General features: G+C 41.6%; 5 protein-coding genes across 9 annotated transcripts; 2 read left to right on the forward strand and 3 right to left on the reverse strand.

Annotated features, from left to right (window-relative positions):
• Window positions 1-80,639: 80,639 nt before the first annotated feature.
• Window positions 80,640-84,714, reverse strand: HTR5A (5-hydroxytryptamine receptor 5A). The gene is made up of 2 exons (XM_050314895.1): window positions 83,977-84,714; window positions 80,640-83,050 (listed from the first exon to the last, which is right to left on the reverse strand). Exons 1-2 carry the CDS (start codon window positions 84,712-84,714, stop codon window positions 82,721-82,723), a joined length of 1,068 nt encoding a protein of 355 aa, XP_050170852.1. The 3' UTR covers window positions 80,640-82,720.
• Window positions 84,715-106,586: 21,872 nt separating this feature from the next.
• On the forward strand, window positions 106,587-140,828 carry PAXIP1 (PAX interacting protein 1). Of its 2 annotated transcripts, none has more exons than XM_050320535.1 (21): window positions 106,587-106,706; window positions 111,209-111,343; window positions 113,031-113,074; window positions 117,556-117,619; window positions 118,617-118,730; window positions 121,703-122,347; window positions 125,025-125,739; window positions 126,537-126,631; window positions 127,590-127,685; window positions 128,006-128,143; window positions 129,467-129,588; window positions 130,116-130,300; window positions 130,433-130,476; window positions 132,969-133,036; window positions 133,426-133,528; window positions 135,671-135,839; window positions 137,239-137,339; window positions 138,570-138,704; window positions 138,787-138,862; window positions 139,536-139,595; window positions 140,031-140,828. In XM_050320535.1, exons 1-21 carry the CDS (start codon window positions 106,617-106,619, stop codon window positions 140,045-140,047), a joined length of 3,216 nt encoding a protein of 1,071 aa, XP_050176492.1. In that variant the 5' UTR covers window positions 106,587-106,616; the 3' UTR covers window positions 140,048-140,828. The 2 variants fall into 2 exon arrangements, with proteins under 2 accessions (XP_050176492.1, XP_050176501.1); XM_050320544.1 differs by having other exon boundaries at window positions 125,151-125,739.
• Window positions 140,829-178,835: 38,007 nt separating this feature from the next.
• Window positions 178,836-722,963, reverse strand: DPP6 (dipeptidyl peptidase like 6). Of its 4 annotated transcripts, none has more exons than XM_050314872.1 (26): window positions 722,717-722,963; window positions 347,526-347,640; window positions 340,045-340,143; window positions 316,813-316,907; window positions 314,411-314,485; window positions 295,755-295,807; window positions 279,740-279,821; window positions 261,559-261,679; window positions 231,453-231,607; window positions 230,218-230,315; window positions 225,391-225,514; window positions 224,524-224,562; window positions 219,350-219,457; window positions 218,680-218,771; window positions 216,729-216,776; window positions 214,482-214,600; window positions 194,487-194,534; window positions 191,133-191,231; window positions 188,757-188,826; window positions 186,896-187,090; window positions 185,871-185,925; window positions 184,870-184,975; window positions 183,971-184,029; window positions 182,359-182,431; window positions 182,186-182,259; window positions 178,836-181,109 (listed from the first exon to the last, which is right to left on the reverse strand). In XM_050314872.1, exons 1-26 carry the CDS (start codon window positions 722,771-722,773, stop codon window positions 180,963-180,965), a joined length of 2,406 nt encoding a protein of 801 aa, XP_050170829.1. In that variant the 5' UTR covers window positions 722,774-722,963; the 3' UTR covers window positions 178,836-180,962. The 4 variants fall into 4 exon arrangements, with proteins under 4 accessions (XP_050170829.1, XP_050170839.1, XP_050170811.1 ...); XM_050314882.1 differs by lacking the exon at window positions 722,717-722,963 and adding an exon at window positions 662,396-662,642; XM_050314854.1 differs by lacking the exon at window positions 722,717-722,963 and adding an exon at window positions 578,801-579,169.
• A 330,801-nt stretch (window positions 722,964-1,053,764) lies between these two features.
• On the reverse strand, window positions 1,053,765-1,079,976 carry ACTR3B (actin related protein 3B). Its single transcript, XM_050312354.1, has 12 exons — window positions 1,079,832-1,079,976; window positions 1,072,435-1,072,490; window positions 1,070,493-1,070,617; window positions 1,069,393-1,069,503; window positions 1,068,935-1,069,030; window positions 1,068,665-1,068,772; window positions 1,067,245-1,067,388; window positions 1,066,461-1,066,634; window positions 1,063,750-1,063,842; window positions 1,055,841-1,055,966; window positions 1,055,323-1,055,406; window positions 1,053,765-1,054,705 (listed from the first exon to the last, which is right to left on the reverse strand). Exons 1-12 carry the CDS (start codon window positions 1,079,873-1,079,875, stop codon window positions 1,054,610-1,054,612), a joined length of 1,257 nt encoding a protein of 418 aa, XP_050168311.1. The 5' UTR covers window positions 1,079,876-1,079,976; the 3' UTR covers window positions 1,053,765-1,054,609.
• A 22,929-nt stretch (window positions 1,079,977-1,102,905) lies between these two features.
• XRCC2 (X-ray repair cross complementing 2) lies at window positions 1,102,906-1,114,044 on the forward strand. The gene is made up of 3 exons (XM_050321490.1): window positions 1,102,906-1,102,985; window positions 1,107,335-1,107,416; window positions 1,113,116-1,114,044. The coding sequence occupies exons 1-3, from the start codon at window positions 1,102,947-1,102,949 to the stop codon at window positions 1,113,829-1,113,831; spliced, it is 837 nt and encodes a 278-aa protein (XP_050177447.1). The 5' UTR covers window positions 1,102,906-1,102,946; the 3' UTR covers window positions 1,113,832-1,114,044.
• The last annotated feature ends 39,389 nt before the right edge of the window (window positions 1,114,045-1,153,433 follow it).

The following is a 1,153,433-nucleotide window of genomic DNA, read 5'->3' on the forward strand; positions in this document are numbered from 1 at the left end:
GCTCACACTCTCTCCCCGTCTTGTCCTACAGTGGGGAGGACAGTCAGAAGAAAACCAAACTAAAACTTGTGGGCAGAAATAAAAGCAGTTTAATTATTGAAACAAAATAAAATATAATAATACTACTAATTCTAATAACAACAGCAATAATAATAGTAACTGTAACAGAAAGTAGAGATAGAGGGGAATAAACTCCAAGACAAACAAGAGGTGCACAACACAGTCGCTCACCACCTGCTGACCGATGCCCATTCTGTCCCCAAGCAGTGATCAGTGGCTCACATTCCAATTCCAAACACAGAACTGTACCAGCTACTAAGAAGAGAATCAACTCTACCTAAGCCAAAACCAGGGCAACATCTGAGCTGAGGTCATGGGTGCAGCGTTTGCTGCCCTGCATCCCTTACAGCTCTGTGGCACAGCTGTTGTGTCCGATGAGCTGATGCCTCTGGGAGAGTTTAATGGGATAAAGAGTGGTTTGCTGTAGAGGCAACACTGCTCCTCTGTCCCTTCAGGCATCCCAGAGGGAGCTGTCTCACACACCTGACAGCCTCCATCACAGCCTGAGGTGATCACTGGGCACTGCCAGTCCCAGCTAGCTTTGCATACAGCCAGGTCACTGTGTGCAAGGGGTTTTGAGCAGAGTTATGGTTTGTTCTCATTACTGAGTTCTGTTTTCCCTAATCCGTGTGCTGCCAGGGCTGTGAGATCAGTCTTGGACAGTGTCCTTCCCCACAGAGCCAGAACTGAGTGCAATCTCAACATTCCCCAGTCCCACATGTGCAGCTTTTCCTCATGTCAATACTAATATATCTGTGCTATGAACTAAAGCTGCACCACTGTTGCATCTTTGCCTGTCTGGTTACAGTGCTGTACATGATGAATGGCTCTGCTGGGGTTATGCAGAGAACACTGAGGTTTGCTCATTCTGGATACAAATGCTGGAGATGAGCAGAATTAATGGAGTCCCACATCCTGCACATGTCAGGGGAGAGGTGGGAACAAGAACAGGCTTATTGTGCTTTTTAATTCTGAAAAGAGGCTGTACTAATCTCCCGAAATCTGAAACAACTCCTAACCTATTTTCTTGGGGATTTTCAGGAAGCATCTTTCATCAAAAGTGACTGCATGGAAAGAAATCTGTTAATCTCTGCTAGTTTTTGCTCTTACTGTGTGATATGGGCTCCTGAGTAATGGGGGACAGGCTGGAAGGTGGCTGAAGACTTTCTTGCAAGTTTTCCATCACCTTGCAGGCTGGACATTTTCCCCTGTGGCATTGCTAAGGGGAGGAAAGCCCTGACTGCTGCAGGCTCTCAGGTCACAATCCAATGGGAAATGCATCTTGCTGTCTCCTGTGTCAGATTTTGAATTGTCAAAACCTGAATTAATGGGTCCAAAATACTAATGCCCTCATTCAGGAGCAGCTTGTGCTTTCTTCACTTGGGCATAGATGACTTCACCAGGGAGGTCGATGTTTTAGCCTTACACTTTTCATGCCCCTGCATGTGCATCCCACCCTATCCATGCAAAAAGCCTTTTCCTCCCCTGCTTATCCATTGAAACAGATCTTAGACAGGGAATACCACGGTGATGAAGCCTCTCTAACCATCACAACAGACTTTTTGTGAGAGCTCCTCATCTCCAGCAGCCTTCCCAAAGGATCTCCAATAAATGCAAGGAACCTTGGCAGGAACTGCTTTTTTTCACTCAGCGTCTGCCACACTGAGGCTTTTAGGTCTGATCACACTACAGCTAATGCAGGAAAAATAAAGCTGCTCCCAAGACAGACTGACTGACAGACTTGTCATGATGATTGTACACATATTTGAAATATTATGGCTGCGTTCTCGAAAACCATAGCTCGGGTAAGCTGTTTCCTTGAGAGCATGTGGCAAAAATAACACCTGCTTTGCAGACAGTGGATTTGACAGCTGTGAAGATATAGTGTAGGCATATCCAAAAGCTCTACACATTTTTGCTTTGTACACCAAATAATAATAGGATTTTTTATGGAAAAAAAGTCAGGATGAGATGTGAATTCCAAGGTACAAGGGGAAGAGTGTGGTGAGGGACTACATCTCAGTGGAACTAATATAAAAACTGTCAGCCATGCCTTTCACTTGAAGGTACATCTCTTATTTCTCATGTTGTGCACAGGTTCAATGGCCTGTCACCTATGCTGCTTGCTAGGGCTGCTTGGAAAGACCCAAAATAAAGTTGCAAAATGCAGCACTGGTTCTTTTAGCCTGAAGTGTTTCATTTTCCACTGGAGGGAAGTTTTTACTGAATGTTAACACAGGCTGCAGATAGAATCCTGCCTGGATTCCTGGTGAGCCTCATCTCCCCGAGCCTCACTTGCTGCTGAACCCCCTTGCATGGCTCCTGCAGCACCCAGTGCTGGCACTGCTCTGTGGTCCATGGCTGTGAACTCCAGGTCCTTTGTGAAAGAGTGCCAGAAGTGGCAGAGTTGCTTTAGTAAGGTCAGCTATAGCTGGGAAATTAAGACGTCATTCTCCTGTTGCTTTCTAGAGAGAAGGCACAGATGGGTCTTTGATTCAGGATAGTTAAAGTGTAGAAGCAGCCAATTTCTGAGCTGGAGTCTACATGGTTATCACATTGACTGCAGGAAATGCTTCTCATTCCTCAGAAAGCCACCAAGGTACGAACCCTTCCTTAATTAGTTTGCTTTGGTGGCTAATCATCTTTCACATATATTAAAAAAAAAAAGTGATCTCTGGTTTATTGGTAATTGTCTGTCTGTAACTTTCAGTCACTTGTTCTCGTTTCACCTCTCCTTTCTTCTAAGGAATTCCTTCCTTTAAAGGTATTTATGATCTCTCATCAAAACAATTTTTGATCTTCTTAAACCTCTCCCATCATTAAACATCTGTTTTAAAACGTTCCCAGTTAGAACTGCGTTCACTATTTGAGTTTCCCTACCTCCTTTCACCAAAGGTATACACATACAATTAAAAATTACCTCTCTGATCTCATATTTTTCAATCCTTTTGAGAGTATTTTTTCCACATTCTTTAAGGAAACATGATGTTGAGCTATTTATTAGCCCGCAGGTTGCAGTTTTACAGGATACAACCACCCAGTCTTTAGATTTGCCAATAGCTGTGTTCCAATCTTTATGCTATTAGTTTTATTTTATTTATTTGCATTTATATAAAGCAGGTTTTATACAAATAGATACATCTTGCCAAGAGATACTGACACCTCTATGTGCTATTGGGAGTGCTGCTGCTGTTGCATTCCTCCCTGGTTTCTCCAGGAGTGGCATGCAGTGCTTTGCTGAACGTCAGGCGGCTGAGATGAAGATCACTGTCTTGATGCAATGTGCGCTTTGGCATTGCACTCATTAAAGAGTGGAAGGCAATACTGACACATAAACTGTACTCACTCTCCATGATGACCACAGAGAGTGATTCCTTGAGGGTTTCTGCTTAGCATGGCTAAAAGGGCATTGGGATGAGCGCTGGTAGCACCTTCAATAGCAGTAAAAGTGGTTTTGCTGTGAGCACCACAGTGTGAAAGCAGGCAGAGATGGCATTTGTGGTTGGCAAGGCTGAAGATGAGCTTGAAGTAGACACTGAACAGGAGCAAATGTTCCTAAGGAGACCTTGCAGAATGGTTTTCTGGTAAGAATGTGTTTTTGAAGGACTCAGTTTCTCAGAGATGATGTTCAAGCACAATTGACTGCTGTCAACAGCCTCTTCTCGAGCATGCACGGGAAACAAGCAAAGAGCTTTGCTTCTGTGTTAGTTCTGGCCATCATTCTTCATCCTCACCTGCCTTCTGGATAAAGCAGGACTGTCTGTGTAGATTTAAAATGACAGTAAACAACGCTGGTGGAGTATATTTTTATTTCAAGGCAGGCAGTAAAATTTATCCTTTTGGGCGACTCTCATGTCAGACCACTGCAGTATTTAGGTAGTTTTGACATATGAGCTTGATTGTTACAAACAGGGCAGCAAGAAGCATGTTCAGAGCTCTTGTTTCAGTTGGCAGCAGTACAGAACTGCTCCATCAGCAGCTCCTGCAATTTTGCTGCAGTAACAACGTGCCAGCTAAAATTGAAAGGAAGCTGAAGCTTCTTGGGTTTGACTTGGAGAGTCAACTCTCCAAGCTTAAGCTTCTTGGAGAAACTTGCATGGAAATTATTGCCAAGCTAAGTCTCTGCCGAACCCTTTGACTGCCATTTATTTTAAAAGCCAGTGTGATGTGGGTTACCTGTTCTGACAGCAGATAGAGACAGGAAACTTTGCGTGGTGAGCTGCCACTCTGTGGGGTGCAGCAGCAGCTGAACGGAACTTGAACTGGCTCCTGTCTCACTGTGACTGGTTTCTCAGGTGTTTTTCCTTCACTCAAGTCTTTCATAAGCCTATTTGTCAAAAAACATCTCTAATTTTCAGGTCTGCTCTTTCATACCTTCCTAATTCAATGTCCAATGCTTTATTCCAGGAAGGTTTTGCTCTTTGGAGAAAGGAAACACCTCCCAGTTCAGCAGAGAAGTCTCAGGCTGGTAGCAAGGCAGGCCCTGTGCTTCCTCCAGACCCATAGACATGGCTTTGGTGTTGCTGGTCTGAAGTGAGGGATCCAAAACATCCCCACAACCCTAAAAGCAGCCAGTCATTTACTGTTGTGGCAGAGCATATGCAGATGACCCTTGGCTTTTTCCATGGCTTGCAAGGAGGTCCAAGAAGATCAGATCCCTTGTGAGCCAGCCTAGGAGCCAGGAGTGATACTGGGAGACATCAATGATGTCAAAGTGATGCCTCAGGAGCACCTCTGGCTTGCAAATTCCAGGCCTTCAGTGTCAGCCATTTGGCAGCACCCAACCACCAGCTCAGGTGCTCCACACAACAAACAAGTAGATTAAATGAAGCAGCTATTTAAAATAAACCTTCTCAGTGTTACCTGCTCTTCTCCCAGTGGGGCTGTTCATGCCAAGGCATACAGGTAGGGTGGGTAAATGGTTGGACTGGTCGGTTGGTGTCACATTGATTTCTTAATGGACAGACAGGTATTTCCATGACTCCACTAAGGCTGGAAGGAGGTGGGTATTGCCTCCATGACTCCTTTTGGGGCTAGAGAGCAGATTGGTGTGTAGTGTGGGTGTGTTTTGATGAACTAATCCTGTGGCTACATGAATCCATCCCAAGTTGCTTTGTCTGATGAAACTACCTTGTAACAAGATAAACTACTGATTAGATTTTATTGGGAACCAGAAAGGGTATGAGTTGCAAGGCGTGTTTCAAAACCTCTGTGCAAGGAATTACGTGCAGGAATCCTGGTAGTGTTTTAAACCCTTAATTCTCTTAATTCTCCACTCTTTCCCTTGAAAACACATCCTAACAGCTGCACAGTGAATTGATTAACAGATCAACACTTTTATGTAGTGATGATAGAAAAATAGCACTGGGTTGGTTTTCCGGTTGCATTCTGCAGGAGACAACAGCATCAGTGCAGCTTGTGCAGAGGTCTTTGGGCACGATCTACCTGTCAGGCAGAGCCATGTGCCTGTGGATCTCATCTGACAGGTAATATGCTGCAGCAGTACTAGGAAAAGAAGCGACAAAACAGCCAAAGTGTGAAAAAGTGAGGGATGAAACCATTCAGCAGCCTCATCAGGTAGCAGTGCAAATATTTCTGCATCAGCTGCTCCCAGAGGAGGGATGTGGTGGAGAGACCACGAGCACCCAGCAAACACAAGCTGCAAACAAATTTCAGTTCACACAAATGCTCCACAAAAGGAGGCAGAAAATATAAGAGTGCTGAGAATTAGGCAAAGACGCTTGAAGACTTCGGCAAGAAACCTCTACAGCCATAATATCTTGAAAATTAGAATAAACAAACAGGTTTCAAAGTAGGCAGTGTTTCTACCGGTTCTCTTACAAAAGTAGCACCTCACTTAGGAGAGGGAACCAACCAGCTGGCATGAGATTTGGTTTGAGATCCTTCCCTACTTGTTCGTTGGCCATGAAGCAAAGAGCTTGTGTTACCTGTTGCACAGGTATGGTTATCCTGCTGTGGTTGAAATGGGCTGTAGGTGTTGCATGGAAACCTTTTCTTTGCGTGTGACAGTGAGGGTTATGATGGGGGAACTGCCCTGACACCTCTCCAGTGTCCCCAGGGCTGACCAAAAAGTGCCAGTGAGGGTGCAGAGGGGCAGAGCATTGCCTGTGCCCTCTACCTCAGCCCACACCTCCAACACGTTTCAGCAGAGTCCCTTCTGCAGCTGGCACAAAAGCAAGATAAACCTTCAGAGAAAATATCATCTTGACCATCACGAGAAACAGAGGGAAACTCCAAGGCCATTTTATGAAATTTTGAATTACTCTTTGTTTAAAGCTTTGTTTGAAGCACAGCAACAACATAGTTTTCCCAGTGGCAAAGCCCCAGCCAGTGTTTGAAGCCTAATGGATGTACTTCTTATGTAGACATTTCTCCCCTGAGACCAGACCAAATCCTCCTCTTTAAAAACAGGCAAATGGTAATGTTTAGAAAGTTTGAACCATGGCATTAAACTGGGAGGAAATTCTGAGGGTACTGTGCACCATCCATGCAGTGTGGTATGTGACAGTAGTAATTACATCCAACAATCCCCCTGAGCTGAACCCTGAACATTTTTGGGAAAAAGAAGAAAATAGTAAGTCTCAAGACTTGTATTTCCTACATTCCAGTCAGAGATGAGGTGAATGCCCACCAGCCATAGGGTAGATCTTGATCTCCCTCTAGTGATGGACCTTCCAACAGCAATGGAAAAACAAGCTCCAGCTTCATCCTTTCATCCTTCACCTCCACCCCTGGCCTCAGGCCATGGTGACACAGGAAGGCTCAAAGCTTTCCACTCGGCACAGCCGAGGTTTCCTCACAAAAATGCTTCCTGACATCTTTCCACTCCACACCAGTGTGCTTGATTCCCAGTGCTGGCTCATGGGGTAACTCTCCTCAATGAGCTCCTCTCAGTGCCTCCTTGCCTTAGCACAACTGTGTTACTGTTTCATATTCAGGTCATTGCATCATGCAGGAGCAGGAGACAGGGGCTTCTGCCTTTCAGTGCTGGAGAGGTGTCGTGCAGGAAACCCATCACTGCAGCTTGTCTCCTCAGGGAAGGCAGAGATCACCGTGACACACACATTGTCATATGGCCCTTGGGGACATACCCACACCACCGGTGTATGTGCTCTCTGGGGACATCCAGCCCTGGTGATGAGTGCAGGAATACATGAAGGTCTTAAAGCAGCTGCTCTGACGTTACTTGAGGCGGGAGCAAACTTATTTAGTAGCACTAGGTCATGTGGAAGTGACATGTGAGGCTCACTATACCCAAAATCTCTGCTGCTGGGTTGTGAAGCAACTCAGAGAATATTTACGACTGTGAAGTCCATGAGGATGCACATGAAGATTTTGGGCCATTTGTTGCTGGCCAATTTCATTGGCAACCACGAGCAGGATGTGCAAGGACCCCATGGCTCTGGTGACATCAGCCATAATGTCTCCTGAGTTTCACAGCAAGGTCTTTCAGTCTTGTCACTTTTCAGTGACATTTCCTCTTGTAGAGCTTCTCATTTTCTATTCAGAGCTTCGTTGCAGGACGTGATTAAAATTAGGAAGTTTGTGAAAGTCATGCCCTTGAGAGGAACAAGCAAGAGGAAAATGCCCTGAGCAATGTGTCAATATGATCTGGAGATCCAGTTGGGAAAATAAATGAATAACATAGTTTAATTATCTGAGACATATTTTCAGCACTTTTTTCTTTTCTGTATGTATCTTTAAATTTTTAATGCTTGTGCCTAGAGAGTATCCTAGTAGAAAAGTATCAATAAAGTTGGTAGAAAGAATTAGATGCCCACCTTGAAATGAGAGCTGAAGTAGATATGATCTTGCATCTAAGCACTTTCAAGCCAAGGACATAAGGAACAATGTAAAATTAAAAGAGATTTTATTATTTGGAAAATTCAGAAAATAAAAAATGAAGTTTTTGTTGAGTGGACCTGCTGTTCTCCTGCCATGCAACTGATTTACCATCACAATAACACTGTTTTTTTCTTGTTGTCTTTCTTGCAGTCAGACCATGAAATTAGAGAGTATTTGAAAGTCAGCAGTTCTGTAATTGTCCTTTTTCCTTATGAAATGAGGTTTTGAATGTTCAAACTCTAAGTCTAGTTCTAAATAGACTTCAAGTGCTAAATTTTTAAATCAACTGTAGTGGCAGGAATTGCTAAAGGCACTGACAGCAAAATTTCATGAACAGTCAGATTTAAACTCCTCATTACCAAAATTAGTTACACCAAGTAAGGACAGCACTCAAGATATATTTAAGGAGCTCATATTTTTTAAACACTTCTCTTTGCCTGATGGTCTATCATATGTTTCAAGAAAGATCCTTACACTGAAGAGAAGATGTGCAAGGGGGTGTTCCATACCCAGAATTTCTTGTTGAGACAGTTTCCCCACGGGATGAAATATTAAAAGTGGAAAGGATGTTATTTCAGAGAATTACCCAGGGGATGGTGTCTCCATTTCCAAACAAGCTGCTTTAGCTGCAGTTATGCCAGTAAACTGCTCGTGGGTGTTTTTAAGGACTTCTGTTTTTGACAGAAAAAAGCTGGAAAAAGAGTGTGACGTTTCACTACAGTGTAGAGCTGTCCTCTGTCAGGCTGAACCCAAGGCCTTTTAAAACCCTTCATGACAGGGCACATTAAGTTCAGATCAACTGAAAAAGGTGTTGAAAAACAATAAGCTCTCAGGTGCAGACTGTATGTCAAATAAAAAATAAGGCAGCAACCTCCAAAGGTGACAGCTGTGGCAACACTGCTGTCGTACACATTGAGATGCATGATGGATTTGAACATGGGTCATTTGGGTGCTAGCAAAATGTCTAGTGTTCTTAGGATGTGGTTTTAGACCTGAAAAACGCCTTTAGCCACTGTCTTGTTGAAGCACAGGGGCTTTTTCCACACAGCTTTGGTTTTGAGGAGCTCGACACGGCCCCAGCTTTGATTTTATAGAGTCACTCCTCTCAAAAGCATCTTAACTTTATGTCATTGATTTGTTCTCTGTTCAAATCTCCTGGTACCTGGTGAAAGGTAAACGTGAGCCTGGCTCATTCCTTCATCTGGTATGGCCTTGCCAATCCTCGGACCAATCTGGGAATAAAGACTGAGAAGACACCAAACAAGGCCCTGGGGGGTCTATTCAGTGCTGACCTGCTGGTGCTGAGCATGAGGACTGATGGGGGAGTTTCTGAATACAAATTGTGGAGGCCTCAGTGCCACCTGTTGATAAAACAACAGTAAAAAACATGTGGTCACCCAGTACTTCATCACTGCCAGTACCACAGTAGCAGGGGAGGGGGTGGCTGAAGTCCCGGGTCCCATCCCCTGGGACACAAACAAAGTAATGCTTATAAACAGGGCCTTGACCTTTACATGCTGTCAGCAGCCAACATGATGCTGCTGGGACCTTCTGCCAGGAGAAGCTGATGTGACTGTGAATGAGCCCTGGGTGGCTGAACAAAAGGTGTTTTTGATGTTCATGTGCTCATTCAGAGGCTGATTCACTGCTGTGTGTGCTTACCAGACTTTTGATCTTCCTCTACTTCCTAAGCTGTATGTGAAACTTTCCCTAACACGCTGATTTATTCACATACCTTTCCTCTTTCTCAGTTCATTAGAGAAATTAAAGGACAGTCATGTGAGCAGGAGGACCGAACAGGAGGATGAAGCAGCTGAAAATCCCACCAGGAGCACGTCAGAGATGGTCTCTTAAAGGCCAGATAATTAAAGAAGAAGATGAGAGCCACAAAACTAATCCGTGTTTGATCAGAAGCTATAATGTTTGCTCTTTGATCCTGATAAACTGTAAGGAAAAACAGTTTATGAAAAGAATGGAAGAATATCCTCTATTAACATCAAATAGGAGACCCTTGTCATGGCAAGGAAATGAAATGTGGATGACAGATCAAAGGTACGTTCTATAGAAAAAGTTACATAAGTGTCTACTCTTTAAAACTGGGGAGTTCAATTTTTGCAGGGACCTCTTGAGAAATGCATCAGAGGATTCAGAATTACAGGGGATGAGAACAGAAACTAGTAAGACCTGAAATAAAAATACAAGAAGGTGCACCCTGGAAGATCAGTATTTCAAGAGACAGGCAGAAATTTGTTTTCCTTTTATAGAAACTTGAAGTTATATAAAAAAATTCTAATACTGAGCAATTCTTTGCCCACAAACCAAGTAATCTTTTAAAATGGGGTACAGTCTGTGAGCAGAGGGACAGTGTGAGACCTCTCCTTCTAAGCACCTCCAACAACAGAGGTTCTCTGCTTTGCTCTCCCTCCTTGCAGATGCCAAGACTTGCTCCCATGGCAGGGAGAAAGTCCCACAGGGCTGCTGTAAATTTGTCCTGAGAGCCCATTTATTCAATTCTGCTGAAAAAAAGAAGTAAATCTGAGTGTTGGCAGTGGGCAAGATGCTCTCTTGCAGTCACACAGGGTTAGAACTGTTCTCATGTCCAGACTCACAGGTAATAAGCCCTAGAGATGTGCAGTCTTGTGGCCCAACTTGCAGCTGGTTTGGGGTGGGGAGAGCTCAGGCAAATGTGCTCTGTACCCACATTTTCTGGATGCCAGACCCTGCAAAGCACAAAATAAATGCTGGGTGTTGGTATGGACACCTTCCGTCTGTCCTTCAGAAGATGCCACACCCATGATGAGACTGCGGGACTGGTTAAGCTCCACCTTAAAAAAAGGTAATTTGGCTTGGTTGCCATAACTTGCTTTATTCATATTGCAAGGCTGAGATCTGAAACAGCATCAAACAAGAGCCAGACAGGGAACTCCCTAAGAAAAAATGGGATGAAGCTGCTCCTGCTAAGAGGACAGAAACTGCTCCAACTCCCCTTTGGACAGCCCCGCCCACCTCCTCCAGGACCTGGAGTTCCCCCCAGCCAACAAACACAACCTCAGCCATCACTGTGGACGTGTATGCTCTGGTACAGCCCTTCCTCACGGGAGGAAGGCCATGAAGAATCAGGCTCTGTCATTGTAATTCTTGTTAGCTACCTTCTTCCTCTTCAGTGAACATGAATGATGAGGTGCCAGCTTACAATTTTGCCTCCCTCAACTTTCTGTGGGCCTGTGCTCTCCTAATGTTATGTAAATGCTGATTTTGGCATTTAATAGTCTGTAGCTCAGAGCTGCAATAAACTGAGACTGATCTAATAATGAATGACAAGCTTAATAATGTAACAAACTAGGAGCTTAAGTCAGTCTCCAGGGTTTAATAAGGCTGCCAAATAAGAAAGCATTAGTTATGTATTACAGCCCTGATAGCTTAAAATGTTGGTGCGAGCAGAGCAGAGAGGAATGGGGTCGATGAGGGTTTTTTCTGGTGTTTGATGGACATAAATCGCTCGTCAGTTCATTTCCAGTACAAAGGGGTGTTTCTTTTACATCAGTGTAACTCTATGGAATGCATAACAACTGCTTTGTGTTTGCTGGTTTTGTCAGTCACGCATGTTTGTCTGGTTTGTTTGGCCAGGGAAGACAGAGAAGGTGTAGGATCACAGTTGGAAGGGATCTTTGGAGGTTTCGTAGTTCCAGGACACACCTTGGATCAGGTGCCTTGCCTTGTGCTTGTCTCCAAAGCTGGAGATTCCCCTCACACCTTCCTTGGGAACCCTTTTTTTCTCCTTACGTCTAGTTGAGATTTCCCACATTCTGTTTCAGATGATAGAGAAGGTTTGGAACAGGCTGCCCACAGAGGTCTGGAGTTTCCCTCTCTGGAGACATTCAAAACCCCACCTGGACTTGTTCCTGTGTCACCTGCTCTCGGTGATCCTGTCTTGGCAGGGTATTTGGACTAGATGATCTCCAGAAGTCCCTTCTAACCTTAACAATTCTGTGATTCTGTTCCCATTTTATTTCAAGATGAACAGCTGGGGACAAGACCCTCAGATCTGAGCTTGAATGCAAACTTCTAAGACGTTGCTTTGGTTCCTCTGTAGCCTTACTACATGTGCAGGTAAGGAGAGGGATCAGTGGTCAAGGTCGAGAAGAACACTTGAAGTTAGGACAAGCAATATTTTTGGAAATGCCTACAAAAACGTCAGCAAATGTTTTCAATGAACACTTTTTTTCAATGAACAGATGAAAATGAACAGGTTTTTTTGAAAGAAAACTATTCTAATAAAATAATTTGTGTGTCCCAAGGAGGTGGAGAGATGAAAATTAAAATCAACGTGTTCTCTTGTCCAGAGAGAAACATTACTGGAACAGAAGAGAGTAATAAATGATCTCTTCAAATGTGCTGCTAGATTCTAAAGGGTAGCAAGACAGAATGAAATGGGAAAAGTGGAGAGATCTCATGTTGTTTGACAACCCGCAGGAAAAATAATAAAAAGGTGAATTAATCCAGCAATCTCAAATTAAATACAGATAATACGACTGCTGAGACAATGAATGCAACAAAGTCAGAACCTGGCAAGAGCTCCATTTTTTTTCTAATAATTTTGGATAACTTATTGGTATAACATTTCCTTATACAGTTTCGTAACAGATCTAATACTTTCAGATTCATAATTCAGCCTCAGCTGCAGTAGACAAAACTGTTACCTTTTATGACAGAGCTAATAAACTCAGGTTTGCCACATAACCCATGTCTGAGGAGGGAAGTTTTAATATGATATGTAATTTCCAGAATATCTACCAAATAGTCTGAAGCTGCATTGCAATAGATACAACAGGAAATCAACAGACCCTCCATAAAATGACATTAGAGCCTTGGAGATAGAATATTCTGCAATTATAAAGCAGACACACAGGCGTCACATTTCTCATAAGCATCATTATATTTAAATTAGAAGCAGCTTTTCAGAGATAACAGAGCATATTTTGCTTTAGAATTATCTTGATTCTCTGGGGTTTAATAATTTCCAGAGAGAAAATGTCTCAGATCCACCGAGCTTTCTGGAGTTTGCCCTATGGTACCCAGGAGATGCTTCTGGTCTGAGTCACCAACTGCATATTTTGGGTCATAACCCCTTGTTCTTTTTCCTTCAGGCTCTGTCACAGCAAAATCAGCCAAGGGTGAGCAGCTGAGATCTTGTAAACCTCCAAAAAAATGGCCATACAAATATGCCTCTGACCCCTCCTGAACTTGGGGTGAGTGGCTACACAACACACGTGTTGGTGTGTGTGCCTTAACCTCTGACACTGAGAAGCCTTCCTGTCCAAGCAAAGCATTCAAGGAAAAGCAATTTCTGTGTCCAGACAATCTCTTCAAATAATACAATATTTCAAACTGCAGAATTAAAAAAGCACAGGGATCATTTAGATCAATGTTCTCCAGCTACACATCTCAGCTCTGCCCAGAAAGAACTTCAATTAGAGCTGATTGCAGATGTTAAAATAGAGACAGTAAAAAAAAAAAAAAAAAAAAAAAGAAAGAAATAAGTAAGAGAACCTTGGGGAAATTAAAATGAAAATGAAACTCCAAGGAGCTAAATTAAATAACTGTGAGACCATTAAAGAGATAAGGAAGTGAGTGAGGCATTTGCAAAAGAATTTGAGGGATTGCTGGGCCTGGACGGTAAATGAGGTGTTAGAGCACAGCCCTGAGAAGCAGGAGGGTGCACAGCAGCTCAGCCCCAGCTGTGGATAAACCTGCTGCCCCAGCTCAAACCTGCCCTTGCTGTGAAGGGCCACATCCAGGCATGTATCTAAAGACTGTCTCCAGGTGCACACAGCATGGATAACAGTTATTCCACAGGAGGGGGAATCCGTAAGAAAGAATGCAGCTGCTGAAGAAGCAGGTGAGAGAAAAAGTATTTTGGCCTGCACAGGGAGCCTCAGAGGAGAAATGTTCTTGTGGGGCTAGATGGGGTGACTCCAGCTAGCCCCACAAAACCAGGTTTTGATCTGCTCCACACCCAGGCCAGTTTGCTCCTTTTCCTCATCCTCCCTGGGAATAGGATGTGGGGTGGAAGGGGCAGGGAGAGTTGGCTGCCCACCCTGGAAAAGCTGGAAGTGTTTATTGGAAACACTGATTTATGATTTTTTGCATTTTCCTTCTAGTGGCAGGTCACGAGTCAGGTCTTTGCAAACACTGGTGGTTTGATTGTCAAGCGTTAATCAGACCCTGAACAAAAGAAAGTCTTCAAAAAATGCCTCAAAACCCCCTTTTTTATGCTGTCTTTGATTTTTCTGACAAAGTCCATTGTCAGTAGAAGGCAAGTGAAATTCAAAAATTGATTACATGTATTTTTCATCCTTAGAAAGAAGAAAATTATGAAAAGGAGGAGGAGGGAATAAAAAATAAATAAGCATATAGACTTGGTAATAAAACAGAACTAAAGACAATATAGGTACAACCTTTTATGGGTAATGCTTGAAGGAGAGAAGTGAGTCCTCTATTTCATTGACAAAGACCTTTTACAGCTCCAAATTACACATCTAATAATGTTTTGTTTCCCAGTCTCCACTTTATTAGTCCCTCCCTACTCACTTGTTCCACGTAAATGCTGATGTGGCATTGCATTCCTTCCTTTCCTTCCTTAGATCATCCTGAACTTCTCTCAGTCATCTTTACTGTGTACAGTAAATGTAGGTTTTCCATTCTGCCCTCCAGGCTCAAAGCACTGGTGAGATCAAAGCAACAAACTTCCTCTTTCTTACAACAGGAAAGTGAAACTGAGTTTTTGCATTTTCCCTCTTTCCAGCATTTCAGCCACGGCGTTAGTGTACCTCCTGTTTCACACAGGTCCTCAAGCCAGGAGTGATATTTACCTTCAGGAGTGATATCAAGCCTTCAGGAGTGATATTTACCCCTGTTCCAGGTTTCTGAGAGGAAAATGTGGTTTTGTGGTCTTGTTCAGAGTTCTATCAACCTTTCCTACAGGTCACATTCACCCATCTCCCATCTCTGCTGTGCTCTTGTGCTGGCAGCCCTTCTCCTCCCTCCTGCTGCAGAGAGAGCCACTTGCACTAATCTTAGTGTATAAGCTCATTTCTAACTCTGTTTTGCAGCCCAGCTGATAAATACTGTAATGTTTAAGTGCTTACCAACCATTTGGGCTGAAATGATTTATTAATCAAGCTTTATCACTTGAAGTAAGAGGCTTAGCTCGTGCACACACGGGCTGTGCTGTGCAGGCAGGGATGTTGCCCTCCATGCAGGTGTCACAAGAGCTGTGCTCAGAAAGTGCATGGGTTGATCGTGAGTATTTGATCAAATCAAGTTTTATTTACTTACTCTCACCCGGTCCTTATCACTGCTTCTGCTTGAAGGCTGAAACAACAGGTAGGACCTGCCATGCTGTTAATTTTTGGCTTGTAAGTGAAGTAAGTGAAATTTCGGAGAGGAAAATAATGAAAATAATTTTAAATCCCTTGCTTGTCTGCTGGAGGTTTTCTCCTTCCACTTCCAGCATGTCCAGGCTAAAATTTAAGAACATTTGAGGGAGTTAAGAAGGAGAAGCGTTTGAAGAAGGAAAGGGAAGCAAGGTGGCTGTTGCTTCCCAGGCTGGATTTCCACCCTATCTATGGGGGACTACCCTTGTGGTGTGATCCATCTCTACTGGCTGAGGCTCCTGTCTCCTGGTGGACCAACAGTTGGCTCTTCCGTGGCCAAATAGGAATTTCTGAGAAGACCTGGAGGAGGAGGTTGAGATGTGGTAATCTCAGTGACTGCCTGTTCCCTGTACAGCCAGTGGAAAGGAGGAGATGCTTCCAGAGTGAGGACTATGTGAGTACTCTGACATCATCCCAGGCTATGGTGGGAGCTCATCCCTCTCCATAGACCACAAAAGAGAGGGGAATCTTGGTTTCAAGTGCTTCTATGAACCCTACCCACGTGCCAGTGCTGATGGAGGGTGGGGAAGAAATGCAGCCATGTTTTGGGACAGACCTGTTGTCTGAATGTGGCCTTTTCTTTTTTTCCAAAGCCTCTGAAAAGAGCAGTTTTATTGCCAGAGCAAAGTTGTTGTATTCCCATGGAGGGCTCGGACATATCAGAGGTGGGTGAAGTGTTCAGTAGAAGGACACACTTGGACTCTTACTTCAGCAGCTACAAAGGGTCTGTACTTCCCTGAAATCCATGGCCTTTGCCCACCTACCCCAGCTCCAATACCTCTCCCATGTTTGTGTAACTATGCTCCTTTTCTTCCTCTGAATGTTTATCAGAATCTCCCCTCCTTCCCTCCCATGTTCTGAGAGCACAGACACTACTTGTGCAACCAGCTGTAATGCCCTGAGGTGCCAGTCTGCTGCTGTGTGGGCAGTGGGAACAATTGGCTATCCCACAGATATGTACTGCTGGTGAGTGGGGCTTCCACTGTGGGCAGAGCTTCTGGCTGTATGAAACCAATCTGTGATGTTTTAAAAATCTTTCTGGAAGTTTTAGATCTGTCTGGGACCTTATATTTGTTTTCGTGACACATTCATACTGCCAAAAGAGATTTCCCCTCTTCCAAACAGCATGTTCTTATACATGTTTTTGTATTTTGCATCTCTTCCAAACAGTAGAGAAACCTAGGGGAGAGGTTTGGTTTAGAGGTGCTAAACCAGTGTAAATAGCCTCATGTCTCTAATTAAGTTGTTTTGATCAATTTTCTGCTCAGCATTTATTTTAAGGCACTTCTATCCTATTTTTTAGAAATATTAAAGTGTGATTTTTACAAGCCATGGGCTGGTGCTGGCTGCATTCATGTTTTACTTATCATGGGGTGAACCACACCAGTTCCTTTGGTGCTGTTCATCGAGCTAACCATATGCAAACGTGATTTCAACTCCACATTTCATTTCAGAGGAAAGAAAAACCACATGATTGTATATCAAGTGATAGGTACCACTCACAAATGTCATGCAGAACTTAGAGTAAAGGTGCTGTTGACCTGGTTGTTTAAGAGGTGGTGCTGGACTGGAGCCACCTGAGCCTCCTTTCAGACAAAAATGCAACACACCCCCCAAGCTCTTCCACTACTGTAAGATAAATCAGCTAAATTTCCACTTCAAGAGGCAACAAGAGCAGAAAAGAAAGCACAGAGCCAGAGATGCTGAATCAGCCACACTTTGTTAATCATTGGCATCTAATTAGTGACAAGATGCAGCATGGTTACCGTGTGTGATGTTTCAGGAAGCTGCTTATGAATTCTGATTGATGTCACAGCATTGTGAAATTGCTACATCTTTTTTTTTAATTTCTCTGCAAATGAGCACCAATGTGGCTGCCAAGGAGGGTGTCTCGGGCTCCAGGTTTGGATATGGGGTGGAGCTGCTGAGTGTGATGTTGGGGATGCACCTGGACAAGGTAAGCAAGGTGGCTTACAAGGTTGACTAAGGCCTCTGCCCTGCCTCCCCTGGCATAACTCCTTCCCAGAGATGAGTGTGGACTAATGGACAGAAAACTGTGTGAATGTCCTGGGCACTCAGAGCAGTTGTCACATCTCAGTGTCACCTCCTTTGAGGTTCTCACTCCCCATCCACAGTTCTCCTCTGCTATGCCCCATTGCTCCCTTGGCCCTAGGAACTTGGCCTGGGTGAAATCTGTACAGCCCTTGGGAACTTGTGATGGCAAATGAGTGCCAAGAAGTGCTCCTGAAAGATCTGGGTGTGTCACCCAACTGTGGCCTCTGACTTTTCTGGATTTGGCCTGTCCCTGGGCCCACAGTGAACACAGAGGATGCAGAATGAGACCACAGCCTCGGGAATGTTTATTGGTGGAGTTTCCATGCCAACCCATCAGTACTTGAATCACTGATCTGTTTGTCCCTTCAAACCACCCAAGTCTCCCCACCACCCTCTCACTGTCACAACACCCTCTCTCTGCCGGGAAGCTCTGGGCACTGAGCCTTTGCTGAGCACAGGGGCTTTCTCACTCCATCTCAGATGTGGAATATGTTTGCAAAACAACAGTTCTCATAAAAGCTGGCACCTCTCCTCCTCTCCATCAGTGCCAGTGCCAGTCATCATGCTGGGAATGGCACTGTGGATCACCAGGAGCGGTCCAGCATCCCTGGGCAAGAGTTTGCAAGCCACTTCATCACCTCCTGAATGCTCTCCCTAATCTCTTACAACAAGTGGTGTCTCTGCCTGCCCCTGGTAGAACTAATGCCATTTTTCATCCTTGTGGTCACTGTTAGCAATCAAGAAAAAATGTCAGTTTTAATTACAGCATTTATTTACACATATCTCTCCTGCTTTAAGATGGGAGACAGGACCCCACCGCCTTCATCACACAGGGCTCATATGCTGCTGTTAGAGAAATGGGTATAATTATTGCTGAAGGGAGTGAGCAAATCTCTTAGTCCCACCTGCTTGTGTTTCTTCTTGAAGCAAATAGCTGCAATCAATGGCCTATTTAAAAAATTTGAAAATGAGATTTTTTTTTTTTCAGAAAAATTGATTTCAGGCTTGGTAAACAGGTGTAGTAGATCTCTCATGTCTCTAATATACTGCCCTGGTAATCCCTGTGTGATTTTTATTTCCACATGTATTGGTTGTTCTCTTTATAACCACAATAAATTAGATAGGTGAGAGAATAGCAGACCTCTTTGGAAAAAGCACTCCAAGAAGTGCTTTACAAGTGAATTACATTTCTGCAGTTTGGAATTCCAGCTATTTGGTTTCACATGGTCCTCTAAACAGCTGTCCATTTACCTGTCTACATTTGGTTCCATCTCTTAGTTCATCTGATACTTCTTTTTCCTACCTACTTTTTTTGGTGCTCCTCTTAAGTACTGTCAGTCAGCGCCAATGAGTTGTGGAGGATCTCACGCCTGGTTTTCTGTTTTCTGGAGTGGTTGGTAATGGCTGGTGGAGAAATGACTGACAAGTTATCAGGTCCTTTCACTTTTTTGGCTTTATGCATTCCCTGACTGTTTTCCTTTTGAACATCTGATGAAGCAAAAGTCTGTTCTGATTCAGAGAAAATGCAATTAGATCCATCCTGACCAATCTTCTTGTATTAGCCTCACTTTTGCCACTCATATGTGTGGTTGCAGAAGGTGAAAATGGTGAATTTCTCTCCCTTGCACTTTTCATGGCTTTTTAAGACTGTCTGGTGAGTGCAGTGTGGAGAATGATCTGAGTATGGGATATCTCATCACACCCACAGACAGACAAGCCCAGGTCTGTGTGTCAGGCTGGTTAGAAGTGTCTATACTAAATACAGAAAGTCACTGTGGAGGAAAGATCAGTATCCCAGTTCAGCTGCTTTTAAAATGAGCCTTGTAAAAATCCTCAAAGCACCTTGACCAAGGCTGACATGATTTCTCAGCGTTTTGAAGCCCAAAGCAGTTGAGTTCATCTGTAAGCCAGTGACACTGGCTGGCATCCTGTGACACTGAGCAGTGATTTCTTTCCTTCATCAGAAAACAGATGAGGAACATCTGTTAATCAGTGAATTGAGAAACATCCCAATGGATATACCTTGGTGACATGGTCCATTGAACCAGCCCAAAGGAGTCCCATTGATTCAGTCTGCTGGAACCTGGAGAAGAACCTTGGGAATGTTGTAAGAAGTGTCAAGGGACGAGTTTCCTTCCAAACTGAATGGAGCCCAAGGAGAGCAGGAAACCTCTTAGGGCTTGGACATGATAAGAGCATGAGATAGAGAAATTCAAGAAGTGTTTGTTCAATGCTCTGAGGCATATGGTGTGATTCTTGTGGTGTTCTGTACAGGGCCAGGAGTTGGACTTGATGATCCTGATGGGTGCCTTCCAAGTTAGCAGATTCTATGGTTCTATGATTCTATGAAATGGTCTTCTCTATTTCCTGTTAGCATGGGCAATTGCTAGGTCTAAAAAATTCATCCTACCCGGCCATTTCTCTTGGAACAAAATTCAACTTCACCAACACTAAAAGCCTCGGGAACCAGGAGCATCATTTTAGCAGGTTAGAGGGACCATGGACAATCCCTGGCTATGCTGATGGAGCTCAACCAGCCATCTCATAGTTAGTGACAACACTCCATGTCCGAGGCCTGGACCCTCTGCATTGCAAACACCACCTCACCTCAAAACCACGCGTGTTGGGATGGGGCCCCACTAACAAGTCTCAACATCACTCCTTCAAGGCAGAAAGTTCTCTTCCAGCATCATTTTCCCCCCATTAATTGGATGACCTCTGCTACTCAGCATTGGGCTGCGATTCAGGAAAAGGTCAGGCCTTTTCCATGGCTGCTCTTTCCAATTAACTTTTTGGTGTACTCAGGCAGGGGTCTCCTGCCCTTCAAGCACGGGAGATGCTCAGCATGCCATAGAGCTTGAAGGAGCACAGGAGGCTAAATGATCCTCCAGGGGGGCACCTGACCTGACTGCTAACTCCAGTTTTACGTGACAGAGCAAGGCACATCCTCCCTACTTTCTGTCAAAAAGGCAGAGATAGCACCACAGTGAAGCAGCTCCATTTTCTGTTATCGGCTGCAATTTCACCCCTTCCCAGGTCTGCTATCTGCTTGGTCTAATCCATGCCTCTGATGTAGGAGTCAACATCTTTTGTAGGACAGAGCACTGCATTCGGTATTCCCAAAAAATGCCTACAAAGAAATAACCATTTGGATTGAAATCCCATAAGTAATTTGTGACCTGCATTGTTTTCCTATAACCTGCACAGGACTCAGTCTCTGCCCGCATATCCTCACTTTCACCACTCCTCCCAAGGCTTTGGTCAGGTTTCAGCAAATTCTGCAGGTGAGAAGTTGTAAAGACAAGTGATTTTGCCTGAATCAGGGGAAAATGGGTGGTCAGACAGAGAAGAAAGCCGCATCTCAAACCTTTGACAAAGGGAGAGTGGCAGTGAATCCTCAGACCATACCAAGAGCCAGCAAACTCACATGGCAAAAAGCCTTTGTAATTGTGAATGACATGTGAGTGAAGCCCACTGAGGTGCAAAGAGCTTTAATTTAAGCTCACACTTTCTCTATGGACAGTAAACCAGTGATGGGATAAATCCCCAACAGTCCCAGTCTCTGGAATCTCTGGTGCTCACTTTTATATCTCTCAAGGAGAAGCTCATCCTCACCTAAAGGGCAGGCACCTCTGCCCTTCCTGTGGCTAAGTCACCTCCTGTTGTGAAGGTCTGTGTGTTCCTAAGTGCTTAGTAGATGCTCTACACCAGGAGGAGATGAACCACCAGCCTAATTTCTAAGGACCTGCAAGAAAACACTATTTCTGCAGTGTCCCATCATCACAGAGGAGGTGGAAATGAAATTTCAGCATCCAACAATGGGACAAAAGCTGCCAGAGTTGGAAATCCAGCATGGGCATTATCTGCCCTGTGAGTTCTCAATTCTTCAGTCTTTGGAGATTTTTAGTTTTGTACTGTCAGCACCATACACATGTCCTTGGCCATTCTTCTGCTGATCACTGTGTTCTCTCCCCAGATCCCCCCCTTTTTGGGTAGTGGGGTTTATGCCATTCAGAACAGGGCCATATTCTGCCAGTCCCACACTTCTTCAGCCCAGAGTATTTGACTGTCTCACTACTGAGAAATAGTTATTCACATCAGAACATCAGCACAGCAAAAACATTAAGAAGTAACTTCCTGACAATCACCTGGTAAAAAATTTGATTTCAGGAGCACCTAGTAATAAATGGGAATGCTGGAACTGGAAGTTAATGGGGATCTAAAGCTAAAGATTGCCTTTATCAGTAGGGCATCTGTCATTGCTTAATTAAGATGCAAATCATATCTGTCTCCATGGTGATGAAGTCACTTTATCATGTCGATGAAATATAAACATAGCTGGATGTGCCCAGCTGAACCAGCTATAACAGAAGGAGAAAATGTCAGGGCTTTCTACAGCTCCAGCAGTGCTCAGCCAAATTCTGCCTTGGTCTCCCTCTCCAGCCAACCTCCAGGAGCTCTCTGGGCATAGCAAGGTCCCAGTACTCACACCAGTGGTGAGAGACTGAGGTAAGTGCTTAAAAAGGGGCAGTCAGCCAAGGAAAATGGGCTGAAGAGAGCTGGTTACCACTTGTTCACGGCTGAGATCCCACCAATATCCCTGGATTTACTGGCCAGAGCCCCCACTCCCAGCCTGGGCAGTGGCTCTGCAGAGCCATAGATGGGAGCCACAGCCACACTGCCATGAGTGGTAAAAACCATCTCACCCAGCTTGCAGGGAGCAAAAGGGCAGTAATTATGGGTGAGTGAAATAATTACCCGAGCCATAAGGATGTTTATGAGACATGCCTTTGGGAGGGATGAAGCAGTGAAGAATGTTTTCTGCCCTCCAGCTGCCATTTGCCAGGTTTGTGATGAAAAAAAGCCAGTTGCCTAAATCTCTTCTGTCCCACTCACTTGGCAGCTGGGCCATGCACTGAGATCTTGTACACCCAAAGTGGATAAAATAAAAATATTCAAGCAAAAGGCCCAGAGATGCCAGCACAAGTGACTGAGATTTGTGCCTCTGGGTGTTAGACCCCACTTCAGTCCTTGGGGCTGGGCTTGTCTGGGTGTGGAAACCCCCACACTCACAGCTGCAAAACAACCTGATGAAAATGGGACTCTTTTGATAGTCCAGAGTTCACAAGAATTTTTTTTTTTACTCTATGACTTCTTCAAACCCATTTCCTGCCAAGCTGGATCCCTTGCTTGGTTTTTGTTAATAGTCACTGCTGGTAGCTGTGTGAGCCCAGCTCAGTGCTCAACTCCAGCAACCTTGGGGCTGCCTCTTTTGAGGGACTCTGGAGACTCCTTTGGCTGCCCTGCCTCAGTTTTCTCCTGCCTTGGCACCAAGGGATAATAACAGCAACCTGTTCTGAGATACTGAGTCCTGTCTCAGAATTTGGCCAGGCTAGCTGTGGAAATCTTGGTAGCAAGTGCCCTTTTGCTCTGGTGTAGGCTCTGCTGCAAGCAGCGAAGCAGGTTTTCCTGCATGGACAAAGCCAACAGTTGCCCATGAACCTCAGACCTGGTGTGTGCTGTAGCCCCCAGTTTGGTAGCTTCTCGTGCAGGTCTGTGTGTGCAAAGGTGCTTTGTAGCCACTCAGTGTTTATCCCCCCCTTCAAGCCAATCAGCTTTTTGAACAGGAGTAAACTGCATCCAGGGTGAGGGATCAGCCTCACCTGAGCTGCAGCAGGAGCACAACACTTGGATGTAAAGGAGTGCTTAGGCATACTTGGAAAAAAATGAGCCTGATTGGCTCCCAAGGCGATGTCTTGAAGTGATGAGGAAAGAGTAATTTAAAAATCAGCCACCTAGAGGCAACTGTGGCAGCAGGGAAAATACCCTCTGGCAGCAGCAGAGTGGCTAATTGATCCAGTTTGGGATTCATGTGATCCTTCATTAGCTCTCATTTAATAACAATTTACTCTGCACTGACGTGGAACTCTTCATCTTCTCTCCAGCCACTCCACAAATACCAAATCTGGCCCAAGATCACTGGCAAGGGGGATGCTGAGCTCTGGGTCACCTCATGGGGAAACTGAGGCATGGGAGGGCTCAAGGCCATACCAGAACCCTGCAGAGCATCCTCTGCACTGCATCTCCGGGCTTCTGCCCTTTACACTTTCCCCTCCCCTCCTGTCTCTCTCCCTCCCCTCCCCTTTGCTCCCCTTCCTTTCCATTTTCTACTGCAAGTAAAGCAGCGTGAAGGCAAGGTAGAACTGCTATGTATAAAATAAAGACCAGGGGTGAGTGTTTGGCATTTGCATTTACATGTTGGTGTGCCAACTATTGCAAAAAGAACAGGAGACCTTTCCCCTTTAATCAAGCTGGAAGGTTGCCTAGGTGCCTTCATTACAGGTTTCATTCTCAGCTCAGAAACCAATGGACACTGGTGACTGGCTGGACTGATCACCCCTTCTCCTTTTCTTCCCCCCAAATCCTGCAAGTTTGTCCCAAGTTTCTGACTAATTCACACAGATATATCTGAACATGTACCACAAAAGTTATTATTAAGTCTTCATGCAGTTTAAAAGTAACTACAGGATTCCTGGGACTCAACGTTTCCCTCTGCCGTGTGGAAATGGGAGAAGGCCCCTTTACTGTGGTCCTTTAGCAGGCTCTCCTCCTGAGACACTCCAAGCAGGTGGGATCACGTGGGCAAACATTCTCCTGCAGCCCTTTCTCTGTCAGGGTGGCCACAGCTACCGGGTGGGAATGGTGAGGGGAAAACAGAGGCTGCTGTGGCAGCCAGCCCTGCATTAGTGATGCCAAGTATAAAACTTCCAAGAGGGGACACTCTGCTCCCTTCCTCTCCAGAAGTGCCCGTGGAGGGGTAGTGGAGCCATCCCTTCACTGTCCTGCTCCAGGGAAAACAGTGCTGCAATTTGTTCTTCCCTCTATTCACAGAATCACAGAATCTGCTGAGTTGGAAGGAACCTACAAGGATCATCGAGTCCAACTCCTGGCCCTGCACAAGACCATCCCCAAGAGTCACATCATGTGTCCAAGAACACTGTCTGAAGGCTTCTTGAGCTCTGTCAGCCTTGGTGCTGTGACCACTGCCCTTGGGAGCCTGTTCAGTGCCCAACCACCCCCTGGGTGAAAAACCTCTTTCTGACATCCAACCTAAAACTCCCCTGACACAACTTCAGGTCGTTCCACTGGTCCCCACAAAGAGAACATTCTCCTACAAAGAAATGGACACTGATGATCAGTGCATGTATTTACCTTCCCAGCCTCCCAGCCAGGCAAGATGTGTTGTTCCCAACCTGAGCCAAGGGCCCTGGCCATCATCTCCAGGACATGGGTTGCACTGCTGGCATGGCAGCCAGGGGTCCAGTGCACTGGGAATGGGAGAGAGGCAGGACCATCTCGTAGACAGGCATTAATGAGGTCAGGAAACACACAGGGTCAATCCTCTGCAATCCTCAGCTTTCACTACAAAGCCTTGGTTTATCTAAGCCACAACCACATCTTTGCCAGGCCAGGTGGGCTGGGTCTCAGCCAGGCCCACGGCACAAGCATGAGCAAGCCTTGGGACAGCCTTTGGGATGGCCTGACATGTGCATCCTGTACCTGGTGGAGGTGGTGCCAAGGTCTGGCTGTATCACTGCCAACCTCCCGCTGCCCCTGGAGGAGGTCACCACAAGCACTTGGTGTGCCTGGTGTTGGCCTCAGGAGCTTGCCAGGGGTCACCTGCAGCTGAGGCAAAGACCAGCTCTGGCTGAGATGAGGGCTTTCCGCTCATCCCCTCCAACAGCCCCACTAGACTTGCTTTCTATCCTTTTTGCCCCTTCCCCATATGACCAACAATGACTTCCATGCAATCCCCACTGTCATCCACCTGCCAGTGGCACAGAGCCACTGAAAGCAGCTTAAAAGCAGCACCTGCTTGCTGGACAGCTTTGTGCACCGCCCTAACACGGCTATCTCTTTCCCACTGAGCTCTCTGGGCCAAACCTTATGCTCCTGGCCTGGGTAGGAGCAGGAGAAAAACATTCCTAATGAGGGAATTTCTTCCATCAAGCTCCCTGGATGCATCCATGCTGAAAGGACTCTCAGGTGGCCTGTCCTATATTCGCACAGTGCTCATTTCCTGGCACAACCTACGCTTGCAGAAGTGCCATCAGCTGGAACATGCCTGGACTGGAGGGCAGAGCTGGGGTCATGCTGGCTACAGCAGAGGCTTTTCTGGAGCTGTGCTGTTTGGTTTCCTCCCACATTAAAGGCTTGGCAAAGCACAGCACTCATCAGAAAGCCAGCAGGATGGAGTGTGCATTGCTGCTGGCAGGTTGCAGTTCTTCCTAATTAAAGCCAGGTCTTTGAAAAGGGCTACAGCTCTATTTATTATACCTGTGCCTCCATCCCATCACTCTTCTGCTTTCCTTTGCCACTTCCAGCTGTTACACACCCTCTATATGATCTCTGTCCAGATTACTAATGAATGCCTTGTTAGAACAATAATTGGCTTCTTATTTAGTAGGCTCATAGTGATTATGACCTAAATACATTATCAGCCATAGGGCACAATTTATTTTAAACTGCAGTACACAGGGACTGAGGTTTACGGTCCTTGGTGTGATTTCTTTTCCTTTTGTAAAAGCAGTTGTGTGCATTTGACTGTATATTGCCACTGTTGAAGCCTTTTATGCAAGAGTTAGTTGTACACAGAGCAATTTATAAATGGCAATGCAAAGAACAGGCAGCAATACAACGGGGCCTGCAAGTGGGGCTTAAGCAGAACGGAGACTAAATACAGGAATTCAGTGTGCTCCCAAGGAATTATCTGCTTTCACTCTCATGATGGATTACGTTGTCAAGAGGTTGTATAATATACAAGGCAATACCAGTAACTGGTTGTGTTACTGTACTCCAAATGCCAGAAACACGGATTAGCAGCGTGCTGATGGAGTTCATGGCTGGGTGATGCCAGCCCGGGGCATCTGAGCAACATCTGGGGACAGAGCTTGAGGAAAGTATAAACCTATATATAAACTATGTATAAACTAGTTAGATATAAGTATAAACCCCATGTTCCACACAATTTCCTTGGCAGAAATTAAACGTCTGTGTTCAAGTGGTACCCAGGAGCTCTGCACACAGGAGCTTTTGGGTGTATGTGGACAGGCTCTTTGCAAGATGCAGTAGGTCCAGCAGGTTTCAGAGGCATCAGATACTGTTCTTGCACAGAAAATACATTCAGAATCTCCAGAGAAATGCACAGAGCCCTTAAATCCAAACCAGAGGGCATTCCTTGGCAGCAGGAGGGCAGGTATGTGCAGGGCACAAGCTGTCTGGGCTCATCCCCCACCTGAAATAATCAGAGGTGGGTTAAAACAGATGATTTATAGATATTTCAATTTCTATCAGAAAAAAATGGTCCTAAGGGCAAGTTTCATCAAGCTCTTGTTATCTATTCTAGGTGGTGCAGATGATTTACTGTAACCTACTGGACAGATCTACAGCAAGGGGGTCCCAGGCTTGGATGGAGCCTTCAGATGCTGCTGTGTGGCACATAAATAAAATTAACATGGGGAATTAATTACTTTACAAAAGTTTAAATTGTCTATGAGCCTCCTGTTTTCTCCCTGTAACATAAACTGACATGTTTTTTCTGTTTTCTTTTGTAAAAGTTGTTTTTCCAGTTTCCTTTTAATTTCTCAGAACTGTGCAAGCTTCATTATCTTCCCAAAGGCATTGGGAATTAGGATTTCCCCATGCTTACTGCAAATGCCAATTATCAGTGCCAAAAAACAGCCCAAACCAACCCACTGTGCTCCCCTGAAAGCACAATTCCTAGGAGCTATTTGTTTTTAATGAAGAAATGCTGCAATAAAGGTAATTAAATTAGAATGGAACTTAATATATAGAACTAGTGGTAGGAAAGAAGGAGAATGGGAGCTCTAATTATACCTGACAGAGGTATGTGGCAGCACATCCAAGCAGAGTCTATATTTTTCCCTTGCTTAATACATCACTGCCCAGTTTATGGCATGAAATCCAGAATTTTGATTAGTTTCAGTGGCTTTCAGCAAGTCTGGATAATGAATGTTATCAAGGCTTGTGACTGTGATTTTTTTGGGTGTATTTTTATTTAGGTTTTTTTTCTTTCTTTTTTTTTTTTTTTTTTTTTCCCCAAAGGAAGGAAAATGCCTTGCAGATGAGACATTTGGGTACTTCCCTGGAGAGCTTGTGTTGGCTCTTGGCTCCTCCACAGACTTCTTGTAACTTTGGTTTCTTCTTCCTTAGGAGGTGAGAAAAAGACCCATGGCTCATTCTGGAGGGTAAATCCCCCTAAATAGCAGTTGTGCACCTGGAAGGCACTGTTATCTAATCAGATGCACTGCCCAGAGGAGGGAAGCTTGTCCTTTCCAGTACAAAGGGAAAACTGGGGATGATGTTGTGCAAACCTGGATCCCCTGAGCACCTCTTGGCTCACCATCAGCAGACAGAGCTGCTTGCCAAGAGCCAGAGGAGGAGGTGAGGCAGCACAGAGCTGGCCAGGCTCAGCAGGGAAGGGGCTGAGAGGAGGACCAAGGCTTGGGATCAGGGGACCACAGTGCCTCTTGCCCAGCTCTGGGACCCCTAACACCACCAGAGCATCATCTCCATGTGTGTGAGTGCCGCCCAGTTGCTCTAGTTGTTATAACAGCCCTCATCCAGCCCCATTCGTGGCTGCACCTGCCTTTCACTTGAACCTGGGTGGTTACAGATGTGAACAGCACTCATATGAGGGGGTACCAATGCTCTGTTTCCTACCTCTGCTGCAGAGACCCTTCCCAGCCCAGCAGAGGGATGTTGGACCCAGTCCCTCCTGAGATTATGACCACATTTCTCAGTTTTTAGGGTTCATCATGCTGATCACTGTCCGATCAGCTGGTACTCCTCAGTCATTTCCAGGTGATGAGATACACAATTATATCAGAAAGCTGCATTTTTTGGGTTCCCAAATACATTGCCTTGCACTTTGCACCAGTGAATTTTATCTCCTTCTGCTTACCTCAGTCCTCAGGATCATGTGCTTCTGTTGTTATTTCTCTCTGCTTACGTATTGACATTACCTCTAAATTTTGCCTTTAGCAGATTTTGGCAGTCATTTTCTGTACCCAGGTAATTAACAAAAATATTGATCTCAAGATTGTTTCTTAAGGAACTTCAGTAATAGTTTCCCCTCCCTCCTGATCTCTACTTTTTCAGCAGTACATTTCCATTTCCTCTTCTCTCTTCAGCGCACCTGGTTTGCAGTTCATTTAGTTTCCATCCTCCCCATCTGAGCTAATCTCCCAGATGGTGTTTAATCAAGTGCTTTCTTCCAGCCGCTCTGGGTGAGCTCTACTGCACTCTCTGCATCTAGAAACCTAATTATGTTCCTGAGCTAACTTTGATAAGTCCATACTGCTTGTTATATCATTTATCTCCATTACACTTTTCCTCAAAATCTGATCTTAAATCTTACAAGTTTTTGAGGTCAGACTTAAGAGCATTTTACTCTTTCCCATCCTTCTCTTCCTTTTACAGTCATGTGATGCCATTCCTGGCTAGACAGATGAGTTTAAGATGCTTGTTACTGCCCAGCGGTGTCACAGGGGACTCAGGAAGGGAAGTAGGTCCTTCCATCTGCTGGATGTGAAATTCCTGGAGTTTAGGGTCAGCCTGACTCTGCCGACCTCCTCCTCCTGTTTCCATCCTTCTCTTTCTTTACTCCTCTTCCTTTTTCTGTCCATGGGTGGCATCAGCACTATCTTCCTGAAAACAGGGCTGAAGACAAGCATGTGTTGTGCAGTTCTGTTTCCACACTTACTGTTCCTGTTTCTCTACCTTTATGTCCATGTATGTGCCTGAGGAACATTTTTCTTGTGGCTTGCATGTTTATAACAAGATCTGGCTAAACATGCCTGGCAATCTTTGCTTTAATCGCTACAGCTCTTCTCTTTAAAGATACAGCTTTCCTCTCCTGCAGCTCCTTTATACCAGTCCTTGTTGTCTCTCTGCTCCTTTCCATTACTGTTCTTGAGGTATCTGCAGTTCTTTCTTGCAGACATCTATCCTGAATGGTGGAAACGTTGCCAATTGTCCTGCAATACAAGGCAAGGACATCTGAAACTTTCATCATATTAAAGGCATCTTAGATACTACTTCCACCTCCCTGAATGAGCCATCCTAACATTTTAGAGTTGTGCTCTGGACATTCGGTCACAATCTACTTTTGCCTTATCACTCCATTAAATTTCCCTGACATATTTAGGGGTGTCCAATGTGTTATTTAAGTTTCCATCTTACCAGTGCTGGCTCTTCCTTCTCTTTTCCATTTGTCATGGTTTAACCTCAGCCAGCAGTCAAGCCCCACACAGCCTCTCATTCACTCCCCGCCCTGGTGGGATCAGAGAGAGAATCGAAAGTGTAAAAGCTGGAAAACTCATGGGTTGAGAAAAAGACAGTTTAACAGGGAAAGCAAAAGCTGTGCACACAAGGAAAGCAAAACCAAGGAATTAATTCACTGCTTCCCATGGGCAGGCAGGTGTTCAGCCATCTCCAGGAGAGCAGGGCCCCCTCACGTGTAACAGCGACATGGGGAGACAAACACCATCAGTCCAAATGTCCCCCTCTTCATAGAATCATAGAATCATAGAATAGATTGGGTTGGAAAAGACCTCCAAGATCATCAAGTCCAACCCCTGATCCAACTCTAATTACTATATCATGGCACTAAGGGCCATGTCCAATCTCTTTTTAAAAACTTCCAGGGATGGTGAATCCACCACCTCTCTGGGCAGGCCGCTCCAATGCCCGATCACCCCCTCTGCAAACAATTTCTTCCCAACATCCAACCCAAACCTCCCCTGCCTCCTTCCTCACTTTACATGTTGAGCTTGATGTCAGATGGTCTGGAATATTCCTTTGGTCAGTTTGAGTCAGCTGTCTCAGCACTGTTTCCATCCAGCTGCCCAGGCATCCCCAGCCTCCTCACCAGCAGGGCAGTATGGAAAGCAGAAAAGGCCTTGGCTCTATGCGAGCCCTGCTCAGCAACAACAAAAACCTCTCTGTGTTATCAGTGCTGTGCTCAGCACAAATCCAAAACACAGCCCTATCCCAGCCACTGGGAAGAAAATGCACTTTTCCCCAGCCAAAACCAGCACAAACCATTGAAGTACTCTCCTCTACTTCCCATTTTCTGGCTCCAATACAAGAGCCTCAGGTAGCAGATGTAAGAAATCTCACTTCTAGAGGACAAAGTCTTTCTTTCAATGTCATCTTTTCTAACTGTTGCCTTCTAAGAATAATTGAAACCATGTCAGCCCAGGTTTTCAAATAGACTTCTCGTAATTTTTAGTCTTTCACCTTAGAAGAGCATAAAATCCAACTATAAAAAGTTGAATTCTCGAACTCTGACATTGAAAACTTAGACTGAGAAAAAGCCCCTCTATGTCCACAATAAATTTAGGAGTACTTTGGTAGCGTTGTGACCCCTTTGAGGAAAGCAAGGAGAAAATGTATGTCTATGCTTCACTTTTTGTTTAGTTCCCTTCTTCTATTAATGTTGAATTTTCCAATGGTGTTCCAAGTATGTGGAGTCCAGAAAATCATCTATAATGTTGATGTCTAGAAAGAAAGTTTCTCTATTTTATAGGTGTTATATTGTATTATATCTGTAACACTATAGATATTTTATAGATATTATAAGATCAACTGGGATTCAGGTCAAAAGTTAAGGCACCTATACTGAGGTGTCTACATGTCTGCATTTTTGTGAGCACCAAGGGGTAGATCCCTTCGTAGCCAATGGAAGATCCCAGAGAGCTCTCCAGCTCACACTGTGGTGAACACCCAGGTGGGTTTCAGGTTCCTAACAAAGCTGTCTAAAGGTTTTTGGGCGCCCCAACATACCCTGCCTGGTCTTCAGAGAGCGGTGAGGCCCTTTCAGGTCCCTCACAGGAGCCTGGAATGTCAGCAGGTGCTCGTATCCAGACAACCAAATTCCATCTGTGTTTGCTCAGCTGAATCTCCCTGAAAATCTCCCACACGTGAAGACCTTTGGTTTGCATCACTGGTGGATCAGCAGATGTTTGCAGCTGGAGCTAGCTGGGAAATTTCTGATGGCACATTTTGATGCACTTGGGCCGAAACGGAGCTGATAAAAACATCAGCAGGGGCTCCCAGGACTCAACAGTTCTCAGTTTTAGGCAATGGTGGCAGGAGAACAATCAGTATAAAATGACCACAAGTACATTTAAACTGCAAATTAATCAGAAGTTTCTAATTATCAGGATTGTGATGCTCCCACAGCATTCCCAGCAGAGGAGTGCCAAATGCTTTCGAGACACATTATTAAATTAAAACATTACTTATTAAACTGATCCGAAGACAAGCTTGCCATGACAGTGGGGGAAGAAACTTCATGATGCAGGAAACCTCTTAACATCTCTGCAAAGTGGGATACAGGATACAGGACTTCTAGCTCTGTGTTTTAGAGGGCAGTCTGGGGGGGTCCACAGTTCAAAGTTGTTTCTTCCCTTCATAATGGTAAAAATTTGCATTCCTTGGGTGGTGGTGGTGGTTTTGTGTTGTCGTTTTTTGGTTTTGGTTGGTTGGTTGGTTTGGTTTGTGTTTTTTGATGATTTTTTTTTTTTTTGGTTGATTGATTGGTTGGTTTGGTTTCTGGTTTTTTTTGGGGGGTGGGTGTTGTTTGCTTGCTTTAACTTAATTTTGTTTTGTATTTTCTATCTGATGTAAATGTTGAAAATTCATCTGCTTTATTAATCAAAAAAAACACCCAAACCAGAAGTGATCACTGTTTTATGTAGTAGAAAATCCAATATTTAACTCTCTCTGGCTGTAACAATAAATGAGAAAGGCTGTGGTGTTGCTGAGCTTTCTCTTTCAGTGTAACTTGTGGACAAAGCAATTGCTTGGCTTGTTCTTATGCATCTTCTTGATACTTCTCTGCTTCAGTGAGTAAAATATACAAATAAACACTGAAAATAAATGTAATGCATAAATGAAATCAGTTATTTTTGTGGCTCACAGAACTTGTGAGTCTTCTGTCGTGTCTCAGAAATCCTTGGGAAATATTTGCTTGAAGTGGACGTAGTGGAAAACACCTTTTGACAGATGTCATTTGAAAGGGGTTGTACAGGCTCTCACTGATTTGTGGGAGTGCACCTCATTCAGGTGAGAATGGAACTGAGGCTGAAAAAAAATGAAATTATGGCGTTAAACAAATTCTTTGAAAATTATGACATCTATTGTCAATGGAAAGATATAAATAGCAAATGCTTTAGTTATCTTCACAAAGATTTTTCTCAAATGCAGCAAACTGAAAATTTCAATATTATTTCCACATCTTGCCCATTATAGAGCTTTTTGAACCCATTCCTGTTTGATTCCTGAATCACAGACAACATGATTTTCCTCCTTGCAAGGCTCATAGGAAGAAGCCAGCATTAATTTTCCTGACCCTTTTCAGTACCCTGCACCAGGTATTTCAATAACATTAAGTAGCAAAAGGTGTTGTTTCCCCAGAGTCATTGCCTTCAGAAAGGCTCCAGATAAGCAATAGTCCTGTGCTGAATGCAGAAATAGGTTAAACATTTTTTTCATATGGAGGTACTGAAAAAAAAAAATTGTTCAAAGAAAAATTTAGCCAAAATTTATCAAAATCTCAAGAAAAGGAAAGGCTTCTTATTTCTAACTTTCTCTGGGGTTTTTTTGCTTTTGTTTTTCAGAAACTATTATTTCTGTAGTTTTCATGTATCTGCCTTGCTCTTCTGGAGAACTGAGACCATTGTGGAAGTAATAGCAGGTGCATGTTTAGAGATGACTTATCCTGGGCATCCTACAAGGACTTTGAAGCCCCAGTGCTCTCCACGTGGTGGTCAGCTGAAACTCTGCCTGTTTAAAAATGAAAGAGGACAGGCTAAAAAGAGTTTGGTGAGCAGCTTGCAAAATGCATCAAAATATCAACATATGATAACATTTAAAAAAAACATAATTCAGGACAGGAGGCTTACCCGAAAGTGGTAAAGCCCACAGAAGACTGAGGTATAGAAGAAGAACCTGGAAGAGGCCATTGCAGAAAAACTGGACTCATTTTTTCACATGCAGACACCTTCAGCTTTGAACGTCAGGGAAACACCCAGTCTGGGAAAAGGCCACTCATCTTTGGGAGCTGCAGCTTGCAACGTTATTTCTACAAAATCTATTTTAATTGGTAGGTACAAATAAGTGACAGGATGTGTGACCAACATAAATATTTCCAGGTAAATATTTTGGGGGCAGAAAAATCAGGTATTATGCAGAGATCATTTAGAAAAATGCTGATTAGCTTCAGAGTATTAGTGAAGCAGAAAATTGGCTTGGAACATGATTGTTAGCAGCTATCTTGAGAGCTTTATTCATTTATATCCCTATTTTCTTTACAAATGAGCCGAGGGATTACCTTGCACTAAGCAGACTAAGGGAGCAACAAATTCCATTCAAGAAACAGCAGAGGAGTTTTCCAGTGTCTTAAAAACGGTCTTTCTTGTCAGCTTGGCCGATTCCAATGAACAGCTTCTGGAACTGCACGTACCTGACTGCTCCCCACAACTCTTTTCCTCCCTGAGAAGAGCATTATCTCCGTTCCTCCACTGGGGAATGTCGCACTTAACCAACAGGATCTGCGGAAAGGAGGTGGGAGAGGCACCCCCTTCCCACCATGTTTGGTTTGACAGGTCTGTCTACACCCTTTTTTCACTCCGTACCCAGACACTGTTTACAGTTTGCTGCCTTCCCCTCCACATGGCCCCACGTACGGCGTCTGTCACGTAGTGGCTGTGTTCCCTGAGCATGGGAAGGTGCAGCTGCCTCGGAGAGAGATGCGTGGGAATCCTGCTACATCTTTAGCCTTAGAGATGACAGTTTGCAATCACAGTAACATCCCAGCCAAGGAGCTTTCATTTGGAAAGCAGCCACGGTGCAGCTTGCGAAGATCACTCATCGTCTTTTAATTACTACTTCAAATCCTTGAGAACCTTTTAATAATTCTTTGTTTACAGTTGAAGGCAAGAACACTTGGGCACATCGTCCTCTTTCAAGCAAACAGGCCACTAATTAAGTTTTCTTTGAACCCAAAGGCAGTGGTTTGAAGAGTCCTTCCAGCCTGATTGAGCATACCCATTGCTGGAAGTGTTCAAGGCCAGGCTGAATGGGGCTCTGAGCAACCTGGTCTAATGGAAGGTGTCCCTGCCCATGGCAGGGGGTTTGGAATGAGATGATCTTTAAGGTCCCTTCCAAAACCATTCTATGATTCTGTGATCCCAAGTGCTGCGTGCTCAGACCCAAAGCCAGCCGCTGCAGTGTGAGTGGTGCAGGATGGTGCTGGTGTGAAAGGCAGGGAAGGCACAGTGGGAAAGCTGAGAACCCTGTTTAACTTCACCATTCATTTTCCATGTAAGCCTTGACTGTCACTTATTCTGTGTGTGGTGTCTTTGAAAACTGACACTGGCAATGCTTGTTGGTTTTGCAGGGAATTCTGTGGCTTGATTCAACTGCTGCTTTGAAATGGCTTGGTTATCTAGAACTTTCCAATGGAGAAATGCTCCATGGCACAGCAGATAGAGTCCTGAGCCCTTCCAGGGGCGAGGTCAGGCAGGGCACTGAGAGCACTGCCAACAGTGGAGGTGACTCTACTGGGTTTTATGCATAAGAGATTTTCTAATGTGAATTGTGTCACCACGTTATCAGCCCACCACCAGCAGCTGCATGGAGCAGCTTTCGCCAGCTGACACAGTCCTATTCAGAAATTACTTACCTGATTGCATCTTGAATGACCATAAATACAAAGCTGCATGCATCTTGAATGCTTTGCTGTAATTTTCCTCTCTGAATCTTCATTCCTGTTTAGAACCTGCTGCACTCCTCTATTCTTCATCTGTAGGGTGCATAAATTAAATTAATTTGTTGACTTATTGACTTTTTTTTCCCATTGACCTCGAAACTTGAAGAGCCAGGAGATGATTGAATATCTGCATGGATGAATAAAAGGCTGATAAGTAATCAGAGCAGTGTGCAGAATAGGCAAGCAGCTCCTGAGAGTAGGAGGAGGAGACTTTTCACTGCAGGCTGAACTGTAAGCTCGAGTTCTCCATGCGCCTTGGTCTGCAGGATCCAAACAAAATTACCACGGGCAAGCAGAACAGCTCTTATTTTTGTAACCTCTGGGTCAGAGAAGACCACAGTGCCTGAGCTGTACAGGTCCAGCCAGTCACTGTGCACTGTGTATATGTCTGTTTTACAGAATTGGCTGGGGTATGTCACCGACTCACAGAGCCATTAGGGTTGGAAGGGACCTTTGGAGATCATCCAGTCCAAAGCTCCTGCCAAGGCAGGTTCACCTGGAGCAGCTTGCACAGGAGCATGCCCAGGTGTGTTTTCAGTGTCGGTGTTTCACAGTGTGGATAGGTCTTCTTGGGAAAGCTGGGGGTTAGCATATGAGAGGGAGCAAAGAGACAGGTGGCTTGCAATGAGCTGTAACACCTGCAATGTTGTTTCACATTATGACACCCAGGGCAACACCTTCCACCTGGAAGCAATATAAAAATCAGCATATTTGGGAGCCCTGTCGGACTGTTATCATAACAAATAGGAGGGAGGAGCTGTATGGTTTCTGTGGGAGGGATTAATGCTGCATTATGTTGGGTGGGATAAAAATAGCTGTATTCATGGTCAAAGTATACTAAAAATGTAAGGGAAACTAGGTCAGATTAGACCACTTAGCCCAGCAACCTTCCTCCAACAGAGGCCAGGAGTGAACACCTCAGTAAGGGTGAGTAAGTGCAGTAAGGCTTCCCCAAAATGCTGTCCTAGACTCCAGTTATGTGTGGTTTGTGGAACTCCTGGTGCAGAGTTGATGACCATAATGAATATTGCTCTTTTTTTTTTTTTTTTTGAGATGACTGTCACAGATCCTTTCGGTTGTTTCTGTCCCTGGATGAAGAGTCCTTAACTATTAAGAAAATCTTTCTGCAGAAACCTTACTACATGTTTGATCATCACATCACCCTTTTCTTTAATTCTCCAATTCACCCAGTATAAAATTTATGTGATACTAATTTTCAGCCAGAGGATCTGATCTGTACTTGATGTACTAGAGTAGCCTGTTTTCCTTGTGTTCTTTGCTCCTTTTCTAACCATTTCTAACAAATGTTCCCTTTGCATCAAGCTAATATTTTCACATAACCACATATTATAAACCCAAGATTTTTGTTCTAGTTGATAATAGCTCACATTCCATCATTATACCAGCAAAACTAGAATTATTTCACCATGTGCATCACTTTGCATTAACATACACAGAATTTCATGTGTCATTTCATTGCTTAGACACCTAGTGGCACAAACTGCTTTTGCAATTTTTCACAGTGAACTTATATCTACTGGCCTAAATTTGTCATCCTGGTTATTGACCTGGATTGCCTTCCTAGGGTTCAATTCATAAATATCCAAAGCAGTTTAGTCTGGATGTGGCAGGTATGATAAAGCAGAACACAGATGGGTCACTTCATCACTTACACTGATCCAAAGACAAAATTAAAAGCTTTGAACTCCAAGACCTGTATCTTACCTCTGACACTCGAGTTTTGTGCTTGAACTTCAGCATCCCATGATGTGAACAAGATTCTCGTGATCAACATGTGGCTTTTAGTCAATAATATGAAACAAGAACAGGCTTGAACCAAAAGGCATGCCATGCAAAAAGTGTTTTCTTACACCAAAATTGTTCCAATAAACATTGTGCGCAGTTCCCCTCCAGCAGAGAATTGTTCCTCTTCCACTTCCCTCCAGATACATGACAACAAACATGTTTATTCTTGACACAGCATATATCCTCCTGCTATTCCCTTTGCTGTGTTTGTTTTTTACCTAAAAACTGGTACTTGTTCTTTTAAAGAAAAATTGCTTCAGTAGTATCTTTTTTCTTGCAGATCTGACTTAATCTATTGTTGCCTGCACAATAAACTACTTTAGCAGTACTCCCCTGGCCCCTTAGATTGAATCCTCTTGTCTCTTCGTGGCTGCCCCAGTTCAATAGCTGCCAGTTACTACAGATGCCTCTTCTCTTGCTTATTGCTGCTCTGAGATCATGCACAGCCTCATGGCTGGGAAAAGCTCTGTTTGGTCTTCTGTCAGGCTTATATCATGCTCAGTATTTGTCCATCACTGCACTTTTCTAGGAAATGCAACATGAATCTTCCTCTCCTGAGTATCTTCAGCTGGAGCACCAGGGATATCTGAGTCATGGCAGATCTATGATGAACTTTTGGTTTCTCTTACATCCTTTGTGGGGTGTGTACTACTGCTGCTGATAAATGCACGCTCTCCTCTCTAGATATGAGCAGTCTGACATTTGAACAATGACTTATGTTCCCTTGGTCATTTCCTAAACAATTTCTCTGATGAAACTGTCAGGTTTTAGCCTCTGCTGCCTCTAAGCAAGCAGCAGCCTCGTGCAATTTCCACAAGGTATTGTGTTCCTTCCTTTGAAATGCCTTTCCTTGCTCACCACCATACAACCCCTTTCTCATTACAATAGGCAATTTCTATTGTAATTTCACATCCACTGTCCTTCCATGAATAATGACAACTTTATTACAAGGCCTTATTTCACCCTGCTCTCTCCTGCAGCTCAGGCCATGACTCTGGAATTCCTGGAACAAGCCTCTTCTGCTACGTGGTCAAAGCATGCTCATGTGCTGTATCTCATTTGCCTGAAGCTTGGCACATCCCAGGGATTGCTCTTGCCTGTGTGGGGCCACAAATATCTAGAATAACCCCTCATAACTAGGAAAAATGCTGTGGGAGTTGTGCACCATTTATGCAATGCTATCAATGGCTCACAACAAAGGGGGCTAAATTATTTGGGAATGATCTTGATTTTTCATCCTCAAAGCCTTTCTGCTGTTGGAAGAGTGACCCCTCCCTGAAAAGGGCACAGAGAGAGAGCTCTTTGAGGTGTAACCTGTGGAAGGGCTGTGTGAGAAGCAAAGGTGTGGATTGTAGGGCTCAGAGGGTCTTCAAGAGAGCACAAAATTTATCCCACTGCCCTGAAAATGGGCAGCTTTCTATAAAATCCTGGTAGCTCTTCCTAAAGATGTCCAAAGGGGAAGACGTCACCGCCTCCAGGTTTACATCACCCTCCAGTGTTGCTCTTGCCACTTGCTTGCTCTTCCAGAAACACACAGAGCTGATTGTCGTCCTCTCTTGGCATTTCAAGTTGTACTTGAAATTTTTTTTCTGGTTTCCACAGTTGTTCAGTTCTGTGCACCCGTCCAGCTAATGCTTGTCAGTGCCTCTCTGTAAAGTGATGGGCCCAGTGCACACTGTGGTCGAAGTACCTGTGGTCACAGAAGTACCAAAGGCAGCACTCAGTGCTCTGGGTTGATGTTTTCTTCTTCCAGGAGATCCCAGTCTCCAGGCCTGCACAGTTCAGGGGCTCAAATCCAAACAAAATCTTTCTCCTTCCTGGCATCCTTGGCCTTTTCAAGGTTGCTTCTGGAAACACAACAGGCAAATTCTGTGATCCTTCAAGTGATGACTATGAGTAGGCTGATGAAGTGTAACCAAAGGTGATGAGAGCTTCAGTAACTGCTGATGCATGATTTCTTCAGGTGGTGGCAGGTTGGTGTGCCTGCACACCTTGGGTTGCATCCATACCCTTGAAAGATGCTAAAATGCAGAAAATACCTCAGGAAAAAAAAAAAAAAGAAAGGAAATTCTCTATTATTCTCTATTCTCTTTAAAATGCCCAACACCTGTCAGACAAGATGAGTTGTGCTGGTGTCTCTGGGGGGGCAACAGTCACCTTGCTGCAAAGATGAAAAGTACCTCAAGCTACAGGGCCCAGGCAGAGCTGGGATCTGAGGCTCACTTGTGCTGTCTGAGGCCACTGACTGCATCTGAATGGTTTTCTCTTCTCATCTCTCTTATTTATTTGGTTTAATACTGACAAGCTATGCTAGAAGCACAAGGAGAGATAATAGAATTCCCCCACTGAGGAGAGGAATTCCTTGTGGTCCTCCCTAAAATTGCCTTCTCTTCCTAAGTGCCAGTGAGAAATGTATTAGAAGGTGTTTTGCCTCCTAATACTTAATTTTGGCTTGGAGCTGTGAGCACATATAAAGCCAGGAACCAGATATATGATAGCAGCACTTTTTCATTTTGGAATGTGCTGCTCTAATGAAAGTGCTTTCCCTATGTGCAGGTCAGCAAATTTTAGGCTTTGTGATGCCACCAATTTTCAAGGTGATCACCCACACCAGGTGGAAAGCAATGGCCCCACAAGTCTGTTAAATTGTCCGTTCTGGGGGTTTAGGGCTGGTCTAGAGTGGGTTCAAAACTCCAGCAGATACCTTGCCTTGCCCTCACCTCTGTGGCAGTGATGGTGTTGAGAGGGGGTATCCAGTGTGCACAGAGATGCTCAGGTGGATCCCATGCTGCTTGAGAGGTGAACAATGTCCTGGAAAGGGAGTCCCGCCTCAGGCCACCAGCTGAGCACTTTGGTCGCTGTAGAGTTTCTCTGTCATTCCCACTGCTGTCAGCTGCGTTAAATACATTGAACCACTCACACGAGAATGAGTTTGCTGTTTAGGTCATCCCTCTCCACACAGCAACTCTTCTGTCCAATTAATATCCAATGATTTACAGAGTGTGCATCTCACGGGCCACCAGATCAAAGAAAATTTGGATCTGCGGGTGAATGAGAGAATCCACAAAATGCAGCCACGTGTTCTGTCACCCAGCTCCTCAGAGCATCTCCCCTGTGCAGTTTATGCCCTAGGTCTGGCTGTACATGGCACTGGCACAGCCCAGCTGTACTGCAGCCACAGCTGCATCCTGGTGGACGTTTCATCTTGCATTGAACTGCCCACCAGTGGTGCTCCAAGGCCAAGGTGCATTTCATTATCTGTCATAACTGCATCTGCCTTAGTGAGGATGCAGGTAGATTTTCAGTAAGCACTCCTCCAAGTTGGTTTAAATTACTTACATTAACATGCCAGATAATTTGCAGACAAAGCTCAATATGCACAAGTTGCTTTTTACGCAGAAGATTTCAAGTGAATCTGCAATAAATTTTAATTTGAGGTGTGCTGGGTGTCTTGCCTTTGTCTATCTGTGGCAGAGCTGGGAACTGAGCACGGGTCTTCCAAGCCTGAGGAAAACCAGTAAATGTCCATTCTTTTCTTTACAGGAAAGTAGCTTTTCTTTAGGCTGGAGGATGACTGACTAACTAGATCATCCTGGTAATACTTTCAACAGAAGTGGCTTTAAACTGAGTTTAAAAGTGCTTTGGGAAACACACCTCAAACTACAGTCCAGGTAAGGTTTTAGCAGGTATAAAACTGTATGTGTGTTTTGTGCATCCCTGGAAAGAAACCCCTCTGAACCCCATCAAAAGAGGACGAGCAGGAGACCTCCTCTCCAGCCGCTCACTCCCAACTCTGCGCTCTTCCTTCTCCTGCTGCTGGACTTCATCACTCCAGGGCATTATTTTTACCTAACACTTTTAATGCTCCAATTTCGCAGGTTCCTGGTGTATAATTAGAAGTCCTGACATCCTTGTCCTCTTCCTCCCTGGTGCCATGGACCTGCTGAGAGAAGGAGAGAAGCTTTATTCCCTCTCTCACGGCAGAACCAGCGGCAGGCCCTTCGCCAGGACCATACATCTGTCAGCATCCATCAGCTTCCCTGTGTAATTAGCTCCAAAGCTGACTGCTTCCCATCTCCCAGAGAGGCCAACACCTCTGTGTTTACTTCTCACTGGAAAAAAATTCCTTCTGCAGCCACCTCAAAGTGTCTGCAAGCTGAGAAAAGTGCAAATTCACAGTGACATGCAAATCTCCCCTTAATATCCCCCAGCCTGACATCATGATGCTTCCTAAACAGAACCCGTCTTTGGGAGGACATGCACAAAGCTATGTGGCACTGCCGAGCCAAAGGGCAGTTCCTTTAGAGGAATTTTACAACAAAGTGGCAGGAGGGCTGTATTTTTAAAATCCTTCTCTTCTTGTTTTTCTCTCCGAGGAGTGAATTATTGCAATTCCATGCTGCTGGGAAGGAAATGAAAAATAACTGGGGAGTAGAAAGAAGTTTGGCACAAAAAACTGAGGCAAGTTTTCCAGCAGAGCTGAATTCCTGGGGCTGCACAGCCCCAGTCTGGAACCCTCATTGTCACTTCTCTTTTCTCCCCAGAGTGGATGCTGTGCTGTAACTCAGACTTGCATTTATTTTACTACTGTCACCTATTGCAGGAGATTGTAAACATTGATTATAGTTTTTAGATGTTCATAAGACTTGCAAAAAAGGCTTTAATTTTTTTTTTTTTACATAACCTATAGTATAAATTATTTACAGCAATTACTACAGCCCAACTGAGCTCCCACCAGAGGTTAACGAAAATTTTACCATTGACCTCAGGGCAGCAGAAACAAGTCAGAACCCTTGTGTCCAGTGCACTGCAATGAAAAATGTTCACTCTGATGAAAAAGGTTCCATTGGCTTTGAAGTTATCTGGATTGAACTGTACATTTTTATATTGTGGGTCACATAAATGTCTGTTCACACGTTAATTTCTTTTTGGTGTTCTTAGTAATTGCTTTTGTTACTGTTTTGGGGTGGGGTTTTGTTTTTGTTTGTTTGTTTGTTTGTTTGTTACCCAGATTGACATTTCCTTTCCTCATTCCTGTTGGTGTGTATAAAGCACTTGGTAGGATGGTGTCTGGGACAGATGATAGGGATGTTTGGAGGGACTGTGGTGACTAAAACCAGGTCACTAAGGAAGAAAGGGAAAGGTGGGTTTGGGATTTAAAGTTTAGGGATGCTCCCTGTGTCCTCTGCATGGAGCAGGTATCGGTTTCATTATGAGTGCTCTCTCACACCTTGCACTGTTTTTCTGTAACAGGTTAGTGGGTGAGAGGATGGAGGTGTCAGACCACAGCCACATGTATGTGCCTGAGGGGGAGGAAAATACAGTTATGCTGTTGCTGCATAACTCAGTCTGGGGGTAATTTATGGACACCTTGGTAATATATTTCCCAAGACCATCAGGGATGACAAAGTGTTAGTAATTTCCCTATCCTAGTAACAAAATCTAAATAGCTGTGAGCTATTTAGTAGTGATTCATTGTCAGTTGCGCTACTTTTTGAAGGCTGGCTTATATTTCTGCACCTGCCATCCTTCTCCTTTCTTGTGTCTTGTAGAAATATCCTCAGCTAAGTAAGCTTCTGGGGAGCTCTGACCAGTAAAATATCTTTGCAGAAGGGAACTGGTTCTATGAGCACAGCAGCAGCCTGGCTTTATAGCTTGAAATAACTCCTCTTCTGCTTTCTGTTTATTCCTGGTAAACAACTGTCAAACTTTCAAGGGCTTTTAGAGATAATCACTATTATTGCTAGAAAACACGTCTGTTCCACTGAAGGATTGATTAATGCTCAGTTAGATTTCTGTGAATGTTCGTGTGTTTAGAGGAAAGCTACGTATCAGTGCTGTGTCCCAGTTCTTAAAAAAGAGTGAATGAGTGTATGGTAAGACGACAGATAATATCTGGATTCCAAGAAGCTTTTGTAGGGACTTTTCCTCTGAGGTCTGTGCAGTTCAAAATAGAGTAAATGATCAGGAAAAGGAACGTAGGTGCAGTGACAGCATTGGTTGATGCCCAAGTGGCATTGCAGAGCGTATCTCACATGTCCCCCTGAGTGCCCAGGCACTGACACAGCCCATGAAATTCAACATCACCAAGTAGGTGGTGATGCACATGGGGGAACAGCATAAAAATACCCACAGAGATGGGTAATAACATTGTTAACTAAAGCAGAGGTGTTGTCATGTGGGGAGGAGGGAGCCCATCCTGGTTCCTGTGCCTCCTTGCACCCTGGCCTCAGCCAGGAGAGCGGTAAACTGCACACTTGGACCTGGTCTTATCTGCCTCGACCAAGGTTTGGATGGGATTGCAGCTCCTTCAGATCTACACTCATTCTAAGACTTTTTTCCCAGTCAAAGTTCAGACCCACCTTGAGCAATTTCATACTGGGAGAGCCTAAGTAAGATTTTCCAAGAGAATCTATGTAATTCTGGAGGCTAGCTCCCATCCTATCTTCTGTGCTTTTATCCTGGCAATACAGATGATCTTCACATATAAGTAAACAGAGTCAATATTCCTTCCACCACTAGTCAACAAACCCACGTGCTTTGAATTTCAGAGTGAGTCTTTTGTGCTTGGTAAGTCTGTGTTCATAATAAAGGTGCCAAAATTTCTGTATTATCTTGAAGTTTTGCCTTCCACTTGTGTGATTCCATTGATTCCAAGACTGCTAAGTCAAGGGAGGAAAAAAATCCATCAAGCCAATTCTTGAAAAAATTGCACTGAATATTCTTAGGCAGAAGCCAGGTCAACAAAGCTGTGCCTGTAGTGCTATCAATACTGAAGCCTTGTTTTGAAAGTGAATTTTTCTTCTGTTAAAGTAGCAAGATACAACACTAAGTACACAAAGGGATTCAAAAACACTGATGAGCTGAAGATTTAGCAGTGTGCCACTGGAAACATGGCACTGAGAGGATCATGACCTTCACTTCGGTGCAATTCGGATGCTTCAAGATGTATAACCTCTAAGAGATGGTACACAAATGATGGCAGAACTACTCAACATGTATCACATAGTTTAAAAATCCCGTCCCTTTTCAGATAGAAAGGCCAAAGCAATGTTAGTTAAGTAGACATTTAATTTCCTTTTTAGTCTTTTTACAAAGGAGCAAAGGAATAGGAGAGACCACCAGTCAGGAGACATCCCAAATTTTGGGGGTGGGTTTTCTTTTTCTATTTCCATCTGGGTTTTTTTCCCTTCCTATCTTAATTCTGAAGCTAGAAGAATGTTGCAGAGGCAAAGACTTGAACATATGTGCACGGTTTTAAAGCAGGTTGTGTTTTTACCTTTTTGTGTGGATATTCCAGGCAGTGGCTTAACTCACAGGAATGCTCATAAGTCTGGAGTATTTAGGAATGAACAGGAAAATATTTGTAAGTAGTTGGCTTAAATGAATATGTGTAACAATTTCCATGGGAAAGCAAATTTCACCATGGCCATGACAACACTGGCTCACTGCTCCTCAAGGACTAGGGTGAGATGGATGGTTTTCCACCTGCAAATGAGTCATGCCAGGAGGGGAAGTGGATGGGGGGGAAGGGGAGGGCTTTAGTCCTGAGTTCTCCAGGCAGTGATCCATGAATCTGGTCTGTGGAGACACAGAGAGAGGGTTTTATGAGTGCTGTGCTCTCAGTGAACAGCATATTTGCGTTTAGGAGCCCCAAGTGGCTTTCCATAGTACAATGAAAAACCTTGCTCCAAAGAACAGAGCTGTCACAGGATTTCTTCACCTTACAGACCTGGTATTGTCATCCTCATCCCTCTGCTCTGCTCCTTTTGGCATCACATTGACCTTGGCTTTGGAGAAACCTCAGCCCCTCTTCCCCTGGGGCTGAGGCTGTCAGGAACCAGCCAGAAATGCTCCCTGCTGACAGCACTGCAGGTACCAAGCATGGGAAACAAGTTGTCAGCATTGTTGACTGAGCTACAATTATGGGTAGGAAGTAGCTGAGAAATAATGCCAAATCAATGTGATACTGCTTGTGCCACAGTCCAGTCTGTAAATGAAATAGGAGAGAAATTCTTCAAATAAATGATTTATTTAATGAATTATTCAGGCAGCTTTAATTTACTCAATCAATCAGAAGTCCACCAGCACCACGGGACATAAATGGACTAATGTTTTTTCAGTCATCAGTACAGGAGGTAACTCCTGGTCAGCAGATAGCACAAGTACTCCATGTTTTGAGCTGACAGACGGGCTCCTTGATGCAGCTGAATCAATGTCTTACTAAAGCAAATTTCAGCTATCCTACATTGAGATTAACCCATTTTCCTTTTCCTTAATCATTTATCTACACTGTTACATCCCTGTAACATGTCAGTCCATGTGAACAACCATACAAAGGTCTGTTCTGCAACATTAGCTTGAACTTTGGAGGATGTGCAGGCAGTGGTGTTGTTTTGCACCCTCCACCTGAGAAGGCAGGTGAGGGGTGGGGTCCTTCATTCCCTCCTTGCTGCAAAGTTCTAAATTATTCCTCATGCTTAGCCTCTGTGTTCAGGACTTCCCTGAGAACTTGTTTTTCAGGGACTCTATTCTATACTCCCAACCAGTTTCCATGCACCATGGAAGCATTGATGGTGATATGTACATCCCACCATGAGCTCTCTGAAAACCAAAAACCTTCACGGCTGCTTTGTTTGAAATGGCTTCTCCTTTTCATGAGGGACTGAACAAGCCATCTCATTTGCTGCTGTTTGAGTGGTACTTTCAGTGTGATGAATTACCTTGGGCATGCATAGCACAGAAAACTCTCCCTCCTGCTGCTTAACGCCGAGGCTGCCCTGCTCCAAACACCCACCCCTGCCTGGGCTTGTGCAGCATTACACCTGCAAAGTGCTTTCACTGTGCACACAACAATTCACAGGGCTGTATTTTGTGCAGGAATGGGAAAACCTTCGTCCACCAGGGAAAGAAGTCACATCCCTGGGAGTGGAGTTTTGCCAGGATGACGCATCCACTGCCACATTTCCCTGGCCGAGCGCTGCCGATGGAGCCATAGAGGTTCAATCATGAGCTGACACAGCTGCCAGCAGGGAATGGCATGAAGATGTTGTCAGGCTTTATTTTTGGTATTACACTTGGAAACTTAAGTGCAGTTCCAGTAGCTCGGGTCTGCTCATGTGCACTTCTCAGTTATGGAAAAGTAATGTCATCTTGCCAGGGGAGCAATCCCTAGATGAAGGACACCTGCAGTCTCCAGGCAGCTGCTGCTCACTTAGACTTCTCTCCACAAAGTCAAGAGTCATGCAATCATCTTGCTTTTCTCCTGGGGAATTGTTAGGGTATTTCAGCTATTTAGTATCACAGAAACACAGAATCACAGAATATGCTGAGTTGGAAGGGACCCACAAGAATCATCGAGTCCAACTCCTGGCCCTGCATGGGACCATCCCCAACAGTCACACCATGTGCCTGAAAGTACCATCCAAAAGCTTCTTGAACTCTGTCAGGCTTGGTGCTGTGACCACTTCCCTGGGGAGCCCGTTCCAGCACTCAGCTACCCTCTGGGTGAAGAACCTTTTTCTAATACCCGACGTAAACCTCCCCTGGCACAAGTTCAGGCCATTCCATCTGGTCCTATCACTGGTCACCACAGAGCAGAGATCAGTGCCTACCCCTCCTCTCCCCCTCACGAGGAAGTTGTAACTGCAATGAGGTCTCCCCTCAGTCTCCTCTTCTCCAGCTGAACAGACCAAATGCCCTCAGCTGCTTCTCACATGGCTTCCCCTCAAGGCCTTTCGCCTTCATTGCCCTCCTTTGGACACTCTCTAATAGTTTAATATCTTTCTTATATTGCTGTGACAGTAGAACTCACCTCCAATTGGAGATCCTCACAGATGCTCAGAATGGTCTTAGGCTCCCCAGGCCTCACTCATTTTTGAGTGAATCATGGAAAGATAGGAGGCTTCCTAAGAGCTGCTGTGGGCTTGGTGTTCACTGAGAAGCTCAGTAAGTGATGTCAGCTGAGGGCAGATTCTCAGCCTCAAACCTCCAAATGACTCACGTGCCTCTGCCAGACTGAGGGGCATTTATTGGCTTGGGTTTGATGGTCACAGTCCTGGGTCTTATTACCAAGGGAATATTTTGGCAGCTCCAAACTGCACCAGGACAAACCAAAAAGAAAAGCATCCAAGAGGAAGGAATGATCACACATGGCATCTGAAGCACAGAGATGGGCATTTCTGACTTTATGTTTGCCAACAAACCCAATTACCGATTGATTGGCAGTGAATCAGGGAAAATCCGCTTAGGTGGGATTAGATGGAGGAGGTTAATGAAGTGTCTGAAGGTAGATATTGGATGCAGAGTGCAGCTGGGAGCTCATACCTGCCTTCCCTCGCCTGCAGAAATCACTGTAGTGCTTCCCAGGTGGGGCACTGGAGATATGGAGGACACTCAGGAGGCAGAAATGGGACCAGGCAGGAGCAGCAGCCAGGCAGGAACAGGGTAGTGGAGGCTGAGTCACTGCAGCTACCAGGGTCTGAGTGCTGCAGGCTGAGTCTGTGGGTTTGAGGGCAAAAACAGAGCTCAAGAGCTTTGTTTGGAGCTCATCTCCTGTATCATCACCGCAATCACAAGGAATGTAATTTGCAGGCTTGCTGCAAATGAACATGCTGAGCAACCTGATCTAGTTGGAGATGTCCAGGCTCACTGCAGGGGGGTTGGACCAGGTGGGCTTTAAAGGTGCCTTCCAACCCAAATTATTCTATGATTCTATGAAACAACTCCTCTGCAGCTTGAAAGAGGTTTTCTGGTTTCCTCGATGCTGGAAGCACCAGCCACTGTCCGGTGCTGAAATGAAATTCCTGTAAGGGAATTCTGCAATCTGAACCTGGAAAACAAATTGTATTTCAATTGTAACTGGTTGCTTTGTTTGTAATTGAGCTGAAGGAAAATCTTTGCTATAAACCCCAAAAGAGCCTTGCTTGCTTCTAACAAATGGGTCTAGATTCTCCACTCTTTTTCACTTGTGCAAATCAATAATTACTGTATTAAGGTCAGTGGATTCACACGGTACAAAATCAATGCAAAGCAGAAGGCAAACAAATCCATGTATTACAGTAACAGGTAATATTTTGCCTCTCTTCGTATTGTGAGTACTATTCCACATCGAAGGTGTTTTTCCCCTGCTGCTAAGCCCACTCAAGTATTCATGATTTGCTTCTCATCACCAAAAAATGTATTAACCTTTTAGACTTTCAAATTAGCATTGCAAGTTGTTCCTGCAAACCAAAATTTGAGATCCCACAAGTTATCTTGAACTTCCCTTTTTTTTTTTTTTTTTTTTTTTTTTTTTATATTTTCTTGTTGTTGTTTAGCAGACCAAAAAGGACTGGCAAAACAAGATGTGATGCTCCACAGCTGATATAGAAAAGAACCATTCTTTGATACGTGATGTGCTCACAAAGACACTGCCATCCTTTATTGCTCTCAAACATTCCTAAAAGAAATCAACTTTCATGAGAATACTTTTCCCTGCCTGGAAACTTAGCAGAAGAAAAGGGAGACAGCACACAAAGCACAGCAGTGAAAATGGTGGGGAAAACATAAATTGCACTTGGGGAATACTTTGTTTAGAGTAATGCAGAAATAACCTGTAGCTTTGAGGCCTGATTCGTCTTCTGCTGTGGTCAACTGGGATTTAGCCACTGCCTCTAACCAGATAATTCAGTGGTTCAGTGCTGGAGATACACTCAGAGCATCCTCCTTGTGGCCACAGGTTTGTTCCAGGCCATGGCAAATGCCATTGTGCTCTGCCCTCCCCAGGCCTGGCCCAGGGCTCTGGTCACCTTTGTCCACCAGCATGTCCCTCTGATTCCTCTTCATTTGCATTGAGCCAGAGCCTCTCATTCTCCTTGGCTTTTCCACCCCTCCTCTCTCACACCTACTGGCCCCTGGCTAAGGCTGAGTCCATTGGTGATGGTGGTTTTGCCTCTGTGATAACATCTTTAAGAAGGGGAAAAAACTGCTGTGTAACATCAGTTGGGAGAGAGGAGTGAGAATAAGCGAGAGGAACAGTTCTGCAGACCTCAAGGTCAGTGCAGAAGGAGGGGCAGGAGATTCTCCAGGTGCTGGAGCAGAGATTCCCCTGAAGTCCATGATGCAGACTGTGGTGAGGCAGCTGTGCCTCTGCAGCCCGTGGAGGTCCATAGTGGAGCAGAGATCCACATGCAGCCCCTGGAGAACCCCGCTCCAGAGCAGGTGAATGCCTGAAGGAGGCTATGACACTATGGAAAAGCCATGCTGGAGGAGGTTTGCTGGCAGGCTGTGACTGAAGGGCTGCACCCCATGGGAGGGACCATGCTGGAACAGCTCACGGAGAACTGCAGCCCACAGGAGGGAACTGCCTTGCAGAGGCTCATGAGGGACTGTCTGCCACGGGAGTGACCCCACACTAGAGCAGGTGGATAAAGTGAGGAGGAAGAAGCAGCAGAGATGAAGTGACAAGAACAGAACATGACCCCCATTCCCTGTCCCTCTGTGACACTGTGGAGGGAGGAGTTCAAAGACGGGAGAGTGAAGCTGAGCCCAGAAAGAAGGGAAGGTTGGAGGGAAGATGTTTTTAGATTTTTTTTCTTCTTTCTTCTTATCCTACTCTGATTGTCACAAATTAAATTAATTTCCCTAAGTAGAATCTGTCTTGCCCATGACAGCAGTGGCTGAGTGATGTCTCCATGTATTTATGAACTTTTTGTTATATTTTTCTCCCTCCTTGTCCAGTTGAGGAAGGGAGTGATAGAGTGGCTTTGGTGGGCACATGGCACCCCGTCAGGGTCAACACTCCACAGTGCATTTTGTTCAATGTATCTTTTTAATAAGAATTTTGCTATTTCCCCTTTGCAATTTCGCCTTCTGACAAGAAGGAGAAGCCACAGCAGTTCATCCTGTAACACCTTTTGGCCCTGTGCTCTCTTTAACCTATACCTGTTATTGTAGGCTGAAAGATTTGGTTGTTTGGGGCAGTTTGTGCCAGTGTGAGTTCATTAGATAAATATTTGCACAACAAATGTGTGGATCTGAAGTAGGCTGGAGCTGAGCCCCTCAACCATCAGGATCTCCTTTCTTTCCATAGAATCATAGATTTGTTTTGGTTGGGAAAGTCCTTTAGGATCATTGAGTCCAGCCACTAACCCAGCACTGCCAAGTCCAGCACTAAACCATATCAGTGAAGAGGTGTTTTGGTCACAGTCTGTGGAAGATCAGAATCTTTTGATGGAGCAGAACAGAGTTGCTCCAGGGACCTGCTCCCAGGAACTTCAAAAGACCCTAAAAATAAAGTTAGAAGAAGAATTAAAAACCAGAGATAAAGAAAAGGATAATTCTGTCTCCTGCCTCTTCTTTCTGAAGAGCCAGGCCCAAAGCCAAGCACCTGTTTTGCCTCTAACAGGAATGTTCAAGAGGTGCAGGCAGGTCCACAGAGGACTCAGGAAGATGAAGCCTGGCTGTTCCTCTGCACAGAAGTCCTTTCTCTCCAGAGAAGATGCTGTGTAACTCATGTGACTCTTGCACTTCAGCCACACATTTGTTAAAGGCATTGCATGTCTTTCATCTTTGTATTTTTAATAAAGAACATATAAAAAACCCAACCAGTGAACCCATTTAGTCTCCGTCATTTTTATCTCCATTAGATGTGTTACCTAATTATTTAATCCACATTCTCTTTGATTCCTTTACCATTATTGTACTCTATTAGAGTACAATCATTCAATAACAAGCCAGAAGATGAGCTCTGATCTCCTCTCAAAGTTCAGGCAGCTTTATTGCTCTGAAGTGCATATGAAATACGCTGAAATGGCCTTTTCATCTCTGGGCTTGTGTAAGGAGCAGAACTCCTGCTTGCTCAGGCAGTGATTTTCCACTGGTGAGGCATTCTGCAGCATTTCCACTCCCAGTTATCTCTCACCTGCTCCTGATTTTAGCAGCAGCTCACCAGTGCAGAAGCCAGAGTGACCACATAGCCCATCCTGAAGTTCAGGTGACCCCCAGTGCAGGCAGCAGAAAGCCCAAGGAGTTCATTGTATGGAGAGCAGAACCAACCCTTCAACAGCTTTTTGCTTATGCTGTTAGGAATGGCATTTTAAGATCTAATTCTCATCAGCAGTTCCAGCCCTAGGCATGTCCACAGGCTTTATTTCTTTTCCAGGGTGTATTGATGCTCCTCAAGCAGCACACAGGGGAGGGGGTTGTTACAAAGGCAATCTCTTCCCTGAAATTTGTGGCTGTGACCACTGCTAGGTGGCCACACTCATGGCACATCTGTAGTGTGAAATTCTAATCTTGAACCTAATTTTTAAATTTTGCTTCTTTTTCTAGAAGAAAAAAAAATACCACAAGGAGAGAGAGAAACTAATAAACCCCTAAAACTTATTTCCAAGGTGTTAAAAAATACACAACTAAGCATGCCTGCTTCCTTTCTACAGATTCGTAAAACCCACAACTGGTTCCCTTGGTCCTCTTCCTGTGTTTGTTTCTTGTTCACTATTTCTCCAGAATCATTTCCCTGTTGTCTTGTCAACCCTTCCAGCCACCTTTACCTCCCATCCTCTGTGTGACGAATTTCCTTTCAACTTTTTCTTAGGTTGAGACTAGTAGGATGTGGGATACAAACCTTGCTTCCCAGTAGTAAATTCTTCTTCCTCTCACTCCTTGAGCTGTCTGCACTAGTTTGCTGTGGCCAAACTCCCCCCCAGTTTGCAAGTGATAAAAATCCAGAATTTGCTTGAACATTTTTAATGATACACAGAATCATCCACTGATCACTTCACATTACCTCAGCTGTAATTATTTCCTTACAGTTACACAATTTTTATTTTAAAAAAGAAAGAGAGGGGTGATCACTGAAAGTAAATGCAATTCTTGGAAGACTTGAATGTTCCAAAGTAAAGACCAGAAGAATCATAACGTGTGTGTTTCTGCTTCTGTAACCTCTTTGTTTGTTTGAGTCCTTATGTAGAAATTATCCTTAATTTCAAAATGCAGCAGTGGGTGAAAGTTTGGTTCCCATCTGTTCTTGGCTTCATGGTTTCTGCTTCATGAGATCACTTCCAGAAATGGATTAGTTATACATTCTTGCAGAGCAAGTGTGGGTATTGTCTGCAAAAGCACTTACTGTGGCAGCCACTGAGCATTAATAAACATGATACCTCTCCTGTGCTCTTTATGCAGTGAGGCTTCTGCATTAAGTCATCCACCAAACAGGATCCCTGTGTCACAGGTAAAGCTGTGCCGTGATTATCAGGCAAAAACATCAGTTAATGAGTGAACCAGTCTTTGGAACAACTGATAAAAATTGTAATACAAATCCCAACTCTGCATCCAAAGTCAGTTGGTTGCTATCAGATATATTTATTTATGGCACCCATTAGGTACCAGTACAAATTTAGGAACAGGAGCTGGTTTTCTGAGAACAGACCTCATACCCCTTCACATTTGGAGCGGAATGTGGGCTGGGATTAAGAGAGTGATGTGAAGATGGCTGAGGCTTTTCCTATTCTTTTCTTTAGGACCAGTGTCACTGGAAGAGATGTAGTACAATCTGCTGAATGCAGAAGAGGACTAAACAATTTACTCTGTGATGAGATTCCTGTTTGGTTTTTTTTTTTTTTTCCCCAGTTTAGGGCTATAAAGGCTTTTCACAGCCTTCCCCTTATTCCAAACTAGTATGTGGATGCATGTAATGACCTACTTGGATCTGTGTGACATCCAATGGTATGCAGATTTATTGGCCATTTTGGAAGTAGCAGCTGTAACTTCACCCTCCTACTGCTGTCTGGAAACTCAGGGTCCTGAGCAGGGCTTTATGATGGATGCACGGTCTGATCCTCAAACACATCACCAGTGTCACACCAGTGGCTATTCTTGGCCAGTTAGGTTGCTGGTAACCCTGACTTCACATTTATTTGCAGGGCTACGATTGCTGGCACTGTGCTTTTAGTATTAAATCACAGGTTATGGCCTGGAGTTCACTCAGTGAAACTTTAGTGTCTCTTGCTTGTTTGGGTCACAGAGAGGAAGTGACCAAGTACTGTGCAGCGGGCTGGAAGGTCAGAGGAGACAGTGCTCTCAGGTCCCCTTGATGCTGCTCAGAAATGCCCTCCTCTGGTTTCAGCTGTGTTGATTCCTGCACAGCATCTCTCATCTGTTGTGTGCAACCAAGTGCTAGAGCAGGAAGCATCTCACATCTAGAGATGTGAGAAACTGAGAGATGCCTGTGCAAATGACAGTCTTGGACAAGGCTACTACACCGTGTTTGGAGAGTGCTTCCAGCTTTGCCATCAGTGAAGTCAATCAATATACAGGGGAGCATTTCAACTGAAATGCGGGACTCCTATTTTATTTTATTTTATTTTATTTTATTTTATTTTATTTTATTTTATTTTATTTTATTTTATTTTATTTTATTTTATTTATTTCTAAAATCTGAATAAAGAGTTTAATAGTAAGAAGCATTTCATTTTGCAAAATTTGAAACTTATTTTGTTCTCTCTGCAGGAAGACTCCAGGTCATTGCGATCCTCTTGGTGTCTGCTCAGAAATCTCAGGAGCTGAGATGTCTGCTGTACCTGACTCACCACTCATTTCTTGATTTCCACAGCAGGAAACAGAAACACTACTTTTTCACCCTGTACTTTTGGCATTTGAACACCACTTCTTCACAATTTTATAAGCTTTTGAACCTTTTCTATGTTTTTTTTTTGTTTGCACTTGTGTGCTTTTGAGCTGTAACCCAGGCACCTTCTTCAGGTCTGAGAGCTGTTTGAGTGGCTGACTCTCCACAGCTTTGGTTGTGCTGCATTAGGGTGGTAGCTCATATTACCAAGTCTGTGTGATGCTTGTAGTTAGGGGGCATCCCTGGGATTAGTGGTTACAGACAAGGTTTGGCTTCCACACTTTATGGAGGGGGAGTCTGACCTCAGTTATTATTCTGAATTTCCCAGGTGATGTTGTAGAGAGTTGGATCTCTGCCTGTGCAAGAGTGCAAGATCTACAGCTCCCTATGAGTTTCAGTGAGTGTTTGTATTTGATTTTCCACAAGTTGAGGAAAATACTGGAGGAATGTCCCTTCTGCAAGGTGGTCACCATACAGGCATATAAAAAATGTCTCCATATAGACAGCTTATCATCACAGTATCTTTTTTAGTTTGCTGAAACATACCACGAGAGATTTAAGTGGTTAAGAAAATCCATCTTGATGAGATTTGTACTAATGGCTGGATATATTTCAGCTGAATGAGTTTCCTGCACAACTGAACACGCTGTGCTTTCTGACAGAGCTATGAAGTGCTTGGCTCTCAGTCAGCACATCTAGATGCAGAGTTAGCTGTTTGTGTGAAGAGATCCAAGCCAGTGTCCAGAGCTGGCATTTTTTTCTGCAAGTCCACTAACACTCAGTTTCTAATGTGCCAGATCTTGGAGCAGTGGGAGTGCACTCTCTCCCTCCTGGAAAATCTCACCTTAGTAGACATACACAGGCCAAAATCCAGGCTAAAATTCAAAAGGGAGAAACTACCTACAGCCAGCATTGATAAAAATTGGTTGGTGGATACCTGTTGCAGCTCTGTAAACTTCAGCACCTGTGTGTAGCATGACACTGTGTTCAGTGTTCCATCGTTAATCAGGTACCAAATATAAAGAAGGCCCTTGATTCAAAACATTTATACACTGGGATTTATTTTAAAACTAATTTTAAATTAGTGCTATGATTTTTGGTTACCTGATGCTCATACCCACAGTGGAACTGGGCTGTTGCTGACACCTGATCTCAGGCTGAGGTCTGCTGTTGCAGAAGCCCAGAGACCAGGTGGTGAACAGCTTAATATCTCTGTTTGCTGTGCTAGATCATTAGGTGCAATAAGGATTTGAAGGAAAAGTCGTTTGAAGTTGAACGAAAACACTGAAAAATGTCTATAGAAAGAAGGGAAATAACAGCTCCAAGAATTTATTGGGGTTTTTGTAACGAAGCTGAAGTAAAATTCAGAAATATTGTATAGAACTACAAAATACAAAGGTGACATTTTGAACACTGCAAAACAAAGAATTTCGACTCACTACTTTAAAAAATGTAGTTTAGTGGAGATTTTCCCTGCCAATTCACTCTCCAGCTTCATCAGCTGATCATAAAGTGTTGCCACCCCTCCAAACCTGGCACCTTTTGGAGCCAGGACGTTGTGGCCAGCCCTGGTGTTGCAGGATGTGGTGGTGAGTAATAGTTCTGCACACACAGGCAAGGACCCTTGGTGTGGCTAAACGAAACAGAAACCCCACCATTACCTGGCCTTCACCCCACCATGTCCAAAAGCCACCTCACCTTGGGTGAGCGTGAGGGGACAGGTCTGGGTGTGACTGCAGTGCCACTGGCAGCTCTGAGGAGCCACCATCAGTGGCAGTTCCATGCCATCCTGTGCACTGGCTGTACCAGTGGTACAGCACAGGCTTGGGGGTGATTTTTTTCTTGAGGTGGAATAAACCTCTTTGGAAGTGAGATGTTTAATTGGCACCTTTAATGCCAGGCAATGTTACAGATGATTAAGCAGGAGCTTGTACTCATAAAAGTAAATGTGAAATTACTCAGGAGTGCCAGCAGTTTGGGAGGAGATTTGCAGAGCGTGGTACAGGAAGGAGCGTGAGTGGGTGATGAGAAGCAATTCAGGTAGTAAAGAAAGCTTTCACGTCCCCTGTGATCCCATGTGCCTCTGAGGCTGAGGTTTGGGACCAAGTTCTGGCTGAACAGCAAGCAATGAAATTCTCTGTGGTTGCTGGCTCACTCCTACACTCCGCAAAGCAGAGCTCTGGATGTTTCTGTGCATAAACACGGTGACATCGAGGGCAGGTGGCTGTGCCTCTCCTTCTGCATTGCAGCCAGGACACCATGAGGGACCCCTAATTTATGTATCACTAAAATAAAAAGAGGTAATGGGTAAGACAAGTAGAGGTAGCCAGCTTTTTAGTGAGAACTATGGGCTGGATAAGGCAAAGCATGAAATAGAAGGGGTCAGCACCTTGGACGTGGCTAAAACGGATTTAAAGCCCAGAGACTTCACCGAAGGAGATAAAACCAGACCTCTGCCAAGGGGAGTCAGTTTTCCTTGAAACATTAAGCAGGTGGGCAGCATCTTTCCATGAACAGCAAATGCTGAACATCTGCATGTGTTGGGAGCCCATGGGCAAAATCTCACTTTTTGGAACAGCGACCCACAACCTGCTATAGAGATTTCCCCATGAAACAGAGGAAAACACAGAAGTATTGGCTGACCTGGTATTTACTGACAGATGTGCAGGGCATCACAGAAGGCAAAAATTCATCATCAGAAAGGACTCAGTGTGAGCCAGAGGCTGGGCAATGCAGTTGGTGTCACTGGTAGAGATGTGACATTCACAGCAGTTCTGTGGGGCTGGAGAAGACTTTGGGTTGGAAAGAAGCTTCAGCAGCTGGAAGTTAGGTCTGGTTTCCTTCAACTTCTCCCCACTCCTATTTGGATAACACAGATCTCACAGAGTTTGGAGGAAACACAGCAAGAGGAGTTTCATTCCATTTTCTTACTCTGACATTTGTTGGAAAGCAAGTGGCTGGTAGAGTGTGAGCTCCCTGTGCAGCTGGGTTTAATATGCATGAGGGAAAAATTGATCCTCAGCTGCCTCATGACATTATGGGATACTGAGTAAAACTCATAAATCCAACCTGCAATACTAGGGAAATTAGTGATTATGGAAAAAAATTAGGGAGGCCATTAGCTTCAGGCACAATGGAAAAATTGGCAAGAAAAAGGGATACCACAAATATAAGACTACCCAGGATAAATTGGTTTAGAATTGAAATTCCTCCTCTGTTCTCTAAAAGATGGACACTGAACTGAAGAGGCTGATGTTGGAGGTAGAAATATCACCACTCTATGTCTGATTTCCATCTGGATGGGTTAACAGCAACAGTAATTTGGTTCCTTTCATACTCAGATGTGTGACAGATCCCAAATGAGCCAATATTCAGGCCAGTATGGGGGATCTGAGAAGTTGCCCTGAAGGTTTGTCTGTGGCATTTGTATTTTGAGATGTGGCCTGACTGGTTTGTCAGGGAAGAAGTTTTCCACTGAAGAAGTTGCACCAGCCTGAAGCTGCATTTTTGGGAAAAAGATGTGTTTGGATCTGTCTGTATGAGAGACAGGGCAGAGCCTTTTTCCTGTGCTGAATGTCCATGGAAAATGGTCGGTGGAAGAGCAGAGACCATGAACTCAGAGTGTTAATTAATGGGTGAAATCGGGCTGGTGGGAGAAGAAATGGGGCAAGGATGAAGCTGAGCTCCCAGTGTTACCAGTAAGTGCTGCTGAAATGCTGTCCAGCACTTGCTAAGCATCCTTAATGGATGGTGCAAGAGGCATTTTGATCAGGAACTGGGAGGTGCTGTTTGACCTGGATACAACTTGGCTTGATACAAGTTGTACTGCACTGGTTTAGCCCAAAAAAAATGGTACCAGGGAGAAACAGATGGCAGCAAACAAAATTAAGTCACTTTCAAAATTCTGATCCATTAGCACAGACATATGACTCCCTGGAGAGTGTAGAAAGTTCAGCTTTGGCTTTTCTGTATTAAATTTTAAACACAGCAAATAGAACTAAATCCAGAGGATGGGGGGAAATCTGCCTTCAGAGCAGAACAAAGCCTGCAGCACCTTGAAATGATGGCTTTCAGCCTGTGCATTGTTCCTGGCACATTTGGGAAGCTCATGGAGAAAGCATTACACAGCATGCCTATTGAATTTCAAACAAATATAAAGCACCTAAATCCCTCTCAATTTATTCATTGAAAATATCTTCTACCTTTTCTGCATACTGAACCCTCTACAAAACCTAGTTACAGAAACACCAGTGGTAAGGAACTGGATTTGCCTGTTGGATGCTTTGAGGTGGAGGATTTGAGTGCTTTGGAGGGGATTGAATAAGTGCCTCAACATGCAAAAGCAGCACAGATGGACCTGACAGGATCAACTGAGAGGCAATGCAAATAGAAATTTAAATAGAGAGGTAACAATGGCACTAAGACAGTCACTGATACAATGGGCAAATTCTAAAAACGTTCCCAAAAGTGGAGGTTTGAGCTTAAATGGTAGGTATTTTCTAAATTAACATTGTCTGCTTGGTTTAACAAATGAGACTTTTATTTGCTTCATTGATTTTACATGGGCAGAGGGGGGTGGTTCTAAAATAAAAGAGAAGAGATTTAGGTTAGATGTTCAGAAAAAAATCCTTTAATCAAAGGGTGATGAGGCACTGGAACAGGTTGCCAACAGAAGTTGTGGATGCCCCATCCTTGGAAAGCCAGGCTGGATGGAGTGTTGAGCAATCTGGTCTGGTGGAAGGTGCCCCTGCCCACAGATGGGGGTGGTCTCTAAGGCTCCCTTTAATCCAAACCATTCTGTGATTCCATGTTTTCAACTGCAATTAGCAATTTTCATCCTTCTCAAGCCATATATTTTTTTTCCCCAGTTCTTTAAAGGCCGTGCTGTCTTTGAGTGGGCTCGGTACTTGCAGTAGGACACATGCAAACATTCACATCCTCCATCCCTTCATCGACTGACTCCTGAAATTTGTCTTTCTCACTGAAATTAGACTTCGCTTCTTTTGAGTGACTCCTTCACTTCTTTGTTGAATTTGGAACCCCAAGATTCAGATAAACACCCATCTGCACATCACCAGGCTGCAAACATATGGAAGGTTTATATTATTTATATGTCAATAGGATGGCAGTGCTCTCTAAGCAGCAAAGTGTTCTTGCCACGAAGAGCTGGCCCAGCAGTTGGGCAGTGCTGTGTGGAAGCAGTAATGGGCATCACCATGTATCTTGTTCTGAGGTTTATGTACTTTGCACAGCTTCCAGTGCAACCATCCAGCTAAAAACGGGTTTGGGGAATAAATATGTGCTAAAAGAGCAATTCAGAAGAAACAAGTTAAATGCTGCCCTGGGTTTCCAAAGTGGCAGCATTATTCTGAGGCAGTACTTCACATGACAAGTTAAAGAACTATTATTTAAAGTGTGTTTGGTTAAAATTACGGATATTCAGCACTATGAAGCATGCACCAGTCAACTCAATCCAAGCTTTTTTTGCAAAAGCTTTTCACATAACAGGCAGAGCCTGCCTCAGTATCTTCAATAGCTGCTTTTGAATTGCCTGTGAACAAAGTGGATACAGCATGTGAAAACCCATACATTCCTTACTACAGATGATTTCAAGCCTTTTCTGTTGAAAGATAACTGCTGCTATGAGCAGCTCTGGACAAGAAATCACTACCCTGAAGGAAGCAGTGGGAAACGAGGACAATTCAAGTGAAACATGTGGTGTGATCTCACTTTGTGATACCTATCCAACCTCTCCAAATTGTTTTATGGGGAACAACTGAACCTGTTAAAGGTGTTGCCACAGATGTTCATGGGCTATTTCATGTGCCTAAGGAAGATGGTCTCAGCAATCTCCTCCTGCAGTGATATGACTTTCTCATTCAACAGGAGCCAGCACAGGAGCTATTTTTTCTCCTGGAATGGGGACAGGAAAACATTCTGCTGCCTTCATCTGAGAGCTCAGCCAAAGCACTATGAACTGCTTTGTACTGTTCTTACTCTAGACATTTCTTTCCAGGGAAGGAGACATCATAAACCTGTTTAAAAAAGTGATGACTGTTTAGGAGAATGGGAAGTTGGAATTGCTTTTCTCCCTCCTCAGACCACAGATTTGATTGCTGATGTGAAAAAAGTTTGCACTGTAAAGGCAGAGTGAAGCTGAAAAACACCAAACAGCTTGAAAGGCAAGAGGTATCTCTTTTCTACCTCTGCCAGCATTGGGATTTGGACTGAAAACCCCAGCACTGGCAAGCCCTCTGGTTCAGTTTCCAGTCCTTGTTCATGTTTCTATTAAAACTGATTTTTTTAAAATATTTTTTTATGTGAATCTGATAAAATCACAATAAATTTTATGGCCCTAGAATAGCCAGTGTGTGTTGGGAATTGCTACTATGAAAAGGCAAAGTGATGGGGTGGGAGCAGCCAGGGTGTGGATCTTGGGACACTTTACCAGCAGGAGGAATTCTATTCCCAGGCAGTCCTGCAAGGCACAGGATGGTGAAAAAACCACACATGCTATGTTTTGCCACTGTGCCAGTCCTAAAAACAGCACCAAGGACACAGGGTAGGCTGCCTTGGGCTGAACCTCCTTGGAAAAGCTCTGCCCAGCCCTGGGCATAAGGTCCTTCAAGTCACTGCAGAGTAGAACAGACTGTTTCAGTTGGAAGGGATCATCCAGTCCAAGTGCCTGACCACTTTGGGGCTGACCAATTTAAAGCAGGTCATTAAGGGCATTATCCAAATGCCTCTTAAACACTGACAGGCTTATGGCATCCACCCCAAGCCTGTTCCAGTGTTCAACAACCCTCTCAATGCAGACAGGCTTCCTAATGTCAAGTCTACTGCGTTTCTCAGTACTCACAGCAAAGGTCACACGTTTCACAAGAGTGTAAGCTATGAATCAATGTCCTCTCTCTTGCACTGGGACTCTGCCCCTTGTTCCACTCCATCCTCTGCAGACTCTGGAGACAGCCAGCCCTAATTAATGCACTTGCATAACTACAATGTTGCTGGTCTCTTCACAGGGACCTGTAGACAGTCTTGGCCATTTTTAAAGGTAATTAGAAGTCTGTACCTGGTCCGGTTTATGTCTGGTAATGACCTAAGTGAATGCTGAATATTTCCAGATAGGCTTATAAATCTGTAAAGTTCATGCTTCTTCAGGGAAGGTCCAGGAACTTAGTGCACATCCATCTTGACTCTTTCTCTCATTTAAACAAAAAAATAAACATTTCAGATCAGGATACTTTCTTGCTCTAACATAAAATTCTAAACTCAGCTTCTGGTTCTTCTACAGTGTGTGGAACTTACCTAATATGCTGATGAATGAGAACTATTTATCATTTTTATCTCTTTTCTTACTGGGATAACAATCTCTGACAGTCTAAACCAGCTGTCTAGACCCTGCATGCAGATAAAATGATGGCCAGGTTCTCCAGGCACATCCCCAGTGTACAGGGACGTCTGTGACCAAGCGGGGAAGGTGAGGGTCAGTGTTGGATAATACCCACGGCTGGAGAAAAAGCTGCAGAGCCTTTGTCCCTCACCCTGCCCCTGGCTGAGAGTATCCAAATGCAGACTCCCATCATGACTGTGTCTCATGTTTTCAGGTGTTTTCCAGATTTGTATCTATTGATAAGGCCACACCTGCTGCTGCTTCATCAGAACAGCAGTTTTTTCAAAGAGTTGTTCCTTTTATCCCAAACTTTTTCCCCCTCTCTCATTAGTTTCATCTTTAATGCATTTCTTAGTGCATTTTATGACTTCATGGCCAGAGAGGACCCCACAACTGGGGAGCTTCAGGAGCATCTCAGTTACATCTCCTTGATTATGAAGATATCAGGTATCAGGAAGTAATTAAGGAGAAAAAGGTAGTAAAACACCTTTTCTTTTTTAATAAATCACCTATTAACAGTGAGCTAACCTACCAGTTTTCATCTATAGCCCAGGCAGAAGCTGACTCTATCAGGATACTTCAGCTTAATCCAACCCAACAGGCATCCTGTCAGGTGATCTGTGGGAAGTGCAGCCAAGGCTTAGTGATTAATTGTTCTAAACAGAGTGCAAGCTGTAAACAAGTTTCCTTGTCTCCTGCTCTGCAATGAACATCCCCAAATTCTTCAGCTGAATTTTTTTTTTTTTGTAACTTTCTTAACCACAGCTAGATTTCATCAGCAATCTGAATTGTGACATTTAGGTTTAGGTGAGTATCCCCTGTGTAATTTTCATACTAGGATGATGAGAAGTTCATGGACCACTGAGGTTTTGCTCTGGGCCTTGAAGTGATGCTTTGGGGGCAGGTAAGATCCTGGAATTCTTCAGGTGCTTAATACTTCATCTCTCTGTACCAGGCACAAGCACTGCCCAAATCCAAATACTGGTGTAACATGGGGTTTTTTCTCCTGCCAGTGACATGTCTCTGGGCACTTGTTCACCCTGGAATGTCTCACTGAGTGAGTGTCATTGACCATTCGGATCAAGTGAGCGGTTTACTGAGGGATTTTTTTTGGATTAGCAGACTGGGAGTCCACTCCTACACTAATATTAATGTGAGCATCTCTCAGGTTTTGTCTTCAGGGCAGAAATTTTTAAGCAAGAGGAAGGGGAGGGGGGGGAATCAAAGACAGTACTGTTTGAGGGGAACTAAAATAAGAACTCAAGCAGAAGCTGGAGAAATAATCCCAGATCTCTGTGTGACTACTGGCATCATACCACAAGACACTCTCTTAATATAATTTCTATAGGTTTCTTGTTTTTTTCATCTGCCTGAGGCCTTCTACTTCTGGTCAGAATCTTTCAGAAAAAACTGTTATTTGCTTCCAGTTAATGGTAAGTTGCTTGGTTAACTCTTTGCACATTTAAACTGCCCTGGAAAAACTTTGTATGTGGTTCTTTGTGTGTGGTTGAATTTCACTTTGATTCCTGTTGAGGAGGGTCCCTATTGCCAGAGTGTGAATGTGAGAGAGAAAACAGGAGGATGGAAAGCAGACAGTGGGAGAAGCTCTGATCTGTGGTTTCCTACAGGAAAGGTGATGGCAATAGCCTCATAAAGCTCCACAGTGATCCTCAGGGAGGTGATTTTTTTTATTTCTACCAGGTTGCAGCAGACAAGTGTCCAAGCTGGGATCACTCACTCACAGGTTATTTGCATCCCACAAAACCACCACTGTCCAACCTGGGATGGGTTCACTACCCTCCATTCTGTTTTGAGGGGCAAATCTTGTCAACTCTTACAGCTTCTCTCTTTCTTCTGCCCACCCACACCCTTTGTTCTTTTCCCCACTTTCAAAGGTGCTTTGGACGAGTAGATTTAAAAAGACTGTAAATAATAAAATGTAGAATGATGACCCCAGAACAGCCCATGGAGTAGGAGCATGGAACCAGCCATGCTCACAGCTCTTCTTGTTAGGGTTTTGATTTTTAAATCAAGCAGTAGCTACCATGTAGCTGAGCAACATAGCTCACATTCAAAATTTGTCTTCAGAAATATTAAGGGTCATCTGGCAAGTGGTCAAAAGAGGACAATCCATATTCTGTAAGACTGCAGAGCTTGTTGGAGCATCACTTCCAAGTTCCATAACACAGGACAGAAAATTTCCTGCAAGAGTGACCCTGCCATGCACTGGGACATCATTGCTTAATGTCAGGGTGTGCTTTAGAGAGGCACAGAGTGGCAACTGCACCTCTTTCATCAGAGAGAGGTAATTCCTCAGGGAGGGATGTGGTCTTTCCAGGTGCCTTCCCTGTTGGTCAGACTCAGAGTCAGGTCTGAGGGGAGGTTACAGCACAGTGAGTGCTGGGAGAGGAGTTCATGGTGCTCACTTTGCAGAAACCTGAACGGCAAACGCCAAGAGTGTTTTGTTCTCCAGCACTGCCGGCTCTGCACTGCTCACCAAAACCTCTCTGCACTGAGAGCTCCTCCCCTGAGGCTTTTTTTCAGCTTGCACCTCCCATAAATCCTTTTGGCATCTGCAACAGGGAAGAAGCGAGAATCCCTAGCTGGGATCACAGGCCTTTGGAGGGAGGGATTTTACACCAGGTAGTAAAAGATAAAGGCAGTGGTGTGTGTGCAGAGATCAAAGGCAAGAGCCACACTGCCTGTCTGTGTGCCTTAGGCTTCTATCTGGAATACTTCAACATAGGCTGGTGTCTAGGGTTGTCCTGGGTATCTATGTCGGATTCAGCACTGTTGGAAGGGGGCTCAGAGGAGCAGCCCACACCAATGGCCAGAGGGGAACAGCAGAGCCTTCTGGAAGCTTCTGAAGTGCAAGTCTTGGCTAGGAACTCAGCACTTGAAGCTGTATATAAATAAATGATGTATTAACCTCATGGAAAGTGAGATACAACCTCTCCCCTCTTTCAAAGGCATTTCCCAAGCAAGTGCCTTCAGTGTCAGCCCAGTGAGACTGGGCACTTCCATGGGAATGGGGACAGGGATGAGCCAAGGCCAGGTGGGTCAGGGTTGGGGTGGGGGGCCATATGAAGCCTATGGACAGGCAAAGGCAGAGCTGCAACACAAGAATAGCACCAACCCAAAGGACAGTTTCATGCTTTCAGGCCGCAGTATGGGCAATAAGGTGGTCATTGCTTCAGCCAGGCACCTTCTGCCATTATGCAGTGCAGAACTGCTCAGGAATAACCTGACAATAACTAAGACACAAAAAGTGTTGCCAATAGACCACACTTATCTGGGTGGTGACTTCCTGCTTTTTGCCTGATGGCTTTGCAAAAACCAAGTAAGACCCACATGTGACCTGTTTAACACCAGTCAATAACAGGTGTGTTTTGAAGGACTGTTCCCATCCAGGAGCAGGGTGCATCCCTGTCTCTCTTCTTGAGCAGCTACTCAAAAATCCAGATGGTAAACCCAACATTCATTTCCACTGACTGTTGTGGGGTACAAAAACATTAGCTCTGGCATCTTTAGGGTGGGTGCTTTTGATATGATATGAAACTGTAGGTTGGAAGTTCAGCCTGCTGCTTTTATCTCCAGGATCGAAAATGTACTGCTTTCAGTTGCCAGTGCTAAGGCTTTGAGTATGTGCTGTAATATTCAACTGCAAAAGAGTGATTTCCTGTGGAGACCACAGGAGCCATGATTTGAAACGGCATCGATATTTTTGGCTTTGGACATTCTTGTTCTTATTTACAAATAAGGCCAGTAGTCAAAGAACCAGTGTGCCACCTGTTAAAAAACTCACACTTCCTCATTTTCTGGTGATGTAGCTGTAGTAAATCTGCTGTTGTATATGGATGTTATGAATTCACTGCTTGTCAAACTCAATGATATTTGACAAGCAAGATACTAGGCTAAAGAAGAAAGTCCCCCTGTGCTCCCTCCCATTCCACCAAACAAAAAGAAATGCACCTAATTAATTCTCAAGCTGTTCTCAGAACCGTAATTTTTATCATCCAAGTCTCATCTTGAAAGAAGAGATGCTTGTATTTCCCAGCCCCTCTTGCTGACAGGTTTGTGAAGTGCTTTCTCAGCCCCGAGATGTGATGGGTTATTGACAAGTGATAGCTCCTGCTCATACACCTGAGCTCTGTCTCATTGCAAAGCCCATTTTAACTGTCTCAAGCAGAAGCACCACCCAAGAAGAACAGCAAAGGATTGCCAAAAACTCATCTTGTCTGACTGGATGACTACATTTCAAGACCCAGCACTGAAGTGCCAAGAGACCCACACAAGTGTTGGTGAAGGTGCCCCACAGCTGCCAGGCATGGGGCTGCCTGCTCAGCAGTACACGGGGGGAGTTGGGCATTTCTGAGCCCCACAAGGCCTGTAGAGCAAGAAGAGTCTGAATACAGAGCAACCCTATGGCAAACTTGTCACCTGCCCCGACAGGTGAGCCTTACGTCGGAAACTGCGGAGATGTGCTGGAGCATCAGCCATAGCTCAACGTCACTGTCTGTCACCTCCACATTCCTGGCTTTTCTTTAATCCTCAAACCGCCGTCTTTTCCCTGAAATGCCAGTCAAATGAGTGATTGAAAGAGAAATGTTGAAGTTGTAGGCAAAACTCCTCGCTCTTCATTAGCTTCCCTGCGGCGAGTTTGACACACACATAATACACCCACACACCACCAAACAACTTCCACACAACTCACACGATTTTTTTTTTTTCTCTAAAGGAAGAAAAAAAAAGAAGAAAAGAGAGGCTATTATATGTTTTACTACTTTAAATACTTGTGAGACATGTAGCTACAAGAATTCGCCTGGTGATCCCTAAAGACAATAAGGAAAAGGAGACAAAAACACTTCTTTCTCTATATAAAAAAAAATAGAAAAGTTTTTGATTAATTCCTAGAATACTGTAAGTTGGAGTACAGGCTACATCCCTGCCTCCCACAGGCAATCAGGCATTTGGAACAATACAGTTGATCTAATTGCAATAGAGAATATGAATGTGAAGAGATGAAGCTATCTGTCACATTGCAGTCCAAATGACATACAGTCCCTGCAAGCTTTTCTTTCCTGTTAGTCTAAAGCTAAAGACCTTTCAAAAGGGTCCAGTGGTGCCCAGTGATGGGGTCAGAGGCAATGGGGACAAAGGGAAACATAAGTGGTTCCCTCTAAACATCAGGAAACATGTTTTCGTTGAGGGTGCCTGAGTACCTGCACTGGTTGCCCAGGGAGATTGTGAAGTCTTCATCCGTGGAAATACTCAGAAGTCATCCAGACATGGTCCTGGGCAACCAGCTCTAGGCAGCCCTGCTTGAGCAGGGGGATGGACAAGGTGACCTCCAGCCAACCTCACCCATTCTGTGATTCTGGGAACTCCTGGTCCCATTTCTTAGCTCTGTCTCTAGCAGCCTCTGTCCATAACATCATATAACAGCACAGTGATTAATAAAATAGTGCTCACTCCTGAGTGATCAGAGTGATTTCCAAAATATTCTGCTAATCTCCTCCAGAAAGAGTTCCACAAATGTTTTATCTCCTCAAATTGCATAGAATTAATGCAATAGAAAAATTCAACAAGCTATCATAATTCTCCTCAGTGAAAATCAGTCTACCTTTGATTCACCTTTCTTCTTCTCCTTGATCAGAGAGAGACTGTAGTAATTAACATTATGCTGAGAGAGGTTTTTCTTTCTTCATATATTCATCCAGCCTTTCTGGTCAGGAATAAAATAACCAAAACCCATCCAAAATGGTTGATACAGCATGACCACTTCCCCATTCCTGGAGTTGTTCAAGGCCAGGCAGGATAGGGTGTTAAACAACCTGGTCAACTGGAAAGTGTCCCTGCCCATGGCAGGGGGCTTGGAACTACGTGATCTTTAAGGTCTCTTCCAACCCAAACCATCCTATGATTCTTTGATTCTAAAAAGAAGCGCACATGTGGTCGTGTGTATGTTTTGTAGGGAAAGTATTTATCTGTGTTGATATTTTCCAGTGTGTGTGGGCTGATCACTGTGCCCAAAGAGAACATATTTTCCTGGTATATTTAGTTATGGAGTGCTGTATGCTTGGTGGGAGCACTCAGAGCAATTAATCTGGGAAACTGATGTGTGTATGTGCTCACATGCCTCCTATGCTGCTCTGCTTGGAAGGCAAAGGACAAAATAGGCTCCCATACTCACCCATCTCTATAAACTCTCCTCAAGACATTTATGCATTAAAAATTTGCATTCTGGTCCCCTAAAATAAACCATTCTTCAGAAAAAATGCCACCCTAAAATGTGGGTAATTCTGGTTTTCTTGCCTGCTTGCTGTGGGATGGTGATGTAGTGAGCAGTGAGGGGCAGTGAGGCTTGAGTGAATTCCGAGCTACCCTTTCCTTGAGGCTGCCCAGATGTCCTGGAACTGATGGCTCCAAGCCACAGACATCACTCAGGACTCCAGTGGACACAGCCAGGCTGGATGGCTGTGCCTTTGCATGGAGGAGAAATGCTAGAGGGTGCAAAGCTGGATAAAGAATGGAATCTGGAAATGTGCAGTGCTGATCCTAGTCTGAAGCGTCTCAAAATCAGAGGACTCGGAAAGGGAAGGGAAAGGAGGCCAGTGATTTTTAATCTGGTTCAGAGGGCTGTTGTAGCAGCTGTAGAGGGTAAGTGAGAAAGATGTTTTCAAGTTACAAAGTGCCATAGGAACCTAAGCATTGAAGTACTGAACAACATGAACACACTGCTCATTTTACACAGTATTGAGACATCTCACTAAGCTAGAAGGTACTTGCTCAGCAGCAGAGAGTGCATTTTTCCTTCGCTTCCACTGTCTGCACTAAGGTTTGGGTTATCCAGGTTATTTAGGTGCGTCATCATCATCATTCAAATAAAAAAAATAAATCCAAACATCTCATCATCTCTCAGGACTACATCTGGAAGCAATAAAAGGGAGGATACTGCTCCATTCCCCCCTGCATGGCAGCTGGCAGAAGGAAATGAGTAATAATCAGTCTCTTTCTGCCTTGTGCTGCAGGTAAGAGCTCACTCAGCCCTTGACCTCACGTCTTGCTGAACAGACCGGTCTTGCCACAGAGGAGCAGGAAGGTGAACGGGCCAGATGGTGCATTTTACCTCACCCCCCTCCTGTGAGCAAGCAGAGCCACCTTGCTGTCCTCCTGCTATCCAGACCCGCGGCAGCAGAGCGGGCAGGGTGTGCTGTCTGTCGCCGGCAGCTCCGGCTGCCCAGCCGGTCCTGTGTCCGTGGGGAGCCAGCTGCTCTCTCCTCACCCTTGTGCTGTGCCTCCAGGGCAAGCTCTTACCTTTCCAGCTGGCTCTGGGCTGTGTGCAGGTGCACATTGTCAGGTACGAGCCGGGGTGAAATCCCAAGGTTCTTCATCTCTTTGGTGGCACCGATGGGTGCCTGCGATGGACGGGGTGTTTCAGTGCACAGGGTATGTGCAAGACCCTCTGTAAGAAAGGGTGTCCTAAAAGGAACAAATGCCTCTCCCAGCAACAGCAATGGAGAGCCTGGGGCTGAGACTATTTCATCTTTCCCAGAAGAAAGTCCCCCTCCTTGAGGATCACACCTACCTTATGGTTTTGAAGTGCCTAAGCCAAATGCAAGCAGGAATTTCCATGGGGTACCAGCTTTTTATCACCCCTCTTGATCTGTGGCTTCATGGCTCATTTGAGTGAAGGAGCAGCCCTGACTTTGGGAGCACCATGATGGCTGTACAGAAGAAAACGGGCTCCACCAAGCCATTGGAGACCTCCAAAGGGCACATCTGAGTGCAGGAAGGGAGCCAGGAGAAGCCGTGTGGGGTGGGAGGTGATGCTCAGCTGGGGCTACTGGATGGAAGGATAAGGAACAGCAAGGTGAAAAACAACCCAGCTGCTCCACACCCAGACATACCATGTCCACATCCAGTGCACCCTGAAGGCCAGGAGACCAGGGACAGGAGGTGCTGCCTTGCACTTGACTCTGGGGAATCCAGGACACAATCCCCTGCAGGACAGTCATGTGCTGCTGATTCCTGAATCAGGAGAAGGTTCTGTGGTGCACGTGTAAGGACTTGGAGAGTTGCCTGTCTCAAACACTGTCAAGGCCACAGAAGGAACTTGCCATAAGATGTGCCACCACAGCAGGAACTTGAGAAAAGCGCAGAAGGAACAGTGGGTGGGTATGTACTGTCTTGGAGACGTGTGAGTAACACTAGTGGAGAAGCTGATCTGAGGAGCAGCAGCAGATTTTCTGTCAAATATGTTTCATTTAAAGGTTGTTTGCTGTGTTCTGCGTGCAAGCACTGACCACTTCAATGGTTTCAGAAAGAATTTATAGGGTTTATGCTACTTACAGTGTTCCCCAGGTGCCTCAAATGCTCATTTTCATAAGAAACAGCCCTGACACTCATTTTGGCTGGCAACTATTAACAGCTTATAAAGTAGCCTGAGGGCTTTAGTCAGGGTAATGTGCTCTGATATCCCCAGTAAGGCTGAGGTTTGTGCTGCAAAGCTGCGGGAAGCAGAGGAGCGTGGCTGTGTGCCGCATCATCTCGCCTCAGCTTCTACCTGCCTCCTTCTGAAAAGCTTCAGGAAAGCTTAATTACTCAATACCATGGGCTTGCAGTTTCCTTTTCCGTTCAAATTCCAGTTATTGAGTAACCCCTTGTGCCAGCAAATGTAGTTGCTCTTCTCATCTGCCGTCTGTTTAATATTCACCCCGACGCCGTGATGGGCAGGTGGAAGGTCCAAGACGCACGGCGGGAGCATCCTGCCTTAATGCACCTGGAAACCTTGGCATCAGGTAAGCAGCTGAGGGGAGAAAAAACATCACAGGCCTGCAGTTCCCAGGCAATCGTGAGAGAGGCTCCATATGCTCCCGTGCCCACCGGAAGAGCCGGCTGGCATTGCACCAAAATTATTTCTCCCCCTCCTCAAAAGCAGACCTCCATTCAAACCGCAAAACTACGTGGCCATGGATTCTGCTTTTCCCGTATGAAATCTGCCTGGCAGGAGCACAGGTGACTTGTGGGGCACAGTAGCTCAGGTCAAGAAGAAGCAGACCTTGGGATTTTGTGGCACTTCAGCTATTGGTTTGGCACCTTGATCCCAGAAAGAAGGGGGTTTTCTTGAGCAACTGCCCTCCTCTGAACCAGCAACCAAGGCTGGTGGGACCTGTAACCACAATTTAGTGATAGAAAGGCACAAGGAAGAAGCACTCACATCAGGTTGCAACCCTGAACTGATGGAAAATGCAATGTTTCAGTCCAACACTTGCTCAGACTCAGGGACCTGGCCAGCAGCAGGCAATCTGGAATGATACAAAGGTCTCCAGTCTCTGCAGCCAGCAGTGGGAAGGGATTGAACTGGGCAGGGTGGATGCCTCAGACACGCAAAAGATGTGTCGTCTCTCGGGAAGGCAGTCAGGGCTGGAGAATATTTTTCCTGCAATTAGGGCTGCATTGGAAGGTTTTTCCCCTTCCTTTCTCCTTCCTGCAGAGATGACCAGATCCAAGGCCAGCCTGGCCAGGTTTGGTCTCACCAGAAACAGGGAGGAGTCTAGAACCAGGATTAGGACCGGGTTTGTTGGGAATGGCTATGGCAGGAAATCAGGGTATAACCCCTGTTTGCTCTTTCCCCATCCTAGTTTCTGTCAGAGAGCAGCATCCTAGTTTCTGTGAGGCAGTGCCTGCCCCATGGACCAACACCTGGAGCTGCACCCAGCCCTGTTTGGTCCCATCCACCAGCAGCAGTGGGGCTTCTGCATGGCAGAAGCTGTTGTTACCATGTCTGAAGCTGATAGACAGAGAAACAACAACAGTGCTCTGGGGGATCCAGGGAAAAGGCCCATCTGTCTTGCTTTTGAGGATGATTAGGGAAAGTATTTGACTTGGCCAGCATGGGGAATTACACAGAATGGCAGTGCTGAGGCTGACTGCCTGGCAGCGACATGGAGTGGGGAAAGAGCAAAAAGGTGGCAAACTGAAATCACAGCCTCTCCGCCAGTAACCAGGATAAAACCCACAGCTGGACACAGCCCATGCACAGGCAAGAAATGAGCCTGCTCATTCCTAAAATGTTGAAAAGTCCCGTATGCTCAGCTCCTGAAGAACCCTGCCACAGCTGAGCCTCCCCGCCTGCAACCAGGGCCCCATCCCAGGGCTCCTGGACATGTGCCTTTCCCTCACACCAGGCTAAAATGTCCCCAGCTGGTTTCCATCCTCGTTTCTCTCTACAAGTGACCTCATTTTCTGTATTTACACCTTTCCCAGTCCATAAGTCATTAGCAATTATAGCACAGTTTGAACCTCATATTGGTTTCTTCTTCAATTTTTCATGGAAGTGTTGAGTGTTATCAAGTCAGATTCATTTTTGAGTGAATACTTTATATTGCCATCAGCAATGAACCATGCACTGCAATCAAAGAAAGACATCAATGTGATTTATTTTAATTATATTTATTTCCTGTAATTTTTTATTCATTGAGCCCTTTCTCAAATCTTCCACATTTTTTTGCCAAGGATCAATTTCAAGCTGTAAATCAGTAACAGTATTAGCATTAGAAATACTTGGCTCTCCAAATTTGCCTTTTCAAAATACTGGCTCAGCTTCAGCTCTCTCCCAGACTTCTGCAACTTCCTCAGCACCTCAATGCAACTGAAAGCAATGGTGATTTAAAGAGCTCTTTGGCCACATCTTGAATTTGATGCACGTGCTGGCAGTGTCATGGTGTTCAGCCAGGGTGTATCACAGTGAGGATGCAAATTTTGCCATGGATGTTTCACCCCACTGTCCCTACATGGAGCATTAATGATCCCTGTATCATGCTCACCATGAATTTGCCAGTGTCCCAGGGGGATGTTGTACCGATGAAGGTAAAAGAAGGGATCCGAGAGTAAAACGCTGTGAACCCCTCAGGAACAAAGCAGCTCAAATCACTGCACTGCAAAAATCACTTTGGCACTTTGTCAGTCGCACCTCACCGCAGCAACGGCTGGAACGAACAGTCATTAATTACCTTTTGTCCCAGTTTAAATGAGACAAGGGTCTTTTGCTGAGGATGAATTAGGAGGAAAAGACCCAAACTTCTCTTTCCAAACAATTATAAATCCAAAATTAAGAGGCTCCAATTGAAGGAAAACAAATTATGGAAAAGGGAAAATAACAGCCCTTTATTAAAAGGTATGTGTGTATTAACAGGAACACGAAAAAAAAACTCAAGTAAAATAACTAAGTAATACTCCTATACCCACCAATAATCCCCTTCAAGAACAAAACTGATAAACCGGCAAAAAAAAGAAATAGTTCAATTTCTTGCACCCTTTGGTGCTGTTCCAACCACAGTCAGCAGGGGGCGCCGTCGGGTCACTGGAGATGCAAAATTTGTAATGTCCTGTACCATTCACCAGGTGGCGCTGTTGGGTCACTGAAGGTGTAAAAAACTTGTAGTGTCCTATTATAGTCACCAGGTGGCGCTGTTGGATCACTGAAGGAGTTGAACTTGTAATGTCCAGTGCCCGTCACCAGGTGGCGCTGTTGGATCCTTGGCTGCCACCGGGGGAGGGGGAGGGGGGAACAACAGCAATAAAACAGAAAGTTCTCCCAATGGAAGAAAACTCACAAACTTCAGCTGATTAGGGTCCGTTGTAAGCAGAGCTTGTAGTCAGCCAGAGGTGAGCCAAGAGCAGCCGCCAGAAACTCCCCTCCGACAGGAAAAGAAACAAAGGAGCCCGGCAGTGTCTGCAGCCCGCAGCAGCCTCTCACCCCCGGCAGAGCGAGAGAGAGAGTCCCCTCCCCCCCCAGCCTCCACCCCCTTCCAGTCACACACCAGCCAACTCCCCTTCGTTGTCAAGGAGACAAATCTCCATCGTTAAGGGCTCCGGGTGATTCTTTGTTCAACTAAAATGGCCCATCACAGAGCACACACACAGGCAGGAGGAAAGGAAAGAAAATTCTTTGCTAAAAATACGAACTATGACATTATCCACCCCTAATTTTTTTTTCCTTTTCTCATGCCACCATACATCTATCAAATGGAACCTTTTTTAACTCCACATATACATACATCATTCTAGACTATGTACATATTCACAAATACATATAGATACAAATATGGGTAGAGTTATGACCTGTTTACCCTAAGATTATATCTCCTTGGGGTATGCACCGGGTTTCTCCATCTTCTTGCATCACCCACCATGTGCAACCAGGTCCTTGGGCAAAGACAACTCCACGAATGGATTTGCCTTTGCTCGAGGCATGGTTCACCCAAACTGTTTTGCCTAACATACCTCTCATGTGAACCACTGGGACCTTGTCCCCGTCTACAGTGTGAAGGGACTCTGATTGGGCAGGGCCGGCTCGATTGACGGAGCCTCTAGTGTTGACTAACCATGTAGCCTTTGCTAGGTGTTGATCCCAGTGTTTGAAAGTCCCTCCACCTAATGCTTTCAGGGTAGTCTTCAACAGTCCATTGCACCGTTCAACTTTCCCGGCAGCTGCTGCATGGTATGGTATGTGATAGACCCACTCAATGCCATGCTCTTTCGCCCAGGTGGTAACTAAACTATTTTTGAAGTGTGTCCCATTATCTGACTCAATCCGCTCTGGAGTGCCGTGCCGCCACAGGACCTGTTTTTCGAGGCCCAGGATGGTATTTCTGGCAGTGGCGTGGGGCACCGGATGCGTCTCCAGCCATCCAGTGGTGGCTTCCACCATGGTGAGCACATAGTGCTTACCTTGACGGGTCTGTGGCAGTGTGATATAATCAACCTGCCAAGCCTCCCCATACCTGTATTTATTCCACCGTCCACCATACCATAGGGGTTTCAGTCTCTTAGCCTGTTTAATGGCAGCGCATGTCTCACAGTCATGGATAACCTGAGAGATAGCATCCATGGTTAGATCCACCCCTCGGTCTCGTGCCCATTTGTAGGTGGCATCTCTGCCTTGATGGCCGGCGGCATCATGAGCCCATCGTGCTAAGAACAGTTCACCTTTGTGCTGCCAGTCTAGGTCCACCTGTGACACCTCAACTTGTGCAGCTCGGTCTGCCCGTTCATTGTTGCGATGTTCTTCATTGGCTCGATTTTTGGGCACGTGGGCATCTACGTGGCGGACCCTCACAATCAGCTTCTCTACCCGGGTAGCGATGTCTTGCCATATATCAGCGGCCCAGATGGGTTTTCCCCTACGTTTCCAATTGGTCTTCTTCCATCTGTCCAACCACCCCCACAGGGCATTGGCCACCATCCATGAGTCCGTGTAGAGGTAAAGTTTTGGCCACTTCTCTCGTTCAGCAATGTCCAATGCCAACTGGACAGCTTTGAGCTCTGCGAATTGGCTTGATTCACCCTCTCCTTCCATAGCTTCTGCAACTTGTCGTGTGGGACTCCATACAGCTGCTTTCCATTTACGTTTCATCCCTACAATACGGCAGGAACCATCAGTAAAGAGTGCGTAGCGTATGTCTTCTTCTGGTAGTTGGTTGTATGCTGGGGCTTCCTCTGCCCGTACTACCTGCTCTCCTTTTTCTTCTTCGGCTAGACTAAAATCCTCACCTTCCGGCCAGTTCGTGATGATTTCTAGGATCCCAGGGCGATTTGGGTTTCCAATGCGGGCGCGCTGCGTGATCAGGGCAGTCCATTTGCTCCAGGTGGCATCAGTGGCATGATGAGTAGAGGGCGTCTTCCCTTTGAACATCCAACTCAACACTGGCAGCCGAGGTGCCAGGAGGAGCTGTTCTTCTGTGCCAATCACCTCTGAGGCAGCTTGTACTCCCTCATAAGCTGCTAGGATCTCTTTTTCTGTTGGAGTGTAATTGGCTTCCGATCCCCTGTAGCATCGGCTCCAGAATCCAAGTGGGCGGCCTCGGGTCTCTCCAGGCACCTTCTGCCAGAGGCTCCAGGAGAGGCCCTTATCCCCAGATGCAGAGTAGAGTACATTCTTCACATCTGGTCCTGTCCTAACTGGCCCAAGGGCTACAGCATGGGCAATCTCCTGTTTAATCTGTTCAAATGCTTGCTGTTGTTCAGGACCCCACTGGAAATCATTCTTCTTGCGGGTTACCAGATAGAGAGGGCTTACGATCTGGCTGTACTCGGGGATATGCATTCTCCAAAAACCTATGGCACCCAGGAAAGCTTGTGTTTCCTTCTTGCTAGTTGGTGGGGCCATTGCTGTGATTTTATCGATGACTTCAGTCGGGATTTGACGACGTCCATCTTGCCACTTTACCCCCAGGAACTGGATCTCTCGGGCAGGTCCCTTGACTTTACTCTTTTTAATGGCAAACCCAGCTTCCAGGAGAATCTGTATGATCTTTTTTCCTTTCTCAGAGACCTCTTCTGCTGTGTCCCCCCATACAATGATGTCATCAATGTACTGCAGGTGTTCTGGGGCTTCACCTTTCTCTAGTGTAGCCTGGATCAATCCGTGGCAGATGGTGGGACTGTGTTTCCACCCCTGGGGCAGTCGGTTCCATGTGTACTGCACACCCCTCCACGTGAAAGCAAACTGCGGCCTGCACTCTGCTGCCAAGGGAATGGAGAAGAATGCATTCGCAATGTCGATAGTGGCGTACCACCTCGCTGCCTTAGACTCCAGCTCGTACTGGAGCTCCAACATGTCTGGAACTGCAGCACTCAATGGCGGGGTGGCTTCATTCAGGCCACGATAGTCCACAGTCAGTCTCCATTCTCCGTCGGACTTACGCACAGGCCAGATGGGGCTGTTGAAGGGGGAGTGGATCCTGCTGATCACTCCTTGGCTCTCCAGCTCACGGATCATCTTATGGATGGGAATCACAGAGTCTCGGTTTGTTCGGTACTGCCGACGGTGCACTATTGTAGTGGCAATTGGCACTCGCTGTTCCTCAACCTTCAACAGTCCCACAGCAGAAGGGTTCTCTGAGAGGCCAGGTAGTGAATTCAACTGCTTAGCAGCTTCTGTCTCCACAGCAGCTATTCCAAAAGCCCATCTATGTCCCTTGGGGTCTTTGAAATACCCATTCCTAAGGTAGTCAATGCCCAGGATACATGGGGCATCTGGACCAGTCACAATGGGGTGTTTCTGCCACTCCTTCCCGGTCAAGCTCACTTCAGCTTCCAGCACGGTCAACTGCTGCGACCCTCCTGTTACCCCAGAAATGGAAATAGCCTCTGGTCCCACATGTCCTGAGGGCATTAACGTACATTGAGCGCCAGTGTCAACCAAAGCCTTATATTCTTGTGGGTCTGATGTGCCAGGCCATCGGATCCACACCGTCCAATAGACACGGTTGTCCCGTGCCTCTACCTGGCTAGAGGCAGGGCCCCTCTAATACTGGTCTCTATCCTGCTCGTCACAGTTTTCCGTCTGCAAATACCGGCGGGAGGTACCTTCTAGTGGGTCAGATCCCTGCCCACGGGATACTGGCACTGCACTCACTTTCACGGACTTTGTTTTTCTCTGGTCCTTCAGCTCTTGTACTCGGGCTGCCAAAACATGGGTAGGTTTCCTGTCCCACTGTCTCATGTCTTCTCCATGGCCAGATAGGAAATACCACAGCTCAGTTCGTGAGGTCTGTCTACCCTCTCTAGCTGGGGGGCGCCCGGTTCTCACTGGTGCCACCTGGGAGCTGTTTCTCTCAATCTTTTCTAGGATTTTCTCCTGTTGATCTTGTAATTTTGTAGCTATGTTAGTCAGGTTATTGATCGAGGTCTCTACAGAGGAAACGCGGGCTTGTAGTGATCCTTGGACCATACTGTCGTACATCCGAAGTTTATTTGCTATAACCGCCACTGGCTCACTCTTTTCCCCAGCCTCCAATGATGTCAAGTAACTGACGTGTGCAGATGGCCCCATACGTATGAAGGTCCACCACATGTATGGTGTAAATCTAACCTTGTCAGGATCGTGATTAGCTTGCATATCCCTTCCAAACAGAATCTCCAACAGTGCCATTTCCCTCAGGCGTCGGATCCCCTCCTCCATGGTATTCCAGCTCTTCACCAAATGGTCTGCCTGCAAAGCCTCTTTGTAAACGAACCTCTCTCTCACAGCGTCCAGCAGCCGTGCCCAGAGAGACAGGGGTTTTGATTCTCTCACAAATGCCCCTTCAATGCCCACATCCTGGGCAATAGACCTCAAGAACCTTGCTTCACCGCCATCAAGGTTTATGGTATCACCCGTGGAGTCCCAGACTCGAATCATCCAGGTCAGTATGGGCTCATTCGAGTGACGAAGGACATCTGACCGTAATTTCCGGAGGTTGTCATATGATAAGGACTCAGTGATGATTTCTGGCTCCGGGTTGGCTACCTGTGAGGGTCCTGCCTCCCCATCATCATCTACTGGGCGAACTGATTTGGTCTTATATTTCCTCTTTTGGATAGGGGCAACCTCCATTGACTTGTTTGGTTCCTTGGAACTGGCCTTATCTGGAGTCACCCTTGTATCAGACCTCTCACTTTCATTTTTTCCTTTACCCTGTGAGGGCTGCACCATACCGAGCACCTTTTGGTCCTGGTAAATCCTGGGCCTAACTACGAATATTAGATATGACACCGTGGCAATAGATATGACACCTTGCACGAGAAGCCCCAGAAGTAAAATGTCTCTTACATCTAAAGAGAGTTTAAATCTCTCAGAGGCTATTGTAGTGGAACCAAAGGGAAAATGTATGAAGGGTTGGGCAAATATACTCCCCTGTGTTTCTCCATAGGAATAGGTGCCATTATCCTTAAAACCCCAAAGGAGACAGTGTAGGTTAGGGCAGTAATATATCCTTGAGAACATATCCCGAAGGAAAATAACAGGTACTGAGTTTACTATGTCATAAAACCAGTGCGAGATCTCAAACATACTTATTGCAATGAGGGTCATAGTGTCTGAGCTGAAAAACATCGACAGGTGGGACATAGATTTCGGCATAATTATATACCACAGAAAAGCAGCGATCTTAGACTTCATGGTGCCTATAGGTTCACAAACACATATCAAGTCACACAAGGGCAGTTATTCCTTTTCCACTTTTCCTCTCTCGGGCCCCACGTTGGGCGCCAAAAGATGTCCCAGTTTAAATGAGACAAGGGTCTTTTGCTGAGGATGAATTAGGAGGAAAAGACCCAAACTTCTCTTTCCAAACAATTATAAATCCAAAATTAAGAGGCTCCAATTGAAGGAAAACAAATTATGGAAAAGGGAAAATAACAGCCCTTTATTAAAAGGTATGTGTGTATTAACAGGAACACGAAAAAAAAACTCAAGTAAAATAACTAAGTAATACTCCTATACCCACCAATAATCCCCTTCAAGAACAAAACTGATAAACCGGCAAAAAAAGAAATAGTTCAATTTCTTGCACCCTTTGGTGCTGTTCCAACCACAGTCAGCAGGGGGCGCCGTCGGGTCACTGGAGATGCAAAATTTGTAATGTCCTGTACCATTCACCAGGTGGCGCTGTTGGGTCACTGAAGGTGTAAAAAACTTGTAGTGTCCTATTATAGTCACCAGGTGGCGCTGTTGGATCACTGAAGGAGTTGAACTTGTAATGTCCAGTGCCCGTCACCAGGTGGCGCTGTTGGATCCTTGGCTGCCACCGGGGGGAGGGGGGAGGGGGGGGGAACAACAGCAATAAAACAGAAAGTTCTCCCAATGGAAGAAAACTCACAAACTTCAGCTGATTAGGGTCCGTTGTAAGCAGAGCTTGTAGTCAGCCAGAGGTGAGCCAAGAGCAGCCGCCAGAAACTCCCCTCCGACAGGAAAAGAAACAAAGGAGCCCGGCAGTGTCTGCAGCCCGCAGCAGCCTCTCACCCCCGGCAGTGCCAGAGAGAGAGTCTCCTCCCCCCCCAGCCTCCACCCCCTTCCAGTCACACACCAGCCAACTCCCCCCTTCGTTGTCAAGGAGACAAATCTCCATCGTTAAGGGCTCCGGGTGATTCTTTTGTTCAACTAAAATGGCCCATCACAGAGCACACACACAGGCAGGAGGAAAGGAAAGAAAAATTCTTTGCTAAAAATACGAACTATGACACCTTTGTCAGGTGAAACTTCTCTAATTACCTGCAACTTCACTTCCAGGAAACTCCCACCTTCAGCTGCCGTTGGCAGTTTAAAGAACACCTCTCCCAGCAGTAATTCTTATGAAAAGTCCAGGAAAATTACCAGGGGATGAAGTCATGTGTGGCTCACCTCCGTCTGCCAGGACCGTGTCCTGGAGCCACCTGCCTGACCTGCCTGCGTTGAGAAGAAAGGTCAGTGGGCTGGAGGTGGACGAGGAAGGTGGTTAGCCAGCCTGTCATGTAATCCACGGGCATTCTTCAATGACCTTTTCTTCTCCTCCTTAAAAAAACCAAAAGAAACACGGAGCAGACTGCCTGGAGAGCTGCTGCTCCTTGAACCTTGACCATACGCACTGCAGCATCGCGAGGAGACGCTCGGCAGCCAGCATTCAGCACACGCTGCCCTCGCTATCAAGCTCCCATACAGATGTTCATTGAGCTGTCAGAGCACCGAGAGGAAAATAAATTAATTGTAAGTGGGAGCAGGTTAGTTAAATCTATTCTGGAAGCATTATATAGCCATTAAATCGCATACAAAACTCAATAATAATGGTTAATAATGTTCTTCGGAGGAATTAAATAGAAGCTCAATTTATAATGCTGCTCGGCATTCAAACCAGAGTGTTCCACCTTCCTGGTACATGATAAACATTTTGTAATTAATCCTCACAAAGCCTCGGTGAGGCAGATCTCTTCACACCACTGATTCTGTGTATAAATGGGAACAAGAAGGTACAAGATGCCTCCTTTGAAGCTGTGGTTGCATATGTCTTCAAACAAGATTTGGGTCTCTGGGAGCCCACTCAGCATCTGTGTTTGAATAATGAGAGGTTTGTAAAAAACCTCGGAGCCAGGATCAGATGTCAAGGTCTCTTTGTGCCCCTTCACTGTGCTCAGACCATCGTGGTGTGTTTCAGGATGATTCTGCAGGGCAGTCTCCAGAATACTGAGAGTTTCCCCACATGGTCACATGGAATGGTATTTAGAAGAAAAGATCATGGTCTTAGGTCTTAAGTACAACCTTTAGGAATTGGCCCATAACAAAGCTGTTAATTATGTTGAAATTCAAAACAATAGAACTTACAACCAACTGGAAGCTGTTATTTGCAGAAGACAGATTATAGATAGATATAAGATCGATGGGATGTGGGCTGTCAAATAAAAGTGAATTTAATTTACTTCAGGATGGCGGACTACCCGTGACTACAGACAAATTAAAATTATCTAGTGTCATTTTAAAACTATCTCCTGTCTCCCTGTTTAAGCGCAGCATGGATAAACACAGGGCATAATGAAAGGAGTTTCCACCCAGCAACTAAGGTCCCAGGTCATCCATGCTTTAAAGTGTTTAAAGGGTCACTGAGGTGGCCTGAGAAGTAGTCTCCTACTTTCAGGCACCACCAAGCTTAGCTGAAGTTCTGGCTTGGACAAGGAAGCATTTTTTCCAAATAATTTTTGGCTAAACAACCTTTGGCACAACAAAAGTAGTAATTCCCTGAAAGAACAACTCAGCACTGGGGATGGACTGTCCAGAGAAAGCAGCACACTTTTTATATCCTTGGTAGAAAAAAGCAGCTCAGGAGTTTATTACAATTTTTGATACATCAGGGTTGTCACTAACAATAATTTAAAATATGTAACAAAGAAAGAAAATGCTCTTTACTAGCTGTGAAGAGATTGGCCCATGGTTAGTGCAGATTACTCCCATCCAAACCATCTTCTCTTTGAATTAATTAACACTAAAACTATACTTTTACAAGACATGCTAGATAAAATTCTGGTTCTCTTGAAATCAACAAAAATTTGTCCACTGCTTTCAATGTGGGCAGGGCTTTACCTAATATTTCTAACAGACTTTTATAAAATAGCGTTGAAAAAGATCTCAAGGGCCATCCTATTTCTCTTCTTGCCGCAAGGCAGGATCAGCTACATCCATGTCAGTGCTGATGGATGTTTGTCTAACTGGTCCTGAAAGAGCTGCAACACTTAATAGCACCTTGAGCTCTGCTTCCATTTTCACCTGCCCTGAGACAGGAAAAAAGGGCTTTTATCACCAACTGTGCCCGGATTTTTGTCTGGTTTAAAGGACCAGTGACAATTTTAACATTTGATGTCTCACGATCTGCTAAAGATAGCAGCTAATACGACCCACCCCCAGGGAGCTTTCCCATGATTTATTGACATTTTTCCCTTTTATCTCTTCTTCTTGGGATATCTGACATGCAATCACGTAGTTCTGATTTCCACCTTGCCTTTTCCTCCACCATTTCAGTTCAGGTCTGATTTCAGTGGCTGTCCCATAAGAACTCGTGGTTAGAACTGATGCTTTCCTCTATCTGCAGGCCTGACAGTCTTCCAGAGGTGCAGTATAAAGGGTGCAAGTCTAATTCTAGGACTGAAATGTCAACTACTGTAATTATGTTGGCAACGTGGAAAGGTAGAGAGGCAAAAGAGCAGTAACAACTATGCTGAGCCTTGGGAGGGGGCAGGAAGAGAAGAACAGGTGGGCAAAACAATACCCAAGTTTGGTCCTTGAAGAAGAGCCCCCCCCTGGTTTGTTATGCTTCCAGAAAGAAATATCACCAGTCATTAACTGCCCTTTGCCTGCAACCCAGTGCTCATGGAAACAAAGCCTTTGCTTTGTTTTCAAGAAGACCTGGATTGCACTCAGAAATAGTAAAACATAGTTCCTCATTGACAGGCAACTCGAAATACTCCTTGTATACCCTCAAACTACAGGAAACCTGCCCGCAGCTGCTCAAAATACATTTATTGTTTAGAATGGGAAACATGGGCACAAGGATGAACATTTACAGGTGGTATTTCTGAACATAAAGGTCTGAGGCAGATGCTTACACAGACCAGTTGGGGAACGAGAGGTGAGTTTCCCATGCATTCTCTCTCATCCCAGAGTACACCATGCATTAAGATTTCACAATAAGTTGTTGGTTTTTTTTTAAAAACCTTGCTACATAGAATCCAACAGCGAATAGCACAATTTGTTGTTCATAAAGTATGTGAGAAGAAGCTTGGTACTTGGAGTATGCCCTTAACCCTTACCAGGGGTTTTATTCCCCAAATACAAGCACTTAGCAGTCTTTATGGGTGAAAGACAACATAAACCACGTTTTCAGCCAAGCCATAAGATATGTAGTTTCATGTAATCACAAAACCTCCTGACATTAAAGGGTCCTATCTTTGCTCATGGGGCAAAGCTGATTAATGCTGTGAGTGACCAGCAGTGGCCAAACCAGCATTTCAGATCCGAGTCTTTGACAGTGGACTCCTCTGCACCACCGCTGCCACCAAACAGAGTGTCACTGGGGAGGTGGGAGGAACACAGCAGGGCGCTGGAGCAAGGATGCTGGACAGAAAAACTCTTACATGCTGCTTGCAGGAGAAATAGCAAGTAACTTAGAGGCTGGGATAGAGAGCCTGGCTAGGAAACAGGACTGTTGCTGGGGCGTACAACCCATGGGCATGCATTTTTAGCATCGCCTCAGTATCTGTGGCTTTGAACTTCCTCAGGAATTTATCAGGAATCATCAACACTTGAAATCAGCTTCCTGGGGCAGCAGGAAAGCTTTTTCTGCTCACTACTGTCTAAAGAACAGGTTCCTGAAGGCATTGTTGTAGTTTTTGTTGAAAGCAGTGTAGATGAGTGGATTAAAAAAGGAATTTGAATAGCCCAGCCATAGAAAAATGCTCTTCCAAATGGGTGGGATGTCACACGAGCAGAGTGGGTTGATGAGCTCTGTGATGAAGAAGGGGATCCAGCAGAGCACGAAGACCCCAATAAGGATGCCCACCATGAGGGCAGCTTTCTTTTCCTTCTGCTCTCTCCACGTGTCTCCGTCCGTCTGGAATGTAACAGTGGCATGACGGACAGTGAAGACCATCTGCGGCTGCTGGGCAGCTTCTTTTACCTGCCAAACACAAACACAAGTTGCACCACGTGTACCTCAGGCAGCTGATACCACACAGCAGGTACAGAGCCAGGGAAACAATGGCCATCTATGTCACACTTTAGTTGAGAGAGTGGCTGTATGACCCTCTTCTGGGTAATGGAGACTATTTTAAGTGAGGCCAGAAACTAGAAAGAGTAGTGATCTGTGGGGACATGGGATTGCTCATACAGGATAGCAATAACGTTATTTCCCCGCTTAGAATCTGATCAGCAGAACAGGCACACACCCACATACCGTGCACAAAGGTCTCCCTGCTTTCTCTGAACCCATTGAGTTTAAGAGTCCTTGGTAGGAGAGGCAAGAAAATGAGCACACATTTGCTTTGTCCCTGCAAGAAATCTTTACAGTGCACAGTCACTGTGCCTGGGATGAAATGACACAATGCAGCCACGATTAGGAAGGATTCACAAGGACATTCTTCACGTGTGTCTTCTGTCTGAGTAAATTCACAGTCTACCCAAAGCCACAGCCGGTTGCCGGGTTATCATCCCCTGTGGAGACGGGACCCCATCCATCCACCCTCACCTCATCTCACCATGGGAAGGACAGTGACCCCTTACTCATGCTGGCAAGCACTGATTCAGCATTCCACGGGGGGACATCTGTGAGTCACCACTCACCCACGTGGAGCTCAGACTCACAATCTGGCCCAAAGTTGCTTTAGCTACACTTTGCATGCTCTCAGCTGGGGGCTCAGAAGGAGCCAAAAGACTGGGCTTGCAAGCTTTGCAGTCAACTTTCCCTTGGAAGCCTCCCAGATTCAGAGGGCTTTTATGGGAGGTGCTGTCTGCTTGCACACTTGAGCTCCAAGTTTTCCCCACTTCTGCGAAGGCTTGGCTGCTACCAGCGCTTCACCCAAGCAAAATACAACCAAGCTGACCTACCTCCAGGGCTTCTGGTGTAATGGGGGTGATGGAGTTACTCTTCCGAGACCCAATTCGAAACTTGGCAGCCTTGTAGATCTTCCAGTACACAAAGAGTACCACGCACAGGGGTAGGTAGAAGGCCCCAAAGGTGGAGAAGATGGTGTAGGAAGGTTCCTGGCTGACTTGGCACTCTTCACTGTCCTCCGAGTAAGTCTCTCCCCAGCCAAAGAGCAGCGGGGCCAAAGAGATGAAGGCAGAGAGTGCCCAGGTGAGGGCAATCATGATGTTGGAGATGCGGCGCCGAGTGCGGAGCGTGTACTCCAGGTGGCGGGTGATGGACCAGTAGCGGTCGAGGGCGATGGCTGTGACATTCCAGATGCTGGCGGTGCAGCACAACACATCGAAGGAGATCCACACCTGGCAGAGTGACCTGCCCAGCCGCCACCGCCGCCCGGACAACTCGTGCACCAGGCTGAGGGGCATGACGAGCGCTGCCACCATCACGTCGGAGATGGCCATGGAGGCCACCAGGTTGTGGGGTACCCGGTGGAAACTCCGCACGCGGAGGATGGTGGCCAGGACCAGCCCGTTCCAGAGGAACGTAGCCACCACCAGCATGGCCAACAGGGTGAGCACCAACACGCTGAGGATGGAGAGATGGGCCTGGCCGCCCTCGGGGCCGGCAGGGGACCCGCTCCTGTTGCCGGTGTCCGGCATCGCATCGGCGAAGCAGCTGAGGTTGAGCGGGCGCTCCATGCCGGGCTGCTCCGGGCTCCTCCGGGCGCGGTGGCGGCGGGAGCGCGCTGGGAATGGTGAAGCGCCGCCCTACCGCGGGCGCGGGGGGTCCCCGGCCGCCCCGAGTGTCGCCGGGCGCGGGGGCTCCGGGCTGCTCGGCGCCGGGGGCTTCATCCCCGGCAGGAGCAGCCCTGCGTCAGCCGCGGCTGACGGCAGCCCCCGGCCCGCCCCGGCGGAGGGAGGCGGCGGCTCCGCGGGCGCGGGGGGTGCGCGGCTGGAGCGGGGCTGGAGCGGGGCTGGAGCAGCGGGAGCGGAGCGGGGCGGCGCTGGCGGCGGCGGAGCGGCCGGAGCGGGGCGGAGGAGCGGCGGCCCCTGCGGAGGAGCCGCGGGCTGGCGGGGTCGGGGCGGGCAGGTGAGTCCCCGCCGTGCGCGGGTGCGGAGAGGGCGGCATGGCCGGGGAGCGGAGCGGCCGCGCCGGGCCGGGTCCTGCTTAGTCATGTCCGTGCGCGGGTCGGGACCGGCGCCGGGCCGAGCGGGGAGGCAGAGCCGGCCGCTGCTCCAGCCAGCTGTCCCTGCCCGCTTCCCGCTGCCCCTGCCCGTTCCCTGCCGCTTCCCCAGCCCGCTTCCCTCTGTGCATCCCCTGCCCGCTGTGCATCCCCTGCCCGCCTGCTTTCCGCTGCCCGCGCCGAGCGGGAATCAGCCCCGGCTTTGTCTCGGGGCGGCTTCTCTGCCCCTCGGGGCGTATTCCGTATACCAGCCGCAGAAAGTTAGCATCCCTGTGAAATTGTCCCCAGGCTCCTCTAAAAATGTGATAGTGAGGCGCCGCGGAGATTTCCGAGCTCCCAGTTATGCTGCGGTCTGCTCCCAGCAAACCTGTTAGTAATCTTGGTTATCCTGTGTAGGGGGAATGTGGCAGGGGATTATTTCTGTGGCAGGAGAACTTCTGTGATGGCATTTCCTAACTTGTTAGCAATTGTCAGGCCTTTTATTAGAAATAATCATTCACTGGGCTGCTGTTATTAATTGTTCAATTAATAACATTAACCATTAATGAAATGCTGGAGCGTTTCCCCTGGGTTTTGGCACATTGCTTGTGGTGAGTGGTGGGATTCTGGGCCTCTTAGCAGAAGTCAGAATTTTACCCCACGGAGCAGGTTTCCCTGTGTCCCAGCTCCAAGAAGGGATGTCAGCCAGCTCCAGCCCACAAGCCTTGGCAGGGCTGCACCGGTGCTGGCACACGGCTTCTCCAGACAGTCCTGGGACAACGAGTCCCAAGAGCTGTGGAGTTCCAGTGGTGTGAGAAGCTGGTGGGCACTGACGTGGGGCTCACACCTCCGGGGGGAGAAGGAAGGAGGACCATCCTCGTTAAGATTCGGTGACAGTGGCATTTGCCAGGGAACTGCACTTTCAGAGAGTTTGGGGAGAAGACCCAAGCAGAGATGTTGAGGGAGTACCCGATTCATTCTGTGCTTGTCATATATGGAGGGTAAAAAAAAATGGTGCTTTCTGCTGCCTCTTCTGAATCTCTCTGGAATTTTTGATGAAAAACAGCAAAGGAACAATAACAAGGGGTAATGAAACAAGATGTTTTCTAGTACTGCAACTTGTTTCTCTGTGCTACCATGTGAAATGCAAGGCAGCGTATCCAAAGCAGGTCCAGGACCTTGTTCTGGTGGGAGGGGATTTTCCCCATCTGGATTCATTCTGTGCTGCTGCTACTCATTCTCAGAGCTGGGATCTGGCCTGTTGTAGTTACTGGAACAGATGAAGCCTTAGAGACTATAAAGTAGATTTGGAAATAAACTGCCATCTTTTGGGGGGAGGAATAACTATTTTATCTCTTAAACACAAGAATACTGTCAATTTTGGAATGAATTGCTTTTTGCAACTTAAAATACAAATGGGGTTTTCAGGCTTTCACAAAGCCTCTTGATTTCAAATTCCTGGTTAGCAAGGTGCAAAACATCCTTGGCTGTCATTATATTGATCAAAACACTTAGCAACTGCCAGGACTGAGAGCTTTTTGTTGCGTGGGCTCTTCCCAGAAAAACCTATGACCCAGAATTAATAGAATCAGCGACAAATTATGGAATATGAGCTCCTGAAAATACATTATTTTTCTTTGCTTCAGGAACAAATAGACAAAGATTACATTTAAAGGTAAATGAAAATAAAATTTATTTAATTTGAAGAAGTAAAACTAGATTATGTCCTCATGAAAAATTATTAATATTTTCAGTATCTTACTTACTTGACTTTAAAAAATATATATTGGCAGATTCTGGAGTTGAATGGTTGCAGTATCAGAGTAGAATCAGAGTAGTAACAGGAAATAGAGAATGTAGACAAATATATATATATATGTATATGGAAGTGCAAAGATTAAGGAGAAAATCTCACTGCTGTCTCCAGCTGCCTCAGGGGTGGGTGTAGAGAAGGTGAAAGCAAAGTCTCCTTAGAGGTGCACAGTGATCAGATGAGATGTAATCAGTGAAAGTCACAACATCAGCTATTGACCTGGGGGTGTTGGTTGACGAGAAGCTCAGCATGACCCAGCAATGTGCACTCACAGCCCAGAAACCCAACTGTGTCCTGGGCTGCATTGAAAACAGCACTGCCAGCAGGTCGAGGTGGGTGATTCTGCCCCTCTGCTTCCTCTCTGGTGAGACCCCACCTGGAGTGCTGCATCCAGCTCTGGGGGCTCCCAACATGCGAAGCACATGGAGCTGTTGGAACAAGTCCTCCAAGAGGAGGGTCACAAATATGCCTGAAGGGCTGGAGCAACTCTCCTGTAAAGACAGGCTGAGAGAGTTGAGGTTGTTCAGCCTGGAGAAGAGAAGGCACTGGGGACACCTTAGAGCACCTTCCAGTACCTAAAGGGGCCACAGGTGAGCTGGAGAGGGACTGTTTACGAGGGTATGGAGTGGTAGGACTCGGGGTAATGGCTTTTAGCTGAAGGAGGTTAGGTTTAGATTGAATATTGGGAAGAAATTCTTTCCTATGTGTGGTGAGGCACTGGAACAGGTTTCCCAGAGAAGTTGTGGCTGCCCCATCGCTGGAAGTGTTCAAGGCCAGGTTGGATGGGGCCCTGAGCAACCTAGTCTAGTGCAAGGTGTCCCTGCTCACAGCAGGGAGTTGGAACTGGATGATCTTTCAGGTCCCTTCCTCCCCAAAGCATTGTATGATTCCATTTTCCAATTAGAAATTAGGAAATAAATGTTTGCCTGGAGAGTGATCAAACACTGAAACCAGTTCAAAGAGGCTGTGAAATCTCCATCCTTGGTGATGTCCAGTATTTATCTGGACAGCATTGTGAGTCACCTGATCTGACTTTGAAGTTGGCCCTTCCTTAATGGGAGTTGAATTAGGTTATGTTCAGAGGTCCCTTCCAACCTAGATCATTCCACAGTTCTGATTCTGCAATCTTTAGACATGTTGGCTGAATGGACCAGATTCTGGAGGTGACTGAATATTGTTATTTTTAAGGACAAAATGCTGTTTACTTTACACAGATTAATAAGGCCAGTTGTTTCCTCCAAACTGTTGATATTTATAAAGCAAGTGGAAGGCTGGGATCTGTAGCAAGTGGATACTGTTTGTGGAATGATCACATCTGTGAAAGTCTCTGAGAAAAGGTTCTATGCTACAAAGTCAGGATTATCTCACATACTCCTTGATGGAGCCAGAGGGGTTAAAAGTGACAGGACTCACCTAGGTTTAGCAGAATTCCCACTGGTAAAGACATCAGATACTGCTTGCTGCTAGTTTACTGGAGCAATATTTTCCAATTCAAAATATGTAGCTGATGGTTGGAGATTAGGAGGGAATTCCCAGAGTAATCAGTGCCACATCCAAGTAGTATCTGCTCTTGGAGACAGGGTGAACGGACTTGCATTGTTAATCTGTAGATTAACAATCAGAAGATTTTGCAGACCTTCTGAAGCTCTGCCCTTATAACAGGCAGAAGATGGAGAGGAGATGGCTCAGGAGGAGTTTTTGCTGAGCATGCCTAATGAGAGAATGAGAATTTCGGTCTACATGGTAGGTGGAGCTGCTAGGTTAAACAAGGATTAAAGGAACACATATTCTCACTGTATATACACATCATCACTGGAAGCTCTGCTCAGTTGCCAGCCAGACTGCTCAGTAAATGCATCCTGTCATGGCAATTTCTAAGCCTCAGGTATTCATCATTTAAATTTAATTTAACCAGCCTCAGTCCAGCCTCACACTACATCCAGCCATGCTTGGAACACAAACGCAAATCACCCACTCCTATCCTGTAACAAAATGTTCAAACACAAACACAGTTAAAACACACAGACTGTGAGGTTGTTCTCACACTCTCAGAGCCCATCCACAGTTCTGATGTTGCTCTAGTCTTCTGAAACCAAGATCATGGAATCATAGAACCGTTTAGGTTGGAAGAGACCTGAAAGATCATCTCATTCCAAACCCCCTTCCACCAGGGGGGCAGGGACACCTTCTATTAGACAAGTTTGCTCAAAGTCCCATCCAGCCTGGCCTTGAACACTTCCAGCGATGGGGAAATCCACAGGTTTTCTGGGCAACCTGTCACCACATGCACAGTAGAGTGAGGAAGAAATGTTCCTTACATCTGATCTAAACCTACTCTCTTCTGGTTTAAAGCCATTGCCCTTAGTCCTATTACCCCCAGGTACTTGTCAAAAGTCCCTTCTCCAGTTCTCTTGTAGTCCCTTTAGGCACTGGAAGGTGCTCTAAGGTCTCCCCAGAGCCTTCTCTTCTCCAGGGTGAACAACCCCAACTGTCTCCATAGGAGAGGTGCTCCAGCCCTCTTATCATCTCCGTGGCCTCCTCTGGACTTGGTCCAACAGGTCCATGTCCTTCTTATGCTGGGGGCCCCAGAGCTGGATGCAGCACTCCAGGTGGGGTGTCACAAGGTCAGAATTGAGGGGTAGAATCATCGTCCTTGACCTGCTGACTATGCTGCTTGTGATGCAGCCCAGGATGTGGTTGACTTTCTGGGCAGCAAGAGCATATTGCCAGCTCAAGTCAAGCTTTTCATCCACCTCATCTTCAGGGATGGCCATTATTAGCACTGTAATAGACTCTCATAATGTCTCACCTGTGGCTCAAGTATCCCATGGTGTTAGGACTGTTGTTTTGGGAGTGGAGGCAGGGAAATGCTGAATCAGAACTCTTCATGGACTTTCACCAGCTTTTGAAACTGGTTATGAAACTGGTCTCTTTGTCCAATTCATCCCATAAAAACTGCCTCAGGTTCAGGGTAGCAGCTGTAGTTGGGAGGAAGACTGAGTGATTCCCTCCCTCTCCAGATGTCCAAGACAGCATGTGCTTGGGGCATAGGCAACCAAGGTTCAAAGCACTGCAGCTCAGGTTGTGAGCTTGGATCATGATGCTTTGTAACTCATGTAAGCATTTCCACGGCCCAGCAGCTACTCTGGGTAGCTATCTCTCAGGTTTGTGGCTTTGAAGCTGGTTAATAAGCACATACTTACTGGAGCATGGACTTACCTGAGGTTTTCTAACATCCCAGCCAAGAGCCAGAGAAACTAAAGGTTGGAGTCAGCCTTTCCCTCCCAGTAATATGTAATTACTTACTGCAAAGTGGAGCAATTCCCACTGACTGAGAAGCAGAGATTAATCCTGTTGTGTATTAGTGGGAGACTCAGCAGGATTGTGGGAGTATGTCAGAGCAGGAACAAGGAGGATCTGAGTGCCCCACATTCCCACAGCATCCCACTGACTGACCTGTTTGCCAAACTGGGTTCTCTTCCTTCAGCTGCTTATGAAGAACTTCGAAAAGTCTCTCTGTCTTGGGACAGAAATTAAAACAATGAGTTGAAATCCTGTTGCTTTTTTATTTGTATGACTGGAAAACTATTCCCCAGGCAGGTCTAATCCAGTTTAGGTCATGCAAGCCTTCCTTTAGGAAGGCACCAACTGCATGACTGTCATCCCAGCCAGCAACTAAGCACCATGCAGCCACTTGCTCCCCTCTCATATGGGGAGGAGAGCTGGAAAATATAAGTAAATCTCATGGATTGAAATAAGAAGAGTTTAATAATTGAAATAATAATAATAATTATTATATACTTGTATTATATATATTATGTAATGATTTATTCGTATGAGGAGCAGGTGAGGGATCTGGGAAGGCTCAGCTGGGAGAAAAGGAGGCTCAGGGGGGACCTTCTGTCTCTCTACAACTCCCTGACAGGAGGGTGGAGCCATGTAGGGATTGGGCTCTGCTCCCAGGGAACAAGTGACAGGACAAGAGGGAACAGCCTCAAGCTGTGCTGGGGAGATTCAGGCTGGACATTATGAAGAAGTTCTTAATGGAAATGGTAAATCAAACATTGGAAAGGGTTGCATGGGAAGGTGGTGAAGTCACCGTCCCTGGAGATATTCAAGGAATGACTGGACATAACACTCAGTGCTCTGGTCTGGTTGACAAGGTGATGATTGGTCACAGCTTGGGCTCAGTGATCTTGGAGTTGTTTTCCAACCTTAATGATCCTATGATTCTATGGTTCTAATGATACCACTCTACTAATGAAAAAAGGAGAGATGGAGAGGAATGAGACCCAAGAGATACAAGTGATGCACGACACAATTGCTCACCACCTGCTGATCAATGCCCATCCCATCCTCAAGAAGCAATTGGTGCTCCCAGCCAATTCCTCCCAGTTTTATATACTGGGCACGATGTTCTGTGGTATGGAATATCCCTCTGGCCACTTCAGGTCAGCTGTCTTGTCCATGCTTCCATCCAGCTCCTTGTGCACCAGCTCGCTGTCAGAGCATGGGGAACTGAAAAGTCCTTGACTTAGGGGAAGAACTACTTAGAAACAACTAAAACATCAGTGTGTTGCCAACATCATTCCCACAGTTAATTCAAAACAGAGCCCTGTAGCAGCTACTAAGAAGAAAATTAACTCTATCTCAGCTGAAACCAGGGCAATGACTTCAGTGACATAGCTGAAGTGTTGTTAAATTCTACAACAGGAACAAAGCAGAACAAGAACACAAGCTGTTCAAGAGAGCAGCCTCTTTGTGTGTCTGTCTTGGATAGAGCATAGTCCTCTCTTATGTAAACTCAGTGGTAAGCCAGTGCTTGTATCTCCTGAATGTGGCCACAGTCCCTGAGGCCTAAAGGAAGGATGGACTCTGGTACCTTGCACTGCTGTGCATATCTCAGTAAGTGGAGTGCCAGGAGTGCTTATCTGTCTTCTGCCCGACATGAATAAACTCCTGCTGGAATTAAACCCTTTGTTCTCGCATAGTGAAAAACATGTTCATGGTCAGAGCACCAGCTGGAGTGTAGCTTTAATAAAGTCTGAGGGTGACTCCCACATCATTCACCGCCGCACTTAAAGTTGCACTCTGTGTAAAGAAATGAAATGTAAATAATTTTATCGCTTCTTTCCTACCTTAAGGGACAACATTATTCATCTGTGTAATTTCAGGGGAGTCAGCAGAGTTACATTAGGCGTCATACTGGCCTTTAGTCAAAGCTGCTCTGCAGTGAGTAGTTATGACAGTAATGCAATAACTGGGAGTCTACCTCGGGGGGGGTCCTGCCCTCATAAGGCATCTACAGTTTTCATTTATTACTCTGGTGGTAGAAAATGCTTAACACATTTATATACGAGCACCTGGGATCTCCTTTGCCTATGGTCAGTCCTTGAGAAGTCATCTTTCTCTAGACTCTGATGGACTCGGTGTCTACAGGTGGCTTGCAAACCACAGTAGAAAATAACCCATAGTTCTGATTTAAAAAAAAAAAAAAAGGTTAAAAAACCAAGATATATTATGCTTCTGGGAGTACAGGGTATCCTGCAGTTCTGTGAATAATCTAGAATAGCAAGGCCATAGAAAAAGAAGAAACTATGTGTGGGAAGACTAGGTAAATCTGACTTAATACATGAGCTCTGGCAATCAAAGCTGCCAATGCAAACTGTCAGGACTCTGCCAGGGAGACAGATGGCATGATGACAGCAAATGGATGGGTCTCTAAAACTCAATTACCATTTCAGTTCAGACCTTTCTTCCATATGCCGAGATGTGGAAGGGATTTGTTTATCTTGAGCTTCGTGCATTGTGGCAGATAATTTGTATGGGTGTGAAGCGATAGGGAAGTCTATGATAGTGTGAGGCTGAACATGAGTTTTTCTGCTGTGTGGTGTTTTCCAGGTTACCTTCCTGCTTCCCTGCAAGTGGCAGGTTTCTGAACCTTTATTGACCCAAATCCATCCATCATCTGGAATCGTTTTTTTCGAGCTCCAGAGGCAAAACATTTTAGGATCTATTTATCAAAATGAGAGCAGAAAGCACTCTAAACAGTTTTCTGGGCAAGAAGTTCTTCAACTTTTTTTCAAATACCTGCTTTCATAGCCACTACGTGGATCCTTGTTAGTGTGTTCTCATGCCCATTGGGCAATCCATTTCCATAGTTTTTTTCCTTATTCCCAAACCTGTGCTAACTTTAGCATTCAAACTGTTTTGGTTATTGTAATTGGTTGGTGTTATGTGAAAAATTAAACCACTGGTGCCATCATCGAGGGATGTCTTTTCTTCCACTCCAGCAGCCTTTGGTTTTTACCTTCTTCCCTGGAGGTCCATGAATAGCCACATCCCTGCCAAAGGAAGCACTGGCATGGTTGTACAGCCTTCTCATCTTCAGTACCACTGGTGACTGTCTCAGGTTCATATTCCAATGCTGCTTCCTTCCATCTGTGGAATATTCCTTCCCCTGATTTTTTGGAGTAGCTGGATGTTTCCCTGCTCCTGCCTGCTCAGGTCACACAGATCAGCAGAACTGCTCTTAATTTAAGTAAGGTAAATTCCCAGTATTTCCAAGATGTGCAACATGACTGGTCACTAGAGAAAATGGGAAACCTGTGGAATTTTTCTTATTTATGTTTCATATCTGTGTTGCTATTTCAGTGAGTGAGAAGCTCACACAAATTAAAGGAATTATTTACAATTTAGAAAAAGTCAAATGGAAGGATGCGACCACACACTTTCTGTCTGCAGCTAAAATGAGTCTAGTCCCTTGTCCTTGTAGACATCTCCTGTAGGCTGATAAAGAGCTTGCCTCTGGATCACAGGCATGACAGCAAACTTCTCCAGCTATTTGTACAAAGACAGCCATTTTTAACAGTCCCTAAACATAATTTCTCTTGTAGAATTTGACAGTATCATGTTAGAAATGTTTTATTCTGGTTCCTTCTACCACAGCAGCGACCTGATCAAGCAGTCTTCTTGCTACTGCTATAAAATTCTCTGAACACATGGGATGAAAGTGGTTGCATAAATGTGTCTAAATGTCTCTGAATTTTTCACAAGGGTTTTTATTAGTGGCATCATAATGTTTGACAACCAGTATTCCCTGCTTTGACAGCAAAATGTTGCCAGACTTTTCTTAATTGTCTAGCAATACATTTTATTATAAAATAGCTGATTTTTTTTTTTCTGGTTGCTGGTCTGTGAATCAAGGTTGGCAGACTGCGGCTCAGAGGTGGTGTACTAGTGTGGCTCCCACCCTGGGAATATGACATGTGATGCTGGGAATATGCTCATTCAAGAGCTGGGTTTGGGGAAACCTATCCAGTAAGAGGGCCTGAGCATCTCTGGGTCACCCTGGGGTACAGCTATGTGCCCACCCAGGCTTTGTCTGACGGTGAAGGCTTGGAGGGAGCTGCTGGCATCTGCCACCAGGGTGTTTCTCCTTTCTTTCCAGAGCCCTCCCTTCTCTTCCTTCAGGTGCCTTTGGGTAGATGCAATATGTTGAGTAATTCTTGTCCCTGCAGAGATTTCAGGATGTGACCTGAAAGCCAATGGACCTGGCTGAACGTGGTCAGCTGGTGGCTCCTGTTAAGTTCATCTTCTGTAGTTACTTTTTCTACCTCTTCTGTGGTTACATTCTATTTTGAGGTTTCAACTGAAACTTTTTTTATTATTTTATCAGAATTTCAGTGTAAATTTAGTAAAAATCTTCCATTTTGATACCTCTGAATTATTCAGGATCTCACGTGAGTGTACTTCTTGGGATGTCTTCATTAAATTCATCTGTACAGACGATGGCTCATGCATTTAAAATCTGAATCTCATTTTGGAAACAAAGAAATCATTGTTTTTTAAAAGGACTTCTCATCTGGCCTTATTCACCTTCAAAGCTTTCTGGGCAGACTGTCAGAGTCCTTCCTCCTCCACACATTTCCCCATCTTCACTGTATGCTCCTGCCTCTCCTTTTTTTCTGTGCTTTACTGAGCACTAGGAGAGTTTTAACATGGGCAGCTTTTACTACATCACCACTAGCAACTGACTTGGCAGAAGGGTTATAAATGCAATTTTGTAATCACGACCAATAATTCAATAGAAAAAACCACAAAAGCAAAGCCCAACATTTTCATGTTTTAAAGGGTTTCATCCAATGATCGCACACATGACATCTCCTGTCCCTTGGCTTTGACTTCTAGCACCAGTCTGAGTCTTGCAGAGCTGCCGACTCACAACATGTGCTTCCCATCCCTCCTGTTTTGGTATCACTCCAGCCAGTCTGGCTGCTGGTGCTCAGTCCTTCTCCTGCCATTGTTCCTTCTGCAGCACAGCCACGTCTTGATGGGAAGCTGCAAGAGGAGTCCTGGGCTTGACACGTCATGAGGAAGATGCACAGAGACAAATGGCCTCCTCCCAGTGCATGTTCACCATCTCAAGGAGGTTTTCTGTTTTTATGACAGCTGTGTCTGTAAGGAACCATAAATCCTGACATCCTTGCCCCAGGTAATCTCTCCTGCCCAGTGAGAGACCTGCCCCATTAAACACAGCATTACAGCCTCAGATTAATGGCAAGTGTTACAGAAGAGCACCACGGGTTGTGGGGAACCACTGAGGGTTCATTAGGATGCATCTTGCAAACAGATACTGCTGAACACCCAGCTGGACTGTTTTACAGAGGTGTAGTTTACTGCACGGGCTTGGGCTGTACAAACAGAGTTAGCCATCCATGTGCCTAGCATTTATTATAGAAATTTATGACAGTTGGTTTCTGTGGAGACTGAAATAGGTGAGGAAATAGGTTTTCTGAAGCAATCTATGCTTCCCTTCCATTCATTTCAAGGAGGATTATTATTTTTGAAATGTAATAAGATTTTTTTAATATATAAAACTGAAGTGTCTAAAATGTAGACATCTAAATCCTGTGGACTGCTTGATAAATCTCAAAAAGACATCTCTATATGAATCAAGCTTTCTTTTCTTTATCTGAATAGTAGTAATACTCCTCTAGTATCTTTTATATCCCTTTGAGTGAAGACAGATATGGGTGAGCTTTTGCTGTACAAAAGCAAGACCAGTCTCCAGGGTGTGCTCAGTAAGCAATCAAGGCAGCCTATTATGAGAAATTACCCCCCATAAATCTAGATATAGTGAATGATGACATTTTGCTGTTGTTCTTTTTGACTTCAATTGTAAAGGGAGTTAGACCCAGTCCCTGCATGTCACTTTTCCTTCTCTTGCACTGAGTCAGAGCAGGAGTATGCACACAAAACTAGTGAGGGGATGTCACCTTCTGAGATTTACCAGCTGCATTATTTATGAAGGTGTGAGTTGGAGGAGAGACACGTGGTATGTGGGCTCCTCTGGGGAGCACCACTTTGGTGCTGTTACCATTTAATCACTTTGAACCCTGTGTGAATCGTAAATTATGAGCATGTACATGTAAAGCACAAAATGTGTTTGAGCACTGCAGCTAGATGGTGGGCATGGCACCCACAGAAATGTGTCCAGTGGGTCATTTTTTAGCTGGACTTATTTCAGGAATGCATCCTCATTCATGGATGTTTAATTTCAAGCATGTGCTTTAGCCCTATCCAAATGAGCAGGGTTTGAGGATATGCTTGAAGGTAAGAATGGGATTTTGGAGCATCCTTGACTCAGAGATAAAGCTTGGGAAAGTAGTCAAAAAATTTTGAGGCAAAAAGGTTAGACTGTAAAAAAAATGTAACTATGGAAAAGTCCCTTCCCTCTTAGGGAAAAAGTGTAGAAATGTATCCAGTTCTTTGAATGCTAACAACACTGAGGAAAATACTGCACTACGCATTTAGAATGAGTTAAATCAATTGCCAGCTATCCAGGCACAGAGAAAAATAATGTAATTGTAACTGCGAGCAGCAAGATGGTTCTGCTTAATAGTTAAACATCAGCGAGCCCCACTGTGCCTAATAAATGCAGATCTCATTATCTGTTTGTTATGTGCATTGAGAGATAACTGTTCAAGTTGAAAAGTATAAAAGTTTGATTTAATTCGGTGACATTTTGGATACAAGAGGGTCAGGTTGGTCTTGTAACAAATAACAGCTTGGGGCATATGGAAAGGAGTGTAATTGAAGATAAGGCTCTAGCAAGATGAGTGGAAAAGGTAATGGAGTTCAAGGATACGTTAAACAAATGTATCCTGGCCCTCACACAGTAATCACCTACGTGAGCCATAAGGCAAACAGCAAGTATAATTGACTCCCTGAAGGAAGATCATTACAGCTTTGGGTCTTGCTGCCTCATGCCACAATTTCTTCTTCCATTTGCAACTCTGAGAATCCACATGTGGCAAATCCTGGGATCCTGAGGCTGCTCTAATTTAGCAAGCTCTGAATAAACCCAGAGAAGTTTTCAGTGGCTTCTTCGAAGGTTAAAGTTGTGGGTATCTAACCCAGTGTCATAGATGAAAAATATGCAACACTGACATGAATATGGCAGACGCCTCAGTGATGAGGGAGGAGAGTGGTCTTTTAAGGGTTAGGATGGTCCTTTCAGGAGAAGGATAGTCCTTTAAGCACACAGAACTAACAAGTTTGGCTATACTATGCTAAAATCAAAAGCAGCAGCTTCTTTGTAGCCCGATACCTTGAAGAGGTTCGAGGTGATCACAGTTCCCTGTGTGTGGTATGGTGCTCCTTCTTTGACCCCAATTCTTGGGCAGTTTCAACCATATCTGACTGGGCTGTAGAGGTGTCAGGGATATGGTAAAAGTGAAAGACCTTACTAGATATTGAAAAAGACACACTGTGAACATAAACCTTACTTGACCTCAGCCAGTTCATGGAGGAGTAGATCTTGAAACATAAATTGACTGTAGGCTTTCTTGGTTCAGTATGTGCTCCTGCTGAGGGAGGTCCAGCATGTCATAGAGCATACCCTTCTACAATCCAAAACATTTAGGGACTTACAGAATCTTTATTTCTCTGAAAGCTTCCTGGAATTAAAAAAAAAACCAAACCAAACCAACAAACAAAGAGTTAGAGACAGGACTGGCCTGAGAGTATAAGCAGTATGCATGCATTTGTCCTCAGCTCTAATGAGAAAGTCTTGACAGTGACATTTGTTTGTTTGAATGCCAGCTCCTGGTTAGTACTGAATAGTAGAGATCATTCAAACAGACATACTCTAAATACACAACCAGTAACCTTTTTTTTTTTTTTTTTCATTGAAGTGTGGCAGACAATTAGGGACCTAAGTAACAAATGTGTTCCTTCATAAGGTTTTCTGCTTGGCAGGCTAAAGAGGCAGAGTTCTAGATATCAATCTCTAATTAATTAAGATGGCTCTGAGGTCCTGTTAAGATTGATCAATTAAGAGCAGCAGTGGCTTCATCTCTAGATGCCTTCAAATCAACACTCAATATTAGCTCAGCTCATAGAAAGAGTATTTGGGGTGAAATTTAAGGGCAAATTGTAAGAAAGGATGGCCAGAAGACCTACTGGTTTCTTCTGGCCTCGAGGATGTTGCCAGAATGCTGTCAGAATATATTTTTCAAGGATATCAGTGTAATTTGTTCATTTCATTTGAAGATATGTAAGAAATAAAAAACCGGTTCCTTCCATAGAGAAAGAAGGTGGTAGTTCAACCTGGCAAAAATAACTAGTCTGCATAGTGTAGTCACATCCATGTGTAAGCACTGGGAGCCTCCCAAAACTGCAACCACAAATGTATGACAAATACAACCAGCTTCTCTGTTTGTACCATAGCACAGGCAGATAACCATGTCTACCTCTGTGGCTGCATTTTAAGGATGTGCAGGCACAGCTTTCAGCTACCCTGAAAGTGCTGCTTTAAGCTTCAGCATTTGGGAAGGCCATGAACCAGAAACGTGCTCCTGGACTGTGGCTGTTTTTAGAGGCAAACAATGGCATGATCAGTTCTTCCAGTGCTCCATGTGGAAGTGACCCTCTGGCCTTACACTCGGTAAGTTGGGGGAACTGCTCCGAAGATGATGCAGTTGCTGTGTTTTTAAGTCAGTCAGGGAAAGTTTCCTGGCAGAAATATTTTTCATTGGTTTTAGCACTAAGACCCCATGGCTACATATGAATTTCTCTGGTGGCACAGGTGGGCTTGTGTAGCTGCTGCCCTCCGTCTCCCGTTCCAGAGTAGGGACCCTGAGTCACTGCCTGCATTGGGCCAGCACTGAATCAACTGAGTCAGGAGAACGACCTGTGGAAAAACCAACCCTTTTTAATAGACTGTTCTCAGCAAGGTCAGCATGGGGCACCCCTGAGACACTGAAACTTGTCCGTGAGCACAGAGACACATCCTCAGGCAAGTGTTTTCTCTCCATTCTTCTTTCTGGATGAGTAAAACAAATATTTAACTTTCTGGACTACATACAGGAGGAGAGCAATGTGATACAAATGTTTTATCAGCACAGATTTAGGGTTTTCACTGTAGTCATAAGTACAAAGCCGTAAATGAAAACTGGAGATCATCTCAGAGCAGTACCCAAGCTCACTCTTCACACTGCTCTGTAACATGTTCTTCAATGCCACTAAATTTAGTTGTCTTTTTCTGCATTTATCCATTAACAACCTAAAAAGAAACACAAGTGTTAGCATTCTTTGAATCACAGGATATTACTGAGTTGGGAAGGACAACATAATAAAGATCTGGCACAAATAAGGCCAAGTTTGCTCCTTTCTAGAAAAGCATATTTTAGTAACTCCAGATTTCATTAACTTTTTATCAAGCCTGCATGAATGAAAGCCCAGGGTTGAAGGAAAATTTTCATTCTCCATTGTTTTGCTGATACTAATTTACCCAAATGGAATGCCTGTAAATGAAGCAAATTTGACAAGCTACAGAGAAGGGCTACAGGGATAATTAACCACCATGTTTCACAAGCATATTTTTTGAAACTCAGAAAATACATAGAAATTGGTAGGTACCTTAACTGGAGTAGAAGCAGAGACTTCTCCTGAGATGCAAAGAATGGAACCTATAAATTATAGTATCACATTTTATTTGTGGCAAATTATTTGTTCTTTTCCAGACCACTACGAGTACTTGCATTCTTCTCTCCTGGTGCAATACAGTCTGGTCCAGAACTCATTAAGAAAGTATTATAATGTTATATATGGATAGGTATGTACGTATATATGTATGTAATTTATATAGAAATGGTTATTTGTAGTCTGAAGGTAAGATAGAAGGCAGTATTCAGTCTCATTTACAGAACAGAAGATATAGATCAGATATTTGGGGGTTGGAACTAGATGATCATTCGTGTTCCTTCCAACCCAAACCATTCTATGATATTAAGGGAAACTTCTAACCTGATTATTCCTAATAACAAAATTTTACAGCACTAGAACAAGGTATTGAAAAAGTTATCTGTAGAAGTTTCAAAGCAGAAGGATTGAGTGAAGGTTCCTCCTGTTCTCCCCATCCATGCTGGCAGCTTTTTTCACCTGTATGTGTGGAGACTCTGCAGTTTAGATGAGTCCTGCATCAGTCTGCATCTTTAATTCCTGTAGCAGTTTCTAATGTAGCCCTCCCAGTAGACCTACTTCAAGCAAAACATGTAATAATGTCATTCCATGTCACACTTGTAGGAGAAGATCTTGGAGACAGGAATGGTTTCAGCCAAGGGTAACTGGTGCAGTTGCCCTGTGTACCTCCTCAATAGCTCTGCTTTGATAAAGGCACACCCAGGGCTGTTTTTTATCCTTGCAGTGTGACACACAACATCTCATTCACCTTTCCCTGTGGGATAATATGCCAGAGACATTCCTTAGCAGGTAATACAAAGGAGCATGTCTCACTTCTGATAAAAAGTGCCCTTACTCTAAAATGTGCTAATGAGACCATTCTCTTCCCCTGCTCATTTATGCACAGTTATAGTAAAGGTGTAACTTGCTACTTAGCACTTGCAAAGGAAAAAAAAATTAACTATTATATTAAAAAGAGAACTGTCAAGCAAATGACAAGAGATTCTCAGTGCAGTTCTGGAACTAGAAAAGAATCGAAAATGAAACCATTGGTTCCAAGGGAACCTTTTAGGATTCAGTGTTGCTGTACACATAAAAAGAAAGTTTTTAATTATAAATCATATTTGCCATTGCAAGCAGTCCCACTGAAGGAAAGAAGAAAAATGCACAGACAGCTCAAGCCAAAGCAGAGCCCTCTGTGTACCTGTTTTGCACGTTTTGATTCAGATTAAAAAAACAGATTCTTATTCACTTTAAGAAATGGGAATGGTGATAATGCAGGCATTGTGCCTTCTGGGATTCTCAGCAACTTTCCAGGCACATTGAAACTAACACAGCTCTCTGTAAAACACTGGGTACTTTGTGAAGATATATTTTATTGGAAAAGTAACATCTAGAGAGCCAGCTGCTACCAAACAAGTATGTATTATTAACAAAGGACTCAGAAAGCCTTCTGGAGCTCACTGGAGTAAAACAAATATACAATTTAATCTAAGCTCTGAATTTAATTAACTGCAAGAAAAAAAATCAAGCTGTTGTCTTTTCACAAGCAATTATGCCTAAATATGATATTGTAGGAGCGTATGAATTTTTCATATAATCATTTGTGCACACAAATAAGGCATTTATGTAAGCAAAGACTAATTGTCTGCACAAATCTTGTCAGCTCAGTGGGCTTGCACTACGTGCAAGCAACGCCCATTACAAAATTTAGATTATTTCACAGCTTTCCTGGAAACATGGTCATAAAGTTCTTATGCACAGAGCTCTCATAGTTAAATTAGGCACCGTGCGTGTTTATAGCACAGATAATGTGCTGTTCAGATCATTGTGGACCATGGTGATGTGCACCATCTCTGTTCAGTCTGTTCAGCAGAATAACTAAACTCAGAAATAAAAGTATTAAGGCATAACTGACCCTTCCCAGTGCTTGCTCCCATGGCAATTATACTGTGGCTGCATCAAATCAGAGGGGCTATGTAAAGTAAGAGTCTGCTCTTGGGTGTTTCTTGGGGAGACTAAAGATCTGCCACATCCTCAGAACCCTTTTTTGCAAAAGTTCCTTTCAACCAGTCTCATCCCTGTGTGCTGTGACCAGACCTACCAACAATGGCTTGGCTCGAAACAAGAAAGTGTCACCATGTGACTGAGCATCCCATGTGACAAGGTGGGCACAGGCCCAGTGATGTGACAGGGACAGGCTGCAAAGCTGCCTGAAAGAGAGTGAAGTGAAGGGGAGGAATGAATAGTTGGAAGAAAATGTATTGTCCTGAATCCCACAGGGCTGAGAGGAGGCTGCTGCTGCTCCGTGTCTCCAGGTCCAACCAGTAGTGAGGCTGTACTTGTGTTCCCAGCTGGCACACACACATACATGTGACAGACACATATGTGTACACGGCCAGCCACAGACATCACAGACACCCTCAGAGCACTCACAGCAACAGGGACAGCACCAATGGCCTTATCCTGCTCCCGCTGGTCCTGGACAGAATGGAGGTACCGTGGGGTACCTTGGTTTGGGTTCCCACTGCTCTGCCTTGTGCAGACAGGCCTTTCATGAGCTGATGGTCCCTGGGATGGGCCTGGGAGCACCTTGCAGAGTATTGTTTGGCCTCCTCCTCTTTCCATTGTTGCTCTGAGCTTGTGCAGATGAGCTTTATCTCATAACCTAACAAACCCATATTGAGGACTGGTACAGGAGAGAGCTTTGTTGTACACCTGGCTATGACTAAGCACAGAGACCATCCCCTGATTTGACTTAGTTCTGTGTGCTGACATGTGAGCAGCAGCCAGAATTTGTTTCTGGCAAACACAGGGGATATTTTTCTTGTTCAATAACATGCTCCTCCTGTTCAATAGCATACTTTTTCAATCTAGTTTTCTGTTCTTATGGTTTGTAAACAAGATCACACACATGATGCAGAAATTGGAGCAATTAATTTTTGTTAGAAGCAGTCTAATTACTAGAATTCAAATAACTTTGTGACAGGTGACTCGTGAAATACATAAAGAAGTAAAAACATATGTCCATTAATTTAACTCTACTGCTTATTTAGAAGATAATTAAGGGGGAAAATCTGTGAGTAAGGGGGAAAACTACTCACGAGTAGTCTTTACTCCTGGGGGCGGTCATCTTGAAGCCAACAAAAATGTAAATAAAGATACTCCTGTGTATGAGGATTAGTATCACTGCTGATAATACAACAGCCACTCTGTGTGACCCATAATCCAACACTGAGATTTAAAAATTGACTTCTCAGGGGCCACTAAAACTGACAGGTGTCTAAGCTGCTGCCAGACAAGTTTTCTGTAGACCTACTGCTGCACGTTGTTTCATGGCACTTACAGAAACACCTTTGCTTTGGCTGTCCTGCACAGCTGGTCAACTTACTGACACCTGCTTGAGCTCAGGCAAGATTTTCCAAGTCCTCTCTCTTTCACCAAGCACAGCTCCAGGGCTCTGTCCAGGAGCTGCTTTTAGGGTTTATTCATTTGGTGGAAGGAGGATGTGATGGTCTCATTCTCCCCGTTCCTATCAAAAGCTTTGTGGTTAAAGAACATCCAGAGGATTGAGGGTATCCAGTGGCCATCCCTACCTTGTGCCTCAGTGAAGTTGCTTTTAATCCAGTCAGGAGGAGAAGGACAGACTCAAATGTTCACGCTACACATCCTAGGTCAGGGCCACAAAAGCTTTATCTTTTCTATACTGTTCAAAATTTATAAAATAAATTTCTTTTGGTAAACCTATTTTAGCTAATTCTTAAACAATCTCTTCTTTACTTTTCACATTCCATTACACTTCCATTAAGCTTCATTCTTGGATTTAGGTCATAATTAGTTGAAAAGGACAATGACCCTTACCCTTAAGGGCAATTAAAATTAATTTAATAAATTTTTTGTTTGTTTTGGTTTAGTTTTGGTTTTGTTTTGTTGTCGTTGTTTTTGGTTTTGTTTGTTGGGGGTTTTTGTTTGGGGTTTTTTTATGTGGCTTGTTTGTTTTTGTGGGGTTTTGTGGTTTGGTTTGGGTTGTGTTTTGTTTTTTTTTGGGGGGTGTTTTTTTTGTGGAAAACTGCTTTTGCAGTGAATTTCAATGATTTACCACCGTAATCTGACTTGTATTGCTAGAGAATTTTCAAATTGTTGTGATTTAAAATACCCAGTTCATCTTATACTCTGCTGATTTGACTAACTGAACAAATGGAAGATCCAAGGTTGTCCCACCCAATGCTGCAATAGCACATGAATTCCATCTGAAGGTTTGGGAAGGGGCATTATTGTGAAAAATGTGTGCTGGTTGTTTGCACTGCGCTCTTTGTGAGTGTTAGCATAACACCTGATTTGACATACTTGTAATCTTAGAGTTGTGTGAAGAACCAAAAGTGATGTGACTATGGAAAACCTAAAGGATAGGAAAGCCAGAGGAACTCATTACAGTAACACAGAAAATGGTCTGAGGAGGAAAATCAAGAGGACAAGCCCCTTGGAGGACAAAACTTTGATTTTCTTTGTGTGGAGTGGGAATTTGTGACAGTGTATGGGATTAGATATAAGGAAAGTAATTCCTGTGAGAAGGGGCAATTTATAAATCACACTGAGAAAGATGAAGCCAAGTAATGAGTGACATGAAAAGAACTCAGAGAAGAATGTGGAACAGAGACCTGAGAGACAGTGATATTTATCAAAGAAAAGAGGTGAAAATTACCAGTGCTGGAGGATGCAGATGATTGCAGAGGCAATGAAATCCAACAGGAAGGGAAACTTGGGAAGCAATGGTGTAAATGATATCTAGTACATCAAGAAGAATAAGAAAAATATTTCGCTGCAGGTGAATGAAGATTTTGGTCAAAGTAGTTCTAATTTAGTGCAAAGAAGTCAAAATGGATCAAAAATGGAGTTGGAAAGAGTGAAAATTATGGAACTAAGAAAGCAAAGGCTGGACTTATGGGCCTGGAGAGTGGCTATAAAGGAAAGCAAGGCTCAGAGAAGTGTTTTTCAAGGACAGTCTAAGAAATACATGGGACAGAAGAAAATTACTCTAAACAAGGGTTATTAGAAAAGATAGAAAATGAGTATGAATTATTGAATGAAAGGGAAAAATGGATTTAAAAGCAGATGGTTATCTCTACTTCTTTTCCTGCACTACAAAAAAAAAAAAGTTTAAGGACTTTTTACTTGGATTTTAACTTTAAAAAGTAGATTGTAATTGGCAGGGTGGGCAAAACAATAAAATCTGCAGTCAAAGGGTGAAATCTCTTTCTGGAGTAGGGGAAGAACAGGTGATAGGTTGGGTATTTCTTACGTAGCTGGAGTAGAAAGGGAAAGATGTTATGTGGAGATCCAGGAGAGCAGGAGAAAGGTGGGTGAGAAAAGGGTGAGAAGGAAGCCAAGAACTTGTATACTGCATGTTGTATACTATACAACTCCCCCCAGAATACTGCGTAAATAAAACTGTGTACATAACTTTACCCAGTAAAATTATATCAAGTAAAAGTATATAAATTAATTGTAAACCAATTAATAGTTTCTGCCACAGTTTGAAGAATAACGCAAGCTAAAGAAATCCATTTTTTTCCTGGGAAAGTGAGACAGGCCTTGCAGGCAAGAGGCAAACAATAAGTGTCCTGTATTTTTATTTCGGTAAGCCTTTCAATGCCACCTCATACCATCACACTTGACTATGGGGGCAATATTTGTATAGTATCTATAATAATAATATAAAATATATGACAATAGACAATATTTTATATTTGATTTATGTTATAAACACCTCTGTCAATGCAGGGATGTTTAAACTATGCCAGATGAATCAGGCTATGAAAGCGCTCATTTCTGTAACTGATACAAAGTGGTGAATCTCTGTTTTCTGTTATCTTAGTTAGGTAAGGCACATCCCCCTCTAGGCGCGAATGGTTCACTGTGAGCGTAGAAGGATGCTCTGAGTCAGCTTGTGAGGGAAAAATGCCTGATTTCGGTTGGTCTCGGTGACCTTATAGGTCTTTCCCGACCTTGGCGACTCTGTTCCGTGATTCCGGGAGCAGTGAGCACGTTCATTAGTGAGGTGTGTGCTGGAACACACATCACAGCCGCGGGACCCGCCGCCACCGCCCCCGTCCCCTCACGGCGGGGCCGAGGGGCGGGGCCTGGCGCGGAGGGGGCGGGGCCGAACAGGGGCGGGGCCGAGCCTGCCCCGGGGGGCGGGGCCGGAGGCTCTCGCTCCCCTCCCCCGCCCGCGCCGCTCGCCAATGGGCGGGGCCGGGTATCCCCGCTGCCCGCCTCTGTCGTTCGCGGCGAGTCCATTGTGCTCCGCGCGGGGGGAGCGCCGGGCCTGGATGCTGCCTCTTGGCCCGGTTCGGAGAGAGGGGAGGAGCAGGGATAGAGCCCGTGGATCAGGAGCGGGCCCTGCCTTGCGGCAGCGGTGGTGGCCGATCGGGCGGAGGGGGCCGCTTCGTGCTGGCGGCGCTCCCCTCTCCCTTCCACCCCCCCCGCGTCCCGGCGGGGAATGGTGCGTCCCGCAGCGCGCGCCTTGCTCGCGCGGTTCGGCGGCTCGGCGGGGGGAGGGGGACGCGAGAGACCCGGGCCCCGGCGGCTCCTTCACGGCGAGCGCGGGGGATCAGCGGGGAGCCGGCGCGGGGGGGCGCCCGGGGCTGCCGTCCGGCACCATGTTGGCGGACGACGAGGAGGAGCTGAAAGTCCCGGAGGAGATGTTCAAAGATGTCAAGTTCTTCGTGGTGGGAGACATCGACCCCAAGGTACCGGGTCATCCCTCGGATCATTCCCGCCTTTTCTTTCAAGCCAGCCACCCCCAGGTTCCCCCTCCCTTGGGGGGGTACTGTGGGAGCGTCCGCCTGCCACGCGCGGGCTCGAGGCTCGCGCCGCCTCACGGGAAAGGGCGGGAGTGGGGGAGGGGGAGCGCGTGAGGGGCCGTGAGGGAGCGCGGGGGGGGAGCGGCCGCTCCCGATCCCGGCCCGGATCCTGATCCCGGTCCCGGCCGTGCCCGCGGGAAGCGCCGCCGCCGCCGCCATGGGAGCCGCGGCCCCGCCGCGCAGGCCCCACCGCCGCCGCCTGAGCGAAGGAGGAGCGGGCGGAGGGACTTCCTGTGCCGGGCCGGGCCGGGCGGGCAGCGGGGGCAGCGTCCGCCGCTCCTGCGGGGCGCCCCGCGGGCACGGCCCTCCCTGCGCCCGCGGCCGGCACGGGCACGGGGACACGGGCATAGGCCGTGGGGAGGGCTCTGCACGGGGGGCCGGGCCGGCTCTCCCCTCCCACACGGATCTTCCCGCCTCGGCGCGGCCCCTGGTGCCGCCCCAGGACCGCCCGGCGTGGTGCTGGTTGGGTTCAGGCGCATCTCTGAGCTCCTGCCCGGCTCCACGGGGGACGAGGAGCAGAAGGGGCTGCCCAGTGTCCGTCCAGCCCTCCGCCCCTGCCCTGGGTCGTGCAGGTGGCCTTGCAGTGAATGACACCCGGGCGTGCTGGGCGAAGGTGCTTTAAACAAAGTTTCTGTGGCCTGTCCAATTAGACAGGTGCTTGAAGCGAACCGTATTGAGCTTTAGGACAGCAGCTCCGTGCAAGCAGGTTACTGCATGCACTTCTCACTGAAGTTGGAGTCTTTGCTCCTCTGATATTTGCTTCAATAAAGTCTTAGTTCGGCGTTGGGTTCCTGTAGCCTGGTGCCCTGGCACTCACCGAGCCTTGTAGGCCTGTAAGTGACCTGGAGACACTGGCACTGACAGGCTGAGATGGTTTTTATTCCTGTTATGATAAAAGAAATGCAGCTCTTGTGGGGAGCCTGTGTCCTGGTTTAAGCCCAGCTGGCAACTGAGCACCACACAAGTTGCTCACTCACCCCTCACCCTTGCCAAGTGGAATGGGGAGGAGAATCAAAAGTAAAACTTGTAGGTTGAGATAAGGACAGTTTAATAATTGAAAACAAGGTAAAATATAATGGTAATAGTAAATAATAATGATAATGAAAAGGGATAGAAAATAAACCAAGTGATTCACAATACAATAGCTCACCACCTGCTGACCAATGCCAGACCCCCCTTCCTGAGCCCAGATCGGCCTCTTCCAGGTAACTCCCTCAGTTTATGTGCTGGGAATGATGTTTTGCAGTGTGGAAATTCCCTTTGGCCAGTTGAGGTCACCTGTCCCAGCCATGCTCCCTCCCAGTTTTTTTTGTACCTCCTCACCAGCAGAGCATGAGGCGCACCAAAAGAGTCCTTGACTTGGGATGCACTCTGCTTGGCAAAAACCAAAACATCAGTGTGTTACCAATGTGATTCCTATTCTGAATCCAAAACACAGCCCTGTACCAGCTACTGAGGAAATTAACTCTGTCCCAGCAGAGACCAGGACACCCCTATGGTACCCTGGGGACACCTGAACAAGAGGAGCATTTACTGGGTGTGTTTTGAGCTGAGACAGAAATTCTGAATCAAACTCAAACAGTCCTTAGAGTGAAATTCGCCCCATCACTGATGTAAAATTACAAATACATTTAGCGCTTTTTGCTTCTTCGTATAAAAGCAGATGCCAGCTTGATTTTGAATAGAAGTTTCCTCCTTCATCTTTTGGGAAGGAGTACACTTTGATCAGCTTAAATTTCCAAATGGTTTCACGGAAAACCAGTTACCTTAATAAATATTAAAACAGGCCTAGCGCTAGTGAGCACAGTAATCAAAACAAATCCAAGAGTAAGAAAAAAAAATTATTCAGGTGAATAACTGCATACCCACTGCCTATTAAAGCATATGCAGCATAAATTGTAGGGGAAACAAAAGTCTGGAATTGTGCCTAGATGTTCTTTGGCAAATGAGGGAGAAATAGGCTGCTGGCTCTCAACTTTAAATCCATTCCACAGGGATGTGCACTTTGCTGCTCACACCTTACCAGGGGTGGTGGGTAGATAGCTGCTGTTCTGTTTTTTTAATAAGTTCTTTATCCTGCTTTCCTAAAAGATGTAAACTCAAACCGTCATGCTTTGGGAACACCAGTTAAAATCAGTATTTCATTCAGAAAGAGATAAATGTAATGCAGTGCAGGACAAGGACTTTGAACAGGATATTTGGGTTCTGGTTATCTCTTGTTCTATTTATTTTTTATGCCTATTGTCTTACTTTTTAGTTTTGAACAATTCCTCTTATTTCATCCAACACAGGTTTTAATGGGAGAGGATAAGATAAAATTTATATGCCCCCATATAAAATGAAATTTCGTTTAATGGGTATAAACTAAGACCTAAAGTACAGGATTTTTACAATGTTCATGTTACGGCTTTTCAGCATTTTGTTTTCTGGTTACAGGTATGTGGTTGATCCCAGAATAAGTGAAGTTCTTTAATTGTGTCAGCATAACTTTCCAGTCTAGGCACTTCTTAGTCTGAAGAAGTCACTTGTCCTGAGAGGAGAGTTGAGGTTGACATGAGCTGAATTAGGAAAATACCTTTTTAAGAAATAATCACATGATTATTTCTGTCATAGTTGTAGTATTTAACATTTCGTACCTGAAACTAGTGTAACTTTTTGTATAAGCAGACTCTTTGCAGGAGTTCTTCAATGCAACATTGTTTTGATACAAAAACATTCATACTTCCAGCACATTAGTTGCAGCTTCTTTCTGACACTGTCAGACTTGGGCGCTCAGTTTTCGTGATGTTCACTCCTGTTTTCAGCCTTCCCCTAAATAAACAATCAAACGGGATTGTAACTCAGGGAGAGCTGTGTGAGGCAAGGAGCTCATGTGCTGGGGCTGTTCTTAAATACCTACTATTTTCAAAAGAGCTTTATTTTTATTTATTGGAGTGATAGTGTCCCGTGTTACCTTGTGATTAACTGGATTTCATGCAGGAAAGCGCCTCCTGATTTAGGAGATTGGTGTGTAAAATGGAAACTATGTCTCCTGTTCCAGGCTGTGGTGGCAAGAACAGCGAGCTCATGATCAATTTCTTGGTTATGTTGGAGTATTTATTTTGTAATTTGGTAATATCACATATTCATCCACTTCAGGAAAAGTTGATTTTTTTCTTTAGTGGAATTTTAAAGTCAGATACTTCAGTCAGGAAATGCTGAAATTGTCTCCTCACCGAGTGGTGATTTTTCCATCTTTATTTTTCTGCTTAGCACAGATGCTTTATAAAATAGCCTGATGCCACGTTTTGAGAGAGTCTCTTTTTCAGTGCTTTTCTGCCCTGGTGAGTTTACAGAGTAGGGAGTAATTGCTTAAGGACCAATTAATTAATATTTTGTTTGATGAATGCAGTGCCTTGCTCTCTGCTGTTCACTGTTGTGGGGAGAGCAGCCTGTTATGAAGGGAATGTCCCCAGCAGGTTTTCAGGGGTAGGCATTTGCCCCTGGCAGCTTTTGGATGATAAGCATCATACCAGTTTGGTTATGCTAAGTCATTATTCCTGAATAATAAGAGGAAAATGAAAAATAATCTTAATTTGCATTTTTAGCTTTTGAACTCTAGACTGTAATGTTTTAAAACGTTTTTATCTTCCTCCCCTCTACTCCCCACTACCTCCTCTGTTACTTTTGTTCAAATGAAAGTCTGGTCTTTGGGGGGCAGGGTGGGATTCATCACATAGATCTCTACAGCAGAGCTGAGAGAGTGGTGAACTCTTAAACCAGCATTTGCTGGATGGGCCTTGCAAAACGAGGAGTGAGCTGTGCTTTTTGTTAGTTGTGAGGTGCTCTGCATTTTCTGAGGACAGAACAGTGGAGTGAGATATATCAGCTCCAGCTCTCTGTGGTAATAACTTAGAGGACATTTGTTCTACTTGTTTGGTTTTTTAGTGCTTTGACCTTTTTTTTTGTATTTCTCTAAATCAATTAGTCCTTAAAATTCAACCACTTATTTTAAAGAATATTCAAACACTTCCAGAGCAACCATATGCAAAAACAAACAGTGAGAAGAAGAGTTTTCATACCTTACTTGAGAGAAAATTGTTTTCAGATGTTTTTTGAGGAATATATGTTTTTGAAAAGTGTTGACATTTTCCAGATTTCTAGCAAAGCCTGAATTATTTTGAAAAGTAAATCTTGGAATTGAATGATGAAAATATGGCAGAGGTGTAAACCTTTGTCAGTCAGGTTTTAAATGGGATGCATTCAGAACTTCAGAAAGACTGCTGGCCACCAGCAAGAGAAAAGCTCATGTTCATTCCTCCAGCGTTAGTGTCTTCTTGCAGTGACGTTTATCTCAAATAAAACGTGCTAAAAATTGTTGACTTCTCCCTGTTCTCTTTTGGGTTTAGGTTATTCAACTTCTGAAAGCTGGGAAAGCAAAGGAAGTTTCTTACAATGCACTGGCTTCACATATCATTTCAGAAGATGGAGACAATCCGGAAGTTGGAGAATCTCGGGAAGTTTTTGATCTCCCTGTGGTAAAGGTGAACGACTTATCCATGATACTGTCAAAGTACTGGCATGGGTACTTCATGGTTATAACAAAATATTCATGTATGGATGATGACCACATGAAATGTACAATCAAAAATCTTTTATTCTTGTTGCACAAACTTCTATCCTGACTGATAGGTTCTGTTACAGTTCTGCTCTCTCCTTTCTCTTGTTCCTCTGTATCTGTCAGTGGTTTGGGTATTTTTTAGTTTTCTATACTGATTTTAAAGTATAAGAACTTGTAGAAAAATAGATTTTTCACTCTTAATTTTAGTTTTTAAAGGGTTTTTTCTTACTATTTTTTTCTTTCTTCCTCATACTGGAATTACCAGTAGTTTTGTTACTACCTTGTAGTGGGGGACTTTTTCCAGTGAAAAATTCTGGGCTTCATGTTTAAAAATGTGAACTTGTCACTCTGGAAGTCATGAGAGAGCTTAGAAGAAATAACACTAGAATTTCACTGCTAGTACCTTTGGGTACTTGATTTTGGGTTATTTTTTTCTACAAGGTTACAGATGGCAGTAGAGAATTTTGATAGGTTATGTCATGAGAATTCACCTGAGAGTGTAGAACTATGAATTAATTTTAAAAAATGAAAGGTCCTTGGCTGGAGACCGTATGGTTATAGTGGGCCTGCCCACTATAAAAAACACTTCTTCTAAAATGTTTTTTGGCATAGTTTAAACCTTACAAAGAAGAAGATTTTCTGCCACTGTCTTGTCAAGGAAGGACATCGGTGTCATAAGAGCACTTCCTGCTTTCTAATGCCATTTACTGAAATAATTCAATGTTCTTCAGAACTGCTACTAACTGCTAACTCATTTGCCAAATGAGAGCAAGTCTGTCACTAATGTCACTTAGTTTGACCTGAAAATATCACAGCATGATCTGTAATCAAGAGGATTAGACTAAGTGTTAAGGGAATGGAAACCAGAGGCAAAAGTAGCTGGTTATAGGGAATAAAGAAAAGAAATTCTTGAGGATTGAGGAGTTAAGAATTAAATGGTTTTGGCTTTTTTTGTATGCTGCCTCATAAGGGAAAGAGGACAGCAAGAACTGTGACACCATAAACATAGTTGCCACAGTATATTTTTTTACTTGTCTTTTGAGAAGGAGTAATTTCATCCTAAACGTGATGCCACTCTTTGACCACTCTTCCTTATGTGCTGCACTGGCACCACTGTCCTACATCTCCATTTGCTGCCACCTCCCTGGATCCCTTTGAGCCCTTCTGTCCCGGAATGCTGTTGGGTGGGGGCCACCACTCTGCTCACAGCCAGCGTTGCTCTGTCTTCAGAAACTTTCTGTGTAAGGTTATGGTTCCTGACTCCTCGATGATGAGAGTAAGGCAAGGTTTTATCCATGGGGTATTTTTTAATTAGTTTTTCTTAAGGGTAGGGAGAACTAAAAAAAAAAGGAGAGGATGAATAAATACTGTAAATGGCACAAGAGGAGCTCCCATATTGCGGCTCAACCTTTGAGCTGCCTTCACCTGAACTCTTACAAATAAATGAGAACAGCCTTTTTTTGTAGACTAACTACAATGTCTGTGGAACACTTAGACTTCCAGCTGAATGTTACATATCGAGAACAGCTATAGTATGAACTTGGAAGGTAAATCATATTTTGTACATGTAGACCCGGTTTTTAACATCTTATGGGTTTTGTTTCTTTCAGCCTTCCTGGGTGATCTTGTCTGTTCGCTGTGGAGCTCTTCTGCCGTATCCTTTTAAGTTCAAAATGGAATGAATTCTATAAGAAACATGTTAAAATAGTTGCCATCAAGGGATTACACATTGTTTCAAGTAGGTACAGCTTAAATGTTTAAAATGGTAGGATGTGTTTTGCCTGCCAAGACTGCAGCGTGCTTGGAGCTTCTTTGTCATACTGCAGTGTTCTGTCCCTGTGGCTGTTTTCTGCTTCATAGACACTTGCAGGAAAAGCATTACCAGATAGACTCAAAACATTTTAACGGGCAGGTGATACATTGTTTACCTGAGGCACCAGGAAAACGACTGGGGTGCACTAAAGAGGCGAAGGATGGCTTGGAGTGGAATTCCGCCTTTTCTAGCAAAATTAAGTAAGGAATAAATATGGAATAACTCCTAATACTGTATTATAAATACACAGTGTAAATACTGTATTATAAAAAACAGTGTTAGTATTCCCATTTTTGGGATAGTCTGTCACTGCCTTTGTAGACCCTTTTTCGTGTTTGGCTAGATCTGTGTTTCTTACCTTGTTTGGAGCCTGTATTCTTGCATATGGATGGCTCATTCCTTCCTCTTCTTGACAGTTATTACTGTTCCATCTTTATTTAGTTCCTGGCCGTTCTTTTATTGGAATTACAGGAATGGTGACCATTTTTATAGAAAAAAAAATTGAACATCTTTTTCTCAGCCGTTCAGGATAAATATTCTGTATATGGACAAGCTTAAACAGAGCAATACATTTCAGTACAGATACAAGCAGGTGATGGCAACAAACAGTGCCAGGACTAGAGAGGAATATTGTCAGGCACGAGATCTCATTTTGGAATGAGGTAACAGGTAGTTGTGTCTGTAATGGAAAACAAAAAGTGGTAGATGCGAAAATCCAGATGTTCCTATTGGGAATTCAGGTGTTTATGTGCTTCATTGACTCAGAATTCCTGTTTTATACCTGGTATTTTAAGGTGTGTGACTTTGCATCTTTCTGTCTCTGTGGTGTGATCTAGGCTAGTGATTTTTGTCTTTTGTGTCTGGACATAATAAATGTGTTTATTGTCCTGTCATCATCAGGGTGGGAGTGTACAGTTGCTTATGTCACGTGTCTGTAAACCTTCTCTCCCAGTTCCTTTGGACTGTGACAAAAAATAGCGTGGAATTAGCTACGCTTTCAGGCTTAAATAACCTAACACTTCATTATTGATGTTGTTCTTTCCCATGGAGAAATTGCACTACTAGAAAATTTGTCTTCCATCTGAAAACAGGGTTTTTAAAAGGGTATTCTAAGAGCTGACGTTATTAGATATACCCAGAAGAGAAATAAACAGATAAACCAAAATAGTGATGCAGTCCATAACTAAATTGTAGCAATAAAAGTGGGAATGTAGCCCTCAATGGCTATTGCTCAGGAAGTCTTTATTGTGGGTATGTGGGAATGGCCAAATGAAAAGACCAGGTCTCAGTAGTGTCATGTTCTTGAGTTGCATGGAGGAAGGAAGTTTTGTCCACCTGCCAGCAATAAATGTGTTCCTTGGACCTTTGACTTTCTCTTTTCTAGCACTTCATGTCCTTAGAACACAGTGGGTTTAGATTTTATTCTGAGCCTTATTGTGCTCACTGAAAGGGGTTGTTAAGTCTTAACTTTGTTTTGTTCTGTGTCAGGCACTTTATGACTTCGAGTGCAGTGACATCCGGCCTGTCATTAGGGATTTAGGTACTACCATAATGAAAAAAATAGAGCAGTTAATAGGAATAGCTTAGTGTTTCTGGTTGATGTGTTTTCGACCCAGTTTAGGCAGAAGTTTGATATTCTGCATTTTTGTCTCTCGTTTATGTTTTAATTTGGAGATGTAATGCTCAAAGTGGTCTTTGAACTTCTGAAGAAAAAAGTCTTAGGAACACCTTGTGTCAGTGAGACATATGGATCGAATAAGAACCTTAAGGATTTTACCCTGGCTTACCAATTCTGGTATTTGATGAGCATTTGCCTGTCAGTTGTTAAAGGTGAAGTTTAATGTAGAAATATTTAATACAATGTAAAAGCATAGTAATTTTGCCTCTTTCTTAGGGGAACTTGTTTTCACCAGGGGGAACTTCAGAAGGCAGAGTGTTCTCCTGTGTCCTGCTATCTGACATTTGCAAAATCTGACTTACTTGCAGTTGTAGGGAAGTGGCAGAAAAATGAAGCTGGAAGCAGACTTTGTGAAGAAGGATAAGGAGTTTGATGTGTGAAAACCTTGGCTGTAATGCCATAAAGAGGGCTGGGACTTCTTTCGCAGCAAAAGCAAGAAAGAGGAAGGTTTATTTTTCCATAGTCTTGTAACAGATAAAAGAGTGTCAGAGCACTTCTGAGCTTGTGTTGATGGCAGGGGAAAAAGTGAGTTTTCCTGCATTCCCTCTTTTTTTTTTTTTTTTTTTTATTGCTCTGCTGCTTGTTGCTGTTTCACTCCTGTTGTTTAGAGAGTGCAAGCTGCAGGCAAACTCATGAACCTCCTTCAAGTTAAGTACTGACTGTTCCTCCCTTGTGTGTTAGCAGCAGATATTAAGGCAGGGAGTAGACAAATGTACACTTCTTCAAGATCCAGTACTGAATTTCTACCTTAGATAAGATGCAGAGCAACAGAGTGAAATTTAGAATGTTCATCAGATTTGAACTTCTTGGAATATTCTGGGCAGTAGCAGTAATCTATTAAGTTTTAAAGTGCTCCAGGCTTTGACTAGAGTCTCAAACTTCCAGGTCTCAAAACTTCAATGTTGTTGGTACATCTGTCAACATCATGGGGAAAATAATTTTGTTTCTTTTAAAATATCTCAGTGTGTACTTGTGACACAACGTACATATCTTTCTGTAGCCATTTTTTTCTTACAAGATGTGCCTGGATCTTGAGCACAAGATCATATGGACGTGTAGAAAAGGGAGGGAAGTTGCTGAAGTCAAATGGTCCATCTGTCTTTCCCAGCTCCCTTCTGTCACACCATTCTCTCTCCTGTTTCACAAGGCCCCTCCCATAGTGCAGATTTCAGAGTCTCCTCAGTCAACTCGCAGTGCCTCTGTGTTGTGTTTCTGGAGTTTACCCCATTACCATGCTACAGTCTAACCCTGTTTTCTTTTGTCTGAGCCACTCTGAACAGGGAGGACAATCCTACAATAGAATCATTTAGGTTGGAAAAGGCCTCTGAGATCATCGATTCTGAGTACTAACCCAGCACTGCCATGTCCACCACTAAACCATGTCCCTCAGTGCCACATCTCCACGTCTATTAAATACCTCCAGAGATGGTGACTCCACCACTGCCCTGGGCAGCCTGTTTCAATGCTTAACAACCCTTTTGGTGAAGAAATATTTCCTAATATCCAATCTAAACCTCCCTTAGCACAACTTGAGGTCATTTCATCTTTTCCTATGGCTTTTTACTGGGGAGAAGAGACCAACCCTCACCTGGCTACAACATTCTTTCACGTAGCTGTAGGGAGTTAGAAGGTCCCCGAGAGCCTCCTTTTCTCCAGGCTAAACACCCCCAGCTCTCTCAGCTGCTCCTTGTTAGACCTGTGATCCAGACTCTGTACAAGCTCCATTGGCCTTCTCTGGACATGCTCCAGCACCTCAATGTCTTCCCTGAATTGAGGGTCTCAGACCTGAGCACAGGATTTGAGCAGCAGCCTCAAGTACAGGGGCACAATTAACGCTCAAGTCCTGCTGGCCACACTGTTCTTGATCCAGGCCAGGATGCCACCTGGGCAAACCCTGGCTCATGTTCAGCCACTGTTGACCAATATCCACAGGTCCTTTCCCACTGGGCAGCTTTCCAACCACTCTTCCCCGAGCCTGTAGCGCTGCAGGGGGTTGTTGTGACCCAAGTGCAGGACCCAGCACTTCACCTTATTGAATCTCATCCATTTGGCCTCAGCCCATCATTCCAGCCTGTCAGATCCTCTGCAGAGCCTTCCTACCCCCCAGCAAATGAACACTTGCACCCACCTTGGTGCTGTGTGTGAACTTACTGAGGGTGCACTCAAACCCTTCATCCAGATCAGCGATAAAGGCATTATTAGACCCCAAGTTCGTGTGCCACAATTAAATTTGGTGTTAATATTGTCTAACATTGATACTTCTATATTGTCCTCTTCAGATTCTCCTGTTTTTTTAAGCATGGGCAATAAGCATTTGGTAATGGAAGGAAGCTCTTCTGACTCCTGTAAGCAAAGCATTCTGAGATGGGCTGAGGGAGATGTTCTGGGAAGAGGCAAGTTTATGATGTTACCAAAATCGGTCACAGTGTTAGAGGTGTCCTGATTTCAGTTTGTACATCAGTTTTTTCTTGATGCATAGAACTTGAATTGGAAACAGGCAACATGCTTTTAAAGATAAAAGTTTTTAAATGGTCAAATAGTTGATAATATCTGAGAAGCACTATGCTCACTGTTTAATTTCCTTCTAATGTCCCTCAGGAAGCTCTCATTTAATTATTTTGCAACCTTGACACCTGCTTTCCAGTGTAAATGGCTTTTCTCCAGAATCATGTCAGATCTTTTTTGGAGTCACTGCTTGTCTCTCTCAGGTAAGAAGTGAACCATATTTCAGTCTACTCCAATGTACAGCATGTTTGTGATGCTTTGGTTTTTTGTGAGGAGAGATACCAGTTTTTCTGTTGCACTGTGACTTTTTTTCTGTATGTTAGGTGAATTATCACCTGACAGTTTTTCACTGAAAATGAGGCCATGAACTGTGAACATTCAGTCAGTAATTTATCTTCTATTCAGCTTTATGATGCTTCTCAAATGCAGAGTACACTGGACTACAAAGTCCTTGCTCCTGTTATGCATTTTCTCTTTCTGCATTAACACAATATTCAGTCAACATGTTTTACTACTAATGCACTGAAAACAGGGATGCCAGTGAGTTAAGCAAGTGGAAGGGCTGGTGCTTCCATGGCTTGTGTTCATGGACAGCTCTGTAGATCTGTCACCAGAGTATGAGTGCAGATGCAGGATCAGAGCCAGTTGCTAGTGGAATAGATGTGTGTGTGTTTGCTTTAGACTTTTTAACCAGTTATTTCTGTGGTACTGTCACTAATTCTCATTGGTAATGTCTTCAATGCATGTGGCTTTCTTAGCAGGGGGAGAGGGACATGCTGTGACAGAAATTGTAAGAAATAAATACTTTTGTTCTTTATACAGGCTGTTAATTTGGTCTGCTTGTTAAAATTCTGTTTAATGAATTTATGCAGATTGTCCAATATAAATATCTCCAGTTTCCTTGATCACTACCTTTTTTTCTCTAGTAGAGGGTGATATACTAGTGTTGAGTTTTACAGGAGTGAAGAGTGTTTTTTCTTTCTCCATGTAGGTTTAAAATTATTATTTAGAGGGTTTTTTCTTGTTGTGTGTGTTTGTCACCATTTTTCTCTGTAACTTCCATGTTAATTTGGTATTTAAAAGTGATAGGTAATACATTAGCCAGACTTGTAAATGGTATGTCATGGATTATAGTAAAACTCTTCCAGCTGAAGGCAGCTGGGTGTGTAGAACTAAAAGGCTTTTTTACCTTCCTTTTAGGTTTCGTCTGAAGACCGAAGTACACTGTGGGCTTTGATTACTTTTTATGGAGGGAATTGCCAGCTGAGCCTCAATAAGAAGTGTACTCATTTGATTGTGCCTGAGCCAAAGGGGGTAAGAGTTTACTATGTGTGTGGTTCTTCTTGTAGCTCTCATTTGCTTTCGAATAATCAGAAATTTTCCAACTCCCTGAAGTTAGAGTTCTTAAGACTGTTCATTAACAACTAAATTCAGCCCAATTATGCATTGCAGCTGTTCAGTGCATACTTATTTTCTGCATGGCTTTAAGTGTGATTAATTCAAAAGTTGTTCAGTTTCATACCAGTATTCAAATTCCTGTTTGAACAAAGAATTTTATTGTTTGTTCTCTTTGTGTTAACTTAATTTTGACATGCCATAGTCAATAGTGTTTGTGATTTGTAAATTTGTAGATCAGTGAAGAAAATGAAGGACAAAATTGCATAGAATGCCTTTCAGTGTTATAAGAGGGAGAAAGGAATAAAGAGAGCAGAAGGAGGAACAGGATTTTTCTTGTGTTTATCACTGTGTGCTGCACCAGCACAGGGCATGCCAGGATGATGCCTCCCTCAGCCAGCTGCAGTGCTGTGCTTGATGCACCCAGGACAGAGTTGTCCCACTTTCCTACCAGGGCACACTGTTGGCTCATACTCAACCACCGACCCAACCCCCCAGATGCCTTTCTGCAGGACTGTTCTCCAGACTTTTCTCCCCACTTTGTACCTGCAGCCAGGGTTACGCCATCCCAGGTGCAGGATCTGATGCTTGCTCCTGTTAAATTCCCTGTGGTTGGTGATTGCCCAGCTCTCTGGTCTATCCAGATCTCTGTAAGGCCTCTCTACCCTTGGGGGGCTCCACAGCTTCCTCTAGTTTAAGTATCATCATTTGACTTCCTATTCCCAGGTAGGGAGTCAAATGCTGCTGTCTTTATGCAGGTTGAGAAACTGAATCAGAAAGATCAGATACCTGGCTAAAGGCAGCATTGAGCACGTCAGACCAGCCTCCTGTACTACAATGCCAGTAATGCTTTGGTTGTAAATAGTTCACTCAAACTTCATGAAGTGTTCAGGTATTCCTCTTCCTGAGGAACAAATATACTTGTAATTGATTTAGTGTGTTAGTTCAGAGATTGAAAATACTTCAAGCGAATGGAAGCTCACTTAAAAATGATTGCATGGATGCTTTTCGTTCGTCTGGTGCATGGAACAAGCTTTGGGTTTTGTGTTTTACCTTTTGTCCTTTAAGAACATGAGCACATTTCCATCACCTTTTCTTTAAATTTCGAATCAGTGGAAGGGGTGTGACACAGTTTAGTTACTTGAATATGAGTAACTCTAAGATCAGGTTCTGTACCTCCTTACCTAAATCTGTAAAACTTTGTCAAGTTCCTCATGTTGTTCTATACGAATTGAGTATATTACTGTCCCACCAATGACTCTTTTAATATTGTGGAGTTAATGTAACCTGTCTAAGACGAAAACATGTGTTTAGTAGAATGACAGTAAATTTCTGTGTGCACACATAGGGAAATGTATTAGAGTAAAACATAGGCTGGCACTGGGAGAAGAGAAAGTGTGGATGTGGGAAATGCTTGCTGCTTCTTCTTTAAAATGTAAGGGCCTTGGTAGGGTTGGGCTTTTGCGGTGGACATGTGTGTGGGTTGTTTTGATTTTTTTTAAGCACATGATCTTTCTCCTATGGACTGTTTAGAAGGGTGTATTGAACACCACCCTAGTTGTCTATTAGCTAATTATGAACTAGCATTTCCTATATGTAGGATAAAATTATGTTAATTCACATAATCATTGAATGGGAACAATTTTATGGGACGGTTACTTAAAGTGCTTCTAGTCCTGCTGCTGTGACACACTACTACAGGAGAATCTGCTGCAGTTTGTATCGAGAACAGTTTTGTCACTGGGAAAACTTAAATGATTGCTTTGACTAGACAGAAGGTGATAAAACAAGATTGTTAATAATTCTCAACACAAAGAATGAATAAAAACACGTGTCGGCAAGTAAACTCGATTTCATCTCTAATCTCTTTATGGGGTATGAATGATAGTTTCATTGTAGGAAATAACTCTAGAGAATCATTAAAGTAAATTAATTTCCTCTGAATGTGCTTGTTGTTAATTTATATTGTTTGACATACAATGAAAATCCCAGTTCAATGACTTCTAAATATTAGATCCCGAAATTAGTTTCAAATTTTCTAAAGAAAGTTTTCCTTTTTTTTTCCCTTGCTGTTTTGATATATGTGAGGGGTTTCCATCAAAAAGATGTTCAAATAAATACAACACTGATTCTGTAAGATTTGTATATATCTTCAAATGATGAAATGAGAAGGAAGGAGGGAGGGATAAAATTTTCTACTTTCTCAACATCATAACCTTGCACTGAAATGGATTTAGGTAATATTTGGACAGAAGCGTAACTTTGTATTTGAGGGCAACATTACTGTTTGCAGCTCCTGAGAAGGTGTATGGGAAATACCTGACATCCTAATCTGATTTGTATTCCTGTTGAAATGCATTGTTTTTTCAGTGACCACCTTGTAAATATTTGTCTCTATTATTAAATTCTGACTTTCTCCCTGGATACACTTTGTTTGGGTTTTGTTTTGTTTTGCTTTGTTTTATTTTAGTGGACAAAATGTAAGTATAAACTGTATTTAAACTCACCATAATGTCCACCTAAAATCACCTGCATTTTAGTATTGACTGTTGATGTTCCTAGCTGCAGGAGTTCTAAAGGATTTTTCAGAACCAAATTTCATTATTTTCAAACCTTTTGGTGACTGGGTTAGAGAACAATTGTGCAAGTGAAGACATCCCCTTCTGTAGCTGTGCCTTCTGAGTCCTTTATACCATAAACGTGGAGAATTTTGTTTTAATCTCTTAGGATTTGTGCTTCTGCACAGTAGTGTAGTGTTGGATCTGGGAGAGATCATTCTCTGTTTTTGGACAGCCTTTTGTGATCTCCCTCTCTATGCTCTAGCCTTGCACTCAAAAAAAAGTTATTTGGGATTTTTTCTCTTTAAATAATTTTTTTTTTTTTCTCCTCAGGAAAAATACGAATGTGCTTATAAACGGGACAGCATTAAAATTGTGACCCCAGACTGGGTACTGGATTCTATAGCTGATAAGGGTAAAAAAGAAGAGACTCCTTATCATCCTCGTTTGATTATATACGAAGAGGAAGAAGAGGAGGAGGAGGAAGAGGAGGAAGAACCAGAAAATGAAGAACAAGACTCCCAAAATGAAGCTAGCACTGATGAAAAATTATCAAGCCCAGCATCCTCTCGAGAAGGATCACCTTTGGGTGATCAAGCTTTCTCACCAAAACCTACTACTGCTGACAAGGCGAAAGGGGAACTGATGTTTGATGATTCTTCAGATTCCTCTCCAGAAAAGCAAGAGAGGAATTTGAACTGGACACCAGCTGAAGTCCCACAGGCATCTGCAGCGAAGCGTAGGTTGCCTCAAGGGAAAGACTCCGGGTTAATTAATTTGTGTGCCAATGTCCCACCAGTGCCAGGTAACATTTTGCCTCCAGATATGAGGGGCAACCTCATGGCTTCGGTACAAGGTGCCCAAAGTTCTGACCGACAGGAAATGATGGCCACGTGGAGTCCAGCCGTGCGGACGTTAAGGAACATTACTAATAGTGCTGATATTCAGCAGATTAATAGACCATCAAATGTAGCACATGTAAGTGTTGGATTTTTCATTTATAAGCTATTGGACTTTTTCTTAGGAACTATCATATCCAAGAACTTCAGTTTCCTTTTATAGTTCTTAAAGTGTCCACAGTTAAAACTTAAGAGCCCGAAGTACTGGAGTTGTGGCCAAATTCATAACTTCCCCGTAATAAGTAACTTCATTCCTAGCAGGTTCACAGGAGTAAGAATGCAGTTGGAGAAAATGTTTGGAAGAGTAAAACTGTGTTTAAATACAGCATGGTTTAGAGTTTCAGTAATGATTTCTTGGTAAGAACGAAAAGAAAAAAGTGTTAATTTAGAATTATTTTGCTAGTTCAGGAAACCTGGTTTCATACCCTTCAAGGTTTTCAGTCAGTGCAAGGAATTATTTGTGCTATAAACACGTAAAACTGTGAAATTGATTGTTCCCGGAGTAGGTTCAGTTCTAGACTGTCATTCTCCAGGCATCAGTAAGTTGTTATATAGTATAGCCAGGATTATGATGCAGAGGTCCTGACTTCCACCTTCTTATGCCACTTGTGTATTGAAATAACTGCAGCTCTTGTATTGAATTTATTTCTAGAAGGAAATAAAAAAGCAAGTGAGCATGCTGCACTTGCAACATTGAAATCCTTAGATGTTTATGGGAAGGGAGCATGAGAGAAGTAAGCCCTGGTAAATGTTAGACATTAAAGCAATTGCACTGGTGCTTTTCTTTGTGTGTTCATCTGATGGTAAAACTCTGAAAGGTGCCTGAGTAGTACAGTGGCTTCCAGCCATTACTGAAACACAGGGTGTGGAGTCCCTCAGAAATGTTGGTCCTTTGCTGTCTATATGATTTCTGAATATGAAGTGGAAGTACAGGCTTTATTTTAAATCTTAGTGCTTGGAATTGTTTAAGGGCTGAGACTTTTGGGCAGGGGCTGAGCAGAACCGCCAGTGTTGAGCACCACATCTAGAGCCTGGTCTGTGCTATCAGACACACTTTGGTGATGTCCCTTTGCAAGTGTTTCTCTGTCAGTGATATTTACAGAGCTCCAGGGCAGTTGGTGGTTGTTTGGCTACACTCTGTTCTCCCAAAGTGTGTTGGAGTAGCAGCTGGACTCTGGTGTGCAAGGGCTTTGTAGCAAGTACTGTATCAGGCTGCTGTGGAGGTCACCGTGCCAGCTCCAGCACCTGGAGGAAGGCTTTGCATCTTATAGTTCTGGATCAGCTTCCTAGAGGGAGGAATTACCAATTCTAGCTTTTTGCCCTATAACTTCCTTTGTCTTCTGTGTCCTGCCTGAGCGCAAGCCTCAGTGCACTTGGAAAGGTAGTGGTTTATTTGAACCTCAGATTTCTGCAGAACGGCAAGATCCGTAATAATAAGGCATTTTGCAGATACAATTTTCTGAATATAGCCCTAGGATACTTTTTAAAGTTTTATCCCTTTATTTTGAAATAAGTGTCCTGAAGCTTCTGTAATTTTGACTTTTGGGACTTTTAGTGGAGAAGAGCACCTCATACCGTTCCACAGAAACATTCTTTTTTTTGTATGTTATTTTTAGTTAATGAATGTTTACACTGTGGTGCTGTCAGGACACGAGCGGTGGGCAATGCATTGATAATCATGGTTCTACATGGGTGCTGTACCAACCACATCAGAATTACTCTGGATGACACCTGAGATATTTTAATGTTCACTGTAGAAACACTTGAGCCACCTCTGGTGGAGAGCTGATGGACATCTTGTTGAGAGGATCCAGCTAATTGGCTTTGTGTTTTAATGCTGAGTTTTGATACCTCTCTCGCACATACACGTTGCTGAAGGCGACACTGTGTATGTCGAAATAGGATTCACCAAAGCTGATTTCATATTTAAAAAGCTTTATGAATGGCAAGTCTAGAATTTCCTGTCGCTCCTTCTCATTTCTAATAGGTAGTTTATATGAAAATATTTTAATAAATATGTAGCATGCATCCTAATCTATTAGAACTTTGCCTAAGTTTCCCTTTTCTGATTCTTTAAGAATTCACTTGGTAATTTGTGTCTGCTTAGTGTGAAATGATTTCTCTTTTAACAGTGAGTTGTACATCTAAAAATTAAATTAAATTCCAGATTACTTCAGCACTCTATATGAACCTAAAATCCATTATTCTTAAGAATGGGTAGGTTAGGTTCTTATTTTTCCCCCAAGAAACCATTAGTGCTCAGAAGATCAGTGTTTTTGTTTGTCTGTTGGAATTCTGCTTAAAAAGCCATATATTCCTGAATTAGTTCAAAAGAGCAGTAATTAATGGAGGCATCATTAGCAATTTTCAAGTGAAAACAAGACTGTAGAACTAAATTCTTAATAGACCACTAGTTTTTTTTAAATTAATATTACAGTTGATCAGTGTAATTATTCCTATAGTGTTAATATAGTGTTGAAGAAATCATCAATACTACAGGGATGGGTTTGAACCTTAAATTTTGCTAGAACAGGCATTGCCTTTTATTAGGAGCCACTTGCAGCACCATGCTTTTCTTTGTGTAAGTCCTGTCTTTTAATTTTGCTATTAGCAGTCAAAGATTTGTGTTTAATTCCCAAAGTATTTAAGCACAGGGTTCGTTTGCTTTAGCAATTGTATTTTCCCAGTAGTTCTTTAAATAGTTTTAAAACTGAATGACAACCAAAAGGTCACAAAACTAATCTTTGTTTTTCTAGATATTACAATCACTTTCAGCACCTACAAAAAGTTTAGAACAACAAGTAAATCATAGCCAACAGGGACATCCAAATGTGGTGCTGTTTAGTCAAGTGAAACTAACACCAGAGACACATTTATTGCAGCAGTCACATCAAGCACAGCAGCAACAGCACCATCCTCTTTTACACCTTCAACCTCAACAACTCATGCAGCTCCAGCAGCAGCAGCAGCAGCAACCCCAGATCCCCCAGCAGTCTTTCCAGCAGCAGCAGCAGCCTCACCAGTTTCCCCAGCAGCAGCAAGTCCATCAGCAGCACCAGTTCTCCCAGCAACAGCTCCAGTTCCCGCAGCAGCCGCTCCACGCGCAGCAGCCGCTGCACCGCCCTCCGCAGCAGCTCCAGTTCCAGCAGCAGCATGTGCTGCAACAGCAGCTGCAACAGCTGCAGCAGCAGCAGCAACAGCTGCAACAGCTGCAGCAGCAGAACCTGCAGCAGCAGCAGCTTCAACAGCAACAGCTGCAACATCAGCAGCAGCAACTGCAGCAGCAGCACTTACAGCGACTGCACCAACAGCATCAGCAACAGCAGATGCAGAACCAGGCTGCACAGCACTTGACTCAGACACCTCAAGCACTACAGCATCAGCTTCCAGCCCAGCAGCCGCAACACCACCAGCAGCAACAGCAACAACTGCAGCAGCAACCGCTTTTTGGGCACGATCCAGCAGTGGAGAGTTAGTAATTATTGCCTTCTGATCCTGGAAAAAAGTGGCTAACGACATGACGTGGGCTAGAATGTCAAAAAGTAATGCTGTGTTTGCAGGATGGAATTGTAAGGAATGCCATTCAGGGCTCAGAACTGGTTTTACTAATTTTTAATACTTAAGTAATAACTAAGGATGATCTGGCAATCTGAAAAGCATGAGAGCACTGAGAACGTTCTCTTTTCAGATATGTACTTGATGCCACAAGCACATAAATTACACTGTCAGTATAGTGTTAGTCTGTGCACACCATAATTGTTTTGAATGTTTTTTTCATTTGGAAGAGAGGAAGGGGGCGACCTTTCAAACAGTATATCAAAAGACAGGTAAAATTTTGGAAGTACGAGTAAATTAATGAAGCTTCAGTGTCAGAAAGTTGTCACACCTTGCTTTTAATTCTGTCCGTGCTAGTAGAACTGAAGTATTTTTTATTGTTTTGGCTATTTGTAGCAGATGTTTGTAAAAGAGGAATTTGTCTTATCTTCTCCTTTTGGTGACCCTTCCTTCTTCCCCTTTAGCCCCCCTTCATGCAGGAAAAAAAAAAAGACCCAGAATAAAATCAATCCCCAGGCTGAACTGTGCCTTTAAGGCTTTCACCTTTGAAATGTTGGGTCCTTTATTTTTTTTAAGGAAGTACACTTTAAAATTATACAAAGTTTGTAACCTGGTAATGGGAAAAGCTTAGTGTAGCAAATATATTCTGAGATGAACTCTTAAGACTTCTAAGTATTTAATTGTTTGTTCTTTTATGTGCTAAACTATTCCAGTTCCAGAAGAGTATTTCCTACTGGGCTGTGTCTTTGCAATTGCTGATTACCCAGAACAGATGTCTGACAAACAGCTGTTAGCCACCTGGAAACGGGTAAGATTCTGCTGTATTTTTAAAAAACTGTAACATAATGTCATAGCACCTAGATTTGAAAAGATATCACTGGAAGTATGTCAGCACTGTTCACTTTTCTTTGGGCACCTTTTGGTGTAATTCTTCTGTTACAAACTGAAATCCATTTTTCAACTGCTGCTGACCAGAAAAAGTAATAAAAATGCTTTAGGTGTGCAGCCTTTAGGTTGAATTAAGTCTTCAGTCAGAACATGAGTTAAATAAGTTTCAACCTTAATTATTTCCCAGTTATTTATGCTTTTAATCAGGCAGCTGTAATACAGCAAATGTAATATAGCATCACTATCTGTCTTTAACTTCATTGTATAAAAAGACTCTTTTTTGCATATAATTTTGGCATTTATTAGCCTGTGAGGTATCCACCTGAGTGAATACAATGGAAGAATAGAGTGTTTCTATTTTTTTGCCAACTTCTATTTTTCAGAAAAATCTGATTGTATCCTTTCCTAAATAAGAGGACTTTGATGTTCTTCAGAAACTTCTGATGGATTTTATAGTTGAATTTTCCCTACAATTTTGCATAATCAAGTAAGCTGTTGACATTTTTAACAGCACTTGTGTTTATTGCTGAGATAGAAATGAATAGTTCATAAAAAATTGTTTAATAGTTATACTGCAAAATATAAAAAAGTGAGACTTTTTGTTTGTTTATATATCTTTATTTTGGTTTTTTTTCTCCATTTATTCTAAAAAATAGACTTTTTGTTCAGAGAAAAGCTGCATATTTAATTTTGGTTTTTGTTTCCAAAAATGTTCTTAAGCTAGATAACAAACCTGGTTTTGGGGGGTAACTCTTCAGTGAAATGGTGCTAATAGTGGCAGTGTCCTAAGGAGTAGACTTTCATTTCAGACTTTTTGTTTCTCAAGGTAATTTTAAAATTGTTATACATTAGAAGTTCTGGGTTTGCTCTCTTGCCAGATCATCCAAGCCCATGGTGGGACAGTGGACCCTACTCTCACAAGCAGATGTACTCATCTTCTCTGTGAAAGCCAAGTCAGTAACATGTATGCTCAGGTAAGCAAACTGGTAGCCTGCATTGGAACGTGCTTTCATTTTATTGCTGGAAAGTAATAAAATTCTCTGTGTGCTTCATGCTTAGATTGCAAGTACAAAGTTTATCTTTAAGTGCTTTTTTGTGATTTGTGGGTTTTGATGTACAGACTTTTGTAGTGCATGTAGCAGACTTATTCCACTAGAAAAGACCCTCTGAGAAGGGGGATCCTGAGAAAGTAGAGAAAAACAAACAGTTAAAATCAAAGCTTTGAGTTGTAAAAAAAGTGTAAAGTAAAATGAATGTGTGTTTTGGGTTTTAAAAGCTGTTTGTGCATTCACAGGCTTTAAGGGAAAGGAAGAGATGTATTACAGCACATTGGCTGAACACAATCTTGAAGAAGAAGAAGATGGTCCCACCTCATCGAGCCCTTCATTTCCCAGTGGCATTTCCACCGGGAGGAAAGCCATGCTCTCAACATGTAAGAAGGAAAAGCTTACTTCTAAAGAACACTTGCTTCATTGCCTGCTTCATTACATGAGCAGTATTAAAACAGAGCTAGAACGTGCTCACTCAAAGCAAAATACACATTTATTTTGCCTTGGAAGAAAAGCTTCTGTTAATCCCTGGGTGCTGTGTTGATGTGGTTTGTGCTGCCAGGTGATTTGAGTGCTTTGCAAGTCTCATTGAGCTCAGAGTGGTGAGGGGGTAACACCTGCCTTTGTGAGTTACTCTCAGACACCGAGGGGCAAAGATTGCATGAGTGACACGTAGCAAGGTGGCAGGAATCCAAGCTGCATAGCTTTTTACTAACAGCACATCTAACAGTATGTGCTGCCTGTCCCATAACCCAATATTTTGAGAGGGTTTTTTGAGGGTTTTTATTTTTCTGGGTCAATGCTTAGCAAATATCACAAAAGGAAGCCTGTGCTGCTAATCAGAGAATAGGAGGCCACACTTCCAGTAGCCTGTGCAATGAGGAGCACTGGGCAAGTGGAATTTTGTGAAGTTGAAAAACTTTAGTTCATTCAGATGCAATCTTAAAATGCACTGTGCTGTATAAAACAAGGTGCCCAAAATATGTTTTGGCATTGGGTTTCTTTTTACTGATACAGTCATATGGGATGATGGCCTGTTTGGAAAGAAGTAAAAAAAAGTAAAGATTTGGGAAAATTAGAATACAACAACACGCATGTGAACACAGTGGTTAGTAGTAAATATGATATGTAACGTAATAAACATCATTTAAACAAAATTACTGTTGCCTTTTCCTAAAGAAAAGGAGAGAATTGTGACAATGAAAACCTAGCAAGATTAAAAATAATAGAAGATGTGGAATTACAGTTCACCACCTGTGATCAGCTGGCACAGTTTATTCGGCTTCATGGCAGAATAAAGCACAGCTTCTAGGAGATTTTAAAAAGTAGAGTAGAGCAAGTAAGTGTAAGCATTTCTCTGTCTGCCTGAGTATGAGCAGCAGCAGAAGGAAGAAGTGAGACACGTGAGAAGCAAATTAGCTCTGAGCTCTTTCACAATAAAACTATAGTCTCTGTAAATGAGGAAAACATGACCAGAAAACCAGAAATTATTCTTCCTGAGTCAGCGCTAGTGCTAGAAACCTGAAATTTTTAAGTGTCAACAAATCACTTTTAAATTGTACTGTTTGTATACAGTATACGCTGATACACCACACTTATTTCACTGTAATGTAACAATGTTAGTAATGGAAAAATCATTTCCACAGGAGTGTTCTGTAAGTACTGTCCTTGTTCAGGTACTTATAACAGTCTCTTTCTGTCTGCAGATAATCTCTGTGACAGGATTTGTTGACAGTGACAGAGATGACCTCAAGCTGATGGCCTACCTAGCAGGTGCCAAGTACACGGGCTACCTGTGCCGGAGCAATACAGTTCTCATCTGCAAAGAGTAAGTGCTTCATCAACAGTGCTCACCTTCTCACAGACAGGCAGTGCTTGTCTGGATGTGAGGTGATGGCTACAGCTCATTATAAGAGTGTTAATTTTAATCAGTTCTGCAATTTGATAGCAATAAGCTCAGTGATGTTGTTTATTGAACTGAATCATAGCACGCTGTCTGATAAATTTGGCCTTCTGAAGACAGGCAAAAGAAAAGTCATTTCAAATTTTGCTGTTTTATAATATTTCATAAGGGATGCTGACTCTTGCATCAACTATAAGTAAAATATGTATTTTTTAAAAACTTTGGAGGAGGGAAAATGTAAATCCAGGTCTAACTTGACTCCATTTAGGGCAGAAATTCTCCTCTAATTGACTTGCTCTGGCACACAGAACAAAAGTATTTTTCAGGTTGTTTACTCTGTCACAGTTAGAGCAGGTAACAGAAATACTGGCATTTTAGGTTTGTTATTAGAAATTGCTGTTTCACCTATTTCCTTGCAATACGATCTTGTTTCTTCACCTCTGAACAACAAGGCCCAACGGGTTGAAGTACGAGAAGGCCAAGGAGTGGAGGATCCCGTGTGTGAACGCGCAGTGGCTCTGTGACATCCTGCTGGGAAACTTCGAGGCGCTGCGGCAGATCCAGCACAGCCGGTACACGGTGTTCAACCTCCAGGATCCGCTTTCTCCCAGTCAGCACCTGGTGCTCAACCTCCTGGGTGAGAGTTTCACTCACAAAATCCTGGGCCCTGCAGCGTTTAAAAGTGCCCGTTTGATCAATAGGAGCACGTGTCCTCTCTTACAAATAACTTGGCAATGGTTTCATTTTTCTCCTGTTCTCCGTTCCACAGATGCTTGGAGAGTCCCATTAAAGGTGTCACCAGAACTTCTAATGGTATGTTGAATTATTATATGCACAGAGCTATTTTGATAAGATCACTCCTTAGTGTTTTTAATGTGTGAACACGTGTATGTGGTGAACCTCGTGGTTGTACTTTCTGCTAATGTTGGCTCTCTTTTATTTTGAGAAACCTGAGAAATAATCTCTTGCAGAATTAAGAAATTGTAGTGGGTGTACAAAACAGAGTTGCTGTTGAGACATCTTGGGCTAGTGCTTCACTCCTCAGTTTCTATATCAGACCTCTAGAAAGGGCTTAGGGTTTTTTGAGTCAGTACTTAACACTGTGAAAATGAGACCACATAAAGGTTTTGAAGACAGAACACCCAAAATCAATAAGAATTTTGTAAATATTGACTAAATTTTAAAGAGGATAGATAATGTAAATTAAAGGTGGAACTACTTTTTATCATCTCTTTGATGTACACTAAGAACTAAAACCAGGGAAATATATACCATGTATTTTAGGCTTTAAGCATACACCGTGCATTAAAAAGTATCCTGAAATAGTGGAAATGAACAAAGAAGAATCGTACCTTAAAAAAGATACAAGACATTTAATTTTTGTCATGTAGGGTATCTGTGAAACATGCAAAACATGAGACAGGTCTAAGAGATGAGGTGGAAACTGCAGCTTGTTCTGAATATGTAGAAAACTCCTTCAGTTTTTGTATTGTAAATTTTCTTCCCATTTCAGATTTATACTTTATAACTTTTCCCAGTGTGTCTTCATGTAGGTAGATCCCAGTTTAGGCTGGTGAACTTTCAGTTCATTTCAATACAGCAGGTGACTGTCAGGTAACATTTTATATTGCACAAAAACATTTTGCCACACCTCTGATGTAGTGGATCACTTGCATCTCAGTCACTCTGTAAACTCTTTCAGAAAAGAGGTGCTTAGTAACTCTTATACCTGAATTTGTACTAATGCTTTAAATAAGGATTCAGCAACTGCTTGTTGCTTTAATACCTTTCAGCTTTAGAAACAGCCACTAATGTATTCCTGACCATAAGTTTAAAACAATCATCTTACAGTTCCCCCTGTGGAATTGTTTTGTGGCCCCGTAGGAAACTAATTTTTAGAAAACTAAATGCTTTAAAAAATTTGTGCTCTTCATATTTTCCTGAAGAAGGATGCATTCTAGTGTTGCAAGAGAGATAAAAAGTCCTTGAGGAGATTCAGTATACACTGTTAGTATTTAAAATAGCTTTTAACTAACTCTGTTTTGGGTTTGTTAACCACCACCCTTTGCATCCACACTACAGTTGAGCTCATCTTAAAACTGTACACATACCTTCTTCGTGGGGATCTGTCAGACCAGGTAGTGGGCAATGTCTTGTCTTGTGTAGCCAATGGAGAGACCTTAGGGGTCAGATGCCTAATTTAGTACCTCCCCTTTTGTATTTACTTTATGGGGACCCTTCTTGCCCATGTGAAGTGGGAATCTTGTAACTTAGATTGAAAGGGACTTCTGGAGACAATCCTGTCCAGCTGCCCTCAGGGTGCCCCCACAGGAAGAATATGGTTTGGAAATAGAAAATGCTGGGCGTGTGGAAGTGTCAGACAAGGTACCTCACTGCCTTCACTGTAGGCATTTCTGTTTGTCCTGGGATTTGGGGTCCTCTTGTGAGGATAGTTGTCTTGTCAGACAGAGTTGATGCCACCTACCTCTTGCATTTTCATGGTTGAAATGTCTATCAGAAAGTGGATGTGTGCACTGTTCTTTCCAGCTGCTTGTACTAGCAGTTGTCTGGCATAAAAATGCCTATCCCTGAGAGCAGGGAACAAACCCTTGGGCCTGTTCCTCCCAAAGGAACATCCTCACAGTAAGGCTGGAACAATGCTGCCTGTCTTTTCTGGTCCTGTGCCCTAATTAAATTTCAGGTGTCGATTTGAAAGGTTAAAAAGGCGTAGATGTCACACACTCCTCACCTGGGAGCTGTGGTTTCAAGTTTCTCAGGCCAAGGAGAGCTGCATTTCTTTACCCTGGGCAAATGCTCCAGAGGCTGATCTGGTACTGGGAAAGTGGGAGTGTCTATCCAGCTTCTGTTTATGTAGTTAGGGAAAATGAGTTTAAAACAGTATTTGTTGGAATATTACCACTCCATGATATTTAGCACCAGGAAGAATATTGTAGTCTTCATGTGTTCAACAAATGGGCAGGCTTTTCAGTCTCCTTCTCACTTAATTCACTGGGTTTTCCATTTATGTTTGCCAGTGTTCTTTAAAAGAAAAAAAGTCCCACAATATCTTGTTTGGGGTACACTTACATGGTTACATAGGTTTGTGGAGAAGCTTTGGCCAACACCCAGCTTTGCTCTAGGGCAGGTTGTGTAAGCAGCACATGTGCCATGTGTTCAGGTCATTTTAATTTGTTTAATTGTCTTTAATATGGTCTGGAATACGGTTGTACAGCTTTTCTCTTTCACAGTAGAAGTTGTTTTCCCTGCTCAACTCAGATATAAACATGCACATGGTCTGATTTCAGGGGGTGAGGTTGCCTTTGAAACCAAAGCAAAATGAATCCAGTCTTCAGCCGTCTTCCAAAAGAGCGAGGTAAGAACACAGAGTAGTCAATGTCCATAGTCCTTAATTGACTTTTCCTCTGAAGTTTCAACTGGCCATCAGCTGCTTCCAGCCTGTGGGCTGCTCATTGAAATAACTTATCAGTGTTTTTTGTATGTTGCCAGCTACTCAACTGGCACAAATAAAACAATCACTAGAGAGTGAAGTAGTAAGAGAATTGGGAGAGAACAAAAACAGGAGAATTTGCCGTGTTCTCAACATGGTAATTTTTTCTTCAGAAAAAATCCTGCCTAATTCTTATTCATCTGGGTCATTCCATTGGTAAAAATGGCAAGAGTGTGCTTGTCTGATTTCAAAATTATAATTATACAGCTTTGGGCCCAAACATCACATTTTGCTGAATTTCCTGTATTTTGTAGGATTGAAGATCTACCACCACCTACTAAAAAACTCACCCCCGAGCTGACACCAATGGTGCTCTTCACAGGATTTGAACCTATGCAAGTGCAACAGTACATTAAGGTAACTTTCAAGCTTATCTCTTGTGCACTACATTGAAACATCTGATAACTTTTTTATTGATGTTGAATTTTTGCTAAGACTTGATTAGCATATATCCAGCTAGTGGATAAAAACCTGTATTTACTGGGCTTGAGGTTAAGTAAGTTTATGTGGAATTAGTTTATTTGTTCTGCTTTAGTTAACTACTTCATACTACTGTGCTAGTTGCTTTTACTTTCTGTATGATTGCTTTAAAAAGCAAGAAAGCCCTTTCTGCATTTGGTTTTAAATCATTAAATTTCATTACCAAAGTTAAATGAGAAAAGTAGTGATGATTGTACTGGATAAGACCCAGGTTTATTCTGGTGGAGTTGCTATCTGTAGTGCCAAATGCTTCAAAGAAAGCTGATGACAAAGCTTATAGCAGGTGTGAGAGAAGTTCCTATTGAGGTTTTGTTCTCTTCCCTTATAAAGCTGTCCCAAAACTTAACTCTAAATAATATATAACATTCAGAGAAGTAAATGAGGCCTAGTTTGAGTCCACTACATTTCTTAGAAATATGTACCACTTTGGTGTGCTCAGAAATATCTAATACTTTATTACACTTAAACTTTTTTTTTTTAAAGTAATTGGACTTTGGAGTTTTTTTTCCCCTTTCAGTGTTTGCATTTGAAGCTAGATATTAAATATTTTGGGGCAGAAAATATTTTTCAGTGTATCCCATAAAGTTCCAATGTCAGCTCCTCACTTTTGGTCATGTTGGTCCCAGGTTAATTGTAAGGAGAATCTGTTTTGGTTACGGCTATGGCTCACAAATCTAAAATTTTAACATCAGCCTTAAGGCTTGTGAAGTTGAATCTAAACCTGGCAGTGCTGATGCCGTCAAGATTTTGCAGAGTTTGGGGTTGGATACTTCTCATCTTCTTGAGATGAGGGGCAATATTTTTACCTGTGTGCCAAGAGGGTTCCTTGCACATCAGAATGGAAATCTTGCAATATTTGTACTCATAGGTAGAAGTGTTTTGAGGTGAACACAGAAATAGCAGCCTTTACCTTCTGTATGGGTGCAGTGTTCTATTCAGGGTGTTTATACATGCCCTGAAGGAAATAAATAGTGGAGAGGTTGAGTCTCTGAGTAATACTTTTGTGTGTCATCTTTATGCAAACCATCAAAGCAAGCATGGTAAAGAAAAGCTTAAAGCACTGTCCCTGTCTGTCCTGTGTATTCATCATCATCAGAGCATTAAAGGGGGCTGCCAGAGGCCGCTCAGGGCTTCCAATACACCCCTTAGGCTTTCTTGCTTGGGGGACTCCCAATGACTGATGTAACAGAATCACCCTAATATGTTAAATATTTATACTTTGAGATATTGGTGGGGTTTTTTAATTTATTTGTGCAAAACGTTTGTCATAGAAAATCAGAAATCCACGGTGCATAGTTACTAAAGCTGTCCAAATATTTTTTCATTCTTGGAATTTTTAAAAGGGGAGCATTCTATCTCTTAACACCCGTGGTAATCTGATGTGCCTCACCAGCTGATTTGCTTTATTACTTATCCCTTCAGATAATGACTGTCTTAATTGACAGGATAGCAACTGTGATGAGATAGTTTGGGTTTGGTAGTTTAAACCAAGGAAAAAGGAATGGTTGCTCAGTATCATCAAAAATACGTGGGGAACTAGTGTATTTAAAGAAGATGTGTTTTGCATGCAATACTTTTCAAAGGAAATACTAGCAAAATTAAGTTTGCTGTAGCTACAACATTTATTGCACCTTCCACAGAAAAAACTTATTAAATACTCTGCTTACTTCAATTTAATACCATGTTTCACTTAAAAAAGATTTTCATTTTTAACTTACAGTTATTTTCTTGCTTTAAAAAAGCACAACCCATAATCAAAAAACTGCAGAAGCAGGAAATAGCTTTCAATCTTGCCAGGTGATATTTATGCCTGGAAATACCTGGCTTTTCAATGGCTGTAAATTCTGTCAAAATTAATCAGCTTTAGTAAAGGAATGACTGTAATACAGAAATCTATATTTGCTGTTTCATTAGGAGTTCGGTTTTATTTGATGGTGATGTTACGATTTTTCATCTGTGTTTTTCCTCCAGTTATTTAACAACTCTTTTATTTAAATTTGTGTTTGGTACAACTTTCAGAAACTGTATATCCTTGGAGGTGAAGTAGCAGACTCTGCCCAGAAATGTACCCATCTAATTGCCAGTAAAGTGACCCGAACTGTCAAGTTCCTGACAGCAATTTCTGTAGTCAAGCACATAGTAACTCCAGAGTGGTTAGAAGAGTGTTTCAAGTGCCAGAAATTTGTTGGTAAGTTAAATTAGTATCAATTCCTGCAGTAAACTTAGGGTTCATTGACATATTTAAATATACTTTGTTGTTTCGACTTCTGACTTCAGTGTTTCCTACCAGTTTTCTAAAGAGTTCAGTTTCTGAAAGCAGATATTTTCATTCTACAGCAGGTCTGTCATGGTTCACACCTCTTGAAGAATGACGTGCAATGTTTTTAAATAATTATATTAGCAGCTAGTTTGTATTCCTCTTGAGTTAGAAGGTTATGTTACTATGGTTGTGTAAAGCTGTGGGTTGATTTGATTTTTTTTTTAAACAAGTCTTTCAACAGAACATTTTGTTTCATTTAGTTTTCATTTGATTTGATACAGTTTCTTTGCCTTAAATGAAAGTAAAACATACTTAAAAGGTTTACTTTAGGATGATTAAATATTGGATGTTGTTAAACCTTGTACTTCTTTCTTGTGTAGCCATTTTGTAGATTTTTTTACCTGTAGTTGCATTATTTAACGTTCTTAAAAGCTGATTATTTGGCATATGATTGTTTTGTGCTGTTTATATCTTAAATCTATGGACAATTAGCTAATAAAACCAGCAAACGTTTTTATAAATCTCAAGAAGGCAATTTGCTTACTTCAGCATCAGTGAACTGAGAAATCAATTCATTTGAAAACTATTTTGGAAGATGAAGAAAATCAGGGAATTTAGGATGACTATTTTGATCTAATACTTGAAGTACTTGTCTATTGAAATTGAGTTGATTTGTAGCTGATGGGCTGCCTCCAGTTTTGTACCTGCTACAGTGATGGAAAATATGGCAATTGTTTACAAAAATCGTCCTACTAGTTCTCTTTGTCTTTTGGAAGAGTATTAACACCATCTCTTGCAGGTTGTCAGAATTGCCCTTGGAAGGACCAATTTATTCTCCATATAAAAATACATTTTTTTTTCTTTATTCTTTGAGCTTAGGGGTTTTGAATTAGACTCGATTTAGAAATATGTTTGACATAGATTTTTGTGGAAAGATAAAGACTGAAATTCTATCCCTAAAAAAAAAAAAGAAAAAATTGGCTGAATAACAGGACAAATGAAAGAGATGGAAAGATTTCTCTGTGAAGACTGTGTTAGGACTTGAAGACAGTTTCTCAATAAGTGAAAGTTTGCAGGTTCCTCCAAAATTAGAAAAAGGGACTTGATAGTACAGTGATCACTGTTAGATATGCAAGTGTAAAACTGTTAAATTCTCCAGGTAATTGGGGGTCATCATTGTAAGGAACCATTAAAGAGGGGGTATTGTAATCGTGTTAAAATTATAGTATGTTTTCCATTCAGAGCCACCTGGCCCCCACAGATCACATCCTGGATCACATGGATGTTTGTGTTTTGTGTGTTACATCCTCAGTCTTTTCTTTTTCAGATGAGCAGAACTTCGTGCTCAGAGATGCTGAAGCTGAGGTGCTTTTCTGCTTCAGTTTAGAGGAGTCTCTAAAGAGAGCACAAGTAGCTCCACTGTTCAAGGTATGTTTAACATGCCATTTAAACACTTGGAGTTTTTCAGCCTGGTTGTTTCAGCATTGGGACCACATGTTTTATAGCTGAAGGCAATAAAACAGACTGGCATATAACAGGAAGCATTTGTTGTAAATTTTATTTTTGACTTTATGCCTATTTCCTGCCTAAGCATCATTGGGGTGGTATAAGTGGATTGACTGGATCCTGTAGGTGTGAACAAAACATGCTCAATATATTAACAGTATTTGTTCCCTTACAAAATTTAGAACATTGCTCAGTTACTTGTAAAAAGTCACCTATGGGAGGAACCTTCTTTCTTTTTTCTTCTTTTTTACACCAGCCTGGTAGTCAGAGCACTTGCCCATGAAAATGGGAGTCTGAGAATGAGCTTGCACTCCAGTCTCAGGGAGTTCTGATCTGATTCTTCTTGGAGACACCACTATGCACCAGGCTGTTTGCTGGGATGTTTTCATGCCCCTGGTTAAAATTACGTTGCAGTGCAGAGAGGTATCTGTAGATCTGAGCTGCTAGAGATTCTTCAGCCTAACTGAATTTCAGACTGTTTATTGAGGCAAACCACCTTAAAAGGGTATTTTTTTCAACCTGTAATGAGTAAGAATCTACATCTTTTATTAACTTTAAATGCTATGTTTTGCTTAATTTTGCAGTGTAAATAGCAAGTTTTTTCTATTTTTTTTATTCCTAGCTGGTAAGCAGAGATAATCTACTTTATGATCTGATCACCTGTAGCAGTCTGAGCAAAGTAGTAGGATAATTTGTGTCAGGAAGTAATAAATTGGCTGTTAACTGAAAGGTAAAAGTTCTTTTGTAACACTTGAGATGTCCCTGCTCTTGAAGAAGCAAAGGAGCATTGTTGTTCTTACGTGTCTTAGCACATGCAGTTACTTTTGGTTTGGGGTTTTTTTTTGGAACCGTCGTGGTCATTTGAAGGTTTCCTGGTGGTTATTTCACAGCCGTTGAAATGGGCACACCTGTACTTTTCAAATTGATCAAAACTCTGGGTTTGCCCCTCCAGGGGAAAACATCAGTGGGAATTAAGGACAACTGTCCAGCTGATCAATCTGTGTCCAAAAGCCTCCATAGTGAACCCCAGCTTTCAAAGCTTGCCCCATGCTTGTGTAAGAGAGGAGTCATATGACAGTAAAACTTCATGTGTTGCACAAATCAGTTAACAAAATAATCATTGTTTGCTTGTTCTTCTTTTCCTCTTTTTAGGGAAAATATTTTTACATTACACCTGGAATTTGTCCCAGCCTTTCCACCATGAAAGCTATTGTGGAGTGTGCAGGAGGAAAAGTGTTATCTAAACAACCTTCTTTTCGAAAACTCATGGAGCATAAGCAGAATAAGGTGTGTTGAGTGTTGCTTTCTAAAATTACTGGCAATACCTTCCTGTGTTCCTCTGAGCTTACCATTAGTTTCTTTCATTTAGAGTTTGCCGGAGATAATCTTGATTTCCTGTGAAAATGACCTTCATTTATGTCGAGAATATTTCGCAAGGGGCATAGGTATGTGTAAGCTTTCGTTATGATTTGAATAGTATAGCTGTTATTTTGGGGGTTTTTTTTCCTTTTTACAATTATTATTATACAAGTATGGAGATTCTTGAAGCTTTCAGATGGTAATAGAGGAATACGTGAACTATCCTGCAAACCATGTTGAAATCCGAGCCAGCTGTTTGTTGGGTATTTTTAATGGAGTTTTTTTATAGGCAGGTCACTGTAAATCTCTGGAAGGGTAGGCTTGAACTTGGGGCTTCAGTCCTGTGTGAGGCAAAATTACCTGTTCGGTGCTTTCAGCCCAGAAGGCAACTGAGTTAACATACCCTGGCTCCCTCTACCCCAACATTAGAGAGAAAGAGAATTTAAAAAAGAAAAAGTAAACCTCATGGGTTCAGATAGAACAGTTTAATAATTGAAACAAGATAAGATAATGTGCTACTAATACTAATGATGATAACAACAACATTCATCATCGTGGTCATTATTATTAATACTAATTAATAGTATTGATTATAGATCAACGTGATGGCTCATAGTGGGGTTCTGGTAGTGATGGGACAATACCCCTCGTGTCTTTGCATGAAGGGCAGAAAGGTCCAGAATGGCCCCTCCTGACACACCTGCAGAAGGAGGCAGAATGTCTGTGTAGGGTGTAAACTTATGTTTTTGATATTTCCAGATGTCCACAATGCTGAGTTTGTTCTGACTGGAGTACTTACTCAAACACTGGATTATGAATCATATCCTTTTTGTGTAAAGACTGTCTGCTGCTTAGGGAAGAGTGGTTTACCAAAAGTTTTTTTAATTAGGAACAAATTAATTACAATTTTTTAGGATGTATAATGTTTACTTGGTGGGAGGGTAGTTTAACACCCAAACCCCTAGTTTAAATTCAAAGTGGAATTACTTTTTGATAGGAAATACTTCAGGGGAGGTGGGAGGCAGGGTTGTCACAAAGGAATAGAGGTAGAATATTGAGCAGCAGGGAAAAAAATTGCCACTAAGGAAAATACTTGCCATGAGTTACTTCAGATGAGGAAAATAGTTTTTAACTGAAGAAAATTATAGACCCTTTTTGATAAATGTAATGGGGAGACGAGGAAGGCCTCTGTGTCATTATAAAAGTTACATTTTGCAGTCATTTTCTTACAGTTGTTCTTTCTTAACAAGCATACATATAAATTTACTTGATGGATAGGAAAATGCCTTACTGCTTCGGAATCCTTGGAGCCTTATATCTAGCTGTTCAGCCATTGTACAAAGCAACTAGAACTTCCTGTGGATGCTGTTTTCCAGCTGTTTTTTTCCTAGGGATGATGAGCAGTTTAAAGCAGGAAAGCAAAACTAAACTGCATCTTTTTTAGGATGTGTAATTTTATTAAGCTGAAACATAATTTACTATGTTTTGTATTATACTACCGTTTTAAAAGAGCCCAATTTAGGTATCATGTTTAGCCCGTTTTTAAGCATTTTAAAATAAATTATGGTACTTCAGCCAAAAGTGTAATTTGGATGTAAAAATGAAAGGGCTTGCTATCTATTAAATTATGGATGTCAAAGATGAAAATGTTTTGTACTTTATTTTTATTTCTTATACTCTATTTTCTTTTATATTGATATTTTGCCCACATTTGAAATAAATGTACTTTTAAATGTTTTACTCTATATTTTAGTGGTTGTTCATTTTTTTGAATACTGTGCAGCAATGGCACTCTGGTAAGAGTAAATTACTCAAATCTTTTTCCAAGCAATGTGAAATTATTTTAAGCTTATTTTACCAGGTATGTTTTAATATATGAATCCCAGTGCTTTAAAGGGAAATAGTTGTAACTGTATATATGTGTTTTTACTGAAGCAAAGAAGCAGCTTGAAGGAAGGAGAAACTACACCCTTGCCTATTACACTGTTGTGATAACTTCTTGTTTGTATAGTGAGTTTTACTAAATAAATATTAAAAAAACAGTCTCCCAAATCTATATTCAGTCGTATTTTCTAAAACACACAGCAGTTCTAGTAATCTGACTTGACCATTTTTATCAGTTTAGACTCCAGTAGATAAAAAAGTGATCCTAAAAGCACTTAGTCTCTGATCAGCAAGGCATTCAGCTCTGATGCCGTACAGACAAGTGAGTATCTGCATTCCCTCATCGTGAAAATTGCTCATTTCAAATCGCTCTTTTGTGATGTGGCTTAAAGTGTAAATCCAGCTCGTGCTGGACCGCTGATTGTCCTGCCTTTCTCCCAGTGCCTCGGTTCAACAAAGAGCTTAAGTGACTGACAAGTTCCTGCTGTAAGAACACAGTGTGGTAACTGTCAAGATAAATAACGTCCCACAGAGGTCAGTTCTGTGCCTGTTGCTGGTTATTGCTGGCTCGGGTTCCTCAGCTATTTCCATATCCTGAGCTACTCCTGATTTGGCTTTTCTGTCGTAAGCAATAAAGAGTTGTGTGAGGATCACAAGGATGGTAAAATTTCTACCAGCGAGACTTTTGGTAAGGTGACAAAATGTGATAAATGAGAATGTTGTGCTTTGGCTCCAGATGGTTTTGGGTGAATTGAAGGTTAGAAAGGTGTGGGAGAAAATGGTACTTCACAAATGCCCTTTACTTGCTATGTCAGTGTTTTATGTTATAAACAGTGTTTTATGCTTTTTCTTAGTGTGACGTTCAGCTCTCTATTTCCTCTTCATTTCCTCAGTTTCCTCTTTATTACAAGACAGATTAAGGGAAAGTCTGTAACGTGGAGACCTAAAGTTGGAAGTCCATGGCATGATTTTGTGCTTTAACTTTTAAAAATAGTAAAAAAAGAAGGAGCGACTGCAGTGGGAGTTAATTGTCGGTTGATGAGTTGTTGTGCAAATGACTTAAATTGTTGGGATATGCAGACCTGGCAAGTCTGGTTTCCCTGTCAGTGGAGGGAAGAGAACATCTCCTAAAACCTAACTTAAGGAGCCCTGCAGAGACTACATCTCTTAAGAGTTCAGCAGACTAGTTTAGTTACCTACATCTTTCAGAACACAGAAAATAAGTAAGATGAATCCCACCCTAAAGAACTTCAGTGATGCATTGCATAAGTGCTATTTTTTAATGGAGAAATAAGTACACCTTTTTTTTTCCCACTTCTGAGTGTAATACTGAAATTATCTAAATCTCTGTTAATCTTTGTACGGCTTGAGATTTTCTTCATTGTACCAATTACCAGGTTGCTGAAAGATTGTGGGGTGCCTTTTCCTTTCAAACAAGGACCAGCTGTTGCAGCTTTTGAATGTTTGGAAATGTGCTACACAGAACTTAAGTTGAATATGTTGTTTTCTGCCTGTGGTGCATTCAGCGTGTCTTCTGCCCGCCTTACCAACCGTGTGTTGCCCTTTCAAGTGTAAATGCTGGTTTCAAAGAGACACGCACGTGTCAGGAGTTCAGCTGCTTGTGAAATCAAACTCGAGGCATGTGAATTTGCAGGACTGGTTGTAGAAGCCAACAAGACCTGGAGAAACAGCTTGGTGCAAGATGAGCCTCGGCCTGAGGGAGAGGCAGGGAGAAGCCAGGTTTGGGTGCATTGGCAGTTTCAGCCTCAGCAACATAAGCTGCTTGACTCCATAGCACATTTATGGTCACTGAAAGTTTCAACTATTTTCAGGATTAGCTTCTTCCACATTTTCCACAGTGAAGAAATGTTGAGGACCTGTAATACCTTTGCCAAAGGCTACTAGAGTTGAGACATGTGAATGCAGTAGCATCTGAAAGGTAAATTTCCTTATGAAAACCATCCAAAATGCTGTCAGGGACTGCACAGAGAAGCTTGAAGGAAACCAAATGTGATCATGGAACAAATGAACCCCGTGGGAGGCATGAGTGGTAATGCATCTGTTTCATCATCAGTGGAGACAGTGTGTTTATTTAGCCAACATACAAGTATGACTGATTTTATTAACCTTTCAATTAGAGTGAAAAACACAACCTGCCAAGAAATAGTCTTTCAAGAACCACAGGAGCTGTCCAGAGCCAACTGGCTTGCACAGATGTTACTGTGCGTGTGAATAGGGATAGAGAAAGGGTTTGATGAAGTGTTCTGGTATTAGGAAGCTGTTAGGAACATGCTTTTCCCCTAGTGGAAGGTTGTAATACTGAAGTGTCTTGTTTGATCCTGTCCTCTCTGCTCAGGAAAAATGTTTTATTGCTTGCAGAAGCATAAGGTCTATAATACAAACTTGTGTTCTTTGTAGAAAACCTGCCCCGATAGAGCAGATTTTTAAAGGCAAATATAGATAGAATATGTCTGTAACAGCAAAGACTTTCCATTAGTTAGAGATCTGCTGGAAGTTAGGGAGGCATGGTCTCTACTTGTCACCCTGCAGCTTTCTTTGCCATGAGTCATCAAGTCATCAAGAATTGTAGAACAGAGCTGTAGAATTATAGCTGGAACAGACCTCTGGAGGTCAAGTTTTCAGTAACTCAAAGGATGGAAATACCACAACCTCTGTGGGCGTCTTGTTTCTGTTTTTTACTACCCTCAGAGAAATAAATAAACCATCCTGGTATCTAAACAGACAGTCCATTGTTCCACAAGTGGCTGTGGATGCTCCTTTCATCCCTGTGTGCCCCCAGGCTGAGTCTGGCTCTTACCTTCTTTCTCCCCTCACAGAAGGTGGTCACAAACCATCAGAAGTCCTTCTTAAGGCTGAGCACATTCAGCTCAGCCCCTCCTTGGGCACTGTGTACTTACACCCCCTGATCATACTGATGGTCTTCTGCTGGGCTTACTCCAGTAAGGTCTTGTCTTACCGTGTGGGGAAGCCCAAAACTGCTAAAAGAGAAAAGAGGTACTGGGTACCACGGCCTTTTTGGTGTATTTAATATCTAGGTCTCATGTCACATTGGGAGCAGCAGGCTGGCCTTTTCTTTTTTTTTTTTCTCTTTCCCTTTTTTTTCTTTTCCTCTTTCTCTCTTTTCCTTTCCTTTGTACTGCTGATACATGTACAGAAGCCTTTCGTCCTGCCTTTCACACCTCTTGCTAGTTTGTTCTTGGACTGATCTATGTATTAAAAAAATGAAGTGCAGTTCAAGGTGTGTGAAAGCTCTCAGTGGGGCAATAAGCACCTGAACAACTGTGTTTAGGAAGGTTGTGCAGCTTTAATCTTTAGGCAGCTCTACTACTAAAAATTCCACCAAACATACTGTAAGTGCATTTTAGTTAGTTTGTCTCACCTCAAAGCAAAAGGGGTAGATGAGGAGACAGCTTTGTTGATTTTTATGTGGTTTATGTTTAAATATCCTGGGGCTTTAGGGGGGTTACATAGACTAAAGTATGCTGGGTAAGAATTACCCTTTTAATGGATGGAAATGAAGATTGAGAGAAATTTACACTGGGAGTGGTGAAGCAGAGAGTAAAACCCAGGTTAGCTAAATTCAAAGTTCACATCTTGGCAGCCAAGGGAGCCCCACTTCCCTTCTCTTTCCCCCTGCCTGCCTTGTGCTGCTCACAGCAGGAGTGAAGAGATACTAAAGGAGCAGAATCATGGAACTGCAGCAGAAGAAAGAGAACTCACATGAATAACACAAGGAAAGAGACAGGCTGGCCCCTCAGAACAAACTTTTACAAGTGACTGTGGGGTTTAATAGGAGGAAGCTTTCCTAGAATTTCTTTGGAATAGCATTAATGCATACAAAAGTGTTGATAAGGAAGTTGCAGATGCTTCACTGTACCTCCAGGGCTGCGAAATCAAGGCAGGCTTATGTCCCAATAATTTCATTTGCTGAAATTCATTCTGCAGGCTACAGGCACCTCCCTCTTGTTTGTTTCTTAGCCTTCAGAATGTCTGGTAGTGTTTAAGAAAAAAGGACTTTCTAGCTGTTAGGGTTCCTAAATGCCTGAGCCTGGCTGGTGCTGCAGATGGACCAGCAGTGCCTACCCAGCCCATTCCATTCTGATGTGAATGATGTCACCATCCTGAACTTGCTGCCCATCCAGGCTTTTTGGAAGAGAGAAGAGGATCCCCATACAGCCTGCTAAGCATGGAGTGGGTTAGGAATGTGCTGCCATTTCCTTAAAAAAGCAATCCAAAGTCTCTTTGAAAAAACAATAAGCTCCTCCCGAGGGAAAGGTATGCTTGAGAAGCTTCCTCAGAGGAATACAGGAGCTTTCCCCAGAGGACTGAGCCCTCAGGAAATGCTCAGAGCTCTGCTAAGGGAATTTTAACCTGCAGACAAGTGTGAAGAGTGAGTGATGCTTGGGAAAATACTCCCACCTTTAGCAGTAGGGTACATTCCTCTGATCCTCAAGCAGTGTTACATCAGGAGACAAGCTGTGTCTGTCAGGGAGGAAGCATCACTAGCAGGGAGCACCCCGGACAAGACACAGCTTTGAATGGGTCTGCTCAGAGTGTTTCCTTGTAGCAAGCTACACCAAAAAGAAAAGATAATTTATTTTAAGCTCAAGAGGTCGAATTTTATTGTTATGTCAACTACAGACTTCTAAACAAGGCAGTGACCTCAAGAGATGAAACAGAAGTTTCCCTCCCTGCTCTCTGTGGCTTTATAGGACTTATCCTCACTCTATTTCATTTAACTTAGGATGTTGGGGACAATTCCTTTCTGGTGACAGGAGGTTTGTCCTTCCAGGTACTGAAAATACCTTAATAAGCAATGAAGTATCCTCACCATTTTCATGGCTTTTGGGATTTGACATTTAAATGTAATAAAATCTCAGAGTTTTATTGACAATAGCTATGTCATACAGTCCTTTCCTGCAGTACGAAGAGACTTTGTGAGAGAAGACAGAGAAATGTCTTTTGTCACCTGAGCTACATTTGGGAAGGCTGAGTTTACCCTGGGGCCCAAAAGAGGTGGAGGCCACCAGCCTTGCAGAGGTCAGGCTGAGGCAGAGGAAGGAAGAGGAGCTCAGTGATAGGTGAAGTCAGCCAGCCTTCCCAGAGGAACCCTCTTCAGAAAAATATGCTTAGAGTTGTCTATGTTCTGTTAAAACAAATATTTTCAAAGGAGTAGGTGGGAGGAGAGTGTGATTTGTCACATGACAATTGTGGCTTCCATCCTATCATGGAGAGAGGCAGACTGGAGCCCCCCAGGCCAGCTTGGAGAAATCTGAATTGCAGATGAGTCATGAGGAGTTGAAAAGTCAGGAGCACTGTGTGCTCCGAGGCCCTGACAGGTGTGACGTAAACCAGATGTGACTTTGTTTTGTCTACAGTGACAGTTCTGCTCTGGGGAAGTGCATCCACAGAGCCCTGCAGTGGTGACTCGCCCAGCACCCAAACCTGAGCGTTGCTGTGGCTGCAGAGATACTACAGACAAGTGCAGTTTTGTGGTGGAGGGACTCTGCAGATGTGAATGAAATGCTCTGGGAGGAAAAGGGGAGAATCAAAACACAGAAATCTTCCTCCTCTTCCAGCATCCTTTAGCTGAGGGGCTTGACAGTTCGAGTTCACATCACCTAAGGGGAGAATTCAGAGTAGCTGTGGTCCAAGGCAGTTTAAATCACCTCTCCAGCAGATTTCCAGACACAACAAACCCATCTGACTCTACCTGAACTGAAGGAGAGCAAGACTTCCATCTCCCTGACAATACCAGCAGTGAGTGTGTTGGTCAGTCCAGTGCTCCTTCCCCTCTCATTCCACGGTGCTTTCACCTCTGACTCCTTCTTTTCCCTCTCTGCCCAAAAAAGGTTGCAACAGCCATGAATGTAACTCCAGACTGTAGCTGCTGTTGGGCTGTATCCTGCTTTACCTGGCCTCCCCAGTGCCGCTGCCTTTCTGACCCAGCACAACGTAAAAACTATCCAGGATATTAAAAATGCTATTGGGGGCATTAAAAGCAATATATTTTGTGTCCTTGGCCTCCAGTCGGTCTCTAAACCCTCTCATTTCCATCTGGGCTCTTCAGCTTCCCATTCCACACGTGAACGTGGGGTCATGGCACGGCTCTGGAGTAGAAATGGAGCACTTGCTCACCAGGCAGCTTCTCCAGAGTGCCTTTGCAATGAACATCTCAACAAGTCTGTTTCGTGGAGCCTTTCCCTCTCTGTCAGCAGTGACTGATGTGGCTTCATTTCCTCTCTGACCATCCCAGGAAGTTTTTTATTGTGACCCGCATTTCTACTCCCGTGGAACAGACAATGTAATAACAAAAGTTATTACAGAAGTATCTCTCTTCATCTTGGGGACAGAAGGTAGGTAGAAGAAAAGAATATCTGTAAACTGCTCTGATTCACCTTGCTGTTAGGCACCAAAATACCTGAAATTCAAACTGATTGAATGCAAACTCCATCAAAGATCCATTTGTTTACATTTGTGGTGAACTGCCAATATTTTGGAATGTGCCTTGGAAGCACTATTACAGCTGTGATAACAAAGAAACCTAGAAAAAGCTTTACAAGGAGAGACAATATCTTCCTCGAAGAGATGATCAAAGTGGCCAAGCTCTGAATCTCACCTGAACCTGAAGGAAGGGTTTTGTGATTGAAAACTTGCCTCTTTTATCTGGTGACATCAACTGATTGAGTGAATGACATCACCTCTCCCAACATATTTGCTCCCCAATTCACTGAGCTGGGCTGTGGGAACCCCTGGGAGCATCAGTCGCTCATGAGCAATAAGAGAGTGAGAGAATAAAACCTGTCCAGGGGCTGGAGCTGCTCTGCCTTTCTCTGCAGATCATTTCAAATGATAAACTATTTACAGAGCCATTATAAACCCCATTCTTACACAGATGTGAGACCCAGGGACTTTGTAAGAACCCAGAAAGGTGTAAGGGCTAAATGAAATGTTGAGATCAATAGCTGGGCCAGCAAGGGCAAGGGAATGCAGGAGATGTGATGGGATGTGCTGAGATGGCTCCCAGGAACGGAGCCACTGGTCCTCAGCCTGCAGCTGGAACAGCTGAGCATCCAATGGAGGTATAGTCCTACCCTGCTTGCTTTGAAAGAGTGGCAGGGATAATAGCAAGAAGGAGTGGAAATTTCGTGCTGGTGCTTCTGAGCAATCAAAGAAAACATACCCTGCCCAAAAATGGGGGGGGTGTGTGATTTTGTAAGGCTAGGAGCCTCTGGGAGCTGATAAATTAGCAAATTATTCCATATAAATTGAAGTATATTGCAAGAAACTCGATTTTGATGAAACCAGTTTGGGGCTTTTCAACTAGGAAGGCAAAATGAATTATTAAAGTATCAAATAATAAAGTAATTGATATGAAACTAATTGAGAAAACAAAGCAGAAACAAATCATTTTGTGCCACTATAATCAAACGTGCTCAATGTGGGGAAACTGAAATGGGAATTGTTGTTTCCAGTTTTGCAGCAGCATCACTTCATAACTGCTGAAACACTGCAGTTTATCCAAACTCAGAACAAATAAGGAAAGAAACTTTCCAAGTTAGTTTTTTCCCCAAGCACCACACTAGGCATAAGTGCTCACTTACCAGCTCCTTCCTGTAGCACCTCTAGCAACATCACGAGCAGATCGTGCAGCACTTAAGGGTAGTTCAGCCATTTATTTAGGTGATGTAACTGGTGTTATTAGTTGTTTAACCTTCAGTTACATAGTTCTTCAGAAATTCATCACCCTCCCTCCCCATACAAGCTGCAAAACAGCCATGCTGAGCACAGGTGAAGTTTCTGTCCTAAGCAGCCTCTAAGATCTAAGAAAAAAGAGTTGTAAGGAGAGGTGTGTCCTTCATAGGACTGCCAGGAAAATGACAGCTCTGATAGCACCATCCTGTAAAATTCTTAAGCTCAGCATGGGAAACATAAAGGCAGAAACTGAACTCTTTTTCTACCTATAAAGACTTAAATCCACTCCTTCCCCTATGAGAAACATCCATACCAAACACCAGCTGGCACTGGGTTATGTTTCATAGTGGGAAAAACATGATTCCTGGGATTCTCTGCTCATCAAATTTGGAAATGACAAAGGAGGTTGAAGGAGCTGTTGCACTCAGTGCTGCTTCACTTCTTCCTGCAGAAAGTCTGGTTAGCTTTGCTGTGGTGAGTGTGGTGGCTCCCTGGATATTTAGGAAAGCAGTAAGCCCTTTTGTGCTACATAGAGACATATTAGAGAGATAATTTAATATGTTTATCAAAGACTGAAGTTGGTCTCCCTGGGTTTTGCCCTTTAGCTCATGAATGAATACAGTGAAGAAAGCCCAGGTAACTTCAGTCCCTGGGGAGCGAAAACACATGTTTAACATGAAGCATGTGAGTAGCTGCACTGACCTCTTGTGATTATCCCCAAACTTAGACCTACACCAGAAGCCCTGGAGCTGGGGTTACCCAGGTACCAGAGGGACAGCCTGACAATGAGCAATCCAGAGAGAGCCACAGCCACCTGCTCCCACCCTCCTGCATTAACTCAACTCACTACTCCTGATTAATTTTTACCCTTCATGGCAATTTTCTTCCAAAATGTGTGTTTTGTGGCTGCAGATGTTCAGAGCCAGACCTCTGTTTTCATTGCTGACTTCCCTTGAGGTTCTGTGTGCTCTGCCAGTTCTCAGTGAATCCCGGTTTCAGCAAGGAGGAAAGCTCACACTGATAACTCAGCAGCATTAAAGAAGGCTAATAACATCTGCCCCAGGGTCCTGTGGCTTCTGACAAGGAACCCGAGATCATTTGTGCTTTGTGGTCATGGCAGGGGCAAGGACGCTCCCTTCTGGAAGGACAGGAATCATGGCACATCTGTGATCCATCTGTCATCTACACCCCACTTCTCCTCCCAGCTGTGCTTGTCACATTTGGCTTGGTGCTCCTCGTGCTCCTCATGGCCAAACACTCTTGTTATAGGCAGCACTGAGCACAAGAGGGTTTTTCTTTAGGACAGCACAGAAAAAAGTGCTTGGAGGGACCAAACTGTGTCGTGGAGGTGCTCTGGCATGGCTATAATGAGTCTGATGATGCTGGTTTGTTTTGTTTGTTGATTTTCTTAGGCTCTGCTTAGCCTGGCAGAACACTGTGTTCCTGATGTTCACCTCCTGCTTCGAGTTTGGAGTAAATGGAAAGTCAGTGAGCAGCAAGCCCTTTACAGACAGGCTTATAACAGATTTACTGTTTATATATTCCCCATCACAACAATTCTAAGTGTGTGATGTTTCCTGGACACGAATGTCCCTCTGAATTGAATATATTAATTCAATGCTAATGAGCATTAAACAGTTACTAATGCTGCATATTTAACTGTTGAAACGTTTGTATGCTGAGTCTCCCAAAGACACACCCTTGTGTCTCATGTTTAAGTTCATCTGCCATATAGTTCTTGAGCACAAACTCATGACCTTAGCGATGGACAAAGTCACTGCAAAGTTCCTCTGGACCCTCAGTCTTCTCTGTTGGTCTGGCAGCATCAGGCAGATGGGGCTGTCTGTGCAAGCACCATCTGAAATTACTTGGTTTACTTGAGTCATGTGAACACCAGCACCTGCTATTGCAACCCTGGAGAGCTTAGGATCCAGAGGCTGATTTGGGTTTTATGACATTTAAAACATATTTTTTGCCATTTCATTTTGGGGGCTTAAGCTTCAAGCATGTTTTCAAGCTCTTCTCATCAGCCACAGTTATAGAAACAGGTTTTTAAATAAGAATTAGAGAACCAAGGAGTCTGTGTTATTCTTAGAATCACAGAATGATTTGGTTGGAAAAGCCCTTAAAGACCATATAGTCCAAACCCCCTGCCATGGGCAGGTACATCTTTCACCAAAACAGGTTACCCAAAGCCCCATCCAACCTGGCCTAAAACACTTCCAGTGATTGAGAATCTACAGCTTGTCTGGGCAATCTGTTCCAGTGTCTCACCATAAAATGTTTCTTCACCTCTTTACAGGAGAGGCCTAACAGGTCCAGGTATTTCTTGTTCTAAGGGTCCTAGAGGTGGATGCAGATGAGGTCTCAGAACAGAACAGAGGGAGAGAACCACTTCCCTCAACGTCCTGGCCACGCTGCTTGTGATGCAGCCCAGGATGCAGTTGGCTTTCTGGGCTACAAATGCACACTGCTGGGTCATGTCCAATTTTTCATCTCCCAGTGTACCCCCAGGTCCTTCTCAGCAGGGCTGAGCTGCTGAGCTGCCAGCCCTTGCTGTCTCAGTATCCACTCAGTGTGCCAGGGCTAAAGGAGAGTTTTGAAAAGCTGACCCCATGTGCTGAGCTGTCACCCTGGGCAGTGAGCTCTTCATAACACAGAGAACACAGGATCATGATGGTAATTGAGTTCTTGAAAAAAAAAAAGTAAAATCCTGTTGTATCCTGGGTATGAAATGCCTAATCAAATCATGTTTACTGCTCAGCTCTAGACTGCTAATTTGCTTTGATTTAGAATTTAAAAAGATAATTGCGGATGTGTGCATCTGCGTAGGTGGCTGTGAAAAGCCTTTCCTCTCCGTTTAATAAGCAGCACATTAATAGGGACTGCCCTAATTTGACTTCTCTTTTTCAGTACGATTGATTTTAGTCCCTTTGTTAGAGCAGGAGATTGAGCCGGGGAATGCCGTGTGCTCCCACCAGGGGCGCGGTGTGGGAGCTGAGGAGCAGCCTCCTCCCATGGGATCTCTGGAATCCCCCTTGCCCTGCAGAAACCTCCTGGTAAAATCGGGGAGAGATGCTCACACGTCAGAGCTCTGCTCCTGATATCCATGGTTGCATTTTAACAAAGCCACTTGCACATATTTACTCCTGGTTTAGTGTTAATAAAAGTGGAACGAGCTGAAAGTTGGAGTAAACATCGTAACAGCATACCACAGATCATTCCTGTTTACCAGAACACTTGTCTTAAGGCATAATTCCTTCCTTCAGATGGTCCCAGGGATGAATCCCTGCTCCCATCTGCCTGTGCCCTGATACTGTTTGTTGCTGACCCTTTGCAGCTTCTCACACAATCAAACGCTGCCCAGACTGGCTGTGCACCTGGAGAGCAGCTCATCTGCCCTGTTTTGCTGTTTATTTAGCTCAAGAATCACTCCACAGATCACCTTGCCTCGACCTGCATCCAGCCAGGCTCCCTCCTGGGTGTCAGAACCTACCCGGCAGACACCTGTGGTTTTTTAGTCTAATTAATCAGGTCGGGTTTTAAAGGTGAGGGAGTCAAGATTATATGATATCATGTGTCAGGTGTGGGGAGCCTTCATGCCTGCCTGGCCAGCCTGGCCCCTCAGTACCCATGTTTGCAAGAAAACAATGACTATAAACATGAAAGCAGAACAAAGATGAGGACTCGATGGCTGCTCTCGGCAGCTCCTTCTTCCCAATCCACAAATCAACCCCAAAGGTCACGGCAAAGGGGCTGGAGCAGCAGTGCTGGGGTGGGATTGCACTGGCTGAGTGTTGCTGCAATAACCCAGAGTGGAGCTCAGGCAGTGCTGCTTCGGTGTGTGCTGAGAGTGGATATTATAAAGGACATCCCTGACTTTTGCTGTAACCTTTGTCTGTCCTCTCCTTCCCCTGCGAACACAAATCTTCAGTGGTCCACACAGGCAGCAGCCCCACTGCCATCTTCTCACATGGGCTTTATCACATGCAGAAACATGCATTAAAATTCAGAGATCTCCTTCCTTCTGATGTTTCTTGCAAAGAGATGGCAGTGTTTCTGACCTTCAGGGATGGAAACTTTCTCTAGAGATAGTTCTTGTCATTTTTTTCCACTCATGGAAGAGATGATTAACTACTGCAACTTTCCCACAGTGGTTTAAAATGACAGGATGTTTGAAATATTGTTAAAAAGAGTTAAAAAGTCCTTGGGCATTCCAGGAGGAATCTCATCATCCCAGTGTGGCATCTCAAAGTCAACTGATTATGGGCCAAAACTTGGATGAAGAGATACAGCTCTTCTGTAGAAACAGCAGAAGGAGGATGCTGGCAGGGTCCTGATTCTGCCTGTTTGCTCAGTGCCAGGCTCCTCCCAGTCCCTGCTTCAGAGCTCAATTTTGTGGCTTTAGGATTTCTAGATATGGATTTAATAATCTGAGCTGTGGGGTAAAAGATTGTCCAAGTTCAGCTTTTGGTGCAACTGCTCCATTTTTAGCTATTTACCTCTCCCTGTAAATGACACTTTATTTGAGCTGACCTTGCAGTACCATTCCATACAGCAGTGGCTTTACCTGAGGAGATTCCTTGTGCCAGGTGGTTCATCCGCCCTTGTTGTCCCAGGAGCAGCCTGGGCACGGGAGGCAGTTTGGGACCAGGACACAGGCAGGGCGGCAGCTGCCAACCCCAGGAATGCTGCCGAAATCCAGACAAGGATGCCGAAATCCAGACAATGCAGCCTCAGCAGGTGGAAAGCCAGATGTAGGTGGATGGGTAGACTTTGGAGTGTGAAGTTTTTCCTCTACCTGTTCAGCTGGGAACACCAGAAAACAAAAGCACAATGGTGTCTCACCTCCCCAGGCAACGGCTCTGAGCTCAGCCTGTATTAGGCAGAAATTTTATTTGACACCAGAGAAAGATGTGCACAGACAATTGTGCCCTCTAAGCCTGCAAAAGAAGCACTGGAAAACTCACCTGTTCCCTCATCTAGAGGGAACATGCATTTGAAGGGACAAAACACAGAGCACCTGGTGGCTGGGTCAGCCATGACTGGAGCTCTCACCTGCCAGACCAGGTCCACGTGTCCCTTGAGTGGGCAGAACTGAAGCCACTCAGCAGGACTCACCTTTCCCTGCATTGCCCCTCACCACAGCCTGATGCCAGCCCAGAGGTGAGACATCTGTGGCCAGTAAGGGGTGTCCCCACATCACCAAGCAGCAAAACTTTTTCACCATCAGTGTGGATTATGTCAGAAGCTGAGAGCCTCTCCTGCCGCTTATTCAATCCCTGAGTTACAGCAATATTTTCCCCCGTGAGACTCTGTTTCTCATGTTCACCAGCAAAGCAATATTTCCTAAACACTTACAAGAGGTAGTTGTTTTCCTCTGCTGGTATGTTTTGCACAGGAGTTACAGCACGTGAAGAAGATTTCTCGTACGTTGAGAGGATGTTTTGCATACAGCCCTTTAGAGACACACTGCTGCATCTCTGAGGATCTGAAATACTATATCTAATAATACACCTTAATTAAAATAACTAGTGCTCCTAATTACGTCTTGTCACACAGTTTGTACCCTATAATTTGTCAGAGTGGTGCAGCTATGAATAAAACATTAAAAACATATTCACGTGTAATTTCGTCTGTACAAATGTACTGCTGCTGCTTTTCAGATTGCTCTTAGTCATTTATGAAGACATTGCAGGTCACATCATGGCTTTCTTAAACTGTGTTTTCATAACTTTAAATAATTCTGCTTCAAGAGGCAATTTTGAAGCTGTGAGGATGCTGAGAGACACAAGAACAGTCTCCTATGCATAACTATTTCATATAACCATGAAATAAAAATGGAAGAGAAGAAAATTAATATAAAGGGAGTTGTCATTTGTAGCCTATACCATGAATTAGGCTTACTCAAAAAGCAAGATCAATTTTCACAAGAATGAGCATCACAATGAAGGAACCATTCCAGGGTTGGTGGGAATACTTGGAACTTGTGTCTTCAGGAAGCTGTGGGTTCATCCTGTTTATGAGAATCTTTGCAGAGCATCACTTCACATCTGAAGTCTCTGAGTTCCCACCCTGTACCTCTGAGGGACAGGAACATCTGGGTCACTGCAATTGTTTGCTTTTATTTGGAATTCACAGACAGTTTTTCTTCCTCAGAAGTTTTGGCTATCCAAAACCAGACCCATCTGACTTCTTTTCATGAACATGAATTAAATTGTACATTGTACTCATTCAACCTAAAAAAAAAAAAAAAAAAGAAAAAAAATTTCTGCAAGTATCTTGTCCCTCCTGTTGGCAAAAAGAAGGGAGTCTTCAGTTTTCAGAGTAATCCATAATTGTTTTTTATTAACTGGAGTAGTTGCTTGTTTGGTACTCAAAGTACAGGCTGTAACACCCACAGCCCAGCAGCCCTGGATGTGATACAGGTGGGATCACTCTCTCTGATAAGCCAGGACATGCACAGCAGCTGCTGGAGATTATTCCCTGATTCCCCACAGGAGGAAAGGATCCACTCCAAAATCAGCGCTGATGAGGCAAATGGAAAACAGTGACTCCAGAATGTAAGTCAAAGCTGCTTCTCTGAAAGAAAGGTAAAAGTAAAAGGAATTATTAAGTCAACAGCTTTTCATTGCATCAGTCATTAAGGCATTTGGTCACCTCCATGAAAACATCATTGGAGGAAATACCTGGATTTGTGCTTTGCAGCCCCTGCCTGTAAAGCTTCAATCACAAACACCTGCAAAAAGTTTCTTCTGTCTCACCTCCCTTCATTGGGATGGGTTTTCCAGGTTTCTTTTTTATTTTATGATAGGAATTGAAAGAGCCACAGACAAAGGAATTAGGAAAGAAACGAGAAGTGCTGGAACTTGTTTGGACCTCAAGTCTCAAAAGGGCAATGCTGTGCAGTAAAACCAGAAAATCAGAGCACAGAGCTGATCTCTGGACTGGGCTGGAAAGGGCAGTGTCTTTGTGGATGCCTGAAGAACTAAGGCCAACAGCCTGCTCTGTGCGGACACCGAGGGACAGAGCCTGACTCCTGGAATACTCGTGCGGATAACGCACAACAGCGTGCTGTGAGACAGGGAGAGGTGAGAGTGTAGGTGTGTCACTGCCGGGGAGCTCTGAACTGGGATGTATCCCAGTGGACACTCGCAGTAGCCCGTGTCTCTTCTTGCTCCCAGCCCTCTCACTCCGGTCTCCGCAATCCCGCTTCCCTCCAGGATGCGCATCCCCAGACGGTGGCTGGTGGGGAGCGGGGAAAAGGGAAAACCAGCGGGGTGATGAGGTCCTGGGGAGCTGTTGGGTGCCGGCTGCAGCGGGGCGTGTGCCAGGAACCCCATCCCGGCGGGATGGAGCCGGGATTCCCGGCTCCCTGCGCTGCCGCTCCGCGCGGCCTCTGTCGCCCCCTGGTCCAGAGCCGCGGGATCGTCCGCGCTGGAAAACACCCTCGGTACCGCCTTCCCCCGCTGCCCCTCGGCAGCCTCTTTCGATGCCTGACAGCCCTTTCGCTGAGGATTTTTTTTCCTAATATCCCATCTACATCCCTGCCACAACTTGAGGCCATTTGGTCTTGTCCTACGGCTTGTTACTTGGGAGAGGAGACAGCCATCCGCCTGGCTACAACCTCCTTTCAGGGAATTGTAGGGAGCGAGAAGAGAGACTCCTTTTCTCCAGGCTAAACACCCCCAGCTCCCTCGGCTGCTCCTCGTAAGACTTGTGCTCCAGACCCTTCACCAGCTCCGTTGCCTCAAATGTTTTTCTTGTTAGTGAGGGCCCAAAACTCAACACAGGACTTGAGGTGCAACCTCAGCAGTGCCCAGTACAGGGGGCTGGTCCCTGCCCTGGTCCTGCTGGCCACACTATTGCTGATACAAGTGAGGATGCTTGATTTTTCCTCTTCTGAATATGAGGAAAATTATTATTTTCCTGCCCCGATGCTGCCACAGCTTCCAGGGGTTTATTTCCACAGAATCCCTTTCCAGGGGAGAACTGAGGTGTAGTGAAGCCACTAACATGTGGGAATGACATCACCTACCCTGTATGAAAGGGCACCTTGTCCTCACTTTGCTCACCCCAAGGGAACTTGGGCAGTGTGTGGCATTTCTCCACCACGAACCACAACAGCCCAGGCGCTGCTTTTAAGGCTGCATAAAAAGAGTCCTGCTGATGCCTCACCAACTGATGCTGTTCCCAGTTAAGATTTTGTTGGGGTGGCATTCGGAGAAGCAGATGTGTTTTGGGAGAGGGTCTTCACTGAACTGCTGAGCCTTCAGGTCAGGTGGCTGAGCTGCCTTCTGAGAGCTGCCTGTGACAATGCCAGTGTGGACCTGGAGCCTGGGCATCCAATCCCTCTGCACAGCCCCTGCTCAAACCTCAGCCGAGACGTCTCACAAGCCAGTGTTTCTCCGGGAGTTTTCCCTCTGGTCACACCGTGTTCCTGGTGCTTCCCAGGGCAGGCTGGGGCCAGACTCACTTCATTGACATGCTCCTTGAGGAAAGTGCCGGGTGTGGTGCTGAGTCCTCTCTGCTGTCCTCACACAGTTCCTCTCCAACAGCACTGCAGCATCCTGAGGTTACAAACCCTTTCCAAACAGTGGCACCAAACACCTCATGATGGGGTGCTGGTACCGCTCTTGAGGTGTGTGGGTGAATTGGGGTCTTCTATGCTAAACCTGAGCTTACTCATCTCTACTGAGTGTGAAGCAGCAGCTCTTACATCTGTGCAAGGTTCAGAATGTGGGGAGAGGGAGTTTATGGGCCAAACCAGGGATGTCAGGAATTTGTGCCCATGAATTTGATTTACTCGCCTGACTTTTCCCTTCCTATTCAAAACTGGAGTGATGGTACCAAGCCAGGTGAAAGCTGATCTCATCTCTCTGCACACTCCATGAGAAATACATGGATTCTGAAACAGCAGAGCAAACATCACCTGCTTTCCAGGGGACTTTCTCCTGTGTAAATTCATAGATATGCAGGGAATGCTGCTGTCTTTCCATGAGGACATTTAAGACTATAGTTTGATGTGAGCACCTGTTTTCACACAGCTCATAGCTCTGTGTCTTTGCGACTGTAATCTCTGCTAACACTGAGAGGTGAGTCAGGACTGTCAGGGCTGAGGGAGGGAGGACATGCAGGAAAATTGCACATGTCACTGCAAGGAACATTGCATAAGCCTTGTTTAGCTAAAACATAAGTAACACCCCACCCCTATATCCCTCTCTTTCTCATGTGGTATCTCTTTTCTATCTTTAGGAGAACACACAATTTTTCTTGCCCTGTGGCTGAGCTGGTCTTTAACCTGTTTGTTTGACTGTTGGTATGGTAGTGGGACTTGTAGACAGTGAGTTGAAGCCAGTGAGGTGTAAAAAAGTTCCCCTGGGTTTAAAGATTTACTTTCTTATCTAATCGTTTGTTTTTCAGGCATTTTTAACACTAATTAAATGAAATTTGAAAATCAGGGACTCAGTAGGGAGCTGCTAAGCTCCCCAGAATGGGAGGGGAGGGAAGGAGCAGGCAGTGACTGGCTCACTGAAGCAGAGGAAGGTGAAGAACTCTCCACTCAAATCCTTGCCTGAACTCCATCGAGGCAGGCTCACAGTTTGTCTGCATCAGGATGGAGCAGGACCACAAACTCCGTGGTTTGTGCAGACATTCAGGGCCAGCTGAGTGGTAAGATCTGAATTCCTGCGTTGCTTTTTCCAGCTCTGGTGAGCATCCTCCCGCCTGCCCAGAGCCTCTGTGGGTATCGCGGTTCAAGTGGAGGTCGGAGCTCGGCTGCTCCCTTCCGTCCCAGCAGCCGGGGCTGTCCTGGAGCCTTCCCTCTGTCCCACCCCTCGTGTTTTACAGCTCTGGTCTGACAGGGACCTTGTGCTCCCGGAGGTGGCCCAATGCAGCAGATTCCCACTAGATGGAGCCGCAGCAAACCCCTCGGAAAGGCTTGGATGTGGTTTTACAAGGGAAACAGCCGTTGAACCTAAAGCTTTTTTCTTTTCCCAGGACTTCTTTATAAAAGAAAAGTTTCCCAGGTGAGATATGCGCTGCGATATGTGAGGTAGAGCTCTGCTTCCCTGCTTTTCTCCTACAACCTGGAATGAAGTGACCTCCTGGCAGCCCCTACTGCGTGAATAAGTATCCAGCAGCACTGGTGGTCCTGTGTCACAGGATGGTGACATTCTCCTACCATGTGCCTGAGTCTGCTCACTCTCCCAGAGACCCCTGTCTGGGGTGCCTCTCCCTCTACCCCCATGCTGATGCACCACTCCTGTGACACCCTCACAGCAATGCAGCCTCTCCCTGGCTATGGCTTTTGGCACCTGGATGTTCATGAGAGCTTCTCACCCCCTCCTGGGAGCTCTCTTCAGCTTCAGTGCCTGGGTTCCCCCACACTGCAGCATGTGTGGATTTCACCCCATTTCACCCCCTCCTGCAGAGGCACCCTGGGAAAGCCTGGGCCACGTGGCAAGGGGGAAGCAGGCAACAAAACTTGGACATCAGGTGTCCAAACGCTGCTTCTCCTTGAGTCCATACCAGTGCTGGCGGCGCCCAAATCTCCTGGGCACAGCCAGGGCATTTACCTGAATGTGAGAGAGCAGAACTTGCTCCCAGGGTTGGGGCTCAGGGCACTGCTTTCCTGGGTCAGGCCCATCCTCCTTCCTGGCTTTGCTGCCACAGAATGCACACTTGCATTTGCCAGACCACACGTGGCTCTGACCTGCACAGGCGCCAGGATGGGTCCCTGCTGACATCCATCTCCCTTATTTTATCCCTTCTGGGGTGCCCAATGCCAGCGGCTCTGGAGGAGGGTGCCCAGTGCTGGCCACAGTCTGGGAACATCAGCCCTCATGTCTCCCAGCCCTACTGCTGGCTGCATTTGGAGTGGTGCTCTGGAGTCCTGACACGTCCCTGCTCCCAGGCATCCTGCAGTGCAGACATATGTTCCAAGGGCTGCAGTGCCAGGAGCTCGTTCAAGGCGATGTGCAGCTCAGAATTGGGCTGTGGCAGAGATGTCAAATCCCGGAGCTGGTGCCTCGCCGTCAGGAGGGAGGGTGCTGGTGTGGGGTGAGGCTTTGGTTGGTGGTGATTTCATCTGACAGCAACCCCTCTTTTCTTAGAGATGCACTGCGAGAGGACATGGGATGGCAGTGGCACTTGGATGACCAAAGATGAAAAGAGAACAAGCTGGGGGGGGGGGAATTAGAGAGGCACATCCAGCTGCAGAGCAGCTTCACTGCCAGGTTTCACTGGGCAATGGACCCTCTGTCCTTTTGTGGTCCTGCAAGTCTGGGCAACATTGTGTTGTCCAGAACAGGAACAAAGGCTGTTCCTGTCCAATGCTGCAGACAACTCTCCCCTCTCTGCAAACAGCAGTGGTCAAAGGACAAATCCATCTGTGCAGCAAAGAGGGTGAGAGCTGCAGGTAGCCTTACCCCACATACGGAATAAGGAATAACAAGAGCCTGGGCAGCCTCAGGCAACATATTTCAGAGCTGACAAGGTGGAAGACTTGGCTTCCTTCAAACATACCTGGTCTCCCCAGTGAGTAATGATAACAGGATCCAAGCAGGGAATCAGACATCCAGACAGGCTGAAGGTTACAGCACACTCTTCAGACGAGCCAGGCCCCAGAGAGGCAGCTGCTTGTGAGAGCTGCACAACTTTTGCCAAGTACATTCTGAAAACTTTAGCTGACCTTGAAGGTTGGGACTGGAGGAACATCAATCTCTGGGAAGCGGTGACTGGTTCTCTTGCCCTGCAGTGCTTCAGCTGAGCATCGCAGAGCTTCGCTCAAGGGCCTTTCAGCTGGATGGCTTTTCTTGTCCCAGGGACATTTTATGGCTTTTAGGGATGGGAATTGTTTTACCCAAACGGTAGATTTGGGGTAATTATTCAGAAAAGATTGTGTACAGTACAGAAGAGATCATTTTGGCAACAAAAACTTTTTCAGGGAGTCCAGACAGATGGAGGGACATGCCTTGGGATACTGTCATGACCCTTCCTGTGGTTCGTGGTGGGGTCTGTCCTGCCATCTTTGCTGGAGATACACACTCTGAACACCAATGGGATGATCCCTTCCTGCAGGATATCCACTTTTTTTGGGAAAGGCATGTGGTGGGATCAAGATTTCCAGAGTGCTTGGGCTTTCTTATTGAGTTGCAGATCCAGCTGAGTGTTTTACTTTTAATCCTAATGTAGGGGGACAAAAATGCATGATGGAGAGCTTTTCAGTCAAGTTTTCTTGACATTTTAAATTTAGCTGCAAAGGATGGAAAAAAATGCAAAAACATATCCAATACATATACTTACTTTAAAGCTTTAAGTATTGATTAAGAATTACACCATTTGATAGCGGAATGTGTAATTTAACTGACGAAAATTCAGAAAAAATAGTCTAATCCCATCTGTCTCTTTAATTTAGAATGAAGCTCACTTTTAAGTGAAATGTTTGCTATGATTCAGCAATTATCTCCATTTGAACTCCAGCATCGTGACAGCATCGTTCTCCCAAAGGCTCCTTGAAACTGAACCGAAGCAAACCAGGGGGGAGAGTTTTCCATAACAGCAGCCGTCAGCTCCTGCGTGGGCACTTTTCTACCATTACCCACTAATCCTTTTCTAAAAGCAGTAATTGCCATTTGTGGGGTGCTCTCTGGAGGCCTTGTGAAGGACTTTCTGCCCATCTGTTGGTGTCAGGCTGTGGCTGGTGTTGTTTTGTTGTAACCGTGGATATGCTGAGTGCCAGAGACCATGAAATGCCCTAGAAAGGTGAAAACACAGGTGTGCCTCCACTCAGCACTTTTGCTTTTAAACTTGCCCCAGTGACATGGAAGAGCAGAGCTGCACTAGTAGGATGTAAACCTGGAAGGGCAATAGAACAGTTTTATCATCTGATCTTTGGGCTTCCCAACGTGGTTGGCTGCTTTCCACCTCCTGTTCCTAGCTCAGACTACTAGGAGATCTTTTGTTGGCTCTGCTGGTGATGTCAGCCTCTGGCTTGGTGTTTCTAGGAAAAAAAAAAAAAAAAAAAGACACTTCAAAGTGTTTAAAACCTGAAATATCTTAACTTCTTGTCTGGATCCCATCAGACTTTAGGGTGTGGAAGTGTGTGTGTGTAGAGAGAGGTGTATTGATGTGTTATCCTAGAGCTATGCTGGTGGCATACAGCCATGGAGCGCTGCATCCTGATACAGTTCTACTGTCCTCAGCAAAACTGCTAAGGAATGAATCCCCAGTCACAAAATAGACCTGTGAACCAGAAGAGTTTTTATTTGACCTCTGTGCTCCGGCTCTCACAAGCAGGGTGGTCAGGTCAGAACACGCTCCTCGGCTCACACCTCATCCACAGCCACTGAAAACCCATCAGTGTGACCCCCCTGCCGTGTCATGGAGAGATTGTGGCCTTTTGCCTGAGGGCTGCACATGATGGGGCCTGTGCTGCACTCTGTGCTGGGGCTGTGACCCTGAGCAGGGATCTCTCAGCCGCAGCCTCACGTGCAGCTGACCCCGAGCCTGGGCTGTCCTCTGACTCTGGCCGCATCTCATGGTGGGTGCAGGGTACAATAAAGCTGTCTTGCTCTATTTTGTAGCATTTTTCTCACTGCTGAGGGACAGAGGTTTGTGTAATGCCAGCATAGGGAAATGCCAGTTGCAGCTCAGTTAATGTATGCTAAGTAAGAAATTTAATGAGCCACTAGTCAGTCTGCAGGATAATTCCTTAGTTTGATGTGCACCATTACATCTTCTTTCCTTTATATGGGAATTATAACTTTTTCTTGAATGAGTGTGTTTCTATTTTTTTTAAATATTTTATTTATATTTTCCTCTCCCCACTTGCTTTCACTGCCATCTCTCCCATAATTGCTATTGACAGCCTAAAGTGAGCTATGAATTGTCCTAAATCATAGAATAGGATAGGATAGAGTAGGGGAGGGTAGAATAAGAATAAGAATAAGAATAAGAACAAGAATAAGAATAGAATACAATACAATACAATACAATACAATACTTCAGTTGGAAAAGTTCTACATCAGTCTTCTAGGTCAACTGCCTGACCAGTTCAGGGCTGACCAAAATTAAAGCATGTTATTAAGGGCATTGTCCAAATGCCTCTCAAACACTGACAGGCCTGGGGCATTGACCACCTCAAATTCTTACCTTCTGTACCTTGTTTCAAACAGTTTGGCTTTTGGGTGCAGATGTACACAGCCATGTATGTAACCAGGCCAGTGCCTTTCCCTGCATAAAGACTGTGCCAAAGTCTGCTGTCCTGACATCTTGGGATACATCTCTGGCTGCAGTTTGAGGGATAGAGAGACTGTTGAGGTGTTCCTCTGGTGAGGCCAAGTGTGTGGCAGACCAGCCTTGATAAAACTTGTCCTCTCCATAAGCCACTTCTCAGGGGAGGGTGCAGATAAAGTCTATGCTTTCTAACAGGGCCTAAAGAGGTCCTGCTTTCCTCACCATCTTTTTCTTCCCGTTGCTGCTGGATAAAACTTCCCACAGCAAAGGATGCTTGTGGCTGGCATGTGGCTGCTCTCACTGTATGATACATCTCACTGAGCACGTTCACAGACCACATCCATCCATCCATCCATCCATCCATCCATCCATCCATCCATCCACACCCCTCTCCCCATTTCCCTCCTCTTCCCTGCTCCCTATGACCACGCCACTGCTTACTTATCCCTGCTAATTTGAACTCTTTTTTTTTTTTTCTTCTTTTTTTTTTTTTCCTCTTTGCCAACCATGGGCTGTTGACAGAGCTCATTTCTGGGCTGTGTTGCCTCTCCTAAAGTGGAAAAGGCTGAGGCCTTTCAGTCAGAGAGCAGAGACAAGTTGATAGATGGTGTTTTACATCTCTCTGAAACTCAGGGTCTGCTTTTTAGAGGCTTTTTTCAGAAGCTATTCATGCACTGTTAGTTTGAAATTGTACTTGCAATAACTTATTTCTGAAGCTTTTCTATTGTGCTGTCTGTGCTGGCAATTAATTATTGAGGCAGCTTATTTACAGGCAGTGCTTACTTTTGTCTAGCACCTCCAATGACATGTCAATAGCAACATTTTTTTTTTGCTGGCATGGAAAGGCAGATATACCCTCTTTCAGGGCAAGACTATATTCTAAACAATAACTCTGAGAGAGATTCAACCTTGGTTTAAGACAAAAAGAAATCCAGCCTTTGAAATCACATGTATTGGCCAGGAACCTTGGACTTCTTTGCTGTTGCTTTTTTAAAGGTTTTTGGTTTGTTTGTTTGTTTACGCTTTCCATAAAAGCAAAGGCTGCTCTCAGTTATTCCCATGCTTCAAGGTTTTAGTCTCTATAGCTCTTGCATTGGAGCACTTAAGAGCAGACAATTAAACATCTGGGAAATATGAGTCCCTCTTCCTCTCCACCCCTGTCCCTGGGAAGGACACACGTGCAGTGCTGTCACTTGGTACCGACAGTTCAGTTTCCTTCCAACAAGCTGCACTTTGCTGTGCAGCTGCAGGCTGGGGATAGAGTGTTGGCTCCTTTGTCACCTCCCAGCACACAACAGAGGCTGGGCAGAAAGTCCTTGTGGATGTATCTAACACTAGCCTTCACTATCCCAGAGCTTTGGATGATCTTCTGTCCCTGTCTGGGGAAAAGGCAGGAACTGCAGCCTCTGCTGTCAGACCCTCTACTGTCCTTGTGGGCTTGTAAAAATCAACATGATGAAAGTGAAACCCACGGTCTCCCTAAGAGCTGGCTAAAAGTCAAAACCACGCTGGAGTTTGTGATATTTTTTTCTTTTTTCTTCATAGTAAGTAGAAGACATCCCACAAAAGGCAGATCTGAACCGACCAAAAGCCAACCTGCATGGGCACTGGCATTTTTTCTTAACCTTTTGTCTCTCTGCTTGACTTCTGCTTAGAAATTTTACCCAAGCAGTAACAAATCCACCCCCTTGGAGACACCAACTGTGTTCTTTATCTGTGTTTTTCCAGTCCCTGTGACAGTCACAATGCTGATGAGGTTGTGTCTGTAATCATGTGCTGGAGGTTCCTCATTCTGCTCAGAGAGATTTAGATGGTGCCTCTATCCATCACCTTCCGCTCACCCCAGTGGGACAGGAATCCCATGGTGGGCTCAGTACCAGGGTCTTGCTTTCAAGCCTTGCTTCCAAGTCTTGCTTCTGAAATTGCCCTAGTTCCACCATGGACTTACAGCTGGACACTGTATCTACAGGAATAGGCATATGGAACTGCTCTACAAGCTGTCCCTGGCATTTATGTACTTCCTTAACTCAAGACCAAGACCTTTGCAGTTTGGTCAGTCTACTCTACCTATGACCAACACATTGCTGTGGTATTTAAGCTCCCTTAACATCTTGTTTCAGAACAGGATGCATGGGCTGTCATCCAGCAGCAGCAGGCAGGGCCAGGCAGATATTGCTCCAATCCAGCCACGTGTCCCCATGAGCACTGCCAGGAGCATTTCACCCTCCCAGCACCTGCACCAGGGCACAACCTGGCCACCTTGAGTTCACCTTCAACAAATCACTTAATTATTGTCCTTGACAGATGATTGAAGTCGGTTGGGAGTGGAGCAGTGGGAAAGATATTGCTTTCCAAAATCCCAGTCCCTTCCAAAAACCTTGTCTTGCCTTGAGGGGCGATACAGAGCTGCTCTTGGTGACAATCACCTGGAGCAGGGGCTGCCCATCCTGTGCTTTCCAAAGGTCCTTTCTCTTCCTTTGAAGGGTGCCTTTGGCAATGAGCAGCACACTAAAGCAAGACCCCACGGCTTTTCCTGCTCCACTCTTCAAAATAACATCTGTGTCCTTGGGAGGCTCTTTTTCGCTCAAAGAAGCACCACTTTTTTTCTCTTTTACTCCCCCCAGCTGTGGCTCTGAGCTCTGGCAGCTGCAGGTCGAGGGCTGCTGAGCAGGACCACAGGGCACGTGTGTTTGCACCGAGCCTGATATTTTGCCTCTGTCACCCAGCCTGACCCTCTGCTGAGGCACGTCTTGGGGGGGCTGTTCTATCTCCCTGCATTTTAAAGATGTTCTTGAAAATAAAGTGAAAGCTGCCCATGATGTCCAAAGGACACAGATGCTGGAGAAATTCTCCTGCTGATTTTGGACAAGCAGGAGGACAAGAAAAATAATTTCCAACTTTTACAGAAGCAGATGATGCAAAGGAAGCGTTTTCTGAAGAAGGAAGCTCAGCTTTCTCTCACTGTCTGCACATCTTCACAGTTTTGCTTGTACCAAAACCCCTCAGACCCTGAAAAGATAGCACTGTGGATAAACAGATGAGCAGGATTAGGCATCTGGGTTTGAGGCCCCCAGGTCTGAACTGTTTTCTACTCTCTCTCACCACTTGCCCTCCAGCACAGTGGAGATCATTCCTACCAGCCCCAGTTATGTGCCTTCTGCACTTCTTTTTCCAGCCTCAAAAGACGCCAAGCAGATGGAAACCTCTGAAGCACTCAGTGACCTTCAACAGGTTTTGGGTTGAGCCCTGGTGCCCGTCATGGGCTGTAGCACTGGAGGCTGTTTTGTATGTGGTCCAGCTGTTGTGTGATGAGTCACCTGCTCACCCCAGTCCTCCCAGGTCACCTCAGCTTAGCACAAAGGGTATTCCTGGCACTGAACGTGCTGCAGAGACTTTATCCTTGCCATGCTGTTTCTGTGACTGTAACACGGAGATTCCCCTGCCTTCTAGGGGTGAAAGCTCCCAGTGCTGTGGTGTAGGCAAGAGTGAAGAGACCTTCAAAGCACCACACTGCTCCTGATGACATTGTGGCCTCCCAAGGCCAGGCTGCTCGTGGGGGTGGACAAGGACCATCTGGGAAAGCAGCACTCACCACATAAATTCCTTCAAGTCAACCTTCTCTGCAGAGATGTGTCCAGCTTGTGTGACTGGCTTTGAAATTTGCTCCAGTGATTTTTGCCCATGGGGAGGAGCAGCATCACTTGGGGAAAGAGATTTTTTGTTCACGTATGCACAGAGATTTCAGGGTTTGGTGTCTGGGTTCCAAAAAAATGCTGGAAATGTTTAAAAAGATGAGCAGTGGGGTTAGTGTTTCCCTGTCCTAAGAGATCTAAAACAGTTCAGTGCCCACTGAAGCCTCTGTGTGCTTCTCCAGTGGTGTGGGCAGTGGTCTAGACTGGAAGTGCCTGTGCTGGGATTATCCAGCAGCTATGGGAGCTCTGCCTGACACGTTATCATATCTGATTAATACCATCCATCAGCGCCTGATTAAAATGAGCAGAAATGTTTTTTTTCTTCCTCTGCAGCACAAGAGCTCTCTTATGCAGAAAGTGCTTGTCTTAATTACCACTCTTGCAAACCCTCAGCGAGACAGAGCATCAGCATTGTGGCTTAATTCCTCTCTGTGGTAATAACCTTCTCGTTTCATAAGTGCATAATATAAGTGCAGGATAATACATGTGGGTTTTGGTGTTGTGCCTTTTCTTTTTTTTTTTTTTTCCTTTCATTTATTTCAGAAGTGTCCTTCTTTCAGTGATGGAATAGCAGGAGGTGTGGGCAGCAGGATAGCAGTTCTTACAGCAATTAGAGGCAGAGCCACGCTGTAACCTTTGTGGGGCGTGGGGAGTTCAAGCTGAGGTTGTAGATCCAGCTTTCACAGCTGGCTCATTTCTGTTATCGGCTCATCTGCACTCCCTCACTCAGATACTGGGTAAAACCCTAGCTTGGCTGATGTCAGGGATAAAACTCCCATTTTTTTCAATAAGGCCTCAATTTCATCCACTTTTTTTTTTTTTTAAATGCCATTACTATTTAAATAGATAAAGTTGCTTTTTAAAGTGTTTTAAGGCACGGGCACCTTAACCCTTTAAAGAAGAATGTCAGGGGACATGTGAGAAAGTGTAACTTCATTGTAAAACCTGACTGTGGCAAGGCACCCTGTAGGAAACCTGGACATAGTTTGCAGTCACATACAGCAATAACAGTAAAAGGACATATGTTGAACAGGGGTCTGTGTCTAATCTTGTGTGGTGAGATTTGTACTGGGTCATGAGAGGCGGAGAAAGGGATGGACAGATGTGCTTAGATGATTCAATGCCCCTGAAATGCTGGCAAGCACTCACTGAAAGATACCAATGGATTTTTGAAAATCAGAGTTAAAAGTGAGTGAGTTTTGACTGGGATAAATGCAAGAGAGGGAAGGTAAAATATGAAACAAATGGAAGGGCGGGTGGGTAATGTAATAAACTACGTATATTTTGAAGAGATTTTTTACTAAGTTTAACAAAAAATCCCTTCAAAATATATGTAGTTTATTACAGCTAACAGCTATGTGGGAAATACACATGGAAATCACACATCAATGCCCTGAAGTTTTACTAAGCTTAACAAAAAATCCCTTCAAAATATATGTAGTTTATTACAGGTAATATCTCTGAGCATCTCTCAAAGTCCCAGTCCCAGTCTGCAGAGTCACAGTCCCTTCCCCATCGTGGTGCCAGGTCTGGCCCTTGTGATGAGAAGCAGAGAGCTCCTGGCAGGCTGACAGGTAGAGCAGGGGAAAGCTGGCCGTGTGGTGTTTGATGTGTTGAGTTTCATGAGTTCTTCAGCCCTGCAGATGCACTCCCTCTGGTTTGGTGGGCCCAAGACATTGGCTCCTCCTGTGTGAAGTCTCCACCAGCACATCCAGCAACAGCCACATCCCCCACACACACGTGATGTTCAGAGCTAGGAACAGATGGGGCTCTGAGCTTTGTTCCAGGCCAAGGTTCACCTTGAAGCTCTTGAGCAAAGGAGCAAATTAACAGCTTGAAAAAGCAAAGACTCTGTGATCAGCTTTACCCAATTCTAATAAGACCACATTTTGGCCAGCCCTGGATGAGACATGAGAGACTCAAAAGCCCCAGGCAGACAAAGTGAATTGTATTCTCCAGAAGAAGAACAGGCTGTTTCAGCCTGATAGGAAACAAGGCTCCCCAGGGAGATGCCTGGAGGCAGGACTGTTCTCCAAAAGGTGCCTCTGGCTTAGCACAGCATCAAAATGTAAAGGTTGCAGAAGTCGCTTAAACTCTCCAAAGCCCATATGATGTGTAATTGGTGTTCTCTGACAGTTTTTGATTGATGATACTGATGAGCAAAACCAACCACCTAAGAAATATCCCCTCCCCTTCCTTCCCCTCCCCTCCCCTCTATCATTGCCATTTGAAAAACTTCAAGCAAGACTTTTCCAGTCTCCCCTTGTTCTTTGCCCTCATTTCTAGGCATGGTGTCTTTTTAACACTTAATTTTTCTATTTGCTTAATTATCTGTCTCACACAGTCGTGATTCACAGCTGTAAAATGTTCCTTACCTGCCGGATGAACATCTCATTCAATTCCTTTCATGGAAGATAAGGTGAAGTTGTTTTGCTTGGAGGGGAGGATGGCCCAAAGCCAGAACACCAGATCCCACTGCAAACTGAGCTGGATTTGCTGCGGCTTTTGTCCCCATGGAGGTGTCCCCAACAGGGCACATCTCTGTGTGCCACCTCTGCAGGCTGGTAGAGGTGCAGAGGGGCAAAAGTCTGAGTGCAACAAGCAGGAGACAACTTCAGCATTCCTTTTCTTTTTCTTTTTCTTTTTCTTTTTCTTTTTCTTTTTCTTTTTCTTTTTTCTTTTTTCTTTTTCTTTTTCTTTTTCTTTTTCTTTTTCTTTTTCTTTTTCTTTTTCTTTTTCTTTTTCTTTTTCTTTTTCTTTTTCTTTTTCTTTTTCTTTTTCTTTTTCTTTTTCTTTTTCTTTTTTCTTTTTCTTTTTCTTTTTCCCCCCCACTGGCAAAGCCCAATCTCCCTGTGCAATCTTTTGGGATGCTACCATTTGTAGCAGAAGCTTCTTAGGACTTGAGGTGCTGGAGGGAAATATTCCAGAGCTGAAACAACATGAGAGCAGACAGAGCTGAGGTCTGTCCTTCCTGTGTCTTCTCAATAAACTCAATATTCATCTAAATACCCAGTGTTCCTCTTCAACAGCCCCTGAGGGCTCCATTAACCATTTGAGAGACTCTGTACTCATATGATTCAACTTTTTTAAACATTCGAACCATGAGCTTCTGCACCACGATGTGATGGGATAAGTTAGTGAGGATCTTAGCCCTGTGCTTTTCCAAAAGCAGCAACAGTGCCTGAATCTGTATTCTTTTTTTTTTGTTTTTCATTACTCCAAAGGTTCCTGTCTCGAAGAAGACATTTGCCTTTAGGTAACAGGGTGTTAGTGGCACAAACAGCAGCAGCCCCACGGGACTGGCAGTGCCAAATGCAGCTCATCCCAGTGCAGGGACACCTCCCCAAACAATCCAGACCAGTCGAAGTGCTGAACAAGTGCAATCCACTGGTCAGGGAGGATGAGGGATGAAGAGGTGTGTGTTTCCCTCTTTCCCTCTACACACTATTGAAATTAAAGCTGTCAGAGTTGTACACAGAAAAGTGTCTGTTTTTAGCACTCTGCAGAGTGAGCGAGTTCTGAAGTTTTAAAGCAGCCAGCCACCATATGTTCATATACTGACTGCAAGCCTGGGAACTGCTGGTCTACATCTCTTGTAGTAGGCTTTCCATATTTATATTTTCCTTGATAGCAGCTGGACTCCACGTGCATGCATTGGATTTACTGAGCTTGGGAAGTGAAGAAGGTGCTGAGAAAATCTGTGGCTCAAAACTGTGGTGTTTGGAGTGTGTTCTGGCAGGGACTGAAGGTGGCAAGTGACACCAGAAGTACTTCTGAAAGTGTGAGCAAGGGGTCAGTCCTGGGGAGAAAAATGGCACGTGGGGTTGTTCTTCCATATTTTCCAAGAATATTATTACTCATTAGCTAAAAAGCTACAAGTTATAAGTTAAAAAATACAACAAGAATCTTTTTTGTGGCTTCTTGTTTTGGACACCTACCCATAAAACTTTTAGCCTAAAAGTGCTCAGCCAGTGAACAATGTGCACGAACTGGCTTTTGCTTCAATACTTGCACTTTCTTGTTGTTTGAGAATGAGTTCCAGAAAATTTACTTTTTATTTTATAAACGAGGAGGAGGGAGAAGGAAGAACTGGAGGGAGAGCCAGATGGCATAGATGGGGAGCTGCCCCTCTCAGGTACCACCAACAGGCATCAGAAGGGATGTGACAATCCCCTTTTCAGTGATGTGCTCTTGCTCTGTGCAGCATCACTGGCACTGTGTGTGGGGCTTCACGAAGCATAGCCCTGACTCAGAAAGGCTCCTGCAGGTCTGGGCTGTATGGTGTTTCCAGGACGTGTATTTTGGGAAATGCTTGAGCTACTGACCTCGTACAACCCCCCAGGACACATCTGTGCACAGGACACTGACTGAAACACCTCTCTTGTGGCACATCAGTGCCAGCAGCTGATATATATATGTTATAGAGAGACCCTGTTCAGAGCCCCTTTGGTTTCGATGCTGAGCAGAAGCCCCCTCCAGACACACATGCCATCCTAGAGGAAACTGCCAGTTCCAAAAAGACTTGGGGAACACTTATACCAGGCAAAGAAAAATACATTAACGAGCTTCACTGCTTTGGAAATGGTTTGTTTGCCTACTAAGGGAGAAAAAAACACCTCTGAAGTTGGCGCCTGAGCAGCACTTATATCTCAATTATCCACACACTGCCTCTCTGTGTGTGAGATTATGAGCTAACATGGTTTTCATTGCTTCATCAGCACCAGTTTAAGAGCAATATTTATCTCTGGTCACGTCAATGCTTTGGTCAGCTCAGCGACAAAGGTGATGTTTGCTGCCCTCTTGACGGAGACTCCACTAACGAGCTGAGTGATTTATTCACTAAGGGCAGGGAAATATGGAGCTTTATTCCAGGGGCCCTGGTGGAAAATTTGCATGAAAATTTCACGCTATTCACCTGCAGGAGCCCTGCCTGGCAGCAGGTGCCCTTCCCTGCTGCTTCTGCCCTTCCCCTCACTGCAGGAAATGGCCCCGCTGTGCTTCAGCAAACCCTTTAACAGAAATATTGCACGGAAAGGGGTTTTTATTATATTGGTTTTGGTTCTTGTTTTGCAAAAGTCATGTCACCAGGAAGATGTCTATTAAAAAAAAAAAAAAAAAGAGAGAGTTTGACTTTGGAGTCCTGGGTGGCTTTTTGACAGGTCTGGTCACATTGAAACATCAGAATTTTGCTCTGGTCCCATTAAAGTTCAAAAAATCCCCTCCTACTGACTTTGGAGATGAAGGAAAGCAGATTCCCAGTTCTGGAGCAAAGGAATGGACCAAACTGCAGGTCTCTAGTGTCTGGACATGAAGCTAAATTTGAGTTTAATTATCAAAGTTAGGCTTCAGGTCCTCAAGTTTGCTGGAGGTCTGGTCACACTTGTGTTTTATCTGACTTTGTCCTGCTTGCTTGACTAAAGGAATTGCAGATGCTGGCCAGGCTATCTAATATCTATTCCAGATAATACTCCTTGTTCTGTTTCATGAATGATGTGAGGACCCAAAACCCACGCGTGCATCCAGGCTGCATGCTGCTCTGTGCTGGGCTGAGCCCATCATGGTTGCTGGCCACTGGCATTTCCCTTTCCCCACTTCTTTGCAGCAGGATGGCATGGGAGAGATATCAGAATAAAACTGATCTCTTGTTTTTTCTTTTCAGTGGAAAAATGTGTTGTCCCATAAAACACAACCAGCAACTTCCACACGGTCCAGCCTGGAAACCTGGCTTTAAACAGAGGGGATTAGATGTATGAACCTGGGTGAAGGGGGAAGCTGCAGTGTGAGCACAGCCAGGGGTGATGTGTGTGAGACTTGACGCCTGTGCCTTAGCCACTGTCCCATCTGGTCATTGCTATCCTGACCTCAACCCAAACAGCAATGAGCCAGAGTCTCTGCTCTTGTCTGCAGCATCCAAATGCTATTGGGATAGGGAGGAAAAAGCCTAGGATGGCTTCAAATGGTGGTTCCTTGCTGGAAGCGTGACTTGTACTGCTGTGCTTCATCATTTAAGCAAGTCTGGCTTCTGTCCTGCATGGAGGATAAATTTAGGAGTGCAAGCTTTTGGGCTTGTTGATTTAATGACCATTTCCACAGTAAGAGGCTGAAACAGAGAACCTCTACAAAGGCTCTCAGGGACCACCCGAACTCCCTTGAGCGCTGCCACCAAGCTTCCTGCATCCCTCCCTGTGGGGGGCTTAAGGATATAGGATATTTTAGGGAGAGTCAATTTTTCCTCTTATTGATGCTCCCAGCACTCCCCGTGCCAACAGCCCTGGGGGCCCAGGTGGCAACTGTGCTGCTGAAACTCCCAAGTAATAGATACCTTCAGTAATTGCACCTCCGAAGCAGTTGACTGGCTCCTGCGACGAGCTCCTGAATAATTGAAGCAATATTTGCGGGGTTTGCACTGAAGTACTAACAGCTGTGGTATGTTTTGATATTTATGAAGCCAAATAAATTATGGATTAGTCAGTGCAGTGAGCCCAGCATGATGCTTATTACTGCTGGAGTGCCGGGGCTGATGGAGTGCTATTCATCCCCTTTTGCCTGCATTGTGTGGCTGAGTATGACTGCTGTCTATTACTGGACCTAATAGAGCTTGCTCACAGGTTTAAGTTCCAGTCCCCCAAGAGCCAATGGTGTGTTTTAATTTGTTCTTCACTCTACAGATTTTAGAAGGACATGCTGGGACGATGTCTCAGGGTCGCAGGGCCTTGCATCGACTCACAGATGTGGAGATGATTTTTTCTGTGGTAATGGACGTGGGTGCTGGCAGAATTAGCCCAGCAAGTCTTGGTATTAAACTGGGAAATTATACAAAATCCAATTTTCTTTGCAAGCTGGTCCGTGGGTAAATATTGTATGTCTTCCCTGGGATGTCTCATTCATCGCACAAACTTTTCTCCATAACTGAGCCAGCATTTGTGAGATTAAACTCTTCACTCCACTTTTTATTATCTGAGAAAAATTTTTTTTCGTGGATGAAAATATTTTCACTTTGCAAATGTTCCTAATATATTCCAAACCTCTGCCCCTCAGCAGAAGCTGCCTGCTGGGAAGGGATAAGGAGGGAGGAAATAACCATTCGGAGCAGCAGATGGCATCCTACCACTCAAAAGCTTCCCCGGCTCTGGAAAGTGTAATAAATATGTAATAGCAAGTGCCTGTGCTTTGCTTGTAGCTGCAGTCAGCAATTTGGTAGAAAACTGAGGGGATGCTCCACTTCTTAGAAGTTATTCCTTTACAAATAAAGTACTTTCTTTGTTTGCTGTCCTTGTTTTCTCAGGTGAAAAGAGTTATCTATAGCTGGTGTACTTACCCAGATCTACCTCGTCCATGCAACCCACACAGTGTGCCCTCCCAAAGTGGGAGTAGGGAGCTGGTTGGATAAATTGGGGTTGGAGTGGGGGCTGGAACTAGATGATCTTCAAGGTCCCTTCCAATCCAAACCACTCTATGATTCTATGAAATTATGCCATAAAGGGACTATTAGTCTTCTGCATAAAAAGTTATAAAGCCTAGGTGAGATGTCTCAGCTCTGGAGCTGTTCAGTGTAGACATCTACATTTTACTACATCACTCCATGAAACCAGCTAACACTTGTCCAAAAAAACCTGCAGCACTGTAATTCCTTCTTAAAAGCATCTTGGTACAGGCATTCCCAGAACAGGTAACCCAGAGGCTCTGCAGGCAGGGGAAGCCTTTGCATCCAGTGAAATGGTGATTTCTTCCTTTTCTTTACTTTATTCTCTGAAGCTGCTGAGTGAGGGAATGGAGGATATTTTCTCTTTAAACTCCTGATGTAGGAAAAGGCTGTGCTTTTCCAGCTGTTACTGGTTATGGCAGAGATGCAGATTTTTTTAAAGGAAGTTTGGGCTGAGTTTCTGGCTGCTGTTGCTGTGTTGCATGAGAAATTTTTTACAGCCTGTCACTAGAGACGAGTGAGAAAAGTTTCTCCCATCTCAATTTCCTAGTAAATTATATAATTATAAAAATTATCACAGTGAAAACAAAAGTCTACTGGATCACAGAGACATGAGGCTTGAATGTAGTGTTTTCAGGGCTTCTAATTTCAAAGAATGTCTCTCCCAGAAGAACTGCAGCCCACTGTGTAGAGGCCATGAGGATTCAAAATGTTGCCATAGCTCCAGCTTTGGTTTCCTTGCAGAACTGATCATCATCATCATCATCAACATCACCATCATCATCATCATCATCATCATCATCATCATCATCATCATCTGACAAATATCTTATTGCCAGCTCCAGCACTGACAGCCCAGCAGCAGGGATTTCTGATCCTGTCCTTGCACCAGCCCCTCTCTGTCTTTCACTGCCATGCCTTGTCCTGCTGACATGTCCTTACTGCTCACATTCCACTGCTGATTTCCTCAGTCAGCACTATAACTTCCATGAACACAAGATGCAGGATAAAATTGCAGGCACAGCTGGCAGATTTTGGGTGAGGATGTGCCCTTTTCTGTTTCCCCCCCAGTACTTTCAGCATCATCGTGGGTGCAAGTGCTTCTTGCTCCTGTCAGCTCTGAGGGTGCCAGCTGTGATGAGCAGCTCCAAGTCTCTGCCTTGGGGGAAGAGCCAGGAGACAAATCTCAGCCGTTCTCAACTCACACCGATTTCTAGACTCCTACAGATTTCCCACAGAGGCTTGATAGCTGGGAAATATAAGAATTTAAAGTCTTGCTTTCCTCATCTGCCTTATGGGACCTGTCTTAGTGCACAGACTGAAAATGTCTGGGTGGAGGGTCTCTGTGTTTTCCAAAGGCATGGCCTGAGCCATGTCAGGGGAGGGACTGCATCTCAGGATGGGCTATCCCTCCTCTGGGCTCTTACTTGTCTTTCCCCATCCATCTTCAATACTTTTCAATAGATGGAAAATTCTGGGTGCATTGCAGCTCTCATGATGGCTACACTGCTTTGATGACAACTGAGCTGAATACAGGTAAAACAGCATCCTGAATTCCCTTATTTCTGTACCTCCAAACGGGAATTTAAAGTCAACCAGGAACTGTCACAGCCAGAATCTGGGCTCCTGACTCTCTGCACTCTATTCCTGTGGTGCTTCAGAGCAGAGCATGGAGCAGAGGACTTGCCCCGCTCATGCTTTGCTCTGGGTTTGGTTTTCAGGGTGAAAGAGCCCACTTGGAGGTGCTCCCAGAGGAGGCTGTGGGGAGCAGGTGCTCAGCAGCCTCTGCAGGCAGGTTCCAAATACTCACTGCAAATTACATGTCAGTTCAAGTTACTGGAGCTGCTCAGCACAAATGGCAATTCAGGACATCGACAACAGCTGCTGCAAAGATACCTTTTCCAGCAAGGATGAGAGAATTCACATCAGCTCAAAGAGTTGTCTGTTGCTTTAAAATGACCCAAAGGGTACATTTGAAATGAAAGAAGGGAAAAAAACCCAAACAAACAACCTGGAGGAAATCTTACTATTCCATAGGAATACTGGAGCACGGTTTACTTTTGTGCTTTCCTGGGGCCTCATTCCGTCTGTATTTGCTTTTTACTCTTCTTTCTTCTCCATCATGGAAATGGACAGTTTGATTAAAGCTGTTATCCCAGTGAGGAGGCAGAATGTAGCTTCATTTAAACTGAGACTTTTAATGAATGTCTCAAAGCAAAAAAAGAGAGAGAGAGAGAAAAAAATCCATTTTAGAAAGTATTCCTGAATCTTTCCCTTACATTTGGCTGTGGTGGGATGGGGAGTAGCCAATATCCCCATCATGGAGGGATGCCTCGCACCAGGGCGTGAGTGGCATCAGGGATGGTTTCTCCCCTCCCACTGGTCCTTGTTCCTCACATCTATATTTGTCTCTTCCTAGTTTCCAGGGGGGTGTTGGATTTGCTTTTGGACTAGAACCATGCTGAATGGGGAGAGGACAGAAAGATGAAGTGGGAAGAGGAGACAGATCTTAGTGAGTGCCCTAAGCTCTGCTCTGAACCTCCAGCCTGGAGCTGAAATTTAGAGAGCAGACTAAAAATAAGCAAACATCCGTCTCACTAAGAGGCCATGACTTAGGAAATGGTAACTGACATCTTGGGCTTTTTCTGTTACCTTTTCCATTTTTGCCTTTCACTTTTCTTTTGCGAATGGAAAACAGATAAAAAGTCCAGAGAAAAACGAGCACCACAGCGAGCCAGCATTTACCCAGGGCAGGCAAGAAAGCGTCCTCAGCCCAGCCCTCACCCAGGCAGGTCTGGCAGCTCCACATCAGTCCCAAGGAAGGACTGCAGGGCAGGTGTGACCTGTGACCCAACATGCAAATTTAAGACATCCAGAGCCTGGTCAGTCCCAACCCGAGTGAGCTTTGGGGACAACATGAAGTTGAGAGAAAATGCAAGAGCACCTCCCAGGTGCCAGCACAGCTCCATGAGGGTACTGGCACTGGCCTCTTGCCTTTGGTCTCCCCCACTAAACACCCATTTCTCTCCATTGGTCTTCCCATGGGAAAGGTCTTCTGAGAATCCTTCGATCATTTTTTTTTCTTCCTACTCTTCAGATGCAACATTTATTTGGCTTGAGCTCATAGGCAGAGCTTGGATGGGTTTATATGCTCCATGCCTGAACCCATAGACAATTACAAACATGGCTGGCTGCCTGGCTTTGTTAATTAGCTAACAGCAATGCCTCATTTTTCCCTCTGCGGTTTCCTTCTGAATTAGTAGGGCACTGCTCATTAGTTCTCTTCCGCTTTGGGATGCCACAGTTGAACATTATGGCAGTCAGAAATGCCAGTTAGCTGAGAGTAAAGCTTGATTTGTTTGGGCAATAAAAAAAAAATACTAGTTGCATTTAGGTAATTAAGCAAAATAACAGCAAAGCTATTTCGTACTAATGCAATCTTCCCTTCCCTGTACCAGTGCTCCAGCTTCTTGTATCCTCATCTGCTGGCAACAAAGATTAGAATAATGTCCACAATAATTTCTGGGTTTGCTTTGAAATAATTAAATTTCTCTTCCTGTGAATCTGGTTCAGTAAAGTTGGTGTCAGCTGATATGACAACACCCTGGGCATTGAAGAGGTGCAGCAAGTCAGCAGGTGGAAAGCATCCTTGTAACCTTTGTACCTCCAAATATCTGCTGAGAATCACAACCTTGTTATGTGGTTTTAGTCTTTTAGGGTTAAAAGGTCTTTCATGTCTTTAGGAGGCCTAGAGAAAGGTATGTTTGTGCAGATTTAAATCTTTCTGAAGTTATCACTTGAACTGAGGAATGTGGTGTATTGCAAGGTACAGTCCTAGTCAGGATTTATAATCTGAGCAGCAAAAAAAATCTCCATTTTTCCAGGGAATCTGTGAAATGATTTCCTTTTCAGGTGTCAGGAAGGTGTGAGAACATCCAGCTGATCTTGCAGTCCACAAAGTGCTGTGACAGGGGACAGCTAGGTATGGCCCTCACTTGTTCCCTGGCTGTTTCAGTCTGGGATAGTCACTCCCATCCCTGTAGCCAGTGGGGAAAATGGGCACAGAGAAAAGCTGGCGCTCATTCAAGGGAGGTGTCTGAGGTTGGTCCTGACAGGTTTCTGGCTCTCCTCTTGGCTTGAAGGGAAAGAAATATCTGAATTTGGGTGGGGTGACTCCCTCCTCTTCCCCTTTCTTGATGGAGAATAATCTACAGAAAAATCTGTTCTTGCAGACTCTGCAAGTCTTAGTGTTTTGTTCCTGCTTCGTAACCCAAGAGTGACTTTAGGGAAATGAAACAATGGATGTGTTGTGGTTTAACTGAAACCAGGACAGGATGTAACAACAAAACTCCCTTTGGTCAAGTTGTCGTGCCTGGCTGATGCCCTCAGGATGTCCATATGCCAGGTCAGGAGGTAGAAAGGGTGGAAAAGTGAATTTTTAACCAAAGACTAGAGAGTGATGGCGGTTTTCTCATTGACTGCTACTTCAGGATTGAACCCACTTTGTGCTACTTCATGATTTCCTCAAGAGAATGGTTTGTGTTGGAAGGAACCTTAAAGATCATCTAGTTCTACCCCTCACAACCCCTGCCATGGGCAGGGACCCCTTCCAGTACACCAGGTTGCTCAAAGCCCATCCAGCCTGGCCTTGAACACTTTCAGGAATGGGGCATCCACAGGTTCTCTGGACAACATGTTCCAGTGCCTCAGTCCCCTCACAGTGAAGAATTTCTTCCTAAAATCTGATCTAAATCTCTCCTCTTTCAGTTTAAACACATGGTGATAGTGTCCTATCACTATCTGACAATGTAAAAAGTCACTTTCTCTCTTTTTTATAAGCCCCCTTTAGGCACTGGAAGGTGTTCAACAGTCTCCCAGGAGCCTTCTCAACCCCAGCGCTCTCTGCCTGTCTTCATAGGAGAGGTGCTCCAGTCCTCTGATGTGGACAACATCTAAATAGCAACATGTATTTATTTATAAAGATTTATTTACATGTTCCTAATCTTCACCCCGAGGTTTGGGCTCAGTTCAACCAGGAATAGCACTTTTAGCCACTTGATGCTTATTTAAGAACTAAACAAAAAATAGCAGCAGTAGCAACCAGGGTGGTAAAATAATGTTTTATTCCATGAATGAACAAACACTACCATGCCACATCCTAAAGTTCTTTCTACAAAAGATTGTGGACAGAGCAGATTTTTACATTTCTTAGTTCAAGTTCATTTCGGGGCTTTTGAGCCTGTTCAGAGTAGCAAAATCTGGACACGCAGCATTCTTATTGTCTATTTGGCATTTCTGCCAGATAAAGCAGATTTTATACTGTAGTTCTTGTTCACACAATGTCGATGCACTGTAAATTAAAGAAGATAATCCGAACCAAACTAAGTCATTTCTGTGGTTTATCAATACATTTTTTCTTTTTCCATGATGGTCAAAGTACAACCAACATTCAAAGCTTAAAATAAAGATAAGAAAAAAGACACGCTAAAGAACACAATGGAAACATCATCATTGCTGTCAGGATGTGAGTTTACCCACAGTACTATGTAAAAAGTAGAAACCGGCATTGACATTCAAGCTGTTAAAACGAGGAAAGAAAACTACATTAATTGTTATATTTCCAAGCTAGTACTTCTATAGAGTCCTGACCAGCAAAGAAGTGTTACCGCATGCATGCCGAACACAAGACTAATATTGGATTGGGGATCTGACGAAGAGCTGACTTACATTCCTTTATATACAACAAAATGAAATATACAGTATTAATACTGGCTGTACATTTGGTCAGAGTATTTTACAAGGAGTGACACTAGTCAAAATTCTTATGACGTGGAACGTGGATGAAGGTTGGGTTTCTCTCTGAGAGCTGAAATGTTTTCACAAGAAGTCTTAAAAGTTGCTTTGTACTGTTAGAATGAAAAGTTAGATCTTCTAAAGCAAAAATCCTTCTTTTTTTTCCTTTTATGCTTGTCAAAACTAATGCGAACAGAAGAGATAATTAAATGTGTTTGGAAATATGCTAATCATTGACCTGGAACAAAACTAAGCCACAGACAGCATGTGCAATAAATCTCTGCACATTGGTTCTGTTTAAATGGCTTTATAAGATGATCTGTGCAGTATCTGGTACAAATTCCTGCTACCACAGCCTCAATTAGCTGTTCCCCAACAGGCTGACAACCAGTTGTTCCAATACTAAAAGAAGAACATAGAATAATCATGACTGTCGCATATTTTTCTACATTACCATAAAACATATCTCAATGTTAAGCTGATTTAGCTTATTTATTCTTATTTATTCTTATTTATTCTTCAAGGCCGCCAAAGAAAATACTCAATCTTGCTGGCAAAAGCTATTCTGGGAACACAAGAGTGAGTTTTTCTTTGCTTTATTCGAATGGATTTTTTAACATCTGGGTACCTCAACTCCCATTGCCTCATTAGACCCTTGAGGTCTAACGTGAGTTGGTTAGTTCAGTGTATGTTTTTTCCCCATCCAGAACAAGCTGAGAAGCTAATAAGGTAAGCATGAGACCCAATGAAAACAGAATTAAGAGCAATACAGAATTAATGAAATAATTACAGGAAGGTAAAGATCAGTGTAACTATAATGATACTCCGTACAATTGAATTTGTATGTCCTGTAGCAATGACAAACTTCCTGAAGATGGGAAAGAGCAGGCAAGTGTGTATGAATCAGCATCCTTTAAAATAATTGTGCTATAATCTTTTCCACGTATTAGGTTAGATTTTTTTTTTTTCTGACATAGTGTGATGCTAACTATAGTAACCTTAATATGGATGATGGATTTCACTGCTACTGCTTGACTGCTTGAATGCAAAGAGACATTAAATCTTCCAGTCCTCAAAGCGGTTTCTTGGGATGTTCCTTCAAATTCAGCGTCTTACCAATTTCACTCTAGAAGTCATTTGGTGGCAAACAAAAGAAAAAAAAAGGAAGAAAAAAAGAGGAAAAAACCCCAACAACCAAAGAAAAATAAGATGTTGGTTGTGATGGATTCACTTCAGACAGCAGTTTCTGCTGAGTTCACCATGCTTAATGTTCTTCCATTTAGGAAGGAGTTGCTGTCAAGTAAAGCAGATGAGCTGCTTTCAGTTTTGTTGGTTTTTTTTAAATACATGCTAACAACGTAACATCTCTTTCTTCAGGAAAATGATCCAGTTGCATATTGTCAGAGAGATCTGCCTTGTGCTTAGCACTGACAAACAGGGTTAATCTTCATCCTCCTCCTCTTTCAGTGGGGTTAGTGGGAGTTTGTCCTGAACTTGGAAACACGCCACAAAGAAGTTGACAATGGAGTTGTACAAATGCTGCTCCAGTGCTGCATTTCTGAAGTAATGGCTTTCATCAGGGTAAATCTGCAAAAACAGGCAAATACACATCTTAAGGAGCTTGAAGGTTGAGCACTGACCACCCACACCTACAGCTCAACCTGACCTGCAAACCACTGCGTCTCCCCAGAACCGTGGGTCTTCCTGTGGATGCAAGAGCAGACTTGCATCTTCCCTAACAAGGAACTTTTTTTGGGGGAGGATTTTCCATTTAATTCCATTCTGAACAAGTTCAGGCTAAGAAGAACCAGATCACACTTACAAACAACAGTCCTTGCTCCTTGTGAAAACAGAAGAAAACCCCTCAGTTTTGGAGAGATATGGCATTAGGTTTTACTGGCTAAAATGAGGGCTTAAAAAAAGGAATGAAGTTAAAAAATTAAACAAAGTTTGCTGGAGGAGTAATTAAATAGAAAAAATCAGGAAGCTAGAAATGAAATAGTTGAAACCCAACTTTCCATTTAAATGGAGCAGTTAACTTCTGCACGTGTTGAAGGAATGCAAGAGGATCATAATGGGTTGTCCAGGTAGGGATATTGAAGGGGGAAAAAGTAAGTCTCTTAGGGCTGGATGCTTGCAGGCAGGACTGAGGTGTCTCTCTGCTGCTCTGGGTACCTCAGTCCAAGACACAGGTCCCTCAGGCCTCCATTCAGTCCCCAACTAACTTTTGGCATGTGTCAAGCTCGTTGGTGCCTTCAAGCTCCATTCTACTAATTCTTCTGCACTGGAAAATGGGCAGGAGCACCCCACTCCTTGAAGTGCTGACCAAATCCATGATTTAATTTAGATCCCTGTTTCCCCTGTAATTCATCCTGACTTTGTTCTGTTGTTCCCAAAGAAACTCAACAGGCATAAATTCCTTAGAGACTTGTCTCTCACAGTCTAATTTATTCTAATTTAATAATTGTTCTACAACAGTCCAAACCAAAATAGTGGTATCACAAAGAACAGGAAAGGATAAGCATAGGAACATTTATATGTTGGTGCTACTTCTATTGCCAGGCTTTTTCAAGTGGCTTTTCAAAACTTGCTTCATAACAGCAGTTTGAGTTTAAACTGGGAAATAACTGGTCAAATATGAGAAAAAGAAACACATACTGTACCTGCAAGCTGTAATTAGCCTTTTCCTTAATTAGGTGTGTGATAAGATCTGTAGTATGGTGGAAATGGATTTTTTCTGTAAAAACAGATTGCAATCATTAAAGAGGCAAATTTAATTAAGAAAAATCAAAGCTATCACAAACATATAATGAGCTCAAAGGATGGGCTAACTTACCATCAGCGGTAGCATGAATGATCAAAAATGTCTGTTCCTTCAGTAATGAGACTCTGTGTGATAATTTGTTGATCTGTGAAGGTAAAGGTTGCAATAAGATAAAAAAAAACTTGCTAGAAATTAGAAATTTATACGGAGGCAACAGAAGCACTTATTTCTATTTAATACTTTTTTCTCAGCCATAACAAGCAGACACCAGCACAGCATATTCTCCTGGCTACGTGTATCAACCTAGAGGTGAAGTAGAGCCCACCCTGTGCTCACAGGCTCAGTGTCAGCAGTGTGAAGAACTTGGAGACGCTTGTCTGTTCTGATAATATTCACTAAAACCTGAACTTCAGAACACACGGAAAACATTGAAGTGGATTTCAGGTGAAAACGCTGATGAAAAGTGTGCCCAGGTGCCAAATCCTAAGAACTCTTCAGGAACCTGGAGTGACTTTGGTGAGGTTTGAAAGCCAATCTCAATGAGCTTGAACAACTCTGGAGCGGATTTGATACGAAATTCAAGTGTCCACTGCTGAGAATGGCTTTGCCTCCCTGATGTCTTTCAGATGCAAAGGGGAAAATAAACACAAATCTGAGTGACTGCAAATAGTACAGGGCAGGAGAAATGAAGAACTTCTCCACTCAGTTAGGGACCCTGCCAGGCTCTGCAGAGAGCTCAGGAGACAACCAGAAGTACCACAATTTGCTTAGGCCAGCTCTTCAATGCACAAGGAGGACGTGACAATTCGAAGCCCTCATCTCCGGAATGTTTTAGCTTGCTTTCATCTGTACTGCCCTGCCTTCGAATTTCTAAGAGGAAAAAAAAGAGTTTATACTGATCTAGAAATTATGAGTGCAAAATTTGATAGTCAATGAACTCAGAGTTTAGATAACCAGGATAAAGCTTCCCCTGTGAGGGCACAGGGTGATGCCTGCCTTCTCTTTGAGAACACAGTGCCAAATCTTTGCTGCCTTCCTGTCTTCTGGCTGAAGACAAGGCTTAGAAGCTGAACAAAGTTTACTCTATAAAAAATTCTGTTTGTTTGACTGTTCTTTACTAGGTTTTTCCTCCAAGTAATTGCAGCACATCAGTATACAACTGATCCCATCACACATACTAAACAGTGTCTTGTGCCATGTTTCCTTTCCCATGTCCTCCTCAATTCTGGCACAGAGTTCTGCCTGAAATATCACAGTACTTTGAGAAAGTCAAGAGAAGCTGAGCTTTGCTTGACTTTGATTCTCTCTGAGATATACTTTTTGACTCAAAGTGGCAAAGACCAGTGGCAGGAACTTTCAAGGATGTTGTGACACTGTGTCCTCTTGGGCACAGCTGAGTCACTCAGCTCCAGCTCTTTAAACCTCTAAAATTGGTATAACTGTATTTATCCAATTTAGAGAGGCAGGCATGAGGGCTAATCAATGAAACCATCATTACATTATTACTTTATCCATTATTACTATTAAGACAAGAAAAGCAGTAAGCAGGCTGAAAGAAAACTTCAGAGCTTTACTTGTGAGTTTCTGTTGCATATCCTTGCTCCCTTCCCAAAGAGAAGCCATGGAGGAAGAGTTAAAACCCATTTCACATTTTATCAGGAAAATGCAGTGCCCAAGCAGTTACCTCATATGCTCTGTCATCAATCCCATGCAAGCCCAAGTATCTTTCAGAAAAGGCTGAAGCTTGAGGAGAAAAAAAATGTAAACATCACTTTCAGTCATAAGTGAGTACACCAGTGCTTCTGAGTCAAATATTGCAAATGCTAAAAAAGGCCTTATTTTCCAACATTGCCTTAATTATAGACGACACATTTCTAAAAGTTTTTGAAAATACACTTAAGGATATGTGTGATACTTCAGTCTGTCATTATCACCATGTACTTCTGGTTTCTAAATCAGTCGCAGAAGAGCCCTTTTTTTTTCTTCCTTAATGCAACTGAGATAGAAAAGAAGAACACTATCACTTTCTGTCCCTTTCTCCTTTCACAAGGCCTTCTCCATCAGCACCAAGTCCCCACTGCTCTCAGGGATAACTGCAGCTCCTGAAGGGTGGCTGAACACCACTGACTTTCACGGCAGTCCCCTGATTGTCACTGGCACAAAGTGCAAAGGGAAAAACCGGTGTCCTTGAGAGCAAGGACCCCCATGTGCAGTGGAGTACTGTTGTCAGAGACAGAATGGGTGTGGCAGACTGGACCACAGGTTGTATGGATGGATGGTTCAGGCAAGAAAGAAGCAAGTTCAAGGTAGTGGTGGTGGTTGGTGGCAGAGGCTGGAAGGATTTAAAGCCAATTTTCCTTTATTTAAAAGGAGTAGTAATACTCTGACCACCATGGTTGGTCCCACTGGTGTCAACAAAATTGCTTGACTGGGGGAAAAAAGGGTTTATGGCTACTCCTAAGAAGACACAAGATATAAAACAGGAAGAATCCTGGAGAATAAAGGTGATAACTGGGAAAATATAAGGAAGAAATATCATTTGTGGTCAACAAGAGGGTCTGTGGGCTTAGGGATGGGGTTTACCATAGAGTTTGAAGTTTGTCACTGGGGAAAGAGCAGCTCCACAGGCAAACACCTGGTTCTCTTCACCGGCTGGAAGCATGTAAGTGCTCAGGTAGCCGCCGTAATCCTGGAACAGAAAGGAGACAGGGGCGTCAGTGGTCCTGCTGTGAGGCACTGCTGCTTTTGGGTACAGAAACAGGGCAGCTGAGACCTTACAGCAAACGCTTGGACACTCCAGAACCTTTAACACCTTGCACTGAAAAAAACCTAAATAAGGGTTATCTCCCTGTCTTTGGCACACGTGGCTGAAAAGATGAGCTCTACGCTCGTTGCACTCTCCTGAAAGCAGGATGGTTGTGTGCCCAAGAGCTGGCCTTTCTCATCCCATTTTATGGATTTAGTTATAACCAGGTATGTTACCTTTCCAAAACACTACCCCAGTCTTTCACTATTTAAAATGAACATCACAACTTCAGTGACTGCTGTCAGCCTGTTAACAATTCCCTGCAGAGAAACTGCTGTATGTGCAGCTCTGTTCACCCACTCCAAGCCTGTGTCCCCCACAACAAACAATTTCTGCTCACAGTCCCCTTCTCATCTCTAACTATGTGTACTTTATAATTGCTATTTTCCAGCCAGACACACTGTGGTGCAAATCAGCCTCCACAGTGTTGTTGTACACTTGTACAAATGATATACCCACATTCCCACAGGCCCTAAGAAACAAGATGAAAATGAAACGAAAGTTTGCAATGGGAAAAAAAAAATTAATGATCTGACAAGGTTTTTCTGAGCAACAGTCACTTTTTGCACTTGGAAGTTAATTTCAAAAAAGCAATTGATGAACACATTGATTAAATGAAAACTTCCACCTTTAACATCTCTGAGCAAGATGAAGTTTATCTCAAAAATAAATAGTAATAAAAAAGTCACCACTGATATATTCAATAAAGCAGGATTTAGCTCAGCTGCTTAGCGACATCAGCCAACTTGAAGAGCACAGAACAACAGGAAAACGTTACCTTCCCGAACACGCCGACTCGTGTTTTATCGATGAAATGCTCCTTCAACATTGTCCTACAACATGAGAGAGGAGAACCAAGGGGTTACAAATATTTTTCTCTCAGATATAGCAAACACAGTGTGGTTTTAATCAGCTTTAAATTAGAGTGGCCACAGAAAAATTCATAGAAAGGTTTGTGTTGGAAGGGACCTTAAAGGTAATCTCATTCCAACACCCCTGCCATGGGCAGGGACATCTTCCACTAGACTAAGTTGCTCAAAACCCCATCCAACCTGGCCTTGAACACTTCCAGGTATGGGACATCCACTTCTCTGGGCAATCTGTTCCAGTGTCTCACACCCTCATAGTAAAGAATTTCTTCCTAATATCAAATCTAAACCTGCCCTTTTTCAGTTTAAAGCTCTTACCCCTTGATGTAGACAATCTAACTCATGCCATACAAGCTGCTTTCACATGAGTCTGTTTGATTTAATCTTGCAACCTCATGTGTTGGATTTGACCAAGCAATGGCAGCAAATAATCTGTAGTACCTTTGGAAGTCATTATAAGCTATTGCAAAGCTATTGCAATACTCTGATAGTGCTTTCAACGTGATTATGTGCAGAATAAATCTAACAATATGACAGGATTTGATATTAAGGATTTTGACCTGGTTTTTCTCTTTAAAAAGTTTAAGGATTTAAAGATGGGCTTTTCTAACCACCAGGCAAGCAAAAGATTGATGTAGGAACAGATATTCAAGCTTACTTGTTTGTAGCTGTATGACTATGCAGAGCTAAAAATAAATAGGCTTTGAACACGTGATACAGATAAGTGTGCTTTAATTTAGCTCTGTTTAAGGCTTGTTTTCCTCCCTCTGCACTGGCTGGCATGAGCTCCCTCTCACATGCTATCACCTGTACAGTGTCCTTCCCTCCCATCTCCTTGCTCTACCCCACACACCATTAAAGCAACCAGGACTAGCGACGGTATTGGGTTAATTATCATCAGTGAAAGAATTTCTTCAATAAGGATGTCACTGACCGGACAGCTTCCAACTGATCCTTCTCTTCCAAAAGGCCCAGCCTCCTCTTGACCTCGTGCAGCAGCTTAGTGCCCTGGAAACCACTCCCACGGCCGTCGAACTTCAGCACGATGGCGTTGTGAGAGCTGACCATGACGCTCTCCCACGTCACCTCAAACCTCTCCGTTACGATCTGGCTCCCGGGTGTCCCGTCTCTGAAACAGAAACAGGCATCAAGCAGAGGCAGAGGCATCAAGCAGGGGTCAAACGCCCCGCTTAGGACATTTGCCAAAACTGGTTTTTTTTTTGTTTGTTTGGTTTTTTTTTGTTTTGTTTTGTTTTGTTGGAGGGGTTTCTGTGAGGAGCTTGACTTCAGAGTCCACAGGCACTACCAAAATATGTTGGATGAAGCTTGAAGGCATCAGGCATCTTTTCCTTTACTGGCAAGCACTGGGGTTTCATTTACTGCCCCATTCACCCAGCCCTGCTCTTCCCTCTGCTGTGGGGTTCTGGAGAGCAGCTGTAGATGGAGCTGTCAGTCACTTCTGTCATCTCTGCTTCACACAAGTATAGAGGGAAAGGACTCTTTTAAAAGTGATAAAAAGTGGCTTAATCATGACCAGTTTGACCTAAAATTGGTAGGAAAGGGTGGGAACAACTCACTCTTCACCCTTCTGGTTAGGGTCTGATCCTGGTACAAGGGAACTGTCTCCAGAAACACAGACCCTACTTCAGCCAGACAAATTGTCAAAAACAAGAGATGATGACTTGGAGCAATAATTTAGGACTGGGATTACTGTAGAGCCACTGGCATTTTTGCTTGCTTTTTGTCGTTTTTGGGGTTCTTAGGGACATCAGGCAGGACTCTGCAGGATTTCAATGTTCATGTGACTCCAGTCATTTGCATTTATTCAAGCGAGACCCAGACCTATCCAGCTCCAGAGGCGGCCTAATCAAGTGCCGTTAGCTTGATGAGTACCAATCTTCCTCAAGCACTTCCATAATGAAGTACATTTTCTCTGCAGTAATTTTGTGATGTAACAACACGCTTATTGCAGTGTTTTTGTCCTTCATGGAGGGATGTGCAGGACGGTGTTCAGGCGTTTGCCAGGCATTCACCATTCCTGCATAAGGCTTCTCTCTTGTGGGGTGTTCCCTGGCAGGCAAGCGATGCAGCGGGATGCAGCCAGGGCCAAACAGGTTCGTCCAAGGTCAGTGAATTCCCTCCCCCAGTTTCTTTCCAAATTGCCAGGAAAAAGCCTCAGTAATGTGTATTATTATTACTAAATGTTGCATAAAGAACTATCCATCTGCTTTGCCCACCAGGAGGAAAACCTACCTACCTAATGTAAATGCTAACATCGTGGAGATCTTCAAAGGTTTCCAGCTCTCTCTTTACTGTCACTTCTGGGAACACCAGCACTTACAAGGGAAGGATTTCTGCATGAGGGCATCTAAAACTGAAGTTCTAGTAAGGCTGACTGAATTCCACTCTAAAACTGCCTGTTAAGTGCAGGGTGAGTGCCCTAAGGACTGGGACAGAAAGTCAAACCCCATCTTTTATTCCTCCTCCTCCTGTTTCTGCCTCCCAAATTATTGAAGTGCAAGTGTACATGGAACAGTTTCACAAAATCCTACAGTTTACTATTGCAGGATTTCACTAGGGTGCCCTCCTGGTAGCTGAAAACCTTGGCTCAAGCATCGGAGAGAAGGAACACACATCTGGCCTCTTTTAGCTGTGAAGTGAGATGGGGAAGGGACCAATGTGCTGGACTCTGGCATTCCTTGTACAAAACATATCTTAGAAGTTTCTGATGATGGCCAAGGTCTCCAGAATGCCCTAATAATGTGAGTAGAAAGAAAGGACAAGAGAGAACTTACACAACCAGAAGCAAGGGATAGTGCGCAGTATCCGAAAAGGTTGCAGGCTTTAGGATCTGCATTGGCAATTCTAAGCAAAAAAAGAATAAATAATAACATGTCTTCAATGTGGGAATGCTGACATAACTCTAATAGATTTTTCTGGTGGTTTGGCCAAATATGAGTAGGAATGAAATGGTATTTCATGAGGCAGTGGCAAATAACACCTTAGAAACACAGATGTCGTCAAAGAAAGGACCCATATTGTGATAGCTGAGGTGACAAGAAATGTAAATTGGGAGTGCTCAGTCATGCATCACTTTTACAGCATTCAATTAACATCTGTCAATAGCTATAATTTTCCTTTTTTGGCAGCTGAATGTGTGACGCAGACAGAAATCAATATTCCGGGGCAGCAGAGAAGGGGGAAAATTGTTGATGAAAATGGTAATTTAAAACCCAATTAAGTGTGGTGGCTGGGGGAGGGAAATATAATTATTTTGCTATAATGGTGTGAAGACAGAGGGAGAAACAAGTATTGTAATCCTAACTTCCTAAGGGCTGAATTTTGCTACCAAAGAGGAGGCAAAGGTGCTGAAGCCCACGTTGTTATACTGGTACAGAACCGATGTAAGGGTGGGATGTGATCACCAAAGCTTCTTTTAACTGAATGGCATTTCTATGGTTTTGAATCAATAGGCAAAACTGCCACCACACAAAACACTCAGCACATTTATTTTTAAAATGTTAACTACAATCTAGATTAGCAAAGGCCCCGCAATTAAATGGGTATTAGGAGCGTTTTCCGTAGATTAATACACAGATTAGCAGCGCGGTTTAAGTGGTTTGCTTTGCAGTCATCGTCTGACACTCCGCCTAATTAGTTATTCCATCTGAATGCTAATAACTGCAAATTGGATCAATGGCCCAGGGACAGCCAAAAAGGCCATCTCTTGACTTTAAATATTACTAAGTGCTATGTGCAGTGTTCCCGAGGCTGTTCATCCCAAAGCTTTGAAAACACAGGGAGGGCACAGCAGAACAGCCACATGCCTGTGTCCTGTTTGTATTTATTACACACACACACGCATGTATTTTTTGTTAAATGAGCAGAATTGCAATGATACTTGCTGTTAAGAAATTTAGCATCAAGCTGAGTTATCCCTAATAAACTGCAAGTGTCACACGAGCTGGCTCACCGGGGGACAGACAGGATCTCAATGACAGGCTTTGCCCCTGTCTTCTCCTGCCCATAAAACCTGGGAATGAATGTCTGTCCCTGTTATTCTATGCACTGGTTTATGTTCCTAATGCCTGTGTGGCAAGCAGAACATTTTAGGGCCATTATTACCCTTTTCAAATGGCAAGCATCTCTCAGGCTTTGCTTCACATTTTATAACATCTGGTAATGGTTGAAATCAGTAACCTGGCCCCAGCACACCTCACTGCTTTCATTCTCTGCCTGAGAGTTACACTCCTTCTTGGCATGGGAAACCAGATAGGCCACACTATGAACCCAGGGTCTTTGGACCTTATTTGGAGTTGCCACCATACACATAAATTAGGATTTCAGGAAGCTATTGTGCAGCTCTGAGTATGTGGATTTTCCCCATACAGGTCAGTTATATGCTTACAGCCAGAGGAGATGTTTTTTAGGTTGTTTCAGGTACAACTACAGAGACAGGCAGAAGGTCCTTGCATTTTGGCTGTTTGCCACCAGGCTTTTTTCTCTCTCCTTGGCATATAGATGCACTGGGCTTATAGATGCATAGTAGAAATAACGCACCAGCTGCAGATAAAAACAGCTTCAAATTTCTGCTTTCTTTATTCCAGGTGAAATTTCTTTTGTCTTTTCCCATATAGCTGTTGTGTTTTGTGTTTTTTTTTTTTTTCCCAACCCCATCAAATTATATGGCTTTCTCAAAGAATCTTGAATGACTGCAGTGGGCAGCCACTGGAGAGTCATTTTCATTCACTGAAGTTTGGACTGTGCACTGAAAGGCAGTCACAGCTGTAGCCAGCAAGCACACACAGTATCCCACTCCAAACTGATTTCAATAACACATCACACAGCTATGGCAAATGTGCCCCCAACAATGGGGGTACCCCGCTGTGTAATTTTCCAGAGTGGCTTTTTCTCTACAAAGGAGTTTCAAAAGGAAAAGAAAAAACACTCAACCCTATCATTTCACCTTTCTTCAGCTGAATTCTCATCAAATTCTGCCTCCGTAATAACCTCCTGATGTAGCACATCCTAAGAGAGTGCTTTGCAAACTGTGTGAGTTTATTGAGAGTCAAAGTCATTTTTCCTCCTGCCAGTCTACCCAAGATGACTGTATCATTTCACAGCTATAGCAGTGAAAGAGAAAAATAAGTGAAAAGAAAGGTGCTACTTACTGTAATCATCTATCTTGATTTCCATGTATTCTACCTTAGGCATTTGCCTGTCATTTACAGCCTGCTGCACATTTTCATTTACCTCCAGCTCAAAAATTTCTGAAAGAAGAAGGTCAAGAACATAAAAACTTTTGGCATTGTTTGTGAAAATGCATTTTAACATTTTATAGCCACCTTAATATATATAACACAAGTTTCCTTTTGAAAGGATTTCCTTCTAGTCCTCACAGATGTCTACTTCAGTTAAGTCTTTGAAGTTCTGCATTGGTAAATTGTATTCCTGAAATAGTGACATTCATCTGATTTGCAGGAGATGGGAATGTGTTGGTACACTACCAGTTGGATCAGTTGGGTCAGACATCCAATTGACATGCAAACCTAGATGTCAAATGAAGAGGTCCTCAAGTCTGTGCCCGAGCTACACATAATAAATGGGGAAAGGGAGGACACTGTGGAGAACTTCAGGACAAGGTTGTGCTGCTACACGTCATAAAATCCATGGGAAGGAAATCCATGGGGAGAGGAGAGTGGACAAAGGTCATACAAACCTGCAACACCAGGGTTTGGAACAGCCTTGGCTTTGGGAATGTTTCAAGAATTCTTCATTTTGTGTGTCTTACCCAAGGAGTCTCTGGGTCTGAAATAGAGGATTCCTTCCTCCTTCCCAGGATTTAACCTTTATCCCCATATCCTGGCCACGTGATCTACCTGCTGAGCCTCTTCCAGAAAAGTGACCACCTCCAGCATCAGAAAGAGCAAGTTCTTCCCAACTGGCAAGTAAAGGGCCCAACCTCAGGAGACACTTCAAGTTTTATGTCCTAGGTGGTGGGAAATGTCTCCTAGTGATGGTGAAGCTCCTGAGCCCCACAGAGGAGGGATTCAAGGGCTGGGGTGATCCCACTGTGATGGCAGTGAATCCTGACCTGGGGAGCCTGTTGCAGTGCTCATCCCCATGGCATCAGTCTGGGTGTGACCAGGGGGATCCAGGGCATTATCTCTGCCACGTGAACCCAAGGAAGGTTTGAGATTTTGCAGCACATTAAGTATTTCATGGACTGTAACTTCCCTTTAGAGACACACTGATAAATAGATTTTTAACCCCAGCTCCTCCAGTAACACTTTCTGGTACCTGCATATTATGCTCTCACTGCCCATCTCTGCTGAACAGGCAGGCACAGCACAAAAACTTGCCTTTCCCAGTTGATAAATTTCAGAGATCTTTCAACAATAGCACATTGGTTCAATGATTATTCACCCTGCTTCTGAAGAGCCCAGCTCTTCTCTATTGAAACCACAGCCCCCACAAAAGTGCCAAAGCAACAGCCTACTACGTTTAGTTAAATATTAAGATTCTCATTTAATTATGGCATACACAAGTAGCTTTATCAGCAGAAAGGGGCCTGCCACGTAGGGGAATTTAGTCAAGCCGTTTTATTTGTTCATATAATTGCATTCACAGAAAGCCAGGAAGACTGTGGAGGATATAAAAAAGATTGGCATATCTCCTAAAGGACTTCCCTTTTTGCTTTAGGACCACAGGGAGCTTGAGTCTGTGGAGTACAAATGGTCATTGCTTAATTAAATGTAAGCACGCTATAATATTCAGTGCAACTCACTATTATCAGATTATTGCAGAATATAGAGGCAAAGTCCCTTTATAGAGTAATGGGCTCATATTAAATAAGTAAATTCAGTAACATGCAATTGTCAGTTGCCCTTTATTCAAAAGCAAAAGAATTGGGGGGTGGGGGTGGGGAGGGAGGAACCAGGGGAAATGGTAATCATATGCAGAAAATCATGAATTTCAGTAGGGGATGTAGGTTGAGTTCTCTGTGTAATAAATGCTACCCATATATGCCTGTCAAAATAAAACTAGTCCTGCTGTGTTTTATGTTACTTTTTCAAGCCCTTCATTTGCTGTTTCTTCATTTGTTTTATGGCATCTGTATTTTATAAAACTGTGAGGAGGCTTTAACACAGCTCATGAGAGCACTCTCCTGTAGGTGCTGGTATAGCCAGTCTGCCTATGGTAAAATTAAGGTGCTGTGTTTAAGGGGGAGGAAAAAGGAAGGGACTTTGGAGGTGCAGGTCAGAGCTAAGAAACTCTCCTGGCTGAAGAGCCTTGTGGGCATCACCTGGGCTTCTCTGGGGTTACACTGTGTGGGGGCACTGCCAAGCTCAGGCCTCTGCTAGGAAGAAGAAGAGCTGATACACCCTTGTGCAGAGAGTCTTTCCTGTGATTTCCTTCAGGGTGAAATGAAACAGCCCAGCATTTCACAGAAAACCTTTAGTTTGAGAGTGAGATCCCTGCTTTGCTCTGTTCCTTTGCAGAGACAAGGGCAGTGAGTCACTGTAAATCCAGTTAAGTGAAACTGATACTTGATAAACTGGTATCGACCACGTACAAAGCAGAAAGAATAATAGTGTTGCTTGTTATTTGGGTCACAGTCATGACTGAAATCCTTAACTGTAGGTTAACACTGGGCTACACTTTGTGTTAAAATGAAAGATCAAGTCTCCCATCAAAAGGGTGGGAGCAGACTAATCTTGCTTTCACACCAAACTCAGTCCCACACCCTGCTATGAAGTCTCCTGAGACTCATGAAAGAGAGAAAGTGGCATCTTTGTTTAAGACACCTGTATAGAGGGGACAGAGAAACGCTGCCTGTCTGAGGGTCCCTGCCATCCTGACTTGGGGTGAAAAATGGATCTTTCTGGATATTTTGCATTACTACAGACGTGAAGGAGGAACCCCAGAAACCCCATTGCCAGTCTGGTAATGGCTACAGACAGCATTAAATATTTCGAGGGAAGAAACCTACTTTTGGCATAATTCCACCTTCACACTGATGTAAATGCAAATCATTAGCATGAAAAAGCCTTACCAAACAATCTCCACAGGCATATCAGGAAACCAGGCAGAGGCACCACTTGTGGGGCTCACACCTCTGCATTATCTCTGATAGTTCATATCAGAGTGATTTTATTAAAAAGAGAGATTAAGCTAAATATTTCTAATCTTATGATCTTATTTCTTTCATATGGGCCATAAAACAAAATCTGTGGAAGACTAACAAAAAGACAGAGAGAGATTTGAACTGTGGGGTTTTTTTTTTTTTTTGAGAAAGCTGATAACCAACATCATGCCCAAACCACTGTGTTTGTAGCCCAAACAGAAACCTGTTGTGAGGGCAGCACAACAGCTCTTCAAGTCCCTCTGCCTTGCAGAAAACTTGCATTTATGCACGGTCTGAGCTCCCCAGTAGCTCAAGTTTACCGAAGCAGCAGCTACATCTCACTGCCCTGCCTGGCTACTTTTCTCAGAGGAATTGCAAAGCTCAAGCCCATTCTTACTCTGTGCATCTGTTGTGTTGTGAACAGTCACCATCGGGACACGGGGACCTGGAAAAGAAGAAGAAGAAAAGAACTTGGTTAAATTTCTGTCAAAGCACACACAGACACACGTGAACCTGGTTTTGAATTCCGTGGAGCTGAAGACTCTTGAGACTCACTTTTCATGCAAGAGTAATCTAAAAAGCAAATCACCCTTGTATTAGAAAGAGTCTATGACTAAATGACAGTACTGCAGACTCAAAGACATGTGAGGTTTCAAAGCCCTTTCCCAACAGACCACTAAAAGCATCTTTCCCTAATTTGTAAACATTATAATTAGCACAAACACAATTAAATCACTTGCATTTAAAATTATTCTAATGACACCCAAACATCACAGCACAAAGCATTTACATTTTGTATGCTATGGGTAACTGTTGCTGTTTTGCAAATTATTTTTTTTTTCTTAATGAATTAAACACCAGTTTGGCTCTCACACTAAAAAAGCCTCATATTCTGTCTTAAAATGCAGCATTTGGGCATTGAAATCAGCCAGTGTTACACAAAGAGGATTATCATTACTATGCAGTGCACATGGGTGTGCCACACAATTCACTGCCACAGGATGCTGCAACACTTAGGATGCCATAGTCTTTTCCACAGGATGCTGTAGGATGCTTCAGTCCTTAGCACAGTGATCAGGATTGATCTGCTTGTTCAGAAAGTCACCAAGTGGCTGATAGATAGAAAAATGGGATGGCACATCAGATGAGGTTCATGTTATAGTTGTCAGCTTCTTTCTGTCTGTTTTCCAGTCGGCATCTGGTGACTGCTCTTGGAGACAGGACACTGGGCCAAGGTGGGTTGACCCAGGACAGCCACTCCCATGTAACCACCATGCCTGTTTGTAGATTTTTCCATGAGCTTGACAGTATTGCTTAGGAAGGTGGAAGAAGCACTGCAGTGATGCAATGGCTCATTCTTCACCTCACAGACAGTGGTTATCTACATGTCCTTTAAACAGCTCCAGGGATGGTCAGTCCACCACTTCCCTGGGCAGCCTGTTCAGTGCTTGGCAACCTCTTCAGAGAAGACATTTTCCTAATATCCAATCTAAACCTCCCCTTTGAAACTTGAGGCCATTTCCTCCAGCCCTATTGCTTGTTGCTTGGGAGAAGAAACAGGTTCCCACCTGGCTACAACCTTCTTTCAGGTAGTTGTAGACAGTGATAAGGTCCCCCAGGATGAATAATCACAATTCCCTCAGCCACTCCTCATCAGATTTGTGCTCCAGACCCTTCTCCAGCTCCACTGCCCTTCTCTGGACACTCTTCATCACTTCAATGTCTTTCTGGTAGTGAGGAGGCCAGAACTGAACAATGAATATCAAAAACCCAAATGCTTTTTAAGCTTCAAAAGTAAGACAGCTTAAAAGAGACTGTTATTCACTGAGAGTCCAGCCCCTTTAAGATGTCTCCTTAAGACATCATGAAGGTGAGTCCTTCAGCCTACAAGTAAATGCTGTGGGATAACCAATTGTGCACCAGAGATTTCTGTAGGGCTGGCTGACAAAAAGCCCCTGAAATGCTGTGACTGACAGTGTGCACACAAATGGCAACAAAAGCAGGTTACTGTGAGCCATCCATATCAGTTTGGTAGGTGAAATAAGTTCTTGAGAGCAAGAAAGACTTTAAGGCACTATAATTGTATCCCCAGGTTGCCAAGAACCCACACCCCATTGCTTATGATCAGCAGTGTTTCACCTAGACCTTACCTATACAGAGAAAAGGCTGGAAAAGATTTTATTTATAATTAAGATGACTGATATGGCAGACTGGCTTTTATTTCCACATAATTGAGAATTTTCTCCCCTAACAATCAATCCAGTGCCTTTGTTTGCATCATTTTTTTTTTAGAATGCAGTAAGGCAAATGTAATGCACAGAGGAAAACAGGTTTACTCACCAGGATTTAGCTGAATTTACCTTTCTCCTACTGATATACATTGATATGCTCACCATATTTATTTATAAATCTGCCCTGCTTTCCCCCTGCAGTCCCAGAAGCCAGACTGTTGGAAAAGCAACAAACCTAATAAACATGGGCATGATAAAATCATCACTGAAAATAAAAGGAATCCTCCCAAATGACTTCAACTGGAGCTAGAGCAGTCCTTTAATTAACACAAAAACTCACAACAAAAGGAAAGGGATAAAGAGAGAAATACAATGCATATAATCCTTTTATTTTCTAATTTATTTTTACTTTTATGCTGGCATTGAAAAAGCTAAGAGAAATTAATAAATAAAGAAAAATGCCAATATGTAGTTTAGAAAATTCCATGTATTATTTATTGTGTTTCCTTAGTCTCTCACTACTCACTACTACTATTACTACTATTATTACTACTACTACTGTCATCTCCCCCAATCGATGTTTTAGAGTGAGGTCCCATATAAAGATATTCAGTTTGAGGTAATATCAAAGTAAAAAGTATTTTAAAAAGCGAATCACCATCCTTGAAACAGCAGACTTTTGAGTTGCATTTAAGTTGCCTAATTTTTGTTTTTCAACAAATGAGGAAAAATGGTAAAGGCGGAAAACTACACAGTAGAATCATCAGGTTTGTGAGAAAGATTACTGTTACTATTCCACATTCTCAATGATGACACCCTAGAATGCATTTCACTTGAGAGCAGGCTGAATCAAGAAGAAAAACAATCACTTTTTTAGAAGTGACATAAATTGCTTATTTCAATGCCAGTTTTTAAAGTAAAACAACCTGGTTACATGCTAGACTCTGTCTTTTAATACACACACATCAAAAGTCTTCCAACGCTCACAGGTTGAACGTCTAATGCCTGACAGGGACAGAAAGAAATTCTTGAAATTAGCAGTGTATATTCATTAACTGCCTGCCCTGCTTTATTTCTGAACCTACAACGGTGTGACAGTCTCATTACACATGCCATCTGGTAAATGCCATCCTCTGTCATGTGTGGATCTGAGAGGGAAACCTAATTTGTTCAGTGAACTTCTGGGAGTTGACAGAAGCAGAGCGAGGACATCCTCTGCTCCACGTCTCCTTCCTCCAGAGCCCGTCCATACGGGCTTTGATGGGGACTCCAGAGCCCCGGCACATTCTGCTGCTTCTGTTTTGTGATCAGCACTGATGAGTGCCCATGTCTGCCCACCCCTCCTGGAAACTCTGTGAGTGCTCTGCTTCTTGTTCCAGAGAGCATGTGAGCATCAGGAGCAGGTTGGAGTCAAGCCCTTGCGCTCCTTGATGGATAAAACACAGAGTGCTCCACTCTCAGAAAGTGAAGCAGATACTGAGCTGCTTTGCCCTTATTTGTAAAAGTGAAAGAGACCCAGCACATACTCCATAATCTGGGTGACTGTTCCCAAAATCATGGGCAGACCACTTTCTGCACGACCTGGTGAAGGTGATGCTGTGGGATTTCTTGTCCCAGCCCTGGCTGCAGAGGGGTGAGTACAAGTAGTGTACACCTAGTCCCAAGGTGTGGGACCTGACACTGCTTCTCCCTGCCAACCTCCTCCCAAGTTTTTAGGATGCTGGGTGGCACCATACAGGCTTTGTACCCTGGCTATCCCTCTCTGCATCCTTCTGTCGGGAGTGGGATGGGGTGCAGCGGAATGTCATCAGCTGGAACTGCTTCACCTGGCTTGCAGGCTCCCCTCCCCTTTCCTCTCTCCAGCATTGCACCAGCCAAATCCAGCAACCTGACACAAGTTTTAATGCTGCTGCTTTAGTTAAAACTTAAGGGAAAGGACCAAAACTCTTGACAGAACTTCTGTGTGTAGATGCACTCTATACATCCTGAATAGACGCATGGTCAATAACGCTGCATAAAACTCTACAGGAATGAGATTTTCAATTAATACAGCTGAAAGTCTGGTTTTATCATAAGGCCTTTGACTTTAAAACCATTACTGTCATTATCCATGCAAGAAGTAAATTGAGCCTTATCACTACAATGACAACAGGCAAATTTATCACTGAGGAACTACTACCCGTTGAGATCTAAAGGGCACAGAAACTCAGTGGCTCGGTAATTTGAAAAGAAAAAGCATTGGCCATGGTTTGCCATCAAATTTTAAGCAGTTTTCACTATTATTTCCAAGAGGGTTCTGCTTAAACATCAGAAAGAAGTAACTCTAGATATTTAGGTGGTAAGACATAACTTTCCAGAATGAAACTGGAAAATCATTATACAACCTCGAAGAAAATATTTGCCAGACATTTGTTTTGCAATACTTTTTGTATGCCATAGTATTCCTGACGTTTTCATGATCTAAAGAGTATAAGGAATTGTATCAGTTACTATAACTTTAAAGTAGTGATTATAAAAAGAATATGAAATCAAGCTGCAGAAAAGGAAATCAAAGTTACAGAAGTATTTAAAAAGGATAAAAAGAGGAATTGTCTTATTCTTCTCATCTGTATTCTCAAAGGCTTCAATGTTGCAGTTAATTTCGGAGCAGAAGCTAAATTCACAGTGTGTAAACAATGAAAATTCAAATGCTCTCTGCCAGCGCCACCAGCATATCTCTTAAGCACTGATGAATGATTTAAAAGAGCAGCTGCAAGCGATGGGAGCTGAAAGGGTCTGGCTCTGCACAAGTGAGATAATTGGCAACAGCCATCTCTGTGTACAGATTCCAGATCTCTTTATTTGCTAATCCATGAATTATTTATACGTGCTGCGTAAAGTTCATATGTTGGGGTGATATTATCAGCCTAATAAATAAAGACATGGGGAGTTCTGTGAGCCACTGCTTACAATTAAAATATTTTTCCCATTTACAGTATTTTACGGTCGACGCTATGGACAGATGTTCGTGCTGTTTGCTTTGGCAACCCTGTTGACATAAACATCAAACAGATTTGTGCTGCTATTCACCCTCCCCAAGGCATTTAATTTTTTAATCTAATCTTTACTTCCTCAAATGTAACTTGTCTGGTAAAATAATCAATCCCGGCTTGTTCTCAGGCAACACACAGTATCAAACAAACCACTCCGATGGTACTGCTTGTCTCTGCCCTGTCTGATACTGGTAATAAATTTCATGCTTACTTTATGTAGAGCAGAAGTAAATCTGGTTGCTCTGAGGCAGCATCAGTTAGCAGTGACTACAGGGCAAATGACCATGAGGTTTGGTCTTAATTCCACTAGACAGAATAGGTCCAATGAGTTCTTCAGAAGGTTGCTGGAATGAATAATCGTGGTCAAGTCCTCAGTTCATTCCATGGGATTTTGAGAGGTGCCTATAAAATAGTGCAGGAAGCTGGGCTGACATTAACCAGCTCATCCCATTGTCTGTTCTGTAGTCACTGAAGGACATGGGGCCTTTGGGTGCAAGCAGACCTTCTCCTGCTTCTTCAGGAAATTGTGTATTCCAAAAATATTGGCAAAAACCCTCTAAATATAATTGGTTTTGCTGATAGAATTTCTACTGGTGTCTCTCTGTTCTGGTAGGAACTGACTTCCAGCTTGAAGCTGTACTGGCTGTCACTCCAATTTACACCTTTTTGGGTTTGTTCCAACAATCTGTTTTCTACTAAGCATGAGTATTTCCAGTATAATCAGAGCAGTCATGTATACCCAAAGCTCTCACCCAGTCAGATAAACTAGATTATTTTAACTTCCTTTCGCAGGACAAAGTTTCTTTTCATCTTATTCTTTAATGAAAGAGAGTTTTACATTCAGTTCCTCCTTTCTGAACAGAAATGACCAGGACTCTACCCCTGCTGCTCAGGATGTCTTAAGTGGTCCTTATACTGGTCCTTACAGTGAAACTGCTAATTGTCCAGTTCTATGGAAAATTCTTTGACTGATCACCTTTCCCATGACTGCAGCAGGCAGCCAGTTTGCAGACATCCAGTGATCAGCACCCATCTGCTCTTCTGAGGCATTTGTAACTCTTGAGCTTCAAACATACAAGAAAAATTCTTGCCCTGAGTCACCACGTGCTTAATTTTGCTCTTCATACTATTAATTTCTCCCACTCCAGCCCTGCAAGACAGCCAGCTTCTCTAGTATTTATCTCTGCCTTCTGATGATGCTTATCAGCTTTGTGGTCTTAACAAATTCCATTAGCTTCATCCAGCTTTGGGTTCTCGGGCTGCCAGGGAACAATTTAAGTAAGGTCGTTCCCAAGACCAGCTCCTGATGAACCTTGCTGCTGATCCCCAATTAGCTTTATATTTCTTCTTCATCATAATCTACTTCCTGCTTTCATTTTGCTGGTACTTAACCTTTGCTCACAATCCTTTCACTGAACTCCCCCCTCTCCTTCTTAATTAATACCATCCAATGAGGTGTCACACTGGCTGAGCATTTCCTCCCTTTCAGGAGGCTTTGGCTGAGGCTTTCAAAAGCCATAATGCAATATTGCATGTGGATGGAACCAAAGAGGAATGTTGAAAACTTACAACCTCTAAGGAATGTTTGCAGGTACATACATCCATTGTAGCGATAAGATCAGCTGTAAAAAAGGAGAATTTGCTTGCAGAGTTCTGGAACCTGAGAGTGCACCATGACTGTGTACCTAGAGCTGCAAGTACCAGAGACAGGAGGAAACAATTGCAGTTCACATGAGGGACACTGTCTTCCAAAAAGCCTAAGGTGTATTGCCCTAATATGCTGGTTCAATCTATGGATTCTGAAAAGGAAAAATCTCCATACTCAACTCCCTCTCTTTTTCTGGTCTCTATTCTATTTCCTGCTATTTCTAATTGGATCCCCCAATTTAACCTCTTTCAATTCACTTTTAATCCAGGTTTTCTGCAAACTCTGGAAAGGGATGAAAGCAAAAGTTAACATTTGTCCCTATTTTTAAAGTGTAAGTTTCTTATTGGATTAGTATATGCTAATCCTAAGAGAAATACCATATGTGGAGGAACGTGTCTGGCATTTCCTATATTCTGTGACTACCTTGGACAGTCACTGGATAGCTCAGGATGCCCTGGGATGTTGTGTATTCTACATTTTTGGAGGCTTTGAAGGCAAGCCTGGACAAAGCCCTGAGTAAACTCATCTGATGCCCTCTGACAGAGCTTGGAGCAGGAGGTTGCACTGGAGATCTCCTAAGGTTCCTTTCAACTTGAATTCTCCTATGATTTTGTGATTTCATGTTTAAAAAGTATCACAATACAATGGTGAGAGACTGGAAGAGGTTTCCCAGAGAAGTTCTGGGTGTCCCATCCCTGGAAGTGTTCAAGACCAGGTTGGATGGGGCTTTGAGGAACCTGATCTAGTGGAAGGTGTCCTTGCCCATGGCAGGGGAGGTTGGAATGAGATGTTCTTTAAGGTCCCTTCCAACCCAAACCATTCCACAATTCTGTGAAATTCAAGGGAAAAGGATATTTCCTTGTAATTGCAGCATGAAAGAAAATGTTCTCTTTTCAGTGTCATTCACATCTCATTAACAGACAGAATAAAACCCCATTGCATATTTTGTGGTTATTCCATTAAAAACCTAGCGTAAATTGATTTAGATAATCTATTCTTTCCTATAAGTAAAATTCTCTTGCAAAAAATAATGATTTCCTGGATAATTAAGTAATAACTGGTGCTGGATATTAACTTTTTAAAAAAATAAACCCATAAATAACACTGCTTCCCATTGTCTGGTTATTATTCTGTTTTCCTCCCACGAGCTCTCAGGTTTTAATATATCCTCAATGTACTGACTGCATTAATGAAAGACTTAACAAGTATCACGCAAAGAGAAAACAAAAGGCAGCAATAAAGCCTTACAGCTGGTCCAGCTGGCAAACAAGGTGAAAGAAGCAGTTTTCCTCTGAGGAAGCTTTAAATCTTGCAGGATGGTAACATCTGTACCACCCACTGCAGAATAATGAGTTCAACCAAGGTCGCTCACGTGGCTGGAAAAAACGCACATGCACCCCGGTCCCGGCATGCAGGAGGCCACTGCCTGATTTGTGGAGCTTCATTATTTGAAGCATTGGAGGAAGCCTGTTGTCATGGTCATTTATCTCCTACGAGTGGAGCTCAGATAAAATTTTGTACGTGCAGAAAGACCAAGTGACAAGAGCCCTGGCTGGAGGCAAGATGACAGATCACCTTCCTCTGGGCAATGCCAAGCAGCTCGTATTTACAAGCAAGAATCAAAATAAAAATGGGATCAAAACGTGTAAATGCAAGGATCACGTAGTGCTTTGCAGAATGAGGCAATTTCGAAGGGGACAGGAGTTTCATTCCACAATCTTTTTTCATGCTCTGAAAATTTCAAGCAGTTTCTATTAATTTTATTATTAAATATTCATGCATATTATTTTTTTTCCCACTTATTCCATGTCACTGAGTATTTACAGGCAGTTTACACCACCTGAAAGACATATAAGAATATAACAAAGTATTCTATAACATAAATGAGTGGTCTACTTCAAGGAAGACAAAATGTACTGGAACATCCACAAAAGCCAACATTTTTAATTAATCTCAGACTAATAACTATGTTGCTAACTGGACATAAAAAAAGAGGTTCTTGTCCCAACTTCCAAACCAACAGTACCATCCTCTCTTTTCCTGTAGAAAAAGTTATTGCGGTACCTTCTGTTTGTTTTTCATACCAGCCTGCTATTTTGAAGCCACAGGGGCATGTGAGGGAGTGAGAATGAGCACCCCCCACGGGATTTGTGACCCATGAACTCCTCACAAAGGGCTTGAGAAGCAAGAGCCAACCTCGGCTGTTAAGTAAGAAAGGGAGTCAAGTGAATGCAAATGTGAATTATATAGTAATTATAATATAAATAGGGCCCAGAGATTAAGTCTGTGCATGCTTTCAAACAGCAGAAACTAATTTAGGCTCCATGAGCCTCAGGAAAAGTTCCAAAAGGTCACAGTTTGCCTGGAAGCACTAATTACAGCCTCCCGCTACTGGGTATACAAAACCCCAAGCCTGGTGGTAATCATCCTTGTATGGGAAACCACTCTGGTCACAACAGATAACAGTCACCCAGTGACCTAATATGTGAGCAACCACGGGGAGTGCCCTCCAGGCACCAGCACGCTGCTCTGCTCATTTAGCATCCAGCTGGGTGGGAACCTGCAGGCACAGGGCTGGGTCACGCCTGGCTCCTGGAGGCCCTTATCACATTGCAGGGCATTTGGCTGCACTCCGACGTTACCTCCGTGTTTCTTCTGCATCTTGGACCTTGTTAGATGGGTATTTTGGCTGGGATGCCTGGATTGTGTGGTCGCACAAAGGACAGCACCTCTTGGGGATTGCCTGTCCTGCTCTACCCAGGCAGGTAATACCACATTCAGACACCCACAGCACACGCTGTCAAACACTGGCTTTCTGCCCCTTGCTGTAGACCCCAGAACCAGGACAAGGACAGCTCAGACAGTTCAGAAAACCCAAACACCCATGAGCTGCACTTCAAGAAAGAAGTAGCAAAAATTTGTGGCAGTATATTAAGACACTTGCTGGGATTTAAAGTAACATTAAATCTGAGCCAACAAATGAAAACCATATTTTATTTTATTTTTGAATAATACAGACTACAGATACCAGTCTACTCTGGCATGCAGCAGTAATAAGCTGCAGTCATGAGGTGGCCCATAAAATACTCCCAAATGATTCTTGGGGTGGTCCTGTGCAAGGACAAGTGTTGACTTCAATAATCCTTGTGGGTCCCTTCCAACTCAGGGCGACAACAACAACTTCTATGTTTCTATGATGATGAAATCCTCACTCAGGCTCCCTAAAACATCGAATTGTCCACTCCCATCATGACCTCAGCCCCTTGGTCCCACCCCAGCATGTCCCACTCCTTTGTGAGATCAAAAATATTTATACAATCATCCAGTAAAGCAGCAGAACAGCTTCTAGAACTGATCCCAGAAGAAAGAAACAATATTGTATTTAGTTTTCATTCAGTTCAGTTCTTGGGCCCAGCTCAGAGCGAGCCTGTTTGTGGCACAGGGAGCAGATTGGTGAAAAGGCTCCCGAGGTGGAACAGAGGATGGAGCTGCCTCTTTCAGTGGCAGCACTGACTTTGACTTCCAGTCCCTGTGGACAGACAGTGCTGTGTTCCTCCAGGATGTACCAATGAAAAATACTATGAGGTGCTTTATAGGGGGTTGTTATTTCACAGCACGGTGAGGTGGGGCACAGAGAGGCACAATCTGTCAGGACAGCAGGTAGAAACAACCTTACTCTGAATCTCCTCCTCCCAGTCAACACCTGGGAGTTATTGCTTATGGTTCCTGCAGTAAAGAAAGCATTTCAAGTTGGCTCTCAGCCTTGGCTGGAGTCTTCAGAGCTACTCACATGACTATATGGAGCTGTAGCTGGGGCATATCCCAGTAGCAAAATCAAGGAAACAGCATTTCACATTAATTTAAACCAAGGTGTGCCTATTGCACTTCTCTATCCATAGGCTCTTGGTTAATAAAATTTATTTTCCAGGCTAATACTTATTTCAGCATCTAGTTAACTCTCTTTAGACCTCAACAACATAATTTATCTTGATCCTCACCAAAGGTCACCTGAACTGCCAAGCTCTGGCCCTGTTAGTAGGACCAGCTGCACTTAGAAAGCATTTCCTTGAATTTCAGTAGGAAGTATATGGAGACTCTCTAAGATGCTTTGCCCTTACCACGATGGGCAAGTTTGTGACATTATTAGTTGACACTAAACACATATGCTTCAGAAATCTTGCCAGGCAGCAGGCTTTCTACCTACCTAAGTAGGGATTAGGGAGATACTTGCATGCACAATCACAAGCCTTTCCCAGACATCTGCCAGAGATGCCCCAAGTCACATGCAGCACTTACCTATAAAGTTTAAATAGGAACTTCAGCTTCTTCATCTCCCAAAAGCAAGAAGAAGAGTTTTTACCATTTTAACTTTGGTGTTACGGACAGAGAACAGTCCTAATGAAACACCATCCCAGTAGTCTTTGACAAGCAAATACCTTTTTTCACCTGTTCAAATCCTTCTTAGAAGCTTCCATATCACACAGAAGGAGCAAACTGCATACATATCTAAGGACCCTCCACTCCAAAAGCCACAGGAAGATACTCCCCCTTGCAGCTGCAAGGTCTCCCCAAGACCAGGGCACACTCACAGTGCTGGGAAAACATATAACACATAATGATGTGCTTTAAGTCAAAACGGGTTATTTTACTTTTCATAGTTGCTTTACTGGTGTGATATAGCTCAAAATCCAATCCCTCATCCAGTCTCCAGATCCCTACCTGTCTCCAGAGGCACCAAGTGATGCTCCAGGGACATGGTAAGCTGGTCTTGCTGGAGTCCTATCCCTCAACATGCCAAAGGGCTGCTGTGTGTGTCTCTTACTGCAGCTGCTGGGAGTTTGGAGCACCCAGCACCTGGAAAGTCTGTCCCCACACTTATTAAGGCCTGTGGTGTAATTACAGGCTCGTTATTGAGTTGCTACTGAGACAACGCCTGGCGCGGAGCTCTGAGCTAACAGCAAACGTCTGCAGCCGTGCCTTGTTAACTCTTCACTCCGGTATGATTTAATCACTTTATATGCTGGTTTTGTTACAGCGCTGCTCTCCTGCATACCAATAGCTGGGTTTCTGCTTGGAAGGTTTCTCTGCACTGAACACTGAAGATTCACTGAACCTTTCAAGTCCACTCTGGTAGTTTATCCATTCAGGAGCCTCCATGCCCCTTGTTGTCACTGCGCATCTGAGCATTGCAGTCAGAAATGCACTTTATTTTCACAATACCTCAAGGAAGTTGGAATTACAAGACCTGGTTGAGTTCTCTATAGGAGCCTGTGACAGTGGAAAAAATCAAGCCCATGTGTCTTAACTAGCATTTGGCAGCTGGTTAGGACTTCCACCATTACCAGAGGGGTCTTGGAACTTTGCATGTGTAGATATGGATCAACAAATTAAAACAACTATTATAAGAACCACCTGTTTGTAAGTATATGTACTCATAGGTGTCCACGTCCAACTCAGGATTTAGAGAATCCAAAAATGTTATATAAACCCCATGATAATTTTGTAACAGAAAGGGGATAAAAGAAAGCAATCCATCTATTTTTGCAGATATATTTGCCTACATATTGAGCTGGTTTACAGTTCATAAATAGCCCATTATATCCAGGGAAGAGCTAAACTGTGTACTTTCATTATAGCCTGTGCTGATGTTTACCTGAGGATAACAACTGCTAATTACAGTCTGGTTCCAGAAATGTTATTGATGAGACTGTGATAAGCTGTAAGATTTCTACATGATGTGTACGGCAATATATGGGCAATGCAGTTAGGTGTAAAATGTTGCTTTATGAACTAGTGCTTTGTGAACCGTCGATTTACGGCTCCTGACAGACGCTTGTCTGTAGTTAGTAAAAAAAAAAATAAAAATCCTCATCTCCAGATTTTCCATTGCTTTCCTGGGATAGTAGGTCTGGCCTAAACGGCACAGGTTAAAAGGTCTGACTAAATGAAGGAACTGAGAAAGATATAGAAAGAGGTTCATTATTCTCCTGCCCTAAGGCATGAACCAACCTCTTATTGCAGGAGCTGGGCAGACATGTCCCCGATGGGAACATTATTGCAAAAATCCTGAAGAGGGTAATTATCCACCATCCACTGGTGGAGACAGGCTACAGAAGGACACACATTTCTGGTCTGTTCCAGGAGCCTGTGCTGCTTTTCCTTGGAGTACTGTCATGCAATATGAGGAAGGAAATGGGGGTCATAATAACTTGACTCGAGATGTGTCCATAGGCAAACCACCAATTCTCGCTGCACCTCTGCTCCCCACTTGGTAAAAGCATGAAAATGATCACCTGCGGAAAGGCTGCAAAGGGCTTATCATATCTTTCCATAATTCAAATTGAACATTTAGTGGAGTATTTATTTTGCCAACCATAAAACTTCTATTCCCTCTTCCTGTATCCTGATAAATATCAATATAGGATTACCCTGATACTAAATAATATTAAGCTCTCACTGTTCAAAGAGTCATAGATGTACAAATTACTGCCAGAAAAGTCTGTTTGACATGTTTCTCTCATTTTGATGGAGAATCTGAGGAAAAATGTGATTTGATTTGCTCAGGGTGAAAGACAAATGTCATGATCTTCATGACACTTCTTCCAAGGCAGAGACTTTTATTCGTAAAGTAAGTCCTTAGCAGTAGAAGCCCCTGTTTTTTTTGATGAATGTGACAGACAAAATTTTCTCAAGAGTGATATGCTACAAGTGGTACATTTTTGTGAAGATATTTACTGATTAAAACTCATACTTCTAGGATTTTATGTGATTTTCAGGGGAAAAAAGTTCCCCAAACTCAGCATTACAAAAAGTACAGCCTGAATCCATAAGAAGATGGGCAAAATGAAATGTTACTTTGCTAGTGAAATTCTTCAACACATCCATGTGATTTATTGGTTTTAATTTAGCTTTTCTTTGGAATTCATTCAAGCCTATCCAAATCAGCTGGTAATCCCATGAGGGAATAAAATACTAGGAGACTGTCCAAAATATGCATCTCCTCAAAAAGGACAATGTCGTTGTGCAGTAATGGCATCTAAGTATAGCCACAATAACAGAAACGATGCCCAGAATTTTAGCTTTGCTCACACTTAAAAGCAAAATAAAAGCAATCCTGGGGTTTAAATCTTGAGCTGAGCTCTGCCAGTGGTGCTGGATGCTGGTGTTTCAAAGGATGTTCCCACCCACCCGGCTGCTGGTTGAGCTTATCTCATGCTGTGCAGCACTGGGCTATGCAGCACATCAATGACCCCATTTTCCCACTTTTCTGACCACCTCCAGCCTCCTTTAAAAGTTCTTTCACACAGGAGTGTTGGCTAGTGTTTTTTAGTAAAAAACCCTTCCCATATTATTAAAAGAAGCTGGGAGAGGGGCTAGCTGGGGTTAGAAAGGCAGCACTGATTAAGCACATGAACCTGTGTTTGGATCCTCGTCCAAAAAGCATAAATGGTGAGCTGATGCATTCTCCTAAAGCAACCCTTGTGTTTATCCAGTGATTTCATTCAATTCCTTTTGTAACTTAGACTCACCCACACTACAAATTTCTCTGTCTATGGTAAACTCCAGAAGTACTGTATGTTTCAGACTGTATCATCTGTGTGGGCAGGAGCTTCTGCTTGAGCCCACATCATGGGGAAGAACAACCTAGATACCTAAAAGGATTCCAAAATGTGCTTTTAGACCTCTCCATACTGGAAGGCTGAACCTTGCTCTAGGTCACATGGCATTAAAATGTATTTAAAAGTGAAGTCAGGACAAACTGCCACAAAGCAGAGCCAGAACATTTGATGAAACTTGGTAGTGAAAGTCTTTGCTGACTCCAAGAAAAATCTGGAAAATATAAGAAACGTAGAATAACGAAAGGACTTTTTAATGCTCAGAATAAGCCTATTAAGTGAGAGCAGCAAGTAATGCTCCAAAGTGTTCCCGTGTCCAGATCGTATTTCCACCAAGAAGGAGGAAAGAAGGTAATTAAATTCTCAAGAAGCAGTTCAAGGAGCTGAGAAGTTTATAGCTACATGCTGCCTCTATAAAGAACAAATTTGCAGCACTTGTCTTTAAAACTCATAAAACCACAGACAGAATGAGTTACATGTACAATGGCATGAGGAACTTGACTCAGATTATCACTAATTGGGTTGCATTGCTTCTTCATTAGTATGAATCACTCTCAAAGGAGATCCTTAAATTGCTAAGTTTTTCTATTCAGTGCTTTTGCACCACTTGTTATCTGTGAATGGAACTGAAACACGATTTTATCTGGCAGGACATAAGACCTATAAATCCTATTTTTAAAGATTTCCCAGGCCTATAGGCATCCGAGGCCAGGGCCAGTTACAGAGTTGCTGTCATTGCTGTCCTGGGGAAAAGCAGACATGTACCCAGATAAATCCCTTTCCTATTGGTTCTCTAGGTATTTTATCAAGCCCAGCTCAGTTACAACACATAATTTTGCTTTACAGCTGCAGTTACCTGATAGGAAAGGGAAAAATTACTTCATTCCTGTTACCTGTCATTACTGATCTACAACATCTAGGCTAAGCTACCAAGACCACAGTGCCAGAGAGGACATCCAAATCGGGGGATAATATTTTAGCGTTTTTGTTAGAAGAGCCTATTTTCTTTCCTCCAAAGAGAGAGAGAGCTTTAAACTCATTTGGCCTGCACAATACTGACAGTAAAGGATACCAGTCAGCTGCAAACACTGGTTCCAGCAGAGAGGATCTTCAAAGAGACAGGAGAAACAACAGTGATTTTATGGTATTTTGAAACAAAACAATCTTACTGTTTCTGAAAAAGTGGGAAGGATTTGAGATCTATAGAACATGACAGAGTTGCCTGTTCAGTTACACTGTTGTTCTTCTCAAAGTGAAAGCTGATTTTTCCCAAATTGGTCACTGAATGAAGGATAATACACAGTGCATTGGCAAAGGCACTTCTCTATCACCACCACCAATGCCAAACATGAGACAATAGTTGTCTTTTAGCCCTTGATAAAGTTCTCTCCCCTCTGTGTAACTACCAATTTTCTTTGTGACATCCCTAAAAATGATTAATCCTTTCCTGATAATACATGGTTATGGAGACCTCTAATTAGCAGCCTGGTAGCCATTCCATGAACAACACCCCCCTCCCCCATCATTTTCATTGTGTATTAAATGGCATTAATTGCAGTAATGTATGCATGTCAGAGGACTTGAACTCCAGCTTCCAGAAAACCTTTGCCAATTCTGTGTGTCCAAGTGAAATTCTTTGTGATTTCACAGGATTTTTTTGTGAGAGTGAAGACACTGCAACCAAAGCTGCTACACAGACTGTCAGAGTACCAGTTACCCCACAACAGAAACGGTGGCACATCCTTTCTTTGGCTGTGGACAACCTCATTAGGACTCAGGTTTTAACAGTGCTACACTGGGGAGTGAGGGAAGGAATCATGGAAGACAAAGTGCACCTGTGTGAAATGGAAATACTAAAACATTCCACAGCTGACTGCAGTGGTAGTTCTTGACAAGGCTCCATCCTTCAGAGGAGAAGGAGCTATCAGATAAAAATGGGCTGTACTGCTTTACTGGCTCGTGTAATTCAGCCTTGCACCTTATGTGTCTGAGTCCCACTAAAGAAACTGGAATAAATTGCTTTCCACAGCCCACAATTGTAATTTGTTATCCTTTTCTTTATGCAATTAAATTTTACATCCCATTCCAGATGAGAATAACCAATCTCCAATTAAATTTATGTGTAAAGTAACAAACTATTTTGGATCCTATTTCTGTTTATCTTTAGAAGGAATCAGTGGAGGTGCCTGGGCTGGTTTATGAGAGGAAGCAGAAGTGTAAACCCATATTTTATGATGAAAGTGACAGTAGGAGTGACCTTGGTCCAGCAGATATTGCTTTTTCAACAGTGTCTAGAGGAGATAATCTAACAACAGACTGTAAAGCATCATGTTTCCTTATATCCTGCTACAGTAATTCAATCATGAGCATATAAAATTAGATGAAAAATAAGGTAACTAGCCTTCTGGGACTGACTGATTGCAATAAATGTCGCCTCCTGACAGTAAGCATTACACTGTCCTCTTTCAAGAGAGGTTACCTTTTATTATAGCACACTCTTCTCATTTCATCCTGTGCCAGGCAGCAATGTTGTTAAACACAGTCTGCAGGACAGCAAAAATCTTTTTATTATATAAAGGCAATTATATTTTGCCTTTAAAGTACCACAAGAGTGAATAGAAAACTTCCAGCTATTGACCTTTGGGATAAAACAAGCAATGTCAGACCTTTCTTGGTTTTTAGTGTTCTTTTGTTTGTTTGTTTTGGTTTGGTTTTTTTTTAAGATAGATATTTTCCCTTTCCCCTGCCTTTCATTTAAGTATCACTGAGTATTTTATAAGCACCTATTGCTTAATCAAATCTTACAAACCTTGCCATCCATTCTAGAGAAGTTCATCTGAGCCACAGTCACGTCTGTGCCTCTAAACTCAGTGAGATTTGCAATGGAAGCTCACAAAGCAGGGATGGTGGAGGTCAGTCTCTGCCAGTACAGAAATTCGTTTTTAAACCATAAATATTTGCCCATGTATTTGTCCTGTAGAGAGACTGAGAAGATACAATTTTTAAAACTATTACAGGCCAGATCACAGTAAAATAGTTTACTCCCCTTCAAAGATACTTACGAGTCTGACACAGTCATACACCAGTGACTGCTACAAACATGAATTTCTGTTGGCAGTCACAGAGTGCAGAGCAAGACCCGAGCTCTGGGTGCTTTTATACAACATAGATGGAGAAGAAAGAACCAAACAGCAACAGGAACTGTCTGCCACTGTCTGGTCAACAGCATCGACTCCAACGGTGGCTTTTTCTGGGAAGCAGAGATGAGGAGTCCAGGCAGAAACCCTTGGGTAGCAGGTACCGTAAAACAAACACTTGGCTGTCCTGGTGGGCTGCTGCTTTTCTGCCTGCTTGTTAAGCAGGACTCCTTGATACATCCTCATTCAAGCAGCTTTTCCACCTATGTGTTACATGTGTATACGAATAAATAGAATTTCCTGCTAATAGAAAAGTTACTAGAGTATGACTAATGATCAATTATATAATACTATGAAAAAGTGAGGCAAAAGCTCTGGCCAAGCAGTCTGAGGAGCTGTGGAAAAGGAATTCTCCTATTAGCGGATCCCAGTGATTCTCCATCAAACCATAACATCTATTTACATGACTGAAATCTGATGGGATGATATTTTTATCCAGAAGTCTGCACTTCATCCAGAACAGATGTTTCCACTGACCTGACTCACATCTGCTGTAGCAGAAACCAAAGGGAGCTGCCTCTGCTCTAAATATACCCATAGCAGACATCTGAAGTTAGATGGGTCCTACATGAAAAGTGCTAAAATTAAATGCTGTTCCTGTAAACTGCCTGAAAGCAAAGAGGATTGAAAGATCTCTCCCTCAGTTATATAAATAAGGAATAATTCCACCAAATGCAATGTATTGATATTTTTATAAAATCACTGAAAACAGAAATCCTACCAAGCTTTGTGTATTTTCCCAAGTATACATATTTTTTAAAGGCATCTGAATGGAGACACTGACATTAGCTCCATAGCTCAAGTTGTTCTGTATTTGTGCTACAAAGACATTACCGTTTGAGAATTTAGTCCTGAATAACGAAAACTCAGACAAAGATATATTCAGCAGATGTAAACAGATCTAACCCTAATGACCTTATAATTGAGGTATTGTTTACAGCAGATGAGAATCTGACCCACAGTTTATTATGCAAAATCATTATCTTGTGTACTGGATTAATGAACACACTAATAAAACTCACCAATCTCTTTGGTATCATTGCAGGTTTTTGTGAATGAGATATAATGTAATCAAAAACATATCACCTCATAACTGCTGATAAGATCCTTTAGAAACCTTAATCTTGTTATGCACAAATGCTTCTAATTACAGTAAAACAATTATCTTGGTGCAAAGGAAATGGACACGGTCTCTGGTAGCTGATGATGACAGCTGTTCTTGAAATGAAAACACGAGGAAAAATATGCAAGGATTTTGTTTTAAAGGGACAAACCTCATAAATATAATAATATTTACTACAGAACTGAATGTTTATTGACCAATAACACTTCTCTGGGTATGTCTGCCGTAACTATAGATCCAGATTTATGGGTAGCCCATAAAATTAATTAGTGCATTAAACTTTTAATTATATTTTTCTGTACTGTGTTGTCAGGTATTTTTTAATACCTCTAAATGCCCCCAGTGTGCACTCTGTTTTTCTCTCTTAGGGGAAGAACATGTTTTTACAATTGTCCAAATCCAGACGTTTTGCTTGATACTATGTTAATCATTCAACTTCTCCACTTTATCTTAGTTATTTCCCATTTTCCCATCTCATATATTCCTGTTTTATCCTTGATGTTCACCACAGCTACTGGCAGTAATGGATATTTGCCAGTCAGAGAAGGGGTAGTCCACTAGATCAGATTGCTCAGAGCCCCATCCAACCTGGCCTTGGATGAGGTATCCACAACTTCTCCCTGTTCCAGTGCCTCACCACCCTCACAGTAAGAATTCCTTCCTAATATCCCACCTAAACCTACTCTCTTCTCTCCTGAGCTGCTGAAAATAAGGCATTTCTTGTTGGCTCCCTGTTTTTCAAGCCCTGTTTCAGAGGGCACACAGCCATATGAGAGGCTTCAGTCACAGCAGCAGATGACTGGGGTGTGTGCATTGTGTGTGCAGTTTAGGATAATTAAGCAGAATTAAATTACATAGGATTAAATGCTATGGAGCTCTGCATTTAGTCCCAACAGAGCTGGAGGAAACTGAGTTTTATGGCTCATCTCCTGAAATGCCTTCTCTCTTTAGCCTATTGGATATTCTCAGGCATTTTCAACACAGGAAATCTCTGTTGGACCTGTAGATTACACCAAGCTAAAGTAAATTTATGATGAATGAGCAGGGAAGCACGAGATATTCTGTATTCACACTGTCCATTAGGCAGATTTCTCTAAACAGCTTTTTCTTGGCAAACTCTCTTTTCATTGTAACTTACTTTGCATTCCCCTGGTTTTCCACAGTATTGGAACTCAGTCCCAGCCACCCACAGTCAATCCCACCTTGCTGGCTTCTCTCTCATAAAATTTCTCATGTTTTATGTCCTCCAGGTTTTGCCACTACTTTAACTTAAGGATGCTTGGAGTGTCTAGAGGAATTACCTCTATCTTCAACAGTCATATACGCACAGAAAAGGGTTGCAAATACCTGCTTTGTAGTTAGAAATAAAAATCCACAAAAGAAAGAAAAATATTACGAGTAAAGCTTCAAAAGCAGTGTGACCCAGATAATTATGGCCAGCCTTTCAAAGCTGCCCACAGGTACACAGGATGTCCAAAGATATCGGGGCTGGCTCTAAATCCCACCCTTGGGTACAGCAACTGCTAGTAACAGAAGCCAACATACCTTCACATGTCAGGAGGAAATATTCCAGGTTGCGGCTGAAGGATGCGCTGAAATAAGTGCAGTTTTCAATCAGATCACAGGACAGGCACCGCCTGTTGAAGTTTCCATTTGTGCTTGCACTGAAAAAGTTAATACAAGCCCATGAAGGTCACTGAGCAAATGGTGTCTGAAAGCAACATTACTTGAGCCTTCCTGTAGAACGAGAATATGAATGTAATGTGTCCAACATTAGTAAGAGACAAAGCATTTCCATTTGGTTGAGTTTAAATAGCAGTAATGGCTTTCTTTTTTTTTTTTTTTTTCCTCCTGCCTGAGTGAAGAATATATAGATGGATACTGGTGTCATTTTGCAAGGTCAGGTGGTTTTGAAGGAAGGTATAGTTTTTAAAAGAAAATGATGGTTGCAATTGCACAAGAGGAAGTCATAATTTGCTGGATGAAGGTATGAAACAAAAGAGAGGTGTTTCTACACTTACAATAGACAATAAAGAGCTGGAATTGCTTTTTTTAAAGTTTCTTCCTGGTTGCCTCACTGGTCTGATTTGCTTGCTTCTGCCTCAGAGGCTAAATGCTTTTTTGCAGTTTAAATAGTTGTTCTTATAGCATCCAAGTAGAAAGGAAAGATTGTATTTAGGGATCTGTTGCTGAAGAAGGTAATGTGGCTTGTCCATATGCTCAGAAGTGCTTCTAAAAGTCTACTACACGTTGAAGAGTGAATTACTGATCATTAGCAAATCTTACTAAGTAACATTTTACACCACTGCAGCATTCTGAAACTTCAAGAATATTAACTAATAGATCTTTCCAGTATCACTGTAAATCAGGTGAGTGGTTTTTGCTACCATTTCAGGAGATGGGGCTGAGCAACTATTTTAGGGCCACAGAGACTGAAATGAGTAGATCTTGGGTTCTTGTTTAGGCTCAGATTGTGTCTCTGACTTAAATCCTAATTAAATCTACTAAATCAGTCACAAAAAAAGAAAACAACTCTAAATGGATCTTCATCAGATATCAGCTGTCCAGTGCTCCAGTGGAGCTCTGTCAGTGAACATATGCAAAGGTTGATGCCTTTGGACTGGGACAAGAGACAAACTACCCAGAACAGAAAACCATCTCCCTGAAGTGAGGCCAAGATCACTGTAATCAAAGTAAGGTCAAGGGTGAGGTCAAGGACACTGAAATTTTGGGCATCTCTTTCTCTGTTGCCTATGTGGGGAGGTGAGGCTGATGAGGCACCAGGGTGAGATTTGTGCCAAGATGAGGAGGGGTGGGAAGCACTTTGTCTCATGCTAGCAGCTCTTGAGCAGCTGTGCCTGGGACTCAGTTTTTAAAGTGAGATTTTCTTCTCATTTCAATAGAAATGAAGGGTTAAGATATATATTTTTTTTTCTTTTCTTCAAGAAAAGAAACACTGAGCTGAGCTACTCTCAAAAAATTGGGGAGTGCAGTGAACAGGCACAGAGGTCTCAAAAGGGAAAAATGATTCAACTACAGGTAATTTTGTTTGCTCTGTTTTCCTTCCCACTGAGGAAAGAAAAAGGCATGATTTCATGTGAAAGAAGGAAATTGTACTGACTGTCCTTTACCAAACAATGCCATTGCCAACCCTGCCCTTCATTGCAGATGTTGTGATGGCAGCAGGGTGACTGAGAAGAAAAACAGGACAAATGGAATCATGATTCCAAAATGTTTGTTGAAAGGTTTGGGTGTCCTCCCCTTTGTAATCTGCTTCCACAATACTTCACAATAGCTACACTAGCAATAGCTGATTATAAGCAGTCTTTTACTCATCATACACTTAGGGAGGATACTAAACTCTCCTGGAACTGCAGGAAGGTTTGTAAACATAACACACTGTTAATTCTTTCCAGTTCTGTGAAGAGGTGAGCTGCTATCAAATTTCCATGAAAACCGCTATCTGAAAGTGTAAGAACAGTTTATACCATCAGTTTATGTAATTCTGAATTCTTTCAAGTGTGGAAAGTTTTGTGACAGTCAATCTTAAGACTAATTTAAAATTTGCATTACTATGAGAAAATTGCTAAATGTAAAACATTTCCAAATGTCAAGAGCTTTGTTCACTATGGTTACGCTGTTCTGTCTATTCCAGTGACACACTGCAGGATCTTGCAATGCCATTAAAGACAAAACCTTAGGAAACTGCTCCTACTGCAATTGCTTATGCAATGATTCATGTAAGACTGAAAAAATGGGAAATTCTGCATGTGAGGTTAGCAAGGCACATACCTGTATAAATGTCTCCTCCTCGGCAAATCTTCTGTGCTGTGGAAATAACTGCGGGGGAAAAATCAAAAGGCAATTGCATCATTAAAAGTGTGTTTAGAAGTACCTCATGCAACAACATCTTCCTTCACATCACCATTTTCCTGATCTCATAAAGGCAAGGAAAGTTTAAACTGAATTAGAAAAACATAGAGAGGGACACCACTAGCAGAGGCTCAAGCAAGGATGTAATAGAATGCACTGCAGTTAAAACAAGCATGGAAGAGTTTGGGTTCTAAACTGGTCCTGCCAGTGAACCAAAAAGAATCAAGTGAGAGACAGCCACACTTTTACGTTAGGATTTATGGCTCAGAATTTCCTTTAAACATGTTTTCTTTCATTTTTTTTAAGAACCAGTTTTTACTTCTCTGACCACCTTTTATTCTTTCTGGAGTTAAACAGCAAACCAGGGCCTGGTGTGAAACCTACTGAAATGTCCTCTCAGAATAAGGGAAGGCAGGATATGAAGCAGAGGAACACTTCATTGTCCTTGTTTTGTGCTGAGACTGTGGTGAGCTCCTTTCTGGATGTTTACCCCAAAGCCCTGTTGTGCAGTGGCTTCTGAAGGCAATACAGAGGTGCTGCTGGAGGTGGCCAACCTCAGTCCAACATGTGGGGACGAACTGATCCCCCAGATGCCATTTCATGTGAATAAGGATGGACCACAGGAACAAATATAGCATCTATGGGGTGAGTCACATCAGGGAGCATATTCATCCCTGCTGATCTGCTTCCAACCAGCTGCACTTGCCTAGGCATACATTTTGATTGCACAAACTGTACGTGGTGTTTTCTGCTTGGCTGGCCAGTTAAAATGCAAATAAGACTTTGGTGCCAGTTTGCTGCTTAGACCACTCCTGGAAGTGTTCAAAGTCAGGTTGGATGGGGGCTCTGAGCAACCTGGTCCAGTGGAAGGTGTCCCTGTCCATGGTAGGCAGGGAGGTGGAACTGAATGATCTTTAAGGTCCCTTCCAGCCCAAGCCACTCTTATGACTCTGTGTTTCTACGTTTCTATATTGTACTGAGTTATTGGCAATGGAGAGCATTCAAAACCTTGAAGAAGCATTGTGCTTTTAACGAGCACTCAAAGTTTATTATATTCCAGAGACTTTTTAGTCAAGTTTCCGTGACCTTAAGTAACTCAGAGGTGAGAACCTTGCATCCACCCGAAACTTTGCCTGGAAAGGAATCTATATGTTATTTGATTCCAGAAAGCCTTGCAAACATTTTATTATGTAACTTCCTGAAGTGTATTTGAAAAAGTGAATATTTACAGAAGTTATTTTACAAGCACAAAGAGCAGGTGTGAAGAAAGGTGAGAAGGGTGTGTTTTTGCAGGTTTTGTTTGTTTATTTTTGGTTTGTGATTTTGTTTGTTTGGGGTTTTGTTTGTTTTGGTTTGGTTTTTTGGTTGGTTGGTTTCTTGTTTTGGTTTTTTTTTGGGAAGGTGTTGGGTTTTTTTGGTTGATTAGTTGGTTTGGGTTTGTTTGTTTGTTTAATTCTACCTAAGTACTTCTTTTTTTTTTTTTCCCCCCTTTTTCCCCCCAATGCATGGCTATTTTTGCAGGTCAACAAAGGATTCTTTCTAAAACTGACTATCTGGGTGGTCAATGAAAATGGACTTCTTTCCTTCAGAGTCTAAATTCAGAAGTCGCAGCAGGAGAAATTACTCCTCTGCACAAATGTATTTAATGTTCGCAGAAAGAGAGGTTTGAACTGTATGGATAAAATCAAAGTAACACAAGATATATGTAATGGTGTGAGAGGTTAAGCCAGAAGGGAGACAGCTTCTCCTGCTTTTTTATCTCCACCTCATGCTCATACATTTCAGATGTACACACAACATCGTTGTAACTGACCCCACAGCCCAGGGCCAAACCAGGGAAGGCTGATTTGTCAGGCCAACATTTACTTACATTTTATGCCTCTTTTCATCATATGCCAGTATCTTTGTCACATCCCAGTCTCCAGATGTAATAGACTGTAAGTTGTCACTGCTACTGTTGGGCTGCCAGAAAGAAAAGAATGTTGGATTTCTTTACTCTTAGAAGAAGATATCTGAGCAAAGCTCCTCTTCTGAAGAAGAGAGCTCTTTTGACTCCATTGCCCATGAAAAATAAACCTTGCATCTGCAATTTCCACCACCCCACCTGCTATTTCCATGAATCTGCAGGCATAGCAATAATAGGGAGTCAGAATCATCTTAACCATAACTTCACTGAAGATAATTACACGAATTCAGCACAGAGCAGCTTCAAACCCCTTCCTCTAATCCAGTGTGCCCACATGCTTCTAATTAATTCTTTATGGCAGGGCAGCAATTTACTTATTCATTTACAACTGAGGTGGTATTAAAAAACCAAAACAAAGCAATGATAATGACTGGAAAGACACAGTTGGTTGACCTTTTTCTTCTAAGTGTTTCATTTGTAAATTCATGTTATCTCATGCCCAATAAAGCATCACTGAAGTTTTTTTGCTTTTATGCACAAAACCTTTCTACACTTGCACCTCCCAGTCTTGCTGGTGGAAGCACAGATACTACTTTTTATTGCTGTCTGCCTCAGGTGGCAGTGAGTGGGTTACCTGTGATGATGACATGGCGATGTGGTAGAACTTCCCACGTCCTCCCTGGGGAATGGCTCGGACAAAGAAAAACTTCCGACCGTCCTTGGAAAAAATCGGCTCTTCGTTCTGTATAAGCAGCAAATTTAAGGATTGGTTTACAGCTCATTTATTGCATTTAGAGTTGCTCGGCCCTCCAAACCCTGGTGAAATTAATTCACAGTGAAACAGAAAGTTCTCCTTGACAGCAACCTGAGGCAAACAGAAAGCCCACTGAAAACTGAAGAAAGTTTTGAAGATTATTGCTTCTGGCTCTTGGGAAAGCAGACACTTTTCAGCTGTGGGAAGATGGAGACAGGCAACAAGGAGAGTTTCTTTGCTATAAAGTCAATTCCCATTTGCAAAGCCAAAAGTACACATATACAGCTGACTGCTCGGGGCAGTTGGAATACAGCCTTTAGAGCTCGTTTGAACCTTGCTGGCACAAGTATGACAAACCCTGTTTACTCTGCTGGAAGCAGGGATTTGTTCCTGTCCTGGAGGAAACACAACTAACAGCATCTAACTGCTGTCTTTTTCTCCTGTCTTACAAATGCTTATCTCACTGAATTATTTATGAAGGAGAGGATCTCTTGCAGAACTGTCTTTGACACTGAGCTCCCAGGTGAATGTGGTGATTGACTTTTATTGGGTGACTAGAACTTTCAACCAGAGATAGAAGACACTCAGCAGAAGGAAAATCAAACACTACATATGGCAAGCAAGCATCTCCTGGAAGGATGTCTTCTTTTTGTAGCGGAACCCTGAGGCACCATGAGAAGTCACTGCATGAGATGATTGAACAGCAGGCTACAAGGGAAAGCAGAAGGATGGTCCATATGGTGTGACACAGGAGCACTGTACCAAGGGAACTGGCCACATGAAGCTTACTCTGAATCTCGAGAAGTTGGGACTAAATAAGGGGCTGAACCTCTGCTGAAACTCTCCTGTGATATCAGGCTTTTCTGTGGCTGGATGAGCCCTGCCTTCCTTGGCCTGGCTCTGTGGACCCTTCTTCTTCTAGGGCAGTCAACAGGGAGACTGTTGCTCAGCCTCTTCTGGGTCCTCCTTTGGTTTAGTGTTAATCAAATACCGTGGCTTTCTGCTTGGCTCATGCCAAGAAGAACTTCATTGTACTGGAAGACTTATGGCTCATACAAACACCTACAGCAAAGGAATAAACATTTTTATTTCTCACAAGCTAGCACATTATTCTTACTGTATTTGCCTTTGCTCCCAGTTCCTTACTGATTAATTCTTTTCCACTATTTATCAGATTTATCAATGCTCTATTAGGTGTTCAAATTGTTCCTTTTTTCCTTTTATTTTCCCCTGCTTAGGTTTTCAGTATAGTTTAAAATATGCCCATTTACAGTGTCTTTCAGCTCTAGGAAATAATGGTTTCATTTGTTTCTGACATTGTTCTGGAACCTGAAACATGAAACTCTATATTATTTCCAAATGTCTTTCATGACATGAGAAAAGTCATTGAATAATGACTGTGATAGCTCGGGCAAACCTTCTGCTCGACAGGTTTTCTTTTACTGAGGTAAGTAGCAATGATTTCACCCTCCATTTCTGTATCTGTGCCTTCTGCATTATGTATTCCAGCAATACATCTCTGCCAGTAAGAGCAGGCATTGTGCAGATGAGTTTGAGGTTCATTCAGAGTTACAGGGAAAGGAGCTTCGTGGCACAGGTGACAGATGTGAGGTTTTAGCACTGGGCTGGTGTTGCAAGATGGGCTGTTTGCACGTTCCTGTTACTGGGAAGACAACACATTAATGCAATCAGAACTCTGTGACAGAGACAATGAGAGATCCCAGGTGGTAAATGAGAGGACAGGCTGAAATTCTCTTGTAACAGGATTTTTTTACTGTAGGGAGCTACACTGAGCACGTAATTAAAATATTCTGCTTGTGATATGAACTGTCTGAGGCATTGGTCGACTATTATTGACTGAATGCCACAACAGTACAACAGAACAGCCCTCCTCGAAAATAACAGAACACTTTAATGCTAGTAAAAGAAAATACTTTTACTATAGCAGCAGGTAGGGAATGTTTGGAAGTTTTTGTCACAGGAGGTTTACAGAAGCTGCTGGTATGAGAAGGTGCAAAAAGGGATTGAAGAAACCCATGTTTCATTAATAGATCTTAAAGGGAATAGACATGGTTATAGTCTCAAATGTCTGAAATCTTTCTGTTGTAGATGATGGTGAAATATGAGAGGACTGGACTGCAGAAAGCAGACAGGTCACACACTGTCCTTAAATACATCAGCTGCTCTGCCTGCTGAGGACAGAATGACGAGACAGAGGGAGCAGTGGTGAGACCCCATAGGACACTCCCGAAGTCCTTATGGCTCTTATTGTCCTTTTCCTCCACATTTAGGCAGGTGAATTCTGCCCAAATAGTCAAGGCCAGTTTCCAGAAACCCTCTGCATATTTAAGCAAAATTAAATGTCTGTCTTTTATGCTCAGAAGCACACAAGAAAATATATAAATAAAAGAAGTAAGAAATAAGAACTTCCAGAGTCCCTAGACAGTTTTAGTGAACATGTGCCACCTCATCTGACAAAGAGTGACAGATGCTTTCTAGCAAATCCTGTGTAAATACTGTATATTTCTCATCATGTTTTAAGTAGTTTGTCCTATTTTTCAGCTACACAGACAGTGACTGCAGTACTTCTCTTTGCCTGTGTTGGGTAGAGGCTCTCCAAAGATTTTGAGCTTGCATAAAATGTATTCATGAACTTAAGCCCACAAGGAAATGTGATCACTTTCTATGACCTTCCACGGACTATTAAATGCCACTGAGTCACCAAACCACTACAACAAAAGTCAAGTTCGTGAGTTGTACACCCTATCTCAGAACTCCCAGTATTTCAGACAGCTGAAAAGAAGTCAACCCTGTCATCCTTGGAGACTCCCTCATGTCCCTGGTATCATCTCGTGCTCCCAGCTGACTCTGAACTTTGTCCCTATTCCAGGAAGACCAGATGCACTTAAATTCCCAAGAAAAAGGTAAAGCCTACATGTGCTTTTCAAACCACGTGTATGGAGCACTTTGAAGGGTTTTTTAAAGGAAAAGGCAAGCAATTAGACTCCTTGGTCCTGCTGATTTAAAACTGGGGTATTTCTCAGAAGGAGGTCTGGTCAATGGACCACACAGAGAAAGCTGGACAACCAGGCAGTGGGTGCCTTCTTTGGGGTGAGATGAATCCTGCCCAGGGTCTCTTGATTGTGTGACCCCACTGCTCGCCACACTGGCTGTCTCCAGAAGGGATTTGGCATCTGGTTCATATGCACATATACTAAAATGTCTCAACAAAGGAGTCTTCATCCCGAGCTGAGTCACATTCCTGAGCTCCTTCAGTAGCTGCTCCTTCAGTAGATGCAATTCATCTCCTTCTTGAAGAGGTTAGTGGACCCACACTAGCATTTAGCATTTTCACATCATTCTCAGAGTCAGACACGCCATGAAAATAGCTTTCCAGTTATCTAGATTAAAGTGTCATAAAATAAAAGGTAAATACAGAAAATACAATTATCTTAGTGATCATATTCAGCCAAACCTAGAATTTTAAGTGATTTTGTTGTCGTAAATACAGGGGGAAGAGCTCTATAATTCTTCAGACTCTTACAAAAGCTTTTGAAGGGTGCTATCAAATGTCTCCAAAGTCCATAGAAAATGTTATCTTAGTTTAGTACTGAGATGTCTGACTCATTTGGCTGTAATGAACATCCTTCTCTAACACCAAACTAAGTGTGTGCTCTCAATATAAGTATATGCTCTTTGGAGATATAGTAAAACAAAATATATCTCCCTGGAGCAGGCCCATTAGAGACTGACAGATCGTTTACTGCAGATATTGAGGATAAAACATCATCTTTTAATGCCTGTCCACGTAGTAGGGAAGTAACTAAAGAACCATAGCAGTGTAAAAACCACATGTTCTGCTATACAGTATTAATTCTATAAAACAGAAGTTCTATTATACTGCAGTAAATAGAAGTGAAAAGATTACAGCTATCCTTCGACTTAAAAAATAAATGAATCCTGTGAAGTCTATTTTATTATTTTTTTAATATACGATATCTGGGCAACTTATCTCTTCACTTGGCTTGTCTTTCAAGCTTTTGTTTCAAGCCAACACGGTTCTTATGAATGTAAAGAATACTTCAGCAGCATTTTTACTCTATACCTGTGCACACCAGCAAAAGATTACTTGAAATGCCCGGAGCACAAATTCCATTTCCACTGTACAATCAATTTTTGTCTGGATCACACACAGCCCATTGCTGCAGGACAGCCTCTGGAACAGAGGAGAGCATTGCTCTTGCCATGAACTGATGTAGTGTCATTTCTACACGTTCTTGGCTCCTCTGAACAAGCTGTGACAAAAATGTGAAATGCTTTAAATCTGGACTTGGAAGAAATATACAGTAGAAGATCTTTATCAGACATGCTGCTCCCTGTCTGGCATTCGCACAAAGCTTGAAAAACAGTTCAGTGTTGTGGCTGAATTGGTATCACAGCTCCTCTCTCAAGAACGGCTTAATCAAATCTGAGGTCACTTCACAAAATGATTCCTGGGCAAGTTTAAATATCACAGAATCACACAGAATATGCTCAGCTGGAAGGGACCCACAAGGATCATCGAGTCCAGCTCTAAGCCCTGCACAGGACCATCCCCAAGAGTCACACCATGTGCCAGAGACATGATCTTTAAGTGACTTAAAAAGTCCTATCTGCATGATTTTGTCTCTGAATTAAATTGTCTGGTCAATTAAAATGACCAGAAAAAACCCCCCATACTGTTTAAATCATTATCAGTCTCAAGGCAGTGTATGAAAGACTACCTCTGAGGTTGTTGAGTCCTACACAGATACTGTCAGTGGGTGAATTTATACCATCACCTTTTCATCTCTTTTAAATCCAAGTAAATTGCAGGTTAAGAACTAAAAACTATTGAAGATGGCATCTTCAATAAGAACTTGTTTGTTACTAAGGGACTCTTTTCCATAATACAGATCATGCCATCTTCCAAGTATCTTTTTCAGGTCTGGAAATCAGTTTTTCTCCTTGGTGTAAAACAGAGTGAAACAAAAAACCTGCCAAAAACTTGACCACGAGGAGAAGATCATTATTACCTGTCTGTGTAGCCAGGCATCACTCTCATCTTCATGTTTCTAAAACAGAGAAACATCATTAATACAATACTTGTCATGTATTACATTTTGCTTATCAATACAGGAAGCTGTTGGATTGAATTTGAAAGGTTGTTCAGAAACACAAAGAAACTGTTTCAAAATGTGCTTCAGGAGTGGAATCCAGGGGCTCCTCTCCTTGCCTTTCCTCTCTAATGAATAAGCATGCACTAGATCAAGAAAGCATTTTACTCATACAGACCAAACACATAAATCCACAAGATATATTATTCCCCAAAGAAATAAAGCTTTTAAAGATATAAATAAAGGTTGAAATGAAATTTGCTAAGAAATTTTCTGCACAGTGTGCTCGATACACAGAATTGCATCATTTTTCCAAGGGATGGGTATATCAGGAAAATTTTCCACTGTGGAAACACCTACATCAGTTTAAAAGATAGAATCTGCTAATACAGAGTGTATATCCATATTTATATTAGTGCATTTATAGAAGGGATTAATTAACTACAATTAAAATGTGTGTAGATAAACATGAGCTGGTTTTAATGACATTAAATATATACAATGCAGCCAGAATTTTGCAAAGGTGTTCAGGTTACAAACTGTTGAGATGTGTCTGTATACCGGTATTTCAAGACAAGTAATCACTCTCTCTCACATACAGAGTATTCTCGGCTTTCTAGGTGCTAAAAATAAATTTAAATATTGCAAACACTGTTTATATTCCGTGTCTGCCCACATAAATATGTGCCAACTAACGTGCCACAAGGTAAAATAACTTAAAATACTTTCTCCTTCCTTGAGTTGTGAAAACTGGTGGCAAGTGACCCCTTTGCTTGTCTCTCCTACCTTCGTGCAAACCCCAGTGGTGGCATCGCACAGCGTCAGGATTGACACGTTCTGGGCCCTGTTCAGCCAGTTTACTGCCACCTTGGTGCTGGTCGCCCACTTCACCATGGTTATGTAGTAGTCCCTGCAAACACAGACATACGTGAACCAAATCACAGTCCTGCCATCCTAAGGAATTCCCACACGGCAGAGCAGCTGGGGGCTGCCACGGGCAAACGGTCCAGGAGAGACCTCTGGTTATTAAGAACATTGTGTCTTGATGTCTTCAGGCTGCCTTATGTATGTATTTCAGCCCCTAAAAATGACACTTTTAAGGCTGTGAAGGTGTTTTATCTGACACTTCTGAAAGTTATTTTCAAAGAAGTGACGACTACGGAGATAAAGAACCTTTCAAGCTATTCTGTCTTCTGGGAAGGACTGAAATGCCCGGAGCTACAAATTTATGCACAGGTGGAAAAGAACTTGCAAACAGTTTCCATTCTGAGCACACTAACTGGTTGACTCAGACCCACCACCACCAATGGCTGGATTCTTTATGCTTATGAAAAGTTAAGGGCCTTTAATTATGCCAACTGCACACCTAAGTATCCACAAGTGGATCCTTGCATTAAAAGGCAAATACCAAGAGGGACAGAGTTGGGAACAACATGAGATTTCTGTAAAGCAGATGCAGCTGGTTGCCATAAAGCAGAGATGTGAGGGTTTGCACTGGCAAACCTCCCACACTCCCAGCACCACCCTCTATGGCTGGACATATTCAGGTTGTGAAACTGCTTGAAGTAAATCATGAGTGTGGGCTGCAGAGTCCTGTAACCAACATCTTCAGGAAAAGTCCTGTGCACTAGTGAGCAATGGAACCACTTAGGCTGGGGTGGAAAATACAGGATTAGGAATAACTTTGCTGATGGTGACCTTCTCAGAGCCAGGGTTTGGTGATGTCCACCTCTGCAGCAACTCAGGGCTCCACCACTTTATTTGTAGGGTACAACTCTGGCTGAGTTGTCAAAGCTGGTGATGTTATAATATACTGCTGGGCTACGTGGGCCAAAGACATCCTTAAATTATAATACGACATTTTACAGCATACAGTCTATAAAAAATTTATTAGTTCATTTGTTTGCTATAAAATATGTATAAGGAATTGTTGCTCTCATTGGAAATAATGTGCTGTGTCACTGGAGAGTACTTCGTGTTCTGGCAAGCGCTCCTGCACATACTGAATAGAAAGGGCAAAACTACAAAGGCCTGTTTGTCTAGAAAAATAACAAGTTGGAAATTGATTTTGCAGTTTTCAGTAATATTTACTGTCGGAAATTGGCTTGGGGAAAATAACAAAAGACCTCAACACTTGCATCCAGTGCACAGGAGGGAAGGATATGTCCAGGTGAGACAACAGCAGTCTGAAAATTTAGTGCCTGAAATAAAATTGTAATTTTACTCTATATCTGCAACAGCATGGGCCCTAAGAGGAAAAAAGCAACAAAGCAAAATTAAACTGTATAACTGTCTCTTTTTTTCTCTCCAGAATGAACTGACCAGATTCAGCCTCCCCAGAAAAGGAATGTGAATTTAGTACCTGTTGTGGCTTGGAGCATTTTTTACATAATTCTGATTTAAAGTTTCAAGGTAATATATTCAATTTTTATATCCCTCTCACTGTTTAAACACAGGAACCATGTTTTTTTCTCAGGAACTTTTAGCTATTATTTTAGGTGACTCAAGAGCTTCCTTAACACCCTAAAGAAAGGCACGGAGTCTCAGTTTCTCTTTGAAGCCTCTCCCAGCCATCAAGACCACAGATAACCCAGCCCACAGATAACTGCAGCTACTTGTATATTCAGTATTCTCAGTTCTGAGTAGTGTTGAGTCTTTCATTTATTTCCCTTCACATCTCCTCTGTAGGACAACCAAGTTTTATGGTTCCCATTTTGCAGAAGAAAATGAGACAATAAGGTGTGATTCATCTCAGTTAATTTTAAACACCTGCTGCTCCAGCAGCTGCACTGGTTGAGCAGGCAGTGGGGAGAAACGAGAAGTCAGTGCCTTTCCCAAACCCTCTCCACCTGACCTATCCCAGGTTTTAAATGGAGCTGATTTAAGGAGGACCTATTTCCTCCCATAAAGCAAAATCTAGACCCCATCCCAGTAAAGACACTGGTGGCTGGGTTTGCAATCATCTGAGATACACCCTTGTTCATATCTCCCAGCTTTCCAGGGCTGCTTCCTGGAGGGATGAGTCGAAAATATTAGGTATGAATCCAAAACATGAGGTATGAATCTATAATATGAATAATTACACTATGGCCACAGTAATAAAGCCATAAACACCACAAAGAACACAGTGATATATTATTATGTGGCCAAGTGACAGCCCGTGATCCCTGGGGCACAGATGGCTCCTGCCTCAGATCCAGGCTGGAGTTGCCTGAGTTTCTTCATTATTTATTTATTCCTGGCCTATGCAAGGACCAGTGACAATTTCTGCACTCTGGGGAAATAACACATTTCTTCATTTGCCACCTGAGATGCAAATATGACATGAGAGATAAGCTGGGTCATGATCCCATTCTGACCACCTGATGATGTAATTCTTGAGGTTCAGTGGTTTCCAGGCATTAAGTGTTATAATATTTTTTTATTTTTCTTTTCCCTGTAATTTCCACCCCTTTTCTTTCTTTTTCTCATAGAAAAACATGACTTGGATAAAATTTGGCAAAAATGTTCACAATGAAAGATTTTTAAAAAGGAAAAGTTATCAATATTGTACATTTCCCCCCAAAATATGTCTCCCATTGTCAGCTCTGGTTTTTGGTTTTCTTTTAACTGAAAAATATCTGATTTCTGTGGAAAATTTCAGACGTCTTTTAATTTTTAAAGAAAGAAAGCCATGGCATATCTCCACTTTATTATCTGCTTTATTAATTGTACTAAATCACTTTGCTCCAGATAAAAAGAACACGAAATACCACTCTGTCCATAGATCATCTACGTGAACTGCCTGAGAACATCGAAATGCTTCAGACAGGACGTGCCTGCTTGGAGATCCTTATCACCAGCTTCTTGAAACTCTCTTCTGTAACTAACTGTACAGTACATCCCTCTTGCCTATTTTAATGAAATGTTATCACACTAATCCTCCCACTTCAGAAAACATATGCATAATGAAAATGCAACCCTACTGCTCTAGCAGCACTGCTTATATCACGCCCTAGAGATGGCAATTGCAGTGGCTTTGATGAAACATACAGACACTAATTAATTATGATGTATTTTGCATCGTTTTGCAATATTGATTGCGACCAAATAAAGTATGGCCACCCGTAACCCTATAGAACGAATTTATTAACAACACTTGGATCCTGCAGCCTGAAGTTATTGCTGTAATTAAAATGTTTCTGAGTCTCTCTGTTTACAGAGAATGTTACCAACAGGGAAATTTTATTGTCCGGGAGCTGCCGTTTTGATACTGCCACGGGGATGCTGTGATGGGAATGCCACGATCCTGAACTCCTTCCTGCTGCATACAGGTCTGAGGTTGTATTTTTGAAAGGAAATTGCATTTGTGCCCATTTGGTTCAGTCGCAGGTCGTACACCTTTTGTTGCATAAATGGATTTGGAATGTTTTAGAGTTATTCAGTGCAAACACATTCTAAGGCTGACAGTAGCTTTCCTATTAAAGAAAGGAATTCTCACTGTAAATAATCCCACTGGTTAAGTGTCCTCCCATCAGATGACTATGCAGCCTTATCCATAGTCCCTATATCCTTATCATGCACAATGAAGGTCACACCTGCATCCTCCCCTGCCCCCCACCCCCACTGCTAATTTGTTAGCCCTGTGCTGTAAGTCTGTCTTTATTGGACTGTAATTACACTAATTTAGCTATCAGCTGAAAAACATGAGCATGCACATTGGCTGGATGCTGCTACAGGAACAAGTGATGTGCCTGGGAATGACAATCCTGCAGCACTGCATATGGAAGGGTCGCCGTGGATACTTTAGATGTAGAAACAGGGTCCGATTTTGCTTGCCCTTCCACAGAGCTATTTCAAGTTTAAATCAAAGTTACTGAAAATCTGGATTTGGGTTCTAATCTCCAATCTCTGCACGGAGGAGCACCATGCACTACCTAAAGCTGCTTCTCTCGGGAACAACGTAAATGTAGCTCAATGTAAACATAAACACAAATGCCAAACACAAGCTTTGGCCACACGCCCAAGTCCAAGCCAAACTTTTAAACTGCTGCTGAATGCAGACTTAAACATTTAATTAGAAATGGATTTCTAATTAGTTGGCTGAATTGCAGGCCAACTTCTAAAATACACTTGCCCTAAGAGCAGAGAAGAGCTTTCTCTCTTACTGTTAATGAAGATCAGGCAATGTATTTGCAGAATGTCCACCTGGTTTCATTCCCGTGTTCAGGTCATGAAGGAATGAGCTCGTGTTTGCTGTGCTATAAGGTGCCCTGTTTCTGCTTCATGGTCTCTCATACAGGCTGCAGACAACATCCCTCCTATAATGCCTGTGATTCCAAGTGGAATGAAGGTGTCCTTATAGATCTGGGGACATTCTGTCAAGTTCCCTAAAAATAACCCTACTCCAAAGTCAGTTTGTGTCACAGCAATTTCAAATGAAAAACTAATAATGCTATGCAAAATAGAAGTAAAAAGAGAAATAATTTGGAAAAAAAAATTAAGCAGCTTTATGCAAACTGAACCTTTTTTTATAGCAGCAGAGAAAGAAAAATGATCTAAAAAAAAGTCAGGCTCTGATCTAAAACCCCAAGACAACTGGGCTTCAGCCCTCCAGGGCGAGAAAGCACCTACCTCATCCTCTGATCATCTGGTGGAGTCATTTCCAGGTCATGGGTGGGTCCATTCAGACCAATCACATGCAAAGAAATAGTTGGATTTTCCGTTCCAGCCTGGATTTTAAAATAAGAATAAATTAACACATCATATACAACACAGAATGGTTTTGATTTATTACATCCCCATGGATTACATTGATTTTGATTTATTACATCCCCCTGCAACTGTAGTGATGTGGCACAGTGTGGAGAGGTCAGTGGGCACAAATAAGGGGTAATTTACTTAGGACACTTGGTAAAAAAATTTCTACTTTTCATGGCAACTGGAAATATTGCTATTTCATGCACCTTTTGATAAAAGATTGTCTAACAGGATGATGGTTGATATAGTAAAATATTGATTCATTTTGTACTGCAGGAAAGGGCCACTGAACCACTGTGATTTTCACAAGACCTACATATATGTGGATATCTCTCCTGCTAAATTTTGGTTCAGTTTGGACCAACATGTGAGGTCTCGAGTAATCAGTGCTTATAGCAAGACACCCAGAAGAAATGACTGCAGCAGACACCCCTGTACTGCTTTAGAGCAGAAAATTACAGCAAGAAGAGTGGCAGTGTGTCTGTACTGGTAGAGAGCTGTGCTGGTGCTGTGTACCCACTGCAGGTCCCCACAATTAAGGATAGAATGGCTCTCAAATCTTTTCTGTCTTTCACTGTGTTTGGGTAATGCTCAGGCACCGCAAGGCTCTGAAAACAGACTATGTTTCCTCCACATTAGGCCATCTTGGATATTCTAAAGAAGACCAAAGAGTACATTTTCCTTTTCCTTTTTTTTTTTTAAATCTTAATATCAAATATATGTATGTATGTATGTATCCAACTATCTCTAAATATAGAAATTTATCTATATACAGAAATATATATATAAATATAGAAATTCCATCAACCCCATCCTAGCATGGAAACACAATTGCTTTTTTTTTTTTTTAATGTGTAAAAAGCAAGGATTTTTGAATTTTATTTTCATTATATTTAGAATTACTCATAGAATCAGAAAACTGCAATTTTACAAATGCAGCTAAAGAGTAATGGAGACCACATTCACTGGGGAGCAGATCCCTTAGGTCTGTTTATTTTCATTGCTTATCAGCGTGCACCATTATGCAGTCCCCTGTCTGAGCCTACTGGAAAGAAAAAATAATTTACTTCTGATAGAGCAACGGGACTGATTATTTTATTTTCCCTTACCTTTGGATAATGATACGTTTTAACAGTAGGGTAAAGGCTGCCAGTGTATATCGGGATCTCCATGGTGGGGACTCTGGAGGCATTAATTGTTGCATATGCTAACCTGGTGCCATCAGGAGACCACCAATGAGCAATGTGAGTCTTCAAGATTTCCTCTAATTAAAAAGAAAAAAAAACAACAAGGAGAGAACAGAAAAAAAAAAGGCTATTAGAGGTAAATTACTAGTTAGCAATAAATGAAGCAGCATAGATATGAAAATCCCAGTCTAATCACAGCACGGGGAGGATGCCACGTGAATATCAATTAAAAATACTCATCAAATTATGCCATATACACAAATGAACACAATTGATAACAATTACTCTGTATTTATAGGCTATTAAACATAATTACCTTGCTGAAGAAACATCAAATTATTCATATTATTGCACGTATTCATGGCAACATAAAAGGCCCTGCTACTCCTGCTATATGTCCTGCACGTGGATACAGTTCACAGTGTCATACTAGACAGCTATCAATCAATTCAAACAGTGTTTATGCTTAGATACAAGTGCTTCAGCAACAATTTAATTATTCCAAAGTTCTGTTGCCAGTTGGGAACAAACAAATATAGCAATTTTCTAATACTCAGTAAAGGCTTCTTTACAGGATACCAAGCTTTGTAGTCTGTGGCTTGAATATCAATCTTGACTTTTATCCCTATTTGACTTTTTAAGACACTTTTGCAAAGCAATTTTCCATAAGTAGCCAAGGTCAGATCCTGATCCTTTTTACCACTGAATTTTGGGATTATAGGTGGTTTTTTTTGGTATTTCAGCAATGATGTTGCTGTTGAAAAGGTACTCAGAAAGATGCCATAAAAGGTGTCAGAGTTCAAGTATTTAAGGAGGAAACAATATTGCCATCATAAGAAATTATTTTGAATACTGGTAGAACCTAGTTCTTATTAAACTCAAAGAGCTTCTAATTTCTAATACTTTTCTTATCATTTAATATTCTTCATTGTAAAGATGAGTTCACCTTAGAGATCTCCAGAAAAGCTATAAAAATTCACTCTTTGTCCAAAGTGTCTCCAGTTACTGACATTTGGAAGACACTAACTTGGCTTTTTAAACCTCCCATTTTGTGAAAGGCAATAATGTAATCCATTTTCATTAAGAGCCTTAATATCATGTGAGTCATTCCTATTTAAACCACCAGAAGGGCTTGCATATGCCGTACAGATTGATGGGCAGGAAGATGGGTCCCATTACTTTAATGTGAGAATAAAAATTAAAGAGGCTGCAGAGTGTTTCTAAAGCCTTCACCACCAAGTCCTGCTACACAGGTCCAAGCAGCTCCAATGCCTGGCCACTGGAAAAAGGACTGAGGATTTTCCAAGTTTAGACCCACCAGCTTTGTACACCACTCTATGATGAGCCCCCTAATCCAACCAGGACATCCCTCTAGTCTGAAGACCAGAAACTCACTTAATGAGTCTTTTATTTTTTAAAAAAATTATTGCATGAGCAATCCTTGGAGAATAGACAATTACATTCATCACAGAGCAAATAAACACTTTGTTAATCCAGACTTGCATATGGCTTGGGATAAAAATCAAGGTAACATCAGACAGGGTGCAAGGGAAAATCATGCTCGACACTTATGTATTTTACAAATAACAAATTAATTAATCAATGCTTAATGGCAACATCTAAGTGGGGTTTTGGAAGTATATTTAGGAAGTCACAAATGCTGCATGGGAAAGCACATCTGGCAAATTTGCTTTAATGCATTGTTCCACCTGTTCTATGTACATTTAAAAGATGCTGCTTCTGACTTTAATATTGGTTGCCCATTAAGGAGATAATTAAGAGTGTAAAGGAAAAGGAGTAAAGATGGATGGCACATGAATCCTTGACATTTTAACATTAATTAGGAATGACTTTATTCAGCAAACATTTTCTGCAGGATCTCAGACTTAATGAAGCAGTTTTGCTGAAGGTCACACACCCAGAAAGGTTTTAGTGCAGGTTTTGTGGTCCTCTGTTAATGAGATTTAATTGAGTGAACCTTTGCCTTGAATCAAAGCCAGGACCTTGCTGTTATTAGAGAGATCAGTTAGTTTTAGCAAACCAGGGAATGTTCTCATGAAATATAAAATGGATTAGCACCAGAAAGTTTCAGCTAAAAGTAAAACATAATTTGCAGCCCACTTGTTCTTGTTCTCTCTATTCCTTGCATTTGCTTAAACCACGACACACTTGCTCAGAAAATGAGCTGCAATCAATGCTCCTGGGTCTTTCCAAAGTTAGTTCAGAACCTGCCCCACATTTATGAAAAAAAAGTGGTTTTCTTTAAACACCAAAGCCCCCCTACACATACAGCTCATGACCTCCTGACTAAGAATATAAAGAGATAATTGATCAAAACCTTTGCTCTCTTCCCCAGAGCTTGCAGTGACTGAGTGCTACATGATGTTGGGATGCTGTGAGCGAGCTGCTGAGATCCCTCACAGTCAGATGCTGGTGGCTCTGTGCTTTGCTTTCCAGCCACACCAGGGCATGCAAACCCAAAACCAGTGAGAATAAAGTGTGAGGTTGCCCTAACTGAACAGGGGCTGTTCAGACATGCTGGCTGGGTTCAAGCATAGGGGCTGAGGCAAGTCAATGCTTATTCCATGTTAGCATATTCAGTATTGAATCATTCTGAAACAGCTGGATGACCTTGCTTACAAGTAATGACTCTTTGGTGGGGATGTATTAGCCAGGGAAATGTTTGTGTATTTAAACCTTTTTTAAGCTGAATAAGACTCAATTGAACAATCATTTCAAAGCTGCATGAAACAAAGAGTCTTCTAAATTAACAGACCCTCAGGAAGAGTATTTGATGTCCTAGGTTGGAGTATTTTCAGTGACAGTTTGGTATATATCCATCTTAGAGACTTCAGTATAACTGGATGAGAAAATAAACAGGAAGCAATAACTGAGGTGTGATGAGAGGAATTTTCCCCGAGCTGATTTAAAGGTTAATGCTTTTTTTTTCTAATCTTTTTTTTTAAAGGTTAGGGAATCATGTGGGTGGCTGTCTTTGAAATCAAGACCTGAGCAGCGTCCAGAGTGACCCAGACTGCCTGAAGTGGGAATGCCATCTTTTCTGAAGAATGTGCTTCCTGATAGACACTTTCTTGCTCCCCATCAGGAAGCAGAATGAGAAATCCCTTGCTGTGGTTCTCAGCTGCCAAGCAACAAGATGTGGTGAATCTGTGATTGGAGGTAGCATTTGGCTGTGATACCATATGTTCAATACCTGGAAGGACTGTATGGTGGATCAGAAATTGCATGGACATTTCTACTAGGTGTGTCATCAAAAGCTAGCCCAGCATGTGTATAAAATGTAAGGAGCCATCTACTTGTTTCAAGATGCAAGTTAATTCCAGCAGTACTTGCAAGATCAATGAAATGGGAGACTTGTATCTTCCTTTAGGTAACAAACTTCTCAAGGAATCATAGGAAATGGACCTGGAAGGGACTTCAAAAAATCACATGGTTCATTCCACCATGGACAATATCCACCCTGCAAGAATCTTCACAAGTGGATTTTGCTATTCCTTTTGATACTTTTGAACTGGCTAAACCACTTCTAGCAGAGGTTTAGCCACAGAGCTCAGACACTTTTTATTATCATGTCCATCTCTGTCTAAGAACAGAACAGTCCTTCTGAAGTGCATCCAGACCTCTGAATTCTCTTACAGACTCAACACAGGGAAAAGTACCAGGGCTTTATCTTCTGCAACCTCAGTGGCAACCAGCAGGTTCTGGAAAAACCTGTTGTATGTGCCACATTTGGAAATCCACACAGATGGTTTTGATGTTCTGAACCATAATCTGCCATTGTGGTATTTCTACAGGCATTTCCATGACAAATCCACTTCCCAGACTTGTACAGAGTTCCAGACTGGCAGAGCTCCTCTTTGTTAATAAGCACATGTAAATGCCATGACCAAGGGGGTTTCTTCATGCATTTCTAAAAATCCAGCTGGTTCTGTAGCTTTTGTCCATCATGAGTCATATTTGTGAATTTTGCCTTTCTGCTGAAGGTGGCAAAGTTCTGGCTTGCTGTTTGGAAAAACATATAGCCTTCACTAATGACTGATTGAGAAAGCCATTGGTAGCTTAGAGGTTTCTTCTAATTTTTCAAGTCAACACGAATAACTTGTAATTTTCAAGTGCGAGCTAACAAAACCAGGCGTGTACAAGAAGACAATAATACTTGGACAGACCAGTTCTATGACAGGTACCAAAAAAAAAAAAAAAAAAAAAAAGATGTTATCAGGAGGAAAAAGAAATAATTTTTCAAGTGAAAAAATATTTGCTTTTCTGTCATCTTCTAGAGATCTGAATGTTGTGCCCACTTCTGGTGGAACACTGCATGTCACTGACTTCAGAAAGGTAACTTCCATTTCTAACAGCTGAGGAGGTGTCCTTGCAGACTGAGCAGAAAGGCTTATTTATCTGCACCTAGAAAAGTTGAGGCTTCCTGCACCTCAAGAGTCCAAAATAAGGGCGCAATGGACAGAGGCACTTAAGAAATTTCAACCATTAAATCATAGAAACGTTTGGGTTGGAAAAGGCCTCTAAGACCATCAGGTCCATTAACCACTGTGTTCACCACTAAACCATATTCCCAAATGCCACATCCACATGCCTTTTGAACACTTAAACCAATTTGGACCATACAATAAAAATCCTCTTCTTGTTCTGAGCGTTGCATTTTCTTCTTCAGTAGAAAATCCAAACAATCTTACAAATGTTGTACCCACAGAATACAAAGACAGATAATAAATAGTTTGATTCTCCTCTGAGTAGATATAGATACGTGCATACACACAAACATAAACATATCTAATTTTCTCTCAATAGACTGATTAATTCAGAATATTTTAATTTTTACACCAAGTGTTATGTAAGATTTTGCCTGACAGAGGGAACTTCCCCTTCAATATTATTAATTGCTGATGTGGTAAAGTACAGCATTTCTGGGGAGTGCAATCAGTGGTTTTGTTTGTGTGATGCATTGTAGCTGATGACCATGAAGAATTTGGTGTATTGAGGACATTTCGCTGTTTTATTAAAACTGTTAATAAAAAGGAATTTCAAGCAAAGCAAAATTAAAGTCTAACATAAAGGCCATGGCTTACATTAGGAAAGAAAGCTCAAAAGAAATTGTCAGTAGGACGCATCAAAAGAATATGAGAGGAAGAGAGATCAGAGAACAGAAAGGTGGTCTAGGAAAGGAGGAAACAAAGACTTCTGAGATAGCAAAACCCCAAGGGTTGTCATAGAAACATCAGATAAATACAAATGCTTATTTGACAGCTGCCATCTGTTTTAAAATCAATTACTAGATCATCTCAAAGCACCAACCACACGTCCAAATCAACTGCTATTGTACAGTTTTAAAGCAAGTATTTTTAGCCAGTTAGGGAAAACTTATTGTTCATATTGGCCTTCACTGCCCCGTGTTTCAGGGATGGTTACAGAAGACCATCATGCCATCTTTCATTCACATGCAACAACTTTTTTCTCTCTGTGTAGGTCTACACTGACTTCCATTAAATCATTGTAATAGGTATAAAATGAGTGTTACGGTAGCTATGTGTATGCAAATAGCATAAAACTGTTTTATATTACTATATCCAATTTACATTTTCCTGTGTTGACATTATTCTGTGCTGATGTCAGCAACAGCTCTGTAACACTATTGATTTCAGAACAATTAATCCTCTTTCACAGTTGTCTAATTGAGTCAGGTGGAAAAAACCCACAATTTAGCAGGGCCGCTGAACAGTTCAACAACATTTTGTAGAGAAAGAAAAACTTAATTTTTTGGCTGAGCACAAACTCCAGGCTCATCCCAGTCCCACAGTTCCTGTACATGCAAACAACCACCATCCTCGAGGTGCTTATGCCATTGTTCAAGAGATCCTTCAGAAAAACAAGTTGCAACGCTGACCCCCGTGGCGCTTTATTCCTGCTTGGAACACACAGCCTCCTCTGCCACTGACAGGCAACAAGCTTCTGAAGAGTCAACTATTACTTGCTTTCATGGTGTTTTTGAGGATGTGCTTCAGAGAACACTTTATAAACACCGAATCTTTGATCCAAAATCTCCCCAGCAGACAGCAGCAGCATTGCGCAGCCACGGAGCCGAAGAGATGCAGGCGAGCAGCTGCCACATGTTTGGCAGTCACAAGAAGGTGGCAGGCCCTCAGGAGCCCAGCCGGGAGTTCCACATCTCCTCATGCACGGGGAAGGTGTGGGCTGCAAGTGTCATTATTTCCCCTTAGCCATGGGGGTTTAATTGCTTGAACACATGTTGTTTTTCGCTCACGCAGTCTTGCAGCCTCTTGCTCCTGCAGAACATCATTTTGAGACAGCAGGACAGGGTTTGGCCAGTGCTTTTGCCCCTCTGTGGCCTGATGCTGAGGGCCTGGAGAGAGGTTCATTTTAGCCAGGTGGTTCATGCCGCGAGCTGAGGACAACCCATTGGGACTCTTCCTGTGTTCTACATGGCCAACAAGGTCACGTTTTACCTCCACATCCCTTATGCAGGCCCCAGCGCTGCTGGGTGGCTTGAGCCAAGCCCAAGCTCAGCAAACAGGCAAACCCCATGAATGTGAACACTAATGGGCCGTGGTTCACCTTTGGTTCTGTGAGAAGGTGGCTCTATGTGACAACACCACAAGCAGCTGTGCTCCAGCAAAAGACATGTCACTGTTGCTCACTGATACCTGGCAAGGACCCCTGAGGGAACATGGGGATGAAGAGAAAACCGTCCAGCAAAGCCAGAGTGTGCACATCAGAGGCAATTCTGCCAGCCAGCCTGGCTGAATCCTGACCACTCCAACCTGGGTCTGTAGTCCCAACTACCAGCAATAACCACCATTGTTCCTCTAGGACAATCTTTAGGATACCTATCCCCAAGAAGCAGGATTAGATCACATTAGGATGGCACCAAACTCCTGACAGAAGAGACTTTCTGAGAATAGTAATTTTGTCCCACTTCAAAACTGATAGTTTAATGATTGCGGTTTGATTTTTTTAAAATTTTTTTTTCCTCAGATCCATCGATTCTACTAATTTGTCGTGTTTACAACACAAAAGGATCTTGTAGTTGTTATATGAGTCAGGGCATTGGAGTGTTGTTTACAAGGTTATTGGCAAGTAGCTGCCAGACCTTCTTTGCTGTCTGCGTGCTTGGGGGCTTCATAAGCTGGTGTTACTGAACACCAGCCTGATCTCCAGGTATATCTCTACAGTTCCTACAGAATACACACAGAAAGCCAGGCTCTGACTGTAGTAACTAAAAAATAATGAATGTTTAAAATCTCCCTTATTGATACAAATGGATTTGCTGGGAAAAAAAACTCACCTAACAAAATAGATACACGGAAGCGTGACATGTCATCTAAGAAGTGCATGTGGATTCTCACAAAATAAGAGAAGAATTTAACTACTTGGAAATGGCCAGAGAGGCTCCTACAGGCCATCTTTACATCATGACACAATGAGCACACTCAACTCTGCAGATCTCACTGGAGAAAATCACTTAGAGAAGCTGTCCCTCAGGTCTCACATGGACCGTGGGCCTCCATCAGGAGCAATGAGCAACTCCCCAGGAGGTTTAGCACACCCTCCAGAGCAATCATGGCAGGCAGGCAGGGTTACCATATTGCACACACAAAGCCATACTATCCTGTTGGCACATCAGTATTTTGGGGCCTGCTTTGCAGTAAAAGCTGTCTTCTTTGGACAAACACATCAGAAAAACACTGAGCTGCCTCCACAGCCTCCCTCTGCTCTTTTCACAATTTACTTTCTCAGTGCTTCTCACTTTTATTTCCCTATGCAGCATCCTTAAGAATCCTTAGCTGTTTGCTTTCAAAAGCATTAACGACTAACACTCACAACAGCTCCTGAAAATTAGCAGGTGTCCTGCTTTGGTGGTGTGAGTCAGTCAGTCTCAGTAACATCATCTTGGACAACGTCTGCTTGACCACGCAGACATTTCATCAGTGCCTCTAAGGCTGTGATCTGTCAGGATGTCCAGATGTAATAATGAAAATGGGAACTGAATTATGAAAGCAGAAATATTAGAGATCATGTCATCAGCTATTCCCTTTTCTTCTCCAAAGAGCAAATGCATCTAGGAAACCCATCTGCAGTGGCACACTGATGAATAATAAGAAAGTATTTTTCCATCACCTGGCACAAACACAAACCCACAGCCTCTTGTCAGCTCTCCCTGAAAGCCTGCTAACTAGAGGCACTAAATCTGTAGAAACTTTTCCTGGTAAAAGTCTTCTGGGTGATTTGCACTGTAGCTCACTGACGTGGGTAAATGCTCACTGCAAAGTTGTATTGTGCCTTCTCAATTGCTAAGGGCCTCCACGAGATAGAATTCACATTGCCCAAATGCAGTAGGGGTCCTTATAGTCAAATCTCTTCTTCTTTCTTTATCCCCCACTGCCACTTAACAGGTTGCTGCGCCTGGAAATACAATTTGCTTATCTGTGCAATGCAGTGAGACAAATCAAGGCTTTCATTATATGCTGAATATTGCTCTATTCAAACCTGCTCAAGTAGCTTCCACTTCACCTTTCCTTTAAATTAAAAGTTACAGGTTCTTCCTAACTAATCTATGGGGTTCATGATAAAAGGAAGATGGACAGCCAACCTTGGCACAGGGGATCTATTTCAACAGCTACAGACATATCAAGAAAGTTAGTGATCACAAAACCCTCTGAATTTGACTATCAAAAATTCATTAGACGATTGCAATAGTTCAAGAACACAAGTGCCCAAAAGCAATCTCTTTTAATGTTTCATAAAGAAATATGAGAGATAAGAAGAACTGAACAGCTTGACATTGCTATTAAGGAACTTGATTCTTCAACCCCATGGACTTTTATCAGCACTTGCACAAGCTGTCTTTCATGTGAATTGCTTGCATGATTTATTCACCCTGAGCAGCACCTGATAGTCACCCAGCCTGAGTGCTAATAAACGTCAGTTAACATTGCAAAACACAGCCCTGCTTTATGAAATGGGAACTGGAGCACATTGACGGAATTTAGTTTAGCTCCAAATTCCTTACCTGGTTTAAACTGCCACAGTCATTGAACAGCCATTAAAAAACCACTTAGAGTATATATTGCCCTGCTATGGCAATATTCCCAGAGGTTTCAACCTGAACAGTGATTCAGGATCTGGCTAACTGTGAGATTTAGCTCGATAATGACTCAGAGGATGAATCTGATTTTACAGTACTGAATAATCAGAGGAATAACTGAGATCAATAGAGTCACCTAGGAATAATAAAAAAAAAAAAAAAGAGAGAGCAGGATAAAACCAGAATTCAAATTAGCTTACAGCAATATTTCATAAAAAATGCTCTTATCAAATAACGGGAACATTTATTATTAATGAAGGTCATGGTATGTAATCAGGTTATGCCACTGATGAATCAGTGGGGGTTTGACTGTGTTTATCAGAGTGGTGGCACTTGCATGTTGAACAGCATTCTCTTCTTGCTAGGTGTGTGCCTTGAAGGTCCTCCGCTACTGACTCAGGAAAGCATAAAGAAAAGAAAAACATATCTGCAGGATGATGTCCACCCAACAAAATCTCTTTTATTCCTACTACCAGGAAATACCTTTTTTAACAATATTTTTGAGCTGTAGACTCCTGTGTAGTAAGTTTAAGACTCTAGGCAGACCTTTATTACAGCCTTTCAATATTTGAAGGGGGGCCTATAAGAAAGATAGGGGAAAACTTTTTAGCAGGGCCTGTTGTAAAAGGACAAGGGATTGTGGTGTTAAACTGAAGGAGGGTTGGTTTAGATCAGATATACAAAAGAAGTTTTTCACAATGAGAGTGGTGAAACACTGGCACAGGTTGCCCAGAGAAGTGGTGGATGCCCCATCACTTCAAGATCAGGCTGACTGGGTCTCTGAGAAACTTAATCTGGTCGAAGATATCCCTGTTCACTGCATGGGGGTTGAACTAGATGAGCCTTAAATGTCCCTTCCAACCCAAACCGTTCTATGATTCTGTGAAATGCTGACAGAACACAAATCAACTTGTAGTGAACAACATTTCTGCTACTACAGCTTAAAGGCCCCTTATGTTAATACAACATGCACAAGCCCAGACAAGGACAGGCAAACTAGAGAAATACCTTCCCTTCTACTGAGGTGGAAGGAAGCGGAAAGAAAACTACTGTGAGTGTTTCCATTCACATTTGCAGAGCACAAAGGGTTTGAAGGCCTTCAAGGATGCTGAAGAGGCACTGGGGGATGAGCAAGGTGGTGTCACCGAGCTCAAGCTCATGAGGGGTGCTGGGCTTGGTCAGGCATGGGGTGCTCAGTGCCCTGCCTAGTGAAGATTTGGTCCATGACATGCTTCTCACCCCCACATACGTGTATATTCACTAACATTTTTATTTTTGAATTCATGACCCTTTTAAATTCCTTGGAGAGTCCAAAGTTTGTGTCTCTAGTGATTACTGGTTTTACTTTAAAGCCACAACAATTAGAATCTTCTAATGACAGCTTCAGTTGGGCAGTGAATTAAATACCAGATGATGTTGATTATTCATAGTGGAAGTGGAATTCCAGAGATTTACAATTCTTTAAAAATTGTGTTGATGTGAGTTTTATATTCCCTGTTGTGCCTTGTTTCTCATGGTTGTACATTGATTCCATTATTTTCAACTGTTTATTTTCAAATGACAAAACCCCCACCCATAAACCAGCATATACAAATTTCTGAAAAAATATATCAAAATGTACAGAAATGTACATATAAACACACACACAGAGCCATGCAGTAGCAGTGAAATGAAATTGCCTGTATAATTGGATCTAAAAGTGGTAGGAAAAAACTTATTAAAAATGAATATCATAGAAAGGCAATTAAGAATTTTAAGGGAAAAAAAGCCCTGATTAATTAACTGCAAATTATAAGTATTACTTTGAATTGGGTTGTACAGAACAGGATCAAATTACCAATTATCCCTGCCTGCTTTGTTCAAAGATCATGAATGTGCATTTTAATTTACGCTGGATAAAGCTAAATATACTGAGAACCAGCATGTACAATTTTGCAGAAATCGCTGGGGATGAGGGGGAACTCCCCCATTACCATATAAATGACATGCACAGACTTATAAATGACATGCAGTTGATGCAGCTTGTATTGTTCCTTAGGATGTAGCAGGCAAATACCGGAAATTAAAATAAAGCTTATAACCTACCAGATAATAAATGTAACCCATACCCCACAAATCCCCATCTACCAAAGATAATTTTGTCTGCTGTTTTCTGCTGATTAAGGGTGGCTTTGGAAAAAAAAAAACACCCCTCCTTCTTTCCCCTCTTTATCTGTTGCATTTATTGGCAGGATGAAGATGGCTCCATTTTTATCTACCTTACAGCTCACAACACCTAAAGTAGATTAATCTTTATTTCCAAGGTCATCATAGCCTGCTCTACCCTTAAAAACTTCCTATTTAGTATTGAGGACAATTCCTACATAAAAACAAAACCCCCAAAAAACAAAAAACCCGGACTCATTTTGTCATTTCCTTCTCTGCCAGTATATTTTTACCACGACATCCATGACATTAGCAGTGCTGCTGTGCTGAGGTCATGGCTGACCAGTATCTCATTATTCCCTGCAGTGGTCTGGGAACTGGCTCTGGTTGTGTGGGGTGCTTGTTGAGCACTAGGAACAGCCAGGGCACAGGACATACCAAGCTGTCAAGTACTTTCCCACCACTAGACTATAAAATGCATGTTTTGAAATGCCTTGAAATGTTCAGATGGCAAACATTATCAAACTGCAAAGAAAATACCATTGCCCTTGCTGAGTAGGACCAGAAATGGTGAGTTGTACTCTTTGCCATTTACTGTTCATCACTAAAAAAAGTAATTTTCTAAGTCACGTTATTCACGGAGTATTTGGATGTGGGTTGCACTCAGAGGTGCCAATTTTAATATACAAATTGTCCTTTCTTTCTATGACTTCCTTGCATGACTTTCATCTTTTCTTGGTAACTTTCCTCCTGGAAAACCCAGCAGCTCTGGGCTGGCTGAACCAGGTGAGGCAGGGCTGTGACAGTGCCTGAGGTGGGTGTTCTGCCCTGCCCCTGTGGGCACAGAGACTTGTGTGTGGGAAGCTTCATCAGGGAGGGAGGCTGCAAATTACTCTTCTGTCTTCTTCCAAGTGATGTTTCTCTGTCATTCCCTCCAACCCCTGAAGATTGTGTGCTCCAGCCTGCAGCTATAAATCCCAATTATGTTGTTGGCATGTTGCGTGGGAGGTTTCATCTTCATCAGGCTTAGCAGGATTCCACCAGGATGTGAAAATACTCAAAGCATGGTTATATCATGATTACACATATTTTTATTATATTTTTTTCAGTGTGAAGAGCATTTCTTTAAGGAGGGCTAACAGGATGTCTGGTTTATGTTTTCCTGATCTACATTCCTGAACTGAAAAAGGCACCATGATATACTACTATAAACACAACCACCTGGCTGGGTAATTGACTGTAAATTATCTTTCTGTGCCCTAGGTACTCAGAGAGATGGTTTAATTTTAAGTCCAAATTCATAACTGGAATTAATAATGCATCTAGTGATTCATACCTACTAAGGATCCAGTTCTTGTTTCTCAGTGTGATGTAAAGAAATGTAACAGTGTCCTGCTTGCCCAATAAGGACTGATGTGTTTGAAGGAGCCAAATCCACTCCTGTGCAGACAAGCAACTATTTTATGCTTTCCTCCCTTTTTCAAGTGGTCAGCAAAGTATACACTCTTTCCACCAAGCTAAACTAAAAGTTTAAAACGAAGTAAAGTCAGACTGCAGAAGTGACTCTCCATCTTCAGACCCAGTTTTAACTGCTGTGTTGAGGGCAAAGGGCTAGTTTGTCCTCTAAACAATATTTCAGCTGTGCTTTCAAAATGTGTATTTTCTTTTAGAGGAGAAGAACAGGTCAATCATGGGACAGTGCAGGTCAGGGACCATCTCTGGATGTCCCAGGAAAGTCATTTTGCTGGAACCAAAACCAGTGTTTTGTGATCCAGTGTTTAGTACCAACCACTTGGTGGACTTGCATTTGTAATTTCTACAGTCCAAGCAAATAATTCATGCAGTGAGCATCAGTTCTGTGAGGGGAACAAACGGACTGGCTGTTTTAATCCTAATACCAGTTCAGGGACAGGCCTGAGCTTTGTGCAACATGACTAGATCTATCATGTTGCTGCCTTCCTCCTCTCCCAGGGAAAGAAGCTGTGCCACGACTGGATTCTGCAGTGGTGCTTTCGAAGACTCAGTGGGATAGAGGAAAACGGAGCTCTTGGTTTCTCCACTCTTCCTGCAACTTCCCTTCAGCTGAGATGCTGTTTTGCAGTGCTGTGCTGAGGGATCTGCTCATTAAAGATAATCCTGGGCTGTGGTAATTAGGAGATCACATACTACGACACTTCCGAATGGCAGCTCACACCAGGAGAAAATTGTTGTTACATCTGCATTTCTGTCTTGCTACTCCCACCTCTCACCTGGCACCACATGATCTCTGCTAACAGAGCCAGAAAAACACCACTGAAGTGACCATTTCTCCTTTCTGGTTTTATTATTCCGTCTTGCATAATGTTTAACCCTGCAAAAGCCCTGAAACATTTGTGATGCGTGCCAAGCTTCCCTGGTTCACTGCTTGCCAGGTCAGCATCCAGTTCAAATTATTCTCACTCACAAGGTCAAAATCAGATGCCCAAAATTCGTAGGCCAGCTCTTAAACAAAAGATGTCCCATAAGCAGCCTTGTGCTGCTCTTACTCCAACAATGGAACATTTTAACTGGGTGTCGTGGTTTTGCCCACCAGCCTGTCCCTGAGGCTGAGGATGGTTTTGTCCAGGTGGATTTCCGGACAAGAAGTGAATTAAAACTCTTAGTAACGCCTTTGCTAATTACATATTTCAGAAAATGGAAGACAAGGCTGATTCTGCAGTTGAAATTAAGAGTAGCAGCCATGTAGGAGTGGCAGCAGTCCCCAGGTGGGGGCCAGGCCCCCTCCTTCCCCGGCCTGGGCCGGGGGCAGGTGTGGCACTGAAGTCCTCCTTCTCTCTTATAAGAGAGTGAAGAAAAAAAGTTTTAGAAGACTGACTACTTGGACAGAAACCGCTGCAAAAGAATTCCGGCAGAGAGATAAGGGACCTCCAAGGTCAAAGCTGGCAGCTGCAGGACAGAGAAGAAAAGTTCGAAGAAGGAGGGGCTGTTTCTCCCCCCTTTTACTCTCTCCCTTCAGCAGGGAAAAGACTGAAAAATAATCCCTGCCACCTGCAGAAGTTTGTTGGAGTGAGGAGACCTTCATGCGGCTCACAGAGGAGCTTGTGGATGTACCAGGGAACCGAGACTTCACGAGAAGGACTGAAATGAGGCAGAGTCCTGTTGAAGATTTATGACCCTGAGGCTTACACCGGAGCGAAGACAGCTTGAGTAAGCTTGGGATCTCAGTGAGAGATCCATGCTGCTGGTGCTGGAGATTTGTGACCCTGAGAGAACCTACACTGGAGCAGAAAACAGCTCGGGTAGGAATGTTGGGATCCATGTGTGGGATCCATGCTAGACCCATGCCGGAGAGGTCTAATCAAGGACTGTTCTCCCGTGGGGAGGGACCTCCACAGGAAAACAGGGGTGGACTCATAAGCCATTATCCCCTGTAACCCTGTAGAAGAAGATCCATGGTAAGCAAGTGTCCCCTTGCAAGCCCATGGAAGGAAAAACCTTCAGGACATGGGTAACCCCCAGCCTCCGGTCTTAGCCCAGGAGGGGGGTAGGCCCAGCCCTGGAGGCCAGCACAGAGAAAGAGAAAAAGAGAAAGAGTTCCAGCTGTGACAAGAGTGCTGCAAAGTTATTGAAGAGACCTGGAGCTCCGAGAAATGGAGAAAGAAACTGCTTTTCCTCCTTGGACTGATATAAAAGGGGGAGAAGTATTTCTGTAATACATAGTACTTTTACTTAAGTAAAATTGTTGTAGATATAGTTCTTTAGTTTTAACTTGTTAGTAATAAATGTTAATATTATTTTCCCAAATCTTTTCTCTCCAGTCTCTTTTGTCTGCATAAACCTTCTCTCAACTAATAGTAATTGTGGGGGGGGTGTGAAAGCAAATTGACCCAGAGCAAAACCATGACACTGGGTCACTCCCCAGAGAGCATTTTTAAAAGGACCCCAAGTTCCTGAGTGGCAGAAGTGAGTTTCTTGTTCCTGCTCACTGGAGCCACACAAGCAGGATGACAACTTCTCCCACTGTGGCTCCAGGTCTGGTGTTTATCAGGAGTGTCCCTAAGCCAGATCCATGGCCCCACTGACAGACCAGCTGAGATGGGAAAATTTACAGGGAAATTCCCAAATCAACTCCCTTCTCCACAGTGCTGACAACAATCACATCAGTTTCCTGGACCTTCTCCTGGCCCTCCCATCCCACCACTGTTAAGTATCCTCAGTAGCTGCTGAGAGATCCACAGTTGTATCAGATGCCAAATATTAGAGGAAAAGGTTGAGAAGCATGAAAGGATTCTAAAATACCTACATTTAGCTGAAAAATTATTTATCCAGGGTGTCATCACACGTGATATAATCTGGTCAGGAAGTGCTACATCACAGGGCTTTTAGACCCTTATCAAGAGCCCCCACACATACAGGCCTCAAGGCAATTCACAGGATGTCGGGGAGAGAAGGGTAGAGAGGAGGGAGAGAGAAAAAACAAGATAAGTTTAAAGCACCATAATTAATCCTTTCCCTCCTCGTGTATTTATGCAACTTTGTGCTGTGCCTCCAAGGGGCAGCACAGCCTCAGCTATCACATCTGAAATCCCTCATCTGCTGGGGATACAGCTCTCGCCTCCTGTCCTATTCTCACCATGCCTAACGTGCTGGTGATATCCAGAATAATACACGACAGTCTAAGGGTTAGGTTGGGTCAGTTCAATAATCAAGTGACGTTTAATTTTTAAAATGAGATATCGAATCTTTTAAGTCATCTCCGTGCCTACAGTCTGAGGCAGAGACTAGAAAATCAAAATAAATGCAATAAATACAATGATCTCTAGATAATTCCCATCAAGTAAGATTTATTTCTATGTCTGTTTTCAGACTGTTGTCTTCAATTTTAAAAACACCATAGCATGAAAACATAATGTTTTGCTTTTAGGAGCTGTTTTTCTTCAGTTCTATTTCTTACCAGTTTCTCAAATCTTTAATCTAGCTATCATGAAAGCCTCCTTTAAAAAATTGCTTTTGATGTAGTCTTATGCAGTAGCTACTGGTGGTTATTTTTTTCCCCTGCTATTGTTGTTGAATCAAATACAAGGCAATTATTCAACTTTGAGCAAAAGCAAAACTGATGTAGGAGGTAAATGCTTGTGAGTCATATGTGTTAAAAGGGAAGGGCTGAAGTGATTTGCTCCTGTTTTCTGGGATTTGCAAGGCAGGTAAGAGTCCATCAGCCCCTTCACAATCCAGAACAGAAGTAACAGTCTGACAGAGCTGGGGCAGCTTTAACAGCAGATTTTTGCCTGCTGCTCAAAGGGTGCCCCATGGCTTGGAGGGGCTCCTGCTCCTGTTGAAATCACTTGGGACCAGTCCAGCCTTCCTGCACAGTGACTTGCACAGACACGTCTCCAGTTGTGCATCCCTCATATGTGACCAGAACTGAAGGAGACTTGGGGTCTAAGGTGAGACTCTCACCTCAGTTTTGTGTCCTACTTTCTCCCATCTCATCTAAAACCAGGTCAATAATTGTGCCTCAGTTTGCCTGTTTCTAAAAAGATGGTAATAATTCCTGTTCTACCAGGACATTATGGGAGATTTTATTAATTGGTGCTTGCAAAAGGCATTAAGATCAAGACAGAATAATTGCTTCAGTGTAGGTCATAATTAGACTTGTACCAAGAGATACATCTGAGCGTCATCTGTGAAGCTCATTTAGTCTCATTCTCACATTTTAGCTAAAAGTGTGCGGGTGCTAAGGAAGGGAGCTGTTCTTACAAAAGCAACCACTGTATTTAGCACGAGGTTCAAGCACTTTGTTACACTGGCACCCAAACAGCCCCTGCAAGGGATGTTAAACACAGTGGTGACCAGAGAACAGTTCATGCTGCAGTGGAGACAAGAAAAAGACCTTGCAATGGAGCAGGACAGAGCTGTCTGAAGGGAAAGCCAGCGAGACCATCAGCAATCCCTGCCCTGGGAGGAGAGGCTCTCCTTGGCTGAGGGTCATCTCAGAGGCCGGCACTAATCTGATCAAAAAGGGGATTGTGAAAGCTCATCCGACTCAGACTGTAAAATCATGCTCTTGAATCCTAATAATTTCTACAGCAACCAGTTGTCACGCCACGAGGAATTACGAGCTAAAGTTGGGGGGGAAAGAACAAGTTGACACACTTTTGTGGATCCCAAATCCTGCTGCAGGCAGAACTTTAAGGCTTTCCTCTTAAAAAACCAGTTATATTTCCATAAAGTGTGCTCTAAAAAGTACTTCATGAAAATGTAAGGCTCGTGTTTCCAAATGTGATAGAAATGGGGATTATCCCAGGAAGTATCCCAGAATTATGAAAAGATTTTGATAAAAATCAAAATTAATGCGGAAACTTTGGAGACAATTTCAAGAAGACATGCAACAGAATGATGAATTTTTGTACTCATTAAATCTTATAAATCTTATAAATTTTCAAAAGAGAACCTTTTTTCTTATTCTTTTCTGCAGTCTGCTCACTTTTCCACTGAATATTTTATGTAACAGCATTTTGAATTAAAATTCAAGTCAAAACCAGCACAAACACACCATCGGAAAAAAAGAAGCAACTGCACACACTAATCAAAAGCAAAATAGGATTTCATCTCACATTGCTTCTTTCCAATCAGGATGTTATTTGCATACTATATTTTTTCCAGCAAATCATGCAGATTTCTGGCTGTTTGCAGCTCTCCTCTCGAATCCTGATGGATTCTGCTCCAGCCTCTCCGCAGTCTTACCACATGGTGGCAATGTAACCTCCACCTTCCTGCTAAGGAGGTGAGTTGCCTCTGATTTCCTCCTTCATTACTTCTTATTCACTCTAATTATCATATTTGTAGGTGGCAATTACAGACTTCTGAGTTTCTGCTTTCCATTTCCTCTATAAATTTAATAGAGGCTTGTTGGGTTTATTTTTCAAATAAACTCTGCAACATTTCTAAGGACATTAAACCCTGTAATATAAGAGTTTTCTTTCAGTTAATGCAATATTGCATGTTTCTCTGATCTATAATGAAGTTTTGAGGACCACTCTGGAATTATTCCCTTTTGCCAACAAGCATTCATATGTCCTTCTGTTTTAACTCTTTCTTTCCTAGATAGTACCTCTCCTCTTTAGTCTATGTTGCTTTTCTTGCCTCATTGGAATTGGGGAAAAAAAGAGAAGAGTCTGAATTTATTTAAAACCAGCTTAAAAAGAATGCATGAAACACAAACAAGAAAAATTAGGAACATATATATCACAACAATGACAGAAAACAGTAAAAGATTCCTCCTGGAAAGGAAATACAGACGCAGAATAAAGGTGATCCCTGAGAGATAAGGTTTTGTAAACCACAGTAAGGAATAAAATTGTAGTCTAAATTTTAAATTATTGTGCTACAGAGAAAACTAAAAAAAAAATCTATTTGTTACTACTTCAATTTGCAATCAGTATGTAGAGATAGTTTGGATCTAAAGTATGATGTAAATCTTTTTTCCTGCACTTTTCAAAAAGTGTTGATGTTTCTCAGGCTGGAATATAACTATACCAGGTCTCAGTAAAAGGTATTTTTCTCTGATACCCTGCCCAGGCACCACAGATTTAAGGCTTACTTGGTTATAAGAATACAGCTCTATGTAAGTTAAAGAAAACACTCAAAAAAGTCTTGAAGTAAAACTCAAAAAAGTTTAAGGAACATGGACATTTGTTAGGGTATCAACTTCTTCTTAACTCTATAATTTTCATCTCAATCTAATATATAAATCAGGGTATTGTACATACTAAATGAGATTGTAATTGTGAATTTTGCACCTACTTTTCTGGCACATTTGTGTGAATGATGGGAAATATTTCTCAGCTAATACTTTGGAATCGAAGAACTCTGCCCAACAGACCACAGTAGTCACCCTTCCCTGTAAAATCAGTACCAGGTGAGATGAAGAGTAAATCTTTTCTTGGTGTAGCTTACACACATATAGCCAGTACAGTTGCAAGGCCATCTAGGGGACTTAGCTACATCACAGGAAATGTTATGGATAAAAGCACAGAGCACTTGATAGTTTGCTTGATAGTACTATATGATGCTTCCACTCTCATTAAAATCTGAAAAAAACCCTTTAAAATTGAAAAGACATCCCTTCAAAATCATAATTTAGGAATTCACTAATAAGAAGTGACTATTAATAACTATAAATAAACTTCAATATTTAGCTTTTAGCAGCATTTTGTGTTCTTGTGCTGTTCAATGTGACACAAAACAACAGAATACTTTTTCCAGTGCAGAGTGACATAAGAGAACTTGGAGAGTAGGGCACAGCAAACTTTTAGTCATTAAAAATACAAGACCTCACCTCAAAAAAAAAAAAAAAAAAAGACCCCAAAAAAAAACCAAAGAAAGAAAGAAGAAAGGTATTCTAATCATACCCTTCTGGTATGCAAACAGCAGCTTGTCAAGCTGGGAGCACAAGCTGGCTGCAAGTGTGATCATTCAGCAACAGGATGACAGGATGACACGGATGAACACAGAAACGACTGTGATCCTTTTAGAAGAAAAGAAATGGGAAGAATGGCATCAAATCCAGCTCTACATGGCTTGGCTGTGCTGTGGAAATAATTCTCAAAGTAGGAAACTCGGTTTGGAATGAAAAGAGTGGAGAGCAGGCAAAGAAGCTGGGCAACACCAAAGTCTTGCTGGAGGCTGCAGACCTGAGCAGATATCACAACACAGGTTTATTCCTCACTCTTATCTCTGGTGCAGTATCTGGCTCTGCTCTGGTGGGCAATGAAACCTGGCTCAATACCTATCACCTCATCCCCAGCCTCTCAGAAATCCCAGTGGATGTGGGAAAAGGCTGCAGGGAGGCAGGGCAGGGTGAAGGTCAGAGCTACACCTGCTGTTATTTGCCCTTGATTTGAAGGAAAACATCTCCTACACACGTTACAGTGTTGCTTGGTCGCTGCAGTCCTCAGCCCAGGGCGGACTAAAGGTTTCTGCCATCCTCCTGATTCAGTCCCTGCTGTGTCACACTGGCTGCTGTGCACACACATGTGTGGTGTTTGCAGGCACCTGGCATCCCCAGCCTGGCACACAGGAGCCAGTGCATCCCTGGCCACTTATATTTTATTACTTAACCATCCAAAAGCTCAAGTATCATCTTTAAAATACTATTTCCCCCCGTTTTTCTAATTACCATCAACTCCGTGCCATGGTTTCCCCTCAGACCTGTACCCACTGAAGACTGGAAAGCAGCTGGTGCAGGAGCTACACCATATGGTAGTTACTTATAGCAACAACTAATTGAGTGTTGAGGGTGATATAGTCCCTGGATGCTTCACCTTTTAGAAAACTGCTGGTATATCAATCTGATCACTTTAATGATCTGCTCTAATTCTCCAGTTTTTCCGATCCAGAGCAAAATCCAGGGAGAACCCCCTCCATGTCCTGGTTGTTATCAACACTGCAGCCACCCCTGGACTTCTCCGCCCCTGTTTGAAAAATACCATGTACTGCAACACCCATACCCCTCATGTTCTAAAGATCTGAGGTCCAGTGGAGAGCTGGTAGCTCGAAGCACTGGTGTAAAAACAGGTCTTGTTTTCCCAGTACCAGGATCTGAGCATGATGGTTATCACGCCTCATGCAATGCCAAGCACATCCAGCACAGATAGGAATGTTGAAGGTCTTTTTTCACATACAAAGTTTTAACCTCTTGCCAGTTGTGTTGAAAGAGTAAACTTGAGCTCTGTGGGGGCATCCTTGGTCCCCCTTTGTACTTCCCACGTCACAACTCTGTCCTAGTCACAGGCCCACTTTGACCTCTGACTGCTTACAGCTGGCATAAGGATTTTGAGTTGTAATTTTTTAACTGCACTTCAACTTGGTTCTTTGTTTTTTTCAATTGGGTTCTTTGGTTTTTGTAGGTTTCTTTTTGTTTGGTTGGGTTTTTTTTTGTTTCTGGGTTTATTTGGTTGGGTTTTTTTCCTTTTTTTTTTTTTTTTTTTAAATAATTACAGAAGCTGAAGTGCACAAATCATAAGCTGACTTGTGTCATCATTTTGGATATTCTTTTGCTTTCCCTGCCATTATGCAATAATGGACAGGCCAACTGTGAGACTCACATATCTCAGCAGAATTTTCATCCCTTTCATGTAGCTTTCACTCCTTCTAATTTGGACTGAGTACATTTATTTTTTTCTTCTTTTTTATTTTTTTTATTTCTTAAGGCAGATACTCTTTATTCAGGCCAGGACAGTGAAGCAGTGAGACAAAGATGATAGCTATTTAAACAGCCTGTAGCTTTTCTACTGGCCCCTGAATTTCCATAAGCAAGGCTGTACCAAGGAAGAACCGTGCATCAAGGAAAAATACTACAGAAAATTACTTTTTAGGTCAAATTGATGGAATTATGCACTAACACAAAATTTCTATGGCTATCTTTCAATTTTGTTGTTCATTCTGTCCTTTTAATCACTTCTTGATTACAGCACTATAAAAACATGAAGCTTGCTTGCTTCCTTGAAAACATGTTTTTCAAATAAAAGTACTTGGACACTCCCAGAAAAAGAAAACAAGCAATTTGCCTCGGGGGAATAATGAGACACATATAAATGTATCATAATGGAGAGCTCCATTCCCTACACCCATCTTGTCCAGGTAGTTTATGTGTATTCACCCTGTTATATATAAAAACAGGTATTCTGTAAATTCTGAAGGGATATTCCAAGAGCTCTTACAATGACTTTGTAATATCAGAGCCAAGATGTCTAACTGCAAAGATATCAGAAAAAGCCATCAAAACTATATATAATATCATAAAACTTTAGACCTAGAAGCCCAAAGAAATCGTCTAATCCCTCCCTTGCACTGAAATAAGATGGATGTTTATCTCAACAAGCCATGACAAAAATCTGTCTAATTCACTCTCAAAAATCCCCCAGGACAGAGGTCCCCTATCCCTGGGAAACATGCCCTAACAGCTATATTTGTCCCCACTAATACTGTACATAGATTTGTACAAATTAATGCAATTCTTTTAATCTCTTACAACATTCTACAGCCTGGAAGACTCTTATGTATATCACAGGCCCCAGGCTCAATTCTATCAACATGGAAATGATGTATTTTTGTTTTACCCACAGTTAATCTGATCACCTAAATACATTCTCTGGCTTTTATCCTATCAAACCACAGATATGATTCTATGGAGGAAAAGCACAGCTCTCAAATTTGACTGAATGGGAAAATAAAATTCCTCTCCTAATTTTCTGGGAATAATATCAGTTTAAGATATTTCCTTTGAAACCCTGACAGTGGATATAAAGCATGAATATTACAGCAAGGCCCTATCATTCAGCATCCTGGTGTGGATCCAGAGCACCACTATTAGCTTTCATGGAGTTATTCCAGACTTCAACTTAGCATGGCATAGGTCAAAATCTGTTCTGCAATATTTAAAGTGCTAGTATACTAATTGGTTATTAAAAATACCAGCATAATCAGAAAATGAGGACACAGATCTCCAATAGACAATTAAACCCAAGGCCACTGTAATGAAATTGGTGCAGAGAAATAGAACTCCTGTACAAGCAGAAAACCATAATAGCTCTGTTATACAACTTATAATACACCATTTTTTGGGAAATATTTGACTCAAGTGATACAATACCTATTTTGTGACACCTGCCGGGCCTTCAGGGTAAGCAAACCCAACTTCACTCACTGAACACTTCTTAAGGGGCTGGCAGCTACTGGCTGACCAGTGACATCGGGACAAACAACTGGCTTCCTTCCACTGCCCCAAGGAGATCACTGACCACAGTAAACAATATTCTGTTTTCCCTCCAAAAGCCATCCTGAAGCCTGAATGATGGTGATCCAAAAATTAGAGGATGACAGGTGTTGGTTTTGGCCAGCAGCCTCCTTCCAAACAACCTTCTGCAGAAAGGGAAGGTTAAAGACTGGGCTAGAGCTGGCACGGTTTCTCCTGGTGCAGTGCTCGATTTTGAAGCCAGACCAGGTAACAGCACATTTTAAAGTTTTCAGGAGCTTGCTGATTTCTAGGCAGGCATTCACAATGTGCATTGCAAATGGTTCAATTTGCCCTGACCTTTGCCTACTGAGAAGGGCCAGAAGCCCGTTCTGGTGATGCAATTTGTAATGTGAGCGTCCCTGGGATGGGGGAACCTCCACCAAAGCAAGAAGGTGAGGGAGCTTCTACCAAACTTTTCATGACAATATCTGGTGAAATTTAAGACTTTTTCCTCTGCTTTTACATGGAGAAGGCACAATAGTGTTGCATCTATTTCATCTTCCTTGAAACAGAATTATGTATGGTGGAAATATCCACTTCAAACACACGGCTGAGGTGAAAAACTGCTCTTCAGTCTTACTTTGACTGCAACTAAACTGGGCAGATTTTATGCCCATTTGGTATAAATCAGTATGCACACGAAGGTACACAAAAAACATAGTCACCTTCAATAGGCAGCTAAATAATGGCTAACTAGGACTTGTATAGCCCCAGGTGCCACACAGGAGCTGCATGTACTGAATGGGCAAGAGTGAATGACACCCAATATGCAAAACAGAGAAAAACTTGCTATTTTTAGTATGGTAACAATGTCACTGAAGCACCACACTGTTTTTGCTACCTCGCCTGAACAAGCACACAAATGAGAGAACAAATTCCATGCAGCTTCCCCAAAAATCCTGCAAAACATCAGCATGCACTTGAGGGCAAACTAAGGGCTTTTAGTTTGAAGTGCATTTGTGGCCCTATCTTGATGCCATTCCCAGTTCCAAATGTTTCCCATATCCCCTTTACCCCATAGCAGCCGTGTAGAATTGCAAAAATTATCCATGTCTATGAAATATTTTCTTTGTGACTGATAATGTGCAAGTTCTTAAAAGCAAATTAAAATCTATATTCTCTGTCCCAATGATTCTTCACATATCTTGTCAAAAAGGAATCTTTCATAGTCCCATTAGGGCTGATGCCCTTAACTGTCTGGAGGACTGGCTTTTGCATGGAAGGAGATTTATTTATCCAGAGTATCTTAAAAAATGCAGTGATGACTCAGTCTAATTCTTCATCTCAACCTCCCCCAACAGGTCTTGGAGCTACTAATTACTGGGAAAGGTTAACCCTGACTGTGAAATATGAGGATATGTCATCTCCCTCTCTGGTGGCACTGAACAGGAACTTTAGGAGATACTTGCTTTCAGACTAATTATGAATGTCTCTTTTCAAATTCAGGTATAATTTGATCATCAAAGCTCCTGTTTCCAAGCAGAATCATCGTTCTCATATTATACAATGGAAAATTGAGCACAACACCAAATTAGTTAGGGCACTGCTTCAGCAGAATTACTGAGCATTTTCCCAGTACTGCGACTTCTTCCAGAGCCCCAGAATTAATGCTTCTAAACTTAAGACATATGTCTACTTAACTTGCTTGAAATACTATAAGCAGAAAAGATACTGCTCAAAATAACTGATATTTGATTTGGCAGCTCCTACCAGGCGCTGGTCTTCTGAGACCAGTCATACATGTTCTAAATAAACCCTCTGATATTTTTTGTGAGATGCTGATTAAATTATGGAAAAGATTTTTCTTTATTACTGTGTTCTCTTTCCTCTCTTTATAAAGCCTAGAAAAGGAACAGAAGCACTATTAGCATGAATCAGCCAGCAGCTTTGGATGTTTAGTTCCCATAAGCTCAGAGGGAGTTTCAGGGAAACTTATGCGAGGGGAAATCGGGACTCTTTACTAGATCTTGCAGCTAAAAATTCTGCAGTTTCATTGTCTTAATGATGATGACATCCTGGCCTCTCCCACCAGGTGTCACTGCGAAGTCGCATAAGAGGATCTGTTGGTGATCACGCAAGACGCAGGCAAAATGAAGATTAATAAGGCATAGGAATCATCTCTGAAAAAAAGTCTTTTTTCCCTCCTCCTCTTGGTTCCTAGCCAAAAATAAAGCACAGCAATGCCAATGTGCATTAAGCTCAACAAAGCAGAGTATCAGTTTTAAATGATGGCTGTGCGTAGCCCATATTGTGTAAGGGTTTTAAACGTGTGTCATGGGAGCCGGGGCTGAGGTTTCACTGCCAGATGTGGTTCCCTCTGATGTGAGGATGAGGAGATGCCCAGATGAGACATCACAGCCACGGTGTCAGGACTAAGTCTGGAATGGGGATGCTCTCTTTAGGATGATCTTTATATTAGAGGATATAGAGAAATATGGAGACTTCCAGGACAAACCCTTCTGATCCTCTGACAGTGACATGAGATGAGGGAGTTACTCACATGCAATTCTGACTTTTGCAACCAAAGTCCCTAAAACCCAAAAAACTTGTCCCACAGACCAAACTGCAAAATAGTTTCTAAGTTTTTCTAGTTTCTACTCCTACAACTGTGGGCACATGCAGCAAAACACAGGGAAACCCCTCAGTTTCACACTTGATGGGTGGGATAGGAGCGTCTATAGGGGAAAATCCTTCCTTCCCCTCCGACCAGTGACAGCAGCACACATCACTGTGCCACATGATGCTCCTCCATGATTTCTAAGAACACACACTTAAGCAGTAGAGCGTAATTCCAGAAGTTATCTACCTATATCTGCGAACACAGATTTGCTCAAAGGAGATCACACCAGGACTTTATAGCAGTGTGTCCAGAGAAGGTCCCTGTCTTGCTAACAGGACCCTGAATTACCCCGGTGGGTTGTTCCTGGTCTGGCAATACCGTGCCAGTATGGAGGGAAGTCCTCCTGCCCCTTTCCCCAGGATTCAGTATCACACAATCCCAAGCTTAATGAGCTTCTGAACTGCAACACAGGGACATCTCAATCTTCTCTTTGTCACTCAACAGGATCACAGAGGTGACCTGTGTCAGACCACCATGCTGCCACCCTTCCTCACAATATCTGGACATTATTTGAACAGCCACTTCTAAGTGCTTGGTGGCAAACGAAGACACTTAATTACACCAGGATAGAATTCATTTCTGTGGAAGAGTGCCCTAATGAAATGTTTAAATGAAGTGAGTTTTACCTGCATTTTACTTTTTAAATGTACATTAGTTTAAAAACATTAGTTTAAACCTACTATTTATACAAAGAACATATAAATACTCTTATCCTATTGCTTTGGAAGTACTTTGTGCTATACCAGCATTTGTTTTAAAATTATCTTTAAGACTCATTGTTGCTGAAACATATTCTCAAACCAACAATGATCATACAGCAAACTGAAATATAAACCACTCTTTGCTGCTGCTATGCATTTAAATGTGTAGCTGATTTCAGCTGCAGAACTTTAAACTCTCTTTTATAGGATGTTACTCCATTTTAGTGTAAGCATCTATCACGCACAGCTCCGAAAATGTTCAGTCAGACTGTGAAAACATCGTCAATGCTTATTTTAGTAATAAAACCCATGTTTAATCTATGCTTTCATGTTACGGTAATCTATGTATCAATCTATAACCTTCCAGCTAAATGCACTAAGTAGATTAAGCTCTGATTGATTTGAAATGTTTTTCACTATATTATCAAAAGTCTACAGATCAGCATAAATACCTCGAAGAAATTTTCTCCCCTCTGGCAGACTTACAAAAGCAGAGCTTAACTTGAATTGAAATGAACTTCTGCATTTTTTTCAGGGCAGAAAGCCTGTCACTTCTACTCTAGATGTGCTCTGCTTCTGGACTTAGTAAAAATCTGTGATTAATAGTACAGTGCATCTCTTCTGCCGTGACAAAAGCAATGACAAAAGCAAAAGTTATGAAGAAAAGTGTCCCCTCCGGGTCTACCTTTCATATGAAGTGTCAGGAGTCACCCCAAAGGGTGTCACTGCCATTTGCAGAGTGCGGTGTGAGAACAGCTCACAGAAAGGGGAGGGGGATTGTTGTTGATGTGCTCCTGCTACATACAATAAAAGACATTAAAAATCAGCTTCCGCAAATAGAAAACACCGAGTTTTGTTATTCTCTGTGCTGCATTCAGGGAAAGTGAGAAGCAGGTTGTGAGCTGTGACAGTAACCCAGCGGGTGCTGCGAGGAGGCTCAGCTGTCACTGCCAGGGGTCACCAACTTCAGCAGCAAAAAGAGCATGCGAGGAAGAGGAGTGCGCTGAACTCTCCGTGACCCCGCTTCTCACAGCTCCTTAGCAGACTATCTGCTGTAGATGGCTGCACAGATGGGACGAGATTTCTACATATGCTCAGCATCCATCCCGGTGGCTCTCTGAGACGGCAGCAGTGCAAACAAACACGGGGCTGAGCATCCCACCCAGGGAGATGGGGAAGGCACGGCTACATCACGGCAGCATGAGAGGAGGAAAAAAGCCCTGAGGGTGTAAATTTCAGTCTTTGCCCGGTTTTCAAGCATTTCCAGTCAGGTAGGTATGGATTTAAAATGCTCCCATTTATCCCACTGAAGAGGTGGTGCCCAAGAAAAGAAGGAAATTTGGAAAAACAAAGACACTGGTAAGAGTGTGTTGGCAGAGCGTCCCAGCTCCTGCCAGGGCAAAGCTTCAGCCTCACTGACAACGATACCTGAATTCCCATGGACTCTGATGGGGAGGTGCCTCTCATCTCTCATCTCTCAGTGCTCCTTATCCATTTACCACCATGCAATATCCAGCTTCTTCTGGGATCCTGCTCCATCCATCCATGGGTGTAGACAGCTGCCATCTGAACATGGTAGATCCATCTGACACTGCTGCCCCTCAGCTTTGTTCAAGCATCTGCCACAAGTCCTCAGTCCTGATGCTGGTCCCAGGCTCATCTCCATGAGGTTTGCACAGGTGACGTGGTGCAAGAGAAGGAGCTCAGCTCACACAGTTCAGCTCTGGCTTTGATTTTGGATTCTGCACCTCACTACTTGGGAATGTTTATGTCGGGTTTTCCTGTAGGAACTTCTACGCCTTGCTTGTGAAGTAAGAGAATTATTTAATTCAATATAAACTGTATTTGGACACAAACTGACATTTCCAAAGGGATGCTATATCCTAATTTCTTCAAAACATACTCCCAGTAAATAGCAGGCTCAGTGGTTCTAATCTGCTTCTGTCTCACAGAGAGGTTACAGAACCTGGCTTGGGATAACCAGATGCTGTTTGATCATACATTCATTTCTTACCGTGGTACATTTGCATAAAGTTTACAAGCAAGTTCATTACAAAGGACAAACCCGAAAGTCAATGTCAGCCAAGAAATTGCCTGAGCAATCCCATAATTGAATAAAAATGTGTGTCAGCAAAACAAGTGTCATCATGGGCTTGCTGGTGTGCTTGGAGTTCATGGGCTTGACAAACTCCTCTCAGCGTGGTGCTGTGTGTGAGACTCTACAAGAGAACCTTATGTACTAAATGATGTTTATCAGCAAAATGTGGATGGTAGTAGTAGGCACATTTGACCTACAGACTCAAACAGGCCTGCCCATGACTGCTGCAGCAAATTAATACATAAAGAAAAAAGTGAAAGAAAATTAGCATTTTGTAACTTCTTAGCCACTCCTCTGCTTCCCTTCACAAGGAAGACATTTACTTGCAAATATTCTGTGGTGCAGTGTAAACACACATTTAAATACCAAATGTAATAAACCGGTACCAGATTTTTCCACTGATGTGTTTGATGAATTTGTACACTGATTTATGTGAACAGCTTCTTAGGGAGTGGCAAATAAAGTAATTTATTTTAATTCCCTCATTTTTGAGTTAGGTGGTCCCAGCTTAGCTATGATACAGAGTAATTTAAGGAGCGTTCCATGTTCTTACATCAATTAATGATTACAGGCATCTTGCAACCTATTCTGTTCTATTTCTCAAGAAAACTGGGAACAGACAACAGGACAGAGTTAATAGATGTATCTGTAAACTTTCTCTCTGTAGAGGTAAAAAACCCTCGGGACTATGATGGGAGCTGTAGGAGAAAGTGTGACTTTAGAGGGAAACCGTATCACAGGAAAGAAACAGTGCCAGGTCCAAAAACCAGGATCCTTGTGAGAAGGAACTGCTCTCAGCATTATACAGCACGTTGTCTGCCTGTTATATTTATATGTATACATTAAAATTTTATTTCTGGTACAGTTTTAGTTTAAAAGCCCAAAATAACTGGGGATAGCAGGGATCCTTTCCTAAGGTCGGGAGCAGGTGAGATCACTTCGCAAACAGCTGCTCACAGACACCTAAATGGCCATTTGCCAGCTGAAAGGATTAAAGTAAGGTAGTGCTCCAGAGATGACCCTCTACCCCATCAGGCTCATTTTCAAGGGAAAGAAGCCAATTACTGGAAGAACCTGTCTGATTTTAAAATTTTTTTTTTTAGGTAGCAAGACCTGGGCAGCTTCCAGGGCTCACCTAGCGCTGTGGAAAACAGATAATCAAGTACAATTGTTTCCTCGCTTCTTCCTTTAAAATAAGACCCCTTTCCCTCCCCATTTCTGTCCTTTATGTGATTTGAAAACTGGCACATCTATAAGGGATTGAAGGTGCCATTAAATAGTGAAGTAGTTCTGTTCATTAAAGCTCAGTGATTTATTACCTTTGGACGAAGGGAAAGAAAACAGCCTGAAAACAGAATTCTTACATCATTTCACATTCTTTCCAGTCCAGCGTATCAGGCAACTGTTACAATAGCAGATTTTCAGCTCCGTGCTCCACCAGTCCTCAGAAATGCAATGCTGGGTGTCTAATCCAGCCACTTCTGTAAATCTAGAGTGTTTTAACTTAAACTCATGACTAACTACTGCCCTAAATGTTGTGTCCTACCTTCGTACAGCCAGTCGCTGAGCCCATTGAAAATTACACCTTCCTTTCCTGTGGAGACCACTCGGATGGCTTGTTTCCCCACATGAGCACAGTAATAGATGTTATTCTCAAAGATAAATATCTGATTTGAAGGGAAAAAAGAAAAAGAGAACAGCATTAAGCAGTGGCTCCATTATAAAACGCAGCATTTTGCTTTCACAATAATTGGCAGCACAAAAACACATATCACATTTTTAGAGCGTCTTTTGTCCAAAAAAGGATTTCCACAGCTTGCTTCCAATGCCATCAGCTAACAGAAAGATGCTGATTTACAACAAACTGAAGCCTTGGTGCTTTGTGTTTCTCACTCCTGTCTTTGATTCAGAAATTGAACAGTGCAGTTAGAGGGCGTGACATGAAGAATGCCATCACTAGGAATTTTGAAAAAGTGGTCCAAGACACAGTAGCAGTTTGCAGAGCTGATGCTGATGCTATGTTGTGACTGAACTGGCTACTGAAAATGGCTTCTTGCTTTTTTGCAACTGCAGCTGCTTCCTTAAAACACAACTGGCAATCTTTTAGATAAATCTGAATCTAGTTTTTAATGCAGATCCAATGAGATAACATTTGCTATTGAATAGGGACAGCCTATGTGACTGTGCCACATTGGTCAACCAGGCATGAAGACGTTGGTGTTTCATCTGGGGAGCAGGAGCTTATGCTCTGAGGACACAAAGGGGTGTGCTAGACCTCCCACGCTACCCCAGCCCCCAGGTCACCTTCCTCCAGGAGCCAGGGCAGATGGGACAAAGGCCATGGGGTCTCACCTCCCTGCCAGCATGGATGCAGCTGCCAATAACCTCCAGCCCATCTTTGGAAACCTCCTCCCTCACATTGCAAGGATCTAGTGGATTCAGGTTGCTGAAAGATTACATGATCAAAATGTCATGGGACCTCAGAGCTCCTCGGGAAGCCAAGGACAGGCTCCCACTAAGGATTGCCACTGGGTGCCTCTGCAAACACTTTCTCACACAGCTGGTGCTGCCTGAGGGAAAGCAAATACATCTTGGAGAAGAGTTAAGAAATATAAAATTCTTATCAATCATAAAATTTCAATTCAATGTTGCCAAGAAGGCAATCTAACACAAGACTCCTAAATAAGCCCCCCATTTCCTTTTCAAGCAAATTTTTTGAGGGTCATCATATCTACTGCTCTGAGAATGCTCCTGTGAGACAGGTTCTTCATTTGGGTGCTTAAATGCTGATCAGTACTTTAGACAGACATTAATGAAAATATTTTTCCATGGCATCAGTCTTTATAATGTGGTTAAATGCTTTGTTCTATGTTTCGTTGTCATCAATAACACAGTTCCTGTCCCCTCACAGCAAAGTGAACCACATCCTGCTCTTGGTAGAATCATAGAATCACAGAATCATTTAGGTTGGAAAAGACCATTAAGATCTTTAAGGTCCCTTCCAGCACAAACCATTTTAAGATTCTGCAATTCTATGATCATTGAGCCCATCTACATGTCCTCTAAATACCCCCAGGGATGGCGACTCCACCACTGCCACAGGCAGCCTGTTCCAATGCTTGTCAACCCTTTCAGTGAAGGAATTGTTCCTAATATTCAACATAAACCACCCTGGTACAACTTGAAGCCATGTCCCCTGGTCTTATTGAATGTTCCTTGGGAGAGGAGACTGACCCTCACCTGGCTACAGCCTCCTTTCAGGTAGTTGAGCTTCCTTCTCTTCAGCTTCCTTTTCTCCAGGGTGAACAATACCAGCTGCCTCAGCTGTTCCTCATAAGATTTGAGCTCCAGACCCTTCACCAGCTCTGTTGCTCTTCTCTGGACACGCTCCAGCACCTCAATGTCTTTATTGTAGTGAGGGGCCCAAAACTGAACACAAGATTTGAGGTGCAGCCTCACCAGTGCTGAGCACAGAGGGAAAATCATTTCCCTGGTCCTCCTGACCACATTATTTTTTGATACAGCCCAGGATGCCAGTGGCCTTCTTGGCCACCTGGGCACATGCTGGCTCATGTTCAGCTGATGTCAACCAGCTCCCCCAGCTCCTTTTCCACCGGGCAGCTTTCCAGCTGCTCTTCCCCCAGCCTGTGGCACTGCCTGGGATTGTTGTGACCCAAGTGCAGGACATGGCATTTCACCTTGCTGAACCTCATACAACTGGCTCCTCTTTTGTATGGGCACCACATTTGCTGACCTCCAGTCAACTGGGACCTTCCCAGTTAGCCATGACTAATGGTAAACAATGGAAAGGAGCTCAGTGATCATTTCTGCCAGCTCCCTCAGTACCCTTGCATGGATCCCCATAGATTTGTTTGTGTCTAAGAGGTGTAGAAGGTCACCAACCATTTCCCCTTGGATTATGGGGGCTTCATTCTCTCCCCATCCCTGTCTTTAAAATATTTTTAAACTCCAGTCAGACTGTAAAGATGTTCTGAGCAGGGTATCAGAAAGCTACTTAGACTGAAAGACAAACTGTTATCATGATTTAGTAGACATTTATAGATGGGTTTTTATACACTTGAAGATATTGGAATAAATGCTATGTATCTTTACCATGACACTAGAATGTAATTTCCCATGTTATGAAAAGACAGAACTGTGAAAAATACTTGCTTTCAGTTTCTGTTTCACATCCCCTTACAGTTTATGTTTCACCTAAAGATGAGCTGGAAAGATTCCAGAAGAAAGTATACATTCTAATTTAATTTTGGCAGCAGTTATAGTGAGTTTGCCTAAGGGTAAAACTTATGACTGAAACTGCAGCTTGCTCTTCTTCTTTTTCAACTAAGAAGAGCTGCACTCAATTCATAGGTTTTGAAAGTAAAAAATAGTTCGTAGAAGGTGCTACATTCTCCTTGAATTTTATTGAACAGAGGAGCCAGATAAGGGATTCCAAGTAAAGAATTTTATGTGTTAGCTAGTCTGCATATGGGAGGGTTGTTGAAGCTTAAATATGCATTACAATCAGGAAGGCTAAGCAGAATAAGATACTTTGGACCCAAATAAATCCAAATCTCTGTGTCTGAGCCCTAAATGTGCTGGGACTGCTTGGGTGGGACCTGCTCTGTGACAGGCACACAATCAAGTGGAGTTATTCAAGTGATGCAACCCTTCCCTTCCCCACATTCTTCCAGCAAAAGGTTTAACGATATTTTGTACTGCATTAAATTTTATATGAATTTACAGGAAAAATAAAGAAAGGGGATTGACAACCTGTGCCTGGCCTTCCCTTTCTAAAGCACTGCAATGTTTTCTGTCTTCACTGTTTTGTCTTTCAAAGCTTCCTTGCACTAATCAGGCTGTGTGAGGTATCTGGTAGCTGAAATGGAAAAATAATATAGTGCTCTGACTTCAGATTGTCTCCCATATAATTCAGAGCCAATCTGCAGCACCTCATAGAGAATTTAAAATTATCCTGCTAACTACAGTGCCTTGTACCCTAAAAATGTCAACCATAATCAAGATAAAAGATAACTGAAGCAGCACAAGGAAGATTTCTGTGTAATGTATCTTATAAATTAAGAAAAAGCTTTTGATCTTCCTGTTATTCATCAAGAAAGAAATGTCTTTGGATTACTTCACATTCTGGGTTTGAAAGACATTTGGTGATATTATGAAATACCTATATAGTATTTTTTACTGTTTTGGGTTTATGACATCAAAGCAGTGCTTTCTATCAACTGATCAATCCTGTCAGCTAATTAGAGGATAAGAAAATTTAGTAAAGAAAAATAATAAAAATAGATACAGACAGCACTTTCAAATTCTTTCACGCTTGGTTTACATAGCATTTCTAGTCAAATGCAAAATGATGACAGAAGGGGTCAAGCTTAGTTTTATTATTCTCTGTACAGCAGACAAAGACCAGAGCCAAAATTTCTGGTGTCTTCTCTTTCGGTGTGCATATTTGAGCAAGACTTTACCCCAGATATTCTTGCAATATATATGCCTTAAAATCCAACACTGAGCACAACTAATGGCATGGAAAATCAAGTGTGTTGATCTTCCTGTGCTAAGTCAGGAAGATCCCCCTTGTTGGATACCATGTCTGATTTCACCATGACACATTCAACACGGAGGAAAGAGAGGCTATTCTGAAAGAAGTAAGAGGAATGGAAACATCCATACATAGATTGAAGAAACAGAAATTGCTGACTCTATAGAGTAAACTGAGACCTAAGTTCTACAAGATATTGGACAGGACAAAAAAATTGTCACCATTTTATTTCTCTAAATCAACAGGGAAATGAAAGAAACCTAGAATACTTTTCCTACATGAAGTCGGAATTAACACATGGAACTCCTTGCCACTGGATCTAACAAAAGACAAGAACTTCCTTCTCTTCCTGCTGGATGTTATAACAGATGCTCAAAAGATTAAACACTTAAGAAAAATAACTAGAACATCTGAGGGGATTAAGATAAAGTTTTGGGGTTTTTAAATGAATTCACTTAATCCCAGGGTAATAAAAATCAATGGGGATTTTGCTGTTGGCTTTATGTGGCTCAGGATGTCACCTGAAAGTTTCAGATATAACCCCTTTAGCCTCAGGTATCAACACACCACTAATTCCTGTGGTCTGGGAAGAAATCTCTGTCTGCTTGCAATTTGTGTTAAAACTGATTACTTCAAACCATTTGACATCCTTGGGTGACACAACTATTGGAGAAAAAATACTAGACTGATTGGACCACAAGCCTGAGATGGGAAGAGAAGTCAAAGATTAAGCATCCATTAAAATTTATAAGTAAGGAAAATATTTGAATTGTCAACAAATTAAACTTTATTCACTTCAAACACACAAGAGCCTTAACAACACTGATTGATTTAAGGAGAATTTCTTTAAAATGATTTTGCAACTGCTTAAGGGCTTCTAAAGTAGTGCTCTCTGCCAAACTGACCCAGAGTGGTGTTAAGCAATTATGCTGCAGTAATTAAAATACTGGTGCTTTTAAATGGATTAATTTATGGACCTTTTCAGGAATGCAATGACAATAATCTCTTTAGGACCACTTCAAAAGTCACAGTGACTAATTATTTTGAGCAGGTGAATACTACATCTCCTTTTACAGTTGTTCAACCCACCTTCCTTCCAGCCAAAGAGGTGTGTGAAAATCCTACTTCTTCATAGACCAAAGTAAAATAAATTCATGTGCACTAATCTGCATGTTTACTGCTCCTATTTATTTTCCAGCTGTAAGGTGGCTGTCTCAGTTTATGTTCTCTTTACCCCACCATTTCTAACAAGCATAACTTGTCAACTGAATGAGCTGCATCACTCAAATTTAGCATCACCAAGCATAAAGTTAATGCCTAGGTGCTTATTACTTTAAATTATTAGCACATTGAGAAGTGTGAATGTTTCCTACACATTAAAAGACAGCTTTCCAAACTGCAAGGTGAGCCCACAGGATTTATCAATGAGAGAATAGATTACATGGAAAGGTTGTCCATTCAACATGGAGAGTTTGATCAACAAGAACTGGCCTTCATGTATAGATAGGCACAAAGTCTTGGCTTGGCACTGTTTTAAATTCAAAATCTGTTCAAACTTCCTCTGAGGCTTAAAAAGATCAGACACAAAATGGAAGACACAGTGAGTGGGGAGACAGAACTACAAATCAACATGCTAGTCTCTCCTCATCCCACATAATGTACTTCATTGTTTTTTTGTTTTTAATGCTAAAGCCTTCTTTTATTTTTTTCTCTTTCTGCTCTTTTGTTGGAGAACCAGTTTACCTGGGAGTATTCTGAAGTATTCTGAAGAATAAAAAAAAAAAGACACGATAATTTCAAAATTATGTGCACCTCTCATAAATGCTTCTATTTATTTTGTAGAATCAGTAAAAAGATCTGTGTAAGGTGACAGAACTGCTGTTGGTCAAAGCTGAGCCCATCAGGGATGGTGGTAGTGCCCCTGTGACAATGTATTTATCAAAGGGTAAAAATGCTGGTTTTAGACATGTGAGAGAGGAGTGAGAAAATGTGACAAAAACAGCCCTGCAGACACCACAGTCAGTGGAGAAGGAGCAGCCTGTACTGGAGCAGATTTGCTGCAGGAGACCCGTGGTGGAGCAGCCTGTTCCTGAAGGACTGCAACCCATGGGAAGGACTGAGGTTGGAGAAGCTCGTGGAGGACTGTCTGCCATGGAAGGACCCCACGCAGGAGCAGGGGAAGAGTGTGAGGAGGGAGGAGCAGCAGAGAGGAAGCGATTTGAACTGACTGCTACTCCCATTCTCCCTCCTCCTGCACCAGCCAGGGGATGGAGGTAGAAAATTCAGCAGCGAAGTTGAACCCAGGAGAAGGGAAGAGTGGTGGGGGAGGGGAGGTGTGTTTATTTTTGTTTCACTTCTCACTGTCCCTCTCTGTTACAACTAACTGGCAAATTATGAAATTTGTATTAGCCATGATGGTGACTGGTGAGTGATCTCCATGTCCTTGTCTCCACCCACGAGCTTTTCAGAGTATTTTCTTCCCTGGGCTCATGGAGGAGGGGGTGTGATAGAGCAGCTTGGTGGGCATCTGGTTACTAGCCAAGGTCAACCCACTACAACAATGCCACAGTTTAATCAAGGACATTTTTTCTTAACTTTGCAGCATAGGACAACTTCCTTAAAATATTTTAATTCCCATTCATTTTCTTTTGGGTGTCAATGATAGGAACATCTTGTGCTGAACTGTATATTAACTATCTACATATTTATATGGTGCTATCCATCACAGTGATCTGAAAGACTCAGGAAAATACACAGATTTGCTTTCCCAATATGTCTAGGAAGCAGAAAAGTATTATGTCTTTATTTATATGCTAAATAGCTGGTCGAGGTCTGAAACAGAGTCACGGCATGTAAATGGGGTTTGGAAGTGTCAGATCATGAACACGAGTAGTTTTGATTACAGTCAAGCTCTTCCTGGAAATGTACATGCAGAAAGACCTCTCCCTTCTCCTCTCCATTTCTAGCACCCTCTAATTCCATCTAGATATTTTGGAGACGTCCCTTCTCACAACAGTTTTGTTTTTCCACTGCCACAAGAAACATGGAAGTTGAGGACTGTGAAAATGCAAAGCTGCAAAGAGAAAGATTCCCTGCTGTTTGTGCAAGTTAAAACTTGTCTGTACTACACAGAATTAGCATGCCCATCCTCAGCCATGCAACATCTTGAAGCAGATACAGTAATTGTGTTTTCATTTTGTGATGTCAAGGAAATCTGATGAGCATTGTACCAGAAAGGTCTTGGCATTTTGCTGTTATTGCTCTTCCATCAGTGTTAGCTGAAAAATGTGTGATCAATTCAAAATCAGCTCTAAAGCCTGTTGCTGACTGACTATGCATTATTTAATGAATACTCTGCCAATTTCTTCTTTTGAAGCTCATAAAATGCAAACTTTGATGTTCAAATAGCTGCCAATAATGCATTCTGTCATTAGTGCTGTTCTTAATGCATGTGACATGATTACGCCAACTCTTACCAGTTCTTCAAAAAAGGGTAATAAAACCATAAACTGCTCCTCACCAGTGAGCTTACATAATAAGATCTCATATTTTAATTAGGCTTTTCTTTTTGCCATTTAAATATAATTTGATAACAGGTGGTAAAAAAGATGTAAGACAAAAAACTTCAAAATATTTTCATTCTCTCCATCAATCGGTTCATGTTCATCATTTAGGAAAGAAGCAGATAGCAATTATGATGGAGCAGTGAGATAAAGAATTTTTAAATCAACTTTTTTTTCTTTACAAAATGAAAATGTCATTATTAAGACCAGTGATGAAACAATGAAACTCTTCCACACAACCAGCACATCGCAGAGAATCACATCTTGACTAAATAACTGACAGCAAAGGCTACAGTTTCAGTTTTTCATACCAGGGTTTATCTTTGCTATAATTCAAGGTAAGAAGCTAACTCCTTAAGACAGCAAGGCTTTAGAGGACATAGCAGTTTCTGAAGGTATGCCACAAATGGATAAAACTTATTTTAATTCAACTTTACCATGCCCAGAGGTGGGCAAAGGTGATATTTAGACCAAAGCAAGGACTACACCAGTTTAAAATGATTCTGCAGGAAAGCTTTTAGGACAGAAAGCTGAAATTACCCCAGGGGACCACTAAAGCCAGAGAATACAGTAGTACAGACTGATGCATATCAGAATTGTGCTGATCCATAAACACATCAAAACCAGTCATGGTTTCTCATTGGGGATTGAAGTCTTGGACACATCTGATATCAGTGGTGCAACAGCTTAACTGCATGGAAATCAATTCAGTGAAAGGAAATGCAACTTATTCTGCAAAGGAAGCCACCAGACTTATTCTAAAAGGCAAACAAAAAATCTGCTGCCTTCAGTGGCCTTGACTGCACATCTAGGAAAGGAAATACAGCAGAATCACCAATTTTAAGTTGTGCAAATCTCCTGATTTTAGCCATATATTCTTGGAAATTGCCAATATCCCTTTTAAAATAAACATTAGGAGCTTCACTTTGCTTTCATCACATGTGATCAACAAAGAGACTAAGAAGTCAGAGAAAATGAAAAAGCATTCCTACATGTCTTCAAATAAAGAAATGTTTTCTATATCTATGAGCAGTTTCTAGAGCTCCATGAACAGCATCTTAAGAGCTGCCATGAGAGGATGTGGCTCTCAGGATCTGGAGGAGAATTTTCTCTCTAGGGTTGAGGGAGATGGTCACCTTGCCTGCAGGAGGTGGGCATGGGTGAAGGAAGTGAAGAAGCAGTGGGAGACTTTGCAACACCAGAGATGTCAAGAAGGGTGTTAAAGGACCTTCTCCGAAACTCTGTGCAAGAGGAGGGGCAGGCAGAGTCTGAGATCACTGTGCTGGTAAATGGAGATTCCCAAGAAGGGGAAGGCTGAAAAATGGTAACTTCAGGTTCTGTGAGGAAGGGTCCTCATCTGCTGACAGAGCTGGAGCTACAGACCAAGTTCAGTGTCCCAGTTCTGGAAGTGATAGACCACACTAACAAGAAAGGTAGATATGGACAAGAGACACCCCGGTGAACAGGGCTGAAGAAGGCTCACCTCAAACAACACATGAAAAGAAGAAGATGAGCATTCAAGTTGGAAGGGACCCAGTTTCTGAAGGTAAAGACAAGGATCATCAAGTCATACTCATAAGTGATGGTCTCTATGGGGATCAAGCTCACAACCCTGGCATTATTAGCACTGTGCTCCTACCAGCTGAGCTAATCTCATTAAGGTTTGTGTGCAGTTGTAGAGCTACAATCCCAATAGGATCACAGAGACATGGTGGGACAGCTCATGCTGCAGCGCTGTGATGGAGGGACACAGGCTCTTTGGGAAGGACAGGCCACGACACCAAGGAAGAAGAGCTTCCCTTTATGCAACAGAGCAGCAAAGATGCCTGGAGCTCTGCCTGGTGATGCATGAAGGGCCAAATGAGAGCTTACAGGTCAGGATCAGCAGGCAGACCAATGTGGGTGATGTTGTGGTGAGCATCTGCTGCCAACTGACTGGTCAAGATCTTCAGCTACTTCTTCATGGAACTGTAAGAAGCTTCACATGCAAGAAGCCTCACATTCAAGTGCCCTAGTCCTCATGGGGGACCTTAACCATTATCTGCTGGAGGGTAAACAACATGGGCACAGTAACCCAGGAGGTCTGTGGAGGGCATTGATGACATTGTCCTGACGTAACTGATCAAGGAGCTGATGAAGGGAGATGCTCTGCTGGTCCTCACACTTTCAAACAAGGATAAACTGCAGGGGAAAGTGAGAGCTGGGAGCAGCTGAGGTTGCACAAACCACGAGGTGGGGAAGTTCAGGGTCACAAGAGGAAATATGGCAAAAAAAGCATTAAGCTCTGGAATTCAGGAGAGCAGACTTTGGCCTGTTCAGAAACTTTCTTGGATTCTCCCTTTGAAAATCAGGAGAGTTTGTAAGCTCTTGTGGGTTTAAAGGTCTTTAGAGACAATCCAAAATTGGCAAAACTAATACTCTAGATAAACTTCCTATATAATGGACTAGAGAAGCAAAGACATTTCTGTGATATAGAGACACATTTCCAAAATTTTTCCTTTCAAATTGGATACAGAAAAGATTTTTTTCCCCCTTGATTCTCCCATCTTAAGTCCTTCAGTGCATCAATATTCTTCTCAGCTTTCAACAAGCATCCTTACAAGCCCAGTGCATTTTCATTTGTATTCTGTGAGCAGGTGAGTCCACAACACACAGAGATTCTAATCACACCTTGAATCTGCCAAATAAACAATTATCATGATTCAGGAGATTTAAAAATATGTGTTTCAAGAAAAACATGCTGTCCTATTTTCTGTTCTTCGGGGAAGAAAAGATGGTTTGTTTCACCTCAACAAAGAGAACCGTGTCTGCTTGGATTTCATTGCCCTGTATTCTAATGGGGTTATTTTAATTTATAACTGCCTTGTTACATAAAAAGAATGAAATAGTAAATGTACCATTTAGTATGGAACTCTGATTCTGCTTTTAAGTTCTGCTTAATGGATTATCTTGTATTCTGTAACCTAATATCACTGATGGTTATGTAGAGCATCACTATAAATTAGATTATTTAATGTGAGATGATACAGTGTTTCATTTAAAATATTTTATTGTGTTATAGAATGAATACCTGACTAAGGAGAGCACAGATATTACTTGTGTCAGCATGAAGAAACTGGCAACTGGGATTCAGTTTTCTTCCAGGTGCACATCTGATCTTGCACAGTGAGTCAGTCAGTGTAACATTCCTCTTTAATTAAAGGCTTAGTTGCAGAAAAAATCAACACCTATTCCAGCAGGTGAAGAGAAGAGCTAACAGAATTGTTCCTGAAGCTTTCTCATGTCTCTGACAAGTGGCAGTTTCTGGGGAAGGAGAGACCAACACCACAAATGAAGGCGAAACGTTCCATGGTCCTTTGGGTGGCACTGCTCAGCCCTGCTTGTGGCACCCTAACGTCTGTCACTTCATCATGCTCTCTGCAATGATTGCTGGTATCTAAAGTAAAAGGTACCTATTTCCATGGCACAAAACAGCAGCTTTCATAACACAACACTTTTCATAAGCATTTACTTCAGTGGACATCATCCACCAACCACGGCTTTGTAAGATGCCAGGAGCCCTTAGACAACTAAATACTTCTAACAGTTAGACCTCTGAAATGAAAGCTACCCTTCACAGAAAAGAATTGTTTAATACCCTGAAACACAACTGAAACTGAAGGAATTTTTGCAATAGGAGGGAATTATTTTCAGTGGAACTGACCCAAAACTGGAATGTTGTACTGCCAGGAATATTGTATTTTATGCAGCTTCAGTTGCACATAAGGTAATGTGGTAACATATAAAGAAAGAGAACTCAGTGCTTTCCCTGTGGTAAAACAAGATGGTGAATTGCTCTAAGCATGTACATCCATTGATCCATACACTTGTTGTGGGTACAGACTCAGTTGCCTTAATGGAGAGTGTGATTGTCTGCAACATTTAATGCATTAATTCTTTAAGTCTGCTGTAAGTTAGGAATATATCGCTGTTTACTTAATCAGAAAGCAAAGTGACATAGATAAAGTCACAGAGGAAGCCTGTGGCAGTGTCTCACCCCAGGGTGATGCCTGTATCATCCTATGTCTCATATCTGGGTGTAAGGGCAGTTACTTTCTGATTTATTTGTAAAACTTCTATGGCAAATAATCTGTTTCATTTTTTACCTCTGAAATATTTCACGTCCAAAAAAGGAGCAACATCTAATTTAAAATAAAATCAGTTGAATCTTTTTTTTTTTCCAGTAACATTTATTGTAGCATCTTCAATTATCTTAAATATCTTGCTCTTTTGCCACTGATAAAGGTGCAGCACCAAGGAGGCTGAGAGGAGAAGGGACAGGACTATTCTCAGCAGAGCTCATAACACTGACTGGGCCAAAGCCTCCCTTTGGGGAACAGGGACCCAACACAACAAGCCCACTGATGCCAAAGGAGTGACAAAGATGTGCAAAATTAGAAATAGGACACTACTGCCACTGTAACCAAAGAGCACAGCATCAAAGGAGAAAAAATCCCAACAAACGAAAGAAAACTTAAGCACAACACTTTTCCAGTGGAATTATTTGAACACAGTGAGAGGAGAAGGAAAAGGGAATCCCTAACAGGAACAACATGTCCAGGTGTTTGGGCTCTGTGTGATATCTCTTACCAGAATTTCCCTAAAAAAAATCATATTCTGACACTGGAAAAGGGAATGAGGAGGAGATGGCACATTACTGTGCTGAAATTCTTGTTTTTCCACAACGCAGGGGCCATGTAAAAAGTTGTCTGAATATCCCTTACCATGCTTAAATAGAGCTTATATAGACATCTGAGGAGGAGGGGGAAGCTTTTCTTTCTTGCAGCTAGCAAGCTAAGCAAGCCAGAATAATTACATACAGCAGATCACAGCTAAATATTGATTCAGGTGCTATTGAAAAAAGAGAAGGTGAGAGGAGAGCAGCTTGAAAACAATGATGTAAAAATCTATGAAATAATGGTAGAGACAAATAGACCTACAGCAATTATACACAGAGCAGTTCAAAAGCCCTGCTGGAATAGGAACAACAGCAGATGATTCAGTGCCTCCTGTGAAAATGGTCCTCCTCCCTTGATATCTGTGCAGCCCTTCTGCCTGGAACTAAGCTGGCATGACAGGCACAAATTCAGGCAAGGAAAAAAATTCTAATTAGAAGAGTCACTCCAGTTTAGTTCCAGATGTCATCACTGAACCAGATTTTTTTTGCATCTACATATCCTGGCTGGCAAAACATTGTACTACAGCATTAAAAAAAAAAAAGATAACAAGCAAGATGGGTAGGTTCTGGTCATGTGCAGCAGGATCTATCATTCAAATGTTTTAAGGAAATCCAGTATTTCCCTTAACTGTATTGCACTTTTTAAACAGCAATATGTATGACAATAAGCTGTTTACCAGCTTCAGCATTCACTGTTTGAGGGCACCTGCAAACCCCTAACATGGTAGGGGCTAAAAGAATCACTCCTTTTTTTTTTTTTTTTTCACTGAAATAGAGATTTCTTAATGCATCTTCTGCTCCTGCTGCAAAACTGAACTTCTGTTACCTTAGAACCAATTACAAATTTGATTGCAGCACAATCTACAAAGAATAAGAATTAGTTCCTGCTCCAAAAGGAGTTGACACTGGAAAAGGCTCATTGCCTATGAAAGCAGGAAAACCCCATTTTGACCCTTTTGTGGGGCTGCAGTAAGTGCAAGGGCATACAAAGCTTCCAGCAACCCTAATCCTCTTCCTGTATGTTTTTGGTACTTAAAGAAACAGAGTAAACAGTAATAGGCTGACTGGCCAGGGGAACCTTCAAAAAATGTTTCTCTCCTTGAAGAATAAATACTATGATTTATGAGAGAGATTTTTTAGAATTATAACTAGTGCCTCTAAAGTTGTGCAAAACTGCTTCCCCCAGCATCTGATGTGTCACCATTACCATTAATATCTGTCAGGACTGTTACAGAGTCTGATTTAAAAAAGGAAAAAAAAAAAAAAAGAAAATAGCAGCACAGCATAAGTTCTTCTGCTTTTGAAACTGGAGTTTAACAGCTCCTGTGAACTGTATTTAGTGCTGTCAACGCAGACAAATATTCACTGCATTTTATCAGAGCAGTCCTCCTGCTTCCTCCTGCCTTTGGCAACAGGGCCAATGGATATTCCTAGCTTCTCCTTAAAGCAAATATTTTGAACCTGGATGTGCCCATTTTGGGATAACTTAGATAAAAGCCTCCTGCAAGCTTTGGATTTATTCGCTGAGCACCTTAGCTGCAGATAGATATGCACTGGACAGTCCTGAAGCCCTCCCTGACTTCTGCCACACTGCCAAGCAAAACAGCAAAGGAAACCTCTTCACATTGCACTGATTTTTCTGGATAAATAGACAGGTCCAAGCCTGTCAGCCACACAACTTTTATGAAAGCTTAGTTCAAGATCATAGTAACTATTAAAACCTTTGCTGAGATACTGTCGGGGCAAATGTACCATGGGAATCTCACGTGAGGTCTTGGCACATGGGCAGAGCCTCGCTCCAAGAGATGTAATGTGAGGAAGCTGGTAAAATATCCCAGAAAGATCAATTAACTGAAGATTTTTTTTTTTTTGTGGTAGAATTAAAAGTTTAAAAGTGGGTAGCTGTTGAGTCATAGATGGCATGACCAGAAAAAGAGACGAAATCTCAGGAGTGAAGACTCTTATGCAGATAAGCACGCCCAGAACAGGGTGAAGGTACAACCTAACACTTTTTTCTGCAGTCCTGTCATGGCACCCACATCTCATAATGCTGGAAAGTGTCACAAAAACTGAGGATAATACAGCCTATTCACTAAAAAAACCATCAAGCATCACGCTGAAGGCCAGTGGGCTGATGAAACTGCATACTAAGTGTGACTTTGTGCTGTCGGGTGTACCATGGAAAGGATGGATTTTTCCACAGACATTTTGCAAAGTCATTTACACCCACAAATAGTAAATATATCACGCTGCTATTCCAAGTTAACAGTGTTTTTCACTCATTCTTCAAAGGCATGAACGAAGGCTCATGTTGTAGGACAAATGAGAGGAATGAGCCCTTTATTAACACCCACATTTAGGGAATGTGTTCCCTCTTGCAGTGAAATTAGTGGGTCTTACTATTGACTCTGGAGCTCATATTGGTAAGGGCCCCACGCTTCTAACAGTTTTGTAAGACTTTTAATTTGTTAAGACTTTGGCTGAGATCAGAGAAAAGCTGAAGCATTTTTCTGAGGTGCCAGAAGTGAAGGGTTCTTTCGCATTCTGATCTTCTGACACAGATTTGCTCTGATCCAGTATCTGCCATTATTTAAACAGCTCAGTTGGCATGTGTGGCATTCTGCAGCCTAGTAAGAAGTCAAGAACCATGCTCTAAGGAGTTCATCATCTGAAAATTGGCATATAATTTAATGAGAAAGGACAAAGCAAAACAAGATAAATAGCAAATTGCTCCTGGGAATATTTCACTATTTATTTTTAATCGTAGAGAATGTAGATCATTCAGGCTGCTTCTGTTTCAGATTTGTTTCTTTTTTGAATGATTAGACATGCAAGAGAGAAAGAGGTCAGGCATAGCAACCCAAAGTTCCCCTAGGAAGCATGAAATAGAAGCTACAAAGAGAACAAGAATTTTGGAATCAAAACCTCTTACTCTCCTGCCCTGCCTCTCCTTTGTGCTGCCAAAAAAGAACAAACCAGGAGATTTCAAGGGGAAAGCTTTTTCATTTCCTGAAAATTGGGGTATCTTCAAGGTGATACAAAACCCATCTGCCCTTTGCTCCCACCTTTCCTGGGAGATGCAGCATGAAATTGGATTGCAGCCTGTGCACAGAGAGATGCTGTGTGTGCAGCACCAGGGCTGACACACACTGAGGTACCCTACTGCTGCTGTAGGACCACCCTCAAATATTCTCACAGATGTTTGGCCCTGTAACCACCTGAAACCAGGGAAACCGACATGTAGTTCCTAGTATTTTGCACCTTTCCATCCCACTCAACATATTTCCCCTCCTTTTCCTGCAACACAACTCAGTGTACACTTAGGAAAAACACATTCACACAATCAAATTTTAATAGACTTTCATTTTTCTCTGTGCATTTGATGTTGTCTCCACAAAAGGTGGTGTGAATTTTGCTGGCAGTTATATTCTGAGTAACCCAATTAGTTCTGAAATACAGAAGAGTGAACACTGTGGTTTTTTCTAATTTATAACACTTGTACAACTTTTTTTTAAGCTTCTTTGGCAATTCTCTGCTGATCATTGGATATAAATAGATTATATTGATGCATGTAAAAGCCTGATTATTATATAAACTACAGATATAATTTTATTTCTAGGTAAACTGGTAAGGAAAAGAGCATAGAGGCACATATGTTAGAAGTATGAATGATAATGCTTAAACTAATAGCGAGGTGCTCTTCACTTACTCCGATTCCTAATGCAAGAACAGGGAATAGAGCTCAATTACAGGCCAACAATTTTACATATTTTAAATTAAAAAGAAAAAAAAGTAGCATGCAGAACAAATCCACTGTAGCAAGACATTTACAAGATTCATACGGAATTCAACAGCTACAGGGATATTTAAAGGTACTTAAAAATATATAGCATGTATCCCACAGAAGGAACATGTACTAAACTTGATGTCTTCAGGAATTCTTAGGGCTTTAAGTTTTCCCTCTAAATTTCTTAATAAAATATGGTGGAAAGTGGTATTGGTTATTTCAGCATTAAATGATAAAGATGGGAGTAAAGAAGACTTTTCTTCTCCTGGACTGTATATAGTGCCTGTTGTATATATAATTTGTTCATTTTGATATAATACTTTTCCTTTCTGTATGGTTATGTAGAGAATGCATGGTAGAGAAGGCAATGGAGGTCATAAATGGAGACATCTTGACTTTGGGATGAAAAAAGTTAAATCTTCTTTCCAAAGTGGAAGTAACCTATTCAGCTTGGTAAGATCAACATGAGTGTAAATCAATAATGTTCTGTGACACAAGGTGCTCAAAGCACACAAGTTCACAACAAAACTGTATTAAAGAAAAGAAGGTTCACTTGTGAAGTGGAAAACATCACTAATGCAACTCAATATTAGCCTTTAATTAGCAGATGTATTTTTTCCTATACATTGTTAAACTCAGTTTGCTAGACTTAAAATAGAGGTAGTGAACAGTGAAGAAAAAAATACTGTTCTGTTTTGGTTTTATTTGCTATATCCTAAAGGTATTCCCTACCCACGGTGGAGGGGTTGGAGCAACATGATCCTCAAGATCCCTTGCAACCCATTCTGTGATTCCATTTTTGAACATAATGTGTTATCAGCTCTTTGCACATTATCATCAGTGGACCAGAAGCACAATGATGAGGTTCCACTGGTCTTCCCCAATGAACAAAGGAAAGAGCTTGGCCACGCTCAGCCCCCAGTCCCTGTGAATCGATACAAACTGCTCAGCAGTGATCTCTGGGGCAACAGACTAAGGAACTTTGAAATAGCACATGTTAGAGGATGAAATTTGTACATGGGTGTGCAACAACAGCAATGAGCTTTTCAGAAGTCATTTTGCATAGAGGTTAAGGCTGCTGCATCGCCTCTCTGATCACATTTGAGGTCGATGATCTCCCTGATGGAGCAGAGAGACTTCCCTGTTCCTGTATCTGTTATGTTTTCTCCAACCTGATTTGCAGTCTGGCGATTATAATGTCTCCTATTGCTGTTTTTTAAATCACAAAATTTGAAAACAATCTAGTTAAGGCCACAGACAAACAATCCCCAAGAGAGGACTGGGGACAGGAGACATATGCCAGATTTTTCTCATATAATGAGCTTTCAAAGCTCATTTCTTGGTATAAGACTTCCATATCAAAAAAGAAGTTGCCACTTTTTCTTTTCTTCCTATAGTAGGGAGTGTTTGGAATATGCACAACATTAATGTTGGATTTGCATCAGGATATGAAGACAGGGGATATGGAAAGAAAAAACATGCTCTGAAAAATGGGCACATCCAGGATGGCCACGGCTCAGGGATAAAATACCGGAGATTTCAGGATTGCTGCAGCATCAAAAGCTCCATGTAATATAATGAATCCCTGACAAGTGATGTTGTTGGTTTTTTTAAACAGCTCTGAAAACTTTCCAGAATACACTTCTAATTCTCTCTATTTTACAAACAACTACAGGGCAAATTCAGGGCAGCTCTGTTCCAGAAAGCTTCTCCAAACAGGGCTGCTAATATTAACATATCCCCAGTGCCAAGTTTGCAAGTCTGAAGATGCCCTTGTGAAGCAATGAGATGTGAACGAAATCACACTGTCTGTTATCTCTATAATCTGTCCTGTGTCCAACACTGGGAGAAGCAGGTGCATCCTCTCAAAAAGCTTCCATAAAGCGTTCTTTCTTTGCATTTTTAGACACAAATTCTCTGCATTGAATGTATATATTTGGGAATTTTATAAATACATTTCAAGATAAAACAATCCCCATAAAGATGCTAGAAGCTACCACATATGTTTCAAGAATCTAGTCAATAAAGAATTATTCTTTCTTTACTTCCAAGCAATAGCAGCATGGTGTCTAAATGCATTTGCACACTTGTTGTTTCTCTTACCAGCTGTTGTCCTTTTGGACCCCAACCAGCATACTGAAGCTTTGCATTGCTGACCTCAGGGGGGTACAAATTCTGAGGATCCCTGCAGAGAGAAAAAATTAAGATTTCAGCTTCAGAAATGTCCTTGTTTCAGCTGAGACATGAATACACATGAATTTGTAAGATGTCTTTTACCTGGAATCATCCAATAATTATTGCTAGATTTTAATGGACTTTTTTTACAGTAAGGTAAACACTACACCACTAGCAAGTGTTGGTAATATCAAGTATTTGAGTGACAATTTCTGTTTCTTACTAATACAAAGCTGTTCCCCTGCTGACTTGCCTAAGCCTCAAAAATTGTATTTATCAACACTGATGATGCCCACAAATGATAAATAATAATTAAATCTTTGCATCCTACTGCCACAAGAAAAACATAATTTCATTTTCTTCACCCCATGGCTTTTCTGTCTAATAATTTCCCTTTGAACATGATGGCAGAAAAGTTTAACAACTGATATGCGCCCTGGCTTCAAAGGGAAAAGCTTCTTTATTACCAAATATCTAATTTTTAGACAATGAAATCAAAATGCTTTTCTAGTTCTTTCATCCATTACCTTCATTTTGTAGAAGACCATCAGTGAGACATAACAAATACAATATAGAAGAGGGAGGGTTTTTTCGGTAAATGTCAGAGCAGCATAATGTCATTTTATCACAGCACAGATAGCATTGACTTAACTGTATTTATACTCAGATCAAATAATTACATTACATATTCTGAAGCCACATTGGTACAACTCTGTGTACAGTAACATTCTACAAAGAAGAACACTAATAAACCTGTATACAATATGCCTCATTAACAGATCTCAAACTGCTTGCAAAAGTAAGGGTATTATCATCACTGGCCTACAGACAGGAATAAAAAGGCAATTTGAGGCCAACATCACCTGAAATCAAAGAAAAGAACCAAAGCCTTCCTAGCCTTTAAGCAAAAGGCCTCCTTGAATAGTGTTTTCCAGGCCATTTTTTCAAAACAGAACAAAACTGAATGCAATAATTAGACACTAACTGAATTCTCCTTATTGCCTGTTTTGGGACCTGGTGCTGCACCACAGTTACACTCCAGCTCTGCTCTCCTGGCCAGGAAGTTCAGAACTGATTTTGTGCGATCTTTCCAAAGTGAAAAAGCTATAATCTCTCATGAACTCCTGATCTACGACCAGCTACAATAAACAGATCCAAGGTGATGACCCCCATGGCCACACCCTCTCCACAATTCTTGAAGGAGAAAGAGGAACTTCCACTCTCCCACTAGAAGGTCCATGTCAGTGATTATCAGTGATTATAAACCGTAACCCATAAAGTCTGCAAGGCCCCTGGGAAGAGGTTCATGGAGCTGACTTCAAATTGAAGTGCTCAAGGTCATCGAATTAGAGAATCATAGAATGGTTTGGGTTGGAAGGGACCTGAAAGATCATGCAGTTCCAACCCTCTCACCATGGGCAGGGACACCTTCCACTAGATCAGGTTGCTCAGAGCCCCATCCAACCTGGCCTTGGACACCTCCAGGGATGGGGCACCCACAGCTTCTCTGGGCAAGCTGTGCCAGTTTCTCACCACCCTCATAGTAAAGATGACAGCTTTGATGCAGATGGGATGCATTGAGAAGGAGGAGGGGCAAGAGTGGGTTGTTGAGGTACTGACACTTCAAATCTGAATATACCGTAGGATGCCCACATAGTTTTTGGCTCTACGTGCAAAGTGCCACCCACAGCTGCTGCCAGGAGAGTAAAATTACATCTTTTCTTATGGTTCTTACCCACAAGGTGTCTTTGTGGGTAGACTAAAGTAATTTTTGTAAGGTATGGATAAGAGAATACAAAGCTCTCATACTGAGAGCAGCCACGCAGTTCCCGTTCCAGTAAAAAGACTAGACCTACAACTTGTTCTGGATCTTTTCAAGCTTGTATGCATTACCTGCTTAAGTTTCCAGTCAGCTATGACTGTTAGCAATCAATCTCTTTGGTTAGCTATCTTGATTATCTTAACAGAGAGTAACCTCTGAGCATAGAAGGAAAAGAGAAAAATAGTGAATCAAATCAAAACCTCTTGTGGGAGAAAAAAGCGGTACTTCACTATTTGTCAAGTGAACTATCTAGTTCTTAGGTTATTTTACCCATGGTGAGAAGAAGAGCAAGAAATTGCAATTAGGAGGGGGAGTACTGTCCCTAAATAAACAGATTATACAAATTGTGAGAACTTAAAGCTGTAATGCTTCAGATAACACAGGTGAAGCTAAGGGACAGACATGCCAATTACAGCGAATAATTCAGACCAGAGCTCAGACAAGTCCTGTCAGTTCTGCTCACTGCATCATCTTTTAGTAGAGGAAAACTCTAATGCAATGAGAAATGCTGCATAAACCAGCTTTGGTAGCTGATAAGGCAGAAGGAAAGGCACCCCACTCAATCTATCAGCAAAGAGCTCTGCTGCAGACAAAAAAAAAAAAAAAAAAAAAAGGCAAAGTCATCTTCCCTCTCCTGGGTATGGCCAAGGGAAAATGGAATTGCATCTCCTGAGTTCTTTCTTAAGTTGTTGGGATGACTGGGAAACATCCTGTGTAGCAAAACGCTGCTTGTTTGCCTTGAAACCTTTTGATAAATATGTGATAGAAGGGCTGGCTGATGGAATTGCCTGTTGTCTGGAGGTGCCTGATTTACAAACCCAGTTACCATAAACTGCCTCTGTATTCAGGTAACAGCATGTAAATCCAGGTTGTGATGCAGACCACTGAAGCAGGTGGTAGCCAGGCATCCATCCTCATGCTGTGACCTATTCCTTTCTACCACAGGCTATAAAAGCAGACTAAGATCCTAGTTTCCCCCCACAAATGTTCCCAGGAGATGGATGAATTTGTCTTGGTAGGTTTTGGCGTGTTCCTCATCTTTTGAAGAGATTCCTCTTCCCTGGAGTAGTAACACTCACTCACTTGCCTGCAGCAAACTAGACCAGGTTGCTCAAAGCCCCAGCCAGCCTGTCCTTGAACACTTCCAGGGATGGGCTATCCACAACTTCTCTGAGCAAATTATATCTTCACTAACTCTGTCTTAATTTCTGTATTATTCTGTGCTATTATATGACCTAGAGAGAGAAGGAGGAGGATGAGCTGTCTACACAGCTGCTTTGGGTGAGATGGCCACAACTCTCTAACGCTCTTGTTGAGAAAGCTCTTAGGGACCATCAAACTGAAAAACCCTTTTGGAGAGCATCTGTCAAACACATTTCCAGTTATCTCATATTATTCTGGACCTTTAACTCTACTTGGTAAAATTCACTTAAGGGAGTCAGATGTACATCCCTGGTGCTCTTGTCCACTTTACAAGTGTTGCATAAATGGGATCTCATGTCAGCCAGCTCCTTCTGGGAGGTATGTTATTACTACTAAGCTAAGAGTCCTCCAACTGCTACACCCTTCCTTCTCCTCCAAAACAACCTGCTTAAAATTCCCCTGTATTTTTTTCCTGAATCAATCAATATTGTGGGTCATCTCAGCCTCCACAAAGAACCAGTGCTCCTCACAGATCCTCATAATTAGGGCTTGTTTGGATTTGAGCCTGTCCCTTGTGAGCTCATTTGTGCAGGATGCTGGCTTGGAAATAGGTAATTCTGAAGGCAGCCTGTATATCTCTGGTTCCTGGTTTGGACGAAGAACCAGCTTCACAGCATCCCCACAACATTTTCACTATTTTCTTATGAAAAAGAACCTTAATCTTAAGTTCCAGACAAAGAAATGGAAAGGCCTTATTAAATGGTTGCCATTTTTTCTTTCATCTCTTAAAATGACTGATTTAAAACCTGGGAAAGAAGGGAATAATAACATTGTTTTAGGCCAGACAGAATATGGAGCAGGTGGTGTATAAACTCTTCCACACTAAGATGACATTGTCTGGACCAGAGGCTGTTAAATTGCTCCAGACACAGGTGTGACTTCAGCACAATGTTCATAAACCATTACTGAAATACTAAATTGAGAAATTTGCTCACTTAGATGAAGTTTTCTTCCTGAAGGTCTCCCCTCAAAATTTCTGAACAAGGAAACTTCCCGAGTGCAATCGGCATTCTGCTTGCCAAATCACTTCTGCTTGCAACAGGTCTCAGAACATGTATGTAGAATAAAACAAACTAATCAATCATAGCAGGTTTCCTGCATTTGGCTTTAAAAATTATGGTGAATAATGAGGAACTTGTTTGAGAGAGTTTGTATGGGTTTTTGCTGAAATTTTTATATCTACGTGTTCCCTCTTCTGACATTCTCTCCTAAAGAAGAACACTTTCCCTCAGAGACTTCATGGACTGAGTCTCCCTCTGAGCATAAACATAACAAACTGTTCTCTATTAAAGTTCTTCAAAAACAACCTGAAAAAACCCAACAGAAATCTTCCACTGTAATTGAGGGAGTGTCTCCCTTTGCTTCAAAAAAAATCATTTTGCAATGCCAGACGGAAAAAAACCTAAAACTGATAAAAACAGTCAAAGTCTGGGCTACGGCTGTTCTAAGGTCTGTTTTCATAACGTTTAATTTTTATTTGAAATACAGAGCAACAGGGTTGGTATGGAAATTCCCTGCATATGCTGCCACTGTGAGCAATTTTTGCCACAACAATTTTTACCAAAGGCTGCTCTGATATGTCCATCCTCTAAAGAAATAATCAAAACTATGCATATGAGCTGGGTGGAGAAAAACTTTGAATCTCCTTGCTTAACCTGCAAATGCCATAATTTTGGAAAAATGTCACTATATTATTAGTTTATTAAGATGTCAGTAGTATATGCAAAAAAGTTGAATAAATAAAGACAGCTAAAAAAAAGTGTGGGGAAGGCAAAAATATCCCTCTTGTTATCTGCATCAAGCCAGCACTGAATATTTTGAAAGACAAGAGTCTTAAGGACAACAGCTCAGAGTACTTCAGGCATTTTTTATGGATAACTATAAAAAATTATCTATTTATCTAAACTATCTGTCTCAGCAGCAGAACCCAATGTCTTCACATCTACTTCTAATAGAATAAAATCAGACAGCAGCTAAGACAGATTTCTTCTTCCTTAGAAAGAAGGAAAGAGATAAATCTAGAGAGGCGATAAAGAAGTGGAAACTTCATCATATTTAAGAGTTTTTGATGCATGATGAAAAAAAACCCCAAAAAACATGCTGGAAAAAACTGGCAAAACTTAATTAAAGCATGTAAACCATACATGTTCCTAAATGTACAAAGAACCATAGATAAGGACATGGAGAAAAAGGGAAAGATTTCCAAGAGGCAGGAATGCCACTTATTGAGAAGTAAACCCGCAATTTTAATGACTTGTTTTTAATGAGTAGACACAATTAAATGACTTGTTTACTTCAAAATTCACCAAGGAGAGACAGGTACCATTAAGAGAATTTCTCCCCAGGAGTTACAGAGCCCTGCTGAGACTTCAAGTGAGATAGAATAAAATATAATACAAATGGGAATCAAAGACTTGACAGAACAGATAAGGAAGAAATAAGACTGTTTGAGGGTGCAACTAAAACAATCCTCCTGGAAGTCTAATAAAAGTGCTTAATTAGATGGGAAAGGCTCTTCCATTCATCTAGACTCGTTCACTATTAAATATTTAATGCACGTACTCGCACGTACTCACATGTACACATATTTCCCTTACAGAACTTTTCAGTGAACAAAAGTAGGAGGTGATGAAAGAAATTTGAACTTATTAATTTCAAATGCAGATAGATACACATCAGTTCATTCAGCTGTTCTTAAAAATAACAGAGCTCACCAACCATTTTTTCCAAGATGAATGAATCCTATGGATTTAGAATACGAAAGATAAAAAAGCAAGGGAATCTAAAACATTTGTCTCTAATTTGGCAATTCTGTTGGATTCAAGCCAACAATATGAGCTCAGAGGTTCTTTTTTAATATAGTCTGCAAGCATCCATCAATGTAATATTTGGTACTAAGCCTGCAAAGCTTTGCACGTTACTAATACCACCTTAAAATCACAGGATGGTTTGAGTTGGAAGGGGTCTTAAAGATCATCCTCCATAAGCAGAGACAGAAAATGTATCGCCTGTCAGAAAAGGAGCCACCAACTCCCATTGGGAACGATGTAAAATGATGGCACAGGCTTGCCTTTCCAGTAAAGGTCTAAAAAAACTGATTTAAAAACGCATTGGAGACTGGTTCACAGTCTCTGAGTCACAGTGATACAGGCTGGAGGACTGCAAGATGCTGATCAAAATCTAAAAGGACTTCCCTGAGCAAGTAAACAGTGGAAAGGGACCTTGGATACTGGTACCATTACTTTTAATATGATGACATTACCACATTTCTCATGTGACCCCTCTAAATAAAAGACAATCAGGTGAATTTTTACTGCATTTTTAAAAAGAACTTTTGTTCCTGGAGTCACATTTTGTCCCCTAAAGGGACAAAAAGAGGTGGTAGCATTCAGGTGATAAACATAACCGTTTTACAGTAATTTTCTCTTACTCTATAGAGGTTTCTCAGCCGGCTCTGACCTCAGAGCTACTCAAGACATGAGGTAAGGCACTGGATTTATCAGGATTTCGCATGTATTTATCTACAACAGAGGCACAGAAATATGAAAATCTCAATACTTGAATGCTCTCAGGAAGGTTAGTCAGAATTGCAGCCAGATAAAGGTCCGCTATCCAAAATATGGGAAAAAAAACACAGGTTGAAGAGAAACCACTTGGTAAGCACTGAGATGTTTAAGAATGAACTTAGAAGATTTTCACAGTCACGAGCCTGGGATGAATGCACGTGGTTCTTCAAGTGACTCCGCCTGTCGACAGCAAAGGATGTTTGTGATGAAACCTGAGCATTTTCCATCCAGCTGACCTTGTCTGACTTTCAAACACTAATAAAAACATAGCACCATGATGTGATGCCTGCAGAGAGCAATATGGGATTATTAGTACATAAAATGAGACACAGAAATGATCTCCTACTCCCAGAGACAGCAGAAGTGCCTCGTTAGAACAAGGCTTCACCGGCTGGTAGGTCACACTTCTAATTGGGGCAAGAGATTGATTCCTGGGCTTGTGCTCTAAACTAATTTAAACAGTCTGTGTTATTTGGTTTCAAAACAAACCAGAATGACTCAATATTCTCTGTTTCTTTTTGGAAACTAAGAGTCTTTGAGTGAATCTTATTTCTCCTCTTGTCAACAGGGTAAGGAGATCTTGGAGGTTTGTGAATAGGTACTCAGGAGTATTGAAACACCCTTCTAAACAGCCTCTCCCCACACAGATTGTGTCACCATCAGTTAAAATTAACAAGGCATACACTTAGTAGTGCCATTATTTTCATTTCATGTCAACAGCGATATGATCACTTTTAAACAACAACACAACTGGCCTCATTTCAGGTACAGTTTAAAAGTGGATGCAAAAATACTCTCCTTATTCAAATGACAAACATACCACTCTGGCCCTGCATTTTTGCCCCATAACAGCTACGAATAAACCTCAAGCTGGCAAGCAAGAGGAAATGCTTGCCTTTGAAAGGGGGTGTAACATTTGCCTTCACAGCTCTTCATATGGAAGGCCATTTCATTCCTCTTATCTCACTCTCAGGTGAGGCATGGAAAAGCAACCTTTCCTATTCCTGTCTTATCTATCTCCTCAAATTTTAAGTGGAATATTCAGTAAATGTTAGGGTAAGAGGTGAAGAGGCATCAGGACTGGTGTGACACAGTCTGGGCGATCATACAGGTATTTTATCACCTTTGCAATAAAGAGACTTGCTCAGTGGTTACTGTACCAAGGAAAGCCCTGGCTGTAGCATTCATACTCCACCCAAAGGGCATTTCTTGCTTTCCAAAATTTCCCCATACCCTTCTTCCCCATATGTTTTTTTTCAGGTGCCCACAAAAGAAACAAGTCTGTGTTTTGTAACATGCAGTGAACACTCTTTTTGCTATGTAATCAAACAGCAATGTACAGAGAGTTTAAGTAGGCTGAAAGGGTTTATCACCCAACCACAGCAACAAATAATCAAGGCTGAGGCTGCAGGGTGTCTCCACAGCCCGACAACAGAGGAGCAAAAACAGTCCCCTGGAGAAATGTATATTTCTTGTTCCTATTCTAGTGGAAACCCCTCCGGAACTTTGAGCACTAGGGCAAAAATGCAAACAAAAAAATGCCAATTCCCATTATGAAAATCCACCTACAGAACAATTTTGTTCCTGCGAAGGTGATGCATGGAAGCAGCAACTGTACAAGCTGTGGTTAGCTGCCTATTTGGTGCTATGCACCATGATTTTATACATTCTCTTTCATCCACCTTTATTTCCCCTTTCTGTCAAGGCTCTGTACTAATTCAACCTCGCTGAGTATGAATAAGGAGAAAAACCCATGCCAAGAAGCCAGTTTTGGTGGTGGGCAGTGTTGGGATGTGCTTACACCCTCCAGCAGGGTCTATGGTTTGGAGGCTCACCTCAGCCTCAGGACAAGAAGAGATTCATGCACTTTAAGACATGTAAACATTTCCAAATGCAGATGGGTTTCTCACCAACAAAGCACACTTTATTCAAGAATAGAATTTAATAGGAGCCTTGCCTCCATTTCAGGGAGTGCTGTCTCAGAAAAAGACTCTGGGAGAGTTTGCTTTAAACCTTTCTTTTTTCCTTTTTTTTTTTTTTTCCTGATGAGCCATAAGCTGTTGACCTTTTCTGTAATGTAAGGGGGTTGGCTGCTGGGCTTTTCTCTGCTAAAGTGCTAACATCTGCGTCTAACTATTAATTACCCTAGATTTTATACTTTTTTTTTTTTTTTTAAGTCATTACTCTAATTCTTAATATCAAATCCTCCCTCGGGGGACCATTCGTTATTATTATTGTTATACATGGTTTCTAAGGTGTCCACCCACATCACAACTGATTATGGAAGAAAGAAGCATGTGGTAAGAACTGCTTTGCCTACACAAGAAAGGAACATTTCACATTAAAAAAATGCTATGCAGTGACCAACACGGGTGAGCAAGTGGCAAATCCCCTGGGGAAATGATATGGTGTTGAGCTGCTGAAGTGGATTTCCTCCCACCAGCACAGCCAAGAGTCCTGCCTGAAGTGCCTTCCCAGGCTGAGCTGCTTTCAACCTGCCACTGTTTGGAAGTGAGTGATGCTCAAATAGTGGCTTTGCTTAATGAAATGCTGGCTCTTTCTTTTTAAAGAGGTACAAAATGTATTCATAAGCAATAAGCTGGTATGTGATTTAACCACCATTTCAGTGATTTACAGAGTGTTTAATTCAGAAGATTATAAAAAGCAAGAAGCCAAACAGCTCCATCAGGGCTTGAGCCAAATGCCAGTAAATTCAGATGAAAAACTCCTATCTGCTTCAGAGGATGCAAGGTCAGGCTCCACGATCAAGCTACAGAATTTAATTATTCCAAGGGCCAGTTTTCTGTTGTCAAAATGCAACTGAAAAAGCATATGACATCATGAGGATGTTCTTGTTTGTAGTCTGGCATAAAAGCTACCACACTGTGCAGAAGTACCTTAATTAATTATATGAACTATCTCAATATGTGATAAAAACTATAGAATGATAATTGTCAAAGAGGAAGGAAAGACAAGGAGTAGCAATAGCAGATCCTTCAGGAACTGCAGAATACATTTTTCTACTTATTTAACAAATTTCACATTTTTATATGGTTTTACATACCTTTTTTAAAGGTTTTATTTCAGCCTCTACAGATCATTATTGGGGGAAAATATTCAGCTCTCCTCTAAGTAAAACTGAATTAGCTGAAAACAGATTCTATTAAATACTGTACTTTTTTCTATTAAAATAAAATGTGGGCACTAGTGCAAGTTTATAAATATTCAGGAGTGAAACTGTGCAGCACTCTATACAATAATTATCACATATTGCCTCCATTGGGTAAGTATAATTTCTCTTCTTGAGAAATTTGTAGATCAGGACATTGAGGCACAGGGTTTTTTAATGCTACAGAGAAGGGACATAACAGGCCAGACCAAAATAAAATAGAACAGTCTTGGTCAAATGGGTAGGTGTCTGAAGTAGAGTCAGTTCCCTGATATTCTTTTATCCATGATTTTAAATAAGGAAACACAATTTCTTTTTACCGTGAACATGGAAATGGGAGCACATACAAGGGAAACCTTGTTGACTTTTGAAATATTATACAGTAGGATACATACAAAACCGATTAAGTTTTCTCTAATTAACTTTAAAATCCATTTCTTTCCTGCCAGTGGCTCGCATAAAAGAAGGAATACAGGAAGAACAGTAAGAGCTCTGCAGAGAGATCTATAGACATCACTTTGAAAATCTACCCACAGTGAAGCACCGGCTCAGTTCTTCCCCCTGTTATCACTTCTGTGGATCTCCAGCACTTATTTTGCACTCACTCCACTCATGGGACTTCTCTTGAAGTTACTGGAGCTCAGCATGGGGGACACGTGCAGGATTTTCCAGACCCTCTGCAGTGTAGGCAGGAAGAGCTGAACTCATCTCCACGAGTGCTCCTGCACTCTACTTACTCTGAGTACAACATACAAATCTGGTAAGAAATACAGATTCTGCTCAGGAGTGACTGTGTACAATTCCCTCCTTCTCACACAGAAAACCAATGAGGAGTGGGAATGACTGCTGATTTTCTCACTGATCCTGGAAAGCACATTTTTTTATGCTAGGCTTATTTCAGGGGATAGGAAGACAAATGTCAAAAAGTGTAACATTTCTACTGGCCAGAGCAAAACAATTAAATATACAGGTATCCCCTTGGATATCAATCCAAAATAAGCTCTTGATTAGGACCTGCAGTGTCAGATCAAACCAGTGGTCTGGCAGCACACACTGGTGTAAAATGACCTTAAGAGTGGTGAGGGAAATCCTGCAATAAGGTTAGGGGAACACTCTGGTCAGGCCAGGCCTGACCATAGAAACCCTGAGCAAACTAAGCTTTTTCCCTTATGGGGAAGCTTTCAGTGAAGGATATAAATGACTAAAATAATCCCTACTGGACTCGGTAGGAGTAACATAATTAAAAACCAGAAGAGAATATAACAATTTTCCATGCCCGGATTTCATAAGTAGTCTGTTGCCTGCACTGTACTGCTAAATTTTTAATTTTCCAAAGTTAGGAAAAGTAATATTAGGAAATAACTCTATATGGTATTGGTGTTCCACTTTTTCCCAGTGCTTTGCAGAAGAGCTCCCTGTTCCACATCTGGACCTGCAGATGCTATCGCAGTACCTATAAATTACAGCTGGCTGGCAATTACAATTCAGCGAGTGAAACTGTGGGGTTATGAGAAGAGCTTTGCAAAAATATTTATAATGGAGACAGCTGCAAGCAGTTATCGGCAGACATATCTGAAAAGCAGCATCGTTCAGAGGGGAGCAGATGGGACAGGATGGGGATGTTCATCGCAGGGAACGTGAGGCTGGTTCCACTAGATGGCACCCGGCGCCAGCATCGCATTTTTGGATGGGCAGCGGGAGAAAAATGGGTGACATGAAGGAAAGCTGAACTGAACACAACCCCCTACACACCTCCGCCCAGGAAAACGGGAACTGCGGATCTCAGCCGGCTCCCCCTGTGGAAACTATTAACCACGGGCCACTGAAAGCAGAAGGTAAATGTGTCAAACCAGCAGGGGGTTCTACCCTCGAGTTTACCAAGAGACTGTGAGAAAGCTGAAATAACAACAAGGGACATATTAAATCTGTGCGATTCTCTTTCTTCCACCCCTGGCTTATTGGCATCTATTAGCTGCCTTATAGAGAGCCAAATTGTGCTGCTGCTCTTATGTGGGGAGTTTATTTCGACAACAGCTTTTATGGAAAAATGTTGCAGTCCTGTATAAAATGCCATTTGGGAACATATGTGCTAAGGACATGCCCAAATTGGCTTGTCAAACTTACTGAGAGCTCAAAGTGAAATCTGGAAAATATTGGTATGAGCCCCTTTTGACTTCAGACACAGCCTGAACCTGGAGAGCCTGCAGAACATGGCAAAAATAATTAGAAATTTCCCTTTAAAAAACAATTTATGCTGGCAGATTAATGTCATGTTATTTAAAAAGTGATGCCACAGATTAGGTTAATTGGCTTCCTTATTAGTTAGCCTCAGCAGGGGTGTAGCAAGGGCATTAGTGGGTACAAATCCTAAATTGTCTGATGAGGCAGATCATACTGAGGGTGAGGAACAGGGTAGAGATAGCAAGGGAAAAGTCACACTGTCACAGGCTGTTTTCAGGAATGAGTGTCTGACGAGCAGGAGGGATACTGGGGAGGGGAGTGAGTTTATTGAGTCACTGCTGAGCTGGATGTATGCAAAGGGGCCAGGAGCACACTCTGACATGGTATAACGGTGGTGCCTACTTGCAGAAGAGGATTAATGCATGAAAAAGTTTGCAAAAATGGCAAAGGGGTTGTTGCTCAGTGCAGAATTTTCCCACTCCTATTATTGTCAAGTGGAGGGCAGGGATGCTGCTTGTGCATTGCAAATTTCATCGTCACCAAAGAACCTGGGATGTCAAACTGAACTGAATGTCAAACTTGTGCTGTGTCAGTGTGCTTGGTCCTGCCCTCAACAACCTTCCTCCACACACATCCATCAGAGCATTATTCCTGTCTTAAGTATGAAATAGGCAATGAAGAGATTTTTACCCCTTCATCCATCAGAGGCTCTACTTTCAGTTGATGTATTTCACCACCTGTTACATCATGTTCACCTGTGACATCTGTCCTCTCTTTCACGCACCACCCTAAAATATACGCAGAACTCTGCAGGAACGATACTCACGTTCCAGGAACATGGTAAAGTGCCACCCTTTCCACCACTCACATGCACTTGAAAGATCAATGCAACTGTTACTGTACAAGATGGTTTAACAAAGCCTGTGTACGTCCCTAAAGCCTAAACCTTGTAAATCACAACCGCACCAACAAGAGGTGCAGTGATCCCTCCAACCCTTCTCCTGCTCATGGTCTCCTGACCCATCATGTTGTGGGGACACCAATGCCTGACACATCAGTCTGCCTTCTGGTATCCTCTCACTTTCCAAATCTTCCCCTTGTGCCAGATACTTCTCCCCTGCCTCACCCAACCCTCCAACTCCTGCCCCACTGCCCAACCAAACAAGAAGAGCAAGGGGAACCACAGCTGAGTGCGCAATAAAGTTGAAGGTGGGAGGAGAAAGAATCTGGTTGTCAGGGACAAACAAAGATCACGTAGTAGTAGAAGACTGCTGGACCACTGCACTGTTATTTTTTTAGCATTTCTAATACATACTATGCATGATACTTCTGGGTTTTTTCCACCTTTGTTTTGTCTGGAATAGAACTGTGCTGTCAGTCAAATCTTTTTGCTCTTAGCAGGTTTGCTGAAGATACAGAGCTTATGTGCTCATACTGCATCTTCATCCTGTTGCTGAACACCCTTTCAGCCCACAAGCTGCTTCTCAGATACACTGCCAGAAAGATGGAGTTTTCAAAAAGTAAATAAATCAAATAAATTCATGGGAAAATTGCAAACCAACCGACCAAGCAACAAATAATCAAATCAAATCAAAACAAACAAAACCCAACCCAAACCAAAAATAAAACAAACCAAAAAAACCAAAATCAAAACCAAAACCCCCAAACAGAAAAGCGAAAACCACAGACGAAACTGAGCCAAGGAAGGGAAGAGACTGAAGTCTAGAGCATGCCACATGAACACTAGAGCTTTAACATGGTTAATGGTGATAAATCTCCTAATTCCCATGTTCCAGCCATATATGGAAACAATTTAACCTCAAGCTCATGATTTTTTGTGGTGAGTCAATTACAGGCTGCAAGCTGGAGGGAAGCAGGCTGCACAAGCTCCAGGGCTCCCGGATTTTAAATCATGTATGTCTCTGGTACACAGGTTTTGTACAAAGTATTATTTCTCCGTCACTGAGTAGAATCCAAAGGAAGTTATTTTACCTTTGTTGTTGATTTTTTTCAGGTGCTTTTTTTTCTTGTTGGATTGCAGAGTTTTTGTGGGTTGGTTAGTTAGTTGGTTGGTTCTTTTCCTGTTGGTTTTGTGTGTGTGTGTATACAAATGTTCTGAGACAAATCCTTGAGGAACACCTGAGTGTAGCCAGTATTTTTATGAGGAAAAAAATGCTGAGATATGTATTTATATCCTGTCATTGTATCTCTACTTCTCCATCGTTAAACCCACTGGTTACTGTACCAAAGAAACTGGATTCGAAAGAGGACAGGGGAATTAAAAACGTAGGTGTTGCAATGTCTGACTTCTAGGACTTCTGCTCTTAAGACATCATACCTGTGTAAAAAAATCTAGTTCCCTTGAGGACTGCCCAGGGAGAAGGTTGCTGATCCAGTGTTTTCCTAAGTCAGAGACAGAGTAATCCATTTGATACAGTGGTATGGGTGAGAGAGAGTGGGTAAAAACTGAAAGGGGAGGTTCACACTGGATACAAGGAGAAACTTTCTCTCCGTGAGAAAGTCAGGCAGCAGGACAAATTGCCCAGTGAGGCTGTACAGTCCCCATCTCTGCTAGTTTTCAAAATCCAGCTGGATAAAGCTCTTAGTAACCTGCTCTGAGCAGAAGGTTGGACTTTGGAAGAGTGTTTCCATCCTGACTTATCTGGTAATCCCACGATCACCAGGTAGACCTTTTTAAAGTTTTCATGTTTTGCCATCTATTGCAAAGATCCAAAACATCTACAGTCTGTTTAGCCATAATGTATAACAAGAGCAACTTAGTGAAGAACCTCAGCAAGTATTAAAATGATATCTTTTGGAACCACAGCCATGTACAATGCTCTACAGAAATGGCAGAGCACAACTATATTGTCCCTTTTTACCATTTCTGCACAGTTATTGCCATTAAGATACTTAAAACACACAACCTGGCACCAACTTCCTGGTTTTTATGTATTAAATACCTTCCTGGTATTTAATGGCAAGGAACTGAGGAATTTTGCTGTGGAACTAATGCATTTCCACTGGTGCTGTGGAAACGTCACTCTGAAACACCACATACCATCATATGCATACAAGGGACTTACTGGTATGGTGGTATCCCACTCCTGACCAGTTGGGCCACTGCTTAAATTTTATGTTAAAAAAGACCATAAAATTATCTTTTGTAGGTATCTTTTAAGGTAGAAGAAGATAGAAACGAAGGGCTAAACTCTAAAGAAACAAGACAGGTGAGATGAGTGGTGGGTAATGCAGTTGGAGCCACAGGTAGCCTGCAGCCCCATGAAGACAAAGTGTAGAAAGGGGGATTTAAAAAACTGCAGCAAATCAACACTAAAGAATGAAAGAATCATAGAATGATAGAATGGCTTGTGTTGGAAGGACCTTAAAGACCATCTAATTCCAATCCCCCTGCCATGGACAGGGACACCTTCCATTGAGACCAGGTTGCTCAAAGCCCCATCTAACCTGGCCTTGAATGCTTCCAGGGATGGGGCATCCACAGCTTCTCTGAGCAACACCATCCCAGTGCCTCACCATCCTCACAGGAATAATTTATTCCTAATATCTAATCTACTCTTTTTCAGTTTGAAGCCTTGTCTTATCACTCAATGTCTTTGTAGATAGTCCTTCTCCATCTCACTTGCAGGCCCCCTTCAGATACTGAAAGGCTGCAAAAGGTCTCCCTGGAGCTTTCTCTTCTCCCATGGTCTGGTGAGTGGCCAACCATGGCTCTCAGCCAGATGCCACCTCATCTATATCCTAGACAGAACTTGAAATTGGGAATATGAAATTCATGTAGTCTGACTCTCTGGGGAAGCTGACCACTTCTGCTTCCAGACTTTGTCATCTTGTGCACAACACACAGCTCAGTGGATGCTGCAGCTGAAAGCCAGACCATTGCAAAGGGCTGTCACAGGAAACCATTTGTCACAATACACCTTGCTTTGCAAGATTCTTAATGGCTGAGTTTTAAAATGAAGACATTGAAAAGTTGCTTACCCGTGAGGTATTTTGCTGAGGACATAATGCGCTGTATATGAATGCTGATACACCTGCAAAATGAAATTAAGAAAAAGACAACAACAAGAAAAAAAAAAGAGATTAGTAATTGTCACCTGTGTTAATAGGGCTCTTTTTCTACAAATACGATCTGGCATAAATGGCTGGGAAGCTCTTATAAACACTTCAAAATCTGTAGTAAAAAAGAACAATACATTAATCCACTCAAAGCTGTTGTGTGTTCTTTTCATCTTGCACTTTATACAGTGTTTGGCAAATCGTACACACCCAGACGTTCGGTGTCGTTACCATGGCTACCAGGTCTTTGATTAAACTGGGGGCACATGGGCTCTGCAAAGGCTAAATATAGAACAGCCATTAATGAGGACACCTTGGTCAGCTGGAGACATTGTCCATCATTATAACTAGACACAACAGGGATATAAGGCGTATTTTTTTATGCTTTATTTCCACATAAACGAAAGAGGGAGTGATTCCAGCTGATCTCAGAGCGGGTTGTCAGACCCCTGTCAGTCAGCAAATAAAACTGTATCGACTCAGGGTGTGAAGCTGACCTCATGTTTCTGTGACCTGCTAAATTGCATGTTCATATCAATCTGCGCTCTTTGGGCCTTGGGGAGGAGCTGGTCAGCTTGCACAGCAGCTCAGCACAGAGGGTAGAGTTTATTACTTATTTTCTAAGTAGTAAATAATAACAACAGAGTCAATGTCAGCGATTTAAGAGCTGCTGATTTTCCACTAGTGACAGAACAGTCTCTAACAGTGATCAGTGGTTGCCCAAGGTGGGCGATGCTGAGCAACACAGAAGTCAGGGCACTGGTGTGAAAGGTCTAAATATGAATCACTTCATACAGATTTATACAGGCACTTTTGCAATTCTGTCCTGTTACTGAATGCTACTAAATAAATAAATCAATCTCCTAACAGACAAAGGAGAAACTTCTTGAATACTTGCTTCACCAATCAAGTCTGCCTGAGCAAAATCGTTTTTCCTATGTTCCTCTGTTTTTGCACAAGTACTTCTTTTTTTATGCCAAGAAACCATGAGATGTCCTGGATGATGGTGCCAGCCTCAGCAGGGGCCATCCCAAGTACTTCACCAGCATCACAAGTAAGCATGACTCACTACCTATCACTGTTGAGGGTAAACCTGCACAGTGGTGTCTGTAACAGGCTTACAAGTTTTGGGGCCTCAGTAAAGGGACAGATAAACACAAGGCACATTATTCTGCGGGTATTAAAACAACCTGCTCTGTTGCAATCTGAATCCAAACACTAAATCCTCACACTTCTGCATTAGCTCCCTGAAAAACAGGCATAGAGGTGAAAGCGGTGGATTTCTATGTGAGAAATGCAGAGACTGATGCCAGATTGATGTGATTCCCTTCTTCACTGTGCAGTTCACTCCCTTTATTGCAAGGACATCATGAAGTCACACCCCAAAATCCTATCTCCTTTTAGGCATTCAGGTCCATAAAGACTCCTCCCTCAAGGTGATTCTCTGGTGTGTTGATATCAGGGAAGGTCTAGGAGTGTAATAAAATAGGAATTCACTACAAGGTAGCATTTTTTTTAGTACAAGTGTCCTTTTTAGATCCACGTGTTTCAGCTGATGTCAAATAAATTACCATTTTCTCACCCTCATTCAATCCTGCCAAAGAGTTCTTGAATCTTATAATGCTGATACCTGAGACCTGGCTGATGCATGTGGCCTTAGTGTTTATTCCAGCTTTGATGAAATTCTAAAACCACTAAAATTTCTTAAAGAGAAAGCACTGGAGGACTAAATTTGTCTACAGATCTGAAAAACTTGATAATACATTGTCACTAAATACTGAGCTACTTTTGTCTTCAAATATCCTGGCATTAGCATGTAGAAAATGATGTAGATATATAAATTTTGATCTGAGGCCAGGACTGTTGTTCAAGGTTATAAGCCAGGCTTTGTGGTCAGATCATAGACATAAGCCAGCCTCCCAAATGAGTATGAACAGATGCCTTCAGGTAAAAACAGAAAAATGTAGCAGGCTGGAGGGAAGAGAAACATCCAGGGAAGTTTTGAGCAGGAAATCTGGTACAGAGACCTACAGCCATGCTGGAGAGTTCAGAGCTGTCTTAGAGCCATTAACTGGAGATTGAGGTAAAATATTTTCTTTGCTGAAATAGTTTAGGATTGGGGAAAACAAGTTACAGGACTCTCAGAGAACTCCTTTGTTTTCTGAATGTCATTTGTCACCATCTCTGGTCTTTGGCCAGACTCTAAAATATCTCACATCAGCTGTGCTATGGCATTCAGCCTTCAGTTTTGCAGCTGGCAGAGTTCACTCACAGGAGCTATGCTTTCTCAAATAAACTCTTAAAATCAGTAGGTTTGCTCAAATAAACAAGAACTACTTGTATGAACAGAGATTTCAGGATCAGATATTTATTATTATTACAGTTGTGAAGGACACAAGCTCGTACAGCTCAAAGTCCTTCTAAGCCTTACTATTTCAAACCTATTTGAAAAATACACATTACAAGCAACCCTCCTAAGCAGACAAGAATCCAAGAGAAACATAATTTATGTCCTTCTGAGAAATGAAATGGCTGCTTTCCTCTTAGATATGCAAACCAAGCAAAGTTAATTCAACTTTTTGAGAGCAGGAGTATGTCTGCTTAATACCACAACTAAAATTTCTGCTGGGGTCAAGATGAATTAGGCTATTCACTTAGCAGTAGGAACATCCCACAACAGGGAAAATGGCAGGGAAGAGATGAGCATTCTTCTGAAATTCAAAGCCAAGCCTCAGAGAATGGAAAGTGCTTAAAAATTAGTATTCATTTATTTCATTTAACCTATCTGTTTCTGAGGTGTGGCCAACAAAAATAACTGTATTAACTCTCTGTGTTGCCCTTCTCTATCAAAGGATGTGGTAAAAACCATTGCACTGATTTGATGCTCTTATCCCTGATTTTTGGCTGGATCCCAGAAGCATACAATTCCTCTCAGTGCAGAGGCATATTTGAGGACAGCAGAGTTTTCGGCAAGGTTTTTGCTCTGTAGCTCGGTGTGCCAAGTCACCCCACCAGCACAAGCTAGAACAGGTTTGAGACTGCTCTGGAGGGATCCAGGTATTACCAAAATTGGGTCACAGAGGCTCCCATGTCAGCTGTCACCAACAAGTGCTGTAAAAGTCATTATACTAAAACCACGGTGCCAGAAGCACTCCCACTGGGCTTCTCATCCCAAGTCACAGCACAGAGCTTGTTTACTTTCAATCTACATCATGCTCTGCAACAGGTGCATGTTTACACTGAAAGCATAATGGGTATGAGAGATGGGTCTGTCTGTTCCACTGAAACCTTGGAAAGGCAATTATCTCTCTAAATTTCAGAAGAATACAGAACTAATTGCATATGACAACACCTTTCTGTGAAACCACTGACCCCGTTTTGTGCAACTGACAGAAGAAACCTGGACCTGACCAGATGACAGCAGAAATGGAAACACTGCAGCACACAGAGCAGCAGAGAAGAGCATCTGCCTCTCCCAAGCCACCAAATTCCAAAATAACAAGGAAATTGTAGTTCCAACAAGATACAGAAATAACATGGAAGAAGAAACCTCTGTACTCTATTACCACCACAGAGCAAAGTATGGTGTGAATGGTAGAGGAATGTCTCCTTGAAAGCACTTGCTTAAGTTCTGTAAGGATACAGGTCCTAGTTCAGCAGTGCTTACTGAAATAGAAACCCTATGTTATTTAAGAATAGAATGGATTTGGAATTATTTATTCATTGTTACTCTTCATGCACTTTATGTTAGAATCTATAGCTCTTGTTCTTGCCCAAAAGCAATGCAGAAGTATATGACGTAAGTCCAGAGAAAAATGTGAAATTTGTTTTCAGCAATTTTTGGCTGGTATGAAAGATTACAGTACCTGCTGAGGATTTATCACTAGCCTCAGAAAGAAATGAAGAGTTTGGTTTATATTTCCACCTTCTGTGTTGGTCAGTTTCTGTCACATTTTGTGGGCTGATGCTCTGCTAGCACCAGCAGTAACCAGCATTTATGGAAAGGCTTTCTTTTATGTTTGCATGACAAGGTGCTGAATCAACACAAAGAAGAGGCACCTTCTTCCAAGAGGTTTACAAGCAAAGAAAGGGGGGGAAAAGCCCCTAGAAGAAGGCTCTCCAAATCAGCCCAATCCACTCATCTTCCAACAGGTTGTTCTACCAAAACAGCTAATTTAGGGTCTTATTACTCAGCATACAAAGCAGCTCATGGATCTGAGATTAAACCCAGGTGGACTGGCTGCTGTCATCTCACGATTATTACTTACTTGATAAATACAGGAATAAAACATGCTTTGCATCCATTTTCTAAATGGCTCCTTAGAGCCACCTGGCCCTTCATGCAGTAGTGTTATTTACATTAAAGAATTACCCAGAAAACTCACAAAAAAACCCCATAAAACTTGGAGCTCACAAGGGAACAGTTACAGGGCAGGGTGGAAGTGTAAGCCGTGTTATAAAGCAGTTTGCAAGGCTTAATACAAAATGTCTAATGTTTGGTGTCTTTCATCTTTTTCAGGAATCACATATTTCATCCAAAAATTCATCTCAGCACATCCAAATAAAAAGGAACCCTCTATATAGTCATTGGAAATAAAACTGTACAATAGTTTGCTAAAATCTGAAAATAGCAAGAATATATTTCAATGTAATTAATTGTAAAGCACTCAGGAGTTACCTGGGCAAAAGGTAACTTTTTACTCCATAACAATAAGCTGTATCTCCAAATAATAGAGCCCCTCAGAACTCTTAGCAGACCCAAGTTGTCTTTGTAATCTATCTCCTTTTATACTCCACAGTAAGACAGTAAAATTACAGCACAAAAGGCTGGTGAAACAGGAGCTGCCAGATCCATTAAAAGGGTTTCCCATAAAGAGTCTCCAAAAAGACATTAGCTGGAAGTAGATTATACAGCCTATTTTCCTACTTGTGCTATGAGCAGACAAATCCCCAAATGCACATATGAATGTCAAACCAATTGAATAATCCCAAACATTTGACATAATTACCTACTCCACCTTTCAAAATGGTCCTGGCACCCTTAAGCAGTAACTCATGCTGTGATGCAGAATATGCAGGTAAAAGATAATTTGCCATTTGGCCTTTGATATCTGTGATATTTAAGCAGTCTCTGAAGCTGACAAATTAGGAGGGAAAAGAGAATAAAGTAGAATGCAGGAAGGGTGATGCTATGCATTGGCAAATAGATCACGATTTTGGTACCCTGTTATCTAACAATGGCATGAGAGGGAGGAGAAAACAAGTTCAAGAGGAAAATAACAAGCAAACATTAGCCAGAGGTTGTGTTTCCTTCTACTTACATGGACATTCTGTGCATGTAAAGGATACAGGAAAGGGTGACCTAAGTCACTACCACACAGTCACATGAATTCTTCTATTGGTCAGCCACCAACAAGCAATTATGGCGTAACTGACCACCAACTTCTGGGTAATGTTTTGCTCAATTTCCATACTTTCATTCTCCCCTGAATTTGTGATTTAGAGCACGTTGGGTTACTTTGGCTGAGGCATAGTTAGGTAATGGTCTTTTAATTTTTTCTATCAGTGGAGACAGACTGGTCAGCTGTATGCTCCCCAGCCCAACTATTTTTGCAAAGTATTATCACCATTTTATTGCTAATAGGTGCTCCATAGTTACCAGCTTGGAATTAGACTCTCTCAAAAACCTCATGACATCTATTCCTTTTGTGTCACTGTAATAAAAGACAAATCCACCAAAATCCATACTGGTATTTTGTACCCTACACTTAGTGAAGCTTGATTGCTTGCAAGAACTAAACAAATCAATAAAGCCATATAATCTGAGGTCTCTTCCACATTCTCAAATTCCAAATTCATTGTGATACTGACCTATTTTGCTTTCGTCTGAAACAGCATATTCTCTTTTGTCCCTACATTGAATTATCCCTTCATACTTTATCACTTCCCTGGTAATGTACCTCTAATACAATCTCATGCTGTGTGTCAACCTGCTTGTACAGCCCTCTAAGAAACACAGCCCATTTCTCTTCATCCTCTAATAAATTAGAAAACCATAATGAAATGCTATCAACGAGCGTTTCCTGAGCATTGGTTCAGCTGGCAGCCAATAACCCACAGCTGTCATCAAACACCTGATTTGGGATGCTCTTACCCACTCCACCACATTCAGCTGATCAGCCACATGTGTAATGTGCCCACAGTCACAGAAAGTGCACAGAGAGTGCTGTGCCATTCCAGGACAGGCTGGGGAGCTCAGGAAAGGGCAGAAATGGAGAAAATAGGTTTGAGCAAGAAAGGTGATAAGAACAAGAGGTCTCTGGATCAATTGACATACAAGGCATTTGGCAACTGGTTGCCTTTGCTATAAGTGTCTCAATATTCCAGAGGAACTAACTTAAGTTAATGTCTGGGCAAAGGAAGGTAGATATTTACCTGGGGAATACATGTATCAGAGCTGTTATGGGAAGAAACCATTTTTCTTGTGAAGAGGAGGGGAGGATCCTGACCCAGCAGGGTAACTCTGCCTGGGTGAAATGACAGAGCCAACACTAAGCTGTCAGTGTCTCAGAAAGACATAATGTGTCCACATCTCATCTCAGTCAAACCACTGTGAATAAGGAACTACTCCACTCACACCCAGGAAAGCAAGGATCATGATGAGTGTGTCCAGAACCAGGAAGAAATTTTAGCAATTATTTGGAAGAAGGACACGAAATGCTATATACAAGGGATGGAGAGTGGAAGAGCACAAGGAGCAGGGGATTATCAGGAAGAGTGTTTGCATGTCTCTGTTTTTCAAATCTTTTAACAATTTAATCTCTGAGACTGAAACTAAATCACTGTTATATAAGCCTAAAGGAGACTCTCTATAAGCTTGTCCTTGGTGTTTAGAGGACAACCAGAACAGCTCTCCAGTCATGCAGTGTTGTGAATGCCCTGCTACCCACACCAGAGAGGCTTCCTCAGAGAGGCAGCAATCTCATATCAAGGTCACATGAGGAAGGAACAGCACATTCATACCATGGGACTTGCATTTGAGATGCATTTGTAGCCCAAGCTCAAGCCGACTGCGATGGGGTCATGCGCCGCAAGCAACATACACAGTTAATATGTAAATCTGTCCCAAAAAACATACAGAAGCTGTTCTGGGATTAGAAGCTGATTTTCCAGGCACCAAACCAAAGGTCTCTGGAAACAACAAAGCCAAGGAGTTATTCCTTTGCAAATAATGTCATCTCAAGTTTGCACTACAACCACAAATAAAGTGTGATGGCAACACCCACCCCAGTAATAGATGGACTGCCGTGTTGTAAGATAATGCTGTTAATTCACCTTCCACAAACTGATTATCTATCTCGGTTGTTTTGTGATAATAATTCTTTATTAAAAGATTAGTTTCCAAACTACACTTTTGAGAGCCTTATAATGCTGACAATGCCGAAAGGGAATTGTCAAGTCCAGCTTTAGGATTTATGACTTTGTGACGCAGAGTGGATGCTCTTTTTGTTACAAATGCAGCTCAAGAACCCACTTAGGCCACAGGTATTAACATACAGCTCGTGTGCCAGCTCTCACCCCTAGGAGAGCGTTAATCCAATCTGCCAACTGCTGCTGCACTCTAATACAGCTCTGCCCTGCCAAGCAATTACAAAAGCCTCCTTTTGCTCCCGAGCCACCTGTCCCTCACAGCGCTTCACTGGCACCAGCAAGCCCTTGCAGTCACTGGCTTAAAGGACAACTGCTCCATTTTTAACTGGTAAATAAAATGGCAGTGGCAAAGCACTCAGTAGGATTTTCAGACCAGCCTTTGTGTACTTGTTGATGCTCAGGCTATTGGGAAGTAGCTGCAATGAAGTTATTAAGAATTAAAAATTAGAGTTATGAATAATGAGCTCGTTCTGTTGTTGATATTGTTTTAAACTTTTATCAACATTCACATCACGTATATAAACTCCATGGTTCCCTTCCTACTCTCTGTTCAGAAACTTGGAAATGAGAATTCATACATAGTTAATGTGATTCTAAAATATACCAAACAATATATCCAAGAAAAAGAAATAAAAGATAAAAAAGATGAAAAAACAGCATTATTATGTAACAAGAGTACAAAAGTAGCCTAGAGTCAAATAAAAGTTTTAAAGCAGAGAGTAATTATCCCAGACTCAGGAAACATAGAACACTTTCAGGTCCATACACAGAAGAACATACAATTGTGATTCTCTTGTAATATCTGGAATCATAACAACAGCTATATTGTGTCAGATCCAAAGTCCATCCTGTTAACTGTCCTGGCTCACCAGCCCAAAGCCAATTTAGACAGAAGACTAGAATTATATGATTTACAGTCATCCTTCCCCAAAATACTTTCCCAGACTTCTAGCACTTTGCAGCTTGGAGTCCCTCTCTTTGCATCTGTCTACCTTGAGGGATATCCCTGCCACTGACCTCTCCAGTCATGCTTTACAAGCATTTACCCTTTTTGCACCTACAATCTCATGTAGCAACTCCCTTTTTGCAGACAATGGTGCCAAAATCCTGCTTGGGTATGATTCTTCTGAGCAGCCTTTGGTGTCTATTTTAGCCTTAGATTTACACCCTGGATTACACTGTTTATAGAGGCAACCCAGGGTAGCTGATAGAGATGGCTGATAGAGTTTACAGGGTTCACACTCACTTGACTGACTCTCACCTTCATTGCCTTTGGAGTTACAAGTCTGAAGGACAGCATGAGAAATCAATGTTTAATACTGCTTTTAATGAAACTTTAGATAATGCCTTCTTTCAATGAAACATTTCTTGAGCTGAGCAGACTGACTGTGGAAAGATTCTAAAAGCCTCTTTTTTTGTGAAGTTTACAATGCAAATGGTACAGCTTTGTAGCAATTATGTGAGAACCAAGCCATGAAAATGGGCTGAATGCTTAGTATATCTAATTAATTTATTCACTTTTGAATAATTCACTTTAGCACCAGAAATTAGCAACTGCAGAACCACAACACACGTTCTTTCTATTTAAAAAAAAAATTATAAGAATTGCTTTTTCTACTGTAGCAGCTGAGATTGTGAATTCTACAATGAAGTTAGCACTGTCTTTGAAATCTTCTATGGTCTTAGGCTCAGGGCACCCTTAGAAGACTTAAAGAAAGGAATCCAAAACAAGAAAGATGAGACCATCAGAGAGCACTAGAGAGCAACAGTTTAAAAGCACTGAAGTGGATGTGCAAGAAACAAAAGTGTTCAGATACATGTCAGGGACCTTGGCCCAAAATCCTCTCTCCATTCAGGGAAAGATTCATTTTCCAGTTCCATATGAGATCACAAGATTCAGAGCTGTATATCAGTGTATACATGAATCTAATTCACTGGAGGAGACAATTCTGTTTTCTGACATAAGTCAAATAAACTGAAATCACAATGAAAACAGCAGGACACTTTGTGTGTTATCTTTGTTATACTGTGGACAAATTCCAAGGAGTAAATGGGCTGTGGTGATGACGAGCATCTCTTCAGAAAGCCATCAACAGCATCACTGTGTGGGGACTCTTCTGCTCTTGCATATAAAAATATGAGGACTCATGCATTTAAAGACATGACTAAAGCCCTATGATTCGCTTTCATTTTTCAAAAAAGAGCTTCTTTTGAGCAGAGAATAAAAGAAAAAAAGAATAGAAGGTTCCATTTTCAAATCTAGGTCATTAGCTGCCCAAGGAGAAACCTTAATTGCTGGTTTTAACATGGCACTGGTAAAAACAGAGTTCTGCAGGCAGTCAGAGAGATAAAAGGCACTTGTTCAGGGTAAACACAGAGCCACACACTCCTTGGATTTAGGCATGTAACTCAGCTAAAGAGGAGAACATTTGCGTCAGAAGATTTGCATTTCTGAGTACAGGAATTTCATTGGGATGCTCTGCATAGCGAGAGCTGTTTTTCCAGAAGAGGGCACTAAATATATCTTTTTTACTATTTCAGTTATTAAAAAGTAAAAAAAAAAAAAAAAAAAAGAGACTGGAAATCAGAAGAATTAGATTATGAACTCCTGCAGGCTGGGACCATTTCCTATGTTTCCCCATAGACACCAGAATTAAATTCTTTCTGATTTTGCTTTCTAAAGCCTCCTAAATCCCTTTTGTTTTCCCGTTTTGCATCCTATTTTTAATATATTTCTTTCCTTAACATTTTAGAATAACTACCTATACTTATCACAATCCAGCACAGAACAGGATTTTTATTGTCCCTAAAAAGTTGGGAAGTAAAATTATGCTAAAAAGCAGGAACTCACCTCTAATGTAATTCTACTTCTATTTTACTGCTACCTAGCTGAATTTGACTATCTAGAAAACTTTGTAGAATTACCTTACCTATGCCTTTTTAAAAAACAAATTGCAGTTTATTTTTAAGGCATTTTGTGAATCTTATTAGCACATTAATCTCTACCAGTTTGTTCAAGGTTGCTCATCTATACACTCAGAAAAGGAAGCAGAATGAGTAATATAACCTTTTGTAAGGTAAGAAAAATTGGTTATTTTTGTATCATAGTGTTTTGCCTCGAGTCTTTTTTATTTTCTCTTCTCCGTTTGATGAAAATCTCATTTACTAAAGAAAATATTTATGAAGGAAGACTGCTGATAGCTGATACCAATACATAGTATACCTATGTACTCTTGCATGACAGGCTAATTATTTCTGAGTTTTGATGCTACTCTAGTCTTCCCTGGAACTGTGGATTTGCTTTTCAGTTTACTGATGTGTATCCGTGCCTGTGAATAAATGCGGGATACAGATTATTGGCCTTTGCTACATGAGCAAGGCTGTCCAACTTGGTTTGAAATAACAGTTTTGCACTCAATCATGTCTGTGCAATTTCTATTAAAGTCCCCCAGCTCAAATCAGAAGACTTCAAGTTTATTCCTAACTCCATTTATCTGCATTATTAGATGAACAGCAGGAGATAATCCACTGTTTTTAACCGAGAGCAGTTAAAGCTCAGAGATGGCACAGCAGCTGAAGTCAGCAGACTCAGGTTTTAATGCTCTGCATTTCATGCAGTTAGTATTTTTTTGCAATAATGACAGCAAACAACAGTCCCTGGAATGGAGACCTGGTAAGAAATTGAGATTTGGTGCAGTTCTACCTAAACCATTGTTATAGAGGGAGCAGGAAACTGGAATATGGGGATGGAGGATTGCAGGAAGACTGGCTGTGCAGAGCTTTGCTTCCCAGCTCAGGCAAAGCCATCGTATTGTGGTTTATGAATGCTCCCAGATCACCATTTCAGAAGGTCATTTGGAAGATCACCTAGTTCCAACCTCCCTGCTTGGGGCAGAGACACCTTCAGCTAGACCAGGTTCCTTCAATGTTGAGATGATCCCACTCTAAGAATACCTACTGAGGATGAGGTGAGCACACTTTCTTTGCATTTAAGGGGTGCAAACACATTTTCCATGAATAATAGACACAAACAGCCTCCACCCAGCCATTCCTCTTTGTTGACACTCAGTGCCTTTTATAAGGAAAATAAAGTATGCAGACATGGGATATGTCTTTTAACTCCACCTTTTTTTTTGCTGTTTCTACTGAGTTACAATGACAGACCCTTAATTTTAAATAAGAACCCCTTGCCCCATGGCCCAAGGAACTTAATTACCAAAATGTCCCTGCTGTTAATTTATTTAAGCTCTGAGGGTTCTCTAACTTTTTTATTTAAGCTATTTCTTTTTTTTTCTGTAATTAAACCAAGCTGTGCCAAAGCAGAGGACTTGCTGTTAAGAGCAAAGAACCATTCAGGCTACATAAAGAAACACAGTTTCTGCTGGAGCTTTGTTGGGATTTCAAAAGAACCATAAGGGTCCTCCAAACTAAATAAAATAAAGAATAGGTCTGACCTGTTTTCTTCCCCTGTGTTAGTCCAAAATTGGTCCTGAAAGTTAGCAACAATGAAATTATTTTCTGGGGCTTCTCCTTCAAAAGAGATCTCTAGGATTAAATTTGTCAGTAATTATTGCTCCACCGGCCTGTAACCGTGTCCAAAAATTTATATTCTGAACAAACAATGTGACAAAAGCTGGACAGTCATGACTGCTGAGTGGCAAGAACAAATGTTCCCACCACTTTATAATGTTTACTCAAGTAAAGTGTGTGTCCACCCTCCTGTAGCAAGAATTGTAATTTTGTAAGCATGTGCAGCAGACAAAATTTGGCATCAACAGGGTTCTACTGTCAGAGGCACAGCTGAGGACACCTGAGAAGACAGTGTTTGCACAACGCTGTAATAGAGTTTTGAAAGCCCATAAATCCCTCCAGAGTTGTGTGGCAAACTTCCCTCCCTCTCTGTGCCACTGCAGATATCAAACATTAATTAGGCTGAAACAATTGACAGAAAAACTCAGAGTGTTGGTGTGTCTGACAGAGATATTGCTACTTCTGCCTGCACTGAGATTCATAGGTAGGAAAACCTCCCAGTTGCAGAGATTTCATGTATTAGCAGCTTTGGTTTATTCAATGCACGGTGACCGTGCAGAGCTGATGTCCTGGGTTAGATACACTCCCCCAGGTCGGACATAAAAGCAAATGGAAGTGTATAAATGTTTCTGAATCAACCTTCTCCAGCGCCTCTGAACATTCTGGTTTGTCTATCTTGCTGAAAATTGAAGATTAGAGAATTTATGCACGGTGGGTTTGAGATTAGAAAAGATAGGTTGTCAGACAGATACCCTTCACAAAGGGTATTTTAAATAGATGATATTCATAATTAAAATATCCCACCACAATCTCCTTTTAAAATAAATTATTGCCTCTAAATGTTGTCAAACAATAGCTGCTGCTTCAGTTTCAAATCCAAGGCAAACCCTCAGGCACAAAATTGACCTTCCCTATGTTCTTAGCATTTCTTGTTAATTCAACACTTCTGGACACACAAACCTTAGCTTTAGTTATGTAAATGTAGCTAGAGCACTGCTGTCCTACTACAAAGAGGATAAAAAGCACTTTATTAAACAAGGTTATTTACTCTACTGATCTCGGCTGTTAAAACAATATGACTCAAAACAGGATCTGGAAGAATAAGGAGAAAAAAATGTGCTCCCCATCTTCATCCCTGGAGCCCCAGAATCACCTTACCAAAAGCCCCCACAGGCATGCTCATAAAAATGCTGCCATTTTCAGGAGCTGTGAGCATTTAATTGAAATATTAAAGATCAGCTAAATGATATTAGTAATATTTATTCATATGGGAGGCAACTGAAGACATTGCTTTCATGAAAAGACCCCAAATTTAGCAAATTATCAGATTTAATTAGTGTTAGTCTATGTGGTTCCACTAATTTATTAATAACTTGGCTTCTGCTCGTTACAAAAGCACTGAATGACTACAGTCCTTTGATGAGTTGAGAAAAGAGAAGATACTTTGTTTGAAGATACACACAAGCACAGATGTAACAACTGAAAAATATTTTAACTAATATAAACTGCATATTATTAGGACTGATTTATTTTCTTCTCTTTACTTAGGAATTGATTTATCCTAATGCATTATTTATCCTGATGACAGTAACTGTTTCTCACAAGTATAACAAAGTTACAGTGCTTTAGGCTAGAAAATGTTGGAAAAATAGTTTTAGCCACCAGACTTTAATAATAGTGAACACCGCCCTTTTATTGTGCAGCTTTCCAGTGGAGGAGTCCTTCTTATTTATGAGCAAGAAGGATTCAAAACTGCATTCATATTGAAAAAAGCATATGAAAAATCATAAACATAAACCTTTTTCCCCAAAATGCCCCACTCAAAAACTACTCATTCACAGCAAATGCCAGAAATTAAGCAACAATCGCTAAACCGGGTAGCATTATTTTATGGTTCTAATATTCTATCTGTGCTCACTTTATCGTGGAATGACTATAATTTTCACTGTTTCTGAAAACAACATTGGGTGGGAATGAAAAAAGTAAATTTGAAATATATTTATTGCCACAGAAAGAAAACAGATTTATATAAACCTATTTCTAGCCCTGGTAAATCCATTTCAATTAAGTAATAAATATCATGGCTACAATATGAGCAGTATTACTGATGATAGTTATGACAGTGTCTAATTTTCAGAGGCATATTTATCATAATAATCGTTATCACCTAGCTCAAAAGGATGTTGTGAGGATTCATTAATATTTATGCCCATTAGTGTTTTGGAAATAACAAGTGTTATATTATTTTAATTTTTACTCAACTAATTAAAGCAGTATGACGTTGTAATTGAACCATAAGCACAAAACCTGTTCATTCCACATGACAACCAGACTTGAAGAAATAGTAAGAAAAAGTAGCAAAACCAATAGTAATTTATTTCTTTCTGAAAATAATGCTTTTTTACTTCATTCATGCTCTAAATACAAAGTCTATGGTCTGGCCTGGGTCTTTTTGAGGTCTCTTTGGTCCCACCACTCCTGTTAGAGGCGTGACAAGAGTTAGGAAGAATAGAAATACTGAACTCACCACATCAACTACTCTAAAGAACAACAGTTGGGTCTGTTCTAATTACATCAATGGTTAATTCTTTGCAGCCTTCAGCATTATGAAAGAGCATTTCTTTAAGTGCAAAGTAAGTAACAGCATCTGTTGTAAAATGTGAGCTGCAAAAGTCTCTAAGCCCTAACTTTGTTCAGATAGCTTTGCAGTTTGGTTCATACTAATCAGCCAGGATATCTGTGTGTATTTGCTGTTAACTAGCACAAACACAGTAATGGATCAGTAAATTGGAGATGAAGAATCTTGGAAACTTCATTTCCTCTCTTGCATGATGACAACACTTATTCATAATAAAGGCAATAAAATATTCCCTATTTAATGTCTCACTATGTCACTCAACAGAATCACTTCTCACATATTTCCTCCATTTCTTTTATTTCATTACACAAACTCCACCCATAACTCTGCCACAGAAAGCCTCACGAGTGGTTTTCTTACTCATCTTTACTCTTACTCTACCACAATCCCCCACAGAAATGCTACAGGATTTAAGAGGTGTTCTGTCACTTGGCTATTTCAGAGATCCCTTTTGGAGACCGTGGAGAAGCACAGAGGTGATTCCAGCCCACAGACAGTCCCTGGGAGGCACGCAGGGAGCAGGGAGCTTGCCCAGCAAGCTGGTGGAGCCACGTGCTGGGCAGGAGTGGCTTTGGCCTGAAACCACCAGAGAGAGCCCTGACTCTGCACCCTTTCTGCTGAGATGCTGCGACCAACCCCCATTTGTCCACGTGTTTTGGGATGACTAAACCCTATATCAGAGTGCCGTGCATTTGTTTTGGTGAAGGATGATTTGAAGTCAAATCTTCTCTACAGATGTATTTATTCCCTGATGCTTCCCCCAAACTTCAGCCTGTTGTTTCAGCCTCAGGTTGCACCTTGCTTTAGTGTAAAGAAAGAAAAAACCCACAACAGAAAAACCTCAGGAGTATTTGAAGGCAAAGAAGCCTGGTGCCTTCCCTGTGACCTTTCCAGAAAAAGAACAAATCTTCCTTGTTCAAGGTTAGAAAAGCTCCCTATTAGCACAAGGCTTACCCGGAATATTGCTGCCTGAAAGATTAAACTTCTGTAAATATAAGCACTGCAAAAAAGCATTCACAATGAGACCTGACAGCCTGACTAGCCACAGTGTACCCACGCCAGTCTCACAGCTGTCTGCCAAGCCTCCTGGGAGAAATATATTTTAAGGAACATGCTTTAATTCATTATCCTTTAAGATGAGGAAGGGATACAGCAGGAAAATACATATTAGTTGCCTCAGTGGCTTTGCAAAATAGGTGTCTGTCAGTTCAGTGTCGTGTTATTCCAATGTGGGTGTCAGTGCTGTTACCCAGACCAACACTGAGCAGAGATGCTTCTGTGCAAATAAATAGAAAAACCATAGAAGAAACTATTATTGGCAGGAAATGACTTCATAGCACTTTTCTTAAAAATATTCCACTTCAGTGGAGTGGCACACTATGCTCTTGCATTTTGATGTTTATTCCTAGCTAGTATTAAAATCAGAGACTGAATCCATTCATGTCAGAATTCAGATAAATGATTAATTCACATTATGCATATTAAGATATTATGCACGTATGTAAATACAACACAACTGTACTGTGTACAAAAATGATGAAAAAATTTATATCCACAAACAATTAAAAGGCAGCACATCACACAAATGGCAAAAAAACCCCCAAACAACCTCTTTCTGACACCTGTAAAATAAGTACACAATAATTACAAGACATTCCCTTTTTGAAATTGTAGAATTAATCTTTAAAGACGTGTCCTTTGCCAGTATATCTCCTGAAATTTCCTTTTGACTTTGCAACAAGGACAACTGCCCACAGCTTTACTAATCAATTTCTTGTGTTGCAGAAAACAGCATAATTTGAATTTTGTCCAAGAATGCACAAAATGTGAAAAGCTAACTAGGATGCAATTATTTGTAGCCACAGTCTGCATACCAAGTGAGAAGAAAGCTGAAGAAGTAATTTAACAGTTATTGCTACTTTAGTACTCAAAGAGCCACCCATCATGGCTTAAGAATGCAATAATCAAGAATGAATCTAACTACCTTTTTATTAGTAGGCTTCATCTTCAGAAAAAAACCAAACAAAAAAAAGTAAACCAACAAGCTTTGTTTCTTCCATAAACATGGGTCTTAGAGGAAAAAAAGAGGGGGTTTTGTTTTGTTTTATTTTGCTTCAGAGCACTATCTCAGGAACTCTTGCTATGTATGAATACTTGAACCATTTTCAATGTTCTCCTACACTGAGTCACATATGTCACCCCCTGAAATCTTCCCAAAGGTCATGTTTTCAGCTTTCCACCTTGTTTTTTCCTCTCTGGAAGATGTGGTGTGAGGAAAGGGGCACATGGCTGTGTGTTTCTCTGTCTTCTCCAGCCAGGCATCTCAAGGACCACAAACACACTTGCCTGTACCTCAGACTCACAGGTCTGCAAGCACTCACTAGCAGAGAGGAGGATGGAGGGGAAACACATCCAGTTCATCCCTTTCAATCCCATCTCCATCCCCCTCCTCCCACATTGCCTACATCAAGCACTCCTCCTCCAAAGGCTGAGCACAAAGTCACAAAAGCCCCCGTAACTTTGCTTCTTGCAGATTTTCTGAGTGGGCAGCCCTTTCAGTGGATAAATGTTGAGAATAAAAAGTGAATTCATCATTAGTGCTTTTCAGAGATGATTTTTTTTTTGTAATCTTATTATACTTTTTGTTATTACAGACGTTTTCCTGTCATTCTCAGAGGAGTTGAAGATGCCCTTTCTCCTGGGGGCTCTCCCTGCTTGCACAGTGCATCTGGGCAGTGTCAGCACAGGGCTGCCAAAGCCAAAGGCCAATTTCCACTAAAAGAACTGAATTTTGCAAAACATCTCTGGCTCACAAGGTGAGGGGCTTTTAGGGAAAGGCTCTGCTTGCTCAGTGGCCCTTAGGCTGTCTTCCCCATGTTTAGAGTTAACGCTTCAACATCCATCTCTGTCTAGAACTCTGATAAGCCTCAGGTAAGTGAAGTCACACCAGCTGTAATTTCCCAGGAAAAAAAATCATTATGAATTATTCCTAAAGTTTCTGATACAGTTTTGTTTTAACATTTTCTAACACCTGGCTTTTACAGTACTGAGTCAGGAATAACTCCAAAGATGATAGCAGAGAAATCGGATGAGCAACAGAGCCACAACATCTACTACCTAAAGGATTGACAAATTTCCTTTGGTTAGCAGCTGAAATTTTATTTACATTATGGAAAAAAGAATTACAGGTTTTAGTTAATTATTTATTTTCATTTTGAGGAATTGGTGCGATTCTAGATTATGGAAACCAAATGTATAGGGCTTATATTTCACCCAAGAAGTACAGCATAGCTATTATTCAAACATTTCAGGCCTTATACCAGCAGAATTGAAGAAGAACATAAATATTATTTATGCAGAAGAATGTCTTCACCCATGTTTGATTCTTTGGTCATCGTTTAAAAATGACTCATTACACTTTTCACTTTTGAAGTTTGGTAGAAAATTCACTGTAATCTAGAACTTAGTAGCAACCTAATGGTGATTTTTTACGAATGATTTATACCTAAACCTCTGAAGAAAAGGATTTATAATGAAAGTGATAGCTCAACCCTAACTGCAGCACTGGGAATGGTGACACCATAATTAATGCATTATTTCAGTTGTGGGAGACACTGACAGTAGCTTTTTGTTCTGGGGAAGAAATTTATAGGGTGACTGAAAAAGGCACAGTGGAAAAAAAAAATCACAGAAGAGGAATAGAAATACTTGTAGCAAAGACATGTCCTTACAGTCCCCCTCCCAAAGACTATAAAATCCTGGCAATGACAGTGTTTCCTCTACGGTCTAATTTATACCTTTCTCCTCTACTAGATGGCAGTGTGACATGCTCTCAGAATTGCTAAGTGAGGGGGTTTCTTACTTTGTTTCATAGGAAGCAATTAATTTAAAGTATCATCTTGCTGGCATAAAAGTGGAAAAAAAAAAAAAAAAGTTTGCCACTGGCTGTGTATTTTGAAATCAAATCTAATTTACTTACTGGTTCAACATTAAAAGCAAAGAGTGCATATTCCCGGTCAGGTGATACTTCATATCGGATGGCCTTTAGGGAGACCTGGAAAATAAATAAAACATTGAAATAAATGTTTTTGTTTTCAAGCTACTGACATCTAGAATTAATTACTATGACCATCTCTCTAAGAATAAAGAATAATGCTGTCCCAAAGTAAGTTGTCTTGGAAAATTATATATCATATCTTTTTTCAAACTCCAGAAATGTTATGTGGGCACCTATATACCCACATAGGAGAAAGACTAAATGCATTGTGACTCAGAGCAAGCAGCTATCTCAAAAAAATCAGAATTTTCTCTTACTGCAAAGTGGTTGGTGAGGTGGCAGCTGTAGCCAGTAGTTAGAAGAAAACTCTGATAAACGGAAATTTATTAATTCCTTCTCACTGTCTGTATCTACTGTCCAGTGCAGGCAATGGCAAACAGTACAACAGCTTCTGGAGCAAATTAGTATTAGAGACACCACTACTTCTCCCAATTAAGACAACACTGAGGAAAATTATTCCATTTTTCCCCAGCTAAAAGTCTTTGGGATGCTGTGGTGATAAGGCTTTCCAGGTGCACCCTGACCTGGGTTCTGCTAAAAGTAGCGCTGTAAGTCTTGCTAACAAGAAGAGATGCCAAAATATCTCAGACTTGTCAGGAGTCACCTTTTTCCTGCTCCGTTTTTCATTTGTACAGTGAAGCCATTTCTCCTTGCCAGTGTGTTTCAATAAAGTACATTGCTGGCACAGATGGCACCAAGGTCAAAGAGAGGTGGCACTCACACATCACTCATCCACTTTTAAACCTCACCCTCTCACCTAACACATTAGATGTAAGTCCTTGAGAGATTCCCATAGAGCAAAATGGAAAGGGGAATTTGGGCTGTGGGGAAATGGGGAATTTGAGCTGCAGAGAAATGCAGAGAACCCTACTGGGAGAGTCCTCCCGAGGGCCAGTGATGCTGGACGTGGTGCGGGAGGAGCCCAGGGGATGGCCAAACATGGATAGGACTGGTCATACCATCATAGAATTGTTTGGGTTGGAAGGTACCTCTAAAGGTCATCGAGTCCAACTCTCTGCAATAACAGGGACACCTTCCACTAGAACAGGTTGCTCAGAGCCCCACCCAGCCTGAATTGAATGTTTCCAGGGATGGGGAATCCACGATCTCTCTGAGCGATGTAACAGGCTGATGACCCAGCATGGATCAGGATGGGGCAGGTACAGGGCAGTGTGAGAGCCAGAAGTGTCAGGATGAAGGGAAATTTTATATAACCTCCATGTTATACTAATGAAAACGTGCCAATGTAGCAAAAAGTTTTCTGACCCAGGGCTGTGAATGAAGAGTAAATAGACAATGTGTCTGGGTGAGGTGCAATAGCAGCTCTTGCACTGGCATTTCCTGGATTAACATGGAGGTGAACTGCAGATTTATAGACTGAGAGGGCAGAGGAACCAAGGAAGAACAGGCAGCAGGGAGGCAATATCAGGAAAATGTAGGATTGTCTTGTAGCACTGTGCTTTTCTCACAAATGGCAAAAATTAAAAAAAAAAAAGTGGAATAAATGGAGTCAAAATGAAAGCAGTTTGACTTCAACAGACCTTGACATTAAAGGAAGCCAGCTCATGCCTTCACCCTTAGCAGAATTGTAAGAAAAGGTAAAAGAGGATTGCTTATTTGATGTATCAAAGGTTGAAGGTTAACTGTAACATTTGAAGTTTAAGGTTGGGTCCTGCCATAATAATTCAGTGATAAATTCTTTGTCTCATTAAAAAATAATTAATACAACTAATATATTAACTTCTGCCACAATGCAGGCTTCATCTACTACAGAAAACAATGCTGCAAACCACTTTTATCACTATAAGTAGTACTCTGCCACCTACTAATATATTTTGAAATAATTTCTTAGGGTTTTTCTCATATGCAACTTGACTTCTATTCCTCAACACTAGTCATAAACAGCACTGAAATTACATTTCAACCATTAGGCAAGAAAAATCAGCAAATACACAGACTAAAAGACAAGCATTTGCATGGAGGAATGAGAGAATGACAACCAACAGTAAATGATATCAATTGTCTTCTATATTAAACATGCGAAGATGAGAATTATGCATCTTTCAATTATATATGATATGCAAGACTAGCTTCAAATATCTATATGATACTTTCCAGTAGTATGAGAGAAACTGAGCTTGCAGGATTATAATAAAAGCTGGAGTTCAATCTCACATTATCCATCACTGCATAGCCCATGGTATTACCAGTGTATTGCTTCTCCTTGACAATACAAGAAGTTGAAACCCAAGTCATTTTCTGCTTTACTGATCCAGCTGCAAGAGGACTGTGAAATTCAGCTACTCATCACAGAATATACTTACAATTTTTTTGTTTTCTATTAATATTGTTGAGTTGTTCGTTTCGACATTCCTCAGAATCACTGTGCCATTCCGGTTTCTATAAATGAATTCAGTATCTGCAAGGAGGAAAACAAAAGAACATTAAGGAGATCTGAAATTGTTTGTTTGTGTGGAACCTAATTATGGACTTGAACTGAAAGTACTGCTGGGAACTTCCTTCTGAAGAACACAGATTATTTTTTAAAACAGCCATTGGTAAAAGTGGTTTTCAGGAGAGTCATCAAATAACCTGGTTAGTGTTTGTCACGTGTTTATTTTGTCACACTTTCTTGTAGCTGAATGCAAGAGAGTGACCTGTTTTTAATGTACATACAGAGCTTGGTATATTTTTAGTGTAGAAAAAGACAAGGTCAAAAATCATTCCTTAGGCTTAAAGGTTTCCAAGATCCACAGTCTCTGTAGGAGTTTAATAAGCCTTGGAAGGGAAAAGCAAATCGCCCTCTATAAAGCAGATTCTGGAACCTAATATTGTGCAGACATTCCAACTCTGACATTTGTTTTGCAAACTTTTACCAGAGCAGATGCATGTAAAGAAACCACCATTTTCACATGAAAAAAGACAGATCAGTTTGTCTCTATTGCACTTTGGGGCTACTCCAGCTCTCAAGACATCTGGACGAGGACAAGAATCCCTCTGGTAGCTGCTGCACAGTGGGAGGACAGTGTCCAGCTCTCAAAGCTCACAAAATATTTGACAGAAGGGCTGGGATAGACATACGAAAAGAACTCCAAACAAGGGTTAGGTAGCAAGTCAAAGGTTCAGGATGAAAAATAATTACAATAATAAAGGGATGCCATAAACTGAAGGTCAAGTTTGATCACTGCTTACATGCACTGCCCCACAGATAAAACATAAAACATAAGCTCCAAGCACACTGCCATTAAAAGAGTCAGCAGCTTTTCTGGGCACAGGACTGGGGTTATGGCTTTTTTGCAACCTGGCTAAATTGAGATTGAGAACTGATGGATCCTACTAAACTTCTGCTTCCAGTTTCAGTTAGAGAAACAATTCCTCATTGCCTACCCTCACTGTGGCTACCCCAGAGAGACTGCCATGGTGCATCCCACAAGTGCCAGGGACATGTGAGTGGTTTACATTATCTATGGGTTGTCCCAGGATGAGTCAAAGATGAGTTTTAAATCCTCCAGGGTTTGTACAAACACAGATCCAACTCAGTGTAACATCAGAGGTGTGCACTGCCCAGCTTGGGGTAACCTGCTAAAGACAACACCGGGTCTAGAGACTTTCAAAACTTTGGTGTACAGACCTAGCACACTCCTCATTCAGCTTTCAGTCTTTTGTTTCCAAGCTGGTGATGACAATCATCATCACAGTCATTCCTTTATGAAATACTCTGAAAATGTAGACAAAAAGCTTCTAAGCTCTACTTATTGCTATCAGTAAGAAGTCTCCTCCTCCGTATCACAGATTTACATGTAAGTGAAGGAAAAAACAAACTGCTCTGAGATTGGGAAGAATCACAACCTGTGAGGCCAAATGGTTGCTGCAATACTGATGATTCTCTCCAAACCACAAAGTTTTAAAGACTTTATGATTCTCAGTGTCCAAATCAGAGCAACATCCCTTCAGACTCACAGGCAAAGTTCTCAAAGAATCTCTTTTTCTTTTTTTTTAATTATGGAACAAATTTTATCAGCACCTTTGTCCCTGGATAAAAATCAAGGATCCAAATTAGATTAAGACTTGCATTTGTCTTTTAAATATTCCTTCACAGAATTTATGGCTGAACAAACTAAGATTCTTAAACCTGGGAACAAACTGATTGAATAGAGCTGGGACAGAAGTCAAAAAAGTCATAAGCAGTATGGAGAAGATAAATAATGGATGCTCGTTCCCTGCCTTTTCCAAAATAAATACTGGGGAGCACTGGATGACATCGGTCAGTGTCAGGTTCAACACAAATAAAAGGGATTATTTCTTCATGCTGAAGGCAAACAAGCTGTTGAAGTCACAGTCCCAGAGTAGAGTGGGTGCCAAGGCTGCTGGTGGATCCAAAAAAAATTAGATAAATGGAAGAAAAATCCATCAAAGATTATGGGCCTAGAAGGGAAATGCTTTTCAGGAAGCCCTTGAACCTGCCATTGTGAGGGACCAGAAGCATATCCTGAATCATCGTCTTGAGAAGTTCACCTGCTTTTTCATCTTCCCTAAACATTTGCCCTTGTCCTGGGCCATACACCAGAGGAGACAATCTCTGGGGTCTGATCCAGCACCAACTTATTTACAACTCTAACTTCCAGTTTCTGTGTCCAGATCCTGAAGAAACGTCTTTTTGCCAACAATTTAGGAAGTACCACAAGAAAAAGTATTATTGCCTCCTACACAACTTGTCTTTATATCTTGAGGCCATAAAGGCTGAGGAATCATTTTTTTATGAGGAAAGCATACAGTCCAAATTTTTATTTTCAGGTATACCAGAAATAACAAAACTGAGAGACAGAGTATTACCTAATTATCAGACATTCTGGAAAGGATTACTGCTTTAATAATCAGCCAGTGTCAACAACACAGAATGTTTTCCAATTACACAGTATGTACTAGACACAAAAAACACATTTTAAATATGTCCAGCAAAGCATCTGGATAATTGTAAGCCTCTCAGGATATTGCCTAATTACAGGAAAAAAAAAAAAAAAAAAGGCTATGAAACTCAGCTCAAAGTTCAGTACACAGGTATAGTAGCTTATTAATCTAATGACTCTGTGGACCTGTTTCTTGAGCATCATAGGAACTGACGGAAGTTCCATTACTGCCCAGAATGTCATTGCTACTAAATTTTATTGTTCCTTATGCTCCAAAAAACCATAATGTTTTAATAAACTGTGAAACTTGAAGAAGATTACATAAAAGTTGCTCCATGGTTGGAAGCAGGAGACAACACACTTTCCCATTATTTGTTAAAGTGTAACAAATTTAAAATCAGGTGCTAATCTGTTGCACGTATATCTAGAATGCATAAGGAAGAATAAATGAAGCAGTGCTGATTTGTTAGGGCTGTAAATCTTGCTATTATATTCAATACAAGCCATCAACACAGCATCTGAATTAATGAACAGAAAACTGGTCTGCTTAAGAGAAGAACAAATTGATCTGCATTATATTCCAAGCAAAACATTGTGAGGTTTAGCTGGTCTTAGTCCTCAAAAGAATCAATGAATAATATTCCTGGACTTCTGTTTTGAAATGTGTGATTTGTTCCAGTGCAAAAGCATTTATTTAAACGGGACATACCTCAATCAAAGACAGAAAGCAGTGCAGCAGCTTCTGTCTGTAATGAATTCTGTCCAGTGAGCTGATGAGAATTTGCAGCCTGATTTATAGTTGTCACCACAGCTGAAAAAGGTCATCACTGCATCTCATTTTTTATATCTGCCTTTCTTTGGGGCTGGTGCTCAGTATAAATGATGCTGAAAATTATAACTTTCAGGCATAAAGCCATTTATTCCATCTCTTCAATCTTTCTTGGATTTCTTCCATCTCCTTTTTACCCAGAGAAGTTGTGGATGCCCCATCCCTGGAGGTGTTCAAGGCCAGATTGGATGTAGTTCTGAGCAACCTGGTCTAGTGAAACCATGGGGTTGGAACTAGGTGATCTTTAAGGTCCCTTCCAACCCAAACCATTCTATGATTCTTTGATTCAGTAGCAAAGTTCACTTCACCAGCTCTTCACCCCTCTTTCAACTTTTAGGAAATTGGTTGGTAGAATGTATTTAGTGTCTGTGAGTATAGACACACATATGTAGCCACACTTACAAAAGTGACTGATTACAAAAACCTGTGATTACTAGAAATAACGGAGCAGCCTTGGGGCTATACAGAGTCAGTGTAGAGGAACAGGGAATCCTCAGAAGAAACTTCTGAAAACCTGCTAAACAGGAAGAGTGAGATCAGAAAACCCAAGACCAATGAGATAATTGCAGTGTCAGAGCTTCCCCGTTTCTTTGTACACATCTTTCTTAAATCCAGTCAGGGAATATGCACGCAGAGAAAACAGACCTAGTGAGATGGAGCTCATGTCCCTTGCAGTCACTGAGCCCTTGGCAGGAACATCACACACCTGGGTTTGCCTGGCCTGGCAGCTCTGCCTGCTGCCCTCCTTCTTAGGATGAAAAAAAAAAAAGATAAAAATATGGGATTTTTTAAAAGAAAAGAATGCATTACATACTGTAGTCCCAATGCAGGTTTTGCATTTTCAGGTGTGCTAGCTGGCCAACCCTTTTCAAGGTTTTTCCATTGGAAAAGGCATGGGGTCTCTGGAAATTTGCCCACTGGTGCTGTTGTGATGCTGAACCTGGAACTGGCAGTTGAAACTCAGGAGAGAGATCACAAGGCTGTCATTTGGTATCATTTGTGGGTCTCAAGTCATCAACTCAATCTGCAGAGGCAGCCTCAACAGCCAATAATGAAATGCTGGACAACATCAAGAGAGCAAGATGACAACATGGACCCTTTGCCATGATATAAAACAGCAGAGTACAAAAGTAAGACGGAAGCAAGAGTTAGTGAAAGAGAGAAGGTAGAATCTGGACTGTCAGGACCACTCCAGCCTTTTAGAGCCACAGATTTAGAGGAAAAGGCAACTTCTCAAGGCTTGTAGTTTCAGATCAAGAGACGTGAAAGATAATTGAATGAGGTTCAGTCTGACGAAAGCCAGCATCGAGGGAATTATCGTTCTCAATCCCTAAGATTAAGGTAGATTGGTGAATAAAGGAAGTTTAAGTCCTGAAGTTGTTCTAAACCACTTCAGATAAATGAACCTTCAGACACTAGCGTGACCAGCATGATTGGAAACATATTATGCTGTGTCAAGAGAGCAGGAGGCAGCATGCCCTGTGGGATGAGCCTGCACCGTTCCCCAGGGAGCCAGGTCACATTGCATCAGGCCATGTGAGCTGCTGGGATGGAGCTGTGTCATGGGGCCAGCAAGAGAGGGCTGGCACCCTTCTGTTATTCCTCATAGAAAGAAAAGAAAAGCTGCTGTGAGGTTTTTAATGACCCAAAGCAGTCAGATCCTTAGGATCTTATCTTACACCTGAAGGATGAGGCATGCAGGTCCCCTGAAGCACTGCCCACAGCGTCCTGCAGCACTGCCCACCACGGTGCACAGCATCACTCCACACTCGGCCAGGCTGAGCCCACCCTCACTGAGGTGACAGCAGTGCCTGAATCAGCTGAGGGGTTTCTTGGAGTGCTCACAGACAGGTATCTGTCAGACACACCTGGTTAGCACCCACCATCTGACAAGAAAACAGGCAGGAAGACTGCAGTAGTAGGACAGATGTTTCTTCAAACAGAATTGGCATTTTCAGACTGACAACACTATGTACTACAGTTGTATTCACCTGGAAAAATACATGAGGATGAGGCAGTTGATTTAAAATTGAAAAAATATTCTGCTTGTTTAGCATTCCAGCAAGTTTTCTGAAGAGCCAGGTGAGTCCCAGCACAGTGGATAGAGACCAAAAGTGGAGAAAACAGTGGCTGTACCCCTTGGGTGGACTTGGGCATGTCAGAGCTCTCAACCCAGCAAACACCAGGGCCAAAGAGAAGTGTCTGGATGGAGAAGGCAAACCCACACTATCCACAGCCATACCTGCAGCACACAGGAAAAACCACTGTGGCTTGTAGTGATTACCCACATTTGCAGAACTGGGGGAGGCTGACACTTCTCACTAAAACAGAGTGTGTCTCTGTGGGAACAGCACCACGACTAAACCAGGTACCCAGGCTGGCTGTGGCTCAGCAGCAAGGAGTGTTCATCACTGTGAGCACCAGCATTTGCATCCAGAAACCAGCCCACGTGCAGCAAAGCCCATCGTGAGAGAGCAGCCCATCAGCACCAGCATCCCCACAGCTCAGGTGTGCTTCTCCTAGAGAAAGTAAACTGGGGAGACTCAGGGTTTCCTGTAAAAAAAGTGGCTTTCTGAGTGGCACACAGCGTGTAAACAGGACAAGCTGGGGTTAACAGGTTGCTGTGTTGGGACCAAGACCTTAAAAAAACCCCTAATACTGCCAGATGTAGCAGAAGCTTGGCCTTATCTTCAGAGACTGGTTTTGACAGAGAGAGAGTTTGGACATAATGGAAGCAGAGAGGTAAACAACAGAACAGGGTAAATTCACAGAGGAAAGAGAAACTGTCAGAAAAACAACACAGTAAACATTAACAAGGACCACCAAACAGGAGGAATAAGGTGCAGCATGATACGAGCAGGGAGAAAAATGAACACAGACCAGCTTACAGATATACTTATTTTACTTTGCTTTCATGAAAGGGGGAATTGCATTTTATTTACTAGGCCTTCAGGATTATTGACTCACTTAGGGCAGTGTCTGCCTAATTGGGGTCACGTAGACCTCCAGGACCTGCAGTCCCTGGGGCAGGTAGGGTTTACTCCTCAGAAGGGCACTAAGAACAGATGTTGAACAAACGCTAGGACCGTGCACGCTTGCTAACTGCTGCAAAACTTCACCACATAGATCAGAATGCAAAATAAAAGCACAATCAGTCCCCCATGGAAACCTATTCAGGTGTCCAGACAGAGGTAATCACAAACTCAGGTGGAAATAAGACTGTTGTGATGATGCATTTAATGCCACGATCTGTCGTTCTTTCAAGACATGCTGCAGTGCATCGATTTCATATTTATGACATGTACCCACAAACAACTGGCTCTGAAATTCCCACCCCAAGGCAGAACCAAAGATTTTTTTGATATGGAACTGCTTCCCAAAGAGAAAAAGCAGGGAAGGCTTCCCATCCTTTGTCCCCTGGTGCTGCAGTAAGGTGAGAGAGTAGAGAAAGTGGGAGGCAAGGATCATGATCAGTGAATAGCAACAAAACCCATTTTCATACAGTTTTATTCCACTGTCAGTGAGAGCTGGTCCTTAGGGATGATCCCTGTAGACCTTGGTACTTCTAACTCATCACAGTTCCCTGCCACCACCCTGCTTTTGTCTCAATCCACCAGCAACTCCATTTTCTCCTGCCTTGCTAGTCTGGCAGAAATAAGTAAGAATTTATTAGACTTTGTGATGCTGACTCAAGGAGCAGCAGGGAACAGAGAACAGCTTGCCTTTAACAACATCGCTACAACCTTTAATTCCAGGAGACAACTGAAATCCCATTTTTAGCTTTTTGCTATTATGGGTCATTATCCTTTTATTGGTCCCAGGATTTTTTTTCCACATGTGAGGCTGAAAGAAAAACTCCTTTAAATAGGTGATTTACCATAATTTTGCTAAATGCTCTATAACACGATGCATCGGTATATTAAGTAAGTGCAACATGATAGAATGTACTTTATTATGCAAGGAGTAGTTTTAATTGCTCATCATCTCGGTGCAGTTGCACTTGGTGCACCAATACAGTATTTTTACAGAAGTACTAGTAAAATAAAACACGATTATAGCTCAGGAAAATTCCCATATCAACATGCATCTTCTAACAGGCTTGTAAATTAACTTGTCAAAAGCTCAAAGAAGACTGAGTCTTGGGAAAACCTAAAACTGTAAAAATCAGTAATGCCAGACTGTTTCTGGTTTTTATCTAATCCCAAATCTTTCAAGATTCAAATTATAAAAGAAAAGCTTATTCCATATCATTGAGAGGAGACTCAGAACCAAGCCTGAAATCCATTCAGAGCACACCTTTGAAATTTCAGTCCCAAATTTGAAACCAGGTATGATTCTGCTGCTGCCTCATTTATGAGACAGAACTTCCCTTCAAAGAGTCCCAGTCTGGAAACTCTGTAGGCTCAGACACTGGCTCAGTGGCACAGGCTTGAAAAGCTGAAATCCATGTGAGAAACCGAGAACTTGTTTCAGCTTCAAATAACTCCCTTCCCTGCTTCTGTCTGCTTTTATAACACATGGAGGGAGGAAAGAAATACACTACAATTAGGAAAAAAAAAGAAAGAACAATAAATTCTCTGATGTGAATCTATTTTCACTTCATTCTTGATTACAGAAACTACTGCAAAAGCCTAACAACAACAACAGTGAGATCGTACATCTTGTTGCTTGCTGCCCTCAGTTTCTCTCTCTGAAAGGACTGACAGCAGCGGGGGTGCTTTGCAGCACACCGAGTTGACTTTGGTGTATTCCAGAGCCGAGAAATCTTCTTCAAAAATTCTCTGCCATCTTCTTCTCCTGTTCAGCTGGGCTCATGCTATGTGCTTTTCAAACCCTAAACGTTACAGAAGGAATAGCACAGATGACCCCAGGGTTATAGGACAGCTGGAGATAGCAGATTACACTCAGCCCTCTGATTCCCTGCCAGAAACATCTCACATTCAACACAGGCCAAAAGCAATTTGACCCCAAATAACTAATTTCCCAGGAAACGGTCCCTGATGCCTTTATCCACACCCCACCTAATTTTCATGGTCTCATCATGCAACTGAAGAGAAAACCAAAGTGCAGGCAACAGGTAGCATGAACCAGCTTATCCCAGCTCCACGGTGTGACCAACATGGGTGTGCAGCCCCAAATACAGAATGGCACAGATTTTAGAGGGAATATGAAACCTCCAGGGCTTTTGCCATGGTGGTTGCTATCTCAGATGAGAGCCCAGGCTACCATTCCTGCTTGGTCATACCCACCTTGCCTGTTCCGTGCAGGAACACTTGCTCCAAACACTCCCTGGTTGTCACCCAGGCAGTGCAGCATCAGTCAGTGACACCCCCACACACCCCCTTCTCTGCCAAATGCACCAGGTTTTATCTGCCTCATTTAGTTTGGCTTCACACAGAGGAGTGCATAACCCAAAGCATTACACAAAAACATAATAATCCATTTGACACTGAGAATAAAAGGAATCCATGGATAAATTTTCATTAAAATGTGACCCCCACAGCTTGCTTTCTTAATTCCTCTATGCATTCCCTTTCCTCCTTCTCTTTGTCCCTAACCAAATTACACTTGTTAGTGGTCATGATAGAGAGAAAGAAGATATAAAATGTTTTGGTTTTTTTCCTTCTCATTATTATTATCATGGGCAGAGTACTTAAATTTCAGTACAGGCTGAATGAGATCATTGTATATTAACAAGCAGATATGCCGTGTATACAGCTTCAGGTAAAGTTTTAATTATCTTTGCAGGCAATACTTCACAATCCCTTTTGTTAGTCTGTCATTTCAGATGTGTCTGTCGAGGTGTGACTGTGCTGAAGTCTAATTATGTGAGGAGTCTGTCAGAGCCATGGGCATCACCCTGACTTCAGGCTTTTGAAAATCAAGGCAGATAAACATGAAATCCAATACCTATACATTTTGGTTACCTGTGTGTGATTATTGGTTTTGGACTGGTCACAAGAGGGCACCATATTACAGAGCCACTGGAAACACTTTCAACACTTGCAAAGAACTCTTAATAAATAATTGGAGACTATGCTGGACAGGGGATTGGCAAGGAATGGCTCCTGGTGGAGAACAGTCTTCCTGCACCTAACTGCAAGGGAACCATTACTGGAGGAACATTTTCCAATTATACACACAATCTTGTAATTTTTAATCCAGTTGATGAGAGAATGATAAAATAGCGTCAGCTACGTAGGGTGGTGAGGCACTGGAACAGGTTACCCAGAGAAGCTGTGGATGCCCCATCCCTGGAATTGTTCAAGGCCAGGTTGGATGGTGCTCTGAGCAATTTGGTTTAGTGGACTATCTTCCTGTCCATGGCAGGGGGGGTGGAACTAGATGATCTTTCAGGTCCCATCCAACCCAAATCATTCTATGATTCTGTGATAAGTGAGTAGCTTTCCCTTAACATCTCACATCAGTTAGGTTTGCCTGCAGTGATTGGGCCAGCTCCTACAAGGAGTCCCGTACCAAATGCCAAAAATAATTCCTGAATTCCTTATTTTACTCCTTCTTGTTCCTATTCCTCTCTCCACCGTGAAACTGACGTCATGCAACACTGACTGCCTTCTGTGATGCTGATCTTGAATCAACAGTGGTTTTTTGCTAAGAGGGCAAACCTGCTGATGCTGGTGCAGAAGCAAAACAGCTGATATGAACACTTGGTTTAAGGTCAAGAACGATCACTCCTTTCTTCGAGTTCTCACCAATCTTTTGTCCAACAATATCTTCTCAACGAGTTAACAACTTTCAGCAGATGGCATTAAAACCAAAGAATACCCTTATTCAATGAAAAGAACTTGACTTCTTCATGTTTTTCTTTATTTATCCTTACATAATTTCTTCATAACTCAAGGTAATTCTTTTTATTGTGCATTTTCATTCTTCCATCATGGTCTTCATCCTTCTCTGGACCATGTCAAACCCCAACACAATCTATCTTTTTCAGATGGAACAACCCAAGCTCAATGTAGTGATCAAGGTGATAACATCTCTCAAACTGGATAAAACCATGTTATTTTCAGTATTGTTCTCTCCTGAGTATAGTTCAATATTTTTTCCCCTAAAAAAGTTGATTGCAACAGAAAATTGATTACATGTTCTCTGTTTCCTGCCCTAGGAGAAGGAAAGCAAATAAAAACTATGAAATTCTAATAATCTGTCTCCTGTTTTCATATTCATACTCTTCTGGCTTGATAATTTTGGTAAATTAGCAATTTTGTGCCTATCAGTTAAAAAAAAAAACACCAGGAATATTGTAATTATTGGTATACAGTCCTGAAACTATCTTTCTTTGTGATGCAAGTTCTAAAAATATCTTCCTTTGTGAGGCACTAAAAATAAAAAAATAAAGAAAGAACATATTTTTATGTTAAAGGTTGATTTAAGGTTGATAAAGTTTGAAGGCCACATCTTATGCATGCTGCCAAGTTTAGTATCAGCTAAATGCTTCAAGGCAAAAGGTGATAGCAAACTCTCACAAATACTGCCCCTGGAATTAACACCTGTGAGAAGGAAAATATGGAACACATGGAACAAATATATATATATGTACACATACACTCTTGGGGATATCTTAACTAAGTGTTTTCAGGCATTTTTTATGTCACAGTTCACAGCCTGCAGTCCCCTGGGAAGGAGAATAAGGAAGGAAATAATACCTCCAAATTATTAATAATGGTCTTGGCTTATGCATGAGTTTTCCAAGCGATTTGTCCTGGAAAAATGAGTCAGTCCATCAACTGAAGCAACAACAAACAGGGAAAACACCTTCACGTGGCCCAGTACGTGTGCATTAACCCCCTGTGGGGTGATGGGCCAGCTCAGCCCTCGCTGGCTCCACTCTCTACTGATGCTTCCAGCTGGGAGAGCATCCAGAGCCAGCTGCAGGAGCAGGTTTGGGTATGGGCTCTTGTCCACCAGGAAACAGAAAAACTGAATGCCGAGTAGAGAATACGTGTTCGTTAGGGTGATAACAAATTAAGGGTATTGGAAACATTTCTGGACACTTTCGGGGCAGAATTGGTGGATTTTAGAAGTCTGTCCAAGCCTTGGTGGCTCTTCTCAGTCTGCCTGAAGGTACCACAGTATTCAGATTTCCTACAGTGCATGAATGGCAAGGCCAACACTTCCAAGCAGACTCTGGACTGGTTTACTCTGTGAAAATGAGCACATGGATCATAACTGCGATGAGACCAAAGTCTCTCTGAACTGCTGGCTTCACCACCCCTTCATTGTACAGTTAACTTTTACTGGGTCCAGTGCACGCCAAAATAACAATCATTTACCCAATAGGTTCAAACTTTTGCCCTTTATGGGTAAAAGACTTCTGAGCTGAAACTTTTTTAAAATTTTCTCAGCTTAAGCATTAAAATGTCCCACTGCTCTCATACTAGACTTTACTTTTTTCCATTCATGTCATCCTGCCTTCCCTGAAAAGTAAAAATGCTTTGAAGATGATTATCCAGATTTTGTGAATTATTATGAAAATGAAGCACTGGAAATCAGATATAAGACTTCAAGAGAACCTGATATTTTAAAAATATCTATTCTAATGAAAGCAAACATTGCCTTCTCTCCATTTACCCTCCAAATAAGTTTAAAATTTGAAGGACCATTTAACTGTGATAATATTCATGAGTACTAAAAATGTATTTATTACTTTGCTTTTTTGAATCAAAGTATTTTTGTGTGTGACCTGTGCCCAGAAGCTGGGACTTTATTAACAAAATGAAAACTTGGCATCACATCCAGCTGTCAGTGTTGTGAAGGCACACTTCTGGTCAGCCATACAAACACCTGGTTACAAGTTCAGCTCTTTCTCTCCCTCATTCAAATATTCTAGGGAGTTGCTTCCCATACTCCTTTTCCTTCCAATCTGTTTTGTTTCTTTCATCTCTTTATACTTGTGTCTTACCTGGGGTTCTTTCCCTGCTAATCATGAGACTAGAAGTGGTTTTTAAGAGGTGTTGTACTCTGATAACCAGGTACTGTTTCTCACCATGCAGGGCCACGTCTGTCTAGGGATCACTTTTTTTACAGGGTCATCTTATTCTCTATCACAGATTACTCCTTGTTACTGGCAATGGAAAGAGATGTCAGCGAAGTTTTCAGCTTTAAAACTCAGAAGGACGTGTACAGACCCAGTGCTGGTTTCATATGAAGATGGGAAGTCCTGCTGGGGACCTAGATCACCTGATTTTATGACATCATAATTTCTCAGTGTGGCATGTGTGACATGTTTTGGTACAGGGACCTATAGATTTTACCTCTAAAACACTGCAAAATCATCCAGCTTTTCCTTAGGGTCAAACAGATGATACTACATGTATACATTTATCTTCAAGTGCCACAAAACTCGAATAACGTGAAAACACTTGAGAAGCCAACCCTGATACTTCTGGGCAATCCCTGTGTGTAGTTCCCATCCCATCTTCTCTAAATTAATATATTAGAGATGGAAAACATTCATCCGAGCTACTGATCTAAGGCTGATCAAAAAAAGCAAGATCCCAGGTATCCTTCCTCATGCAACAGGTCAGTGAAACTAGTTGATGAAAGACATGGGGGATGCAACAGGCTCTGGAGGACAATTGGCACGTGTCTTGGAAGAGAAAAATATTTTGGGGTACTAAACAGAACGTATACAAGAGTATCTGATAATTCCCTGACCTAAAATTGCATGAAGTTCACTGCCCTCTTGCTCATCCTTGTGCACGCACATCTTGCCTCTCACAGAAACAGGATTTGGGGCTGGACAAACCTCCTGTTCTTAATTGAATTTCCACTGATGTAAGATTTTAAAGTATAATTATATTCCCTTGATCACTGCTAATTATCTCATTCTAAATTTCTTTTAATGAATTATATAAGTCTGGTACTATTTCTCGTAAGGAAAATAAAGTACTGCCTTTCATGCATTCAACAGCTTAATACAGTCAGGAGATCCAAGCTCACTGGGGACCTTTTTTTCCTAGATAAGTAAATCCTTGCCTGCTAAATTTCCAGTTAAAAAAGATCTGATATAAAGTTTAATCACCAGAACTACAGTATTTCCTGTCTTCAAATTATTTAATTATGGTATCTCAGCATATATTTATTTAATGTTCATTAAAAGGAACAAGTAGAATACATACTGGTCTAATTAATCCTTGTTAAGCATTCCATGTTCAACAAGTGTCCAAGAGCAGTGGAGCAAGCTCAGGAAAAGGTATTGAGTCAGGAAAATGTGATTTTCACCAAGTAAAAGTCTTCAGGAAGGAATAAAAGTCGGACACGGCAGTGTAAAAAATAGAAAATTGCCTTGATTAAAAAATAGAAAACACATACACACACACATAAAACCCCCAAACCAAACCAAACCAACAAACAAAAAACCCCACCAAAAATAACAAAAAACCCAAACAAAAAATAATAAAAAAATAATAAAAACAAAACACAAAACCCAACAAAAAAGCAAAACCAAAACCAAAACAAACAAAACCTACAAAGCAACAAAAAACCCAAACCAAACCAAAACCTAAAAGTAAGCAAGTTTCCTCCTAGAGAATAGAGGGCACCTAAAGATGGACTGTGTTGAGAAATAAACATTTCTGAAAATCACTGCTGGAGGTACCAGTAGTGTGTAGCAATTGGGATCAGTGGCTTAACAAGAGGCCCAAACACCCTGAAGAGCTCTCCTTCCTCTATCACACATTTACAGTCCTCCCCTGAATGTGCTTTTTGCTCAGTATATACTGAAATTAGGCACCTCGTTTCTTCCCTCTGTTTTTAACTAGGTGCTCATCTCTTAGGTGCTTCTTTTCCAAAACTTTTCTACCTTCACACCAGCCTGCCTATTGGGAAAACCTTCAGCAAGTTCATGCAAACTCTCATTCTTGACCTTCTTTACCTATTGTTCAAAACTGAGTCTCCCACCTATCTGCTCAGATTTTCTTAGCACTGCAGGGTCTAAATGAAATAAATTTCTTACTCCCTCCCAGAACAACCCTCCTTATCGTGAAACACTGCCAGGCTCCTGCGGAAGGGAGAAGACCATCACCATCTGTTGTGTCCAGCTTGCTCCATCACCCAGGAGTATGGCTTTCCTTGTTTCTCTCCCTCCTCTTCCCTGTGTTATACTCTTCTGAAGAGGCAAAGGATAAAAGAATAACTTTATTTTAGTAGAAATTCAACCAGCAGGGCTGCAATTATGACCATCCTTTTTGTAAGGCTTATCACAAACAATTTTTTAACGCTCATTACAAACAATTTTTGTCACAGCAGTTCCCCAAGTGCTAGGACCTCGCCCTTACATGCTTCACAGGTGTTAACTAGGGAAGTGAATCTATCAGTATCACACTGTATCTCTAGCTGTTCACCTGGATTTTTAACTAACACCCACTGAGAGAACACCTAATTCCTCTTGCAGTTAAACCCCTGTAAAACCAGCACATTCCCTTCGGCTCTGAGAGCAGCAGGGTTTTGGTTTCAAGCCACTCTGAACACGACGAAAAAAACCCGATCCTTTTTCCAAATGGATTCAAACTGCTCAGCACGCAGGCAGAACTGCCACGTGCAGTTCTTTCCTTCCAGCAGCAGAAACACCACTGCTGTGAGCCACATCTGCAAAGTCCCCCACAGACGCTACCGCTCCCCGTGGCACCGTGATGTTTCCTTCCCACTTCCATCCCTGCTGCTCTCCTTTTTTTTTTTTTTCTTTTAATCAAAAAGCTCCCCGCTGTGAAGTGGGTGCTGTTGCAGTACATCTGCCTGGCTGGCAGGTAAAAGGCACTGAATTTAGCAGGTTTGCACTCACCACCAGCAATACTGAGCCCAGAAACACCGCGGTGCACCTCAGTGCATGGCGATAGGGAGAAGCAAAGAGGACAGCTTCTACCTAATTCCCATGGATTTCTACCTCAAATCTACAAACGATTTTAGCACACAATGGAGCCCAAGTTGTTCTAGTTTTCACACACCTCTTACAGCTTCAAATTGTTCCCCAAAAAACTGCTCCTCGCTGGCATACGTGGTCACACCAGGAGGCACTGCCTGGCTTCTGAGTTACTTTGAGAGAAAAATACTAATTTTAGTGGAGTTGGGATAGACATGGAAATGGGGAATCTGTCTTTGTTAATGGCTATAAAAAGTCTAGGAAACCAGCCTGCTGGTCTAACATGTGAGACTGGGACAGTCATGTTGCCTTCCAGAAGGAAGCTTATTTTTCCTGCTTTGTTTGAAAGAAATTAGTGGGAACAGAATTAGGCAGATATGGGGAGTAGGTATTAGCAGAACCCAGATAAGTAGAATTGAAGTCCGAGGAATTCTCTTGCCTCTTCCAGCCATTTTGCTTTGCTAATTGTTCCCTTTGATATTATCCCAGCAACTGAATGTATCTTCCAGCTCCTTGTCTTAGGCCATTAAGCCATTTCTCAGGCAGTACTGACTTCCAGAGCAATTTTCACCCTATGCACAACACCAGCCCCTTCTCCACCTGGAACTCCCCCAAGATCCTCCCTGTTTGTCCGGGCTTCTCCCCCGAGTGACTGCAGCCTGTCCTCCCTGCCCAGCATCACTCCATCAGTGCCCTCCTCACCACCCGATCTCTTGCATCTCACTTCTCCCAGGTGACCTTTGTGCCACCAGCCCTGTCCTCTGGGCCAGACTTCACTCAACCTGGCAAGATGCAGAGATGTAACAAATAGAATGCACTGAATGCCTGAGGCCACTTTTTACTGCACATGGGTTTTTAGATGTTCAGTAGCTAAAGCCATGTGTTGGTACCTCAAGAGTACATTCTCACTCAGAGGCTCAACAGCAGTCAGTGGGAAGCAGGGGAATGGTTAGAGTTCAGCAGGCTCTGGAGAAATTACTTACAGAAATTCCTACATTTAGGGTTAGGCTCATATGGAAATCTTGACCTCCTCAATACATCAAACTACTGAAAACCACCACAAACAACCTCCCTATCTGACCATTACAGCGTTACTTCTGCTTTTCCAGGGTGCAATAATTTTACTGAACAGGTCTTTCTCCAGCATATTTCTCCTTCTAAATTCAGCATTTGCTGTACACACCAAAGAATTATTTTCTCATTCCAAGAGCAGCACAAGTGCCCCACCAGCATCCCAGCACTGTGGAGCAATGGGCATTGAGGCACTGCCAAAGCCACAGCACTGTGCTCCTCCCCAGCTTGCTCCTGCAGACTGTGTTAATTTTTAAAAGAGCCAAATTGATTTCTCATTTCATTCTCTTTAGCAGTAATGAACAAAATAGTTACATGGCAGAAATGCTCTGCTCCATGGACTATGTTAAAAAGCTATTAATTCCTAGGTTTCCTGTCTTTGGTGAACAGGTTACTGTCACTCCTGGACTCCAGCGGTCACCCAGGAGCTGAAAGGCACTAGGGCAACTTCTCTTCAGTGCTCTCAGAGGACAAATACATAGAAATCCCTGAAGAAGATGATTCAGCATGGGGTCTAAAACCAAAATTATGGTTATAATGTTTTTCCTCACTCCTTTCTCAGTGTAGCAGTCGTGACAGAGCAAGATCTTTTACCTATTCTGTTTTGGCCACATAGGATGTCAATTTTTGACAGCATTTAGATTAAGAACGGTAATCAACCAGCTCTAGAGACATTTCCACTGGCACAAACACTACCTAAAACCTCACTTAACTAGCATCTGTATCTTCATGAATCATAACAGGATTTCTGAAGGCCATCCCCAGCAAAACCACGATGTGCTAGACCAGAAGAGCCTTCTTAGTCTGTCCCCTGTGTTTTCCTCTGGTCCACATAGCATGTTCTGTAAGTGATGGTGTCTTCATCTCATACACCTTTACAAGGTGTCATGAGGTAGGATGTGAGGTTTGGCAGACCACAGCTGTGAGTGGGGCAAGTTTTCTTTGAACCATTAAGACCAGTAAACCCATTCATTTCAGCCTTCCTAACACATATTTAAAACACTTTGAAATTAATGAACTAGTATTTCTATTTAACAAGGTGGGTAAATATTCTGATGGAGTAAACCAATTTTCTTTATGCCTTCACCAGATGTGATATTCCAGCTCACATTCATTTAACTTCAGGCAGGAACTGGGACAAACTGCAGTGCCCAAGGAAGACAATTCTTTTCCTTGGATGACAAACAGGAAGATGAGTTTTTCTTTCATGCCAACAGCCCGACATTGCCAGGGAAAGGCTCCTTGCTGCCTTATAATTTGGATGGTCATTTGCAAGTTGTCAGCTGCTCTCTACCACTACCTGACAGGAGGTTGTAGTTAGGTGGGAGTCAGCCTCTTCCCCCAAGTAACAATTTAGAGGACAAGAGAAATAGGCCCTGAGTTGTGCCAGGTTTAGATTGCACATTTGGAAATATTTCTTCACTGAATGTGTAGTCAAGCACTGGAATTGGCTGCTCAGGAAAGTGGTGGAATCACCATCCTTAGAAGTGTTCAAAAAAACTGTCAGTGTGGTGCTTAGGACATGGTTTAGTGGTGGACTTGGCAGTGCTGGGATAACAGTCGAACTGGATGATCTTAGAGGTCTTTTCCAACATCAGTGATTCCATGAAGCTTTTGTCCTGTGGAGGAGCAGCCCAGAGAAGCCTGCACTCCAGTCAACCATGCTGTAGCTCTCTAGCAGGGCAATTTTAGTCTTAAGAGCTGTCAAAGTAAGCACCTTAACAGAAACCTTTTTCACAATGAAAAAATATTAGCACTTACAAAGTTCTTAATATCTATGCAAAGCAACCTATAAATAATTCATTTACTCCACACGCATCTGCATCATTTGAAATGCATCAATGCTTTTATCAATACAGCGATGGATTTACACTGCAGAGAAGAGGCTTGGGGGCATTTGGACTACCCAAGTATTGTTGATCCAAGCATTATTATTAAAGGTAAACTGAAATAAATTACCTCAGTTACTACACGATGACTTTTTTCAGCGTAGTAAATAAAACTTATTAGTTCTAGGTCATTAAATTCAATATTAGACTTTAAAAGAGCCTAGAGATTCTATGATGTTATTAGTAAAACATGCAACAAAACATATGTGCCTCCATATTAAAGATAAAAGAATCATTCAATTATATTTAGATATTAGTTATTAGTGCATTTTTCAAAGAGAATTCTGAGATAAGAGCCTATCTGCCATTCTCAGAGGCAAACTGGGCACACTGTCATCCTGGCTGTCACTGGATGGCAGGTTTCCAAATAACTGAGCCATTTCTGAAAATGCCATTCAGATCCTTTTGCTAATTTACCCACTATTCCTCTTCACACAGGAATAAATACTATTTTGCCAGCATTGCAGGTGAAGTGATTGGGCAGGTACCTTGGAGAGCAGGGCTTGATTTTCACCTTTTTTTAAGTTCCTATACCCCAGACGTGTCCTTTGGTGCCCTGTATCTCAGTGCTCTTCGCTGCTTGACTACACTGTGCTCTTCATTTCAACCTTTAATCTCCTCATTTGGCTACAACCCCTCTGTAAGGACTGTCTCCCCGTGTCTGGCCAGCGTCTAGCACAAAGAAGATGCACTCCTAATTAAAACCCTCAGTCACTAACATACAGTCCAAAATCCTGACAACAGCCACTGCTAAATTCACTCTGTCTTGCAAGATGCCAACAGCAAGGCTGGAAAATATCCTCTAAGAAGTAAGTAATGACAGCACGTTGCGTCCAATCAATCACAGTAACCTCTGTCCATATTTTAGAGGCCACTGTTGTGTTTTTCTAACTTACAACAGCAGCCAAACACTTTCAATGCGGGCAAAATGTGTTTGCCATTAAGTACAAAGACAGAAGATAAGCATGGCTCCACAAGTGCCGTATAGGGTTCGGTCTCTGCTGCTTTCTTTGACACTGAGCATGACGCTCCCTCCCCATGAAGGAGTGTTCCCAAGACGCTCGGATCAGATTCACAACTGACAGGAATCACTGCAGCTCAACAGATCCACAAAACCAGCACTCATAACCCAACTGGCTTCTCAGGCCAGGCCTAGGTAATGACTATGAATTATTGTTTGCAGGAGAAATCAGATGACTGAGCTGCTCTTCAGTACAAAATGACAGCTTGCTTCATCCTGCTTTTTGTCAACCATCACAGGAACATCGCAGCATCCCACCGAGCTTTACAGAAACCTGAGCTAAAATCCACTGTGAGAGGAATTACAGGAAAAGCCCAGTAATTGTGAAGGTAATTACAAGGTAATGTGGAGCTCATAAGCAGAACTGCTAAGCACTTAGGGACTAGACTAACAAGCAGGCCACCTGTCATATGGGACAGGGCTAAGGAAAGGCTGGCATGGGACACTCCTGACACGCTGTGGAGGGGGATATGAAAACAAGGAAATGTTCAAATAACAACATTTAAGATACACAGTATGAAATAAGCCACTGATTGGAGCTCATATGCATGCTAAGTATATGAAAAACATAATTCTAGTTGTAGAGGAAAAGGAAGTTCCCAGTAGGGGATGGCAATGGAACAGCGAAGAGTGAGAGGCACCAAGCGATGAGGAGAAGAGCAGAGGAGAATGCATGGGATAAATGGGGCTGGAAAAGAGACCCAGCTCAGACTCTTTGCACTTAGACTGCAGTGAATGCCTCTTAATCACCAGCACAATATCAAATTCCTCATACTTCACTGCTTTACACCGACTACAGCATAACAGAGCCCTATCCAACCTGGCCTTGAACACGTCCAGGGATGGAGCATCCACAACTTCTCTGGGCAACTTGTGCCACTGCCTCACCACCATCACCACAGTAAAGAATTTCTTCCTAATATCTAATCCAAGCCTATTCTCTTTCAGTTTGAAGCCATTCCCTCTTGTCCTGTCACTACATGCTCTATGAATGTGTTGTTCCCCTCTTAGCAGAGTCAATAACAAGAATGGTCAGGGCAGTAGAAGACAGCAGCTAATTAATTAAAATATTCTTTCCTCTCCCTAAACCACTGGATAAAAATGCAAACTGGAATTTGAAATTACAGTGGCATGACAGAAATTTTAAGAGGTTCAAATTTCCAGCTTTGGTACATCTCTCACCTTGTGCACGTAAATTTAACTGCAATTCAAATAAAAAAAGGTGGAAACATATCCACAAATGAGCCACAAGTTGTGACTGAAAGCTGAGAAAAAGCCTGTAGGCTTTACACTGAAAGTGTAGTTATGTCAGTTTTGAGACTGGTTCTTTTTTTTTTTAGCTAGCTCCTTTAAAATCAATGGAATGACACAAAGCTATTGATTAGAAATATGTTTTTTCTTCACTTGCCTACTGAGAATCAAGAACATGAGCTCATCCCATCAGTTTCAGGAAACTTTCAGCATATTTTTGTCACCCTGAATATAAATATTTTATTTATCACTTGCTCTAAGACTCATTCAAGACAAAGGAAAGACCTTGTTCCTTCAGAGTGTTTGAATCAGCCCCTTGCTTACTGGGAAGAACATAAGGTATTTTAGTGACTGAACTATTTTGGGTGCAAATCCCTCAGATGATTCAAATACTCCTAAACATGTAGCTTGCTTCATCTTTGGCAAGGACACCAATCTCCTGTCATCTGCAATAATGTAGAGGGAAAGGAAGGAAATAGAGCTTTGAAGAGCCATGAGGACTAAACTTTACAGATCTCTGAATGACCATGATATTTTGCTGTATAATTAACAGAAGAAAGGGAAGAAGGATACATAACAGGTACCCATCCTTTAACAATTGTGTAGATCCCCACAGAGAATCAACTCAGTTTGTGAGCTGATACGCAATTTTAAAATATATAATTTATTTTTGCTAAGGCATTCCAATATTCTTGCCATACTAAGTTAATTAGTTTGGCTTTGGCATTTTTGGAGTCTCTCATTTGCATTCTGAATACTGAGACTAAGAGACCAATAACAAATGTGTGCTTAGGAATCTGGCTACTGGTCTTTTGTCTCACTTATCAGGGACTTTATCAAGATTTCACCACTTAGCCAGCTAGAGAGAGCTGTGGAAAGCAACTATAATACAGAAAAGCAATTAATGCTGTAAAATGGTTTTGGGTCCTCAGATGACTGACATTGCAGATTAGCATCTTGCCCTTAAATGCAAAGTCACCCTTGGGTAAATCTACAGAGTACCTATTGGCTTCATAAAATTCCTCTAGACATATTAAAAGCAGTGTCAGTGGTTGTCTGTATCAAAGCAATAGAACAAGTAATTCTAAAATATCTATGCATGTTTGCAGAATATGACTTCGTGTTTTGTACTTTACAAAAACAATATTTGAGTAATTCCAGCTCTGGCAAGGCTGCACTGGGGCCAGTAAGGGGATATGAAAGGATTTTAAAACAATCAAGATCAGACTCTTAATAAAAGTTTATATTGCTTTAACATTTGACCATAATTGGAACAGCACTGGAAATGTTACTTTTTTTCACAAAAGATTGCAGTTCTGTGGAAAATAAGCCTTGTATCCACATAAAGTGATGCTCATCAATGGGGGAATATTACAGCCAGCTCTAGGGCAATACTTTACTCTCTGTTCCTACAAAAGTTTACTTAATTCATTATTATTCCCTCCACTATGCTCGATTTGCTATACTCTAGCAAATAAAGAAAACAGCAGTTGGGATCTCAATAAAACACCTTTTCCTTCATTAAGGCCATTAGGAATACCCATGCTAAAAGATAAAGGATGCTCGACAGAAAACTCTGAACTGCAATGCAGATATTTCTGTTATCATTATTCCCAGAAAGTGGTTGTGGGGAGCAGCATCCCCACGGAGAACACAGCCTGAAAAGAGCTCCTGCCCATTGGCAGGTGTGTTTTTAAAGGTGTGCATCATCTGCAGCTGCTTTCCTCTCTACTTGAGTGGGTGGGAGAAGTTGCACCTGGGGAATGTGTTAATTCAGCACTACCCTTTAACACGCTCTCTTTTCATTGCAGGTATTAAAATTGTTCCCAATGGGCACAGCAGACAAGGAAAGCTAAACACAAGGAAGGACTTGATCCAGTTCCCCATTAAATTCAAAATAAAAACTAATAACTTCCATGATAATAGGACTTGGACTGGAACTTACATGAACAGCACACCACAAATCATTTTATTCTTGCCAAAGCTTGTTTTGACTGCAGCAATTTCCACTGAGAGCTGGAATCTACATCCCCCAAAGTAGCTTCACGCCAGCAAATACAACATGCATTAATTCAAGTATTATTTGGTTTTCCCCTGACTGGAAAATGTAAAGCAGCAGAGGATAAAAAGAGCACATGGCTTGTGTGCAAGCCTCAGCCCAGCTGCTGCTGGACCACTGTTTGCCTGTTGCTTAGCAATGCTTCACCTCCATGCCAGGAAAAAATGTTTTGATGAGGGAATGTAAACCTGCGATTTTGTTTATGGTGAAATAATAACTGATGGTGCTCCAACCACTTCTTTCAACCATGCACTAACAGCGCTTACTAAGCCCTGGAAGCTTTTTGAGACAAAGACTGTATTTTCAATGCCTATCTATGAGCCCATTGGAGAGCGCTAGATAAAAAGTTACAACAGAGCAGCGGTGTTTGCATGTTAAAGAGGAGAAAAACTGGAATAGGAATTTGAGGATTTAAAATAGGAATCTGAGGGTATGATTCTGGGGAACCAGCTCCAGCTGCCCTTACTTGAGCAGGGAGTTGGAAAAGACGATTTCCAGAGGTCCCTTCCAACCCCAAACCACTCCTTGATTCTATAATTTCAGAAGCAAAATAAAGAACTGGAGGAATAAAGAAGGACATAAGAAATAGATGTGCAGGGAGCAAGGAAGCAAAGCAAAGACACTGCAAAATGCTTATGCCTCACTCACCAGTTATCCATTTAGCCTCTGGGTCATGAATTTTGAAATCATCACTGAAGAGATCTTCCACTGTTATCTTCTTCTTCTGAGACAAGCTGTTATCTTCAACTGCAGAACATTCAAAACCAAACTGCCATTAGTTCAGATTTAAAATGTGTCTGAAAGTACAGCAACTGTGAATAGTGCCATGCAAACATCTTATTTGGAAAGAGTCCACATTAATCTTTCTGTCACACACAAGTCCCTTCCCATATTTGGTGTTATAAAAGAACCATCTAACTATTCAAATTATATTAAAGTTACTTAACACTAAAACATTTCTGAAATCATTAGATGCATTTTCAAAAAGCATTTTAAATGGTCAAGTTTTTACAGCTTATATTTTTATTTCCTTAAAAACTGGCACACAGAACCGTAGTTGGAAATATATTTAACTTTATAAGGACTCATACACATTACTTCAGAAATTCTCAAAAGATTTTCCATAGGAATCGGACTCTTGATTGCAGAAATAAGTTTGAAAAGTCTATGAGACATAACCCTAAATCCTTAGGTGTTGCATAGCTGGCCCATACTAGTTTTAACTTTCAGTGAAAGGATATACACATTCATTTGGAAATGTGGAAATATCAAAGCTGAAAATTTTAGAGAAAAACTAAACCCAACAATTTTGATGATTATATTCATTATTTCCTTTCTTCTCATCAAGTGCTTTTTTTTTTTTGTTATGACAAGCAGCCATCCTCTATGAAGAATTTGTTTTCAACATTCAATTTTTTTGCTGAAATAATATTTTCATGGAAACATTTCAGTCAGCTTTAAATACATTTGCTCTTTCAAAGAAAACATGAGGCTACATTCTGGGTATTTCCACAGCATCTCTCCTCACTACAGTATCCTCATACCTGAGGTCTATTAGCATCTTGCAGCCTTAGCTACCTTGAACATTGTTTGGTGCTAAACTTAAACTGAACACTCATGGTTAGAAATGTGGAATCAGACTTTGAAGGCAACCAGTAGAAGAAAAAAAGTCTCCTTTACCATACTAAATTGATACCCCTGGGCTACCTGAAATGACAGAAAATTACCTGTGAACAGTGTTTTGTCCCACTGAAAGGTGTTTCAATACAAACTATCATTTTTACCAAATTAAATTATATTCTTCAATGTTTCTATCTTTCCCAAGTCTGGCTGGGGTTTCAATGATGGTGCTCAATGTGGCTGCCAAATACCCAAACACATTAATACAAGTCTTCAGCCAAATCCCTCCGTGTGACAGCATTATGCCAAGTTATTCTGCATAATTTTATCAGAATGAAAAATATAGGTAACAAGAACCCCGGGAAATGGTTCCAGTTAGTTTTCACCATGGTGCAAGTCCCCAGAACTGGATAACAGGGAGGTCAGGCAGAGCAGAGCGGGAGGCTGGAGCCCATAAAAACAGCCCTGAGGTTACAGCTGTTCCAGGCGCTGCTTCCCAAATGCCACCCTTAGGAACATGGACACCCTCTTCCCCACCATGTGGGCATAGGGACAGGCACAAGAAAACCTTTGTGGCGGAGATTTGTGAAGTGGCAGGTAGGGAAGCCCTTTTTATCCCCCTTTTTGTGCAGGATGGAGACAGCCAGGTTGGGAGCTGCATCACCTCTATGCCTTCACAGCACTCAAACTCCTCATAAGGGACAACAGGAGGAGGGAAAGGCAGCACCTGAGGTGTGCACATGCAGGAGCCTCCCCGAGGCATGAGGTGAGATTCCCTTACTGTGTCCTGTAATTTGCTGTAAAAGCTCCAATATGTCCTATATTAAACCATGGACCATGTTAATCTCAGCCATAGAGATGGGGAGAACACAAGTAACTAAATCAATCAATCAATGAATTTTAGTAAAAAAGCCAGATTTGCTTACCTCCCCCTAACAGGTAGGTAAGTCAGAGTGCTGGTTAAGAATGCCTACTCTATTCCTCTTGCCCTGTTGGGGACAACTATAAAGGAAAAAATGCAATTGTGGGATCTCAGGCAGCCCACCCTGTCCTGAGCACAGACTTCAAGTGCCCCAGGGTGTCTAAGCCAGCTGGTGGACACAAGTTGTGTCCACACCCAGCTGCAGGGACCTTGAGACCTCCTTGGGCTTACAGAAGGGCTGCACTGAGCACGTGCCACCACATTTTGTACATTCATGTCCCCCACTCCAGCAGATCCAAATGTCAGCAGGGCAGAAGTGCAGGGGGCACAAGGAGTTGTGATCTGAGCGCCAAGTCAGAAACTCAGCATCCAGACATCTAAGTTACGTGCTGAGAGAACTGAATGGAAACCATTTTTGTTTTGATTCAACGTTAAAGGCATGACAGGAACCCTGTGTTTCAGTTCATCTGCCTGCACTTCATCCTTGAAGTGAGGGCACCCAGACAAACATGGGCTGAACTGACAAAACCTGGCTCTCCAGAACATAAAAAGAAAAAAGATCCTCCAGAAACCCAGAAAATTCAAACAGAAAAGAACAAGGAGGGGACCTCACTGCCTGTTTTGCCTCCTCTCTTTCAAGCTGCTTCTGAACTCCAGCAATGCTCAGAGGCTGCTTGATGGGTTAGAAAGTTTCAGCCACCTTTGGGTGCCCACCTTTCTTTCCATCACCACTGGTGCTCAGCTACAGGCCAACATCAGATGCTTCTCTCACACACCTCCTGGGTGCATTGCAAGCAGCTGGGTGTGTGGCCAGCACACCAGGAGCTCCTTTCCCACCTCAGCATACCGGCTCGATCCCTGGGCAGACCTAATCCCTCCTTTCCCCCAGATGACCTCTCTGTGCCCAAAAGGCAGTGGCCAGACAAGGCAAACAGGAAGCTTTTCTCCCTTCTGTAAAATCCCATCTTTTTGGAACAGCATATAATATACATTTATATATAGTTACTGTGAACAAACAAATTTCTAGCCTGCAGAGTTGGTCAAAAGATATTTCCTTGCTCTTCCTGAGTATCAAAAGTCCTACAAAGCTTTCTAGGCAATGCATTTGACTGTCTGACAGCATGTTGTGAATTAATGCTTGGTACCATCTCTGAAAAATGTTTCCTATGGATTTTGCAAAAATTTTAATGAGCATTTGGGTGTACTTTCTTTTATTCATCTAAAGGTCAGATTTGAAAGGAGAAACTTGATGTATATCTCAACAAAGCTTTAAATATCAGGAACAGATGTGCAAAAAGTCCTTGTTTGCCTCCATTTCTAAACAGAGGGGATGAGAAAGCAGCCTCTGTCTAAGCAAAATGTCTAATGGAATTAGAGGAAGGCTTTATTCTACTCAAAATTTCTGTACGCTGGGTCCTCTTTTCAGCTTTGCTAGTGTGTGTGTGTGTGCACAAACATGCACATTTATAAAGTTTTGCATGGCTTTATATAAATGCACACAGAACAGTGCCTGGATGGGACCTGCACAGGTGCCATATGCTGCAACAAGTGAGCAGCCACCAATTAGGGAAGGCTCAGACCCACTCTGTTATCATTTGCATAAACAGTTTCACGTTTTTCAAAGGTGGGTGGATGGCAGGACTCACACTCACATGAAATCAGAGAACCTCAGCGTAGGTAATTGTGCACCTGTTCTTTAATTACACTATAGTGTAATTAAATGTAAATTTTCCCACTTACTGCTTCTTTATAGAATGTTGTTCAAGAATACTAAAGGATACATGAATCATAGAAATGCTGAAATGTTTTCAGGATTTCATAAAATAAGACATAAGCACTAGCTAGCAATAAAGCACGGCTACTGTAATGACCATGTCTGATGAATGCAAGGACCATGATTCCAGGTTATGAGCAAATCCTGAAGGAGGGTGAGTGACCTGCCCCTGAGAAATCCATACCAGTAGAGATTTTAGCCCTTCTGCAGCTGAATCAAGAGTTAAAACCTTTAAGGATTTGGGCTGATTTGAAGAAGAATCTTGAAGAGATATACAAATCCCCTTTTTGCCCAATTACTAAATACCTTAATCATTATCTGTCCTGCTAAGCAAATCTTCCCCATCTCCTACTTTACCAGTTGTTCTTGACTTTGCAGAAGATTACCCAGGACATTACCCAAGTTTCCACAGTATTGGTGCAAGTTAAGGGTCCAGTTAAGCAACTTACTTTGTCTGAACACAGACCACATGTCTGCATGCTGCAATCTAAACCATATATAACCCAAATTACTCTCTGTAGGCATTGCATGATGTTCAGCACTGGGTTTAGAGCATCTCTACATTTTATGCTGTGGTACTGCACTGCAAAACAGACCTTCAAACCAACACCAAAATACTTAGAGAAGAATGGTTTCCCAGCCAGAAAGAGGGCTGAGATAGATAGAAACAAGAAATTCAGAGGTAAAATGCAAAAGGTTATTTGTACTGGTAGGACAGTGTCAGGCTGGACTCTAACATCATCAGAAGGAAGACTTAAAAATGGTTGAAGTATTCTCAAGCACTGTGCTCTGCCTATGCCAGACTGCATTACTCTGTTCGAGACACTTGCAGTGAAGGGGGGGGGTGTGTTTGTATATTTTGGTTTGGGATTGTTTGTTTTTTTTCCTGAAGTCACTCTCCTAGCAGCAGCTCCCCATGAACATCCACAAAACTGCTTCGCCTCCTTTCTTCACTGTTCTCCCACCCCTTCCTTACCTCTTGTACAAGTATCCATCACTTAATTTTCAGTTTGGCTACCAGAAGATAAACATTTCTCCTTCCAGAGAACTATTTTATGCCAGGGAAACACAAACTGTGCTTCTCCTTTTGGACAGGCTCCTCCACCTTCCTCACTGCTTCCTTGTTGGGACCAGCTATCCCCAGTCAGGATTAGCAACGTGATATTTTTATGTTCCTCAAACCAGCCTCAATGTCTCACTTAGCACTGGCTGGTGGGAAATGCCCGTGAAATGAGCCTTCCATTCCCTTGTGCCATAGCACATCCTCGTAACAAGTTCCAGGGCCAGTGGCTCAAAAGAAGACTGAACTCAGCTGCTGCCAAGCCACAGCAGCAACCTAAGCTCTCTAATTTACCCTTGGCAGAGTCTCACCATAAAGCACTCTGGATCCATAATAAAAACAGGAGAAGCACTGAGCTCAGAGTTTCTGTCTTTGCATGCAGGACACAGTTCTGAAACATCAACAGGGCAAAAATCAACCCAAGCCCCATTTACCAGCAGATCAGGTAATTAGAAAACTCAAAAAACATGAATGGAAATTTTAGCATAGAAAAAGACTTTGCATATTTCTAAGTTTTAAGCATGAAAAAATCTCTCAACAGTTTCATTTGGAGCTGTTGCTGATTACATCCTGAAAACTGTGTGATTTATGTGTGTGCATATATAACCCAAAGGGAGAATATCTCTGTTTGTGCACACACAAATATAAATACACAAATACACTTGAGAATTTTATTTATAACTAAATGTGACTATTTCATATTCCCACTTCACACTACGTAATATAGAAGGTCATTGTAATAAATGATATTTACTTGTATCTTCATAAATTAGAGAACAATAACTACAAGGTCTCAGTGCTCACTACACCTTCTCTGTCTAGACACTTACCTGGACAACAGCACTACAGTATCTGTAGTCATAACAGTCATTATAGTGGATTTTATGAGTGGTTTTCTCTGTGGCAGTAGGAAAAGTCCTAAATGAGGTTTATAATGCAGCCCAAAATTTAAACCAGAGCTGCTAAGTCCTCACCACATGCCATTCTGAACATTCTCCCAAGGAAATTGTTATTACAGGTGGTTTTGTAAGACAAAAGACTTGTGACTTCAACTGTATTTAAGTCTGTACAGGTATGTTACCCTTCTCTCCATGTATGCATTATATGGAATCCTGCTTTTGATAGAAGTGGCACCCATGGTCCCATCTATGCAGTGCTGTAGCTTCAAGGTAGCTTCTTGAGGTATGGGCTTAGGAATCTAAGCTTTAGTGTGCATCTTTGAAAAGTCTGTGACTGCATTACTGTAAAAGTAAAGGAGACATTCCCTCTAATAAGATGTGAGTATAGTCCATGCACCGTTCCCCAAGACATCTCAGAGATGAACAGCACTGTCCAAAGGTGTTGAATCCGAACACCAGCAAAATTAATTTAATAAATGATCCTTATTAAGTCTAAGCTTAATTCATTTCATTACATAATTACTCTGGCATTACTATGTGCTACTTATATTTACATTGAAAAGTTCTGGACAACATGAAATAAACTGAATATGGCATGAAAATAAATAACCAAAAGGGTAATGTAATGATTTTTTCACTCATTTTCAAATTAACTCAGTGCAATCCTGTATTGCTTGATTTGCCACTGTTTCCAGTTCACACAGCAGGACTGTGGGATAAGAATTGTGTGAGGGAAGATGGCCCAGACCAGCTGGACTGCACGTCAGTTCACGCATAATGAGCTGGAAATTTCTGCCACACAACTTCCATCCCGTTTTTCCACTTCACCACTCCGTTCTCTTCCATTTCCTATGGTTTCATTTCTCCCTTGCCTCAATTCTCCTCCTCAGCTCTGAGCTCTCTGTCCTGCTGTTCCCTAGATTCTGTCACTAGCATAAACTCATCCAAGAAGGAGCCCCTTTTCTTCTCCTCTACATCCTACTGCAGGGGACCTTCACCTCCTCCTGTGTTTTGTACCTCCTCATCCTTTCTGGCACTGAATCCTCTTTTCTATGTCTTGTGTCTCACTTTGTTTGTCGTTTCATATTCAGTTCACAATCTTACCAGAGCTGGGAAAGCGCGTTATTTCGACTCCCTAAGTAGGCATGGAAATTTACAGGGCTGTATAAATATATAATAATCAGTAACCATAATGACACAGCATTAAAATTCAAGCCTACAACCTCAGTACCTACTAGAAGAGAAGTAATTTACAGAGGTTACGTGCACAGAACTTTGCTGAAACTTGGTAAGGGGATTAACTTAAAGAATTCCTTATTGGGAAGTTACTAATTATTTGCCACGGTTAAGTGTTATTTAGTACATCATCATCTGAAACTGTTTTGCAAACACCATGGTCTGAACTGAAAATCATTCCAGCTAAATAGGACAGGATTTAGGTGCCTAGGTAAAGGCATCTCATGCCATTTTAGATGGTCTAGGATATGCCACTCCACTGGCAACTGTTGCTCCATGTAGACATGAATTTCAGGAGTTCCTGTGTCCTCACTGACTGCCCTATGTGCGTGTCTCCCCTACCCTGGCACATTCAAAATGACGCTCCCCATCTAAGCTTAGACTCTCAAGTTCCAGGCTTGTATCCTCAGCTCAGCAGCCCTGATTTTGAATTGAAATGTAAAACTCTCCAACAATCTCCCTAAGAAAGGCCTTGAACTCAGCATCACATCAAGATAAAGACAGGAAGGAGCATTCTTTTGATGCTGACTTTTTAGTCAGTTTGCAACCCCTTTACCCTTGGAAGTGTAAAATTACAGAAGAAAAACAGAATGAGAGTGAGTTAAAGGTTATAAATACCTGGTGTCAGGAGTATAACAGAGGTGACAATTAGGGAGCAGATAACGAGAATAACAAGTAAGGCAATTGCAATTCCTTTCCAGTTTCTTTGAGGAGGATTACTCCCCACCAGCTCCTAGAAACATCAAAAGAAAATGAACATTTAGAAAGGTCACTCAGACAAGGAGACAAGCAGCAGAATCCAAACAGTAAGGTATGTCCTCAGAACTACGCCCTGCGACCGTGCTGGGTGAAGCCCATGAGCCAAACGCAATCCATGCCGTTACAGTACATTGTGGCAATAACTGGATCCATCCCAAGTCATTATACAATGAAGAAGTGCAATGTACCCACAGGATGCTCAGTAGTAAAACCCACACTCCCCATCTTCTCCTGGCATGTGGGCACCAGCTGCCCAAGCCAGCACTCATCCGAACTCACTTATCAATGCCGGCTTCCTACCAACCCTCATTAAGTCCGGGAATAAGGAGCTTTACAGTAACTTCCAAGAGACTTTTATAACAAGATGTCAGAGAAGAATACAGGAAGATAAATAATTCACAGGGGCATGCATGGAGATAAAAATCAATAAGGATACCCCCACAGTGAACTTTTCTGCCTTCCCAGAAAACATCACATCTCCTCAGGGCATGCGGCGTGCATTCCTAGGCTGGCGGGTCTGAGGAACTGAAGACAGGCTTCTCGTCTGGCATATACTTTAGATTTAATCACATCCTTAAAACTTTATACTAAAAGCTCCATCACCATTCGCTGATTAGCTTTGACTTCTCTGTGGTTGCACCATATGTTCTGTCTGCGATGTGCACAGCACCCCTGCCCTCGAGACTGAGGGGTTTACGAAGTGCCGCGTTCACGTTCACAAGATCTTAAATATTTATTGCACTTTATCCCTTTCGTGCTTTTTGCTGGATTCCCCACAGCATTTTGCATTACATGTGATTTTCACGCACGCGTTGAAGCACCCCCAGGAACTGTATGAAATATCAGTGCACTCCACTCTTCCTGGAAGGCTGAATTCACTTAAAGGATCTGATCTCACAGCCAGAACAACTCTGGATGCTCCTCCTCCTACTCGACCTCATCTATTGAGGATTTTTGCCTCATTTCCTTTATTATGAGGGATGGTGTGTCTCAAACAGAGCTGCTGGAACTTCTTAAAAAGTCTGTTGGTTTTTTTTCTATTTTAAATTTTTCATGAAACCAAAAGACTTTATAATAGATTAGTTCTTCTGTAATTCAGAGCTTGTTTCACTTACTGGAACTTTTTCTTTTACACAGCAACAAGACTAGAACAGGGAGGCCCAGGAAGCCTCACAGATTTGATTTCAGAAGATACTGGAAAATATTTTTCAACTTTTCCATATGAAGAATTCAGTTCACAGTGAAAGATAATGTTGAGACTTTCTTTATATTTGGGGATCTATCCATTACAAAGGCTATAAATTTGCAATGGAAAGCACAAGTTTGAGGCATTAAACATCTAAGGTAGCATCTGAACTCCATCGTTTATTCTGGTTCTGGAAAAGACACAAGGGTTCTCCTTCTTCCAGTAAGGAGGGATAGAGGTTAGCACACCCTCCCCTCCTTGCCTTTCCCTCATGTGCACTTAGCTATTTGAAATGAAAAATAATCAGAAGGAACAAATGTATTATTATTATTAATGGAGAAAAATCTGAAAAGTAGGTCAGGAGCCTTGAGAAATGCAATTTTCTACAACAAGCAAACAAAAAGAATATAAATACTTCCATTTCTATAGACTCTTCACCCCAAGTATGAATACAAATGCTAATTAATTTAGTCTTCTAACACTGTTTTTAGGAAACTGTTATGGTCTCCATCTCTCAGGTGATGAAAACAGGCACAAAAGAGTCTGTGCCTTTCCTAGGAAAAGAAAATGATAAATAAGCCAAGAAAAGAACACAGGGCTTCTTAATAAGTGGCAAAAATATTCTTTTTTTCGCAGCAGGGCACAGGGGAACCTAGAGGAATGACAGGAATACTGGGGAGAAGCAGCTGAGAAACCCAGACAAGGCCTCACAGCGTCTCGGGACAGAGGTAAGACAGTGACAGAGTTACAGAACTGATGGCAACAGTCACAGTCCTTAAAATTATCTAATGCTCTTACCAAAAATGGTCAGAAGTTTTAAAACAAACAAACAAAAAAAAATAGATCATGGACTTGAATTCTAGCTACAATCCAGTTGTAGTTCAAAAGTTTAATAAAGCCTTGCATTAAGGGTGGTTTCCCCATCCACGAGTCTGAATGTGACAGAAATACACACACATACTTAAGCTTTCAGAATATCTGTACTTTCACTGAGTCCATTATCAAGTCATAAATCCATTAATTCTTCAGGCATCCAGTCAATACCTGAGCAAAATCTCAACAAAAAAAGACTGGGAATTTCTGGTGTATCAAGAGAGGAAAACTATTCACAAGCAAAATGCTGGGGTTCAATACACTGCAAGGAAGCAGAAAAGAACAAAAGAACATTTTCACTTTCTTTTTTGAAAATTCCATCAGGAAATTTCTCCTGATAAAAAGCAAGAAGATATAAATGACATATCAAAGGAAGACAAACAGCTTTATTCAGCACAGGTTTGGAAAGATGCCTTTTTTTTTTTTTCCTCAGTCATTTGAAGTCTCTTTTGATAGAATCACTTGCAGCAAAACTGCAGACACATCATACCATATATATGATAGCACTGACACCACAGATCATTCCTATTTGTATTTCTGTTAATTCCAGAGAGATGTTGCTGTGTCACTGTGACCAGCTTTGACCTCCAGGAGATACAGCCTCGCCAGAGGCCTCTGATTCCCTATGCCCCTGGCAGCAAACTCCTACCTTCCACTTGGATTTCCCACCAGTGAACATCAGCTGCCTACTCACACTGCTCAGGAAAGCCTCTGTGCTTTGGGACTGAAGCCAGGAAGGTGTTTAATTAAGCCCCAGGCAGGTACAGATTGAAGCACATAAATAATGTTCTTCAAGTGGCACCTCAAAAGGTTTGTTTCCAACACACAGCACAAAGCTAGAATTTGCCCTTTTCCTGAAAGATCCCAGCTTGCAGATGTAAACATGGAGATCTAAACCAACCAGCGAGCAGATGCCCTTTGTGACCGTGGCTGTTAATCCTAAAGACACCAACTTTGGTTTTCATACTGAAATCTGACACAAATAGAAATAAACGAAGCAAACAGTTTCTGCTCTGATTAAAACATGATAGAAAAAAACTAAACCAAAGTCACTCATCAGTAGGAACCACCTGCTCTCTGCTTCCCTCTAACACATCTGTATGACTTCTGCAAGAAAGCTAAAGCTCTTCACTCTGGTTTTCTCTTGTTTTCCCTTGCTGTTTGTTTTTCATCTCCTTCTTCCTCTTACATGAAACTTTAATTGATTTTGGATTCAGAAGGTAAACCAGATGTTACCACAGGTTTTAACACAAGCATACTTCACTGATACTGCATATTGAAAATCGTAAACGTTATCACTTTCATCTTCATCTATGATTGAAAAATATCACCACCCACCTGTGAAGTTGACTTTGAAGCCATAAATCCAGACAACCTACAGTATTTTAAGACTCTAAAATACAGACCTGTGGTGACATATTTTCCTGCCTGTGAAAGAATCACTGTACTGACATGTTATGGATGAAGGCTGGATGTGCTCCTATCCAAGATGCTGTCAACAAAATTATTTCTGGCATGTTTATTTGAAACCTGCCAAAAGTCTGCCAGCACAGTGGCCACATTACAAAATATAACAGCTTCTTAAAACAATTCATCAAGCACAATTTCTTGTTTTCTAATAACCATGTCTATATTACTAAATGAAAGAAGGACAATATAGACATCACTTGTCAAGTATTGGCATTATTTACTTAAAATTATACATCCTGGACTGGACCAAAATCTTTGAAGTATCAGTAGTGAGAGAGTCATGGTGGGCCTCTTAGTCTTTTTCAACACAGACCTGCCACTTTTGTGCAATAACAATAAATCTCAGGTGTGTTATACAGGAATATATACATTCCAGATACAGGTGCTATATGTGAGGGCCCTTCCTGAAGCAGGTGACAGTGGGCCATGGATGCAGACTAATGGATGCTGAACTAATTTACACTGGTGAAATTATGAAAGAAAAGAAAAAGACAAAAGAGAACCCAAGAAATGAATGGTATGATACAAAATCAGGTGCATGATGGGGTGGCAGGATCAGGGTTCATAGCAGTGACTTTATAGTTTCTATACTTGCCATTCTTGCAAGCTCTGCTTCTTGCCTTTTTTATTTATTTAGTCATTCATTTCTAAATTTCAACCAGAAGTATTACACTAATTAACACAGGAAATGAAAAACCTTCTAACAAGCTTGTAACACTGTTAATTGAAAAATTTGGATTCTACCTTCCTCTCATGCTACCTGGTTCTGAATTAAGACTTTCCTGATGACATAAGAGTAAGTGTGATGTCTCTGGCAAGTCAGCTCACCAAGTTCAGAACATGGTGCAGAATAAAAACTTTGCTGAGGAATTAAGGTATGGGAACACCGTTGTCCTGGGCAAAAAACCATGGAGCACAGTGGAAAAATAATCTTGCTGCTAATTAGTCCTTTATAATATAAAATTGCTGCAGATTATAACTGCTGCATAGTACAACAAACGAGCTGAGGAGTGAGTTGGGTAACCCATACAATTATTAGATTATTAACCTTAGGTTGCAAAAAAAGAAACACTAATTGCAACGATAGTGGCAGTAAACCAGATGCATTGCAGTGGTTACAGCAGGAGGTTCACTGAGACTCCAGGTTATACTGCTGATTGATACTGCCTTACTGTCTTATCACAATCCTCCTGTATGGATCCTCCACTGCTCCCCTGCCTTAAACTTAGGATGGAGTTTCTTCACGGGCAGGAATCATTTTTGCTACCCTGCCTGGCACAGTGGAAACCTCAGTCACTACAGAACTTAGGCAGCATCATAACACAGATAAACAATAACAGGCATGTAACTGCATCATTCTCACCTCTGAATTCAAGCTGAGTTACTTTTGCTTGGGGATTATTTTATTTATTTTCTTCCTTTTCCTTCTCCTCCCTACCCACCACCCTCCCCACCGTCTGCTGCAGACCACCCTGAGCTGTTCTCCAGCTGGAGTGTGATGCTGAATAACAATCAGTCTGCAGACAGACCATAGAGCCCGAGCCTGAGGCTACAGTAAACTCAGTTGTTCAGATGCCTAAAGGTGACACTTCAGAGTGAGAGGAGTAAAAACCTACTCTGTTTCTACAAATAAGGCATGGCATGTTACGTGGGCTTTCCAGCAAAACCCCAACAGAAATGAGAGGGATAAAACCATCTGCCTGTTGTGGTGGTGAAAGACAACAACATTATGTTTTTCTTTCCTTTCTGTTGATGCTTTTACTAATAGGGAGCAATGACTTAGTAACAGTTAACATCTTTGCTGTCTGCTCCCCAGCACTGTGAGAAAAATCTTTTACCCTGCATACAATGCCACACATTCTCCTGCCCTGAATTTCTGGGAGGCTCTTTTATGAATGCCCTAAAGCCATTCCATTTGGCCCTGTAGCTCCATGTCCTCTCACCGTTTTCTGCAAAGTGCACGTAGGTAAATGATTTGAGGTTAGGCATTAATGAGTGTTTGAGAGTGAGCGAGGAAAAGGCTGTACCTGTAACACTCAGCTCTCTGCAAAATTAAACCTCTCATGTTTTATGCTCTGGTAGAGCTTTCAGTCTTACATGTTTCTGTTACAAAGCCAACAGGAGAAAATGAATGCCATCTGCATCCCACGCCTAAGTGTAGCTTAACAGACGATGGGTCTTCCACAGTTTTAGAGCAGTAGGCACCAGATCCTCAACTAGCATTGACTGACACAGATCACTGGCTCCACTGGAGCAAAGCCAGTCTGTGTCAGATACAAATGAAACCCAGTGCTTCTTTTAAGTTAAATATATATATATCTATCTATATATCTGTAAAATGATCTAAATACAGTACTATCTGGAATTCCTAGCTGTTCTGTATTGCAGAAATGGATATTTAATAACTTCCTGTCATTTTTATGGGCATTATGATGAAACAGTTTTGGATCAGCTCCAGATCTTGCAGCACTAAAAGAATAATTTAGTGTCTCTGTATTTCAAACTGCCATCTCACGTGACTTTTGCACCCAAGTAGAAGCAATCACACTGGAACACCATCCTACACCCCTATAATGTATGTAAACAAGCAGCTCTGCCATTTGAAACATTCCCAAACTATACCTAGTGCTTAGGGACAGAGTGATTCCATGGAATTTCCAAAACAAATTTGAAGTTTGGCATGTGGACTCTGAAATTCTGCCAGAAGCCTATTCTCAAGGTGACAAAAATTCAAGCTGCCAACACCATCTGGACCTGTTGCACTGTGAGTGGTTCCAGCCAAGGGAACATGGCCACCTTCTGACCCACGGTCAGGAGAAAGGAGATGGAAATGTTGTACCTGAGTACACACAGGACATAAGTGATTAGAGATACTTTTAGCCAAGAACTGTGATGGACTTGATTTAATGTCATCTTATTAATCTCCTTCACGTTCCCCCCATCAGTTTGGTTCATTTATCTGCTGTAACCCAGATGTTTTTATAGCACCTGGCATGGTGGGACTGTGAATCCTCACAGGGGCCCTTGGCTGCTACTGTAATTCAAGTCACAATTAAAGATCCATTCCCAATACTGACAGAGCCCATAAAACCAACAGCATTTCTTTGATTTTATTTCAGTGTTTGATATAAGCACACACATTCATCCACTAAAACAGAAGCAAATCATCTCCTAGGGTGAAATATCTGCCATGGCACAAGTAAAACTTGGTTTGATGCTTAGGATTTTATTGCAGAGGAGTCTGTGTGTTCATCAAATCCACAAAAAGGCTTGGCAAGCCCAAATGCCACAGACTATATCACTGATCCCAGGACCTCTCTATGCCACAGCACTTGCTTAGCTCCAGTTTTTCCACTAAAATGCCCTGACAGCCTGGTTCCCTCCAAACACACACATGAGCCTTGAAACTGTTCATACCCATGCAGAAAGCATCTGCAAAGAGTGATATTGCCAAGGCATGCCAGGATGACATCTCCTTAGTTAATTTCTAGAAGAATTACGATCTTGAGAAATGGGAAAAGAAGCTTCTCTGAAACATTTGAGAGGTTGGGGAAACCACCTCTCAGCTTCGTTGTCTCCCCTAATTCCAAAATGCCATTCCGCTTACATTTGTAAAAAGACATTTGCAATTTTTAGTGAAATTGTATTTCAGAAAAAAAAAGAAAATATCATTCAATTTATGGCTCTGAACACCAAGAACTAATCTGTGATAAGGGAAGTAGTGAGATGTTTAATCTCTATGGGTAGAAAAACAGCACTGGAAATCCTGTTCAATATTATATTTTATTAACTAGGCTTTATTTTTAAAATTTATTTAGTTTGTAAATGTTTTGTTTCTAAATGGTACAGGAAGGAAAACATAAGGCAAACAAAATTTAATTAATAAATAATATTCTTGGGAATAACATGAGAAAGAGCTGTGAAGACAGCCAGGGTTTAAGGTCACTGCGCCGCAGAGACAGTGGGAAGAAGAATTATGAAATCCATGTGCACAGCAGGGGGGACAGAAATGGATGTACCAATTTCACTGTGCATTCTCCTGAGGTGTCCATCCAGCTCAGGATGCAGATATTGCACTGTGTGCTCAGAAAGTAAAAATCACCTTGCCAGGTTACCGGCAAACAGGTGAGGGACATGGACAGACCACAGCAAGAGGATGGTGTGGGATGGCACTGCAGGGAGGAGGAAGCCTCAGGGACAATTCCGTTTTTGGGGAGGGGAGAGAACATTTGATCAGAGTTCATAATAATGGGACTTCAAAAGTAATGAAAATTACTTGAACCTCCATTGTGAAACACAAAATTAAATACTTTTATGTACTGAACAAAGGAAAAGGTCCAAACTAACAAGCACGTGATGATAAAATCTGGTTTGTGTGCTTACTAAAACACTCTCCAAATTTAGTAAAGAACCTGCAAAAATCACATATTTCTGTCCCCCATGGGACCTCAAGCAATGTGTTTTACACAAAGCTTGAGTCCAGAAGGTAAAAAAAAAACAAAACAAATAAGCCAGTAGAATCCCACAAGGGACAAAAGTTCCTCCCTGCTTCAAGCCAGAATCTGCCCTTATTGAGGACAATAACAACGTTTTTAGTAGCATGCCTGAGTCTTTTATTCATTTCCATACAACATAATTAATCAGACTACAGTGCTGGATTTTTCAAGCACTCTGATTATCCTACTAAAAACAAAGTACAGTGTAGGAAGTGTATAAAACACAAACTCCAGAGTTATTCTGGATGCTAAAATTCAGATTATTTTTACACGTCTTTTAAACAACTTATTTCCAAACACTAGTCATTTACAGTTTTGAAAAAGACAAATTGTTTGATATGTGGATGCTTCAAAGATAATGCAATTTCTTTATTCATCATTGTAGCAATATTTATATGAAGATGCTACTTATCTTATAATTTTACCATTCAGAGAATCTTAATTTTCTGTTGTTTCTAGGATCAAGTCATATTTGGTATGTGGTCTCTAAAGCTGTAGTATGTAGCCAAAATTTTAATGAAAATCATGAAAGGCATATTATTCTGTGATACAAATTTTGATTAAGCTGAATAATGGAAAAACAACATGTAAGTGTAGGTTTGCATTTTACACCACGCTTTTAGATGAAAAGACATCAGCAGCAGTGGGAGCAGAATGCAGTATGAAGGCTTTTCTCTCCCAGCTAAGTCCCCTTGTCTCCAGCTTGTACAGCCAAGATCTTTTTGCTTAGTCTCCCTTCCCTTCATCTCATCTCCTGAATATTTTCATTCCTGGTTTCATAAGTAAATAAAAACCAGTAAATAAAGCCACCCAAACACTCTTGTCCCAAGGGTGATCAGCTGAGCACACCTCTTACCCAAGAGCCAAACCCTCCAAAACTGCAGTGCAGCATAACCATATCACAACTTCTTCAGCAAAATAGTCCCTGGCCCACTCCGTACACCAGGCTCTTCTGCAGCATTCCTGGGACAGTCCTGAGCAAAGCCATGCCTGGGAGCATGCTAACAAACCACACCAGTGATCAACTATGCTTGGTCCCCTGCACCCCTCCAGGTCATTTCATCGTGTCAATGCAGCCCTAAATTCCACTTCGAATCCCAGATCAGAAACCTAAGGACTACTTCCCAACTCACCCCCAGTTGTGTAATTCTTAACTCTTAAGGAAAATCATCTGCTTGAGCCTGCCCTGTTACTCACACAGAAGAAAACAGGAAAACAGCAAGGGACACAACAGCAAAATGTTATCTTTTCCATTTTCATGGACTACTGACTATTTCTTTCTGGCTAGCAGCAACCTGTGCTGACATCCATGGGCCTCACTCAGATGATAAGGGAGGGAGGGGAGTCCACAGACTGTGAGAATGACCTCAAAGTAGATGGGAGACATCTCAGTTCTCCTAATGCGATTTGCTTGGGTTTTTCTCTGACATTCATGAGCCAGAAACCACTTCATGGATACCCTGACTTGATATTCACTAAGTTATTTAAAAAAAAAAAAAAAAAAAAAGGGATAAAACCCCAAGTGTTCATTCCCCCAGGCCCTTATCCAACTCTAGCTTAGGAAAAATGTGTTTTGAGGAATTATGGCTCTTCAAAGGGTACTTGGGCTTTTGGCATGAATTTCCAGGAGCTGGCTCAGCACCGATGCTGCTGTCAGGCAAAGCGACTCCCAGGTCTCCAAAGGTTTACGACTCCTATGCTTGGTCTGTTCTAATTGATTTCTGGTTTTGCTAGGGTTCTCGAAGTCGTTTATTTTAATTTTCAAAACTTTCTGGTCGGCAGGAGACACAACCAACAAACACTAAGTCATTTTTCCTCGGGAAAGCAAGATGCCAACTTTCTTTCCCATACTTAGCTGTGTTAACTGTGGCAAAACACTACAGGTGCATGACTCATATAGAAAGAACACTTTTTTTGCTCATCTTTCATTTGAAAGAATTATCCTTAATTCAATAAAATTATGAGATTCAGTGAGTGAATTATAGAATGAAACTGAGAAATCTACATTCCCACTAAAAAAAGAAAAAATAAAAAGGAAGCAAAACTGATTGACAAGCAAATTACAATTTTTTTTCTCTTAGAAGATTATTTCACAAGGGTCACTACCACCAGTGCCACCAGCAGTAAAGCCACTGCATCACCCTGATAATTTTTAATCTTCCTGCACAATTCATGTTACCACCTTAACAGCACTGACAAAAGCATCTCTTCTCCCGAGTCATGCTGGTGGTTTATCCATAAGTGTAGGGATATAATATTGATTTAAACATGCTGTAGGATTTGAAAAGAGAAAAATCACTCAAGCAGACTCAATGACTTGTGTATGGCAGGTTCATCACATCCCATGGAAAAAACCTCAAGAGATGAGAAGGAAAAAGACAACTGTCCAAGAAAGGAGTTCCTTGTTGTTCTCCCAAGGAGCAGGGTTTGGCTTCTGAAATCTCGGGGTTTATCAGACCCAGCAGGCACAGCCATGGCCACATTTCCCTACAGAGCTCAGCAAATCTTCAAATCAACTCCTTATCTAAACATACCTATAAAAGGTCCTCTTTCTTCATCTCCCTGTCCATCTCACTCATTTTGCAAGACTTAAAGACATCCTGAACCCGTGCAATGCTGCAATGAACCTTCCAGTGCCCCCTGATGGGGTGCTGCAAACAGCATGTTGTATCACACACAGGACTATGTCCTAAGAGATGTCCTAAGAGATGTTCAGATCTTTAATTCCCTGTGGCTTCTCCAGGATTCAGGCACAGAAACCCTCCTCAGGACCTGGGCCTTGGTGCCTCTCTTCTCCTGATCTAAATTAAAAGACAAAGCTCCTCCATAACCAATAAAAATGTTCAGAAGTAACCAGACAAGTAGCAGTGAGAAGGTGAGTTACTGGGGCTGAGATACTGGGTTTTTAAAGACAGAAAAGTCTTAGCACAGCCAGGAATTCATTTACCACGTGAAATATCTGTTCGGAGCATGATGGGATCTCTACCAATTAATATACTTCACAGATGCATCTCTCTAATAAGCAGAGTTACAGGGATCATTTTTCTTTGACACACACCATAAGGGAATGAAAAGGTTAATGTAGTCTATGTGAGTGCATTTTTAAAAATCAATTTAAGGGAATTTGCTCTGCTGTAAATTAGGCTCTGGCACCAGGGAAAGCCATCAAACTCAAATTAAGAAAAGGAACAAAAGAATTTAATTTAAAACTACGTTGTGATTGTATTGCTCATTGGTGCACACAAAAAAATCAGTAACATACATTTCATTTTTACCTTCTTTGATTACAAAATGGCTATTATCAGTGAAAGATAATGTTGAATCTTAATTAAAAGCAGGACTCTCCCTCCTACCAGCCTGTAAAGCTCAACATTTTCTGTAATGCAATATAGAGTCATTTTGGTTAGGAATCCCATTTGTCAGCTCTCTTTACATTCACCAGACTGTGACTCCTCTACCTCTGTTTCCATGTGCTTCTGTAAGCTCAGAAAAAACAGGGTTTGGCTTCTGAACTCCAGACTTCCCTTCAGCAAGGCCTGGTGTTGGGCTTGCTGCAGCTGAAGGTGTGAAGCTTCGTCAGACTCAAGGCATCTGCCTAGAAGAACTGAAACAGTTTTCAGGTTTCCACTAATTTTACCTGACAGAAGAGTGAACATCAGCTGAAATCCTACTTTTCAAGAGATCCAAAATGATTCTCCTAACTTCATGGCATTGCCACAGGCTCTCCACCCATCATCTGACTTGCAAACTATGGACTCCTCTCCCCCATCACAACAACTGTACATAGGGTATCTTCTTTACCTGGAGAGGACATCCAGTAGTAGAATGACATTTACACTCAAATCACAATAAGAACATGTCTTTGAGGTGACACAGCTCCACACAGTATTTCCCAAAATTATCACCAGTCATAGCCTTTGTGCTTTTCTCAAGTGACATTTGCTGTCACCGAACTCTGGAGTTGGAAGGTGGCTCTGAGGACAGCAAGGTTTTATGACATGCTCTGCGTCAATGAAGGGAAGGGAGGATACGACACAACTGATCTGCGCTCATACACTGGCTGCTGTGCTGGCTGCCAAAAGATAGCAGCAGCACAAGAAAGGAAGAGACAAGTCATATGAGCCACTCCAGATAAATCAACTGCATTATTTTCCTTCCCCATTCACTGGCATAAATACCTGCGTCATTCCCCTTGTGTATTCAACAGCTTTTCATCTGATTCACCACTGAAAACCTTCCTCTATAAAGAGCAGATAATGATCAATATTGGCCTTAGCCCTGTACGAGAAGTCAGTTCTCTAAGTTTTCATCTCCTTTGAAATGTGAAACACTGTCCTTCCATACACTGAGTGGAGCTAGACCTTGGTTCCTCTGAAGAAACAGCTCACAAGCCAATAGCCGCAGCCCCTTCCCCATCAGGTAGGACCAGGCAACAGTGGAAAACAGCAGTACAATTCTACCATCTCACCTAATGCCCTCCCCATATGGTGAGGGACTATGGCTAGTGAATAATTAATAACAAATATGTGTGATCAGAAGTTCAAAAGAAACAGGAATTGCAGAAGTGAAAGCCAGTGGTTTAGGGGTTTTTTTTCCTTTTCCCCCCCCCCCATTTTCTTTCTCTTTTCCCATGGTCTTCTTTGGGTTCAAAGGGGAATAAAAAGATTCTTAGAGAATGTGGACTCCAAGTCCCAGACTGAATGCACCTCTTAGTAACTTGGTCTAGTGGAAGGTGTCCCTGCCCATGGCAGGGGGTTTGGAACTAGATGATCTTTCAGGTCCCTCCCAACCCAAACCATCCTATAGTTCTATAATTCTCAATTTGAAAACCATCACCATGTGTGCTCCTGAGAGTGTGGTGCCTGTTGGTGTGACCTGTCTGCCCTGTGTCCCCCATAACCCACGAGGGCATCCTGAGCTGTGCTGTGTTTGAAACACGGATCTGGGATAAGTGCTGGGGCAGTCAGCCTGGGCTAAGCTGCAGGTTCTTGCAGCCACACTGTCCTGGGACCCCAGTGAGCTAATTTAAACCTATGACTTGTGACAGTGATTTCAAAGCAGGCATGCTTTCATTTACTTTTTAAGGGGAGGAGGGAAGAGGAAAAAAACCTGTGCTTTATGACCTCTCCTTGCTAACAAGAAATATGCCAAGACTGTGCCTTAGTGCCCAACTCTTTTTTTTTGTGGTATTGGAATAGCAAAGAAAAAGCACTGCTTTTTTTTGTACATAGTATTTTGCCTTTTAAAATATTGCTATCCTAGCCTTATAATGTAAAATGAAAAAGTCATATTATGTTCAGAAAAACTCATAGCGAACTAATGGGGCACTCCAAACCTTGTATTGTTCTCCTTTTCATTTTCTTGGCAGGAATTCAACAAAATAATCAGAATCTAGTTCATTCTCTTACATAACCCTTTGTAAGGGACTCTTAAAATTCACATCAACAGCAACTTATTCCCACTTTTCCCTTAATTTCCATTTTGTTTAATGGCTTCATCACCATTTATTTGTGATTTCAGTATTTTTAATTCCCTCCTGAGAGAAAGAAGGACCTCTCCTGGGTAACAGGACAAGGATTGGAATCTGCTTCTGTTGTACTCCTGTAAAAAATACACTAACAGAAAAATTCCCTTACAGGGAATAAGCTCAGTTATATATATATATATTTTTCCCTGGGGTCTGGTAAGACAATTCCAGTGATGCCAAGTCCAGATGCAAGTGCCACGTGAGGAGGTACTGTGAGTACAAGTTACAGTGCTGCACAGCACATCCCCTTTGCAGGCTGAAGACATGAAGTGAAAAATAATCAATCTTCCAAGGCCCTAACGAGCCTTGTGCTACAGGCTGTACCACGCCATCAGCTTCTAGAACAACAAAAATGCCTGGCACAGAGAGAAAAGACAGCCAGAGGCTTGTATCAAATGTCTCTGTGAAATTACAGGAGGTACTTAACCTTTGTCCTACAACTTTTCATGGGAAATGAGAGCATTTGCCATCCAGGCAGGAAGTCATTATCCCCCATGGGAATGAAAGATGTCTTGATGTAATCCTGATCCTTTGACAAAAAGAATTTGTTGAAGTCAGACATTCTGAGTCTATGAAACTTCTGTGCTTGGGTTCATGCTCAGCATGGACTTCCCGAGAGCCTCCTATATCCTATACCATCCACACTCCACATATCTTTTAATTACAACACAACTAATTTTTCACTTATATGAAGTATTATCTTAAGAATTCAAATTCCTAAACCAGAAAATGCACCTGTTGCAGAAAAACGACACGTGGAAACACCAAATGGGAGAAATGGTTGAAAAAAGTTTAGTTTGTACAGGCTTTTTCATGCTTGTACTAATCCAATTTTCTGATTTTGAGCTAATCCCTCTCCCCATCAGTTGGTCACTCCATGGTAGGAGTAACCATGCAGGGTGGGAGCCCATGGTGTGGTTCCAGTAATGTTAATCTCACTCAGTACGGTGCTGATCCCCAAATCTGCATCCTCCTGCTTCCTCACTGGTTTGTAGCTTTTGATGCCATTGTTTTGTCAATAGTTTTCTTTTTCATAGTGTGAAGAGATGGAACACCCTCATGCTAGGAACAGAGATTTGGGGAAATATGGAGGGTTTACTAGGTCATCCATACAAGATAACTGGGCAATTGAATCAAAAGCAGGGTTAGGTTATTAAAAGCCATTTAGGCGCTTGACTGCCCTCAGTTTCCCTCCAGACAAGGCTCACAAACATCTATAAAAATTGAGGCTCCGGTTCCTAAGCACCTCTCCATTTGAGCACCCTTTGAAAACCATAGTCCTTTGGGTTCCCTGCTCACATACAGAAAAAAAAAAATATCCCACGACAGTTTTGGGGCACGGGAGCAGCCTTGAAGGTGAGCCTAACACATGAGAGGTTCTCTGGGCAGGGCACAGAGAAAGGGTGCATCTTCCCCTATTTCTGCTCAGCAGGACAGCCCAGAGCTCACCCACGGCACACCAAGCTGCCTGTTCAGCTCTCACTTCCAGCAATGCCTCCTCTGAAGCCGTGCCAGATAACGAAACACATGCTCCTATGCTGCAGCTGGTCTTGCATCCGCGCCCAGGGGCAGCACATCTGCGGTGTGAGCAGCAAGGGGGGAGGCAAGGACAGAGTTTCAAGTGAGAGGAGTGGGAGGTAACAGCTAATCAACTGCTTCCACTGCCTTGTCAGGACAGGAGCATTTGAACTTGTCTGGAAGAGCACCGTCGGGTGTGCTGTCTGTTATCTGCTGCTCTGCACAGGTAGATGTAATCTCTGCATACTTTATTTATTAGCTCCCGTTATTCTGCACGAATGGATGCCACACACAGTTCCAGCTTACCACTTTCACCATCAATTATTAAAACATTTGCTGCAGAGGGGAGAAGAATTCTGTTTCCCTCTGCTGCTTCTGGGGTGATTGCAGCAGTCACAGCGAACTGCCTGAGCATCTTTCACGGAGTCTGATTTGGCGAAGAGCACTGCCATGGGCGGACACAGGATCAGCAAGAGGTGGGCATGCTTGGCCTGCCTGATAATGGGGACGCACTTGGAATCAGCCTCTGGAAAAACGTTTCCCATGTCCATTAAGGATGACATTTACCTTAGTCCAGATGGCACTCATCACCCTCTGTGCACCATTTAAGCCCTGAGCTCAGAGGATGGTGTGTGGTGGATGGGGATGATGCATGCAGTTCCAAACTGCAAGTGTCAGCCATGTGTGCAGTTTTATTATTATTTTTTTTTTATCTTAAGGGAAATGTGGGCAGTTAAGCAAAGGAACAGAAAAATAGGTAACTTCAAAAAAAAGTAAAACATGACCCTATTAGAGCTATGTTTTGCTTGCCTGTTGCTCCTTTAAGTAACTGTACAGTGTGCCTCAGAGTATTGTTGACTTCTTCATCTAAATACAAATTTAACTCTCTATATTAAGGGCAGCTCCTAAAATCAGGAACTGTATTTAATACCTTATTAAATCCTTTTGATACCAAATAGGAAATGCTGCTGTCATTAATGCATGATCCTGCACGATGGCTTTTCTGCCTCCTTTCTCATAGGGTGCTCTCCTACATCCACAGGCAAAATACTGACGGAAAAGCACAGTGGTTTCCTTTGGCTCCACATGCCCATAGGCTCAGCTGTAGATGAACTCAGGAAAGTATTTAATGGGATGCCTTTTTCTAGTAAGAAAACCGTTTAAAGTTGTTCTGAAGTCCCATGTACTTCAGTGGGATGCAGATACAGCCAAGGCACTTCATAGACATTTTGGTACATGACTTACCAACATGAACACTTGCTCTGCAGAGAAATACCCAAGATACAATGGAGGTGTCTACAACAGGGATATCCCTCCCCTGGTGGGAGGATGCCCACCCTGTGCACAAACTCCTGCATCACCTCCCAGCAACAGTCAGCCCTCTCTGTGCACAGTGTGGGGAGCTGAGCCCCAGCTCATGGGTGTCTGTTCTCAAAGTGGATCTGGCCCTTAATCAGGAAAGGAAATTAAATGTTATGGTCTTTCACACCCTAATGACTCAAGAATATAAATTATATTTGACACAATATATGAAAGATCTTACAAAACTTCATCAACATGGAAGAATATGTCCTATGTTTTCCTGCTTTTTAATAAATCAGATAAAAACAACGCCACAATATAACCATGAGATGAGAAGATTATCAGGAGTGTAAAAATGAGAAAAATAGGGTGCTACCACACACCTTGGAAGACAAACCACAACAAGGTGTTACAAGGTTGGGATAGAAAACAGAAACTCTAATTAAATTTTTGTATGATTGATGCTATAGATTTAACCATTCCATTACTGAAGGCAAATGATGTTTCCCTTCCTTGCTTTAGGCTGCATCTCAAGGGGGTGTATAAATAGTTAAACAGCTATATCAGAATTCATCAGTTTTTAGAGAAAAGTTAAACCTCAACATTGATATCTGTGATATAATGACTTAGAAGTCAGTGCATAATTAATCTTGGTATTAACTGGATACCCTTGTGGTATATGATTTATTATGGGCTATTAATCTAACTTCTTCTATGGGTATTACTTCATGCACACACAATCTCATAACTTTTAACGCAGTAGCAGGTCCTGACTCATAAAAAAAGACATTAACATATTTGGAAAAAATACTGTTATATCAATTGATCATACTCCATTTTCACTTCTCTACCGGACTTAGTGATTGAAAACTAAACCTGAAATATAGATCTTATACTTTCATCTTCATCCTTACTGTCCTTTTCATATTGCTTTTTTCTTATTTCAAAACCATAACTATAGTTTCACATACCCATACCCATCTTAAATGTATCTGTATTCAGGAAGCATAACATGTAACATCCTCTATTCTTGCCTCTGTTTATATCGGGAATTCTCAGCGAGGATTAAGTATTTCAAGAGGCAGCTCAATCAGTTTAACTGAAAAGACTCTTCTGGATGATTCTGTGATATATTGTAGGATACAACCATTAGTTTTATTTAGGTTTGTATCTCTAAATTGTCCTTCTCCCTGCACGAATGCAAGACACTATGAGACAGATGGTTCCTTACTCATCAAAGCAGCTACCAGAGATGCAGTCCCTACTTGTCTTGGAGGAATGTTTCCAGATAGAGCTTTAAGAGGTAAAGCCCAGCACACATCAAATAATTTGAAAATAAATGGAAAAAAAGCATTCCTGCAGCAGCCAACAAAGATATGAGGGAACCAAACGTAATAACCATAACTGACCACAACAGAAACATAACTGTTCAAAAAGGATATTTCCTATACTAACATCACTTCTTTAATCCTTTCTCAGATATTATTTATTCTCAGACTATTCATTTATAGACTTCTCTAAATTCAGCCAGCCTCCCAGTGAGGTAATGAGATGATTTGATAAATTAATAATTATCAGAATTTGCTGCTGGGGTTTCTAAAGAAGCTGATGATGTTTGGGCTGGCATTGCATGGGGAGGGTGAGATGCAGGTAGTATACTCATATACCCAGGCATTAGACATACTCATAGACGCACCACAAATAAAAGAGAATTTACCAGTAGTGACTATCACTCTGATTAATAACCAGATTTTCAAATTCTCTTCAGTCTTGGTAGTGGATGCTGAAAGTTTCATCAAACTATGTCCGCCCTGTGTTACAAACGGTCATAATGTTACTTGTAAAGAGCTTAATTAAAAGAAGCAGTGTTGAATCTAAAGGCTCTGTCAGTGCTGTCAATCTGAAATGTTTTATCATCATTAGGATAGCTCTGAGACAGCTAGCAGATGAAAACCATGGCATTCCTAGAAATTTTTAAGGTGCTTCTACCAACCCTGTCCATAAGAAAATGCTTTTGGAGTCTCCCTCTACATATTGACACAATTTCAAAGAGTTAATTCATGTGAATGAATTAGGATCTATTTCAAGAAGCTCTGACTTCTGCTACCTAATCCTGTCTCAAGACAATGCCCTGCAGCAGATTCACACCTAAAACTTCAGTATGTTGGCCACAGTCAAAAGCAGCTATGCTCACCATATGTTTACTGGTTAAAATAAGATCCTTGCATAGATGTGATGGATATCTCATTTGAAGCAGGCAATGAGCCACCACAGGGATGCAGGAGTTGGTTGCAGCCAGTACAGCACCAAGGTCCAAGCAGGTGGCAATACCTGCCACAGCGATGATGTTCATTGCTCCCCTCCTTAGCAGCGTGTGTTCACACACACAAACTAGGCTCTGTGTCCCAAAGTTACTCTTTCAGATGAAAACCCACTGGCTTTCCAAATTGCTGTAAAGTCCTAAGCCAGCTCCATGCTAAGGTAACATCTGTTTGCACATGATGCCCTTAGAAAGGAGCTTGCTGTGCTGTCACTCAGGATAACGGAAAATTGCTTTAGTTTGGTCTTCCATAATCATTCCCAGCAATTCTTCAGAGTTTAAAGATCTAATCCTGTTTGTAAAATTCAATTAGGCTGTGCAAAAAAAAAAAAAAAAAATTAGTCATAAACTTTTAGATAAACAGATCTTAGCTAAGAACAAAGCTGTACCACTACTCCAGTGAATTTCAGGATTAAAGAAAATCAATAAAGTATCATATTACTGTAAAATATTATCTGCAGTACAGCTTGTTTTCTCATTTGGGCATGAAGTTAAAATTGAAGTCAGGTTTTCACTGGTTGCTTATGTGGTATAAACTTTAAATAAAATAGTAAAATCACCTTCCATACATCCATGTTTCTTTTAGAATAGGTGGCCAGGTAATGCCCTGACTTTTGGAGAAATGCAGGAGGCAGAAGCCCTGGGTCTGAGCACCCATCCAAAGGGGAGGCAGCACAGCAGCGCCTGCCTTTTATTAATCTAACATAGCAGTGCAATGAATATTTGCATTTGTAATCAAGTAAAAATTAGTCAAGCTACATTTTCACATGCTATATTTCCTTTCCCTGTTTTTTTTTTGCTTTCAGGGTTACCTCAGTGGAAGGGCAGAGAAGAAGTTTTGGGGGAAGGATAGAGAGCTAGAGATTACAGATATTCCTCTCACTGATGGTATCTTACAAACCCCAACTGCAGAAGTGGCACAGACGGGTTTTGCTCTCTCTTCTAAAGCAGGCTCTTGTAAGCCTTTACATTAATAAATGTTAATTTTATCCCACTGTGTCTACAAAGTGATTTTCAAATTCCTGTTGATTTACTAAAGAACTTATGTGTTCAGCACTTGTAAAAACACGGCTGTTTCGATAGACACCTTCAGACAGATTTAGGTATTTAACCTGAAGAGTCAACATTTGCAGTTCTCCAGCAGGATTAGTTGGGCTTTCAGGGCAAATTTCTACATCATCAACTGGAAGCTGTGCTAACCTGGATCCTTGCCTGTCCCCCGTCCAGGTGACTGTATGAAGAAACTAAGCCTGGCCTGGCCCAGGCAGGGGGACAAAGTTGTTCTTACCATAGCAAGTCCTTGGTGTGGCTTTGATTTGTGCCACAAGTTAAAAACAAACAAACAAACAAACAAACAAACACAAAAACAAACAAACACCCAACAACAAAAACAAACAAAAAACCAACAACAACAAAAAAAACCCCCACCAAATAAATAAATAAATAAGCGATCCCAAAGGAAAGGTTTGAGTTCAGCCCAAGGGCATCAAGTGTCCAACTGAAGCTGCAGCCCAACAGGGTGAAGGTGAAAGAGTGTGCCCTGCTGCCATGAATGGGCCATTACAGTGTTCAGTTTATTGGTAGAGATGTCATGTGTCTGCAAATTCAGGAACAAATCCTCAATGATCCAGGAAGAAAGTAAGAAGCTGGTTTTTTTATTTACATTACAATGAACGCTCGCTGTTTCTGGGACGAATGCTTTTCCAGAATCAATGTGGACTTTATTCCCAGAATAATCTGATAAATTCCTAAAGAACTGATAAGAAAATCTCGGCAGAAAAAAGGTAAAACAGCCTTTTCCTTCTCAATACTTAAGAGCCAGAACCTATAAAGAATTGTTGAAGATCTGCCAACATTTCCAATGATTTTCAAAGTCATTCCATTTTTAGTTGCTCCAGAACTGCTGATATCAGCAAGCATGCCCTTCTAAATAATTTATTGGCATTTCTACATAAATTAGATACTTAAAGGTGAAGATGCCATGAACCTTGTGGAGGCTGAGTGCTCACTACATGGACCATAATTCATCAACCCAACAGACAGATTTCCAAACTGGCTTAAACCCCAGCAGGCTCACAGCTTGGAAATAGTTCAAGGACTCCAGAGATTGCAATACGCTCTTGAAATGTCACTTGCAGTAAAAGCACATTCTACACAAAAATAAATCACTATAAAATAAGGTGGAAACCTCAGAGAGTTATAAATTGATCATTTAAATCACATGTTAGTTACTGCTCACAAAAATAAGCAATGCAAAAAAATACATTTACTTCAGCTAAGGACATGTATTAAAAAAGACAGGACAGTTTACAAGGCAGAGCCATCAGCTAAAACATGTATCTGTGTAAAGAAATTCTTCAATAATACACTTTAATCCTGTCTATTTCTAAAGTCACCATGGACTTCTTTTTTTGGCCAAAAAATGTATGATAACAGATGACTGGTTTGCAGGATTTGGCCACTGGAAAATGTTATGTTGGTATTTTACTCTGTAACTAATCTACTTATAAAGCTTCTGGTCAGCTCAGAAGGAAACAATCTGAGGAAGAGGATGAATGATATTTCAAGAAGAATGCTGAGGACGAGAAACTGGTGAATAAAAAACGCTTCCTCTAGAAAGGAGCAGATAATATTAAATGTCCAAAATTTGTTTTTAAATTGAAAAGGAAAAAAAAAATCTCAAAGAAGGTCCCACCGTGGCTAGAGAATCACTGCAGCCAAGGTTGTTTGGGTATTGTTAGGATGGATCAATCTTTTAAATGGATCCCTGAAAAACTTTGGTATGAGGGGATGATAAATGCCAGTGACGAATTAAATGCTAAAGGCAATGGAAAGGTGATAAAACAAGAATTTTCATCAAAAACCATGAGAGTAGGAGTGGCAAAGTCATTACCTGAGATAGAAGACAACAAGATAGAACAAGGCTAAAAATGGAAATAAGCAGGACAATCAGTGCTAATATCACTTGTGAATAATTTCCAAAGAGTAAAAAAAAAATATCATCAGGAGCTCAAAAGAGTTATGGAATCAATAGTGATGGCCTAAAAGTCATGGAAAGACTGAGTTACAGAAGGTGAAGCCGGGAGGAAGCTGCTGACAGCAGAGATAACAAGTGAAGGTCATTCCATCTCCCTGATCTCTGGGTTATTAACCCCAACCCACCAAGAGAAGAGACAGAAGTGCTCAGCCCTCCCTGTATGAACACCAGGGCAGAGGCAAGAACTCCTGCTTGAATACAAATCATGGTTGCATTTATTAAATGGGCTGATGTTCTCATCATTGGGAATTCACAGTAATGGACACAAAGGAAAATGCCAGCATAGTGAACTTATCAGCTATCAGCCAAATAGTTCTTTGCAAGTGTTTCTTTGATCTAGTTCATAGCACAAATTCAGACTATGTAGGGGTCCAAACAAAATGAATAAACTAAATGGATGATGGTCAATGAAACTAGGAAAATTTCAAGCATAAAAAGAATTTGTGGATTCTGTTTTTTTTTCATATTTGTTCTTGAAAATGAATGGATCATTAATGTTTCATTGCCTGTTCTTACTCTGTTACTACCAAAAAAAAAAAAAGAAAAAAGATTCGACACTTATGTCCTTGCTGCAAACTCTGAGCTCTGCTCCCCAACTCTCTGTTCTTTTCAGTATTTGGTTTTGAGTCTCACCAATCAGCTCTCCTGGCACTATTCAGATTATGATTTTAAGTACAAACAGAAAATAAGGTATGGCACCATCTTCCTTGTGAGAAGAGGTGCAGCAAATGAGTTCATCAGAATTCAGTCACTATAACGATTTAAACCATGCCTGACTACCTACCTCACCACTTGCCATTCCTAACATTACTACCTGTTTAAGATGAGACACCCAGAGGAAACTGGGTTCTGCTCTCACATTTACACAACACCATTACTTTTTCTTAATGACTAACACGCCCTGTTTAATAAAACCCTGGCATCAACTTTATTACATCCTGCACTGCTAATGATTTGGTAGTCACCTAATGCATTAATCTTGATTCATGGCTCACTTGAAATATTTATATAGTACAAAACGCTTAAGCGAAGGTCAGTTGCATACAAAGCTTCAAAGAACAAATTGCAGGATTTTGTGTTGCCTCTAGCTCCTCCTCAGGAAGAGAGCATGCCTTCCCCCATCCTGGTTGTGCCCCCACACATCTCACCCTGGGGCTCCCATACAGACTGGTCTGCTCCCCTTCCCCAACTACTTCCCCAAACCAACCTAGTGCCAAAATTCCATGCTCTGCATCCACTCCACATTAAAAATGTCTGAGGCCCTAATGTCAGGTAACTAAAATTCCCTACAAGAAACACCATCATTTGAGGACACCCAAGAACCAACCTCAAAAGGATGAAGCAGAAGCCCCTGTTACTAGAATACTTATGAATATGTTGATATAAACAAGCTGAGAACTGCTGAATATGGAGCACATCAAAAGATATGTGGAAACAGTTGAAAAGCACAGAATGGTCCCTACAACACCAGTAGGCACCAGTGACCCTGGCAGGCAGGTAGGAGCTGGGTTTAGGAGATGGTCCAGCAGCTGCTGGCAGCAAAATGATCCATATGGCAACAAGATATTATTACTGAAGAAAGAACTCTATTTTCTCTGTTTTTTACATTCATAAAGGAACAAATGCTTTCAGATGGTTTCATCGCAATTCCTCTGACCTTAAGAGTATGGGCTGGCCCAGGGAAATTCAAACTATAGGACATAATGCAGACACTACAGGATCTAGAATAAAGGCAGAGAGATGAATCCCTGAAATAACTAGATAGGCCTTTAGAATCATAGAATCATTAAGGTTGGAAAAGACCTTTAACATCATCAAGTCCAACCTTCAACCGAATACCACCATGCCCACCAAACCATATCATGAAATGTCGCATCTACTCGTTTTCTGAACACTTTCAGAGATGCTGAATGTACTTTCCCTAAGTATAAAAGCAGCACACTGAATCCCAAACATAACTGCTTCTGCCAGCCTGTTCCTGAGCCATAGGAGGCAGGGTAGACAATACAATGCCATAAGCTGCTAAGCCTGTAACCAACTTTCAGTCTCTTTTCCAGTCTATACCTCAAAGCACATAGGAAATGTCAGTACCACAGCACTCACTTTATGTGCTAATTCTGCATGTGGTTTGTGGTTTTCTACTGGAGCATTTTAGCATGAGCTGTTGTCTACAAGATGTTCAGAGTTATCTATGAAAACCAGGGTTGGTGAGGAAGAGTCAGACAAAACCCTCTTCTCCCCTACACTTTGTTCTCTTTGCAGATGTTTTTTTCTCCCTGTGCACTGTCTAGTAACATGAATCATGGAACAGAAGGAATAGTTTAATCAATAAAGTGTTTAATTGCTAAAAATTATTTCACAACCACAAACTCACAGCCGAGAGACCACACTATCTGTCACTGAAGATGCATTATGAGGGAGAAACAAAGAGGTTTAAGTGTCATTAGCAAAACAATAATAAAATAACCCATAAAAATTGAAAATATGACTTGGTGAGAGGATATAAACATAAAACAGTGAAGTTCCCAAGATGGAATCATATTGCATTACAGATAATTCCATCTAATGTGGTTTAAAATGGCAAGCTGCATTTGTATTTTAAGGTGTGCAGACATATTTATTATGAGCAGCCAGTTTACTCTACTGCTTCATGAATTCAAGGAAAAACGCAGCTTCCATCAAATTGAATTGCATTAAGTGGTCACTGCACCTTGAGAAGAACAGATTCTGTTGCTCTCAAGTGGAAACAAACCTGAGAACAGGAATTTCTAACTATTAGACATTGTGTCATATAGCAATGTCGAAAGTGAATCAGTGTTTCAGTTCTGATCCTTTATATGCAACACTTCCTTGAATACTTACTCACTTTGCTAGGAAGTGGTATGTAAAGAGCCCAGTAAAATCATCTGCCTCAGCACTTCTGCTGTAATTAAATGCAGTCACATGTTGGCACAAGTAATGACCACCATCTGCTCAAATCCATGGCTAGTCTGTCCTTCACCACAAATCATGAATCTCCACATCTCCAGCAAAATACTCATCACCAGCTGATTCTCCAAAGCACCATATGAATAATCTGAATATCCAACATGCTTGTTACAGATGAGCGCTAATATATTTGGCCTCTAAAAATGCTCATCCAGTTTTGGATGCTTCAATACTAAGAACATTAAATTCTTAAAAGAAAATATACTAAATGACCTGGGTTGCAAAGTCAGATCTCAGGAATTAGATAAAGCCAAGATTTATGTTGTCTCTTCAAGCTGTAAGCACTTGCACATAAGACCATATCCTGGGTTTATTTCACACTCTGGGTATGCCCAATGCTAATATTTCCCTGATTACTTTTATTTCATTAGTATATCTCACCTTTTTGCTACTCACCACTCAAACCTCATTACAGTAAAAGACTATTAACTCCCTTTAAAGTTTTCCATTAGCATTTCTACACCCTCAAATGAGGTCTGAGTGCTTTGTGAAGTCTACGCTCTCCCAGTGCTCACATGGTGGATTTGCACATATTCTGCAGCAGACAGCCTCCAGGACAAAGGCCAGAGCTTCAGCAGTGCTTCAAGCTCTCATTCCTGTCTGGAAGGACTGGGAATGGCTCTGTCTAACTAGCCTGCTAATAAATAACTGGACATCACCTCTTCTAAGACTTGCAGTCATTAAGGTTATACTGTAGATGTCAATGCTGACAAGTCATGCATCAGCTGTGGATGGAGGTGTGAATAGTACACTTGTGAGCCTGCTTTTCACTAAGGAGTATGGGCACATTCTAAAACCACATCAGTCTAAACCCATCAGGATTTACTCACTTACAGAATTTTTCTTCCCAACAATTTTTTTGAAAGAAGTGAGAATTATTATCCTCTTTTTATAAATGTAGAACCACAGCCTGGACAGATGAATGTCCAAATTTACTTCTAATTCGAGATGACTAGTGCAACATTCACTGTGTCAGCCTCAACTTCTGCAACCAGTCTTAAAGGCATCTTATTTCACTTCCCAAGCTCTGCTTAGTCTCTGAAGTCATCAAGCCTGGAAAATGAATAAGATAGAGGGTCCAGTGAAAAAAAACACCTGGGGTTGAACATTAAAGACTGTGCAAGGATACCTGTGTATGTAAGAGACAGGTCATATCTGCATGCGGACTGACTCTGCTGATCAATTTGCAGGCAACTTCTAAGTGAGCACTGCTAATGAATGGGAGTGTCTCTCATGCTCCTGATTCTTCTCTTTTTTGCTTTTATAGACCTTTAATGAACAGAAAAAGATTTCTTGGTAGTTCTCTCAAGCACAGCAAAGTCTAAGAGCAATGGCCACAAGTTGCAACATGGGGAATTCTGATAAGACATAAGAAAAAAAATCAGAATAGGAGTAGTAAAGCATTGGAGCAAAGGCTGGAGAGACTGTTTAATCTCCACACTTGAAGAATTTGACAGCTGGACTGCATGAGGCCCTGAGTGACCTGATGTAACTGCAACCCAGCCCTGCCTGGAGCAGTTTTGGGCTGCCTTACTGCAGCAGTACCTCCCACCTAAGTTTTCCTGTCCTTCTCTGATGTCTCTAAACAGCTTATTCTGCATAGTGGGGTGCATCCACTGCACTATGGGCATGTTCATTGCTCAAATGACAAGGAAATAAATGGAGCACATTCCTGACACGCTTCATTTTGAGATACCATTTGTACAGCCATAGTCACATATGATTGGTTACTTTATACATGACCCCTTCTAAGTCTCCCCATGACTGAGCAAACATCACACAAATATATAGCCCTACTCAGGTGCCACAGTTTGGCTGAGGCAATTAGGTCATCATTACTGGAAATAGAAGTGAGCTATATACTGGTCTGACATAAGTAAATTCAAGGGAATGAAATACCTCGTTCCAAATTATAGTACCATCCATCTAGACTTTCTGATAGTCCTGAAAGACAGATGGTCTAGCAAATGGCTATAATCATCATATGGGAACAGTTTAACTCTGTAAGACATGTTAAAACAGCAATATTTGCAGAAATATCAATCTGCAGATGTGAATGTGGCCTTCTGACTGGGTAGGTTCAGTGAAACACAATGGTAAAATTTCAGAGGATATTTCCTTCAGATATTCTTCACTTTCAAAAACGAATTTCACAATAGAACTTAACGATGACCAAAATTAAGTGATATATCATTAGTAATAATGAATATGTCAAGCTTTGACTTCTCTAAGACAGTTGAAAGATCTGCCAAGGTAGGAAAAACACGTGCCTCAGTAAACGATGCTGAAAAACTACACCTTTTTTCAATAAAAAGGGCAGAGCCCATTCTCTGTTTCTGAGGCCAAATGCCACAGCAGCTCCTCAAAACATGATGATCTTTTTTGGAAGGGACATAGGCAACCTTCTTCCCCAAACTGTGCCTCTGGTGTTCCTGGGAGTGCACTGACTGCCATGACACAAAGCGCCGAGAAGCAGCAACTCCTCCAACAAATAATCCCAACTGGTTCTCAAAACAGGAACCTCTGTACCATACTAATTTTAAAGAAGAGGATTTTCTGGGAGCACATACTGTCTCAAAAAAACCAAACAAACACCAAAAAACCAACTACCAAAAACAAACAAACAAACAAACAACAAGCAAATAAAAGATACCCCAAAAAACTAAGAAGTTAATCCTGACATGATTTATCATCCCTTTCCTCTCATGTAATACTTTAGTTGTTTCCTGTGTCATGGCCTGATCCTGTAGTCCTTTCTCCTCTAAGTCACCCTGTTTTTAGAAAAGGGAGAAAACTCTGCAGGATTTGATCCTGCACTCCAACCAATATTCTCCTCAAAGGAAAATGATGCATTCTGCCTGCTCAGAATTGCCATGAGAGTGGGTGGCATAGGGAAATGTAATATTTATTTGGTAAATAAGGTTAAGTTATACTGCTTCACTTTTTCATTTGAAGAGAGCAGATAATTTCCTTCTCCCAGGTTTATTGGATTCAGTAAGTCACCCATGAATAAAGCATGTGGGGATGGGATGCAGAGTATCTGTGGAAAGATCCATGGAACACACACAGATGGGATTAATCTACTCATTCCACAGATGTAATTGCAGTTTCACAGAAATTCTGCTAAAAACACATTTATTTGGCAGTAAATAAGATGACTAATTGCAAAGGATATCTGCACATAAATTCCAGAGTGAAATTTCTGGCACATTTCTAATTGTCATATAAAAGAAAATTATAGACTCTCTACTCATTTTTCCTAATTAAATGCAAAATATGAAGTTATTCCTGCTAGTCTTATTGGTGGAAATGAAGGCTATTTCTGTTTAACCATGAAATGCAGCATATGGTTCCCTGATTATTGGTACACTGTGCAGCAGAAGTCCTGGGCAGATGATTTCAGGGGATGATCTGACCATGCCTGCTGCTGAGATCCATGGAGATGCTTTCAATCCAGACTTGCAAATTGTTCTGTATAGAGTTCTATGAAGGATACATGCCCCTAAATTAATGACTACTGTATTAGGGCTGTCTGTTTGGGTTTTTTCCCCCAAAGTTCTCTAAATAAAGTGTCACATAAAAGTCAAACACAAACTTTGCATGATAATCAAGGTATTAAAACAATCGTTGCTTGCCTGTGACTTGTTTATAGGAAAAGGCTCTCACAAATAACCAGTACCCAAAGTAACATGAGATATATTTGGCAGAAGATGAACTCAAATCTTATCTAGCTCAAGCCAAGGACAATATTGACTCTTCATATAGGATTTCTAATACTGGAAAGAAGGTTAAGAGAAATTATGTGCAAATCATTTGCTGACAGCTTTGAATAACGAGCAAAAAAATCCTTTAAAATAGCACACAATGTAAGATATGCCAGTAAATGTAACATTAAACAAAGCCAGCCCTGCAACAGCAGTACAGTGCAAGTCTAGCACAGGCCAGACATGTTTCAGTAGTGCAGTGGGAATTAAATGTTGCTGCCTTTATCTGTACACACAAGAAGAGCTCTGTCATTCTGTCCACATAATGGAATGCAAAATATGCCAGTTTATTAATTGCTTAACATCTACCAAACAGCACAGTATTTCCCAAGCGGAAAAACACATGCTAAGAGGGGAAAAAAAACCCCAAACCCCACAACCAAACTATAATTTAAAGTGTGACAATTCTCAGCATTGAACATAAAAGGAATTCAGTGGGAATGCAGTTGGTTGAACACTGTCACTTGCCCTGACTGTGAGCCCTTCTTTATGCATGAAGATTTTGAAGTCTAATGAGTATGCACAGAGCATTCCCACTGATTCACCACCACAGAGAAGAGATTTGGCTGGGATTTCATCCAGAAAACAGCTAAGAAAATAGCAAAACACAGGTATGGAAAAATCTCCGCTATGCTCCAGGATTCTACCTTCCCTTCCCTCCATAACAGAGCTACCTCGTATGACTGCAGCTATTCTCCCTGCCTTGCTGCACATAAACCCTCTCTAAAGTGCATCTCTGACACTTTTCCCTTAGGAAATTCTCCCAGACACAAGGAAAATATGCTGCAAGCCAGGGCTCTTACTTGCAAATCTCATACATCGAACTCATCTGCTCTGCACAGGAAACTCAAATATCAATATCACAGTCAAAAAAAGAGACAGAGAAGCACCATTCTCCTTTTTTTTTTTTTTTTTTTTTTTTGGTAACTGAGCTCTGCCAGCCCTTCAGTAATCAAAGATCATCAGTCAGACTCATACATACACCAAATTATGAAAAGCCCTGGATATTTTCAAGCAGAAAACCTAAAACATATCATTAGCTTTCTGGATTTGACCTTTCCAACACACTCATTTCAGGGCCTTTTTTTTTTCACTTGTTTGACTGCTCCAAGTCGAGGTTTGCATGTGGCCACTTGCCTCCTGGAGCAGGGCCACAAAAAGAAATGCCAAATATTGTGAGAGCTGTGATAAGAAACTGTAGCTTACAACCCAGCTAAGTCTCCTCCTCTACTCATGCTTTGCCAGAGGGAGACAGGTGAGCCCCAGATCTGACACTCTCCAATTTCTGAGTGAAACTTGTGGACGTGCTGGTGGTTATAGACCACTCCTGACAGTGGGAGAGAAGGCTGCAGCATTTGTAGAAGCAGTGTGTGGTCAGGATTTTAATGAGATGGGTCAGGAACACAAGCAACAGGGAACTGATGAGGAATTGGCCGTGCACAGACCAGCAAGAACACAACCTTTTACTGTTTTTCCGTCTTCATGGACACATCTCAGCACCAGGCCATTGACCCAGCAGTGCCAAACACAAAACTTCAGCTCACGAGATCCACGTACTGATCATGGCTATAGTGACAGTCCTGAGATGCTGGCTACCCCTGGAAATTGTAAAGTCAAAACCAGTCTCTTCAGCTCAGAGATACTAATCTCCTTTCATTTTCTGTCACTTAAGGAGTGTCAGCACTGATAGGACTGCAGGACACAAACCTCAGATGTTATTTAAATATATCAGTTTCGGGGAAAACATCAGCAAGATACAGCAACAATATGAGCAGCTCTATCAGCCAGAAACATTTTATATCTAAACCTCAAATTCTCCAGAGAAATCTTCAGACTCAAAGAAACAGCAAACCACTGTATAATTCATCTTCATAATCTTGATGTGTGGTTCTTATCACTGACATACTACTACACTCCTGGCTTTTACTGTAGTCTGACTCCTGTTAAAGGTGTCCATTTGGCCTTATTGAGGTATAATGTAATAAAACCACCTTTTCCTGTTTATTTCTTTTGGAGTCAGCAAGGGACTAAGTGATCTGATTCTTCTGAGGGGATGTTAAAAGCTAGACCTTGCATTTGTTTCAGCAGTGTAAATTTATTGCAATACCACTGATTTCAGTGACATAACATGTGCTTACCTCTAGAGAAAACTATATTTCTTTGGTGGTGCAAGCACTTCATATATATAGCTGGAAACCTGGAAAGCATTTTGAGAAAACAAAGCTGTGCATTTGCCCTTTTTTTCACTCTTCTGCAACTATCTGCTAGTGACCACTGCTGAGACAAGGCACTAGATGAGATGCATCCTCTCTCTGCCTTCCTAAGGTCATTCCTATGTTCTTTTTCAGAGCAAAACCTCCAGAAGTGCACCTAGCCTACTCATCTACCCTGTAGAGCTGCACTTCAGAATCCATTTCTTTAATTACATAAAATATTTGGGTCTTCTTGTTTAAGTGGAGATGTAAATAATACACTGTACAATACATTTTAAAAATCACCTGGTATTGAACAAACCATTTAATTTAACTTGGTTAATTTGGAATCAATATTATAATTAATTCTGCACTTCATTTGTCTTTTGAAGTGGTGGAACAAACTAGTTGGTGCCAGTTCAGCCTTGTAGGACTGTGTGAAACGCTGGGGCTGTATTCCCTCTTACCCCTGCTAAGTAAGACTTATCAGTGGAAAGGTTCCCTGATTCTAGGAGTGCTTTATAATGAAAGCAATTCATGACAAAAGAAAACAAAGTTTCACAACTTCATTCATCTGATCCAGTGTCTGATTTGATTTTTAAATCATTAGCTGGGCTGAACTGTACTAGTTTCACTTTAGGTAAATCATGAGGAATTGCCTGCCCTGTGTTCCTGTGGAATGCTGAAGGACTCCTGGGCTTGCTTTGCTTGAAAGAGTCTCAAAGTACAGAGAACACCAGGAGAAAAATCATAGTCCTACTGGCTCTAGTGAAGGAAGAGTCTAGCCTGCCAGACTTCTCCAGTACAGCACTCAAGTCTGCAGTCAGTATCACAACCACCAGACACAGCTTCCCTCAGCTTTACAGAGAAAAAAACCCTCTCAGATTTACAATACAGTGCATATTTTACATACCAGCAAGGGCAGCAAGTCTTCTAGAAAAGCAGATTGTCCCCAGTCCTGCCGCTCTCTCATCTGCTACTGACTCCAAAGCTGAAGGATCATCAGAAATCCTGCTCACACTTCATTGGCTTTCCTAATTACTGGTCAACCAGACATATGACCAGAGGGAACAGCCTGAGAGCTCACAAACACAGCCCACACTGCAAAAAGACCAACTGCTACAGAGGTTAAAATCTTTCTCTTGCAGCAAAGAGCTACTCTGCAGACCTTCAATTCCGTGTGATGTCCAATCCAAACACATCACAGGTAATCATTTTTTAAAACCGTTTCCAAAGTGTTGCATTTATGTTGTGTGACCCTCCCTCAGCAGAATGACTTTCCTATCCCATGGGGCCCGTGCAGTGAAATGGAAATCAAGATAGGTTGGAAAAGTCTGCTTTCCACTTCTACCCTGAGAGCAGTTTTGGGGTTCCAGTGCCCACCAGGACAACCAGTCTCTCGGCTTGCAAGCAACATTACAAGTGAAGATCAGTGATGTGTAAAGCAACCAGAAGGCTGTAAATAAAATAGTTAGAAAATGTATGCCCTTGTGGAGATATCAGAACGATTTAATGATTTAAAACTTCCTTTCCAGAGTCTTCTAATTCCCACAACTCTTATTTAGATTAATAAGAGCTATGAACATGCAGATTGATTCACCAGTATTGGCAAACTCCTGGTACTTCCTTAACATTCCTATTCCTTTAGCTATGTGATTAACAAAAATGCTTCTTTTTAGAGAAAAGGAAAAAAAAGATTCTTATGGTGCAGGGAGTTTTTTAACATGATTTGAATGATCCATTAGGGAGTCAGAATGACAAACAGTAACTCAAGACAATAAAACTGTTGAAATTTCCATATTTCTTGGGCAAACATTAATTTCTTGAAAACTCAAATCATGATTTATAAACACCTGAGGCCAACATCTCTGCAATGATTAAACCCCCTTTGATGCTTTAGCTGAGCAGCACAGTAAATACATATTGGTACCTCAAGGTAACTACCAGCGAACGCTGTCCTGGAAGCTGGACTTCCTTTGATGGGACAAAAATATATCAAAAAGAAATGTTGTGTGCAACAATATCAGTTCCCAGCAGTGTTGCTGCGATCTGCCAGTGTGCTGAATGTGGTCCAAGGGGTGATGTTCAACCCATCTCTAACTGTGAGGCACTTCTCTGATCCCTGCTCTTGTCACTGACCCGGCAGCTGGATCTCTCAGGAGCCCTCTGGGAACGGCAATCACTGCCCACAGCACAAGTCAGACAAGTGAAAAACAAGTGTGCATTTGAATGACTTGCAGATCTTGCAGGCCTTGTCCTTAACACTGTGCTGCTGGCAAAGTCACACTCTCCTAAAGCAGGAGACCATCTGAAATGACAAAATCGGAACAGGTCCCTGATTAATACAGTTTGCCTCATTGCCCTTTACTGCTTCTCCAGTGACAAAAGCTGAATATGGGGCTGCTGTTAGGGAGCAAGGCTGAACGCAGATTTTATTAAGAAACACATTTTGCCTTCCCCTGAAATTCCTAAACTTCCTACTGGCATGGTTCAAACCTCTCTGTGATGATATCCATCCTTCCATAACAGATGCCCCCCTAACACATGTGCTACTGCAGGTTTACTGATTAGAACAGCTCAAAGAAGAGTCTGTGTGACTTGGCTTTTAATAATTTCGTTTAGCAAGAAAGAAAAAATTAGATAAAGCAAAAAAACTCCTCTTACTTTATTTATTTGTCTCATTGGATAACAATTTCTGGCAAGTGCTGCTACCCAGTTGAATTTAACAGCATACTAAGTTGTCGCAATACTGGCGAATACAGAGCACACTTCTTATAACAGTGTTAAAAATGATGACAACAAGAACCCAAGCTCTTCTCTGAGGATTACTGGGAATCTTGTGCCCTTTTCACAACTGAGATCTCCAGAGAAATTCCCTTGTGCCTTACCCAGTTTAAAATATTAAGATGAGTTGCAGCAGGCAGCAAAAGCAGTAGTCAAGTGATGTTCTTCCCACACCAGCCCTGCTAACTTCAAAGAAGATGCACAGGGAACAGAGAGCAATTATGACTGGTTTTCAGAACATGCTGTCTCAATACAGAGCATCACTGCTAAAATTTTGTCCAGTAGCTAAAGAATAATTTCAGTTACAGAAATTTTGAGAGACTTACGAGAAGCAGAAGGGGATGAAAATGCATCCTAAATCTCACATTTAATAATTAACCTTTCTGAGACCAAAAGGGATGAAATTCAAAGCCAAAAACTACTTAAAGATAATTATGATAGTCAAGAGCCCTTTATGAGCCATATTCTTAATGTAGTTTCCACTCTCTTGGGAATACCAAGTACTGGTTAGCCTGAACACATGTCAGAAGTTACATCATAATAATGTTTTGGTACATGAAAAAATACTCAAAGTGCAAAAAACAGAACTTTGCTGCATCCTAATGCATAACCAACCTTGGGGTCTTTTTTGGACATCTGGTCCTTCTCGTTTGCTTTTTGAATTAGGTATGATATTTTCATCACAACAGATCCCTCACTTTGGCCTTTTTGCACTAAATCTGCTGATAAAATACAGGGACTTGTGAGCTCTTTTGAGGAAACAAACTCAGTATTTGAATACCCATCAGCAGCTGTAATATATCTGGACAGAGAAATAGCACATGCTATGTCTTGTGCTAAGAAAGCATCTTGCAACCCGCAAAAGGTAGGATAATATTTATCCTCCCAGTACAAGGGCAGAGTAAGTTAACAGACATATATTTTCATTCTTCGTCTTTCACTATTCCTATGGGGAAAAAAACAAGTGGCAGAAGGTCCATTTGAATAAATATTTCTAACACTTTGGAGCTAGTCAAAGTTTTTGAAACAAAAGTGTTGAACCTGCCACAGTCTAGTCACTGGAAGCAACACTTCTGCTGGAAATGTGCTAATTTTGATGAAATCTTTAGAAAAGGTGTTTTATGTTTTGAATGGACTGAACATGAGAGAGACCACAGGCAATAACAATAAAAAGAGAGAAAATATAATCGGGTGACGGAGAACAACAACTCAGAAATAGGTCAGAAAAATTTACTTTACCAGTTTCAGAGTTGAGAGCTGAACTTGGCCACTTGTGTCCCAGGTGAATGTCTTTATTCTGCACATGGCCAATCTGTTTTTCTAGTCCAATTAATATTTAATTGTTTATGCAGCTGCAACAAGAAAGGCTGAGAGAAATCCAGCCCAGAGCAGCAAACTGCTGAATGGTTTGCACATTCCTTAGGGAAGTGGGAGAATGGAAAATGCTCTCTTTCTCTTTGCAGTTTGCCTGGAAGCTCTTTTTTTTTTTTTTTTTTACCAAGAACTTACCCAGTTCTTGGGTTTGCACCCACACAAAACAGCAAAAAAAGAGCATATTTTAAAAAAAAAACCAAACACAGAAAACAAACCAAACAAACCCACGCTCAAACAAAAAAAACACACAAACAAACACAAACTTGGGCATCTATTTTAGACGGAAATATTTCTCCTATATATAACCATAAATAAAAAGTGTAGTGCAACTTTGGTCCCTTATGGACTCCCAGAGTTGAGACTCTCCCCATTTCTGCTCTTCAGCAAAAGATCCACTTGCTCCTTCCCTTTTGAAAACATCTCACAGCAGGTTTTACATCAGTAGCACTTACACCCAGAGCCCTGCTGGCTTTGGCACTGACACTTTTCTCTCTCTAGACTGCAGCCCAAGGTTAGTAGAATTGATCAGATTGCTCCAAGATTGGCTAATATTAACTGAAGAAACAGATAGAAAAATTGAATTAAAAAAAAAAAAGAAAGCTTTAATAAAGAGAAAAAGATCTGTGATGAGATCTAGTTTACCCAAGCCTTTTATGTGGGACACTCCTACCCCATCCCTTTTGAGATGGGGCAGCTGTTTCCTTCTCTGCTTTTCATCTCCTCTCACCTGCCTTTTTGAAATCACCCAAGGTCACTGTTGTTGTCTGTGTCTTCTCTAGCCTGGTTAAACCCCTTCTGCAGATGTCAGAGGTGTGTATCAGAGCAGATGGCTCTACATTGTCTGATATCCCTTGAAACCTCAACCAGCATGTGTGATACTACCAGCTAACACAGTCCTCCCTCCCTCCCTCCCTCCCTTCCTCCCGTTCCTGGTTAATTTTTATTAGCAAATTAAACACTCAATGTGTGCCCTGATGCAATCACTGTTGCTGGCCAACACATTGCATGCATTACTTATCACAAATGTTTCTCCTGCCATTCTCATCCATCAGTGAACCGCAAATCGAAGCAGCACAACTCTGGATAATAAATGTTTTCCAGAAGTTGCTCAATACACTGAAGTTACAAAGGGATCTGGGGGAGTTGAATGACTGCAACATCTACCACAGTTCTAAATACCAGCTGAACCACCCCTGTTTCAGGAATGGGGCACTTACAGGTGACGTAGACAGTGATATTTCTCCAAGAAACTATGTGCTCTGTTGGGAGCTTCTACATTGCAGAAATCAGACACTGATCTGTGCAGAGGCTAAATCTGCACTATGTAACGAGAAAATGGCTAATCTTCTGGCACTGCAATAGTCAGTGTTCAATGGCAATATTTATTGACCTATCCATAGCTGTGACACAATTAATGGCAATTTGATTCCAGCAAAAATGCATGTGATTGACCCTACTTCGTTAGTCTGGAGAGTATTTTACAAACTGAGAGCAAAGTGCTGTGATTTAACAGATGAACTACAATAGCTGATTCATTTAACCTTATTTCAATTCCAGCAAACCCAGTTACCTTTCAGAGATAATATATTAATGAAACAGCCTCTATACAAGTATTGGTCCAAGATTAAAGAAAGTAAGTGTCTTTTGTCTGGATTTGTATTTCAAATAGATCTCCACGTGCTTAACTTTATTGATTCAAGCAGTAGGTGTATGATTAGACAGACAGATAGATGGAGTGTTTCAACCGATCTACATTCATGATACCACACAAAAGCATTCAAACAGCATTTTAGCTTTAATCTCAGATATCCGACTCCACATAAATACTTTTTCTAACGCAGAACATCAGTTTATGAAGCAGTAGCTGGAGTAATGGCATGGAGGACGGCAGGACAGCTTCGCTAATGACAAACAGTCTAAATGCCTTTTAATTTTAGGCTGTGGTGAGAAAATAAATAAGGCAGCTTTTCCTAGCCTCCTGCACTGGTGTAGGCAGAGAAAAACCCTTGTGGGGCCTCAGTGAAGGACTGAGACTGTAAAACAGCCTTGACATTGACTTAACTGGGCCAGAACTCCAGTCCCAAGGGGCAGGAGCAAAGTGGAGCTGGAGCAGCCAAAACCTGAGAGGCAAACCACTACACTAATAACAGCAATGACTAAAAAGATTTCTGACAAAGCATTTCATTAATAGAAAGTTGATTTTTTTTCCTTGTGATGTTTCCAAAATGAGTCTGCTCCTGTCTCTTTTCAAAGGTATACTTGCCACAAAACAAGAGAGACAATGACATTTTAAATTTGGTTCAAAGCCATTAACTTTTGCCCAGTCCTTGGGGAAGAACCAAGTTTTCATTTTTGCTTTGGAACCGCTGTAGAAAAAAAGAAGTCATCATTTGCACAGCAACATGGACGTGATAGCCTTTGGAATGGGAAGGTGAAAGATCAGATCCACGGTCCTATGGCCTTTCCATACCCTGGAGATGCACCTGGACAGCATGGGAAAAGGGAAGAGCATGCAGTCCACAGGGGACAAAACACACTAATTACATCTGGTATTTTCAAAACACCAAAAAGAAATTAGGGAACTAATGAAGTTGCCTAATTCCCCTAGGCAATAAGATAATTCCAGCTAGACCAGAAGTGTGAGACAGAACATCAAGAAAACTGCTGTCCCTTTTGGGTCTGGCTGTCAGCTGGAGTAGCTCAGCATTTCCACAAAGTCAGAGCTGTTCTGCACCCACTGAGAATCTGGTCCCGTTCTTAACACTATCTGTCTCTGTTAAAGGAAAGGAAAACCTAGCTCAGACCAGACAGTTTATATGCAGTAGCCTGTTAACACAAGATCCACTACAGGACGTGATCTGAATTAGGAAACCTCTCACTCACCCTGACTTGTCATTGATCACACCTCCTTTAGAGACTTAGAACACCTGAGAGGAACAGTTTAGACTGAACAAACTTCCAGAAACCTCCAGCAGTGAAAACCAGCATCAGTCCTTTCAGGGCTCAGGCTCCTGAGGGAGTGGGAGGAGGAAGAGCAGCTGGCACAGACTGAAGCATGCTGTTGCTGCAAGGGCTACTTGCTTTCACCTTCTTCTCCTTCGATTTTTTTTAAGATACTTGTTATTTCTGCCTTCAGAATTCATTCAACACATCTTGCTGGGCTGCCTTGCTATGTTTATTTTCTAAATGGATGGTTCAAGCACACGATTAGCCCTCAGGCTGAGTCAAAGTAACAGGCAAATTAGAAGCCTAGAGGCATTAGGAGCCAAAAAGGCACTTGGAAATGAGCATTGAAAGATATTCAAGTTTGTCTCAGACCTTCATGCATCCTTCTGCTGTTACAATAGCCACGAGCAGATTGTTCTACTCTTTTCTTATGAAGCTAAGAGATTTAATCTTACCTGGTTTCTTGCACCAGAAGTGTATAAAACTTGCTCGGGGTGTGCTGTTTTGTGTAGCTTCCATTTTACACTCCTGTCATACATCATCCATACCTGCTTGCTCAGTTTTTTTCTTTTCACTTTTTTTTATTCCTTTATTCTTTTTCTTCTTTTGAAGATAAGCTGTTTGCAGCAGAGGAGTTCAGCCTGTGTTGATTAATTCAGCAGCTAAGTCTCTCCTTGTTTTTCTTGTGAATTTTAAAGATGTAGACTGAATAGTCTTGAATCAATGAGGTTATCAGGATTTTTTTTTATTTTTGTCCTAAAGCAAGCAGTAGCCCATTGCTGATTTCCAACACAGAATCACCAGTCATTTCGATACAGTTCAGCTTTAATGGACTGAATCATTGGCTGTTTTTGTCTCTTACATAAAAGAAGAATCAGCCTCAGTAATCAGAGCTAAATCTCAACACCAGGAGGACAAAAAAACCCACTCTACTTCCCGTGCCAACCCCCCCCACATGCCCATGGCATAAAGAGAGTACTGTTAAAAGCACTGTTAAAGCCCCTTAGGCAAGGCCTAATAACCACAGATCTTTTAATCTGGTTAGAGATTTGACCAGTCCTTTGATAATGATCACCAGAAGACAGACACAACTACACCACACTTCAGCCTATTCAAATACCATGGGATTGTCCCTACATTGTCCATAGGAAAATTGACCTGGTAGTTTCTATTACCTTTTACCTTTTACCATCTAGAAATGTTCAGGTTCTCCCATGACACAAAAGACATTTTTTTCACCTGATCCTATAAATTCCCTTTTCTGATTATTGTAAGATGTTAAAAAAAAAAAAAAAAAAAAAAAAAAGGCAGGTTTTCCCTTTTCTCAAATCTACTCTTTTCCACATTCAGATTAAAAGTCTTTACCTACAGATGACAGTTTTGCTGTGTTTCAATTACACTGGCATTACAAGACACACTTCCTCATGATGGATGCATGTATTCACCTGTGTGTATCACCTTAGTGCAAAATATTCTGTAGGAGAGAGAGGTTCATGAACCTCATCTCTCAAATACATTTCTAAGTATCATCCTATAATGTGACAATCCTAAGTTCAGCAACTGGGCACAGGGAAGGACACAGATCCCAGCACTGGAGAGGGGTGGAACACAGATCCCAGCACCTGCTCACTGGGGTGGTTGATTTTTAGTGAAGGCTCCTATTCTCTAAACTTTGGGACAATAATTTCTGAAAACATTGCTATACACAGCATTCAGGAAAAAAAAAAAAGGATAAATTAAAGCAGATTGCTTCAAAATTAGAGCTCTCCGTGTTAGTCAAAGGGACAATGTGATCAGGACTTCCCACTGGAGGTGAAAAGCTCAGTTGTTCCTGGCCTGTTCTTGTTCTTGTTATTCATGTAGATGCTCTAAGTTCTGCTCTTATCCTGGGGGTATTTTAAGTGTTTTTAACACATTCAATAGTCATAACAGGATAACCAGTTGAAACTCAAGCCACAGGAAAGCAAGGACAGGCCAAAAGATTGCACCAAGCCAGTGGTTCAGCTCAGGACTGTGGCACAGGAGAGAGGCATTTCCTCTGTCTCCCACTGACTCGGATATGCTGGGAGAAGCTCTTCTAAGAAAATAAGTATTTGTTACTGCAGGATGTAACAGTTTCCTACCAGATGAACTCACCTGAAAGACTGCAGGGTTTGAGTAAAAAACTATTAAAAGCTCTGCAAAGCAGAGCAAGAAAAAGGAGTAATATAAATAATGGACTTTCTGCCCTTCTTCTCAGTCTCTGGTTTCTAGACAATTTTGGCTGTAAGAAGTGTGGATCTGCTACACAGATTGCACTACAAGAGTAATCAGTGGCAAACTATTCCTACTAGTTGAAACTTGCCAAAGTACTAACCTACTATTGTATAACTCCAGTCTTATTTACAGACAATCTAGATTGTATTAATAGTACTGGAACACAACTAAGCTGGCGTGAAAAAATCAATTCACACATTCTTCATGGACTTCTAGAGAGAATCTGAGTTGCACTGCAGGAAAGAAACATAGACACACTCCCTGCCCTCTAAGTAGGTAAAGTCCTCTGCAGGCTTTTCTGTTGGGCTGCACTGCCAAAGAGAGCATCAGTATTTCAGCCTCTCAGAATTACCAACTGAGCTCCTGGCCCAACAGTTTCTGAAAAACACAAACAAATGAGTGAATTTTAAATATGATCATATACCAAAGGAAATAACTTGAGAGAGACACAGTTGGAAAAAAAAAAACAACCAAACATTTCCTTAAGGGAGGTTGAGCTCACCTCCTGCTCCCCACAGTAAAATGAATGAGATGCCTTCCTATCCCTCAGTGAGAACAAACACAGTAGCCTGAAAATCTGACACAAAGGATATGTTACAATGCCCTTGCAATGATTTGTACATGTAAGATCAGTTTCCACTGCATCATTATTTCTATTGCAAAAGGTTCTAGTCAAAATTGCTTTCACAGTTTCAGGCATTGTGATTGATGCATGACCCCAGCTTAAAGACAAGTGGAGTTTTATTTGAACCACATGGAATGTCTGAATATGGATAAAAAAGGAAGAAAGAGCAAAGGTAATAGGAATAGAATAACATGGTCCCACAGATGTACCACCTGAGCATCTACAAACTCAGTGTCAATTAGAAAATTGATTAGTTGAGTCATGAGTTTGTTAGATTGAGGCCCTTCTTTCTGGCTAAATTACATAAGGACTTAACTATATCTGTTCAGCTCTGGACCCTTCACTGTAAGAAAGACATTGAGGTGCTGGAATGAGTCCATAGAACAGAAAAGCAGCTGGGAAGGGTCTGGAGCACAAGTCTGATGAGGAGCAGCTAAGGGAGTTGGGGGTGTTCAGCCTGGAGAAAAGGAGGCTCAGGGGAGACCTTATCACTCTCTACATGAAAGGAGGTTGTAGCCAGGTGAGGGTTGGTCTCTTCTCCCATGCAACAAGTGATAGGACAAGTGGATATAACCACAAGTAGCATCAGAGAGGTTTAGACTGGATGTCAGGAAAAAGTTCTTCACTGAAGGAATGGTCAGACATTGGAATAGGCTGCCCAGGGAAGTGGCAGAGTCACCTACCCCTGGAAGTGTTAAAAAAAAAAAAATCTAGATGTGGCACTTGGGAATGTGGTTAAGTGGAGAACTTGTCAGTGCTGGGTTAATGGTTGGAATTCATTAACTTAAAGGTCTTTTCCAACCTTAAGGATTTGATGGTTCTATGATTCTATAGTCGTTTCAGACACAGGTGAAGTTTTCTCGAGGACATTGCCCCAGTTAAGAATTATACAAACCACAGAGGAGTCATCAGGTGAGATACTGTTCTCTGTATGTGTACACTGCCTATTTGTATTTCTGAGAAATTTTGCTCTCTGTAACAAATGGTTAGACCTTGAAAATTATGAGAGTGCATATAAATAATCAACAATTTCATCAAGCTTAAATTACATGAATGCATTATCAATTTCTCTTTACAGGAACAAATTCTGTTCCACCTCGATTTATGTGTCAGTACAAATTTTCGAAGAGGCACACACAGATGGTGTAATAGCTTGTGTCATGAGATCATTTAGTAATTAACCATTAATACAATAATCTTTAGGCACATTAGGGCAGTGTTAAAGGCCTAATTCAGAACTGCATATATTTGGAGATCTTGCTGAAAACTTTTACTGTCTTCTTACTTAACTTTATATAAGCAAAGCAGGATGGTACATATCTTCTAGGAGAACATCCATATGCCCTTAATCCAAGGAGAAACAGAGAAAGGGGGTTACATCCAGCGAGTTGCTTTGATATTCTTCCAGTTTCTACTTGAATGACAAACCCTATCTCAGCTTTTTGCTCCCTTGTTCTCATGGGAGAGCAATTTCAAGAGAGAGCTACGAGTAGCCTTGTTGTAAACACCAAAATAACATGTTTTATCTGTATAAGACTGGCAAGAATTAAAGATCTGAATATCTTTCACAGAGAAATAGATAGAGTTTGGGCTGAAACAGAGGCAGCACACTTCAATCTCAGTACAAAGTGGGACACACTGTTCTGAATTTTGTTTAGTTATGTTAATCAGCTGAATGACTTGAGAGAAGAACATCATGAAGGGTAACCAAGGGGAGAGGTGATAAGGCTCATTTCCTTATCAGCTGGACAGAAAGTGGAACAGAAAGGGTTTATCAAGAAGAAAGGCTTAGAAAAAAATTGCAATTCAAAATAAAAATTAATCTGTTGTGTCTGTACTGCTAATATCCAGCAAAGTTGTGGACTATATCCCAAACTGCCTTCCTCAAAGGTATTTTGTACATCTCCCTTGAGAACCAGGATCAGCAAGGCAGAGATAAAGTAGTTTGCAAGAAATGTTCTTCCTTGAGTACTGGCTCTTCTGTCCTTTTCCACTTACCAGCACAGAATTATTTGGGTGCAAAGTCACTGTTTCACTCACGTAACTCCAGGAGGGTGTTTGGAACATCAGAAGATGTCCATCACACTGTAAGGTTTCTATGTGAAATTTCTAATTCACTGGTGATTTGGTTGTCAAGAACATTTTTTTGTGGTGGCTTTGGACATCCTTTGGAAGCTTTTCTATTTGTTGCTCTCACACTACCTGATTCTAAAAACCTTCTGATAATAAGTTTGGTGAGGTTTAGGAGAGCTGTTTAAGGGATAGAAGGGAGAGGATCAGCATGTCGTACTTTTCCAGTGCAGGAGGTAATCACAGAGTGATTTTCTGTATCCCACATGGGGTAGTAACACAAAACCTCCAGACATATTCTAGTTGTGTGCTTAAGAGTGTTGTTCAGGTCATTTATTCAAGTGTCTTTATTTCCATAAAAAACCATCCTGCTGCATGGAAGTTGTACTGAGATGGTTGAGATAGGCTATGTGCATTTCCCCCTCAGTGTAGATGCAGATGCAGGGCTATCTAACTACATCATGAGCAAGGGCTGTGTTTTGAATAATAGCTTGTTGTGTAGCAGCAAGTGTGCAGGTTTGTGGGTTTTCTATGAAGAACACTTTATAGATTGCTTTTTTTGCTGTTGAAAATGATACCTACAAAGTTTTCCTGATATAGGAATATTCTTACGACAGTTTGATGGCAGACAAGGTAGTTAACGTATTTGTGCTAAAAAAAAAGCAGAGAAAAGACTTGCTACCTGTCAGACTGAAGAATTACATGTCCTACTCCTTTCAATCACATTGTAAGTATGTATAAACTTGCCAGCTATCCCTACTGAAAATTCACTCTGGATGTCCAGCTGTGATTTGATGATGCTTTACAAAACCCCATCAGCTATTAAAGTCCATTTGCTCTGGGGATTTTCATTATGTGAATATTTCAAAATCCATTTGTCAATGAATAGCAGAATGGCCAGTCCTTTCTTGGGGGTCAATTCTCACTGAATGTTTGTTGCCTTTCTACTGACAGCTGAATGACAAACCAGTGTAAGCAGAACTACTTGAAATCATATGAAACAAACCTATTTCTATGCTAATACATTTGAAACACTACGTTTCTCTGACAATATTATAATGTTGGAGTCTATAAAATGTCTACAGAATATTTGTTCTGTTGCTGTGTTAATAAACAAGAATTCATTATTCTAATTTTGTCCTTCATTCTCTGCAACCTTTGCAAGAAGAAAAAAAAAAGCTCGTAAATAACAGTGGTGATAAATCAGCACAGAGAACTAGACATATTTACATGGACATAGACTTCATATTGAAACACTAATTACTGCAGGCAAATTTAGTTTTCCCTTTAATCAGATTTTACAGGTAATTAGCAGTCAACTAAGATTAATTACAATTCATTTTGTGTTAATGTCATCTTTTGGTCACAGAAAGTTTACACAGTATTTTATTTACCAGAGGTAAAGCTAATTCTTACGTAGACATATCAAGGTTGCGCAAACATGTTTTTAGTTCGCCACACACCTCTTACTTGTCTTAGAAATATGCTTTTGCATGAGATGCCTTTGGGTCTCCAGAGAGCCATGCAAGATCCCCACGCACACCAAAACTCCTGTAAAGCTGCAAATGTTGCACCCAGCCAGACCTCCACATTATTCAGCTGCAGTCAAAAGGGTTATCAGGACTGTTAAGCTCAGTACATTCAGTGCGAGACCACACTTTTGCACCTCACCCCATGCTGCTATCCACCTGCTGTAGCTACTCAGAGGTCTCATGCAGGAAACTCACTGCCTGAGGGGGTGGTCCTACCTGGGTGAGTCAATCTGATTCACCAAATCTCACCCTTAAATTAACAGAGCCACCATTTCCCGTCTCCTCCCAGGCCACTTTAGAGAGATGTGTGAAGTCCCCTGTCAAATAATCGAGCTCACATTACAGAAGTTATTCTCTACAGAACCAAAGCACCTCCTGACCTGTCTGCTGTTGGGGCATGTGGAAATGGAGAGCAAAGTAAATGAGTTTTTAGGCCTCATCATGAATAGTCAGCACTCAGAGCTGCTACTGAAACCAGAGACCGTAGAAAACTATATCTTCTGAAAACCTGCTCAGAAAGAGAGCTGTAAAGGTCAGGCACAAAGCTCATGGGAGGCTTATGGGCTCCAGCATCTCAGGAGGCATCAGGGTTTAACTCTAAACATCTCACTTCCTGGGGTAGGACATTTGAAAATGGTATCTTGGATATACCTCTTCTATTCAGAACAGAGAAAAGGTCTATCACATAAAAGACAGAAGCTGAAAGACAGAAGGCAGTGGTAACCAGTTCCCAGGAGAGTCACAGGGCCTCTGCACAAGTGAAAAGGGCAGATCCCTCCATGGAGCACCACTAGCCCTGTTTCACACAGGCTTGATCTCATTCAGGTCCCAACACATAGTGCTTCCCTTCCGACTGCCCCTAAGCCTTTATAGGCACAGAAAACTCTAGGATGTGGGTGACACTGAAATTCTGTGAATGTGGGGACTCTGCATCACAGCCAGATGGAGGAGGTAAGGGAAAGGAAACACTGAATTGATCTTTCCTCTTGTCACATGCAGCTTGTGCTAACTTTGTGCTGGTGTCAAGTGAGAAAACACTCACTGATGGGTTTTAATACTCCTCTCTAAACCAAAAAGGATTAAATGTCATAGTCTGAACTCAGACAAGCAAAAACAAAATGACAGAAGTCATTGTGGGGATTCACACAGACATTTTCCTCCTCTGTTTTCCATTGCTTTCTTCTCATCAACCTCAACAAAACAAAACCAAGAAAACAACCAGAAGTACCTGAACCAAAACTGAAGAAGTGGATATATAACTTAGAGTGACTGTTCAGTGTGTCTGACTGTGGAACACACTGGAACTGTTTAGCCTGAATGAGGAAATAAATCTGATTGAGAGGCGAGTAACTGGGAGTATTTCAAACTCACTTGAGGCAGGAAAGCAGAAAAACACACAGTGTGTGCTCACTGTAAAGCTTCCAGCTGCAGTTACAAAAATCACTGAACGCATTTCTTAGTGCATGTCAGAGTTTGAGGAATTTTTTTTCCTTCATAACAACATGGAAAACTCTTTTCCGTTATATCAATTCCCTCCTGCTCAAGTGAAAAGTCTCTTGAGAACATCTGCCCCAGATAAAAACAACTCAAATGCCTGGAGACCATCGAGCAGGAGGATGCTTGTCAAGTCCTTCTTACAGCAGGGCAACATGGCCTTTGAGCTGCCCATGCAGCTGTGACAATGTAAGTCTGGAGTCACAATACAACCGAACAATAAAAACCCATTGGAACTCTATTTTTAACTTCTTGGGATGAGTCATTTCGCAGTGAAATAGTTCAACAATACCCTGCACTGATAAACCAGTTTTCATCCAGTAACTTCTAAACACTTTACTTGGTAAAGCTGAATCTACATCACCCCTGTGAACTAAAAGCTACTCCACAGAGATTTTTAGAGCAAAAAGTGAAAGAAGGTCTGAGATGAACAAATGGTCTTACAAAGGCAACTGTAATAATCAGTGATAAAATTGGAAACAGGAATAGAAACACTGACAGGCCAATTTTCATACATTAATCTTGGAAGAGTACTTCTCTCTCTGCAACTGTGTTGCAGAGGTGATCACAATGATTGACTGTAGCAGTCAGACCTCCTAATAGAAACAATTGTATTAAAATTAATTAATTTAAAATTTAAAGAATTCATTTAAATTAATGAAAATTAATTCTGCCTGCACATCAATTCCATCTTTGCATTTTCCTAATTAGAGCCTACAAGCTCTTTTGTTTATCGATCATACATCTAGAGAACTACAGACAGAATGTCATCATCACTGTCTGGCACCAGAGCAGCTGTCCAGGTCCACACTGGCCTCTGCAATAACTGTCTGACTGTGAGTCTGTGCCATGCCAGCACCGTGGTGCCACGCCAGGCTGTGGGGTCCCACACAACTAGATCAGGCACTCCCAGCTGGTGTGAACACAGAACAGGCATTACACAGCTGTGTAACACCACTGTGTCAAACCCCTCTTCTCCCGCTGAAGCAGATGTGTAGGGAGAAATGGCTTTTCCTTTCCTGCACTTCCATGCTCTAGATTTTTATTGAACTGAAGAACGACAGCTCTACAAAGACCTTAATATCTGCTTAATATTAGGAGGATATTTTTCCCATCCCCTTCATCACCCAGCACGGTGACCCACGCAGCAATACAGGAGTCAACCAGGTGATGCAGAAAAACTAAGTCTGCTACCTGTACTCAAGAAAGAAAGCTGAGCTGTTAAGGCCTATAAAGGAGGACCTGTTGCTCTTATTCCTGCACAATTCCCACTTGAGGACAGGGACAGATCTTACATAACGTTTTTAATGTTCCCAGCTATTCAGACCCTTGAATCCAACTCTATAGGGTTCAAGGGTCTGCCCTTACTGCTGCTGAGAAGTAATGCTCCCACAATGTGGTTTCAAAGAAAAAAACTTTTTAGATGAAGTTGCTGCATATGTGAAACTAAAGTAATAAATGTGGCAAAAATAACACTGGGGTTCACGACGACATCCATGTGTTTGCACAGCACCTCGCATCAGTCCTGCCTGGGGCCTCAGAGCAGTGCTTGGCATTAATATCAATGTTCCCTACAGACAGCAAGTTCATTACACTCAGTCAGGAAGCAAACTGAATTCAGTAGACAATGGAAATACCACAAGATCAATTAAGTGAGACTTTATACATCATAAATGTGTAAGAATTCTTAGAGGCTTCCACCAGATTTCAATAAAAAAGGACTGTGTCAACCAGCTAAGCAAACCATTTATCAAAATGAAATAAAAAAATGGAGACAACTTTCAGTACTTATATAAGATAGAGTAATTAAAAGTATTGCAGTTTATGCAATATTTCAAAGGCAAAGCGAGGATACAAAACCCACTTTACATCAAACAAGTTCTCAATATATACTACATAAACTTTAAAATCAGCAAAAACTTATAACAAATGGGTTACATCTGTCTTTGCTAAGAAACTTTTAATTCTTTTCTCTTTCAGTATTGCTCTGTAAGTTCTGCTCTCTAAATTCTTAATTCTTTAAAATCCCTGAGGCTGTGGTTTATATTTCTCCAAACAGCATGTTAGAGCACACCAGCACCAGCTTTTATCTCTCCTACAGGCTTCTTATCTTCCATCCAATCCAGAGTATCAATACTCTCCATTGCTGTGCTCCATTTTATTCCTCTGGCTTAATTTGCACTCTTCTGATGCAATATTTTCATTCTTTCCTGGTATCTCCTTATGACAGAAACGCCTTCAAGAGCAGTCAAAATACTTTAGTTACTTCTCCCTGATTCTGAGTCACTTACCTCTGTTCTGAATCACTATGAAACACTGCATTAAGTGCTATACTTAGAGTATGTTGCAAATATAATGGGATTTGAAATACATTTAAAAAATCAACTTGTCATATATCAATATGAGCAATGCATCAGGAGACTGCAAATACTTAACTATCCATAAGTAGAAGCAAAATCCTCATCCTTCATGTAAATTAGACAAATAGGAGAGCAAGTTAGCTATGCTAAGTAATGGTGGGCATCTAAGTCTAAACTACATTTTCAGAAGATTTTGAGGGGTCTCATCCTCTAACTTAAGAGGAAGAATCATTTCATGAGGTCTGACTCATTAGATAACTTAGCTTGGCTCATGGATTCCCAAACTGTGGTGCCTGGCAGTGCACCCTCAGTCAGTAGTCTTTGGGCCACCACTGGTCCACAACATACCCCAGAAAACAGACCCCCAAAAGGTAACATGATCCCCACATTGTCAAAACAGGAACAGAAACAAAACAGAAAAAATACCAACAAAAAATGAAAATGCAAAGTTTTACCTAAACGATTTTCTTATGCAGTTCTGCACATGGAGGTTTGTAATTCCTTTTTAAGTGTATATACAGTCTGTGAATAAGAAAGGGTGAAGACACTGATCTATGGAAATGCAGAGAGCATTCAGAGAGTGGATGCTCTCAGGGTGCTGGTGTACCTTGCTTTTTTGTTCATTAGCCAGCTTTAAAAAAGCCAGACTTTACAAGAACCTGTTGAGAGCTTGATTCGTTATATTTTGCAAGTTCCCAGCATATTATGAGACAGCTAGAAATACCTACAGTACTTTCTTAAGGCTACTATTCTCTGCAGGCAACTGCTTTAGCTGGTGCTTCGATATGGTACAACCCTTAATGCAGACAGAATATGACCATGGTACAACTTTTCGCTTACAATGTAGTGCACATTATATAAAAAAAAATCTTCATATAACCCCTCTTGATTCAATGCTTCCAAGTAGTACTAGTCCAACTTTCTGCAATCATTAATGAAAATATAAGGCTGTAATTTCCTTCTTCAGCAACAATACACAGCAGGAAACTGTGCAGTATGACTGAAAGTGATTAATAAGATTTCCTTGAAATAGGGCACTGACAAAATCCCCCTAGTACTTTCAAACTCCAGTCAAGAGAAATCAAACCGAACAAAACAACAAAGTGAACCTCAGTTTCTATATTGAGGATCAGAACAATGCTCTAGCTGAGTGGGTACCCTATTTCCAAGTGTCACTAACACTTTTAACCTCATAGAGATGCATATGTGCTCCACAGACAACTAGGAGAAACCCAGAACAAGTAGGACTCTTTGATAACAGCTCATTTCAGTATAAAAAGCTATGCCTTAGAGAACAGGAAGGATTAGTTAAGCAGAAAACCTGGCCCTGTATGGGCTCGTTTAAAACTCCCAAATTGAGTGAATGCTTCAAATAATTTAGTTACATTATTTAATTCAATAAAAAGTAGATTCTGCAGGGTCATCAAAGGAATATTTCAGTATATTTAGGTTCTTAGGCAATTTCTGTCATTTCAGTTCTGATTTTATGACAAAAGTTAAGGACTAAGCTCAGAAAGGTGTCCTTATTCATCTGTTTTCTGAGAAGGCAGGTTATGTGTATTTATCACTGTGTATTGAGGTTAACAGTACTTTCATTTAAGGTTATGAGGTGTCCCCTTGTTTGCTCTTGGTAAACTAGGATAAAATTTCATCCTTCCTAATGATGACTTGCTTGATCAAAAAGCAACCCAGAAACTGACAGTGACACCAAAAGACAAATTTACTCAGAGATGACATAGGACAGTCACAGCTATTTTGCAGAAGGAAAGAATAAAACACCAGCAGTTAAAACTGAGAGCATCATAACTGAGTGAGATAAAGAGAAATCTCTTATTTAAAATGTGCTGGGATAAAGAAAGAGTCTCCAACTAAATTCTGCACACAGAGATGCAAAATATCATTCTCACATGCACCTAATCACAACCTGTTCTCTACTTCCAGCTCAGTGAGTGCCCTGAGGCAAACAACTGCTGCCTTGGTGAAAGAAACCCACACTACCATAGTAAGAGCTTCCCTCTTGAATCAAAATACATCTTGTAAAAGCATCTCCCACCTGGACAAACCTATTAAACAATTATTAAATAAGAAGTAGAGTATTTAAAATGGATGTCACTAGAATATAGCAAAATACTGAGGACAAATCATGAAATAATAATCTTCATTAATAAGGCTGAAGATTCTCCATGAAGAAATCGTGTGTATAATTTATAAGGAATAGAAAATTAGAGCTATTATTTCTCTAATGCTGCATGCAAAAAATATACATAAATGTATGTTCAAACACACGCATAGACACATACATGATCCTGAACTCTTTCATCCTCCAGGGCATTTTAATTTTACCTCCACACTTTAGTTATTCTTTTTGAAAGGCAAAGACTTAAAATGGTTGCTTCCTATTCAATTATCCTTTCTCAGCCTCTGTTTGACACAGGTCCTTCTACTGCATGGTGGCTATGATAAATAGTCCATGAAAATATTACCATATATATAGCTACTTGCATTATAACACCTTTCAATAATTACCTACAATTTTCAGTAAAGGAAGATCTTTGAGATAGATCAAAAAGCCTGGACTCCCTTTTAATTAAATAAGAAACAGCACAATTGTCTTTTTGTTATCCTTCAAAAGAAGAAATCAAACCCTAGAATTATTGATGTTTTGAGCATTTTTTAAAAATGCAGAAAATGCAAGTATCAATATCTCTATACATAAAATAAATTATATTTTATTCTGTGTTTACACGACCATTTAAAAATGTTTCCTGCAATGGATTGTTTCCCCTGAGTTGCAGACAGCAGGGGAATCTTCTGCAAAAGAATGCAGACTGTGATAGCCCAATAGTGATGCAGAATTCAAAGCCTCACTACTGCAAATTTTATGGTTCTCTCTTCAGCATTTCATAAAGGGAAGACAATCAGAGAAAACAAAATGTATTTTCATGGGTACTTCTAAAATTAACATTGACAGAAAAATTCTCAGCTGAATATCATTGTTTGATCTGTCATTATTATATAAATAAAAATTAATTAAAAGATACCTCCTCTAAATTTAATAGACCTACTTTCATGAGCCAGGTGTGCAGGATTTGTCCATAAATATGACACAGCCAGTAATATAAAGGCTTGAGAAGGTACTAACTGCAATAACAACTTGTACTTGAATTCTGTATCATTACAGATACATAATTAATACGCTTATGTACCTAGTAATAGAAGTGCAAAAGATATGGGTGAAAAAGGGGGCACAGAGCAGTTTGGTATTTAATGAATGCATTGGGATACAACTTAGATCACGTATATTTGTAACACATCTGGAAAAATTAAGCTTCCTCGTGACACTTTCATCTGGCTCTGAAGTAGTTGGAAGCTCTTTGTCTTAACTGCATTTGGAGGAAATCAAAAGCATATGAAAAAAAGGATATGAAAACAGATATCCTCACTCCATCGTGCTTGTCCTTTTGGAGATAGCAGCTCACCAAAATAACAGTATTTGTTATTGAATGAATTCTATCCTTAACTGGAATTATTCCACACCTGATATTAGCCTTGTGCTAGCATTTATCTCATTAATAGTTACTTGCTTCCCTTTCCCCTCAGTGTCTCTTACTTCTGCCCACTTCTTCCATATGGCCCATGTTGTCTTTCTGACAACAGCCCTTTGGGGACCATGAGTGTTGCTTACTGAAATTTTTATTCATGCCAGCACAATACAGCTTAAATTGTTCCTGGCCTTCAGGTGGCGTTTCATTAATGCAAATTAATATAGAGTAACGAAACATCTGCGTGGGATGGGAGTATTCTGGATGCTTTGCAGAAATCATCAGAAAGGCAGATCCTCCCTGAACCACGTACGACTCCAAATTCCAGTTAGGCAGCCTTGTCTCCACGAGTACATCCTTTGGGCACACATGAATCACGAAGGATTAGTGCCATTCGTAGCAGCCTTTGCTCAGAGGCACATGCTCCTCCCTGCAGAGCCCATGTGGTGCTGCGTGGGCAAAATGTTCTACTACATGAAAGTCTGGGGCCATGAGCTCTGCTGATGAGTGGTTATCAACTTGCTGGCTCTGGGCATCAGTGAAGTCCTGAATTTTCAAGAGAAGGAGGAATGACCCATTGACTTCTGCACAGTCATTTGAAGGCTAATGTTAATCTACCTCATTTTGGCTGGAAACCTTGGACACAGGTTGTATAGATGAGACAAGCAAAGCTGACATCTCACCAAAAATTTATGTATCAAGGGAAAAAACCCACCACCACCAAAAGGCTGTAATTTATTAAAAAACTAAATAGCTGAATCAGAGAACATAAAAGAATTTATGATGGGGGAAAAAACCTTAAGAAGGCTAATGTATCTCTGTTACTAGAATGTGAGGAGATGAGCATTTTGATGGAGAAGAAAGAGAGAAAATTGTGGAAATTAAGGAAAGCTAAACATTACAGCTACAAATCTCCAGTAATATTCCGTGTGGGGATTATTGATTTGCCAAGCTCTAAAACTGTTTCCCTATTCAGACCTTCACAGGAAACAAACCCAGTACTTATGCTAATATAACTATCCAACAAAAAACCCACACATACATGCAATTCCAGCTGGAAGCCATTAGTCTGCTTGGAGTCCTTCAAGCAAACTACTTTCTTTCAGATGGAGATTTACCAAGCTGTTGAGTCTTTACTACATGGGTTTTCTCTCCGATGTATATGAGACAGGAAAGCTTCACACTTCATTTGTGGTGACATATGCTATTCCCTTGGGAATTACTGCAGCCACCCAGGATTTACAGCCCACTCCGAGCTGCAGTATTCCTGTCACTAAGCACTATGAAATCTGAATTACTTTGCTTGAGGAAAACTTGTGGGGTAACTGCTAAAAACTACAGAAATCCTGAGAAATGTAGCCAAAATTAACAACTTTCAATGCTTTTTTGCTCAGAATCTCAAACTTTACCTTCCAGACAGGCTCTTTTCCAACATGAAATCAACATTTGCCTATGCAGAGTTCATGAATTCTGGTTATCTCATTCCCCTGAAAGTTCATGTTGCTGAAAAGGGAGTATCAAATCTCTTCCAATGCACACAAAAAGGGTCAGGGAACTTTACAGCTGTGATCTGGACAGAGTTACAGCTCAAGTCAGAAAATTGGCCATGGAAATGCAAACCATTCCATGTGCTGATCAGCCAGCTGGCAGATCAGCCAGACCATGCAACTGTTGGGTCCATGCTCCACCCATTCGCCCTTCAGAGGCATTAATTTGAGTTTCTTTATTCCTATACAGCCACTAATTTTCATATTTGGACTTAATCTTTTTGAAATCACTGCCTGTTCTGTCACACTTGGCTGAGATCAGCTCCTGAGTCCCACAGTCATTGGCAGAGATGGACAGAAAGCTGAAGGCATAGACAAACAGCATGGTTGTATGTATCCTTCCAAATCAAGCCTAGAGATGTTTCTCAGTGAAAAGTTGTTGGTATCAATATGCAAACTCTTTGTCCTACCAGAATGTATAGTTTTAGGTAAAAAGTAATCTTGCAAATTACTTTATTCTACTTTTTTGTCATATTGCAAGCTGCCTATGTGAGTGACACTGGTACACTTTTCCTCATTCCTCAGCAACCACTACCACTTTCTGTATTTTCTGCTGCATTACCAAATAAAAAGTAATTTCAGATTTTTTTGTTTTGAAATTACACTGGAACTACTTTCCCGATCCCTTCCGGTTGTTTGCTGCCTTAAATCTAGTTCCAGTGTAAGCAACTGAGACATTTCTACTGTTTGATTTACAGCCAGTAGGTATATGATATTCTGGCAAATACTGCTGTTCTTTGTAGAGCTACACAAAACAGCTTATCCTATTATTATTGCAAAATGCAAAAATCCTGCTTTCGAGAGGACTACACAAATAACATATATTTATAACTTAGTTCATAATCACTTAGTCTATTCTCCCTACCATAAGATCTCAGATTCTGTGGTTCATATATGTGAAGCTTATCTTATGATAAATATAGAAAACAAAATCACTTTTGCATACTAGAAACTCGAATAGAGAAGGTTATCTTAGCTGTAGTTTTTTCAAGTAGAAAAGAAGTATCCTATAAAAGCCAGGCAACTTACTTTCATTTCAATGGAAATTGAAAAAATATCATTTATCTTTTAGTCATTCGTGAACATGTATAATTATTACCTGAGATGAGGTATACACAACTAATCATGAAAATATGGTTACGGAATACGAAACACGCTACAGAAATTACAACTCATGTAAGATCTTTAAACAGAACATCAGCTGGAACAGTCTCTTCAGAAACTGCATGCTGCTGAACTATTGTGGATCTGCAGGACTGTGTGGAAGGCAAATAACATCAGCTGTTAGAGAGTATTGCAGGAAACCAGAAATGAAAAGCCACTAAAAAAATGACTATAACTAAAAGGATACCAGGAGGATTCTGAACCCTAACCACAGATGTCCCATGCTATTTTGGATGTCATGGCCTATCCTGCTTGGTTTCCCTCTGCCATTCCAGAGAGGTGCAGGTCTTTAGTTCTCTCTACATGGTAGATGTCAATGCTGTGCAGATGCCTTGGACAACTTAGGGCATGAAAGTGGCACTAAGCATTTACATTCAAATAATTGAATACCATTCTTAATGCCAGGGGAAAAAAACCAAACACCCTCATAATCATATCTGAAGTAATTTGCAGACACAACGAATAACTGTGAGGTAATGACTGCTTATGTGAAACATCATTTTGGCCTAACTTCAAGCTTTGACTTAAGGTCAAAGTATAAACATGTCTGACACAAACAGTATCTTTCAATGGCACCAACTTCCAGCTCTTAGAAATAAGAAAGGCTTTATACAATTATCACAGCAATTCAGACTTCAGTCTGGTTCCTACTTGAACAGTCTCACATAAATTTCTATTTATGTGTGCTTGTAGGCCCTCTCCTGTAATTCCTAGAAAAACCTTGTAATTGATTTTTTGGCAATTCAAATATACTGTAGGTCCATTAAACAAATCATATAATTTAATAATGACTCTGATGACTAATGCTATCCCTGCTTATAAGCTGCAATAAAATTTCTCAACATTATCCTTGCCCTGATACAGTAGGGACGTTAAGAAAAATGCAAGTTTAATGCTTGAGGATGGTTTCAGGTTCATTGGTCAAAGGGGATGAAGTGAGTAATGATTGTTTCACAGCATTTTAAATAGAATACCTTTATCAAAACAGAGCATTGCTTCCAACACAGCACTTCAAAGAATGTGCCCAAGTCACTGCCAGGGTATTCCTAAAGGAACTTCCAACGTCTTATTGTTAATTCAAGCAAATCCACATTTTGTGTAACAATGGCTTCTCCTGCACAATAATTTTAAGACAAAAACATCTATCAAGGTTCATGCAGTGCTGAACAGCCATTTTTGTGTTTACAGGTATCAAGGAAAAACATTAAATACTACACATTTTGCCAATATTAGTAATAAAATTGAAATAGCTCACTGAAATACAGTGAACTACTCATAACAGTGCCACCTGAAAAGTTGCAAAATATCATTACAATAAAAGGCAGCCACTAAGCAGGATTAGAAGTTTGAGAAGGAGACTAGGTGGAGGCAACACAGTTACTAACAGAGCAGACAGCAGTAGATCCAGGAGTTGTAAATGTGCAATTTAAGGCTCATTGAATTGCTCCTATACTTTGAGCATACTTCAAGCAAAACTGAACCCGTAAGTCTTTGCTTGTAGATATCCGTAAGTAGATTGAAGACATTTCCCCAAACTGACACGAAGGGCATCCTCAACTCAAGAGAGGACAAAGGAGGGATGAAGACATGGAATAATATTGAATCAGAGCTGTACTGAGAGAAGGTTCAGAGAGATAATAAAAATGTCCTGATTTTGACTACCTTTGCACCCACAAATTCCAGAATCCTTCTCTTTTATTGCTTATGGTATTTCTCAGGCATCGTGTCTTCAATAACTTGGATATCCAAAAAAAAAAAAAAAAAAAAAATCAAGCCTGCAGCTAAATTCTGGAAAATACATGTCATCTAGAGCAAATTGCTAAGAAATAGAATTTTGCTGAACTATCACAGATCTGCAACAGTTCATGGAAGATAAATAACATGAGCTTTTACCAAGTTCCTGGGAGAGAAACCAACAGTCACAAAAGAAATCAATAGAACTAAAAGGACAACGGTGTTTCAAGTAGTAGAGTTTTGTGCTTCCAAATATCACTTGCCTAGTAGGTATTTTTAAAATAATACTAACATTTCAGGAAGCCTGAAATGCAGTGCAGTTCCTGGTTACACTACATTCTCTTCCTATTTATAAATAGGAATCCCAGTTCCCAGAATTACAAATTTGGTTTGGTTTTGGGTTTTAAGTGCTTTTTTATTTTTTTATAGTGTTTTCTGTCATGATTTGGAGAAAGTTACAATTGGAATGTTTAAACTGATTGCTGTAGGTATGGCAGACCATATGATGTTCACTTTAACAAAATAATCCTAATGGTGGAGCCATTTGCAGTGGCTTGTGTAGGTGAACAGGTACTCTGCAAAGACTGGGATGGTCCCAATGGGATGGACCAACCTGCAGAAATGGAACAGCTCGAGAGCTGCAGAAACCTTCTAGCAGCTGAAAAAAGTTACTTCTATAAACTTCTCCCAAGAACTGTCCTGCCATAGTAATGATGAATGCTGTTCCTATTCAGCTGAGAAATAACTTCTTCATCCAGTTCTAGAAGAGCAGCTGAAATCTCAGAGTAAATGGAATATGAAAATACATTAGTCATTAGCTTCACCATTTAAAGAGGCTTTGTAGTGAACACCATAATTCAATTGCTGGTGAAATCTCGTTTTCCTATGTTTTCTTCATCTTATAGAAATATACTAGGATCAAAGGTTTTACTCTCTCTCTTTCTAAATCAGCTAAGCTGGAACAGGGGACTGACTTTTTTTCTCCTTCAGAGGTACAGACAGCAATCTCAGAGATGCCCACCAAAACCCTGGGCGTGCACCAGCACATGGTGCTTGGTGTCAGTCTTTCAGCAATACAGTCTTTCTCCTTGTAAGAATAAGTCCTGAAGTGTGGTAGATAAAGTGAGATTTCAAGCTATGAAGTAAGAGACTTCTAGAAAGTCGACTCCCCTCTTACAGATGGGCGTATGTGAGTGCACACCCCATGAAATCCCCACTGCTTTTGAGAACACATTTAACACATAAGATTAGAGACTTAGTGATGCATTCCTGTTGTGCAAGAGAATGAAACCTTGTTATTCTTAAGACTAATTTATATAATTTCTATCTAACATTTTACATCCTATCATCATACTGACTGCTGCTATCTCATTAGGGTTGATAGAAATGTCTGTGGGTTGTTTTGCAATAAGAAACACCATAAGAAATGAAACAATACAGAAACATGATTTAAAATAGAGAGTATGGTACTCATAAAACAGAGAGAGATGAGATAGTAGGAGAGAGGGAATAATGAAATCACTTTGTTCAAATTCCCCTCTGAATTGTGTTGCCAGAACCACTGCAGGCAATAAGCAATGCAGAGCCTCTCTTTTGTGCCACCATCCAGTCAGGCTTGCTGAGCTGCATGTTGAACTTCCCTCCTGAATACAACAATGAGAGAAGAGAATCCACTTGCAAGTGCACTTTTCCTCCTTTTCAGAGTCCCACTGAAGAAAACACTGATTTTCAAAAAGTCACACTCTTTTGGGATGAGCACATTATTCATTCCCATTGATTGATCCTGGCTATTATAAGCTCTCAGAGCACAACCCTGTACTTTAGGATACTTTATAAATCCTAGAAAGAAAGTGGCCTTTCTATTATCTTATTTTTTTCTGTTTCACTGTTTGTGCTCATCATCAACCTGATCTCTTAACTACTTCTTCATTTCTTTGGAAACAGAGACCATTATAATGACCAGAGCTACTTGATATTATTACAATATGAATAACTAGAAGATAACCTAAGAACAGGATTTAGATTTTGTGGCTAAGAGAGAATGGAGGGTGCTAGAAAGTCAATTAGAAAACTTAATGAAAATTTAGAAAATGATTTACCAGAAGGGACATTATTTTTACCCAGTCTAGTCACTCTAGATGTGGTCATCTCTGAAACAGAATTCAGCATGATAGACCCTGTCCAGCATAGTAAAGAAACATCCCCCTATGATGTGTATCTCAGTTTGTACCTGGGTCTACCTGTGTACTGAAACGTTATTATTGCTGTTTGATATCACAGCCCCCCATGGGAGGTGGAACCCACTAAACAATGGAAAAAAGGCAGGGTGCTAGACCAGTGGCTTCCATGGGAGAGGGAGCTTTTTGGGAGGTGTTTTCCAGAGCACCCCTTTAGTTTGTGAAAGTGGACAGCTTCCTGGGGTTAAGACAGGTATTTCAATCCAATTGCTATCTCACCATCAGGAATACTTTGATTTTCTTCTGCTACTTCTAAGGAAATAGTGTTTTCCCTGCGAGGTCCCATAAATTGCAGCAGTTAAAACGGCTCTTCTTTACTGCTAAGAAAATGTGCAGGATCAGGGAGTCTATAGCCAAGGGTATAGTAGAAAATTATGCTGGTGGTGGAAGGAATGCACTATAACATCAACTTCAGCACATTCTGATTTCCAAAGTCCCAAAGAAACACAGTAGGTGCCATGAATAAAGCTATGATTAAAAAAAAAAATATATATCTTTTGCAGAGGAAGTCAATTATTTGCTAATAATATAAGACATTGCTTATGTAAAAGGGATAGAAAATGTCTTAAATGGGTGGAGGGGAAAAAAGGCAAAATCTCAGCATGCAGGCTGGAAGATGTATCTGCAAAGGAGATGAGAAATGAATTAACACTGCTTAAATTAAAGTTCTGACCCAACAGCTCAGTGACTCTGCTAAAGATTCTGCATCTGACTTTGAGGAATCTTCTCCTCTTCAGTGAGTGTAAAACAAATTCTGCTCTCTGCAGGCCAGATTCTGCCTCTGTGTGTAAGACAGGAATAAGAAAACTCCATTTGTCAATTTGTACTTCCAGATCTTCATGGCAATGACTGATAAGAACCTGACACAATGGGGTTTTGATCTCTAATGCTTTCTGTAACATAAACAATACTAAAACTCGACTCTGGGTCATTTAAATACCACTCAGTGCATGTCAGATAAAAGCCTCTGTAGGTTACCTCAAGGTTTCTGATGTTCAGAACTGGGTCAATGGAATTCTTCATTCAAGGTTAATAAGAGAAATTGTGCATACTCATGTTATGCACTAGCAAACAACAATAAACAGTGCCAATACCTAATTTTAGCATCTCACATACAAGGTTGTTTTTAATAGAACAAGCTAACAGCCCTTAGGAATGACAAGAACTTCACTGAGTTCGAGCAGTGAGGACTGCATTTTTTCCCCAGTGTATTTTTTAGACAATGTGCAACATAAATTCTGCTTTGTGACTTAAAAATACGCAACACTGGTCTAGCTCTGCTCCCACTAAAGTAATCCATAAAGTCCTGTTATCTTTACTGGCAACAGAGACAGGACAGAGCCAAGTGTTTTTGAAAATCCTATCTATATTCAACATAGGAGACAAAAATCTACCTGTAAACTTAAGGCTCACACACAGGCAGTAAATTGGTCAATATCAGATTTAAGCCTCAAGGTCCACAAGCTGTAATTCAGCCCCTCGTGCATCTGTGCTGTGCAGGAGTCTAATTATACATCCTACACGCTTTCAGCTGCCTCAGCCATTGCACCAAGGGGTTGGTGCTCACACGTAATGAGGTCTCTTCAATATTTCCTTTGATCCTCACTGTTGTGTGTGTGGCCTTATTTGCAGCACACAGTCCCAACCTGCTTTAAAGGCAGAGATATCAATTTACTCATAGCAGTTTCTATGGAGCTCATCACTACCATATGTGAGTGCTTCAAATACTCATCACTTTCTTTCCACAGCACCTCTACGTGGTGAAGGGAAGACATCATCCCATTGCACAGATGGGGAGCTGAGTCAGAGAATGATTAAGGTCAAACGTCTTGCTAATTTAGGGTGTTTAATTTCAGATGCCTGAGAACAGATTTTATTCAGAGCAATTATCATAACTTTATATAGTTAAGTATAGCTCCTATCTAGTTCAATTGTGGCTAGAAATGTCTAGCACTTCTGAAAGTCACAAAGAAAAAAAAAAAAGTTTAAAATCCAGAGTCTTACTGAGCAACTACATCCAGCTGAGCACTGGGGAGAAAAGAAATGGACAAATGGGAACTGTTAAACCCGTGAAAAATTTGGCTTAGGGGATCACTCAGAATTACACAGAAATTACAGTACAAGGGTGTGAGAGGCCCCATGACAGTGTTTAACCTCCTCAGCCATCAGACCATCTTTCTTGGTCCTTACGCACCCTCTGATATCTTCAGCAACAGAGTCTGAAATCCTAGATAGTAATATCAGTATTACACTCCCAGAACCACTCTTCCAGTAGTCTTCCAGACTACTCTTCTGAAAGTCCTCAGATAAGGCATCTGGGCTTCTTTCCACCTTCCCAACATTAGCTTTTTTCTTTGGATAGGAAAGGTTGGGTTTGGGCGGGTGGGTATGTTCACTTACGTGCACATGTCTGCATGTATTGCTTGATAATATGTGGATGGAATGAAAATAGGAGTAATACATTGGGTAGTTTGAAATCCTTAGAGGCAAAGGGCTATCTTACTTAATTGGAAAATACTTCTTAAAACCAGCATTTATTGCATCAACCACAGTGCCAGAATCCCTGTCTTTTGGAAAATGCAGGACTGTCCATCCAGCTCTATGCCACTAATACTGCTAGAGCCAAGTGGAAAGATACTCAGAGTATTTCAGGACAGAAACTATCTATGGTTTCAGAAGCAACAGAGAGTGATGATTTATTTCACTAGTGACTTTTCCTCTTCCCCACATATATATTTTTAACTCACTATGTCTATTTTCCAGGGGAGGCTCCTTCTCCTCCAGACTCCACACTTTCTCTAGGTCCTTTTGCCCTCATTAAGTTCTAGCTTACTGAAAATGCAGCTGCTTTGCCATGTTATGAAAGGAAGAAAGAGAAAAAATTCAGGGATTTTTCTGAAAACCTCATCATATTTCTTTTTCTCAGACCAGCGATCCGTGGCCACAGAACTATCTGTCTAGTAGGACAGATAAAGCAGCACTGTTCACACATCCCTCATGCCATTCCTATTTGCCCACTAAGGAATGACATATACTCTGCCCCTCAAGGGAAGCAAACACGTTTGCAGGTTATAAAATACTCCTGTCACTGCTGGTGACAGGAGACACTGAATTTGCTGAGAGAAAAGGGTAGTTTTGTGGAGAAAACATTGAAGACTTGGGAGGCAAGGGTTAGGAGCCAGGTCTGAAACAGAGCTGGGTCATCTCTTTGTGCCTCTATCCTCTCCCTGTGAAAGGAGAAACACGGATTAAAGGTAAATGTGCAGCCTGTGATACTTAGGAAGACTAAGCAGGTAACCAAAATGGTCTGTGCAGGCTTCATAAGCTATGCCAGCATCCCAGCTGCTGAGGTTAAATTCATTAGCAGTTGTGAGGCACTTGGAAACAGGAGGAGGTTATATCAGTGCATCCGACAGCCACTTCTGGGGCTCATTTTATCCTGTCACTGCAAAGCATTCTCCCACACCACTTGGATATTTTCTTGACACAAGCCAGCAGATATCATGAAATTCGCCTTCCTTCAGGAAGAAATAATAAACCACTTCAAATTTAAAACCATTTTCAAAGGAAGGCAACTATTCTTTACTCCAGAGATGAGACATTTTTTGAGAGGGGTGGACCAGTCTGCTTTGTATTTCCCAGGTTAGTTATAATTTAGGCCCGTAGCAATCTAGTGGAAGTTGGAAAATGCTGCCTCTTCAAGGGGAGAAATAGTGCCCAACACCTTTCTGGAAGCATTTTGGCCTAAGACAGTGATTTCTTGCTCTCAGGTTCAGAGTTCAATGGATGCTGCCAGGCACAAGGATTCACATGATTATTTTCGTGGTGGGCTGTATGCCTGTATATCTGTGTGTGTGTATACAGGGGCATATATAATTAAACTGTGCACATTCTCCTGATGGATTATTAATATCCATGGTTACTTGCTAGAGCCTGGTTTAGGAGGAGATTCTTTAAATGGCTGTCAAATCTCTAGAAGTACCATAAAGATCCAAAGACCCAAGTGTGTCTGATCTTATTTAAAAGAACTAAAAACTGAGTAATCAAATGAATGGATGAATAAATCATTAAAATTTTAATGCTTAAGCAATGTAGGACATGTCTACAAACTGCCTGAAGCCAGTGCTGACCCAAACTGTTTGTCCCCACAATGAACATCACTGCAATACATGGGTCTGGAGCCTGAAACATAAGAGCAAAATAGCCCTGGGCAAGTCACTTAACTCTTGTATTAAGCTTCCCTTCCTGCCAAGTGTGGGTTATAGAGTTTACCTACATCACTGAGATGTCAGAAAGAATATTTTTAAAAGCAATTCAAAGACAGAAACCATGTAGAATGTGTTAGGCATTACTAATACATGTGGAAAGAGCCACTTTAGCAACACACACCTTTCTGTAAAGAGGCTATATTTAAATAACATAACCCTATAATATAAATAGATATTTTAGAGCATCTCCTGTCCTGAGGTCTTCCATATCTGTTACATTCCAAATAAAAAAAGAAAACAAACTATATTCTATAACTAAAGTGGCACCTCAGCCTTCTTATCTTTTGGATGTAAGGGAAAAGGCAAAACTCAATAGAATTATCTAATGCTCTAAAATCTGCAAAACCGCTGCTTTTTCCTTCTTAACACTGACCAAAAGACCATCTTCAGTCTTCTGAATTAAATGCATCACTTGACTACATAGCACTTTAAATGTATTTGTTTCAAGTGTGCTATCTTTTTAGATGTTTTCAAAAGAAAACAGAGGGGAAAATAAATGACCAGTAATGACAGAAAGCTTTTAAAAACCCATTTTTTTTAATAAGCAAGAAAAGTGAGCCTTCAAAGCCTATGCATAAGCACCTACATAATTGGCTGGGTTTTCAAGAGCACTGAGTTTTCAGTGGTCCCCAGTGAGACCAACAATAGCTTTTAGATGCTCAACAATTTATCACAACTCAACAATTTCCCTCCTGGGCAATATTTACCAACTATGTGGTACACAGAAAGCGAAGACATTTGAGACTGTCATTTTTGGTTGGACTTGGACAACTAACTCTATTAGGCTCCTCTAAAACACCCTGAAGTATTTCCGCTTGTTTTATTCCCGGATCTTACAACAATAATATAAATTAAAAAACCACCAAACTTAATTTAAATGAACACTGCACACTAGGACTCAAATGCAAATACTGGATCATGCTAGTAAAGGTTACATAAAGTAATGATTAATTAGTCTTTTTCCTTGTTCAGGTTTCACTTGCCTGCCAACAAAAGACAGTAGACAATTGCCTGGCTAAAATATGCATTATTTCCAGCTCTGTAATATCATTGAAAACAAGCAGCAGTTCAATTTACCAGCAATAATTTATTGTGTAGCATTAAAATTCTACAAGTAATCTCTTCTCATCTGTTACTTTCAACATCTCCCACAACTATTTGATTTTCTTCCTGGGTTTTCATGTTAACTGGTCATCTCCTGCCAAATCCCAGAGACCTAAATAAGTCTCTGCAGCTTGTTGAGTAGTTTTAGCTGTGTTTTACACATGCAGAGTGCATTCCACAATGCAATGATCACATCGTTCAGCAGCTCTATCAAGACAAAACTCATGAAGATATTTGTCCCAAATGCTCTAAAAAAACCAAGGACCTCTCCCAGCTTTTTAAAAGCTGAATTTGTGGCCAAAGTTTGAAGCATTGCCCAACTGACAAAAAGAGTAAGTGTCTAGCAGGCACTGAAACCTGCTTCTAAAAATGGATGGGAGCCTTCCGTGCCCCCCTCAGCCATCTGCCTCTGCTGCAGTGTCAGAGCAGGACAAATCCTGCAGCCAGGCAGCAGGAAGCAACAGCCTCCTGTCCCCCAACCCCCTTGCAAACCACCTCCCTGCAAGGAGGAGGGAATCTGAGAGACTAGCAACAGTAGCAGCTAATTCTGAAAAAAATCTTTCTTCCCTTAAATCCATAATTCCTGCAGGCAAGGGTCACAGGTGAATTTATTTATTTACTTATTTGTTTTTAAAGAAAACTCCTAGTCTTCTTTTATTCACTGGATTTTCACAAATTGGATCAATGATTTTATTGGTCTCTTTGTTTAAGGTAATAGTCTATCTCTTTTTTTGTGTATCCTCTCCTCTCACAGGATATGACAGCAAAAGGATAATGTAATGATAGTCCACATTTGCAAAAACAATCAGCACAAATGGACAAGTAAAGGCTACTCCTTTTTTCAGACAGATCTTCACTTTTGCACATTGACAACACAACCAGTCTTGAAGAATCCCTTAACCGGAGTTGATCTGCTCTTGAGTTAGTTGTATCATCTATGTTGATGAATAATATAAAAAATACTTTCAATAGTTTTTTTGGCATAGGGCCATGGAGTAATCTTCTTGGTAATTGAAGGCTTATATGACAGAAGGAAACCCTGTGGAAACTGCCAAGAAGTATAAACATCTAAGTGTCACCTAAATTCAGTCTCCTTAGAGCAACTGTCATCTCGTGTTTTATCAGCAGTTTCAGCAATAAAAATAAAGTTATGCATTACACCTGACAAGCAGCCAAACAGATAAAAGTACAAACAGCATTTGGTGAATAGTTTGCAACAAGTGCATTCCTCTTTTTTCTCACTAAAGCAGTTTCTCCTTGAGTGACACAAACCATTTACTCAAGAAATGGACCAAGGAAAGACAAAACATAGGCTCAGTGGATATTGGAGGCTGCGTTTCTTGCAGCCCATAGGCATTTGTGAACAAAAATATATGAGCCTGGATAGAACAGAATGAAACATAACCTGGAAGATGGTTTGAAAAATGTATATCACTGTCTCCCTACACAAGTGAAAGAGCAAACTTGTGTAGATTTATTATAATCTTTCATTACCTTCTTCCCCAAACTTCTGCTACATCTATTCTACTCTGCAGGATTACACACAACTCAGGCACTACAGTAGACCCTGCTGTAGCAACTTGTATGAAGAAAGAATTGATTCTTACTGCAACTTCTTCACAGAGGTCAAAGAAAAATGACAAAAAAGCTATTTGGGAAACAAAAGCAAAGAGAAATAAGCTCTAGTTGCAGGGAGAGGACCAGAAGTAGCACAAGCACGGACCATCCCAATAGGATTCATTTAGGATTATATTTTTAGCCTCAAGTACATGCTTTATTTCTCATGTGTATTTTACATGGCCTGTTGAGCTCAATTACTTCATATTTTTGTGTACATAAAACAGTATTTCCAGAATGCTTTATTACAGAAGTAGCAACCAGCCAAGCACTCTTCTCTCTCTTAGAGCAAGACAAGGAAGAGACTTATTATATTAATTAGGGGGGTGTAATTAACTTCGGTTGTATCAAAGAGTTTCAGTTTTCAGGTATTTTTAAACTTCAAGAATAAAACCAGAAGTTTATCACACATAAATTTTTAGAACAAGGAGAGTTTTTTGGTTTGGTAATTCCCCAACCTTTTTAGCCTTTTTGGTTTTGCATTTTAATGTAGACACATGCAAACTCTTAGGTAAAATAGGTTTATGGTCGACACATGTTCAACACGGAACCATAAAATCACAGAATGGTTTGGGTTGGAGTGGACCTTAATGATCATCCAGTTGCAACCTCTCTGGCATGGGCAGGGACAGCTTCCATCAGACCAGGTTGCTCAAAACCCCATCCAGCCTGGCCTTGAACGCTTCCAGAGATGGGACAGCCACAGCTTCTCTGGGCAACCTGTTTCTGTGCCTCACCACCCACCTAGTAAAGATTCTTCCTTGTATCTAATCTAACCCAATCCTCTTTCAGTTTAAAGCCATTTTCCCTTGTCCTGTCACTACATGCTCTTGTAAAAAGTCTCTCTCCAGCTCTCTTGCAGCCCCCCTTTAGGCACTGGAAGGTGCTATAAGGTCTCTCCAGAACCTTTTCTCCAGGGTGAAAAACCCCAACTTCTCTCAGTCTATCTCCATGGGAGAGGTGCTCCATGGCCTCCTCTGTCCTTATGTTGAGGTCTCCAGAGGTGGACACAGCATTCTGGGTAAACCCTCACAAGACCAGAGTAAAGGGGCAGAATCAGCTCCCTTGACCTGCTGGCCATGTTTCTTTTGATGGAGCCCAAGGACACATTTGGCTTTCTGTGCCAGTGCACATTGCTGGGTCATGTTCAATCAACACACCCAAGTTATTCTTCTCAGGGCTGCTCTCAATCCCTTCTTCACCCGGCCTGTATTTGTGCTTGGGATTGCCCCAGTCCACGTGCAGAACCTTGCACTTGGCCTTGATGAACTTCACTAGGTTTGCACAGGCCAACCTCTCAAGCCTGTTGTGCCTGTCTTTGCTGGGATGCATCACTCCTGAGTTTGGATGAGGTGATCCTTGAATATTAATGATCTTTCCTGGACCCCTCTTACCTCCAGGGCTTTACTGTATGGCACTCTACCAAGCAGATTTCTGAAGAGGGCAAGTCCAGTTCTCCTGAAATCCAGGGTAGTGAGCTTCCTGTGTGCCCTCCTCGCTGCCCTAAGGACCTTGACCTCCACCATTTCATGGTCACTGCAGCCTGGGCAGCCACTGAGCTTTACATTCCTTTTACATTGGTGAGAACAAGGCCCAGTACAGCACCCTTCCTCACTGGCTTCCCTATCGTTTGGAGAAGCATGTTGTCATCAGCACATTCCAGATCCTCCTGGATTGCTTTTGCCTTGTTGTGTTGTCTCTCCAACAGATACTGGGGTGATTGATGTACCCCATGAGGATCAGGGCTCGTGGCTGTGAGGCTGCTTCTATCTGTCTGCACAGTGCCTCATCCCCTCAGTCTTCCTGGTTGGGTGGATTGCAACAGGCCCCCACTATAAAGTCACCTGTCCCTTCCCTCCTTTTAATCCTTGCCCACAAGCTTTCAGCCAGCTCCTTATCCATCCACAGGAAGAGCTCCATGGAGATTTGAAAGGTCTTCCCAACATATTTTGAGTTAGATGATTTAGCAGGAACATCCTTGCATGAATGAACTGCATTTCACAGAAAAACAACTATGAGTCACAGTTTCAAACAGGTGGAATTTACAGCAGGAAAATCACTGAAGACTGAAAACTTGGGCTTAGCCTGTGACAGTGGTTGTGTGCTATTGGTCACCTTAGTCTTTATGGAATTCATGCCATGACGGTAAAGAGAGAAAAAAAAAAAAGTTCCCTTTTGACATGACAAGACAGGGTGACAATTTATTTATTGTAAATAGTGATTTACTACCCAGATGCTAGGAGCATTATAAGTGACTGGAGAAGTTCTAAAACTTACAGGAACCTACAGGAATTTGTGGGAAGCACACTATATAGCATGGAGGTTTGGCAGGGGCCCTACTTGGTGCATTCTAGTCACCTCCCACCTCAAGGTCAGAAAAAGACCAGTGTGGACAGTATTTCCTCACAAGCAAGAGGTTGAGAGCCAATGAGTAATAAAATAAATCTTCTGAAACAAATGATGAGGAAACCAGGCCTGCAACCTTATTCCAGCATGTATACACAGCCTAATTTATATTGTGATCCTAAACCTGAAGTCCATTCTCAGACAGAGCTTCATCAAGCTCTGTTGGAGTTCACATCTCTGAGGACCTTAAAGAAATCTGATTTCTGAAAAAAGCATTTCTTCCCATCGTGACAAAAGAGCACAGAGAAAACCTTCTTATAATATCAGCTTTGTCTATTATAAAAGCCAGTATGGCATTTATGAAAACAGTATGGACCAGCTGAAATAAACCTGTTAGTTACAAGTTTGAAGCTCTTGTATATTTAAAGCCTCAACTTCCTACATAAATGTTTTCAGGATGGTGAAAGATAGTACAGGGGCCAGCTCAAGGCTTGATGAAGTCAACAGATTTATTCTCAATTTAGTCACTCATGCCAAACATCTCTTCATCCTATTTCAGATGCTCACACTTTCCAGAATTCCTTAAAATTCTCTGTTTTACATGGGAATACTCTGTGATCATACAGTCCAGCATCAACACTGAATTCCTTCACACATTTGAGCAAAAGAGGCCTAATAGATAACAACACAGTCTCCTAATCTCCCAGAAGGGCTTTGGAAAGCCCAGTTTGGAAACAAGGCACAAAACCAAAAGAAGGCATCATCTATTTACTATCAACCTCAAAGATGTTATGGGTAGGAAGGCAACATTTCTCAAGTAGATGAGTACTAACTGAGGTCAGGTAGTCCTGCCAAGAGATACCAACTCAAACAAGCGAGCACTGAACAGTCTTCAGCAAATCAAAACATCTCATAATCCATATATATTTCACTAATCTTATGTGTGTCCACAAATCTTATGTGTTTAGTACTTTCATGGAATATTTCAATCAATTTTTCCTTGGATTTTACTGTCCCATACATTCAAAACTGCTCTTTGTTTTATCTGGCTTGTTTAGCTTGGACTGTTGGAATAAGACTTCTTAACTATAGCATGACTTGCAATGGCCAAGTCAGGCATCAATATAATCCATGTGAAGCCATGTGTTATACCTCATAAGGAAAACACCATGGAAAATAAATCAATTTAATGCAACTGAAACCTCCAGTGATTAGGCTCACAAAAATTAATCTCAAATACTTGTTAGATTCAATGGATCAGTGTTCTCAGCAATGTTTGTAAATTAACTTTTAAATCACAGATATTGGGACATGAAAATTAGAAAAAAGAAGGCTGATAGTACTATTAGATTCAACTAAACTATGAAGAGCCAGGGATTCTTAAGGAGAAGAAGGAAAGTTCACATTGCTAAGTTGCAATATGTTTTCCCCATCCAACCTTGAGCTTCTCTCTATCAGTAGGTACAAAATGCTGCATATGCATTTGAAAATAACCTGTTTGCTCCTGGCCATGAAAACAAAAAGATAAAAGTGTAAGGCTGTCAGCACACTTAAGGACAGTTACAACTTAATGTACCATTTCTTAGTTTCTAAAATCAACATTAAGATTAAGTATCAGACCCCTTTAAACCTGACACAAAAAGAGTTGAGAGGTTGGTCACAGTGTGTGATTAAGCTAAATTAATGACCCATAAATGCATTCCACATGATATGCTACTGTATATATTCACCCCCAGTCAATTATATGTTTATTACAGTATCTCTGACAAGCTAAATTAACGATAAATTAATGTCTAAGTTGTGATTTCACTTTTGACAATATCATACTACAACTAAGCCTTAAATATCTGCATGTAACTATTCAGCTACAGACATAAGGAAGGTAATGGAGTCAAAAACTGCAGACTAATTGCTTCAGATGAAGGCTTATTATCTCTCCAATTTCAAGCTCAGCAGCAGTTAAGTAGTAACAGAAACTACTTTAGACAAAGTATTGTGAGTCTTTATGTAAAATTTACTTTTATTTTACCCCTCTTACGTTTTTATAAACAATAAAAGCAACAGCCCTTTGTTTTCAGACCAGCAAAGGACATAAAACAAAGGTTAAAAACCCCAAAAACTAAACAAAAAACCAACAGTTTAGCCTTCAGATTTTCTTGGTTTTACTATATCACTCAAACTCATCCTCTTCCCCTTTCTAATAGGTTTTTGCATGATCTTTTCATGTGTAAGCTCACCCTAATTCTTCATAAGTGTTTCAGTTTGTGTCATCCTCCTTCACCATGAGGACACACTCAGAGCTTGGTTCTCCACTCAGCTTAGACTTGTGAATTCACATCTGTAAAAGTGATTGCAACGAGGGCACAAGGCTTTCCCACACAGGGATGGTGGTAGTGTGCTTGACCAACAAACAGCTGGGAGGGACACACCAGTTTGAGAGAGCAGTAGACAGATGCTCCTGCTCCCTTGGTGACTCACTGGGATCCCATCACTAACTCTCTCCGCTCCAGCACATGTCAGTTCTAACAAGGCTAGCCCATTCTCTTCCCTGTTGGACAACAGGGAAATGCCTTCCAACAGCACTCCTCACTTACCAGGGAAGCAGGGAGAGTGTCCCATCATTTCACCAGCCTCTCCTGCCAAGGCCACCGAGTGCAGAGGCACAGCCACGGTGCTGGCACTGCAGGGCTATTTAACAAGACAAGATCCCAAAGCACAGTCCCTCTTATGCCTCTGTGACCAGATGCTGTTCAGCAGAGTACGACAAATCCCACTTTGAGAAAATACGATCTATCTGCACTTTCCACCTGCGGTTTCTATCACAAAACAGTATCTGGTAAGTGTGATAGCCATACATTGCTTGCCAGTGACCACTCATGATATGGACAGCCCACAGGTTGTCTCTCAAAACAAAGCTTTATTCCAGAAGCAGTAAGGGCACAGGCAATCCAGGCACCATTAATTTCCTTGATCTGTGGAGGATTTTCATCAGTTGTGGTGGGAAGTAGCTATGCCTCTTCCCTTCCATCACACTTAAGAGTTCTTTTCACAACTTCCACAACTTTTTTTCAAGGCTTTCTCTCTACAAGTACCAGATTCTGGGCTTCAGCCTTGGCTTATCACCTAATCCTGACTTTCAGGAAGATGATCTCCATCAAACTACCCAGCACAAAACTTCAGCTTCTAGCTTCCATTTCTGAAAGGTTTTGGTTTAACCCTTTACCATGCATATCCCTGGTTCATCATCTCCCCCATTTATTTTTCCATTTCACCTCTACAGCTCCTAATTTTACTGCAGTATTTCTACTAAAAAAATATATTAATTACTTCTTCTTGGAAAAGGTCTCTGCATTATGCAACAGAGAGCTGAAAGATGCATCTCTATTTTACCTGCAAGTATAAAATTGCTTTGAGTTCTCAAAATCTTAGAATCAGATACAATCCCAAAATTCCATGCATTATCTCTCTCTCATTTGCAAGTTTGCTTATAGCTGTCTCAAGTCCTGACAGGATTTACCTTTATCTTGATATTTTTCTGCTGAAATTCTTATTCATATCTAAACCTTCAGAATGAGTTTTCAACTTTCAGGTTTTTCTCCTGTGACCCTTTCCCTACATTCTCTAAACATCAAGGAGTGCATCTCTCTGATATCTCAGGTCCTTGTGCAGCCTGAGTTACTACAGTATCTCAGAACTCCCTATTTCATGTACTTATCCTCAGGAGACTCCAAGGTATTTGTTTTTGTCCCAGTCTAAGACAACAATGGACTATCTCAGCAGAAGAGAAGTTGCTGACTGTCACTGAGAATCAAACCCTCTTGCTCAAGGCCACAGTGGAAGTCTGAACACAAGAAGCACTAAATTCCATGCTCCACCCACTGAACTGTCATGCAAAGCCACCCAATAATCCCACTCAAACCCTGTTTTTAAATCAGAAATTATTACTAATTTGCCTTTCCATTCTGGATCACTTTCACCGATTTCCAATATAGGTCCCTCTCCAAATTTATATTAAACAAATGTTTCAACCTTGCTGAATGCAATTCTCTCACTTCTGCAGTTAGTTCTTCACATCTGCAGCAGCCTTTTGGAGGAGTGCACACAGCTTTCCTATTCCATTGCTGCTGGCACCCTCCTTTCTCTGAATCTATTTCACTTACCTAAATCCCACTTAAGAATCAGAGAAGGCAGGACAGAGGGATGAAAGGAAAAAAAAAAAAAGGACAAAAGATCAAAAGATGTGAATGTAAAACATAAAGAATAAACTACATAAACACAGGTATTACTGCACTCTACATCACTTTAAAAGTGCTGCCTTCTCTCCCATCACCCAAAGTGACCATGATTCACCACAACTTAATGCATGATAAAGATCACAAAGAAGCAGCATTAAAGGCACTAGAACTGAGAGTGGGTAAACCCACTGCTCATTAAATGCCTTTAGCAATGCATAACACTGCTAATGGACCACAACTGGAATGACACATTGAATTCTCTAAGAGCTAAATAAAAAAAAAAAAATAAATTAAAAATCTAAGATTTTTTTCTTATGATGTTCAAACTTTCATGACCCCTAGATAAGTGGTGAACTTCAGAGACAAATTATTCTGTCTTTATGCAGCAGGAAAAGAAAGCTTTAGTGAGAAAGACTGCAACACAAGGTGCCCCTGCCAGAAATGGAGGGAGCAGCAGCCACCACCACTATACCAAGGACAAGTGGCAGACCACATCCCACTTGGTCAAGGTATAGACAGCGTGCAAAATTTACACAAGCAACGTCCTGTGGAAGTATATGAACCTTTAAAAGCTTCCAGAAGCACTTCCATTTCAGCACTGAATACCGAAAGGGATTTTCTACAGCCTCCTCCTTTTGACACTCCAGCTTCATGCCAAACATGATCCTTTCCACCTCTGTCTCCCCCTCCCCATTGCTGCCTGCATTCCTCACAGCAAATTAACAGCTCGAAAAGACTGCCAGTTTGATGCAATTTCATGTGCTTGAATACAGTGTTCTCGGGAGTGCTATTACGGAAATTTAATCTCCTGAGAAATAGATCAGATACCATTAACAGAATGAAACATAAATGTTCTCTATGAGTTCCTGGAGAAAGCCTGTGTTGGGTCTACAATAAAATATGTAATTTGAAGAATTGTTATCAAGAAAAGAAAAGGTTTCGTATGAAGAATTTTATTTTATTCTTAAAAAAATATGCACTTAAACAATGAATACTAAATGGTTCCATTAAAACTGAAGAAACCCATTGTTTTCTATGCTAGTCAGAGTCATGTTTCTCCTATTTCCCTTTTCATTGGCTGCCACCTTCCAAAAGTGGACAGTGCCCCTGGTTTCTGCACAGCTGTAATAATCTGAGCCAGAATACTGCAGTGAGAATGAGGGATTCTCACAAGCAGGGACTCACCTTTGGGATATGACAGTTTTCAGCTCCAGCCAAGAACGTAGGAGCTCTGTCACAAGCCACTGAGATAACATGCTAAATTAGCTCATCTCCTGGGAGACTCACTCCCACCTGTTCAGCAGCTCCAGGCCAAGCTCCTTTGAGCCCTGTGTTGGATCTGGGTACGGCAGAGGTATGTCACAGTGCTCTTCAACTCCTCAGTGTGGATTTTATGCCACTGGGGTGCTGCAGTGGGGAGTCTGACTGTGCCAGCTAATGGCACTGTGAATCAGGGCTGTCTTGTAAAAATTCACAGCTCAATCTGCTTACAAACATTAAGTTACATTGGTAACCTCAAACCTTGCTAAAAGAGACAGAGGATTCAGCAGTGGCTCTTTGTGATCTAGCATACAGCAGGGATGGTAAATAATAATAATAATGGCCAGTCTTCACGAGTGAAGATCCTTGGAAGGTCTTTACACCTTCCAGCCTGCGCATTGGATTTTTTAGGTGAGACACAGTGTGCGCGGAACTGAGCCCACCCTTTAATCCTAAGGTTCATCTGCCGGGGCCAAGTGAGTTTGGACGGTGGCAGCGAGGTCCTCAGGACGTAGATGGGTTGCCTTTTAAGGGCTAACGAGCCCCACCTGCCCGGGAGTGGCCCTGACCGGGAATCGAACCCGGGTCTCGGCGGTGATAGCGCCGCGCCTTTACCACTAGACCACCAGGGGCTCCAGCAGGGATGGTATTGACAAATAAAAAGGCAAAGTCCCTTCCTCATTTCACGAGATAAAATTCACAACTTATAATAAGTGCCTGAACCTGCCTGTTTACAATATGATCCTACACTCTTTGCACACAATTTGTGTTGCTCATGTGCTATAAAGAGGCTTCGGTGTCACAGAGAATCAGGATTGTTGCACTCTTGCAGGCAAAGCATGTTGAGCAAACAAAGACACCCAGGGACAACGACTTTCTGGACAGCAACCAGATGAGCAGAGCAGGTCTGGAATGATTTTAAGTCACACCTCCCAGCAAAAAAATTAAATATGTATCTTCAGATACAAGATCATAGCTCACATGAAGTTACATTTCTTTGACTGCATCCCCCCATCCTTACTAAAGACATATGGTTCACATCTAGTACTTTTGGTCAGTTCAGAACTGCACTACTGACCAAACCTCTCAGTCTGACCTATCTACCACGCTCTAACTCACATTTTATAGTACCATTAGAGTGCACAAACTGGTTTCATTTTGGATGAATCTAAATCAGAAGATACTGGACAACTAAAGCACGTTCACCCCAACCTGGAACCAGTCTGAAATAACCCCACCATACAAAATGTGTGTTTGGAACCTCAACACCATCTCTCTGACTCTCATAGTGTGGATCCACACTACTTCCCAGTGTAAGCACACCCATATTTTTTTAGTTTAATCTACTATGGGAATAAAGTAATAGCACAGGACTCAACTCACAATGGCTGAGAATATTTATGACCTTGAAAGAAGACAGCAGGCACACAGGGATTGACATCCCCCTGAACAGGAATCCCAGAATTACCTGAATTATTAACACCATAGAGGAAAAGCCTGCAAAATGCAGCTAAAGTGCACACTGATTTTCTTGTTTGGATAAATTTACACAATTAGAGGCACTTTTCAGCATAGTATATTAGATTCTCCAACGGTACTCACGCTTCAAGATACTACAGGCTTTTTCTGTGAAGTACAGAGTGGCAGGGGAACATTAGGAGCATGAAATATTAATCTTTCTATCATCTTTTTCCTGAGTCTGGCCAAGGTTTTCCAAGTGAAACGTGTTCTCTCTCCACTTGAAGACTCCACCCCTATTATTTGAAATTCCATCTGTTCTGTAAAATTCAGAATTGATTACCTTAATGACAGCTAATAGGCAGAACTGTTCCATTGATCTGATTCCACTCCTCCATGGAGCCCACTTCAGTAAGGCAGCCCTCAAGCTGTTTTGCCTCGACACTTAATTTTTGATCTTTTACATGGAGCTCCATGCAAACAGTCATTAACAACCTTGTCTAGGACATGAGCACATTTCAGAGCAGCATCTTGCTCCCTGTAAGCCCCTGACAGTTCTTCTCTATATTGCAAAAGAATGAGAACAATCCTTTATTTCGAGTGTTCAAATACTCAATTAACCAATCAACCCTTTAACTATGTTTTATAAAAGGTGTTCTTTGAGAATCTGTGATCCCTGTTATCCTTGATACGCTGACTCACTTTCTAAAATACTTGAAAGTCTCATTTTAGCATTATGCCTGTTATCACATTTTCATTTAAAAATCAGCCTCCTTATCTTTATATATGACTGCAGAGCTATTTGCATTCCCAAAGGCCACTAAAAGTAACAAGAACTGGGCTAAATTAAGATAACAAATTTACAGGCTTACCTTAGAACACACAGATCTTCAGCCTGTGTAAATAGATAAAGCACATTGTCACAATACTTGACCTGTTGTTGCTATTTTGTTTTCCTTTTTTAATGGAAAAGTGGCTTTAATGGTGTATCCCCATACCCAGCTAACAACCCCCAAGACAGAGGACAAGATTCTCTAGTCTGCTTGAGCCAGATCCCAAGTCTATTAGTGCCTACAGGCTTTGCTACGGACTCCTGAGCACTGGGTCTCGCAGAAAGCCAGCTGTAATCATTGTACACTGCATGGTATCCAACTCCAACCACTGAACAAGAAACCACAGCTGTGTCACAAGCACCCCAGTGCACAGAGGCAACCACGTCCAACTTAAGGCTTGATCAAGCAATCACAACTTGACAGCACGAGACAGTATTACTTATCGCTTACAGAATGTCTTCTGTACACGATGCCCAAAAGACTTAAAAGTTCAGACTCATGAAACAGATAAGCAAGGCAATAAATGATAGGAATTCTGAGTAGTTTAGCTGGCAGGGAGGTGAGAAGCACTGCTTATCAGAAATAAATTGTATAGAAGCATTTTTAATTGCCTAAGGAAGAAAGGGATTGTCTGGCTTCAGCAGCTAAGGCAGCTGCTTATCTCCACATCACATTCATTTTCTAATTATTATCATTTTTGTAAATCTCAAGACAGAACATGACTTCATTTGCATATAGATACAAGTCTAAAGTAGATTTCTTTAAATTTATGCCTGCAAAGCTTCTGCAGATTTTTCCAAACTTTCCCCACCCTTCTCCTGCACTGTCTTTTCATGCCCAGCTTCTGTTTAGGTTAGCATGGTAGGACACAGCAAAGACTTAAGCCAGCTGTGTCACTTGCTTGCTTCTGGATTCTGGGAATGTCACAGCAAGGAACACAGAAAAGGGATGGTCACAATCTCCTATGACAGCAGCAGCTGCTTCTGAAAAAGACTCAATCCTCTACAGCCAGACTAGTACTTTGCCTTCAATATTTCTCCCAGCTACAATTTTCAGTTTCTTGATCAGTTTTAAGCAAGAAAAAAATCTCAGTAATTTTTGATATGCAAAAGCCCAAAAATAGAATTTCAGCTAGAAATAGAATTTGAATAGAGCCTTTTTTCAGATATGAACTGTTTTAGATAAAATAAGGGTTTAGATCTGCTTTTGGTATTGGAAGATAAAAGTGCACTCAAATCAATGGACAGAGATTGGATTTGACCCCCTGCTGTGAAGCCATTTTACTAATAATGCATTGTGAAAACAAAAAAAGAAATTATGGGAGTGAGCAAAGTTGCTCAGACTCAAACATTAATATTCATCAATATCATTGATATTTATATATGCTTGATATTTCTATTTCATGCTCACACTAGGGCAGAGCTGAGAGAGGATGTACTTTCAGAATATTTAAGCATGCCATATGGGTATAACTGCAATTCAATCAGTTACAGAATATACTCAATTAAGATTCTGCATAATACTAAAGACTTATTCTGGGCATTTTATACTTCATGTGGGAAGAGCGAAGTAGCAAAGACATGGCATGCCAAGAGCAAAGTGGCACTGGGCAGATAACACTACTTGGAACAAAAACACTGCTCCTTTATAAAGGGTAACACACACTTCTTGGCTTACAAAACCCGTTACTTTTACCCAGCTTTAAGAAGGAGGAAGGGACAGCCCCACAGCTCTTTGTTCAAAAAAGGCACTTATACACCCCTGCCTGCCAGAAAACACAGCTAGACTCATTTTAATCTGTAGCAAACAGTGAAAAAAATACATACTCTGAAAGCATTGGACAGAGAAGCAAAGAAACCCAACAGATGCAGGGTTAGATGAAGTTTCTTTACCCTGAGTATCAAAGTTTTTTCCTTCTTGTTTTCACTGAACCATTGAGCCTGTTTTGGCCATTAGTAAAATGTCACCCTGAAAATGCAGATTATATGATGCTATTTCTGGTGCCTAGTGTCTTCCCATGCTTTCCCTTTCCTCAATTCCCTAAAACAAAGTACAAATGAAGAAAAAAAAAAAAAAAAAAAAAAAAGAAAAACAACGCGTGAGGCTCTCAGCCTACCAAGCCAGGAGGAACTATTTTAAGAATTAATTTGTGCCCTGAGAGAGATCTGTTTAAATTATCCTCCCATGCTGTCCTAACCAAAGATTAAAGTGGTGAACTTCCAATGTCTTAAGGAGACGAGGAAAACTGAAGAACTGGAGCGTCCAGGCTCCCTCAGGCACGGGCCCGAGCACGGGGAGGAGAAGCTGGTGCTGAGGAGAACGGAGATGCTGATCTGCCGGTGTGCCCGGAGCCCAGGAACCTTCACCAGCCTCAGCTGGAGCTCAGAGATCGCAACCAGACTTCCCCTCATGCAACCACTTTCTAACTATGCCTATCCTTTACGGCTGAGGATACCTCCCTTTTTTTTTCCTGCCACCCGCTGCTTTTTTGACAGGGAAAGTTTTGACTTCATTCTGTCCTGGTAAGTGTGGGCAGACAGCAATATCCTCTGTAATACAGGTTGGACAGAGAAAATGAAGCCTTTAACTTTCTGCCTGTACAGTAACACATAAAACAATTTCCATGAGAAATAAATTAATCGAGTTTAGGTATGGTGCAAGCACGGCAATTTTCTCCAAAGCCAGTGGGAGTTAAACCTACTTGCATCTGCTTTTTGGCCCCCCCACACCATCCATGCTTGCTCATGCACAGCCTGAGCCCACGCTGTACCCTGAAGTGTCCCTCCAAGACAATGTCAGACAAAAAAATTCCCCTAAAGTGCACAACAACGTCAGAAGCTGAATCCCAGTTTTACAATTCTATATCCATCTGCAGAGGGGGGTTTAAATACTCTTACCCCTTCTTCCAGCAAGAAGGGGCCTCCATCCCAACATCCTTCCCCCCCTACCCCTCAACATGCATGTAAGGAACAAGTTACAGAAGAAACCTCTCTATAGTCTTCAGCAAGAGGTACAGGTTGTTAAAAATAGCACAATTTCAGCTTACACACACACCGAGAAAGCAGACCTTGAACACAGCTACACAGCACTTTCCTCCTGCCACTGACTGGTGACTCAGTTGACAGTTTTAGGAATGCACACCAAAAAGATTAAAAAAAAAAAATCATAATAATCATACAAGAAACACAGAGCTATATAAAGCAAATCTGTATTTGTTCGAAATTGAGGAAAATAAGCATTACCTGGTCTTGTTGTTGGGCTTGTTTCCCTGATGCATTTTGCTCCTTGGCTGTAGTCATGCTCACCTATTTGTGCCCACTGCAGTGGCAAACAGGATTTTACTCTGTGTGTGTGTGTGTGTAAGCTTGTCTGTGTGTTCAGACATACACACACACACACACAAAGACTAAAGGGATACGGATGAGTAACTAGTCCATCACTTAATCACCAGCTGAGAAATTTCCCACCCCCACAAAAAGAAATAAATAAAAATGCTAGGCAAAAAAAAAAAAAAAAATCACTAGTCTGGCTGTCTTCCCCCTTGAGCCTCTAAAATAAAAGCAGAAGCAGGAGCAGAGAGAGAGGAGAGAGAGAGAGAGAAGGATGCTGTGGGGGCTTCTTCAATTAGCAACAGCCTCTGCAATCGTCACAGAAACAATGATAACTGCTTGGCAACCAGCAACTGGCAGCTCGGAGCCGGAGGCAGCGATGTGGTCCTCGCTCCCCACCTCCACGGCGGCCGCCCGCGCCTTGCGCATGCACCGGCTGCCTCGGCACACACTGCGCGGCTCGCTGGGGATGGGCACAGCTCGGCGCTCGTCTCCCCTCCCGCACCCGGGCACAGGGGCCGCAGCCGCCCGCCGCTCAGGAGCTGAATCCCGCATCGCCCGCGGTGCCGGTGGCGGGAGCGGCGCGGATGCGGAGCCGCCGGGGCAGACGCGCTCTCGCCTTCTCCCCAACTTGCGGAGGTCGCAGTGCCCTGGCAGTCCCCCGGCTACGAGGCAGAGCTGTGTCAAGGGCAGCCTCTGCCCCGCTGCAAGCACGGATCTGGAGGATGCAGCGTGCGCTCCCAGGGAAGCAGGATCCCGCCGGTGGGATGCTCGTCTCACTGCCAAAGGGTGGCACGTTCACGTGCCCTCAGCCTTCCCCGGCCCCTCTCCATGTCCCTGACACGATGGGGGCCACTTTGCATGTCTGATGTGGTGGCTGCCTCCTGCGCCCTGGTGGCTGCCATGTAGGTCACGTTGCAGGGTGACACACCAGCACACGTTCCCTGCTCCGATCCACGCTGCCATAGCTCGCTCCCTGCGGATTCTCTGCCACAACAGAGATCTCTCTCCAACACGGCAGAGCTGTCAAACTAGCCTTCCTAAGCACAGCTGGCCACCTTGCTGTGCAGGGGGTGTGCCCTGAGCACGAGGCATAAGGCAAGTACCACTCTCCAGTAACCCTCAGGACACCTCACATGGTTGGGCAAAACTTAAGAGCAGCATTGACATTGTTCAATATTTGCTTGGGACTGATGCAAGTCCTCACTCACCTCAGTGTCAGGTGATGTAAAACTGCCATGTTGCTGCTTTTCCCATCCTCACCTCCTACCCAGCACACCCAGGATTGAGGAGGGATCGATACGAGGCTGGACAGAGCCCAGATCTCACCTAAGTGCTGTAGCTCTGTGTAAAGCTAAATGTTTTCTCACTCACGTGATACTGGGATCTCTGCTGAGTCTGCAGATAACTAGCTAAGGAAAAGAAACAGCAGAGTGTTTATCTGACAAGGAAGTGACTATACCCCATTTGATCCTTAATTTTACAACATAGATTTGTTATACAAGGTCACATTCACTAATGCCATTTGAGGCAAGGTCTCCTTACACTTGGGATCATTTTGATCCTTGGTTCAGGGACACATCACTGACAGGCCAAGTTTTTCTAGAGCCACCACTGGGACTCCCTAAGCATTTCTGCATTTTCACCATTACATGTCACAGCAGTTCATAGAAACCATGACAGAAAAAATCTGCAACGTGGAATTGTGCTGGTAGGAAACTGGACAACCTTGCCTCATCCCAGGTGCCACAATCCAGGCAACAGCTCATTTAAAAAAAAAGTGAATAGCACCTTTCTAACAAGAAACAGAAATTTGCATTTAAATCTAACAGCCTGTGCCAATTTCTTGCTTGGTTATACTCAGACACAGTCCTAGCTTACATTGCAATTCCATCTCTTTAGTCCCAATAGTTTTAGTCACAATATTCTGTATATGTTTATAGTGAGGTTATTGCTCTTACGTTTTTTCCCTAGCTATCAGAACAGAATTGTTTTCAAGGTCTTATACAAGTGGATCAGTTTGAATTTTCCAATTGGCTTGGTCTACTTTTCTACCTGTTGTGAGTGGTAATGAAGGCTTGCTTTACTTCACACTTACGCTGTTTTTGTTTCCAAGAGGAATTCAAATGAAATAAAACTGTCTTTGGAGATTGTTTTTTTCGTTTTTTACTCCCCTAGAGTAGAAATTTCCAATCCTGGGAATTTCTGCACAACAAATCCCTCTTAAAATATGGGCCATTCACTGTGTCCCTGACCCCTCAGTACTTATACTGGCAATCCCTGAACTTAATTGCATTGATATTAAAAATTAACATACCTATACCTATCTACAAACCCATCCAATTCCTTCAGAGTTAGCAACTTAACACACACAGTTTTCACTTGTTTTTTGGCCACTCTTCCTTACAATGTAGATTTTTTTCCCCACTAAGCTTGTTGTTGGACACATAAGAAGTTAATTGTGCTAATTAGTTCAGCAGTTAGCTATGCAGATGCATAGGGCTGAGCCTCATTACATGGGGATGCTTGGCACCACTACCCCAGTGTTACTGAAATGCCTTGATCTCTCTGCCTGGCAGTACCTCCCTGTCACCCCTGACCTGTGCGGGGTGTCTCATCCTCTCAGATGGCCAAAAGTTGCTGCTCACTGCCAGGAGGATGTGAAAGCAGGGGACAGTGACATCCTCCAGCTCTCTGTCACCACCCTTCCTTAATCAAAGCAGTTCTGAGGTTGCCAAATGCTTCCTGAAGAGACACTGGAGGAGGAAGCAGAAATGCTATTCAGAAATGCTCATTACTCACAGGCAGAGAATAATCTGCTTGCATATTAGCAGGGCTGAGGACATCCATCCTGACCTCTGTGCTATGTTAGGGTACCAATTTTATTGCTTGGCTGAGTCATAACTGATGAAAGATTAATACATCCCTATCAAAGGACATGAATCTGCATCTGCCAACCCCAACAGCTGCCCAGGCAGAAGGATTTATACAGACAGTCCCATTTAGGGCGTAGCAGGAGGCACTGGCAGACACTGGAAGACAAGGACCCTGGGATTATGTCCTTCCCATCCACCCCATCTGATCACAAGGATAGAGGGAGCAGGATGTTCCTCCCTGCCAGGTTCAAAAATGCATCAGGCTGTTTACCCCCTACTACCCATCATTGCAACAGGTTTGTCTCCACTCACTGCCTGTGCTATGTGAAAAGTCTGTCTCCAGGCTCTCTCCCTTCCACAAAAGCTGCATTCTCATCATGAAAATCCTGCATTAATCCATGAGGTCCACACTGTGCCACCATTGGGACAGCTCAGGAGCACCACTATGAGCACAGACAGCTCTCCTTGTTTACCAAGATGCATGTTTGAAATGCCAGCTACAACCATGTGAATGGCATCCCCACACATGACAGCAATTAGCTCCTCCAGCACCACAGCAGGATAGACAGAGATTTCCTTCCCATCAGAAGAGGAGGAACCAGCGACAGGTGAAAGGAAATGTTCCCAGCTTCTCAATTCATCTTCACCCCGAGTGCTTGTTTCAACAAAATCATGCAGCACTGCTGCAATACAGATAATTTTTAATTACCTTGTAACAAATTAGTCACACATGTCCTAGAGCCTTTCCTGTTCAAAGCAAAGTGCTTCAGTCTCCTGAGACTGGCAGGAACAGGATTGTGGTCTGGGATCATTCTCGAAACTCTCCTTGGAGTTCACAAAGTCATCACAAATCTCACTCACACTCAAAGACTTGAAAACCTTGAACGTTGCAAATCGAAATTAATGTCCCCATGGCTTTGGGAAAAAAGGTGGTCTAAAACCTTAAAATGTCATCAATGTGAAGACCTGTGAACTCTTAGGAGCTAAAGTACAGTAAGCATTGCTTGTGATGATGCATTACAGCAGCACATGGCAGGAAAAGAAGCAGTTTGTTACTGCTCCAAACATTTTGAAGCAGATCGGTTTACTAGGACCATCCTTGATTCTGCCCCTCCGTGACGGTAGACGTGTCTGCTGTCCATGGGTGCAGAGCAGCTCCCTCATGGGAAGCAGCAATGGACTCTCTCAGGAGTCAGTGCAGAGCATTCCCATCCCCTGCACGTTACAGAGGCCAGATCCAACAGCAGCCTGTGCTCACAGAGAGCCCTCCAGCTGCACACATCTGTTCCAGGGAGTACAGACTAGGGACAGTGATAAGCCTGTAGCAGCAGTGGGTACAATTATTTGATGCAGAACCCTTCTGCTCCATTAAAACCTGGGGTTGTGGCTGCACCACACTGGGCTGTTTATTCCCCTTTCATTTCCGCATCCAGCAAGTTGAAGCCAGTGGGCAGAGTGGGTAGAAATTAGTTCTATTTGGTTAACCATACCTTTGCACAGTCTGCTAATGTTCTCCCTTCTCCACATGAAGACCAAATCCCACGGAGAGCTACGTATCTGATATTTTTTGTGGGTCTAAGCCATTAGTATCTGGGGTGCAGCAATGTGTTACCTCCAGCAGAACACACCACACGATCTGCTTCTGTACAGCCAGCCCCTCTGAGCTTCACACTCACTGACAGTTCCCACTGCTTTGGCTGGTTTGCTCTCAGTTCAGGAAGGACACAAGGCCCAGGAAGGCACATAATCTGGCAAGATATGACAATGGGAAAATCAGAAGTAGGTTACAAAGGAGAAGTTCTAAGGACTACGGTTCTTTTTGAAAGTTATAGTAGATGTAATAGATATTAGAAAGATAACTCAGGAAGAGAAACAGACTCTGCCAGCACAGATATCCACTATAAGGAATGTGAGATGAGCCTGTAAAAATGTCGTAGCTGTGGATTTTAGCATTCAGTCTTTTGAAAGGTGGATCAAAACTGGCCCACAGGACGCAAGGGAAACAGTGCTCAGTATGCACTGGTGCTGCTTTCCAAGGCGGGGAGGCAGCAGGGAGGGGACACAAGGCTGGCAGCTCCTGCAGCAACTGTATGAAGAGGTCTACCTGATCCATGCTCTTCTAAGACCAGCAGCATACTCCCAAAAAGGTAAATCCATTTAATCTCCAAGACTGATAAAATACATTTGCAACAGAACAGAGCTGTAAAACCATGAAGGCTGAATGGCTAAAAATCTCTTTTTAGAAGAGTTTATACTTTTAGATGCTTCAAAATCAGCCAGACATTCTGGCTATTCATTCTGGAGATTTCTGCTTTGTGCTCATCTGAATAAGCTTTGGAGAGGGAGAATTTAATTTTGTTTTGTTCCCAAAGCACAGTTTGTGCCCTGCCCCTCTCCAAGAATGTGACAACAGTAATATCACATTATTGCACAGCAACATCCCCAGTTGGAATTTGGAATTGGAAACACTTAGATGGTAGATCAGCTGACATCAGCTTTACTCCTACAAAGGCTGCAGAGCATCTCTATTGCCTACACACCATCCCCAGCACTGCTTCTCATAATAGTTCCTAATAGAAGACCATAAAAACACTGTAATCTTGTTCCAAATTAATCCCTGTCTTTGGCAAGAGTTCTCATTTTGTCAGAGCATCCCAAAATTAATTTTCTTATAAAGGAAGAAGATCTTTGGCCTTTAAGGATATATATTAATTAGCTTTATCTTGCTCCAGCCCCAATACTGTCACCCCTCTCTGGTTGTCTCCAACATGTTTGTTTGACCAAGGTTTGGTCATGGGAGAGTCTCTATGTCTGGAAGCTCCACTGAGAATGCTTCTGTCTCAGGGATCCACTCGGATGATTTTCCAGATTTCCAAAGTTCTGCGAATAGGCTAGAGGCAATAACAGATTATGAATATAGTTACAGATAAAAATATGTAACACTTCCATTACCCATGACCAAGATCATTAGGAAAGCAATTTGGTGTGTTATTTTCATTTAACAGACCAGATTCGGTTTGTTTAGTCAGTGCCATTAATTAGTTATTTGCATGAATATCTGTTCCTACAGGGGATACACTTCAAAATGTTCCCACAAGCTTGAGAACTCCTGCTATCTGAGACAGCAGGTATGTGGCAGCAGGGGACACAGAGACAATGGGCACTGCAAGAAGCACTTGTGTTTCTGTGTAATAGTCCCATGGTGTTGCTATTTGTCCATTACCACAGCCTCACTAAGTCGCCTTTATTTTTTATTTTTTTTTATCATGAGCATGAGAAGGTAAAGTTACTATAATAGGTTTATTTGAAGCACTATATTCTGCTGCTTCCCATTTCTTGCTGCCTCTCCGAGTTCCAGGACCCCACAGTTCATGGTAAACAAATAAGACAACACAGAGATGCAAGCTGTGAAGAAGTCTGCTCTTTCATGCACAGCTAGAGCTATTTTGCATAGCACTTTCCTGCCTAAATTGGAGCATGACTCTGGAGAACACAGCAGGTATTTGTGCCCTTCTCACTTCTGGATTACGTACCCACTTTGGTTTGCTTACCCTGAAGATCAAACGTGTGTGCTGACAGTCAGAATTTCCTATTGAAGTGGATGATATTTTTCAAAAACATTACTTCTGATCCACTGTGGGGTTATTTTTTGAGTTGTTGTATATATTTTAATACATCACTCCAGTCTCGAAGGCAGATGATGAGCACTGCCATGGTTATTTGGCGCTGTGTTATCCCTGCAAAGAATACAGACCATGTCGCTGGCTTTTCTCTGCCCCTCTGCCTGTTCCTGCTGGTGTGACCTTGGCAGCTGTAATGCAACAGATGCCTCTTTCTCACTTGTTTATCTGTGTGAGAGAGACTTCTGAGGCCCCAACTTCAGTGCCAGCTGTGAATTGTCTCCAAATTGTTTTTTCAAAGTTTGCCTCCTCACAGTCTGGCTTAGTATTTCTGCTCTCCGCACTCTTAGGGATCAATATTCACTGACATTTTCCCCACATACCCCCTGGTTATTTCTGGGCAGCAGCTGACTTCCTTACTTATTGACTCAGTATGTGCTGGTTTTAACTGTTGTTTTAGGAGTGGAAGGATTTATTTCTTTGCTCCCTACCTGTTGGGGTTTTTTCCCCTCTTTACTTAAATGTAAGTTTTACACAATAGCCACAACATATGTTTTGTAATCCAGGTCAGAAACTGTAAAAGATATCACCAGTGTTGAGAAAACAGAGATAACAAAATAACCCCCCCCAGCCATTTTCAAACAGAGAATCCCCATCTTCACAACAGCTGCAAACATATTAGGCTATTTAAAAGCCTACTGCTTGGAAAAGAGAGAGCCTCATCTTCATTTTTAGCTGCAACAGTGATTTATGGGATGAATAAATGATCTGCATATAAGATGATGACTGGTTTAAATGTAAATGTTGTGAAAGACTTCTTATGTAAGCACATACATTGCCTGAGAGATCCTCGTACATAAAAGCCACAGCTGGAGCGAGTGGCTTTTTAAGCATTTGTTTTATGAAGTACACTTTTCATCGCAATGGTTGTTATTTTTCATTCACTTTTATATCAGCTTTAACAAAAAAAAAAAAAAAAAAAAGGAAAAAAATACTTGAACTTACAACAGGAGCCAGACACTTTCAATAGTGAGGTTATGCAAAACACTGACACTGTTAAATAGATATTTATAACATACATTCATCTTAAAGATGTTGTGCTCATTTGAAAGTTATACCATGACAACGGATGAGGTCTCACAGGGGATGCAGGCATAAGAACCAGACATCCTCAGTTTCTGAACATAAGACCTGATATGTGGCTGCATCATATCCCACAGTCTGGGCAGGACTGAACCCAACTTTATGCAGCTGGAGAGATCTCCTTGGGAACTGCTACCACTGGACCCTGATGAGTGGTGACCCACTGGGACACCGTGTTAGCCTCATGATAACTTCCCTCAAATATTCCTAAACAACACCAAGAGGGGCAAAGATATCAGCTCTGCCACCTGCAGTAGTGTTTTCACTGGTGTTTACTGCCTCCCCAGCATCCTCCCTGGAGCTGTGGGGCTTGTTGTGTTCACTGCCCTCAGTTACTGGTGGGGGCTGTGATGTCTGTGAGGGTTTGTATACTGGTGTGTGTTTTATCAAGCGTTTCTAGATCTCTTGGGATGAAATCTGTTATGGTAACCATATGTTGCTGCATTCCCACCAGCTCTGTGGTAGATAAGCTTTTCCACCAACCCAAAATAGCCTTCTCAAGAGTCTGAACAATGAAAACACTGCCAACACTTGTCTTCTCTGAAAGAGGCACAAAGGAACCCAGGGTCCTTCCTGTCTGCTTCACATCTTTATTTTTGGAGAAGGCAAACCCACAATATTTTCCGATTCCTGTACTCAAGTCTGAAGGTGTAAGGAAGAGGCAGAAAACAACTTGGGCAATAACTCCACTGAGCAGAGGAAACAAGTGATGCACAGACTCATGTCACTTCATTCACTTTCCTCCCCTCTGCCTCAGTACCCACACCCTGCACTCACCTTTCTGGACCGCAGGTTTTGAAGAGTACGTGCACTGACCCAGAGGACAGACAGAGCTTGTTACCGGTATGTTGAATGCCCTCTAGTGGAAACGCTATTTACGGAAAACGGGCCGCTGGAAAAGCCTACCCAGAACCCCCACCACAGAGGTAAAGGTTTACTAAAAGGATAAAGAGCTTGTATGAACAGAATTCAATTATTACTATTACAACCTCCAAAGTTGATTTCCTTGTGATGAAGCAAACATAAATCAGAACAATGTCTTGCTCTAACTTTCAAAAACTGACCAGGAGTTTCAATGTGCCACCTGTAGCACCTTGGTTTCATTCTCAATGGCACTTTTAAAAGTGTGCTAGCACTATGTCTTTGTTTTAACTGCCTCAGTGAATTACTCTTCAGCTTTGAGAATACTCCACCAAGCCAGATTCCCAACTCACTAGAAACCAGTTGACACAGTAAAGAAAGTGAAAACCTTACTGCATGATGTACAAACACACACAATACACAACTGTCTCAATACAAACCTAAATAGCATAATTAATTCAGGTAATGTAGTGGTGAAGTCCTGTTCCCATCTATTTATTTGATCTGCTTGTAACTCAGGAAAATTGATGCAGAAGGAGGGGTGTACAAGATCTATATATCCTATACATCTTACTGAAACCTTCTGGAGAATAGTAGGGCTCTGAGCACAGCACAAGACCTCTAAAAGGACATCCTTTACTTAGCATTGATAATATTCATTAATTACAGAGACATAGTAGGTATTCAGCAATGCCACCTTGGGCACTCAGGCAGAGCTGGAGCAAGGGCAGATTGCACAGCACCTGATGTGCCACAGGCAGAGGAGGTGTAAGAGCCCTCACATCTCTTCTTGAAATGACACAGTGCCTCACCCTTACCCCAACCTGTCCCTACTAAAAGCAAGAACAAGTCCTTAAAAGACTGTGGCTGTCATTGGCAAAAGAGCAGCAGCACAGAGGTGGGATGTCCAAAATGTACAGGGATCTGTCCAACACAGTTTTTCCCTTATTATGGTTTGATATGGTATCTTTCCATTTTACCATATTCCAAAGACAGCAAAGAAGAAGTAAGGACACAAACATTTCAAAGTAGCCCCCAGCTGTGAGCAAGTCTCTGAATTCTTGCATGGGAAAAAAGATCTGTGATTTCCTCTAGTTTAGAAAATAGCAAAAAAAAAAGGTATTTGGAGACTAATAGAAAGTTCCACAACATTGCCACAAAAAGCTAGGCAAGAATGTGGACTTTTCCCCCTGAATGTATAACCCTTAGGAAATCACACAGGTATGAAGTGTGAGCTCGAGTGCAAGAGAGTGTACCAGACTGAACCACATGCTTGTCACAAATAACCAATTTATGTCTAATTTATACACCTCCCAAATTGCATGTAATTACACAGATGTAACATGCCCATCGTAAGTACAAATATAAAAATCAGTTACAAGTGGTGCACTCCATCGCCTGCATACGCTGTAATACCAACCAGTGTCCACAGAGAGACAAAAGCTGAGCCCACTCCTCTTCCATTTATCAGTCCAGCCTGCTGTTATCCAAACCTATGGCCCAGTTACAAGAAGAGATACAGAAGGACTTAAAACCGCCAACCAAGGTCAGAAGTAGGAGGCCACAGCGGATCAATACCATGTGCTCAGGTCAGGCTTTGTTGTAAACAATGTGTTCTGAAAAACCCAGGGTCATTGCCCAGCTCTACCAGTGAAATATCTGCAATGTGTTATGTCTGGAAAGCTTACAAAAGTTCGCCTTCATACATGAACTTTAACTGGAAAAAAGTCTCATCATCCATCACTGCATACTCTGTTGAGCAAATCAGAATTTTTAAAACAAGAAGGAGCAGATGTCATCACTCCTGAGAACATTATCAGCCTTTTATCGTAAGTATTACCCAATGACAGTCTTTTGAACATATTTTCCAGGGATAATAAGGCAGTTTAGGGCTTATATTTATTCACGGAATCAGCAGTCTTTTCATTTCTATTGTTCACCTCTGTAGATCAAAACTTCTGCTGGTATGGGAAGTGACTGCAGAATGAGATGTTTAGAGCCTTAAGCTGCAAGAGCCTGAAGTAGTAGAAATGAAAGTTGGCCAGCAAAAAAAAATAAAAAATAAAAATTATTCCACCTGCCTTATAGAGGAATCCAGAGCACTGAGTAGTTGCTTAGCTGCTTCTCACCTTGTCTTGTAGTTTGGTGACGCCAGAACAAGCAATAGCTACTCTGAAAGGATTAATATGAGGAGAAAGCACAATAGATTGATGGGTGATGTCTACACATTCATGTGTGCCAGCAAATCTGATCTCAGCATGAGAGGAAACTATTGAAACTATTGTTCAAAGTCATGATTCTTCAGTAGTACCTTGTCTGACCACCTCACCCCTTCCAGTAGTCAAAGTCAAAGTATATGGGAAAATTCTAACCAACAGATCAGGCTTTTAATTATGTCCAGAGATTAAGTCAAGAGACAAGCTTTCAAAACCAGATAAATCTATTTTCAACAATTTTTCCCCCTTCACAGATGCCAGAGACAGGCTGCATGTGATTAAAAGCTACAAAAATAGCAGTTACAGTCCAGAAAGGATGATTTCATTTGGTGTTTTCTTTAAACTGATTTCACCTCAGATAGTATTGGCAGCAGAATGACACAGACCTGATTCAACAGTTCATCTTAATGGTTAAGTACTACTCTGAGATTGTTGCTTTACCTACGTGGTAGTGGTAGAAAGCAAATTAATATTGGCTTATAGTCTACCCAGCACAACAATTTAATGCTTTCTTAGCAACTGTTCCATTAGGACGGCATGAACTGTAATAAAATAAACTCTTTTTATCTCATTACTAAATAAACTTTCAGTATCACTTTCTTTGGTAGAGATACATACCTTAGCAACACAGAGGGTTCAAGCAGCAAGCTCAGAGAACATTCTTTAAAGGTTTAATTTTTTTCCCCAATAACAATATGGCATGTTAACAGAAGTTAACACAAACACAGCTGGTAGAATTAACCCTTATGATAGATGTACACCTCTGCTGAAAGAGTAGAGCCCACACTGAGTTGTGGACCAAGGTACCAAAATGTCTCTTCACTTGAATTTTCCTTCCATGAAGAAAAGGGATAATTAATTTACTTTGGATGAATTCCTTTTTGGGAGACAGAAACTTAAGTATATTCCTCAGATTTTGCACTGTAAATGAGGTTTAAATTTCTATAATCAAAGACACTTGATTGCTTTAAAAGGCTGCTAGAGCTTACATCCTGGCAAAATCCTGTGCATCTTCTCCCGGGCATTGAAGCTCCTTGATGTCACTCTGGCTCTGTGAAGTGCCTGTAAGTGGCTGTAAGTGCAATGCACATCAGTTTTAAAGCCTCCTTACATAGTCAGAGAAGTGCTGTGCATACACGGTATAAATGAACATCAATTTTTTGTGTGCTGAAGTCAACCCAAAAAGCGTATATTTGTAGAACAGTCCTGTAGTATAGTTGCATACAGTCAATACAGCCAACATATCATAAACTCACTGTAATGAAATTAAATTAAAAACTATTTTTTTTTTAATACATTATTTGTATTACAACAGTACCCAGGAGCTGCACAGCTGGGGGTTCCCTGTACTTTGGGCTAGAGATGTTTCCAACAGAAAAACAGACCCTGCAGAAACTAACTTACAGTCCCCACAAATATTCTGCCTGACACCTGCCCAGCACACTGCTGCCCATTCCTAAAGAGACCATTTTTACTATTAGTGACTTTCTCTCTTCACAGAGGACAGATATTTCTTTTTCCAGTGCTCACTTCTGAGGCACCCTGTTAAAAGACTCTTTCTGTGTGTGCAGCGTTGCATCTCTCCCCATCCTTTCACAGACCATTTCAAAGTACCCTTCCTAGATACGAAAAGCTTAAATGGTTCACATAATCATTCAGTAGCTTTAGGTGATGCTACACATCCATTTGGGTTGAGCAAGGATTCAAAAGGTACAGTTCCCTGCACAGGTCCTCAGCCAGCAGCTGAGATCTGATGCAACCTCCACTGAACTCAGCGTTCTGTTTCTTCTTGCAGTGCTGGGCTTGGACACAGAGACCACAGCCTTGCTGGGGGCTGAGATCTGGGCTTTACCCTGCAGCTCAGAGCTACCTAAATACGCAGCTTTGGGCTAAGTATCAAGAGGTAATTCAATACAGGGCTTTTCCCCTTTCCTACAATGCACATCTAAAGAGTCACTCATGGATGAGACTCTCGATCCATACATAGTGGGACACGGTGGCATATTTATAGTCCAGAATCCATTACAGTTAATGCTGCACTATTTACACTCATCTGCCATATATCTAATACTGTTGTTATGGCTGCCCCACTTAATGTACTCTAGGAATGCTCTTCAAGCCAGTATCAATTATATTTGCAAATAAATTAATGCTTTGGGTTAAACAAAGTGAAAACGTTCTTCCTCTGAGAAATTTAGTACTTTGTATCTGCATCTATTCCAAGTGAATCTTGTGTGTTATTCAATTAAGTACCACAGAAGACTACAACGATCCAGAAAACATTAAATGAAAACATCGATTCTGCAATAACAACGTTGGATGAGCCATGAACTGCTACCAATAACATAATCATGACACATCAAACTCGATTACAACTTCAAAATAGTCCTTTAATTTCACAGTAATTATTTAATGTTATTTTCAACTCGACTCCTTTTACCACTGACATTTGCACTAAGCCGCCTCTAATTTAAAAGCTGGTATTTTGTGACCCCAGTCTAAACACTTGGCACATAAACTATCAAGTAGCATGAATCTTAGAGAATAATATGTGTTCTCATCCTCCTCCTCTTTGACATTACTGTTTGAAACACTAGATTGTGTAGGCACTGCTGCTTTGTACCAAACCCAGACATTTGGTTTCATTTGTATTTTGCAACCCAACAGGTCCCTGATGATGGTCTGCACTGGCCAAGCTAAGCCTTACCAAACTCAGGAGAGTTTTCAAGGGGAATGTCTTTGACATCTTTCCTTCCTGTATAAAAAAACCCCAAAACAACCAACCCAAACCCCAAGGAAAGCCCAAATCCAGAGGACAGCACATGAGACACAGGGATAAAGAATTTCCAACCTAATCCATTGTGCCATCGTGGACATTTGACGTAACACAAACTTTTTGCAATATAGTATCATATAACGGGTGGAACTTTATCACACATCTCATCCCAGTCTCAGTACGATGGCTTAAAAGGCAATACCAATTCTCATTAGATCCACAGCACAGCTCTTAAAATGCACTTCTCCCTCACAGAGCAGGAGTCTTTCCAGCAACCTTCCTTATAATTACGTTTATTATCAGCATCAATTTTCATTTCACCAGTCACCTCAGAGGAACAGCAGATGCCTTTCAACATTTACAAGGCAAACCACCAATAATTGCTTTACCCATTATGGAAACTCTGCCAGTGCTGGGGTGAAGTGAGGCAGCTCTTCCCAAATCACAGCCAACCCTAATGACAAGCTAGTCAGACACTAAGGAATAGCACCAGCCTGTTTTTTCCAGGATTCCCTTCAGCTATCGATCCTTTACTCAGGGCTGAAACACATTTGCAAAGAGAGAAAGTATTTGTGATTATGGATAGTGCAGACAGGCATTTTTGGAGAGGCTGCTAGAAGGTGTGACTAAATCTTCAGGAAAGGCTGATGTATGGAGATTTCTTTAAACTCCTAACTCAATGAGGCATGTGAAAAGCCCAAATTCCATTAGAAAGAAAAAAACAATCAATTTCTGGCCTTCCTGAAGGAAGAGAAAAACTTGACTTCGTTAATACAAAAAGTGAAAAACCCAGTAGAGACATAAAGGGGCCCAAAATATATATTTGCTTTTAAAATGTCACAACTCTTTTTTTGAGAGATATATATATATATTTTAAATGCTGATATATTTTTCTATTCTTTTTACTGTGGATTATTAGTTCTTGCAGACATTCAGGTCTGACAGTACAGCAGCTCGATCACCCAAACATTTAGCAAACTTGACAATACTTAGCTCTAACAACTTCAAACCCTGAGAAGGCACAGGAACATCATCATTTCATGCATCAGATCTGTTTAAGAACAGACACAAAGTACTGATCACTAGCCATAACAGTAACAGTATTGTCCCTGCAATAAAATCATGGAATGGAAAAATCACTGAAATATCACCCACTTTCAAGTTTCATGGAAAAAAAGAAAAAAAAAAAGTAAAAAGTGAACAGGATTTTGGTCATGCTACTTACACTGGAGAAACTCTAAAGGAAAAATAACAGATTAATGCATATTATGCATTTTCTCCTCAGTCTGAAGACGACCACCTGGTCAAAAATGAATTTTAAGTAGTTTTCAATATGCCAAATGTAAAGGCTTTTTCTGTTTTTGTAATTAGTTGTGTTTGTTATCTGTAATAAAGTGATACTAAATGGCATGAGTGCATCAATCTGTCAAATACTGTAATATAACACAATGCAAGTACAGCCACCTTATAGGTGAGGCTTATTCCAAATTAAGGATATCTTTGCAGCAACAGGCAAGATCAAAACCACAAAAAAATTACACTGGATCAAACTAATGATCAGCTTGGTGCATCTTGTTGTATGACAGCCAGAATCAGCCAAATTAAAGTGCAAAAAGACTTTTGCAAACCTGCTTAAAGGCATAAATTTTCTGTTGTTAAGAGTTATTAGTATTCCTTCCAAGAGCTCATTCTATATATTTCTCATCTTTGTGCCGATAATTGTGAGTGCTTTTTGTTCATGTAAAAACAGGAGAGTAGAGAAGACCTGACTAGAAAGTACAAGTGGGTGAATTAAATGTGTAGAAAGCATAACTAATTCCAGAAAGTGTAAAACCCAGAAAGGATGCTGTGCTTCCAGCTTAATCTTCATCCCCAATACTTAAAAATTGACTTAAGTCACAAAGTTTGACTGTCTCTCCTAAAATGTTCTGTTGCTAATCAGAACAACAGAAGTATTCTTAGTTTTGATATTCTTCCCAAACTTGGAAGAATTTTTCTCTGAGTTCCTGTTGTGGCAACAAGCTTTTTTGTGTGAAAATAAGGTCCTTGTATTCACTTGAACTCAAACAGTAGAAATGTCAGACTTGCCACTTGTTAGAAATTTTTGTTTTCCCTTCTCTAGATCATGCCTTGCAGCAGGACTTCAAGTGAAGGAAGAGAAGGGAAGTATTTAGGGGAGTGGGTAAGAAGGAAAACTATTTAACAGGGGTCTGGGTGGGAAATCTCATTGCTCTGTTTTCTGCTACCCTGATTTCTTCCCTCTTGTGTATCCATTCAACAATGACCATGCCCATTTGTCCCTCTGCATGTAAAGAAGGGGGAAAGATTTCTTGATAATCTGTTTAGTCCCATTCCCTTTCTTCATCCTCTTCTACTGTGAGAGAAAAGGGCTCCAGTATTCCAGGTGCTTGGTCCTACACCTCACTCACATCCCTTCTCTCTCCTACCCTAAGGTTATTTTGTGCAGCCCCAGTCAGTGACACACTTCTTATTGCCTGACTGCTGAGTGACTGTTTAGTTTTATTTGCTCAACAACCCACTGTCTTCCCCTGCAGAACACCATTCATTTCTTCAGACCTCAGCACCTCTCACTCACTCACCCAAATGCCCCATCCCAGGTCCTTCCTAATCCCTCTTTCTCATCATCCCAGGGACAGGCAGCAGTATGAAACATCTTCCCGCACTGCAGTGCCCTCAGCTCCTCATCCACTGCTTTTCATTCTCCTCATGCATGGGGTAAAACTGAGGACACTTCCCTTCTCTGGGCTAGATTTGTCCCACAGGTTGACACCTGAAGACCCCTGTGTCACAGTTGGATGTCTTCCTTATGATCTCCTTTCCAAAACTAATATTTTTAAAGTGTTTTTCCCAATATTTAAGAACTTCCCTATGTGTAGGATTTACTCAGGCCTCAAAACATAGTCATCAGCCATCTCTGAGCCCAGTCCTGCATGCAGCATTCCCAGTGAAGCCACAATGCTTACTTATATAATTATATTTATATAATTACATTATAATTACCCTCTGTATTATCTTCTGTCTCATTTTTTATGCATTTCAGCATCTTGTTTTCATTTTGTTAATTCCCTTTTTTTCCCTGTATCCTGCTAAGCTCCTGGCCTCCGTGATGTATTGTGGTGATGTAGCTCCAGAGGTGCACTGTCATCCAAGCAATTACTGTTGTCCATTATCAACTAATTTCCATTGTCTGTAGAAAAACTCAAGGTCACACTATTGCACTGCAGCTTTGGGCTGATCACCCAAAAGAATATGCCACTAATAATTACTATTTAAATGCTAGGGCAGAGGAATAGTAAACACATTAATAGTGGTTCAGCTATGAAGATTATGCCGGAGGAGGAGATTACCACATTGCTGGATCCCTGAAGGTGCTGAGTACTTACAATTCCTATTTGCATTCCTGCTGGGTCAGTGCAAGAGGGCTGTCTGGCATGGTAGGATGCAGCACAGAGAGCTGCAGCACAGGTATGCATGAAAGGTGTGCTCCCTTTACACCATGGGAGAGACCCCACAGGGTCATGGTCTGACTATAGTTTCACCTCCTTTGAACAAAAATCACACCTGCAAGAGATCTGTTATAGCTTTTTCAGTCTGAAGAAGAAGATAAAACACTCAAGAAAGAAATGCACATAACCAAAAGCAGTGTGTATGGGGGAAAGATTGTCTCTTCAGTCAATGTCCACTGCCTCAGGACACCCAGGGTCAGTGTAACACTGACCTCTATCACTTTGAAACATGAGGAGAGCATCACACCCAGGAAGGGGATGAACAGCTGCCCACTGCTGTTGCTTCTGGGAACTCCCATCTGCAGAGTAGGAATCCTCCTTGGGGAAGGAGCCCAGCTCAGAGAGAAACACTGAAACTATCATACTGCATTCTTCATCTTCTACCAAATATTTCCTGACATCACATTCAGCTGTGCTTGAAACGATCTAGTTTGCCATCATTAATACTTTATAAGGCCCATCATCACCCCTGACAGAGCTGAGCTCCTTCAAATATGGAATTGTGCCCGAGGGGCAGCCTCTGCCAGGTGGACATGAGGTTTTACACAATCTAAAGACTTGCACAGCCTTGAATGGCTCGTGGTTCTGTCCCTCACTGAACCTGAAATGTGGTACTAGGAAGGATGAGATTTTCCCCTTTTTCCTCTACAATACTTTTAGTCTAAAGCTCAAAACAAGTAAAACATTGCACAAGGATGTATAAAAGCCCACCTGATGCTATTATAGATAGTACACAACACATTTGCTCTTCAAGTCTCTGTTATCCCTCTGCACTTTAACTGACACTATTTGTTCTTCCTGAGCTAATTTTTAATCATTTCCAGGAGATAATGTGCATTTATTAAGCAAATCAATATTTTGTATGCTATGCTTTCAGAAAAGTCAGATAAATTATAGACTTTGCTTGACATTTGTCTTCTGGCACAATAATGTGTTTCAGAAACTTGAGTGAATTTACGATCCAAGAACTCCCTTTCCCTGAGTCCAAGCAAAATATCTTCTATCACTAATATTCCTACCAAAGTGTTGCATTGGCACTGGATTTTTTCATGTGCACTGCTTATATATAGCAACTACATTAGCCACTCTCTGCCCAATCCTCTCAAACTACCCCTTCCTTGGAGATGGATCAAAAAATATCTGCCAAAGCTTTCAATTCCACTTGCTGCTTTCATCTCAGTTCTCAGATGTAACTCATCTGGATCCCGTGCCTTGTCAATTTTTAACAGCTCTAATTGCCTAACTATCTGCTCTGGCATAATCATAAAACCTTTTAGCATTTCTTATTGCCCCCAGGAAAATGTATTTTTGTCTCTGATATGACCTTCAGCTTTTTTCTCTAAATACTAATGGCAAAGAACTCACGGAGGCTTTTTGCAATGACAATCTCATCTGTCACTCCCTACTCATGTCTCTTAATGCCCTGATGCACCTCTTCATTCCCACATTATTTCTGTAACATTAAAGGACATTGCTGCTGTTTATCCATAAGCCAGTTGCTGTATAACTGGCCCAGCTTAATACTTCAATGTATTTTCCTATTCTCTATCCATTTCTTTTAAAGGAAAGTCATAATTAAACATTCCCTCACTCTCTCTGTACACAGACATTTATATTCACTTGGGAATAGGTTTTGGTTGTGTTCCAGTTTAGATAAGTAATTTTCTTTATTGAAACCTCCAGCACATTGGGATACTCACAAGAGGAAGAGAAGAAATCATTTGAAATAAAAATCTGTGAGTCTTTAAATCCAGATCTTTGAGTTTCTGGTATGTCTGATCCTTGAATTCTTCTCTGTTGGCAGAAGGGACTGAAGGGCTGAAACACTGGAGGGAAACTGCTCTCAGCAGAGACTCTTAGGGCCAGACTCTCGTTCCTGTTAAGCTTCCTTCTGTGCTACTCTTGTCAGAACAATGTAAGGGGAGTTGAAATAAATTACAGTAAGATGGAGAATGACACCCCTTATCCTATATGCCATCTTTCCTAGAAATCCAGTAGTGTTTTTCCCCCACATGCCACCCAGGATTTTCTAAGCACCAGACTAAACTATCCATCACACATGATCAGCTCAAAGGCCTTGTTGCTGTTGACAATTTTGCTATTCTTAAATGCATTTTCTCACGTCTTTCCTTTTGCCACGTTGTTACCTTTGCTTTTTCTGCTGAAAACTATATCCATAGCCTGTTCTGTCCTTTAGGTTAATCAGCCAATCCAGGGTATTTCGGTCCAGTATCACCAACCAGTCCTCCCTTCATCCTCACTACTGGGTTTGTGTATATTCATATATCTCCTCGGTAGTAAAGCACACAGACCAGTTACAGTCAAAGAGGAAAGATTCTGACCAGTTCCTTGAACAAGCATTCAGCTTTTTGGGAGAAATATCACACAGAATCGTAGAATGGCTTGTTTTAGAAGGGACCTTAAAGATCATTTAGTTCCAACCCCCTTGACACTTGCAGTGACACCATGAGCCCCACCCCATCTGGCCTTGAACACTTCCAGGGATGGGGCATCCACAGCTTCTCTGGGAACCCTGTGCCAGTGTCTCACCACACTTACAGTAAAGAATTTCTCTGTAATATCTAATCTAATATCTACCTTCCTTCAGCTTAAAGCCATTCCCCCTTGTCCTATCACTATATGCCCTTGTAAAAGGTCCCTCTGCTCCAGCTCTCTCATAGGCCCCCTGTAGGTACTGGTACATGGCAAAGTAAGTCTACTTTTCTCATAAAATGCTCTCAACTAGGCCAAGTTTATTTAAGCATATTCCCTTCCTCCACCCCACCCAAACACATTAATTTGTGTTATGTGGAGATGAAATTAACTCCATTATCCGTGAGTGTTTATAATCTCTATGTCCTTTTGTAGTCTTTTTCTTTCCTGCCTATTACTCACAGTTCCTCCCTACATAGCACCACACACAAATTCATTAACAGACTGTTTACTCCCTCTTCAGGATCATTAAATGAAGATGCTAAATGAGACCTGACCTAACGCAGACAGCTGCAATAAGCATTTCCTTGTAAACAGAGACTTTGCCATTTATCAAAAACTTTGTGCTAATTTTCAGTCCACACAAAGTTGTTTATATTGAGGCAATTTCTAAAAGTTTTCGAATTTAGTCTTGGCCCATTATTTTACCCTGACAGAAGTTAGTAAAAAAGGCCCATAACACAAACACAAGAGTTCTTCAACTGTTCTCTGAGGAAGCTCTCTCCAAATTATTAAGAAAAGCTGAATACACCTATGGACTCATGAAACAAAGCTGGAGATCCTCAGTTCTCTCCAGCTGGAGAGGTTGTGTGTAGGGTACTAGCCACACTCAGCCCTGGGCTGCTGAAGGACACAAATCAGTTGGAGAGAGTACAGAAGAGGCTCACATATTTCCAAAAATGCATCACATCTGAGGCAAAACTTGAAAGAATTCAGATGGTTTAATTTAGAGAGGCAGAGGCTGAGGAGATGTAACATCTCTCAGGAATGGAGTGGGTATAATTAAACTTGCCTTCAAACAAAAGGGTGAACTAGACGACCTTTAGAGATCCTTGCCATTCCTATTTTCTCTGACGCTTTGATTGTGTAGGTCGCCTGCCCAAACTTCTCTTGCAGACAGCAACTATCACAAGTCAGAAACCCTGCAGCCCTAAGCCTTGCATTTTAGACCCCAAATGCATCTGCTACTTCTGCAGGATTGCATCTCCCCTCAGATCCCATGGCTGAGGCAGTGGATGCTCAGTCCCCTGCCAAATCTGCATTTCAAGGGTAGGAAATTCAGCAAGGGCTGTATTAAGGATAAATGCTGGAACCACTGCACCTCAGGACATCATGGACATGGTGAAAGTACCCCAGTGAGAAACAGAGAGCATCTCAGCTCTGGATGCTCCACTGGGACATGCACACAGGGAAGGGAGACACCCAGCAGCCAGTAAATCACTTCTGGGGAGGTAGTTCTTGGTGGCCCACTAAAAACAAGGAAGTTGCTTTCAGCATTGCTGTCTGTTACATGATTCAATCTGCCCTTCAGTGACGCAGAATATTCCTCAAGTCCTGCTGCAGTTATCTTACTGGCATTTTTTACACCTCTAACCACCCTCCTGGCCTTTCTAATGAAGAGGTACTCAGCACAATTTATTACCAGAGATCACTTGCCTCAAAGCACTTGTCTCTAGTCTTTATTTCTGCTAATACTCAGAGAAAAATATTCACCCTCTTTTTTTCTTTTCCTTAACAAACAAGATGATGAATCATTCCCCACTCATCTCTTCTTAAATATCACACTGGGTACTGGTCTCCACAAACCCTTCCAAGCCACTCCCAGCAACCTGATGAAGGAACATCTACCTTCCTACACCTATCCCCATCTCCAAAACAGCTGCTGTTCATGCTCTCCTTCATTTGTGAATTTGTACAATCTCTTTAGAGATATAAATATTTTAGCTGTAATAAGGCTGACATGTTTTCTTTCATAGTCATGCCCATAAACCTCAGATTAAATCTGCCGCTTAATTAATTTGCACTCGGAGTGCCCATCTCTCTCTCCTTCCCTCTGAGTGATGCTTCTGCTGTGGTTTGTGTTCCCTGCTGCACTCACCACATCCTCCTCTACTTCCCTGGGTTTATTAATTGCTCCTTTTCCCAGGCATAGCATTGTCTCTATGGGCTGCATCCAGCTGGACAAAACTTCTCATATTTAGAAACAATTGTCAGCATGGGCATTTGGAAGGGTGGATATTTGGTTTTAATCAGACACTTCCAGTAACTTTGTGCATCTCTCATGTTTGATCATCAAAAGGGAAAAAACTACCTGTGTCTGTATTAAAAAGCTCTGTCTGAGAGCGGGTTGTGTAATCCAGCTCACAGGGTGAAACTCTTGGTGAAACAACCACACAAAATCTTTTCTTTGATCACAGAGGTTCCCGTAAGCCTCTTCCCCCCCATTCCCTCTGCTCATTTACCTACAAAACAGGCTCTCTCCCCATATCCTTCAACTCCTTGCAGCTCTCCTCCTGCCCTGGCTCTATGCAGAACCTCGTGCCCCTCATGTCCCCAAGCTAGGCAAGTCACCCCTCATTTCAGAAGAAAAGGGGAGACTATTTCCAGTTCTCCATTCCCCTCAGCAGCCCAGCTCCTGCTGACCCAGACAGCCCAGAGCCTCCTCTGCTTTCTGCAGCTGGGAAGGCACCAGGGGAGCTGAATTCACTGTAAAAATACATCCCTTGCAACACCCTGCTGGTTGCTAATGACAGTATAGCTCCCTCCACCACCAAAAGACAGAGGAGTATATATGAAAAGCTGGCTGTGTCAAGCCTCAAACAGAGCAATGTTTCTTCTTGTCTCCCTTCCCACCTGCAGCCAGGCATTACTAGCTCTGAGAGCTGGTGGAGCATCAGCACGGGAGGTTAGATTTGCAATTACCACCTGTGAGCAGTGACCCATATATAGGAAAACAGTAACACTGAATAATTACAGACATAACATAATGGATGCAGGAGTATTCTGTGCCAATTTTGCAAGGAGAAGGCAAGGCAAATACTCCCTTTTGCTTGGCGGGAAAAAAAAGAAAACAAATAGTCATCTTGCTTTTCTTCTTTCTACCCAAAAATATGTAAATAATGCCTATTCCTATTCTAATCCATTGTTTCCTGCTGGAAAAGCAAGGATCCTGGACCCTGGAACACCACAGTGCTCCTGTCTGCCATAATGCTGAGGTCCAAGGAGAGCAGGATGAGTTCCCACAAATCATAGGCTGGACAGTGACTGATCAGACTTCCCATGGCATCAAAAGCTGCTGATCAGCTCCTGCCAGAGCCTCACACAATGTCTATGAGATACCCAGGACTCACATTTGGTACGAAAGGAAACACCAGAAAAGGAATCACATTTGGAATCCAGAGGCAATGCTACTGCCACTATGGAGATTTTGGCAACTGCCCTTAATCCATTTATGTTTATATGTATGTGTGTGTGTATACACATATATAAATATACATATATACACATAAACACACTATGTGAAATTTTCTGTAGTGATCAGTTGACTATTGCTACAGATTGCTTGTACATCTAAATACAACAGCTCAATGTGCCATCTGTATATATTTCTACTGCATCCATGGCTACAGCCTGGCTGTCCTCTACACCAGGTACTACTTTAATTAAATGCTAATACTCAGAAACAGCTGAGCAAGCGTCTGAGCAACCAGGCAGCAAAACCAAGCAATGAGGTAGAGCGTGGATTATCCAGATCCCAACACACAGCATACAGAAAACTACTTACTAGATTTTATTTTTCCCTGGTAAAAATACTGCACTTCATAAATTTTTTAAGTTACAGGAAATGAAACAGATAAAAGAAACAGCCCCAACCTTGAATATAGTTGGGTAATATCTTAGATTAAATCAATTTGCACAGACTGTGAAAAATGAAGAATAGGATTATAATGGATTATTTGAGTACAAGATTTTGATGTTTTGTGTAAATGTATTTGGTATTTTTTTTTCTCAAGAGAGATGTTTAATGACAACTGCTGAAAATCTATAAAATGCAGTACTTAGGAGCACCATGTAGCTGCCTTAGAGTTGTGAGTGAAATTGCATGCAGAGTATAAATATATGTTCAGCAGCGGGAGAACTACTAACTGAAGAAACAGTATTGAAATATTTCTATTCTAACACTTTAACACTACAAATCCCAGGTGAAATCTTACTGTATCAGGCACAAAATTCATGTAAAACCCAACCCAAAAGAAAGAAGTTTGTGGAGCAGAAAAAAATGCTGGCATATTATTAAAATGTTGATTATGCCTAACAGAGTATTACAGACACAAATGTTCAACCCTGTAAATCCTGGAAAATATCATTATCACTCAGAAAATTTAACTACCCCTTACATCTCTCCAACATCATCTTCTTCAAACATCCATGGCCAGCAGAGCTTTGCCTAGTGCACTGAAAATACATCTACATCCAGGAATGTAAACAGGGAAAGAAACACACACAGGTTTTTACACTTACAGGAGACTGCCTCCTCCTTGCCAGGAACCTGCCAGGAAAAGTCTCTTGCTGAATCAGGCAGAACACTGAGACCTTTCCAGATTCAGATAACCTCAACCTGATATCACCATTCTGGCCTCTCCACAGAGTCTGTTTGGAGATAAAAACAAGCTACATAGTGCATGTTCTCTTTCCCAAGGCAAACTAAATGAAAATTTAAAACAAAGTCCAGGTGATGTGAAGGGGACAGAGCCTTTAAAAGACCCAAGACTGGTCATCAACACATAAAATAGCAAAAAAATGCAGCACTTCCTTTCTTTGTAACCTCAGCTTGAATGCTCCTAATTTAAAAACTCATCAGCATAATCATCTCTCTTTTAAAGAGAGAAAACTAGTGCCCAGTGATGACTTATGGTCACTGCAAGCCATTATCTTTGCTTAGATGTGACTATACTTGTCACTATATAAATTGCATAGATCATTTAGGTTATTCACATTACTGAACTGTGACAGGTAATAACACAAACGCTGCTCCAGGTCCTAATGATACTCTGATGTGGATTCTAAGAAAGTACTTGACTTACTAGGTGATAAGAGTGGTTTAGTGGTTTCTTGAGTTTGGTTTCTATAAAAAAACTAAACACACGAACAGAGCAAAGAAAAATATTATTTATAACCCTAAATACCATACCATTCCCCAAAGTGACAAGATCAGTACTGCAGCTTGGCACTTGCTCCTGTGACAGATGGTGCTAATAAAACACTGAACATATCTTTTCTGCAGGAAAAAAAATAAAATCATAAGCGAGGACATTATATGTTGCCCTCCTCCTATTTGCATTTCAAGTTACTAAAAAAATGGTAAAAAAAGTACAAAACACTTGTGTGTTCCTCTTTCAAGTATAACAAAACACTAAAAAGGACTATTATATCCTTTTTGGAAGAGAGAAGTGAAGGATGCTTGCAGCAGTCTAAGGACTATCAGGAAAGAGTTTTCATTATGTTCCCAACTGTATTTTGCATTAATTTCACCAGGGCGCTTTCATTTTTAACACAAGTCTGTACAAGAAAAGATGAGGTTGGGAAGATTACTGATGCCTTTGTGAGCAGCTCCATCCTGTCTGCTGGGAGTCTTTTACAAAACACACCTGGGAAAAGCTCGGGTAAGAGTCAGTTGTTTGCCAATTCCCCGGATATTTTAAATGAAGATTAGTTTAGGTACTTACAGTGGGTCAGCACTCGCAGAGCTCACTGTGCTGCTGAGGAAACTCCCAGTTGAAATCCTCTAAGGCTGAAAGCCATCTGCAAGTACTTTTGCAATCAAGATTACTCATTGACAGAAAGTTCTCCATTTTTATTTCTACCTATTAAGATTTCCAATTTAATTACCTCCCCTCATCCCCATCTCTAGTGTTTAATTCTCTATTGTAAATTTCTCAGAGTTGCAACAATTGGCTTTGCTCTAGGCTATTTATTTATCTGCTCATTTAGATATTCTTACTTAGGCAAAGAGGAGGCATTGGATGTTGAATTAGAATTTTTTTTGTATTAACTACAGCTCTACAGAAGATTTTCCTTGCAGACTTAGACCTGACCTTCCCTTCCTTGTACTCTTTTAAACTGGTAACTTCTCAAGAAGGTTCTGTTCATTATGTTCTTTTCATTTCCAAGGAACTCTGGCCATCTAGGTGATTCAGAAACACGTTTTTCTTTTTTTATTAATGAGAATTGGCTGGGGAAATAAGTCATTTCCAGTGCGAGAAAACCAAAAATCTTCACATTGAAAAGTGTTTATCATTTGCAAGAATCTTCTAGATGGCAAGCCTCTGAAGTAAAGCAGGGAAAACTCAAGGCAGAGTGTTCAATGTGTGCATTAGCAAGTAAAAATATTTCTCCCTGCCTGCTGGTTCCCAGATACATCAGCCCTTGCTCTGTAGCCCCATGTACACAGTCCAGTTTCTGTTGCTGTTGCTGTGGGGCAGAGCACACTCCTTCCACACAGAGGGTGTTTGCTCCTGATGGTAAAATGAAACAACTTCTGTATTTGGACACGGCCACAGTCTCAACATTCCTGTTATTTCACACAAACAATACAACATTTCCCATGCCAGGTGCCTGTGTGTGCTGGGTAGCTGAGCACCTTGACCAACTGAACAATTTAATTTACTACCTACAGTACAGATGGAAGCTACTCTAAGTTTCTCTCCACTCATTCAAAAGCTGAACCCTTTATAAAGGGGTTTCTGTGGGTTTCCTTTAGTAGAGTTGGACAGGTTTGGGTAATGACACAGAAGTTTAGGGATGGTTGGTAATGGTCATTTTCCTGGTTTCCCCATGGGATGAACTGGGTGGAGTAGATGTTCTTAAGGCTTGGAAACTGGACAATAGTTGCTGGTCTTTTCATGTGGGACACAAATTGTCGTCTCTGGGCTAATAAGGAGAAGGGGTTAGTCCTAATGAATGCAGATTTTTTTTTTTAGGAGAATGTAATCTAAAGGGCACTTCTAATACAGCAGAATCTAATAAATTATAAAATCTCTCAATAATGAAAGTTAAAGTTCAGTACAAAGCACATAGTCATTATATGGGATATTAAAGAGTGCAACAGAAGCATTCAGCATTGGAGCTACTAAATGTATCATATCAGAATCTCTGTTCAAAAATTGGGGTAGAAAATGAAAGAATGGTGAACTTTCCTAGTTAACCCACCATACAAAGAGATGTTGGTCAAAAAGGATTAATTCCATCTAATGCAAAGCACAGAAAGTCTGACCCTGTTTTAATATGTCTTTTAGATGATGCTTGATCCAGGTTGCAAACGTGTTCTGGAATTTAAGGGTGCAGAGGTGTATTCCAGTGGCAGGATAAACTTCCAACTGTTGTGTTTTACAGAGATGCAAAACAGAATCAGCTAAATTAAAATAATAAAAAACCAAAACAAACAAACAAAAGCCACCCACAATTGCATTGTCCCTATGGGCTAAGGCCATGACGAGATGGAAGAATGGTGGTTAACAGTTACCTTAAACAGGCCCCAGGGAATTGTTTTGAGGACTGAGCGAATTAAGAAGGCTTAATTTGCACACCAGACAGAAAAGTTATGCACATTGTTGGTAATGAAAATTAATAATGACTGAGCAACTGGTAGAAGAGATTTGGTAAATGGGGAAAGGAAGCCAAAAGGTGCTTTGGAAAAATCATGTCAGATGAGTGATCCTTAAAGGAGCAGAACTATGTATTTATAGGGATCAGACAACAGTGTTTTAGTTTTTGGTAGGCAGGGCTAAGAAAGGATAGCCAAACAAGAACAGATCCATGAAGGCTGAGAGAAAAACGTAACCGTGTTGCTGCTAAATACAACATAGTCCAAGATTTAGCCATCAGGATGGAGGAAATTACATGTCAAATTTAAATCAGAAACTGGTCCACATCCATAAATTTCCATTTCTGCTAACTTGAAAATTAAAAAAAAAAAAAGGAGAAAAAAAAAAAAAGAAAAAGAAAGAAGAAATGAAATAAGATTTTTGATGTCAAGATAGAATGTAGAATGAGAATAAACAAAAACAGTAAAGGAAAAATTAGGAAATTGCATAATTCCAGTATTATACAATAACTCACTCTGTAATTAGCAGTGACTGAGTCAACAAATCTAAGCAGCCACATTTTGAACAGATTGATCTTGAATTCCACTAGAAGCAGCAGAAATAGTGCTCCTGATATAATCCTTTCCTGTATTTAGGTAAATAGGTGACAACCAGCCACAGAGTAGACAGGTGGGAATATTGGAGCCCTTTACCCACTGCCCAGGAGAGAGAAAGCCCTGCAGTACCAGCAGTAATTCCTTTCCTCTTTGTATGGTTTCAGGCTTCAGGGCCATGTCTTCATATTTGCAACATCTGCTTTTGTTTACTGACTTGACAACCCTCCAGGGACTCCAGCAAGGTGATTTTTACCTACTGCCATGCTGATTTAAGGCACTTTTTGTTATTCGCTTAAATTTTCCTTTTAGGGAGTTTCTAAATAACAAAGAAAGTCACAGTAAATTATTAGAAATCCTTTTTTTTCCCCTCAGACACCCTTGGGGAAAAAAGAGAATAAATTACAAAATCATCCTACAAGGCTCAGTTAATAAGAATAAAGGAAATTCCACAGAACTACCAAAAAGCTTCTCTCCCTCCCCCAAACACTGTTAACCAGCAGGATGCAAGAAACCAGGTCAGAAAGAGGTTCAGGAAAAAAAAAAAAAAAAGGCAAGTAATAAAGTCACTCCCACATGTGCATACTTCTACCTTCTGGATCTACCACAAACCTCCTACTGCAGAGGGGCTGGTAGGGAGGTGAAGATGAATTAACCAAGACTATGAAGGTGAGAAATAACCCAGTTCCTCAGCAGCAGGATGCCCACAGGAAAGTTTGCTAGCAGCAACCTTCTGGTGCAAAAGTGGTGATCAAAGAGAATGAGAAGGTAAATGATTCAGTCCAAATGCAGAGAAACTAAATGGGATTTCTTTTCATTTCTCTTCCACTTCAGAAGGTGAAGGGGAAACATCCATCCCAAGGTGACACTTTACAGGTAATGAAGTCGAGGCACTCTCAAAGGCAGATGTATTGCGAAAAGAGGTGAAAGAACGGTTCAATAAATTAAAATGCAATATATCACTCAGGCTGGTTGGTATCGCTCCAAGAGTGTAGAAGAAATGAAGGTGAGTGACCAATGTAAACGTATATTTTAGTATTAAACCATTTGAATCACAGCTTCAAAGTGAGAGGACGTGCCCAAAGCAATGTCTGTTTATTAAAAAGGATGCCAGAGGGCTGGGAGCTTTGCATTACCTTGTCTTGCCTCAGTAACAGGGAAGGGCAGAGGGAACACTGAATGAGAAAGAAAAGGATGGGGAAAAGCAATTCTGTGCTTATTATAAAGAATGGGCAGATATGGGCAAACCCACAAACCACTGTAGCATTTGCCAGAGCAAGTGAGCCAAATGAGATAAGGGGAAGCTGAGGTCAAGCCACAAAGCCTGTTACTCTGTCTCAAGACAGACATAACAAAAAAAGCTGAAGAATAACACCGGATTTCCAAAGAGTCCTTCCAGAGTCCTCAGGATGGTATTTGAGTAATAACTCTAGGATGGAGGAGAACAGAATTCTGTCACACTTTAGCAAAGAAAGCACAGTATTACATGTGCAGTTATTTCTGGCACACTGCAGGGCAATGGCAAAGAGCCCTAAAACCAAAGGGCTGCTCCAGCTCCCGGACATTGGCTTCATCTGACCAAAGGAAAATATCAACACTTGAGCTCTCCATATCATCCATGGCTTCCTAGTCAAAAGCAATGTGTCAACATATTCCACTGAAAGCCTGAGGGAACTTGGGTCAGAATTTATACCCTTAATGGGACGTTATTTCTATAATGACTATAAAGAGAGGCTGGATAACTAGGTCAAATATATACCCAGATATGCATTTCTTTTGGATTTTTCTTCAGAGAGAGATATCCCATACAGTCTGATCCCTTGACTTTAGGGCACCACTCTTGTTTTTCTTTTTTTTTTTTTTTTTTCCCTCTATGCATGCAAACATGTATAAAACCTGTATGGAACAAGCCAACACTACAGACCAGATCCACAGCCAAAAATAGGGTCTGCAGGCACATCAGCTGCTCAGTAGCATCAAGGGATGTCAAGTGACAGTTAGGGACCAGTTGTTTCAAAGGTGCCACATATCCAAAATGGAAATAAAATCTTCTCAAGTTCCTCAATTCAGGATGATCTGCTAATTGTAGAGGTTTACAGTCCTCCCCTCCTTATGGAAGAGCAGCAAGTGGGTTTTGCAGGGAAGGAGGATGAAAACACCAGACTGTGGAGTGCTTTCCTAGAGAGTTGTTATCTGTTCAGTCAGGGATAAAGCTCCAGGGGGGACACCAAAACCTTCTAACCTACTTTTTTCTCCAGTCAAACGTTAAAATGCAGCAGCTGTTTCCCCGTGGAAGTCACTGTTGTGAATATGGCTGGATTTTCATTCCAGCTGAATCTTGCCAAGGCCACAATCTCTCATGGAAGGGAAGGAAATGAATCCTCGCACAGAGGTCAACGTATCTCAGGAGTTATCAAGCCTCCAGGCAAGCTGAGTAACAGGTTCTGTGCATGTTATTTACTTGAAGAAAAAAAAAATTAAAACCCCCTGGAGAATAGATTTCACCTGATATATTCTTGCTTTCATCTGACAGATTGCTTTTTTTCTGACCTGTTTTCTTAAGATGGGCACAATCTGATCAAAAGAATAGACGTTGTAGTGACCTCACTGTATGTGATGGAGCCATTTTTAGCTGGCATGGGCTTGGAGCAGGCAGAGGAAACCCCAAAGTGGATGGTACAATCACAGCATTTATCTCAGATCTTTCTGGAGTTTCACACACATCTAAATTTACCAGTCTCTTCCCCCTCAATTTTCATTCTCTCAATTTAGGATTCATACAAACTAAGAAACTAATCAGATTTTTTTAGAGGCAATGGCCTTATATAGCTTCTCTCCTAAATTTCTGAGCAAACCGTCTTTGCAGTCCCTTAGATTCTGGCTGCCAGATCTGTCAGGTCAGGTAAACAGTTTGAAGGGGTCAGGCCAAAACTCACAGATTAATTTAAATGGTAATCCAATATCCATTTAAGTTTTTGGGTGAAGTTCATCACTTGCTATGCTGCTCTCAGAAATTCTAGTCCATTATTTCAGGAACCCAACCCTAGATGCAGGGAACCACAAAGACCAAATACTCAGCTGTGACCCCAGGATGTGCAGCCCACATAAGCACCTTCTCAGCTGTTTTGGTCCTCCAGCTCCAAAACACCCTGTACTGAGCAGATCCTAGAGCCTACAGACTTCCACAAGCTCAGAGTGCAACATCTTGTGAGCCTGGAGGCATCAGCATAACCTGCTGAGAGCTGTCCTTCTGCACTTGGTGGGGAGAAAAAGCTACCCCAGGACCCTGAGATGTCAAAGAGGATCACCTGGGCCAGATCTGCCCATCCTGTGTATCAGTGTGCTACTTACAGTATTTAATTATATATAATGTAATTGTATATAATTTAATTATATCACCAGAGCAGACTGGGTTTGGTGAGGTTTAGGTGATAAGGCAGCTGAGAGCACTTGCTTTGCTGATGCAGGAGAGTATAGGGCTGTTTGCTTTAGTCCTGGGGAATTCTCTGCCTGCCTCCCACTCAGTTATTAAGGGTCCCATTTGCTATCCTCAGCTCTCAAGAATTTATGTGTAGGCAACAAAAACCAGAGGGATACATTTTACATTTCCAAACTGCAATCAAGTCTAACTTGCAGAAATCTACTTACACAATCTCTTCTTAATCAAATGCATTATCACTCAAATATGCAAAGAAAACCAAAACCATGCAAAAAACTAAAATTATTTAATGTTTGGAGACAAACTCACTTCTGCCTGTTCCAGACAGAGTTTAGTCATACTAGCTATTGTATAAGGTGGCTATATTTGTAGGCAAACCTATATAATTATGATATGGTTATAACACACTTTTTGTTCTATCATTTTTCTTTTTTTTTTACTGTGTGCAAAGTTTCCAGGCATACCTTTTCAGACATTTAAAAGATTGTAGTACTTTAACACTTGCCAGTTCTTTATCATCTTTCTTGCCAAGATCCCAAATCAATCTAACCCAACAAGTATGTCTCAAAGCACCACCATAAACTCCATGTAACTATTTCCATTTCAGCCACTGGGGAAGCTAACAAGTGACCTGCCTAAAATGAAGTAGCAGCAGAAACTGTAATAGAAATTTGGAGTTCTGATCTAACCAAAAAATATTCTGGCTAATACATGGATTCAATAAACTTTGAAGAAAGAAAGAAAAATTTAAAAAATAGCCTACTATATAAGGAATCATACTTTCTCATTAGCTCTCTTCTGGTCATCCAGAGAGGGCAGGCTCCAGTGGATAAAGTGATGAGCATAAGAGACCCAGATTCATTCTTGGTCTTGCACAATGATTCCAACAAGCCACAGTCTTTGTGGATGTTTCTTTCCTGAGGAATAAAGTTAAAAGTATGGCCTAATTGAGCAAGCACATTGTTGGAATTAACCCATTGCTTTAGTTGGTGCACTGATGCAGAGTATTAAGTAGTATTGAACATCCTCATGCTAGGATGAAGTTAAAATTAGCTTTTGCTTTAGTTGAAGTTACCTCCATTTATCAGCAACTACTTCTTGAAGCTTTCCCTCTGCAGGGCTTTTTCTCAGTGCTCTGCAGCTCTGCACTTGTGCTTAAGTGAAATGATTGTATCCCACCAGCTCTTTTGAGCAGGATAATTGGCAATTACTTATTTTTGACATATGCAGGAAATCTAGTAAAGTATAATTCAAATTCTGTTAGCAGTGATGAAGTCCTTTTGCAGAACGGTGCATTACAGTGCTCATCTCCACTGCCAATATCCCTGGCAGTTTTAATTCAAACCTCAGAAGTATTATGTGTAGCACATTGTTTCTTATCTGCAAGGCCCATGCTACAGAAATTCTTTTGTTGTGTAACCTTGAATCCTTCTCCTAAACTTTTTGAAACTCCTGTTAACACTTGACTGGTTAAAATGAAAACAGAACTGATTTTATCTTGTTGCTCTTTATTTTCATAGCTGAAGCTTGCTGTATAAAGTATATTAATTATCTCTTGCTCTTTTTATAAACAAGTATATCTAGCCATGCAAATTGCCAAACAGCAGCTAATCTTACGAAGAGCTTTTTTTTATGAGAGTATGAACAAAACTGCCCACAGATATGCCTGGTGGAACCCTACCTAGAAATCGAAGTAATAGGCTCATTACAGAAAGATTACATATTAGATATGCTGCTCACTCAGTGGACACAATAACTGAGTGAGGATTATCTGTGTACATTTAGAAAAAAATAATTTTACCAATGGTAAATTACACCTTAGTCCATAGACTATAACATGTGTACAGCACATCATTGCATTTTAGCTGCATCCAAACTTTGATGAATTATCTCAAGTATTAAATCGCACCGTGACTCAATAAAAACTCATTATTGGGTGTTTTAGTTCTGTAAAACTGAAGTTGGTTTAGAGACTGTGCAACAGAGGTAACCCTTGAAAAAACTTGGCAATCAGGGCCTGTTTCCAGTTATCAGAAGCATTCCTACTTTTGTTTCTTTCTGAAAAAAATTAAGAAAATAATTTGAAAAGAAAATATTGGAAGTTATATTGAAAAGGTTTGAATTTTTCTACTTCTTCAAGTCCCAGTTCTAAAAATCTCCATGCAAATTAAAATAACATTTCTAGGGAGAAACTGGTGCATAGACACAAAAATCTATTCCACCCAACTCCAGCTGAAAACCAATACGACTAAGAGGAACGGAAGACTTTGTCCTCAGTGTACTGTGTAAAGAGAGATTCTCACTCTTCAGAAATATCAGGGTAACTTTTAGAAGTACATGCAGCACTTATAACATATACTTTATTTTAAAATAGAGTACCACATTTCTAACATTAGTGTTTATTGAGAATTTCTGTACAATTTAATTATGTGGTGTGTGAAGTTATTGATCTGGTAGTTTAAACACTTTTTAAAAAATGCACTCCGTTATAAGCTATTGAATTTTGTAATGATGTCATTCTTAAAGCTTACCATTATCAGTGCAATAAAAGAGAAGCCATTTCTAATTACATTTTCTTAATGTGATACTGTTCATTATGGATTGATTTTCTCTTTCCCTCTGCTATTTCTAAATGAGTTAGGTGAAGTTTCGCTTTTGTGCAAGTAGAGGTTAATTTTCACTGGCAAAGAAGCAGAGATATTGTATCAAAGGTTTATGAAAACCTCCTTAGGCGACTTTGTCAGATCACCTCAGTGTTATGTTTCAGTACCATTAGCATTCAAGCCTCAAGCTTCAGCTCTAATAGATGCTGAAAGATTTGCAATATTACCCAAACTTGTGAAGAGGCTAAAACTTTTTTCCATAATGAACACAGATTGCACCACAACCTCTTCACTCAGCAGCAGGGCTGCTGCAATGAGGTGATTCACAAAAATAAATTGGCAGCTACTACCGAAGTGATTTGCAACAAGGATTTTAGTGCTGGTAAGTAGAGATAAATGAAGGACCTTTGATCATGGGACCTTTGTGAGGTTATGTTGGGAATACAGGCGGTGTGGGCACCCTGTCTCCACATACTTTCTACACCTCTGGGTTATTCACAATTCGATCTAGGAACAAACACCGTGAAGGGCGAGGACTCCATCTGGTCTTAATTTTCAAATATCAAATTAATTTCTCAAGTTGCACGTGCTCAGCAAATGCCAGTTGCTCAACTACCACTGGCTCATGGTATAAAAGTTATAAGTTCCAACAACCACGTGAGCTCATAAGACCAAAGCACGGGGATAACATCAGTTCATACACCCAACTGGCATGAGCAGCACACCTCCAACAGCAACAGGACTGAGCCAACTTCCCTAACCCCATTTAAATTAATGCCTTAAAGAATCAAAAATTAGAACCAATGCAAAATGTGAAGAGCTTTCTTTCCATTCAGATAAGTGCTCTTGAACACAAATGCATAGACATTAAGAAGAATTAAGCAAAGGCTCAAGGTCTTTTCTGCCATGATCTGAGACAAAAGTCAGTTTAGTAAACACAGAAAATTGGGCAAGAGCCATCCCTTTACCACTACACAACTGGTAAACACTTTCTTTTGCCTTGTTAACTCTTATGTACCTCTAAATCAATGACAGAATAACCCTTTACTTAGCTTGCTGAGATTGAATGAGTTCCATAAAACCATCTATATCCTGTTTTTTAGAAAAGTGTAGTGAAAGGCTTTGCAGGGAGTTCTGTTACCAATTTTCCTCTCAGCAAGGAAACATCTTTCCCACTGTCACATTGCACATGTATAACATGTGGTAGGAAGTAGAAACGGAAGAAGAACTGCTGCATCCTGGAGATGTGTCATCTATCTACCAATCTATAACAAAATGAAAGTCTTGAAGTTCAGATTGCTGCTGGATCTTTCTCTGCCTTATGTAAACCATTTGATCATTTTAAAACATCCCTTTTGGATATCATGAACTCAGAGCCACGCAGAGAAGCGTGTTTTAAGGTAGACTTCAGTAAAACCACAGGAATTATTGGACACATGGCAAAGCAGAAACAATCCCACATTTAAAAGCACAGGGAAAAGAAACAGAAAGGCAAAAGGAGGGAAAAATCATGTTGGCATCACAGATTGATCCACTCTATTTATCCAAGTCAATGTGCTGGAGCCCTCTGGCCTGCCCCACGCTGTTCGAAGAGCAGCGGAAGAGAAGTATTGATTAAATTGCAGCAGAATCTGGTGTGCAAACACATCCTGGTGGCATCCTGGGGCGCACGGAAATTCAGAAGGGTTAACTGTGAAGACAACAACTCTGGGCAGTTGCTAGGAGATGGTGTCCTGCCGTGACATCCTGCATCAGCCTGTGACAGTCTGTTCCAACGGCACAATAATCTTATGAGTCACTGCTCCGTGTGCCTTCGCTCGGTGTGGAGAAAACAGCTCTCACCCAAGGGTGAAGTGCTCTCCAGGCCTTTCAGGAGTTTTCTTAGATTAATTAATTCTTTTAAAATCAGTAAGTTACTTACTGTGGTTTTGCACAGGCTTCACTAAATTCTACAAAACCCGGCAAAGCCATGGAGATCATCTCTACTTATACAAGAAGAATGGTACTGCTGCAGCACTCATGGCAGTGTGGAGGACAACTGCTCTGAGCACGAGTGAGTGTTGGATCAAACTGACTGGTAGAATTCCTATTCCAAAAACTCTGAAGTCGAAAATAACAAAAGTATTGCAGCAAATAGCGAGAAGCCATGCCAAATGACTGATGTGTGGATTATTAACAGCAATGCCTTCACAGTGCAAAGCAAGCCACTCTTTGAGAGAGACATCAGTGTGAGCGAGGTTGTGGCTGGGCAGAAGATGGGACAATGTGCTATGCCAGCAGGTTAGGCCTGTTAATTCTGAAATAATTGCTGCCATCTTAAGAGAAAGTCAAACTGAATGGCTACAGGTTGTACTACTCCCACTGATTCTGGCAGGAAGAATGACCCCTGTGAAGAAACACCGATGGAGGAGCTTAAAGAAAGGAAATCATAGTATTTGTGATCACTTATGCTGAGAGGGGAAACATGGTGTTGTCTTTAAGGAATACAAGACAAATCTGGGTGTTTTCTCTCAGTCCTGCTTTACCACATTTAACAAACCACTTCTCCCTGTGGCTGTGTCATTCATCCCTAAGGCAAGGATATTGATGTTTCCTCTCACATTCTTTCATCTTTTTAGATTACAAATTCTGCAGGACCAGGACATTTCTTTGTCATTAATGTAATATGCCAGTGCTTTAAAAGCATTAATGGATTATACCTTCACTGCACCTCTCATGCTAAACACTGATAATAATCTCCTTTTTGGAGATGGAGTGCTGAAACACAGTCCAGGTTAACTGATGTACCCAAGGTCACACAAGAAGACTGCAGCTAATCCAAGGCATTGACACCAAGTCTTGCCCTACACTTTTATCAACAAACCCCAAGAAAACAGGTGTGAAAGAGCCCAGGAGAGATTATTTTGTCTAACTGTCCTTCCAAAAAACTACATAAATCTCCCCTAGGCTATTCCTAAAAGATATTCTTATAACACCCTCATTGCTGGGGATCCCACACTACTGAAAAATGATTCTATTTCTCCTTTGCTTAATATTACCATTATTTCTTAATGTCTGATGTGAATCACCCATTACTGAAGCCTGTAATTTCTTGTCATAGTCACAACAAATCCATGATTTGTAATGCTTTTCTCCAACACTTTTAGCTGAGGCCTCCTCGCTGTGTTGTTATATCTCATGTGAAGACATATTGATTTAAATTAACACAATGATTTAAATTAATGATTTAAATTAGCACAGTTATTTAAATTAACTTCTACATCAACTCATTAATTTTCTGCTGCTGTAACCTGTATCTCTGTCTTGTCATTCTTTCAGCTGTGCACCTCCAAGAGTTGTTGTGTCTGGCTCTCCCCCAGCCATGTCCCTCATCCCCTCTTCACACAGCCCTTGGCCTCACTCCAGTTTATTGATGCTTTTCCAGAGATCCCAAAACAGGATGCAGTACCCCAGGGAAGTGGTGGACAAAGGGGAAAAAACAGGTATAAAGTGCAGAGCAATTGCCCAGAAATTAAAGGCAATATTGCCTATTTTATCTATGGGTTGCCTGGACTGCCCACAGTAACCAGGAGAATTATTTTGTGATGGACATGACCAGAGCTGCTCTTGAATCCAAAAGAGAAAACTCTATGTAGTTCTGCCAAGGAGAAGAAGGAAATATGAGCTCAAGAGTTATGTCTCCCACAAAGCATTATAGTACCAATTATAAATACATATTTTGGGTTGCATTTCAAATTATATATGAATGCACTCTCTATCCTCTGCAGGCCAAAAAAAGAAATCAAAGGGCCACAGATTTTTTTTTTTTTAAATCATATTTTTAAATAGTATTAGGCAACTGTGATAGCAGTCTAGTTTTGCTGATGAATGCTTAATGGCTTTGGCTCATGATTATGCCTCCAGTGCCAGAATAAGTCAACAGGATTAGGCCCATTATGTCTCTCACATCTCTGTTCTGCACAGTTCAACTTCAATAAAATATATTTAAAGGATATTTACCTGTCTCTGAGGGGAGGTGTAAGGATAAATTCAGCAGTATTTCCACAGTAGACTGAAAATATATCTGAAATTTTCAAAGCCACCTAGCGGATTTTGACGAACCATCCCCATTAATGTCAGTGGGAAGGGTGTATCTCAGAAATCTCAGCTTTAAAGCACTGCAATACATGAAGAATAATGACGAACACAAAATTTAAGTAGGGAACATAAGAAGATGTACCTAAATCAGTATTCCACACAGACATTTTATTTCTAATTTTTATGTCCTTATACAGGCTAAAGGAAATGAAATCAGTAAAATGTAAGTAATTTTTTCTAATTGCCCCATTCAAATAAAAACTAATCAAATTATTTTTTGGAGATCAAATCTTATGATTGCCTCATTAATATTCTCTCTTCTCCTTCAGGATGACCACACTCACTTCATGTTTCTATTAAATTAGGGGATTCTAGAACCAATTGCACAAATTGGCCTAATCTTCTTAACAATGATTTTATACACTATATTTGGGAGATTCTGCAATTTACAACTTGGCAGAAAAGAACTTCTGAAGACATTAGATCTGCTCTTTTTGGAGGTCTGACTGTTGTTTAAAATAACTTGGGAAGTTGAAATCCTAAGCTCTTGGTTTCTGTAAAATATTTTCCCAACAAGGAAAGCAGAGAAGAAGGAAGCAGAAAATTGGAAAAACACAAACCCAACCCAAACCAAAAACCAAATCAAGTCCATGTTGATTTCAATGTGGAAAAGTAAGGGGCACACAAAAAGAGACAGTGAGTAATCTCTGCAGATAAATTCAAGGTGGCAAGTACACATTCCCCTTACTTCTTGGAGCAACAGGAATATCTAGGAAATTGCTTTTCTAACCCCAGGAAGCTGTGCAACATATGAGCCTGCAGCCCTTGCTGAACAACTACTTCTCCAGGGAAAAAGTATGGGGTAACATCAGACTGCAAGTGATGTGAAAGGAGAAATATCCTTTAGGAGTATTTCATCCTAAATCTTACCTTGTATGAAAAGACAAGAATGGAGAAATAGGTTTCTAAGCTAGAGTTTAAGCAGTAATCCTTAGTATATTCTACTGCACTTGAAAATGTTTTGTAGACTCATGAGCATAAAGATGAAGTAATATGGAAACAAGACTCCCATTATCTTAAAGATTAATTGAATAATGATATGTTTTAAAAGGTGCTTATATCCTAATTCACAAAGTTTATGAAGATTTGGATTACCTCCAAAGTTGCTCATCCCTCCACACACTTAATGGAAGAGAGTTTAATAACTACACTCTGATGACTTTCAACCAATAGTTCTCCTGGAAACTCAGAAAACCTCTGAAATGGTATAAAAAATTAAGTAATCTAAAATAAACAGAAAAAAAACCCCCAAAACACCAAAAAAAACCCCAACATTTTATAACTTTTTCAAAAGTAGAAATATCTTACATTTTTTTCTGGTAAATATAGCTCCTCTGAATGAATATGCTTAAATCAACTGAGTTATCAGAAGCAATAAAAATCCATAACAAAAGGAAAGATAATGCACTGGGGAAGGAGAACATTTTCAGCCCATCACTGAAAAACCATTAGCAAATGAAAAAAAATCAATGGAAGATAGTTTTCAAGCAATAACCATTAATCTTAACTCACTAAACGTTAACACACTTGCTGTTTTTCAACTACTTAAAAGCTTAACTCACAGGTGAGGATAACAGGGGATCCTTAAGAATGGTGTAATGCTATTAATGGGATCCTTTTGGTTTACATCAGAGTGGGAGGTATGGGAATTCATACAAGAGGAATGGAAAAAGTTTAACAAATGAATCTGAACAGTTCTAAAGAAGTAAGAATTCTGGTGGTGTGCATGAACACGGGAAAATGTGCACTGCAAACCCTCTTTGGCTTTTAGTTGTATTTCAAATTGCTACTTTTTCAAAAACTAAGGAAAAGCAGCTCTGAGTTAATTAAGATGAGATAGTTTGGAGCTAGATGCCAAAAATGTTCATTAAATGTTCATTTAAAAAGTTCATAATTAAAATTATTTTTTATTTATGCAACCTAAGACCAGACTCATCTTAGGCTGGACAACTCACAAAGATGCTCACAGGGCACTGAGAATGAATTCACAGTGTTGTGCAACTGGTTTAAGGAACTATGGTTGGTTTGTTTGTTTGTTTGTTTCCTTTTAGTCCCTTTTCTGAAACATAACATATTGATCATTGCCAGAAGCAAGATATAAAACCCAACAGATGAACACCTTTATGAAAAGAACTGCCAAACCAGGCACTAAGTGGGACTCAGACTGGACTTGGAACAGGGACTTGGCTCAAGCTGAACACAAAATTGCAATGGTGACTGTTTTCCTGCATGATTCTATTGCTAATATGAAACAGGACATCCATCTGCTCCAGTACTACTTAACAACAGTGCAAAGGTAGCAGACAATGCTGGCACCAAAATGTGCTCAGGTAGCTGTGAGGAAATGTATTTTACATGTGGTAGAGAAGATCATGACCAAAGGATACAAACGGCTATGAAAATGTCCATGACACTAGACTGGAGTAAAAATTCCATATAAAAGCTGATATAGAAGATGTTTCCTGTTCCTGCCTCCGTTGTTAATTCGGGTATTTTGTGTCTGGTACTTGCCTTCTATGGTTACTCTTTTTTTGCTGTCTCCTCTGCAATATCCATTTCCAGTGAAAAATCTCCTCAGCGTACCTGAGGGAAAAGCATCTGCTACAGCAGCCACATTTTGATAATAGGAACTTTCACTAAGATGAATCATGCTGTGGTCCCAAACAGTTCTAATCCACAAAGGTCCACCTGATACACCTGGTGCAGAGTTGGGCACTGCCAAGTCTACAGGAAACTGCAGGAATTTCTAATTCAACAGCTCCTTTGAATGCTGGCCTTTGAGGGGGAAGATACGCCCAACCTAGATATGCAAACCCAGAGTCTGAGAGCAATCCTACATCAAGACATCTAGTACAGAGGAGATATAAATCTTAATAAAAGACTTTGAGAGCGCCAAAGTCTACAAAGAAGACCCTGCTTGTGAAAAATGACCATGAGTGATGCTAACCTGACATCTATTGTTTCCAAGGACAGGTAGGCAATCCAAAGCAAAAAAAAGAAACCCTGCCTCACAGCCATGGTGCTGATGTCTCTGAAGACATCCAACAGTGCAAATGGTCCCAGAGCATGAGTGACTGCTGTTAACTCAGTTACTAATTGATGACAGGCACTTGAAACTTGAGATTGTGTTAAAGCTGCTTATTATTATCATAGCAATGCTTGGCTGGGGAAAGGTGAGAGGGAGCTGCTACCTCAGAGGCTCTGGCAGGAGGTAGCTGGAGCCAGTTATTCTCCCACCTCCACATCATATAGGGCTCTCTGCATTTGCAGCATCCTCCCTAAATCACCTGGGCTCATTTATACTGTGAGCAACATGTCAGGAAAGCAGTGGGCAGGCTTTTCCCAGCAGGAACCACTTTTGTGTTCATAACAGACATTAGTGAAATGGAGCTCTGGTCTGCTTAGCTGCTTCAAGGCACAGTATCAACCAAATCAAGTAGGTTCCCTGGGAAGACTCACTATTTTGTAATAGAAAACTTTTATGGATGTTGCCTTGGCAATGTTTCCATCCATAAGAAACCTTTTGTGATACAAAAAGAAGCAACAAATGATTGCAATCCTTTAGATCTTGTGTCTTTTGGGGTGAAAGAATACGGAGCTTGCTCAATACTTTCTTCTTTTCTTTCTTTTCTTTTCTTTTCTTTTCTTTTCTTTTCTTTTCTTTTCTTTTCTTTTCTTTTCTTTTCTTTTCTTTTCTTTTCTTTTCTTTTCTTTTCTTTTCTTTTCTTTTCTTTTCTTTTCTTTTCTTTTCTTTTCTTTTTTCTTTTCTCTTTTCTTTTCTTGTTAGGCCATCAGGTTGGCTAGAGGTCAACATTCACACACAAGCACTCAGTCTTCTTATCAATTATTTTGTTTGGATGTTGACTATAAATTCTATTTGTTCCAATTTAAGAAGCCCCACGTGGACTCAAGGTATTATATTGAAGCTTCCATGTTAGACATTTAGGTTTTCACTGCTTAAAAAAATTGTTCAACAATGCCAGTTCTACATCAGCATAGACATTACCAGTTCAGTGGCAGTGTGTTTTTGATGAGTTAGATGATAATTCCACTGTATCAATTATCTTTAGATTTGTGAAGTAGAGCAGAGGAAAAATGATGCAGCAGACTGTACTAGCTCTTTATGCAGAACTATAGAATGTATAATTTAACATTTAATTTATTGCCAGCATTATCTATATAATGTGATAGTGCACAAAATAGCCTATCAAATGCATTAGCAAACAAATGCTATATAAAGACTCCCATAACCAAAAGGCAACTTATGAATAATTCACATTTCCATGCATTAGGAGTCATCCAGATAAAACACATAAAGTGCACTTAACTTGTCCCAGTGAAATCCTATAAATTATATGAATGATTGTATATAATATCAACATAATATTTCAGTTACCTTAAAGGATAAAGTTGTTTTCTTGGATGACTTTGAAGACAATTTGCAAGCTTGCTCAATTTATGCTGACAGTAATTGCTGTGCAGCTGCCTGATTTAGAGAGAGGGGGAAAAATGGATGCACTGTGCAAGTTACAACAACAGAAGAAAAGCTGCTGGACTACCTTTTGTGGTACAATTTGTACTCACTGACAGGACTACTGCCAGATGTTCAATTACCTGTCCATAATACCCCAGAACACAAACTGTTTTATTGGTAACTGTACTTAGACCAAAAAACAAACAAACAAAAAATCACTTTTAGCTCACATAGTACTTAGCAGTAGATAAACACACATTTATTAGACTAACACAGAAGATTTGGGGAGTATTTCATAACTATGATAACAGAAACAAATTATATTTTTCATGACCAGAAATAGAAAAGCTGTCAAGGAACTTAAGGAGTGCTCTGACTCTAAGCAATTTTTGGTTCATTATCAATAATAAAATAACATCAAACTACACCTAAAGTCTTCAAATACACAAACACCAAAAGTTTCATGAATTTACAGAATTAGCTGTAAACATTCAATTTTAGAGGTGTTTTTTCCTTCCACGCTGAAATCCACCCCTGCATTCCCATCAGGTATATTAAGGCGCAGCAGCCACAATTCATGGCATTGTTTCTGTGGGTACTCAAATTTTGCCAAGAAACCTTCAAGCAAGCACCTTGCTACAACAGTAAACAACTGACAGACATATCAAATCATCAATGTAAATGGAGGCAAATGGAATGGACAACTGTGGTTGCACAATTTAACCTTACAATGGAGGTCACACAGCCTATAGAATACATAAAGTTCCCCTAATTATGCTTTTTGTAGGATCCAGCTCTGCAGGAGCTGTGAACCATCGGCCAAGATGTAAAAAGTGTCGGAATTCTGGCATTTATGCTCAGCTGCTAAGTCCTCAGACTGCATACAGTAAAGGTTAAGGACTCTGGTACAGGCACACATCCTCCCAGACACATTCAGGACTGCAGATTATGAACATACTTTCAGGTGATCACTGTTGGGTACAAATATTTCTTCAGGAAATATTGGCATTATCCCTAGTTTATTCTCTTCCTTGAGATTGCAGCTGACTAATTACCACAAAATAATTTAGGAACAATTAAAGCATCTCTCATTGTTTGTCATTTGACTGAGAGCAAGTTTCTTGATGGAGTAATGAACAAAGGCACACACTAATCACCCATTAACTGGCGGGGTGCTTAAACATCATTTCATCTTTCTCTAGAAAGGGTTGTGTGCTGCTTAATTTAGTGCCATTGGTAGACTCACAGGTTGAAGGCTGCTGAAAATGGATCCAAATCTCTATTTAATTGAATCTCGTATGGGTCTCACTTCCTTTTGACTGCAAATATTAGAGATTTATGCCTTCTCTTTCATCTTATAGTCTTTTGTGAGGAGTATTTGTGCTCTAGAATGGGTGTAACAAACTGCAAAACTAACGTGCCACATACAGAAGTTACACAAATGATTTTCTCACTAAGTATTTGAGCAAGATTTGCTGTATGCAGCAATCAAGTCTGTGTTCTTTCCAGGATATAATTTTTCTGTGCTTTACAGAGGGGAGCACAATATGAACTAATGTTGCCCATCTGCCCTCAGAGGCAACAGATTCATAATTTAGAAAAGCAGCTCTGCTACCAAAGCCTGAAAAACTAGAGTATAAGGAAGAAGAGAGTTGCATGTCCTCTCTTCACGCGTCCCCAGAAAGCAGAAGGCACAGAGCAAGACAGCAAACACCTTGTGCCATCCCCAGCTTTACCTCATCTTGTAGTTGCTCCCTGCTCAGAAAAGTTTTGCTCTAATTTCTCCTTTGCCATCTCTCTCACTCTCTGTACAGAGAATCCTGAACAGCAAATCCTGAACAATTTATGAATTGTTACCTAAATCTCCTCTCACTGCTCTTGCTTCTGGCTGTAGATGCGAGCTCTGCTGAGACCCTGCAGAGCATCATCATGTCCTCAAAAACACTGGAAATGGGATTCACAGAACTCCTCACTGCCTGCTTATTTTTAAGCTGATTTTTTACACCTGGGTTTCTAGTGAAAAAAATCTGATGGGACTACGTTGTACATGTGTCCGCCCTGCTCAGTTTTGCACTTGTAGCTACTCGCCAAAATTTGACAAAGAAGTAAAGTTCAACAAATATATTAAAGGTCCCAGAAGTTTTGTGCAAATGGGCAGCCTGGTAGGGAAGAAATGAGAGTTAACATCTATATGGAATGAATTGATAGATGTCAAATGTAATCATGTTAGTAGGCACTGGAGAATCTACCCCAGAGACCCTCCACAGCAGACAGGATCCAGAAAATTCACTAACTGCAGAACTACGGCTTTTAAATAAAGAAAATTCATTTTCACAAGGTTACTCAGATATACAAAACTTTGCAGGGAAGATCCGCATTCATCTGTTGCAAATAAATTATGCACTTAACCTTTACAGAAGACATTTCACATGCCTTTACTTTTTCTTTGTCAGTGAATCAGACTTTTAGTTAGCAGATCAATTTTACAAATTACATAACCACAGTTCCTTGTTACTTATTACAGAGTGCAGAAAACAAGACACAACTGGAGTGACTCTCTGAAATATTTCAATGAGACAGTCAGCTGAGGGTTTTTGGTTTTTTGAAAAGTGCAGGATCTGGAAGACTGTGGAAGGCTCTAGGTCTGCAGAAGTAAAAGTCACATACATATCACAGAAAAAAAGGTTAAAAGTAAAATCTATTTTTAAACTCCTGATCAGTCTAGAAGACTTCAAGCAAGTATTTATAGATAATTGGTAGGTGTTAGTAGGTATGAATACCATGGGTAAGACAAAGAGAAAACTACTTTAAATCCTACAGGGTACTTTTTTTAAAAGCTATGCTTCATTCTGTTAGTTCTGGTACTGTTCTGTTACTGACGTGGTACACATAGGCTGGGGTTAACTTTTACCTCTCTGCCAGTGACCCTCACAGAAATGACAGTGGGACAGGTACTGTTTTCCTTCTGTACCCCAAACTTTTATGGAAATTCCTTCAGTTACTGAGTCCTGAAACTCTGATTTCCTTCATGTTTATCTAAAAAAAGTATCCCTACTGCATACAGTGTTTTACTGGATGAATTACAGGATCCCTTGAGATTATCATAACCTTTTAGTCACCCAGCAAGACAAAATGAGAACATTAGGCAAGCCAAATTTTGCTTTGAGGCAGAGATTATTCAAGGGTATTTCACTGTCACTGATCTATGCACAAACCCAATCCTAATCACTGCTGTGTCTAAACCCTTCTCTCCCCTCAGTGGATATTATCTTCCCAGCATGCTTGTGCAGTGTGGAAATGTTATTATAACCATTTTTTTAAAAAATAGGGATAACCAATTTGCAGGGTATAGCAAATACTTAGAGCACCTGTGACTAAGGAGGGAATTTGGGCCATGTTCTCCAGCCATGCCTTGTCCAGGGTACTGTCCTTGTCACTCACTTCTCATGGAGCCTGAGGTTTGAGGCATGGAGGACACTGCAAATAACGTAACACAAAAGAAGAAAGCAGGTAGAAGAGGCACCATTTTTATCAGAGAGCTGTACACTCCAGATAGCCACCCACAGCCTCAGAATAGATGTTTGGTGTCACTAATCCCTGAAAATGTAAAGGTTTGCAGAAGGATCTATAGCCCATTGGTCTGGGAAAATGGTCTGAGACTACAAGACAACGCAAGAAGGGGGTGATGACTGCAATACAACCTTAAACTAAACACCTCAACAGTAGGCTCAAACCAACAGTGACCTTTTTTTCCTGATTAAGTTTTACAACAGCAAGAACAGACAGAATTGCAACTACAAAGGCATCTGTCAGAAAAATGAAGTCTCAGTATGGATTTCAGTGAGGCTGTAGCTGCAGCCAGAGTTTTAAAATATTTATAGGGCATTCACAATTCACGAGTTATAGAACATTCAACCAATCACACTGTCAAAATCTCCGAACAGATATCAGAGTGTGCTTTCCATTTTAGAAATACAGTGGTTGCTTCATGGTAACAGTTGAAGCATGAGGGTACTTAAAAAAAAATAAATAAAAAAACTAAAACAAACAAACCCTGCACAAACAAGCAAACAAACAAATCCACCAATAGACAAGTAAAAACAATCAAACAAACAAACGGGTTATTTTGTTCCTGCAGAAAAAAATGTCTACCTACCACAAGTGCTTAATAGTACCTCCACCCAAGTGTTACTTTACTCCCTGCTCAGGCATCACTTATCCTGCCACAATCATTTCATATCTATTAGACTTTTCTGAAATCTTGCTTGTGACTGGGATGGAGAACAGCTGATACAGACTGAGACAAACCCCAGTCACAAGACTGGGCTTGCATGGCCTTGGGAAATGTAGCCTGAGGTCTCAAGCACGATCTTGGTGTTTTGAATGGGACCCTTGCAAGGGCCTTGTGCCTACGGAGATGGGTGTAGGAAGGTGTTTATTCCTTGGCCAGAGGGATTGCAGGGGCCCAACTCTATTGTGAAAAGTTTTGCAAAACCAGAACCAGGAGGGTATCTCTCCCTCTTAGTGAAAAACACAGGAAACTTTCACTTGGGTCAACATCCCTTCCCACTCAACTTCCCTATGCATTTTGCCATGCTCCTACAACTGAAACAGCATCACTCATATATCTGATCTCCGCTCACTGCAAGACATTTCTTTGGGTCCTGTTATGAATCTTTGTTATTCTCTCACCCCATGCCAGCCCACCACCAAAGCTGGCTGCCCCAGTTCTGTTTCCCCTTTTTCAGAGTCAGGGTGGTCTTGTGGCGTTGCATTTGACAGGCAACTCCACAGTGCTACAGCATTAGCCAAATACTGACACTGGGGTTGGAGAAATACAGGTTATAAAGAGAGAGCAGCTCGTGTTACACAGTCGCACTGATCGGAGCAGGTGGGCATCCTTTATAGGCTTCTCATGGGCAGGTGGTTTTCACACTTCAATCATTCCCTCACAACGTGCAGATTTTCACTTCAAAGATCTGGCAGTGTTGAAAAGAGGTTTTTCAACCTACACAGAGTTCATTTGAGTTAAGGGAGGTTCATCTTCCCCAAGTTTGTACTGCTGGAATGGCTCTACCGCTACAGTGTTCAAAGTTCTCTCTAAACACCTTTTGGTGAAGCAATACAGCTCTCCTCCCTGAGAAGGACTACTGCACTTAGCCATCCACAGCCATGTGTAGTGTGACTATGGCACATAGGGGGTTTTCACGTCTGTGCGTGTAAGGAAATATATTTATGTATATACATAGAGACAGAATAAGAAAATTTAGGGAATCGAGTTCCGAATTCTTTTGAATCACATTTGACACCAAGAACTCCAAATCTATGTCAAACTGCTATTTGTATTGAGCTATGTAATTTCATTGCCTTTTTTCTATTCCTCCTCCTTCCCCCTCCCCAACTCCGCATTAAGTTTGTGAGCATAAGAGGAATCCTTGCCCCCAGCACTGAGCTTGCAAATGAGGGGATTTTGTTGTTTATTAAAAGTCCTTTTGCATGAAGCTTCCCTTAGCCAAGGTTTGGCTGACTCCCAGGCAGGCTGGTGCATCAGCTTCATTCCAGTGCAGGGAGGCCAGAGGACAGATTAGGGTTGGTAAGTGAGTAATGGACTTTGATACTGTGTCAAGCCATGTAAGAAAGTTATCTCAGCACGCCAGGAGCTTAAAAATAAAAGAACCACTTCAGAGACGTGGGAAGAAGAGACCTGTGAGACTTAATGATTCAAAGAAAACTTATCTGCTATTTAGGAGATGAATCCTTAGATGACTGACCCAAATCCCAAATAATGCTGAAGAACAGCAGAAAGACCAAGCTAAGTGCAGTCCTATAATTTAATCTTAAGTCTTTCTGTAGTCCTACATGTATTACTAAGCAAAAGATAATACAAGGAACAACAATTAAATACGTACCAATACATGAAGAAGCTTAGCATAGGCAAGTAATAGCTGTAGGCTTCATTTGCTCTGTTTGGTTATGCTAATAGAAAATAAAGATTTCCAGAAAACATTAGAAGTAAAAAGATTCAAAAGAAGTGGCCTGGAGCTTTCTTTAGGCAGAAGTCAGAAAGCCAGTTGAGTTCCAAATCAGGGAATAAATATATTCATTACCTCACATAGAGAAGAATGTTTCCATATTAGCAGTATGGGTATTTGTTTACCACGGTTGTATTAAGATAATTTAATAATACCATATTTAGTTGCCTTAGAGGAATTAAGCTAACTTCATACAAGTTACAGAATAATAAAAGGCAGATTGTTTTGTACCAAGATGGTGTTCCTTGGTACTGAACCTGCTTTACATCAGCAGATGGTCTGAAACCTCTCCTGAATTTTAACGTAGACCTGTGAACTGAGATAAGTCACAGAAGATTTTTTCCAGTACTAAGTTACCTGCCTCTTACTGTTCTTTTTCTGTTTCTGATTTTAAAAAATTCTCTTATTTTTTACATTTATTTTCTTTATCCCTTCTAATCCACACTATCACATATTCATGTATTCTGTGGCTGTAATGTATATATCTCTCGCATCACCTCCGTATATCCTTCTACTAAGCACGTAAAATCTAAAGTAAAATTATTTGTATTTAGTACTGTAAGAGCTTCATTTCTCTGGAAAATGCTCTTCCTTTGAATCTCATCATTCCCAACTCACATCTGGAGTCTATACAGCAAATTGCATACTAGTGTGTTATCTTGACTGGTGTAAGTACTTTCATAATGCAAAGCACGACTACATTCTGAAAGCCTTAAACAGGTACTATGTCTCTTTGCTTCCATCACAGCACATCTCCCCCTCAGGTGAAGTGCTACTCCAGACTATTCTCAGTGCCAGACCTCTGGGGAGGGACACACTCAAGCCCTCAGGAGCTGCAGTGCCAGCTGTGTGATGAGGTTGCAGGAGGTCTGCACTGCTGTGGGCAATGGCCAGGCCACAGAGGATGGCAGAGCCTTGGTCTGTGCAAACCCTGGGGCAGCATCACTGCCCACAGACCTGCAGGCTGGGTCCATCTCCTTCCCCTGCCCAGAGCACACTCAGCATGAAAGTTTCACCTGGTCTGAGAGACAGGCAGGTGCTGTTGAAAAACCTTTCAAGAAACCACTGGCAGTAGAACGGGGGATGAAAACAGGCCTAAGAGGTGGAGTAGAGTTAAAAATAGCTGTACTTTACATTGTAGTGCTGACTTTGCCCTCAGTTCCTTTGGGCTGGAGTGTAAAGGTACAGTTTTCTATCTAGAAGACTCATGCAAGGCATCTAAGACCATTTGTAGGCACTCACAAAGAAGCTGGTTTTGGAAGGTGCTGAGTAACTCCAGTGCACACAGCAGTGGTAAGAGCTTTAATGTTTTTTTCTGAGGAGCCTAGCCTGGGAAATGAGGCTTGCCCACCTCAGTAGGCTGCTTGAGAATTAATTACTGCTTGTGTTGTCCTGAGAAATTTCTAAATGAAGGGCTGAGGAAAAAAATTTGCTATAGGTGGTCTAACAGATTGTTTTCTCTGGAATCATATCAACCACTCTGATAGAAACAACATTAGCACTTCTCTATCAAAGCACTTCTGGTGCAAAAAAGGAATTAAGAAACTTCTTCTTTGCTAAGAAGCATCAAGCTAAAATATAATATAGTCTACAAAGCACTTAGATGCAACACTGTCACAGGCTCATGAAGGCTGAAATACATTGCAGCAGTTGCTGTTTATTCTCACTGCATAGCACAAAAACTAGAAACTATATCTCTGATATTGTTTGCCCTCTGCAGATCTTGTCAAATTCAAAGACTATTGGATCCTGGGAATCAGTGACAGAAAACAACCCCTACCACTCAATCATTCAAACCACCTCGTTAGTGATGCAAGACTGTTCTCCCAAATCAATATTTTAGTATTTCCTCTAGATCAGTTGAAAATTTTCATATAATAGCAAAGGGATTTAGCTGCAACTCCTGTGAACTACTGTACAGCTGAAGAGATGTTATAGGCAGCATGATTTGCTTTATATTCAGCATACATTATTCCATTTAAAATATCATCCTGTGAGTGTAAATTAAACTCTAACTTGTTTTGACAAATATTTTCTTGTTTTCCTCATGTTTACAACTTTCATAAATATGTAAACTGTTATAAACTCGCCTCCACATTACTTGTCATTAAATCAAAGCATTTTATACATAATGTTCTTTCTTACGCTAATTGTTCCAATCTTTTGATCATTTTCTTTTGCTCTGAGTGTTATCCTGTGAAAGAGTGTTTTGATTTATGCTATGAATTCATTTGTCTTCTTCAGCAAAGAGGAAAATACGATTTCTGGATTTGATATGGTAGGAAGAGAGGCCAGGGGGATCTCTTCAAGATATTTTTAGAATTACTTTTATCACAAATCAAAAGGTAGAGTCCTCTTTACATTTTCCTGGTGTACAACATGGCAGACAAGAATTTATGTGAGGAGAGAATGAGGAAGGAAAATAGATGAGTTTACACATATCTGAGTGGTACCAGCAGCAACACACCCACCCAGCAAACCCTGCAAGGCAGAGAGCCCTGGGCACGAGGCTGCACCCAGACCTGCTGCACCCTGCAAACTCCTCTGGGACTCCCACAGGTCCCTGAGTGCTCAGTGATGGGGAAGCAGACTCACCATCAGGGCAGTCCCAGTGGCCAAAGAAAGAGCTTGAGAGTTTTTAATAATGAGCTTACTCTCTCTGCAAAACCTTCATCAGGTGTGTCTGGCTACTCAGATATGGCCCTTGGAGCATCCCAGTGGGTTTAAAGGGTTTATGAGCATAAATATTAAAAATGTTCTCTGTTCATACTATTAGAAGTAGTGGGGAGATATGAGTGCAGGAGAAGGACTTACCACAGAAACAAATAGCTGGCCTGAGCAGTGGACTGAGTCTTCCAAAAGGATTGTGATCCCTGGATACAGATACCAAGGTCTAATTTAGGTTGTCACCCAGAGGAGCTCCATGCATAGGACAGCCTTTGAACCCAGAGAGGTCATGGCTGTGCTCAGTGGATGCCTTGTATGGAACCCCACTGCAAACTCAAGTCCATAATCTGCAGTGGTCAAAATTAAAGTGGATACAGACCTAAGATGCAAATTCTGAGGCAACCATTTCAAGTTCTGAGGCAATCATCAAGCCTTGTATGAGGAATGGATTGTGAAAGCAGAGGCCTTTGCCATACTTAGTATCTACAGTTTTCATATATCACATAGTACGAAGATGACTAACCCAATTAGTTATAAACCAAAAAGAGATGGTTCACATTGTGAATGAAAAATTCACGAAAAGCACACAAAGTTACTGAAGGAGAGTCCATAAAGAATTTATGAGTCACCACAAATCCTATGACTTTTGGGGAGACATCCATGTGTCTTTAAAAAAAAAAAATCTCAGCTTCACTTTAATATTTTGTTGCTTTTGAAATAAGCTGAATTTATTCTAAGTAATATCTGCCATTACTGCTTCATTTTCTGAGCAAACAAATGATTCTGGCAGATTTGACAGGGAACATGACTAGGGCTGAGAGCTGGAAATCTTCGTGTCACCTCTCCTTACAGTACCTCCGTGAAAGAACAGAGCGTCAAAAAACTTCAGTCCACCCTAGTGTGGCTTTTAGTTGCAGCCATCTATCAGTCTTGATATGCTCCAGGAGGGATTGCTCTTCACCAAAAGAAAGACAGTGGAATGATATGTCCTTCTGCAAGAGGACTTTTTTGTCCCGTCAGTTGCTATACACAGCCTGAAACTGTAGCAGATGTCAAGGAGAGTAATATCCCATCTACTTACTGTCAGTCAAATTACTATTTGAGAGATGCTTAGTGCTCAGGAACAGCTCCACAAAAGCCATAAAACCAGTGAAATTCAGGAAGCAGCCGTAAATAAACTTGTTTCGTTCATGAGGTCCAGCAAGTGCTTGCTCCAAGCTTTATGGAGAGCAACAACAGGGCAAGAGAAGGAATGGCAAGAACTGGTCACTAGAAATCCTTTCCACACTCTGTGCAGGTCACATCCCAGCTTCAAACCAACTGATACTAAATTCTATCATACCATTGACTTTCCAGCTAGGAGCGTGGCCATATCCCCAAAGCGTTAACCAAATCAACCCTAAGGCCTCCCTCCTTCCAGGAACTCAGCTTTGTACGAGTCAAAAATCTAGATGTGAGTATGACTGTGGGGTAAACCAACGTAAGTGCACCTCTTTATCCTCTGAGAATGTCTGTGGGATGCAGCTTTGCTACAATTAATGCAGCCCAGCCACTGCAACGCATTAACACAACAGAGATGTTCAAACCAAATGGGTACTTTTAATTACAGAGAGCTCTGCACAACAAAAATGGCTTTTCCAGATGGTTGAGACTAAGACTCAACATATTAAGGAAGACCTTCTCAGTCTCTGAGGCTGACAGAATCAAGCTGCATGCTCTCAAATGTGCTCTAGCAGGTCTCCATCAACCCTCCTGGTTAAATATCTTATGCTCTCTTGGGCTTTGTACCCACAGGAGGGTGCCTGCTGGCATCACTCAGCTTCAGAGGCTGTCCTTTCCTTTGAGCAGAAAATGGAAATGGCATTTTCTTTTTGTCAGTGAGCAAGAATGACAAAATTAAGACTGACCTCAGAAGGCTGCAAGAAACCCCTTTATTCCCTCTTGTAGGTAATAGAGGAAGCAGTCCAGACACAGAACTGCTTTTCCTGCTTGCCTCACACATGAGTTATTTGGAAGCCAATAGTAATAAAAGGAAATCATCACAGAAGAAAAATGGACAGAAATTCAACATTTGTATGTCTTAAAAAATTACAAAAGCAATCTGGGAGTTGCTCTGGTTGTGAAATGGAAAGGACAAGTCTTCTGTTTATTAACCTTTGGAAAAACTGTCCAAAATTCACAGGAGGGGAAGGAGGTAACCACGTTCCTGACCAATCCTCCAGATTAAGACACCATCAGCCTAGGCTGGAGACCACTCTGATTTTCACCATATGATATGAGATGTGGGCAACACCCAGTCATCCTGCCTGAAGGCACGAACTGGCAATTGCAGGCAAAAGAATGTTTTGTCCCAGAGCACTTAGTAAAAAACAAAGGGGGAGAGTCTGATTTCAGTAAACTCCAGAGTTTGCATAAACAAATCCTTTATGAACTGAAGGACTTGCCATTTTATTTACTACCATCAGAAATCATTACTTTTACATGGCTTTTACACTCACCAAATTTGTGCAATTATGCAAACTTCTGCATTTGCTGAGGCTTTCTGAGCTATTAGCACCACTTCTCTAATACAAGCAATTTTTTTGCCAGAAGGACACCATACCATTAATTCTGTACCCTCTTTAAATGCAGCAATTATCCACCAAACAGATATTCTCTGCCATGCTTCAAGGATACTTTCACCTTCTCACCCACCAGTGCTGTTGCTGGGCAAAGCAGGAGAAGTCACCATTACCCTCTTAAGAGACAGGGTTGAGAAAAGTCCCCAGGACAATCTCTGCAGTTCTTTAAAAAGGAAAAAAAAAAAAAAACCAACACACAAACCCCAATCATAAATTATTATAAGTAGGCCTTCACTGACTACGTTATTTGCCATTACACTCTGCACATTAGTTCACATGAGTATAACCTATAAAATTTTCAGATTAATATTCAGTTTAGCAGGGCACATGCAAATTAACCAGCAGAAGGGTTCCTCATGTGCCAGTCTGGACCGGGTTAATCTGTTTCCTTGCTTATGTAAACTATTCATGGTATCAAAGTTGCCCTTGGGTCATAAACACTTGCCCTCCACTCGGAGAAGCCAAACTGTAACTGCGTTGGGTAAGAAAGCCTCTGTAGGAAAGGCCTTTCTCAATAGAGATGCCAGCAAAAGGGACAAGGCTGCTCCCTAATCTGCTTCTTATACTGGAGAGGGGACTGATGTCACCAGTTGTGGTACCAGCAAGCTCTGTCACAACACAGCCCAGTTCCCACAGACCTGCTAGAGCCCTTTGGGTGATGGGGAGGTAGCAAGTCCTCCCAAGGAAAATCTGCCTGTGTGCTGGGACCAGTCCCAGGGCTGAGCAGGACGACCCATCTCTCTCAAAAGCTCTCAAAGGACCATGAAACTGCCAGTCAAGAGTGACCCAACCCACTGTCTGCCTGCTCTCAGACAGAGGCACCCCTGCATCCCACTGGAGAGGAATTCATGTGTAGTTCTAAAGATATGTGAGTTGGGAGCTTTCATTTGGCATTAGCATTTTGTTAGTCCTTTAAATCAGGCAATAACGAGTCCATATTTTCTGCATAAAAAGTTATTTTTGCTGCATGTAAATACACTAAATTTCAGCTTCTCCCCCCTTAAAACTTACTGGAAGACAAACCTGTTCATAGCTCTCCCCCTTTTTCCTGCTTGGAAAAGGCTAGGTCCTATTTAGGAACTTAAATTAGCAAGACTACACTCAAACTCCTACATCCAACAGGGGCATATGGACCCTTTATTTCAGTAAACCCCAAGACTCTACCAAGAAGACCACTTTAGCTGTAGAAAATGAATCAAAGGCCAAGTAACCCCCATCATTGTTTTGTTAGTGCTGAGAAACTCAATCCCTGCAGCTTGGGATATGCTGATGCAGCCCATGTGGGCACTTTCAGCAGAGAGAAATACGAGATCAAGATGTGATGATAAGAGACCCCTCCACCCTGGAGGTAAGTAATGATGATCTTTAGGGTCCCTCCCAACCCAAACCATTCTATTACCCTGTGATTCTATGAATCCAAAGGCAGATAAGCTGCTCATGTTGTACCTGAATAGGAGAGCTGAATTCTAGTCCTGTCCTTACCCTTTCCCCTCTCTTTATAATTTAAAAGTGAATTAAATCAATTATTAATATATTGCATCTCATTTAAAAAAGAGCAGAATATTTGCAGCTACCATATGTGCAAGCAATGTAGCTAAGTCCCTGTGCCACATGGCTTGTTAAATGAGATGCATTCATCCAGAAGACCCTCAGCATCTAAGCCTTGACCTATGGTAACTAATGGAGGTCTGCCTTTGACTTCAAGAAGGCCAGGATTTTACTCCAGAAACCTCAGATCTCATCATTCACAGGGAAAATGCTGACTAGAAATGCTAAAGTAAATTTTGTACAGGCTGCTGTCACTGCTAACAGTGATTACAAACAGCCATTAGCACAACATCAGCATCTTACCAATAGACATGCAGTCAACATTCTTGGCATGTTCTACTGTGGAAGGAGGATCACAGGTGAAAAGTGATTCACAAAAAAAAAAAAAAAAAAAAGTTAATGCTTTTAAATAGTTGTAAATGCTCATTTTCTTGCTGTTTTCCATTTTTCGTTTAGGTTGCTGAAGTGTTTGATTGCAGTGTGATTTTCTGAGAGCATAACCTCTTCTGTAAACATCTGTTCAAAATGCTGCCCCTGTGCTACAGACATGCTGATGTCATCCCCAGTATGACTGTAACTCCAATGGCAACACATTAATAAACAAGCCAGCCTTTCCGATTATCATCAGAAAATAACCTGAAAGGAACTTGCTAAGGCAGCCAAAATGTTGGGGAGGCCTTTTTTTCCCCCAGGAAGGTCTCCTTCACAGTTTATTGCCAAGTTCACACATCCCGAGGTGAGAGAGATGAATATACAGGTTTCTGATCTGTGGACGGTGTGTTACCTACATCCCAATCAACTCTACACAAAAACTCCACAAACTGCCAGGATAGTGAACACCTAATGCCATTCATTTTTTAACAATTAGTTAATTTTGTCTGATGGTGCAGTAAACATTCATAGATTTGTTTAATTTTATGGGCAGTTCCCAGAGAAACTAAATGAACTGTTCTCACAAATGAAATCACTCATCTGAATACGGGCTTGCAGGATCAGTGTGTTAACTGATATTTCAGTACTGCTTTTTATCCACAGGGTCTTGCAAAATTCCAATGGAAAGCAGAAGCAGCATTTTAAAATAGCATGTGCAATTTCACTCATTCTATATTTGAATCTAAAGCTGCAAAGGGATATATTTGTTGATTGTTTGACAAAGTCCATTTAATGAATTAAACCAAGCAATTTAAAGTCTGGTCACTGAGATTAGTAAGAATGTGTAAATTCTCTAATCCAGTTTATACTTAACAGCTTTACCACACTTGGGAGCCCCTTACTGACCTTGGGGAATGAGCAGTGAAAGATCTACCACTTACACATTTAGTGAATTAAGTAGTTCCCATTTTAAACCAATACACCAGATACTAACAGTTAAGTATAATTAGAAACATTGTGAGAGTTACAAAAGGAGTAATACACAGCAAAATCTGTAATACACATTTCTATTGATTTATATGTTTTTTTCCACTAGTTTCACAACACAAAGGACAGGTCCTGAATAACTAAGACCAGTTCAAGAAAACTCATTTTTGCAGGGAAGACCTCTGTAGCACTAATGACCATGTTCAAGAACATATTAAAATGTTTTCCATTATTATTTTAAATCAATGCAGTTTGTTTTCAGACAACCTCATTAGCAAAATGCATCACACAGAGAGCAACAGTGCCAAATGGCCTCCTCAGGATGAACATTTGACATTTTCAGTTTCATAAACAAAATTATAAGGGATTGATTCACATTTATGTGCAATTCGTTGATGTTAAATAGGTTTCTTGGTTCACTTGTCTGAGCACTTTCCAAGCAAATCCTTTGAGCATGGCTGAGTCCTGGGCCAGGTCACAAATCTCCGGAGGGGAGAATGGTGGAGCTTCCCAACTCAGCCATGGGAAGTCCTTGAAAATAAAGGATTTGAGGGACACATGGCCAAATCTTTCTCCAAACATAGGAACTAAAAGCCACATAGAATCATAAAGCTTGGAAAAGACCTCTAAGATCATCGAGTCCAACCATTTATCTACTGGTCCATCAACTGCCAGGTCCACCCCTAAACCACGTCCCTAAGCACCACATCTAAACATTTTTTGAACACTTTCACAGATGGTGACTCCACCACTTCCCTGGGCAGCTTGACAACCCTTTCAGTGAAGAAATTTTTCATAATATCCAATCTAAACCTCCCCTGGCAAAACTTGAGTTGATTTTCTCTTGTCCTATCACTTGTTACCTGTGAGAAAAGACTGATCCCCACCTGTCTACAACCTTCTTTCACTGTTGCTCCTTACCTGAGGACAAAGGAGTCTGAGGGACTGAAGCTGGTCCCAGCAGAAGCAGCAGTGGTGTAAGCTGCTCCATCCAAACCCCCCCTTCCTCCTCCTTTCCTCCACCAGCAGATTACAAAGCCATCCAAGGGAAGAGAGAAGACAAAGGGAGAACCACAAAAGCAGAAATCCTGACCCCCCTGTTGCCCTATGCTGACACAATAAGCAGTTCCCTCAATCTATCTCCCACCCCTGTACCTCAGATTTGAGGGTTCTCTGTCATCTTCATTCCTCTCAGCCCCCATTTCCACCTGCCAGCACTAACCAGATCATCATCAGGCAGGTCCCTGCTGTTGGTGTTGCCAGAGGGCTGCTCCACATCCACTGGGGCAGGCACCCATGGGTGCTGCAGGCTCATCCTCTGCTGCAGGAAGGGAGGATGTGCTCAGCCAGGGGCCACAGGCTGCTCGAGCCCTTCCCCACCTGCCTGTGCTGAGGGGCATCCAGATGCCTCCTCCCTCTTTCCCACTCTTCTCCAAGTCATCCTTCTCCCATTAGTGCAAGAAGATGGGAGAGGCATCCTTGAAAGTGGAAATGGGGGGAGAGTGCTATTTGATGGATTTTTGCACCCATTAGTCTCCTGTTAAAAGCTACTAGAGGGGGAGGCAGAAAGGAAGTCATCAAGGAATTTCCTGAGATGTGTTTGTTCCCTTCCTGAATCCATCTTTGCTCATTCAAATCTGGTGCCATCAGCTCTTACTATGTGCTTAGGCTTCTTCAGGCAGAACGGGCAGAGCTGCTGCAGGATGCTCTGGCACAGCAACCCAGAAGCATCTGTCCTGGACACTGCTAGGGAGAAATGGCACTCTCCAAAAAGGTTTAAAGCTACGCCATATTGCTGTCTGATGGTTGTGTTACAGGGAGCAAGGAGAATACATGAGGGAGGGTGAAAGCCTTTTTATCTAAAAGTCTGGATACACGTTCTGTTAACAGGTTAAAGCATTTCAGCCTTGTTGCCTTTGGGGCTGGAGGTTCAGGTTATAATTCTTTAAAAGATAATGTATTTTAAAGGCACTTAAACAAAATATTCTTTTTGCATCTCAGTCCCTACCCATGCTAACACAAGTCTACCTAAATATTATTCATCAAGACATATATTTAAGAAGCAGAGAGACTGAGAAATTGCTTCAGAATCCATGCTTTTATACCACTTTACAGCCTGAATACACAAATTATGAAGGAGGAACGTAGAGTGATGAAATCAGTAACAGTTCCAGAAGCTGTTTCTGAAGCGAAAGAATCTCTCCAGCCTACTATCATAAGCTTTTTCCTGAGCTAGTTATAGAGATTTTTAAAAAAGGCATATTTACTCCAAACATCCCTTCAAACACTTGGCATGAGAGACCATAATAGGATTTTATAGCTGTCATAGTCTATTGGGTAAAAAATGCATTAAAAAAACCTGGAGCTTAAATACTTACAGGTATGATGGATCACAGTGGAGTGCACTATTGAGTAAATAATGTCTGCCCTAACCATTTTCTAAATAAAGGTTTACACAAGAGAATCAGCAGCTTTGAAGTAGCCATTAAATACTCTCATATCAATTTTCATGTTTCCATGATGATTGCTTTACTTTTTTGCTACTAACAAAACTTGGCACAGTGTCTCTTCCAAGCCTGGGGCGTTAGACAGATATCTCTGCATCATGAAGAACCCTTACTAATAAGTCCTCAAAACAGCTCAGTACCTAAGGTAAATATTATAACCTTCAGTCCTCACGATATCCCAGCATTCCCATTAAATACCATAATCTGTAATCCACTTTATAATGACTTTAGGGAGATTTTTTTTTTTTTGAGCAAATGTACTCAGGATTGAGTACAGAAAGATTGATTGCTTATTGTTGCTGCCTGTTTCGACTATAATTCATTTCCCTATTTTTTCCTGCAAGTTAGGCTTTCTGTCCTTAATGAGCTAAGCTGGCTGTATCTTCAGGAGTGTTTAGTAACCAGCCACTTCACCAGCAGGATTGGATAGTAATTGAACATTCTGGAAGATTTAACTGTCAGTGACACATGCGAACACTTTGGGGATCAAGGATTAATTGAAGACAAGTTGAGGCTTCCTATGGACGGCAGAAACCTCTGGAGAAACAAAAGTGAAGTTTTCCTGCCTTCTGTTGAAGGACATTCTATTTGGTGTGAAAAATGACAGGTACTTTTCAAGCAGTGCTATCTTGAAGTGTATATAATATTTCAAAAATATCTTGAAAGCTTCATAAACACTTTCTACATCCAAATTTTATTAATATGTTTTTTAAAGGGGAGCAGAAAATTAGAAGTATGAGTCAGATCATCAAGCAGGCATAAATCATCGTAGCTCCACTGGTTTCAATTTATACTGCTTGTGAAAAAGGCCCTCTATACCTTTCTGGAGTCACAGAGTGAATTCATCATCCCCAAATAATTAAGGATTTAATTTAATTATCTGTTAATATCTTCATTTTATGACTGGATTCAGAAGGATGGCAAGAACTACAGAGAGCTATTGCAAGGGATGTTAATGATAAGTACAGTGTAAATCATCATTTTGATATATCCATAAATACTGAGCAAGTTAATGCCGAGAGTTAAGTGGAGAAAAGAAGTGCATGCCATATCACAGACATAATCTCTTGCATAAATATATTATGGCTTATTATAAAAGCACACTCTGCACAATATAAGGTCTAACCCTTTTGTTTTAACACGAATCGTAAAGGCCCTTTTTGAGATTCGAACGTGCTTCTACCCAGAGCAGTTTGAAGTAGGAAAAAAAGAAACAGTAGTATTTAAAACTGACATTTGATTCTGCAGAAATTTAATTTTGAGCTATATTACCCTGAATTATCAGGTACCACAACGATGGAATAGGGACGAATGCTGTAGGGAGAAGAGCAGAAAATGCATCAATTAAAGGATGCTTAATAGCCTGCAGTTAAACAGATTTCACAAATAGGAGGTAAAGGACAAAGTGTTCAGCTGCACAACAACATACACAACTATATGCAAATAAAATATTTCTATCCAAGAAGGACATTTTGTCTCTTACAACTAAACTGCTCCCGAAGCCCATTTAAGTACCATGCTTTGACTACAGTAATTATCTCATGTCACTTAATATGATATAATATCTACTTATGCTTAATGGATATGTTTTAATTTCTAAGGAAACTGCCTGTTTGCACAAATGAAACTTGTATGATGATTAAAATATAATTTTCACCCTGGCAATAACACTTTTCAACAAACAAAACCATAAATAGAGATATTACAGCTATTTGAAGACAGAATTATAAATGTCAATATCCTCTACTACTCAACACCCTGACTACAAATTGCTGTATATTATGGAAATTGACCATTTCTCATCATTGATAGAATATCAAATCAAAGCTACTTTTAAATACTCAAATCAATGTTATCAGTAATCAAGTCAACTGATTTTCAGATCTGGGAAAATGCACATTATTTAAATAATAATGTAATGTAATTTACATAACCTAATTAACTGATATCAGAGACCCATCTTCTGAAAGCACACGAACAAATGTATTCAATTACTTTTAAATTCCTTCTAAAACTTAAAAACTGTTTGCATCAAATTTAACAATGAGAAAAGCTAACCCCTAACTCTTCAAGAAAACCCAGCTTAAGAGACATCAGAGAGATGCCAGTTTTACTTGTTACACAAAATTAACTTCACATTTGGGAAAGAATCATCTGTTCAGTTTCTCTTGTTTTATTTTCAACCTGTAAGACATGCAACTGTTTATAAAGTAAATACACTCCTCTATCATTATTTAATTTGACCACCTTGCTAGATCCCAGTGCTGCATGGGCTTTAATCATGTTCCATATAGCTCAGCTCTACAGTATATCTCAGCTCTAAAAGACAGCCTCAGGGGAAGAGAGGCTTGTTTTGTTTGTAATGCCTTTTTTATATTCCTCCACCCTTAAATGGCGTTTTTAAAGGCCACAGAGGAAATCAGTTTAGCTTAGTTTCCTCAAGAGCTTTTACCGTATAAATGTCGTTGTTGCAAATTCTCTAAAACTTTTCTCAAAAGTCAAATAAACTTGAATGCTTAATGTGTCTAGAAATTTGCAAAGATGTGACTAATACAAAAAAAAAAATAAGCACACAATCATACCCTGCAATGAAAAGTCTGATCAAATAACATGCATGCAGCAGGACAACTTGTCCACAAACACCCAAATTAACTGTAATTTATTTGTTACCCCAGCAATCTTTCTAAAAGACTAATGCGTATTTTTCACTCACCCTCCATATTTTTTTAAATCTCTTCATTCTGGACAATTTGGATTTGTTCATCTCTGACGCCTGCAGGTCAAAAACATATCCTATATGGCTGTAAATACATTCTACAACCAGTCTGGAGCCTAAAACAGTAGAGTCATAGATATTCTTGAAAACAGAGACGCTCCCTGGCTTTTAATGCTGCTTCCAATAACCACACAGTTCACAGCTCAGCATAAAGTAACCAATAGCCGAACATAGGCACAGAAAAAAAGAAAACCAAAATCCCTTCTTTGAGATCATATAGGCAGAAGTCTTGATCCATCCAGTGCTTGATTTAGGTCAGTGAAAAAAAAAATAGATGCTATTATGTCAGCCATCCAACTTTAAGATGACTTGTGAGCTGACAGTCATGGCACTTTAAAGCACCGTCATGATGAGTCTTTACAAAGGGATTGTTTTAATCCTGTATGAAAAAAAAAAGAAAAAAAGAAAAAAAAAAGGAAAAAAGCAAGCTACTTAAGGAGTATGGAATTCGCATGATATTACAAAAATATCTTCAATGTGTTGCAATGGAATGAAGCTGAGAAATACCTCATGTAGTGTTTTCTACTTTATTTTTGCGGTTTCCTAAGGATGGGAGGTTTATATGATGGTGGGAATGTTCACACCTGTCATTCCTCCCAAATTATTTTAACCCTTTGTCCCTCTTTAAATAAAAAATGAAATACCATAAGAAATAGAAAACTCAAAGACGTTAATTTTTAAGTTTCCTGAAAATCAGTGAATGACTCAGGAAACTGTACCAATTCTTAATCTAAAGGAAAGATGTCGTTGAGATAATCTATCCAGAAGGGAGATCCCATGGAAAGTTGTAACCATGAAAAATTTTGATCACATTTCATATTATCCAGCTCATAGAACGCTACAAGAGAGAAGGACCAAAGTATTGTTCGTACATCTGTGCTTCTCCTGTTCCCTTCAATAATTTCAGGAGTGGAAAAGAAAGCAGAAAGTATGTGAAATATATCTCTCTGCTAAAACATAACAACCCCCTACCATATTTCAAATCCATTTCTGGAATGAGAAAATAAGTCTGCTTAACAAACACTGATTTATTATGCGCAGTTACAACTCCAAAACCGATCTCCTGAGGTGTGTAACAGGCCACCTCTACAGGTGTGACTACATAGAGGACACCTTTTTGGAGTGTCAGATCTAACTGAAAGCCTGGTGATGTAACAATCCCGGTGCTGGAAGAAAGTCATCCAGCAGAGACACATAAAAGGGTCTTGCTTCGAATATCTGGTGTGTTGACTGACTCTCTCAACAAGAAAAGTGGGAATGATACTAATTTCCTTGCCACACTGTGCTACCATGGACCTTTATCTTTGTGTTCCAGCATCACAGAAAACTTCTTTTCCCATCTTACAATACTATGCAATGTGTACTTGATCAGGTTACACTGAATATAAGACCACATGGGATATTCTGGTCAGTACAGACACAGCCCTTATGAAACTTGTCCTCTCTTTCTCTGCAAGGAAGAGGTCTAGGCAGAAGTGTTGTGGGTCTGAAGCTGCAAGGTTCTAACTGTGCAACGTGTCATTAATTACATGGTGCAGCAAAGCCCATAAGGAGTTGTTCCTTGACCAGTACTTTGGGACCTGGCCCATGCTTTCTAGTGGCCGTGAGATGTTCCACTAAATGTAAAGCTCCATTTCAAACACGGATACCAAGCTTAGCTGATACCAAGAGCCGTCATGTGCTAGCTACAGAAGTTGACAGACTAGTCCTAGGGATCTATTTGATTGTTTTACTCTCACATTCGATATCAAAATCCTAATGTTGTTCCATTAGAAGCATTCCAATTTATTTTAATGGCAGTGGAATCTGACCTTTGTTCAATAAAGACTGAAAGTGGTTCATGTCTCATTTTTATCTAAAAGGACTAGCTATACCTCATTAGATTTTCTGTAAGCACTCCATCCCCCCTTAGTAATCAACTTCTCAATTATCTAACAACAGTATTCCAAAATTTTTCAGACATAATTTTCTGTCATTCTGACAATGTACCCTTAATCTGCCTGCCACTGAAAAAATAGATAAGAATATTTCAATTTTCTTAGCACTTATTGTTAGTTAGATTAGTTAATGATTAGTTAGACATAAGAGAACGTCTAGAAACTCTTCTTGATGTTATGCAATTAATATTGAGGCCCCAAGCAATTGCAGTCAAGCTCAGTGCAGACAAGTGCTGTTATGGGAGCACGTGCTTTGGCTGTAGGTGCAGTGAAGGTGCAGTTCTGTGATTTCTGTGTGTAACTGTGCCTCTGACCAAAACAAGACCAACAGCTTTGCACTGACATGTGCCTGACCAGTAAGAGCTGGGCCAGTATCTTAGAGCTATTCTCCTCTTTCCTATCTTTGTTCATGTACCACTAGACACCTCCACCTGAAGGAACATTTTCCTAGACTCCAGTGACACCCAAAATGAAATGGAGTCGTTCATTGAAATGGTTCCTTTAAGCAGCAGAAGAATCTGCTTTATATTCCTTCATCCTCAAATGATGGGCATGAGCTTCTGGCTTTCCATACTATAAGAAGTGAAAATGTTCAGGACAATCCTTTTGCTTGCTGTGATCAGAGCTTATAAACGACACTGCATGTCCAGGCTAAGGACAAGCCAAATGTGACTCTGCCCTGTGGCTTTTCCCTTTGTGGTTTGAATCTTATGGTTAGAAGTGAGGGAAAATATTTCTTCTGAATTAAACCCAACTTCAGAATCACTCAAAATGCTTTCACCAATTTAAGGACTTCTGACATTGTAATGTGATGAAAAGTGGCTTCCAGCACATTTTTGTCATGGTTTCAGGATAAAATCCTAATTCATAAATAAGCTGATGTAGTTCATTCAGCTACACCCCTTACACTGACAGGTGCAATTAAGGAGAGCAACTTCTCCGTAGGTATAGGAAGTCTGAAGCCCACAAATGTCAAAGCACTGGCATTTCCAAGGTATTGCTGACAAGGTGAGGGGGTTTGAGGGGGTCAGAATAGAGCCCAGCTATTAATGACCAAATCACTGTCTCATTTCCTCCAACTCCTTTCCATAAACTCTTACCTCTAAATAAACCTCCTTACAGCAAGTATAAGGTGTCTAGAGCTTCATTGAACCCTAGAACTTCTCCTACATGACCAGCACTTTTTAAGAAACAGAGTCAGATGAGGAAAGGGAGACAAACACAGGTACAAAAAAATTCATACTGATATTTTGGAAAAAAGTAACAGAAACTATCAAATTTTCCTCCTGTTCTTGCAGATGATACTTGGGTATTGACTTTCTCCATTTGGCTGCCTTGTTGGGTTACACATTAACAAGATCTTTGTGCCATCCAGCAATGACTGCTGCTGTGGGTTTTGCTGCTTTGCTTCCAGTAAGGTGAGATGTTCAGCTTTTACTCAGTAATTTAGTTAAACATAATGGAGTGAAATCATCCCTGAATATTTACTGCAAGCTAAAAATCTCACCTCAGCTGCATTTACTGAGAGCAATAACGCTTTGTGTGTTCCTGTAAGTATAATCAGGTTCCTATACCAGCTCTCAAATTAAGAGAAGAGGAAGAAGATTTGATTGTACTAATCGATCACAGGATTATAAACCACCAGTGTGGAAGGCGGTGAAAATGAAATCATCGCTGCAAGGAGTTACAGAGAAAGTCTTTATTTTACAGTAAAGAATGAAAATATTGGGAAATCAGAGAGTACTGCTGACACCTCATTTGGACAGTGGGTACAATTTTGGCCACTCATATTCTCGAGGAACGAAAGCAAAACTGGAACAGATGCAAAAAATGACTGGCAGATGATTGGGACAATGGAAGAAATGTTGTATGAGAGAAACTATGGGAGACTAATACAAGCAAGGCTGCCACCTATAAATATAATGGGAAAAGAGGCAGAAATGGGGAAGAAGAGCTACTTAAACCCTAAGTCAACCCTGACAAAGGACAGATATGTATAAACAAGAAAGGATAAATGTGAGCTAAAAATCAGAAAATGGTTTGTGACCATCAAACTCTAGAGTATCTTCCTAATAAAAGTAGAAAGGGAAAAATGTTACACAATTCTAAGATCATGGTTGAGTAGTTTATGAATGGGACAGGACAGCAGTGCCTGAAGAATGAAACCCTGACAAGCTACTACCATTTCTTACTCCTCACAGAGCTCTCATGACAGAATTAGGCAAACATCTTTGAAAGTTGGACCTGATGCCCACCTGCATTGTGAGCACCAGCTCTGACCCTTTTCTTCTCCCAGTGAGCACACGCTGCCCCATGAAGTGGGCTTAGGACTGCTCTTAATGTCACCATTTCCCTGCATAAGCCCAGGGGTCCACATGCCACCAGAGCATTTCCTGCTCATCAAGCCATGATCTGATCATACCCTTGCCCTGGGGATCAGTCACAACAGCCAGAGTCAAACTCAGAGCTGCCCAAACATACTGAAGGACAGCACAGCTGAAGCCTTACTTTCCACCAGAATTAGACACCTTCTTGCAGCAGATTAGATGCACATGATACATTCACATTGTAAATCTGAGTTTGAACTTTTGCCATCAAAGCTAACTTATCTCAGGTTTCAGGTGGTTGGCTCCCAAGATGACGAAAGCACAGGACTCTCTTGGTTCACAGATGTGACAAAACTCAAAGCTTGTCCATTATCATGTCTAAAAGTGTCATCCTCAGCTTAAGGTTTTTAATTGTATTAGCACTCTTAATTTACTAGCCTTCATCAGCCTTTAAATATTTTCTTGGATTCCTGACTGCAGGAAGGAGCAGCTACTTAGTTGTTTGAACATATTCCATTAATATTAATAGGAGGATTTTGGGAGACAACACGATTTCTCTAACAGCCTTAAGACCATTGTGACGCCTAAGGTAGAAGACGTAGAATGTTCTGACAGGTAAAGTAAATAAAATATAAAAATCCAAACAAGTAAACAAAAATAAACAACAAAGAAAAGCTACATAGAGGAAAAGGTGTCAATCTGGAGTCCTTTTGATGTTCTCATGAGTGAAAGGAGCAGGCTCACACAATGAATCCTGTCCCAGCTCATTACTGACTCTGGAAAGTGGTATGGTACCCAGAGCCACAGCCCAAACCAATGAACAGGGAAAGCAAGATGCTGAACCCATGGAGAAAAACAGTAATTAAAAAAAAATAATGTATTATTGTGACAAGAGGCATCTGCCAGAAGTAAAAGGAGTGGAACTGAAACACCCAGCTCTCCATCTTATGTAAGATCATAAAGATCTTACAATGGCTGAGGCTTGGACACGTTGTCAGTGTAGCTGAGCACTGTGATGAAAACAGGTGCAAGCACCAAACGCCACAGTGACTGACAGATGATGTGCCCAGCTCTGCCCACAGACAGTTGTGGCTCATGGACAGAAAGAAAACCATCCACACCTACAGCTTTCCCCTGTCTCTCCAGCCTGAGCTGCCCACTGTTGTCCCCGAAGATGACAGCAGCTTTTGGCCAAGATACAGAAAACTGACATGCTCCATTCTTCCCTTGCCTGCAGGACTGCTTGTACTCATACGCCACTGACAGCACTGATTCTGCTGCACGCTCAGAAGCAGGGATTTGGATGCCAACCTTTGCCTGTTTGCAGCAGGGAGATAAGTCACCCCCAAACAGTATTTTCCTGCTGACTGCCACTATCAGGAGACTAAGAACAACATGCCCATTGCTATCCCACATTGCCCTGTCAGATGGTGCTCACGTGTGCCACAAGATGTGTGACCGTGATCTCCCGTTCACTTTATTTCAATAACAGACAAACCCAGGAGATACTTTTAATGATGTTCCTCCCTTAAACACGTAGCACACTACAGGGTGAGGCCACCCCAGCTGTGACAATGCAGTTGCTTGTGAGGTCACGCTGTGAGGTGGATCAGAAAATTTATCTTTTTTTTACCAGGTTATTTTCAGGGCAGGTCAGTTCACTTATCAGCACATCGATCTGGCTCACAGCATGGCTGTACAAGCTGTTATTTGGCAAGCTGAGGAGAAGCAGCTCCTTTCTCTGGCATTGCCTTCCACTCCCCCCATGCTGGGAGTTGCAGTGAACTCCCGAACTTTCCCCCTGCTCCTTGGAAACACCAGCCCTCACAGGGTGAGAATCAGCTGTTTGCAAGCAAAAAGCCCTGGGAAGAAGCCACAGTGCAGCAGTGTGGGAGTATCAAAGATCATTAGTAGGAGGAAATAATGTATATTTAATGGTCTATACTATTTGCATATATATTAACTCAAATACTTCAGCCACATCAACACACTGTACTAGGGAAATATGAAGGGGAACAAGGAGTCCTTCCTCACAAATGGGTGTGCACACTTGCAGGCATGGAGTCTACAAAATGCAGCACCTACTGCTGCTCAGTTATTCCAAGCCACACTCAGTGGCTGATTTCCAGTCTGCAGGAGATGTGGGAGAGAAGCCTTGAAAGCAGCAGGTCTGGGTGGAACAAAATAATCTGAGACAACCTGTCATCAGCACTGTCTGTCACAAAAGGCCCCATTTGTTATAGATTTTATATTTTTTTCAAGCAGTGTCTTCACCAAACTCAGCTACACAGATTGTAGGGTCCCAGTTTCAGGCGTTTAACAGGTTCTCCTTCCCTCCATTGCATATGTTCTGCATCTCAGCATACATAAAAGCTGTTGAGAAGAAAAAGCAACAACGTTCTCCCGTCTCCACCAGTGTGTTTAGACCATGGTATACAAGATACCCAACACCTTCATTAAATTCAGTCCCAAGAGTCAAAACCTTACTCATGTTGATGGTAAAAGCAGTCAGAAATTAATGAGATTTTTCATTTCTAAATCAACTACCTGAAAACTTCCATTCTCACCTACATGGCAGACTTACAGCAACACCTACTCCTGATTTGCATCACTGGGTTCACTGTGAAGTAAGTCCCGACTCCTTCACCAGAAGCACCAATGTTCCATGACATCCTGTTGAATTCAGGATCCCAATGTTTGGAACTTCTGGACTACAGAAAGGATTCGGAACAGCAACAGAGACTGAGGACTGTGGTGTCTCCTGTCCTCTGTAAGAGACATTTGGATGAAATCCTCTTCTTGCCTGGGAGAAAGAGGACTAAGAAGGTGAGTAGGAGAGAGAAGTGGACAGACAGAACCACAGAGAGAAGCAGAAAAAGCAGTCAAATATCCTGAAAGTATATTTAGAAGCTAAATTAATTAAAAACTGTGACATATGAATAGAGGAGATCTAGGCTCCACGGGAAGATGTACTTGTCCGAGTTACCAAGTCTCTCTGTGCATCTCAGCTTTCCAGGCACTCTGCAGCTGGGGCAGCACAGCTAAGCAGTAACTTTCAGGACAAGGAGCTCCAGGGCTGTCCTCCAGTTAATTCCAGTAGAGTTTTAGAGCTCACTGTAAACCCGTTGTACATATAATGAATTACAGTGAATTATATTATGCCTTGTTGTAAGAAAGTCCTGATTCTCTGAAATTAAATGAAAATAAACCAATTTACAAAGTAGAAGTAAAGAGTTAGGCAATTCACATCAGATATTTGTCCAGCCTTGGTTTAGAAACTTCCAGTGATGGAGACCTGACAACCTCTGTAAGCAATCTAGGCCAGCCTCTACAGCTGGAAAGTTAAACTTCCAAGCTCATTATTCTATGCCATGCCTACATCAAGACCTAGGGATAGTTTTTCCCCATTGCAATTACTCTTTAGATAAATAAAAACTGTCACAATTGTGTCCTTGTGAAGGAAGGCATTAAACAATACATGGGTTTACACTTTAGAAATTAATTTTCCATCCATGGTGTAAGATTCACTCTCAAACTTAATAGATGTTATTTTATTGAGACAGTTTCTGTTTCTCTCCCTTATTAGGTACAGATAAAATTTTCTACATTGTATTTAATGGTGTCTTGCTCTTTGGATGAGTGCATTTTGTCTTTCTAAATTATGTTGCTCTCTGACATTGATTGGTGATACAACACCGTGCCTTGCAGTTTTCTGCTTTTGTTTATCTATCCTGTGTATTGCTGGGTTGTTAAGAACACTAATGGGTTAGAAGCCCTGGTATTATTTTCAGTAGAGTTGCTCAGCCACCTAAAGTCAACTCATCCCCACTCACGGGAGGCAAAAAATCATAAAATGAAAGCTCAACAATTTAGACTTAAAGAAAATACACAGAAAGATATTTTTTTTTTACCCCTGAGAATATAATCTGTATTTTAGATAAGCAGATATTGAATTATAAACAACACTAAATATAAAACAATTAGGACAGATACAGATGACTTTGGAAGATGCCAGACATGGAGAAGGCAAGTAACACTCTGTACAGATAGTGGTTGTGCCACCATTCCCTCAGGGGTTTTCTACCTCCTTTAAAGGACAAACTCTACAGGGGAAACCCAATCACTGTCTCTGTTCAGACAGATTTTTCATCTGAAGTCTCCACCAAGGTGACCAACTAATGTTAATCCAGAGGGCATCCTGCATGATCAACCATTAGCGACGCAATCAACTTATTCACGGTCATCTACTGCTAACACATTTTGGGCATTATGAAGACGGATCATTCTGAGCTGCTAGTTAAAGGTAAAAAGCTTCTTATCCCACTCCCATAATCATCTGGACTCTGTTAGATGTAATTACTATCGGGCGATAAGGGAGACAAAAGAAAACGACAGACTGAAAAATGTCCCCAGGAGCCTCAACTATTTTGGACCTTAATTCCTTAAAGCCCCTTATCATTCTAACAATATTAGCTTTGCCACCAAAGGTGGGACTCATTTGGTGAAACACAGACATTTGCCCTGGAGAGGTCTGAGCTCAGCCATCCTGGATGCCTTTGGCAGTTGATGGAGCTCAACCCAGTGGAGTCTCTGGCTCCTAAATCGGGTGTCTAAACCCAGACAGAAGAGGCAAGACCTGGGAATGTTGATATTTCTCTTTTGATTATAAAGGGATTCTCAGGTGACTAGATCAGATGGAAATGTCTCAGCTTCATTAAAACAAATTCTGCCCCGTGAGTCTCCTGAGAACTTTTCATCTTCGATAAAATCCATCACGTTGCAACCCTTGCACATTTTTTGCACTTAAGAGGACAGGATTTGTGTGTGCATCTGGATACACGTGTGCATGGCAGGACAGGAGGAATGATAAATGCACACAGGGCTGGACACAGCAGATACCAATATCCCACAGGGAAGTGCATTTCTTTGCTCTATTTACTAGGAAAGCAGAAATGCTGGCAGGCTCCTTCTGCCACTAGATTTCCTAGCAGCTGCCCAATGACTATGTTAGTGGCTGGTTAGGGCACTTATAGCCTTCTCTAAATGTTTAATATTTTATTCCTCCCTTGAAGCATCTGGTATAAGTCACTTCTGGAAACAGAACACTGGACCAGATGGAGCATTAGTCTCTGACATTCTGATTTGGTAATTCCTATGTTAATTTTTACAACAATTTAGATGGGCACTGGCCACAGAACCCAATCTGAGTCAATTTATTATACAAAAAGAATGTCCTTTCCCCCTCTTTTCCTTTTCTATTGAAAAGCCTTTTTTTTTTTTAATTTTTTTTTTTTTATTGTTTATTTTCACAGTGCAACACCTGGAGTGAAAAAAGAGTCATTGCAGATTTCAGAAGTTAAGAGCTAGGCTCCCACTGCTGCCTCAGATACAGAATGAAAAGAGGAACATTTTTCACAGTTGTTATATGCAGATTCAGCAGATGTCTTTTCAACTTTTTACAAGCTTAAGTACTGCATGATATGTACCAGTAAATGCAGTGTTTAGTGGTATTACAGTCACCATCATATAGATGCCTGAAGGTTCCCTTACGAACCTCAGTTGTGTTGGCTTAGAGGGACACAGAAAAAAAGATTATATTACAACATGCAACAAGGCTACATTTTTAGAAATGATCAGTAATTCTGAGCATATCAGGGTCCAGCACAAGCGATCATAAAGGGAACTGATTTTCACTACTTTTCTGAGTATCAGATTTCTTTCCACGTTACACTTCAGAATAAAGGCATCCCAAACTACCAGGTCCCACTGAAATGCCACTCAGAGACACAGAAATCTTCTCTAACTGCAGAAAACACACTCAGGTTAGGCTGTGGCCCCACTTAAGGACAGTTTTATTAATCAAGGTCAGCTATGAATAATACTAACAATTTTACAGCCACATCATTTTCTTTAATTAAATGTCCAGTTTCTATCTAGGTACTTCTCCCTTATGTTGTTTTTGCTTATACATCCTTGTGATGCCAAGCTGTGAAAAATGATATGTATTACATAATCTTGTCATTGTTCTTTTCTTACATTAACATATTTATTTCAAAAATATAGAACAAAAATATGAATAAAAAATAATGACTGAAGTAGTGTAGTTAGATGTGAGTACTTGCAGGCATTTTAGAGACTAGCAGTGCAACAAATTATTAGTTCCCCTAAATATCTGGATCTGGCTAAAGAAACTAATCATATAAAACTGAATCATCAGCCTTTGGCAAACTGCCTCAGTTTCTGTTAGAACAGGCTGGTACAAGTTGAGAAATTGAATGAGAGGGTTTTTATGGGTTTGGGGTTTGTTTTTTTTTTTTAAATAGCACAGGAATGTAGATAATTTTTTCCCACTAATTTTTAGAATCTGGATAAGGCCTGAAAACACCCAGCACAAATAGACCTGTTGTTTTCCAGTTGAGTTCATGGAGGATTCCTTGTTTCTGTGTGGCTGTTTGAAATATATACTGTGATTGCAACTAAAGGTTGACAGGAAAATTCACATGTCATTTTTTGGCTGGTTTCTGTTCCCTTAAATCACAGTGATGAAATGGCAATATGGTGACTTCACCAAAGAGTTTCACAGGGCTGCAACAGCAATCACACATTCATCACTGATTAAATGGAGTTTGCTGCATGAATTTAACTCTGGGGTGGGTTTATGACAACAAGGCATCACATGGAGTGAGGGGACACAAAGCTGCATTGCTGATGGTGCCATGAGCTTTCCTTCCCATATGATGCTGTAGAGGTACATCAGAGCACCCTGGAGCAATCAGAAGCAAATGCTACCCTCATACATGACATCCAGAGCCCAGAGAAGCCAAGCTTTAGGGAAAAGAGGGTCCTGCCATTTCTGTTCACCCTATGAAGGAGGGACTCATTGCTCAGAGAGCTCAGACAGAGCACATTATCTTGCTGAAATGACTCTTTTCCAGCTCACCCCTCACATCTGTGTGGCCTCTCTTCCAGGAACAAGCCTTTGTCAGAATTGTTTTTTCTGTTTCACAATAGAAACCAGTTGGACTAAACCCAGCCTTGTGAGAGTGCATCTGCACGGGCAGTCCTGAAAGGGGAATGGCATGTGAGAGACTGTTTATCTCTAAAACATCACTTGGAGAATTTTTTTCTATTACCTGAATAGCCAAGTGTTTGTTTTACACTAAATTGAGTATTTTTATTGCAGTTTTTTTTTCACATAAAGAATTAAAATAGATTGAGATAAAGGCCTGAAGGAACACAGTCTCATGCACTAAGTTCACAGATCCCATAGCCCCACATAGGCAATGGAATTGCCTGGGGACAGGGAAGGGTCAGAGAATACAAACACACACAGAGCCTTTATTCATACCATCACAGAATCATAGAATCGTTAAGGTTGGAGAAGACCTGCAAGACCATGACCACTGGAAACATATCACAAAGTGCCCTGTGTTTTGGAACACTTCCAGGGATAGTGACTCCACTGCTTCTCTGGAGAACCTGTTCTAACGGGCTCTTTCCATATCAAGGGGTAGGGAAAAATCAGTTTTAGGACTTTCTGCAAAAAAGGAGATAAATTTTTGATCGCCTCATTGTGACATGCCATATCTCCCCAAAACCACCCTTGCAGCAGCAACAAATTGCCAGTGCACAGGGAAGTACAACTGGGGCAGCAGCACAGGGGTGTGGTGCCTGATGGCAGAAGACAACCTTCCAGGAATGCTGCTCCTGGGGACATCAAAGTCCAGGCTGGGATGTTCTGGGTACTCTCTGAAGGCACAGGCCATACACTGTATGGATGCCTTTACCTGAGCCTTCCCACAGAGCTGACACGGAGAGGAGGCTGAGAGAAAAGGAATTTATAAGGAGGGATAGGAAGGCAAGCCTGGAGCTGAAAGATATCAGATAAGAAAGATCCTCTTAGAGCACATCTGAGAAGATTGAAGGCCAGGGAAGAAAGAAACAGAGAATCTCAAGGAAACAGTGATAAAGCAGCCTGGTGAGAAGGATGTGAATAAGAGAAGGTTATGGGAGCGGGAGGTTGCTGAAAGGCAAAGAGAGGTGCCAAGAGGAAAGATACCCAGTCCTGACAAAGTGAGGACAAACAGAAGAAATGTTGTTATCTGGGGCAGAGTGGCTCCTAAAATAGAATATGATCTTCTCCCCTACTTAACGTAGGAAATGGCAATTCCTATCTATAGACATTATTTAACAACTTCCACATTTTTTCCTTTTTTTCTCCCTGCTGCCTCCATGAAAAGCTTCAACTGCTTGAAGTCACATTAAGCAAGTTCAAGACTATGCTAATATTCACATGGAAAATTCATCATGGAGGGGGAGGGCCTGATGCACGTTTGTTCCATTGCCTTCACCTGCACACTGGGACCAACGTTTGTGTGAGATGGAGCTACATTCCCTGAGCTAAAGTGCTTGCAAAGGCCATCAAAGTTCAAGGAGCAATACATTAGTTAGAAAGACCTGGTTTGGAAGAGTTCTGGCTATTTTTTTCAAGGCAGATGATTTTTCTGAACTGATTTCTGGAAGGAATAAACCTTTGAGAAAATCATTAATTCCATTCTGAATACAATGAACAACAAGGGGAAGAAAGAAAAGGCAGCGTCCTGCTGAGTTCTCTGAAAAAGTATACATCTCATTTTTTTATAAAAGATAATATCAGAAGTATTACTGGGCAATTTTTACCACTTTTGTTGATTTTTACAGGTGGTAAAAGATGGATGCTATCTATTCAATAAATAAGTAGGATGATTAAAAGGAGTTTTGTTGTTGGATCTCTTGGCCTGTTTGTTTCTTTGAAGATGCCTCTCCTCTGCTACTCCTGGAATTAAGTGAACTAGTACAAGATTTTGGGAGCTTCTTGTGTGTCTACTAGAGATCAAGCTGAAGTATCACCAATCCAGGCAACTTTCAGTGAGGAAAAAGGATCCTAAGAAAGATCAATTTTGTCACTGGAAACTACACCCCACATTGCTCTCCCCCCCATAAGTGATGAGTTTGGGAATGGCCAAAAAAAACATGGGACAACTGCACTCTATTTAGGTCCCAAATCTCCAATGCATGCAAACTATTGGACAAGCAATGGATTCAGTTAGGCAAGTTCTGGAGCCCAGTAGGACAAACTGGACATGGGCTTCTCCAGAGAGCTCTTCTACCTACAGAGTCTGACTCACATGGCCCATGACACCTGGAGGGAACTCTAGAGAGCAATGTTATCCAGAAAGACTGAGTGACTCCCTCCCTCAAAGGGCTCAGCACCAGAGATCTGCAGACAGATGAAACACTGACAAATGCCTCGTAGCAATGTGGGCTTATGAAGCCTGGAGATGGGGTGCTGTGATCTCCCCAGCTCAGCTCAGGGCAGTGGCAGGAGGCAGCACAAGGTCTAGATTTGAAAAAAAGGTGAATCAGAGGAGTTTCTAGGCCTGGATACATCCATCAGATGCCAATTAGGACCTCGTGGCAGCCATCGCAGCTGAAGTGTGTATCCCATCCACTGAGAAGGAAATAAAACTCTTGTCACTACAGTGGGCTGCTGATGATAATAACCTATTTCAAAAATATGGACAGTTAGGAGGAATATTAGTCCAAAAATATCCATGTTTATTCAGAAGAACTATGCTAATATAACACTTTCAGTAAAATTAAAAGAAGGGAAAATATGACAGAGAAGCAAAACTTGATGAGCTGATATTAATGGCTCCACCTCTTGCAACGATCAGAGAGGGAACTACCTGGACCAGGAGACCTGTTAAGTCTTTGAGAATAAGCAATATCTCCTTGTGAAAGTGAGAGGTTCAATTAAATAATCTGAATGAGGTTTTGAAAGTTTGGCCAAGGCAGCTTATCTATAGCAGAATGCCTCCAAGCCCCAGTGGAATGTGCTTGGCTAAAAGGTAGCAAATTCCATCAAAATCATTAATGATGTTACTTTCTGAATTCTGGAGTGTGGGGGGTAGCCCTGGGCTCAGGAGGACCAGCAGTGAGATTAGCTGGAAAAAAAGTACTGAGTCTGTCAGAACAGTCAAGCTTCTAAAAATAACTCTCAGTGTTTTATTCATACGGGTAAATTACTTAATTTCAAGTCCCTTCATGGTTTTCATCTTCCAGCAAGGCTGGAGTTTGCTTTCTGCTGTACAAATGATCCTTGTCTTCAGTCACACACACATGCTTCAGAGAGACACCAGTGAGAAGGCAGCTCTGAAGGGAAATGGAGGCACATTGGACTGCAGATGAGTGACAGTAGAGGGTGTGGAATAACCATTTGGTGTCCTGCCAACACTCTCTTTGAAAATGCTTATTTATTCTAATAATAGGTGGAGTTTTTTCAAAATTTCCTGATTTATTACTTTCTTTTTTTTTTTTTTTTTTTTTTTTTTCTGAGGTTCAGGTATTAATTTACTGGGTGCAGTTGATCCATGAGTTAGATACATTTAGTAAGTGATTTTTTTAATCTACTTTTGAAGGTATGCACTTGCATCTCACATCAACCTCTGTACACACACCCAGGAGCCCCTTACTGTCAGTTCCTTAAATACTTCACCTGACCACTCATTAAACCCAAATGTATAAATTCATTGGCACAATGGCAGATTTCTGATAATTCCTTAAAGTTCGATCTGGGGGAAGAATATCAGAGCTCATTACACATGCCAGACTATGATCTATTGACTATAGATCTTTAATATTATCTATTGTTCCTTGTGTTTATTTTTCTCCCTTTAAGTGCAGTTTTTATAAAGGTTTTCCAATGTTCTTCACTAGGTCTAGACGTACAAAAGATGTTGGGAGGGGGTCTTTTATTCTGTTTGATTTTTTTGCTTTTAAACTACTGCCTTTTGCCCTAGGAATTTCTTCCATTGTCATTAGGATGCAATGAAATCAGGGGCAGCAGGGAATCTCTTTGAGACTGAAGTTTCAAAGAACACCAGCTCTACTGTGCTTATTTTTTGCCTTTTTTTCACAAATAACTGCACAAGTTCTACAGATTTGACAAAAGAAGGCACATTCTCCTATTCAATATCAGAGAATAGTCATGTGAGTGATTAAAAACTAATCCCTCTTGATATTGGTTTAAGTCTTGGAAAAGAGTGAACACAGTGAAGAAGAACTGGTTAATAAAACCATTTTAAATGAAGAGAAGTATGAAAAAAAAAATTCATCCAGCAGAAGTGGTGCAGAAGTAACCCTGCACCTCAACTCATCAGAGGCAAAAACACTCCCATGGTAAGAATAACCAGCATTTCAGGCTGTAGAATAACCTTCCAGTGCATTTCACAAAAAACAACACTTGAAGATATTTACAACAGAACTGGACAAGATGTTGCACAGCAGGGGATATAAAAATTGGATAATCTAATAGATATTTTCCAATTCCAGTGCTTGATGGTTTTGGGAGAGGAAAAGAAACAATCGTTTCAGCAAATACAATAGATCTCTTACAATACCAAGCAACACTGCAGCAATTACTAAAGGTCATGACTGTAATTAAACAGCATTATTTATTTTATTGTCAGTGCTTCATTTTCTATTAAGTTAGATACTAACCCAGTTGAGGTAATGGCCACCCTTACCTCTATTTTTTGGGTTTTGTGTTTTGTGGGTTTTTTAATCTTTGTGAAACTTTATTGCTGGAAATTTGAGTCTCTTTTGCTCATGCAAGGCTTAGAATTTGCACCTTTTTCACATAAAATAATACATAGTAGGTAATATTTTTTGCAATCTCAAGGTTAAAATTAATTTTTAATGCTTGCCTTGTTTTATTTCTAGCTGTATTCATTCATTTTTTCTGTATAGGCATACTTGTCTGAGTCCTACTTGCTTGTCAAGTCCTCTAAGTCACATTTTGTTAATGCATCTCATCTCCAACTGAAAGTACAGAGCAATATCATGATGCTATTTTCTTCCATTTAAAATCTCTCTTGTTAAGTGTTGGGATGGGGACAGTTTCCACTCGACGACACGTGCACACTCATTAGTAGACTTTACAGTATTATTTTGTCAAATACTACTTTTGACTGTCACATTTATGCTACTTTTGTTCAGGGTCTTGATTTCCAACTCTATATTGGTTTTTTTCCCCCCTTTGTTTCCCTAAGGTTTACTTGCAGACGTACGTGGAGTTTTGCCCTGCTGCTCCAAAGGCAATTTCTGGATATGAAATTCACATCCTCAGTTTCCCACTAAAGGCTGATGAAAAGTCATTAAAAATTCCCTGTGAAGAAAAGCCTGAGTTAGCATGAAAAACAGCAAGAAAAGGAATGGGATGCCTGGAGCCCACGAGTCCTACAATGTGAGACTTGTGAACCACATAGCTCCACGCCAGCAGGGCTTCTAAGGAGGCTGTCAGAGGGCTGTTCCTGCTCTGCATTTGGACTTTGGAGCTTATCTCAGTCTTCCTTGTGAATTTAGCCAGCAGTGATTTACAAGTAAAACTGATCCAAAGTGAAGATCACCAAGCAGTTCCTCATTCAGTTTAACATCCAGCAGTTTGGACCCTGCACAGAGATCTCCTACAGACAGTACGGATCAAACTTTTCCCAGAATTGCAGTCCTGAGTCAACCTGTGAGGCACAGCATGACCCTGTGGTCTTTTCCATAAAATACGTACTTTAACTCTCCTCACAGTCCTACTATTCAAAATGTTTTCTAAGTGGTCTCCAGCCACAGTGTATTTTAGGTTTGTGATCTCCATGTGTTAAAAAAACCCCATGATTTGGGACAGCCAGAGGTGCCAGAATACTGAATTCTCAGGGACTTGGCTGCAGGGACAAAAAGGTCAGCAGAGATCACAGAGGAAGAGATCCAAAAATGTCAGAGACAATGAGATAAGGAGAGAGATGAGGCTGGAGAGAGGCAGAAACACACTTGGACAGCGCAGCCTTGGAGCCAGGCAAAGCTGAGGATGGAGAGTTCCAGGTTACAGTTCTCTACAACAGCCTGAGAGAGTAAGCTTAGACAATTTTTCCATTTATTTTATGAAAAAGGAGAAAATCCTACACTGCCATGGGTTTGGTGGGCATAAGGCACTGTGACACTCGGATGAGCAGCACCCCAGACATGCAATTGGGAATCCCTCATTAACTGTTGGGCTGTGCTCCTTCTGGACCAGACAGGAGAACTGCTCACTTACCAGCACAGCAGCACCAGCAGCATTACACAGCTTTTAGTTACATCAAATATTGCAAATATGATGACTATTATTCTAAGCTATAGAAATGCCTCCCCTGTTTCAAATGTTTATCTCAGCTAAACAGAACGCTTTGAAGTCTTTGAATCCCTATTTCTCAGCTAAACTACGGAGACTTTCAAAGACATCCAGGGACTCAGGAAAGGGGAGAAAATGACAGATCTGAGTCTCCTCTCTGCTTTTCAGCATTCACCCCGTGCAACAGATTTAAACAAATTTCAGGATCCAGAACAGCTCAAGAGTTCAAGTTCTGCAACTTGAAATTCCAACGCATTGCCCTTCTATTTCCTATCTGCATTTCAAATTGTATTTACCAAGTACTTCAAATTTTTCTTTATAACAGGTTATTAATCTGACACAGGATTTTGCAATACTTGTGCATTCAAATTCCTGCATAGTTTAGCAGATACATCTGACCTTGCTATTATCCTTCCTTTAGGAGATTTATACAGCATTCCTGCTTTGGAAAGATCATTAATTAGCATGCCAATAGAAAAAATGAAATTGCCTGCCATCTCCTATGTAAATGCTTCCCCATCTGTTCCTTTCTCATTTTCACTGCACAGACTCTACCAAAGGTAGCTTTAGTTTTTATATTGCTCTTAGAAAATAGTGCATTTGTTGTTGGGCAATTTAAATCTGTTAAATTGCATTGCATTGTGAAATGTGGCTCTATTAAAGTAATATATAGATTCATGCAGGGTCTCAGAAGCTGAGCCAACTTCCAGCAAATTTGGTGGCTGTCCTTTCCTTAATGCCAATAATTCAGTTTTAGATCTGAAGGAACACAGTTTTATATTTTTGCATCTAAGACTGCTATTAATAATAGTTAAAAAAAATCTCCAGTTATTAATTAAAAACAACTTAAAACAGAGTTCCAGTAACAACCCAGTGAACTCTACTGGAGTTTCCATGTGGTACTGTAACACCCTCCACAGTTCTTAGTTCAGCTTTTTCTTAGTCAAAAAGCATCTATATGGAAGATTTAGTTTTTTTCTAAAATTATGTTAAAGATGTTCAGAACACTGGAAGTGTTCAAGGCCAGGTTGGATCAGGCCCTGAGTATCTTGGTCAGTGGAAGATGTCCCTGTCTGTGGTGGGGGATTGGAACTTAATGATCCTTAAGGTCCTTTCACACCCAAAACATTCTATGATTCCATGATGATTCTGTGGTTTTTTTAGAGACTACTGTTATTTTAGTAAATATTCCACAAAACTTGGCAACTTTATGGAGCAAAAATGTAAATCCCCATATTTTTATTTGAATTATTGAATAGCTCAGCAGTAAATTATTTAAGGGGAATCCAAATTAGCTATACTTGGCAGTACTGCTAAGGGGGTAATGGAACTTTGGTGTTCAGTTGCCTCCCATCCCAGGTGTTTTGGACTACCTCATGACATACAGTGGCAACAGCTTCTCGTGGCCTTGGCTCTGCTTCAAGCAGAGAGAGCATCAGAAACGCTGGCTCACCTCAGCCCCCAGTTGGGCACTTCTGATGTGGATTATTTGATGGGCCTCACTTACTACATCTTGGTGCAGCCTAGAAGTGGGTCTAGCACAATGAACAGATTCCTTTTTGGACGAAACCAAACAGGCAGACTCATTCCCAGAGTGCACATAATGTTTTTCAGCCATTAGGGACACCACAGAGGTCCAAACCAATGGACTGTGAAGTCCTCCAATATGAACTGAGCTCTCGTTCACCAACATTATGCTCTCAAACCAATAAGAGCTCATGCAACACCCAGAAGAGCCTCTTCTGCCAAATGTGTCCATACTCATCCCTAATTTGTGGCCTCCACGGGCCCATATGGGTGTCTGCAAGTCCATTACTCCACAGCTCTCGCCCACACAGAGTGTAGCAGACAGAAGAGCTCATGTTTCCCCTTCTCTGTGCTCTCCCCTCAGCCATTTCCAAGTAAACCTTCTCTGAACCAAATGCTTGTTCACCCCATGCTGCCTCCTGAATCTGCTGCTGGTCAGAGACATGATCAGGTCATGATTAAATGTGAGGCTCTATCACTGTCCACACTTATGTGCACAGGGAGATGGCCATCACTAAAGCAAAATTATTTTGACTGATTATCAATCAGTACTTTGCATTTGCTTTAAAAAGCAGAGATAATTTTCAGGGGCATGGAAGGGAGGGGGCCAACCCAAGGATGGCAACACCTATTACATTTAAAAGCAATGATTTTCAACTAGAACATTTTCATCAATATTTCTGATCTGGAAGCCCAAGATTTTGACTACCTGACTGCTCATCACTTCCCTCCTGGGCAGTGAAGTCCTACATTATGAACGTTGCATGTTGTAGTGTGACCGTGTGCTTTGTCTTTGCTCTGTATGTCCTCTTCGTTGAACACAAGTGAGCAGGAAGCTGTTTTCAACCTGCAGTAAGTTTTGCATCACATTTCCAATGAATTTTCTGGACGTGGAATTTTAAAAAAAGTAATTAGCCAAATATATAACCAAGTTGTCTTACTCATAAATATCAAACAGGAACATAAAAGAAGCATATGCTGTTGTTCTCCAACTGGGTGCCAGATGGCAATACTAAGATTCAGACTCTGTGTTAGAGTGAGCTGGGAATATACCACCACTCCAAAAACTTTTTCTTTGCAGTTGGAAGTAAAATTTCCAGAAAAATCAACATTTTCCATCAAAGACTTCCACTCACATATATCAGTTTTTCTTATCTGCACTACTGAAAGAGAACATTTTGGTTTGTCAAGATGAAGGCAAACACCTTCATTTGGATTAACTATGCCCTGGCCTGTCCTCATCGTGACAATCTGGCACAGATCAGATGCCCAGTATCCCCGTTTTCATTACAGACCTGGTTCTCAGGTCTCACACTCTTGTCTGTGGTTGATATGACACAACATCCACCCAGCACAACACCCATGCATGTGTTCTGTCTTCACCAAGGACCTTGTCTGGGTGCAGGATGGAGCACCAGGCCTCTAAACAGCATGGTCAATAACAGGTTTGAATATAATCAACACACCTCAGTACTTAAGTATCTGAAACAAAACTGATTTAAAGACATTGAGATATTTTCCTTCATCCAAACAAAATGTCTTGCATGTGAAATCAGAGACACCAGAGATTCTGATTTTCTGGTCGGGTGTACATCACTGCTGAGGGAATGGAAAGATTCTCTGGCGTTTATAATTCCAGATACTACAGGATGTCTTGCTAGATGACACATTGCAACAATTGACCCAGAGACAGTTAAAATAAAAAATAAAAAGAAGTTACATGATCTCATGGTCTTTTGTGAATTTAAATCTTACAAAAAATAGGAACTTGTAAAGCATTACATGTCAAAATAAAGAAAAAAACAGGAACCACAAATAACCTGTGAGGAAGCACTCATAATGTTTTTTTTAATGATGTTTAAAATGTGACTGAGCTTATTCTAGGGTGGCATGTGGAAAACACAGTGACAAGACTTCCAAACTTTGACTATAAACCTGAAACCTCCTGGACAGCCTGACTGCCTTGTCTGGTAGCTGGCTCATTAGGCTACTCCCTATCACGCTATCTGAACACAAATTTAAGTTCTTTAAATTATTGGGAAGAGTGATGGATTTGGATTGTTTTGTCACCACAATAATAATCTCTTCATGTATTAGAAACAGTTTGATGATTTCAAGTTTCCTGCCATTCAGAACCTGCTGTAGAATTTGTGTGCTGCTCTGTTTGCCTTTCCCTGTGCAATCTTTGCCTCTTCTTGCAGGAATCATTTTCTCAAAAGTTTAATATATCATTCAAGTTCATTTTTAACTTCTTTAAAGCCCTGGTTTTCCAGACTGAAGGGGGGAGTTCTGCCAGCTCCATACACAAACAATGTCACTCCAGGTTTCTTGTCTTTCTTATCAGTGTTACAAGGAAAGCACTCTCTGCTGCTGTTCATTGTCATTGCTTTCCTTGAGTGTTTAATCATGTCCATTTCATTTTCTCCCCTCCACAGACACAGTGTTTTGTTTTGAATAAGAATGCCCAGCAGAGAGTCTTCCTTAATTCAAATGCATTTCAAAAAAGGGCCTCATATTTCAACTTCAGTCCCTCCAGCCAAAGGCAATGCTGGGAACTTCAAAGAAGTACCTACTTATGTTCTTAAGAATAACCTTCATCTAATGTTCCCTCCCATTTCTCCCTAACAAAGCAAAGAAGGAAACATTTTCAATTTGCAGTGAACAAATTATGTTGCTATGATAAGCTCATCAGAAAATGAATCTGCATTTCTAGCATAGTTTTGTCCTGGATATCCTTGATTTTCTAAAGTCCTTTACGTGGGGAACAGAGAAAGTCTGACCTCCCAACCCTTCTGAGCTGGCTGCAGCCACGACATGCCACTGATAGTCTACACCATTCATGGTGACTGTGAACATTCATTCTGCATGCAGAGATGTTAATGTGTTGGGACATCACTCTTTAACATACCAATATAAATCTTCACTTTCCTTTTTCACTCCCAAATACATAAGCCTGGAATCCTCTATACCATGAAGCAGCCTGCTCTCAACACCTTGCTCTCAACAAATAAAACAAATAGGGATGAAGTCACTGAACTTTCTGTTTTCTAAGTAGAAACTGATTAGTCATATGTGCCAAAGAACAGGGAACATGAAGTGATCTCAGATGGTGTTGACAGAGTCTCCAGAGTATCTCTAGAATCACCGCAGTGGCAATCACAACACCTCATGTCTCGCTGTGAGCCCATCCGTTCAGCTCTCTCGAGATACCAGAGTAGCCCTGGAGGGAGACATCAGATCTCTGGTGCTGCTACAGCAGGATGAGGATGCTTGTGGTGTTTTGTGCCATCTGCTCTCCTAGATTGTTCTCTGCGTGTCTCATGAAGACAGAGCTGAGCACTCAAAGATACCAGAGCAGTACAGTGGCACCTTTCCTTCATAACTTCACAGTGATTTTGTCAAGAGTAAAAATGAGTTCTCCTGGATATTTTTGATACATACACAAATAGCATTGTGTAGTGTCTTATACAAATAAGTTGCATATTTTATGTCTTATATTTTATAGACGATTTCTTTATTCTCTTACCAAGTGTTTGCATTTGGAGCAAAATATTGTGTTTCCAGAGCAGCACAGCACAAGCACCAGCCTTATTTTCAGTTAAATGTGACTTCAACACATACGTACAAGAAAACCAGGGCCATTTTGGTTGACACCAGAGACTGAACTGCAGCATCTGAGACCTGAAGACTTCCCCTGAGTTAATGCACACTCTCCATGTAAGAGAACATCCTTCATCAAACTCGTGTGCAGCTTGACCACAGAAGAGGACACATTATCATCTCTGACTCATCCATTACAGCAGCAGACACCAAAAAGATCATCTTCTGCATAGAAAGTACAGGAGTCATTCGTGTGTCTCTGATCTAATTCTACACACTGAAACCTGCTGAGGAAAGAGTAAGATCACCTCTGCTATTATTTAACATGATGAGGAAAAGAGTAGGATCATCTCTGCTTTTATTTAACAGGCTGGGGAAGCAGCTGCAGTGGCCAAGACATCAGTTTTAAGCTACACCCAAAAGCCACAGCTGAGAAAGGACACTGCAAGGGACACTCACTGCAGATGTTTCCTCAGGAGAGCCCATAAAATCCAGCACTGTGCAGTGGGGACGCCAGGCACAGGCAGTCCTGTAGATAACTAGCAGACATGCAGAAGGAATGCAGAAAGAAAAGACACATTGCCTTCCCCAGTCCCCCTGGGGCTGGGACAGTCAGTACCAGATGCCAGCGGTTCCAGACCCTGAGTGCATCAACAGACTCTGAAAAACCTCATTCCCACTCTGAGGGTTTGGCTGCCGGTGCTCCAGGACAGCTCAGATGTGGCCTGGCTGCACCACAGGACCAGCCTGCTGGGAAAGGGGCTGTGTGAGACAACCTGGCAGAGGCTCCATCGGGGCTGATCCCTTTGCTTGGGAGCTGCCTGTGCTCCAGCCCTTGCCCTTGGACCTTTCCTGACTGATGCTGTAGCTATGCCTGAGCCTGGCCATGTGCCGTGTTGGTTCCAACCCGCTGATTTGAGAGCTGGCTTGACTGTGGACCTATCTTATCCTATAGACCTATCCTCTTGGGTGGACCTGGCTGCCAGCCCTAGGCCAGCTCTGCATGCCTTGCTCTGCCCTCCCCTGCCAGACTCATTGATTCTCCAGCCCCTGCCTGACCTTCCCTTGCTGAGAAGACCCACTTTGGCTCCTCCTCAACATACCCTCTCTAACAGGATTCCACAGCCACCACCTGCTTAAAACAAGGGATGTATCACTTCAGGATGGATTCAGAAATTATCTAACAATGTATAAAAATAGCTTCTATGCCTCAAAAGTGCATTTCTAGAATTCCCAAGCACCTACCAATTCAAATGGCCATTTACATAAGTGCCACGGGGTAGCGCGACATAAAACCACTGACATTTTTTTCCTGCCTTCAAAACTACCTCAGAGGCTTTAGAAATTCACCTGCTTGCCTCACAATCAAAGAAAATAATCTCACAGGTTTAAACGTTGTACTTAAGCTGAGAACTGTGTTTTATTTCCCCTTTGAATGGAAACAATAGATGCCAGAGGAAGGAGACTGTCAATGCCACATCGCAAACCCTCCTCTTGCCTGCATTTGAAGGACAACCAGAAACAGCTTGGTTCCTTGCTGACCTCAATACCCACAGTCTGAAAAGAATAATCACAGCTCTCAAAGCAGACCAAACAGCTGAACAACAAAGCGCCTAGAAATTATAAAGTCAAACTCTTTTTCAGAACGGCCACGTGCAAATCAGAAGTCTTTGATGCTCACAGTGATGTTTAAATTCACTTAAGCGTTTCGGGCATTAGATTTCAAGTTCCATGAGTGGGAAATACTAAATAAGGGTTCAACATCACCTCAGAGTCCCTGAATCTCTTACAAGACTCACTGTCCACATCACTGCAGAGCTGCAATGAATATGGGATGAGGGGGCTCAGTACCACCGTAAGTACCATCAAAAAAGCTGCTGATTTTAAACTGAACTGAGTTCAGGAAATGTTGCAGTTTCCCTCAAACCACCACTGCCTAGAAAAAGTAGAAAAATCAATACAGAACTGGTAGGATCCTACATTAACTACTGTATCCTTCAGATGCTCCAAGGAAGACACTTTTCTTGTTTCTTACATTTTTTAATATGCAAATGTGCTATTATTGAGCAGACTGATAGTTCTGCAAACAAGCTACTCATTCAAAAAAATGCAATTACTTACAGAAGAGATAATTAATGAGCCTTATAATTCTGCCCACAGCCCTTTCTGAAATTGGAGCCTGTGGACTAGTTGTCATGTAAATATCTACCAAGCGGCACTACTTGCCATTAAGTCCTACCATAAAAAAATAAATTAAAAAAAAAAATCAGAGAACTAGAAAAGAACAAAGGGACATGGGACAAAGTGACTTCCCAAGAATACCTCCAGAGCACATACTTCCTGCAACCTAAACCTTCATCTTCGCTGTATCCTTTCTTCATACCCTATGTAAATATGCATTCTGGATTTTCAGCAGTTCTTTCACTCTAACATCATTATTGGTAACTATTGAGAAGCCCAGAGCACAGTCTGTTCCTACTGAACTTTCCTTAATTATCCCTAGATGTAGTCCTAATGGATTGCCTGAAAGTGTCAGTAAAAATGAGAGAGAAGACTGCGGTTCAGTGAGGTTAAACTTAAATTAAAATCTGGGCATTTATAAAGGATCTGAGAAAGACAGAAAGGTTCATTCTTTCCTGGTTTTACACTTTTTCATTAAACATGGCTTTAAAAGCACCTTGCACAACCTCTGAGTTCCTCATTCACTCACTTTTCAGGCTGAACTGAGCTTGCAAGAAAGGCCTGCTTGTTTGCAAAATGGGAAGGAAAAGAGGATGAAGAGAGCGGGTTTCTGAGAAGCAGCAGAACTGTGACTGATGGAAGCTGAGATCCAAAATTGTGGAGTCTTGCTGTGGAGTCAGTAATTCTCAATCATCTGCAGACATTTTTATAGCTAGAAAAATACAACCTAAACAGGTTAAACTACCCACTGAGACACAAGGAAGCACTTCTTGAAACAGGGATAGCTCATTTTCTCTCTTATACCATGTTACTTCATTTTCTCTCTTTTACCTGTTACTTACTCTTAGACCTGGAGTCTAATCCATATTTAATACTCTACCAAACACAGCAGAAATAATGCTTTCCTGCCTCATATCCCTGGGCAGAGCTGAGATTAGTGAGGTTGCTCTCACATTTATTTCATTAGCGTGAAATAGCATTGCACCTTTCGTTTGGAGGTGCTGTTTCTTGCTGCAAGGGTTTTGAAGAAAACCTAAAATGTGTCAGCTAAGCAAAAACACTGAATTCCTCCTCAATATATAGATGGCTGTGAGACAACAGAGTAGGGGGAAGAGCAATATCTGTTCTGGTCTACTCAACGGATTCTCAGCCATGAAATTTAAATAGCCCCCAATCTGGGAAAATAATTTCATTAACTGTTTCCCTTTTGAGGAATTTTACATGAAAATGGCAAGAAGAATTATCACAGAGCACACAAATCTCTCACAGGAATTTTTTAGATCAAATGTTGTATTTATTGACACTTCCACTATGACAACCTTCACAAGGCTATAATGAACTGCATATGTAGAGTTTCATGCAATGTTAAAATCAAAAAAGGTAGAGAGGACTACACAGCATTTAGGGTGGGATTTGGCCTGAAGAGTGATACCAGAGTGTGACCACACAAGCCACAACTCCAGCTTCCCAATAGAGATTGTAGAGATCCAGTCAATGAAGTTAATGGAGTTCTGGGCACAGTTCAATTGATGAGACATAGATTTCTGTCTTGGGGTGATTTGAATTCTTCTGACTCCACTAATTTAATCAACAACCTCCATTATCATGGGAACTTAATGGGCTGGCTTATGTTTAGATACCTACTGTTTAGGTCCCTTCCTTAGGGTTTGTTTCAGTTGCCTAAATGCAGGTGATGACCCCACCCAAGAAAAAACAAGACACCAGCAAAGCTCCAGCTGTCTCCTGGGGAAGGCTTGTTTTTTGGAAGATGGACTTTACTGTTCACTTGCACTGTTAAAATATCCCATGATATTTCTAGTACATGAGTATCAAACTCATCTGTTTGCTAATTAATTAAAAAAACCCAAACAACAACAAAACAAGAAAGTTTTCATCACTCTTGGAACTGTAGCCAAATGTTCTCCACTGGGTGGAGTAAAACCAAAATTCAAATTTTCCGTCTTGCTTCTCTGTGAAGCACAAGTCAGTTCCAGGGGAGGTCAAAGCTGAGATTCACTGATTGAAGCAACAGAAAAGGTGTGTAGTCACACTTACTCTGTGTTGCACCTGTTGTGTACCTGTATTGTTGTATAATTGGTACTGCTCACCTTTGTGAATCAGTTGTGTTGTTCTCTTTGTATGAGTTGAAGTGTTATTTGTTACATAAAGTTCTACATAATTGACTCTCAAACCATAATCTGAAACATGCAAATGATCTGACAAGTAATGCTCCATGTTTCATCCTAAAATATCAGAATCTGTCAGATTAAAGGCTGTTGATAGGCTTCTACTGGAGAAACATGGTTTGTCAGTAATCCCTAACTTTGAAAAATTGCTGCCCTTTTCTTAATCCTTATAGAAAAGTAAAAAAAAAAACCCAAAAAACTCTTTCCTATGTTTGCTTAGCAACTGAGGAAGAGAAGTGGGTTTTTTTAAAGATCTTTATTTCTATAAATAGTGCTCTACATCAAGAAAGTGTTAGGTAATGTGGTAACCTCAATGGTCAAGGAAAACACAAGGAATAAAAGCTCACTGATTATGAATATTAGCAAAGGTAGGTTTATTAAAAGACCTATTGAATGACTATCAGGAATTGTGTCTACACACAGAATAGTGAGTTTAATCTGAGTTTTGCTGTTTGGTTTTTTTTTACTGTTTTACTGTACTCTGTAGGTAATGCTCTGGTCAGATACAGTTTTTCTTGAAACATCTGTAGATAAAACATATTTTATCTGGTTGCAATGACATTGCTGCTCTCTATCTCTCTGCTTTGTCTGGAGATGTGCCCAAGAAATGTCACCACATCATTTGTAATGATATATGGTCACATAAACTCCAGTGTCCTGAAGCTTATCCTTTACAATAGTATATGTGGTCATTAAAGATCCTGAAAGAAACAGCATAGTCAGTGCCTATGCTTCTGAAAAACAGGCATCTTTTACTGGTTATCCCACTGCTTTATTTGAGCTTATTACTTCTGAAAAAAACCCTGACCTTCAGTAGCTCCCACTGGGCCTCAGAATTAGAGGTTATTTTAAAAGCCACTTGTTCATGTCTTGCCACAGAACAAGCGATGATCTGCTTTCATTTGTTTGCCTAATCGAGGTGTGGAGATCAGGTACACAGTGAATAGAAAGACGGTATGTGGAGGAAAATTAAACTTCTGGGAAAAAAAAATGAAAGAAAATGCAAATTTCCCAGGTAATGGGTTGATTTATGCTTGCAGACCTACTGTCGAGGGCTGCTGCCTGTACATTATTTTCTTCTCCTGAGCAGTGCCTCATTTCTTCCGTGGGACTTCTCAGGATCAGAAGTTATCACCTGGGTAGAAGCAGGAAGCAAACTCACACCATTTGTAACTGGTATGGGCCAGGTTAACTTCGGCGTGTTCTGCATTATTCCATTGCATTAGGAATATGGAAGATGTTGGAAACTCATAAATTAGAATCTGTATAAAGGGATACAACAAAAATACATTCCACCTTTGGAAGTGCAAAGATTATATAGCTCCCTTTTATGTTTGTTTCAGAGTTATCACTTTGAAAATGAAACTAGAGAAAGGTGCTACATGAGTGAATCGCTTTGAGAGCAGTACTTTTCTATATCCTAACAAACAAGCCCATCAAGAACCCATCAAGAAGAAAGGCATCACTTGAAAGAAGATGAAAGTATGATAAATACCTTTGACTTCCTCATAAATTTTTATGCTTAGCAAAGTGCCAGAACTGTCGCCAAAATATTTTAGAAAACCATTATTTCCATTTAGTTTTTAATTATATGCCCAACATAATTGAGAGAATTAACTGCCTAGTTCCAGATGGTATGTGAATTGTATTGGCTTTTATATTAGAAAGAGTGATTGTTAAACTATACAGATTTTTAATGAACCCCTCAGATATGGAAAGTAAAATTTTTAGTAATGGTGGCACTTTTTCTATAAAGAAAATCCAATTCACATGAGAAAAGAATAAAGTCAAGGGCCTACCAGCCTAAAAAAAACACTCAGGCAAAATACAGTAAATAAAAATAAAAGTCTTAATTGGCGATTATTTTTCTTTATAGGTTCAGTTGAGGTGGTAACTCCTTAGAGAAAGCAACTAAAGCAACAGCTACTTCCCTGTAATGTGAGCACCGACGAATGGTGATAACAGAAGCCCTTTTTTGGCCCTCAGGATGACTGTGGGCAGGCAGTTTGGGGCTGAGGACCAGGCTGAGGAGACACAAGTAGGGCAAGCTGGTTCCCTGATCTTCAACCACAGGGAAAAGTTCTCTGAGCAACCACAGCGAAATGCTCTGTGACAAACTGTGTGCTGCAATGATGTTTAGTTAGGTCTACATGGAAAACTCCTGGAAGTGAAGACTACTTCACAGCTAGAAAATGCCTAGCACGCTCTGGGGTGCTATGAAATAAAATTGAAATTGCTGCAAGGACAATCTGATTCTTCATTTTCTTACTTCTCCCCCTTGAAAAGGGAGTTTGTTGTGTTACTAATGCTGTCCTTGATCTCCTGGCAATGTCACTTGTGCCACTGCATCTCTTCAAGGGTGGGGAGCAAAGTGTCTTTAAATAACAGTTTACTCATGAAGAAGAACAGGCTGGAGGAGGTGGCCAGGCTCACTAGTGAGGGCAGAAGTAATTAATGATGTGGAACACCAGAGGTGAAAACAAATCTGTGGCTGATGAAGGCAGGTGAATACAGGGATGTCAGAAGGAAGTTTAATGACCTCTGCATGCAGGAATTAAGATGGGATAGTCCTTTATGGTTTTAACACCTATAAATGTGATTATTTTCATGGTTAATCTTATGGTCAGCTACAGCATGGGGAGGAAAAAGTTGACATACTGTTTGCTACTTACAAAACCAGTTGACTTTGAGGTTAATTCTTTTATATGTAATTGGATCAAAGGTGTTTCCTCTTATCTTCCAAAATGCCTCTGTTTACTTTCAGGACAATCTACATCTGCAAGCTGCAAAATGGATTTGATGCTTATGTACCATTTTTGACAGAAAATCTCCTGTCCTGCTTCTCAGACATTCTTACAGAAATGTAAAGTGAATATTCAGAGAATGCCTTAAGTCAACAGGATTAAGGGCTGTCAAGTGCACTGCTTAGAAGGTATAAGTCCTATCTACGTGCCAAGGATTTTATTGTACTTTCATGAGAATATTTGCAGTGGCAGTTAGAGATGTCTCTGGGGTTTAGCTTTTTTTCTCTTTAATGATAGATACGGAGGTAAAATAACTGCCAGTTGGGATAAGAAATTGAACTCCTGCCTCCCCAGCTCTCTACTGTCAGTTTAATTGAGTTCATTGCATAACCTTTAATCTGAAATCCTTCACACTTAACAGTGCATTATTTTCCTAACCCTTTAATTATCAGTGTCTACAAGTGCTGATGACTCGAACACCATGATCAGGACATCACACTGCTGCCTTGGGAAAACCACCACAGTGCAGGGAGATCTGTGACCAGGAGAGGCTGAGGGGAAAGATGGGAAGGTGAAGCACAGAACGAACTTGACTTCTGGGTATAGATGAGCCAAAGGAAGCAGGGGATATCAGGGGAGCAAATGAACGTGGCAGCCACTATGGAAGACCAAGCACTCAGAAACCTGGGCAGTGCTGGAGAAACAGGCAGAAAAGAGGGAAAAATAAAGAATATATAGAAATCAAGAGCAAGAAGCTGATAAAGAAAAAGCATGGCAGGCATGATCCTGGCTTTAATAAACCCCACTGTGTTGGGGTGGTACAAACAGAAAAGGCAGATGCTGAAGCCTCTGTCCCAATGAAACAAAAATCTGCATTTAATTAAGACACTTGTATAGGAGTATGGAAAGTGCCTTCTGCACTTCGATACTCTGCAGCCTAAGAAGAGTGAGTGATGAACTAAGACTCAGAGTGGAGTCTTTTCTGCTGGAAAGATACATAATAAACTAATCTTGAAACTCCTCAACAGATGAAAAAAAATAGAAAAAAAAATAAAAGAAAAAAAACCACAACAAGCAAAAAAACACAACACCCACTAAAATATTTCCAGTATAACTAGTGGGGATTTAAAAACCCATATATTCAGCGTTAATTTTTCAGAGAAAAATTAGGATTTTAGAAAATATTTATATTTATTCAATTATTATTGCCATAATATTATTATTAATTAAAATAATTAATTATTAATAATTTAATATAATTAGAATTATTGGTTAATAATTAATATCAGACTTAGATCTATTTATTAAGATTTAGATTTATTTAGATATTTAGATTTTAGAAAATATCTAGAAAAATCATAGTGAAATAGAACGTTTCCTTTTTTTCCCCGCTCTCTTCCTTAATCTTCCTGTTTCTCCTGTCTTTGTTTCTTTCTCTCCCTCCTTCTTTTATAGTAAATCTGAAAGAAAGGAAAAAGGCACAAACCAACCTTTTCTCACCTCTAGAGAGGTGATAGTGGAGAGAAAGGAAAGAAGACCATAAGAGTGGAACAAAAATGCTGTGGCTAGTTTTGAAAAGGCATAAAACTTTATGATCAACTCAAGTAAAAAGAATGGGAAACCGAAGGAAAGAGAGAGAATTTCTTCTCCACAACAAATGCAAGTCACTTCCTTTATGTTTTCAGTCTGTATGATCTATTACCCTATCTGGAGAAAAAAACAAGGCTTAATTTATTAATAAAAGATAGCAAGTATGCTAATATTATATCTGTGTTTTATTAACATGAAGCAGTGCAATTGCATATCTTACGACTTACTCGACATCAAAGAGTAATTCTGAATAGTGGATTAGGTACTGAATGTTTCTACCTCTATCCAAAAGGCCAGTTTGCTTGTAGATAAGGAATAATGCACCAGACAATTGATAGAGCTTTTAGAGGATGCAATAACAAGGAAGGATTGCACTGACTCAGCCCCATTCAGACTCTGAAAGAGTTTATAAAGTAGTGCTGGGCTGTGAAAGAATAGGGGAAAAAAAAATCACAGGTCCCAATCTCCGCTGAATGTTGCATACATATGGAAGAAGCTGGGGAAAGGAGGATTTAACAAGGTCTCCTGGTCTGAAAGTGCTTATGTCCTAATCAGAGAAAACACAGAAAGTCACCAGGAGAAATGTGAGGTCTCAGAGTCCAGCTCTCCTGGGCAGGGACCATCTGTCTGTTCTATGTTTGTACAGAACCAAACCTGGTGGGATCTTTGTTTAAAAACTTTTAAAATAATATTGGTTTTCAGTTGAAGGTAATTTAGAGGCTGTATTTTGGGAATATAGATAAGTGAACAGTGACCTTGACTGCTTTATTAAGACAGCATTCCCATGGACTAATGGTTTTGGCAGCCAAGATTTTCCTGTTCTGGAAACACCTGCATTTAACCAAAGGACATACCCTTTACTGGGACTTAACTGCTCTATAAGAATACAACCCAAAGCACAATGGTGTTATTGTCTTTTCTAATTCTAATTAAACTATCACTGTCTAAGTATCTTGCTTGACCATGAAAAAATTGCAGATTTCATCCTTCTCAGCTGTTACTACCAGAGATGGTGAGAACTGGAAGAAAATCATCAAAGAAACAAGATCTGACATCTATGAACCACAGAAGAAAAACTGAAGTGTTGTATAGTCTGAGATGCCTTTATGTAGCTGCCAGCTTCTTTGATGAGCTCACTCAGAGCATTTACACTGAACTGGGGCTGAAGGTTTTGTTTCTTAAACATCCCCCTCACTAAAGTCAGACCTTCTCAGCACAGCTCCCAGTCAGACCCTGTGGCACAAGGGACATGTTCACTGCCAGAGGAAGAGGGAATGAAGGAAAAAAACCTCCCCCTGTCCCAGTCTGACTTTGAGACCCATTGCTCTTCTTTAGCAGGCAACTGCCAGAAATGGTGTAAGGTTTATCTCCATCTCCTGCCACAGAGACAGATGCTGACCATCACTTAACACAAGGATATTAAAAACAATGGGCACTATTGTGGAATTGGAATATAATTAAAATCCCCAAATAAGGGAGAGTTCCTCCTTCTGTTGTATATGGCCATCTTTGGTGTTGCTTTTAAAGACAATCAAGTAACTTCAGGGCTTTGGAAGTCACAAAGTGGAAAATGTGTTGACCACCAATATAACACAGGTTATAAACATCTTACCAGAAGGCTCAAGGGTGAATTTGTCTCAGCACAATTCTCGGACTAGACATAGTAATTATGCTGAAAGATACAAAGTGCTCTCATGAAACTCACTTGTTAAAATGGTTTATAGTTTTATGAGCAAACAAGTATAAGAAAAAGGGCCAGTGTCAAACAAGTGTGACAGAAAAGGTCAGTGTCATTCTGTAAGGCAGAGGGGCTGCCTTGGTGAAGCAGACACAAATGTTGAAAAGTCCCATATTTGGCAAATCTGTTAGAAGACCAGGTGTGGAGCAAGAGGGGTCAGATCCTCCTCTGAGCACCTGTTCAGGGACAGCCCAGGCTCCTCTGGCACACACAAAAGAAAACACTCCACACTTCCAGTGAGCTGTCTGCACAGGGAGAAATCAGGGGTTCATTTTTTGCTTCCAAGACACACTTGTCCTTTCCCTTTAGGTATTCCAGTCAGGCTCTTAGAGACAATCTGGTAAGTCAGACTTTCTGCCAGAGGGACCAGTGGCTTGTGCATTCTGGTTGCACATCCTTTGCACCTTTTTAAGTCAAAGTAGACAAAATAATAAGCCTTCAGCAATGGCAGGCTTAAAACAGCATATCATCACGCTCTCAATGTAATTATTTCATCAGACAGAGAGAGGCTAACTGAACTGATAGGTGTGTAGTGCATGAAGATGAGCCTATCACACAGTGTTTCCATCATATTTTACCCACATAAGTTCCTGCTGTATGAATTTCAGATGCCTTTCTGAATGCCTCCTTCACTGAAGTGGAACCTGCTGGGGTTCATTGTGGTTTTCCTACTTGCTTTCTTCTTTCAGAAGGAATTCTTGATTCTTGATGGCATAAGACTATACTGATATTTTTATGAAAAATATCTTCTCATCATCAAGATATGAGGAAGCAAGTATGGCGCTCCAAATTAAGTATCTCCCATAATCTGTGTTTTAGTTACTTTTGATTTTGATTGTGCTTTTTATACTCTGAATGCAAACATCAAAACCCAGATCCATGTGTTTATATTGATTCTGAAACCACTTCTGTACCTTGACCAGTAAGTGTTACACAAAAGTGGTCTAACAATGCTCTCCACAATAAGAGTGACAAAACCTCAAGTGACAAAAGATATTACAGAGACCAGAAAATTCCTTTTTTTTTTCTTATACTCACCTTTTTCAGACCACAATAAGAATTTCCTGTTGGAAGTTTTGACTTCCAAGGCTGAACCAAGAAAACACTTTTCCTCATTTACTTTTCTTAAGCTTTCTCTATTTTGTTTCTACTGAAAGATATGAGGTATGAGAGTCAAACCTGAATAGAAATAAATACATCACTGTGGCCAAAGTGCTTCCAATCTGATGTGTGTTTTTATGACTAGTTGCAGGTGGGGGAAAAATGCTGACACCTGCATTTATTTTGATCAATAGCATTGAAAAACCTTATAAAATCCTTCTTTAATCTGAGCATGCCCTTGAATGAAGAAAATATAATAAAAGAGGAATCAACTTCCTTCTGTGACAAAACTATGAAATAATGGTTTTTATTACTTGTTCTACAAAGGAGATTGCAACCACTCTGTTTCAGAGTCTGCTTTGGATACTTCAGACTACATGGGGGCTAAGGGGGCAAGCAGAATTTGTGTTTAAATATCTGTCAGGAGAAGAAGAAGAAAAAGAGGAAAGAGGAAGAAGAAGAAAGAAGAAAGGAGGAAGAAAGAGTTTTTATTTTCCAGAAATAGGAATCCAAAAGCTTTACTCTGTGCACTGAACACAAGCAAGCATCTTTCTTTTATATACTAAAACTTAACTATTAAACCATGTCTAGCATAAAGGGAAATGAAAGTACAAATTAACAGAATTAGGCATGAGCTTAAATACTGTGGATTTCAAAGGGACAGAAGCCCATCTTCAGACATGAGTAATTTCTTTCACTGGGCTTATGATCACAAATGCATGTTACAATTTCATGATGTATCAGGCTCAAATTACATTTGGGAAAGGCACAACTGTCTGAGTTTCAGTACATCTCATTTCAGAAATAACAATTTCTCTTGATGCATGTGGAATGTATTTCCCAGATGGAGAACTTCATGATCAGTGATGAGGATGCAGTAAATCAGCAACTCAATCAATGATACTAACAGAAGTCCCTTCTATAATGAGGCTTTACGGAGATTTCTGTTTAGTGATTTATATCTCAATATCAGGTTGTGACAAAAGCATGGAGTTTAGATCTAGGCTTTAATGTATAAAGAACTAAGGGTGTTTCTCATATCTATGCTTAAGTTTAGAAGAAATGATTGAGTGCACGACCCAAATCCACAGAGGCTTTCTGCTTCCAGTGCTCTGAATCACTTGTCCTTCAAGGGTATTAAATTTTATTTTTTAAAGTTTACTAGTAAGAGAATGAAAAGGCCTAGTTTATTTCCACATTTTCAAGCTCATATTTAACTTTTCAGAACAGCATGCCATTTCTGAAATGGAATGCATTTCAATTTCAAGCAGAATTTCCACCACACAAAGGTCTATGTTGCATTATGCATTTGCTTACTCATAAACAGGAATGTTAAGAAAGGAACAGTGTACAAATGGAATTAGTTTTCTTTCTTTAAAGTATCATAAACCTCATCACTTCCTCAAAGTGTACTCAATATTGTAGCCTGAAGCTAGGATCAAAAGAATGACAGAATTGATTTTTGGGTTTTTTTTTTTTTTCATTTACTGATCAAATAAAATCTTTTCGATTCAAACCAGTTTTGGATCAGAACAGCTCTATTTTTCCCCACAAAATAATGTATGTGTTTCAGTGTATGTTAGACTCACCAGGGACTAGTGATGCACCTTTCCCAGAAAACCTCTCTTGTGAACATCTGTAAGATGCAAATTATAGTTTTCCCTGAGAATTATTAATAGCATATTAGCTATTAAGAGCATAAAGATATTACAAAGATATTTACATTTAGCCTCACACCTTCCTTGTATATCAGGGGGAAATAAAAAGACTTCTGTCCCTGTGTGGGAGTGAAGGTTAGATCCTTAGCTTCACTGAAATATTACCTGAGACCTCTACACATTTCAGCAGGCAAAGATTGTGAGTGCTGATCATTCTCCAACACACCTTCACGTGTTCTCCTGTGAAGGGCAGTTAACCTTCCCTGCCAGTGGCTGGAAAAACAGACCTGTGTTGGCTCAGCCCAGTACATCCCTACAGCCCCAGGCTTTGCAAACATGGGTGCTTACATTGGGCATCTATTCTTGGGGACTCCAGGAATAGCTGTTGTGACTAACTATTACTTCCAAGTTTCAAACTGGCTGCATTTAATTTCTTTTCTCTTCTCCTTTTGGTAACAATTTTCCCTTCAAAGAAGGCACCAGAACTATGATCCCCGATCAGCAGGACTGCACTTTCAGTCTCCATCTTTGGCACAACACAGTTCTACCCACACACATCCACCCTAAGGCTCACAAGGAAATGGCACAGAACAGAGCTGACTGCCCTCTGGAAACCTGCAGTGCAAACTGCCCTTGTTAAATTATTTCAAGACAAGTTTTGTGTCAGGCATAATACTTAGTATTATGCAATAGTAATAAATACAAATACTACATGCACTGTAACGTGTATTAGTTGAATTGTGTTTTGATTTTGTTTAGTTATTTATCATTAAGCAATCACAGAGCATCAGCAATCAACAGCTGTAGGTTTTCTATCTGTTGAATCTGAGACACTGAAAGGGAATAGTCAGCAAAGGACAAAGAAGAATTTGACCTTTTTGCAGAGATACACCTGATGAACTGAAATCTTGCCCTAGTTTTGAGGAGGGGAAAGCATGAGTCACAAAAAATGGAAGCTGCTTTGGTCAATGACTTGCCCTTACATCACAGCCTTGATGACTCTCAGAATTCCTGAGTGATGGATAGGGCAAACAATTACTAAGTTTGTTCAGTAGTATTAGGGAGCATCACCAGTCTGAGCATAATATCCTTAATTATACAAGGTCACATTTCCTATTTCTGCTATCAATCATTTCAAACTTGTCTTAATGCCTAATTATGCTTAGAATAACTTTTTTTTTCCTCCTAATAAACTTAAATCTTTCTTACCAAAAATAAAGTCCATTTACTCTTATTCTCTTTCTGACTCACTGCTCTCCATCTCCTAAGAAGCTTTTCTGCACTGGAAATGCCTTGAAATCCTCTCATTTTAAATCAAACAAATTCAGCCTTCAAACAGGCTTAGTTTAGTGTAGTTTAGTTTTTAAATCTTGTCGTTCTTGCTTTCTCCTGGATTCTCTTCGATTTGTGCTTCTGAAAGTGTGAATCAAAGCACAAAAAAGTATTTATAGCAGAATAACTATTCCCTACATCCTGCTCAAGCTACCCTTGTTAAAACTTTCCTCATGAAGTTCCTTACATCTTTACAGCCGCATTAACAATGTCTATCTTATTTACAATCTTAACACCAGTTCCCTCTGTGCTGCCCAGTGAAACATTCCCCATTTTATATCTCTGAATTTCATTTCCTTCAGCCATGTAGTTAGTATTTTTGTTTATTTAACTTTATTTTAATGATTTTAGGCTATTTGGCAAGCATACCCACGTCACTCTGTGCAGTGTCTGTAACCCATCCCAGTCTGGCATCTAATGGGAATGTCAGAAGGGTAGATTTTCCTCCATCATTCAAATCACTGAAAACGTTTTCAACAACAAGGCCCAGCGTTAGATACATTCCAGGGTACATTCCAGTGAAATGCTCTCCCAGCTCAACAGCAAACCATCAATAGGTTATTCTACTGCTTTTCAGGCAGCTCTACACCCACTGCAAGATGGTTGTACCTTGATGCATTTTCGTCTTCATCTCTTGGAAAATGTCATTTTGGAATGGTGTCGAAAGCCTTACTAAATCCGAGATATGTCACATTTACCACTTTTTTATCTACTTAGCAGATCTTATCCTTTCACAGGGATGACACAATATGTACTTGACAAATCCACAGGGTCTATTTTTATCTCCTTATATGCTCCACAGGGTTATTAATGAATAGGTCCTTTCTCCTTCAGGCTACTGAAGTCAGGCCGACTGGTCAACCACTCTCTCAGGCTTCCTCCCTCCTTCTGGTTCATTCCCCAAGTGTGGTTCACTCTCACAAGTAATTTTAGTCAGTCACTCCTAAACTAAATGTGTTTGACTTATCTACATATTTTATATTGTTTTCTCCTCTTCTATTTTTACCTGTTCATCCTTTACCTGGTTTCCTTGTTAAATTTAATCATTTTAATTAAAGGGTCACAAATTTCTTTTAGAAGACTGAAATAAAGAATAATAAAAATTCCAGCTTTTCTCAGTCATCATTTTTTTGTTTTCTTTCCACATTAAATAATTGGTTTCACTTTCTTTTGCTTTTCACATGTTCCTACTGTATGTATAGTACCTTTTCTTGTTGTCTCTTAGGTGACTTGCTTGCTGCAAGTTATTCTGTGCCTCAGTAAAACTTCTAAATCCTTGTGTTATTTCTTCATGTTACCTTTTGAAACAGTCTGATCTCTGAGAACTGAATCTTTTGCAAATTTTTGCCTACACTGCATAATACCAGAAAACCATCTTGTCACACAGTTTTCCCTCACAGCATGTTCCATGCAGTCTGCTTGGATGCATAAAGACTTATGATCACAGGAACATCCCATGTGGGAATCTGCCCTACCAGACCACACAAATCCACTGCAAAAAAAAATTCAACTAATTTAAAAATCTGGTCCAAAACTGTGTTGGGTGTTTTTTTGTTTGTTGGTTTTTGTTTGGTTTTTTTTCCCCCCTCACTGTGCCCACTTGTGCAATTGCCAAATCCTTTGTAAGTCAAAAAACCATGATGAGCCAAAGACACAAGGAAGGCACTGAATGAGCTATCATTTGCTGCTTTCGCATACCATTCTTTATTCCAATAATACAATTTAAAATTATAGTGGTGAACATGCATAAATGTCAAGAATAATAGCATTTAGCGGAGAAATAAAACAGAAACTGGCAATCTAACTGTTAGGCTGTGCACTGGAGTCCTGTCCTACCTTTTTCTATTCAGCTGATACAGCTGTTGTGAGCGGCTGCCTGTCAATACGGCCGTGTATTATTGTCAACCTATTTGTCCTTTCGATCAAACCAACAGCAATTCAGGCTGATTGCTATGCAGGAAGAGTAATTTGGGCCCTGCTCTCCCAGACACTTTCGTGGCAGCTGCATTTCCACGGCTTCCTGCAGCACACCTGCAGAAGGACTGCAGTCCGATGGCTGCAGTGCTACAAAACACCATAATTTGACCATATTTATGGCTGAAGCGGAACAACTTAATTACAAGGGAACTGGAATTGGGCATTCACGGATAGTTGGGATGTTACCTGATAGAAAAAGGTGAGCGCTGCTACTTCAAATGCAAAGCAGTCATTCTGACTGCTCATTGTGGTGGTGGGTTTTAATGTATCACACCCACACACTGCAACCAAAAAACCCAGCCTGAAACAGAAACAGAAATTCAAAACTCTCTCCAAGCATCCACGTGCTTCCCTGCACCTGCACATACCCATTAGAGCCAGTCGGAAAGGCTTTGATTGCAAGGGAAAATCCTGTGCTTGTCTGCAATTTCCCACCCTTTGGTATCAGAGCAATAGCACCCAGCAGTGCTGTGAATCAGAGCCTCATTTACCACCCACCGCTTAATGTGAGCTCTTGCCTGGGATTGCTTTCAAGGGTAGGTATTTGCTTTTAAACTGGGCTCTCAAACAAGTTGGTGTGGTCAGATAAGGGCACCTGCATATTGCAGGGGGAAGGGCATCTCCTACCTTTAAAACTGCTCCTGGCTTCCATCAGCTTTGAAAAATAATAAGAAAAATTACCCACATGACCTACACCTTCATTCACCAAGCAAGGAGATGGGAGTCTATTCACTGAGAAGTCTGGAGCAGCATTGTGAAGAGGTAAAAGGGTTCCCAGAGATTACAAAAATTCAGGGGGTTCACAGGAATAACTCGCTGACTGATAACTCAGCACTGAGAAATAAAATGCTTTGTTTTCAATAAACATCCTTGCCCTACACAAAATGAAAGATGGACCTGAAAATGGCTCAAAGGAGGAGTTTGTAAAACCTGTGAACACCAAAAATCCACTAATCCACACTGCAAGAAACAACCTGACTTCAGTGATCTTTACCTTGTTTGTCCAATTCATGTATCACTACATTTTTAAGACTACTACAGCTTCATGAGGCTTTATTCTGACCAGTGATAAATCCTTAAATGCAGTAGAGGTACAGGAAGAAACAGTTCAAGGACTAAACAATTAAGTTTGATTTTCCAAGCAAAACAGTCCTAGGTAACAAGCTAAAAAAAAAAAAAAAAGGACCTGTAATTATTTTATGTGGTGCACATATAATAGACTTTAATAGACTTTGAGGCAATTATTAAAGAAAATTCAAATGGCCAGAGTTCATTTCCTGTGCAAAGCTCCCTCTCCCCTGAGATTCCAGACAAATGGGCTATACAGCCTTGAGCACAAACCTCAATAACTTCATCTTTGGGGATTTCAACCCATTTGATCAGTTTAATAGAAAAAATGATGTGACACCTGTTTGTAATCACAGGGGCTTCCTTATGTAAGTCACTCTCTACCGTATGAGAGGTGTGACCCCACACACCGTTCCAGTTTGTGTCACACTGGGGTTGCTATGACTTATTAAGGGCCAAATCATTTCAGAGACTTTGCCTCTTTGACTCTCAACATACCCCCTGGAATTAAATAATAAAATACTCAGCACTTCTCGGGAGAAATCCTCTGATGTCAAAACACATTTCGTACACTTTCTGCTCCCCTCTTTCTCTCCAGTGCCCAAAGCCTGGGCAGAGATCTGAGAGAGCAGCTGGAGCCCAGCTTAGTACTAGAACTGAGTATTTGCAATGCTAATCCATTGGATTCTACATCCTGTGCACCCTCTCCAATTGTTACTGGCCTCTGGAAGGAGGCTAGAGGAAAGGTTGGTTTGGGCATGGTAGAATGAAATCTATCTAGTAACAAGGGCTTTTTTGAGACAGAAACTACTCCAGAAATGGCACTTCAAGAGCAGCTATCCCAAATAACCCCCCATGTGCACAGTGTTATACATATAAATATATAAAATGTGTCTCAAGGTGAGATTCTTGAACCCACTTTCACAGTAAGCAGGACCACTTAATCCTATAATAAGCAGAAAAAGAACTCGCTGAATTATTCTTTTTTCTTTCTTTCTTTCTTTTTTTTTAATCTGTAAACAAAATTTTGACTATACCCTATGGTCCAAAAAAAGCCAGTGCCACAACATGCTGGGCCCACATTTAAACAAAATTAGACATACCAGCTTCTGTGTGGCATGAAAAACTTGGAGCTCCAGCACTGCAATGGCAAGCATGTGTATGCCACGCCAGGTGCCTGGCAGATTCCCACTATTCTCATATGTGGATGAGCAGCTTGAGCTCAACCTATGTGAAAAGCAAAATGTAGGAAAGACAGCAGAGAAACCCACTGCTGTGAGGAGACCACTGAGAGCCACGAACAGAACTCCAGCCACAGGTCATTACTATCCTTCTCTTTGATGCCAACATGCCTATCCAGGTTACACCATGTTGTGGTTTAACCCCAGCTGGCATCAAGTACCTTGCATCCACTCACTCACTTTTCCCCCAAACCTGGTGGGATGGTGAGGAGAATTAGAAAAAAAAGAGTAAAACTCGTGGGTTGAGATAAGAGCAGTTTAAGAACTGAAATTAAGTAAATAACCCCCCCCCCCCAAAAAAAACCAAACCAAAACCAGACCAAAACAAAAGAAACCCCCCAAAAATAATAACCTCCCAACCCAACCTACCAAACAAAGAAACAAACATAAAAACAAACAAACAAAAAAAACACACAAAAACAAACAAGAAAAAGAGAAACAAACCCCAAAAGAAACAAGTGATGCACAATGCAATTTTTCACCACCTGCTGATTGACACCAAACCCATCCCTCAACCAGAATCAGCCCCTCTTGTGGGTAACTCACCCAGTTTCTATACTGGGCATGACATTCTATGGTGTGGAATATCCCTCTGGCCAGTTGGGGTCTGCTGTCCTGGCCATGCTCCTCCCTCCCAGCTTTTTGTGCACTTCCTCCCTGGCAGAGCCCTGGAAACTGAGAAGTCCTTGCCTTAGAGTAAGCTCTACTTGGCAACCCAAAGCACCAGTGTATTACTAACATTAATCCCATACTGAATCCTAAACACAGCACTGCACCAGCCACCGAGAAAAAAATGAACTCCCTCACAGCTGAAACCAGGACATGCTGACAGGAGCTTTCTTGTGTATCATATTCGTGTAAGGCTGTCTGCACCTCGTAGCTGACAGGAAACTAAACTACTTCTGCCATTTCTTTATTTCATTTTCCAGCAATTTTCCACCAGTGTATGTGGGAATTTAAAAGAGTGACAAACTCATTTTGCGTTTGTGCTGCAAATCTGATCTGCTGGGGTTTTGCTCATACACCACTTCTGTCTAAAGAGATTTGGCAGAGACCCAAATCCAGCTGGCGCTGGATGGAGCTTGGGTGAGTGATGTACTTTTCAACTGACCTGATAAACTGGCAATCTTGAATGGCTACATTTTGTCTAATCTGCGAGAAGTCCTATACAGAGTTTAGAGGAATTGTAAATTCTGCCTTTCTGGAGTCTTTGTTTCTACAGGTACCTGATTTCACATTTGGATTCTTCTTCATGAAACGTCTTGTTTTTCTAATCCAAAAGACACTATGGTTACAAACTATAATTGCAGTGGGGAAAAATAATTTGAGACCAGGTTCCAAAACAGAGTACAGGACAGACAATTCCATATATAACAAGCACTTTTCTTCCATTGTGTATTTTCCTCTTTGAACAGTGAGTTTCACAAGGACAGGGTTTTTCTTTTTCTCAGGACACTTTCAGAAAGCATGAATAATATGGATCAATATTCATAAAGAGTTTATCTGTAAATATTTCTACACTTCATGTCATTTTTTTTGCCTGCTACAGATAGCCAATTTTCTATCTGCTTTTTACAGCTCTTTCATCCTTCCTTTTGCCTACTGACTTGGTCCCTACCTACATCTTTATCCTGTCTATATTTCTTTATTGCTTTAATTCTTTAGATGTAACCTTTAAATCTTATCTCTTTGCATTTCCTAGCAGCAGAAGTGGTAGAAGTTTATTCAGGAGTTTCAACAGAACTATCTGGAAATTTTAAAACATTTCTTTCTGAGAAAATTCTAATACACTGTCACCCTGCACTTCATATATACAGCCTCCAGTGACATCTGCTCAAGGAAAGGCTTAGGAATAAATGTCTGGCTTAAGAACAATAAAAGCCTGGCAGCAAGGTCAACTCTCCAGATCGCACTTTGTCTCCCAGCAGCTACATTTCCATGGCAAAACTTCACTGCCCAGCCTGATGGGATGAGCCAGACATGCTCAAACAAGAGAGGTTTATGTTATATTACACAAGGCAACTCCTGGACTTTGAGACAGAAAACCACACAACTGTAAGATGAGCTCAACGTGATGCACCCTCAAGGAGGTTTCACCTTGAACCTTCTCACGGGTGATGCAATGAACATCCTGCACTTCATATGGCCTACGAGCTGTGGGTCCCCGTGGACAGGCCTTTGGGTTGGTTTTAACACACAGGTCATGATCTAGCAAGTCCTATAACAGAATGGAATTGCTTGGCTCTGATTCTCTGGTATTTGACTGTCTTACCATTTGCAACATTTATTCTCTCCAAAATGGAAGGAATTGATATTTACTCTTTGAAGGGTGGAAAACAAGGAACTGAGAAACTAAGTGCATTGACCAACTGTCTGTAAAAACACTGGAATTGAGCACAAGGACCAATTTGCTCACAACAGATTTAACTAGCAGGTGTCCATCCTGCAGGAGAACCTCTATCCATCTGTACAAAGGAGAAGAATTTGAGCTGTAAGCCCCTTCTTGTAGGAAGGAGACCTGAGCAGACTATTCCTTCAAGGCTTGGCTCTTGTTCCCTCCCTTTGTCCGTCTCAATGATGCCCTTCCAACAGGCACCCTGGAAAGGCCTATAATGTGCACAATTATTGGAAAGGAAGCAGAAATCTCAGAGAAGAAAAGACATGCAGAAAAAGTGAGCAATGATTTTGTGTAGCTTTGATTTATTGACTAGTTGAAGTTACATATGTATGGCTATTTAATGCCAGTGGTTGGCTGAGCAAATTTGTTACCTAACTCAGAGTGCTTAATGCTGCTAAATGGTCATTATGTTGCTGCAGGCTTAATTAAGTGGTGGGTGGAGTATGGATTTTAATACAGATGGAAGCTTTCTTGATTTTAAAGAAGCAATTTTTTTTTTTAATACTACCTCAGTACTAAGCATAAGAAACTTCAGAACATACTGAAATCTTCCTGTCATGCCTTTTTTTGTTAATAGTAATTTTATTTTCTTATACTATTCAGGAATATTCCATTTGAAGCCCTAGCCAGGTATACTTTAAAAAAAAAAGTGGTTTTTAATGCATTTATGTCATCAGAACCTTTCACATTTATATTTAGTTGGTTCCTTTCAAGACTTGCACTGAGCTGATTTGATGGGGGAGTATCAGCCGAGCCAGCAGACACAGCTTGGGATGGGTCCTGGGGCATGTTCAGTACTAGAGAGGTGATGAGCTTGATGAGTTGACAGCCCTCTTTGACTTCCAATTTTCATATTTCTATTTAAGTCTGTGACTCCAACTTGCAATATTTCCACAATGACCCATGTCCCAATGACATTTAAGGGACAGTCACTCTGACTGCAGGTGCTTTGTGATTTATGTCTGAACAAATGGAGCTATTCAATTTATTCTGCATCCAAGACTTCATTACATAAATCCTGAGCTAATCTCCTCTTTGTCAGAAATTAGACCCTGAACTACCTGTCTGGAGAACAGTTGCCTTTGCAGCAGTGGAAACCAGCTACTTGGAAGAATTTTTTTTAGCTGCTAAGGTACATGGAAGGTCCTAGGAAACAGGTCAAGGAACTTCTCTCCCTCACAAAAGCAGGGACAAATATGTCTGATGCAATGGGATGACCACTGGTCACCCTTTTCTCAGGAACATCACCAGCTGACTCACAGTAGCCATAAGGGAGGCTCATGGTAGATAGATAAAATTAAGCTTTATTCCTCAGAAACATCACCTTTTTGTAATCCAGTGACTTCTCTCATCACAACTCGAATGATGAGAAGATCATACTGTTAAAGTAAAAAGTGCTCTAAAATCCAGCTGCATCTCCTTGCTGCAGCCCTCAGGACAGGATAATGCTTTGTCTCTCCCAAACAAAAGCAAAGGGACCGTCACCATCTTCCCCATGGCTGGCCAGTGGTGGACAGCAGGGATGACCACAATGTGCACACTGGAGGCACAATAGCAAGATGAGAGAATACCAGTTTCTCCATGAAATTAATCTCTTCACGAGCATCTCTGGACTGGCTCCACATCAGTCCTCATTGCTGGGCTTTGCTTCAGTGGGTCTCAGTCCCACATGTGGCTCCCAGCCGGCTAAGTGAGCACCAAAATATCATAAAAAGATTTGAGAAAATACTGCTCCTTTTTATACTCTGACACTTCATTTATTATTATGTATCATTTAGCATTATGTATTTGCCACGAGTGAATCCTGTGGCAATCACTTTGCTACTGTAGACATTTCCTATTACCTGCTGTAGACATTTTCTATTACCTGCTTCTCAGTGTAAGCCACTCTTAACAGCGCAAAAAGCATCAAGGAATCTGAGTTCTGACCCATAGGAGGCTTCTTGGAAAGCACTGAAGTGGTTAATTTATACAGCTCAAGTAAGAATCAAAGTGCTTTACAACAAGAATATCATATAAACTCCTCAATGCAGGTATTTAATTGAGTCTTGCAAATTTTACTTGCCCGTTTAGCGGGGACGAGTAATTATTTTTGATGGATGAGTAAAATGCCATTAGTATTTCCATTCAGCTAAAGCTGGAAGATTAGTCTTTGTGGCTGAGCTGATAAATTTCCATGACAGTTTTGCAAGTTGGAATGAATGAATGGATGTAGCTGTACTTTCAAAAGCAGACACAAAGTCTCTCCTAATAGGTACAGCCTTAGCCCTCACTCAAACACGAAGCCTCTTCCATAGGCAACAGGAGTGAATCCTACACAAACACTGACACCTACCCAGCTCAAGGTCTTGCTTGGTCTCTGCTGCTTAATAAGAAACAGTCATTATCTGAAATGCTACACAAGCATCTAACAGCTGAGTAACATACCATGACTACATAAACTAGAACAGTATTTGATGTGTAATATCTAAAACTCCCGTTTACCTCATTCTCATATGAGGTTTATTCTCATGAATCACATCTAAAGCTGACCTGAGCTATATCTTGAAATTCTTCTCAAATATTTGCTGCTCTGTTTCCTGAATTCAATGTTAAAGGCTCCAGACACCCAATACTCAGCTGAATCCCGGCACACAGTGGATATGGGATACAGCTGGGCCACATGTCACAGAGTCTCTGCAGGGGTGAAGGACACAAACCTTTCTGCAGAACAGGCAGGAGAGGTCATTGGCAAGGAGCTATTTGCAGGAGAAAGACTTGAAAATTGCATTAGTCTTCACTCCTTAAGAAGAAGATTTTTCAAAGGAAACCTTTGGCTTGAGAAATTGTAATAAGCACCAGTTCTTAGGATTACACAGAGAGTTGAAAGGGAGGAGGTGTCACAGCAGGGACAGCACAAAATACATGGGAGAACTGACTTTAGGTGTCTGAATTTGATCACAGCGGGTGTATGTGCCCTCGCTGAGACACATCCTCCTTGCAGCATCCCACCATGCAGAAATCTGCCTTGAGCTTCCAACATTCCCACCAGCACCCATCTGGATGGAAAAAAAAGCTTTAAATAAACTACAGAGTCACATCTGTGCCTTGTGCATTGGAGGTCACACTGCAACCCTTGGCTAAAGCAAAGCTGTACACTGGAAAGGGTTGTTTGCACAGCAGCAGGGTGAGATGAGGGAATCAACACCTCTCCACCCACACTGACTTTCTCAGCCCTCCTGCTGATAAACCCACACCAGCAGTTCCACGTGCCTTCTGTAAGGACTCGCTGTGTCCTCTGATAGTGGAAGGTCAGATGGCTGCACTGGCAGAAAGCTCTTGCTGAATTTTAAGCTGCATTTTATTCTGGAGGGCTCTTCCAGGAGACTTTCGTTATATAGTCCTTACAGCCCTTGTGTGCTCTAAGATGCTTTTCACGCACTCTGTGTTTCTCTGTTCTTCTTTGCTAATAAGGACCCAGGAAATCACTGCCAGGTTCTTCATACCCTTATTAACAAGTGGATGTTGTGACATTGTTTCATTGCTAAATAAACCCGCAGTCTGAAAGTAGCTGGAGACATGGAAGGACAAAATATTGTGCAACACATTTATCAGGTGCACTGAAAAATGACAAGAAAATCTGCCTAGCAAAAAGCCTGATCAGTATATGATAAAAAAATGCAGATACTAACTAGATTTTTTAAACTGTTTCCACTGACACTTATAGATACAGTAGAATGTATGCGAGAAACAATTCTTCGGAAAGTATTTAAAACATAAATCATAAAACACTTTCTTTGGAGAAAATATTGACAGCAATTTTTAGCAGCTCCAACTTCTGTCTACAGCAAACCCAAAATAAAATAAAATAAAATAAAATAAAATAAAATAAAATAAAATAAAATAAAATAAAATAAGCATTCCTGGTCACTAATAACGTGCTTTCTTCCCTTTCTGTAGCTTTATTTAATTGTGATTAATACCAACTGCAACACTATCCTACTAACTTAGAAAGAAGAAGGCTCACGTGCTTACATATCAGTGTCCTGACACATAAAGCACAATATGGGGCACTAATGCTCAAAGGACTAAATGAACCTTTCATTTGAAGCCAAAATGAATTTTTTTTCATGTGTTGCTGTAGAGTGATACTGTGCTACTCCCAAAGCACAGGGGTGCAAGCCCAGAAACAGGCACAGCACCACAAACTTTTTTTGGTCTGGTATCACATGGGGCAAAAATGTTTCTTCTGACTTTCAAGGAGCATCAGGCATCTGAATGCCCTCTGTGCTCCTGAAAAACCTCCCCTAAAGTATTTTTAAATCAGAGCAAGGCATTCCTATGAGGAGCAGCTGAGGGAGCTGGAGGTGTTCAGCCTGGAGAAAAGGAGGCTCAGGAGGGATCTTATCACTCTCTACAACTACCTGAAAGGAGGTTGTAGCCAGGTGGGGGTCAGTCTCTTCTCCTGGGTATAAAGCAATGGGGCAAAGGGAAATGGCCTCAAGTTGTGCCAAGGAAGGTTTAGATTGGATAACAGGCAAAATTTCTTCACCAAAAGGGTTGCCAAGGACTCGAACAGTCTGCCCAGGGAAGTGGCTGAGTCACCATTCCTGGAGGTATTTAAAAGATATGTAGATGCCACTCAGGTATGTGGTTTAGTGGTGGATTTGGCAATGCTGGGTTAGCAGTTGGACTTGATGATCTCAGAGGTCCTTCCTAACCTAAATGATTCTATGATTCTGCAGGAATACAGAATTTATTAACTGCAAGATTTAGTGAGCGACAGTGTTTATGTAATTTCCATGAAATATACAGAAAAGGGGACACAGATATTCCCTGAAGTAACTGAGTTACTGTTAAAAGAAAGAGAGTTTTCTTGGTTCCTTCTTACCATGAAATGACTGTGCTCTCATCACATCACAGATACAACCTAAACAAGAGAGAACAGTCCCAAGCTTTGAAAGCATATGCACTCTCCCACCTTCACTGTATTTCCTAAAGCCACTAACTTTCATATTCCTTTCACCTTGTGAATTTTCCAAACAACCACTCACACATCTTTATTTTGACTTATCAAGGTAAAAACTCATTCAGCTATACCTGACCCAAGGAATTTATCATCTGGAGGAAGGTTGCAATTCAAGACATTCTCAGAACATAAAAACACAGCAATATTTTATCTGACACTTTTCCCAGCAATCTATGCAAATATATACATTGCTCTGTGGTATTTTTTTTTTTTTTTTCTAATTTTATTGCAACCAGGCACAGGAAACTATCACAGCAGCATCAATGGCATGAAGAGATACAATCTAATAAATGTGCTGGATCAAAACTGTTCTGACAAGATTCAGTGTAATAACTATAAGATGAAAACAACACCTTGTTAATCACCAAAACACATTCCCTTACAGACACAAAGGCTTAGACTGGCTTATGGGCAGCATAAGCCCAGCAGGCTCTGACAAAGCATTGAGAAAAGAGATCATTAGTTTTTCAGAACCATAAATCTCATATATCCAATTTTTAAACCACTGACAAATTATCTCCACAAGAGTGACTAAATTTTTCAGATAGTATAATCTCCCAAGGTCTAGTGGCAAAACTGCAAGAATCATAAGAAGAACCCCAAAATGCCAGTTTATTTTATGATTTATTATTTAACTTGCAACAAAGTTATTATCTTCCTGAACAAAATGACTGCATCTCTGGTCATGCTGCCAGGAAGAAAATGAATACTATCAACTACTAAATCAAACCAACATGTAAGAGACTGTGTGGAAAGGGAATTTAACATGGCATGTGAGGGACACCCACTTCAGCAGAGCTAGGATTAATGGCAATAACCAGCTCTAATTACAAGAAAGAGAGAAGAGCCAACATGTCACAGAGACTGTGTGGGATAGGAAGGGAATGACACTGATATTTGCTCAAGTGGCTGTCAAGTATCTTGAGACTAAACCCTCATGGGTGAGGGAACGATGAAATGTCCCACAAGAGCCCGGTGTAAATACACGTAAAGTGATGCAGGAAAGAGAAACAGTCCCAAAGTTTACATAGAGAGTGATGGGTTTTGTGCAATTAGCACCCAGGGAGGAGAGCCTGGGTTAAAATAAACAAATCTATGAAAATGTCAGCTGGTGATCAGGATCAGTCAAGGATGCAAATCAAATGCTGAGAACCATTAGAAAAGAAATAGGGAACAAACCAGAAATCACGTACAGGATAATACATGGCCTATATATGGAGGTGTGGAATGCAGAGGATGAGCAGGGAATGCTTTTTTATTTTATCTTCCAAAACGACAACTATGCAACATGGCATATAATGCCCTAAAAGCTTACATGTATTTACAAGGTAATGGACAAATTCATTGAAGAAAAGTTCATTTAGGACTACAACATAGATGGAGACCTGGCTTATGAAATTGCTAGAGGCTACAAAAATGTTCTTGAAAATAGCTCAGAGCATGTTCCTGAAATTTGAAAATCTAGGAAATCCAAGATATTTAGTTAATATCTAAACAACCAAACCATAAAAGTCTATTTTGGTTTTACAGTATTCTTTTTTAGAATTTATTAGTTAATCAGCCACTGAACAGGAAAAACACTGAGATCATAATTTGCAGAAGATCTGGATACAGAAATGTGTTTTGTACTCAACGGCAAAGACAAATACACAGGAGACAAGGCTGATCTGCAAACAGCTTGAGAATAGATGAAAGGGCCAAGTTAATTGGATAAATTTATTTTAATTGCTCATTGATCCAGCTCTAGCAATACCATAGTACAGCATTCTCATTTACTGTGGAAACTCAAGCAGTCTGATGTACTGTCTTGATCATCAAGGGAATAAGTTGTTGGTTAGGCTGCTTTATTCCTTCAGGGGAAAAAAAGTTTTCTAGCTAAATACTGATGGTTTTAGCTCGTTTCACACTTTATAGTAGAGTTTTTGGATTGTCACAGAAATAGATAATCCAGAAGAACTCCATCAAAGTGATCAAAATGTATGACATAGCAGTGTGCTTCTTAAAATGTCAGTTTGCTCTGTTAAATCGTGCTTAACCTGTAATAACCTTTTTTCTCAGCAGAAAGCTTTAAGAGTTGTTCATGTTTTGCATTATAACCTTGCTAAATGTCACCGGACTTGGAAATTCAAGAATATCAAGCTACCAGCAGCACCCTCACTTATTCATCATAGAAATACAGAATGTTTTGGATTGGAAAGGACCTTAAAGACCATCCAGTTCCAACCCTCCTGCCGTGGGCAGGGACATCTTCCACTAGACCAGGTTGCTCAGAGCCCCATCCAGCCTGGCCTTGAACACTTGCAGGGATGGGCCAGACACAACTTTCCTTGGCAACCTGTGCCAGGGCCTCACCACCCTCACGGTAAAGAATGTCTTCCTAATATCTAATCTATATCTAACATCTTTCAGTTTAAATCCATTACCTCTTGTCCCATCAATACATGCCCTTGTCAAAAGGCCCTTTCCAGCTCACTTGTAGCCCCTTTAGGTACTAGAAGGTGCTCCAAGGTCTCCCCAGAGCCTTTTCTTCTCCAGGCTCAACAACCCCAACTCTCAGCCTGTTTTCATAGCAGAGGGGCTTCAGCCCTTTGAGCATCTTTCTGGCCTCCTCTGGTCTTGGTCCAATAAGACCACATCCTTCTTATGTTGGGGACACCAGGTGTGGTCTCACTAGAGCAGAGCAGAAGTGGAGAATCCCCTCCCTTGACCTGCTGGTCAGGCTGCTTTTAATGCAGCCCAGGACATGTTTGGTTTTCTGGGCTGTGAGCACATGTTGCTGGGTCATGTTGAGCTTCTCATCAACCAAGAACCCCAAGTCCTTCTCCTCAGAGCTGCTCTCAATCCATTGCTCACCCAGCCTGTATTTGTGCCTATTTTCATTTAAGGATCTTGCTAGATAGCAACCCACTAGAAAAAATCTTTACCTGCTACACAAGAGCTATAGATCTCCTAGAATTGGCTGGGCAGATGACAACTCTCACTCCCTGGTTTTGTTTTAATGGAACACGTGGGGAAAACATTTTCTGTTTAGCTCTTTCTCTGCTAGCCAAGCAATAAAATGGGACCTTTTCCAGAAAAGGAGTCATAACAGCTACCCCCAAAGCTTTCTCTGATTCACCCTCTTTTTCATGTGTCCCCCAACTCAAGATACAGTACAGTGAAATATCCTCCTTTTAGTTAAAAGCTGGGATAGCTCTAGAATAATGATCATCTCTGCAAGCAAATGTTTCAGGAGGTAATTCTGCAGTAGAGACAGTTTGTTACTTGATAATAGAGGATGGTGTCAAGCAATGTAGGATCAATCACTTGTATCATTTAAAGAACCAGAATTCTTCCAAAATGGATATTTTTAAACTCATGTTTCCTTAGTGAGCCATTCCTCTGCAGGTGTACAGGAAAGCCTTACTGGACTTAACCCAAACGAGAGTAACAGCAGCACTTCTCTGTTTGTGAGAAGCATTCATGACAGCTATGGATGATGTGCCCTGTGACTGACTCCTTGGGACTTTATCAGCAACACATACATAGGTCTTGTTTCTGCATCTCTCTTCTCTGTCACCACAATATTCCTCTGAAGCACACACGAAAAAACCACTCCTTTTTTTGTTCTTAGCACATAGCCTGTACTTTCCATAGCAATAAAATCTACAGAAAGACACTGCTGAAGAACGCCAGGAGAATTACCAGTCCCTTACAGCACAGTTTCCCAGCTACCACTGACAGATGTTTGTCTTCTCCGTTCTGAATTGTTCTCTTCACAAAGAGTACTCCATATTCTTTCCTAAAGCTATGTATAATTATAAAGTTTCTCCTAAAACCTGATCCACATATTATTGTTGCAAATTAAGATTTCCCAGTAGAAACTTTTATAACCAAAAAAAAATATTTGCATAACTAAGACACTTAAAATTGTTTCTCTCAATTTTCTCTTTTTTGTTTTTCAACTAAACAAATACAATTTTTCAAACTTCTGTCATGTTTCTCAACCCTTCTGGGTCCATCTGGACTCCTTCCAGTTTCCCTAATTTCCCTCCAAGCATTAGGCCCAGCATTCAATTTCAGACTTCTCTGGTACCAAACAGAACTGAGTAATTACTTCCCATAACTTAAATACAGCATATCCATCAATGTACAATGAGCACAACCACTTCTGCAATTCCACACATTTTGAATCTATATTTAACTTGTCACAAACTATATACATAAGCCACAAAGCCCTTTTTCTGTAGGGAGCTGCTTAGCCAGTTATTCCCCATTTTTTCCTGGTATCTTACAACCTTCCTTCCTAACTACAATACACAGCATTTGTTTTTCTTGACTTTTATCCTATTGATTTCACACTGTAGTTCCATTTATCATGATCATCTGAAATTCTACGCCTGTCCTCTTTGAGAGTGCTTGCAATTACCAATTTCACAAATTTTAATTGTACACTTTATTCCATCATCCAAAATGCTTACAGGACAAATATGCAGATACAGCACACACTCTGTCCTCCTCATATCAAAATATCAGCCTTTGTAAAACGAGTGCAAGCATGTGGAAATCTTTAGAAAGATATAATCATGGTAAATAAGACCTTTCAATTGAAGAGCAAAAAAAATCCCCGAGTTCAGAATCTGATGAATTCAAAGCTACTTTTTCCCAGTACCTTCTTTCAGGAATGGTTGTAAAAGAAGGAGCTGACCCCCTTCGTAGGGGTCCTGTACTGTTCTGTACATGCTGACACACCACTCCCAAGGGAAACAGGCAACTAAACAGGGCATTGCAAACTCATAAGTTCCAGATAGACACTAATGTTAAGCTGGAGTCCTGTTCTGCTTGGCAGCCAAACACCTGCATCAATGCAGGTGAAAACGAGTTACCCAGCACAAGAAAATTGCCCATACAGGCTGAATTATAAGCTTGTGTCTAAATTACTCAAATAAATATGCTTAAAGAAGTGGTAGCCTATTATTAATGTGCCTACTTCATTATTTAACACTGGAATGTAACTCCTCACTCTTCTCACAGGTACTGTCAGCTACCCATTAAGAAAAATCGCCAAGCACAATTTACATTTACTTTCCAGATTAGTTTAGAAACAGTGGGCTTTCCCTTCAAAGAAGAGTCAGAAAACACGACATGACTTCACAAAACATTAATCTTCCACTTAAAAATATTATTTGCAAAACATCAATCTTCTATTTAAAAATATGATCATCAGATGAATGTCCTGAACATTTCTTCTGATTCACTGAGCAGGCTCAAATTCTCCCCACCAGGTTCAGAACACTGTTTCAGGCATGAAGTGAACATAGTCTACCCATTTAAGGCCCTCTTATGTAGCTGCAGTCCCACAGCATCTGGCAGACTCATGCAGTATTTATCCTCACCACATGCCCAGGAGGTCAGGAATGCCATTATCCCACTGTCACAGTGAAGGACTGGAAGCCCAACAGATGAATAACTGCCCATCCACAAAATAAGGCTTAGGATAGTGAGTTCCTAAGTTAGTACATCCTAACACTACCCATGAGTCCCCTAAATGTACTTTTGGGTGAACCATGGCTCAAACACAACATATTTGTTTTGGCAACCAGGCCTTTCACCACCATGACACACAGCAGCAACATCGGATCCATGGCTCCCACTCACTGTAGATTCCTCCTGCACTCACTGGTTTACCTGTCAACATAGTCTGTATGCTCTCAGCTGTTATTTCCTGTACTCTGGATTAGGATCACTGGAAAAAGTGTGGCAGGATACTGCTAACATAGCAGAAGATTTTAGGAGTTAACTCAAGAAGCTGCAAAACTCAACCCCCGTTCCCTATGTAGTAAAAGAGAATATTTAAAAATATGCACATCAGTTTAAAAGCCAGTTCAAATCATTAGCTTTTATTTAATATTATTTTCCACACTGAACATTTCCATTTGGACAGCTGTGTCTTAGGAAACCCAACTCAACGTTAATGTACAGCTCCAAACACTGCAGCACCACTGGCATTGTAGTGAGGCAATTGTAACAAGTAACTTCTGCAGTTACCATTTTTCCTAATGGAGAAAATGCTCCCCAAAATCAGGCTTGGCCTAAAGAAACTGCAACATTAGCAAGTCACCTGCTGCACTGCATCCTTTTGGTCAAACTCCGCGGCATTAACCAGCTTCACATTTCTGTCCCTTACAATGGTCATTATAAATCACTTTGTCCAAGGGTACTGCTTGCCCAGAAATATGCCTGTCTAGCATAAGCAGAAGTGTAAATAAGCTGGAGTAACCACCTTGCAAAAGAACCCAAACAAAAAAACCAAACAAAACCAGATTCACATAGGAAGAAAACATTCCACGTCAATATAAGGCAGAAAGGCCAAATCCAGTCCTGCGGTAACCTGTGCTGCAATGATGTCCTCAGAGATCTGCCTCCAACACATCGTGAAATGGAAAATTCAGCAAAGCAATAACAGTGCCAATAGACCCATCTGAGCACAGATCAACGAAACACTCATCACACTTAGGCCTGCCCAGAGAAACTCCAGCCCGCTCCTCTCCTTCCCTGCTCTCACAAGACTTCAGAACTTCTCTGCTCAGCATCGTTCCTGCTGAACTCCCTCCTCCCAGGAAAGAAAGCTCTGCTTACAACACCACCCACCCCCTGAGCAAAACACGAAGGTTTCCAGTCACACAAGAAAGTTTTAACCTTCTCCTGATGGACACTGGGCCATCTTCATCCAGAATTACAGGTTGCTCTCAGCCACACCTGATGTGTCTCTAAGGGATCCTCCCATCCCTGCTCCTTCACAAGTAGGAAGAGCTTGTGAGCTGGTTGGAGCCTAGGTCTGTTGGATTTAAATGCTGCCAGCTGTCATAGCTCTCTCAGGGCACTGAGTGCCCCCCCAGCCCGCCTACCTGTTTCACTGGAGCTGCCTCCTCTACAAAGAAGTCTTCCATGGCTGCAGCCGCTCACGTCTGTGCGAGGAACCGGGGCGAGGGGCGGGGATGGGGGTGGAGGGGAATCCTGGAAACTGGCACAACCTAGATACACAGACTGGCAGAGCTACCAACGTTTAAAAAAAAAAAAAATTTTAATTAATTACACGGAATCCAGCAAAATTCTGAACAACTGAGCTGGCTCTCGGGTTGGTGTGGGGTTTTTTTAAGCGCTCGTTACTCCGATGAGGCAGAAGGTACTTTTAAAGGCTCTTTGCTCTCTGAAGAGAAGTAAGGAAGGATGGCAGCCATCCTTTGAAGAAGTCACAACAACAGCAGCTATCAGTGTGCCTTGGCATGAAGCTAAAATAAGACCAGAAAGTGCTTTTTATCAGTAGTGCTACATAAAAAGGGGCAGTTACTTAACCATTTTGCTGCTACACTGGGGTTTAGAAGAGATGTTGGAGGTGCAAATGTCCCTTTGGAGCAATAGCAGATGGAAAAAGTGAGATAGTGGCATCCTGCAAGGGCACACAGAACGGGGCCAGGCTTCACAAAGGTTGATCTTGTGCCACCAGTTATGGCCTCACATGGGTCAATGGCTTTGAGTGACTCCTAAGGGAAGAAATTCCAACCAGGACAACAGCTCAGGCACTGCCTTGTCTTCGTCTGCAAAAACACTGCAGGCTGCACCCATGTGGCTGGGATACATCCCCATGGCATTACTGGCAAAATTCCCTACTGATTCCTAGGGGTCGGCATCAGGCCTGTAGGCTCAGGATAAAACAACTCTCTGGGGAACACCAGGTCGTGCTGTAGTAGCTAGAAGTTTTCATAATTCACAGAGGATTTATTTAAAATAATCTGAACAGCTGTAAAGAGAAGCAGAGGATTCCTGAAGTAATAAAATTCTGTTCCCAAAAGAGCATGGATTTGGAAAAAAATTATTAATTGAAAAGTAAGTGCTGTGGGATGGAGAGTCATATAACCGATGAAGGGGAAATGCACTTCAGATCTTCACAGAAACAAAATGAGTTGGAATCTCTTTCAGCTTTTCACATCACAGCTTTCTTTCCAGCAATCATTTTTTTTTTCCTGATGTAAGTGGAGGAAATAGATATTGAAAGTTCAAGAAACTCGAAGGAACTCTCTAGAAAAATAAAATTACTCAGAAACTTTTTTTTGAAACTACTACAGTACAATCAGACACCAAAACTGAACCCTATTGGGTTCACTGCTAATGAAATGACCTTAAAAATCTACATTTCATTAAATGTGGCATGCAATAAAATGCCACATGGGAAAAATTATATTATTTTATTGTTTAGTAATATCAAAAGCTGTCATTTTCTGCAACAACCTGGGGCTACAGAAAAGTATATTCCCATGAAGAATTAGCATTTGGCATTAAGAAGTATTTTACCAAGAAAGCTGCCTTAGCTCTAAGTAGCACAACTGGAAATGTTGGATAGTATTGATGGAAGTTTAAGGTGACTGTTGGTCTTATCTATAAATTCATCTTTGTAGAGTTAAAATCAGAACCTTTTCATTATTGTCAAATTTTGTTTTAATATTAATGAAACTAAAGCCCTGTGAACAGTTCTGTACAACGAAGAAGAAAGATTCAATATATCATCAAGAAAATTACTTGCAACATTCTGACTAGCAAATAGTACTTTTCCATGCACTTCAGGAAATCACATAAGCAAATTTTAAATTTTAAGGATACAAGCCTTCTGGAACTGCACTTGATGCTTCAAAATCTAAGCTGCTCTCTACATTTTAAAGGACAGACTTCACCACATTATACTATCTGTAAGAATTTTGCTGCAAAAGCAAAATCTCATGACCTTTATGGCCTTTTTCACTTGTTTGTAACTAACAGTTCCTTTCTATTTCTGGGGGCAGAAAGAAAAAGAACACACCTTATGGTTTATTACCTGCTGGTATTTCTAAAGGACTTGAGCACAGGAAATTACTAGATATCAGTTTCTCTGCAATAACTATGCACAATTTCACTTTTATGACCTGGCAGTCAGAGGTAAATGTAAGGTAAGCTGAGTTAATCAAGCCTGGGCTGATTGAATGATACCTGGAGCAAAAGGGGAACAAGCTGCCTCACAGAGCTGATGGTGGAGCAAGACAGATGTGTACCAGCAATCCTGAAGCAGCTGTTCTGAAGCAAGCCCTGTAGTGCAACAACAGGTTCACACAGCAAAGCTTTCCCAAATCAGAGAGATTAATACATTCATCAGCTATAAAGGATGTTTACAGTCATTTATCCAGAAGTCTTGATGGTTGCAGGCCTTCTATGAATTTGAATTCTGTTTGCATGAGACAATTCATTAGTCTTGACTAAAAAATTTCCAAGACTGGAGCTCATTACAAATAACTATTGGTAAGTTTTTCAACCAGCAGTCTACGCCTACTTGCCTCATTTGGAAACCTTTTCCTACCCTCAGTTTTCTTTGCTCTGCTCAATTTCCCTCTTTTTCAAGCAGATCAAAGAAACAATAAAGCCCTGAACTTTCACTTCAACAAACAAACATTTTAAACTCATTCAACTCAGTGAGGCATGTTTTTCCTTCTCTTATGCAACATCAGAACATCTCTGGATCCTCTTCATTGTGCTCTTTTTGAAACATGGACACTTGTTACTCATGTAATTTTTAATTAATGACCCCTTCAGGGTCAGTCAAAATCTACTGTGATTTCCTTCTTCTTACTGAAGGGTCAAACACATATGAACATTTTTGGACACAATAATCTATGGGGAGCTTGTCCTTTGCTTGATATGACACCAAGATTTTTTTCCACAGACATTAGCTCCCTCACCCTAAAAATATGACCCATATTTTTTTGTTCACATGTGTGGCTTTTCTGAAATAGATGGGGTTTGTGTTCTTTCAGCTTACCAACAGATCCCAGCTGTGACGTGTCCATCCCACTATCTTTAGCACTGACAAAAATGTCAGTATAATATAATCAGAAAACTTGTTCTGCCATCACCTCATGTATTCTTACAGCTGACTTACACAAGGTTTGAGATGGTGGATCAAGAACCAGCTCACACAGGACTGAGAAGTCCATTTGCTCTGTGATGATTCTCCATATACAGTTATACTACGACACAGTCATTGACCAGATGATAGCCAAACCAGGCTGCACATGTTCAAAACATTGATATTTTTGAGATGTCATCACCTTTATATCTTCCGACCAAAGGTCTAGAAACTCAATCTTCATTTATTATAATGATTACTACTAATGATTTTTTTCTTTACTTGCATACTGACTTAATATTTTTATAATTCCTTCCTTATTTGCATTTAAAAACCTCTTTGCACTTTTTCTCAAAAAAAAAGATAGGATAGAAATGAAAAACAGTAATAATTTTTTTCTCGACTGAGTGGTCAGGTCACTTAGAGGACTGAATACACAGTGAGCAGAATACACAGTGAGAGATCTTCTTGTTAAGGATAGGGTGTCTGAAACTTTCCTGACCTTCAGTTCCTTGAAGTTCATGGCCTTCAGCAATCACTGGACTCAAAATGACATGCAAAAAATCACAGCAAACCTCTAACAAAGTTGTCAGCTGCTGGTTGGCCTTTCTCTTTTGAGATTATGTCATTTCTACTTGATTTTTCTGTGAAACTGTTAAGGAATCCAGCCTTGCTTGAAGAAATCTCAACACTCAGTCAACCTCCAGAAGAATCCAACCTTAATTTTGGGAACTTAAAGCCAGGAGAGTTTGACTTGGCCCCAGATTATCTCCCAAATATTCTGCACAGGTCAGATGGTGAGTAACATGAGTGTATCACACACTGTCACACACGTTGATGTGACTTCAGGAAATAAGAGCTGTATCCTCCCAATCACAGCAAACTCAACCAGGGACACAAGGCCATGAAATGATGCTGAGAACTTGAAATACTCTTGGCTTTGTCCAAGCTACAGACAGGAAAGAACCACAATCTTTTCCAGTTGTCTTTTCAGCAAAGCTTTTCACTTTGCCTCCTTTTACCAAGTATTTGGATGAAAGTTATAACAATTATAATCTCTGAAAAAAAAATCCTCTGATTTAATGATCTTTGCATTGTAAACAGAGAGTTTGGGACAGAGGAATATTTTTAAAAATCCAAATAGCACAGCTCAGTTTTATTCCTTCTTTGATACTGTTCTTTTTTATGTTGCTACGGTATGTCTGCTCCGTGTGAAAGTGAGGTTGCTATGGAAACTACTCATTATTTTTCAATAGTAGGCTAGCTACTTAATAAAAATCCTACATCTTTTTAATCCCCAGAGAGTCTTAATTTATCCCATACACAGACTTTCCTTCTTGACAGTTCCTTTAATATTCACTGCACTGCAGTGCACATTAATCTGAACATGTCTAACAAATCCACAACTTCTGAAATCAACTTTCCAGTAAAGTTTGGTTTTAAAAATAGTATTTTTTTTAGCTTGTCTTTTACCTGCTTATACTCCTGTGAAAGATTGTAGGTATGAACAGCAAAGACAAGAGCAGACCTGTGTAAGAGTCAGACATGAAAAAAAATTTAAAACTTCCTTTATCTATAATAAATGGGAAAAACTGAAGGAAGGGAAGATGGACCATGGTCAGAAGTGTTCACCTGGAATTTGGAATTAATTCCTTCCAGTGCCATAATCTTCCCTGGCCAGCCCAGGCAATGCTCTTGTCTCTTCTTTCCTCAATTCACCTATAAAATAGGCAGTACCTATTTGGAAAATTGGAGCCTATTTTCTATTTAGAAACTGGAGCCCTCCTTATTTGACAGATTAAATGCACCAATGATCATCTCAAGCACTAAAGCAACAAACCACATCAGGGCAGAGGGTGGGACACTCCATATTTTCACCATGTGTTACAACTTCCCACGTCTCTGCTTAGGTATCACACTGGCCCTCCTAGAGTTTTGGTTTTGTTGTTTTGTTTTTTTTTCAAAGAAGCAAATGAAGTAACTAATTATTATGCATCAATTAACCCTTTCTTACCTAAACCCTTCTATATTATTAGGTTAAGTGAGAGAATGTTGTTGGTTTAAGGTCCCAATATCAGAACATCTGTTAGTGCTTGAAAGAGTCTCCTCAAAAGGACTAGGATCTCTTAGACCAAATATTCATTCCCCCCAGGGATGTGACTATTCCAAAATATTCATTTCCCTCCAAGGATTCCTGCATTTCCTACTACTTATTTGAGGCAGATCAGCGGCATCTCAGTGGAGTAGCTCTCATTAGAACAAGACAGAAAGCTAAAAGAGCTACAGTAGCTAATTCTCTCATACCCCCTGTATTAGGCATGTTTGAAGCACTTCCTCAGATTAATACAGAATTTAGCTGCCATGACAAATTACCAAATCCATCCAGTAATACATACTGAGCAACCACAGAAACTGCAGAGTTTAATGAAAGCAGAATTAGGCTAAAACAAAATTAAACTATCTCAAGTATTTCAGAGACTACAAACAGTTTCATGGTTGTTGCTGTGTCTTCTTATTTTTCCCAATGACATCTTCCTCTAAACAACCCTGCACACGTTTCATAAGTCCTACCACATGTAAACCTCATTAAAATTCAGCCACATATGAGAAGGAAAATTTCTGCTAAAGGGAAATTTTTAAAGTTAACAGGTTTAGATTTAAGTCTTCCTACATATAATCAGCTTTTCCTTATGAGATTTTTAAGAAGAATTGGCTTTCTTATTCACTGCCTATGAGTCCTTTCACTGTGCCATTCAATCTAATTTTTAACAAAGGAAGGAAAACATGGGAGGTTTTAAGCAGTTCCACAAACTTTCCTACTAGCAGACTGCTTACATGTATTACACATCAACATCAGATAACATTAATAGACCAATATTTTGCCACACTCAATCTGAAAGGTTTAAAGCTTCAAATACCTTTGCCACTGATTCAGGTAACAGACTGCCAACATACTTAATATTCTCCCCAACCTTTTTGTCTGGTGCATATTACCATGCTGGGACAAGAAACTCTAGAATTTATTCTTGTTCACTGTAATTGAAGCTCCTTCCTGCAAGAGTTTTTGCCTTTTTCCTGACCTCAGCTCAGAAAGAAAAAAATTCTCCTTGACTCTTTCTGTATTGCAATTTTACTTCATTGAACTCTGTCACTTTTTTAACATTTCCTGAAAGACAAAATATGACCCACAATGATTTTCAAAGTTATACAGTCCCTGAACCTACAAAGCTCATAAATATATCCCAAGTAGCTTAACTGAACCAAAGTTAGTAGTATGTTGTAGGTGGACACCTAGAGAGAATTTATAAATTTTATCTAAGCTGATTTAAATACGAAACCTGAAACTGAGAATAGATTAACTAAATCAGGGGAGCAGGGGGAGAGTACAGCAGAGTGTTGGTAGTGTAGAGTATTAAAGCATTGACAGTGGGGCTCTGGAGCTCTTTCCTGAGCCTTATTTCTCTTAGCAGAAAGAATTTCTGCTCAGCAAACCCTGCCCTCTGGTGACTAAATGCCATTAGTGCCATGCATATATAAGCATTCAGGGCTTTGCCTATTTGCACACAGATTACAAAGAAAAATGCAAGTAAAAACCCATTCAGTGACATGCATTGGATTTTATTTATTTCCTCTTAAGGCATTAATAAAAATGCTGATTTTTTTTTCTTCAGTTTCGTAGAATGTTCATGCTACCTACCCTGTGTGTTCATTATGTACATAAAAAATTCATACTGTATTCACCCTTTTTCTCTTCTCTGAAAACAACCACTCTTTCAGGATTGATCACACAGTGCTATAGAATTACTGTCCAGCCTCATCCTTCTACCACTGCAAAAGCAGATGGCTCAGCCAGTCAGGCTGAAGAACATCCTTGAGCCCATCTCTGGCCCCACACCTGCAGAACTGAGATACCCATTTCACACACTGGGCATTGCTACTCTGAAATCACCATGACACCAGGCAATGCTGGTAAAAAAAAAATAAATATGGACACCATAAATGATTGGCATAATCCTAAATTTTATCACTTTTGTACAACCAGAAATCAAAGCCTTCCACAGACAATGGAAAAGTTGTGAAATCCAGATATGTACATGCTCTTTGGCAAAAGCCTTTTTTCAGACTTCCTATTCAACAGCTATGTTTAAAGCCCTTTGAATAATTATTTTCCCAAACAGGTATCAGGTCAGTACACAGCTCTGCTCCTGCCTGAACCATTTAAACAGTATATGCCCCTCTCCCACTGCGCTAAGATTTTATGTGGTTGTAGCATAGACACCTTAATGATTTCTATAAACCAAAATCCAAGCAGTCATCAAAAACAAAATAGCACTTGAGGGGCAGAGATCAGCAGGACACTGGATTTTTAGAGCAGTTGCCAGAGTTTATGGATGCACTGGCAACTCTGCTGAGAGCTGCCAGGTGCACACACTGTGTTTCTCTTTCAAAACTGAGGAGTTACCAGAATTTTCAGTGGTGTTTTGTTTGTTTTGTTTTGTTTTGTTTTTTCCCGTGCATATTGTTAGGTAGCATCAAGGCCTGGCACAAAGCTTGTTGTGCTGAGACACATCTGGAGGGGCAGGGAGAAAGGTAGGGGAGAGGCCCATAAATCACAACTTATTCCCTGCCTAGTGGCTCTGCACCTCAACCTGCCCATCCCTGGCTGGGAGCTGCACCATGGAAGAAGAGCTGGGTGCCAAGCTGCAGAGAAGTCTTGAATACAGGCTCCAGGTGACCCACAGAGCACTCAGCTGGGACTGGACGATAACTGAAAGACTGGAAACAGCTGGGGAAAAAACCCCAACACTTAACCGAGAGTATGTCTTTTGCTCTCATTACACAAATGTCTGTGGGGCCACATGATGACACACAGTAGGGAAACAAGAAACAGACCTGGCAAAAGGATGAAAAACAAGTTTTACCCCGCCCCAGAAGTCGCCCTCTGCTTCCAGCACCGGAGCTGGCAGTTAATTCTATTCCTTTCAGCATCCCCATCTTTGCTATGAGAGACAAAAAAAATGAAAAATACTGTTAACCCTCATCCAGTGGATGGTCTAGGGAGAGAAAGGTGCTATTTCTCAGCAATGGAAGCTGACTGCTTCTCCCCTGCCCTCAGAGGATTCACTGGGAAAGCAGGACACCTGCAGAGATCCAGCTCTGCAAGAGCAGTGAGTCCCACTGGAGCTGCTCTGGAGATGTGCCCTCCTCCACAGCCGAAGGCAAGGAGTGTGCCACATGCAAGAACAAGGCCAGCAAACAGCCTGAAGCTGCACCAGGGGAGGCTTAGATTGTATACCAGAAAAAATTTCTTCACTGAAAGGGTGTTGAAGCACTGGACAGGCTGCCCAGGGAGGTGGGAGAATCACCATTCCTAGAAGGGTTACAAAAAAAAAATCATGTGGCTATGGCTACCTGGATATGGCACATGGTTTAGTGGTGAACATGGCAATGCTGGGTTAATAGTCAGACCTGATGATCTTAGAGGTCTTTTCAAACCTCAAAGACTCTTTGATTCTATGACTCTTGCTAACACATGAGGCAAGGGCAAAGCAGGCATGAAAAAACAAATAAAGCAGTAAAAACAACAGAGCTCAAAGTACAATCAAGAGAACAATTAGCAGCCTAGGAGGAGAGACATTTTATGCCTTGCAACTTTCTCTTAGTCACAGTGCTACTGCTAATTAGAACAGATACAATTTTCAGGCAGAGTGGGATTTTCAAGTTGATGGTGCCCTTAAAAGTCTTTTCTGGCTTTCACTGCTATTCATGGCACCAGGAGATTGTTCTCACTTACCTTGACTCAGCAAAGGGCTTACATGTGCTCAGGTTTAAGTACATGCTTAAAACAGTATGTAGTGAGAACATGGGTCTTCTGCTCCTCTGCTGAGCCAAGAGCCCCATAATATGACTCAAAATAAGTCAATGTGACACTTAAGAGGCTCAGATCTACTATGGAGCTAAAGAGGTGTCATCAATTAATAGGTGCCACAAAACTGGTAAATGTGGGGCACAACCAGCACTTGGAGCAGTGGGAGAAGCCAGAGCACCCTACCATCACTACAAGCTTAGAAAATTGAGTTCAACACAGTTTTCTACAGAAGAATTCCATAGCAGGAGGATAAGTCATCTTACTAGCCAGTGAGATAGGCTGTGCCACTCTCAGATGCCTTGAGGATGACAAAACATCAGGAGGCAACTCAAAAAACAAGGATCCTCCAAAATCTTTTATGTGTGGCACCATTCTCCTAACAATCAGGACTGAAATTGTAGAGAAAACCAGCTAAAACAGACAATGCAGACAGTGGTTTAGGCCCTGAATTTGCAGTCTGAGTCCACATAGCACAGCTCCATCAGCTCATGTACTCCACACAGCAGTGCCAATGCAAAGGAGGTTTCTGCTGGTGCAATGATCATCAAATTGCTGATTTACTGAAGACATGCTGAATGGCTTGGAGACACAGAGAACATTTCTTTATTGCTGACAATGCTGAGCCTGTTCTTAGTACCAAAGTGCTGGAAAATGAAGGAGAAAAAAGAAGCAGCAATTTACTTGTAATTGTCTTGTCTCCAGTTCTGTCACTTGCTTTATATTCTTGTTTTTGTCTCCTCATCTGCTCCCACCATAAATTTCTGGCTGTGCTTGTAAAGCCTTTTACCTGTACACCAGTGCCCAAGGGATGCTGCAGGGCCTCCAGAGGGCACAACCAGAGAGTTTGAGGGAACACTGTGATCTTCATTTCAGTGACACATCCTGTTCATGCTATTTTAATTGTGGTTTAGTGGCTTACAGCCAAGGCAAGGAGTGAATTTCAGGGCAGAAGGCAGACAGCTTTTATACTTTCACTCCTGCCTTTGACACCAGACGTGGCTTCAAACCACCCCATAGCTTGAAAAGGGCATTCTAATGCAGGAATGTGCCAGCCTGGTGGCAAAGCCACTTGGATTAAAAGCAACAACACACATCTATTCTTTCCTTCTTTTTCTGTGCCCTGCCCCTTACCCACTTTCTCAGTTTGTGTTCCCTCTCTTTTATCTTCGCCTATTTTCCTGGAAATATGGAGAACTTCTTTAGCAGCTTGAAAGTCGTGATTTTTACACAATTCGCACCTGAACACTGAAAATCAAAGTCAAGTCTGAGTCACACTGCTTAGGAGAGACTGGTGCCTTCTCTCTCCACTCCAGCACAAACTCACAGCATGAGGGCAAAAACGCAGCAAAGCTGGACTCCCACACAGCTTCCTGGGAAGCAGCACATTAACTTCATGGTAATTTCATCTGCCCTTTCCATGTCTCCTCCCCACACCATGTATTTCCAACACACTGCCAATGCAATCTAGAGACCTCCAGAATATCCAGATCTTCACTAGTCACCCCCATTTTGGGAAACTGAATGAGCTTTTCACCTCGCTGGTAAATAATAATACATTGCCCACTTGGAGTAGCTTAGCAAATTCATGGCATTGCACCCATGGATTGCTATGACCAGACACAAGGTCAGCCTCTGTCCCAGTTTCTGTTTTCTAGGCAGTAATTTAGACTGCAGAGGGGAGCCCTGTTCCTCGATATACTGAGTTAGGACATGAGGGAAACTATTCCACTCACTGAGTCCCAAAAAAGGGTTACCCTACTGGTTATCAGAAAGAAAAGGGATAGGGGCTGGCCAGGTCCTTTATGGAAAAACAGAACTGTTGGCTTCACTGCAGGGGTAGGCCAAAAAGTGGAATATCACATCAGGGCTCAGATGTGTAGGAACACCAATTTATCCTCTTCTTACAAAAGACCTCTTTCTTTCCTTCTTTCTTTCCTTTCCCTTCCCAACATCAGACAGTTAAACTGTGAAGCTCATTGCCCCAGGATTCTGTGTATGCCAGAATTTTATATGTGTTTGTGTTAAAAATCCAGTGGCATGGCCTTGGGCACAGAAACATCCTCGGCCACAGGCTGCATGGAGGACACGTAGGAGGAACTACACAGTCTGGTTACACTAGACTAATAGTCTTTCTCTAGGCAACTGCTATTGACAATTGTCAAAGAGATGAAAGTAGAAAATATTTCGACCTTTTGTGTGATCCAGTATGCATTCTGCTGCTTTACTACCAGAATTTACTTGGTGACTCCAGCTTTCTTTCAGAACCTCAACACCTGAAATTACAGAATCAAATCGTAAAAGGTCTTAAGGGACTTCAAGTCATTTAATCTCCTGATTATCTCAATCAAATTTTAAATTGTGGAGGCTTGAGTTTATAGGTGCTGGGAGTTGACAGTATTAATGCCGCATGTCTTCCTTTTCAATATTTACCTGCTCCATTTCTCCATGATAGTGCACTGCTCAGCTCATAAAGATGTTTTCTCCTGCTGTCCCGTGCCAGGAAGAGCCTGGGAGGCAGCAGCAATAGAGGAGTTAGACTGTGCACTGCTCTGAATGCTCCTCTCAGCCTCCGTGTTTGTGACACATAGCACAGGGTGGCACATGCATGACCTGCCAGATGAAACGCTACCTGCTCTTGTGATGCAAAAGGAGCCATGATAGCAATCTTTCAAGTGCCTCCGTATCCTGTGCACCTTCCCAGCAGCAAAATGGGAGCAGAAAAGTACAGTGTTCACTCACAGGAGGGAAAGCAAGCTGTGCAAGACTGTTCCAGATGGCAAAACAGGCATGCACAGCTAAAGCTGAAAACCAAGCTCTGCTTACCTGCTACCAACAGCTGATCGATGTTCAGTGCAATGCTTTTTTTGGGGGGATTTCCACTGACTTTGTTTCTTAAAAGGAAGGGCTTCACTACTCTCTACATTGATCTGGAAACTGGTAGTTGGGAGGAATGGCAAAGTAACGCCAAACCACAGATCAGATGTCATCCCATCAATGGTGTCTCAATACAGCAGCTATAACCCAGACTCCACTGAAACCAATACCCACCACGGCCCTCACAGGATGTCACTTCAGAACACCTACAGAGAGAGATTAGTGCACACATGGCCAGCTGGTTTGTTTTAAGCTGAGATCCACAGCTTAGATCACAGGGTCATTCTCAAGCCCTGCGGCTGGCCATGAACAATTTATGTTCCGTGGCCCATATCCCATCCCAAATCAGCACATGCAGCTCTCACAGGCATTCAGCAGGGTTTGCTCTGTGAAATGAGGGGCTCGGTGAGATTCTAGTTATGAAACAGGTTACTTCAGGGATGCCCATAGTCTGAATAATTTAAAGTCAAACTGGACAAACACAAGAATGCATTATGCAGCAAAGCCCATTCTGGAAGGATAGCAGATAACCTTCTTGGTCTCCTCTCTCTCCTCATCACTTCAGCTGTGTTAAGAACTTCAGCTGGAAAAACGTTTTTCCCGGTGGAGTAACATTAGGGTCATCCTGTGAAGTACCTGTTTAAAAATCAGACCTAAACACACCAGGAAAACCAGCGTTACCTGCAGTGCTGAGGACTTAGAAATGTATTTGTTGAAGCACCAGATCTCTTAAAATCAGTTTTTCCTGCGGTTTGAATTTCAATTTCACCACACCCACAGTTATCCAGGTTATTTTACCATCTACCCTATTACCTGCCCAGCAAGAAGAAGGAATTAATATCTCACTCTGCATCTGTAGTGGCTCTTGTCAAAAATGTTTCTGCACATATTCCAAGACTATTCTCTAGGTCCTTTTTCTACCATTACTGTATTTTTATTTCTACTGTTTCTCTCAATAGGCTGTAGTGCTATATCACACACCATAGTATATTTTGGGCAAGAGAAATTCTTCTCCTCCATTTTCTTTCTTTTATCCTGAATTTCATTTGGAGTCTGCATGCAGAAGCCACAAATCCATCGTTTATGTGGCCAAGGTGCAAGATTCTAGGCCAGCTCCACAGAGATATTTAAATGCCAAAGCCCTGCAGAGCTCAGTTCTTTCCCATAACCAGACTCTAATGTTCAAGTTCATTATTCTTATTATTTGTAATATGTTTTATCAATAAAGAGCAGTACATTCTAAATCTTTGTATTCTGTTAGAAATATGACAAACACTACTAAAAGTGAGCTTGTTTACTCAAAATTTTGCAATATCATTCCACAGAATTTCCATTCTGATCAGTCCCGCAGACAATAAACAGGCAATTTGCTGACTCCTAAGTGGTAAGAAGTAATTTGAATTTCATGACAAGAGATATGGATCAGGGAGAAATAAATTAAGAAACACAGTATACCTTCATACCTGGTGATAGGAGACTGCAGCCCACACTCGCTTTGTTTTAGCAAGTTCAGGTCCCTGGAGCAGTTAAGTCCCAGCAGCAAGTTCAGCAAGGTCGGCCATGCAAACACAAACTTCTTGTCTCTGGCAGCCACAAGGAGCCCACAGTGAGATTTGTGCTGCCAGGACTAAACTCCTAATGGCACCCAGTCAAAATAACCTTTTAGCAGACACGGCTACACCTACAGGAGTTGCAGCTCTACCTCCACAGTTGCAGCAATTCCTTTCCAAACCTTTGCAGGAGCAAATTAAGGAGGTTTTTTTTTTTTTTGAAATTAAATGTCATATGCAGGAAAAGAAGTTAAAAAAAGGAAGTGACATTAGCAAAAACCTACATGAATAAAGCACAAGTTTCTTCCCCTACCAAATATATTGAATGATAGAAAGGTTTTCAGCCTCCCAGCGGAGATCAGTGCTTGAAATCTGAAGCCAGACAAATCCAGGTAAAGCCAGGTGAAAAATGAGGCATATAGCAAAGTCATTAATGACTGCATGACTTAAAAACCTTGATGGATTCTCTGGCACCAGGGCATGCTCAGAACATGATTACACTCTATCTCAAACAGTTCCTCAGCTCAGAGCTGGTATAACTCATGGAAGCTCATGACCTGCAGAAGGAAGGTGTCAGTCAGACAACTCCAGAACAATTCAATTTCATGTAAAACTTTGCAGTTTTGAAGATGCATTCCAGCCACAACCAGCACCAACACTCCCTGCATTGCTGCATAATGTCTGGATGGGATGAGACACAGCTCTGGCTCCATCAGCATCTGCCACACAGCCCTGGCAGAAGCAGCTCTCCTTATTCCATAAGCAAAGGATGTGCAACATTTCCTGAGCAAGAACCTTCCTATTGTCTTCACTAGGCTAAAAGAGATGGATGGATGGATGGATGGATAGAAGGATGGATGGATGGATGGATGGATGGATGGATGGATGGATGGATGGATGGATGGATGACAGATGTGTTCCATGTACAACATCTGAACTGTGAGCTACCAGAAGGACCACAACAGATTAGATGACTGCAATTAATTTAACTTTCTAGACTAGCCAAACACATCTGTATTAAGTGCACCGTTTCTTAACCTACTGCAGTCCAGTCTAGACTGACATGACACACCAGGAAAGTATCTTTATGAGTTTTGGGTGAAGGAGAGATCTTGCAGATATAATCAGCACATGGGTACCCAGACATTTTTTGGGGGAAGGGGTGGAGAGAGTACAAGCTGGTTATCTGCACAGGAGATGAGAGGCTCCTACCAGTCTCAGGGAAGAAGAGAAATATACATATTAGACACAGAATATTAAGCCAATACTTCATCAATAGTTTGGAAGCATGGAATGAGATGGCTAGGATAGGGACAGGGATAGTCATGCTTTATGCACTAAAAATTCAAGTGAAGATCACAAGTTTAGTCTAAGACTGGAGGCAGCACAGCAGATCAATCTCACCCACACTCCCCAGTCCATCACTATATTGTCATAGTGCCCCTCACAGACAAGACTCCACTGGGGCAGGCACAAACAGGCTGTCTCCAAAGGATGGATTGTTCCTTGGGGCTCAGGTGCAAACATGCAAGCTACAGCAAGCAATAAAACCATCACTTGGCAGCTGATGTGCAATAATTCTCTTTGTGCATACTCTTAGCCCATGGCAAACATAAGGTAATTTGGATTAGTTTAGCCTTTACTGGGCACTTACTGTCTGAGAGCTGCCACTTGAGCAGGTGGGTGCAAGCTCATTGCATACATCAGGTGTGCAAGCTGCCTTTCCTTGCATTAAATAAGGCAGCACTTTTCCAGCAATGCAGCAAACTCCTGTTCTTTCCAACACAGGAGCTCAGGGTGATTTGGGAATGTTGAATATTGTCTGGTGCTCTCAGAACTGTAAGTTCTTTACTGATTTACTATTTGCACCTGAAACCACAGTACTAGTGCAGCAGAATCTTGTGACCAGGGGATCAGATGAACTCAACATAATTATGGAAAACACTGAACAGATCTACCCTATTTCTCCAAATGGTTCAGAACTACTCCTTTTAGCACAGGACACAGCACCAAATACTGGGGTTTTTTATCTTAAATTCATATTTTATTGTTCCTGACTGCAAACTACTAAATATTTATGGGCCACAAACTGAAATTGAACTTTCCATACAGAAAGAATTCTTAACAGTCTCAGGAATATCACCCTTACTAAACTTTCTTGCAAACAGACCACACTTTAAGCTTGTTTTTCTCTTTGTGGCCAATTCTATGCAAACCTTCCTCACAAAAGATACTTATGCCCTCAGAGCACACACAGGAATAATTTCTTCTGCATTCATTCATAAAGCTCTACTTGTTTCTTTTTATGTTCCTTTTCAAATTTAGTCCTTTGAACCACTCAAGACAAGTAATATTTGTATTTTCCAGGTACCTGAAGTTTCTCCAGCCTCAGAGAATTTGGAAGCAGATATTTTGCAATATAAAGTAATAAAATAAAAAATCCTGTGGTGCTGCATTTCTCTCTTAGCAGGAGGACTCCTGTTTTCCATTAAGCAATGATGAACACTTTTTCCTATTGACTCGTCCAGGAACTGTTATAAAACCCTAAGGATGCTCTGTCTTATTAAAAATAGGAAAATCCTCTAAGTATGGTACATCAGGTCTTAAGTTCTGCCTAAACTTAACTGTGGCATCCCACAGAGCAGGAAGATGAACGAGAGACAGACTTCAACTATGCTTTCTCAGGAATAAAACACTGCAGGTACAAGAAGATAAACAGGTCTTGAATAGCTTCAGTAGAGATAAACTAGGCAAAGTAACAATTAGAATAATACAACATTTCAGAAGAACATGCATGAGAACAAGAGAGAACATGAAAAAATAGTTGCAATTTGGTTTTGTGGATACTTTTTCTTTCAGCTTAGTTGTTTTTGGTCGACAGCTGGACCTCCTGGAAATTCATCCTTGTGTATCACTGACTAAAGATTTTAGAAATATGCTTGGAGAGGATACTGTCACTCTTTTCCACGTGAGCTGATTTGCACAGAACACTTAAATGATTATGTAGGTCAGAGAATTCTTTTTCATGGGGTGTAAAACCCTCTTTTGAGAAATCAAACACCTGGGTTTAAACTTTGCTCCCATGACTGTTAAATTATTTCTGCAAGGTGATAAGACTTCTACAAGGCAGCCGTATAAAATCCTGTGTCTTAGTGATTAGGAAGCTTTCTGAAAGATGATTTCACCCATCTGGAAAGATTGCTACAACTCCCTTCTTCTGTTTTAATTTAGCTAAAATTGAATTTCCATTGTCAGAACTGTCCCTAAAGTCAAGACAACCTTGCCAGTTTCATGTAAACTGAAATTAGAGAGTTTAGGAAAAAATCCGTTCATTTGTAAAACAGCTCAGTTAAGTTTACCTAATTACTCCAGCACAAATCACATCCCTTGTGTGCCACGAACTGTATGAATACCAACAGAAAGGTAAGTTCTACCAAAATAATTTATTGTTAGTGCATGTTATAAAAGATAGTCAGACGCCTACAAAAGTGGAAAAGGTACTGGAAATGTGTCAGAGCTGTTGATCTAATTTTCTAACGAGTCAGGCAGAAATTACCAAAATATGCCCTTTCCTATCAGAAAAGAATTCAGCATTCCCAAATCTTTACGATATTTCCAGTGTCTTTACAGCTGTGACACTGCAGAGATGGACCTATTTCCCCACAATATCTGATTCTTAGAGATCATGGGAACAAAGTTATTCTCAGTCACTCCATTAACTCAACAGTCTGTGGTCACACTCTCCTACATTTAACCTACTGATGAATAACTGGGGACTCCATTTGCTGCCATGTGATGCCACCCCTTGTTTTCCTGGTCACTTTTTTAAGATGGGGCTGCTTCTGTAGACTCAGTGGCCTGAGGACACAAAAAGACGTGGTTTGTAGGAGGAAGTCACCTGATGTAAGAGGAACTTGAAAGCTTGTCTACCCACAAGACAAGTTACCCTAATAAAAGATATTACTTCTCCCTACAAGTCTTGCTTTAACACTAAGTACAGCACAATATTGGGGGTCTATATAGAACTAATATAGTCTAACCTTAATTTAGCCTTGTCCTCGAGCACACAGGGATTTCTAGTGCAAAGACATCACGAGGGAATTAGTAGGGCCCATGGTGACATGCATGACTGAAAAACAGCAGCACGCAGCAAATGAAGCACTGAGCTGGAAAAATGGAGGAAGGACAGTTTCATGACTAAGCAAGACATGCTGAAGACACAGATGATTTCCCTGTCTCTCATACAACCAGATTCCGTGATGCTGGGCAAAACATTTAGCTGAATTTTGCTAAGTGAGCACTAGTGTTACTTACTTCCAAATGTTCACCTCTGGGACTTCTGATACTGTTTGAGAAATGCTGTGTGTCAGCACTGTCACTGAGGTCACAGATCTGTGTTTTAGACTCTCATAAAAATAGTCTCTATATCAAGGTATTCAGGATACATTAAGGACTGTTCCTCAGCTTGGGGGGGAATAAACACCTCCTCATGCTCAGCAGCTGTCCCATGAAAACAAATTCACTAGTTTTTGAGATGCATTCAAGTACTGTGCTAGAGAAGCACCCAAGAGAAAATTAAACAGCATCTGAAGAGAGTGCAGACTAAGGCCTAGGGCCATACATAAAGCAATCAGTGGAAAATGAAATGTTGAAGAGCTTTTCATTAAACCACTGCAAGCATGAGAAGAGGGGTCTTGTGCAAAAAAACTAAACACAACCACAGTGACACACAACCATTTAATTAAAGACTAACATAAGGAAACCTGAGTAATGAGGGATTCACTGGCAAGTATAAGTCCAGCACTGTCGGTATGTCTTGAGTGCCCGACATGGTGATGATTCCTCTGATGTATATTGTAACACCACACAGAGGTATCTAAAGAGGCCTGAACAACCTCTACCAGCAATTGAAGCTTTACAGCAGTGTGAGTAATCAGTAGATAAATTAGTTCTGACTAATATGAATGAGCAGCAGCTGAAAACTGGAACTGCAGCGGCGCAACACAGCGTTTGTGGTACCCACAGCTCTTCCACGAGAGCATCACACTGAGCCCTGCACATGCAGCTCTGGCATGAGGGACTTGCATCCCTTGGGCAGGCACGGCCCTGGGGAGGCACTGATTTAGATCAACTGAGTGTTTGGTGGCTGTGAAAATCCACCTCAAATAACCATAAAAATCCTGAGTCTTCAACACATATTAGCACTCTCAAGCAGTATAATCTGTACTGCTTGATCTTTGCTGCCTTGAGAAGTAGGAAAAAAAGAAAAAAAAAAAGGAGAAGAGTTTTAGTGCTTCACAGTTTGGACATTTTGTTGGGTGAATAATTTCTATCACAACGCCTTTTGGCCCTAGGCTTAGAAAAACCATCAAGAACAGAAAGCTCAAGTAAGATTATGGGATATAATAAGAACACTTCATCTTAACAGCACTGTAGAAACAATATCAGATGGCTTTTATTGCATAACCAAAATCTTCTGGAAAATCTGTCCAATACAACACAGGGATTTAAATGTCCCTGAAAAATTAAATGCCATACAGGAAGAGAAGCCAGCTTTCTAACTCTCAGTCACATGCCCCAGCCATGATGTTGTGTGACTTACTACTCACATGCAGCATGCTTTCCCTCTGCTGCTGGGATGAAATACCTGGAGATTACTTCTGGCTGTTTTGAACACCCAAACCACTTCTTTACACTTATGAGAAGCTGCCATCAGCATCCACTGTCTCTGACTGCACCAAGAGAGCACCACCATCACCACTCTGCATCAGCACCCATTTCAGAAAGCACCACTTCTGCTGTTCCCCTCCTGCACTGCTCAAAAAGGGAGAGGGCCCTTCTCCTCTGCCAGTGTTGGAATAATTGACAAAAAATTTGCTGCCTTAAGAGCAGCCTTGTTACGTTGAACACCTTCAGACGCATGCCCCTCATCAGTTGATTTGAAGAAGCATCTGCATTAAACAAGTCTGTGCCCATAGGTCAAGTTCTCAAAAGTGCTCAGGGCCAGACACAGTAAAGGACACAGCTGCTCACAATCCAGGCACTGCCACCCCTACACTGTCAACATCTTGAGTCACTGGGAGCTTGAGAAATCAGCATTAGGGGTTTTGAGGGGCAGAAGCTAACAAGAATTGCCTGGTACTGCCTGTGGTACCCCTTCTTGGGTAATTTTTACACTCACCTGTGTCTCCTGTGTTCAGAAAAGACAAGGGAGAGGAGATGCCTCCTGGGTCTGCAGCAACAGCCAGGACCTCATACTGGGAGACGGGGTTTGGAACAAGGTTGAGAACCAAACCTGGACTCCTCACTAGGCAAATGTCTCGTAGCAATGGGCAGTTTTGCTCCTCCAGGTAGAATTTCTTAAACAATCTGTATTTTATTATTCAACCCTTTCAACTCATGTTAAACCCACAATGAACCCACACAGTGCAATGAGTCACTGAAGGGCACCAGGTGCGTTCCAAGATGAAGTGAACTCTTGCTCTGCCTGTTTCTGAGTCACAGAGAGGCTTTGATGAACTTGGGTGGTTACAGCTGGGCAGTTCTCCCATATGAACAGCACTGCTCTTGTGGCCTAGAAATCATTTCTATTAAAAAAGGAAAATATCCAGTAAGGCTGTTAAAACTCAGCCAGTGTTCTCAATCATTTGAACATACTGAGCTACTAAATTCTCTTTAGATACCAGAATCTGCAACTCACATAATTTTTCATACACTGTAGTGATCCTATAACAGAAAACAAACTGTGTGATATTCTTCCAAGAGCTTCTCATCCATAGGCTTTCCTTCTGCGATCTGTCTTTGTTATGGAGATAGGCAAAGGCAAAGGTACTGCTGTAAAAGATTCTGGAACTCCATGTAGAAAACACTAAAGCAAAGCACTTTGGCAAAAAAAAAAAAAAAGAAAGAAAAAAAAAGAAAAAAGAACAATAAATTCTACAACAATAAGGGAAAAAGAACTGCTTTGAATTGGATTTCCACACACAGACCATTTGCAACATGAATGTCTATAGATGCTGCTGCCCTCCTAGTGACAGACCTCTTAAAATCTTGCCTCTTGAAATGAAAAAGTGTTTCGCCTACAGGAGAGGTAACTAGAAACGCTCAGAGAAATATCATATACCTCTGACACAGTTGGTTTAAATGCAGCAATCAAGGGGCCCTTGAATAAACCTGACTGAACTATCTTAAAAATATGAGAAAGGACTGGATTCAGCCCTGTATAATCTGCTTGACTATGATTATCTCTGGGTTTTTTTACAAACATTGAGTGCAATAACGTTTACCTCTTCATGAGATTCTCTGAAAAGATATTTAGCCTGCATAAAACTGTTAAAACTTAGGTTCCTGTTACCCAGCTGGAGGCAGAGACCTCTTCACAAGTCCATGCAATATTTCAATAGATTTAGTTGTAAAAGTGGACCTTGTGTTTTCTCTGCTTCCAAGGGCAGGTATATAATACCACAGAAGTAGGGTATCTGAGATCTAGCTTAAAGCTAGACATAACTTTAATCTTTGCCTGCTTTTTCTGGAAGACCATTTCAATACTTCAGTGCTCAAGATCTTAAAACTCTTATTATTTCCTGCCTAAAACAATTTATGACCAGATTACAGCCATCAATCCTTATTCCAACAATATCCTTCCTCTTAAAAAACTTTACAGTCCCCAGGGTAGGGCCCATTGGCCTGAATAAATGAGAAGCAGTGATTATTGAAGTCAACAACAAAAAAAAATGCTGGAAATTCCTGGGTCTGCCAATGAAACTTTCTGCTAGATAGGTATCCTGAGGATGGACAGATTCTCCATTTCCACCATTATCAGCAAAAGGGAGAGCCAAGTCATGGAAAATTCTAATTTCCTACTTTGGTAAGATATAAGACCCATTAAGTATGAAAAGCCTCTTTGCCTTTTAGTCAGCACATGAATTTACATTTGGAAACTCTAAAGGTTATGTCACTATGATGTAAAGAACAGATTTTGGTGCTGTACCTTGCTGGAGTGCTCTGAGCTCTGGACAATGAAAAGATAAATAAGCACTATTACATATATTCTAAGTTTTCATCAGAAAGTTTAGTGGTGTCAACAATCTCTCAAATAACTCATTTGACTAAAAGCAGCCACCAGATTTCTTCATATGATCTTAGAAATTTGGGGTATCTAAACTGATGTTAAAAGGCTCCATTTCCAAATACCTGGTTGCCCATTCACCCTTTAACAAGTCTCTGCTTGAAATTCATGAAAACAAATGGAATAGAAAAATAAAATAGTTATATTTTCTTGTTTCCTTGGCAAGTCACAGCCAACCTGTATGAAAGGGGGGGAGAGGGAGAGAGGAAGGGCAGTCCCTAGTGCCCAACAAGTATTTTGGAATGAGTCGATAAATCATCCTTCTTCTGTTTGTAGAAATGCCTTGAACAGAACAGAACAGAACAGAACAGTCCTGAATAGTTCATTACTTACAAACATCTGATGAAAAGTGGATTCAGTTTTTGGTTTATGATCCAACATGCTGGAGGAAGATGAGTTTTCTAGATGAGATACAGGCAGTACACATAAAACCAATCTATTTCTTTCTGCTTTCCAGTGCTGTCCAAGGCACTGGGTTAAAGAAAAACACGGGAGTGGGCTGCTGCCAGAATCAGCCACACAGATATCACTCATCCCTGCTAGAGACATTGATGCTTGTACAATTTATCATGGCACAGTGGCAAACAGGAAAAACCACTGTCACACAAATGCACTATCATCTGTTCTTTAAGTTACTTTAAGCATCAAGCCTTGCAGTCCTTCCCTCAGTTATTACCTATCTCAGCAATCTGCCATTCAAGCAATGCTCACCAACCCCTTCACAAAGGCCCCTGAATCCTGCTGATTGAGTTGTCTCACAGAAGCCTTGCTAATAGTATACATTTGGAGTGCTTTTAATCATTTTATGAAGTTAGGAAATTCTCATCTATTGAACTCCAGTGGACCACAGAGAAATTTTATGGCTTGTCACCAGTCGAGATCAGGTGAAAGGAATGCAGAACGGTGCTTTCAAATTAAATTACAGTTTTTCAGGTTGGACTGGCACAATCTGTCTTTAGAAAAAGAGGAAGCCTTTTGTGGAACTTTTAGAGCAAATTCAATCCTCTGATTCACACTGCTGCTCCCTACATTTTAGACTAAACTGCACAGTTAAAAAGCTGACTATGGCATTCTCACGTATCTTTCCAGCCCAATAGCGATGTGCTATCTGCCAAAAGACCATTCCCAGAAGAGCTTCAGCTTAGCACAGACAGGAAGGAACAGCGAAGGAACATGGTTATAATTTGAGGGATTTCACATGCAGATTTACAAAGTGGGATTAAAAGGGCTTTAACCTTGTTCTTCACCTTCACCTTCTCTGTCCAGTGCCAAGAGGTGCTTCTTTCTAACTCATCCAAAGAGGAGAGAGCCACTACAGAGCTGTGCAGTTGTTATCATCACCCTTGGGTCCGTGAGAGAAAGGAAATATTCCCTCATGACCCAATATAGAGAAGACAGTGGATTTCCTCTCTTTTCCCTCTCCTTTAATATCAAGTTTGTCCAATGCCTGGAGAAGAACAACTTACTGAAGAGCATATAATTTTCTACTGAGTGAATTATAAAAATAAAGCAACAACACCACAAGTAACCCTTTTGGCCATGTTTATACATGCTCTGCATTTACATCCGGTGAATGTGCTGTTACCTTCTCTGAACATTCATAGGAAGAGAATTTTAACTCTGACCACGCCCCACCTCGGGAGTTTAAATGCTCACAGACAGTGAAGGTGTCCCTGCCCAGAGGAAAGATGATCTTTAAGATGATCTCTTCAAACCCAAACCATTCTGTGATTCTATGATTCTCCTTGAGACCTCTCCAAACACGTGCATCAAACACACGCATTCTATATAATCCTCTAATACAAACACAGTTAATCTGGGTTGAAGATACACCAAAAAAAAAAAGTATCTATTTTGCTGTAAACAGAAGTGGAAATGGACAGTGTTTTGTAAGTGAAAAAAATGTACCTAGAATTTCTTATCCACAATTCAAACATTTCATAAGCATAATAATATTATTTTTCTAAGACTGCAGCTGTAACACTACATAGCTGGTCACTACTTAAGTATTTATAGAATATCTTCTTAAAGATGTTACAGAAGAGGAGAGGATGAGAACTATACAGCTTTTCTGTCAGGTATTTTATAAAGATATTAAATACTTGCTGCTTTCTAAAGAGTAAAAAAAATCTGTAAAAGTTATCATAGAACCAAAATATGGGAGAAATGGCTTCCAGTCTCCTCCCTTTGGAGACATCAGAACACTTCACAAGAGGTGGGATAAAGGCTGGAAGAGATATTTCATTTATAAAAAAAAAAAAATTACACAAAAACCTGTTCTTCCAGATTATGAAGAATCTGCCCTCCTACCCAGAACTAGCTCCTGCATTAGGATAAGTAGGAGGAAAGGGAAAATATGGAATATTCTGTCTCAGCCAAAAGACATATTTTGCCCTGTAGCAAAAAAATATTTTAGAAGCAAAACTCCTCGTCTTCCAGTGTCAGAGCTGGCATCCAGTTCTGTGCACCACAGCTTTCCTCTTTCTTCTTTCCCTTCCTTGTCCCTTGTCTGTTTTTCATCCTCTTGGTTTTTTCTCTTGCTTTCAGAGCCTGCCTCAATTTTTTTCCCCAGGGGCAAATTAAACTGAGGACACCGACTGAAAATTCACTTAATCAGTGCATCACAGCTGTATCTCCTTTTGGCCAAAGAAGATGTCTCAGAAAGGTTTTAGCACACTAAAGTTGCCAGAACAGCCCAGACATCACACACAAGGCAGAGAGTCTTTGGAAAAAAAAAAAAAGAAAAAAAAAAAAAAGAAACCTTAGAGACAGCAATCACAAATTACTCCATTCTGCCCATCTTCCTTTCCTCATTTGCTTCCTTTTTTTTTCTCAGTGGCCTTTCCCACCTCCCAAACATGACTTTTAACCCCGACAACCCTTCCATCTATCAAAAGCCTGACATCTACATTTCTAGTCCCCCAGGGCTACCCTTGTCACTTTACCACATTAGCTTGCATTTCCATTTCTGACAACTTCTGGCATGTTTTCCCTCAACCAACAACCACTTTCTTTTATATGACACGTAGCACTTTAGCAGCCAAAGCACAACAGTCTGATAACTGCTCATCCAGCATCATGCACCTTCTTATTATCTGCTACATTATCCTTATCTAATTTCATGCACTTTGGCTCAATCTGACATTTTCAAAACTACAGATGCTTATTAGCTTTTCTTAGCTAAAAGAAAAAATGTGCATTATAGTGATTATCAGTTCTTGGCACTGCCTGAGAAACACTGTAATGAGAGAGACCTTTAGCCCACCATAAACAAGCACAATCAAGCCTGTTTTGGTTATTAGCAATGCTCCCACAAATGTTTCCACTGTCAGAATTAATGACTGCACTACTAATTATTAATAATCTCATGTTTCTGTGGGTTCTTTTTAGCCCAAAGCTTTAGGCCAGAAGCAGAAATTATTTAATTCTGCACCACCACAGTGAAACCACAAATGAAGTCACGGCCTTGATTCCTTTATGGTATCCAAGAGATGCAAGGTCCTGCTCCCACAGGGATAAAAACCAGTGGAAGGTCATGCAGCAGGTCAGTGGCAGACCCAGGAAAAGCAAGACTTCCCTAATAGTTATTCCAATACTCTACCAAAGATCCATAGCACCTCAAACAGAAGGTATATAAACATGCCCAGAAATCAGTGAGAATTACCCACTCCTTGAAGAAGCCTCTTCCAGGCACACCACCCTCGAGCACAGAGGATATAAACAAGGCAAGTACAATAGATGGGGTTACTGTGATCCTAAATCTCGGTTATGTCAGCTTTAATTAATTGCTCTTGTTTGCAATGACTCACTGTGTGTGTTTTGACAAGCGCTGTTTGTGCTGCAGTTCATAACAGAACAAAGAAGCTGCTTCAACAGCGCCCACTTTATCAGAGAGACCATTGTGAACCACCATAATACCTTTAGTGTTTTCTCCACGTCTCCTCTTGTATCTGGGATTACAAACACTCACATGAAAAAAAGAAAAAGAAAAACAAACAAACAAACAAAACAAAAACCAAACAAACAAAACAAACCCCAAACACAATATAGAGCAGACTGAGGAACTGTATCAGTAAAGGAAGACTAGTAAAAGTTGAAATCTTTAGTCCACTACAAACCATTTATGTCTCTAGGGCAACAGCTTCCTTATCAACATTGTAATAGAAGTTTGGTCCTTTAAATATTACCTTTGTTTTCTGACACCTAAAGGAAATAGGGAAAAAAAATCAAAGACAAAACATATTTAATATAGATTACCCAGAGACATGAGGAGGGATTTAGCAATAAATGACAAACAAAGATAGGATTCTACAGTCACATGAAACATAATCCCACGAGCAATCTGTGCAAATCTCAGAGCTGTGTATGCAATAAACTTATCTTGGGACAATCAGACTCTTATGCAAGAGGTCAAACACTATTTAAAGCAGATCCAAGTATACTCTTTTCTCTCTGCTCAAGGCTCCTTGTTCCTCTGGAATACAAGATAACCCAATCTCCCTGTCCTAGAAGGAGAGCAGGGGAGGCAGGCAGAAGCTGAATTTTGCTATGCCAGAGGGCATGTCACTGTGAAGCAGCTGGAGAGGAGCCATCTGAGGTCTTCCTGGGAGATCCATCTTTAGGCGCCAGGGCACAGAGAGATAAAGTTGCCTGCAGCCACCTGTTAGACAGGGAGGAAGAACTGACTCATGGCTTCCCAGCAGTGCAAAAAACCCCAGGGCTTTTCTCCTATGAGGTAGGGCTGGGGAAATGGAGATAGGAAGACATGAGCTGTGCTTGCTGACTCTATTTCTCATAAGGGCCTCAGAGGTCTTGGGAGCAAGTGGAAAGAGCCATCCACCCCAGAGCCATGTCCCATACCACCCTACCTGACAGCAGCAGCACCTGCCACCAGATTGTTTTTCTGTGACCCTGGTACAAGCATAAATGTCCGTTTTGCAAGCAGTTCGTACTTTTTATTTTGCCAAAGGCTGGCCTTATAAATAAAAGTCTTCTTTAGTCCTCCTTAGCCAGAGGCACTGCAGGACACTTGAATTCATCTTCACAGACACAAGCTCCCCAGGACTGGGTTCTGCCAACCGCTGCTTATACCCTTGAGAAGGGATGGCAGGCAGTAACAAGCCTCCTGCTGCTGCTCAGATGGTGGACTTAATTCTCCCTCTGCCTCTGCCAGAAGAGGAGGAAAGCAGCAGGCACAGGGATCCTGTGTAAACCTCCTGCTGGTTCTGCTCACCAAGTGTCTTCAGATCTAGGGCTTGGAGACTGAAGTAACATCTGTAATTGCTCAGTCTCCATGGGTTTCATTGCTCCTCTGACCAAAATACCACAGTTGCATTCTTTTATAGAGAGTTGGAGCTCATTTTAATGGACAATAAGCAACACACACGTACTTTTGTCACAAACACTTCAAAACTAATGACTGTGGTATAACTAGAGCTGAGGCTACCAGGCATTTCCCACTGCTGCTTTTACATTTCATGTAGCTTTGCACATCCAAGACAGGAAGCCCAGGGAGAAATTTGCATTTGCTTTTGAGGTCTGCCTAGAGTGAAATCTGCTTGAAATGCTGGAGCAGATGCTATTGACAAATACAGAAAAGAAATAAAAAAAGCCCCAAACCACCCCCTCCTGAAAATATTATAATGAAAGCATTAAGATACTCCTATCCTTGCTTCTGGATGCTTTAAATCTCCTTTTGCTCAAAGCAAACTCCAAAGCCTTGAACAGCTAGAGGGAAACATTAGACATTTGAAATGTCACATGAAAACTGTCAGAAATGAGTCCTAGATACAGCAAAGTCTTAAATGTGCCAGACTTCACAATTAGTTTTACACCTGTAAGAATATCCTTGGTGGCAATTGGAACAATTTTTAGTCCTAAAGCCCCTGGGATGCAGAACCAGAAATTGCAGCAGCTCACAGGGCTGAGCCACAGCAGATCATCACTGCCACAGAGCTGAGATGAACTGTCTGTGTGTCAACTCTGCCTCTGATTATCCACCTGCAAAGATGAAGATAATAATAAGTGCACTTTCAAAAGGCACAGGGACAGTAGCTCGTGGAAAAATCTACGTAAAAACTGAACTCCACTAAGAAGCACCTTGTTTAAGGGAAAATAATTTACACTATGCAAGTGATAAGCAATTAAAAAGCATGCTCAGTGGGAATCTGGTAAGTTTTCACCAGCAGAGAGTCACAATATTGGCCTTTTTCACATTACCTCACACACTTTGATCCCTTTGCCTAAACTTAACTGCTTGTAAAGTGACTGAATATCAGACCCCCTTCTACCTCTCTCTCTAGCTCCAAATTACAAGTTCCCTGAAGCTTAAAAATTACATTAATCTTTGCCGTAATCTTTAGGAAGACTTTTGAGTGCTATTTTAACAAATTATGAAAGAACTCTACATTGAAGTGATTAAAAGGTGGGACATAATTAAAATTCCAGCTGAATGTGGGAAATGAAGGTCCCCAAGCACTCTAAGGTGGAAAATTTGGGAAGGACTTGAGTTTCCACTACACAAAAACTACTGCCAATTCATCCTTCAGAACACTTTACTGGACTGTACCGCCACACTCTCCCTCTGTTCCCTTCTGCACTGCTCTGTGCTTGCAAGACATACATGTGGCCAGTGCCCATTCTTATTCCCTTTTGTAGTTCCACACTGGCAGTAAAGACTATGGCACAGTGATCTATTCATACAGATAAATGCACAGACTCAAAATATGTTTTAACTCAGTCAACTCACCCACACTGAGTCTTATCAGCACCAAACACCCACAATTTAATGAATACACATGACATTTTCAAAGCTATATGAGTTATATGAGCATATATGGCTAAGAACCTGATCCAAAATGACTCTTTATGCATCTAACTAGCAAATATATTCCGATATGTATTTTTTTATTTGACCACAAATCTTCTCAAAAACCTTGAAATTACAAACCTAAATTATTTGTGTGTACTTTAAAAAGCTTCACTTTATCACAACCTGCTAAGAGTGAAAGAGGTTTTTGTGAAAACACTGGCTTTTTTGTTTTCTTTTAGGAGATAAGAGAAAAACATTCCCTTAGAAGAAAGATTTGTTCCTCCCCTCCTTCCCCCATGCCTGAATCTGGGGCCACTTAAAACTATTGTTGAACCGTTTTTTACGAGCCTTGAAAACAAATATTTCTCCCTGAACGTGAAAAAGAAAGTTACAAAATTGTCATCATTTCGATCAGACCTAGAGAAAGCAATAAGAAATTGAATAGAACCCCCATGTGTCGTTATGAGTATGTAAACAAGTGGGTGGTTGGTGCTTTCCTATAAAAGCAAGGAAAAGCCAAGCACTCCATAGGAACAGAGGGATCACGACACGCTGCCACCCCTTGGTCACGGGACGAAAATGCTCGTACCTCGCAGCAATGTGCTGGGAATCATCCAGCACATCAGGCAAAAAATCCCAGCAAAATCAACCTGCAGTTAATGAACTACAATGGGAGACTTTGCTGGACCACCACAAGCACAACTATATTAGCCCAAAACAATGTAAAGTTTTTTATTTCAAGGGACAAATTCTTCTGACTGCCAAAGACCATTCTCAAAGCTGGGACAGACACCCTAAGAACTGTCTTCTGCCTGCCCTTTTCTGAAACAAAAATACACAAATGGGTGTAGAACAGGCACATACAGATTTTTTCCCACACTTCCTATATCTTTGAAAGACCCCTTGGAAACCAAATTGAGCTGCTCCAATCCTGGGTCCAAGTCTCTTCTTTCTGCACTTTCTGCTATTTGCTCAAAAGAGAAATAATGTGAGCCGAGTACTCTACATGAGGTATCCCAACCTCTCGCACAGTTCACTGCCATTAGAGAGATGATTCAGCCCCTTCACACAGTTATTCCTGCATACTTAAAAATACATTCTCTCTGGCAGATTTTTCAGTGCATGCATCATCACCATGGCTAGTAAAGGCTGCAGGAACAGAGGCTGATTTTAACCCGCAGCAAATATCATAAGGTAGTTTAATTACAAATATAACTATAGAATGAAGCATAAAAAGCGTATCACTTGCAGATCAGAGCGTCCACTATTCAGTAATCACAGAATATATGATGGGCTTCTGTACAAATTAACACATGATTTTTATAAGGTTTGTAACTATTCTCTTTGAAAGGAAGTAAGCTGCAATTTTTATTCATTTCAAAAGGTGAACCTGCAGAATGTCAGCAGGACCTAACTATTTCCATCAAGAGAACTAGTCCCAGCTCTCCACATCTTATTGGCTGTAAGATAAGGGAGTTCAGGACCCAAAATCTCACCAAGAAGAGGCAGAAGAGGAGATTCTTACAGATTCAAACAGTAGTTTCTGCCCATAAGCACAACAATTCAGATTTGTAGACAGACTCCTTGTTGCAACTCAAATTATTGTATTTTATAGTAAAGTTATGATGCCCACAGTCTTAGAAACCCTTCTGTACAATCAATTCACTCAACTCTTTAGGAAAAAAAAATCACTCCACACAAGAAAAGCACAACTCAATGCTGTTGCCTACAGCTCAGGCCTCAACCTTTCTGAAACACTGTCCTTGACACACATTTTTAGGAGGTAATATCTCTTCTCGTTAGACAAATAATGAACTGAAAATTAACACTTTCAATTACATGCAACAGCAAGTCTGACATACCAAATTACATTTTTTTTTACACTAATGGCTTTGACTCTCACTTTCTCAGACACACTCTGTAAACAAAGGATATTTGATTTACTAAATCCTTAATTTATCCAAGCAGGAAACACAGTTTTACTGAAGCATATCAAAATGATCTCTATTTATATCTGATTGAGAAACTTCTCAAAAGGTAAATCACTCTGAATGATCAACTGCAGAACTAGTAAAGTATAATATATGGCCAAATACAATTTTAAGCAAATGCAGAAAACAAAGAATATTCAAAGTAATGAGGGCTTTTGTACTTTGGGATTGGCTTTTTATATGGTTAAGTCTCCTGTTAAAACCAGTAGGAGTTTTGGCCAAGTAATGAACCTGTAGGAATGCAGCATATGGCTCTTCAAATAGAAAAGTTTTATGATGTTTCAATGGGGGATTCAATTTTTTAAAAAGATAACTTATCATACAAAATTCAATTTAAGAAGGACTTCTGTGATCATTGTTTTATAGTCAGTGCCTTATAAAACAGATCAATATTCTGTGGTACAGAAAAGTGCTGAATTTTTTATGCACCTGATTAATGCATTGTTATCATCCCACTAATTAAAAGGAGCGGCGTTACACACAATCAGCATGATACATCTTACTCAGCACCTCCTGGCAGTTGCCTGCAAAAATTAAACTCATTAATCACTGTGATGCCAAAGAAGAAAAAGCCTGGAAAAGATGAAGAAGCTCTGTTTTATGGGAAGAAAGTTCTCAAGTCAACATGGAGGAGAAAATCCCTTCCACAGTATAATATGGAAAGCATTAATCTCATCAATCTAAACTCAGGCATCATTACCACGTAAAAGGTAATCTCATCAGACTAAAAAAGACAATTATGTTCCCAAAATTCTTCATAACCTGCATGTTGCACCACACTAGATTGAACGAAGAGTTCTCACAGATGTTTCCTCATAATCAAATAAATGCAGTGAAAAGCTAATCCTTTAACAAGGAAAAAAGGCCACTAGAATTTTGTTTACAGCTATTGCAGGAATTAACTTTAAAGTCAATAATGCCACAGAGCCAACTAGGAAGTGGTCTTCTGGGGTCATTTATACAGAACCTAGTTTTCTTATTAGTCCTCCCATAAATTACATGACTGTCTCGTCAGACTAATAATTAACATGAAAAATTTGCAATTTTTTTCCAGGTTTTGTTCACAAGTTAGGTCTACCATATATATATTTTGTAATATACCTGACAAAAGCTGAAACACAGTAAAGACTTCAAAATTCTCAAGAATGTTGTGTCCTCTGCTTTGCTGTACTTTCATGTTACAAAACAATGTCCTCAAGTCTGCCTCAATGGTGGCTGTAAAGTGAAGTCAGCAGTTGTCATATAAAATCATGATTGTGTTTCTTAGAGAGTTACTGCCTCCTTTTTAACTTTGTATAGGTTTCATGTAGTATTTTTCCACCAATAGTACTTCCAGGGAACAAAATGCTTACTTACAATACTGTGACCTTCAAAGGCAAGATCCTGGCTCTTTCTCTGTTTTGTACTGCATTGAGGTCTGTACTGGTGCTCAAAAATATAGTGCTGAATGCAGCACACATATTTCAATGGGAAAAGTCATCATCAGTAACCCATAAAAAAACACTCAGTTCTCTCTCGATTATTAATCACATGACCAAATCAGGAACAGAACAGTCTTATTCTCAGGTTTATTTTGAAATTTCCAAATGTGGGCAGGGAAAAAAAAAAAAAAAAACCAAAAAACACCCTAAAAACCACTAAACTCCCCACAACTTTGTTGCTGTATGTTCTGGCTTTTCCTACTACATTGACATTGAAGGACGAAAGACAATGTGAATGCCCGCTATAGTATTAGTGCAAAACAGAAAAGTCTAACCACCTAAGAAAGTGTTTCCAATGCTGTCTCAATAAGCCCTTCACCATAATAAGCAATAGCCTGTGCTCTTGGCACCCTGCATGAACAGACCACTCTCCTTGCACTTCTCCCATAGTTTCTGCCCCCTGCCTGCCTCACTTTTCCCTTTTCCTTGGTGGTTTCATGCCCAAGGGTGCATTTGCTCATCCTGAGCGAGCCTGACTGCTGCCACGAGGGGCGGGAGAGGAACCCCTGTCTCTGCCACCATCTCACTACGGTCAAGGGTGAGAGGTCACTGCCTGCTCACCTCGGCACCGGTCCCGGGAGGGTTTGGCACAGCTCCTCCTGCCCGGGGACAGGTCAGCTTCAGAACAGCTTTTTCTGGCCAGGGACAGAAGAGGTTTGGCATCGCGGACAGCTCCTCCTGACCGTAGACAGAAGGGGTTCGGCACCAGGGACAGCTCCTCCCGACCCTGGCCAGGAGGGTTCGGCACCAGGGATAGCTCCTCCCGCCCCTGGCCAGGAGGGGTTCGGCACCAGGGACAGCTCCGCCGGGCCCCGCTCCGCCCCGGTCCAGCACCGCGGACACCTCCGGCGGTCCCGCCCCCGTCCCGACGGTGCCTGCCCTCCGCCTCCGCCCCCGCGGGCAGGACATCCCGCTTCCTGAAACACACGAGTCGTTTAAACACCATTTCCAGCGGCTTCGTCGTGACTTAAACCTTCCGACCTAAACGACCCTCCGCTGGAGACCATCGGAGCCGGCTGTCCGGTCTCCGCTAGACGGGAGCACATGTGAACTGCCCGACCCAGTCCACAGCACCTTCTCAGACACGCTGCCCCGTTTAAGAATAATTCCCACAAAGTGCCCACGTGCGTTTAGAAGTCACCCCAAATCCCTGTTTTCTGGCCACACTTTTTGCACTTTATTGCTGAAGGCACCCAGGCAGGCACCTTTCCCTCAACAGACGGCACTGCCCAGCGATGCTCTCCACACACACACACACCTCTGAGGGGAGAAAAGGAGGAAAAAACGCCACAACAACAACAAAAAACTCAAACAAAAAACCCTTCTCCTTATAGAAGCTTAATAATGTCCTTATCAACACTATTTTGGAGCCCATCAGCACAAATCACTCGCACGTGCTAAACTGCGAGCTTTCCTTTTGCTTCCGGGCTCAGCGCTTCTGGTGACCGGAGGAGCGGCTCCAGACATCGGTCTCCAAATCCAGGGAAGGGAAATTAAAACACATAACGAGGGGAATGTGCCTGAGCCCAGCCCCGGCGGCGGCGCTGCGCTGGCTCGCAGCGACATCTAGAGCCCAGCACGCCACCGGGAAGGGCCCGGTGTCCCAGCCACGCCGGGGAAGGGTCAGCACTGGCCGCAGGAGCACGGGAAAGGGGACCGGTCCCTTCCGGCAGCTCCTCCAGGGCCAAGGAGCTGCAATGCTAAAACTGTTGCCGGTGAGCGAGTCGCAGGGAAGAGTCAGTTCAGGTTCCTGCCACCGCTGGCCCCCGGGGCTATCAGCATGACAGCCACCCCTAGCAGAGGTTTAGGTCGACTGGCCTCTCGCTGGCAGAAGCGCCCTTGCTCTACGGACTGCAAAAGTGTTTACGAAAGGACAGGAAAACGGACAAGGATTTAGATAGATAACCCGAGGAAATTTCCCTGCATACACAAGTGTCTCTGAGTGAAGCAGACCTGCTGTCCTGGCTTGAAGCGGTGCTTTTCTTGGGAAGGCTCCCAGCGCCAAAGCTGAGCCCTGCCGCAAAGCTAACGCGTCCCACTCGGGCAAGAAGTATTTTTAACAAACACAAACATTATTCCCAGCTGCAGCCATTTGCTTCCCCTTGTGTGTGCTTCCACAGAGGAAAAGCACACTCAAATCGCTCTGCAAACCTAACACCGGCCAGCGATGGGGAGCCACATGTTTTGATCTGTCACTAGCTCTTCTCATAAGTTTCCCTGCTTTTTCAAATCCCCTCTTCCCACTCCTCACCACCCCAAAAGAACTAGGGGCGATCGACCCAGGCTAGTTTAACTCCATCGGACACAGCAGCCAGCCGGCGGCCTGGATGAGTCACTCGTTACTAAGGCGATATGCAGATGCACCCTTTGAAGTCACTGCTCTCGGAGACAGCGCGGGAGCGGAAGGTGCGCGGCCGAAGTTTGTGCCTTCCCCGCGGGGGACTCGCCCAGGGGTTTAGGAGAGGGGGGGAGAGCGAGACCCAAAAACGGCTGCTCAGGGGTTAAAAAGTTTCCCCGCTGACAGATTGGGGTGAGGCTGACGGGAGAGCGAGGAGGGAGGGACAAGGTGAAGACTTCTACCCCGGGGGAGTGTCAAAGGGTAAACCACGAAATAACAATAAAATAAAAATAATAATTTAAAAAAAAATTAAAAAGGAGGGATGGGGAGCCTTGTCGCCTCTCTTGGAGAGAGACGGCCGGAGCTCGCACTTGCCGTTTCCTAATGAGATGACCCCGCGCCCCCCATGTCTGCTCCACGGCAGCGGAGCCGCGCCAGGAGCCGGGCAGCGGGGAGAGGTGCGGGGACAGCGCGGGGTGGGCGAGCCCCGGCTCGGCTCGGCTCGGGTCCCGGCGGGCTCCGTCCCGTACTATCCCCGGCACTTCAGGGGAAGAAAAGCAGCGCAAAGACCCGCCCGGAAGAGCGGACAAACCGCGAGGAACCGCCGGCAGCCTAGAGGGGCACACAGGCATCCGGCAGGACGGGGGGCGGGGAGGGGGGGGCACCCAAAACCCAACCCAGCCCCACGCGAACGACACCGGCGCTTACATCCTCCTCCTCGCAGTCACTCCGTGACTGGTACTGGAAGCGGGGCCGGCTGCTTTCCTGTTGCAATGGACGCGAGGTCTTGCCGGCAGCTCCGTCCTCCTCGCTGCTCTGGCCGCCCAAGAGGTGACTCGCTTCGGGGGGAACGGGGAACGAGCGGGAGGTGTTGATCTTCCCGCTGAACCGCTGGTACAGTGAAGCCATGAAGTCAATCCGCGGGAAACGAGAGAGAGGGAGGGAAAGAGAGCCGCTTCTTTTTTTTCTCCCCCTCCTCTCTTCTGTTTTGGCTACAGCATGCTACACGCGGGCGAGGATCAGTCCCACATCAGTGGAAGGAAGAGAGAGGTATCCTGCTCCCCAGTCCTCTGCACCGGCACCCGGAAAGAAGCGGCAGGGCGGGAGGGGGGGGAGATCGACAGAGCAGAGACGGGGGGGAAGAAGAAAGAAGATAGATAAATAAATAATAAAACGCAATCGAGCCGTAACACCACAGGCCCCGGGAATGCTGCACCATCCAGTGTTGGGAAGGAAAAAAAAGATAGAAGAAAAAAAAAAAAAAAGGAACCAAAACACTCCACGAAGACGTACCCCCGATAATGGCGCCTGAGTGGATCAGCATTAAATGTGCTTTGGGGGTGTGCGTGTGTGTTTGCAAAAGCAGGGGGGGGAAAAAAGGAAGGGGGGCTGGCTCAATCGCTGGCTGTCAGCGGCTCCCCAGGCAGAGGTGGCGGAGCAGTCGCCTCCGAGGTCGCATACCAACAGTGTGCACAAGCGAGAGGCAGAGTGACAGAGTGTGTGAGACGGAGTGGAAGAGGTTGGGAAGCCTCATTCAAAGCACGTTGCTCTTCTGGGGAAGGAGGGCTCTTCTACAATCATCTCCTTTTCGGCACCTTTTTTTTTTTTTTTTTTCCCCTGCCTATTTTTTCTTTTTCCCGGGGAAACAACTCAAAAAAAAAAAAAAAAAAAAAAAAAAAAGGAGCAACAGACACCTGATCGCCAGCCGCGAGAGAGAAAAAGAGGTGGGGAGGGGGGATAGGCGAGGCGGGGAGGACAGAGGCGGGACCGGCAGCTGGAGGGGCGCCGGGATGCCGATGTACGCGGAGCGGCTCGGCCCCGGGGAGGGGGCGAGGGAAGGGCAGGTGAAGCCTCCCCGCTGCTCTGCCCTGCCCCAGCGGCCGCGGGCACATCTCAGCCCGGCAAGCGGGCAGTGCCCATCCCCGTCCCCTCCGCCCGTCCTCCTCCTTCCGAGCCACGGCCGGGGAGAGGACGGAGAAGGGAGGCTTGCGGGGTGGTTTTTTCCGGAGGTGATTGTTGTCGTCGCTTTTTTAAAAGAATCCGGTAAATCGCGTCTCTCTTACTATTTTTGTATTAATTCATTTTTTGCTGCATTAAAACGTGCTTCAGCGCCCCTCAGTGGAAATCCGCCCAAAGCGGCTCCCGGCGGCACCGGCCGGGGATAAACAACCGCGGTCCCGGCGCCGGGGATGGATCCGGGATTGGGCTGAGCTGGGCCGGGGTCGGGGTGAGGGTCGGATCCAGGGCCAGGGCAGCGCCGGGACCCGCCCGCCGCCGCGGCCCTTGCGCAGGAGCGCCGGGATGCGCTCCCTGGGCCCGGGATCCGCCGCCGCCGATCAACGCTCCCGGCGGGGACAGTGGGAATGTGCTCGGCCACGCTCCCGGGCTTGGGGTCCAGCCCCCGCCAGCCCAGCACGGCTGCGTCGGGATAGAGGGTGACAATTCCTGTTGCTCCAGCATCAAGCTCCGTGGTTTCCATAGCAACGAATGCTTAGGTTTAAAGGAAAGTGGCAGAGTTGCTGTCCCCTATTGTGCTCCCCGAAATCCTCCTCTTTGACCTCTAAATTTACCAGAGATTTTGGGATTACAACACACAAAGCATAAACCAGCTTTTGCTGGTTTTTGAGAGACTTGCTGCGGAAGAACTCACAAACTTGAGTATACTTTAACCAGCGGTTTCGACGGGCTGAAATGTTTCTAAACACTGTTCTTGATTAAAGTTTTAGCTGTTAAGATAATACCATTTTTGATATATGTAACTTCATTAGTATTAAAAACCCCTCACTTCAGTGGATCATGTATACTGTATTCTAAAGCGCAACTGTCCCCTGCCTCCATGATTTCAACAACTGCCTGATCAAAAATCTCTTTACATCTGAACAGTTTTATCCACTGCTTTTTATTTGTGTTCTCAAAGTCAGGGATGAAAAGTCTTAACATTTAGATGAAAAGGGAACCTTGTCTCATCAAAAAAGAAAACAAAAACAAACGCTCTGTCGCTTTCATGACCCAACTTGAAAGAAGAAATCATTTTGATCTTCACAACTGAGATCCTGACATTTAATTAAAAAACAAGATAAGCACACAACGCTCTGAAGAAGAGGTCTATCTTCTACATCATAGCAACACACATCATAACAGAGGTAACTTTCCAGAAGCCACTCGACTGCTCGTAACTTCTGTTTAGACACAAATTGACTACCAAAAATCTGGACAAGGTAGCTCAGATAAATCCCACCTTGAACTGCATTAAGAATGATTTTATGATATTTGGAATTGGTGACAACTAGTGCTGGAAAAAAAAAAAGGATCAAGAGAAACAAATTAAAAGAAATAATACATTTTTAACTTCTAAGGAAAAACTAGGACACAAAGGAATAATCAAAGAAAGCCACAAAAAAAGAAAGATGAAACCACTAGGCAGGGAAAAACACCAAAGATTAAATGTCTGAATTAAAAAGCCTCAAAGAAAGTACATAAAAAAGAAAACATTCAGCCTTACAGCTCAATTCAAAACTGAAAGAGCCACTAAGGACCAATTCAGCTCCAAATACATTGTTTGTGGTTTTAATTCTTAAGAACCAAGATTTCACGTAATTGAGTTTGTCTAGTCATGCATGCACTTATTGTGCATGTATGTGTGTACACAGTTCATGTAAAAATTATATTAAGGGAACACAAAATTGCAGTGTCAAATACTTTAAAAGCTCAATGAGAAAACAAACAGCCAAATGGTCCTCATCCACCAAAATATCCTGATCATGCAGCTTCGGGCTGTGATTCATTTGCTCTAAAATAAATAATTACAGCTATTTAAAGGCCTTCCTGATTCCAGCCCTCCACTCCATGACAGACCAGGGACAGCAGAAGCAATGTCATGTCATGTTCTGGCTATCACGGTGGGTGAAGGAAGATGATTTGCACCAGTTGGGAAGCGCAAAGACACATTTCTGTCACCCTGCTACAGCGAGAGTGACCTTGTGTAGAAGGGCTGAGCAGGCAGCTGGAGGCTGAAATATCTTGAATAACTCCCTGCAATAAGATTCAGTAGAGCCAGTCTGTCGATGCCATTACTGAAAGCAGGAGGATTTGTCTGAGTCATAGGGGACCCAGATGATTTCATTAGGGACTCTGGAGAGCGCTCCAGTCTGCTGCGCACAAGTTCTCTCAGGATGTAGCTTGTCCCCTGCAAGCACATGTTATGATAGTCCTGCCTGCCTGTTAGGGAGAGACACAACCCAGTGCTCTTGAGTCCCTGCTCAGTGCTGGAAGCCCTCTGCTCTCCACTTGCGAGTCCGTGGTTAATTTGCTGCTCACCTGCGCATGACTTAAGAGCCCAGAGGCCTCTACAATACCCTGGTTATACGACCACACACTGTCATACAACGTGCACATTAACGGGGCATGGAAAGCAGGATGGAGACAAGAAACAGAAACACAGGGAACATCGAGACATGACAGCGAAATGTCAGTAAACAAACACCCTATCAGCAACTGGGGCTTCATTGCAGCAAAAGACCTTTTATGCCTATGGCGAGGTTTGAGGAGAAGCAAGGAATTTCTGTTACGAAATAAGTTTAAAGAGGCAAACTATTTCAAAAGTACAAATGTAAGTCTTGTCTTTAAACACGCATCTTACATGTAGGAAAGATCCTTTCCCTAAATCCTGCAAAGAGATCCCAAGATAAAAATCAAAGCGTTTCAAAACAAACAGTGTCCTCAAGCATCTCTTAGTTGTATATTTAATTCAGCATCCAAAGTTTTGAAGGGAGGTTTGATTCCTAACTAGTGACATTTCCATCAAAATAAAGTGTGTTAGCTTAAGACATTTTCCCTGCAGCAGCAAAGTATGTTTTACTGACATTTTCAAGGCATACAGATAAAAATGACACTTTTTTTTCCATGTTGTATAAATAAACAGTGTCCCCACATTTCAGCACTATTAATGTAACACAGTCGAAAGCAGGTCAAACCCAAGCCCTACTGCCTTTAAAACTTTACATAAAGTATTTCTTTTCAGACAAGCCAGCTCAGAATAACACTGGCTATCAGAGTAATACTGTAAAGAAACAATCCGGCAATGTTATCCTTGGATTTTTTTTTTTTTAGATATTACTTCTATTTTTCAGGGAGTTCGAGCATTGTTATTCATGTTCCATTCTTCTTTTCTGACAAAGCAATTTATGAACTTGTCATCTAAATAATACAGTTTGTTGCAGACAGAGCTAAACATGTTTCCAGTTTTAAAGTGGTGATAGTTATTAAGCAGCTGATCAGCAGGGAGCGTTTAACAAAAAATAATTGTTCAATAGTTCAAGTAAACATTTTATTATTTTAAATATTATATTTTCATTTTCCAATTACCTTTTAAAGGAATTTTATAATTTTCTAGTTATTTTTTATATCACCCCAGAAAAGGCCTAGTGAGTATTTTCTCTTAAAATGACTGTATTTATTAATATAAATCCTCTGTTTTGTTTTATAATAACAACTTTCTAGGCACTAGAGAAACACAGATACCCTATTTTAACTCCTATTACTGTTGTTATCCAAGATAAAAACATCCAGTTCGAGAACTTCAATGGCCCCAGGCATATACCCTCCATACATCTGCTGTCTGGTATCACCTAAATACTCAACCAGACCAAAACAGAACAGAAAATCTCTCTCCTATGTCAAATGCACCAATTCAGCCATCCCTGAGGACATGACTGATGGTTCATTTTGATCTAATGTGTGTGCTGGGGGGAGCACACCACTGTATCAAGACCAGCGACAGCAGGAATGCAGAAGACTGAGGGGTGATACGTACTGTGGAATTAGTACACCAATCTCTTAGCTCATTATTTGTGCTATTAGAATCTCAGGGCAAGTTATGTAGAAATGCAGCACTGGAGTGAGTGACTTCAGGACACAGAGAAGCATATTTCTCTCTGGCATCACACTCTATTGAGAAAAATAATCTCACAGGCCTTATAATGATTTAAAAAAACCCAAACCAACAACAACAAAACAAAACAAACAAACAAATACACACCCCCCTCAAAAAAAACAAACACAAAAAAACCCCCACAACAAATCCCTAAACAAACAAGATAGCTTTCTGAGCTGGACTAAGAGAAACATTGGGAAAATTAGTTTTCTAGGAACTGCAAGAACTCTTACAGAAGTGGCTGAGTGAAAGCTTTTCATGGGGAAAAGAAAACACTGATATTCAAGTACTGGGAACAGTAGGCAATTGTGGCTTTACAGGATAGATAATTTTCAGGGGAAAAAAAAAGTAGGCTGGGTAAAAAGGCTCTTCAGGGAAAAAGATGGGCCCAGAGGGAGCTGTGAAGAAAAAAATCAAAAGCATATAGAAGAGCCAGGGACACAGTAAAGTACCAGGAGGGGCTGAGAGAAAAAGGAGATTTGAAGGCAAGTGAGGTCAAAGAGGCAGAGAAGAAGTGGACCAAAACAGTCAGAGATGGAAAGCCCTAACATGCCTGGAGAGTGGGGAGACGGGCTGGGGTGATACAAGGTCAATTTGAGCCACATAATGGGAGGATTTTCAAAACCAGGGAGATCAGCTGCTCCAGAGGGTACTTCCGACACCTGGTGGATAAATGTTGTCTTGGTGGTCAGTAAACAGGTGATTTTATCCACCAAGAGTCTTGATGCACACCTAGGTCTAATTAAATGAAATCAAGAACACATAGCTGAATATCAGTAGGTTCTTCCCAGTAGTGAGAGCAGGACTGTTTCCAAAGGAAATGGGTGAAAGTCCTAACGCTGAGGGCATTTATAGATAGTCTGTATGAGGCATTAGAAAGTGTGCTGTAAGGCATAATCCTGCCAACTGGCAAAAGGATGGACCACATGATCAGGAAGGTCTTTCCCATATGTTTTTTTATGATTTTGCATTTGGTGCAGAGGTGATGAAAGACTCGGTGGGGGGAAACAAACACAGAAGAGAGGAGTCAGGAACAATGGCTGTGCAGGTCTGCTGATTGAAAAGGTAACTGCAATGCCTAAGTAAAAGAAGGTACTGATGTACATGTGTTTGTACAGCTGTACACCACCTTGGGGTCCTGGCCTACCTCTGTACCTAGTACTGCCACACATACCAATAGAAATTCATACTGCAGACTGTCCTCCTTGTCTTAATAAATATTCTGTCTTTGGAAGCTTTGTCCGAGAGGAGTTAGGATGAGATCCCAATTTCGTGTCTTCAAGAGAAGCCAGGAAGTTGAGTATTAAAGTTACAGATAAATACATTTTTCTTTGGATGCCAGAAGCTGTTGCCAGCCATGCAACACTCAGCTAATGTTGCTGAACTGGTCCCACGATGCATATTCTTCTCTGCTTTGTAACCTGTCAGTATTTGATGCTCAAGTCAGATATGCCATGACAACAACAAGTTTGCCTGATTAATCTATCTCCCAAGGGTGTTTTCAGCAAGAAAAGGGAATATATTTTTCTTCAGAAAGGCAGAGTAGACTGCTGCAGGTCTATCAGAAAAGTAACTCTCTTGCAAAAGCACCCACTGGCACTTCAGTCACAGCTACTTCAGAGGGACTCTGTCTGGAGGCAAGAGATGTGCTCAGCTCTACATGTGAAAGGGATGCACAAGATCCCTGCTCCATTTCTGTGCATGAGCCATATCTGCACACCCTTAATTGCCCATACTGGGAGAAGCTGATGCAATTCCTCTCTAATTCCCCACTGTAAAACTGCTAGCACACAGAAGCAATGTACCTCGGAGAAATTCTGAATTTCCACTTTCCAAAAAGAACTTGTGCATGCAGAGTCTTAGAGGAACAGAAGGAATTCAATGAGTCAGCATTTTGAATGCCTGCCACAGATTTCAAAGGGAGCGAACAAGACAAAGTAATTTCATTTAAAGACTTCTTCTTTATAATAGAGAGATTCTCTTCAAACAGATCTGTGATGCCTCAGACTAGCTGTCACTAAATTCATTTTTTTTGTTGCTTGGAAGAGAAGAACTAAAACCTAGATTTACTAAAGGACCCAGGGGATGTAATGACACAATTTTAGGTTTTGGAACCCCAAAGCTGAAAGAAACCCTAGAGAGAAATATGAATATGGAGGGGGAAAAAAGTATATATAGAGAAATGGACATCTCAAAAAGGCCAGCCTAGTCTAACCAAATATCCTCCTACTCCCTTGTTCTCATTCTGGCCCTGCCAGACATATGTTTCTTCCTCCAGTTTGGCACAGATTCAGCATATTCAAATATTCTTCTCTTGCAGCCTTTTACAAAGAGAGGAGCAATGCTGGAGGTTTGTAAAAACCTCCCTGTGAGAGAGTATGTTGGATATTCTCTAGGAATAAATACTGGATCAGGCAATCTTGAAGGCTGTAGGTACAATTCAGTCTGGTTTCTGTCTCTCATCAGGATTACAGACAGGTGAGGGTCTGTCTTGAGACATCTTCTCAGGGCAGTTTTGAATGTACACAACTGCCACCATGAGTACTTCAGAAAGTTTTCAGCCCGATCAGAAAAGCTGCTAATGAGTTCCATTCATCTGGGGTTAAGTGGGCTGTAAGCAGGCACTTTACAGAGCACAGTTCTAGATTAGCTGTCTGAAAATCCCCTGAAATCACCTAAAAGTAAATACTCCCTTTTTTATGTTTGGCACTAATTTGAATTGGTAGATGTCCGTGCTATTCACTATTAGAGTTGGTACATGTTCGTTCCTGCCCATTTGGCTTCAAAAAACCGATTAGCAAGAAAAGCTTACCAGCTCACTCATAGCTTTTCTAAGTACAAGCCACACCGTTTGTCCAATTCACCTGTCTTAGTAACATAAAGTCTAAAATGGCTGAGGGTCATGGAAGTTATTTTAAAGGTTTGTAAATGCTTCTGGTCAACTGCCACTCTGTAACAGCAAATATACAGGATCATAAATGGCTATCAAGGAGTGTGTTCATTTCTTAAAAGGTGGGAGACACAAAGACAAGAATTGAATACTGATAGGAGAATAATGAATTATGTCCTTACTAATTTAACACAGGTTTATGACCACAGTTATTTAGGGTCAACAAACAAGCCGACCAACGAGAGATTCTCATTTTAAATACCTCTTAGGATGTGCCTGGATTAAACTCATCAACATATGTGCTTCCTTTTAACTTTACCACACTCTTTCAATATATGCCAGAGGCACTGCAAAGGTTTTAGCAACGTGAGGTACTGGAATACACACTAGAATTATCAAAATCAGATCAGTGATGGTGTAATCAATATGAGCTGCTGTCTTGGAAAATTCCAAGAGATATTCCCATGCATCTTGCTTTATTCACTGCATGTACCTAAATTTAGGGGCACTTTATTTCTAGTTGCTAGTTAACCTGATAGAGACCTTCTTGGCTTGCTAAGTAGTTTCTTTCAAAAATAAATAAACCCAAAGCTTTGTGAAACAAACCATGCAGGTTTCTAGTCCCTCCTGACCCAGAGGTAGATCTATATGTGTATTTATTTGCATATGCCAAGGAAGCATAAAAGCATGTCAAGTGAACCAAACTAAAAAAAGTGTGAAAACTAACTTTAGAGATGTTCAATAATTTCACCACGAAGATAAAAGCAATCCAGGACTCTGCTAAGCAGGAAATACAAGCTGCTTCATCATGATCTGAATATGACTGTGACAAAGGCAATCCTGTGAAATTTTGACTACACCTGATGATTTCAAACCTCTGAAAGAGGTCTGATTTTCTCTTCCAGAAAAAAATAATCTAATTCCCTCCAAGTTATAAGGCAAGTTATACAAGCACACAGCAGTGTTCAGATCCTCTCATTCCTCTCCACAAAGCAGGCAAGCAGCAACCAGGCAGCTAAAAATGTCACAATAGGGCCCAAGAACCAATCTTTGAGTCCATCACAGTTTCTGCAACATCACTTCAGCAACACAGCCAGAGTCACATTTTCTAAAAGCACCAACATTGAAAGCAACTGTTGAAAAAATGAAGCCACCATGACTAAAGGCAGTAACAGTTTCTGATAAAGGATCGCTTGCTACACTGGCTGATACCTCCCCTGCAGGAACGTTATCAGCAATGGGCAGACAGAACCAGCACCACCATTTATTTGGAATTTACGGTCCTTAAATCATTGTTTCCCGACACTACATCTCCAGTGATTTCATATAAATAACCACAATATGACCTTCTTCAATTTCACGAACCTGAATGAATATTACCATTTTTTTTTCTGTGGGAACTGTTCATTCTAGCCATTATTCACCAATTTAAATATGTCCTTGACTATCCAGTAACTTAGTAAAACAGAACTCACCAATTCCAGGGATAATAGATTTTTTGAAAATAAATAATAAATTTCTTGAAAACATCCTTCACTGAGAAAAGAATTTCCCCATTCAGAGGTGTATATCCTTATATTGGTGTTGCTTGGTACTTTTGGAAATGGATCACACCTCAAAAACCAATTAGCATGGCCTATTTGTGTCATCCAGAAACACACGGGCCCTTGAAGATAAAGAGCACATGGTACCGACATTTGCAGCACATTATGACAAATGCAGGCAACAACTTGTCAGAGGTGGAAACATTTGCTGGATAACAGAGATGGCACAACCAGAAAGTGGGACGGTCACCCCGAAGAGGAGAAAAACTGTGTTTTGACTAGAATGGGACATGCAGGAAATTTCAATGACCTGGGATTTTCCCACAAAAAAAGTATCTGCTTCATCTTGAAACACACAGAGATTTCTTTGTATTAAAAAACTTGCAAGAAAGCACTGGAACCTGACTTGTATCAGTGCTCAAGTCTTATGAGGAGTGTTTGAGGGAGCTGGGGTTGTTCAGCCTGGAGAAAGCTCAGGAGAGACCTTATTGCTCCTTACAACTACCCCAAAGGAGGTTACAGCTGGGTGGGGTTGGTTTCTTCTCCCAAGTAACAAGCAAGAGGATGACAGGAAATGGCCTCAGGCTGTGTCAGGGGAGATTTAGATTGGATATGAGGAAAAATTTCTCCATGGAAAGGGATGTCAAGCATTGGACCAGGCTGTCCAGGGTCCCTGGAGGTATTTAAAAGATGTGTAGGTGTGGCACTTTAGGATGTGTTGCAGTGGTGGGCTCAGCAATGCTGGGTTAACAGATGGACTCAATGAACTCAGAGGTCTTTTCCAACCTAAATGATACTATGAATCTATGATCCTACGAAAAAGGAAAGGAAACACTTGAAAGGGGCTCAAACCTTTGGAATTTCCTGGTCCCTTAAGCTCGAAATAGCATTACTTTCAGAACACTCACCAAGGTCTATTTCTAAATAAGTACACTGGCAATGATTTCATCTTTGGCCTGCTTTTTCCAAGGAGCTGTAGAGGAGCTTTATCTGTGATGTACCTGTACGTTGTGCTTATGATCCAAGGCTGAAGGGCTCCCTGTTCTCGTGACTGACTCTTGACTGGGATTCTCACGCTGAGCTTCAGCTCCCCTCCCCACTACAGACAATTCTCTAGCCAGGCCACCTAGTTTCAGAGACAGCACAAGCTGCATGCCCTGCCACCCTGCAAGCCCCATATGTGCCCCAAAATGTCTTAAAGTAGGTTTGTGGGTCAGCTGCAGTGTGGGCTGCCGTCTTATTGCAGCTTTGTACTGCAGCCATGGTGGCAGAGGTCTGATTGCACCTTCCTGCTTATTTTAGGAGCAGCCTAAAGGCAAGTTCACAAAGTAATCTCTCTCTCTGACTTTTTTTTTTTTTGTTACCTGTAGTGCTTTTCTACAGAAAAATTAAAAAAAGATCACAATGTGATTTCTAAGCTGACATCAGGCCTCTCAGATGAGAGTGCAGACATTATATTAAATATGCTTCACCACACACAGGTTTTGCTATTGTATACCTCATATTAGAAAATAGTTGTCATTTCTTTATCAGATCCCTTTGGAAACTCACTACTGTTGGACCCTGCCCTCTACTGACATGCTTGTCTTGTGAACACAATGCAGTCTCTTATACAGATGACAACCTAGATGGCACACTTAAATTTAGACTTTTTCTAAGAGAGAGGTAAAAAAAAAGAAAAAGAAAAAGAAAAAAAGAATTACAGGAGGACAAAGCCTAAAATGCTAGTGATTTCTATTTTCTATGTCAAATAGCCAAAAGAGGGCAAAAAGAAAAAAAGAAACCTAAAATTCATTATTAATACTAATCTGAAGAAAATTTATTTGTATCAATATGATTTAATAAATAAGAGTCTGGATAACTTTCTACCCTCCAGCAATAAAGTTCTTTTGTTTATAGTGCTTGTCAAGCCTGTTCTCTGAGTTTGATACAGAAAACATGCCTGACCTGGCAGAAGTTGCAATGGTAAACAAGCAGCTGTGCCATTCTGCTAACTCACAGCATTAGCACACAGGGCACAAGGCAGCTCTGATGGTGAGAAAGCACTTCCACTCCCACCACTCTGTGCCCTCTGCCCAGCACACACTGTTAGAAGAGACAAGAAAGTAAGCATTTTGATATCTGTTTTCACTTAAGGCCCTTAAAGTGGAGGCAACATCCATTAAGACTTACAGTAAATTTCTAAGATGAAACTTCTCGTCGGTGTTTTACAGATGAGACCAGCAGAGCCGGGTGATTTGCTCAGGCAAGTCTGATCTGGGGGCAGAAGAGTGCACAGACATGCCATGGCCTTTTACTTTAATGGGTAATGACTCTTGTTACTGGGAAGGCTCAGCAGAACAAGAAGGAGATGAAGCATCAGGAGGGGTACCACTTGCTAAATTCGGAAGCAACGGGCCCCAGACCAAAGCTGTTCATCTGATCTGGCACACAGCTGCTTGTTTAAAATAGGCAGCTAATGGAAAAAAGCTGAAGTCTGACAACTACACCACAAAGACAGGAAAACTTGCCTAAGAAACAGAATTAATTCTTTCTAAATCGTTGCTATAGATGTCACTGGGGTGGGTGGGTGTGCTCAGGAAATTGTGTTTCCTGTGCCACAGTTGTTCCATGTTTGCAGCTGCAGTCCAAAGTAAAACCCCAATGTGCTGGTTACTCTCTCTATAGGGTTCTCAGGTTATTTATTCCATCCCAACTGACAGAAAAGACAGAGTTACTGCAAGCACACAGAATGCTTTATGCCCTCCATAAAATCATTTGACAATCCAAGGAAAACTTCCCCGAGACTGTTTTTCAGATTCCAATGTGATTAATAGTATTTACTGGGAACTTTACTTGAGTAAGGACTGCAGGGTCTGACAAATCCGAGCAGGTCAGCCCAAAACACTGAAATGATTCATAATCCTAGAAATAAGCATTTGGGAAAAAAGAAAACAAACCTGTAAATACAGATCAGCATCACCACTTGAGGGTGCTGCAGTAGTTCTTAAATTTCGACTTGAGGATGTGCTGCCAGGCAGGTACTGTACACAGAGCTACACGGCAATAATTCACCTAATTACTTCCATGGAGGCACTCAGAACGTTTGGAGCTAAATTAGCACAAAATACTGCTGAACAGGGGAGCTTCTTCTGAAATGCAGGTTTAAAATCCTTAAAGCCTTCCTAACTAACTACAGTGATGAAAAAAGGGATTCTCCTTAAAGAGGAGGTGGGAAAAGAAAAAAATTAAGCCAAACATAAGAAGGACCTCAATTACACAAGCACATGCATTTCCAACTCCAAGAAATTTATTACAAGTATAAATCCTCAGCTCTGCACACACATTTCCTTTGACTGTAATACAAGAGAATATTTTTCAAGGCATATCAAATTGATTTTGCTATAAACTATTACAGGATTATAGCCCATTTGAAAAGTCTTCACTACAGGAAACACCCAGAACCGGTCTCTGTGGGAAATATATTGAATAGTCAGTAAAACACAAAGCAATGCCAAAATACAATATAAAATGTTTCAAAAAAGCCACAGCAACCGAAATGGAGAGTCTGATTCAAACATAATCTAGGAGTCTCCTATTATGTAGAATCTTTTCTTTATAATTTAAAAAACTATTATAACCTCATGAGGATATAAAAACATGAGGGGAAAAAAGATGATAATGAAGTTTCTTTTGAAATGTATGAAATCACTCTCTATGTGAAAGCATAGTGACTGCACATGAAATGAGCTCTCGTTTGGAAACCATGTCCAATTGTAGTTCTTTTATCTGACTGTTATCAGGCACTCAAGAGAGCTGGTCAGGAACTATTTGATGATACTCTTGGAAAATGCTGATCCATCGAAGTTAAAACTGCTGGTGCAAAAAGGGCTAGTTTAAAAGAAAATCCACAAAAGACATTTGTGGATGGGGATTTACTGCTTAAGGTTAGAAGATACAAACAGGTCACTTTCAGCCCAAATATAACACCAATTTATATCAAAAAGTGAAGTGATTCTGAAATTTGGATGAAGAACTAAAAACTGAAATGCAAATAAATCATTTGAGTTGACCCAAACTAATTTTATTCTTTGTCTTGCCACAGAGCAGACAATTCCAAGATTGATTAGCCACCCCAGCTCACAGCAGCAAAGTTTTTGTAGCCTTGAAACCTGAGTTGTTCTCAGCTCTAATCTCTGTTCAGGGTGCCCACCAGAACATGGGATGTTCTGAGGCTTTTCTGAAACATTAAAAATGATGATGATTATCTGGACCTTGGTCTTGAAGTCAAAGTACTGCAACAAGTCAGAAGAGTAGCACTGCCCTGGTGCAAGAGTGAATATGATCTGTGAATGGATAAGTACTTGGAAAAGTCATTTGCAATGAGGTAGAGAGTCTCACCCTCCTTCCATGTCCTCTCCCTTGAACAGTGACTGTTCAACAGCATATTGCTGCTGATTTTGATACCACCCATGATCCACAATGTTCCTTTCCCAGGGCTGTACTGTCACAGGCAAGGAACTGACTCAATTTTTAAGGAAGATTGATTTAACCCCAACAAACATCTTTCTGGGGCACATATGCACTGCTTGAGCCTCTCTTTCCCGGCAGAAGATGGCAAAGGGAAAGCAGTGAGATGAGGAGAGGTGTGCAAAAGCCAGAAATTCATTCTGCAAATGATTTGATTAGATACATATTTCTTCTTCGGCCTTAGCACTCTAATAACCTGGAGTCATTTGGCCCCTATATTGCAATACTCAGCAACAGAAAAAGAGAGTAAAAGCTACTAAAGACACTCTACAGAGACAGGAGTAATCTTTGAGCCTATGTAGGAAGATATTGTTTTATTAAAGCATCTGAAATTAGAGCCAATATGTCAATATTCCCTTTCTTTATAAAAAGTGTGTCAGAAATAGGCAGACAACCTTGACATTAAGTGGGTTTTTCTACAGCCTATTCATTTCTACATTGCATTGTTCAACTAGTTATTTTTAAATTTTCATTACTTTGCAGACTGTGCCCTGATTATTCCTCTGAGAATGGTATCCTTTTAAATACCTTTACAAATGCCTTTACACATGATTAACATTAGTACAAGACCTACCTGCCACCCTGTGCCAAGGTCACAAACACCAGATGAGCATTTCCAATGAACAAAATAACAGATACATATAAATTTTACAACTTAGAGAACTGCTGTGAGGACTTTTTTGAAAGACAAAAAATAGCAGAAGATAGAACACCATCTTGGCCTCGTTTAAAATATAAGTCCATCTCACGCAGGTTTATCTGGAGCTCCAACTTGGCCTACACGTACAAAAAGAGTCAGCAAACAGGCCAGAGCCAAGTGATTTGGCTGTTGGATGCACAGGCAGGTACTCCTGATTACTGACTTGCATCTTTACTACTTGGTAAATTATGCCTCCAGTAAAGTGATGCATTTACCTCCTATTAGCTTCAGTCAGACCAGGATTAAATTTTGGGCAAGGGTCTCTGATTCTGTTTCACTTACCCCAGGAATAAAATGTGTGCATAATAACCTCCACCTATCCCAGAGAGAGGGCTGTGAAGATTAATGGTAGGAAAGCACCTGGATCCCAAGGACAGACATTTGTCCTGGTTATGTCTACATATGAAAAATGACCAGACTTCCTTTGTTTCTCAGAAAATGGTCAGGGTAACTTTAAAATACATATTTGAGCTAAGAGTGGTGAACTCAAACATCAGAGTAGTCGAAATTTTTAAAAAGTAACATGTAACACTGTAAATGTATTTCACTGCGGTAAAGGTCAGTGTTAGAGATATGAGACAGCCTTTTACATTAGAATAACTCATATCGCTTTCTCTTCATCAGTCATGTATTTCCATAACTCTGCTTCCTTTCAGTCATCTTATTTAACAAAAAGGATTTATGTTTTGTGGCAAACAGTGCTGCAGAAAAGGCATATTTATTAAGTCTGCTATTGCAAAGTCTTCTGGTAGATAAGTGTTAGCAGCCCTTAGTTTTTTCAATAAATAATTTTATTATTTATTGCACGCTCCTACTTTATATTTCGTTCAGTTTAATTACACCAGTAACATGCTGGGTAACGTTTCTAATTTTCCTTCTGTAAATAACTGGTATCACAGCAGACGCCTGCCTGTAAGCACTCCTGACAAATGAGGGATGCTGACACTCACATTAAACCACTGTGGTTTCCTATGCAAACAAATGTTTTTAAAAATATTGAAACCTTTGGGCTGAAATATTCCGTTCAAAGGAGCATGTGGCTGTTTTGTGACAATGTACACAGGAGAGAGTGACAGCTGTGCAAGCACTGAACTATGGCACACTGCAAAACTCCCCAACCTTCTCCACAGAAGCATTTTGAAACATCTGCCTTCCTATAAGATCGTGAGCACTGCATTTTATGTACAGCAGGGTCAGGATCTACAATGCTTTTACTCTACTTGTTGGCACAGTGCATAGAAAGGGGACAGCAAAGTGATTCCATTATTCCTGTTGGAGCAGGAATTCTTCCTTCATGGTTTCACGAGATGAGCAGAATACTGTGACTGTCGAGATAATTAGTACAGGCATTAATAAGAGGTTGTTGCCAATGTTTCACTGCAACACAAATAACAAAACAGAAATTATTTCTCCCATAAGATCTAAACCAGAAAGAATAATTGGCAGCTGGAGGGGAGGGGAAGCAAGAAGCTAGAACACACTCCAGAACTGCAATCTGCTACCCAGTTTTTGCAAGAAAACATGAGTGTTCATGTACTATGCCATTTACTTAAGCACCTATCCTGCATTAGTAAAGCACCTGCAAAGTTCTCCTCTGAGTTCAGTGATACCAGGGTTGCACTTGAAGTTGAAAATACTTATCCTCAGAAATGGGACATCCTAATAAAGTGATCATGAGGTCCAGTCCTGTAAGAAATGTTGTTCTGTCTGCATGGAAATATTTGCAAGATCAGGGCTACAGCTTTATATCATGGTGGTACCACTCTGGACAACCACTTCATGAACCAACCTTTACTTTGCAAAGAGCTACAGTCCTTTCACTCTTTGCTTTCTCCAGCTCTATCATTTTTTTACCTATCAAGGATAAAGGTTGACTAATTCTGGATACTTCATTACTTTTGCTCCTCAAGGAGAGTGAAAAACATACAAAGCAGAATAACTTAACGACCCTGTGTTTCAATTCAGGACCCATAGAAAAAAAAGCAGTTGAAACTAACTCATCCTGCCCTTTCCTGCTACCCAAGGTAGTGCCCTACCTCATTTCTCCCTATAAGACATCTTTCCTTGCTCTTCAGGGATTTTCCCCATGCTCCTCTCCCTAGGACACAGCAGCTCTCCCCAGGTTTGACACTAACACATCTCTTACTTCCTAACCCTAATCATCAGTGGTACTTCTTCATGGCACCAACATACCCTTCTCCTAAACACAGCCCTGGCCAGACACTCTGTCTGCAGACAACAGTTCACAGTCTGTGCCACTCTCACTCCCTCTGACCTCAAAACAGAGAGGGAATGTCACCCATTGTACTAGGACAAGCCACCACTAAGCTTCTGTGCTCTTAAAAGGAGTTGGTCTACATTAGATTGCCCTTTTTTTAAAACCACTGCATTTCAAAACTGAGCTTTTCAGGTGTTTTGAGTATGTAGTTAACTGATCCCCACTAAATTTACAGGAATGCCTGAGATAACATCCCCTCTTCAGATATGGGTGCTTATTTATGTTCTGCTTTGAGACATTTTGTTTCTGAACTTGTGTCTGGGTACATCAGAGAAAGCTGCTTGCTGTGCAAGGAGCTGCACACTGATGGTGACGTGTGTAAAGAAAACACTGCCCATCAGTCTGCCATTTACATATCTCTGCCAGGACTCTGCCAATTATCCAGGCATAGCAGGGGAAGACACATGTCCTTCCCCTTTGCACGCAGCAATTCTGATTTACTGTGTATCAGTACAAAGAGAGGGGATAGGAAGACTTCCCTTTTCTTCTCTTGGGGACTCTGGGTCTTTGGGCAGCAGATGAGCAGGTTTATGTATCTGACAGCATGTGACACCTCTCTCTCACTTCCCTCATACAAGAAGCACCATACGTTCGTGCTTCCAGGCTGTCTCCAAACAGGATGGCCAGAGGGCTCTGCAATGCAGGGCAGACTACCATGGGAAGGCAGGAGTATAGAAGCAGTGTTTCTATGCCCAGATACATTCCTGTTTCTAGGATTACCGGCAGGCTGAGAAGTATCTGATGAATCACATCTATTTCTTAAAATCATCAAACCAAATCAGTGATACGTTTTCCGTCTGTAATACTGAGTAAAGGCAGTTCTGGAGGAAAAGGTAATTCATAAAGAACAGAGTGGAAATCTTGCATGTGCTATGGCAACATTTTGTTTATTTAGATTTAAAACAATTAAAAAATTGCCTCAAAAAATGGGTCTCAGTGCACTAACATCATTAACCACTCAATAAAATTTCAACAGTTTTAAAGAAATTAGTTTTACAGAAACCCAGACAGCAAGCCATTTCAAGCTATCACTTGCTTCAGTGCAGGAGGAAGAAGTTCTCTGCCTTTTTCAACACATTCTAACTCTTTAAATATGGCCTATTTCAGATCTGTGAATAGAAATACATTCCAGAGTCCTGGAGAACACTCTTCTAATTGCCTTAGCTTTTAATGGGCATAAAGGTCAGGCAGCCTTCTCACCTCAGCTTGATGATGCAAACATGATCCTTGTGCTGGACAAGCTCCAGGCACAATAGATCATAGCAGGAACCTTGTGCACCACCCACTACCTAAAAATGGCCAGTGGAGATCCTGGTCTGACCATGCCAAGCAAAATGTTTTCCTCAGAAGGAGGAATCTTGCATCTGGAAATGCACATGGAAATGTCCATCTCCATAGCTGGTGTGACAGGGCGACAATAATCTGTCCATAGATGACTAGACATGCACAAGGGAGCACATCAGGAAGGTCAGCAGGCATTGTCCAAAGGGGATTACATGCAATTCCTTCTCTCTAAGGCACAGGTAACACTCACCTCCTCATCCTACCCTCAAGACCTCCATATTGCAGTAGATGAAGTTCAGGCAGTTCACCACAATCCACACTGAGACATGACTGGAGAGAGAAGCTGACTTCCACCACCCCAGATTCACTTTGAAAATGCTACCAAATAACTCAGTGCCTGTATATACACAGGCAGGGACACACAAACACACACACACAATGCACTGGCATGGCAAAGTTCGGAGCCTCAGTACAGACAGGATACATGTGGGGCTTCCCAACTTTCAACAGTCTAAAGCTGGAACTCAGGCCTGATCCAAAGTCCACTAAGAGCCTTTTCACAGCCTCCAGATGTTAGGCCTCTGTGTAGTGAAAGAAGAACTGAATTATCCCAAAAGCACCAAATTAAACCCAGACAGCTACTGGCTAGGGGAGTAGAACATTTATGAGACACTGTGTACATCCCTGGGGTTATTTATGTGTAAGGAACCAGGATTCTTGTTTATTTGTAAAGAAAATACAGCCATAGTATGCTGTTTAAATGAGCAGTCTTTTGATATTTTAGTAAGCTTTTCTATTTATACAATGGTGCAGTATTTCACTCTCCTCCTGCACTCTGAACACCACGTGTGATGCCCTTGTCTGTACACATCTTTCATGGCTCTGGCAGAAATGAGTACCACAGACATTTCAAAGCACCACTAATCATTTCACTAGTGTACTACAATGCAATAAAATATATGCCATATCACAACTACAAAATACATTTTAATCTTTCCAAAACCTGTTTCTGTTGATGACCCATAAAATGGAGAAGTTCAGAATATTTTATTGCTTATCTTCCCTGCCTAAGCTCCTACATTACAAGCTGAGGAATGTTATGACTCTGAATGAGCTGACCACCTGCAATAACCAAATTTCTTTCTACTATTTGAAAAGCAAATATGCACAGGAAAAGCAATAACCTTCTATATATGTCAAAAGGTCAGAACAATCCTTAAGTTCAGTGTCCTATTCATATAATGACAGTGTCAGAAACTTGTATTAAGTGGGCACTGTTCTTTTCAAGCTGAAATTACACCAGTTTCCATTTAGGAAAGCAATGCAAAAAGCTAATGCACCACAAAAAGCGTTGCTTGAAAGAAATTTTTGGCACCACTTACTTCTCCCATTTCCTTACCGCAGATTTCCATCTTATTTCTTACTGTCTCAAATCAGAGCAGCAACCTTTGCTTGCTTAAATTAGCACAATGACTTAATGCAGCCATTTTACATCCACCATGGCCATGATTAATGGAAATAGCTTTGTCCCTGCTGCTTAATGTTAAACAGCTGAGGTCAGGTTATATGCTAATTTAAACTTCAGATAATCCTACCGGTGTCAATGGGATCACGTATGGCACAAAACATTGCTTCAGCTGCATCCCTGTCCCCTGGAGCCTTCCACTGCATCTTAACATACACCTTTGGTGATGTTCTAATGGTATAGAGCAACGAGAGCCATTCACAGCAGATGGTATTTTGCACTGCTGCTCACAGATGGCAGTGCTGGGATTTGCCAGTCACACAACAAACAACCGGTCTAAAAGAAGACAATAAAAGCAGGACATAAGAAAACCCGACTTGTGTTTCTGTGGAGCAGAACTAGTGAAGCAAACTTTTCCAACAAGACAAAGGTAATGGTTAAATCCTCCAGTGTCTCATGAGGTATCAGATCCGACTGGAATTTGTCCTGCAGGTTGGGCATCTCATAAAAGCTCCTCCTTTGTGAGGCCTCTAGTGCTTGAGAAGGCAAAAAATAACACAGCATTCTCCCTTCAAGTGTCTAATTGTGTCTTTTCTTACCAGACTACCTATTTTTAAAGAAAATTGTGGCAATAGACTTCTACCCTCACACTGTTTTGACAGAGCTGGTTATAATATTACTGAAATAGGCAAAATTAGACAGATAAACACAAGCATGGCTCTGAGTGTCTCAACTTCTTTGGAAACTGGGAAGGGGAGGGAGTGGAGGGTGGAAGCAACCGAAGAGAGCATTAGAAAACTATACTCACTAGCTACAGCTGGGGTCTTCAATCAATGGAATTAAGCATACTTACAATTTATAAGCTCTGAAATCACACTCTGGAAGGGTATCCTCCTCTCCACTGGCTATAGAGAGCCCAGGTTACTCTCTCAGGTATCTGAACTGAATGCCTGGAATGAATCTCCCTCAAGTTAGGAGAACAAAATTAATTTTGCAGAGCAAAAGCTCTTTGGATCTAGTGGATCTCACAAAACTTTCCCCCACATGAAGCCAGGGAGTTTCTTTTGTCAAGTTTTAACAGTCTCTGAGCAGCCCTACAAGCACTGTATGGTGAAGCTCATTCTTAAGGACTTCTAGGGAGAGAAGCAACTGGATCAGTTATGCTGAAGCACAGCTGGCACAAAAACAAGGAGTGGCAAGATTTCAAAGGTTCAGAGCTTCTGTGAGACTGTTCTCATATAGATGTGGCACATCCTCTGGGACATTTGTGAATATTAAGATGTGTTGCGATGTGAGTACTGTTTCAGCAAGAGGAGGATGCTGCATTTGGCAAAAAAAACAAACTCCTGCTTCTCCTGTCAGTTCAATGTGCACAGAACAAAGTGCAACACGTGTACAGAAAAGCCATCACCACTCCTGCACCTGTCACTACTGGAAGGCCATCTGGGACCACATCTTCTGCTTCAGTTCTGGTAATGCTCCATCCCAAGGTCAGATGCAGTCACTGGGGTCTGCTCTGTCATCAGCAGGGTAACTGGTAGGCAAAGACTGTGTGCATTCCCTGAAATGTCTCATCAGTCTAGTCAAGTAACCGAGCACAACTAGGGGAGTATCAAGAGATGCAGAGTTACAATTAGTGAAATAAAAAAGGAAGTTTATTATTCACATTTCAGCAGCAGGTAGAAACCACAACTGGGATCTGAGTCTCAGTGTGCCAGGCAATATTTAAATTCACTGTGGAAGCTAATTCTGGCTCTGAAGAGCTCACAATCTTCAGAAGCAGGAGATGAGAAAAGAAACAGAACTAATACTAACACAGCAAAGCCAGTCACAGAGCTAAGGGTTAAACTACCCCTTTCCAAACACTGAAGCCTCTCCTCTGCCCAGTCTGTCATGCTGCCTGCTAATCACAACACTCTGACATCTTGAATGCGTTCACTTTCCCCAAGTTCTCTGCATAAGCTAAGCTATGGGGAGCCCCAAGCAGAAAGCAAGCTGAATCACACTTGCAGAAACCAAAATGATCGGCTTATTCTGCCATAACTCTTCATGAATCCCCACTAGGTTATTGCTCCTTTGTCCTTTACTTCTCTTTTACCGTCTTTTTTTTTTTTCCCCTAAGTAGGTCACCTCATCTCCTGAAGTATGAAGCCATAAGACTATGAAAACATAAAGGAGATTTATTCCTCTCTGTGTGCATGAACTTCTCCACTGAAAGAAGTATGGGAATAACTACAAGGTTCATCACTAACTTCCAAGAATAGACAAATGTCTTTGTTATGCTTCTGTGGCACATCTCAAACACAGACAGGATGAAACCTACAGTGAAGACCTTAAGTTGCCCACTAAAAAACTTGAGCATGGTCCAAAGGTGGTAAAAGGTCAGAGAATAATTCCATTTGAAAATTTTAATTCATTAGACTTAACATAAGGCCATTAAGGTGGAAGGTTTTTACCTCCCTCAGACCTCTCTGCTCCTAGATACACATTTATATTAAATTTATGATTTACAAGCATCATTGCAGACTGCCCTTTGCTAGCCTGTTAAAGGGCTCTCTGTCAAAATCATTCTTCACATATGATACTTAAATAAATTTTAATAAGTTGTTCTTGAGAAAATAAAATCCCCAACAAATGAAGCTGATAGAAATTTAAACCCAGGACATACCCAAAATATGAAGTCTTTGTAGAACAAAATCAAGCACTTCTTTTTTTTTTTTTCCCCCTTCAGTACTCCTATTTTGCATCTTTTTAAAGTGATTTCTGTTTGTACTAATTCCAGAGGTCTTAGTTCACACCACCCCACAACAGATGCTTGTTCATGGGAAATATCTTCACACAAAACAAGGCAAGGTTGAAGAAACCCACAGAGTAAAGCAGGGTTGCTGGCATTCAAGCTGTCTGTAGTGAAGGAAAAGCTTGTGGCTATTTTATTAAGAGGTGGATGCTGATCCTACAATTCTGGGGCTATTTATGAACATACCAGGCAGCACACACAAGCTCACACGTGCAGATAAAGAGTCACAGAGCGTTCACCAGAGTCACAAAGGACCTTGATTCACAAGTGGCCACTTAAGCAAATACACTGTAATGCTGACATTTCAGTCCTATGGAAAATGCTTCTGACAAAAGACTAGTAATATACATCCTTAAGAAATTAATTCTATAATTCCATATTCCAAGCTTCTCTGCAACAGGCAGAGTCTTTTCAGTATATAAGAAATAAAATTATGCAGAATATGAAGGTTTTCTTAGAAGATTAAACCAGAAGAGAGCACATTAAGAATCTGTATCTTTTAAGGCATTCCTATCTCAAATTTTCACTTACATTAAAAGCCCACTAGCTTCCCTAAGGATCAAAAGTTGTTAAGATCCAATATCTTTCCTAAGAATTAGCTTCAAGTTCATGGACTCTACCATCACCAGAAATACCATCTACATTCCTCTTCATCTACTCACTCCCTCGAGTGGATAATTTTTTCAACTAAGAGCAGCCCTGCTTTCCGGGCATCCTTTATCAATGGTTCATTACTTTTGACAAAGCCAAGAACAAAACATCCAAAGCAGGAAAGCTGCCATGTGCAAATAAATCAATGAAATTCACAAGATGAATTACGTATCTAGCTACGGAGAAATCTGACTCCAATGAAATTAAAGGCAACTACAGCAGTGCAGGGTCTGCTGACCCAGAGTTTTCATTAGATTCACGGGAAATTTTAAGCTCTTAAAAACACTTGTTAATAATGCCAGATGACACAGTTATGCAATTATCTGGCCCATTAGTTCTGCAGTTTACAACCCCTCGCAAGTCGTTTTCCCACACTCTGAAAACTTTCATGAAAAACAGTATTTACAACAGAGTAGCTGACAACACAGTGCTGATATCAGGAGCTCTGCTCAAGTCCCTGCTTCAGCTGTACTCAGGGCTGGAATAGAGGTGTCTTCTCAGGGTTAGCAGAAGAGTGTATGTGAGAGCTCCTAATGCCTCCAGTATCCATCAGTTCAGGTTCCCCAAGTGTCTGGAGTCTCTGGAGCCACACCATTTGAAGAAACAGATTTTTCACACAACTTGGTTGTTCCAACACGCTCCAGGAAAACTGTGAGCAGACTCCCAAAGAAAGGAAACACCGAGCATCTACTAAATTTTCAGATTTCATTTGACCTACAAGAGCAGTGAGCTTAATAGTGCCCCATCCATTAGTATTACTGGCCAAGGCTGCTCAATAAAGACTTTACGATGAAAGCGTAACAACCACAGCAGGCACAATTCCCAGTGTTCCTGTGGACAATGGCTAAATCAATACTGAGTACCAGCCTCAGAGTTTCCAGACAGCAACACAGTAAGTCTTCCTTCTTCATACAGCTTCACTAAAAGCGTGCAATAAACCATTCAGCAGGCACAAAAATTTCCTGCATTTCAACACAGCAACAAAATTTTTCCTCTTCTGGATTGTCCTCTCTTGTGGAAACAGGATAGATAGGCCAGTGTGAGGTGTGCTACCTAGACATGCATTCAATTCCATGGATTTTGTCCTGCATGGTGAAACTTCTCCTTTGTGATATTTATATGAATGCAGCTACACAACTCCAGTGCACCACAGTTTCCCATTTTCAACCTGCATCCTCAGTTATGTCTGCAAGGCCACACAAGTAAGACCCAACAGTGACAGAAAAGGATCTCAAGGCAACACTGTGTCCAACTTTCCCTAGAAACCAGGTACGGAGTCCACATTTAACTCACAGTTTTCTTATCACCTGAGCTGTTGGCCATGTTATACCCTTAATGTATGAGCTGAGCTCTCTTTCACACCTTTAATCTCCTACAATTTAAATATTTATACCTAAGCTCTACTTACATAAGCTCCCTTTATAAGTAATAACCACTTTAGGTCAGGAGTCATTTGATCTATTTCAGCATCTATTTCACACAGAGATGAGTTCTGTGCAAGCCTTGGTAAATGCACTCACTAGATCCCCTCAAATTTCAGCAGGAAACTGGAATGACCAGCTCAGATGTAATATGTCCACCCTTCATATGTCTACATTTAAAAAGGAATCCTGAATCAGTCATGAATTAATCCTGTCCTGTGTCTGTCAGTCTCCTAAGCAGACCATAACACTGTCCTTGCATAAAATCACTGTGAAGAAAAAGTTATTAAAGGCTGTTACTTGTGGCTACTACGGCAGTGTGGTCAGAGAAGCACAAGGCAGCAGCTGAGACTGAGGGGCCCTAAATAACCATGTATTCTGATGCCTTCTTGGGCAGTATTTACCTAGATAAGGGGAACTTTCTAGCCTTATGACACAACAAAAGGAACACCACAGCTATTAAACTAGGGGTATGTTTGGGGTCTAACCCAAATTAAATCTATCTACCACTCTCTGTTCAACACTTCCATGTGTATTAAATAATTTTCAAATATGACAAAATCAAAATAAATCAGGGATGGTATCTTCATTGCATGCATAATCACTTCTGTAGTATATATGTAAATACCACAAATGAAGGCACTGCAAACACATAATATGAACATACATACATTTCAAATGTCTGCAAGACCTCAAGCTACCCAGGATACCTGACCTCAGTTCCATAACTGACCTGAGAGCACAAATGCCTTTGATTTTCAGCCATTAGCTCATTTTTGAAACTGGGATGTGCAGGCCAATTGACTTGAGGGTGCCAAAAACCCGCAAAGATCCCTAAAGAACAATCTGGCTTTCCTTAGGTGTGAAGTCACTCCTCAGTGAATGCAGAAGGAAAAACAAACAGAGCTGGCCCCAGCCACAAAGGTGATGGAGAGGACAGGGTAATACCACAATCAACTTATTTCACAGGAACAGTACTGTTTTCTACTTAAATCCTCTTTCACAGGGGATTAAGCTACTATGAAAAAACCCAATGAAGAACACTGTCTGCATAACAATTCCAAAACTGCTCCATCTGTAGACAAGCATCAGTGTACTTAAACTCCCACTGCCAGACCACGGAAAAAACCAGTTTGGCAGTGTCTTCTGTATTCAGAATCAAGTGTACAGAGAAGCCAAGTTTAAATCTGTAGAGATATTGAGATCTGGAGTCTCTCTTCTGTCAGATGTGTGTATGTCCCCATGCATCACAGCCCGATGAAAGGAAAGAACCCATGAAGGCAGGCTGCTGCTGGAGAGCACAGGAGAGAAACGTGGATTTCAAATGCAAGATTCACAAGTCAAGGGACTCAGGAGTGTGAGGTGGAAGCCAAATGAGTGATCTTATACTTCATGCATGAGATTTGTCAGGCCTGCCTCCAGCCTTACAAAAACACTCACAAACCAATACTCAGCCAGCTGGTTTGTATTTTCATTGTATTTCCTAGGGGCAGAAAACAGTCTGCCCAAAAACTGCATTCATATTCTCCTTGTGTAAATTTTATTTTTCAGCACTACTATGATGGGTTTAAATTCACCTTGATTTCTTTGGAGGGTAAAAGCATTACAGAAAAAAATGCATTTCTTCTGCTCTGCCTTCAGCCTGAGAATGACAGCAACATCCTCCCTGTGAAGAAACTGGTAATGCTGCAGTGATTTTTATCACTAGCAGTTGTATCTCCTGGATATTAATAGATGTTTGGAAAATGCTGTAGTATCTCATTATTTATAAAATATAAGTGGGTAGGCAAAGGGATGAATGACCTCTATATCAGGAGCTGAGCAGATTGCTTGTCTTACTCTGCAGTTTACATTAATGGACCACTAAGGTTTGGCTTGGAAAGGTGATGTTAACAGCCCAGATCAGACAGACCTACATGATGCAATCACAATCTACTTTGTCATGACAAGGGCACCGCTGTACTCCCCCTACCCACTGCAAAGTCAACAAATGTGAGCCCATCACCTGTAATAACCTGTCTTACTCTGCATCCAGCTCATTTTAATGAACAGGTATGTATCACTTTGGAATAAACTGACCAACACATTATTTTATTAGTCAACAGCAGAGTATCAAAATTCAGAGAGATTTTAAACTGGAGAAATAAAAAAAAAATAATGCAACAAGAATAAGAAACTGCATTTCAGTTAGAATAATGGGGTACACAAATATGGGTTGGGGAATTTACAGATAGATGGAAGTTCTGAGGTAAAGGACCTTGTATTAAAACAATTCTTAAACTCAGTACTAGACAGTAACACCAGACTTTTGGGAAGTACAAATACTATGCTGGGACCAGTGAAGGAGAGCAAAGCTTTTAATGCACTTCCAGCAGGATTTTTACTTGACTTAGCTTTCAGGGTTCTGTTCCCATTTTGAGACAAAAAATGCTGATTAGTTTGGACAGAGCATGGATAAAAATCAGGAGAAACAAGTAGAAGGAAAAGTAACTGAGAGGGGTAAAAAACCCCAACAGCTTTAAAACAGATGGTTATAAAGAAAGTGGCTAAAATTGCTCTGTCTATGGTGGACAGAACAGATAATACAAGAAGGTAAGAGAGGGAAAACCTTTCTAAGGCTACTGTAGCATCACCCAGGAAGATGTGAAACCTACTCTTTATAATTTTCAAAATGTTTAAGAGACTCATCCCAAGAGTGACTAAGGGAAACACTTGGACTGCAGCTGAACAATAAAGTAAAACCTTATATTCCCCTTTAGCAATATAGTTCTTTTCTTTTGTCAATGTTGGTGAGCTTTGGGGTGTTTTTTTGTGGTTTTTTTTTGCTTGTTTTGTTTGATGAAAGATTGCAGGGCTTAAGTGTACAGAAAAAAATCTTCCTATTTTGTGGAAACTACGCACACTTGAAATTATACAATTCTGCAAAAAACCCTCAGAGCCTTCAAACCATCACGTGTCAAAGTAGGTGTTTTAAAGATGATTTTCATTATACTACATATCTCTTACTTGATTATACTCTGATTCTATTCTCACTTTAACAGGCATCACTTCTGCTGACTTCAATAGTATTATTCCCCCTGTTTTCACACTCACTACACTAAATGAGAATAGACCATCCCTAAAACAGTAGAATGGATTTGGGATAACAAGATTTTAATATTCTGGATCTTTTTTGCCATTTACTACTGTTCTCCAGGTTTCATTTATGTCTATAAATTGCCCCTTTGATGGCAGTGGCAGGAATGTATTTGGGTAAGACACTGCTCACTCCCATAAGCACAGGAAGACAGATGAAGCCCTGCAGAACCCTGCAGCTGGAGCTAGATTGATCTCTAACTCAATCCAGCAGTTCTTAAACACAGGTAACATGAAAAGCTCTCCAGCAAGCTGCTGAATACAGCAGTCTGTTTAAAAACAATAAGTTAATAAGAATAAGTTAATAAGAATAAGTGACTGAGTAGATTCATCTCATTGTAACAAAATTCTCGCTGAGTAAGACAAGCTTCCTCAAAAGGCTGGGTTTTTCACTCAGTTTCTGCGACTGCATCCCCTGCAAGCTGCACTTCTGAGTTCATGAATGCAGCAGCACAAAGTAAGGAATACTGAAAATCTGTGGCTCTTTTTAGGTTTCAGTCTACCTCTAGACAAAAGTCCTAATAACATTCAGTATTTTACACATGGGCTGAAATCTGAGGAAACATTCACAGAATTACCCCAACCAGAAGTCTTATGACCTGTGAGGTAAACTAAACTGAAAATACTCTGAAATTACATTCTACTAAGTGTTCTAAAATGACATTCAATATCAAAACACCACTGATGTCCAGCAGGGCCAATCTTTGCTCAAATGGGCGTCTTCCACACACAAATTTCATTTTTTTCAGACATAAAGCTTCTCCAGCTTCAGAATGTTAAACTGCAACTTGTAAGATCTGAACAGCAAACCCATGAATGAGAACCTGCCCCTCTGTATCTCAGAGAACTCCCTGAAAACACATACCTGTTCAATATCAAACTATCTTTTGCAGTCCCGTATTCTTGACTGTCCTTCCTGAAGGCCCTCCAAGAACAAATAGTCCTGACATCCAAGAAGATACTCCACTTCTAAAGGCTCTAGGAAAGTCACAGTATCTTGTTATTTTCCAAACATAGCTGTCTTTTAAGGAATCACAAGGGTAAAGGGTCTAATTCTCACTCAAGTAAGAGCTAGCTTAGGTCCCCCTCCAGAATATCGGTTTACCTCGGAAGCTAACTGGAAATCTGCATGTTTTGAAGGAGCCAGAAGACAAGAAGTTGTACGTCACAGCCCTTTTGGTGCTATCTAAACTCTTCTGTGAAAGTTGAATTTGAGGAAATCTATAGTTTTGATAACCACCACAACATCTTACTTTGCTAGTATAAATAGATAAGGTAGAAGAGTTTTTCAGGTGGAAAAGCATTTCACTGCTTTCACAGCAAAGGAATTCTGCCTACCTGGCCACACCTCTAACACCTTTCTCATAAGGGAAGTCATTATGGTGGCTTTTGTAAAGGAGAATTACTGATTTCTGCACGTGGTAGAAACAAGAGATCCCAGAATCCCAGATAAGAAGTAAAAAGAAAGTGCCTAAGAGGGAGGTAAGCCCATAAACCCCAGCATTTGGAAACCAACCTCAGCTCCAGAGCCAGGGTTAACTGAGGGCGCCTTGAACACTTCGTGGATCATCAATCAAGATAAGCACTCCAAAGGAAATGCTTCGCCTCTGCTCCCCATGAAAGAGCTCCCGCTGTTCCTCACACAGTGCACCATTGCTGGGAAGCCTTTTCAGGAGAGAACTGTTCCCCTGATTGTGCAGACTGTCAACAGCTGAGAGGATCTCTAACAAGCCAGTCACAGAAGAAATCCTGAGCATTGTCCTGTCTCAAATCTATGGTAATTCTCCAGGTCAGGGGTCCAGTCCTTTGGCAATTAGCAGAATAAATTAGTTTGTTAATCACCCTGGAGGAACAAGTACCTAATCAATGGGGAGGTGTTGTGATGTTATTCACATAATCACACCGCTACAATGTCCTGGTTTTGAATGACATATCCTACCCAAAACAGCCTGGAGGAAGAGAAGTGCTGTTGCCAAATGGTATTGGAGGAAAGCTGTTTGGGTATGCAGGAACTGTGTGTTGCCTTAAGCAGTATAAGTAAATTTGTGTGTATTGCAAAACTACATCTCTGAAACTATTTCAAAGTTAGACTTGCAAGAAGCTATTCAGAAAATAATGTAAAAAACAGGTCTGGTGGCATCAATCAGAAATTCGTAATACTTCACTGCATAGCAAAGTGGGAAAAACTGCAAAGAGCTAAAATTGGGAGAGCAAAGCCATGGAGAAATCAACTGACAAAATAAAATTGCCCATGTGTCTGGGAACTAGATTTGCCTTTAGTATTACTGTATGCTTTGCTTTAAGTAGGTGTTCACCATTTAATAGCACTAATAAAATTGTCCTGAATGCAAGGATCAGGGTATGCTTAAAATTTTCCAAACAGTAGACCTGGAGCTTGCTTCTATTTTAAGATTAAAGGTCACAATTCATACAGATTTTTATCCAGATCTTGCTCTGACATGACATTTAGTAACACTGATGTCATCCAGAGGACTGACAGGATTGAGAAGTGGACCCATGCAGACCTCACAAATCTTGACAAACCCAAGTGCAAGGTCCTGCATACGGATTGGGAGGAATGGATTGAGAGCAGCCCAAGGGAGAGAGACCTGGAGACACTAGTGGATGAAAAACTGGAGGTGACCTGGTAACCTGTGCTCACAGTCCATAAAGCCAACTGTCTCCTGGGCTGCATGACAAGAAGCACAGTCAGCAGGTTGAGGGAGGTGATTCTCCCTCTCTAATCCACTCTTGCAAGACCCCACCTGGATCACTGTGTTCAGCTCTGGGGTCAGACCTGGTAAAGCAGGTACAGAGGAGGTCCATGGAAGGGGTTTTGGACTAGATGATCTTTAAAGGTTCCTGTCAATCCAAACCATTCCATTCCATTCCATTCCATGACTCTAGGAACTTTCTGTGCTTCCTTGTCAAGCCTTTTTGCATTCAGTTCTGGACAATTATTTTCCTTTGAGACCCACAAAAAGAGACAATGACCCTACGCAGCTTCCATGAAGCAAACTGCTTATGCAAGGCTATCATACAAGAAGGATTATATATACTCTCTCTCACAAAGAGTTTTTAAGAGAACCCAATGTCGTCTTCTAATGTGTCCCAATCACAAAACCCAAGGTTTCCATCTCCTTTTAGTTTCCCCTCTATATCAAGACTGTTCTTTCTAAAATTTCCAAACCGCTTCTCAAAGTTTTCTAAATGAGGAACCTCAGTCCAAACCCCCAGCCCGTGGTTAAAGTTTTATCCAAACAGGACTTTGATAAAATTTCAAGATCTTTATCTGTGTTGTTCATTTGTTTTAGGATTCTCTAGGATTATCAGCTTGACTTTCTGAATGTGGTCAAAATAACTCTTCAGCATTATGAACAAACAGGCATAAGCTTGTACAAAAATACAGGGAAGAGACCTTCTAGATTTCTCCTTCCTCCTCAGATTCTTTGAGTCACTGGCATGGAACCAAAACCTGTCATATGCTGGGGTCCAGTATGAGCACAGAGCAGAAAAATGCTCAGGAAGCAATCCAGTCCTGTGTAAGGCAAGAGACAACATACTCTGCAAATAAAGCTTGCCAGGCAAACTAGCACAGAAGCTCTACCAGCCCCCTGTGGACTTATGTTGCACAGAAGCTCTGATTAGATTATCATAATGATCCAATTCAGGCCACAAAATCTATTATTCTTTCCAGAATCTGAACTAGCACATTATCAGAGATAATTTTGTAAACTGATGTCAACATTAGAGAAACTCAGATTACTATTCGATCAATACTTGGAACATTAAAACAAATTCCTTGGAGTCCTTATGTGTATCTAGTGCATCAGTAACAGACTGGAGTATTTGCAGAACTCAGGGCAAGTATCAAGTCTATTTGCTTAGTCAAACAACAAGAGTCCTCTGAATTCCTGCAAAGTTTCTCTGGCCTGACATCAGCTAACAGTTGCACTTAAAAATCCCACTGCTTTTAGTAACGAATCCAAGGAAAAACCTCTAGGATGTATTGACATGACCAACCTCACCTAACCTCCTCCTACACAGGAGTAGATTTTTATCACAGCTTTTCAAAGATCTAGAAACAAATCACAGCTGGCAAGACACCAGCCTTCCTTGTCACATTCCTGTTATCAGCTAATTTGATGATGTAATTTAATCTTCCTCTGGGTTTTATTCTCAGAGATCTTAAGGGTCTACAAGGACCCTTTACGATGTACAAACAGCTTCAATAATCTCTTTTGACTCAACCCCATCACATCAGGCTTGGAAGTGAAATGAGGGTGAGGACCTGCATAGTGCTGTCTTTTTGGCTAAAGCAACCATCAAGAAGAGTCAGGAAAGCAGCCACCTACCAAAAAGCAAACATACTAGTGGAAAGGGAGGAGGTAGAGCTCCTTCCCCTGCTCATCACTACATGAGGAATAGTAAAAATCAGGCAACTAGTCGCAGTCTAACAGCCTACTCTCAACAAACTTCACTGGCACAGCATCCTGGTGCCTTTCCTAGCCCAGCACAAACAGTAGCTCCCAGCCCCAGCAGCTCTTTCCTGCAGAAGGACAAAGGCCTGCAAGCACTGCTTTAAACCAAGCCATTAAACTAACCTCAGTTCACAAAATAGCCCATCTTGCTCTGGATACTTCTGGCTAACTGAATTATCTGAGGAATAAAAAAAAAAAAAAATAAAAAAAAAACCCAGAAATTCTTCTGATTGTCTTGCTCCAAAATATATAGCCTGAAACACGTAAGATTAGTTCAGAATGAGCTCCTAATTCTGAATGGTACCTACAGCTCCTCAACCACAGTGAGTACCAGAGTGGAAAACACCTCACAGTTAAACAACTACTTCTCTGTTGACAGGATGTATATACTCAAGGATATACTGGAGAAAAATGCTATGAAAAAGAATTTTAAAAGGATTTATAAACAATTTTAAAAGGATTTAAAATGGTTTAACACATATCAATTTTCCAACCCAAAACACCAAATGGACTGTATTGGTTTGTGTGGCAATGGTTTGGTACCAGGGGAGCTGCAGAGGTGGCTTCTGTGAGAAGGTGCTGGAAGCTTCCCTGATGTCCAATAGAACTAAATGCCAACTGACTCCAAGACAGATTTGCCTCTGATCAAGGCTGAGCCCCTCAGTGATGGTGTTTGTACCTCTGGGCACAAAACAATAGTATTTAAAAAGGGTTTGGGGGGGGAAATCTGTGAAACTGGAGCCAAAGAAAGGAGACTTCTTTCCCCCTAAGCACAGCTTCCAAAATTTATGGAGGTGTTCTGTAAGGAACACTATATTTAAGTTTCCTTTATTTTTTTTTCATTGACAGACTACAGAACACAGGTTTTTGAAGCAATCTGATGGAGACATCAGTTTTAAGGTGACATGCGAGCCAAAAGAGGAATATCTCCTTAAAATTGTATCTCTTCTGAGCAATAGCAATTGGTATGACAGATACAGCCAACAGAAGGCAACAGACACACAGCTGTGCATTTGAAGTCAGGTATTGTGTTAGAAAATAGTCTAGTAGTTCTTAAAATAAGCGTCAGAGCATAGGACTCAACTCTTGCAAGGCAAACTCTGCCAAACCCCTTCAAAATTAATAAAGTTTAAGTGAGAGGATGTGAAAGGTTAGGCAGTTTTGGTTTTCTAGCCTTACATACTCGCTAAAAATCTAATTTTGTCCTGCATATATACATATACACATACATTCCTGAGGAAAGCCTGTGGTGAGAAATATTACAAACTTTAAGATATGCCATAAAAATGTTAATTAATTAATTAAGAAACCTTAGGAGGGACAGGGGAAAGATATTAATACTGTCATAGTACCTGTGATGTCCCAGTGCCAAATTACAAGCAGCAGAGAAATGTGGTCTTGTAAAGGGCTGACTGATCGAGGATAGATCATTCTATCCTATGTCAAAAAGAAAGCAGGTTGCTTTTCAAAAACAAAAGGAAAGGACGAGCTGTAGCTCTGAGAAGTCTCCAGGGCACATCAAGTAGAAGTTAATTAGCTGACTTACTTGGAACAGATAAGGAAAATCCCTGTGGCTACGCATAATGTTACAGACATGTTTTGGTATTGTATCTCTTGCTTTATTTCTAGAAAACACTTCTATTTCGTTTTTTTTTCTTAGAGCTTGACTAGTGGTAAAGTAGATTCTCAAAAATCAGATGTCTACTACTAATCCATTATCCAAGTGCAGACTGGCAGAATTAAGGCAGGGTTTGCTACTGACCTTAATTCTCATTTCAAAAGCCTACTCAAGTTGTTAGGCTGAAAAGGACATCTTTCTTAGAATACAGCTGTCTCTGCTACTTTGGCAAGCAGTGTCAACTGAGAGAATTACCATCACTGTTGGTTCTTACTAAAACAAACAAACAAAAAACCTAAACAAAACCCTTAGTTTAGCAAGAGGCCTGACCTAAACTATTATAATTAAGTGAATTGCTTTATGAAAGTAAAACCTGGAGTAGACCTCAAAGCCTTAAGAAAACAGCTGTTTCTCCTCTGTAAGGGTTCTTTACACTCTATGTGGTCAATCTTCCTAGAAAAAATAGTAAGTAAGGTCTTCCCAATTTCCGAAATGTTCTGACAGTCTGAGCACTGGGATTGGGAAGTGCACTGCATTCAGGACTCCACCTGCCACTGGCACCTATACCAAACTATAAAAGCCTTCTATGTAACTTACTGTATTAAAATTATGGGTAGATTTATTAATGTAAGTGTGACATTTTCATGTCAGTTTTTAGTAGACCTTGTTTCATTAAAATTCCTGTTGCAACAGAAGCTGCAGAAGTGTGTCCTTGCCCTCTAACTATTTACAAGCAGAGCTAAGTAGTAAAGAATTCCTAAAACTCGCGCTTCTTCTCTCAGATCACAGCTCAGTAATACAGAAAGCCTGTCAGTAAGGCTCACAGCACCAGATCAAATGTTTTCTATCTATATGACACAGAAGATTGTCCAATAGAAGCTCATTCTGCTCATTCTGGTCTAAATTCATTACAGAAGTACGGACAAGTTGAGGTTGTACCAGTAGGCTTTTTGGCAAGATCAGGTATAGTTTTGTCTTCTACAGCAGCCTTGGAAGCCAAGGGAGCTGACAGAAGTGTGGGCATGTGCCAAAACCCAAATTAGATCCAGTTCATCTTGCTGCATGGTCCAGTAGTCCACAGATGAGTACAAATGATTTTGAAGCCATAGCTTCTGTTTCCTCCAGAGAACAGATAGGCCTGTCTATTCCCACAGATATGTACTGCCCTCAAACTTTAATCGAGTTTGAAAAGCTTCAACAGAAACAGTACAGGGCAAGGGGAAGTCTGGACCACAGCACAGAATGGAAAAAAATGCCTTTGTTTACAGTGTTTCAGCTATTCTGGGCAGTTCAATTGTACCGGAATCTCAGAAAGGCACATTAAAAGAGCAAAGGTAGAAATAATACCCACCTTACTATTTTATAGGCTTTCAAAGGGCTGAGCTGTTGGTTAGTTTTCAAAGTTGTTGGGGGTTCAAAAAATGTTATTGCTCAGACAAAAAACAACTGCTTCTAGTGAGGGTAATACCTCTGAAAAAGCTCGAGAGTCTGATTTTCCAATGGGGCCAAAAAAACCTGTTCTCTCTCTGCACATGCAAATTTTGTAAGAATTACGAGTTTTGCAATTCAAATATTGTATTGCTTCTTGGCAGTACATACAAAAAAATACTGGTGCAAGACAGGTATAACTCATGCAGTCTCATAGCAGGCCTCTTCTGGGGGGCAGGCCAAACAGAGGTGCTGTGTGTGAGGACACCAATGAGGCTTGGCTTGGACCACTTCTGTTTACACCTGAAAGATGCTCTGAGAGTGCATGAAATTCAGGGAATTTTAAAAAAGTCACAGGGGTTAAATACAGACTTAAACTGAGCTCTCCACAGTCTGAAGCAGATCAGAATGTTCAAACATTTCTACCTCGTCAATGATGCATTGCATTAAATGTCGGTTGGCTGCACTCATTATTTGAGGGGGGAATAAAATATTTAAAACAAAAGCATAATAAACTATTTAATAACTCAGTCATCAGCAACAGTCAGAAAAACAGACCCTATAAAACAGTCACATTTAGATCAATGTGTTGCAATAGAAATGTCCTTAACCTGACATGATTTGTTATCAGGATTGTGGGTTTTTTTCCTACAGTATTTTCACGAGCAGGAGACCAAGGAGTATTTGTAGCTCTTCACTCTAATTTAAGAGATTTAGATATCTGAAATGACATTCGGCACTATCTGAGCTTTGGCAGTTAACTAAAACTAAAATTGATCCTCAGTCCTATATAAAAAGCCACATCTCACTAACACAAGCAGACAGTCAGGCACTCCACCCGTTACGAAGTACTTTTGAAATACTATTCCTCATGACAGTGGTAGCTTTTAAAATGAGTTGCAATTGAGGGTGTATTTTAAGATGTTAAATTAAAACATCAATTGGCATTTGACAACCAGGGAGACGAGGAAGGAAAAACAACAGCTCTTAAAGCTGGTCCTGACATACAAGTAGGTCCCTGAGAATTTTCAGCATCTCCATCAAGGCTCACCCCTGGACAAAAGAACCTATTTCAGTGCATGGGCTTTCCCATGCATGTGGTTATCCTAGGAGAGAAGGCTGTCACTGAACATACCACTTGGACTGAAGTTCACTCAGGGTTTGTGCAGCACCAGATCAAGTCACAGTTCTGGGTTGTGAATGGGGTTCATAGGTACTACTCAACCTGAATTAGTATCTTTTTAAGCTGGGTGAACATTTCCTTGTAAATATGGGAAAATGTAGATAAACTACCACTTTCTGCCTAACTGCACTTTTAAAAATTCTGCTAATACTGTGCCATATGTCTAGTACAGTATGTAGTAACCTGGAATTAATGAGAAGATATTTGAGGATCTTTCTGGTAGCACCTGCTGCAGTTAAGTTTCAGAACTCTACTGAACATTTATGATGGCTCCATAAATTGTGTTTTCATATGGGGATTTTCAGACTGGAGAAAAACATTATATGCCACTGTTTTTTTTCCATCTGTGTGTGCACAGAATCACAGAATCATAAAATGTTAAGGGGTTGGAAAGGACCTTAGAGATCCATCATCACCCTTCCATTAGCAGAGACACCTCCTACCAGACCAAGTCACTGAAGGCCTCATCCAACCTTGCCTTGAACACTGCCAGAGCTGGGTTATTCACAAACTCCCCAGGTAACCTGTTCCAGTGTCTCTCTCACCACCCCCACAATAAAGAATTTCTTCCTAATATCTAACCTAAATTTCCCCTCTTTCAATTTGTACTCATTACATGAGCACTTGTGTAGGACATGCTTGTATTTTTTTACTTTTTTTCCAATTTATCAAGCTATTATTATTCATTAATAAGATAAGTATTTAAATATTTATCTTGTAAATATAAGATAATATTATAAGACCTGCTGATTACAAACAAAGAAGGGCTGGTGGAAGATGTGGTGGTCAGAGGCCATCTTGGGCATAGCAACCATGAAATGATAGAGTTTTCAATTCCTGGTGAAGTATGGAAAGGGATCAAGAAAACCTTTACTTTGGAATTCCATAGGGAGGACTTTGGCCTGTTGAGGACACTGGTTCAGAGGCTTCCTTGGGAAACAGTCCTTAACAACAAAGGGGTCCAGGAAGCTGGACATAGCCAGAAAATGAAGTATTAAAGGCACAGGAGCAGGCCTTCTACGTGTTGAAGGACAAGCCAGTGCAGAACAAAACCAGCCTGGATGAACAGGGAGCTCTTGCAGGAACTCAGAGGAGAAAAAGAGGGTTTATGACCATTGGAAGAAGGTGCACTCTCCACTTAAGAACTGGGTGGACGGCCAAGCCCAGAGACTAGTGGTGAATGGTGCTACATCCAGTTGGCAGCTGGTCACTAGTGGTGTGGGACATTCCTGTTTAAGATCTTCATCAACAGTCTGGATGAGGGGATCAAGTGCACCCTCAGTCAGTTTACAGATGACACTAAGCTACGGGTGGGAGTGCTTATCTGCTTGAGGGCAGGAAGGCTCTTCAGAGGGAACTGGACAGGCTGGATTGATGGTCTGAGGACAACTGTATGAGGTTCAATAAGGTGAAGTGCCAAGTCCTGCCCTTGGGTCACAGCAACCCCCTGCAGTGCTACAGGCAGAGGGAAGAGTGGCTGGAAAGCTGCCCAGTGGAAAAGGACCTGGGGGTGCTGGTTGATGGTAGTTCAACATGAGCCAGTGTGTGTGCCCAGGGGGCAAAAAGTCCAGTGGCATCTTGGCCTGTATCAAAAATAGTGTGGCCAGCAGGACCAGGGAAATGGTTGTCCCTCTGCACCCTCTGCACTGATGGGGCCACACCTCAAATCCTGTGTTCAGTATCAGGCCCCCACTACAAGAAAGACTTTGAGGTGCCGGAGCGTGTACAGAGAAGGGCAACAGAGCTGGTGAAGTGTCTGGAGAGGAAGTCCTACGGCTGAGGGACCTGGGTGTGTGAGCCTGGAGAGGAGGTTGTAGCCAGGTGGGGCTTGGCCTCTTCTGGGCAACCAGCGACAGGACAAGAAGAAATGGCCTCAAGCTGTACCAGGGAAAGTTCAGGATGGACATCAGGAAGAATTTTTTCACTTAAAGGATTGTCAAGCATTGGAACAGGCTGTCCAGGGAGGTGGCGGGAGTCATCATCCCTGGAACTCTTCAAGAAATGTTCAAGAAATGTGGCACTTGGTGCTATGATTTAGTTCGTGTGGTAGTTTTCAGTCAAAGCTTGGACTCAGTCTTGGAGGTCTTTTCCAACCTTAATGATTCTATGATTATATTTCCAAGTAGTACCCAGAGGTCTCACTGAATATATAATAAAAAACATACACCAAAAAGCCAGGACTGCAACTTTTGAGCAGGTACTAATAGTTCCAGTGCTGAACTTCCCTAAATGAGGCAAGTAGTTTAAAAATCATGAGGTCTAACAGTTATTTACTATTAGTGCTTTTATTTGCCATTTGCCTTTCAAATGACTAAGATTTCCATTTGCAAGTTCCCTCATAAACATCATGGACAACAACTGCCTTTATAAACACTTTAACTGAATATGAGATTTTCCAATGAACACATGACTGCAGGGTTGTGACTGTAAGATGGGAGAAAGTTCAGTATACACTTACATGCTCTCAATAGTATAAAAACTCATAATACAAAGGCTATTACTGCCTTAATTTGCATGAGATTATAATAGCCAAATATAACAAAGATAGGAGAGGAACACAAGGTAATAACAAGACCTCAACATAAACAGAAAATACATTTGCATTGAAATAGATGTTAAGTACTTCTCAATCCAAAATGTGTGCATCTATACAGAAACCCCACCCCAAAAGCAGCTTAGTCTAGTGTTTTTGCAACATGTTAACATCAAATGTCAGTAAGAACATAAAACTTCTTTAACATCTCAATAAACTGAATTAAAGCAGTGATCTGCTGGATTACAATCTACCTCTGTCTGCCCAAACTTACTGCGGCAACACACACCCAGTGATAACCAACCAGTTCATCACTATTATGTTCTGATACTTATATCACATTATTTCTTGTTGCTAATGCCTGTACCTGTATTTATGCAGATAAGAGACAAACAAGAGTGGCACTCTGGAGTTTTTTAATGCTTGGTAACAATAGGTGTTTCTCCCTCATCCTAAGGGCAAGGGACTGCTGTCTAAGCATAGGGGAGGAAGTGTGCCCGTACCTGGATACCAAGCTGAGGTTCTTCCTGCAGGAGCTGGTCTGGCAAGGGTCCTTCCTAAGTCTGGTTACAGGCCAATCCTCATATATATTTCTGGAGGAAGTCCCACTAATCACCAGTAATCCCTAAGCCAACATCTACAAGAGATGTTCACTGGATGTCGGGATCCCAGAGGGAGAGGAGTTAACCATGCCTGTGCACAGGTGATGGTCAGACATGAGCTCAGTGCAGCTGTGTGAGAACTTCACAGGGCTCCAGGAAAGCAAAAGGACAGACAGGGTCTGTTGTTACCCCAGTGTATCACCTGCTTCAGTTTCTAGTTTAGGCGTGGTACTAAATCCAGATTGGGATTCAGAAATATATGAGACTATGTCACAGAACCAGCAACTGCAGAAGAGTGACGTATCCCATTATGTTACTTTGTACCTCTCAACACCCTTTACTAAGTAGATTCTTTCTGTTTTACAAGTAGTGAGAGACACACAAAGCCTCCAGGATTTGCCCAAGGTCACAGAGATCAGTGCCAGTGTAGTCAAATCAAAGCGCTTCACTAGAGGTTATTTGCTGTGTTCATACAATGCTGCATTCGTGATTTCTTTCCAATTTCTATTTGCAACACACTGAAGTGACAAAGATCTGAATAGAGATTCTTAAATTAGGTGTGGAGAGAATACTTTTTAAAGGTATTTTGGGGATAAAGGTTAAACAAAGGGGAAATTTAGAGACACACTGATAGGAGTAAATTTCTTCACACATTTCTCCTGTGCTCATTTTTTTCCTGTATAAAAGTCCTCTTGAAACTGAGGTGCTCGTTTTTCCAAGTGTTTTTATTACTGCAAAAATAGAAAGGTAAACTGAGAATTTCCCTGGCCTAAGGGATATTCACATTTATTTAGTTTTTGATCTGACAGATACAGTTTATTACCTGGCTCTGTAGGACAGATATGCAACTTAAAAATACAGTGAAACAAGCATCCAGTGGCAGCTCGAAGGGCTCAGAGCTATGACCAATAACCAGTTAATTCAAAATACATACACAGGCCTAGGATCAAATATGAGAACCCAAGGCTTCCCAAGCAAAGATAAATGCTTTAATCAGCTGGTCAGGGGGTCTTGGGGTGTCCTTTGCCCCATGAATCCCAAATTGCAGACAACTTAGCATTTTAAAGGATAAAGAGAAAAGGCTCTTCTGCATTCAGGAGGGGACATAAGGGCTTCAGCCACCCAGGCAGAGGATCTCACACTTCGTATAAGACAAGAACTCTAACAACAAGGTTCTGTGGAAAAAATAACAACTATCCCTCCTCTGTTCTCCTCCACCATTCCATCTGAAGCAGCAGCTGCTTGTTTTTTTCAGTAAAATTTGACATTTGCCTGCTAAGTACACAGATGCAGCACCTACTACAGCAGCCTTGCTGGGACCTGGACACTTTCTCCTGACATGGCACAGGCAGAAGGTTATTCCATTTTGGAAAAGAGACATGCCTCATCACACAAACACAGGCTGTGCACCAAGACTTGGCAGACCAAGGTTGAAAGTAAGATATTAAAGTCATGTATGTATCCTGAGTTTTAGGCTGTAGGTGAGCCAAGATTCCCAGAACTATAATTCTTAATTTACATTACTAGATTCTTGACAGTTTCAGCTTTAATCAGCTGAATCCTGGTTTTCAATTAAGCTCTCATTCCCTACAATAAACATGACTGTATCCACAGTCTGTGCAAAAAATAAGACTGGTGTCTTCTGGACTGAAGAGAACCAGAGGTCCAGACTACTATAAAATTACTACTCAAGCCATGTATGAAAAGAAAACATTAAAGACATGAAAACTTGTGAGATGCTCAATAGCAAAAGACTAGAAAGATGAGAATGCAGAAAACACAGACGTGTCATGGTGGATAACAATCTTAATGAATTAGTTTTCACTGCAGAAATTACATAAAGTTTTCCATTGCCTCATATATCACTGAATCGTTTGTCAACCACATTGGCCAAACACCGTGAATGTAGAAGAGAATAAAGCAGATCTTGAGAAGAGTTTGGTGAAAATATAAGGCAATCAACACATTTTCCCATGGCTTTCATATTATGTGTGGCAATTTTGCAAGCATTTTTCTGAGTAAAAGGTGAATTCAGCTTTAAAAATGGGAATTCTTATGACCTAACAATTGATACAAATAACACAGAAATTTAGCAAAGAACAGTGAGAGTAACAGCACAGATCATCATCTTCTAAGGCAGTCAGATGGAGATTCTGTTTGGCAACTGGAGGAAAGCAGTTTTCTACCCAAAACTTGCAAAAACTTGGAGACAGTGAAAGAGAGAACTATTTGTATTAACAGCTGTCAGGAATAATGATGAGAACTTTTACAATGTAATTGTGAAAAAAAATGAAAGGCCTATGTGACAGACTTGACAAGAATAATGCCTCAAATCCAGCAACAGCTAATGAGAGTGTTTAGCAAGTACAAGGGAAAAATAAAAAAGGGAAAAAAAAAAAAAACCTGGAGAGAAATACCTTCCTTCACATAGTCAGAACCAAGATATTGAACAGAGTGTTGGTTATTGCTGAGTAATTAAGTGCTGAGGGGTAATGTCTTGTAATAAATGGGACCTTTCTGCTATTAACTCTACAGGCATCAGAGATTCCTAGTCACAGAAATGTTTGGGACATTTAACACTATCATGCAGAGGCAAGGCTTGAATTGCACATGACCTTGGAGAAATGGTTGCAAAAAGCAAAGGTAAGTGATCTGACAGCAAAAAGTTAAAACAGCAACAGTCAGAACAAGCACTGAAGCCCAAGGCAAAAGGAAAACAAGAAGCAGAACCAATACACAGGCACTGAGGTCCACGATAGAATGGAAAGGGGAGGTGGGTTGGAGGAGGCTGAAGAAAGATGGGTATGTCACGTGCTGAAAATCACTATCTTCTAATTTTGAAAAATACCATTTATAGAAGAAAGAAAGCGATGTATGCAGTTATTGAATGCACAGAGATTTCCAATTAAACTGAGTTGTGACTTCAGTAAATGCAAGGACCATCACTGTGTGAACACTAAAGGAAAGAACTGCCAACAATTCAGTCACCACGCTGGCAGCTATGCTGTTGGGTCAATGACCAATTCTGTTCCAGCAGGATTGAGTAGCCAGCTGCAAAGTTATCCCTACAACACTGACAAGGCAGTAACATCAGACCATAATACTTGTGAGCAAAAGCTGCCAATAGACAATAAAGCCACATGGAGGCCAACTGGCAAAGGCAAGATGTCAATAGGAGATTCACAAAAAACAAGAGCAAGTACTGAAAAAAGCTCACAGCAGCTGACATGCAGTAGAACTGACCTGTGCTGGAAAGTGGAAGTTATGGATTTAATCACAGTAAAACACTAGGAAAACTTAATGTGATGCAGGAGGGAGAACCACAGGGTTTATACCGCATTTCACTGAAATAAAAAACAAACACAAACAAAAACACACACAAAAAAACCAAACCAAACAAACAAAAAAAAAACACCACAAAAAACCAAACAAACACCCCTTCCCCCCAAAAACAAAACAACCCTCCACAAAAATACTCCCAACTATATTTTGAGGTAATGGATTAAAAACCAGCAAGCTAGAGCTAGAAACAACCATACCATATATCGCTGGAGGTTACTGAAATACAGAACTAATGGGAGTCTTTGAAAAATATCTTGGAATTAAGATGGTCAATGGCAAAAAACAAACCAAACCAACCAAACAAAAAACTCATGAACGTTGAGGACTTCAACTTGAATCCACTTTCTACAGCACTGCATGGGGAATTGTCAACTCATAGATTGCTGCTCCAGTCTCCCTAATCTGGGAGATCTGGAGATATTTAAGCATGGACTGTTTGTCGCAACAACAAAAATTTACCATAGGTACCACATCTGTTGTGTTGAGTTCAGACAGGAGACTAAAGTACACACAATCAGAATGTGGTGAAACACAGAAGCATTGTGGTGCCAGTTCTTCCTGTTTATCTATGGAGAACGGCAGAAGGGGTAGCAGAGAAAACCAAGAGACTATATAGCAAAGGCAAGAGGAGAAAATATGGACTGCCTGCTCAAGAACATTGAAACACTGCAGTTATCTCCTTCCAGCAGACAGAAAGTCAGGACTCTGCTTGGTCTCTTCAGAACAGACAATTGCAGCCTAGGAGAAAAATTACCATCAAGCCAAGAAAGCAGCTTAAAGAAGCTCAAACCAGGGAGGCATCCTACTGAAGCAAAGAAGCCAAGAACACAAAGCCACTGCAAACAGACAGTCTGAGCTGCTTCCAGCTCTGAAACAGTCACACAAAGGAAAAAAAGCTAAACTGCAGTAGAAAAAACATCACACTACACAGCTATGCACTTGGAGGAGTGGGGTGGGGAGAGAACAGTGGAGAAGGTAACTGGAGTAAACACAAAAAAATGGAACCAAAAGTAACAAAGCCCCCTACAACACCAATAATTAGAGGAAATGACTGATCCATGTTTACCAGACCACAAGGTGGAGGCCAGCCAAAGGGTTTGCTATTAACAGCCACATCCAAAAATGTACTATAGATTGGCAGCCACAAGAACTACACAGGACACTGCATGGGACTTGCATGGTGGTGCACAGGTAGCAGCAGGAAAGCTCTAGAGAAGCTGTCTCTTCATGGGCTACAGCACGGAGTGAATATCAGCCCAAATTATCACATCAGGGTAGGAAAGTTCCCTTAGCCTACGGCTGTTTTACTTTCAGGATGCTCAAATCCTCTCAGGTTATTTCCCAGCAAGTGAAATGATTTCCACTCATGCAAAGTGAGAGTAAATCACAACAGTTGTGATGTGGCAGAGGGCTATTCCTCCTTGCTCAGACTGTTAATGACTGCCTCAAGCACAGAGTATTAGAGAGGCAGGCTGGAAATGATAATGAGTCAAGTGACCAGCCAAACATGATCCAATTGCACTGAAATAGCATATTTTGATAGACATGTACATCAATAAATATTAATATAAATTCTTACTATTTGAAATTCTACCAATTCACTTTGTGTCCATTGATTTCTCACAAATTAGCAAATATCAGCAAAGTTCAGCTGGCAAGTCTCTTCTTGGGGTTTCAGAGCTGTGTGCTCACCTTCCATGTAGGAGCTGACATTTTCTGCAATATTGCTAAAAGCTTTACTTATTTATCTATTTATTTATCTATTTATTTATTTTTAAATTCAACTTCAAGTATGGCATCACATTCACAATGAGTTTTTCTTGCCTTGAATGAAATTACTCACCATCTCTTCATACCAACACTGTGAGTTTAAACACCTTTTCCTCTGCAGCTCTTGTGCCCTGGAACCACTCTGTGTGCAGTGCTATATCCTTGTGTTTCTACACACCATCCAAGCTCCCTCAAGGAGCCATTAGTGGACTTCTTGCACTCCTCCTGCTGCCAAAAGCCAGTAACATCCACAGAGCTATATTGGGCTCACAGCCACTCTCCTGGAAACATAACAGGGCATATTTCTGTTGCATCATCCCCTTCTCCATCTCTGTATTTTATCCACTTTTGCCTCCTGTTGCCCATCAGGAACATCCTGCAGGACCTGAGTCTAGCACACCTGCCCCTTCTTCCATGAGCAAAGCCCACAGGTTCTCCTGGAGTATAAATAAGCACATGAACCATCAATTCTCAAAACTCACCAGGACACGTTATTCTGCTCTTGCCTGCAGCTCTTAATTTGCTTCTGTCTTTGCCATTACTTATGATTAAAAGCCCTGACTCTGTTATTTAACTCCGTGAAGCATGCAGCTTGTATGAGATGGCGTACAACGCAGGCTGAATCTTACAACTTAAACACTTCATTATATTAAGAAGAAAAAAAGAGGCTTATGATTAATTTTGATTTCAAGCCACAAAATGAAACAGTTTAAAGCCATTTTAAATATGTTTTTCACAGTAGGAAACAGAATAAACCAACAAAACAAACTAAACATTATAATCAACCCAATCATTACCTTCTATTAACCAAGTGCTTAAGGCATGAAAAACACTAGCATTTTAACCCGACTGAAGCATTACGGAGACATTATCCCAGGGAATGATTTCCTCACTACCTTTAGGTTAATTCTCAAAAAAGATTCACCTCTCCTTTACAGGCATTCAGGTAATTGGTCTTATAAGTGTACAGGTGATAAATTAAATCTTAGGACTAACTCCAGGTCTGGTGGCCTTCACATCTCTCACACAGGAGCAGCAGGAAGAAATATGAGGGATGCTGTATAACAGTTTAATAATAAAAAACCCACACACACATGCACTAATTAAAATGCACTACATCAAAATCTGGCAACAGCATCAGAAGGGTGAAGGGGAGTGGCATCCACAAGAAGGATCCATGGAGCAAATAAATAACCAGCTGACCTCACATCATCCTGTCTGGCACCATGCACAGCTCCAGATCACTGTCTGGGAATAAAACTGACTCCCCCTCCTCCCAGGGATTTAGAGGAGCATGCTGGCTGAGATTTAAGCTTTTTTTTTTTTTCTCCTCAGTGAAAGGCAGAGCCAGGCAAGGTGAGGGGCCTGGGAGACCTCAGCCCAACAGTTGCTTCCAGCCACGCTGTGCCCATGACAGGCACCGGCGCCTCTCCCTCAGCGTGGGGAACACAGGGCAGCTCTGCTGAACACCAAAAGGGACTTGCCCTTGTCAGTGTGGTTTATCTGCTGTCTTTCCACTCCTTTCTCCTCTCCCCACGCTGTTCCCAACAGGCAGGGGTGTGAGTCCTGCTGGCTGCATCACAGGGTTGGGGCAGCTCTTGTTCACCCCCCCACTGCCGCCTTCCTCTGACTCCACTTTCCTGCCTGAGGGGAACTGGGAGCTGGGGGATGATACACTACTGAGAAATACAATTTCCATAGTCATTTGTAGGTTGCTGAAACACTGAAGCTGCATCGTGGAGATTAATTTATCCTTCTGTTTTATGACAAGTGCTCTTGTTGTTGTATTTAAAAGCAGCTCGGGTTGGCATAACTCAGCCTTGTCCCCAGCTCACTGCTTCTCACAGCAAGTGATCTCAGCTGCCCTGGCACTGAGATGGAGCTGGAGGAGGGAAAGCTCCTCCATAGCCAAATCCCTGGGAGGTTTTTTTCCTGAGTAGGCAAACTAGTAAGAGGTTGGATGTTCCCAGTCCCAGGGAGCTGGGGTGAGCAGCCAGGAGGGTTCATGGCTCGGGTGTGAGGGTAGGGCACCTTCCAGCTCATTGAGAGGTGTGGAGGCCAAGGAGGAGAAGGAGGAGGAGGAGGAGAGAAGGTTAGCCCCTACTGGGCTGAAATCATCACTGACATTGGGGTAATGCTGGTGAGAGAGGGAAAGAAAATCCCCCTTCCCACTCAGGTCAAGACTCATCCTGCTCCAGGCCTCTTCTACAGCTGAAGGTTCTCATGGATCTTGTTTCTGCACCCTGGAGTCTTCTCATCAGTTTTCTCATCAGCCTCTCATCACCCTCCTCAGGGCACAATCAAATCACCAAAATAAAAACCACCATTGTTCTTGGGGCTGTCCTGTGCATGGCCAGGAGTCAGACTCCAAAGATCCTTGTGGATCCCTTCCAACTCAGAATATTCTGTGATTATGCCCTTTCAAGGAATCCATCCTCCTTTCTCCAGGCATTGAAAAGGGCTGGTCGAGTCACAGCCATGTCAAGGCATGGCTGCCTCAAACCCTCATCCCAAGCAGTGCAGTGACAGTGCTCAGCTCTCATTTGTCCTCTCCTTGCAGACAACCCATCTTTCACAAGCCTGAAGTGGTTCACCGTTTGGTTGTGATAATGAACTGACAATATTTATGCTGGTGCCAAGCCTACCATAAAAAACAGCAGCTCCCTGGACAGTCTCTTTGACTCATTCAAGTTAAGCCGTTTTATTTATGTCACACTTCTACACCTGAATATTGAATGCCGTATTTAAATGGGGCAATAAATCAATATTCCATGGGGAATGTGTGTGGAGAGGGGAAACCCAAAAACTCTCTAGCTTTGCTACTGAAACATGAGGAGAGGCAGGAGGAAAAGTTGCCCAAGAGACTGAACAAAACTCAGCTGAACACATGGACCACGATCCTTATTTCTGGAAAACAATTACTATTAGAAATCAAATGAATTACTGCATTGCGTTAAAATTAATGAAGTAGAAGAATGATGGGATAGATGATTTTTGATCAAATTTGAATTTACTTGTGTGATTTAGAAATAAAAAGTTGATTTAAACTGCCTCATTTTCAACATCTACTATTATCTATTGGAATTTGCAGTAAATTGATAGTTATTGTTTGTCAAAGGTTGAGATTATGAGACTAGTTTATACATACTCAAGAGACATGGAAGAGTTTAAAAGACACCTATGATGCGTCAGATCACATTGTGCTTCCTCATTGGAATAATGAACAAATTGATTTAAAACTTCCATAGAATCATCATAGAATGGTTTGTGTTGGAAGTGACATTAAAGATCACCTAGTTCCAACCCCCTGCCATAGGCAGGGACACTTTCCACTGGACCAGGTTGCTCAAGGCCCCATCCAACTAGCCTTGAACACTTCCAGGGACGGGACAGCCACAGCTTCTCTGGGAAACCTGTTCCAGTCACTCACCACCCTCACAGTGAAGAATTTCTTCCTAATATCTAATCTAAACCTGCCCTTTCAGTTTGAAGCCACTACTTGTCCTATCACAACATGCCCTTAATAAAAAGTCCCCTTCCAGCTCTCTTGTAGTCCCTTCATGCACTGGTAGGTTATACAAGATCTCCCTGGAGCTTTGCTTTCCTCCATAGCAGAGCTGCCCCAGCCCTCTGAGCATCTTCATGACTCTCCTTGGGACTCAATCCAGCAGCTCCACATAGTTCTTATGCTGGTGGCCCCAGAGCTGGATGCAGCACTCCAGGTGGGGTCTCACTACAGTGGGGCAGAGGGGCAGAATCACCTCCCTCAACCTGCTGGCAACGCTGCTTTTGATGCAGCCCAGGACACAGCTGACTTTCTGGGCTGCAAGTGCACATTGCTGGGTCATGTCAAGCTTCTCAATTAACAGTCATCCCACTTGAAGCACGGCACAGTATACAGCATGACTTGGCGTGTACAAATCCTTCACGCTTCATGTTCATCAAGTGCCCGTGGCAGCTTGTTGTGCACAGGATCACAGAGTTACAGGAACCTTTCAGGAACAGATCTGCATGGGACACAGGAAGCATCAAAAATTCTCACCTACTGAGCCTGGATTTCCACCTCTGAAGAAGCACCACTGATCAACAGTCAGCATTCACAACTGGACCAAGAGGACACTTTTATGGTTACGACTGAACGTAGGCATTTACTGCCAAAATATGTTAAAGATATTTTCACTGAGTAGATTTCTGTGTTTTGTACTAAGGCCATATATCAGTAAAGGAGCTCTCAGAATAAACATTTGATGCTGGCAGATTAGTTCTCCATGAATAAATTAGCTCAAATTTATGGCCCTGGCATCACATGTGAGATTAGGCATCCACGCAGTGTTGAGAGGCTCATCAGAATTGCCTTGACAGTTTAAGTAACATCTTTTGTCAAACTTTGCACTTTGCTCCCAACCCTCTTTCCATGAAGTCAGCAAGAAAATCCTATAACAAATGCAAACATTTTGCTTTGCTAGGGATTTTTCTGTGACTTTTTTTTTATTTCTATTTGCTTTCATTTATAATTGCTGCTTTTGTTTTGCTTTTACAATACAATTTTTCTTCCTGGAATTGGTTTGTCCCAGTTACAAAACAGTACAAAGTTGGGTAATGTTTATTCTTTTTTTCCCCATAATCAATATTTAATCTTTTTTGCCTCAGATATTTACTTTATGATGAGAGTCTAGAAATGAAGCCTGTAAAAACTCCATCAAATGCATCTTTTTTTTCTTTTTACCCTTTTCCAAAATCATTACAAATATGAGATTCCAACCCCACAGACCCCACCAAAAAAACTCAGACTGCCAAGGCATTGTGATCTCGCCCCCTCTGGGATTTAATCTACACAGGGGTGTCATGCCAGTTCTATCTAGAAAAAAAACAGGGCTCAGGGAAGCAACCTCACAACTTTAAATCTGTTTCAAATTTGCTGGCAGTTTTTTACGAACAGTTGCAATATACAGTAACAGATACCTTGCACAGCTCTGAGAACAGTGGAAGAGAAAAGCCTGGCACAGAACTTCTCATATCTTACTCAAAGGAATTCCTGGATATACTTTTAATAAGTTAAGTATAAATTCGATTTTAGTAGATACAGTTTATTGAATTTCTTATCTGTTCTAGGAGGTCAGTTGGTTACCAAGCACATTATTTATGTCTTGTGTCACCACTCCATAAATTCTTTATGTAGACTAATAATTTAGGTACCAATGTGTGCTATTAACAACCATTTCTTGAACTTCCATTGCTTTTTCTTGGTCACATGGGTTTCTTTTCCTTTCTCTTATAGACAGAAGTGAAGAAAAGTAGCTTATTGTTCACAGTACAAAGGGATTTCCATCAAGAGATCTCAAAATGCCCAAGTATCAATTTGTTCCTGCTGTCTCATTTGTTAGTCTGTGCCATTTACAATAAATCCATTGTTTTACAGTCACAAGTGTAAGTTCCTGGCAAGCTGCAGTCTCTCATTTTGTTAATCAATGCAGCTCATGCTGACTCTTCATGGGAGTCAACCATTACCAGAAAGTGGATTATTATCCATCAACAAAGTTTCAGCTCTTGATTACTGACCTAATTATTCCATTCAGCACATGTAACTCAGAGGGACAGGATAATAGTGAAGAACTGTTGAATTCTACAAGTGCAAACCATTTAATACCCCAGGCATCCTGTGCTATGTCTGTGTGCTAATAATTTGGAGTGTCTGTTACAGGAATCTTTGCACAGTTTTACCCTTTTGATCTTCTTACATCAGGAGGGAGATGAATTAATATTTCTTTATGAAAAGTTTAAATTTGGGGGTATGTAGACAGCCCCTTTTCCCAACTTGCCTAAGAAAATACATGGAGTCAGGATTTTCCCTGATTTTTCACTGGCACAATTATTTTGTAGTTGTAGAGGTAAAACCAAGGCAATCATAATTTTAAATCAACAACTATTGATTTAAAAGAAAAAGCACCCAAAAAAAAAAAAAGAAGATTCAGTCTTTAAGCAACCTCCTCAGCACAGACTTTTTCTGAGCATGCTCTCAGAGTAAAATATAGAAGTAAAAGTAATTTACACATTCAGTTACAATCTACTGCAATCATGACAATGTTTATCCAAACCCCAAACTCCATAATTAACAATAAATTTACATATACATTGTCCCTGAATTTGCCTAAAGAAACAATACAGTTTAATAAGAGATTTTAAGGTAGTGCTCTAAGTGTGCTAATCAAATGTTTGCTTCTTTCTCAGTATACTCCTCTAAAAGACAACCCTCATAATAGCAAAGAGGTTTATCACAGAGAGATCCATTTTATTAAAAGACTGAGCATGTGACCATTGCATTTGTTTTTCAGATATTATTTCTTATCTAGAAATGCTGAAGTCCAACCCCAGACCAATGCACTTCAAAAAGTCATCTGTCCAGAGTAACACCGAATATCTCTTCTATATCATAAACTCCAGAAAATAAAAAAATCCTTGAGCTAGATGCCTATCAGAAGCTGCTTTGAACAGTGAGGTGACATATTAAGTAGTGGCATTGTCAACTGGTTCCCTGTTTGCAATAGGAAAGGAGAATGAAAGCTCACATCAGTTAAGATTTGTCTCACATTTCAAAGATTTAAAGTGATATTTGCAGTTTTCTTTATTGCTAAAGGACCCATTATTTGGAAATAGCATCACCAAACGAGATGGATCCTTTGTGGTGACAGCCACTGGCATGAAACAACTTCTCACTTAAGCTACCAAAGGCACCCTGCTCAATTAAATACAGACCTAATTGTTAACATTTATAATTTTTACTACAGCCACATCTATGAGGTCTCACTAACCTCATGATTTCATTGACATTTTATAGAAAAGAAGGAGAAACTGTCCCTTCTCACACAATAGAGTTTTCTTATGCACAGCTGTATGTGGGCCAATATCGATATGCATTTAATTACCTTCATTGAAGTGGAGTCTGAGACAATAAATATTACTGCTATACACCTGTCTAATAACCCCCATTTTTATCCCTCTGCCATTGTGTGGGAGCAGGAATAGAGAGGTTAATGACGATGTCTTGCTTTTTCCTGGTCATGATTTAAACTGGAGTGGACCATCCAATGTTTTCTGGGCTGGTGACTAAATGCCACACTTAGCACACCCTCCCTTGCAGAAAAAGAGCTTCCTATCTAGAGCCCCCAGCAGTAAGTTCTGGGATCCACACAGGGGCACGGGGCAGTACGTGGATGTTGGCAATCACCTGCTGCCCTGGAAGGAAGCAATTGTGGCAGGCAAAGAATTATCCTCCAGGTCACTGGGAATAGCTGTCAGAACTGGGATTCAGGTTTAGTATTTCTTGCTTTGCAATCTCATCCTAGGATCAGCTCGGATCCTGCTGCATGTTTTATGGCACGTGTTGTCATCAGGACTGCAGAAGGTGTCATGACAGTCTGAATTAAAACAGAATGCTGTCATTTTTGATTGGGACACCTCAGTGATTGCCTTCATTTCACTTAACACCTCCAGGTCTATTTTCCAACCTCCTTCTTTTGTCTGCTATCCCTGCAGAGAGGATGCTGCCCATGAAATTACATGCAATTAATACTGTCAGCATTAGCAACATTTTTACATTCCATAAAACGTATGCAATACACAGCGAAAGCTGAAATGGTAGAAATAACTCCTGTAGTGAACAAGGGGCAAAGCCCTGTTTTACCAGTAAGCCAGCAGCAATTCTACTGGAGATTTTCTTCGTAATACTAGATGGGGAGGTGGATCAGAGAAAGATGGGGGACAGTAATGAGACATTCAATCAGGACAGTTTCTCACTCCTGTGATCTATAAACTGAGCAGAAGATTGTTTATCAACTGTGCAGTCCTCCCAGTGTCTCCCCTCCAGCAAAAGAGCACCAGGAAAAGCTGCAGAGTCTTTCAGACACCTCAGAAAATAAAGCAAATAAATGAGGAGCCTTTGATGGTTCACAGAAACACTTGCAGTGCTGCCTGGATTTCCACCACTGTGTACTAATACACTATGTGCTCAAGCTCTCTCCACCTCTGCCTCTCATCTTCTGCCCCCGGGCTTCACTTCACACCTGCTTCATCTCTTTGCTTTCAGCTGAATCCCAGCTGAACAAGCAGAACCACTGTAAAATGTCCCAGAAGCTGTCATGAAAGTGCACTGCCTTGCTCTGTGCACATAAGACTGTCTTAGTGCTCGTATGAAGTCTAAAATGTGGACTTGTGACCTTTTCCCCACAAATCTACCTCACACAGACCACACACTCTTAGGGTAAGAGCTGCCTATTCTCTGTGTCTGCAGTGTCTAAGATACCAGGTAGCTCTCCTTGGTTACTTGGTAATAAATGCATCTTTATTACCTGCTAACAAATGAAACCGATAATGATGTTCTTCCCCAGAGACAAAATATCTGTTAAATCTACCAGGGGAAAAAAAAAAAAAAAAAAAAAGAACAAGCTCATTTTAATATCTTTGTAAATAGAAAGACCTCCTTAATCAGCATGAAGCTTAAATGAGGTACTTGCTTAGCAGGGACACCTACACAGGAACTGATTTTGAGCAAATTGTTTGAGATGGCCCTCTACTCTGGATAATTTCCTAAGTGATTACTCCATCATGCCGGAGGCTGAGGAGTAGGACGTTACAGGTACTAAGAGGTACCTGTGTCCTCTGCATTACAAGCTGTGACATTCAGATCAATTTTCACACTGTATCATATCTCACAGCTGCATTTCGGCTTCAAAGCCATCCCATTTCAGTATTCAGCTGCGTGGCAAAAATTAACTGCTGTGGCTACAAAGCAGAAAAAAATACATGGCTACTGATAAATTGATATTGTTCCAGTGCATGCACTCTAATCTTAGATAAAATCATTTTTATTCTGAAATAATATTTATTCTGAAATTAAGACCTATGTAACGATGGAGGCACAATTAATCTTTTACAGTTATATTCCTTTTCATTTGTGGAAAATGAAAGTTCTTGCAGCATTGATTATTACCCTGCTTTGCTACAGTGATCAATTAAGCATTGATGCGTGTGTCAGCATTCACCGTGGTTGGTTCCAAAGTAGACACACTGCTCATTAATTTGGCAGCTTCTGCTTATTCTTTTTGTTCTTCTGTTGAACACCCTTTATCTCAGACAGAGGCAGGAAATTGAGGCAGTCAGAGCACACACTGTTATCCACGCTGTTGTCACACTGTGCCATCCACATCATGTAGGCTACTGCTAACTGAACCAGTTCATCTGTTCACATTACCACTGCTAATTTTGCCTTGCAAGCACAAATAATAGTTCATTAATCAACTAAAAGTACAGTTAAAAAAGCCAAACCATCTTTACATCCAGAAGGTTCCCACCTCCCTTTGTTAAATCACGTTTAAGGCTCATCTAACACTACACCAACACTGAACGGAGAGGTTCTTTCTCCTTCTCTTTGCTGTATGTGCCCACTGGTCCAGGGGTTATGCTGTGGCTCAGTAAACCAAACAGCTCATTCAGCCAGCCAGATCCAGCAAAGGAAGATAACATTCATTTTCAGATGCATCAATGAGCTGATCTCACTGGGCATGAGCACTATGACCATGCAGCTGTGAGAGCAGAGAGAAGGAGACAGTTTTAGACTGCCTTGGACTGCAAAACCTCGTGATGAGAGTGCAGCCATTCACACAGCTCCTCGGGAACTGGAAACTTCACGTGTGGGTGGAGAAGGGGAGGAACTGACAGGGCAGGACTTTATTTGGATGTGCCATGGAGAATGCAGATGACCAGTTAGTCCCTATCACTCCTGGTTGCTCACACCATTCCCTGTGCTGTGCCAAACACTGAATCAAAACTTCAAGCAGATACCTGAAACAAAGATGATCAGGCTCCTCTGTGAGGACTGGGAATCTCTTAAGAGTATGAAAATGGTAAGTGATGCCTACAAGTGAAAATGATAATTGATAAATCATCTACACTCTAACACTCCTAGGATGGACCTTGAAAAGTGATGGGTTACAAAGAGAGACAGGAGAACCATTCCCCAGTTTAGAGATACTGATATTTGTTGACAGCCAAAAGCTCTCATGTGAAGCAGGACTCCTCTTTTCCTAATGTAGATATGTAAAATAGGTCAGAGGAGCTGTACCCTACACCAGTTTCTCTCCACTGACTCTAAAGGAAGCCCAGAATAAAGAAAGCCCCAGCCACCTCTTTGGTGGCTAAGTTTCCCTGTTGAATAACTGGCATGAAGTTATCTATTCTCCTTTGAAAAGCAAGTTTTATCTCTGTGGGTGAGCAATATCACAGAAGCGAAATGTTTTTAAGAAATTATCTTTTATGTTTTACTAAATGGGCGAAAATTAATTGTATCTAGTCAAAAGAATATAATTTATTGAATTTATTGAATTTATTTATTAATTAATTTATTGAAATCTAAACTGAACTCCTCCCAGGAATGATTTAAATGGCTTTCATAAATTGGTAGTCCAGTGAACTTTTGCCCACAGCACATTCGAAAGTTGTTTGTAACATGTAATCACCATACTGTAAGAACTAACTCCTGTTAAAAAGGAATGAAGTTCAAAACCACATCAGAATTGCTGAAATCACAAAGGGAAGTTGGATGACCTTTTAGTCACTTCTGATGTAAAAATAAAATCCAGGTTTATGTTTCCTTCCTAAACTCTTCAGCTTTTAATGAAAAAGGGTACCAGGTTTGAGGAGTCTGGTTCATAAAAAATACAGAAATAAGTTGTCACTCATCATACCAGGGACAGCTTTTATTAGACAAAGGCAGTGTCATACCCCCAGGAGACCTCTGCCTGAGAGCCCCAGGAGTCCTTCTTTAATTTATATTTGAGATGACAGGTTGGTATTTCTGCACCACGCTGAGCAGAACCACCTGCTTCAACCACATTGGGATCAGTCACTGTCTCTCTGTGCTCCTCCATATTCCAGAACTCTTAGCTCAACCAGAGTAACTGCTTTTGACATCTCTAAGCTCTTCCAAGGAATATCTGAAAGGCCAGTTGATTAAAATGACTCCAGAATTTCAATACAACACATTATTTAATCAGCTCCCCAAAAGGGAAAAAAAGCACATAGAGTGAAAGAGGACATTAGTTAAAAATTCCTGTGTCTTTATTCTCCTTGTTTAGTCTCTTCTTCCTTTTTAATTTAGATAACTCATTCCAGTTTGAAACAGCAGAGTGTCCTGTTTCCAACACACCCTCTCTCCACCATTAACATGGATTTGCTAGTCACTGTTCACTCAAATCTGTCCCAGCCTCTCCTAGGTCAAGAGGACCTTGACACTAATTTCTAAAACCCACACAATTACAGTTCAATTATGGAGCAAGTCTGGCTACACAGAGCATTACTATAAAACAGTAAGATTTATATCTACCCCATAACAATTCTGCAGTAACTCCTCTTTGCAAACAAGCTCTTTTTTTATTTGCTCCTTCATTGCCAGTTCTTAGCACTGCCAACACAGCTATGGTATGCCAGGACTGAGCTCTGGGAAGCTAGTCCTTCTCAGCTTTAGAACTGGTTACTTTGTTCTAGGTGTCTTATTTACACCAACCTCCCACACAAGTTACCCCACATCATTTATAATTTTAGTAAGTTATGAAACAATGCAAGTGACATTTCCAAGCTAGAAGTGACATCTGCAAAGCTAGTGCTGGTTCGTTGGAATTTTTTATTCTGGAACAATCAGATCCTCATCCACTCCTCTTTTTTTTTTCTGGATAAGGTTGCAAGAATCTTTAGAGGACCTAGATTACAGCACTGAATAAAGCTAATGCCTAAACTAGAAACAAAGCCCTCGAGCCTCAAGAAAGAAAAACTAAATCTCTGATAGTCCTAAAAAAAACAATGAGAGAACACCACTTAACCTTCAATCTTGACTACACCTGGGAAATTCCATCACCTCAGGGCCATTACAGCTGTGCCGATTAGACCTGCTCTCAGCAGGGTTACTCAGGATTCAGGATTAAAACACTGCTGTCAGCTGATAGTTCATCATTTGTAGATGAACGAGTGGGACACTTTTAGATTTCCCAGTGGAGGATAGGCCCTTAAGGCTGCCTTGTGCTTTATCAGGAAGGAAGGGGAAGAAAAAAAACTAAGAGCACTTTGCTTCGACATCTACCTTTAGTGATACAGCACTTTACTCCCCAGCAGGAGGCTCAACCTTGTAAAACAGATTGCACTGAAAAAAAAAAAAAATTCAACTGTCACTTGAAAATGCTGAAAATTAGACATTAATGCTGCGTTAGAGAAATTACCTATTTCTTTAGCATTGTATGTACATCAAACAAGTTAATCTCATCAGTCAGTTGGCTGAGAAACAAAGAGCTGGTTTTGAAATACTGAAATGTCTTCATTTGGAGATGTTTTTTAATAGACTAAAAAAAAAAAAAATCCATATACCTATACACACACATATACCTAGAAGTCAGTATTTAAACTTTTCATGAGAAAAGAAAGTAATTCTCAATATTTATGCAAGTAGATCTTGATACTAACATGTCGAATACAAGTAATTATTACTAACTTTTCTAATAGGCAGAATGACATGATTATTTTTTAAACTTGAAAGATTTTTGATAAATCTTAGTTTGGAAAAGAACTTCTTAAAAGAAAAGTAAAAAAAAATATTTTCAACAAATTAGGACCAGACATTTAATCAACCACTGTAATAATGAAACACACTTTAAAAAAATAATTTACATCCAGATGACGGCTTTCAAACTGGTAGATTTCTTATTAGACTTGAATTTGCTCAGCTCTTATCTGCCTCCAGATTGATGATTTCCCATTTCCTTGTGAATTCTTTTTCTGACACCATAGTTATTTTGGAGACTAATTTCTGCTACCAGACCGATTGTAAATCTTAAGTTATGGGCTTTTTTTGGGGCCACTTACCATAGTTTCATTCTGCTCTGAGCACCATGGGAGTCCTGTTCTGTAACTCAGGCCTCAGAGGCACTAAATTCACACACAGTCATCCATAATTAAAGGTAATTATTATATCATGTCCCACATCTCACAATATCTTTGCTTTAGCTGTTCAGTCAGGCTCCCCAATTAAAAGAATTTTACTGAGCTCAAAACAAGAGGTCTCCCAGCAGATTCCAACACACCAGGCAGCTCCCAACACTCTGTAGCCTTGGTACCTTTTGCTGTGTGGTGGAACAGCTTTTTCATCATGCTGGAGAATGTGCCAATCCCTCAAAAACAAGCAGTGGGAGGGAGCAAGGACTTGTGGTTGAAGAATGGAGCAAATCCCACAATCAAAACAACAAAAGGGGCAAGTGGGGAACTAGATGGACACAAGACTTTCATCCATAACAACTGGGGGAAAATTGGAGGAAATAGAGCAAGGAATTCTTGTTGGTAGCCATCAAAGAATAAAGATTCACATGGAAATGGGCTTGGGGAGGATGAGAAATTACTTTGCATCATCCAGTCCCATTTTCCCAGAAAACAATTAGACCCAAGCTTACTTCTGTTTTAGCAGTAGTATGTGGTTCTTGGGATAAGTCAGACAAGTTCAGATTAATTCTCCATCCCCAAGGAACCTTTTCCCAGTCTTCACCCTCAAACACCGTTGAGTGGCTCTCCTTATTCCCACTCCTCTCTCCTGGAAAACTCTTCAGTCAAAGAGAAACTGCCCAACATGTAAATTTATACCAATTCATGTCCTTTCCCTCAAAACTAGTTCTGAATGTAAAAAGCTTTGTAATAACATATAACGTTGAGTAACATTGAAATGTCTGCTTTATCCTCCACTCTCAATGTTTTTTTTTCTTTTCCTTGTTACTCTTTGAAAATTAGTTTTATTTTTTAAACACTGTGAATATGTGAATGTGTATTTCAGCCTGGCATCTTCTTTCTCTCTCCAAAGATGTGGCAGCAGGAAGAAGGTTATGGCAGCCACTTTGGGGATGCTTAGCACTAGTCAAGCAATGGAATACCACAGAACACGCCTATTTTTTCTCCTCACAGATGCAGATTACGGAAACCCGGCAGAATATAAATGTTTTGGGCTGTCAGTGTAGACTCTCAAAGGGATCACATGACATAAGTGGTCTACCATGTGTTCAGATGGTTTCTTTGCTTAGAAGCAAATTTACCAATTGTTAAGTTGAGGGGAAGGTGGGGGAAGGCTGTTTGCTTTTGTTTTTCTAAGTACACACAGCTAATAAAACCCTGTTTTTCCCAAATTTCACACTCCACAGAGCTCTGACATTGCTCTCAGGTGAAACTGGAGCTGTACTGGCAGAGAATTTACATGCTAAGCGTGGAACTCAAACCAGCGCATCAGAGTGATAAGACCCAGCACCAATGAACAGGCTTCTGCAGTGATCTTATAAACCTGTCCTGTGGGCAAACTCTGCTCTACTTTCCAAAGTCTGTCGTAACAGCACTGAATGTGGGAATTTGGAAACAAACCACAAGACTTGTGCCCTTATTTGCATGTTAATCCCTTCAATGCTTTTCCATGTCACAGTTATTTTACAGCTTTCAGATATTAGTGTCAACTCTTGACTTCAAAGTGAAAGTTCAAGGCCTTTGCTTAAGTGTGCACTGGACTCTGAGATGTAGTAAATATCACTAGTTCTTTCCCCACAGTTAACTTCTTTGGCAACACACTCTGAAGTACAGTGCCAAAAAAGGCATTGGTTATAAATCTCTGACAGATCACACCAAATTCTCTCATGGTGAAATGAAATAAATCAAAAGCATTTTTCTCTGAAGGAGACACAAATAATGTTTAAAGCTCAACAGTGCCAATGAAATCATATTTGTTATTAGCCTTCTGATTACAGGCAAAAAGCTGGATTTTTTTTTTTTTTTTTTTTTTTGTTACATAACACACTGGAAGAGGCCCAAATTCTTTGCTTTTTCTTCCTTGGAGAACTTTCCTCCTCTCTGACTGAATAAGCAGGCAATAACTACGGGAGCAATGACAGGGTGCTGTGCTTCCCTTCTACTCTTTCTCTTAGCTCTTTACTGGCACTTGGAAACCTGGGTTGGCTATCTGGAGTGCCCTGGTTCCCCCCCAAACAGCAGCAGCTCCAGAATCTTAGGTGAGGATGATGCTGTGCCTTCATAACCTCAGAGGGCATCATTCTTCTGTTTTTCAAGTCCCCAGGGTCTCATTAGAGGATCTGCTAAATCAGGCTTGTATAGTCTGTCATTAACTGCAGAATTTAATTATGCTGATTTGCATTTAGGAAAGACTGAAGCTTGCTGAGTTGTTGCTGTTACCATGCTGTGTTTATCTTTTCCTCTGTTTTCTAAGGGTTCTTTTTGAAGTGCAAAAAGGTCAGGGGGACAAACATTCCCAGTGCAAAGCCACTCCTGAAGATGCAGTCACACTGGGGACTTAGATAAATGCTTACTAGTCAGGGAACAGACTCAGCAGCAATACTGGAGTTACACCTACTCCACATATCAGAACAGCCGACATTAGCACGGTATAATCAAAAGAAATTACGAGAAGGGCAAGATGATCCATTGAGACTCTGAAATACACCCATGGGACACGCATTTGCAAACTGCTTATTTAAAACATACGAGTTCCCCATACCCATAATGTCCCTGAGCAAATGCCTGCTGACTCCAGCGAGAGCTCTGCTAAGCCTGACACTTTTCGGTAATCGCATCTGTGTCACCGAACTGCTGATCAAGCCTTTTGCTCTCTTTTTAACGACATCATCCTGGATGAAGGATTGATAAAAAAAAAATCCCAGATTGTTCTCTCGCTGTTGGAGTTTCAGTGATCTTGCCTCCAGTATTAATATGGTTTAATATTCTGAGTATTGGCAAAAAGAAGTGATTTCCTTCGGAGTTCTTGTAATGTCACGGGGGAACAAGAACTCTGCTGCTGTAGCTGAATGTGTCATTTCCCAGGGCCTCCACCACGACAAGTCCCTACTTCAGTTCTCTGCACAACACCACAAGTCTGAGAAGCCCTGTGAAAAGCCTTTTTTATTCTCATTCTAAACACAGCCAAACATAATCACTCTGCCAAAAGAAAAAGACTGCAGCTGGTAAGGAAATTAAATTTACTCCAGATCATCCAGTAATGTGTTATAACATAAATGATGGAGAGATAACAATCAAGACATGCATAAAAATGTATCAGAGAACACTTTAAAAGTTTAAGGCTTTATCTAAAAGAGCAAAAACGCACCAAGTAACCACGGTTTTTTTCCTTTTTTTCTTTTGACTCATGGATGGATTACCAATCAAACAATGTATTAACAACCCAAAAATGAAATTTACTATGTACTATTCATTTATCACACAGCTCTTCTGAATCCCAGTAAATGCTACACCTTTTGCCAATTTTTTTAAAATGGAAGATTTTAATTTCAAAGACCAGGACTTCCAAGACAGCTCATAAATTTTTCTGCAGTGCAACCCACCCCTTCCTGTGCCTTATCTCCAAGAATCTTTAAAGTGTCCTCTTGAGCACCGCAAAAATGCAAGTTTCTTACAGAAACCACTCCTGCAATTATTGCTTTCACACCATTAGAGTCCAAAAAGCTGTATATTAGAACATAAAAAGCACTGTGCCTCATATTTTTTAACATTTGAAAATGTTTTTCATTAGAATTTTTCACCTAAACCTGCATTAAAGAGCTCAATCAAAAATCCAGAAAATCTAAATTACTTCACTATCTTTGCACCCAAATAGCTAAATTCAGGCTCAAAAACATTTCAGTGTTTCCTATTAACTGGTTATGAGGTCTACTGGAGAAACTGACAGAAAGTCTAAGATATGAATGTTCTGTGGAAATTCTTTCACCCTCTATAAAATTGCCTTCCAGCACCTGGAATGCATTGCTAAGCACTATACAGAAATGATCCTGTTTAGACTATTAGATTTCAATTTACATCAGAGAAAAATGCATTTGTGAAGCATTTATATACACAAAGAAGCATAACATTAACTGCACTGTGGAGATGTTATCACTTACAGCCACTGAGTGCCTCAACTACAAATTAGAGGATAATTAATTTAAAATAGTCCTGTACTAAAATGCAGAATAGAGTAGTTAAAGGAAAAAGCCATAATAGTTCCCATGGTAGAATTTTCTTTATAGAAAGGGCATGAACATTACATCAACTTACTTAACAATGAAACATTACAAAAGGTTGTAGGGTAGGGTTGACCTTACATAATACAGGGCCTTAAGTAAGATTTAGAGGCATAGCCTTGACTTCCACGTAGGCCTCAGATGAGGGAAACTATGTCTGCTCAGGGTCAAACTGCTTCAGCTGCATATTTAACTTTTTAGCAAGCATATATTTTCTTATGGAATAGACTTCTATACATATATATATATATATATAAAATTCATTTCTTCTTGATAGATTTTTTCTTTATACACCTATGTAGAAACCCACAGCAAGCTGACAATTACAATCAAGAGATAAATTTTTACATGGAGTGAACTTTATTCCTTTCAAGAACGTAGGAAAGTACATGTGTTTTTGTGATTTGTCTTTCCCCTCCACACCGTTTACTGAGATATTAACATAAGAGTATTGCAGGTTATTAACTTTAGATTGTTTGAGGGTTTTCAGCATATTCAAATATATCTGTAACCTCAGCCCACACACTCGGAAAAGAGAAAATACATAACAGTAGTGAATTAGATATATATGCATTAAACAAAGTTCTTCCTTCTTGAGATATACTTCATGTTTCCCAAAGCCCCACTGACAGATCACTCACACCTCAGGTAACTGTGCTCTTTGCAGCTGCTTTACAGGATTCTGCAGGAATACTAGGGCAAAAAACCAGATTTTTCTCTGTGCTATTTCAATGACACTGAAGAGAAACAGTAATTCATATTAAGAAATTGTCAACTGCTTAACTGAATTCTAAGAAACTTTCAACTGCTTAATTGAATTCTTGCAGATATTAAGTTATTTTTCATGTTTAGAAAGATTCTTTCAAATTTAAGAAATATTGATTTTGAAACTAAAAAGAGGATTAGCAGTGGAGGATTTCTTTACAGTGGCAAATACCTGTGAATTCCATACAAATTGTAAGGTACAGCATGACTTCCCACAGTCTTCCCCAATGATTCATTTAGTACCTTTATTTCCCCAGAAAATACCAATCTGTGACTGCAAAAAAGTACATCAATGGCTTTACATTACCTAATGATAGTGTTGCTGTTAATGGTTTTTCACTTCTAATGATGAAGACAGACTTCCTGTAGTAAAAGCTGTGCATAAATCACAGAATGATTTGAGTTGGAAGGGACACTAAAGACCATGTAGTTCCAACGCCCCTGCCACGGACAGGGACATCTCCCACTATCCCAGGTTGCTCAAAGTCCCATCCAGCATGGCCTTGAGCACTTCCAAGGATGGCCATCCACAGCTTCTCTGGGTAACCTGTTCCAATGCCTCACCACCCTAACAGTAAAGAATTTCTTCCTAATATTCAATCTAAACCTGTGCTTTTTAGCTTTAAAGCCATTACCTGTTGTCCCATCACTACCTGCTCTTGACAAAAGTCCCTCTTCAGCTGTCTCATAGCTCCCTTAGGTACTGAAAGGGTCTGTAAGGTCTCCCCAGAGCCTTCTGTTCTCCAGGATGAACAATCCCAACTCTCTCAGCCTGTCTCCACAGGAGTGGTGCTCCAGACCCCTGATCACCCTTGTGGGCTCCTCTGGACTCACTCCAACAGTTACACATCTTTCTTGTCCTGAGGACCCCAGAGCTGAACACAGTACTCCAGGTGGGGTCTCACAAAATTCAGATTGCTGGAAACCACACCACTGTTTTCCTAGGAAGCCAAAAAATAGTTTAAAAATAGCCTTAATAAATTACAAGACACTTCAATTAAAAAAAAGAGTCTACAGCCCAATGCTTCTGCTGCCTATAATAAAGCTGTTATCTGTAAGCCACTTCCTGCAAACAAGACCTTATAGAGCTAGGACTCACATTTGCAGAATGATTGTATCATTCAGACTGATATTAATTCTGAAGAAAAATCGCGAGTTCTGAATTATTAAGGAAGACTGTCATTGAAGTTTTCATTGAACATCCATATCCTGAAGCCATATAAATGTCACAAAAAGCCACAGCACTTTGGCTCTGATTCAGCACAATTCTTAACCAGTCAATCAAACTACCTCTGTATTTAAAGCTCAGCATGTGCACAGAGTTTCCTGCTATATCTGGCCTCAGATTACACCTTCCCTTTATGAATCTGTGATTATCATGTTTCTAAGCAGAACTGAGGGTCATAAATTCCACAGAAAAGTACTTACAGACCTTGAAAGAACCTGATTTGTCTATATAGAGGGGAAACTACTACAAATTAAACTAGTAATTCATAGTCCATTTGCTGTTCCAGGCCAATTCTCCAGATGAAAAGTTGGTGCCCTTGTTCATTACAAGTTTAAACACTTTCAAGGTATAATATTAAACCTCAAATAAAGGTTTTCTTGACAAAGACTCAAGACCTGTTTACACTGAGATTCTTGGAAACCTACATGTAAATTTACTTTGTAGACGGACAAGTTATGCCACATTAAATATCTGCAAGGATAGTCCCATACGGAATTAAAATGGCTTTAATTTAATTAGGTCAATCCAATTCATGAGTAAACAAAACTAAATGAAGGCTACTTTAATTCTGAATGAGAATGTGGTTTAAATAGCCAACTGACAACTTTTTAGTTAATTCATAGAATCATAAGATGGCTTGGGTTGGAAGGGACCTTAAAGATCATCTAGTTCCAACCTCCCTGCCATGGGGTAGACACTTTTCACCAGACCAGGTTGCTCAGAGCTTCTTGAACACTGCCAGGGATGGGGCATCCAAAAATTAGCCCTGATATAACACAGTTGGCTAGAACAGGGTGCTACTAACACCACGGGTTGCAGGTTCAATCCCCATGTGGACCAGTCACTTAAGAGCTGCACTCAGTGATCACTGGGTGTCCCTTCCAACTCTGTGAATACTTCTCAGAGAAGCTTTGCTGAAGACCTCCAAGTAGAAGAGCTCCGACAGAACTTATTTCTATTCCAAACAGAAATAAGAAGAGGCAGGTGGTTCTGTATAAACGTCCCCCCTCATTTGCAACACACTGATACAGCTAGGTGCTGTGTTTTCAGCCTGGCTCCTGCATGGCTAATTGTGCCCATAGTTTAAGAAGATGCCACTATCAGGGTGCCTTTGGATCAAGTCTCCATACAGTGTTTTACACACAGAATTCTACTACAATCACTGGTTAGTGTCAAATAAATCCCACGTGCTGACTGGCAAGAAGAGGGCTGAGGTCTGTGAGCTACAAACCGGGGGAGGGGGGCAGGCACTGACCCAGCCCTGTGCTGAGCACACCCTCAGCTTTCCCTGCTCCCGGCGCTGGCAGCGCTCAGCACCGCGGACAGCTCCCACTCCCTCCCACAGGATGTTCAGCCTCGCCAGAGGTCCGTCCAAAGAAATGCCTTTGAATCCAAATCCAGGGGGTAAGGTAACAAAGCACAGGTCGTTCTGGAAGTGCAGTGTTCACAGTCTGGGCTTTTCCAGGTCACTTGGGGGATTATTCTGTTTCCAGAGAACCGGGCATTCAAATCTCATCAAGGTTTTTGGAAAACGTCTGACTAAGCAGCAACTGTTATCCTTTAAAAAGGATGCTCATCCTTCAAAGCTCATCACTCAAAGCTCACTTAAGTAATGAGTTGATTCTGTCATTCCAAATGTCCAGGCCCAAACAGACCTACTTCTGTAACTAATGACTGATGGGGAATTCTGGCAGCATTCAGCCTGGATGTGGAAGCACCTCCCTGGTGTGCCCTGCTGTGAGTTTAATATACTCAGAATTAGGTGGTTTTACTCTAATTTCTAAAGGCATTGTGTGTGCGTGCACGGGGAATACAAATACCACTTCTCCATAAAAAAAGTCGGCAAACCTGCTTTTGTGCAGGAGCAGAGTGCTGACATCTTGGTGTAAGTGCTGAGCTGGACTTAAAATGGACGAGTAGAGCAGCAAAATAGTGCACAGAATCGGTACTTTTTTATAGCATCTGTCATCCAAGGACCTCTAAATGCTTTTAAAGTTACTCCTCAGCAAGCTGTACAATACTCCCATGTGATAGACGAACGTTAAGTAGCCCACTTTACAAATGGGTAAACACAGATACAATGAGACCCATTACAGTTTGCAGAAATAGAGAGGTTTTTTTCACACCAAAGTAGTCGCAAGTCCCTGGCACAAATATGTTACAAAGGAGCAATATGCCTCATTCTTCAAAGCAGGGTCATACTGTGTCAGCAGCAAGCTCCATACTGAACTGAAACCGCATCTACCATTCGTGCTGGTCCAGAATACCCTTGTCTCCAAACAGGCAAAACACTCTCCCCTCCACACTTGTCTGACAGGCAGCTTCGATATACATGAAAAGGAGAAAAGACATAGTATTGTCAGCTCAGAGATGGATAGACAGTGCAGATACAGGAAGACATGCTAAGATGAAAGAAGAGAAATGGAGCAGAAAACCCTAATATTGCCTTCTACTACCTTTGCTGTCCCCACAAAATGGAGACCCAACACTAAATTTTTTCAGGTTGCAAGTCTATAACAATGACACCTGTAGCAGTTGTTTTGGCACCAGTATTAATACTTTTAGACAGGTTTGAAAGATCAATATATTCTGAGTTTCCACCAGAGATAATTAAAAACCAAGCAAACAAACAAAAAACCAAACCAAACAAACAAAACAACAAAACAAAGCAAAACCCACCCAAACCTTCAAACAAGTGATTGTTTGACATAAACTGCCCAAATTACTGCCTGAAACTTAATGGCTTTAACTTTTAGCAATGAATAATAGCCACCTACACAACAATCTGATTAGGGAGCACAGATTCCATTTGTCATAATTAAAAATCTTGTTCAATGTCTTTTGCTTCATTAGTCATTTGGTTGGAAAATGCTGAGTCATTTATGAAAGTGATAATCAGGGTCATTTATGGGATCACTCCATCCTACTCGCAGCCCCACAAGCGTCTATTGTGCAGCACAAGTGTAAAGGAAAAAAACCCTCCTTTGCAACAAAACCATCCTTTAGTCTATCTGTGTCAGTTTGCTAATAGCCATGAATCCTTGTCATTGCAAGAAGACTGCAGGTAGAATGGACAGAAAGACACATTCCTTATTCACTCCACCTTTGTGATGAATTATTGGTTCTGATTTAAAAAAAAAGCCACATCACCTCATTTTCAAGAGCAGTTGGCACCTGAACTCCACGACAGCTTTTGTGTACAGAAATATGTACCCATGTCGCTAATAGCTAAATCCAGTGCTTTGGATTCAATATTTATCAACTGCATTTTGCAAAGATGTATACCGAAGGTCTCCTTGCCACATCATGAGTGAAAAACACAGTAAGAAATAGGAACACCACAGTGTAACATCCAAATTCTCTCCTGCCTCTCACAGCACAATAAACCCATGACCTACATATACACTGTAACGCTGCAAAGGTACAGAGAGATAAACCATGAGGAGGGCATGACTTTCATCCCACAATACACTTGTGATCACTGGAACAGCCTGAAGGAAGGAGAGGGTGGAAGCTAGACCTTCCATGCTGGGGAGAAAAACAATCAGGTTAGGACTGCAGTTAAAAACATTGGTATTGATGCTTTCACAGATTTATGTTAGACAATGATCCAAAAGCACGCAGTCCACATAAGGAGTAACAACACTGTAAGAACTGAAACAGTATTTAAATTAATAATCCTTTGCAATTTAGCTCCAAAGAACTGATTGAGTCCTATGCTTCAGCACTTTTCTTCCTCTTTCTGTTACTTCCTTCTAAAAGAGCTCACATGACTTGTAGTGTAAACTTTGAGGGGTCTGCTTTATGAAAAATCATTAACCTCCAGACCAGCTTTTGTGCATAACTCTTTTTTGGGTCAGTTGGCACCATTTTTGTAGCTGCCAGCCACCCTTGGGACACTGGGATCTCTCACTACAAATACACCCCACTGGCCAGGCAAATCTGCTATTGAATAAGTGAAAGCATTTCTCTAGGAGCTATTTGTCTAAAGCCAACACACACATCTCAGCAGATTTAGCAAGACAAACAAGGACAGAATAAACTGTATTTAGAACAAATGAACAGAGCTGGGACTGTGATCGGGCCAAGTTTAAATTCAGTTGGGTTGTGAGAGCAGCTCTGGTAGATCTATCTAAGCAGGTCCAGAACAATATTGGAATAGTCATGGTGCTCAGGGCAGCTGACTCAACTACATTCACTGTCAGTGGCTGAGTACTTAAAAACAGGATGAAGAGTTGCCTTTATGTGCTGCGGTTTCACCTTGAGCATTATTTCCTTCTCTGTGCTCATCCTGAAAGGCACAACTGCATATGACATGCATGGAGAACTAAACGGTTGGAGATGACATCAGAATGAATACTCCAAGTGGGATTTGGATGCCACATCCAGCTAGGCATGCTAAAACGTTTTGTCCATTTGGAGACCTTAGAACGGTCTGCTTGAAAGCGGCCCATGGTGCACGGCAAGGGCTTCAGGGGTGCCTGCAGAACTCACCACGCTCTTGCTAATGGGTGACTTTGAAAGTACATTTTTTAAAGGAATATTCACAGTTGCAAAGGAGCTATCATATTTTTATTGTAAAAGCTGTAAAGACTCTCTGGGGCCTCAACACAGAGCAAGCTACACACACCCACTACAGATCTCAAACAGCAGCTCTCTTTCTGATGAAGACAGAGAAACAATAAGTTTCTATCCTGTAGACTAGGGTAGACTAAGTCCTGCTTACTTCATCTCTACAAACAACCTGAAATGTTGCCAAATCAGGCTTCAAATACCATGTTGAATATCAAAGGAGTTGTGCACGGAGACTATGGTCTTGCATAAGCAAAGGATGAATTAAGAACGGCCTAATAGCTTGTGTCTAAATATACTTTTTTCAGTCCATTCAATTTAAAATACATTTTTAATGATATTTACAGGCTGTAGATGGATGGGAAAATTATGTGCTAAAACGCAAAAGTGAGGTGAGAAAAGGAAATTAAATCTCCATTTAGCAGAAAAATTATTTCAATATTTGTTTTCCTTCCAAACCAGATGAAAACAAGGACTGCTGAAACTCCCCAGTAAACAAAATTTCAGTTCCCATCAATCAAACTGTCTCATTTTATTAAAACTGAAATAATTAATTTCCCCATATTATTTATATAACATAAAAGCAAACAACCATCAAGGATTACATTTCAAAGGTTTTTTCCAGATATCAGACTCTGACAGAGTACTTCAATTCCTCTTTTTTAGACATGGCACTGTCAAAACCATGATGTTCTTATATGAAGTTAATGGTGCAAATACAGAAAGAAATATTTGATCTGAAAATTTTATACTAGACTCCACTATCTGTTGGAATTTTCTCATCAACTGAAATATTATCAATTTATTAATACGTAGGATATTGCCTGATCCAGTAAAAAAAGTTAATTGCTGCGCACCATCTGTGACAAATACTACTAAGATTCATAATAAAACCCTGATTCAGCCACACACATGAGTGTGTGTGGACATGACTAGAAGACATTATCCACAGTTTTCCTTAGTAATTTAGCATAAACCTGTTCTACAAGTGTAGCCTAACTGGTTGCAAAGGAGCTATCACAATTCTTATCGTAAAAGCTGTAATGATTTGCACAGATTTACATAATCCTATCATACCTTTCTGGAATGTCATATCTTCAATAGATCAGTGACACTTGCATCATTTAATGTAATGTTAACTATATATGAGCATTTAAACTTAGCAGAATAAGAGACAGTTTATGTACTAAACAAATACAGATGGATAGTACGGGAGCTTGAAATACCACAGTCAAAACTTAGAAAAAAGGGAATGGAAGAAATTATCACCCCTATTTTACAAATGGGGAATGGAGGTAAAGACCAGTTAGAAGCTCCAGGCAGGACATGTTACAAGAGGAGGAGGTGGTAGAGCTGCCCTGCAGTGACACAGATATCCTGTGCATGGCAGCATTACGAGATTTGTCCAGGGTCACACAGGAAATCAATATCAAACTCCCTCTAAATTAAAATTTGTTGCATGCCAATCCAAGCATATTCACTGCAGGACAGTGCTCCTCCTCAGAAACCATGAGACATGCCAAAGCCTGCAGGAAGGAGATAAGCTGAGGATACCACCGTGGCCCCTGCTCAGCACAGGTTCCTGTGAGCATTACACTTATTGGCTTTTAAACACAGGATTTCCTTTAATTTTTTTATGACTAGATCAAACACAATGCCTACTGATCAAATACCTCGCTCACTCAACCCCAGGCAAAGGCCCTACACTTCAACAAATCACAGCTGTCTTGCCCATGCTGGAGCCTCCAATAGTCAGGAAACCTTTAAACCATTTGAGTCCATGCAGCTCCAGCTGGTAAACAAAGTGGGAACAAAGTGGGAATGTTACCACACTCTGCAGTCAGAGTGGACATCAAGGGCACCATACACAGTGAGAAGAAAACTGTGTAGACTATGGGGCTCAAGTGACACATTCATACAAAAGATTTACTGTTCAGATTTAACATTCTGAATTTTGATCAGACACTTTGCATGTCATTACCATAGGTTAGTCCTTACTCTCGTTTACAGTCAAATCTCTAGACTTATTTTTCTCCCCATGCCAGGACACATTTGCATTAACAACTTCTTAAGTTGCTCCATATCATAACAATATGGCACAGCTTTTCAGTCAGATAGTGTGACACACACTTCCACTCCAGCACAGCATACGCAGACCCCAGTTTGTCTTTGTTATAGCTAATTCTTAGTGCCTTTCTTCTCACCATAAAGTTGTTTCTCCTAGAGTCATTGATACATTTTTTGCCCCTCCTCACACCTTCAGCATATATTCCTACTGCTTGCAAACGAAGTGTGTAACAAACTGTTGTTTAGGCCTTTCATTAACATCAATTTGTTCTGCCTCACACTCTCCTGTCCTCTTCATTTTACTGATGTTGCAGAATCCTAAATGCATTTCTTGCTGATGGTGCTCTGTCTCACCTCATACCACAAACTGTCTCCAGGCATCTCCTCTTCACCCTTGCTGATTTTACTCTCATGACTTAGAGCATTTACAACCAGCCTTTACAAAACTAATGCCCTATTTACCCACTGAAATGATCCAGCTTGGTTAATCTCCCTTTGGAAGGACTCTGTCTAAGAATGGAAAGGTTGTAAAGCTGAAATGCGAGTCAATTAATAAAGAACTAATGGATAATTAATGTTAGTCTGTACAGAATTCTGGAAAATAGGTCTTGTCTAACAAACCTGATTTCATTTCTTGATGGAATCACAGATCTGATTGATAAAGATAATGGTGTAGACATAATAACTCAGATATCTGAAAATGCACTTGGCTTCATTATTTGAACACATTCCATCACTGGATCCTGACAGCGCCCAGCCACTCTGCTATCACCTTTTCCAGTCACATCTTTCACAGGCACAGGTGCCACCACACGGATGGGGAGGTCAGGAGGTGTGACCTTCCCCCATTCCCACATCATGTGAGACCTACCACAGCATACAGATCCTTCCTGTCAGCAAGCAGCAAATGAAAGACATCGATTCTTGAGTATGGGTGAAACTAGTCTAAAAGCACCCCAATACAGCACCTTAAGGAAGAAGATGATATTTATTAAAAAAAATTGAATGTACTGGTTTTATCCACTCACACTTATTCTCCCTTAGAGTTCATCCATCACAGTGTCATGTGCACCAAGACGTGTGTTCAGGTAGTCTGGCTGAGATGATCTGCACGTGTCAGAGTAGATAAGGGATATCAACTTTTAAGTTCTCATCGAACACTCATTTCTTCTTGACTGGTAATGACAAGGTTTTTTTTTGGCAGCTCTTTTATACTTTTTATGAGCCAACAGTTGAGAATGGGTGGTCCTTCGTTTCCAAATCTTGCCTACTTAGGCATTCCTAAGCATTAGCAAGGTTGAAGTTCATTGTCTGATTTTGTTTGCATGGAGTATGCCTGAAAAAATACACATTTGTTCAGCTGCTGTAGCTCCCTATTGGCATAACAGGAGACGGAATTGCACTCACACACATAATGTGCCAGTACCTTGTGGCCTTTTAGTGTCCTTAGAAAATGGATTCTTGTGCTGGAGAAAAGCCTGTACTGTGGGTTTTATCAGAGCCCAGGCCCTCGGCTTGACAGCACAGCACATTCCTCAGTTTTATTGCTGGGAACAGTGTTCTTTATTATCAATATATGACATTCTTCTCACACTTATTTCACTGTTTTCTCCAGTGTTCACAGAAACATATTTGCATCTGTATTTCATTGTTACCAATATTAATATTTCTGCTACAAGTCTCTACATGTTTAGTCACAAGAGAGGAAAACTGGCTTACTATGAGAACCTCCAAAAGGAGAAACCACAAGACCCAGAATCCAGGAGCACAGATGTGCCAATCTGACACATTTACAAGGCACAAGAGAAATAACTGAATTCACTTTTCAAATAGTAAGCGAATTTACTGGGCTCAGCTTGTGTGATCCAATAGACTCTCCTAGCCTCAAGCACAATTTTTTCAGCATACACCAAAGAACAAGGACACTGTGCTATGGTTACTTTGGAGAGGTGGGAACTATTCAAAGTGTCCTCCAATTCAACACTTCCTATGCATCACAAGTTCTTGTTGTGCCTGTGCATGAATTCATCACCTGCAGCATTCTCTGACATACAGACTCTGCCCACGAGTGGAGACTGCATGTGTCCTGACTACAAATCTAACTCGCTCGTTATTTCACTCCAGGAACCAGGGCTTGAGCATCTGTGTTTCACACATGGCAGTTCACCCCCAAGCTTCTTTCCCTGCAAAAATCACACTTCACACAGGCAGCCCACTCCAGAGCCTGCCCTACACACAGGGTGCACACTTAGGACACATCTTTTCTCCCTCCAACTCTGCTCCAGCCTTGGCTCAGAAGGCCTTGCAGTCTCAACCCCTGGATGCAACACACAGGTATTCACACATCACAGGACAAAAGCACCTTTCAGGGTTGAATCTTGCTCTTTGAGCTGAAAAAAAAAAAAAAAAAAAAAAAGAAGAAACAACCCATGTAAATTATTTCAATTCCAGTAACAATGAAGTCATTTGGGGACAAGGGAGGTTCCTGCCAAGAGATGTGCAGTGTGGACTCATCCGTCACCTCCAGAGCGTGCTTGAGCAGTGTGGTCACAAGCTGGTTCATGGTAATTACTCGTGCAGTTCCTCCTACAGCACCCAAACACGAGCAAACAAACAAGGGATGTTCACAACCAGAAATACCAATTTAGGATAGATTCATACTGTGACTGAAGATCCAAAGCTTCCCCTCAACCCAATGCAAATTGCCCAATTCCTTCTGGTCTTTCCATTGCTCTGCCTTTCTGTGGTCACATCTATTCATAGCATGTCTTCTCTACTACAGCAGGAAGCAGAGAGCTCAGGACAGCACTACAGCCATTTCTCACCTTCCTGCAGATTAACCCACTTTGTCTCCACATTTTCTGTGATGTCACTGTTGATATGCAATGTTTCACAAGGGCATAACTCCTTAAAAACTTAAGAGGTTAAATTAAACACAAACAAACAAACAAACAAAAAAACCCAACCCAAAACAACCCCCACACCTGAGCGTGGAAATTAAATACTAAGGAACTCTCCAGAAACCAGATATTCAAATGTGATAGAATGGTATAAATGGGGAAACTAGAGGAACTTCAGAGGGAACAAAGGCAGCCTCTCACTGAAAATACCGGAGAGCTAAATTCTGTGCCACTGAGCTCATCTAAAATGATCTTACTTCTCATCTATTTAATCTCTCCCTAAAAGTGTGTGATTTACTCCTCATTTTAACCCATCAAAAGACCTAAATGGTATATATGATGCTCACCGTTATATCTTTGCACTTTGGCAAGTTGCTTCTAGGCATTCTGCGGGGTCATTTTCCTTTCTTCATTTGGTAAATAACAGCCCCCTTATTTCTACAATGGGACTCCATCTCATCTTGCCTGCTTTATTGAGCAGATGAATGGACCACCCTTGACCTCACGTAATTTCGCCTTTCTTGCTAGACTTTGGAGTAGCAAGCTCTTTTTTTTCCTTTACTGAATTAGAATTCTTTTGATTTCAATTCTTTTATTGTAGATACAGGCATGATGGGCTCTGACTAATATTGCAAAGAAACCTGTAAGGATATTATATTTTATGAAAAATATCTGCAATTTATACTTACAGCCAGCTTCAAGTCTTAAACACTCCAAATCACATCCAGGTGAGGTTTAAGGACAAATATATGCATAATTCATGAAAGCACAGCCATTATTGGTAGCTCTATAGAATAAATAGTCCTTGGTAGACACTGTGCATTTGAAGGATGCACCATACTCATGCTAGCAATATAGAGCCAAATTTATATTTATGGTGTACTCGCAATCCATTCAATTCTGTTTCCATTTGAACACACTGGTGAAATACAGTGCAATATTCTGTTTCAGTTACCAGCACAAGATACACAACTTGAAGCAGAGCTCCCAATAGCTGGAGAGCACAGAAGAGCTGATGGCTGCACAGAGTCCACTAGGGAACTTGTTATGCCAATCTAATTAACCTGGAAAATGCTCAGCTAGCACCATGCTATGGGCTCGCACACAGATGGAAAATGGGCTGTTCAACCATTGTGTGTGCAAGGCAGGCTTCTCATAACTCCCAAGTCAGCAGAAACATTTAAGCATATGCTTACCATTAATGTTAAACAGGTGCTTAAGTACACTGCTGAACAGGGAACATAACAAGGAGCACGCCTCTGGAGTACGTGATTTTTGCTTTAATTGCTATTGCATAGGATTTATTTGCTACCCTTAGATATCGCCAACAGCCTTCTTTCCCTACCAAGACTGCAATTCTGTTAAAATCTGACTAGGAAAATAATGAGATGCTCTCTTTAAAAAAAAACAAGGTGCATCTGTAAAACCCAAGATACTGGAACAAAAAAAAAAGGAAATAAGTAAATTTTACTTCTAAAATTTCTGGAATCTTCTGTGGAGATTTTGATTCCTACAACAACATCCAAATCCAACCAAATAGGACCTCCATTAACAAAGGTTTTAACACATTACAAATTTAGATGTACATGCAAATGACATAAAATGCACGAGGAATAACATAAAATCAACAGAGAATTAAACATGAATTTCTCTTCCCTGAGAAAAGCTCTCAAATAGCGAGATCAGGAATGGCTCAGTCATACTGATAGGAACTACAATGAATTTCGGAATTACTGCTCTACCTACAGCATTTTTCGTATCCTTCGTGTAGATCACAGATCCAGTTTTTAACAGAGCCATATTCCTGCATTACAATCACTCTCTTTACAAACTAGATCTTCATAAGAGGTACTTTCAGCCCCCTCACAGCCAGATGAGAAGGCATTATTACCAGCATATTTTTCACATCCTCGTAATTAGGCACAAGAAAGGAGCAATACAAGCTTATTTCTGGGTTACTTTGGTTATATCACAGGTCGCAGAAGAACTACTCAGTATTTACAGAAAACATGGCAAGCTATCATTTCAATTTTTCTCCATGTTTTTAATAACTTCAGTCCCAAATGATAAACAAATAAAAATGTTTCATTTTCAGCATGTTTTCCAGATGATCATCATCAGCAAAAACAAACATAAACAAAAGTGCAGGCATGCAGAATGCTCTGGGATACAGCTGATGGGGTTCTTCATGGGGGACAACTTCTAAAAGGAGATGAACTAAAAAACCCAGAGCACTTCTCTTAACCACCTCACTCTGCTTTTTTTCTGTTGCTTTTTTTACCATGCCCATCACCTCCTTTTTTTTTTTTTTCTCTTGTCAACTGCAGTGTATTTCACTGTTTGCTCTCCTTTAAAAATTACTGAAAATCCCTAATGACATGGAACATCGTGGGGTTACGTATTGAGAGTCAGGTCTGAAGGCACCTGAGCCTCAGACAAAATTCCTGCTCATTTCAGCAGGCATAGTAAACCTGTTAAGTTTGGCAAAAGTTTTGCTTGAGTAAGTGCTGAATAATGACTACAGAATGAGGCTATGCAGTGTGTGACTGGAATTCATGCCAAGTCTGTCTCTACACATGCCTGAGTTGACAAAATCTTCTGGCCAGTATTTCCCTGTAACTTGACAGGGATTTTCCACGGCATTGACCACTCTGCTTGCTGCCCAGTGCTTAACCTGGGCATGCAACCACCACAGCTCACCCCACTGTCTTGAATGTTTGTTTTTTCTCATACTTGCTTTGACTGGAAATTTGGGTGCATCTCAAGATAACCTCTAAAGTCATTATTCCATAGTAAATAGGGATGAGATGGTAGAAATACTTCATTTTTGGCAATAAAATCAATTAGCAGAGAGTCACGCCGTGAAAGAGGCCTTTTCGCAAACAAAACCCTAAACTGGTAGCTGGATGTACACTGAGCTTGCAATTCTTCTACTGTGCCTTGTAACCGTGCAGCTTGGAAACATCCAAATTTACAACTGAGGGTTGGACTCACATTCAGTTATACATTTAATAATTCTCCCCCCCTAGTCAAGATACCACAGGTAATTCCACTGCTTCTGTTCCCACCCTTCACTTCTATAGCAATGAAGAGGATATTGTTGGACATACAGAACTCACAGGGAAAAATTTTGTGCTTGGAAATAACCTGCAAGACACTTCCCAATGCACAGCCTAAACATTACAGTACAGGTGCTCCAGGAATTCTCAGGATCCCACCAATACCTACACAAACACAGAAAAACAGTTTTTACAAAAGCAGCGTTTTGACATAATCTTGATAATCCACTTCAAGGCCAACCAGGACATTACAAACGCAAACTTTTCTTGCTACAAGGCAAGCTCTGCTTGCTACAGTGTCCTTTTTGGACAGAAAATCCACATAAACCGCAGATGAATGCATGGTACAGCTGGGTCACTGTTATCATGTATTGTAAGCATCTAGGCTCTAAGGTTTAGTTTGTTTCTTTTTTTTTATTCTCAACTGCAGCCTTTTCAGACTGAATACTATGGGAACTTGCTAAATGCAATGCTCCATTGGGAAGGAATGCCAAGCTTACTAAGTGACAGCATTATGCATTAGTGGATTACACGAGATTTAGAGTACATAAAACAATTTAATAAATGGGTTTTGCTTGTTAATCTCACGTGAGCCACTGTACAGACAGCACACATGCAAACACAGACCTAGAAGAATAAATCCATGTATTGCTCTTGTGATGGCATTAAACTACTTGGACTAAATAATTTTAAAACCAGGGGTGCATTATAATGTTCTGGGGCAGCTCTGTATATGTAAAAACCATGGGCCAAGAGATTTCTGATACAGGATGGCATCTTTTGCTGATATGGAGCTCCTCTCTTGCTACAGCTGGACTGTTGTGCTGGGAGACCAAACCTACTTCTGCACAAGCATGCTGGGACTTGGAAAGAGCAAAGCTCCAAATATGGAGCTCATTTATCTTCACGTGCCACTAAGATGCAGCTGACAAACCCTGGACAGATGTGCAGAGTAGTTCTTGTCTCATGTAACAGCAGAGGCCTGATGGGATGCTTAGTGTCATTTGAGATGCTCTGGGATATCTATGACTGTGTTTAGGCAACAGACAGACCCAAGACATATCTGCAGGGTAGATATCTATGGTACAGCTTGTACCCCATACTTCCTAAAGTCAATGGAGAGAAACTGGCATTTAAGAGTGCAGGTACTGTGGCCCATCTTACACATCTACGTGAAGATGGGATGAATCATGTCCCAGACTCCACTGACTACATTACAAAGAGAGCCCAGGCTGACTAACTTAGATATAAATGTCTATACTGGAGAAGCCAGTGTTTAGTCAGAAGAATCCTATCCCCCATCTCGTTCTAATGAAGAACTGCTGCACTCCCACGGAGACTGCTCCAGCAGTTCATCACCTTCACTGTAAAAACTGGGTACTTTACCTTCTAGTTTGAAATTCTCTGACTCCAACTCCCAGCTTTCCAACTTCTCCTGCCTTTGTCAGCTCCATTAAAGATCCTGTTGCTACTGGACGTTCTGTACCAACCAGGGGTGTTCTTAGGCATGATTCTCTATTGCCTTCCCCTTTACATAGTCAGTCAGGCCAATACTTAGAGTGCAAAGCTCTGCCAAGAAATGCGACCTCTGAGATATGCAAGACTGACACTTGGAACATGCTATGGACTGACACGACTTGAAAAGCTCATTCCACAGCACAGAGAGAGAATCCTTCTCATCAAATAAAGCTTCAGGCCATCAACACCCACAAAACTTAAATTTTAGGTATTTATCATTAGAAAGAACAAGTAAATCCAGATTTCATTGATGAATAAATGTAACCTCTCAAATGCAGATGAGTGCAATGCTGTCTTCCCAACTGCACAGACAGGTCTGTGGCTCTGTTGGTGCTCAGGGCTCTACTGCTACCCACTCAGCTGTCATTCAGTAAAATCACAACAGTCCCTTCCAATTCTCCTCTTTTACTGTTTGGGAAAGCAGTGAAAATATTCAGGAAGAGAAGGAGGGAATAGACTATGCTGTGAACAGTCAAGCAACTCAAGAGGAGGAAGGGAGAAATTAATACAAAGTGTACGTTTTTCCTTGCAAGCAAGAGGAACCAGGGAAGCTGCTGAGCAACACTCAATACTGAAGAAAAAGATGCAGGTGTGAGCAGCACCATCAGATTAGAGATTTTGAAACTTTCTAAAGGTGAAAATTAAAGTCAGACCACAAGCTCCCCTTTAATCTCCCACCACTGTGGGAACAGCAATGTGGAATGCTTCCCATGGCTCCCAAAATTATTCTGAGACAGCCTGGTACCATCTATTTCTCATGAGACCTGCAACTTAAGTGAATCCTTTATAATTCCAATGCACCTTGGGTAGGCTTTGCACTTCTCTAACCCCCTAAGTAAAAATATATCTAAAAGATTACTCTGCCTTACATGGACAACATTAGGATCCTACTGAGCTTGTGGAGCTCTCTGCAATCCCACTTTAAATGTGCAAAGACTCTTAATTTCCATCAACTAGCAACACGACATCAGAACAGTCTCAGCATATCTTACAGCTTTTCCACACTGCAGCAACTCCAGTACCTCCTAAGGATTGTATGCCTGTTACACGTGTTATCCTAACAGAGGGGAACCCTTGTTCTCCTTTATGCCTGACCCAGAAAAGATACCACACTGTTACAGTCCTCAAAACACAACTTGCCCTTCACTAAGCAGCAGTAGGAGCTCCAATAATTTTCTGCTACAATTCTTGCTGTAGTATTAGCAATTGAATTCCTGTCTGGCTTTAAACTTCAGATGAAGTCATGATGGCTCATTTGGGAACTGCTACCACAGCTCCCTTGCTTTCAGCTCCGGAGGTCCTTCCATTTCAGCAGAGGTAGTAGACACCTAATAAATAGTACACAAAATCTGGGTTGCATTTTGCTTCTAATCAAGCTGAACATAAAACAGAGGGAAGGCTTCAGTATCAGGGAGCTGCACTGGATCAGAAACTCCACCCCATATTTCAGTTTGGGAGCTTCAAGAACAATATGCAGCTTCTTTAGCCCATGGTAGGACAACTGCACTCTTGGCTCAGGATCACTTTACTGTGTGTCAGTGCCATGTGATTAACACTGCAAGGAACCAATCTTTAGGTAAAATATGGCAAATAAGGGAAATTGTAATGGAAAATCAATGTCTTATTTGTTATAATATGAATTTATGGCTCATGAGAGGCACCAGAAATAAAAAACGGGCAGGGGCAAAGCTGGATTTTCTAGTTGGCTGCACCAGTGTGTCTCCAGGAAGAGCACTTTAAGGATGACAGAGTAGCTTAGTCTTCATGCCTTGAGGTCCCTGAGGCCTCAGAGGTGTTAGCAGACTTTCTAGGGGATAACACTCGCCACTGGGCTTAATTTATTTGGTTGTTTTTATACGCACATCCAAACTGCAGCTATCAGAGTTGGAATTTAAATGGTCAAACTAAACTTCTAAATCTCCAGCTTCTTCTACAGGACTTTTCAGTGAACCCTGTGAAATCAAATGTTGTTTCTTTTGCTCTATTCATACATTATTCATCATAGTAAAACAGAGAAGTGACACATCCACTACAGTTTCTCTCGGTAGTTTCCAAACATTACAGCAACTGCTGGTTAGGTGGAAATTCAGAACAAGAGTTTCACAGCAACATCCTTCTGACACAGACAGCTACAGCAGAGTGCCCACTCCTTTTGCTGACCACTAAATGTGCCAAAATAGTAGGATGCTCACATCCAGAACATTAAGTTTGCCTTCAAGACCCCTACGCACTCTCACCAAGCCCATTGTTTTCACTCCCCTGTCTACAACCAAAGGCAGTAGCTCCTTATTACCTCTGTTGCAGCTGTACCTCTAACAAATTGGGTTGGCATGGATGTATGTAAGAAAAGAATCTGGCACTACTGTACAGGCTCTCTTCAAAGCAGCTCTTTTCGGATGCATTTGCTTGCAAATCCATTAAAAACAAACAAATTAAAAGCTTGTGAGACATGATAGATCAGTCCCTGGGAAGACACAGGAAAGAGTAGAATAAAACAAGTTGGTACTATTGTCCTTGACCTGACAACTGAATGTGTAAGGGAAAAGACAGGGGCAATGGGTAAGGGAATATTTTAATGAAATAATGAATATTTTAATGAAATAAAATATATACCCATATCCAACCTTAGGATCAAATTCAAGCGTGTTAAATTTGCCTCCAAAAATTGATAAACCTTTGTCTCCACACCCTATTGTTGCACTTTAACTTGAAAAGGCTGGAAAGCTCAAGGGTACATCAGTTCTTACTAGAATAAACCACCGTGTATTAATCACTCCCTACAGCATTTATGTAGAATTAAGAGAGATCCCACTGTAAGAACCTGAGTTATTTCTGTAAGTTGCATTCCCCTGGCTCAAATGATGAATGGGAAATACAGCAGTAAAATAAAACCAGGCACCTTTCCAGGTAAATGTTGTTTAAAAAACAAAAACAAACAAAAAAAATCCCTGGTGAAATACTGCCATGAGGATAAAAACATTTATCTCAGTGTCACAAGAATGGCTTCATTTTTTACTGGTCTAATTAGGTAATAAAGAAATCACAGGTGTGATAGCTCCATGAGCTATTACTGCACTTAAAAAGGGTCCACTGCATGGCCAGGGACCAGTGTGGCAGTATTATCACTTGCTGTCACATCATTTTAAGGATGATATAGCTCAATTTAACAAAGATTTTTTAAAGCAAAGAAAAATCAATACATAGTTAGAAGCTTATCAAGATTCTAAGCAACAGCAAAACTGCCAGAAAACAAACAAATAAAAAAAGAAAATCATGGTGGGCCTTGAATTTTCAACGACTTTTTGAATTCTGCTAAGGCAATTAATGCAATGCACACTGTAATGCATCCCCTGGGATTCCACAGACCCCAACTCTGTGAGGAAAGACACTCACAGCATTAGGTTTTAACATGAGTAGTTCAGGATTCTGATTTCAACTGTAACAAAAGTGATAAATAAGCAAAAATATTATTTTTTAAACAACTGCTTATGGAAAAGGGCAAAGAAAGTACTAGGCTTAACCTGCTGGAATTTCCATTGAAAGTGTACCTGAAATTTCAGGATTAGGTCCACTAAATACTATCTTGAAGAAGTATAAAATATCTTAAAGCTCACATATTCATCTAAACTTACTTCTTGCTGAAATAAACTGCAGCTCGAGTTGCAACCACAGACCAGATTAAACACAGAAACCAGGTGTGTGTGGTTTAAGGGGACCATAAAAACACATACATTAATTAATGAAATCACCTGTACCAATAAACAGGTTCTTTGCCTCTAAATTTGATTCCCAGTGCCTGAAAAATGAGTTCTCCAAAGGCAAACCTTGCATTCAGGTCCAGGGAGGCTGCCCCAAGTGACAATAAGAAATAACTGTGACTTGGCAGCCTGAGGGGCCAGATCCTGCTCCTGTCTGAGTCAGGAGCAAAAACTATTGTCTCTGGCTGAAGGTTTGACTTGTGGGCAGCCCCTGCTGCACAGCCCTATGTGCAGATCGATCACCAGCCCTTGCTCATCTCGCAGAGGTGTGGATGCACGGATCCATCTTGCCACGCTCGGAAGCACTAGCCCGAAATCCCAGCAGAAGCTCTAGCCCTGTGCTGAGTAGCAGTGGGGGAATCCCTGCCTGCTTATCATTCCCTGACTTCAGAGACCAGCAAGGAAAAATGTGTGAGAGGTTTTCCTTAATTCTGTGACACTGTGTATGTAAATTAGGTTCCCCCTGCACTTAAATCCAACAATGTCTTCTCTGGTGGTTAATTATTTTTTCTTACTGATAGAGAACATCCTAATCGAAGGCTATTATGACCTCTAGGATCAGTAGCTTAAGCAAACAATAGTCTAAATTTCCCCATGTTAAAAAACTTCCAGCACTAGATATTTCCCAGGCATTTAAAAAGCACGATAGAAGGAGCACGATGCAATCACACAGGCTGTGCAATTCTCCTGGAAAAAATGTTTGCAGAAGTTCCTGTTCAGTTCCCTTAGTTGAATTCACAGGTCACATAGCATTGCACCTTCCTCTTAAACACTACCGCTGGAAAAAGCAGTATTATTGGAGTTGGAAAAGAAGGCACTTCCTTAAAAAGCCAGCAAAGCATTTTACTACAGAACTTAATTAAAGGATGGAGAATACTTTGGCTGCCTCTCGAACACGTCAACACAAGGCGTGAAAGAGGCAAATACTACCTCTGTATTAAATATTAACACTTCCCCTCACAGGGGAGGCAAAACAGAGATAGGAGTGCTCTGCTTGATGAGAGGGAGGGACAGGAGACCAACAGGTACCCTTCACAAGCTTCAGGTTATTTGAAATAAGTTGGCTTTAAAGCAGAGAGCCCTGAAGCCTCTCCCACCCTGCGGTGCATCCCCGCCCCACCGCAGGGAGCTGCCTCCAGGCTGCGGAGCCACCGCATGCGGGACCCCGCACACCCCCAGCCCCGCCGCCCCCAGCGGGTCAACCAGCAGGCAAAACACACCAATATATTTCCATCAGCACAAGATGGCAACCAGCACTTCTTCCGGCGGAGCAGCTGGGTGCTTTTTTTTTTTCCTTAAGGGAGGAGGGGGATTATTTAAAAGGCATTCCTAGTAGGAATTTTAAAAAACTGGCATCGAGGCAAGTGTTTCCACTAGTAATACCGGAGGAAAAGGCGACGTAACCCCCCACACAGACACATACACACACACCCAGCTCACGCACACACATCGTGGTCATCAACTTGGCGAAGTTGGCCGTGCCGGAGCGCGGTGCCCCAGCCAGCGCCGCCGCGCCCCCCGCCCGCGCTGCGCCCCCGCTCCCCCGACAAAGGGGGACGCCCCGGCACCCCCGCAGCACCCGCGACCCCCTTCAGAGGGGGGACAGACACTACGCAGGGCACAGACACCGCGCAAGGACGCCCCTCGCCTGCCTCCCCTTCCCGCTCAGCCCCAGCGGCGGGGGCTCCGCACCGACCGGCAGCGGGGTCTGGCGGCGCCGAGACGAGCAGGGAGCCCCGACACTTACTTACAGTCACTGGAGGCGCCAGCAGCAGCCACTTACCATCATGTTTCCTTGCATTTTAGCCGTTTGAAACATTGCCTTTTCCTTCATTTTTGCCGTGTGTGTGCGTGCGCGTGCTGTTCCCCGAGAGTTACTTAATCCAGCGGCTGGATCACTTTAGTGAAGAATTGGCGTGTACTTGCGATGGCTCTTTTTGGTGTGGAGTGGAGGGGACTACGAGCAGCGGAGGGGGAGGGTGCCTGCTTTCTTTTTTTTTTTTCCTTCCCCACCCTGTCAATATATATTTTTCCTTTTGCCCCAAAAGAAAAAGAAGAAGAAAAAAAAAAAGGCAATAAAAATAAACCAGCCCCTGTCAGAGGGGAGGGGAGGGGAGGCGGGAGCAGCGGGAGCACCCGGCTCTGTCACCACCCGGATCCAGCTTTTGCCCTTCGGGCGCCGGTGGGGCGGGGTGGGCAGGAGGGAGCCGCACACACGCCCCCCGCCCCGGCCATGCCCGGCCGCACCCCGGGCCCGGGTGGTCCCGCCGAGCCCAGCCCAGCCCGGAGACCAGTTGCAGGAAAATAAAAAGGAGGGTGGGGGGCAATAAATAAAAAGGGGGGAAGCTGCAGAGGGTGGAGGGGCGATCGCCCCCTCCCCGTGCCCGGCTCGCCGCTCTCCCGCGGTTGGGGGGGAGTCCACACGCTTTTCACAACGGGAGCCGGGGAGGGTGTGGGGAGAGGGGCCGCCTCTCCGGCGTTAACTGTTCACCGGCTGAGCCGGCACGGCCCCGGCCAGGCCACGGCTGGTGCAGGGAGGGTGGGGAATAGAGCGGAGCTGCCGCGGGGAGCAGGGGATGCACGGCGCGTTGCCATGGCTGCGCCCTTGCCCGCCCGCCCGCAGACCCCCGGACCCACCGCCCTGTCTGCCCGCAGACCCCCGGACCCACCGCCCTCTCTGCCCGCGTCCCCCCGAACCCACCGCCCTCTCTGCCCGCAGACCCCCCGGACCCGCAGCTCCCCTCCCAGTCTCTTCCCGCAGGATGCGCGGGGCGCTGTCGGGGTGGATGGGGCGCTTCCAGGAACCTGCCCCAACGCCAGGGTTTGGGATCCGGAGCAGGAACGAGCAGGGGGATGCCGGAGCTCGCCCCCCGCACGGGGAATTGCAAAGCCAAGGGCATCGCCCGCGCCGGGCTGCGCCTGAACCCGTCAGTGGCCTCTGCGCTTTTCCAGCGGTGCCCACACTGGTGTGAGGTTTCCCACCGCTGTCAGCCGCAGTCCCTCAGGTGAGCTGCCCCACAGGTGGCTGGAGCAGCCGCTGGAAGACAGTCCTATCCTGGTGCCCCTGTGAGAATGTTGTTCCTCCTCGCCTTGGTGCCACTTTCCGAGGACACAACCTTGCCACCCATCCCAAAGGTTTACACCTCAGGCTGCACACATGAAAAAAAATCCTTGCAGAGTGTGATCTCTTTTGTCTCTCCCTGATGCACCAGAAGTCTTTACGTTTCCAGCAGAATTAGGTGCCCATCGATTTCGTTTGGCATGAACAGGGTTTCTTTGGATGTTGCTCACTCAAAAGGAGAGAAGAAACTCTGAGAAGTGATTTTCTTAATATTTGAGAAGGGAAACCAAGAAGAAAAAGAAACTCTTCTTGTCACCCAAGGTTTAAGAAAGCCAATGGCTACATAAAAGCTCTCTTTTTACAGCAGAGGAACTGCAGATCTGTCCATGGGTCCTTTTGTTATGCCCATCTGTAGCACCTCAAACTCTAGTCCTTCACAGCTTGCAGCATCTTCACTTCACAGGTAACATTTCACTAGAAAGTTCACTAGAAACAGGACACAACATCTGCAATCCCACAGCGTTGCTCACACTCTTTTTCTTTAAGCCACCCAGTTGTTGAAAGATATTCAAATACGAAATGCCACCCAAGACATTGAGCAAGTATCTTGAAAATGATGGTAATGGGGAAGTGAGACCCCAAGACACTCGTGGGAAAGGCCAATGGCAGGTGATGCTGGTACCTCTGAGGATTACCAGGATTACCTATGGGAGGTTTGTTTTACAAAAATGTCACCCCTCACTTGCAGGTCTTGATTGTTTTCTCCCTTCTCTATTTGGGAACTGCTTATACCTCACACAAAGGTGCATCTTGAGCAGGAAGTTCTTTGTTATGTTCCTCAAATTCTGATGTCTTGATTTCTTTACTTCAGTTTTGCTGTTTTAACAAGCAGTTCCTGTTGCATCTCAGTATTTAACTCTTGGGTGTTTTAATTATGTATGAATGCAAAATATATATCTGCTTGACTTTTAGTAGTCCCATTTGCCTTCTGCATTACTTTATACAGCAACAGAATTACTTACCATACACTGAACTCTGGCAGCTTTGTCATAATGCAGTTATTCTCTTATTTTTATTTAATATTTATTTATGTGCCATTGGCATAAAAGTAGCAATTACCTTGATTAAAACAGTTTTGTTTAAAATTGAGATTACTGGCAAAATGCTTAGTTTCACCATTGACAGCTTGCAGGGATTTTTTGGTTGTTAAACATCAACAAGGGTCCATTTGGCCAGAATTTGTACATTACTGTGTTTCTACTTCTCCCATGCTTCTCTCTGCTTCTCTCTGCTCCTATAATCCAGAGATTTCATGAGAAATAGGAAGCAAAAGTCAGTGTTTTGCAGTGTTGTGCAAAATGACATTGATGATGTTCCAGCAAAAAAATAGCAAACACATTATGAGAGAGAAATTCTTATTTAGTTTCCAAAAGTTGAATGGATAAAGCCCTGGTCATCCTGGTCTGATCTCAGACCTCACCCTGCTGTGAGCAGGAGGTTGGATTTGAGACCTCCTGAGGCCTCTCCCAGCCTACATCACCCTATGCCCAGTAAGATCAAAGCACTCAGAGTGACCCTCTTTGTTACAGATCAAAATGTCTGTTTAAGAAATGACTGTTGTGTCACTTCCCAAGATGATTCCAAAACTGAATCCCCCACGTTCCCAAAGACTTCAGGTTCTGCTGATGAAGACCTTGGATAATTTTCACTTCTGAACCGTTTTTGCTTGGCTATAGGAACAGCTAAGACTTTGTCTCAGATATTGAAAGGTGAGAGTAAGCTGTGGTGCAGATTTGTACCCCAGGCTGTGGTCAGATGATTCCATTGCAAATAGTCAATGAAACTGTCCTTCAGGTTTGGGATATTTTAGACAGGCACAAGTGATATTACCACATTACTCCCTCAAGTACATTAACCCCACTGGACTCCCTGTCATCCAGCACTCAAACAACTGTTGAGCTTTTCTTCTTGATGGATGTTCTCCATGTCATTTTAATGGAAATTCACTAGAGCTGCAACAAATACTCTCGCTGAACAAGGGATCAACTTTTTTATGATTAGGAAGTGAAATGGTGAATGCAGAAAGATGGTCTGAAATTTCTTCCACATTTTTGTAGGGAACATTTTTTTACTTTCTTTGAATGATGTGAAAGGACAGCCAATCACCCTGGGACCCAAGAAAGTAGTATGATTTAAGTAGCTAAAAAGCTTCTGTGTTTGAGACCAAAGATCTGGCCCAGGAAACCTCAATAAAACATGAAAATGTTTCTTCATCATATCAGGCTTTTTCTCAGAGGGAAATTGTGAAAATTCGTTACTTCTGCATTCATTGGTTCAGTCTCAGTGCACCTCCTTTGTCAGTAGAGTCACTTTTGATATAAGCAAGTGAAAGTTCAGTCCAAACTCAACTGCATCTTAACAGCCAGATCTGAAGTGAAACCCCTGTATAAGAAAGGGCTTTTCTGCAATCTGTCCATTTGTATCCAAGGTGCATAACATGAGGAAAACCCTGGGAAATCAGAAAGGTTTGATTTTATATCTAGAGATCTAGAGATAGCCTCTGTATCTCAGGCACTGTGACAAAGACACGGCGTCTTCATCCACCAACATTTTTATAGGCCATTTTGAGGAAATGTGCTTTTCTCACATCCCCCACAGAATGAGATATAGGGGAAAAAAAAAAGAAAACCTCATAGTTAATTCTATTCTCTGTGGGTTTCAGTACTCTGAGGCTGACTTTCTTTATCTGAGAAGGAACACAGGCTACAATGCTTACATCCTATTCACAATACTTTATTTAAAGCCCTGTTGATAGGAGAGTGGAAGAATTTATTTTATCAAATAAAACCCTTTCAATGCATTTGGAGCTGTCTCTCCTTCTCACTCACCAAACAAGCCTAGGAACAGTCCTTCTGAATAGAAGGAAAGAATTAATTTCTCACAGTATTAGCTGTCTGCAGAGCATATTCAAATTTATTTATTTAATATTTTAAAAGAAAAATATTTTAAGGATGTAAGATCACAGGCAAATGCAACAGCTGTTGTACGAAAAATCAATTCTAAGAGTATCAGGATTTCACTTCCTCTCCTTGATTTAAGGTTACTTTTTATTCTCCCCAATAAAAGTATTTGTGTTTTCAAAATAAAACAAAGGGCTTATTCTTCTCAGTCAGACCCGTTTGTGAGGATCTCATCTTCTTCCTGCCAGCTGGATGCCCAAGCCTGTGCTCAGGCTTCTCTCCAGCCTAATTTCAATACTGTGTTCTCTAAGAGCAGGCCAAGCCATACTATATTCTTTGGCTCTGAATTCTCCCCATCCTCTCCATCCCATCAGGTCCAGGTCCATAGCACATTGTTTTGTCTGTGACTTATGTCCTATTCCTTTCACTGGGCCAACAGTCTGAGCTGAGCATCAGGGAAGTCTGATTTGTACTTTCTGTGAAGCAACCAGGAAAGTTACTGCTCCTCAGCAGAAATGCTGGGGTGGAACCCAACCCAAATGCCTGAGATAAGATCATTCAGGCTGGAAAGACCTCAGGAGGTCTCTGGCCCAACCTCTTGCTCAAACAGCATCAGCTCTGAGGTCAGACCAGGTTGCTCAGAGCTTTTGTCGTGTCTTGAAGTCCTGCAGGAATGGGGACTGCACAGCCTCATTAGGCACCTGTTCTGAGAGTTGACTGTTCTCACAGGGATAAAGATTTTCCTTATATCCAATCTGAACGTTTCTTGTTTTAACTTACAGCCCGTTGCTTCTCATCCTCCTGCCATATCCCACTGTGAAGAGCTTGGTTCCATCTTCTCAATAACTTCCCAAGAAGCTGGAAAGCTGCTGTCAGGTCCCCCCAAACCCATCTCTTCTCCAGGCTGAACAAATCCACCTCCCTCAGCCTGTCTGCAATGTTTAAGCGCTCCAGCCCTTGCCTGTCCTGGTGGCTTTCTGCTGAACTTGTGCCAGTTTATATCAGTCTTCTAGTGAGGGCCCAAAACTGAACCACAGATGTGGTCTAATGAGTGCCAAGAAAAGTACATAACTGCTGAGGCAGAGATCATCTGCAGTACTTGCTTTGCTATCAGCTTATAATATTCAAGAGGAATGGGATTGGTCATATCCCAAATGAAAGAGTTGGGTGTTACATTGTGCAAATCCAGTGGAAGTCAGAAACAGCTTTGATAACAGTAAATATATTCCATAGTGATATTTAGTAGTACAACAAAGAAAAAAAAAAAGATAATTTCAGCAAGGAACACTTTTTTCTTCCTAAGTGGATCAATTTTGAGAATTTCATTGCTAAAAGCAAACTATTCTGAAAACTCTTCACTCCTACTATCCCAGAACTCTGCCCAAGTATTTACAGCTGTGATTGCTCCTTCTAGTTTTGTCTTCTAAGGAAGTCTAGGCTTTTCTTCCAGAGAAGAAATTGGAGAGACAGATAAAGTAAATACAGAATTTATTTCTGAGGATTGCAAATTCTTCAGGAGATTAGAATAATGACAGAGCAGCTGTGTTATAAAGTTAATATTTGCTAGCTCTTACTGCATGAGGGTGTTTAAGCCATCTTTGTTAACATAAATGAGAGAGTCTGAAAAGAGGGAAATTATGTTATCTCAGACAACATCCTCTGTTTCCTGCAGAAAAAGTGAATATGATAGAGACCACTAAATTTTAGAGTAATTTACCTTTGGATTAATTTCTACCTTTTTTTAAAAATCTTGGGTTACTACCAACCTTTGACAGCAGGGTCATTCACTTCCCATCCCTCCCAGTTTGATGCAAGACTTAACAACTTCACTTTGTTCAGGGAATCTGCAGTTTATTCATCATGTACCAGTTCCATCCCGGGGGAAACAGTGGGGACCTAAACACATCTGATGTTTCCTGACACTACTTAGACACTAAATGCCCATATATGTGCTTTGACACTTAGTTCTTGGAAAATGTGGTAATTTGTTAGATTCATCAGGGATTTGGCTTGAGACACATCACCTCTGGACAGCTACCTGGAATGCAGTCAACTCCCCATCATCCCTGAGTGAATTATTCAGCTGCAAATAGACCATAAGATCAGTACAGAGATCCCTAGCTCGAGTTCACGTAGTCCATGATAAACCCAAGAGCTTACAGGCTCACAGGGGGCAGTGCCTTCGTGTTGTGATGCTGATACCTCACCCAGCTGAGGCAGAACCTTCCACTGTGCCCTCATAAAAACATATTGGATGAGGGGTCTCATACTAAGATCCATAGTACTAATAAATGTGCTGTATTCTTACTTTGTTAGGTAGAAGTACCAAATATATTTCATATAGGAGTCTCTGTCCATGCTGAGCACATTAGGTTTCCTCTTAAGACAGGCAACAGATTTACTCCATAGTGCAACCTGGGCATGAAGCAATGTTGACAGCTGCAGGCTAAGACAGGAGGACAAAAACTGGAGGATTTTTCTACTACAGATATAGATTCCACCTTAAAACTTACGTTTTTTGTTGTTTGCTTTTTTTTTCTTGTTTTGAGCTTTTAAACACCATTAATGAAAGCTAAAAATATAAAAAATTCAAATAATTACTTTTCCATGAATGAAGTTGTTGAAGTTGCTAAGGAATTCATAGTAGGAGGAAAAGCATTCAGAATATAATTTCTGCATAATGTCTGGGCTTATGAAATTTAAATACATGGGAATGCTAGGAAAATCTGGGCAGAATCATTAGACTCAATAGTAGTAAGAGGAAAATGCTGATAGGAAGCATTATGAGACCTTGTTTTTCAGTCATGTATCACTTCTGATTAATCAGAGTTAACTTTTTATACTTCAAAGACCACAAGTCCTGAAGTAGAAATGACATACACCTCATTAATCTCTTCCAGCAAGTATCCTCACCCTTAAGGGTACTTTGGATTTCCAGCTGGACTTCACCAATTCAAGTGCCCAACCAATGGATTCCACTGTATTTGCTAAATTAAGAGTATCCTGTGCTACCAAACTTGTCACAGCAGAAGTGGAGACTGCAGAGCTTTAAAAACAAATGCATAAAAATACACAAAAGACTAACTAAAACATACTATGCTGAAAGCAACATATGTGCTAAGTTTTTTTCTCATTAGCACTGAAATGAAAATATAGACAGACTTGTGGTAAACATTTGAAAGTTTGTTGTGCAACAGATTTTATCCTCTAAAACAAGTTTAATTTTATTTCAATATCATTCTGACAGTTACATTTTTTTTAATGACAATTATGATGAGAAGGCAAAAAACATCAAAGTCTCCTTCACTCAAGTGTTCACTCCTGACAGTGAGCCCAGCCAAGCTGGAAAGATATCAAAACCACAAGTCCTAGAACCAAGAAGAATCTCACATATTGCCAAGAAAATGCCAAGCACCAAGAGCCAAGCAAGCTCATCCCATTGAAATCAGCAGAAGTGCTGCCACTGAATCCACAGCTGCAGCCAGGGTGCAGCCATGAGTTCTCCTCCAAGGGGCAACACCACCATGAGTCAAGCTCAATTGGTATGAAACAGTACAGTTCCCAAGCAGAAAACCTGGCCCCAAAAGTGAACCTTCTTTTTAATACAAGCCCCAGTGATTGCATGTTGCTCAGAAGGCATTCTGCCTCTGGTATATGTTGATTCATTATTTCACTAACCAATGCAGTAGTCTTGCAGACAAATTATTTTGTGCCTATCAATGTATTTCTATTTAATTGGTGAAATTTTATAGGATCTTTTAGGTAGATAATTTAATGCTTGCCAACTTCCATTAATTTTTAACTAGGCTTTCTAGCCTGGAAGACATACTGAAACATTCTAATTTCAGATCAGGTGGGTCTATGTTTTGATTAAAGAGCCAATTTTTTTCTTTCATTGTGATACGGATGATTAAATTTCTCTGCTAATTATCTGTATCACCTCAGAACACCCTGCGCCTGACATAAAATATTTCAACAAAATAAGACCACATTTAATTGCATTACTCCTTTTTTTAATGACAAGAGGTTGATATAAGCCTGTCAATTCACTTTGAGCTCTTCTCCACCCTTGAGGGCAATGCTAATGCTTCTTGCTGTTGGATGATGCTCCTACCACACCTGCAGATATTTTTTTCTCTTCTTTTCAGTGGACTTTCAGTGAAATTTCAGTACAGTGGGTGACCAAATATTGCTATATAGGCATTGTAACACACAATTTTTATTCCCTAAGTGTATTTAGTAAGTTAAACACAAATTCTTAATTATTTGAGACTAAGTACCTAAGTCCTTTCAAAGTGGCTGTCATACCTACAAGTAATCTGTGTTGTCTATTGGTGTTTTGGAGTTCATGAAAGTCAAGGATTTTGTTAATCTGTTATGCCAATCAACTTCCATTATTTGAGTTTATGAAAGTGTGAACTCTCTAGAGCAGGGCTGACATTCTATCACATAAATAGAATGTTGGAGCAAACAGGTCTCTGACTTCTATCCAAAAATATAAAATATTGCAATAGAAGTATTGTTTTGCCAGTGTTAGTAAGATGGGTCCAGACCAAGATGTTGTCTCTGAATGCCTATAATATTTAGGAAGAATAGTCAAGATCTAATTCCTTTTGTCAGGTTTCAGCTCTAAATCAAGGTATTTAGAATGCAAACAATGACTTACATCATCATTTTGCCTTCAATTAAAGAGAGTGCTGCCTAATATGGAGCCAGAACTTTTCCTAGTGGAACCAAAAGGAACTTTGGAAAAGTTATTATTAATTTTTCAAGATATCACAGAATCACAGGATATGCCAAGTTGGAAGGGTTTCACAAGGATCATGAGTCCAACTCCCAGCCCTGCACAGGACCATTCCCAAGAGTCACACCCTGTTCCTAAGAGTAATATTAGTTCAGGTTGCCAGCTTTGGGGGTAGAAGAACCAAAGTTTAAACCTGCCTTGGACTTTATTTTTGTGATTATCTACTTTACTTGGAATCATACATTAATACATTCTCTCAATAGCTTTCTAATATGTCCTATTGTGTCTAATTTAGACACAGTCATTTAAATGTGGGGAAACAGCTAAGTAAGAAAAATGGTGTTTGTTGCATTGAATACCTGGAAAGCAGCAGAGAACAAGCTCTAGAAGTCCCACCAAAATGAATAAGGATTATGCCACCCTTCACTTACAAAGACACGTAGATGGAAACAGGTAAATGACATCTATGGATTGTAATGGGTTTTCAGGAAATTCAGCTATTGATGCTCATTTTGGGGAGGTGAGTGGAATCTCTGTAGACTCTCAGTTAGCTTAGGCAGATCCAATGTGTCCCAATAAATAAATAAATAAATAACAACACCTGCTCCAATACAGTGATGCAGAGAGTAGTTTACTGAGATATTCTACTGAAAGATAAGAGGGAAAAAATACCCCTTGCTCAAAACCTTGTCCCTTCCTCTCTCTAATCACCCCAGCACAGTGACAGCCCAGGCAGCTCACCTGGCTCCTGAGTGACCACCTTGCACAGAAGGAGCACCAAAGCTTGAGCTGTCCCTGCAGAGCAAAAGGCTGTGCCTGGAGTCTGAGGGGAAGATGACACAGGCTGTGTCCTGATCATTGTGTTGCCATTACAGCTCCTTCACATGTGGCACAGGGGAGAATGATTTCAGACAGTCCTTTGGGAGCTGCCACCTCCAGCGAGCACAGCCACTGGCTGATCCCACAGTCGGGGAATTTTGAAGATGTTTTTTCCAGAGCAGCAGCGAGCGAGGGACCCTGGCCAAGGCTGCTGGCAGGAGGAGGCTTTGAGGCTCAGTGGAAGAGCAGCGGCCATGGCCATGATGAAAAGCAGGATGCTTGTCTGGAATGCAGTGTGGAGCCTCTCTGTGATTTCAGTGGGCTTTCATTATCTATTTTGTTTTCTATTTCAGTCTTGGTTGTTGTCTCTCATTTTTTTCTGAGAGGAATACAGTTCGGTGGTTGGTTTGGCAAGAGGAGATGTTAATATAATTTTTTTGCATAACAAAATATAATTAGAAAATGTAAATATAACTTTATTACTGCCCTGAACAATAAAATGACCCCAACACAGGCTACTCTGGCTCTCCGATAATTCATCATCCAGATTATACAACACATCTCCATTAGACTGTCCTTTTCCACAAAATTCATCTTGCCTTGTCATGGCTGAAAGACAAACCCAATATATTAAATATCAGTACAAGTGAAGCAGTGAAGTTCAGTGTTTGGAATACAGTAAGAGGAAAACATTTTCCTGATTAAAATTTTCTCTTAAAGACAAGAGTACATTTTTATGCTGAAATTTTTAAAGGAAAAATTATTCTTCATGAGTAATTTTGTTTTGAAATGCAGCTGGTTTACATCATGGGAGTTCACAGGGCATTAACTCTTTTTTATAGTCTTGGGTCCTTGGTTAACTGGCCTTTGCTTTCAGCTGCTGTATTGTGTGTTATACACATCGTGGATATGGACAATGTGACTTGAACAAGGAATCTTAACAAAAAACAAGGGCATGAAAAGACAAGGCATGATTACAAGACAGCAAAAACTTTACCCCAAGCAAGTAAAAAAAAAAAAGTGAGTATTTCTTAGTGAATTCTGACCATGAAAACTTTTGTTTATGACAACATGAAAATTACATCACAACTGTTTAAATTACTTGATAAAGAATTTATTGACCCACTAGATTCCAGAAAAGCTGAGTCCTGTAAGCCCCCAGTAACTGTTGCACCAAGTGCAGTTATACAGACTGCTGAACAAAAATCAGGCTACCATTTCTCACAAACTAAGCTAAAATATATTTAAAAATAATGACTCTTTGTAACCAAAACTTGCATATTTTTTATAAGAAAAGTTATTGACTTCTGTGATATCTAGGTGCAAGATATTTTACAAGCTGAACCCACCTGAGTTGTCATTTATAAAGTTAAAAAAAAAAAAAAGCATTATACAAGTGGAATCACTGAATCCAAGGATGAACTAGTGGCAAACTCAAAATGTAAATGAGACGTTTTAACAAATCCATGCTGTAAAAGGACACAGAATCAAGCACATAGCAAAGTGGGCAGAGTCAGGAAAACATTACCACAATAGTTCTCAAATGGAAACCCATGGAGTGAAAGGAATTAGGGCCAGTGGAAGACTTGGAGGCCTAAAGTAGGAATTTGGATGTTTGGGTCTATTGATGAAATAATAAGAATGTCAGCTTGTCCATCACCTCACTCTGGTACCTCTTCAGCTCCATTGGCACTGGGGCTTGTGACCTACAGAGCTGTCCTGGGTTCACTTTCACTGGGCTCCCTCACACAAGTGCCCTGGGTTTGAGCAGCCACGGAGCTCCACAGCCTGTCTGTGTGCTTGGGCTGCCTGCAAACCAACATCCAGCACCCACTCTACAGCTCTGGGGCAGGGTGTCCTCTCCTCAGCCCTTCCCACAAGGAAAGGGATGGGTGTCCAAGTCTTCCAGGGCCAAGAGCTATAGGACACATGCAGATACGCTGAAAAGTTGAGGAGGAGAGCTTGGAAGCAGGTTTTTATGGAGAAAATTGCATTCTTTTCTCAAAACTTTACTGAGGGACAGAATCTATATTGCTGTGTCTGCCACTGTAGTGAGAAGTGGATTGAGATCATCACCTTAGGCAGCCACTCACTCTCTTTTGTCTCTCATTCACTTCCACACAGATCCTTGCCACCTTCCTGAAATTCAGGTGTTTGCTATTTGCAAAAAAAATAACTTCTGAACTGAAAACAGGTCTTACAAATCTGGGCCAAAGACATAGTGGAGCAATTTGATGTAACTCCAAGCACAGCATGAGATTGGTCATTACAGCTTTTATGCTTTAATTCCTCTTCAAATCATTGCCTTTTTTTTTTTTTTTTTTTTTAATTAAATAAAGAGTAGTCACTTTTTGGCACAAGAGATACAGTGTTCCCTAGTCAGCTGTAATATACAGTCTGTTAAAGCAGTTGCTCTGATACTATTTACCCCTTTGTAAAAGAATTTGAAATCAAAGTTGCCTGTGAGACAGGAGTTCAGAATGTGTCTTGTGGTGCTCTCTTTTTCCTGATGTTCCTCAGGCTGCTCTTGCCTGTGCAATAAATACTCCATCTACCCTGTTTTCAGCTGAGTCTGACTTCTGCATGAATTTATGCATCTATGAAGGGAATAAATTAGATGTGAGCTGAGATGATGGACTGTATGAGAAATTATTTTCTTTCCTTTATAACTTCCACAGATTCATTCTAGTGCCATAGCCATTGTTTTTAAAATTAAAAAGGGAAGACTGCCAGTTGAGTTAACATGGAATCTCTATGATTCCTAGAGAACTGAATTCAGAGCCAGGCTCCTAAACACATAAAATGGACATAGGTGTTTCCTCTCCTTACATGTGCATTACAGAAAAATGGAGTGCTTATGAGTCCTGTATGAGAGATGCTGCACAACTCCCTGACCATTTCTGTGGAATTTGCTCACATTCGAGGTCTCCTTCTCTTCTTTTTCTCCCCATCTACTCCCAAGCCCTTTTAAATAGCTTGTCTTTGAAAACAATCAACCTACACTTCAGATTTGCTTTCATTTCCTCCAGATTATTTTCCATAGCTTATCTCCATGTTCTCTATCAAAAGTATATTTTTATTAAAATAGCCTGTGGTCTACAGTGGTCTAGAGCTCAATTTTCAGGCCTAAGCTAACAACAAAGACATTTGTGTATTTGTCTATTTGTGTTATATTTAAATGGAAATCTGCACAATGCCCCACAGATTGCACAGCCCCAGCCCCCAAATGTAAGAGGAATTAAAATCTTGTGACATTTTAACGAATGCAGAAGCAATTAGGTAATGGACATCAGTTTGTAAATCTTATTAATTACAGAGGATTGATGAAGCACAAAAGAAAGATTGTTCAATGAAGACTTGTCATGTCTGCTGATATTGCTCTGTGGCCTCAGGCAAGATATGGGCTAGTTCATGAAATGCCTATAAATGGCTCACTGACTTCCACAGGGCTGAGTGCAAGGGAGCAGCAAAAGCAGGGCTGCTCCATGAGGGAGAAGGTGTCAGGAGCCACAGGACACCACCTGACAGCACCTGACCAGAGCCATGGTGATAAAAGGCCCATCCAGGGCGTAATGGTGGATCAGATCCAGGTCTGTTCAGAGAGCTCCAGCAGGAGACCAGTGTGACACAAGCTACCAACACAGAAGGTTTGGGGGGGCATCCTGGGAGGGCAGTCTGTGCCAGGACAGCAGGAGGCAGGGCTGGGCTCAGGGACACCTCCAACCTAAGTCAGGCAAGCCTTGGACACCTGAGCCTAAGCTTGAACAGAGCTCCTGGGCCATGATCCGTGAATGTGGACAGAGGTCAAAGATGAGGCTGATCAGGACAATCCATGCCTATTAATGCACTCAAAAGCCTGCTGCAAAGTGTCAAAAATCTTTGAGGACCCAGATCTTAGCTTCTCTGTGCACCAGTCCATGGAAAAATTAGGACACTACTAGCTCTATTCCAGGCTTATCATTAGAAAACATGTGATGATGTTCAGGATTTGTCCTAATAATATAACTTAGAGGCCAAAAGTAGTCATTACAGTCAAGAAAAGAGCTTGCCCAGCAATACTGCAACTGTTCAGGTCTTACTGTTCTTGAATATTCACTAATGAAGTAAAAAAATATTACCTCAAATGACAGAATTTGCAGGTCTGCTCAAATCCAGCAGCCTCCATCCAGCTCCTCCAGGTACTGGGCAGTGTCCCTGCAGCAGGGGAATACCCAGAGTACTGCCTTCCCCACCCAGCCTTGCTCATGCTTACAAAGCAGAGCTGTAGCATCTTCCCTGAGGAGGAGTTCTGTGCAACACAAAAAGTCCTAAAATCTCAAATTCCAGAAAATATGAACTCAGGATGGGTACTCCATGCAGTTCTAGTTCAGCACAGAGGGGCTATTTGTGAATAAAAAAACCCAAACCCCAAATCACAGGAACCCCTAATTGAGCAGAGCTATTCTCTGTGCAGTTACTCCTCCTGACTCGAGGAGTTTCACTGGTTTCTGCCTTCAGACACATTCCTCAGTGCCACCAGAACTTGTCCAGCCTAAGACATCACAGCACAAAGTTCACACAGGGACAAGAGGGTGGCTGGGATGTACAAGACATGAATTACTGGGACAAATGTCAAGTTTTGAGTTTTCTTGAGGACATTCTGAAATCGAAGGCTGATGAGGTAGACTTGCCTAGACTTCGAGGGAAACCTCCATGGTCAGAGCAATCATTGGGTTCTCCACTGGTACAGCAGTCCTCCTTTTACACCTACCCATCATTCAAATATTCAAATGCCTTTTTTTTTTTTCTCCCCATTAATTTCTTCCCAAACACAAGCAGCTGACTCTCCTCTGCCTTTTTTGGAGGTGCTGCCCCTGAAATGAACTGTAGAGCCATGGGCACAGTAATTTATCATCCACCTTTCACCACTGATCATTTGTTGCCTACCCCATTTTCCTGGGGACTTACTTTAACTCCAAAATTGATGGTGAAATAAATAGACAAATAAATCAGCCAGCCAGAAATATCTCCCATTCTATTACCTGATGCTCTAAGATATGCTGGATTCCTCCTCGCCTTCAAATTTAGTCTTGACTGGTGGACTGCTCAGATAATACTCAATCTCCATGCCTCTTTCAGGTTATCCATATATAAAGCTATCATGAAAACAGCAACCTGCTCACTCTGGAAAACTACAGTGCTATTGTAAAGAGCTTTCTGAGCTTCAGGGTTTTCCACCATAACCTTCTAGCACACCGGGGTGCAAATATTCAACTTTGTAGCAAAAGTCCCTGAGCCCTGTCAGCACAACAGCTCTCAGCACGATTTTCTAGTTCACTCTGCTGCTGGGGGCTCCAAGGAAGACTCCAGGAGAGCCATGACAGGAGCCCTACAAATTGCCATCAGCTGCTTTTGGCATTATCACAGGGAGGGAGAAAAGTGCCCCACTGTGCTGTGCTGTCCAGTTCTTTTTCAGTACCAATAAAATCTGGACACAGAGTCAGAACAAAGATCTACTGAGCATTGTCCAGTCGGCCACAGATTTTCTTTTTGGAACTAATATATATTTGACACAGCATTTCTGGTAATAAACAGAGCCTGGCAGACCAAAAGAATTATGAGCAAGGACAGAAATTTGAAGTTGCTTGATGAGGCCAAGAAACCTTCATTACCTGCCCATCCAACAGAGGAAAACAACAAATGAGAAATTACACTAAAAATGAGACAAATCTTTAGCCAGCACACAGTCAACACAACTCTGTTCAGGTAAGAGAACTTACACTGATCTACATTAGATGAGCATCTGGCCTCATATACCTAATGATTCATTACAGCAGAATTAACTTCCATGGGTATGACCTCCTAATTCTGGGATCACTCTTCTGGAGCTGATGTCAAAATACAGTCTGTCACAGATGTATATGTTTGTAACTATTATTATTAAAAGCACAAAGCTAAATAAGCCTTGAAATCCCAGTACCTACTTAGAATTAGGATGCAGCATCACTTCATGCCTTGACTGCAAGTAGCTGCATGCACACTAAAGGCCTCCAATAAATATGTGGCAGGCAGCCTGACTGGCAGAGAAAGAGTAGGAGCTGCAGCCCCTTGGGAGCTGTTTCCTGGATGTGAATACAGCTTGCTGGAGACCCCAGGCCTTGCTAGAAACAAGCTGTCAGCGGGAAAAGAGCAGACCTTTTTGTGCAGATGGCTCCTGTCAATCAGTTGTTAGTTTATTCCTGATGTTCAGAATTAATTCCACTGCAGAAACTTTTCATATTAAAAAAATGAAACAAAACAGAACAAAACAAACAAAAAAAAAATCCACAAAAAAACCCCACCAAAACCACCCTAATCAAAAGTAGCACTGGGTAGAGACAATTTTGGAAAAGAACAATTCTTAACAAAATAATTCAGTGAAAAGTTCACGCAGCAACAATGACTGACTGGAAAGACAAAAACTACAGTCTTGAGGATGAAGTGTGTATGTGTTATATCATGTGATGGAAAACTTCCTTGGGAATAACAAGAACATAACATCTCCAGCTGGTCATAAAGCCAGTGATGTAATTTTGCAATCCAGTAGAGGGCAAACTTAGCTTATATATTCTCAAAGCATTCCTAAGAAAGTCAATGGCAGATGTTCAGACATGTTTATCTTTCATTTGATAACCTATAAAGATATGTAGCAACCTACAGCACCAGAACTTATAAAATGAAGCAGCTTCAATCATACCTATCATTCAGTGGCTCTTCAACCAAGTCAATATTTATTACAAAAATCAGCAAACTGATGAGGAACAGTATACACTTTGAATATTTTCCATTAATGCACTGTTTTATCCCATTAATTCCAATGTTTGATTAATCAGTAATTACACACCTATTTTCTGGAGTTTGCTCACATATATAACAGAGAAATGAAGAACTCACATCCCTGCTCTTAATAAAAAACCAGAGCACCAGCTTCAAGCAGTTTTGTTTTCACCTAGCTGCTGTCCAAAGTGAAGTATCAGCTTGAAACATGGGATTCTGGGTTATATGGCATTTTTTGAGAACATTTTCTTGAAGAACATCTTGTCTCCAGCACAAAATCATGCTGCTGTTATTGCTGAGTGTGCGCAGTGGCCACAACCTTCCCAGCAATACCTCACATGGTCCTGGCCAGATGAATTGAATGGACCATTTTTGTTTCTTGAAGTTGTTTTACGTGTGTACCTGTTCCTCTCACAGAACTAATGGCTCACAGTCAACAGGTGGAGGAGAAAGAACTTCAAATCCAGCTCAAACAACTCTCTTTATACAGGAAGAGCAGCAAAATTAGCACCCAGGGCTTACCAGTCAGGTAAGGCCAAGTGACAAGGGTGACTTTTGTTGATGGTAGAGCCAAGGGAACCAGAGCTGCACTTCAGCAGGTGCCATCCATATGTGATAGTGACTTCTCAGGGAGGCTCAGCTGATCTTACTCCCAAAACAGGCTCATAGGTCAAGACACTTGACTTACTTGCAAAGCTGCCACTGGCCTGATGGGTAGATCTTGAGTAAAAGACCCTCTCTGTTACTGAAATAAGGTAAATTGAGAGCCTGTATAAAGTGCTTAGATGAAAAACACCTTCATGTCTGAATTTTGTGAAATCCCACTATTTCTCTGAGAAGTCTCTCTCATTAGAGTCTCCATTTTGCAAAAGGCTGAGCAGTCTGATCCAGAGCACCACCCAATTTTTGCATATACTTTGACCTATGGTGACTATTCCCATGCTAAAACTTCTGCACATTATTAAACACATCCCTGGACACAGTGTGCTCAGTGGCACACAGAGTTCTGTTGGCTTTTTGGAAACCACCAATGATATCCTCCCTTGGAAGACTCTTTTCTTCTCTAAGACCTTTAGGGAGCCAGTGATGGGATACACACACACATGTAAAACACATATGAACATGCACAAACACGCTATTTACACTCCAGCAAATCCAAATGAGGGGATGGAAGGAATGTCCACCCCAAGAGCTCATTTCTGCAAAAACAAACCCAACACAACCCTTTTCATCTGTGATGCTTTCAGCCAATCCATCTCATGGTCTGCCCAGCTGCTGCCCCTCCTAATCCAAATGAGCCATGTGCCATTAATTAACCTCTCACATCATTGATCTTGTTGGGGACACCAACCTGCCTGTCTGAATCCGCCATCCAATCCATCAGCACTTTAAACTGACACCACAGAGTTATGTCCTCTTTCCTCCCCAGAGCTATCAGCAGCTTCCTTGCCTCATGTCTCCTGCAAAACAGATGCTTGCCTCTGAAGATGGCTGGTGTAGACATTAGAAAGCAAAAAGAGAGACAAAAAGGGGAAAAAAAGAGACAAAGAAATGCAGGAAGCACAAATATTGTGCTTATCTAAATCTGCTTCCCTTTCCACAGAAGGAAGAGGCTGCTGCAGGGCTCAGAATTCAGACCAGTTTTCTTTTCTGCCCTTTCAGTGAGAAGTCTAGCTGAAAATAAATGTCTAATGAGAAAGTTAACCTCCTAGGCACAGACATGGCCCAATATCTACCCATATGCTCTCCAGGAAAATGCATATAATGGAAAGAAAACTCTTCATCCCAGAAGAAACGCTGCGGCAGAGCAGTAGCTACGCAATCCCTTCCCCATGGGTGAATTTTCCGCAGAACGAAGGATCTCAAAGCCTCCTATTTTTACATTTTACATATAAAACCAAAAAGAAGTAAGGCCTGACTTATTTCACAGAGTCTAAGCCGATTACAAAAAAATATGGCTCTAGGAGAGAGCGTTAAGCCACCAGTAAATACCGATTACAGTTGACATCAAAAATGGAAAGTACCAATACAAGGTCCTGTGTAAGCAGAGCAACAGACACCTTCAGGCAAACATCCTCATGGTTCTGCTGAGAGCTGTGCCATTCCAGGATGTGGCAGAACCTGATCAGTTATTAGCAGAGACAACGTTGTTCATGAGCAATAATCCTCAAAGCCAGAAACTGGACCATATCCAGTACAGCCAGCTGGACATTTCTCATGAAGAGAATTGAATTCCTCTAGTAACATGAATTCCTAGAGATGCCAGCTATTAAATAGTGCTAGTGTCTGGGCTTTATGCAACATCAAAGAGAAGAACATTTTTGGTTTCATATATTCACTAACAAACCCCCAGAAAACGAAAAGACCAACCAGCCAACCAAAAGAAAAAAATCAACCCAAAACCCGAAAACCAAACTAAAATGGGGTTTGCACAACTTAACATGCTTTCTTATAAAGCGAAATTCACTTTTTTCTTTTTTTTTTTTTTTAATTGGGTCTGTTTAATCCTTCCTGTGCATCAAACCATTCTAGACGATCATCTCAACCCTTTTCTATCTTGCTGTATTATTTTACACGCACAGGTAATTTTTGCTGTTGTAAAAACTGTGGTCAAAGGAGCTAATACTAAGGAATTAGAGTCTCATTTTAATATTAGCCTGAGTTGGCGAAGCATCTCAATTTAGAGCACTTCTCGGGGGTCACATGGAAGCTCTCCGTGAGGACCACCAGGCATATAAATCACTGCAGACTTCTCTCTCAGTCTCAGCAGAAAAGGTTTCCTATCCAGAGATGTTAACTCAGAATTTCACTGGTGAAGAAGCTCCACATCAGGCATCACACACAAAAAATCCAGCTGCTCCATCGTATCTTCTCTGGACACCGTGGTTTCACTGGTGAACCCAAGAACACTGTACCTTCTATGGAGGCCTGTTTTACTTCAGACACTGGGTGAGGTGAGCTGGTAATCACAGTACCAGCTTCTCAAGCAGAAAGTGCTACAGTAGAAACCAAGTACAACCTGAGAATGGAAGAAAGGATGGTGTGACTCTCTCCCTTAGGAGCTGATGCACAGCCCCGACACACCATTTTTACTGTGACTCTTCAAAAATTACTTTTCCAGCATTAAGGGGCTGAGGATATTTCACTGTCAGAGATCTTAACGTTTTAATAGATTTATTTCATTTATGTACTTCAGAGACACACATGACAGGATGATGCTTTCCAAGAAGACAAGCACTAGATGAATAAGACAGCTATTATAGTGAACTCTGGCTGTGAATTTAATTCTCCTGTTTGACACAGGCACGCTTGCTGAAGAGTCTGTGCCAGAGATGCATGTTTAAGCAGGGCACTAAATCAATATTTACCATAATTTCGAAAGACATCTGAGCACAGCCTGGGAATGCAGGCAACACTTGATGAATAACCATCAGTGAAACACAGGGCTCTAAAACTTTCCAGATAATAAACTGCTCTCAGGGCACTGGATGTCAAAGACAGCTAAATCCATATTATAAGCACCCAGACCGGGTAATGGTGCTTTAGCCTTCCACGCTGTGGTCTCAGCTACAAAACTTATGCGCCACAATAATTCACTTTTTATCATTAAATGAACTATCTTCAGCCTGCAACTCGTCTGAGCTCCTCCAGCACGCCTTACCCCAGTCTTTGTACCCTCACTCCTAAAGAGACAGTCTTTGAACCACTCTTTCCAAACCCCTCTGCAGTTCTCAACACAGGGAATCATCTCCTCGAGAAAGGCACATCTGTAACTGCCAAGGCAGTTTTTGGTACTCAGTGAAATCTGGATGGACCCTCTGGTGCCAAAGGCTGTCTGAGCAGGACTGATCTAGATCATTTGGTAATAAAAATCAAAACCTGGGGAAGCTTATTGCCCCCACAGCATAAGAAATACAGGGAAGTGGCTCACTCCAAGTTTATTGAGGGAAGTAGGACATTCTGAATTTGAAAGAAAAAATGACCATCTAAATTTCCCACAAACACAAAACTCTAAAAGGAAATAAAACCCCCACCATGTTACAGAAACGTTTCAAGTCCAAAGCATTTTAATTATACATAAATAAGTACATCATGAACAGCAATATGAAAAGTTTTGACTATGACAGCAGAAACAAAACTGTAAAATGAAAGTAAAGAAAAGTAAAACCAAAATATTCTCTATGGTTGAATGAAACAAACATGACACAATTCATTTACACTCATTCTCTATTTAAAATTGTATCAAAACTGAAACCAATTTGTTCCTGCAAAATGTGTCTACTTTGATTAAGTTTCATTTCCTGATGGTTGTTCAACTTGAAATGTTTTTGATCATCTCTAATTGAGAGATCTCTTAAAGTCTAAAAGCTGCTCAAAACAGGAAGTGTTTTAGATCAGAAAGAAAGATGTGACTAGATGTCCATAGGTACGTGAAATGGCCATTTGATGACAGCATGTGTCAGGGATATGAAAAGAGAAAGGAATAACACGTTTGTGAAATATTGTATAGGCCTTCTCACAAACTACTACGCACTAAATGATTTCCAACACCTGAAGCACCAGGTTTTAAACCCCTGCTAGAGTCCTACTTTACCAGTGAGGCTCATAAATGTCACATTTCTTAGTATAAAGAGAAGAGCATGTGGAGAGTTTGTGTAATTGAATTAATAAATCTGCGTTAACACATTTTCTGCATCTCCCAGAGCACTTCAGCTATGTGCATCTTTTAGGCTCTGCCTCTTTGAAGGCTTTCACAGTTGCTTAATCTGAAGCAGATGAATGTATATTTCTGAATGTTAAATGTATTTTTAAAAGGCATGTATTTTTTAAAGTGAAATAGATACCTAAATCTATGCAACACTGAAGCATATAAATAAGAATATATAAACTCCCTGAAACTATCTTCATATATATCTCATACCCTGCTGTCAGCATCTCTGGTTCTTGCTCTAAAACAGCCACATCATGATAGCTACAATAATGTATAATGTTTTCAGGACATGCTTTTGGGAGCATGTGAAAGTGTGAAAGAGAACTGTATCTGTTTGAGAAAAGGTCAATCCAGTCTCCAGGCTTGGAATCACTCAAGGGACCAAAGGGACCTCCGTGCCCCGTGTGACCCTTTGCTGTCATGTCACACAGTCCCAAAGCACATAAGCACATGAAACACCTTTTTCACAGCTCCTCAACCCTTTCTGAGCAAGGGCAGTGCTCTGGCCACCAACCAAGGTGCAATGACACAGTGCTGCAAAACTACGTTAACAGCTGCTTGTCTGGCAAACAACTGCACGTGAAGAAGGGGTAGAAAGGGTAGAAAGATGCCCTTTCAAAGTCTACTGAAGAGACATGGCCACACAGATGCACAAGTTCCCCTACTCCCTTCTCTGAGTCTACCCCAGATCCTAAAAAGAGAACAACTGGCCTAAAAATGTGCTTGGGAGGGGAAAATATCAACCACAAGTGTCAAATAACCCCATATTTTTAAATACAGAGAGAGAAGGAAAGCAACGTGTACACTTTCTAGAGCATGAAATAGGTTTTCTTTTGTGCTTGAAATAAGCTCAGAACTTTATAAATGCTACCAAAAAGAAGAAATACTGCTACTTTATCTACTGTAGGTATTGTTTCCCATCTTTAATGCATTTATTTCTTCTATATTGAATCTTGAATAAAGATGACTGCTCTTATTTTCACTTATCTGTATTTGCCACCATACATACAGAGGTGAAATAAATCCAAGAGCAGGTTCTGAGGAGAAGGATGAGGACGATCACACCAACACAGAGCCTGTGCCACCAGAAAAGAGAAGCTTGTCTTGTGCAGCCTAGTGAAACAAAAGCTCAGAGGGGATGTGAATGTTGACTATAAATATATCAAGGAATACAACAAGAGAGGAAATAAGGCTATTTAAGCTAAAGGACAACATTGGCACAAGAACAAATGGATGTAAACTGGCCATGAATAAATTGAGGCTGAAAATTAGAAGAATGTTTCAAAGCCACAGAGAAGTGAGGCTCTTGAAAAATTTCCCAGTGGGAGTAATGGTAGTAAATGACCTAATTTGTTCTAAGATGGATCAGATAATTAGTTTATGAAAGGGTTTTGTCTGACAGAGGCTGACTATGGTAAGGGGCTGGTCTCAGCCCCAGATGCCCTTTACAGCCACACATTTTTAAGTAATTTAAGGTATTAATTCAGTTCCTTATTGAATGGTATCTCATGATGGCTTCTAAATACAAATTTACTTTTTTTCCTGGGTGATTCTGTTATGCAGTGCCACTGACATGCACGTTACCTTCCAAACACCGACAAAATGCCCCTGCTTGCAGGAGTTATATTTTAAGACACACAAAACAGAACTCATTAAGCACAAGCAAAGTGGTGTGGTGTTCAGATACTTAGGGTATAAGAAATGGAGGTGAAGGACAGAGGTAAGCCAAGGCAAGAGCACAGCTATTAATCTTAACATTTGATTCTTACTTCATGTTTTTTTACACCAAGCATTGAGTGTTTCGATCAGATTTAAGCAAAATGTGAAGGTGGTTCATAAATTTCTGAGTGAAGGAGATGGAGATAAGTGGCCCTCTGGAGGACAGGAGCTGTTCCTGATTACTGGTTTCTGGCTGTTCATCACTTCCAGCTACCTGAGAAGGCAGGTCTCCTCCTGCTTCTCATTTTAGGGACGTCTTTTCACAGAACCCAGTTTCTGGCTGCACTGCTCCTTGTTTTGGTAAGTGCTGATGCCTTTGTGGAGGTGTACATAGAAGTCTACAGCTATGTATGCTCCATGAACTTCTCACACATTAATAAAATTTATTTTAATCATCTAGGGGTTTGGTTTTGGTTTTGGTGTTTGGAAGTATTTTTTTTTTTAATTTATTTTAAGGAGTGGAAACACATTTTGGTCATGAATGACTACTTTACAAAAACAAGATCCCAGTGAACTGAAATGTCTCGTTTCACAGCCCACTCTCCAATGCAAAGCATTTTATGAGGCAGGCAGGTTTGGTGAGAAATCTTTAAGGGTAGGACTGATCTTTCATGTGCTCTGAAATGCCCAGCACATTCCTTCCCTCAGGGTGCAGCCTCTCTCTGTTTTCCAGGTTTGAGAGGAGGAGGTTGGAGTGGGTTTTTTGTCAGCTTTTGTTTTATTTGGCTTTTCTTCGTTTTCTTTTTAAAGGTAAGTCTGTCTCAGAGGGAATTGAAAATTCACCTTGTGTCAGCTAAGGAATGTTTTTAACAGATGTGGCATCTAAGGGCAAAAGAAAATTGCACTTCATAAACAGTGTTATTCCAGGGCAAGGTTAGTCTGTTGTCTAAATGTCATTCTGGTACTTTATTTGTTTTTTGAAAAGTGAATCATATAATTAAAAGCTGCCTGCAATGTTGTCTTTTCGCTTTGAATTTTTTTGTATAATGGTTTTTGTTTGGGGTTCTGGGGGTTTTATTCACGTGAATCACTTGGTAATGAACATCACTGTTTCCAGATAAATTGTGAAATAGAAGGTTCTTCCTTTAAAGGATACATGTAAAGGGTACGATCTTTCTCATAGCCAGTCTCCTACACATAATATCCAACTAACTAAACAGACAACCATCAGTTTTAAAAGCACCAAGGACCATCCTGCACAGATTATTTGGGGTGTAATCACTTGCAGACCAGCCTGGATACAAAGACCAAGGACAGGACATCAAAATTCATTCCCATTTCCTTCTGGGCTTTATAGTAATTAGCAGTGGCAATCAGTGGCAATCCTGCCAACCTTTCCTCAGGCACTCGGTTTCCCAGCATCCAGTTTGTGCATCAAGCATAACATTGTCTTCTGCACCAACCCACTGTGATGCACAAAGTACATGGCTGAGAATGGCTTGCTTTGTTACCAGTTTGCACAGTTTTGTCTATGAAGGAAGATAAAACAACCCACTGAACAGTCTCCTGTCCAGTGGCCAAGCCAGTATAGCTCCATCCACCCAGCTGCAGTCCCTTGCTCCTCCCAAAACAGGGAGCATATGCTGACAGGGAGCCCATTGGGAAAGGGCTTGAGCCTCTGCTATGGCTGGAGCTGTGCCTGAACACTTCTGGGGGCAGTAAATGATGAAAACTGGGCAAGGAACTCTTTTAACAGACCATGGACAAGCACAGGCAGCTGTCAGGCCCTGCCTTGGCCCTGGGTAGTCCATCAGAATGGATACCCTGAATGCATCCAGCGTTTTGGAGGGAAGAAGTGAGATCCCTGTAGTCATTCAGAAGTTTGCTTTCATAACAGAACAGATGAGACTAGCAGTGATATCACAACAATTTTATAATTCTTTTTTTTCCCTTAGAAAATCCCTCAGAAGACACTATAGGGAAAAGGACTGGGTTTAATCCCAAGCCCTCTAACAACAACAGAAAGACACTCACAAAAGCTTCAGGGGCTTGTGTTAGGCTGGGAGAGAAAGTAATGCCATGGATTAGAAGCTAGTTAAAATAAGGCAGTGAGAATACATGGCATTTTTCAACATACTGAGGATAGAAAGAGGTTTTTCCCAAGATCTCTGTTTATAGATTTTGAGGGTAATATGTTCTCAGAAACAGCAACACTTGCAAGCAGGAGAAATAGCTGTAGTCAGTCTAGGAAGCACTGAAAAAACTGTGTTTATAGGTTAGCAAGACAAATGACAGGATGATTAGATCAAATCTAGTATTTTGTTAAATGACCAGTATGTAAAAGGCAAAATTTGACAAAATTATGTCACTTTGCTGATTTTGATTTGGGTGCCAAGTAAATGCAGCAAGCAAAAATAAGCACATATAAAAAGAATTAACCATAAAGGACAGATCATCAATTACTGTAAATTGCTCCTAAAGCCAGTAGACCTAAATTAATTTAGGTTACTTTGGCTACAGCATTTTGACCGCAATGATGCAAAAAAATTTGAAAGCAATCATGGATGATTTTGAATTCCTGTAGCATGAAAGGGCATAAAACCAGGATTGCTCCACAGGGAGAAGAATTACCAATAGAATATCTATGAAAAACTGTAAAATACTGGTATACTCAATCTTCTGAAAAAAATAATTAGAGAGTTAGCACTGTATGTAAGAGGTTTTGCAAACAGATTAAATTCCTGTATCTGCATGGATACAGACCCTATGCTACTGGAATGTAAAAATACAGATATGGTTCTACTCTTCCAGTGTAAAGAAAAGACAAATTGTACCAAGAACATAACTTTTGAGGTGGATGAATGAACTAAAGAGACCAAGTTTTCTGAACAGAGCAGCAAGTACTTCAAGTGTATGCACATAAATTGATCAAAGGGTAAAAAAAGCATAAGGAACAAATTCTTCATGCTGTAGGTGAATGCATTCTGAAACAGCTGCGTTTAGGTAATGCAAAAGCACAAGCTGATTTTTTTCTTATTTTCCAGTAAGACAGTGACTGGTGCGTGAAATGAAGCTGAGTTGTTACAGGAGCCGTCACCTGATTTACAAGGTCAACAATACTGGGAGACAAAAGGCAGCAATACTGAAGATGGAAATTTTGAGAAGAACTAGCAAAAATATCAGAAACCAAATATGGAAGTTTTAAGGTCAAACCCAAAGAAATTAGAAACCCTTTTTGATCCAAGTGCTGAGACAGTCTTTGATGTTTTGTTTTGGTGGATGACAGTCAGATAATTCCCTGATATAATTCTGCTTATTCACTGGAAAAAAAAATAAATCGCACAATCTCTTTTCTTCCTTGGAACAGAGTAAGAAGGCAGTGTCCTGAAACCGAATTCAAAGGAAGAGTTTTCTTCTCAAAATACTGAATCTCCCTCTTTGGCAAAAACCTATATGAAAGAATCTGGGGGGTTTTGTTTTCATTAGGGCCATGCTGTAGTCTCTTCCCCTATTCTGTGCCTGCTTCTGGACACTGGGAAGGCACTGCACCAGCAGCTATGCCCACTTTCCTGCATCTTCAATTCAGTCTATTTGCCTGACTGCTTCCCCTTTTTTATCCTTTGCTAAATCGGGATCCCACTTTGGCCAGCTTGGTTCCAAGGCAGGAAGCACATACATCACCTGTAACGTGTTGTGTCACTCCCACACTTATTCAGAGGAGGTCCTCCACCACCAGCACAGCAGTACAGTGGCACCCAAAGCAAATATGAAGGAATAGGAAAGGTCTGAGAAAAGCTGTAGGGTTGAATGGCAAGGTCTCACTAAGTTAGAATCATGAAATTGTTTAGGTTGGAAAAGACTTTTAAGATCATCAGTTCCAACCATTAATCCAGCACTGCCAAGCCCACCACTAAAACCCCCAAGTGCCACATCTATATGTCTTTTAAATACCTCCAGAGATGGTGACTCAACCACTTCACCACCACGGGCTAAACATCCCCAGCTCCCTCGGCCTTCTTCCAAAGGTCACAAACTCCTTTTTTTTCCTGAGTTCCAGCCAAATGAACAGGTCCAGTAGGTGCTTTTCCTGGTTGGCTTAATCACCAGGAAGTTATCTTTCACACACTCCAGGAACCTCCTAGACTGCTTCCTCTCTGCTGTATTGGATTTCCAGACTGACATCTGGTAAGTTGGAGTCCCCTTCGAGAATAAGGGCCAGTGATAGCAAGACTTCTCCCAGATGCTTACAGAATATTTTGTCTGCCTCTTCATGCTGGTTGGCTGCTCTGTATCAGACTCCCACCATATCTACCCTGTTGGCCTTTTTCCTGACTATTACCCACAAACACTCCCCTTATTGTCACCAGCATTATGCTCTAGACAGGTTACTCAAGTTTATTCAGTGTCCTTGCAGAAATGAGCCTGGCTGGAATAAAGTCCACAGAAAGCAGCATAAACTATGGCCTGAAATAAATGACATAATTCTAACATTGTGATGACTAAGATTAAATATGAAGGCCGATGTTAGCATGCATCTCATTTCTTCTGACATCCCCAACCCCAGGCATCAGTGTTGGATATTGTCAATGGGGAGAAATGGGTCTTTCCAGCTGTTTTCATCTAAATGTCTCAGCTAGTGAAAAGAAGTCCCTGAGAGCAGTCTCTTTCTTCCTGAATATTGTCCACTCAGTGATTAGTTCACCCACAAAAATTAACTCTCATGGCACTCACTGAGGAAAAATTAATTACATGCCAAACAAGCAAAGACATTGGAAAAACAAGAAGCTTGAAGTATTTCATATATTAGCAGTGGGTACTTGCACTAGACATGTAAAAAGCTAACCTTTAAGCTCAATTAGTTCCACTTACAATATTTTAGCATTTCTGAGTTTCACACAGTATTGGAGCATGACCTAAAATATTGGCATTAATGTGGTCTTTTACCCACTTTTCTCTTTGCTGACAAAATGTCTTTTTGATGTAGGAATTTTCTTTCTTTTTTTTTTTTTTTTTTTTTTTTTTTAATGGCATCTATTTCCTTTTTGGTTTTGTAGTTATGGGATGGATTGCTAGGGAAGCTGTTTGAAAAAACTGCCAAGACTTCAAAGTGTAGGCAATGGCCTTGTTATATCTTCCTTGAGATAGCCTGGATCCCATGGACTATACATACATTTCTGCAACAATAATACCAAATGATAATTTGCTCCTATATTGTCAAAATTTTCAGCCATCAAGACTAGCAAAAAAGCATCATGAATTATTTTAATTACCTTCACACAAACCTCCTGTGTTCTTTTTTCCTCCTATGCATACCAATGCATTCCTGCCATTGTAAACAGATTTAAAAAGGCAAGGGTTGCAGTACTTTGCGTAGAAATCACTTTTTTCCCCCCACAGTATTTACCTGCAGCTGTCACATCAATCTTTCTTCAAAGTTTCAGTATCGCCTTCTGTGCGTTTTTGTTCAGGCTGATACAGTCTTGTGACACCCACTATTTCCTCTGTCTCATGCAATTTTATGCATCTCATTCAGGTTTCTTCACATTCAATTCTTTCACTCCTAATAGAAGTGAATTTTCCTTAAGCTGTCATTTTAATACATATACTGTCACGTCACAGAGCTTACTCATATTTGTAATGCCAGCAACTTCTGTCTTCCCCTATATTTTTACTTTTTTTTTTCCCTTCCTCCACGAACCACTATTTCAAAGCAATGAAGGAATTAACAGAAAGTACACAATGGTGGGGCTTCTTTGGAGATAGGGCCAAAAGATGCCCAATTCCACTGGAAAACATGCTGATTCCCAATGATGCTAACAGTGTTCAGTGCATTAAATAAAGCCCCATGTCAGTATCTTACAGATCTGCTGTGCACAACAGACAGTAATGGCTCTGTAGAAGCTCTTAGGGCCTTTTATGAGAACTCTCAATATGAGAGAGTCTTTTATTCTTTTTGACAAGTGGATCCTTTAAACTACTCTAGTAAAGGGAAGGATGGAATATGGCAAAGCTAAAATTTTAGCTTTTGCTCAGCATGTCCAGATCAATGCTAATTAGGACAAACTATGAAAGAGACTTCCAGGGATTTCGAGTGTAAATGTAATTATGTGTAATATAACTATTAAAAACAGATGAGAAAGCTTGCTATTGAGTTTTAATGAATCCTTACTTTCCTTAGATCAAGACACCTGGAGTCACATACAGAGCTATCTGAAAAGCATTCACAACAATGCAAATTTAGACGAAACTCACCTGGTTTTGGGGCTTGTTATGACAGCCAATCTATTAGAGAATTGCATAATCCTTTTGCTGCTCTATATAGGCACTCGGTGCAGTGAACAGAGCACAGAGGTGATGTGATTTCAGTAATCCATGTTGCTGAGGAGGCTTACAGCTCCATTCTGAACTAGATGAATTTTTTTTCCTAGTCATAAAAGCATAATTCCTTTCAAGGTCAGATAAAGTATTTTCCAATAAAAGGGGTGGGAAGTACTGAAAGCATTTGGTTTTTGACCAAATGATCAAGCCTACACTGTTTCTGGGAAAGAGGGCACGTAGCTCCACAGAGATAGGATAGTGTGTATTTTTTTTTCCTTTTCTTTGGTGTGTGTCAGAGATTGCTATGTGTCATTCAGAGCTGGTGAAATGCTTAGGAAGGAAAACTTGAGATTGCAGACTACTGACAGTATGCTATGAGCAGAAAAATTCCTTCTACTGAAGATCCCCACATTTTACTTTTCTGCCTCCCTGTTTGTGGGGAGAGGATGTATTTTAGTGGAAGTATTGATAAAGCTGGGAAAACTGTCAAGTATTTGGACACACAATGAACCTCTCCAGGTCTGACATGGAAACACCAAAGCACAGAAGCAAATGCAAGCTAAGAACAGCTGTTCAGAATTTAGCAAATTATCTGAATCAGTTAGACCATCTGAGAGAACAGGCAGTGTGCACCTAGGAAGCAGAAGGCGATATTTTGCAGAAGTCAGGCTGACAAGGTGGTTTCTCCAATGGGAAATGCAGAGGTCATCAGCAGTGCAACATAAAAGAGTTCTCAAGGGAAACACAAAGTTTCCTACTGATGTAATTTTTATCAAGCTGGTACCTGGGTTCAGCTCGCTCCCAAACTGAAGGGACAGAGCTTAGAGGTGACATCAGGACTGTCCCTGGAACAGGGCAGCCTCCTCATGGAGGGTGAGACTACTGCACTGTGGAAATCCAGAGCAGCCTGGGGGACTCTGTACTCAAAGACAAGCACTGATCATGACAAAATGTTTTCCTGGAGTGCTGCCACCATCCTTGGGCAGGACAGCAGAACAGCACCAGCAGCTATGCTGAGCACTGCACAAGGTCCAGGACTGGGAATAAGAGTTTGCTCCTTTCCAGAGAAGTAACGAGGCAGCATCCATCACTGCTCCTTCCAGTCTCCCTCCTGGCTTGAGGTCAGACTGGTAGATTTATAAAGTCACTGTGGCCAAGTCCAAGTTTTCTTCACTATATGCTTGAAACTCCGCAGTTCCAGTCACAGTTCTCACAAATTCACACTTGATATTTAATGGAACCACCCAAACATCAAAATTATAAAGATGAAAATGAAAAGTGTATGCTACCATAGCTTATCAGTGGTTTATAATTTCTAGGATTTTTATCTGCCTGTGACAGTTACACCTGAAGGCTATGGCTGGTACAGAAGATGGGATTTTCAAAAGTACCACTGATGTGACCTGGTTCTTGCCAAAGGCAAACTCATTTCAGTTAACTAATAGTCACTGCCTCACAAATATGTCACCTTGAGTTATCATCCTTCCCCTGTACCAGGACACAGCATGAGTTAAAAAGCCCTGAGGGCTTCTGGGCCCTGAAAGACATGTAATTTCCCTGGAGATGAATACAGCAACTAAATGCTTTAGAAATCTGGTGGTTTTTTTTTTTTTTTCCTACTGATAGAAGAAAAAAGCAGCAAAAATGGCTGAGTGGGTGAAAGATGGAAAAGCATCTTTTCACCTGAACACCTGATGTTCCTCTTCATCCTGTTTTTTAATCTCTCTAATCTGAGCTGTGAATTTCAGGGTCAGAAGTTAGTAGGAAACAACCAAGATAGCGGGATGGATATTTGTTCAGGAGTCCATTGATATTAAAGCAATAATAGGTCTTACTCTGCACTGAATCTAAAACGGATGCTGAAAGTATCCAGCCATCAGCATGAAGAACTCAAGCATGAGCTCCCACAATACACATGAACACCCACTGGAAAGGGTATCTCTCCAAAGAAATGATCTACAAATTAAAGCTGTGAGATTTGCAGCACCATTCCCCCTTGTTGCTCAGTCTCCTAAAGTTGACTCAGCTTGTTGCTCAGTCTCCTAAAGACTGTGCTACTGCTTCTTACCTCAAATTCATAGCACCTGATGAGAAGGCTTTCTGTAGCATGGTTTCAAAGCTTATTCTATTCGGAAGCACAGGAAACATTTCCAAAGAAACCTCCAATGCATCTGCGATTTCTTCTGTAAGTTTGTGAGCTGGGATGCGTTCCACCATGGCCGGGGTGGAATCTTTCACATGCCCATCTTTCACAAATATATTCTCTGTTAGTACATTCTATATTAAGCAGTAATTAGTATTAAGCCAGAAAATGCACCCAGTTTTTATACAGGTTTCTTTTTCCTTGCTTGTTATATAAATCAAAAAATTATCCCCATAATCATCTTGCTTGAACCAAGATGATGAGAGAAAATGTCCTGGGGTACTATCTGAGGTGCCAAGGTGACAGGAAAAAATATATTCCCATTAACAATTAAGATAACGGTTGGTCTTTTGAATTTAATGTAACATAAGTTCAATTTTAATTGAAATTCAGCAAAATTACTGCAAAACTTCTCTTCTTCCTGATAGCGTAAATGTCACAAATTATAAGCATAGATGAAAAGGAAATTATTCCTTTCCAAAGACATCCAAGGAGGGGGAAATGGGATCAGTCTTGATAGCCCATTTATGGACCTAATGTCACATACATATGTGGTAGGATTTTTCAGAAACTATTAATTTTCCTACAGAGCAAAGATATTTTTCAGTGTTTTCCTACTATAGCTTTAATGTTACATTTTACCTGTTGACTTTTTTTTTCTTTCATCATGTATTTGAATCCATCCAAAGCACTTGCAAAAACAGCCACAGTCTGAAACATGCAGAATAAGAGGACATTGTCCTAAATCTTGTGCTGAAGTTACCAAGTTGGTTTTTTTACTTTTTCAAAAAACAAAAGGCAAGGGGCATGTCCTACCTATGGCATTGTAAATGGATAAATCTCACTTCTTGAAAGACCCTTAGAAGCAAAAAAAACCAAACTTTTCAAAGCCTTTCATTTGAGGGATGCAGGTTCCTGGACTGTAAACTGTGCTAAAAGACCCAGTTGTAGCCATATCCAGAGGGTGGTTGGGAACTGGAACAGGCTCCCCAGGGAAGTGGTCACAGCACCAAGCCTGACAGAGTTCAAGAAGTGTTTGGAGGATACTCTCAGGAACATGATGTGACTCTTGGGGATGGTCCCGTGCAGGGTTAAGGGTTGGCCTTGATGATCCCTGTGGTCCCTTCCAACTCAGCATATTCTGTGATTCTGTGAAATACCTAATTTTCCACTGCTTTTCAAATCAAATGTGCATTTTCAAAAATCCTTGCTTTCATATTTGCTTGCAACCTTCCCGATTTTTGGTTTGTTTGTATTAAGAATTATAGAATCTTTTAGGTCGGAAAAGGCCTCTCAGCTCATCGAGTCCAACCATTAACCCAGCACTGCCAGGTCCACCACTAAACCATGTCCTTCAGTGCCACATCTACATGTCTTTTAAATACCTCCAAGGAGAGCAACTCCACCACTTCCCTGAGCAGCCTGTTCCAATGCTTGACAACCCTCTCAGTGTATAAGTTTTTTCAAATATCCAACCTAAACCTCCACTGGCATAACTTGAGGCCATTTCCCATTGCCTTGTTCCTGGTTACTTGGGGGAAGAGCCCAACCTCCACATGGCTACATCCTCCTTTCAGGCAGTTGTAGAGAGTGAGAAGGTCCCCCCTGAGCCTCCTTTTCTCCAGATTAAACCCTCCCAACTCCCTCAGCCTATCCCCCATCAGATTTGTGCTCCAGACCCTTCAGCAGCTTTGTTGCCCTTCTCTGGACAAGCTTTGTCAGGATGGATCCTTAAAGTCTGAGTCTGTGGAAATTGCCTATATGGCATGGAAAGGTCAGGACTGGGAGAAATGCCTTTGGAGCAACTCATGTGAGAAAACTGCTCCCATATGAGCACCAGTCAAGATGCATCTCCACACCCAGCGGGTCCTCCCTGTGGCTCTCCCCACCTGCCTGCCCACTGACTGATAGCTGTGTTCTAGGAATAGAAACAGAAATAAAGAAATTAAATTAGAATCAGTCCCCTACAGATGGCTCTGTCACTATAAAAGCCACCTGCTCTCAAATTACTACTTGTTTATCTATAAATTTAGAACACTATAATAAATTAACACCCACTCAACAGAAATGAGCTCTTCTCAATGGTGCTTCTCTTCCCAGTGGATAATGGGAGGGGGAAAATGCTTTTTCCCTTGAAGGCATTCACAGCAGAAATGCAATAGCAGCACAAACAGTGGAAGTGTTGTGAATGGAGTAAACACGTTCTGGATGCCAGCATTCACTCTGCAAGGAAGACTTGGATATCACTGGTAATTTTACAAACATCAATTTGGAGTAGACACAGAGGACCTATATCAACGCCTCAAATCTAAAAAAATGTAGTCAGGTGTCAATAAAGTGGTGAAGCTTAAAGTTCAGGGAAAAATGAAGAAAGTAACAGGTCCAGAGAAAAGAAAAAAACCCGTAATAATAATGAAAGAAAAAACATGATAGAAATGAGAAGTTTTAGCACAGTGGTGCTAGGAAAGTGGTTTGGAGCTGTTTAAAAGATTAGGGACTTTTACTATGAGAAACAAAAAAAAATTACAAATCTGATAGTTTAGTGTGCAGCTGAAATGAAGGAGGCAAACAAAATGTGTGGTTGCTAGGAGAATATAACATAAATCAAAAGTGCTACTGTAATTGCTATACACTGTAAGAAAGTGATAAGACCTCTCTGGGTATATTATACCTAGTCTTTGTTATCATACCGAGGAAAGCTCCTGTGTGCTTTCAGTGGATGCAGTGCAGAGAAAAACAAAGTGAACAGCAAGCCTGCACAATTTAAATTATTAACTGCAGACAGAGTTTGGGAGAGAAACTGACAAACAGCAAAAGACAAAACCTGACAGATGTGAGTCTGAATATTGAGTATTATGATTAAGAACAAATTCTGTTTAGGTCTGTCAGCCTCAAAATGTGGTTATTAAATTCTAGCCCTTTTCTGAAACCAGTGAACTGCACAAACAGCTCCTAACCAAGCCCATGTCAACCATCTCTCTGAGGTTACAATAGAAACTGTTTTAAAGTCCTGAATATGTCCTGGTCAAATGTAACCCACCTTTGTAGCTAGTCCTAAACCATCAGTAAAGATCCCAAGTGAGATCTCATCTTATGCAGATTCAGAAGTGAGCACTGGACTTTGATGCAAGCTTCCTTCCAGCAGAGGCCTCCTGAAATACCTTGGACAAAGAACTTCATGCCACAGTTTTCGATTGCATAAAGGTGAAGTGACTTTCCTGCCTTCCAGGAGTAACATGACAAAGAATGCATTAAAGAGCAGTGGAATAACTTCAATAAAACATTACTTCTCTAGACACATGGACATATTCTGTCTCCCTTGAACCCCAGCCATACTCTGATAGGTTTTAAAAATATTAGATGCAAAATATGGAATTGGTGTTTCAGGCAAAAGTCATAGGACACAGTTCTTAGTTTTCTCATGTGTACAAAAAGATAAAGAATTATCCAGAGTCATCCCACCTGAATTTTGACTCCTAACTCAAGGCAATAAGCTGGGAATGCAGATACCTCCATCAACAATCTATGCCCAGAAATGGTTTCCCTTGAGGAGTTCAGATGTGGCCTCTCCAAAACAGATCAAACTACAGCCCACCTGCCAAGGTAGAGTTTCAGTCCAACACTGTAACCACTCTGCTCCATCATCAGTGGCTTGTGCCATCAGTGCCAGCCAGACTCTGCCCTGGGTGATTTCCTCTCACAAAGTTCCTCTTTCACTGCTCTCCAAAGGGTTGTGCTTCCTCATTTGTAACTCCAGTATCCCCACTGATGATACATTTGTTGATCTATTGACCTTGTTTTTAGGTTGGTTAACTATACAGTTAGCCATATCAACTGCAACAATGCAGTCATAAACCACAAGCTATTAATAATTAAAAAACCCCACATTACTAAATGCCTTATTTTTTATTATAATAGAAATCAAAACAGCAGTGAAGTCACTAGTCTATCTTCCTAATATATGTGTTCTGCAACCTTTTTCAGCACAAGAAACACAGTGACCAAACACTGACACTGCCTAGGCCAAGATTAGAAGTTCTGGGACAGAGGTTTTTGAAGAATGTTTCATATATTGGGTGGGGAAAATTGATTTTGGGCATGTTCATCAAGCCCCAGTGACTCTAAAGAGAGCCTGGAGGGGACCAGACTTCTCACTTAAATTTGTCAGTAAGGTTGGATGAACTAAAGCACACAACTATCTGTGGCAAAGAGAATCATGTCTGTGCATCAGGAGTAAAATACTGCTGCTGTTAACCAAGCTACCTGTCTAAAGCGGGAGTAGATTTTATCATATGGATATGGTTGGAATGGAATTGAGATGAAAAATGATGCAAATGCTAAAAAACAGTCAAGAAATAAGGCAGCAACAGGACTCAGGACCTGATAAAGTGATAGCCAAACTCCAACCAGGCCCAAGTAAAATGAGAAATATTGTAAAATTCCAGATAAAATTCCTGTGCAGTTGGGGAAAAAATGACAACAAAATAAAACAAAAAGCCACAAGCAACTCCATCTGGGAAATTCTTTATCAAAATGGAGGAGAGTTCACAATTCTCTTCTAATTTAAAAATAAATGAGTAGTCAATGTCTATGTGTGTGTGCATGTTTGAAGTGTGACTGTTATAAAAGTAACACTGTATTTTCATCTAGTGTGGGCTCTGACCAATTGTGCAACATGCTATATAAATCTGAACAGAAAGAGCTTGTGCACCAGAAATCTCAAGCCAAATTCCAGAGAGGAGACAGCACACAGATGTAGACAGGCAGATGGGAGAGAAAGAGGGAAAGGAATGAAGGATGTTAAGGAGCAATAATTTGAAAGATGATAAAGGATGATATTGAAATAGTTTCCTGAATGCTTGCATGGAGCTCCTCTCATGCAAAGGAAGAAAGTTAGTCCTTATTTGAAGATGTATCTGGGTAAATGGCACTCAGGTGTACAATCACATCTTGTGCTGGTGGCTCAAACTGCTCATTAGCTGTTTTCATTGCTTTTTCTCTTTTAATTCTTGCATAACTAACAACACTATTGAAAGGCACTAAAGGATGCTAAGTCTGGACACAGATATAATTTTTTTTCTGCACAACTTCTTCTGTTCAAACTGCTTTTCTTCCACTGCACTTGTGCTGTCAGTGGAGTCATTAGTGGGTGTTAGCTCAGCCTCCAATGGGTAACCACAAGCCTCACAGACCTGGGACTCTGTACAGGGGTCATTTGCCCAAGAAATCCCCCCCTCCCAGTAAGTCATTAGACATTAGAAATAACCTGCTCACCCTAAAAATGAGCAAGACCTGCTAAAAACTATACACTTCTCTTTTATCTGCTGGTCTTGAGGGCACAAGTGACAGACTGTGTTCCAAAAAGGTCCATGACCTGTTCATGGCACAACCAATCCTCACAGCAATAGCTCTTTTCTCACCCACAAAGGGTCCAACCTTTCCTTACAGCAATGCCCACAAGTTCAAAGGGAGATGTAGACACCTAATACTTTACCATTATGTTGTTGCCTCAAGAAGGCAGCATGCTCTAGATGGTACTTTCTTTGCTAGTGGTTCCTTTGCTGGGCTGCTTTCCAAAAGTCTTAAGCAGGTTGTCATATCTTCTTTATCTGTTAGTTACTCATAGACCTTAAAATGACATTATACTGCTGTCTAGAAGAGCAGAAAGAAAGAAAAACAAGGGGGAAAAAATATTTGCTCCCTGGGCAATGGAACTACTGAAGTTTTGTCTTCCATGGCTCTGTGGCTCCTGGCTAGATTCTCTGATGTCTAAAAAGATATTGACTCCTGCTGATGCTTCTTCCTTGGCTAGAGCATTCCTATTTCTCCTTTGTGCAGTGCCTCCAGTATCTCAGTGAGTAAACTCATTCTGCAGCCTTTTATATGGTGGAGGCACAAAAGGAGTCTGTCTCCCCTATGAAGTCATTGATTTTCATGAGCTTGTTGGACCTTTCATCAAATCTAGTTGATGCTGGACAGTTGAATCAAAAAGCTTCTTGAGAGAGGCAGTAGTGATTGTGCTCTCATACACACACTGTGGTCACATAACACTTCGTCTTCCCAGAAAACCAGACTAGAGTTCTTCCTCTCTGTACATGCCACTGAAAAAAACACTTCCAACAGAATGAAATTATTCAGACTGTGTCACAGACACAAGTTCTGAGCACGTACTCTGTGCTAACTATGCTCAGTCAATGCAGAATCCACCGGCTCCAGGCTCTGAATTAACATGCAGACCAGCAATACAAAACCCCAGTCTTCTCTGCAGTTTCTATTCATCAGTTCAAGCAGGAATGAACGTACTTTATTTTTCTCCCCAGATGGTTGGAAGCTGCAAAGTAATTTAGCAGCCTCTGTTCTTCTAAAAATTATCATGCTTTTCCTTTCCTCGGTGACTTCTGCATCCCCTGCTGACCGGCTTAATGGTACTAAGAGTTATGGGATGATATTGTTTTTATTATGTGCCTTTTTATTTTTAAATTGCATTTTGACACACAGTCCATCCATTCATGGGTCTTTAAAGAAGAAGCTTTGCCCAAGTGCCTCCAACGTCTGAGTAACAGAATGGTTACCTTGAAAAGACACTGAAAACAAGCCAAGGTACCTTTGGGAAGTGTTCGTTTTCAGTCCTTTCATTTTGTCATTCTCTAAAGATGCCATGAAGTACTTACTGACTTGTGAGAGTCAGCAAAACACTACAGGAGAAGTTTTTCTCTGGATTTGAGTCCTAGCTTGGAGCCATATGGAGAAATCAGGAAACTGCATGATTTTAAGACAAATAGTTCTCTTCACTAAGGCTTTACAATGCTGACATCTTCCTGCACCCTGTGTACCCAGGAGCAGTGGGCATGACTGTGGGACTGGTCCCCTAAGAGAAAAAAGGAAAAGGGTCACACGTCTCTGTTAATAAATTAACCAGAGTCAAGGACCATGTGTGGGTACTGGTACTGAGACCTTTAGAAAACTAAATTGTTAATACAGTCACAGACATGGTTTTGGACCTTGGTATCCAGTGCTTCTCCAAGCGACTCCTGGGTGCATTGGGAATTAGCACAGGTGCTGGCCCATTGCCAAAAAAGCAATTGTCACCCTTTCTGGGGAGGCTCCAAGAATTCAGCAATAGAGATGCAGGCAGCATATGCCAGATGGCTTCAGCTTCTGAGAAGTGTCCCAGGCACACTTAATCTACTGGAGTCAAGGCAGCCCATCAGTCTGAGGGAACAGAAATGTGCAGACTGTTCCACACAGGGACATCATGTACCCTCCTCCTGCTGCCCCTCCATAAGGACCAGGAGTTACAGAAGAGACCCCAGCAGGGAAGCAGTGGCAGAGAAGGGAGCATGAGAAGGTCATGCCAGAACCTTCAGTAGCACCAGGTAGCAGCACCCATATTTTTCCAGAGCACAGATGAAATCTGTTCTGCACTCAGGTGGATTTTTTCCTCTGCAGTTCATTATCAGCTGGAGACAGTGCCCTGCTGGCACAGAAAACCCTCCTACCACAATTACCAGCCTGCTGTAAAAGGCCTCCCCTACCAAGCTGTTTCAGGGTACCAAGCACAACCACATCTCCTAAAACCAGCTAAATGTCCCAAGCTACAGGATCCTGTCATTTCTTGGTCCAACAGCAGCAGCTGGACACACTCAGGTCTTCCCAGACAGAGCTCTCAGGACCAAAAGCCCCTCAGGAAAGGCAGGTGGGTCTCTACGTCCCCCCTTTCCAAACAGCTGAAAAGAGCCAGTACTGTCTGAGCAGTGGGAATTGGGGATCTACAAGCCTCTCACCCACCTTCTGCCACTGAACTGCAAAGGGATTGTGAGCAAAACACTTTGCATCTCCAGTTCCACATTTCACACATTATTTGTTGTTTATTTTGGGGTATGATGAGCAGTAGGGATGTCTAGCATGCATCTCAAATACAAAGCTACTGTGATTCAAACACAAAGCAATTCTCTGACAGACATCTCCTCAAAAGATACTTAATTTTTACCCCTTTCTCACCAGTGCCACTTTCTCCTTTGGTTCATCTCTATTTCTGTTCATTTACCTTAACCACAGAGGCCAGTATGAGACGAGGTTTGGGAAATGTGCTGGCATTATTTAAAGATTTATCCCTGCTGCAACAAATCCTTTCATGCTTCTGGTTGCTAATTACAAGCAAATACTTTGATAGCTGTGGAAATCAGTTAACTATCCTTCCACCTTTCAAAGCACCGTGTCAAACTTGTCACTACGTACGAAGGCACATCTTAATCCAGTTTGATCACAACCCGAAATGAATAAGCTAAGAATAGGCTGCTGTGGCTGAACACATGAAAGTTGAAAACATTTGCCTACTATTTGGGACCCATTTCTATTTGAATTAATGAGCACGGCGCTATAAATATCTAATTTTCATGAATTTCAAATAATGTTGGAGCACATCTGGGATGTCGGTGTTGGGGAAGAGGCATCTTTGCTCCTTTACTGCAGCAAACCAGTGGCATTTCCACTTTAACTTAAGGCCCCAGCCAAGTACCCACAGGAACTGCAACTTCTTCCTGCCAACACTTGCCCCTCTGTGGAGAATTTTTAGCCAGTGACCACTTCTGCTGGGAGAAACACTAGAGAAGCTGGAAAAATCCCTCTAACAAAACAAACTCTAATCTGCTTAATTAACTGTGTTAGAAATACTGTTCCCATGGGCAAGTAGGAAGAATGGAATTGAGCCAATAAGACAAATTCAGCATTGCTGTTGGAAAAGACACATATTCATAGTAAGGAAGTGCAATTCTCTCTGTATTAGGATGTCTGCCTTTTATCTGGAGTATATTATCTTTCTGAATGTTACTATGAATGTGCTGCCTTCTACAGTGTTTTTTGTTTATCTAGCAGCACATTCAGCTCCCTGATAGCAGGCTTTGAGTCTTGACTTTGAATATGTCTCTGCCACACACCTATAGATTTCCATCGCAGGCAATGAATGTATTTATTTTATTTTTTTCCTTGAATTTTGTTTTGTGTAATGCTTTATTTGCTCCAGGCAGATGTGCATGGCTACATACATGCTAAAACTATTGCCAGAAATTAAGATCAAGGCTCAGGAATTCTGCTCAGACCAAGAGCTGAAACTGGGGATGGATGGAGAGATGTTAAGTCCCAAAACAGCAGTTCCTGTTGTTGTTGCTGTTAATTTTTTTTCCTTTTAATGTATAAGCAGACAACTGCCTCATTCCTCAGTCAAAGCAGTTTTAGGATCCATATGTTCTTCAACAAGACCTGGCAGAGGTATCCACGGAACAGATTTCCATCAGGAAAAGCCAGATTGAGAAAACCAGCTCTGTTTATGCAACCACACCAATTTTGACAAAAATTTGGAGGTAAGATAAATTCTGACTCATACACAAAACCAACACAGAACTGAAACCTTGTGCTTTATAGATTTTTACGTATCCTGGCTCCTTGTTTAAAAATCTTGAATGAGCAAAAAAAAAAAAAAAAAAAGGGTTGGATCCAATGACACCATTAATCACTTCTGCAGTCTGTGGTAGGAGACCTGAAGTGGGTTTCTCTCGATATTGTGAGAGCAAGAAAACCCTTTCTATATTACTACTGCATCAGATTTTCCCCCCTGCACAGGGCAGGGGCATGGGCAGCTTCTGTTCTTTCATTAGACACATCCAAGTGTGGGCAGCCTGTGTACAGGTACAAATGCTACTTTATTCAGCAGCTTTCAAACAGGTACTAAAATTTTTCTATTATGAATGACATCTACCTAAATCCCTGAATAAAACACACTCAAAACTAGAAAAGCTCCTGCAAAAGGTGACTAAACCCACGGCCTTTAGTCCACAAGAAGCAAAGAGAACAGGTTTGGTTCACAGAAGTAGCTCTTGAGTTCGCCAGATCACCAATCGACACCTAGTTGTTTTGATTGATGGTTGAGAGGGAGCTAAAGGAAGAAAGGAAGAAAGGAATGAAAAGCTCAGACTCTACCAAAGAAATAATCTCTCCAGATCAGCAACTCCTGAGCAAGTAACCTGCATAATTAACCACCACAAGTCTCTGTAATTGACATGAAAAGCCATACTAATTAGGCAAGTGAGTCAAAAACAGAGTATTTGGAACACCAGGTGTTTTCAAGAGAGGATATACACCAAGACAAATGACTGGGAGCTCAAACTTCTCTAAGACAAGGTAAGGAGGACAATATCCTCCAATTGTCCATCAGTATTTGAACTCATTCAGTGTTACTCCTTGAGGCTGAGATAATCCTTATCCTGTCAGATACCTGGTAAGTGAATTGGGAATAAGACCACTGAAACTATGAAATCTTAGCTAAGTGATGTAAAGGCTTGACTGTGCACGTATAGTCCTTTAGGCATGAGCTATTGACCAAGCCTGGGACTGTCTGGATCTAGATGCATCTAAACCCCACCCTGAGGAGGAGTTGAGGATGTAAGGGGTTCCCTTCTAAACCTCATGACTCAGTGGGAAGGTCTCCCTGACAATTTGGTCTGACCCTGTCCTCTGTGCAGCGAATAACCAAGTGTACCTTGGTTACATTGAATTTTGTACAATCAAACTTCATTAAATTGTTGGTTTATATCAATAAACATATTGCTGCTTCTCTCTTATGAGTGAAGGACTTAAGTCCATATGAGAGATATGAAACAAAAAAAAAAGAAAAAGAAAAAATAATCACAGACTACCTTTATGTAAGAGACTTCTGGGCTGCCTCCATGCAGCATGGAGCAAAATTACCCCATCCCTGTCAATCTGAGGACAGAGGGAACCAAGGTCCTCATCTTGCTTTGCAGTAAAGAAACTGCTTAAGACCCAGGATCAAACCACCATGCCCTCAGCTCAGTCTGCTGCAGCAGGAGTCTTTCAAGCTCTGCCTGTTAACCACATTTTCAAAGGCTGATCTTACAGTTCACGTCTCCTGATTTTCTTGTACGAGCTGTACAGTGCCAGTTAATTGCCTCTGTCTGAAGTAGCCTCCTTAGCATATAAAATGTCTCCATGTCTTTTCTTTTTCCATCTGCAGTGTAATCTGAAAGAAACTTTTAAAGAGAATTACAGAAGTAACTGAAAATGAAGAAGGTTGCAACTTAAGCCTTTTCAGATGGAAAGGAGCAGATGAAATGGATGTCACGGTAAATTCTTTTCTCCTATGCAATGGAGCTTTATTTAAAAAAAATCAAAAATAATTAATTACACAGTAATAATAATGATAAAAATAATAAATTAAAAAGCAGAAGTAGTATAGATCTTTTGGTAAGGATTTATAAAAAGTAATATGCAGATACCTAACTTTGTCGAATAAGTGGCCTCATTCTTCTCCTTTGTGAAGCTAAAGCTTTTCTGGAAACAGTTCCTCACAAGGGAAATCTCAGGTGGAAACAAAAACCTCTCAGATGCCAAGACAACAGTCAATGGGTGCAAATATTGGCCATTCAACCTACCAAAGAGAGGCCAAGATCTGAGTTGAAAAGCTCAAGAGAATCAAATAAAGAATAGTTTGACATTGGTTCTCACTGTGAAAATATGCAAACCCACCACAAGTGCTAAACATATCATCACAAAATGAATTGAAACTACAGCATTGCCTACAAATCATGGGACAGGCAAAAATGGAGTAGTCAGAACCAACAATGTTTATTTTCCCTAGGGAAAAAAGTCACACAGCTTCTCAATTACACAACAAAAATTAAAGACGTTTACAAAGAGAAAGGCGCAGAATTCAGTAGTCCACTTATTATTACATCTGGAGTGAATTAAAAAATAGTTAATATGCTGCTGCAAAAAGATAAAACCAAATTACACATAACAGTCCTGATTGCCGGCCAGGCTTGAGACCTGTTCAGAGCAGGTGGAGAGAAGGAGCCTTAGAGGTAGCACAAAAGGTGGACAGAATGATGAACACTGCATGCCACACAACAACCTCTACTTGCCATTAGCACGTGAGGACTTCTTGGCTTGATCCCGTGGAGAACAGGATCTCTATCCCTGGAGTGCTGCAACAGGCAAAGAGCTCAGGGAGTTTGCTCAGCTGAAAATGCCTGGACATGATACCTGGTACCCTGTGGCAGGAGGGGGTTGCAATGTCTGGCAGGCCCTGAAAGAGTAGGAAGGGCCCTTCTGAAAAGAGCTGTACTGGCTGCAAAATCACAGTGCTGCAACTCCTCTTTGGCCTCGAGTTTCACGCACAAAGGTCACCCCAGAGTGGAGGAGGAAAGGGTGGCTTCCTGCTGGGGATGGCATGTCAGAGTTAGGTACCCTGTGTTCCAGCCTAACTCAGACATTTCGGCAGCATGACAGTGTTGGTCAGCTGGTCCATTGCTGCTGATCTCTGGCTGTTGCAGTAGTTTCTTGGGATACTGGAAGTAGATCCATCTCTGTTTCCTATGCTTTCCTGAATTTCCCCTGTGGTATTTGGCTGTACACAAAGATCAAGGTCAAAATATGCTGTAACTGCTCATATAGCATGTTTTTTTTCTAAAATTTTGCCCTCAGGCACAGGGCTTGACCATGATCTTAAACTAACAGACAACTATTGCTGACTATCAATCCATGAGTGCAACCAATGCACAAGTGAAGATGATGCCCTGAAAGTACAGCACTCCAGCCCCCTTGTTCTGGATCAATAAAACAAGCTCTTCTTTCCTAAATAGTTTAGTTTTCTCACTCTGATATCTTTCTCATCTTTATTTGATGGAAGAGGGAGCTTTGCAGAAGCACTGTGCCTGGTTAGACAGCAAAACTCTTTAATGGTGCATATCACTGCTCTGAAAATCTAAAATTCACTTCAAACCACAGCAAGGCAGGAGGATACAAGCCATCTTACAGAAAATTAAGTATGCATGTATTCCAAAAACTTCCATTGCCCTTTTTCCTTTATATAATATAGAAAGTGGAAAAGCAGGGACGTTACAAAGAGAAAATGCCAAAATCTCATGATCAAAGTATTTTTAAGCAGAAGCAGAGCAATCTAGTGATTAGCACAGCATGTAAGTGTTCAAGTGAGCAAAAACCTGGGCTTGAATGCTGGGACCTCAGTGCTTCACTCAAGACATGCATCTCTGCTTCCCCATCCATAAACAGTGCTGAGGTATGGAGGTCCTCTGTGCAAAGGTGCCAAGCAGCATTCAGCAAAAATAACACAGTTTAAAACACTCAGGTCACCACAGAGCCTCCTGCTCCTGCTCTCTTCATGCAGCAAACATGGGAAGAAAGCAAACAAGGGAGATTCTCAGTGGATTTTCTTCAAGGCTTTGCAAATTGGAGCTAATGAAACATCATGGAGGAGTTTTGCTCCAAGCCAAGTGAAGGATTTCTGTGTTTTCACATATCACAGGCACATCTTGCAGAAAGCCATCAGACCTGACCAGATGAAACAGGAGATCCCAGAATGTACCCTTTGCAGGCTTGTGACCTTACAAATAATAAACAATTAGTAGTTTTCTGTATTTGTCCTACAGGAGTTCTGACCATCAGTGTTCCCCACCTGTGTGATATATATGATATTTTACAATATGTTTTAAGGAAAGGAAAAGTTTATAATTTTTAGTGTGAAGTCCATGAAGAACTCAGTATCAGGAAAAACACTAGTGAAGTCAAACCCCCTGTTAATTATATGTACTGCCTTGCTCAGAATGAACACCTCAAAGTAGGATCTTTTCATTTTACTGCACAGGGACTTCCTAGCCTGAAACCTCCTGAAACTGCTCAGCAGCAGCCCACTGATGAAAGCTGAAAAATGAGACATCTCTAAATCTGCACCCTTCTCTCCCCTGGGGCTGAGAGGAGACTCCCACCCATTCTGGATTGACATTGCCCAGTCTTCTCCTGGACACATTTTTCCCCCACAGAGTCAGGGAAGGCTGATACCTTTCTTTTAAGGCATTTAGATAGATGGACATTTAGAAACCCTTTTTTTCAAGTACCTCACTGACCTCGGACATGTAGGAGACCTTGAGTAACTCAGTCCTATCAAACCTGTTAAGCAGGTCTAGAGGAGGGCCACAAAAATGATCAGAGGAATGAAACACTTTTCCAGTGAGGAAAGGCTGAAAGAGTTGGGACTGCTCAGCCTGGAGAAGAAAAGGTTACAGGCAGGCCTTACAGCACCTTCCAGTACCTAAAGAGAACTCACAGAAAAGCTGGAGAGGAATTTTTTACAAGGGCATGTAGTGTTAGCACAAAGGGAAATGGCTTTAAACTGGAAGAGGGTAGATTTAGGCTAGATATTAGGAAGAAAATCTTTATTGTGAGGGAGGTGAGGCACTGGAAGTTTGCCCAGAGAGGTGGTGTATGCCCCAGTCCTGGAAATATTCCAGGTCAGGTTGGGCTGGGCTCTGAGCAACTGATCCAGTGGAAGATGTCACTGTCCATTGCAGGGGGGTTGGATTAGATGAGCTTGAAATGTCCCTTCCAGCCCTTCCAAACTATTCTATGATTTTGTGATTATAAAGCTCTGAAGACTGTTGAAGTCATGTAGCCCATGATGATGTACCTTGACTATTTTCAGAGTTAGTCTCAGAGAATTTGATGACACTTCTGGACTTAGCTTGCAAAATTTCCCCTCAATACCACTGCTGAGCATCCTCTCAGTATCATATATGGTCCCCAGTTCCAATCACATAAAAATTTAGCTTACTTTCTTAGATTAGTACCAAGGAACCCACATTTCCAGAGATATACATGCCACCAGCTATGGCCAGTGGTCTCCAGGAATGCCCCTAGATAACCTGGATATAAACAGCTTCCTTCTGCCATGGAGAGGAAACATAAAGTTGGTTTGTTGATAGAGAACTTTCTTTTGCTCTTCCACAGACTGCCCAGAGATGCCTGGGGCATTTAAGTGGGATTCCAAATTACATGACCTAAATTTCAGGAAAGTACCCCATGGATGCCAAAAAACCCAAACAGAAGTTAAATAAAGAGACTCTAAAAAGAGCTCTCAAAGACCTCCCATCTAATGTAAAACAATTGTGCAGAGAACACCAAATGTCATGTTTAAATACAAAAGTGACAAAATATCTTTCAAAGTCTGGTCCCTGCTGTCCTTGCTTCTCAGTTCCACTGTCTGTAAAAATGGAGTAACACTAATCTAATGTAATCCAATCCAATCTACAGCAATCAGTAGTTATCTGAAGCAAATCTCATTAGGGGTTTTGAGGAGCCAAAACATTGCAGCAATGGAGACCACAGACATATCCTAGCTGATGACAGCCTCTTCTTCACTCCTAATCTCCTCCTTTCTGAGGATAATGCCTCTAAAACACAATTCACTAAATTCTGGTAGTTTTGAAAATAATAATTTTATAATATGTCTATGTTTTCCCCTAGGAATTGATGTTTTACCCACTGATTTTACAAATTTTTTCTGTCATTTGGCCATAGAATTACTTCTAAATGGAAAAATGTATCTTGTTTAAAAAGTACAACTAAATAAATAAAACCCTCTAAATAAGACAAGCCAGAGCTATCCACTAGGAAAAAAAAAAAGACTAAACCAGCTATATTTCCCCCAAAATAACCTTCCCAACATTTACTTCTCTCAGAGGTCTGAATAATTTATGATCTTCTTTCCTAAATATTAAAGAACCAGGGTAGAACTAAGTGCTAAGACTTAACAGTGCTAAGACTGCCTGTATAACAAGAGTTGTCAGCAATACTGACACAGCCTGATTTTTTTTTACTGTCAGCCATGTGCTGAATTATGCCCACTGAAGTTATGACAACAGGACTAAGGGAAATGTCACCATGCTGGCATTAAAACCCATGTTTAAGGGAGTGGAGAATGAGCCTTGGCCCTCATTTTGAACGACGAAGTAAATACCTCATCTTTAGTTCTTGGAGCAGTAAGGGGAGGGTAATCTGCTGTGAGAGAAAAGAAAGAAAAATGGTATCAACAGAAAGCAGTGTGTTTTTCACCACAAGATCTCATTATTGATTAAATTTATTTGGAGCAACATTTACAAAATAAGGCACGGCCTGAGTAGTGACTGATTTGCTAATGTTTGTAACGTGCCTGACAGTGTTCCCAAAGGAACCTAAAGTCAGAGACACAGACATTGATATCTCACTCACAATTACAGGCAAAGCATGATTTAACCTTGCCTGCTTTGTCTACATCTGCCTTCTGCTCCACGTAGAGATTCATAAACCTTTTGTGCACTGATATGAGCACTTTTGCAATCCTTATTCACGTGTTTCAAAAGAACTGTTTCAACTGACTGGACTTTCAATAATAATAATAAAAAAAAGGTATAGCCAAATTCATGTTAAGCATCATTTTTCTGTTGGTCCAGACAACAGGCTGCCTCTCCAAGGATTCATCAAGACTGAAATGCAGACATCAGTCTAAGTCTGCTACCACAATTAACCTGAACAGAATAAACAATTGTTTTCTGAAACCTGAATTTTTGGAAAACAGACCCAGTCATTTTTCCCTAAGCTCTCACTGCTGTACCTTGTATTTTTATAGATAAATCACTCTCGGCTATGCCGATTACACTCCAGTATTCAGCCATCCATCTGGGCCCACAAGAAATGTTCTGGCTCTTGGGAAATGGCAGGCAAGAATTTAATACCATCATTCTTCTCAGCTTTTCTTAGCCTCACTGACAACTAATAACACAGAAGACAAGGCTGATGGTACAAGAGGGATGCAATTTGAGATTAGGATGTCTACATTTAGGTGTTTATATGTGTACCAGGTATCTAAACTCCTATCATAGTCAACAGGGATTTAGTAAAAAAAGTCAGTGGAATATAAGCAGCAAGTCAGGGAGCAGCCAGTCCACAGTGACCTCACAGTGAGCTTCATCTCTCCCCAGACTGACTATGTACCACTGACAATGATGCTGGAGCGTAGATATTGCCTGTCCAATTTCACTGCCTAAATGAAGATACCCAGCATCATTTGAGAGGTCCCAGCATCTCCAAGACACACTGTTGGTGCTGGCAGACACACCACAACACTTGTGGTACATTCATGTCCTTGTGGTACAGCAGGTGGAAGAATACATGGCACATCCCACACAGCACTAATGAGAAAAATGCTGCCCCTAAGTTACAGCTGAGCAGAAATAAGATGTCCAAATACTGTGGTGCAGTAATCCTAAAGTGAGTCCTACCCTTCAATGACCACATTACACTGGTTACCCAGTCAGTGCAGAGAACTCGTTCCTTGAAATATCTCTGCAGCACTTCGAAGGAATTTTTTCACCTCTACAGCAACACTGGAAATAAACTTTTTTTATTTACTCTTCTTTTTTTGTTTTATTAAATGAACTTGAAACCTTTAAAAATACACAGGTTTCCATTGTTAGGAATGCTGTTATGGAGTGCTTAGGAATGCTGTTACAGCACACAGAAACACACAGACAAAATGTGAAGATTTGTTCAAATTTACACATCAGAAAGGAGGTGTCCTTCCAGGGATGCTCCAGTATGTCATTCCCACTCACCCAAACAATCCTTTTTTGGCAAACAGTAGCTATCAGCTGGACTCCGTGGTGCTGCTGACAAGATCATACACAGTGGCATTCAAACAACTCCTGGGGCAGAAGTTACCTTTTCTACCACACAATGAAAACATACACCTTTGCTTCAAAACATCTACATTTTGTCATCTAATTTTAGTGTTTGGGTGCATCTGTGCACCTCAGCCTCTGCAAAGGACAGTTACTTCTCAGTTAAATACAGTCAGTATTCATATGAACATTGTTACAGTCTTAGTTAAGTTGCTAAGTCTGGAAATAACAGTGGTAGGACCACCATGATAATTTGCTACTTGTCTCCTAACACTTTTCAGTTCCTATTTCCAAAGCATGAGAGCATATAAGTGACAACTTCTATTGAAAAAAATATTATTTTTTTTCTTTCTTCTTCATTATCTCCATATCAAAATCCAAATCTAACAAATGCTTACAAGGAAGTAAGAAAGGAGCTTTCAAAAAAGAGTAAGTCGTTTGTGGTAATGTCTCTACTAAGTATAATTTAAAGTGCTGGAGGCCTCATTTTTCTACCATCACTAAATTTTAAGCACCAGGAACTATAGTTCTTCGTCAGTGATTATTCAATAAATTTTATGTATTCCTCTGAAAAAGCTTTAGAGGCTATTCTTCCATCAGCACACAAGATGTATGTTGCTTCTGCTGGCATTACTGGAAGTTAGACATGAACATCCCTCCTGTGCTTAAGCAAACCCAGGACAATCTCCCTCTTTCAGCTACTCCATATCAGCTGCCAATCAGAATTCCTCTGGTGAAAAAAATATATGCTGTAAAATACAATGAAGCTACAGCAGGAAAGTGCGTGAGGCAGGCCAACTGTTGGAGGTCTCTTACAATATTCTGCTGTCAAAGATAGTTTTAACATTTTTATCATAGTGCTGAGATGGTGCACAGCATTGATCCCTTTCCATTAAAGTCATAAAGAGCACTGAAATTGTCTGAAAAAAAATAATAAAAAGGGACAAAAGAGAAAAAAACCTAAACACTTGAATTACTGCCATAAAGAGTTCAAGGTTCCATAAACAACCTTTTTCCTCACTTTCTCCTTGACTAATGCCTTCATCAACTCCATTATGATCAAGCAAGGCTAGAAATTCTAGATGCAACATCCACGTGGCAACTTCAAATACCTTCACAAAAGCTCAAGGTGCAGTGACCAAGAGCCATCACTGCCTTTTCAGTGGCCCATGGAAAGATATCTGTGTTTCAGTCCACATCAGCCCTTTGGTGCCCCTGAGCTGGATAAACCAGCACGGCAATTTATTTTTTTATTTGTGCTACAAAAGCCCATTATGGTCAACAATACACACAGACCAAAAACAAACAAAAAACCAAACCAAAACCACAAAAAAACCAACCAAACCAAACCAAACCAAACAAAACAACAACAACAAAAAACAACCAAGCAAATTTCCCTCAGTATTAAAATAAGGGAAAATCAGCTGGTTTTATTCACCAAAAGTAAATTAACTTCATTGTAAAGTGGAGTATTCAGTGCCATAAAAAAACCCAAAAAACAAAAACTAAACAGTAGGAGCAGAGCAGGCATAGGAAGAACAGTAGGAGCAGAGCAGGGTCTAGGAAGGAAACAGGAATGAACCCTAAATGAGGGAGTGAAAGATACAGGCAGGGCACAGACATACTCTGTAATACAGCTGCAGCCTTAGGGAATTCTAGCAATATCAAGACAACTCAAGTGATTAAATTTGGAACAAATCAGAAAATGTGGAGGTACAGAGCATGCAGAGAGCAGGACCCGGGAAATTGAAGGATAGTCCTGACCTGCTGGAGGAGATCTCTAACAATAAAGAGTGGCCAGACGTGGAGTAAGTGACTGAAAAACTTTGGTGGCCTCTGCTGGCAGATTAATTGTGCAACGGGTGGTCAGACAAGAGGACTGGCAGTGAAGCAGTGAGGCAACACAGCGTGTCAAGGAAAATGTATTACACTGCCTGCCTTCTGTGGGTTCCAGATGCAACCCTGAGACACGTTAATCAGCACAAGAGAAGCCCCATGACAATCAGCGGCTCAGACACAGAAATCAGTGCTGAGCACAGAGAACATGGAGTGAAAAATAAAGTCCTAAATTTAAGGAGTGACCATAAAGCAATGAAAAAATTTCAAATGTTAAGTTCTTTGATGTAGGAAGCAGTATTATGCTCTTTAGCTGTAGAGCTTCTAGTTTAATTGAATCCCAATATGCAACAAGAGTTCCTACAGAGTGCTGCAATAGAAATAACATGATGCTAACCCCTGTTGCTGGACCTTTCCTGGACTTATGAAAAACTCTCTGATCCTCCACTTAGAAGAACAGAGTTAAAGCAGTGGCAAAGGCTCTGTGTGAGGTCATTATCTCACAAAATCTGACTTGAATATAGAACTGCACTAAAAATCTGCAAACACTAGAATGACTGGGATGCTAAGGGAAAGTCCAAGGAAAGTCAAAATCCTTGAAGCATAAATTAATACATCCCCCAAAAAAAGATAAATCCTATGGTGTATCTGCTGCCCTGAGTAGCAATAAATTACCAGCAGAACACATCTGTCTGCCATAATTTCAGCCTCTTCCTAGCATTCCAATTTTAGATGCCATCTGCAAATAAGCAAGTCAGCTGATTTCAAAGCGTTGATGTCCTGCCCCTTTTCAACCAGCCAGCAGAGCTGAGAGGGGTCCAGTGTCCATCACCTTTGGTAGCATCCAACCCTCTCCCTGGGGCTCTCACCAAGGACAAGCCTTGACTTTGCTGCAGCCTATTTCATTCTGCCTAGTTGAAGGCATGACACCTCGGAGGGCTGCACGTGCTCTCTATTTAAATTACCCAAGATTTTATAATTTTAACTGCCTTCCTTTCAAGCGACCTTCTTATCCTCCACGTGCTCCACACTTGCAATGCAACTCTTTCTTTTGGGTACACTTCCCTCCAAGGACCTCTTCTGGAGCGAGATTTACATGTCATGGTACAGGGACTGTGCTAACTACTATACCTCTCTCCATCCTATACCATTTTTCCTTCATTCCAAAGGCAAATTGACACTAAAGTTTGCTAAATTCTCAGATTTTAAGTACAGTAACATAAGGACAATAATAAGAAGGAGAACCCAACTTAGTAGGTAACCAAATTATTGTCCTCCACCAAAGGGCTCATATTGCATGCAAGGGAAGTGTTCATCCTTTCTTTTGCCAATAAAAAACTAAAGCAAGGGCAGAATATTTATTCTGAGTTGACATTAGATCACCAAGACTGTGCTTACACTGGGAAGTTAAAAGCAGGTTGAAGAACATTCTCCTGATGGCAGAAGTGTCTGGCCTGGAAAATCAACTATGACCTATGATAAAAACATGAAAACCTAGAGCCTAAACCACTCAAGCAGTATCCCAGTGTAACTCAGGGCTTAATTCAGGAATCAGGACATTCCCCTCAAGTGCTAGCACAAGTCTTTTAGCTAAACTTTATTTATGCCAATGTCATGAAATACAAATCATCCTTAACTATACCCAGGTAAATATGTGGTCAGTCAGTGCTACCTGATAATCAAACTATTTTATTGATTAAAAATAAAAATCCCAGCATGTCAATTTGCTTATTTTAAAACCAGCATAAAAATCCTCTATATACTGTAAAGAACATAGACATCAAACTCTTCAGAATAGGCATGAGAAAACTGCATGAAAATAAAGAAAAGCACTAAATAAATAAATGAATGAATGCAAATTACTTTCCTGGGTTTGCTTAACAGCATTAATACAGAAATAAACCAAATCCATTCTACTCAACAAGAAATCGAGTCTGAAGATAATCCCTTTTCTTTTTCTTCTTTTTCTGTAGCCTAGAGGTCCTTTGTACTCCCATTGAAGTTGTAGCTTCAAGTGATCCATGCAGCACTCACAGCATGATATTATATCTATTCTATTGGGAAACACAATCATCAAAATGCTAAAATAAATCTTCTTCCTATTATCTGATTCAAGCATTAAAGTATTGAAGTGGCTAAGCTAATTTATTTTGATTATCAGCCCATTAGCCTTGGTATTACAAATTAACCCCACAATTTGGACAGAGCTTCCAGCTATGCAATGTCTGGAAACCTGATTTCGTTTAAGAATATATCGTGCTAAGATTTATTTTGGAGATTTCAATTAATCAGTTCTGGTCAATGAAAAGTTAATATAAAATGGTTTGCTGTTAAATGACATTGGCACTCACACATTTGCTCTGTCCTACACCAGTTAAAAAGCCATTGCAGATTCCCAGTTATAGCACTCAGAGCTCCGGCTGCATTTTTAAAGCACCAACTGTTAGTTAATTTTGTTAGCATAAACACCCAATAAAATTTTATGGTGTGTTCAGCTCTCATTAAAGATGAAAAACAGCGGCAGAGAGCAGCACCCACAAATAAACTGGGAGCTTGATGGTTCTGCCGTCGCTGATGCCCAGAACTCATTCAGATTCAGGGCTCGGGACTCTCTGTGCCTGAGGACACTGCAGGGACACAGAGCATGAAATCCCACGCACCACTGAAAACCCCTTGAGCTCCACACAGCCCTGCCACAACACTCCCAGCAAATATTTAATGGGGGCAGAACAATCTTTTTCCAACCCCTTAAAATAACAGCTATTCTAGGCAAAGTACCCTCTTGCTGGTGCACACCTGTACAATGCTACAAAACCCAAAGCTCCTTTTACTTCCCATCACCCAAAATACTCTACACAGGATGTTCCATCAACACCAGGATTAGAGGAGCCTGCTCTTCTCCAGATTGCATCTTGTGGTTAGACTCCCTCCAGTCAGGGAAAACACAACCTCTGCCAGGAGCTTTTTTGATTACTCAGGGCATTTCTAAAATCATCCTGGCCATCTCCCTTTGTCTTCCCACCCTTCAAAGGGGTGTTTGAGCTTTCCACTGAAACTTCTAGTCTTGATCTGCCATCATTCCTCTTGAAAAATTTCCTGCTGAGAGGAACTTTACAAGATAGCTGACACTCGGACAGTCCCAGGAAGCACTCAAGGGAACATGGCTGGAATTAACTGCCAAAAGCCATCAGGTTTACAGGTAGAATTATAGAGAAAGTAGATTACACTGTCTGAAACAGTAAAAATATCGAGCTAAGAATTTCCCACAGCCATTACTCCTAAAATTCTTAGGGCTGTGTTGCTTAAGGCCTCAGAAATTTCTAAAATCCTCTTTCCATTCACTGTAACAGAAGCAAAACTCCCCTCACTAAATTCAGCACCTATACCACATACTGTCAACTGAAAACTTACAGTTTACAAGAAAGACAGAGAATGTGACAAAAATCAGTTTCAAACATTTCCTCTTAAGTTCCCTGGCATTTTTCCTGCTTTAGAGTTCATCATTCAAAGTTCTGACAGATTTCGCCTTTGCAGCTTTGTGAAAGTTCCTCCCAAAAGACAGAGAAGATAGAGGATTGACACAAACCAGTGCAGGGGAAAGATCTAAATCAACCCTACACAGTCCCACTACATGTGCAAAATAAGGGGCCAAACCAACACCTGGCTTCCTAATGGACAGAGGACCCAAATCTACAGTTTGCTCCCCCTTCTTTGCCCACAGCTTTTTCCTGCTGACACCCTGAGCAAGGGTTAACATGCTTCACGGGGGGGTATGCTGGTGGGATGTCAGGAGCATATGCTGATGAGCCAGATGGCTCTTAAATGGACAGTGATTAGTATTGCTTTATTTCCATGGCTGACAAGCTCAACTTCAGTCTATCATCTCTACCCAGTCTGAAATTTTCACAGAATTTGAGAACATTATTGCCCTGTTGAGCTTGGTAGGTTTTATGATTTACTCCCAGCACTTTACTTCCCCACCTGTAAAACCAGAGTAATTCTACCATTCTCCCAGCTTTTTGCTTCTTATTTTCAGCTTAAACCATAATGCTCTGAAAGCCAAGCCACTTCAGTCTGTGTGGGGCTACAGCATCCAGCAGGACTGGGTCTGGGTCTTGTCTGGGGCTCTCAGGCAATGCTGTATTAGACTACTCTGAAAGGCTGATGTTTTGAGATGGAAGTGTACTTTCTAAGAGACTGCCCTCTGAGCGAGGCTGGATTTTGAAGATAGCTGAGTGATCATGTTTTAAATCCCTGGTAGCTACATCGAGTCCTACTTTACTACTTATTAGGTGTGGAAGTCAACCTTGCATTCCCACTAGAGCATTAAAATTGGGCAACTTGAAAATACGCTGCTTAGCTGTGCCCATACATGGTAACTTACCACTCACAGTAAAATACAATGTGCAAGTAAAGCTGAACTTGTTTCCGCTTCAGCAATAAGACAGAGGAGCCAACACAGCTTCCTTATCTTAATTTTCTGCATCCAAGAGTCCTAGAAATGCTGTGGCTATATTGCCTCCATAACTTTGGAGGTATTGAATCTCTCCGTAATTAAACCAACATAAATAAGTAGTAATTCAGTGGAAATCAGTGGAATTCACATGAGGAGAATAGTTCATGTAAAAGAGAGGATAATTAGATTTACTCAGTGTAGATGCAATAATCTCTTATTAATCATTTAAGGAATAAACCACTATAAAACAAACTCTCACATCCTGTTAAAAGGACATTATGGACCTGTTGGCCACAGTTGTAGAAATTTTGCACTGTCCCCTTAGATCATGGCAGTTAGGAACACCCTACATCAGCAATTTGCTTTTCTTATAGGTTAACTTTGTTCTTTTCAAAACAATGAGATAGCAACCGAGGGTACAATCAAATCCACATTTCCAGTTCAACTTAACAGAGTGTACAACGTTACATTACATTACTGCACTGAGTTGTTTTCATACCCATGTTCTTACGTACCAATATTGCTAATTAGGACAATTGTTTCTCCTTTGAAAGTAAGGAAAAAAATAATCTGTCCAAGTGATTTGCTATTATCCTTGAGCATTCATTACTGCTGATTAAAAGTCAGGTTACAGTTATTCAGGTGGATGTTCTAACCTCGAGACTTTGATTCAATAAGCTTTTCTTAATGCTTGTTACCTAATTAACTCCGAGAGAGGAAAGGTGGTTGCTTACTACAGTCCAAAATGTGTCCTCTGTCAACATTAACAAAATCCAAGATGGAAAGAAACATTATTTGCTTAGGTTTAACTCAGCATTGTTTCGTTTCACCATGCAGCCTGAGTGACTCTCATCGCTCCCGGTGAAACAGGACAACAGTTACCTGCCACCCACACACCAGGATTGCAACTAGGAAGAGGTTAAAGCCTGGATCCACAAAACAAAGATTAAAATGTCTAATAAAACATCAGTGTAACTTAGGTAGTAAAATGACTGCATTACCCTCAAAACATGTTACCTATTTGGGTACTCCTCAGTGGTGAGCTGCTGGCCCCATGAGCTGCATGTGAGTGTGTGGCAAAGGAGCTGGACTGGCATCTCACAGGACAAAGGGACTTGGGTTTGGGAGATCTGATCCAGAAGACACTGACCATGTTCAAGATTGAGCTGCACACAAAACAGCTAAAACAGCTACAATGATTAAAAAATTTGGGCAGAGACAAGTAGGAAGGGACTGAATAGCAGCAGGTTTGTGCCAAACAGCATGTCCTAAGGTACTGCTGAGGCTGCTGTACACAGCTTGGAGTTTAGATTAGACCCTCCAAATTGTGCAACCTTTAACCAATGGTTTGGCTAAAGGAGTTTTCATCTAAAATAAACAATTCTACCCCTCTCCTCAAGAGACATTGTGGCTTTCCATCTTTCCTAGTCCAAAGAACAGCCCTGAATTCTGCTCTGGCCCCTCTTCAAAAGGAGAGATGGGAGGGCTCCTGCTGTGGAGCAGCATATCTCCTTCTAGGTACCACAGTCCCCAGAAGAATGGAAGTTGGTGGGTCTCTGAACCCTCACCAACACTTAGAAGGACAGCAGATCCAGCAATCCTGCTCCGTGGGACACCTCCTTGCTCACTGTACCCAGATAAAGGACACTAAATTCAGTGTGTTTCTAAAGAAACAAATTATCCCCAATGTTCTCCATAGATTTTCCTCCCTGAAGACAGATGAAATTAGGAGTTCCAACATGAAACAAAGTGCCTTCTCAAAGCATCTTCCTTGGTACTAATTTAAGAAAAGAATTTAAATTTGAGACACAATTTCTCTGCTTTGCATAGGGGTAGGGGTCTGGACTGCTGAATAAAAGCCAAAAGCCAGGAGCTGCAACATGCAGTTTTGAAAAGCCTGAGTCCCCACAAAGAGTTAGCCCTCATTGATTCCTTCAAGAATCCTGTAGAAATGTGACAGCTTGGAACAATCCCCAAAATTCTTATGCCAGAATCTGAATTATTTTCCAGTAATGTGCACTTGCTTAACCAGAGTTGAAGCCTGCTCCCAGCCCACACAAGAGAGGTGGGTGGCTTTTTTACAGACTCAGTGGCTGTGGGGCTCTCACCACCCCAACCACCCAAGCACATCAGAAATCTTCCTGGTATGCAGCTTTTCATTACAGCATTTGGGGTGAATCCTCTTGTCTTCCTCCCACAAATTGTCTTAGGAGAGGCAATGGGATTAGTCACAGGCAGGAAAAAATGAGCATCAGAAGCTGTATGTACACAAACTATTTCTCAAAAATAGTTGTCTCTAGACAATAAATCACAGTCTTTCAATAGCACTCACAAGTGTCTGGGAGAAAGATCTTGGTTAAAAATGGCTAAAAGTTAAAAAGTGACACAGAAGTCAAAAATATACATGCATTTTGGTGGGCACACATTATTAGAGTTTGAAATTACAGTCCAGCTATCTACTTCAGGGCTTTAATTGTATCCCTCCTTTAAAATGCTATCTCCCTTCCTCACCACAACTGAGCAAAGCTGTAAATCTTGTAAAAGAAATGTGAAGTCCAAGTGCCCATTGCCCAGCAAGAGGGAAGCTCAGAAGAAGGCAGGGAAAAAGAGTGACCTTGCCTCAGTGAGCTGGTATTGCTGTTTGAGTTGACACAACATAATAAGTAATTCTTTTTTTGGGGAAAAAAAAAAAAACCCTAATAAGTTGTTTCATGAGCAGTGAAAACAACAGTGTTTGATTTATGATGAAATAGTCGCCCAACACACTCCCTCTTGTAAGGACCCCAGGCACTCGACCACAGCTGTCTCTTTGCCAGCATTAACTTTCAGTTCTGGAAGTTCCTATTGTGCCCATTCCTTTCCCCATTCCCTCACAACCTTTTCACATCCTGTGGTGGGCAAAGGACAGACCCTGATGTAGCAACAGCCTCGTGCAAACTGGGGTGCTGGGACAGGGTGAGTACAGGAGGGATGGGCAGATTTCTCCCTGCTTCTTCCTCTTCTCAGGTATTAAACAGTCCTTCTTCTCTATGAAGCAGTTGATTTCCATGACACTTGTAGCAAGTTGACATTTGCAACACTTCTGTTGCTCTGTCAATTTTGGTTAAAATTGACTGTGAGTTCAAAAATCAAGGGATTAGGAAAGTCTTATAAGTCCTGTTTGTGGTTCTGTTGTTTTGTTTTTCGGTGGGGTTTGGTTTGTTTACTGTTCAGGAAAAAAAAAGCAAACAAAACACAGATATTTAACATCTCACGAGCATTTCTGCTCTTTTAAAGTCAGTGTCACAAAAAAACTTGCCTGTTCTGTCTCTTGTCTACATCATCACAGATATCTTACCAATCAGTCACTTGATTTTTCAGCCCCATTTGATAAACTCTCATTTCTGAACTCTGCAAGGTTTCTTCACAACTAAATCAGTCATGCATGGAGTTTTCTATGTTTTAATTAAACCCTGAAACCATCAATCACGTCAATATTCTGGCTCGAAAAAATTATATTTATTTCCCCTAGAAAAAATATTCACATCCTCCAGCACTTGAAAGTGAGACAAAGATGCCTTCAAGGCAAATACAAATGTATCAATTATCGTGTGCTAAGAATATACGCATTTGAGACCCATCTCTTCCTTCTGCACTAAAGTGTTAGGTCAGCAGCTTGATACAATAAATTATTACTGATATGCAATAACCTTAGCTGTTCAACCCAAAACTCAAAACCAGAAAGTGCAAAGAAAGGAGGCCCAACACTGAAATTACAGGCAAGATCCACAGAGGACCTTTAATTTAAGGCCCTTGAATTATGCAAAGAGCTTATGTGCGGGTTCAACTTCAAATATATGATTAGTCATGGAGCTAAGTAAATAATTTCAGCAGACTCATCTAATCTGTTTGTTTACTTCCACAGCCCTCATCATGTTGCATCTTTTAATACTCTCATAGCCTTATGATTAGTGGGCTTAATCCTAAAAAGGAGTAAAAGAGGAAAAACTGTGTTCACTTTACAGAAGGGAAATATGAGGTAAATCTGTGTGCTTAAGAGTTTGCGGAGTCAGGTCTGCACTAACTAGGCATGAAGTACACAACCAGGTGAGCAGCAGCACCAGCATTTCAAACACCTTGACGTCAATGCTAAAGGATGGAACAGGACACCAAGTATCAAGAGGTAAAATTAATTAATTAAAAAAAAAAAAAGCTAGTACAGCACCATTTCTAGTGAAAGGTAAATTTTGCATTTCTTTAAGGTGTATCCCATTAGCTCTTATAGAATCATGTCTCTTTATAAAATGTTAGCCTCAAAAAGCACATGAGATCCTTGGGGGGGGGGGGAGATGTCCACCACAACACAGAAACATAAAACACCGAGAAACACTTCAAAGAGTTGCAGAAGAACAACATCAACATAATTGCCTACAAGAGGGCACGTGCATCTGCCTTGACAGCACTGATACACTGCAGTATAAACTAGTTGTGTAGATGTAAGGGCCACGGTCACTGCTACCCAACAAAGGTTAATGCAAATTTGACCCAGATCAGGTATGAGCACCCAGTTACATTTGTGTTGAATTCAGCAGAGTGCACAGTAAGGTGTTTTATCACAGCTACTTATTTTTAATGCTGCCTATGCAAACACACCACAGCAAGAAGTAAAAGCAGCAGATAAAGCTGTACCTGATCCCACTCCACGCACCAGCACCAATCCTTACCTTCAAAGCGTTTTATCCCCTTTGAAGCGGATGCGCGAGTTCGAACCGTTCCAGCACTTGATGCTGCGAGGCCACAGCACCCTGAGCGCCCGGTCCAACACCCTCCCCCGAGTCGCAGCCCGAAGGGGTCAACCCTGCGCGGAGGGACCGGGAGCGATTCCTGCCCCAGCACCCTGCGGGGAGGCGACTCCGCATGCCGGGCGGCGGCGGGAGCCAGGGAGAGATGCTGAACTTCTCGAAGTAATGGGCTAGCGGGGAGCGCAGGGGCTGCTGCCCGGGGCAGGGCCGGGGGGACACGCTCTCAGCTACAGGTTTAGGGACTGGGAGTCGCGGAGGGGGGACCGGGCACCCCACGGAGCCCCGGCCGGGCTTACCTTGGAGCCCTTCCCGGAGCAGCGGACGTGGTTGCTCACCCCGGCCGTCTGGTTCATGCTGACGCCGGCGGGCGGGCTGGAAAGTTGGGGTCCGGGCACTACACTCCGAGGTGCGGCGGCGGGGGGATGTCAGCAGGCAGGGAATGGCGGGCTGCCCCCGCACCGGGACTCTGCTCCCGCACCGGGACTCTGCCCCCGTCCGCCGGGGTCCTGCTGGTCGGCGGCGCTCCGCTCTTCCCGGCTCCAAAAACAAAACCCAAACAACACCCCTCGCCCGCGTCCTCGGCACCGGTTTCCACCCCCGCCCTCCGAGGCAGAGGCGAGGCGAGCCCGGCTCTGCCCGCCCCCCGCGCTCCGGGGCGGCCGCGGCTGCGGGGAGGGTTCGCTCCGCTCCGCTCGGCTCCGCTCCCGCCGGGACGCGCCGTCCGTCCCGCAGCCCGGGCTCGTCCCCGCCGGCTCCCACTCCTTCCGTCTTAATATTTTGTTTAATCCCCCCCTCCCCCGGCGTGGGCAGTGGGAAACCGCGCTAAAGCTACCGAGGTTTCCTCCAGAGCTGGCTGGGTTTTGACCCGATCGGGGTACCGAGTGCAGCCCTTTCCAGTGAAATAAGTGCTGGGTTGTGTTTTGATTGACAGATGCTTCTTCACTACCAAGCTGCAGGGTTTGGGTCTTTTTTTTTTTTTTTTTTTTGCATAATTCCTTTTCCAGGTGTGCTTGAGTTCAGTATTTAGGTTCTGGCTTTTTTAGTTAGTTTGTTTCTCATTTTCGTGCGGAAGCAACTCTGCTTTGCTGGTAAAAATTTAGTGATTTATTTTTGGGGGCTTTTTTAAGCATACAAACATAAAAAAATCCACGTAATTTCATTATCAAGATATTTTTTCCTATCCCTGTTCTACCCCTCCACTTCAGCCCATGAGGTCAGACACTGCCTCCTCTTTTCTTGCAACAAAAAGTTTGTGAAATTCAGTTCTGAGAGTAGCAAAAGAAGAAACCCAAAGAAAAAAATTCCCCAACACACAGTATTTTAAAGTAAGAAGATCAGAATAGTCAAGGCTAAAAGCATCCACTTCATCTTATCAATTTTTTTTTCCTTTGGAATTAATCTATCAGAATAGATTGTTCAAGTATTTTTGTTATATTCCTACAGCACACTTAAACCCCTTTCAAATAAATAAAATCCTTTCTGGATGTTACTCTTTTTTCATTTAAGAAGAACAGAAATGGTTGTTTGTCATGCACCAGAGCCAATACTGCTTTGGAGAAGCCCAGCTCCTTAATTTCTGAAGTGCACATATCCCATCACATCTTTAACTGGCTGTATCTTCCAACCCTGTGGCTAAAATGAATTTAGGGAGAGTACCATGGAGGCAGATAGCAGAATAAAGTGTAGTTAAAAGGTAAACTTGGTTAGAGCCATGTGGTTTCAGCTCTGAGGCAGGAGAGAGGACCCAAAGCCACCATGTGTTGTCAAACATCCCTCCCTGTCAGCAGGGCACACTGATTTTGAGAGAAGAGCGGCCATCCCAAAACTTGTTTGATAAGAGAAACAAGTCCATCAGGGAACAAACCACCTTTTCAGGGTCAGTCCTTCCTCCCCAAGCAGCTCTCTCTGCTCCTCAATCTTGCAGAACCTGCTATCCTTTAGCTCAGAGAGCTACCAATACTTGTCCCCCTCAGGGACAAGTGTCCCCCCAGCCTCCATGAGCAGTGGGTGTTGGCACCCTGGCTGGGCTATCCAGCATGCTCACCCCAAATAGCACATTATCAGTATTCTGTTCCAGCCCTCCAGTGGCTTTTAGCTTTTTGTAGTAATTAAGATTTGAAGTTTACTGCTCCGACTGCTCTGTTCAAATGGCTTGGTTTTCGTATCTTCCCAAGCAAAATGTCTGCTAATAAATCCAATTACAGACTTTGAATTGTGTACTTGATGGGTCCTGGCAGCATTATATTCTCTCAGCATGGTTTGTTGCACGGAGACATGCGGAAGTCCCCGGACTTATCTGCAGTTGTACAAGCAAGCAGAACAAATTTGGGAAAAAAAAAAAAAAAGAAGAGATGGGCAAGCAAAATTGCCCAAAGAGATTTAAAATCCATGACAAACCCTTCTGGCCCCTACGTGGAGGAGGTAAAAAATCTGTACTCTTGTTGTTCTTTCTCACACAATAAATTCTTTACATTACACGGACTGATCACTGGAGTGTTGTCCCATGCTGGTTTATCAGTTTTGCCCTGGAGCAAAGCAGAAGACACGACTACCCTATCCCTTCTGAGGAGCAGCTCCCTCTCCATTCTGCAGCCAGTCTATTAGAGCAGGCAGGGAGTCTATTTTTGCTATAGGCACATTTTGTCTTATACCCTGGCAAGAAAGAGACTGGGAGAGTCTCCTGCTCACTCTCATTTTTCCACTTAATCCCTCCCCCACTCATGGGAATCTCCATTCTCCCTAAATCCAAAGCAAACCTAATTGCACTGGACTTCCCTTCTATACAGGAAAGAACAGCTTCCAACTGAGATAGCAGGGAGAGCTCATAGGAAAAAGCTTTTGCTTTCAAAAATGTGAGTAAGCATGTTGATGTTCACTAAACCCTGAAAGGAGACTGCTCAATGCACGGTGGAAGAACACACTTTGAAATCTGGGAGAAATTAGTTCAATTTCAAACTCTGCTAAGACCTCTCTACATGATCCTGGGAGAAAAAACACCACCGCTCTTCTCTGTCCTTCGTTGCTCCTCCTGCACTGAGGGAGATCCCACCTCTGCCCATCTACTTCCAGCTTCCCTAAAGCAGAACATACCTGTGCAGAATTACAGAGCCCAGCACCTCTTGGTTCTTGTTTCAGTGAAGGCCCTTAATTCCTGCAGAAAACCAGCTGTGAAATCATTACAGTCTGTTGTTTTTTTAAACTGGAGTGACTTATATATCTAGAAAAGAACATACAATGTCACAAACAGCATGAAGTTTTCCAGTGCCTGTAAGAGAAAAGTAAGTGATTTATAGATTAGTATTCAAAGACTGTTCAGTGGAGTGTGAAGGAACAACAATATACTGTCATATAAGCTGTAGCATATAAACATCCCTTGGTATTTTACACTTTGAAAAGGATTATACGTAAGCTCAGCCGAGAACAGTATTAAAAAGGAATCTCAGTCATACTTTTGGGGAACATTTAGTAATCTGTCTTTGGAGCTGAGCTAAAGCTATGCAAAATGAAAGAAAGGAAATCCATGCAATCATGATATAAGATTTAAAAACAAAACAAAAATCTAAAGCCAAAATTACGTCTTAAAATTTAATAATGTGTCAAGGACTTTTTGAGTACTTCGAATTCACAGAAGAACTCCAAAAAGTTGAGAGAAAATCAAAAGTGAAATCAAGAGCTTTACATATTTATCCTGACTCGAAAAGTAGAGTCTTTTGGAGGAATATCCAGTGTAACAAATCCCAAAGATGAAACACCAGGACTGCCAAGACTGTTAAATTCATCTAGTTTCAAGTTCCAACTTAGATTTAGATGAGGACTTTTGAAATATCTCACAGTGTTTTTAAGTCCTTCCCAGGAGCCTGTTTTGATCTAAATTTAAGCTGTCTGGGGCACGGTAACACTGCTCTGTGAACTCCAGGGGTTTTCAGGTTTTCAGAATAACATGGCAATGACACAACACGACTGATTTCCTTCTACAATATTTTCAGTAGGAAGCTGACTGAGATAGTCCAACACTTCATCACTCAGCAATTTTTGACATCAATTGTGACATAATCTGAAAAGTACATCTGTTTTGTACAGATCAAAGCCACAGCACAGGGACACAGAAATTGAAATGTGAACTGGCACTTGTACAGAGGTCAAAGTATTGAAGAAATCAGCAAGGTTCACCTTGCTCTCCACTTCAGAAATGTGATTAAAAGCCTGGTTTAAGGAAAACACTCAGAAAGATCAGTAGTCAACAAGCAGAGAGCACAGAGAAACCAAGAGCACTGGAGACGAGGAGGATGTGAAAATTGAGACCACAGAGTGCTAAAGAACACAATTCTAAAAATCAATGCAATGATGGATCAGGAATGAATGCAAAAAGCACAGCACGGGAAGGCTATAATTAGATGATTTAGTCATAGCCAGGAGCCTGACTGAGCTTTTTGAATCCACTCAAGTGGACACAGTTAATGCAGAGTTTGATTTGATTGTTACAGTTCTTCTCATGACAGCAACACAGAGGAGGCTCACAGTATCTTTTAGTCTCTATGACAGCAATATAGGTAAAAACCCACCAGTACACACAGGGGTCTCTCACACTATGGTAAAGTGATGTCTGCAGACGAGGATGAGCATCTCCTACTGCAGCTGTGCTTCTGGGACCACTGGTGTGGACTCAGCAAAATGCTGGCAAGCAGGAATAACCCCAGCAGCACTTGGATCCACTGTGTCCACACTGTGTTCAGTGGCTCTGCAGTGAAACTGCAAAGAGACTGTCTCCACTCTCACTTTCCTTTCATTGCTTCTGCAGTGGAGGTTAATCAAAGCTAAGGTAATGATGGGGAAAATGCCAGTGTAGAGTACATTAGAGAGCATTAAACCTTCCTAGAACAGACACATCTCTGTAGACTTCCAGGTTTGTGAACAGGAAGGGGAAAAAAGGTATTTTGAGTTCCCCAAAACCTTCATCATGAAGAATAATCTTTGCTCAGCAGACCCTGTGGCATATCCCTGCTGACTGTAACAGGGTGAATATTCAAACTGCTGAATTTCAGTTCTGTGCCTTCAGAGTCAGCTCATGGCATCTCCACAGACTCCTGCAGGCTGCATCACTGAATGGTGGCAAAACCATTCCTGAAAGAAGTTGACCCAGTGAGAACCTGAGAAGTGCATGAGAGCCAAAAAACTCCACACTTTTCTGATCTTGTTCCCCAAACGCACTCACAGCAGCTCTCCCCTTGACCAAGTCCATCCTGTGTCCTCAGTTACATGTTCCAATTCTTCTTCCACTTGGCCTTGGCCTGTTGTTCCCACAACACGTGACGGTAAAAGGCAGCTTAAAAAACAAATAACAATTTACTCCACAGATGCCAGACTCCTTCACTCTCCCACAGTATTCCCCAAGCCTTTCCCTGCCTACTTATCTCATGCCCCTGTCAAAATTCAGGAGGAAGTGCCACCTCAAACAATTGAGCACAAGCACGGGATCTAGGATCCAGGCTTTGCGTTTGGCTCAGCTGCTGACCCACTGAGTCCTTTCAGCTCCTTGGATCATCCACATTTTCTCCCAGCTGTAGGTGAGCCAAGCAGCTGCTCTAAGACCCTTGGAGCACAGACAACCTGTTAGATTTGGCAAAGGACTTTAGTGGAAGCAAAACACGCAAGTTAGTTAGAAAACAGCCAACCTCACTTTTGTATTTTGTGGGTCCCACAGTCTCCTGAATTCACTGTGTACCAGCGTTGCCCAGAAAGCCCCAGTCGAGGGGGCTTTCTTTCTTCTTGCATCCTTTGAAAGCCACAAACTTGCCCAGGAGAAAAATCAGGGTTTGCAAGGCTAGAGAGCACATGTCCAAGGTGAACATCTGCAGTTCCAGTGCTAAGAGTTTTCTTTTAGTATCTCTGGGGTTTGTGCCTGCTTCTGGAGCTGCATTTTATTTTATATTATCACAGCTGCTGGATAAGCAGTTCTTTGGCCAGATGCATGAACACTCCCAGGTGAATGCTCTAACTATTAGAAATGTTTAAAGCATGGCATTATTAAGTAATAATTTACTCATTCCATTTAGTCTATGAGGTCTCCTTATCGAGGAATGTTATTCATCAGTACCACTCTAGCTCTCACTCTAATTTATTTATACTTAATGGCCTTTCAAAGACATCTCTCCACATTACTTTCAGGCACCAGAATATATATGGGATATTAAATCACATCATGATACATGACATGTTACAAAAATATTGCATAATTTATATAGATTATAAACATAAGAAAAATCATCCAATAAACTCCGCCATCAAATGTTCTTCAGGGTAGATTAAGGCTACATGAGGCCTTTTAATTTAATGTGTCAGTGAGAAATAATTTTATTCAAATCTCACCTTTGCAGAGGAAGCAAGCTGTGTGCAGTAGGTGAAAGATTGGTATATCTGCACTGAAAATGAAGGGCATCTTTCTAAATAAAGTTCTAGAGCTGCCTTCAGGTGCATGAGAGGGCGTACCATAATCTTGCTCACCACGTGATGGTGCAATATTTTGGTCATGCCTGAGCTGTGTGACACACTCAAAGAGCATTGCTGACCCTTGCACTGCTCACCACTTATAAGTTTTGAATTAAGGCCACTTTTGACAGTTGCCAAACAATGTAAAGTCCATGCTAATTAAAAAAAAAAAAAAGAAAGAAAAAAGAAAAAAAAAGAAAGGTTTACCAGATACTTCTTAAGTTTCTCTTTAGAGCAAACTCAATGAAGATTTTTTTTTTGCTTAGGGAGATCTTCAAAATGTATAAAATTTTTCAGAAAAAAATTAAAATTTTGAGATCCACAATATAAAAAAAAAGTAGTTGGAATTACTGTCACAGAATTGCTCATAGGAGTAGTAACTCAAGTCCATTTCCCTGGACTTCTCAGTTGCTCTTCACCTGTCATGTTGCAGAACAGTTGTCTTTTGGAGAAGCAGCAGAAAATCCAGCATGAAGTCTGCAGTTCCTCAGTGGATCCTGAACATCAGAGATGGAGACCTGGATCCACTAAATTAGAATTTTTATAAGGGATTATAATATTTTAAAATCAAAACATGGAAACTTTCCAGGAAAAAATATTAAATTCCTTCCCCACACCTTCAGAAAACAGTGGGGTTTTGTTTTCTTTGAGGAGGTGAGGAAATCCACATTGCCCTTACTGGGATGAAAACACAGAATTTTTCAATGGTCGATTTTGATGGAAAATTCCCAAGCAGCCTTAGTTTTCATTTTTGTTCTGTGTGAACTACTTTTTAGCATGAAGGATGTGCAACACAGACACGCAGTATCCCCGAGGCAACTAAAGCATTTGCTTAGATGGAAAAGGAATAGCAAAAAGATGTTTTAAGCCAAGATTCTTGAAACCAGATGAGTTCTTCTGAACGCTTCAGTTATTGGACAGCCAGCCTGAAAGACCTTCCTCATTTTCACAAAGTGCTGAGCCTTGAGCTTTCACTCCCTAAAATCAGGTGCTTTTAAGAAGACTTGCATTAGGCTCCTGAAGAGTTCATATAGCAGCTTCTGAGTTCTGAATTGCATTTTTAACTGTTTATTTGGACAGCTTGTAGTGGAAATCAAATTAGAGTGTGAGAAACTTACAACCCATCAGCTTGCAGCAGATCCCTTCAGTTTGCAGGGGTCTATGCCACAGCCCCCCAGCAGACAGTCCCCCACACCTCTGTCTGGGCGGTCCCTTCTGGTTTGAAGGGACTTGGCCCTGCCTTTACCCTCTTGTTCTCAACGTGGAAGAGAAAGTTAAAAAAAAATAAGAGATTCAAAACCTTTTTCAATCCCAAACTCTAAGACTATATAATTTGCTGCAAAATATTCTCTTCTAACAACATCAATACAATGTAGTTAATGAATGGATGTTTGCCCATATGTTAGGGACAATGACAAAACTGTTAACTCTGTGTAAAGACTGTTGTCTTCCAAGACCCACTGGTCAAACCTCCATGTTTTACAAGCAAATTGAATTTTATGTTGAAATAAACTCCAGTATTTAAAAACCACAGGCAGGTGTACAGAAACACAAGTAAGATGATGAAGGTGACATTAACCAACAGGAGGTGCACAGAAGCAATTAATCTGTGTTCTCTTTTTGTAGGATGTCTCTCGGGATGGTGGGTTGATCTGGGGAGTTTGATAGAGCTGTGGTTGATGTAAGGTGAGCTGGGGTGGAATTTCCATTATGTCTCATTTCAACATTGTGAAAAAACCCAACTCATCGGCCAAAGCCATGGGCTGGGACCCCACACTGGAGTCCTGTTCCCATCACAGCCACCACAAGCTCTGAAGAAGTCAAAGAGCCTAAAAACACATTTCTAGAGAACACTGTAGCAGACACATGGAGCCACATGGCAGTGAAATTATCACTGTCACATAATGTTTGGAGTGATTGCCCAGGAATCCACTTTATTTCCCATCTACCATTTCTTGAGCACTTTACCTTTCTTAAAAAAAAAAAATCACCACAACAAAAAAACCCCAAACAAACAAAAACCCAAAAAACCACAACAAACCAAAAACAAACAAACAAAAACAAACAAACCCAAGCACAAAAACAAACACACCAACCACAAAACAGGAAGTAGTCAGAGATGCATGTCAAAAAGCATAACTGAAATGCTACAGACCTCCCTGACACCAATGCTCTGCTTTGCAAAACAAGTTCATCTGCTGAAAGGTTACATTGGCTGCTGCAGCTTGATGGACAGGAAAAGCAGGAGTAAATTAGGTACATTAATTTTGTACACAAAGATTTACCAAGTCTTCCTTTCCCCTCAGGCAGCAGAGCACGAGAGGGCAGGATTTAGCCTTGAACACACCACCTGGGGCAAGTTTTGCTCTGCACCCAGAGCAAGCAGTCAGAAGATCAGGATTGGTGGCTCTGCAGCAGAAGAAGGTAGGATCAGGAAGCCTCTAACACAGGACTGTAGCTCCTGCTCTGTATTGTGAGGACAAATTTGACTTCCTGAAAGGCAGCTGATGATGGCAATTTCACATCAGCCAAAAAATCTTTGCGTTCTATGGTTCATTTCTCACAAGACCTTCCATGGCTCCCTAGTTTCAGGGCTAGCCTCAGAGACTTCAAGCATAGGTTTGGACAGTTTTAGCTGTTCAGATTTAGCTGCTCATCCACTGAACAAAACACCCTTGTGTATCTTATAGATCATAGTTTCCCACTGAAGCTTGATTTTAGTAGTATATTAGTTATAGTCTAGCTCTTAGATTATATGTGGCTGTGAATGTATTCTCCTCCATCTCATCCTCACAGTCCCTTGTTCAGACTCACTAAGTCTGTTTACCTGGATCCTTCCCTTCCTCTGCCCTTCAGCTGCAATTCCATCTCACCCCAGTGCTTCCCACCCATGAGCAGAGTGGGAAGGTCATCCAACAGGTCATCCAACCCAAACAACATCAGGGAAGGGCCTGATGGTTGGGTCAGGTCTAGGAAGCCCCCAGAAATTGAGGTTGCAATCAAACCTTAGATGGTATTTGACTTATGTCAACCCTTCCACCAATATAATGCATCTCCAGGCCCCCAAATTAACTCTGAGTTAATAGAGCCTATAAAGCCTGATGCCAAGGGCTATGGGATATGTACAATATCTATTATAGCTGATAGTACTCTGATAGTGCAGACCATGAAAATACACAGTATAAAATATTCTACTTAACAGGTCATTTCAGCCTCTACATCTGTAATGTTTTATCTGGGGCTTACTTTTCATTTGGTTTGGGTTTTTTAGTTAGTTTTGTTTTTAAAGCAGGCTGTATTATCTCTCCTGTGGCATTGAATGGGAACAAATTTTAGTTGCCAGGGAAGACAAGTGGGGCATCCAACAGCTAGTGCATTCAGGAGAATTAATAAACAGCAAGAAAAAACCTTTGAGATAACAGATTCTCCCTGCATCAAGGGCAGCAAATGAAGCAATCATTGCTGTAGCAGTTACCAGAAGAATTAATCATGCATCACTGTGCAGGTGTAAGTGCCTTTTCAATATTTTTAACTCCTGTATTCTGTTTCTTATGTCTTTATCAAACCATTTACAGAAGTAAGTTCTTTTATATGGACTCCCAAATAAAAGTGAAAGTCATCTAGAAGCTTAGAGAAAACTTGACAAGAAGGTGCTTGTTAACTTAAATGAATCAATATTTAACAACCAGTTAGTTTGAAACATAGACTGTGTCTAGGCTTTACCTCCACCTCCATATACAGATCAATGAGGAATAATTTGCACTATGATGATGACACAGTTTAACCCCACTTGGCAACTAAGCTCCACACAGGCACTTGCTCCCTCCTCAACAGCAGGATGGGAGAGAGAATTGGAAAAGTGAGAAAACATGTGAGTTGAGATAAATAAAGTTTAATGGAACAGAAAAAGAAGGGAAAATAATATTAATCATCATCGAGTTAGAATATACAAAACAAGTGAGGTCACTCATCAATTACTCTCATGGGAAGAACAGACTTGACTTGGGGAAATTAAATTACTACCAATCAAATCAGAGTAGGATAATGAGAAATAAAAATTAAATCTTAAAACACCTTCCACGAGCACTACCTTCTTCCCAGGCTTAACTTCATTCACAAGTTCTCTGCCTCCTCCCCCACAGTGGCACAAAGGGACGGGGAATGAGGTTTGTGGTCAGTTCATCACACAATGTCTCTACTGCTCCTTCCTCCTCAGGAGAATTCCTCACACATTTCCCTTCCTCCAGCATGGGTTCCCTCCCACAGGAGACAGTCCTCCATGAACTTCTCCAACACGGGTCCATCCCACGGGCTGCAGTTCTTCATGAACTGCCCCAGCGTGGGTCCCACACGGGGCCACAAATCCTGCCAGCAAAACTGCTCCCGTGTGGGCTCCTGTCTCCACAGGTCCCTGCCAGGACCCTGCCAGAGTCACAGCCTCCTCTGGGCATCCACCTGCTCCAGCCTGGGGTTCTCTATGGGCTGCAGCTGGCTCTCTGCTCCACTGTGAAACTCCTTGGGCTGCAGAGGCACAGCTACCTCAGCGTGGTCTGCACCACAGGCTGCAGAGGCATCTCTGCTCTGGCAGAACCTCCTCCCCCTCTGCACTGACCTTGGAATCTTCAGAGTTGTTGCTCTCACATTCCTCAATCCTCTCTCTGACTGTAATTGAGGAGGATTTTTTCCCTCCTTCTGAAATATGTTATCCCCCGGGCTCTACCAGTGTTACTGATGGCCCCAGTCTTGGCCAGCAGTGGGTCCTTCTTGGACATGTCTGACATTGGTTCTCTTGGGCACAGGAGAAGCTTCCAGCAGCTTCTCACAGAAGACACCTCTGTAGTCCTCCCGCTACCAAAACCTTGCCACACCAACTCTGTACACTTACCATTATTATAATTCTCATGCTGAATCCAAAACATAGCAATGTACCAACCACGAGGAAGAAAATTAACTTTATCCCAGCCAAAACCAGGACAGTATCCACACCTCATTTGGTACATTCATGTCATGCCCAGGTCAAACATTTTCCACACATCCCAATTAATCACGCTCATCTTTCCTATCTTTTGACAGTCACACACAGTGTAGGATTGTTGCAGGCTGAAGCTAGTTCTGGTTCCATCACCACTGTGTTTGTCTGGTTCTATCACCAAAAATAATTCTCCCTTTATTTGGACAATTTTACTGTAATGCTGTTGATATGGTGGATAGTAAATCAAAACCACAACAGAATACCTGCTACTAGAAAAAAAGTTAACTCTTTCCTAGCTGAAATCAGGACAGATGTTTTATAAGAACACTACAGAATTAATCAATAAGATGACAAAGCTCGCAACACAAGCAGAAACTTCCTAAGTTTCATTAATATTACAAGAGTGCAGTTCAATCTTTAAAACCAAAAACACAGTGTAACTTATGTAGTTAAAGTTGTAAAACCTCGTAAGGGTTGTGGTCTGTGTTAATTACAGGCTGTGTAGGAAGGCGAAGGGGAATTTAAGCTGATCCTTTTAGTGATGAATTATTCAAAACAAAAACAAAATAAAAACAATTGACTGAAGCATTATAGTCAATCCCTACACATTAACCTGGCACTACACATGGGTGGTCCTATAGCAACACACATGTACTCTAATGTGATAGATAAATTTAGCCACTGGGATGCTCCTGCTGACCTGTTACATTTAGAATTAATCAGGGCAGGACTGATAGAAAGGTATGTTAATAAGATGTTACAAATATAAAACTCTCATTTCATTAAAAGTTAGACAGAAACAGCACCCAGCATTAGCAATCTCTGCAAGTACGAGTCCATTTGTTGCAAAAGAACTAGATTCCAGTTGGTTTAAAGTCGTTGGGCCTGGTCTTAATGTTCTTTTCAGGAAAAGCTTCTGGTAAGGCCATCTCAGGATGGGTCTATGGGATGGTAAAAGAAAGTAAAGGAGGGATCAGGATTTCTACACATGCTTGTCCAGAGCAGATGTGATCTGAAGAATATCCAGATGCTGAGAGTGATCAGCTGAATCAGCAGACACAGCTCACCTGAGCTTTATGGTCAAAGACTACCAAGACTGACTCAGCACGTCTATTTCTTTAGTGCTACAATCAGTAACACTTTTTGTTCTAAAGTATTGACTGCAATAAATGAAAACATCCATTTGACAGCGAGGGACACACCAAGTTCTTAAAAACAGAGATCTTAAACTATGAGAAATTGCCAAAAAATAATGCCACTATGAGAAACAAACAGATGCTGAAACAAAAAAAACCAAATGAAGTTCACCGAAAATGAAACACCCCATCATGTGAATCTAATTCGAGATTGTGCTGTTTTCTCCCCCTTCTTTTTCTCCCCACAATTAATTTTGGCCCTTTAATCAAGTGTTACATTTCTCCTCTTCCAGGCTAACTAAAAATTTTTGTATTTCCCTCGTACCACACAGTACAACCAAGACAGAGAGTTTACTAGTGGAAGAAGAACATGGGGGAAATCAGATGAGAGACCACACAAACATTAAAGAAATGGAGACCTGGTTCTTAGGAAGGGAGTTTTCTGGTCTCCAAAACAGGGCAAGGCTCAGCTGAAATCTTTGCTCCAGCTGGGATGTTCACAACAGCTGTCCTTGACTTGGGTTCTCTAGTACAAGTTGGCTTCATGCTGCAGCCCTTTTCTCAGTAAGGAATTGCTACAGTCTTGATCCTTCTTGTCCCAAGCTATTTACATGAATATTGTAATAGCTCTGAGACTTAATTCTCCATGCACAGCATGATCATATCTATCTAAATCTCTATCTGTATGTATATTTATAATTTTACCCTTTTCTATATATTTAGCAAACCAAGCTGAAGTATCAACCAAGTGTCTACCAGTATCTATTTAATTTCTTCTCAAGTTCCTAATTCCTGATGGATGATGATGACATAGATTTATTGTGAGTCTTGCAGTGGGTGATCTTAATTTCAGCCTATTAAGTTGTTACTGAGGTACTTGTTCTCTGCATGACAAAGTCCAACCTATTTTGATCTCTAGAGGCTTATCAAAGCTTTTATTCTTACTGAGTCTTACCTTTGTAGTTGTGGAGTGGGTTAGAAAATTTTAACAGCAGTTCATCTTTGGCTAGTTTTCAAGTTTCATACAAAGAAACTATTTTTAATTTAGATTTCAGACCTAAGCAGTTTTTAGCTCTTATCTGTGACAGCTTGAGTGCAATGTCCAGCATTTCTGTGAACTCAGTAAACTGGATTGAACAGGGAAGAAGCTGTCAACTGAACAGGAAATTCTTTCTTTTATCATAGGTGGTTACAGGTGCACCTCCTACTGTGACACACAAGATGAACCTGAGGTTGCTTTTTGGAGAGGGAAAGCTGGGAAGAAAGACAGTCACTCTCATTTGCTTTTGTTGCAGCTTCTCTATTGCATTTGGATAAAGATTCTCCAGATCTAAAAGCATGGCTCAAATGGCTCTTGGTTAAGGCACTCTCTTGCAGTAGTTGAGGAGAAGTAGGAGTGAGAGTGAGAAGACAGTGAGTACCAAAGGCTTTAATAGGTTTGAAGGTGATGTGGGCCCTTCATATCTACTGAATTATCCAACATGGAGTATGTGTGATACATAAGCCTGACTCCTACTGCAATCTCCTGCTGTATTTCTCAAGGAAAGAATAGAGCTCAGGAACTAATACTGAATGGAGAAAGTGATGGATTAAGTGCTTGGACTGTGGAGAGAGTGGGATATATCTCTTGATATATCTCTTACCAGCTGGTGCATCTACTTGGGTGCACTACACCTTCCTACTTGGGTTGTGAAATCCCTTCTGAAGCATTGCATGGGATGGTGAGATGATGCCAGGCCAATGAGAAGTGCAAAGGCCAAGTATTCAAACCTTCATGAGCCAAGTGGGCCAGGGGGACTAAAGGACTGCTCCCACCTCTCAAGACATGCTTTGTAAAGGAAGAAGTTGGACCTGGGTCGGCACTGCCACCAATACACCTGTGAAAAGGGATCAGTGTAGGAGACAACAGGAACTTTCCAAAGGCAGTTATTTTGATGAAAGATACACCAGTATAGGGCCACATTTGTTTATCTCTATTTCATGAATAGTTAATACAGATACAAAGAACCTTATCAGGATAGAACTGACTCCAGTAACTCTCATAAACATGTTCATGATGACTGTTACAATTATACTTTGTCATGGAAGTAAGACTTCTTGCTGTCACCTTGCAGCTCTGCTTCATTTAAATTACATTAATGCCTGTTACACACTAGAATTCCAATTGTTATAATTATATGTTACAGATTATTAGTTTGTATGCTAAAAAAGTAACAGGACAGGAAGCGGGAAGTGTGTTACATTGCAAATCTCTTCCCTGTCCTGTATGTATGAGTTAACATAAAATGCACTTTATTCCTAATTAAATTATGCCAGGGCCCCGTTGCAGTGCTTCATTACCCATTCTCCACAAAGAGGCATGGCCCCATCAGTCTTGTGAAGAGATGCCACCAAATAAGGTTATTATGCCAAGAAGCAATCTAGGGAGAAGCTATTATCTGGTTTTCTATAAAAGTAGTTTCTAGTCTTATTGGCTTGCATTATGTAGTAGAAATTGAATTTATATAGCAGAAATTGAACTTAGGAGGGTACAGTGAAACATGCATGCTACCCATTTTTCAGCCTGGTCTGTAGGATGTTAAACTTCCTTCAGAGAAAGCAGAGCTAATATTCGAAGATCTGGAGGTGCAAAGTCAGCATCTCAGCCAAAGACAGTGGTAGGAGTCATGCAGTTACGATAAAAAGGGTTATACAAAAGTCATGCTGAAATCTATTTCTAGCTTAAATATGGTAGGAAAAGCCAGCAGGGCTGAAAAGAGACCTGCTATTGCTGCAGATAATTGCAAGTGCCTTCACTAGTTGTTTATTTACAAGAACAACTATAGCCCTTGCATGTGAAAATCTTATCACTTACAAATGGAAGTTTACATGATTTGACTATACAGGGGTGAACTTCCATGTGCATAAATATGCCTTAGGGTCCAGCTTTAGATTAGAGAAACCTAATCCTGCGAGCTCTGCAAAATTGAAAATTTGTTATCCAGATGTTGCTTTGAAGTATTTTGACTGAAATTTTGCCTGTAGGTTTACATGGGAATAAAACAAGAGGAAAATTTTTTCTCTTGGAATGTTCTTGTTAGGGGCATTGCTACCATTTCAGTCATATTACAAGGATTCACTGTGATAATTTATTCTGAGAATTTAGAAAATGCAGTGAAATTCCAGCAGAGAATTTTGTAATGTCCAGCCAACATCAGCAAGTATTCAAATTTGAAGACAGATTATAAAGTAATGCACTGGGAATAGATTCATATGAGTTAGACTGAAAAATATTCAATCACAGGTGTTTAAACATGAGTATTCACTTTCAAGTTATTGAGACAGAGAGGGGGAAAAAAAGAAAGGGAAGAGAACATGCATAAAGGAAAAGGGGGAAAGAACATTTGGAGACTTTTTGCCAATTTGGGATTGAGATGTGTTAGTAAAATAAATATCTTGATATTTATTTTACACTCAGTAGTCTTGAAAAAGGAAGCAAAACTCCCTCATTTATTTTTCATGAGACGTTGCTGCTTAACAACACCTTTGGTTACACTGTGATTATTTTCTTCAGTCTGTGATGTAAAACCATGTTCAACAGAGAGTCCTACTGTGTCCTGTGTTCTCCACAGTTGTAGACACTTGCAGCCTGTGCTCAGTGGAGAGTCTCAGTGTTTGTTACGATAAACATCAGGCCACTGAGCGTAACACCTCTGAGTGCTGGAATTCCTGCCTTCACCAGAACGACATTTTAAAAGGTGTAGTTTTGGGCTCAAAAGAAAGGGAATAAGAAAATGAAGGCAGCTTTTTGAAATAGCAGTGCCGGAGAAACCTCTCTGACTTCTGTCAGGAATACCAACATTCCAATGTAACTCATGACCAGTTGTCATATATTGTCATATAGCAAGGAATGGTAAGGTACATTTAGTTCTAACAGGTGTTTGAATCTCTCTTCCATCATTAAGCCTGTGCTTGAAGGTTTTGGGTCTTTTTTTGGAGCTGGGTATGAGCCCATCCTGAAGACAGTTTGAGGAAGAGTCAGCTCAAGCCATCTCTCATGAGACCACCATCCTGGGAGGCAGCAAACAAAGCAGGGAGGGGATTGCTGAAGACTCTCTAAAATGTGATTGTGCTCTACAGGAATTAGGTCTCCTGGTGAACTCTGCTTGGCTGTGGTAGGGCTGACAGACTGTTGAAGCTCTAAGGTTGTTAAGGGACCACAATTCTGCCTGAAGAACTGCAGGAATAGAAAAGGAAAACTGGAGGGAAATACACACACCCACTCACAGATGGACATCTAGAGGTGGGAGAGATGCACACCTGACCTTAGACTACCCTGAAAAACTTGAAGGAGCTCCAGGTGGAGAAGGTTGTTCTCCAAAAGAATGGACAGAAAAAATGAGAAAGAATGAAGGAATTTACTGGCTCAGATTACTCTGGCATTGGCCACAGCTCTGGATACTGCTGGTTAAGTCTCATCACAAGGGCATGTGAAAGGAAGGCTCATTGCTCATGCAGAGAGGTGCTGCACCCAGTCTGTGTAGGAGAGTGGAAGGTGTTATTGCAGGTGGAGAAGGGGCCATCCTGAAACTCATCCTGAAATTGCTGTCTGATAAGACTTTTACCCTCTTATTTGGATTTGGGATCATGATGGCCAAGGAGCACTGCAGTTTAACACTACCCTCAATGCTACATCTGAACCCATCCTCTAACTTGTGGATTTTCAGTGCAGACTCTCCTAACCTTCCGAATCACCTTCATAAGGGGACACAGGTAGGAAATGTCCACCAAGGTAACAGCTTGTGTAGGTGCAGGACTACGCAGTCAAAAGTAACACAACAGTATTAAGTTAAAATACTTCAGCACAACACTACTAAGTTAAAATGCTTCATCACAGTAAGCCCCTCTCACCCTAGGGGTTCGGTCCTCTGGATGATACTAACCTTGAAGCTGACATGAGATTTACAGCTCAATTCCCTTGGGCAGTGATGCTGATTACATCCATACTAAAAGAGCAAAGCAAGTTCATTTCCTTCCCCTCTGTAGCAGGAACTCACTCACGGCTGCCACAGGAAAGCCTGTGACAGGTTCCTGAATTGCTTTAGACGTTCAGCAGCTGCAGAGCTCTTTGCAAAGCATAGAAATCTTCCACTGCTTCAGAGCAGCTGACAGCTGAAGAAAGATGATCAGCCAAATTCTTTGTTGTAGCCACTCCATATACCAAGATAAGTAGGGTGATTAAACTGATTTATAGTGCTTGGATACCCAACTGCTTTACTCCCCAAAATAAGACCCACTGAACAGGTACTCAATTGCTTAATGAAATGAAACAACCATCCTCCTATTGACAGGATTATTACTGAAATGTAAGCAGAGGGATCTCAAATTGTTGGTTTAAGGCACATTGACCCTTCACATGTGGCTTGAGTCAAAAGTCCTGGGGTTCAGTCTGAGTGAATTTGCTGGGACAGGTATTTAGTATGGGACTTGTCTGCCTGGCAGTTGGTAGCTGAAGATAAGAGTGGAGTTATCTTCCTCTGGGTTACATTAAGGGTTCACTTTCTAGTCAATGCAGATTTCATCTGTCACTCAATGGACTCTAAGATGTGATAATCTACCGTAGATTAGTACACTGTAGAATAGACATCTAAAATATATCAGATGAATCATCTCTGAAAATGTGCATTTCCCCTCGATTTATCTAAATCTGCACTTGCAGCTAAGGTTGCCTGAGAACCCAGAAAACCAGGCACGTAGTAAATCCACTTAAGTGATTAGTAAAATTCTCAAGTACCTTATCCATGTTGTTAGGCAGAGCCCCTGCCCTGCTCTAAGCATTTCCATTAATTGCTACATTAACAACTCACACACTTAAATCAGAGGGTCAGTGGTCACCAGGTGAGTCCTTGTGAAGTGAAAGGGCAGGGAAGAAAACTTTTCTGACAGATTTTCTTGGCTATCACCAAAGCATTTATTTCCAAGCCCTTTTGATAACCAGGGGTATGGAGGCTGCTGATAATTTTCAATGGCATACTAGCATTTGATTTAAAGCTGCAAAACTCTTGGTCTCTTGTTGTTCCAGTGGGAATATTACCACCAGCAAGGCTGGCAACAAGTGCTGCTGGTAAATACTCTTGACATGGACCATTCATAATCAACACAGCTCAGCACAACCTTTAAAGGAACATACCTGAAGGAGATTGCCTGAGGCAATCCTGTTCAAGTGCATTTGCACTGTATATAAATCTGATGCAGGATCTCTCCTCCTTGCCGTGATCCTAAAGAGGCAGCAGGTTCCAGGGGCTAGGTGAGACACTGCTCAAGGTGGTGTCATGAGCATTAACCAGGCTGAGGGCTATGGCACAGGTTTAGCATGTGTCTTGGGAATATGAATGTACCACCATATCTGTACTTTTTTAGCATATATCATCTGAGAGGTTACTAGATTGAGTAATTTCAGTGATTCACAAAGGAATATTCACTATTTTAAGTATGTGTTTAAGTATCTTGTCCTAGTGACTCTTTATGCCTTATTCTGAGAAAAGAAATGTGATGTCTGAGGTAATACAGCATACTGGTGCTAATCTGCAGCACTTCTCATGCTTTGGCTCTCTATTTTAGGAGAGCTAGACAGCTTTCTTTGGGAACAGCAGTGCAGCCAACTTTCACCATATGCTGTGTGGGTTCCCTCTTTCCACTTCTCAAAGGAACTGACAGCCTTGCCAGAAAAGCAACAAAGTAGAGCACTTTACACACATACAAAAAGAGGTCCTGAAGGTTTTATTCAGGATCATAATAATAATAAAAAAGATTTCACACAAGAAAATCCAGCAGAGACACCTCAGAATAGCTCAAAGCCTGGGACATTGGTGACCCACCTTCCCACTTGGGTCAATTTACCATTCTACCTTGGTTTTCTCTCTGACTGCAAAGGAGCTTTGGCCATTGGATTATGGTCTACTCCAAAAAAAGGTTTATGTTTTATACCTTTTGCCCAAGAGTCAGCTTTTCTGTACTGGAGACATGGTCCTGACTGGACATTTTCTAATGAAAATCATAATTTTTTCCTGGTATGCTGTGAAGCTGAACATTTTAATTTGCACTAAATGACTTGTGCACTATTCAATTTCCTTTAAAAAAAGCAGTCAGCTCCCATTTACAGAATCTCAGATTGCCACAGACTTAATCCCACTGCCCCTGCACAAGCATTTTCACCGTGATGTCGCTGGGAGTTGTACTTTGGGGACCTGAAAAGTAGTACCTGTTAAGCATCTGTATCACTAATGTGAGGATTAGTGTTCTGTGTTTCACATCATGTCTTTGTTTATTTTAACTTGCTCTCCCAGAGGGTGTAATTTGGTTAGTTACTTAGTTCACATCAAAGGTGTTCTTCTGCTGAGGTTTACAATGCTAACACTTAACAAAATTCCTGCCCTCCCAAAAGATGCACGTGTAAGATGAAGGCACTGCTGAGGGCAGCTGGCTCTTGGCTACCTGGGTTATCCATGCCAGAGCTTCAGAGCTGACTCAGCTCTAACTGTGCTGTTTGAGGAGGCACAAGGAGACACAGCTGTATTCTTTCCAGGGCCAGAAACAAGGCCATTCATTTTTGGGCTGCGACAACTTGAATTAAAAACCTGCTCAGAATAAAAGCCTGTAGAGCTGGCACAGACACTGCTCCTGAGTATTGGTGAGGCCAAGGGTCTGGACTACCACCTATGGTTCCAAATTCAACCAGCTCAGGTTGACCTGGGATCATTATTTCCAACCATGACAGATCGAGACACATCTTCCTAATTCCTGCTAGGAATCACAACCAAGATAACAATCATCTGCCAAATCATCTTCAAAATAACAATGCAGGACACTGAGTCTCAGGAAATACAGGCTTTCATCTGGAGACTGGTTGGAGTGTACTAACTCCTGTCCTATGACCTTGAGGAATGAGGGACAGGAGGGAAGGATCTTTTTCGCCAGGTAGTGCCATGCGTTCAGGGTATGGAACAGAGACTGGGAAAGTATTCCTGAATCCCTTTGTACAGGCATAACCCAAGTATCTTTATTGAAGTGAGCCTGAGTCCCAGGATGAGAAAAACCCCTCTGAATCCAAACAGGCTCAGCCTTGTAAACTTACTTGTGAGGCCAGATTTGAATGGATCCCATGCATTTGCACTGTGGTTGGCTTGGAAGTCATTCTTCCAGGAACACAAAGCAGGAAGAGGAGGAAAAACCCAGTGTCTACATAGCAGCCTGAGGGCTGACCTGGGGTCAGCAGGGAATAAAACATAACTTTGAATGACACCATCCATCCCAGGGCACAGGTGCTACGAGTGTTTTCCAGAGTATTCCAGGGTGCCAACACCTTAGACGATGGAGTGGTGACTGTGGTGCCTAAGTGACACCCTGGTTAATGAGGTTTGATGGTTACAACCACAAAAATCTCCACTGTTAATTGTAATATAGGCTGAGTAATAAATAGATGCTGCTTCAACCTCACACTTAGCACTTTGTGTAATATTTACTACTATGGTAGACTACATGTAAATCTGCTGGAGGACTAGAAATCTTTTTCTATATATAACACCCATTTTACCCTTTCCACTTTCTAGCTTAAAATTTTTAGGAAAATGAATACATTTAGAAGTCTCAAAATGTAAATTTGCAAGGGACTTTTTTTCCCACAGCATTTTTCTAGAGGGCAGGAATTTTGCTAGAGCCACTTTGGTACAGTGAGATGCCCCACAAGGTGATGTTCATTGCATCATTGCAAATACATTGTATTAATTAATTTTCTACTAAAAACATGCTCAGTGTCAGATCTTTACCTGCAAACCAGCAGCACAGAAGTAAATTTTTCTTGTCAAGGCTATATCAAAAGGTGGGTATCCCCTTTTTTGCTTGCAAGTCACATGGAGAAGAAACGTAAGTACAGTCGCTTTTAGTTTGGACAAAAGGCAAGATCTAGGGAAAACAGACATCTAATTTTCTTATGAAGGTACAGCTGAGCTGCCTGAGGTTTCTCATGCAATTTTGCCATTGTGAAGCTGCACTAGATTCTGTTTTTCCAGGCATTTTTCCTACGGCTCCAGTGAAGTTGATTTATGACCCACCTACTTCTACATGTTATAGTGGCAATATTAGCCAAGCTTCGTCCATATCCACATATCTTCTTTCAGATTTTCTTACTCAGAAGAAATTTATTTACTCTATATTTGTACATGGAGCATGGTCTGTATTCACACTTTGTTCCCCTTATCATGTATAGGTTAGAGAAGGAAGTTAAAGGAATATTTCTTATGCAGTGTCCTTCACTCAGATCTTAAAGTAAAAAAAGGGAAAAATCCTTTCCTTCGGGACTGAAGGTCCAAAGTCCTCATTTTTCCCTCTTCCCAAATTAAAGGCACTTACCTAAGGCACCCTAAGCTTAAAACTAAGAGGCCAACAATCCTGCTGTGCTTAGTAGAGCAGCAAGGTTTAATGACTCCTGAACTAACTGTAGAAATGATTGGACTCCCAGCACACCCAAGTGCCCAAATTAGGTAAGATTAATTCAGAACAAGGTGCAGCTGGAGCACAACACTTCTCACTCCCACCTGCAGCAGCTGGTATATGTATTTGTGTCTGCCTCCTGCCCTCAGGCCTGTGGGCTCTGAGTGACCAGGCAGCATCACTGCCAGTCCCTGCCTGTGTGCTCTGATAGATCAGTGCTCCTCCAGGCAGGTAACAGGGAGTATAAGCTTCATGGAGGGGGATAACAGAAGGAAGGATGTTGTCTTATCTCCTCTCTCTTCCTGTGAATCAGATGGTGATGAAAGGGGAAGAGAAATGGAATCTCCTTTTTCACTCCCATGGGAAATTATTTCTTGGTGCCTGAAATTAGGGACACCTGGGCAAGATGTCCCTTGTATGTGGCTCATCCTTTCACTGGGGCTCACTGGGGCTGCACTCGAGTTGCAGTTCCACTGTGTCCAACTCAAAATAACAATTAAAGAAGAGAAGTGGTGTGATATAAATGGAGCTACATGTCACAGAACTGAAATGTCCATAGTCTTCATTTTGAACCATGCAGAAAAGTGTTGTGGGTGTGTTCTAAGCATAAAATCTTTTATCCAAAATGAAGAGAGGAGTCCATTTATTTCACAGTGTGAGCAAAGCTCACTGAAGAAATCATATTTTGTTGTTGTTTTTTTCCCTGCAGAGTATTTGCTACCCTCACTTTTGAGAGCTTGCTGCTCTCTGTGTGGTACCTGACACATCCTGCATGGCTTTCAGATGCATTAATTCTGAAACTGGTGAAAAAGAAATAGACAGTGACAGACAGGAGTGGCAAAAAATAATTGCCAGTATTTTGCAGAGAAGGGAGAGAACAAGCAATACAAGGAAAGATACAGATAGAGATACCTCGATGATTTCTTTCTGATTTGGTTGATGCCTGATAATTGACAGAGCTCCACTCTGAGGAGTAAGCAGGGAAAAGAGGAGGGAGAGAGGGTGAGATAAAATCAGATGTAGAGGGTTCAGTTGCTATTCATTTTAATAATTTTCATCTCCCAACATTAAGCTTTTGTATCTTTGTTATTCTAGTGGTGATAGATGGAGAGGTAAGAACATGAAACCTTAGCTTTATCACCACTTATCATCCTTACAAAAGACAGGCAAAGTAGCAACTTCCTTAATAAGACAGGATGATAATGGATAAGGATGGTATAAGTGGTTTCCAAGGACACCTGCTTTGGGAGGAGGCAGGGCTTGCAGTGCTGGCTTGGGAAAGACAGTGCAGGGAAGAGCAGCTGCTCTTCCCCCCCTCCCCTTGGGTCAGCAGCACTGTACGTGTTTGCTGGTCCCCATGGACGGGTGGTGTCACTGGTGCTTGGGAAGCTGATCCAGAGTGGTTCATGCCTCTGTCTGCCAGTGCTGGAAAACAAGTGGTTACACTCCCAGGTTACACATCAGCAGCCTGAGGGCAGTGGGGTTGGGGCGATCTGTGGAGATTTGAACCCCTGTGCTGCCTGTGCCAAGAGGGGTGAGGTATTTTCACGGGTGGCTGAGCCAACTGCTCTTAGGCATCTTGGTTAATTATTTTGAGTGCAAGGAAGGGTTAAATACGAGCCTATACATCTCCTTGATTCAAAACTCTAGTTGTGCTTGAGAAAAAAGGCTGAATGAAATTTATCTTGGGACACAAAAAAGCCCTGATTCAGCCATACACATTTAAGCATATATATAATTTTTCAGCAAGTGTTTCATAAGCATAAACTATCATAAGTTTAGGCAGTGCTGAATTAAGGCCAAGTTTCCCTCTTGATACTAGATTGTGGTTTGTTTTTTTTTCGACTCCAACCCAGTGGAAAAAAGCAAGACAACATTTTTGTTAATAAACATTAGAGAACATGAGAACAGATCATAACTATTCCACTTTGATTTTCTCATAGGATTAAAAGTGGAAAAAAAAAAAAAAAGGCAATGGTGTTTTTTATCTTCTCTAAAATTTATTGATTTCTCAGTGAAATGCCTTTTGCTTTTAGAAAATCAGAAGATGCTTTTTGAGGAAGGGACAATATTCACTGGGTCAGATAGTAAAATCCTACGTTGCTAGGATCTTATTTCAGTCTGGCATCTTATTAAAGTAAAGAAGTCTTGGCAAAGCTGTGTTGACAATATCACTGACTCTTAATGCAGAAGACAGCCCTAATGTTAGAGGATTTATGTTCTTTAGAAAGAGAAAGAAATCATATTTGAAGTTGGCTCAAGTAATCTCAGCTCAAACTGGAATTAAGTTCTTCTCTGATACCTTTTTATTTTCAGAGCTTAAGCTGAAACCCCTGTTTGGGGTCACGTCATTTCCTGGTCAAACACCTTAGTACTGAGAAAATATTGGCCCTCCAAGGTAATGCCCTGCTCCCTAAAAATGCAGTATGCTGCTGAATAATACATGAGATGACAACAGCCATCTTTCTGATTACAAAGAACTAATAATAAATTGCAAACATATAATAACACTATATAATAATCATACAGTTGAGGTAAATCATGTATACCTACAGCCCTACTGAGATCAGGTACAAGATCAGCTTCATAAACTCTGAGAACTTCAAATGCTAAATAAAACTTCTGATCCCTTATTTTGTCCTCTTTGGGGTCCTTCATCATTCCAATTCACAAACAGATACTGTTGTTTAGCCCAGAAACTTGTGTTTGATCATAACATTGATTTCAAAAAGCTGTGCTGGCTTTAAGGACAAACAAGTGAAAAATCCATCATTTCCTTTGGGAATTTTTTTCAGCCGTGACATCAACACACTAATACAAAACGTCTTTCTTTCAAATTTATCCTTTTCTTCATATCAAACACCGGTTCTTGTTATCCTCTTCTAGGTTAAAGAACCCTTACAGAAGCAGGACGTTTCCTGCATATCAGTACTCCCACAACAGCAGTCCAAGTGGATTCTAATTTCTTTCATTAGCTGGATGGGCGAACCTAAGTGTTCTGGTTTAGGACATCTTTCTCCAACACTAAAATTATTTTTGTAGCTTTCATTTGCAAACCTTTTCAAACTAATGATGCAGTGTGAAATGCTGATTAAGAGCTATGGGGAACAAATTCAGTAGACGGGGAATTACCTTTCTGATTTGGTGTCTGATATATGGACCCTTGACTACATGGCAGCTGAAGCCCCTGCTTCTCCATTTCAGATGGGGCCACCTCAGCCCTCTGCAATTCACCAGAGCTATAGGTGTCTGCATCTGTATGTTCATGCCATAGTAGTTTGTGTGTCAACATGGCAGTTCGGATTGTTCAAGTCATTCTTGCTACTCTAAAGAAGTTGAGCTCACCATTTCCAGTCCTCTCTTTCTGGAAATTCAAAGTTTATTCCCTCAGCTTCTTCACCATAGAAAGAGTTTTAACAAGTTGATTGAAAAGAAAGAAAGTGAAACTTGGTGCTGCATTTATTGCCTTCAAGTGCTTTATTCAGAAGAACTTTAGCAACAGCATCAGAGAAGAAACACACTGCTCCTACATGGTTGCTTAAGGATTATCTATAATTTGGGCTCCCCATGTAGACTCTGTGTGAACAGCTAAATGAAAGTCTTTTGTCTTCAATGTATAAGAAGTAAGACTCCCTGATCCCATAGTCTGAAGAAACTTTAAGAAGCAAATAGTAAGTCTTGAAAGGATTGAATTTCAACTCAAGAGACTGTTGCATTTAAAATCCTTCTGACTTCAAAGCAGGTTTAAGATAAGTACTTCATAACTGATTTTATAATCTTACTAATTCCTGCTGCTCCATTGTGACACAGGTTTTATACTCAGAGTCCTCAGCACAGTGTGACCCTGTGCCAGTGGAGACCTTGAGATGTAGCCTGTACAGTACATTATAAAAGTTCATTCCACAAGTCCTGCTAAGCACCCCATGTATATACATACAGTGAGATCAGACAGTAACGTTTTCCTGTTGTGCCTTAATTTATCTGAGCTTCCACACCTTCCAAAGGCTAAGTGAAGGCTTTATTTTTCAGATGATAATTTACTTGTTATGAAACACTTACCTTTATATCTTAGTGGAGCATAACTATTTTAGGAGACAGTCCGTAATTTTGTGCTTCAGCAGTGCTTAGCTGTACACACCCTTCATTTCCAATACATGGATTGTGCAGTGCAAAGGAAAATTACTAAATGGATCACTGAACTGGTGAAAGTTCTGAGATCACTTGCCTAGTTCTTCCAAAAAATCACTTCTGGAGATCTCAATCTTTGAATTTTCAGGAAGAAGGAAAAAAAGAGAGAGAGAATAACCTAACTCAGTTGGGAAATACTGGTGAGGCAGCTGGAATGCAGCTGCTAGAGCAGGCTCTGTCAAACAGTGTAACCTGCTTCATCACCCTTTAGAGAAAAGAAGCATATAATCCATGGGCTCAGAGTTAAGATTTGGAACAAGCTCTGCCAATAAGGAAAGCTACTGATGTAAAAGCGGTGTAATTGTTTCATACACACCTTCATCTCCCTGGTCTCAATTCAAGTTAAGAAGTTTAATTATTGGTTTAATTATTCAGCTGAATGATATTATCAGAAATCACAATGAATAAGGAGTCCAAGGGAAGCCTTTGTCTACTCCTGAAGCCAAAACATCTCCTCCACAGAAGACAGGTAGACCATCAACACGGTCACCTCTATTTCTGCTCTCTGCTCCCCGATTTTAAAGCTCTCTGGCATTCAAGCCACAGGAGTTTTTCCAAGTGTGCAGACATGCCAGCTGGATCCATCTGAAAGACAAATTGCCTGCTACCTGAACCATCATATGGCTTTACCTGTTCATCTCCTACCTTCTTGCTCTCCCTTATCCAGTTGCAGATCCCACACGTGTGGATTTTTCACCAATGTTGTCTTTCATAGATTAAAACCTCCTTTTCAGGCCACACATGGTGGCCCATGAGAGGGATGGGATCCCTGATGCTGTTTCACTTGAGCAGAACCTCTACATGCTGCAATAGATCACCTTCTGTACAGAAGGGCTAGGATAGAACAGAGATTTGAGCACAGGCTGCAGAGGGGTGAGTCCCTCAACGATTTCATACCGATGAAGAATTTCTCTGAGAGATCTTTGAATTCAGTTAAAAAATTAGTACATTCTGTTAAACTGTATATGTAACCTGTCTAGATCATATAGACCTTGTAAAGTCACTGTGCTTAGAAAATTAGCTAATCAATCCCCTGTCTGAGTGACTGAGCACTCAATCCTCAATCTGCCTACAGCATTTTACTCTGTTAGCTTTTAGTTTCTTCTGAAAAGGTAAAAAGAGCTGGCATGCAGTATTAGAAAATGCTTAAATTGATTAAACATAACATACTCAAGTACAGATAAAATGCATGCTACATATTTTTTTTATTTTTAACAGAAAGATGCCAGCAAGGTTAGAGAACAAGGTAGAGAAATCTATTTAAAAAAACCTCTTTTTAGGTAGCTGAAATTGTGCCCCGAAGGAAAAAAATTCACATGTCTCATCAGACTAAATGCACAAGTAAAATGCAACCCAAACCTGTATTGTTTAAATCTTTGAATACCCTTTCCAGGTCCATCATTTGCAAAAAACTTGAGTGCCAACAGATGGTCGAGACGTAATAAGATCTCTGAGAAAAAGTAAGGCCAGATAAGACAGCTGACCTAGTGAAGAATGACAAAAGGCATAGACTAGATGGTATTCACCAAAAACTAAAGGCACTAAAATAGGTGAGTTACTAGGTAATACTCAGTCTTTTTGTTTAAAACTGTCTTAATATCAAGGACTAAACAGCCATATGATGCCAGTTTAAAGGATGGTGGCAGAAGACTCAGGGAATTTCAGCTTTGAAGGAAGATGATGTTCATATTGGGTAAATTGGTTGAAGCTGTAGCATAAAAAAAGAACTTGTAGGCATTGTAGGACAAACACTGGGATCTACTATCAAAAGTTGAGACTTTGTAGGAAAAAAAAGATCATGATGCACAAGCCTATTTGAAGTACTTTGAATGAATCTTATCTGTGGACTAAGAACTCTAGTCTGATGACAAATTTCCTCATATTTTCTAAAGGCCTTAGAGAGCCTGTTTTACCAGAAATTCTTAAAAAGTTAATTGTTTTGGAATATGAATGAGGAAATCTTTGCATGGACAAGCAGGTAGGTATAGGAAAGGTAGGCATGGAAAGGTAGGAATAGAAGAGAAGGAACATGTAAAGGGGTCACTAGTGTCAACCTACAGAGGATTTCAGCATATGCACTTTTCAAATTATACATAGAGGATGTAGGGAAGAGTCTCATCAGTGAGGTGGGGAAGCTTGCTGATATATTATTATTCAGGGTAGCAAAAGACAAGTGAACTGCAAAGAATTGCAGAAGTATTACAGTATTATGTGACTTCAAGATAAAACAGCAAATGAAATTTAACACCAAGTGTGAAGTAATGTACTTCATTTAAAAAATGCCCCAAAACCCCAAGCACAATCATAACTTTGCATATATGATGATGGGCTCTTATTACCACTCAAGAAAAATATCTTGAGGTTAGAAAAGTCACTTTCTGTGCAGCTATTAGCCGGATGCTCATTGACAATCAAAAAGCAAAGAATAAAAAGCAAAAGAATAGAGAATAAAAGAGAAAACATCATTATGCCATTATACGAACCCATTAAATAATCCAACCTTTGAAGTAATGTTTGTAATTTTAATCCTTCCTCTTCAAAAGGGTACAGAAAATTGGAGAATGCTCAGTGGAGGTTGCAAAAGTGAACAGAACTACAAAATTATCTCCATACAAATGACTAGACTGAATAGAGCCACCAGCAAAGATACAAGTTTTGAATGCCACGGTGGAGGTGGCAAGGTGGTGATTGCACTTAATCCTCAACATACAGGAGTCAGAGGTCACCGAGAGATGATGTCAGGTGGCATGTTAAAAAAAAAAACAACAAAGACAAAACAAACAACAAAGAAACCCAAAAAACCCAACCAACCAACCAATGGAGTAGGTACTTTTTGCACAATGAATATTTAAGCTGTAGTAGTTTTGTCAGAGATGTTGTAAATGCTAAAAGTTTGCATAGACTTAAAGAAATTACTCTGCAAGTTCAGAGGAGAAAAATCTATGGAGTCCTGTTCCACAGAGGAGCCACCCCAGTCCCGGGGCTGCCCTGGACTGGGCACGGTGGGAGGTTGGGCAAGTGCAGTGAGGCAGCTGCATTGCCTCTTCATGCTCTCCTCTCTAGCTGTGTGAGTGCAATACTCAAGAAACACATCAAACACATTTTTCTGTATGTCTCAGAGAGGGAAAGAGACATTGGCTGAGGCACAATTCTTCCCTCATACCACCCAAAATGGAGGAAAGTTGTGCACTTACTCTCTAGCTCAGAGAGCTTTGTTAAGAAAGCTCAATAGAATAGACAACTTTCACACCTCAGCAAAACCACGGCAGAGGCTCAGCCTTCTCTTTTTCTTGCGTGGGTGAACCCACATCACAGCCCCTGGCCCTCTGTGAGCCCTGGGAGGTGCATGCAGTGGTGCTGTCACCATGGGCTGCTCCCACACACAGGGACTGCAACCCCCTCCAAAGGATTGTGCTCCCAGGAGATTCCAGCTATTCCTCTCATATGCAATATCTCTGAAGTTCAGCTTCTGGCCTGGCACTGTCATTGAGGATGTCTGGTTACCAGAGCTGTCCCCTCCTCCCAAGACATATGAAAGCTGGCAGCTTGCTGGGATTAAGTGTGAAGAGGTCTGAGCTGCTCCTGCTAACACTCCTTTGCTGTAGCTACAAAGTGCTTGGGTGCCTTTAACCCCATGAAAATCAGGCCCTTTGTATTCAAATGAGGATGAAGTTGCTGCATAATTAAAATAATCTAATGGCAGGAAGTCCAGAGGGAATTTGCAGCTTCCTCCATACAAACACTTTAAAAAGCAGTAATGTATCCCTATAGTGCACAGCTGATTTACACCCTAGGTGACAAACATCTTGGGCTTTAAAAAATAATCTCCACTATTTCAATTTTCCCTATATCCCTCAGCAAATGTATGCACCACAGCCTGAGAGACTCTACCAGCCCCGCTGAAGGATATTCTGATGAAACAGCCACTGCAAACAAGTGTATTACCACAGCAAGTAAAAGAGCAAGAGTACAGCGAGGTGCAAAATGACACAGTCAGCATTACCATACATATTTACCTAGGCTAGAGCTCCGTGTAAATAATATATAAGGAATGACTCTTTACTGTGTCCTCAGGGAGGAACAGCGGTTTACAACAGATCATCTTAATAGGACACAGTGTCTAGGAGGCCCTGAAAAATTCCTGATGTAAAACTTCTGCTGTAGTGTAGAGATGTGCTTGCCTATGACCTAGCTTTTACAAATGCTCAGATAACCCATAAAATGTGAGGTTTTTTGCAATATATGTTTACCCATAATTCATCAGAATTTACATGGAAGTGCAAAGACCACAGAAAGCTGCTCAGCACCAAAGCCCTCCTATGGAATGCTGTTCCTTGGCCACCACCCTGTTTGATTTTTTCCGTGATGGAGATTTAAGGTGACCATGATTCCTCCAGGATGGCAAGAAACACGATGCAGAGGTAACAAAGAAAGTTGATTGCAGAACTAAACATGGATGACTGCTGGGACTGTGAAGGGAAAAATGGGGTTGGCACCACTTACAGAACAGAAGTGATAAGAGGAAGGTCTATAAAAAAAGCAAAATAAAAATAAAAAAACATGGGTACAAGGATGGTTAGAAGGGAGTTATTACTTTAGGAGACTGTAAGCCATAAAGCATTGAAAAGAAGGGAAAAATAACATTAGAAGAAGCCCAAGTGTCAGGGAGGATGGGGAGGGAACAGAGACCTAGAGATGTGCCCAAGAAAGAGTTGTCAGTGAGAGTTCAGGGAGAAGCTAAAGTTGGATGAAAAGCAATCCAGAAAAATAGCTGAGGGAATATAAATTGGAATTCATGGTTGTCTTCAGCATTCCCAGTGAGCTGAGGGGAGAAGGAAACCTGGCAGATAACAATGCTGTTATGGAAGCAGTGAGTACAGGCCTGGTAATGTTCTGGGTGTGGTGAGTAATGGCTTACAAAGTCAGCTTAGATATTGTGTTTTCCCTCAGAAGTGTTTCAGTATTGAAGGCGTGGATCACTTCAGGAAATGAAGCTGTGAAAGAAATAAAGGCAGGAGATAGCTGGAAATGCAGGATTTACCAGTGGAGGAAAGAAGTGGGAATAAAGAGCAAGTGGGAGCAAGTGGAGCCCTCAGAGTGAGAAAATCAAGGGAAAATGAAGGAAGAGAAGACCAGAAGAAGGAAAGATGGATACTGCAGCTGTGAGCCACTTTGTCCATTTTCTAGTATGGGATTCTATCTGGGAGCTGAAACCACAGCTGAAGGAGCACAGGGCAAAAGCCTGCAGGAAATTCCTCCAGCATCCCTGAACCCTCACTGGGTGCATTCACCAGACACCAGCGCAGGTTAATCAATGCTCATAAGCAAAATTAAGTTTTAGAGAGTTTGAACAAGGGAGGGGAAAGAAAATGGAAGAGAGAAGTGTACAAAGCATCAAGGACTGAGAGCAGATCCATCACTGAACTTATACTTCATTCTCCACAGAAGTGCCTGAAGCCACTTGTTACTCATGCTGAAGTGAGCATGGCATGAAAAGTAACTGAGAGGGAGTTATGATCCCCATAAAATCATCATAAATGCTGAAACATATTCCCCTCATGATCACATTAGCAGCTGAATCACTCAGCTTCTTCATTAGTCTGTGCTAAAAAAAAAAAAAAAAAGAAAGAAAGAGAAATAAAGAATTTTTTTTGATAAGAAGCTGTTTTTCTGAACAAGCACAGAAATCAGAAGCCAGCATCCCAGAAGAGAGTTCCTGCACAGAACTCATTGCAGGTTAGTTGTACATCATTTTATATTAAGCGTTGGACATATTGTAGAGGGACCGACTTGTTGCCATTTTACAATTCCCAGTGGAATTCTGTTTCCACACTGATTCCTTTCTCTTGACAGGTCTGGTAATATTCTGGATGTGATGGGTAATGGCTTGTAAATTCTGTTTAGGATAAAGAAAAATAAAATAAAGAAGTTGCCTTCAGTTTAGTGTTGTGGAAAAGCTATTTCTCTTCTATTCAGATGTGTCTTTGCACATGGCTACCAGAACCCATCTGCTTTTACACAGACATGGACAATAATGGGGAAAGGGAACATGGGAGCTCCCTTTCATTTCCACAAACAACAGTCAAAATTTCAAGGCACATCTCTCAGAATAAGGATTTAGGGAGCATGTGGACAGTCACTTGTTCTGGATCTTCTTGTGGATGTGAGGTTGAAATCATGGCTCCTCTTTTTAGTCAATAGTATGTTCAGGTTTCTCAGGACAAAAATGTCTCCACTCTCTATGTCATGTAACAGGAAGAGCCAGCATCACTTTATTTTACATGCAATGCTCATTAAAATCCTGTTAGACTACCAGTTTTCAGCCATTTAGGACAATATTTTTCATTGCAGGATTAGAGAGATGGAGGAAACCAAGTCTGGAGAAAAGACAGCAGCCTGTCTTGCCCTCCTGCTTCATTTCCCAAGCCTGAAAGAGACTTTCTGGCCACATGACAAAGGTGCCCGTGAGCTCAGCAGTTGGAGCCTACCTGTAACATCAGTAATAGTTCCTAGCACAATTTCCTAACTTTTCTTCCCACATCCATCAATCCTTTATAACTGAAGGGCAAAGCTGCTGTTGTGCACCTCTGTGTTTTCCCCAGGGCTGTTATTAGTTTTTTTTTTAGGTAGCAAAAACTTGCACACACTAAAGGGAGCAACGGGGATTACAACTGGTGTAAATTATGATCAGTTTGGGTGTAGGAGACTTTGCTCTGACTCCTGATTGCACTCTGCAAAGAGTCGCTGGTTTGTGAGGATGGTTGTAGCACAAGGTAATGTCAGTGATTTTAAAGGAACAAAGTGAGGAATTTAAAGCATTTTAAACCTGATAAATGTGTCATATTTTACATGAAAATGGCAACAAGACAGCTGAGACTAATTCTGCTTTCACACCAAGGGATTGCAGTGGAGAGGTGTCAGAATGGGAAAAAATCAGGGTTTAACTCCCTATGTATTCCCCTCCTGTCTGAACTACTCCCATTAGTCTCTCCCCTCTATTCATACAACAAGCTCCCAGGCCTTACCAACTCCAAGTTTGCACAGCTATTTGTTTTATGCTATTAATTTAAAGCTGATTTCCCTGAGGTCAGCTGTGACTTTCCCTCTGCTTTTACAGCTCCCAACATAATGGACGCAGCCCTGAGTAAAGCTTTAAAGATGCAGTATGATGCAAAGGGCATATCAGGAACAGCAATATCACATTTTCAGTCTCCCTCTTGAAGAATTATTTAGTATGAAAAAAAAAAAAAAGACAGGAATAATGTCTTTAAAGCCAGAAGGGACTCTGTGCAAACAAGTTGTTAAACCTCTGTGTAGCATGAGTGCAAGGGTATATGTATCAATTCATGTTCCAGATGCAGGAGCTGTAGCTGGATTAGAACTATTTTGGGGGAGAGGGGTTCTTTTTGGTCAAAAGTTGCATCTTAGGGCTAGATCATTCACCATATGTTTCAGCAAGAATAGACATAGTCAAAACTCTTCTGCCACACAGAAAGACAGAAGTACAGAGATTCAGGAATGATGGCAAAGCAGTTCCCTGAGCCAACTGGTGGCCAAAGAGTATTTCTACAAGTACTTCTGCTTGTGTAAAGACATGATTAGTGTGCTTTGTGAGTGAAAATTAGAGACCGGTGGAAAGACAATCAGTGAAAATACCTGATAACAATATTCAGTTCACACTGATGGGTATGTGTTTGTTCAAGAAGCATCACACATGCAAAATCTCCCATCATGGCCATCTGGACTTCCTCAGGGGGTGCAGTGGCTACTTGTGTGCTTCTCCCAAATTCTGCTGTCCCTGTTACAGAAACAGGCATAGCTACAGATGTGTGACCAAACAATTCTGTTGTACTTTATGCATCCTTACTACTATTTTAGGTAAAACTGCATGCTGGCAACTTTTTTGACAAATAAGCAGCAAGTAATGAATGGACATAAATGGAATGAGATTTTAAAAGAAAAGCTGGGTAATCCACAGGTCATGTAACCAGTAGGATAAATAACAGATGGGAGAAGATAATCTTGGATTGAAGGCTGAACAGTGAAAATGCAATTGAGTGACTTAAAATGAACTTGCAATATGAAACAGTCCTCTCCAGAGCAAGGCTCAGATCCCCATGACCCCTGACACAGAATCTCTGTACTCTAGCAAGGATTTAAAGTCAGGAGCTGTAGAATCCAGCTCTCTCTGAATTGCAGCAGGAAATTAAAGGGAAAGATGACTAGAAACCAGCCTTTTTAATCCTGGTAAAACACCTGGGTCTTCTATTTATAGAAATAAATTGTGATATTGACATTTAAAATAGAGTGACAACCAACCATTAAATCTGCTACAAGCAAGAATAGAATTCTTTTAGGGTTACTGGAGTCAGTGGTGATTTAAATAAGCATGAAATGAGGATCTGAATGAATGCAGTGTTTCTTTCCTTTTATTTAGGGCCACAACTGTGGTATTCATGTCACCAATATGGGAAGCAACCACTGTTTCTGGAAACAAGTCACATTATCAACCATAGGGAACCTCATGGGAAAGAGGCTGTTTGTAGGAGAAAGCAAAGAAGCCACGGGCAGCCTGAATAGCTGTTTCTTGGCTTTACTGGAAGCTGTGTGTTTGCTTTGCTGCTTTTTTAACTTTCACTGTGTAAAACACACTCCGTGGAGAAAGCAGGCTTTACCCAGCCAGCTAAGGGCTCTCTGCTACTCAAGCTGCCTAGTTACGAATTACGTCACATCAATTCATCTGAACCCCCATGTGGAGGGATTATAGACTGTTAGGGAGTCAGATGAGACTGCTAAGTCTCAATTCACTTTGAACATTTCACAGATAGCTACTAATCCCAGGCACTCTGTTCCGTGTGACATATGAAGCAGGGTCATGTCTAATCTGGTGAGTCACTGCACCCGCTGCCATTATTCTCCGGGTAAACACAGGACATGTGGGTGAAGGCAGGTGACCTGGGCTGCCTACACACACAGCTTTGCATATTTTTAAATCAGAGTGAGTGTATCATGAGCAGAAACTCTCTGGGAAACTGGGAATTGAGAGTGATTTCAAGGAGTTATGGGCCATTTGCAGTGTGGCACTGTAAGTCGGATGCTTTGAATTTTACTCATTTAAATTCCGTTTCCAAACTGGAGGAATGAGGCTTGCTACCTGGAAGCTTACTGCAGAAGTCAATAATTCACTGTTGATCTTATTTGTTTGCTGAAAGTATGAATCTGTTGGCTTCTGAGGATCAAACACTGAAGAATGGCAGCAACTGATTCTGTGAAAGATCCCCAGAAAGGCATAAATTCTCTTCTTAATTACATTGAAGTGCTACCACGCAGACAAAATCACAAAGGACCTTCTCTGGAATATTACTTACAGGTTTTTTACATACCTGTGGCTTCTCTGGAGTCTCCTTTGTTATCCCACTAATTCTCCCAGGAAATGAGAACAAGATGAAAACCAAAATTTCTGACCCAGGAAGCATTCTCAGATTTGAAATTTAATCGAGCATCATGACAAAAACACAAACTCAGTGTTATTTGTTTGTGGATTTTATTTTTTTTTCTTCCCTTAACACAAAAATAGTTTGAAATAATGTATTTTTCCTTTCTTGAGAAGATCAAGTCATTCTGTTTAATCAGCAACTGTTGGCTCTCAATTTTTTCTTTTAAATTGCCCTGAGCAACCTGATCCCATTGAAGATGTTCCTGCTCTTTGCCAGAGGTTTGAAACAGATGACCTTTAAAGGTGCCTTCTAACCCAAGCTATTCCATGATTCCTGATTTTCCCTCCTGTAGAAACCCATCCAGAGATTCTCCATGACTGCCCAGACACAGAGTGAAAATCTTCATCCTTGGAGCCATTCAAAACTCAGTTGAAAGCGGCCTTGAGGAAGCAGGTCTGAGCTGGCCCTGACCTGGGATGAGGACTGGAGAGAACAGAACCCTGCTTGTCTGCCGGTGGCATTCCTGTGATGAGTAAGGTCACTTATCACTCAGTGGAATTTTCTTAGGCATTTCTCAGTTATTTGATCACAATCTCCCTGCAGACAGAAGCCAGACTCCCCTTGATTTTAGCAGTGTGCCTTCACAAGCTAGGAGCAGTTTGGAGTGAGGACTACAATAGCAGCGTTTTTGCAGCCAGCCCAGGGATTCTCAGAGCTGTCATGAACTGAGAGGAAAGCCTGGCAGGTTTCAAAGAGCCATTTATCAACTGTGCCCTTTTTATCTCATTGTGGAGATAGAGGAGGAAGGTAGTGATGTGTGGAGCCAGGCAGACCCAGATCCTTCCTATTCTGATGACTTTCCTTCATCTTCTAAAATAAGCAAAGTGGTGATGCAATTTACCTGTTGAATGGCACAGAAGCTGCAACAAAAGACCTGTCCTGCAAGGGTGAGTGTACTTGGATATCTGGACAAGAATAACCCATCTCTGAGAACTGCAGACACCTTCAAGGTGCTCTGTCCAGCTTCTAGCCAGAGGTACAGAAAAACTGTACCGTTTGGTTTCTGACCAAATGGCATACTTTGTGACTATGATTATTCTTTAGTTTTTTCCTCAGACTCTCCTATCTTGCCTTTTAATCATATTACTTCCTCTTCTGTCAGTAGAGAAAGAATAAGCCAAACTGGGGAATGTGGTTGAATATTATCCCAGAAGTTATGTGTTAAAGGAGAAAACTTCATGGAATTAAGCATCTGTATCATCTTCAGGTCTGAGTTGATGTGGTATGGGGCCTCTCAGGAGTTTAGACCTTGGGGCTTTCATTCAACAAGGCACTTAATCATGTGCCTTAACATTATGTCCCTGAATACTCCTTCTGGACTTCATCAGGAGTCCTCATCTCTCTGATCCTGTTCTTGAACATGTAGCTACCTCATTAGGTTCATCTGCATTAATTAGAAAAGGACTTCATCTGAAAGGTTCATAGCTGAGCTGAGTGCAGGGGGGAAATCAGCCTCTGATATCAAGTCACTCTGTGTGACAGACCTTAGGCTTTAGATATCTGCACCTGAAGGTCTTGTCCAGAAGGGTGCTGCTCTCTGTCTACCAGCCATGGAGGTGCATTAGTGTTGCACTGTATGTGATTCAGGACAACTCCAATCTCAAACATGGGGGCTGTGAAAGGACTGAGATTTACCAGTTATACAAGTGTCCTGGTAATGATTTGTGTGTTTATAAAATGGAGCCAAATGAACTAAAAAAGTGCAACACAGAGTGAACATTGACACCTCATAATCAAACAAGGTTTCCCTACAAAGCTGTGGTAAAGTAAGTTTACATCTGTCATCCCACCTAATTGTAATGGGTCTAAAATTAATGAGCCTTACCTCTAAACTCCATTTAAGACAATAGTTAATAGCTTCATTTTAATAAATGTTGGCAGAATGGTGAGTATAACAATGACTGAATGCTCAATTATTACCTAGGCTAGAAAATGAAGATATACAGTATTAATGATATACACAATCTGAAAAGCAATTAGGATCCTGAAGGTAGAATAGGCAACTCACTTAAAAACAGGGTAATAAATGAACTTTCTTATCAAACACAAAAGAAAATGAGGTCTCAGAAGCAAGAAATCTCATTGCATGGGACTTTAGTTTGATTCATTTCTCATTCCCCTCCTCTCTATCTATGACGTGTTCAAAACCTGTCAACAATAGTGTCATGGGAACACAAGAGAGACAAGCAAAGAGCAATACACTCATGCTGAAAGGCTTGTGCTGTGCAGGATGGATGTATTGAATGCATTAGAGAGCTCAGCTTTACAGCAACAGAGGAAAGGGGCACACGGCAGATCTGGAAGTTGAGGGTCAGAAATAAAAAGAGGAACAGTTGCTGAAAAACCCCATGGGAAAACTTTGAACAGAATTAATCTTCACTGCACATATGTTCTACAACTCAGAAACACAGTGGTGTATTTCTAAACCCACATAACCCTGGGGTGTGGAGATGCCGTTGCTGCTCCTGCCACCTATTTAAGCCACTATAACTGTCTTCCTTTCCCTGGTTGAGTTTCCCCCGTGGGCACTGAAAGCTCTCTAGAGCAGAGCACATGTCTTTGTAAATGGGGTGTAACAGCAGTCATTGGGTCCCCAGGACATCTCTGTCATCTCCGAAACTGCATTGAGGACATCTCATAGAAGGGAATCTTCCTCAGCACGTGCCTGCTGATGTCACTGCCATCTTCCCAGTGAGCAGTGCTGCCCTTGTATGACAAGGGCACAGCACAGGGTGGAGGAAATTTAGATAAATATTGCTGAAAGTGACTATGTTTCTTCTCTTTTACACCTACCCATGTGTAATTTTTCTTAGGAGCAATGTTATTAATCCAATGTGAGAATGTTTACATAAACAGGCTTTTCATCAGGCACTGAAGAACAAGTTTAATTTTTATTAAATTTCCACATCACTCAAATCTTTGAGATGTATAATATTAGACTTTATCTCTATTTTTCCCAATTAAGAAAAATTAGATTCTTTCAGAAGCATAATGACAGTAACTATAGATGGTCTTTAACTAGTACATTGTACAGAAGCACTGTACTACCTCTCCTTTTGATTTACAAATTATTATAATCCCCAGCGGTACAAGGTCCTGTTTGCATTCATTACTGAAGTTAGTGCCTGAACTCAGAAATCTTCTGAACCATTTTCTCTTTCTTTGACAAATCTCTTTTCTTGGCAGTTTGCAGCAGTATATTTCCATTTTCTCAATTGCTTTTTTGGTTTCTTGTTCCATGACTGATTGTGCTCTGTTTATCTATATTTAATCACATTCACTATTTGATATTACTTCAGAGTCCAATTTCAAAGCCCATTATCATTTGTTGGTCTTTAGCATAATTTACAAACCAGAAAACCTTGATTTCAGTGTCATTATACCCAGTGTTTATATAAACAGTAACAAAACTCACATCCCACAGCCAGGTTTTGCAGAGTCTCTCATGGTCATTAAATTTTTTTAAAGAGATGGTTTCTGGAATTAACCTAATTTTAAGCACTGCGCTAATATCTCATGCCTGTATAATTCTGCCTCTTAGATGTTATTTTAATTGGAAACCAAGGAATTGGGTTAAAAGCTTTATGAATATCCTACCCACTGCAGTGATTGGTTTCATTACAGAAGCCTTTACACTGACAGTAAAACTCAACATGTTGTAAGAAGCCAGTGAAGCATAAACCCTTTTTTTTATGAAATCACACGGGTTTTCCAAAGTAGAGCCTGTATTTCAATTTTTATGTCCTTTAGAAACAGATCCCTGCTTTCAACCAGATCCATTCACAGGAGATAGGGCGTCATTGTCAGGTGACATGAGGCTTTGGGGATTTTGTGCAGGATCAAATGTGCAGCCTGATCAGAACATGAAAGTCCTGGCGATGGCTGCTACTGATGCCTCTTTTTTTATCAGTGTGGCTGCTCACTGTAACATCTTTTCTAACAAATGTTTACAAGATGAGCCTGTTTCCCCTGCTTTTCACTTTCTGTTTTCTGAATCCCATCAACAAGGGCTTGCTGGATGCTCACCTGACTTAATCCTTGAAGTGATTCTGGTTCAGACAACTTTGAGACCAGTTGAGCAAGGTGGGTTTTGTGTGCTTTGACTTTTCCATGACCTTTTGATTCAGGCACTCTGTTAAGGTATTTCTACTACTGCACCACTTGTGCCAGGCGCCACTTGAGACTTTTCTTAGCAGCTCTACTACCCCTTCCCCTAGTTGAAACTATGGCAGGAGAATTACTTTTATACTGAGGATAACTGTGCCAATCCCTAGAAAATCTGCTGAACTGGAGTCTTTGAAAGTCAGGGTTTTTTTCCACATCAGTAGAGAATTCTGAAAGCTTGACAGCAAATATCTTCTAGGCTTGTGTTTTCTCCATCCTTTCAGCTCTTACTCATCCTGAAGTGTCCTTACACAGAGACAGAGGCTGAATTTGCTATTCACAGCTCCAGGGCAGACCCAGATAATCTCACAACATCCAGCTCCCCAATATCAGGGGTGGCCTGTTTCTGTCACTCCTATACTTCCCAAAACTTTGTCTTCTTTGCTCCAAATAAACCTGTAGTGAGAGAGCAGTGAAGGGAACTGCAGGGCCAGACAGAGAGTCTGGTGAAAAAGGTAATTAAATTAGGTAGAGATAAGGGAAGAAAGATTGAAAAAAATGCCTGGACAAAGAGAAGAGCACTAGGAGGTGCACTAGAAGCACTAGAAGGTAAGGAAAGGGAAGTAAAACTGGGACCAAAGGGATGAGAAGGGAAGGGAGAGACACCTGCTGCAGTGGTGCTAAAAGGTCTGACCACAGCAGATGAAAAAGAGGTTCAGACCTTCATCAGACTCTCCTGCCACTGATGGAAAAGCATGAAACTCTCTGTCCTGCTTTTCAGCCTCAGTATGTACTGGTAACAGTGGCCTGCTCCTGATCTCCTTCCTTGATCCCAACAACCATGAGCAAAGACCACGCTTGTCAAATCTGCTGGATTTGGCAAATGGATTAATCCATACAACACCATATGATGAGACTTATCCTGTGTGGTGAGGAGGTTCTGTTTGCCTTTTTAAAAGATGAAGGAACCTTCATATTAAATAAAACTTTCATGAAATGAGAGACATCTGGAAGCCTTAAATGCTTAAATAGTTTCAACTTCTGGTGCCCTTTCCATAAAAATCTAAAAACAGTGAAAAATTCAATTCTGTCACCAGTCCTTTTCTTTGTGACTGCAAGTGTTTGTAGGATATGGGTCAAGACTGAATTTTAGACATTCAGAGAAAAAAACTTTGACATAGAGAGCAATGAGTAAAAGTTGGACAGTTTTATCTGGAAATGAAGGTAACCCTATCAGTCTCATTAACTTCTTTAACATCTTTGGAGATGAGAATTGATTCTTTAGTCCCCAGAGCTCTCCTGTGTGGAGGGAAAGGTGAAATAACAGAACAGGAACTGGCTACTTAAAAAAACATTTCAGTTTACAACTCTGTAAAGAAGCTGTGTAAAGTGATTTACTTAACAGGAGGGCATAAAATCTTTAAGAGGGAAAGCAAAAGACACAGTTTTGACACATATGCTGCCTCTCCTGATACCCCAACTCATACTGATTAGTCCCTACAGAATTCAGTTTTACAGGGTCTATTTTATAGACATAAAACACTAAATGTCCCCATGGTCATGTGGGGACACCAACCAGAACCCCACACCTCTATCCTGAGGAAAGAAGTGATGTGATGTGATGTGATATGAGATGAGATGTGGGAGCCACTCAAACCCAAGAGTGTAAGAAGATGGAAGAAATGTTACTGTGTCTATCTCTAAGCGTCTGAGCCAGTCTGACTATAAATTGTGCCTTCTCCCAAGGTGACTCTCTTTCAGTGGTTTTGAATTTCCCAAGGAGAGCTGCTGTAGTCAGCACCTGGTCTTAGAGAGGAAGACCTGAAAGCAGTAAAACTGACTTTTGCAAGGGCTGGGAATTAATAAGAATCAACTTCTCAAAGATTCATGGTATTTTATATTCCTGACAGAAGAACTGGGGCTGCCAAATACATTACTTAAGCCAGGCTAACCTAGCACATATAAAAATATAGGTGATTTTAAGGAAATAATCATAAACCTATCTTTGGCCACACATCACTTGTGAACTTTGCTTCAACCACAGTACAAGACGAGATTATGGATTTTTCTAGGGACAAAAATGAAATTTACTTCATGTATATAAATTTTTTATTGTGCTGGTGTTGGCTAAGATAGAGTTAATTTTCTTTATAGTAGCTAGCATTTAGCTGTGTTTTGGATTTGTGTTGAAAACAGCATTGATAACACAGGGATGTTTCAGTTAGTGTTGAGCAACGTTCACACAGAGCCAAGACCTTTTTTCTTCTTACCCCACCCCTCCAGTGAGGAGGCTGGGAGTGCACAAGATGTTGTGAGGGGACACAGCCAGGACAGCTGACCCTGACTGACCAAAGAGGTGTTCCCCCCTGTATGGTGTCATGCTAAGTATATAAAGCTGGGGTGGGGGGGGAAGAAGGAAGAGAGGGATGTTCAAAGCAGTGATGTTTGTCTTCTCAAGTCACCTTCATGCATGATAGATCCCTGTTCTCCTGGTTGAACAACTGCCTGCCCATGGGAAGTGATGAATGGTGGCTTTTGCATTACCTGTCAGACTACCTTTATCTCAACCCACGAATTTTATCACTTCTACCCTTCCAACTGTCTCTCCCATCCCACTGGGAGGAACAATCTGAGTGCCTATGCCAGCCTTAGTTGCTGGCTGGGATTAAACCAGGACACTTGTTTCAGTATTTAAACAAATAGTTCAAAATAGATGGAGGTAATCTTCTTTCAAAAGGACATGACTAGGAAGCCTGCACACTGGGTTGTCAGTCCTTCACTCTTCACAATACAAGATGATTTCTCATGCAAGCAGTCTGAAATACATTTCTGGGCTCTGCATCATGCCACTTATTCCAGACAGTAGGAAGAATTGTTTCATGAGCAGCCATGGGACAGAAATTAAGAGCAAGGGTAACTACAGTTCAATCCCTGTTGCAAGATTTCCTGATGACATTGGCAAATGATCTGGCCCTTAGTTTCTGTCTCACGCTCTTCTGTAGACCAGCATTCATCAGTGTTTTTAGAGAACTACAGATCTTTAGAGGGTAAGGGCAGAACTGCCTCCATACTGGGCTCAGTAGTCATTCTGAATCTACAGCAACAATGGGAGACAGTCTGTGAATTTATGTTTGCACTGAGGACTGAAACAGTGAAGTCATTATATAATTTTCCAGCTTACTAGCAGTGTGATTCATCTCACCAAGCTTATGAACCAAGCTAGTCAGAAAAGCTGAATACCCAACTTGTTTAAATGTCAGAGGCCTATTGAGGTGTTTGGGTGTTGCTGGGTATTTAGCCTATTTGTGGCACTAATTTCCCCAAGCTCTGTGAGTTGACAAGATCATGAGATTGGCAGAGCTCACGCACAGTGTAGCTTGGTACTTCCAGGACACTTTCCCCTCAGTAGATACATCCAGGCCCAGATACCCTTTGAAACACCTCCCACAAAACGGATGGGAAAGCCTCTGCTCTCAGAGTCTTGGCAAATCCAGCTCCTAATTTTTGCTCTTATAGATGAAGGATCATCTCCTCAGCGAGGGGGTATCCAAACCTCAGCTGGGTTTCTGACCCTCTCTTAGCCACTTCAACATCAAAGACGAGGGCTGCAAAGACTGTCAGAAAGTTGGCAGCAGATAGAGCTGAATGAGCCTCCTTCAGAGAAGCTGTGCTAATCCTATCGTAAAATTAAACTCATCCTCTCCAGAGTAGATGTGTTGTTCTGCTCCATGGAAGTCAATGGAAGTTTTAGATATGCTTCAACAAGGCCAGATTTCAGTCCTTGCTCTGTTTTATCCCTTTCTTGTACATTTTACTAATTGAGGTTCTTTTATTTAGCTGTGCTCAGGGAACCTGGGGAAAAAGAGAGTCTAACAAACTGGTTTTCCTCGGTAAAGAGAAGTGTAGTCGCTCCTTGCTCTGTGGAAGTTCAGAAATTTTATTGTAATGTTTTACAATGGACAGAAGAGGGAAACATGAAAAAACATGATTTTCGGAGTTGTTTAGAAACAAACTACAGGTCTCCTGACTTCGGCTGGTATTCAGAACTTCTTGAAAAAGGGCTGAAGAGCAATTAACATGCAGTGCCTTCCAGCATGTTCTCAAAGTTACTTTTAGGGACGATGGCTTGTATTCCTCATAATTTATATTCTGACATTTGAAAAAAAATTCCCATTTTAGAGAGCATTTAGAAGAGGTTATATATTTTGTTGGCTTCCCTTGACTAGCTTTGTAATCGGTTTTGTAGAAAAGTGTTTCTGTTTTAACCCTGTTGTTTTGTTGTTTTAACCCTGTTGTTTTGTTATTTTAACCCTGTTTCATCGTTATTGAAATGCTACCAGTGAACTGTTGGTCTCACTGCATACTGTACTCCAGCTCTCCAGATCTGAATTATGCAGCCTGAGATCTCTCTTATTTTCCTAGTTTGTTTCTTGCTTGAGCTGTCATTCATTTCCTAAGAGCCAAGTCAATTAGTCTTTGATCTTTTCTTCTTCCCACACAAAGCATCTTCTCTGATTTCAAAAGCTGGCTTTCCTGCTAGAGCTGATCTTGGTGGGCTACACAGAACGTGCAGAGTGCATCTCCATGAGAGATGGAGAAAGCAAAGTGACCCTTAGGCCCTCAAACCTATGTTCTTGCCTGTCTCCCAAGAGTTGTTGTGGTACCTACCCGATGAGAAATTGGTCACTTCCCCTGCATATACTCCATGCTAGTTGTGCTAGTTTCTGATAGTTTCTGAATACCTACAAGTGCCTCACTGAACTCTGGTGTCTTTCCTACAGATATTCACAGCCAAGCCAGCAGGAGGAAGGATATTGTCCTTCAACCAAGACCCACAGTAGTGCCTATATCTTTCTGCCTCCATGATGGAATTAACTGCATAAATGCTCCTGTGCATCTGGAGTCCTACCCAGAATAATACAGGATAAAGAAGGACAAGGGGTGTGGGGAGCCAAGAGAGATGGTCAGGAGTGGTGAACACCTGTGGCAATGAGAAATGGTGTCCAAATTTGGTATGAAAGCACACAAAGGGCAGGTGGGGCTGGAGGCAGCTTTGACTCAGCTCTTGCCAGGGTAACTCCTGTAAAAGATCCCAGCTGGGTTCTGACACTGGCCCTACGGAGATGTGGGGAAGTAACCTCTCCCTGCTGGGATTCACCAACAACACTGAGTTCATCTCCTTTGAAAACTGTAAAGGTTTCTGAGACAGGAAGCTGTGATGGGGTATGTGTGAGGAGAGATGCATGTAAGCCCTGAATTTATTGTCTGTATTATCTCATGATTGTTTGTCTTCAGTCTTAATATTCTCCTTAGAAAGATTCAGAGGACAGAGAGAAGCAGCAGGCGTGAGATACTACATACCTAATCAGGGCTCAGCCAAATCCCCCCCAAACAAGCAAGCAATATTAGAAAGATGCTTCCACAGTCCTTCCTGATTCATTTTGATGAGATTTCTGCCCAAAGAACGGGTGTTGGAATGAAGACTCAAGGTGATATTGCCTGACCTTGAAACACGCATCACACAGCAACTGAATAAGAACATAGAAAGGAAGAAAAAAGTTGCTAATAGATTCTTCAGGGGAAAAACCACAAACCCAGGACAGAAATATTGCATTCAATCAACACAGCCTGTGAGCCAAATTCTGGTGCAAAGAGTTCTGTTAGCTTCGATGGGCTTATTCTCAAGAGGCAGAGGAAAAGTATACAAGCCCAAAAGCATGACAGTTTGCAGGAGTTCACTGTATGATACAGATAATTACAATTGCCCTTATGCACAGCCACTTACCTGTAATTAATTCATAAAATAATTATTGCAAGAGCGCTGCTCTGCTTAGATTTTACATTGAACTTCAATAGAGAATTCTGCTGCTGCAGAATACCGAGAGCTAAAAATAATCAATATGAAATAAGGGCTGCCATAAATATTGGATGGGACTGATTTGCCCTGCATAAGGGAAAGGCAGGAAACAGAGTAAAAGGAACTGGTTCAGCACTGAGGGAAAATTGATTGAACATGAGGTGGTGAAGGACTGTACTGAAGGTGCCTCCTCCTCCTCCTCCTCCTCCTCCTCTTCATGTGGGGTGAAGGTTCCTCTGTTTGGGCTTCACATGGTGTGTGCTGTCAAGTAGTCCAATTTTCTGCTCATAATCTGAACACTGCTTGCAAATTGAACACAGGGGGACACTTGTTTTTTGTTTAACAGTAAGGGGGGTGTGGGAGAAAGCCAAGAAAACTTCAGCATTTCTTTCCTAGGAGGATTTATGTGCAGTGCCAGCACAGTGAGCCACAGAGAGGGAAGGTCTCCATTTTGCCAAGAACTAGGATAGATTTAAAAGGACTTACAGTATCAACTTTCATAAATATTCTTTCCAATATATCCATATCACTGCTACCTTGCTTTATTGAACTTCAGTTTTGCCACAGTGACATTGATTCACCTTTTCTATCTAGTTTGACTTATTTTACCAGTGATGTGTTGTCTGCCTCTGTTTATCAGTTTGTATTTATGTGTGGAGCTAAGTGAGCATTGCAAGATAAAATTAAAGTTCTGCAAATTGCCTTTGAAGGGTGTTTGCACTGTCTGTACTGGGTTTCTGCAGGTGCACAAAGCCCATGATCCTATGGTTGCTCTGGGACATGTGGGCATCTCACTCCTGAGCCCAAATGTTTTCCTCTGCTCCTTCCTACTGCCTCTGGCATCACTCTGGCATCAGCTGAGGAAACCACATGACACCATGTAAATACTCATCACACACTGGCCAGAGATCTGTTGTCAAAGGACAGGACTTTCCAAAGAAATATCTCCTGTGGCCTCAGGAGGCATCTGCACGCCATGTAACTGGTTCTTCAGGAAAGATACCACAGCCATCACACCTCCCTTGTACCACTGATAGAAGGGATAAGGCATGTCTGAGTTTCCCACATGACATACCTCCTGGTGAGAGCTGGGACAGAGGTCTGAAATTTAAACATATCTTTTTATCTTGAAGCTGCAGGATATCACTCTGCCACAGCTCATCAGTCAGGCATTGACTTGGTTAAGTATCTTCCCCTTTTCCTGGGTCATTCCTGAGAAAACAAGAAACAACAATCTTCACAGAGATCCATATAGTAGGACCCCACTCTCCTGTGTGAAAACAAATTGTTCATTCCTACCTAATTGATTAAGCAATTTGTCGTTAATTGTTTTCAGTAATTAATCTGGAGTAGGACTTTCCTTCTTATCCCACAAGAACTTAGTTTCCCTAACAGTCTTTGGTGGGATATTTAAGTTTTTTTGAAACTCCAGCTTCTTTGCACTGACAGACCCTTCTTTATTTTCATGCTTATTGGGTCCTAGCAAGTAATATTGGGATATGTGAAAGACATATTTTCCTTTTTAATGAAAAACCTATTAATTGTTCACAATATATCAGGGTTTCATATCAGTATTTTCTAATTCTTTTCTTTATTGTATCTTACACTTTTTTGTCTCGTGCAAAAGACAGAATCACTAATCTCTGGTTTCTTACAGCACTCCTCAAGTTTTTTTAAGGAGTAGCAATATATTTGCCACCCAGACTGTGTTTATTGCCCTGCATTGCACAGAGAGGAAGGCTAGGTTAAACAACACTTAGTGATTCCTCAGTTTCATATTTGAGTACCCTTTGAACCCTTGAGTAAATACCATCTAGCTTTACAATTTGCACTTTATTTCAAGTGTTTTCCAACTCTGCAAAGTGTTGTTTGGATGTAGGAATCTTCCAAAATTGTAGTAAACCATGAAGTAAAAATCTGATTTCACTTCTGTGTAAAATAGCTAGTACTTCACTCTCTAGTCAAGAGTAGTTTATGAACATAATAAGAGCTTGCAATATTTCAAAGTATTTTCTCAGCTTTTGTTGTCTGCAATAAAATGCTGAAATAAAATTAATAAAATATCACAACAAGCCTTTGCAAATAAGTCCTTCCAAAACCCATTAGAAGGCACTATTGAAGGAACAGAGCTGCACATTAATTTTTGAATTATACATATGTGACAAATCATGGCACACTGACTATCTTCTGAAACAACTGCTGACTTAATGCCCTGATGGTTTGGACCTGCTGTCTCCTCCCTCCTTTCTTCTTAAGGGGTATCTCCTCCCTTCAGAGGAGTCTATTGCTCTAATCATCCCTAAGCATGAAAGCCTGGAGCTCATTATCCCAGTCCATGTATCCCGTGGTGAGAGTGGCCTGCCACTTTCTCCTAGCCTGTGAAACTCTCAGTGAGAGGTTTTATGGCAATTGTTGTTAAAGAAGGGTGGGTGTGGGGCACGACAGCTTTCCATGAGTTGCAGCTGGAGGAATAGCAGTTGTGTTTTTGATGCTATGGTACCCAGACCTTAAAATGACATTCACCCAGCTGTGCAAAATGCAAATCCAGTCTTAAAGGGTGTGCGCCCTGGGACTCTGCTCCCCGTGCAGGATGTCTTTCCCTGCAGCATCCTGCGGGAGCTGCGAAGCCTGGAGGAAGCGGGGACTCTACTCACCTGCGGGTAGTTGTCTGCAGGCAGGATGTCTAATGGAAACCAGCCCCCCCCAGCTCCTTTTGGAGCCGGTGTGCTCATCTGAACACAGCCTGGAGCGAGTCAGATGGCTGGTAATGCAAAAAGCTCTGCAGATTATCAAGGGACCTCGGGTAAACTGCTCCAAAGGTTTTGTGTCTGCCTTGGGTCCTCGCAGCCTGGTAGCGAGTCCTCTGGGAGCGACACAAGCAGCCACGGAACCTGAGGACCCTCAGGCTCCTCGTCTGTATTTTTTTCAGCCTGGTTTTGCCCCATTCCCCACGAGAGCAGAGGATGAGAGGTGTTGGGGAGGGGAGGGTGGGGGAGCACAGAGGAGAATTTCCCTGTGTTTCCCTGTGGCAGAGGCTGCCCTGGCTCAGCACTGTCACCATATGTCCCAGGGAGAGGGTAGGAGCAGGTTGTCCCCGGGCAGCTGGCCAGGAGGACAGATGGCTGTGCGAAGGCACTAAAGACTGTGAATCAACCCTGGATGTGGAGGGCACAAGTCAAATAAGAACATTTAAAGGTCTGCCCAGCCTGCAGTCAGCTGCCGGTGTTAAAGGAGAAGAGACACCATTCGGAAGTAGTGCTGGGGAATAAGTAATTCTTTCTGCTGGGGTTGAAGGAGCTTCAGTTAAGAGGCTGCTCTTTGTATCTGAGAAGCTAATTATTTCCCATCCTGCACTGCTCAGAAAGAAGAGTCTCTCCTGTTCCCAAAATAATAGTCCATAAGGGAAAGAGTTTTTATTTCAGCATAGCTATTTATCTGTTTGTTTTCCTTTCAGAGCAACCAGATCAAACCAGACTAATCCCTCTGAAGACCCCTAGGTGCATCAAAGTGCTGTGCCATGCTTGATGCTGTTCCAGACACAGGACAGCATCATCCTTCCTCCCTTGGAAGGAACAGTCTGAGAAAGGGAAGAACCCTCTGAAGTAAAAAAATCTGGGCAATGAGTCCAGCAATGCCTCCAGTTAAAACTGCACGTGACTCATTTCTTATCTAAACAAGAAGCAGTGAGCATCTGGAAAGCTAAGGGCAAGTTTTTGCCTGCTTGGCTCTGTTTTTTGGCCACCGGGTCAGGAAAGTGCTAAAATCTGCTGCAGAGGATATTTACTTCACAGCCTCGATAAATCTCTGACCATTCAGATGAGAAATGAGTCCTCCTTGCTTAATAAGTTTTGCATGCATGCTCCTTCCAGCTTTGATTAAACTTTCTTTTAAATTTGTTGTTTACAGTGAGGAAATCTCTTTAGGTTTCCTTTGAGCAAAGAAAGCTATTTCCCATCTAATCGGGGGTTTACTATTATCTTAATCCTAACTCTGCCCTAGTCATGCACTGACTGTTTTAAGGAAACAAAATTACAAACATTTCATCATATTTTTTTTTGTCTTCTTAGAGTCATTTTTGGAGGCAATATTTTAGCATGTAAAAAAGATAATTTTTTTTTAATATGCACAGTCAAAAGTAACACTCGCTGTAATTAAAGTTTCAGAAGATTTTCCGTAATAAAGCTGCCTAATTCCCAAATATAAAGCAGAGATTCTGTTTGGATTCCTTCACTAACATTGTTGACTGACAAATAATATTCATGTATAGATCTCACGGGAACAGCAGTTTAAAATGGCTGAAGGAAGATGATTAAAGGGATGATAAGAATCATTTACAGAGTGTTAGAAGCTCTGGTACATAAACACCTCATTAAGTGTCTGGAGACGATTATTATAGATTTATTGCCAGACAGGTGGTACAGAGGAGTGGCAAAGGTCCTGGCTGGGCTCCTGCTGTGACACAGCCTCTCTGTGTGTCCTCGCCACCTTCACTTGGTGAAATGAGCTCCATGGGGGTGCTGAGGCACCTGCTGCCTGCAGCTCTGAACCAGTGGACAGTGTCCTCACACCGTTGCAGGTGTGGGCATTTGCTTCTCAGGGACGCATTCTTGTGGTGCTGCTCCTCCTGTGACCTCTTCTCTAGTTTGTTGGATAATAGGTGGACAATTTCCTAGCTGCAAAGCAAGTCTCCAGCAGAACTAAGCCTCTGGAGGTGCCCAACCTGGTAGCAAGGCATCTTGTTTCCTGATTATTTTTTTCACGCAGGAAAGCAAATGTCTCCATCGAGGCATAGGGATATTCCCTCACCTACCCAGAGAGAGAGATAGAAGTGAAATACTTCCCAGATCCATGAGAACCTCTGAGAAATGCCGTGGTTGGCACTGGCACATTCCTTACCATCCCAGTGATGGGCTGAACTGTCCACAGGGCTCTTTAATCTCAGTGCATCAGGCAGCCAGCATCCACACCTGCCTAGGCAGGGAGCTACAAAACCACAAAGTAAGCAAGAAGCAGGCCCTTTTTCCCTTCCAGCACAGCTGTGCTGGAGTTGATGGCTCTGGGAAGCAGCACCTGCATGTGAATGCTGGAGACCTGGAATCCTCTGTTTCCTGTGGACTTTGATGTCTGGGCCCTGGGGAGGAAGGCTAAAAGAACAAAATGAACAAACAGTGCAAAATTAAATGTCTCTGTTTAAACAGAAGCTGCACTGGGGGTTGCTCCAGGCACTGGAGGTGGTAATGACTGAGATTCGATAGTATCATGGACTTCTGTTCAATCCATGACGTGTTTTCCTACCCATTTTGGCTCTCCAAGCAGCACCAGGTGGCTCTGTGCTGCTCAGCCTTGGCCTTAGACACAGGAAAGGAGCAGAGATGGCTTTGAGCCTTGGCCAAGAGGGATGAGCACCTTTTGCAGGATACTGGCTCCTGCAAGTGCCTCCAAGCTGTGCAACCTCCACAGAGCTGTCCAAAGACGCCAGCCTGTGGCTGGAATGGATTGTCATGCAGCAAAGTTGGACCTAAAGCCCACAGTATATTTACATTCTTCTGGGAGAAAATAAATCAGGCAATGAACAAAAGGCTTTTTTTTTTTTTTCACTGGCACTTTTTTCTTTGCCATTTTACAGCAATGTGGAATGAAGGAGGGGCACGGGGCTAATGAATTTCGACCTGTTTAGTCATAAAGATTTATCCCTGTGACTTAGAGCTAATACTGACCAATCAAATGGCTCCCCAAATCCTACCCATTTTATAAAAGTTAATCATACCCTCACGGCAGGCCAGGTACAAAATAAATTTTGATTTACAACTGTACTAAAATGATCGGTATTTTATGCTAGTCATTAACAGTATTTCACACTGGAGAGTTGTTATATTAAGAAACAGTAAAATGGTTTGTATCACATAATGATCTTATATTTGGGCACCATACAGAATACTGAGGGCTTATTGAGTTCATGTCTGAATGAGACATTTGTTAAAAATGTGGCCATTGCAAGTAAAAATGTGTATTATTTTCAGAAGTTTGTTCTGCTAACATGCAGCTCTTGCTAGTGTGACCTCTCTGACTTTGGTGCTATAAGTGATGCTGATCCACGTAAGAGTGCAGAATATTCAGATGTGATTCCTCTTCTTCCCACAGAATTTATCATCATAAAATCATAGAACAGTTTGGGTTGGAGGAACCTTAATCATCTCCAACCCTCCTGCCATGGGCAGGGACACCTTCCACTAGACCAGGCTGCTCAAAGCCCCATCCAACCTGGCCTTGAACAGTTCCAGGGATGAGGCATCTACAGCTTCTCTGGGTAACTTGTTCCAGGGTTTCAGCATGCCTGTAGTAAAGAATTTATTCCTAATATCCAATCTAAAGCTTCCCACTATCATTTTAAACCATTACCTCTTGTATTGTCATTACACGCCCTTGTAAACCGTTGCAGAGGATATTGGTGTGGGAAGGCTTAGGTGTAATTTTATTCCTGCAGCAGAGCTAGGATTGTAAAAATATATAATTGATAGATTTTTCTTTTTTTATTCACCTTGTTTCAAAAATTGTTTCCCACTTTAGGGTTTAGAAACGAGCAAGTTTAACATTGGAAATATCTGCAGTAGATGTTCCCAATATGTTGATATGGCCTCTGGCTTGAAAAGCAAGACACAAACACACAGTATGACTGTCCCAGACAACAAATATGTTACTCATAATCCTGACACCCGAGGGTTCAAAGAGAAGCTGCTCCTTAAACTATACATGTGCATGTGTTGCATATGTGCTTGTACAGTGCCCAGGTTCTGGGGAGTTCTGATGAGGATATTCAAAGAAGGAATCTGACAGTGCATGGTCCAGCAAGAACATTTCTGAATCAGCCTCCAGAAGCAATTGTAAATAAATGTCCCACTACCATCACAGCAGCCCAATTGCCCTTTCATTACAGGGAATTTGAAGTAATGCATTAAAATATGCAGGAGAATAGGATTAAAAGAAAGGTTGAAGCGCTTTCCAGGTAGTGTGGTTTCCCTGCCCTTTGGTGTCTTAATAAGTAACACCTGAAAGCTTCAACATTTTCAACATTTTATGCCCAGGAACAAAGCAGCTGGCTTTTAAGAGCTGGCCACTTATAGTGGTGCCTGAGTGAAAGGTGAGTTTTGGGCAGTCTCCTTGTATGGTGACACCTCTGGAAATACCACCTGGGGTGTGTCTGTTTTATATTGTTGCTTTAGGTGTCTGAAATTTCATCCAAGAAGTGGTGGTTCATCACAGAAAGGGGAGTTGTAAGAAGCTCTGCATCCCAGCTCACAGATAATTTTAATTTGCTAGGCACAAGGCAGCTGCTGTTAAAAGACAGGACTTTTGCATGCAGCTTTCACTCGCTGTTATCATAGGGATTGCATTAACTTCCTGAAGATACAGAAATTGTCAATGCAGCAGATCACAAATAAGGTTCATTTCTATTGTATGTGAGCTCCTAGGAACCAGAAATGAATCAAGAATTCTCCCAGTTCACTCCTCTCCCCTATTGTCATGTGTGGCTGTATAAGCACTGAAAGTAAATGCCATTTCAGTCTGTAAATCCAAACAACTTTTAGGCCAGAACCACTACAATAAGTCAATCTGTGGCAAGATAAGTTTAACAAGAATAGGGGGAAAAAATAAAAAATTAAAAAACCAGAAAAACCCAGGCAGGATGAAAACACTCAGAGTGATATGGATCTGATGAAAAGGTGACAATTGTGCTCACTGATGAACCAGGGTTAAACTGTCCAGACTTTCCACTGCCTTTCTTTAACCTGTTTATTTGCTTATCACTCCTTTGTTTCGGATTTGTCTTCATCACAGTGCATTGAGCTCTGCTTCTCCCATCATGGGAATATTTTCACCTATCTCTTTTCAACAGCTACTTGAAGAGAAACAAAAAACCCAGAAAATCTACCAATTACTTGGCTGATTATTTTACAGAGCTGGCTGATTATTTTATAGAGCTGGCATGAAGAAAAGACATGGTCATCTGAATGCATTATTTGTCTTATTCTAATGAAAATTGTTATTGGGTTCTAGTTTCTTGGAAAGGAAAAAAGCAGTCTCGAATTAATAGTGAAGGGTGGAAATGGAGAGAGTTGACAAAGCACTTTAACAGCCTGCAGCTCCCTGAATGGCAGCTGATAATGAGCTCACAAACTTGTGACTTGTGAGAGCTCATCCGTGAAGGGGGGATGTAAAAATTGCTTTTATGAGGTTTAAAACACTCATAACTTTATTAGGCTCCCCTTTTCACTAGTAAAATAAGTTTAATTGCCCTTCATGGCTGAGGAATTATGTTTATTCTGAAGTGATTCATTTTTGTCTCCCGTTGAAGGGATTCTTTTCTTTTGCCTTTTCTTGTGCATCTCTCAGCTGTTCACATGGCAATGAAAAGAGGGGAGGAGAAGGCTGTCACCAAAGCTCTGGCAAACCACTGATGTTTAATTCTTTGTTTCCACTTGATGGGTTTATACTGTGCCAGTTTCTCCAGTGGTGTGAAGGGACTAAGTTCTGTTCCCTTTGACAGTCACTGAAAGCTGAGAGCCTCATAAACATTTCCCCACGACAAGCTCTATAATTAAAAATAATGATAACAGTGAGCACTCAGCAGCAACCAGTCTTCAACCTATTTGTGAATGTTTGGAGTTTAGAAACAGTATCTTGTGACAGTCACAGTCCTTGCTATGCTAGCTGGATGCTCAGAAGATGATGTTTGGTTGATGTTCAGTCACCCTGGAAGGTTTTGGCCCATGATTACGTGTGCATGTTGTGTAGTACAGAAATCACATTGACTGAAGGACTCCTATACCACCCTTCCTTGGAGGAGTTTCTGAGGTCTCTGCTTGCCAGTGTTAAGCCTGACATTCATGAAATGGGGCTTGAAGGACTCTTCTTCCAGAAGGTGGTCTTCAAGGAGGGAGGGAAAATATTGGGCCAATAATTCTAAATTGAACATTGTCCTCAGGATTAAGATGACTTTATCTCAATAGCAGTGGTTTGTTTCTCCATTTTCACTCTTTGCCACTGCTCCATTAGAGTCAAGATCTTATAACAAATTAGGATGACTCTGAGAAGAAACCTGTGTGCTGAAAGACTTAGGAATCTATCATGGATCTTTGTGCTGTTTCCTGGAAGAACACTTGGAAGAGGAAGTTGCTGCCATTCCTAAATTTGTGCAATAGTTTGTTGGAGACTTTGGTACCTACATATAGCACACCAAAATCACAGTAATTCTGAGAAAACTGGAATTCAGAACTGAAAAGCAGAACTGAAGTGGAAAGCTTTATTCCAGGGTAAGAAAATGAATAGACAGAAGGTGGAGAGCAAAACATTGAAGCAAAGGGAGCATTTATTAAGAACCTGGCAGCCAAATATGGGGATATTTTATGATTGCAGTGTTACTGTCTCCTGAGCTGCTTGGCTCCCTCTCTAGCTAACCAGCTTGTTTTGTCCCAGAGATTTAATTTCCTGTACACACAGTTTGCCTCAACACTTTCACTTTTTTATCAGAGGTGATGGAAAAGCTCAGCTTTTCCCTTTTATTTTTGCATTTTGGCAAGATTCAAAAATCTCTTCAGCAAATTAACAGGCTGGTCATTGGCTGAACCATCGTTTTTTAAGTGAGCTTGGCTGTTGGAGCAAGACTGATTCAAAGTCATGGATTTCATGTTTAGCGCAAAATACCTTTGTTTTGGCAGCAGCAGTGACTGAGGAGAGGCAGGGAAGTTTTAATTCACTGTCTGTAAGGACCATATGTACCTATAACGTTGTAATCCAGTTACTTACTCCAGCAGAAGTTACAACTGAGCAGAGGGGACTTGCTGAACAGTCTGTCATAAAAACGGGCACAGCTCATCAGTTCTCAAAAGCAGCCATTTCCAGAAGGTCAGGCTGGTCCCTAGCTCCCATCAGTTAACAAAGACTCAGAGGTTTTCCAATTTCTCCTACATTTTTTTAAAGCTATGCTGTTCCTAGCATCCTGAAAATGACATTTCCCCTCCCCATAGTCCTATGCTGTGAGCCAAGACCAAGGTCTTTTAAGACATGTCTGAGACAGGGATTTGTTCCTGCTCTCATTCCCAGGGGTTTCTTTGGGAATTTCATGGGCTCATGGTGCTGTGACCCCTCTCTACAGAACCAGACCAACAAGAACAGCAGCCAGCTTAGTACTCAGAGATTCAGACAGGATGTTCAAGTGCTTCTATGGCTTCTCCTTTATAAAGGGGTAGTGAGGGCTCCACCAAAGCTGGCACCGCACTTCTACAGTCTGTGAGTGAGCGAGTGTGTCAAGGTGTTTTCTTCAGTCTGTGGAAAGGAACATTTCAACGTCAGGATGCAGATGTCTTCAGGGTGAGATAAAATGCATCTTAACTTCTCTGAAAATTCCCTGCCTGAGTTTCCAATGGTCACACAGGGAGCCCAGGATAACCAGCCACTCCTACATAGAAGCCTACGTTTGATGCATCTAAATTCTGTTATATTAATTTCACAGTAATGATCACAGTGAGTCAATATTCTAGTCAACAAGGAGCCCTCAAATTAAGTCTTTTGATTTTTCTGTCCTTCATAATCCACGGTGAAAAGAATTTCCTTTTATTTTAATGTTGTGATTTTAACATGGAAATTCAGACGAATCCTGACAGTTGTAACCATGCAGTACAGTTGCAATGATGCAAACAGCAATGTTGTTTGCAAGATTAATAAAGAAACTGGGATTTTACTTTAAATTACTCACCCTTTCTGATTCTTTAGAGTGCTTATTTTGCATTAAGAAAAAGGAGATTTGTGTTTGCAGGATCTGCCTAAATATCATCTCACTCTTGATGTTCTAGTCTAATGGGATTTGAATAAGGTACTGGTATCTAACCTCTGTAAACAGATTGAATCTAAATTATTTGTATGAAGGTTTCAAGGACATCACTTTCGTCCTTGCTGCTATTCCCTCTTGACCAGCTGATCTACAGCTCATGAAGAAAACGTTCCTACTTCTGAGATTGATGCAGAAAGTGTTTCTTAGAGGAGGATAGAATATTATAAGCAGAACTCTGAGATGATAGAGGGAAATTTTCAACAGTAAAGCACTGTGTCTTTCAATCCTGATTAATTTTTCTAAATACTCTATGACACATCTGTTTTCTTGATTAGATAATTTAGTATAGTAGTAATTGGGGCTTTTTGTGTTCAGATATGGCTAAGTCTCACCTTCCATCATCCAACTGCTACATCAACATTATCAGTTTGATAAAAACTTTGAATTCTCGCAAAAGGTAATGTTTCCATGGAAAATCAAAACTTGGGAACAGTGTCTGGTTGCTTCCTGAATTGTGATGGGAGCCTGAATTGCAAGCAGCCCTGTAAGAGCATCTCCATCTGAATTACATGATAATCCCCAAAATGCAGTTCATAAATCCACTGCTGCATGACCACTATAGCAAATGGACCATCCATAGTTCTTGCTTGTCTTAAACTATAGACAAACATTTCCTGTCTTAGTAAAAGGGTATGACAATACCAAATAATAAAAAATTGTCCTTTGTGATCCTTTCTGTGCCTGCAAGACAATTTTCTACTGTCTATTATCTATGTGCAATTTGATCAATTTTGCAGTGAGAACTACCTCAGAGAGTTCAGATTCTCCATCCAGGGTATTAATCAACATGTCAAAATGAAACAGAATTGCTCTGAAGCAACAAAGATTGGTCTAGGAACAGCAGGCACTGCCTGGAGAAGTCATCAGGACAGTACAATATTCCCATTTAGAGAGTTATAATGGACAATTAAATGATTTATGTGAAAGGAGGCAAGAAGTGAAGTCAGTCCACTTGTTTGAGGTTGGTCCATTGCTTGGACTTCAACCACTGTCTCATCTGTGCAGCTGAGGAGTCCCTGACCATGTGATGAACTCGTAAGTGCTCAGTGTATAGTCACAGGAGCAGCCCTGATTCCTCACTGCACCACAGCTACAGGACAAATTGATTCATTTGATAGCTGTCACTGAATCATGTACCTGCCCAGGCCCCCTGAGCAGTGAACAAACCAAAATACTCCACTGGATCCCAATCACTGTTTAGTAGGGCCACTTCTTCCCAGAGACTAGGTAGTAAGTTTGCTTCCAACCTGGGTGCTCTGAGTGGATGCTAAAGCTGGATTGGGTAAATGCAGGTTTCAGTTCCTTCATCTCTGTGAATGGTCTCTCACCACTTAGCACAGCAGTTCCTGAAGAAGCAGACACAAAGTAGGCACCAGGTACACCATGATAAGGCATTCTGCCAGCCTGCAAACTCTTTCTGGCTCTCACTGCCATGCTAGATGGTGATACAGTTGAACCAAAACACAGCCTGTAATAGAAAGAATTTAGATCAGGGTAGAAATACCAAGAAAAAAAATCTGCTTAACGTTCAGTTGTATCTTGAATCAGCCATGAATACTAAATAATGACACAGAAAATCCTCTCACGCCTCCAGGAGTTTTGAAGCAGGAGTGAAAGGTCATCTCTGAGGCCACATTTCCAGCTGCTTTTGTTAATGTTGGCAAACACAAGGTCAAAAGACAGGAGACAGTCCACGCAGAGACTGTATGGACCTTTTCACAGCTTACAAATCAGCAAGAAGGGACAGGAAGAAAAGAAGAGGGTAAGTCAATCCTGCAGGTTCATGCAGAGTCATGTCACCCCTCCAGATGGAGCAAACAAGAGCATATGGGTGTATGGAGAAACTCATGACTCCTGGCTGCACTGAACAGCCCAAGATGTCCTCCTACATAAATCTGGGCTTGTTGTATTGCTGCTTCCTGTGGGCTCAAAACACTGAGGTACAAAGTTCAAAGCCCAGAGTTTTGGAAAAAGCACTGGGAGATTTCATTAATGTCTCAAAACCAGTTTCAAAAATAACATTGTGACATTCTAGATAATTTCTTCACCTTATGTGTGCATTTGTTTTAGAGCAATGAGACAGAAAACTCTAATCAAGGTGTAACAACGAGGAAGAGGCAAAGGATAATTTTACCATTCACTATACCTTCCTTCATTTCATTTAGCAGTTCTTGTTTTCTCTGTCCTTCCCAAATGTTTGGCTTCCAGATTTGAAGTTTTTGCACATCACTACTAGGCTGGACTGTTTGTACTAACACCTTATTGGCATTATTGGTTCACAGTATTAAAAGCTCCCTTAGACCATGAAATTTTAATAAAGTGAAATATATTCAATTCTTGTGGAAAAGCAGATGTGGGGAAAATGAATCGATTAGGAATGTCTGATAATCAATTTCCTCTGGTAAGCACATAAAATAATTATTTATTCAGACTCTGCTGTTTAATTTGCCTCCTCTGCTCATGCATCTTACAGACAATCCATCAACATTTCTCTGCTTCCACCAGAAGTAAAGTGATATCTTAACAACACAGCTTTCATATGGGGATTGTTCAAGTATTAAGTATATCATCAAAACAATCACCTCCTGAAAAATATTCTTCAAAATCTCTAACAAGGTCTACAAAATAAAGATTTGTCAGACTGAGAGCATTCATTGCAAACCGAGATTTAAAAATTACAACATCATTCAAACCGAGCAGTAGCTGTTTGAAATGATGTCATGGTCTCATCTGTAGTGGCTATTTAAATCTGTTTAAGATTTAGTGGTGGCACCAGCAAATGGAGATCAACAGTGTGTCTGATCTGATCTCAGTTTGCTACTGCTTTGGGAATTGCTCTTTGGAAAAGTCTCCTCTTATACACAGTTCCCTGTTCCACAAGTGTAAAGAAAGCAGTGGCTACAGTTGTACATCATCCTTAACTCTGCTGTGCTGTGCTAGAAGATTAAGATATTTCTTGACTGGCCCACAACAGATCCGAGGGATGAGGGAGATGAGTCTCAAAATCTGCTCTCAGCCATCAGTGCTGGTTCAGGCTCTCCTTGGCTGTAGCTCAAAAACCCTCGCCACACTCAGCAGTGCCCCTGAGGCAAGCTCCAAACTGAGGGGATACCAGGCTCAGAACTGTATTTGGCACCCCCACCAGATGTGTGCCACACTCCTCTTCAGCTGAGACAAACACACTAGTGTACATCAGCCGTCCTGCTTGGAGAAAGGGATATGTGTGGCTCCTCACTTGCTGTTCTCAACAAGCAGTGCAACAATTACTCAAATCACACTTTTAGGTTTCCTGCCCTCCAGGAGCACTTTAAAGCTATGAAAATAGAGTACAGAAAGCAAGCTGTGGAAAGTGTCTCAAACTAATAAATTTCTCCTGGGGAGAAGGAGTAGGGTGTTTGTCTCTGAGCATGCTGGGCTGCGTATTCAAGATTGATTGCTCAGTTGTGCCCCATACTGGGGAGCTTTCTCATTTCCCTTCTGGCAAACATTAAATTCCTTCGCTTTCCTGTTACACTTGCTAATCCTAGAGGGAAATAGTTTGCTGAGTACAACAGTATTTTTCATGCTAAATTATTCCACCTTTGTTCAAATCTGGCCCTGTGAGGTGCTCAGTCCTCTCTGCTCTCTCCAGAAATGAGTGAGGAAGCAGAGAAACTCACGGTTTGCAAAAGGATCATAAGACCTTCCAGGTTCATGTTCATTGCAAACAAAACAAGGGAAATGCAGCATCTGCTTGGCAAACCTGCTAAGCAAACATCAGTGCTCAAAAGAAAAGCAGAGCTGGGCTATGTGAGGGCTGTGATATAGCTGTTCTCCTGTGCAAGAATAATTAGGAACTGAATACATTATTTAGCAACTACTCATTGAGCTTGTAAATGTTGCACAAACTGGGCTAAGGAATTAATATGTAATTTTACAAGGACACTCTGCTCTTCAGGTAGCACTGTTGACTCTAGAAATATGTTTTGTTAGAGGTGTCTTTTAATAGCTTATTTCACAGCCCTCCACCAGAGAGAAAACTGACTCATTTTTTGTCCTGTAGCAGTGCTGTCTGCTCTCTAAGTATGGTCAAGCTCATCAGACCAGTTGTGTCAAGTTAAAGATGGATTACGATACTATGAGACTGCTAGAAAAAGCATTAAAGCAGAATAAAGCATCTCTCTAATCAAATCTAAATCTTATCATTTCTTCTTAGGAAGAATGATTCAGGACCTGGCCTGAGCACCCTGCTTTGCTAGTTACTGTCTGTGTGGGAAAATCAACAAGAAATGAACATTCCAAGACAATCATAAACTTGAGCTTGCAGAAAAGGCTCTGAATGAGATTTTCAAATGTTTACTTGCACATTAAACTAACTGAAGTGGAACTAAGTAGAAGTAAGGCATGGGCTTGTCTCTATCCAGCCAGCTTCAAAAGCTGTTGTGGATAAATAGGAAACATGACCTGATACTATTCTTTTTTGTTCTCTAAATATTTTACTTTGAAACACAAAACTAAGGGGAAAAAGATAGAAAGCCAAGATGACTGAGATAAAATAAAGTGTCTTGAAAAACTATCAAGTCAGTCACCTGAAATTTTGTTTTAAATGTTTGGGTATTTTATGACTTTTGAGAATTTCTTTTTATTTTTGACCCATGTTTGAAGAAAAAATTCAGGTTTACTAAGCCATTATTTGAGGCAAAGCAAATAATCTAGCTTCCAAAAATGTACCCCTTGCCTTTTACCTCATTGATGATCACATAGGGTTTGCCAAGGATAAGTGAACGGAGGACTCTGATGTTCAGAGGGGAGAAAAGAAATTCTCCTCACATACACCCCCGGGTATCACTGAGAAAGACAGCAACGTGCTGCCAAGGACTTTTAAGCATTGCTGCTTTTGAAAGCCTATGGGCACCAGCTGTGAGCTTCCTAAATTATGTATGGGCAGTACACAAACCGCTGGCTTCCCACTCACAGGAGATGAGACCTGCAGAGGTCAACTCTGCTCAGAACCATCGACATATCATTGTTGAAAGATGCCTGAACAGCTTTTCTGTAACGACCCACAAAGGTCAAAATGCTGGACCCTCCTAGAGCTTCAGTAACCTTAACCAGTTTTTCCTAAGGCTTAACGAAAGTCTCTCTTGCTGCTGTCTAAGGCTGGTTCTCTCCCTCCTACCCACAAGGAAGAGGGTGAGCATCTTATCCCTTGCTGCTTATAGTAGTTTTTCCATCTCTGAAGGCTCTCATCATCTTTGACTAAAGAACTCGACCTAAGTCCTCCAAATTTCCACAGGTAGTCTGCATTATTACTGGTGTGCTCTTGACTGAATGCTGTGATTGAGCTGAATCTGTACTTTTTCTACAAGGAAGGGAAGATCACCCATGCCACCATTTTTAGGCATCCCAACATGATGCCTAAATCCATGACCCCACTGACCCATTTGCAGTAGCACCTACACATATCTCCAACTTCTTTTCTGCACTCCCTAGCCAGTGTTTCTGTGCATTTGATTGCCTCCACCCAACTGGAACCAAGGATTTGTCTTTACTGAGCTGCTGTATCTAATTTATTTTTATAAATTTATAAATTGTATAAATTTTTATAAATGCGTAATCCCCCAAAGCATCCCCTTTGTAGCTTAGACAGGAGCAAGTTCTACCATAAACAACTGGCAAAGACACATTTGCAGTTTTTAGGATTTTTCTTTATCTGATGCTGTGATATGCCAAAATTAGATTAGAAATTTACTAACATCAAAGCACCATCAATTTTTGAGAACTTCAATTTCCCCCAGGTGTTTTGAGCTGTTTGGGAGTATGAAGGTGACTTTGAGTCTGCCATAGGGTCACACATATGAAGTCTGTGGTGGATTCATTTAATATTGATGGAAGCTGAATGTGTTTTCAGGCAGGTTTGCAATGCAGGTAGCTTGCACCTAAATCAGAGGGAGGCCTGGGAACATATTATCCTAAACTGAAGAAGTCACTCATGGTACATGTTTCAGTAAAAATTGCCATCCCACCTGTTTCAGTTCACCCAGAGAAATGATACCCTGGAATCTCAGTCCCTGAGAGTTTCCCTAGAGCATTCCTATACACAGAATTAGAAGATAATATGTCATTATTAGGGACATAAGCAGTACAGAAGCGATTTATAATCTGATGGGCTTTTACTGACTGAAAGAAAATAAGTTGTTAAAAAAAAAAAAGACAAACCAGATAAAATACAATCATAGAATCATATGGAATTATAAGAGTAATTTGGGAGGAGTCACTTAACCAGTTTAAATTTCAAAGGCAGTATGAATGAGGTGCCTGAATTCAAGTGTTCATGCCTTCTGGCTGCTTTACTATCAAACCCCTTTCCTGAACAGCAGCAGGAATGTTTCTGCACTGGTATCATGTGCTGTGCTCAATGGGAGAAAGGGCAAAACCTTCCCAGTTTCAAAGATGCTGCTCACCATGATGTATTAGACTATGTAAATCACTTGAAGGCTTTCCATCTATGATCAGCTGCTGTGGGAAGCTCAGCACTCCTCCAATTGATGTAACTTGTGCTTCAAAAAGACCTTTTGCCCAGCCCTGCCTGCATTCCCCACATGGAGCAGTGTACCCAGCTTTAACTGGTACTGTACCCTCAGTTTTAAGTTCAAAACACCACTCCACAGGAATGGCAAGATTAGGCCCTGCAAGGAGCTTCCTCATCAGTAAAGCCTTGGGGACCAAGCCATGCACCAGAGTCTCATTGCGGTAGGTGATGCACGAACACAGATCTTTCAGCTTAACATACTGCTTTAAAGGCCTGATATTTCACATGTAGGTGCTGAGGCAGTTGAACATGCATCACAAAATGAACAGGAACAAAGAGCTTTGTTTCTACAGCAAATGTTAATGAAGAGGCAAATTTATACACATAGATATACACACACTTTTTAAAGATTAAGTAAATCAGTTCATACAATTCGATACTAAGACAGGCAGTATTAGCCCACTGGAATTCCCACCCAGTTTGAAAAATAATTAAAAAAAAGATTAAAATATTAAAAATTTCAAGTTGAGCCATGAAAATCAAGCCTGGATAATATTTATGCAACAAACTAGATATGGGACTTTTGTTTTTGGTTTTTTCAGCATTTATGTGCTAGGCAAGGTTTGTAGGGAGAAGAAAGCATCTTTTGTTACGTTGACTGATTTACTTTGAAACAACAGACAGATTTCAGGCTTAAAAGCCCTTTTCTGGACCACGAATAGGTACACCAAACTTCAAAGATGAGTATGAGCCAAGAACAAAGGATGGAATTTAACTAGGTTCTCTTAATCAGATGTCTGGAGGGGTAAGAGAAAAAATTTGATACCTGCAGTATAAAAGAAAGGATATTGCAAAGGGAAAGGTGACATAACAGTATCTTCCACTGGAAAGAAATACACAGAGCAAGAGAAAGGAGAAAGTGAGAATTTATATCTCATGGTACACAGGCAGTTTCACTGGGGAGCAAGTTGGAGGAGTGCTGAAAGACGAGAACTATAACATACCATAAATGTTTGTCTCTGTTGATGCTGTGAGTTTTTCTTATCATGAGTAATGTCTTTTGATTGTCACCTTTGGAAAGTGTTCTGTAGCTTCCTCTTGAGGATCAAGACTGAGAGAGCGGAAATTGAGCGTCTGTGTGGTAAAAGTTTGTTGTCTACTAATAACTGGGTGGGTTTGCCCTTCTGCTTTCCCTGTGCAGGTTTCTTCTGACTCATGGGGGTTATTTCATCCATAAAAATTGTATAAGGACATTATATATTAGGTGAAGTACATTATGTTTTTGTGAGGAGCCCTAGGCATAGGATTCCAGAGTATTTTTAAGATTGGGGATTGCTTGACCATTTGCATACATACTATTTGAGGATAGATATGATTCTACTTTGTACTTGCTGCTCTGTGGTATTTTATTTTTAATGTTGAGTTAGGGATATGTAGTGCAGCTTAAGCTTTGGGAAACAGGTTTCCGAGAAAATATAAAAGTTGCACCATACTGGACTGTCTTTGTGGAAAATATTTGCTGGGCAAGCAGCTTCTTTGGGCTGTCAAAGTGATGGTGAAAACCTGACAGCACATTGTATCTTTTTTAATATGTTTTGGATGACTGCTGGGTTTGTGTAGGTGGGGGTGTGACTTGCACATTTTTATATAGCAAAGTTCTTTGGATACTATTTTTATGCTCACCATGGTTTGCTGGACTTAGATACCGGTAGAGCAGTGTTCAAGAGAGAGTTTGATGGCAGACTGAAGTGTTTTAAATTTGTTACAGAAACCAGTGAGGGAATCCAAACTTTCAGCCCAGACAACAAAAGATACCATCTGCGTTTCTCAAGCAAAACACTGACCAAAATTGACTTCAAACTATGATTATTTAAACCTGTTAAGCATTGGACAATGAAGCTGTTGTAGTGCGGAGACACTTCAGTGCCTACTTCTATTCATAAATTCAGGAGAAATAGTGTGGGCGAGGGCTATGAAAAGAGATGAACTTGGCAGTATATTTAGTCTGGCCTACAGGTTTGCCTTATTCTGACAGGTCCTCAGTGCAGGCTGTAGGCACCAGGACAGTCTGCACTGCCACCGAGGGTGAGATACCAGCGTACATCCTTCATGACTAAGGTAGAAGCAGCAAGGTAGTTTAAGCTGCACCATAAACCTAGTTTAGCTTTGAAGGTGAGAGATTTTACTTTGGGCTGGAAGAAGGGCTTGTTCAGCTAACAGTTTCCCTATTTAGTGACGACAATCAATCCAGAAATCTGTTTTACCTCTCTCCACAAAACTTGCTTCACTTACAGCCTCAACTCATCAAGCTTCAAAGCTTACTAATTATTTCCATGAGTTTTCAAAGCGGTGCCATCTGGTTTGGCTGCAACCTGTACTGAGATACCTGAGCCCTGCCTGTCTATATAATATAGAAGAAAACCACCAGGCAGTGGCCTCCTCCCACCAGTCATGGTTCAGTCACTGCTGATGTTACATCTCCTCAGATCACTCTCAGGAGCAGTTGTTTCTCCTTCTGCTCACTCTGTCTCTCCATCCAAACAGCCCCAAGGCCCTGCATTGGAAGATGTATAAGCTGTTAAAAACCAATAACAATTTAATCTAAAGCCCACTGCACAGTACTGCATGGAAGCCAAGGACACTGATTGAATATATCAAGAACGGTGACGGCTTGGATTTCTGACGGCCACGTAATGAATTGCGATTAACTATGCAGTCACCATTCATGGAAGAATTATAGTCCAGAGAAGGAAAAGAAAATGGAACATTTGACAGAAAAATAATTATTTAGAGCCCACTATTCAGAGTGCTTAGATAGACACATTGTGGCTCAATGAGGCAGGCAGGGGAGGCAAAGACAGAAAGGGAAAAACAGGCTGATGGGGGGAATAAAAGTGTAGCTGAGAGGCAGTGCTCAGGTTCTTGTGGGAAAGAAAAGGGAGGTTTAGAACATACATTAGGAAAAATTTCTTTAATGAAAGGGTGCTGAAATATTGGAACAGGTTGCCCTGAGAAGCGGTGGAATCACCATCCCTGGAAGAGTTCAAAAAATGTGTAGATGAGGTTAAGAGGGACAAAGTTTAGTGATGGAGCTGGCAGTGTTGGTTCAGTGGTGGGACTTGATGATCTTAGAGGTCTTTTATAGCCTTAGTGATTCTGCAGTTCTATGATGTGTTTATGACATGCAAAAGGCTCATGCAGGTGGTGCTCTGGCAGGAATACGAGTGATGCGGATTTGTGTCTCCTGCCCACAAATAAATGCAGTGCCCACAGGGAGTTCTATGGCACACAGCGGGCTGGGACAGCACCAGTTTGCAAACACAGCCAGGTCCTTGCCCATGAAAACTTTCTCAGCTTTGCCAACTGCCTCTGAGGAAGGCTGAGCTCACTTGTACCACTTGCTCACAGGCAGGAGAAGCCCTTTCATGCGTGAGGTCATCCCTCTGCACCAGCCCTGTTATGCCCCAGGGCTCAACAACAGCTGCTCTGCAGAACCCAGGTGGGCATTAAAACCTCAGTGCTGCCACTGGTGGTGGTGATGGTGGTGTTTCACCCACAGATGTGGGCTCAGAGTCTGTTTCTGAGCACTGGATTCACTGGTCTCAGTACACTATTACCAGCACCTGCCAAACTGCAAAGCAGACCAGCAGGACATGAAGCCAAAGAGAAAAAAACCTGCCTTATGAAACAGTGGGAGCCTAGAGTTGTAACAGTGTTACAGCATCGGAAATTGTTTTAGAGACTGGGAAAAATATAAGTAAATCAAGAATACAGTAAGAGAAAAAGAACAGAAACTTGGAAGTAGTGAAATATGCCCCAGTTTAAAAAGGCACAGGCAGAAAGTAACAGAATAAAACCACTGAAAAGAGTGCATTATATTAAGGAAGAAGATCACTACTAATACAATAGTGGGAATGAGAAGAAAAACAAAGGATTGCTGAACATGGAATTGAACAGCATGTAGGAAAACAGAATTTGATTAACACGGTGTTGCAAACTTTCCTTTGAAATGGGAAAGGAATACACACTATTGCAAAAGATAAAAATTGTAGAGAGGGAAAAGGACACTGTGTGAATGAAGTCTGTGGAGGCTGAATCACAGACAACAACAAAACTGGCCTAGGGAGGAAAAACAAGCAAAAATTATAGGAAAGGACAATAGGGTTTTGTGCTAACTGCTAAGCTGGAAATTACAAGAAAGGAATGCAATTCTACAAAAAAAAAACAGCTGCACAACACAATACAGTGACGAAACAAAGCTTGTACCAATGAAAAGTCACTTATGAAGAGAAATTGTATCCACGAAAACAATGACAATAAAATGATTAACAATATGGGAACAACTGAAGATGCAAATATTTGGGTTAGAGAAAGGGTAATGATGGCACAGAAATCAGTGACAAATCACAAGCATGGCTTTCACAAGTGCTTCCTTGCATCTTGTATGAAAGAACTGCTTAGAGCACATGTTTTTCTCTGCACCTCCAGGAAGGCACAGATTTCTTTCAAGCTTCTTGTTATTATTATTACTGCTGCCATTATAGGAGCTTAATGACCTCAGCCATGGGTCACAGCTCCATCTGTGCTATGCATGGGACCAACAGTCAGGGCAACTTTATGATTTATGACCCGGCAGAAGGAACCTAAGCTGATAAGCAAGAGAGGCAAGAGTCTGGAAAATTTGCAGGTCAGTCAGTACTGAGTTTCTTGGAAGTGCCACTGGAGAGCAAAATGTGTTCCAGTGCAGCAACTACTGGTCTGAACACCCCATAAGGTCCAAGTTTGGTACAATCGATGGTCTACTGGATAAGTTATTTGTCTATTTTTTTCTTGCACAGACTGATACCCTTTAATGAGCGGAGGTCACGTACAACTGCTGATTTCAAAAGATTTAAAATTGTTGCTGAAGTGAAGCACCAGATACCAATTTTGTTATTTGGAGTATTGTGTTCAATCAATGATATCTGCAAGGCAAAGCTGGTATGAAACCAGGGAAAATGCATAGCCTTTAATGTGTTTTATAATGTGAGATTTAAGGTCTTATCAAAACATCTCCAGAAGATTTTACCCAGTTTGCAGGCAAGAAGCTAAACTTCCTGAGACTAGAAATGCACCAAATGAATTTTATGGCAGAAATACTACAACAGAACCTGGACCAGGGTGAGGGGGGAAGATAAAAAAGACAGTGGGCTGTACTCACAAAATGTTTCAGTGTCACCAGAAAGAAGACTTTAACTTTCCTCAGCAGTGAGTAAGAAAGATGAAGGTGTAGGGACCAGAGGGGAAGAAGACCTTAGCAGATGTACTGAGCTCTAGATCTCCTTGGGACACATGGGAGAAGCACAGAAGCAAACCCAGCCCTTTTAGTCTAACAAAGTAAATAGCTTAGAGGGAGAGACATAAGGTGATGAAAAAGCCAAGCATAGTATTAGTAACACTTTTTATTCTGAAGTTTAATCTTTTAAAGTTTTAATCTTTGAGTCTTTCCGAGCAACTTTGCTCCAAAATTGCAAATGTTTTGTTGTGTTTTTTTTAAATGAGTGGTACTTCTGTTCCTATACCTTGTACAAAGCCCTACAAGGCTTTCATTACCCAAAGAGTAGCAAATCTCCAATGTTGGGATGCTATCTCATCAAATACATCCTGTCAATGACTTACAAAAATGCACAGCTCCCCATATGCCTGTATCCAGGCAGTTCCATGGCAAGACCTTCCAAACTTGCAGTCAGTGTGTTCACTTGACTGCTTGGAAGTGGCATGGAGAGAATCGAGGGAGTTGCAGTAGACAGTGAGAGCCATAAAAGTTTCTGTCACAAAATGGCAAGGGAGGACACAGGGAAGTTCATAGGGATTACAGGTTATATTAAAACTCCTGTGCTGAAGTCTCACATGGGACCAGTAATGGGCAGTGCCTTAGGGTTGGAAACTGAGGAAGTCCTGGAGACATTTCTGCTGCTGTCAGCCTTGCATGCCAGAGCCCTGTCACCTAAAATCCACAGACCAGGCTGCAAATGGATTTACAAAATCTCTGACTGCAGACAGGTTGTCTCTCAGATCCTCTCCTCCACGAGGCATGGAGCACAAGTCTGCAGAGCATCATCAATCATCAGAGGTCAACATCAGAGCTGAGAGGGTTACTCTGCTCCTCACAGATGTAGTTCCAGACTGCAGTTAGTTGTTCCTGGGACTGATGTGCTTTATGTGGCTCCTCAAGCTGTTACTGGCCTTCAGGAAATTGTAGCACTTTGACAAAAATGAAGAACGGAGTCATGTCACATTGTTCTGGGGCTGGATGTTGTCTTAGTATTGCATTTCAGGATAGTAAGGATTTTGCCTGACATCTTCCCTCACATTGCTGGCTCCTCATTTTTCATAAATTACTGGAAAAGGTCTTGACCTGCACTACCAGACAGAGACTTCACTGGCAGAAATACAGTAGTCTGCTACTAGTGTCAGAGGCAATGCACTTGTTGCACTTCCAACTCAGACCCTTCCATCCCTCCCAAAACAGCAGTGAGATGCACAGATAAATCACTGTCTGTAGGCTTCAAACAATGATCTGCACCCAGCCCCCAGCCCAAGAAGAGAAAGAAGCCCACATGCTTTGCTTTGGGCATATTAGGCACCACTTAGACAAGCACTGAGTACCTTTAATTTTCCTGTGCCAATCTCTCATTTTGCCTCACACCTCCCAGGGAATGCAGAGGTGACTGGGAGGACCATCTGCATCAGTGAAAGAAGCACAGGAAATAATCTCAATTGGTAAAACTCAGAGTCCTTCGGATTGGTTTAATTAGATTTGCAGCTTTCTTTAAATATCCCAAATGCCCTTCCCTCACCAAATAAAAAGGAAAGTGAATTAGTGTTTTCACCTAGTTCTGGTGAGAATACAGCATTGCTTAGGAAAGAGCAATTTTCATTAAAAAAATCACCAGCTCTTGAGTTTGAGGTCATGATGTTCAGAGAAAATGCTGTCACCACCCAGAGTTCTCCAATGGACTTTGTTGTCGTCGCTGTCATTGCTGGTGTCTTGGTTCATCAGGGAGTGGTGATAAAAATTAACCCATGAACCATAAAATCAGGTGGGCTTATATACCTTCACAAACCCTCCTCTACCCCTGTGCCTCCACCCCCACGTGTGTGGGGGGGATGTTTTTGCACAGTCACGATGTTTTTCCAGAAGCTGGGGGCTCTGGTTTTTGCAAAGCCATTTAGGCTTGTGGTGGGGGGCTGCTTTGGAGGCAGCCCTGCTAAAAGCATGGCATTCTCTAGGGTAATCATGGCTGTGTGCACAAAGGGGCCATTTCAACACAGCCTGGCTCATAGGAGATAAGCATCACACCCCCAGAGAGTCCCTGCTGGTCTTTAAAGGCATCAGGCACCTAGAGAACCATCACACACCGAAAGAGTCGCCTCCACAAAGCTAACAGTTTGTGGATGAAGGCAGTTGCACAGGTCCTGGCAGATGGTCCTCACCACCACATAACACAGCTTGTCCACATCACAAGGGAAACACTTGTTTCCCCAGTCAAAAGCATGAGAGGAGTGATTACAGCATCTGTGCTGTTTAACATGGGCTGTGGGAGGCCATAAACAGCACAACTACACTGTAGTCACTGCTGTTGCCCTTTATGGTCCTATTTTTCTTTTTATTTTGTTCATTTTATACCTCAGTGCACATGATGGTTTTTGCTTTGCCTCCAGACTGCACAGAGCCAGCGATTGTTTTTGCAGAGATTTGTGCACCTTTCCCATTAGCCAGCTTTGTGCTTCCAGTTGCCAAATCACTGCTCGTCAGTGAGCCAGGCAGGCCACTTCAACACCAACCATGGCAGATAAAAAAATAAGTGCATACTTTTAAGCAAGGTACACAGGGTTGATTTGTTCCTTTGCCCATGCCTGTGGATGACATTCCCTTATAGACACTCCTCAAATGGCTGCTTGGACTTTTCTCTGGCTTGCAAGAGGTAATGAGAATTTGGACACAAACCTACAGCAGATGTTCCCAGTGCAAATATTGGGTTTGACCCAGTGGTCTAATTGTCTTTGCCCAGCACCTAATGCTATGTTCACCAAGCCTTCTTAGCAGCTGCTGTGTACTTGAATGTAGTCTCCAGAGCCATCTCTTCCACTTTGGGAATGCTGAGACCCATAAGTTACCTGGGTTTCTCAAAGTGAGGTGTGACTTTCTTGCCCCTTAATATACAAAGCAGAGCTCTCCTCTAAAACATCCCTTTCACCTTACAATTTTCTCATTTATTCATCCAAAAATTTGAGCAAGAATCCCAAAGGTTTCAGAGTATTACCAAATGTGGATGTTAACAATTTTCTCATGAGACCTTGGAGATTATTTGACACAGTTCCAGTTAGCAAGCACTGACACATAACTACAGTAAAAAGCAATTAAATCAAAACTCATCTGTTTTAGGTAAACTTGTTTCCCATTTTACAACAGCAGTGTATTAGGGCCATAGTGCCCCACATGAGAATAAAAGGAGAAATAGCAACTGGGATCACAAATCTGAGAAGTAAAGTTTCCATCTAACAAGATGAAGCAGACCACAGCAAGATGTGCTTAAGAAACTGTAATGGAACTATTTCTAGAATAGATGCCTTTGTGCTTATGGTGTGCCAAGCAGAGCATGGCAACTGGTTAACAAGGCAAACAGAGCTGGAACTCAAGCTGTGTGGAAGCTTCTATTTTTTGGTGCCTGTAGCCTGAAACTCTTTATCTGAACATCTGCTTCATTAAGAGATATTGTGATGTTATTCACAAGAGCAACAAAGAGCTACAGAAAGCACTTTTCTATCTCTTTTTCCTGCCCATGTTCCATACCCCCCTTCAAAACTTTTCCACAACAGATGTATGTCACAACATTTACTATTGGCTTTCACTGTGCTTCCCTACAAAAATGGTAATGTTGTGCTTCAAGGGAACATCATGGAAAGCAGGCCAGTGATTTCTGAGTGTTTCTGAAGTAACAATCTATGCAATTTTATTGTTGTTTCTGCTGTTGAGAGAGACCTTAAACTGGGAATAAGGGAGTATCTGCAAGTAATCTGCAATTAACAAGATATTGTCAGCACCCTCCTTGGAATCAAGTTGAAAAGGCTGAATTATATACGTGGTTTTGGAGTCCTGTGCTCCACTGATGAGCAGCTGCATGAGGGAGCAGAATTTTAAGTTGTCCCTCCAGCAGGATTGAAAACAGTGCTTTTCCAATAGTTCTTTCTTTGTCAGCCTCTTTGATACCTCATAGGAAATAATGAAGGTTACTAGAAAAACCTGTATTGCACATCCCCTTTTAACTGGAAACCAGCTTTATGCTGTTTAGTTGTTATTCACTTCATTCTTCTTGTTAATCCTGCTTACTGCTGATTTTGGCTTTGATTTTCTAATTGGTGACCTCCTGCTCCATCCTCATTTAGAAAGGCTGGCCAACAATCACAGTATTTTTAGGAAAATACCAAGGATCCCCTGTCTCTACACACTGATAGACTACTAATATTTTAATATGATATCTAAAACAGCCAGAGTGGATTGCAACCCAGGCTATCCTCCAAAGTAACAACAGCAATTTCTTAAGAAAGTGCTAGGATTATTCAAAAGGTGAGTGAACAGGGATGGGGATGCAGGACCCTGCTACATTAGCAACTCCCCAAAATTCCTTTTCCTGCCACAGTACAGCATACAGAACATTGAGAAACTGGATTTATGACTGCAGATTCCAGGTGGCAGAGCCATACAAGGATCAATCCAGAAAGAAATGTAGGTTTCAAGAAATTTATTCCCAGATATTTGCTTATCTTTAAGCAGACTTGACTTGCCAGAATAGGATGAGTGGATGTTGCACTATGCAGGTTGTTAGTTGATCCTTTAGTAATATCTAGCACAGCACAGCCAGCCATTAAATGCTTGTGCTGAGACCTACCAGTCATCCACTGTCTCCTAGGCAAAAAAATTAAATAAGTGGTGTGGATATATTTCAACAGAGTGAGCAGCAAGGGTAGTGAAGAGCCATTAACTGACATTAATAAAAATTGGGAAACTGTGTTTTCACACAATCCTGGAGAAATATTTGGGCCAGGGTTCAGTGATGCCTTACTGAAGAACACACATGGAAAAACATCACTTACGCCCTCATTCTTCTCTGCCTCTCTTTGCTATTGGTCAGATGCCTGCCTGATTTACCCTGAAAAACGCCCCTCACAGTGATGATGTCAGATAGAATGCTACCAGTGAAAATCCATACTAAAAGAAGACCAAGCCCCAGTAAGTCTTAAAAAATATATCAAAAGTGTTCATGCTCTAAACTCATTTCCCAGCATGAGTCTTTGGGACTCAAAGCTTTTTATTTCAGGTGATTAACAGAAGTAACAGTTTAAATAGTAAGTTAAGAACGCATGCCGGTATCCCTTCTTCTCAGCCTCTGCTTGTCATACTCTGTGTGATGAGCAAGGTTTTAAAAAGGTATTCAGGGGAACATCACTCTGCAGAAGTAAAGTCTCCAACTGTGAATCAATTTAAGCTCATTCTGTCTTTGAGGAGATCCTTTTCTGGGCCCTGGGTGGTCCCACAGTGAATGGAACATACCCAATACAACTCAATGTTATAAGTGTGCCTAGCTTTAAAAGTCTACCTGAGAGGATATAGGTAAATATTGACGTCTCTACACCATTATTTTTCCAAAATAAAGTATATTAAATTAATCACCTTTTTAAAGTTCTGAGTTTTTCTTTTTCTTTTTTTTCCTCAGTCCCTTGCATCCATGTGAGCTCCTGGGCAGTAGCATGTGGAAATCCAGGCACACACTTGGGTTCCTGGATATGTTTTCAGGAGTTTTAGTTAAAAAATTGTTCACCATAGTCTCCTAAATTGATTGCTGCAATAAGCACTAAAGGATGTGAAAGGCATCAGCTGAAAAAGAGGAGCCAGTGTTTTACTGCTTAAAAGCATCCCCTGGAAGCACCTGGGATATGTGGAAGCCACTCTTTTGTTTCATATTGACAAACAAGCAAGTAAAAACAAACAGTGAAGTAGGAAAGTCTGAACACTCCATTCATTAACCCCAACACAATGTTGCCCGAAGGACCTCTTGTCAGAAAGGCTTTGTTCTTGTTTTTCCTCAACCACCAATCTTGCATCTGGTTTGACAGCTGGCTGAACACGAGCCAGCACTGTGCCCAGGTGGCCAGGAAGGCCAATGGCATCCTGGCCTGGATCACAAATAGTGTGGCCAGCAGGACCAGGGCAGTGATTATCCCTCTGTAATTGGCACTGGTGAGGCTGCACCTCAAGTCCTGTGTCCAGTTTTGGAGCCCTCACGACAAGAAAGACATTGAGGTGCTGGAGCAGGTCCAGAGAAGGGCAAAAAAGCTGGTGAAGGGTCTAGAGAGTAAGTCCCATGAGGAGTGGCTGAGGGAGCTGGGGTGTTTAGCCTGGAGAAAAGGAAGCTCAGGTTTCCTTGCTCTCAGGTAAGAGAGCAAGCTTATTGTTCTCTACAACTGCCTGAAAGGAGGCTGTAGCCAAACGGGGCTCAGCCTCTTCTCCAGGCAACCAGCGACAGGACAAGACTACACAGCCTCAAGCTGCAACAGAGGAGGTTGGACATCAGGAAGAATTTCTTCATGCACAGGTTTGTTAAATGTTGAAATAGACTGCCCAGGCCTAGAGAAGTGGTGCAGTCACCATCCCTGAAAGTGTTCAAGCAATGATTGAACGTGACACTTAGTGCTACGGTGTAAGTTGACAAGGTGGAGATTGGTCAGAGGTTGGACTCAATGTTCTTGGAGGTCTTTTCCAACCTAAATGATTTAAATTAGTTGGTATTTGAACAAGTGGTCTGACCTGGTGTAAGCTTAGAGTAATCACTGTGTGGTGTCAGATCTGGTAGCACAAAAACCCTCTTCTCAGCTGCAAACACAACCGTGGCAGTTCTGCAGAGGACCTGCACCCCAGCACTGTGCATAATGGGAAAATCAGTCTGGTGTGATGTGGTGATGGACTTTGCTCCAGTTCACTTCAAGAAAATAGGACATTCAGTGCTTATCTTTGAGTTTTGTGTTGTTGTAAAATACTGACCTTAGCTGGCATTATGTTGCTTGGGTAATGCAAGGTTTTCTGTTCAGAAATAATAAAAAAAAAATTGGTCAGGACCAAATACAAATTGCTTACCTGGCCCTCACAGGATGTTATACTTGTTTCTGATTTTAAAAATAAATGTATATGAATATGCCAAAGGCACTCACATAAAATAGAGCAGTTATGTGCTTCAACTAAGATCTCAGCTGCCCTCAAAACCAGCTCATGGGCAGGAGGATGCCAGTACCCAGTTGCAGTCAGGATCCAAGCAGCAAAGAGCAATTTTAAACTAGGACATTACGAGCAAATGCAAGAAATTGAGAAAAGGTCCCTGATACACAGAGAGTAGTTGGTGTGCATCCTCCATCTACTACAGGTAATCAATCTACAGCCACACTCTGCTCCATGGGATTCAAAGGTGCAAGTCTCCAGAAACTATAATCCCAGTAGCTACATACCTAACAGCACCACCCAGAAGGGTATATCTGACATTTCTAAGCACCACTGTAGGAGGAAGCTGGTGTGCAGAGAGTCCTTAGAAATTAGGACCAAAACGTTTTACAGCACTCTCTCCTGTCACTGAGGGATGGAAGGGTGCAAAGGTACAAGTATGAGCATTGCTGTAGAGTCACATCAAAAGCTGTCCCCACTTGAGCCACATAGGAATGGATGGGCTGGGGAAGCAGCCACATGTGGTGGCAGCTGCATCAGAGGATCTTTGCAACTGCTTACAAAAGCAGCTGCACTGTGACCAACCTGATCCAGGTGGCCTATCTCAGCTGATCCTGGTCAATGTGGGACTGATAAGACACTGGAATTTTTTTTCCAGGCATTTCCAAAGCCCACATCTACCAAATTATTTTGGGTTTGACAAAACAAAGTACTGGATGTACTTTGGATGACAGTCCTGTGATAGTAACGGGATGAATTAAATGACCCAATAAGTCTTCTCTATCTCTAATCTCTGTGATTACATGAGATATGAGAAATAGGGTTTTTAAAACCAATAATATTCATAAACTAAATATCTTTCATCCGGGAGAGAACGACAGAAAATGAAAAGTGTGCTAAAATCCAATCACTGGGTTCATAAATCAATTCATTCAGAAGATTTTTTTTTCTTTTCCCAGGCATTTGGGTAAAAGTAGCTCATGAGAAAAGACTTTAAGAAATGCCTTGGGCAATGGAGAAATCCAAAAAGCACTTTGCTGCTTCACTGACATGTTTAACATAAAAGAAATTTAAACGTGGTCATTTTTCAGCTCAACAGTTTTTGACTTTGTAATGAATAAAAATTTGAGCAAAGAAGAAGAGGAAGGAGAAGAAGAAAGAAACACAATACTGAAAAGTACTCCAGTCAGAAGTCTTGTGTACTGATAGAATAGTCAAGGACATTTACAAGGTATACTTTTTGAAGACTTTATCTAGATTTAACATTAATGTTAAGTTTTTAGTTTTGGGGGTTATTTGTTTTAATTAAAGTAATTGTCAACAGATAAAGATGAATACAAGTTATGAAAAAAATAATTTCTCCCTGCATATAATGCTCTCCACATTAGACACCCAGCTGTGTCTGCTTTGCTGAAACTACATGTGTTTGCTGATGAAACTTGAATACTGAAAAATGCATGTGAGGCACTGGCTATTACATTTTGCCATAATAAATAATTTTAAAATTAGTAATCATTCTTTGTTTAGTTTAAACCTCCCAAAGTTAATAATTTTTTGGTCACCTCACACTGGGCCTTTTTTTGGAGATGATTCCTGCAGTTCAGTGGTGAAGACAGACTGGAGCTCTCAGGCTCTACCCCTCTCTTCTTCCCAGTTCTCCTTTTCTTCTCTCAAAGGCATCCTGGTGAGGACCCTGCCCACCCCAAGCTCAGCATGGAGAGTGGCACAAAAAGCATTACTTTGACCATGAGAAGGCATTAGTAACCTACTGCTTACAGACTTGGCTTACCATCAAATGGCTCACAAAATTCTAAAACTAGGCACTGTAACAAATGCCAGCTTAGTCATGTTTCATTTCTTCTATTTAACAGTCCTGATCATTATTTTTCATACAGTGAGGTAATTAAGTGTATCTGTCATGTATTTGACTTTTAAGGTTAGAGCCATTTGGTGAAACATTAAATGAAAACTGCAGTGATTCAGAGTTGTTGAATTTCTAACATAACATTAATCCTCACTCAGCCTTCTATGCATCATTCACACACATTCACATGTGCTCTCACTCCCCCTGCTTGATTTTTCAAAACCTTTCCTTTATGTCAGTCATTATTTTAATGGGGCAATAGCAGAATGCTTCTGTCTCTTTGCAAAACACATGGACAGCCATTCCTCATCTCCAGCAGGCTATGGAGGGATTTCAGAGTTTCCCAGAAAAAAATCTGGACTTTTCAGTCAAGGTTCTCTTTCTTTGCACCATAAGTACCAGGCACAAGGGAAGGCCTTGTGAAAACTACCTGTGATGTCTCTTCTCCACCATTAGAGGCTGTAACTGGAGACAAAATACCTCCCAAATAGAGAGTCAAGCTGTGTCTGAGGGCAGCAAAACTGTTCACATTGACTGGGACATCTACAGTGCTTTTAGTGCCAGAGAGACTCATCTTGGTGATGGAAAACAAGAGTAGACATTTAGGCTACCTTAACTCTGCTGTCACAAAGGTCAAAACCTGACTCACCATGGAGGAGAATTAGGCCAGCAGCAACTGCTTTGATCAAACTCACCAAGAGTCCTGCCAGTGTTTTCCACACTCCTATCAGTGCAGGAAGAGCAAAATTTTATTCCTTATTCTGGATAATTTGTTATTACTTTCTCTAGAAGTGCCTCACTGGTTCATAAGTCACAGGCCACCAGCAGTGGTCACTGAGGTTATTTTCATAGCTTCATTCACAACACACTTTCTAAAACTCAGTGGTTTATGCTCTGTCATCCATAGAGCTTGGCAAGTGAGAGGACTATTTCTACAGAGTCAAGGAAAGGTAAATAAGAAAAACAGTCTTATTTTCAGTAGGTTTAAATTTGCTACACATGCATCCTCCTGCCAGGGAATGATTGCAGATAAGAAGTTGGAATATATACACTTAGAGTATAGAAAGCTTCGAGTAAATAGAAGGAAAACACCTTTTACCCACTAAGGATGCATTCAGTTGGTTAAATGTAGCTTTCTTTGCTTAAATATTCAATTTTAGACTGGTTTAAGAAGGATCCCATCAGAGTAAGTGGATATCCAGGCAAGAGAGTGAGTAGGGTCTGTGGATGGGCACCTCCTCTGAAAACAGGCATCTGTAACAGTGGTGTAGGTACCCATTTCTCTTACTGATTGTAAAGGAAGCCCAGGATGATACTGTACATGTCTAAAGCTATGTGACAATAAAGCCAGCTGATTTATTAAACCCAAGCAGCTGAGGATGGCAGGGCTCAAAAGTCAGCTCTTCTCTCCCACTCTGAGTAGTGCATGATCCCCGAGCACCAAGCTGAATTAAAGTCAGCATTCTGGGGCTGAGAAGGGCTCTTTGCCTGTCCAGTGTGTTCATTTCTCATTCCTAGAGCCTTCATCTGCACAGTGCAAGCTGCCCCTGGCATAAATAAACAGGCTTGTCTCATCAGAGAACAAAGGGAAAGACAAACACACACAAAGCTGAACCATCATTCTGTCACCAGGCCTTCTGTAATAGTATCAATATTTTAAACAGCCACCTTGGATGCCTTCTTTGTTTTCTCAAAGTAAACACAATATTTTTCTTTTTAATTTTCCAGAAATACCCTGTGGGTTCAGATATGTCTACCGACTGTGTTCAGACTGAAAGAAAGAAGAGAATAACACTATAAAAAGGAGTTTGGTATCCACAGAAAAGGTTCTGCACAGCTCCAGAGGCTGTTGACAGGCTGTGCTCAAAAGATGTCTGGAGTAAAAAACTGAAATTGATCTTTAAACCCACATTGCCATGGAGATTGTTGGGCACAGAAGGGATCAGCCAAGGCTGTTGTTCTTCTCTCACCTTATCGATCACTGCCAAGTCCACAGTTTTGGGGTAGGTGTTAGCTACTAAGTTACTGATGACGAAGAGCTCAGCTGCAGGATGTAACAGACTATGCAAAGTGTGAATATCTATGCAAAGTGTGAATATCTCTGTCCTCCAGCAGACAGGACAGACCATTGATGCACCAAGGTCAGGAATGGCTGAGTTGGCACACAGGGATGTGTTCTGCCAACTGCTCATTTTTCTCTCAGCTCTGTCTCCCCTTTTAGGCAAAGGATCCCAAATGCAACGTGATTGACTGGATGCCTGCTTGTTAATGACATCCCTGAACAACTTCTCAGACATTTTGATCAGCCCTGGAGTCACGAACGACTTTTGAAAGGCTGCGATGTCCTTCCCTTTCTTTCTCAGCAAACTCCTCTGGGTTCTGATCTAGACCAGCTGGAGGTCAATGCACAAATCTTTAGCCAGTGTTCTCCACTGCTCAGAAGGAACCAGACTGAAGCCAGGAATCAGCTTCTGCAAAAGAACCTGACAGGCAGGCAGCAAAATCCTTCCTATTCCCATCCTCTTATGCACAGTCGTCAACTGGCCAGTGATGATGTGTTACAGCAAATAAATGCTGGGTGCTTGCCTGGAGAAAGACATGGGAGCAATTGCAATGCATCTAATCAACCCACAGAACAAAACCCTTTGTTCTAGCTAATGTGCAGATTAAGCACCTTCCTCCTCCAAGCACATTAAAGTATTCTAAAAAGTGGAGAGCACTGATTTAATAATTTAATAAGCAGTATTGCAGGCATTTCTGGTAGCCTGGGTCCTTCCTGTAATCTGCACACAATTTGGAAGCATCCATGCCCCCACTTTTCCGGTGTCCATGCCCTAAGAAGTTCGGGTCCCACATGCTCTCTCCCCTTGTAGTAGATGATTAGGAAAAAACCTGAAACAACGTTCCCAGTGGGAGCAAAGCAGGCTCAGACCTGGGCTAATGCTGCTGCCTAGGAAAGGTGCAATCAGCACTGCTCCAGGCAGAGAGGGAGGCAGGCTTAGGAGAGCTGCCCTCAGAGTAAAGAGCAATTATTGAGATGGGAAAACAAGACACAGCCTACTTCTGCCCATCCATGTGCAGCTTCCACAGCCTACCCTCTAGTTCTTTTATATCTGCAATAACAATGCAGCTTTGTGGGGAAACACAGTTTGTGGCACATCCTATGAGTTGGAAGAATTAACAGTCATGTTACACAGCAAGGTATGGGGCAGGCAGATCTGCAGCACCGTGACTGGATCCTGATGGCAGATAAAAGAACACGACGACTTTTTAGGAGCAGGCAAGTCTGTCTGTGACCCACATAGCAGGAAGAGAAAAGACATAAACACTATTGCAGAGAGTTATGGGAAGTACAAAAAAAAAAAAAAAAAGGAAAAAATTCCATCCCTGGTGCTCTTGTTTCTGATTTCATCCATTTAGAGTTTGGATGATTTGCCTGTAGAAGTTATAGTGAGATCAGAAGTTCTAATAAGAGTCAACCTCCCTTCTTTTGGTTTCCATCCCTACCATCAAAGAGTTAGGACTTTATCAGAGAAAATTCTGGTTATTACTGTCCCAGTGTGAATCTGTCCCAACACCTCTCCAGTCACTGGTCAGTGGAACACTGTGGTGCACCAGAGCTCTGCTACCTGACCCCATTATGCAGCTGTATTTGCACCTGTATTTGGAGGCAAAATATAACATCTAGACAGGGGACTTAGCAAGAAAAGGCTGCTGTCAGTCTTTGGCCATGGTTGTTTGTCAAACCAGAGATAATAACTGTGAAGGTTAAAATTATCAGTGCTCAGATATTTTTGTGACTCAGCTGTATTACAGCAGCACTAGAAGTTGTGATTATTGTATGCTATTCAGGTGGAAATCTACTTTTCTGTCTCTTTTTATATCCCCTTTAACAACACATATGCCCCTCTCTTCTCCCTGGTGTGACAAGACTGTCTTTAAATCGCCTTTTTCCCATTTAGGCAAAAAGGATATTATTGCTCATTATTTAGTTGATCAGTGACATAACCAGAACGGCTGGATAGGCTTGAATCAGCCTTGGATCCTGGAAACATCACTCCCTGTTTTGATGGGTGGAGGAGAGGCCACAACACTCCTGCCAGCACCAGCCAAGAAACATGAATGGCAGCTCCAAATAAGCTGCAGCAGGTATGAACTGTAACATCACTAAACTTAGCAGGGGTGACTTGGGCACAGTCCAAAGTTCCTCCTCTGGCTCTAGCTTTGCCAGCAAACCTCCCAGTGACAGAAAATGCATCTGTTATCGTTCCTATAACAAGCTTAATTCTCTGAACAGTCAGGTGTAACTGATGGAGATTGCCTTTCTCATTTGCTCAGTCTTGAGGCTTTCCCTGGAAGACCTCCAGGAAAATTCTTTAATGTTAATTTTGCTTCCAGTTCATCTGCTCTTTATGAACTAGGACAATGAGTGGGCACTCCCTTTATAAGTCTCCCTGGAATAGCACATATTTGACACTGAAGAGAATAGTGCATAATAAAAAAAAAGCCATTACCAAAGACTCCATTCCTGTCAAAACTTTGAAAATGCTGAGTGATAAAAAGCTCTGCAAGGGTCTTCACTACTTTTAAGCAAAGTAAACAATCTTATCTAGAACCAAAACAAGAAATAGATGCATTTTAAAGAACAACTTTCTTTTGAAAGTAGAAGAAATGCAAGACAGACCTTCTATAATCTCACCCATAAACTTTGGGGACTTAATAACACAATTGTACAAAGGTTATGAGAGGGGGGCTCATCCATTCAGGAAATGACACATGCATAAAACATTAAATCTTTGAGATTGCTGGTTTCTTTAAATTATGTTTAACTGCATCTTTAAAAAAAAAAAAAAGAAAGAAAAAGAACAACAGCAACAGAAAACCAGCAAATAAACAAAAAAAACCACCACACTTACAACACCTAAAGTATTAAGTGAGGTACAAGATCCAAGGGAAGGGAGAAAACTTTTAGAACAGCTTTGATACTGATAAAAATGAATAGAGAAACTTCTGTTTGAAAAGGTCTCTCTGCAGGAATTGACAGTTAAATAAAGAAGTGTATTAGGAATATTAATTAAAGATAAGGCTAGTGCAGGTCTTTGCACACATTTTGTTTACTGCACAAGAAGTGACTAAAATGGCATATAGCATGGTCATAGTCACACAGTGTCAGTGCCATCATTGTAACCTAACTGTGCCCCTATCAACAAAGTGTTTACAACTTACTCCCTTAAAGACATTTATTTATAGAGTTACCAAGATTTTATTTGCTGCCTTTTCTGTCTGGGGAGACAGTTTAATGGATGTGAGTGTAGTATTTTCTTCTTCACAGAGTTTGATACAAGGGAGAGAATTTTTTTTTTTTTCCTAGAAAACTGCTCCGTAGTCTTATATGAGACACAAAACTTTAATTCAGAATTATGATAATAATGGGGAAAGACAGAAAGATGGGGACATAGAGCAAAGTTGGAAAAAAATAGCAACAAGTTTATGTTCTTCCCTAACTTAAATATTGTTGTGATAAAAAAAATCTTACCAATGGTTTTGGCTTGATTCCTTTACAAATGCTGTTTCCTGGGCATATGAATAAACATCTCATGTCACAGAACATCGTGATTTTTCACTGCTTCTGTGTTCAGAAACCTAAAAAAAGATGGAAAATACCCCATCACTACACGTTTACCAAATCCAGAAAAGTGACAAATGTAAGGAACCTGCATTTCTTTTGTACATGGCACTGCTCTGACCTTGGTGTTGTAGGATGTTAAACCAAGGTTGGGCATGACTTCTTCCTAGTCTCTCACTAAAAGTAATAATTTGATAGGGCTTTGGACAATAGTCCATTTAATCCCCTAGAGATTGAAAGCTGCTTGAGGCATTGTCTTCTATTCAACATTAGTAAACAAAGCTGAGACTCTGAACACTGCCCTTAGAAAAGTTAAATTATCTCTGGGTATCATAGTAATGCTAAACAATCATTGCCTGTCTTCAGGATCCTGCCATGGTGAGCCTGAGAGGAACACATCCCCCACACACCCTCTTAAACCATAAAGTACCTTTCCGGGTCATTCATAACTGCCAGTCTGAAATTTGCTTTTTGTTTGTGTTTTTTGTCAATTTATAATTATTTACATCCTATTCTGCTAATTTTAAGACAAATGCTTCAGGATTATTCCCATTTATCCACTGAGCTTTAAGTTGTGGATAGTGACATTTCCAGCCTCTTCTCATTAATCATAAAGCCATTAATGTGTTTGCATTTAATCAGAGGTAGAGAAGAGCTATGAATGATCACACAGGACTAAACACTAGTGTTTGAAAGAAAATGCTGAGTATTTTGAGCTTTGTGAAAAAAATTGGCATTGACAGCTGGTGCTTTGTAGAGCTAAACAAGATAACCACTTGCCACCAGCTAGTAAGGTCTATGTGTAAAAATAAGCTGGGTAGAAGGCCTTATAGTGTTGTCTATTCACTGAACACCCTGCAATAATTCTGATGTCACCAGGGTTTATATAGAAACTTCTAAGTGAAATGCAAAAAAATCAATTCAACAGAGAAAGAACATGTGTGTCAGTCTAAGTCACATTGCAGCATTCTTACATGTAATGTGTTTGAAATTAGCCATAGAGTAAAAAACATACAGTGCAGCTAGAAACTTCAAGTTTCATCATGCCCATGAGCTTTCTTGGAAAAGTCATTGCTCAGTGTGGAAGAACTAAGAGTTTAATTCAGTAAAAATTCCAACTTAAATAACTTAGGGTTAGTACTTGGCAATGTCATTAGTGGGCTTTTTTCCTTCCTGTTCAGTGTAAGAAGCCAGTTCTGCCTTCTCTAGTCAATACAGGTAGTGCTCAAAGCAGGGTGGATGAGCATTAACTATCTCATTGTGGCTGTCTAACTCAATACATATTGATTTGTGGGCCCTGTAACCTAAAAAAAGACAAACTATATTAAACTCTGAAATAATGTTAAATAAGGCTGGGCTTCACCAAATTAGATAATAGAAAGCACATCCCAGTAGCACTTTTGTGGTAGAAATGTTAAAAGGCATTGGCATCTGGAAACCGTAACTTATTGACAGTGATATTCCTTTGGCTAGTCTGATCTCCAGCCAAGCTGGATGTACTTCTTCTGGTGTAGAAGTCATCACAAGACATCAATCCTGCCTAAGTTTAGTCTGAGTTAGGTTCAGTAGTAAATGCTAAAGACATCTCAAGAGCCTGTGACTGAGCCTACTGACTGGTCTTTAAGAGAATTATCTCCCACACTTCAACAGAGTTCAAAAATGGTATTTTACAAATCCATGCATTCCTTTTCCATATTTCTACCTGAGGGGTGAAGGCTTTGACCACTCCAGATGGGGATCTACCACACTGTGTTGTGCTCCCTTCTGCCATGCAGACCTAGGTTTCTGAGAGGCAGAAAAGGCCAGTACATGCATCTTCTCCTGGTCCAGCATTAAGATGTAATGAAGATGTGTATCTGGACCTGGAAAATCAGAAGTTCCCTAGTTCTTCTGCACTGGTAATGTCAAATTAAGTGCCCCCAAGCCATCTCCACTGAGCTGGTTGAAAATTTCACTCGCTCAGTGAAATTATTGAACCATGCAGGTGAGGGCAGCAAAAAGAGGAGTGGCTCTCCTTTTCAGTGTCAGTCTTTGTTTAAGCCAGCTGAGAAACCACATTGTACCTTTGTCATCCACATATCTCAGAGATTCATTTTGTTACATACTCTGGTTTCCTATACTCAAGCACACAGTTCTTCCCAGATTGTCATATGCACTGTCCCACTTTATAACCAGAACATAATGGAAATGTTTATAGCCACTGCTCTTGTTGCAAGTTACATTGGTGGCACCAAGGACAAGATGTGGCCCTTTGCTGTGACATTGTCTCTGAGGCAATCAGCAAGAGCCTGGCTCTGTTTATTTGTTTTGATTTTTGCAGGTGACACTGCTTCTTTTGTTTGGATGCTGAATGATTTACTTTAATGTGACATATTCAGGTGAAAAATACCAGCTAATAATGCATTAAAATAATCATTTTAACTTCAGTAAAAATAGATGTGCCATTAGGTGCAGTATTTCCTGGCAAGACATAACTGACCTAGTCTACCTGGTAAAGGATCTTATCTTTTGAAGTCAGGTATATTTAGAGTTTCTGATGGAAACAGAGCACTGATAATTACATAAGAGTTTACTGCAGATATTTTATGACAGCATTAAAATAAATGTCCTGTTGAACTCTGCCCCTACCACAAGCCACTGCAGATTCATCTAAGTCACATGCAGAGGAACTGGTTTCCCCTGTGTGAAACAGTAAGATGCTCCTCTGCTGGCATTTGTACCCACCCTTCGAGCCTATGAAAATCTACCCTTTTTAGGGATGTATAGAGAATTCCAAGTAATAATTAATTTGCTGAGATGTGTTTCTATTGCTTTAGAGTCTATTGGACCCATTTACTTCTGCTCCAGGAGAATAATGCAAACCTGCCTGAACTACTCTGGGCTCAAAGAAGTGTTACCCACTCTCTTCTATAGCTACTGTACCCCAGTGCCCACTCCAGGGTTAGCAGAGAGTTTACTGAGGTTTATTAATGCAAACAAATGAAGACATTATCCCTAGATGATGGGGAGGGCCAGCTGTCTGATAGCTGGGATTATGATTGGCTTGTGGAGCACTGTTTTATCAGTCCTATTTTCCTATATGCTTATCTTTCCATCTCACAAATATTTCTAGAATACTTCTGACCATGCTATGAAGTCTTTGGAACAAGACAATACTTTAGTTGCATTGCTTCAGTTCCTAAACCTACAGGACCATGGTCCCTCTAGACCAAGCAGGACTTGGACACAAGGCCATGCTTACCAGTGCTGGTGGAATCCTGGAACAGTTTTGACTTGTGGCGTCTCCCAGCCTACATCCACAGGGCAGTATGTCAGCATTATCAGCCTCCTGAGGGATCATCTAGGGCAGTGAGTGGTCCCAAAAGGCAGCATGGAGGAAGCCACCCTCTAGAGGGAAATGGTTGTATAGACACAAGCACCAGCTGGCTTCAGGGACAGTGCATGTTTCCTGGCATGATTACTTTATTATGTGGGTAAGCCCCTGAGCTCATGGGATAATAACTCCAGGCTGTTTAGGATGGCTCAGGCAGTGGAGCACCTACTGCTCTCACTGGGAGTTTATTTCCCCCAGAGGAAGCACCATCAGGGTCCAGCCCCTGTCCACCATCAGTTGGACAACTCCAACTGTGGGAAAAAAAGGGAAGAACTCCCTCAGTCTCTCCACTTGCCCACTCCTGGCTTTATATTCCCCACATGTGAGTGCCTCACTGTCTCACCCTTCCTTCCACATCCTGTTCCTGCACTGTTATCAGAGTGCAGGTCTTCTACAGCTGGGCAGCCTTGAGCCATTCCTGGGAAGGAGCAATCCTCAAGTCTGATTTAGGAAGGACCACGCAGTCCCCTGTGTTCATTGGTTCCACCTGGAGACCTCAGTGGTAGCCTGCTTTCAGAAATGCATGGCCAGAATTTTACTGAATTCAACATCTTGAGCCATATCTATGGTTCATTTTTCCACTCAGCGTCTTTAATTCTCTGGTTTTTCTGTGATTTTGCTTCACTGTTCCCACACTGACATGTACAAGTCACAATTATTGCTCATAACTTATACATAAGAATGTCCAAGGACAAAAAGGCAGGAGATCTCTGAAAGATTTGCCAGGAGTTATGAACAATCTTTTTCTTTCTTACTTTTTCCTTATTTTTTTCCCTCTTTTTTTTTTTTTTTCCCATTTTTTTTCCCTCCAAAACAGCTAGAATGGTAGGAACAATTTTATATTGATGTAGAGTGTTTGGTGCATGTTCAGTGAAAGTTTAGTGGTGTTCTTTGAAAAGTTTTAACCTCAAGAGGGTCTGTGAAAAGTCGTGCTGAAGGGAACAGCTATCAAAGACCAACCCATGAGCTGGCAGTGCAGAAGCATAAAAAGAGCTTGTAGGAGCAAATCGTCTCCACTTTTGTACTGAGGCATTCAGCTTGCAACATTATGGCTCCTGACAACAACAGACGACAGGAATTTAAAAGAAAGTGAAGTGTTCACCCTCTTCCAGTCTGCTTTCACCAGTTTTACAAACCAGAACATCAAACAAGAAAAAAACCACTACACTATCAAGGAAACACTCCTTGACACATTCAAGGGCATGTGAATGTTAATAATGCCTGACACCAACCTTTTGACATACCAGCTAGTAGGGGCTAAGTGTAATAGTCTGGTAAAAAGATAAAAAGGAGGAAGAGTTTAAGAGAGATGGATTTTTTTTTTTTTTTCAAGTGACATTAAATGAATCCTCTTCACTGGAGATGGGTACCTCTCAAAAATATTTTCTACAAAGAACTTTCCTTTCAGTCCTTCACAGGATATTTCCTATCTTTTGATAGAGCAAATGATATTTTCTATCACTCTTGCCAAAAACCTGTAATAGCAAAGGAAAGAATCCTCTAGGCTTAAAGATTTCAAGGAGCGTTTTCTAATCTGGGTTCCCAAATTCCCCAGTGTCCAAGAACTCCTAAACTTTTATTTTCTAAGAAATTCTCAAAAAGCAGAACAGACTTGGACTTTCCATGTCCAGACTTGGACATGGAAAAAGCCTACCCCTTCCTCTGCAGCAGGATGTGATCATATTGTGGTGACAGCCTCCAGACTATCTGAACATCTTCAAATGATGTGTTAGAAACCATTTGACACCTTGGCAAATCCATATGCAAATAAATATATGGTCTGAATTTTAACAGTGTGTTTGAGGCAAGAACAGGGCAGGCTGGGAAAAATAGCTCTCAGACAGTGTTTTCTCTTCCAGAAAAGCTTAGATTGGTGCTGCTTATTTCCATTCCTGATTTAAGTGACTCAGGCGATGCCAAGATCTGCCCCCTGAGGTAACATTTCCCAAAGTTACCTCTATCATGTTAGGAGGCTCCTCCTGGTAGTCAGAAAAGGCTGTCCTCTCCTTTTGAGCAGTTCCACTCCCTTACTCATGCAATACGAAGGGAATTAACTTCAGAAAGTCCTGTCCTTCTCCTGGCCACCGTGGAAGGAGACATTCTATTGTGGAGTGGAGCCAGATAATCAGCGCGGATCATTTACCATCCACAAAGCATCCAAATTGCAACTGTGTTGTGTGCTTTTATCTGGGTCATGCAGGTCAGAGATTTCTAAGATATTTATAGAAAGATAAGACAGGTATTTATTCCTAAATTCTCTAAATCACCTGGCACTCATTGAAATAAAAGAAAAGTAGCCATCAAGGTGCTTTGCAAAGCCCATTCAACACCAAAGTGCAAAAATGCCTTTTAATATCTAGCCTGCATATTGTCTTAGACATAGACAAAATACATGTAGTTATTTTAAATGAGAAAGGCACAGCTTAATGGGAAATTAATTCCCCTGTTTTTACAAACAGCAGAGCCTCTTGTTTCTGAACATCTCTGTAGGTCAGGAGGAGACAAATGAACTGGTGTACACTTCCCTTTTCCCACCCAAATCTCTGAATTCAGGTCAAATTTGACGAACGACAAAAGGTGGATAAAAAGGAGTCAAACCACATTCTCTGTGCGACATATTCTGATTTTTTTTCTGTAGGTGGCTCAGAGAGCATCTGTCCTCATCCTGAAGACCTTCCTCCCAACACCCTGAGCTGATCAAGGACACGGAGTGGGAAACCCTCACTCTCACAAGTAATGTGCCACATCAGTAGTGTGCAGTGGAGTGTGGTTGCTGCCTCACTGCTTTAAATGTTTCCTCTGGCAGAGGACTTGTTAAGTACCTTTTCTCCTTTGCTATATACTTTGTCCCAGGTACCATAGGAAAGCAACTGCTGCCCATGCTATGCAGAAAACCTACCCACTTTCCTACCCTTACAAAAAGAATCTATGAGAAAAGATCCCTTCTGGAACCTCATTGCAAACAAAACACAATAATAGGGGGTAAAAAGGCTGATGTCGTTTTGCTGCCTTTACTTTGCACTGTCACCCAGTGCATCCTCCCCACCACATCTCTAACCAAGACCATTCTCCATTTTTTTTTCCCTCCCAGCAGCCAAATTGCGGCTTAAAAATGGGGAATACAAATCTTTTCTGTCCCCTAGCAAGGGGTTAATATAGCATAAACAGAATGTTCATGGACAGCAAATAAATAAGGGTTTTGGTTTGATTTTCTAAGTGGAGCTCTTGGGTCAAAACTACCTCTATTCATCTAAAATGCAATGATTAAAAATCCCTCTGAAAACAAAATGGGTCACCTCCTTTGGAGAATTAAATCTTTTGCACTGTTAAAATTATTAAGAAAAAAAGTATTTGATTTTCAGCACCCTCCTCATGCTCACCCTAACCACCACAACCACCAATGGTCAGTGTGACTGTAAAGGCCAGGATACCGATTTTTCTTTGACTTTTTCAATGGTTCTTTGACTGATGTGAACAAGGGTATATTGTTGTTCTGCATCATGACAACAACCTGGGAGATCTCTCCCTTGTGTGTATTCTGAGGAAATCTCACTGGGAATGGTCCTCAGCTTCACTTCTCCTCCTGCCTTGCTATAAGTTCTTAATCAGAAAAAATAGACATTATTTTATGTAGAAACCCTGTACAATAAAATGTACTTCCGTACCACCAGGAAAAATTCTTAAACAATATATTTACTAGAACTTGTGGTCAATGGGCTGGAAGAACATCCTTTGCTTTATGCACATGTTTAAGTGGTGATTTAAACAATGAGGGATTTAAGGGCTTGCATAAATGTGCTTAAGTCAGGTCTTCATCTTGCAAAATTATTTTTTATAGAGTTTGATAAATCTTCAGGTTTCTTCTGTTTTGCAAAGTGAACATTATGTATATTTCATGTAACAACATGTTAAAAGAAACCAAAGCTAACAAACAGGAAAAAAATCCCCCAAAGGTTCAACCAAGCTTGCAGTGCTGTTCCAGATAAATAAGCTCAGATGTAACATCATGCAGATCAGTTCGGCTGAGATCAGCTTTCAGGTGTTACAGTGGTGAGCAGTGGGATAATTTACAACAGGATAAAATCCTATAAGCCTGTGTAGGGCAGGGAAGGATGTAAGAGAAGAAGAACGTGTGTTGGATTCCTTTTCGGGGCTTCACTTCACCTCTTTGACTTTGCCAGATCTCCCTCTGACACCACCAAAAGCTCTGGGTATGCAAAGAGCAAAGCATGCAGTCAAATGCATTATGTATTACTTGCTGGCAGTCTTTAAAGACGACTTAGTTTCTCTTGCCAGACATTTTCTGATTATTTTTTCTGCAGCTTTAAGGGTGACTGTGTTCTGCTTGTCTACACCTTGTTTCCAGACTGCACACACTTTTGCTTTTCTGGCTGATATTTATCACTCTGTGTTTACCTTTAAAAAAAGAATCTGTTTCCAGTATTTGTAGTTATTAATTCTTTCATCTCCTTCCCCACTTGTTTCATCTGCAGTGCACTGCTACATGGTTTATATTCATTATTGTGCTATTATTTGCCTCAAATATGTTTTGCACTGTTGCATGAATTATTTTTGACAGCTGAACAAAGGCAAGATGTTAATCCAAGGAAGCAATCTGCAGAAAGTGCTATTAAACAAGAGTGGGAATGCCTGTGCAATGTACCCTATCCAAAGAGGAATAGAAAAAAATGGGAATCATCAGTCTGTGGATATCATCACACTGACGAAGCCAACAACACTGGGAAGCCATGGACTAGTATTGTGGTTTAAGCCCAGATGGAAATTAAGCACCACACTCACTCAACCCACCTCTCTTCTGCCCCCACCCTGGTAGAATGCAGGGGAGAATCAAAGTAGAACTTGTAGACTGAGATAAGAACAGTTTAATCATTGAAAACAAAGTAAAATACAATGATAATGGTAAATAACAATAACAATTATAATAAAAAGGGAAAGGAAAAAAAAACCACAAAAAACAAGTGATGCACAATACAATTGCTCACCACCTGCTGACTGATGCCAGGGTGCCCCTTCTTGAACCCAGATTGGCCCCTTCCAGGTAACTCCCTCAGATTATATACTGGGAATGACATTCCTGGTGTGGAGTATCCCTTTGGTCAGTTTAGATCACCTGTACCATCTATGCTCTCTCCAATTTCTTTTATGTACATTCTCACTGGCTGAGCATGAGACACACACACACACACAAAAAAAAGTCTTTGACTTAGAGTAAACATGACTTAGCAAAACAAAAACATCAGTATGTTGACAATATTATTCTCATTCTGAATCCAAACAGAGAACTGTAACAGCTACTGAGAAGAAATTAACTCTATCCCAGCTGAAACAAGGACAACTAGGTTGGTTTGTCTGCTTATCAACACCTTGTAAACCTTTATATTATTTCTGCTTTGGGCTCTGAAAATGCTGTAGGTCCTTCTGCAAAAAATGAAGAGAGGCTATTCCTGTTAGCCAGCCAGCAGCCTTGTGCCAGTGAGCTCTCTCATCCAGGCATGACATCACAGTGACACAACCAACATGCTCCTGCTTCCCACCCTTCAGGTATTTATTTATAAATACTGATAAAATCCCACAGAGCACCCCCAGCTCTCACAGCCTTTCCTCGTATCAGTTACTCCAGTCTTTTAATCTTTGTAGTCCCATACTGGACTCTCTCCATCCTGGGGGGGCCAGACCTGGACCCAGAACTGCAGATGTGTCTCACTGGTGCTGAGCAGAGGATTGTCTCCCTCAGCTGGCTGACAACGTTCCTCCCAGTGCAGCTCACGTGTCTGTTGACTTTCTTTGTTGCAAGGGCACGTTTCTGGCTCAGGGTAAGCTTGTTGCCTACCAGAATCCTCCAAGGTTTTTTTGGAAACTGCTTTCCAGTGGGTTGGCCTCCAACCTGCATTGGTGTGTGGTGCTATTCTCCCTCAGGTCCAGAATTTGTCACCTGAGGAAGAGTAATCTCTCCGATGGAATCACCTGAATCTTAGCCTTTGATTAACCTCATGAAGTTCCTGTTTGCCCATTTTCCAGTCTGTTAAATTTCAACTGAATGGCAGTGCAACCATCTGTCATATTAATCACTCCTCCTATTTTTCTATCATCTGCAAACTCACTGAGAGTCTAATCTGTGCAGGTCATTTACAAGGATGAACATTCATCCCCAAAACAACCCTGGGAGCCCATTATGGATGTCTGGCCTCCAGACAGACAGACTTCATGATACCCATCACAACCGTTTGAGCCTGGCTTTCAGTCAGCTCCCAATCTACCTCACTGTCCACTTGCCTAGTCCATATTTTACCAGTTTGCCTGTGAGGATGTTACTGGAGACAGTGTCACAACACTGCCTAAAGTGGAGCTAAAAACCAATCACTTCTTCCACAGGGTGCAACGTCCTGCCTCCCATCCGCTGCCACCCCACTGTGGTGACACTTTTCCATACTGAAATGGGCACGATTAATTATATTTTGGAGGTATCTTTCTCCATGCATTGGATATAGGAGGAACTTTGAATGATTTACTTAACTTCAGCATGTTTAGATTAAGTGAAGTCAGTCCCATCCTTAGGGTTCATATTCCAGTTGCTATTTTCTGTAATTTGCAAACCTCTTCCAATTACCTCCTGCCACAGCCTTTTTCATAGGCAAGCAAGTTAGTTAATACAACCTCCTGCTCCTAAAAAGTGCAGTAACTGAGTGAAACTGGTCATGTTGAGGCTGGTAGAAGCTTTGCCACAGCCTTCAGAAGAAGGATTTGAGTCTCCTCTTTCTGCCTGCTCACCCATGCCAGGAGACCTGGGAAGGGTGCTGGTCACATGAGGTGCAGCTGTGTGCCTGACTCATTTGCTTTTGGTGTGCTCTCAGCTTTTCATGGAGGGAAATTCTTTGGAAACACTAACAGATCTTCACCACTTCTACTAAAACTTGCAGCAAATTTCCTTTCCAGAGATATGCTCATGTGTTTTGGATGCTAATTATATGCCATACATGACTCATCCTTGATAACAGACCTACCCATGGTTTATGTTTCATTCTCAAGTCCCTGATGTATCACTCAATAGGTTTCAGTTCTGGAACTGTAATCTTAACACCCCACTTGCTCACGGGGCATGTAATAACATTCAAAAACCTCCATCATACCAGAAAAGTTATCCTTTCTACCTCAGTGATCACAAAACTGCACTCTCTTTTAAGGTTGCTTAACTTTCGGCTGTTAAAACTGAAGTAGTCACTTACAAAAAGCACTTGCATATATCATAGAAGTAATAAAAAGATAATGTCTCTTCATTTATTTATCTTCTGAAAGATGGCCTGAGTGCTAGCTCACTCAGCACTGGGAGGTATGAGTAACTCCCAAGTACAGATATAGATAAATTCATATATTATTCCTTATTACAGATGATCTTACATGAATGCAGTAGGGGCATTCGGGCTCACTGTGCAAATGGGAAAGGGCCAGGACTTTAGTCCTGCTGAAGAAAAGTCACAGTATTCAAAAAGGCTGGAGGCGGCAGAGCAAGAATATCCTGATCCTACTCACAAATGAAGAAAGCATCATCCTGTCACACACCTTCCATAGATCTGCAGCTGCCCATGCACCTTCTTCTCACATACAAAGCACTACTGTCAACAGATAATGAATTACTCCTCGGTGTTGGCTCCTATTCAGGGTTCATTCAGATTTTTATGAGTTATCCTGTTTCCCATTTCATAATGTTAACAAATAATGACAGTGCTCAGACATCAGATGTGATGACATCAGATGTGATGTCAAGAAACCACATGAATATTTCATAGCAGAGACTACAGAACAGCCAGAATGTTCACTGCATGTTGGTGACGTGTTTCTTCTCTTTGGTTTGGGAAAGCAACAGAGCAGGAGTTGGCCATGGATTCACTGCTGTCTGAGAGAGGGGAATGCTGTAGGACAACAAGAGATACCAAGCTCCTCTCTGTGAAGTAGATGTTAGCAATAGATTTAAATAGTTGCTTTTTAAATAGTTGAGTCTATCTATTTATTTATTTGTTTCTTTGAGATGTCATACAGACTTGTGCAATATTTCAACCATCTCTCAGCTGTAGTTACAAGAATTCTAGAAAACAGTGTCTGTTGGTGTTGCATTTTTCTTTTTTTACTGATGAAATCCAGCTCACTGACTGTTTTTCCAGTGAGTGATCATTTTGACCTTGAGATTAAAGACTTTTTCTTAATTACTCTGCAAGGAGTCACAATGCATCCTGAAGGTTCCCTGGCCACTGTGTGCCAATCCAGAGAGCTGCTCAGCAACTGCAGGCTGATGAAGTAGCCAGTGATACAAATTCTCTTCTGATTTACTCTCTGTGGAAGCTGGCTGAAATTCTGGCATTGTGAAAGATGTAAATCAGAGCAGGGATTGTCATAGTCTTTCCCATGCAATTTTCAGAGGCCTTAAAAGAACAGCTTACCCACCCTTGCACAGACCTGCAGAGCACACCCTGGAGTGCTGGCAGTGCTGCTGAGGTAGTGGGTAGTATTTTTCTTGTGGAGCTGTTCCCTAGCTCCAACAGAAATGACTCTTCACATCCTTACTGTTAAAGAGATGTTTGGAAGCAATAAAATGCTAATAATGGTCTCCCGAGCTGAAATCTCACACCAAGATGCTGCTGTCCTCACATTTCCCATGAATTTTAATTTCCTCTTTCCACCTCAGTGCCACTGTCCATCCCAATTTACCCTCCTTGGTCTACACAGAATACTTGGAATGTCTGAGTTTAGTCACAGTTGCCTGGTGAGTTTTCTTGCGTCTTTAGCACTGACTCAGGAGACTTTGGACAAGACAAACACCTTTTTAAATTGATACTAGTAGAGAAAAAACATTTCCTTCATCACCATTCTAAGAACCACTTGGCCATTCCCCATCCTTTCTTCAGTGGGTTTATCCATCACATTCCCATTTTGATGAATTCCCCTTTAGCTCTCCAATCTCAGGACTGTGTCTATCCTATCTTAAATATTATTAGAAGGTCTATAAACAGTCACCTCCACATCACCTCTGCAGAGGCACACCACCACCAGGCTTATTTCACAGGAAGGAGTGTTATTTTTTTTTTCTATATGAAAAAATTATCAACTCTTCAAGAAAAAGACCCAGTCTGGATCTTCTAACTATACTCTCAGCTGTGACTAGGAAATAGATTATACTATTCTGTCACCAGTACACATCATAACATCTGTGATTATATTTGGTGGTTTCATGAAAAGAGGGCAAATAAAATGAAACAAGAAGTCTTTTCATACACAGAAATCTACTGTTTGATTTCAAGACTACAGAAGCATTTAATTTCAGCAGCCCCAAAACGTTTTGCAGAGATAAGGAAACAATATATCAGTTTATGTGACTACTCTGCTACACTGTAAAATATATATTGGCATGTGACAGAGCAGTCTAGGCAAAATGAATCTGGACGTTGTAGTCAGAATAAAGCAATCTTTTCCTGTTAAAGCAAAATGAGGGAACAAAAGTCATTTCGCTTTTTTCCTGTCACATTTTGTGAAAACACATTTTTATACATTTCTTTTTAAATAACTTGGATTTGGTTTTTGTTGGACCCAGACTTTTTCATAAATCCAACTGATGATTATATCTTATCTTGTGGATCAGAAAAAATAAAGGAGTCTTTTGACTAACTCTGCTCTACCTGTGGAGCATAAGGACTGGAACATGAATTAAACTATTTTCTAATGGAAAACAATCAGGGAAATATGAGGAAGCCCAGAGCAATGCATTCTCTGGGATTCTTCTGCTGAGAAGACAGATTCCTGGGTGAAGCAAAAACTGCAGTTTCTATTTGCCCGTAGATGAAGCACTTCAAGAACTGGATAATTACCTAAAGTGGTCAGCTATTGAATTTTTCTGTTTCCCATTGGTACAAAAAGCAAGCACATACTTTTTGCCAGGCAGAACAGTAATCAATAAGTAATGGAGAAGTAATTTGTCTGATGACATCAACTGGATGCCAGTCCTTCAGCACCTCTATTAATAAATGTCATGTATCCATGCCAGGAGACTGGAGATGACATTGAGCTTTGAAGTCATGGTATTGACTATGAAATATTTCTAAATAATGTCTCAATCTATATTGCCAGTTTCCACATGAGATTCTAGATTAGATGTGCCTCTCATTTCCATTAGCTGTAGTTCAGAGCAACTCCACTGGCTAACTCCAGTCTGAAATGAATATTGCTGAAGGCAAGAATTTGGTTCACTTCGTAAGATCAGATGCAAGTTTAATGCTTTGCAAATTTCTAACAGGGCTCTCAGGGTGAATGAACATCTCTTTGCTGACACCAAATATCTCACCCAGGAGAATTACACGTCTAGGTCAATGTTCCCCAGAATTAATTGATCCAGTGATAGCTTTCACTTCCCTAAAGTAGACCATTTGCTTTTAGAATGCAATTTATGGGCTGCAATTTTCATCCTGGGTTCTGTTGTACCCAGAGAGCAAAGACTTCTCAGGGCACTGGAACGGGGTGCAGTAGCATCAAAAGATTAGCACCCTTGGGGGCAGAGCAGACCTTTCCCTATCTGGAGAACTGGAGTCCTGTGATCCTTTCCTGCCATCTTCCTCCTCACCTGAGATCTTGGAGGCAACTTCGCCACTTGCAGGAGCAGTTGCAGTAGCTGCAATAGCTGCAATAGCTGTGAGCCATCTGCTTTCTCTCTTTTTCTCTGGAACAGACTGAACTTCACCTAATGTTGCTTGTATCTTCACTCCAGCCCTATGTGCCCAAATTTTCCTATTTCTTCCTCTCAGTTTTTACTCCGCTCTCACTGTTCTAGACTTTTTTCTTCACTGAGATCTCACTACTTTGTTTTGGTTGTTCCTACACACTGTGATCTCATACATGATTGTGCTGTTTATTAGTGGTACTGTCTTTGAATTCAGGGGTGCAAATTGGTTCTTTCACTACCACTCAAGGATCTGCAGTTGCAAATGAGTGGATTCATGTACCACTGACTTTGGCTCTTTGGGACAGGCCCTGGATGCTGAAAAAAAAGTCTTGTCCAATGGCATCTATGCAATAGTGTATTCTCAGAAAGCTCTTCCAAGATGCATAGGCATAGATTAAAAAAAAGCCCCTTGTAGGGGACTGTAACTCTTCCATGGGTCCAAGTGTGGACAAATTCAGGGCTGCAAATTCAGAATGTGGAGACATGATTGCATCAAAGTGTGCATGACAATATCCACTAGCAGTCTGTTACACTCCAAAATCTGATGCAATTCAAAGTGAAGTGAGCAGATGTAACACAACATGCTCCCAGCACACTCCCAGAGTCTCAGAGGAGCCCTGCCTCTATTCATTTTGATTTGCAAAGCAATTAACTAATACAGATTAAGGAAAACAAGAGATAACTGTTAAATCTGGCTGTTAAAAGAGTATTCTAACACGACTGCTATAGTGTCAAATTTCTACAAGTATTTGCTTTGATAGTCCTGAGTCCAACAGGAGCTGCACACATGTAGTACATAGTACTTTTTTTAGTATGTGTGAAAATATCATATTCTTTTCTGAGACATTGCCCACTTTTCCAAAGTACACTTGCATGACTGTTTCTAGATAAGATACTGGGTATTAGTAAACAGAAATTGTGCCTCATAAAGTATTATGAGTGTTAGATGGCTGAACATCTACACTAAAATGTCCCTTCTTTCAGTTTAGTGAAGTTAGCAAAAGTTACAGGCATTGGGTATTTTTCAAAATCAGACCACTTTTATATCAAGGATATCTCTGGCATTCTCAACCGACTGGCTAAAATCCCACTGGCAAAGTCCCAAGAGAAATGGAAAAAGACTGGCAGTTCTGGCACTTCCTAAGTCCCTGGCCCAGCCTGCAAGTGACACTGCTGTTATTCCCTTCTGCTTGTTTCCTTAAACAGGGAGGGAAGTATATTATTTTTTTCCTTTTAGCCACCAAACTAAATGGAAAAGGGAGTTTCAATGGGAGTGAAATGCAGCTTTAAGAAAGGGAAACTTCCTGCAGATTCATTTCTAATAGATTTCAGGGTTTGGGGTGGGTTTTTTTGCTTCTGCTGAAAGAAAAATGGAATTATTTTAGAAATATTGAAGTTTTGTTTTCAGGTTTCTCAAATAAATACTTTCTAACATGATGGAACATTTCATTTTAACAGCTTCCAAAATGAAGCTCTTGAGTTTGTCATTTTGAAGTCACATTTTCAGTTTCAAACGCAGAGGAAAAACAAGGCTTTTACAGCCCACCCAAATGAAACTAAACATTTCAAAACAAGTACTATGATTACGGTGTAAATAGAAGCCCACAAAAAACAGACTCCATCACAACAGAAGAAGGGGCTGGAGAAGGAGGTATCCAAGCCTGACAGCCTTCACTGTGTGTCTGAGGTGGTGCCCAGGACGATGGAGTCATGCAGATGGACTTAAAGGTGGTCCATCTTCTATTTCTACTTGCCTATCTTCTACTTGGCCATCTCCACTTTCTGGAGAAAAAAATCTCCACTTTCTCCATCTCCACTTTCTCATTAAATCTCTGCTTGTGCCCGTGGTCTTGCCACACACTGCTCAAAACAGCCAAGTGTGCCGCAGCACTGAGAGCTGCTGTCCTCTCCTGGACAGAAATATAGACAGTCTGCTGGGAAACTCAAGGTCCTCTGCCCAAATATTTCACTTTTTTCAACGCCAAATCCACAGAGAAAACATTGTTCCTGTTGTGGCTGGAATTTAACTGTGGATCATAGTTTATTGTTTTGAGTTCTGGCCACACCTCAAGGTATGGCTGGAGGAGATGGTCACTGGATGCTGACTCTTTGCTGGAGTATTTGGTCTGGAATGTGGCTCTCACTCCTTGTTTTGTATAGACAAATTATTTAAATAAAAAGGCAACTGATATCAGAGTTTAGTTGACTGGAAAAAAATTACTCTTTCATCAGGCAAAAAGCCTGGCAGAATCTCTGCTTGGTTACAGAAGGTTCTCAGTGTGAAGGCACAGGAGCTACGCTGGCCAAGTCTAATGAGCCCCAATTCATATCTAAGGTGTTGTGCATAGTTTGAAATCTGCCTAACACTCGTAGAAGATCCCAAGGGTGCAAAAACAATTTCTGAAAATGCCACTTAGCTTCTTTGTTTGCTTTAAATTTAAGACAAATAATTTCAATGCCTCGTAGAAGCTAACAAGTATGAGGTTACGTATTCATAAAGAGTTATGCCAAGACTGTCTTGGCAGATCTTACAAACTGTAACCTGGTTCTTCAGGTGACAAAAAATGTCGAGTGCTAGCTGTGTAATTTACTGTGTGCCATTGCTGCAGGAACTGGCATGAGTCACCATGTGCTAACCCAGAGAAAATTACTTCTTGTTAATAAAACAAACAAACAAACGAACAACATTAAAACCCAAACAGGAGCACAAAGACCAAAATAAAAACAAAACAAAACAAACAAAACCACCACAAAAACAAACAGAAAGCCACGAATGTGGATTTCTTATTTTCTGTTTTAACCATAGACCTGCAAGTTAGTAATGCATTTTGTTTTCATAATACCTTTCTCTTCAACAACAAAGAAATACTTCCATTTCTTTGCTAGGTGTATATAAAGCTTAAGGCTGGAAAGACACTGTGGTTTTGACAGGTGCTGATTCCACTTGGCCAGAGAATATCCTGGCACACCAGCACTTTTCCAAGCAGTTGTCTTTGTGCTCACCAGAGTTCAAATAGAGACATGGAATTGATTTACTAAGGAAATGGCAAAATGGATTGAACAATTTGTGAAGTATTTGGAAGCAATGAGCGTGACTGTTGGTTTTATTGTCTCAAAAGGATTCAGATTATAACGTGCTGGCAGTGAAATATGAGAGCTATAGAAACAAAGCATCCATGAGGAGGACAACACACCTAATGATGGCAAATCTCCATAAAGCCTTTTGCCTTCAATATTACTTTAGCTGGTGTTTACAGATAGATTTATTACTCCACGCAGAAAGCATTTTTGGCAAGTTCTTCTTATGTTGTCATCATATGATCCTTACAATGGGGAAAGTATTACTAAAAATTGAAGTGCTTTAAAAAGACACGTTATGATCATCTTTGATGAACAACAGACATCTAAGTAATTAATTGCAACTAATAAGGGAAGAATCAGAAAAGTTTATAGCAATTAAGAGCGATTTTTCCCCTTAGCTCACTTTGAAAACAAATTCTGCAGCAGCAGAACCTGCGAGAGCAGAAATAATAAATGAGGATCTAAAGAAATCTTTGGCTTTGTAGTTTGGGATGTTTGAAATATGAGAGACAAAGCAATATCCTCGGTGTATTAGATGACAACTTTTCCATTAGCTGAATATAACTGCGGGGAGAGTGTGATGCTGCATTGACCACAGGAGGGGGAATAAACAAAAGGGCTCATAGTCCTGCAGCTAATCAGGTCTCCAGAGGTTTGGTTCCAGCTCTTACACAAGCTCTTTACATGTGACCTTGGACAAAGTACCCGGGACTAAATTTTCCCACACTCAGATCCTCAAAGTCTCGAAATATGTGGAGACACCTATGTTCTTTTTAAAAATGCAGCAACAAAAATTAGAGAATATAAGTTCCTAGACTTGTACAATTTGCAGAATCTTCACATTTACTCTGCTTGTTCCTACTACCACCTACAGCTCTATCTCCTGTATTTGTCATATCTGGTGGTACTATGAGCTCCCCTCATCAGACGAGGTGATTGAACAGAGACAAGCAGAATAATAGCAGTACTAATCAGAAGTATCCAAAGGAGGAATATTTTCAGAGCGAGGGAAATTTGAAGAAGTAAACAATCAAATTAATGTAAGTGTTCTGCCATAAACTGATGACACTGCAAAACAGCAGAGCAACACTGGTGACTTGGAGGGGGTCTGATAAATGTGAAATTGCTCTCCGTGACTAGGAGAAATGGCTATTAAAAAAAATCAGATTTCTAATGCTTATTCCGTTTGGACAGATCCAAGGAGAAATCAAAGTGATGTGTATTTTGCCAACTACCATCAAGACACTTGGGGATTTTCTTGGGAGCTCATGATGACATAGTAGAAGAATAAAGGACATGAAGAATAAAATCAGTTCTAACTGCATTCAGATTATCAACTCCAACTTCTCTAACCACTTCAGGATGTGCAAAAAAGAATAAAAAATGCCAAACTCTCAAAATGGAAAATAACAACAACAACAAAGCCACCAAAACCTATGAAAGTCTTTCAGGTTGTGTGGCTGAACTATAGATGTTCAGCAGCATAACAGACCCAGATTGATTGCATAGGTCACCAGAAAAATCTTGATCATGGAAATAGGTCTCACACAGCACTGCCCTGAATGGTAACACTTAAGCAGCAGGAATATCTGACCTCGATATTGAAGAAGACAGTGACAAAACTTCAAAGGAAGAAGGACTTCAGAGGAAGGAGCACCGGGGCCAGCATTACACAACACATCAAATTAATTTTTAATAAACTGGTTTTGGATCAATCACTCAGGTTTTCAGTTTTTACCAGTGATACAACCACCACAACAGTGATGTTCTGTGACAGTTATGGTTCCTAGGGAAAGCACAAATCCAGTGTGTTTTTAATGACCAATATAAAGTCTATTATGCCATAGAGAAGTAACTGCAGGGTCTTCTGAGAACTACAGAAATATCAATTATTCTATCTATAAACACAGTCACAGAAACTATGGCATATTTGGAGGATCACACAACAGTATCCTAATTGGGGGGGGGGGGAAATGTCCTTTTACATATTTTAAAATGAAAGAAATAACGAGCCTCTGTAATACAGTTCTGGTTAAGTGAGAGATATTCCCATTTACACACATTTCAAAAATCCCACTAACTCTCTGGAAGCAAAATAAAAGACAAGTAAGAGCTCAAGCTTAAAACATTTATCATCCATGAAGCCATTATCAGGGCTTGTTGGGATAGAGGTTGTCTGTGAAGTTCAGAAGTATCTCAGAAGGACACAACTCCCAGGATCTCAGCTTATTGGTTTTGTTGGTGTGTGTGATTGGTAATAAGTGGAACTGGCCACTAATTTTCAATTAACTTTATTTCTTCAATGACACCATGAAGAAAGGAGAATAGGGGAGGATGGCAGAAGAATCAGTGGGGGAGGAGAGTTCTTCTTCCTATGGAACATGAAAATAATTAATATTTTCTGTTGGAGACTTTCAGAATTAGGTGCTTCCTTGTGAATCAATATTTTGCAATATTGACACTTCCAAAGAGAATGCTTATTTTCACAGAAACAAAAAATCCTTTCCAGAATATTTGAATCAACTTTCTGCAATACTTTTGCAATTTTAAAATACAGGCTTGTTTCATTACGATGTGCAAGCAAATACTGAGACATTGACATGTCCCTCAGTATGGAAATTCCATTCTCCACATGGTTCTGGTTTAAAGCTTTTCTGTTCCATCTTCCTCTGCTTTTGCAATTACAAATGGAAATGTGAACTCAGCTACAAAAAGCTTTTTCTCTTGTCATCTCCGTTCAGGATAAAACCCAATAGAAGAAACAAATATAGGAAAACATTTTTCTCTCAAAAAAAAGTTCTCTTGACTTTTCTCTTTACACACCTTTGTCAAATCCCTTGCACCCCTACCTGACAACTATTCATGCAGCACCTCATAAGAAGAATTTGATGTGAACACTCTCAAATGCTATTTTTCAAAGTAAAACTCTGTTTATTTGTAAGAAGATACAAGACACAAACACACAGAAAAATCAGGACAATATGACTCCCCATGGCAAACCTCTGTAAATATTTCCACAATGTAAAAAAATCTAAATATCTCTGTCTCTAAGAGAGACCTTGGTTTCTAAGCTTAAGAAATCCCTGACACCAAGTTCATGCAAGGGCTCAGTTCTGGCTGGTGCTGAGCACTGTTACTCTTATCTTTCAAAGCACATAAGCACAGCTATCATTTCAAGCATGAAATTATTTCAGTAATTATGCTCCCTGACTGAGGTTTGGGCTGAAGTGATTCTGGGAGCAGGACCAAGTACCAAGCGCCTAGAAGAGCAAAGTCTAAAGTTATGCTGGAGCTCAACTGCTTCCTAAATTGTTGCTCTGAGATTTATCAGCTAAAGGATACACATTTTTTATGCAGCTGTTCCCCCTTGGCAATCTCCTGTTGGAAGTATGAGGAATTTGCAGTGTTTCAGGTGCTTTAGAGTTTGCTGAATAGATCTGAACCTCTCTTTTATGACCCTTTCTATGTCTCTTGACAGTTTATAATTCAAGATCTCCTTAGTTCCTCTGTTAGGCTCCAGAACAGAGGTCTATAGAAAATTTCAGATTTGGAAGGGATCTCTGTAGGTTCACCTGGCCCAACACCCTTCACAAAGGGACCCTCCTTCAAAGTTAGATGGAATTGCTGAAGGACTGTCCAGGAATGTTTTTAATGTCTCCAAGGATGAAGAGTCTGCAATCTCTCTAAGCTCCAGCTCCAGTGCTCAGCCTCTTGGAGACAGTCTTCATGCTTCTGGCTCTGATCACCTTAGGGCCTCACTACAGGACTCTCTTCAGCCTTTTAACATCTTTTGTGTGCTGACAGCTCTTACTCTGGTGGCTGTGGATCAATCCCAACCAGAAATATATAACCTTCAGAAAAAAATATCCTGTTTCCCTCCTGTACCCAGGCTGACACCAAGCCCAGCAACACCATGTGCTGCTCACCAAGCCCAACTCACCTGTGCATGGTGAGTTCTCTCCACCTCCCTGCCTGCAGTGTGCTCATATGTCTGAGGGGTAGCTCCCCTCTAGAGCAGAGAGTGCATCAAATTACTCAGCATCTACTGTGCAGTGAGAACAGTAGGTGGGACAGGAACAGGGAACAGCTTCAGAGAAGCTGTGAATGCCCCATCCCTTGAAGTTCTCAAGGCCAGGTTGGATGGGGCTTTAAGCAACCTGGTTTAGTGAAAGATGTCCCTGCCTGTGGCAGGGGGGGTTGGAACTAGACAATCTTTAAGATTCCTTCCAAATCAAACCATTCTATGATTCTGTGAACAGACAGAGAGGAGGTCGAGATGCTGTTGTGCCATCATAGCTGACAGAATGCAGGCACATATTTGTGACAAGGGGTGGTCATGGCTTCAGGCCCCACTGAACAGGGCTCAGCAGTGTCGTATTTTGGACAAATGGTTCCCAGGGAGCAGCTGTTAAACCTGTGCATACTGTTATCCCCAGTATCTACATGGCTAGAAGTGGCACTGAAGTCTCATTGGTAGATGAAGTCTCATGGTAAAACAGCCTGCACCCCACCTTCCTCCCCAGCAGCTTCCCATGGGGTCTGCTCCCTTCTAGACTTCCATGAGCTTCATAACTTTGACCTTTCCTTGGCATCTACCTCCTCCATCCTGAGAGAGCTTCAGGATCGAGGATTGTAAAACCTCACCTAAAAGGACACAAGCCAGCCTCCTGTGATTAGAAACCAGGATGGGAAAGCAATTCCACCTATCTCCTGTCAAGCTCTTTGGCTTCCCTCTGAAACACTTCCCACATGTTGGTGTCAGAGGCAGGATACCAGACAAGGTGGGTTTTGTGTCTGTTTTCAGGTGACAAGGTTCTTATATTCCCTGAACTCTATGATTTGCCATTTTTCCTAAGATTAAGGGACTTTGGGACACAGGAAATATCTTATGAGGTTTATAAAATGCTGTGTAAACTTTAACTAGAAATTTATCCCACTAAGCAATAATGGTAAAGCACAGTGTGTGAAATCTAAGCTTCTAGAGAGGAGGGGTTTTATTTCAGAATCTGTATTCTCCTCACAAATCCAAAAGCTCATATAATGACATGAAACAGGAAATGTTCCTTGGTGGTGAGCCAAAATCTACAGTTTTAAAAGTCTTTTTTCAGATAAGACTTTTACTTCCTGCAGTTTGGTTGACATTTGATTGGGATGGCTATAATTATTATTTTTACAGCACCAAAATGTGAGGGAAGCACTTTCAAAGGACCAAGAGCAGGACAAATCCTTTAACTAGAAAGAGCATTAGGTCCACAGATAGGAGTTAATGTTCCCATTATATGATTGCAGATCATTTTTCAACCTGTGTTATGTTTGAAATATAATTATTGTGTTAGGTTTGCATGGAAGGGTTTGAGCAGTGGAAGGACTACAGAGGTGTCTTTAAATTTTATTTCTCATTATCCTACTCTGATTTAATTGATAAAAACTTACTACTAATAACTCTTCACAAATAATTACCACTGTCTCCCCACCCCTCCCTTCTTCCAGAGCTCAACTTGACTCTCAATTCATCTTGGAGCTATCTGGCATTGATTCTGTCTGACACAGGGGAAGCTTCTCGAAACTTCTCATAGAGGCCACCCCTGCAGTTTCCCCACACTACCAAGACCTTGCCATGCAAACTCAACACATTATTCCAATCACCATTTCAACTGAGCATCTTTTTGAATACTATTTTTGATTTCTGGTGCTTTAAAGTAGGAAAGCTACTGTAGGAGATGACTGATAATGTTTGGGAAGGAAGAGACACAGTTTAAAAATGAGACCTTTCTTCCAACACCCAACAAGAATAACAGTTGTGCTCACCAGTAAACACTGGCATTTGGAGAGAGCTCAAGGACACGAGAGGTGTTGAAGAACATCCCTCAAAAACACCACCACCTTTGTTCAAACACTTATTTTGGCTCTGCATTAAAATATAAGCCCCAAACTAGCCAAGCATGGCTGTACTGCTGCTGGAACTGGACTGTTAGAATAGTTTTGGTGTCACTGTCCCATACCATCCTTTCTTGTACTCTTGCTGACTTACTCGACAGATCCAGTGGGGAAGCACTGACAGCACCCCCACATGCCCTGAGGCTTTGTGCATCCTCTGCTTTCAGGGCCCAGCTCAGCTGCTCTGAGCTTTGTAGCTCTGACCCTCCTCCTTCCCCTCCCATAAGATTGCCCCCAAGAGAAGAGGGGAGGGAACAGCCCGCAGCAGTGGGCAGCCACACCATACAAAATATCTTTGCATCTTGGAAAACCCATGCCAAGGACCATTATCAGTCATGGCATTATAGTTATTAACAATTTTACCATGGGTTACAGCTGTGGCCAGAACAAAATGAAGAAGAGTGTGCCAAGATGCATTATATGTACTGTAAAGGTGCTCCAGCATTTCTCACACAAACACTGCAGGAGGGGTAGCTCCCCACTGGGACTCCTAAATTTCCATTTGAACCACTGGACAGTAGTTGAACATTAAGCACTGGGCATTTGCAGGAATGCAGGTTCCCACATGAGCTCTAGTTAAGGGAGCTATGAACAATGCTTGATGTTCCTGTCCCCTGTGGCTCCTGGGCTTTACAAATCTGTTCCTTGGGTTTTATTCAGACAGTTTTATGCTCTTTTATGGAGTCACAACACTTTATTGCAGAAACATTCCTAAGGAAAGCTGATTCTAATAGCTCCCTCTCTGGTAGGAAAATTATTTTTTTCACCAGGTTTATAGCTCTTTAAATAAACACATGTATCTCTCTACTGTTAATTACACTGAACTTCTCTTGACCTCTTGTTCAGGCAGAGTGAAAATGAACAGGTTGCTTAACTAAGTATGACCTGCTTGTCACAGCAGTGCTGACAGCTCTGCAGTCACAGTGCAACCCTTCCTACCTTTTCATCATTTAGTGCTTCCTGGGACTTTTCTACAAGGGATAGAACAAGGAGCAGTGGCTTTAAACTGAAAGAGGATAGGTTTAAATTAGATATTAGGAAGAAATCTTTAACTGTGAGGGTAGTGAGGCACTGACACAGGTTGCCCAGAGAGGCTGTGGATGCCCCATACCTGGATGTGTTCAAGACCAGGTTAGATAGGAGTTTGAGCAACCTGGCCTAGTGGGAGGTGTCCCTGCCCATGGCAGGGATGCTGGAACTAGATGATTTTTAAGATCCCTGTCAACCCAAACCATTCTATGATTCTATGTCTAAATTAAGAAGTACCATATCAGAAGTTTCATAGCAAATGCAGCTTCTGTGTCCTGCCATCGCAGAGGGAAACCCCGAAGCCGTTTCAGCTTCAAATCTCAGGGCCAAATTAAATAATGAGAAGAGTTTCTTGTGGAGTTAAGTCAGCCCAAGTACAGGGTGTGAATATGCACACCAGGTGATATAACTGTGAGTCTTTAAGGAGCTTTGGATGAAACATCATGAGGCAACACTGAGCTTGGAAGAGATGGTCTTTGTGAAATACCATAGTGAGCTTATCCCTCACTTAACCATGGATGTGAGTCAGTTCTTATAACTAATTTTTTATCTTCTAGAAATCAGAATCTTCCTTCTGAAGTCTACAGCAGACTGCATTTGTCTTGACTAGAGAATTAACATGAAAAACTTAACCTCCTTTCACCTAAAGCTGTTCTTGGAAAGGGCCAAACATTTAGGAGATTTTGTCAAAACCCGGGATGCTAATATGGGGATGTCTCTGATACCAAAACGTGATGTTAACAGTAACAAGTACTTGCAGAAGCTTAATTTTTGAGGATGCAGTCTGAAGGAATATTTACAAAACTCTGGTTTTGTAAAGAAGAGAAGCTGGTCCATTGCCATCAGCTGAGACATGGGCTCAGAGCTGCACATTCCTTCTGAAGGTGCTCCAGCACTTGTAGACAAATAAAGGTTATTTGCCTTGTCTTACACTGGGTCTCTGACATTTCTTCCCTCAGACAACTAAGCTAAGAATGAATGTGGTAGTTTTGGAGAAGTAGAGAGAGTGAAATAATGGCAATAACGAGCACCAACAACACATAATGAATCAAGCTTTACCACAAGGAGAGTTAGAGAAAGAAACACAGCCATTACAGCTGGGTTTGTTCCCACTTCTGCTAGTGATTCAGGGCATGAATTTCATCTCAATCTCCTCTTACCTTGTGTTTTAGCTCACCTTTGCTAAACGTTGTACCCACATGATACACAGAGGACACAGAGTTCAGTCCTTTGGAATTAGTCATTCTCTCAGGCTTAAACAGCTGGAAGATGTGGGAATTAATACTGCAGGGTTTTTTTATGAGAATTTCTCAAATGTACCCCAAGAAGGACGAGGAGTTTCTGTGGATGTCTATCATTTCTCGTAAGTCAGATCATTTACATTTAGGTGTTTAAAGGCAGAGCTAACAGCCTAGTTTCAGCCAGCTGACTTTGAACCCCTTAGCCTGCAGGAATTTAAAACAAGTGCTGTGCACACCTACACAACAGCAGTGTATTATTAGCCCAGACCTTGCCTTTTCCAACGCTATTCCTCATGCATGACACAGAAGTTGGAGAAAAGCTGTCTGCACAGGCAATTAGAGGTTGTACGGTACCAGGACACAGTCAAACTGATGTGAACGAAAAGGAAAGTCAAAGAATGGATAAATATGTAAAGCAAATTAAATTTATGTGGTGGAATGTCTCTGCTGCCAATGGGCTCCCTGAATAACTGGAATCCAGTGACAAAATAGACTAAGTGTTTTGACGTGTCATGTCCAGAGGCTTCTCTGCCCCATGACTGCACACCCAAAGGCTGTTTGCCATTTCTATTATGTAAGGCAATTCTTGCTGGCCACCACTGCCTCTTTTTCCCTGAGTAAAATGCACTCAGGCTCCCTCCATCCAGCTTTACAATGCGCAGCTTGTGCTAATTTGAAGGACACCCCTCCTCCTCCTCCCCTGATGATCCAGGAATACAGCAGTGAAGTGCCTTAATGGTAGCATCAAATAGCCTTATGCCATACATTTTTAATTTCTAAAATGGTCCTCTTTAGAGCTTCAGGGTTCAGAGAAAAAGTGTGAAACATTGCTAAAATTGATAAAAACATCTTGCCTAAAAATAAACTATCGTCCGATTCATGCTGCATCACCCCATTCAATTACTGACATTTTCTGGAGACTAATATGGCTTTATTACTACAATGCTCAAAGACCTGATAATCATTAACGACTTTTTGGCCTTGTAGCACCCTAGAGATGTGGTAGTGCAAAATAGAAACACTTAAGTTGTTGATGGTTGAAGAAAATGCGCATGGACAGTGCAAGCTCTTAACACAGGCTCTGAGATCATGTACAGCATCAAGAGGTTTATGAACTGCCATCACACTAGAGGTCATAACTCAGCCCTCATTGTCAGAAATGTTTATCCAACTTCAATGTCCCAGCCTGGGGCATGGAGGGGTTGGTTCAGTTGTCAGAGAATTTCACACCATGAATCCTCCTTGCACCACCTAGAGACAAACTTTGCTTCTTTGGCCTCCCATACTGTCTGCAGAGTAGTTGGGCTTGATCTCATCACAGTCAAATAGGAAATGTAATTAAAGTCTCCTTTTGAGTACCTACCACTTCAAAAGTCTTCCCACAGGGACTTAGAAAGTCTAGTTGCAAAGCTTCCCTTTCTCTCTCTCCTTTTCTGCTGGTAAATGTCCAGCCACTATTTCCAATCTGCCCAGAAGCAGAACAGTGTGTTACTTTTCTGAGTAAAAATCTACTTTTGAAGTGGACAGTGCTTTATTTCCCAAAGGAAGAAACTGAACAGACACGGCAGACTGTTCCAGGACTGATCCTTCACACAAATGTTTGATCATTATTTGTTGTTATTTCCATTGCCCCATTGCCTGGGGCTGTGGTGGTATCATGGTCCTTTATCTCTTGCTGATCTCTCCTTGCTGCAGAACACAACAAATGTGTGTTGATTCAGAAGAGAGTTACAGGTTTATGTCTGCAGCTTTCAAAAAGAAAAAAAAAAGAAAAAGAAAAAATAAAAAGATGCTACCTCAGGTCGTCATAAGACTCTTATCTCTAATAATGTCAAAATTACCAGAAAGACTCTTATTTCATATATTTTCAAAGCATCTAAATGAGCTACATAAAGCTGAAGCTAATCTCATTTGCTTGAAGTGCATTCATTAGCAATGCAGAAGACAGATCAGAGCTGTATCACATGATCTTGTGGTTCCATTAGGATTTTTGGTGATCAATAACTACTGAGGTCTTAGGGCTATCATACAGAGAGAAAAAAACTACACATAATCCCTTAAAGATCTTAATTATGCAAAAGCAAAATTATTTTAATAAGCCAAAAGTATTTAATATTAATCTAGTTGCAACAACTTCTGCCTGAGGATTGGGGATGGCCTACATTTATCACTGAGTGTATAAAGGCAGGTGAGGGCTGGTAAAAAGCTAAGTAGGCAGCATTTGGCAGTGGGATGTGCTTGGCAGTTTGTCTCCTTGTGGGCACTAAGCTGTGGGATGTTTTGTCTTCATTTCCACAGAGCTCAATGTTCAGAAACTCTAACTGGGGCAATATTTTCAAAGGATGTCTATCTCAAGCAGACAAGGAAATGCTTCTGAGTGTCTTTGAGTAGGTCAGGGAGGTTCAACCTCTTCCATGCTCTGAATTCATATCTCCAAAGGGAAAAGTTACAACACATTCTTAGTCTCATCACATTTCAGCATATCTGCCTTGCATTTTCCTTGTTCCTTTCACTGTATAACTAGGAAGAGGGAAAAAGAGAGAAGAGTTGGATTTTCTTTGTGTTCATTGGATCAAGACTTTGTGATCTAAGTCCTTAATCACATTTGAAGATGTTGTTAACTAATTTGATGCAGATATTATGCCCTTAATGTGAACACTTCAGCCTCGAGCTGGAGCCCCTGGTGGTCTAGGGGGTAAAGGCGCCGCGCTATCACCGCGGAGACCCGGGTTCGATTCCCGGTCAGGGCCACTCCCGGGCAGGTGGGGCTCGTTAGCTCTTAAAGGCAACCCACCTACGTCCTAAGGACCTCGCTGCCACCGTCCAAGCTCGCTTGGCCCCGGCAGATGAACCTTAGGATTAAAGGGTGGGCTCAGTTCCGCGCACACTGTGTCTCACCTAAAAAATCCAATGCGCAGGCTGGAAGGTGGAAAGACCTTCCCCGGATCTTCGCTCGCGAAGACTGGCCATTATTATTTATTTCAGCCTCGAGATACTGAGGAAAGAGCAACACAAAACATAGGCAGAGCAGTTAGATCTAGCATCTGGCTTTTGACATTTTAGTACTTAAAGCTTTTCACATTTAAGGCTTATATTATCCCAAGAAGTTAACCAAAGGACTATCAGGCTGGGCATAGTGAAAGGCATCGAAAAACTCAACAGTAGAAAAGGAGCTTTGAGAAAACAGAGTGCAGATGTAACACAGAGGGAAGAAAGAGGCACACACTTCTCCATTTGGTGCCTGCTTTCCTTATCCTACAGCAGAAACAAGCACTTTGCACAGAGCACTAATAAAAGCTTTCTCTTCTGTATTGGAAATCACAGTGAACACATTTAGTAAGCAGAGACCTGATTAACTGCCTGCCATTCCCAGAACTAACCCGATTTACTGCAACCATTCCTCCTGAGACACCTCCTTCTAAAAGGGTTTGGACAGCATGAGCTATCACAACACTGCTGCCTTCTTCTTTTCTCCACTGATGGTCCATTCCCCAGCCAGGAGGGATAAACATGAGGCGGATGCACAGTCCTTCCTCCACTCTGGGTGTAAAGCATCTGCTCAGACATCCCCTTGATGCTGGCAAGAAATTGGCATCTAAACACCTGGCAGCTTTATGTGTCTTATTTAGTCAAAATCTTCCCAGACATTTTCACACTTTTGTTATCAACTTTCTGAAATTATGTCCACTGCAAACAGAGGCTGCTGTTTTTTAAAAACTTTGGCAATCAGCCCCAAATGTTTCACTAGACTGTTTTTCAGGAAACCATGCAGATGAGGTACCTGAGAAGCTTTTACAGCTGAGGATCCAAATAGCAATCTCCAAATACCTTTGACATGGTAACCATAAACCAGACACAGAACAGACCCATAAACACTTCAAGGCAAAGAGTAACAATTCCCCTTCTGAAATTTCAGCTAGGCAACAGGGACAAAATGAGACTTCTTTTGGTCATTAAGGAAAAAATCTATTTATTCATTAAGTGAAGATGTTCATTATTTTATACTGTGGAGTATTCTTGCTCTTAGACAGAGGGGACCCTGATTTCAGAAAACAGTTTTAAAAGCACGGATATAGAAATATGAATAATTTTCATAGTCTAACAAATCAACACCAGTTACTTTACAGCAACTGGCCTGTGTTCATGCTGTTAGTTCCCAGTGAATATAAGTTAAAAAGTCACTTTTACATTGTGTGTTAGCACCAAGCCCCTCACGTTTCTTGTCAGGTCCCCTAAGAGGACTGCACACACCTGGGAAACAATCGTGGTGCAGCTGACACGGAGTGACTTGGTACTCTCTAGTAGTGCATTCATATGTCCAAATCTTTCCATTACTAAACATTTGGAAGAACAGGCACATCAGAGCACATACTGCAATTAATGTACCAGTGGGCCAGACCAAACTATTTTTCCCTGCAATAACTTCAAGTATTTTTCCAAAGTGGTGGTCTAAGCACATTTAATTTCATCATCACCATTTTCACAAAGACTATATTTCTGTTGAGACATATTTTTTTACTCCTATTTGATACCAGGACTGAAGAGGCTGCAAGACTAGAGAACATTGACTATTTGGGTGAATGACTAATTTCAAGTTCCCATAGTTACACAGTAACAACTTAAAATATAGGTTAAGGCATTAAACTTCTGTTGATTTCAACAGATACTAAGCCAAGACTTCTTCACAAAAATGTTAACCTAGTTCAGTTTCCCCACTTCACAGCTAAGACAGGGTTTGTTTAGAAGCATGGTCTATGGGACAGATCTGTGAGTTAAAGCAGGTACAGATTCAGATCTACAGCTTCAGCTCGTACTGTCAGGTGGTGATGCACACAGCAGCACTGTCAGAGATTGCCTTCTTTAGCCTTCTGTGCATACAGTGAGGGTACATGTGCAAGAAGCTGCATAAGTCTCATTCACCTTCCATCCCTGCCTTTTTGACCTCCCCAAGTCAGGACACAAGAAATAATAACTCAGCTCATTTCAACTCAAAGTTACTGCATTTTCTTTGATGGTGAGAGTAAACCACATAAGAAACATAAGCTACATAAGAATAAGAATTATAGACATGAGAAGTATATCTGATTAGGAGGTGCACATTTTATTATAATTTACAGTACTGCTTGTTCAGAAGTATTGTTGTGAACAGTATCTAACATTTCAATTTTTATAACTACCATAAACAAATAGGCCTGAGCCTTCATTAGCACATGGTCACTTATTCTTTCATTGTACACTTTTTAAATAATCTGCCAGCCTTTCTATGAATACATAATGAGGGAATTTTCTATCACTCAGAGAAGAGGTAAAGTCTGTCGTGTTCATAACTAACACCTTTATCTGGATAGTGCTTGAATTTACATCTCTTCCAGTTTAAAGCCATTCCACCCTGTCCCATCATTACATGCCCTCTCCAACTCCCTTTTAGCCTCTTTGGGTACTGGAAGGTGATATATGACTCCCTCGGTCTGTCTCACTCTCTCTGCTGGAGCAGAGGAGCTCCAGCCCTCTTATCATTGTCATGACCCTCCTGTGGACTCATTCCAACAGCTCCATGTACTCCTTATGTATATTGCTGGCATATTTCTCATGAGACTCAAGAATCTACTGATTGGCTTTGATTCAAAGATCGAGGTGCCAGAGTAAGACATGTTCTGCAAAGGTGATAAAGGTCTTCTGCAGGGTTGGAACCAAAAGACACCTCTATATGCAGTAACTGGAAAAATAAATGGAATGACAAAGTTATCTATAGAGGCAACACATCTGAAGCTGATAAGTTATAAGCAGCTAAACAGTGAAATCATCCACATTTTGTCATGTCCACTAAAAACTGTGTGTGGCTTTGGGACTTTTCAGGGACCGCGCACTGAGCCAGCTGGAACTGCTTGCATAGGGCAGAGGTTGATGTTAAAAAATGAAGATCAGCCTGAATTCATTTTGTGAGCCTCTGTGGCTGGAAAAGCTAATGAACAACAGGAGAACAAAAAAACAAAACTCTGAAGAAGAGTCTGAAGTAGTGTAATGTATTGAAGCCCCTTAAAAACATAAATGAAATATGATTGTTGTATTCTGTGGGCAGTGCATAGCAGTGAAAAAAATGAAAGTGCAGTGAAGGATAAGAAAAATCTCAAAGGAATAGAAAATATGGGTGAAAGATTCCAACTGCCCCACAATTCCTACCCTACACAAGTTGTCTTTGCCCTGAGGTGACAGGTGAAAGAAGAGCTAGGAAGGCTTATTGCACTTAGAGAGTGTACTGTTCACTATTTTTCACACTATGACAAATAGGCCACAAGAATAAGCAGCCTGCCAAACAGCACACCACACTTCAATTGTGTAACTCATTGCTGTGATATATCATACAAGCCAGAATAATAAATGGATTAAAAAACAAATTAGTCATAAGCCGTATTAATGGGTGGCAGATCTACTGGTGGCTATTAAACACAAAGGTTAAAATATGTTTAAGATTAAAATATTAAATCCTTTGCAATTCCAGAACCTCTTGTTATTTCCTGAAATACACTGGGCAGGTGAGACCAGTTTGCTCTCAGACAATGGCATTTCCAAGAGTCACAGCTCACAGCATCCTGCTGGTGATGGATTGCGGTCACACATCTGTTCCCATTCCTTCAGACAAGCCTTCTGCCTTTGATGCCCTTGATCAAGAGATCTCTCTTTTCTCTGATGTTTTTGGTTCCCGGTGGCTCTGAAGAGGTTTGCTACCTTCCTGTTTTTGGGACACTCTTGGAGCTCCACAAAGGGTGTCTGGCTGTCCAGGGATGCTTTTAAAGAGGCAGGTTGTGAGCCCAGTTTTGCTTCTCTGGCCACTTTATTCCTGAGTTGCTGTTTTTATTTTCAGATGACATCGATTTGATCCCAAATGTTACACATTAAAACAGGGGTGATATGCAGCTCCTGAGAGCCCTTTCTGCCTGCAGTCTCTTCCACTGCCCCAGTCCTGCGTCCACACAGACATGGCACTGACAGTTTCAGTGCACAAAATCTCTTCCTAGTTTCGGACCCCAGTTTTCAGGGAAAATAATAAGACACTGAAAAACATAGGAAGCATTGTAGAAGATAACTGACACTGTTCAGGTGAGCAAAATGTTTCCTTTTAAACTTGAGGCACACGTTTCTAATCCCCCTGCCCCGTGGGTGGCTTGTGCTGTTACCAACCTGTTGCCTTCACTGCTGAGAGCTCCAAGGTAAACTGTAATGCATCCTTTGAACCTTTTCACCATAACTAAAGAGCTAAATCAAGGAAGTCTCTGACTCACATTTCACAGTCCATTTAAGGGTGGTTGATGCTTAGGCTCTGTGCCTCTCTCCTCACAGAGATATCCAAACTGAGCTTAGAGCTACCCCTGAACTGCCACAACTCACAGCCCCAGGATTAATGTAAATCACCAACAGCTACAGTTTATATTAATGCCCTGGGCTTCAGCAGTCCTAGCTTAATTGCCTGCAAACGTGAAAACACAGTTATGTAGTTTGATATCACTGTGGAAAGTGCTGGTCCCATCCCTTCCCTTGCCCTGGGCTGTGTGATCCATGGGAATCACTCTGCATGGAGCCTCGTTTATTGGGCTGCATCAAGGTCCTCTGGCTCTCCTTTTGGGGCATGGCAGGCTGCTGGGGCAGAAAGCAGTGAGACTAATCTATTTTTAACCAGCCATTAAACTACATTCTTTATCTGACAATTTTACAGGTCAACACAAAGAGAGACCAAGGCACCACTTTTTGGCTGAAGAGGCTGTTTTCCTAGGGAGTGTATTTCAGACAAGCTCCAACACTGGAGTGTCTGGGATTTGTGCTTGCTGTTGTCAAAACCCAGAGAAGCAGTTATTTTTGTGGGTCTTTTTGTTATTGTCTGCAAGGAAACAATAATCTCCCAGATGAAAATCCAAACCAAGTTGCCCAGAGAATCCTGTAGAGATTCCGTTCTGCTCAGCTTCAAAAGTGCAATAAAATAAAAATAAAAAAAAATTCACTGTTGCCAGCAAAACAAACAACACATATTAAGCCTTTTTATCACCATGTCTAATGTTTTACTAGCTGTGAAATCCCATTTTCCAGGATGAACTGTCTCAATACACTTCTGAATTATCCTGGCAGTGCTCAGTGGCCATTTGAAGAGGAATTCTGTTTCAACCACAGTCAACAGATAGAAATCAGATGCCTGAGGACAGCACAAGACACACAACTCCATTCAACCAGATTTGGATAGCTCCACTTCTCACAAGTGTCACAAGTGTCTTAGCCTGTTATCTTAGGTCACTGTATCATTTCTTGACTCAAAAGTCACCCAAAGTGCAATCCCTGGAGTTCTTGCTATTTCAGCTTTTCCACTGATCTCAGATTTTCAAGGCAAGTGTGTAAGGGACCAGATGTTCTCCACAACTGTGAAGACCAATTGTGTTTCAAACATGCACAAAGTTCTTCATGCTTTAGAAAGACCATTCATTGCCTACAAATAGTAACTGTCTATTAAATATGTACATAGTGCTGGTTCTTTGCTTTTCATGTGCCTGCACTGGATCATGGAGGAGGGATACAAAGGCAGTGTTATTGTTCCTATTAGATATTATTAATATGACAGTCAGGAGAATACATCTGCAGCAATGCTGTGCTGCATGAGGTGCTGTAGAGAGAAGCAGTTAATCAGAGTTCTTGACGCAAGGAGCTCACATCTTAAGTGAAAACTTCAGCCCAGTATTTATCCCCTGGGTTTTTTTTCCTGAAGCACACAAGTAATATCTTTATATATCTGCACAAATCAAAAAGGATTAAATCTCCAGCTTCTTTCTATGCTGGGAATGCTGTTTTAGGGCAACTGGATATATTGAATCTGTTAAAATTAATGCATTGTTTCTGCATAAATAGCAAAATGATGAAAGACTTGAGAAATGTTACAGTAGTGCTTATATTATAAAAAGAAAGAATGATGTGGACTGGATAAACTCTAATCTCACAAGGATATACCACAAAAATTTGAAACAACTACTTTCACTGTTTAGGTGACTCAAGTTGCAGAGTGTTCTTTCAGATTTTGGCTCCATGACCATTTAAGGAGTGCAGCAGGTTCAGGGTACCCAACAGCAGCCCAAGTAAAACCCCATTTGGTTCCCTGTTTTCTGGATTAAAAGAGCAGGGGTCCAACCTCCATCTTTGTCTTTCCCAGACCAAAAAAAACCAAAACCAAAACCAAAAACAAAACAAAACAAAACAAAAAAAAAACCACAAACAAACAAAAAATCTCTGGTGTTTGTATGAGAACTAAGGGACAGATGTTGCCTCTGAGTTTCCAAATTTTGGTATAACAACACGTGTTACAGCATGATGCCAGAGGCAGGTGTTGGACTCCACCATGGGTTCATCTGCTAAACCCTGGCCACTAAACCAGCAGAGTTCCTGTTACACTGCATTGCAACAGGACTTACAGTTGTGCCTTGCAGCCAAGAAGTCATCTCATTAAGTCTACAAAGTGACTTTCAAAACAGGAGGCTGAAATGTTTTACTAATAACCAACAGACTGTACATCAGGTAAAAAGATTTCTAGACATTTTGTAAGCAAGAGAATGGGCTGTCCAGGGAATGTATGAATGTTTAGCACTGGACATCTTCAAGAACAAGTTTGGTAGGAATAGCACAGCTAAAGGTGGTCCTGCCTTGGGCACTGACTGTACTGTCTGACCTTTGGAGGTCTCTTCCAACACTACAGTGCTGTGAATTTGAGAAATCAAATTACTTCTCTCAGTCATTCCTCCTGGGAGTTTAGGATAGACCTTATTACTCGATTTCCTTGTAGGAAATTGTAACTCATATGTCTTCCTTTCACTCTGTGGAGACACTAAATCTGCAGCACACAATTCACACAGTGCCTTAAACATCACTAATGCTGAGAAACCTTAGTCACCACCCTAATGCCATTCTAATAACAGTTCACCTCTTCTTTTTCTCCTCAGTAATATCATGTTTTATGATCATGTCACAACTGTTCTATTCTAATCTATCATCAGAGGAGGAGTTTAGCTGCAAGAAGCATTTAGTTGTAACATTACTGAAAAAATAATCAAACAGAACCAAGGAGTTCTTACAGGGCATTGACAGATATCTGCCCCTCCTCATGTGGTCCTTCTAACACTCTTTGCTCTGGCCTTGGCAAATGTAATTCTGCCCAATCATAGTCCCCAAATGATCTTTCTGCACCATTTTTTTTTCTCTTGACTCCACATATTTTTCAATCACTTTTCTCCCCATCAGATACAAGCCTCTTCACTGTTCTTCCATCTTCTTCAGTGTCTATCCTCAGCTTAGCCATTGCCTACTTTTCAGCAGAGAGATGTCATTTCTCCCTCCAGCTGGCTCATTATCTTCCACTGCCCACAAGGAACACTTGTCTGGATTTCCAGACAAGGACCTGCCTCTCCATTCTCAAAGCAGAATCCAGAAGCTGCTGAGAGCCTCTTGCCATCTTCCCTCTTTTCCTCTATCCCAAAAAGATAATTTTTCTTCCAGGAACTGTAGAGAACATGAGGCCGTTTGGATGCTTTGAACTTCTGAAACATTAGTCAAGTAGGAATGTTTGAACATGGTTCAGGGGATGAAAGCAGCAGCACAAACCCAACTTTGTGCAGCATCTTCTTGGCTTTAGGACTTCCACAAAGGCAACGATGATCAAAATAACCTTTTAAATATAAGCTCAGAAGTGCTTGAATCAGAGTGCCTTGAAATAGAAAGTGCCACTTCAAATAAAGCAGTGAATCAGAAACCTCAGCAGATAGTAAAGCTATCTCAAGCATTACAACAATTTATAGAGAGGAATCAATTAGTGGATGTGGGCTGGAAGGGCATGAATCTTTTGGAGAAGAGCTGACTTTCTTTAGCATTTACCATGGAAAGGTAGTAAGCCACACAGAAAGGATCGAATTCTGCTCTCTTTAAAGCATACCAATCCATTGCAACTCTCAAGATCTATTTATAGGAGTGGAAGAGAATCAGATTTAGCTAATGCATCCATTTTGGGATGCAACAAAATAGGGCTGACTGAAAAGTGCCAGAACTAGTGCACTTTCACTGCTCTAATTCCTTCTGATGAGCTAATCCAGCAGGAGACAATCTCCATGTTAGTGGAAGAGGGAATAGTGAGCCAACTTCATCCACTCCCTTGTTCCCACCAACTTCACCCAGCAACTGTTTTGGCTGGTGACTAAACTGCCAGATTTATTTTAGATTTTTGGACACTTCCACAAAGTTATAACTTTCACAAAACACATGAAACATGTCACATCCACAAGGCTCAGGTCTCCAGCTCCTTCTAAAAGCAGGATGATCCTGTTGCCTAGACCAAGACTTGCTGTAGGTAGGCTGGGAAGGGCTGCAGGGCTGGGCACTGCCTCCACAAAGATGCAAGCAGCTTGTATTTTCTCTTCATCCCTCTGTGGTCTCCTGCTGTTAACACTCAGCTTTTTCAACATGTCACTCCCACAGAGGACCACAAACAACCTGCAACTAAAAACAAATAAACCACCTGCAATTTAAAATAAAATAAAATATTAAAAAAAAGATGAAAAATGAAGGATAAAACCATTTAGTCCCAAGACAAAACCTAATCTTTATTTTTAGTTCAATTTCCAAAGTGATCTTGAATGTGTTATTTTTACCCCAGCTATCTAAATTTTGCTTAGCATTGTATTGATTGGGCAGTATTTGATGAAAGGTGCTTGTGGGCTGTGGGTTTCTCTTACATCTTTGTCATTGGTTCATCTTTCACCAAAAAGTTTGGAGCATTCTCATCATCTTTTATTCCCAGAAAGCCATAAAAAGCTGTGTATTCACCACTTTTCTTCCTCCACAGAAAACAAAGTGTTATCACTCTGATATAGAGAAACCACTTGCAATACATTTTTTAACTGTAAAATAAGGCAAAAATACATTTACTTGTATAGGTAGGAATAACTCTTTATATTGTTTAACTTTATATATTTTTCCTTTGTCTCAGGAGTCGATTTCCTGTTGTTTAAGTTCAATTTTGAATTCACTTTGACAGGATCTTCACTCAATACTAATTTTCTATGTTTGCAGTCATCCATTCCACAAAATCCACGTTGCCCTTAAGAAAGGTCGATATACCCAAAATGCAGCAAGGTGAGTCTCTCTCAAAGGGAATGGTTTCTTACCAGGAGCAATGCATCATAGGGCCTGCCTTCTAAATGCACACTTAGGTAAGAAGTGTCCTAGTTTTCCTTTGTTACTGAGTAGGTATTCCAGAGCCAGATCCAGAGTCTGACAAAATAGAATACCCTACCTTGAAAGGGCCATTTCTGAGCCTACCTGTGAGACCTGGATTTTGGAAAACACAGATGAAAAAGTAAAACCTGCAGCAGCTTGAGGCTGGACCTTTCAGCAATGTCTGTGGCGAAAAGACAGTGGAAGGTTGAGCAGGTGGAGGGGGAAGACAGAGTCAGATACATTTTCTACCCCACTCACGCAGAGATTATTTGTGCCAGACTCTTGCTGCCATGGTAAGAGGACAGAGGAATGTCACAGCTGGGAGTGGGAAGAGGTGAGTCCTAGGGAGGCCAGTGTGCTGCTCACAGATGGAGGTGCACAACACCTCCTCCCCCCAGCGGCAGTTGTCACAATACCAACCCTCCTTGAGATGCTGCCACAAACCTGGCTGCACAAACCACTGGTGTGTGTGAAAGCACACAGACCACAACCATCTTCCTACACTGATGTGTGCCACGCTATCCCTTGCCACGAAAATCCATAAACAACATCCAGCTAATGCAGTGATGTGCTGAGGAAAGTGCCTTTAGCTCAGTCCAGCTGAAGAGATGACTGTGCAAGAAGTAACGAGGGTTCAGAGGTGGGGGATGGAAAACTGTCCCTCTGTGAACTTTGCTGGCATTAACATGTGCCACTGGTCATGGCAGACTCTTGTTTTCACCTACAGATGAAAGGTGAAAGATGAGCACTCTCTCGAGCTCTCTGCTTGTTCTAAATGATCATTTATGTTTATTGGAAGAGGAAAAGAAATTAAAATACAGCAAATTATGAAGTGAAGATGAAAATATTCGTTGTGTCAAATAATTAAAGAGCATGAAATCATGTCAAGAATAAAGCAGGAATTCAAGCAGAAAAAATTTATACCCAGAATAGTAAACAGAGGCCATGATTTTAATTTCAGATATGCAGCCACCTACCACAAGGCAAAGTGGGGGAAAAAACTTACTTTTACAAATTTGGCCAGTGAATGGTACAAGATTCAGAGTGAGGTGATTTTAATTGTGGTTAAACCAAGACAGTGAGACTAGAAAACACTTAAGACAGTGGGATAAGGCATTATCCTTTGAACACAAATTAGTTCCATTCAAATTTTATAGAGATAAGTAAAAATGAATTAACTTACACTTTGTTGGACAAACTCTCCATTTAATTTAGTGAACAGGTCTCTAATTACCAGCCTTTGTTCTGGAGAAGATCACTGGAGGAGCTGACAGGCTTGTGTGAGACATTTTTCATTCATTTAACTGTTGCTTTCTGAGCAAGTTCCAATCTACCAGTAATGGACTTCTCTGCCCTCACAGCATTCCTGTGTAACAGGGAAACGCTCCTGCCTCTGTTTTCCAGCTGGGACCTGAGGATTGAGGTCTAGTCCACTTATGAACTGGGGCACTGCAGGGTGGAATGTTACCATAAGCCTGTCTGCATGGGTGAATTCAAAGTATTACCAGCTGGAATACAAATTCACGAAAAAAGTCTAAGTCAGATCCCTGTGACAGTGTGAAGGTTCTTACCTGTACCTCATTATGAGAGAGGGGCCCTGTGCCCAGGTCCCTCCCTGCTCCCAGGGTTCCCAAACCCAAAGAGAGGTGTTCTCAGCAGCTCTGTAACACAGCTCTCAGGCTTGCTTGGTCAGGAGAGGTCAGAAAACAGTTCTTTTTCCTCCTGGACCCTCACTTCACCAAGCAATGTAAATAATTAATTACCATATTAAAAGGCAATCATAGTGACTATGATTATTAGCAGTCTTCTCTTAATTCTGACTTTCCCTAGACTCTGTGTACCTGATTTTGTGATCCTAGTGGCGGTTTCAAGTAGTTTTTACAGGTTTAACATAAACATACATTCCTATCTTCATGCCACTTATGGTTTACACAACCTCAATGGACCATTGTTATTATCTAGTCTGGCTGCAACCATCTGTTGTAACACAGGCCACGAATTCCAGGCAATGCCTTCTGCACACACCCCCTAACCTTTAGCTAAGACTCTTCTTTCAGAAAGCCATCTCATTGACCCTTTACATTTTTTGCACCTCTCCAGGGAACTGGATGCATTTGAAGCCTGAGCTTTACAGATTCTGCTCTGGGCAGACTATTAGGCCCATGAGGTACTTGTTTTTCGTGGCAGATTTGGCAGTACGTAGTTTTAATGCAGCATTGCAGCTCATTTGCTAGCTTGCAAATGTGATGTTATCTTACCACTTTGCAGAGGAAAAAGTATTATCAACTTGTTAAAAAAAAAAAAAGAGAGCTGCAAAAATGAAAAATATGAAGAGAGCTTCTTGAAAAGATACTCCCAGTATGACTCAGAAAGCAAGCACTGGGATGCTCAGTTATAGCTCTGGCATCTTGTGCTTCCCTATTTAATATACCATCTCTCTTTACAGCTTTACCTGTGCTGTTTGTCTCCAGCTAAAAATACATGCAGGCAGCTCCTTCTTAAAATCCTGGTGCATGAACTATAAAGCCAAGTACTTAAAAGTGGGGCTGTGTCTGAACATGTTGTCCACTCCATCCTGTCCCTTCATGCACTGCTGTAAACTGAGATAGAAAAGTAACTCAGAGGTGTAGGACCCCAAGAACCATCTCAAGTGGTGTCACCTGAAACAGAGACAGTGAGTTTCCTGAGGGGTTTTAGGTGTTGTTTCCTTTTCATCTTTGGAAACCAGATGGTTGCAAACACGTCCCCAGGTTCCTTCCTCTCTATTTACAGCAAATAGACTCCGTTATCCTCCTTTTCCACTCCCGTCTTCTCTCCAGAGGTTATTCCAGCAAAACAAGTGCTCTGATTGTTAGCCCAATTTCGGAAAAGCTAGTCAGGGATGGAGGATTTAATTTTTAATTGCCTGAAGTGTATTTATAATTAAAACCAATGCAGCTGAAGTGCTGATTCCAGAGTAATAGCACATATTGTGTTTGAAAAGAGCCAGAAGTAGAAGGCACATCAAGACAAACCAGTGTAGTACCTAGGAGCCACAGAGGACAGAAGAGGGCATTTCCAGATGAAACCTGGGGATTTAGTAGCATAAATCCTGTTGCGACTGAGGTACATGTTCCTAAACCTTTTAAGTCAGCCTGTAAATCTTCATGGTCAAAGTAAAGTTTGTTTTCTGCGCCTTTTTAAATCTTTACTGCCCAGAGCAGCACCACAAATAAATATTTAGTGTGCCAGTATGTTGCTAAATTATTCATGCTTTAAATTCATAAATGGGAAAGACAATCTTCCTGGCTTTACATGCTCTCCTGGAGAAATGTGTTATTCATTGGTGATTTTAATTTCATATGCATCTTATTTGTCAGTCAGTGCAAAGCAGGGTGGGAACATAGGAGGAAAACTGACACAACATTTTAGAGGTATTTAATTTCACCCTACTTCTTTTCATTATTCACCAAAAAAAAAAAAAAAAAAAGAAAAAGGTGTCAGCTAGACCTACACGAAAATACTTTGGATGATTTTAATGCTCACAAAATTGACACACATGATTAAACCTGATTAAAGCACTACCTTTTTTTTTTTTTTTCAGTATGGTGACATGTAAGAGCACAGTGTCAAAGGTGCACTCCTCCTGGGCTGGATGCTGTCCACCCACTGAAGGGATGAGCTGTGCATGTCACATAAGGTGGAGTCAGGGAAATGGGAAATCAAGGGACAGTCACTTGTGAGGGATGTTCAGTGAAATGGATGTGTCAAATACAGTGACCTGTTCGTGGTGGGCTCTGGGGGTCTGACAGAAGCTGCAGTCTGTGTGCCATGGGAATTAAGTAGGATCAATGAGCATGAAAGTGATGGTGATGATCCCATGCCAGAAGAGCACTGTGATGTTATCATTAAATTATTCCATTTCCAATTAAGTTCTGTTTACAAGTAGAGTGTTCTCATTTATTCGTTTTTAGACTCCTAAAATCCAACCTGAACAAGAAAAGCAAATTGGGACCATCCTTTCAGAAGCATTAGTAAAATATTCAATCTGTTAATGCTCTCAACAGGATGAGAAACCCCAAAAGTCAAACTGAGTTATTTCTGGTGAAAGGTGCCTATTAAAAGGATAAAGAAGAAAAGATATAGGGCCAGTATGGATTAGCAGGAGACTGCAGTCCTAGACAAAATATGTAATAAGAGTTATGTTTCTTGTTTTCATAAGGAGGAAGATGCAGGATTGCTTTTAAAGCCCAGGCAATGAGAGTAATGGAGCACATGTAGAAGAGTACAGTGATAGCCCAGGTAAAAGCCAAGTCCAGAGATCTTGGTACACCCAGGGAACTGAAAAATCCCTAACTCAGAATGCTGGAAAAAACCTCAACACATGAAATCCAACCCCAACAGCAAGAACTAAAAAAACCTTGCTGAATTGGGAATAGTCTCATAAGAAAAAGAACATGGCTGCGGGGAAGAGAGAATTCAGCACGAAAATAATCACTGTGAGCCAGGGACTTTTCACATGTGATATTTCCAGTAATGGTACAGCAGGACAGGTATTTTCCCACAGGAATAAACAAATCCCTGTCTTTAATACTTCACTGTAGAACTTCAGACCCCTGTGCTCTAAAACAACAAAGATGGTTTGGAAGAAGTGCTTAAGATTTGCTGTGCAATTCTGTGAGACAACAAGTCTGATATCCTCTCACCCCAAAGTCACTTATCTTATGTTTAACTTGCTTGGTTTAACAAATGGAACAGAGATGATAGTTCTGTATAATGTGAAATGATGGCTTGGGTATGAATCACAGAGGGAGGACTCTTAAAAGAAGTGTTGGAACAAGGAATTTGGGCTCAGAATCATATGGCACTTTCTGTTAGAAGAGCCAGGTGTTTAAATTATTTGCTAGTAGTGGAGGAAAGGCAACCTAGATGATCTCAAAACAGAGTTTGTCAGACTATGAAGCAGGATTTGCAATGTTCACAAAGGTGAAAGGTGTCTGAATTTGATGACCCAGAAAGAGCCACTCCTCTGTCCTTTATTCATGTCCAAAACTGTCTTGGTCACCCTTCAGGAGTAACACAGTCATCCAGACATCTTTGAAAGCTACATGATCAGTGAAAAGGTTCCCAGCCAACCTCTTCTCTAGCTCTAGGTTTGATTGCCCCTGTGAGTTTGCAGGCACAGAAAGCAGAGGTGGCAGTAGACTGGATGGATGAGCTGAAGTCTATATGACGCCTGTGCCCAGTTGTGTTTTTGAGAGATATGGGCAGACAAACTCAGAGACTCCTGTATTGTCATACAATGAGAGTGGTGAGACACCAGCACAGGTTGCCCAGAGAGGCTGTGGATGCCTAATCCTTGGAATTGTTCAAGGCCAGGCTGGATGGGGCTTTAAGCAACCTGGTCTAGTGGAAGGTGTCCCTGATCATGGCAGGGGGGGTGGAATGAGATGATCTTTAAAGGTTCCTTTTGGCCCAGACAACCCAAACCATTCTATGATTCAATAATTGTCATAACTCTGGTAACAAGAGGTTCTGGTGTACCATTACACCACCAAAACAATGGGATTTCCTGAGTGGGTTTGTTGTGCAGGTTCTAGACATGGCTTTGTGGTACGACCAGTCCTTTAGAAAATGTAAAACCTGATCTTTCTGTCTTACTTATTCCCTTCTAATGTATACAAGAGGTAAGAAATTTTCTTTTTATACTGGGATGTTTCAGGTCAAATCTCCTCTTTCCCAGGGACATCTTTTTCTATGTCCCACAAACTGAAAGATTTTGTAACTAATTGTTCCAGAGTTCAGTGTGGAGGTGAAACACACAGTGGCACTGTTCTTGTTTGAATCAGGAATTTTCCAGAAATCCTTTTTTGTCATCCTTGCAAAATAACACTCCATACCCACCAGACAGGAGCACCGAGCTTCAAGGACATCATCCTCAAAAGTTCCTGAAACTGCTGCCCGCCAAGTGACCCCTCAAGCCCTGAGCTTCATCAAGGTAGTACCAGATACAGAAATGGTGAGAATCTGTTTTCATCTGAGTTAATACATCCTGTGGGAATGCAAGATAGGTCAGCTGGACCACAGCCTGAGCAGCTTTAGGGCTGTCAAACCACAGCTGGCATGGTCCCGCATTGCTGCCCAGCATGGGTCACTGCTGGACCTTGTATTCAATCCTATCCCACAGCCTGACATGCCAAAACTGAGGATACTGAGGCACAAAACTGGCTGTGAAACCGCTCTTCCAGTTTTGAAAAAGTCCCTGGAATTAAGTACCTATGTTTCAGGTTGCAAAATCTTGAAATTGTGTTCACAGTTAGTGAGAGACAGTGCTCTGCAATATCTCTAACAGGTCAGGGGGGCATCTGCAGTACCACTTCTGTCAGTGTCCTTCACATGATCATTTCAGTAGTGACTTAAAAAGCATTCACTGGTAATGCAAAAAAAAGTTGTATGAAGAGATCCCAACTAGAGTGCAAGACCACTAAAAACTCCTAATCCTGACAGAAGACTTTAAAAAATCTTGTCACTAAAAACTGTAACTTTTAAGACAAAAATAGAGGGATTACATCACCAGGAGGCACTTCAGGTAGTTTCTTTTCAATATTAACCATCTTCCCCAAATGTGTAGAAAAAGTTTGCAATTTAGAATTATGGAGGGTGAACTGGATGTAGCTTTGATGGAGTTAGATTAGAAATATCAGTTCTAGCCAGCAGTCAAGGCTTTTCCTATCTGTTTTCCTATCTGTTTAACCCAGTTAAAACTCTGGGTTTTAAAGTCAGGTGTCAGACACAGAAGGAGATATGTAAAAACAAAATAAGTTTTTTTAAGTTTTACCCACAAAGCAAGAATTGAGCTAGACTACGAGGTCAGACAGAAGTAGTAGAAAAAATGGGGTTTTTAGTATATGGATCTTTTGCTTGAAATCCTGTATTGGTACTAGTGAAAAATATAAGGATAAAACAAAAGCTTTAAATCAAAAATTATAATTATGCATATTCTGCAACAGGGATTGGCACACAGCGACAAAGGGACTGAAGGAAAACTGGCTTGTATTTTGCTCTGGTGAGAGGAAACAATGGCCGTTGGGGTATGGTATCCAATGACTTATGGAGATAAAAATAATGTCAAATTTAAAAATGAAAACCCTAAAGGTGCAAGTTCTTACCATGCAGAGACTGACAGCGACAGCTCTGAATGCTTCCAACAAGAGCATATGTAACCACTCACAGAAACAGAGCTGGTAAGTGTTGATCATCTTTCAACTTCTAGCTGCTTCTTACCACTCCTCCTTTCTACATCCTCTTCCTTGGGGAAATTGAAGGAGTCCTCTCCATGAAGCCAGTTTTCAGAGCCAACACAAAAGCAGATTTGCAGCAGAGAATCTGCAGCTTTCAGAGAGAATAAAAAAAGTTCCACCTGACTCTAGAAGTGCAAAACAGAGCAGATAAAAATAATGGCGAAGTTAAATATGGAAATAGCAGGAGATTTTGCTGACTTAAAAGGGAATATTTTAGAATATTTTTGGCACAGTAAGTGGATGCAGAGTTTTAGAAAGATGACTTGAGGGAAACTGGGAAAAATATGAAGTTTGATGGTTACCCCACCTTCTAAAAGCTGCAGTCCAAGTTCCAGCCATCAGCAAAGCCCTGCAAACATGACTTGACCTGTGCACAGGCATGGCCCCGGAAGACCTGCCTGCCCTGAGCTCTCCTGTTTGGCTCAAGCACTGCAAAGAGTACGCTGAACCAGCTCAAACTTAGCTGTGGCTGGGGCAGTAATGGCTGCATGTGGCTTTACCAACAGTAAAATATATTCTCTGTTGCCATTTGAAGGCTACTCTGTCTGCTTCTAGTGAAACTCTAGAAGCACTACTCATGAAATACTGCCCCAAACCCAGTGAAAAACTGTGTTTTCCCAGTGGGAACCAAGCATAATAATAAAACCAGTAACAATGTCGATCTTGCTGGCATTTGCCTCTCTTCTGAGAATTGCCACACATTCTGCACACATTTGTTAGTTCCACACAATGCTTTCAGGACTTGAAATGCATTGGATATTATTTGCTGGTTTAGATGGGTTAGCTGAGTCAAGCCCATGTTCAGTGAGGGTTCTGTAGTGTCTGAGGATGGATTCCTGAATAAAACCTGATAATCTCAACTCCCAGACTTGCCACAGCCCATGGATCTTTTCTGTGGTTTGCTAGAAGGTTGTATACAGATCTGAGAGTGAACAGCTGAGTATATACATGGCCAGCTGTGATGGTTTTAATCTAGGCCTTCCTGGTAACCAGCTCGTAACCAGGGAAGTGGTCATGTTCCCAGTATTCCATATGATTTTTACGTAAACCAGGGTATAAACAAGATGGAGATAAGAGAGTTCTCTCTTCTCTGCTGGTGAGGTTCAGGAGAAGTGGGTCCTTGAGCTGGTTTTGCTTACCTAGAGGCTGAGCCTGCAGCAACCGCTGGTCTGCCACTGGGAGGTTGGAGAGTGCTGGCCGTGTCCGGCAATCTTGTTTTTTCTAAGTGTCGTGGTGAGATTTTGTTTTGCTAGTTCTTTATTTTGATAGTTCTTGTGTTCAATCGTGCATATCTGTTCTGTTTTTGTCCCTTTTTCCCCTTTCCCTTTCCCTTCAAAGGTGTTTGGGATCTTTGCTATGTACATAGTATTTTAATTGTATATAACTGTAATATATGTAAAAAGATATATTTTGATATAATTCGATTGGGTTTGGATTGTTCAATTTTATACTTTTTTTTCTTTGCCCTAAGGGAAGAAAGGAGGGGGAAGGGGTTGTTGCTGTGAATTCAGGCATTTGGCAGGGAGCCAGGTCCAAACCATCACACCAGTGTACACAAACAGGAGGAAAACAGCATCAGAACCAAAGAGTGTAAACATTTTTCCAGTCATTCCATTGCTTTCTGCTAATCCCCATTGTCCAGTGGGGCTTTCCCTAACGACCTCTCAGAAATAGTACTGCTTTCAAACCTTAACAACAAGATCAGAGAGCAGGGTTCAGCACAAGTCACCAACAATTGTAAAATAGTGGGTTTGTGTTAACTTGTTTCTTTGTTGAGTATTTATACCAGAGTCAACTGTCAGTCTAAAGTCATAATCCATCAGTAAGCAGTCTGGTCACATTCCCAGTAGAGTATTTCCCCATTAAATCTGAAAGAACTATGAAAAGTTGAGCACAGAGGAGGGGAAAGTGGTTTTCCTGTCTGCAGGAAGCCGAAGAATTTGTGTTCCTGAAGAAGACAACAATTCAAAAAGCTGCAAAGTCATCAGGAACAGCAGGCATATGTTCTTCAGATAAATACAAGTGTAAGAACATTTTGGGGGAGGAGCAGAATTGCCCAAGGCTACTTGGCTTTGCAATCTGTCAAGGAGAAGCTTTATCAATAATTTATTAAGGGAGGAATAGTTAGCAAGACTCATGCAATCTCCACACACTTAGTGGGAACAGATGCACTGCAGTGAGAGGACCAGACTGCACACATGGCTGCTCGGGGAGGTATTTGATTAAAGGGGAAAGCAGAGGTGTAGAAGAGTGTGGGGAGGATTTTATGCTGCTCTGCATGAGCCACTCTGGGCAGAAGAGATCCTTTCTCTGCTCTCCCTTATCACTAGCCCATGGTTTGGAGAATAGGGTACAGCCTTAGAGGAGGTTTCCACATCACAACCTTTCCTGAAAATGTGGAAAAACTGAGATTGGACTTGCCATATTTTGCTTCATAACTTGTAATCAGGGGCTGGGAAAGCTTCACTCCCACATTTTGATGCACATCATTGACAGTAAGCACTTGACTGCTCCATACAGGGGCTCTGTGAAGGGCAGCAGGCTCATGTCCATGTTAGGGGATGAAGGAGCCCCAAGGCTCTACAGCTGCAGATTTGAAGGGTCACTTGCACCCCTGTGTGACAGCCCCAAGCTTTATGTCTGTTCTAAGAACATCAACTCTTACATGAACTCAGCAAAGAGTCACATCTACTGCCCTCAGCTGCAGTCATGGGGCCTGGCATTTTACCTGTGCTCCAAGATAAAAGAATGTGAAAAAAAAAAGTCATTGTTTTGTTCTTTGAAAATGTCCATTTGGCTTTTTGGTGAAGGGTTGATTTCCTGCTCTACCACAGACTTGCAGTTGGGTGGCTGCCCTATGCCATCTGGGACCTGCTCCTGACAACAGATGTGGTATTTGAGTACCTGCTGGTAGAAAGGGAAAGGGAAAGGAAAGGAAAAGGGAAAAGGGAAAGGGAAAGGGAAAGGGAAAAGGGGAAGGGGAATGGGAAGGGGAAGGCGAAGGCCAAGGGGAAGGGGAAGGGGAAGGGGAACTTTTTTTCTAGGGCAAAAAACAGTCCCCAAAATTAGAGGCAAAATCACCGCCTTCCCCTACCCCTGCACAACCCTGATGGTGGCACATAACAACTGCATCAGCATGGGAAGCTGCTCGTGGCTCCCAAGTGAAACTGGTCCTGCTTGGTGCCACACTCAAGTGTTCAGCTTGTGCTGAACACAGGGAAGTGATGCCAAAATAAACAAATGTCAATCAGCTTAAATGGCTGCTATCTTTCCTACAACCTGCTGTCCAGGTAATCACTACCAGCCAGCAGGATTCTCTCCTATGGGAAGTGCTTTGATGTGGGATGGTCAGAGGAGGTGTTAATGGTGTAGATAGGGAGACATGAGGACTTGGAGAGGCTGAAGTGGCCAAAGATAGTTTAGATTATGTAGTGTGGTTTTCTAAATACACCCCCGTGGGGGAGAAGGAGGAACTTCACAAAGCATTGAAATGGAGTCAGTGCTGGGGGACAGGGAAGGGCAGAGGATCAGATTTCAGGAAAGAAATAGAGAAACAGCAAGACAACACGGATTGCAGGTGTTCAAGGGCAGCAGCAGCTAGTTTGGATCAGGTCAGATCTATCAGTTCAGGAACACTCTGAAATTGGATCAGGTCATACAAAGCCGGCCTCTTCTACCAAGCATGAAATGGAAATTCTGTATTTTCATTGCCATGAAATTTGCATTTAGCTTTGTCTGCTTAGGAGGATAGATGCTCGTTACTACACTTCAAATGTCATAGCCCCTTGCAGATAAACACTGAATAACTCTGTGGGAACTGAAGCTCACAGCTTCCTTCTTTTGTAGCAGAATCAAAGTACCTGACCTGAGTAGGTGTTAAGACTCTCACCATGCATATCCTTTTCAACAGGAATTTAAAATGTTTGGTGTTTCTTGGGATCTGGCCTGAAACTCAGTTTTAAGCAGAGAACCAAAGGACTGAAGAAATGTTATTTGATAGTGACCCTGAAGATTTTACATCCCAGGGAGGAAAGGAGATGCCACAGGCAGGAAGCAGCACTGTTTCCATTCTCATTTTCCTGAGAGCTCTGTCCCATAGTAAATTAACATGTTACTAATGTAGTAGAGTAAAAATTAAAATGTCTTTAAATAAGTGTGTTTTGAGGCATTCTAACCAATCCCAATTTTCAAGCAAAGGTGGTTAAAAATAAAATATGCTACGCCTAATACTGCTCTACTTGGGGAAAAAAAAATTGAGAAAGCAATGCCTAATTAAGTTTTAAGGGTTTAGTTTTAGGGGTATATTATTTTCCTAAACCAAATAGTAACGTAGTACTCTTTTGAACTAAGAGCAAATTATTCCTTTTTAAATCAATGATAGATTAAATCATATAAATGCAACTGTGTCACAACAATGAATATTACAGGAATTTGAGTAATGTAAAATATTGTTTTTCTTTTTATGGCAGACAAAAGTCTTATGACTCAAAATCACAAATTATTATTTAAGCACATTGGTTATCTTGTAAGAAGAACAAACATGTAGTTGAGATGGAGATCTCTGTGACCTTCTATTCAGACTCTAAGAGTGAGTTGGGTTATTTAAAGATGCTCTAAGCTCATGACACAACAATAATTCTTTGCTGTCATGGCTTGCTTGCAGTCCCCTGCAGCTGGGCCAGAAAAGAAGCAAGAGATCAGCACGAATCAAATACCTTCAGTCAGCACACTCCAGAGGGCCACTGCAGCAAGTGATTTTCAGAGGTGTGGGAAGTCACAGGTATGATAGGAAGGGACACAGTGCAAAGCCCTGATAACTGATCAGGAGATGAGTGTTGTCTGGGGGTCTATAAGCTGCTACCCAAAGTTTTTTTCCTCAGACATGGCAAGAGGACAAATTGATATTGTCATCAGTAAGACAGTGAGGACAAGTAGAGTGACATCTTTTAAGAATCTGACTCTCAGTTCTTATCCTCCAGCAGTTCAATCATCTTCAAATAACCTCTGTCACTAGAATGGCAGTGTAACTGCTGTGAACACGAGCTTTTTGCCTGGACACCAAATTCAAGAGGAAATCAACCTCATCACACTGGTTGGGAAAAATCTGTGGTGTAGAAGCTTAGATGTCAATGAACACAATTCTTTATTCCACAAGTTATCCTGTTTTCCTTGGGTAATGAACATCAGTGGCAAAGCAGTTCTGTCTTTTTTTCTTGTTACATTATCACATCTTTGCTGAAAGAAATTTAGATACATGTTTCAAAATTTATAAGTCTTGTAAGACTTTTATACAAATGACTGTAAAAGAGAGGGAGAGGGACTTTTTATATGGGCAGATAGTGATATGACAAGGGGCAACTGTTTTAAACTAAAAGAGGTGAGATTTAGATGAGAAATTGGAAGGAAGTTCTTTACTGTGAGGGTAGTGAGGCACTGGAACAGGTTGCCTGGAGAAGCTGGGGATGCCCCATCCCTGGAACTGTCCAAGGCCAGGTTGGATGGTGCTTTGAACAACCTGGTGTAGTGGAAGGTGTCCTTACCCACAGCCTGTACAGTTGGAACTACCTGGTCTTTAAGGTCCTTTCCTACTCAAACCATTCCATGATTCTGTGATTCTATGACTCCTGTTTGTACAAACTTCTCAGGTCAGCGACTCAAAACAAGGACAAAGTTCAGAAGTGTTCAATGGCATGATAAGAAACAATTGTTCATTTCTAGCAGCTGCTGCCTTCTCTTTCTCAAACGTTGCTCCTCTCTCTAGGTGCAACCTCCACAGAAGCACAAAGACATGTTCACATCCTTCCAAATGAAGGTTGTGCTACTACCAGCAGCACAATTTAAGAGAATCACTTGAAATATGGCTTGGCCTATTCAGTTTCCATACCCTTGACATCATTGTTTTACAAAATTAAATCTTTCCTGTTTTTCCAGCTATTGGGATCCAAAGATCCTAATTAAGGTTCCAGTTAGCTGGTGTGGTTTCAGACAGACCTGACAGCTCTTCTCTGCATGTCACAGAAGGAACAGACCTGTTTCCACAAGCTGATGATCTTTTTTATCTAGGAAAATCTTGAGATATGTCTGTAAATGTGCTCTGAAACACTGCATACATCTAATATAAATAAAAATCATGAGCCTGCCTTTGATCATCTTTAATAGCTCCCTGTGTAGGGAGATGTCTAAAGCCCAGCTGCTAGGGGGTGTTTGGGGAAGATTTGAATGGTAGCCCACTGATTCCAGCTCACAGAAGGAAAAGTCTGTGTCTACTTCTACAAGTGATATTTATAGATCTACTGATGGTTGAAATAATTCAGATATTCCTTGTTTATAAATATCCCAGTACTATGTGGGCAGTTGATAAATTAGATTTTGAATGGTTTTTATTTTCTATGAAGATGGATGCATCAAGGAGAGCTTTGTTATTAAATTGAGAAAGAGAGTAACCTTTAATTTACAGATCTGCCAAGGGGCTATTTGGAGCACTAAATTATCCCTGTAGATCTCTTAATGAAACTGTATTTCCCTTTCATATTACATTAGTCAGATAACTGATAACTTCATTGAACTGCAGACATAAATGTTGTGCCTAAATTAACACACAGTCTAAGCCAAAGGCCACCAGCATGACTGCATGGCCAGAACTGAATCAGGGTGTAAAGAGGTGGAGATCTACTGAATTCTAATCACCAGGACTGGGTTTCTCATCCAGGAGTCATGAAAATTTAGTGAGTTATGGTAGCAAGTTGTCTGTAAGCCTCAGCTATTGGATTAAAGACCAGAGGTCTTGGAATTGATAGAGTGTGAGGGGTTTTAGTAATCATAAAAGCAATGCTCGACCCATAGTTTATTTTCTCTACTTTGCACACCACCTCCTCCCCACAGCAGACACATAAACCAGAGCATCTCTTGCAACTGCATACCTGCCTTTATGCCTCAATGATTCATTGTCTTCTCCCAGTGACACACAGCTTTTTTGGACATATCCTTGGAAGGTAGGACGCTCAGGGATGTACTCCCTGATGGATGACATGCTTTCAAGGCTGGGGAGAAAGGTGTGTAGATTACTCCAAAAGGTATATCACAATCCAAACCCAGTCAGCTAGTGTTCAAACACTGCCACAAGAGCCCAAAAATCATCCTCAGCTGAGGAAAGTGAATAACAATTGATGTGGGAATTAGTTCCCTACATGCGTCCATGACATTATCCATTCCTCCTTAATGTGGAGGAGTGTGGGGCAAGAAGGGATTTCCCAGATCATTGTGTCTTGACTTTGTTGTTGCAGGCAGCCAAATTGTGTGCCATCTTCAAAATAGTTTAGTTTTGTATCCTGACACCATCCAGGATCTGTTCCAGGGCCTCGCTCCTCTGATGGTTAGACATTTCTAACTAAAGGGTATCCCTAGCTAGTCTGAGTATGTCTGTTCTTTCACCTACATCCCTTCTCTGGTGCTAAATACCCATCCTGTGCATTTCCTCACCCTCATGGATTTGTTGACAGTTGCCTCACATGCTTACCCTTCTTCTGCTAGGCTGTAAAAGTTATAATCCTCATCTCACTCTTCCTAAAAGACACTTTCTTGCTCCTACCCACTCCACTTTCATGCCTCTGTTGGTTTGTGATTCATCTCACTTAAATGTAGAGGGCCAGAATTTTTCATTTACATGTTATATAAAAAATGTTACAATTCCTGATGCCTAGTGTAAGACCAGTGCCTTACACAGTGGTGTCATTACTTACCTACCTATACCACATGTGCTTGTGCCAGTGCAGCCTACTAAGGTATTTGCCTTTTCATAGCTGTGCCACATCTGTGGCTCATTGTCACCTTGTGAAGGAAGACACTTATTTTCCCTTCCCATTTCTCCTTTATTTGTCCACTTCATGATCTTTCAAGGATCGTTGAAAGCAATTGTCAGTAACTTCCCTGAGACTGATATAGCTCCCCTTTTTTGGTCATTTCCTTACTCACTGTACAGCTTTTGCACTGGTCCTCATGTCTTCTGATTTTACTTACACTTTCTTACAGGACACTGTCTCAAATGGGTTTTGATTATCTATACAAAGTAAATCCCATGGACATAATCTCTTTATCAGAGAAAGGTATCAAGCAGCACAACATGTTGTCCCAGGTTGTCCCTTTGATAAACCTGTATTGGTTTTCAGTCTGCTTTCTGCTCATCTCCATGTCTTTGATTGTTCATTGCTTTCACACTGATTCAAAGACACATTGCACAATTACAATCAGATTATTAATGTTTGGTTGTCTCTACCACTTTCCTTGCTGTTTGTTTTGTTTTGTTTTGTTTTCAATGACAGCACTATTCTCCGAAAATTGTAGCATACATTTATCAAATTGCTGCTGTGAATGCAATTTCACCCTTCTGGCTTTTGGCATTGCAGGACAGTGATACTCCAGTCTGTCTGAGAGGAGCACATTAATCTCATTGTGTTCACTATTTCCCACATTTAGCACTGTATTTTCTATACATGCATTCTCACTGGCCAGCACATCTTTACTTCCAGATCCAGCCTCATTCATTTTTTGAAGACTGATGCTGGGCAAAAAATAGGGGTTTGATCTATATTTTGTTTACCCTTGAAGATTATAAATACCTTTTTCTTTTCTTGTCCACACTAAGCTTGAGATCAAAGGGGAAGTCCAGTGGTTTCCACAACACAGACAAGAGAGAAGTGGCAATATCCAAAAAACTTTAGTGAGGCAGAGCTGCATTTAAATGTAATCCTCTCTTGCTGAGAACTGTCCTGTTTTACAGATGAAGGATGATCCAGCCACGTAGGATTTCATTGCCTTCTCTTTGATATATCAGCACATTCAACGTTACAGCCCTCCCACCTGTCTGCTTTAGTTTATTGTCAGCCATTACCTCACAGTGCTAAGCACAGCCTAAACTGAGCTCCTCACAGCACATACCTGCCAATTCAGAGGTCCATAAACTGCTGTGCCTAAGAGGCTGTCTGAGTAAACTATAAGAATGCAATAAAGATGACTGGAGTGCAATTACAGTTGCTAACTCAGCTTTGAAAATGACATCTTAAGTCAGGATCGTCCCACAGATAGACAAACCATAGGCTGCAATTGGGAAATCTTTGACTCCTCAGCTAACTCTGCCCTGGCTCTGTGACCTTGGGCCAATCTTTCACCTCTCCAGGCATTCTCTTCCTCTCCTACCTTGCCTCTTTAGACTGCTGGATCTCTGGGGACAGAAGTAGATTTCTCTTTCATTTCTTTTTCTTGCCTGATGCTTCTCACAACTCAAAAAATATACCAACCCCCTCAGGTTCTGTTTCTCTTTTAATCCTCCACCCACACATGAAAGCTGAGCTATTCTCTCCCTGGCCTGAGTGCTGTCAGGAGCAGATGCACACCTGGGAGTGTGAGCTTTCTGCTCAGCACACAGTGTGTGTACACAGGTGGGAGCAAGGCTGCAAAGGAGAAAGGGAGCTGCCTTCTTCACAAGCCCGAACTAGAACTTCATTTGAAGTAAACCTCAGGGGAGCAAGAGCATCTTTTTCATTCTTTAAAGGGTTTTGAAGGTACAGCACTCCTTTCTGCATCATGCCAGGGGATTTACAGTAGAGTTGGTTTCTCTCACTCTCACGAGGAATAGGTGTTCATACCTTCTAACTAAATTGCTTAAGGCCCTTCAACCTGCTACCAACTTCCCTTGGCTGCTCTTTCCCATATTGTCTGTCTTTGCCAGTGAACATCACATGCCCCAGGTGCTGGGCAGGTGCATCTATGCTGATGTTTCTTATCCTCCAGCAGCCATTGGTGCCCTGTAAGACATCAGAAAGTCCTTCACAAAATCGTTACTAAAAATAAAGCTCAAATGTGCTTTTTTCTAATACGTGTGGAATTGACCAAAAAACATGAGAGCAGTAACTAGTCACTGCACATTGGCCACATTTTGTTTAGTACAAAAAAACATTGTAGCATCAGCTCAGGTGATACCTGAGGACTTTTTTTCCCAGAAGCTTCCATAGTTCTTTGATTAAAAGGGTAGTCAAGATGTTTTGACCTATTCCACCTGCCCATGCCTGTGGTTTTAGCTCCCTAACAGCCCATCTTCACACCTGAGGTATGTATTTGCTCTCCTGCCTTCTCTCTGCAGAGTAAGTCACCTCACCACACTCTCTACTTTCCATTGGAGAAAGTCATGAACAAATGTGAAGAAACAGATGTCTAAGGAAAATAAGATCAGCCCTGCCCAATGGGTTGGCTCAAGTCTAGCTCAGCCGAAGTCCTCAAATGCATTGAACACTGAGAATCTCCACCCATTGCTAAATTTTGTCAAATGGGCCCAATCTGCTGTAAGCAGGCCTGTGCAATACATGGTGGCAATGTGACATTTTTACCCCTGCTAAAGCACATTTTCAGGTACAGCGGGATGTGGAGGTTGCATTTTCAAAGGCAGAAAGCTTCTCTTCTTCATGTCATTGCTTTTCAATAGATTACTGAGAACTCGCCAGCGCTTAAATTTCTGGGGCTGATTTCAGACATAGACGTGTGAGATTTGCTCCTTCAAGAGTCGTTAGCAAGGTTTGAACCCGTGACCTGTGGAGCTGAACACAGATCCACACCTTTCAAACTCAAAGCTGAACTTCACCAGCTGCATTAGGCTCTTATCTTCTTAGACAACAGGGATGCATGACGTACACTTTGAAGGCACCTGCAAGTTCTCCTGAAGCCAACTACCCGAGGGCAAGGATTTGGCCTCTCAGTATTTTGTGGATTTCCTTGCTCAGACCAGTCAATTAAAACACAGTGACATTTGCTATAATACTCCCTTTCCAGCTGTCTTCTAGGGTTTTTCAACTGGCTTTGGTGCCCAGCAGGAGCTATAAAGGGAGCAAGTGTCTGACATTTTAAATTCAAACAGCCGTGACACTTGCCGGATCAGCCCTTCTGAAGTCAGTCATGTAACACTCCCCTCATCCACCTATCCAAGCAGGTCTGACTGGAGTGAGTGCTTCTGCTGACAGAATAAGTTTTCTTTGGTAAATTTATGATTTGTGTAGTATTTATTGATGAGGGTCAAACTGAAGATGAGCCCAACATAAAACCTTTCCCCATTACCATAAGCCAAAGAGAAAGAGAAAATAATTAAAAAGGAAAGAAAGAGATAGATGTCAACTTTGTGACTTAGACCAAGTTCAGTAGGAATATGACAGAGGACAAAGATATTTTGAGTTCTGAATGTAGGAAACTGAGCTGTAGAATGGCACTGGGACACTGCTGGTTTCTATCAGGTCAACAGCACCCACTGATGAGTTCTTCAGTTCAGATTTCCAGAAGCATGAAAACATTGGACATAGAGGGCAAGATGGAAGAAAAAAGAGAATTGGAAATAGAAAAACACCACCGTGTTTCTGTGCCTGCCTAACTGAGGTAATGGACACCCACTGAATGCTCTTGCAACAGTAGAAATTTACCAGTTTAATGGTCACTGTGGTTCTCTTCAGTGCATTTCACTGCTCAGCCATGTATCAACTCGCTTGTACCTTCTCTTGTGGCTGATCTGACTCAAAAGGATGCCCTGCTTCCAAGAGGTTTTGCCCTCTGGATAAAGGCTCAAACCTACAAGCTGTGGAGCCAAGGGATGATCTGGAGAGGGAGAGGAACTTTATCAACAGTGTTGTCCTATTTGTATAGCTGAGTATGTCATGTAAGAGGGAATGGTGCTGACACAATCTGAGTTCACTGAGTCCAGCTATGGAAGACTTTGAAGTGTCTGTCCTATGCCTCCTTGTGCTGTCATTCTCTCGAGACATCAAATGAGTGCTCAGGACTCATCCCAAGTTAACAAAGTGCTGCCTCTCAATCTCTTCTCACTGAGTCTCAAAAAGCAAAGCAATACTTCTATCCTCTGTACCACAGCAGGGCCATAACTTCTGGCACTGAGAAGAAAAGTTAGGTGCTGAGCTGAACAGCAGAGTTAATTGATTGGAAAATGTTCAACAAGATATTCCTTGCTAAGAAATGATGAATCAACAAGAGCCTGTGCTCTTTCTTTTTTTTATTTTCCCTCAAGACCAGTTCATTTTTGTTGAAGAAGATAAGAAATCAAAATCCCTAATCAGTATCTGAGTAGATGAAGGAAACACAAACCATTCTATTCCCATATGTGTTCTAGTATGGTTGTTACTCAGAGTGGTATCAGACATGCTTGAAAGAGTCCCTTCCCTCCTAACAAGGAGAGCAACCACAGGGCATGCAGTAGAGGGACTCGACCACCAAGCTGTTTGCTCTCCCAAGTCTACTCTGTTCCTCTACCTCCCTTACTCATTTCTCATGAAAAATAAATGACTAAATGCAAATATTTTGATAGATCTCCAATGCACATGGGTTTGACACAAAGAACTCCTTTAAGCTTCAACATTTTTCATGAGTCGGGAAAATGGATTCACGCTCACTTCTGGTGACACAAACCCATTTTCTGCTATGAACAGCCTGCTTTCAAAACTACCTCTGAACATCCATCCTTCAGCCAGTTCCTAAAATATGTGCCTCTTCAAATGTACTTCTGTTGGGTTTCTGATTAGCCCTCAAAGGCTAATCTAACTCATGAGAATTTAATTGCCTAGAGTGTTAGTACATAAGGACCACAGTGCATTAATGACAAAATAAAAGACATTTTATTCAAGATGAAATACTGTCCTTATTGTTCCTTTTAATCATTGGAATGGGCTTGATGATAAGAGGCAGAGATACTCTCAAACATCCAAGAATTATTAATCTTGTTTGTTTATGCAGGGAAAATGGATAGATTCATGTAATATAAAACAAGGGCAAGAAAAAAAGTAATTTTACACAAATGTCTTATTATTGAAATGTTTACTTCTGTTTCACATGATTGAAGAGGACAAGGAGATCAGCAGAATGAGAGGAGTTTTTCGAAACCAAACAATTCTTCTAACATTCTCCTGTCTGTTTTCTTTCACACACAGGAATTGCTCACAGACAGCTTTGTGGCAATTTTAATGACTTTTGTTAAGCTTTTGAATGAGGAGAGAAAAAACTCACTCATAGGGAAAGCTGGTGAGTACAAAAATAACAGAGGGCCAGAGAGATTTCACCCAGTTGAAACATTTCTTTAAGAGACCATTGAACTTTTTCAAACATTACTGCTTTGAAAGAAAGAAACACACCCCCACTGCACAGGAGGGATGCTGTCATGGGAGCAGGTGCATTGTCACAGTCTGTGGACCCTGGAACACAGATGAAAATCCCATTTGGAGACATCATTTCTGAAGAAGTATTACCACATGCCTTATTAGAACCTGTTCATCTATGGAATTTGTTGTCTGGAACAATGAGGTCCTGATTCTGGCTTGCTAAATATCTGGTAGCCTCAGGCAGGTGGTTTAAACGAGCCAAGGTGTCTCAGATGAAAACAGGTACCCTCTCAGGATCAGCCACTATTCAGAGCAGCCCTGCCTCTGCTGCAAGCTGTGTGTTGTGGATCCACGTGGACATAGCAGGAGTTGGATATTGCCAATTAGCACTTTTCCTTAGCTTTGGTGAGGAAAGGGTTACCGAAATCAGCTGTGTTTTTCTGAGCTATTTTCTATCAGGAAGGCTCTTCGCTGCTCTCAGAAAAGGGTGGCACAAAGAAAGGAGAGCATAAAACCTTCAGACGTGTCAGGTTGAACCAGTTGAAAACACCACCAGCACTCAGTACTGAAACCATGTTTGCTGGCTGAAACTAGGAATAAATGGTTTTCTTCTGAGGCCAAAAAGAGTTCCTGTGGTGGGAGTTACAGCGGGGAGGACAGACATATCCACGTTTTGCAGAAGATCTCTGTTCACCTCATACCTAAGTGCTAAGCCTTGTCTTGCACCAGACTGGCAGAAGCCAAAGTGACCCGAGAAGGTTTAACCAACTCCTGCCCTATTTACAGTCTGAAGACACTAAAGGGTCCCAAGATGAGATTCTCTGGGACCTCCTGCTGTGATTTTCACCAGGCTGAACAGGTGTGAAGTACTCCCATACTGACTGATGATTGTGTAAATGACTGCAAAGAGCAAAGGAGAATCGAGGCACTGCTTTCTCCCCTTAAATCCAGTGGTTCTTGCTCAGTCATCCTTGCAGGTACCAGCCTGAGTGCGACAGAGAAGGAAAGGAGCTGGACAGTTACAATTCCTCTAAACCCAGTGTTTGAAGTGAGAGAAAAAGGCTGTGCAGAGGATCAATCCCAAAGTGGTATGAACACGGTGAGGCTTCAAGTGTAAAGATTTAAAGAGACCTTAAGCCTTGCAGAATGAGGGGTACAAGTACAGCAACCAGTGGGAGGACCATTTTCATCAGTGAGGGATGAACTTTTCATGTGTCTATCTGCAGTGCTCAATGAGATTTTCCAATCTGCCCCTAAAATTGTTGCTCAGTTTAAATGATCATTTAAAGTAATTCATTTCTAGACAGTTTCAGAGTGTTTAATTCTGCTTGATTACCATTTCCCTAATTACTTCCATCATTATAGGTGCAGCATGAATTGTATTTGTTTTAGGAAGATGAAAGACAAAAAGAGACAAATAAATCTTCTAGTGATCCCCTGTAGCTAGCAACCTTTTTGTTTAGAAAGGCAAACAGATGCAGGCATATTTACCCTTTTCCAAATATGACCAAGTAACATTTGAAAATTAGATCTCGGCTGTTTCTGCTTATTCTAATATTTAATTAGGCTGGCAGATAAACATCTTTCAGTATTGAAACTATACTGCATTTCTACTTAATGGCATTCGTATGAATTACTATGCTTAAATAGTCTACAACTTTTTAATGGAGTGTGTAAAATATTTTTAGGTAGATATGCAATTTGAATATCAATCCTTGTTTGCTACTTTAATTTCACTGAACACTTAGAAGAGAATTTCTGGCATAATGTAACAGAGGAAATTCAGTCATGATTTATGAAAAGCCTCATTTAACATTAATAGAGCTACAGGGACCATTCGCTCCAGGTCAGAGCTGTATTCTTAAGGCAGAGGACAAAAATGTGCCTTAAAATATGCTTTGCACTGCCACAAGCACAGAGAGAGAGAAGGAGAGGGATTTCAGTTCTACTGTTCAACCTTAACTGCAAAATAGTTGCTGAAGTAACAGAACTGAAATGCATTGAGCAGTCTCAGGTAGGACAGTCCAGCACCCAAGGAAATGCAAAAGAAGTTCAGAAACATCCTTGTTTCTGGGGTTCTCCAGTTTGCAGGACACACTCTAGAAGAGTATAAAAATGGCTGTAAAAATAATAGACAGAGATCAGAAGAGACCCTGTAACCCCAAGGTGCAGGAAAGCCCCCAGAGCAGAGAGTGCAGGGGTGTGACATTCTCTTCCTCCCTAAATGAGCTACATCAAAGGTCTTCCCAGACACAGAGAGAAGGAAATGACATGGCTGTGCTGAGCTTAGAAGAGAACTTCTCTCTCTTATACAATTACTAAAAAGCCATAAACTTTACCTGCTAATAAAGTAAAACTGTATCAATACAAAATAAATACATAGGATATAATAATACTATGATTCTTTTTGAGTCTTCTCCATGTCTATTTTGAATGTGGCCCTGAGAAATTTGATAATTTATCTAGAAAAGTGTCTAAAACCCCCAAAGTTTTAACTTCTTTATCTTCTCAATTTAACCTCCATGCTTTCCACAGATATACTGGAGGGCAGAGGAAAAATACGCTGTTAGATGACATTTACAAAGGGAAAGAATGATCTGAACAGGAAGAAAATTCCCACAGCAGATAATTTTTAATGGTCTCTGAATTACCATAATTCTTGACTGAACAAGGTGGGGGAACCATGCCCCAATCCTGAACTGGAGACTGTCAGGGTAATTCCTCTTCAGTGGAATTCTGATGCCTGAATTCTGCAATGGCAGGAGGGCAGCTGTTCCAGAGCACTGAACTGAACATCAAAGATAAGCAAGACCAACTGTTGTCTTTTCACTAGCTTTTATCTGCTCTGGAGTGGAGAAAGTTGGTTACACATCTTCCAGACATCAAACCACAAGTGGAATCACATCCCCATGACTGTTTTTGTTAGTGCATGGAAATCCACTACAAACTGAAAGGTCTAGTTGCAGTCATCAGCCATGTTTTAAGATCAGGAATATACTCCAAAGTTACCCACTTACTGCTTACCCTGCCCTCTTTCCAAGTGACAGTCTCCTCCCTGCAGTAAGTCCCATGCAGAAATGGAGAAATTGCATTCCCAACCTCAAAAAACCCAATACTTGATTTTAACTTCATCTCATTTAGCTGTGAGTCTCTAACCAAGTAGCTCAATGGGAGGGGAAAAAAGTGATATTGATTCTTCTCCTAAACACATCAAGGACAGTGAACTTCTACAATCCTGTCTATTCTGCCAGTCAGCGAAATCACTCCTCCACAAACTCAGAGAGAAAAAAAGCTGTGAACACATTGTCCCTAAAAGTGATGAAGGACTTCCTTCTTCTTCCTATCTCCCCAAAAGCCTCTTCAGCTCCGAAGCTCCTGGATTCATTGCTGTTCTAAAGGCTTTCCTCTCTTATTCGTTTTAGATCCAATTTGCTGCCTTTGTCCCTGCTATGTAGTCTGTGCTCATCTGTGGATGCAGATATTACTGAGCTCCTCATATTTTCTATAGTTAATGAGGTTGGAAGTCATAAATCCTATTACATTTCTTACAACTGGGCATTCCTCTTGCTTCTATCTGATGTGCTTTTTTAGTAAATGAAGAGTGGCATTACATCCCAGCCCTCTGTGCCTCACACTGACTTCCACCTCCTTGCCTTCCCCTGCATCCCACTCCGAGGTTTGATAGCCCAAAGGCCGAGCTTCAGACAGCAGCTCCTTTCAAAAGCGAGTTACCTTTTTAATGAATCCATATCACTGGTAATTATTCTGCTCACAACTGGATGACAAGCTATTGGATCCAGGGTTGGGTAACAATATTCTGCCTCATTAAAACCTCACTCAAATGTTCTGACTCCGCATCGCAGACACAACCATCATCTGTTTCTGCCACGAGCTGTAATTTCACTGCAATTACCAGGCTAGGTTATAAACCACAAATTGTTGCTCCCTAGTATTCATTTGACAAAAGAAAATCCTTCAAACCACTACATTCTTTTCAATAGCATTCATGTCCATAACATGTTCCTGATGCAAACAATACCAAGGGAACCTCCTTCTGCAAGAAAGTCACTCGAAGGTTGAGGCACGGACATGCAACAACCAGTGAATACAGAAGCTGACCATTGTGACAGTGATTCATACACAAAAAAACCCCAACAAGTAAATTCAGAATTAGCTTAACTACTTGAAGCCAAGGATTCTTAAACTCTTTTTCTGAGGTTATAGAAATTAAGCAGCTTTTAACACGACTGTGTGTGCAACAGAAACTGTGTGATGGTCCTGCTGTAATAAAACTGAATTCAACACAAGAGCAGGAGTCTCAGAGATGTTTCATGAAAATTGGCTGACAAAGAGAGCTTGTAGAGTACTAAAAGATGCAACACGAACACACACTTCATTAGACACTAGACAGCCAACCACAAGATATAACCTGGAGGAAAACAGGCTGCATTAACTCCAGCGCATACAGAGCGATGTGCTTTTAACCAGAAGCCCCAGACACCAGCAGCCCTGCTGCTTTTAGCATTAAGTACTTTGTTTCACAACAGGTTGGGAATGATAATTGCACTCAGTGGTGTAACAAATCCCTCCCCCCAGAAACTGAAGTAATGTCTGACTTTTTAAATAATAATTTCTGAGAACAAGAATTTCAAGTGAACTGCCTGGAATAAGTGAAAATCAGTGTTTGTTGACAGGCAGCCTTCATGGGAGTTTTCAGTTCTGTGCACAACTCCTGTGTTGTCACTGACATTTGGACGTCCTTGAGATTTAAGTACTCATCCTGGCTCATCTGTATCTGCGGGTTTTAATGTCATATATTTAAAGTTTCATTTGACAAAGGAATTTGAAAGCACAAGAGAAGTTAAGGACATTATTGGAAAAAATAATGATGCTGACACAGAAAATATTAAATAGTTAAATAATGACCTCACTTCCACTAAACTGAGACAGATAATTAAGCTGTTTCATCTTTGTTCAATTTAAAGAGCAAGTACCAGTAAAGTGAAACACAAGCAAGAGGAGTCAGTGAGGGGTGTGCCACTGCCACCACAAGATGTCAAGGCTGGAGCCATGGTTTGATGTTATTGAAGCTACAGGGTGATGAGATTGCAGTGGTGGTTTCTATTACCCTGTTATGTTAAAAACACCACTTTCTCAGTGGTGGTGTCACAAATGCTGATGGGACTTTCTGAGTCAGGCTAAAAATTAAAAAATAAAAAAAGAAAAAAGAAATTAAAAAAGAAATTAAAAAAAAAAGAAAAGAGGGAAAGCATATTTTTTACCCAGATCTGTTGTTTGGTTGTTGCATAGCTTGGCAGGCATAGCTTCAGAACAGAAGTAGAAGCACGACTCCTGTCCTCAGAGGGATGGGAACTTCTCAAGTTTCTCCCATGTCCCTCTTTTCTGGGAGGTTCCTTCTGGGTTGATTGAAGCATGAAACAAATCTCAACTCTCATTCTAGGCTAAGGCCAACCCTTTCCAGATTGCTTTCACTGAGGACATTCTGACAGACAGTCTCATTGTTTCAAGGGCAAGTATTTGACTCCCTGCACCTAAGGAACCCACCTCATCCCATACTTGTGAATCAGCAAGAGATCTGCACATCTCTGGGCATTTTTGCATGCCACCATTGTTGCCACCACCTCCAGTGCATCTTTGGAGAAACTCACTGGCTTCCATAATAAAATCACAGCATGCTTTGCATCGCATACTGCTGCTTTATTTAAGCATACTTTCAACCCTATTGAGGAGGTAATTTCCCAATTTCCCAACAGGAGAAAGCTATATAAATATCATAAATTCAAACAGCAGCATCAAGTAACCATATTTACTCTAAGTGGGGAAAAAAAAAAAAGCTCAAAAGATTAATTGCTAAACTAATCCTAAAGGCAAAATGTTTTGCTCTCTTTTTGATCCAAGAAACAACCAAAATGATCTGTGACTCAGCTGGATATGTGCAAAAAACACTACACAAGCTGTTTGGCAAAACATTTGGCTTTTGGCACTGAAGGAAAAAGTCCTACACATGCTAAACACGATTTCTTTGCCTTGCTGACTGCTAGACCAGAAAACCTTGACATGTCTGCACCACAGAGAAAGCTATACAATGTTTTCAGCAATCATTAGGTTTATTATAGAACATCAGCAGGAGGAGGATGTTGCTAATTATTTAAACAGGTGATTATGCAAAATACTATTACCAAACAATTTGTATCTCTCTTCAGAGAAACCTGAACAATGTTTTCTATTAGTGAGAAGCTGACTCTGCTGCCATCCTTGGACTTATGATAAGTAATAAGTAGAGCTAAGATAAATGCATTGAGTCAGTGTATAAAATCAATATAGCATCAATTAATTCTGTGTTTATAATCCTATATAACATCCCAAGTGTTACCTGCAACAGTGTTTGTGATTTTAAAGGATAATCAGAAAGCAGTTTAGTGACATCATATCCATTTATCTTATATAGACACTCCAAAGGAGGTCGATTATGAGTCTTGTAGTTTTATAATTGCTTATATCAGTTAATTCTGTCTTCAGACATATGGGGGGAAACATGCAACAGCCCTGGGCTGCAAGCAAGCCCTGATGGCCTGGGGGAAAAAATTACTTAGTATTTAAATATTTCAAATACCACAAATGCTAGTAACAGACAAAATAATGCACCTGCACAATTCAGCAAATCATTTTTTTCACTCTGATTTCCATGCTGGATAATGCCACCCAACCCACGGTGGTTGAAGTGGGCAATCACAGGAGCTGTTTTGTCACACGTGGGTGTTTGGCCTGAGCCAAGGGAGGCACTGTGAGTCATTGAACTGTGGCTGGTCAAGGTGACCCCATCATTCAGACAAAACTTTGGTTCATAAGTTAACTAAAACTTTACCTCTCCTTCTTCCAGCCTGAAACTCTAGGATTTGGGGAGCTTCGCCAGGGTTTGCATGTGACAAGTATAACAGAAAAGAAATTGAGCCCAGTCAACTTTTAACAGGAAAAATGAAGGGTCAAATCAGACCACCTCAAATCAGGGTCACATTATAGGCAATGGAGAGAAATTGGCACTTCTAGGGTGAGAGCCATTTGACCGATTTTAGAGCTTCAGGATGAGATAAATTGCACCATAGATACCAGTGAATTACACTGACTGAATCTCAATTGATTTAGTCATGGTGTAGTCAATGGACATATTGACTAGCTCATACAAATGTCTGCACTGTAGATATCTAGATTTACTCAGACAAACCTCTATGTGGGGCCATAATTAGTTTTCTAAACATAGGTGCACTTGCCATGCAAAATGCCCTTGACACGAGTCTGTCAGACAAGACACAAGATCTATAGAAGACTTACTGCGGTGACACCGTTTGGGTGGGAGATTCTTGGACATCTCAACTGGCCCCAGTTGTGTTTGCAACTGAACTGACCCATACCATGTTCAGAAAAAAGGAAATGAATGACATTTTCAGACAAGCCAGGTCTCTGCACCACCCTTTGTGGTGGCAATGACAGCAGCAACAGCTTGGGACCACACATGTGTCCAGGGAAAGGACTTTGGCCATCTGTGCCCAGCAGTCACATCATGCTGCAGGCTGTCCTCTGCCAGGCAAAAGGTCCTTCCCAATGGGACTTCTGCAGATGCCACCAACTGCAGGGACTGCTGCAGGGCTCCCACTGCAGTTACCACATTGTGTAGTTTATCCTGCCAGCTTACTGAGCTCTGCTTCAAGAGTTGACAAGTTGGTTTTGCCCTTATTAAACCACCTGAAAAGTTTTGTTGATTGGAGCAATCCAGCATAAATTTATTCACAGAAAATTTCTAGTAACTTTGTGATGTTTTAATTCTGACCTTTGGCTAAAACAGTTTTTTCTCCTCACTTCTACTTTCTCCTCTGTTACACTCACAGGCAACAAATTTCTTAAAACATGCATATGCACCTTTTTTCCCGCTGTGGGACAGGAGGAGAAAAGACAAAAAGGGGAGAAGAAAGCATTTCATTTTATTTCCTGGTGAAATGAACATATAGTCTAGTCATCTGTAAAATGAAAATGCTGCTTAACTAGTCCTATACATCTCTGTTCAGTTCCCAGCCTGGAAGCAACCAATTTAAAGTGCAAAATATTTTTCTTCTCTACCATTTTTTACAAAGGATTAAGACTGGTCCTTTTTTTCTCCAGTTTGGTATTACAGGGATTTAAATCTGTTAGGAGCCTAGAGAGATAGCTCCTTTTCAATGGCATTGTTGTCATCCAATTGCAAAGTGTGTAACTCATTCACTCTCAAAAATGAACCAGGATTGTCTCAGGATTGTTTTAAAGGCTTCTGAGGTGAGCCAGACTCTTCTCTCTTCTCACTATGCTTTTGTCTACCTTTCCCTACAGTAGAAAATAATAAAACATAGTCTTGCTGCAAGCCATGCACATGAGAAAGATGTCATAACTATTTATTAGAATGAGGCACACGAAGTTGAAAATTATATCAAATGCAGTAATGGAGTCTGGTAGAATAAAAAGCTAAACAATGGTGGAATAGAAATATAATCTTTTGAGAATCTGTGAAATGAAACAACTTTCCATCAGTCCAAAGCTGTGCTTCTGGAAGGATATGAGTCTAGCACTAGACTGAGATAAAAAATTGTCCTTACTCTGAGACACAGCTGAACTGTGAGAAGAAGAAAACTGATGCCTGATCAGACAGAGATCGATGCCACACGTACTAACAGACATTCGACCTTAACAGGTTTTTGGAATGGAGAAGTTCTTCATGGATGTATTAGTTTTGAAGATCTTCCAACAGATTGTAAGTTGACTGCCAGTTGAGCTTTGCCTGCTCTGAAGCTTTGAAGACCTGTTTCCTGTCACTTTGCCCCAGCTCCTTGGCCATCTGCCTAGTTGTTTTTCAAGAAAATTCAGTGATTTTCCTAACTCTGGCACTCAGCAGTCCAGGCTTTCACAGCTTCTGGGGTGCTATTGCTGCCAAGGGAAGTAGTCACCCTCAGTCATTCACAATGAGGGGATTTTTATCTCTCTAAATAACTCTAGAAAACGGATGGGACCAAAGAAGAGAGGACAACTTTTACTAAGACAAGTTCTGGTGTTTCAAAGGTTCTGAAAAAGATGCTGTATCTTGTATGAAGATCTGATTTGGTCTGCAGATTTCACACCATTAAAAAAAAAAAGAAAGAAAAGGAGTGCCTTATCCTTGCCCCTGTTTTCTCTGTACCTTTGCTGAATTTAGTTCAGCACTGTCCTTGAGGTGAATTTGGCTTTGTATAAATATTCAATGACTTTGGAGTGCTACACTAAAGGAAATTGATATTATAACTGCAATTTATATCAAAACCATGTTGCTGGTCGTCAACAAATGAGAGTCCATATGCACTCACTTCCCGACACAGCAGTGAGCACAAGGCACAGACACTACTGCAAACCATTTGTATTTCTCGGCAGGATGCAGACTGCCATGGACTGAATGGAATATCATTAGCTTCACAGGATTTTTAAATATCCAGTACAGGTGTTAGAAACTGCCCAACAGGAGTCTAAAGACTATAAAATATCTAATTCTGCTGAGTAAACCATACAAAAGTTTATGAATCTCCATGGGATGGCCCTAATGAATTGTGATGATTTGCACTGTTAATCCTTTAGCTCACGCTCTATGCAGGATATCTGTCTAAAAGGATAGATTTCAAAAGGCCATACAAAATTATCTGCCCTCCAGAAATCCCTAAGTTCTGTGGGTTTAGCCCAAATCCCATCAAAGTTAACACAATTTTCTCACTGATTCCAGTGGTGTTTGTATCAAGGCATTTATCCAGCTGTATAGACAACACCATGAAACTGTTCAGTTCAGGTTTTGATGAATGGTCAAGTTATAGGTCACTGTTTTGTGCTGCAGCAGTTACTCTGGCAGTGGTGTGCAAAGCAAAAACATTAATTCCACTAGTTGTCAGAATGTGAGCTTGGCTCAAGACAATGCTTGTCCTCTGCATAGAGATATGAATCCCTGGGGGTTTTGCTGAGATGGTGTTGATCTATCTGTAATGCAAAAGCATCTCAGGTATTCATGAAATAGGCCCAAGTTCCAGCACCTGCAGTCTGACACCAAAAAAAATCACCAGAATCAGCAAATATTGTTATACCAGTCCAAATCAAATATACAGGGAAAATAGACTTTGTGTACAAGCATGAGAAGTCAACTGTGCTAACAGCAAGCTCCAGGACATTACTGGTAACTGCTTTTAAAATATCACAGAGCTATGTCCCGTGTCTGGGAGCATCTCCAGGAGACCTCTCAGCAGATCCAGCAGCAGTGCTGTGAAGTTTTATGGCCCAGACTGGCACAACTGCAAAGGTGCTCAGAGGGGAAAATCTAACTGGGTTTTAAAGATTAAAAATTTGAGCTTGAACCAAAAGACTTGGACAGCTTGAGTTAGTAGAACACTTTCAAGACACAATGACTTGGGTGTCTTTGGCTTTGGGATGAAATTAAGGAAAAGACTGAGGTATAGCCCGTGTTTCATCTTTTTTTTTTTTTTAATTGCATCACACTATGAATATGACTTAGGCCTCTTTTTCTCAGGCTCTTAAGTGCTTTCCAATTCTGCTGATTTCAGTGGGCGTTGCTTTCATACAGTAATTACACCACTTTGGTACTTCTTAGCATCCCACAAAAGAGAAAAGGCAATCCTTCTGGGACCTCACATAGACACTTTCAAACATCAAGGCTAAGACCAGGACTTTTCTGAAAATTTGTATATTGGGGAGGATATTTCAAGATACAGAAAAAGATTATTCCCTTACTGCCACTGCCTGGGCTTCAGTGACACACATAAATATGCCCATATTCACTCATAGATTAGAACAAATTTACCCCCAGAGCTTTCAGTGAATATATCCAAAATTAGGGGTTTGCAAGAAAACCAGGAACCTGTTTCTGCAGTTTCCATTTTGGGGCTGCAAATTTCATGGGACTCTTGTTTCCTGTCTCTGATAAACGTCTTTTCAAGTGGTAGGGCTCCCTTTGAAAGCATGAAAGGTGTTCCCCTTTGAAAAAAACATCTTCTGTGGAGATTAGGCATTCCTATGATCAATTTTTCATGCTGCCCTTTTTCTGTCTTTGTAAGATTCTGATTCTCAAATGATAACCTCCTAGAGTCATTGCACATTTTATTTTAGCTGAGCTATCATTAAAAATAGCATCCTCATCATACCTCTCCCAGATAAATCATGTTATTTTATGCAGGGCTTTTTTTTCTCTTCCCCCAGTGAAATTTGTAGCAGGACTTCTTTCACAGAGAACAAACTGCAACATTTTCCCTCAAAGAGATAGACATATCGACTAGAACTGGCTCACTCACAGCGAGGAATTGTGGGCAAATTGCTTCAAATTGCTTAAGATCAAAGTTGAGTGATTGTCAAGAGAAGTTAAACTTGAGACATATAAGTTTGAATGTAGACCTCTGTCATTTCTGTTAATAACTCCATCAACTGGGTGCAGTCTTTGGCTGGTAATTGTCAGCAGATCAGATAAAAGCCAAGAAGCACATAGGCTTATATGCAACCAGAGGAATAAAACTAGAAACAAGAATAACATGATCTTGCATGCTTTTTAAAATTATAGCCCTTGATTTATGTATGGTTAAAATAAAAAGCACTCTCAGAGAGATTTTGTCATGATGCAGCCAGCTTAGTCAGACCCAAAGTTGACCAAAACTCTCAGAAAAGATGTTCTCTGAAATTTCTGTAGAAGTCTCTTTTACATAAAACTAGTTATAAGCAGATAATTGTACATTTGTTGGTCAGGGTTTTATTCCCAAAAGAAGCCTTAGAAAGGTAACTAACATTGGCTATGAGACTGTATCTTCTTGGCCATTATACTTATGCACACAATGGAGGAGATCCTAATCCAGCAATGAACTGCCCCAGAACAAAGGCTTCTGGAGCTATCCTGCTTAATCCTCCATTAGGATCTAAAATGTAAACCTCTTACCGTAGGTTTTCCATCAAGAAGGGCTCTGCTTATGCAAATAAGATTATGCTCAAGCTGTCAATAAGCCATGTAGATGATATGTGGGCCACGATTATTGTTATCCCACAGGTTCACAGAATAGGAGTAGCCCAAAATTCCTATTTATATGAGACACAGAAGAAAGCCTTGGGACATTTGCTACGTGACTTGATAATAATATGCAGTCTTTATGCATGTCAGAACTTACAAAGTGCCAGTCTTCTTTTTTTTTCTTTTTTTTTTTTTCTCTTTTTTAATGGCTGTTATATAAAGAGGTTCATGTGCAGAGTATGCTCAAAATTAGGTACACTTATTATGAATTCATCATGCACTCTGGTAACACCTTTAATCCTTCAGAAGGACTTTACAGAGTGAATGAACAAAGCCTAGCAAATGGGGCTGCTCTAAATATTTGCCTAGAGCCTTCAGCCTTGTACAGGCTGGATCTACACTCACAGAGCTCAGTGTAACTTTCTCAGAAGCCTTTTCAGACCTGGAGCGAGGCTGTTTGCATAGCTCTATGAGGCAAATCCCACCTGATCTCTCCCAGATTGAAGCTCATTGAACTTTCCAAGAGCCTGCAGCATTGGGCTGCACAGTCAGCCCCAGTGGATTTGGCCCAGCCACGCTCATCAGACCCCTCTGTGATAGGGGAGAAGTAGGGCCCTCATTTTAGGAACAAGCCCAGAAGCACAGTTTGAAAACTGTGATCAATATACAGACAGAATAAAAGAAGAAGAAGAAAAAAAGAAAAAAGCCAAACAACAGGTAAACTATAAATTATTTGTTACACACTGTTCACTCAGCATCCCCTGGAAGCAAGCAAATTCATAGCAAGGTCTGGAAACACTGTGCTGCTCCAGTGTTGGTGTATTATGGTAGTTTTCAGCTCTTCTGATTTTTTCTCTAATTGGCAGACCTTCAGACATTTCCACAGAGGCAGGAACCCCTGGATACTAAGTTAGCCTAAGCATTTTTTTTCCTTATTACTCATTCAGGATCCCTAAGAAGTAAGCACATTTCCTCTTAGCCCCCTAACCTCATCCTCCCTCCAGGGGATCACAGACTGAAAATTAGACCATGTCGATTTTTCTGTATGTCTCTAGCCCAGACTCTCTATTTATATGAAGTCCTCCCATTTTCAGAGCCCATTCCAAATGCACTGAAAACCTGTCAAGAATAAAATAGGTTTCTAAGACAACATCTTGGGGATCACAGAGTTTCAATACTGTACATCAAAATCAGAAATGCTCCATTTATTAAGATCTGTTTTCAACATCTAAAAACTCCAAGCTTTGCCTTTTTTTGGTGTTTGTTTGTTTGTTTGTGTTTGTTTTTTGTTTTTTGTGGTTTTTTTAAGTAGCTGTTGCCTGGATTGACATTTTCTCAGAAAGAATGGGTCCTCTGTTAGGTCCTCTGAATGATGGACTGCAAATACTAAATACTCTCTACGATCTGTAGGGAAACATTTCCAGAATTCTGTCACTTTATCAGCCAAGACACTGAACTCTTACAAAAACAGAAAAGGCACTGGAAAACTAGTGGTCTAAAAAAACCCAAAACTCTGTTCACCTGTGAAAAAAAAACCTCTGGGGACCAGTTCGAGCAGTAACAAATATTTCTAAAGCTTTGTTTTCTCTTTTTGAAAGAGTCTGACCATCCCAAATCAATTTTGGTCAATTGCCTACTGGTCAGGTAGGAGACTGATGACCAATCTTGGCAATTGTTGATACAAAATTAAAATGACAAAGAGATGGGTAATGTGCTTACATAAGAGATAATGACTGGGAAGGTACAGAGCACGGAGGTACTTGATAAAAAGTGGCTTTTATCTTAATTTTATTCTTAATCTGTTCAAGTAAGGCAAAACCAAGATGAACAAGTCAACACTTGAGAAGCAAGAATGATGTTTTTACGCTAAATAACCTGATAAAAACCAGGCAATCCTGTTTCTTATTCCCTACACAGTTAACACGCTGAATTATCTCCACAAATAGCACTTGTCAGTGGCTTATAAAAGGCACCAGTTGGCGCCTGGTAATGTCAATTTCTGCTCTAAAGAGGGAGTTTGCATTAATGCCAATGTGAGATTCTGTGTTTAGTGCTTCTCAGTGGTTTCCAAATGAAATGAACTCAGGAACTGAGTCATTTTCACATGAAAGTACTCCAGTCTCTCCTGAAGGAGACGAAAGAAAAGCAAAAAACATAAAGTGAGTAGCTGATGAGGTCACAAACCATTCAGCAGACTTCAATGGAGGCTTTCCACCTCAGTAGATCTTCCTGCCAGAGTCCCAAACTACACAGAAGTAAAACAGCCCTCCCATGAGCCTGTATCGTATTCTGGAGTCCAGACAAATATATCAGTCTGCATAGAGAGGAGTCAAATTAAAAAATCCAAGAGAAACTGAGCCCTCCAAAAGCAATGCTGTAGGTTTTTGTGACCCCAAGACAGACATCACAACATATGTCCTAGTTTTTCCATGCTGCAACTGCATGCCTGCCCATCCTGGATGTAGCTAAGCATCTGTTCGTGTGCTGGGGTGCCACATCTGCTCTCCTAGGATGCACTTTGGGGCTGAAGGTCCTTTTCTGTCTCTCTGGTGAGGTGGAGCACAAAGGGGGATAACACACTGACAGAATTGTAGGATTTGTTTGGAACCACAAAACAGTTACCTCGCAAAATCTGAGGAGCTGCAAGAACTTAGACTCTGGCTTATGTGACCTACTCTGGTAGAGTCAACCAATCTATTCTCTGTATTTAGAAGTTCATCCTATCTTTTAGATTATTTTGTGTGTACAAGGTTTGAGGTAAAACCTGGGAATCTTAAGCTAATTTTGTAGCCCTGACAAAAGTTTTTCAGCCTTAACTGCTCCCAGGAGCATTTCTTTTTAAATGCCATTGGTTTCAGCGGGTTTGCACAGCCACAGAATTTGGCAGGCAAGAAAGAGACTCTGATGATAACGCACACAAACAATCAAATGCACAGTTCGTTCCCTCTTGCTGCGCAGTTTTCTTGGCTACAACAGTAATAAAGTGTATTTGTCACCAAAACCAAGCAATCTTCTTGAAATAAACAGAGGAAGCCACAAATCTAAGGATAAGAACGTGTCATTTTTTAAAACAATTTTCTTTTCAGAAAGAACTCTAAACCATTTTCTGCAGTGTTATACATTGCCACTTAAATGATTCATATACTGGCTTACTTTACAGTTTGCACATGATGCATTTTAATTTTTAATTTAAATACAAAAAACTCCTGGCAATGTGCTGATGGTGGGTAGAAAGGAAATACCTTTTCCCCTTTGTAATGCAATCAGGATTTGAAGAGCTGTTGCCAAATCACGGCTTCTATAAAATCTATTAGTAGTGGAACACTGAAGGTGTCACCATCATAAATGCAGGATTATATGCATGCCAACATTTCAGAAAGGACTTGATTAAAGTATTAAGTCCAAGACCAAGAGATATTCTTTAATTAATCTCTTCAGTACATTTCAGTTACAATTCATTCATTATAAGTACGGTGATTTCATAGTAAAATGAGCAAAGTCTCATTTAATTTTTGTGTTGGTTTCTGTATGATAGGTGACAAAAAAAAAAAAATCTCTTCCAACAGGGACATTATTTGACATTTTGCTGAGTATTAATGGGTTAGAAAGATACAATTTGCCAGACCTGTCATGATACAGGTATAAAATGCAAATGTTTCTGGTAAGCTGTCAGTCAGAGAATTATGGTTGTTCAAATGCCTTCTGTTTGAGTCAAGCATTTGCTAAGTTTATATGAACAGCTGTTATTGCAATGTATTAACTAAGTATAAATATAACTACACGTTTTTGCAAAGGATGTTTCATGAACAGTACTCTGTTTTCTGTTATTATGTATCATTCCCTCACATCTACCACAACACAAGAAACATATTCCACATTCATTAGCTGTTCTGAGCCCACGGGTCTGGTATTTATGAATGTTGTATTTCATGTTTATCTCAGTAGCATACAAGTGTGTGTACTGCTCAAGGCTGATGAGATTCTCTGAAGCCTGTAAGCCCCTGCCAAAGTTTCTTTCTATCACATCTGCAGAGGAGCTCTGTGACAGAAATAATAATCTGCTGTGGGTCGATTATGTTCACACCACCAACATAACTCTTCTGAATGGATCAATTAGAGCAAATGCTGCCAGCCAACCATCCTGCAAGTATGGGATGGTTACCTCTTAATGACTATTTTGCCTAAAAATCTGAAGGCTGTGGAAATTTGCAATGCATACATTAAAGAAAACAAAAATAAACCAATAAGAACATTTCTTGCAACTACTCAGAGATCAGGAGCTTTCCCAGAGCTGTTATAAAAGGCAGTCCACCCTCTCTTTCAAAGCTTTCCCACATGCCTTAGTTGAGGGCATGCTTCTGGCTGCAGGTTGGTTCCAATTACCCAGGCCCATGACCTTGAACATAAACAGTAACTATTGATTTTCTGTCAGGCATTTATAAATGACAGATATCTTTTAATCTATAAAGCCCTATAGAGCAACCACTCCCTGAGCTTGGACCTTACATACAGAAAAAGGGGTGATAATTTAACAAAGTTCAGGCCAAACCTTCTCCTTAGATTTGACCATTCCTTCTGCTTGCTCGTGAAGTCCACAGCCTGCATCCTAGACCCTCATTTCTTCACTATTCAGAGCAGAGTGAAATGGATGCAGGAGGTGCATTTGGGAGCCTTGAAACCCTTTCCTGGCAGATGATCAACAGCTGCTGGAATTAAGTGTTTGTGACAGATGCTAAACCCTCTTATATTGACTACTCCATTGATCAAACCATGGAGCCACGTGAGTTTGCTTTAGAGCATTCATTTTCTTTAGATGTATGAGACTGATGAGTATTGTACGGGGGAAAAAATAGTTGCACCACTCTAACTGCAGTGTTAAGCCATTTTTCTAAGAGGGTTCTATGGTCTGGTAGCCTGTAGGGTGGAAATCGTTTAAAACCAAATAATTTACGAGTAAACACTCTCTTCAGTGCTTCCTTCTATCCCCCATACTGACAATGAAGCATCACTTTTAGCTGGAAGAATGGAAGCAGAAAGTCAACAGGTCTTATCCAAATACCACTGTAGTCAATGACATGAGATTTCCATGAACTCTTCAGTATGGACAAAACCCTTACTATTGTAGCCACAAAAATATTGTTAGTGGTCAAATTTAACCACTTTAAAATGTCTTGCTTTGTAACTGGTATTGTTTGCTACAGCCAAAAAAAAAAAAAAAAAAAAGTGATTAGTGCTAAAGAAAGACTACCTAATTATACCTTGGATCCTTCTGGAAAATTCAAGGTAAAAGTGGAACAAGGAAATGCAAAGTTCATAATACGATATTGGCTTTACCCTGCTGCAATCATCAGCACATTGATAATACTCACACCTGTGCAGTGCCACTGCAGGGCTAACAGAAGACACCAAGTTGACCATACAAGTACCAAGCAGCAGAGCTGAACTGCTCTTTGCCAAAGTCATGGTGAAATTTAGATCTTGTAGAGCAAGAAGAGCTCCTCTTCTCCACAGATACTTCCCCCTGGCAATGGATTCACAACAGTGCATTGGCTGAGTTTCTCTCTGTACCTGCTTGTTTATAGATTTTAAGGTCATCTGGGACCTCCTGATTCTCCAGCAGAACAGAAGCCATCCAATTCCATCTGCATACTCATGCTAAGTCCAATAATTAGTGTCTTACTAAACCCTGACTTCCAGAATAGCATCCAGTCTTGATTTGAGGGCTGCAGGAGACAGCAAAGACATCAGTTCCCCTGTTAACTTACTAAATTTCTCATTTTCTTGACCACTCAGATCCATGTCTGTCAGTCAGTTGGCCATGAAGAAGCCTTTGTTTTGAGATGGAGGTGTCAGTGCTGTTTGCAGAAAAAGGAAGCCCAGAAATGTTTGCAAAAATAGGGAACTACACATTCTACAGGTGTTTAAGTGAAGGCAAAACAGATAAAAGAAGGAAAACCCCTTAAAGCTGTGTCCTTTAGATGCTCTGGTCTGTTCCGTGTCCCCAGGTTAAATTGTCTGCAAACTTCCTAATTTGGCAATGTTTGAATCTGCACTTATTTAAGGTCTTTCATACTGAGCTGTGAGTTAGGCATAATGTCAACCCACCAGGCTTTGCATCAGGGGGATACATTCCGGAAAGAGACGCTTTCAAAGAAAATTGAGCTGATTATCCAGGGCACACAAAAAGAATAAAACCATTTTCCTATATCCATAGAGCACCAATGACCACAATAAAACAACTGAGGTTTCTGGCATTAAAATGTTGTCAAGAAATAATCTTTGAGCCTGGCTAGTCACAGCCTGCCTTTATCCCATACAAATTGTTGGATTTGATTAGAATGAAGAGTGCAAAGATTTCTTGAGCTTAGAACCTGAAGTGCTTCTGACTCTGTTCAGAAATCAGCCTTAAACTTTACAAATTGAAAAGAAACATGAAGGAGAATCAAGGCTAGATGCGTGTGTATATATATATATATATATATATTTGTCTGTGTGCAGAAGGAGCAAGGAGGAAAGAGAGAAGTAAATTATAGGAGCAGGAAGGAAAACAAGGGAAATAAATAATCATGCAGAGGCAGATTCTCAGCTGGGATAAACCATTGTTGCCTCATTGAGGTCAATACATCCAGACAATTTTTATGTTTAATGCAGGACCCTTTGGCTTCAGCTGTGGTAGGCCAATTGCATTTAAGCCTACGCCAATAATTTTCAAATCTGACTGGGGGCAAAAGGTAACATACTCACTCCACAAAACTTCCCTAGTAGACTCATTGTTTGAATAATAATTTCATCAGGTTGAAGCAGACATGTATTTGGACAAAGGAGGATAATACCACACCCAACCAAAACTTGAAGAGCAGTCATCACTGTCCCTGACAGAAGGCAGTGGAGAAAGGCACCCACTACCAGCGAGTTCATACATTTCTCTCCCTCTGTTAAATTGATTCCTGTGGCTTTGCTTTTCCTTTCCCTTTCCTTTTTCCTTTCCTCTTCTCTCCTCTCTCATTTCAAAAGAAATACCTTTTCCCCTTTGTAATGCAAAATTCATTACGTTGCTCCAGATTCATCTTTCTGCTAAGTTTTCTATACTGACTATGCTGCACAAAAGGGTTTTTTAATCACGTTTAGTTTACTGAGATGAAACTGGGAGAAACAGGAACAGTCCTACTGGTTGCAATTTCTGCACATCCAATTACTCACACACAAGTACATTCATTTTCTAATGGCAATTTTACCCAGACATCTATAACCAAACATCAGCTTTAATGGAATAAAATCAGGGCACTCCCAGCTGAATGAATACTTCAGTGTTTTTACAGAGCTCTTCTTGGAAATAAACCCTGTTTTGCGAGAAACTGTTCCCAGGACTGAGCCTGATATTTGTTTTCTTGTATTTATGTCATGAGAGCTCTCTAATGCAAAAAGATGTATGTTCTAAGTATCTGCATAATGGCTTCCCTCCAAAAGGGCCATTACAGGCTGTAAAATAAATAGTACTCATTTAATTCCTTTTGTAAATGTACACAGTTTGGAGACAATAATAACACAGAGAAAGTAAATTATCCACAGAAAACCACTGCATCCAAATGAGTTTATGAAACCAAGGGGACAAAAACTAACCACAAGATAATGGAAGAGTATCTTGCGGTGAAGGTCCCCGGCTCAGCAAACTACTTAAACATATGCTTAATGGGAAAAAGGACTTAGTATTGTCCTGGGTAACTTGTTAAATAAAGGTTCTAGTTATGTACAGACATATAGTAAAACAAAACCAGCCTGCAACAACAACCCAGCTGGGTGTGGGATGTTCAAACCTCACAAAACTAATTAGATGGTCCCCTATTTGATACATAGAAACCCCTCTGCTCATCTGGTGACACCTCAAACCAGGAGTCTACAATGAGTCAGTTTTATCCACCACGACCAGCCTTTCCAGGGAATCAGTTCCTTGAGCAGCAGGCTCTGTCCAACATCCATCCCTTTGTTCAATTTACAACTTTGTATTTGCTGTGGCAAAAGGCACATTTCTTGGCCCAGCTCAGTTTACCAATTCAGGATTCAGACCACTCCTGTCCATCACCCCTCTTCCCACTTTTTGTTGGTACCCCTGCCATCACCTTGCTTTATCAGATGGGATTTTATTCAAAGCATTGACAGAACTGTTAAATAGCAGTCTTAACTAGCAGTTCACCTGTGCAGTAATGATCTCTAGTTGACAGGATTGTTATGAGTTGTTCCCGTTAGCAGCTTTTAATCAATTTACTGCATCCATGTTAATTTTCTGTTTTTCTTTATAGGACTAAGGCAAATTTTTACCAAAACCTAACTGCATCAAAGAGTCATTATTTCCCTTATCAGCATAGTTTGTAAAGCCATCAAGTAAAGCTATCCACTTTAGTCTGACAAGATCTACTGCCAATAATCTCAGGGAGATTAGCATTAATTATATTACTGTCTTTTAATCCTTTATCAGTCAAATCCTAGATTGATTGTTCCATTATCTTCTCTGGAATCAATGCCATATTGAAAAAACTGTAATTACCCAAGTCATACTATTTATCCTTTAAAAACAACAGTGAATTAATTTTTCTGACATTTCATGGCCTTGCTGACCATCAGTTTTAAGGAATCTAAGAGTACTTTGGCTGGTACCTTCACCATTCTTGAGTGCAAGTTATCCACCTCTGCTCTTTTAGTCTTTTACCTTTTAGCTTTTTAGGAGTTGCAACAAGAGCACGCACTTGTGCTGCAAGGTGAACAGCGTTACTGTAGTAACTACAAGACTCCTCCTGAGAGACTGGCCTTGGTTCAAAGGCAGGGAAGGGAGACACTCCTTCAGAGCAAGTACCAGCCATCCCAGCATACTCTCTATGTCACAGGCCACAGGAGCAAGGATGTTCCAGTGAAATCCAGGGCTGCCACTGGCACCAAATCCCTCCAGGGAAAGACCCTTTCTTGAAAGAGAACAAATTTGTGCTCAGTTTGATGTGTCGGAGCAATCTACATCCTGCTCATGAAAAACTCACATTTCCCAGTTCAGGGGGAAATTTTGTCTGAAATGCAGCTGCTGGAGGACACTCTGAAATCCAGGCTGTGCAATCCAGGGATTGCTGAAGGATCAGGCTGATGAACCCTTTATGCTCTTTGGGAGTGATTGGGGAGCAAGTACATTGTGATCCTCACTGGGCACAGCTGAGGCAACTAGAATTTTGTATCACATGACTCTAGCACAGTTCTCTTACTGTAGAGAAAACAGAATAGGTCCAGGTACTGGAATTTCAGTAACAACTTTGCTAAGAATGATTTCTTTTGTGCTTTTTTTTTTTTTTTCCCCTTGTGATAACACTGTAATGTGAGAAATAACTCTTTTTTTTTTTTTTTAATTTGTTTCTTTCAAACAATCTTGTTAAAACAAGAACACTAAAGAAAGATTAATCCCTCATCTCCTTTAAATCATGTCCCAGTGCTTCAGGAACAAGATTTCAAAAGGGACTGAAAGCCAAACACTGTTAAACACTGGGCCAATATGATTTATGGTGTTTTAATGGCATTACTACTCAATCAGTCACCTACTAAGTTTGTCTCACTGCCTTAACAGTAGGGCAGTGGGAAAACCACAGGGTGCTTAATAAAATACTAAGCATGACAGCATGAATTAGCAAAACATAAAGGGTTTGATTTACATTTTATAATAAAATCTTTTTTACTTGTCTTTTGAAACAAAACTTTTTGACATTCTCTTCATTTTGGCTTTGTTATTAACTTAACCCAGACTTTACAAATCAGTAGTTCTCTTTGCCTTGCTCAAGTTGCATTTTGTTGTGTCCAACTTATTCTTTCCTAGCTTTGGGGAGAGGCCTGCATTCAGCACCCAATTTAATACAAGTGAAGAGGTACATTCAGGTAATCCAGTCACTTTGTTAGGGGATGTAGCCTATTTGTTTCCACAGCACTCAGCAGATAAATTTTTCCCTCAAAGTGGCTGAAAGACAGTGAACCTGTCCCTTGCTTTGTAAACTATGCTGTACAATATACTGTGATATAGATTCCCACTATTCCACAGGTTCCCATTCTTGACATCCCTTGGTTGTAAGGTGCAGGTAAGTTCCAATATGCTACACATGTTCCACAATGGCATGTCTGAAGAACTAAGTAATTAAAGGCATCTCTACCAGGCACTGAAAAGTGAAGGATTGATTTGAATATCTCTAATAGAACTGTTTCTTCTCCCAAATACCAAACTCCTTGCATACCTCAGTACCCAGGGGATAACAAATCAACTCAATGGACTCCTTGCCTCTAGGACAAAATGGGAAAAATAACTTTATTTAAAGGTTTCGGTGAAGTATGTGTTGTTTTGCTGCTGTTGTCATTTGCTTTTGCCTGTGGTTTTTTTTCAATATGTCTCAAAGGTTTAGCAAACTCTAAAGTATGGGATGACTTTGCAGCAAAAAATGATGCATTCAGAAAATGTCAAAAGCAGAATGTTTTGCTGCCTTCAAACTCTTTGCTTAGGTTTGCAGGGGGTGATCATGTGTGATAGGGAGAGACAGAGAGGTTGTTTAGACCATTTTACTTGCTCTGAGCAAAATTTTGTTGGAGATATAGATATCTGTTAATCTTAGTTTTAATATATATATTCGGGCAAACCCCCAACTTTTTGACAGAAAACCATAATAATAGGAAATTTCAACTAACTCTGGAAGCAGCCCCATCCCTCCCCTGTTTTCACACTGGTATCAAGGATCCCCAGGGCCAGATCCAGAAGTTTTACTGTTTCATAAAAGGATTTGCCTCTGTTTGTGGTTGCTGTGAGCCCAACCTCCCTGCAGATAAGGTGCCAGAGAAGGATATGCAACATACTTTTGCTTTAAAAAAGTGTTCAGATCTTTCACAGTGCAGCATTTTCTAATAAATTGCTGAAATTTCCAACTCTTGGGGCACAGATGCCAAGAATGTACAACTAACATCTACAGCTCTGAGCACAGTTCCCAGCCCTGTGTGCAAACTTATTTGGTTCATAGAAATATTTGTACAGTTTATGGACACACAAAGTTCCTGAGGCTTTTTAATAACACTAAATATCTTGCTATTGTTTGCTCGTGGCCTTGGGTAAGAATTACTAAATGGGTGCTTGGCTTAACTGTAATGGAAAGAGGATATGAAAATAATAGGTAACAGCAATATAAAGCAAATGATTCAAAGCATCTCCATTAAAGCATCACCATAAGCATCGGAGGAATGGCTGTGAAACAAGAGCACAGCACTTTCCTCCTTAGCTGCTCCCTTCTGAGAAAGGAAATGGATCAGGTAAAAGACAGAAAATCTATATCCATTTTTTTCTAAATGGCCTATTACATCAGAGTAACACCTCTACATCATATTAACAATTTTATAGCTTAGCCTATTGGATTCACATGAATTTGATATCTGGCTTTACTTGCTGAACACAACTCATTGTGGGCATGAAGGGCTGCAGAAAACCTGGTGAGTCTGTATGAAGGCAGCCCTGCTACCCTGTTCCCCTTCATGCTCATGCCCTTCCATGGAGCTTTCCAGCACTCAGTGATCTTTGGAATTCACCCCCATGCAGGCGATTTTCGTTGTTTCTTCACTACGGATCCATTTGTTCAGGTATGGCAGAGAGTGACAAAAGCAGGGGATCACTTGTGGTGATCCAGATGGAGACTGGAGAAGCAGTTCATGTCTAATGTGTGGTCACCAGCACTAGCAAGGAATGAATGAGAAGCTCCACTCATCAGCTACATTGGAATGGGACATGGTGTCCATGCTGGGATGTGGTGGCTGGAATTGTGGACTGGACATGGGGTAAAAAGCTCTGTCCTGTGGGGGTTCCTGGGCAGGGTATCACCCATGTGGCTCTCCAACAGATCCACAGGGACAGTCCCTGGGGAGCTTCAGCTGCAGAAACAGAAATGCTCTCAAACCACTGAGTGAGTTCAGATTGCAGGAAACAGGGCCCAACACCAAACCCTTCATAGCCCAGATTTATTGAGCCTGAAAAGCAAATCCTCTAGGAAAGTGAGTTCTGCTCTCAGACACCTTCCAACTGGCAAAATGTGGTCTGGTTTTGGAGTAAATGAATCACTGCATGTGCCTTAAATGCCATTAATTACAACCACTTTGGACTCACTGATATCAAAATGATGGGTCTGGATGATGTATGGGACAGCCTCCTGTCCACCTCACATGTACGGACATCATGGTGCAACATTAGTCACTTTTTCTGCTGGAGTAGGCTTAAAATAAATCCCATTTTATAGGATCTTGTACATCATTTCACTACAAAAGAGTTCAATGCAGAAAAGGAGGACAAACAGGAATGCAGACTCCTTCAAAGCTATTCCTCCTGCAGAAGTTGCTATCGGATTTGTAGTTGGAACATGGGGATAGTTGAGTCCCCAAACCATTTCCCCCAAAGAGACACTCTAAACCTTCACACTGGGATCCTCCCTCTGACTGAAGTACCAAATAATGCAAATTTCCCCTTTTATTGAGCAACAGAAGCAGTTCTGTTCAAGTGATTCTAGCAGACACAACTCATCAGCACTAGCCTTGGGGAGGTGATGTGCAGAAGTTATAAAACATAACTCTACTTTAAAATATATCCTTTTTGTTTGCAAAGCACCCTCCTGCAAGTGAGCTGTGTCATACTGGAAACTTTTAACTCCACAGCTCCCCACAGTAATCGCAATATAGCCAGCCACTGAGACCTCCATACAGCAACGAGTTCTCCATCCAGTGAAGAAACAGAGCCACAGGCATATTAAGGGAAGATATCAAAAAACTTTGACATAAAGAGACTTTGGTCTCCTTTCTGACAGTAAGTCCAAATGCACTTAAATATTTCTTATAAATATGATCCAAAATAACTTAAATACTTGGAAACTCTGCAAGAGAAAGACTAAAAGTCTTGCTCTCAGTGCACTGACAGGCTCTAACTCCTCAAAGCAGTCTGTAGGCATCTTTCTGTGCAATCTTCCTCTGCAGCCTCTTCTCCTGTTCCCCTCTGAGGTGTCTGGCTGCCTGCATTCAAGCTGCCTGCTCCCACAGGATGCCACCTGTAATCTTGGGTCAGATTTCTTTGAAATCAGCAAAGTTTTGAGATAAGGGTATAGAAAGTTTCCAGACTCCATGCACATCCCACGCCAGCCCCACTGCCACAATCATCTCTTGTTTGCTCACAGCATGGCCCTGCTTTGCTGTTCCCTGACACATAGATGCCAAAGCTAATTGGTACCAGTTACAAGCTTTACCTCCAGCACTGTTCCTCTGACGAATGGAGACTGGAAGCATAACAGGGAGAATAAAGTCAAGGTGGTTTTATTCACAATTCACAGTGTGTCTGAGACTGCCACAGAGAGACAATTTATAAGAGAGGACTGATAATGTTCTTGAAAAAAAAACCAACCCAAAGTAATATTTGACAGAGAGAGCAAGTTGATTAAGATACAGTTCCTTGCAGGATCTGATAAACAGCTGCAGCTATACCAGGAGAGGATGGAAAAACCAGCCAGGTCCAGGGAAGTGGTAGAGAGGCACCACTCATTTTATCAGGCTGGATTGTCACAAAACCATGTCCCAGGGAAGTGCATGTCTGTGGCGGGGCACAAAGGCCACAAGAAGGTTCAGAAAAGTATATGGTGATCACTGTTTAACTTGAGCTGCAGTAAAATCCATGATCTCCATGGAAACATCTGAATTTTGTTATATCAAAACATTCAGAAGAGGAAAATGCTTTGTTGATGTTTTAAGACCATCTCAATAAGATAGTTAGACTCAATAACAATTCCCTCATATTCCCTTCTCTTACATCTGATCTCAGCACTATGCATGTACTGGTAATAAAATGTCCTCTGACCCTAACTGGCTTAAGTTTAGGTAAACTCTTATTTTTCCCTTAAAGTAAGTTGGCCCAGTGACCTCTTGCGCTGCCTACACACTAGCCAGCCTGGGTCGAGAAATATTTGTTTATTATTTCATTAGCATGGGAAACGAAGTTCTAGGTCTTGGGTTTATACTCTGGCTTCCCCAGACTTTTCCCTGCTGGGACAAGCCTTTAGCTAGCCCTTTGAAGGGATAGATAAGAATGAAGAAGGGGAAATAGCTCACTGAATCAAGGGAAGGCTGTCACTGCCCAGGGATATGCCATCCAGATAGCTGGGTCAGCCTGAGGCAGCTTCAGGCACCTGCTCCTCTCCTTTCTGTGCAAGCACAGAAGTGGTTCTCCCTGGGGCAGGCATGTCCTGTACAGGTACTCCTGTAGTCAACACTCTCTTCCCAGGTCCATTTTCAGTTGCTCTAAACAGTCAGGGTTTATGCTAAAAGGGAGGTTTTAGCTCTACCATATTCCACTTGATCTGTTTGCAGTCTCATTGAGGTGCAGGATATTTGCTTCATCCATGTCCAGAGACACCCTTCTCCTGAAACAGCCACAGAAGCCAGTCTAATTCCCTCCAACCACATTGATCCCATCCCCATGGTGCCTGTTAGTTCTATCAGTTACTGGAATCCCTATGGGCCTTTGGGGTCCTGCCCCTACATCTCAGGAGTTACCTCATTAATCCCAGATACCTTCCTAAGTGTCCTCGCATCTGAAGGCCATTCACTTTCACTTCCTGTCCATTTAACTGTACCACAAGGACCTCCAGAGTTGCAGACTCTTGGCCTAGGATATTATTTCTGATTTACTTGCCATCACCCAGCAGTAGGTCTCACCAGAACGCTTTTCCTTGGGGTGTGTATGCCGATGATATACTATATCCACTGAAACTGCCTGTTCCTGAAATGCCCTCAGGGAGTATGGCTCTCTGTCATATTCACAGTTGGATGAGCAACAATTTTCCAGAGGTGAACATAGCAAACTGAAGCCACTAGTTCCAGCAGCTACATATGTTGACTTTCCAACCCAAATCTAAAATCTGAAGTACGTATATTTTCTTTTTCCAGGGCAGCTATGCTTCAGTGCTGCATCCAAAATGCAGTATGATGGGTATCTTTCACACAGTCCTGTTCCTTTCACACAGACTTGCCTGCCAATTTTTTGTTAGAAGGTGATGCCTTAGTACTGCTGGGTTTGCTGCTTGTTTTGCTGGTCTGACACTGCTCTGTAGTGCATTAACTGCTGCCCTTGAGATGGCAAAAAGAAACGCATTCAGAGCAGGAAGAAAAGAAGAGTTGGGGGCCGAATCAATTCAGTAAGGTCTGGCTCACATTCACTTAGACATGACTCAGCCTTTGTCTTCATGCCCAGTCAAGGGAATCTGTATTATGATTTATCTCACCCTGAAGCTGATGGCTAAGCAATCACATACATCATCCTCTAAATTGCTCCTTTCTGTTAATTGACTGAAAAAGGAGACAAAGTAAGATAAAATGGTTCCTGTCTCTGGGAGGAAGAGCTCAAGTACTCAAGTAATTTAAACAATGTTCAAGTCTTTCTTTATGTTCAGACTTGATATATCTGTGGGTGAAATCAATTCTCCTTAGAAGACACACCGGGAGCCTAACCAGTCACTGGACACAGGGCAAATACTTGATATCACACAAAGATGACACCCAACACTCCAGCCCTCCTTCCCTATCATCGTGTAAGTGTGGGAATATAAAACAGTGGTAGATATATAGGTCTGGATAACAGTGTGGGTATATATTAATGTTATCTACAGCAGATTGCCCCTAGCAGCTGCTATGATCTGCATGAGAGGCGATCGTGACACACAGACTTCTCCTCTTCAGTGTTCAACCTTTGCAGCACACATTTATATTCAAGTCTAGTCCCTGTTATGTGTCCCAAGGGCATATCAGTACCAGTATTCAGAAGGAATAGCTTTTCTTACATATTAGAAGTGTTTGATCAAGTGTTAGGTCAATCTTTTCACATGCCTGTCACTGTGTCCCTTCAAGTCCTTTAATCACAACAGGGTTGTCTTTTTTTTTTTCCTGTTATCTCCCAAGAATAAGCAAGTTTGCTTTTATCTTTTTAGCCTGGGGTCTATTTGGTAGAAATCAAAATAGACTGAAACACAAGTAGTATGTGAGACTCATCATCTATTTCTAGAGTGTTTTCACTATCTCTACTCAAGTGAGGGCTCAAGCTCACCACGACTTCTACTGTCAGCCAGCTCCATCCACACGACACCTGGAATTTCTTTTCTTATGCTTAAATATAGTCGGAAGGTACTGTCATACCCCATCTCCCAGTCTGGTTTTTTCTTTGCCTACAAGCAGCTTCATACTCTAGGATGAAAAGCTGGAGGATTTCTTCAGAAGCTCTCGTGTTTTTCCGCCTTAAAATAACTAGACTCATAAATAAAGCAGAACTGTGCCCTCAGAATCAGATAGTGCTGTTCAGTATGTGATCACAGGAAACAGATGTAGGCCCCTGTGGCCTTGGTGACTCTCCCTGTTGTGCAGTTGAAATGTTTATCTGTAAATAAGGCTAAGGAGGCATGAAGTTCTCTCATCAGTGATTTTTCTCCCAAGTTTAAGTGATTCATGTGACCTATTATGGTTATCCTCTTTATGACAAGGTGAAATGTATGGGGATCAATGGTGTGATTCTTTTCAAGCAAAAGATGACATCCAAGACTGGTCAGATGAGCCATTCCTTAAATATACATATTTCCCTCCCTTGATTTAGAAGTGAGACACCTAAAGATGGGTGAAATTGATCTTGGCAGAGAGGTAGACCCCAAGACAGGGAAAGTAGAGCTTGAGAGTCACACAGCAGTTCATGTGCTGAATGAGGAATAAACAGCAAGTTCTGCTTTGTCTGTTGTGATATTTCTGTCCCATTAAACCTGTTCTCCCCAGAGCTCATGAGCAAAAACAGGGATTTGGACCCTGATATTTGTGTTGAAAGGCCAGTGGCAGAACAGATGCTGAAACTGCCTTTATGCATCATAAAAAAAAGCAATAAAGGGAGTAAACTTGTTTTTCACATTTCAGCTTTGCAATTCACCATGAAAGGGAAAAGCTCCCAGTAGTGTCCATAGTATCCAGGGTTCATAAGAGCACTTGTTATAAGACCTGATGGAACAGTGTCATCTTCTCTAACAGTCTATGGCAACAAAAAGAAAAAAGCCCTATAAAATTTTCTAGGAGAAACAATCAAATCCTAATGAAATTACCAGAGTCTGCAAATAAAACTGCCAACAACAGCCATGTTATCCCAGTCCTAACTGGGCTTAGCAAGAGCTGCATTAGAATGGCCATACTTCTCAAGGACTTGTTTCCAAATTAAGACCTTGGTAGGTGGGATATGATCTACAGCCAATTAAATATTAGTCATATGACAGCCCAGGGAAACACAGTGAGAATTCCAATGCGTGTTTTACTTGTGTTTCACAGATCTCTGCACTCCTTTGTGTGCTGTTGAGTGGCCAAGCCTACAACAGGGGCTGTCAGTGCTGAGAGCTGGTCAGCAGGATAAATAATTAAGAATGCACAAGCTACTAGACCAACACATTCAGAAATTGTAATGTGTCATTAGGCATCTTCATGGGTTTCTGTTCACTTGAGTCCTTGCCAATAATATGACACCACTGACAAACTGTATCCAAAACCAGCTTGAGTGCAACTCAGTGAGAGGAATCGGTTTTACTCAATCACAGGAAGAGGGAGAGGTAAATACTTGTGCTGCATCATTTTTGTTGTTTGTGGAGCTTGGATTTTTTTCTTTATTTTCCAACAAAAAGTGATGTTTATCAGGAAAACAATAACGTCTGATCTCAGTTATCACCTCTTACCTGTGTACTTTCCTCTTGCTGTGGATTTTCATCTCATCTAAGGATATTCACAGAGCAAGAATAAAAAAAAGCCAGAGGTTCAGCAGGCATCAGTCCACTTCCACCTCAGCTGTATCTGGATCCAGTTTCGTGTCAGTGTTTGATAGCACAGAATAAGAGCCACTGTTCGTGATGGTGTCTCCCTGCATTCCTGATTTAGAAACATGGTTTTCTCTCCTGTGAAAACTACTCCAGCCCTGTTCACAATCCGACCTGCAAATGTATAACAGACATAAATGAATACACAATAGAGAATACAATGCATACAAAGTAGGGAATAGGCTTTTTAGAATATCATGTTATCTCATGGCAGAATAAGGTAAACTTGATGTCAGTTAGTTCCTCACTTTAAAGTTTCTTCCTAAGACTACCAACCCCAGAAATAAAAAAAAAGAGGAAAAAAAAAAGAAGATGAAGTAGAGTACATATCTTGGTTATGCTGGCATATGCTGAAGATTTCCCAGAGCTGTACCTAAGAAGTGTGAAATAACAGCAAGAAACAACATTAGGTTGTCTGTGCGGAGCCTGCTCTGTTAGGTTTGTTTTTCAGAGCTGTGTGGTGCCATATGGTACAAACACACCCCTAAAGACTGGGCTTGGCTTGTGTTTGGAGGGGATTTTCCTTCTGTGCCTCTGTTAAGATCTCCTCCTCTCCTGCCTTGCAGCCACCTGTGGGTACAGGATGTCTGTGCAGGACTGGCAAAAAGCCCAAGAGGAGTGAATTAGCATTACCATCCCAGCAAAGACCAAGTACTGGCTGCTGGTGAACTGAAATACCTGTAAGGGGAAATCGTGATCTTAAATTTGAGGATGGATTCCATTCCTCGATTTGTTCTCCACCATGATGATGAATGTTGGCTGTAAATGGATAATTTCAGGGTTTAAGCTTTGCCTCCAAGTTCCCCGAGTGGATCCTCTAAAATGGTGATTACAGCAACCTCAATAAAACAGGAATTATATCTTTAATATATCAGGGATTTCAGTTATTTGCAATAGTTCGTTGGAGCAGATGGTGAGATGAAAAGCCACCCTTGTCTTTGTACTGAGCAATTCACTGGATCTGATTCAGACCTGTACAGTGAAAGCCCTACTTTTAACAGAGACTAAAATGAGCTTAGATTCAATACCCCTATAAGAGCAACAAAAGTCCAGTGCAGTAGAGCTAAACTCCAATAGACAACTGCAGTAAAAATGAGGAAGCTTGTTAAAAAGTGAGAACAGGAAGCTAAGGGAATTAAAACCTCTTAGGCAGTGTGAAGACCACTGAAGGATGTGAAACTGGAAGCACAGTGAATACTACCCATTAAGAAAATCTTGAGAAAGGATAAAAGGGAACCAGTGTGATGACACAGCAAAGAAAAGGGGGTTATTAGAATTAAGAGGGCATCATTCCACAGACTGAAACTGTGCCCAAAACAAGTAATAATCATAAAAACAATAGTGACGCATCATCAATTCTTTTTTGCAAACACAGAATGAAATCAGGCTGATGAAAAAAATTTGAGAAACAATTGACTAAAAGATTGAAACAAATAGTAATTTCTTCTTCCAATACACCAGGAGCAAAAGGTCTGCCTAGAGGGTCTGTAGGGCAAAATGATGATCCCAGTAGACAAGGATCACTCAGGGAAGACAAGGCCATTGCCAAGCAAATAATAAATGCTTTATACAGGTATTTGCTGTGGAAGAAAACTGAGAAGAGTGTTGTATACCCTTTGGCAGCCTGTAGGTATGTCTGAGTCTGAAAAAAATCACAGAAGAGGTGATGGTACAAATAGGCAAAGTGAACACCAGCAACTAACCAGAGCATCGACTCCTCCTAAGGAAGCCCAGCAATGAAATAGCCAAAATACCAATGGCAACATTTAACCTTTCAATTAAAGACCTCTTAGGAACTGAAGGATTTAGTAGCTGGAAATTAAAGGAACACAGTGGGGCCTGGAATACCAATAGCCTGAAATCTTGAGGGTTTCACTAGTCAAGTTAGTAGAAGGTATAATAAGGAAAACAAACAGCAGCCTTGGACTTAATGTGACTTATTTCAGATTTGACTCTCCCCCTAGTTCAGCATTAGTTGGGTTATCAGTGGCTGCAGCAACCATTGCACCAGTGCTGGTGGCAGCTGCCCATGTGCCAGCAAAGGGCTGGAAAAAACAACCCACCTGGCTGAACCTCTCAAACCCAGTGATCTCCATACAGGCCTCACAGAGTTTTTTCAGAGCCAGTCCCTCCACCTCAAGGATTTGCAGGAACTCAGCACTGAGGTTTGATAGGCAGCAGCAGGATGCACTGGCAGGATTAATGGACTTCTTATCCCAGTTGGTGTGGTCACTCTTATATTCTTACACTCTTGTGACATCTCGCACTGGCTGTTTGCAAAGGTCCAAGCCTGCATGTTGATGCTTCTTTCATGGGAGCAAAACTTCTTTCTTCAAGTTAATACTGGATGTAAGCACTTCTGCAGGTAGCACATCAAATAATGAATCTGAATTGTCAAAAAGACTTAAGGGAATCTAAAGTTTTAGGAAAACTTAATGCTAGTCTGATTCTGCTTCTTTTAAAACCAGGCAAGTTTCACTGCAGCTTTTTAGTTCTCAGATGGGTATTAGAGAGTTTATTTGTTCTAAGAGCTTCAGCTGGGCTACAGGGGAGCTTTTCTTGATTGTAGAGTTGTAGATAAATGACCTCTTCCCTCACCCCTGGTACGCAGCACAGCTCTGAAGTAGTTTACTGTTTGTGGATGTTTGATATCCAGGCCTGGCAAGATTGTTTCTGAAGATATTGATTTATCAAATCACAAGACATAGGGTCACCATCTGAAAGTACAAACACAAAGGTCTTTTGTTTGGTTGTTGAAAAGCCAGGACATCTCCTTGTAGTTGTCCTCCTCAGAGCTCTGTCTCCTCCAGCCTACTGGCTATTTCTCACCCTGGCAGTGCAAATCTTTTACAGCACAAAAAGCCAAGCTACAGCAAGAAAGTCAGAAATACCAGTCATGGAGTGGCCAAGTGAGTAATAAAGACTGTTGTGTAGGGTTACAAACCTGCCCACAAAGCAGCAAACACTGTTCTCTGGGAGAAAAATGAATCCTTACGGTCCTATTTGTTCCCCCCTCTTAGAAGCCAATGTGCTGGCTTGTGGAAATGTATTATCCAATGCTGAGAAGCAGAACTCTCCAGGGCACTGGTTTCTGCAACTTTATTTTTGCTTTTAAAATTCATGCTTGCCTCAGATCACCTCTTCCAACAAAAATATATAACAAAAAAGAACCCTGTTTCTACTTTCCAAGTGCAAGAACAGAAACATCCAGTTTCTGATAGTGACACCACATCTCTTGATTTACTAAACTGATGTGACCAGAAACAGTATGACTAGGCTTGCACACCAGATACACCAAAACAGATGACTACATCAGAGATTTACTGCTTATTTCACACAGGAAGGGTTTCTTTAATTCTCTCTCTGAGTCTCTCAGCCACTTGGCTTTTGCAGTCTGATAGTGAAATGAATGATAATGGAAAAGTCAGAAACTGCTGTTGCCTGTGAATTTTGCATGGCAAATGCTAAATGTCCTAACAATGGGCAGCAGCACCAGTTGCTGAGACTGATCACCCTGATCTGAACATAGCAGGACACAGTTTGTTCATTTGTAATTCAGGACTGATACACCCCATTCTCCTCTGGAGCGTGAGGGCTGCACAGCACACCAGCCCTCTGTTGTCATTGGGATGCAAGGTGCATCTGCCTTGGAGAAAAATCCTTGGAAAAAGCACTTTTCATGTCATTTCTGCAGTTTCGTCCAGAATGAAAAATCACTTCCTTGGGTTTTTTTATGAAAGAAAAATGGGCTTTTTTTTTTTTTTTTAAAGGATCAGCAAGTAGAAGAGTAGCTTGCTTCTTTTTTTTTTTTTTTTTTTTCCCCTGCTCACTGATAGAATTGGTTTTATCTTTTTTCTTAAATCTGGCTCTTCCTGGCCCCTCTCCTAGGCAGAGACCTAACAAACATTGACACGTGTCTAAAGAATAAAGTTGAGAAAACCAAATTCTGATCCTACTTTTGCTATAGTAAATCTAAACCATCTCCACTGATTTCAGCAGTTTAACTGCAGTTGCCACAAAAATATCATCTCCTGTTGTAAGAAATGGTAATGCAGGAGATAGCAGGTGAGATTGCAATTGAGAGTTTCTGCTGCTTCCAAAAATTTGGTGATCCATTGGGCTGCAGTATCCTCCTGCAGGATATTTCCATCTTCCATTAAATGCTGCTGCTGAGCAAATTTATTCCAATTCTATTCTAAGCCACTGTGACTTCCCTGATTTCAACAGCACACAGACAGCTTGTTTCAGCTCAGGATTTACCGTTAGGACCACATAGCTGCACCGTAAAGTCAAGATATCCAAGCTTTCATATATATGTATATTAGGAATCATTCACGGATTGGTCATTTGGGGGAACTGGAGTTTACCTGGTGTGGAATATACAGTTTGGAAAATGGATCTGAATTTCAAACACCAACCAGCCTCCAAGTACAGTCAGGCAATGTGATGGTGTGACAACATCTGGATGTGGTGGCTGAATTCTCTTTGCCTCTCCATGAATAGACATAGGCATGTCATATATACTTTTTTTTTTTTTGTAGCAGCATAATGGGAAAAAATACATTCTCTTCTTACAGCAGCATCAGATCTGGAGCTGAAAAGCTTGCAGCCTTATTTTTTAAAGCTTTGTAGTAATTTGTGACAAAACCAGCCAATAAATAAATAAATAAATAAATAAATAAATAAATAAATAAATAAATAAATAAAAAAGGAAAAAACTTTCCTTCCTGGGCCAGGCCATTGTACAGCTACCCACTTTGAACCTAGACTCCTTAACAATTAATCAATATTTAAACTTGAATTCACTCAATTATTCGTTTAAACAACAGCCACACACATTAGTGTCAATAAAAAGCCCCAGATAAGACAGAGAAAGAATGAAATGTTAAACATTTTCACTTGTATAACTCCATTGTCTGCAAATAGTGCACTGAGCCCAGCTGCAGAAATCCTACAGTCCATCTAAAGGCTAATGGATTTGCACAGGGGCAGGTGAATCCATGAGGCTTGACTCCATGTTTTACGGATTCAGAAGTGCTGCCTGTTTCTCTGAAGGGTGCTTCCATCCCCACCCTCCAGATGATGACAAAGTTTATCTCTAGCAGCACCACTCCACGTTTGTGCCCATGAGGGAGAGCAGATAGATTCCCTCATCTGGCTCCAAATTGTCCCTTCACTCATCTGCAGCTCCCAGCTGGCTCTGACATTAGTGTGCAGCAGAAACACATCCCTCCTTTCAGCACTGAATATCAGAGCATCAACAAGTGCCAGGTGATGCCTCACACACACCACCCCTACGGTGCCAGTGACGCACATGGATCAGAGCTTGACTCCACAATTTTTTTGGTGTCAATGTTATCAGTTGATATCAGCCCCTAGAGTTTTGTATGATGGAAATTAGTGATACATTTAAATCCACACTTTGCAGCAGACTGGATAAATTTATGCCCACCAACAGGTTTTTCATTCTTAAGCATTACTATATCAGGTATGTAGTGAAAATGAGTTTGACAAGTGTGAGCACTTGTTTAGCTTCAGGGTCCTATTAAGGCTATCTCAGGGAATTGAGAAAATAGTCTAGACTTATAATATATTTTTTCCTCCTAGCAAAAATATACTTCCACTGTTTAAATAAAGGAGGCATTATTTTCATGGGACACCAAGATAGATTCTTTCAATTATTTTGACTGCTTTATCACAGCCAGAAAGATTGAATGCTCCTTTGAAGTTGGTAGAAAATATCTTTGTTTTCCCCTTGTTGTTATTCTGTTTTGTTTTGTGGTTTGGTTAGTTGTGGGTTTGGGGGCTTTTGGGTTTTTTTTTTTGGTTTTCACTTTAAAGATTTTTCATGTACCTAGTAATAATTTTTTTTTTTCTTTTTTACTGAAAACATTCTATACTGTTTTTCCTGGAGTCTAGGAGCAGAAACCTGATTTAACACTGAGAACTCCCTCTTAAAACAAATCATGAATTTATTGTTCTAGCCATCATTCACTGGAAAAATGAATTCTTTCTTTCCAGTGACCACACCTCCAGCAGTTCTGGAAACCAAAATCTAAACATTACCTGGCTGTGCAAGATTTTCTATTACTTTCAAGTGTAACCCCTTAGCACTGATCTTTGCCTTGAGATTTTTTTGCCAGATGCTCTAGGGGATGGCTGAACCCACAAAACATAGATGCCATTCAGAGGATGTTTGTGAATACACTTGTGCAATAGAGGAATAGGAAAAACTTTTTCTAATGCTTAAAAAAGTTTAAAATGGGTCTTTACTTCCCTTATGTGAAACTGTTTCCTTTCTCTGTCTGACAGCACCGACATTACTCTGTTTTCTGCCTCTGCTGCCCAAACCACTGGTCTTCCACATTTATCAGCCACAGCCAACTGTGTCAGAGCTGCTCTCTCAGTACCTCAGTCACTGCTGTGGAACATCAGCATTTATGCAGCATCACATATGCCAGCTGGTACCCACTACGAATTAGACCCACAAATGTTGTTAAGTACATAATTCCATCAAAATCAATGAGTATTAGATGGCTAATTCCTATCTGGACAATTGCATGCCTCTGAGGACCTGGGTCTTGGCCCACACACCAATGCCATTTGGAGTAAAGAGTATGTGCCTTGATTAATTTTTTAATGAGATCAAAATTAAGGTTGTTTTATGATTGGAGTTAAATGTTATTTGTCCCTTTGCAAATCACTAGTCCAAATAAATCTGGTAAGAAGCTGATCTCTTCTAAAGGCTGTAAGTTCCCAAGGGCAGAATAATTAAATTTTCCAAAATACTTATCATAATTATGTTTTGTTCAGAGATTAGTTGAGCTATCCTCTTGGGATCAATTATGACTCATCCTAAACCCAGAAGCAAAAAAGTTTTTCGGTAAATCCTACTGAAATGAGTACCAGCTGTTCCACACAAGAAAATAGCTTTTTTTTCCCCCATATTTTAACATGTTAGTGAAGTTATTATAATGTTGCTTTTGGTCATTCTTCAGCATTTTGCACAAAGCTCTTGAAGGTCAGTGTGGTTGGCAATTAGAGAGGGGGATATGCAGAGGAGCTCTCGAGGAGCAACAATCCAGGTGCAGGAGTCTGTTTAGTAAGAACATGTGGTTTGTGTGAGACAAATTAATATTGCTCTGCAATTTCTGATGAAAAAAGCAGCAGGTTAGAAAGTTAGAACAGAGAAGCAGAAAAAATCAAAGGGCCTGATTCTGACCATCTCATAATTTCCAGCCTTCAGTAACTCCTGTGGAAGCAGATTTCTCATGTCCTGCTCCTGCAAAAAAAAGGTGTCATACTATTAACTTCAGTAACCTGAGGAGGCTGGTTTGGGATCCTGATTCTTATGGTATAATTCTATAGACAGCATAACTCTCTCTTGATTTTCAATAACACCCTCAAAATCACACCAATAACACCCTTAAAATCACATATCAATGGCACCTAACATTTTGGCACCGGAATTCCAACTCCCTGTGATGGTGGGGAAACTGCCCACAGCTTGAGTACTGAGCACAAACATCTTCTGTTCATATTTAGAGGTGGTAGAAATTATCAACATCTTATCCAAACCTGCTACTAGGGACTAGTGAGTTAAAATGTTCACAAGCCAGTGGTCTCCAGACCCCTTTCTGTCCCTCAACACAAGACTGGCACTTGACAATGGATTCAGGCACATTTCACAACTGAAACCATGTTGCACAATCAAAAAGTAGCCTTGCTTTTGTATTTTTAAGGCTTTAATACTTTTGGGGAAACCTTGTACATATCTGTATACATTTGATATCTTCCACATTTAAAAGATGATTAGACAGGAAAAGGAAGGAGCATGTGGTTCTCCAAAGTCTTAAAATATCTCTGCCTTGCTTCTCCAGGTTGGTAGATCCCAATTGGTGGGGCTAAGGAACAAATTAGGTATTTCACATACTGGCCTACTGGCTGAAAGCCACCAAAGTATGGCTGGTAATTTCACAGAAAAGTGAAGCTTCACATCCTGTATCATTCTGCATTCATCGCCCATTTTTCATTCTCTTTAACTGGTTCAGTAAACTTGATGAATAGTTAAACTTAAAAGTGAAGGATATTTTAGGGAGAAGAGTATTTTCCACAGGGAATAATCTACCTGTGACCAGAAAAAGCAGATTCAATTCTCAGGAATTATCTTCTCCCATTTCTCCCATTCTATATTTGTATATATTTCTCTCATTATAAAAAAAGTCTTTATTTTTTATTCTTTGTGACAAATCTTATTTCTGCATCAGTTCAACATCTACTGAAGAGAGAAAGATTTTGGTGGGCAATTTCTTGTATGATACTTTGCACAAGAAAAGGATTTATGTATCAGCCCTTACTGTGAGTATCATCAGCCAATCAGTACTGAAAGGTAAATCAATTCCATGAGCCAAACAGATCAATGAAAAATGGAGCAATTAATTTTGCTCAGGACACTTTACAGGGTATCATTTGCCTAACAAGGAGCAAACACAATTACATCAATAACCTCTTAGGGTTAGAAAGGTCTGCTATAAGAAATAATTGGAAGTGATTATAAACATCAGATTTCCGGGTTTACAAAGATTAAAGCATTGCAAAGTGTGATCTCTCCTGTGAAGAGCTATTTCTTTAACAACTGAAGACTACTGTAAGCAGGAAGAAGCAGAAAGAAATATCATTTGCGTTATCCAAAATTCAAACCAGACAGCTTAAGTGACAGTGTTTAGAATACATATGATGTATTAATCTTATCAACAGGGAGAAGCATCATTTAGTCTTTACTGAAAGTGTTATCAAAGTGATTTCTGTGCTGATAGAGCTCAGACCACCATGTTACAAATATTGTCACCTGTCTACACATGACCTTGTCCAGCCTGGGGAATCTTTATGTCAGAGGGTTTCCTCGTGGGAACAGATTTCTTCTCACAAAATCCTTAGCAGAATCATGGTCTGTGTGGACATGGATGCTGTTTTCACACCATGTGCCTGCTGTAGGCTTGTCTCTGAAGGACATCAATGGCCCTCAGACTTCTCAGACCTACACAGTTGCAGCAGCTGATTGACAGGGTATCTGTATTAATTTATTTGGCCTAATTTTTCAAGCAGACACACATGCCAGAGTGACAGCCCCTCCCCCCAGAGCAATACCTGGTCATTTTTCTTCATATGGATTTCACAAGCCTGTAAACATTTATTCAATTCATGAAGCTGCAGGCACCGGGTCTGCATGTGATTACATACAGGTCTGATTGCACACAGGTAGACTCCACTGGATCTAAAATTACAACATAACCTACTAAAGAAGGATGAATCAAACTAAAAGCACATCGTCATGAGCTCCAGAACTCATAGAACAGAATCACAGAGTGATTTGGGTTGGAAGAGACATTAACATTCATCCAGTTCCAATCCCCCTAACACAGGCAGGGACACCTTCCACTAGATCAGGTTGCTCAAAGCCCCATCCAGCCTGGCCTTGAACACTTCCAGAGATGGGGCAACCACAGCTTCTCTGGGCAACCTGTTCCAGTGCCCCACAACCCTCATGGTCTAATTTAAACGTACTCTCAGTCTGTTTAAAGCCGTTCCCCACTATCCTATAATAACATGCCATTGTAAAAATTCCCTCTACATATTTCTTATAGGAACCTCAAGTATTTGGTACAAAGCTGGCATAGAGCATCTCTCCCCTCTTCACTTTTTTCTTGGCCACCACCATTCGCTTTGAAATTTTTTGAGGCTTCTTCTCTCCAAGCAAGGGCTAAAAAATGCTGGAAAGGCCTGAAAAAAGTGACATTCAATATAAGCAGCTGTAATACATTTGAAGGAATGGAAAGCTAGAGCGTGTGACTGAAAACCAAGTACATACAGGAATAATGAGCAGGCTGCCTGTTGTCCATCAGAGGACTAATGAAGATCTGCACAAAGCACCTGTGTATGATATTTGTAAGAAGGAGGACGAGTAGACTGGAAAAATGTTCAAATAAAACATTTAAGGATAGATGGCATGAATTGAATACTTGGCCTTCTAAAGACTGAAGCTGGTTGGTGTGCTAGTAGCATAGATAAAGCAATTAAGCAATAAAAAAAGGCACAACAGATGCTTAACGAGAACCATTGGGGTCATTTTCTCATTGCTACATAATGTGTAAACAAATGGTCGAATATACACAAAGAGGAACTGTATCTTCAGTACTTTGAGCCTGGGGCTTGGGGCACTTGGACTCGTCCATGTAGCCTCTCAGCAGCAGTAAAACCATATACCAGGAGGTCTGGAAGAGTGGACTGTGCTAAATCTAGTGTTGCACTGAGCTGCAGGACCAGACAAAGCCATGCAGGTTGGTCTGAAGTCATTTAATTACTAGCTCTTGCATTCAGTACACAGCCAGTATAATCTGGAAAAAGCAGTCAAACTGGGATTTCCAAGATCCTAAGCAAGGGATCATATCATAACTATATCCAAAGCTGAGTTTATGGTCTTGGGACAAGGTCTGAGCTTGCAACATACACCTGATCTGCCCCTCTGAGGTGACAAAAATATCTATGAGGAACTGCAGAAAAGACCCAGCACTGGGTATTCCCACATGTTGTACACAGATGTGGGAAGAAGAGAGGCAGGACCTCAAGGCACACAGAGGAATACAGCTGGTGTTTGGCTCAGGCACTGCCACTGTGACAGGTGCTGAGTGCTGCTTAGGGCAGAACTCCTCTGGAAATTAAATTCTAGAAAAATAAAGATTCATCCAGAAATTAGTAAAAAAACCCTAAGATATTCTAGCTGAAATGTTTCTTCAGAACCAACTCTGTCTTAGAGCACTGTATGATATCTCCTTAGTGGCTGTCCTGATTTTGCTCATGCTGGTGTTATACGCTGTCATTTTGGAGGGATTGCTTCTGATCTTGGCAGGGTAAATAAGAAAAACAGTTTGGCTGTAGAGAAACAGGTATTTTTAAGTCTGGGACTGGGACTGTGCTGGTTACCATAGTGGAACAGAAAGGAGAAATGAGCAGGATAATAAAGAGAAGTAGGAGACTCTCATGTGCACTGGAGCATTTCCACCAGTTTGAAAGGGACTGATGTGTCTGGTGTACATCAGTGACTTAGTTAAGAAATGGCTGCACAAACAAACAGGCAAACAGAAAACCTGTCAGGAGACTGTCAGGGCCAGTGCATGCAGCTGACAGTGACAAATCCAAAGAAAACAGACAAAAATGAAAAAGCCCATTAAAGTAGCACAAGAAGATAAGAAGGGAAATTAGCCAGGCCCCAAAGAGCATCCCATTAGAGTGAAATTCCGTGTTAACAACTGCTACTTATAGTCATCATATGGCCTTAATGAACAATTTGTCTTTGCCAAAGCCTGCTGTCCTTACTGCAAGCCACCATGTTTGATGTCCTTTTAATTATCCATGTGTTTCATTTGTAACAATCCAATTAACAATCAGGCTCCAATAGCTCTAATTACCATTTACTGTTAATATTGTTTCTGTACTGTAGGGAGTTTGTTAAACTGCATTTTGCACAACTGAGATTTTCTAACTCAAAGACCTGCTCAACCTGTTAAACTTCTGGAGGGCAATGAACTGGTAAGGACCAGAAAAATATAGCTACAGAAGAAATGTCACTGAGCTGCTGTGGTAATTCCTCCTTTTAGGCCCAATTCTTGGCTGTAAAGAGTGTATTATGTGCACAAACCATATGACACAGGGGCTGTAAGAGCCTACAGGCTGATGAACAGCATTTGGAGATAGTCTGAAAGAGAGAGACAGTGTGTGTTGCTTTCCTTGCCAGTATTCTGGCAGAGGAGCACACACCGCTGGGTCATTGCAGCTGGGCATCACTTCTTCCATCTTACGAGTCAACATGCTGCAAACAACCAAAATCAGGGATAAATTGCTGCCCATACACACAGTGGGCCCAAGTGTGCATGGCTTTGAATGGACCAAATTAAGAGGATCGGTGCTGCTTTGTGAACCTGGTTAACGTGCACTGACCCGTGCGGAGTGGGTCCTTTCCCCCCTGCCGTGCAGAAGGGACACAGTGCACTGGAGTCGTGCTCCTCTTCGCCTTGGAGGCAATTACAGGATGGACCTGGAGATGGGAGATGATTTCCCGAGTTTGCTGTTTCTCCACTGCCTCAGTTATCCTGTTCATGTTAATACCATGGAAGTGGATCCAGTGTGGTCTGTAATGTGACATTTGATGTTTTGATCTCTCTGAAGTGCCTTACTCTACACTACTTGGCTTAGCACAATCCTGCACAGACAGTGCATGAAATCAGTGAGGTATTCAAAGAAGTTTTCAATACCCTACATAGGCCAATGCAGAGGAAAAAACTCATTTGAAGGGCAAGTTAAAAAATCTGGCTACTTATATCCTGTCTGCTAAAAATGCATATATGAGCCAAACAAAACAAAACCAACCAACTAAACAAACTCCAAACAACAAAAACGCCACAAACTCCAGCAGCTCATGAACCCTTTACACATTTGCAATCACTTATGGGATTCACTGATGCAAAGGATGAAATTATAACCTGATGATGATGTGGACTGACTGCCTACTCACTAACAATGCCCTTTGGGGGTCCTTAGAGGTCCACAATAAATTGGAAATGAACAATATTAGAACATCCTTTGTATCACCTCATTATCTTCTTTGAATATAATCCAATTTGGAACAGCAGACTCTCAACTGTACCTTTCAATCACTTTGTATATGTTGAACATTGGTATGCTCTTCAAAACTATTCATGCACAAAGTGTATTTAGAGATATACAATGGCTAATTTAACTCTATTTTTAGCTTTGTTATACTCTTGGTGGTGTAAAAATAAATTAGGACTTTTGTAATGTCAGACTGTAGATGCTGGAACAGATCAGTCCAACATCAGTTTTCTTTTCATCCTCATTGTAGATTCATGTTCCTTGATTTTCTGCATAAATTGGCAGTATATTTCTATACTATGTAGCACTGGATAGATGGCAACCTGCAAAACAAAAAACTAACTTTCTATTTATAAAGAACAAATACCTGCGCCTTTTTTGAATTTTCTTTTTTTTCTTTTTTTTCTTTTTTTTTGCCCCAGGTTATTTTTTTTTTGCATAAAAATAGGCAGAAATACTGAAACTAGGTTAACTCTTTGTATGAACAGAAACAGAAAATGGAAGATATCTCACAACTGTCCCTGTTGACAGCACTCATCTATATTTAAGTACAATGTACAAAAAAATCATGATAACCTCATATTTTTATATACGTAAAAAGCAGGAAGATCTAAATCCTCAGTAATCTGATGCAAATTACGTGTGGGGCTAATGACCTGTGAATCTAAAACAATGCACAGAGTCAAGTGAAACAAGGCTGCCCCAAACCACCAAGACCTTCCTTCAGCCACCTGACACATGTCCTTTGGAAAGTATCTGGGTTTCTGAAAGCATGTAAAGTTCTCCTATTACAGCAACAGGCGAGATGAATTTTACTAAGACTTGCAGATTTTGGTCTTAATGGCAGAAATAATTTTCCAGAAAAGGCAGAGGAAGAAAGGAGGATGTAGAAAGGGACTGATTAACAGCTGCACTTAGGCAAGATCAAACAATCTAATAAAATTAAGTATCTCTGCAAGACCAAAATAAGATCCAGAAAACTAGATCCTATTTGATTCAAGTAATAAAGATGTTGTAGCCAATAAAAGTTTATGAGGAAACCTAATCCTCTAAAATGATAAAAACTAATTTCACCCAGAATAGTTATGAGGTTATCAAATTACCCTCTTTTTTTTTAACTTTCTTTTAATGTCAGTTGTATTTCATTGATCCTGTGGCAGATCTCAGCGTAGCCGTTGAGTTTCCACGCTGTAAAATGCTGAACATCCACATCCCACCAAAAACCAGATTTCAGCCCTAAGAAAACAAGATTTTATTATTATTTTTCTTCTGATATTTCTGAGAACCTTTACTACCTTTCCAAGACTTGTACCTGCACCAGCATGTCAGGAAGGTATTTCCTGCCCAAAAGATTTAATCATGTAATCTATTGGGGTTTATTATATTTGGTAGATGGACAGGTAGAAAGTGCTTTTCTGCACTGTGTGTAATTACAGGAGGTTTCACACCCCTCCCCATCTTTATATGTCTGTAAAGTGAGCATTTATACCTGACCTATAGGATCAATGGAAAGAAATAGGCGCTTCTGGGGGCTTCTCTTGACTCAGATGTCTGCTTTCAGGAGATGAGTCATGCCTACACAGTGCCTGCTTGTCTCCACTGATATTAAGGCAGACTGAGGTCGCTGGGTCAAATGTAAATTTGATCAGACTGCCTGCCCACCCCTGCTAAGTGCACCAAAATGCTAATGTCAAAAAAAATTGCTGCTGTCCTAAATTATATGTCCTTCCTTTTTATCCTCATTTCCTGTCTGAACCAGCTCCCCTGGGATGTCATGCTGCTGCAGGAGAAAGTTTAGTTAGTAACTTGGTTCTCCACGGAAGAAACTTAATGTTATTCTCAAAAGAGCAATGTTCATCCGCAGATTTGGTGGTGAGCCATGTCACAATCCAAGTTATTCTAGCAGTATGTGGGGCAAGCAGAAGATGCTGCAGAGAATCATAGAGTCATTTAGGTTGGAAAAGACCTCTAAGATCAACAAGTCCAACCAAAACATAGACACATTCTATAGCTCAGGGTGCCCAAGAGGCACACAGTTTGTGTCACACAGTCATGTCCTGGAATTTCAGACAAAGGGTTTCCCAGCCTCCTCTCATTACTTTCGACACCTCTTCTTTTGGATCAAGTGACAAAGAGCCATGTGAAAGGAGAAGGGAGGGAAAGAGGGAATTTGGGGGATGGAGCCACATCCTCCAATATGTGTTCTGGTAGGGTCCCTGCAAACACAGGCATCCTCAGGGGGATGGTTTCTGGCTTTGTGCCATAGCAACTCTCTTACCCTGGTAGGAGAAAGTAAAGAAGAGATAAACCACAGTGTTCTCCATTCTACACCTGCCTTCCTGCTACATAACATGTGATTCAGCCTCTGTTTTGAGTTTTGAGATTCAGTGTATCAAAATATGATTTATAGATCAATACAGTATGAAAAGCACTGTCATTTCCTGCAGTATGCACAGTAATTGATGTTGATGCCAGTTGACTGGAAGATTAAGGGGAAGAAATTCAGAAAGCCTGGCCCAAAATTCTTAGAAGTTATTTCTACTCTCTGCAGAGGGCTTTGGATGCAAGTCTCTGTGAGCCCTTCAGAGAACTCAAACTTGTTGGCACTGTGTTATTACTAAAATACATTTTTTTATTTAAAAAGTGAGTGGTTGATTTATGATAGTTTTCTTTATTTACAGAGAGCTTAATACTGGCCAGATGATTTCTCTATTGGCAGTGACAAACTGTGGAAGATTTGAGTTGGTTTAATATTTCTATGAGTTTGATGCAAAGGAGAATTCGACCTCAGCCGTATGCAACCCACAGCCACAGCATTATCCCAGATAATGCTCTCTCAGTCATTGTATCTTGTCACCTTTTACATACACACATCAAATGTATGTTAATCTCCACCACAATAAATAATTGAGGCTGAAATAGCTAGTCTACTGAGAATTTTCCCTGATTTATACTCTACACTTGTGTGTACTATAGATTTAAATGCATTCATCTACTGCTGTAGCTGAGCAACTGCAGTTCCATTTGGATGGACTCTTTTTGGCAATCAACCACAATTTGCAGGATAATATCCTTGCCTGCTTTCCAACAGAGGTAATTCCCACTGGCTGAAATGAAAATTTTGGCTCTATAAAGATTTGTAACTGTGCAGTTGTAACAGTTGGTGAGGGTGAGGAGATGAGAGGTGTGGGTTGAACTGTAGCATGTACAGTTCTTTTCGGAGTCTAACAGCTCATGAATGAATTGGCATGAGAATATATGCAAATTAGCTGGAGTTGTCAAGAAAGAAATACGTTAGAAAATCCCCTACGCTGCTGGAAAATTTAGAACACCAAGCCTAGAACACCAGAGGGGAGGACTGAGATTGGCTGTTAAACATAACAGTACTTATGAAACCTACAGCTTAGAAATTTGCTAAACTGTTGACTAAGAGAAGATAAGAGTTACACATTGCAGGACAGCTCTACATACAAATTATGGGTGTCTCCTAAGTGTTTCCTGAATATCAACACATATCAAATGTCAGCCACAGGATGAAGTGCCAGAGAAACCTTTGGTTTGACCAGTGTGGACATTCTTATACACATAATTAACAGTAGAATTAACAGACTCAGGTCAAGTACTTGAAGATGACTGAGAGCCCTTTTTCTGTGTTGTAAAACCACCCTAAACCCCCAGCCTTGTCCTTATAAGAGCATTTTCCTCTGGCAACAATTTCAGATAATTAAATATTCAAGCTTTAGGGCCTATTTCACATAGTTCAGGATTAGAAAGATGGGAAAATTTTTGTTATTATTCGCACAGCCTCCGAGTGCTGATTCATTGCTGATGGATTTTGGATTAGGCCCACTCTGCTTTCAGAGAATGAGACTTTAATGAAAGCTGTCACACTCACTGTGGGATGTGTTTAAAGCATCTGTGGTGGAATTCAGTGCATAATAAAGTGGTAAACAAAAACCAGCCCACTGAAAGAGCTGCTTAGGTAGGCTGATAGGTGGGAGTTTTTAAATTAGATATGAAATTTATATTTAAAGGTTACAACAGGAAAAAAACTGGGAACTCATTGTTATAGAGGCAGAGAACCAGCATGTGACCTGTGAGCGTTCTGCAAGTTAAATGGCACCTTCCAAAAAAACGTTTCATCTCATCCTAAGTGTTAAGGTGTGTGGTATACATTTTCCTGTGGAGATGATGTCACTTTCCATTTATTAAAGGGTGACCTTAGATGTCTTACCTAGAACAGATGACTAATTTTATACAGCTAAAATTGAGATGAGTCCCCCATTTTAATGCTCTGTTTAGAACTGTGATGAAATCAGTGACCAAAATATCTGTGGAAAATACTCTGAGGAAAAAAAAAACATATTCATTGCAGTGACAGAGTATGAAAAAGTAGAAAAGAGACCTCAAAAAAATATATGCTGATTACAAACAAAACAAAACAAAACCCAAACAAACAAACAAACCCAAAAAAACCAAAAAAAAACCACAACCAAACAAAAAACAAACAAAAAAAACACCTGATGTAAATAAATGTGTTTATCAGAACTAGGATAGACGAGTTTTTCAGAGCAACAGTAGGAAAATTATCCACCATGAAACAGTATTTCAGTTTGCCTTCTTTGGGAAGGTTATTCTTGAGGACTACCATCTCCTCTTTTCCTTTCATCCACAAATCTCTTTTTTTCTTTCTATCAGTTTTATCCAAATTGCCCTTTACAACTCCTTTATTAAATTTAATCTGGATTCCTTCACACATTATGTTATCATCTTCAGATAGCTCTTCTGTTATGTCCAAAACAGTGTTTACATGGAAAACAGATGTATATAGAGAGGTAGGTATAGAGATAAATATATAGATATTTAAAGACTGCTTCTTCATACTTCTTACATCCTGTTTAATTCTAGCTGGTATGAGCAGGCTCACACATTTAGATCATGATTCAGAGCCGATTAAACTCAATGAAAAGCTCACACTGACTTCAACAGACATTAGATCATGTTCACAGAGAGGGTAATAGACCTTTCAGCAGAGAAAATGAAAGTGTAATAATACACTGGCTTAGTGTATAATCATGTCTTCATCTAATAGAGAGCCCTGGTGTCTGTAATAGTCCACTGGTTTCTTATACCTAAACTCTTTTGGCTCAGATCTTACTCTTTTGGTATTGAAGGTCATGGATCCACTTCCCAGCAATAGCCGCAATGTTTGAAGGGAGTCAGCTGTACCTGTGTATGGAGGGAGCCGAGGAATGATGTGGACTCTGTTTTTAGAGGCATTTGTAAAAAAGGAACACTATCAAATAGAACAATTTAGTTCCTGAATTCAGCAATCATGTATTCTTCCTCCAATCCTTAGCCTCAGGGACTATAAACCCTGGGCTTTTTACTGACAGCAGATTTAGGTGGCACATAACTCTAAGTTTACTGATAGAGGTAGCTTTTTGAGTACTGACATTTGTGATATCGAAATATGCGTAACTCTGGTTACTGCAGACAGGGTATCTCTCCTGCTTAACTGAAAAGTGTCAGGCAATGTCCCCAGAGCTGGGAGAGCGCTTCCAAGGGCAACTTTGACCAATCTCACAAGATTCCTAGTCAGAGTTGACCATTCACAGGAGATTACTTTTTAGCATAAGAGAACCTGGCAATATGCATATGGACTGTTTGGGGTCCCATGAATGTTGTGCCAGTTCCAGGGAAGTTTAATTCCTGAAAACAGTTGCAGGCAAAGGATCTAAATCTGTCTCCTGGCATTTTCATCCAGTCAGCTGCAAGTGGTATTGCTGCATTTTGAAGAGTGGCCAGCTACACTGGAAGCAGGAATAGTGCAATAGCTGGTCTATATTCCCTGCTTTATAAACACTAGTCTGAGGAGGTTTTGATCAAGGGTTGGCTGCAACTATCATACACGGAAAAAAAAATATATAACAGTGATTTATATAAGAACGTCTCCACCAAAAAGGCGTTTTTTCCCCTGACACATATCTCTGCTCTGTAGTGTAGGATGTGAAAAGAAAAACCAATAAGCTACTGATTCAGCTTTTGATAACATCCTATCAGCTTTGTACAATGACTCATGTAGAATTTTTCCAGCTCATTCCTGGGTGAAAAGTTATTGACTGCAATAAGAAACTATCCAGAAATAAGATATCAAAGGAAAATTATACCTACATCTGTGAAAATTCCTTCTCTTGTATTGTCTGTCACTGGAAGAGACAGAAATAACAATACCAAAAGACATAAAATAATTTCAGAACTCTGATAAAAGCCATTTAGAGAAGGCTAACTCCAGCTAATCAACTTTGTCAGTCTTTCATCTGCTGCACCACACCACGAGTATTTTCCTGCAGGCTCCTTACATGAAAGATAAATGGGAGTTTGACACAAGAAATTCCCTGTAATAATAGATTTTGACATGTACAGGTTGCTAGGATCAGTGGGAACACATTCCCAATCCATCATCACCTCCACCTTGCCTTTCCCTAAGTTTCTCTTGTAATGTTTTCCATTCCTTTCACAGATTCCTACACTCAAGCTTTCATTTCTAAGTAGGCAGATGCAGAAATGCAGATGCTACCTTGATTTAGCAATAACTTCATTTTCAAGATATCTTCTATCAAAACTGTCAAAAACCATGATTGTCAATCACATCTTCTGGTATTGCCTACTCCCCACCCTTCTGTCCATCAGTGAAAAATGCCTTCATGCACACTGCAGGCCTGTAATGGCAGAAAAAAATCTTCCGTTCAAAGCACTGTATCCTCTTGCTCTGGTGTGTGCCTAACATGCAGTAGGTTATAAAATGGAGACAATGTTCAGCCACAGCTATTATGAAGCCTGAGCTTCTCCACTTCAATTCTCAAGTTCTCACATTAGCACTTTGTGACAAGTATATGTCAGTACCTGACATCTCCCAGATAAGACTCTGAGCAAAAATTCCTAAATGCCTTTTTCAATTTTAAATATTTTGTTTAAACCTGATCCATAAAGAAAGTACATAGACTTTAAAGTCAGTGATGATTTTAGTTCAGCTTTCCAGAGAAAGCTTCTCCTCCTTTTCCTGACATAGGAAATACATCATATCACAATAACTCATAATCATAATATTACTATTGTAACCGTGGCATAATATTATAGATAATCATGGTATTGTAACTAAAAATATGTAAAGAGTTGGATTATTTTATCGTTGACTTAGCTGTTCCACACACCTCAACAATAGATCACTGACTCATCCAATGAATCCAGATTTACACCATTTCAGTTCTCACAGTGCCAGTTATACAAAGTCTTCTTGCCCTGTCTCACAGATTCTATGTGTGTGGGATTTCACCTCACTTTAAACATCCACAGAAAGGATGCCAGATGCCAAGCTAACATCTGAGTGTCTCTTTATGGTCATCAGGAAGAATTAGATGCTTCAAGGATGTGATTCATTTAAATTATTTTAGGATGAGAAGAATAACACCCTATGAGTCCCATGTTTTGACTCTGTGCCCATAAAGGAAGGCAAGGATGACAAGTTCAGCTGTAGTCACCTATGCAAGTAACTCCTGTGCACAGAGCCTTGCTGTTTGAGCTCTTCCAAAAGAATATTGACTTCATTCAGGATATTAGAGAAACTCTGAAACATGATTCGAGAGACTGAGAATGTCCAGCAGGCTTAACAAACTGTACCTTCCCCATAACTTCTTAATTGCCATTTCCCTTCTGCTTAAACTTTTACATACACAAAGTGATGTGGTCAGTAAAGCTAATAACATATGTAATTCTCCCCTAAGAAAACAGTTTACTAAATGCAGACCCTAGTGTGTTCATTTTTTGATGAATGTTTTGATGAATAATATCAAAAACGATTAAAAAGGAGCATCTGATTTGTACAAGGTTTGTGATAATTATGAAAAACCCATTCTTTGCAGTGATGAGGCTTTGCTAGAACTGCTGTTCAGGGACAGAAATAACAAACCTAGACAAATCAGAAATGCAAAGGAGAAGAGTGAACAAATACTACCTGAATTAAATTATTTTGTTTCATTAGTGTGAGTGCTACAACTTAGAGAAAATCCACACTTCCAAATCAGAAAATCAGCTTTGCCAGTTCCAGCAAGGAGCCATTATACTCTTCTGCTAATGCTTCCAGGATTTGTGACTACACCTGAGAGGCCTTTGGCTCACCCAAAGCCAGCCAAAATGATGGATGCTCACATCATGAGATTAGGAACTTACCATTCCTGTTGCTCAGCTCAGAGAGTCCAGAAAACTCTATCTGTGTTGTGGTTAAACACCACACAGCCACTCGCTCCTTCCCCTGCGTGGTGGGATGGGGACAGAACTGCGTAAAAAAGGAAAACTCTTGAGTTGAAATAAAGACAGTTTACTAGGATTGGAAAAGAAGGAAAGATTATCATCAATGATAATTTAAAAATAATTATAATATACAAAACAAGTGATGCACAATGCCACTGCTCTCCACCCACCGACCAAAGCTCAGCCAGTTCCTGAGCAGCAGCCCCTGTCCAGCTTTCGCCTCCAGTTCATTCACTGAGCATGATGTCATATGGTACGGAATATCCCTTTGGTCAGTTGGGGTCAGCTGTCCTGGCTGTGTCCCCTCCTGGCTTCTTGTGTCCCCCCAGCCTCCCCAGTGGTGTGAGAAGCTGAAAAGGCCAGTAAGCACTGCTCAGCAACAACTAAAACATCAGTGTGTTATCAGCATTATTCTCATCCTAAATCCAGAATGCAGAAATCTACCAGCTACTAGGAAGAAAATTACCTCTATCCCAGCTGAAACCATGACAGTCTCATAACACCTTATTTCCTTCCTTCTCTGACTATAATAAGATGGATTTGTTGATAAGTCGAAGCTACTAATTCGTATTCATCCTTTGAAAAAGTGAAAGTATAAATTCTTGATTTTGCCAAATTCTGGTTAATCATTAAATAGTCTTGATTCATTAGAATTAACCATCATAACCAACCATAAGGCAAGAAGCAAAAGCATTTCTCTTTTGCACTCTGAAAATTTGGTTATTCTTGTTCTTAGGACAAGGAGTTAAGAAAAATAACAGCAACAGGATGAACCTTTGAAAAAACATTGTCAGGAACTGTTTTTCAGCCTCTTACTCTGACTGTCACTGGATCCCTCTGGAATATACTCAGAAAGTTCCTTTAATGATGATAACTTACGAGAGACTGTTGTAATAATAGGAAAACTAATAAACAGAAGATACAGAACCCAGTGATTACTAAACAAGAATTTTTTATTACTACTGACTGAATTATTTATGACAAAAGATTCCCTCATACTACTGCAAAGCTTTTCATAAGACCCCAGGCAGCAAATTCATTTATCTATTATGTTTTAAAAGTACTTCAGTATATATCCTTCTTACATCAAGCATAAGATCAAATGCAGGAAAATTAACAACAACATAATAAACACAAGCTGAAAAAATCAGAAAACTGCTTTCAAAACAAAAAGAATAAATTTCCGTTTAATTATTTAGTAAAATTATGTAAAACTACCAAAGCAATGGAACCATTATTAATGTTTCCATTAAGAAGCAGCATGTCTTTGCTCTGATGAGGTTTGTTACTGCAATACTGCTAGTCACTGCCTGAGACCTACTCTGTGCTTCAAATGGCTCTCACAAGAACAGGATCAGATCAGTCCCAGGGACAAATCTGAAGGAGAACTCAGTCCTCTTGAAATGAGCCAAGTAAAACAGGGCTTGCAAAGCACCAAGAATGATCCTGGAAGCTTATTGGTTTCCCTTCAATGTGTTCAAGGTACAGGGTGGGGCTTAGTTTGCAGAGTCTGAGAATGAATTAAATTATTTAGAGCTTGCTTGCATGTTTCCTGTCTGCTGCATGTTTGTTGAGGTGGGCAGTGATTCAGAAAATACCAATATTTTAGTCCATCCCCAAAGGAAAATTAGAGCAGTTCAGTAGGATTTTCTTAAGCTTGCTTGCAAGTTGTGCAGAACAGACTTTCTGTAGTTCAGGAAAAATTATATGCTCTTGAGCCAGCACAAAGAGAATGATCTACCAGGCATATTAGATGAACCACTCAGACCAGAGCCCGAATCCCCCACTCACTGTTTCTGATCATCAGTTCTGACCTGCAGAAAATAGGTGCTGCCAATTCTTTGTCACTCCTCTACTTGTAGCTCTCCTGCTACAAGTATCAGATACCTAAAGGCCTTTAAACAAGCAGGTGTTGGCTCCAGCAAAAATACACAGTGCATATTCTATGCTCCAGTCTCAAAGAAACTCTTTTTTTTCTTTGCTACGATTCCAAATTCGCGCTTGTAGCAAGTGTGGGTAGAGCCCTTCTCAAATCTTTGTTTGTGAAGCCTAGCCGTGATGATTCCAAACCATCAGATAAAAAATAATTCATGCTTGAACTGCTTCAGCCCAAACACTGATGAAATTCCAAAACTAGTAAACCTTTTTGGAATATTTCCCAAGACAAGGAGACTGACCAAAAAATGACCATGGTTGATTTTGCTGCCACTGCGCACAATCGGAACCCAAACTTCTTGCAGTGGGAATGGGGGGTATTTGATTTATTTTGTAATGTGATGGGAATGAGAAGCATTATTGGAGTTTTAGGAAAGCACCCAAAAGCACAGTAATGTCTTCATCCTTAACTGCTGCCTTTTTTTTTTTTTTGTTTCTCAACTTGTCATTTGCAATCTATTTTTTATTTTGCAGCTATTAATCTGTAATCTTTGCAGCTCATCTGCCACCTTGTGGCCCTGCTGCAGACTTTTCTTGGAGCTGAATAGGAAGACTGGGCTCCTTAGCAAAACCTCTGCATCTGCTCTGCACTTGCCAGCCTTGGTTATTATTAGCCTGATTAGCTTTTCATTCCACAGTGTGAAAAATTAGAAATCTAAATATAAAACAGCAGGCCACATCTGTAAACTACCAGTATATGTGAGTGTAGTATGTTGTGTATATGTGGGAATAGAATCAGTTGTATATACTTTATATACATAAAGTTCTGAATATATATCTCTGTCATAAATCATAATATATACACTGACAAAACGATAGAAAATTAGGCTGAGAAAGACCTCGTGATCTCACCTAGTCAATATTCTTCTGCAAAGCTGGACCTGATCTAACAGATCCTTCTTGGCAGGTATCAGAACTTTTCACAAAAACTGAAAACAACAGAGATTACTCAACCTCCCGAGTAAACTATTCAGGTGGTGACTGTGTTGCTTCTAGGCAGCTACTCTTCGTATTTAAGCTAAACCATTGGTTTGAATCCTATTACTTTCTGCCCAGTGTCAACAGAAAGTATAGGTTACTGCTTCCTTTCCCATACACAGGAAATATTAATGAATTGATACCAGTTTCAACTCTTTCTCTGATGTTAACTTATTGTAATATGGATAAATGGTGGATATTTACATTAGAATTATCTGGGATCAAATTATTCACGAGTAACTAAGGAGATTGCATGTCCAATTTAAATCTCACTGAAGAGGCTTGATTTCTGAAGTGTCTCTTTGCAAAAATAGGTCTCTGTGTAGTGAGAAAAAAAAAAAAAAAAGGGAAACTAGAAACTGGGGCACCAGAAATAACTAGTTGTTTTTCAAAATCAAAACACTGATATTGTGAAGAATGAATCAACGTTTGTAGCTCATGGTGATAAAAGTTTTAGCTAAGGAAGGTTCAGGTGCTTGATCTTGCTATCTTGATATCTGACAAAATTACAACACACACCCCTCCAAAAAAAAAAAAAATTAAAAAAATTTCTTCTAGTTTTTTATATTTTAGCTCAATTTCAAAAACAAGCTGCTACTCCATCTGCTGCAGCAGACACGTTTACAGAGTAACATGTTCTACATGTTAATACCATTGTGTGAGCTGCATGATTACTGCTCAAAGACAGATTATATCTGCACAACAAAAGGATCCTACAGAATGCACCGATTTGAGGTGTTCATAAAGAGCAGTCATTTTACAGCTAGTGCCATGCCTATTAAGGGTACTTATGCACACTGCTGATATTAAAGACATCCCTCAACCTTATCTGGTTATTTACTGAGATCTGTTTTTATATTAAATGTCACCTGACATACAGCTTCTTTGCCTGAAAGGGTAGATGAAAAATGTACAGAAAAACTCATCAGGGAGATAAAATTATCTAACACCCTTTTTCAGTCTTTTTGCTTTGAAATGTCTCTTCCTTCCATTCGGTTCTCTCAAGCAAAGAAATTAAATATACTCTCTGCCTTCTGTGGTTTTGCCTACTAATTTTTTTCACCAGTACATTAGTCTACATTGTCTCTTACTCACACAGCAATACTATCACAAGATTCTCAGTCAGCTACAAATATGATGACACTGACCGTGGACATAGAGACTCCTCCTTGCCTACAAGGTTTGTAGGCCCTTGCACCAGCTCTTTTTAAGCAATTCCAAAATGTTAACGCCCTCATTCACACCAGCCCAGAATGAATTAAGTGTCTCACTCCATGTCAGTACATGGCAAGAGATGTGAATCACACCTAGAGAATGTTCCATATCTATTCTGGTTAAAGCACTGATCATAATGGCAAAGGAATTAATTTAGTCCTGAGCATCTCGAGTGGTCAAGAAACTTTGTCTGCCATTTACTGAGAGGAGACAGAAAAGTTAAAACCCAGGCCACCCACCACAGAGGGCAATGTCTGATGCTTACCTTGGAGGGTCTATAATTTTTGCCCAGGGGGCAATGATGGCACCTGTGGAAGACTATCCTCCTGCTGATTTACAGATCAACATGTTGGGCATGTTGAGGTGATTTTGCCTATCTGGACATGAAGAGGCTTGAAAAAATCCCTGTCAACCCTGTGACAGATGCCTTCCATCTCTCCCAGAGTGAGCCTGAATGCAAAAATACAGCATTTTTTGTTGAAGTATCACAAATTGAAGGGCCTTGAGGGGAAGCCACATGAGGAGCAGCTGAGGTCACTTGGTCTGTTCAGCCTGGAGAAGAGGAGACTGAGGGGTTATGTCGCAGTTACAACTTTGTCGGAAGGAGAACAGGAGGGATAGGCACCGATCTCTGCGGGGATCAGTGACAGGACCAGAGGGAATGGCCTGACATTGCATCAGGGGAGGTTTAGGTTGGATGCTGGAAAAAGATTCCTCACTTAAAGGGTGGTTGGGCACTGGAACAGGCTCCCCAGAGAAGTGGTTACAGCACCAGACTGACAGAGTTCAAGAAGCGTTTGGATGATACTTTCAGGCACATGATATGACTCTTGGGGATGGTCCTGTGCGGACTTCTGCTGCTGGCCAAGGCCAAGCCAATCAGGAGTGACAGTAATGCCTCTGGGATAACATATTTAAGAACAGACAGTTGTGGCACAGAAAGAATTCCAGCCAGGGAAGAGCGGAGTGAGAACATGGGAACAACAAGGTAGACACCAAGGTCAGTGCACAAGGAGAGGCAGGAGGTGCTCCAGGCACCAGAGCTGAGACCCTGCAGCCCATGGAGGACCATCAGGGTGCAGAGACCCCCTGCAGCCCATGGAGGAGCCCATGCTGGAGCAGGTGGATGCAGGAAGGAGGCTGTGACCCCGTGGGAGGCGCAGGATGGAGCAGAGATGGAGCAGAGACCTGCAACCCGTTGAGAGGGAAGCCCACACTGGAGTAGGTTTTTCCCAGGCAAGATTTATGGCTCCTGTGGGGGACCCACGTCAGTACAGCTCATCCATGAAGGACTGCACCCCATGGAGCAGTGACCCACTGGACAGCAGATTGGGAAGAACTGCTGCCCAAGGGATGGACTCACACTTGAGAGGTCCATCAAGGACTGTCTCCCGTGGGAGGGATCCCACAGGAGCAGGGGAAGGACTCCTCTCCCTGAGCAGCAGCAGAAACAACAACTGACCATAACCCCCATTCCCCGTCCTCGTGCACTGTTGGTGGGGAAGGAGTGAGAACATGGAAGCAAGGAGGGTTGGGGGGAAGGTGTTTTTAAGACTGTTTTGTTTCTCACTCTTTGGCTTTTATCCTGTTAGTAATAAATTTAAGCACTATCCTCACTTTGAGTCTGTTTTGCCCGTGAAGGTAATCAGTAAGTGACCTCTCCCAGCTCTTATCTCAAAATATGAATCCTTAGCTGGATTTTTTTTCTCTCCTCTGTCCAGCTTGCAGAGGTAGAGTGAGACAGTGGCTTTAGTGGGTACTTGGCATTCAACCAGGGTCAACCCACTACAGGCAGTCATACAGAGGGAGCTGCAGGCTGCAATCACCTTCGCACTGCAGCCCCTCTGCCAGCCCTGAGCCCTGACTCTGCCATTTCCACTGGCAGCAAGGAATTCCAGAAAGCCTCTCAGGCAACAAATTGCCCTCAGATGGGAAGTGGTCACTGCAGACTCCTGCAGACACATCATCTCTTTGTTTTCTGACCATACAGCATCTACCTCAGTGCAGCCCTCGTCCACAACTCACAAGTGTTCTCCGTGAGCTGTGAGCTAAAGATTCACTGTAAGTGGACGTACAGTACAACCCACTCTCTGCTGCTTTCCACTTGAAGTGTTTGTGCTGCAAAGTGAAATGTTGGTGATCCCTGCTTTAAAAATCACAGGGGGCAACAGATCCAGTTGTTTGTAGGGTAGAAATATAATGAGTCATTCCCACTGAGTTTCCACTCGTGAGATGTGTTACAGCACTCAGAGTGATCCCCACAGCTGTGTAAGTCACCACTGCTTTCTGAAAATAGAGAACCTCCAGCTGCTTCACCTGTTTAATGGACAGGCCTGTTTGCTGGGAACAAACATGAGATGCTTGAGATTGTTCAAAATTCCTGGTGGCAGGACTTCATGGAGAGGTGGCAGGAAGAGCTTTCGTGTGTCCATGGTATGACAAGGGATACCTGTACACTGGTTCCTTCCAGATCAATCAACAGCATGAGCGTGTTGCAGAGGCCTCAGAGCAGACTCTGTCCCAGATACCTTCCAGGCAGTTAAAAATAAGGCATAGAAATGGTGAGAATAGGGAACAGAGAAAATATCTGCTTTGTGGGCACTAAAGATGGATTTCACATGAAGAGCTCACAAGCAGTGACACTGAACAAAAGAAATAAAAGTATAAGCAAGCTGACCAATGATCATATACTTACCAAGGATGTCTAAGAAGGCAAGGAAAGATTAAATAAGGTGGATAGAGAAAAAGATACAAGATGGAAAATATTTACCAAGGTCTTCAGAGGAGGAAGAAGGAAAAATAAACTTTAAAATCTGGAGAGAATCCCTGCAGAGCATCTGATGGGATCACAGCTGGCTCCCATGTGCTATGTCTTCCTCAAATTTCTCACTTACATATGTATATAAGACCATCTGCATACACTATTTGCTATTTCATTACTAGTCCAAAGAGCTCTCTTGAATAATACATTTTTTTATCTGACGTCGATATTTTAAAACAAAGCAGTTCTGCATTATTTGTTCCAATCTGTCTGCAGTTTAAATTCTGCCGCAGCAGAATGTTTCAGCATGAATTGCATTTGAAATATAAAATTGTTTATGCTGCTTTTCCCCACTTTCCTACCGAAAACAACCCAATGTACCAGTTGTAATGGATTTTTAAACACATTTATCATTAAAGAATCCTTCCAAGGAGGAAAAGCCAGTAAGTGGAACACAAATGGACTTTCCTCACAACATTTCCCCATGGTATGGCTGTGTATTGTAAAAAATATGATGCCAGAGGCTTACATTTTCTTTATATTTATGATTAATGGCATTTTCAGCTTAAGAAAAAAAAAGAGAAAGAAAAAGGAAAAAAAGAACAAAATCTTTAATTATCGCAGTTAAGCAGAACATAATTTTCTTCATGCTTTTCTCAACACAACTTTCCTCCCTGCCATTCATCATGTAGGAAAGACCAAACAAAATTCTTGAGGCTGTGGAGCACTCCCAGGAAGGACTTGTCTTTTCCCATTAAGGAGCTTCAGCTAGAAGGTATCTATTTCTCAAATGATTAGAGCCAGAAGTAGCTAAGAGCACCCCTAAAACTCCAAGTTCAATTTGTTCTAATTTTCCTAGAGTTAAACAATGGTAAATTATTTGCCTACCTACCTATGAAGGGCACAGCCTTCTTCTGTTCTTACTGTGAGAGGCTCTAAAACACTCTGTTACACCTGTATTTATAACTTCTCTGAATGCAAGAGTGTTGAAGAAAGGCAATATTGGCCATATTGTTATTGTGATGATGTCTTGCCTCTGGGGAAGCTCTTGCAAGCAGGGAATTTATTTTACGACTTCATTTGTTCAGACAGAGTGAATTGTGAATGGTTTTGTGATTGTCTGGAGTGAGAGCTTGATTTGCTTTTTCTGAGTATCTCCCTACACAATCGGTGCATTATACTAACTTTGCTAAGAATTCAGATTTAAGAAAATATCTAGATTCCATGCCATAGATATTTCTTTCAGGAGGTATTTATTTTTAAGGCATCAAAATTTGCCATTGTTTGGGGATAATAAAAAGTATGTCCTTGACTTCACCACAGACTACTTCCTAATTATATATTCCTGAATCTGTACTGTCACTGAATATCCAACCCATTAATGAAACAATATGTAGAGCTTTGTGTATTTTCAGCTCTAAATTACTCATCAAGAGCACTATTATGAAAATGTTATTAAGCAGAACATGAGTCTTCATTTCAATTTCAGAATTAGCCACAAATTGCAAATTGTACACCACATCCTAAGAAAAAGTATCAATAATTATAGAGAACATAGGAAAATAGCAACATCCAACCTACTAGTTGAAAAAGGAGGTTTGAGAAGGGCTTTAGCCATTCCTAAGAAGAAGCTGTAGATGCAGGGAATTGCAAAACTGAACATGCCAGTTGTCCTAGAAGTATAAGAGTGGCCAGGCTTTTCACAGCGTTGCATCACCTATAGTAATGGCTGTTGTAATAGTTTTGTGGACCATAGGAGAAAATTAATTTATGGACCATATGAGAAAATTAGCTTATCCAGGCTGCAAGCTAAACTTGAGATCCTTGCCACTGTGACCTGAAAATACGTGTTTCATTTGCTGAAGCTCTGTGAATCTCACCACACACACCACTTTCACTCTTGGTTCCATGCAAAACATACCAAAGGGCTTATTTTACCCTCAGACAGCTACATGCAGACCCCAAAAACTTCAGACAGACTTACCAGGCCATATATGAAAATATTTCAGCTTAAAGCCCCAGCAGCACACACCACCTTGCTGTATATTGCAGACACACTTCTGAAGAGGGGTTCCTCAGGATGGAGGACTGGTAAGGCTGTGAGGTAAGGAAGTGCATAGGATGGCCACTACTCCAACTCCCACCCCTTTTTTTTTTTTTTTTTTTTAATAAGAATTGCAAACTTTAGTATTTTGAGTATTCCCTGTAATTGCTGAGCCAGCAGGGAGGACTGTGTTTGTCAGGTGTTTGACTGACAGGTGTGAAGATGTTACCACCCCAATCTGTCCCACCAGAGAACCAGGAGAAATCCTGAACTCTTGCATATTTTTTGATGGGCTTTGCATTCTCTAGGAATGTGACATTTGTACTCAGACATTGCAATGTATTACAACAGGAGCACAGTGAGGTGGGACTCGGCTCTCATGAAAGACACTGTGGAACATGATATTCAGGTTGTCCTTACCCCAACCTTTCTCTGAACAGAGAATCTCTTTCTTTAACCAGGTTCAACCCCGTAAGATTTCTTAACATCCAGAATAGTTTGCATATAGTGTGACAGAGCAGAGTATGTCTCTGGTGTATCATTCCCTGTTTTCTCTCACTCCCAGAACACTAGAGCAGAAATTTCTTTGACAAAGGGATACTTTACCATGGAAATATGGAAAATAAGACTGGGAAGGACCCTTAGATGCAGAATCAGGAGGCTCTTTGTGGTTCCTGAAACAAACTTCTCCACCTTGGCTTTTATTAAAAAAAAAACAAACCACAAAACCAAAACCGACAGCAGTGATGATTCCTTGATCTCCCTATAAACACAACCAGTCTTGATCTGAGAGCATTAGGACAAGATTCATTATTGAGAGAGAAAAATTAATGATTAAAAGACCAAGTTTTAACCTGGGTAAGGAATCTTGTATAAAAGGAATTCCTTCCTTTTGACATGTTTGTTTTGATTAAAAATGTTAATTGAAATTAAAAAAAAAAATTGTCTCTGCAGTTGTAACAAAACAAAAAAAATGGAAATGAACACATTTATAACAAGGATCCAATCAGAGGAGGCCAGTTTCCTAAAACCCCTTTTTCTATAATCACAGTTCCATGAAACATGTAGGCAAAAACTCAGTGTTTTTCTCAGAAAACAATTTGTATCTTGCTAGGACAGTAAATTATGCTCACTGTTACTTTTCAAAAAAGCTTTAAAGGGAAAGGGGAGAAATCACATATTCCAGAGACCTCAGCCTGTCAGTTCTGACTGCGCTGGCTGTTGTGCTCATTGGTGTCTTTGCATCTTTATTGAGACTTTAATACACACTGACTTAATGTGGCAGACAAAGCTTAGTTTCTCCCTGAATTTGCTCCAAAACACCTTGGAGATCAATGGTGCAAAAGAAATCCTCTCCCTCTCTCTCCTCTGGCATGTGTGGTGTGCATGCCAGTGCAGGCAGACACACGTGCACCACTCGTGCGTGTGTGCAAGTAGCATTTTTTATGCTGGGGTGCTGAAGCATTTTGTTTCATAAGTACCTCTGTGATTTTAGGTACTCCATTGGCAATAGAAAATCCCGCTTTCTTATGATGACATTTTTTGCTTTCCAGTGTGCCCCCAGGAACTTCACGTTGACCTCATGTTAACAGAAGCTGAGTGCTTAAGAGTCTGCTTTTCATAAGGATTTATTCCTGAGGCCTAATTCAAAATTTCTCTACTTAGGTGTGCCACCATTTACCCATCACATGGTCGAGCTGCTGTAAAGGACCCAGTGAGATTTCCCTGTGCTCTGGAGAGTGTGAGTCTGCCCATTGCTGCTCAGCCTGCACCTGCAATTAGAAAAAAAAAAAAAATGCTAGTTTAAAATCTTTGGAACTTAAGTTTTCTACATGGTGAGTATACCCAAAAAAACCTTTCTTTCACTGCTTTTATTGATATTCTGCTACATGATACTATGACTACAAACCTACTCATGCTTCGTGAATTCTGCACAGCTCTGGCCTCAGAAATTTGCGATAAAAATAACTAGGTGCTGAATTGGATGGTGGTACTTCTGCTGGAAAGGGTGGAGTAAGGTAAAAGGTAAAACCTGTAACAGGTCTCTACTACCTCTTTTCTCACATTATACACAAAAGGAACAGAACTGTCATCAACACTATTAAGTGTTTGCTGTAGCCACATAATTAGAAACCACTGCAATTTGCAGGATTTATACCCCTAACTTGCCTCCAGTTAGTATTTTGCCATGCAAATATAAACATTATAGGTGATTATTACTGTAAAACATGTTCATATAATTTTAACTGCCCTGTGCTTGCTTTGTCTGTGCAGGAATTACAAGATCTCTGCACAGCTAAGCTTCATTTTTAAGTCAACAAAATAAAATAAGACAAAATGTAGGATAACAGATCAACAGACAGAAAGCCTGAGGGTTACTGACAAAGAAGAAAGGGGGTAGAGGGGAGGATTTTAATGATTTAGGAAAGTAGGAAGAGGAAATAAACAGGAAGAAGCAGAATAACAGATGTGTAGCACAGGGAAAAGGAGTGTTCAGAAAGGAGATGTCAGAGGAGTGGAAGAAGTTCAGCATGTAAAAGAAAATGAGAATGAGTAAGAAAGTAGACAAGAAGAAACTGTCTAACAAATAGTTTAAAATAAATGAACCTAGCCCTAGTCCTCACAACCCTATCAGGAAATTCTCAAGAACAGGTGTGTTTCCATCACAACCTGTAAAATTGGCTTACCTCCTTTTTTCACCCCTCCACAATGAAACCCATCCCAGCCATTTTCAATTCTCACCTAAGCCATCTTCAATCCCTTGACTGAGAAAACTCATGGGTTGAGATAAAGACAGTCTTCACAATGAAATCAGAAGACACCCACGCCAGGAAAGCAAAGCAAAGAATTCATTCACCACTTCCCACGGGCAGGCAGGAGTTCAGCCATCCCCCAGGAAAGCAGGGCTCCATCACGCATAACGGGGACTTGGGAAGACAAACACCACCACTCCAAACATCCTCCCACTTTACACACTGAGCACCAGGCCATGTAGCCTGGAATATCCCCTGGGTCTGTTGGGGTCAGCTGTTCCAGCTGTGTTCCCTCCCATCTTCCTATGCACCCCCAGTCTACCTGCAGGTGGTGTGTGGTGAGCAGGCTACGGTGCTGTGTGAGCTCTGCTCCCAGCAATAATGAAAATATCCCCACGTTACCAACGCTGTTTTCAGCATAAATCCAGAACACAGTCCCTTAACAGCTACTGTGAAGAAAATTAACTCTACCCCAGTCAAAACCAGCACACACCATTACCCTGGGCAGCTTCACTCAACTGGTTCCTCTGCACTGCAGTGTCTGCACTGAGTCAGACATTCCCCACTGCTCACTACATATAGATGTGGTAATTGCCAGCTTATGCCACAAAGATATATCTTCTCCCTGCTTACCAGCTAGGAAATGGCAGCGGACACAAATAAGATAAAAATTGCACACCACAGTATGTTTCTCAAAGGTTAATTAAAAATCCATATGAATTATAGAATATAGGAATGAACTACTATAAATTCATCTGATTAAGAAAAGACTTGTCCTGGGTGCCCTGTGCATTGGACTACATGTTCTCAGGGTTGAAAAGGAATTTAATTTCCAGATTAAGATAAAACATCTGGCACTTGACAACAGGGGATCAGGCACCCATTTGCACCAGGCAAGAATCTGTCCCTAAGGTCCAAATTAATTCCACAGTTTCCCCAACGGGATTCAGAATTAACTATGGATTTAAAAGATGCATATTTTTAGTGCAAAATGGTATCATGAGCTGCAATGAGCTGGAATATTTAAGGGAATACTATTAATGTGGTTTAAAATTGTCTTATACTGTATTATGGTGTTCCATTAATATATTTAGGCTTCTAAATATATTCTCAAAAACTTGAAAAATAAACTATACATAAGGACTATAACTAAGGAATAGGTGGCCAAATATGGTTCACCAAGCTGGACTGGGGTTGCTGTTACTACTCTGACTATCTGAAATTCTACTTTTGGGCTCCCTAAACAGCTAGTGGGAAGAGGGGCACCTCGACAGAGCTATTCAGCCCATCTTAAGGTAGATGTCAGAAGAATTTCCTTTGTAGAATAAATGGTGTTCTCTTACAGGGTATTTCCAACACATTAATCACACTGTGATTATATAGAGAGAATTATGGAATCCATTTCTGCTAATACCAACTCTTTAGCTTTGCCAGTTTCCTGGCTCTCCACAACAACTAAAGGAAAGAGAGGCAGCCCTTGAGAGTAATACCTGCCCCTTGCTCAGGCAAAATGAATTAATTACCTCTGGGGATGCTGCTCACTCTCTGTCAGCTTCAGCAGGACCATGATTTTTTTGAGAGCCTCTGAACTTGAATACAGCACAAATATATTTGAGCTTCAGTGTGGAATACAACCACAGTTCTATCTCTCCATTTGCTTGTGGGTTCTGGATCCTCCGGTATTTTGGTGGGAATACACAGTTCCTTGTCAGAGAAGCAGTGAAACACTCAAGCTGAACTGGGCCCTCACTTAAATACTCACAAATCAAAGGGTTGAGCTGTTTGCCAGGTCTGGGGAGAAGAAACCCAAGCATTGTCCCATTAAATCTGATTATACTCAAACATCACACAGAGGTATGCAGTTTTCAAGTACTCATTTTGCACAAACCGATGAATATTATCCAACATTATTTTCTCCCCTCAGAAGAAAAGGTTAAACACCCATTTGACTGACAGACATCCCAGCCAGAACACCAGAGTAATACAGAAATATGAGCAGAGAGCATTTAGCAGTGCACTTTAAAGTCATGCCTAAAAATGTAGGCATAGAAGTGCACTTGAAAGGCAGCAAGGTGAGTCAGACATCCAGCAATTACATTGTACTTAAAATGAGTGAGAAGGTTGATGCTGGGAGGTCAGGAGAGATCACTTTGTCAAGCAGTGTTAAATGAAGCAGTTGCCTTGTGTCTTTCTTTGGAGCTGCTCTGTGAAACGTGGCATCCAGTAATTTAAAGGTGATGTGAAGAATAAGGCAGAGAGTTTTCAGAAGAAAATCCTGGCTATGTCCATTTGCTTCCATTTGCAAAATCATGGACAGGAAAAGATGAAAGATGTCTTTGCATGTCAGTCAGTGTACTCTGCAGGCTCCAGCTCACTGCTGAAGGGGGAAGAGGGACTCTGAGGCTCTTAGGCAAGATCTTTGCACAGCAGTGAGGCTTGATTTCATGTACTGATGTTTAATTCTGGCATCCACTGACAGGCACAGTAGCCTGGATGTGGAAGATGTCCCAGTTCCTCTACTGAAGATGTGATGCCATTATCAAAGTCATGATGCAGCTTATAATCTAGACAATATTTTATATGGAGTGAGATATTCAGAATGTAGAAGGACCCCCGTGGTGTTCTCACTCCCAAAGTATTTTCTTCAACATTTTCATCTGAGCTCAACATCTTTTTCTGTTTTCCTTTACTTTGAACATTCTCAGCATGAGAAGTGAGAGCAACAGGCAGGAGATTTCTCTTCTACATTGAATGAGACCATCATCTGAAATATAGATTGATCAGACAAATCTCCTGCATCCTTGATGTGAAGCCTCAGCTATGGTTCCTGTGCTGTGTGCTCTCTTTTGGCTGGTCCCCTGATCCAGCCATGGTTTGCTGACCCTGTGTCCAATATTCTGGGCCTTCCAAAACTCTTGACATTCCCAAAGAGTCTTATTATGCATGCCTTGCAGTTATATTTAACCTTCCTTCATCAAATAGCAGCACACAAGAGCTTGGCACTATTTTACTTGGAATAACACTTAAACATAATGTAGTGGTGGCCACTGTCCCAAGAGGGAAGAATCTGAGTGCTACTGATTGCAGTGAGAAAAAGATGTCCAGTGTGAAAGTTATCCTCCAGCACAGTTTAGCATATTTAAACATCACTAACTTTATGTTGAGTATTCATAGAGCTTAAAGAGCCCCACAAGTGCTGAGCTGACCCCCTAGTTTGTCCTTTGTGACTGCAGTGGAAGCACATGATAGCACTTGCCCTTTAATGGGGTTTCAAAGCCTTTACAATCTTTTAATAATAAAAAAAAAAAAATACAATCAACAGAAAATAAAGTTGCACTTTCAATTAACGAAAACAATTAGTTCTAATTGTAAAGCTCATACATTTTTCAAAAGAAGAGATATCATTTTGCCTTAATTGCTAGGTGCGGTGAATAGGCAATTAAAAACGCATTAAATTTGGACCCACAGATAACAAGGAGCAGATTTCTGTCCTGAGTAGATTACAGTTGTGAATGTGCCTCTGTTTTCACTTTAGAACCAATAAAGGGGCTCCCTGGGCATATTTCATGGTTCCTCCATTATTGTCACTGCAGATAAGATACCAGCATTTCCATTAGGAACAGTTGATTTTCAGGAGGAGCCGCCTAAACGTTCCTGCAGACAGAAGTGTGCCATCATTCAGCCCAGGAGAGCTGAGTATGGGTTTATAAACACCAGGTTGCTTGTGCTCCCCTCAGCCATGCAGTGCCTGCCCTCTGCGCTCTGGGGATGAGCCTTCAGTAATTAAACAGTGGTGGGGACTATGTTGGTTCTGAAGTGCAGATGCTTGAAAGGAAATCGGCTCCCCAACAGAAATATACCCCTTTACCCCTCCAGACACGCTGTTTTATTCTGTATCTGCTGCTGACAATTGCACAAAATTGATTAAAAAAATAATTTCTCACCCTTTCCTCAGGTCTAACTCCTTCAAACATTGAGCATATCAGTCAGTTTTACAGAGGAACTTGTTACTCCTTGAACTGAAGCAGATAAGCCCTGGAGAGCTGTGTTCCTTTCTGCTACACAGCGTCATCATGGGAAAAATTTACATGTGAATCCATTCGTGCTGCTATTTATCTGCAAACCAAGAATGACATATGCAAAACAACAGTCACAGCTGAATGTACTTTGCAAACTAGGATAGCTTCTGTATTCCAGCTCCTTTCTTGTTCATTTAAATCGTGTCTCTTTCTGACACTCTCACTGGAGGAAACTGAGGCTTTCTGAGGGCAATAATAAGTATATTTTGCAATTCCTAGAGATTACTGAAGGTTGAAAGGATTCTAAGTGTAAGATGACCTCCAAGACCAGAAGTTATGGCTGCCCATCATCATGTTGGACGTGTAGAAAGGTGAAAGACCCTGTTCACAACAAGTGTTTAAAACAGGATTCAGAACAGATGCTGCAAGATTCACACTGAAGTCTCTGAAATTTCCCCATCAATAAACCTATTTTAGAAAAAATTTCAAGATATTTCTCTGTTCATGCAGCCCAGTGAATTTTAGTCGTATCTAAGTTTAATAGGGGACACTGCTATACAAATGACTTTCAAAGCAAAAACAAAGCAGAAATTGCCTTTTTTTTTTTTTCCTGTTAAATCTGTGCTCAGGAAAGCACAAAGCACGTATTTCATTATCATGATTTATCATGCACTTCAACTTATTCCATCAAGGCATCTTTACTTGGGCTGCTTGCATGCCTGGAGCTAAGAGAGCAGAGAGATGACTAAAAGTAAGACTGCTCCGATGCTCAAAGGTAAGTCTATCTAAGCACCTGGTTGATTTGGGGCTTCTAATGAAATCAGTCATGGAAACCCTATTCATTAGGCTTTAGTCTTTATTGATTTCTTGCCAGGACAATTTATAGAGCTGCAGAACTCACGACTTCCTAGAAAGATCCTTGTAGAAGTAGTAGAAGAGTGAAAGGCAGAAAGGGTCCTCATGCTCATGGGTTAGCAACTCTGTCTCCTGCCAGTCTCTCAGAAAACTCATTTAGTTCTCCAGAGGAAGAGAATCAGGGATGTGGAGCTAGGAACAGCTCATAAATCAGTCTTACCTTGGTCACAGTAGAGGACAAACACAGTTAATAGGATGTTACTGTCTGGAGCTGTGAGCGCTGTGACACCAGAGCTAAATGGAGGAGCAAAGAAAGCAGTGGGTTTGTTTCAGAGACCCTGACCAGTCCAATGGAAGTATAGCTATGATTATTGCTATAAAGTGAGTCTTCACAAATACAGATAATGTTGCTTCACAAGGCCACTTGCACAGTTCAGTATTTTAAATGCTTTCTTTCTGCAGCATCTGAAGTAAACTTCCTGCTAATGACCAGGAGAGTTTCTGTACAAATGAGAGCTTTGTAGCCTAAAGATTTAATTTATTTATTTATTAAACAGAGAGGCCTAAACTTTGGCTGGTTTTGCTCGATGACATTCATGGCACTGTGCTGATGGCCACCCTGCTTTGCACTCTCAGTGTTTACCGAAGGACATTGCTATTTTGCCCTTCACAACACCCATCCCAGAAGTTCCCTGGTGCCATAACAAACTGAACCAGCATGTCTCTCTCAGTGCCTCAAGCAAAGTTTCATCTAACTTGTAGGGACAGCGTGGGGGCATCTGAGATGCTTTCAGTCCCAGATGATGGTAATGACTCCAAAAAGCTGCCCGGGAAGCAGAAGTCATGGTGCACTGAGTGTTCCCCTTCTCTGCTTGCTCCTGCCTCTGCCTGACTCCAGTATCCACAATGCTGCTTCTGAAAGGAAGATTCTGTGATTTCAGACAACAAACTTCCAGCCACCATCTCTCCAAAGTCACCTGCCAGCAGCTAGATCTCCCCATGAGAGACCAAGAATCTCAATGGCAACTGAAATCATGACTCCTGAAGTCAGGTCTGATTCACCTGAGGAGCAGAATGAAAAAAAATCCTTCACCTCTTGATAAGGAGCAGTAGTAGCCTGATGGATGGTTCTGGAAGTGCAGAAGGGCATTATGCCTCTTGGTGCTCCCTTTGGTTACTCCAGCTTCCACAGCCACTGGCCCCAGGGCTATGGAGCATTGCCAAGCTGTGCAAAGAGAGGAAGGAAAATAATAAGTATTAATAACAAGTGACATGAATGATCTGTGTAAATGAATAGAGCTGGTATTACTGAGAAGGCTCCCTAGGGCTGCAGTGCATTTGGGTTCTGCATCCACGATATGTCTCATCACTTTGTGTGTAAATAGATAGATACAGCACAGATGGAGAAAGGAAATTGCAGGGATTCAGTCACAGAGCATGCCAGTAGAAATGGCTGGGAATTTTCTGTTTAGAGACCTCTGTCCTCTCAGAAGATGGAAGTTCATCAGAACCGAAGGTTTTTGAGGGAGACAGCTCACTGGACTTGAAATAGAATATTTTTCTACACTATCAGAAAAAGGGTAAATGGTGAACCTCTTGTCTTGCATTGTATTTTCACCTCATGTTCAAAAGCATTACTATGAATGAGGATTTTAAAACACCGAATTTATACATCTGAAAAGAGCACTCCAATATTAAGGTGACGAAAAAATATTTGACTGAAAAAAGTTGATTTGTACAATATTAAGACATTCCACGTACAGCAACCTGAGTAGACCAAGAGAATGTTTCTTACTTGGAGTGTGAGATGCATAAATGTGATGCATTACATCAGGGAGTGCTAAGATGTATTTATAATTTGAAGGACTTCAGAGACTGAAGGGGCTTCAGTGTGGAAGATGAGATACCAATAAAAAGGGAAGTAATCTTGAAGAGAGCTGTGTTGTGTTCCTCAGAAAGCGAGGCAGCGAAAGATAAACCGTGACCACAGGCGCATTCTTGGTTGTCTGCCTTTATAAATATGTATCAGCTAAAAACAAGTACCTCTAGTACATCTGTCTCAATATGTGTGTAAAAACCTAATCAATATGAAGGATAGCAGAGTGTGGGTTTGGTCTGAATGCATAGGTGTTGTGATATATGAATATGTTAATAGAAGTCTGGGATGGTAATGAGCGAACGGATACCGCTGTAAATACTCACACGTGGGTTGTTTGCACTAATCTTTGCTCTTAGGGGCAATGCTGAAGCAGCAGTTTGGCATTGCTCTTCCTGGCTGGGTCACTGCTAATCAATAGCCTTATAAATCAGAGTGTTTAGGGCACTGCCAGTCTGATTCCTCATGTAAACAGTTGTCAGGTTTAATTAACGACCAGCCAGGTCTGCTGCTCTCCCCTTCCCTCCTCTTGCTGCAGCACTGAGCCCAGGCTGCCTTTAGTGTAGAAGCTGGAGTTGTTCTTCTCTTCCACTGGTGATGAAGGAAAGAAAAAGGCATCACAGCCTCCTTTATCAGTGGGATTTCAAGGCTTCCTGAAAAACACTCAGCTGGAGCAGAAGCATGTGAATATGGATGGGAAGGAATTTAGTGTAACCACAGACATGGACAGACCAACCAAACAAACATGTCCTTATAGATTAATGCAAACATTAAAAAACAAAACATAACAAAATACTACAGAGTGAAATAAAGTTACCAGGGAAGACACCCTTAAGGATCTGTCCTAGAGTTTGTTCAGCTCAGCATATTCATAAACAGATTTGAGACAGGAATAAGTAACATAAAATTATTCAGAACAGTCAATTCTGTGTTGATTTCAAAGACTCACTAAAGGATCTCACAGAGCCAAGTGACAGGGTGATACGATTGCAGTTGAATTTCAATACTGATGAATACAAAGTAATGTGAGGAAAAAAAACATAACCACACATGCAAAATTATAGGTTGTAGGAATTAGAAAGAGGGAAGAAAAGAATAGAAGAGGTCTGCATAGGAACTGTGCAGACAAGAAATATTGCAAATAATTATTCATGATGCCCAAGAAATAGGTAGTCTGAAATAAAATGATCAGAAGAAAGGTTAAAAAATATCCTAAACCAACAGAAATTACTTTTTATGCACTTCATAATTAAATTGTGGAACTCATTGCCACAGGAAATTTTAGAGACAAAAACAAAATCTGGTTCACAAAAAATTTTAATCTCACTGATAGAGAAAATGTCATTGCAGATTAATGCTGCCTCAGAAATTATTTGAACTGCTGTTTGCCAGGAGCTGGTAGGATATACCAGATAAAAATAGCTTCCTATACAACCTGTTAATCCTCACCCATGGGAATCTCTGATTAATAACAGAGAAAGGATTGGACACCACCTGGACTACTGGTCCAGGATGCTGGTTCTTATATTTTTGATAACAATATTCTTACCTACCTTTGAAAAAAAAAAAAAGACCACTAGACCAAAAACTAGAGAAGGTGTGGAGATAAAGAGATATACTACTTCCTAAATTGCCAGCCTAGAAAAATTATTTCCCCTGCTTTCCTACTTATTGGGATAATGTCCATATCCTAATCAGTATCTGCTTCCCCATCAGTCTGACTGTACCACAGGCTCAGTTCTTCAAAGCTGTTACCTTTCACACAATACAGGGACCATCAGTCATGAACAAAAACTACCCTGTTTGTCAGTAGAGATTTCCAGTGTGGCTTTAAGCATACCAGAAACTAAGTCCAGCCCCAAAATAAGCAAGCTGTTTCATGTTAAAGAAAGTTAGATGCTTCTTGCAATTCTCCTACAAGTCAAGTTTCCTGCCTTCTTTCCCATCCACCTCAACCAGCATTTCCAGTAGACCTATTTGGGTCACATGTGACATGGCAGATGGACACTGGCTGGGTGGCTCTTACCCCTCAGGATATAAATGCCTTTTTCTGTGGGCCTCACCCTGTTCTTTTTTTGCTATCTTGTCCTTCATTTACCTAAGCCTAAAAGGTATTAAGATCTTTAATTCTCATAGAATCATTCAGGGTGGAAAAGATCTTTATCAAGGCCAACCATCAACCCAACACCTCAAGTCCTCACTAAACTATGCCCTGACCACCATACCCACACATCTTCTAAATACATACAAGGATGGTGACTCAAACACTTCCCTAGGCAGCCTATTCTAATGCTTAAAAACCCTTTTGGGTAAGAAATTTTTCCTAATAGCCAATCTAAATATTCCCTGGCACAGCCTGAGGTCATTTCATCTTGTCCTATGGCACGTTACTTGGCAAAAGAGACCAACCCCCACCTTACTACAACCTCCTTTCAGGGAGTTGTAGAGAGCAATAAGGTCCCCCCAGAGCCTCCTTTTCTCCAGGCTAAACACTCCCAGATCACTCAGCCACTCTTCATCAGTCTTGTGCTCCAGCCCCTTCATCAGCTCCATTGCCCTTCCCTGGACATGCTTCAGTATCTCAAAGTCCTTCTTGTAATCAGGGGCCCAAAACTGAGCACAGGATCTGAGACGTGGTCTCATCAGTGCTGGCAACAGAAACACAGTCGCTCTCCATCAGTTTTGAGTGAAAGTGGCCAACTGCATCACAGCTACAGAAGGGGAACAGACAGACGAAAAGCTCCATTGCACAACTTTGATTCCAAGACAGAAGGGTCACAAAAAAATGTCAGGTATCAGTCTTTATCTGCAGAGCTTCTGAAACTTCAACCTTCCAGGGACAGAGAGATTAAGAGAGAACACCAGGATTAAAGGAAGTCCACCATTTTCTCTGTATCAGTAACAGACAGAAAAAAACCAGTTTTGAGGACATTTTAATTTATAAGAACATATTAGAGAATAAAAGGGCTTTGCTAGAGCTGCCCACTTGTAAACATTTTCCGTGTTCTCTGTTTTACTGTGAAGATGGATAGTTCTTCCCTCTGCAGCACCTGATGAAACAAGAAGAGACAAACACAACCACAGGCTGGAAACAAATTGCGGATCTCATCCAATTACACAGTTCAAATTCTTAAATCATATAAACTGCAAGTCGGGCATTTTGGTTCAGCTTAGTTGAGAACAAAGAGGAAAAAAAGGATTCTTCGAGAAAACTCATTTTGTCTGAGAGTAAAACATTGCAAGTCAGCCATGAGCTGAAAGTTCAAACACCTTTGCTAAAAGCAATTCATTTGCAGTTTATTGCATAGCATGAAGCTGCCCATTCTGTTTATATTCTCTTTTTTAAATGCTTGGAACAGTAAAATATAAGAAGATTAATCATATGCAATATATATTCATTAGGTAAATAGTGAGACAACTAAGCAAATGGATTACTTTGCATAAACATTTCTCATAAAATATGAGTGGGCATCATATTTAATAAAAATCACAGACATGTGGGGAATGATTGCCCTGCACGCAAAACCAATATAAAATAAACACTTTCCTAAGCAACAGTTTCACCACTTACCTCTACAAGCTATTCATATACACAATCCATTTATAACAGCTAACTGGAACTGGGTTTTGCCATTTTACAATTATTATTCCCTCAAGAGGGAGACAATGTGAAACTTTATGGCAATTTTTCTTTTACTTATATAAATTATTGTCAGGTCACAGGGAGCAAATAAGCAGCGTAAGTCCCATTTGCTTTCCATTCCTTCTTCTCTCCTTTTTTATTTTTTTTTTATTACTCCTCCTTTTGAGAAATATTTTCCATAAGAATATTTCCTTCTACATTAAAATATAATCACTATTTGGGGGAAAAAATGGACTATAGGTCAAGTTTTATTACTGCCTGTTATGGAAGTGGTCATTGCTATGGAAGGGCATAAAATCAGCTATATTGCAAAATCAGTACAGCACTGAACCAAATGAAAATAAATTATTGGAGAAACCAGTGTGCAGTGTGTTGGAGCAACGCAGAGGTTCACCATAAACACCTCTTTCTTCACACAGGTAAAAAGCCTGAGAACAATCCCTTGGGGACCACTATGCAAGGCTGCTCAGAGCTGGCACAGCACTGGGGAAGGGTAACACCTGCCCCAAACTCCCTCACCACAAAGATAAAATCTAATATAGTCAGTGTTCCTGGCTCCCAGACTACATCCCTCCATACCAGACAGTTTTGCCTCCCAGTGTGATGTGTGACACAGAGGTCAGCACCCAACACTACCTGGAGCTGTCCAGCCCTTGGAATTTGTGTAAATCACTGTACTTGAAATTTCAGTGCAAATGCATTTCAAAGCAATTAAGAAAAATTAATGGATAAAGGGGTGTTAAATGCAAAGGTCTAACACCTCTGGCTAAGGAATTTGCTGAGTCACATGACAGAGGTCGGAAAGATATGCTGGAAAATATCCCTCCACATTTCTTGTCTCTGCTAGTGCCCACTCCCAGAGACAGTGCTGAGCAAGATGAATCTCTGCTCTGACCAGCAGCAGCATTCTGTGCTGCAGCTGCACTTTCAAGAAGTCAAGTGATTCTCTCAGTTCAAATCCACTGCTGACATTATTGCTTGTAAAGAAAGATATGTGTTATTAGTCTGTATCTCATGTTGGTAGACAAGGTGTACAAGGAGCAAGGAGATAACCCTGGTCAACAAAAAATGGATTCTGCAATTTACACTTGGTGGTTTGCAGCTATGACAGCATCCCTCCAAGAATGCTCTCTGAAGTATTTCTAAACAGTAAAGTATTTATTACATTAATTGCAAGTAGTAAAATCTAGGGGTTGTTCAATAGTTGATCTAAGCCAACCGTGTGCTTCATATTCTTCATCAAATAAAGTAAAAACTTGAGTATAACCAAGTATGTCTGCTGCAAGGTGCTCTAGGAAGAACTACAGAAAATTAAGCAGTGAAGAAGAATGAAGCAAAAAAGTGGAATAAAGAAAAGTTGCAAGTTATAGGACACTTGCCTAATTATCACTAATGTCAAATGTCACTGAATCAAATGCAAGGTCACACCATTTACTGAAGGCAAGCACTGATATTGTCCTGACCTTGTCAGTGCTGTGCATCATTTTTACTGACAACAGGCAAATGGGTTTGCTGAGGAGAAGAGAGTGGTTTTTCCTTCACTGAGGCAGGCAGCCAAATGACAGGGCTGTAACAGGAGACAGTAAAGGCATGTTCTTGTCAGAGATTGCCATTAGCGACTTTGGGAAGTCATGATAAAGGAAGAAAGAGCACCTACCATTGTTCAGCCCTGCTTGCCATGGTTTAAATAACTTTCTTCATTATGTACTTTAATTTAACATTTTATCTTTTGCATTTTAGTAGGAGTAGGATGACACATCTAACACAACTTCACAAAGACCTTCAGGAGGTTTGGATTCTTAAAAAACAGCTTTTCCCATGATTAGTCTACACCATGTGCCTTCCACCTTAACTCATGATGAAGACCCTTGAATGTAAGAGCCCCAAGGGTTTTGCTCTGTGTTTCCAGTTGTGTTACTAGAGAATAGTCCAGGCTACCAAATTAACACTGACTCCAGAGAATAACTAGTGCAAACCTTCATGTGCATCCCCATCAATCCAGAGTTTCATAATTCACAGACACACCACAGAGCAGATTCACAGCTAACAAAGTCTCCAGAGGTGCTATGATGATTTGCACTAACTACTCTGTAGTTAAGTTTTGGACTTTTGCTTTCCAAGTGGGTGAGATTCCCTCATAGGAGAAGAGTAGCAAAAAGGAGGTAGGAGATTAGGAGATGTAGAGAAAGAAGCTTATTGGAACCCTTCTCTCAGAAAAAAACTCAACGTGAGCCCTCAGGGCACTCATGAGGATCCACAGGCTGAACTGCACCAAACTACAGCTTGTGTTCAAAAGGGGCTGAGCTCTGAGACTGCAATCTTGCCCACTTTGCTGTGCTGTCAGTATTTTATTGCTCTATCAACAACCTCTTTCTCTTTTCTCTGTGCCTTATTATTAAATCCTCCCCTCCTAAATCTATCCACAAACACACAATATTCTGAAATGGCATCATCTGTCTTACCAAAAGGATGAAATTCTACCATTTGAATTAAAATGAGGAAAAATAGCATGGATTCTATCTTTTCAGGCTGAATTACTTCTTTAATCCATCATGCTGGCTACAGTGGTAAATGATGGCCCAGAACCACCGGGAGACCACTTGATAAGCTTTTAATTACCCATCACACTGATGCTGTGATAAGAGACAGGTTCTTCATTTCTACATAAATTGCATTGTCAGCTATTTGGCTGTGATTAACACAAATACTATGAGACTAATAAGAGTGGGTTTGGAAGAGATTATGACTGTATCTTCTTGAATAGAAGCAAGAGCAAGCCATTCTTTGTGGCTTAAACCAGAATTTTGCTTCCTCCCCCTTAAAACTTTAGTGTGACAGTACCAGGGAGTGTATTGCCTTGCATGCTCTTACAGCTATTTGCATTTGTAGTAGGCACTTTACACTTAGTTTTCAGGGGAGAAGTGGCTGCGTTGCAAAAAGCTGCTGGAGAGTCAGCTTTAAAATGTGCATAACTGATATGAATATTCCATAATAATGTTGTCCTTCGTCTGCCTCAGGAACCAAGCCCTGCAGGACAATATTCAAAATGTTAATACCACAAATGGACAGCCATTGAAAAGTATGTAGAAAGAAAAGGGGGAAAAAAGAACATATACCACCTTGTCATCAAACAAAGTGGCATTGTCAGTTATTAACTTAACCTATTAAACCACGATGGTGGGAAATCTGTTGAGGAAGGAAGAAGCATGAATAAGAAAAGGAAATACTGCATTCCCCAAACCATAAATATAAACACAAAAGCAAACTGATACTATTTTTTATTTCTTCCCCAGGTACAACACTTTTTGACAGTGCTGAGATTAACAACCTCACTCTCAAAACATGTGGCCAGGCTTTGCACTTAAAATAACACTTCATGATTTCATTCCCTGGTAGGTCTTGATAAGGTTTCTGCAGGATTTTTGATGCAGAGCATTATCGTGCTGCTGAGGTATTGATTGATCCTCTGTGATGTGGGCAGGAGGTGCTCACACAGGCTTGAAATCCCCTGCTTGGTTTGCAAATAGTTCCCCAAGGTAAGATTAATGTTACTGAGATGGGAAGAAGTGAAGCAGAGTTCACAGAGATTTTAGAGACGTAACTCCGGCTCCAAAATAGTTTGTATATTTTAAAACATATGTGTAAAACCCGCATATATTATTTATATTCATTGCTCACAAATACTCTGTCACTGGAGATTTCTCAGTGATTTAGGGGAGAAAGCTAATCTTCCTGCTTTTCATGACACAGCTGTCAGGTTTCTCAGGCTACGGAGCACAGCACATTTTAGGATCACTTTTAATTGGTGCCTGAGAGAGAGCTGTAGTAATTCGATTTGATGCTACTCCTCACCAGCAGACAGCATGGAGCCCCCTGTGAGCTCGGAGGAGAGAGTCGTATTGGCTGAAACTACCAGTTTAGGCAAGCTACTGAACACCATAGCACAAAACCACATCCAAGAGAAAGGACACAACCAAGTGAAAATTCAGACAGGCATGCAGATGTCAGAAGTCTGACTTAATTTGCACGTTTCTTGTCTTAGAAGTTGCAAAAAATGACAGCTGTGACATATGGCTTATACAACATCAGCTTAGCTTAGTCACTGAATGAACAATACTGCATTTCCACTAAATTGTTTAGGATAATTCTGAATTGGCTTCCTCCAGATTGATTTTTTTTCTTATTTTTGCAAATTGATCTACACCCCCAGCTCTCGTTTTCTGTCAGAGCTCACACTGTGATCATAGCAACCATGAGAGTGCAAGTGCTGTTTATTACAGATGAACATAAGTAGGACCTAAATTATTTCCCCATATTAGTCATGTATTAGTTTCCATTAGTTACTAATTACCTGTAATTAGCATCCTCATGCTCACTGCAAGAGAGACAGCATGAAGTTCCTAAATCTCCCATATAAGCTGGCATGTGAAAGGAGTCCTGCTGTGACTCAGCTCTGATCTAGAGCTGGTGGGAAATACTGGTCTGTGACTTCAGCCTTTCAAAAAAACTCTCCTAGAAAAAGTGCTGCAGTGAACTACATTCTCCCTTATCCTTTTAGATTTGAACTTTTCTCTGTTCCAAAATGGTTCCATGACAGTACTTAACAGTATTTACATATACGACACATGACTAGGATGTAAGATGCTCAAGGTAAAAGAAAAATTAAATGCTATATTCCGATTTCTTTGCAGATACAGTCACACTCTTCCTGGACACTGAACCACCCAGGAGTGCAGTGAATATAGTTTGCCTATCTATAAACTAAGGTTAGTTTATGTTCTGCCTTTCAGTGAAGAATTGATAAAACTGTCCCCTTGAAGAAGCAGCCTGTAAGGAATGTGATGTAAAGCATCAAGTGCAAACTCCTTAGAATATTCAACTGCATAAAAGCTAGGAAGAAGCTGATTATGCAGCTCTTCTGCAAGAAGAATTTGGAGTTTCTAGAGGATCACAAAGCAAACAGAAGTACATGTCAAATTGCTTTAAAAAAAATAAAAGGAAAAAAAAGAAAAAAACCTCTTGACATACAAACAGAATTTCCTTTTTGTAACTCAAAGTTGACCAAATCACCAAGAAAATTCTTTTACTTTGAGCATCACAGTTCAAGGAATGCATTGATCAGAGAGAGTAGAGAAAAACAACAACAAGGGCTCTAGAAAATGTGACCTATTGGAAAGACTTGGGACCAAGTTCAATTTGGAAAAAGGAAACTGAGAAAACAAATAACAACATAAAATACATACACCAAAAAAAACCCCACCTAAAACAAACAAACAACAACAAAAACAAACAAACAAACAAACAAACAAAAACAAAAACCAACCAAACAAAAAAATGTTCTTCATGCTGTCTGTAGCCAGGAGGTCTAACAGGCTTAGGCCACACAAATGGATGTTTGGAGACTGGGAAAACTATGGAAAGTATGAATATTTAAAAGCTGGGACAGAGCACAGGGAGGGGTTTAGACTGTCATCATTAGAGGTTTCTAAGAATATGGTAGCTAAATTTCAGCCTGCACCATTCCTGGTGTCAGCTTCAATAAGTACATACCCATTTTGTCCAGCAGAGCCATCATCCTTCAGATCCAGAGCAAACAGGGTAGATCACTCCAGTCCTGTTGTGCTAGATGAAGGCTTCTGCCTATTTGTAACAGCTGGTCTGAAATTTGTAGTTAATCTACCTTTGTGACATGCTTCAAGATGCTCTAAAAGATGAAAGTGGGCTTGGAGCATTTAGGAAAGCAGATAGAGCAAAGAAAAAACCAAGAGAGAACAAAACCAAAGAATAGGTCAAGTCTGCTCCTGTGAGTCATGTTGGAAATCCAGGGCAGTTTTCCATGGGTTCACATAGGTGCAATTAATAGAAAAAAAAATCACCTCTTCTGTGGTACAGACTAGTTAAGGGTGACATTTGCATGATTAACATCCAGTCACTCTTGCTCCTATCCAAGCCTTTTACAGGACAAGGGAAACAGCCTGCACATGAGGTGTCTCAGTGTCTGGTGGATGTCAGTCTTTCAGCTGCGTCATCCAGTTGTTGAGGGAAGAAATGTTGTTGGGTTATAGTAGGGCACAGAAATGGAAACAAAATTACTTTTTTAACAAGAGGTTGAAGGTGAATCCGAACTAGATCAGGGTTTTCTCATGCACATTGTTTCTGCTCCGACTGAAGGAGAGTGGGTCCTCTAAAAACTTTTTTGTGCAGAAGGGCAACTCTCTCAGAGCCTGTTACTCATACACCTCAGAGTATTTCAGGTTAGATAACTTTTGAATTTGTATTTCCCCTTCTTTCATGAGTTTCTCATTGCATTCCTGCTGTTGACATTGCAACCATTCAAACCCATTTTGCAGCTACTTGTACAGTAGACCTCCTTCCACTTGATGTCCTGTTCCAGCTGCCACACCTTGCTCCTCACATGGGTTTATTCTCCTTAAAACCCTCTTTTCCTGCTAATTCCTGGGCAAAAATCATGGCTTTTAATGACCAGTTAATCAAGAGGGATCTAAGGTCCACAACCAAAAAATCACCCAGTTTTGGATCTCTGCAGAGTGCTGACATACCATAGACAGCGCCAGGAGCAGCCCAGCTTTGGTACCATCAGCTGACAGCTGCAGATCTGTGTCTTGTGGGCCACTTCAGGTTTCCCTTCACACCAGGCTCTGCTGGGGTTGGCTCATTGCACACTGAGGTTGCTCTTTGCACACCAGCCACCAGCACACCCACTGATGGTGCCATCAGATGTGTCTGCATGCAACATTCTTATTTCTCACTCAGTGACTAGCGAGCTGCACAGAAAGGGCACCTGCTTTTAGTGAAACAAAGAATACAGAGCTATTGTTTGACCATGTAAGAACACACCAGCACACAGTATTACAGAGCTGATGTAATTGGTTAGGAAGACATCAAGAGCAGGCTGAAAATCACAGCTGAACTGGAAACAGCTCTGTGCCTCAGAAAGCAGACATACAGGACACCACTTAGTATTGTGTATTACCACTATCCTCACGACGAAATTCAGATGTCAGCCGAGGATATCCATCCATGGCACATATTTCCCACAGCCTCCCTTCACATTTTGCACTTTACCTCCCTCTAACTCGGGTTATCAAGGGAATTTAGGAGTTGAATCTAGTTAGAGATTACAACACAAGCAGGTGTGCAACCATGTATGTGCATCAAATCTCTGAACATACTGGTTGGACTGAGAAGGGTGTAATGATTGCAGAAGTTGAACAAAACTTTCCCTCTCATTGCTCCTTCTTCAGCCAGGTGACATCTAAGGGCACAAAAAAGAAATGAGAATGCTGCAGCTATTGAAACACAGAAATACAAATCCTGTGGAAATTAAACTACCAACTATGCTTACCAATTACTAAACTCAATATCATGGTACCATATGCCAAAGGGATGAAAAAACGGACTAAATATGATTCTTTTATACTGGCACCTTCTAACTTTTTGAGATATTGGTTTTGCTTTAATATGTGTGTGCATACAGGTAGAGAGGCGGTTCTGCATGGTTTCTTATACAAGAAAAAATTTAACTGTATCCAGTAAGTCTTTTAAAATGCCTGGGTACCAGTATTATAATTCTACATAGCCTGAAGTATTTTGTTTTGGCATTTGGCAACACTTCCACATCCCTGAATTAGTGTGTTTTCACAGCTTCTTTCTGATCCAAGGCACTCTCTCTCCCTGTGTTCCCACAGATAAGACCAACAGAAGTGCTGAACCCTGCTTTGAACATAAGAAAGGAAACTACTACTGGAATATGCTCTCTGAGAATGCTGCAGCTTGTAATCCTCATTTTTTTGGCTTCCAAAGGACTCCAGGCCAGCTCCTGAGGGCACTTGAAAATCCCATTGGAGATGGTCTTTACAGGGTTTCAGAGAGTCAGAGCGTGTGTTTGCACATAGGTTTGAGATGATCTGAAGGAAACGTGGGAAGAAGGAGTCTGGTTTTTGCAAATAGCTGTTTTCATGGCAAAAGACTCTTCTCCTAGTTTGCTAGTGCTCCTTTTTGTCTTAATTTTGTTGAATTTTTAAGTATGTGGTAAAGTGCCTCAATCCAGGAAGAGACGCTCTGTTAATGTGCATGTAGAAATTGGGAATGAATAAATAAATAAATTGCCACCTGAGGTGCACTATTAAACTGCAATACCTGACATGTCTTTCTGTTTAAATATAACATTAAATACTTATTGCAAGTGCAAGTTTTCTTATTTCACATAAAATCAACCTTTCATATAATAAAAATAAATAAAAATTAAAAAAGGGAAAACTGTCTTGTTTACTCCTAAGTCTTCTTTAGGCTATGGTTCCAAGAAGCAATCTCTTCCTCCCAGAGGGATGCCACTTCTGCAGCACGTTGCAAAAACAAAATACCACCCCCACATAACAAAAAAAGAACACAGTGTTAGCACAAGTAGAGTCACAGTTCAGAATTGCCACTCTCAGCATTCAGCCTTTGCAAGTTTTCCCACATTATTAGAGACATTAGTGGTTGCTAATACACACGGATGCAATTGAGAGGGAGAAAAGAAAAGATTCACAAACAAGCTTTGTGTTTGGTGAGGGTGTAAAAGCCGAATCACTTATTCAGTTTTCTGTTTAAGCTGTGAAAGGAGGGTTTGGACTCAGCGTGAAGAGTCTTGCAGCAAAGTTTGTAGCACAGATATAAAAGTGGAGGAAAATTTCAAGAGGGAAGTTTCTTTCATTCTTTATGCTCTTTGTCTTCATAGCATTTATGTCTGCTCTTCAAAGTGAGGACTACGTTTTCATTTGGATCTATATAACAATGTTGTTGACACAGAGGATATAACTCTACAGACCACTGAAGTCATCTGAAATTACTGATAGAAATAACTCAGTGCAATTTTTTTTCCATTTTTATCTCAGCCCAAGAGACCTTGAAGATTTTCAGCCAAATTTTCACTAAAAACATTTAATTTCCTAATAACCTACTTTTAATCTATAAACAGCATCTATGTTCCCTCTTTGGAGAATTTCCATTTGTGTATATTTCCGGCAGAACACTGGAAGAGCCTCACTGGGAATTGCCACATAATGAACAAATGCCAAAGCTGAACTGAGATGCTGAGTTTACCTCCAAAGCTGTCCCTTCATGCTTTCCAGGGACAGTGATGCCATTCTGATTTTATCCCAGACTCCAGAGGAAGCCTTGGATAGAATTAATTTAAGGCAAGAGATGCTGCCTTGTGTGCTACCCAGAGGACTCAGGATTGTCACTGAGATCACAAGGCAGTCAGGAATACACACTGAATGTGAGCAGTTGTACAAATGGCCCACTTGAACCAGACTAGCTGCTATATTGGCACTCAGATCTGTGTTTTCCCTGCCGAAAATTAAGAGTTCTCCAATTGTTATGTGGAACCCTGGACAGAAAGAGGTTTGTAGGAACACAGAAAAAAAAGATATAAGCCTAAATTCTCCTTTGCTTTTCATCACAAGCAGTTCAAGCATAAGGATGCAGCTGGCTATGGGAATGAGTTTATGTAGCACCTCAAACACACGAAGTAGGCTGAATCATGGAGAGATTCAGTGCATCTCAGTTCAGATACTTAGGTAGGAGCATGGGATGACTGGTCTGGCAATAGATGCCAATAATTCAACTGTCAGGAGGATTTTCTCTTCACTTTAGAAACAGTGTGTACTCAGGAAGATGAATTGCTCTTTTCAGAAGCATCAAATACCCCTTTTTCCAATCCATTTTTTTAGAATAAAGTGCTGACAAAGATTCAAAGCTCCATCAGGGTGCCCTTCATGGCCCCTTTTTTGAGATGTACAATTTGCACCTCTGCCCTTAAAAAGGGGGTGAATAAACTTACGATGAAATCTAGTCTAATTTTGGAGCTGGAACTTAAATCTAACCACATAAGAAGCCCCACTAGGTTCAAAATGCCTTAGCCCAGTAAGACTCTGCTTTCACTTAGTCACACTGAAATATTGTTCTGTCACATTTTGAGTAATTGCTGTGAACTGGTGGATAATCATAGGCAATTTCCACAGTACATGCAAACTCACTCAGCTCTTGCAAGCACACGTCAGGAGAGAATAGCAAGGAGCATTTACTTACCAAACTTTTCAAGATTTCCTTGAAAATGTTCAGACTGAAGCACCAGTGGCTTTTGTGAAAACAAAAGCTTAATTTTAAACACGGTTGTGTCAACAGGAGCTCTTTGGTGCTTTCAGGGACCTTATGTCCCTGCCCTAAATTTTAGGGTCTTCAACTTTAGTGATCCTAGAGGATCTGATCTAAGATTCGATTTTATCTTCATCAGGAATAAGTGGGCATTTGGGATCTAAATCTTTTCCCTGCAGTGTTGCCAGAGAAAAATCTCCTAGGGCACCAGGACTAACAAGTTACTAAGGAATTATTTACCAGTGGATTTGTTTTTATTATCAACAGGAAGCTAAGAGGTCTGTAGTATGTCATGGTTTACTTCCATAGCAGCTAGGAATAGCCACAAATAAATCATGAAGGTGCTTACAAGCTTTCATATCTTTGAATTAGATGTTTCCTACACTAATTAAGAAATATTAATCCAAATTATTTAGACTCTGGCACATATTCCTTATTGGTCATGTCAGCATTATACATATTTTCCTCCTGAACCCACACAGTATTGACAGACTAGTTTGCAGGCATATGTATTACACAGCCTCCCTAGCAGCCCTTAAATGAAAAAGGAGTAATTCTCTAGGGATATTTTCACTATGGATTTGCATCTCTCCCAAGATTATTAGATATTCTTCACCCACAGTTCATAACATCTAATTACCCTGCTAGCCTGTGCTCAGTTATTTAAAGCCTAACCCTTACTTATTGAATTCTATAGTTTGATATTAATAGATCAGAGGTTAACTGGCTCAATATCAGAAAAGGAGTCACTGGCTCAGTAATACAAAAGGAGTCAGGATTATGTTGAGCTCCTTAATATTAGTAATCAGGCTTTAAAGAGAGAACAGAGAACAACATACATCAGCCACGGCAGAGTATGAAGGAGAAAGTCAATATTTACAGACATGAGTGTGTCCTACCTGAGCTGCAGACAATTCTGAGCAGCTCGGCCTTGATAAAGTGAACAGAGAAGCTTCAAGACTTCTTCTGAGGGCCAGAGAAGAGCCAAAGATGTAATATCAAAAAAGCAATACTTTATCCAATTAAACCTGAATACTCTTAACACTAAAATAGATACAGTATCACTAGATGACTGTCCTAACTGACTGGACAGGAATGGTACAGGGTTATCATCAATCAGACAGGAATGATACAGTGTTAATTCCCCTTTTCTCACTTGTTTTCCCTCCCATTTTGAACGTGTTAAGGATATGGTGGTGATAATGCCGTAGGCTTTTAAGGATACAAGGAAAGCAATGTGCACAAGGAAAGATGAGTTTATTTTTATTGGACTAGCTGATGTAATTGGAAAAAGCATAAAAGCTTCTGATCATCTGTTACCTACCTATGGGGTAAATGGGTTGCTTGCCATGGTATGAGAGGGGAAGACAAACCAGACGGTCAGCAGCTTTGATCTTCCAGATAATGGTAAAGTACAATCCCAGTCCCACTACCTCTGGTGCTTTATGAACTGTTCAGACCTCTTTTTTCCTTTTTTTCTTTGTTTTTTGTTTTTTTTTTTTCTTTCAACCTGTACACTCAGGTCACTGAGGAACAGCTACCATGGGCTAGCTAAGCCTTGATAACCATCCACAGCCACTGCTGCCCACAGCGAGTACAGTGTAATAAAAGTTGTTTTCATCTCAGTGGAAGAAACTTAAACCTCATTATCTCACATTTACCAGGACTTAGACTGCTCCCAATACAGTTATTTTCACTATTCTATTCTTGTCTTTTCAGATACACAGAGTAATATTTTATGCCTCAGTTATGAAGTAATATTTAGAACAGTTTCCAACAGCCTTTTCCATGGTTTTTAGGAAGGCATTTTTGACAGTTTGGATTACTTTTACACAAGAAATCCCCTTTTAGAATAACTAAAAGGTGTAAACCACATCACCCTTCTCCCAACATAAGGCAAAGAAGTAATTTCTCCAACTTAAGCAAATAACAGTATTACTATTATTGAAATCAGGATTTCAGTTCATGCTCCTCTTTTCCTTATAAACATGAGGTCAGTGTAAGCAGCCACTTAATAGAAGATGTTCTAAAGATTCATAAATGGTGGGACTCAGGCAAAGCTTTTCTGGCAATCAGGGTTCAAAAAGTCAAGCCTTTTCTATGAATCAAACTATTAGGCCAGTTATGCTAAAAGCCATAACATTCCTAACTTTGCTGTTCTCAGCACTTATTGCCCAGGATAGGAGTTCATATCTATGTAATATTCCCTGTTGAGGATGATCTCTCTATTTGCAGAATTCTGTAGCTTTTAGGCTTTTAAACCCACCATGTTCCTTGTAAGCCAAACAATTCCAATCACCCTTATTAGTGCTAGTGAAATTGCTTGCAGTATCTTTTTAACACCCGCACTGAACACATTTTCCCACTCTACCAACAGTCTTTTACCTGGAGTTTGCTTCTGAAGACTGCATGCAAACTTTTAGGGGAAAGGTGAAGCAAACAAAAGCAAAGCACTGAACTCGTGGAAGAGCACTCAATCAAACTGAATCATTTTAAGAAGCTGCAGTTCAGTGACACTCAGGCTCAATTATCTGTCGAGAGGTGAACCTAAGCCTTCCAAAGTACCAAGTGTTCCAGCTTCCACAAGAAATTATCAGTCTGCATGAAAGATGACAGCAAAAGAAAACAGCTGTTGTGCAGCAGGAAGAAGGATTCAAAGCCCTTTGCCCAGCTCTGAGAGCTGAGAATGAACAATGTCACACCAAGCCCAGCAGCTGGTAACAGCCAAGAGCAGAGGTGCAGGAACTCACTTGAGAGCAGGCAACACTTGCCACAAGGATATTCCTACCCCTTGGAGTCTCCAGATGCCTCCTTCACAGGGCTGTTATTGCCCCACTCCTCAGCAGAGGCAGAACAGCTATGCCTTATTTTGAAAATCCATCAAAAATCCAAGGAAAACTACTCAGCTCATTGTGCACCTAGGCAGGACACACTCAAGCCTGCAGCCCCCTGGCACCTCAGCATGAGGACAAATGGAGGTTCTCACCTGACAGATAACCAGCTTTTGGGCATGAGGAGCACAGACCCCAGAGTCTGGGTCATCCTTGGCTCCAGGAAAAACAGGCTAATGGCAAATCACCCTCTGGGAGAGCTGTTTTGAAGAACATTATCAGGGAAAATCTATTCAGTCATCTTTGGGGTTTTTTGGACTTGGTGCCCCCAAGTTGGGAACCATGGAGAATTGTCCCTTGGGCTAAACAGGGCCATACCCTAGAGCTCCCCATAGATCTGTCTCATCCTCCAAATCCTGTGCTGATGATGGCTGGTAATAAAGGCAGATCATGGCCCTACAGGCTTCTGTAATGAAACCTGTATGCCCATCCTCTGCCCCCAGTTCCCCAAATCCTCGGTGGTAATTACAAACTACCAGCCTTGTAGATGGAAATGCCATGAAGTGAGATGCACCTTTCATTAATACTGATAATTGCAGGAAAAGATAAGTTACACAAAACCATGGGCCTAGCTTTGATTATTTAGGTGCCTTTTGTCTTATCTGAAACAGAGTCCTATCCAAATTATAGCTCCCTATGTACAGACACAGCCTGTTGTATTTCTCCTCCTATGAAGGGAATGTGTTTTTTCTTAGATGAAAGACACCAGCAATGCCAAGCAATATCCTTGTTGGGAAAATATTGCCCTATTTCTGAGGAAACAGGTTTGCCTTTAACAAATCAGGACAGTTTTATGTGATCACTGACTAAAGTCAACAAGATTTCTACAATAATTTTCCTCTGTCCAACTCCCATTTCCAAGAACTCCACCAGTAGCAATTCTTTATCAGTTTATATACAATCACTGCTGGAATTTCCTTTACATCAGCAAGACCTAATTATTTTTAGTGATATCATTAAGTAAAACACTTCAGTGACCAGGACCTAAAATTAACAGGATTTTAGGCAGCCAGCAAATAAAAGACCATCATATCTCATTTGACTTGACTGAACTCAATTTACTTTTATGAGATTCACTTTTTTAAGCTGTCATTTCTAACTACTCATTTTGCTGGTATATTTTTTGAGTTAGGAAATTATTCAGATTGTGAAACTGCTGCTCTTTTGCTGACATAAGTGCTGAGAGTATTGCTGGAGATGTGCTTCTGGTAGTCTCCTGTAATGAGGTGATTCTGCCATCAGTGAGTCTGGACAGACTTGGAGATGCCGCTTCCAGGGCATTTTAGTACACAAAAGGCATTCAAAGGTTTATCAGACACTTTCTAGTCCTTGCACAACACCACACAACATCAGCCCCATCACACAAGCACTCCATGCTGCTCTGGGGACAGGAGTGCTTCCAAATTAGTATGCCCAGATCAAGCTGCTCTGTCTACTCTATATCACTATTCATTTCAGCTGCTGCAGCTCAACCACAGAAACACAGTGAGAAATACCCAGATACAAGTGCCCTATTAGTAATAGATCTGTTCATCAGCAAATGGTAGTTAAAAGTCCTCAGATGGATAAAAACATTTATTTGCGTCCCAACACCAGATGAGTATCGAGAGAAAGCACAGAAATGCAAACAGGTTTTTATGTTGGAGTGATCAATATGATTTCCAATGTCTGTCTAAAGACTTTAGTGTCTTTCAGTCCTTCCCTAAGCTAAGAGGAAATGTTAACAAGAGCTGAAGGGAGGGAAGATTAAAATGAGAGATCACAGGGGAAACAACAAGATTCCTCCCAAAAAAACACGTTTTACAGCAGCACTGTAGGGAAAGACAATCTGTACTTGCAAAGCATGGGTCAGACTGTGAACTGCCTTGTAACAATCTCCTCAGATAATGGAGGTGGGACAGCAGGGGAGAGAAGTAGTGTGCTAAGGTATTTCTTTCTACCACTACAAATCAAGACATTTATGCATTTTTCATTCTTTAATGTTTGCTTACCCAGCATTTCCTAAAAAGAAATCAAACCCAGTGTTTGACAAAAGACAAGCAAAGGACAACAGCCCATAAAAATCAGTAGCAACTTTTGAACTGGGAAATCTGTATTCATATCCCAACCTTTTCAGGGCTGGTCATGGTTATAAAATGGAGAGAAGCAGGAAAGAGCCTTCATCCACATTGGGAGACTGGAAAGCAAAGTGACATTGGATGCCCTTGATGCTAATTGCATGGGAAGGGAGCAGAGACTCCTTGAGTTACCTTGCTGACTGCTGGAAATTGTCTCTTGTTTGAAATTGCTGTTTTCCAGCTCTTGCTGAGCTCTTTGTTTGGAGTTGCCCTGTGCTCACAATCAACATCACTAAACACATCAGGGAAGAAACAGTGTGTGAAGGTTGGGTGGGATGTGGCTCCCCTCCTTCCTCAGCACAGGCTTTTCACAGCAGTCCCTGAACGCATCGAAGTAGTGATGCTTTTTGAAAGATGGGCCCTCATGTTCTGAAGTTAATGGAGCCAGGTGTATTATAACAGAGAAAGAAAAGTCATCAGGTGTGATTTATGTCCCACTCTGGAGCACTATCTGTGACAGCAGAAGATTTAGGAGGAGGCAGTGTTGTTTAGGTCTCCTTAACACACCCATATAAGAGACACTGGAAAAGCACCACTTCTCCATGGTAAGGAAAGACAGCAGTCCACAAAAGCAAAAGTGAATGCAAATTAAGTTTTTCCCAGGGAAGGCAAGATGCCAAAGGATAAGCAGCTTTGCAGAGCTCACAGAAAGGATCATTAGATATGAAATGTGTAGGTCCAGAAGACAGGGAGTCTGTTGTAGTGGTTGAGGGGAGGAGTAATTAGACAGACCAGCCTGCTCTAGCACTGGTTTATGGAGTGTTTAATATCAAACTGATGGTTCTTTTTGACACTCTTAGTTTAGAAGAACTTCTGAAATTAAAATTCCAGCTCCACTGCTCTACTCTCTTGGTCATTCCCTCCCAGAAGAGCACACCCCAGCAGAAGGTTCTGCTATCCCACTCCTGTGGGGTAGCCCTTTCTCATACAAACATATATACACACACAGAGCCTCTCCAGTGAGCCAGAGAAATTCAGGCCACTCATCACAGGGAGCCTCACAACCTTCTGCAAGGCAAAACCTCACCTAGCCTGAGTCATCCACTGGATGATGATTCTGGTCCATGTTGACTGGAGCCACACAGGAATAAGATAGTCAGAACCTCACCTGAAAGAAGAAAAGGAGGGATACTTGGGAATAATAGGGAAATATGTGAAAATAATATCTTCACGGGGGGAATTTCACACAGAATGCAGACTAGGAAACACCATTATTCTGGAAGTTATTTCTTTAATTGAATTTACTTCATTAAGCCTCCCTTCCATGTATCATTACTTTTGTTCAAATCCCACAGGGCCAGGATATTCATCTAACATCTTGATAAGCAGTGCTATAACATCACATATGGAAGTGGGAATGCAGCCAACTGGCCTAACAAGAAGTACCTGAACTATTAGGTTAGACAACACAGAACAAGCAAATCTCCCTTAAAATAAGAACTGGAGTAAAGAAACAAGTTCCTGTATGAAGAGAAGTTGTGCAGACAGCTAGGTTTTCATCAAGAGACAAAGCAGTCTGCCAAAGAAGAAGAAAACATCACTTTTTTTTTTCCTAAAAGTAGGCAGAAATCCTGTTCCATAAATAACTTAAAAATATGCTGAAGAAAAGGCATGAATGCACAAAAATGAATATAGCACTGCATTCACCAATGAGGAAATCAATAGCTGCTTCCACATACATTATAAAATATGGGGAGATAACCTGGTCCTTAAATGGGCCCCCAGATATTAGAACATCATTAATACGGATGAGTTTTGGTAACAACATGTACAGAAATGTCCCCTGGATTTGAAAAACTTAAGTTTTTTCCATCTGGATCAAGTTGAATCATGTTTTTTCATTCTCCAAATTAAAACAGATCAAACAAAACAAAAATCTTAACATATAGGTCAAGAAAGGATATAAATTCCTTTTCTAAGAGAAAAAATTCAGTGCATAGGAAAGTTATTGTGCACATTGGAGACAAGTCTCTCTGAGAGGAGCAGTACGGACTTTCATAAAAATGCAAAGAGACTTCAACAGGGGAATTTTGCAAGAATAATTTCAATCGTGTGGGCAGAATAAAGTTACAGAAACAATGCATAAAGAGAGTAGAGTAAAAAGACTAAAGTAAAAGCATACAGTATATTTTTTGTAGGAGCACAAAGAACAGGAAACTGATTTCACAGGGAAAGAGGTGGGAGTTCTCCTTAATGCAGAACAGGATTGAAGTCAGCACAGGTCTGCAGCATTATGTCCTGTTAATAAGATTTTCTTGAGCGTGAGTAACTGGCAAATGCAGGTGAAGGGGGATTGAATTGTTACATGAACCTCAATGGAGTTATTATCCAGCTGCAGAAGAGTGTCAAAAAGTTGTCAGATTCAACTCAGTTAAGATAGCCAAGGACTCAAAAGATGATTGTGACCCAAAAGTCTGCCAACAAAATAGAGGTTATATCCTGGTATTTAAAAAGAAAAAAAAAAAAATCAAAACAATAAAAGAAAGAAAGAAACAAACAAAAAAATGCACCATTCTCTTTTGCAGAAAAAAAATAGATTTACCATTTTCATCTTTACATTTCACTGAAACAATCAGATCAATTAATAATGCCTAGAAATGGAAAAATATAATATTGTAATAAAAATATTGCAACAGTGGTCCAGAAACATTTTGGAACAGCTTTAGATAACCTGTGCTTAGAGAATGCAACCAGAATACATATCCTCACATGCCTCTTAGTTCTAGGAAAGTCCCTCTTTGATCTAGAGAAAGTTTTTTTTTAAAAAAAGAAAAGTGCTATTGAGTGCTGGTTTAAGAACCGGGGTTTGTGCTGATGTCTTTTGAATTCCTGACAAGGAGAACCTCCCCTGTGATTTCAGGAAACCTTGCTGAGGAAGCTCTGAGCGTTCTTCACTTGGTCCCAGGTGGAAGAAAATATTTGGCTTCAGCTCAGTGTGAAGCAGAAAGGAGAAGTCCCTCTATGCCTTTTATTAAAGCTGGTAAATTTAAAATGTGGAATGGGCTTTTTTTTCCTTTTAAGCAACTGAGCACAAAGCTGTTAACATTATTTCCCCACATATGTCATATACTACATAAATAACGACAGAATGCACTAACCATGAGCTTGAAACTGTGAGAAAAGTTGTAATACTTTTATATTTATATATAAACAAATAAACACTAGGAGTATATTGCTTGTAGGTGTGTAATATGTATTTAACTCGGCTTGTAGTTTAGAATGATTTTGAAAGTCCCTCCCAAAACCAGGAAAAAGATTTATGGCATTTGGGAACCAATCCAATTTTCATTGTACTCTTTTTTATTTCAAGAAAAAGCAAATGGTTGCTCAGGGGAGGTGTAAAGCAGCTCATGTAGGGCAATGAAGACAGATCTATGCAGGGCCAGCTGTTCTGCTCAGAAACCCCAGAATAAACTCACTTTCCTACCAGTCACACTGAAATTCCTTTAAATGCTCACGAGTTTAGCCAGGAACAGAAGAGAACCCAATGCCAACCAGAGTTGTATTTTTCTAAGAGGAAAAAATAGCAAAATTAAACTACAGCAAAGTAAATTAAACAAACCAAACAACCAAAAAAAAAAAAATCACCATATTAACAGGTTTTACAACCCATATGGACTTCAAAACCCGTCTACAGATTGATAAACAGTTACCTGGCAGAGGCACACTCTTTTCTCTTCAACTCTTCGTACATGCAAGAAGATCTATGCTGAACACCAAAGCTTACAGCAAAAGTTAACAATAATTGGCCACTGAAGTTTTGCCAACAGAGCTGCAGAGTGGGGAAAATAGAATGTCCCTAATGTCTCTACAGAAACTGGGACCAGCCAAACCAGAAGGTGCTGTTCCCTCAGCACAGTTAAGGGTAACACCCAAGAACAATTCAGGCAAAGCAGCAAAACAGGCCTCACAGGGCGACTCCACGTGGTGCCCCCACAACAGCCCAAATGCACTAAAAGATCCCGTTGGAAGCCAGCAGTGGTTTCTGGTGATGAGAAGTGTTGATCTGTTTCTCATGGCCTTCAGTATGGGTGATGGTGTGTGCCCCCTCCACATGCCCTTGCTCATCAGTGCTGCTGAATGACATTTTAAACCAAACAAATCCAGAAGAATCTCCAGGTGCTGAGAGGGCCCGAGACAAGTTTCCTGTGCAAAGCACTGTTCCGGAGAGATAATCATTCCAAGCCCAAATGCTGCAGGAATTGTGACCCCTTAGATTTCATGCATGAGCTGCACAGTAATTCCCACCCTTCACCTGCTCCCACTGAACTTTTGCAGTCTTTTCCTCTAATTCTAAATCAAGTGCTTGCCCTCCAGAGGCTCTCAGAATCAAAAGGGAGCTGTGGAGCCAAGCTGCCGTGTTTTGCTGAGGTTGTACAACTGACAGCTCACAGTCTTACCGAGAACAGAGGTGCAAAACTTTAAAGCACCTCGCAAGTGCAATGTAGCTGCTTCATGTGCTTTGATCTTGCTGCTCTGTGTTTCCAGGTAAGCAGCAGCATGCACAGCAGGAAAGTTGGAGGTATTGCCTCTAAACACATCAGGAACAACAGTGCAACATGAACCAGTGGTAAATCTTATCTCCTGAACAACTGATGCTGTTGCTTAGTGCTCATAACACAGGTCGTACACCTCAGACCTGGTCTTGACTTTCCATCAGTTCTTATATGACCCTGGGTGCCATTTTTCAATTTAAGAAAGGTTTTAGAAATAGCAGGTGAGATTCTCCACACAGGCTGCTTTTCAGCTTGAAAGGGGAAAGATTAAAGGTAAAGCAGATTGTCAGGGGTCCTTAAAGCCATTCTCCCTGTGCCTCAGCAGTGACTAGAGAGGGATGGGGAAACAATCTCTTCTGTTGACTGTTTAACCAACAGAAGGCTGGAATAAAGCTATTAATGTATTGCAGGAATCTCAGAGGAGCCCGTGGATAAAAATATATGGGTTATACCAAATGGTTCCTTCTTTGCAACTCAGTCCCATGTCTTTGCCAGGAAACGAAGAGCCTGGTTCACACTGGCTGTTGTTCTTCTAGAAAATGAAATACAGGATAAATTTTGCTGTGCTCTTTACATTTGCAGTCATTACCCTTTTAAATTAAAGGAAGGAGTACTTGAAAAGACACACTCTCAAGTAATTTTCCTATAGTTCAACTTTGTTTTCCTTTTCTCTTCATAGTTTGCAACAGCCTCTTAGGAGTCAAAAAACAAACATTGCTTCATTCTCCTACCCAGTGTGTCTTCTTCCATTTGTCAGACACTAATTCCCTGCACCCCTTGTGTTACTAATTGAGCTTAAAATTAACATGCAAGTAAACAACTAGAACCTCGTTTGTGCATCTGCATCATCAGAGATGACAGGAAAAGAAATGTTATGTCAAGTCCCTATCCTCACAGCACGTATCTCAGTGATAGTAAAGCCAGTGAAGTTTCAAGCCTTGCTATTCCACAGGGTTACTACAAACAAAGCCGGATCTTCAAGGCAACCTTCACTGATTCTCAGGTGAAAGGAAGGGAGAAAGACTTTGGGTTGGAAAAGCCCACAAAAAGTTACCAAAAATTCCACTTGGTATTTGCTTATCCTGAAAAGTCCTCCCCTCTGCCTGACATATAAACAGAATAATATTTACTACAAGCCAATGGGCACAACTATTGACAAGGAAGGTGCAGCTTGAAGCATTGTGGGAAAAGGAGGTGGTTTAAAGGGGACAGAAAAACAGGGTGTTGCACCCTTTTGTGCAGCACAGTTAATAAGCTGACATCATATAAGGAACTGAGACTATTTCATGTCCATACAATAGGTTTAAGGGTCTGAATTTTCCCCTGCTCTGTATGTCATTTTTCTACATGTTGACAGGTGCCAGCTGAGAGCATTTTAGAATAACAAAGCTTGTTTCCACTTTCCACAGGTTTAAAAAATTGGGCAAAGCATCCAACAGGAAAGTCAAGACCAGTGTCATACTATTTTACTTACCTGTAAATTTCTTATAGAATACATAAATGCATATAAAACTGCAAGTTCTAGTCTGATTGACCTGTATTGGACATAGTGAAATTCCCCCTGGCAACAAACTCACAAATTCTTTGAAGACATTTTTTTTGAGAGCAGAGAAAATTCCTTTTACTCATTAAAGGAAGGGTTCATTCCACCCCGAAGGAACCACCTGGGCAAGGCAGATATTTAAACTTTCTTTATTTATATGGAGGACACGGTTAGGCATGTTCCACCAACACACAACATGTATTTTTAAATGGGGGAGGCTCATTGGAAGGTCTCAGGGCTTGTGACATCGCTGGTGTCTGAAATGGGAAGCACTAAGATACAAATCTAACCATGAGGTTTCCTTTCTCCCTTTGATAATTACTTCCTCTCACCAAGTGCAAGAGGAGCAGTGTCAATGGCTGTGATTACCTGCATGAAGGAAGCATATTGATACAACTGAAATGCTAATGGCTCCAGACAACTTGCAAGAAGGTATTTTCTACCACTGAGCATGAAAAAAAGCCCAGGTTGACTCTTTATTGTCTCAGTGGCTCACAGGAGAGGAGCTGCTTTCAACCCTGAGATGCCTTTGTCCTCCATTCTGCACTAAATGAAGCCTACACACACCAAAAAAAGAAAACAAACCATCTTTGGTTTTATTGGGAAGATACATTCAGGAGAAACTACCTACCATAGATGACGGTGAGGGAGCACAGATCATGAGTGATATAATCTCTCTGATTAGAACTCTGCCCAATTCTCAGATATTTGAGACAAATTCAACTGACATTCCTGTTCCTACCTTCCTCCACTGGCATATTCTGATTTTACCAGCACTTGTCCACAGAGCAGAAAACTAAAGCGGTGGCTAGCGATAGCGGCATTTCTAGAAGAAATAATCTTTTAATAGCAAAGTGATAGAGATGTGACCTTTGGGAAGTATCTTTGGTGTTTCTGAATCTTTCAATAAAGTTATGGCAGTTAACAGGAGAAGCATGAAAAGGCCCAGTATGTAAATGCATTTTGAATTAAACTCTTGATTGTTTTCCTTACGTTTAGACATTTACAGGTTCTGATGTCTCCCAATTTCATACCAGATTCTTCTCCCTCTCCCTGCAGTGACATCCCATGAGACCAGTTATAACATCAACATCAGCTCTTATCTCCTGTATCGCTTGGCCACAGAGTTTCTTGCCTCTACTGAAGATACTCCAGCAGCAAGCTGAAAAAATAGTGTTTGTCTTAAGCATAGACCTACAGTAATTCATATTGATTTTTTTTAACTAAATACATGTTATTTAGAAAAGCTCTAAGAACTGTTCTTTATATATCAACCCACCAAACCACTTGAAGCTCATATTCTCAGGTGATTTATGCCTGTTTTCTGACATAGAACCATTTCCTTCAGCTCAGAAGGTGGCTTAGTGCCATTCTGGCTACCTAAGTGGCAATTTCATCTTTAATTAGAAAGTACTATTTCCACTACTCCACATGCCTTGGAAATGAACTGTTGGTAATATCTCCTCTGTACAAACTGATCAGAAAAAAAAATTTGGCAAGGATTCTGCCATTTCCTGCAACTTACACCAGAGGCTAGGGGTGGAAAACGCAGTTTCTAGCAGAGCTGGGTGACAGAAGAGGTAATTTCAACCCTCATTCTACCAGATTCAGGATGACAAGAACAGGGAAGCACTGTTATCAGCTAGGCAAAGGTGGGATTTGAACCTATTTCTGCCGAAGTACAAGCTGACATGCTCCACCCATCCTCCAGAGGTAATGCATGCACATGCACAGTGCTGTGCCCTCATTTCTATGCAGAGCACAGAACTTACCATAACAAGTGGCTCAGATACCACCACTTACATTTCTCCTCTCGAAAACTGAGTGCCACTTAAGAATTTACAGTTTCTATACCAAGAAGTACATTTCCCAAGGTTTGCAGACATCCTGAGCAGGGGATGAAAGCAACAACAAATGCAACTCCCCTGTTATCACTTCATTATGTACCTCAGTGTCAGCCTCTGTGTGACAGTATTCACTCTCTACTTCCAAGTCCATAAGAGGGTTGAGGGCAGCTGGGTTTGACAGCAAAGATGCTGAGGAGCAGCCCAGGGAAAGGTGTGGTGCAGAAGGAGTCATAGCAGCATCTGACAGCCTGGCATGGACAGCATCTCCAGGAAGGGGATGTTACAGGACACAGTGCCCCGTGTAAAAGGCTGAAAAGGGAAAAGGGCTGTAAATGGGTTTCTAGGGGAAACCTTGTCACCTGCTGGAAGCAAAAGAAAGTCAAGGCTGCCAGCTCTGAGAGCTTAACTGCAAGCACAAAGCTTTGTGTGAGGAGTTCAGTGGGCACAGATGAAATTACTTAGGTCAGGGATTCTGGTGTGGGTTTAGTTTGGTTCACAGAAGTGGCTGCACCAGCCTTGTGTCCCACAGAGAAAAGGGATTTCTGAAAGTAGAACAAGATGTTTAAGGAAGAATGAAGCAGGACATGGACATGTTGGAGTGAGTCCAGAGGAGGCCACGAGCACGATCAGAGGGCAGGAGCACCTCTCCCATAAGGAAAGGATGAGAAACTTGGGGTTGTTCAGCCTGGAGAAGAGAAGACTTCAGGGAGACTTCATAGCACCTTCCTGCCTAAAGGTAGAAAGATGGAGACACATTTTTTAATAGGGCCTGTTGCAATATGACAAGGGGTAATGACATTAAATTAGAAGTAGATAGATTCAGACTAGGTATAAGGAAGAAACTTTTCACAATGAGGGTGGTGAAACACTGAAACAGGTAGCCCAGAGAGGTAGTAGATGCCCTGCCCCTGAAAACATTCAAGGTCAGGTTGGACAGGGTTCCCCATCTACTTGAAGATATCCCTGCTCATTGCAAGGGGATTGGGTGGGACTAGATGAGCTTTAAAAGTCCCTTCCAACCCAAGCTGGTTTATGATTCTGTGAATTTCAGGCTATACATAAGAAGCATATTTTGAATGAGCATAAAATACTCATAAACACAGTAAAATGCTGGACTCTCCATGTCAAGAAACAGCTGAACAATGACTGAGTAATGTTTCAAAAGCTGTGCAAAAAAAGAAAATCAGCCCAAAGCATGAAGGTGCTGCAGGAACTTCTGAGCAAGACCATTTTCAGACCATCCAGGAAAGATTCAGCAGGCAGTGCATTGAGACAATAAATGCTGTCCCATCTTTCCTATCCAGTGGAAATACAGGCATGGAGAGGTCACACAGTGGGTCACCTGTGAGCACCATGAGTCCCTCACACATCACCTCTTGTTCTACTGATCAAGTAGGCACCTAAGCAGCACTCTCTGAAAATGAGATGTAACAAAACACACAAGCCTCCCAACTCTACTGAACAGGGAATCACACTGCTCCTCTAACAATCTCCAACAGGGAATTGTCATTCTGTTGTGCTTGTTTGCTAAATTAATCATTCAGCCTTGCAAGTATGCAAAACAAGCAAGTATTGATCTCAGGATTCATTGTAATATATTGACACAGACTGGGATGCTTCATTACTCTTAAGCACAAACAACTGTTAATATTTCCAGATACTCATAGTCCAGAAGACTCATTCTCCCTGAGCATCCCAAAAACTATCCATTAAAATGTAACATTTACAGTGAACTTTATGTTTATGCAGAACCTGAGTCTAATGTTTCTATTACCTTTTCAATCCAGTTGAAACAGCCTTTACAATTCAATTAATATCCCACTGCAGAGCTCCCAGCTGCACTTTGGAAGAGAATCTGATACAAAACACAGCCGAAACAAAGAAAACTAATCAAGCTCTTCACATGCTCCATGCTGTGAAGTCTCACTCATGGAGAACAGTGGCATACCTGTGAAATATAAACACGGGATAAAAACCCTGCTCATTTAATAATTTAAGGAGTCAGTAGGCCAGGACTTGAAACCATGGAAATGTTACATTGCATTAGCGGCACTACTGAACAGTTCCAGGATCAGACATGAAAACCACAGCATTCCCATATATGCTGTTACTGAGGCTCCCCGTGAAGCTCTCCAGGCAGACCCAGCCTCTCCACTTGCTCAAGGCAGCTTTCCTTACCCTACCCCAACAAGCTGCTCACTGTGGCAAATACAGAGGCAAAGCAGGGCACAGCTCTCTGATACATGGATGAAATGTCTATTTATGGGAAAAATGGAGATTGTAATAGGATTACTTTAGAAAACTTTTTTCCTCCAGTTGAGGTACCTGTGTCCTTTGCCATGTCCCAGGTGGGACATGGTCACTGAGAAATGTGACAGGTCTGGAATCCAAGTTGTCCGTTCACCGAATATAATACTTTCCATCCTTCTCATGACAACGTCACGATGGAGGAAGAGCCAATATAGAAGGACAGGAAATAAAAAAAGAAAATGAAAGGATAGAAAGGAAGGAAAAACTGTTTTCTTTATGATCTTTTAGTCATTTTGCATTAATATATGCAAAAAGGCATTTTTGTTCCTATTCATAAGCCCCTCTTCCCCCCCTCAGCACTGTTCTAACAAAAGCAGTTTCAAAGACATCTAGTATCAAGAATGCCAAATAAACCTACCTTTTATAATGCAGCACATTATTTTCCACAGGATAACTATATCTCACAGTGCCTTAAGTTTTGCTAATAAATGCAGTTGTTTTTCTAATCCAATCTGGCCAAAAATGGCACTTTCATATTTCACTGTAAGTTCAATGGCTCGTGGCAGAAGAGCTGGGACATAATTCTGCCTTTGTATGAGCTTTCAGCCCTTTTTTGGAAAGATTAATCAGTTTTCAGGATCCTTTCCGTTTGCCCATCAAATGGAGACTTCTCTTTAGGAGCTTTTAGCTTTACAAAAAAGGTGTTGATTAGCTGGCTCGAGGATCTCAGCAGCTCTGTTATTGCCTCTTCCATTATCCACACTTACATCAGCCTTACCCCAGCTGCCCTCCACCTTCTCCACTGCCTTTCTGGCCACTCTCCATTACCTTCCTAACGGGCTCATATTTTAGTATAGAATGGGCAGGGGAAACAGGACTGGTTGAGTGACATAAAACAAGCCACAGTCTTGAACACTGCCCAGAGAGGTCCATAAATCTCCTGGGGGTAACGATCGTGAAGAGTCACTGACAGAGTTTGAAGCCCCGATGTTTGCTGCACACAACTGTAGTTCCCAGCACAACTTCACGGAGCAACTTCATAATGAAATGGCTCTGTTATTAAGTAACAACTTTTAACAGCAATGACAGCAGTGTAAGCGAAGGTCTGGGTTGTTTGTATTGCCAGAATTGTTAAAGCACGAGCGTTTTTTTCTGAGGGACAAGACCTATAGCAGAGGACTTTGTCACCAGCTGTTGCCATAATTCTTGTTTCACTGGGTAAGCAAAGCTTTGCAGTGTGGTTGTGTTGCACATGTGACGCTGCTCCTGCGCTGCTCAAGGGGAAGGAATAAGCTGTGGCAGCAGAAACTTCTCTTCCCCAATATAAGTTACCCTCAAATACTCATCAATACAAGTACCTTGGCTAACAACCACCAACCTTCGGGTCTGGCTCTTCTTGAAAATCAAGAAGACGATGGCTTTGAATTGTCTATGTAGCATTAAAACCAGGTCTGGTCTCTTATGCTGCTTATCAGTTTTAACAGAATTACTCATATCTTCTTGTCTTAGTTTCTCCTAATTCTGTGGTTTTATACAGAACCAGTAAAAATTAATCACCACAGCACTGGGGAGCTACCCCCACCTGAATTGTTAGAGCATCCAGGCTTCTTCCTACACCCAGAGGGAGTGATGCTGGTAAGCTCTCACAGAACTACTCGGCCTGGCTATCATTAACCCATTTTAACCTTGAGCCTAATCCTCCCTTCTCCTGTATTTCCCTTCAGCGGTCCTTTCATTTTTTTTCATTAAAAAAAAAAAAATTAGAAATACCACCTGAGGAAAGTTACCCATGCAAAAGAAAAGCCAGACAATGTCCTGCTGTTCACACTTTGCTAATTCCCTGAGCTACATCACTGGTATAATCAGATTAAAATGTTCAAAAATGGATCATAGTAAGACCAGGAGTGAAGAATGGTGGATTAAGCATTCATTATCATAAAAACAGATAAACAGAAGGGAAAATGCAAAATAAATTGTATTGAGTATAAGCAGTTAAAAACTCTTCCAAAGGATTAGCTGAACACTATTAGCAATGATGCCAGGGAAAGTATTTGATTGTGGATGCTGATTAATAGCTCTGTAATTATGTTCTACTTACCACTTTTTAATTACTTTTTGCTTTTACTAAAACAATTCTGAAGGCTGGACTCAAGACTGTTAGTCTGCTGTGGCTGGTGCTGCTCCTTGATAAAGATGGAAGAGCTTCCCCCAGCAGAATCTCAGGAGAGCAGATCTTCCACAGACCACAACCATATTACATCTTTCAGGGAACATGAATTTAAATTAATGGCCACATTTCACAGCTGAGCCCTAGCACTGAAGTTTTGGGACATACAAAATAGGAAGAACAGAAAAGAAATACAGTATCACTTGTTTGTGTTATTCAGGCTACATGTTGGAATATAAACAGGTGAAACAAAAATAGGTGAAAATGGAGTAGAAAAATCCAAAGCTGGAGCTGATAATTTCAGGGGGGTTCAGTAAAAAGATGACAAAAGGCATGATGTTTTTAAAGTCCATTTACATTAAGATTTCTCACAGATTTTGAAAAGTAGCCTTCCTCTTGCTCTAACCACAGAATACTGCAGAATAAATCAGTGTGGCAAAAAGAAATAAACATCTTCTGGCTGGTCCAACTCAGCGAGATGATAATAATTCAACAGAGGGAAAACAACATTTCAGCACTCAACACTAATTTTGTATTGATTCAACGCTATGTTTAAAGCAACACGTAATTATCTTCAGATCTGTCCCTTTCAGTCACAGATTATAGAGAGACAAATACTGGAAACAGACTCTAAAGAAAATCCTTGCCCTGGCTGGGGAGGGTGACAGGATCCAGAGCAGCAGCTTTCTGCCACCTCCCATTTCAGCCTTCCTTTTGAAGATGGTTTGGCAAAGCTGATCTCATCTTGCGTTTATGTGCTTTGAACTATTTAACGTCTTCAATAAACCCTGTGGCTGGGAGCTCATCATTTTATGTACTGAGAGCTCCATCAGTGCCAGCTCTAAGTGACACTTCACAGTACCCAGCGGCTTGCAGGTGTAGTTTTTGCCAGAGGTTTCTTATTTGGAGAAGAGTGCACTGAGAGACATTAATTACATTTCTCTCCTGGTTTTATATACACTGATTTATTTCCATTAGCTTTTTAAACGCAGAGGCAAATCTTGCGTTCTTGGACACATTTATTTATTTGCCATATTTATGCATGCCAGGGCAGAAAATTACCAGAATTATTAGCCCAGTTTTGATGTATGCTCCTACATTAGGCAACCTCCTGATTTTATGAGTAGTAGCAATGGCATCAAGATTATTCTCATGCCTGGGTAGCAAACTTGATTTATCATGTTGGACTGTAAATCCCTGTAAGCGCTGGATTTTGGTTACCTCCTGAAAAACTTTCTTCATTGCAAGCAATGATGATGTAACAAGACAAGGCATCCCAAGGTATTCTCAACACGTGATCTTCTTCTGCTGAAGATCACTCACTCTCTCCCAGCTGACTCTCAAGGAGATTATAATGAGAGAGCATGACAGTAAGAGATTTTTTTGCTTGAGTGAAGACAGACTTTGAAAACCACTGCAGTTTCATAATATTTGTTTTCATATAAAACATGCAAATGACATCCTACATTGAAAATAATGACATGTATGTTATTTAATCTCTCTAATGCTTTGCACATTTATCATGGAATACATCTAACATTCATTTATCCAGAGTCTAGAATTCGGAATTCATTTGAAAGAAGAGTTCCTGACCTTCCAGATATTCTATTTTTATAGTATTTTATTTGAAGTTATAAACTATGATGAGGCTTTTGTGGGTTTATGTGCCATTATTACTCCCTTTGATTCAGTAAATAAAAAACAAGTGACTCCAGCAGATCTATAAGCTATGTCCCAGCTGAGGACTTGCCATGCCATAATCACCGCAAGCGATGCTGAGCTGAGTGCTTCTCAAAGACCTCCAGTGATGGAAATTGTACATATCCCATACAGCTCTAAAGCTCTTCCAAGAAAACTTCTTCCTAATTTCAATGTAATTCTAACCTGATGATGCTTTTCTGGGGGTTAAGCTCACTACTTCTTGTCCAACTCCTACAGCACTGCAAAATTCCTGCTCTCTATTTTCAGCAAATTGAAGACTCAGATCGCATTTTCTAGGCCTTGTGTTCATTCTTCAGGGTCTCTACAACTGCTCAGCATTCTCTTTAAATGTCTCACCAGTATGTGTATACAGCACTCAGCTGAGATCTAAGCACTGCTGGCTACAATGTGCATGGACTTACAGTCTCTCCCAAATAAGCATCTGTACCTACATCTCCATCTCTACATACATTTCCCAAGCACACATAGCAGTTTACCATAACACCAGGGTTCATGAAGATGTCGCAAGAAGACGATGTATAAAAATTAGACTTTCCTACTTTTTTCTGAAATGTTAATATCTGGAAAAACTTTCCCTCCAGGATTTCACAAATTAGTTTTCTTTAAACACCGTGATCTAGATCCCCATCCCCCAACCCCATCCCCCCAAAAAAGCCCGATATATTAATTTTTTTTCTGTTAAGAATTTGCAAATAGTTTCTTTACTAGGTTGGTTTGTAAACATTGCAGAAAACATGTCCTTGAGAGAAGTTGTCTAAAGGCCCCATCCTCTAGCAAAGTCTGCATCTCCCACCTAACTCAATGTAGGACAAGCACTTCTGCTGCAAACACAAAACAGACACACTGCTTTTCTATTCCCACTCCCTCCAACTCTGCCAGAATTATAACACAGGCCAGGGGCTCTGCTGGGATCTGGGCTGTCTTTATCATTTAGGGTTATACTGCAGACTGCAAACTCACAACATTCTGCTACCACAGTTAGATTAGTCAGAAGCATGAAATTAAATCATACTTCTAGCTGACCAAATAAAGCTTGGCAATAAAGTCAGTCCTGTAACTATCATAGAAACATAGAATGGTTTGGCTTGGAAGGGACCCAAAAGATCATCTAGTTCCAACTCCCCTGCCATGGACCTGCTTTGCCACCTTCCACTACGCCAGGTTGCTCAAACCCTCATGCAACCTGACCTCGAACACTTCCAGGCATGGGGCACCCACAACTTCTCTGGGCAACCTGGCCCAGTGCCTCATCACCCTCTGAATAAAGAACTTCTTCCTAACATCTAATCTAAACCTCTCCTTTTTGGTTTAAAGCTTCTCCCCCTTGTCCTATCACTATCTGACACGTAGAAAGTGTCTTGATGTAGTGCTGAAACCCCTCATCAGGAGATCTGACAACTCTGTGCTATCATTTTATAGCCATTTCACTGTTCAGGGGTTTCTAAAGTTTAAATTTAAACCTCCAGCCTTCATAATTTCAAAATGGACGACAAGAATTCCGGATTTATTCTTTGAAGAGCTTTAGTGGTTGTTTAACTCTTCCTGGCCGATCACCTGTTTTTCTGGTAGGCTGCACTGCAGCTGGGTGCAATTTGTGGTGCAGTTTTACAAAGCCACCTGGGTGGGGAGACAAATGCAGGAATGCAATTTGGGAAGAATATGAAATAAACTGAGAACAATCAAAAGAGTAAGTCAGACCACAAAGAAAGTAAGTAAGTTGCAGCATAATATATTTGACAAGCAGAAATATAAAAACTAATACAGTGCAGTGAAGCACAGGAAGCTATGTTTGATTTTGAGCCATTTGATTGCCTGTCACCACATTAGCATATTTAAATAATTTTAATCTGGTTTCATCACTGTGATTAAAATTGCTGACAAGGATGGATAATAACGATGAACAGAATTAACCATAGCAAAGAGTGAGACTGTAAATGGGCTTATAGAGGCATTAGGACCAGCAGCACACCTAATACAACAGCAAACCAGATCCCAAGGGGAAAACTTAGCAGGCAAAATTATGAGAAGTGACTGTGTTTTGAAACTTTCTTTACTTTTCCAATTTTAATTCACTCTTTGAATTGGATCACAGAAGAAGAGGATGTCAAAGGGGGTAGAAAATGCATGCATCATTCAAAAGCACAACTTAGGAAATAGTAGTCCTCAAGCAGTTTGCTCAGAGGCAGCAACTCTGCTAAGTCCTGTACTGTCAGATCTGTCAGTGGGCACAGTTAGTTGGCACATCACTGGTCCTGTCAAAAATAACTGAAGAGGCTGACAAATGCTCACAAACACCACTGGTCTGAAAACTCATGAGACCCTTCTGAAATTATCTTTTGCTTTAAGAATTAAGATTTTTAATTTTTTTCTGATCTTAACTTGGAATCCAGGGGAGCGTTTTATTTGATAACTGAGAAACATTGCAAGTAAGACTTCAAGGAAAAGCACTGATGGCTTTTGAAGTAATTGAAAGACCTGGAAAGTATGTCCTTCCAGCATACCCCAATGTAACTGAAGCTAATTCCAATCCTTAAGCAGAGCAGTAGCAGCAAACATTAAGGAACAATGGACATGATGCTGAAAAGTATTCACAGTGTGGAGGAAGCTCCTCTGTATTCCCCAATGTCTGCAAAAGTCTATTTTGAGCTGCTGGGTTTCTGCAATCCCTCCGCATTGGAGTTTGGAGACAGAGCAGTTGCTGTTTCTGGAATGCAAGAATCACAGAGGACAGCAGCAGTGCTTTCCTGAACGACTCCTTCCCTTCCCTTCAGGCACCACTGCCTTGGGCACTGCACACTCAGTGTAAGACGACATCTGTCCCAGAGTCTTCTCCACATGCCCACCTCCACTTTCTACTCATTTAAGCACCCCAGAACATTTCAGATCCCCATATGCAAGGGGGATTTGCATCTTTAGGCTTCCAAAACGACATTAAAAACCTACTCTCCCCTAATATTATGCCAATGTATAGACAGTGTGTTGTGGCATATATGGGAATTAAGTTCATGCACTAATTTTCAGGGTAACATCCACAAGACCATTCTTTCCCTCCTTTGTAAAGACTGCAAGCCTCCAGAGGGTTGACAAAATCAGCATCTCTCTCTTTGTTCCTAACAAGAGGGGTTATGGGGCAATGTCCCCAAGCTTGGATGCTGCCCCAGGGCTCACTTTCTTTCCCCCAAGGACAATAATTAGGAGTTGGGAGCACGTGGATGACATCCAGCATCTGACTCTGTCCTCCCTTGTACATTGTGGCTTTGTCTGTCTTTTAAAGCAGCTAAACTGCAGGAAAGTGTGTGAAAGCTCAGCAGGAGGGTAAAACAAGCAGAGAGAAACCAACTGATGTGTAATCAGAGACAGAAGAAAGGCATACAAAAGAGATCCCTCTTATTCTTACAGTTCTATCCCCATTTGTATCTTTTCCACCTAAGCTTCTTCCATTGAAAATGACAGAGGCAGTATGTCACTGAGAACAGAGATGACAATTGCAAATGGTAGGTGTTTTCACTAGAAATTGCTAACACAAATTTTGATGCCTTTCTCCCATGGAGGCCTTTGGGGAAAAGAAACGATGCCTTGGAGGTTTTTTGAAAAGCTGGAATATTGCAATAAAACATAATGCAGTACAAGGCTATACAAAATTTATGGGGCACCTTTTATGAGAATATCCCAAGGGGCTTCATATAATAGCTATAAAACAGTAAAACACATCAGGGCACAGATTTAATTTTTAAAATGGCAGAATATATATTAATGATTTACCATCATTACTCCTCGTTGGAGGTCTGAGAACACTAATAAAATGGTTCTATCAGTAGTTATTTTAGGTGAAAGGTTTTTAATGTCTGAATATGGTTCACATTTAATAAGTTCAACTGGTCGATTAAAACAACACCAAAACAAAACCAAATATGATCTGTTTCATCCAGGAAAGGTTTCTGAATTATCAGTCACTGGAATTTTTTCACTGTTCCCTAAGGTTGCTCAAGTCCACCTGTCCCAGAATTGCCAAGGGACAACTGAGAGGAAAGCAGCTGAGCAGAATGTTTTGCTCATGCTGAGACAAGTACCCTTTTACCATCCCACTTGTCAAAATGCCCCTACCAAGGATAGTAGGTAAAGAAGAAGGAGGATACTGGCAAGGAACAGCAAGGAAAGCAAAGGAGTAGATGATCAGCAGCATTAGAAATGTCTTGGCTCCTTTTCACACCTCTTCTCTGGCATTGCTATAGGTGACTTCTATGCCCCACCACCACCTGGACCACCTTATGAATGAGAAGTTGACTCAAGAGATTCAGTCCAAGGCTTTCCTTGAAATCCCGTGGCTTCTTAGCTACGGACTCTGTTTTCTGCTGAATCCAAGTTTAACTCTTTTTAAATGAGAACTGGAATCAAAACACTAGCAACCAGATTGAATTGCAGCTCTGCAAATGAGTTGTTTGAAGAAAGATAAGCCAAGTAGGATGTAATGCACAATTAATACGCAGAATAAGTTATGAACTGACCCAAGGGAATAAAAAGTAAAAGAATGGTGTCTGTTTTCTCAGCTCTCTGATATAGAAAAGAGGTCAAAGCTGGGAAAAAAAAAAATCAAAGTCAAAGACCAAAGTGGGAACATCAGATCAGATGGGGCAGTAGCAATAAAGTTCGTTAGAGATTGTGGAAGCTCAGCAACTGTATTTATCTACTTCTGTACACTTAAGTTTAACACTAAAGTGACCACCCGCCCCCATATTTAAAAGAACATCCAAGGAATCTATTAACATGCAGGGTCTTGAAATGTCAAAAAGCAGCCTGGGCAGTCTGCTGGACTATCTCCACTGGCAATCTGTCTGTGGGAGGTCAGGTTGAAGAAATAGAGGTCTTGTTTTGTTCTAAACTCCAAGGTTTAGAGTTCCCACACTCGAAATGAGCTGAAGGACCATCACAAAGAAGTGTCTGGGAAACACAAGCTTTAACCTTGAGGCAGCAGTCCTAGGGATACGGAAAGTCTTTTGCCATGGACAAACACCTTCAGGTGAGATACATCCGGTGGCATTGAAAACATAAGCCAACATCTTTGAATTTTGGCCTGATATTTGATAGAGTATCTGGCAAGACTGGGCTACAAAGATGCCTTCAGCAGGCCATCTGCTGAAACAGGCTCTGGTTTAACTGGGAGGGATGAGAGTGACAGCATTCCCCATCTGAACACCCCCACTGCACAGGCTGCTGTGGATGGGAACAAATCTATCAGAGCAGCTGGGCACACCCACTGGGGTGGAGAAGAGCTCTTATAGCCCTAAATCCTGGCACATGGGAAGCAGAAACATGTGCAGGATGTCATTTTATCCTTGGGAGAGTAATTCACCAGTGATCTTCTGACACAGCTTGTGCACTTCTGACCACCTCTGCACTGCCTCAGAAAGGGGACATACAGACATACACTTGTTTCCACTGTTCCCAGCCTCCACGGAGGGGAAATGCTATGTGTGGAAATGTGTTCTCTTGCCTGGAAACCACTGTAACAGTGAAGTGAGCATCAGGATTCCTCACCTTTCCCTCCAGATGCTCCAGAAGAAAGCACCAGATGAAGCCTGGCCTTGTGCAAAGGCACATGAGGGGTAGTTCTGCAGTAAAGAAGACAAGCCATGGAACCAGCCACCCCCTGAGGCATCTTAATATCTGTCCTTATCTCTGAATGAAGCTGAAGAACCTCACGTCCTTTATATCAGCAAAAAAGCTTCTGATCCTCAAAACTTTCTGTGTATTTGCTAACAGGGAGGCAGAGTCAATCCCCAAGGACACTGAAGTCCCTGTGGGATCCCCACAAGAGCTGACAAAAGGACATACATTGGTCAAGACAACAGGAGCAAGCCTAACCTGTAATAGGGCCTGTCAGTCAGGATAGCACCTAGCAGGCTTAATAGCTCTGACTGATCTAAAAAGCTGTAAATGAACAAAATCTGTATGTTTTACAAAACTGAGTAAGTAATCAAAGCCCTGCAGTACCGAAATGATAAACCCAAAGATACAGCATAGGAGAAAGCTCCTTATTGCTTAATCCTCAGCTCTCAAGCAAGCCAAGCATAAAATCCTTTAATCAAATCTAATAACCTGGGTTAATCTTCAAAATAATGACTGCAAGGAATAAAACACTCCTGCATTCATTAAATCCTGAGATTTACAAAAACTGGATTTTCACCAGCAGCAGCGTTTAAGGTGTTCTCACGTTGCATTATGCATAACTTCAAAAAAAAAAAAAAGAAAAAAACTCACAAAAAATATTTTTAAAAACATTGATTATGCATTCTGATGGTATTAAAACCAGCTTCCTCAACAGGGCACAGCTATTTCCTATGTACAGGGACGAATGACATGTAAGTGTAACCATATCAAACACTGACACAGGATGCTCTTTATCCTGAAAAATATCATCCCAGATATCAGAATTATTCACGGCTCATGAGAACAATCTTATCAGGGAGAAAAATCTCATTCTTGCCCTTGGTTCCTCAGAGGGTTTTTTAGTTGCCAAACAGTCTTTGGGAGCTTTGGGTTCATATGTATCGACCAACCCACAGCATCATTTATTTCTAGGAGGTTCTATCTACAAATATGTTATAGAACTGAGAGTACACGAGGAAGGTTTTAATGCCATTGACCACACCAAACACTGTCTCAGAGTCATCTGAGAGAAAATAGGGGGAATAAGTAAACAATAATAAGAAAATCAAATAAGGAAGAGTTTATGTTCTTCTCAGCATTCTTTCTTTAGCTTCAACAAGCCCAATTCTTTCAATATTTCCTCGTAGGTCATGTTTTAAGCTGTTCCCAGCTAGAGGATAGATCATCTCTTTCTTGAAGGACAGCACCAAAAGTGGCACAATTCTCCATCTAAGGCCATCCTTTTGCTACATAAAAATAATTACATCACATGGCAGCCTGTGCTCCTGTTCACACATTCCCTGTGACACTAACTGCTTTGCAAGGAGCTTGCTGTCATTCATCTCTGTCTAATTTCACAGTCCTCTCTAGCCTCTTCACCCATCTCTGAATGTCAAAATAGTTTTCTTCTCGTCCTATACTCATATACTTAATTATTCCAACATAAATGTAGTCATTCCCTATTAAATAATATTCTCATTTTTCAGATCATACCTCCATTCTGTCAAGATGATTTTGAATTATGGTCTGTATTGCACTGATGGCAATTCTCATCTCCGTACCCTCTCCATTGTACAGGTCACTAACAAAAACATTGGTCATAGCCAAACTCTGAGGAGGACCTTGAAGGTTTTCACTGACTGTGTCCTTCATTTCAAGGTGAAAAGCTTGTGTGCTATGTTTTTCTGAAAGTACTAATCCATCTAGAGTCATTTCCTCTAGATCATACTTCCCTGGTGTCCATCCAGGTTCTACACCCCCTGGGTACCTTACTTATCTCCAAGCATTCCTACAGGGAAAAAAAAAATGCCAAGGACTGCTAGAAGTCCTTAATTTCTTAATGTTGAAATTAAAAAAAAAATAACACTTTGCATGATCAATTTGAAAACTCCTTGTGCTGTTTTCCTCTTCTGCTCTAGGCTGGCATTTCTCTCCTTTGGGCACTGGTATTAATAGTGCTGTCTACTGATGGCAAGTGAAGATCAGTAGAGAATAAAGCATTCATCACTTTGGCCTTCTCCAAATCTTCTATTAAGTGTCAGCACTTGGACATCTCATAAGTAATGTGCCTTGGTATTTCATCTCACTTCACGTCTTGACCTTTTTGATTAGGTCACTGAGAGCTCTTGCAATGCCTTTATTCTCCTTCTTAGTAACCTGACCTAGTTTCTACTTTCTGTATCCTTTTCTCCTGTGTTTGAAGTCAATGAAAGGCTCATAATTTAGCCAAGCTGATCTCTTACTGACTTCTTATCTCTCCTCCACAAGGAGAGCGCCTTATTAATATTCTTCTTTAAGGAACTGTCAGCTTTCTTCAATTCCCTGTTCCATCAGGGTTGCCTCCCAGGCGACACTTACCAATTTTGTGACTATTGAAGACTTTCTACTTGAAATCCATTGTTATTGTTTTGCTACTTATGTTGCTTCAGGTTCTGTGAGTCATAAATGTATAATTTCATGATCATTCTCAACTAACTTGGCCTTTGTCTAGAAATTGTCAGACAGTGTCTTCCTATTGGTCAGTATCTAATCAAAACTCACTGTCTTCTACTTCATTATCTTTACCAAAGCCCATCAGAAACAAATTCAAGAACTTGCTAAACAGACTCCCTCTGAAATACATTTTTTTTACAACAGATATGTGGGTAACTAACAACTTGCATAAAGACTTACAGCTCCTTCTGCTTGTTCTTCATCCTTCTTGAATTACAGTGAGTGCTCTCCACTTCTATGACTTCATGAAGAACAACTCATCCTCCTTTTATGTCCACCCAAGTCATCATTTTTATGCTACTTCTGGGACTGATTAATTCCAAGTCAAAGATCTTCACTGGACTCCATCTGTGCTCATCACCATGCCAGTCATTCCTAGGTGAGGAAAACAAAGGCCTCGAGGTATGCAGACATGCATTTACTCCCAAGATGTGTTCTGTCACTCCGTGTATACTGATCCCAGACTGAACAGGCTGACATTAACACCAGCTGTGCCCTTGTTTCTCTCATCCTTGCCTCCCCCCAGCTGCCTTATGACCACTTTGACCTGCAGTACTGAAATGTTCACTGGAGAGAATAAAAGCCCCACAAAACAGGAAACCTCAACAGGTCACTGAAGCAGAAGGCTGAGTGTACATGGCTGACCACAGCAGACTAATTGACTTCAAAAGTTCAGTGAAAGGTGTTTAGCTGCTGAAAAGAGGCAGAATGATCCAGCAGTTGCACCATGAAAGGACAGAAGACAGGGCAATGGAAGAGGGGGAAAAGAATTCACAGAGAGATGCTCAGAGAATCACTGGCTTTGGAGATTTTCAAACTGGGCAGGCAAGGCTCAGGTCCCTGAAGACCCAAAGTCTATTCTACAGAAGTCTGGGGCTGTGATCCTGCTTTTTGCCCTCCTTTCAGAATCCTGACTTTTACCATCATGCAGTCAGTGTCATCAAGGTTTCTGCCAAATTTCACATCCCCCAGCACTGTCTCCTTGCTTGTGAGCATGAGGTTCAGGAGACTGCTGCAGTCTCCCCACTCATCAGCTTCTCAATCACCTGTGTCAAGAAGCTCTTATCAGTGCTGCTGCATTGCCTGTGCCCTCCTGCATGGCCTTTCCTGCAGATATCCTGATGGTTTAAGTTCACCATGAAGTCTAGGGCTTGTGAAAGTGAGGCTTCTGCCCATTGTTTGAAGAAAGTCTCATTTACTCCTTTTATCCTTCATCCTGTGAATGCAGTGTATTCTGTGAAAATTAATACAAAAACTCAGCAAACATGAAAATGCATTTACAGATCCACAGAAAGTGTAGAGTACTGTGCATGACTTATTAAAAAACTGCAATCAGGAAGAGACAAAATGAAGAGGCAAATTTAAGGACCCTTTCCTCTGAAGATGGGGTCATAAAAGACTTTCTTATTAAAAACCAGACAGGTTATAACTATTAAAAAACAAGTCTGTGAGCTCTAGGGATGGATTTGACACTACTAAAGTCAAGATATATACTGATATGCTTATATCAAACAGCAAAAGAAATAGCTACACAGAATCTTAGAGAAAGGCCGAGAAGATATATTGACATGCATCTGTAAGCAAAACTGGGAAGCAAATGCAATATAGATACATTTTGAAAGGGGTGGAAAGCAGAAAGCAATGCCAGTAACACAGCAATCAGTACAACTACAGGAAAAAAAAATAAAAGGTTGCAGAAAAGAGTTGAGGCAACTACATAGGTAAAGGAAAAAAGATTGTGTTGATGTGCAACACTCATGCTCCAGTGCACCAAAAAGTCAGTGAGATGTGTGTTTTAAACACAGAAAGGGATTTTTAAGCATTGTTCTGGAGAGATCTGTTAATTAAATAACATTCCAGTAATACACATAACACATACAAGATGGAGACAAAGGGGCAAGTGTAGCTAAAGAAAACAACTAAAATAGACACACTGGGAACTACTAAGATTCACCAAAAGAGTATCCTATACAGAGCCGAGAATATAAATATAACCAAACAACATATATCAATGAAATCATAAGAGTTCATTTGGAAAAGACATGGAGGATGTGGTATCTGCCATACAAAAGCAGGAGACACAGGAGACAGCATTCAGAGAAGAGCCCAGTCAACAGGTCTGATTTCTCCTTGGTTACCACTAAAGCAAGGAAGAAGGTAATGTTATATCGGAATAATAAAAATCTTTTTTATATCACCTAGAGAATGTACTGAATCTTCCTCATACAGGAGGTTTAGAAAACAAACTAGACAAGTGTCATATGTAGACAGCCTGGGTGTACTTGCAGGACTCCATCAGGGAGAGGAGGCCTTGTAGAACATTTCCCTTACACAGTAACTTCCACTGCAGTAGGCACCACTTTATTCGCCTTGGAAGAATTCTGGGCTATTACCTTGGATTGCACAATTTTCAGTTCTAAGATGTAGCTGGTCAAAATGATGCAGAAGCATCAAAACTAATAACAGAAGGAGCTGAGCATTCTTCTTCCCTCGTGGCAAGGCTATGGGATACAGCAAAGGATCCAAAATGACACTTTTGCAGCTTCTGTGCCATGACAGAGAGGCAACTGGGAGAGCAGGATGCTAAATCTGTGAGCAGAGCAAAAGCCTCTACATCTGTGCCTACCTCACCCCTGAAAAGTAGAAGTTAAATATTCTATAGTAATATGAATAGAAATTTCACTGAACAGCAAGCCAGACACAGTTCTTTTGAAAATGTGAAAGGGCATGCTGGTGGCCTAGGGATGTGAGCTGCAGCAAACATTAGGAATGACTGAAGCAAAGGGTCTTAAACCACAGAAGACCGAATGTTACTTTCAAACAAGAGTCATATAATTCTCAAGTGCAAAAAACCCTCATCCCATAACCTCATTTTCAAGGAGTATTGCATTACAGTGCCAAGACTGGAAGATAAAATGGCTCAAAAATCAGAAGGGCAAATGGAATCCCCCTGCAAAGCTCCCAGAACCTGGGCTGGATTAGCGAACAGGCATTGATACTTTAGCACAACAAGAGCCCAACTGCATTAGCAGCAAACACCAGCTTTTGACCCGTTGAAAGAGATCAAACTTTCTTCCCAGAAGCAGCAGGGAGGGCTGAGAGCAGAACTGCTGCAGAATCACAGAGCAGGCTGTTTATTAGCCTCTTACACACCCACAGGTTTGGGAGCTACTTGAAGATGTGCACACAAAGTGAAATAGATGGTGCATTTGCTATATTGACCCAAGCAAGGATCTATGAATAACATTTTCAAGCTTCCCCTGGAGCTGCAGTTTCAAAGCAGAAACTAATCAATGAGCACTGGCTGTAAGACCCAAAAGAGAAACTAACAGATACCACCAAAGAGGATTTTGCAAATATGGAAGTAGTTAATCATAACTGAGGTTCAGCTTGGGTCCCATTAGTAATAACACAAACACTTTCAAGTGCAGCTAATGACCTGAAACAAGCAGCAAACCTGCATGCAAACATGATAAAAAACTTTGCATTGAAGCTGCAAGTCTGCAAGATGAACCAGAAACAGATCATTCAAGAGGAAACGTTGCAAATAGAAGAGAATCAGTCTATGTGGCTGTTTCTACCATCAAAATTCTAACACTGTTGTCAGGGATGCTTTCCAGGGCTGAACAAACCAACTCCTAAAGTGATGGAAAGAAAAAAAAGAGTGAATACCGGAATCAGAAAATCCCAGCAAAGCAAGATAGTTCTCATTTGGCCACAGACAAATGGAGCCATTGCAGAAACACTAATGTACCAAAAGAACAGAGACGCTGAAAACAAAGCATTTCAATCAAATTAAGAAAATTGTTTTCACAGTTTAAAGCAGCAAGAAATTGGTAAAATGGACAGTGCTAAGCCAAGCTAACATGTTTCAGAAAGAATCATTTCAATCACAGTCACTAAGGAGACATGAAGACAAGACGTTTAAGGGAATCAAGCTTTTGAGATAAAGCTTTTGATAGAAGGAAATGAAAGATGCAGGCACTTGATAATCCCTGTATTGACACCTCAGCAATGTGTTCCCCCAGAGGACTGCAAAGCAGTGGGTTAGAAAGACTGAGCCCTCTCCTAAGATATTGAGATACATTAAAACTGTATGAAAGCGAACTTTCATAAAGGGCTATATCCCAGTTATTGGACTCATCAGAGCTTACAAGTTTAATATTATTTTATTTAAAAAATATAGAAAGGGATCAAAAATCAGACAAGTAAAGAGAGTTTTCCAGGAACTGAAGCCTCCTTCTGCCATGATTTCTATATCATATATTGTGTTTTCTGCAAAATTTCACTATTAAGTAGAGCAAACCCACAGAGTCTGGCTAGAACATGGAATCCGTGAACAAGTGTTTCATGTCCTGCCTGGGTAGATTCCAACTATAAGGAAGACATTTTTTAATATGAAAATTGTTACAGTTGTTCCAGTGAAACACTGGAACAGGTTGTCCGGAGAGGTGGTGGATGCCCCATCCCTGAAAACATTCAGGGCCAGGTTGGAAAGGTACTCTGAGCAACCATGACAAGGGGTTTAGATCTAGATGACCTTTAAAGATTCTTTCCAACCCAACCCAAATTCTATAATTTGGGTTCCTTACAAAATGATCCTTACAGAATGACCTTCCTATAAATAAAATTGTCTTTGATGGTCAAAAGGTACAGCCAAGAAGCATTTGTTTTCTGTCACTTTTAGTATTACGCAAGAACCACACTTTCTAAACAGAATGCAAAAATCATGAAGAAGGAGGAATAAAGAGCCCTTTCATAGCCAGCTTCTGTTCTGCCTGCACACTGCTCCTGAAGTCCAAGTCACACTCTTTAGTACTTTACAACAAGAATGAGTTCAGTTTACATCATTCCTTATTACTGCTGTAATCACAGTCTTGAGACAAGATTCACATTAGCCATTTTCTGCTCTTGTTGCATCATTCGTCAAGAAAATAAGGGATAAGAATTTCAGCACCTAATATGCTCTGGGAATTATAGGACTGTGTCAGGATTATACTTTAGCTTTCCTGATAGCTGGTAGTTGTCTGTCCTACCTTTCTCTGCACATATTTGCTTGAGAGCTTACTTATAACCAGCCATCACTTCACCTTTCTAGGGGAATCCTTCACTTCTGGATCTGACCAAGCAGTGACACCTCATAAGGAACCAACAGAGGATAAAAGATCTATTAATTGAGCACAGCCCAGCCATAAATCAGCTACCAGCCCATTCTGGGAACTTGCTTCCAGTTCCCAAGTAAGGGCCTTAGTATGCATGTAGTCCATTTGCAGTCTTGCAAGGAGACAGGGATGTCAAAGTACAAGGTTTTGTGTTTGTACCATTTGCCTCCTGTGTGTGAATCAGGTGCATGGTGGGTATACACACATGAGCACAGGTGTGTAAATTTATGTGGGTATGGACACTGATCCTCCACATAGAAATATCTGAGCTAGCTGGTGCTTTCAGTGCCTTAGTCTTAACTGAAAGATCTTCCCTCAGTCCTCCCACACCCCTGTGCTTAGGGCAAAGTCAAGGACAGTGAAGTGCTGCTTGTGTAGAAGATCATCATATTAGGGACTACATAAGCCTGCACCAAAGGATATGAAAGCAGGAAGGATATATCCAAGAGTGCTGGTTGATGTGTTAAAGGTCATGGTGACTGGGGAGGCATGTGATGACTAGTGCTCTATCTTAGGCCCTGTTCTCTTCAGCATCCTTATAAAGGATCCTTGTGGGTACCTTCCAACTCAGCATATTCCATGAATCTGTGAGGGATGGCAAGAAAAGCTGGAGAGGACTCAACAGACTGGAGAAATGAGCTGGCATAAAGTTCCCACAGTTCAGCAAATGCTAAACCCTGTACATGGGAAGGAATAATCTTCACAGTGGCACAGACTGGAGGCCCATTAGCTCGAAAGCAGCTCCACAGGTGAAGAAGGACCCATAGGTGCTGGTGGACAAAGTGAGGAGAAGTGAGCAGTGCACTGCTGCAGCAAATAAAAACCACCAAATACCATGCAAAAGCACAGACAGGGAGTTGAGGGAAGTGATTTTTTCGTCTTTGTTTGGCACTTGCAAGATGGCACATGGAGTACTGCATCTCACTTGGGGCTCCCAAACACAGGAGGGACACAGACATAGCAGAGTGAGCACAGCAGATGACCACCATCACATTCCAGGGCCTGGAGTACATAAAGTACCAAGAGAGGCTGAAAAAGCTGGTTCACTTCTGCCTGGAAAAGAGAGAAGGTCTAAAGGAGAATCTTATTACTGTCTTTAACTACCTAGTGGGGTGGTTATAGCCAGAAGACACAAAATTAGATGAAGAGCAACAGGAGAAGGGGTAAGAGATGCTAATTACCGTAAGGAAAATTCCTATTAAATATACGTAAAAGCTTATCATCATGAGGGCAGTCAAGCTTGAAATCAGTGTTCTCAGAGGATGGGGAATCTCCGTCCTGGGAGACATTCACAGCTCAGTTGGGAAAGGCCCTGAGCAACATCACCCAACACTGAAATCAGCCCTGCTTTAAGTGAGGACTTGGACCAGAGAGTTCTCTTCTAATCTAAATCACTCCATCACTTTGTGATATGAGAGCAAGTTCAACATCATCTCTTTTTTTCATTGCCTTTTTCTTCAGCCTTGCAAGGTTATTTGTGTTGCTGTCTCAAACACTTTCAAAAGCATCCTCCTCAGGGAGCCTTCTTCCTCCTCTCTAAATCTTTTGAAATATTCTAATGCTGCCAATAATTACATTCTACCTTTCTATTATGTATGGAAAGTGGCACATTGTTGAATATGAAAAATAAAGTCACTTGCAATGTACAGTTTAACAACAGGGAACCTTAAAGTGGAATTAATGACTGATGAAGCCACAATGAATTGAGAAGAGGGTAATGAGCTCCTTGTAGCCTCCACTGTGCTGCCCACGTTCCATTATCTACTGAAATCTCCTTCTTCAAAAATCTAGATTAAAACAATATGTGAACTGAAACTAATGAAAACATCACCTTAATTAACACAATAGGGTAAAACAGTTGGAAAGCTCTTCTGAATGACAACAAACAGCAGCTGTAGATGCAAACAGACATATGGATAGATGGTGCTGAGAATTCTTTTCTGTAATTAATTTCTGGTATGGGGTTGGGTTCCAGGAAAGTATTTATACCTCTTCCTTCCAGATATATTTTAATATTTCAAACTAGATGTTCCAAAATATTCCCAGCAAAACATTCACATGAGAAAAGGTAATAGGCAGGTGAAGTTTTCAGGTTTCACCATAAACTTGCAGCCCAGATTCCAGTGGAAACTGCACAAAGCTTTTGTACAACTTTATGGCTTTCAGTCAAATTCTCAAGTTCCTGCAGGCTTTCCATCAGCTGCCTCCCACACACAAAATATCAGAGGAGAATGAAAAACAGGAAAGCCTCTCTCCTGTTTCAAGACACTCCTTTGCATACTAAATTGATTCACAAATGGTATCACAGGGAATTTTTTATAAAGAGACATACTGCCATCCTGTTTTACCATTTTTGAACAGCAGAATGTCTCTAGAGCTCTGCTGGACTGAAGAGTTGGGTGTTAACCATTGTGTGGGTCCTCAGGGGGTGGATATTTACAGAAAAGGAGAGAAGGTTAAATGTTAATCAGGTATCTTGATATCAGCAGGGTCCATGCACTGGATGAGATGGGTGATAGCCAGCATTACACCAGTCAATTTATTACACCAGGTAATATATCCCAGGTATGACCTCTTGCTCAAAGACAGGACACATTCACATTAATATGGGTACATTTCTTTCAGGTGTGGATCAAGAACAAACCAATCTCATAACCATCTACAAACACATATCTGTGTCCTGCCTCCTTTTGTAGGTGAGGTGCCTACTTCACACTTCATCCAACCTGGAACAATCACTTTTAGGGTCCAGCTCACCCGACCTGCTGACCAAAAGGAGCACAGGCTGTCCGGGTTTCCTCGATTACAGACACCTAGAGCTGAACAGGGTGAGGTCACCCTTAAGAACTGCATGGTAAGCTGAGCCTAGGAAGAATAATATCAAACCTGTGTTAAGCTGTTGTGACACTGAACAGATGGAGCAGACCCTCTAGTGGGGCTCTCTGAAGTGGTTCTGCTGACTTCTGTGGAGCTGCACTGCAGAGAATCACTGCTTTCATCAGCTACAGACCTGCCTCTTTGACACGGTTTCATTACAAAGAGCATTTCTAGGTGCTCTGAGTGGAATGAGTGAAACAAAGATCTCAATTAAAATGAAAGATTATAATCCTTTTTTTTTTTTTTTTTTGCTGTTCATTGTTTCCCCTCAACAAACACTTGCAGATTTTTAATGAACAAAATAACAAGGTGCAATATGAGTTCTAGGTGGTAGGGCTTTGTATTGGTGGGATTATATTCATCACTACATGAAATGTGACCCAAATTCCATCTTCAAAGCTATCACAAGAAATATTGTTTGTACTGAGGGTTCATAAAGTGCTCTAGCAAGTTATTACATTTATAGTCCACTTTTTTTCTTTCCTTAAGGTTTATCTTCAATTCTTACTCAAAAATCTAGGGCCAGAAAAATCATGGTTAAGCTTAAAAAAAAAAAAATCTCTTTTACTCATTTCCTTTCAATTTTTTAAGTTAGTCTTAGCACCCAGCTTAGAGATACCTTCTCAGAAACACATAGTCACTATACAGCCACTCTTAAAGCAATCTCTTAAAGCAAAGAACTGATATTTTATGAATCATTATAGTAAAATAGAGTTTAGAGTAGACTTTAATACTCCCATATCCCAGCTCTATTGCAGCAATCTAGTGACCTTGATGAAACATCAGCAAATCCCTTATCACCCTTAGTACTTGTTGGTCTTTTCTTTCTGTTTTCAGATTAACGTGCTAACAAAGAGAAATAATGAGAAAATACATTTAATTGCTTACTGCCCAGAGAGAGGAAGATGCTTGACAGCTCCCTGAACTCTATTACTGAGATCCTTTCCTTGGAGTATGTTGTGCTGGAGTGCTTCTAAAAAAGGGAAGACTAATAGGACTGAACCCAGAAGTAAACCCCAGGTTGCTCCTCTCTGGAGAGGTTTGTTCCATCGTGGGCTGTGTATCCCCAGCACTGGCTGAAGCAACAGGTCACTGCTTGCTGCAGAGCAGAGGTCACGGGGACCTGTTGATACTCAAGCAACATGGAGAAGTGAATGTCTTGCAATCATTACACGCCCGTTTTTCTCATTTGATTTTGCTTCAAGTCCTTTCATTCCTGTAACCCTGAAGCTCAGCACTTCTTTTGGCAGGGATGCCTCCCCCTGTCAGTAGCAGTGGTGATCCAAGCTGGATCCAAGCAGGAATCACGTGCTGCGGGAACTTGTCCTCGGGGTATCAGTGCCCACTGAGCTGGCTCTCACAACTCTGCAGAAGTCTCCTGCACAGGAACACCATGCACACTCCTAGCAAGAGGACAACCAGCAATTTTCTGAGCTGAAGGTTGCATCTGGATCACTGTAATAGCCAAAGGTGGAGCAATTCTATGTGAAAATTGTCCCATCCCACTTGGCTTTCACATTTTTCTGTTGTGACAGGTTCCGTGGCTTCATCATACATTTGGTGGGTGTAAAAAAATGTTTTAACTCTGCTGCTTGCTAATACCAGAATAAGGAACACACAATGAAACAATGAGGAATAATTAATTTCTGCTACATTTTCAGATAAACAGGCAAGAGGAGAGGGCGAAAAGAAAAATTTTATAATTCCCTTAAAATACCAGTGACTCTTAAGAGGCAAAGCACTAAATTATTAAGACCAAAAGAATAAATATACACCTCTCTATAACTCAGGTTAACAACACTCTGTCTGGGTGGATGTATAACTGAGACCTCTAAAAACAGAAATATCCCATGGGAATATAGGACTGCCTGTTCATGAGACCACAGAGACACCATGACTGGAGATCAGTCCATTACATTTCTGTCATCATTCTCGCAGTGCAGAGGTCAGGAAAAGGTTCACAAAGGGATAAAGAAAAAATAATTCAAGGTCTGTAAAATCAACCTTTCAGCAAGAGATTTAAAAATGCTCAGTTTGGCTTAAGAGAAGAATTAGTCTATAAATACCTACTCAAAGAAGGAGATTTTTCTGACTTAGCGGGATCTTTAGGTTATCAGACAAAGGCATAACATGGTCCAATGTCAAAGTGAAACAAATTCCAGCAAGAGATAAAATAAAATTTTTAGAAGAGAACAATTAATCACTACAGGATGCTTACAAATTCCTAAAAGGCACCAGCCATCCCTTCCAATTAAAAAATCTTTCTAAAACACATTTCTGGGGGAAATAGCACTTATTTAGGGAGACTTAATGCAACACAGGATTGCCTAAATCCCAACATACTTTTACAGGCAGCTCCTTTCTTCTTGTTTCTGCAGAGGAAAATAATGCTGTGTTCAGAAAGCACTGTTGGTTTCCAAGTGGTTCCTCACAGCAGGAGCCAAGTTTTCTTTGGGATTTTTTTTTCACTTGGTACTTCTGCAAGGCAGACAGGCATTAGGCATCAGCTGAGATTTCAGCACAGGAAGGTACTGTCTGCTTGAAAGTCCCTTCAAGTCCAACACACAGTGAGACAAGCACAGTGATTGGGACAAATTTAACTGTGCCCTGAGTTCATCAGAGGTGCAAAACTGGAGAGCCAGTCCTTTGTTTTCATAGTAAGCATTCTTAGATGGTCAGACATCAGTATTTTGTTTCTTACCTACACACAAGAGCAAGTCACTTCTTCCCACTCTCTGAAAATACCCAAACATTGCCAAACCCCTTTTGTGATTTTCCCATTGAGAATAAGAACCTAAATCAAAGGGAGCAGGTCCCTCTGTGCTGTCCAGCGAAAGCCAGATGTGTATACTACCCACATAAGCAGAATCTCTTTCAAAAGCAAGCCTACAAGTGCCCTCTGGCTACTTAATCTGGATTTCTCTCCAATAATTTCCAAAATGCAAATTATATTCCTTTTACATCATTTATAACTAAATTGTCCACGTTTTCTAATTCCACAGGGAGTAATTCTATAGGAATTACAAAATAAGTCTCTGTGAAAAGGGATGATATTACTTAATTTTGTAAAGTTGTATTTCCCATTGTTTGCTTAGAATGAAACTGTCTTAACATCTTCTATGTAAAGCAAGAATAAGCCTTGTTCTCTACATCTTCTGACACGTCAAGATGGTTTCCAATGAATGTCCATGGATGATGGATACTGACAGGATATTTGTAATTCAGGAAGTATCTGTTGGGAGTTACTGACACTTCACACTAAAAGGCAAGCAGAGATTTTTGTAGACAATTTTCCAACCATCCCCATAACTAGGAAGCTGCCATCAGTTTCAAAATATTTGGATCATGAGTCCTGCTCCAACTGTTTTTCTGAGGTTGATTTGAGAAGAAAAGGGGTTGGGCAATCCCACTGGCTTTGTGCATCCCCTGAACATCAGAATCACTCAGACAGAGTCAGTGAAAATTTGATGAGAGGAATTGAAGTCTTGGATGCACTTAGTCCCTAAAAGTTTTGTGAAAAGAGGTTCCAATGCAGAGGAAAGAAACTTAAATTAGTTCACCATGATTTTAATTATGGAGTTAGACATCAGAGAATCCCCCTGAGTGCAGTATGTTACAAATGCTGTTAGAAATTCAGGAAAAGTTTCAGTCAAATCCTGCACTTAATTTGATGGAGGATAATCCAACCACACAGTATAAAGCCACAGTAAAATAAGATTTCAGTTCCCTCAGTTGCAGAGCAACTTGACTCACAGTCTCTCATAAGCCAATTTTACTAATATTTAGAATTTGCAGGCTAGAACACAAGAGGTGTATTCAGCAGTAAGGTCTTCCAATTTAATGAACTATGATATTCAGAAAAAGCAGCTTAGATTCATCCAGAGGCTGCTGCTGTCAATGCAGGAGGCATCAACCAGTTTTAAAAGGTTTGGTTAGAGCCTAGGGGATTTTTGTTAGATCCTTAAAATATGTATGAGATTTGGAAGATAAGGATTGCAATTGGCACACAAGACAATGATTCAAAAAGTGTGGACTACTGCATGAAAGGGAGAAGGATGCCAGAAGCAACAGAAATATAAAAAGAGAAATTTGTGAGGTAGGAGGAGATGTTGGCAGGCTCAGAACAATGCACAGTCTCACAAGAACTGGCAAACGATGAAAAAACACCAAAACTAGTCAAATTGAGAAAAGGACACAAAACAGACTGGCAAAGACCATGACCTTCCTAAGAAATGGTGCAAAACTATAAAAAAATCTGCTTGATCCAGCAGGCATGCAAGCAGCTCTCTAGTAAAGGTGTAGCAAATTGGGTGGAGCCATTTTGCCTAAGGCCATTTTCACCATCATATTTTACATACATCCTGTAGCGCTATTTCACAAGTCAAGTTTCATTTTTCATCTCCTCCGAGACATCAGCTGTCTATTGATTTCTTCATTTCAGAATGCATTGGCCTCCATTTGAGCACAAAGGGGATTAAGATGGCCATCGATTTAGCACAGTGGATTAAAGGCAGTGCTGACACACTCACAGCTACTCGGTGAGGAAAGGGGACCACGACATGGCCCAACGAGCTTGAACTGAGGGCAAATACCCAGAGCTGCAGCATGAACTGACAGCCAGAGGAACGACTAGATGGTAACAATGTTAGTTCCAATGAAAAATAATTGTTTCTGTGGAATCAAAAGCTTCAGTAGGTACACTTCAGTTTTCTCAAAAAAACCACAGAATTTCCGCTCCTTTCCTAGCGACAAGTAATCCAAAATAAAGTAAGGAAAGATGAATAATATTAACTCATCTTCTTCTAATTTTTGGAACATACTTAGCTTTTCAGTCAAACCCTTCTTCCACTTCTTTAAAGTCCCAGTGACAATTCACTTCAGCCCTTTACAAGCCTTCATTAGGTGAAATCCTATTTTTCACCCTGGTAAATTTAGAATCACTTCAGCGAAGCCAAGCCCTTATTTATTAAGATAATTTAATAACAGAAAAAAAAATTCTCTTATTTCTCATGCATGTAACTGGAATTAAGACTTTGCCCACTGACTATTAACAGATGTACAAGTGTCTCTTTAAACCTTTAAGGCTTCAGAATCAGGTACAAGTCTTCTTAAGATATGTTTTACATATTTTGACAGAAACTCATTCATACTATTACTCCTTCTTTTTGTACTGCAAGATCAGAGTTTTATACACTCATTAATCAAACTGACAGGAGTTTAGGACCAGCCACATTTAATGTACAAGGGAAGCAGAGGTCTGAGTGTATGAACTGAGCAAATTTTGGGCAGGTGTGACAGTGATCATTTGCTCAGTGTGATTTAACAGGAAACAGCAGTGGATCCTCACACTCAGGGAACAGACTTGTGCTTGCCTGTGACAAATAAGGTTTCTAATATGTTCTTTTGGTTGACTAAAAAAGTTGTCATGATACAACACTCACAGACAAAACTCTTCACACCTGAGGGGTTTAACTAGATGGACAAGAGCTCAGTCCCTCCCATCTCATTCAACAAATGAGGATTGGGTTAACACTAGGCTAAACACAGGATTAGCACAGACCTCAAGAGCAGCCTTGGACTGCCCAAACTTTGTTTTTGTTGGAGGTGTTAACACAGAAACATATTAAATGTTATTATGAGTAAAAGCTAAAGCATTCTACAGTCAGAGAGATCATATTCCAAAGAGGGTTACTGTCTAGGAACACCTACATCAGTATTCAGTGTTCCATTAGAGGATAACAGGACATTTTGTATCAAAATCCTCTCACTGATCTGAATGTCACATGTAGTTTAAACTTGACTCAGAATAAAAGAAAATGCAGTTGCATTTAATACATTATCCATTACATCATAATATTCTATGACCTATGGATGACCTTTCATTGTTATAAGTGCCATGGAAAGTATCCACTATAACAATATTTAGGCTTAAAAAATAAACTATAAATAAATAGTTAATTATTTCTGTTCTCAGGTTCCTGTTCTCCATCTAAAGGTAAAAGAACAATATTCTCTCAGTGTTAAGAGAACTAAACATAAATCCTAAGGAGACTGGAGGAAAGCCTTAAAATCAACTAATTTTAAACTAATTAAAATACCTCTGCAGCTATTTACTCTTGCCAAATTAAAGAGGGTTTCCTCACATGTATCTGAAATATGCTGGGGAAAAGCTGCTATCAGAATAAGTGCAAGGAGACGAAAGCTTGTTGTACCTGCTAGCACCACATGCTACAAAAATGATTTTTAGTAGCCTCCAAATACATGGGTCAGGGTGAAAAATTGCTGCAAAGAGGCCCACACTCTTCAGAAACCTAATTTATTTCTTTTAGTCCCATTAAACTCACCAGAAGTTGCCAAGGAAATACACTTTATGAAGCGCAGTGTATTTTTCCTCAGTGAGGATGGTCTGCTAAACTCTGGCTTAAGTGCTTGGCCTCGTATAAGAATTTCTCATTAGGCACCTGGAGCACAGTCATTTTTTTACCTAAAACTAAAATCAATGTTCCAGTTGGTGCTTTCGAACCACCCACTCTGCTCTCATCCACATCCTCCCCCTGCCAGTTCTGGGAAAATGAAGGAACAAAATCAGAGCTGCACACTGGACAACTCAGTCTTCCCTCTGTGGGAATCAATAACAAAACAGCCTCTTATTCCCCTGAGACAAGAATAGACCTTCAAAGTCCAGGACTTTGCTCTGAAGGGCAGCAATGCTTAAAACACACACACACACATTAAAAAGCAGATAAATTGCTTCATAGTATTTCCAACAGATTTACAATCTGTCTTGTGTAAATGGTCCCAGCAGTCCTTTGAAAACAGAAGTCAGGTTAGACCTGAGGCCAATGAACAATTGACACATGTCCAATAAATATGTTAAGACATTAATCACTTATATCAATGTAGTTTCTGGTCAGCTCTCAAGAGAGAATAGTCCATGTGCCACACGTGCAGAGGGACAGCTCAGTGTCTGCTGTCCAAGCCATCAGTGAGCAAAGCTGCTCAGAGGCTGTCTGGGATGTAGGAAAGGGGAATGCATAGCTCACATTCCAACAGAAGGTGATGGGAAGAAAAAAGGGGAAAACTCCTTTTCTACGAAATTGTCCAGTTTTGTAGGACTGGATAATTCCTCATTGAATTGACAGCACAAACTAAAAAACAAGGGTTTAGCTTCCCGCTTAAAGCATCTGAAAATGTGATTCACTCCCTGTAAATCCTCCTGCATTCAATAAGCAAGTGTCACACAACAGAAAGAAAGCTCTGGCACTCACCAGTGAACCCATCTCAAAAAACTGAGTTGTTGCTATGACTTTACATATTAAGACAAACTCAGAGAATGCTCTTTGAATTGTTCTGTGGGCACAAACACAGTTTAGGTAAGATATCCTCCCTGAAGGATAGCTCAGAAGCAGTTTTGTAATCTAAAGAGTGATAATCTTTCATCTTGCAATAAATTTAGTTTTGCACTTAAACTTGTTGCTTATTACTCAAAAAGTGGTTTTTAATACATATAAAGAGCTAAAAATATATAATATATTCCTTTTTAAAAATTACATAACCTAGTATTTCCTTCTGATAAAAGAACATCAGACACATGGTAAGGCACTTGTAAGATGCTTGATATGTACTTCAAAAACTATGGTAATTCTCTTCCTCCTTGAGACACCTTATTGCTCAATATCAACTCCACTGCTCTTAATTCTATACAAAAGCCTATATTCATGCAACACTTTTAAGAACATTGGATCATAAACTTCACTAGAAACCTCAAACTGATGAAATTTCAACAACTACTGACTTGCAGAAAAAAAAAAAAAAAACCCCAAAAATGAACTGTGAAATAATTTCTTAGGAAAAAAAAAAAAAAAAATTAGTGCATAAATATTATCATATGCACATGCTCTTTTAATTTCCAAAAATTATTTGAACTGTTGGACTGACTATCCCTGGTGAGTATCAATCATGCAGTGCCTGGGAAGCTCTAAGCTGACACAGGGGAGCACAAGCAGATGAAGTAAACTTGAGCTAAACCCAAATCAGTGGATTATTTATGTATTTACAGTTGGGTGCATTAGAGCCTTAAAAGGCTTATGCCCAATACCTTATGTTACCATCCCATCAGCAAGGCAAGACACAAGCCCTGAAAGAAGGAAAAGCTCTGCATTTTATTAAATGAGTAGAGATATGATTTTGCATGGATCAGTGAGGAAAGCAATAATTGCCTCAGGGCTTATTGCAGTTTAGGCAGGCAGAGTTTCTCAGTTGCTCTTGGTGGATCATCCGAAGGCAGCATGCAAACAGAGCAAATGATAAAAATTCCTATATTTTTTGACAGTAAAACTGTTGAAACACTTTGTTATCAAGGTCCTTGGAGAAGATAGAAAATAACAAGGTTACAGTAGGGATAGAAGTGTCCTTCAGCATTACCACAGTCACTCATGTGGATACCCCAAGAGCAACTGCAAAAGTTAAGTGTGAACCCTGGGGAAAACAGGGTGCATCTTCCCAGCTTTGTGCATGGCCAACACATACAGCTTTTCCTCAGTGTATCTTTACACAAAACACCTAGACCATGTCCAACTGAAAGAAAAAACAATACGTGAAAAGGCTGAAAATAGCTTATTCTTTGTTGCCACTAACCCTTGAAATCATGGATTTACAAAATGTCTCCCAAAACTGTTTGTTTTCTTTGTGCTTCAAAGGAAAGTAATCCATTGCATTACGATCTGCCAGGCAGCAACTTCATTTAGAATAGTTACAGGTGTGAAAAGGTTACTGCAGTCAAATAAATGGCTGAGCCTTCAAAAATGCGTCCCATTTGGAGCTGCTATTTTTAATATGCCTAATGTTCAAAGGAAAAAAAAAGAATTAATGTTTTCTTCCATTCAGATGCCTCGTTCCCACACAGTGTCACACAGCAGAGCACCATTAGGAAGACATCCTTTGATCCAGATGTTTATGTAACATACATCACTCGTCATGTGCCAAGGGAGTTTCAAAATTATAGGAAACGTATTTGTCAGCCTTCAGCACAGCAAAAAATTCAGGCACACCCACACAGATAATTACATGTCCATCAGAAGGATCTCAAATATTTTCCAGAAATTACCACTTTCTTTAAGAACAAGGTGAGGGTTACCTTTTCTTCCTGGTGGCAAAGATGAAGATAGCAAAAAGACATTTTTGACTGAATAGTAATTACGTGCTAAAATTGCAAGCTAAAAATTACAAGGTGCTGTCTTATCTGGGGTGTGCTCAAGTCTGTGACATAAAGAATTCAGTGAAGAGCAAGTTAAAACAAACAAACAAACAAAAAACACAGAAAAATTATGTGTCAGATGTGTAACTTATCTAAAAACATCTCAGAGCAAAAAAACCTCAAAAACAGTTTTATTCTGTGATAGAAGTTGGCTCTTGGACACCCAATTTCATAGCAAATAAAATAAACTTGCCCTGAATCAATCATTTTCTGTAGGAAAAAAAAAACATTGAATTGTAAGGTCCCAAACACTGACAGGCCAAACCTTAATAAAAGGTTGGATCTGAACAGGTTTTGTTAGAAATATCTCACACATAGTGGCTCAGTACAATGAGTACACACAAACTTCCATAACCTTCAACATCGGTTTTCTCAACTTCTTTAAAGTGTGGAATTTATGACATCCTTTCCTATCTGTAAGGCAGCCACAGAAAGAATATTTTTCTCTGTGAAAGGATTTGGGCAGATGCAGCAGCTTGCTGAATACAGATTCTGCTAAGGCTGAACTTCTATTAAAATTGTCAGTGGAACAGGTATGGATTTTTATGACCAGGTTTACGAAAACAAAGTGTACTGAAATACATAAAAAGCGATAACATGCAGCATTTTCACCAATAAATTGAGGTTTGCGATGTCTGACAGCACATTGCGAAGCAGCAGAAACATCTGAGATAAAAAACCCACGTGATTTGCCAAGGGAAATGCTCTTTTCCTGGGAATAAGGCCTTTTCTCTGCACTTCTCTCTGCAACCTCTCTGTCCTAGCGTGGACTACTGCCCATGGCTGTGGTCTGGTGGCAAAAAGTCAATGAGTCCCCAAAGGTTGTGTTTAGGAGGACACATCAGACCAGGCTCCATCCCCCAGTGCTGTACAGAGCCCAAGGTGCTTCCCAAAGCCTTCACCTTTGCCAAACGAGCATTTTCAAAAGAAAAACCTCGTTTTCCAGTAAAGCTTCTCAGAAAACACCAGCTCCTGTTAAAAAATCTAATCTACCTCTGCTTTTAAACATGAAATTTATGGTTTGATAGACCCACAAACTAACTATCCATGTAACATGGCACCTCACGGAGGCATCTCTAAAAAGTTTAGAGATGACAAAAGAACCCTGAAATTATCTGTCGGTCTCTATTTTGTGGGTTTAATTTAACCTTCTTGCTGAAGCCAAAAGCAATCTATCTGCAGAGCACTTGGAGCAGCAACAGTCACCATGTTAACACGAAATCCAAACAAATCACACATGTGTTTCATCCTGCAGAAATGGTCACCACTTACAGGAATAAGCACAATTATATATTTATTTTGTGTATCATTAAAGCCAAGAAGATTGTTCCATAAGAAATGTTTACATATAAGAGTGAGCCAGAGGAAACTGAGTCTATAGAGAAGCTTTGCCAAAAGATAACTGGAAATGAAACCTGTTTTAGATGTATTCAAAATAGGTTGGTAAGCAATTCTTGTAGAGAGTTTCCTCGGCTTTGTATGGCTTTTGAAAGATTACTGATTCCTAAAAAAACTCACTGTGGCACAAAAATCCCACTATCGACTCTGGATGATGGCTTTATAGGCTTAGTGATTATCCTACTCTTAATTATAAATAAACCCTTTTTTTTTTTTTAAATAGAGCTCAGCTTTTGTATATTATCCACATTACTGGAAGATGCAGTTTTGTCTAATTTGTGTCTTATGCTGAAAGAAAAACAGCACTTGTAGCTTCTAGGAAATTGTCCTGAAGGTTTTCGCTGCTGCCTGGCAGACTCAGTCATAAAATGTAGCAGAAATGGAATTTAATTCCAATAATGAAATTCAAATTTTATACTGTGATGAGATTAAGAAAGTCAGGTAACATTACAGGCTAAATTATGGGTATGTAAAACTGCAGCATGCAAAACATTAGGCTACTATTTTATTACTCAATTACATATTAATATGGAATTAAAAGACATCATGGTGCGATTTTATTGCAAACCACATCTGTTTGCATTTTTTTATAACCAACCACTGAGTCCTTTCATAAGAAATTTTCTTTTTAAAGTCTGAATTACCATGCCAAGAGGAAAGCTTTAAGAATTCAGCGATCAACACGGTTAATCTAAAATATTTAATGAAGGCCTTACACTGGAAAATTGTGATCATTCAAAGCATTCTCTTAACATAATTTTAAACTTTAAACGAAAAGCTTAAACCAATGTGTATTAAAAGGGAGGAGTGGGGAAAAAATAAAGAGAGAAATATCAAAAAGTCTGCCCAGATGTACAGGTTCTAATGTGGTTCAGCAGTTTCTAATGCAGATTTTCTAGTGCTGTTTTTTCCTGTCCTGGTACTTGGGTCAGACCGCTGCCTGAGCTGCCCATCCCATCCTGGGCTGCAGTGAATGAATCCCCTACAGCTTCAAGACCATGGCTCACCCAGCCCATTCATAAAGAGAACGTTTACAACTCACCTCCAGTACAATTCCTACATGCCATAGCATTTTTAATTTACTTTTTCCCATTTGCAGCCAAAGCAAAAAGGATGTGGGAGCAGGTGGATTTATTCTGGTCAGTGGGGACAGGGCACATGTGAAAAAACTCCCAGTCATGTCTAAATCATGGTGTTTCTGTCTCCATTAGTGTATTTTGTTTGGTTCAGAGCAGCAAGAATGTTTTGAAGTGAATCCCCAAGTGATCCCATCTTCCAGCACACTGGTTTGGTCTTCAGCGTAGTGTTAGCATAATAAATTTCTGTAGGCATAATAAATTTTACTGTAGGAAACTATAGTAGAAACTCTTCCTCAGGCATTCACCAAATGCAGTCCAAATCCCACTTCCAAATGGGCTGTAGGAACACAAACCAAGGGTTGGTCCTTTGGACATCTTCAAGCTACAAATAAGGTGGAAACACTCACTCCAGAGCACTAGGTTAAGTTTGGTTTGAAATAAAATTTATCATGGTATGTAGCTATAGGGGGAGCTCAGCATCAGCTCCTCTGAGTTGTCTTTCCTAACGCAGACATAGCCAGTTCTTGTGAAATTTAAAGTATCTCCATCTTCTGCTTTTATTTGGTGTTCAAACTGGTGCATCTGCACTGGTATAAACACTACCCAGAGCACTGTGGAAATCAACCTGTCCCCTCTTCCTCAGTGCTAACCATCAGCCTGGGCATGAGACAAAATCCAGGCACAGCAGAGGTGGAGGGACGCCAAAACCAAAGCAACCTGCTTTCTTATTTTAAGAAACAAGAATGGCATCACTGCAGCCCTGTGCAGTTATTTAAATATTTCTCCCCCACCAGATGAATCTCATGAGACGTTTTCTTGGAGTCCCCAAAGAGGCAGCAGTCATAAAATCCGTGTTTCAGCATCCTGCACACAGCACAGACAATGTCAGTGCAGAACAGGTGACACCATGCTCTCACTAGAAACTGGGAAGCAAACAAGTGGTCCATGTCTTCCCTGCACTGCCAGAAAACCAAGTGAGCAAGAGGCTCACTTGGTTAGCAAACAAAAATTCACTTTCCAGCTTCTGAACAGCTCTGAGTAGTAAAAACCATTGCACAAGCTATGTCATCTTCCCAGCATTGTTTCTGCACGTTAACAGCAAAGAAAAGAAGAGTCAAGGATACAGCCACCATCTGAGCTGTGCATTTCCACCAGCTTGTGGCATTGGCACAAGCACTCTGGCACCAGGAGGGACCACTCGTGGCTCACCCACACACAGAAGCACCCAGGTCAAAGCAGCACCGCTGTCAAACCAACCTTCCTTGTGGGTAGCTCTGAGAAAACACAGAGCAAAAACAATGCTTATGCCATAAACAAGGGGAAAAAAGGCTGGCAGGGTGGGGGAAGGGAAAGCTGTGACCAGGCATTCAGGAGGTTAATCTTGTCAGAGGTAGTGGCTGCTCATTCATGACTGTGATGACCTCTTGGGGAAACCTATGATTTACTCATTCCTTGAATGCTGCATTGTTAGTCACAAAGCACTGGCTGGGGGCACCTCACTACACATTTGTGCATGAAGATGTTCAAAATGCAACATCATATACAAATATTCCTGTCTCTCCTATAAAACCCCCCATACACTTGTTATGTTATACCCATAGCTATAGGCTGTCATTGTCCCCACATTCCCCTGCCACTTTGCAGATAACAAGTTCATATGCACAAGCTGTGATCCACCCCTCTATTCACTTATCAGAGCCAGTGAGGGAAGGGAACAGTGGTAAGGAGAAGCTCTTTTGTTCATCTTACCACAAAGAGTTGCTATTCTAAAGAAAGCATTTCCTCATTATCAATGTCCTTGTGAGATAAACTACCCTGGGATCTGTACCTGTCAGGAAAAACAAATTGCAATAGCTAAGAATGTGATAATAAACACAGTGTCATAGCCTCCAGTATTAAAAATTAAGTCATGCCCTACGGTATTTACCTAGAAGTGATGTGCAACGTTTCCCTCCAGGCATTAAACAATAAGAATTAATCAAGTTGTAAGCAGGGAAAGGGCATGGCATCCCCTCTGCTACCTGCTTTGCTTTCTCTATTTGACACACCTTTTGCCCACTGCAATTAAGGAGTAAGTTTTTAGGGCAGCTGAACTATTTCTAAGGTAATAACAGTGACTCAAGGAGCTATATTTATCTCTTCATGCAAATGGTAAGCAGGGGACAATGAACACCTAAATTTATTGTTTGGCCATGCACCAAAGGTTGCTCTATATGTACCAATGAGCTCTGGATTACCCAGCATCATTTGTCAGGAGGCCGTTTCCAGCCTGAAATCTGCTGCAAGAGCAATCCCTGACTCTGCTTTTTGGTAACAGCGGCATGAAGAAGATATCACACAGGAGGCAGCAGAGAATCATAGTCCTGCAAGCTCAAAATCGGGTCCCACCACCTCTCTGGGCATTTCAGTGCCAGGCTGGGAGTAACAGTTCAAGTCATTTTGTTCAGGCTACAGCAGGGTGTATTGACAACCAAAAATTCAGCTGAAAATAATATGTCATTTATTGATTCAACTCACCTCCTGGCAGTCACAGCAGGTAGCTAGGATGCAGGGAAGAGAGGGGCCCATGTGGTTGCTCTCTTGTACCTCTGGATGCACAGAGCTAAGACAGGGGATGAATCTGTTCAACAGCACTTGATCCCCTCTCATGGCAAAGCTAGGCTAAAGCATCCCATCTGGCTGGCAAGAGGGAAGCATCATCCAGGGAGCTGAAGAGGGATGATTTCAGTGGGAGACTACTGGGGACACACAGCCAGAGGACTGGCAAGGAACTGTGAATATCTCACGTGGCCTGGTCTGACTGATGGAGCTATGCTCATTTACACAGACTTTTTGTCTCTGCATAATGTATCAGAAGGGACACTCAGTGAGGGAGATGCAGGGAGCAAAGAAACAATGAGATTGTCACCAAACTGCAGAAGAAATCCCTGGGGTGCAAATCTGAACTGCTGGGTGAATATCCAGAGCACCAGCATCTGCAGGGGTGGGAGCATCCTTCAGTGTTTTGTCTTTGTCCTTGGAATGTTTTTTAGCAGTGCAATTTAATTTTTACAGCAGATTCTGTAATCTGAAGTGGATGTAAGTCACTCATAGCAGGGAAAGAGCAGTGGAGAGGATCAGTTGCTCTGTGCCTCTCTCATCTCATGGCAATAAGTTAATAATTCACAACTCTTTAATCCTCATCATTGTCTATTCCCAGAAGTTTTGTGATTCTCTATTAGCTCTGTAACTCTCAACAAATTAACATTCCTCCTACAGTGTTTTGCAGTACACCCTTCATTAAATTTAAATGCCTGCCACTCATCTTGTGTGCTTCTACCGAGAGATGCAATAATGGGGGATACTGGGGCCTGGACAGCTTTGTGGGATGAGGAGGGCATGGAGACATCCCTATGCCCTGCCTATTTATACACCTTCATGCAGCTCCTGTTCTCTCAAGAAACACTCATGCTTGGACAGTAAAGCTGTTTAATGTGAGTATGGAGCCATACATACACGGGAGATGGCACACACAAACACCATGGCCCAAGAAACTTTCCATTCATGCCACAGGTGGAACTTGCTGCAGCTGAGGCACCAGCCCAAAGTCCTTTTTCTTCCCGTGGAAGCACCTTACAAACACAATCCCTGTCTTGTTGCAGATACTTGCTCTGTGGTGGTGACCGAGTCTGTATTGCTGAGTACTGAGCTTCTACTGACTATGCAGGGACCACGAGAGGACTCTTAAAACAACCACAGCTCTTTGGATTGTAGCTTTCACCCTTCCCAAACCTCCTGAAATTGTTGCTGTGTTTTTTTGGTTGGTTGGTTGTTGTTTGGGGGTTTTTTTTTCCCCCTCAAAGAAAGTTACATCCCACTTCCTACCTTCCATTTAACAATTGTTTGCCATTTGCTTAATTTCAGGGGACTGTCACAGATTCTTTGTTTTCTTTTAGGCCATTCTAACATCTGTTCCACCTTGTTCGGGGAACAGTAAGTCCTGATTTAAGGTTAGACAACATTTAGTAAAATATATCTCCCCTTTGGACAAGATCACTCTTTTTAGACCACAAAACTGGATAATTTCCTGGGAAACAGAATTAAGAAAAACATAAATTACAGTTTGGCTCCTGTTTTAAAGACTATTTTTTTACTGCTCCCCAGAGTTCCCTAATGTAACTTTTATTTCTGTTTTGCATCATATTTAGCACTCTCATGAAAAGGAGCAACCACTTAATGATATTAAAATATTTATGTCAGCAGTATGTTCATAAACAAGGGAAAGCTATTTAACCTCTTTTAATGCAAGCTGGTCCTACCCATCTACTAAGCCAATGCAAGAATAGCACTAGAGAAGCTGCCAGAAAAAGAATTTCAACTCAACAACAGAAGCTACAATAAAGAAAGAAAAAAAAAAAGTATATAGTCAGTATTTTAAGTGCTTGAAAATACAATAAATACAGGAAAAAATGGCAAATGCTGTCTCCCACAACAAGCTTCTCCCTTTAGCAGGCAAAGACATAAGCAGAGCTGTGCTGTCACATGAAGCTGGGGTGGCTCCCCTGCTCAGCCTTTGCTGGAGGTGCTATAAGTAAATCCTAACAATGCAACATATTCCTTTTCAAGAAGATATCATTGAGGGGGGTTTTAAGATCTGGGGTTTTTTGTTTTGGTTTCGCCCCAAAAATAATGATTTCTACATCCCCAAAAACTCTCAAAATCAATGCCAATATACAAGGTACGGCTGGCAGTAAATGTGTTTCTAATGTGAAGGTCATTCATAGCTCCCATCACAGATCTAGACTTCAATCAGTACCTCTGGCCCTGCTATTACATTGTTCATGCAAGGAAACCTGGAGACCAAAACTGCAGAAGCCAAAACGCACAGCACTGATCTTCCTGAAGGCCTGAGCAAGGAGCAGGAAAACCAAAAAGACCACTGTAGAACCATGAGAAAGTGTTTGAGTGGATTCCAGCTGCACATGTCAAAGAGAGAGATGCTCTGGCAGGCCTGTTGCATTCCAGGTGACCCTTGAGTTCTGACAACTTAGCAGGGAGGGTCCCTCCATGCACAGGGGAAGATCTAATGAAAGATCTGATTATTAATCAGATTACAGCAGAGCATTGATTTTGGATCTCTGGCTCCCACAGAAAAATATTCTCACTGTAGGACTTGGATATGCAACAAGACAAACTCTCCTCCCCCCCTCATTTTGTGACGAGATAGATCTCCATGTAAACCTACTCCCTTGCAATTTAATGGCCTTCAGATTTATAGAAAATAAGTCAAATATTTTTGCTATAAGTTTGACTGAGGAAAGAGACCATATTGTGGACAGACTGCTGCAAAATAATAAAGTGCTAGTAGTAAAAGCCTCCACTAATACATACTTCTGTAAGCTTTAGGGAAGCAGTGCTTGGCTTTTTTATGTTTCTGGTAAATAAACAGTAAAGAAATACACGCCAAAGTCACCAGCTCTCCCCAGTGGAGAAAACATTCTTAACAAGGCCCTGGATATTTGCCTGGTAGGATGAACCCCATGACAAATGCCACAGATCAGCCTCAGGGCAAGCAGTACCCTCCTTCCCATGAGCTGTGAAGAACTGGCTGGTAGAGGTAGCAAGTAATCCTTCAGAGCAACTCTTTCATGCTTCTATGGTGGATATTCAAAAGCTTTTCATGTCAAATGCCAATTTTCTTAACAAAGTTAAACATCCTCATGACTTTTTTTGCTTCACCAGTCTATTTTTTGCAGACCCTTGGAAGTAAACAGGACCTTGCACCCACCTTGGACACAGGGTTATTGATGTTGCACAGGCTTATTTCCCTGCACTGCACAACACAGCACATGCTGAGGCCCAGAAACACCCAGGAATACTCAAAGGTAAAATTCAATGCCTTCTCAGTCTCAAAGAAAAACACATTTCTTCCCAACACAACACATGTGACAAGTCTTTGTTTGGGCTCTTTTTCAGCAACGATCACACCAGCACAGACATGAGAGCTGTCCTGCAGAATTGACTGAGAGAGGAAAGACAGCAGCAGGGAGGAAAAGTTCTAAGCCCTGTCTGTGGCTGGGAGTGACAAGCCAGCAGTTACAGCCAGGACTCGATTTGGAGAGCTGACCCATGCAGCCTTTGGATCACAGCTTGCACTTTCCTCAAGAGTCTCTCTCTCCTGCCACTTTCTGCAAGTATAAAGTGTGGGCATCGACACATACCTGCACTCTATAGCACAAGATTTTGTCTTTTTCTCTCTGTATTGCAAGAAAGAGAAAAAGAAAACAGGCACAAATGGGTTTCTGTTAATCTAGTAGCTTCCAACTCACCCTGAAAACAGAGCAGAGGGCTTAGAAATAATTTAATCTCTTTGACTATATCCAAGCCTTTAGTTAGTGTCGCCCATCAGGTGCTGGACTACTGTTTAAAACATTTAAGGCATCATAATCTCTTCAAGTGCAGTAGCGAATTTGTCTTGTGCCACTGTTTGTCATCCTGACCCTGACTAGTGGCTGAAAATCTACCTTATTACCTTGGGAAGCTCAGTCTCTGCCAGCTGTGCAGGATCTCCTTCATTCCACTCAAGTAAGAAGCTACTTCAGTGGAAAAACACACTGAAGCTGCTTTTTATCATATCAGAGACTGCAATCACTAATTCAGTCAGCTCACAAGGACTCAGAGAGCCAAATGTCTTTCTGCTTTTTTTTTCCACGGGCTTTGAAGAAGCTGGCATTATCATGCTAAATTACAGTTCAGGACCGCTTTGCATGTACAGATTTATCAGAAGAAAGCTATTAGATGTCTTCAGTATAGTGCCAATTATGCAGTCCCCAACACATAATTAAGTAAGGCCCCAAAGTATGTACTTTAATCAATCCCTGTTCAGCAAAGCACTTATGTGCTGGTGCTTTACTTCAACACTCATCTAGCAAGCACATAAGTCCTTTTGTGAATAGGGATAAACATGGGAGCAGTAAGGACTGTCCTACCAATGTTATTGGGCCAGCCACTACTGGGATAAGATACTATACTGCTTGGGTAATGGTTTATATTTTCATATAAAATCTCTCTATATTCTAAATATATATATATCTGTTCTATATATATTCTAAATCAGTATATCTTCTATAAATCAGAAGCCAAAACCAGTTTCTAGAGTGACTTAGGCACGGTTGTGTAACTGTGGCAAGCTAAGGACAAAAATACACAATTCTGAAGGAAATAGCAGTTTTTACTACATGGGGTGCAATTGGATAAAACTTGCAAACTTTAGGCAGCAGCAATCTTTTTACAGACCTGTAAAGCTAAGATTTATCCTGTTGGACCTGAGCTGGCTACAGGTAAGGTGTGCTATGTCTAAACAACTCACCCAGGATTGGTCTGCAGTCAATGGGTAACACGTGTAGTTACCAAAGACGAGAGGAAAAGACCTCAAGTTGCCACTCAGGGGAGGTTTAGACTGGATATTAGGAAAAATGTTTTCACTGCAAGCATTGGAACAGGCTGCTCAGGGAAGTGGTGGAGTCACTATCCCTGGAAGTGTTCAAAAGACGCATCAATTTGGCAGTTGGGGATATGGTTTAGTGGTGAACGTGGTTGTTGCAGGTTAGAGGTGATCATTTTCAGCCTTAATGATTCTACGAATTCATCCCATATGAAGGTTTCTGATAAAGGCAGGATGAACCGTGCCCTGTTTCTTTGTTGCTGTTGGAAAAGCCCACACAAGTAGTTTAGACACACAACAAGCTTCATCAGATGCAAGTATCCATCCAAGCTCCCTCTCTGTACTAATGAAGACATTGATGTTGCAGACTAAAACACCACAGAGTAGACAATTCAACTGAGATAAATCATGCCCTCATTTCTCTCCAGCCTGGCCAACACTGACTAGCTTAGCTGCAGAGAGGGCTAGATCCACTCCCATAAACATCGGAGCCTAGGACTGTTTTTGGGCACTGTGTGTTATCACAGGTGGACACCAAATGCCATCCTGGATGGACACAGGTCTGGAATCATTCCCCTAGTTACTCTGTTTGTTGTGGGAGTTTGGGGAGTGAGATCCCATGAACCTTGCACAGGCAATAATATAACATGACTTAAGGTGAACCCCTCCTTGATTTCTACCTCCTTGGTGGCTCAGTGGGGTGCAGCAGAGCTCCTTCCAACTGCCAGACAAAGCAAGAAACAAAAACAGGTGGTACAGGCCAGTCAGTTACACACATCTTGGGCTTTCTTAATGAATATAGGCAGCTGAGTTTGACTGATCCTCCTTTCAGCTGACATCAGGCATGGATATTTCAGAGTAAAGTGGTATAATCTTCCCAAAAAGCAAAGAACCTATGAAAAACATGCACCAACTTAGAAGTCGCTATGCAGCCTGAACTACAGCAGTGAGAGCCTCTCTGTTATCCATTACAGCTGTGCAAAATGTAATAAAACTACTACAAGGTGCCCTAATTCCATTTACTAATAATCATAAAAGTATTTGAGATGCATCTGACGAACCGTTTAGAAGATGGCATTTTTCAAAGATGATTTGTAGTCCAAAGAAAAGCCTTTAATACCATATAAATTAGATTTTATGTACAACAATATTTAAAACCACTGCAAAGGAGGTGTTTTTGTTGTTTTATAGGCACTGTTCAGTCTTCATTGAATAATTTCTATGAAAAAAATGCTTGGCTTCTGAGTTCTTCCCAATGAATCATAGAGCAAGAGCAATATCATAATTTGTCATTTTTTTTATCTGCAGATGCCATTGTGTTCAGTGTAGCTCTACCCAGTTAATCTGCACAGCTTCTGATGAATTGCTTTTAGTAAAATACACAAATTATTTTTCACTTAACAAACAAAGAGGCTCCATTGACAAATCAGCTCTTGCAGGATGCAAACACTCAAATGTTTTACTTTCCCAGAAACAGAGGCTGGGTGTGCCAGGGAAATACATAAACAAATCAGCCACTAATGGCTCTGCTGTAGCATTGGTATCAGCTAGTCTGATAGGTTGAAAGTGACAGCCACATTTTTATTTTTGTCTTACCATGAGCTTTTGCCATCGTTAAGAACTCCCGTGTCCTCTTGGAGCACGTGTGGGGGTTTTCTTACATATTTGCTTTATGCCATCTTTGATCTGTTATTTCTACATAAAGACCCTCCTTAAAGGCATCATTTCCTCTGCTCCCGTTTCCTTCAGGAGAGCAGGAGATTCCTGCTGGCTCCTGTGAACATTAGGCTGGCTGTAACACTCAATTTTTCCATTATGCCAAAATACTGAAGATGTGTCCACTCCTTTCACCTGGCATGGTCTTCCAGAGCAAAGCAGACACCAAACACCCTTGCACCCATGCCAGCCTGACTCCAGGCTTGCCTTAGTTTCTTCTCTCCCTACCCACACAGGTATCCAAGCAAGAATCAATTCTTCTCCCACGTGCAGAATTTTGCACCCGCTTTCCATTTGTAAAGCTGGACTGTGAATGTTCACCCCCCACCCCTCGCAGTGCCACATGATTTAAATACTTAGTCACTAATAAGTCAAGCTTTTCATTTGTCCACCAGAGTAAACCACATTTGAAAAGAATCTACAAAACACAGTGAAAGAAAAATATCTGTCTCTCCACAAGATTTCTGAGCACCCAGAAAGATTTCAGCAAACCACTGTGTCACCAGCAAAAGTCTCACGGAAGCAGCAGCCCTGGCTAACACTGCTGGTGATACGTGGGGTATGTGAAAAGGAGCAGTCTCACACAAAATGCCTCTGCCAACTTCATTCAAACCTTTCCCACCTATAGCTTGTGCTTGTTAAAAAAAAAAAAAGAAAAAAAAAAAAAGAGAGAAGAGATCTGGAAATCTGAGCAGCACTGGGCTGTCATATCTGTCATATACTTTTTAAAAGTATGGACCAAGACCTATATTGTCATTAGCTTTTTTCCCTTTTTTACCCATTGGTGGCACAAAGCAAATGCCTTATCTCCAAACATCTTCCTCATTTTTTTTGGCAGGAGCAAAGGGAGTCTCTGAGGTCAGCTCTAACAGGAGACAAAGAAGGAAACATCTAAAATGAAACACCTGGGATGAAACACAGGAATTTTGACAACCCTCCCATCTCGTCCTCCCCACCAAAGAAATGTTGGGGAAAGGGGAAAAAAAAAAAGCCAACCAAAAAACCCAACCAATAATTTTGCATTTAGAGAAAATTGTTAATCTGCATACTTATTTCTTGACTATAAATTTATACAACATCAAAGAAGTCACCACTTTCCTTCACAGCTTATTCAGAAAAGAAAATTACTGCAGAAAAATCCCCTTTCCATCCATTCTGTCCAACAAAGATGTTACCAACTCTGGGCTTAAGGATTTGCCTCTGCAGTAAAGTTTGATCACTATAATGTGCCATGTAATTCTCAGTTACTTACAGTTATACACATACACCACATAGACAGTCCTACTCTAGTGTAACACAGCCTTTTTACCAGCTTAGCTTATCCTTTTAACCAGTTTAAGTTGTGCTGAAAAAATAGCAAATGGTGCTCCTGACTTCTCTGGACATTCCCTCATGCACTCTTACTTTTTGAGCAAGACTTCAAATACACCAAGTACAACCACACAGGAAAGTCCCTCATATTTCACTTCAATCAGAGCAGCTGGTTTATGCCTGTCAGTGGGATTTGGTCCTCTAACCTGAGCAAGGCAAATTTCTGTTCAGGAAATCCCACCTGCTCTCACTCCACAAAATTTAGAGATTATTCGTGGGCAGTGCTGGCACAGCAGACCAACAGTGACTACCACCTAAGACTTCAGGAAGTAGGTTTTGGTAGGTTGGTGTTGCCTCTTCTGCTGCCAGTACAGCACCCATGGCTTTCACTTTCCAGGCAGTAAAAATACAAAAAAAAAGCATAAATCCTGATTTTCTGACTCACACCTAACATAAAACCTTTGGAGTCAGCCACCTTACCTGCTTTGCAGTTTGCTGCATCAGCACAGCTGACCACTGCACTCACACTCTCAGCAGTCATTCTGTCCCAGCAGACAGAGCACGTTGTACAGCTAGAGCTGAAGGAAATAAAACAACTCTTATTCCATAATCAGAGTTATCAACATATAACTAGAGCATGCATTGAAAATCTCCCAGCACAGACCATGCCGTGCATTACAATTTGGTGTGAGCAGCAAGATGCTTAAACTGAGAGGTGAAAATCAGGGCTGGGAGGCAGCTGCCACTTATAGCAAACCAACAGGGAAGACTGAACAGCTGCAGGTGCTTTTGACTCCTACAGGTGTAAAGCATACGATAGAAAATTAAGTGAGTTGATACAGTCTGAGCTGAAGTATTAAAGGTTTATATTTTAGCTAATTTGTTGCATAATTACAAATGCACCAATTTAGTTTGACTTAAGTATATTTCTGAGGGAATAAGAAGTATTTCTCTTCACTTGGCAAATGCTCCCAGTGCAAAATTTCTGATGGGTAACAGGGACAAAAGTTTGACTTCAAATCTTCAGGGCTTTTGTGAAAACAGAAGAAAGAAACCTAGAAAATCCCATGGGAATTTGCCCAGAGGGGAGATTTCTCAACTATTGTTCTTTGCACGCCACTGTTTATTCATCAGTCTTGAAGAATTCAAATTGCCCCTCAAAAGCATAAGCTAAATTTTGAGCTTTACACCCTCTGCACGGTGCTAGCAGTGAGTGTTGAAGTGCCATGTGTGTTGTGGCACAGTCCAGACAGGCCATTCACAGCATGGGTTTGCAATCTGGGCTGCCAGCAGCCACATGCAGAACAACCTTTCCAGGAGAGTTTCATCCCGTCATAGAAGACAGAATAATGTGGCTGACATGGATACTGGAAAAGCTGTCATAACTCTGCATGTACCAGTGGAAAGCTCACTGATCATGTCCTCATGTGTTGTTTGTCAAAATTTTCTGCCAGAGACAACAATTTCCAAAAGAGATGGAAGAAGGCAAAATGAACCTCAGTTCTTAACAGAATGGAGCCAACAATTAATGGCTGGTTTCAAACTCGTCAAAATACCTGCTGTTTTGCCTAAGGAATATAGAATGATAAAGGTAGCAGATTTACAAAGATGCTGCTTAATTTATCCACCTTTCTCGAGGCAAAACCTATTAATGGAACTTAAACACACACGTCCTCCCCATCACAAGCGATGTGAACAGCAGTTCCAAAAGAAATGTGAGATTCTTGAGGCATAAAAAAGACATCAGAAACTTCCCCTGAGGAACATCACAAACCAGGCTGAGCTCAGCAGCCAAACTCCCACAGTGGAAACTCTCACACCTGTGTCCACTCCACCGACTTCAGTCGAATCCCAGGCAGATGTAAACCCATAAGGAACACGCTGCAGGACCAAGATGCTGTTTACATGGAAAACCTGTCACGGGGAAACAATTTTATCTACAGCTGCCTGCTAAATCTCGTTTGAGAGAAGACATCCTGCCAACAAACAAAGGGAGGACCACCACATTTCCAAAGCCTTTAGAATGCAAGTACTGGTTTCTAGCATATTACCTTCCAAATGCTGCAGCGTGCCATGCTTTATAGGAGCTAATGAATCACACAGTAAAAACTAATTGCAGCTTACATACTGTTGCAAACTGAGTTTTGCAACATAAAAGCAATCAGCCAGCAATTAAAATGCTTATATGGGGATGAACCTCGTATAACAGTTTGCCAAAATCCAGTGCAATACCGTGCTTCCTGCAGAATTTTGAACAGATGGAATTTAGTTGGTAGGTAGTCATGCCATCAAGCTTATAAACCTTACCATGCTGGAGGAGGGTCCCTACTATGATGCATTACGAATTTCCAGTATTAGAAGTGCTGGTAAGGGATCATTAGGTATTTTCTTCTTCTGACTGGCTCTTTCTATTCTCAAGCAAATGATTAATAAACTCTCAGGAATTTATAAAGGAGTGGTACATGCCAGATGCTCTTTCCAGACACAGATGTCTTGAATTTCTTTTTGTTGTAGTATGGATGGACTTCCAATTGGTGGTGGACATCATCAAACCTGCTTTTATTCTTAATTATAAAATCTTCTTTTCACAGATTCAGTAATGCAGGATTGTGATTTGAATTAAACTATTTCATTTTAATTGGGTTCACCTCCCCCACATCCACTTTTTCTTCATTACATTCCTAGTACTAAGACAATTGAAATACATTAATTAATTCAAGTGGGGAATTATTAATTTTCAACATTATCAGCCTCAGACAAATTACAAGTGGTCTTGGAACAAAGCTCTCAGGAAGACAAGAAGGTACAGACTGTGCCCTGTATCCAGCTCTAGCACCAGTCACACAAGTCTTCATTTTCCCTGAGGACAAGAAATGTCTCAGCAAGGTATGACCCTGGGAAGTTAGTGCATTATTCTATCACAGCCTCATCTGTGATCCACTGCATGTTAGCCTTTAAATTTTTTCAATCATTATTGGTAGCAACCACTGAAAAAGCATTAACAAGCTCTAAACTGACTCACTAACCCTTTGTATGAAGTCACCTGCAAACAGGAGCCATGGAAAGAGACCAGAGTAGACGCCTAGAATTCAGCTGTGGGTACGTGGTGATGCCACCCAAACTCCCATCAGCTGGACAAAGCACATGGAAAGATGCTAAAAAATATCCCAGATCTTGCCTGCTTGGATGAAGTTTTCCTTCAGCCACAAGAAATTCTGAGTAATGATGTCTTGGCTCTCAGGTCCTTGCAGCCAAGTACAAAAGCAAAGCTGAATCACTGCCGGGTCCCAAGACACAGTCAGGCACAGGTAATTAATACAAGTATCAAAAATAAACTGAAGTGTTTTCTGCTCACTCATCAGTGGCTTTCATATCCTCCTTAAGGTCTTCCATTCAAAAACAAAGCTATTTTGATTGCTTTGCTTACAGTTCCTCTCCCTGTGCGATGCTCTTCGTGAGACACTCTGCACGGTGGACTATGTTCTTTGATTAACAACCACTTGCCTTCCTTGTCATTTTATCCTCAGCATCTCCAAACACCCACTGTCCTTATCTCCTCATCACAACAGCCTGAGCTCCAGAGCAGTATGCAGCCAATGCTCCCAGCTAAAGCCCAGCAGCAGAACTCCATGCCCAGCACACCTGCACTCCCCTCCCAAACACCCACCCCAAAAGGAAACAGGGCAGAAAGTGCAGCAATGATCCAAAGGCATGACAGGCTCCTAAAACGCAAAAGATGTGTCCTAAAGGTAAGAAACACCACTCCACCTGCTCCAAAGGATGGCAAAGCTCCAAAATGAGAGGAGATAGGCTGGGGTTTGCTGCCATGGTCACTGCTGTAAGTCCACCCTCACCTCAGAACACGAAGTGTTGTTTTGACAAAACTTTAAATTTATGAAGTAGCAAACCTATTGCTCAGGGTGGCAAAAGGTGAATCGCCATTAAAAGAGGGACCTGAACTCTGAAGGAGGCCAACAAGGGAATTAGGAACTTAAAGCATGATTTCCCAAATTACCACTCAGAGCGAGCTTTGGAGGAAAACTGCCAGGAGGAGTGTGGGGGGAAGAGGCCCATTACACATAAAACTGTCTTTCAAGAGAGCAAGGCAAAGCCTCCATTAGCCAGGCTATGAAAGGCATAGGCTTCACAAAAACCTTAGTATTCGTGGAAGTCATAGAGATTTGCCTCTACCTGTTTCCCCAGGGAACCTCAAAAATGATGTGTGTTTATGATCCATCATCAAAACAGAAGAGCTCTGGTGCTCAATCTTACAGGCAATGCATCTGTACAGATAAAACCTGTCTTTCTCAATGAGGAAAAAATGAAATGTCCAAAAATAAGAGTTCCTCTTCTCCAAAGTTCTCAGTGCAGAGGACAGGAGCAGTACCTTTATTTCACCCCAGTGAGCAGAGAAAGTGCGGCGAGGTGAAGGATATGCCCTGAATGGCACCAAACCTTGGGTAAAGCACCCAGTGCCATCATCATCTCACACACAGACATCTCTCACTCACATCACATCATTCTGCTTCACTTGCAGCACTCCCACAGGGAAGCAGGCAACAAAACTCCAAATCCCTCCTCCCAGACACCCAGCTCCCAAGACCACATACTTGATGATCACCAATTCATATGTTCTCATATGGGCCTGTAGCACCACCACCAATTTTAAGTAGTTTATTCATCTTGCAGTAGGTGCAAACACTCCTGTCTGACCCAGTTCTTCACTGTTTTATTGGTAACTGCAACCTTGAAAACTGCACATTGTATAAAGGGGGAAATAGCTATAAATAGTCCTAAACAGTGAAAGTTGGCTGATATTACAAACACATTAATGAAATAATGTTGGTCTGTATCTGCTGAAAATCTGGCCCTCATAATGTGCTTCTATACACATTTACTATAAACACACATATTATCTATTTTTTTCCCAGGCAGAAATAGCCACAGTGCACATTTGAAGCATAAATACACTGAATTTAAAGGTAAGCAAATTAAAGCAAAGCTGAGATGTAAGTTGGACATGATAAAAAATGCTCCTGTAATGCTTTACAGTATTAAGCTCTGTCATTCCATCAGATGCCTTGGGATAAATATTGCAGTAGGGCTGAAGATCTCATTTCATTGTGCCCTGGGAAGGGATTGGGTTCAGACTGACTGCTCTGGGAGCCTGAGAAAGAGAATTCTTCAATGATCTCATAACACTCTGCCTTCATGCAAAGCTTTGGGATAAATGGGAATCATTCAGCTTACCTGAATCTCTGCTGTCATGTTATTGTACCTGTGTGTACCACAAAACATCTAAATGAGCACTGAAACCAAAAAGTTCCCCTCTGATTTAAAAGAATAATATCTAACACAGAAATAGTAGTTTTAAGGATGCCACAAAAGCAACCAGATAATCAAAACAGCTCTGTATTTTTCAAATTTACACTTTCTTTTGTTTTATCCTCATGTATCTCTCTAACAGCACAACAGAGTGAAGGGAGGGAGGAAAAGAGAATTTTGTGGTTAGCAAGGGGATTGTGATGGGAGCTTAATTTTCAGGAAGAATAAGAAGACAAAGGAGTACAGTCATGTAAAAAGAAAAAGTACTAAAAAGCACTTTCTCTTCTAACATAAGGTCAGAGGAGGAACCTGGCATGACATCCTTCATTCTCTGTGAGTGAGAGATCGAGCAGTAACTCTGCTCATTGCCTCTGGAGCAAGCCTCAAGTGAGAAAATAACTCAGGGAAAATCTCACAGCCTGTTCCCTCGCACACAAATATTCATCTGAGATGGCACTAGCAACCGGGAAATTTGCCTGTAATCACAGGAGCCACCCTCCCACCCAAGGCAATAGCTCTCACTGTGGGAGAAAGAAGCTCAGAGTCATTATTGGAGGCTTTCCCTGAGTGGGGCTCAGCCCCAGGACATCAGGCCCTGGTTCCTTGAGAGCAGCAAGGGACCCAGGCAGGTGTATTTTATGTACAACTCAGCACCTGTGGGACACAGACGTACTGCTCACCACCAGCACTGTGATAAACCTGCACTGCTCCTCAGTCAGACCAGAGGAGTGGAGCTCCTGGGGTCAGTGATGAAGCCAAACATGTAACTGAGAAACAAGCTGAAATGGGAACCAGACCATCGTGAGGAATCAGAAACCTGATTAATGAGATTGGGACTCATGAAACCTAGAAAGGCCCAGATCCTGCTCCCCTCTGAGATGGATTACAAAAATAGAAAGAAATTATGCAAATGAGCATTTTTTAAATAGGCTCAGGCTCCTGCAGCATGTCCTCATGCCCAGACCCTCTCTCATAACATCCCTGACATGGCACGACAGCAGCAGTTGTCAGTGGCAAAATTCACTTTTTAAAAAAAAGCTCTAGTGAGGTGAGTGGAATCAGCAGATACAGAGGAATCATGGACCAGGGTATATTGGCATCAGTGGATAAAGTTTGATTCAGGTGATCCACAGAGATACAAACACTGACCAGAAGTCTGCTGGTGGAGGAGGATGGAGCTGCAGGTGTAACCCGTGAAGGGGCTTCACATCAAGAGGCAAGAAAGGATGGAAAGGAGGAAAATGGTCAAACCCAGGCACTCTGAAGGGTCAACTCCATGAGAAGTGAAATTTCAGGGGCATTTCTTTGTTGTGAGTGACAGTTTTTCAAGTGGTGAACCATCCCCACTTCCAAACAAATCACCCACGCCCACAAATCACTCAGAAATCACCATCATGTGAGACAGGGAATATGAAAATAAAGGTAAGAATTAGAATGGGGCAATGGGAAAGGATGCTATCTACAAGGAAATCATCACTGCTTGTAAGAAAGCAAATAACAGAAGCAGAACAAAAATAGGTCAGGGAGTAAGGGATATGGGAAATTTAGGCTATTTGAAAGAGTCATATCTAGAGATCGTGACCTGACAGCTGTGGGATGGGATGGTGGGAGAGGAGATAATAGGAAGAGGAATGAAATGAGCAAGAGAGGAGGTACCCAAACACCAGTGGGATAGCTATCACCAGAAAAGTGTTTGGGAAAAAAATATTAAATAGCCTTGTATGGGCATGTGAGGGTTTATCACAGCCACGAAGTGGGTGTGGGAGATTGTTTTACACTTACTGTGAAAGGCTGGTGTATAGATCAATTTTCCTCAAGCCAGGTCAAGGTGCCCTTGTTGAAACCACTGCCTAAGTGCCAGTGGTCCATCCATGCCCTGGTGAATCCCATAATAGATGGGAGAGGTGAAGGCAGGGAAAAGCAGGGAAAGTGCTTGGGAGTAGTCAAGAAAAATTAAGTGATATTGTAAGAGCTGAGCTCCCCATGGACGGTACTGACTTTGTACAAAAATAATGGGCAAAGTCAGAAAGGTGAGATTTGATGAGGACAGAGACATCAGGTCAGTGAGATGAAGGCTATAATTGAATACAGTGAGGTGGAAGCAGAGGTAATTAGGGCTCAATAAGCTGCAAAGGGCACAAATTAAATGAGGATAAAACAGAAGTTAAAGCACAAAGACAGACAGCGTGCTGGGTTTCTTTGCCAATGGCAATCTGGCTGATGAAGATCAATTAATTGAATTCAAAGAGCTGGGATAAGCCAAGCCTCCTGGGAAAACAGAGTTTGGGTTGTGAAGAGGAAAATGGAGCTGGTGAAAGGAAACCGGGTGGTACTAAACAAAAGTAATTTGGGCTCAAAAGAAGATAAGAGGGAGCTGCCATGAAAGGAGAAATTAGGAGAGAGTGCTGGCAGTGCAGGGAGGAAAACACTGAGAGAATTAAACTTTGAGAAAAGTATCAGAGAGCAGGAAAACTGAAGAGCAGACAGGAGAGAAGAGCACTACCAGAAGTGGGAAGAATGAGGAACACAAATTCATCTGTGTTGTTGCCAGGCCAGAGGGAACAACATATTCACACAACATACTCATAGACCTTACCAAACCCAGCACTTCTGCTCTCATCAGGGACCAACCCACCCTGCCATTGGTGGAGCAGCACTCTATTCAACACTGTATTCACCTGCTTTTCTCCTCCCTTTGTTCTGAATCCATGATGAAAGACAGAGTCATCCTTCCTGCTAAACCATGGAAATTGTAACTGGAAAGCAATGCTGATAATTTTCAGGATTTCCCTCTTCTCTACTCAATGCTACTGGAGAAAGTCTGGCTTTGTGGTCAGAAGTCTGGCTGTACCATGCCATTTCCAAGCCTTTCCCAGGCACATGGTGTTCTCAGAAAACAAGATGCAGGACTCTCTCATCCACCACCTGGTGCTGAAGAGGCTTTTAGGTTGGTGCTGGGGAGGTTGAGAGTGGAGTTGCTGCTGGACAGTATGACTTGACTCCCAGAACAAGCCTGGCTGGGCTCTCTGGTGCTGTGTGAGGTGTCAGGCTTTGAGTGGGCTCTGCCTCCATCTTTCCAATCAAAAACCCAAGTTCTGCACTTTGTCAAAGCACACAATAGAAGGAGATAACTTGGGTCATACAGGTGTGATGGCGAGGACAATAAGAAGGTGTAAACAGATCTGTCCCAGTCCTCACAGATTGGGTCCATTCCTCCCAACTCGTTCTCAGCCCAGCAATTTTCAGTGACTTCTGGAACTCAATGGACTTTGCATCCCTCAAGATCTTAGGAAATGTCTCCTTCCTTCCTTCCTTCCTTCCTTCCTTCCTTCCTCCCTTCCACACATAACAATAGCTAAATGCAGGATTAATACCCAAGCTCCTTGAGCTCAAATTATCTGGATATTCAGCCTGGAAAGACAAATCAGTGGTGAGACTGTTCACAATCCCGATTCAAATAAAGATAAAATATCCCTTGAGAAATATTTTTCCATGGATATTTGCATGCTTCCCTCCTCTGTCCATCCAAGAGGCACAGCAAATTGAATTGATCCTAATTCTGCCAAAGACTGATGGTGGATATAGGCCAAATGCAGAGGGAACAGAACAAAATCTGTCAAAGCTGATGAAAATCCTTCTTTTCATTACAAGTTCTTGAGAGGATGCACAGTAGGTTTGTTTTAAAACCATTTATGTATGATTATGAGATTCTTTCCCACCATGGAAGTGTAGACAATGCTGATAAAAAAAATTATTTGCCACTTGAACAGTTTATATCCCAGGCAGCGCACAGTAAGGATGGAGATGGGAACAAATGGATACCTCTCATTGTCATTTTGAGAAAGAGAACATTGTGTTCTGCACATTTGCCTTGTCTGCAGACTAATTACTGCTGTACCTGACCACCTTCATTTCATAAAGCACTCTTAGATACCCTGATTGAGAGCTTCATTGTCTGTATCAATACCTCATGTTCGTATTGCTGTTATTTAATTTTTGAGTCAAATGGGCTGATCCACAGCATGGCCATGAGCTGTTCATTTATTATATAGATCCTGGTAACATAAATATAGTCAAGAGGGATGAAGCCAGGTCAGGAGCTGTACACAAATAGGGTATGCAAACCTTGTTCAAAGAGTTTCCCAAAAAAGAAGTTATTTTCTATTTTTCCTTCTTTCTTTCTCTGTTTTGCAGGCTGGGAAGGCTGGCACAGACAGGATCAAGCATTAAACTATTTATTTCACGGCTGCAAAGCCTCCTCAGAGAAGATCAGATAAGGCAGAGATCCAAAGGAGTATAAAGTTAAGATCTGACCTGAGAAACAAACCAAACCAAAGCATGCATTGCAGCTCTTCATGGTGCTGGGAGCAAAAAGTTAAAATTTTTGACTCAGCAGTTGCAGAGTGATAACCAAAACTGTCAAGGCTGGCACTTGCTTCTTCCCCTAGAAGCTGAGAACCAGAGCCTCTCCATGCAGTCCCAGCACACTCACATCCCCAGTAGTCCCAGTCTGACCCAACACTGGAGAAGATTTTTGCAATGTTTGCTGCTTTTTGTCCACTGCCCAGCAGAAGATTTAAGGATTGCATCTGGGTTTTTTCTCCTCAAAAGCCAGCTTGGGTTTCCAGTACTGCTTTGCTTAGACTGATCCAAGTTACACAATCAGTCCAATTTCTATTCCCACAACAGACAGAAGTGCTCTGACTGGAGTCCATATTTTCTGTCTGATTGCTTTTCATTTCACACTTCTTTGTTTTAATTATGTTTTAAGATTAAATACAGAGATTGTAGTTAAGTTGCACTCAGTGGATATTGTACAGATTTAAGGGTCATAGGAAAAGGAAAGGAAAAAAGACAACTAATACCTCACTGTTTGCTGTGGTTCCTATAACATGTGTAGCCAAGTGCAGAATGAGTTTTAATAGAAATTTGGCTTGATTGTGATTAAAAGAAGAATATGATGAATGAATTCTTCAGCTCAGAAGTATGGGCTTTTAATTTTTTTACATGTATTGAGCCTAAAAAGCTGATTCTGCAGAACTTTTTTGACCTCACTTATTGCAACCAATTACAAGATGGATGGTCTGGATTTCAAAGTATCAGTGTGCTGCAGCAGCTGGCCAAGTGTGTCTGAGGCAGCTCAACAAGGAGATGATGGGGAGGCAGTAAAAATCCCGCTTGGCTGGATCATAAGGTCTGTTTAAAAGTCAATAAATAATAAAACAAACAAAAAAGCTAGCACTTACTTTCTTTAATAGTATGTAATTAAAATAAATATGAATTTTTGAAAAGCTGTTGCTTTCCTTTATTCTCAGTAGCACTGAGAAGGACTTTCATACAATCATTATGGTTCCAACAGACCTCCAGCTCCCTTTTTATCTGCCCTCTGGTAAAACTTCAATGATTCTATGATTTTGTGGTTATTTAACTTTACCTTCATACATTATTTCTTGCCATGTATGTCTCTTTAAATGATTCAAAAAGAAGGAGAGTTATTACATCTGGATTTGCAATCTTAAAAATTTCTAACACATCTTTCATGTTAGGAAATAAATACAATAAATCACAATGTCTTCTTGCTTCTTTTATTCTCCTTAGGCACAGAGATACTTAATAATGGGAGATAAGTAAACTAATCAAAACATGAATAAAATCCATGAGAAACTAAATCAAGGAGAGGAATAATACCAACAGCTCTTCCTGTCTAAACCCTTGCCAACTGTTAAATCATTTCTCTGACAGTAAACACATTAGCATTTTTTTGAGATCACGATCCTGCCTATAAGTAACTGGGCATTAGCCTGCTCATAATTAACTGAGCATTAGTATCACTGACCATGAAGGTCAGCAGTCTTTAAGCATCGGGCCATTTGAGGATCCTGAGAGTTCTCCAAATTGAAATATCAATAACTTCGGTGATGAGGCCCTCACTGCAAAGCCTAATGAGTGTTTACTTGCATGCACTTCCTTGGCTTGATGGGGTACATCTCCTTTGACTGTCAGAGGAGTAGAGGTTACAAATTGCACCAAAACCTGCCCAATTAGCTCCATGAACCCATGGGCTTCTCATACCACCCACATTCCTCAAAATCTAAGTGTGAACCATTAATATAACTCTGAAGTTTTCGTGAATGGAAATGAGGGCTGAAGGGACTTACAGGAAATAATTCAGTGATGTGGTCACTGTTTGGGGCCCTGTCAGGGTCCCCAGATGAGAGAGTTACAATACTTTGTTCTTCAGTGCTTGGAGAGGAGGACATTCTTGACTGAACGAATAAAGTTTATTAATTTAGACTGACTGCAGTTCCTTATGCTCACAAGAGTGATGCACAGAACTCAATAGGCAGTTGTAACCTTCATTCAACATTTTTATTTCGTACTAGCAAAAAAAAATCTTATTTTTAAATCAGTTCTATAGTTTTTAGAGACACTTCTACAGAGCACTACTGGCTCTCAGTTCAGAGTGAGTGACTGGAATAAAGAATGCCACTGCTGAAAGTAGCATTCTCCACATCTCAACCTTAAAAAAAAAAAAAAGACACAGAAAAATGATATGGCTGACATTTTCTCATCCCTTACAAGCAATCCTATATACTCTTATACCAAAGAGTTTAGTTTCCCGAAATTACTCTGTTTTACTTGCTGTTTCTTGCATCTGAAGACTGTTTTCCAGCACTAAGCCAAGCAGGAAAGCATACTTTCACTTTACAAATGGCAAAATGGAGGGACCTTTTCAGCTCTCATCAAGGTCTTTGACAGATGAGGCCTTCCAGAACCCTTACACTTATTCCACTGGAGTGGAGTATACTTACTACACTTACTGGATGTACAGCTAATAAGGGATATTGACACTAAAAAATATTAGAGCTGAGTAAATTTAACAGAAAGAAAGAGAGGGAGTGATAGAACAAGCAGCTGCTTTGCAAAGTCTGACAGGGTTTATGGTATTTTGAAGACCTTTCTTGTCGTTGTCTGATATTGGTTTTCCAATCTCAGACAAAATCCCCATTGATGTAAAGTTGCCAGCTCTCCCTCGTGGAGCCACATGTTCCATTATACCAAGCACACAAAGGGTTCCCAGTCAACAGACATCAGCCCAAACTGGGGCACAACGCCACTGACAGATTATTTTAGCCCTACATCTTTAGGTTTTCAACAGGGTACCTGCAAAGGGAAACTTCTTTGCTGTTCTTTGCCTCACTGCAGCAAGGACTGGGGCACCTGACTGCAGCGAGGAGCATTCTTCTGTGGGTTCTGCACTGTGCATTTAAAACACAAACAGTGCTTAAATAAATGGACTCAATTTAATTAGATCAATAGCCCAAGCAAATTACTTTTTCAAGTGTAAGTTTTATTAAGCATTATTTTATGTTACTGGGAGTCTGTTGCCGGGATAAGGAACTAGGTGAGGCAGTGAGCTAAACACAAAGCACTGAGCCTTCTGGGAATTTGTTTTTCTATTTATCCAAGGTGTGAGTACTAAGCACTCAACGGAGTGCTTTATGCAATGTCCTCTCCTGATTTACCTAAACTAATTACCTAAACTAGTGAAACAAGGTCACTAATGAGATGCATTGCCTTAGACTTTCATTTATAGAAGCAGTGGAGAAGGGGAGAGGAGGGCAGGGCAGGGAAGGAAACCCAGCTGTGCAACTTTCAGAATAAAGTGGAAACTAACCTGAAGAGAAGTATTGAGAACACATAGGTGTGGAGGACTGGAGGGAGAATTAAAGCAGTCAGTACCAACCTTTCTGGAAGATATTTGATGGCCAGCCAAATTTGAGGAGAAAGGATTTTTGAGGGTGGTGAATATTTCCTTTAAAATAACCTGCTCGTGTTAACTTATATAAATTTATCAGGCATGAATCTCTTCTCAGAAGATAAAACAAGGAATGTAGATTGTCTTGACAGATGATTGCTTTCTGGATTTAGAGTTAGGAGTCACAGAGCTTCTCGCACTTCTCAGCCCTAAATCCTGCTTTAGAGTTTTGGGTGTGTAACGAAGCTGTGTGGGGATAGGCAGCAGGCACCTATTTCAGATTTTCTACATCATCCAAATAATCATCTTGGAAGGTATTGCAAAGGTGAGCTCTCCAAATGCAAGGTTGATACTGTATGGGGCTGGCTGACAATTCAGTCCTCACTCCCTCTGCCAGCCAGCCCCAACAGTATTTGCTACAAGAATGAGGAGCTAAAATCACCATCCTGTCAGCATCATCTCCTGTGGGAATACCACACATATTCTGGTCTCCTGCTGAACATATTGTCAGTGATATATTCATTCTGTCTGAATCCTTTATAATGTAGGAGGTAGAAAAAACTGAAGTCCTGTGAAAAACATCCTCATGGCCAAGAAATTGGTGGCAGCATCACCATCCTCTTTGGCATAAGAGCCACAAGAGTCTACCAAGAGTTCTGGGAAGAGTGGAGAGAAGAAGGGTTTCCTGGAGAACCCTTGGGTAGTGCAAGAAAGATGGTTTTCATGGAGTCACAGAGTCACAGAATTTTTGGGGTTGGAAGGGACCTCTGGAGATCATCCAGTCCAACCACCCTGGGGTCACCTTGACCAGCTGACATGGGAATATTTCCGTGTGGGTTTGGAATGTCTTCAGAGAGGGAGAATCCACGACCTCCCTGGTCAGTCTGTTCCATGGCTTTGCCACCCTCAGTGTAAAGAAGTTCTCCCTCATGTTGAGGTGAAACTTCTTGTGTTTTTCTTTATGGCCATCATTCCATGTCCTGTTGCTGGGCACCCCTGAAAATTTCAGGAAGTGAAAAATGGAAGGACAAAAATAAATCTGAAATGCGTAGATGAATCTCTGAATTTAATGCACCAGGGGTAAGGGCAAAAGGGAAATAGAGATGTGCTGTGCTTTTTTTCCCTAAGGAAAAAAAGGGCAATAGGTGGGGGGAGATGGATTTGGTAACCAGGAAGGAAGCTGAAGGTCACAAAAAACTTTGTTGAGGAAGATAATGAATTTAAACTGTCTGTGTGACTGCTTGAGCTGGAGCACTAAGGCAAAATAAAACAGACACATTAGCACTTAAGAAAGGGACCCAAAAATCACAACATTCCTCTTGTATAAAAATTTCCAAACTCCCTAGTAACATTTTTTCCTGGAATGAGAGGTAGAAGGGCAGGCAGTATTGGAAAGAAGGAATTTTCTTAAATAACTATGACAATATAAGAGCCAATTTTTTCCCCAGCTGCAGAAAAATAACTCCACAATGTGGAGAAGGAAATTGGTCAGCCATCCAGAGGTACTCACCTACCCTTATTTCTTCTCTGTGGTCCTCTGTATTTTCTGAGAAGCAATATATGAAATGGTGCATGTAAATAAAGTGCAAGCACTTAACTGAAACAGCCTCCAAGTCTAGTTAGTGTCATTTGTGATATGTGGCAGTAAGTTTGGCAGAAACTCAGACCATTAACAAAATTTAACCCCCTACTATAGAACGTCTTTGGGCTCTCGGCAGCCACCACCATCCAATGCTGGCTGTCTGCCTGTCAATAATTAAAATGCAATCTAAGAAATAATGGGAAATTACTACCTCTGGATGGTTTCCTGATACCTGATTGCCTTGTCCTGAGCTGTAGGAGCTTTCAGACAGCTGCTCCCCTTGAGTGAGGCATCGGCGAGGTTTGGAAAAGAGCTGCAGACAGGTGGAAGAGGCAAAGCTCCTGTGGACAGGTTTTTCTTTCTACCTGATGGTTTCCAAAGCTTTCCCTGAGGTTTGGTAGCTTTGTGACCCATTTCACTGGGCCATTGCTCCAGTGAGCAGTGTCGGATTAGAGCACTCGGGTAAGCTGAGCAGCTACACCTCAAACCTGACCTGAGATACGGGTGAGGGAGAGCCTGGTCTGTGTACAGCATAACACTGACTGAGGGGATTTATACTGAGCCTCTGGAGAAACTCCCAGGAGAGGGAGTCCCTCTTCATCCCACCTGGATGTGACTGGGAGTGATTGATTTCCCTCCAGAGAGGAGGGATGAGGCACAGGCTGAGGAGTTGCAGTGGGGAGGGAACCTCAGCGGCAGCCAAGCACGCAGAAGGGGTTGAGTTTTGTCTTCATTAATGTGCAGGCTTCCTTGAAGTAAGGACGGGGTAAAGCCCTTGCTCACAGCATCCTTCTATTATGTTAAATGACACCTCATCCTTTTCATCTGTATTTACACTGCTCTAATGTCAGGCTGTCACAGAGACAAACTGTGCACATTTGGTGCTTAACTTTTCTTCATAAATCCTGCTCTACAGGCCTTATTATCACCTATGCTTGAATTCTATCCAGTCCATCAGTGTGTCCCAGTTATGACCTGCCCAGGGAAACTAGAAAATTCAAGGCACATCAGCTTAGGCAGAGTGAAAGCAATCCCTTCTTGTCCCATTGCTCCTGGCCACAACATCCATGCTCTCACTCCCAGCCTTTCCTACTACTCCTTACATGCATGGTCCTGAATCTGGGGTTTGTGGCTGGGTTTTTCTTCTTTAAATTGCCTCTCATTTCATTTTGTTTGTCCTGTTTTCCAATCTCCCCGATTTTCTGCCTCAAAACTTTTGTACAGACTTATAGAACCATAGACTAATTTAGGTTGAAAGGGACCTTTAAAGGTCACCTAGTTGCAACACCCCTACCATGGGCAGGGACACCTCCAACTAGACCAGGTGACTCAGAGCCTTGTCCAACCTGTCTTTTCATATTTCCAAGAATGGGGCATTTACTACCCCTCTGGCCAACCTGTGTCAATGTTTCAGTACCTTCATTGTAAAACATTTATTTTTATATCTAAGCTAAATCGACCCTCCTTTACTTCAAAACCATTCCTCCTTGTCCTATCACAACAGGCCCTCCTAAAAAATTTGTCCCCATCTTTCTTATAGGCCACATTTAAGTACTGAAATGACACAATAAGGTCTCCTTGGAGCCTTTTCTTCTCCAGGCTGAACAACCCCAACACTCTTACAGGAGAGGTGCTCCACTCCTCTGATCATCTCCCGGCCCTCCTCTGTCATGTACGTCACTGTTCCTTGGAACAGAGGATACACCTGTCTGCCCCTCCTTCCCTAGGAGGATACAGCCCTTACCTGCCTCTCTTGTGAATCTCTGGCACCCAAATTTGGTGCCATTGGGCACCATAAATACTTTGGTAATTTTATTTTTTGAGGGGAAGGAGGAATGCCAATGTGACTTGTTTGGGTTGTTCTACTGTAAGACACCTTATCCTGCTGCTGCCGCAGTGCCACTGTCCAGCCTGGTTTCATTAGGTCTAAGCACTTTAAAATTCTGTATTAAACTCCTAGTACAGACTCACTTAACACATGATTAAGGAACTAAATGAAACTGCTGCAACAAGCATTTTTTTTTCCACTAAAGCCTCTATATAGAAAAAATTGATAAGATGTCAAGTTTTTCCTTTAACCAATTTATCTTCCCTGCACAGTTAATAGTAAGATCATCTTGAATAACTAATCCACAGCCCTAAAGCAGAAGCTATCATTTATTTTAGCATTTGCATTTAACAAAATGATATTAAAATTCAGCAGGACATGATATGTAATCCAATAACCTGAGGTAATGTAATTCTAGTCCATGTAGCAATTATTCCCACGAATAATCTGACCATACATGACCAGCACAATTTATAGCAAGTCTTATTGTATTTACTGTTACCATAGGACTAAAGTCAGTAATGAAAAGAATAAATGCTCTTGACTTTAAAGAACTGATTTATTGAACCTCAAGGATTCACTGGTAAAAATTCCAGTTGTTTCAGTACATCAGCTTTGTTGTACCATCAAGGCTTCTGATTTTTACTGAAGCACTAATGTGTATTTTTGACAGCTATTTGAGGGAATTTGCTACCAAGATTTATTTATTAGTAAAATATAATCCCAGGGGTATCTTTACTCCTACAGAACGTCAGATCAGTGTCTCAGTTTCCAGAGAGCCAGTCAGTCCCATCTGGTCGTTAATTGTGTCTTGGTCTAAACACTGAGGACCTCCAGGACTGAACTCTTTCAGGCAGAAAGGGTTTTGGATCACTGTGGCAGCTCTGCCTAGGGGTGACTTGCATTACTGACCTTACCAGGCTTCCTTATACAAATCTATGGCGTGGTTACTGACTTCAGGATTATGACCTGTGTTTATGAAGGTAAGCGAACAAATTGCAAAAAAAGAAATGTATCTGTATAAGGAAACCACAGAGTGGTGGTAGTAAAGAGGGTATATTGCCTGTTTGCTCTTCTGTTCTGCATTTTCCCTATGCAACCTTACTGACTGTGCCAAACACAGGCTTGGATGGAATTTTGGTTTGGTTTTGTGTGGTCATTCTCGTGTTGTTAGGAGTTGTTCATTCAGCAAAGTTTATGGTAGCAATTAATTCACCCCCCCTTTAGACTGTTAGCACAGTTTTCCTCCTATTACATGGACAAGTTAACAAACCAGAAAGGTATGAATTATATTTTTTTTCTTTTTTTTTCAGAAAGCCCTTCTGTGATGTAAGACAGCCATTTACACATAAAGGGGTGGAGTTGTTGGGTAAGTTCTTCATACCTTCATCACAGTATAGGGCAGCATCAAGTCTGCAAGTCATTGGTAACTCTTCAGACATTTTCAATCATGTTCCATGAAATACTTTTCATCAGAACACTGCCATTGGCTGGGTAGGCTTTGGATCAGGCATCAGTATAGGCAAAAGGTTTCAAACTTCTGCATTAGTAACCAGGGGGAAGGATATCAAATTCCTCTTTCCCTGGAAACACAAATCCTGCACACACAACCTCTGGAACTGTGTGCTGTAATGCAGCAATGAGGAAAATCAGCACATCAGTAATATGCCAATGGCTGAAGGCAACAGGCTTTGGCTCCCCCAAGGGGACCCCAAAACAAGGCTGCTATCATATTCCCATGACCGGGCTGGGCATGGCTGAGAGACGAGCTGAGGAAGACAAAAATCATCAATCCCATCCTCCTTTCCATCCGAGAAAGTTTCTCTCCAACTGTTAATGCTGAGAGAAGTTATGCCAACTCAACATGACAGTTCTGTAGTGGGACTTGTCAAGTAGCTTCAGTGACAGGAGTGTTACCTGTGAATACTGCAGGAGCTGCTGCCCACACTGAACAGATGATGGCTTCATCCTGTGCCTGGCAGCTGAAAAAAATGGTACAGGCTGCCTCCACCAGCTCACTAGGCCAGACTGGCTCAGCTGTAATGTCAAACTGTCACCACAATGCATCTTTTCTCCTTGAGACTGTTGTTTCAATGAATTGTCTCAGTGTGGTGGGCTCCATGACAGCCCAGGGCAATGCATTTCACAAGTTAAGTGTTCATCAAATTCGTTCAGCCTTCAGGTTCACATTTGCTGCCTCTGAGTTCCTCACTGTCCTCTGCTGAATTATGGAGAGGGACCCATAATCATTTCATGAACAGGACAGGCTGGTCTCATTCTGTAGGCTGCAGAAGCCTCAGAGGTGTCTCAAGGTTAGCCAGAGGAATAATGGCACTCAGATCTCTGCTGATATTAAAGGACTGTCACAGATTTTGCTCCTAAACCTTAACCTCTTCAAATAATAAACTACTTTCCTTCTGCTTTATTAGCTATTTCTTCCAACCTCACATTCTTTACCTCAGAGCAATAATTCCTCATAAAACTTCCCGTTGAAATTGCATTTGTTCCTGTACTTTGCATTTTATTCCTTGTCTATCAAGCTCTCTCTTCCTTACCTGACTTGCACTTTTACATCTGTTACTGCTTTGCAATTAATCTGCCCTGCAATGATTTTTCATCCCTGTTGCTTTGTTCTTTTTATTGGTTACACCTTTCAATCTCCCCACCTGATCTGTTATTATTTGCCCATAAAAATGCCTGTCCAATTGTTGATGTGACAGTGTAATAGCCCTAATTTTCCAGGGAGCTGAGAACACAACTCCCTGATCAGTTCCTGGGAACTGCCATGATTTAGCGAGTCTGAAAAGCATCTAAGAGTGCATCTACATCACACCATGATGCACAGAGCAGAAATGCCAGAGCGAGCCAGATGGCCACCCGGGCTCCAGAGCAGCACAGCCCCACCTCTGAGTGCATTGCTTTTGCTAAGAGGCAGAGATTAGCAGCTGGGGTTTATCCCTGTGCTGAGCCATGAATAGTAGTATCTCTGCACGACTCAACAGCCCACATGATCTGTGTCTGCATCAGATAAGTCCACATTAACTGGTGGATGTTTGCACTGAAATCAGCTGCAAGGTGTAGACATGGCTAAAGGCAGGATAGATAAAGTGATGGTCTCCCAGTGTAGCTGTACATTAGGGATGGGGGCAAGGGAGTAAACGAGATAGGGCCATTTTTGACCAAAAAAAATAAAGCCCAGGAGATGTCAGTCCTCTCCTAGATACCTGTGTCCCTGACCCACTGATTGCCAGTTCCACTGTATGAAGGAGGCTGCTGTCACACAAACCTGCTCTGTACAGGTGTCCCAGGCGTGGCATTCAGCTCACAGCCCTGGGGACACCAGGCTGCCTGGCCAAGATGCCTTCCTTGCACTGGTGAAAGTCTTCACAGAAGTTTCACCTTGCAGAATGTCCATCAGCAGCTCGTCTCCTGAGGCTCCTGAAGTTCCTGGTAAGAAAGTTTGCAAACAACACAGAACTGGAAGGAGTGGCTGGTGTACAAGAAGGCTGTACTGCCATCCAGAGGGACCTCAATAGACAGGAGAAATGGGCCAACAGGAGCCTCGTGCAGCTCAACAAAGGCAAGTGTGAAGTTCTGCAGCTGGACAGGAATAACCAAACACACACCAGTATATGCTGGGGGCTGACTGACTGGAAAGCAGCTTGGCAGAAGAGGCCCTGGGGGTCCTGGTGGGCACCAAACTGCACATGAGCCAGTTCATTGGCAATGACCCCCTGTAGACAAGAAGGTAAATGATATTCTGGGATGCATTATGGGGAGCATTGACAGCAAGGGATGGCACAGTGCTAAATATGGGTCATATTGGTCTGAATTGTTGGTGGAATAGGGGAGAAACATACTGGCTTACTCTGAGGCCACCCAAACAGCCTTCCTCCACTACAGTCCCTGTAGTGTGCTCCCCTGCAAAAACGTGTCCCCCCCTCTTACCCCTCTCCAAGCCTAGTGCAGAGCAAGTCAGGCACTGTCTACAGCAGACCTTTGCAGAAGCAAGGCTCCTTGCAGAAGCAAGGTGTATTTTTGCACAGAACATGCATTTGCAATTCCTGTCACTGTGAACAAGCCAAAGGTCAGTTCTCACCTCTGCCCGTCTCCCCAGCACAGCACAGTCTCTCTCCCCAAGATATGACCCAGATAGCTTTTTCCACTTAAGAATGCAGCAGCTGCACCAGGGTTGCCCTTCAGTCATGTGTTTCTTAGGTTCATAGATTTGTAATGCCAGGAGGGAACATTAGGATCAGTGAGTATGACAGCACCGTAACACAGGGCATAACATTTCACCTGGTAATTCCTGCATAATTTCTGCTTGAACCCAGTAAAGCTTACCAAGAGAAATCCAGCAGTGATGCAGAATCCACAAAATCATTAGATGGAGTATTACCAGGGCTGTAAAAGGTTATTTTGTGTTTTTATCCTGAGTATGTTCAGCTTGAAGTTCTGGCAAATGACCTCACTATGTCTTCGCCTGCTCTTTTCCCCAGCCCTCTGCCTTCAGTAATTTTTTTCCTAAACAGGTGCTTAAAGTCTGTGAGTAAAGACACATATTTATTTCTGAATAACCTTCCTCTTGAAACTAAGTTTTTGCCTGAACTCAGATCATTTTCAAAACATATAAGTGGTTAATCTAGTAGTAATGACTGCATTGCACCTTTATTCAGACCCCAAGATAATTTCTGACTATTGGACACACTGGAGCAGCAAACAGAGGTAACATCTCCTTCTTTCTTTGTGTTCCATTTTCCCTCAGTTTTACATCTGAGGCTCCCATTAGCTCTGAGCCACACAATTTTATTGGGCAGCCACTGTACACTGTTTATTGACCATGACCTCCCATCCCCTCCCCAAGCTGAGGCCTTCCAGGAGGCAGCCCCACATCCTGCCAGTGCCACACACAATCCCGCTTCCCAGAGGCATATGCTGGCGTTTGGGCACATTAAAAGCACTCGTTATTTAAATCATTCCACCTTACAGGACATCATAAAACCACCCTTCCCTCACCATTTATCACCTCTGCCAGCTACTGCTCCAAACCACAAACCTTGCCAATAATGAGCCAATCTTTTCCTTTGGATCATTAATAAATGCACTGCATTGAGCTACACCCTATGTACTACTCACCGAGTTCCCCTGGTAAGTCAGCTTTTTAAGGCATTTTTGCATGGCTCAGGTGGTTCAGTATGCCATTTATAGTGAGGCTAAATAAATGGTTTAATGGTCATTTAATATCACTGAGCACAATTGCTGTAATCCTCTCCCTAAAGTCATTGGTCTCAGCTCATGTCATCCCTCAGGGCAGCTACACCAGGACTGCTTTGGTCCACAGGCACTTCAGGAGATGCATCCCTCTTTTGGGAGGCCTGAGCTATGCTGTAAACATCAATACAATTTTAATCTAAAGCCAAAGAAAGCAACAGTACACAGCTCTGTGTGTGTGCCCATACATCCCTCTACACATTCCATAAACATGCAGGCCACGTGCATTTTCCAGGTGTGTGGGTTTGCAATCTTCACCAGTGTCTCTGGGCAGATCTATTGCACCAACAAATCACAAGCAGAGCAGCACTCTGATTAGGACTTGCAGTGATAGATGACTGAAACCTGGCACTGGGACTGTGAACAGCTCACAGTACTTCAGCAGATGTGTACAGGGTATCCTATGTTACTAGAGGAATGGTCAGTACTGCAACAGGTATAGCTGAGGAGCCTTCAGCAGTTTGTGCTTTAACTATGCAGTCAACTCTCCACCCCTGTCTGGTATGGTTACACTGAAAATTTGTTAATATTTGTTATAATATCCCATATTTTCAGGGTGCATCAGGATCACAATCCATATTAAGGGTATGCTCAGTTTCTAAAAGGTCACTCAACATTATAGATGTGGCTGTCCAGTGCTCTGACCTCTTATAACCCTTATTTGGCTTTTCAGTTCCTTTCTGACATTTGAAAGGCAAAATCAGCCCTCGGTAAGATACAACTCCATTGAATTCACTGCTATCACCTCAGCTCTCCATCTGAGACTCAACTCTAGAGTCTGTGGTAACATCCTTCTTGCAGGGTCTGGTGAAAACTTCAAAAGCCCCTCGATGGCTCCACAGCATGAGGCCCCATGAGTTACAAGTTGAAATTTTGTGCACTTAAACAGGGGGTCTCCTCCTAAATAATTTCGATGTTTTAGAAAAGATGCCTTTTGTTTAACAGCAGGGTCCTCTGTTCCTGCAGAGGTTCTGTTTCAGTTGCTGCTGTTACAGTGCTAGTGAATATAGGGAGGCAGGTGGATAAATGGTTGATCTGTTTATTTTGATGACTCCACTCGATGCATCTGGATAGAAAGATACAGAGAATTATTGTCTGATTATGTATGCTTCGGCATTAATCTCAGTGGCTGAAATGAAATGTTGGGCTATTATGAAGTGTGAATGAGCTTCTAATGTGATGGGGAAGGTTAAGATTTGAGCAGTGGCTTGGTTTTCTCATTCATCTTCAGCATGCCAGATGGTGTGTCACTGGGCTTTTATTGGTTCTTTATCAATTTTATTAGCCATATGATTTGATTGATCTTATTTTGCCTGAGCAAAAAATCAATTCAAAAAATATAACTTACAAGAGCAGCTCCCTACCTAAAAGAAATAAAAGAGCCTAACAAGCATGAAAAAGTGTTGAAGATCAGCGTGCTTAGAGGGGCTCCAAAACCCACACACATATGAGCAGGCATGTCATCAGGAGATGAGGCCACCAGGAGAGAGAGGAAGATCAAGGTACTTCATCAGATTGGAGGAGACTGATGGCTCCTGGAGACACAGCTGAGAAGTGGCATCAAGGTACAGTAACCCTGCAGAAATAGCACTTCACTGCTCAGGCAGGAGGCAGCCATGACCTTTGGGAAGCATCAGGAAGGAAGAAAGAAGCATGTCCAGGCTCTGGTTCACCTCAACAGCATTTACAGAAGGGCTCTCTTTCAGATGAGAAAATATTAGGTGTCTGGAAAAGGCAATTTTCGAGGTCCCTGCCATCCCCTGGGACAGACATCACAGCTGCAGTTGGCAGCTGGGACAGTAGCTTTGTCATCCAGCACTGTCTCCTCTGGGTGCTACATCCTGCCAGGGTCTACATGGAGACATCTACCTGTGAGTTCCCATTATGTCTCATAGAGACCTATCTGCACAGTTAGTGAAATCTAGAAAGTATTCTAGATGAATATGTCTCATCCTACATTTATGCAGAGCTAAAAAACTCTCTACAATCTGCTGGCTCCATCAACAGGTTCTTTGTGGATTAAAATGGGAGGTCAGGCACCTGGCTCACATACAGCCACCAGGACCTTAGAGTTTAACTACCCCTAAATTTAGGACAACTCCAACCCACCAGTATTTTCTGAAATCAGGACTAGAACACATAGCTTTTTCCAAAGATAAACCATTTTTTCATTCAGTACTGGAACATAGTTGAGGCAAATTTTTATAATGTAGACATCCTAAATTAGGGGATACGAACACCATTCAGACTGCTGGCCATGGCTTTCCCACAGTAGAAAATGGGCCCAACAGGTACAAACACCACTGTGCTGCAAGAGCAGCACCAAACCTAAAGGCAACATGGGGATTTATAAACTGCTACACAAACCTCACTCAGGGCCAGCAGCAAGCAAGTGCTCAGCTATGGAGTTTTGTGCCTCACACCCTGCCACAGCAGTGCCACTGAGCTGGAGGTTTAGGGATGGAGCAGCTTCTTCCACATCCTAAGACTGAGAGCACATATCCTATTCACAGCCATATGCTCGTCCAGCATCCCGGCCTTTGTGAAACCCCCCCTAACAGCACCCTGATAAGGAAGTGTTTCATAGTCAAGGTTAAAACAGAAAATCAAAAAAGAGCACTGCCCCCCCCCCTCCCCACAGTCCACATGGAACAGGGAGAGACACAAATAAAGCCCCCAGTCAAGGGGAGGGAGGAAATGCTGATGAAGAGGGAGTGTGAGTGAACATTATGAATCCCATTACACTTCTATCTCGTGGAGCAGATTGCTGCTGGCAGGAATTTCTGACGTACAGTCTAACTTGCTGTACAGTCTTATCACATATAAAATTGCAGTAATCATAATGCCAAGGAATGAGACAATGACAAATGAAAAAGCTTTCAGAAGTTAATGTTCACAACACACTGCCAGCAAAACACACAATCTATTTAATTAGTAAAATGCCATGAGATACTGTTCAATTCTCCATTCAGAGAAACTGTGAGCAAATATGCACAACTGATATAACCCAACGAGATGGCTACATTAAAGATTGAAATATATGTGGCTGGTGAGATGCAGACGCTGCACATTAAAATAAACACACTGCCTCATAAATTTAACACACTTGACATCATAATGGGCTACGTCACCTATGAAAACAGATGCAGATCCTTTAGAACCAGTGGCACTGGCGGCTGCACACTCACATCAGCTTCCCTGGTCTCTGGTCTTACTACTCAAGTAGTCCAAGGCCACCAGAACAGCCAGGGGTGTAAGGAGAATCAATGGCTCTTGGTTTGGACAGAGGGAATCAACCATTCATCCATGCCATGGCGTCAGTTCTATAGCCACAGCTCCTTGCTCCATTTTACTGGCTCTTCACTTTGCTCTTCACCTCCGTTTAGACAGCAGATTTCACACTCTAAATTAGATACAATCCTACCAGTCTCAGCCTTTCCTAAATGCTCTTCCCCTTCTTCCTTCTCATGCCTGGGGACTTTCACATCCCTTAGTCTATTCACGGTGTAAGAGGAACTACTTACAATCTCCACCAGATACCACCTGCAGCAGTTCCCTAACACTCCAAGCCAATAATGGTCAGGTATTCTGATCTCCTATTTCTTTGACCACTGATTCCTTCTGGCATCCCCAAAGCCATCTCCACGGACAAAAAATATTCTTAAAATGGAATCCACACTTCCCAAAAAGTCCTGGAAAGCAGCCTCTGCTGCCATGAGCTTCTCCAATCTACACGAATGCCAAAGGATAACTTTTATTCTGAGTAAGCTCACCTGTGCCAGTGTGGCAATTCCGACTGCCTCTGTTGTGCTGGGCCCAGCTGGGTGTGGAGGGTTCACCACAGCACTGCTGGGATTCCCTGGAAATGGATGCACTGGGATGAGTGAGTGAGGAAAAGGTCACAATGGCAATAGTCGCTGTCATCAGTTCAGGTTCCTGTGCAATTTTGGACCATTCTGTTGCATTTTTCACATGCAGCATGGAATATTTAATATTCATGGGTCCTCATGTGGTCCTCAGCATGTCTACCCAGCAAACCATACATTCTGCTCTATAAGCAGTAACTTTGATTTAACACTGCTGGTGTCACTCCCTAAATCAGTTCTGATGTCTCCAACTCCACGCCATCGTATGTCTGTTTTAGCAAGTGATGCAATGATTCACAGTGAGCAATATGGTTCATCAAATCATCTATCCCCTCACCTCAGTAATTATTTTTAATGGGTGATTTATGCTTTTATGAGTAAAGCAGATTAAAAGCCCAGCACAGCATATTTCAGTGTGAGGTACATAACTACTACTCCCAGGATGTGTTCATACATCTTTCTCAGGTCCAGGATTGACTGACACATCACAAAATGTCACTTCATTAGGAGACAAACAGAAATAATCCAACCAGAACAATTTTTATTGATAAAGTGGAGCAGTGAAATATCAGGGTCACTTATCATTTTGTGTGTGGGGAAGAGGCAATGAAATCTTTATCGGAAAATTCTCTCTGACAGGAATGCACTTAATCTTGTCAGAGATAACACAGCCACAGTAATATAGTGCTTGATATTTATAATAGCTACAGTAGATAGCCCTACCCAAACATGCTGTTTCAGCAGTTCACAAGGCTTAAACTACTTCATGTCAAATGCCTTTGAAGATTTCATTTCTTTTTTTTTTTTTTTTTTTTTTTGGGCCAGGAAAATCCAGTATCCAAGCATTTCTTATGTGCACATTGCAATTTCTCAGCCTTAATACAGAGTACAAATGGTGCCATGTGCTCTAGATCACACGGATTTTGCTACAGGACTCCTGCAGCTCCAGAAGCTGCTTCTGCATGACATGCAGAAGGTTAATTTTGATTTTGAGAGGTTCAAAATGGTGGATGGGATTCCTTTAAGAGGGAAAATGTTTACATAAAAGCTCATACCACTTGTTTTACAAGTAGATTAAGCCTTTGAAAACCAAACTGCCTTTGAATTGCTCCAGAAAGATTTATTTCTTCTTGCTGTCACCCCAGTGACTCCTTAGGAAAATGTAAGCACAGTAAGTAACCTCCACTTGGGGACGATCCCACTCTGGTGACATCCTCAGTTCCAGGGCAGGAATTATTTCTCTAAATGAAGCCATGATTTGTGTAGTGTTTTATACATTGTCCTTCAATTTTATTACAGTAGTAAAGAGACCTTACCTTTCAGTCACTGAACTGGAAAGAATCTAAACCAGCCTCCTCTAACAGATACTTGTTGACAAACACCTCAAACACTGACAGCTCTACATCCTTCTCAGTAAATCTACACAGTGTTTCATTACCAAGTTTTTTGTGATGTCGACTTTAAACCCTCCTTGTTGCAACCAAAATCCACCATTTCTCATCTTATCCTCCAGGAATTTGAACAAAATGTTATTCTTGGTAGCAATCCTCTGTGTATTTGAAGACTGGCACTACTCCTTCTCAGTCTTTTCATATTTAGGCTGAGCAACAGTGTTGTTCTTAATCTCTTCAGGTTATATTTTTTTTTTAATTTACAGTAGAATTCAGCTCCAGAGAATGAACCTATATGCAAGTGACTACTTATAGCTCTATACCTGGAATCCAGGTGTCCAAGATCCCAACATAGTTAACAGTCACTCAACAAGAGTTTGGAGAATGATTCCATTCAGCATAAAGCAGACATCTCCAGTGACTGTTTTGCCTTCATCTTCATCAGCTATGAGAGCTTACAGATGCTTTGCTTGCTGATGCTTACACTGTTGCCACAAAATCTTTGGAATCTAAACCAAATATCAAATGATCCCTATATAATTGTTATTGTTTTTCACTGAATCAGTGAAGTCAAACCTCTGGGCAGCTTCAAGACTTCCAGCTCTCACCACTTGCCTTTTATCTCTCAACAATTGCATTCAAAAGTTTTCCCAAAATTAGTTATTTACATCACATATATGTATAATACTCTATTTATAGCACAGATAAACAATTCAGAAGATTCCTGTCCTGACCTGAACACATTAACCTGGCAGGAACTATTCAGCCAGGGATTGTTTAATGGCAGATATCCCAGACCTGGGAATTTAAAAAAAGATTAAATGTGGGTCAGGAGAGCAGTTTCAATGCTCTACCAGCCTGAAAACAATTATAGCAATACTAGGAATCTTCCTGACCTTTCCACAGGGCCAGATGCCTCATGATAAAAGCAGGAGGACCACACAGCTATAGAGCTCTGTCCTTATCGGGGAATGTGGGAATATGTTCAGCATCTGGTGCTGATCCAGGTGGACTGCACCTTTCTTAGCCTGGCCCCTTTTAATCTTCATCCCCACACAAAGCTCTGAGGAATGTTGTCACAGCCTCTCTCCCCTGTGGAAGACTTTCATGTGGATACTGCCACCCACACAACCTGAGCAGCCTCCAGACTGCTGCCATCGCTTCTTGTGCTGCAGAAATGCAGAGCCCTGCACAAACACACACTGAGGGGCAATCCCTGGGCAGGCACTCACAGGCAAAACAGACTCGACAGCAACACACAAAAGAGAAAATCCCTGCCAGCTCCAGGATCTCCAGTCTGGGATGAGATCCATACGAAAAAAACATTCCTCCATCTCTTCACTCTCCCTTTCTTGTCCTATACACACATTACCTTGCAGAGTCGGTGGCCAGTTTACCCACTGGGACCAGTCCCAGCTCCTGGCAGCTGCATCTGTAATGGGAAGAAAAGCAAGGCAGTGCATGTTAACTGGCAGCATATTTCTGCAAGATGAGATTGGAAGTGACTTCAGCAACAGCTGCCAACTGAAGCATCTTTGGCTGTTGATAAGGAAGAAAATTTCATTTTCATCTGTGCTCCCCTACAGACCAAAGTGACTGATTGATGTTCCTAAAGAGCATCTCAAAAGCAGGTCCTGCTACAGTGACCTGTGGGACAGGAAAGGGCAAACCACACCTTGCCTCTCCAGGTTGTTCAGAACAAATATTTCAGGCTGTGATTCTGATTTTCACAGCTGAGGTTCAGCATCCCCCGCTTCAAGCTGGATCTCTCCTGAAGAGAGAGACAGGGAGCAGAATAAAGCTCCCAGAACCCAAGGGGAAAAGCTCAGCAACCTGGTACACCACTTAGGCACACACAGCTCCATGGGGCTGGATGGGATCCACCCAAGGATACAGAGGGAGCTGCTGGAAGTGTTCACTGAGGCAGTTTCCATCATTTACCAGCAGTCCTGGGTAACCGAGGAGGTTCAGGCTGACTGGAAGTCAGCAAATGTGACACTCATTTACAGGAAGATCCAGAAGGAGGATCCAGGGAATTTCAGCCTTATCAGCCTGAACTCAGCCCCAGGGAAGATCATGGAGCAGATCATCTTGAGTGCCATCATGCAACAGGACAACCAAGGGATCAGGCCCGGCCAGTGTGGGATTGTAAAAGGCAGGTCCTGCTTGACAAACCTGATCTCCTTCTGTGACAAGGTGGATGAGGGTAAGGCTGTGGCTGTGCTTCCCGGGACTTTACCACAGCTTTTGATATTGTCTCCCACAGCATTCTCCTGGAGAAACTGGCCTCTCATGGTGTGGGTGGATGTAATACTCACTGGGTAAAACACTGGATGGAAGGCCAGGCCCAGAGAGTGGTGGTGAATGAGTTTATTTGAAGCATTTTGAAATGGAAAAATTAGGCAGTTTTCAGGAGCACCAAAGCATTTTTTTTTTTATTATCATTATTGTTACTATTTCCTCCTTTTTTTTTTCTTAATATATTTCTCACCCCGACTGCATTTATTTTTGAAAAGGAAACATAGAAATGATGTTTTGTCAGATTGTTCCCTGAGAAAGAAGGCTCATGGCAATGGTGAAGTTACACAGGCAGCTCTTCTTGACCCTCTGCAAAATCAGGCACTTAACCTAAATCTCTGCCTATGAAAGCCTTCCCAGCATCACCAGCTTCCTGCACAGACAGACCTGGCTGGGACATCATGTGTGGCAGCTGGAGCTGAAAGAGCCATCGATTTCATCTGCACTAAAAAGGACTCCATGCTCCACTTGATTTTTAGTGCTGCTTTTGTACAGGAATTTTTCAGACTTTGATATCCATTATCCACCCCCACAAAAATGTAACCTGCAGCCTTGAATTACAAATGCCAATAGTCAAATTTTAAGACATTACATTCCTGGATCAAGGTTTGTGAAAGGTGTGCAGATATGAATCCACCACACACATCTGAGACAGTTCACTATTGCTCCAGTTCAACAAACTGGACACTGAGGTATGGGCAGTCAGGGAGCTTGTTTTGTCTTTGGCACATTGGATTTCATGGAGGAGTACCTCATGATATTCAGAAATAAACCAGCAAAATTCATGACCAGAAAGGAAAAGGGTCACAAGGAGCAGTCTTGATACATGTGCAAACATCTGAAAACCTGCAAACCCTATAATCCAAGCCACGCAGTAAAGGCAGGAAAACAGGAGGGTTTGGGGGCTCAGTGGCTTTGCCACAGAAATCCTGTGTGTTTCCATGCACACTGTGGGCTCACTGTGCAACTTCTGTAAACTCAGAACAGCAGCATTGCTGGGCTTGTGAGATGCTGTGGGGTTTGAAAGATAATCTGAACATGGAAAAGCATTAATTCAAGATTCAGAAAGCACCAAAACCTTTTTACCAAACCCAAATGTGAGAGGAGGGAGAAGTTATGTTAAGAGAAAACCTACAGAGTCTTCACAAACATTTTCAGAAAATAGACACAGAATTTTTCCTGTGTGAAACCACAGCTGCAGCAGGAAATAATTGGGGTCAAACTACTGAAGTCAGAGTGCCATCCCACAGACAGCAAAGAGCTTTGGGTCAGCTGTTAAGGAGGAAGCATGTGAGCACAGGGGCATCCCAGGAGCAAATGTGCTTCTCACTGTAAAATACCCCTTACATACAGCTCTGCCGACTTCAGAAATAAGAATAAGATGATTTTTTTTTTTAAACAGATATTTGCCTTTCCACTGTAGCAGGAATTCATTGTGAGGGAAGCTGAAGAACTCCCCTATCAGCGTGCCCAAACTTTTTCTGAACAGCACACAGGCAAACAAAATCAACAAACCCCAATTTCTTAGATAGAAAACCTATTCCAAACCTTTAAACATCAATAAAAAATAAGTATGGAAAACAACAGTCATGACAGGTGGGTGACATTAAAATTACTGTTTAATGAAGAGAAAAAGCAAGGCTGAAATAGCACTATCTTTGTCTAAGAGCTCCCTCTAGCTCATCAAATAGTGTTCAGTACCACAGAAGTATTTCTTGCACCACAGAGCAACACTGCATATATGCAAGTTAGACTTTACAGAAAAGTATTGCAGTACAGACTATATGCAGCATGAAAATCCACTTCTCATCACTCCACAGCTTCAGGAACAGCCATAAATATGAAGAGGTAAGACATTAAGTTCAGCTTGCTCAGATGTCACTTTAGAGGTTATTTCCTTAATATTATATCCAACCTGGCTTAAAAGAGTTTTTTCCACAAAAAAAGAAAAAAAATCACAGCTCTCAATATTTTTATGTCCATCTAACACAGCTGATGTTTGACTTGTAGGTTCACCAGGAGGCGATCGATGAGCAGAAATTGCTCCATTTCCTCTGAAACGCGTCCATTTCAGGGAGGCGAGGCAGGACCCCTCCAAACGCACCTGGCAGCACCAGCCAAAGATGGTTCCCACCTTTGGAAAGCAAGTGTTGAGATTCAGCATTCCCCCATTAACCAGCAGATGGGAAACTGATTAATTGTGATACACTGTGATACACTGGCCAGGAGAAAGGGACAAGTGCTCCTCCAGGAAAAGGGACTCCTGGGAATCTAACGAGGGCAGTGCCTCTACTCTCTTGCAGCCATGCCCATTAACATCAGTCTGCATTCCCAAAACGGTTGATTCCACATGCTCAAAATTCCTCTGAATGCTGGTAAATTCAGGGTTGATTCCTGGCCCATGAGCCAACCTACTGCCCAGCCTGCTCCCTTGGCCCCTGCAGAGATGGGGCACAGGTCTTACATTATCAGCTTCACTGCCCCAAGACCCCTTCCCTGAGCCAGCATGGACCCAACACAGACCTGAGTTATTGTCTCTGCTTCTTCAACACCCACATGCCCAGCAGTGACATCCCTGCACTGTGTCTTAGGTAGCATCAGCCATCCCACCCTTCCCACTTCCCTCCCCCTGTCCTCAGGTAGGCAGCACCACAGAGCTGCTGGAGGGACAGGGTGGGTGAGAGGGAAGATGGAAACAGTTCGTTTTCCTGAGGGCAAAGAAGGTTACATCCCTGCAGAAAGACAGATCGTGGGGATGGGGTCTCACTCCCCAAATCTAGCACTTGCAAAGGTTGGACCACGCTGCTGCAAATGCTGAGTGAGGGTTCATGTTGTGCTTTAATCCACTGCCAAGGAGCTCAGAACAGCTTATGAGGAAACCAAAGTACAGCTGCCCTGCACTGCTTTATTGAGCAATAGAGGAACTGTTTTCTCAGTCAGCTGCATCTGTCTGGGGGTGATGTCTGAACAGAGAGCTAGGTCTGGATATCTATCAGAGCTGGACAGAGCCGTGATAACAACTGGGAAGGGTCCAACCATGGGAGCAGACAGCCTCTTCCTCCTTCCGCATCATGGAGCACAGGCAGCACCATGTGAGGCCATGATGGGGGTTGCTGGGAAATTTTCCCTGAGAAATAAGTCCTACCTAAAGAGAAGAAAGCCAGAAAAAGAAAAGTCAAATCTATTAATCATCCCAAGCTGGATGAAGACACTTATTTTTAGTTAACAGCTCATCCTCTGTGTCAATGTGCACAGTGCACTCAATATGCACTCAAGCCCTCATGTTCTCCTTGCTTCCAAACAAAATCCTGATTAAATACCTACTCCCAGACAAGGAGAGCTTTATGTACAGAATAGCAGTCAGACTCAGAGATTAACTGCAAAGAAGTTTCCTTCATCTAAACTTAATTAATGTGTATCCTTATCAGGTTTTACGAAATTGCTGAGAAATCACAAGCACTGGACAAAAAGCTTCTAGAAGTAGAGAGGTCTAGGATTTCCTTTCTGGTAGAAAAGATAAAAACTGGCATTCCTATATGATCTCTAATAGCCAAAAAAACTGCAACTATCTGATTTTCTGTTAAATGCCAAAAGGCAAGAATTCAAATAGAAATATCATCTATCACTATGTTCTGTACATATAGTAATGTATGGATGCAATAAGGAAGTTAATTGGTTTCATATTGCTTGGAGTGCACATGGAAAAAAATTCAAATAACCCAATTGCTATCTCTAATTAGAATTTCTGAGGAGCAACATTGTAGAGATGGATTGTCAGCTTCCTCAGGCATTTCCTACTCATGCCAGTCAAATTTATGCACTCCATTTCCAATTAGTACCTTAATTCCCTTTCCATAACTAACAAACTAGTGCTGGCTGCTGGTTTATTTTAATTCAGAGAGTTACAGGGATGCTACCAACAAGCAGCTGGCAAGTGGGTAAATTACTGTGTTGTAGTGATGGCCAAACACTGTGACACAGTTTATTTCTATTATGCAATTAAACCCATTACTATCACCACCTAGGAGGCCAGGATAGTTCTGGTTGGAAGAGAAAATAAGTAGGTAAAAAATATCAAAAATGTTTCTAAAATAATGTGGCTGTTGTAAGGTATTCAGACACACAAGAAGGCTTTCACACATATTTCTGCTTTACTCACAGGGTCCTTTGGAAATTTTGGCTGGATCTGGTTACCAAACACAGTCTCCTGTTACTGCATCGAATCCAAGCAGGAGGCTGTGAAGTCAAGCACAGCAGAAGGGCAGAAGGGACTGCTGAAGGAGGATGCTGTGCAATGTCACCCCTGCCACGCCGCAGTTCACATTCACTTTCCTGCTTGTCCTCAGCCAGATCAAAACCTAAAGTTTCTTCATTACTCCACTGTAAGAAGCTTGCAAGTTTAAATTACCATCCAGCATCATTGCCAGTCGTGTGCTTGGGCTGCATCAAAAGCAACGAGGGCAGCAGGTTGAGGGAGGGGATTCTGCCCCTCTGCTCCACCCTGGTGAGACTCCACCTGCAGTGCTGCCTCCAGCTCTGGGTGCCTCCAGCATAGTAAGGGCATGGACCTGCTGGAATGAGTCCAGAGCAGAGTCACAAAGATGATCAGAGAACTGAAGCACCTCTGCTATGAGGAGAGGGTTGGGGTTGTTCAGCCTGGAGGAGAGAAGGCTCCAGGGAAACCTTCTAGTGCCTTCCAGTACCTAAAAGGGGTTTATAAAGAAGATGGGAGCAAACTTTTTTGCAGGGTCTGTTGTGATAGGACAAGGGGTAACGATTTTGAACTAAAAAGAGGGCAGATGCAGCCTAGATTTAAGGAAGAAATGTTTTACAATGACAGTGGTGAGGCACTGGCACAGGTTGCCTGAGAGTTGGTGGATGCCCCATCCCTGGAAACATTCAAGGTCAGGTTGGACAGGGTTCTGAGCAACCTGGTCTAGTTGAGGATGTCCCTGCTCACTGCACAGGGCTTTGGCTCAGTGACCTTTAAAGGTCCCTTCCAACCCAAACTTTTCTATGACTGTATGGTAATGTGTCCTTCCTGAGTACCAAACTGTGAGAAAGTCAAACTTATAAAAAGCAAGAAATAAAAAGCTAGGATATACAAACTCAGACTCACTGTGGCTTTTTCCTTCCTCCTCCTCCTTTTTCCCTGCACAAGCCCAGCAAAGCAAAAGGAAAATTCCTGCCACTCAGCAGCTTTCCCAAAGTTAACTGGTTCTATTGAAAGACAGAGGGATTCCTAGAAGGGACAGCACAATTCTGACGATAATGGAGACCTTTCTCGGGACAGAAGATCCCTCAGCCTGGGCACCTGGATGCTAATGAGGTGTTAGGTGAGTGTGGTTTGTGTGCTGACAAGTAGCACAGGATGAATATATGCACACAACAACAGAGAGGCTGTTCAACACAGTGGACAGTGTGTTCTGTCTGTGGCACAGACTGACAGACTCTGGGGCAGGAGTAAATAAGAGCTGTTGGCTGGTACACACAGGCAGAACTGAAACGTGCTGTTCTACAGGTGTATTGAGGTATTTTTTTCCTGCTGATTTGGTGCCACTCACTACAACTTTCCCTGTCTTGGCTTCGGAATTTTGAATATTTCTAAATGCAATTTTCTGAAAAAAAACAACAGCAACAACAACAAAAACCAATAAAAAAAAAAAACCACAAAAAACCCACAAACAAACAAACAAAAAACAAACAAAAAACAAAGCACACCACACTACCCTGCTACCTCTAACCATTTACTGAAGGGTTTTCTTACTAGACTTGTTTTAACCAAAGACATAAATGTTCATCATAAAAGACAACAGCTATGCAGTCACTCCTGTGGCTGGGAAAAGGTGCAGTGGGCTGTGTGATCTGTAGCATTTCTATGCATAGGGTGTTACTGTATATGTGACCTAAATGGGATGTAAACTGTAGCTATACATCAAACACTGGGGTTTGTATTCTAGCTCTTACTGATTGCACTGACCAGAAGCTGCTACTCACACCTATCAGGTTCAGGATTCTACACAGGTAGCAGAGAAGAACTGAAACCAATCTTTCCCAAACAACCTGGATACTGATCCCCTTGGATATGGAATCCTCCTACCCCACCACCTCTCCTAAACTGTGCCCTCCTGCAGATGAAAATATTAGAAAGTTAAGACCAAGCAGCCATCCCAGACCCAGTTTAAATCACTACTGAACATTTTATTCTGTATTTGATCTCCCATGGGACAGTGAGCACTGGACAGTGACAGGTGGAATCATTACTGAGAGTTGGAGATCCTGCTAAGACTGATGAGAGACACATTTTGACTGTATAAAGGGGATATAAAAATGGCAACATCTGTCCATCAGATTCCCAATTATCGACACTGCCTGAAAGCTCTGCTCTGCTGATTCCCACTCACTTCCGAAATGAAGGAAGCAAACCAAGTCCAGGCCCTTGGGCTGCCTCCACACTTCCATCAAGTGCCCCAGTTAAATTTCAAGCAAAGTGCACTAAGGTGCATGACAGCTTTTTTTACCATCTCCAAAATCCTTGAAAAAGCATCCCTATTAATACCTGGACATTTCACTATTCTGAGAACTATTACTAACATATCCTTTCAAAATAAATTGTCACAGCATAGAGGGATTCCTAATTCAGCTCAGGGAGAGCTGTAGCAGAATTAAGCACTATGATACATTACATAAAAAAATGGCTTTCCCATTACATGGATAAAAAAAATGGTTGGCAATATACCAGAAGCATTTTCCTTACACAAAATACTTACACAAAAATCCAAGTATTGAAGGAAATTGCTGCCCAGTTTCTATAACTTTGCACCTTGTAAGCTAACCAGATTGTGCAACCCAGTTTGCTTATACAAATGTTAGCTAAGGAGTAAAAGGTTTACATTGGTTAAAACCTCATGAAATGAACTGGCCATAAGCTTGGAATTTTTTTTTAAACTCTCAAGTGTAATGTAAGGATCTCAACACTACAGTAAGGATTTATAATCACCTAGAAAGCAGAGGTCAACAGGCTAATGAAGACTGTTCTTGATGGTAGTTGGCAGTTGGGAAATTTTTCCTACCAACTTTTTTCATCAGAACTAAGAAAACCAAACGTGTTGACCATCTTATCCAAGTTAAGTACAACAAGTAAATCAGCTCTTAAAAAGCATTTGAACTTTTAGCAACTTCCCTAGGGAAAATTACAGGGCCATAAAAACACTTTCCCTACGGATCACATGGGATAAATCAGTGTATCTTCTCCCATGTTACGAACCTGCACAGCAACTCAGGTCCTTGCTTAGGACTGTAGAAGTACTGCAGGACAAAATACAATGCTATGATAAACCTTACAATCTCCAAAAGAAGGTGGATACAGAACTGGACCCAGCAGGCACGAGTACCTGTGGAGAAAAGGCTTGCAGGTGCCCAACAGGCTTTATACCAAATGTCAGCACAACCCTCCTCCCCATACCTCTGTGCCCCACAACCCTCTGTGTTCAAAAGTCAGCACAATCCAAACTAATGCAGCCATTTGAGTGAATTATTTTCTGACTCCCTAAGAAAGCTCTTACTCTTCTGCCTGATGTGTTATAGAGCTTGACTAACAGAAGTGCACTGTGCTCCCAAGCAAGAGGATAAACTGAAACACCTTGCCCAGAACCACTGAGTGACAGGAGATCCTGTTTGCAGCCACTGTTGTTGTTCTTCTATTTCTAGGTTGGAAAAAACAACAGTTGTTTGATCCTGGCTGCCACCTTCCCCCCAGTGCATGCTTTCCATAGGTGACTCCTTCCCAAACATCCCAGACCTTGCTGCCAGAACATCTATTGTCAAAATCCTTCCCAGCCAAGCAGGTAAGAGACATTTACCCCTGGGTGCAGGCTGTTGTCTCACAGACTGCTCTAAAGCTGCCAACAAATAAACAAATAAATGAACATTATTCAGGAACATTCACCCATGAAATATCCGTCTGCTACAACCACTGACACCCTATATCCATTCTGCACTTTCAAAGGACACCATTACAGCACACAGGAAATCCAAGTGATGGATTTCCAGATACAGAAGGTAGTGTTGTCCTGAAAAGCATCAATACAGACCACAAGGACCAGCACTTGAGCTGCTTGTGCTGCTTCTGTCAGTGACTCAGGATGAGCGAGTGCAGACTGAGCTGCTGCAGTTTCCCTGGTGTGATCACAGGGGAAATTCTCCTGCAAAGACCCTAAAAGCCCTGTGATGTGCTCAGCACTCCCAACCAATGCAGCTGAGAGACCTCTTTTACTGTAACACCCTACACTCTCAGGAAAGCCAGTTTTATCAAGACACTGTGTGGGTAGTCCAGCAAATCACCCATCTGTAAATAATTTAATTAGAAGCCTGTCCTCAGAGTAATGTGCTCATACAATGGCAGCCCAGAGCAAGAGAGTATTAACAGCCCTGTGTGTATGCAGGGAAAATGCTCCAGTCTGGGCCTGGAGAGGAATCTTTGATACTTCACCACCAACAACAACCCTTTGTGTCTTCTACAGCAAGTCATTTACTGCCCTCTGCTTTTGTTCTTCTGTCTGTGAAAAGGCCATCAAAATATTTAGTCACCTTGTACAGTTTTCAATGTGGGAAAAAAAAAGAACCACACATGTAAGTGGAAGGTGTCATTCCTGTGACAAGGAACATGTTGTCCTCTGTTATGAGCCTGCCCTTTTAAGCCATACAATTCATGAGGTGGCTTGAAGAGAAGGCATAATGGTACAAATAACTGAGGTAACAGCACATGGCTTTTGCTTCTGCAGAGCTACTCTAAATGGGCTAACTTATCTTCACCAGTTCAGTCATGTCTCTGTAATGAGAAACTTGGGATGAACCTCAAAATTCACAGGCAGTTGATCTGCAGCAGTCTGATGTCAATGGCAATTGCTGTCGTTCACTACAGAACGTGAGGGGATCAGACAGGTAAGGACCTTACGAGAATCAAACCTGACTGAAACAACAGGACACTTGGCAGCAATTTTCAGTCCAAATAGCTAAATACTGTGCAGCTGAATAGTCTGAATGATAGATGGCCACTGGATAATAACAACCATCACACAGCAGCTGAGAGCAGGGAATGGAAGCACTGCATTTGATTTTACAGCACCAATGAAAACACAACCAAGCTGCAGTTGTCCAAATGTCCTGAACAGCAAGGGCTAAGCTGACCACAGTGGTGCTTCATTTTTGAACTCTTGGCCAATGAATTTGGCACTAGTCAGTCGTAAGTTTTGAATTTTTCTGAAGGGAATTCTTGGGACTTCCAAGTTCTTCTTTACTTCTGCTCGTGCTACACCAACAGTGAACAGATGGCACAGGGACTTGGGAAACAGCCACAGGAACCACAACACAGCTTTTATCAAGACCTTCAGCACCACATCCCCTTTGTGGAAGAACACAAGGACCATCGAGCTGGGTATTGTCATTCAAAACCCTGTCAATACTTGTCATCAATACCCCTGGTAACCAGAGATGTCAAAACAAACAGGTCAGCTGCTTAAAAGGCTTTGCTTCAGCAGCAAAGCCACTGTGTGGCTTTCTTAGAAGCTCTAGTGCTTTGTTTGGAATAGGTTAAAGCAATCACAGATGATACAGAACGAATTCATAAAGCTATTTAGGAGTTTGTTCTTTGCTTTCAGCGGCAACAAATACAGACCCGGGAACAGGAATCACAGTCACTGATGGACTAACAGCTGCCTTTAAGATAAGAAGACTGAATCCTGGAATCTGAACTCCCTATTATTGAACTACAAAGCTATAATAAACGCCTTGTTTGATGTCCCTAGCACTTGATAAATCACAATATAGCAAGTCATTGCAGCAGTTTGTTAGAAGAAAGGGATGCTGATAGCTCAGTGAAGATAAGAAGCAAAATAACATTAAAAGTAGAATTATGAAACACAAACATGGAAGGACCCAAGAATAGCTACAGTCCAGGAGAAAATTATTTCAAAGATGTCAAACGAAGATCTTTAAACATAAGCAGTACTGTCACAAACAGCAGCAATGTGAAATGAACCTCCTCAGCTCTGACACTGCACATCAACCCAGTGCCTTTGAAAAGATGTAATATTCAGACTCACACAAATTACATCAGGCAGCTAAAATACAGCATCACAAAGCACAGCTGAATAATGAAGAAAGGATGCATGGAAAGAATAAACACTCACGGTTTATCCGATTGTGACGGTTACACTCAATTTAGTGGTACTATCAGCTGGTAATTGGCAAATGGATGTCTGAATAGACTCAAATTCAGGGCAACATGAAAACATTACCAGAAATTTCATTAGGAAAACGCAGGCTCTTTCTCTGCTTCTAGAAGTAAACAGCTTTTCTCAGCCTTTCAGAGGTTTCAGTCCTAACTTGATCGTCTCAAGACTCAATAAAAGCCTGATGTTTCTGATGAAGGGTTAGCAAATGCCTGTCCTTGTAGAGACTAGATACACCACCAGAACATTTGAGCCCAAGCTTGTGACACAGATTCGAGTTCTGGGGAAGAAAACTCTTCTCATCCAGATTCAGCTGCATACCTTGATCTAACTGCATGGAAAGAAACAGGCAGTGCCATGGAGTTGTTCCTCTGACCTATTCCAGACCCATGTGAACTGTACTCTGGGGCACGAACTTCTCTTCTTGGATTTACAAAGGGAGTCAAATCTGATGAGCTCAGATTCAGGTATTCCAGAATCACGGAGTGGAACAGATGAATTCTGTCCCAAAAAACAGGACATCATCTCAGGATTATAACCCCGTTTTCTCAGCACACAAAAGAGAGTTACCTGAATATCCACTAAGGAATTGAGAATCCTGAACACAAGGACTGTCTTCCTTAATTGAGAGCCAACACCTTCAGGAGAAGGAACAATTGTAAACTAACAATTTTTTTATAATAGCCCTCTTCCAGATGGATTTGCTCACATTTAGCTCCACCCTGCTGCCCTTCATGGAGCTGGAAAACCTGACAACAAGGTCAACAAGACCACAACACAGAGATCTGGAGCAAGAGAGGCTCATGTTGAGAAGCTGTGCCAGGCTGCCATATGTTTGCCTCCTAGTCAGCACTCACCATATCATCTGCATTGAAGAAAATCAGTATTGGATGCTAATTATTGCTGAGAAGGTCTGGTAGTGGGCTGAGTCCACCTCTGGCAGTACAAAACACTGGTCAAAATATTGGGCTCAGTGGAGTTTTGCTCTCAAAACCAAATTCTGACCAAACTTTTTGAGAAGATTCCTCATATTAAAAGAAAACTTTTTAAAAACAAAACAAACAAACAAACTCCTGTCATGAAAAAGTGCTTAATCAAAACTGGTTTTCTGGACTAACTTAATCTGGCTGGGAAAATGCCACGCAGCTCACCCTGAATCCTCCTTAAGTCTTGTTCACTAAACTGATACCACTTTGGGACAGCCAAACCTAATGAGGTTCTGTTTAAGGACTGTGCCTTTTCCTGATAAAATTGATCCGAATTCAACTCCCAGTTGTGCCAATCCAGAAACCATCTTCTTAGCTGATGCTGCTTGGATATGTTATTGGGAGTTTCAGCTGAGGCCAGAATGGGATGAATGGAGAAAACAGATTATTCGTATTTATTTTAAACTTTCCTCATTCAAAGAAAGGCAGTTTTTACTTTTATGTCCACACTGTATGAGTGCCCTTGCCTGGTATGTTCATTCTCCAGCTCATGAGTGACTTATTACACTTTGCCTGATAATAAAATACTGTAAAACCAAGCCATTTACAATAGAGCACCAACCCTCTGGATGTGGTCAGAAGGTACCTGAATGGTGCCACTGTGCTGCTGATCTGCTTGGTGGCTTCTGGTGGTGGCTGGAGCAGACAAAAAGCAGCTGCCAAGAGGCAGGTTCCCTTCCACATAATTTATTATTCAAGCATAAAAGTTGAATGCACCTATTTGAACAATTAAAGTGTGCTCTCTGGAGTGGAAGTTGTCTTTTTGCTTCCGAAGACACAATGGCTCAGGAATCCCTAACTGCTACAGCCAGGACCCCAACAAGCATTTAATCACATGTTGCTTGTTGCTGTGTGCACACCCAGGAGCAAGAAATAGCTTTACTGTAATAACAGACACCATTAAGGAAGATTTTAAGAAAATCAGGAACCTCACACAAAACTCATTGGGCTTCTGGGACAAATCTGCTCACAGCTGGAAGCCTAATATGTTTAAGGGTGGCTGATCTTTAATACAATTTTTATAAGATTTTTGCAGTCCTGCTATAAAAGCCTGTGGCACAAATCATGATTGGAACAAGCAGACCTTCCCTGGGGAAAGAACTGAGTTGGCTTTGCTGCAGTTTACTTAGTGTAATGTTTCAGATATTTATATCTGTGCAGTCTAACTGATGGTAGTACTGAGCTGTTGCCCAGCTACATTTAGCCCCAGGAGAGGAAAGGGGAATTAATTTCAGCGTTACCTTCAGTTATTAAGACTCTGGAGTACTCCTGAGCCAGGGTCTCTAACTCACTGGATAGATTTAAATTGCTATTCCGTGAGAGATTTGCTTTGCTTTTATTATGAGCATACAGTCTAATCTCTGAAAAAGAAAGCAATGCCTGGCTTTGAAAAGAATGACACCACTAAACTTGTCATCTGCTGCTATTAACAATTTATTTTTCAGTGCTGTTCTGCTGCTATGCAAACCACAATGGCAACTGCATCTAGCAGCATTATTTAATTCTGCTTTACTACCTCATTAATTTGGAGCCATTTGAGAACACAGAGGTTCAAAAGACTGCATCTTGCCAAATACCGAGAACTGCATCCCTTGTTCTGAAAAATGACTGTGCAAAGAAACTTTCTAGCAGAGTTCCCCAAAAAGTCTTCCCCTTTCCACTGAGAAGTGCCATTTTTGTCACAGCCAATCTCACTTGCTAATTTAACCATTTAATCAAAACATCCATGCAAGCTTCTTAGGTCCAAGACAGAAGAAAACTGGGGCAGGGTGGAAGAGGGAAAATACCACACAGACACCAAAGGACAAAGAAGAACTTTTACTACCATTTCAAAGCAGTTTCTGCTTGAAGACAGAAGAGCTTTAATGTTCATGCAATGCACATAGCAGGCTGGCTCCAGCTGCCAGGCCTTATTTGTGGCAATACTCCAGAACAAATTGTTCAATTGATGGTTCTGTAAAGCCATGTAAAAGTCAAGCAAGATGGTTCTTCCTTCTCACGTGTTCCCATCAGGAGGAAGGATTCTCAAAGACAAATTAGATGCTAGATAACATCTCTGTAACGAGAGCTTTACCAAGGTTACACTGATGGCAATTCATGCAAAGCAGTGAAATGAAAATAATAAGGAAAAAAACACCTGTTAAGCCATGAAAAACTGCAAAAGCTACAAGCAGGTAGGAGTATAAAGCTGACCTGTACTGTTACAGATGTACAACCCATACATTCACATCTTATTCTGACATTAACAACTGTAACATTGTCTTAAAAATTATTTTATGTTTTCAAAATAAACTGGTAAGTCTTTATTCGTCATTGTTATCTGGCAGCCCGAGGTTCACGTTTCTTTGGCAACTATAGTAAAAGCATTTCTCCTAGAACATAAATCAGATTCACATAAAAAACAGCATGACAAAGATCTGGAGTCTTAAGAAAATAAAATATCCCGTTTGAAGTACTTATCATCATTCTGCTACTGAAAATACACAGGTTCAAATTAAACAGTGCCAAGGAGCATTCCCAGGTGCTGGAGGACCATCAACTACACTGGTAAATTGTAATCATGATCCACAGCACCATTTTGGCCACGGCCAAATGTCACTGAGCCAACTAATGGCAGAGCAGAGCTCAGGAATTAGCACAGTGCAGAGACCAGCCCACAGAGCAGCCCAAATGTGGTCACTTTATTGGCACAGTCAGGGGAGTTTAGTAAGAACAGGCTGCTTCGTGCAAGTGGGTCTCAGTGCCAGAGAAAGGCTTTGAGCACATTTAGTTTGTAAGCACTGCTATAACCACTCACAACTGACATGGGAAACAAGATGTTGCATTCCAAAATTAATACAGGGTTTGATACTACCGTTCAAGAGAGTCATCCAAGTTCACAGAAAGTTAAATGGCATTTAGTCTACGTGTTGTGATTTGGCAGAAAGAAGCCCAAGCTTCCCAACCAACACTTCAACACTGCTTTGCTACTTCAAAAGACAATCCTTAGTTACATTCTTATCCATTTCAAATAGCATCATTATTGGTTTAACTTCATTGCAACTAAAAAACTGCAGTTCTTCAGAGAAGCACTGATTGCAGAGGTTCTTGGGAGTAAATAATTTCTTGATACACAGAAATAAAATGGTAAATCCTACTACTTGTGTAATATGTGACAATATATCATGAAAGCTCCTATACCATCCCATGACAATGGAGAAACCAGAGCATCTTGGTGAGGTGCGAAAAAGAGTGCAAAAGAGGAGTGAGTTTAACAGTGCAGGGCTGTCGACTGAAGCTTGGCTGCTTTCAATTTCAAAGCTCTCTGCTCAAAATCTGAGCTATCCTGCCTAGTCACTGCATGATAAACTGAAGGTGAGGGAAGGGAACAAGCATACTATAACACAAAAACATTCCACTGGACAGTATCCTTTAATAGCATCTCCCATGAGAGGTCACTAGCTCCTCAAAGCCAGTGAATTGTAAACAGCATATCCATGAACCGCAACGTTACAGGAAAACAGTTTGTAATCCCCCCATTAATCCTTGGCATCAGGGCACACACAGTGTAATTACAGACTGCAGCAGAATAATTTGAGAAGTTTATTCCACAGGGCCATAATTATATCCTAGCTGTAATCCTTTAATTGCCAATATAATCTAATGCATTATAGACATAGCACACGACTAGATGAGCAAACATGCTAAAATGTTGTGCAAGAGAGCCACAGCAAAAGCGAGAGCAGAGCCAGTGATGCAGGGTATTAAACAAGACGCAACATCAGAATACACAACCTGGAAACATCAGGATTTCTACTCTCACTCTGCATTTTTGTTGCACCAATAGTTGGTCTTAAGAGTACTTGACTGGATGGAAAAGTCAAAACTACTGAATGAAATCACAGAATGGCCCTGTTTGGAAGGGACCTTAAAGATCATCTTGTTCCAACCCCCTACCATGGGCAAGGACACCTTCCCCTAGACCAGGCTGCTCAGAGCCACATCCAACGTGGCCTTGAACACTTCCAGTGATGGAGCATCCACAACTTCTCTGGGCAACCTGTGCCAGGGCCTCACCACCCTCACAGTAAATATGCCATAAATTGTCACTTACATGGCAACCAAGCAAAGGGCAGAAATAAATTTCTATCAATTCTCTGGAAAGGAGTTATGAGGACTTGCACTGCAGGAGATGCTGACCTAGTCCAAATTGTAGTGAAATCACAACAGACCACAAACACAAAGGACTAAAATAGTCATCTTTTTTATATTTTCCACACCAACACTGTAAACATGCTGTTTCTACCTGGGAAAATAGGAGTCAAGGCAATTGAAAGAGTTGGCTTAACTACAGCCTAAGAGCACTGCCTTTCTTCAGAAATGAAAAGCTTAAAAAGCAAAATGATTTGAAGCCTAGCTATTATTGTCAGGCAGGTAATGCAGTGTTCAAGAATTTCTTCTCTGATCCAAGAATTACTTGGATTTTTAGCCAATGATTACTATTACAAACGCATAAACAGTTCAAATGTGGAAACCACACTTGTCCACTCCACTCCTGGATGCTAGATCCAGTCTCTCACATCCCCTCCTACTGCAAGAGACTTCAGAAGTAGGAGAGACCACATCAACCTGATGAGAAGCTTCCTCAGCAGTTGTTCCTACCACAGGATTAGTACCTTAGAGGGAGGCATCACCTGCCACGTTAAAAAAGCTGAGTCCTGTCAAGTTACAGAACTCTGAAGGAGGGTAACACACCACCACCACAACCACCCCTCAAATGAATGTTGTTTCTAGATCCAAAGTGTCCCTGAAGCACTTTGATGCTCTAGAGAAAGGATAACTCAGTCATGCCTAGAATTTTTTGTAGTGGCTGGCTCTGTCCCTGCTCATAAATTAACTTCAGTCACCTCAAGTCCAGATGAGGGGCTCTTATCAACCAGCTGTCAATTCTGTGCTACTCTGTGGTCCATGGAGGTGCCCCTCACCTCAGCAATGTATCTTCTGCTGTGTTTTAACTAATTCTTATTGGAACATCTGCCTCCTGCACCCTACTACAGATGACCAGTAGCAATAGAATTATGAGCAACACAAGTTTACATTAAAAAAACATTTATCTTTCATATCACCTGTCAAAGGCAGTGAACAATTTTCCCTTTGTGAAAGTAGCTGCAACTCTCATCATTATCCCACAGGGTGCTGAAAAAACAATAGCACAGCAAACTGCTCAAAAATTGCTCGAGAGGAAGGGCAGCCTCCCAGATAAACCACAGTGCTCCTTTATTTACTGATGTGCAAGAGACATAACAGGGCACCACTCTGTGAAGAAGAGATGTATATGATTGCAAAGGCATCAGAAACTCAAGGTATATGGTGGCAATCATTCTCATAAATAATCTCTATTTCCTGACTTTTCAAATCCTGACTTTTTCACATCCATCATCACTTTGTTTCCTATGCAGATGAAGGGTTAAACACCTTCCCTTACTGTCACTTCCTTGTCCTATTAAAGTAGGAGACAAATTGAAAATGAGGGGAAAATTCCTTCATGATGTTCCATACAGTCATTTCTAACATGAGATACCATGTTTGTTGAGAAATGTAAAGCCTTTAATTTTAGAATAGTCTATGGAATTGGGAAGATGTAACAGGTTCCTGGGATTGGAAACAAAGCAGCACCAAACTTCAAACTAGGTATAAGTAAAAAACAATTACTAATAATATAAAGTTGTTATGTTCTTGAGCTGAACTCAAGAGTACCTAAAGGGAAATAGCAGTAGACAGGCAGGAGAGGTGACACGGAGTTTGTTTAATTACAGGTACTTATAAAGCCCATGCCTCTCCCCAGTATGACACAGGCTTTTATTGTAATGTACTGGTAAAAAAAATAAAGTCTCCTTTAAACCCCCAAGAGACTTACAAAGTGCTCCCTCTTCTCAACTGCACCATGAAGTTAAAAAATAATCCCAACATCCTGATTTAGCTTGACCTCTGCTTCAACAACAGCTGAAGGCAGCAGACAGGTTCTCAGGCTCCTCTACAGCATTTCCTCTGCCCTGCAGGAAAGCATTGCCAAGACAGGAATGCCACTTCAACTGCACTGCCTGGAGTGGACAAAATCTCCTTCCTGAACAGCATGACAAGTGCTGGTGGAGCTGAGAAAGCTGCTGCCTCCCCAGAGCTCCATGTCGAGCTCTGTGCTGAGCTCTGAGATCACAGCACGGCAGCTTCGGACACTCCGCGTGTCCCCAGGCACATCAAAACAGCTGGGCCAGCTCACCCTTACCTGGCATGTGGGAAAGCTGCACTTCACAGGAGTTACTCATTCATAAGAACAGGCACAAAGTGTAACCAACGCATAACAAGTTGGCACAGTGAGAATAAAGCTGTCAACGCACGAGCAGGATGACAGAGGTTGCTCACTCAAACAGCATTAAGGTAAAAATCCTCAAGTCGTTTGGAAGCTAAAGCAGCAGGGCAGCATCCTTCTGCATTTTTCATGGGTGTGGTGCAGTGCCCTGCAGCAGCCCTCCTCCCCAGAGAGTCTGCTCCTTCAGCCACACTCCTTCAGTGTGTTCCACCCACAGAGCTCAGAGAATAAAAACAGGGTGGGATTTTCCACCCCCCCTCCCCCCTAACTTTGAGCCTTTAAGAATTAGATGCAACGTTACAGAATTTTATAGTCAACTGAATGGAGAAAGCCCTGCCAAAGGATGAGTCCACCAACTTGTTTCAGATGCATGTGCCAGACCAAGATGACTTGCCCTCAGAATATACTTCTGCTACTCTCTTTGAAGCCAAAGTGACCATGTCAGACATCTGCACCTAAGGCTTTGCCACTTATGTCAGAGAAGACACACTGGGCACTAAGGTATTGATTAAGAGGCAGTCCCTAGGAAAAAGTCAGGAAAAAGCACACAGAAACAAAGTGACCTGCCTGAAATGATGCAGACATGGCCAAGACTGACACAGCAAGCAGCAGTAATAAATGGAAAAGAATATGGAATACTACAGGATCAATAATGCCAAAGTGAAATCTTTTCCACTGACTTTGGATCAGGTCCCAACTGTTCACAGGGGAATCGTCAGATAAGAAATAGCAAGAACAAAAGTGGCCACAAAAGCAAGATGTGAATACATACCTTGTGGCCTCTTTCTTCCATCACGTATGTTTAACCTGCAGAAAAGAAACCTAAGAAGTTGAAAAATTATACAGACACTTCCCATCACTACTGTCTTTGTGTTTTTCATTACCTTTTGCAAAAATGCTTTTGCTAAAGACCAGTCTATGAAAGTAAGGTAACTGGCTATTCCTTTACCACAGTTTTGCCTGAGCTTTTTATTCTCTATAACTATCTGAAGGCACCACAGCACTTCTTAATATTATGCAACACACTTTCCAATTAAGCTGGAGGCTGCATCTCTCTTGCTCAGTATCCCTGGTGGTTTTTAATAAGGTTTTCGCTTGTTCCATCTCCAACACTTGTTTGACACAACAGTAATTCTTCCAGATGAGGGAGAACCCAGTGCTCATAAAGAATGAATTATTTACAGAAAGATCAGTACTCCAGTTCACGTCAAGACATCACTAATTGTAGTTAATTGAAAGTACGACACTAAACATATGCACAACGCTCTTCACGTTCATGAAAGCCTTAAGTGTTTTTAAAATACTACTGAAGAAAAGAAAAAGGCTCAGAAGACTGGTAGCAGGAAACAGTACCTTCTACCTCTAGAGCATTGGCTCAAATCAAGTCAAAGTAAATCAAGGGTAAAACACATCATCTGCTAACTGGTTGATGGAGACAGGTCATCCCTTTTTCTAACTGGCACACGGTATAAACCCTCAACAAAATCAGAAGCACCAATTATAGCTATGCAGATCAGACTGAACTTCTTGCTGGAGTTCAGCTTACCTGTGGTTCTGTCTCCATGCAGTTCCACCACTGAAGCCCTGCCGCTGATCTAGATCTTTGAAATGCTTTTCAGTAGGCTTTCAAGGCATTCTACAAGCCAATTAACAAAACAACAACAAAAACACCAGAACAGAGGAACCAATTTTGCAAGATTCATTAAGAAAGCAGCAGCAAAGCTCATGACCAGTTTAGGTCCAAGCTCACTGTTCTATTCACAAACTTGCAGTTTCACCAAGCACGGTGAGCCAATCTAACAGACCAGTGCATTGTAGACTAAAAAAACTCACATGGTCTGCAGTGTGGTAGGCAAGTCAGCCTTCCAAAAAGTTGAAGGGCAGGAAAACTCAGCTTCAGATCATTCAAACATCGTGTATTAGTATTCTCACTATGAATGTTCTTTCATGAAGAGTGAACATGAACACATCTCCTCACTTCCTCATTTTGTTTTCAATGCAAGTCTTGTTCACTTCTTGAAAAAGGTTTTTTTCCCCCATTCCTTATGTCAGAAGTTCTTAGTAAAAAGTAACCACCTCCTGCTAACTTAACTTAACTTAAAGATATCTCAATGCCTGGATGTAACCTTTCAGGCCAGATATAACTGCCACATCTCCAGCATTCCCTATTCTGTAGCACCATGTCAGCATTCCAGTGCTTCAGCCCACACTTCCTCAGTGCACCAATCATGTGGATCTTCCTCTGAAGCCTGACTCCAGCCACATTGTGCTTGTGGCTCTGGATGCTCCTGAACAGGCCAAAATCCTAAGCAGCCAGCAGTGCAGTGACAAACTTGAAATGCAGATTTAAACATAGACAAGCTCAGGTAACACTGCATGGGACAAACTGAAACAGTGCACGTTGTGTTAGACTACCCATTTATTTCTTACTGAGAGACTGAGCAAAGTGTGCTTCAATGTTTTACCCCTGAGAGCTGAGCTTTAAGTTCAAAAGCATTCAGAAGCAGGCTTGAGTCATGGAGTCTCATTTTGTTTAATTTCTAATTTATGATGAACAGATAATTGCTTGGTATCAATCCCTCCATGCCAGCTAAGACCAAGTAGATTTGTTATATAAAATTCTTATTTGGCTACACAAACTGTCCAAAACCTCTGCTGATAGAGATCAGATAAAACATCAGCACAGAGAGAAAAGGTAGGATTTCCTACTCTATTAGATTTAACACTGTGTACATAACACAAGAACATGCATCCATAACAGGGTAGTTAAGCCCTGGAACAGGTTGCCCAGATGTTCAGGAATCTCCATTCACTGACACTTGACTGGCCCTGAGCAATCAGATGTGACTTTGAAGTGAGCCCTGAGCAAGAGTCTGGACCAGAAATCTCCAGAGGTCCCTTCAAATTCAGTGTTACTGTGACATATAAATGCAAAGCTGACCTCATGAGATGAAGGGGGGGAGTACATAAATCAGGACTACCACAAACATTCATAAACATGTTAACAGCTTTTATTTCACTGGTGCAAGGCCCGTGTGTCATCCACCACTCACCAACATCAAAACAAAACATCATCTCCTATAAAACAGTTTCAGAAAATTCAAAACAAAGTAACAGTGGCTATAATAAACTTCATACAATACTTTAAACCACTTTGAGTCATCCAAACATGAACAGGTCAATTTCTATCATACATGGCTTTTTTTCCCCCACCCCCAAAAAATAAACCAGCACAACTCCAATACATGCCTCACACCTGGAAATGCATAACATCACTCCATGACATTGATAGCTGTTCGTGCTTTGAACTAGTCATCAATTCACCCTAACAATATCATAAAATACAAAATTATATGAAAACCTACATTTACAAAGTACTGTCCCAATCCTGCCATCTATTCCATTTGGGTAGGTACCATTCCAACTCCCCTAAAGGCAATGTGGTATTTAGTGCTCCATTGCTAAAGATTTGATTGCAAACTCAGGGCACAAGTGGGAAAGGTTTAAATCTTTCCACAAGCAGTAAAGCACTGCCTTATTCTTCTAGATTCAGTTTCAGTAGTATTTGCACAACCTCTTAAACCAAGACTTACCTATTTTCAGTTACCTCACATTTAGGAAGAAAGAAGGAAAGGCTCTGAGTAGTCAGCAGAGAAGTGGCTCGTGCTGAAATGACTTGGGGCTGTAAATTGTGCTTTAATGCACGATGGTGATCCAAATGCTTCCAGGAGTTAACCTCATCTTGCTTCAGTATTTACAGTGTCTGCTGCCTTCCTCTGCACTGCATGAGTTTCTTCACCACCACAATATCAGAGATCCTGTTTCCATTAGATGAGCACTATGACATGACTCCAAAAACAGGATTATGACGACAAATACTAGGGCCATACTCTTCATAGTCCTTCTTGGTGTGACATACTTGGAAAAACTCCGGCTATGAAAATATAAAACAAATCCCCTCAAAAGCGTAAGAACATAGCAAGTAGAAAAAAAAAACAAAACACACAAATAAAATAATGTTTTAACATTTCTATAAATTGTAGTTTTGTGGCATGGTATTACATTTTTGAAATATAATAAAATGAGAAATACTAGGATATGAATACAACTAATTAAGAAAAGCTTGTCTGATCAGAAACTGCTTTTAAACACAGCAATGAGAAATCCCACTTTGGAGACAGGAATTGCTCCCATTTTCCTGTATTTGCTTCTCTTTTGCATTTGAGACTATGGATTTGGATCCTATATTCCCGAAGTCCTAACTAATCTCTACTGTTGACTTTAAGAATTTAAGGGACTACATTGCAAACATCATATAAAAACTACTTCAGAATTATGCCAAATCACAATATCTTTACTCAAGTAAAAGTCCCACTTGCCCTGTACAAATGTTACTGAGCTAAAACTTGGGTTAAAGATTCCAGAATGTGACACAGTTTAGGCTGTCACAATGGAAAGGTTTAAAACTTAGTACTCAGATCAAATATACACAGGATTCAATATGCCATAAAAAATTTAAAAATTAGGAAGAATTTTGATACAAAGACTTACTGTTGAAGCCAGCATGGAACCACCAAACCAAACTGCATAACGCTGCATGTGATGTGTTATCACTTGAACTTCCACTGGTTTGGGCTAAGAAAAACAGTTCATATTTAGCTGGTTTACCATTTCTGGGAAGATCCTTACAAACTTAACATGGTCAGACACAGACACCTTCAACTCTCCATTCAAATAATTAACTCATACTTATTACTCAGTCTGACATGTTGTCTGGAACCCCATGTCATAAAAGTCTTCCTGATAACTATGATGAAGGACACAAAAGTTAAATCCCTCTTGCCTACTGCTAAATCCCACATCTCCTAGAAGGGAAACCAGAACTGCTCACAGTAACTTTCAGACTCCTGTAAAGACATGTCATACACTGCAAAGCTGCCAATACATTAAACAACACATAAACATATACTATTGATTTTACAAGTGTATTTTCACTAGTGAAGTGCAAATTTTGACCTTGACTTCCTTCACTACTCATGCAATTACTGCACTCAAAATGCTCTACGTACCTTTATCCGACCACCACTGAGTTCCTCGCTAAGTCGCAATCTCGCATCCACTACTCTCTTCAAATCCCTTTGCAGTCGTCGTCCAAAGTCCCTGAACATCGTGGATCCTCCTGAGAGAACCACGTTCTGTGTAGAAATTAAAGACACATGCTGTAAATCCAGCTTCAAGCAAGTTTCCCAACAGTCAATGCTGCAGAGGTGACTATTTGGATCTTACCATCATTAGGGAGCTGACAAGGTACACAGAACACCTTAAGCTTCATCCAATTAAAAGAAGCTCGTGGTCCTCTACTTTCTTTTTTTCTCCTTTAAATACATTTATGTAGAATGTGTTATTACAAAAGATGATTCCATTACAACAGTGAGTTAGTACCCTACACATGCAGAGCAGCAGAAATAAGACACTACATCAAGAAGTTTCCCAGGGATGCTCATAGTAAGCAGTTTTAGTCCTGACACCAAATAAGTCTCAAGCCTCATCATATCACCTTAGGACTCAATTTTGTTGAATGTGGGTTTTTTTTTTTTTATTTTAAGAGTTAAACTTCCAAACATAGCAACCAGCAAGGTCAATGATTCTTCAAAAAGGCACCACACCTCCACAGAGGACTGCAGCACAGAGAAAGGTACGATGCCTTTCTCCTTGCTTGGCTGGTATTACTTAAGCTTTCAGAGCAGAACCAAAAGCCTCTCAGCCTGGACTTGCACTTGGATTCTAAACAGGGGTTTTAGAACATCCCATCCCCAATCCTGATAACATTGCAGCATCACAGACTAATGCAGAAGTCATTTCAGAGGTGGGGGATTCAAAACAGGAACCCTAGAAGGTAACACTGGTGGCAGCAAAAATGCAATTCATAATCAGAAAAAATGAATTCTCTGTGACAAAACTGCCCGTGTGCCCTTGTACTGTGCTGCAACTGCAACCCCAAGTGCCAATTAGCACTTACTAAAACCACTCATATGCCTTAGACACATGTCCACAAGGAATTCAGATTAGGAGTTCATCACACACAAGTCAAAGGATTATCTCTCAGTAACAGTTTCTGACACTGCAGACCAAGACCGTGCACGTAATGAAAGAATCCCTGACCCACTGTTTTCAGCCTGCACAAGGATCTTAAGAGTCAAAGACATACATAATAAGCACTCACAGCGTAGATGTAAGTGCTTGGAGTTTAAGCAACAGATAACAAGGAAAATCTTGTTTGTATCTTGTAAAGTGAGAAGAAAGCTGTTTGTTTATTCATGAAAAAAATCCCTGCACATCATAAAAACCCATTACAGTAGGAAAAACTCATTTCTTCACAGCTTCAGATTCTCACAGTATAAAAGAATGCATAACAATGCAGGTGTGCTTAAAATAAAACCACATGCCCCCATAATGTTACTGAAACACTTCCTAAAAGAAAGAGGAGGACAGAGAAGAGGAAAGGAGCCACAGGCATAAGCAGGAGTCAGAAATCACAGTTGGCTTTAAAATTAAATTAGGAGGGAGACTCCCCCTGCTCCCCCCCATACACAAGAACATCTCTTCCCCTGCCTCAAAGTGGTCTCACAGTCCACATGGGAAAAAAAAATTGCTAATGGGGAAAAAAAGACAACAACCAACCTGAGTGATGAAATAGCAATTAAAAAGATGCCATCAGAAAATATTACCTGGAGATAATGAAGTTGGCGAAGATTGTGGAAGCAATAATTCTATTCAAAGCAAATTAAACTTCAAGTATACTCCATAAAGTGGACAATGCTAGCACTAAAAATAGATTTCAGAACACACCCGAGAATAGTTTTTCAAAGACATCCAAGACCAACTCATACAACCACAGAGTTAGCAGTAACATTGGGACAATCCTTCCATCCAGTTAGTTATCATTCCAGAGTTAGAGGCTAAAAGGTTACACTTTCTTCAGAGTATGATTATTCAAGTACTTAAACACACTGAAATCAGTTTAACAATACAGTGGCCAAGGAGAACAGAAGCATCAGGGCCCACATGTTGAAAAGATGAGTCACCTCACTATCACATATCTGGGACAAGGCAAGCCAAGCCAGATTTTGGATATAAGTAATTAGGTGACACCAACTGTCATTACAGGATGGTTAATTATACAGTCACAGTTCCCCTGTTCCGTGCACTTCTTGTCAACACTGGACCAAATCCCTGCTAACTCTTTAGTAAAAGACTTTTCACATGCAGGTTTTGGTAAGTTATCTCAATTTGGCAGGTCAGACTTCTGGGAGGTCAGAGGCCTGGTACTCCTCACTCACAGAGAAAGCAGAATCCACATACACTCCCCACCCCCAAGCACTACACCCACCACTCACAAGGGACAGAAGGAGGTGGGAAAAGATGGTCAGATTAAAAAAAAAAAAAAACACACACACAAAAATAAACCCCAAATAACAACCAAGAATCTACCCCCCACCCTCACAAATATCTTCTCTAGAATAACTGAGTAATTCCAGTAACCATTTAACAAAAAAACTAACAATTGAGGACGTTGAATATGTCTGCTGAGCAAACTGACTAGTGATGGTTGGGCTTTCAGCCTGCCTGGGAATTCTCTGGCCTCCCAGAAAAAGACATCAAGCAAATTAGTCTTTAAATATCTGTTTCCAGCTGATTCCTTTAGAGAAGATTTCTTCTGATCTTACTCTGCTCAAACAGACTTTGGCTGATTTAACAGCTCTAAGCAGTCCACATATTTCTCAGCTAACACTAATTATCATACCTGCTGATGGAAAGAACCTCCAGATGATTTTTACTTTTACAGCTAACTGGCTGAAAATTAAAGCTGTTTCAAAGGAATGTGTTCCCTCAGAAGAGAGGGGTGAAAACCCTCCACACACCTGACAAAATTAACCACGAGAAGTAAATAATGAAAGGGGGATATTTCTGCAAGGAGACCAGGGGAGTGGATAGCAATCATAGAATCATTAAGGGTGGAAAAGACCTCTAAGATCAATGAGATCAACTCAGGAGGGCTGGAAAGAAACTTCTCCCTTCTCATTCCTATCCTTTGCTTCTATTCTGAACTCTGTGATACTGAGTTTGTCTCTGCACAATTTCTGGTATTATGCCTAGACAAGAGTAATCTTGCAGAAATATGAAGTTACCCAACAAAAGCAACCCAGTTACTGTAACAAAAATCTCTAGCTAAATCAAGTTTACATAAAATTTCTAAAAACTTAAATTAGGTTCTGTAGAACTTGGCACTACCAAACACAAGGTGTTGAACTGGTTTGTGCATTTTCACACTGTACTGTGGTGTAAGCACACTCTCAGCTGGACACTTTAGACTCTGCAGCACCAAACTGAAAAGCATCCACTGCCTTTTTTTTTTTTTGGTTAACAAGAACAACACATCCCAATTTCCCTTCCTTACAATTCGCAGCCCAAATTAAAGTTAACATGACATGATCAGACCACCAGAGACACGTAATGAGAGGAATATATAACTGTTAATAAAAGTTATTATGGGTAAAAGCTGGAAGGTTCACAATTGAGTCAAGCACGTTATTAGCAAGAGAATCAATTAAGCTACACACCTCTGTTAATTTGGTTAAGACAGGTTTGCCAGCACAGCATGGAAAGTATAAGGAGAAATATTGTACACACCAAACAAGAAGAAGTAAACATATTGTGAGAAACACTGTTTTTAATATGTTTACTTTTAACGACAAAGAAACCATTTCTTTTTCCTTAAAATCATGATTTTCAATGTTCATTTAACAGTTCAAGTAATAGCAAAAGATTTCAGCATGACTTATGGTCGTGCTGTTCTGCAGAAATACACCTCAGACACAAAAGGAACCAGAAAATCCTGCACACGTGTTGAGCTACTGTTAAACCAACTAGCAAGAGTAAAGTTATAAATGTAATTACAGCTGGGGCAGGAATAAACAGGGCACTCCCGTGCTTCACTCACATATTAATCAGTTGGAGCTTCCACTCAAAGTAGCTTAAATACCTTTCCCACGTCCTGCCATCGGTGCCAATAGGATGTGAATCCCCCAGCCTGGAAGCCTCTCCAGCCTTTCCTCACCCTCAGAGCTGCCTCGCCCTGCTCAGAGTCACTAAGTCCTTGTGCTGGAGCACACATCAGCAAACCCAGTTGAACAGTGCCACCTACCCACCACGCTGAGCAGCTGGAGCTGTTTTCACACCGAGTATTTCTATTTGCCAGCAATTCAGCTCAGAAGTGACGGGAGGGGGGTGTTTTACCACCCCGTCAGCCTCCCACGCCCCAGATCTCTCCAGGCTGTCACAAGCTGGGCAGCCAAGAGTTTAACTTGCTAAGTGAACGCTGACACAAGTGCAGTCCAAATCTTAATTGCAGTAACAAGCTCAAGTTCACTGTTGTCCCCAACAGCTCTGCATACCCAGTCAAAACATCACCTTCTCTAAGGAAAAGAGTCGATATTGTTAAAATCCTAACCCCGTGAACCTGTGTTGAGAGAAAATCTGGACATTTCATCTACAATAAAACACCACACTTGCCAATACACTACAGTCCCCACCTTATGCAGTGTTTTCAGCTCGAGAAGTTGGCTTAAAAGCTGGAGATCAAGGATGTTACCAGTTGATGCGCCATTATCTGAATCATGAACATTTTAACAGGCTTGGCTAGGATATGTCAGAGATATTTCTGACTGAATTTACCAGGTTTCAGATGTCGTTTATCTTAAATTCTTTCACTCGTATATTTGTGCCAAAAACACAGCAGAGAAAAGTTGAAAGAAGTCAATTGCTGGAACAGCCAGTGACCCTACGCTTAATATGCTTTGTACTGGGGGAAGGCACAGACCTTGGAACTGTTAATACTGTTCTCATCTAAACTCTGGAAGAACCTGGGGAGAGGCTCTGGATGGGGAAAAGGGAAGATGAAGCAGAGTGTGGAATAAAAGCGACAGTTTCTGAACCCATTACTAACCAAAAAAAAAAAAAAAATCTGCTTTTATTAGAATACCAAGAAGTTTTTAGAACTTTTGAAAGCCCTTTGCCCACCTTTAAAGTTATTATAACTACATTCACTAGCAGACTGGTTTTTGACACTAAGTGTCAGAACTCGTGCCCTAACTGACAAACAGTTGGGACAAGTTTCAGAGCATTTCCAGGTTAAAAAGAGATTTTTAAATAGCAACTGATCTTGAAAATTTCCAACACTAGCATCTGCTGTGGCTGTACCACAGAGCAGATATTTCACCACTGTCTGCAGGATTTACACTGTGTTCAGTAGGGTGCTTATGGGAACTTGAAAGCTGGGGCAAGGACCCCATTGTGCAGACCATTCTCCCCACTGTACTACTGCACTCCCCCTATAATTTCTCTGCATTTCTGTGATATCAGCTATACTCCATATTATATTAATTATCAGGTAAGTATAAGGAAAGTCTGTGGAATAATACTTTAAGAAAAAAGGAAGAAGCTACAGAGTTCTCAAAAAAACCAGAACTAGATGAACTATACACCATTTTTCACAAAGAACACCAAGGGTGATGCAATGTCTCATTGAGGCCCCCAAAAGCAGCATTTCCAGCTGCATGCAGGAGGAGGTCATTTTTCCCTGGAATTCAACACACAGGAACAATCAACTCAGCCACAATGCCAGATTATTTCAGCCATGTGGTAAGATCTAAAAATTATCTCCTGTATAATTTCATTAGAGCACTCACTTTAAATTTCATTCTGTTTTCTGAAGATTTGAGTTTGCAAACCAAAAAAAACAAACAAAAAACCTACAAACAAACAAACAGCCCACTCTCTAATGACCCTGGTCCAAAGTGAGATCCTTTTCTGGATCAATGCTGAAACCAGGACTGACATCCCTTCAGCTGGGTCAACGCTGAAACCAAAATCAGCATCCTCTCAGCTGGATCGACTCTGGAACCAGGATTGGTGACCTCTTTTTCTCTCTTTCTTTCTTTAATTCAACTCTCCCTCTTTAATTCCTCTCTCCCCTTTCACCCTACCCCTTTATCCAAAACCCACAGCTGTGTGCTTGTACAGTAGGTCAGGGACTAAGATACTCATGCCCATACCAAATGTGTAATTTATTATTAAAACTTTCTGATTGTTTGCAGACCCTCTGACCTTTGTCCCTCCTTTCAGCCAATGAGCATTTACAAATCTGAGGTGCTTCCTTCCCCTTGTTGTCACAGATCTGGCTGAAGAAGTCAGTCTTATGAAGGTTCTGCTGGTCCAAACAGCAACATGAGGTAGGATAACTGGCCTTGTAAGAGAGATGTTCATCAGACTGGGAAACAGGGATAGTGGCTATAGAAACTCAGAAAGAAAAATACCACAGGACATCAAAAGATGGGTTGTGAAACAATGATTCAAAGGCTACATACTACATAAAATCTGCAAGAAGTGTACTGTTAGATATTTCTGCAGGAACACCAAGGAAGAATCCAAATGCATTTGATGGAAGCCCAGCTCCAAAGCACAGGGCCTTGGCTGGCCACCACACAGCACTTGTGGGCAAGTGAAACTGATAAACCTCAGAAGCTAAGAGAAAGTATGAGTGGATTATTTCTGCATCCATACAATGTTTTAAAACAGTGAGAACAGAGATGCTCAACCCTTTGCAGTGACCTTGCTTAAAGAAGTTGGCAATTATTATCGTTAATAACCACTCACATCTATCATTACATTCAGCAGCAAATTGTGCAACGTTACTTTAACTAAGCAAGTAAAATGAAAAACAGAAAATGGAAAAAACAAATTCTCAATCAGTGGTAAGCCAAGGGAAAGTTATTTGTCTGCTGATTATGGTGAGGCATGAGTAACTTAACTTTCAAATACCACTTTCTGGAAGTCAGTAGTAACCTCACCCTACCAAGCAAAGAAGCTGCTGCTCTAGGGCAGCTTTGGGCTTTTAGGTAAAAAGCAGATACAGCACAACCACACACTACAGGCTTCCTAAACCCTTCTGCAACACACCTGAGCTTGAAGCCTTTGAGGACATCTACTGTAGAACTCACTCCACATAAAAGCCTCTTAAATAGTTAAACTTTGCATTTTAACCTGCCCCACAGTTTTGAAGTGCTGCACCTCATTCTAGATCACAGAGCATGTGAACAAGTAAAACACAGACTGCAAAATTTTAATAGTTACAACTTATCCTGGGATAGGACTTCATTGGAACTTCAATGGTCATTCTAACAGGTGAGGAAAACTACCCTCTTTTACATGAGCAAGCAAAACTCTTCATGCTCTTGCTTTTTGCCATTATTTCCAGAAGGGCATTGCTGCTGCACAAGCAGAAAAACGGGAAGTACAGGATGTGCTGCCAATACAGACAGAGCTTGCCATGGACCATGCACATCAGTACCTTACTTTTCACTTCTTAAAGAATCAGGGACTGAAAGTACTCGCTAGACTACAACCTGGGCAGGTTTTAGCTGGCCTAACTGTTGTCTCATGCACTTTATCACTGGGTTCAATACTGGCTAAAACTGCAGACAGTGAGCAGGTACAAGACAAGATTATTTAAAAAAAAAATTATTATTTGAAACCACTACTTAATAAAGTAAGTGAAGAACAGTGAGAGGGGTGAGATCATGACCTAACCCTTAATATGGGCAAAAGTCAAAGTCCTTTATGCATAAGAATTCACATTACAAATGTCAGATACAAATAACATCCCTCTGCCTCAGTTCCTCGGGAACAATACTTACCTATGTATCAAGCCATTACAGATACTCTTCTTTCAAAAATAAAAAGCAGCAAATATCAAAGGGCCTTCAGAAGTGGCACTTCATTTAACTTGCATTTTATTTCCATTCAAAGTCCACATTTCTCACAGAAGAGGAAGTGGTAGCTATGTATCTGTTTCTGATGATGATATTGATACTTAATCTTTAAAGAGATAACATCCATCTTACAGCAGAAAGACCATACCTTATATAATGGACGCCGGACATCAATGGGACAGTTCTGTATAACTTCATCAACTACATCCGAAATGGATTCCATGAAATCAGGATTAGCAAACTAAAATGAAACAGAACAGGCGTTGGATTTTTTCATCCAAAAACAGGTGAAACAAAAAGGCAGAAATGAGACTGTGGAGAGATTTTGTAATAGAGGATGGGTGGGAATCAGTCTTGCTCGCCACTTATCCTGCATTATGAAAGACACACTTCCGTACGAGGGAAATAACAATTCCCTTTTTTGCTGGGAAATTCAGATTCTCTTCCTTGGCCATAAACTCACCATCTACAATTTATGTATGCACTATGGACGTTTTATTGCCTGTGACATGAATTTGAGCTCCCCTGCGATATTAAAATACTGTTACTGTGCAGTGTGGTCCTGCCTTTCCTTTTAAATGAGAGAAAAAACATCAGTGTGCAAATTGGAATGTTTCCCTGTAAAAAATGTTCAATCCTACTAAAATACTTCATTTAAATTCTCACCAGAAAGTCAGATTTTTTTTCCAAGAACAGAAAGTCAGTAATGTTAAAAAAGCATAAACAGTCTAAGGTTTTGAGTGGAACTCCCCATTAATGCCAACATCAATACAGTGCTGATGTAAATTTCTGCATTTATACATACTAGAGAGTCAGAGTAGCCAATGCTAGAAAACATGCTTAGTCTAGTGGCAACTTTCCACTTAAAATTAATGTGATCTTTAAAAGAAAGAACACTTTACAGACTAGGTTTTGTCTTTTCAGAGATTAAACCCCACAAAATAATTAAGTTCTCAATACATAATAACATTACTCTAAATATATTATTATAGCTTAAAAACGTTCCCATAGCTATAGAAGCCATGTGGGGACCTGCACCCTAAACAAGATGAGGTATCTGACTGGATGAGTAACAACAGTCAAACTCAACAAATATATATTGAACTGAGTGAAATTATCCAAGGAAGTTGTCATGGAGCTCAGGAGTCATAATGATGATGGGAAAAAACCCTGAGAATTCAAGCTAATTTCCACAGTAAGAATTAATCATGGAAAAGGCTAAAACATGAAGCCATGTAAATTAAAACAGAAGAAAACAGCAGTGTGGCTGCACACAGAGAGTTCTCATCTAAATGAACTACAGCCTGAAAGCTCCTGATTTCTCCATAAAGATATTGATGGAACAGCAGGGCGAAAAGAGTAAGTAGAAATGAGAGTTATGGCATCCAAAGCAGAGCATAACATGCTTGCTGAACAGGGGCAAGGGAACTGACATGTGAAATTGCAGTCTGCTAACCAAGACCATATGGTTGGAGAACAGTAAGTAATATACCTAATTTAAAAAGTAGTGAAATAATCTGGAAAACTACAAACCCCAAGGCCTAACTTCAAGAGCATTAAAGACTTCAGAACAAATTCTGTAAATTGCAAATAGGAAAAGATTACAAGACAGCTTTACCAAAGGCAGCTTTTACCTAGCTAATCTGATACCCTTTGAAGTGAGGACTTAATGGGTCCAAGAAGAAATTCTCTTTGGATGCAATACATATCATCTAGTGTGTTTTTCTTGTCTAGAAAATGAGTTCAGGTTTGGAGTTTTTTTAATACAGAGTCAAGGAACTAACAAGAAATGAAGAAAATTGGAAATTAGTTCTTTATCCTGTTCCTTATAGTCTTTGTAGGGACTACAGAAAGAGGAGCTCTCAAAATGATGTCTGACATGAGATTCAATGCCTCTCTGTAAGATCACATGGATAAACAGCAGGGAGGAAAAACTACTTAGACCAGAGATTTAATAATTGAATACTGGCCGAAGATCAGATGGCTACAAACTGACCACAGGAGATTAGGGCTGGAATTTAGACAAGAGGTGACTGAAAGAGGTTTTTAATATTCTTCTGAGAGGAAGAGGGTAGACAAAGAGAAACTAGTGTTAATATGGATTTTAATAAAAGTTTTTAATAGTATTACAGACTATGGGTGCCTGCAATAAACTCAGTGGAGCGTGTGGGAACAGAGAGGATCTTCTCTGCTATGCTGTAATGTATTCGAAACTTGTCTCTTTCCTCCCCACAATATCCTGAAGCTCACTTAAGCTAAATTACCCAAAATCAGACAGACGAGGTATTGTAATGTTTCCCAGAAATGTACATGACCTATGACCACAACAACAGATATGTCAATGGACTTCTCTCGAGGACAAATTTATCATGCTTTATAAATTGCTTCAGCATCAAAAGTCTGCATCAAATAATTAGAATATTGTACATGCAATGCTGCAATGCAGAGCAGTGCCCAAAGGGATTGGCAACATAATCAAATATTCAGTATAAAGGCAGACTGCTTTAAACCAATGCTGAATAAAAAAAGGAAAATATTCTACCAAAACTGTAAATTCAAACCATTTTGTCTCAACTTGAGATTGCCTTTAAGAAACGGAATAAGATGTTTTAAATGTTACATGGGACATTAGAAAAATAACTCTCTGCTGTGCTCACGTTTTTCTGTGCTGGTGTTACCTGAGACTGCACCTGGCTTGCAGTCAGACTCACTGGTACCTCCCTGCCACGGGATGGCGCACAGGCACCGGGAATGATGGCACTGGAAATGATGGACCGGGAATGATGGCACCGCCCTCCCCCTCCCTTCACTCACTCACTGGAATTTCTGTAACTTCACGTTGCTAGTTCTTATTCTTACCTCTGGATGGAAGAAAATTTCAGGTCCGAGGAACCTTTCATAACCCACATCTATAACAAACTTGGTTTTGTTGATTGCATTGATGCCAGTGTATTGTTTGATCCACTTCCGAGAATCTCCGTCGTACTTGGCAAATTCTTTCACTATGTCAGGGCAAATGTAACAGTATTTTTCCTGTTAAAGAAATGCCAGGCATTAAAAATAGCCAAACCAAACATTACATCTGTGAATTAACGTGTAACACAACCAGAAAACAAAGCTATGTCAGCATTTTTACAGATGGGGCTGTTCAAGAGACTTTCTCACCCCAGTGGCTACTGAAGACTCAACCCCACAAGCCAGGGCACGTGGCCCATTTGTTTCCATAAGGTTGACTCAGCTAGATTAGTCTCCCTCAAAATGAAAACATCACCAGCAGTAGGTCTGCGACAATAAAGAAGTTCAAGGGCAAGCTTTCACTGCAAGATCAGACCCACGCAATCACCCTACATTACCTTTTTTTTTTTAATTAAATGACAAAGTAGATTTTAAACAAATCTAAAGTTTAAAATGCTAATTTAATCCACAGAACATACTCACTCCAAACAGTCTAGCATGACTATTTTCTTCTTCTTCTTTCTCCTCCCCCCCAAATTTGATTGGATAAACCACCAGAAGTTGGTGTAATTACAATATACTGCCTAAATTTGCATTTATAAGAGAGCCACTGGCAACTTTTAAGAGCCAAAAAATTAGCTCACAGAGATTTATTTATGTATTTATTAAGAGATAAAGATGGGTGTACCTTTATGGCTTTTGCTGTCTCCAGAGACTGCTCAGGAGGAATTCCTACTTCCCTTTCCCTTAGGAGCTGTTGAATAAAGTAGGTAATATCTCTACCTGCAATAGGAATATGTTTGATGCAACTTCCAATTACATAGCCTTCTGCCTATGTGGGAGGAGAAGAAAAAAAATATATAAGGGAAAAACCTGTTGTGTATCAGTAATTAACATTCATTTTTATAATACCTTTTTAATTAAAACTGAAATCTTGAAACTGTAAAATTACTATAAAATTGTGCACCCCACTGCAATGTGGGTATTATTTTTATTTAGAAGACCTTGATTATCACATATAAACAGATATTATCTAATAGATACACAAGTGATAGCTCAAAGTCTTGCACACATGAGAGTCAGATCAGATGTTTCCCTTAAGGTGTCATCTGAAAAGCAAATGTAATATAAATAGACCGCTTGTATCCTGCTTGAGAGTGAAAAATCAATAGAATAAAAGTATAAAACTTATTACATTGCTCAGGAAAAAAATCAAATGAAGTAGTGTCTAACAATAAGGACAATAACAGTAAGAAATCGATCTGCTGAATTTTTTTAGGATGCATTTACTGAAAATACTGGTATTGCTGAGCCACATTATTTCTTCTCTTGCTTTTGTTAGACTGTTCAGAGTAAATGCTCATACAGTATATGTTGTTTGTTCACAGCACTGCCCATATGACAAAAACACTGAGAAGACAAGGTTAATACCAAAATGCAAGATGAAGTTAATGGGAATCAAATTTTCATTTCTGAAATGAAACCTGATCATTCAAGCACACTACATGCTTCAAAAATACACAAAATGGCATCAACAGAACAAATGTCACTATGCACAGATAGTTCTGTATTTTTAACATCCTCACATAACTAAACTGATGAGATGGACCATGTACATGAACAGGCATTTATAAAAGTTTGTAGTTGTTTCCAGACAAGCAGAAACAACAGAATACAATAAAACAACACAATGTGGAGACAACAAAATAAAATCATAGCAAAGGCATGCATTACCAGCTATAGTAAACAATCAAAATGCAGGACATCCAGATAGTTAGGACATTTCTGGATGGTGGTAGGCAGAAGACCCAAAGCCATGATAATCACTGATATTAAACAGAACTGAGGCATCACATTTATGGTAGATCAAGTTTTACATAGGAACAGACTTTAAAAGATGGCCTGATGGTTCCTTATTGTGACATTCCTACAGTCTGCAAACTAAATAATTACATAATTAAGCTCACATAATAAAATGCGTACTTTTTCAAGGAAAAAAAATCCTAAACAACACTAAAAATTTAAAAGTAAGGTTTCACTTGACACTTCCTATTTAAACCTATAGTAAACAAGCCACCACCAGTTTCAAGCTGCATCCTGCTACATACCACAGGGATTACATGGGTCACTCCATCACCACTATCGATGACAATTCCAGTCAAAGTACGTTCCCCAACCTGCCGTGACGTCCAGGAGGCAGCTAAGGCCAACACTGCCTGCAGCAGAAAGAGTTTATAATTAGAAGCAGACAGAGCGCAGGGTGTGCTAATTTACAGCCTCAGAAAGAACTGTTGCAAACATATTAGACATGTGCATACAGATGACTATCCGTTCTGCAGCTACACTGCACTTCACAAGCACACGTTCACTTTGTTCACCTGAACAGCGATGTAAAGTCCTGGGATGTTAAATGACTCAAACATGATTTCTGCAAGATACTCTCTGTTTTCTGGTGTGTTCAGTGGAGGCTCTGTCTGCAAAAACAAAGAGTTTTGAAAAAGCATCTCAATACAGTCCTTCATTGATTAGCTTGGTATGGTAATCAAACTTAAAATTCTCAGGGCACTCAAAATAGAAAATTTCAAATTGAATTTAAATTAAGTGTTTGAAGCTTTTAAAAAGCAGTAGCTGACCTGCAGCAGCCTGAATCAATAAATTAACAGAATATAGTTATAATGCAGCTTTAAAGATTACTTTTCTCCTCCCACCCCACTCCCATTGTTGATGAAATAAAAGGCATACAGAGGAACACCCTCCATCAGAGCTACTTGTGCTTAGAACATTGCTTAGTTTTCCTCTTACAAAAATATTTTCTTGCCAGGTCTCATTAACTCACCATTAAAAAGTAGTGATCCTCAGGCTCAGCTCGAAGATATTTAAAAATGACCTGCTCCATGAACCTCTCCATGAGGTCCCAGTCTTCAACAATACCATGTCGTATAGGCCACTGCAGGAAGAGAACTTGTCAACACGGGATCATACAAGGATAAACAAACCCAGAAACAGGAACAGGCTCCATCCCCAAACCCTTACATCTTCTGAAACAATGAAAACACCTCATCTCCCTGTTACCTTATCAAACTCTCCGTTCTCACTTTAATTTAGAGGCATGATTCAAAGTTACCTCCTGCTCCCAGGTACTTGGAAGTACAATTCTACCTTGCAGGACTAGCAGCCAGAATCCAGACTCTCTTCCTAATACTGCTATTAGTCTGTTGCAGAACTGTGTTTTAATCTTTTTTTTTGTATAAATTTTATAATTTATAAAGCTGAGGATCATACTTGGCTCCAGTATGCCTTCCAAACTATAAAAAGAAATAAAGACTATATAGGCTATGTATTTTTTAACAAAAATTCTGGCAGGGATGATGTTTACATTTTGTTCAATGTTAAGAATACAGCTGACATTTAAGTAACACAGAAGGATGTATAAAATATGATTTTTTTCCACATAATTCATAAGCCAGTAACACTTTGTAAGTACAAGAAGTCCTTTACTAGGGCATGGAAAATATGATTCACAGAAAAGCTGCACTGAAGACAGCCCTTCACAAAACAATTGTGATATTCCCTGAAGCAAAACTATCCAAGACATTTCCCAATTCATATGCCATGCTTAGAGGATACACTTTTAGCAAGAATTTAAATATTCGGTGTATATGGCTATTTTAATAGCTCATAATTTTGAAAACTGAACAGCTGCACTTTATCAATGGATATTTACACAAGCGCTAACCCCACAGAACAGCACCAGTAAAACAGATATTTAAGAAAGGGTAAAGCCAATGAACCAATTCATGCAGTTTTTCAAAAGTAACAAAAACACTTCACAAAAAGGCAAATGTGTGCTTTGAATGGCTATCCAGAAGTCCTGGAACATTTTATAATAAAAATGTGAAACTTGGGAAAGACTTTCTAAGAACTCTGAATGCTCACCTTTGTAGCATAGGTAGGTTTATCTATGGCTTCATCTCCTATGAAAAAGTCCAGATCATCAACACCTTTCATTACCCTCCTCTGAGCCTGGTCCCCTACTTTGGCCGACTCTCGGATTGCAATACCTTAAAATAAACCCAAAAGCCAAATAAAAACAAAATTAAAACACCTAAATACCAAATGATGAATGTTTATTTACTTAAGGATTCTTTTCCTGAAATAAAAATTGGGATATAAACAGCAGAAATTATGTAACTGATCTACTGACAAGCCAATATAGCTGAGTTCCTTCTCACTGCATCTCCCAGGATTCTGGTCACCCATCCCTAATTAATGTAAATAATAACTAAGAGAAAATATTACAAATGTATCCTGTTAGAGACTACAGCCATCACTAAACCTGTACAAGTTTAGCAACATGGTAAGCAACATGATTTTCTGATGTTTCAACTTCAGAATAAAGAGGAAGAGTACAGGAGAAGAAGAAAATAAAATGTGTACTTCAAAAATAAGTACTGGAGTCATTATCTTGGCTGGTGAGAAAGAGGAAGGAGGGAGGGGAGAACTCAATTTGCAGTGCTACAGTGAAATCTTTGGAGACACTTATGCTTCCCATTAGCAGGCTGGAACTATCACTGAAATTATCAGATGATGGCTGCTGTAGGCAAGAAGATGAGACAACAAAAATCAAATCTGGGGCAAGCTAAAAATAAAAATGGAATCAAGTACTGTTAAAACATAACCTTATTTATATACAATTTTCTTTTAATAGGTCATAATCAGGATCTAAATAACATACAGCAGAAAATGGAAGAGTAGATTGGCATCATCCACAAACACACCAAATACTATTAGCACCAAAAATTACTCACAGGCAAACAACTCTTCTGTAAAAACATTTACACCCCAGCAGGTTTACAGTTGCATAAAGCAGGATTTATAACAAATTCCCAGGAAACTCCTCCTATCCTGCTTCTTTAACATAAGGCATTTAAATCTTTACCAGTGGTTTAGGTTTGAATTTTTTACAATACCTGAAATAGTGATACTGTAAGCAGTACTGCAGCTACACCTGGTAAAGAAAATGTGTCCCCTCCACCTCTTTGGCCCCAATTACCTTTATTTCCTTATCTTTATACTTTCTATCATGAGTAGCTACAATGCATTATTGATCCATTAATAAGTAGTTAATTGGAAAAGTTTACAAAAACTAAAAGGCAGTGTTTAACATAAACTGAGATAACAGATGCTATTATAGATGTAAATACACAGTGCTATGATTTATAAATATATACAGCATTTCAGAGAAACTATTAAGATGACAATTAAAATCAAGAACACCAGAAAGATATATAAAATTTTAAACGAGTTTACCATTTAAAAAAAAAATGAAAGAGTAAATCTGTTCAACAAAAGCATGTTAAATGTGCAAGAACATTTTAATTGGTAAACATGCACCCAAAAAAGAACATTTTCTAATAGGAACAACTTTTTTGAATATTACACTGTCTACAGTCCCAGACAATGTAAATAAGGCAGACACCACCTGCACTTTAGTACTTAATTTGATTGGAAGCCTTCCCCAGATTATCCAGGCTGTAACCATGGTGTCAGGTAGACAGGAGGTAAATTGCATTCTGTCTACTCAAGAGTCCTGGCAGAAAAATAATGGAGATAAAAAGGAAATTGGACTGGAGTTCTCTTCATCTTTGTCATAGCAACCAGGAGCTGGTTTAATGAGCAACACTCCTGGCTAACTGCAAACAAGGAGTTCTGTTTAGCTACACTCCAGCCAGAGATGCCAACTCAACGAATGTCACTTCCCAGATGGACAAGGGACTACGAAGGCTGAGTTGGGAGCTGGAAGCACATCATTTAATCCTGACAGTGCTCAGTGACAGCACTGTATATCAGAATTTGGAGGGACACAAAAATTACTCACATGATGGGATGATGAACTGAGGTTCTGTATTTCCTGCATAGCCAAGTTTCGTATACCTAGAAAAAAAAATGATCATGAGGTCATTAGATGCACTTAGATGCAAAAAAATAAAGGAAAAAATACTTTCAATTCACTCCACTTCTTAAAATGAAGGCCAAACAATCACATGCCATGTCTACATTTTTTTATGCTTTCAAGTATCATCCTGATGAGAAGAAAACTCAGAAGTGGTAAGTGTTTTAGGTGTTATTTATTTTTCAGACACCTTCAGCTTACAAATTTTGGTAGTGCTTTTTTCTGAACTATCAAATCTGAAAACTCTTACTTTCTCCATCTTGTTGGAGACCAGCTATGACACAGGACTGGCAAGCCACAGTCCAACCTTTGGTACAAACAGGGCAGTGCAGATCTTACCTTTCAGGCACCTACCATGACCAAAGATGGTAGACTTTACATATTTAATATTCTCAGAGAAAAAACCAAACAAATAGCACATCTCAAGTACAAACCACAGCTGAAACTCTCGTTACAATCCTGGTAAAATTCCCTTTCATGCCTTGCACAAACCACTCACTTTGTCACAGGTATGGTATCTGTGTGTGATAAAAGACAAATACTACACCAAAGCCTGCACTGATGAAATGCTTTAGAAATGGGCAGCAGATGGTATGAAGCTTTGATCATCTCTTTCAATATACATATAATATCTATTTTAACAAGTAAAGGATCAAGAGGAAAAAGAAGAGGGAAGAAAAAAAGGAAAGCAATTTTCACACAAAACGTAAAAATCTCTACATGGTGAGAGTGGCTGCAAGCTACTCCAGGACTTTAGCAACTAGAAATAATTAGCATCCCAGACTATGAAAAACTTCCTTGGGGGGCGGGGGAGAAGGAGAAAACCAACAACAATAAACCAACAAACCAACAACAACCAAAAAAACACACACCAGAAACAGTTAAAAAAAGGAGTTAAAAACCCAACTAAATCAACTGAATGCCTACAGAGACTGATGTCTTCCTTGCATATTGTCATTAGATTGAAACAGAAGTACAATAGCAGCATGATTTGAGGGAATTAACATCGTTCACATCCATTTTTACCATGAAAACTTAAAGCCATGACATTCTTAAATGAGATCAATCCCAATCTAGGTCCAAATGTGAATTGAAGGTCTTTGTCTATGTCCTACTCTCAACATTTACAAACAGTTTTATGCCAAACCCCCAGGTTTGCCTCTTCATTAGCAGCTTGAACAGTAGGTTCCCCTTTATAGAGTATTTGGTATAAAAACACTCATTAAGAGTCAGTTTCCTTCGATAAAGGAATTAAATCAAAACTGAATTAGCACCGACCTTGGAATTACAATATTATATTTTCAACATCTCTTCAAAGCCATATCTTCAATAGACTTCAAATAATAGTTAAAAAGCCATTCTCCCCAAGGCTAAAAAGACAAGGACTGTGTTTTGGGGGTAAGGGTTTGTTGGGTTTTTAATCATCATTATAAACATATGCTTTCAGTCTAATCCAGAGTGTTTACATATACTTTCTATGGCTCTCAGAAAAACACAATCAGGACATTAAATTAGACTGATTTGTAAAGGAGGCCATTACTACTAAGAATTCTTCTTATGATTATTATTGCATAGATTCTTTACATTTTAGAATGAGGCCTACCTAGGGAATATTGTTAAAACATAACAAGCAACAACAGGAGTTACAGGGGATTTAAGACCTATTACAGGATACATCTTCTTTGTTTCTCTCTCAGAAATGAATTTTGACTAAATGCACATAGTGAAAACCAAGCAAATCATTTTCTGATTCAAAAGACCTAGTTCCAAGGGCTAGAAACAGCAATTAGGCAGAAATCTCACAAGAACAGCCCTTCAAGACCCAGTGACAAAAAATCAAAGACAATATATGCACATATTATGTACAAATTCACATACAAGCATGTGAATTTGAATATATACTTTTTATACCATTTTTATATAACTGTGTGCATGTACAAATGAAAAGATCCCTGCAATCTAAGCAGATGTCATTTCTTAAACTAAACTCTGGCCAAGATGGAGAACTCAGTTTGCCACCTTTTACCCCTCAACACAGATGCTAAACTCACAGTATTAAAAAACACCCTCTAAAAGTCAACTTGGGCTACCAGGCTGTAGCAGCTTTACCTTCCTTCTAAAGTAGGGACTGGATCCCCCTCTTAGAGTAACTTGTAAAGTTACCAAAACCCTTTAGTTCAATATTTCACAGACTAATTTTTAACTGGGGTTAATTCAGCTAATGACAAAACTACAGGGTAAGTTTATTTCTCAGTGGAAAACAGTTCTCTTCAAAGAACTCATCTCACAGAAGGCAGCACCTAGAAAGATTTCTTTTGCATGCCATTAGTCCACGAAGGACTAATGCTAGAACTATGAGAATAACTACATTCTCAGCTCAATGGTGAAACAAAGAAGTGGGGGGAAAAAATCTGTTAAAAAAAAATATTCAGGATGGAACAAGACTCAGACCATATTTCAGGTGTTTTGACAAAACCAAATGGAAGGGAAACTCTAATTTCTCCCAAAACCACTGAGGAGGAGAAGGAAAACAGGTTATGCAGTCATGGTGCTCTTCTGCAGCAGCCTGTTCGCTCAGGACATGGAAGACTTGGGCCCAGATTCCTGTTCTGCCCAGCAGGACCCAAACACACTCCACCTCTCACAGCCGTACCCAGGGGTACATTAAAGTGTTTGGGTGACCCACTTCCAGGACCTCCTACAGAAATCATTCCCTTTCATACAAGATATTTAAATATTCACTGACCGGAAAGGCTTTGGATTTAAGCAGTCAGAAAGGTTGCCTGGTCTCCAGTCCCTTCTCCAATGAATATTTAAGCATCTAAAACACGGTTTCCTTTCTCCTGGGTTACAGCCTAGCAGACTAATGGTTATGCCACGTCTTGTGATCTGCAAATTACAGAGACAGCTGTAGGGAATGTGTAGATAATCAGTATTCCAACTTAATTTCATTAAAACCAGCAGATTTATTGCTGGTGAGACAGGAACCTACTGGAAGTTGTCCAAAATATGGGATACTGGAGACTGCATTAAAAATGCGCAGAAAACTGATCTATAGACTAAGGCTATTCCATGCAAAGGGATTTGGAGGACTAATAGTTTTTGAAAAATCACTGGAAATTATATATTGTGGAAACAAACAGTTTCTAAAAATAGCATGGTCTCCTCCATACTATTTTTCCAGGGCAATGAGTTCCCACACAAGTCAGTTCCACCTGCTTTTGCATGAGGATTGTTCTAACCCTGTTCTCTTCTGAAGTCCCACCAGGAAAAATGGTAAAACTTACATCAAGGAATGACTGCAAAGATCTACAAATGGACTGAACTTGGAAGCAGATGCTGCACCCTTAAACGCTTTAGAGAGTGGAGATATATATTTGGAAAATTCTTACTAAGGGATGAGAGCAACATAATCTAGGTATTCAAAATCATAAACTCATGCAGAAGTTGCTTTATCCACCTGGAAACAAGACATCCAATTTTTCTCTGGACAAGTGTGCAAAAGACCCAATCCCAGAGGTGAACATTCTAGCATTTCCTCACCTTCTACTGCTTTTTGGCCCAGATCTTTAAAACAATGTATTATATCCACACACACACACACACAAAAAAACCAAAAATCTCTGAAAAGATAGATACGATGTGATTAAAAACAGCAAAATGCTTTAAGAGAGCCCTGTAAACACACAAATAATAACCTCTCTAGAGAGAACACTTTCTCTGACAGCTAAGAGGCTGCATAACCAAGTGATTACTGCCAGAACATCTGTAGTGCCACACTGCCATAACAGGCTCTATTATCATTATTACAAATATGACTGAGAAACTTGCAACGCAGGTTCTTTGTAAAGATCTGGAAAGGCACACTTGAAATGAAGGAGGATGTGATGAAGGGATGAGAATAAAGAAGGGATGAAGGAGAAAATATCAAACAGACAAAACTGTCTGCACAATTTACCCAAGAGCAAGAGCAGCCACTATAAGAATAAAAAGTACACTAGAGCCATTGGGTTTTTTTAAGGGAGTCTAGCACTTTATAGGACTGAAGCCTGTGATTACAAATGACAATTAATTATCTCAGGCTTCTTAGACCCAGAACAGCCATTACAATAATGGCTGTTCACAAGTCTCACATGTAAGGAGCTGAGGTAATACCTGGCTAAAGCAACTCATTAGGTTCTGAGGTTCCTCAGCAACAACATCAAAAAACACCTTAAGCTTCAAGTTTTAAGACCAGTCCAGCTCACTTCTCCCAGAAATCAAGTATTTACCTCCAAGCTCCTCAGTAAGACTTTGAAAAAGTAATTTTTCTTTACTACAACAAAAATGGAGTCATTTCAATAAAATATACCCAAACTAGAAGTACTCCTTAGCAGACTTGAAGACAGGTATTTTAAGACATCTTTGTTTTGCACATCCACCTGCTAGTGTTCTGATGTCCCACAGCTAAATGCCAGTTAATAAAACTAGTTGTGAAGTTTAAAGCTACTTAAAACAGCCACACCAAAAAGGCCTGGTAGTCCTAAGAAACTAAAAATAGCGTGCCCTTCTCCACAAAAAGAGTGATAGCAATGCGTAAACTGATCACGAGGAAAACCTCATGCAGAGAAAATGAAGATGCAGCGCATCAAAACTGCAGCACAAGTAATTTGCAAATACTAATGGAAAAGATTATAGCAAATTATTATCACTGTCTACAAAACTGATGAATAAAGAGTGATCAGTTTATGACAAAGAAAACTTCAAGTCATCTATCCAACACATTAAAGGAATGTTATCCCGTCCTGATATGACAATATGTTTCTCACTGAAGGTCTGTACCTGTTTTCTATACACCTGTTCTTCCTTTTTTTGAGAAATTCCAGCATTTGCCAGACCTGAGGCCTGTGGCTGCACATAACAGTAAATTAAGCCAGACTCCTTATGCACAAAACAACAATGGGAAAAAAGTATCCTTTAACAAACTTATTAAAATCCCTTACATGAAAAAACCATGGATTAGTGCCTGGACAAAGCGCTTCATTGAGTACCAGAGATGTAAGTAGAAAAGTGCATTTTATATGCACAATGTTCCACAGTGCATATCTGCATATACCTTTTCCTTTCTGCTGTGCTCTTCCAAGTTTTTAATCTCAAAGCCCTTTCATGAATAATTTGAATGAATTGTTTGAAGCTTGTAACCCAAAGTAGATTCATTCTAACAATAAGAAGGTTTTCAGCCCACACAGAGGAAAATTCCAGAGCATCAATGAGTCAAGCTACTTGTTCTGGCTGCTTTTGTTCAGACTCTTATTTCTTCCTGAATTGTGCCAAGATGATAACTTATTTCACATTCAATAATCTCTTTGCTGGAAAGTCTTCCACGTTTGAGTGCCCTACAGCACTACAGTCAAGCAGAAGTCCCACCAGCAGAGACATCATATTGTCTCCTATGAATTAAGATCAATCAGAGGCATTGAAATTCAAATGTGCACCATTTGGGGACTATCCAAGCCCTTCCTGAAACAAAACTGTATATATGCCTGTACACACAAACTCCAACAGTTTTACCCATGCAAGCACTGAATGGACTTTAGAAATTCTATTTCAATTATTATTTATCTGAAAGTACGCAATAAGCCATTTCCTACTCTTACTTATTTTGTACAACTGTTGGTCAGCAATATCTACTGCCAGTGTAACACTGGAATTACTCCATAAACTGGAAGCAAAGGGCGTCTCCTGCAAAAGACAGACACTGCATTTAATGCGTTTTCTGGAATTTACAGTTCATACTGTACTCTTTTTAAAGGATCCACCTAGACCTGCCATTTGTCTCCGAACTGTCAAGTAATAATCTTGTAACACCAACAGTTCTATAGAGAACAGATATTTACAACAGCTTCACCAAATAAATAGGAGGAAGCCGGGAAACTGTCAAGGGGTATTTGATGCACAGGCAGAATTATATGAGGCGGAACCTGGTCTCTATTCCACTCCTAAAGTTTCCAGCTGTGGACTCCAGTATTCCCCACTGAGGGGACAGAGCTGATTTCTGGAAAGCTAAGGTATAAACAGAAACAGGTCAAAAGACTTCTAAAACTTTTGTGACAGTTTAATAGACATATTTCAAAACAAGACATACTTTTTCAGGGGAAGGCAATGTGACACCACAACACTGGAAAGTGCTTCCTGTGGTTATCTAGGCATTGGAGTTTCTTTATTTGGTTGGATTGGTTTTGGGTTCGTTTTTTTAAAGATTGTTCAGTTCGGGAAATTCTAAAGATAACTTTCCAAGTATTGAAGAAATTAAAATAGTGTTGCAAATTCCCTGTAGAGCAAAGGTCTATTATTGGAATAATTTAATGCAATCAGTGACAACAAGCCTGACAAACAGAACTATGGAATAAACAGTTACTCATGGACAGTTGTCTCATCTCCTCCCCTTCTCAGACCTGTCTGTAACTGCTGGGCCAAAAGAAAGATATTAGCAAAAGCACACCACAGATTTAGTATTACCTTCATTACAGCTCCCTCTGACACATCCCACTCCTAAGACACAGACTGGTCTAGTGGATGATGAACAGATTTACTCTAGCCACAGACAGGTAGGAAAGACCCATCCCTGAAACGCCTTCCTAGCACAGCCTCTGCAACTCGGATTTCGCTTTTGTCCTCAAAGACCTGAGTTACAAAACTTGTGGTTTGGGTAAGCCCAGAATAAATCACACACTGATCTGACAAAGGCGAAGAGGCGACCTAATGACCGGGAACACCGGGTGCGAGGCAGGCAGCTCCCATCTCCCCGGGGGCAATACCTGGAAAGGCTCATGGAGGTGCAATCTGGCAAGGTCCCTGCTGTGCGGGAGCCGTGCATGGACACGCCACAGCCCGCCGAGCACAGCTCACCTGCCCCTGGACCACTCTCAGCGCTGGGTCGTGGCTCCCCGGCAAAGCGGACGCGTGTTTCCCCCTCTCTGCTTGAAACGAGCCGTCCCCAGTGTCAGCATTTTAACCGCGCACTAGTTTAAAGCCAGAGGACACAAGCAACAACTGCACCCGAGAGGAGAAAAGGGCGCACAGAAACACCCCATCATCCCCGGGGGCGCACGGCGGGGCTGCCCCGCTCCCAGCTCCGGAGGGGAGGAAGGGCAGCGGGGAAGGGAAAGGAAACCCTCGGCCACAGAGGCGACAAGTCGAGAGGGCACCGGGACAGACGGGGTGGGAGCCCGGCCCCGATGGAGGAGCCCTCGGCGGCAGCGGGAGGCGGCGGAGGGGCGCGGCGCGGAGACACCCACCCTCCCAGCACAGCGGCAGCCGGCGCCTTCCCCGCACTCACTCACCCGGTGCCGCCGTCTATCACGCAGGGCGGCAGGCAGCTCGCCATGCTGGGGAGCCGGCAGAGCGGGCCCTACGCCTGCACCCAGGCGGCCGCCGGCCCCCCCGGCTCCCCGCGCTCGGGCTCCATGCGGGCGGGCCCCCAGCGGCCGCCCGGCAGCGCCGCCCCCCGCGCCTGCGCCGCCGCTCGGGCCGCCATGTCGGGTCAGGGCAGCGCTCGGGGGGCGGAGGGGAGGCCCCTCCGGGCCGTGTGTGTGTCTGTCTCTGTCAGCAGGGCTTGGCGGGGTGCTCAGAAGCGCCGGGTGAATTAGGTTGGAAAAGACCATCGGGTCCAAGCTGTGTCCCAACAACGCTGTGTCAACCACGCCATGGCACTCAGTGCCGCGTCCAGTCTTTCCTTCAGCGCCTCCAGGGACGCTGAGCCCACCACCTCCCTGGGCAACCCGTCCCGAAATGAATTCCCGCTCCCTGAAACGGATATCTCACTATTATCAACCCTTTGTCCAGCACAAATCCAAACCACAGCCACTAGCCACTGTGAAGAGAATTATCCCAGCCCAAACCAGCACATTACGCCCTTACTCCACACCATTTACGCCACGTCCAGGTCCCACACTCACTTTCATACTCATGCTTTTTAAGGGTGCTCCTTCACCCCCACCAGCCAGGGCTGGCCCCTGCTAGATGGCCTGGCACGATGGATTTCATCAGCTTAAAAGCTGCTTAGGTTAGATATTAGAAAATTTAAGTTAGGTATTAGGCAAAGGTTCTTCACCCTGAGAGTGACTGGGCTCCGGAACAGATTCCCTAGGGCTGTGGTCATGGCACCAAGCCTGACAGAGCTCAAGATGCATTTGGATGATACTCTTGGGCATGTGGTGTGACTTGATGTGTTCTGTGCAGGGCCAGGAGTTGGACTCAATGAAAGGACCCTTTGGGTCACTTCCAACTCACGATATTCTGCGATTCTTTCAAGTTGTGTTTGACCACAAAGATTGCAGCATGTGCTGGGTGGGGGTGAGGGGGAGAAAGGGTTCGCCACCCCCCAGCAAACACTGCAGATGCTGCTGCCCTTCAGAGCAAGACCTGCCTCAGTTCACGTCTCAGTGAAGGTGGGGTTTGCCCCAGGAAAAAACACCAACGTGGAACCAGTCAGTTGTAAAAAATACAAAGTGGTGTTTCTTTGGGTGCAGGTGGCCACGCTACAGCCCACAGATCCTCCAGGCTGGCTGTAAACAGGCCCAGGATACAACATATTAGTACACTTGAGCACTTCAAATGAAAAATAGCAACAAACCATCACCTGCAAAGTTGTTGACACCTAATTTGCATGCAGGATAATGACGTGTGACTCAGCCCTGGTCATACTGTGAGTGCGTGGTAAAGCCAGAAATAGCCCCTTCAGATGCCTGGGATGGAGCATGAACCACGAGAACGAGTGTGTTTCCCATGAGGGGGCAGTTTCCTATCGCCTGCTCCCAGCTCTGCATCGCTACACCAGGAGCTCGTGACGATCAAGGGCCTGTATGGGAAAATTAATGAGATGTATCCTCTGGTCCTCATACCCAGCACTGGTGCAGTGGCTGTAGACTGTGGATATGTCCTGGGGGGGTTGTTCAGCCGTTTACCACAAACTGAGCACACTCGCCCAACATGTTTGTTCGCTCTGTTCCCCTTGGAGATTTTGGAAGATGAAAGATTTTGCGTGGTGGAAGGCAGCCCAATTTGCTTGTTGGATGGGCTCCCTTATCGGAGGGTTGAAACAGCAAACACTCAGACTCTGATAAGTAAGCTCCAGAGCTGGGGATTGGAGCTGGATGAAAACTGTCTGCCCCCCTCGTCTGGCCAGTCAAATCAAATGGCACATGGAAGGCACTGCTTTAGCATCCAACAGATAAAAGAAAGAATATGCTTTGACTTTCCTGGCCAAAATTTCCCCTCTCCCATGCTGTTGCACAATATGCTGTGCTGGGCTCAGATAATATCTGTTCATATGCTATATGGGCACATCACTGTAAAATTTCTTACCATTCTCAACTTTCATTTTATTTTATTTTTTTTTAAGAAGTTGCTAGTGGTTACAGCTGAGGAGAACATCTCATCTGGAAAGAGGGGTATTGCCATAGCTCACGTGCAGATCATAAGTTCTATGTAGAGCTTCAATTTGCAAACAGCTGCAGAGGTTTAAAACATTTGTGCCCTGCCCTTCTCTTTTCAAGCTGTTTATAGGGTCCCTTGGGCATTGATTACTACCCTGGCAGCTCTCCCACCTGTTTGTGTGAGTTCTCCCTAACCCACTTCAAGCAGAATCAGCTGAGATAGTTCAAACAATTTAAATAGGAGCCATACACTAACTCTGTTGATTGTGCCTGAAGTGGGTTAGGAAGCACTTAAACAAGTTGCTTTGTTGACAGAAGTGAGGGGAGGGCTAAGACTAACATCTTAATCTGTTCTAGGAGAGGATATCTGTCTGTAGTCTCAATAACATAGAGACAAGTCCATGGAGCACCTGGAACAGAAACTGTGCCATGAAACTATGATGACATACATCAACTGATGGTCTTACAGCAAAGACAAAGGCAAATGTGAAAACATTAATTCATCCCAGTGATATATTAGAAAACAAGTATATAATGATTATGTAAATGACAATAATGATAAGTAGTAACAATACGTAGTTCCTCTGGTAGAAAATTAAGGAGGAGACACCTGATGTGTACAGTGGATGATAGGTTCTTCTGAAACCATAATCATGCAGTGTTTGGAGGATAACCTGCCCTCTCCCTCACAACGCAGCCCTTACCATTTCATTCTCTAAGTTCCCAGGCATCATTACATCCTTCTGCTCCCAGCACCACACAGGCCACCAACTTGTTGCCAAGTTTAAGGTGTTTGGGAAGGGAAAATGGACCCAAGGAGTGTACGTGGTCTCAGTTTGACTGTCTGTGGAGCCTGCCATGGCTTACACAGCTGAAGCTTTGTTGTTTTACGTTGGTTTATCTACACCCCTTTTCACCACAGCATCCAAATGCCTTCCAGGAATATGTTAAGTGATGTGGCTAAATATCTGCCACTCTTTCATTTCAGGCTCAAAGGCAGAACTGTGTAGGCAGGAGAGGATTGGGGTTTTACTTTTAATTTTAGGGTTTTTATCTTAAAGTGTTGATGTTGTGTTTGCAACAAAGAAGGTAATTTAAGGGAGTAGAAAGTGCAGCTTTGATAACCCTTTACTCCCATGAGATTTTATTCCACACTGAGAGCAGCTCCCAAGAAACTCAGATAACCTTGAAAAGTGAGCTTTCACTTGGCTATGAGAAGCCAGTATGCAAGAAGAGGGTGCTTGTGATGCATTTATGCTGACTTTGTGCTATTAAGGTGAGCTGCATGTTGTGTTCTAGATCATGCATTTTCAAAGGTGATAGTGTCATACCCAGCTCTATCCCGTTGCTGTTTCAGAGAAGGGGTAGTGGAAACACAGTTTTGGTTACACATGTAATCTGCCAGGAGACAGGGGGCTCTTAAACAAAATGCATGCACAAGCTTAGTGACAGCTCAGAGTCCAGGGCCATCACCAAATTAATTAGCAGGTTAACCAATTGTGCTTGCATACCCTCAAAGCACTGAGACTACAAAAAAGGTTTTCTTTGTTTACATAACCTCTCCCCTGCTTTAGATCAGGCTTCAGTCAGCTTTTCCTCATTGCTCAGGTGATCTGTGAAAGCACTCAGGTATCTCAGTGGTACTGATAACACCTCTGTTGAAGGACTGTGCTGCTGGAACTTAAATTCTTCACATTGCCCAAACAACTTCCCAGCAAGCCGTGTGTTCATGGTGAATTCTAATTAAAGGGATAGTTATAAGGGTGTAAATCACTATTTAGTGGGCACCTTTGCAGAAGCCTGAAGAACATCTTCTTGTACCTCTGCCTCCTCACAGAGAGGTCACCAGTATCTTGAATTGTGTAACTGAGGGTGAGGGAGCACTATCACACATGCCCTGAAGTTTCTGTGCTGTCCAGCTATCGTGCTTCATCCAAAATAATTACTTTCAAATCTAACATTTCAATCTCTAGATAAAGTGTCTGGTCAGCACTCTTTCTTTAAACTTTGATTTTTGGTGTGGAGAACTGTTATCAGATCAAATTCAGTGAATTACTTTTGAGTTAGATAAACTACACCCTCTGAGTTTGTTCATCTGCCCGGCCAAAACCAGTGCTCACATTTTGGTCACTAATACACAACCGAAGTCTCAACTTGTTTTCTAACTACCAGAAATGATGACAACATTAAAAAGGCTCAATTCAGAAGCTCAGAAACTAGCAGCATGAAAGACAGGGCTTTAATCCCTTGATCATCGCAAACTTGAGGCTGGTTTAAGTGCAGCTGTTACCCAGTTGTCATCGTACAATCACTTAGGAGAGGTCACCAAGTAATGATGTTCACACACCAGCAATCACAGAGTATTACTCAATCACTGGAAAGTAAATTGCTGGGGAAACCAAGCTTTCCCTTGGCTGCAAAGCCAAAAAAAAAAAAAAAAAACCAACCAAAAGCAGCAACACAGAGCAAACTATTCATACAAAGATATATCTGTAGAGCACACATTAACCTACTGCATATTTATACAGGTCTACATAGACCTGTGCACAGCTATTTCTAAGACCATTCCTCAGCAGGGTTTTTCAGTCCAGCTGCATGTAGTAGTCCCACTGAAAACAAGAGAACCATCCTTGTCCCTAAAGTTTTATGTCCTTTAAATAAGTCTGCAGATTGGGGCCTTTAATTGCTGTCAAGCGGACATTAATATATTGTGGAAAAACTACAAGCTGCTTATGCAAACAGACTAAAAAAGTATTGCTTGGTTGATGGGGAACAGAGATATATTTTGCAGAATAAGTGTCTTATTTCTGAGTGTCCTTCCTAGTTGTGTATCCCACTGTTGTGGGATCCTTTATGGGGGAATGTTGGCATTTCTAGCACCTGTCTGTTCAATGAGGTTTTAGTCTCCCAGGTAAGAATCTTTGTGTGCTTCTCAAGTTTCTAAAACATCTCCTGTGTCTGCTTTTTCTGTGCTAGAGTTGAACAGAATCAGAATCCAATACTCTTGTTGATATTGTATTACAAGCCACGATATAACCAACTGCTTCCTACCTTCCTTTTTCTAAAAGCCACTCTAGATTTACTATTGGTGTGTATTTTCTTAAATTTTGCACAGTGACTTCCTACCTTCTCTTTCCGGAATGGCCAGTGTTAATTTAGATCTACTCAGGAACATTTTGGATTCTATCTAATCTATTTTCTATTTATATCACATTCATCACCATGGTAGCTGAATGCCTTAGAAAGTGCCTTTGAGGTAGAGACTATGCAAAGCTTATTTTAAACCGCTCTGATTCTTTGCCTTTAAAACTGAGTTCTCACAACTTCATCTTACCCCAGCTGAGAAATTGCCCTTTTGCACTTTGCAAGGAACAGTCTCAAATTTGTAGCCAGTCCAGCATGACACGGGACCCATTTTTAACTGGGAATATCAACTGCAGCAACTCTGACACCAATGTAAATAATACACTGGTATTTTGATAGTTCTTTGATTCAAAGATAAATATTTCAATATAGGACATTCATAAGTGATGAGAGCAGCAGTTCCTCAAACTCAAGTAAAACTAACCGACTTGCAGTAAAGTCTTTTGCTCACTTTCACCGCTGTTAACATGCCCATCTATACAGTCAAAGTCTGCATACAGATGTGTATTTGTATATTAATGACATAACTGTGTCACATGGTTTTAAAACAGAACACAAAATTTTGTTCTGTATATTCAATTCTCTGTACTTTGCAGTGCTGCACCATGGGATTTTCCCAAAATTACACCTCCAATTTTAAACATAATACATCAGAAACTATGCTTTTACACCAGGGGATTTTACACTTGCACTTCTGAAGAGTTCTGGAAAACAACAGAAGGTCTAGCCAGTACCTAGGGAAGGTCTGAACTACTCCATTCATCCTCTCTCGCTTAACAATCCCAGCAATACACTTATGAATTGTAAATTTAAGGAAGGGAAAAGAAGTCTGCCCACACTGAACATGGGAATAGCACAGAGTCAGCTGTATTTGTGACGTTTTTATATTAATTGTAGTATTCACTTTCAAATCCCTTCTTTGGGTTTCCAGTTTGGCATTCTTAGGAAAAAAAGTTTGTTTTATCTGATAGTTTCTTCCTTCCCTCCGACTTGAACTGACTGGGCGACTTAAACCCAGCTCAAGTCAAGGGTAGAGGCCTGAAAGATGTAAACATTTCCAGGAGTTGTGTAAAGAATGTTGCTGAGGAGCTTACAGGGAAAGGCCAATATCACCCTCACAGAGAGACTGCAGCATCAGCACAGCTCTATTATTAGACATTAACGAATTAACACGGCAGAGGCAACTTCCCAGGTGCCACAGTCTAAAGGACTATTTGCTTAATTTGCCTGAAATAGCTACAGAAACCCATCAGAACAGCACAGAAAGCAGCAACACAGCAATGACCTTGTCGTTGTTGGAGCATGGATGGCCACCCAAATAAAAAACACCATAAAAGGAGATTGAAGTTCCTGCAGGGGTACTCCAGGATGCAAACAATAACCCAGCTCCATGCTATATAGAACCACCCCAGCTATGAGAAGTGCATCACACATATGTGTGTGCTGAACCTCCTAGCCCATGGTTCCATCCTTTAATAAAATTTCCTGCAGGCTGAACTAACCCTCTATCACTCTAGCTTGAGAGCTGCTCATCTTTTCTCCTGTGCACTGAATGGAATATTTTCTCCTATTACTGGCTGAGTCATTAAAGTACCATTCAGATAACTTTTATGCAATGTAGTTTTCATCACTATCAAACGTGCTCGAGTTTCATGATTTGGTAAGTTTCCCATGACTTGCTGTTCATGAAGCGTCGATCTGTTTGTCACAACGATGCCATATGAAACCTCATCTGAGGCTGAGAGGAGCTGGTGGTAACACAGAACTGATTTCTTCATACAGACCGTGAAGCAAACAAGGGATCACAATAATCTGATGAGACGATCTCGACATCCTCCAGCCCAGCCTACCTCTGCAGATATGTCAGTAGACTAGTTTGGACAAGCAGATTGTTGTTTGTTTTCTTTTAAAATACATCAAATGAGTCAACACATCAACAAAGCAGCAAAATATTTTTCCAGTTACTAAATGCATTTGTTAATCAGCCAAACCAGAGATACCAAGAAGCCTCTTTGTAATGAAGTCTTTGGTTCTCCAGGTCACCACAGAACTGTCACACACAACACAGACATAATTTTGATCTAATCAGGCTCTAAGAAAACATTTATTGTAACTGAATATGGCTGTCTAAAAATCATAGACATCCAAACTGCACGTGACAGGATCAACCCCGGGGGCACAAAACGGGGTCTGACCAAGCTTTGCCACTGCAGCAGTGCACTGGCTGGTCTGAAGAACCATTAAAAGCAACATGTCAACCTCATCTCCTAAACTCCTGCTATTTAGACCAGATATCTTTCCTGAGTCTGTGTTTAACTTTCCTAAGCAGAAGAACTATTTTTAAAAAAGGCTTTTGAGGAAAAAACTTGTGAAATTTTCAGGTTGCAACAAGTCACACACCAGAAGGGCTCTGAGGCTGGTACTGGCACACACTACTTGGAGGTGGAAACCCAGCCTTCCACAGAGGCCAGGGGCTAATTCTCTTCAGTAACATGGAAATCCTGGCATGTTCTTTTTGCCAGCAATGGAACAGGCTCTTTTGTTCTCCAAGGCCTTCCCACAAAAAGCTCCACAAAAAAACTGGAGCTGGACCTTACTTCTAACTCAAGCAAATACACTATTACTGGGTATTTGCATATTTAAAATCCCCAAAACTCACTGCAGGTATTCATCCATTCAGCAGTAAAAATGCTGAGTGTGGGGTGTTGTTTTAACTCTAAATTCACACCTCCAGCATCCAACAGCTGTCACCTACTGCACACTGCTCAAACCTATGGTATTTGTCCTACTGTCCTACAGTATTGATTTACACCTTTTTTTGCTTCTCTGCCTCAAGCACCATAAAGGTTTGTGCCAGCCTCAGTGGTTTTAAGTTGTATAAGCTCAGTCACCATCAAAGCTTAATATTTCTCAACATAAGATATCCAGACAAACCCATTATCCCAAAGCAATATTTTCATCTTCTGCTACAGGGACAAAGATAATTTTCTCAAATACTTTTTTTGTTGCTTCTTCCACCTCAGCTCCTCCTATGTCTGCACTCACACCTCCCTGCATCCAACTCCACTTGTTTTGGGACACTGAAACACGTATCAACTAACAGACAAACTAGGTCTTTTTCATGAAGTATAGAATTTTGCTAATGAATTACAACATGTTTTGATACTACTGCTACTGTATAAAGGCAACCCCCTGTGTTTCAAGTCTCCCATATCACAGCATCATCAGCGTTTGCGAAAACAAGGACTTTCAAGTCTGTGGACACCTGGTTTCACACAATATCTCCACGTACACTGTAATGCAACAGGTCTGTGCTGCAACTGGAAATAAAAATACAGTTGCAGCACCTGTAAACATATGCAAACTGTTCCTAATCTTAGATCTCAGCTCTGGGTAGCAGTGACGAGGCAGCAGCACGGAGTGGGCTGTGGGTGATTAACCAAGTGGGTGGTGCTTCCATTGATCTCTTCACCCTGCTTGTTGCCCAAGCAAAGTAGATCAAAGTTACATTAAATGTACTTACCCACACTACAAGCAGACCCCCAACTGAGGCAGACATGCATGGCCACTATCCTGTGAGTCCTTTTGTATCAGATTTCCTCTTGCCTATATACTCCCACTCCGAAAAACCTTAATAAGGTTTTGTAGCAACCTTTTGGAGCAGCTAAAGAAGAAAGTGCTTCTCTGGGACTTGTGTGGGTGCCATGCCTTTCCTCAGCTAGTTTTGTTTTGGCTTTTGTGGGGTTTTTTTTGCATAAAGTCAGCTCTCATTACAGCAGCTCAGACTATCACACCATGAGGTTCGAAGTAAGAAAGACTATCAGTAAATGCAAGCAGTGAGGTGAAGATTCACTACTAATAATCTCAAAGCCTGACAAGAGGAAAGTGGGAATCACACACTGACAAAATAAGCAGATGCCATCAAGCAGCTGCACTCTTTACAATACAAATCTATTCATTGCAGACCCACTATTACTTTTCCACTTTGCCAGGCAGTCTGGCTCCCTCAGGAAAAGTATGGAATTGGCCTGAAAAAAAATAGGAAAGAAAAATGTTTCATACTGTTTGAAAAATGTATTTGCTTCACAGCTTTATAGATGAAATATGAGATTCTAATGTAATTCAGGAGCTCCGAGTTCCGTAGAATGAGGCAAAAAAAGATTATTCCAGCAGTCACAGTCTGCCCAGCACACTGCAGGAACACAGTGACTGCCTCACCAGATTGTGCACTCTTACTTACTTTCTAATGACAGTGTCATGGGTCATCTGTGTGCACCACACCCCTGCCCCAGCATTTGGGCTGGAATGAGAAAAAAGTGAAATACCAGAGGCTTTTTCTATATTGTACTTCTCTAATACAATTCAGTTTTTTTAAAAAGCCTGCCTGATTTATTGAAGGCCAGATCCTCCCCACTTACATCACCAGCAAATCAGCCAGTTTGGGGAACTCAAATAGTCATTCTGACCACTTACTGAAGTACCAAAATGACTTCCAAAAGAACTGAAGGTATATATATGTGTATGTATATATATCAACTTTTGTCATCATTTTGGAATACAAACTTACCTGAGGTCTGAAAAAGAACTTAAGGCTGCCTCAGAATTTTACTTCCTGCAAAGCTCCCTGGAAAAAGTCAAATAAAAAATTATCTTAGTATATCCAAGTGAGCCTTACACTTGAGGAGTTCACTGAGGATCATGGGTGGAGATGCTGGTGGTAGCCTTTTGATCATAACTCAGTTTCTGCAGCACACACCTAGGATGTTAAAGACCCAGAATCCTCTTTCCCACTGCTCCCACTTCTCTAGCAAGATGTTCCAGCCATCAGTCCCACTCCCAAGCACCTCCTATGACAGCTGGTGCACTGAGCTGCGAACAGGGCAACATTCAGTGAGCCAGTGAGAAACAAAGCACCAATCTGACTCCTTACTGATGAATGCCTCCAAGAAGCAGGAATCTTGTTCCCACTTAGTGACTGCTTGTATTTTTCCATTTAAGAGTCCACCTATCATTACCTGCCTTCCTAGAGCTCAGTATTCTTCATCTGTAAGGGACAGAGACATCCCCTAGGCAATCCCAAGTCAGGCTCCTTGTCTTGGACGCATCAGCTACCCCATGAGCTTCTTCCTCAGGCTTTGTCATCTCATAGGTTCATTACACAAAGAAGGAGAGGTATTGCCTCCAGCATGCTGACATGCCCTCTGAGCTATCTGTCTTCGCCTGGAATCACTGCCTCATGGCCAGGACTCAGTTTTGAAGCATTATTTCACTTTAACTTAGTGCCTGAAGCTACTGAGTATATTCAAGTCCTTGGTCGTGTTTTCTACAGCACTTGTGCAACCTCAAGTTCCCCAGAGTCACGCTCAAACTGACTCATTGAAAGCATTCCCTACAGCCTCCAGTTATCTCCAGAGGCCGAGAGGTAACTTAAGATTGAAAAACAAAGGAGGTAACAAGATACATATAAATATATATGTGTGCATAATGATAATATTAAATATCACAATAAAAATGCATGGAAAGATATTTTATAAATTACAGAAACCATTAAGTTTTGGAGTACCTGTGAGATACTCCTTGATATAAACCAAGGATATATTTCCTTTTCATTAGATGATTCTCTAATGTTCCAGTGGTTTCCCTTATCAATGCTTTGAACTAAATGGCAGTTCCTCTGTTTAGAGGTAGCGAGGTTCAAACCATGAAGAGCTTCACTAGTTAAAAACTATTATTTTAAACTGCACTATATGCTAAACTGGAGCCCCTGGTGGTCTAGGGGGTAAAGGCGCCGCGCTATCACCGCGGAGACCCGGGTTCGATTCCCGGTCAGGGCCACTCCCGGGCAGGTGGGGCTCGTTAGCCCTTAAAGGCAACCCATCTACGTCCTAAGGACCTCACTGCCACCGTCCAAGCTCGCTTGGCCCCGGCAGATGAACCTTAGGATTAAAGGGTGGGCTCAGTTCCGCGCACACTGTGTCTCACCTAAAAAATCCAATGCGCAGGCTGGAAGGTGGAAAGACCTTCCCCGGATCTTCGCTCGCGAAGACTGGCCATTATATGCTAAACTAGAATATAGATCTTGACCATCACTTGACAGTCTCTTCTAACTTCCTCTTGGATGCCCAGTTGGTGCCCAGCACTTGTGAGCAGGTTATTTCCTCCCCATCCTCACCAAGCAAACTGCAGTAGGGCTGTCTTGTCTCCTTGCAGGTGGCAGAAAGAAATTATCACAAAAAGGAAATCCTATGATAGCCTGATGAGCATTATTTTCAGCAGCTTTGTCTGCTCAAGGAGTCCCTGCTCCTACACTGTTCCTCCTTGTACCTCCCAGGTTGCTGCAAATAAATCAGAGCAGGGAGCTGAGCTAGATAACCCCCCACCTCTTCTTTTTCAGCCAGGGTTTTTTTAAGCCAGATTAGCTCTCCCTTTGCACTTCACCACATGTCCAAATGCTTGTGCCAGCGTAGCAGAAGGAAGAGTAAGCAAGTGGGAAGAAGTTGCTGGAAGTAGGAGGAGGTGAGGGAGCAGAAGGGACTTCTTCAGCAGGTCTGAGGCCCGCAGCCTAAAAAAATAACTCCCTCACTGGGATCAAGTACTCCTGGGGTGCCCTTGTGGGGATGGATGTGCTCACTCCCTGAAATGCTTCACCTGAAGAATCTAGCAAGTATCTGTTTCACTGCAGTGGGGATCTGCCACTGAATGCACTCATCATTTTCCAGTGGGGACATTACCTGTAACAGAGGGATTCAAACAACTGCTGCCAGCATCTCCCTCAGCGTGTTAGCCTTTGGGCTTTTGTGTGTCTTCACCTTTGTCTCAGGGCACTAAGCAGATTCTCACCTAAAGCAACATTGTAAGCAGACGTACTGTTGCCTGCAGATTTCGCACAGCCCACAGCGCAATCACAGAACCTGCAAGCGGCTGGGATATATTTAGAATCCCACATTGTCATTACTTTCATCCTGCAAAACGGAGGTGCTGGGGAAATAAAGGACAGAAGCAGATGAGCAGTGCACAGCTGGAGAACGTCAGCAGACATTGCAGCACTGGCTGGGCCTGTTTCACCTCCTGCTTAACTGGAAGGGAGTGGATGACCCTGAGAAAAAGAAAATCGACATTTACTTCTCCTGCCGTGATCAACACCTGGCTGCCCCTGTGAAGACAGTGTTCTGGTAATCTGCAAACCATCATTTTCTGTGCCAAGTCACTGTGGAATGAGCATGTGGGAAAGGGCACAAGGCAAAGAACTGCCTGTGAAGGGGGGAGCACGTGGCTGCTGCTTAAGGATAGAAATATCCCACAGGCAAGCACAGCAAGACAACAACCCATAGGGACAGAAGAGACTGAAAATAAAAGCTGATAAAATGATAAAAGAAAGCAATGTCACAGTTCATCTGGCCATACAGAGGTTGGTATGTAGTCATATGTAAGCAGAAATACTTGTAATTAATGATTTAAATGTTGGCTAATTCCCTTGGTTTGTGAAATGGGATATTTTTTCCAAAATAGGATCCTAAGACAAAGAAGACAATATTGAAGATGCAGATAAAGTTTGAATTCTACCTCCAAAAGATACTTCTACCATCACTCAGACTTATCAGGACTGTCTCCTGTTCATTCTCCAGGCCTCTAATTTATGTCTGTGTTAAAACATGGACAGAGTTGCTTCCAAGGGAAGCAAGCTGACCTATTTGTGTTCCCTTTCACTGCTCCTGAGGCAGCTTTATATAACTTCTCAGAGGCACCTTATTTCTTGAGAAGGTGAACACTTGCTCATACAGCTGTAATAATGGGTAAAATCACCCATATTATACCTTTATTTTTTTTATCTCCATGCTACTTTTCAAGATAATTTGTGGGGCTGGGGATTATTTTAATGAAGGCTTTGGTCTGTTAGGGCTTTGTTTGCCAGTGGCAAGAGGGAGAAGGGAATAGAGAGAAAGATTCTAGCTGTTTTATTTTATGCCACTTTTGAAGGAACTACAAGGTTCACTTTAGAAGGGCAGGCAAACACAACAGTCAGCTGCAGCTTCCAGATTACGGGCTAAGAAGAGCTTTTCCAGGTCCCCATAACTCTGTCACACTCTAAATAATCCGTATTATCCTTGATTTCAGAAAAAAAAAAAAAAGTCAGCCACATTAGGGGCTGTTGTGCTCAATTAGAAGCTGTGGTGCCAATCTCAGAGTCCTATCCACATCAGCCCCATTTCCCCACTCTTGCAAACCAGCCCCATTCTTTCCTAGTCCTTTGCTCTCAGCATCCTTAGTACCAGTCAGACCAGTGGTTCCACTTAAGTGATGGATGTATTTTTCAGATGTTTCCGTGTTTCGTTCTCCTCCTACAACTGCATCCCTTCCTCAGAAGCAGTTAACATAGATCAGATTGCGGGATGCCAGCTGCAACAGGGAGATTAGATGGAAACTACAATGGTCTCTTAGAAATCCAGGGGCCTTTGTTGATAGCTGTAAGGTGTCAGAAACCCTGCTCTTGTTGCATAGGATCCTTGTAGTAATTTTTAATATTTCAGTTAACTTCTGGTGGACGTGGAGAGGTTCTCAGAAATCTATGGTCATGGGATGTGCAGTTCCCATAAGTCTGCTACTGTTTCCCAACTTTCCGAGTTGTCCTAGGTCATCTCCTTTGTTATTGACCATGCATTCAATCAATCCAAGGTAGTGCTTGCATGCAGGTCTTGGGAGGAAGCACTGTAACCCACTTATTGCTGCAGTTACCACTCTTGTAAAAATTGTACCCTTACAAATGAAAGGGTAGAAGCTGCCCTGTGTTGGGTCAGGTACAAAAAGAATCTCTGAATGGCCTGGCAACAGGGTATTTTCTTCTGGACGCTTTATTTTGTACTTCAGAATGTCAGGCTTTGTTTTTCGAGCCCTTCATCTCACAAGGGATAAATTAATCTTTGAGATTAATCAGGGCTTTGCAACTGCAGTCTCTTTTGGCCAACATAAATATAGACTGCCAGCATGTCCTTCCCTCTCTCACTTCTGGCTTCATGTTGCCATCTCCACGTCGGGGAACTGAGCGCCAAAACCAGGGGTAGATTTCTTCCTCTCACCTCCATCAGGTCCCAGCAGGGTCACAGGGCTGAGCTGGTTCAGTGCAGAACCACCAGCACAGCCCAAAGGAGGCAGCAAGAACATGAAGCCCAGAGAGGGTTCACATCTCCCAGGAGCAGCCTGAATTGTTGTTTTAAAGCAAACAGGCAATTGTAGCCTCACCCTGAACACTGAAAATCTTAAATTACTCAGATTTGGTTTAGTGAAGTGCTTAATGTTTCAGTAGAACACTTTTCACTGCTGCACTGCTTATGAAAGATTATGGCAGTGAAAGAGGTGACTATATTTTCATAAGGTGACCATTCTACATAAGCTGAGAAAGTATGTCAGAAAACCCCATTTACAGAGAAAGGATGTTATCATATACTTTTCCATCAGGGACTACCATTACCAAAATTCAGTTCTAACCTCTTTTTTCAATAGTTTCTGCATAATAACTCTTTTTATAAATTATCCTTCAGCAAGTTTGTTGTAAACATTCATCATCAGAAGATTCAGGCCATCACTGCTTATGGGAGTGCACAGATCATAAAGCTCATGAAAAAAAATTTGGTTTATATATTTATATAGATATTTATTTAGAATTCATTTTCCACAGATATACTTGAATGTTGTCTTGTAAGTTTGCTGCTTCAGAGAACATTCCTACCAGCAGCTTATTGTGAGGGCAAATGCAGAAAATCAAGCATTGAATTAGATACAAATGGAAGCAAAGTGAATGCATTTAAAAATTAAAGAAATGCTACTTATCCCAAAGTGACTTTTTGCCAAAGTGTCAGGACACACTGAATATAGGAAATCAAAATACACGGTGGTGTTCCCAGGCCACAATAAGCCATCTAACCTAACAGAATGCCAGATGGCTATTTTCTTTAACAAACAGTAGGAAGAGGTTTCCCATCCTATGGGAGTTTTAGTATTTCAAAACACAAAGAGCAAAGTCTTGTACTTTAATTCACCAGTGAGCCAACAAGAACATTTTTCCATTCAAGTGTGGCCTTTTTGTGTTCAAATATCGTAGCGTAATTAACTTTAGGATCTATCAGAAAAATAGTTTCATGGAGCAGTTTTCACACAGAAATTGCTAACTTAGACATCTTGCCAACTTCCAAAGAACTTTCCCCTGAAGTTTTTGAAGATGAGAATTCTATCCAACCCATTTTTATTCAACCAGGAGAGTCCACAAGAACTTTTTGTTTTATGCCAGACTGTATTCTCTGACAGAACTACAGATCATGAAACAGTTGACTGACTCAATTCTGTGTTGCTCCTGTGACCATCTTCCATCATCATGGCAGGAGAACCACGAGCATGCCAGACAACATGGGTGCAGCAGGTTCTCTTTGCAACACTGCACGTGTGCAACTTGATAGCAGTTACTGCAAGTTGCGTTACACAAGAGAATCTCTGAGGTTGATGTAACATCCCTCATGGATGATGCAGCTTTCCACAGTACCAGAAGACAGAAAGGCCTCTGACAAAGCCATTGCAAAGCCATCTTTGATCTACACCTGTGGTCACAGATGTCCAGTTTGCACAGATTGGAACTTCCAAGAAACTTCTAAGCAAGGCAAACCTAACAGACGTGGAGAGGTCACAGGCAAACTCACTTGTCACTCTTCTAGCTGCAGTGTGGAAACAAGGATTGCAGAATCAGAGAAACAGAAAGAAGCTTCTGAAGGCCATCTGAACCAACCTCCCACTCAAAGACAGACTGTCACCAACTATAAATCAAATCAGCCATGGCTTTATTTGGATGAGTCTTGAAAGCCTCCAAGTACCGAGATTTTCACAACTCTTCTATAATAGGTATATAATGTATTCCAGTGTTGTACTGTCCTTCTACTGGGGAAATTTTGCTTAAGTCCAGTTTGAATCTCCCAAGATGCAAACTCTGGCCCTTGCCCTCACATTTGTCCTGAGTTTCTGGCTGTCACAGTAAGTTCCCAGTCTCTGTTGCTGCATGAGGTTATTCTGCTCCAGGTACCAAAGTTCACACGCATTACTGAATGTCTTAAGCTCCAAACCGCAAGAGTTTTAGGGTCCCTCTGGACTGAAGCTCTGTTGTTCAGGGTGCTAATCATTTCCCCTAATTTAGCATCACACACAAGTTTTTGGAGTTTGCATTCTCACTGATCACAATGAAAATGCTGACCACCAGCAGCCCCAGTACCAATCCAGGGGTACACAACTCCTGAGTTTCAGCCTGCTGATAACTGTTCTTCAAATCTTGTGGTCCTGGCAGTTTTCAGCTGATCTAACAGTCTATTCATCCAAGCTATACTTCCTCATCTTCCAGATAAGAATGCTATGGTGTCACAATCCTCACTGAAGAGAAGACGTATTACATCTACCCCTCTCATCTGTTTAGCCAGGCATTTCACCATAAAAAGCAACCAGGCTGGTCAAGTACAATTTACCATTGGCAAACAAATCCATCCTTACTCTTCCTTGCCATTACCATCTTGTTGTTTGTGTGTTTGTAACTGGATTCCCGGAGGATGAGCTCCCTGAAGAGCAGACTCAAGTTTTAGTGGCAGTGGCAAGGCCAACATCATACATCACCTACATTTATCCACAGATATCCAGATATTGGGGCATGATTCTGTTGCAAGCACAGCAGTGCAGGTGTAGTCAGGTCACCTCAGACCCTTCAGTTTACTCACAGCAGCATGAACTACAGCCTTACTGACCAACCTTATGTCAGGGCTTGGAGCCATGGTGAATTCAGACTGCCACAGAAAATCTGTCTTCAGTACCAAAGATGGGCAGTCACTGCAGTCAGTTTACCCCAGTTCTTTCTAACAGAGGGATCTCAACAGACCATTCAAGCTCCGTTGTAGGTCTCCCCAGGGTGAGTGCACTGTCAAGGCCCAGTTTTAAGACAACAGTCAAAACCAAGGCATTCCCTGAATAAGGTCTGGAGTGGCATTACTGAGGTGAAAGTGTGGTCTAGCTTGAACATCAGTTTATAGCCTTCTATAAAAACATACCCTTTTCTATTACTACTGATAGCAGATCTGACAGCTATTATCTCTCTGCTTATATTTTATGCTTCCTAATTCTAACATATGATGGCACTTCACTTCCCAATATCCATTGACATTCTTTTGATGTATCTTTTGGGCTAGTGCCTAAGCACATTTGCAAATAGTTTAGTGCTCAATTTAAGGCTGAATATATTCCCAGAATTCCTTGGGCAATCAATTATTTATTACTTACAAGTGTTAAGATCAAAAAGAAAAGAAATAGATGTATATTCCACGCTGACAGGAGGTCCATGGGGATTACAGAAAACAGAAACTTTAATGCTAAATTTGTGTAAAAAGGAGAAAATGGGGATTCCCTAGTCATTTAAAAAAAAAAAGAAAAAAAAAGAAAAAATTGGCCTGGATTATACAGTTATTCTTCTGTCAGAAGTAACATTTAGTGTTAGAAATGCACACTTGAGCTGTACCATTAGTTCTGTGTACCACACGGGGCAAATTCCAGTTTGCTTTCGCCAAGGAAAACCAATCAGCTTGAACTCAGTGCCAACTACCTGGATGCACCTTTTAGCAGCATGCCCAGGGTGGCACACATAGCTAATTAATTAAAATACTAATTCGCTCCTATTGACAGCCCTAGGATTTGTGTGAGTTTTTCAGCAAGGTCATACTGCCTGCATGGATTCTTTGTAAAACCTGGGGCTTGTAAGGGCATCAGCACTCAAACAAAGGGCAACTCGCAGGAGTAGAATTTAGAAAGATCATTCATACTTCATTGAACAGCACTGTAGAAGGTGGGGAACATTTTCACAAGCATGTTTGACTGAGGCATAATTTGCATTATTCCTATCAGTGGTACGAGCAGTGATGGAAGTTCACGAGGCCAAATGCAAGGTCTCTCCCTCCAGGAGCTGCAGGTCAGAGCTCAAGTGCTCAAACCAAAACTTCATCTGTAGTCACAGCTGGCTATGAAGGTGGCTTTACAAATCATGTGTTCTCCTCTGTAAGCCTTTGTTTATTTATTGCTAACCTTACACTGTGAACAAAGACAAGCAAGAAAATAGCCCTGGCCAGGTCACCAGTACAAAACCAGTCCTTACCTGTGTGATTAATGTCAGAGTAAGGGATACCTGACTACTTCTCAGTAAGCCAGTGCAGAATTATTCAGATAGGACAGAAGAAGCAGCAGGAAAAGAAGAACCTGGTACAAACAAACAAGGGGTAATTCCAGTTCAGGAATACAAGCTGGTGGAAGGCAACCCACCGAAATAAGAAATATAGACATAAATTCAGGTGAACAGCTCCACAGAGCAAGTTTATTTCTGATGTATATCTGCAAGCTGAAATGCAAAATGGAATATCCAGCAAGAGGCTATGAACCTCTATTCAAAGCCAGTCTGGATGGGGCTTTGAGCAACCTCATCTTGTGGAAAGTGTCCCTGGCCATGGCAAAGGAATTGGAAGTGCATGAACTTTAAGGTCCCCTTCCGACCCAAACCGTACTATGATTCTATGATCACAGATGCCAGAACTGAATGAAATCTGAATTTGCTTTTTCATGGCTAGCAGTCCAGCTACCAATGGATGAAATTCTTTTCTGTTTCTGTTTTTTTCCAGTGCAGGAAATTTATGTATCAAACCTTTTTCTGAGGTCAGTAAAATTATGACCCCATTGTAATTTAAGTTAGTTATTTCTCAAATAAACAGATAAATTAGACTAACATAAAAACTGAGATGTATGTAAAGAGAGTGGCAGCTCTCCAGGTAAAAAGAATCAGCCATCTGCTCTAAAATAAAATAAAAAAAAAAATCTAATAAAACCCAGTGACAGATCACTTCATTCACTGAGAGAAACTTGGAACAGCGGGGCCGAAATCTGCTACTTGAAACTGGAGGAGTCACACAACAGAGAGTTTGCAAATAATCCAATGGACTGTTCACTACGTGGAGATTCAACATTTGTCTTAAGTCTTACTACCACTACTGCTATTATTATTGTTATTATTATCATTATTATTATTATTATTATCAGTTCATTTTGAGGTCTGTTTATAACTTTGAGATGGTCTTTAGCTGGTAAACCTTTTGAGGTTTGAGCAGTACTACACAAAGTAGTAGAAAATGAGGTCTCTCTATTTTATTTCTTGGAGTGATTCTTCTTTTTAATAACTTTTGGGAGAGTCGATTTGTCACCTTTGAAGTGAAGGTATTTAAGGGTCTAGAGTTTAATTAGGAAAATGACAACTGACTTTACTGAAAGAGTTTAATTCAACTAAACGAACAGAGACAAACTGTTTTCGAGCTGGAAGATCTGTTTGGAGCTGGTTTGTGCTGGAATGTCACCCACACAAATCTTGTGAGGGAACATTAAGTGACAATACACTCAAAATGATGAAGCTTGTGTTGGAGCAAATTCTCTGTGGCTGGAAAAAAAAATGCTTAAAGGAGGAAATATTTACATCCCAGTTTCTAAATTAGCTATTAATTAAATATAAAAGTTTGATGAGGCTTTTTGTAAACATCTTCACACAATCTTGTCACCACATTGAGTTTTTTCATGCTTTTTCTCTTTTGTTTAAGCTCTTACCTCAGGCCTTGTTCCAGGATAGGGTGTTAGTTCTTTAGACTGGCAGTCTAAAGTCTAATAGTCTAATTCTTTAGACTATTGTAGACCAACTGGCAATTTAAATTTAGGACTTTGCATTTTAAAAAGAAATTAAATGTTTATATAAACAGTAGGCTCAGTTCTCTGCAGCCCTGGGGCACCTAGGCTAGTCCTTCCTTCCCCAGAATCCAGCCCAGTTTCCTTCTGTTGGCTGAAACTAGCAATAGTGAATGTAAGAATGAGCAAATAATAATAATGATGAAAAAAATATCAAAAATAATTTTGGCTGGGGCAGCAATTCCACTTTAAAGACCTTCCTCTCTTGCACTGTCATTTTCTCTGCCCACGATGAAGGTCTTAAACACATGCAGTGGAAAATACAGTGTGGAGAACGTTCAAAATCAAGGTCAGCAAAGAGGAATTTTCTCCAGAATACACATTTCATAGAGACAGAAATGCTCACCCCTAGAGTCTGATCTTTCTGCTGTTAGAAAAGTCCTTGCTCTTGCTGCTGAATTGCTACATGAGCAGTGCCTGTGGCTCAGGGGGCACCCTCAGGCTCCCCACATGCCAAACAAAGGAAGACTAATTTTCTGCCTGTAGAAACAAGGTGTGCTGGGGCATAGAGACCCTGGGTACTATGAGCTACTTGAGGAGGCTTCTGCTATTTAAGAAGGAAGAGTAAGGAATAGGTGGGATTCTGTACTCCTGGATGAGAAATGCTACAGAAAAATATGAAAGAATTAATCAGAATTAAATAAATAGATAGATAGATAAGCCCACCACAACCCCCCCAAAACAGAGGGTTACAATTAAAATCCTGGCTCTGCTGAAATCAATGGTAAAGAGTTTTCCTCCTTACCTATGTTACTGTTTTTCTCCAAATGAGCAAGATCAATGCAGAGGTTTCCTGTGCAGGGAGGAAAATAAACAACAACAACAAAGGTGAAAAATTAGAAATACATAGAGAGCTTTGATAAAATATTACAAAATGTGGTAACATGCCAGCAGTGCTGACTGCTGATGTGCAATCTCCCTATGAAGGTGACCAGTATATTTGATTAACACGTTTCTAACTGTTAGGTACTAACTACTTCAATCAATTAAATATCTTTTTTTTTTTTTTTTTTTTTTTTACTGCTTCAGGTGAATTCAATGCTTTTACTCTCTCTCTGTTGAATGCTGGTTGATCTCCATTGAACTGTGACACTTCATCTTGCATTAAACTGTAATACCAAAACTGTGTTCACCCATGCAGTAGAAGAACTCCCATAGAACCCTACTGGGATACTCACAGTAGTAAGTGATGAGGTAGGAGTGGGTTTCAGTCAACTGGCATCTATTTGTGCTGTATATTTTATGGCCCTAAATTCAAGTAGCAGTCACTTTTAAAAAATTAGTGCAATGTCTTTAATTAGAGGAGAAGATCAACCAAGAACCTATAATTATCAAAAAAAAAAAACAAACTCACTTGTAGTTGATGCAGTGAGTAGTGCCTTTGTCATAAGTCACAGCAAGTCCCCTCTGTTCTTGGGCTAGGTCACTCATCAGTCAGCTTCAAGGGCAATCACTACTAATTAACAAGTCTTTTGAACTCTTCCAGTGGCCCAGACCACTGAGGTGCTGTAAGAATAGTAAGACATGCAGCTCTTAAGGTTGTCTGTCCTTTATGCTTGGCAGAAAAGAAACTTCCTTCAGTACAATTAAACCAAAAGTATTGCAGCCATCCAAGTCTTTCTCACTAGAGAACTACCTTCCATGCTCTTGATAATTTGGCATGTGTATCCATACACAGAAAAGAAAAAAGCTGTGCAGAGAGACCATCTCCCTTCTCTACTGTAATGAGCAGAATTAGGACTGGACATTGAAAATAGAGCTTTGACTTGGGTTAAATCTGGCTGGAGGCATTCATCTGAAACCTGAGTTAGTCAGATGGCAACAACAGGGTGTTCTCAATTGGAACTGTGTATTTCGGGCTGAAAAAGGGTTGAAAGAGTAAACAAAGATGACACCTTGCATCTGAGGTTAGATTTTCTGATTGTGGTGCACTCGGGACCAAGCCAGTAGAAACTCTGTTTCATATAGGCAAACGTGATTTCTTTGAAGGAACAGAGAACACCACCACCAGTTTCTCCTCCTAACTGTAAGGACGTGCAGTATCACCGATAACCTCTCTAGACCCGAAGAGATCATATCTTTACAGCTCTTTGATATGCAGATAGTGGGAGCTGCTATTCTTATCCTGCTGGTTTTGCGCTTAGCCTATGGAAAACACAAACTGGTTCTCCCATGCTTTTCCCTGTGCCCATCCCTCTTGCCTCCCCAGGTGGCACAACATCAGCAGACAGGCCGTAGTCCTCAGGGGGAGCAGGTCCCGCTGCCAGCATGGAGCTGATGTGACACACCCCACACAAGCCCAGTTCGTTCCAGGGACATATTTAAAACATCCCAGACCCCTTTTAATTTAAGCTGTAATTGATAGCTGGCTTTGGCAAAGAGCAGTTTTGCAGGTGTCGAGAGTTTAATCGCGGCCACGCGAATGAGCTTCTCTTGAGTCACAGCTACCTCGGTGTCACGGAGGAGCATCCCCTGAGTCACACCAACCCAGCCACCTGCCCCATTTCACTGGGAGCAGGAAAAAAAACAAACACAAAAACCTATAAAAAGATGGGTCCTTGAAATAAATAAACAGCCGCATCAAGGTGCAGATCAGCCTCTTCTCTCAGGCAGCCAGTGACAGGATGAGAGGACATGGTCTTAAGCTGCACCAGGGGAGGTTTAGGTTGGCCATTAGGAGGAATTTCTTCACAGAAAGGTGATTAGACAGTCGGAATTGGGCTGCCCAGGGAGGTGGTGGGGTTGCCGTCCCTGGAGGTGTTTAAGGACAGACTGGACATGGCACTGAGTTGCCACGTTGACACGGTGTTGTTCAGCCATAGGTTGGCCTCTATGGTCTCAGAGGTCTGTTCCAACATAATCGATTCCGTGATTCTCCCTGCGGCAGCCAAGGAATCCCAATCCACGCAGCACGGGCGGGCGGGTGACAGCCTGTAGAGCCCGAGGCGGGACTCGAACCCGCGCGTCCTCAACCCGCGGGCTCCACCCCGCGCTCCCGGGGGGCCGAGCCGCGCAGGCGCAGCCGGGGCGGCCGGGCGGGGGCGCTGCGGGGCGGCGGGAGCGGGATCGGGATCGGCGGCCGCTGAGCCCGCCATGGGTGACGCGCCCCGCAGGGCGGAGTCGGGCACGCAGGTGAGGCGCTGCCCTCGCCCCCGCCCCGGCCCCTCAGCCGCGGGGCCCGGGCGGGGAGGGCTGGGCGAGGCCGCAGCCGGGGGAGGGGGGAGAGCCGGGCGCTCCCCTCAGCGCCCCGGCTGAGCGCCCGCGGAGCGTCCTGAGGGGTGTGCGGGAAGGAGGGGAGGGTTCAGCCGCCTGGGGGCTCCCTGGAGGGTGTCCGTGGGTGGCAGCGGCTCCAGGCGGGCTCAGGGTCCTGTGCATCCCTGCCCTGCCGGTGTGGGGGTGCGGGCAGCTGTCCGTGGGCGCCGCTGTCAGCACGGGGGGAGGCCGGGTCTGGTGTCTCGGGAGTTGTTTGTAAATGTTCCCTTCGCGCTCACCTCCCAGGAGCTGGAGTGCGTGCCTGAGGAAGAAGGGCTGTGGGGAAGGTTTGGTTTAAACGTTTGGACTCGGTGATCCTAAAGGTCTCTTCGAGCTTCGACGGTTGTGTGATTCTGTAAATAAAGAGTATGGGAGGTGGAATTGCTTTACTTCTCTTAGTAGAAAAGGGAGTTTGAGTTTGGGGTTTTGTTGCCTTGTTTGTTTTTGGTTTGGTTTGTTTTTTTTTTTTCTCTGCTGGATGGCGTATTTGTTAAAAACCTCCACTTGAAACCAGCAACTTAATTGCTTGGAGATTTTTGTGTAACTATCAGAATACATCGAGTAGTTCATATAGAAACGTAGAAATGTGTGGTAGTATTTATTTCTTGATAAAACTCCGTGTTTTTTCAGTGGGACTTGAGCTCTTAAGCCCTTTTGACACTTAAAAAAAAAAAATAGTACCAGATGTCCACTATCAGCAAATAGACATGAATTAAGGACATGAGTTGTGCTATGTCCGAGGGGGTGAATGCATTTATTTGTCGTTGTGAGTGGTGCCAGCAGGGAATGCACATGGCATCAACTGGCTGTGATGGATGGATAAACCAACCTGGACCAAGGGAGGAACTGACAACCGATGGGTTAAGAAAGGTTAATGTATGAATACACCACCCAGGAAAAAAATGGTAAAAGCCCTTGAAACAGAAAACACTTAATTTAAAACAATGCTTCCTCAGATAGCCTCCTGCATAAGATCAGGTTATCGTGGGACCACAGTCTTGTACTCTTATTATTGAATATAATTAATACAACAAATTAGAATTACTCGCAAAATACCTTTGGTGTATCACAGTAAAATTAATGATAAATTGCTTGCATATCTCTTCATGCCCAAAGTTTATAAAAGCTCAGTCAGAGTGGTTATAGTGGTTGAAAATTAAGTTTTGTCTCGTACTCAAGATGGGTTTGTATGTGTAAACAGCCTGTAGGTTAGCTCACAGCCTCTAACAGAGCTGGAGCATGTAATTTGAATTTCTTTAACATTTTAATGAAGTAATCTCTCATTCCTGACAAGACCTACATGTGTGCTTCCATTTATGCATAGCTCTGTTGAAACCAATAGAGTATAAGCACATCGTGTGTTAGTCAGTGGTACTGTCCATATGCATATTTGCTTATTAAGAATTTGATAAATTATAAAAGGCATAGTTGAAATATTTGAGTCCCATCAGCCTTGTCATTAATGAAATTTAACCTAGCTGCTGTCTGACTCTTCTGTATAACTTGTTTTTTACACGTGACTGCACAGATGTGCAGTTTCTTGCTGGCATAATTACACTTGAAGAACACCTAAGAGCGAAGGCCTAGCACTAGCAGGTTGCTGAAAGGTGGTGGTTTGTGTAAAAGAAGATGAAAAGAGCCTTATGAAAGAATAAATGAGCATCTACAGTTAGATTATGGAATCTGAAGACTTAATATGTAATTGAAATTGTCTTGGTTTTTTTTTTCCCAAGCTCTTCCAGCTCAAAGCTCTCTTGTGCAGTGCTGTGAGCTGCACAGTGTCTGTGGCAAAGCCTGGGACACCTGATGTCCACCCTCCAGATTAACTTTTAAGTGCTGTAGATTTCTCCTCCTCATTTTACACGTGAATATGTGGGGAGGCAAGATGGAAATGCTGCCCTGGAACAGAGCCAAGGTGGCTTTAGCCGATTGGGAAAGCCCCGTGCTGTCCCTGCCTGGAATGCGGGCAAAGGTGAGGGATTGCCTGTCTGGTGCCTCATCTCAGCTTTGCCTCTGTCACTTCTGCTGTGGTGTGGACAAACCTTTGTGAGAGTTGAAGGAAAATTGTTCCTGTTTTCTGCCAGGAACCCCGTTGCTCCCAGCGTGACATTAATGAGGCAAGTGCCTTTGGAGATTCTGCTTCAGATCTCGGAAGTAAATACAAGTTTGATAAAAACACAGGTGCACTATCATCAGCAAATTACCATAAATTACCTACATGAGCGGTGCTCAGAGTAAGCACCTGTAGTTATTTAAAATTAATATATAAACTTGTTGTTTAAATAACTGCAGATTCATATTTAAATGATGCCAGTCAATCTACCATGTGTTTCCAAAGCTCTGGCAGTAAGCTTAGAAGAGGTGACAGTCTAAGAGGAGACATGGGCTCATTGTTTCAGAAGAAATAAACTGCAGAGGATGTTTTGTTAGCGTAGAAATAAATTTAGGAGCAGGAGGCTGCAGAAACATGTTTAGCCAAGCGATGGTTATGACTCCTGGACCCAGCAGTGCCCGTGATCCAGCCCCCTGTTATCCCAGAGTGCAGGAGAGGTGCTTCCTCTGCTAAGAAGTGAAGAGCATCAGCAAGCAGCAGCCTGTGGTGGTTTTCCTCTTTCTCTCAACTCCTACTGCTGGATGAGGGGGTGAAGTTCCCAGCCCTTCTCGCCAGGGGCCAGGGCCAGGCATTGGCAGCTGCTTGCACAGAAGAGCTGCCCGTGGAGGGTCTTTCTTGGTAGTTGAGAGCTCCTGGTTTATGTGTCCCAAGATACCTTCGTGTATTCTTGTGTACATAAGGCCATTTGGATTTTTCCTTTTTCTGGGTCACAGGACTCTACTGGTTCCCAAAATACTCCAGAGCTCACCATGTGAGCGTTTTGTGTGCTGCACAAATGCGTGAAATGTAATGGGAGGATCCACAGATCCAGAGCAAGGTCAATCCAAGCGTTTTTCTGGTCCTTCTGTGGACAAGTCAGAAAACTCTCCTTTATAGGAGTGAACAGGCCAAGGCAAACACGCTGACATTTTGTTAATGGAAGGGACTGTTAAAGTGTCAGTGAAGACGTCACACTTAGGTTCCCATCGTGACCACTTGAAGTAAATTTAGGGCCATTTAATGGAGTTTTATTCTACTATGAAAGGCAAACACAATTCTTTAAAAAACTGTTAAGACAATTCAGAGCAAATGTTGCTTATGGATGTGGCATAGAGCAAAGCAAGAGAAGGCAGCAGTTTAACACAGTGTAACTGTGTGTGCTCACTGCTGGTTTGGTCTTGAGGAGGATGGGATAACGCTGAACAGGATTTGTTTTGTTCAGAGCTTTAAATGACAGCTGGGTGTGTTGGACAATGAAGTATTTGGAACCAGGGTACGTGCTCTGGTCTCACTCTGAGCATCCCAACAGTGTCCTTTCCCAAGTGTGCTGATACACATAGGGAATAACAGCTCTGGTACTGGTGGAAATGTTCATTCTTGGTTTATGCAGTGTGCCAGAACTACTAATAACACAGGTTATGTCAATACCTGTCTACTTGCTATGCAAATACCTCTCAATTTAAGAAACTGTCCGTGAACTTTGAACTAATTTGTTTTACAATGGGCTTGCTTTACAAGGGGCTTTGGAGAACATGCTTTACAAATTCAAGCTTGCTTTAGAAAGGTTCTTGCAGGGCCACTGGTGACTAATTACTTTTGATCATTCTTAATCCATACTCTGTTTGAACAAGTAACTATGATATAATAAGATTGTAGCCCAGAGGAGTTGTGTGTAACTTCTCAGGTGAAATGCACATGGTTTTACTTACAAATGCTCAGAGGGACTGACTCAGGAGATTGATGGTGGGTAAGGTTTCACCTCTCAACCAGTAGTTTTTTGTGAAGGTGGTGGTTGTTACAAATGATCTTCTTTCCCTTTGTTCTTCCCAGTGGCAGCACTACTTTGTCCCAGAGGTGATCCTTCTTGCTAACCTACCTGTGCAGCTTTTCTTTTTAAGCTTTTATTTCCCCTGATATATCCACTCCTCATTGCCATTGAATCGGTGTGCTCATTGTGTGTGAGGATGGAACCGTCTGTAGTCCAGACTACGTGCTTCCATGTGTATTTTTGAAAACATTTTTAAAGTCAGGCTAATCTTTTGATAGGGCTGTCACGGAAAACTGTCAGATTTAGGTTTTATTGCCTAGGTCCATTGTTTTGAGTTAACAGCGTGTCTCTCTGTCTTGTCTTTTAAAGCTGCTTGCACGACTCGAGGGCAGAAGCTCTCTGAAGAATCTTGAACCTTATCTGTTTGCTGAGGAAGGATCTCCTGTTCATGGTAAAAATGTGTCTTTATCCCCTTTATGGAAAAATGTCCGTGTAAAAGTATTCTCAGAGCAGTGTGACAGAGATAAGCTTACAAGTAGATGATTTTGTCCTGGATCAGAATTTTAATTGTTGATGTATTTCTATGCAAACTAGATAAAATGGAATGATGCAAAGTCACCATTCCAAACATTATTAAATGGACTTTAAAATATGCTGCATGTATATCAAAACACAGGTGTAGGTGAGTAAATACCAAGCACGTTGGTCAGGTTTTAGTAGTTTTACACCATTTTGTTCTAGAGTCTGTCATTGAACCTCTCAGGTTTTTTTAGTCAGTGCTCTAAACAACCACCACAAAGTCATAACTGCAGAAATTTGCAAAGAACATGAGGTTCAGTAAATGGCAAAGAGTTCAGTGATATGGAGTGGTCTGGAAAATTTAGGATAAGGGGCACGAGCAAACAGTATTTTTCAGTAAAGCCAAGTCATCAAGCCATTCAGTCTTGGCCTGAAAAAATCCTAATTATACTTAGATGGAACTTAAGAAACAATTCCATTGTGGACATAGGTACTAATCAGCTGAATGAGTTCAAGGGCAATGTTTGGATCAGCATGGCTCATGGAGACCTTCAGTGAATAAATGAGAATTTCAAATTGGAGAAGTCAGGAAACCCAAATGACACCTGTACTACAGGTTTACGGGAGATTCTTCTAGCAAGAACTTTTAAGATCAAGATTGGATGTTTTAATGAGCTAAACAGAAATTCACACTCTATTCAGGAAGTCAGACTGGTTTTCCCGATTTTGTGAAATTTCATGAATTTTGTAATGGAAGAGACAACTCTGATTACACAAAAATAGAAATATATAGGAAAAAAGGCACATGAATGACAAACTGCAGGGATCTTGTGGTGGGGTACTACTGTTGTGGAATGAGTGGATTTCATATGGCAGGTACGTGGCTGCAGTGGTTATCAGCACACTTGTCTGCAATTTGAATTCCTACAAATGTAGAAGGTTCAGAAGAAACAGCAGAAAAGGCAGTAAAAAGAATCAGCCTAATTATATGAGAGATGATGCTTAGTCTACAAACACAGTCACTGGGAGACTATTCCTGTGTTGTTTTGCAGCACTTGAGAACACATACGGGTTTAGCAGTATATGATTCCTACCCCAAAAGTTTCAAATGTGACATAACAAGGATAAAGGGCAGAGAAATATGGGTAAGCCAGTCAGTGCAAGTGGAGCACAGAATAATATTTAAATACTCTCAATTCTGAAGTTCTTTGCTATCCACAAGAAGAATTAAGAACCAGTAGTGAAATTGGTATATGTTTCACAAGGCTCTCAAATTCTTAATTGTTTTAAAAGATGAGGTATTTATGTTTTTTAAAAATGCAGTAATAGAAAATACTGATATTTTAGTCTGGGATTTTTTCTGGTCAACTTTACACACGAGAAACAAATATTTGAGACTAAACTGACCATGTTCTAGTCAAACAGACTTTAGGAAGCCTTCTTGAGGGTTAGTAATTGCCTGCAGTCCACAGCATTACATAATTTCATGTCAGATTATTTGCTTTGCTCTTAAGTAGGTTGTTCATGTCTGCCCAAAGACTGTTCCAGAACCTCAGTTCTAAGATGGCTGGAAACCTTGTAAAAGTCATCACTGGTTTCTCTGTGCCAACAGAGTCATTGAGCTTTTGAAGCACTTGTATTTTTCTTCTGCACTGAACAAATGGCGTCAATTATTACCCATAATTTGCCATGCTTTTTGGCTGACACCAATGAAGCTGCATAACGTATTAGCACAGATCTTTAGCTGTATATAGATAAATAGACTTCACCTTCTATTACGTTTTTGCTTTGTCTTTTAATACCACAGTATTCATGTGAGCCCATGTGTTGTTTTGATGTGTGTTCTCATTATTCAGTCCTAAATCCCTGCTGAAGACCTTCCTCTCCATTTGTCATGAACTTGACTTTTAGTGGGTCACAGTGGAATGCTGTGATAGATTGCCCATGAAGTCTGTACTGAACAGCTCTTAATCTAAAATGCTGTAAATAAAGTAGTGCAAGGACCTAAATTTTATTTTTCTTGACGGTATTTAAAGCAAACACATACATGAAATTTCAATAAAGTACCAAATGTTACATTGTAGTTAAGTGTTCGTTACATCTATGTCAGTACTATAAAATAGGGGCGGGTAATATAGGTACTGCTGTGATGTTCTAGCCACTGCCTCTAATTATGATGGACTTGCATATTTAAGAACACATAAGCACATTAATTACATACCATTTAAGCTCTTCTGGAATGGAGCAAAAGTGACACAAGCTTTGAATAATCTTCCCCTATTGCCAATCATATTTCCCCTGTGCCACTGGCATGAAGGTGTGGGTGTCAGTGTAAAGCTCTGATGTTCAGCATGACACCCAATATTAACTTGGAATAAATATGGGGCCCTTCTACTTCACTTATAAATGGTATAAATATTAGTGACAGCTTCTGCACTCTGTTGTAAATCACCAGCCCAGTAACTTCAAGGTATCAGGTGATGTGAAATCCACAGAGTTATTGCAGAGTATTCCAACAGCCTGTTGGGACTGCAGTGTCAGAAAACAGTTTAACCAGCATTTGCCAGTGGAATGATTACAGACAGCAACAAGGCTCTTCTCATTCAAAAGGTAGCACCGAATTGATGACCAGGACTGAGCACAAAGTTTCAGTTAAAAAGTTTCAGTGTTACATAAATATTTACATTTATGCAGCAGCATTTAGCTCGTCCTGCACGTTGGTTCATACCAGTGGATTATTGTTCTCTTTAGTCTGCCCACAGTGGGCCAGTTCAAGCTACCACGAGCCAAGCAATGTGTTGGGTGACTCCTTAAAATCTACTTCTTGAATTCATCAGTGCTGAATTTCATATGAAATCACTCTGCTTATCCATCTCCATCTGTTAAGTCTTCACAAACTTAAGTCTTTATTGACCCAATCAGTTTGTCTTCTACATGTTTTGCCAAGCTAATGGAACATTCATCTACTGCTATGTTTAACGTCTGCCAACACCAGCTCTAATAGAAAAAATTCCCATTAACCTTCTTCCACATTTAAAGTGTCTGTTCCTCCTCTCCCTCTCAGCCTTTCTCATCCTGTGACAGTGACTTTTTACTAATCCTCCTTTCAAAGTTATTTTGACATTAATGGCTGATGCTAGCACTGATCACTCAGTATCTTCTGTGACCTATTGTGAGGGTGTCATAGGCTTCTTGAAAATGTTGCTGGCCTCACTTCCTCCTCTGCTGTGTCATGGTTTGTCCTCTCTGATCCAGAGGAATGAATTTCCCCTCTTATCTTACTCTAACAGCCTGGTTGCTAATTCAATGAAACCCTACATTTATAGATGTTGCTATAAATGGCTTCTGTTTTGCACCCGTTCTTCTTGTGGGCAGCCTCTGGGATAATCAGGAAGGCACAGAAATCCCCAGCTCTCTTGAGGTTTTCTTCCAGTCCAAGCTGCTGCTCTTTTCAGAGTGACTCAAGTGTCTTGGTCAAGCAACAGTGCAGCTGTGTATCTTTCTCAGCAGTGCTGAACAAACTTTGAGGGGTGCTTGGCTGTCTTGCTGTCAACATTTATAAACCACCACCACAAAAAGTTCTGAGACTGATTTTTATCGTTCAGCTTTTAGAATTTTTACTTAAATAAGTTTATTAGTTCTACCAATAACAAAATCTCGTCCAGTGTTATTCTGTAGCACACAGACATCCTGTTAGAACATCTTCAAATGGAAAAAGTGGGGCATTTATTTCCCAGAATAACTTTGTGAATCAAACAGGTCACATTTTGCTGCGAAGGCAGGTGAGGCATCGGTATTGCATGTTGGCCCCATTCACTTTCTGGTGTGGATTCAGAAATGCCAGTCAGGGTGGCATGAAGCCAGTGGCAGACAGAAGACACACTTTGTGCCTTAACAAGAGCTACCTTATGCAATTGCTCTAAAATATTTCAATAAATGAGATATGAGGGAATGACCTACCAGAACATTTAGGAGGAGTTCTTCCAAGCTGGTATCTCACCCTGCCAGGGCGTGGTTATGTCCCTGGCACAGGCTGTGTGACAGCAGAGCAGCCACTGGCTGAAGGTGCCAGAGTTGGACATTTGACCCCTAGACAGGAAGAGAAAATGAAGATTTATGTCCCAGCAAGTGTAGTGGTCTTTCATCTCAAAAGTGAGTGAGCCATTCAAAACAGCTTAGTAAAAGGTTTGTGAGGCAATCAAGCTTTTTAATAAATTTTGAAGAATCAGAAATTCATAGAAATGGAATTGCAGTCGTGGAGCAGCAGGAATCCCATTATGGAGAGGCGGGCAGTCTGAGTGCCACAGAAATGGACAGCCTTGGCACATCAGGTGTAAATTGCTTTTAACACTTGCAAAGGGTGAACTAAGAGCTTGGTTTCTTCCCCACCACCTTCTGCCCCTCATCCTGAGCTGCATCTTGACATTATACACATTTGTGAACAAGGACATCCTCTGGAAGTTGAGCAGTGGCTTGAAAAACCTTGTTAACTCAGGCAGGCACAAACATGTTTAAGGAAAGTTGCAATTAATTTTCTACTCTCACATCTCCCTATGAAAAGCTGTTATGCCATTTGCACTTGCCAAGGCCATGGAAATCTCTCACCTTCCTGCAATTACAGTTGTGTGATTCTCCTAACTGCATGTATTCACCCTTCTGCCTAAAATCAAAAATTTCATAAATAAATAATCTAGTTCCCAAAATTAAAAATTTATAAAACACGACTAATAAATTAATGTTTTTTTAGATTCTGGATCAAGACATCAGGAAACTTTGGATAAGACTTAAAAATATTTTGCATTCACATCCAACAAAAGACCTGGTTTCCTAATGAAGTGTAATGCTGTTTTTAATTAACATTTTAAATTTATGTGATATGTATTTTACTGACCCACATGGATGAGGCAATTAGGCTGAATCCTTTCATGAACAGAGATCCTTTGCTTCAGACAGAGGTGTTGCCTGCAGTTGAAGGAATCTGAGTCGCCTTTGTCAAAGAAAGCAGTTTCATATTATGATCACAGAAGAATATCAGTGCTAAATAAGCCCACTGGTGCTCTCTTCACCCATCACAGATTCCTGTAGGTATCTTGTGACATCTGCAGGTCCTGAACGAGCTTATAGCAGGCATGAAATGCTGAAGGACAGGCTGTGCTGTAAAAATAGATGTGCCAACACGACCTGGACCTCTGATATATCAATTTTTTTATATTTTGCTTGTCCTCTCCTCTTTAATTTATTCCTGAATTGTGTGTGCATAGTGTAGATGATTTCTTAGCCACTTCTGTATAAACATCTTCCTCCTCTGCTTGCTTTCATCGACCTGTGATGATATGGATGAAATCCAGTTGCCAACCTTTTACTGATACTGGTGTCCTAGGTGCTGTTGGCAGAGGTTTTCAACCTTTGTTCCCAGTTGATTTTTTTTTTTACTTTAGAGGCCTTTCTTGAAAATTGAAATGTCTCTTTGTAGATGCTAACCAGGATTTAAACATTTTTAACGCATATCAGACTTTCCAAAATGCATGTTCCAATTTGTGGAATGGCGAGTATTGGTTCAGTAAACACTGGAAAGTGACCCTGGGCTAAAAATGCTCTTACCTGACAACCTGCTGCCTTGTTTTTGAACAGGAGACGTCATTGAATTCCACGGTGCGGAAGGGACAGGAAAAACGGAAATGCTCTATCACCTCATAGCCCGCTGCATCATTCCAAAGTCGGGAGGAGGGCTGGAGGTGGAAGTCATGTTCATTGACACAGACTACCACTTCGACATGCTCCGCCTGGTTACCGTTCTGGAGAACAGGCTGGCACAGGGGACGGAGGAAATGATAAAGCAGTGCCTGGGAAGGCTTTTCCTTGTGAACTGCAACAGCAGCACTCAGTTACTGCTCACTCTCTACTCCTTAGAAAACCTGTTTTGCGCTCACCCCTCGCTCTGTGTTCTGCTTTTAGACAGTATATCAGCTTTTTATTGGATAGACAGAAGCAATGGAGGGGAGAGCCTTACCTTGCAGGAGATGAATCTGAAGAAATGTGCCAACTTTCTTGAAAAGCTTGTGAGACAGCACCACTTGGTCCTCTTCGCAACAACACAGACACTTATGCAGAAATCTGCAAACTCTGCAGAAGGCTTTTTCCCTTTAAAACTTCCAAATGAAACTGATACAGATTATAGACCAGATCTTTGCAAATCGTGGCAACAAATGGTAACCCACAGGATATTTTTCTCTAAGCAGTGTAGTTCTGGCAGCAGCAATGGTTTTACAGTCATTTCTTGCCACCTCAAAAGAAACCAGGTAGTAAAACGTTCATTTAGTGTTGCAGAATGTGGAGTTCAGTTTTAACTTCATATTGCTTTGTAAATGTTGAGCAAATCTTGGTGCTTAAGGCCTGGTTAGGTCTAAGTAGTTTCTGGTGCCTTTAAAACTAGCTGTTTGTTGCTGAGTGATTAAGAATTTTTGTAATTTCTTTTGTCATTTATCATGTTCTTAAAATTTAGTGACATTTTTGTTCATACTTAACCAAAGACACATTAAACTCCAAGTATCCTTCAGTAATCTAACCTGTGTGGTACGTGACCATACACACTGATTGAATTTCTGGGTCTTGCTGCTTTACACTCCTTCTCTTCCAAGCTCCAGCCTGGTTGTCCACGGGGGATGCTGCAGAGAGGCGAGAGTTCACTTTATAAACACTGGCCTTGGTTTATTCCCTGTAGCCCTGGGCATAAGAAATGTGTTCACGGCTTTGCCTGAGGAAGGGGATTCTTTTTCACAGCTTGTGAAGTGGCAATCCTGACTCTGCTTCTCCAGGCTCGCAGCCTCTCTGTTTCCCTTGGCATGTTCTGGGAGGAGCGGGGATTGCAGGCCTTCTGACCCTTACAGACATCTGGGTTTGAAAAATCTACACCCAGCTCAGAAAAAGGGGCCTGATTTCCATAACTGAAGGTAGAGTAAAGACCCAGCTCTGGGTACCTATGAGTTTGTGCTGCATGCAGCAAACAGTTTAGCCTTTGAAAATAATTAAGTGCTGGTTCTGGGTTGTTTGGGGTGGGGGAGTGGGGCTTTTCGCTTTTTTTTTTTTATTTATTTTAATGATGTACAAACATTTTTTTCTCTTCCCTCCCTCGTTATTCCTTCCCACTTCTTTCTCTGCCCCCAGTCTCTCTAAGAAATCCAGGAATGCCATGCCTCTGGTCTTTACCAATATGTATTTGCCACATGTAGAACATTTGTGTGCAGGGTTTGGCATGCAACATGTTGCAATTCTGGCAAAGAAGATTCAGAATTTATGGGAAATGCCCTACAGTTCTGGCAAAGAATACCATATTATTTATGAACCTAGAGTGCCCTTTGAAAGCTTCAAAGTGCTTTACAAGAAAGAAAATTGCACACAGAACATTATTTAATACAAAAACTTACGTTAGCTTACAAATTCAAATTACTCAAACATGGGGGAAATATTTCTCACAGCGATATTCGTTCAGTCATGTTGCACAGCATGTTTTGTAGTTTAGATTGAGTAGATTATTAACAAAAATGCATATTAAGAAGTATCGAGCTCTTTTGAGTATGCATCTTTTTGGGGAAGATGCCTAAAAAACTCTGTTGTGAGACACCTACCTTTGAATGTCCTGACTTCTGAGGCAGCGTTTTCAAGCTAAGTGTATGTCTGGATTCCCCAGCTGCATATAGTTCATTTACCCTCTTGGGTTCCACTGTCTCTGTTAACAATGAGTTCAGTTTAATTATTCTTTCTGTAGGAAAACTTCCTTTTTGTGCCCCCCTTGATTTCAAACTTTCCATCTGATCACTTCTTTACACCATCTGTTCCTTTACTGTGACACATGAGTGAACTTTGCCTTTTCAACATCTCCACAGAGCTGATGATTTTATAGATTGTTGTTTCATGTGTGCTTTCTCTTCCATCAGAACATGTATTTTATTTCAGACTTGCATAAGTACACAAATACATGAAAAAACACACAGCAACCATTCAGCCTAGACTGGACCTGAGTTAGATGGTTTACCATGAGCAGACACTCCCACTAGGAACTATTATAAAGGGCATTCTTCATTTTTTTTCTGAAAAAAAGAACAGAAAGATTCAAATAGAACTACAGAACTCTAAAAGGTGAAAATTACAGGACTACGTAACTTCTACGAGGAAAAAAGCAGCCCCCTTTCCATAGGAGAATACAGCTCCACTGATTCATAACTGCTTCAGAAAATCATTCTTGCTAAAAATGTGGTTGAGAAAAAAAAACCAATGGATATGTTTCAGCATTCCCGTCTGGAAAAAGTGCTTTTATATTATTCACAATGTAGTTTGTATTTTGCATTGTACTGTAGAAGAAATGCCTAAATTGGAAGAAAGCCAAAGTTCTAGTTGATCAAAAAGAGCACCTCAGGAAATTTAGAAATTTCCCAGTTTTATTTTTGCTTTGAATGCAGACAGATTTTTTTACTTCTCTGATAATTGTAATATTCATGCTCTGCACATTTGTTTCAGCTGAATAGCAAGCCTAGATTTCAAGGTGCTGAACATCTACATATCCCTGTAATACTGCAGGAGGGATAGGCAGTGTGCAGTCTGGGAGTGCACTGACCTCAGCCTCTGCCAAAATTATGCCATTTGGAAAAATGAACCTTTAGGATACAAGTCTAAGAAAGATGCAGTGATTAAGAACCTGGGAAGCAGCAATGTTGTTTGTCCCTTAATGCACTGTGAGTATGAAAAAGGGAGTTTACCATTTTCTAAATGGAGAATTTTCTCAAAGTTTTGTACAAATTGTGGTTAGTGGAGAAGGCAGTTTGTCCCTGTGAGCCAGGAACAGTATTTCAAACGTAGCATAATACTTAGAATGTGCTGTTAAATGCAGATTCTCCTCTTTCACCCAGACCCAAGTTACCGCCCCGTCTCCATCCCACTGTCTCACCTGGAGTGCCCTGTGCTGCTGCAGCTCAGACTCCCGGGGAGGAAACTCATTTTGGGTTAGTAGGTCTGTGCTGCTGGAATTCAGCCCTGCAGAAGGGGGTGGAATGCATGTATCCCTACCCTAAACTCTGATGTAGCCAGGTATTTCTTGGAAATGAAAATCCTTTCATGTCAGTGCCATTGTTCTTCAGCTCAGTGTGGTATTGTTAAGGCTTTTGTAGGCATAGGAGCTTCTTACATTCCTTAGAGTTTGTTGCTTCATATGCCGTATGGAATTAAAGCAACAAACTTGAAATAAAGAGGAACTAGTCCACCCTTTTCCCCCATCCTTTTTATAGTTCTTAGCAAAACCAAATTAAGGTATTTTGCAGGTTTTATATTTATTTTCAACTAAACTAATATTTCTATGGATACCTGAAAAGAAAATGTGGGGTTTTATATCCAGTAAAAAGTTCTTTTGTATGCCTAGACTTTTATAGAGCAAATAAAATACAAATAACAGTTTGCTTGGTTTAAGTTTGTACTTGCAAAATAAAATTTCCTTTTTCTTAAATAACTGATTCCAGCCACTTAGTTTTCCCTGGAGTTTGGAAATGGCAGAAGATAAAGGTTCTCCTGTGGAAACATACCTGCAGTTTTATTTTTCCTGGAGAGTAATGGGCAAAGGCAGAAGAAATACCACTTTGATGGCTGCTGCATAGAAAGCTTGGACTGTGTCCTGCAGAGGAACATGACTTTTAACTTTTCTGTGGCTGCTCTAATAAAATGTCTCTTGAAACTCTTTATTCAAATGTACTTTTGATATGCAGTTACCATACTGGGCTTGATGGGCAACATCACTTTGCAATCAGCAAGCCTTTTGCCAAACTCAGCACCCACCACAGGAGGAAGCCGTGCCACAGCACCAAACTCAAGTCATGTAGGAAATTGCAGTGAATTCTCACCTGTGTAAAAGCTGCAGACGGTTGTGATGTTTCCAGCAACTACACAGTAGTAGCACAGGACTTGCATGTTTGCTTAAAAAAAGGGAAACATTCAAAGGGCTTGGAAGACTTTGGCAGTGGAAAAAAATTTCAGACAGGGAAAGGAGCATCAGTACAAAGTATCTTCATGATCTTCTGGATGGAGAACTCTGATGCCCTGCAGCAGTCTCTGAAATCAAAGGTCTGGGCATCCCTGTGGGTGAAAGAGTGGCACTGAGCTGTGAATAACGTGGCTACAACAAAAGGACCCGTGAACTGTTCACTAACTTGGAATGGTAATGCTTTCAAAGGGAAACTTGACCATAGTTGACCTGCAGGCTCTTCCCAACTGGGAATATGGATTCCACTATGTAGATGCTTTATAGCTCATTTATAATGAAAATATAAACCCCTGCTTCTCTGGACCCAGGAGGAATTAAATGTAAAAACAGACTTCCTTCTTATATGTTGGGGTTTTTTTCCCCTCCAGCTCTAGGCACCTTCCCAACACTCAGCACTTAGCTGCAAAGCTCTCTCACAGCCTTCTGTGGCAGGATCAAGCTTCACTGAAAGTGGGTAGTTTTCTCCTTTGCTAAGAGTTTATGTACACTCTTTATTACCCATGCAGGCTGGGCTACCCAGATAGGGAAGATTGAACCCACATCAGTCTAACTGGTAAACAGCTTTGGAGACTCGATTCTGTTTGCACTCAGGAGCGATGTCACATCAGAGCAGATGATTTCGAAGAACCATGGCTGTGACTTTCCCTGGGAAAAGTTTGGCAGTCTTCCCTCTGCTTTCCCACCCTGCCTTGCGTCCTGCCCCAACCAACTGGTCGGTGTACCTGTGTGGGCCTCAGTGCTCAGGGATAGCGGTGACAAGATGTCACTGCCTTGCCAAATGCTGGTGAACAGCCACATTCTGGATCTTGGCACCCTCCTACTACAGGAGTTGGCACAACCCCTGTAGCTGTTAATTTAAACCATTTGCCAGGCTTCTTTCTCACTGGGCCAGTGCTAAAGACCTCCTAGCCCTGGGGGGAGACAGGAAAGAGGAGAAATCTTGGGGTTTGAGTATAGGAGGGATAAGATTTTAGGCCACTGCTACAAAAAAGAGGCCCGGCAAGGCCATGAGGCTCCTGCAGTCAAGGCCTCGAAGGTGGCTTGGCAAAGGTCAAGGAACAGACTCCATCTCCCATGAAGGGGTGAATAGGACTTTTGACTAAAATTATCTGCACACTCTTCATCCTGCTGAGACAGAAGACCATGCTACAGTGGACAGTGCTGTCTCTGAAGCACATCTCAAAGGCTCCACTCAAACTCCATCAGTGACAGTTCTGTCTCCATCCCGACTTCTCCATGGGCTCCCAGTAAAATCTTAGGCAGTTTTATCAACTCTTGCAAAATATCAGCAGAGTGTTTTTCTGATCTGGTAAAGAACAGTTGCAGAAGTAAGTAAACAAGACACCACGTGGCACACCACAGTTCACGAGGCACAGGTAGGATTAGTCCCACAGACCCACAACTTGCTGTAAAACAGCATTAGCAGAACAAAAAAAAAAAAAAGCACAACCATCTTCTCAGGGAATATAAAATGGGATTTTTAGGTACAGAAATTACTCTGGCCTGTCCCCAACATTCTAAGGCCATTTCCTAACTGGACTTCAGCGGGTTCCAGTCTGAAGGCTGACCGTGTGCAGCCCTGCTGGATGTGAAATGCAGGGCAGTGCAGAAACAGCCCAGCTGCTCTCGGGCACCCCTGAAGTGATGGAGATTTCTTCTACTCCATGTTCAAAACGGAAAGAGTCTCCAAGGTAGAGCACAAATGGGAAGAGGCTCTGGGGTATAAAACTGAGGAGTATTTTATAAAAACTGTCTGTTGCCAGGCTGAGTAATGAATAAGGGCTTTTTAATTTATCATCAAGCAGGGCTGTCAACTCACACAGCCAAACCACCCAGCAGCTGGGTGTTTACTGCCCAGACTGAGGAGGCAAGTGAGAGAGGAAGAGGTAGAGAAGAGGGGAGGCTGTTTAGGAGACTCCTAAAGGCTTTGCTAAAGCATGGGAAGCAGGAAAACCATATGGCCATCAAAAGTTGGCAGGCAAAGGGCTCCATTTCTCTCCAGAGCCTGTAGAAAAATTCTCTTGGTGGAGAGGAATGGCTGAGCTGGAAACAGCAGACTCTAAAATGGTCTGGAGGTTGCAGGAGCAGTCCGTGGCCACAGTGAAGAAGAAAAACCAGGCCAGAGATCAGACAGCATTAGAGCTGCTGTTCTGCCCCTCTGAACTCTTCTGAGCCTGTCCTGGTGGAACAGCACATATTGCCACTCAAAGCTCCTGTCACAGCTCCTTCCAGCTGAGAAGGGACAGCGTTCATCCCCTTCTGGGAAGTGGGAAGCTGGTGGGAGGCAACTCCATCCCCAAGGCTGTTGAGCAACCCTGCCCATGATGAGGAACATTCACTTACAAGGTCATGGCTGAACTTTCCCTCATCCTTTATTTTAATGCTTTAATTTGGTGGTTCTGCAGTGATACTCCTGCCACAGCTTGCACTTTGATTACCATATGCATCAGTGGCACTTTTCTGACAAAAAAGTCACATTTTGTGAAATTATATAGGTGCTTGTATTTTCACCCATCAGAAAAAAATGATGCTTTTAATAAAATTTATGAATCCCCTAAGCAAATGCTATAGACCAGTTGCATAGGCAATGAAGTTACAGAAGCCAGTGGAGCCAGGAATTTGAATAGCCCATGTAGTTAAAGGAAAGGGCTCACCATCTTTAAAATCCATGGAGGCATTCCAAATATGATTATTCTGCAATCCTGTTCACAACAAATCTTGCTGGCTGACACTACGTGACCCTTCCCATTGATTGTATGGCCTCCACAAGCACTCTGAGCATATTAAGCCTGAAGTCCTTGCTGCAGATAATAACTTAAACATGCCAGTCCCTCGAGCAGACACAAAAAAGTACTTGCTAGTACAGTTGTCAGTTCTGTGAAAATGTCCTGTGGGATTCCATAAGCATCCTAACAACTGGCTGAACTCTCTCCTTCGCTCCTGCAGGTGTGGTTAGATCAAGGAGCAGTCAGTGCTAGCTGGAGGCAGGCAGGGCTCAGCTGCCTGGTGCCTGCCAGAGAGTGCCCTTAATCCATTGCTCAGCCTCCCAAAGGCTCTGCTGGCTGCTAAATGCTCAGGAAAAGTTCCATCTCCCACCACAGCAGAGGATTCAATGAGACCCCCCTGGACTCAGAAGAGAAATCATAATTTGCCTGATTTTCATTGTGCCACAGTAGAAAGTCAGCCTTTCTCTATGGTGGAAATGGGAATTTCTGACATGTTTAGGTCACTGCTGGTTGCAGAACAGCTCATACTGGTGTCAGTAAATCACCCCAGTGACTGACCACCACAGCAGAGCCCAAAGGAGATTTTCACCTGGAGGCACCTGCTGGGAGGTCCAGCACAGCTCCTGGACCAGGGCACTGGTGCTGGGATTCCTCCTGGCATGGGCAGAGCAGGATCTGCCCCACTCTAGAGCACAGTACTCAAATGAGGTGGCAGCGACTCCTGACCTCTGTCACAGAGCGCAGAAACCACCATGGAAATGCCTTTGTTTCATGCTGATCCAATCCCAAAGCTCTGCTCATGGCTCTGCTCTGCTGGGATCTCGTGCCTGTGTTTCGTGTTAAAACCTCTTCTGTTTTGTAAAGGAGCTCAGGTGTTTTTGCTGCTGTGAATGAAGGACAGAGGTTGCATCCACCAGTCTCGGTGACACTTCACCCAACCCTCATGGCAGTGCTGGCCATGAACCAAATATTAACCAGTAAGAGCAGCACAAAAGAGTGTCAGGATTTCAAAACAGGCTTTTCTTTCTCTGTTGGTTTGGGTTTTTATTGCCGCTTCTAACATCTCTTCTAAGAAACAAAATTTCCCAATACTTCCTCTTCTGGTAAGTCATATAATGTGTGTGGTACCCTACCCACAGGAGATCTGAGAGGCCAAAGGCAAGAAAGGGACAATCTCTGGGTTTATTTTCTGGACTGAAGCCATGCTCCAGCTTGGGCTGCACATTACAAAACAGTGCTGTTTCCCTCATGGATTGATCAAGGGTATCACGGACAATGGGAGAAGCAGGAGGGAGTACTTGAACACAGGGCAGGTGAGGCTGCAGACAGGTATTTAAATGAACACACTGGATATAAAGAGAACAGAATTCTGCAGCCTCTGAAAGCCAAAAGTCAAACTTTGAACTATTCCTTCTGAATTTGCACTTTTACATAAACAGCAGGGCTGTTAGAGCCTGAAGATGTTAAAAATGCAGACAAGAACAACAAGGCTGATTTTCTAGATCTTTTGGTCTCACAACCTGTTTTCTCCAAGAGCAAGATCTAGCTTCTGGGAAAATAAAGGTGACACAAATGAAAATGCTTTCTGTTAGGATAAGAAATCATCAAATATCAATGCAGTAGTTCAAAACCTGCTGAATTCCCAGTACTTAGAATTGGTTCTGGCTACTTCCTGCACTGGATGATTTCAGTGTCACTGTTGTCCTGTCATTTATTTGAAGCCAAACCCATTATTTTTGGGAAGCAGGTAGGCTTTCAGTCTCTCCAAAACCAATTCAGTATAATTATGGTGTAGGATGTACTAAAACTAAAATGTTAATTCATCCACACACTAAACCATGCATTTAGGTGCCTCTAGGACTCTTGTGAACAACAGCAACACAAAGATAGGACAGAAGGCATTTCATCTTGCAAAGCCATCACGATACAAAAGAGAACATTCAAGGGGAATGGAGAAATCCTTTTGTTTAATGAAAGCTGAATTCAAGGTACATTTTCTTACTCTGTGGTCTCCTGTCCCAGATCTCCTCCCTGTCTGAAATGCTGTGCCAAAGCTCAAGCAGTGGATCTGGCCTTGCCAAAAGAAGCCCGCTGTAAACCAGAATAAATACAAGTGGAGACTGGAGTAGAGAATGGAACCTCATCTCATTTTGGATTTGCCTTGTTTCCCCATAGCTTTCCTTCTCACCAGTTCATTGGTCTTGATACTCAAAAGCAGATCCGGATAATCCTGGGCAGGGTGACATTAGGTTTTGAATGCAGAAGAAAAGAGAGGTCACAGTGTAGTCTTGATACAAAGAAACAAACTCCCCCAATCCCCTGCAACTGTACAAAAGCCTCAAGTACTCCTGAATAAGGATTTGCTTTCTCGTAGATTTCTAGCTGATGGTCTTGTTTAATTACTCATTTTTAATGTATCAAGACAAACACGGAAGGTAGGTGAGAATGCAGTTTGCTCAAACTTCTGCCATGAAACAACAAAGCTTAAAGGTCTGTTTTAAGATGGTTTAGCAAACACCGGTCTAAAAGGCTTGGCTACAGGGCAGCTTTGCCAAAACAAGTGGCCTTCACCCCAAAAATGGATTTGGTGGTGCTGTAGGCTGGGTTCATGTTCGTCTCCAACCACCACCTCAAGTCACAATGTTGCTTATTTGCTGGAAGTTTGTGTAGCTGACATTCCCAAATGGGCCATAGTAACTCCAGAACAACCTATAGATTTAAATACTAATGTCTACAGCATAACCCAAACAATAAACCTGTCAAAGAAACCTGGCTTGAAACAATGTGAAGAAACAGACACAGACAATAAAAATAGAAACATTTCCCATATGAATACTAAAAAAAAAATAAATAGGGGTTAATAACTAACAGAATTCTTACTAACCCAGAGAAGCTACTCCTCAAATGAAAACTCGTTACTTATGACCAGGCTCTGGATATCTTGCCCACAAAAGACAGCTCAAGTAATGCAGACCTTGTTCATTTTTATCCATTCCCTTTGTCAGGCCCCAGTGGAATTGTTTAAGTTGGACTTAGCACAGAAGCCACCAACAGGAACGCACTGCCGAGAGCGCTGCTCTGTTGGCAGGACTCGGGGCTGTCAACGCAATGAAAGGATCTCAGCCACACAACCCAAGTTAAACTTGCCTCCTGCCAACCTGCCACATGCTAAATTCCAGTAAATTGCTTAATTAACGTAACGAATGCAAACTGCACTCTGGTCTGCTCTATAGGTAGCTGGAAACACCCGCTCGTACACAAGCAACGATGCCTTGTCCTTTATCTGAGTGGCCTGCATTTATCTGTTCCCAAGAGCTCCTATGTGCACACCTCTTGTAAATTTTTCTATTCCATTGTACAGAAAGTATTTCTGGTTAACTATTTTGGTAGCCTCATTTATATTCCCTATTTCTAGAAAGGCCCATGCATATGTTTAATGCATGAATAGTTCCAGGGAAGTCAAGGGGAAAATTTATACCTTTAAAGTTAAGGGTGTGCATACATCTTTACAAAGTGAAAATGGACTTTGCATCTACACCTAAAGGTTTTCTCCAGCCGTGTCTGCCAGAACACATATAACTGAACCAGACTTCCAACACTAGTCCATTATTCCTCCACCTGGAAACTCGAAATCCACCGTGAACTGTACGATCATTATAGATGGCTGTCTTCTTTTTTTCTACTTCTTTCCCAAATAACTGAGAGAGTGGGGCTTGAAAAAGTTATTGTAGTGGTTAGGAAAGCACATGCACAGGCACAGCCAGAGCCAGGTGATGATGGCTGGAGAAGGATGTCAGGCCGTGCTGGCAGTGGTTTTGTCTCACGTTGTGATTCAGATGCCTGTAGCGGTTCCCACAGGCTCACTGCACAGAGGGGAGTGTCCTCCTGACAGCCTGTGGTGACTGATACTCACTTCCACCCTGTTCTGGATCAAAATCCATGATCTAAACGTCTTCTCTCCCCCAGCCCTTTGTACTCTTCATGCCCTGGTCACTTGGAGCCCCTTCCCACCCAACACATCAGCCATGGTGCTGGTGGCTTAAGGCCATGCTGGTATTTTTGCTATAAATGTTCCACGCAGGAAAAAAATCTAACAAAGTGTAAATAATCTGTGTCACAGGGAAAAAAAGTGGCTGCATTTTTCCTATCTTATTTTTCTTTTCTGCAAGGACAGGCCAGTCAAAGACTCCACAGAGTAGAAGAGTATGCTCAGTAGAAAAGCACAACTGCTGCCTACGTAACGTTAAACTATCAAGCAGAAACAACATCTTTTGCTCGGTGATTGCATTCCCTCCCACTCTCACACGAGCCAAGAGGAGTCTCTTGTGTTTACAGCCAGGGAATGGGAGACAAGCACTGGGCTAGTCTTGGCTCAGCCCAGTTTTTGTTTGTGTTGGACACATGATGACACTCCCCTCATCAGATCCAAGGTCCTAAAAGCAATTTGTTTTCGTTTAAAACCAGTAAGGGCCGTGCTCTCCTACGAGCACACACGCTGGGGAGGGCTGCCCTGCTGACAAAGCAGCTGTCTGTCCTTGGGCTGCAGCTGAGGGGCTGTAGGTCCCATGGCTCCCACCCAAACCAGAAACCTAGAAATACAAACTTTCCAAGCTTTTGCTATCAAGCCAGCTATATTCCAGCTATATTCCTGGGTTGGCAACTACAGCTCCCACTTCTCAGCCTTACTGGCCCCTACCAGAGCCACGTGTACGCCGGATCTGCTCACACAGCCCAACTTGCAAGACCGGTGCCTCAATTTGTCATGCTCGTATAATAAATCAATTTATTCCCTTCAGCTAGGGGTTAGTCAGCAAACCCTTACTCATGCACTTCTCATACAGCAGGTCCCACTTCCTGGTAGGGTTGATGTGAGTGGAGCTTCCGACTGTGGCCTCACCTTCTCTTTAGGAGAAGCAGCGAGATGAGGTTGGTTTTCCCAAGATATCCATTCTTTTGTGACTCCTCCCAGCCAATAAAGGCTTGACTTTTCTGCCCATGACGAAGAGTCACTGGTTCCAGTGTGGGACCGTGGTGTAGGGAGGGAATGTTGTCCGAGCAGCTGGGTGGGCTGGCCTGGCTGTGAGGGATGTGAGGGATGGGAGGGATGTGAGGGATGTGAGGGGCTGAGCGGCAGAGCTGCATTTCCCTTGTGGCCCCTCTACCACCCCGGTACGGGTCCTGGGAGCGTTTGCAGAGGCTCTTTGTGCTGGAGCAGTGCAGGGCACTTTCCCACTGAGCCGTGGGAGATCTTGTCTGTCCTTCTGGACAAACAGGTTGTTGTGGTGAGCGGCAGAGCTCTATCAGTGGTGGCATCTCTCGGCCTGCCCCAGCGGGGCCACATGGGAGGGCTATTGCTGGTTATCAGCAGCATCAAAGGCACTGCTTGGGCTCCCTGTAGCCCCTTGGCCCCTTTGGCCCTGCTTGAACCCCACCTGAACTCAGGTTCAGCCCAGGGAGTTCACAAGTGGTCCAGACCGGGGCTTGGAGCAAGAGGACAGTGGCAGGGATCCCTGGGCACTGCTCCTCCTGGCTCCAGAGGATGGACTGTAAAATCTCCAGGCCCATGTGCTCAGCCTGCCTCGTCCAGCTGTGGGAGGAATTTCAGCTGTGGAATAATTTTTCATAGGAAGTGTCTGCCCGTGAATTAATGCCTCTAAGAACTAATTATTGGGTAAACTGTATAAACAGTCCCTGGAGTGCCTCTTCAGTACTCGGCTTTTGGGCTCAGAACAGACGGAGCAGGCAAGAGGATTTTCAAAGGACGCTCTGTCTGGCCAAGTGATGATGTAGGTGACTCAGTGGTTTTCCCTCTCACAGCCTAAAAAGACAGAGAGGTCCATCGTGGTCATTTGGGGTGAAAATTTATAGCTTATTAATTAAAAAAGGGGGAAAAAAAAAAAGCCATTTCTAGGCCAGATCATAGATTCTAGGCTGCCGTCCAATGTCAGGAAACGTTCCCCTCCCAGCAGGGGATCCAGGCTAAAAGGTTATTTAATACTTTCTGGTTGATTTTCTATTTGGAATAAGTGCCTTAAATGATTGGGTTTGGCCTGAGAAACTGTTTGCTTACCTGGCACCTGAACTTCAGTGATAAAATTTAATGTCCTCCTCTGAGTATTCCCACAGCACACAAAGGAGACTTCATGCAGTCCCACTACCTATAAATCTGACCTTTCTAAAAATAAAAAAAAAAATCAAAATCAGATGTTGCTCATTATCTCTTCCAACTTCTATCTACCCGTGAACATCCAAAAGTTTTAAAAGCCCTGCTTAAGCAGGTCTCCACTCCATTGATGGAATATCCTTTAATATTTTATAGCTCTGACTTGCACTTCTAAAAGTACTAATTAATCTCACTAGATAAAAACTGGCACAAAATGGCACAAGTGAGAATAGCTCCATCCTTCCTCACAGCAATCTTGTGCCAGCTCATCTTGGAGCATGTAATGATTTACTGTAATAGTTTTAGGCCCATAATGGGGCCAATAACTGGCATCTGGAAGCTGTGAGGCTCTTTCCCAATGGATGCCATTCACATATAGTTATTTAATTAATTAATAGCTCCACTAGCATAAGCCAGTAAAGAGTCCATTAAACTTTTGGTTGTTTTTTGTTGGTTTTTTTTTTTTTTTAATATCTTCCAAAGTAAGAACATATGCTGCACACTGCTTTTCCCTTGGAGAGCCCTTAATGTTGCAACCTGTTTATCTTATGACTGATTTTCAAATTCCACCTTAACCAGCTGCTTTTTGCTCGACTTTAGGATTCAGCAGAGAGCGAATTGCCGAGCTCTCAGCAGGAGCAGTGGAATAACATTCTACCTGCATGTGCTCATTCCCGTGCGAGGTGCCAAACCCCTGCAATGGCTGCCTGGCTGCCTCTGTGCTGTTCCCAGAGCTTACACGTGATGCATTTTCACTTGCCCATTTCTCTGCTGAAAAGAAATAAAATAATAATAACAAAAAAAAAAAAAAAAAAAAAAAAAATAGAGGCGTGGAGTTCATTTGGAATAAGGAAAAATATCAGTGGGAAAACAAACCCCAGCGGACACTGGAGGGAGTTGGTCAAGTTTGTAAAACGCATTTGAGAGCTCAGTCCCATGTGAAATGTGGAAAAGCCATCAGGGGCCATAAAGCCAGCAAGGATGGGTTTGGTCTGGTTACAGTGCCAAAGGATTTTGCTTCCCAAATGAGGACTCCTATTCCTGAGGCGCAATTAAATGCAAACCAGGTCCTAATGGGTGCTGTGTCTGCAGGGGGGTGAAGGGCTGGAGTCCTCCCTGCTTCTGCAAGGAGCTGGAGTGGGAGGTAAGAGCAGCTTCCCCTGGCACTGCCCAGGCACACTCACCTGCAACGTGCAGCTCCAGCCTGTGCCACGCAGCACACGGGATCTGAGGAGCTGCCCCACGAGGACGAAGTTAGACATGAAACTGGAGAAGCTCTGACAAGACAGGAATGTCATTTAACAGTGATTGTCAAAAGTAAGCCTTGCTAACGTGGCAGGGCACAGCATCAGCTCCCTGGCAGCGGGCTGTGATATATAGGACATGTCAAAAGTTACATAATCCTTGATGCAGAATCCTTTTCTCTTCCCTGGCTGTAATGTGTTGTGTCGTTCCTCCTCCTGCTCTCCCTCCCACCGGCCCACAGCACAGCCTTCTGCCTGCAAGGCTTTTGCCCTGGTGTGCTGCAGGGCTCTGGAAAAACAGCAGAGCCCTGGAGCAGCTGTCACCCAGAGCCCTTCAGCTGGTGCCTCATCCCTGTGATCTGCCATGGATTGTCCAAAGGGCTGCCAGAAACCCAGGGGGAGCCGGCAAGAGCTTGGTTTGATACCCCTATGGGAGAGATGTCAGGTTTGCTCTGCCCAGATGTCAGGTATGGACAGGGAAGAGCCAATCTTTGTAACTGTGACGTTTCGTGCTCCTCCCCAGGTAGAGCCCCAGGCCTGACAAGCCTGGAAATTTCGGTACCCAGCTCACTTTCAAGTCCCATGGGTCTCTGAAATTGCTCTTCAGCCTAAAGCCCCTGAAGCAACCAGTCTGTCAGGGCTGCTGGGTCATGGCAAGACCTCAATGGCAGGTCCTGCTCTGTTACCTCCTTCCAAAAGGTAACAGCAGTCGCTGCTGCCTCAGAGACAGAGCAGGGACTGTAGGGGAGGTGGTTCCCACTTTGAGGCAGTTGCTTAATGGTCAAATCACTCTCCAGGAAGCAGCACACGGAGCAAGTCCCTTTTCCTGTAGGGAACATTCAAATAAGCATCTGCTTTCCCCAGTGGTGCCTCAGCCCCTGGGATAACGCACTCACCCCCTGGGATAACACACTCTCCTCAGCAGGTGGAAGAAGGGACACTCTGCCTTCACTATTCCTTGCGTCCCTGTGACCTGTAATCTGCACAAACTCCAACAGAAGTCCCCGAAGCAGAGGCCAGAGCTCAGGATCTCTCCTCCCAGCAGAGTGCCATAACCAACAGGCCATGCAAGGTCACCTCAGCTAACTTCACGTATTAAGTATCCAAGTACCTACACGTCTCCCATAGGCAGCAGGGAAACAGGCATTTCCTGTCCTGAAAGGAGACAAATCTCTCTCTTGAGTTCCTTTTCCTCTCCTGACTGTACGTGGAGCCTGAGGTGACTAATGCAGTCTTTGAAGTCCAGTTGTTCAATATCTACATCAGGGCTGATGAGTTCTCCCTCTCCTCCCTCCAACCTGTCCCTGTCTTCTCTTTCTATCCCATTAAACCTTTCATGTTGCTGCTGCTCTAACAGGAAGGCCTGGGAGGTGCAGTTTTCCTAATCCCCTGCAGAACTGCTTAGCGTAGGGGTTGGAAGGCTCACTCTGGAACTGTGGGCTCGAACCATCCCCAGGAGTTCTCCCGTGACCCAGAGACCCCCCAGCAGTGGGGTTCCTGATGGGAGGTTCCTGATATATGGTTTCCTTTTCCAGTTTATTTTCATGGACAAGACTGACCACTTCTTGGTGCTTCACAACAGATGCTGTGGACACCAATGTTCTGCAAAGAACTGTAAAAAATATTAATTACTATGATAATTAATACCCCGTGGGTGCTTTGTGCTTTTGTGGAAAGCAAAGCAACTATAACCTTGTTTAACTGTATGCTCTGTTTTACTGATTTGTCCTGCTCTACTACTCCAATTAATATACTCTTTAAATGTGACTTAGGCTTAATATTACTTATCTCCAAAATATTAGAAGCATCCCACATGACTTCGGGTTTCTTGATTAGTCTTCATTTACAGATAAATTACCTCAAGGAGGAATGAAGGTGAAGCACATATATCGGGAATTTAAAATAAAACACCTCTAATAGATTTTGCAACTAAACTAAAACCCTGCAGCAGAAAATCCAAAGTACTCATACCTGAAGTTAAACTTCAAATTCAAACCACTTAAGATTAGAGTCATAGAAGGGTTTGGATTGAGAGAAACTTTAAAGATTATCTGGTCTAATCCCCTGCCATGGATAGAGACATCTTCCATTAGACCAGGTTGCTCCAAGCCCCATCCAACCTGGTCTTGAACATTTTCAGGGATGGGGCATCCATGACTTCTCTGAGCAACCTGTTGTGGTGCCTCACCACCTTCACAGTAGCAAATATATTTATTCCCTGTTAGAGTTTATTTCGAGAGAAAACCCCACATTCTACCACAAGCCTCAGGAAAAAAACTTGACCAGCTCCAGCCACAGATTTTGACCTCTGGGAGGTCCAAAGACCCAGTGTGGGACCTTTGTGTGCCATCTTCATACCTCCACATCCAGCCTCTAGACCAACCTTCCATTTTATTCCTAAGTCTGCAAACACATTAGATGGAACCTCTGAAAATATTCGGAGGTTCTGTGTTTCTCTGCCGTGGAAGAAAACCCAATTCACAGCCTGAGAAACTCCCCGGGATGGAAACACCACGGTGTGATTTTCTGTTTCCAGGAGTGTCGCTGGAGGATCAGCGAGCGCAGTTAAACCCCACGGCAGAACTTTCCCTGGACATATGCTGTATAATGTAAAAACACTCAAAGGATTAACAGCAATCGGGGATATATCTCTAGCTGTGCACACACAGCAAATCTACAAAGAAGGGATTAGAGGTATAGGATATGAACCTGCAAGGAAAAAAACACAGTGGAGCCAGAAATGAAATCATAAGAGAAAGGTTATTCCTGTATTTGTAAAACTGTACACAGATCCTTGTGCTCCATGATGGCTTGTTTGCATTGCAGCAACGTGTAGAAATCCCTCAACAAGGGATCAGTCACGAGCTGCTGGGTTTTGTACACGCTGATCACAAAAAAGAGTGTCTGCCCTGGAGCTTGCAGGCCAAGAGCTATTTCTTGCAAGTGCATCCACATGGTTGTACTGTCGACGTGTGGAAACCCAGTCCCAGGCGTTAGCCCAGAAGAGTTATTTAAACAAGAAACATCTTTATCCTTTCGATGCTCATTATTAAAATAAAACACCCTTGTGAATTTTAACAAGACCCATGCACTCCCTGGCTGGCTTTACTACATCACCCTCTTATCTAGAAAGTTTTTCCTAATGTCAAACCTAAATTTTTATTAGCTGTAAATGAAGCTGGTTCCTTCTTTCCCTATCCCCCAGTGAGCACGGGGAAAGATTTATCACCATCCTCCTTACAATAAACTTTAACATATTGCAAGATTTTTATCACAGCTCTTCTTTAGACTCTGCTGTTCCCAGACTAAACAAACAATCCTTTCAACATTTCCTCCTAGGTTGTTCCTTCTACGCCTCTGATACTTCTCGTGTGTCTCTCTCCTGGACTCTCTCCAGTTTGTGTACATTTTTCTTGCAGCGCAGTACCCAAAACTGGACACTCTATTCCAGCTGAGGCCTTACCGGTGCCAAGTGGAGTAGAATAATTATCTCCTATGTCTTAGGTTGCAGTCACACATCCTGTTCTGCCTGCAGCTGAGCTGGGTGAAAAGTTTATTTCTTTTCACCCACTCCAGCTGCTTATCACCACCCCTCAGCTGCAGGCTCTCCCCCTCCCAGGTCAACTGCATAACTGCCAGAGGATCCCTCCCAAACACAATCTGGGTAAACGATCCAGGCTAGAGGCAGTAACTCAAATAACAGGGCTTTTCTGATCACCTGTTTAACACACCCAAGTAATGCTGAGGTATAAGCAGATATAAAGAAGCTGCAACCTGAGGTGGAAGGAGATGATGAGCAACAGGGTTATGGATGGCAGCTTTTCCTGCTGGAGGAACTGCAGCCAGAAAAGAACACTTGATATTGTCCTTATACTCAGACTTTTGTCCCCTCCACACTCCCAGTCCCTCCTGATGCTGCTGCCCAGTTGGGAAATCCTCTTATTGTATTGCTCCTCTCTAAGCTTTGTGGTTTACACCCAATCATCAGGCTGATTTTATAGCATTTTTCCCCATTATCAATGCCCTTTTAAATTCAGATTTCGTTGTCCCAAGTAAGACCATCCCAAAGAGGTATTTTGTAAGCACATCCCCTTTCTCACATCTGAGGTGGGTATGAAAAGGACAAAGAGAACAGCAAGGTTTGGCTGAAAAGCCACCCTGGTGTGGCAGCAATACCTTCACAGCCTTCACCTATGTGTTCTCATCCACTTCAGCACCCACCTGAGAGTGACCAAGTGTTGTGTCAGCTCACAGCCCTGCACAGAATGGGGTTGTAAGGGTCACCAGTGTCACAGGGCAAATTCCTGCTGCCTTCCTGCACTTGCTGTGTCTGTAGACCTGGCAGGACCCGGTTTGGGCTTTTCCCACTGGCAGGAGAAATATAGAGGAACAACTTGGAAGTGCTGCACTGACTAGGCTGGAGATGAGCTTTTCTTTTCCTAATCTGGGGCTTCTGCAAAGGTGTGATGGAGGCCTGAGCTGGCTGCTGATCTGTCTTGCAGATTTTCCGCTCCCCTGCAGAACAGTGTTTCGTGCTCTAAGGAATGAAGACTTGGGAAAACAACAGTACTGCTGAGGACTAAGGGCATTTCTATACCACCCAGGACCACCAGACACAGTGAGAACAATTAGTGGCATCATGACCCTGAGGGACTCCCTCCCATAGCTGACATTTCCCTGTGCTGTTTAGACAGAATTATACCTGTTTTGCTTTGTTGCCTTCAGCTCTGGGCATACCTGCATCCCACCCTTTGCTTATCCATGCATCCTTTCCCTGCCCATCTTCATTCCCTTTTTCCTCCCCTTCTTGTCTACTTTCCATCTTCTTCCACTGAAACTTCCCTCCAGCAGCTCCCTTGTTTTCTCAGGCTCCCCTGTGGCACCTCTCCATTCTCCTGGCACCACCATGGCCCCATTAGCCTGAGGCACAGCTGTGGAGACCGTTCATGCCACAGACCCTCTCTGTTTTCTCAGGCTCTTTGGAAGCAGAGGGTTAGGTAGTGTGAGCTGACGGCAGGGTGAAGTAATAGGAGTAGAGATGAGGTGAAGTTCTTGTTCTGCCTTGAACACAGACTGCCAATCACGCCATAATAGATAGTGGTTCTAGGCAGGGAACAGCTTTTCAGCCCACCAAAATTAGACCATTAAATGGAATTTCCTCTATGGGCTAATCAGGATTTGAACCCATTTCTCTGGAGATAAAAGGCGCAGCTCAATCTCCTGGTTTGCGAGGTCATCTGGAATACAAATCAACTTTCTTGTATTCATTTGAAATGTTTTTATGGAAGGGATATTTTTCTTTTTTTTTTTAATCTGCTTGTTAGTGTCTTGTGCCTAAACTGGAGCTGTGAAGTGACTTTTTCTCACTAGAGGCTAAATAAAGTACTGTACTGTTTTTATAAATGTCCTAAGCTTTGCCAGAAGGCTGGCAATGAAAGAGGCTGGCAGGAGACAGGCACTGTCTCTGTTCTGTATCACGGAAGTAAGCCCAAGGACACCGGCCAGTGCCTCCCATCCGCGGGAATGTGACCAATTAACGCGCAGATGATGTCATTGGATGGCAAAAGCACTTCCCTCGCAGCTCTCCCTGCTCTGCCAGCTCCAACCTTCAGTGTATTTTCCTCAGTCTGGTCCATGTACTGTAATAACTAAGTCAACTGGAAAAAATATTGAAGAAAAGACTGAGGAAAAACAGAGTGTAGGGGCAGCTGGAGCCAGCAAAGAAGGCACACTGAGAGCTATAAAGACGCTTTGTGCAGCAGCTTCTCTCAACTTCAGGATATTTAGTTCCACAGGAGTTGGAGAAGATGGGTAATAAGCTGGCCTTTATTTTAAGGGATATCCCTTGTAGTGTCAGCTGCATAAAGATCAGTCTTTGGGCATGTGGAAACAGTGCTAACAGTATCTCTCTTTCAGTACCTCCTGCTGCTCACTCCGTTGAATGGCCTTGGCCCAGCTAGAGAGGAAAAAAGCCTTCCATCCCAAAACAGTCATCAGTCTGAGGGAAAAGAGGTGATGAAAAGAGGCTGTGAGTGATGAAGTAATTATTTATAGAAAGATACATGACCACAGCACTCAGGTGCCTGCTCAGGAACAGGGCCCAGTACTGCTAATCCTGAGTGGGAGGCAGATGTGCCTGTGCCTTCCCCGCCCCGAAGCACCTGGAGCAGGCAAAGGGACAACTCTGGGCTTCATGGACATGAACCACCCTGTGCAGAGGGTCAGGGAGCTCCGGCCTGGGCATGGGATGAGGCTGCTCCAAGAAGCCAAGAAGGTGAGGGTCAGTGAGGGACGCGGCCAGGCTCGGATGCAGCTGCAGCATCACTTGGGCAAGGAGCAGGGCCTGGAGCCCTGGCAGCTCCAAGTGAAGGGGTCAGTCACCAATGGGACCTCTCCCAGCTCATTCCACGTGCTCTTTTTCCAGCAGCCTGCTCCCAGGTTGCAGCCACGCCACATCTGAGCTGGCCTGGAGCACTGGCAGCCAAACCCTTGGAGATGGGAAAAGGTTTTACAGAGGCAGTCAGTGCACCCTGGGTCTGCATGTACCTGTGTAACTAAATACTCATGGAATTGGCCTACAGAGGAGACCACTCCAAACAAACTATGAGTCAAGACCTCCAGATGGAGTCGAGACACCCCAATGGCCATGGGCAATGTGGGATATTTGCAAATTGGTTTTTTTATCATTGTGGATCAATGCATGCAGTGCTGATTATGCACTTGTATAAATTCGGATTGGCTTCGTGTGACTGTGAATCTGTGCATGCAGTGCTGATAGTTCATGGACACAAATTCCAACCAGTTCTGTGTTACTCTGAAGCAACATACGTAGTGCTGGTTACACTCATCCAAGTTCTTACATTTTGTAGCTGATGGGGAGAGCCAAGCTTTGAGCACGGATGGGAAGAAGCAGCAGCCCTACAGCCATTGAGCAGAATGTCCCAGGGACCAATGTGTTAAATTGATCAAAAAAACAAGCTTAAAATTTTACTTGGAAAGAAATTCAAATTAAAATTGCCTTGAATGTATCACAAGGGAAGGCAGCTCGCAGTGTTCTGTTGTGCTGGGCAAGCCAGCAAATGTTCACACTTCCTTTTAACCACAGTCACCTGCACACAGTTAGAGAACATTTTTTCTACCCTCATCATTTTGCTCCCAAGCCATTGCTTTTCTGTTTCTACCTCCATTACAAAACTGGCTTCAAACCATCTCTGAAGTTCGATGTGACAGAGATGAAGAGCAAAGAGACACCAGATTGCTGGTGGGGGCTCTGGCTGATGGGACATCACTGGTAAGACTGTGCTAAGACTAAGGGAGAGCAAAGAGGCCCAGGTTTTTCAGATGGAATTGGAAGGTTCCAGGGGACTTATTCTCTGCCTTGTGAAACACTTTGCAGATCTTCCAACTGGTGAAATGTAAAGTGACACTAAGTGAAATAAGCTACTTTATAATTCAGCTATAAGTATCTTCAAGAGCCATATGACGAAATTCTAAATTGTTTAATAAAATAAAAGTTCTTCTTCTTCGAGAAGGGTTTTCTCTTTAATGGATACTTCAGATGTTCAGTTAAATGTATTGTGACCAATGTAATTATCATTTGCCTGTATCTCAAAATTGTCTAATCAAGCACTAGTGGGCTGAGGAGTTAATATGCACAAGTGGAGATACTGAACTCTCTTCTTGTGGATTTCATCTTCCATTTCCACTCACCAGAAATTAAAAAAATGTGGAGACGAGGGCTATGCATAGGAGTATAAGAGGAAAACTAGCAGGAAATGAACACAGGCTCAAAAACTAAAAGTAAGGTTGGGCATAACTTCACTGCAGGAGGACAGGAAAGTGAATCAAGTGGAGGAAAGAAAGGAAAACAAGCAAAACTAACTACTTTTAGAATGGAAGTTTGCCCATGTAATGAAAGGGATTACATCATGTTTGTCTGCAGTAGTGAAGGGCTGAACTCAGTGACCTCAGATATCCCTTCCAGCTTCTCGGGCACACAGATATCATTTCACTGAGCACAAAAGAAACACCTGACCCCGCTTCCTTCTGCCACAGAACCAAACAATGCAGCTGTCTGTGGGCAGGAGGAGCAATTTATGTATTGAGTGCTTTTTTAGAAGGGTAGTCAGAGTTTATCCTAGCTCCTTAACCTCTGGATTTAGACAGAATTTAGACACCTTAGTTCCAGAAGTGCCAAAGACAGCACTGCCTAAACCACCATCATTGCCTAATCCCCGAGGGGCCCTGGTCAGTCTCCCATCTAAGCTCTTCTCCAACCTAGATTTAGGCCAAATCCTACAAATAACTTGAAAGATTACTGGAAGGGCACACTTAGAAGACACTGACAAACAGAAACACAGTGATGGGGTGGAAGCTCTGCCCATCTTTTCCACAGCAATTTGGACACACACTCAGGAAGCAGGAAAAGGGCACTGCAGGTTCTGCTCAGCTTAGTGCCCCTCTTTCTCAAACCAGAGTGGACCCAGGTCAGTTTGGCACCCAATAAAAGAGGTTCCTCCAGGGCCAAAGGACAGCAATTTCCATGGGCAGCCTTGAGGTAAAAGCTGGAGCTTCAGTGAGGGAAAGGGAGGGGAGCAACAGCAAACACAGCATTTAGCATCGGCTACATCCCCTCAGTGCCTCTTTCCCCTAGGAAAGCAGACTGGCTTTTTGCCTCACTCTCTGCATGTGAAGCTCACATATCTAACCAAGGTGACCTGGCTTGTCCTGCTGGAGTCAAGTCACCTAATTTCAGCTGCTGTGATGACTAGTGGGGGCCTAAATTAGGTGGTCGTTTGTCCTGAGCTCAGCTCCTTAGCCCAAGTCCCCTGGTATAAGGTGACTTGCAATTAGCAGCACTGTGACTAACCGGTTAATAATAGTTTCAAGTTGTGCTGCTCTGATTTTGCAAGTATTTCAAAATGCCACTGAGCTTTACCGAGCGCTGCTTTTCCCTGCAGATGGAAGGAACAGCCTCCACCAGCCCCATGTACCAGGTATGTCTGTCAGCAGTGCTAATTCACCACAAATACTGCTTCCCTCTCTGTAGATGCCTTCTCTGTCTCTCCTTCAGCAGGCAACAAGCACACTGTGCTTCCCATTTCTCGGAGTAGCTGGAATTCAGCAGAACACAATACCCCTGCTTTGGTATTTTGTATTGTTACTTTTGTATGGCCGTTTGGGGAAAGAAATGGGTGTATGGGCTGCCTGCAGAAACTCTGCAAGAGCTGTTGTTCCTGCTGAGCTCCTGCTGGCAGTGTGGAACAAGCAGGCTCCAGAGCCTCCCTCAGTCTCTTCCAGAGGCAGGATCCAGCTCTGGCAGTGTGTGTGGCTGCACCCCGGCATCCCCCCAGCTCCGAGCATCGCGGCTGCGAACGCCAGGTGGATTCAGAGGTGCTTCTCTTTAGGCTTCCTCCTGTTTCTTTTTGCACCCCAAATTTTAACTCTGTCAGCACAGACAGGTGCAGACAGATGTGAGCTCACCCTGCCCGTGCTCCAAGCCAACCGGACTCGTGCCAGCCCCTGTCTGGGAGCCACGGGGCTGTAGGAGCGTGGCTCGGTGCCCAAGCTCGAACGCCTGCTCGGAGGCCTGGGCAGAGGGAGCCTGTGTCTGTCTGCACAGAGCCCAGCAGCCTGCCCTGGAAAGCTGAGGCCCAGCTACCTCTCTTGAATAAGACAGATTTTTCTTAAATGTGGATACAGGCGTGAAAGAAAAGGGCTCTGATAGTTTCAGGAAAGGTCCCGTTAGCTTTGTTTGAAACTGCCACGGGTCAGTCCAGCAGAAGCCCCAGGAAAAGCACACTAAAAGTAAAGATGCTGGGAGCTGGCTGCCTCCTTACCTCTGCTCTGGCTCTCCCAGTCCAGATTGCCTATGTTTACCTCCCTTTCCTGGAGGGAAATGGAGCATAACGTGCACTTTCCTAATGTAATTTTGGCCAGCAGCTATTGCTTGAAAGCTCTGTGGTGGTCTGACATTAAAAAATTATAAATCTGTTAAAAAAGGTAACACTTTTCTAGAACACAGTCACACATTATATCCTATTTTGATAGAAAGAGAACTGTACCAGCATCCTTCAGCCCATATGTGGGGATGTCAAAAAAAGAATAATTTTCAAAAGAAATTCCTGGCTGCTAATAAAAAGTTTACTATCTGGTCCTTTGTATATCAATATGGTGACTCAAGGCTGTCTCTGGTGCAATATACAAACACACTCGGTGTTTTTTGTGCAACAGCTACTTGGCTTACCATGCTAAGACATGACTTCCAGTGTTTATGGCCAGGTGGAAAACGTCCAGCAAAAAAGTCCAGTGTCCATGTGCCAGTTTTCTCGGAAAGATAAGGAGAATGAGGAAGGGAGCTAGTTCTTAATTTGGGCTACCTTCAGATAAAAAGTTTCTGACTGAATTTGTACTTGGTAATCAAAGGTCACCCTATCCTAAAACTCCAATGAGCTTTACACCCAAAAAAAAAAAAAAATCTTTTCCCCCCCTCTTTCTCTCTAACAATCATAATCCTTTTGGTGGAATGGGGATGACAGACAATTCTCATACAACTAAACAGACTTCATGAAGATCATCTCAGGACTCTTTGAAAAGCAGAGTGTTATCCTGAGATCTGGCCATGACTGATAGATATTAAAAATTTCAGTGATGTTTTGTTAATTGGAGGAGCCTTTCTATTGTAATCTGTCTCCACACAAGTCTGTAGAGAAGTTAATAAGAATAAAAAGAAATGACTTAAATCTTCAAATCCTTGAAAGAAAATCCAGAGTAGAAATTGCAGTTGCTGGATGTTTTCCTTCTGCATCTGAAGGGGTCAGCATGGAAAAAGGAGCACCTGGAACAAAAAAGGTCACTATATCATTGTGATCCCAGAGGCTGCAGCTATCCCTGCATATCCCTGGGGAAGTCCATATTGAAAAGGCTGCACAGTGCTGAGATGCTTGAAAAATTATTTGGGTTGTGGCATGTAACAAACATCTATTCATTAAAGTCTTGCAATTGTGACCCAGCCCTTCATCTTGCACAAGATCTATAAAAAAGGCTGAGTGACTATAAATGTGTCCCTTGGAGCAAATTATGGAAGACATTATAGGAAGACTGGTTTCTAGCCAGCTTTTCCAGCTTAATGAATTCCTTTCAAGGATGTGTGAAAGCTCCATTGAGACCAATGGTGAGTATCCTTGGACTCCTCTAGGAAGATTTTATAAAGGGTCCCAACTATTGTATTCTTATTTTTCTTCTATTTTCAGAGAGCAGTTAGAAAATGATTTGAAATGGTAATGCTGCAGTTCAAACACTTTTCACTGTGAGAACAGACCTAACTGATCTATGAAGAGTCAGCAAAAGGCTTGTGGGCAGATTCAGTTTTATTGTGGTCATGATAACTGAGAAAGTCATTACAATTTATGTGCTGCCCACTCTGGAAGAGATAAAAAATGTTTTCCTGCATCTCCCATATTAAAACCCCATTCATTTAATTAATGAACAGATTAGGACTTGCAGTGTCTTCCTACAGACATCAGCTATACATGGACCTGGAATGGGAATACCGAGAGTCAAGGAACACTTTGCTCGGATCAAATACCTGTAGGTACCTTATATTATGATTCTTCTTGCAGCAAAAGGACTTTCATCTGCACATTTACTGTGTTATCAGCTGACTTCACATATTTTCTGTTTCTCCATTAAGGGAGTGAGGAAGATAATGATCTGCAGCGTTTCTCTCTCTGGAGACTGGTTTGCTCTTTCAGAATCCATCGCTTCAATCACTCCTGCCCAAGATGTCGGCATGAGTGGGGGAGGCGAGGGACAGAAATTATGAGCTACATGGAGAGAACCTACAAAGGGCAATCAATGGGAAAAAGAGGGATGTTTCATCTGGGAAGGAAATGGCACAGGGCAATGGGGGAAAAGATGGTAAAGAGAGAGAACAGTGCATAATATGGAGACAGAAAAGATGGGGGATGAAGCAATGGAAGAAAAAAAGGAAAAAAAAAAAAAGGATATGAAGTTTTAGCTGCAAAGTTCGTCACAAATTCTTCACTTGTGTGTCGTCCCATCCAGTTGTACTAGAACATCCTGATATTCAGCTTTTCACTCAGGTACCAGAGCAAGTCACAAGGCACCCGGAGTTAACCACTGTTGCACTCGCCAGCACACGCCAGACCAGCTGCTCACACCCTGCTGGACCTTGTCAGATTGGCTCCTGTAACTGCTGCTGGTGCTTCTGCCCAAAGTGCCACACAAAGGAAACCTCTTGTTATCATTCAAGGAGAGAAACGCACAAAGACAGGCGTCGTCACACGTGGCAGAAGTTACAGACACACACTGAAATACGTGACATGACACAGACAGGTTACAGGCTGACTGTCAGGGGAGCTGCCACCTACAGATCCTTCTGGCCTTGAGTCAGGAAGGCCTAAAATGTTATGTGTTTGTACAGAAAAGACATCAGGAGTATCTTGCTACTGTCTACATTAATGGGCAACAAGCAAGAACCAGTCCTTCACCCAGTTTGGAAAGCCAAGCAATAGATTCTAAGCATTTCCCTATTTCATTGTTTTCTCAGACTACAGACAGAGGAAAATTAATTCCCCATGTAATTCCATTGAAATCTAGTATATTAACTGAGGGACTGCATCTATTTAAGCCTGTACCAATATCTGAGAGATGAATTTAGGCCCAGAATGTGTTGGCTGATGGCCCTTTACTGGGAGATGACTGCTTTAGGGGGATTGCTTTAGGGGGAGACTCCCCAGCTATTGGGAGCGACAGTGGGGGAGTGGGAAGGAGGAAAGGGAAGCAAAGGGCAGAACAGAGTGTTGAGACCACAATAATTAATGCTTAGAGAGGCAGAAAAGGAGACAGACTCACAGGACAACAGTTCTAGCATTTTAATTCATATGCTGTGGAGTTCCAAAGCCAAATCGATGGCTTGAACGCAGCTTTATCTACACAGAGCTGTGCCACAAGGAATTTATACACTTTCCATTATTTAAAAAACAACAACCAGCATTTAAATTGTACTGCCAGACCAACAGGAGTCCTGTCACAGACTGCCATGGAAGCATGGACAATACAGGTGGGAAAAATCTTTTAAACCTTACTCATTTTAGACTTTAAAAATACACCTGAGGTTGTTATCATAGCACCAGAGACCTGCACAGGTGAGAGTAAGAGACAGCTCATTTCAATATAGGGATGATGATTTGGGTATATTTGAAAGTAATTAGAGATAGTAGGGCTAGAAAGAAGCTGGAGGAGATTAAAAACAAAGTTCCTCTTTACAGAAACTAACATAAAAAATGCAGACCCTTCCAATGTTTTTGCATATCTGTTTCCAAGTTATTTAGAAGTTCCTTAGGCTGAAGAACGTACCTCTTGCAAGACACAGATTTTTCACAGCACCTTTAACTTAGAAATAAAAAATATAAGTCCACAGCTTTAAATGATGTGGCTTGTGATGCACAGAAATCTGCTCAGCCAAGGGATCAGGAGTCAATAATGGTTTCTTCAGCTTTCTAGGGCAGAAGCAGTTGAGAAGCAAAGTGTCAGTCTCATGGAAATTACCACATGGAAATTACTGCTGACTTCAAGGGCAAAATTAATAACAGGGCCAGTGTAGGGGCAGTGCAGGATCAATTGAGCCTCTTTAGTTCTTTGAAAATATTATCCAATTTTTGTCACAATTTTATATTTGTGAAACATAAAACCTTCCTCAGTATTCTGTTTAGTCATGTAGAAGCTGAGTCTCAGAGACTTCTACCTTTTTTTAAATTTGGAGTTAGATTTTGTCAGAGTCATTTGTAATTTTGTCACTCCCAGAACAGATTACACAATAATTTAGGGCAAACACAGAGGGACCTTTGGGACCACCAGTCTGTGACTGCAGAGAAGTTTTGACCAATGTGCCCACACAACACTCAGACTCCACTCACTGCTTTGGATACTCCTCCAGTTCTAGGTATAATTCATACTTTTAGTATGAATTATGTATACTGCTATGATGTCTCTGATAATTTGGAACTCCATTTAAATATTGTGCCTCCTTCAAATCTGAATTATTGCTATTGGGAGCTTGGTTTTTTTCAAAACCCACAGCTATTTTTGTTTTGCACATCAAAACTTGGCACATTTTGGGCTCCTGCAGTCAAACCTGCCATTTTCAATGTTACTGTATTTCCATATTTGTATTTTTTGTTGTTGTTGCTTACCCTTTGTTGCTGCATTGGCAGAGGTGGGGGAATTCCTCGTTTCTTGATGGAGCTTCACAAAAGGCAGATCACCTCCCAAGACTGGAAGTCAGAACATTCCTGGTTTTGCAGGTTTTTAAGCACAGATGTGCCAGTCTGTGGGGACTGAGGAGTGCTGCACACCCTCCAGCCCTGTCAGGCTGGGGGTGAACCCAGAGATGCTGCACAACAAAGTAAATAGGAAAATGTGCATGTCTGAAAAGAGAATTATCACTGAGTTATAATGACTGATGTGCTTCCCTGGAAAATGCAACCTGGTGTGGCACTTTGTTCGAGCACTTTTTTTCCCAAGTCGCTATTTCCAGCTCCAAATGTTCAAGAACTATGGTTTGACCCTCAAAATCATAAGCCTGTCTGTAGGATGATAAATGTGGAGCTCTTTTACTGTGCTTTCTGTTTTTTGAGCTGTTAGGGTGCACCTGGGTCACACTTGCAAGCTTTATACTCTAACCATTAGGACTAGAAGCTTACTTTAATTTAAAGGAAGAGGAAAGCTGAGTTTCTAACCTCATTACACAACTGTAGTAGCTGGAGTGTAAGTGAAACATCAAACATCACAAGACTTGTGATAAAATCATGAGTGCTGACAACATCAATTTATAGTAGGAGGTGGGATAGGAGGGGAAACTCAGGGCAAATGGATTTACTTTTTATCTTAGTGTTTTTACAGGCTGTCTACTTTTATCTTTAATCAGAAGTTTTCAGTGGCAGTTCTTTCTTGGCGTATCTGTGCATGACATTAAAAGGTCACTTCTGCATTAATACCTGATGCCATCTGCTAACTGCATCTTTCTATCAGAGATTACATGAAAAGGTGGGTGTACTGATGGTACACCTGGTGCTAATATCACAGCAAAGAGGTATTATGGAAGTACAGGTCATGAGTGCATGGCTCAAACAGCATTGAGAGGAATTCCAGTCCCCTGTTGTGTGTGTGTGAAGAATACAGGATGTTTCCCACAGCTGGGATATTTACTGCCTGAGCAGACAATATTGTATTGAGAATTTACCAGTAAAGCTCCGCATTCTTTGTGAAACGGGTTGTTTTAAGGGCATTGCTTGCTGGTTCTTCTATGCCTGAAAATTACCTCAATGAAAAATAACATGGAAACTCACAAAGCTAGGTATAGTTAAACCTTTCATTGTAATAAATTTGCTGTAATTAAGCCAAGTAATTATTGGATTGCTATGATTATAGATCAACAGACTGGCCAGATCAAGAATTCAGGTCAGTCTTAAGCGATGCCAAAGTGGCAGGGGTGACAAAGTGGTCAGCTGTCCCTCCACTATTAGAGGTAGTTTCCAAACTGTGTTTTTATGGCTGGAAAAGCTCCAGTTAGAGGGAATTGTGTAGTCACCAGTCCTTTCAGCCACATGCAAAGGGTTGTCAGTGGCAGGTTTCTTGGTCACCCACCTGCTGTCACTGGTCTGACCTGTCATTGGTCTGACAAATGCCGGGGGCAGCAGAGTGCCCAGTTAGGAGGCAGCTCCAGCACAATGAACACTCCTGCTCTCTCGTGATAATCCCAGGATTTAAAGCAGGAGCTGAGCCTGGCCCAAATGGCCAGCTCGGTCCAGCTGCTTCGCACAGCACCAGTGGTCCAAGCAGAGAGCGCACAAGTGAATCTCATGGTGACAAGCCAAGGTTTTTTATATGATGTCATGCTGATATTGAACATCTTCCACTCATTAAACCGGCTCCCAGTCCTGCCTGGGCGGGACAGAGTTCTTTAGTTCAGGGATGATTATGTTGCTGAGTGGAAGGAGAGACACAGCCCCTGTGTGAACCCAGAGGAGGTGCTGAGGGTCTGCAACGAGGCCCTTGTCTCAGCAGAAGGGATTCATTCCAGCGCTGTCCCGGCAGGAACAGACCCGCTTCTCACTCTGCATCCCCAAGCCTGGGATCCATGCTTGGTGAGAGGGCAGCAGGGCTGTCCAGGCCCTCTACCAGGCACCTTTTGTCCACCCTTTAAGCCCCAATATCAGCACTGCTCACACAAAGCTGTAACTCTGCACCCTGGACTAATATCAGCACTAGGAAAGGAGACGAAGGCAGAAGTTAAAACAGGGAAAGATCTCCCTTAAAGCTTCCTCCTCCCCTCCCCGTATCAGAAGTGTACATTGAACAACATATTTTTCCCCAAAGAAATTATGTTAAGCTGGAGTTATGTACAGAAATCAGAATACTACAATTATCCCCCCCCCCCAACATTACAAACCCAGGAAATTCAAGACAAGTACTACACAATCTTTCAGGACGAAAATGCAGAATTCAGAAATCCAGATAACCTCAAGTTTTCTCTGACATGATACATAACCATGTGTAACTCACAAGCATGAGAGAATTTCACAGTTCACAGTCTGAATTTAGAAGAAAAACTATTTTAGAAGAGAAATTAGTTTTATGAAATATATTTCAGCCCATTTTTATTCCACATATTGCTACAGGAATGGGGTTTGACCCTTTGGTTCTCATGCCAGGTGATGTGATGTTTGACAGATTCCATCTTTCTGCAAAACTCAACTTCAGAGGTCAAAGAAGGAAATGCTTTGTCATCTCTGCCTGCTTTCGTGGGGGAGCATTGAGGTTAGCCTTCTGGATGTAAAATCTTACCACAGAGACAAAAAACAAGATTGGCTAACCACAATGACTTGACTCAAAGGATTAGCAACACTGACATAATGGAGGCATTCCTGTAAATCTAAAGTCAGAGTTCTGCCTACTTTTTTGAATAAATAGCAATCCAGAAATCTAGGGCAATAAAACTCCAGAAGCATCTCAGAATTTTATTTCAGCCAACATCAATCTTCCTTCCTTTCAGACAAGCTAAATTACACCGGTAAATCAGCAATGTTAAATCAGTCAAACCAGCTGAATGCAAAAAGCTGGGGGAACAGACCAAATTTGTACCGTGTATACTGAAAGAAAGGAAAACTGGTCATAAAGTTAAACCTTAAATAAACATGAACCCTTAGTGGGGGTACACAGGGAAAAGGAAAAACTTCTTAGAGGCTTCTGATTTAAATGTACAGGGAAGTGGGAAATGGACTTGGGTCTCTGTGTGCTTCAGAGGCTGCAGCTTATGGAGCCAGAGCTGAGAAGGAGCCAAGTCAGACAGCAAGAGGACAGGAATGGAGCCCCGGCATGCCGGGGTAACCACCCAGGAGCATTCCCGGTTTGATGGATTCTGTAGCTGACACTGATGGAATGACACTGTTGGAGGAGCAGGATCCAGCTTGTTCAAAGCATCTGCATAAACTAGGCCACGGCAGCACAGGCTCTTGTGGGACCTGTGCTCACTGCCCTCCTGGATGTCACATCCCTGCCTCTCCAGCACAGGGATGGCAGGCACAAATGTGTGCTGGTTGCCAAGTCATTGATGCAGCAATTAAACTCCCCTGTTAGTGTAAGCTGATTTATGTTAAAGATACCACACTGGGAGCTGATGAGTTTCAGGAGCAGTGTGTGTTTGGTTCTGCTGATCAGAAAACTGGGCAGTGGAAGCTCCAGCAGCACTTGCAGAGGAGTGGGTACCCATGGAAATGCTCACCACACTGCAGAGTCATGCTTCAAACCCTGTTAGACTCCAGACATTTCGGCACTTTTTACACCAAGGCCAAGGACCTGTCTTACATCACCCACATCTCTCAAACACAGATGCATTTTCAGCTCCTAAACCACACAGGACATGAATTTTGAATGCTCCAATATAACCCTCCTCAAGCTTGCCACATCTGTAGAAATAGAATGTCTCACTGCTTTGTAGGTGTAGGTGCCTTTAATCAAAGCAAATATTAGAGAAACTGTAATAAAAGAACACCCATGCACACACAGACAGCAGAACCCAGCAAGAAAATAATGATTTTCTCCTCCTGTACTGTAGATCAGCTCCAGGAGGCCTGTTGCTGTTTCATCCAGCAAGTGAGTTGTGAACTGCCCGTGGCTGGGATCCACCATCCCCATATAATGGTTTTGATTGAGGTTTTCTCAAGGAGCACCCAGAGATGTAAGACCGAACTTCCCTTAATGTGGAGCTCACAACAGGTCTCCATCTGCTCTACTCCCACTGAACAAGGGACAGCTGAACTTGTCTGCAGAAAGCAGCTGAAAAAGCAGGTAGAAAGGGGATAAGAGGGCCTTGAGATTACTTGTCCTTTCACCTGGGATTCCTTTGATTTCCTCTCACAATGTGACACAGTAGAGGTGGAGCAGGTCTAGTAGATCAGTGAATGTATCTTACTTGAAGAACAGGATTAATACCTTCCCACAGCCATCCACAATGAAGAATTCTTCAGTTGCCAAAATAATTCTGTGTTGAATAGTGAAATCCACAGGTGGGAAGCAACTCTCAGAGAATTTGCTTTCTGGGGTGCTTAATAATTGCACATATTTAACATCAGCATCATTCTCTCAAACTAATGAGAGCATTTTTAAAGTGGTGCCCTCCTGCCTGTTGGCCAAAGGGATCAGAATCCTGAGCTCTGTTCCTAAAGGCTGGATCCACACTACCAACTGGTGGGTTGATCCTTGCCAAGACATTTTTAGAGGAATTATAAAAATCCCTCTTACAGAAGGGAATTATATGTGATACTTAGGCAAAACAGGCATTCCATTTATAAATATAATTACTTCTGCTATTCCATCAAGAAAAAGAATGTAGTAGTGAGGGACACAACAGAGAAAATTATTTATGTGTTGACACTTAAAATATAAATAGAAAACAGATCTGGCTGAAACCAAGTGGGAAGTGAAAAACCATGAGAAAATATGTAACTGAGATTACCAACTGGGGGGATAACTTATGACCACTTCGGTGCATTCTTTCCAGTGGAAGTCCAGTCCCACATTTTGCTTTATGTTTGGATTGTAGTTACGTGCGCACTTAATTGACAACAAATGCACAAGCTTACTCTGCATTTAATGGCAAATTATCTTCTTTTGACTGATGCCCTTGAACACTGCAAGGTGAGTACTTGGTCTGCAGTGAAAAGGAGGGAATAGGAGATGGCTTGAGCATAGTCCCTGTGCTTTAGTGAGCTGAAGCATGGGAAGAAAGGAGTGAGTGAACCATTCACACTCACAAAGAATGACTGGATGCAATATTATCATCCAAGGAATGATTCGGACCCCGTCTCTTGTACTCATACACACATCTCCTTTTACTCAGGCTGCCTGTCTGGGTTTGTCCATTACTGCAAGTCTTCTGCTTTAGATTTGGGAAGAATATTTTTATCCAGCATCTTCATTCTTAATATTAGTGATTTATCACATATGGTGCACTATATTTTCACAAAGCTGTAAGATACCATGGTGATTAACACCATATGAGAACCTAAATAGAAGGGAACAGGATAACAGAAATGTCCTCCCAGTAGATATAGGGCTTTTGCTTGTTTTTAGAGAAAGCATCTCAGCTGCATGATTTTACTCTCTACATAAGAATTGTAGGAGTTCGATAATAGAAAACTGTACTGTAATTGATAATGCTGTAGAGAGAAAAAGAAACCTCATGTTTAATTTCTCTCTAGGCTTTAATTAGGATTTTCAGATCAATTTGGAGAGATTGATTATTCTAGCTCCTTTGATTATACAGATTTATTACTTTGATTTAAGAAGGCAGGAGAAAAAAGTGTAAGCACCTCAAGTATACCCTTGTGTAATATGTGTATATATATATATATATATATATATCTCCCCGTATTTCTGGTAGGAAACCCCAGGTTCACACAGCCTTGCAATTTTTCCCATCAATATTGCAGGCCCCCCCCCCAAAAAAAAAAAAAAAAATCTATGTACTGAATCAATTTGGTAATGAGAAACTAATCACATTTTACTTACCCACCCCAACACTGTGAAAGCCTGGAGACACTGCAAGGCTGCTTCAAATGAACACAACTCTGCTGGGCACAGCACAGCCCTGCTTTTCAAACAGCTCTGTCCTCACCCACCTGGATTAGGACTGCCATTGGGAGAGCCTTCCCCCTGCATTCCTGGATCCAAAACAGGGATTTTTCTCAAGTGTGGCACCAGCAAAAAAAAAAAGTCAGGGTGACTCTTCCAGCAGCTTGGAACTAAAACTGGACTCTTGTGTGGTACAAAGGTGCTGAACCTGAACTTTTGGCTCCTGCTCTCCCATGGGAGGCAGGCAGAGAGGCTGGAGGCAAGACAAAGAGCTGGCTGCAGGCTGGGCATCCCTGGGTGCCACTTGATCCTCCAGGCCCTACAGGGAGTGCCAGGAGGGCTGCAAGGGGCGTGGGGAGATGAGCACGAGCAGCTCCCCATGTATCTTTCCCCTCGAGCAGCAGAGCACAGGTTAAATTAAAAAATGCATTAGGGAAAAGGTTGTTTCTGCAGAACTGGTCACTGGCAGCCAGGCCCCCAGGGATGCTCTCCTTGCCTGAGGATGAAATGGGATTATGATGGTAATATTTGCTGCACTGTAATTAAGGTGGTGTCAGGGCTTTCATTAAAAAGTGTGTTTTTGTTGAGGGGCTACAGCTTGGAGAAAATTTTTGCTTGAGGCTGAAATATAACATCGTTCTCAGCCAGAAAACACATGCACAACCTTTATTATATATGTAATTTAGAATCTTTGTATAGTCTTGGCTGTGAAGGCTCTACTATTGTTTCCACATGGGTATGTAACTAATTAGTTTAAAAAATTAGTTATTAAAGAAGTGAAGGACTGAATTCTGTCTGGAACTCGTGTATGGGACGTCCCCATTAATTGTCTGCAATTCACTTCAAAAACCAAAGGCCAGATGCTGCCCTTCTTACTCAGACACGTAATGTTCTTGAAGTAAACAACTGTAAACAGGATTGGGCACCTGTGTCCAGGTGTTTACCTCCCTAAAACCCAAGGCACCTGCCTCTCCCACACTGTAACAGCTCCACTAAAAGTAAGACCATCCTGTCTGAGACTGATTACTTCCTTGCAAAACTGGCAATATACGACAAGCTTATTTCTACTAATAGTATTTAAGTTCCTATTACCATAGCACCCAAGATCTCAGATAAGGAACCAGAACCTCTGTGCTCATGGTGCTGTGCAAACCACAGAATAAAAACATAGTCCTACTAAAACAAAATGTAGGATTGCACACAAACAAATCTTTTGCCATGTTTCATGGCCAGATTTGTATTATTTCTCTTAAGTAAAGTGAGGGTAATGCACCACTCCTGCAAACAGCAAACACTGTTCAGACATTTATTTGACTTTCTGCATGATAAAGTCCCAACTTCACAGCATCTATTGTCTTTCCCCAGAGGTGCACACAAAGGGGCCAGCTACTGCCCTGGGTGCTTGCTACTGGCTCTGGTTTTTTCCATCTATCTGCAGTGCAGCCAGTATTTAGCATGTACTGGTTTAAGGTACTAAACTGATTTTTACTCAAACTATTAGAATTCTACCTTTTCAGATTAAAAAAATCCATGCAACTAATAATATGTCATAAAAGATTATTTCTCTGATGCCCACCGCCACATAGGTGTCAAAACTAAAACTCAGAATATTAAAGTTTATAAAATTACAGTTTCATAAATGTGTAAACCAGACAGGAATTCACAAAGAATGGTACTGAAGTTCTCAAGTAACTTGTGGATACTTTATCTGACTCCACAGGGATGCTAAAACGAGACAATGTCTCACAGCACAGTTCCTTTTAAGAACAAAATAAATAAATTGCTAGTTTAGGAAGAATTTAAGCATATCTTCAAATGTTTAAACACAGAACAAACCTTATTCAGGAGGCAGTTGTCTTCAGTGAACTTATGCATCTAGTTACTTATCTGCTTAATGTAGCATCCCCAGAATCATGGCCTGGGTTTGGAATAACTTAATGAATTTCAGTAGAGTGCATCAGCTACCACTTGTCAAAATAGGATGATTCAAATGTAAATAAGTGATGCTCCTGCTAAGTGCAAACGTGTGCAAAATTAACATTCCTAATAGACAAAGCTTCTCCACATAGCAAGGCATTATTAATAACACTACCAGAGGCAGGCAAGCATAATTCCTCATGTGGACAAACTCAGTCTAAGTACCTTTTTTTTTTTTTTAATTTCACTTACATCAATTAAAGAAGTTAGACTTAATCTGAGCAGAAAAAAGCCAGAAGATGTCAGAATGAGCGAGTCTACATGAGGGTTATACTATAACCACTAAATTCACACTTTGGCGTGCACAAAAAGAACATTTTTCTTATGAAGATAAAAGCCTCCACGTGTAATAACTCGATATATAGACATGCCCTGGGGGCTTGCATCCTGAGCACTCAACATTTTTGGCCTCGTCTTAATGGATAAAAAAGATGTGTTTCTCAGTCACATTAGCCCAGTCAAAGAAGTTTAATACGATGAAAAGGCCTTAGGCTTTGGTGAGACTGAGGGGTAAAGGTGTGAGGTGGCACATCCATCATTGGGTGGGATATGGTGGCTTTAGCACCCACTGAACTAATCAGGTGGGAGCAGACAGGGGATGGGGAGTCTGGGCTGAGCAAGCCCACGTTCATACAAACTGTGGGTCAGTTTGGGTGGGGAGCAGCTGTTGTAGAACAGAAGTCAGGGGATTTCACGGTGGGGAGCAGGTGAGAAAACATGAACTAGAATGGAATGTTTTTTCCTCACAGACTGTGAGCCGCCTCCAAAGAAAGCAGTTAGATGGATTCTAGGCGGGCTGGACCTCCACAGTACCTGTCCACTGCTCCAGAGCACCTGATAACTGGAGCTCTCCAGCTGTCTGGGAATGCTGCTCGGGATGAGAAATGAGGCTTATTCCCTACCATGTGGAGCAAAAAGCATCCCACTGAACTGCTGGGAAAGTCACCACTGCTCAAGGGTGTGTATGTCCTACCATATCCAGGCTGTGCTGTTTCCTAAAGTAAGACAGGTCTATGAGATGACAAGTAAGCAAAACTGATGAAAAGAAGAAACAAACATTTCAAGTTTAAAACTAGGCTTCTACAATGCATTCGTTATCATATGACAATTAACATATGCTAACATTTTTTGTAGTCCAGCCAAGTTTAGTGCAAATTAACTAGGAGTCACGTATTCGTATGATGTAATCCTGATTTTGTCACTTGACTTAGGCTTTGTCTACAACTCTTTTAGATATTCATGGGCTTATTTATTTAATTCTAAAAAATGGTAATTTGGCTATTTCTGAACTGCTTGGGTGAAAAGGAATGCAGATGTAAAAGAAGTATCATGGGCAACTGCTGTGGTTACTGCACTCGACTGCCCACTGCACCTTTATCCTGAAGTTTGCTACGAGGATGGCCATATGGGATATGGGACTGGCACCAAGCTCTCCCCAGTTTTCAGAGCAGCACATGGAGGTAAGCAGATGTTCAACACAGCCAATTATCAATTTAGCACAGGTTAAGACAAAGTGGTTCAGTATACCGAACATCTAAAATGTTAGCATGTTGCTGATGTAGCTTAAATAAAAGCCTTTGTGATAACTTGGTCTTTCCTGCAATGGGAACACACGTACGAAGAGAACAAAAATTAAACTGTTTATTTGCTTTATGTAGAGTGATGAACAATCCTAAAACCGTCAGAATTCTGAACTAATGTAATAAAAAAGAAAGTATCTGGATGCCACTCCTGATAGAATCCAAAATACTTCTTCATTATTCCTGCTACATACACCACTTTAGTTGCATAAAGGCAAAATGGTACTTACATACTAGTTGTCATTTTCCTTTAATTATTTCTACAACAGGATCATTTTCCTTAATAGCTGATTTAAGACAATATCCCATCTTCAGCTTATTCTATTATGAACATTAAGCACACTGGGACAATTTAAGATGGTTTGAAGTTAAAACCATTAGCACGCCTTGTTTAATCAGTACTGCAAGGGTCTCACATTTCAGAAACAACTCCAAAGCCACAGAAATGTTTATTTTAAGGAAGGCTAGAATGTAAAATTCCAGTTGAAAGTTTCAGAGCTGCCTGCCCTAGAAAGTTAAAAAAAGAAAAAAGCAGGTGTGTCAGCTCACCTGAGTTAGTTTACAATGGACTGGAGGATCTCTTAACATACAGTAAAGCAGAGAACCTGCTTGTTCATTATTACATGTTTGCTGTAAAAACGTGTGTTTTCCAGACAGTGATAATTTATAATAGGTGGTTAGTGTGGCCAAGGTATAAACATAAAAATTTTCCTGAGAGAACTGTTCAAATACCCTGAATCAACAAAGCACTCCCACACTGGATTTATGTTTGGTGACACGTCTCCTAGCTTGTCCCTCTGCCTTCTCTGAGTGATAGATAACACTTGCAAATACAGTCTCCTACAATTCCATCTCCGCTTCAGGTTCCTGCTCACGAGTCTCTCCCAGTCCCACATGGTTCTTCACACCTTTGATTGTCACAGCAGTGGCTGCAGCAGTTCACAGCACAGACCTGCCCAGCTGTGTTTGGACACGTAATGAGATAAGGAACAGCAGTAAAACTCACAGGCACAAGTCCTTGTGCCAGACCACGCTCCACCAAAGACAACCGATTTTACATTGTGTTAGCTACACATACACATAGCTAATATATTTTAAAAAGGGGAGAAAAATTAAAATCACACATCTGTATTTGTTATAAGAGACAAAACCCTACGCTCAATCCCTTACAGGTGGTCTAAAGGTGTTAAAAAACGTTCCCATGGGAGGACCAGATGAACCACACACGGACAAGTGAATCCAGTGATTTCACCGGATGTATTTCTGCCGTGGGATGTGACAGCTATTCCCCATACACCCAGCAGTTGATCTGAGCCCACGGTGTGCTCACGTGTCACAGCTCCAATCAATTTGCACATGCAGAGTGGCTCTGACACATCCTAGACTCACCCAAGCCGTGGCGCATGTGCAGCGGATCCGCACACACACAGAGCCAGTGTTCCAGGAGATGGCCATTTTTTTCAGCAGACCAGATGGCAACCTGGCAACTCCAGCAAATGCCACACCAGCGAGATCCCACTGTGCAGAGGCTGTGGCCTTTCCTTCCCTCTCCCTCCCCTTCCTCGCCTTTTTTCTCTCTACTCCACCCAAGTCTGGGCCTGTATAGTATTAAGTGTTTTCAGTTAAATTATTCTAACTTAACAAAATTCAAAGCCACTTTCTTCTGTTAGACAACATGTAAACAGATTAAGATCCCGTATCTGAAGCTGTATGAGCAGTATACCCATGCTGTCATGTGCAGACTTCATAACACAAACATTTAGCTAGGGATATATATTTTAATTTGGCATAAAGGAGTACGTTTTCAGTGACAGGGCCAAGAAAGTCACACCAACAATCCAGCTGCTGTCCTTGCATGGCTGAGCAAAAGGGATATATAATTTATATAATGTTATTTATTTGTATATGTATGTGTATAGATGGAGATTATTTTCTAATGTATTTTGTACCTTAAATGAAAATGTCACAAAGGTCTAATTTAATTACTCACAAGCCTAGAAAATGAGGCATTCTGTTATGAAGCGGTTCCGAGGAAAACAGGCGAGCAGAAGGCCACAGCATACCTTTTTTATTTAGTA

The sequence above is a fragment of the Myiozetetes cayanensis genome, unplaced genomic scaffold (assembly GCF_022539395.1).
Source record: "Myiozetetes cayanensis isolate MyiCay16 unplaced genomic scaffold, myiCay2020 scf1, whole genome shotgun sequence".
In the NCBI taxonomy this organism is placed as follows: domain Eukaryota; kingdom Metazoa; phylum Chordata; class Aves; order Passeriformes; family Tyrannidae; genus Myiozetetes; species Myiozetetes cayanensis.

Excerpts from the sequence above, each read along its gene's own strand:
- DPP6 (XM_050314854.1), bottom strand. The coding sequence starts at position 579,001 with ATGGCTTCACTGTACCAGCGGTTCAGCGGGAAGATCAACACCTCCCGC. Across the intron at positions 214,601-216,728 it reads AGGAGGAGACATTTATACAG|TGCAAGCACAAATGGAAACT; the intron begins GTATGTGCCTTG and ends TAACTTTTTCAG. Across the intron at positions 187,091-188,756 it reads TATCCCTTGCTTCTGGTTGT|AGACGGGACACCCGGGAGCC; the intron begins GTAAGTTCTCTC and ends TTTCTGTTTCAG.
- ACTR3B (XM_050312354.1), bottom strand. The coding sequence starts at position 1,079,875 with ATGGCGAGCTGCCTGCCGCCCTGCGTGATAGACGGCGGCACCGG. Across the intron at positions 1,069,031-1,069,392 it reads AGGATCACTACTTTTTAATG|ACAGAGCCTCCACTGAACAC; the intron begins GTGAGTTAATGA and ends TTGTTTTTGCAG. Across the intron at positions 1,066,635-1,067,244 it reads AGACAGCAAAAGCCATAAAG|GAAAAATACTGTTACATTTG; the intron begins GTACACCCATCT and ends TTTCTTTAACAG.
- HTR5A (XM_050314895.1), bottom strand. The coding sequence starts at position 84,714 with ATGGAGCGCCCGCTCAACCTCAGCTGCTTCGCCGATGCGATGCCGGAC. Across the intron at positions 83,051-83,976 it reads TTACACCAGAAGCCCTGGAG|GTAAAAGAAGCTGCCCAGCA; the intron begins GTAGGTCAGCTT and ends TGTGTTTGGCAG.
- XRCC2 (XM_050321490.1), top strand. The coding sequence starts at position 1,102,947 with ATGGGTGACGCGCCCCGCAGGGCGGAGTCGGGCACGCAG. Across the intron at positions 1,102,986-1,107,334 it reads GGGCGGAGTCGGGCACGCAG|CTGCTTGCACGACTCGAGGG; the intron begins GTGAGGCGCTGC and ends TGTCTTTTAAAG. Across the intron at positions 1,107,417-1,113,115 it reads GGAAGGATCTCCTGTTCATG|GAGACGTCATTGAATTCCAC; the intron begins GTAAAAATGTGT and ends GTTTTTGAACAG.
- PAXIP1 (XM_050320535.1), top strand. The coding sequence starts at position 106,617 with ATGTTGGCGGACGACGAGGAGGAGCTGAAAGTCCCGGAGGAGATGTTC. Across the intron at positions 127,686-128,005 it reads TCAGTAACATGTATGCTCAG|GCTTTAAGGGAAAGGAAGAG; the intron begins GTAAGCAAACTG and ends GTGCATTCACAG. Across the intron at positions 130,477-132,968 it reads TGTCACCAGAACTTCTAATG|GGGGTGAGGTTGCCTTTGAA; the intron begins GTATGTTGAATT and ends GTCTGATTTCAG.